Raw genomic sequence first — 1,153,433 nt, 5'->3', positions numbered from 1 at the left:
TTTATCCAGGGAGGCACAGTGGACCCTAGTCAACCAGTTGGGTATGTCCCATTTTATCCTGCTTGTTGTCCATTTATACAGGGTGGCACAGTGGACCCTAGGCAACCAGCCGGGTATCTCCCATTTTTTCCTGCTTGTTGTCCATTTATACAGGGAGGCACTTTGGACCCTAGGCAACCAGCTGGGTATCTCCCATTGTATCCAGCTTGTTGTCCATTTATCCAGGGAGGCACAGTGGACCCTAGTCTACCCTCTGGGTATCTCTCATCTTACCCTACTTGTTGCCCATTCATTCAAGAAGGCACTGTGGACTCTAGTCAACCAGCTGGGCATGTCCCGTCTTATCCAGCGTGTTTGTTCATTCATACAGGGAGGCACTGTGTACTCTAGTCAACCAGCTGGGCATCTCCCATATTATCCAGTGTGTTTGTCCATTCATACAGAGAGGCACTGTGTACTCTAGTCAACCAGCTGGGCATCTCCCATCTTATCCAGCATGTTTGTCAATTTATACAGGGAGGTACTGTGGACCATAGTCAGCCAGCTGTGTGTCCCCCATCTTATCCAGCTTGTTGTCCATTCATACAGGGAGGCACTGTGGACTCTAGTAAACCAGCTGGGCATCCCCCATCATATACAGCGTGTTTGTCCATTCATACAGGGAGGCACTGTGGACTCTAGTCAACCAGCTGGGTATTTTCCATCTTATCCAACTTGTTCATTTATACAGGGAGGTACTGTGGACCATAGTCAGCCAGCTGGGTATCTCCCATCTTATCCAGCTTGTTGTCCATTTATACAGGGAGGTACTGTGGACCATAGTCAGCCAGCTGGGTGTCCCCCATTTTATCCAGCTTGTTGTCCATTCATACAGGGAGGCACTGTGGACCCTAGGCAACCAGCTGGGTATCCCCAATCTTATCCCGCTGGTTGTCCATTCGTAAAGGGATGTCCATGTGAGCCCTTAGTCAACCAGCTGGGTATATCCGAACATCAGTAGGCTGGTTAGTCATTTGAATTTCCAAGAGTTGTGAATTCAGGATATGAAACATACGAGGCACTGCCTTGACGTTACCATTAGGTTGATGTCCGAGAATCAACCAAAGATATGCTAACCTCTGTTGCGGTGCATTATTAATAGCAATTACAATAGTTGTGCCTACAAGAGAAGTTTTGTAGAAACAGCAGGAGCAAGATACCCGTCAACCGTGTTGGGACTGGGGTGTGGTAAAGTAAAAGAATATAATATCCCAACTGGTATTATTTGAAGGCAGTTAGCAAGGATATGCTTACAACATTATCCGAAAGGAGGCAAGGAGACTCTGTACGATTCTAACATGCGCTCAAGGCATCATTTTATACAAGTATTCAAGCAAAGGTGAATTAAAAGGAATAATTTGCAGTTATTGCAGCACTGCAGTATACAATTAACAAAAATGGAGAACAACCCAAATTGTACGTGGTGCTCTAGGTGTAACAGTATAAACAAAGGTAGCAACGCATGTGACAATGTGAAACAGTGTAGGTGGCGCAAGGTGACTGGTGCATAAATATACAATGAATCATTTGCTACACGGCGGTTCCAAGTGGATTTAAAAGTTCATATTTAGTATGTTCAATGTAGTGAGCCGCTCGTGTGTTGCGCCTGTATTCGCGCTGGATGGTCGACGGCGTTTCGATCCAGTTAAATCAGGATCTTCATCAGGACTGGGTTGAGGGCAGTGCTGCATAGGGGGCAGAGAAAGAAGAGGGTTGGAGCAATGGTGGTCGGGCAGGGGGGAAAAAGGGGGGGGCGGGGTGGGGGAGGGGTAGAGAGAGCGATCTCCTGGGGTTGTGAGAATGATGCCATGGATGGAGTGTCTGGGGCGGGGGGGAGGGGAGGGGGGTTGGAGAACGGAGGTGACGCAGAAATCAATTGGATCAAAAAGGTGGTGGCCGACAGGAGTATGGTGGTCCGTTGTGAATAAGAGAGCCTTCAACTTTGTTCCAGATGTTGTCAGAATTAGAAAAAAAGTAAACAAGAAATCTTCTCATCGTTTCCATTCGTGAAACTGTTTTCACCCTCTAGCTGCTGCAAACGTCTTGGCTGTGACTCAACAATGGCCGCTCTCATCTAGTTCTCAAGGGTCCCTTTTATTAGATTTGTAGCTGGCAGCAACATAAATGCATTTTCTCAGTCTCTTAGCGCAGTCGCGCATCTGCTCCGGCTGCACTGCTCATCAACGCATAAGCTTTACTAGGACGGAAAACGCTAAACTACATTGACAGGTCCCGTGACAGGCCCCCATGATTGTGGCATGTGCGCCAATATTCCAATCCTTAATAATTTGTTTTCTACAGTGGAACTTTTACCCTAAATACATCTGGATCCCCTTGGATTGATCTTATGGTGATCCAACTTCTTTTATCCCCGATGATGACCTGATAATGATTCCAGGTTAAAGCATCAATGATGACTATGGCAGCTGGTCCCTCATCATTAGTCCTTCCATTCAAATTGGAATAATAATTGGATATTCATAGAATTTTTACTGACTTCGTATGGTTCACTGCCAATTTCATACAGGCTTTCAACTGATGCTTTTTAGATTTGTGATAACATGAGCTCTGATCACTGATTCTGATGACTGAAATTGCAATTTCCTGGTTACTGTCATCATCGATAATATATATGTTTAGTTGACATATTACGATATATTGCATGATTTTACATGTTTCCACTAGGAATCCGTACTATTATCTAATTTGGTCTCAAGCACAGCAGTTATAGCTAGCTTTCCAAAAACGTATTTCATCCCTTCTCAAGGCAGCACTTCACGCTGCTGGATGCCTGGTTTATTGGGTTGGTAGATTCACGAATGCTAGGAAGCCTTCATTTGTGTCCTTAAGAGAGAGACTAGGCTGAAGTTTAAAACAACAACCTTGGCCAGCCCATGGCACCGACACTGTACCCTCCTGGTGATTCTCTGGCCCAAAAGCAGTGGAACTCCTTTGAGACCTGACTTTAGTTTCAAAACTAGCAAGAGCTTCCATCAATTCTTGACTGGTTAGCGACCAGGGTTTGCGATGCTTTGGGAAGAATCATCCATGCTGAAATTTCATATACATTTGAAATCGGTTCTACTTACTGAGCATATTTACTTTTGACAGCTCTGCAGACTGCAGTTTATATTTCATGGCGTGCTGTAAATATGTCATTTTATTGAATTGGTTTAGCGATGGAGGAGCTACAACACCTCTGGGCCTTCCCCACGCTCTAAAAAGCTTTTAAGTAAATTACAATAATAAATACATGTCTGTATCTCATCTGGCTACAAAACAGAAGCTCCCTTTCAGGATCTTTTTGTAATGAGACACCTGGAACTAAAGGAAAGTATTGCAAAACAAGATAAAATCTTCTCTGTGCTGGATTTCATTTCCAAGCCACGCGTACCTCTTGTCGCCTGCTTCTGTGTGATTGTAGCTGACGGAAGACGAGACGATAAATGGTAACACTACTCTATACCCCTAGGTGGTACTCCAGCTGAGTCGCGTGCCGCGTAGAGTCAAGTTGCAGAGCCTTGAAGAGATGATTGTGTTTGCAGGTACAGGGCTGACTCTCGTGGAGTCAGCTACAGACCAGAGACAACCGAACATTCGCTACAGTTTAAGGTAAACGGTATTCCTTGTTGTCTTTGTTTCAAAGCAAACGCAACGCTAACCTTTCCTTAAACGGCAGCCATTCTTACTTGCCGCTGTCACTGTTATCTTTAGGGGACTTTGTATTTTATTGCCCATTTTCTATAAACTTAAGTTCCATGATGGCAAACAATATAGATAATACATAAAAGGTTGAGATGGAGAAATAGACTAATGGGAGACACCCCTTTGAAGGTGGGATCCCTGGGCAATTGCTCACTTTGCCAGTGCCTTAAAACATCTCTGGCCCTGGATTGCAAACAAAATGTTTGTTTGTATCAACAGGTGCAGTACTTAATATTTGATTTTTTTTTCTTTTGCCTTTCATGTCGCCCACCCAATCAAAAACAGGGCCAGGTCTACTTCTGGACTTGATTGGTTGAGAAAGACACCTATTTACTGGGGGTACAGCTCACTGTGCAATTATTTCAGAATGCAACATATTTTATACGTCAAAATTCCTTTTCAATTGTATAGCTGGCTTCTTGTTTGCTTCTAGTCAAAAAAATTGACTTGTATTCATTGTTTATGGCAAAAAAAAAATCAGGTGAAATTGGCTCTTCCTGCTTAAATTGCATTGAAAATTATCGCACATGCCCAAGTATCTACACTAAAAAGGAAGAGGCTTGAGGTGTAAGAGGGTATCTAATAATCCTACAAGGAGAAATTCGAATCATATGCTGAAGCCATACGTGAATATAAATGAAGAGGATTCACGTGATTGGGCTATGTTTTTTGCTGTTCAATATTCCTGGTATCATTCAATAAAATATATATTTAAAAACGCAAAAAGAAAAGAAAGGGGTAATAAAATGAATGTGAGGTGTATAATAGTATAAAACGATATGAACATTTTAAGAGGGCATATGATGATCATATGAGGGGATATAATAAACACGCTATCAGTTTTTCATAAAATGCAGTATAGATCACCTAGTGGTATCGCGATGCAAAACTACTTGATGTTGGGTACTTAATCTGACTACAGTGACATTTTATCAGCTTAGCAAAACATATGATGGTCAAACAGGTTGCATATATAACAAGCATTGACAAAACCACCAGGTCTCACCTTGGCACGCTGATGTAATCATTAAATATTTCTTTTTTATTGCCAGCATATGATATAGAAACGAAAAGGAAAAAATAAAGCATGCTGCCGCTGTCTAAACATAACCATTGTCTTGCAATAACACATTTTAAATAAAAAGACAGCATGTATTTAAATAAAATGGTACTGGTGCTTCCTCGGAGGCAGATGTACAAGGAACAGGTATAGAAATTATTTTATTTTTAATGTACATCATAGGAAAATATGAATCTCTACTTTGAAATTCAGCAAACTGAAGACATATTAAACATACAATCAATCACTTCTAAAAAAAAATAGAAGCATAAAGAATTGAAAGGAAATATCCCTAGCACAGGAAAGTACGGTCTCGTCGGTTCTGACACTGATGTGCACTTTTTTTTAGGCAGATGCGCAAAAGTAGTCGGGTGAAAAAATAAATCCAACCTCACAGAGCAAGAGAGCCAGTGGCTGAAGAGGGCTGCCACGGCCCTATGCTGTACGCTGTTGTGGGAGGGACCAAAACATGAATGACCGACCAATGGAGGAGAAGGCTAACCCTACATTTCTCTCTGTCAGTATATATGTATTTTTTATTTACGTTTTTCTAATTATATGGCCAAAAAGAGTGACAACCGTATGGTGAACCCACAGTGTGAAGGCTGAAGATGTGGACATTCATACTTTTCTTTATTGGAAGCTAGTGAAGCTGTTCCACTACAAGAAAAAAATGGTCAGATTTCCTCAGTTTCAACTGCATCCTGGAAGCAGTGTTGTGTAAATAATGGAGAACAGGGAAGACCGTATTGCCACTGTTCAGGCAGGAAGAAATAAAAAGGTTAACTAATGCAATCTGGTTGGAAGAAGACAGGAAAGGGGACATACAAAGAGTCGTCCGGGAGAAGCAGCTACAGTTTGCACACATAAAGTAAGTTTTGAGCGAATCAGAATACCAAGATTCTGCACAATGAGAGCAGGCTAGCGACAAGGACGCCTAGAAGAGGAAAGAGGCTTAGACGCCATAGAAGAAACTACTTTTTGATCAAAAATATCTCGTAGTTTGTTGGACAAACTCTTATATATCATCTTCCTGTCATCAATATGGCAGTAATAAACTAACAGTAGGATTTTCCCAGTCATTTCTGTTCTGAGCCACATCATGATTTGTGTATCATCTGCATGCATATCAAATTCCATTCCTTTTGGTAAAAAAGTTGCTAAAGCCCTCATATAAAAAAATTAAATAAGAGAAGATATGGCAGAGTACAAGGGCCGAACTCGAAACCCAAAGCAGCCCTGGCAATGTTCTCAAACCAGCCCCTGGAAACACTTGTTGTTTTTGTTATTGGAGGCGGATATAGCAGCACTGCTGCAAAACCGGCCCTCAGATAAAAAGAAAAACCTCCACTACTGCTGCTAAACCGGACCCACTCTTCCAGCTTCCAGAGGGTACACCTAATGCCCAGTACGGCCAGTACGGCCCTGCAGAGTACTGTGGGAAACCTTCTCCCTAGGTGATTGGTCTAATCTTAGATTATTTGAAATGGACTTGCAAGAAAGAAGGAGACCCAACCGAATGTATTTCCTATAATGAGCAGACAAGATAATCATATGAGGACATATTATAATCATAAGTGGATGAGGTAATCGTATCACGAGATATGAAAATTGTAAATTTTTTAATTGTTGTGTCTTGTAAAGCGCACTGCTACCCGGAGGCCTCGTAGCGCTATAGACCGCTGGGGAACCCATCCTGGCTTTCCCTGTGAGATAGTCCCTCCTGGGGGTCTCCAAGGTGAAACCAGGCATCCCCGGCGTTTGTGTGGGGCCGTTGTGGAGATGAGGCAAGCTAATGCCCAGAGTTGCCGAGTGTGCTCCCTGGTCGGAGTAGGCACCGATGCGAGAATTATCAGTCCGCTGATCCTGGTCCAAGACCCTGCCGCGTCGGGAATCGAACCCTGGTCCCGGGCCGTTCTCTGCACTCGGGTCTGCCGCCTCTAACCAGTGAGCCACACCTCTCCACATATTGAAATGTATAAGACGAGTTTTTCATGGTAAGTATACATAAAAGTGCTGGATGGAATGTTTGAATTAATCTCTTAATATCTCTGGTAATTACTCGGCCACATCTCACTCCATAGTTATTTTGCACATCATGCCACCTCAGTTTGGACCCACACATATGCAAATCAGTCTTGATCCTGCTCCAGTGAGAACAGGTCAGCCTGAACTGCCAGGCAAGGTCCTCCCTGAATCAGAACACAAGCAACAAAGGACTGGTTTCAGTGACACAGTGTGCACAGGATCCAATTCTGGGCATGCCCATCCCACTTAGTGCGACACACTAACGAGCAACACCAGATACTGCAGTTAGTGCTTTCTGCTTCTTGGTGCTATTTTTACTTAAACCTTTAAAAGTGTGCATCTCCAGTTAACTTGTACTCTCTTTTTCTAAATTGATGTGGCTATCTCTTGTGTTGTATTTTCACTTTATTACTGTTTGTGTGCTGCATAAATACTTTACACACTGCCTCTAATTTAAGCCTGCATGCATTTGTGCCAAGCTACTTGAGGATGAAGCAACAGTCAATTTAGTGACTTCTGTGGTTCACCCTGCCATAGTTTGGGGTGTTGCTTGAGAAAGGGTTTCACCCCTCAGTCAAAAATCCAATTTCTTACACACATCATGGTTGCACATTTACTAAGTGAACAGGTGGGGCAAAGACATCCCTGTCTAGTGGAGCAAATTTGCCATGGACACTGGTGCAAGCAAGGGAAAAGTAGTAAAATAAAGCAATTATCAAAGTTCACTGGGTCTCGCAGGGCTCTGGCCTAGTGTCACTGCATTGGCTGCACCAATGGTAGCTACACCCTTAATCCCTGTTGTATCCCTCTGTCTTTGACCTTGACCTATCACTTTACCTATTGACCTTCACCAGCACCTAAGCTCTAAATCACTCAGGCATCGTAACCATAAGAATACCAAAGCATGCACTACCACCTTCACCATACACCACCTAAGGCTCCTATGCCATACACACTCACACATTCGCTAATGGCTGAAAGCAAGGGCTATATTATTTTCACATTTTCTAAGGACCTTCAGTTCAATAGCGTTCTAAAAAGAAACCTGATGCTCAGATGCTATTCACAACATTACTTAATCGGATCTGCAACACATTGCTTGACCCTGGATCGCTAAAGTATGAACTTGTCAACACTAAAGTACAGGACTGAGTGGGACCTAAGCATGGGATAACTTTCCGGAGCTGACTGTTTACTAAGAAAAAATACATAATTGGAGTGGCCTGGAGTGGCTTGAGGTGTACCAGTGCAAAGAAATGGGGAACCCCCCCTGTACTATCTCTATTCACCGCCATTGATTAGATCCAGTGAAGAAACAAAGGCTCTCTTGCTATCCAATGGGCTTTTAACAAACCAAATACTAACACAGCCATAAGATTAAATCCGACCCACAACAATCATACCGGATGTGTGCTTTTTTCCACTTTCAAGAAAACTTTAAGTTGTACCTTTTTTTTCTTTCAACCTATAAGTCTTTTGAACTGGATTCATATTGCCTATCAATGTTCCTCCTTTCTTAGCTTCTCTCTCAGTATGGTAAAGGAAGCTTGCCCTGCTGTTGCCCATCCCGCACCTATGGTAAGGAAGCATATGCTGAGGCTGGCTGTACTATACATGTATTGTGTGTGAGGGTAGCAGCACTTCAGCCCGTGCAGTTTTTTTAATGCAGCCTGTTTACCTTATATTAAATGCCTCTGCATTTAAGACAAAAAAACTTTTAAAAAACAATTTGTTTAAGAATGTCAAGGGTCCCAAGGGGATCACTTCCCCTTTGTGAATGGTTTACCACCTCCTTTGAAGAGTCAGTAACCTCTAAATGGTTTGTAACAGAAACTGCAGTTTCAAACTATCGATACATAGCATTCTAAACACATTAAACCTAAAATATGAGCATGTAAAGCTTGGTGGAACATTCACAAAAAATACTGTTCATTCTATTTCTGCTGATCGGAATGGGGAAAAACATAAGGTGTTACCAAGTTATCAATCACTACAAGGTGCACAACTCTGGATGGGGGATGTAATACCCCACCCAGTAGAATCAGTATGGTTGTACCACATTATCCATGATCTCATAGAAGACATCATTAGTGATGTAATATGCGGGGTACCAGTGCATTGCAAGGGCACAAGTTATAGTTAACTTAGAGTACAAGTTATTGGCCCCGGGTACCCCATTCCCTGGGGCCTGCACTATTAAAGGTGGATACCCTGGTAGCCACCTAAGGCACCCACCATACATTTGTTCGGGCCGCTGAGGAGGACTCCCAAGGTCCCAGTGGCCCCAGCCGGCTCCCTGCATGCTGCAGGAGGCGGCACTGTTCTCACCCGCAGGGAGAAGCTACTAAAGCTGCTACCTGTGGGAGGGAGCGATATTCTGATCTGAGTGCAGGCACGGAAACAGATCAAAAGTGCACTCCCAGCGGGCAGATGCATTTTTTAAAGCTCCTGCCAGCTGGGAGCGGACTTGGTGTTTGCTTCAGCTTAGCTGGAGTTTGAAAATACTCCTGCCATGCGAGAGCAAACACAGGTCTCCCTGCCTGAACCGGTGCATGTAGGGAAGCCTCCATGTCCTGGGGATGGGCTACCAGGACATAGCATGTGAGCCGGCCCCAAGGGATGGGGTCCCTGGTGCCATTATTGGCTCAGGGATGGGGGCATTGTGCCCTCCTCTTTTAGCTAATCGGATACAGTGGTGGGCTCCCTTGGGCCTTTAATGGCTCAGGGAGGAGGACCGCGTGGCCCCCCCTTTGCACTTTAATCAATTTCGGCCCTGTGGTGGGCTCCCTGAGGCCTTTAGAGGCAACCATCCCTTTATTTGCAGATTTCAGCCCCGGAGGAGGAGGGCCACTCTCCTTATTGAATACAGCCTGATAGGTGGGCTCCCTGGGGCTTATAGTTAATAAATGTGGCCCAGCTGCCATAAAAAAAGTTTTTACCGATCCCTCAGGAGTCCCTTGAATGCAGAATTTTTGCTGATTTGTTTTTGGTTTTGGCTCGGGGGTTCCTCAGCGTCCCCCACATGGGGCATAGGGGGCAAGGTTATCCCTATCCTGCCCCCTTCATTCTTTGTTTAACTTTACGACAGGTGACTAAGTCCCCAAGTCCTGTAATGGCTGTCAGCACAATTTTTCTCATGTTGCTGGCAGCCAATCAGAACGCTCCCTCCCACAGGAGTCTGACTCCCACGGGAGCGAGATGGCCCAAGGGAAATAAAGCTCCATGGGCCAATCAGAGTGCTCCATTTTTAAATTGGCGCTCCTGCGAGAGTCTCTCAAGCCTCTTAGGGACTGACCGTCCACATATACAATTATTTTTTACCCTGAATTTCTCAAAAAATACTTAACAGATTTGCACTCACTTTCTGAAAGCACAATCTGCAGACCAAGATCTAGCTTCCTTCCAAATTTGATGAAACTCAGTTCAGCAGTTTTTGCTGTAGCCTCGTCTAAAAAAGTCTATGGAAAATTAATGGGGATTTTGCGTTTTGGGGTCCCATTTTTTTCGGCCCCCGCTTGAAAGATCACCCCGAACCTTTCCATGCCCAAACTAGTCAAAAAGAAGAACCTTTTTAGAAGGTTTTGTGGTGATTCGTCAAACTGTGTGAAGGTTATTAGCAACACAAAAAAATATTTTCCTTTAGAACAGCTGGCTTAACTATAACTACCTAGTGGCGACCGGTACTAGGTTTATAAATTACCCTTACCACCTTACCCACCCCTAAACACTCAAATAGACCTTAACCACCCAATGCCTCTACCCCTCGAAACTGCTAAAAATACCCTTACACCCCAATACCCTTACCAACCCCTAAACCCTAAAAACACCACTATAACCAAATTACCTTACCTATCCCTAAACCCTAAAAATACACTTACCACCCTATGCCCTACCCACCCCTAAACCATAAAATACCCTTATCACCCTATGACCCTATCACCCCTAGACCCTGAAATACCAGAGGCCTCGAAAAATCATTAAAATGTTACCAGTCCAGCAGGTCTAGTGACTTAAATAATCTACATGACCTAATTATAATGCTCTTGACCCATAAACTGGTTTCAAATTATGTGATCCTGGGCAAATATTTTAATTCAGTGAACTGCCATTTTTTTCTTTACCACATTTGAGAACACCTTCAAATATGCAAGTTCAGCATGTCTGCTGTACAAAAAACACTTTTGTTTTATTAATAGATTAAACTTTTACTCCATACATGACACAAATGTAGCCACATATAGGATACACATGACCACTGACTTGCCTCTTAGTTCATTAACTTCATTGTCATCAGGGAAGGAAGGTTTCTCTAATCATATTTAAAAACTATCACTTTTAATAAATACATACTTGAAGCACGAAGTGGTAGCAAACTTTTTGCAATCAGCAGATTTTCAGTTGAAATGGCCATTACATTTCCCACTGACATATAGCTTTGCTGATAAAACTGTATAGTGTATAATTGAACTCTGGGCGTAGTTCACGTAGTTGCGCTCAGGCCCGGACTGGCCGTTGCGGGTACCGGGCAATCCCCCGGTGGGCCGCATGGTTGGGGGCCGGTTTTGGCCCCCTGGGGGCCGTTTTTGTTACAGGGCCGTTATGCTGCAAAAACGGCCCTGTAACAAAAACGGCCGAAAACCGGCCCTGGCACAGAGCGCGGCCACACCTCCCTCTCCTCCCGGAGGGGGGAGGGGGCCGGCCGAGCACTTTGCCAGGGCCGGTTCTGGTTCCCAGTCCGGCCCTGGTTGCGCTACGCGTAACTACATGAAGTGCACTTTGCACCATGCGAGATACGCTTAGCGCTAGGCGAACTGCATAGTGCGCTGTTCGCGATGATTGCACAGTGCCGGATGCTTGTCCGCACTGTGCAGTCATTGAAAACGGCATCTCACACAGTGCGAGCTGTCGTTTTCTACCACTCGAGTAGATTTTTACTCGAGCGGCAGCTTTCTCAATGGAAACTGGTAGTTTCTCATCGCGAGCGGACGCAACCATACGTGACCACTCGCAATGAGAAACCAGACCTCCGTTGAGAATCTCGCCGGGAGGTTTATTTTCCTCGTTCGCGATACCAACTTGATGATGCTGATCGTGAACGAGGAAAAAGTCTCGCCAGGATGTCATTTTGCTCGCTCGCGGTTGGCAACTTGGCGTTGAGGGCCGCGAGCGAGCAAAAACTGCCAATTACGCTACGCGATTTTGCACTGTGCTACGTGCAATTCGCGCAGCGCGAAGTAGCACAAACTACGCAAACTTCGCGAGCGTAGCGTAGGCGGCCGCCCAGGGTTAGTATGATGTTTGGAAATAGAGTTTCTGCAAATATTTGTCATTTGCACATCACCAAGTAAAGTGTTCTGATTTGTTTTGCTCCTATTTTAATCTTTGTTTGTGTCCCATTTCTGAATTACAAAACAACAAAAATCGTAATTCTTGATATGTTTTGAAATACGTGTACTATTCATTTATAAGCTGTTTAAATGTTGTATGGTAGAAAAAAAACTGACATCTTACAGCCTTTTGTTTCACAATGATGTCAGACACCTCACTTGACAAAAAACTCTAACTGTACGAAGAGAAAGAAAAGTAAACACCATTTTCCAGGGTAAGATAAGAAACAATTAGTAACAAGACAAATTGACATTTGACATCTGTCTTTGAACAGACAGCAAATGTGTCAAGATAAAAACTAAATGTAATACACACATACACACACACAAACACACACACTGTGGTAAAGGCGTATGCATGGTAAAGAGTTGCATTGTAAAGGCTGCGTGGTAAAGGCACTGCATAGTTAAAACATTGTAGTAAATAATGTTTCCCGTCAGTATTTACCGGTTGGTATTGGTATTTACCGGTAGCGGTGTTACTCCTCAGTATAATGGGTATCTCAGAATGAGGCTAATATTAATTTAAAAGAAGTTCTAATAAAGACTACTGCTGTAGGAAACGTAAAAGTGATCAGAAAAGAGGAGACGCGACAATAAAGCATCTAGTGCTGTTTAATGTACAAGGACGTAAAGAAGTTAAGGTGCTAGGAGTCACCTGAACAATCAATAGTAGTACACTGACATTACTAACAATACATCAGTCGGTTACACCATAACTGGCCACTATCTCACCCAATATCTCCCTGCAGATCACAAACCAGCTACCAATGTAGGGGGGTGGACTAAGAATGTAGACCAGGGCACCTACACACGCTACTTGAATCACAAGGTACAGCACTTACTGGTCCTGGCGGAATGAAGAAGTGTTCTAGCAGTAGAGACTGCCACCACACCTCTCTTTCCTACCTATTGTTGGTAGTGCAGTAGGGTTCAGTATGTCTCAGTCTTACCAACTAGTTTAGGCTTCGATAAATGCAGCAGCATATCAGTCATGGATAGAAGCAATATCAGGGAAAGAGCAACACTGAGATCATTCATTAAGCGCAGTATAGCAAACAGATTGAAAAACTCATAAATCACAGACGTTTTTTTTGCTAAGGGTAATCTCAGAGCACTTTGCTGAGATGAAGGAGGGGGCTGTAGTGCAGGGCTCAACAGGGTACATGGGCACAATCTTCCAATGAGGAAGCCTTCACAACAGAGTGATGTGTCAGGCATCTCGTCTGGCGGGTGGTGGGAGCTGTGAAGATTCTTGCGCTTCTAAGGGCAGGGCTGGGCAGAGTGAGCTGAGGAATAACTTTTTTTATCTCGAGCTATGTTCCCTGCAGATTACAAATATAGCTTGTTAAGTATGCTTCTTGCTGTTATGCCTTTTCCATCCTGACTTAACTGAAGCAGCAGCTTTGAATATTCTTGGCACTGGTTTTCTCAAGATTGCTCTCTTGCTTTGCAGATCCAAGACTTAGGACCAGATTTAGAAGTCAGCTGAGAAAATACTCCGTCACAAACGATCCTGTCCACCGATCCCCATAGGATAGAATGTGATCACAATAAGCTGGCTGGGATATCCGTCACATTTGTGGTGGAGTGTTCCCCTCCACTGACTTCTAAATCAGGCCCTTAATGTTAGCTACGACAAAGATATAGGAAAAGCCGCCCTTCGCAGTATGTGATTTTAGTCAGTTTCGTACAAATTCCTTTGCACTCGCCTATGCTAAGTTCCACATTCAACTTTGCATTAGGTAAGACACAGGCTCTACTTAAACAATTCTCTTTTACAAAAACAAGGCATGGTGCGTTAAACAGATGCCTCTGTCCTCAGTTCTTTAGATTTAAATGATAAAGCAAAATGTACACAACACAATATCAAAAAGTCATCACTGGGGCATGCATCAACAAAGTTGTTGAGAGCCCTCAAGAACTCTCTACCATTTCTAAAGAGCCTATAACTCTGTGAGACAGTGTTAGGAACTGTCCAAGTTCAGGTTGGAGCTCGGAGGAAAGAAAACTGCACACATCCATGAGGATATTGCAAAAGTCACACACAAAAGTAACTTTGTGCCAGAAGCTATTCCATCTATCCCAGAGGAAAGCCATCTCCCAACCTTTGCTTTGCTGTCTGGATTAGTTTTGGTGCACATTCTTGACTCAGAAGTACCTGAGAAGACGTACAGGTCGTACAGCGGCAGACCAATTCATAATAGTCAACGCATCCTTAGCCGAATTCATTCAGGAAATGAGATGTTCTTCCTCTGCTGAAGAAGCCATCACCAGATCCAAATGCTCGGCCAATTTTCGAGCACTAGACTTAGTTAGCAGATTTTGGTATAAATTAAACATGGTCATAACATCAAGTATGCCTTACACATAAAGTCTTTATTACCTCATTATAACATTAGGTCTAGATTACCAGACACTGAATGTGACTGGCACTTTAAATATTTGATAGCAAGACAATAACTTTTATGTGTGCGCATTGATGTACGCCTCTTGCTCATTATCAAAAGCCTTGTCCGGAGACAAGAGTAAAGATACTTTACTAGCATGGTGTATGGTGTCCCATTCAGCTGGGTACCTTCAGAGATGGAAGACTCTTTCTCCTCACTCCAAGGAGATGTCCTTTGACTCTTTGCATACGAGAACAGTGAACCTCTGGCTCTCTTGAAAGCGTCTTCATTGCTCACATTATTAAAAGTGGAATAGTGGCAGTTCACAGCTTTGTTAAAAGTTCCCCTGGTTGAAATATCTGTTGTTTAGCAGCTATAAGACATCTTGTTCAAATCTATTTACTAGCTATTGTTGGGCCCTGCCTGACCTAGCTCCTGGGCGGCTAACTGGGCACCATACCTGGGCACAGCAGGGTGACATCAGAGACAGCTTGAAGGATCCCTTGGTAGTCTTGACAAAAGCAGGTGCTCTGCATGCATCCAGTCGCGACTGCTGTACATTGTAGTTGATGCGGCACTGTGGAGGCAGCACTGGCAGTGTAGGGAAAAATGTAATAAAAAATAAATATGCACTTACATTCTGCTCCCGCGTTGCGCCTCGTGCTCCACCACTCCCTGCACTAAAGTTCCCATGAGCAAAGACTCCCAGCACACCACACAATCCCAGCGATTCTCTCATGCTATTACTCCCAGCATGAGCGAAGCTCTGGGATTGGGCGGAGCGGGACGGTTTCACGCTCCAGGAGGGTCTAAGAACTTGTGACCTGAGCCCTGCAGATATCTCCAAGGAATAGCCTGGAGATACCCAAGTGCGCATGCCAGTTTGGCCAGCCATGGTTGGCCGGCCAAACCGAAATGAGCACTTTCAGTTCCTACTACTCCTCCTTGCCCTGCTGATGACATTGCGACCTAGAACTGCCCTGCCCCGCCCCAGGCTAGGCGGATTCAGCAAACTCTGGAAAGTCAATGAAAAATAAACTGATAATACAAGTGTTCTATTCTCAATTTATTTTTCATTTTCTGCCTTTAAGCAGTGGTGTGACGCTCGTCCACCATACCAGAGGAGTCACCCCTGCATGTGTCCCTTCACCCTTGGGAGCTCTTGAGCTTGGCCAACAAAATACACTCCTTTCTGAAAAAATAAACCATTAAGGATGTCATGGTATTGCCAGCTGGCACCCGAAAAAACCCTGTCATTCCCAAGAGCATACAATATGTCATTTTGGAAGAGACAGACAGAGGTAGGTAGTTGAGAAAAAGATGGAGGGCAGAATAACAAAATCAACCAATGTCTTTTGAAAAACTTGCCAACTCTTCCTTTTCCATGCATTGATATAAAAAGCTTTATAAAGAGAAGCAAAAGCTCCTTCACCCTTAGCCACTGGCTGCTACAAGAGGCATTCACATATTGATGAGCCAACATTGAGGAACTATTGGTGAATTATAATAGTCATTCAATATAATGCCTTTCATGATGTGGAGTTTCGCTGGTGCGCTATCATCTGGCCATCTCAGTGGCGCAATAGTAAAATAGTGCACATAGGCTATCGCACACTTTTTTCAGTGCATTTATAAAGATGCTACAGGGAGTGGCGGGACATCTCCCTAGAAAAGTACAGAATGATGCCTCACAACCATGGTCTTTAGATGCCACTCCCTTCCATCGCTAGCAGAGCTGAGGCCTGCATGGCAATAGACACCAAAGGCAGGCCTGCTCTCAGTTTGGATGTATAGAGGCAGCATTGTTACCACGCTGGGAAATAAACACAAGCAGGACATGTGTTAAAAAAAACACCACTGAATGTACATGTACATGTACATGTATTTATATAGCGCAAACTACCCACATCGCAGGCATCTAAGCGCTTGCTTAGGGAACCCGTCCTGGTATTCCCCTGTGAGATAACCCCGGCAGGGTATCCACAAGGTGAAAGCCAGGCATCGCGCCGCGAGGGGCCGTTGTGGAGATTAAGCAAGCTATTGCCCAGAGTCGCAGAGTGTGAACCCGTGAGTCGAGTAGGCACCGGAGCGAGAATTATCGAGTCCGTGGAATTATTGAGCCCAAGCCCCGTCGAGGCGGGGAATTGAACCCTGGTCCAGGGCCGATCTCAGCTTCCGGGTCTGCCGCCTCTAACCCCTGAGCCACACTTCTCCACTATAATGCACAATTGAAAGTTCATGCAGTTCACGAGCATTTCAAACATGAAGAAATATATTTCTGTTGACTGTCCTACTCCTCTACGAGGGCAGCGCGCCTGCCCTGGGTGCTCCTTTGGAGGTAAAAGACTGTTTAGAAAGCCTGCACATACTGCCTAGGTGCTGTACACCTTACCTTGCATGCACTGCCCCTGCACGCTGCACAGTCCACCTGTCCCCCACAAAGGCCCTACACCATATATTTCCCTTTGCTCACCCCATCACCAATGATACACTGTTCCATAATGCCTCTATCTCGAATTCTATCCTTGACTAGCACACTGCTACTGCCCCACCCACACTTTTGGGATTCCATACACTGCTTGCACTTCACATACTGTTTTTGCTCCGTTCATCCATGCACGCACTCACCATTTCACCCATCCACCCACCAACGTCTCCATTCGTGGATCTATGCACTCACTAATCAATACAGATACTCCATCACTTACTCTTTTATCCATACATGCCCTCACTCATCCATCCATTTACTCATTCTCGAGTTTACCCCCCTACATAACCACACACACAAATAAATGGGGCACTCACTGAAGAAACACTTATAAAAAAGCACACACCTATTGGCTTTGTCAATGCATGTTTAAGGAAGACACCCCCTTCTTTAGTAAAACTGTTGCTATTGATAGTTTTTTCTCAATCTTAAAGAATTTCTACTCCAGGCCAGTGTTCCTCCCTTCCTTCGTTAGCCCGGGCTCATGCATCGATCCATCCTGCCAAGCCTTTAGATCCATTGGTTCCCTCGTATCTGCCCTTCTACCTTAGGTAGCACTTTCACAGCCTTGTAAGCCAGACAAAAGCAAAAAGTGAGACGTAGTATGCGCAAAACAGGCTGTAAAAACAGACTCAAAAACACCTACTGACAAAATAACAAGGCATACAAATATGCTACAAAACAACTCATGGGCATCTACACTGAGTAGCAGACCCTTGGCTCCAAATATCCTAGTGCTGGAGTTAGAAGAGTAAATTAGCACAGAGCTATAATAGATGGAAAAACGAGTTTGGCTGGATTAAGGAATTTAAATTCAAATTGTTTGTAGGAAGATGTTTATGCACCGCTGATATTTTGGCAGTTGATATTTTTCAGACTGTGTTTTTCATGTTTTTTTTCCACATGGATCCCAGAATATCACTTCTTGTTTGCTGTTTAACTCTATGTCTTCCAGTCCTTGGTACCGTTTCTCATTTGCCTTTTCTGGGCCATCCCTCTCTTCCCTCTTCTGATCTCCCTCATCCTTTGCTTAATTTGAACCCGGGGTTGCAAGTGGAGCCTACCGGCACTCGTTTGTGAGGATTGGTATTTATTTTCCTTATCAGACTTTGACCCTGAACAAGAGAGAGAAAAAACACACGAGGAAAGAAGGAGGAAGAGAAAAACACATTAAAAAGCGTAATAATGGGAGAAAGCAGGAACCTCCAAGAACGGGGTTAAAGGGGTAGGGAGTGTCTGGTGGTGAATTATAGAGGCATGAGGTGTAATCAAGATTACAGAACTCTGGTATTCAGCGCCTCGACATTTGATGGTGCTAGTCGCAAGCTTCTGAGGAAAACCTTATTCTTTCACATATTAAGCAATGGGTGCCGGTAGGTTCAGCATATGTCGATGAGATGTAAATATGCAGATGTGTGGTAAATATGACAAATGAGGTCAGTTTCATGTGGGTGTCAAATCGGCCACAAAGAATCCTAACTGAGAAGAAACAGTTAAATATGTGCAATGCATGGTAGTTCAAGGATATCTCAGGGCAATAATCAGAAACTCTGAGGAAGGGAAATGAAATAAAACCTCAATCCTAAACCCTTAAGACTATACCCAACTCTCTGTGCTACCAGCCAAAACCTCTAAGAATTAAATTCCTGCAACTAAACTCATAAATCTAAACCCATAAAATAAATGCTAAATCTGTAAGCCCCGAGTCCAACTCATCATCATACACCCTAAGGGGAGCCTTTGCCTAAATGAGAGAGATTATGCTTTAAACTCCACCTGCAATTGAAAAGCACAATTTCCCATGCTGAACACAGAGAAGAAAGTCACGCAACTAAACCCTCAAGCCTGTGATTTGAAGAACGAGCCTAAACCAAGTATGAACTTTTCAGACTTAGCCAAAACCTTCTGGAGAGCGAGAAGAGATGAAACTCTCAGAAGATCAAAATATGCCTTAAAAATGTAGACCATCTTTTGAACTTCGGTGAATGGTGTGCAGTTCCAAGGACAAAGATTTAATATGGCCACAGAGGATGCACTGTCTACACTTCGACAAAACCACTGACCCTTCTTCCACCTAACCCTTGCGATTGCTTAACCCACACTCCATCACTTTGCGGACTTTTCGTAGTTCATAAACTACAAAAATGGTTTCATTATAAAATGATTACGCAAAAGCCCATTAGACTGCACGTGCAAATGAAAGCTGACACTGAAGTCTAAAGACATGACTTAACTACCAGATAAAGAAAAGATAAAAATATGTCTCAACAGCAAATTTTATATGGACCTGCGGTACAATTTTTGCAACCAGTAAATAACAAGTTACTTTTACACAAATAAAGAGATGCCGTGTTCGAAGACTAAAGGCTAATTTGGCCCTGTCCACCCTTCAAAACAGAAGCTGAAAGTCGCATACAGACCTTACAATCACATTTTTGAAATTCTGTAAGCCATCTTAACAGCCTGGAAGATAGAAGTTGACCGGCCAAAAACCCTTAACGTTAGCCGCAAACTCGAAAATACAAATGAACTCACTTCAAGCGTCAGTGACTGATACTCCGCTTTCCTTCCTCTGTGTAAGTATGTGATGCATAACAAGACAAATGCCAGCGTTGAGACGACACAGACATTTTATGCTTATGAAAGATGGTGGGCAAGATCTCCAAGTACATAAGTGAATGGGGCGTCAACATTTTTTCTGCATATATCTTCCTTTTGTGGTACTGGAATGCCTTGTGTAGATGTCTACTCTACAACAGAGAGGACTCCTTCGCCGGATATATATGTCAAAGGGGTAGGGGGGCATGGCTGACATATATATAAACATTTGGCAGAGCAGGACTCTTATTGTTTTATTCTCCTTCCAGATTACATCTAGATGCCCACTGTCACAAAATAATTAAACAGGGGGTGGTGATGGACAGAGTTTCTGAATTAAGCAGAATACTCTCACCCAGTCAAGAGATCAGGGCTTAATCCAACACCGTTTTTTAGCGCACTGCACCATCCCAGCTCAGAACTTGGCTATATGCAAATTAGTCTGTCCCTGGCCCAGTGCATCATGGGAACAGGGCAAACCAAACTACCAAGCCAATTCTTTCACTGGGAAGGAAACAAGCTTCCGGGGACCGGTTTCTGGCATTTCAGCCGTCTTCGGCCCGGCTTGCTTGAATCCTGATGGTGCAATGAGCAAGGGACTCACGTCTGAGTATACCCTTCCACGCTTATGGTGGACAAAATAATTAAACAACAGGGGTGGTGATGGACAGAGTTTCTGAATTAAGCAGAATACTCTCACCCAGTCAAGAGATCAGGGCTTAATCCAACACAGTTTTTTAGCGCACTGCACCATCCCAGCTCAGAACCTGGCTATATGCAAATTAGTCTGTCCCTGGCCCAGTGCATCATGGGAACAGGGCAAACCAAACTACCAAGCCAATTCTTTCACTGAGAAGGAAACAAGCTTCCGGGGACCGGTTTCTGGCATTTCAGCCGTCTTCGGCCCGGCTTGCTTGAATACTGATGGTGCAATGAGCAAGGGACTCACGTCTGAGTATACCCTTCCACGCTTATGGTGGACAAAATAATTAAACAACAGGGGGTGGTGATGGACAGAGTTTCTGAATTAAGCAGAATACTCTCACCCAGTCAAGAGATCAGGGCTTAATCCAACACCGTTTTTTAGCTCACTGCACCATCCCAGCTCAGAACCTGGCTATATGCAAATTAGTCTGTCCCTGGCCCAGTGCATCATGGGAACAGGGCAAACCAAACTACCAAGCCAATTCTTTCACTGGGAAGGAAACAAGCTTCCGGGGACCGGTTTCTGGCATTTCAGCCGTCTTCGGCCCGGCTTGCTTGAATCCTGATGGTGCAATGAGCAAGGGACTCACGTCTGAGTATACCCTTCCACGCTTATGGTGGACAAAATAATTAAACAACAGGGGTGGTGATGGACAGAGTTTCTGAATTAAGCAGAATACTCTCACCCAGTCAAGAGATCAGGGCTTAATCCAACACAGTTTTTTAGCTCACTGCACCATCCCAGCTCAGAACCTGGCTATATGCAAATTAGTCTGTCCCTGGCCCAGTGCATCATGGGAACAGGGCAAACCAAACTACCAAGCCAATTCTTTCACTGAGAAGGAAACAAGCTTCCGGGGACCGGTTTCTGGCATTTCAGCCGTCTTCGGCCCGGCTTGCTTGAATCCTGATGGTGCAATGAGCAAGGGACTCACGTCTGAGTATACCCTTCCACGCTTGTGGTGGACAAAATAATTAAACAACAGGGGGTGGTGATGGACAGAGTTTCTGAATTAAGCAGAATACTCTCACCCAGTCAAGAGATCAGGGCTTAATCCAACACCGTTTTTTAGCTCACTGCACCATCCCAGCTCAGAACCTGGCTATATGCAAATTAGTCTGTCCCTGGCCCAGTGCATCATGGGAACAGGGCAAACCAAACTACCAAGCCAATTCTTTCACTGGGAAGGAAACAAGCTTCCGGGGACCGGTTTCTGGCATTTCAGCCGTCTTCGGCCCGGCTTGCTTGAATCCTGATGGTGCAATGAGCAAGGGACTCACGTCTGAGTATACCCTTCCACGCTTATGGTGGACAAAATAATTAAACAACAGGGGGTGGTGATGGACAGAGTTTCTGAATTAAGCAGAATACTCTCACCCAGTCAAGAGATCAGGGCTTAATCCAACACCGTTTTTTAGCTCACTGCACCATCCCAGCTCAGAACCTGGCTATATGCAAATTAGTCTGTCCCTGGCCCAGTACATCATGGGAACAGGGCAAACCAAACTACCAAGCCAATTCTTTCACTGGGAAGGAAACAAGCTTCCGGGGACCGGTTTCTGGCATTTCAGCCGTCTTCGGCCCGGCTTGCTTGAATCCTGATGGTGCAATGAGCAAGGGACTCACGTCTATACCCTTCCACGCTTATGGTGGACAAAATAATTAAACAACAGGGGGTGGTGATGGACAGAGTTTCTGAATTAAGCAGAATACTCTCACCCAGTCAAGAGATCAGGGCTTAATCCAACACCGTTTTTTAGCTCACTGCACCATCCCAGCTCAGAACCTGGCTATATGCAAATTAGTCTGTCCCTGGCCCAGTGCATCATGGGAACAGGGCAAACCAAACTACCAAGCCAATTCTTTCACTGGGAAGGAAACAAGCTTCCGGGGACCGGTTTCTGGCATTTCAGCCGTCTTCGGCCCGGCTTGCTTGAATCCTGATGGTGCAATGAGCAAGGGACTCACGTCTGAGTATACCCTTCCACGCTTATGGTGGACAAAATAATTAAACAACAGGGGGTGGTGATGGACAGAGTTTCTGAATTAAGCAGAATACTCTCACCCAGTCAAGAGATCAGGGCTTAATCCAACACCGTTTTTTAGCTCACTGCACCATCCCAGCTCAGAACTTGGCTATATGCAAATTAGTCTGTCCCTGGCCCAGTGCATCATGGGAACAGGGCAAACCAAACTACCAAGCCAATTCTTTCACTGGGAAGGAAACAAGCTTCCGGGGACCGGTTTCTGGCATTTCAGCCGTCTTCGGCCCGGCTTGCTTGAATCCTGATGGTGCAATGAGCAAGGGACTCACGTCTGAGTATACCCTTCCACGCTTATGGTGGACAAAATAATTAAACAACAGGGGGTGGTGATGGACAGAGTTTCTGAATTAAGCAGAATACTCTCACCCAGTCAAGAGATCAGGGCTTAATCCAACACCGTTATTTAGCTCACTGCACCATCCCAGCTCAGAACCTGGCTATATGCAAATTAGTCTGTCCCTGGCCCAGTGCATCATGGGAACAGGGCAAACCAAACTACCAAGCCAATTCTTTCACTGGGAAGGAAACAAGCTTCCGGGGACCGGTTTCTGGCATTTCAGCCGTCTTCGGCCCGGCTTGCTTGAATCCTGATGGTGCAATGAGCAAGGGACTCACGTCTGAGTATACCCTTCCACGCTTATGGTGGACAAAATAATTAAACAACAGGGGTGGTGATGGACAGAGTTTCTGAATTAAGCAGAATACTCTCACCCAGTCAAGAGATCAGGGCTTAATCCAACACAGTTTTTTAGCTCACTGCACCATCCCAGCTCAGAAACTGGCTATATGCAAATTAGTCTGTCCCTGGCCCAGTGCATCATGGGAACAGGGCAAACCAAACTACCAAGCCAATTCATTCACTGAGAAGGAAACAAGCTTCCGGGGACCGGTTTCTGGCATTTCAGCCGTCTTCGGCCCGGCTTGCTTGAATCCTGATGGTGCAATGAGCAAGGGACTCACGTCTGAGTACACCCTTCCACGCTTGTGGTGGACAAAATAATTAAACAACAGGGGGTGGTGATGGACAGAGTTTCTGAATTAAGCAGAATACTCTCACCCAGTCAAGAGATCAGGGCTTAATCCAACACCGTTTTTTAGCTCACTGCACCATCCCAGCTCAGAACCTGGCTATATGCAAATTAGTCTGTCCCTGGCCCAGTGCATCATGGGAACAGGGCAAACCAAACTACCAAGCCAATTCTTTCACTGGGAAGGAAACAAGCTTCCGGGGACCGGTTTCTGGCATTTCAGCCGTCTTCGGCCCGGCTTTCTTGAATCCTGATGGTGCAATGAGCAAGGGACTCACGTCTGAGTATACCCTTCCACGCTTATGGTGGACAAAATAATTAAACAACAGGGGGTGGTGATGGACAGAGTTTCTGAATTAAGCAGAATACTCTCACCCAGTCAAGAGATCAGGGCTTAATCCAACACCGGTTTTTAGCTCACTGCACCATCCCAGCTCAGAACCTGGCTATATGCAAATGAGTCTGTCCCTGGCCCAGTGCATCATGGGAACAGGGCAAACCAAACTACCAAGCCAATTCTTTTACTGGGAAGGAAACAAGCTTCCGGGGACCGGTTTCTGGCATTTCAGCCGTCTTCGGCCCGGCTTGCTTGAATCCTGATGGTGCAGTGAGCAAGGGACTCACGTCTGAGTATACCCTTCCACGCTTATGGTGGACAAAATAATTAAACAACAGGGGGTGGTGATGGACAGAGTTTCTGAATTAAGCAGAATACTCTCACCCAGTCAAGAGATCAGGGCTTAATCCAACACCGTTTTTTAGCTCACTGCACCATCCCAGCTCAGAACCTGGCTATATGCAAATTAGTCTGTCCCTGGCCCAGTGCATCATGGGAACAGGGCAAACCAAACTACCAAGCCAATTCTTTCACTGGGAAGGAAACAAGCTTCCGGGGACCGGTTTCTGGCATTTCAGCCGTCTTCGGCCCGGCTTGCTTGAATCCTGATGGTGCAATGAGCAAGGGACTCACGTCTGAGTATACCCTTCCACGCTTATGGTGGACAAAATAATTAAACAACAGGGGGTGGTGATGGACAGAGTTTCTGAATTAAGCAGAATACTCTCACCCAGTCAAGAGATCAGGGCTTAATCCAACACCGTTTTTTAGCTCACTGCACCATCCCAGCTCAGAACCTGGCTATATGCAAATTAGTCTGTCCCTGGCCCAGTGCATCATGGGAACAGGGCAAACCAAACTACCAAGCCAATTCTTTCACTGGGAAGGAAACAAGCTTCCGGGGACCGGTTTCTGGCATTTCAGCCGTCTTCGGCCCGGCTTGCTTGAATCCTGATGGTGCAATGAGCAAGGGACTCACGTCTGAGTATACCCTTCCACGCTTATGGTGGACAAAATAATTAAACAACAGGGGGTGGTGATGGACAGAGTTTCTGAATTAAGCAGAATACTCTCACCCAGTCAAGAGATCAGGGCTTAATCCAACACCGTTTTTTAGCTCACTGCACCATCCCAGCTCAGAACCTGGCTATATGCAAATTAGTCTGTCCCTGGCCCAGTGCATCATGGGAACAGGGCAAACCAAACTACCAAGCCAATTCTTTCACTGGGAAGGAAACAAGCTTCCGGGGACCGGTTTCTGGCATTTCAGCCGTCTTCGGCCCGGCTTGCTTGAATCCTGATGGTGCAATGAGCAAGGGACTCACGTCTGAGTATACCCTTCCACGCTTATGGTGGACAAAATAATTAAACAACAGGGGGTGGTGATGGACAGAGTTTCTGAATTAAGCAGAATACTCTCACCCAGTCAAGAGATCAGGGCTTAATCCAACACCGTTTTTTAGCTCACTGCACCATCCCAGCTCAGAACCTGGCTATATGCAAATTAGTCTGTCCCTGGCCCAGTGCATCATGGGAACAGGGCAAACCAAACTACCAAGCCAATTCTTTCACTGGGAAGGAAACAAGCTTCCGGGGACCGGTTTCTGGCATTTCAGCCGTCTTCGGCCCGGCTTGCTTGAATCCTGATGGTGCAATGAGCAAGGGACTCACGTCTGAGTATACCCTTCCACGCTTATGGTGGACAAAATAATTAAACAACAGGGGGTGGTGATGGACAGAGTTTCTGAATTAAGCAGAATACTCTCACCCAGTCAAGAGATCAGGGCTTAATCCAACACCGTTTTTTAGCTCACTGCACCATCCCAGCTCAGAACCTGGCTATATGCAAATTAGTCTGTCCCTGGCCCAGTGCATCATGGGAACAGGGCAAACCAAACTACCAAGCCAATTCTTTCACTGGGAAGGAAACAAGCTTCCGGGGACCGGTTTCTGGCATTTCAGCCGTCTTCGGCCCGGCTTGCTTGAATCCTGATGGTGCAATTAGCAAGGGACTCACGTCTGAGTATACCCTTCCACGCTGCTTAATTCAGAAACTCTGTCCATCACCACCCCCTGTTGTTTAATTATTTTGTCCACCATAAGCGTGGAAGGGTATACTCAGACGTGAGTCCCTTGCTCATTGCACCATCAGGATTCAAGCAAGCCGGGCCGAAGACGGCTGAAATGCCAGAAACCAGTCCCCGGTAGCTTGTTTCCTTCCCAGTGAAAGAATTGGCTTGGTAGTTTGGTTTGCCCTGTTCCCATGATGCACTGGGCCAGGGACAGACTAATTTGCATATAGCCAGGTTCTGTAGCTGGGATGGTGCACTGAGCTAAAAAACGGTGTTGGATTAAGCCCTGATCTCTTGACTGGGTGAGAGTATTCTGCTTAATTCAGAAACTCTGTCCATCACCACCCCCTGTTGTTTAATCACTGTCACAAAAGGCACATATCTGCAATGGAGAAAAAACAACCACATGCAGTTGTGTCAGTAAAAGGTTTTGCACTAACCCAACTGGTGCTGCAGAGGAGACAGCCGTTAGAAAAAAAAACAGACAAGAGAAGCACAGATTTTTACTTTTTTCTCCAAACTTGCGCAGTTTATTTTTTAGGCAGCTGATCTGTTCATCAATGCTTGTAAAGGCTATGTTAGGTCACACCTATCAGGATTTCTTTTCTTACAGTTTAACAGAGCACAAACTCGACCTGTTCCGGGCATCTCACAGTTCAGGCTTCTCATACATGCTTTGCTGAGCAGGAATGTGCTCGTAAATATACTAAATCTGGCGTGACCTGACACCACAGACTGAAGAAAAAATACGTTTGTCAGCAGCGTCTTTTGGAAACGTCCTAAACGCACCCTTTCAAATCTCGTCACAGGGTGGGGTTTGGTCAGTCAAGCTTGCTGGTTCCACCTCACCCTGTAACGAGATATCAAAGGCTGTGGTAAGTGCTGTTCTGTTGAGTGACATGCAAGCTCGTAGAGCCCGGGCTTGGCAGTTAAACGCACGAGGCTGTTTTTGATGGACGCACTGAAACCAACGTCACGGCGCTCTGTGGTTAAGCCCTGCAGGGCTGAATCAGGCACATACTCACGAAGGGGCACACCTTGCAAAAATGCCTATGACAGTAAATTTCGTTTGAATTCTGTTTGCTTGAGCTTTTGTTCTAGGAAGCTATGAAAGTAAAGGGGGCCCTTATACAGGAGCCGCTGCTGTATAAGCCTTTGGGGGTCAGGGTTCAGGAGGGTATGAGCACGTATTGAGAGAAAGAACATTTAAATTAAACCTATTTACAAAGACACTCAGTTGAGGGTGATCCCTGAATGGTAGTCAGATAAACACTGGCTACATATAGACAGGACAGTGGTCGGGAAATATATTTGGGATCTGCTATGGAAACCTAAGGCTGACAGGCTAGCTAACGCCTATTTGAGCACTCCTACCTGGGCCACTCTAAAGTGTCGGATGAGGTCAAGCGGACTACTTTTCCCTCTCCGTTTACACCTGTAGACTTTAATACGGCCTTTACCCCAGCGTTACAATTAGGGCTCTTTGAGGAATGGAGTCTGGGAGGCTGTCTTGTGATATCAGATCTATTCCATAATTGGGATATTAGAACCTTTGAACATTGCCAACGGATTTCCACCTACCCGAGACAGAGCACTTTCGCTACACCCAACTAAAACATTGGGTACTCCAGACAGACATGATAGAGGCAGCCACTATAAAGCTCACTCAGATTGAGAAATTTGCCTGGAGGGGTTGTGGTACAAAAGGCTGTATTTCTTTTCTGTATGCACTCTTGCTGGACACCCTACTATCGCCTAGATCACACCATATAGATGGGATTGAGGAAAGATCAATACAAACTATTATTTGACTGGCATCAGTATCCCACCAAACTTAAGAAAATGTTTTCTTAAACGTCCGATTTATGCTGGAGGGGTTGTGGATTGTTGGAAGACTTTAAACATATATGGTGGGACTGCCCATCTAGGAGAGTGTTTTGGAAGGAAATTTTGGCCCATATTAAGGAGATTTTGGGGTACCCAATTCCCGACGATCCCGGATCAGTTCTATTGGGGTTAAGTAATGCTTCCCTTAAATACCAAACAAGAGGGGATAAATCAGTGATGTAGTTATGTCTGGGGGGCCGCAAAGATGACAGTGGTAGCGGCTGCGGCATGGAGATGAAAAGAGGCACCCTCACTTACTCAATGGCACGCTAGACTACGGCAGGCAGTCACGATGGAGAGACTATCAGACATCCTTGCAGATTCCTACAAGAATTTTGAATACATCTGGGAACCCCTGGTGGACTATGCTCCAGGGCCACCCCCAAGTAACTGCGCCAATCAGACGAGAGCCCTACATCTCTTTCAATTTTGATCAGACTGTGGACTTTGGTACCCCACTAGGGGGAGGGCCTAAAAACAGGAGGTAGACCCGAGTTCCACCACACGCCTCCCAGGAGAGATGGAAAGTTGCTGATATAGATATACACGGCTGGATGCTCACATATACCGTTAGTTAGTTAATTGAGGGATTTGGTTGGGGGAAGGTTGGGAAAAGGGGTTATTGAGGAGAAGTGCCATTTGATTACTTGAATAGTAGGCAATAAATGTGTTGTAGCAATATGACGAATTGCTTTTTGTGCACACAGTAACTCAAATAAGCTTTGTGTTTTTTTACAATGCAAGTTTGTACTGATTGCCTACCTGGGAAATGATGATAATAACAGTTTTGACAACAAGAACAATATCAAACGTATTAACTTTGCATTTTGCCTCTGTAATGTATCTGCAAACGTAACTTGCTTTCCTTCTATGATTTCACTCTGATTAAGGGTCTTGAACGAAGGTTACAAAATAGAAAGTAGAGGTGCCTAAGAAAATCAAAAACTTAAACAAGATATTTTACGCTCCACTAGTGGAAATGAAATCGGATATCTTTCAATTACCCACACACTGTATATGGGAATTTGGAGACACCTTCCTCTGCACCACTCCATATGTTCTAAAGCACTGACCTTTAACTCTGGAATCTTCTATTATTAGTGTCTGTTATATTTTCTCTTGTTTTATTTCGGTTAAGCACTATTGGCTCAGAAACATCTCTGTGACCTCATGCAGTACTTTGCTAAATCCCCTCAAACTTGATCTCCTGTGTAAACGAGGACTGGTCACAAAGAGGGACTTCTACACAGCCAATATTTATAGCGAATAAGATTTATCGGTTACCAGATGACTCAATGCCACCAAAGATGCAATGTCCCAGTCCTCCAATTTTCTTTTACCAATCTTTGTTTTTAGGTGCTCTAGTGTAATTAAATCAACCGACGAGAAAACAGGACTCCAACTCCCATAGTGCACGAGGCTGTTAAAATAAAGCCACTGATTGCAGTACTGAGGTTTCGTAGTGTGGAGCCATCTTGTAACCTTAGCAGAACTGTGTGAATAACAACCTTTCAGGGGCCTCAAAATCTGGTGCTCCTAATAGGAGACCTAGACTTTCATTTTAATTTCATTTCATTTCACATGGGTGCTTTTAGAGCTGCTGAAAAATCACTCAATCATGGCATCCCTCAAAGCTCGTCCCTAAGCCCCACCCTGTTTAATAAGACACTCCCCCCTTATCGCGCTAAACAAATCTTTTGGCATCTCCATTACGTCATATGCTGATATATAAGTGATTTTGTCACTCAATGACACCGATTTTGAATCTGAGTTAAATTTTAAGGACTACCGCTCTCAAGTAGTCAATTGGATGAATTGTAACAGTTTTTCTCCGTCTACCGGCAATAAAAATGGATGTTCATGCCTTAAACAATTAAGAGTAGACTATTGTAATAGTCTTTATATAGGCATGCTTACAAACCTAATGAAGAGCCTACAGGTTTTCCAAATGGTGCAGTTAGACTTGTGCTCAATATATCCCAACATAGTTCCACCAACAAAGGGCTAAGAGATCTTCAGTGGGTTCCTGTAGAAATATGTATTATGTTTAAATCTTTAATCATAGTCTGCAGGCCTATTGCCGAACCGATCCCAGATTTTTTTCTGATCGCTTTGTTTCATTTTTCTCTGTTTAGCGTCCTAATACCCTCTAACAATAAACATCTACAGATACCTACATTTAGGTTACAAATTAGAGATGGTAGATCCAGTTCTGGATCCAGTTCTGTATTGGGTGCCAAGGCCTAGAATCGGCTTCCCACTTTCATCAGATTAGCTAGAAATGATATGACTTTCAGAAAGTTCCTTAAAACATGGCTTTTCTCCCACCTTAATTGGCTTTTCCATTGCACATAGATCATTGTAAAATGCTGTGTACTAGAGGTTTTTTGTGCTAAAGAGTACCATTTCGGGGAGTTTGCTTGCGCTTTATAAAATGGTCTCATCATTTCAAATGGCTGAATTTTTCTAGAACGATAATTTTGGATGGAATTTCGCCACCTGTAATCACAAGCTCCTCTGGGACTGAATTTATTGGGTCCACACACTGCTGTTCCCAAAATTCCAGACATGGGGACATTGGACCTACCTTTGATACTGAAAGGGCTGAGGGCAGCTGAATACCATGGTCCCCCAACCCCAGCAAGAACATGAGAGGTGCTAGAAAATGCTCCCTGCAGACAAGATGAAGCTCTAACAGCCACCATTCCAACCACCAACAGCTTTTTTCTTGACACTTACCGTCCTCACAGAGCCGGTGGAAAATGACAGTGGTTTTCTCCCTGAGTTCAAAGAAAGCCTCAAAGTAAAAGACCCAGTATCTCCATGTAGGGGCAGTACTTCCCCATTCTTGGAACCAAACGTATAATTGGGGATTGGTGCAGCCAAATCGCTATTTGAGATGGACTTTGACCCAGATAAAGGCGAGGGCAGTGAAACTCCATCCCTTTAAAATACATTTGACTTAAATGATCTAAAATAAGGCACAGGAGCTGCTGTTGATTCTCTTCTATACAGGCAACATCTCTTGATACTTTACTTGAAAAGAACAGGCAAGAGGGTTTGGGAGGTTGTAGCGTGGGATATTCCACAATATCTCCGCCAACAGTGTTTTATGTACGATTTAGCTCAACTGCAGCTTAACACCATCGTTGCTTGAGGATTTCCCTTCCTGTGCTGAAGGTCAATGGAAACGGGTGTGGTCATGACGAGCTCAGCTCGTCATGAGTGCAGCTCAACTTTGCCTCATGACGAGCTCAGCTCGTCATGAGCCTGGAAGGGGTTAAGGCCACTGTTTGCACCCAACCTGCTGAGTGTGCGGTTAAGCAGGTATGTTGGCCCTGATAGAGAAGTACAGTTCGTCAGGGACGACTATAAGAAACTGCAGCCATTGAAAACAGTTTGACTCCAGATGTATTATAGATTGGGGAAACATCTTTTAAAATGCAGTTGTAACCACGCAGTGCCTTTACCACTCATGGTAAGTGTAGTTAAGGAAAGTATATATGTGTGTTTAGTTAGTGTGTGTGTGTATATATATATTACCTACTGGCGATTGCCAGTAGGTAGTTATAGTTAGGACCTAGTTTCCATAGGAAAAGCGTTTTTTGTTTTCCCAATAACTTTGGCATCGTTTGACTAATCTTCGCGACATTTTCAAAACTAGTGGCCCGCTCCGGTCAGCTCCTGTCTTGAAAGTTTTGGGGTGATTCATCAGGCAGGGGCCGAGAAAAAAGGGGGGTCCCAAAACACGTTTTCCCCATGTTATTTTCCACAGGAAACGTTAGACAAAGCTACAGCCCGAACTGCTGAACAGAATTACACCAAATTTGGCAAAAGGGTAGGTCTTGGTTGAGAAAGATCCCTTTTTAGGTCTCGGCTGCCGTGGGCTGCGCGCATGTGCAGTCTCGCTGGCAAGATTAAATGATTTAGAGGGCTTCCAGTAAAGGGCTTTAAGCCCCGCCACTCTTTCCCATTGGCCGCGTCTCCGTTTATGCTAAACGGTTGCCAGCCATTGGGAAAGAGCTTTTTGTGACGTGGATTTTTCTCTTTTACAGATGGCCCACTTTGACGGGCTCGTCTGTCTTCCTTCTGCTGTGAAAGGTTTCTTTTCTTTATGGGGCCATGTGTTTTAAACACGTGGCCCCATAAAGACAAGAGATCGAGGCTTGTTAAACTTGCCTTGGGGTAGATTCTCCAGCATACTCTTGGAAAGGGTTGGCGTCGCTGAATAGAAAAGTCAAATTTACGCCTATGTACAGAAATAAACAAAATCCAGTGCTGGTTTACATTGCCAGTCACGCCTGCGTTTGCTAGCTATGTTGCTAGTTCTCTTACATGAACCCTTACCCATTGAATACCAATGTTTCTCAAATTCTGATAAGTGAAAATTTATTTTATCCGTCCCTTACTAAACAGTCATCCCACGACCTGCTTCACCAGTATCAAGAAGCCTCGAAATTGCTACTCTTTTGGTTTTCTCGGCTTTTGCTCTGCAGCAAGAGAAATAAAGCCACCGGCCACTTTCTTCCCCGGAACTAAGTAATCGCGCTCACTGCAACGTACTGGACGTAGGGGGAAGTGAAGAGAGCTAACCCTGTCAGTTGTGGGAGCAGAGGGAGGGGGCTTATGGGCGAAACACTGGCGTTTCTTTAGGCGGGTTTTGTTAAAATGGCGCCGTTGCTACGAGCCATAATTAACTGCAGAACCGAAGCCTAGGAGGGACCGCTGGGCGTCCGGGCCCTGCTCCCTGGGCTCTAGAATGGGGAACTCGGACCAACGCTCCCCCAACGTTCTACTGCAGAACCTGGTCTGCCGGATCCTGGGCAAGAGCGAAGGTAAAAAGGCCACCGGCTCAAAGACAGCCTGGCAGCAACTGCCGTGATGTGAACTGCATGGGGTGAAGGTGCCTTACCTGCATCCGGTTATTGCCTCCCGCCTCCCCTAGACATTCCAGCCCGGTGAGGTCAGGCAGACAAACACGACTGGCAGGGATTCGACACAGCACTGGAGCTAAAAACAGGCTCTTGCTGCAATACTACATGCACCTTGTGTTTTTTAGTCTTTGCTGGTGTGTGTGTGCGGGAATGTTACACCTACAGCCCTCTTTTGTCTGCTCAACCTCGGGCAATACAAGTCCTACATTAATCCTCGCCCTATCCCCCTCCCACCTCCAGTGTATTGCAACTGCCCTTGCAATCTACAGATTTTTCACTTCCTGTCCACGCCTGTTGACGACACAAGGACAAATTCCCAAGGACATGGCTGCCACGGGAATGAGTCTTTGTTGGCTGCACAAGTCACAAACATTATGAAGAGGCGCTCGTGATACCAGAAATATTTGCTTCTAAAAGCAGAAATCCTCTTGTCACAGCACAAATGTCTACAACTTCCATCAGAAAAAAACGTTTAATTCTGATCGCACAAACAGCTCCCAACAGTACAAATTCTACTTTATAGTAGCAAAAAGTATTTTCTTTCAGTATAAATATATAATTCTAATATCAGACAAAGAGTACCTAAAATGATTAAACGCTAATAGAGATTCATAGGCGATCACATCTCGTTAGCATAAGGGCGCAAACAGAAAGATGTCGACGTTAGTCGCCTTATTTTGGTGCTAGTACGAAGGAGAACGTCAAATAATCATCACCTCATTGCCCCTCTAGGAGCCAGGAACCTTTTCCTTGATTTTCCACAGTTTTCTCCCTCTTCCGAGAGCAATGGCTGAATTGGACCCATATATTCTCAGTGATGCTCAAAGCGCTGATTAAATTCCGGTGTAATAGTTACCGCCCCTGAATGTAAATGGTCCCTTGCCACTTGGATTGGCTCCTTATGTCCTGTCAGGTGGCCACCACCTGTTTTGATCCTTGAGAAGCTGCATGCAAGAGCAAACATTGCATCACATCCGGCACCCAGTATCTCACGGAAGTCGCACAACAATCATTGCTTTAAATGGGTTCAGGAGAATGCGGGAAAAGATGTAATTGACTGCCCGGAGAAATGGGGCTCAGAATGTCTTTCAAAGGCTGGGCCAAGATGGTGCTAAATACTAGTGGTATCATGAGCTTACAGACCGGTAATAGTTTCCCGCCTTATCTCCAACTGCTTTGCCTCATCTTGCTGCAGCAGTCTAAACCTAATATACTGGAAGAACCGAGTAGAGTAAATGTGTGTACCTCTCTTGCAACATAACTGTCGAGCTTTGTACTTCCAATCTTTTAAGTTGAAGAATATTGGGCGGTATTGAGATGCCTGACCTCTCTGGAGCGCTTTTCTAGGGAATAGCATGACCTAGAGCTGTTCCAATGTAACCTTGAGAAGTCACAGGGAGGGAGTGGTGGAGGCCTAATAAATGTATTTATGTGTAGTTGGGTGCATGTACTTTCAGTCGGGTATGGTGAGGTGTTTGTCAGATTTCACCAGGAATTTTTACACACACTGACAAAAACGCACACATACTCTCTCGTTACCTCCGATTGGATAGGCATAAAAAATGGTGGTTATTTCACAAAATAATATGCTTTCTCCCACTTAGTGCCCCTACCAATCCGCATTCCTCTCCCTTTCTGCTGCCCCATAAACCCTCTTGTGCACCCTGCTTGTCATGTAATGTATTTTAACATTCTGTGCCAGCGTAATAGGAGGGAAACCTGAAGCTCCCTCCCCAATCTTACTGACCAGGCTACGCCCCTGGTAACTTGGCTTAAACTGTGTGGCAAACTGCGAATTCTGGGTTTGCCCACCTTGGAGCACTTGCTGTAATGGATGAGAGGAAGGACATGAGTCCAACACTTCAATATAACGGAGGGATCCTCTGTAGTCTCTTTCTTAAATGTGATACATTAGAGTGATCGTGCTATATCTAAGGCACAATGCCAGGTAGAAAAATGCTTCCCTGAGCAAGAAAGGCAGTGGGAAAACAGGAAACTGAAAATGTCCTTTAAAAACAAAATTGGCTTCACAAGGGGCACCAGGGTAGAACTAGGTCTGTAAAGGGTACTAAGGCCAAAACGACAGGACATAGGGCAATAAACGTAAAGTCCCCCTTTAATTGTATTTTATTGTTTTACATACACAGAAAAGGATATGTACTATCGATGAACCCCACGAACATTCCGGTCCTGAAGAAGGTGTTCACATATCAGTCAGACAACACCGAAACGCGTCGACGCATAAGACAATAGAACCCAGCCAGATCCCAAGTAGATAACAGATATACCTGGATTCTGGATACTGTGATCTCTTAATACCATTCCTATGTTGTGTCTCATATTTACAAGAGGATACTGGGTCATGACAAAACTATAGTAGGGAATACTTCTTACCTACAGCTTATAGGGGTTGTTCTTGAGAGTAACTTTGTTTTTCTAAAGAAACTGTGGAATTCATTTGACTGTAACTTGTGTAACTCATGTGATCCTTGTCTGCCTTTTTCCTTCTTTTTTATCATTGTATATCTTTTATTGGTTAATTGTATATTCATATGTATTTTTATATGAGAGTGGATAATAATGTATAAACTTTTTTTCATTGATGTATTGCAAATATTGATTTGATTTTTAACCTGAGATACAAGATTTTTAATAAAAAGACTGTAAACGTCATATTTCTGTGTTGGCCTGACATACAATAATAACTGAATGATCTGTGATTGATTGATGTGTATGAGATAATGATTGTGGAGTAAAAAGCACACAGTCCAGGGATTTTCCTTTGACTCAAGCACTTGCTGTTAGTACATTACCCCTTGTTCCCAGGTGCGTAAATCCAAATTAGATGCCAATGACTTATACAGTAAATAATAGAACCACAATATTGGTGTTTGAAGTGGGCACAATATACCCCAGGTTAGCGGCTGACTAGGAAAGATGGCTTTAGTATTTCAACAGATTCTATGTGGTCTTGTAGGAAAGACTATACAATTCCAGAGAGGTGACCCGCATATTGCTAAGATTCCTGTTCGCTGGACAGGTCATCAAGTTGAATTAAGATGTGTGCAGCCCAAACATTGGATCACTCACTACAGTTGGTTCCTGGAACTCACAACTCTGCATTCACAGTTAAGCTGAAGGTTCCCAGGGCCAGTCTGATGTAGCAAGAGTCACGTAGGAGGTCATTTAAAGTTGAGAGAGACCAGTGTCATCTCAGCGATGCGTCTCAACACAAGGAATTCTTGAAACTTCAGTAGGGGAAGAAGATTCTAAGAAGCTTGCAGTGAAGACAAATGAATGCTAGTGATCTTTCCATAGGGTCCTCCTGTGTACGGTCTGGTTTACGGTTCCAAATAGTCCATGACAACCTTAAGCGCATTTCTGAGACCCTGAGAGACGCTGTCATATTGTAGCCACAGCAACAGTTGTATAAATATAAACTAATGGTCAGATTGATCAGAAACAGATAAAGTAAATCCTCAATAAAAACAAAACCTTACCTCTTAAGCCTACCAACACCTATCCAATATCCTGGTTGACCTCAAACACATTAAGTGCACTCAAGTTAAGCCTTTCAGGTATTTTTTTTGGGGGGGGGGGAGAAAAAACCAACCAAGGAACATGCTCCGGACATCGGGAACAGAATGTGGGCTGGAGCAAGGCTGAAACACTGCTGTGCATGCCCCGAATGTTTCAGATTTTCATGTAAAGACTATGGTCCGTTGAGGCTACCTACCTATAAGACGAGGAAACAAGTCTTAAAGTTAGGGCTAAGGAGCAACTTTTGTAACTTCTGGTAATGGGAAATGTCAAACATTCTTGCATCCTTGTAAAAAAAATGTTCACGGAGTTGGGAAACTGCTTTACAAGGAAGTCTGCGAAGGCTTGAACAAAGGGTGTTGGCCCAGCTCATTTGATATTTGATTGTATTAGTGCAAATGTTGTGTGTGGAATCACTGCCTATTTAGAAGTTTTAGTTTGAAAGTGGGTGACTGGACCATGTATGCAATACTGGGTCAATGCAACATGTGATGAGAAGAAGTCAGTGAATTTGTGTGTGTTTAAAACAAAAGCCTTTGCTAAAGTAGAAATAGCTATGTTTGTCTATTTCCCCTTTTGAGTTTGAGTTCAGATGCTTTCACTGTGTGGTGTTTTGGTAAGGAGGGAGGCTGCACTCTTCGAACCAACAGCCCAAGTAGAGGTACAGACCTTTATTAATCATGTACGTAAAGATGCAGGTCTATTTGGAAAATCTTTGCCTTTCATGTCTGCATCTCAACCCTAGCAACCTTGAAGAGGCACTGACCTGCCCTGAAATGTGTTTTTCCCCTTTTGACCTAGTCATTTGTGTTCTTGAAATGCATGCCATAAACGCTCTTCCACCCTTTGGTGGTCATGAACTTCAGAATCTTGGAAAGATTGACTGATATTTTTCAACAGTTGACCACAGGTCTTTTCTGTTCTGACACCTTAATACCGTGTCAGGTCACCAGGCTATGGACCATATTCTTGTATTCTGTAATTTGTTTTAGTGTACTTGCCCAGCAATTTCCACCACAGAACTCTCGCTAGGGTAATTGATGAAGGGCCCACTGTCCATTAAGCAATGTTTTCAAGTGAAGTAGATTTATTTGTCCTGCTCTATTCCAAAACATCCCAGCCCTGCACATCTTGTGCAATGAGCAACCCTTTGTTACGGTATCTTCCTCCTCTTCTCTTCTAAAATATGTCGACAGTGACGAACAATTGAACTAGCAAGGCGATAAACAATGTGGTACTAGCTTGGTAATCTATAGGACACCAAGTGGGGGCAGGAAAGGATTAGAGTTGGGTGATGGTGATGGAATGAAGGGGTAGAAAGCATCCCATCTCAGGAATCTCTCCATCTCTCATTAGCACGTTCCCAGAATCCCCAGTACCACAAACGCAAGAAGCTGGAGCTAAAAGGGGCATGTGTTGACATGTACATTGTTGTGTGCTTGCGTGCAGCTGAGTGTGTTTTGTGTGCGTGCGCCTCTGACAGGGTTTCTTTAGCAGCTGACTGTCTGATAGGAGTCTTTGCTGAATGCCTTGTTTATTTGCCTGGACGGATTCTCTAGGCTGTCGGATTGCCCTGAAGTCGGTTGCTAATGCCGGGCTCGTTAGGTTAGAGCGTCAGATAAACCTGTAAATGTGATGTTCATCTGCTGGTGCCTATGCACCCTTCGTCTTCCGTTCCCTGATATCACCCAGGTGGAGGTGCCTTTTCAAGCTGCCAAATTCGAGGAAGGAGTTTGGGAGCTCATAAATTCCCTGATAAGGGAGTTTCAGTTGGTTCAAAGTAATCCTTTAAGTAATTCCTGTAAGGTATTCCTCAAGGAAAAGTTGCGGAGGCAGCCTGGTGTGGGGTTTGGCGTAAAGGCTTTCCTAGCAGATAAGAGTATCAAAAAGACTGACATGACTTACTGTACCAGTCCTGATAGTTAACCATTCAACAAGCAGGATAGGCTACAAAGGGCGGCGCTGTTAATGTGGTTAACCTTTTTATTCAGATGCTTTAATAACTAATAAATATGAATAGAATAAAATCCTGCAGAAGGAGGGTTGCAGATCTTTTTCTCCATCACCCTGTCACCTCTCTTGGCGCCAGAGATCCTAGTGCCATGCATATAGTGCCCTGTTTGCAGGTCTTCGTCTCCATTCTGATACCTCAATACTCACCTGGCAGACTAGAATAACCGAGAGTCGATAAAACAGGGTTCTCCGAAATCCCCACTCCCACCCCACTCTAGACGGAAGATTATTAACAAGCATTGAAAATGCAATAAGTCTTGTCTTTGATTAAGTTAATGCCATTTTTTTTGCTAATGGTATTGTATAGGAAAGCAAATGGCTTTAACTTAATAAAAGACAAGACATATTGCATTTTTAATGCTTGTTGTTAAATGGTGTAAATCAGTTCAGTAGTTCCTAAGAAATTAGAAAAAGAAAAAAGTTTTGCTATCTAGGGACGCGGTGGATTTGCGAACCCTCCCAAGCACGAGCTTCACTCTGATTTCCGGCCAACACTCCAAACCAGGAAGTGTTGGCAGCCATCTTGTTACTCAATAGAATCGAGTCACTAGAAAACAGTAAAAAAAAAAGATTACAAAACAAGATAAGGGGGCAGGGTAGAAACACCCTGACCCCCTAGGCCTGCTCAGGGGGTCCCACAAGGACCCCCAGGTCCAAAAAAAGCATTTTTTGTTTTATAATTTCGGCGGAAATCACGTTGGGGGTCATGAATCCTGCAGATTTTTTTTTTTTTATATGAACCGCAGACTCCCGCGCTTTGTTTTCATAAAGCACAGGGTCGGGCCGGGTCCCGGGGCCACTGCCAAATAATTAGCGGGCCCCCTGCTGCCCCGGGGTCTGCCACCCCGGGGCTCTTTTTAAAAAATATTTAAAACGTGTGGGGGGGCAAGATCCCCCACACGCCCCAGGGTCCACCAACTCCCCGGGGCTAGTTGGCCCCAAGGGACCCTCAGGATTAAAGCAGACTTAATCCCCTAACTTAAAACGTGCCACAAGGTTCATTTGCACACTTGGCACATCAAGTCCTGCCCCCTCCCTTCACCACTGTGCAAACGGGCCCTCTGGAACGTGTAAATTGGGGGATTAAGTCCCCTTGAATCCTGAGGGTCCCTGGGGTCCAATTAGCCCACCAGGTACCTCCAGTAAGAGCCAAAGAGCTGCGTTGCAGAGAGGTGTAAAAAAGGGGGTGGCCTTGGACAACCTCTCTGCAAAGCAGCTCTGTGGTGCTTACTGGAGGTACCTTGTGGGCTATGGCACCCTCAGGATTCAAGAAGAGATTTAATCCCCCAACTTACAACGTGCTAGCGGGCGTGTTGGCACAGTGGTCCTAGGAGGGGGCGGGACTGATATAAGTTAGCAATCCTGCTGTGTGGGACTTACTGGTGGTAATAAAAGGGGTAGTTGTCCCCCAGGTTAACGTTGGGGCTAACTTCTCCTCCTGTTACCTCCAGTAAATTCCACATAGTGGGATTGCTAAGAGGTGTTTGAAGGCCACGCTCACCTTTCTCTACCACTCTGCAAACACAATTGCTATGTTATAGTTGGAAATTAGCATTTTAAAAAAACATTGAAATATACTGAAAAAACTATAGGTTTCAGGCACGTTATAGTTAGAAATTAGCATTTAAAAAACGTTACAAATTCACTGAAAAAACCATACGTTTTGTGGGACCTTATAGTTAGTTGGACATTTCACTCGCACAAAACCAGAGAAATTCTGCTGTTACAGCTAGTTCAGCTAACTATAGCTTGTGCCCCCGCAATGCACTGCTCAACTGTGGGAGGGCAGTTTGTGTCCACGCCTACACCAACAAAATGTAAGAGGGCAATTTATGTCCAGGCCGACACCAACAAAATGTGGGAGGGCAGTTTGTGTCCACGACTCTCGATGAGCAGGACTTCTGGCCATACTCTAAATATCCTTGCATGGCGCACAGCATGAACATGCAGTGCTGAAACACTGCTGCACACAAAGCTCATAGATAGATGACAAATGGCTTGAGAAAAGTATTTTTAGAGTTTCAGAAGTTAGACCAGCGAATGCCAAAGAAAGTACAAGATAGTGCCAGCCTACTCATAAAAATAAAATGAACAACTTGATTTACATCTGACCCCAGACGGGAAATGGAACTTGCATTTTCATTTATCCTTGGCAAAGCTTCCCTGGCAGTGTAAGCGTTGCCAAGAAGTAATGGAGGAACTAGATTTATTACCAGCAGCAAGAGAATCAGAGGATTTTATGTAAAGACCCACAGGCACCTTTTAAAGGGAAGGCTCATTACTCCAACTTCAAAGAAACAAAAACGTTTCAGGACAAAGAACAGAAACAATTAGAAATGTAAGATGTTTAACAAGTACTACAACTCTCATGAGCAGCGAAGAAGTCACCCCTCCCGGTGCACTCTCGAGGAGTACGAGACAGTAGCCAAGCAGGGAGCACTCACCCTGGCTCCATGGGTCGAGTGTCCTCAAGCGAACCCGGAACTGAATAAGAAAGTAGCTTCCAAGTGAAGTCGACTAGCGCAGTAGAGAGATCTGGGGCACAGTAAATAAAGCCATGTGCTCAATATCAGGGAATTCTGATCAAGTTTTAAAGACGGCATTGTGAGGAGACCATTTATTGCGGTTTCTAATAATTAATGTTAAAGTGATATTTTTTTCGGTTTGGACTTCTACATTAAAATGTGATCCAATTCCTAATATATACTTGTCACAGAAATTAATCATGATTATCTCTGAGTCTGTTACTCCAACATTTTTGTTGTTGCAGTTTTATATAGTGGAAACTCAACCTGAAGGCATCAGAGCGTTTTACATGAGCACCAGTTGCGTTACAGATGGACACATTCATTTTTAGGCACGGGGAGATTAGGTGATTTGCCCAGACCCACAGGATATTTGAGTCTCCCACCAGACTCGACCTTCGTTCCCCAGCTTCAAAGTTGGCCGCTCTAGAGGTTAAGCCACATCCTATCCATGATCTCACCACTCCCCGTCCGTGGTGTCAATGAAAATGCAAATGCAAAATAATTCCGTCCATCTATCAGTCCGCCCATGCTGCCAGTGTTTCCATGTGCCTGGTTGTCTGTTCCACCATAAATGTGCATCTGTAAGTATATCATCTAAGACTGAATGTGCATGTGTGTGTATGTTCTGTAATGTAATGTAAATTGATACTTGTATAGCGCACTACTCACCCGCAAGGGTCTCAAGGCGCTTGTATGAATACCGCTGTGGAACCCATCCTGGCTTTCCCTGTGAGGCGTCCACTCCTGGGAACCCCCAAGGTGGAGGCCAGGCACCCTTAGTGTTGTGGGGGCCGTTGTGGAGATTAAGCAAGCTATTGCCCAGAGTTGCAGAGTGGGACTCCATGATTGGAATAGGCACCGAGGCGAGAATTATCAGGTCCATGGAATTTTGAGCCCAAGACCCGCCGAGGCAGGGAATTGAACCCTGGTCCAGGGCTAGACCTCTGCATCAGGGTCTGCCGCTCTAACCATTGAGCCACACTTCTCCACGTAACTGTATGTGCTGCTGTTCCCTGTCTATATAGTCACTTATGTGTATTGAGGTGGGTGCATAAGTGCAGTAGATGTGGCAGAAATCCCTAAAATAAATGTTTGAGTGCACAGTATGAAACACAGCATGTGGACTCTAGAGCAGTGAGAGAAGGGCAAGATAGGCAGGAGCGCCAGGTCCCTAGTACAGACCCTATAAGGATGAATGTGTGCACCAAGAGGCTCATTGATCTAGCCACCTGACTTCTCTACTAGCTTCGGAGTGTTAACAGGAGGTACGTCAAAACCAAAGCGGTCTTTGTGTGCGAGTAAAAGAGACTTTTTTACATCCCTCCATGAGAATAGTTAAAAGGGATAACTGTGATGTTCTGCCCTACTTTCCGTTTTCCGACCTCTCTCCATGGGAGGAGCTTCAGCACAAGGCATGAAGACACCGTTATGTGTCCCTAGTTATGAATGTGACAGAAATTGGAGCAAAGAAATCAAAATGAGAGAAGTCGTAGGTGGAAGTAACTCCCACTCTTGCTATGTTCCACCAGTATGGAAAAAAAGTCCTTTACAGAGAGAGGTATCTTTGATCCAGAGCAATTAAGCAAGCTGAGAAAACAATATAAGACCCTAGAAATAAAATAGATACACAACATTACCAGCATATTTGAATTGGTAAAGAGAAGCAATCAAACGGAACAATGTGTCACAGGTCCATGGGATGAAGTAGACCCATTAGAGACTTCAATACTCAACTGGCCATTTGAAGATCAGTTAGGTCTTGTACATCTACAGGCCCAACTCCTCCCTACCTATTCCCACAAATCAGAGAGCCCTCAGTAGGGCAGGAAGAAAATTAGGAGGATATTTAAGACAATCTAAATTTTCACACACTGCCAGCGGATGCTGGGATGGTGCCAGTGCCTGGAAATGTAAACGAGACGGCTTCGCAGCCAGCAAGAACGTCGTACGGAAATAATGCGGAAGTAGGTGCAGCAAGGCAAGGAGCTGACATTAAAGCATTAGAACTGTGTGTGGTGCTTAAAACAAGTCGGTCCCCACTAGGCAACAGACAAGCCCCATTGTCCAACCATTAACAACGATAATTTGAGTGGTGCATAGCCAAAGACCTAGGCAGAAATGATTATGAAAACTGGCATACCTCACCTTTTAGTGATCTCAATGACACAGAACCCCTATCGCATACACCTGGTGTCATTCTCCTTTTAATACATTACCCTGGACAAGAAGGCAGAGTAACAGTTCATGTCCCCTGGTCCACAGCTGAGTTGATTAACATAAGAAACAATTAGCCAAAGTTCATGAAAACCCCTACAAATTCTAAGTAGAACAACAGATGATGTTTGAAGTCTATAAACTGAATTGAGCAGAAGTGAACTATTTGTAGAGATTGGTGGTGCAAAGCAAACTAAGAGACCGGTTGGTGGAAAAGAGAGGTTGGCCCTAACAGGTACCTACTGATGATTGCTCTTTGGCCGTGGCAAATGTCGGGTTACTGAATGACGTAATGGAAGGGTGCCCAGTCAGGAAGGACTGGATAAAGATTTCAATCTGTAAACAGAACAAGGGAGTGTTACCGGTGGGTTATCTAGAAAGGCTGAAGAATATGTTCAAGAGTGACTCAGAGATTGACCATCCATTGAGCTAGCTCAGGAAATAGTTAGGGTCGCCTTTGTGCAGGGACTGCTAGCGAGTGTGCAGAACCAGCTGAGCATACTATCTGATGCAAAATTAACCTAGTGAAGTTAGTTACAGTGTAATATCATTGTGCTGATATACAGGAAAGGAATAAACAATCAAACTAAGCTAAAACAAAGGCTTAATAAATGCAATTTTTTCAGGAGATGTTAAAAGGAGAGGGGACCAAAAGGGAAGGTGAACTGTGTCGAATGGAAGGTGTACTTGTAAGTCAAAACAATGGAAGGGGGAGAGGCGTGCAAGCTCCTCCATTAGGGCCATGCTATAGCTGCGGACCACTGGGACACTGGAAGAGATTGCCCCAACCTAAATTCAGGGATCCTTTCCAAGCCTGATCTTCCTGAGTTTACCCAGGTTATACAAAAGCAGTATCTTGAATACTAGGACAACCCGAGTGGTGCTGGCTGTGCTGTGAATACTTTAATTCTAATCGATCAAAAGGGTCCTTATGCAAAATGTATCATTGATGGTAAACTCACACCTTACATCATTGACACTGGTGCAAGCAGATCTGCCTGAAAACCTCTAATTTTTCTTTATTACTTCTCTCAGGCTTGTCCATTTATGCCGTTGTTATCTCAAATAAAAGAGTTCCCCACCATATTAAAGCGTCTGTTATATTGGGTCATATAATTGATAAAACATGCCTTACTACTGAGAACTATGGCCCTACATCGTCTGACAACTTGTTGGGTAGAGATTTATTATGTAAAGTGAATTTCACAGTATTTTGCACCACTGACGAAGTGTTCTTTAATGTTCCACAAACTAATAAAAATGAAGGCTTGGCTACATTATGTGAATCTGACAATCAAAATATTGCATGTGAACCGAAAATGTCTGAATCTTTGAGTAAATAAATGGAGCAAGTTCCTTCTATGTTGTAATCTCAGCAAACAATTGATGTTACGTGTATTCTTTCAATTAAACCCATTTAGATCAATGTGAACCCCAAGGAACCCTATAGTACCTCTTGCTCTTCAAGCTGGGATTCGCTCTTCCATTGCAGTTTTGATTAAGCAGGGTGTTCTAGTACCCACCGTGAGTACGCAATATGCCAATTCTCCTGATTAAGAAAGCAGGCAACAATATGTACTACTTTGTCCAAGACCACGGGACAATTAATAATGTTGTTACCCCTAACTCCCATGTGGTACCCAAAACACCACCATTCTTTCTTGTATCCAGACCTCCGCCCGTTGGTTCACTGTAGTAGATTTGAGCTCAACCTTCTTTTCATCTGCATAGAAGAGGAAAGCAAGTATCTTGTTTCTTTCCAATATGGTAGACTGCAACTAACTTCCTGATGATCCGGCATTGGTACAGTACGTTGATGATCTGCTACTTGCATCACATTAGATTAATGCAAGATTGAATCCCTATACCTACTCACTAAATAAAATATGAAATGGCATAATGCTTTGGAAGAGAAATTGCAATTGTGTCTCTCTATAAGTGCTACTTAGGTTATGACATCTCAGCTGATGAGTATCATGGGTTTACCAATCAGACTGAAGCCATTTGTAAGTTATCGTGCCACATGGCTGTTTCTCATGTACGCACCTTTTTAAAAGGGATGGGATATTGTGGACAACAGATTATAGACAATGGATAATTTGCTACAATAGTACGACACCTAAGAAAGGAAATCTCTGAATATTTGCATAGGGTGAGGAGACAGAGCAAGCCTTTGGGCAAGTGAAGCAGCAGCTGACTTCTACATCTGCATTTGAGCTAACTGATTATAGTTAACCTGTTACGTTATGTCGTCATGAACAAAAGGGGTTTGTTCTATGTGGTATTGGTGCAACATCATGGAGCTCAGAAGGAGCCCTTTGCTTATTATTCCTCTGCTGGTGACTCCGTAAAAGCAGGGTGGGATGTCTGTTGCTGTAGAAGCCCAGAAAACACAGTCTTTGGTTCCATTCTCTTTGTATCCATTCTCCAATTCATAGTTGGTCTTCTACCTACTACATAAACACCGATTGTCCGCTTCCCACATCACTCTGACTAGTTGTCACACTTTGAATCCAGCTTCTTTGCTGCCCACCTCTCAGGAAGGTGAGCTGCATGATTGGCTGGTAGTCACTGCACACCTAACCAAAGCTCGCATTGATCTGTCTGACACACCAATACCCAATGGTGAACTTGTTTACTTTATGGATGGTGTTCGTCTCCGAAATTTTAAACCAAGCGTCTTGGGCCATCTCGCTTCTGATGTACTCTACCTCACTTTCATGCACGACAAGGCATACGAGAATTCTCAATCAATAAATCTCAGGGCCTGAAAGCTCCTTTATTGAATCTATTTCAGGTCTTTTTTGCACTTTTCCCATGAGAAAGTCAGGCACATGCTAACAACACTATCTAAAGTTTCAATTTCTTTCACATGCATCCTTCTACAACTGCCTATGTGAAGAAAATTAATAAATGTTGGAGTAACATATCGGAGGGGTTAGCATCAAATGTTCCACTGCTTGGAAAGGTGAAGCGCTGTCTCTCTGTGTTGTAATATTGCTATTTCAATTTGTTTAGCTTAATAAAAATGTTTTTGACTTCATGTTATCTATACTAATATTATAAAGAGAGAGCCCAAACCTTTGAGGCGGGTAATCTCAGGAACCACAGCACCAATCACAACACCCAATACAGCATTGGAAAGGACAGTTGCAGCAGATAAACATAGGCTATACAGCTGCCCACCATATACATTAGAAGGGTAAAAGAACCTTAGGGGAAAAGTAGTCCCTTGTGGGCGTGGGCGTTCTTCTCTGGGCGTTGTGCTGGGGGCGTGTGCATACAGCGATGGGCGCGGCATTCCGACATTAAAACGGCATTTCGAAAAACAAAGCCTTCACACTACTTCCTTGTGGGCATGTGCGTTCTGCCGGGGGCGTGGCCATACAGCGATGGGTAAGGCATTCGCGCGGCATTCGTGGAAAAACAAAGCCTTCACACTACTTCCTTGTGGGCGTCTGCGTTCTGCCGGGGGCATGGGCATACAGCAATGGGCAAGGCATTCGCGCGGCATTCGTGGAAAATGGGCTGGCAATCCTGGATGCGTTCTGGAGCCGCCACACACCATAACATATTGCTACGGTGCTCAGGCGGGGGCTGAGGTGAGTCAGCGTACCAGCGGTGCTCAGGTGGGGGCTGAGGAGAATCAGCGTACCAGCGGGGATTAAAAAAAAAAAACAGGCTGCTCTTTCACACACGCGCAGCGTCGCGTGCACGCTGTCACGCACTGAACTCTCAAGAGGCTGAGGCGAGTCAGCGTAACAGCGGGGATACCCGGACAACGTCGGGACGGACTGCTATTATGTTATAAAGAGCTTGTATCATGCACAAATACTCTAGGGTGTCCTGGCGCATAAGTGAACTGTGGTAGAGCTAGCATGAGCCTACTTTAAGTCGGTTTGTTGCCATTTTTCTTCTACACATGCATGGGCTGAAAAGTAGAAGTATCACTGCTGCGTTGAGGCTTGAAGTCAGACTGGTATCCATACTGATTTGATTCTGTAGCAGGACAGAGACTGCCTTCTCAAAGAACATTACATTGAATTGTAGGTGTGTGATGGGTCCATAGTAGCATAGGCCATTTATGTCCGTACTATTTTTTTATTTGGTTTTGTCCTGTTTTCCTCATATCAGGGAAATGTTCCCGATGAGAAAGGGGTAGATATTGTTGTGAAAGTAAGTAAGTGTTTCTCCTGAAAGAGAATTCATAATGGATGAGGGTAAGATGCTGTCTTGGCTGGAGATGGTTTGGAAAACTATGAGAAACTGAGTAGGTCTATGCTTGAGAGTGGAATGAAAGAGACCTGCAAAGGCATGTTTAGACTGGCAGAAGAGTAATGGCCTGTTTTTTACCATCACCTTGAAGTCTGATCTTACTTATCTTTTTCTGTGAAGAACTCATTAATAGTATTGCACTTGTCTGAGGAGTGAGCAATGAGGGGTGCCAATATTTGACTGTGTTAAAGCAGACTTTGCTTTTGTTGGGTATTTATATAATGCAGTAGGATGATTTGGCTGGAGTGATTAATAGTCTCCTGAGGGATCAGGGTATCTTGAGTGGTGTTACCTCACCTAGGGATTTGGTCTTTATCCTATTACTTTTTGGTTTGTGGATAGACTGCTTGTTGTCAGTGAGCTCTTAAGAGTTTCCACATCATTGCAGTTTTAAGTGTTTCCTCTGAGTCCATTGCCTCTTTCCATTGCTGTGTTGCAGCATAACCTTCACTGTTCCTATCCCACACTCGTGCACATCATTCATCTCAACTGTCAACTGTAAAAGCCAATCGTTTCAGCCAATTTACACAATTATGTTTATTGTGGGAATTGGTTTCATGACGTGTTGGCATTCTTGAAGTTAAAATGCAAGCCATGATAAACATGCCATTGACTTGCCTGTACCTTGCTCTGCAATACATTCACAAGAGGTTTATAATCAGTTTTCAAAGCAAAACTTTTGCCCCAGAGTAATGATTTACAGTATTGCACTGCCTGAATAGAAGCCAAAAACTCATTTTCTCTGACACAGAACTACTTATTTGCATGCTTATGTTTACTTTACGTAAACGGTATGGTCTGAACCACATGCAAACCCATTCGGAGATCAGAGACTCATAGTCACTGGCCTTTTCTCAAATTGGTCAAAAGGCACAAACTATATAATTGGTATTTGATTGCTTCACATTTTTTTAGTGGTTCCCTAAATGTTTATAGAAGAGATACCATATCCTTGCGCAGTCTAGGAATAAAACTCACATTGGCCTAGGAAACACAAAAACTAATCATGATTTCTTGGTCATAAGCCTTTGTCAATGGCCTTGCACAAACTAGAACACGGGTGCATCCCTTCTGAATATATATCATGACTTAAGTATGGTACTGCATGGCCATCAATTGAGCAACATTACATAGGCCATAAGGAAGGTGTAAACCACACTGACCAATTTCAGGATCCATCAATCAGATACATGAGAATCTCAGAGGTTTGTGAAGAATGCAAACACCTGGTGGGCAGAAGGATGCTTTTGGTGAATAAGAAAAGAAAGTGACTACTTGTGGACTAAGTGTTGTTCACTACTGCTTCCAGATGGAACGCTTGGATACTTTTCCCTTCACAAGGTAATTTTAAAGAGGTTCGTTTGAATCTCGTTGATACAGAAGTCACACAGCCCTGTTCCTCCTTGATGCGCCAACGCCTCAACCTCCAGCCTTGAAGGAATTGAAAGCCACAATTGAAACACTGCACCTGGCACTTCATTGAGGATAGGATCTATGTTTCACTTTGCATGACTTCCGAGGGGAAAGTGAAGCACTTCAGCACAGACTAGGATGTATAAACAGCAAAGACCACAGTGCTGATATAGAGACTCATCCCTGAGAATACCATTATAAAGCGCTTTTTCCTAATGTTTCTCAGGAATTGCTTCCTCTGGTGCCAAACCGATCTTCCTTTTGGGTTCAAAAGTTATGAGTTTATTTGGAGGATTTAAGGTAGAACAGACTCTGCATCCTCCAGGAAATACAATCTAGCCCAAATGTGAGGAACATGGATCTGGTCTAAAGCCTGCTACCTGCAGAATATTGCAAAAGGCAGAAACAGATCGAGCACAAAGTAGAGATAAGAGGGAACTCAAGAGGATTTCTCAAATGGTTGTACAACTTTCAATGTCCCCCTGTCAGAGATAAAAACAAAATGATAGTTGACATCATGTAACTGCCACCTATCCAAACATGATGGTGTAAAATCAAATAACAAATCTAAATTCTATGTCAGGACCGGAGGCTTCAGATTATGCTATATCTTCCTTCGCTTTATTAACATAAAGAAACCACAGCAGCTTAGGAAAAGATATAATAAGAACAAAAAAATGCTTTAAACATAAAGCATTGACGTAATGTTCAACACAAATCAACAACAACTCTCAAGAGTCTCTTTGCTTATAATAATAGTCCACAGTCCTTGGTCTCTGTCCATCATCCCTATATAACCGGACTTCCTATCATCTTCCTCCTCTCTTTCTTCGCTGCTCCCGCAGCCAGATAAGTGCTTTTCTATTTTGTCTTCTTTTATTGTGATTGATTGTCTTGCGGTCTTTGGGGACTCCTTGCATGGTTTATTCCCTTTCAGAGTCCCTGGTTGCGGGAACGTTCTATCGTTCCTACGCGACTTTATTCCCACTTGTGTGCGGTGTGTACATAGACCGCAAGGGGGCGGCCTGTCGCCTCGCCGACCCTCCGGCGCGCCTCCGCAGTACGAGGAGCCGCTCCGTGGGGTCTGCTTGCGCAGGGGCCGACCCTCGCGTACCCCTCTGACACCTGGTGATCCGGGTCTGTACTTTCACAATTTGACGCCCTCTGGGGTCTGTATAGCGGTTTTGACCGCGTGAATCGCCTTCGGGCGAGATCTGTGCACCTCTTTAACAGTGTGTGGCCTAGCGCGCTTGAGGGGTACGTAGACCCGGTCCCGGCGAGGAGGGTCTGCGCGCTTGGGGGTTGGTGCTGCCCACCTGCCACGTCAGCTGGCCCAAAACGTGATCGCAGCCGCTGGGCCTGCCCACATTCGAGAACTTTCTCGGTTGCCGCCCTCTTGGGTGCCCCGCATTTGCCCTTGGTTCCGAGATGGAAGGGGAGTACGATGAGGAGGCCTGCCCCTATCTGCAGGATGATGAGTTTTACCAAGCGGTGGACAACTCCATCTATCGTTGTGTGACGGAGGTGGTAGGGCCCATGGAGGACCGCCTTTCGGCCCGCATCGTGGAGGAGTGTGCGAAGCTGGCAGCGGCGCAGGTGCCGCCGTCCCCCGAACTCCCGGGGACGTCCGGCGGGTTGCCGCCCGCTCCGAAGAGACCCCGGGGTGAGGGGCCTTCATCGGAGGCCCAAGGCGTGGATAAGGGCGCTTTCGAGCGTCTTCGTGACGCCTTCCTGGCCAAGGCGACGGCGGTGCCTCCGACGCCCTTGGTGGACCCTGGCACTTCGGGCGGCCTGTCGACGGCGCCCGCCTCCCCGATCTACGACTCTCCGGACACGGATGACGACGGGGAGTCGACCCGTTCTTGGCTCCCGACGCCTTCAGGGAAGGAGATGCCCCGAGATGAGTCGGGCATGCTGGACCCGGACGAGATCGTCCACCCCCGATCCGCGGCCTGGGCCCCGGGGGAGACGGTGGCGAAGTTTGTCGCGGGCAGGCTGCGCAAGCCCCTGGAGAAGGAGGCGAGGGGTTGCCTGCGCGGGGAATGCCCTCGGCCTACTTTGGAAGGGAAAGTGGCCATGACACCAGAATTGGACCCCAAGATGGCCACCTTCCTGGCGAAATTCATGAAGGACCCCAGGAAGGGGATCGACCGGTCCTGGCGGGCCTGCCAGGACAAGCTGTTGGATGCGGTCGGGCCCGCCACGAAGATCCTCGATATGGCGGAGGAGGCTCGAGCGAATGGCACCGCCATTTCACCGGAGGTGCTCTCCAACTGGGCCCAGAGGGTGATCGTATTCTTGGGCAACGCCAACTGTGCCCTGTCCACGGAGCGGCGGCGGTCGCTCCTTATCAAGCTGGACCCGAAGCTGGGGGACCTGGCCTCGTCGGAGGCAGGTGCCGTGGCCCAGGGTGGCCTCTTCGGTGAGCCTTTCATCCGCGAGCTTGGAAAGTTCGTGAACACGTTCACGTCGCTGGACAAGGCCCAGTCCAGCATCAAGAGGGTGTTCCACCAGCGTTTTTCTGGAGGGGCCGGTCGCGGCAGGGGCCGCGCGATCGGCCGTGGTCAGCAGACCAACAACCGTGGACAAGGCTCCGGAAGAGGTCAGTACCAGACCTCGGCCAACTACACCAATTTCTACCCCACGAGGGGACAGCGCTATGGTGGCAGAGGATTCAAGAAGAACTCCGGACAAGGAAATGCCCCCGGTAAGTGTACTTTGCTTGGATCAAGTCCCGATTGGGGGGCGGCTGGCAAGCTTTTACGGGGAGTGGGAATTGCTCACTGCCGATGCTTGGGTTTTGCAAACTGTGAGAGGTTTCCATATAGAGTTTCACGACCAACCAACTTAGGTGAGGCCCCCGCGCCCGATGGTTTTCTCAGAATCCGACGCGCGATTGATAGACGGGGAGGTCTCAGACTTGCTGCGCAAGGGAGCCATCCGTCTATCAATGCGCCACCCACATGGGTTCCTCAGCAACGTCTTCTTGGTAGACAAGACGGATGGGGGCAAGAGGCCTGTGATCAATCTCAAGGAATTCAATGGGTGGTTGGTCTACCGTCACTTCAAGATGGAGGGGATCCACCTCCTTCGGGACGTGCTCCTCCCTCGGGATTGGATGGTGCGACTGGATCTCAAGGATGCCTACTTGGTCGTTCCCATCCACCCCCCTCATCGTCGTTTCCTACAATTCCTGTGGGACGGCAAGGTGTTCGAATTCACCGCCCTGCCGTTCGGTCTTTCTTCGGCCCCGTGGTGCTTCACGAAGATCCTTCACCCGGTAGTGGAGTTTCTCAGGAGCCCGGGGGTCCGTATGATAGTATACTTAGACGACATCCTCCTCATGGGGCAGTGCCCAGAGGTACTGACAGGACAGCTGCGTCAAGCTGTCGGCCTGCTTCAGAGACTGGGGTTCGTCGTCAACGGCTCCAAGTCGGTCTTGGTTCCCACTCAGCAGATCACCTTTTTAGGTTTCGTGGTGGACTCGGTACAGGCGGTCTTGAGCCTACCGGGTCGGAAGGTCGCGAAGATACGACACCTGCTTCGGCAGACGATCGCGAGGGATCGTACGTCACTGCGCCATGTCGCCAAGGTGGTGGGTCTTCTATCGTCCTCCATCCAGGCGATTTTCCCAGGCCCGCTGCACTACAGGGCTCTTCAGCGCCTGAAGGCGCAGCATTTGCGCCGTGGGATGTGTTACGATCAGTGGGTTCCCCTCACAGACGAAGTGAAGGAGGAGATGTCATGGTGGCTGTCTCACATGGAGGCATGGAATGGGCGAGCGATCTTCGGGTCGGCTCCGGACTTGATCATAGAGTCCGACGCCAGCAGGTCGGGCTGGGGCGCCCGGTGCGGGGATTTTTCCACCGGCGGCGCCTGGTTGTCAGAAGAACAACAATTGCATATCAATTGTTTGGAGCTCCTTGCGGGCTCCTTCGCGGTTCGCTGTTGGACCAAAGATTCGGTCAAGGCTTGTGTCCTGCTACGGATGGACAATATTTCGGCGGTCCGATATGTGAACCACCTGGGAGGTCCTCGGTCCCGCGCCTTGGCGGATTTAGCGAAGGACTTCTGGGATTATTGCCTGTCTCGTCACATTGCGGTGACGGCGGAGTATCTGCCAGGCCAGTCCAATCAAGTAGCGGATTGGCACTCTCGACATCTCAGGGATGCCAGCCAGTGAAAACTGGATCCGGGAGTCTTCCGGTGGCTACACTCCCTTTGGGGCCCCTTCTCGGTGGACCTCTTCGCGTCCCGTCTCGACCACCAGCTGCCGCGGTTCTACAGCTGGAGGCCGGACCCTCTGGCGGAGGCCACAGACGCGTTCTTACAGGATTGGAGTCGGGAACAGCCGTTTGCGTTTCCCCCGTTCTCCATGATCATGCGAACGGCGGCTCAAATACGCCGCCAGGGTGCGGACCTGGTGTTGGTTACACCGCTGTGGAGGTCTCAAGTATGGTTTCCGGTTCTTCTGGAACTTTCCTGGGATTTTCCAATCCTACTCCCCCTGTTTCCTCTGCTCCTGACGAGCCCGGATCAGGAACCTCACCCTCTCGTCATGCAGAACACTCTCCGCCTCGTGGCGTGGAGGCTCTCAGGAGACGCTGGACGCTCCCGGGCCTTTCGGGGTCAGCTGAGCACTTGCTCTCCAAAGCGTGGGCCGATAGTACGACGAAGCGTTACAGATCCGCTTGGCTTAAGTGGATGCGTTGGTGTTTACGAAGGGATTTGGATCCCATGGTCGCCGGCCTTGTTCCCGTGCTGAATTTCCTGGCTCATTTGGCCGACAAGGGTTTAGCGTATAGAACGATCAATGCTATCCGGTCGGCGATTTCTGCGGGCCATGATAACATCGATGGCCGTCCGGTAGGGGAACACCCTTTTGTGTGCCGGCTTCTGCGAGCGGTTCGCCTCGCACTGCCGCCAGAGCCCAGGTACTCCGTCCTTTGGGACGTCAATTTGGTTCTGAACCTGTTCCTATCGTGGCCAGCGAATTCTTATCTGTCTCTTAAGGAGCTTTCGGCGAAATTAGCCATGTTGTTATGTCTGGTCTCTTGTAGGCGCGTCTCGGACGTGCGCGCGCTGGATGTTTCTGCACGCATTTTTTCCCCGGATGGGGTTACTTTTACGGTGGGCCGACGCACTAAGACGTCGTCGCGTTCCATTTCTTATCCAGCCTTTACTGACACTCCTAAGTTGTGTGTCGTGCAATGCCTCAAAGCATATGAGGACCTGACCTTGGATCTGCGCCCTCCGGGCGAGCGTCAGTTGTTGATTGCCCTGCGGAAGCCACACAAAGCTGTCTCCTCCCCCACTATTGCTCGGTGGGTGCGTTGGGTCATGCAGGAAGCGGGCATCAATACTTCTCTCTTTGGAGCACACTCCGCCAGGGGAGCCATGGCCTCTAAGGCATTCTCGGTGGGTGCTCGTCTGGAGGACCTTATGCGAGCGGCGGACTGGTCCTCGGATTCCACCTTCAAGAGGTTTTATTTTAAGCCGGTGGTGGATTTAGCTCAGTTGGTGGTAAGTAAGCTTTAAACTAGCATAATCTGAAGCCTCCAGTCCTGACATAGAATCGAAATTTGCCTAGCTTACGTAACGGTAAGTTTCAATTCTATTAAGGACACGGAGGCGAGGATTATCCCACCCGGACTACAGTGGTGTCTCTACCCACCCGTATGGCAGTAAGTAAAGCGTTTTCCTTTACGTTGTCAGTACTGTGTTGTTCACTGAATGCTCCTCGCCTTGTTGTCGCATTTTACTGGGCCACCTCGCTGATACTGTTCCTTTTTCGACAGGTAACGACGGTGCTAAACAGGACCAATGAGGCTTAAGCGTGATCTACGCGAAGAAAGAGGAGGAAGATGATGGGAAGTCCGGTTATATAGGGATGATGGACAGAGACAAAGGACTGTGGACTATTATTATAAGCAAAGAGACTCTTGGGAGTTGTTGTTGATTTGTGTTGAACATTACGTCAATGCTTTATGTTTAAAGCATTTTTTTGTTCTTATTATATCTTTTCCTAAGCTGCTGTGGTTTCTTTATGTTAATAAAGCGAAAGAAGATATAGCATAATCCTCGCCTCCGTGTCCTTAATAGAATTGAAACTTACCGTTACGTAAGCTAGGCAAATTTCGATTCCTGCACAGTATTACACAAGCATTTTGCAAACATAGATCACATGGTAAATATTTCAGATCTCCCGCCAATGGCTGACACGTAGGGGATGAAGCAGCAACATTAATATTCCTGCTGTGCAACACTCTAACGTTCTTAAAGTGCACTGGAAGGCCCCCTTGTAACATTGTACATTGTCCTCCCAGAAACATGCGTAATTACCCCTACAAGGACGAGGAGAGGCCAGAACATTGTATCTCATATGGTCATCCTGAACTGCTCAATTATGACACACCAGTACTACCTTCCAAGATAGTGAGAGCGCTCCCTTAAAGTCATTAACTAAGATCAGGGTTTATAAACAATCACAAGATTGGTGACATCAAAAGATGACAAATGCTACAAAAATAGATGCAAGACAGAGATTTTATTTTTCAGTTCTGTTTTGACGTTGAGACGGTGTTAAATCATGTCTACTGGGGTTTTATGGAATTATTGTTACATAAATGTGTGTTCAGGCCTCCTAGATCGGATCACTGCTTGAAATTATCAAATTCTGTCAATAGGGATTCGAGTCAAAGGACACATATCATATAAAGTCATTTTCACAAGAGGAAAGTGTCCAGGCTGCCTGATCTAACAATGATCTGTTCTTACAGTGAAGTCAGTGGTGCAAGTGGTCAGAGAAAACTGTACTATGGAAGGAATACCTCTGGCTTAGAAGCAGACATAATAAGCTGTATTTGCAGATGAAGTCAAATGCTAAGGAGGAACACCATGACCACTCTACCTCTTACTGCAGAGGAATTTAAATCACACAAAATGTGATCATGTTTCCAAATCAACTTTGGGAATTTATGTGAGCTGAACTCAATTGGCTGGTTCACCACAAACCGAAAGACATAGCACCTACTTTCAACTTCACAGGGGACAACACAAAATCAGATATCTACCTGACCAGATCATACTTTGATCAGATTATTAGCTACCTGACCAGATCATACTCTGCTTTGTCCAAAAAACAACATATCAGCTCATGTAGATGACTTATACAAAGACGACTTGAAATCCACTGGGTGCACAGAATAACCATAAACAAAACAAATTCTCTCCAAAGATACCTATATAATTTGCAAACCTCACCAGTGTGAGTCCAAGCATCAAGTATCAAGGAGAATGCGACACAAGCATTCAGATAGTCAGTCAGTCACACAACTTTATTCGGCCAAATGCGGCTATGAAAGTACAGATGATAAAAACATTTCATAAATAAATAGAGCAGCATTACAAGGTTCGGGACACATCTGGGGGGAATACAGTTATTTTCAAGAAAGATACTATATAGGGTGCATACCAAGGAGAAGATACATAAAACATGTATAAAAAGTCCCATGTGTCTCAAAAAGCAATAAAAACATTCAAATTTACATGGGTGGATAGGTGACCCACAATTGCCCACAAAGTGAAGAGAAGATCTTCAAAACATGGAGGCCTGACAGTGTGAGTTCAGATACTTAACAGATGTAAACTTCATATACTGGGGATATTAATGACTGGTAATCAGTGGAGGACATCAGCAAGAAAGAAAACATCATTATGCCACAACACAGGCTCTTGTGTGATATTCTTCTAGACTTAAGTAAAAAATAACGCTGAAATGATGGGACACTGTTACAGGAATATAAACTTGTTTCTTGACCCACCTAACCCAGATTCTGAAAAATCTGGGCTTCACATCGGCACTGAATAACACAAGATTTTGCAAATGAACAGCATGAGGTCTAACAAACCTAGTACAATTATACAAGTGTGGCTTTCCGTTAGACTTTGTTGAAAGCAAACAGTGGACTGCCAGATGGACACTGGTTTCACTACTTCCAACTAGGGCAGTTGATTTCTTATAAATGAGGAATTGCTTGAAATCTGTTCTGCTCTTTCCCACATTAAAAAAGTAGTATTCCAAAAATGTAATTTCTTCAGGTGAAAGCTATACTTTCATGCATGTGAAAATGGTAAGTAGACATAGGAACCGATATTTCTGAAGAAATATGGTGTTCAGCTTGGACCAGAACCGCCACATCATCCAACTCGTTGGGACTAAAATGTGTCACATACTAGTAACAACAAAGATCATGGATTTATTTATAAAGTGTTACATTCTTTGAGTCCTGCACGATTAGACCAACACAATTATGTGTAACCAATCGAGAGGTCAATGCAGTCGTAAATGTATGTTTAAGTCCGAATGTACACTTTTAAGCCTGGCAGGAATTCACAGAGAGATTCCTGTCATGCATAACTGCTTTTACAAGATCTCCGCCATGAGTGTGGCGATGTCTGTACTCGTATTCCATTCAAGGAATGCCTTTGGAAGTTTGGAAAGTTAGAAAGGCTCACAAACATGAACGTTTGAGAACATTTCCAAATACCTCTTCATCCACTTTCTATCTTGGAAATGTTCGAAGAAATATTACAGCAAAAGGACTAGGCTAACACTCTTCCTGGATGAAAAGGAGAACAGATTTGCTGGGTGAAGAGGAAGGGCTTTCACCACAGGAAAAAAAAAAATTCTCAATGGAGTTGAGGCCCCATTTCTCATGTATGTAGTCATCTGCTATTGAGAACTTTGTGCAAGGAGAATAAAGCCTTCACAAAAGGTGATATTACATTCCCAAAAATAATCATGGAAACATCTGACTGGTGAACCTTTACAGCCGTACATCTGGGAATATTTGTGAACTTCAAAAAAACAGAAAGTTATGCCCAGAGATAGGAGAAAAATCCCCACCCGAACTGTTTCATTTTTGTAGGCAATAGGGTTCAGTTTTTAGGACATGACACTTCTGTCAAACAATATTTTTGATGATGACATTCTGCTATACGACCTTGTTAAAAAGTATCCTCTGGACTGCCTGTGCTGTGTCTTGTGAAGGGCTGATAGTGGGAGGAGTAGCTCGTGTTTTGTTTATGCTTCTGTGGGGGTTGGGGGAATGCAGGGCATTAGTGCTGCTCATCCACAAAATTAGGAATCAGATTCTTGTTTTTGCCTTCCATCAGGCCACAAGTCCTATAATAAGAAGCGTGGGGGAGGAAGGGGGGGGGGGGGGGACTGATAATATGCAAATTACCTCATAATGTCACATGCTCAACGTGTTCCGGTGTCTGAAAATTACGCCGGGACACGTTCAGCTTATTTCTGTGAGGCCCAGCTTCTTAGTAGGGGGGATGGCGTTCACCCTGTGAATAGAGTGGGGGGATGCCGTCCACCCGCGTTTACCCCTGACTCGAGCCCTGCCTTCCGTACTCTATTGAATTATGACTTTTGTATTGTGCTTACTATCATTGTTTGGTACACTGAAGTTCTTATCCACACAGATAGAACACTATAACGTGGAGGTGTATGGTTGAAAGTGTGCATTCTTGTCTTTGCTTTGAGCCTTTGTGGGAAGTGTTTCCATGTCTTCCGTGATGACCACCGAGGTGTTGTTACTGTGTTACCATACGTACGCTGTGCCTTGTTGTGTGATGGATGAGTGAAGAGATAGATGCGTATTTTTATAGTCTGTGGTATGCTGACAGCTTGATTGGTTCTGCAGGTCCCTTCATTGCATTAGTAGTTTTCTTTTTTGTTCTGATTTTCCAAACTGTTGCTAGAAGTTGTCCACTCTGAGATCTTATGGATCGGTGGGAGGTTACAGGCATAGAGAACGAGTGATCTGCTTGAATAGACTGTTACAGTCCTCCTTCATATGACTGCCATTATGAAAAGTGAAGTAGATTTAATAAGAGGCACTGCAATTTCATCATCGATTTGATCATCCTTTTTATCATTACAGGATATCGGTGCTCATGGTACGTGACAATTTGGGGCCTGCATGGTAGACTATGATAGAGTCCTCAGGTGGCTAGCACTATGTGGCAGATCTCTTCGGCCTTCTCAGGTCTCTCTAGTTAGCATCAAGTGCTTAGTTGAGAAGACTGGTATAGTCCGAATCTGTTTTGTACCGTTACAAGCAAGGTCTGGCAGGACCCATCATATATTATAGGCCTGGCCCATTGATAAATGGGCCAGATCTGTTCAGCCTTCTCAGGTCTCTCTAGTTAGCATCAAGTGCTTAGTTGAGAAGACTGGTATAGTCCGATTCTGTTTTGTACCGTTACAAGCAAGGTCTGGCAGGACCCGTCATATATTATAGGCCTGGCCCATTGATAAATGGGCCAGATCTGTTCGGCCTTCTCAGGTCTCTCTAGTTAGCATCAAGTGCTTAGTTGAGAAGACTGGTATAGTCCGAATCTGTTTTGTACCGTTACAAGCAAGGTCTGGCAGGACCCGTCATATATTATAGGTCTGGCCCATTGATGAATGAGAGATCAGGTAACGGGCTGGTATATAATATCATACGTTGAGGTGAATTATACCAGCTTGAGAGTGGAGAACTATCAGAAAGGCTGTCCTCCATCTTGTGATTAGAGGCAGGAGGCAGGGCAGGTTGACAATGTTTACTATGTCTGATTTGCGGAGGAGGACTGTGGTTAGAGTCCTCCATCTCATTGGGCAGGAAGCTGGACTTCTGGCGCTGAGTGTCAACGAGCATTTCCTGCCAATGAGTTGGAAAGTATATTTTATACTGAGATTCACTCTTAAGCCTGCAGCTGGCCAAAAGTCACTAATATACTCACTAAACAATAGAAAGCATACATCTAAGTTCGTAAAGGAGTCTTGCTATTGAGTGAAGGTTAACACCACACCGCTGCGCTCCTTGATGCCCAGTAAAGCATGCGGCAGTGCCAGGTACGACTGGGACGTGTCAGTCAAAGATCCTCTTCACATTGCATGTGCATGGCTCATGGTAAACGAGGGATACACCACGAGACTCGTGTTATCCCTTCAGTGGAAAACGTATCTAGGGTGCACTCAAATATGAAAATTCATTAAAGTTCAAACAAGTATTTTTCAAATTTTTCTCCAGTCTAATTTATTCAAATGTATTGATCTTCAAATGATAATTATTTCCATCATATCTTTCAAATGTTATACCCGATGCATTTCGGGCCGTGCCCTTCTTCAGGGAACTTATTTTCTGCAATCATAAAGCAACAATTTTTTTAAACAAGGGATACACCCAAAGTAGGCCATCTCCGTGCCTCTCCTTCCCAGAGACCATAGGGGTAGAAACGTTAACTAAACCTTAAGTAGTAGGTGAAAAAATAAACTTACCTGAATCTGTAAATACTCACCTGCTTCAGTCAAACCCTCACCTACAGCTTCACAGGGCCCCTCGTCTTTGGAGCAGAAGTCGAAGACCCTACAGCCGGGTTGTTTAGAATGGAATGTGTGGGATTCTTCCATTTTCAGTCAGGTGAGGTGGTAAGCATGAGCGTTGGTGGGCGGGGGGCTAATAATATCACAGATCCATGTTTTGTAATGGAAACTACGGCGTGCTGGCTATTATTAGTAAGCAAGCTGCCTTGTGGCTTGTATTAGTTCGAGTGCCACGTGATGTTATTACAATCTGAAATTACAAAGCAGCGTCGTCATTTCTGCACTGGGCCTTCCTGGCTCCCGTGCGCCTTCCCGCGGTTTCGTTGCCCGAGGCGGTGCCGACTGGTTCCCTGAAATGCTATTTCCAGTGCCAATGTACACTTCGAATTACTGTATGGACTCCTTCACGTTCACGACATCGCCTCATTGAACGCGCGGGTATTTTAAGTAAGTAGGCAGTCGGACTGGAACGGCCATGTTTGCTTTCTGCTAAATCTTGGCAGCTGGCGAGTGAGTCGATGGCTGATTAGTAATCAATTATCTATTCCCGGGGAGTTATTTTTAACAGCCAATAACACCTCAGGCGTGGAAGCGTGCTCCTTTATAAGTGATAACCTGTCAATCAAAGCAGACACTGCTGGCAGAGATGCAAGAAGGGAAGTGGTTATCAGACAGAGGAACGTCTGGATTAGAGCCATGTCATTTAAAGACATATATATATTTCATAAGTGAGATCAAACAGAACATTCCCAAACAGGGCTGGCGTTTTCTGTGTGAGTTTTTGTCATTCTGTTCAGTTTAAAAGGTGTTCGTATAAAAGTACCACAGAAATTAACTCACCCGTCACTTTATGTGCCTCTATAGTAATGTAAGCAATGTATACATGCGAAATATTTAAGAAGGGGTGTTGCCTCTTAATTTTATAGTTTAAATCTTTTTATCAATTTGAAAGCGCAAAGTTAACACTAGCCACCACCTACATCCAATGGCCGGTGGGCCTCTTCCTTTTAAATAAAATCAATGGTCCATTGCAAACTGAAAACGATCGTCTGCTTCAGAATGGTTCAAATTTGCGTTTCCAAAGGCTCGATGGTCCTGTTTCAAAGATAGAAGGCCCTGTTGACACTCCTTCGATAGGCCTGAGTCACGTGCAGGAGCACACGTAATGGGAGGTGTGCATATACCACAAATGTAAACTCCCGCTCATCTGTCAGAAAACACGAATTTATACTCATAATTGGATTTATTCACACGTAAATTTGTAAAAATGACACGAACCATTACCGTGTCATTTTCAGTGCGACCAAACCTGCTCCAAGGGCAGGTTGTGTGAGTTCCGGGGTGCGGATGGCTTCCAAAGTAAACACTGCCAAGTTTTCGAGCTGGCACACTGTCACTCTTGATACGCCTCAGGAGATTTACTTCCGTTAAGGGCTGGAGTAAGTTTCAAAACACGGGGAATGAGGAGGGAACGGTCCTAAAACTGAAGTTTCACCAGGGGGATAGATTTTCACACAGAAATGCTTACGGTTGTGAACTCTGCAAAGCTGTGGTAGATTCTCTTCAACGTTGAATCAGCGAGGAATTCCATTAAAGACAAAACGTTTATCCCTGGTAGGACAAAAAAATACAAGCGAAATCAGTTTGTGTAAATGCTTTGAATTGGTGCAATTGGATATAAAAGCCATGCTATGCTAAAGAAACATGCTGCAGTTAATTTTACTGACTGTACAGTAGGCCTATTTAGTCCAATAGCGCTACATAATGTAAAAATGAATCACCAGATTCAATTTCTAAATTTGAGACAACTGCCCCACTAAATGAGGGCTAAGAGATGTACAGGGCCCTACCACCTCATGTTGCTGGCGCGGCTTTGCAGACTTCGTCAGATCACAGCTAACGTGCAGCACTGGATTATAAAGATATGATCCGTTTCTATCTGATCTAGAGTATCTCAAAAAATTTCCACTAATTCCACTTTTTTACCATTATTCCTTTTGAACTTTTTATTCTTAACATCCAACAGTTTGAGGTTTAAGGAAAAATGAAAAAGAAAGAGAGAGATTGGCAGCTTTTTCAAGTCATCCATTCGTTAGGTCTGAGTTTGGACAACCCGGCTGTCGAACAGACCTGTGGCTAACAAAATAAAAAGAACAGGCTTTGGGTATGCCACATTTAACCACTGGCTTTCTTCAACCAACCTCGTTTAGCCATTGGCTTGAGACTTTGCCAATTACATACGGGGTCAGCCGAGTGGAGCATTCATCTTTCACCTAATGCTTGTGGTTATTTGAGTGCATCCTTCTATATCCACTTAAGTGTTTGCAATGAATTGCATAAAGGTCTACTTTACTACTCTAGCCCTCCCTGCCAGCCTCTACTTGTTCCTTCTGTGTGTCATGCTACTATGTGCTTACGCCGCGTGTCACCACATTCTACACAGACTCATTGGCTTTGCAAAGCTTGTTTTTCTAAAGCAATCTTCCCTTGTCTTGGGTGGAGATGAATTTGGAGTCAACTAGTTGACCATTTCTACCTCTTCCTTATCTGTCTTTTTATGTCCTGTGGTTTGGTAGATGCTTGAGTCATCTCTGCTGTTTCAGCCCATTGATCATTTCTGGTGGCCATCTTCTTGCCTGTTTAGATTGCTGGATGCTCTACAGTAAGAGGTGTACGCTCCGAGTTCCAGTAGGTTTGTTTTGTCATGTGTGGCTCTTATTTACTTGAGAACCTAAGCAACGACCTGCTCCAAGTCTTTCACTTTGGCCAGTGTTATTATTAGATAATGGGAAGCCTCCTCTGAGCCGGAGGGTTGCAAGGCTCTATTTCCTGTTTTGTTCTCCACTCTACCCCCAGCTGCTTCATCCATCTTGAGTCGCATGGTGAGAAGTTCATGGTTGTGCTGCTTGGTCGTCTGGTTGATGCACGTGAATTAAGTTGCTAACAAACTGCACAGGACTGAATGGCCCTGCTTCTTATGTCGCTGATATAACCTGAGGGTCACTTCTCCCCACCTAGAAATATTCTGCACAGTAGCTGCAAGAATTAGGGCACAAGGATGCTGTGCAGAATTTGTTATCTGTATGGGGTTTTTAATTCTCACTCTACAGGTTCATGCAGGTTTAGGCATGAATCCTAGAAGTTTTTGTTTTGAAAAATAACATTTTTAGAAGTGTATTTTTACTATTTCTAAATTAGAACTGTTGCTGCTCCTTTAACACTTAATCAGATAATAACCGATTTTGAGGCTCATGATCTTTTTAGACCCTAATTATTTTTATCAAGGAGAGAGCGAGTTAATTCGTGATAGAAGCAATGACCATAGTGCAGGGGTTTCAAGAAAATAGTCTTCCTTGAAATCAGCCAATAAGTTCTCCTACGTGCGTTGGCGTCAACCCCTTATTTTAAAATCCATGGCACAGATGACATGATATAGTCACTACTTCCAGTGCTACAAATATATGACAGCATAGTCTATGAGTAGCCTGAGTGAGGCATAGATTCTTTAGGATTATTTCTGCGGCCCCTTTACATGCCTTGAAGCTTTACCTGTCTCCTTTAGCATGCCTTGTGTGTTTTCTATCTATGCCTGCTGCTCTTTCTGCTATCAAGAGACACAGAGATCTGGTGATGTAAAAGGCTGCTGTGGCACCGTCAGCATCAGTCTTGTATTTGGTTTATCGATCACAATGGTGAAAAAGACCTTACACAGCTAATCAAATTGGTCATTTTGGTATAAGGTACCGAGGGCACCCAGGAAAAAAACATTCAGGTCTCACGTTCTCCAGTTGTAATCATTCTAGAAAATTATAACTATGGTAACACTTTTGGAACTAACTGATTGATGACACAAAGGTATGCTTTCACCCTCCTAAACTCAAACAAATAGCCAAACACTGATGTGGGTCCCGTGCTCACTGCACTACTTGATTCAAGCAAGCCTGGCTGATGAAGGGCGATGCCCTGAAACTGGTCCCAGGATGCTTGTTTCCAGTCTGGTGAGGACCTGGTTTGGCAGTTTGGGCTGGACTGTTAACATAAGGAACAGGGTCAACACTGATTTGCGTATGGCTGGGTCCAAACTGGGGTGGTGTGGTGAGCAAAAGAATGATGGATTAAACCCAGATCCTTGTGACTGGGGGTGAATGTTTGCATTGTCCAGCATTCCGTCTATCAATTATTTATTTTGCATTTGTCGCCCTAAGTGGGAAGGATATGCCCAGACATGGGTCCCGTGCTCACTCCACCACTGGATTCAAGCTAGCTGATGAGGACTGATGCCCCGAAAATGGTCCCATGATGCTTTTTTCCGGTCCAGAGAGGACCTTGCTTGGCAGTTCGGGCTGGACTGTTCCCATAAGGAACAGGGTCACGCCTGATTTGCATATGGCCAGGTCCAAACTGGGGTGGTGTGGTAAGCAAACGAATGATTGAATAAACCCAGATCCTTGTGACTGGGGGTGAATGCATTGTCCAGCATTCCTTCCATCAACTGTTCCTTTTGCAAACACTGATGGCAACATAGGGAGGCCATACCTAATATACAATACCTTAATTGACCAATTAATACTTGACCAAAATGGCCAGCTCTATGAAGTGATTCCCGTCACATGCCACTGCATTATGAAACAGTGAGAAAATACTTCAAAGACTCATCATGCTTAAACGTGGTGGGTAACAATGGCACATACTTTTGTTCCCCCGAATCTCCCACCTTTGTTGGGAGTAAATCTCCAATCATTTTTAAAGTGGGAAACTAAGAGCAAAATATTTGTTGATACCAGCTGTTAGACCTGTCAGCCTTAGGACAGTTTTCTTCCAAACTTTTTCCCATCCTCCTCCATTTTTTCTGACCTCACTTTTGCTCGCTGTAGGACTCTGTGCACTTTACCACTGCTAACCAGTGCTAAAGTGCTTGTGCTCATCTAAACATGGTAACATTGGATTATACCCAATTGGCATATTTCATTTACTTGCAAGTCCCTAGTAATACCCCCCTCCTTCCCCCTCATATAATCTTGTGGGGTGTATTTGCATTACTTATTGGATTGCGTCTTAGATTTGTTGGGGTAGAACCGAATACTCTTCATGCAACCGGACCGTTTTTGACCTTATTAATAAGGTCCTGACAGTTATACTCTGTTCTGTTAGGGATGTTATGTTGTGCTATGCTCTTTTAACCACTTCGCCGCAGCGGAGTGGGGAAAAAATGACGCATGTGCAGTTTGGACTGCCCCAGACTGTCCTCCGCACACGCCCACCGTGACATCGGACAGCAGGCCGTCCGACGCATGGAAAAGGTTAAGTTATGGTGTGATGTATTATGCTCTCTTGCACAATGTAATATTGTGCTATTCTAGGGACTTTATGTTGTGCAGTGCTATCCTATGTTATGCTAGGATTTGTTATGGTATGCTGTGTATGCATATTTGATATGATGACGTGCTATAATATGTTGTTTTGTGGTGTGTTGTGCTGCATAACTTTCTGTTGTGTTATATTGTGCTGGTTACTGTTATGTCATGTTATGCTCTGTTGTAATATATTGTGCTGTGCTGTGTTATGTCACGTTAGATTGTGTTTATTGCGTCAAGCTTCCCTTTGCTTTGGTGTGTTATGCTGTGTCATACAGCACCATGCTATGCTGTGGCATGCTGAGCTTTGCTGTTTGTGTTATATGTGTTGTGTCTGCTGTGCTATGTTTAGAAGTGTTATTTTGTGTTGTGCTATGCAGTGGAATTTCAGGGTGCACAATATCCTGCTTTGCTATGCTATAATGCTGTGTTATGTTGGTCCTAACATATGTTATGTTGTTCTCTGCTTCAGCATGCAGTGGGATTATGTTATGTCGTGTTATGCCATTCTCTGTAACTTTATGATATGTTTTGTTGTGCATTTGTGTCAGAAAAGTAAATACACCAAAAAGCAAACCGTGGCTTGCCATAACATGCCACGTGTTTAGTCTAACAAAATGGCTTCTTGATGTTCCATCACCAAAAATTAATGGGAATACAAGTGGCACAGTTTAACCATCTTTGAAATACCATGGATTGATGGACAGCCCACGCAAGCAATGGCCATGCAAGAAGATCACAAGAAAGCCAGTGACTGAAGGGGTTTGACCCTAAATCCTGTTCTCGCTAAGCTTCATATTGTAGTTTGAAAGAATTGATGGCATGAGGTCGCAAATAGCCATAATTAAAAACAAGCAGGGCTGCCCCGGACACACTTTTTATTTTTATTAACTCAAACCCTTCATGTAAAAATTCCAAATTGGGGTGGGGAGGGCGCTTGTTACTGCTTACTCTGGCTTACGCTATGTATGCAGTTTTCTTACCTGTCGAGTGGAAAGACGACAACATGCACAGTATCCAGGATACAAGCTAAACATAGGCTTGCAGAAAGATTCCTTCTTGGAAAGGTAAGGATTGGCCCGCTGATCAATATACATAGTCTTGGAAGATATTGTTACCATCTTCATGGGGTCTCACTGAAGAGGCATTTGGAAGTTAAAATTTAATGTAATCGGCTGTAAAGGACCCTGCAATCTGCTGAATGGGAAACCCTGAAACCTTCACCCACACATTTAATGTTGAATAAACAGGAAATATTGAAAATGTCATTTGTAGGTCAGTTACCTTGGGATAAATGAATCAGGGGAGAATAAACTCGAAACAACAATACTGGAAATTATAAAAGTGTACGGTCAGGACTGACTATTACGAGACACGGGATCAGGGTAACAGCAGGGTGCATAGCAGATTATCTATGAATAGGGTTATCAGAAGCCTCTGTTAATAGGGACTGTACAGTTTTTAGCTCTGCTGCACTGGCACCTCAACACTACACAGGAACAAATAATCACACCTTCATGTTCAATCTACAGTTTAAAGACCACAGATATGGAACAACTCAACTTTCTATATTCAGGTACGTTTAGAAAGACTGACCAATGGTTAGACTGGGTACTATACAGTGATGTCAATTAATAAAGAAACCTTCTGGCCCACACTAATACTAATACCATAACAAATACTAATAATATAGTAATCGGTGGTTGGCATCCAACTATACCACAAACTTCTTTCAGTTAGATAAGACATATATGCTAAGGGTCTTGTGCATCACGCAGTGCTGTAACTGGCAATAATTTAGCCATCATCAATTGAAGAGGAATGGAATTAACTAAGAGATCTGTTGCAACTACTGGCCAATTGAGGCCTCTAATTGGTCCACCACTGCAGGTCCCAAACAGCTACTCACTATGACTGCTTCTTTACATCTCAGAATGACTTTCAGACATGAGATAATAGTTACAAAGCCCATCCCAGCAGATGTCCACACCATTTCTGCCTAGGACCAAAGACTTTAAACAAAATATCAAGTTGGACAACCCAGTGCAAAAAGACGCAAAGTAGAATATGGCCATAAGAAATATAATAGAGACGTGCAGAGCTGCTCAAAGCTGTCAGCCTCCTGAAAACCATAAACTGAGTGTCTCTCTCGCACCTCAGCGGTCATCACACCTGCATTGAAACACTTCCCACACAAGATCAAAAAACAAGAACAACCTTCTAACCACACTGCACACAGCAAAGCTTGCTGCACATGGAGGCAAGGGCTTCAGTGGTCCACATAGTGGTCGTAAGTGCTATATAAATACTGAAATACAACACTTTGCAATCATCAAAAAATTGCTGACTGCCACAAACTCTCTGATTTACTTCTATCCTTTTGGTTTTTCTGGAACAGTCAAATGAAAACAATGCCCATAGCCCAACCATTAAGCATTTTTGAATATCCACCCGAAACGTGGTCAAGAACATGATATTATACCAAGTTACATTATGCCAAATCTAGGTTTTCTTAATGTTACTAAAGCAAATATAATACACTGCCATCTGGGTCCCGGTTACAAACTGGGTAGCGGTCCCTCATATATGGTGTACACAAAATCTGGAAGACCAAGCTACTATTTACCTTTTCAGATTGTTGATTTGTTTATTGTTTATTTTACTGTTTTACTACCATATTCATATATACAGAAGAGGTGCACGCGATATTCCAGCAACATCTAACACGTACTAAACAGAGAGCATCCTGCAAGTGCTCTCTCCTCCCCCAAGCACAAGTGTTCTCCAAGGGTGATTTGAAGAGTAGCTCCATAGTAATGTAAATGAAATAGTATTCCTTAAAAAAAAACCACAGGAGATATGCACTATTAACCCCTCCCATGCTCATGACGGAGCCGCTCCGTCATCAGCATCGGCTGAGCTGTGCTCATGACGGAGAGGTTCCGTCATGGCCCTGCCGCCGCGCCTGCGCGGCGCTGATTTCGCGCCTGCGCGGCGCGTTCTATTGAGCGGGCGGGGCCATGACGGAACCGCTCCGTCATGAGCACAGCGCAACCGCGGCTCGTGACGGAGCGGCACCGTCACGAGCATGCGAGCGCCGCTCGCCCCCACCCCCAGCGCTGCGGCGGAATTGCCGCCGCAGCGAAGGGGTTAAGGTCCTCTCTCTACCCACTACAATACCACTCATCGGCCCCCACCAAGTTGAAGTGAGTAGCCATTTCAATTAGAAAGAGAATACAGTTCAAGTCATAGGGCGTATAGTGGGATAAAGAAGGTCACAAGGAGAGGAAAGCCAATTACACTAGTAGGCAAACACCCAATAAAAACAAGGACATATTTTTTGATTACCTTTTCCCTCACCTATCAAGCTTTGGTCTAGGGGAAATTATTATGGGAGGTAATTTTAATACCATGCTTGATCCTATTACATAGCCCTGTCCATTTGAGTCAACAAACAACCAATCTCCCCGACAAAAGGTATTAAGATTTTGACCTAATCGATATCTGGAGGACACACTGTCTGCAATGACAAATGATTTACATTCTACTCAAATCTTAGCTTAAAATCAAAAGTTTTGGTATCTTCCATTCCATGACCCATACGGATATACCCAAGATTATGCACTGAGCGAACCAGACAGTAAGAAAAAGGAGGCAGCCACCAAAGACCTCACTGCACAAAAATAAGTATTCCAGTGATATCCAAATAGTGAAGTAATAATTTACAGCAAACTACTAAGCCCTCATACAGAAAAACATGGAAAGTGAAATTCAGCATAAATACTATTGAGAAATCTTGGTCAAACATATGTTCTAAAACTGCTAAATCTCCGCTATTCACAAAATACAAATGGAATTCCTATAACATCATACTACGGTGGTATTTAACCCCCGTTCCGCTCACACGCTGTTTAGTTATGAGGATAAAAGCTCGAGACACTGTGGGGAAAGTGAAACTACAGCACAAGAATGATGGTCATGCAGTGACATCCAAGTATTTTAGAAAGATATCTTTGAACAAATTATAACCATAATTCCAATTGACAGTTTACATAAAAACCAAAAACAAATACAAAAACAAAAGCAGTCAGGTGAAACAGAAAGGCTCGCTTGTTCTCAATTGTACATGGCAGGACAAGCATGATAAATAGCAACAAAAGTAACACATATTAATAAAATTGTTTTAATACATGGTGTTTTTTTTAGGTCGACGACGTTTCGAATCCATTCAAAGAATAACTGGGATCATCAACAGGACAGTGATACCGTCAGCCTGAAGAATCAATTACATACAACTTTATAAAAACATAGAGTTTAGGAGAAAAGAAGTGTAAAAGAAGACAATAAGAAAATAATAGTTTACTTCCTAAATGTGTAAAATGCAAGCAGACAATGCTGTCACTCCTTGTCTATTGCTGTAATTCTCGGATACAGGACTGTATCCCCCTGGATATCACGTCTGTCCCTCGACAGTATTTAATAATTCTGATTAAATTGCGCTCTACGGCTGGATAGAATATATAGAATTGATTCCATTCTGTATTTATTGTTTGTGCTGAATTTTTCCCTCTAACAAGGACCACTGTTTTCTTTGAAAGGTTTCTAAAGCTATCACGGAAAATTCACGCCGGGCGGTCCTGTTTGGTTGCTTGGATCTGCCTCTACATCTGTTAAAACAGCCACGACGTAAGGGTGCCAACTCTGTCTGTCACACTACTGATTCCACCCTTGGAGCTCCCGCCAACTCCAGTTTCTGCCTATCAGAAATCACCTGCTGTTCCACAAGCAAATTAGGACTAGGGTGTTGGCTCTCTCTTTGGTACATATCTGCTTTCAGCTTACTGTAGCTTGTTTTTTGTGTCTCAGTGGTATATACAGATGCACTCTACACAAGTTATTTGCGTCAATCGTATTAAGTTATATTTTCTTGGTCCATTTGCATTCTCAGTCTAATGTTTACAGCATAGGATGGACCGTTGCACCACCACATACTCCATGTATGTCTACTTTCTTCCCTTCTCTTCTTTAAAAAAAAAAAAAATAGACTTTTAAAAGTTATATATTTTAGCATGCCAATTTATTAATGCATCTCCTGTGTGAAATAACTCAAGGGTTTTACAATATTCACGTTTCTTGGCGTCAATGATCTTTGAATGACATTTTTTCTCTCTCTGTAATTCGTTTTGTTTTTGTGTAGTTGCTCGGATTTTATTCCGAATAAAATGATAAACGTGCTAATTTAGTAAAATTCTACCAATCGTTCACAGAACTATTACTGTTGTTGTGAATTGGTCCGTACAAGGTCAGAGGCCTTTTAAAACAAAACAAGGATAAAAGGGTGCCCCAGAGAAAAGCATCGGTATTGGATTACCGAGCACCTTTCTCAGATTCTAAATGATCTGAACACACAAAGCCCCAGGAGAGATGTAGAATCCCTTTCAACATCTGCCTAGCTCAAGACTCCAGTTGGGGGCACGGCTGGACCGTGCCACCTGCTCTCTGCTTAACTGGTTCCCTGAATAACTAATAATTTGTCGTGTACGGGGACCAATTATTCCCCTCCCTACTGGAAGAGTCTGCGTTTCATCATCACCATAGCTGTTTAGCGTAAACCACTCACACTTGCGGGGGTGGGGGGGGGGGGGGGGGGGGGGGGGGGCAGTACACACAGGTTCAGACAACAACAAATCAGAAATCCGGATGGCAAGCGATGAGGTACTCAAGTCACCCAGCCATATTCTCGCGAGGGTTATGGAGGCAGTGTGAACAGTGATAAAAAAACAAGCATTTGCAATGCAATAGGTCTCGCATTAGGAAAGTTTGAGCTATTGGTATTGTAAATGACAAATTTTGTATTTATGTGTTGGTTTTGAAAATAGCTAAATTAATAGCTTTGTTATTTACAATGCCAATAGTTTTAACTTTCGCAAATGTGACACCTATAGCATTTGTAATGCAATATGTGTTGTATTTACGTGACTTTGATGTATTGATATTACAAACAATGGCTTTTTTAAAATAATTAATACGTAAATAAAAGTTATTGTAATTTATAATGGCAATAGCTTAAACTTTGGTAAATAACTTTTGTGAAGATTATCTTTAGTCACAGATTGATAATGTGGTGGGTCTGAGTGATGTTGTGGTGCCCCTGAGTGATGCTGTGGTGGTGCTGAATGATGCTGTGGTGATGCGACAGATAGAAAGAGCAAGTGAGATATATAGATAAAGTGAGGGTGACAGATAGCTAGAGGGAGGGCGATAGATTGATAGAGGGATTGCGATAGATAGAGTGAGGGCGATAGATTGATAGAGGGATTGCGATAGATAGAGTGAGGGCGATAGATTGATAGAGGGATTGCGATAGATAGAGTGAGGGCGATAGATAGATAGATAGATAGATAGATAGATAGATAGATAGATAGATAGATAGATAGATAGATAGATAGATAGATAGATAGATATAGTGAGGGCAATCCATAGATATATAGATAGATAGATAGATAGATAGATAGATAGATAGATAGATAGATAGATAGATAGATAGATAGAGTGATGGCGATAGATAGACAGATAGATAGAGTAAGGGCGATAGAGTGAGGGCGATATATAGAAAGATAGATAGCTAGATAGATAGATCGAGTGAGTGCGATAGATAGATAGAGTGAGGGCAAAAGATAGATAGTTAGATAGAGTGAGGGCAATAGATAGATAGCTAGATAGATAGATAGATAGATAGATAGAGACAGAAGTCTGACATCCGAGAAAATCGGAAAATAGTCTGAGAAGAAGACGGCTGAGGGGGGCGAGAAAGGCAGGGAAGGAACTTAGGAGGCTGCACAAGAACTGGCCACCCTGGAGAACAAGAAAACAAGTTGCACAATACATATCAATAAAACATTATCACGAATAACAGTTTCCTGCGTACATTGAATCACAACCAGCTGCACGTTGCCGATATGCATGCACAGCAGCCAAAGTTTGTGTGCACACATTGATAATTGCTGTTCAATAAATGGACATCAAAGGGCTGGCTGCACTGAAAGCGTCATGAAGAGCAGAAGAAAGAGCGGTACATCCCAATGAAAGATAAATTACCCCATGACCTTTTTTTTTTTTTTTTAAACGCTCCTTGAGAAACCGACGGAAGTTTCAGCTATTTCAAAACAGGAAACCAATGAAACAGTCAAGTGCCGTGTGCACGCGCAGCATGTTGTATAATTTGTTATTGAATGTATTAATGTTTTTAGAGTTCGTTGTGGTCCGTAATGCTCTCTACCTGTTGGATTTTACACCACTTTCCTATATACAGCTACAATGTTAGAATACCATATTATAATACAATTATAATATTACGTGTTTCTAAAGAAATGTTAGTGCTTAAAATATCACATTGAAAGAGAGATCTAATTCCACAGCAGCATCAAAGTCTGTCAGTGGTTATAATATTTATTTTATGACTAATGCACAAGGCAACCAGCATTATGTATACAAGGTCTCCTTTATTTCTTCGAGTTTTAGAATGGCTTACAAGGGCTAATCGCGGTCTTTAGAACACAAAACATTCTTCGCCTTCACAAATGTGACAATACAATGCAGAGGTAGGCTGCTCAAAGGTGGTGCTGTGCATGCGTTGCATGCGTTAAGGTTGGGAGTCACTCCGGTAACACACAGTGCAGATGGTAAGAAACAGATGTAATGGGGGAACAAGCAGCTAAGTAAAAGTTTATTCATTAAAAAAATATATAATGCAGAACACTCACCTCAAAGCAAGCGGGATTGCATTAAAAACCACTAGATAAAGCCGGGTTCCTTCTACTGTAAAATTCAGGCAGAGTACACTTTGTGTGAAGAAGTCCTCAACAGACACCACCACAACAACAACGTTAAAGGCTATTTTTGCATTTTGGCAATGGTAAAGCATCAGCTATCACAGAGGAAACAAAATGAAAAGTAGCTGTTTGTCATTGCGGAGTCATGGTTCCTTCTTAGGGCAATTCATCGCTGCTACCGTCCCTGGCTGCCCCCAGCAACCCGTGGGATCGGATGGAAAAGTCTTAACTTGCTCTCCTGATAAACTCACTTGCGTGACCCCACTGACCCCTGATGACATCACCCAGCACATGCCTGACCGGGTATGGCCATGGTGGCATCCTGACCAGCATCACCCAGCCCTCCTCTCTGATGACGGACTCATCTGCGGCTCAGTGCTAGCTGGCTGCACCCTCCTCTCTGATGACGGACTCATCTGCGGCTCAGTGCTGGCTGACTGCAGTCTCGGGTGCGCGAGCCAGTCTTCTTCATACCAAAAGAAGCAGTGACGCACGGGAACACACAACAAGTGATAACAAGATGTGCGCACGCACTCATGAAAACGAAACTTAGCGTGGGGGCGGGACTTCCGTCTTGTGCGCGAATCAGCGCCCACGGAGTTCCTGGCCCGAGTAGCAGTGGTGACGCGGGGCTCCCATGCCCGAGGGAGAGCCCCGCGGATGCTACAGAACACCGGATTGGCGGTAAGTGGGACTGTATTCGGGAGCGGGGGGGGCGCGTGTGTGTATGTGTGTGCGCGCGTGTGTGTGTGTGTATGTGTGCGACGGCGGGGGTGTCTCTGTATGCGTGCGTGTGTGTATGTGCGCTCGTGTGTGTGTCTCTGGTGAGGTAAGGGGGGAGCGTGTGTGTATGCAGTGTGTGTATGCAGTGTGTGTTGTGTGCGCGTGTGTGTATGCGACGGCGGGGGTGGGTTCTCTGTATGTATGGGTGCGTGCATGGGTGCTCGTGTGTGTGTGTCTGCGGGTATGCGCATGCGTGTTGGAGCTTCCGAGGCAGAAGATCGGCACGGCGCCGTGCGCGCCCACGAGGTGCAATCTGCGCTCATGCATATCTCTTGTCCACATTCCCAAATATGGCTGACAATAGGTCTAGAAGCAGACAGCAATCAAAGCTTCGCTTTGAATGCAGGTCTGCTCGACCTAAAAACGAAGCACCACACTGGAAGGAGTTTTGTTTTGAAGATGCGGAACAATGCGGATGATAGGGAGGGTGCCGTTTGGAAAAGGGAGGTAGGAGGCTCAGGAGCAGAGAGAGACGGGTCTTTCTAGGAGTGGAGGGTGCAAATGGTCTTGTTTGCCTTCATAAGGTGAAGGTAACGTTTATATACATCTTTTTCAATTCCTATTGCTGGTGGGAGCACCTTCTTTATATCAGGTATGGATTGCCGAAGAAAAGTGGACAAGGATCTACATGATTTCAAACCTGTTCCATTAGTTGGAGAGGACAGGTGTGAACAAGTAGGATGATCTTCTGGCATTGGGCGATTATCCCTTTTTCACTGTGTGGCTTGAGTGGTCAATGTGCCGTGAATCACCACTGCTACTGGCCGAGGACAGTAGTTCTCGGGGGGGATATGTCACTGCCAAAAGTCCACTAAGCTGCTCATCAGAAAACAGTAATCAGCTGAAACTGGGAGCCGAGGCTACGTGTGAGATGAGGGGAAAGGGAAGGAACCAAAGCTCCGTTAAGTATGAATTGCCTAAAATGCAGTGATTACATGTATGTGCACAACCCTACAGTGACCCTGTGATGTCATGGATCCCCTTAGACACTATTGTGATGATATGACCGCCAGTGTGCTGTATAACAGCCAGGGCTCCCACTGACATTAGCTAGGCCTTCTTGCGGCACAGCATACAGTGATAGGTGAGTGTCACCCTAGAGTACTGTGATAGAGGGCTATCTCACTAGTGTTGACAGACAGAGTAAGTTAACTGAACAATAATGGAATAACTGAAGAGATCTATATACACTGCTGGTCACTGTAGCATTCTGGCACAGTCCACCACTCGACCACTAACTGTATGCTATGACCGCTTTTTGACATCTTATAATGGCAATAACACAAGAGACGACTGTAGTGTAGTCGATCCGGGCATATCTCTAACCTTCTCTCCCTTCCACTGATGCCTTTATAGACCATAAAATGTCGAATGGACGGCCTTGTTTGGTAATAAGCACAGTGGAATGAGAACATAAAGAATAACATAAAGGGCCCTGAGGAGCTGATTAAAGCGGTCACAATACTAACCAGAAACTGTGCATCAATCTCTTGCACCTCCTCATCAATCATATTGGTCACAAGACACTGCTTCCCATAACACAATAACTGCACCTCCGTCATTACACAATATGGAAGCACTTCCCACACAGTATCAAAACAAAGACCACACCCTACCAACCACACACCCTGCATAGTGTAATATGCCATCCTCCAGGCAGGCATTTCAGAAGTCCACAAAGGGGAACTAAGGGCTAGATTTATTCTTTCTCTCTCTTACATGCACGATACCGCAAATAATCTTTACAAGCCTCATTCCATAATTTAGCTCTAAATCCCTGTAAGAAATTAGAAATGTACTTTGACTTACTATTGTCTATAACTCCACTCTCCTTAAATATTTTCTTAGGAATGACCTGCTCTCATCTTAATTCCTCTTATTCAAAAAGCTTGACCCCTGGTTTAAATGTATCGCCTGTTAACGGGTCACATCTCATCCGTTAGCTAATTGTGGATTTATCTAGCCTGTCTATAACCCGCCAATGTTATTGCTTGAATTCATAAATCTATTCCTAACTCCACATGCTTAACAGCTGCTTATACCTTTACACTGACACTTGCATAACACATAGAACGTTTGAAAACACAAGACTAAAAACAATAATCGGTGAATTAACCACTAACAGAGGGTTCCGGAGTAGCTTGCTTCCTACCAAAAAGTGTTCCAGGTGTATAGGTGCCAAAGCAGTACAATACAATACCTTCACAATGTAGCAACTAGGGTGTGTGTAGCCTCAGATTCTTTAGTCAAGGTAAGAGAGAAGACCCCTCGTGTTCCAGGGAACAGGGTACTAAGTGACCAAGCAAGTCTAGAGAATATCCCTGGAGTAGTTATGGAGATCACAGTATTCACAGGAATAATTACTATTCTGTATCCAAGACACCTATAAATATGTTGTCAAGGGACAGGCCAAAAACCAAAGTCTAACGTGTACAGTCTTTTTATTAAAATAAATACATAATATTTCAGAATTAAAATTTTAGAAAAAATCAATTGTTCTGAAATCATACAGTGCAAACAATGTAGATTAACATTTCATACCTTTAAAAATAAAAATACATAACAGGCACCTCGCGGTGCCTGTCATGTTGTGCATTGAAATGCACAACGTGCATTTTATCATTGTGGCAATGCTAAAAATGCAGATAGCGCCCGCCACTCTGGCGGGCGCATCCTAATATGTACAACGGGACACCCACCCTTATGGCGGGTGGTCCCATTCACCGGTAGGATGACGGGCGGACTTTTTCCACCCGTTATCCTAATGGGGGCCTTACTCTATGATTCAGGAGCTCCCAGGAGAAAGAAAGCACTACTGCTATTGCCCACTGAAAAAGGGGGAATGGCTTGATTACATTTGATGGAAGACCTCTGAAAATGACTGAACATAGAACTGTTCAGCACAAGCCTCTTGAGCTGTCTTTTTATCCTGGGCTTGTGTTGAAATGAGTGTCTGTGTGAAGGGAGGCGATCATGTTGCAGGAATCTATGCCATTCGTCATCTATTTCCAGGAGATAGCTTATTACAACAAGTATGCAGATGAAGGAAACCAAGATACATTGACTCAGTATGACAAAGATCCTGCTGGCAGAAGATACTTGTCAGGATGAGTCTAAAAACTTTTGTGGGCCTGGAGCAAGCCCTCTTTACCAGAAGTAGTACTGATAAATGTTTGACACATTTTTATAATAAATCTGAGCTGAAAGCCCTAGAATGGAGTCAGAATGACAGTGGAAAACCATGACAAGAGGTTAAACTTTTTAGAAACTTAAACATCTCCAAATATAACAACCTCTCAATGTGTCTAGTGTCATAGTCAGACCATTTATTTATCTCCCTCAACTTGTCAACTCTGTTGTACCGACCCACCGATTATAATGACAGACATCGCAACCAATCAAAACTAGTCACTTGATAACATAACATAAGCCCTGATGGTTTCAAGTAACTTAAACCTCTGTAGAAAACATTCATAATGTTTTTTGATCCTGAAATCCTCCTGACAAACTATCACAATGTTATCACATCTGTCTTGGACATTCTTGCTCCTGTCTGCACTAGAACAGCAAAGACTTGCATCAAATCTATTAATAAATGGTATCTTAAATGCACAAGTTGTCATTTCATATGCCAATTCGGGAACTAAAAATCAGAGGATATAAGATCTACTAGAAGAAGAGTAGGAGAAACTACCATAAAGGTATTATGAAAATCTAAAAGGCGTACCTTACCAAATGCATCATTGAGGCCACAAATCTAACGAGGGGGATATTTAACAGGTGTTCCAGACAAAAAATATTTCAAGGCAGCCTTCACAAGAGAATTACAAGCTCGTCTAAAATGAAAGACAATCAGAGGGCAGCGCAGATCTCTTGATGATGCTAGGCACATAGAAGAGACTGTAATAAAATAGCAAGAGATTCCAGGAGAGAATCCAAGAACTGGCAAGAGCTCAGGGTTGTCAATTTGAAGAACACTGAAGAGAAGATTAAAGGGACAGCAGCTACTGGGATGAAAGAAAATCATGAGCAGGAGAGCTTCTGAACTGTGTAGCCTGAAAAACCGTTGTGAAGCATGTTCTTTTAGGGGAGACTCCTTTTTTAGAGTCCCCGATACCTAGGGAACGCGCATCAAAAACGTTTATACTTTTTTATTAGAGCATGTGCAACGTGTAAATGATGTCTGAGAGTCTGTTTGTTGAACAGACACTACTCTTTAGCATTTGAGCATTTGTTACTGGAATCGTTTCCATGATGGTGGTATCTTTGTTAGAACTGCTGTTGTTCTAGCGGGGAGATTTCATATCCTATAATATTATGGAGAGTCGGTAGCAGAAATAAGTTTGGTACCAAAAGCAGATTGATTCTGAGCCCATCACAGGACCTCAGGTGAGTGAATGAGCCCCATTTCTGACACCCAGTCTTGCAAGCCAACCTGAGAACGTGTATGGGGAAACTACCTCTCAGGAGTGAGATGGAAAGTGGAATATTTAGGGCTGTGGATCCACACATGTCTATTGTGGCTGACACAGGACAACAAGTCACCAAGTTTAGTTTTTCCACAAGACAGATAGGCTTGACCACATGCAGCACAACCCCCCTGGCTGCCAGTTTACAGCGCTACAGTATGGTTGCAGAAAATAAGTTTGTCAGCTTCTAAGGAAGGTTCTCCTTACGCTAATATAAGATGTTCAAAACGATAAGTCTGGTTCATTAATTCAAAACATTTACTGTTAGGGTGAGTGCTCTGAGAAATACAGCGAGTGGTACGCTTAGCCTGCATTAACACGTGTATTTGGAAAGTGCACGTACACCTGTAGTTATCTTGGCGCTGAATAACAGATGTTTCTTGTTACCCAACTCAATGGTACTCATTTTTTCGACCTTAGAGGGATGAAATGCTGAGTAGACCTGCTGGGATTTGAACTTGTGACCATGAGGTCAAACACAGGCTCCTGCAGTGGAGGCATTAGTCCACTGAGCCACCAGACCCGGCAGACAGCGGTTCCAATATAAAACTATGTACACGTTTGTGAAATGTAACAATTTTTGGTTAGGTACAATGCTTCCAGAATGCTCTTTTGTCGTATAACAGTACTCTCCAGGGTAGGGAGAGGTACAGGGTAATAAGAAGGATCACCACATCGACCTGGCATTCTTGACTTTCAATGCAGTGGGTGGTAAGGCCCATGGGCTTGCAAGCCACTCAGATGGAAGTGAAATGAATTCTTATCCTTCCATATTCAAGATCTCTGTTGTCTCCCTTTTCAGGCTCAGAAAACTCTTTGCCGAAAGAACAATTGATGGACAGAATGCAGAACAATGTCATACATTCACCTCAGTACTGAGATCTGGGCCTAAATCCATCGTTTTTTTGCTCCCATGCCATTCCAGTTTGAACCCAGCCATATTCAAATCAGTCTTTACCCTGCACACAATGGGAACAATCCAGCTCTAACTGCCCGGCCATGTCCTCCCTAGACTGGAAACAAGCATCCTAGGACTGGTTTCGGGGGTTCACCCTTCATCAGCCAGGATAGCTTGACTCCAGTGGCATGGAGAGCACAGGACTCGCAGAATGATGGATTTAACCCAGATCTCTTGACTGGGGGTGAATGTTTTGATTTGTTCTGCATTCCATCCATCAACTGTATGTCTTTTGCTTTCTCGCTCTAAGTGCGCCGGGTATGCCCAGACATGGGTCCCGCTCTCACTGTGCCACTTGATTCAAGCTATCCTGGCTGATGAGGGGTGAAACCCCGAAACCGGTCCTAGGATGCTTATTTCCGGTCCAGGGAAGACCTAGCTTGGCAGTTCGGGCTGGGCTGTTCCCATGAGGCACAGGGTCAAGACTGATTTGTATATGGGCAGGTCTAAACTGGGGTGGCATGGTGAGCAAAAGAATGATAGATTTAACCCATATCTCTTGACTGGAGTGAATGTTTTGATTTATTCTGCATTCTGTCCTTCAACTCTGTGTTTTTTGAAGAAAACTTTTTGAGCAAGAAAAATATATGAGCCAGTGAACCCAGTTAATTCCTTGAGGCTCCTCAACAGCGCGTCATGGTCCACATGTCGTGGGCTGCTAAGAGATCGAGGAGTATAAGAGTTGTTTTCCTGTTTTTATCCAGTGACAACAGAAGCTCTTCTCAGATATTAGCCAGGGAGGTTTTGGTATCCCTATCTGTCCGAATGCAGATGGATTGTCTTAAAGAATTAGATTAAGTTTAAGGTGTTCTTGAGGTTGTCTTCTAAAATCCCTTTCCATGCTTATGTTTGGGTAGGGTAGGTTGGAGATGGGTCTGTGGTTGGACTAGACTCATTTTCTGATCAAGCTAAAGTTTTGAACAAGTCAGCACTTTCATCATGCAGGTTTTATATATTAATTATAGCAGCCTTCAGGATATGTCATTGCTCTCTTTCTTACCTTAGTTCTGGGGAAGAACTTGTTCATTATTTGTTCGGGCAAATTTACTTTTAAGACTCATTCATTTTTGCAAACGTTACTGTAAATAAAATTAGATTCTACTTTGGGCCCAGTCCCTCAGTTGCCAAATTAGGAACAATGAGATGGTTCCTAGTTTCAGGTTTGTACGTCAAATAAGGAGAAAAGCTGTTTTCCTTATAAAGCCCTCACCCACCGACCTAGTCGGTGGCATGCTTCATCATCGGGCCCACCACAGTGGCACCGAATGTGCCCCGGGTGTGCTTCAACGCCAGGTGACTGCGGAGCTGCTATGTTGCTGAGTGTGCAGTGAATAGGGTGAGAAAGGTGAAGTTTAAAAGCTATACAGTAGGTCCCAGCACCCGAGGGTAAATTATTTTAATGAACTGGGCCTCTGTTAGCAGATAAAAGGCAGGTAGACGTAGATTGGAGTGCTAATTATGACCTCCAGCGTCTAGTGTGGTCTACATGTTTCAGCCAGTGCCTTGTAGATTTTAAGCTGGCTTTCCTCAGGACCGTTTTGATATGTGAAAAACGTGCAGATTAAATAATAAAATTTAATTTAAGTGATTGTGTTGTCTTTTGGCTAAGTGAAGCGCACACTAAGGCGCTATAACTGTTAGAGGGGGATTCCCTCAAGCTTGATCTGTTTTGTCTTGTAAAAAGCTTCATGGGTCGCCTGGCAGAGAAAGAGACCGAGTATTGCAGTCTAGTTCCTCCTTGGACCTATTCGTCCTTCAAGCTTGAGGGAATCCCCCTCTAACAGTTATAGCGCCTTAGTGTGCGCTTCACTTAGCCAAAAGACAACACAATCACTTAAATTAAATTTTATTATTTAATCTGCACGTTTTTCACATATCAAAACGGTCCTGAGGAAAGCCAGCTTAAAATCTACAAGGCACTGGCTGAAACATGTAGACCACACTAGACGCTGGAGGTCATAATTAGCACTCCAATCTACGTCTACCTGCCTTTTATCTGCTAACAGAGGCCCAGTTCATTAAAATAATTTACCCTCGGGTGCTGGGACCTACTGTATAGCTTTTAAACTTCACCTTTCTCACCCTATTCACTGCACACTCAGCAACATAGCAGCTCCGCAGTCACCTGGCGTTGAAGCACACCCGGGGCACATTCGGTGCCACTGTGGTGGGCCCGATGATGAAGCATGCCACCGACTAGGTCGGTGGGTGAGGGCTTTATAAGGAAAACAGCGTTTCTACTTATTTGACGTACAAACCTGAGTCTTCTACTTCCCTTAAAACTAGCTAGTCCTTATTGATATACATACATAATCCAGGGGATACGGTCTAGCTTATCTAGTCCTCTCTCTCTCGTTGATTTAAGCATGGTTCCCAGTTTGACATTCCCCACTTAACCACCTTGTGTAATACTTGGGCATATCACTTCATCTCACAGTGCGCAATTTCCTTGTGTGCCATAATTGTAAGCACAAACCGGGTTCTATATAAATGACTGGATATTTACATTTTAGAGCTAGATGAACTCTGCACAGTCTTGTTCGAGTCAAAAGTAAATGTTTACGGTTCTAATTCTATCTAAGCAAGTAAATTTGACTTACAGGCAAAAGGTGTTTTCCACGCAAACCAGGAGATACTCGCATGAAGGTTTGCGTATGAGCAAATTAGCTACAGGGCCTGGAAGAAAGTAGGAAGTAGTCATTCCAGTGCTTGAATGCCCTATAAGTTTGAGCACACCCACAAACTTACATGGGTATTCACCAACGTCTTTCCAACTCCTGCCTGCGATGGAAAAGATGTCAAAATCAAATATCCAGGGTAGGAAGGGAGGGGGGGGGGTTTCTCTGTGGGGAGAGAAAATTTGAGGAAATATAATGTCTATTAAATGAATTTGCACTTGCTTGAAAGATTTTTAGCATGAGCAAATACATTTGCTTAATTGAAAATGGACTTCTCAATCGTTTGCTAGGGCAGTGTCTGAAACCTGCAAATGTCGCAGGCCTTCAGGCCGGCTTCTGTAACAACTTATGAATTCCTGCATGTTGTAAATCTGCCCCAGTGCAAGGTCGCAGGCTTGCGAGTGCACTTATACGGCTTTCATTTACAATGGGGCCAATATCGCTTATACACTGCTCATAATGTCTTCTCCATTATTATTTTTCAGAATTGGAATGCATCAAACATGTTTAATTAAAGGATGCTTTAGAGAAACAGTACTTCAAGTTGTTCTTAAAGTGCATTATAGATAGTGTACTAAAACGTTCTGTGACCTTCGTCATTTTTCCACAATTTATTTTGTGCACAATTTACTTTGAAAGCAAGTAAATTACATAATAGTAAAACTGTCTGCAACTTTCGTCTGTTTTTTTTCATAGTCACAAATATTTTTGGTTATTTATTATTTATTTATTTTATTTAACGAGTTTTATATAGCACTGGCTAGACCAGAAGGTATCAGAGCGCTTTACATGAGGATCAACAATGTCACAGAAAAAAGATCAATTACACAATACAATCAAAGAATAGGCAATACCTTGGGAGAGGAGAGAAAGTAGAGAGAAAAGTAGTGGAGGGGGCAGGGGAGGTGAGAAAGGGAGGATAGGGGGAAGAGACAACGAGTAGAGACGAAAGGAAGTCTGTCCAGAGACCGACTGGGTAGGTGACGACCAAGGAGGGAATCCACGGCCCATCTCCTCTATAGCTAAACCAGGTAATCAGACAAAATAGTTCAGTCTCAGTTACGTTGTTTGATTACAAAGTAACATCATCAATCTTGCATCCATTCTTCTGCATCTATTTGTATAGGGCAGGTCCCGGGAGCAGCACGAGCCTCCTGACCTTTATATGCGACCCTCTTCATAAACAGCAGCACTGAGCTGTGGAGGATGAAGAGGCTCTCTGGCACATCTTATCGTTAGGAACACCATGTTCACTTTAGGACATCACAGCATTGAGAGCCATTTATTAGAAATGATCATTTTCAAACATGAACTTAAAAACATTCATGGCTCCCCTTCTGATCAAAAATGCCATAAGTGAACCGAGAGGCAAGCCATTTGTCAGGTACACCCTCTGTGTGGATGGGTTGTTATTACTATTGGAACAACATTGTAATTTAATAAATCAAACACAAGAGAAGGTTTTGTACAGCACACATCCTGAAGGAAGTCATGCATTTGTAGGTGTTCTCATATGTGGTAATGAAGAAAATGGAGGCAAAGTGAAATAAAACAATTGCCTAGAATTACACAGTTTGGTCAAGTGGGGAAGCTGGGATTGACCACAGGTTTTCTGATTTCACACTGTGCAATCCACCCACAAGACAAGTATTGCTTTCCCTCTCACGTTTTACATCAAAACCTAATTCTTTGTCTTTGTATTCTTTGTCACATGAGGTTAGACTATGGATGGCAGACAGAAGACATGTGAAGGCTTGGTGAATTGTCCACACCATGTACCTATTTTGCTTCCCCCTAAACCTATCTTAAGCCATGTGACCCTCACCCTGCAGGCATTAATGCAGCCCTTGGGCATGTCACTGACCAAACTTTGTGGTCCCTGAGGAAATGTTTGCAAGTAGCCATGCAATAGACTAAGCACTCTATAACAAGGGCCCCGTTGCGCTCCAACCTCTATTGTATCATCACTTACAAAGGGTTTCTAAAGAAACCAATGGGTGCTTTTAAAATGCCACATAATTAAGTAATAATCTGATATGAGGCAACCACATAAAACCAGCCGGGAAATACTCCGCTAGCTCCCATTAGGTGTAAGAATATGATTCTAAATTCTATGCACCATGTAAAGGCTTACTGAGTTAGAGGCCTGGGATAGCTGCAGACAGGCCACTATGTCACTAGTAGAAACCAGTGATCAGTAACAGCAAGCCTTGACTCTCATCAAGCATTCAGATGGAGCATTCAGATGGAGCACCCATGAAGGTCAAGCCTATATTGTGGCACTTATTGAGACCAAGCCTCGGGGAGGAACCAAACTACAAGCGTTTCCAGGAAGACATAAAAACAGAACGCATCCAGAGTGCATTCAACTGGACGTCTCACTCTAGGGACAGTGGCCGAAGACTATCAGACTGGGACTCTCATCAACTTGACTCTTACTAAACTAGTCTACATCTCAAAAAGTGCTCTCTGTTAACCGGAAGGAGACTCGTAGTTCTATAAGTGCTGGAGCTAGTGCAGCTCCAGTCTCAACTCTGAAGAAAAAGGCCATGCTTACAAGCAACTTAGCTAGCACTATTCTGTCAAACAGTGCAATCATTATACACACATCCCATAAACTCACGATGCAGAAATATTGAAGGCCTCCATTTAAACTGAACTGAATGTGTGCTTCTCGATGGAATTTTAGAACACAAGTTAACCATCCACAAAAATTGTCTTTTCTTGGCAGTGAACAATCAAATGGGGGAGTTGGAGACCCAAGCAATGCCCTCTCCAGTGGGAAACCAATGACCAGCACGGCCGCGTGCCAATGTGCTTCCCACAAATGGTATACTTCTGGTCTGTAATCCTCCTCCTTTCTGAAAAGTTGACCTTAAAAGCTACATGAAAAGCCAAGTAGAGATCAAGTAATAGGCCTTGGTATTTAAATACTATAAATTTTGCTTGCACTCCAGGAAAGTGTCAAGCACTCTTTTATGTTTCATATTTATACAATCATCAAACGTGATGTATTTTGTCACACAATACATTCCGCTGTTCAGCTTTAAATGACTGACCACTTTGTAAAAGACTCCAGAAAAAAAAACGGGCTCTTCAAACAAATCTACAGGTGCTAAATGACACCACAGGAAAAAGCGATTGACTCATAAAAACAGTTTTATATTGTATTTCATAGTGAGTTTCCGCTGTTTCCAGACAGAAAATGTTTTTATATTGTGCTTCAAAACTGCATTCTGATATTACCAAGCACTATAAATAATGGATGTTATTAACATCCATCCAAATGGTACTCAGTTGCCACATTTCGGAAAGATGTAACACTGATTTGGCCCAGACAGTATTCAAAGTTGTGGTCAGCAGATCACTTCATGTTTTAGTGGCAGACAATCAACTCACTGGGGTATCCTACCAGCTTCAGGAGTATTACCACGCATCCGAGCAAGACTTTAACTGTCCTTGAACCACAGCATACTGTCAGCTGTCACTTTCTGCACAAACAACTATACTCCATCAGCTACCAACCACTACTCACCAATAGGTTACATATTAACAACAAAGGCAGCTCCACTGGAACCTCACAGCTTCCAAAATTCCACTGGTTGCCCCTCTGAACTACAGAGCCGGGAGGCCCAGCCTGGATGAAACAGTTAGTGAGGGGGGACACTGTTAAGGCTGCAGAAAAGGTAAGGGCCAAGCAGACAAAGTGGGAGTCCGCTGGAGTGCCTGTTGGCTGTCTGGTTCAATGCGTGGATTGTAGCACAAGAAAGCCGCAAAGGAGTCAAGCGCGGGATCAGAGAGGGACTACAGCTCCGGTGCACAACAGGGTGAGTGTTTATGAAGGAGAGCGGACGGAACCCAGCAATGAGGATGAAACTTAACTTGAAAGGACACAAGGAGTACTCCTCTTTTTTGTCCACAATGCTTATCAGCCCTGTTTTGATCACTGACTGCAGTACTTGCCCACAATGGGGGATAAGCGGAAATCCAAAAGGGACTGGAAACATTTCCTACCAATCCTGTCAGCCATATCAGGCAATATTGTGGCGACGAGGCCAGCCATGCGAACGATGCAGCAGTCAACGTAGCTAGGGCTGAAACCCTGATTCTGTGGCTCTCACAGTGTTGCTTCACACTGCCGCAAGAACTGAGACAGAGGTCTCTTCTATACAAGCTGCAATGGCTGCAATGGATCAAAGGCTTACAGCGATTGAGGAAGATGCACTAGCTTCCAAAGAAATGAAGCGTCAAACAGTAGCTGTAGGAGAAACTCAATAAATCTAACAGAATACATCAACAGACATAAAAGCCATAGCAGATTTACGGCAAACTCCAAAGGAATTATTTAACAAAAGACTGTAAAACTGACTCCAGAGATAACAGACGACCCGACAGTGGTGTGGTAAAAAATAGCTAAATTGGAGTTGTCCATCAAAAATCTGAAAGAGACAGAGGGCTCCCATGCTATGCTACAACCTCTCTAGTCCGCTTGGATTCACAAACTGAATATATCAAGGACCTTCAGCAGGCTGCTAACATCCGCTTATTTGTGATGCCAACTGATTCTAATGAAGGGTTTCACTTTTTTAGATATGCGCCACGGTTTTTGGAAAAGGAAGTTCTGATATCTAATCCTCACCTCATGTTGTTGTGCGGAAGGCTTGATTGTCTACAAGAGATGTGAAGAGTGCTCAGGAAACCAAAAGTAGTGTAGTTCATGAATTGAGTAGCTCTCAAGACCTCAAATGACTCCTGCAGGAGGCCAGTAAATAGAACCTGTCTTCTGATAATCTTGAGGGGATTTTGATTTTATCAGACTGCCTCAAGATGACCATGAAATGGAGGCAGATACTGCAACAGGAAGGAATTGAAAAAGCTGGATGAGAAGGAAAGATGAGGGTCAAGGCAGATGGTAGGCACCATGTTTTATGCAGGTCAACGGCTGGACTGTTTCTTGAAGACAGGAAGAAGATCCCTGTGTAGTAGTGCAGTGGTAGGAAGGTGTTGGGCTTTGCTGTTCATTATATTCAACAGTAAGGTCTCCTAGATGTTTTAGCCCTGTAATTTTCCTGCGGTCAGAGCGTGTTGGTTCAGTTATTGGGCTATATTTTCCTTCTACGACATTGACACAATTGGTTCCCTCCTCCTCTTTTGTTTCCTACCACCGCCTGTCTAGCCAGGCAGCAATGCCTGCGGCCTACACAGAAATGGGTAATATTTTTCATAATCTGTGATGCCTGTGGGCTCCTTTGGTCCCCATACTGCTTTATTATTATTGTGAGTTTTACATTGCTGCTCAATACATTTTTTAAACGAAAAACGAACTCTTCTGAAGTGGCCACAAGCCTACACCTTAGCCATTAAATGGAAAAAGACAACAACAAAAAACTCATTTAACGTGTTCAAAAATATGGAAGTAGTAAAACGTTATATTGTCATTGACAAGTTTACGACTGTTGCAATTTATTTCAATTAAAGTAAATTAACCTCTAAACATACAGTCAAAGTTAAAAACAAAGCATTGAAAATCAATACAAATATGCCCTGCAGCACACAGTCGTGTCTGACTTGGGGGCGGCTTGTATTTTTTTTAATTGGAAAGACTTCCACACACATGGGAGGAAACGAAAATATGAAAACCAAACAGCGCCGTCAAAGCAGGGTTGCTTTGCAGAAAAAAAATCATTGCGGAAGTGTTTTCTCTGGAGTTAATGAACGAGACTGTAAATCAATAAAAGCGAGAGAGAGAGAGAGAGAAAGAGAGCAGCCTGCTGGGAACGGGGCGGCCGGCTGCAGATGGGGCACGAACGGAGTGCACATTTCGAACTGAGGATGGAGAGGCAGATTCGTTGATAAATTACCCTTGTCCACCAATGGCTTTCAAGGTGCAGGAGCCAATGGAAATTAAATGTCATTTCAATCTTCGATACTGGAGTCCACTCTACTGGAAGTGAAGGATAAAGAGTCTTTAGGTTTAGAATAGAAGACCTCTGAGTTGTGTGGGTTAGAGCAGGACTAAGTGAAATGAAAAAACAGGAGGGTCTCTAAAAGGGCCGTGGCCAGTGTAATTAAGGGCGTGGCTCAAAAACACTTCATCTAAAAATCTGTGCTGTTTCTGTCATTGCATCTAGATATATTATACAACAAGTAACATCATACCTACAACAAGTCAGGACCATTGGCTTTGTCAAAGGTTGGTAGTTGCATAAGATAAATAAGCAGCAACTATGGTTTGTATATAATAGTTTCAAAGAGGAGGTAAATCCTGAGAGAAAATTACTCTCTTTAAAGGATTTCCCTTCCCCTACAACGCTCACCTGGCAGGACATCAGGCCATAACTTCTCCACTAGCAAGAAGTGAGCAGTGTGAGCAGCGCACATGGAATGTGCCTGCGATCACTGCAGTCAGAAAAAAACGACCGCTTGTGCCAGAGCACAAAACAGAGCCCGATAGAGACCATTTCGAAGCCCCCTTTAAAAAACTGCTGGTGCTCGGTAACGGTGAGACCTGGCCCACTTAAAGCCCTTGGTTAAAGTACCCCTGAATGCACATTAAGAGGTTAGTTAGGTTATTAGGGTCGGAATGGCAAAGGAGGCAGTCGGCAGATGCCCGAGGCCCAACGACTGAGGTGAGCTGTGGCAGTTTTTTCCCTTACTTGCAATCGTGTCTGGACCTTGTAGCCAGGGTCGGATTGGTAACACGGGCACTCGGGCAATGCCCGAGGGGCCAGTGAACCAGTTCCAGCTTTGGGCTGCTTTTTTTTTAGCAATCTGGGGGGCAGGCAATTTGGGTGGCTTCTGCAGTGTTCAGATACCACCAGCAGCTCAGTGGGATCCTGAGGGGCCTTTCTGGAGGCAGATAGGCGTTCATTACCTCCCTTTTATCAAGGGGCAGCGGTGTCACTCTCTTTCTCTCGCTGGGCCGGGCCCATTAATGTATGCAGATTGCGAGGGGCAGGGGGCCTGAACAGTAGTGCCTCACTTGTTTTCAGGTGTGTTTCACCAGTGTAATCAATCAATCAATCAATCAGTGACACTTATAAAGCGCGCTACATACCCGTAGGGTCTCAAGGCGCTGGGGGGGGGGGTGCCGCACTGCTCGAACAGCCAGGTCTTCAGCTTCTTCCTGAAGGAGAGGTGGTCTTGGGTCAGGCGCAGGTCGGTCGGGAGGGAGTTCCAGGTCTTGGCGGCCAGGTAGGAGAAGGACCTTCCTCCTGTAGTCGCTCTTCGATGCGGGGGACGGCGGCGAGGGCGTGGTTGGCTGATCGGAGGTGGCGTTTGGGAGCGTAGAAGTTGACTCGGCTGTTGAGGTAGCTCGGGCCTTGGTCGTGTAGGGCTTTGTGTGCGTGGGTGAGGAGGCGGAAGGTGATTCTTTTGTTGACGGGGAGCCAGTGAAGGTCTCTCAGATGTCCGGAGATGTGGCTGGTTCGTGGGATGTCGAGGATGAGTCTGGCTGAGGCGTTCTGGATCCGCTGGAGTCTCTTCTGGAGCTTGGCGGTGGTACCGGCGTAGAGGGCGTTGCCGTAGTCCAGTCGGCTGGTGACGAGGGCCTGGGTGACGGTCTTCCTGGTCTCGGTGGGGATCCACCAGAAGATCTTCCGTAGCATGCGTAGGATGTTGAAGCACGCCGAGGAGACGTTGTTGACTTGCCTGGTCATGGAGAGGGAGGGGTCCAGGATGAAGCCCAGGTTGCGTGCATGGTCTGTCGGTTTGGGTGCGGTGCCCAGGGCGGGAGGCCACCAGGAGTCGCCCCAGGCGGAGGGTGAGGAGCCCAGGATGAGGACCTCCGTCTTGTCCGAGTTCAGTTTCAGGCGGCTGGTCGTCATCCACTCGGCTACCTCTTTCATCCCTTCGTGCAGGTTGGCTCTGGCGGCGGCGGGGTCGTTGGTCAGGGAGAGGATCAGCTGGGTGTCGTCGGCGTAGGAGATTATGCTGAGGTTGTGTTTGCGTACGATGGCCGCGAGGGGGCTCATGTAGACGTTGAAGAGGGTGGGGCTCAGAGATGATCCTTGGGGGACGCCGCAGATGACTTCGGAGGCCTCTGACTTGTACGGTGGTAGGCGGACTCTCTGTGTTCTTCCGTCGAGGAAGGAGATGATCCATTCCAGCGCCTTGTCCTGTATTCCGATGTTGCTGAGGCGCCGTACTAGGGTGCGGTGGCAGACCGTGTCGAATGCCGCGGAGAGGTCTAGGAGGATGAGGGCCGCTGTTTCTCCATTGTCCATCAGGGCTCGGATGTCATCGGTGGCGGCGATGAGGGCGGTCTCGGTGCTGTGGTTGGCTCGGAAGCCGGACTGTGAGGGGTCGAGGGATCCGTTCGTCTCGAGGAAGGCGGCCATCTGCTTGTTGACGGTCTTCTCGATGACTTTGGCTGGAAACGGGAGGAGCGAGATGGGGCGGTAATTCTTGAGGTCGGTGGGGTCCGCTGTTGGTTTCTTGAGTAGAGCGCTGAGTTCGGCGTGTTTCCAGCTCTCAGGGAAGATGGTGGTGTCGAAGGATGTGTTGATGATGTCTCGCAGGTGGGGTGCGATGACAGCGTCAGCCTTGTTGAAGATGTGGTGAGGGCAGGGGTCCTCTGTAGTGTAAACTAATCCATGCATTCCCCCCCCTTTTAAAAAAATTCAACCAAAGCAGTGTTTTGCTGAAAGACAATATGCAAATGTGGGCCATTTTTTTTTTGCGTGCCCGGGCCGATTTTAAATCCCAATCGAACCCTGCTTGTAGCCCGTTCACGCTGCTCCTGCAGAACCCGACATTCACGCTGTTCCTGCAGAGTCCGAGGCTACAGTGGCCCGAAGGGCACACTGTTGGCCGACCCATTGTCATGCAATGAGCCGGTCAGGGCACACACCGCAGGGGCGCCTCTCCTCCCATCCCGCCTTCGCGGCGTGAGATGAAGGCCTGCTTCCCTCATGGCATGAGCAGCAGATTGCGCTCGCTCTGCAAGAGGGAGGCAGCGGTTCAAGCTGATTACTAAACTCAGCCCTGCAAAATCACGTGGTTTAATAGACGTCAGCTCCCTTCATATGGTCATCCTGTAAGGAGCGTTACGGCCAAAGCTGCCGACTTTAGGGTTGGGGTAATCAAGTTCGAGCCGCCGCTCAGCATCCTATGATTCTGCGCAAATTACCAAAAATGAATGTATCTCTCTGTAACGCAACTAGTGCTCATGTAAAGCGCTCCAATACCTTCGGGTCGAGGTTGCACTATATAAATCTGCAAAAAGAAAAAAAAATGTATATATATATATATACACACATGTGATCAAGGGCGGGAGCGCCCGAAACGCGTAGTGGCAGAAGCGGCTGAATAAAGGACTTTGACTGCGCAATACTTTGGGTCCACGCTCGTTTTTTCTACAAAGGAATTGCAAGTTCGAGTAAGAAGCTATATATATATATATATATATATATATATATATATATATATATATATATATATATATACAAGCTAGTACAAAGTCATCTGTCGAGAGTAAGACCCAAAGGAGAACTACAGGCCATGCATGGGTCATACCCATGTGGGAAATGTAAGGCCTGCAGCATGAGCCAGAGTACTATCCTACCAAGTGCCCCATAAAGAAACGAAGATCAAAATCCCTAAATTCATAACCTGCTCCACACCATTTGTTGTTTACTGTTTGAGGTGTCCTTGCGGACACCGTTATGTAGGGAGCACTACTAAAGCAGTCAAACTAAGGATATTGGAAAATCAACGTGCCATCGCGAATAAAGATGACAACTATCCGATGGCCCGTCACTTCGCAACACATCATAATAGCGACAGAACTCTCCTTAGTTTCTATAATCTAGACTGCATCACACAAGATTTGAGAGGGGGTGACTACAAACGTAGATTGAGAAGTTTGGAGTCGAGATATATTATCGAACTCCAAACAAAATCACCAGGAGGTATGAATTCAGGAGAAGAACTATTATCACACCTGTAAAGACTGATGAATGATAGAAATGTTTAGCTGATGAGATACCTGAGTTTATCTGGGAAATGTCCTGAATATGTCAATACAAGCTGAATGCCAGGAGACTATATGAATTAATACTTGCAGTAAATTAGTATTAGGAAGTGTGAGCTACTATGAAATAATTCATAAAATTGTTTAAGCGATGATAACAATTTCTAAAACCGTGCCCATCTAGGGCTTTATGAATGTTACATACCTTGACAAATCTGTCTCCTTCTTCCGCTTGATAATTTTGGGTGACAATCGACAATATCTGCCTGTACTAACTGTTTAAATCGACAATGAATGAATTGGAATTTTATGAATGCCCATTGAGGGCGTTAATATCTGTTTGTTAATATCTAATGGATAGACTAGGCAGTACTCTGTACCCAAATGTGTTTAACTTTATTATTATTTGGTTTATTTTACCATTCAAAGATGGCGCTTATGATTTTGGACTCTGGTCCTTTCTTTATGTTTCTTATTTTGCCATTATTTACACTCGCCTCGCCGTCGCCAGTTGAAACTGACGAAGGCAAGTGCCGAAACGCGTTTTTCTTTTGTGCAATAAACCTACTTGGTTTTACTTACTGAGAGTGCTGGTGTGTCGACTTTTGTCTGGCAGAGGAGCAGTAATATATATATATATATATATATATATATATATATATATATATATGCTACGATTATCCAAGCATTCACTGCCTCCACCATACCGAGAGTTGCGTCGTCACCATAAGACTCCTTGGACTGAGTCCCGCTTTACACCACCATTTGAACGACCACGCTGTGTGAGATTCTTCAAGATTTCTTTATTTAGCCTCTGCCAAACGCGTTTCGACTACACAGTAGCCTTGATCACTGGTTACGGTTTAAAGAGCACGCGGCCATTTTTAAAGAAAAAACATTCATGCAACGTCATCGACACTACCTGTCAATCGACAGGAAAGACAGACTTTCAATTTGCTTTGTTCGTAGTATGTCATTCTTACACATTTGCCTCAACATAAATAAACGCATTGTATGACACAGTGGCAGGGAAGATGAGTTGGAAACCACTGCATCAAGTGTGTTTCCAGTTCGTCTTTGGAGGCTCTGAACAGCTCATGCCCATTAAGGGGCCATCAGCGCCTGCCTCAGCCTCTTGTCAGGTTTCCATGGGCCCCATATCGATGCCCTTATTTTTACTGACAAAAAGACATCTATTTCACAAAAAAGTAAATGAAACCCTTTAATGCAATCCATGACACCAACGCAGTCCCTATTTACTTTTCACGTTTTACTTCATCTTCCATTCCCTAAGGATATTTGTTATTTGCAGACCTTGTGTTTCTGCAGTTTTTTTGCTTGAACATATGACTCTTGTAAATAGTACATATTGTGAACTGAGTTGCCTCTAGGTGTCTGAGTGAACTCACGCTGTGGATGATCATGAAGGGGTACGATTGAGAGCTCTGGAGTTTTGAGTGAGGGCAGTAAGAAGCTCGAACTGACCCAGTCAATGGGTCATTAAGGAGTTCAGAATACATGCTCATCCAATTCTTGGCCTCGCTGGAGATGTTCATATTGTAGTTACAATAATGGGAAAGCGTGTGAAGGGGATACACAGCTATAGCAATACTGACTGCATCAAAATAAAAGTAAAGGCTCTGCTTACAGGTGAGGTGAGTTTGAGGGATGGAGTGGAAGCGATGAAAGGAAATGCATTCGGAATGAGAGAGTGAAAAGACGCCACTGAAGGGTAAAGAGATACCGTGTGAGATTGATTCGCTGATGGGCGATTTGAACAAAAATGTGGAAAAAATTGGTTTATGGGTCTGATAAATGCGAGAAACAGAGCAATGTAAAGGAAATGGGAGAATGGGAGTGTGAGACACTCATAAGAATGTTACCATTCCACAAACTTTGTAATGTTTAATGCATAATGTTATTTTTATAGAATTTAACCAGTCTAATATACACAACAAAATCATTGTTAATGCTCGTTTCTCAAATACCGGTAGCAAGCATTGACAAAGCCAATAGGTGTGGGTTGTTTTAGTCCGTTGTGTTTTATTTCTAGCTTCAACAACAGGAAACACAGACAGAGGCACCCAAATACTGGTCTGGTAGCACACTGTGTTAAGCAAAGGAATTTAGGTCACATGTTTTAAACCCATAGGTCATCCCTCTTGGGGACGAAAGACGGATAGCTTTGGTGTCAGAAATATACGTTTACGAGATGTTTGTTTCTTGAGAACAGCTTCATTGTCAGCTGCCAGATCCTCAAAGATATGTGAACCCCAAGGGAGACTTCTGTAGTCTGCCACATTTGCATGTGATTTCTTTGTCACCAGACTATTCCTCCTCAGGTATTTTCTGTATGATATCTGTAAAATGAGGAACGGCATCTTTCCAATTTCTGAGCCTGTATGATTTGTGCAATCTAATACACTAGCACTGATTTCAGAGGCCGAAGCCTAGGAGGTCTTTGCAATCTGCGGATAGTTCTGCTACCAGGATCAGCAACTGCTGAATCTTTGTAACCTGTAACCCCAATGGCAGCTCTGCTATCACAGAATAGACCTCAGCCTATGTGAGATAAGAAGTAAAGCTCTCCTGCCATACGCCTGAGTCTACAAGATCTGTGTAAGTTTGGGGCTAACTTTGCAGCCAAGTTCCTACGGCTATATTTTCTCAGTAACCTGAGCAAGAGATCTTATAAGCTGGATGCAACCTGAAGGATAGCTTTGTCAGATCGCAGAGCTTATGAGGTCTATGTAACGTGATAGGTTTTCTGGCATAATCCTCTAGGCATGTGAGGCATGTCTAAATAAAGGGGTTACTTAGCTGTCCAAGCTTGAGCCTGAGGACCAGTTTCTGTATGATACCGCAGCCTGTAAGGTCTCTTGAAGAACGGAATAGCTGTCCAAGGCATTAAGGATACACATGGCGTATGAGTTAGCTGAGGCATACGAATTCTGAAGGGTGCTCTATCTCTGTAACCTCTGGCGGGTTCCAAGCTTATCAGAACTCTATCACCCAAAGGATTGCTGCCTGAGTTTGTAAGATATGTATACCCAAAAAAGATACTTTTAATACCCAAAGACAGATGGCGCACAGTGATAATATGGTTTAAAAAATATTGACACAAATATAGTCACAAAACTATTGTGCTGGCAAGAATATTGTGACACACAATATTACAACTAAGAGTATGGTGTTTTAGGTGGTAAATATCACTTTTTGAAATATAGCTGTCATGTATGCAACAAGTATATGGCAGTATATGGCCCTATGTGAGGTGCAGAACCACTTGCCTACATGATTAGCATGCTACACCAAGTAGGGTGTGTGATTGGAAGGATGTTGTTTTCGTTTTGATCCTATGTAGTGTTTCGTTTTGATCTTATGAAGTGTTTCCATCTTGTGCGTAATGACCACTGAGGTGCAGTTATCATGTTATGGGACGCAATGGGGAGCAATTTGTTGGGTAATTGAGTGTAAGAGATAGACAAGCAATTTTATGGTTTTCAGTATGGTGTTAAACTTTGAGCAGCTTTGCAGGTCCCTTTATGGCATTTCATAAAACATAGTCTGCTTAGCTGGTTACTGCACTAGACAGTCCAATCCGAGATTCTGTGTATAGTTGTGGTCCTGAGCTGGCATAGTTGGAAGGAGAGAGAAGTGGCGAGATCTGTATATATTATCAGTTTTGTATTATTTTCTAATGTTTTATGATTTTTGTGTGTTTTAGGTTATTAATGTATGTTAATTTTAGCTGTCCGTAATTCTTTTAGTGGTTGTTATATAGTTTTGATAATATTTTTAATGATTTGTTTTTAAGATTATTTTAACTTTTTTAAATTATTGGCAGGTTGTTGGGTTTGTAGCACAGTAGTGTGGAAGTATTTTAATATATATTTGCATTTTGTATGATTTTTTTATTTTACAATTTGTTAAATTTAATTGGTTAACTAGATTATTACATAAATTATCTGCCACATTATTTACTAAATCTTTAAAACAATTGTATTTTTTTTCAATTGGTTGATTAAATGGTTTTTGGGAGGGAATATTTTTATTGATTTTCAATTCCATAAGAGGAATAAAAAGAAAACAAACAGTTTAAAACACAACTGTCATCGTACATAGTCATAAGAGCCCCCCCCCCCGACTCCCCGTGATCCTTGGAGTGCAAACAAGCATAATACATATTCTGTACAATATTTCTGTAATATTTCAGTATTATCTCACCCATGTCCAATACATACGTGTCCATTTTTTCATTATTTTGGGGTATCACATCATCTCTGGGTCGATTAGATTATTAGGTACGTAAATGTTTTAATTTAATAATTTTGTAAATTCTTAAATATTTTTTATTTTAATAGGCCAATTATGTTGGTATGTACATTATTTAACCAATTAAATTAATTGTTTAATTTTAAATGTTATTTGTTTTTAGATTTATTATTTTCTTGAAAGTTCACTATGAATTTTTTCTGTATAATTTACATTTTTTGCGGTTTACTGGTATTGTAGAGGTGTGAGGTGGGATGAGTTTTTACTGTGTTTTCTTTTTTGTAATTGGTAAATAGTGTTTAATTTGGTATTTTTTACATAATTTGGGTATTTATCGAAATAGTTTTGATTTAAAAGTATATTAAACTTATTAGGAATATTTTATTTTATTAATTTTAATGTGATTTTAAAATGTTTCATAATAATTATTTTGTATTTTTTCCAACAGTTTTAGTAATGTTGCTTAGTATGTAGTGGGAATACTAAAACCTAACCCTTCCCAAAGTCCAACACTTTCCCTTCTGTAGCTTAGGTTGGAGTTGCAACAGTAAATGTTATGCTTCTAAAGTGGCACACTTTTCCGTGTTGTCTTTTTAGGTTGTAATAGCGGTGGTACGTTTTATGCTTGCAAATGTAATTTTTTTGATTATATATGTTTTTTTGGGGTGAATTAGAAAAGTTAATTTTGTTTTATTTCAGTTTTGGGGTTAATTTTTATATTAATGGAGTTTCAATGTATGACATTTATTTTAAATTTGTTATGTTTATTACAATGTAAAACATGTTTCTCTTTTTTGCTGAAGACAGATCTATTTTTCTTAATTGTTGTAGTTTTTATATCAGTATTTGTGAATTTTTTTTACATATAATTTTTGTGATTTTATATTATATGACAGTACATTTGTACTGTAATGTGCTATGTTTAGTGTATTTTAATTTTAAAATGCTATATTTAAAATATATATATATTTTCTTCTTTTTTACATATATGTGTGTGTGTGTCTGTGTGTCTATGTGTGTCTGTGTGTGTTATTTTCAAGAGCTGTTGAGGTCTCTTCTTACTATGAAGGAAGGGCCGGCGGCTTCCAGTAACAACCTCACATTCCAGATTGCAGCAGGAAGCCAAGAGGTGCAACCACAAGTAACTTCAAGATAAAAGAGAAAAAAGTTTGGATTTCAAAAACCCTTTCACCATGCCAGTCAGTAAATAAAATGAGCAGAGTAGTCCTAATAGATTAGTTTTAACAAGGGTATGGAGTAAAAAAAAGTTTGAACAAAGAGAACCATGAAGTCCAACGACCAAGCCACAAGTTGAAAGGTGACACAATGTGAACTCAGTTTGGCCTCCTTAAATAGGACTATTCAGGAAGAGAACCAGAAAAAATAAACAGGAAATAATTACAAGCCATCCTGCTGAGCGATAAAAGTAATAAAATATAAGAAAACATAGTCCAATACCAAATGGAGAAAACCTGGACTGGTGCAGATCATGCCAAAACACGGTCAAAGGCGCCAAAATAAGAAAAGCCTTACAGATATGATCATATTAAATACTTAAAAATGTGAATACTTACCTTGATACCTATATAATCCCAATATTAAGGAACCAGGTTATTTTGCAGTCAATATTTTCTAGTTTACATTTTAGTCATGTAAATATTTTGCTACAATCTTTGTGCATTGTGGTATTTTTGATGTCAATAATATGTCAAAGAAACAGACCGAGCAGGTGAGATCTGTGAAATAAGACCTTAACTTGTATCATTTCTAGAACCAGTATGAGGCAATCTCATGTGCAAGCAAATCTGCACACAGGTTGCATTGTGAGTGTTCTGGCATGGAGATGCTTGTCTAAGTAGGCAAACACCCACAAACATGCAAGGTTTTCTTTTCAAAGCCTGAAAGATGTGTAACATACAGGACAGATCTTCTTTCTGAAGTATGAGCCCGTGCAAACTCTGCAGCTTGAGTTGCAGTTCTGATTCCTGAGCTTATATGATCCCTCCAGCCTTATGGATAGCTGTCTTAGTTTGTAAAGATTCAAAGCCTATGAGTTTGTTTTGGGCCCCAGGCTTGTTCCTGTGACATCTTTGTAACCTTGTGTGTCTGTAAGCTCTCTAAACTGCCCAAACCCAAAAAGATCTGGGTAACACAGTACAAAGGTGTTACTCCATATACTCATACCTCAAACAACAACAGGCACAAATTATTTTTGTTCAAGAAACTCCTAGTACTGCAGCAGAACTGCCACACCTTCAGAAATTGGGTTTTCTGCCTATGCTAGGGGCACCAAAGAGTGGTTCCCTTTCAGATCCCATACACCATTATCAACAAAGAGGGATGATCTGTACTGCTCATAGGGCGACTCAATGGCCTCCCTGTCCTTCCAGGGAGCATATATGCCCCAAACTCTGACCACAACACATTCTTGATGTCACTCTCTGATGTCTTAGCCCAAAAGACTCACATGTCATGGGTACTAGGAGGCGATTACAACTGAGTGCTAGATTTACAATTAAATTGTTCTAGCCCACCCCCCTTGCTCAGGCAGAGGGTTTTACAAACTGGGTGACACACTGGGCTTTGGACGACATGTGGAGAGCTCTCTACCATGATTCCCAGGTTTACTCCTTTCACTCTGTACCACACGATTTATTAGGCAGCTGTGCTCATCTAACACCTTGGCCCTAAGAGATCTACATTGGCTACCTATTAAGGAAAGGGTCTACTTTAAGTCTCTCTGCCTGGTATTCAGAGCGGTGCACGAGCTGGGTCCAGTCCCACTGCAGGAAAAATTTACAGGGTACCAGCCCATGAGGCAGCTTCACTCCTCTAGCGCCAGCCTATTGACGGTTCCCAGGTTCAAACGCTCTAGGTCGGGAGGGAGGGCATTTAATGTGGCTGGTGCCCGCCTATGGAACGAGCTACCCCATAACCTAAGACAAATTGATTCTTTGACAGAGTTTCGTAAGAGTCTAAAAACCTGGCTCTTTCCTAGGGTTTAACCTCTTGTCTCCCTGTCTTTCTGCTTTGACCTATTCCATTCTGGTCAATTCTTGCTAGTCAGAAGTGCCAGGATACCCGTAGGGTGACAGTTGCGCTATATATGCACTATAATCAATCAATCATTTGTACGCCTCAATCACATACTATGTTCTGAAACCCTGTTACCATTGGTACGTACTGCAGACTACTTAGGCTATGTGGTCTCCGACCACAGTGCCCACATCGTAGATATACAATGGGGTGTCCCCTAACCTCCGACCCCCACTTGGCGCTTACCCGAGATTGCCTGGAGGACCCTATTTTTCGGATACCCGGGAGTCACCTACTTAATTACTTCACCGAAAACGTAGGCATAGCCTCTAACACAATCCTCCAAAAGGACGCCTTTGAGGTGGTCACCCGTGGCATTTGTATCCAAGAAATTGTAGGTGTCCGTAGAACCTTTGATAGGGAAATCTTGGAGGCAGAACAGCGCCAGTTGCTGGAACACCATGTTGAGAGGAATGCTTCCAGTCGGACCGCACTGGAGGATGCTAGAAGCCAACATGGAGCTCTCTTGGAGCGCTTACAGTGTTTTTAACCTCACTGCATAAGTGGCTAAGAGCCGCACAGAAAGTGGTATGTCTGGTTGCCTTCTTGCCTAGTTGATTCGTCGAAAGCAAAAAGAGACTACGATTCCTTGAGATTGCTCCCTCCATGGGTACAACCTTACATACGCAGGATGACATCCTCCTGGAATTTTATAGACACTACTTTAACATTTATAATGCACCTTGCCGTGCACCAGCCGGGGATGAGGAGTCATTCCTAAAACACCTCTCCCTACTATTTAATACCATATCCTAACGAGGCAATCTGGACGCTGTGATAACACGGGCGGATGTTAAACAGGCGATTCCAGACCTGGCGAGAAACAAGGCCCCTGGCCTTGACGGCCTTTCTACAGAATTGCATGACACTTACACTAATAGTTTGACATCTCGATTAGCTGATATGTACAACGTCGTCCTGCAATTAGGTGAGTTACCGTCCTCTCTCTGAGAGTCTTAACTGGTCTCTAGTACCAAACCAAACCGAGACCCTAACCAAGAGCCTACCTACGTATCTTTATATCACCCTATTGCCATACTGGGGCCAGATTATAAACTACTGGACATCATTTTGTCCACTAGATATGCCCAAACCCTTACAGAACTTATCCACCCAGACCAAAATGGGTTTGTCCCCAGGCGCAGCACCTCTCACAATCTTCAGAGTCTTCTTCACACCCAGGATCATGTCCAGGAGTGGTTCCTTCCCTTTCGCGGTGTGCCTGGTTCTGGAACTGAAGAAGGTGTTCCATTTGATAAATTGGAATTTCATGTTCCAAGTGCTTACGCAAATGGGCATAGGTAAATGCCTCCTAGCCTCTACATGACTCCTTTTTACAAAACCTCTCTCTCGGTTCTGGCTGGGGCACTACATCTCTGCCACATTCTCGGTCCAGCTTGGCGCTCAGCAGGGGTGCCCTATCTCATCCCTTATTATCGCAATGGCTATGGAACCACAGGCCATCCGACTCTGATAGGCTGGTCGACACTGGGATATTCCCCTTGTTGACCAGAAAACGCAGTGCCGTTTTACGCTGACGATCTCTTATTGTATTTCCGGGACGCCCAGGCAGACCTCACCCTCGTCCAAGATGCACTCCAGCCGTTCGCCAAACACAGCGGCCTAGCGATCAACTAGGACAAATCCTCTGTTTACTCGCTTCACACTGCTCTAAACCCGCAGGAGATCTCTCTGGGTGTGTTGCCCATTGCTTGGCAAAATTATGCAGTCAGGTATTTAGGAATTTGCCTATTCCACTCCCTGGCTGACCTTCTTCACTACAATTTACAGCATTAACAACAACATTGCACTAACAACATTGAAGTCCTTTGTATCTTTCTGGAAGAAATTACCACTTTCTACAACAGGGAAGATCACCCTGTCAAAGATGGTGATCTTACCTTGTCTTCTGCATTATTTTACAAACCTCCCAGTGGTACCCTCACAATTTCTTTTGTGATCTTGACTCACTGTTAACAGAACTTATATGGGGTAATGGTCGCCACCGGTTAGCCCATAAAAAATTACAATTGCCTACCGGAGAGGGTGGTTTGGGCATCCCATCATTTGAAGCCTACATCCTGGTGGCACAATTGCAATGGGTTGCTAGGTGGTTTACGACCCGCAAACTAAAGGAAACATGCCAACGATTGCCGATCCTCACTGCTGCCGCCGTATGTGGCTTCCTACTCCCACACCTTGTACGAGACTACCCATGCTCACTACAAATCCAGGTTGGCCACCAATGCATCACCAGGATATGCTTTCTCACGCAACATATTACACCCTGCTCCCTCTATTATGTTCCAGGGTTCCCACTACAGGGCATCCCACGTTACTTAGGCACATATTTAGCTTCAGACCAGCGTAACTGGCAGGATCGGTACCTAACCACAACCGTCGACCTCTTCTCAGATGGCCATTATCTCTCATTTGAGCAACTCCAGATAGAGCATGCCCTTCCATCTGGACAATTCCCCACCTGCCACCAATTACACAATACCTGACACACTTTGTGGGCAATAAGCGACGAGGAGCCTCTTACACTTGCTGTTCTTCAAATACTTCTCACCATGGGGAAGGGTTGCCACTTGATCACAATGCTCTGCAGCATAATCCGATGCCACACCGGAATCTCTCTAGGGCTCTTCCACACTAAATGGGAAGATGACATGGGAAGGGCGGCGAATGATATGGAGTGAATCATCCAAGCCCTAGCTTTTCCTCACAACATCTAAAGAAAAGCCAGATTCAAAGACATCCAATTCCATATCCTTCACCATGCATATTTGATCCCCGGACAATTCAATCCCTATTTCCCCACTGCAGATTTACAATGCCCCGCTGTAACTCGGTAGAAGCGGACTTCTGGCACATAGGGGGCCATTATGATGTCGGGTGGATCGCCACCGCCCGAACGGCGGTGGTGATCCGCCCGACATCTTCGCCCGGCCACACTTCAAGTACCCCCGCCATATATCAATTGTGGGCGGTACAGCAGTGGACGGAATGACCGTCCGCCGCTTTAGAACAGGCAGGCAAATGTTACGATTGCCTACCGTGCAGTCCTGGGCCTGAATATAGTGGCAGTGCCTAGCAGGCACCCCCGCCATATTAGGATATGTGCAGATTTTGGCCCTTTCCACAGCAGCGATGCCACCATGGAAAGGCATGCAGGCTTTGGCTGTGGGCCCCCCTGGGTGTTGGGGGGTGGGGGATGCACATGGGGGGTACCCCCCTGCCTTTGCATGCACAAGGTGGCAGGCACCACGCGCTGCCTGTCACGTTGTGCATACAAATGCACAACATGCATATTCCACATTGTGCCAGGTGCTGCTTACAGCACCGCCCGCCACAATGTTGAATATCCGGGATGCGACCGCCAGGGCGGTGGTCGCATCCTAATTGCTACTGCGGGACCGCCGCACCTCTGGCGGTCGCTCCCGTTTCCTGGGCCCCCCATCGTAATAGGCTCCATAGTATGGTCCAACCCCGCCATAGTCACCTTCTGCAAGGAATACATAGAACTCTCACTAAGGTCACTGAACTCACAGACATATATACCTGGGAAGCCTGCGCTCTCTATATTTTCAAGCGCAAGTAGAAACACTCCGTACGCACACTCTTTGCTGGGCTGGCCCTTTTACTAGCCAAGAGGACGCTTATGCTACAATGGAGGGCCGCCTCTGCCCTACCAATAGCAGCATGGCAGGGTGAAGTACGTACATGGAGAACAGCAGAAGGGTTGTGCTACACTTTAGGATAGTTGAACCTTTATTCCTTTTTTGACATTTCTTTGTTATGAACAGCAGAAGGGGCCACCCTCCTCTATGAGAAAGCGTGCCACATTCGCAAACGCCCCATATCCCAAGATATATGGGACACACTTCTATCACATTTCCTGCACCTCATGTCACAGGATGATCTTCCTCTGTGAACCAGACACCCCAACACACCACCACTGGACGCCCTCAGTGAACACCCTCCACAATTTATTATCACTCATATCCACCCCTCAGCCCTTCTCCCCCCTTCCCTTTAACAGTTCACACCGCATGGACACATAGAAAGTCCACCTTAACGCCCAGTTTTCAATGTTTTTTTATCTCCTTCAAGCATCCATTCACTCTTCCCGTTACCCACTAATACATTATATGCCATGTCTACCTCCAAGCCCTCCTAAGTTCTAGCTATGCAATTTACACACTGCAGTTGCATTGTTTTTCTTTTTCATTTAATGATATTAAGGTAACTTACTATGATACTCTATGTATACACTTAGTTTTGGTGTTCCACACAATTCGCCTACTTCTGTAATTCCCTGCTTATTGGTTTTATGTTGCATTTCTGTGTTTATGTATATTGCAAAACACTAATAAAAACATGTATTTTTTTTTTAAAAAAACAGATCTAGGTAACACCGGATCGCTCAGAAATCTGAAACGTTATCCTATGCAATCACTGCAACCCAACTACAGCTCTGAAGCCAGGATTAATAAATTATCTTTAAACTGATCTCTTGATTAACATTTCTTAAGACACCTGAAATTTTCTATTTAACCTTAATCAGGTCAGTGTTTCTTCAGATGCAAATAGTCATTGTGCTACCCATGGTGTGGCTCTGGTAGCCCTCTTCATGGGCTGAACAACTACAAGATAGGTATATTATGACCTATTAATATAAGGAATTTCCTGCAAAACTTTCTAAAAACAAAATGACGCCTATCACATGAACAGGTTTGTGTAGGCATTATTGACCATACCACAAACTAATTTGTGTTAGTAGTATTTTGAAATTGTCAGTAGTAAATGGTGATGGCGGTGGTGATGGTGATGTTTCAATATGTCAGAAAAAGGTGCACAGTTCTTGATGTTAGTATCCTATTGGACCACAGTTTTCATTGTTGCGAGGGATAGTATCAACAACTGAAATCATCTTTTTTGCCTGGGTTTCTCCTTTTTTTATGTGTTTATATAAAGGAAAAGGTATGCTTGCTTTTGTTTTTTAATGCAACAAAATTCTCTTGAAAGCTTTCTTTGCAAATTTAACCCATTCTCTTTTTCAGTAAAAACCTCATTGCATGAGTCTAATATCCAGTATAAATATTACTTTTATTAAACCGGGAAAGGACCATAACTCATCTTTAAAAATTAGAGGGAATGCACATATTATGGCTTTTTCAGACTGTCTTTGGGAAATCGACTATCTGAAGACCAAATATAACCTAGGCAATTCACACACAACACCTTTTTGTTTTATATAGCGCAAACTCGACCCGAAGATATCAGAGCGCTTTACATGATCACCATTTGCGTTACAGACGGGCAGATTCATGTTTTTTTGTTCGGCATGAGAAGATTAAGTGATTTGCCCAGAATCACAGAATGTTGATGGGCCCTGCCAAGACTCGAAGCCAGTTCCCAAGTTTCTAAGCCGACCACTACAGCCGTTAGGCCACATCCATTCCTCACAGCGATTCTACCCTTACTGCTGAAAACCCGTTCAGGCTACAAAAAATTATTTCTTCAGTCAATTGCACTGCCGGCATCAAATACATAAGGCAAATGCACACTGGGTGAACAGTCCCTCCTTACCTCTGAAAGAAGTACTTCAAATCAGCAAGTAGTACACACCTATTCCTAAAAGGATACAAACGGAGGATTGGATCACACAAACCAATTGAAAAATGGTTTTATTGATATTCCAGGACTGTTATGAATACATAGATGGTACTATGAACAGTCAAGTATAAATGAAATCCAGGGAAGCGGACACGTGTTTCATCCTTTTGGACGTTATCAAGGCTGGTGGACTAAGTATCTTGTAGACCCGGCAACCAGAACACCCAATTTATTTACCAACTCTAAGGGTTTAATGGTTATTATTAAGTAATGAGAACATAAAATATTGGAAAGTAGTGGTATATGCAGAGGCAGTGACAAGTAAGGCCTACGTCAGAAGGGCTCCACAATATGATGCAAGGATTAAACACGTAAAAATGTTAGGTCACAATAAGCCGTTGTGAATAAGAGGCGTACCATTTTGAGTGTGTGACATACACACCCAAAATGTATTGTTCCTTACAATCATTTTGCAATTTATTTGCGTGCTCCAGTCCTTCTTTTGTATCTCAGATTAATGGGGCCCCAACCAGGGTGGAGCCCAAACACAACACCTTAGGAGCCGGTTGTTTTGGTTTTTTATGAGCACCACCTTAATGGTACAGGTAATTACTTTAATAGGAGTGAACCTCGGAGGATATTTTAAGGTCCGTGTCACTGCGAGCATTGAAAACAATACACAGCATCCTCAACTTATTTCAAAGCAAGCGTGATGTGGTCCAAATTCTTAAGATGGAGGTAGAAAGTCTGTTTGGATTTGTAATATCTGAATTTTGTGTATTTATTTGTTCGGTATACCACCTTCAATTACATTGCTATGTTCTAGATAGAAAAGAACAAGGTTCATAGCTAGAACTGCACATTAATTCAACTGGATTGCCAGATAAACCTTTTGATCATCGGCAGCAAGTCGTTAAAATCAGTGGTCTCAACTGACCTTTAATGTGAAGGGAAGGTATCTGCATTTCACTTTTAAGAATATTATAAAATGATAGGTTTCCTGCATTGAGCAGCCTGGCTATTTTGATATTTGAGTACATTTTAAGGGAAAGCTCAAGCTCCAAAAACACTTTCATGAAACATCTCCAAGTACAACACCACTGTTAACAAGCTCATAAAGTTGACAGCAGAAAGGCATGTGCATTGGAAAAGCTTATAATTGGGCTAAAACTGAATGGCCCTGGTAGGAAGGTCGTGATGGTGGGGTACCACTACTTTGGACATGTTGTTGGACAACAAAGTTATGGATGCCTCATGAACGACAGATACGTGGAAGGTGGGCTCTATCTCACCATATTAAAAATATGTGCATGTATGGGAGGCAGTTTCAATTTTGTGGTGCCATAAGAGCAGCTTGGTTGCCAATCATTATTCGCCCCACTTACGTTTTTGTGTGGCAACTGAAATTGTGAAGCTATATCGTGCGTGTGGCGAGGTGTGGTTGGATATAATGGGAAACTACTAAAGAGACTTCGGTAAACATATCCGTGAGCTTGCCTCTGCCACACAGAGAACTTTGAAACTGCTGTGGTTGCGCTTTCGAAATATTCACAGAGAATACAATCACACCCAAAAAGTCTAAAGGGAGGAGGCTACTCAAGAGTATTAGTAGGGTTGGGTACATCATGGTTATGAGACTGTCTCTTGTGCAGCTTGAAGTGGCATTGTCTACACATTGACAAATCAGTCATTATGTCTCGTCCTTTGATGTTTACATTTTTACACAATTTTCATTTTGACAGGAGAAAGCACTTGTAAAAGTTGGTTTTAAAAAGAGGGGACACCTTTAAAAGCTAAGAAAAACGTGAAGCAGGCAAGAAGAGAGTACACTCAGTTTCGCGCTAAACAGTAAAAAAAGGAACACATAGATTGCCTGCAACGGGCGATGGGTGGGCAGACACGCCCAATGGCACCAGAGGAGTCTTATCTCAGAGTAGGTAGGTAGTAGTCGCGAGCGGGTGTGTGAACCTGAGCACGCTGCTGCCCACTTCGGGACAGGTGGTCGAGCAGATTCAGCCACCTTGCCGGTGCCATATATAGACTTTGGCTTTTATGGAGAACCCCTCACCGAGACATGGCAATGGGGGATTCCCTGCTATCCTCTCAAGGTGGCCCCTCTCGGTAGCAGCTGAGCACGAACCTCCGCCTCCAAGAACCACTCTCGCCGGTCATGACCCACGGCAGCTGCCCCCATCCCACACCTCCCTCATTCTAGGGGGGACGTGGCGCCTTTAAATACACTTGACTCACCTGCTCCTCCCGCGCTCCGCTCCCTCGCGCTCCTGTCACAGCTGCTGTCCGGGCTCGCGCTTTGTTCCTCCTCCCTCGGTCGTCGCGAGGCCCGCCCATGGGGCACGTGACTCCCTTCTCGAGCCAGAGGCAGCCCCGCCCAGTCAAATGACAGAGAATTGACCCACAAGAGGGGCGGTGGCTCGAGGCACTTTCACTGAAGGAGGTGGGTAGAGGGAGGCGCGCGTCTCCACACGCCTATTTAAATGATAGTGAACGTTCGTGTTCGTTTTACTCGTTAGAGAACTACTTTACCCTAGACAGATACGATGTGGGGTTATTCATACATGCCAATACGGCCGATACATGAGGGAGACACGCGATGTTTTGTCTGTCTCTCGTCTGAAATCGCCTTGCCTTCTGTAGGCGTCACTGGAGGAAATACATTTTCCCTATTACGTTTTTTAGAATCTGCCTCTTTCCTCTTCTAAAATGTGTTGGCATGTATGGTTTATTTACTCTGTATGCATTGCCTATTCATACCTGAGAGTTTAGTTTACTCATTGCCCCCGGTCGGTGTACATTCTTGTGTGACAGGTAAAAGTAATGTAAAAATTGGCTTGCATTTTTAGTCATTCTTTAGCAACAAGTTAGAACATGGAATAGAAATGCGTAACGTTTCCTGAATATTTTTTAAGCATTCAACTGCTTTCAGATCAGCATCATAAAAAGTTTAATCGTGTGATGTCTGTAGAGAGATGTTCGCAGGATTGTTCATCCAATTTAATGTATATATTTATGGAAATCTCAACATGTAGGAGTCCAAAGGCAAAAGAGTGGATTGATTCAAACCTAAACAAGTGATGTTGCCCTCCGTGTCTTTCCTTGCACGACTGATGGACAGGGCATGGTGTTCGGATTTTGGTGCTCTTTTCTGAACCTGTTCCCCTGTAAAGAACTGTAACTGAAAATGTCAATTTAGACACTAGTGTAGTGACCTGCTGGTCACTGGTCTAGTGTTTGCTGTGCCAGCCACTCCCAGAGGGCTGGCTTACACCCCACTCCACATCCATCCAACACAGGCGTCACAGGACATGTGACCCTGGCAATAAAAGGGGCCATTTTCTTCCAACCATATTCCAGTGTCCATGTCATGGTTATTAATGGATGGGGGCCTAGGGCCCCACTACATTACAACTAGGACCCTTTTGGTCTTGCTAAAATGATAGAAAGTAAAGGTTTATTTTCAGATTATAAGGCATACAGAAATCAAGTAATATATGCAGTTCCTATAAAACATATATGATCTGCACGTTTAGAAAACATATACTGCAGGATTGGTGTTAGACTGATTTTAGACACCCCCACCGGGTACGTTGGCCTGTGTACTAGCTCGCACACAGTGCCACTAGAAACTCCTCTTACCAAGTAGAGAATATTTCTTGGCAACTATCGAACATGACAACCCTGATCCCTCAGGACCATGGAAACAGTGTACTACTTTTTGCTTAATCACTCGTGCTCACTCAGTCTCAGAGATTTACAAAAAATAAACTGTAGGGACGTTTTTCAATAAGTATTTATTGAACAATCGTTATTCTAGTGTAAAATAGGTGTGCTGAAACAATCATTAGACAGTAAAAGATATAAATGATTAGAAGCACTAAGGGCCATATGTATCATCATCACCATTTCCGATTTCTAAATAGCGAATTTTAAGGAATCGCTATTTAGAAATCTCTAAATGGTATGTATGTACAAAATCGCTATTTTTTAGCGATTTCCAATTATTCCTTATTTGCGAATTTGCAATTTGCGAATTTGCAAATAAGGAATAATTTCCCATTCATTTCTATGGGCCAGGAGGCCTATAGAAATGACTGTGAAATAATTCTCAATTTGCGAATTCGCAATTTGCTAATCGCAATTTGAGAATTATTTCAAGGGTGCAGGGGTGTTTCAAGGACACCCTGCTGCACCCCTGTAAATTACATGTGTGTGCATATGGCGCATATACATGCCCAATGGGCATGTATGTGCGTCATATGCCACCCTCACAAATGCACAATTGTGCATATTTACAAGAAATCGCAAATTACTTTATTAATTTGCGATTTCTAAACCTGAATTCGCAATTTTAAAAAGCTTCATAAATAGCATTTAAGGAATCGCAAAATTGCGATTCCTTAAATGCTTAAGCAAAATAAGGAATCACAATTTTTTGCGATTCCTTATTTTGCTAATTTTTCTTACATTTCAAAATCAGTAAAAAGGCCGTTTGCGATTCGCTAAGGCCGAAATTCGCTTAACGAATCGCAAAAGGCTTGATACATATGGCCCTAAGAAAGTAAAAGGATGGTAGATCTCTACCATTTTGCTATAACCATCAATACAGGCAAGTATATAAAATACATGGCAATAAAATGTGTACTCCTATGATGCTACTCTAACTAGATGTATTTAAGTGTACCTAGCATGTATGTAGATGTTAAGCCAAGAATCCCTCCAGGATAAAGGCAACCACATTACCTGAAGTGAGAGACTGTTGGACCCCATTTTGGTCTCGAGTTGGACTCCCCGCAAGGGATGTTACACCACTGCGAGTTGGAGTATCTGCGTGCAGGAACATCAGCGCCTGGCGTCATTGTATGTCAGCAGGGAAATCCTGATCTCCTCCCTTTGTCTCAGAAGATGTGATGTTCACATATCCAAAGGTCTCCCTGCTGTGCCACTTATCAGACTTAGGATGACGTCGGGAATTAACTTTATACATAGATATTATACAGGAGATAGTAGTCCTGCTGAGTTTCCAAGAATCCTCATGCAGGGAAAATCCTGCGTACTGTTCGCAGCGTCATATATAGGTAAAAGGTCAGTCCCTAAGAACCGTAATGTATCTAATGTAGGGAAGAATATAGGTGAAGGGTTCTGGATGTTACCTGAGCCTATATTGCGGTACTTATATGGAATAAATAACACAAAGTGCATAGCTACGTTAGAGTATAGAATCAAAGAATTCAGTAAAGTTAAGGTCAGCACAATTTGGCATAGATTCGCCTCCTAAGGTCAGTACAAAAGTATAGTGTGCCACCCAGCCTCTACTCAACATTGTTGCAAACACACAGCTGGAGCACCTGTGGAAATCGACAGAAATTAGCATGAGCTGAAGCCATTTTGGTTGTGGCACCCATTTTGTTAGCCATGTGATTCTCCCGTCTTCACTGTTGCTTGCCTTTCTATTTTGCTTGAGTCATCAACTGTAGTTAACTCTTTCAGTACTGAGCCAGAGCAATGTTTGAGCTCAGAAAGGCCTGTAGCTGCTAGAATGCACCTGTTTTATAATGTAACTGTCAGGTTATTTCAACTGATGTAAGCAGTTCTGTCTCCCCTCCCACTCTGCTGACTAAGTGATATCTATCTGCCCATGTTAGTCTACTGCTATTCCTGTGTATGCCTGTACCTTCTATTTGAGTCTCCATGCTTACTCAGCAACAAACTGGTTATATAAGCACCATGGTTTCCGTATTCCTTGTACTACCTCCTACAGTGCCCAAGGGTGTTGTATTGATGTAGTCCCACTCATGAGTGATTAATAAACTTGTTTTTTGATATTCCAGCTTCCGTGTCAATCTGTATTTTGTTGGTTCAAGGACAAGTGGACAGGTAACGGTGAACCCCTGCACCGGTGGGCCCCTAAAAAGGCTAATTTCCACAAATTGGCGCCCAACTCGTGGGGCTCATCAGAGATGCAGCCGTTCGAAGGAGTGGTCTTGATGGAGCACAGGACTCTACTGAGGAGGTACCCTGCACGAGGAAACTCTTTGTCTTTGCAGACCGACTTGTTTTTCCAGTTTTCCCGATCTGACCCTCCAGGTAGTGGCTGGTCCCGACTGAGATCTCCTTTGGCGTAAGTTTTTCCAGTGACCATTAGGCCGACCCAGAGCTTGGCAGGTGGAGGTTGGATACTTTGTTTTGGTAAGGTCGCTGAAGCGACACTCTTGTTTTGGATTTGCTTGGCCAAGATTCTGGTTTTGTTTGTTTATTTATTGCAATAAATAAAGGCAGGTAACAAGGAGATTTTTCTCTACCTTTTGATATACTTGGGATAAATACTATTTGACTATAATATTATAATTTACTATAATATTTTTGGCATGCCTGCTCCTAGCACACTTCGTAGAATGTGTTGCTGTCTTGGAGGTACCACTATTGATCTAGAAAGTAGTCAGCCAGCTCCCCTAGAGGGGACACCTAATAGGTTTATGTATATTAAATATGGTATTTCTTCCATAATGTATAGTACACTCTGGAACAAATATACAAAAAAGGATCCTGATCTACGATGGTCACTAAATGGGTCATTTGATTTTAAAAAGATTCAGTATGTAGAGCAGTGTCTGTTTAAACAAAAGAGTCGACAAGATATGTTTGATTGTGTACAAATGTGGAAGAAAGAAGTGCCCTATTAGGCGCCCCATTTATCCCATACTTAAAAAACCTCAAGATGATTCTATTTTGTTTGATAGACCTCCGCCCCGTATAAATTTCCTAGTGCCCCTGAGAATGAAGGTTCTGATGATGAACAGTATTCTTCAGATGAAAAAGATGACGATATGCAAATTGGGCGGACAACTCGCTCTACTTTAACTACTGAACACAAGGCCACTCTTTTATTTCCGCTGCTCATAAATCAGCTTGTGGGAGTGACTCCGCCCCAGACATCATAGCAATGATTCAGCAATGGTCAGATTTAGAGCAGTTATATTTTTTAGAGACGTTTACTCAGTTTTAGAAAACATTCTTGTGCTCTAGAGCCCTCTGATATAAATTCTGATTATAAACAGTTAAGTGATGGCGCCTTTCTTTCTTCACAGGTGTCCGATCTAATTAGGCGAGTGGTTAAATTGCGCGTTGACGCACTCCGTTTACGAGAAGAGAAAAAGGCAGCTGATAAAGCAACAGCTAAACAAACAGTTCAGTCTCCGACGCAACGAGAAGGAGTTGCAGGGACAGATAAAGACACTGGTGATATTGTAGTTACTGTGAAGCCGATGCGTGAAGCTGTGCCTTTGTATGTTCCTCCAAAGGGAGCGGGAACAAGTGACGATAAATCTTCAGATAATGCGAAGGGATATTTTATTTATAATTGGGTCTATACCCCTTGGAGTAGATCAGACGTTATAGCTCTTAAAGCTGCTTTGCCTGATCCACGCAAAAATCCAGCCGCCTTTTATGAAGAAGTAGAAGGAGCTATTAGTTCTTTCACTATAACATTGCCTGATATTGACATGTTCTTTGGACTTATTTTACCCCCTGATATGTGGAGATCAATTTGGAAGGTAGATGATAATGTACCTTATGGTGATACTTGGGTGCACTTAGAGGAAATAGATGCTGCTAGAGAGCCTGGGCAGAAACCACAACAAGTGATATTAGATCTTCCCAAAGCTATTGTAACTAAGTTGAAAAACTCTTATACCCCCTAAGAAAATAGATTGGACAACATTAGCGTCTTGTGAGCAGAAAGCGGATGAGTCAGTTTCTGATTTAAAAACGAAAGTTGTGTTGGCTCAAGTCTATGGTCCATCATTTAGAGGTAGTGCGAGAGGTGGATATCTGATGTATCACCCTTGGTGTACCCCCTTTCCCTCTAACAACTTTATCTTCTGATCACTGTGCGTATTGTAAGGAGATTGGACATTGGCGTTCTGAGTGCCCCCATTTGCGAGGTCAGCAGTATCAGCGGGGTAGAGGAAGTATGAGAGGCCGCCCTGGGAATGCGGGAAATAGAGGAGGCATAGATAATCGTACTAGATTTGAGGCAGTTGAAAACAATCCAACTTCTTTTAATACCTTTGACAGACGAAACCAATACCAAATGTCTGATTATTCGGCTGATGATCCTATGGATTCTGATTATGCATAGGAATGCCTAGGATGGGGTAAGGAACTGGTTGAAGTCCCAGTAGATCAGAGGAGTCCCTATGTCGATGCAAACATCTTGGGTTCTACCGATCACTTTCTGGTTGATACAGGATCTATTCGTAGTGCTCTGTCTAAATAATTGGTTCCTAGGGCTCCCATGTCTGGCTCAATGATAACATCGATAGGATTCGGTGGGACACCTTCCCGTAGCCCACTGTCACAGCCAGTTGCATTTAGTCTTGATAAATTCACTGCAGTATGTTCATTTCTGCTTTCTCCTAACACCCCGGATAACATTGTGGGTATCGATATGCTTAAACATTTTCGTGCTACAATACTTTGTTTCCCAGAAGGTGTGTGTTATTTTGAACAACAACTTTCCAATGGTTGAGAGGTCTTGTCTTATTAAAGAGGATATTGCTTTGGCATCGCTACCTAGTACCTTGTGGGCTATATCAGATATTGATATGGGACAAATGGTTATCCCACCAGTACATATTCAAGTGAAAGAAGGTGCTTCATTGCCTCGATTGCTCCAATATATAATTTCTTGAGAAGGCGAAGAAGCATTGATACACATTGTGCAGGATGTGATTGAAGTGGGGGTTGTGGAAGTAGTCCCCTACAATACTTGTAATAGCCCTATTCTTCCTATTTTGAAAAAAGGCACTGATACTAAGGTATATAGATTTATCACTGACCTGCGAGAAGTCCATAAGATAGTAGTGCCCCAATATCCGGTAGTCTCTTACATCACAACACTTCTTACTATGGTTCCTCCTACTTCACCTACATTCAGTTTGATTGATTTGGGAAAAACATTTTTCTCAATACCTATTCATCCTGGTAGCTGTTATTTGTTCGTTTTCACTTTGAATAATCCATCTTTCAGATTTTGTAGAGCTCCTCAAGGGTATACAGAGAGTCAACAGATGTAACCTAGCTAAGTAGCCTTTGACTAGAATGCTATTATCGGTGACATGAGAATAAGATTTGTATTGTGAATGTCTAGACAGAACTGAAAATACCAATAAAGTCTGTTAAAAAAAGGGGTATACAGAGAGTCCTAGCATTTATAGCCAGGCATTGAAAAGGCAGCTTGATTCTATCCCTGTGCCGAAAGGGGTGGCGCTTATTCAATATGTTGATGACATCTTGTTGGCTGCTGATACCCCTGAACAGTGTGAAGAAAGAACATTTTCATTGCTCTCATTCCTTGCATTTCATCATCACAAAGTCTCTTGGAAGAAATTGCAATATTGTAGACAGCAGGTTACCTACTTTGGTTGCCTACTGTCTAAGGAGGGACCCGCACTCACACCAGATCGCGTTCAAGTTATTTTGGATACGCTTGTGCCCTGTACTCAGAAGGATGTTTGTGCACTGTCTGGCCTTACTTCTTTCTGTAGGCAGTGGATCCCTAGCTTTTCTCACATTGTTAAACCCTTGTTGGCCCTTTTGACTAAAGACACCCCAATGCCCCTCCCATGGACTACTGAATGCCAGAATGCTTTCCAACAGTTACGTCATGCTCTTTGTTCTGCACCAGTATTAGGAACTCCAGACTACACTAAGGCCTTCATACTCTATGTACACGAGAGGGATGGTTGTGCTCTCTCGGTTTTAGCCCAGACACACGGTGATAAGCAGCATCCTTGTGCATATTTCTCAGCTGTGCTTGATCCAGTCGCTCATGCATTGCCTGGGTGTTTTTGAGCGGTAGCAGCAACAGCTGTGTCCATACGTCAGAGTGAGGGAATAGTCTTGTCACACAGATTGCTTGTGTTAGTGCCCCATTCAGTTTATGCCCCTTTAAACCAAACAAAAACCCAACATTTGACTAATGCTCGCTTGACAGGTTATGAATTGACACTTTTGGCCCCTCATATCACATTGAAAAGATGTTCGACCCTAAATCCTGCTACACTATTGCCATTTCCAGCTACTCAGCCCCAGTCACAAGAGTCCCATGACTGTATATCCCTTACTGAAGAACAAACAAAGGGTCGTGTTGACCTACACGATACGCCCCTTTCTAGTGTTGATGGGGAACTGTGGGTTGACGGGTCCTGCTTGAAATTGCCCAATGGCACGACATCTGCTGCCTACGCGATTACAACACTTAAGACTGTAGTTGAGACAGCTCACATCCCACAGAAGTCAGCTCAGGCAGCTGAATTGATAGTGCTAACAAGAGCATGTGAGCTTAGCACAGATCTGTTTGTTAACATCTACACCAATAGCCGATATGCTTTTGGAGTGACTCACGATTTTGGGCAACTCTGGAAGGAAAGAGGCTTTCTTACATCACATGGGACACAAATAGTGAAGAAAGTAGCGATTGTTAAGTGTAGCCCACACAAGACGTGATAAAAGACGACAGGGCAATGCCTTTGAGGATCACACATCTCGTGAGACTGCAGTGCAGCGAAGTACTGCATCTATGTACGTGGTCAAGTCACAAGCTGAACGTTGGCATGATGCCAAGCAAGAGGTGCTGGACATGCAACGATCTGCCTCTGCTGATGAATTAGACCAATGGTCTAAGGAGGGAACATTGGATGATGAGGGCTGTTGGAGGAATAAAGAAATGGCCAAGTGGAGATTGCCCACAGCCTATTTACATCCCATGATTTACATGGCACATGGGCCGGCACATGTTGGTGCATCCTCAATAGCAAAGCTACTTATGCAAGTTTGGGATCATCCAGATATTGCCCCCACAGCTAAAAAGATAGTCCAGTCTTGACTGATTTGTCTCCAGTATAATCCTGGAAAGGGAACGCGAACTCCAACAGGAGGGTTTGCCATACCTACTGCATCTTTTGAGGTTCTGCAAATGGACTACATCCACCTTGAACGCTGTCATAATCTGAAGTATGTCTTAGTGGTGGTCTGTGCCTTCTGTAAGTGGATAGAGGCATACTCTACAAAAGATAATACAGCTCTTACTAGAGCAAAGGTGCTCCTAAAGGAGTTTTTCCCCAGATTCAGCATTTCTCGAATTTTGCAGAGTGACAACGGACCCCATTTCATTGGGCAAGTTGTTGAGTATGTCTTGAAAGGATTGGGGATTAAGCAGAAATTTCATGCAGCTTTGCACCCACAATTAGCAGGGCTAGTGGAACGATATCATTCTACTCTCAAGCTTAAGTTAGCCAAAATCCAAGCTTCTACATAACTGAAATGGCCTGATACACTGCCCCTAGCTTTGCTTTCCATTAGATCAATACCTCATAAATGATCTGGCCTCACACCATATGCGGTGGTTTTCGGGAGGCCAATAAATATTTGGAGCATTCCTAAGCCATGCCCTATACATGATGTACCTTATGTGTTGATGAGTAACTATTTGTCACAGTTGACTGACAGCTTGCTTTTTATTCATCAACAGGTTTGAGAAGCTCTTCCTGACAGGTCGCAAGGTGACAGTCATGATCTGCGGCTCCGTGACCAGGTGATGGTGAAGGGGTTCCAGAGGTCGAGCAGCCTGGAGCCTCGGTGGCGGGGACCCGAGCAAGTTCTTCTGGCAAGCAGAACTGCAGTTTGAGTGACCATTCGGAAGAACTGGGTACGTTCTACCCATTGCAAGAGGGTGCCTGCCGCCTTGGTGGCACCTGCTGCACTGAAAGATCACCGCGATATCCTGAACACCGAGAGGCCAAGCTACGTCACCTGAAGAACCTGAGGAAGTCTTCCCGGACCACACGATTCCTGGTACATCTCGATATCACCTGCGACCCCAGAAGAAAAAAGACACTTTGTTGTTTAAAAAGACCGTTTGAGCCACTGTCCTGGGTTAGTGAAAGTCTGAGTAGCAAAGTGGAGGACTCTTTTAGTGATACTCGTCCCAACCTCAGTGAAGAAACCAACGGCTGCCCAGGACCTTAGGGCACCATCTGTTTTGTTTTTCAACATCAAGATGAACATGCCTGCGGAAAAGAAATCAATTGCTGCAAGAGTCTGCGATCAAAAGAGTATGTTCATTATTAGACTCACTGTGATTGTTGTCATCATTGCTACAATAACATGGATTGTAGAGGGAGTAGCTCCTGCTCAAAATCTACTGACTGCTACTACTCCTGTCCCCATTGAGCACCACTACTACACTCTCCCTTATCATGAGCAGAAGCACCGACAGACTTATCTGTTGCTAACATCACTGAAGCTGATGTAGGTGGACTGAATGCCTAATTAAACAGGGTCTGTTACCCTGATGAGGAAGGAGATTCACAAGCTAAAGGAACTGTATGGGAAATTGAGGAGTATCGCCAAGGAAATTCCTCCACACGATATGTTTTCTCAAACAGTCGAACTGTCAAGGGTAATGGATCTCCTGTTATAGCTGTTACTAGAGCTCGGGCAGACCTTTGTGTGAACAGTATTCCTGTGGGGGAAAGTGACTGTACTATAGTGTTAAATGTTACCGAAACAAACAATAGTAGTTTTGGTCGTCACATAACACTTATTTTATTTGTTGAAGTAAAGGTTATTACCACCTACCTATTGGGTGGACAGGTAGCTGCTACGTGTTCTTTTTGCTACCACCTGTGTTTTTGGCTCTTGCATCCTACCACAAAGACTACTGTATAATGACATTTCTAAGAACTGATATAAGAGGACAATAAATCATGATGAGGTGGATCAAACTGATACTGCACTGCAGCAGAACGTTGACTTTAATTTAGGGCTATTCTTCTTTGTTGGTGCAACCTTAAACAGCAAAAAAAGCAGGCGCTTGACATTTGTTGTAGAGGCTGTAACCAATCAGACAGCCATGGCACTTAGAAATATCACGGAAGAACTACAAATTGTGAGAATTGTGGCGCTCCAAAACAGGATGGTTCTTGACGTCATCCTGGCCGATCGTGGTGGAGCATGCTGCATCATTGGGAGCAGTTGCTGCGTGTATATCCCTGACCACGCCCCTTCAGTTTTTAAGGCAATTTCTAAACTGCATGAAATAGCCACTGAAATCCAAGAGGATTCAGGAACATGGACTTTGACTGGATGGCTGAGAACAATGTTTACTGTTCAGGGCAAGAAGTTATTATCAGCCCTATGTATATTTGTTGCGATCCTTTTTTCCTGCTGCCTCTGTATACAATATGGCCCAATACTCTGTTCCCTATGTGTTTCTACTTGTACCTCATGTATACCAGCTAAACGAAATGTTCAGAATGTAAATGCCTGACTAGTAACAGAGCAAAAAATTTGTCAACTATTGTCGATTGATATTCGTGATAACTTCGATGCTCCTACTGTATAGCGATGTCTTCAGCTAATGCTAAAAGGACCGTCTGTGGAAATCAACAGAAATTGGCATTACCATGAGCTGAAGCCATTTTGGTCGTGGCGCCCATTTTGTTAGCCATGTGATTCTTCCGTCTCCACTGTTGCTTGCCTTTCGATTCTGCTTGAGTCATCAACTGTAGTTAACTCTTTCAGTACTAAGCCAGAGCAATGTATGAGCTCAGAAAGGCCTGTAGCTGCTAGAATGCACCTGTTTTAGAATGTAACTGTCAGGCTATTTCAACTGATGTAAGCAGTTCTGTCTCCCCTCCCACTCTGCTGACTAAGTGATATCTATATGCCCATGTTAGTTGCCAGTGATTCCTGTGTATGCCTGTACCTTCTATTTGAGTCTCCAAGCTTACTCAGCAACAAACTGGGTATATAAGCACCATGGTTTCTGTATTCCTTGTACTACCTATGCCTGAGGGTGTTGTATTGATGTAGTCCCACTCATGAGTGATTAATAAGCTTGTTATATGATATTCCAGCTTCCGTGCCAATCTTTATTTTGTTGGTTCAAGGATCAGTGGACAGATAAGGGTGAATCCTTGCACCGGTGGGCCCCTAAAAAGACTCATTACCACACGCCTGGCTAGGCCTGAAGGCATAAATAAAGGCTGAAGCGATCCCTCGTGGGCACTCGCCATCACTTGGTATACCTGTGTCTGTGTACCTTTATTGAGCGTAGTATAAGCCATTTTTGCAGCAGGGAGCAGGACTTCATACTGGCGACGAGGTTGGTCATGCCCCGTGTGCTGAGGTCACCTGCATTCCCTGGCCGCTCGGTTGTGATTGGTGCGGTGTTGTGATCGGCACGGTACACCGAAGGAAGCGGTGTGGCCTGTGGAAAGAGTGTTTACGGGCAGTCCACCTGTCATCACCTGAACGAGGTGCCCCGCCGGCAGGTGTGTGGACCATGCCCTGCCAGCAGTAAGTGCCCCAACACCCCGGGCGTGCCGCATACACGTGGGCTGCATGGACCGAGGTGCTAAGGAGGCTCAAGCTCCTGTCAAAGTGCTATCACATTTCCACCTAGTGGCCCAACGGTGCATCGCACCTGTAACAAATGTTGGCTGACAAAGTGGCTCGCAGTGAGGCCCTTGTCGGAGGCCAGCAGCAGCAGGGACTGAGAACATGCCTGCGTGTAGCGATCCCTGGAGGGAAGCAGTTGTGGTCTGCACAGCCCCAAGGTGAAGAAAGCCTGCCTCCTGCGGAGAAATAAAATATAATAGAAAAAAAGAACAAGTATTGGCATAGCCTATAAGTCTCGCCTTTTGAACCTTATAAGTGTTTATTCATCTAGCACATTATCCTGGATGCTGTACCGTTAGGGATTGAAGAGTTGGTAATAGCAAGCCTGCATATTTAATTTATTCAATTAATTGTTTTTACAAACATATAATAGTCATTAAACTTTAAGACAATAAAAAATTATTGCCATCTAAGTATTCCGCTGCCATTTAAATGCCACAAAAGCACAAGGAACAAAAAAAGCAAAGCTTGCACAAACACAATACTTTTATTTTGTGCCTCTCAGCCAGTGAAAGATGATTACCATTCCAAGATAGACCCACATTTTCATCATGGCTGGCAGAACCAGATGACGCTATGATTACTTTAGGAGCACAGTTAAAAAAGGCTGCAACAACTCACAAACTGCAGCTTTTACATGTTGACGTCCTGGTAGACATACAACACACTGCTTCCCCCAAACAACACTACTGCCTCCCCCAATATGACAACCACATGTGCAGTCTTGTCATGGTGCAAGCCTGACTCTCCTTTTCTTTTGATCTACTGTAGCAGCAGACACAGGTCAAACACACACAAAACTAATTTGCACATCCAGTCATAGTAGGTAGAATGCAGTCAGAGGACATGCAGCCCTCAACCCCCATGGTATAAAGGCCAGCCATATGAGGTAGAAAACAGTTATTTGAAGGAAAAGACCCCCATTGACTAGAGAGAACTACGATTGGAGGTACAGACCCCCTCCTATAGAAGCAGCCACACAAGACAGAAAGCAGTCGAAGGATGTGCAGAAACCCATGCTATAAAAGCCAGCCATAGGAGGCAGAATGCAGTTCTATGAGGCAAAGACCCAGCCACTTAGAGAGCTGTCATTGCAAGAGCAGACCCCCATGCTATAGTGAGCAGTGAGATGAGGTAGAATGCAGTTAGGAAGTGCAGACTCCCATGCTACAGAGAGCAACCACATGAGGTAGAATGCAGCCTTATCATTTAAAGCACAGTTATAAGAGGTGGAGATCCCACACTACAGAGCAGTTATGTGAGGTATAGACCACACTCTACTGGGAGCAACCATAGGAGGTACAAAGCAATCCTAGCCTTTGGAGAGCACAGCCAGGAAGGAGAAAGCAATCAGAAGTGGAGACTCCAAAGCTAAAGAGACCAACCATAGGACATAGAATATAGCCCTACGAGGCAAAGACCTCCCCCTCAGAAGAGGAGGTTTTGGAGACGCAGACCCCACAGTACAGAGAGCAGTCATGGGAGGTAGAATGCAGCCAGAGAACATGCAGACCCCAAGATATAGAGGCCATAGAATGTATTCATATGAGGGAAAGGCCCTGCTGTCTACAGAGCAGCCTTTGAATGCATCGGCTACACGGTACAGTGAGCAGCCATACGAGATAGAATGCTGTCACAGTAAGGACCCCTTACTATAGAGAGCAGCCTTAGGAGGCAGAAAGAAGTTTGAGGATATGCTGACTCCCTCACTACGAATGCCAGTCACAGGAAGTAGAATGCAGTCAGAGGAAAAGAAAGCACCAAGCCACAGAGCAGCCACCTAAGTTCAAATGCATGGCTCGTAGGCAGACTAGAGTGCTGCCATAGGAGGTACTGGCCTCCAAGCTAAAGACAGTGGTGACAGGAGGTAGAATGCAGTCACAGGAAGTGCTGACACTACCACCCACAAGCCATTCAGCAAATAGTCAGGAAGCAGTTAGAAGGCAAACTATGCTACAGAGAGCAACTGCAAGAGTGAGGTAAGAGCAGGGACATACCTCAGTGTTACAAAGAGCAGTCCGTCTTTACAGACCTACTCAGATAAACAGCAGCCAGACAATTACATATGATCGGGAGATGAGACACGCCACTGTGCAAGAGACAGCAGCCAGCAGAGGAAGGGAGGGAGCAGCCAGAGAGGTAAGTCAGAGAACAGCCAGAGATGTAGGAGAGAAAAGTCAGAGAACAACATAAGTACAGATCGCTACACTACAACCAGAGCAGCTAGAGGGCAGTGAAGGGATGGTCAGCCTCACACACATAAAAAGACCAGCCACAATCCAGTCAGTGAAGGTGCGGAGGGGACCCAAAGCCAGGTCATTCAAGAAAGACCACCCACGCACCTCTACTCTATTAGCAGTAGCCAGTGAAGATAGAGAGCCAGTCTCAACAGGTCCTTACTTCCTAACTGAAGCGCTGCCAAAGAACACAAACAGAGCCAGTGAGGGAGCAGAAAGCAAAAGACAGAGTGCCTAGGGTTAAAGAGAAAGCAGCGAGAAGGCACTTAAAGACCATCGCTTTATCGAGAAAATACAGCATGTCTCAAAAACACAGCGCATCGCTGCCTAGGCGAGACCTACGAAGGAAGGTAAACTCTAATCTTGGGTGGCTGATACTATTTATCTAGCAGCAGAGATCTGGAGGGGTAGAGCTCACGGTTGGTGAAGTACATTGCACAGAAGTTTGAACTAAGGATATTACAGGGGGGAAGGGACCAGATAAACACCCCACCACAAGAAAATGTCTGCCAAAGAGCAGCTCTGCCTACTCCTCCATGGGGCATATAGGCACCCGTCACCGCTTTGCCGCCTTTTAGCCAACTAGTCGACCCTGCTATGGCCGCCCCACTCTGGCGTCAGTGGATGGGGCACCTTCCACACTATTTTCATTCCACGTAGGAGAGAGATGGGGCAGTGAAGAGATCCATGATAATCCATGTGGGCAGCGCAGAGTTATATGACTTGTTTGAGCACCTTCCTAACATGGGAGGGGATGATGACTTGTTGGTGCGATGGAGGTGGCACTAGCAAGAGGCACAGCCCTGTCTCCTGCTATCCAGACCGTGAAGGTCAAAGAGGAGCAAGTTGATGCCTTCCAAAGGCGCACTGCCAGACCACACAACACTCATATCCCCAAACAAGCTGGGAAAGGATGCTGGAACTGCGGACTGATGCACTGCACATCTAACATATGCCCAGGGCATGGGAGATTGTGCTCAAAATGTGGCTGCATGAACCACTTTGCAAAGGTGTGCTGCAGTGGCGCCCCAAACACAGGCACAGGATTCATGGGTTGAAGGCAACCAACCCTTTGGTAACTGCCCCTTAATGAAGACAAAGGACGGCATTCTGTGCAATGCCGTGCATTTTAAAATCGTCCCAAAGATGATGACAATGAGGAAGTCTTCACAGTGTCCTTTGCTGGTTGAGAAAACCATTGAAGGCAGCCCACACCAATGTGCACGTGTCGATCGGTGGGTCATACATCACTGCCCTTATCAACATGGGTGCATCTGTGAATGTCATGGACACGACCCAGTTCTGCAAACTCAGACCATAACCAACATTAACACCGACCAAGGTCAGGATCTAAATAGACAAAGGAACAGAGAACCGTTGCCCCTAAAAGGCGTTGTGGAGATGACAGTCGAAAACAAGAAAAAGACAATGCAGCCAGATTCCATGTGAACAAAGGGAAAACTGGCGCCCTTCTCGGATGCTATACAGCTGAGGACTTAGGGATGGTCTTCTTTGCCTGGCAAGTGCATGACTCACATTCCACAAAAATTCTAAAGCAGTTCCCACAACTGTTTCAAGGTCTGGGACAATTCAAAGGCACGAAGATAAAGCTCCACATTGATGAATTCATCACACCAGTAGCTTTCAGCAGGGCTTGACTGGGAACCACAACCGGCCCTGGCAAAGTGCTGGTTTTCGACCGAGTTTGGTACAGGGCCAAAAACGTCCGTGTAACAAAAACGGCCCCCAGGGCCCCAAAACCGCCCCAAACCATGCGGCGCACCGGGGGATTGCCCGGTGCCCGCTATGGCCCTGGCTCTCAGGCACTGGAGACTGCTGTTCCACCTGCGCCCGCTAGTCGAAAAGGAAGTGGAACAGCTTGAATGACTAGTGGAAATTAAAACGGTGACTAGCCCTACCCCATGGGTCTCCCCCCTAGTGATCGCTCCCAAACCTAAACAGCCGGGAACCATAAGACTGTGCATACACATGCGGCTCCCAAACAAGGCAATAAGCTGTGAAAAGCAATCACCCCTACAGTAGATGAAATATTGGCCGGCCTTAATAAAGCTAATTTGTTCTCCAAGTTGGATCTTAATGCTGGTTATGACCATCTCTAGCTCGACGAAACGAGCAGATACATAACCACTTTCTCAGCTCACATTGGCCTACGCCGGTACAGATGCCTTAACTTTGTCTTCTCTCCTGCTGCTGAGGTTTTCCAAGATGTCATTCAAGAAACCGTGTCCAGTTTAGTTGGTGTGCTGAACATCAGCTACAACATCTTAATATACTCTGACACCTTAGAAGACCACCACCCAAGCCGAGAGATACGCTCAAGAGACTGATGGACTGTGGGTTGACCCTCCACAAAGGCAAATACACGTACTACACTAATGCTGTTGAGTTCTTCGGATACCACTTCTCAGGTGACGGCCTGCAGGGCGACCCGAAGAAAGTTGATGCCATAACAATCGCAGCAGTCCCCCGAAATGCATTTGAAGTGAGGAGCTTTCTGGGAATGGCCTACTACTGTGGGTGGTTAATCCTCAACCTGGTTACCCTGTCAGAACCTCTCCAAGCCCTAACGAAGCACGACTTCCCCTTGGATTGGGACAGAAGAACCGACCAAGCATTCAGGATTCTGAAGAAGGCGCTATTGGACAAAGTGAAGATGATGTACTTCGACTCCAAACGCAGAACAGACCTGATGGTAGATGTAAGTCTTCAGGGCCTCGATGCTGTCCTGCTGCAAGAAAAGCAGGAAGGTTTATGGGTCTCCATCACCTACCCCCCAGTACGTCCAGATCGAGCGTGAGGCATTGGCGAGTCGATGGGCCTGCTGGCACTTTCATTGATCTCTCTACGGGCAGAGATTCCAGGTGATGACCGACCACAAACCACTAGTCCCCCTTGTTTGCCAGCACTGACAGAAACGGACCACCACAGATCGAACAACAGGCGGTACAGCTCCAACCATACACCTTTCAAATTGTGTACCGAGCTGGGGTGCATTACCTGGTGGACAGTCTGTCCAGGCACCCGGCAGCACCAACTGACATCAGAACATAAGAAGAAGATATGGCTCCGAAGTCTTTGTGAGAATGATAGTTCATGAGGCTTGCCCAAGAGCACTTTCCCTGGAGGAGATCCAAGATGGCATCAATGGAGACATAAGCACATACAAAACCAAAGAGGCTGTCATGGAAAAGACAATGACGAAACTTCCTAGATGGGGCAATAGCCCTTAACGCAGAGGAACAAGCATTGATGAGGCACATCTGGAGAGTCCATAATGAACTAAGCATGAGTGACAAAGATCTACTGCTCAAAGGATGATACAACTTTGCTGTAAACGAAGCGTTCAACAGATTTCACCTTCTGTTGCGAGTAGCATGTCTAATGCAAGGCGTTTTTGTATTATCATGGCTCTCTTAGCAATTAATTTGTTGTTAATGACTTGTAGTGCTTCTGTAGTGTTACTAGCAAGCCTATCTACTAAAATAGACAATATTCTAATCCTCACATTATTTAAGGCTACTCAGGTGGCATTGAAGCCCAAAATGTACCTCCCAGCAACTGTGCAAAGCTACGCTTACTTCTCCTTAATGAATTAGTATTCCCTCTACTCAAGTCATCTGTATGGGATATCCTTGATCAGACTAAAGCTACATAGCTAGTTCATACCCAGGGACGAGGTTCACTGAAACTATACAGATTTCCCCAGACATAGCATGTTCACCTTCAACTAGCCTTTTGTCCTGTTAATGCTTGATTGCTCACCAAATACCTCTGATCATGGTCATTCCAATCCACCATTTCTACAGTCTTGTTCCCTTCCCTTTTACAAATGACACATAGTTTTCCTCTCTATGCCCAATCCACATTTAACATTGGATGTGCTTCTGTCTTTTCAACCTACTCTTTCTCCTGCTTACCCTTTTTTCCTTCATTTGAACTTTCTCTTTTCTTATTCTTTCGTTAAGTTCATCTATAAATATGCTTTCGACTTCATTACGTCCAGGGGAGCCTAGCTGTGCTTCCTGTTCCTGGAGTCCTACGGAGTAGAGCTCGAGCAGAGACGCAGGACTGGCGGCAAGGTAAGTGGTTTTTTAATTTTTCTATTTTACTTTGTGCCCCCCGCTTCCCCTCTCATGCACCCGCCCCGGCACCCATGAGCCATGCTGGCTGCCACTGCTGATAGCTTCTATTAGGGTGAAAAGGGAGAAGACATACAGAATGCTAGGTAGATGCTTTCACGATCAGTAGGTGAAGGAAAATCCTTTACACTTGCCTGATCACCTAGATGCAACTGTTTGGCCACCCTAGGAACAGAATGTAACTTTGGCCTTCTGAAATCCTTTTGGCAGCCGAGGCGCCATCATTTAAGCACAAGCTATCTGCCTCTATTAATGATGGGCAGTAAGAGAAAAAGCCTAGCTGCTTCACAGTGGGATGCTCCTCGAGGATGATGCGGGAAATAATAGGACCCTTTTTGCAGAACTTCAGTCATTTTTTAAGTCATCACTTATTTGTCTTTATATCTAGTTCATATTGGGAAGAACTCCTTCTACTTTAGCACAAACTCTCACCATTTGGTGACATGCACATTCACACATAAAATCAAAAGAAAGGAGGCAGTGGCATGATAGTGCAACTACCTCTGGCAATCCAGGGAGTACGGAAATCCTGAAACAGGCTTTAGTGTTCCTGATTTTGAAAAGGCTTTCATTGTGCAGGCAGGAGACTCGTTCTGATGGTGGGGACAGAAATGGTAGTTATCTTAGAACTTGCCTTGAGTCTACTAGAATAACGTTACTGGGGGGGAGACTCTCTCTGTAATAATGGTGAGCTCTTGGTTTCTAAAACGAGATTACAATGTTTTCTTGGCCCTAACCAAGGCATAGTGGCAGAGCTTTGTAATTACTTCCCTATGGTATTCTGTGTTAATCTCATTCCTGAACGTAGGGACCTCAAAATCATTCACAGTAGTTGTATTTGACTTCTAGCCAGGGTGCGAACATCCTTCACCAATCAACCAATCAGGGATTTGTGAAGCCCGCTACTCACCCATGAAGGTCTCAAGGCACCGGGCGGTGCAGCTCCGTTTCACCCAAAGAGCCAGGTCTTGAGGCTCTTACTGAAGGTGTCCAGAGTGGGGGAACACCTGTTTATCAGGAGACCTCTCAATATAATTCACAATAGTTGTATTTGATTTTTAGTCAGAGTGCTGACATCCTCCAGCCACCTGTTCATCTGGAGACCTCCTGCCCTTGTGGCCCATGCATGAACTACTGCACTGTGTCCCTACCACTTCACTATCTAGGTTGCCTACCTTTATTGTTCACCCTACGTCCATAGATTCATTGCTCTTCCCACTACTTTTTTCCCTTTAGTGCTTTTGGCAGTTGCTTGATACTCATGAACAACAGTCCTCTCTTCCACACGTGTTCACAATGTCCATCTTACAGTCACACACGTCTGCTTGTTACCACTACTAGGAATACAACATGCCAGTGATAGCAGCACAGATCAACACCTCCGCCACTGTCACTTGGAGTAGTCTGGTTTCACCTTGTAAATGATTACTCCTGTTTAAAGTGTCAAAAAGATCCTGTGAATGTGCCTCCATTGTGACTTCTTCCATTTGCCAATGACTTTCCCCTCCTTTTCCAGCTCATCTTTGACTCGGAGCAGAACACAGACCTTGACAGTCCTGCTTGGGAGACATCAATTACAACGCAGTCTTTCACCATGATTCGTTTACAACGTGGCCATTACAACGCAAGTCGTTACGACTTACGCTGGATGGCGCTATACACTAAAGAATAGTATGCTTTACTATTCCAACACTTTCCCTACTGTTACGTAGGCTGGAGTTGGAATAGTAAATCATACTATTCCTAAGTCCAGCGCCCTCCAGCGCAAGTCATTGTAAAGACTTGCGTTGTAATGACTGTGTTGGAAACGTATTGCGATGTAAAGACCGCATTTTAATGTCATACATTCGTCCTGCCTGCTTCAATGTAGCTCTCTCATGGATCCCAAAGTATGGGATTCCGGCCGAAGAGAAAATAAGGACTTGGAAATCCTTCATATATTGTTGGTGCCTGATCAAGGATTTGTGCAACTATTGTCTGTCTAGACGGATGCTGAAACCCTTCCTGTCTCCAAAGTTGGGATACATGTCTTAATTGTGCATGAGAAGAGGCTTGTTCTCACCTTGAAAGGATGAAATTCTCACTGAGGGCGTCATGTGTAAAATGTCTTCCCATCAACACCTTGCTTTGGTGTGTACACACAGGGAGGCTCTCCAATACAGCTCTCTTTATTACACCCCTCTTTTTAGCTGGCCTGCGGCTTCACAGGAGCTTAGCAGCAATTACTGTTGCCACCATGAACATGACCGCTGTACATCATCTACCAGAGGGCAAAGGGGGAGGGGGAGATGTTGTGTTGCCGTAGAGTATTAAGACCATGTGACCAGGCCACTTCTGCTAGACACTGGACGCTACTTCCTGCCATGAAGCAACAAAAAATACTGACTTGCATCTCAACCGGCTCTCCATGGTCCATGAAGCCAGGAATGAGAACCCGACAGGGGGTAGCGGAAATAAGGTTGAGACCTAATAGAACACGACTATATCTGTCATCCATTGGTGCATCTGAGTTACAGATGTCTCTCACCACATCCATATGATTTTACTTATGTTATATAAGGACTAGACAATGCACCTTTGCTAGCATAATGCCAACTGTTCATTCATGACTAGATTCCACATTGGGAACTGGACTGTTTTCCTATAATTTAGTTTGCTTCAGTAGCTAAGCTAGTCTCTCGCACCCAGTAGATTTGAGATGTTTACAGAAAGAAGGGAAAGGCTGGTTGGTATGATGTATCATACTCCTTCCCCAATTGCTTCCTCTGAATCTCCGGATACAGTCTGAAGCAGCAATAAATTAGTGATAAAATGTCTATTGTTACCGTCAATGTGACAATATATTGACAATGAATAGGTCAGTGAGTCTTTATATACGTTTGTTTACTTCATTCATTTAGGAGTGTGTGGAATTAGGATTCAATTTCTAGTTCTACCAAGAAAGCAAAAGAGCAGATAAAAAGATGATATACATTTGCATTTCATTTATATTTTCTCAGATCATTTGCCCTTCTCATTTTCTTCTCAGACTATCAACCATTTTACCCATTGTTGCAGTACATGCTTGATTTCATGTTTATAGGTACATGTGCTCTCTTACCTCCCTCCAGCTCTCTATGGTCCATTATGAACTGGTGAATAGTAGACATGTGGTTTTCTAGTAATTGTGATAAAAAACAAACGGGACATACAAAAAATAGTTTATGAGTAGTAGTACCGAAATACTCTTTTATGTACACTTACGTGCCTTAGTGAATCGGCACCGAAATGTCCTAATCGCTATAGTAAAAGTGCAAAGAGGGCACAGTCATTTCGATTTTTATTATTTGAATACAAATATGCCCTGAATATTTCATTTTTATATGTTTTAGGGCCAATTCACAAAGCCATGTAAGGGCACATAAAACAATACTACATTAATAGCACCCTATTTACTCCAAAATGCATTTGGTAATTGGGCCCCTTCATCTTAAACTTTAGCACATGCATTTCAATTATCATGCGGCCAATATTATTTCCATCTTATTTTCTAATTCATTATCCCGTTTTAACCCTACTGGGGTAATTTAAAACTATTAGTGCCAATGTTGGGTGCAGAAAGCAGGTGCACCTCTTTTAGCTCCTCCCATTAAGGGAGTAGTAGAAATTGCACTTACTTTTGCACAGTTACTATCAGCTTGGCACCTGCCCCTGAAAAAAGGTGTGGAAAGAAATAAAATGGGCAGATGGTTTCAAATCAAGTCTACTCACATTCCTCCCCACTGCCTACCCCCAAGGTCAAAATTAGAGGCAAAAACAAAAGTGAAGTCTGGCGCTCACATTATTTGCACAAAAATAGTCTTTGCTCCTATTAATACATTTTGGGTTTAAATGTGGGAGTTGTGTAGCTCAGGGCGATCCCCAGGGCTAGTTTTATGCAACAACTAAACCACAATAAGGTTTATATACTGCAACATCACAAGTCAGCCGCGTGAGGGTATTGAAAGGTAGTATAGCAGCCCTGTGATGAGGCTTGAGGGACTTTTAGGAGCTGCACCACTGCTATTATTTAATATTTCTGTAGAACAATGTTTTGGCATCATCCATTGCCACAAGCACAGCTGCTATACTACTATAGTAGTGATCATGGGATAATACTGAAGTATGCAACAGTGTCTTGAACATAAGAAATATTGGAGCACGCTTGGAGTACATTATTATTAAAAAATATTAACAGGGGCATGGGCAAGATGGCGGAGCGGTAATATGTTCCTCGCCATCGCTCCAGCTGGCCGACAGTTTTTTATGTCAAAATCCGGGCCCATCTACCCCCGTGCGGTGCAGCATTGGCCATGGACCCACTGGCGCCGGATCGCAAGTGCTGACGGCAGCGGGGAGGGGAGGCAGCCGGAAGAGCTTGGTTGCGGTCCTCCGTGGACATAGATAGGTGATCCCCCTCGTGTAGCCATTGGTCTAAAATCATCTCCAAGAACGTTTTACAGATGCATGGCGTTAATAGCTGTTTTTTTTCGAAGGAGAAGAATCTACATTTACCCTTACTTGGATGACTGGTTGATCAAGGTGCGGTCTGCACAGCAGACTAAATTGGATTTCTTTTAACACGTGTTAAAGATTTGCAATGTGATACAAGACATAATTACAGCAACACACATTATACATGCCCGCGTATGTGGAGCTGGCAACGTCATGCACAGGTTTGCAAAAATCCGGCAGGGTCTACTGAAATCAAAAGTGCAATGTGCTTCATCTCAGCGATAAATTCTGTCATAAAACAAACTCAATTAAATAAAAGTTTCAACACTGGAACAAAAGTACAGAGGGAACAATCATTTACAATGCAATAGGTCTTGCAATTGCAAGATTTTGAGCTATTGGCATTGTAAATGACAATTAGGGTTCAATAGGTCGCACACCACTCCACCAACCAGCGGGTAACCCCAGGAGCATCACAGTAAATGCAGTTTCTTTAAGCGAGTGCGCTTTTCAAAAGTTCCGAAGTGTAAATGCAAAGTTGCAGGCCAACTCTGGACACCGGTGTTTCAGGATTATTGTCCTTCATCAGCAGAGTGTAGGTAGATTTTCAGGGGTTTGCTGTGCAGGCTGCCAAAGTGTCATCAGGTTCGGTACCTCTCCGGGCGCGTGGGTGCGTAACCTGAGCTCGTCAGCTCGAAGGCTCGAGGGAGCCATATTTAAGTAGGGTTCAATAGGTCGCACACCACTCCACCAACCAGCGGGTAACCCCAGGAGCATCACGGTAAATGCAGTTTCTTTAAGCGAGTGCGCTTTTCAAACGTTCCGAAGTGTAAATGCAAAGTTGCAGGCCAACTCTGGACACCGGTGTTTCAGGATTATTGTCCATCATCAGCAGAGTGTAGGTAGATTATCTGGGGTTTGCTGTGCGGGCTGCCAAAGTGTCATCAGGTTCGGTACCTCTCCGGGCGCGTGGGTGCGTAACCTGAGTTCGTCAGCTCGAAGGCTCGAGGGAGCCATATTTAAGTAGGGTTCAATAGGTCGCACACCACTCCACCAACCAGCGGGTAACCCCAGGAGCATCACGGTAAATGCAGTTTCTTTAAGCGAGTGCGCTTTTCAAAAGTTCCGAAGTGTAAATGCAAAGTTGCAGGCCAACTCTGGACACCGGTGTTTCAGGATTATTGTCCTTCATCAGCAGAGTGTAGGTAGATTTTCAGGGGTTTGCTGTGCAGGCTGCCAAAGTGTCATCAGGTTCGGAACCTCTCCGGGCGCGTGGGTGCGTAACCTGAGCTCGTCAGCTCGAAGGCTCGAGGGAGCCATATTTAAGTAGGGTTCAATAGGTCGCACACCACTCCACCAACCAGCGGGTAACCCCAGGAGCATCACGGTAAATGCAGTTTCTTTAAGCGAGTGCGCTTTTCAAAAGTTCCGAAGTGTAAATGCAAAGTTGCAGGCCAACTCTGGACACCGGTGTTTCAGGATTTTTGTGCTTCATCAGCAGAGTGTAGGTAGATTTTCAGGGGTTTGCTGTGCAGGCTGCCAAAGTGTCATCAGGTTCGGTACCTCTCTGGGCGCGTGGGTGCGTAACCTGAGCTCCTCAGCTCGAAGGCTCGAGGGAGCCATATTTAAGTAGCGTTCAATAGGTCGCACACCACTCCACCAACCAGCGGGTAACCCCAGGAGCATCACAGTAAATGCAGTTTCTTTAAACGAGTGCCCTTTTCAAAAGTTCCGAAGTGTAAATGCAAAGTTGCAGGACAACTCTGGACACCGGTGTTTCAGGATTATTGTCCTTCATCAGCAGAGTGTAGGTAGATTTTCAGGGGTTTGCTGTGCAGGCTGCCAAAGTGTCATCAGGTTCGGTACCTCTCCGGGCGAGTGGGTGCGTAACCTGAGCTCGTCAGCTTGAAGGCTCGAGGGAGCCATATTTAAGTAGGGTTCAATGGGTCACACACCACTCCGCCAACCAGCGGGTAACCCCAGGAGCATCACGGTAAATGCAGTTTCTTTAAGCGAGTGCGCTTTTCAAATGTTCCGAAGTGTAAATGCAAAGTTGCAGGCCAACTCTGGACACCGGTGTTTCAGGATTATTGTCCTTCATCAGCAGAGCGTAGGTAGATTTTCTGGGGTTTGCTGTGCAGGCTGCCAAAGTGTCATCAGGTTCGGTACCTGTCCGGGCGTGTGGGTGCGTAACCTGAGCTCGTCAGCTCGAAGGCTCGAGGGAGCCATATTTAAGTAGGGTTCAATAGGTCACACACCACTCCACCAACCAGCGGGTAACCCCAGGAGCATCACGGTAAATGCAGTTTCTTTAGGCGAGTGCGCTTTTCAAAAGTTCCGAAGTGTAAATGCAAAGTTGCAGGCCAACTCTGGACACCAGTGTTTCAGGATTATTGTCCTTCATCAGCAGAGTGTAGGTAGATTTTCAGGGGTTTGCTGTGCAGGCTGCCAAAGTGTCATCAGGTTCGGTACCTCTCCGGGCGCGTGGGGACGTAACCTGAGCTTGTCAGCTCGAAGGCTCGAGGGAGCCATATTTAAGTAGGGTTCAATAGGTCGCACACCACTCCACCAACCAGTGGGTAACCCCAGGACCATCACGGTAAATGCAGTTTCTTTAAGCGAGTGCGCTTTTCAAAAGTTCCGAAGTGTAAATGCAAAGTTGCAGGCCAACTCTGGACACAGGTGTTTCAGGATTACTGTCCTTCATCAGCAGAGTGTAGGTAGATTTTCAGGGGTTTGCTGTGCAGGCTGCCAAAGTGTCATCAGGTTCGGTACCTCTCCCGGCGCGTGGGTGCGTAACCTGAGCTCGTCAGCTCGAAGGCTCGAGGGAGCCATATTTAAGTAGGGTTCAATAGGTCGCACACCACTCCACCAACCAGCAGGTAACCCCAGGAGCATCACAGTCAATGCAGTTTCTTTAAGCGAGTGCGCTTTTCAAAAGTTCCGAAGTGTAAATGCAAAGTTGCAGGCCAACTCTGGCAAGCACACCAGTGAACACCTTGAAGACACAAGACTCGGGTAGAAGCGCACCCGCTGATACCGACTACATCGACCATCATGCTCCGGGGTCACACGCTGATAGGACGAGCAGTGTGCGACCTCATTTGGAACTACTATTTATACAGGCTCCCTTGAACCGGTGGAGGTGACGACCTCGAGACAACTCACCTGCGCGCCACAAGAGGTATCTGGACCTATGAACATTTTCAGCAGCCCACGCAGCAACCCCTTGCATCCGCCTAATCCCTGATGATGAGAGGTAATGACCTCGAAACACATGTCCAGGGATGGCAAGCACACCAGTGAACACCTTGAAGACACAAGACTCGGGTAGAAGCGCACCTGCTGATACCGACTACATCAACCATCATGCTCCGGGGTCACACGCTGATGGGACGAGCAGTGTGCGACCTCATTTGGAACTACTATTTATACAGGCTCCCATGAGCCGGTGGAGGTGACGACCTCGAGACTATGCACCTGCGCGCCACAAGAGGTATCTGGACCTATGAACATTTTCGGCAGCCCACGCAGCAACCCTTGCACCCGCCTAATCCCTGCTGATGAGAGGTAATGACCTCGAAACACGTGTCCAGGGATGGCAAGCACACCAGTGAACACCTTGAAGACACAAGACTCGGGTAGAAGCGCACCCACTGATACCGACTACATCGACCATCATGCTCCGGGGTCACACGCTGATGGGACGAGCAGTGTGCGACCTCATTTGGAACTACTATTTATACAGGCTCCCTTGAGCCGGTGGAGGTGACGACCTCGAGACAACGCGCCTGCGCGCCACAAGAGGTATCTGGACCTATGAACATTTTCGGCAGACCAGGCAGCAACCCCTTGCACCCGCCTAATCCCTGCTGATGAGAGGTAATGACCTCGAAACACGTGTCCAGGGATGGCAAGCACACCAGTGAACACCTTGAAGACACAAGACTCGGGTAGAAGCGCACCCGCTGATACCGACTACATCGACCATCATGCTCCGGGGTCACACGCTGATGGGACGAGCCGTGTGCGACCTCATTTGGAACTACTATTTTTACAGGCTCCCTTGAGCCGGTGGAGGTGACGACCTCGAGACAACGCACCTGCGCGCCACAAGAGGTATCTGGACCTATGAACATTTTCGGCAGCCCACACAGCAACCCATTGCACCCACCTAAACCCTGCTGATGAGAGGTAATGACCTCGAAACAGGTGTCCAGGGATGGCAAGCACACCAGTGAACACCTTGAAGACACAAGACTCGGGTAGAAGCGCACCCGCTGATACCGACTACATCCACCATCATGCTCCGGGGTCACACGCTGATGGGACGAGCAGTGTGCGACCTCATTTGGAACTACTATTTATACAGGCTCCCTTGAGCTGGTGGAGGTGACGACCTCGAGACAACGCACCTGCGCGCCACAAGAGGTATCAGGAACTATGAACATTTTCGGCAGCCCACGCAGCAACCCCTTGCACCCGCCTAAACCCTGCTGATGAGAGGTAATGACCTCGAAACAGGTGTCCAGGGATGGCAAGCACACCAGTGAACACCTTGAAGACACAAGACTCGGGTAGAAGCGCACCCGCTGATACCGACTACATCGACCATCATGCTCCGGGGTCACACGCTGATGGGACGAGCAGTGTGCGACCTCATTTGGAACTACTATTTATACAGGCTCCCTTGAGCCGGTGGAGGTGACGACCTCGAGACAACGCACCTGCGTGCCACAAGAGGTATCTGGACCTATGAACATTTTCGGCAGCCCACCCAGCAACCCCTTGCACCCGCCTAATCCCCGATGATGAGAGGTAATGACCTCGAAACACATGTCCAGGGATGGCAAGCACACCAGTGAACACCTTGAAGACACAAGACTCGGGTAGAAGCGCACCCGCTGATACCGACTACATCGACCATCATGCTCCGGGGTCACACGCTGATGGGACGAGCAGTGTGTGACCTCATTTGGAACTACTATTTATACAGGCTCCCTTGAGCCGGTGGAGGTGACGACCTCGAGACAACGCACCTGCGTGCCACAAGAGGTATCTGGACCTATGAACATTTTCGGCATCCCACGCAGAAACCCCTTGCACCCACCTAATCCCTGCTGATGAGAGGTAATGACCTCGAAACAAGTGTCCAGGGATGGCAAGCACACCAGTGAACACCTTGAAGACACAAGACTCGGGTAGAAGCGCACCCGCTGATACCGACTACATCGACCATCATGCTCCGGGGTCACACGCTGATGGGACGAGCAGTGTGCGACCTCATTTGGAACTACTATTTATACAGGCTCCCTTGAGGCGGTGGAGTTGACGACCTCGAGACAATGCACCTGCGCCCCACAAGAGGTATCTGGACCTATGAACTTTTTCGGCGGCCCACGCAGCAACCCCTTGCACCCGCCTAATTCCTGCTGATGAGAGGTAATGACCTCGAAATACGTCTCCAGGGATGGCAAGCACACCAGTGAACACCTTGAAGACACAAGACTCGGGTAGAAGCGCACCCGCTGATACCGACTACATCGACCATCATGCTCCGGGGTCACACGCTGATGGGACGAGCAGTGAGCGACCTCATTTGGAACTACTATTTATACAGGATCCCTTGAGCCGGTGGAGGTGACGACCTCGAGACAACGAAACCTGCGCGCCACAAGAGGTATCTGGACCTAAGAACATTTTCGGCAGCCCACGCAGCAACCCTCATGCACCCGCCTAATCCCTGCTGATGAGAGGTAATGACCTCGAAACACATGTCCAGGGATGGCAAGCACACCAGTGAACACCTTGAAGACACAAGACTCGGGAAGAAGCGCACCCGCTGATACCGACTACATCGACCATCATGCTCCGGGGTCACACGCTGATGGGACGAGCAGTGTGCGACCTCATTTGGAACTACTATTTATACAGGCTCCCTTGAGCCGGTGGAGGTGATGACCTCGAGACAACGCACCTGCGCGCCACAATAGGTATCTGGACCTATGAACATTTTCGGCAGCCCACGCAGCAACCCCTTGCACCCGCCTAATCCCTGCTGATGAGAGGTAATGACCTCGAAAAACGTGTCCAGGGATGGCAAGCACACCAGTGAACACCTTGAAGACACAAGACTCAGGTAGAAGTGCACCCGCTGATACCGACTACATCGACCATCATGCTCAGTGGTCACACGCTGATGGGACGAGCAGTGTGCAACCTCATTTGGAACTACTATTTATACAGGCTCCCTTGAACCGGTGGAGGTGACGACCTCGAGACAACGCACCTGCGCGCCACCAGAGGTATCTGGACCTATGAACATTTTTGGCAGCCCACGCAGCAACCCCTTGCACCCGCCTAATCCCTGCTGATGAGAGGTAATGACCTCGAAACACGTGTCCCGGGATGGCAAGCACACCAGTGAACACCTTGAAGACACAAGACTCGGGTAGAAGCGCACCCGCTGATACCGAATACATCGACCATCATGCTCCGGGGTCACACGCTGATGGGACAAGCAGTGTGCGACCTCAATTGGAACTACTATCTATACAGGCTCCCTTGAGCCGGTGGAGGTGACGGCCTCGAGACAAGGCACCTGCGCGCCACAAGAGGTATCTGGACCTATGAACATTTTCGGCAGCCCCCACGCAGCAACCCCTTGCACCCACCTAATCCCTGCTGATGAGAGGTAATGACCTCGAAACACGTGTCCAGGGATGGCAAGCACACCAGTGAACACATTGAAGACACAAGACTCGGGTAGAAGCGCACCCGCTGATACCGACTACATCGACCATCATGCTCTGGGGTCACACGCTGATGGGAAAACAGTGTGCGACCTCATTTGGAACTACTATTTATACAGGCTCCCTTGAGCCGGAGGAGGTGACGACCTCGAGACAACGCCCCTGCGCGCCACAAGAGGTATCTGGACCTATGAACATTTTCGGCAGCCCACGCAGCAACCCCTTGCACCCGCCTAATCCCTGCTGATGAGAGGTAATGACCTCGAAACACGTGTCCAGGGATGGCAAGCACACCAGTGAACACCTTGAAGAAACAAGACTCGGGTAGAAGCGCACCCGCTGATACCGACTACATCGACCATCATGCTCCGGGGTCACACGCTGATGGGGCGAGCAGTGTGCGACCTCATTTGGAACTACTATTTATACAGGCTCCCTTGAGCCGGTGGAGGTGACGACCTCGAGACAACGCACCTGCGCGCCACAAGAGGTATCTGGACCTATGAACATTTTCGGCAGCCCACGCAGCAACCCCTTGCACCCGCCTAATCTCGGCTAATGAGAGGTAATGACCTCGAAACATGTGTCCAGGGATGGCAAGCACACCAGTGAACAATTTGAAGACACAAGACTCGGGTAGAAGCGCACCCGCTGATACCGACTACATCGACCATCATGCTCCGGGGTCACACGCTGATGGGACGGGCAGTGTGCGACCTCATTTGGAACTACTATTTATACAGGCTCCCTTGAGGCGGTGGAGGTGACGACCTCGAGACAACGCACCTGCGCGCCACAAGAGGTATCTGGACCTATGAAAATGTTCGGCAGCCCACGCAGCAACCCCTTGCACCCGCCTAATCCCTGCTGATGAGAGGTAATGACCTCGAAACACGTGTCCAGGGATGGCAAGCACACCAGTGAACACCTTGAAGACACAAGACTCGGGTAGAAGCGCACCCGCTGATACCGACTACATCGACCATCATGCTCCGGGGTCACACGCTGATGGGACAAGCAGTGTGCGACCTCATTTGGAACTACTATTTATACAGGCTCCCTCGAGCCGGTGGAGGTGACGACCTCGAGACAACGCACCTGCGCGCCACAAGAGGTATCTGGACCTATGAACGTTTTCGGCAGCCCACGCAGCAACCCCTTGCACCCGCCTAATCCCGGCTGATGAGAGGTAATGACCTCGAAATACGTGTCCAGGGATGGCAAGCACACCAGTGAACACCTTGAAGACACAAGACTCGGGTAGAAGCGCACCCGCTGATACCGACTACATCGACCATCATGCTCCGGGGTCACACGCTGATAGGACGAGCAGTGTGCGACCTCATTTGGAACTACTATTTATACAGACTCCCTTGAGCCGGTGGAGGTGACGACTTCGAGACGACGAAACCTGCGCGCCACAAGAGGTATCTGGACCTAAGAACATTTTCGGCAGCCCACGCAGCAACCCCTTGCACCCGCCTAATCCCTGCTGATGAGAGGTAATGACCTCGAAACACGTGTCCAGGGATGGCAAGCACACCAGTGAACACCTTGAAGACACAAGACTCTGGTAGAAGCGCACCCGCTGATACCGACTACATCGACCATCATGCTCCGGGGTCACACGCTGATGGGACGAGCAGTGTGCGACCTCATTTGGAACTACTATGTATACAGGCTCCCTTTAGCCGGTGGAGGTGACGACCTCGAGACAACGCACCTGCACGCCACCAGAGGTATCTGGACCTATGAACGTTTTTGGCAGCCCACGCAGCAACCCCTTGCACCCGCCTAATCCCTGCTGATGAGAGGTAATGACCTCAAAACACGTGTCCAGGGATGGCAAGCACACCAGTGAACACCTTGAAGACACAAGACTCGGGTAGAAGCGCACCCGCTGATACCGACTACATCGACCATCATGCTCCGGGGTCACACGCTGATGGGACGAGCAGTGTGCGACCTCATTTGGAACTACTATTTATACAGGCTCCCTTGAGCCGGTGGAGGTGACGACCTCGAGACAACGCACCTGCGCGCCACAAGAGGTATCTGGACCTATGAACATTTTCGGCAGCCCCCACGCAGCAACCCCTTGCACCCACCTAATCCCTGCTGATGAGAGGTAATGACCTCGAAACACGTGTCCAGGGATGGCAAGCACACCAGTGAACACCTTGAAGACACAAGACTCGGGTAGAAGCGCACCCGGTGATACCGACTACATCGACCATCATGCTCTGGGGTCACACACTGATGGGACGAGCAGTGTGCGACCTCATTTGGAACTACTATTTATACAGGCTCCCTTGAGCCGGTGGAGGTGACGACCTCGAGACAACGCACCTGCGCGCCACAAGAGGTATCTGGACCTATGAACATTTTCGGCAGCCCACGCAGCAACCCCTTGCACCTGCCTAATCCCTGCTGATGAGAGGTAATGACCTCGAAACACGTGTCCAGGGATGGCAAGCACACCAGTGAATACCTTGAAGACACAAGACTCGCGTAGAAGCGCACCCGCTGATACCGACTACATTGACCATCATGCTCCGGGGTCACACGCTGATGGGACGAGCAGTGTGCGACCTCATTTGGAACTACTATTTATACAGGCTCCCTTGAGGCGGTGGAGGTGACGACCTCGAGACAACTCACCTGCGCGCCACAAGAGGTATCTGGACCTATGAACATTTTCGGCAGCCCACGCAGCAACCCCTTGCACCCGCCTAATCCCTGCTGATGAGAGGTAATGACCTCGAAACACGTGTCCAGGGATGGTAAGCACACCAGTGAACACCTTGAAGACACAAGACTCGGGTAGAAGCGCACCCGCTGATACCGACTACATCGACCATCTTACTCCGGGGTCACACGCTGATGGGACGAGTAGTGTGCGACCTCATTTGGAACTACTATTTATACAGGCTCCCTTGAACCGGTGGAGATGACGACCTCGAGACAACGCACCTGCGTGCCACCAGAGGTATCTGGACCTATGAACATTTTTGGCAGCCCACGGAGCAACCCCTTGCACCCACCTAATCCCTGCTGATGAGAGGTAATGACCTCGAAACACGTGTCCAGGGATGGCAAGCACACCAGTGAACACCTTGAAGACACAAGACTCGGGTAGAAGCGCACCCGCTGATACCGACTACATCGACCATCATGCTCCGGGGTCACACGCTGATGGGACGAGCAGTGTGCGACCTCATTTGGAACTACTATTTATACAGGCTCCCTTGAGCCGGTGGAGGTGACGACCTCGAGACAACGCACCTGCGCGCCACAAGAGGTATCTGGACCTATGAACATTTTCGGCAGCCCACGCAGCAACCCCTTGCACCCGCCTAATCCCTGCTGATGAGAGGTAATGACCTCGAAACACGTGTCCAGGGATGGCAAGCACACCAGTGAACACCTTGAAGACACAAGACTCGGGTAGAAGCGCACCCGCTGATACCGACTACATCGACCATCATGCTCCGGGGTCACACGCTGATGGGACGAGCAGTGTGCGACCTCATTTGGAACTACTATTTATACAGGCTCCCTTGAGCCTGTGGAGGTGACGACCTCGAGACAACGCACCTGCGCGCCACAAGAGGTATCTGGACCTATGAACATTTTCGGCAGCCCCCACGCAGCAACCCCTTGCACCCAACTAATCCCTGCTGATGAGAGGTAATGACCTCGAAACATGTGTCCAGGGATGGCAAGCACACCAGTGAACACCTTGAAGACACAAGACTCGGGTAGAAGCGCACCCGCTGATACCGACTACATCGACCATCATGCTCCGGGGTCACACGCTGATGGGACGAGCAGTGTGCAACCTCATTTGGAACTACTATTTATACAGGCTCCCTTGAGCCGGTGGAGGTGACGACCTCGAGACAACGCACCTGCGCGCCACAAGAGGTATCTGGACCTATGAACATTTTCGGCAGCCCACGCAGCAACCCCTTGCACCCGCCTAATCCCTGCTGATGAGAGGTAATGACCTCGAAACACGTGTCCAGGGATGGCAAGCACACCAGTGAACACCTTGAAGACACAAGACTCTGGTAGAAGCGCACCCGCTGATACCGACTACATCGACCATCATGCTCCGGGGTCACACGCTGATGGGACGAGCAGTGTGCGACCTCATTTGGAACTAGTATGTATACAGGCTCCCTTTAGCCGGTGGAGGTGACGACCTCGAGACAACGCACCTGCACGCCACCAGAGGTATCTGGACCTATGAACGTTTTTGGCAGCCCACGCAGCAGCCCCTTGCACCCGCCTAATCCCTGCTGATGAGAGGTAATGACCTCGAAACACGTGTCCAGGGATGGCAAGCACACCAGTGAACACCTTGAAGACACAAGACTCGGGTAGAAGCGCACCCGCTGATACCGACTACATCGACCATCATGCTCCGGGGTCACACGCTGATGGGACGAGCAGTGTGCGACCTCATTTGGAACTACTATTTATACAGGCTCCCTTGAGCCGGTGGAGGTGACGACCTCAAGACAACGCACCTGCGCGCCACAAGAGGTATCTGGACCTATGAACATTTTCGGCAGCCCCCACGCAGCAACCCCTTGCACCCACCTAATCCCTGCTGATGAGAGGTAATGACCTCGAAACACGTGTCCAGGGATGGCAAGCACACCAGTGAACACCTTGAAGACACGAGCAGTGTGCGACCTCATTTGGAACTACTATTTATACAGGCTCCCTTGAGCCGGTGGAGGTGACGACCTCGAGACAACGCACCTGCGCGCCACAAGAGGTATCTGGACCTATGAACATTTTCGGCAGCCCACGCAGCAACCCCTTGCACCCGCCTAATCCCTGCTGATGAGAGGTAATGACCTCGAAACACGTGTCCAGGGATGGCAAGCACACCAGTGAATACCTTGAAGACACAAGACTCGCGTAGAAGCGCACCCGCTGATACCGACTACATTGACCATCATGCTCCGGGGTCACACGCTGATGGGATGAGCAGTGTGCGACCTCATTTGGAACTACTATTTATACAGGCTCCCTTGAGGCGGTGGAGGTGACGACCTCGAGACAACTCACCTGCGCGCCACAAGAGGTATCTGGACCTATGAACATTTTCGGCAGCCCACGCAGCAACCCCTTGCACCCGCCTAATCCCTGCTGATGAGAGGTAATGACCTCGAAACACGTGTCCAGGGATGGCAAGCACACCAGTGAACACCTTGAAGACACAAGACTCGGGTAGAAGCGCACCCGCTGATACCGACTACATCGACCATCTTACTCCGGGGTCACACGCTGATGGGACGAGTAGTGTGCGACCTCATTTGGAACTACTATTTATACAGGCTCCCTTGAGCCGGTGGAGGTGACGACCTCGAGACAACGAAACCTGCGCGCCACAAGAGGTATCTGGACCTAAGAACATTTTCGGCAGTACACGCAGCAACCCCTTGCACCTGCCTAATCCCTGCTGATGAGAGGTAATGACCTCGAAACACGTGTCCAGGGAAGGCAACAACACCAGTGAACACCTTGAAGACACAAGACTCGGGTAGAAGCGCACCCGCTGATACCGACTACATCGACCATCATGCTCCGGGGTCACACGCTGATGGGACGAGCAGTGTGCAACCTCATTTGGAACTACTATTTATACAGGCTCCCTTGAGCCGGTGGAGGTGACGACCTCGAGACAACGCACCTGCGCGCCACAAGAGGTATCTGAACCTATGAACATTTTCGGCAGCCCACGCAGCAACCCCTTGCACCCGCCTAATCCCTGCTAATGAGAGTTAATGACCTCGAAACACGTGTCCAGGGATGGCAAGCACACCAGTGAACACCTTGAAGACACAAGACTCGGGTAGAAGCGCACCCGCTGATACCGACTACATCGACCATCATGCTCCGGGGTCACACGCTGATGGGACGAGCAGTGTGCGACCTCATTTGGAACTACTATTTATACAGGCTCCCTTGAACCGGTGGAGATGACGACCTCGAGACAACGCACCTGCGTGCCACCAGAGGTATCTGGACCTATGAACATTTTTGGCAGCCCACGGAACAACCCCTTGCACCCGCCTAATCCCTGCTGATGAGAGGTAATGACCTCGAAACACGTGTCCAGGGATGGCAAGCACACCAGTGAACACCTTGAAGACACAAGACTCGGGTAGAAGCGCACCCGCTGATACCGACTACATCGACCATCATGCTCCGGGGTCACACGCTGATGGGACGAGCAGTGTGCGACCTCATTTGGAACTACTATTTATACAGGCTCCCTTGAGCCTGTGGAGGTGACGACCTCGAGACAATGCACCTGCGCGCCACAAGAGGTATCTGGACCTATGAACATTTTCGGCAGCCCCCACGCAGCAACCCCTTGCACCCAACTAATCCCTGCTGATGAGAGGTAATGACCTCGAAACATGTGTCCAGGGATGGCAAGCACACCAGTGAACACCTTGAAGACACAAGACTCGGGTAGAAGCGCACCCGCTGATACCGACTACATCGACCATCATGCTCCGGGGTCACACGCTGATGGGACGAGCAGTGTGCAACCTCATTTGGAACTACTATTTATACAGGCTCCCTTGAGCCGGTGGAGGTGACGACCTCGAGACAACGCACCTGCGCGCCACAAGAGGTATCTGGACCTATGAACATTTTCGGCAGCCCACGCAGCAACCCCTTGCACCCGCCTAATCCCTGCTGATGAGAGGTAATGACCTCGAAACACGTGTCCAGGGATGGCAAGCACACCAGTGAACACCTTGAAGACACAAGACTCGGGTAGAAGCGCACCCGCTGATACCGACTAGATCGACCATCATGCTCCGGGGTCACACGCTGATGGGACGAGCAGTGTGCGACCTCATTTGGAACTACTATTTATACAGGCTCCCTTGAGCCGGTGGAGGTGACGACCTCGAGACAACGCACCTGCGCGCCACAAGAGGTATCTGGACCTATGAACATTTTCGGCAGCCCACGCAGCAACCCCTTGCACCCGCCTAATCCCTGCTGATGAGAGGTAATGACCTCGAAACACGTGTCCAGGGATGGCAAGCACACCAGTGAACACCTTGAAGACACAAGACTCGGGTAGAAGCGCACCCGCTGATACCGACTAGATCGACCATCATGCTCCGGGGTCACACGCTGATGGGACGAGCAGTGTGCGACCTCATTTGGAACTACTATTTATACAGGCTCCCTTGAGCCGGTGGAGGTGACGACCTCGAGACAACGCACCTGCGCGCCACAAGAGGTATCTGGACCTATCAACATTTTCGGCAGCCCACGCAGCAACCCCTTGCACCCGCCTAATCCCTGCTGATGAGAGGTAATGACCTCGAAACACGTGTCCAGGGATGGCAAGCACACCAGTGAACACCTTGAAGACACAAGACTCGGGTAGAAGCGCACCCGCTGATACCGACTACATCGACCATCATGCTCCGGGGTCACACGCTGATGGGACGAGCAGTGTGCGACCTCATTTGGAACTACTATTTATACAAGCTCCCTTGAGCCGGTGGAGGTGACGACCTCGAGACAACGCACCTGCGCGCCACAAGAGGTATCTGGACCTATGAACATTTTCGGCAGCCCACGCAGCAACCCCTTGCACCCGCCTAATCCCTGCTGATGAGAGGTAATGACCTCGAAACACGTGCCCAGGGATGGCAAGCACACCAGTGAACACCTTGAAGACACAAGACTCGGGTAGAATTCACCCGCTGATACCGACTACATCGACCATCATGCTCCGGGGTCACACGCTGATGGGACGAGCAGTGTGCGACCTCATTTGGAACTACTATTTATACAGGCTCCCTTGAGCCGGTGGAGGTGACGACCTTGAGACAAAGCACCTGCGCGCCACAAGAGGTATCTGGACCTATGAACATTTTCGGCAGCCCACGCAGCAACCCCTTGCACCCGCCTTATCCCTGCTGATGAGAGGTAATGACCTCGAAACACGTGTCCAGGGATGGCAAGCACACCAGTGAACACCTTGAAGACACAAGACTCGGGTAGAAGCGCACCCGCTGATACCGACTACATTGACCATCATGCTCCGAGCTCACACACTGATGGGACGAGCAGTGTGCGACCTCAGTTGGAACTACTATTTATACAGGCTCCCTTGAGCCAGTGGAGGTGACGACTTTGAGACAACGCACCTGCGCGCCACAAGAGGTAGCTGGACCTATGAACATTTTCGGCAGCCCACGCAGCAACCCCTTGCACCCGCCTAATCCCTGCTTATGAGAGGTAATGACCTCGAAACACGTGTCCAGGGATGGCAAGCACACCAGTGAACACCTTGAAGACACAAGCCTCGGGTAGAAGCGCACCCGCTGATACCGACTACATCGACCATCATGCTCCGGGGTCACACGCTGATGGGACGAGCAGTGTGCAACCTCATTTGGAACTATTGTACATGACAATGCCTTTCATTTATGTGTTTAAAAAACAACTCATAAAAGAGATTGTTATTTACAATACCAATAGGTCTAAGTTTCTAAAATGCAAGACTTATTGCATATCAAATGCTTGTTTCCTTATGTAACCTAGTATTCCATCTCCTTTGATGATGCGTAAGATATATTGTTTTGGGACACAGTCATTTTTAAGTCATGTTAGCACCACAAACTTTTATCTTATTTGACTTTCAGTGATTTGCAAAGCATCCTGTAAACGTTGAAACGACCAGAGACAGATGCCTTCTGGAAAACAATTTGACAGGACGACCTTAATGCTCAGCTGCCTAGCACAGGTAAGGGGGACCAGGTGTGGTTTTCATGCTGCCAAAATGGTTTCCGGAAATTTGGGAGCGCCACAAACATCAGAATCAGGGCCTCGGAACATCTAACACCCTCAGATATGTTAGACAACCAACCTGATGTGCCTTCCCACTTGAGTGACTCATGAAAACTGAGGGGACTCATGCAGTGCCTTCCCTCAAACTAGAGTGTGTCCTTCCTTCCATACGTGGTGCATGTTGCTGTTCTGGAAATGAGTGCCATTTTCTAGAGGCAACTCATTTAATGCCACGTGGTATAATGTGAGTCAGACCATGTGAGCATGACTTCTCTGTGTAAGACTAATCTTGCTAGTGATGCTTATTATGTTTATACTATGAGATTGAAGTGAGGAAAATGCCCTTTTTACCATACTGGTAAAGTCAGGTTTTCATGGTAGTCTGTCTTTGCTGGCAGTGAAGCACATATTGTGGCAGTTTGGAAGAGAAGGGTATTCCACCGACTGTCCGAGGTGAATTCTACCACAGCCCTACCTTTCTTTCAATTTGAGGAGGCCCAGAAAACTACATTCCCACTAAATTAGGGAATTCCTATCAAAATAATAAATCTGCATCAGGACTTTTTCATTCAGGCCATGCAGTCCTTTTAATCAGGGCCGGACTGCCATAGCGGGCACTGGGCAAACCCCCTGTGCGCTGCGGTGGCTGGTTTTGGGCCCCTGGGGGCCGTTTTTGTTACAGGGCCGTTTTTGCCAGCCCTGTACCAAAATCGGCCGAAAACTGTCTCCGGCAAAGAGCTCGGCGGCACCTCCAGGGACGCAAGCACAGCCAGGGTGCAGGAAAGCAAGCACAGCCAGGGGGCAGGGAAGCAAGCACAGCCAGGGTGCAGGGAAGCAAACACAGTCAGGGGGCAGGGAAGCAAGCACAGCCAGGGGGCAGGGAAGCAAGCACAGCCAGGTGGCTGGGGAACTAGGGGGCAGGGGAGCAAGCACAGCCAGGGGGCAGGGGAGCAAGCACAGCCAGGGGAGCAAGCACAGCGAGGGGAGCAAGCACAGCGAGGGTGCAGGGGAGCAAGCACAGCCAGGGGGCAGGGGAGCAAGCACAGCCAGGGGGCAGGGGAGCAAGCACAGCCAGGGGGCAGGGAAGCAAGCAAAGCCAGGGGGCAGGGAAGCAAGCACAGCCAGGGGGCAGGGGAGCAAGCTATCCTGGCAAATTTAGCGAATGTCCAGGTTTTCACACAGGAGCGACTGGAAACAGAGGGAGGCGTGTCTTCAAATGTATTCCAAGGAAGGACGAGCCAGCAGTTCTCATCAGAAAGCAATTTAATTAGTACATAACAGGCTAGGTGTACAAGCTGCATTTATGTAGTCATTTTGTGCATCGTACAAAATGACTACATAAATGTTGTTGATAAGCGCTGTCATGCAAGTCGCCACTACCACTCAGATATAACATTGTAGTCCTTCTTCTACGTCTACTAAACGACCCGGTTTTTGGCTTTCAAAAACCTGGTCACCTTATTGTCAATAGAACACACAATGCATGGGCAGAGGCGGCCGCCATGTAAGGTGTGGGCAACAAGCAACGTACCCGACTGGCGGAAGCGTAAAGCCATGAAACATATATTGGCTTATGTCCGCAGTTCCTTTTACTCTGTAAGAATGTATTCTTTCAGTGAAACAACCTTACCTGCAGACAACTCGCTACTCCGCCGCAATCTCCGCGTTGCAGCCCAACTCTTCTACCACTGCGAGTTCTTCCTCCTCCGCATCGACTTCCTCCTCTTCCTCCAAGGCGAGGTCCTGGAGTAGCAGCACCTCTCGCCACAGCGTACCCAAGGATCCCACGTGAAAGGTTTTGCTACTTACATCCTGGACTTCGTATTCGGGAACGGTGCACCGTTCTCCTCGTGTGCTCTCCTCTCCACGGAAGATCTCTTCCATGTTGCTCTGCATTTCGATTGTAAGCTTGTGCGATAGGGCATTGCTCCTCCATCAGAAAGCCAGGCGCTTTGTATTGTGGGTCTTGTAGTTTTCCTGAGCATTTTTTAAGGTTTGGGCATATATTTTAGCGGCTGCCAAGGAGGCTGCTAGCAGGGGACAGCTCTTTAATAACCTTTCTTTTGTTGGTCATTGACCGAAAGTTTAACAATTCATATTTCCACCTATACATTTCTTATGAAACTTCCAAATGAACTACAGCCCCCAAAAAGCACGGGGTGGACAAGCGAGCGTACTTCCCCCCGGTGCTGGACATTCCATAACTGGGTGTGGTCGTGACGGAACCATTCCGTCATCAGCACAGCTCAACGGTGACTGATGACGGAATGGTTCCGTCACAAGCATCGAAGGAGTTAACTGCTCGGGGAATAAAGAAGACGGGTGGCAAGATAAGCTCACAAAATACTCGCTTAACTCCGGTGCCTATTGAAAAGGGGTTGTACTATCAAAGGTAGGCAGCATTTCAAATGTAACTTTAAATAATTAAATCAAGTACATTCTCCATGACGGACTCTGGGGCATGTGCGCCAGTTGTGGTGGTGGCTCCGGGACCCTTGCGTTCTATATCGGGCCCGGAGATAAAATGAAACCCCCGGAGCCCCGTGGTGCTCCATGCGGAGCTCCGGGATGTTGAGGCGGTGCTGGGGGCTCCAGCGCACCCGTTGCGGCTGTGGCGGGGGCTCAAGGCCCAGTTTTAAATACAATGTTCCGGAGCCCTGCTGGGCGCCATGCGGGCTCGGAGGCATGTACAGCGGTTGTGGGGGCTCCGTGGTGGTGCTCTTGGGCTCTAGGCCCCGTTTGAAAAAATGTTTTAACCCCGGAGCCCGAGCTGCTCCATGCGGAGCTCCGGGGTTTTGAGGCGGCGTTGGGGGCTCCTGTGCCCCCGTTGCGTCGTGGTAGGGCTCGAGGTCCGGTTTTGAAGCATGAAGCCCCAGAGCCCCGCTGGGTGCCATGCGGACTCTGGGGCATGTGCAGCGGTTGTTGCGGTGGTGGGGGGCGCGAGGCCTATTTTGTTTTTAAAATTGACGGGAGGCAGGCGCTGGGCGAAGAAACAAGGCTGAGGAGACAGGAAGGAGAAAAGAATAATGGAGAGAAACAAGAGAAAACAAGGGATAGTTACCTCATGTCCGTCGCTGCTCTCCTGGTTTTACCGAGCAGCCAAATGGCGGCCGCAACTCTGAAAATTTCAGAATCGGGGGCGTGTTTTTGGCGTTCTGAGTGACGGATGACGTCACAGGTCGAAAGAACGCAAAAAAACACACCCCCGAATCCGGAAGAGACGGGGCTTGAAAGGAGTGATGCCCCTCTCCTCCAATGGCTGGCCTCCGTTTAGGAAGCCAGCCAATGGAGGAGAGAGGCAGGTTCAAGCCCCCACACTAGAAATCATTAAATCTCCTACAGGAGACTGCGCAAGCGCAGCCTTAAGGTCCTCCACCTAAAAACGAGCGCCATGACAGCTTGAGACACTAAAACGCTACTAATAATTAAAAACAACTTTACAATCAGTGACATACGATTGGAGAGTGACGGCGTGGTGCCGGCTGAAGGTTACACAAGTAATTCCCCTCCTGGCATCCTCCCTTGATTTTAAATGTCCTGTTTAGAAGTGCTTAAGGTGATATTCATCGTCCTTGAAGCTACTCCATTAATATCAGGTTACACCGTGCTCCAGCGCTCTGATGATAATCCCGTGATTCAACGCAGGGATTAGAAACGTGTCGGCCCATTCCAGTATATTTACCACATAGGGCAACAATTATTTCCTATGCTCCGGAATTAGGGTGGTGTACAATGTATTATACACCCCACAGGGGTTAAGAGAAATTTCCCATGTGGTCCAAGTTCCTCCGCTATAATTGCCTATTGAACGGCCAATGGGGATCTTGTAAAGAACGTGTTATGCTGGTGTAATTTTTTGAATTTTTTGCACGTTGTCCAATTTAGTTTCTGCTTTTGTATAATAAAATGTGTATTGTATTAGTTGTATATTCACATGATAGATGTATATAATTGGTGGGAGTGAATTGTATTGCTTCTCAGACATGAAATGAATGTTCACTTTTAAATAAGCATCACAAGAAAAAAAAGTGTAAATTATATACCATGGACATATGAACCTAATGGTCGATGTTTCTTCTCCGCATAAAATAAATAGCGGTGAAATACACAAACCAGGTACCTTCCTTTATTAGACACACTGTGCGGCACTGCCCTTGATTGCCATGTGTAAGTCCACATAAACAACTCCAGTTACCCAGAAATAGCCTGAAGCACAGGTCTGTAGATTTCTGGAAACCTATGGTGGTCCGAAGACTCTCGCAGGATTTTACTGCCCAAAAGCATGCAAACTCTCACTCAGCCTGGGGGAGGAATACTACAAGCAGCCGAACGAGCTACAGGCCGCCATTCACGTGTAAAACATAAACATTCAGACAAGCGTTACCTACGTACTTGAGGCAAGCTCGCTCCAGTTCACGCTCATACAAAAAAAAGCAAAAAAGGTGCCTACCCTCTAATTAAAGGACACTGGAAAATGCCGCAAGCAAACGATCCACTCCGGATGGGCCATCCAAGAAGGAGACAGGGCGGTAACCAATAAGCCTCATTTACAATCAAGAACCAGCGTTTAGCATAAACAATGACGCCAGCCAATGAAAATCATGGCGGCGTTAGGTCTGTGAGACCTAAAAAGGGGAGGGGGTGAGTGGCAGGTAAAGACAAGGAGGGGAAAAGGAAGATAATGAGACAACAGTGGGAGGAGGGGAGAGGCGGTGGGGGGATGGGAGAAGGCAGAAAGGGATGGGGGGGAACAGGCACCAGGTGGGGGTAGGTTCAAGAAGAGCAGTCTGCCCACTGTGCAGTCATGGATATGAGATCGGAAAAGGTCAGAGGGAATGTGCCATTCGGGCCTTGGCATAGAGATGTCAGTTCAGCCTCGAGGGTCCCCTGTCAGGTATAGTATGGACACTGTGGGCTGGAACTCCTGTGAATGCCACTAGTGTCAAGTAGAAGCAGGGTCAGGTAGCTTTGAGGACCCCCAACCCATGTCTCCGTAAAGGCGGTCATTCAGTCTCACTACGATTTGTTCATAGGCTTCTATTTTGTAAATGTTCTGGAGCCAAGAATCATATGACGGGCAGTCACCCATGTGCCACAGCCGGAGGATGCACATGTTTGCCATAGCCAGCGCCATGACCAACCACCTGGAGCTGTATTATGCATTGTCATTGTTTGCGCCGGGCGCACCTTTTAAAAGGTGCGCCAGGCGCAAGCAATGACAACGCGCCCCATCACAATGTATGCGCTGCCCCCAGGGCAGCTGCGAACTCGCGCTGCCCTGGGGGCTGCACTTCCATGTGAAAACACGGAGCTACAGCTGCTCAGTGATTTCACAGTGCAGGCCACACCCGCCTGCACTTTTAAAGGGGATTAGAGATCCTCTTCCAGGCGGGTGCAGTCAATGACTGCACCCTCCTGCAAAGGGATTTCTGGTAGGCTCATAGGACCCCCTTTCTCCCCTCAAGAGGCCTGCTCTCAGGGGGCGCACTCACAGTGTGCCACCTAGAAGGTGGTGCACTGTGAGTGCCCCCTGAGAGCTTCTTTGCCTCTGTGCCCACATCTGTAATATGGCACGGGCACAGAGACAAAGGAATTCAGCCATTTGCATAAGGCACGCCCCTATGCAAATGAGGGAACGCCCCTGAAGGTAGTGCTGGCACTTTAGTGCACCAGAGCTATCGGTATTACAATTCAATTCAATTCAAATAATTCTTTATTTCGACAAATATATCATAAGACTGTGCATTTAAAAAAAAGAGTACACATATTTAAAAAAGAAAACCATAACGGTATCAGAGACACGGCATTCCTTCCAGAGAAACGAGTCAGCAAGTTATTTCATACAATAAGTTAATATTATTTAAAAAGAAAACAAGATGTAAAATCCCATTCAATAAATTAAGTTTAGAAAAGATACGAGGTCAATAATCAATTAGAATCACAGGAATAATAGTACATAAAATGTCATAAAAACCCGTATTAGTTCTGGCGTAGCTTTCTCCTCCGAATTGCCCACATCCAATGTAGAAATTTTGCAACAGCAATTACAATACTTTCAGAGCACTCAGTTTGAAAGATCCTTAAGGCCTCTGCCCCAGTAGTAGTGCCCTTCAGCAAACATATATGCTTCAACCACTTATGACGTGGATGTTTGTACTCAGGGCAGATAAAAAAAAAATATGGGCTATACTTTCCAGCTGAGTGGGACAAAATGGACATGATGTATTATTTTCAGCTTGCCATTTGCCGGTAAAGGAAATGACAGGAAGGGTACCCACCCTATATTGGCGGTACCGTTTCCGGTCTTCGGGAATTGTGATAGTATCCCAATAGCCCTCATAGGCAGATTCATGCTTAAGCTCAAGGAAATTTCTTTTAAGTGATGGGCCAATGCAAGTTCGAATATTTCACATTGACACCATTGACCAGTAAAGCTCCTTAAGAACCTTTCGGGGTGGAAAGGGATTGGCAGTAGGGTTCTTTCACAATGGACCCAAGCCCATCGCGGTGTAAACAGCCTTAACCTCTCTCAACCATGGGTTTCTCTTGGCTGTATCCGCGTCTCGGACTTCGAGGAGGGCCTGGGCGTACTGGGAGAGTTCTGGTGTAACCCACAGCCTTCTCCAATATGCCACTGGTCTAAAACGCGCCACATCCTCAGGTCGTTGACATCCCAGATCATAGTAAAGGGGCAGAAGTGGCGTAGATGGTGGAAGACCAGCTAATCCCCTCACAAACTTGTTTTGGTAGTTCGCCAATTGTGCAATGTTACTGAACCCCCATAGTTCAGCCCCATACAGTATAGATGCACTCATTTTGGTGTTATAGATTTTAATTGCTGGGGCAATAGGTTTTGTAGCCGAGAGGCGCAATTCCCTTATTAGTGCTCCTGCTAACTGTGCATGTTTAGTAACCAGCTGGTTGATATGGGGTTTCCATTCTATCATTGAACCCAGTATAATACCAAGGTAGGTAAAGATTTAGGTCTGTTCAAGCAATTCACCGCTCATGGTAGCCCTCCCTTTCACAAGCTTTTGCTTGTGCATGACAATAAATTTAGTCATGGTCACATTGATGGTAAGGCCATAGTCTTTGCAGAACACTTCAAAGCTGGGGCGGACTGGATGCAGAGGAACTGTCTCAAACTGAATGGGGAGAAGACAGAGGTGGTCATTCTGGGGAAAAATAAGAACCTCTGGGGCCCTCAGCATTGGCCAAATGAGATGGGTGCACTTCCTGTACCCACACATGCTGTACGTAACTTGGGCGTTCAAATTGACGACAAGTTAACAATGAAGCAGCAGGCCACTAAGGTCGCAGCAACCTGTTTTTCTACTCTCAGGTGGCTACAAAAGATCTTATGGATGCTTCCCATTCCTTCCCGTAGAACGGTTGTCCAGGCATTGATAACATCTCGCCTGGACTCCCTCTCACGAGAGGGACCCGACAGGGTTGCCCCCTCTCACCCCTCTTGTTCGCTATCGCCATTGAGCCGCTAGCCTGTAGGATTCGTCAGTTTCATCAGCAGAGCGCCTTTAATTGTCTTCAGCGACAGGTAGGCATTTCTTTATACGCCGATGATGTCACACTCTATGTCAAGGACCCTGAGAACAACCTTAATTCGCTCCTGCGGGAGCTGGTCGCTTTTGGAGGTGTCTCCGGGGTTCATATCAACTGGCGGAAATCTCAATTTTTCCCCCTCACTGCTGCGGTGGCCAGGTTTCCCCTTGACTACCCTCTGGAATGGTGTGACTCGGAGTTGCGATATCTCGGTATTGTCATATCCTTGGACAGGGAAGACGCGATTCGGCTTAACTATGGTGTGGCCATTACTAAACTGGCGGATGATGTCACCAGGTGGATGTCTTTGCCTCTCTCCATGGCCGGTAGGGCGTCTCTTATCAAGATGGTCGTTCTGCCCCGCTTTCTTTATCTCTTTCAAAACCTCCCATATCATCCTGGTGCTTATTTCTTTCGTAGACTCCGCTCCGAGCTCCTGCGGTTGTTCTGGGGGGGCAAGCAGCCACGGGTGGCCTGGGCCACCCTTACGTTGCCCTATGCTGATGGCGGATTCGACGTCCCTGATTTTGAACTTTATTATCTCAGCGCTCAGGCGCATTATGCTTATCACTGGATGCGCCCCACGCCGTTCATGCCCCAGATTGCTGCTGAGCATTGGGTCGCCCACCCGCTCCCACTTGAGGGGATGGTTTTGGGCAAGGTGTCCGATGTGGAAACGCCTCGCACGACGGTGACGTGCACAGTGGATGCTTGGAAGCGGGTGGCTCACTTGCTAGGTGTTTCCTTTCTCTACTCGCCGGCTTTGCCTCTGGCTTATCATCCGGATTTGTCGCTGTTGTTGGAAACGGGGTTTCAGCGAATGTGCAAGCGGCTGGGTGTCCTCACGTGGGGCGACTTGTTTCATGAAGGTGCCTTCCGTACGCAGGCTCACTTCTTCGGTGCGGCTGCTTGCTCCCCTCTAGACCTGTTCTACTTTGTCCGCCTGCGGCAGGGCATGCGTGCTCTGCTACCGGACTACCCTTCGGAGCCTGGGGTTACCCTTCCCCTCCACGTGCTGTTGGTTTCAGATGGGCGACACCTGGTGTCGAAATTATACGGGGCTATTCGCCGACAGCGATCGGTCCCGGCCAATCGGGTGCGCGAGCAGTGGGTTGCCGAATTGGGTGCTCCTATTACAGACGAGCAGTGGACACACTGTTGCGGGCTCACGGCCAATGTTTCTTCTAGTTGTCGCCTTAAAATCATCCATTACAAGTTTGTTCAGAGGTACTATTATACCCCGGCGAGGAAACTACGGTTCCATTTGGCGGAGGATGACAGGTGTGCTAGGTGTCGGGCGGAAGGCGCTGACTTTTTGCATTTGGCTTGGAGCTGTGCGGGGGTATTGGAGTACTGGACTCAGGTTCATGACGCTCTGCAGGTTATGGCGGAGGATGGGGTGGCGTTTGACCCCTTAGTGATGTTACTTGGCTTCTCTAAGGACGTACCTGCCTCTCACCGTAGATTTGTTGACGTGGCCCTGCTGCTGGCTAGGCGTAGGGTGGCTTGTTGCTGGGGTCGTGGTAGGGTGCCGCGCTTTCAGGACTGGGTGACTGACCTCATATACTGTCAGGATCAATACAATATCTATTCTGACTTGATGCCTGTTCGATGCAGACCAAAGGATTTTTGGAGTCCGCTCCAGGTGTACCTCCTAGCCAGGGCTGCGCGGGACTCTGATTCTGAACCTGGGGACCGCGAAGGGATAGGTTGATAACAACATGATAGGCTGGGATTTTACACAACGCCTGCTTTTCTTCCGATATCGGGGGAGGGGCTGACTGTCTCCTGTTCCTGCGAGATATTGGGGGGTTGTAGTCTCCCTTACGACTGGTGTATTACTGGTAATTCAGACTGTATCCCTGTGCGGCACCTTTATTTCCTATGTTCCTCATATTTGAGTCACCTCTGTCTCATGTACTCTCCGCTAATGTAATGTGTTCATACTGCATTGTCTTATTGGCTCACCTGCCCATGCTGGATCATAGTATTCTAACCTCTACTGTACATTTCGCTATTGCTCCTTGTATTGCCTGGTGCCCTGCCCTGTACTTCCTTGTATCTCCTGGTTTTTTTTTTGTTTTATTTCCTTGGCTCTGACGTACTACTGTAATGGCCATATGTGACTGTCTGTTTTGTATGTACACTCCCCTTGAACCTGTTTGTCTCCAAATAAAGGTTTAAAAAAAAACATCTCGCCTGGACTATGGCAACATACTATATTTGTGTGCTGATGTAGCCACTGTTAAAGTATTGCAGGTTGTACAAAATGCAGCCGCGCGACTCTTGAAGAATGTCCCTAGAAGAACTTCTGCATTATCTGCCTTGCATGATCTTCATTGGTTGAAGATCTCCAGCCGCATAAAGTTTAAGGCATTATGCTACATGTTTAGGATCAAGCAAGGCATTGCACCTACTTACTTACAAAAACTGGTGCAACTTTACAGGCCCAAACGTACCTTACGATCCTCGGAAATTGGCAATTTCTCTATACCAAGATTTAAGCTGGCAAGGATGGGGGGACGTTCCTTCTCCTATCTTGGTCCCAAATATTGGAATGCCCTGCCCACTGCCCTTAAATTAGAGACCAGTCTTCTTCGTTTTCGCAGAGCACTGAAAACGCTGTTGTTCACATAAGTAGTTGGTTCCTGTATGCTGGCTATCTGACATCTTCTTCTCCAGTCTGTCCCTAGCGCCGGGAAACCCACTGTGGGTAGCTGTGCGTGGTAAAAGTTTAAATAAATAAAAATAAATAAATAAAGCGCCCAATGGCCTTCTGTAGACCTTGTTGCGTTTTGGATATTAAGAGACTGTCATCTGCAAACATTAGCAGGGGTATCAGTATTTCATTCAGCTTAGGGGCATTTGTTGGATCATTCTTGAAATATTCAATAGCCCTGTTGATGTACAGCGAAAACAGTGTGGGGGCCAGAACGCACCCTTGTCTTACCCCTCTGAGAATCGCGAACCTATCTGTAACTTTGCCTTGCTCTCCCCACCGGACTGGAGCGAAATTGGCATTGTGGAGTTTAATTAAAAAAGAAAGTACATCAAGTGGCATACCTTGTTCTTGGAAGACACTCCACATCTTAAAGCGCGGTACCAAATCAAAGGCTGACTTAAGGTCGACAAACGCCGCATATAGAGTGCCACCTCTAAGGATAACCACCCGCCAGTAAATTAAGACAATTCTAAAAGCACGATCTATGGTGCTCGTGTGTGAGCGGAACCCGGTCTGGAGAGGGGACAGAATATCTTCCTCCTCAATCCAGGTCTGGATCCTGGACAAGACGAGCCTGGCTATCACCTTCTGGATGCTATCTATCAGGCTAATGGGCCTATAATTAGCTGGGTCAGAACGATCCCCGTTCTTAAAAATGGGGATTATCACGGCCCCCTTCCAGGTGTCAGGTATGGGGGAGCCTTTTGCGATGGCATTAGCAAGGGACTGGATGTATAGTGCCCACACTCCTTTCCTATGTATAAACAGATCAGCAGGGACACTGTCCAGCCCGGGTGCTCTACCCTTTGGGACAGAGTTAAGTATCCTATCCACCTCATTTATGCTGAAATGTAAGGGTGTGATGTCTAGAGGAGTAGTGGCGATGTCAAAGCTCAACACCTTATCAAGGGACGGACAGGCAAACTGCGTCTTAAAGTGCGAGACCCACAAATCAGGAGGAACATAGTTTTGTGGGTGGTCCCTAGGGCGCCCCTTCCCTCATTTCACCAAATCCCAAAATACACCCATGTTCCTAGTCTGCTCGCATTGTATAACTCTGACCAGTACAGTTCGTCCCAAGATCGCTTTGCTTCGTGTTGCGCTTTCATATACATCTCCCTTGCAACTTGAATCCGCCCGGATTTTAGGCCTGTGATTAGATTTACAGACCTCCATAATAAAAAAATCCCTAAGCCTAATAAAAAGATTTGTATGTATTGGACCAACTTTTAACATCATATCCTGGTCCGTAATACAACTCTGAAGCTCTTATGTGGCCTTTGCTGCAAGTCCACTCATTACGGCTATATGGTCCTCCTTAAGAAGACATTCTGTCCATTTTACCCTCCTGGTGTCATTTGAAGGATAACTATCAATTGTGATGGATCTAGATTCAGACAGCTTTCTTCCATACAACTCAACAGATAATATAAGTTGATTATGGTCGCTTTCCACCCGTTTTAATACGGTAATATCCTTAATAGAGGACCAAAATACAGATCTCTACATTTGGGGCTTTGAATCCTGATGATTAGAATATCACTGCTCTTAGAATCCAGCTGGGTGACTTTATAACTGTCATCCTGTCTGACCCAAATGGTTAGACCCCCCATTGGTCTTCCCCTCAGACAAGGGGTAGCTGGGTTAGAGAAGTTCAGGATACCCAGTCTATACTGTGGTTCTATTTGCCAAGTTTCCTGGAATATTAGGACATGATGATTGTCTATAAACGATAGCCAATCTTGAGATACTAATTTATTCTTAAGGCCTGCAATGTTCCAGGATACCAGAGATTGTACTATTAGCGTGTTACTAGTGCGATCACTTGTCTGGGGCTGGCTGTCTCCGGAGACATCATTGGGGGTCATGGGACCTAATACTGGGGCAACAACAGCTGGACTCCGCATGAGGTGGAAACTGCTTGTCTCTGTGTTATCCATCCAATAGCTATGGCATCACTATTACACTCCAAAAGACTGGGGATTGGTATGGCAATAGCTTCATCACTTATAGTGTCAACATCACCCTGCCCTTGTATAATGGCTATACCCGGAATTTTGGGGTCTGTTAGGATGGGCAGTCAATCATTGGCGTCCAGAGTGCTTAGCGCATCATAACGATTAGACACCACAATTGCCCTATTATTAACACTTGGCATATTACTCATTTGCCTATAACTTATTGACCTTTTGTGTGCATCGGGAGAGTAGAAAAAGGCCGGTATGCCTGAAGGGGACGTCTGCGCCCCCCTCTGTAATAGAAAATTGCCCCTGGGCACGCAAAGCAAGAGCAAACACCTGTTGCGCCCCCAGGGCACTTATTGCAATACGGGCGCTGGATTGTTGGTTTGTAATGTCAGGGCATTGTACAGTGTCATGAAGAAGAACCAACTGAGGGGTGTTGGGTCCTCTAAGGGGAACAGTGTTCCTGATCATTGCTGTCACAGAAGCCCAAAATTGGGCCAGTGCGGGGTATTCCCACAACAAGTGTGCAATGTCTCGCTCCAGCAATCCGCAGCACCAGCAGACCACTGCGGGAAGCAGTGAGGAGCATCTGAGTCAGAGCGGCATCCAGGACCATCTGTGATGTATTTTAAAATAGCTGAACTTTGCTGGGCTTCCCTGAGGAAGCCAGAGTGAAAGGCCAATAAGTTTGCCCACTCCTTATCCGTATATTTTAGACCCAGTCGCACCCGGTCCACCAGGTCTTCAGTGAACTGGCCACTGGCGATGGTCAACCAGAATTTGGTATAAGTCTGACACCACACCCTTGTATGTGCCCCACTTCCGCAAGTAATGCGCAATAGGGGACAACGCCAATACTATGGGGGGAGGGCCTAGCTTTCGTCAGAGGCAGCGTTGAAGATGTCGGTAGTTCTAAAAAGAGTAAGAAGGCAGGTTGTATTGGGCTGTGCCTCCTCAAAGATTTTGTAGGATTGGTCCATAAGTAAATCCAGTAGGGAGCATACGCCTTTAGAGCTGAAGATGTTCCACCAGGGTTCTTTCCCAACTGTTAGGAATGAAGTATTGCACCATAGAGGCGCTTGAGAGTGGACGGTGGGGTGGACTTTCAGAAGCACATAATCTCTTTTCCCTGCGTAAATCAGGGTGGCCAGGCCTGAGTGAGAGGAGAGGAGATGGTCTAGATGGTCAGTGTACAACATCCTAGGGCCAGCGAGGCGGCTAGCTAGTGCCTTTTCCATGGAACCCAATTTGAAGTGTCGAGGGAAGTATGCAGGACATACGTCAATGACATAAGTTGTGAGGCCAACCAAACGTCTGTGATGCTGGAGAGACCCACCCCACCACTGGAGACTGCAGCATGTAATTTACCAAGTTTCAACCAGGGCCCGACCCTCGCTGGCCTTTAGAGCTGAAGCCAGCACCTCACTTTACAAGAACAGAACCATCCTTATCCAAGCCTCTGACTGCAATCTAATGTTGTATGACAACTTTTTCCCCATCATCTTGAAGACAGTTGATAACTTCAGTGTTGCTACCCATGGAGGGGCGAGCCCCGCAAGGGTTCCCGAGTCCGTGCAAATTCTATCTCCCTCCTCTTCATCACCAGTGGCCAACCTGACATCTGTTCCAAAGGGCTCCCCTCTAGCTACCTTTTACAAGTCTACATGCTCCCCCTCACATGGTTAGCTGGCCCAAACTCCCCTAGTTCCACTGCTCACAATGCTGCCCGGATTCTCCCAATGATCCCTTCCCCCAGCTCTACCTGCATTCCCGACCTGGCCACACATGCTGACAAGGGACACCTGCTGTCCGTCCCCTCCTCCCCTATCCCACACATCCCTCCAAGCACGCAGTTCCATTTTCCAGAATCCCTTGCCCCGGGTCCCATTCAATCACCACCGGCCCTTCTTGTCCCTTCCCTCACTAGCTGTCCTCAGGCTAAGGGTCCCCGGGACCTAGCCTCACATCCCCATTCACACACCTTATTGGAAGACCGACTTAACGAGATTGCACTCTGCCTTCAACAACTTAAGGCTGATATTCGTAGCCTATCTCACATCACTGAAGATCTATCAGTTAATTCCAGATTAAGCCGCTCCCTTATGACCAATCTCCATCTACGCTCGCTCCCTGACTGAGGTTGTAACTGGCACCTTTCCCCCCTATCCTTGGCAACCACGTCCCACTCCACTCACACACCCCATAGTTGGGCCTCCGCCTCATACCCTAATGACCACTCTTGCCCCCCCGGATGTAGATCCTCCCTGTCTGAGAGTGATATTCAATCTCTCCTACTGTCTTATGATCTGCCACTTCCTTCCACCCAATCTAACTTGCAACTAATTGAATTAATCCCTCCAGGGAACCTAAGCCAAATACAAGAACTTTAAATATGAACAACCTCATGATATTCACTGCCATGCTACCCCCATCAACGGACAATCCTGTTAGTCTCAAATGTGCGCTCCTAAACGGCAGATCGGCTGTTAAACACACTGCTGATATTGCCAATCTCATCCTTGTCCAAGATACTAATATATATATATATATATATATATATATATATATATATATATATATATATATATATATATATATATATATATATATATATATATATATATATATATATGATATATCATACTCCAACCTTTTAATGCTGACGGAAACTTGGCTAAATGACTTAGCTGCTCCTAACCTGGACCTTTTAATGCCTCCCAACTTTGATATCATTAGGTTAGATAGAACTTGTGATAAAGGGGGAGGAATTGCATGCCTACATCGTAGTAATATAACAGTGAAAGCCATTCATGTCGACCTCCTGCCGTCTTGTGAATATATATGCATTGAAGCAACAATCACACATGCAACAATCACACATGCAAACTCCATACGTTATACCACCCACCTCGTGACAACCTTCCCTTCACAGAACAGATCATGGATATTATTTCATCCAACACAGATTTCCAGGGCACTCAGATCTTCCTGGGAGACTTAAACCTCCACTGGAATGATATAAACGATGTGATTGTCAAAAGCCTCAAATCCTTCCTCCTTGACCTTAACCTTACCCAATTATGTGACAGCCCTATGCATAACAAAAGAGCCACGCTAAATCTGGTCATTGGTAAGCCCAATTCTCTCCTCCTTGATCCTTCCATGTGACTGGATGGACCACTACTGCATCACCTTCCTCATCCTTGAATCGCTAAAAGCAAGCAAATCCCAACCTAAGAACCCAAAACAGTTGAAAAGATGTTTACAGAAGATCAACTCACAAGACCTGACGGCGCTCTGTGATAGCATCTTGCCACCCCCTTTGAACATGTCGGATGTCTATGACCTGACGGCACACTATAACCACGCAATGCTTAATGTACTTGACACAGTAGCACTACTTCAGCTTAAACGAGTGTCCTCTAAATGCTCCAAACCGTGGTTCAATTATAGTCTTAATGCAGAAAAAATAAATTTAAGACTTGCAGAAAGGAAATGGCGATCGCATACGTTCCTTAAACTTCTTTGTCACTTGAGATCCTTGCGAAGCACATACAATAAACGCATCAGATGCTCAAAGGCCACCTTCTTCAGAACTCAACTAGATCAAGCAAAAAAAGTTTTAAAAAACTGTTCGAGCTCACCAAGCCCCAAGCTAGCAATCATCCTAACCTCTCCTCTCTGGGTCAAGGGACACTCCGGAACTGCAAAGAATTCGCTGTTTTCATCACTGATAAGTCTACTAAGATTGAGATGGAATTAAGCTGGCCCCTGATCTCCTCCCGAGTGGTCCTCTGAACACCCTACGCCCTTCAGAGTCGACTAGCACTGTCCCTTCACAGCCCTTCCTCCCCAAAAACAATGCATCTTAGAGTCTGTTCCAAACCTTGGATGAACACACTATATGCAAAATGCTGTTGACTTTGAAACTTTCCAATCACTACAATGGCTCTTTGCCATCGAACCTGTTTCCAGAAGTGATATCCTCCTTACTAACACTCTGGACGATGATCGTCAATGCTTCTCTTATGCAAGGTGCTATTCCGGATTGCCTTAAATCAGGTCAAGTTACCCCGATCATATGGAAACCAAATGCTGATCCCACGGACCTTCTTAACTTTCGTCCAATTACCAACAGCCCCACCTTAGCAAAACTCCTGGAGAAATGTGTGCTCGCCCAACTCTGTCATCTCATCGATCACTTCCAGCTCCTGGACTAATGCCAGTCTGGTTTTTGCCCAGGTTATAGTATGGAGTCGGCGCTAACACACATCGTGGATGATGCGCTTAGAATGCTGGATCACAATGAAGCGTGCCTATTGATCCTTCTTGACCTCTCGTCAGCATTTGATACTGTCAAACACGATCACCTAATTAACCTCCTGGAACATAGGATGGGGCTGTCTGGGCCGGTTTTAAACTGGTTCTCTTCGTTCCTTCACAACAGATCCCAAAGCTTCAAGGTGAACCACTCCTTGTCACATCCTGCACCAGTCACCTTGGGGTTCCCCAAGGTTTAGCACTGTACCCCATGCTCTTTAACCTGTTTATGGAGCCTCCGACAGAAATTCTAAAATCATCCAGCATTCATTATCATATGCACGCGGATGATACTCAACTATACCTGAAGATCACCTCTCCTGAAGACATTCCGTCCCTCAACTCAGTTCTGCGGGAAACACAAACCTGGTTGACAAGTAATCACCTGAAGTTAAATGCTCTTATAAGGGAATTCTTACTGATCTTACCCCACAATCAATACCCTGTCATGGAGCAATGGCTGAATCAGCTGACTGCTCTTAACTATAGACTGCACCTCGTGGACTCGGCATCTTCTCTGGGTATCATTCTGGACAAAAGCCTGAACATGCAGAAGCACATCAGTTTCCTCACCAAAGGAGCGAACTTCCAACTCAGCCTACTCAGGAAACTCAAACCCTTTCTCCCTGCTCATGACCTAAAGGTTGCAGTACAAGCATTAGTGATCTCAAAGCTGGAGTACGATAGCGCAACACTTTGCAGCCTGCCTAGTGTGAGGACGGCTCCTCTAAAGGCTTCCCTCAATTCCGCTGCTAGGCTCTTAAGTGGCACAAAAGAATACCACTGCATCTCTCCGCACTTGCGGGACCTGAATTGGCTTCCATTTGAAGGTCGGATACAGTTAAAAATTGCATGCATGGCTCACAAGGTCATCCACTTCAAGACCCGGCTGTACCTTACTCGGAAACTGGAGCTCTCCTGCAGTTCTAGAGCCTCCAGAAGTGCCAGCACCCTTTTGCTAAAACCACAAAAATTCAAGAAAAAAAGACCTATAACCGAACCTTCTCATTAGGGATGGCTTTGAGGATCTTGAACTCTCTTCCATCCGAAGTTAGGGTAAACCCCTCCACTGTCTTCTTCAAAAAAGAAGTCAAAGGACTCTTGATGAAGAAATTTCTTCCATAGCATGGCTCCTTCATTTGGCTCCTTCATTTGGTTCTGGGTCCATACCCGTTGACTCTGGCCCAGACCCCTGGTTCACGGGTTTCTGGAACAATTCTAGATTGTGACCTTGTTGCGCTGTCGATTCTGTTGTGTCTGTTTTTCTCTCAGGATAATGTTTGTCAATTAGACTTTGATTTTGTTGCCAAGTTTATTCTGTTTTGTTTGCTTATAATCATCATGATCTGTAAAGCTCTCTGATACCCTCAGTGGTCATGTTTGCGCTACATAAAACTTTCAAAATAAATAAGGGTTCGTACCCCGACGCCCCCCTGAACCCACCACCACCTATCCCCCTACCCGGGGAAGATTTTGATAGAACTTTTAATGACCTGCATATTTTAGAGGTAATCTGGGGAGGAATGTTCAGAAAGTGGTAGTTGAGTCTGGGTAATACCTTCATTTTAATTAACTGTGCCTTACCCCATAAGGAGAGATTGAGGCAAGACCACCTTTGAAAATCTGCTTTGATACAGGAGTACAGGGGGTCAAGATTGTTTTCAACCATGTTAGCCAGCCCATGGGATATCCTGATACCCAGGTACTTCAGTAAGTCGGAGGTTGACGAAAAGGTAGGAACCAAGAACAGCAAAGGATGTGTATGCCTTCAGAGGCATGACTTTGCATTTGTCCCAGTTTACCTTGTAGCCAGACAGGCCTGAATATCAGGAAATCAGTGCAGTCAGGGCGTCAATCAAGGACGTTGGTTTAGAGAGGTTGACGAGAATGTTGTCGCCATATTTTGTGTACCCCACTCGGAATAGGGATACAGTGAATGTTGCAGGAGTTACAGATAGCAATTGCCAAGGGTTCCAGAGCTATGATGAACATTTACTGGGAAAGGGGGCATCCTTGTTGTGTGCCCCTTTGAATATCAAAGGATGGAGATATGTGACCATTACACATTACCCTCTCTACTTGCTGAGTATATAGCTTCCCCACCCATGCTAGGAAGGTGGGCCCTATGCCTACATGCTGTAGCACCCAGAACATTTAATCCCACTACACCCTGTCACATGCTATCTCAGCGTCGAGGGAGAGCAACAATTTTTCATCCATGTCATTACGCACATTCCAGAGGACGTGGGAGAGGGCCTTGAGGTGGTACATGAAAGTGCGGTGAGGGGCAAATCCAAATCTGTCCCGCTGTACCTGGGATGGGATGACTTTCTGTAGGCGGTTGACCTTGTCCTCAGTGATGGGGAGGCCGAGTTGTGCCTTTTTTGTCGGTGAAAGGCTAGGGAGGGTATGTTGTGTCAAGAAGCAGTCAATGTCTGCATAGGGACTAGCATTGTCTGGGGTTTATAGGGCTGCATATTATGAGTGGAATGCCTCCAGGATGTCTAATGGATGAGTATGGGGTGCACCACCTGCATGGAAGATGGCCGGCACAGTACGGGATGCTTCATGCTGGCGAGCCTGCAAAGATAATAGGCGGTCAGCTTTCTCCCCTCTCTCATAAAGGTATGTCTTAAGGTGGAAAGGTGTTTTCTCTGACTTAGAGATGTACAAAGAATTGATAGAAAGTTTGGCCCATAGCAGGGTTTCCAAGGCCAGTAATGTGGGAGAAGCAGAGTATTGGGCCGTTAGTGCACAGATCTCTTGCTCCAGTGCACATTGTACTTGGAGGGTCTCCAGCTTTTTACGGGCCCCAGCCTGCATTATATCATTTCTATATGGCCCATTCCCTGCCACACTGAGCATCCCAGGTTAGGCCACGGTCTCAAAGTTGTGAAGCCAGAATGTTTGAAGGTGGTCACAAAGGCACTGTTTATCATCGGGCAGCCTATAGTGAGCAAGATTTAACCTCCACTGTGGGTGGGGTGGTTAGACCAGGCCCGGGGATACATACAACTGTATTGCATAATGGTCGAATTTCCAGAAGAAATAATAGCTGCATCAGTCAAGTGCTCCAACATGGGCGGTGATAGGAGTAAAAAATCCAGGCGTGTGGCGGTACCATGAACACAAAGTGAATGTGTTGTTTCAAGTCGCAGGATGCGTCAGCCTCCAAGGATCAACTGACTAACAATCTGATATCAAATCCAAGAGGAGTCCTCTGTCTTGGGAAGCAGTTTGCATTGAGCGTGCAGATTTGCCAATGTATGGGTCAAGCACCAGGCTCCAGTCCCCTCAGAGAATAGACTTGGTGCAGGAGTGTTGGTGTAGGCGAGCGCGCTGACTACTAGCGTGTTCATACCCCTGAGGCGGAAGACGGGGGCTGTACCATTTTAACTGTGTGCATTTTTTATTTATGTTCACACTTGTGTTACCTTAAATCTTTTTTAAAAGACTCCACTCAGTCTCTGCCGCATTGAACCCGCTCCCAGCGCAGCAGATTTAGTGTTGACGCTGTGGGAGGCAGGGCTCTAGGACGCCATATTGGGGGGATTAAGGGTTGCGCTTGAGCTGTTGGACGCCTCCCACCCACCTCTAGATTGCATAAAAAGATGACGTCTTCCCGTCCGCGCAGCGGGCGGGTACAGCGGGCGCGACGGCGGCACGCCAAAGACAAGCCCGTCTGCGCCCGTCCGCGACCGGACGGGACCAGGGGCCACAATCCCTGCCCCTTCTCCAGATTATTTTAGGAGATACAGCTCCAACGAGCTACTCATCCTGCGACCTCCTGCAAAGGTATTATGCAATCACTCTTATCACCCCCTAAATCTGCCACCTCAATGTCAGTATTGCAACACCTATTTTAAAGTTATTTCCACTAATAAGACCCAGCATATCTACAAGATGTTTCTTCTTAATTGCAGGTCCCTGCCCAAACATAAAATAGAATTATCCTTGTTACTTGACGAGGTAAACCCGGATATATTCTTTCTCACTGAGACATGGCTGACTCCGCATTCAGAACCCGACATAATACAAGCACTGCCACAGGGATATCAAATAGCGAGGATAGACCGCTCAACTGGGAAAGGCGGTGGATTAGCAATAATATTTAAAGATCATTATACCTGCCGCTGCTCCCCCAGCCCCTTTTTGGATTGCGAAAGCATGTCCTTTAGTCTGGCGCTTTCGCCAAATATTAGCTTTTCTGGAACACTGATTTATCGACCTCCGGGACCGGTCAAACTGTTCCTGTGCTCTTTGCCTCAGTTGTCGCAGATCTTGCTGCCACCGCTGCTAATTTCACACTGATGGGCGATTTGAATATACACTTCGATGACATTGGGAACCACACGGCTCAAGAGTTAACCGTTGACTTTTCTGCGCTACAGCTACCTCAGCTTGTCTCACTACCCACTCATACCAAAGGGCATTTGCTATATCCTGTGTTCAGTAACTGCCCTGATTTGAAGGTAGAGTCTCCCATCGCGCTCCCGTGGACTGACCATTGGTTAGTCCCGCTCATCTGGAGCATCCACAAACCCCCCGCATTGACACCAGGGCTACGGGAAGCACGAAACTGGTGCAAACTTTCACTTGACAAGTGGGTCGATGAGTTACAAGCCACAATACCACCCATCAACGCAGATCCCTTGATAGCTAACGATGAATTTAACAACTGGATAACTAAATCACTGGGGAAAGAAGAGGATTCCCTTGAGACAAAGCTAAGTGGAGGTTCAGAATACTAAACCTTACAGTGTAAAAGGTACATACAACAGAAACATATGAAAGTTAAAAATTCATTTATTTGAATAAATTAAAACACACAAGAGGGCAAACTAATCTAAATCCCTAAGAATAAAACACAATAAAACAATTCACTCAATAATGACCCACACTATCGAGAACAGACAAAGATGGGTACAGCATTAAAATTGTTGGTTACAGCGTGTACATTCCTGCTCCGTGGTTGAACAACCAGTGTTGTACTGCTACGACATCGGCATATCAAATCTGGTTATGGAGACTTGAATTGTACGGTAAGTAGCGTTGACGCGTTTCGGTGGGTTCTCTTATTAGTTACCACCTTTATCAAGACAAGATTTATTCTGTCCTCACCAGGGAATGTTTACAATCGCCCTGTTGTCTCTATTTAAGTTCAAATAAGTTCCCCTTGATTCGCCGTTCCAAGTTTTTTTTGCGAAATGAGAAAGATAGGTTTTTGTTCGGTTTATTTGAAGACTAGGCCAGAGTTGCCATTTGGGGTGTTCATGAAGGACAGTTTAGGTAGCTTGTTTTTGGAGTTAGTCCCTTCTGGTCTCTTTTCTCCCTCTTGGCTATTTCAGCAATGGTTCGCCGTCTGTGGGGGTCCGCCTTGAAGGACCCCCACAGACGGTGGAACATTTCCACAAGGAATAGGTATTTTAACAAAGGCCAAGATAAACTACCAGATGGACATTGGAATCCCGTGCCATTCGAACAATTGAGACAATGCCCAGTCTTAAGTGAATACCGGAGCAGTGTGTCGACTACCCTGGCGACCTGCACCTCTCGAACCATTTCATTTCAATGGGAGGTTTACATACTGCAACTAATTAGTAGGAACAAGAAGCACAAAGCCACCACTCGATTTCTAGACCTGGGTATTATAGCAGCCAAACGCTTAATTACTAAGCGGTGGAAATCCCCCCTATTGCCTCACACACTCGCAGGTCTCTGCTTAACTGGGCTGAAGCAGAGGGGGTGGCCCTCCGACAGGAAGACCTCCCTGGTCTCCGCAAATTTCCCCTAGCACCTCGGTGGGACACTATGGCAATGAAGCTCTGGGAAATGGTCACTAACACAGGGGACCCCCACACGCCGTTTCTGGCCAATAACCTCCCCACCCCGGCTACACTAGTCACGGCGGGAGATCTCAAGCGACTATCCTACCCCTTTCTTGATTTATGTTGTCCTCCTTTTGTTGCATCTTATGTCCACAGTTGCTGCAATTTGTACCATGTCTGACTTATTTACATGCTGATCAGTGGTACTATCTTTTTGGCCCTGAAGCGCCTCTATGTAGGCGCAGTCATTGGACTTCCTGTAGTCATTGTTATACAATTCGTCTGCTACACCCTCTCCTGTTGAGATCTTGTTTCTGTACTACTGACAAGCATTTATTCATGATGTACAGGCTTTGCTCGGATTGTCTACTTTAAAATTTTACAAAATGCTAATAAAAAAAAGATTTAAACAAAAAAACATTTAAAGAGACAATTTACAGGGTCATGTGTTCCCTACAGGGCCTATTGAAGTTTTCCCTATGTAAGCCTACTATGCACGACACAGCTCGCATTAGCTTTGCACACGTTACTACATAATCATGTTTGCTTTTGTGCCACATTATATTTTCACACAGAAGTTGCTGTTTCTCATTCTGTTCTTCCCTGGGATTTAGTCTGAACAGCAGACAAGGTCAAACAACAATGTTCCTTGTTGGTAAAAAAAAAACTGCCCTCCTCAGCCAAAACCCACCCCTTCATTAAAATCTTATTTTAAAATTATGGAGAATATGGTGGAGCTCAAGGGGGGTAAGTCTCACTCCCTCCCCAATAATCCCATTCTTGCTACACAGACCACAGCTTCGGGTACAGTACCCCCATTTGTAACCTGGAGAATAGATACACTGCCTTAATAGGCGATGCTGAAGCAGAGGAGCAGGTCCCAATAGAAAAGGAAACCTCTAATTATAATGGTCCACCTCTGATTCCAAATGGCTCGTCCACATCGGCCGATGCCACTGGCACCACTGGCGACACCGTATTAGCAAATAACAGTGATGGTATTTCCCAAAAGAAAGCAGTAGCTAGTGGGCTCACACAGTTGGAGTCACTTATACACAGTTTAAGAGGGGATTTATTATCCAAATTTGAAACGTCGGAGGCAAATCAGAAAAGTATCCAAGATAAACTGGACAATGTGAGTAAACGAACTGAAGCATTGGAAGAAGATGTGGCCTTGCTCTCGGGGGCCTCGCAACGACTAGTCTATGTAGGAGAGTAGGGTCTGCAATCCTATGATCACCCAGATTTTTTTGCTTTTGTTTCACTGGTTTATGACTTTCTCGGGCTGTGGGCCTGCCAATCAGACCCACAGCCTGGCTGTTCTCTTTCTAAATTACGATATGTACCCTAGGTGCATTTACCAATTGGTACTGGGCCACCTTATCAGACCCCGTAACGCAGGGCATAGGTGTACCCAGGGCCGCCAGGGGCTGCAGCATGTATTATGCCACCCCTGGCTGGCCTCTTAAATTTGACACAACTGGCTGCATGACAGCTGGGGCAAAGTCGTGTAATCACCCTTTGCTTTAGGTATAGTAGCTCTATATCTAACCATACAATGGACACCCGAGCTCCTATCAGTCACTCCTATGGCAGGCCTTGACAATCCTGAAGGCAGAGTGTGTGGGCTCGTGTGAACTAGGTTCTGGCCCGAGCCGAGCCCGGTTGCAGCTTGCGGAAACAAGACCCAATGGCTGTTCCATGATAACGCGTACCACATCGGTAACTTCGGTGTCGCGTTATCCAGGCATGTCGAGTAAGGTGTCATACGAATCGGGATGCTGCCCTCTCACCAATTCTGGCGACGAGGTTAGCATTCCGCCCTTCTAGAGGGACACGACATGTACGTAACTGTGAACCCCGGTTAAAGTTAACTAAAGCCTCAGCTCCACAAAATGGATGCTGCCACCACAGACACGAGTCTGACCTCCTGCTGCTGGGAGTCCTTCCAGCGAGGAGCACTTGGACAAAGGGTTTCCTGTCGAGGGCGGTGTTCGCACCGTCCCAGACAGGGTTTGTGTATTCTGGGTAGGTAGGGCTTTTGCGAGAAGGTGACTGCGGAGTGGCACCCCGGTGCTCACTACGCATCTGCCGGTCAGAACCAGTTCCAGGGGCGCCAGCCCTGGCCTGGGGAAAGTCCGGCAGGGGAGAGGGGTGTAACTACCCCCCTTCCTGGTCTCACCCTTAGGGCAGGACCTAGTCATGTACCCACCCCTTTCTTTAGAATAAAGGCCGGAGCGGGGACCCTTCCAAATTAGATCATCTTTGAATCAAGAACTACTTTCTACGAAAGGACATTCGAGACTCTTCTCAAGATTTCTCCCTTGTGACTGAGGTGTAGTCACCCTGCATCAGCGGGCACCATCTAAGAACTCTGCGGTTTGCTGTAAGTCCTTCCTCAAGGAATCCGACGGCCCAGCTCGACGAGAACCGGCTTCCCTGGCACCTCTGACCTCTACCCACGTCATCAGCTCAGCTGTGATCTGTGGGTGCGACGAGACCTCGAGGGACCGGCCATCATCAGAACCTGCACGCTCTTAACCAGCACGACCATCGAAGCAATTCTCTGGTGAGTGCTCTGGAGTCCGAGAAGCCCCGACCCTGAGCCGCTCCAGCACCGAAGTGCAGCCTCCCAGCATCTCCACGATCTGCGTGGGGCCCTTCTGCTCGCTGCTCAGCACGTTGTCTGGTCACTAGCCGCTGGCTTGTGCCCTTCCTTGACGACGACCGACAAACAACTCTGCTGGTCTGGTTGCTCCAGATCGGCCCTTGCCCCCTTTTCGGAGAGGAGCACCCCGGACCCTCCTGGTCCATTCAAGACGCCATCTTAGGCCTACCACGTGGCCCTGAGATCTGCCAAGGCTTGTTGCCCCAATCCTGGGCCCAGCGACGCCGACAGCATCATCCTTCGTGGGACAGCTCGCACCTCCATCCTGGTCGCCGACAACGCCTCCTGGTCCGTGAGACTGCAGAGCCTAGCGTCGCCCACTCACCTGGTCGAGGTGACGGCCAACCGGTGCCCTCCTGGTACCCTCTGACTACTGGCTAGTAGTACGAACTTGGTCCCCTCTGCTTTCAGGTATCAACGATCTCTGATCCAGGCTTGGATCTCTACGAACTATTCATCACTGGTCGCCGGCCAGCAACTCCTTTCCTTCCGGCTCCTGGCTCGTCAGCGAAGACCCCCGACGCCTGTAAGACTTGTGCAGCCGCAGCCCTCGTGGCTAGGTAACTTCGGCATTTCGGTGCCTGCATAGCCTCCTTACTCTAGGGTCCTGAGTCCCTCGCTTCCGACTTGCCTTATCGGGTCCGCCCGAGACCACTAAACTTTCCGTGTCTCCGGACACTTGTTTTAATTGTGCACTTGAAGTATTATCCTAAGAGATTTGGTTTGTGCTTAGTACCCTGTCCTCATAAAGAGTGCAGGGTTGTTGTGATTCTTAATAAATATACTGTTTATTTTCATAACACTTGTGTGGTGTCCTTTCACTTGGTGTTCAAGGGGTATGTGATGGTATAACAGCTGGCTTAACACGCCCTCTCGAGTCTTTAGCCTTAGACTGCTCGTATCCACGCTACTAGGATAGCTGGTCTATAGGTTGACTTACAACCAAACACCATAAGGGTCGTTTGGAACGATACATAGCGGTCGCTAGAATAGCGAACGCTGCATATCGGGCCAACTTCTCACATTGGTGAGCAGCAATTGGGATTTGAGCTTGCTGTTGTTTTACCACACGTATCCTAAGAATATCTTGTTGAAAGATCACTTAAGTACTGTTAGTACATATAACTAAACTTAGAATACTCTGAGTTCTACTGAACCAGCTGTTGCAGCTCCTCAAGGCCTAGCACACCTTGGCTGCAACTCTTAGCAAGGGATCAGTAGGTAAACACATAGTGTAGGTAGGTGCATCACTTACACCACACTAGAAACAGTATGTCGGACAAAGGAGGAAACTCTGAGTCTCCCCTTGTGTCAGTTGACCCTCCACAGGTCATCCCTTCAAGATATACTGTGCTGAGCTTCAAGGAGTTAAGACAAGTGTGTCACTCCAGGAAGATCAAGCAGGGGTCTAACCCCACAACGTCCTTTCTGATTGGTCTCTTGGAGACTTATGATGCCAGGAAAGCTGAGATCCTTCCCAGCTCTTCTAATCCAGAAGGAGACATGCCTCCCCTCGAGGGAACCAGAGACGATCCTGACCTCATCCACCTCGCAACTGAGAACGAAGATGTGGAGGATGATGAGGATGAGGATCCCTCTGGGGATGAGGCAGATAAGGGACAGGTAGAAGTCGTTAGACTAAGCAGGTCCAACTTAAGCAAACATGACAGTGGTACTGGGGGACCCCTGGGGCCGCTATCAGGTCAGCTTAACATTGGGAATGGACAAGCCCGATCTCTGTCAAGAGACTCTGGCAGATCCCTTCAAACCAATGGCTCTCACAACTCTTCTCAAAGAGGGATGACGTCCCCTCAGAGGAGAGTGTACGAAGCTAAAGAAAGGGCAGCTAATCTGAGGATTGAAAGGGAAGAACTTGCCCTGGCCAAAGAGAGGCTTGCCTTTGCCAGAGAGCAACAGTTAAGTGGGGCAGTCCCCACTGGTGGCAGCATTATACCTAGCAATAGGGAAAGGAGTTTTGATACGAAACACCTTGGTAAGATAGTGCCCCCCTTTAAACAAGGGGACAACATCCACAAATGGATTACTGCTTTGGAGAGGGCCTGCACTGTGCAAGGTGTTCCCCAGAGTCAGTGGGCAGCTATCTTGTGGCTCTCCTTTGAAGGTAAAGGAAGAGACAAGCTCCTCACCACAAGGGTGGAGGATGCTAACAATTACCACGTCTTGAAGAATACACTCGTCGAAGGGTTTGGCCTAACCACGGAGCAGTACAGGGTGCTGTTCCGGGATACCCAGAAAACGCAGTCTCAAGATTGGTCTGACTTTGTCGATTGTGCCACTAAGGCTTTTGAAGGCTGGTTGCTGGGCAGTAAGGTTACTGATTACGAAGGATTGTATAATTTGATGATGAGAGAACAAATTTTAAACAATTGTCAGAACCAGTTGTTGCATCAGCATCTTGTCGACTCGGATCTGACCTCTCCCCAAGAATTGGGAAAGAAGGCAGACAGATGGGTTCGTACAAGAGTTAAACAGAACCAGGGCCAGAATCAAGGTGGTCAGAAGAAAGCAGACCAGAAGGGTAAAGATTCTAAGGGGGAACAAAATGACCAGAAGTCTTCGACAGGTCCCCAACAACCCAAAGAGGGTGGGGGTCAGGCTCCCCAAAAGAAGAAAGAAGGCCAATCCAAAAGATGGTGCCAGTACTGCAAAAGTAAATCTCACTGGTTTAGTGAGTGCACCAAGAAAGGAGGAGGGCAGACTCCTGCCACTGCAGCCCCTAAGGCACCTGTGCCCCCTAGTACAGCCAGCAGTGGTAGTGCACCTCCCAAGGGTTTAGTAGGGTTAACCCTGGGTTCTGAGGGGCGTGACAACTTAGTTGGCACACTCACTCAGGCTGTCCTTGTCAGTACAGGGGATGTGGATATGTCCCCTGACGTAAGTCCCAATACTTTGGGCAAATACAGACAGACGCCTTTCATAAACGGAAAAATGGCTCAGGCCTATAGGGACACTTGTGCCAGTGTCACCATGGTGACACCTAACTTTGTGGACCCTGGACAGATCATGCCAGGTACAGAATTCCTGGTGACCAATGCAAGCAATGTCACTACCAATCACAGTATGGCAATTGTAGCTTTCTCCTGGGGAGGGGTAACTGGCCAAAAGAAGGTTGTAGTTAGTTCAGACCTCCCAGTGGATTGTTTGTTGGGCAATGATTTGGAGTCATCACAATGGTCAGAAGTGGAGCACCGGACTCACATGGAAATGTTAGGCTTGCCAGCACATGTGTTCGCTGTGACCAGGTCACAGGTCAGGAAATGCCCCACTGAACAGGTGCTGGATCCTGGAACAACGGACCAGACACCTCCCAAGAAAAAGAGCGGTAGGGTTAAGGCTGCGCCTTCCCCCTTGCCCCAGGTCGTGGATCAAGTCTCAGAGGAGGCTGACCTACAGGAATTGAGGGAAACTGAGCCTAGGGAGTTCGAACTTGATCAAGTTGAATTCTTGGGTTCAGGGGGACCCTCAAGGGAAGACCTGGGGAAGGACCAGTTAGACTGCCCTTCTCTTGAACCCCTCAGACAGCAGGCTGCTGCTGAGGCTGCTGGGAACGCCACAGGTACCCACAAGGTATACTGGGAAGATGGACTCCTGTACACTGAGTCAAGAGACCCCAAGCCTGGCATGACCAGGAGGCTGGTTGTACCCTTGTCTCAGCGTGGTTTCCTACTTACCTTGGCCCACGAGATTCCCTTAGCAGGTCACTTAGGCCAGACGAAAACGTGGGACAGGCTTGTCTCACACTTTCACTGGCCTCATATGAACGAAGATACCAAGGAGTTTTGCCGCTCCTGTGTCACTTGCCAAGCCAGTGGTAAGTCAGGTGGCACGACAAAGGCCCCCCTTATACCAATGCCTGTGGTGGGGGTGCCCTTTGAACGGGTGGGGATCGACATCGTCGGTCCCATGGAACCACCAACAGCATCAGGGCACAAGTTTATACTGGTGGTAGTGGATCATGCCACCAGGTATCCTGAAGCTATTCCCCTTAGGACCACTACAGCACCTGTTGTGGCAAGAGCCCTAGTTGGAGTATTCTCCAGAGTGGGCTTCCCTAAGGAGGTCGTCTCCGACAGAGGTGCAAACTTTATGTCGAGCTACTTAACTGCTATGTGGAAGGAATGTGGTGTCAACTACAAGTTCACCACACCCTATCATCCACAATGCAATGGGCTTGTTGAGAGATTCAACAGGACCCTCAAAGGGATGATTTATGGACTACCTGAAAAGCTTCGGCGTAGATGGGACGTCCTGATCCCCTGCCTTTTATTCGCTTACAGAGAAGTCCCACAGAAGGGGGTTGGCTACAGCCCTTTTGAACTTTTGTACGGGCATCCTGTGAGAGGACCCCTATGTTTGGTGAAGGAAGGATGGGAGAGACCTCTCAAAAAGCCTGCTGTCAACATAGTGGACTACGTGCTTGGCCTCCGCTCGCGGATGGCTGAATACATGGAGAAGGCATCTGAAAACCTTAAGGCCAGCCAAGAACTCCAAAAAGCTTGGCATGACCAAAAGGCTGTCTTGACTGTTTACCAGCCCGGACAGAAGGTGTGGGTGTTGGAGCCAGTGGCCCCAGCAGCACTCAAGGACAAATGGTCCGGGCCCTACACCATCCTGGAGAAAAAGGGAGAGGTCACCTACCTGGTCGACCTGGGAACTCCCCGGAGCCCCCACAGGGTGCTTCATGTCAACGGCTCAAGGCATATGTCGACAGGAAGGACATGAGTCTGCTCATGGCCCTAGATGAGGGACAGGAAGAGGAGAGTGACCCTCTCCCCGACCTGCTCACTCAGAATCCTGACGATGGATCGGTCGATGGTGTTGTCTTTTGTGGCAGCCTCTCCGAACATCAACAGAAAGACTGTAAACAGGTTCTTCAGTCTTTCAGACATATGTTCTCTCTAACACCCAGTCAGACCGATTGGTGCACCCATGAGGTTGACACTGGTGACAGCTTGCCCGTCAAGAGTAAAATCTACCGGCAGCCTGATCACGTTAGAGACTGCATCAAGAGTGAAGTGCAGAAAATGTTGGAGCTGGGAGTCATTGAACCCTCGGATAGCCCTTGGGCTAGTCCCGTAGTTCTAGTGCCGAAACCTCACACCCAGGGCGGTAAGAAAGAGATGAGGTTCTGCGTAGACTACAGGGGTCTCAATGCAGTCACTAAGACTGACGCCCACCCAATACCGAGGGCAGATGCGCTTATCGATAGATTGGCTTCGGCCAACTACCTAAGTACGTTTGACCTGACAGCTGGGTATTGGCAAATCAGGTTAGCTGAGGACGCCAAGCCTAAGACCGCATTTTCTACCCCTGGTGGGCATTATCAGTTCGTGGTGATGCCCTTTGGTCTGAAAAATGCACCTGCCACCTTCCAAAGGTTGGTGAATCAAGTCCTTACTGGGCTGGATGACTTCTGTGCGGCGTATCTAGACGATATTGCTGTCTTTAGCTCCACCTGGGAGGATCACCTGGTCCACCTGCGGAAAGCGTTAGAGGCTCTACAAGCAGCAGGCCTCACTATCAAGGCCACCAAGTGCCAGATAGGGCAGACACAGGTTGTATACCTGGGCCACCTTGTAGGTGGAGGCCAGGTTCAGCCACTGGAGAGCAAAATACAGTCAATCAGGGACTGGGCTCCTCCAACCACCCAGACTCAGGTTCGAGCTTTCTTGGGCCTGACTGGATACTACCGGAAGTTTGTCAGGAACTATGGTTCCATCGTGACACCATTAAACGAACTGACAAGCAAGAAAATGCCAAAAAAGGTTCAGTGGACAGCGAGCTGTCAAAAAGCATTCGATGACCTAAAGCAGGCCATGTGCACGGCGCCTATCCTTAAGAGTCCAGACTACTCCAAACCATTCATTGTCCAAACAGACGCTTCTGAGTTGGGTGTGGGAGCTGTTCTTTCTCAACTGAATTTTGATGGTCAAGACCAGCCCATTGCTTTTATAAGCAGAAGGCTGACCCCTAGAGAGAAGAATTGGTCAGCTATTGAGAGGGAGGCCTTTGCTGTGGTTTGGGCCCTGAAGAAGCTGAGGCCATACTTGTTTGGCACTCACTTCAAGATTCAGACCGACCATAAGCCCCTCTTGTGGCTAAATCAGATGAAGGGTGAAAACCCCAAACTACTTAGGTGGTCCATTTCCCTACAGGGGATGGACTTTACAGTGGAACATAGACCTGGTACTGATCATGGCAATGCCGATGGGCTCTCCAGATATTTCCACTTAGAACAAGAAGACTCACCTGGTCAAGGTTAGCTTATTGTTCCGGCGTTTGGGGGGGGGTCATGTAGGAGAGTAGGGTCTGCAATCCTATGATCACCCAGATTTTTTGCTTTTGTTTCACTGGTTTACGACTTTCTCGGGCTGTGGGCCTGCCAATCAGACCCACAGCCTGGCTGTTCTCTTTCTAAATTACGATATGTACCCTAGGTGCATTTACCAATTGGTACTGGGCCACCTTATCAGACCCCGTAACGCAGGGCATAGGTGTACCCAGGGCCGCCAGGGGCTGCAGCATGTATTATGCCACCCCTGGCTGGCCTCCTAAATTTGACACAACTGGCTGCATGACAGCTGGGGCAAAGTCGTGTAATCACCCTTTGCTTTAGGTATAGTAGCTCTATATCTAACCATACAATGGACACCCGAGCTCCTATCAGTCACTCCTATGGCAGGCCTTGACAATCCTGAAGGCAGAGTGCGTGGGCTCGTGTGAACTAGGTTCTGGCCCGAGCCGAGCCCGGTTGCAGCTTGCGGAAACAAGACCCAATGGCTGTTCCATGATAACGCGTACCACATCGGTAACTTCGGTGTCGCGTTATCCAGGCATGTCGAGTAAGGTGTCATACGAATCGGGATGCTGCCCTCTCACCAATTCTGGCGACGAGGTTAGCATTCCGCCCTTCTAGAGGGACACGACATGTACGTAACTGTGAACCCCGGTTAAAGTTAACTAAAGCCTCAGCTCCACAAAATGGATGCTGCCACCACAGACACGAGTCTGACCTCCTGCTGCTGGGAGTCCTTCCAGCGAGGAGCACTTGGACAAAGGGTTTCCTGTCGAGGGCGGTGTTCGCACCGTCCCAGACAGGGTTTGTGTATTCTGGGTAGGTAGGGCTTTTGCGAGAAGGTGACTGCGGAGTGGCACCCCGGTGCTCACTACGCATCTGCCGGTCAGAACCAGTTCCAGGGGCGCCAGCCCTGGCCTGGGGAAAGTCCGGCAGGGGAGAGGGGTGTAACTACCCCCCTTCCTGGTCCCACCCTTAGGGCAGGACCTAGTCATGTACCCACCCCTTTCTTTAGAATAAAGGCCGGAGCGGGGACCCTTCCAAATTAGATCATCTTTGAATCAAGAACTACTTTCTACGAAAGGACATTCGAGACTCTTCTCAAGATTTCTCCCTTGTGACTAAGGAGTAGTCACCCTGCATCAGCGGGCACCATCTAAGAACTCTGCGGTTTGCTGTAAGTCCTTCCTCAAGGAATCCGACGGCCCAGCTCGACGAGAACCGGCTTCCCTGGCACCTCTGACCTCTACCCACGTCATCAGCTCAGCTGTGATCTGTGGGTGCGACGAGACCTCGAGGGACCGGCCATCATCAGAACCTGCACGCTCTTAACCAGCACGACCATCGAAGCAATTCTCTGGTGAGTGCTCTGGAGTCCGAGAAGCCCCGACCCTGAGCCGCTCCAGCACCGAAGTGCAGCCTCCCAGCATCTCCACGATCTGCGTGGGGCCCTTCTGCTCGCTGCTCAGCACGTTGTCTGGTCACTAGCCGCTGGCTTGTGCCCTTCCTTGACGACGACCGACAAACAACTCTGCTGGTCTGGTTGCTCCAGATCGGCCCTTGCCCCCTTTTCGGAGAGGAGCACCCCGGACCCTCCTGGTCCATTCAAGACGCCATCTTAGGCCTACCACGTGGCCCTGAGATCTGCCAAGGCTTGTTGCCCCAATCCTGGGCCCAGCGACGCCGACAGCATCATCCTTCGTGGGACAGCTCGCACCTCCATCCTGGCCGCCGACAACGCCTCCTGGTCCGTGAGACTGCAGAGCCTAGCGTCGCCCACTCACCTGGTCGAGGTGACGGCCAACCGGTGCCCTCCTGGTACCCTCTGACTACTGGCTAGTAGTACGAACTTGGTCCCCTCTGCTTTCAGGTATCAACGATCTCTGATCCAGGCTTGGATCTCTACGAACTATTCATCACTGGTCGCCGGCCAGCAACTCCTTTCCTTCCGGCTCCTGGCTCGTCAGCGAAGACCCCCGACGCCTGTAAGACTTGTGCAGCCGCAGCCCTCGTGGCTAGGTAACTTCGGCATTTCGGTGCCTGCATAGCCTCCTTACTCTAGGGTCCTGAGTCCCTCGCTTCCGACTTGCCTTATCGGGTCCGCCCGAGACCACTAAACTTTCCGTGTCTCCGGACACTTGTTTTAATTGTGCACTTGAAGTATTATCCTAAGAGATTTGGTTTGTGCTTAGTACCCTGTCCTCATAAAGAGTGCAGGGTTGTTGTGATTCTTAATAAATATACTGTTTATTTTCATAACACTTGTGTGGTGTCCTTTCACTTGGTGTTCAAGGGGTATGTGATGGTATAACAGCTGGCTTAACACGCCCTCTCGAGTCTTTAGCCTTAGACTGCTCGTATCCACGCTACTAGGATAGCTGGTCTATAGGTTGACTTACAACCAAACACCATAAGGGTCGTTTGGAACGATACATAGCGGTCGCTAGAATAGCGAACGCTGCATATCGGGCCAACTTCTCACAGTCTATTTCTTACATTCCCGCGATATTGTCAGATCACTCGACTGTCGAGCTTATAGTTCATTTTAAGCAGAAGGAACAGCAGAGGAGATGGACTTTGGATAGGGCCTTGTTATTACAAGAGGATGTTGAGTTAGACTTAGCGATATAGACTGAGGATTATTGTAGGCATAATAATGGCTCAACCAGTCAGCAGGTGACATGGGAGGCATATAAAGCTTTTATTAGAGGCTCTTTGAGTTCCATGATGATCTGAAGAACTAAACTTAATAAGAGGAAACAGGAAGAGGGTCTCCTGAAGTTAAAATTAAAAGAACAGGAGCTCCAGAGAGCATCAGCAGACCTGCCAAACAGCTTGATAGCTTGCGGGCAGAGTATCAAGCAAGCCTTGATAAAGTCCTAAAAGAAAGATGGGATGCTAGCAAGCTCCAAAATTTCTCATATGGGGAGAAAGATTGGCCGTTTTTTAGCATGGAAATCCCGGGCAGACAAGACGAGAAACCAGATCAACTGCTTATCTCTCTCCAGTACAGGAGATATCACCTATGATGATGAGTTAATAAGGGAGGAGGCCAAATATTTTATGCAGAATTTATATAAAGCTAACACCTGTCACTCCTTACAAAGGGTGGAAGATTGGTTAGATAAGATACAGCTCCCCAATCTGTCAGAGGATGATAAGATTTATCTTACTTCTGATATCAGAGAATCTGATCTCAAACTGGCAATCCAATCCTTAGTTATCTCGAGGATTGAATATGGCTGCACCACCTTAGCTGGCTTACCAAAACCGTCCACAGCAACACTAAATGCCTGCCTTAACGCTGCGGCAAGACTGATCACTGGATCTAGGAAATTTGATCATATATCCCCTCACTTGAAAGCATTAAACTGGCTACCTTATGAAGCCAGAATCCAAATGAAGATAGCATGTATCACCCATAAAGCGCTCCAGTACAACACTCCAAGATACCTAGCCAAGAAAATTCAGCTATCCGGAGGTAACAGACCAGCTAGGAGCGCTGAGGAGTTGCTGTTATGGCCAGCCATTTTCCGAAAGAAAAAAACTTATGACAGAGCGTTCTCAGGAGCTGCCCCCAGAATCTGGAACTCACTCTCTCCAAGCATTAGGAAGATTCACAATATTGCAACATTTAAGCGGGAAGTGAAGAGCCTTATGATGAGTAAATACGTTACATAGAGAAGCTTATTGATCACTGTTTTGCTCTATTACTGCCCTAATACAGAACATTTATGTCATCAGAAAGGGAAGCATAGACAGGAATAACATGAACGCTAATCAATGACGTGAGACTGACCTCATGTATAACACTAAACGATATCCTTACCGCAACCTCATGTCAATGTGGACTTATAACTGCATCCCACAAAAACTTATAATGATCTACCTCATTTATGTTTATGTATATAGCTTATGATATAAGTTAAGCCGCAACTTACTATTAATGCAAACTGCACATGTGTTATGAATATATACCATCTACCTCATATCTGTTGTTCTTATAACTTAATATATTTGTTAATCCTTAACCTCTTCTATGTTAAGCGCTCTGATACCCACGGGTCTTGTTCACGCTATACAAAACTTTATAATAAATAAATAAATAAATAAATAAGAATTCAGATCAGGAAAATGGCTAAAGGAAAGGCAGCGGGTCCGGATGGACTTCCGGTGGAGGTATATAGCCTGGTTCTAGAGAAAATAATATCTGTCTTAACAGCACTGTTTAACAAAATCCTTCTGAGGGGGGAGAGGGCCCCAAATTCATGGTCAGAAGCCACTGTTACCCTAATACTAAAGCCAAATAAAGATCTATCAAAAATCGAGTCATATAGACCGATTTCTCTATTAAATTCAGATTACAAGATATTTGCAGGGGTGTTAGCAGCGAGACTGGCCAAAATAATCAAAACCATTGTCCATCATGATCAGAGGGGCTTCATTCCCGAAAGGCAACTTAATGAGTTAACGTTCCAAGCCATTGCAGCGATCGATGTTGCAGTTGACAAAAAGCTCCCTCTGACCATCGTAGCAGTCGATGCCGCTAAGGCTTTCGACCAAGTAGATTGGTCATATTTATGGCAAACCCTGATAAGTTTTGGATTCCCAAACAATTTTATATCAGCCATGAGGTCTCTCTACTGCTCCCCACGTATAAAAATCTTAGTTATTGGATCCCTCACTGATTGGGTAACCATTGCCTGTGGAACCAGGCAGGGTTGCCCGCTATCGCCTTTGTTGTTTAATTTGTACATAGAGCCTTTCATTTGTTTGTTCATATCTGACCCGGTAATCAAGCCTTTTAAGATCTCTAATTTGGAATTGAAATTTGCGCTATATGCCGACGATTTGCTTATGTTCACTTCAAATTCAGCGGAAGCACTTCCAAGATTAATAGTTTCAGCTGAAGCGTTTGGAGAAATCTCAGGATATACCAATAATAAAGACAAAACTGAGATTATGGAGTGGAACCAAAAACTAGCGACTGAGGGATCAAAAACTAGAATGAGATATTTGAGGGTACATCTGGCCCAAATAATTGAGGATATAGCTAAAATAAACTTTGATAGAGTCTCAAAAGATGTCTGTGCCCTCCTTCAGCGGTGGTCATCCTTCCCATTAAATATCTTCGGTAGAGTTAATCTGATCAAAATGATAATTCTCCCAAAAATAAAGTTTTTGTTAAATTCCACCCCTTTTTCCTTTAATACACCAGCTATTAATAAACTACAAGGGAAACTAGGATCCTTCATCTGGAATTCAAAATTCCCGAGAATTTCTTGGAAAAGGCTCAGGCGAAGTTTAAAAACAGGAGGGCTGGCTTTCCCAGATCTATTTGTTTATTGCCATGCATTCTACTTTAAAAAATTTTGATTAATGGCCGAAAAAAACAATCTATCTTCCCTAGGCATACTTTTTAATGCACTACTGCAAGACATACCACAGGGACAAGACTTTTTTCTTTTTAAGTTTGGGGACCCGAAGTTTTTAAAAAAGGTTAGACTAAAGACTCTGGGGGCAGCTCTAAGAAACTGGGTATACATTAGAAAAAGGCTAGATATTCCATATTATGCTGCACAAGCCCCGATTTGGGATTCCCCCGGTACACCGGCATGTCTTGAAGATTGTTTATCTCTGCCCCTGAGGATGGCTGGGTTAGAGCGCTGGGAAGATCTTCAGCTAGACTCTAAGCTTTTAAGCTGGGAGGTGTTATCTAATCTGACAGGGGGAACACTCACTAGATTTAAATATTACCAGCTGTCCGGATGGTGGTCAACTAGATCATGGATTTTCAATTAAGCGAATCCGAAGTTTGATCTAATATCTAGGAGTGGAAGGTGGAAAAACCAAATTTCATATTGCTACACGGCTATGTTAGACGCTGAGAACGTCACAGAATTAGAGCTACAAAAACATTGGGGTGATGTTTTAAACCTGGACGCTGGAAAAATTGAGGTTCTGTGGTCGGATTCTTTTACCATCCTGCAGGCAGTGGTCAAACCAGCCACATTAAAAAGAAACCATCTCTATACTATGCACTAACTAACTACGTTTTCTAATATAGATTACTATTGTCCAAGATGTAGGTCCCTAGCCGCGGATGATGTTCATATGTTCGTGGACTGCCCAGAGATAAAAAACTAATGGGTCAAGATCCAGGACTTTTTGGAAGATGTTCTTCAATTGTCGTTGGAAATCTCCACAAGAACTATTTTCACCGGACTGGTCTCTGAGTACAACATAAGGGATCCCTCCACAAGATTAATTTTTTATGTTATTCTCCTTGTGAGACGTGAAATATGTAGAGCATGGAAGGCCCCACCCCCCCTCCCCCCATCTTTTCAAATTGTCTAAAACATATTATTTTTACGTGTACATCTGACATGACATGCGACCCCACAAGTTTGGTTAAAATCTAGCAAAACAGGTGATCGGTTTTCCTATGATTTATCCTAGGCCCTGTCGGCTCCCTTATCTCCAAAGTAACACAGGGCGCAAACTATGGTGTGAAATGGAGTGGATTGGGATAGAAGTGGCAACTTGGAGGACTGAGCTTCACCACTAGGTTATTGGTCGGAAACATTAGGGCCAGATCAGGATGGCCAACTTCTAGGAGGTGGCCAGTTCCCTTCAAGATTCCAATAATGGTATATGAGGAAAAAACCCAAAAAAAACCAATGTTCCTTGTTATTATGTTTTAGTCAGGCACTCGCACCTAGACAAAACACAGAAATGCTGCTGTTGTTTATGAACATGTGAACCTTGTCATATATGTACGCAAATCATTGTAACACCGAAAGAGAGATTGATTTTTCCTGAGAGAAGATCACGGCTGTTCCTGAGATGTAATACATTCATCTGTATATGCTAAGGTTCGGAGTCCGTTGCTAAACCCAGAGACCTTTGTTGTATAATCAGTTTTGCTTCTGTAGAAGGGAAGGAGGGTTAGGCTATAATGTCATAATATGACAAAGCTTTTCATAATATAATGCTTATGAACAATGCTGATCGTATTTTTGCTAGGCAGTTGTTTTCTTATCGTGGCATGTAAACTGCATTTCAGAGCACAATAGTTTAAATAAATATTCAAAAATTTTCTTTGTGTCTCTTTCATATCTTATTGTGGATGAGTACAAGTGTATGAGCGAAAGGGAGTGTCCTGTCACCGCGAGACCGGAGAAGGTCGGGAATGTCATGCTCTGAGGTGTCATTTCACTTGTTCTTCGGGTTATGAGTAGGAGGGCAAGTGAGAAACTATAACTAGTCGGACTCGGGCTCATGGCACCGAGGTGGTTTGGTGATTCAGTCTCTAACTACTGATGTTTTATGCTCCCAAGCATAGTTCTGTTCTTGAGCAGAATCCCTGCAACAACAGGAGGGTAGAGTTCCTCTTGGCGCTCAGCTTGGGGCCGGACTGCAATGTTATGGGGGGGTAAAGCCCTGTGAAAGACTCAAGACAGGTCAGTGGCATACTCTGTGATCAGACGGGAGAGTGAGGTCAGGGGTGTGGCGCGCCCGTAGGGGTTACCTATGTAAGTTGTTAACGACAATGGTCAGGGCCAGACACAAAAATAGGTGGCACCGGGAGGGGGTATCTGAGAGGTGGGGTGGAGATGAGGTTCAGTGCCAAGAAGCAGGTAAGGTTGCGGCCTATAGGGAGGATCAGGGAGGCGCAGTGGCATTCAGAGGCGACCTGAACTTATCACGTATAGGGAGGTCCTTATGGAATCATCTCTACGTTAGAATGCTGGACCAGTCTTTGGTGACCTCCTCCAGCCGGTGGATCTCATCCTCCAGGGTGTTAGGCAGGGAGGCGCAGCATTTGTATATGATATATTGGACATCAATTTGGTCACCACCAACCTCCATCCCTGAAGGAGGTCAAAGAGTCCAAGAAACCTTCTAGGTGGCCTGGGTCGGTAAATTCTGTAGATTTGTTGCCATGTGTTATGATCATTGTGGCTGGGTCGAGAAGGCCGTGATTGATATTTATATTTTTAAGGGAGTTGGGGCAGTGGCAGAAATTTTAACCCCAGCATGTCCTCCCCTTCCATTTTCTCTGAGGACCCTGAAAAACTGAGGTTGTTGGGACGATTCCAGTTCTCCAGCTCTCCAGCTTGACAATCTTTTTTGGAGGTACCAGTAATCTATACCCAGTCTATTGCAGAGGATAGTTGATGGTCAATCCAGTTCAATAGCGATTCCGCTCCAGTGAGGCGGGTATTGAAGGAGGTCAGGTCGTGGTGAATGGAATGCAAATCCATCAAGGTCTTGGAGGTGTTGTTAGCCACCTCTTTTTTAGTGTTCTGAAGTGCAGAGAGATCTTCCAGAATGACCTCCAGGGCTTTGTCGTGTCTGCAGCCCATGTCTTTGACATCCTTTTGTTTGCCTGCTACTGCTTAGGTAAAGAGAAGTTGCCTGGAGGTTTTGACACTGTGAACCAACAGGAGAGGTGGCAAGGCAAGAGAACTGGAGGGCTGGTAAAGTACGGTCCGAATATTCACAGCAAGTCCAGGGCAGGCGACGATGTGCAGGTGCACAAGTGCCCAAACAGGGAATGCCCCTCCCAGGCAACTGGCACAGTACAGAGGCAGTCACCATCCTTCGCTATGGTAGTGGGACAATTGGTCATCACCAGTGGCCATGTGCTTGAAGAGTCAGCAAGCAACAAGTTCAAGTGAGGCTACATGAGGCAAGATTGAGAAGAGAGAGCCTCAGGGGGTGGGGGGTCCCAGCAGTAAACCAGCAAAGTATACATCCAGACAGGAGGCCATCGATTATACAGCATAATGAAGTCCCAGGTGCCTGGCTCTCCACTCTAGCAGCGGGTCCAGTGATGTGACAGTCCTAGAGAAGTTATAACACAAATTGCCGAACCACAAAATCTCCACAGACTTATTAAGAGGGAAAAGATCAATTTATTGTGATCACCGTCGACATCCTACTTAGTGTCAATGTTTTTTATCTTTTTCAAATTATCACAAGCTATATGACAGAAAACAACAACACATAATGGGGTCAATTAGGATCGCGGAAGGACTTGCGTCCGTCCGCGACCCCAGAGCAGGAGGGAACCTCCGCATGGCATGCGGAGTTCCCTCCTGTGCAATTAGGATGTGACCGCCACCCTGGCGGTCACATCCTCTATTTTTAACATTGCCTCGGGTGCAGCTTCAAGCTGCACCCGCGGCAATGTTAAAAATGCACGCAGAAAGAGGCAGGCACCGCGCGGTGCCTGCCGCTTTCTGCATGCAAATGCAGGGGGGTACCATAGGTACCCCCCATGTGCACCCCCCACCGCCCCTTCACCTAGGGGGCCCGCAACGGGCCCCCACAGTGAAGTTCCGTATGCTTTTCCGCGGCGGAAAACCCGCCGCGGAAAAGCATACTTTACTGGCCATCCTAATATGGTGGATGGTGTCTGGAAGACACCGTCACCATATTAGAGCTTTTCCGCCGCGGTTGTAATCCGACCGCGGCGGAAAACCTGCGGACGGAAACGAGGACCCACCAGCCATCCTAATCTGGCGGTGGGTCTTTGGTCAGTCCGCTGTGGATTTTCCGCATCCTCGGGGCCGGCGGTGGCTTCCGCCAGCCCCGAGGATGCGGAAAATCCGCTATCATAATGACCCCCTAAATATTTACACACCGATATATACTTTGTACATACATGAAAAACTAATTCTTTACACAGTACCAAAAGAAAAAATTCTTGCATCAAACATTATAAAAAACTAAGAATACATCACAAACAATATTGTAACAAACATTACAATAAATAAATGAGAAAAATAGGAGAAACCAATCCTAGGGGGAATTATAAGCAAATAAATGGCTCTTAAATAAATAAATACTGGACCAGCCGGTCCTAGTATCGTAGATATGACATTATATTCCACCCTATGAAAGTGCCGACGCGTTTCGAGATCAGGCTCAGTGTCGCTGATCCCTCATCAGGGCTCTTTCATTCTTTGTATCTGCAAGATGCAAAGAAAATATTTTACTCATCACTCTCAAAACCGAACTTCTTTTAAGGCAATGGGCTGAGAAAGGAAATTGCTACATACCGAACTTGATTATAAGTAGAGCATTAAAGCGTAAAGGATTTCAAACCAATTATTTCTGAACGTGGCCAGGCAGGACAACCTACAGTAAATTTTAAGAAAATATTTTTTCATTGGTAAATTTAACCAGCTCGTGGTTTCATTACTAAGGCGTGACCCAGTGCTACATAAAGCGTACCTTGCTATTGTCGACTGCCGCCAACTGGCGTTCTTATATGTAATCCACCACCATGAAGGTAGGCTCCTAAAACAATAGTGACAAATGTTTTAGCGGTGGGGCTGTTGATTACAATGTTCGCATAATGCATGCATTATTAAAATACCGGGAGAGGCAGGAGTCACGATATTGAGCGTGCCTTTGCTAATTAAACCAGCATTTATCAAATTTAAATGAAATGGCCCGTTTTAACATTAGTGTTCAGATACGAGTTGCCAATAAAGTTTTTTTTTTTTACTGCAAATCCTACAGGTCAGATCCGTCCTCCCTTCAAGTGTGGGGATGCCAGCACCAACGGGATACACACAGTACCAACACCTGGGGTACTGGACCCCTTTGCAACAGCCAAGGGTTGTTATGTCCAGTCCAGACACCAAAGCAAAAGAAGACCGACCTGCGCGTAGAGGGACTTCAGGGACAGTGAGACCTACATCAAGTGTGGCGCAGCTGTCCTGTTTGCCCCTCTGCAGCAGAACCAAAGTCAAAGAGTGAGTCTGCAACAGCTGCCACTCGATGCTTCAAAGCACCTATGCGCGCGCGCTTCAGAACCCGTGTCCAAGGGAAGTGATGGTGCCAACGGGGTCCCCAAACCCACAAGAGCTAAGCCCATCATTGAGTTTGCCCAGACTGGACTTTCAGTCACCGTCTGCAGCCTCTTTCTGAAGGCCCCATTCAACCACAAGTGACTCCAGCACAAGAACCTGATGCCAAAAGACAGCGCTGCATATGAGCACCACAGCTTGAGAAATACACCAACGGTGTCCTAAAGGGCTCGAAGATCTCATAGGTCGTCCCCCTGACTGGTTCGCCAGTCACTGCTTGCAACCTCTTTCTAACCAGACTGTTTTCCCATTGAAGTGAATGAGACACCTGATTGCCGTGACACACCTCTGCACCCGGACGCCCCAGAGCCTCCCGAGGTGACCTGTTGGTGTGGCCTTGGACCTTGCCCCATACTCACCGTAAGCCATGAAGAATAGTCCCATAAGTCGCTGCTAAGTGCACAAATGCAAAACATGTTTTCCCCTTTGGATAACATTAACAGTCCAGAAATGTCACTGTCAAATTTTGAAAACTGTAAAAATGTATAACTCAAAAAGTACTTACCGTATTATGATGATCATGTTATATAAATTCATATAAAAGTATGTGTTATTTTTACAAATTGGTGTCTGATTTCTTTATTGAGTGTGGTCTCACTGCCTTTGTGTGTGCAAGGGATGCTTACCACTACCCTCTGATATGCCTAACTGATCGTCTACACTACCACAAAAGAGAACATTTGGGGTGTCATTTGTGAATCTGCCATTCCTTTGGGGTTAGCCTCAAGTCTTTATACAGTGTACATCTTTTTGATCCACTATAGAAAGAGGCAGCTTCCTGCAGTAAACATTTGGGTTCACAATTTTAGAGACTAGGCCCAATGTCCTACCACTGAATCATGTCTTATTTTTAGTGTCTGCTGTAATGTTGTATATCATGACAAGCATCCAAGGATATCATAGTATAGGTCAGTATTTATGCAGGCCACAGTATGGTATGCATTTCTAAGTACTACGCAGTTTGGTACCTGCAGAAATTTCACACAAAGCTGCTGATAGCTTTCTTGATTCATTCAAAAATAGGGATCTTATTTTAATCACTTTAGCAGACTGTTCCAGTGTCACATTATGCAATAAAAAAACCTGCCAAAAATGCAGATTATATTGTGCAAACTTTAGAAAAATTTATTTTATACAGGCAGTGTTTGTAACTTCTTGACTCTAATTCTCAAGGTATGTCAATAGAATTTGTTTTCACTAAGGGAGAAGCCTAAATTTAAAGCAATCTTATAAAGTAGATATACCATGAGAGTTTTGTACGGGAACAAGCTGAATGGGTATGACTTGTATAAAAGGCTCAATTGCTCCTGGGTAAGATCACTGTCTTGACATTAGTTTAACCCCTTCGATGCTGATGACGAGCTCAGCTCGTCATCAGCTATGGCGCTCGTATGCTGATGACGAGCTGAGCTCGCCATGTAACACGGTAATTTGAAAATAGCCGCACACAGCGGGAAAAGCCGCCGCAGCGATGCGGTTATAGGCTACAAAGCCCATGCAGACACCTCACCCACTCCGGATGACAATCTTCCTCACAGGGAATGCTCCTCGCCAGGAGATTATAAATTAGGCGGGCTTATTTTGAGCTCTTTTCTGTTTCTTTGTGAGAGGGATTTTTGGATGTATGATTGAAGGCTCCACACTCTTTTTCAGGAAAGCTTGAGCATACCTGTGCGCTTTAGAGCCCGTAAGCAAATTCAAGACAGTGTACATGCGCAGGAGTAGAGCAACCTTTTGGCCAAAGCTTGGAATATTTTGGCATATTTCTCTCTGTCCTGTGGCTTGTGTTGTTGGGCATAAAAAATGCCAGTATGCACCGCCTTAAGCCTCAACATTTCCTGCAGGAGGAAAACCAGCTTCCTGTCAGGCCACTCAATCATAGGTCCAGCTAAGATGGCACCCAGGAGAAATCCAGTAGTACTGATCACTCTGTATAGTGGAAGTGTGCAGCCTCATTCCGTGCACATTTGGAGACGGAGTAAGATAGAAGGAGCAAGAATTACGATATTTTCCATTTAGAACTCAAGCGTGCTGCACACAAACTTCACAGCCTACAGTGACCTTCCACATATGTGAATATACAACTACGATACACACATGTGCATCCAAGTTGGCTCTGAAGAGAAGTACAGCGTTCAGATCATGTCTGACTGCTGCTTGGATGTTGTGTGTTTACTTTTACTCTGCATTGTATTTATCCTTGCATGTTGTGTTCCTTTAATTCACGTAGGTTGAGCGAGACATGGAATCTCTGTATGTTCTCCATGGATTCCAATCCAGGCGTCAGTTGCACTGGTGTCCTGGAGAGGAAGCTGTGTTAACCGGCACCTCATCTGTTCCTAGGATTTATCTAATAAATCTTCTAACTTCAACTGCCTCAATTGCATCATTACAACTGGCGACGATTACGGAGGACGTCACGATCATTTCAACTTTCAACAAAAAGGAATATTTTTTTAATTAAATCGGAGAATCTCATGGGTGTCGGGAATATATTTATGACTGAAACTCAATACGGATTATGAAACTGCGCATTGGAAAATAATTATATGCTACTGGAATAACTGAGGAATGCATTTACTTAAGAGAATTTACCTTACTTGGATGTAGAAGATCGCTAAGAAACTGCCATCGGCCGCGTTTTTTTGAGTGGTGGCAGTGTTCGATGGTCCTGCGTGGACTCAGCAAACTCTGAACTGGAATGCTACAGTGTGCTGGGGAATGCGCGATACATCCTTTGCATCATCGCATAGGGTCACACAGCGTGACCTTGCGTGGCGGCCATCATAGAGCTTGATCAGGAGTACCATCAGATACGCATGCATGAGTCATCAAAACACCTCACAGCCTTCATCACCAATGAGGGGATATTTCAATTCACGAGGATGCCCTTCGGGTTATGTTCGGCTGCGAGCGTGTTCCAGAGAATGGTCACAGAGGTATTCAAAGGTGTAAAAATGTAATTTACTTCCAGGATGACATTTTGGTATTTGGCGAGAGTGTGCGTGACCATAACTCCGCATTGAAAGATGCCCTGGCAAGGATCCTAGAATCAGGTCTGACATTACGCAGGGAAAAATGTACATTTTTGGCAACCGAGGTGTAATATCTGGGGCATTCCATCTCGTCAGATGGCGTAAAACCAAAGAGAGACTTACTAGCATCCATAAAATTGGCTCCAGTCCCCACCAACAGAGACCAGCTACGCTCATTTATTGGGCTAATCGAATACTATTCTAAATTTGTGAAGAACTTTGCAAGTAAGACAGAACCCCTAAAGGTGCTCATGAGAAAAGGGATCAAATTTTGTTGCGGGGATGACCAGGAGAAGTGCTTTGTTGACATTAAGGAGGAAATATGCAACGCAAGCATTTTGGTTCCTTTTGATGTAGATGGGAAAACTGTTATTACTATTGATGCAAGCGATACCGGTGTAGGAGCTGTGTTATCACAGCATGACGGCACCAATGAAAAAAACAGTGGCGTTCGCATCCCGTACCCTAACTACCACTGAGCGCTGTTACTCGGTGATAGAAAAAAAAACTCTAGCAGCCGCATGGGGTGTGGAGTATTTCAGGATGTATGTGTGGGGGCGTAGATTCAAACTCCGCACTGACCATAAACCGTTGTTGAAGATACTTTCACCAGGTGGGACAGGAAAGGGGTCAGCCAGACTAGCAAGGTTAGCCTCTAGACTACAGGAGTACAATTTTGATGTAGAGTTTATTTCGGGTTGGCGCAATGTACAGGCCGACTGCATGTCACAACTGTCCTTGAATTGGGAAGATGTAGACAGGACAGGAGTATCAAAAAGAGAAAGTGAAGGGGCCATCCCTAGTGTCGAGGATGTAATCCAGTGGAGTTGTGCCGCAGTCAGTAAAAAAGAGTGTGAGGAAGCTATGTCTAAGGATGAAATTCTTAGGAATGTGATGAATCTTGTTTCAAAGGGTAGACGTAGGGAAAGCACCCTGCCCATCAGCATTAGACCTTTTAATGCAGTAATTGACGAATTGTCAACTGTTGCTGGTCAGGTTATCATGCGTGGAGATAAAATAATTCCCCCATTTGAGATTCGGAAAAGACTCTTTGACTTGGCACATGACGGACATCTGGGCCAGACCATTACGAGGAAACAGTTGAGGAGCGAATTTTGGTGGCCTGGTATGGATGGTGAGGTGGTAGATTGGGTTGAAAGGTGCAATGAGTGCTGCGAAAGTGAGAAGAGACTCAAGGTGGGACCCCAAACCGTCCCTAATTCAATCCATGATCCGGGTGTAGTGTGGCACAGTGTATCCCTTGATTTCATTGGGCCTATGCCAGGTGTCCACCCCAGTAAAAGATTTGGGATGGTAGTAATGGATGTGCATACTCGGTGGCTCATTGTCTATTTACTTCCTGAAATAACCACTCGAACCACCATTAAGGTTTTGCGCATGATTTTCAAAGAGGAGGGTCACCCCACTGTTCTTATCACGGACAACGGGACCCAGCTGACTTCTGGTGAGATGAGAGACTTTCTGAGCGAGTGTGGTATAAAACATACATTCACCACTTTGTATAACCCACAATCCAACAGGATTGGCGAGAGGGCCAATCGCATGATTAAGGGTGCAATTGGGTTGGCAATAACCAATACCTTGACATTGAGGAGACTCTTAGCGAGTTGGTATGGGCCTATCGCACAACTGAGAATGCTACTACTGGAATTGTCCCCTTCGTCGCCATGCAAGGTAGAAAACCAGCTTCTAAACTGGTGCCTCCGTGGATCAAAGAACTGATTGAAGGGAAGAAAGATGATGGTTGTGATGCGAGAGTTCCTGAGCATGCTTTCTGTAGAGTGCATGTAAAGGAAAAGAATGTGCCCAGCATAAATGAGGATGACTGGGTCAAAGTTCGTTCTGGACGATGGGTGAGAGGTTTATGCAAGTTTCGAGGACCCTACAAGGTTAAGGATGCACACCCATTCAATGTTGTGCAAAAGAATGGGGAAAAGTGGAATCTACGTAGGGTAGCAAAGTACTGCTCACGAGACCGCATTCCTAAAACCTTGGTTAGTAAAGGGGTTACCAAGAGTTCATGTTCTGGGTACATGTTGGCCCATGACCGTCAATTGCTCAACAGTGCTCGCATAGGAGTTGAGGTGAGGGCACCGGGCCCTGGTGGGGATAACCGGAGCACTAGTCAAAGGCCAATCAACACAAATTATGATTCATACGATCTCCATGGAGCTCAACCCTATCAGAGACCCTTACGGGCTAGGAGACTCCCTCAGCACTTGCACGATTTCATTGTAGGATGATTTGTTGTTAATGTTCTTTGTTTCTGACATTTACATACCCTTCCCTATTATTGTTTTATTTTATTCCCTACCTGCGTGTAGAGGAAAGGGGGGTATGTTGTGACGTCATTCCACTCCGCGCGATGCCGTGGAATGTTGACATGTGGAACGTTCTAAGTCAAGTGCCGCTTGCCTGAGGTCAGTTCTCTCCGGCTGACTGAAGGTGATGGGCGCGCTGATGTCTTGATGCATTACTGAAAAAAGCCTATTGTTAAACTAAAACCCTGTCTCATGTTGTGGCTACAACACAAAGCATTACTCCTGTAACTTGAAAAAGTGATTGAAGTGTTTTGACAGTATGCAATTGGCAGCGGTATTGAAGGAACAGGTGAAAAAGTCGGGAAAATACCAGTTTTATCCACATTTTAGAATATTTTGTGAATTACATCGATGCAGTTGATGAGGCAGGCAAAATGAAACCTGACCAGAAAAAAAGATTGCTACTTCCTGGCTGAAGACTGCTGATAGCCAAAAACCGGTCCTAGGATGCTTGATTCCGGTCCAGGAAAGACATGGATTGGCAGTTCGGGCTGGACTGTTCCCATGAGGCACAGGGTCAAGGCTGATTTGCATATGGCCCTGTCTGAACTGGGGTGGTGTGGAGTGCAAAAAAACAATGGATTTAGGCCCAGATCTCTGTACTGGGGTGAATGTATGACATTGTTCTGCATTCTGTCCATCAATTGTTGTTTTTGCATTTGTCACCCCGAGTGGGATGGGTATGCTCAGATGTGAGTCCCATGCCCACACCACTGGAGTCAAGCTATCCTGGCTGAAGACCGCTGATAGCCAGAAACCGGTCCTAGGATGCTTGATTCTGGTCCAGGAAAGACATGGCTTGGCAGTTCGGCTGGACTGTTCCCATGAGGCACAGGGCCAAGGCTGATTTGCATATGGTCATATTTGAACGGGGGTGGTGTGGAGTGCAAAAAAACAATGGATTTAGGACCAGATCTCTGTACTGGGGTGAATGTATGACATTGTTCTGCATTCTGTCCATTAATTGTTGTTTTTGCATTTGTCACCCCGAGTGGGATTGGTATGCTCAGATGTGAGTCCCATGCCCACACCACTGGAGTCAAGCTATCCTGGCTGAAGACCGCTGATAGCCAGAAACCAGTCCTAGGATGCTTGATTCCGGTCCAGGAAAGACATGGCTTGGCAGTTCGGGCTGGACTGTTCCCATGAGGCACAGGGCCAAGGCTGATTTGCATATGGTCATATTTGAACTGGGGTGGTGTGGAGTGCAAAAAAACACTGGATTTAGGCCCAGATCTCTGTACTTGGGTGAATGTATGACATTGTTCTGCATTCTGTCCATCAATTGTTGTTTTTGCATTTGTCACCCCGATTGGGATGGGTATGCTCAGATGTGAGTCCCATGCTCTCCACACCACTGGAGTCAAGTTATCCTGGCTGAAGACGGCTAATAGTGGCTGAAGACGGCTGATAGCCAGAAACCGGTCTTAGGATGCTTGATTCCGGTCCAGGAAAGACATGGCTTGGCAGTTCGGGCTAGACTGTTCCCATGAGGCACAGGGTCAAGGCTGATTTGCATATGACCATGTCTGAACTGGGGTGGTGTGGAGTGCAAAAAAACGTTGGATTTAGGCCCAGATCTCTGTACTGGGGTGAATGTATGACATTGTTCTGCATTCTGTCCATCAATTGTTGTTTTTGCATTTGTCACCCCGAGTGGGATTGGTATGCTCAGATGTGAGTCCCATGCCCACACCACTGGAGTCAAGCTATCCTGGCTGAAGACCGCTGATAGCCAGAAACCAGTCCTAGGATGCTTGATTCCGGTCCAGGAAAGACATGGCTTGGCAGTTCGGGCTGGACTGTTCCCATGAGGCACAGGGCCAAGGCTGATTTGCATATGGTCATATTTGAACTGGGGTGGTGTGGAGTGCAAAAAAACAATGGATTTAGGCCCAGATCTCTGTACTTGGGTGAATGTATGACATTGTTCTGCATTCTGTCCATCAATTGTTGTTTTTGCATTTGTCACCCCGATTGGGATGGGTATGCTCAGACGTGAGTCCCATGCTCTCCACACCACTGGAGTCAAGTTATCCTGGCTGAAGACGGCTAATAGTGGCTGAAGACGGCTGATAGCCAGAAACCGGTCTTAGGATGCTTGATTCCGGTCCAGGAAAGACATGGCTTGGCAGTTCAGGCTAGACTGTTCCCATGAGGCACAGGGTCAAGGCTGATTTGCATATGACCATGTCTGAACTGGGGTGGTGTGGAGTGCAAAAAAACGATGGATTTAGGCCCAGATCTCTGTACTGGGGTGAATGTATGACATTGTTCTGCATTCTGTCCATCAATTGTTGTGTTTGCATTTGTCACCCCGAGTGGGATGGGTATGCTCAGACGTGAGTCCCATGCTCTCCACACCACTGGAGTCAAGCTATCCTGGCTGAAGAGGCTGATGACCCGAAACCGGTCCTAAGATGCTTGATTCCGGTCCAGGAACGACATGGCTTGGCAGTTCTGGCTGGACTGTTCCCATGAGGCACAGGGTCAAGGCTGATTTGCATATGGCCATGTCTGAACTGGGGTGGTGTGGAGTGCAAAAAAAACGATGGATTTAGACCCAGATCTCTTTACTGGGGTGAATATATGACATTGTTCTGCATTCTGTCCATCAACTGTTGTTTTTGCACACAAACTTCACAGACTATAGTGACCTTCCACATATGTGAATATACAACAACGATACACACATGTGCATCCAAGTTGGCTCTGAAGAGAAGTACAGCGTTCAGATCATGTCTGACTGCTGCTTGGATGTTGTGTGTTTACTTTGCATTGTATTTATCCTTGCATGTTGTGTTCCTTTAATTCACGTAGGTTGAGCGAGACATGGAATCTCTGTATGTTCTCCATGGATTCCAATCCAGGCGTCAGTTGCACTGGTGTTCTGGAGAGGAAGCTGTGTTACCTGGCACCTTATCTGTTCCTAGAATTTATCTAATAAATCTTCTAACTTCAACTGCCTCAATTGCATCATTACAACTGGCGATGATTACGGAGGAACTCACGATCATTTCAACTTTCAACAAAAAGGAATATTTTCTTAATCAAATCGGAGAATCTCATGGTTGTCGGGAATATTCATGACTGAAACTCAATACGGATTATGAAACTGCGCATTGGAAAAGAATTATATGCTACTGGAATAATTGAGGAATGGATTTTAGGTAAGAGAATTTACCTTACTTGGATGTAGAAGATCGTTAAGGAACTGCCATCGGCCGCGTTTTTTTAAGTGGTGGCATTGTTCGATGGTCGGGCGCGGACTCAGCAAACTCTGAACTGGAATGCTACAATGTGCTGGGGCATGCACGAATCATCCATTGCATCATCGCATAGGGTCACACAGCATGACCTTGCGTGGCGGCCATCTTAGATCTTGATCAGAAGAACAGGAAGCGGGCTGGAGCGTAACGGAGCTCCAAAGCATTACTCCTGCAACGTGAAAACGTGATTGAAGTGTTTTGACAGTATGCAATTGGCAGCGGTATTGAAGGAACAGGTGAGAAGGTCGGGAAAATACTAGTTTTATCCACATTTTAGAATATTTTGTGAATTACATCGATGCAGTTGATGAGGCAGGCAAAATGAAACCTGACCAGAAAAAAAGATTGCTACTTCATTCTTTGGGTCCCATTGGGTTAAAAACGTATTACCGTTTGTCCAAGATCACTGATGGTGAAGTGAATGTGTTTGAGGCGGCATTAAAAGACCTTGACAAATATTTTGCTACGAAAGTATGTATTGGAGTAGCACGACATACATTTTTTCAGAGGAAACAAAACTAAGAAGAACTTGTGAATGAGTGGTTAGATGATCTCAAAAGACTGTCATTAGATTGTAAGTTTGGAAGTCTCCATGACGATCTGCACAACAGAAAATGTGTAATGGTTATGAAAAAAATATATATTTTGTTTGCCTCAAGAGCTTCATTCCCTGCAGAGGCAAAATATCCAATTATATATACAGGCACTGGCCTGTGCCTGGGCAATGGAGCATTTTAGGGCTTTTGTTTGGGGTAAGCCTGTTATGATCTGAACTGATCATCGACCCCTGGTAAGGATTTTGACTAGTGAGCGTAGTGTTGGAACTTCGGCAAGAATATCCATGAGAATGAAGGAATACATTTACAAAATGATTTATGTACAGGGTAAGGACAATGTAGTGGCTGATTGTTTGTCTAGGCTACCTACACTCCTCGAGAAATGCGAGGATGATCCTTGGGGCAATTTCAGTATTGCTTTAATTCAAGATTCTGGCACACCTGTGTTTACCAAAACTGATTGTTGGGTAGAAGAGCAGTCTAAGGATGAAATTTTACAAGCTGTTTCAAATTGTATGTGTAAAGGGTGGCCAAAGAAACACAATATGAATGAGGATCTAAAAGCTTTCTGGGATGAACGTATGGATTTATCATATGATAAATATTTGTTACTGAGGGGTGACAGAATAGTGCCACTGAAAATTTAACGAAGGAAAGTGTTACAGTTATGCCATGAAGGACATTTTGGAGTGGTTAGAACAAAGTTAGTGGTTAAAGGTATTATTTGGTGGCCGGAAGTTGACAAGGAAGTTGAGAAGTTTGTTAGAGATTGCCCTATTTGTTCTTCTGCAGATAAATCTGGAAAGATTTTGAGACCTCCAATGAGTGAGGGTTTGATTCCAAGTCTCCCTTGGGTAGTAATAGCGATAGACATTTTTGGACCAAGTGGCCTATGGTTAGAATAGTGGGAAAAGTAGACACATACAGTGTTTTAAAGTTTTTGGATAAGATATTTATTTTAGAAGGATTGCCCGTGTGTGTTTTGAGACATAATGGGGTACAATTTACCTCAAAAATTGCAAAAGATTATTTTCTGAAATGTGGCATCAAGCACAAGACGACTTCGCTATATAATCCCAGTGGTAATGGAACTGTAGAACGCTTTAAATGTGGGCTAAAAGGTGTAATCCAAGCTGCAATGAGCAAACAGTTGGACTGGAAGTTAGAGATACAAAAAGCAGTGTGGGCTTACAGGATTTCAATGCATGCGGCCACTGGGTGGCCTTTTATTATGATGAGAGGTAGGAGGCCTAGGTGCAAGTTTAGCCCCAGTTGGCTGGTGGAAGGAGTTGAACAATGGTCACCAGAAGAAGTAAAAAAAAAACTTAGAAATGGTACACTAGAAACTAAAGAATATTATGACGTGTGTCATGGCACAAAAGATGTTGCTGTAAAGGTTGGTGATTGTGTTCGAATGAAAAGACCTATTAAAGTTCCTAAAGGTGAAAGCAAGTTTGAGGCACCACAACAAGTTGCAGAGGTTCTTCGGAATGTTACAAGACTTAAGGATGGAAGGGTTTGATACCTAAAAAATGTTGCTTTAGATGTGGATCAGTAGCATGTATAAGGAACTTCAACTTTTGAACATCCATCTAATTTTGAGTGGGTGGAGGATTATTTTGATCACAGTAAAATGCAAGCTGATTTGGGATGTGTGGATGGTGTACCCATGGAAATCATAGAGAATGGTGAATCAGCAAAAGAAAACCAGGTCACCAGGTAATTTAAAGAAGATTTCATTAATCGGGATTCCACTCCCTTCGTGAGAAGGGGGGAGGGGTTTTTGAGTACCTCTATTTCTGACACTGGACTTGTAAAGGAAGGAGTTGACAGAAATTTAGACACAGATGACATTGGCAAGAGAAAAAGAGTTCTACCTTCATGGATGAAAGAATACGTTAGATAGTTCTTATATTGTAAGTCTCCATCTCATCTACCGCAATGTTTTTTTTTTAGTCTCTTCACAAATCAAATTTTTTTTATTTCTCCAAAGGAGGGGAATGTGTTGTGTGTTTACTTTGCATTGTATTTCTCCTTGCATGTTGTGTTCCTTTAATTCACGTAGGTTGAGCAAGACATGGTATCTCTGTATGTTCTCCGTGGATTCCAATCCGGGCGTCAGTTGCACTGGTGTCCTGGAGAGGAAGCTGTGTTACCTGGCGCTCACCTGTTCCTAGAATTTATCTAATAAGTCTCTAACTTCAACTGCCTCAATTGCATCATTACATTGGAACAACGTCTTTAGCAGCGAGATGCGATGAAAGTGTCAGTTTAGAATAAATAGTATATTGGTGCTACTTATGAGAAGGTGTGGACTAGGGGCCAAAGAAGAGCACTTTGAAACAAAGGAAAGAGATAAAATTTCCAGCCTTGGCTCAAAATCTTGCAATTCTGGGCAAGTCACTAATTCCCCGTGAAGGAAAAAAAAGTGTAGCGTCTGATTTTCTTGTAAAGCCCTCTAATAACCTGTGCTAAGTTCGTGCTATGACATTCTTCAAAAATATATGATGTATCACACTGCCTACAAAACGTACACGTTTTGGGCGTAATACATCAGTACCTTGGACTACTCACTTTAAGGAGTACTCAACAAAGAGACTTATGGAATGCAGCGAACTGTACTTTAGGAGGGATATGCTACATATTTATGAAAACACTTCTAACTAAAAGTTCAAGAGATCTAATCAGTGGTACACAACTGGCATGAGGCAGAGTGCACTAGAGCATAGACCTCATGAACTGCAAAAGGACAAGTCCCGTACATACCAGTAAGGGTCTTCCTGTAGTCTTGGTATTTTCCCTTTTGTCAAGTACGAACAGTGTTTAAAAGACAGTACTGAAGATTCTGAGGAAGACGTTACCAAGGTATTATTAAAAAATGTGTTACGGAGGGGAGGAGCCAAGATGGCCGCGGAGACGGACGTGTGATCTCCCGGCTCCCTGAGCCCCTGCTTCCCGCACAACAATCCTGCTCCCTATCCTGTACTTGTGCACCAGCGGATTGAAGAGGGAAGTTTCCTGGTTCCGGGGGTGTCCCTCCGGTGTCTCTACCCGCCCGGCAGCCTGAGAACCGTCGTGAGTTGTGTGGGGGACGACTCTGGCCCCGGACCCGTGCTCTGTCTCACAAAGCGCCGCCAGCGACTGCCGTGGCCACGGGGCCGATTACTTTGGGGCGGCGCTGACATCCTGGGCTGGCCGACGGAAGGATTGGCTTTTGTGGTGGGCGCTCTGATGTCTGTCTCTGCTTGCCATCGGTAATCCTGACTTGCTCCTTCTCCCGGGGAAAAGCGGTGAGACACTCACTTATTGTCTAACGCATGCTGAGGGCGCCTCAGTAGCCATAACCCCCTCACTGCCTCGCTTCTCCAGTGTCGGTCGGCAAGGAGCCCCCCCCCCCATTGTTTGCACCCTGCGAATGCAGACCTATCCTGCCTCGGGGGAGCGGCTCATGTTCTCCTGCCCTGGTTCTGCCTGAAATCGCTGTATGCTCGATGGTGGGATCCTGAGAGGCGGCTCCTCTGTGGTAATGGCGGGTGGCGCCCTGGCATCTGCCCGACAGTTCCGTCTTGCATCTACTTTGGGAGCTGACTTGACAGAAGAGGCAAGTACCACGGAGGTAATGGAAGAATGCTCACAAGTTACCCTCGCCTCTGTTTTCCTGGCTCTAACTGAACTGCAGGGCGAATGGCGTGCGAACTTGCTACAGCTGGAGGAGAAGGTCGATGGCTGCCTGTCTGGATCGGAATACATCCTGCCCATCCTTTCTCCCTGCTCTGCTGAACAGCCTCCACTGATCCCGGTCAGTGCAACATTGTTGCCGGGGACGTGTGGAATTACTCGACGGCTTCGTGGTGTTCAGGAGAATGAGCTACAATGTTCCCGCCTGTATATCGCTACGATGTCTCCCTCCCCAACACGGAGAGCTACCCCTCCCACGGAGTTCCAGGGGCTGCTGATACGACGTCTGCCTTTCCTGCCTGACTGTGCTTCTCTTGTGGGGACTTCATTGTCTACAGTGCTGTGTGGTATTGTGGTTTTCATCATGCTGCTTGCTTTTAGTACTGACTTTGTTTGGGACTGGCGAATTTTATTTAGTCCCCGGACTTTTCTCCATTGCCGAGTGTGGCCATTTTGTCCCTTTGTTTTCGTGGGGGTGGGCTCTCCCCTTCTTCTTGCAAGATCAGGCTTCTCGGGGTGGGCGGGTGCAGGGGGGCGTCCCAAATCGGGCCAGGGCTAGGCTTTACTTAAATGTGATAGATGCATGGGCGGGCGGGGACTGGGTTGGGACTGCCCCGGCTTCCTTTGCCTGTTTTCTCAGAATTGCTCCTCCTCTTCCGCATGACGCTGATCATTTATTCCGCAAGGCGATAGGGTTGCAGGTGGCTGGGAGTCCGGGAGATCGGCTACTGGGTGGGCTCCTCCCCGCCTCCTTCTTTTGGGAGTGGTAGATCAGCTTGTCCTTTTCTTCCTCCCTATACTCAAGAGTGACACTTTTTCTTTCTTTTTGTCTCCTTTTTTCCTTCTTTCAGCATTCTCTTGCTGTCTCTTCTATTTTCTTCCGACTTCTCTTCTTACTAAATTTCGGGTTTATGGGGCGACAGGCACGCTGCTAGGGGGGGGTAGGCCATAGCCTCTGCATGTGTGTAGGGTGGGGGGTTATATTTCATTTTTGTTAGTTTCTATGGGACCTGTTTTTGTTTCCTTTATGATTTACCTTTCTTGTCCATGTTCAGGAGTGCTGGGTGATGGGTGGCAGTGGAAATATGACTGGGTTGTGGGTGCTACTCTGTAGCGTAGATATCGTGAGACCATCCTGCCTGGCGGGGACTTGATTATCGATATACGAAATGCTTTGTTACAATGGCCAATGTCGTGTCCCACCTGCATGGACCTTGTTCTTACCTTCTATTTATCAGTACGGAACACTACGGTCTGAACTCGATAGTTGCATAAAAAAAAAAAACTTAAAATTTAACCTTCATTCATCCTTTGCCACGGTACTGCGACATCTTCCAGTTTTCCTTCTTTTGAATGTTCGCGGTTCTGCTGCAGTACTGTGTCGCCATACTGTAAGCTGTAGTGCTAACTGAGAGTTCGTGGCCGGCCGGATGGTTGTAGGCCCGTATTTGTCATTTTCCTCATGCACAATAAAGGTTTTCAAAAATTAAAAAAAAAAAAAAATGTGTTACGGTAAGCTTAAACGGGTCATTGGAGAAAAAACTTTTAGGAGCAGATTGGGCAATCCATTGGTAGTTAAGTCGGCGCAAGAGGCAACAACTCAACTTACTATCGCTTGATGGAAGTTTCTTTAATGCAAGCTAGTGGATCATCAGAAACGCTGCAGGAGCAATAAGACCTCATTGGGGATTTGCTATGGCATGTGCCACGCCAAATGTCACAAGCACGCCTGCACAATTGTTACATACATGCAACTCGCCATTTTTAACCCCTTCGATGCTGATGACGAGCTCAGTTCGTCATCAGCCACGGTGGTCGTGTGCGGATGACGAGCTGAGCTCGTCATCTAACGCGGCTTTTAGAAAAAAGCAGCGTAGCGGAAAAATAACCGCCGCAGCGATGCGGTTAAGATAGGCAGAGCGCAATTGGTACAACGTTCAGGTTGGCGCCATCATATATATCTACGGACAGTCCAATACGATTTCAGCAGATATCTTAGAGGATTACTTCATAAGCAAGACGACATAGGTAGAGGAATATCAGTACGTTTTTATAACAAAGGGAAAAAAAGTAAGTAAACACAAGACGATCATTTAGGAAACTTTATTGACTTATCTTTGTTAGTTAGCCATAAATTGAGCAACATTGACTTCATCTATCAGTCTCATCACAAATTACTATTGTCTAATTAATAACATTAGTCATGCTGCACAATATATCACTGATGAAGATGAACTCATACGAGATCAGGTAGTGATGCATGCTACCAATTAAAATATACATAAAGGGCTCTGGATTAATGATTATTTTGTCCTTATTTTGATTTTAAATGTCTTTATTGATTTTTCACATACAACAGACAATTTGACAACAATCAGCTGTGGAACATATCATAGGGGTACATCTTGAACATACAATGACGGATAAAGAACATCATCATATTGGGACATGAGGAAAAAAATCAAAAATCAGTGTGGTCAATGCGCATATTTGTGAAGTGGATAGGTGGAAAATAGAGTATAGGGGAGCCTGTAAGTAGAGGAAAAGGAACTTTCAATTCAATCTGTAAAATCATGTTAAAGGGAGCGCAGGTAGTCGAGCGGGGGTTGCCAGAAGTCTCTGGGGCAAGAAGTGGGAGGTTAAAGAAGGGCATAGTCTTATTTTTAAACCAGGCTGAAGAAGTGGGGATTTCGTTACTGCCCCAGTGGAGCGCGATCTCACGTTTGGCTAATAGGAAGGCCACTGAGGTCGTTATATCTTAAGAGGGCCAGAAGGTGGTCAGGTGTGAGCACTGCATCTAGCATGGGTGAAAACAGAAGCCCAATACACGGATATCCTCAGGCGTGTTAGGTGTGCAAAATCTGCTCCTGGAGCGAGGCACTTGAGACAATGGTCGTATTGTGTGGGGTCAAATTTGGCAATGTCTGAGGGGGAAGATAGATATGGTGAAGAAATTTAAAATGCAACTTGTTAACAGTGGTTAACTAACATGGTTAACATTTTAGTTAACAATGGTAAACTAAAATGCGTTGGATCTGTGAACAACAGTAAGACCATATTTTATCGGTGAGGGGGAGTCCCAATTCCTTCACCAAAGTTTCCCGTACTCGCATGGTGGTGTCAGGTTTCATATCGATGCAGAGATGGTATAATCTGGAGGTCATTCAATCGCTATCTGCATCCGACACCACAGCGTCAGAGGTGATAAATCCTCTAGGGCCAATGGGTAAGAAAGGAGGAGAGATCATAGAGTATTTTGCAGTCGCTGTAAGATAAGCTAGTCCTTATACGAAGCATCTTGCAGGTGGACGTAGACAGATGGTTGCAGGACATGTCCGTCAGGGAAGTGGTCTCCTTGAGTGAATAGGTTAATAATGGCAAAGTGTGCGTGCAAAAGAATATCATGTAATGGGAGAGCGGAGTAGAGAGGACCGTGACCCATAGCCGCCAAAGCCTCCGCCATGCCCAGCTGGTCGTGGACACAGTTTGAATGTTATTGGCATTCAATGGCAAGCCCTTTGGTAGGATCGCAGAATGGGAGAGGCCGCCTACTTGGTCTCGCTCAGGCTTCAGATACGGAATACGGACGGTTGGGTGTGAGTATATTGGTATTGGGCTGCAAGATAATATAAAGATCAGGATTAGGGAGGTGAGGGTGTCCCAGCAGATGGGGGGGCGGCCCCCATCCCAGACAAGGCGTAGAAGAAGGCTGCGTTAAAAATGAAAACACTCTATGTGAGAGGAATGACCGTTTTAATGATGGCCACACGTCCCGCCAAGGAAAGGGACAACTTAATCCAGCAGTCCACTTGCGTGGCAAGAATAGCCAGTGCTGGGCCATAATTGAGCTGTATTATTTGGTTCTTCTCTCTGTGGAGTCGGATGCCCAGGTATTTAGTGCCATCAACAGCCCATGTTAGAGCATAGTCTGTGGGAGCGGGTTGGGAGGCTTCTATGAGGGGAGGCCCTCAGATTTGACCAAGTTAATCTGGAGCCCAGACAAATTGCTCCATCGGACAATCTCCTTAATACGTGGAGAAAGGCTATCTGATAGTAGGCGAATAAGTAACAATATGTCATCTGCGCATAAGTGAAGCAGGAGGGGGCAGTGAGTAAGTTGAAGGCCTCAATGGGAGTGGCATTCTTGCATATAACAGACTAGAGGGTCCATTGTGATGAAGAAGAGGAGAGGAAACAGTGGGCACCCCTGCATGGTACTGCTCATAATAGGAAATACATAGGTTAACAAGCCATTTACTTGCAGATGAGCCACCGGGCTAGAGTATAATAACATGATCATAGACAAGGAGATTTTATTAAGTACTGCAAAAATGGAGCGCAAATTAAGAGAAGTAGACCTGTGGGGTACGAAGCCAGACTGAACAGGGGAAATAATCTGCTCCATTAAAAGAGATAATCTAGTAGCGAGGACCCCGGGTAAGATTTTATTCTTGAGCTTTAAGATGGAGAGGGGTCAATACGAAGCACAAAGATTGGGATCCTTACCCAGTTTCAGCAGGAGAGTAGGGACTACTTCTCATATGGAAGGGGGTAATGTACCAGTAGTTAAAGACTTGTTATACAACGCTAAGAGATAAGGAGTGAGTTGTTGCTTAAAGGCTTTGTAGAAGACCCCTGTTAAAGCATTTTGGTCAAGGTGCCTTAGACCCCTCAAGAATATCAATCGACTGGACAATTTCCTTTACGGTAATTGGTTCACTCAGAAACAATCACTGACCGTCTGTAAGCCAGACCATCGCAACCTCCTCAAGGTAAGATGAAATATCTAAAACAAACAAGTACACATGCACACTCCAAGAATCAATAATGCAATGCAATCAGTGTTGATATAAAAAACGTTGGGGAGACAAAAGCATGGAGAATCATAAAGCAATAGTAGTAATCATGTGACAAATTTATTGTTGATGTGCAGTGTCTTTTAATATTCAGACACGGAAAGGACCAACCGACACGTGTTTCGTCGCGTGTGGCACAGTCTGCCTGCGACTCTTCAGGGCTGTACAATATAGAGTGATGGTTGGGAGGTCGCTCTGTCGGTGATAATTCCGACCCGACAGGGCCCTGGACCGGATAAAATCGTCTGTTAAAGGATAATCTCCCAACATGAGATAATCTAATGATTGTGAGGATAATTTGAAATGATGGTACACTTCGGTTCTTCGGGTTACTTGTGTGAAAACAAAATGAAATGTTCGCACAATAAACTTTCCGTCCGAGTCAGGAAATTGAAAAGTTACAAGGCGAGGGTTTGGTATTTTAGCAATCAGCAAATCAGTGTCCGAGTAAGGGGAAAGGCAAGCGTTTCTATGCGAGGGTGTGCGGTTCCGGACGGGTACGTCAGCGAAGAACCTCCTCTCGTGTGTAATCGGGGTGTGGTTAAAACCTTTTGCAAACCGATTCTGACACACTTACACACTCGGACTGAGGAAAATAACATACTGTCACATCTGCAAGCAAGTTTTAGGAACCTACAAGCACTTTGGACCAGGTGTTCCGTTTTTTATTGCTTATTTGGAAGGAAGTCATTATTAGGAAGGCTCCTGATGAAGCGAGTTTCAGAAATGAATTTTTGTTTTTGACTCGCGAAGTTAAACTTCCATAATAATTAACTATATTAATGAGTTTATGCACGGATGTGTACTAATCAACCTAGAATAAAATGCATTCACGACATATGGGTTTAACATTATGTGCTCTTTTTGCACCTGCAAGTACGTTGAAAAATGATGAACTAACCTTGTTTATTTGTCTTGTCAATAATAATTGCGGCTGTTTAATTAATGGCATGTGCTTATTTTAAATGTGCTTTCATCTATGTCGTGTCTTTTATGTGGCAAAGGCTCGTGGAGAATCCTGGAGGCCTTAAAAGAAGATGGTTAATAAAAACACTGCTAATTGTGCTTAAAGCTAGATAACATAAATTAATGAGTTAATAATTAGCAAGGGGTGGGTAACAGAATGGGTCTCAATTCTCTTAATAATTACTGTCTTATGTTTGTTTAAATATTAGTTCTGGAGTGGGCTTTTCCTTAGAAGATGGCTGGCTGACAGTGCTGTAAAGTTCAAGACTTGACCAGAGTGAAGCCTTCACTCAAGTGCAGAATAAAGAGTGTTTCCTGCTAAAATAAAGGAATAATGTGCAGAACTGTTGATGGTCAAGTCGTACGTGTTCCTGGAGAGAGCACCAAGGACAGAGAGCCTGAATTGCCTGCCAAGATCAGGAAGTGGAAGTTCTTTTGCTCGATTAAATGTTTCATTTCTGAGGAAGCTAGAAGAATGGAATCTAAGAACAATAAGGGCTTATGATGTGCCCCGGACTTGGTCAGGAACTTGTGACACATTGGTGGACTGACATGGCTCAGCCAATTATGAAGCTGGATTTTTGGTGACTTTTTAGAATTTCGTTACTTAGTTAGACAGAAAAGGTATAAAAACTTGTCCCCTTGGCCAGCCCTGGTCGCTTGCTACCCAATTCCTAGATGACGTGCTGTTGGACTCTTGGTGCACGTAAGGATGAGTAAACTTTATTAATATTTTCCTTTTCAGGTTGGGAAAGTTAGTCAGGGGAATAGATTTAGGGTATGGAAAACTAATATTGATAATAATTCATTGTTACTGACTTGCTTTAATAATGACAGTCCAATAAGAATATGCCTTAATAAAATGATGCTTTCTTTTGCTAATAAAAGATTCCTATTTGAAATGCTCTTTCTTTGAATACAATTTAAGCTAATAGAATAGATTTTGAAATGACAAGCTGGTCTTGTTTATTCATGGTCTAGTTACCATCAGTTGATCCATCAACTTAAGTGACTTAATTAAATGTTTCCATTATATTTCTTTGGTTATGAAGATGATAAACTGCAGTTGTATATAATGTGTAAATAATTAGTAAATAGTTCAGATTAATTAGGTCACATGATTCAGTTGCCCAATTCTTGTCTCGGTTACTTATGGGCCTTGTGAGAATTTTATGATTAATGGTGAGTATCGTGGTGTTGGGTAGTGTTGTTGAGACAGAATTTCCATAGGGGCGCTGGATCAATTTTCTGGTAGCAGAGTTATGGTTACTATGGTAACGGACATGCTACATGGTAGTTACATAGGATCCATGTCTAAAACATGTTAAGTTCGTTTTCTTGTTACATGTACTCGAAAGGTTTTTTCCAGCAGTGTGAAAATTCCTAGTTGCAGGCAAAAGAGTAGTGTAACAGGTGAAGTTACACAGTGCATTTGTTCTGTTTCAAAATAGTGGTATTAACATATCGCTAGTGTTGTGGATGTACAGCACAAGTTTAGGGATTTAGTTGTGATAGGTAAAATGTATAGTGAGGATTGCCTATGAAATTGTAGCTTTGAGTATAGGGACTAGGAGCCTGTTTTAAAACTCGCTGTGAAAAGAGTAGTAGAATTTATCCAAGCTTGAGTGAAGGGTAAGGAAGCGTCGTCTATTCTTACTGGCGAATGAGGATTTTCTATTGGCAGGTTAAAGTCCTACCAAAGATTTCACGTATACATGGTTAGGGTTTTTCTTGTTTGAATGCATGTAAATGATTTTGTGAGAATAGCGTCGTCTATTTCACAAGAAAGGATACTCGAATGATTGAGAAAACTGGCACTTTATTTAGCGAAACAGACAAATGGTTTGTTTTTCTGTAGTTACTAACTGTATTTCATTGAAAAGAATTGTTAAAATGGCGCTGTGAAAATATTTTGTAAAGGAGGGGTGAGTTTACGGAGCGGAGACAGCGAAGCTGCAGCGGCAGTATACGTCACAGGGTTCGCGCTGTGATTGGATAACATACGTCACAGCAAGCGCACTGGTTGGTTCACGTGATCGAAACGAGCTGATAGCTGATTGGTCCTTTCAGACAACAGTATTTACATTGGTTGAGCAAGGTAGTGACGTGGCTTAACCTGATTGGTTTGTTGGTGAGTTTCGTGCACGGATTGGCTAGAGTAGCGGAACGACAAGAAATATTTACGATCTTTTCCAAATTAAGTGGAATAGTTTTAAAACATGAGTTATTGGTACGGAAAGATGGAAAAGAAGCCTGTATGGTTTCAGAAATTGAAAAATATATTCAGCCCTGATAAGAAAATTGAAACGCGTGGTGGAAAATTACTTCATAAGTACAAAACACCTGCAGCATATACGGAAGGTGAATATGGTTACCATACTGCCCTTTGGTTTGAAAATTGGATGCAATATACCAAAGATGATGGTGTATTAGCGTGGCCGGAAGATGGGTCATTTAACATTAAAGTTTTGAAAAACTTGAGAGAAAAAATGATGGCTCTTGTGCCAAAGCCTAGACCTACTCAATTTGAAGCTTTAGTTGGATGGGAGGTTGAAATGATGGAACTCGAACAAGAAACCAGAGGTATAACAAGAGGACCAAGATTAGACATTAATAGGGATACTCATGAGGATAAAGTACGACGTTGGAGAAAAGCAGATATGTGTGATTGTTTATACCCAGTAAGAGTAATGATTACTGAAACACCAGGTCAAAAGAATACCCGAAAGAAAAATAATCTTGATGAAGAATTAGATGATGCGGTATTAGAAGAAATTTATTCCACAAAACGTAACCCGCCACCCTATCAAGCAGATTTGCAGTCTACCCCGAGAGTTTCTTCAGGAACCTCTCCAAGTGCACCACCCAGATAATTTGATGAAAATTCACCTAGATTTTTAAAACTACCTGAAAGAGTAGGGACAAGAAGTAATTCTAATACTCCAAGAGAAAACAGAAATTATCCTGAGATTCCAGAACAGAGAAATGAATTCCCGAGGAATGTAATTAGAACAGAGAGACTTAGGGATATACCAGAAGTTTCGGAATATTTAAGAGCAAAAGAGGAAATAATACAGCAATTAACTAAAGGGATGGAAGCAGTTACAGTACCAGTAACAATTGGTCCTGTTGTACTGGTTTTTGACCAAAGAGAAAATAGACACTCAGCTCTGACTGTTCCATTAAATGCGGAAATTCAGAAAGTGGCTGAAAATTTTCATTCAGAGTTGTCAGAAATACATCGAGAAAAAGCAATGCCAGATTTAACTTTTAATCAAAGTTTGTCAAGTGTTCAGACATCATCTGTTGCAAGATCTGATTCTGGTTCTCCTGAAAAGAGCATGAATAAAACAGATTTAACACAGACTCCACGGATCTCACAAGTTCCTGAATTTAAACAACTTGATGTTGCAAAATTGAAAGCAGATTTGGAAGAAATAATTATTGGCACAATTGGAACTGACAATTTAAAGCAATATCAAGATGATGAATTACTGTTTATATGCAAAAGCATTCAATGGAAAACGAAAAATAAATATGACCAATTAGAGGAAATGGCTGCTGAATTAGAAATAGATTTGTCTAGCAGAAACAATTGCAAAAGCATTACAGAGTGGATTTTTCTGAAAAAGATATTGAAAATTTGAACACCACAGGTAGGATAACTCATGTAAAAGAATTAATTGTGTTTCTGAAAAGATTAGGTGAATTAAGTAAATGGAGAGTGAAATGGACAAAGAAAAGAGAAGAAGAAAAGAGAGAAAGAGGGGAAGTTGCAAATGAGTTTCCAATGAGAGAAATAGCTGGCGGAGGGTACGTCCATGTCACTTGGACAAGACAGGACATTTTACTGTTTACAAATGATTTCCCTCGACTGAGAGAAAAGCCAGTAGAATGGTATCGCCAGGTAGACAGATTCATTAAAGTTTCAAAGGTTTTGTGGATTGATCTTGATGGATTCTTTGACATTGTTGTCCCATTAGATCTTTGGACAGAATGTAAAATTTCTGTAAGTTGGCCCAAAGAAGAACCAGCTCGAGATAAAATTACGGGTGCTCCTTCAGCAGATGTCATGGATTTATATGACAAAGTAATTGTCTGGCTGAAAAACAAAATTGCCCCGAAAGAAGTAGATTGGGTTAAAATTGACAGAACAAATCAAGAACCAAAAGAGTCAGTACATTCATTTTATGAAAGGTTACTGCTAGTATTTAAACAATACAGTGGCTACGAAAAATTAAGTGAGAAAGACATGAGCCACTTTATATACAGGTTTGTTTATGGCTTGAGACCTGAAATTGGTGAGATGATTAGAAACGGAATTGTCGGTTGGCAATCACTCACAGTTGATGACATTCTGAGAAAAGCAAAATACTGTAGTGATGAGATAGATGCCAAGCAAAAGAAGCTTAAGGAAAAAGCAATGTGGGCACAGGTGAAGGTAGCTGAACAGCAAATAGCGACCTTAGAAAATAAAAATATTCACCAGAATCAAGGCAAATTTAAAGGAAATTTGAACAAACCAAAATTTAATGTAAATATTGAAGAGCTTAAGCAGAAGCTCCCATGTTTTAATTGCGGCAAAACTGGACACTGGAAGCGTGAGTGTAAAAATCCGCCCAGAAATTTAAAAAATCAATCATTAAATCCACAGATGCAGAGTGAGATAAATCAGCAGCAACAACTACAGCGACAGTTAAATGAAATAAGTCAGCAGCAACAGCTACAGCGACAGTTAGTGAATCAGCAGAGCCAAATTCCACAACCGCCACTTCCAAACTGTGTGAATGTGCAAAGATTCAGTCCCGAAACAGGATTCTGCGGAGGTGAACAGGTAAATAGATCGCAAAGAGTGAATGTGTCAAATGTTTTTCAACAATTCTGGTTAAAAGAAAATGAAGGGAGTGATTCTGAGGATTACTCATGACGGTGCCTGAGAGAGGAGGAAGAGTGTGTACTTGGAGCCACTCTTGAGGTAGATCAGTCTGGTCCATTTGTTAATGGTAAAGTGAATGATGTAGAAATCACTTTTCTTGTGGACACTGGTGCTACCCGTTCTACTGTTAGATCAGTGGAAATAGAAAACCTTCCTCTCTCTGGTGAGTCCATTCAAGTAGTTGGTGTAGCAAATCAACATATTAAAACAGATTTAACAGAACCAGTTAAAGTTGAAATTGGTCATTTCAAAGACAAACACCGATTTGTAGTCTGTAACAGCAGTCCTGCAAACCTGTTAGGGAGGGACATTTTGTGCAAGATGAATTGCAAAATATATTGCTCACCGGATGGTATTGAGCTTCAAACTTTGGAAGAAGATGGTTTGTACAAACTTACAATGCTAATGGTTGAAGAAGAAAATAAACTATTTCCTGCTTTTGATCAAAATAATTTACCTGAAGAACTGAAAGAGACAGTTAATGCAAAAAGTTGGGATTTAACTGGAGATGAAATGGGTTTAATGAAACATGTAGACCCAGTGCAAATTACTGTAAAACAAGGAGTAGATTTCCCAAACATTCCTCAGTATAAAATGAAAGCTGAAACTATTGAGGGTGTCATTTCTGTGATTGAAAAATTCATAAAACAAGGTGTTTTAAAAGAAATTAAGAGCAGCCCATGTAATTCACCGATTATGGGGATCAAAGAGCCAAACGGAACTTACAGAATAGTTCAGGACCTGAGAAAGGTTAATCAAATAGTTGTTCCATGTTGCCCAGTTGTACCAAACCCAGCGGTAATTCTATATCAGATTCCACATGATGCAGAATGGTACACGGTCATAGACCTGTGTAACGCTTTCTTTACAGTTCCACTGCATCCAGAGAGCCAACAAATGTTTGCATTCAGATTCCAGGATCGCATCTTAGCATGGTGTCGTTTCCCACAGGGTATACTGAGAGTCCATCTATTTTTAATCAATTGTTAAAGAAATCTTTGGAAGATCTAGATTTACCTGGAAAATCGACATTGGTCCAGTACATTGATGACCTTCTGGTGGCTGCAAAAACACGAGAAAATTGTGTAACAGACACCATTACTCTTTTGAATCGTTTGGCAGATGAGGGACATAAAGTGTCACCAGCAAAATTACAATTTTGCAAACAAGAAGTAAAATATCTTGGTCACAGAATTGCAAAGGGAATCAGACAAGTGACAGTAGAGAGAATAAAAATGATTAGGGCAATACAACCTCCAACAACACAGAGACAAATCAGAATGTTTCTAGGAATGATAGGTTATTGTCGTCAATGGATTAGTGGATTTTCAGTAATTGCAAAATCGTTGCAGAGATTGACAAAAGCAGACATAAAAGACCCGATTACCTTAACAAAAACTGAGTTAGAGGCTTTTGAACAGTTAAAAAAGAGTTTGTGTGAAGCTCCAGCATTAGGGATGCCAGACTACGAGAAATAATTTGAGCTGTACTGCAGTGAAAGGGAAGGTTGTGCATTATCAGTTCTGATTCAGAGACATGGAAAACTGAGAAAGCCAATAGCTTATTTCTCAGCTGTTCTTGATCCTGTTGCAAAAGCATTGCCAGGTTGCTTAAAAGCAGTGGCTGCAACAAGTGTAAGCCTTGAGCAGAGTGAAGGAATCATAATGAGGTTTCCTGTAAAAGTGTATGTACCTCATTCAGTTGAAATTCTTCTTACCCGAAGCAAGACACAACATCTAACAAGTAATAGGTTAACCAAATATGAAAAAATTATTCTGGGATCAGATAATGTCTCAATTGCAAGACGTGTGAATCTAAATCCTTCCACCTTGTTGTCTGATGGTGCTATTACTGAAATCAAAAATGAGACTGATGTTGACCATGAGTGTTTGGATGTTTTAGATTACTGCACTAAACCTAGGAAAGACATAAAAGATGTACCCTTGCCAGAATCAGACTTTGTTTACTTTGTTGATGGCTCCTGCCTAAGAACAGATGAGGGCATTTTGAGAGCAGCATATTCTGTCTGTACAGTTGCAGGAGTAGTTGAGGGTTCCTCTCTTGAGGGAATTCGTTCGGCTCAAGAGGCAGAATTAATTGCTATAATTCGTGCATGTGAAAGAGCAAAAGGGAAAAAGATTACCATAGTGACTGATAGTCAGTATGGCTATGGCGTAGTCCATGACTATGACCAGCTTTGGTCTCAAAGAGGTTATTTGACTTCTGCGGGAACTCCAATCAGGAATGCAAAATTGATCAAGAGATTGATTGATGGCGTTCAGCTACCAGAGAAAATTGCTGTTGTGAAATGCGCAGCTCATAAAAAGGGCGAGGACTATATTACTAAAGGTAATTCCTTTGCTGATGAAATTGCACGATACTGTGCGAAAAACAATTTTTCAATTAATCGTGAAAAAGACAATGATCATGTTTTGAACTCACTCATGTTAATATCTGTAGTTGAGACATGGCAAGGAGTAAAACATCTATAAGATGAGGCAGATGATGAGGAAAAAGACACATGGCTAAAAGCAGGTTGTAGACAGCGGGAAGAAGATGAGGTTTGGGTTTACAAAGATGACAGACCAGTAATACCAAATTGCATGATTGCTGATATGGCACGGATGTACCATGGTCCAGGACATTTAGGGAGAGACTCTATGATCAGGTTGTTTAGACAAACCTGGTTTAATCCCAAATTTAGGATTATTGCAGAGTCACTTTGCCAGAGATGTTTGATCTGCCAACAAATTAACCCAAACAGAAAAACAGTTGTGAGTATGGGAACCATAGGACGGGAGGGTGGTCCTTTTACCAGGTTGCAAATGGATTTCATTAACATGCCACCCCACAATAGATTGAGATACGTCCTAGTGATTGTCTGTCTGTTTTCAAGATAGGTGGAAGGGTTCCCAACACGTCACAATGACTCAGTTACTGTGGCAAAATTGCTTTTGAGAGAGATCATACCTAGGCATGGATTTCCAGTTACAGTTGAAAGTGATCGTGGAACACATTTTGAAAACAGATTGTTACAATTGATTTGTGAAGCCCTGAACATTAAGCAAAAGCTACATTGTGCATACAGAGCAGAAGCATCAGGGGTTGTTGAGCAAATTAATGGCACAATAAAAAACAGAATAGCCTAGATGTGCATGGCTACAGGAATAAAGTGGACAGATGCACTTCCACTTGTTCTAATGTCTTTGAGAAGTACACCAGATAAAAAGACAGGTTTAAATCCACATGACATTCTTATGGGGAGAGTAATGAGACAAGCATTTGCACCAATTGGAAAAGTTCTTAGCATTAATGAAAGTGCAATTATGGAATACTACAAGAACTTGTCTGATGTAGTGACTTCTGTATTCCATCAGGTGGGAACTGAGAAAAGAAAAGGAGCAAGCTCATGATCTGTTACCAGGAGACTGGGTGAGAACAAAGGTACACCGGAGAAGAAATTGTTTAGTACCCAGGTGGCAAAAAGCAAGACAGGTGATATTAGTCACAACAAATGCCGTTAAATGCAAAGGTTTGAAAAGGTGGGTTCATGCGAGTCACACCATTCGTGTACCACCTCCTGATAATTCTGATGAGGATAGTGATACAATAACAACAACTAGAGAGAGAGGGAAGGAGCACTCTCGGTCCCCCGGGTAGTAGTTACAAACAACAGAAGAGTGCCCACACAGGGGCAGTAGTGTCCAGCACAGAGACAAAAAGTCAAATCAACCTGAATAGGAGTTTCCCAGGGATTTCTTGGAAGCCCTCACTCACCACCCTGGGTGGTGACATGCTTCATCATCGGGCCCACCAGGAGAAGCCGAATGCCCCCCTGGTGTGCTGCAACGCCAGGTTACTGCGGAGCGGGATTTTTTGTGTGACAAAGTGTATGAAAAAGTGGGTTTAAAAAATACCAAACAGCTTTACCAAACAAAAAACGTTATTCCGTGGTTAGCTGGGTATTGGTTAAAAAGTATGTGCAGGGAAATATACCAACTAATGTGTTGGGTGTTTTCCCCTTTTAAATTACAACGGGGTAAACATGTTTCTGCCCTTTAGGTGTATGGATATTACTGGGCATTCGTCAGGACCATGTAATTGTGTACCTCGGTGGTGTAGGCGCGCTAAGGCCCACCCTAGCCAGAGGACGTGAAAGTTAAAAAACAGAGTTATGTGTCAAAAAAAGGTGCAAAAGAACAAACCAGAAAAAGGGGGTTCGAACAATATTAGTGAACCTGTGGTTTGTGTATTAAAAGATCCACACTTCATGGGTCTCGGGAGGGGGGTGGTGGCGACAATGGCACACCGCCCGCAACGCCAAACACCCGCTTGGCACCTAACGCTCTCCTCGAACCGGACCCCGTGGATCCGGTTCGAGGAGAGCGTTAGGTGCCAAGCGGGTTCGAACCCCCTTTTTTCTGGTTTGTTCTTTTGCACCTTTTTTTGACACATAACTCTGTTTTTTAACTTTCACGTCCTCTGGCTAGGGTGGGCCTTAGCGCGCCTACACCACCGAGGTACACAATTACATGGTCCTGACGAATGCCCAGTAATATCCATACACCTAAAGGGCAGAAACATGTTTACCCCGTTGTAATTTAAAAGGGGAAAAAACCCAACACATTAGTTGGTATATTTCCCTGCACATACTTTTTAACCAATACCCAGCTAACCACGGAATAAAGTTTTTTGTTTGGTAAAGCTGTTTGGTATTTTTTAAACCCACTTTTTCATACACTTTGTCACAAAAAAATCCCGCTCCGCAGTAACCTGGCGTTGCAGCACACCAGGGAGGCATTCGGCTTCTCCTGGTGGGCCCGATGATGAAGCATGTCACCACCCAGGGTGGTGAGTGAGGGCTTCCAAGAAATCCCTGGGAAACTCCTATTCAGGTTGATTTGACTTTTTGTCTCTGTGCTGGACACTACTACCCCTGTGTGGGCACTCTTCTGTTGTTTGAGGATAGTGATACGACAACTGATTCAGACTCTGAAGAAGAACCTGAAGAAAATCCAGATTCTGAAGATCAACAAGAGGTTCGACATCTGGAAGATTCAGATGCAGATCAAGTATTGAATGGAAAAGATCTAGAAATTGTGATTCTAGATTCAGAAAATGATGAAGATCTGCTAGAAAAAGAAGCAGAAAAAGAATCTGAGACAGAAAAGAATCAAGATCAAGAGAGTATTGAAAAGCAGATTGAAAACTCTGAAAGCAGGAACAAGAATTCTGAAGCGGGGAAGTTGGAAGTAATTCCAGAAGAAGAAGACGAATTAACGAGTACCAGCTACAAGGATGATGTTCCTAACGGAGTGAACCTGCAGAGTAAAGAAGATCCTGGTTATAAATTCGAAGTTTCTGAGACTGATTCAGATGAGAGTGATGAAGATTCTCAAATAAGAGAATTCAGAAAAAGAACTTGGAAAACTGAATGTAACGAAACTGAACCAAAGAAGTAACTCATAAGAAAAGGAGATAATTGGCCAAGAGAAAATTTAAAATTCAAATTGGTGAACAAGTCAAAAGAGCAAGTCAATGAGATATCAAGTCAAAGGGGTGACGCTGATAAGAAATATGAAACAGGAAAGAAAATAGAAGTGATTAGCAGTAGGGGAAAGAGACCATTAAAGCCAAACCAAAAGTAAAAGTCCCCTGAGTGAACCTACATCATAATACCACCAGTAGTGGAAATTAGTAGTAGTAGTCAGGAGGATTTAGAAGAAACTAGTGACAATGATTAAAGATATTTTCTTTTTAGGTTGAAGTTTATTTTTGGCAAAAAGCTGAAGAAATTGTGTTAGTTGACACAAGGTCGAAGAAATTATGTTAGCTAGAAAAACACATTGATGTAAGACGCAAGGTCGAAGAAAAGCTGCTAGAGGGTTCAAAAATTTTTTTAAAGGGGAGGTGTATATAGAAAGTATTTTAAAGATTTTAAAATTTTTGTTTTTGATTAAAGTAGAAAACTTTTGTAAAAAAATAGATGCCTATTAATGACAATTCAAGGTGTGCTATTTTTAGAAGATGCTGTAAAATGTCTTCTATTTGTGTGATCCTAATAATTTTGGTTTGGTTGATTTTGGCAGTCATCTTTCCTTTTGGGATAGACAAAGAAAATTACAAAGCTAACATGACAAGTAAAGCTGAAACTAAACAAGCTGTTCATGATGTAGCAGGCAAAACTAACAGAGTTATTGAGCACAAACCAGAGATCCACCAAGAAAGATCTGTTGGTGATTTTTCTAATAATTCTTTTTCAAGACTCTTGTCAGAATATGTAAAAGTTATGGATGTGAAGGACTGTTATGTCTGTGTGAAGCTTCCTGCTTCTGTTTCAGAGGGGGTAAAATATAACATGCTACCCCTTACTCATGGCATTACATACAGTGTTATAGCTAGTTTGTTCGATCAAACAGGTCTTCTGGAGTACTATTACTCAGATTATGATGACATTTTTGCTAACCTGAAAGTTGTAAATAGCTTGAACAAAGTTAAACCTGCTAAACAGATGAGGGAATTCTTTTTAGTAACTAATGAACTTACCTATGAGTACGCATTTAAAAACAATTTAACTTGCAAAATGAGGGCTGAAGAAAAAGCTTTTCTTAATTTGGTTGAGGAGAGAAGAGCGATTTACAAGAGAAATGAGAAGCTGAAACAGACTAAATCCAGATTTTGGCAGATAGAGGATGAGAAGCTTAATGGTAGAAATGGTTACGCTGCTATTCACATAGATGAACCTGTTAGAGGAAAATTCTGTATTAGGAGAGACAATACCTTATATGATAACTTTTTTGTGGGTGCAAGTCAATGTGAGGATACCTATCGTATCATAGGGGGATGGGGATTTAAAGGTGGCAAAGACCCAATTTTTCCTGGAAATTATTTTGTCTGTGGGAATAAAGCGTACTTTAGCCTAGCAGACCATTGGTATGGGACGTGCTATCTTGGTTTGGTCTTTCCAAAAATCTTTCATGTGGATAGAAATACAGAAGGTTCGTTCGAAATTGGCAAAAACCTGAACAGATACAGGAGGGAACATTTTACAGAAATCATGGGTGACATATTTGGTGCAATAATTCCTATGGTGGGAATAACCCTGAATGCAGTTAAAATCAGAAAAGCTTCCACAATTGTAGATAGATTGTCCACAGACACTGCAAGTGGTTTCCAATTAGTTAACACCAAACTTGTTGCCACAAGAAGCATGGTTATGCAGAACCGTCTTGCTTAAGACATTCTGCTAGCTAAAGAAGGAGGAGTTTGTGGGATTTTACATGTCCAGCATTGCTGTACATATATCCCAGATAAAAGCCAGAATATAGAAATGCTTATTAAAAACATCACTGAATTTCATTCTGAAATAGAACCCCTAGAAGATGACAATTTTTCAGAACATTTGAGTAAAAGATTTGCAGCAATTGGAAAATGGTTTCAGGAAATTGGCAGTTCAATCATTGGCAAAGTACTTTATCCTGTAATAATTATAGTCATAGTGACACTTTTGTTAAAAATTAGTGCATGATTCACAAGAGAAAGAAGCATGTGAGGGAAAAGAGAAGGATTTATAAACTCAGAAAGGAGCAGGAGAAGGAGATAGAGTTGGAAGAGTTTCGAAGAGCACAATATGAGAGTTGTAGACAAACTGCTGAGACAGGAGTTTAGAAATACTAACACAGAGAGTGTTCAAAACATGTTGTCTTCAAAAGTTAAAATTTGGTAACATTTTTGGATAATGTTTGGTGATTTTGAAATCACCAGATGAGGGAGTTGATGAAGCGGGTTTCAGAAATGAATTTTTGTTTTTGACTCGCGAAGTTAAACTTCCATAATAATTAACTATATTAATGAGTTTTTGCACAGATGTGTACTAATCAACCTAGAATAAAATGCATTCACAACATATGGGTTTAACATTATGTGCTCTTTGTTGCACCTGCAAGTACGTTGAAAAATAATGAACTAACCTTGTTTATTTGTCTTGTCAATATTAATTGTGGCTGTTTAATTAATGGCATGTGCTTATTTTAAATGTGCTTTCGTCTATGTCGTGTCTTTTATGTGGCAAAGGCTCGTGGAGAATCCTGGAGGCCTTAAAAGAAGATGGTAAATAAAAACGCTGCTTAATTGTGCTTAAAGCTAGATAACATAAATTAACGAGTTAATAAATAGCAAGGGGTGGGTACCAGAATGGGTCTCAATTCTCTAATTAGTTACTGTCTTATGTTTGTTTAAATATTAGTTTTGGAGTGGGCCTTTCCTTAGAAGATGGCTGGCTGGCAGTGCTGTAAAGTTCAAGACTTGACCAGAGTGAAGCCTTCACTCACGTGCAGAATAAAGAGTGTTTCCTACTAAAACAAAGGAATAATGTGCAGAACTGTTGATGGTCGAGTCGTACGTGTTCTTGGAGAGAGCACCAAGGACAGAGAGCCTGAATTGCCTGCCAAGATCTGGAAGTGGAAGTTCTTTTGCTCGATGAAAGGTTTCATTTCTGAGTAAGCTAGAAGGATGGAATCTAAGAACAATAAGGGCTCATGATGTGCCCCGGACTTGGTCAGGAACGAGTGACACGTTGGTGGACTGACATGGCTCAGCCAATTCTGAAGCTGGATTTTTGGTGACTTTTTAGAATTTAGTTACTTAGTTAGACAGAAAAGGTATAAAAACTTGTCCCCTTGGCCAGCCCTGGTCGCTTGCTACCCGATTCCTAGATGACCTGCTGCTGGACTCTTGGCGCACGTAAGGATGAGTAAATTTTATTAATATTTTCCTTTTCAGGTTGAGAAAGTTAGTCAGGGGAATAGATTTAGGGTATGGAAAACTAATATTGATAATAATTCATTTTTACTGACTTGCTTTAATAATGACAGTCCAATAAGAATATGCCTTAATAAAATGATGCTTTCTTTTGTTTATAAAAGATTCCTATTTGAAATGCTCTTTCTTTGAATAAAATTTAAGCTAATAAAATAGATTTTGAAATGACAAGCTGGTCTTGTTTATTCATGGTCTAGTTACCATCAGTTGATCCATCAACCTATGTGACTTATTTAAATGTTTCCATTATATTTCTTTGGTATGAAGATGATAAACTGCAGTTATATATAATGTGTAAATAATTAGTAAATAGTTCAGATTAATTAGGTCACATGATTCAGTTGCCCAATTCTTGTCTCGGTTACTTATGGGCCTTGTGAGAGTTTTATGATTAATGGTGAGTATCGTGGTGTTGGGTAGTGTTGTTGGGACAGAATTTCCATAGGGGCGCTGGATCACTCCCCTCTACGTTGTATTTGTAGATCTCAAGCAAGTCTTTGACTCCATCAATCGCAATAAACTACGGGCTACACTGACAAATCTAGGGCTCCCCAATGTTTTGCTACAACTCATAATGCGCATGCTCCAAGATAATTATGCCCAGGTTTGAAGGAACCAAAATGGGGAACTCGCTGAGAAGATAAAGGTGCTCTAGCACCAACCCTATTTTCTTTATATATTAATGGGCTAATTAATGCACTATTTGACTGTGGAAGTGACTCTCCCAAACTTGTGGGCAGACAAATTCCCTCACTCCTCTTTGCTGATGATACATTGTTGATCACAAAAATACCAATGGGCATGCAGACTGTATTAAATAGGTCTGCAACAGCTTGTATCGATTTTGGTCTTGAAATTAAATGCCAAAGACTAAATTAATGGCCTTTAACCCCCATCATTCCTCTAAGGGGAATTTAAGGTTGGGTTCAAATGTACTTGAACAAGTCAAGGTTTAAAAAAAAATGCTTATTGTTTCAGTAGCTGCGAAGCCAAGAACTGCCAAACAGCATATTTGTGCGTCGTATCAAGTCAAGGTTTTTGAATACTTCGGGGTTAGCTTGAATAGTAACTTGAGATGGACCGACCAAATCCAAAAGTGTAGTCTAGCACTACAACATATCGACACCGCAGATGTAAAAAAACGAAATCAATCTGTCTATCACCCTATCTCCCCAGCTAATTAAATATATCAAGCTATATGTTCGGGCGTTGCCCTCTATGGTGCTGAATCGCGGGGTCTGGAACAAAGGGCCATATGTAGGTAATCTCTATTTACAGATTCTTGAATGCCGAATTTTACCGATTCGGTATTTAAGAATCGGTAAATTGTATGTAGGTAAAAATTCGGTAAATTTTACTGAATCGGTAATATTCGGTATATAAGAATCGGTTTTTACCGATTCGGTAATCCCATTCATTCCTATGGGACTGGAGGCCCATAGGAATGAATGGGAAGCCATTACCGATTCGGTAAATACCAAATCGGTAATAGGGGGAACATATTCAAGGGTGGCAGGGTGTCACATTGACACCCTGTAGCACCCCTGAATAGTGCACGTGTGCACATGTGGCACACATATATGCCCTAAGGGAATGTATGTTTGCCGCATGGCACTTTTAAAAAAACACAAAATTGCTTTTTTAAAGGTTTTCGATATTTACCACCAACTTGTAGTTGGTGGTAAATAACGAATCCTTAAATCAAAAATGCACTCACTTGAGTGCTCCATACATAGGGTTTTAGGATTCAGTAATTTACTGATTCGGTATTTTAAGGACTCAGTAATTTACCGAATCCTTAAATTACCGAATTGGAAATTACCGAATCCTAAAATCAAGCAACCTACATTAGAAAAAGCTAAATACCGGTAGGTAACGGCAAATTTATCGATTTTCGTCCGTTACCGACCGGTATTAAGCTACCTACATATGGCCCAAAGTTTCTAGAGCGGGTAGAAAATAAATTTATAAGATCTCTACTAAATCTTCAATTAATACCGCACTATTACCAGCATGGCTATATCTTGGGCTAAAGAGCATCAAGCACATTATGGAACTAAAGGCTTTAGTTTTCTGGGCTAGACTATGGACTAGCAAAACTCAGATCTTATTTAAAGTACAAACTCTCGACAAAGCAGCCAGACGAGCGAAGTGGTTCAAGGAGGCTCGGCAATGCTTGTTAAGATTGCGCCACAACAATTATGGAGAAGCCTTAGAGTGTCGCGTTCTAATCTAGGACCCCGATCAATACTGTGACCTTATGCCCCTATACGGCTATAATCCATTTATTCCCCTATAATGGCATAAACGATCAAATGCAATATTCAGAAACTCGTCTCTGGCCTCACACGATCAGAGCCACATTTCAGAATCTCTTCCTCTGCAGCTTCCTCTGCAGCTCATTAGTGTAAATGACACAGCAGAAGCCACTATCTAAGATTCCTAGATTACACTCCGAGTTCTTCAACAAGATAAAACTCAGCAACCTGGGAAAGCCCCGCTTGCTATGTTTTGATTAGTAACAGAACTCTAATGAGCACTGAGAGACGATCACTTCCTAGTGACATCTTTATTGACGTCTTATGTCCAAAAACTTACGTCAAACAAGGCACCTTTCAGGTATAAATATTACCAACGTTGCCTTAAGCAAACGCTGAAGCTGAAGCAGCCACGCTGATATTGATGCTATCGCTGCGTCAACGGCATCAGCGAACGATGGTGTGGTGAACACAGGAGCAGAACAGCTGTCCCTTGCAGAGCCCAGCAGATACAAGCTGCCCACCGACGCTGCCCCTCCTCCTCCTCGACACGCTGAGAAAGACGCTGTCTTTTCTCCTGCCGAGAAAATCCAGCTCCGGCGTTTCCAGCCTACTCTTGCGAGTGACTGGGATATCGAGTCCGGGAAGGAGATACAAGACCCCCAACATTCTATTACAGAGGTATGGTGTTGACTAAACCCTTAGAGAGAATTCTTGAAGCAAACCTTGGCAAAACCAACTTAACTAAAACTGCTACTTACTTACTCCCTCCCAAGTATTAAGCTTAGGTCAGGTACACTGGGGTAGGCGTAGTTAGAAGCACCAGTTGAGTACGTTAGACTAATGTATATATGAATGTATATATGTTTTATTCATTTTAAACCATTGTATGGCTACGAAACCATATCAATGCTTTTACAGTATTATTTCGCAATACTCATTTTACTGTACGCATAGTCAGTGGAGACCTGGAAGATCCGCACTTCTACGTCCATACTACTGTTTATGTTATTCCAATGCGCAGGGCCTATTGGGAAAATAGGAACTACACTACAAGAGAGATGTTGCCAAACAGGGCCTCAGTCATCAGGTAGAGTGAGTGTAGGGAAGAAGTTGAGGTGACCAATAGATGAAGTTAGGTTTCTTTGCAGGAGGTCACAGGGCGCCCAGTTCACACAACAGGGAAGTAGGAGACCCGTACGGCACTGAGCTGCAGATGAAACAGTAAGGTGGAGTTTGGAGTGAGTAGATGTAAGAACTTGATGCTGAGCATAGAATGTTATGAGGTCATTGATGACAGAGCATAGAAGCTTGGGATTTTGAAGGACAACAGCTGGTGAGCGCTGCTCAGCTGGGGATGCTGTAATTGTATGCTGTTGATCAATAAACTTCAATTGAACTACAAATCAAGAGTTTGTGAATCTTTACACTGGTGACGAGGTGAAGAGAGAATTGAGAAGAAGAAACGTCAAAGCTGTGCAAGGGACAGACCATCAGCATCTCCACCCTTGGAAATATACAGTGATTGAAATTCAGGCAAGTGACCTTTCCTGAAAGGAATTTTAATGAACTATTGAGCGACAATTGGAATAGATAGTTTATGAATGCCGTTAATTAGCGCGAGCTGAATGAGACGTTGACGCGAGATCCAGCGCGTGTGCATGGTGTCACAGCACAAGTTCAAACAGCTGAATGACTTATTGACGCCTGCTCCAGCACGTGTGCGCGTCTATCACAGCGCGAGTCCAAACAGTATACGACTATTTGACACGCGAGCTCTACCGCGTGTGTCTGCGTGTCTGGAAATTGTTTTAAGCTTATTACCAGCGCGTATATCGGCGCACATAAGCCTAAGCATCTGTGTCAACGCGTCTGAAATTATTTTGGGCTAATGATCGTGCGTATGTCGGCGCGCATAAGCCTCAGCTGTTGAGTTTACCAGTGCAGCACGTATATTGGGTACGTTACCATTAGATTAAATAAAGAAGTATTCACCATTGCTGATTTAGTGACATCGCCTCGCTAGGTCTCTATTTCGTTCCTCATCCTGTGACATCTGTAAACTAACAAAAGGCATCAGAGGAAAAGACCTTGTTGTACGTTTACAAAGCAACAGGAAGCATTAGAGGAAAGAACCTTGTTGCAACAGGTTAAACAAGGAAAATGAAAGAAAGAAAATTTCAAGGAAGTGAAGCTGTGCAAAAGCATAAAGTTTTACACAAGAAATATATACATATAAGAGCTTAGATTTCTTGTGTAGAAGTGAAGCTGTGCAAAAGCATAAAGTGTTACACAGGAAATATATATATATATATATATATAAAAGCTTGGATTTCTTGTTTTAAATTTTTATGTTAGTTTATTATATTGACTGCCTTTTTAAATAATTATTTTAGTTTATTGTGTTAATTAGTTTTCAACATGGGCGATCAGTCCATGTCTTCACCTCCACCTTTCTTATCATCACCTGGGGACCCCATGTACCATGGAAACAGTGGAAAAAACTTTTTATAACTTATATGTTGGCTATTGGTGGTGATCGTTATGGATCCCTGTGGGCCAGTCAAGAAGCAGAGGCGGGAAGGTTAAACTTCAGACGGTGTTTCTTCAATAGACTCCGTACTATATAGCCTCCAAAAACTTCTCAATTATCGGGGACCTTAATTTACATCTTGACGACCCCTCTATCCCCTTCTGCTCTAATTTGTTAGAGGATCTGACGGCCCTCAACCTGACCTTAGCCAACTCTGGACCTACCCATAAAGTGGGCCATTTACTTGAACCCATTATTTCTAATATCAACGAGCTAAAATGGCATGATACCATCCCCATTTGCTGGTCTGACCACCATCTAGTAAAATTTAGCATCAATCTCTCACCTACTACCATTATGCAATGTTTTTTCAGCTACGTCCAGGAAAAACTGGAAATTACTGGACATGGCGAAACTTAACGCAGCACTCCACGAAAACCCTCCTACGAAAGGTCACAACATGGATAGCTTAGCAGTAGCTACCCAAAAATGGCTCAGTGACGCCGCTGATCACTGCTTACCAACCCCTCATATCAAAGGAAACCTACACCGTCACCCTGCCCCATGGTTTAATGACCTTTTGAAAATTGAAAAATCAAAATGCAAGGCACTTGAGCGTCAATGGCGAAAAGACTACGCCCCTGACGCAAAAAAGACCTACCATGCAGCCAGAAATCTATACCACACTGCTTGTGCGAAAGCGCGAGCTCTGTTTGTCTCAAACACCATCATGGAAGCTACCAATAAGCCGAAAACTCTGTTTAATAAGGTTAAAGAACTCGCAGGTGCACAAACCACAGCTACGGCTCCCCCTCTTAATACTCTCCAATGCCAAGATCTAGCCTGTTTCTTCACCGAAAAAATTGAGAAAATCATCGGGGACATTAAAACTAACAACAATGAACCACCCCCTCTTGCTGATACGGAAAATGCTCCCTCTTGTGAGAATACCCTTGAATCTTGGCCTCCCATCACGGTTAACATACTGAAAACCATTTTTAAGACCATCAAATCCGGTTCCCCCAGGGACCCGATTCCTATCAAAGTAATTAAACAACTGGACGATCGCGCCCTGGAAATCATTGTGGATACGCTCAATTCCTCGTTAGAACTTTCCACAGCTCCGGCCCTCTGGAAACACGCCATGATAACGCCACTGTTAAAGAAGCCCACAGCAAATCCAGAACTTCCGGCAAATTATAGACCCATATCTTTGCTCCCTGCTTTCTCCAAATGCTTAGAGAGACACGTCCACTCGGTCTTATCCACCTTTGCGGAAAACAACTCGCTCTTGCACCCTTTGCAATTGGGTTTTCGGGCTGGTTTCTCGACAGAAACCACCCTCCTAGGAGTTACAGAACATATCTGTAACCTCCTTGATAATGATCAAATGGTCGTGCTCGTGCTCTTAGACCTGAGCGCGGCCTTTGACACCATATCCCACGAAACACTCATCAAGGCGTTATACAGAAACGGTGTCCGTGGGAAAGCGCTCGAATGGATCCGGTCCTTCTTGGCTCAACGGACATTCCAAATTACATCCTCCTTGGCCTGCTCCGACACTTTCAAAGCCCCTCACGGAGTGCCACAGGGATCTATCTTGAGCCCTCTGTTTTTTAATCCTTTCCGTCTCTCCTCAAATTAGGGCTTCAAAACATCCTGAATTGGATGACAAGAAATCAACTAAAGCTTAACGGAGACAAAACAGAGATTCTTCTCTTAGGGAAACAACAAGATCTCTGGAATTCCTCACACTGGCCCAACCAAATGGGCAATCCTCCCACCCCAGTTACTCAAGTACGTAATTTGGGAGTCATCATGGATAGCTCCCTCTCCATGAACTAACAGGCCAGCAAAGTTGTTGGCCTATGCCTTACCATCATCAAATGGCTGAGGAAAATCCTCTGGATGCTGCCTTCCTCCACTCAAAAAACCGTAGTCAATGCCCTCATAACATCACGGCTTGACTACGGCAATATTCTGTACCTTGGTTCCAACAAAGCTGTAGTCAGTAGACTACAGCTTGTCCAAAACGCAGCTGTTCGACTATTGTGCAGAATCCCCAAAAATTCGGGAGTCTCGAGCTACCGCCGTGAACTCCACTGGCTCAGGGTAGAACGTAGAATCCGTTTCAAAGCCCTGAACTACATGTTCAGAATCAAAGCTGGTACTGCACCCAAATACCTTCTAGCGTTGGCTCATCCTTACACTCCCAAGCGAAACCTTCGCTCACAATCAGCTGCCAACTTCTGCGTACCAAGATTCAAACTGGCAAAAATGGGAGGCAGATCTTTTGCCCACCTTGGACCATCCTTCTGGAACGCACTCCCTCCCTTCATTCGAAAGGAGGAAAACCATGCTAGGTTTAGAAGGCACGTAAAGACTTGGCTATTCGAACAATAACTAGAATAGCCAGTAATTCCTTGCCCTCATTGTGCTGTGTCTCGGCGCCGGGAAACCCTTTTTGGGTAGCTGTTGCGCCTTACAAATTTAAAAAATAAATAAAAGTCATAAAGGGAGGTCTGAAATAAACAACAAAAATAATGTAGCCACTGCTGTTTGTAGTCCTTCGTAGGAGGAAGTTCCTGCTTGGGTTCTTCGCAGTTCTCCGAATCGTTGTTGTAGAGGACTGGGTAATAAGGAGAACACAACAAAAGAGAAAAAAAGACCTCTGTTATTACTTCCGTATGGAGTATTAGGAGAATGGAGGATAGGTAGTATGGGGAGTCAAGGAGCGCACCACAATCCGTCACCTGTGAGCAATAGAGAAGAAAAGGTTTTAGTGCTAGTATGCCTCCTTCCTCCCCGAGAGACGATAGTCTGCCCACAATATGTTTAGAGAACAGGGTCCGGATACGGGCACGTACCTGTGGTAGCCAAGCTCCTCCAGGAGCGTGACTGGTTCTTTCGCAGTGCCGATAAGGGCCCGGCGTCCCCTTGGTGAGAGCGAGGTCCATTGCTCACCCGCCTTTCGCATCTGCTTCTCGTCCTAGAGCTCCGACTTCAGGCGACGTAGAAGGAGGCCTTGTCAGTCGTTCCGGCTTCTTCTTCATCCGGTCGGCTTCCTCCTCGTCTGTTTCTTCCGGCCTCGTTATGACGCTGGAGGTGAGTTGAAGTGCACCAATGGGCTCCCAGTTTCCTGGTTGGTGGGCGAGGCTTGATTCCCGGACGTCCGACTCCTTAAAGGCCCACAACACCTCCGCAGAGGAAGATGACTGTAAAGAGAGGATGGGGGAAAGGTAACTGGGGAACATATCAAGATCCTCGTCTTCATACTGTTCAGCAGTTTGTACTTCAGCACACAACCTCTTAGGCGACAAGCTATTTTACTTCATCATCTTGGGATTGAAGGAAGGAGAATATATGAGGACTTCCTGAAGTCTACTTGGGTATGGGTGATGGACAACCAAACAATGTGTATGATATGTCTATGCAAATGCTTGATATTCAATTTACTCCTAAAACAAATTTAGTGTTAGAGCGACATAGGTTTTTTCTCTAGAGTACAAAAGCAAGACGAAGACATAGTATCTTATGTTGCTACCTTAAGGGGTTTGGCATTGTCATGTCGTTTTGAACAATTAACTGATTCCTTGATCAGGGATCAAATAGTCAGTTGTACAAATAACAAAAGGATTAAAGAGAGATTGTTAATGAAAGATCATAATTTAGATGAGACTATCAAAATTGCGAAAGGGATGGAGCACAGCGCAATATGGTTAAGAGATGTAGACAATTCAAGCTGTGACAAAAAATAAACTCTTATTGCTGAAGTGGTGAGGGTACATGGTAAAGGGAAATGTGATGTGAAAGGGACAACTGGAGGAAACCCCAAAACTGAAATTCAGGTTAAACACACTAGTGGTGATTGGAGAGAGATAAGATGTTTTCATTGTGGTGCTCCGGGGCATATTGTGTCCAGTACACGGTGTACTGCAAGAAGTTCAATCTGAAGGAAGTGTGGGAGAAGAGGTCATCTTGAAAAGTTGCGTAAGACAAAGATAGAGTTTGCAAATTCTAAACGAGTTCAACAGGTTGAACAACAGTTGGATGATTCATGAGATGATGCTCAAGAATTGATTTCGACCATAGAAATTGTTTCCGTGGTGGATGGTGAAATGCAAGGTGGAAAGGATGTGAGAAGTCCTGGCCAATGTGGCGTGAAGGTTGGGAGTACTGACAAATTGGAGAAACCTGATTGTCAAGTACTTCTTGAAGGAGTCTTAGTGGACTCTGGAAGAATATTTACCTTGCTATCAAAAGAAGCATTTGAAAGCAGTTGGGATATCAATTCCTTGCTTTAATCAGATATAAAAGCTGTAGGGTATGCTGGAAGGAAGATTGAGATTCTGGGAATTAAATGGTTAACTATCAACTTCAAGGGTATGGAGGTGTATGGTAGGGTGTACATTACAGACTATGGTTCAAATTTACTGGGATGGCGTCATCAACGTGACTTAGGTATAATTATCGATTCTAATGCCCCTGAACCCGTAATGTTAGCTGAACATGATGAAGTAAAAGAGGTGAATGTTACCAATTGTGAGAATCTCATTGAAAAATACCCTGATGTATTTTCCGATAAGTTGGGATTATTAAAAGGTTTCTCGCACAAAATCATGTTGAAAGAAGGCGCGAAACCTGTGGTACATAAAGTGAGGAATGTTCCTAATGTCATGAGGGATCTCTTAAAAGTAGAATTAGATAAGCTATTAGAACAACAAATTATCGAAGCTTCTGAGTGGTTGGCGCCAATTGTGGTGGCACCTAAACCTTAAGGAAAAATTTGTTTGTGTATTGACCTCCGCGATCTGAACAAATCAATCTGGGTGGATAGACAGCCACTTCCTAATATATCCAAAATGTTGACAATGAATGGTGGTGGAGTAGTATTTGGTGTCCTCAATATGTCGTCCGCTTATCACCAGGTGGACTTGCATGCACAATCAAAGCATTTGACATCTTTTATGATGCCCTTAGGTGTATTTCGTTACAAAAGGATGCCATTTGGCCTAGCCTCAGCATCCGCAGTATTCCAGAGGATAATGAAGAATATATTTGCTGATCTGAATCATTTGTTATGTTTTCAAGATAATATTTTAATTATAGGAAAAAATCTTTCTTTCTGGACATGATACATTGTTTGATGAGGTGATGTTGAGGTTACGCAAACATGGTATGACTGTAAAAAAGGAAAAATGTCAAACTAGAAAAGATGAGGTGACTTATCTGGAACATACAAATAGTGATAAAGGTATAACTCCAAGGAAAAGCATTGTGACTGCAATTGAGAATGCGAATAGGCCACATACTAAGGATGAGTTAAAATCGTTCTTGGGGCTAGCAGAGTACTGTGCTAAATTTGTAAAAAGGGATTTACGGAAATTGTGGAGCCATTGAGGAAATTGTTAAAAAAAGGAGTTGAATTTGTGTGGAGTGCAGAATGTGAAGATGAGTTTTTGCCTATAAAAATGGGTATTTGCTATGCTCCAACACTAGGACATTTTGATGTGACGGCAAAGACATATATTACAACGGATGCCAGCAAGGTGGGTATTGGTGCGGTCCTCACACAAGTTAAAGATGGCGCTGAAAATATAATCGGTTTTGCATCTAGAGATTGCAAGGAGCAGAAACTACATATTCTGTAATTGAGAAGCTTTGGCTTTTTTGGGGGAATCAACAGGTTCAGGTTTTATGTGTGGGGAATTCCTTTCATATTAAGAACGAATCACAAACCTTTAACATTAATTTTTAAAGGTGGAAGAGGACTGGAGGGAAATGTTACAACGCGCATCTCTAGGTGGCTTCTATCAGTAATGGATTAAAATTTTGAAGTGGAGTTTGTGAGAGGTAGTAAGAATGTGGTGGCGGATTTTTTATCAAGATTACCTGAAGACGTGGTCATTGACAATGAAATTGCAGAAGTTTCCAGAGTTGGAATGTTTGCTAATGGAGAGATGGCTGTAATTGCTCAGGAGTGGATGGCTGCAAGGGAAGAGGATGTCGGAATGGATGGAGTTGAGGAGAAGGTTGTACATGGTTGGAGTGAAATTTGTGAAATGAATGCTGATTTACGTGAATATTTTAAAGTCAAGGAAGAGTTAAGTATAGTTGATGGAAAATTAATGAGAAGAAATCAGCTTGTGCCTCCTAGAGTTATTCGCTCTAGGATTCTCAATATTGTCCAAGAGGGTCATTTGGGACATGGTATCGTGAAAAAGAAGTTAGGCAATCATACTGGTGGCCTGGCATTGATCGGGATTTTGAGGAAAAGGTGAAGAATTGCTCAATATGCACCAATAGTGATAAAACCAAAGTAGTTAGGGAGCCTCCATTGGATATCATGACTTTTCCAGAGAGGCCCTGGGAAAAGTTAGCCATCGATTTTTTAGGACCTGTGTCTAAATTAGGATCAAACAGCAGATTTATTTTAATCTTAGTAGATTACCATACAAAGTGGTTTGTGTTTAAAGATGTTGGTGAAGTGAAGACTTCAAATATTATTGATTTCTTGGAAGAAGCTTTTGTGGAGGAAGGAATACCCAAAATAATTGTATCAGATAATGGAGTTATATTTGTATCTAGAGAAATAGAAGATTATATCTCTGGAATGGGGATAGTGCATGATAAGGTGGCTCTTTTTAGACCTCAAGCAAACGGGTTGGTAGAAAGAGTAAAACGATTGGTGATGGATAACATACAATTATCCCTTGCTAATCATCTTCCGTGGAAGAGAGAATTGAGAAGGATGATGTGGACGCATAGGACAACTCCTCATTCTGTGACGGGAATTTCTCCCTTTGTTTCCTTGAAAGGAAGAAACCCAGGAGTAAAAGAGTGTTCAGTGTGGCTGAAAGGAGTTGTAACTAAGGTTAAGATTGATCGAGAAGAAATTCAAAAGAATGTTCTAAGGTTACAAATGAAAAATATGCTGTATTACAATGAAAAGAAGGCTGTAAAGCGCTGTTGTCTAAAACCTGGAGATTGGGTGGTTGTGAAATTAAGAGGATTTGTTTGTAAGGGTCAAAGTAAGTTGAAAGAGGTCAAGCGCAGTGTGGTGGTTTTGGAGAATGGTATCACAAGAAGTATGGGTGATGTTTGAAAAATCCAAGGTTAATGTACTTGTGTAATTTTTCTAATTTTGTTCAGTATCATTAGTGTAAGTGTATATTATCATAATCTTTATTTTGTTCTCTATGGCATTTCTGATTTTATTTAAATATTATAATGGGAAAGTTATGTAAGAACTTGATGCGGAGCATAGAATGTTATAAGGTCATTGATGACAGAGTATAGAAGCTTGGGATTTTGAAGAACAACAGCTGGTGAGCGCTGCTCAGGTGGGGATACTGTAATTGTATGCTGTTGATCAATAAACTTCACTTGAACTACAAATCAAGAGTTCATGAATCTTTACAGTAGATAGCAGTATCTGTTTAGGCCTTCAGCCGTAATGACCAAGTATACCGAAAGCTAGTGCCAGAAAGAGAGGACAAGCTAGAGCAATAGTGTATTCAGATGCTGTAAAAAGGTCCGCGGGGCAATAGCTATTATGTCAAATTCACAATCCTAGAAAGTATTCAAAAGACCAGGGAGCAAAGCCAGATGACAGTGAAGTCCAAGCCACCAACCATGGAGGGGTCCGAAGATTAGGTGGGCCCAGGAGAGACACTGGCTCCCTTGATTGGGTTGTCAAAAAAATGCAGGCATGCAGGGGTGAAGCAGTGAGACTGGCAGCTCTCCTGAGGGGGAGCGCTTACTGCATACACCGGCGTAAAGCAGGGCCGGACTGGAAACCCAGAGCATCCCTGGCAATTTTGGCAGACTAGCCCTCCTGCTGCTTTTGTTACTGGGAGCTGATATACAGGACTCCAGTACCAAAAACGGCCTCCTCCGCTGCAAAATCAGTCCCCACCCTTCCAACCTCCAAGGAAAATGCCTGATGCCCGCTACGTCCAGTCCGGCCCTAGCATGAAGAATGGGCCCACCACTGAGGCCAGGCAGAAGTCCCCAGGCCAGCGACCAGCAGCACCGGGAGGCCCAGCTACCTAACACCACTGCCACAGGGAGCTGGAGGCACCCACTACCATGCCACTAATCACAGCAAACAGCCACCACAGGGGCCTGCGATGTCAGCAGACCAGCGCAGGGGCAGACCAGTGACACCCATAGCCACAGATTCCACCGGCCACATAGCACTGCCAGCAAGGAACGGCCAGCCACCTGCCTTTAGTCCCAAGGCCAACCAGAGCAGCCCACAGCAACCGAGCAGCACGATGAGGGCGGAGGTGCCCATCGTCCACAGTATATCGGCCGGGGTTGCACCAGATGACATGTGTGGCACAAAGCACCAGCAAGATACGGTGATGCATTCTCTCCATTCCTTCTCCCAACTAGTTTCTTTCTTTTCCTCGCTTTATGGAGGACACCATGCTTGATGCAGACAGCATTGCGTTATATTTTAGGGCGCCTGGGTTACTGAGTTATGTTGGTCTAGGAATGGGATTGGAGAACCGGGCCTTACGGGCCGGGCGGCGCAGGGCACGACTTAATCCCCAAGTTCACCTGCCTTGTAAAAAACAGAGACACAAGACACTCCGTTGAGCGTGGAAGCCAGGTTTATTAGCTGCAGCTAAGCACAGTTGTCCCAGAAGTTACACACGAGGTGGATTCTAAGGAGACTGCCACTTCAATCCGTGGCGCACAATCTTTTATAGGAAACACATTTACAGAATTTACTCCTTACACATATAAAACGGACCAATAGGAAAAGTTGGAAAACAAGCTATCACGTGCCTCAAATACGCCCCTCTCTCAAACCCTGTGTGCTACCCCTCCCGACAAATTAATCAGTGATGGCGTCCACAATCCCTTCTTGCAGGTGGCAGGACATAATTGTGTGCCTCAAAGGATGATTGTGTAATAGGAGCATACAAGGAGAGAATAGCGAAGGCCAGTCGGATGAGATATAAGGAAAGAATAGGAGAGGGCAAATAGTCGGCCGAGACAAGGATCAATCGAGCCAGACATGGAATAACAAACTCAGCCAGACCCTGACATCGGGTTTCGTGAACAAGGGCAATGGAGTTACTTTTTACCTGAAAGGACACGTAGCAGCTGGAAACGCAAAACACATCGTTCGCCGTGCTGCCTGAGTGAGGGCAACACAAAATGGCGGCAGGACACAAAATGGCGGCTAGATACGGGACGAAATCTAAAATCGTAGAACCTCAGACCCTCCTTTTGCCATTACTCAGGCAAAACACCAGGGACTCAAGTTAATCTGAGTCGATGTCAATGGCCATGAGGTCATCGAGCTGTTGCTATAGCATAATTCTAATATTCTCTGTTTTCTGTGAAACAGGCTTCGGGGCACACATAGTGGCACAAAGACCACATATTGCAGGTCCACACTGTACACAGAGACAACAAGGAAAAATGATGGCCAAAACCATTCCAAGGAAAGTTAGTATCTTCCATCCCCATGTGGACAGTATACTCCAAAACCATCCCATCACAGACCAATCTCCCGTGTCCTGATGTATAGACTCGGAGATGATATGTAACTTGGAGATAGCTTGGTATACTGTAGGGGCATTATCAGGAATGTAAACACAGCAACTAGACCCGATCAATTTACAGACTCCTCCACGATCTGCAAGGATAATGTCTAAAACTATCCGATTTTGCAACGTCATAAGACGATCCGCCTGAAGTTCGGCAGTCAGTTTACTCAAGGCTACAGAAGTTTCATTTATGGTAGCCTCAACAACACAAACTAATTGTCTGATGTCTCTGCTATTGGCCATTGGGCCCCAGAAAGGAAGCAACCCTTTAATAAAGTCACCTCCCGCCTGTCCTGCTGTATCTTTCTGATCAATAACTCCCCTGCCATGTCTTTTCCTGAAATGACCTGAAGGAGCAGTATACGTTGGGGGAAGAAGAAAAGCCACATAACAAGTTCCTGAGAAATATATAGGAAGCCATGTATAGGCTCTGTCGTGACAGATAAAATATGTGCCTTGTGATGGCACTAGTGGTGAAGGAATCTGAGGTGTATAGACATAGGTATGGAGCAGACACTCTTCTCCTGCTGATTTTTAACATTCTGGCCATTAATTTGTAAGCAGAAATTACCTCGATGAGGCACAGTCCAAATTGGCGGAGAGCTCCTTCGTTTAGCCTTTTCTGTGAGGCTAGTAACATATTGTGTTATACTCCATCCATCATATGCTCTTTTCTCATCTATAGGAATCTTACTAATCTGAGCAATTTTAGCCATAGCCACTATTCCCTTAATCAAGGAACTGTGACTGAAGTCTGCTCCACCACCATATGGACTACCAGGAGGATACCGTAACTGATTCTGATAAATGTTAGAGAACATAGCCAAATAAGCCGGAACCTTCATAGGAGAATGGAAAGACTAAATACGGCATACCTCTCTCTGTATTATGAGGCATGAGTCCACAAACCCAACAATTGTTATGTTATGTTATGTTATATTAATTTATTATGCGCACAGATACTCCAGCCAAGGAGCGTCCCGGCGCAGAGACAAGGTAGAACATAACACTACAGGAGAAATGAAAACATAAAAGCAGCTAAAACAGGAATGTTTTTATGGCCCTCCGGAAAGTCAAGAGGTCCTCCATCAGACGGATTTCAACAGGAAGGGAGTTCCATGCTGACGCGGCCTTTACACTAAACGAGCGGCCTCCCATGCGACTAAGCCTGAATCTGGGGACCACAGCAAGGGCCAAGCCCTGGGAACGGAGGGTACGGGTGGGAACATAAAAGGAGAGACAGCTAGATAAGATTTCCGGGCCTATTAGTAGTATTCATCACCAGTTGATGTTGATGCAATAACTGAATAAACGAATTGTTGAAATATTCTGTTCTCCTAATCTGTTCATGTTCTGAAAGTGTATAAAACCGATGTGGAGAGGCAGTAGTAATATGAGGTAAAGAGATAGATGTTGGAACAGGTGTTTGCTGCCCAATATAAACAACCCACCTTACACAGGCTAATGAAATACATAAACATATTAAAGTACATAAGGTTATTCCACATGGACTAACCATTAATTTCTTAAATCTACTTTTCATGTTTACAGTCTGATCATTAATTTCCACTTTAACACCCATACTCTAAAGCGTTGCTCACGGCAATCTTCCTAGATCACTTAGCTGTGATTGTTAACCGTCCTATGACACTGCAAGTCCTGCAGACCTATGTCACTACTAAGGTCACAGCTTAAGACTCCTACTGTGACCCTGCAAATTGATGGATAGTGGAAGAAAAAACATTGTTTAAAAAAAAAAAAGGTATATTCAGAAAAATCGAAAAAAGAAAAGTTCTATTGTCTTTAATCACTTTGGGTCGTAAATTATATCGAGTCTTATTAGGGATCGTCTGGTCCTTAAACAAGGCTTCTGGATTCACCGTGTTCAAACGCAGATGTGTTGGGACGGCCTCCTGTAACACGTCGTCGTCTTCTTTCTCAGAGTTCGTTTGTTCCAGCCGTGCACTACTAAACGGTACAAATCTAGGTACTTTTTCACTTTCGTTATCACCTATGCCCTTACGAATCCATTGGTCAAAGGGTAAAGGCAAGGGTACCCTCTTACAGTGCACGCCATGGGTCCAGTTCTTCTTTCCAACGACTTTCACTGCCGTACGTGTCGTCAACAACACTTGTCGCGGTGGGCCCCAACATTTCCGCGGAAATTTTTTCACGTAGACCCAGTCGCCAGGTTGGATGGAATGACCTGGGTCTGCGGAGGCCTCTGGCAAAGCGTTTTGAACCTGTTGATGAAGAACACGTAATTTAGTGGTGAGGTCATGCAAATAGTCAATCAGCATTGGGTATGGAATGTCAGAATACTTCTTAGGTCGAGGGACTCCCCAGACATTTGCTGGGCGCCCAAAAACGACCTCATACGGACTCAGGCCTAAACGAGAATGCACAGTAGTTCTCGTGGACAGAAGTGCTAATGGTAAGGCATCAGGCCAGGCGAGACCTGTGCTCGCCTGAATCTTTGCCAATTTGAGCTTGAGAGTGCCGTTATAGCACTCTATCAATCCTGCTGACTGAGGGTGGTTTGCCGCATGGAATTTCTGTTTAATACCGAGACCTGCACACACTTTCTGCATAATTTGACCTACGAATTCACTACCATTGTCAGACCAGACAATGTGCGGCAAACCAAATCTTGGGAAAAACTCCTTCAAAAGGACTTTGGCAGTAGACAAAGCAGTATTGTCCTTTAGGGGGTAGGCCTCTATCCATCTGGAAAAGGCACAGACCACCACCAGAACATACTTGAGGTTATTACAATGATCCATGTGAATATAATCGATTTGTAATACCTCGAAAGGATACGTAGGGGGAGCAAAATGACCTGCTGGAGTTGGGGTTCCCTTTCCTGGATTATGCATTAAACAAACAATGCAATGCTTTACCACGTTTTCTGCACATTTAGGAATTCCTTCATTCTGCCATACTGGAGCCAAAATCTTACATATGCCTTTTACCTTAATGTGGGCTGGACCATGCGCCATAGTAACTACAGGTAGTACATAGGCGTCTGGTAACAGCCATCGTTGATGTTCTGACAATTCCGTCCAACACCGAGTCGCGTCCAACATTCCCGTTCTTTCTCTCCACTTACTCAGTTCTTTCTCAGTAGCCTCTTCTTGAATCATTCTCACACTTTCTATTGTGTCCTCACACATTCCTCCTTCTCTGACCCATCTTGCAGGGCCCGCAACACACATGCGACTTGTAACATCTCTCGCTGTCTCCTTTGCTACCTCATCCGCAAAAGCATTTCCACGACCCACATCATCAATAATCTTTTTATGAGCACTACACTTGATTATTGCTATTTGTGTAGGCAAAGCAAGTGATTCGAGAAGGTCAGTCACCAACTGGCCATGCTGTATTTTAGTCCCATGGGAAGTAAAGAATCCTCTTTCCTTCCACAAGCGACCAAAACTATGAGCCACAACGAAAGCATATTGGCTATCAGTGTAGACGTTCACTCTCTTTCCTTTTGCCAACACACATGCTCTCGTCAAAGCAATTAATTCAGCTGCTGGGCTGAATTCTGTGCAATGCGCGCTGTCTCTACTACTGTATGCAAAGTAGTAACAGCATAAGCTACAGTCGTCTCGCCATTTGGAAGCTTGAAGCAAGATCCATCTACCCATAGGATCCCATCCGGATCCACAAGTGTTGTGTCTTTTAGATCTATTCTGCCTTTCGTTTCCTCCTCTGTTCGAAGAAAACAATCATGCTGTTCTTGAATGCCTTTCTCATCCGGAATGGGCAACAATGTTGCTGGGTTCAAAGTATTACACCGCTTGATGTGTATATGGCTAGCCAAGAGCATCAGCTCATATCCAGACAAACGAGCACTTGTGAGGTGTTGTGTTTTTGTCCTATTCAAAAGAGTATCTACTGCATGTGGTACCATAACAACAAGAGTGTTGTCCAATACCAATCCAGCAGATTGTCGAATAGAAATCGCTGCCGCTGCTGTAGCTCTGAGACAACTAGGCAATGCCTTGGCTACTGGATCCAACGTAGCTGAAAAATAGGCACATGCCCGTTGTTTGTCTCCAAATTGTTGCGTTAAAGCTGACAACGCACAACCTTCTTTTTCATGAACGTAGAGTGTGAAAGGCTTACTGTAATCAGGAGTACCTAACACAGTAGCAGAACACAAAGCAGTACGTAAATCAGAAAAACTCTTTTGGCATTCGTCAGTCCAAGGGAGAGGTTGTGGCGTATCTTTCAACGTAAGTGCCAGCAAAGATTTAGCTAACAAAGAAAAATTCGGAATCCATTGTCTACAATAAGAAGTAATGCCCAAAAAGGCACGTACCTCTCTTTGTGTAGTTGGCTCAGACATTTGTGCAATCGCTTGAATTCGTTCTGGGGTCAAGCGTCTTCCCTCCTTCGACAAGAGATGACCTAAATAGGTAATCTCTTGGCAGCAATATTGCAACTTAGAAGGAGACACTTTATGATACAGGTCAGACAAATGATGCAACAAAGAAACCGTCACATCCTTAAAAAAATCCTCCGAATCAGCAGCAATCAGCAAATCGTCAACGTATTGAATCAAAGTGGCACCTAAAGGTAGAATGAAAGCATCAAGCTGAGATTTCAAAGCCTGACTGTAAATGGAGGGACTTTCGCAATAACCTTGAGGAGCACGCTTGAACCGGAAACTTCGGCCTCCAAGAGAGAAGCCAAAAATATCCCTACTTTCCTCAGCAATGGGAATACTAAAGAAAGCATTTTTTAGATCGATAACAGATCGGGTATCATAGTAAGCAAAGCAGTGATATCTGGGACCACAGGAAACTGGGGGACAACAATCTTGTTGACCTCCCGAAGATCAATCACAAAGCGATACACAGGAGGCTGAGAAGGATCGCTGCGTTTAAGAACGGGGAGAACAGGACTGTTACAAACATTACCTCTCGTCTCTTCGACCACACCCTTCTGGACCAGATCATAGATAATAGCCATCAAAGCTCGTTCACCATCATTAGAAATCTTGTACTGTGGAATACGTGGCAACTTAACATCAGGCTTAATAGTAACCACATAAGGAGGAATCTGCAACAAACCAACATCATTCGGACCTGCAGCCCAAAGTGTAGCAGGAAGAGATTGCAACTCAGGCGGAAAGCAATCTTTCGATAGGTATATAGGAGAAACCAATTTCTCACCCAAAGTAAGACGCACACCAGAGGGGGAACAATACAACGTTGCATAGGGACGTTTCAACAGATCCAAACCCAACAAATTTTCTCCGCAACCAGTCGTTAAAATAAGTGGAGCTTCCAAATCGTAAGGACCAATCGAAAGAGGCAAAGGACAAGAAACTGGGTTAGCAACTGGGGCGCTAGAAAATCCTACAGAAACGTTTGTTAAGCCAGACAAAGGTGCCCCAGGGAGTTTTGAATGAATCATAGAACTTCTCATTGCACCAGTATCCTAAAGAAATGGCTCTGCAACACCCAAAGCAACTACCTCAACATAAGGCCCATTCTGATCCACTGGAACTGATACGACTCCCTTACTTTGTCCATGGCTGTCCTAACTAGAATGAAAATCCTGAACCTCACCTACAACACATTAATCATCATTGTAATATTGCGCAGACTGAGTATTCTGCTGATCAAAATAATTTGAAAAATTCTGAGGGGGAAAGGAATGCTGCCCTTGAGGCAACGCACCTCGCCCTCTACCCTTAGGTGCGGATTGAAAACCACCACGGCCTCGCGGCCCTTGAAATCCACCATTACGCGCAATAAAACCCGACAGCTATTCTTAAAATGGCCTTCCTCCTTACAAAAGGCACACTGATTAGGACCAAGTAAAGGTCGTGGAACAAAAGGCTCAGGTTTCTGTAGCAACCTCTGAGGCTGAGTAGGTTGCTGAAACTGACGCTGGCCAGAACGAGGGGGATAAGCCTGCTGAAGAAGAACCTTTGTCTTTAAATCCTTAGTCTTCTGCTCAGCCTTATCTTTTTCTTCTTTGTCCCTATTCTCATAATACTGAGCAGTGGCTAATATTTGGGCAGACGAAGAAACAGCCCAAGAGGTTTCCGAATCTTTCAACTTATGGGACAATTAAGGAAGCATATTAAAAACAAATGTATCCACAAATATTCGCTGTCCACCTTCAGTACTTAAATCCTGACCACTATGATCAATAAATGTCTCCTCAAACCAAGTAAAGAAATCAGAGACACTCATCTTTCTTCTGCTTACACCAGTTAACGCGTAAGGCTGGCATCATCGTCGTCTTCATTAAGGTAATGATCCTACCAGGCAACTGTGTAATCAAATCATCTGGCTTAGCACCACCCACTTGTGCTGCATCTGCGGCAGATATATCAGCCCAAGTACCTCCCAAAGCTTGATCGTGATCCTCTCTACGAATCCGAGCCCACAATGCTTGTGGAACTACATTCCCCATCAGCATATCAATATCAGCCAAATTCATAATACCTGCATCAACAGTCTGGGACAGCTCTTTATAGTAACCAGCAGGATTTTTACGAGGGTCCGGCAAAGACTGCTTAAGTGCTAAAACTTCAGCTCGTTTCCAAGGGACATGTACCCATATACGCTGAAAATGAGCAGGGACACCTGGAACATCGTTGGCCTGTGGAACCGCTTCCCTCCATACTGGAGGAACTTCTCTCATAGGATAATTCTTCCTCTGTCTAACTGCAGGATCAGGTTCAGGAATAGTCTGGGAAGAATATAAGGACCTAAAAGTAACAAGTGTCTTTATAGCACCCTCAACGTCAGGACCCACAATAAGTCCTTTATCAAACCTGTCCTGTATATCCAATAGACCCTGAGGAGTTAAATCCAACTCCATATCCTCCAATCCTTTAACAAGTGTGTCACACATGACATAAAAACGTATCTCTGCGTAGGCGCATTCCACTGGAGAAAGGTACTCAATATATCGGGTACACTATACAGTGGACCATTCATCATCCATTTATGAGCGAGAGAGTTAAATACAACTCGTTCCTCAGAATCTGGAATTTGGCTACGGGATTGCCTACGGGAAAAAGCAGGAGTCCTATTAAACGGCCCAAAGAGGGGGGAGAAAAGACCAGAGACAGTATCAACTAACCGATTACAAATCGGAGAAGAAGTAGGGGGTAAAACTGGAGACGCAGTATTAACCAAAGGAAGAGAAGAATTAGCCGTAACAAGAGAAACAGAAGGCGAAGGAGACTGAGGTACAGAAGATGGTGGCAAAGGAGGTGCAGGCGGTAATACGGGAAGAGGCAATTGCGTAGGAGCCGGACATTAAGGGATCTTCATCAAGATCTTTGCGCTGTGGAGGTAACACGGGATAGCACCTATCAATTGCCATCCGATGCTGTCTATCTGAGATCTCAAACGCTCGATCAGTCTCATCGTCTTTAAATTGCTGGGCAGCCTGTATAACTGTCATATCTTTCATTTTCCTATCTCTTTTTGCTTGTTTAATTTCTCTCTGTTTGGCTTCCTTCCGCCAAAGGCGGAAAGAGTCAAACATTGCTGGCCGGGCTTTTCTTTTGAACAGAATTGATTCCAAATTATCTAATATATCTGGCTCAAAACTACCATTTTGTGGCCACCGCAAAACACCTTCTTTCTTCGTGTATCGGATCCATGCCTCATTAAAGGCAATGGGACCAACACCATGCTTGGAATAGAGCTCATAAGTGGGAGTTCCAACCAGAGGAATCGGACATGAATCCTCGAGCCGGGAATCCCTAGTACAGCAAAAACAACAAAATGTCCTAAATCCGCTCAGACCAGGCATTTTAAGCACACTGATCTGTTTACTAACTTCAAGGAGTGAAAGCAAAGAACACAGTACAAATGTACTCACCCCTCGGCTTCGGCTATTGCAACAGTCGAATAACAAAAGTCAAAAACAAAACAAAGAAGTGGGCGCTACCCACGAATACTTAACTAAATGATCTTCTCACGCCAACAGAGGTCCGTCTAACGTCTCGCAATACCAGTCATCACCAGAGGGTCCAAGGCAGGGCGGTAGTCAGGGCAGCAGTCATCAGCAGCCGTCGGAAAAGAGTAGCCGCGCTGCAAAAGACCTTCGGTCCACTTCGACATACAGGGGTCGCTTGACGTGGCTCGCGAATCCTCTGGAATTTTCTTGCGGGGCTTCTCACGACCCTCGGGCTGAACCGCTACCACTGAAACTGCCCCACATTGGGCGCCAGTTGGAGAACCGGGCCTTATGGGCCGGGCGGCGCAGGGCACGCCTTAATCCCCGAGTTCACCTGCCTTGTAAAAAACAGAGACACTCCGTTGAGCATGGAAGTCAGGTTTATTAGCTGCAGCTAAGCACAGTTGTCCCAGAAGTTACACATGAGGTGGATTCTAAGGAGACTGCCACTTCAATCCGTGGCGCATAATCTTTTATAGGAACCACATTTACAGAATTTACTCCTTACACATACAAAACGGACCAATAGGAAAAGTTGGAAAACAAGCTATCAGGTGCCTCAAATACGCCCCTCTCTCAAACCCCGTGTGCTACCCCTCCCGACAAATCAGTGATGGCGTCCACAATCCCTTCTTGCAGGTGGCAGGACGTAATTGTGTGCCTCAAAGGATGGTTGTGTAATAGGAGCATACAAGGAGAGAATAGCGAAGGCCAGTCGGATGAGATAGTATAAGGAAAGAATAGGAGAGGGCAAATAGTCGGCTGAGACAGGGATCAATCGAGCCAGACATGGTTTAACAAACTCAGCCAGACCCTGACATCAGGTTTCGTGAACAAGGGCAATGGAGTTACTTTTTAACTGAAAGGACACATAGCAGCTGGAAACGCAAAACACATTGTTCGCCGTGCTGCCTGAGTGAGGGCAACACAAAATGGCGGCAGGACACAAAATGGCGGCTAGATACGGGACGAAATCCAAAATAGTAGAACCTTAGGATTCTCCCCTTTACTAAAGTGACGATGCTGAAGAAGTGGTGGGTCCACTCAGCAGAAGTCATGATGCAAGGGGGCAAAATTCCAATTTTATCAGAAGTCAAAAAATGCGGGGAGGATGGGCTAGATTCAGCTTGGCAAATTCAGAGGGTCGCCGGAAAGGAGGTCCTAGAAGGAGTCCTAAATTGCTTTATACTAAAACAAATGATAGCCATGTGTGCAGTACTACTCCGAGAAGCCACATTAGTAATTCAAAGCACCTATGTCTTTACAGTACAATGTAATAAAACACACATTTTTCAAAGACAATGAACACCAGTGTTGATTACACGAGTGGGCCGACCAGTTAATTGACACACGTTTTACCGTTTTGTATATGTTTCACAACAAAAGTTAGAGGGGTGCTAACACCAACGAAAGGATCCGAGGCTTACCACCTAGCCAGCTCTCTCCAAATTCATTCAAGCCTACTTTTGAGCAGTGCTTGAATTGAAATCACATAGGCATTATAATTTCATGTTCACTTTCCATCTCTCATCAGATCAGGCAGTTTTTAAACTGATGAGACTACATGTGTAGCCCCTCAAAAGACCCACAACTTTGGGTGCAGCACATGGTGAAAAAGTTTGCCACTGGTGAGGTACAACCCATACAATATGCTGGAGCAGCTAGGATTTCATCAGAATCTGAAAAGCAAACCTTAAATTTACCCTGAGAAGGGCTTCACAGTTATCATAATGTAACAATTTACGCTTTACAATATAGGCACATGCTCCACGTATTTACTCAGTATTGTGCTGGGCACTTCTAATTAAATGTAGTGGGGTAGTTCTTAAACTGCTGAGCTAGGAAGGCCCTTTTTTCTGCACAGCAGTCTCGCTCAATAAATACTGTCAAAATCCAGTTATTTTTCTGTTAACTGCTGTCTTTCCTGGTCACAGACTCTGAGCAGCATTTTCTTCTTTGCACAGCTGTAGCCCATGGTTACAGCTATATCAGATATTGTTCCCTCTATGTCACTGCATCTTCCCTGGCACGGTTTCTTTCATTGTGGTCTCATTCTCTTTATGCAATAGTCTTTCTCAGTTAAGGCTCTCTTATCTTCAGTTACCCCATCACTGTAGACTACTGTAACAGTTATTCACCCTGGGCAGGCTCTTTTTTTCTCTGCACAGCTTTCTCAGCCCGAATTCCTTCTTTTACCGGTGTCCTATATGCACAGTCTCTTTTTTTGTAATATTATCTTAACATAGTTTTCCAGGTTTGCTTCTAATTACCTGCTTGCCTCACTGATGTTGTCCTCAGTACTGCCTATAATATAAAAGATGCTCTATACTTAATTCACTTACAAGGATTGTATTTTGTCTCTTAATTCCAAATCTCCTGCACCCACCCAAGTCTAACAAGGATGGGGAAAGGGGTATGATTGAATTCTCCTTGGCAGCGCTCCTCCTACTCCTACAGGTTGGGCTTTGCAGGAGCTGTTCTGTGTCTAGTCCTATCCAATGTCTCTGACTTGTATGCATGGTGAGTTGTATGCCTCTGTCAGTACAGGGATATGGGTATGTCTGAATTAGTTTAGGGTGAGAGTTGTTCCTTTGCGCAACTGAGCAGTGTGCATGTTGAGGGGAAAATGAGCAGTATACCAGTTTGAGTGTAGGGTGAGGGATGTAACTTTGTGAATTTACAGTGAGAGCAGGGTTAGTGATGGGCTTTGTACATGCTGAAAGGAGTGAGAGTCATCAGAAGTGCATAGTGAAGTGATTGGATAAGTACAAGGTGAATTGTGTTAATGTAGGGTCAGCAGTGTGCCTGTGTGAGAATGAGGAAGTGTTCATTCTGCATAGGGCGAGCAAAGCGTATTGTTAGGACAGGTTGAATGGTGTGTATTGTGAGTGCAGTGTTTGGGTGTGGCTTTATGACTATACAATGAGTTGTTTGCCTAAATGAGTGCATTGTGAGTAATGTGAGGGCAGAGTGAGTGATGTGCATAGGGAGATCAAGGTGAAAGGATTGCTTGCAGAGTGTAGACTGAGTGGTTTGTCTGTGTGAATGTATTGTGACTCTTGTCTGTGTAAGCGTGAAATAAGCAGCATGTCAGAGTGTGTGTACAGTGAATAATGTGCTTGAATGCAGAATGTATGTGTGTTTATGAGTGCATCTGATTATGGGGTAAGCAAAGTGCCTGAATGTAGGGTGAGCAATGTGTCTGTGTGAGTGCAGGGTAAGCGATGAGTCTTCATAAGTCTAGGATGAGGAGTGTGCTGTGTGAGTGCAGGGTGACTATGTGCCTGAGTGTAAGTTTTTAGCTGTATTGTGAGTGCAGGATGAGGGGTATACTTGTATAAGTGCAGGGTGCAGACATTGCCAATCCTTGCTAGACAATTTTGCTAACATCACTCAGTTGCGCATACAAACAAGAAATGTGTGCACACAAACAGGTCACTGCCGCACAGAGATAAAAAATAATTAAGAGGGAACACTGCCCGTGGCCATTGACATGGCAGGGCCTCTGCCCTCCGAGGCAATGGCGGGCCACTCAAACCGCTTGAGTCAGGAATGGTGCCTGAGGAGTGCTGATCGCGCCCAGGGACAAATTACATATTCGTAGTTGAGGCACTCAGGAGCAGCAGAAATGCATTGTCTTTAGGCAGGAGGTAATGATGGCTTTAACTCAGCAAGGATTGAGGCCGCTACTGCCGGAGCCTCACAAGATTGCGGCCATCTTGGCGCCTGTTGTGGCCACGCCACGACGATTTTGTCATTAAACATATACTATCTATCGTCAGAAATACAGAATGGTATGGACATTAGGAAAAAGCAGTTGGAAAAAGTTTCTAAATCGTAAGGAGATATAATAGGAAAAATAAGCTAGGGGGAAAAAAGAGGAATATCCCATAGTCAGTCTTTACAAATTTTCCTTGTAACCAAATTATAAAACCTTTCAATGACAAAATACAGAAGACCTTCTATGTTGTGCACAGGGCATTTAGCCTTTAAAAAGATGTGTCCATCATTGAACAGAGATGTCATTTTTGTGGCTTAACTGGCTATTTTTCTAAAGCAGGTAGAAAATAACTATTGAAAATTAATATGATGATCACATGATTGAGGAAAAAGATAGTATGATTGAGAAAAAAGATGTTTTGAATATAAAAGCGTGAGTAGTTCTTAATGTAGCTAACGGCATTCTAACAACTAATGCAAGCAGCAAAGGTTTTGGGGTAATGTTATTTCAAAGTAATTTTGATGGAAAAGAGTGTATCATAGCTTATGGTTCACCTTGTCACCTACGGAAAAGAAATACTTCATCAGTGAATAGGAAGCGCTAGCATGTGTATGGGTAATGGAGTATTTAATTTGGAGGAAAATATTTCTTCTTAAGATGTTATCACAAACCCTTGACAAAATTAGTGTAACAACTGAAGGAATAAATAATGCTTCATCAAGAATAGCGAGATTTGTTTAGTAGGTTTGCAGGATTTTGTGAATAAAATCGCGTATTTCCTGGATGTACTTGCTATTTTTCACAGATACCACTTGAGCTAACAGAGTGCAATAAAAGTAAGTCGGAAAACGTACAGATTGTCTTAGTTTGTAAAAGTGTTATACAAATACTTGTTCAGGATGAATGTAACCGAGAAGATAAGAATGCTAATATATTGAAGGAGGTAAAAAAATTAGAGGTGCATGGTTAGCCAAGAAAAAATGTAATTCCGCAACACATTTTGTTGTTTTGGGAAGTCAGAAACTAGTTGAGTGTTGAAGGTAACTTGTTAGGAAGTGGGAGAATTGTACCTCGACTAGAGATCAGAATGTATTAATGAGACAATGTCATGAAAGCCACTTAGGCATTGTTAAACCTAAATTGAGTATTAAGATTTTTACTGGTGGCCTACAATGGATTCAGCCATAGAATCTCTATATGTGTTATTGCTCACAAAACCAAGAATACCTTTAGACCTGAAATGAAGGCAAAAAAGCACCAGAAGCAGCTTGGCAGAAAATTGCTGTATCAATAATAGGTCCTACCCGAGAAAATAGTAAGCATAACATTACCATGATTGATTTGTTTTCTAGGGGGCCTATTATTGATATAGTAGCAAAATACAGACATTATATTGAATTTTATGTATGACGTTTTTATTGAAAAAGGTGTTTCAGAAGTGTTAATGAGTGATAATGAAGTACAATTTTTATCACACAAGGCTAGTGTATTACTTCAAAAGAGCGGGCATAAACCACAGGATCACTTCATTGTACAACTCAAGTGACAAAGGCACAGAGAAAAAATATAATAGGAGCTATTTGGGTGGCAGTAAAAAGTAAACTGAATTGGGAGATTCAAACAAATAAAACGTGGCCATTTCACAAATGTACAGTGATATGTCCAGGGCCATACCATTTAAGCTTATTTAGAGGATGTTTTTCTAAAACAAACAGTGTCCTGGACGGCTCTTTAAAGGGAAGGAGTGTTTGTAGTCTATTGCTGAAAATAAGGGATCAAAATTAATAAAGGAAACAACAAGAAATACTTTGACAAGAAGAGAGGTGCACAGGAAGTTAAATTAGATGTAGGCCAGTGGGTTTGAGTAAAGAAACTAGGCATGGTTGCCAAGAGAGAAAGAGTTTTTTATGATTCCCAGAAAGCTGTTCGCATTTTGAGAAATGAAGTGCAGTGGTTGGATTTCAAAATTTGGCATAGGAGTAGAGTAGAGAGGTGCGTGGAACTGGAAAAATAAAAGAATCAAATGTGGTTACAAAATTATGGTTGGTTGGAGGAAAGCACTAAAATGTGTTGTGAACTGTTATCTCAATCCACTCTTGACTCAGGTAGGAGCAGTGGAAGAGAAGCAGATGTTGGCGAGAGTAATGAGGCAAATTGAAGGATATTTGCATACTGCAATTTAAAAAAAAAATATTAATGAGATTGAAAATAGAGATAAAAGGATAACACATTCTCCCAGATTTATCAATGTGGTAGGTGAATCATTATGTAGAATTGTTATGTCTTTTTATCTAATAGCTATTTTTTTTTTACTCATATTGACTGTTACAGTTTTTTAGTGGAAACCTTCAACATAATGTTATTCAAGTATCATTAGTTCTTATATTTTGATTACTTATTAATTTATACATGTTTTTGTTTGTCAAAGGGAATAGGATATGTAGTTTGTATATTCCCTTTTGATAAGTATGAACATTTGTGCTCACATGCTTGCGACCGTTCTATTTGTTATTCGAACTCTAGAATGGAGTGGGACTAGAGAGATATCTTCAATTGTAAACTGGATTTAAACTCGTTACTCCTTACTTTCCATTCTGTAGCTTAAAGCTACAACCACAGAGCAATTCTTAGCACCCAGCAAAATGAGTACGCCACCACACTCGTCAGAGTAAAGAGAGAATGCCAACAAAATAACTGACACACCTTTAGGACGGGCCAGACATTTTACAAAATTGTTTTTCTTTTAATGAAGAAATAATTCCATTCCAAAATATAGACACACAAATAGTTTAATCACTTCAAAATATAACGTGTCCCCAAGGAGGTTCGAACACACACAAAACAATACTTAACAGCAATACAAAAAAATCCATACAATAGTAGTTTTCTTACAATACCAATTAATATTGTGAACTTCGTTAGTGTCTCGTTGTCTGCTGTCCCAAGAAGTGTCAAGGATAGTAGTCATAGTTACAAAAATCTCTTATGGTTAGTAGTCTTGACATGTGGCTCTTCATACATTTTTGGTTCAAAAGAAAAAATGCCCCTGCTTTATGCGAGCGTGGTTAAGTGGTTGTTCTTCATGACAGTTAAAATTGAACCAGGGCATTCAGCGCAACCCTAGGTTGCAGTATTTACAAGATATATCTACAGTAGTTGCCAGTAGTTCTGAGGGAGGCTAAACCTATGCAGCCAATTGTGCTAAAAGAAGATGCTACTGTTGTTTGGTTCATGCATGTAAGAAAACACATATAAGAACACAGCAAAGGCCACACAAATTGTAATGCAATTCAGTTAACAATACTACAGCACTTACTTATTATCCTTCTTTACACTATCTCTTAACGTTCAAGGACCTGCACAGCCTATTACCTCCCTTTCCTTCTTCAATTTTAAATAAAATGTTTAAAGTCCCGCCGAAGACTATCAAAGATTCAAGTCTCTTAGGATTCTTATAGATGCTGTGGTAACTCATGTTAAGGCAATTTGTAAATTTATTTGAGACAGTTGGGAAATTTCGTTTTGCAATGATTTCAAGCTCAGGGGAAAATCCACAAAGAGGAATTGTAAACATCTGGTTCAGATCTGTATTAGGGAAAAGATTAGTTTGTACACAAGGGAATTCGGTACCCTTAAATGAGGTACTTTACAGCTGGTAACTAACATAACGAGGTGATCTTCCAAGCAGAGCCATGGCACTGTTGCAGCTGCTGGTGGAAGAGCAAAAGACATTCGTCATTTTACACAAACAAATGCACATTGGTCAGTTCTCGAATTACTTTAAGTGTGTTCATAACATCCCTGCATTAGCATTGAGAGGCTGAAGCTAGCCTCAACGTTTGCTTGCAATGGCTGTTTAGAGGTATTTGAAAGTTGTCAGATGAAGTAGTCAGGTAATCTACATTCTTTGTTAGCTCAGAGTGGTTTCCACATTATGCTGTGGCTTTCTTCACTAACTTGTGCAAACACCTCTTTGACTTACATGTCACAACTAGTTAAGCATGGTGTGGGAAATTCTGGAGCCACAACAGACATTTTCTTGCCACCTCACAAGGCAGTGGGACCCTATCTGATTCTTTTATTGATATTCTGGCATATCCTTGGTTGTGCTGCCATTGATGGCTGATTAGTATAAGCTTTGCTGTAGCACCAGCCCAGTGGCACTATCATAGTATTCTCGCATATACGTGCAGGACTGTCTCATCCACTATGAGTAAGCAAAGTGTAAAATGACAAAGGTGTTCTCTGAAAAATGTCATTATTTTACTGAAATATTGCTGCAGTATTATTTTTCATCTGTGACTAAACTTTGCACGTAGCTCCACCTGTCATTCTCTTTCACTAGTAGAGGGAGCAATATCATCATAATGCCTCATGCTGCATCTCCACCGAATTATGATTAGAATAGAGCAGAATTGATCCATCTGCTGATATGACCTTTTTGAGCGAAAGCTAATGGTGTGGGAGGAGGTTAGTGACAACATTCTCTGGGCCTTATGACGAGTTTTGCGGTTTTGGAGCAGGCCACCACACCAGCCCCCGCTCCAAGACCGCCAAGCCTGTAATTTGGCCGCCTGCTGTACTCCGTTTGGAATAAAAGTCGGACGTCCCTGAGGCAGCTGACCCACAGTGGTGCCTTTCAAAGTCTTGTATGTGCAACTTAGAAAGGCAGTGCTGTGGGACCATCACAGCGCATTCCAGCACGGCATAGACAGTGAAGTCCAGGTCGTGCTGGAACAGGGGGTGCATACGGACAGGGCAGGACACACCATGTGCCCCCCTGCATGCATCCCCTGTCCCAGAGGTTTCCTCACCATCACACTTTTCATGGCGGGCTCACCTCCATGAAAATTGTAGCGGTGAGGAACTCGTAATATGCTTGCCAGTGCCGCAGTGGCACCACCAGCAAACTGTGAGCCCCAGACCGCTGAAGACCACCAGGGATCGCAGATCCCTGGCATAGCAGAGGTCCTATGGCAGTCCAACCACCAAAGTGGTAATACGGTAATCGGGCTGCCGGTGCAGTGGTAGCCGCACCACAACTGCGGGCTGCCAAACTTGGAATCAGGCACTAGGTAAGTCCGTAACTACAGTTCTAAAGTTCCAATAAATATTTCTCCATCAAGAGAAAAATATATTAGCTTTACATAAAAGCATATTTGAACGGTAAACACAGATATTAAAATTAATTTACAATTTGAGTGCACTGTGGGGATTTATAAAGTGGTCTTAGTTCTTGGTTGCCTCTCACATTGCCCAAGTTTGAGATACCACATTCTCCAATATCTATGTCCTCATTTCAAGTCTTGTTCAGATATGCTTCAGAGTTATAATTCGCTTGCTAATGTGCAGGGATGCTACAAGTAGAGAAGTGGGCATAAAGCATTCTTAGTGCAGATATAACACAGCTAGCCAGACTTAGGAGTTATAATCATCATATGGGCAGAAGCTTGTAGTGGAGTGTTGCTTCTTTGCTATATTACAATAAGACCACTCAGCGCTAAACTTTGGCCTCAAACACACATCCAATGAGTGAAAAGATGGCATCTGATCACCACTAACTGCTGGCAATATGAGTCCCTTAAAGAGCAGCCATGATCTCAAAGGGATGGAGGGTTCTCCAGCACAATTAGAAGTCTTGAACACAATTAAAACCCCTCTGTCCTCGTCAAAAACAAATAATAACTGAAGCGATATGGACAAGCAGCAGACCATTAGAAGGATAAAACACAGTCAAGGTACCGATTAGCCAACATATTATATGTAATCCATAGAAACCAATATCTTGCTTATCAAACATTCCCTAACTTTTCAAGAATATACATGCTTTCCACCTCTCTGATGATGGCTGAGCCTGAGAGCTGCAATGGGTAAACACTTTTTGAAGCACTGGGCCATTTACCAATACATCAAATGATCTGAAATGTTTCTGCAATTAATTTACGCACAAATAGTACCTGATTGCACATGGTTGTGCTAATGCAAAACAATAGTTTTTAATTATTTGAGATTAGAACCTACAATCAAATGGCAGGAGTATTCATGGAAATCGTGTTTCCATACCAAATGGTAGTGAAATCCTTCCTTGTAAAAACAAGGCGAGATTTTTGCTTATATTAATTAACTGACATGCCTGCGTTCTTAAAAGCTGCCAAGTCAGTGAAATGGTGTGAAAATATATGGGCCGAAATTGACCTTTTAATCGGCCAAGTTGTTTGCTCAATTATAACAATATTTCTTGAATTACTGCAAGTTATAACAACGTTTCTTCACATTAGGAGTAGCCTGGCACAAACATTGTCTAAAAATAAGTTACATTTGATGCTTTTTTCTCGTGATTGGTTGTAAAATGCACGATAACAAAGAATTGTACTCTTACAACCATGCAAGGCAAATCCTCCAAAACAGTTACTGTTTAGCAAGATAATTTCATGAAAGTGTTTCATATGCTGTAGTTTGTAAACTTAAAAAGAGGACTTTCTGGGTGCAGTGTGCAGAAATGACACTGTTTCTAAAGTTTGTGTAGATCAACTTTGCCTGCAACAATAAGCTAGTCTTGTGGACCAATTTTTAATTATTGTTTAACATCCGAAATGACGAAATACCTACAACAAAATCAGAAGGTTCTTTTTCGTTGTGTATCTAATTATGCGCACAGCCCAATGTATATTCAAAATATAACAATCCCCTTGGATGGACCTAAGCACCCGTAGATCCTGATAGATCAATGTATTTGGGTTAACACAAGGACAATCCTCTGGTGTAAGGGCTTTCTCACCTCCTCTTCTTTCAGTAATGTCTTTGCAACACCACAAACCTTTGTGGGACATTTTCTTTAGATTTCGGACAAGACTATTATCTTTCAGGTTTCAGGTTAACAAAAGTGGAATCTCCTGTGTTCTTTCTTGACCCTACTGCAGTATGTTTTCATGTCATACGAAGTAACATTTTGCTGGCCTATTCCATTGGCAATGGGGACATATTTGATTCTTACATTTTCGATCTAGTGGCCACTTGTCTGGCAGCATAGAGGGTCTAGAATGACATTGGGTTAGGAATGGCAATTCCCACTTAGGAGAGAAGAACTTTTCTGCAGAAGATTCAAAGTCAATGCACAACAGCCAATACTTGAATGTTTGTTGGCATCTTTAATGACACTTTTTTCTCTTGGAAAAAACGAAACGAAAGACATGTGCATCATAGGTCCTGTGGGGGTTGCAAACGCCTGGTTTTATACTTATTGACTTGAGGCTGCCCCATTACGTGGCAGCATTTTAATGTACATAATTAGTAAAAGAAGTTAGAGCAGGTAAACTTTGAGTTGCTGCGAAGGGCCAAATAATTCTGTAGCATCAGACATTTTCAGAAGTTCCACACCTGCCCTCGCTGGATCATAGTGCCTTTGTTACATTTATTCTGTGTGGTACCATGCGGTAAGGTGCGCAGTGTCGATTGAGCTCTCTTTCACTATACCCCAGGCAGTTTGTAGGTGGAAACCACTGTTCACACTGGTGCAGCTGACAGAAATTTAACACTGTTTTCTTGGCAACATTTCATCTTGTGTGGCCAAATTCTTTACTTCCTGGGCTGTAAGAAGGGGCAAGCTAAGGGTGTCCAACCCTGTAGGGGGAGTTTAGATTCTACTTCTTAGATGTAACCCCAGTGCCCACACCTTCTTAATAATTTCTCCAAATGAGTTGTTATAATCAAGCCTTAATCTGTTCAAAGTGATACCTGTTTTCTCACACCAAAATCCAACATACATCTTTGTGCTTTTCGCCAACAGTTTTGGTAGATAGGTTGCTGCAGCCCTGGAAGAGACTGCCTTGTGGGACACTTCTAATAGTAGTCATGCAGAACACCTGGTGGCTTCTAAGGCAATACACATTCAGAAAATGTAAACAAACAACCAAGAAAGTTTGCAAGCATACTTTAAACCGGTCTCTGAATGTCTCAACATAAACTGATAACAAAAAACAAATGTGATGATTTCTTAAAGGCATGCTTGATTAAGTTAACACGGCAACAGAAACAACCAAACAAGAGTTAATTTTAAACAAGCTTCAGTCAGTTCAGGGATCTTATGGCACCTGTGGTTTATAAACAGCTTTAGTACTTCAAAACATAGTTCACAGTTTTAAGAAGATCTGTACCCATTTAAAAACTATATACTATATAATTTGAATGTTACTTTTTTGTATATGATAATGTCTTTCTGGAAAAAAAATATTTACACAAAGTATTTGTATGGCTGATTTCTTACAATATTCTGAGAGAAAACATTCCCAAGTTTTACATTAGCCCTAAGTTATAGCTTTCATTTTAGTGCATTTCGCACACGTTGTTTTACATACAGTAGGACTTGTAAACAAGCTGCGAACATGGTAGTGTACATTTCTCTTGGGCAAAAAAGGCCTATACACCCACTCAGGAGTATTCTCGATCAGTGTACAATGCATAATCACAGTTACTTTTCAGTGCTGTGAAATAAAGCGTTACAGTGTATATACAGTAAACGAAATCTCAAAAGTATTCAAAAATGAAACTGTTGTCTACAAACAGTATGGGTATTGCGAACTAAACAGATTGGATATCATGTGCAAATGTTACGTATCTTGGTAATACTGCCGATAGCTGTTATAGCAGCACAAGCCATAGCCTGTGCCCTTGGCCAGTGATGAGCCATGTTACAGAACAGGTCTCCAATTATACATTAGCGTTGAAAAATGTCTTTTTGTTTGCAAAACACACACCTACAAACTACAACTCTTAGAACTAAAGTACTGTGCTACAGTCCTCAGCGACGTTTAGACTCTTCTTAATTGAGAGACGCACTCTTTGCTCCACTCCGCTTCCTTCGGCGGCCATGTTTAGGCAGTTCGCATTGTCATCAGTTCTCCTACAACTATGACCGTTTCGAAGGTTGCCTATAGAGAAAAGAAAATATGGCTTAATTGCAACAGTGCTTAGATTTATTTATTTATAAAGTTTTATATATGTACAGTATACAAAAGGCAGCAGAGAGAGACAAGAATAAATAGTGTTAAGAGCAGTGCTGGAATGGTTTTTTATTTCATCGGCCATTTCCCCGGTGGCTGGAGCCATTAGTGGCCCGATATGAAAGACCAGGGCAGTTGCTGCTGCGTCTGTCACTTTTCGCAGCTCTACGAAATTAATTGCAGCAGACACTGAGGGTTTAATAGAGAGTGAAGTGGGGGTAGAGGGATAGCGAGAGGGCAATCTGGGAGTGAGAGAAGTGCAGGAGTGTGTGAAAATGGATGGAAAACGACAGAGCTAGGAGGAGGGCACAAGTCGGGGGTACACACGGGTACACGGCATCCACCCACTAGAAGTTGGGCCCCACAGAAATATGCTGAATTTGTGCCGGTGTAATTTGCAGACACCTAAACACGTTCACCAGGGCCTACACGTTGTCTGCTTTCAATTCCCAGCTGAAAAGTGCAGGAAAGGAGGGGGGCTTTTTTTATTTTTGCCTCCAGCTGGGCCAAAGATAAAGGGTGAAGTTAAGAGGCCATCAGACCTCCTTTTGATTGGATGGCAGCCTGGAACCTCACAAGTAAATGCAAAGGAAAAGGAGGGGAAACAAAAGCACAATAAGAATGTCACATGTGTTGGTCTGTCCCAGTATTTACACAAAAAAACTATTTAAATAGCACTATGTCTTTTCTTTTATATTACTACTCAACCTAATGCAGGGTGTCAGAGCACTTTATGTAACGTAAGCCTTATACATTGGCAATAAATCATGTAAGTTTGTAAATCAATGTACAAGATGTGTTACATGAGAAAGTGAGGGTTACAAGGTGTAGGAGTCATATGTCCTTAATGAACAAGTTACTTACCTTCGGTAACGATATATCTGTAAGAAACATTAGTTAGTGTTAGATTCCTTACCTTAGAATATCCCCAGGCGTCAGTCTGGATCCGGAAACTTTTGCGTAGCAGTACCCCTGCGCCTCGGTAGGCGTCGTCTGCAGGCGTCCCCTGCGGCTCCGCGTCCGTCGTCGGCGTCGTGCGCCGTGATGACGTCGCTGGAGTATATAGACGCCGCCTCCGCGCGCTGACGTCAGTTCTTTGTACACAGCTTTTCCGCGCCAGAAAACGCAGAGCCATGAGAGAACCAACACTGGTGCCATTTGAAACTAGGGCCCTGAAAGGGATGTCCTTAACCCTAGGTATCAGTTCGCAGAACGGGGAGGATGGGTGGGTTCGGTAAGGAATCTAACACTAACTAATGCTTCTTACAGATATATCGTTACCGAAGGTAAGTAACTTGTTCATCTGAAAGAAACACGTTAGTGTTAGATTCCTTACCTTAGAATAGATACCCCAGCAATACCAACCCCGGTGGTGGGTCTGCGAACCAATACATTCCTACACCAGAAAGTCCTGGAGGACAGAACGGCCAAAGAAGCCATCCCTCCGGACTTGACTGTCCAGGCAGTAGTGCCTCGCAAAGGTGTGCAGCGAGGCCCATGTAGCCGCCTGGCAAATGTCCTGCAAAGGGACTCCCCGGCCCAGGGCAGTAGTAGCCGCCGTGGCCCGAGTGGAATGGGCCCTCAGCCCAACAGGAGGCTCCTTCCGAGCCAAAGAGTAGCACGCTTTGATGCACAGAACGACCCACCGAGAAATTGTTCGTTTACATACCGCCCGTCCCTTCTTCGCACCCACGTAGCCAACAAACAGTTGGTCATCCACCCGGAACTGGCGTGTGCGATCCATATAAAATGAAAATTACAAAAAACAATTTGATGGACAGAATGTAGATCAATGTCTTACATTCACCCCAGTACAAGGATCTGGGCCTAAATCCATCGTTTTCTGCACTCCACACCACCCTGGGTCAGATAATGGCTTTATGCAAATCAGCTCTGACCCTGTGCCCCATGGGAACAGTCCAGTCCGAAGTACAACAGCCATATCTTTCCCAGACCGGAATCAAGCATCCGAGGACCGGACCGGTTTCGAGGTAACACCTCTCATCAGCCCGGCTAGCTTGACTCCAGTGGTGTGGAGGCTCTGGGACCCACGTCTGAGCTACCCCAGTACACTCAGGGAGAAAATTACAAAAAACAATTTGATGGACAGAATGTAGATCAATGTCTTACATTCACCCCAGTACAAGGATCTGGGCCTAAATCCATCGTTTTCTGCACTCCACACCACCCTGGGTCAGATAATGGCTTTATGCAAATCAGCTCTGACCCTGTGCCCCATGGGAACAGTCCAGTCCGAAGTACAACAGCCATATCTTTCCCAGACCGGAATCAAGCATCCGAGGACCGGACCGGTTTCGAGGTAACACCTCTCATCAGCCCGGCTAGCTTGACTCCAGTGGTGTGGAGGCTCTGGGACCCACGTCTGAGCTACCCCAGTCCACTCAGGGAGAAAATTACAAAAAACAATTTGATGGACAGAATGTAGATCAATGTCTTACATTCACCCCAGTACAAGGATCTGGGCCTAAATCCATCGTTTTCTGCACTCCACACCACCCTGGGTCAGATAATGGCTTTATGCAAATCAGCTCTGACCCTGTGCCCCATGGGAACAGTCCAGTCCGAAGTACAACAGCCATATCTTTCCCAGACCGGAATCAAGCATCCGAGGACCGGACCGGTTTCGAGGTAACACCTCTCATCAGCCCGGCTAGCTTGACTCCAGTGGTGTGGAGGCTCTGGGACCCACGTCTGAGCTACCCCAGTACACTCAGGGAGAAAATTACAAAAAACAATTTGATGGACAGAATGTAGATCAATGTCTTACATTCACCCCAGTACAAGGATCTGGGCCTAAATCCATCGTTTTCTGCACTCCACACCACCCTGGGTCAGATAATGGCTTTATGCAAATCAGCTCTGACCCTGTGCCCCATGGGAACAGTCCAGTCCGAAGTACAACAGCCATATCTTTCCCAGACCGGAATCAAGCATCCGAGGACCGGACCGGTTTCGAGGTAACACCTCTCATCAGCCCGGCTAGCTTGACTCCAGTGGTGTGGAGGCTCTGGGACCCACGTCTGAGCTACCCCAGTACACTCAGGGAGAAAATTACAAAAAACAATTTGATGGACAGAATGTAGATCAATGTCTTACATTCACCCCAGTACAAGGATCTGGGCCTAAATCCATCGTTTTCTGCACTCCACACCACCCTGGGTCAGATAATGGCTTTATGCAAATCAGCTCTGACCCTGTGCCCCATGGGAACAGTCCAGTCCGAAGTACAACAGCCATATCTTTCCCAGACCGGAATCAAGCATCCGAGGACCGGACCGGTTTCGAGGTAACACCTCTCATCAGCCCGGCTAGCTTGACTCCAGTGGTGTGGAGGCTCTGGGACCCACGTCTGAGCTACCCCAGTACACTCAGGGAGAAAATTACAAAAAACAATTTGATGGACAGAATGTAGATCAATGTCTTACATTCACCCCAGTACAAGGATCTGGGCCTAAATCCATCGTTTTCTGCACTCCACACCACCCTGGGTCAGATAATGGCTTTATGCAAATCAGCTCTGACCCTGTGCCCCATGGGAACAGTCCAGTCCGAAGTACAACAGCCATATCTTTCCCAGACCGGAATCAAGCATCCGAGGACCGGACCGGTTTCGAGGTAACACCTCTCATCAGCCCGGCTAGCTTGACTCCAGTGGTGTGGAGGCTCTGGGACCCACGTCTGAGCTACCCCAGTACACTCAGGGAGAAAATTACAAAAAACAATTTGATGGACAGAATGTAGATCAATGTCTTACATTCACCCCAGTACAAGGATCTGGGCCTAAATCCATCGTTTTCTGCACTCCACACCACCCTGGGTCAGATGCTTGATTCCGTTCTGGGAAGGACATGGCTTTTGTAGTTCGGACTGGACTGTTCCCATGGGGCACAGGGTCAGAGCTGATTTGCATATCGCCATTGTCTAACCCAGGGTGGTGTGGAGTGCAGAAAAACGATGGATTTGGGCCCAGATCTTTGGACTGGGGTGAGTGTGTGACATTGATCCACATTCGGTCCATCACCTGTTGTTTTTGCATATTCCGCCCTAAGTGCGCTGGGGATGCCCAGACGTGGGTCCCAGGCACTCCACACCACTGGAGTCAAGCTAGCCGGGCTGATGAGAGGTGTTACCTCGAAACCGGTCCGGTCCTCGGATGCTTGATTCCGTTCTGGGAAGGACATGGCTTTTGTAGTTCGGACTGGACTGTTCCCATGGGGCACAGGGTCAGAGCTGATTTGCATATCGCCATTGTCTAACCCAGGGTGGTGTGGAGTGCAGAAAAACGATGGATTTGGGCCCAGATCTTTGGACTGGGGTGAGTGTGTGACATTGATCCACATTCGGTCCATCACCTGTTGTTTTTGCATATTCCGCCCTAAGTGCGCTGGGGATGCCCAGACGTGGGTCCCAGGCACTCCACACCACTGGAGTCAAGCTAGCCGGGCTGATGAGAGGTGTTACCTCGAAACCGGTCCGGTCCTCGGATGCTTGATTCCGTTCTGGGAAGGACATGGCTTTTGTAGTTCGGACTGGACTGTTCCCATGGGGCACAGGGTCAGAGCTGATTTGCATATCGCCATTGTCTAACCCAGGGTGGTGTGGAGTGCAGAAAAACGATGGATTTGGGCCCAGATCTTTGGACTGGGGTGAGTGTGTGACATTGATCCACATTCGGTCCATCACCTGTTGTTTTTCCATATAAAATGAAAGCGCACGTTTTGGGTCCAGACGATGGAGCCGCTCTTCATCCTTTGAAGGATGCGGAGGCGGGAAGAAGGAAGGGAGGGTGATGGACTGCCCGATGTGAAAAGCAGAAACTACTTTGGGCAGGAAAGAAGGTCTAGTCCTCAGAACCACCTTGTCAGGATGAATGGACAGGAAAGGAGGTTGGACAGAAAGAGCCTGGAGCTCACTCACTCTCCTGGCAGAGGTGATGGCAACCAGGAAAGCCGTCTTCAAAGTCAGGAAACGAAGAGGGCAAGAATGAAGGGGCTCAAAGGGAGCACACATCAGAAAGGTAAGAACCAGGTTCAAGTCCCACTGAGGCATCACGAACGGAACAGGAGGATACATGTGTGTGATGCCCTTCAAGAATCTCATTACAATCGGGGACTTGAACAAAGAAGGCTGATCAGGAAGCCTCAGAAAGGCTGAAAGGGCAGAAAGGTAGCCCTTGATAGTGCCCAGAGCAGAGCCCTGCTGGGCAAGAGAAAGAAGAAACAGAAGAACCTCCGAAAGAGGGGCAGAAAGAGTATCCACAGCCTTTGCTGTGCACCATGCCACAAATCTGTTCCACCAACAGGCGTATACCGACTTAGTGGAGGGACGCCTGGCTGCCAGAATCACATCACAGACTTCAGGAGGCAAGTCAAATGGCCTCAACTGCCGCCGCTCAATCTCCAAGCATGGAGGTGGAGACTGGACAGGTTCGGGTGGAGGACCGTCCCCTGCTGCTGCGACAGAAGGTCCTCCTGAAGGGGCAGGCGGATCGGGGGACCGACCGACATGCTGAGTAGCTCGGGATACCAGTACCTTCGAGCCCAGTCCGGAGCCACAAGGATAACTTGGGCCCGGTCGCACCTGATCTTCTTCAGCACTCTGGGCAGAAGTGGTATAGGCGGAAAGGCGTATAACAGACCGCAACTCCACTCGCGCCGAAAGGCGTCGCCGTGCGAGTGCCGTCTTGGAAACTCAAACGCGCAGAACTGATGACATTGCGCGTTCTCTTCTGTGGCGAATAGATCTAACCAAGGCTCTCCCCATCGCAGAAAGATGCCTTGCGCCACGTCCGAGTTCAGACGCCATTCGTGATCCATCGAGCACCGACGGCTGAGTTCGTCCGCCCTGGCGTTCAGGGAACCTGCCAGGTGTTGAACTTTCAGAGTCACGCCCTGACGTTCCAGCCATTGCCATAGGCGCAGAGCCTCCTGGCAAAGGGTCCACGACCCCACTTCGCCCTGTTTGTTGCAGTACCACATGGCGGTGGTGTTGTCGGTGAACACCTGCACCACACTCCCGTTGACAAAGGGGAGGAATGCCTTCAGTGCCAGACAAATCGCCCGCAGCTCCAACAGGTTGATATGGAGCCGGGACTCCGCCGGAGACCAGATGCCTCTGATCTCCGCCTCTCCTAAGTGGCCACCCCAGCCCTGGAAGGGACGCGTCCGTCACGACAACGTGCTCCGGTTGGGGAAGGGAGAGGGATCTGCCTCTGACCCAATCGCGGTCCGTAAGCCACCACTGCAGTTGTCTCGCAGCGCCCTCCGAGATCAAGACGTGGTCGGACAAGTTGCCCTGATGCTGGGCCCACTGAAACTTCAGGTCTCACTGCAGAGCCTGCATCCGCCACCGGGCGTGATGCACCAGAAGGATGCAGGAAGCCATCAGTCCCAGCAGCCGCAGCGTCAACCTGACCGAAACCCGGGATAGCGGCTGAAAGATGGGAATCAAAGCCTGAATATCCCGGACCCGCCGTTCCGGAGGATAAACCCGAAACTGCGCTGAGTCCAGAACCGCTCCGATGAAAAGGAGCTTTTGAGAGGGACACAGGTGTGATTTCGGCACATTGATGGAGAACCCCAGGTCGTGCAAGAGGTCTGCCGTCATCTGAAGGTGGTGGACGACTGTCTGGGGCGAGCTGCCTTCAACAACCAGTCGTCTAGGTAGGGGAAGACTGAAACCCCCAACCTGCGCAGATGGGCTGCGACCACCGCCATCACCTTTGTGAACACCCGTGGGGCGCTGGTAAGGCCGAAGGGAAGCACGATAAACTGAAAGTGCTCCTGGCCTACCGTGAACCGCAGGTAACGCCGGTGGGCCGGCAGGACGGGGATGTGAAAATAGGCATCCTGCAAGTCCAACGCTACCATCCAGTCTTGTGGGTCTAGAGCAGCCAAGACCTGAGCTAACGTCAACATCTTGAACTTCTCCTTCCGGAGGAAGCCGTTGACGTTCCTTAGATCCAAGATAGGACGTAGGCCCCCCTTGTCCTTCTTGGGTACCAGAAAGTAGTGGGAATAGCAACCAAGCCCTACTTCTGGCCCAGGAACGCGCTTGATGGCCCCCTTGGCCAAGAGGGCCGTAACTTCCTCCTGCAGAAGTGTCAAGTGGTCCCCCGACACACGGTGGTTCTGCGGTGGCATGGCTGGAGGAGGGGTCTCGAAGGGGAGGGAGTAGCCCCTTCGGACGATTTGCAGCACCCACCTGTCCGATGTGATCGTGCGCCAGTGAGCGTGGTGATGGCGAACCCTGCCACCCACTGGCGTCACATGGGGCCGAAAGCACGGACTAGGAGGATTTTGAGGCAGATGCTGCGGGGGAAGGTGTGGCCTGACCCCGCCGTTGTCCCCGACCGCCTCCACGGCGGTTTCCACAGCCGCCACCGCGTTGAAAGGATTGTTGCGGCGCGTGGCTGGCAGCACGTGTGGGGGCGCCCCTTCCTTGGCCACGAAAGGGGCGAAACGAACCCGGTTGCTGACGCTGGGTCGAGAGACCCAAGGACTTGGTCGTGACCCTGGAGTCCTTGAAGCGTTCCAGCGCGTGGTCCGCCTTGTCACCGAACAGGTGACAGCCATCGAACGGCATGTCCATCAATGTATTCTGGACATCTGCCGAAAAGTTGGTGGATCTCAGCCAGGCGTGGCGACGAATCGCCACCGTCGTGGACATCGCCCTGCCCAGCGAGTCGGTCGTATCAAGACCACACCTAATCGAATACTTAGCTGCATCTCGGCCCTCAGCCACAGCCTGACCGAGTTTTGCCCGCACCTCCATGGGGCATTCTGGCAGCAGTTCCGCGACCGTATCCCACACAGAGTGGGTGTAGCGGCCCAAGAGGCAAGCGGTGTTGCAAGACCGCAGGCCCAAACTAATGGACGAGAAGACCTTTTTGCCAAACTGGTCATACCTCTTGGATTCCCGGTCGGGCGGGGCCGACGGGAATGCGGACTGGGAGGTCGAGGCCTGGATCACCAGACTCTCAGGAGTGGGGTGGGTAGACAGGAACTTGGGGTCGTCCGGACAAGGACGGTGGCGCCTGGCCACGTTCCGATCAACAGGCGCACCTGAAGCGGGCCTGGACCACGTGCCCAACAGAACGTCTGACAAGGCTTCATTAAACGGCAGCAGTGGCTACTGTGGGCATGACTGCGGTTTGAAGACCTCAGTGAGGATGTTAGGCCTCACGGCCGCGACGGGGAGCTCAAGGTGTAAGGCCTTGGCAGCCCTCATCAGCACCACTGAATATGCAGCTCCCTCCACCGATGCCACGGAAGGAGGAGAGATCAAACCAGGGTTAGGAGAGTCGTCCAGACCACTGGCATCCCCCAAGTCACCTGTCCAGTCCGGGTCATACTGGCACTCGCGTGACAGAGGGTCCTCGGACCCCTCCCATCCTTCACCGAACTCTTCATCCTCTCCGTATTCGGAGTCAATGATGTAGACCGGCTCCTCGGGGTTCATGGGCCCCACCGGCGCCGAGCCCGGCGTCGAGCGACGCCGGTCCGACTCCGCGTCCGGCGTCGGGGAAGGTAAGGGGACGGCGCCGCCCGGAGCCGGCCCCGGAGCCCCGGCGCCGGCCGGAGCCGGCACCGGAGAACCGGCGCCGCGCTGGGACGGCGTCGGGGGTAACCCCGATGGTAACGGCGCCGGAGAGGCCGGAAGACCAGCCGGCGCCGATCCCAAAGGCCCTTGCGGCGCCGGGGTCGGAGCCGTCGGCGGCGCCGGGGCCGGAGCACCCGACGGCGCCGAGGCAGGGACACCCGAACCGCTAGGGCCCCCAGACGGTGGCACTGGGCCCGAAGGCGCCGTAGGCCCCGTCAGAGAACCGAGCGCCCTCATGGCCATGAGGAACGCCTCGATCTCCTCAGGCGTCGCGCCGTGCCCAGGGACCGGAGGGTATGAGGCAGGCCGCGCCGGCGACTCTCGCGGAGCCGCGGGGTTGGGGTCACCCGAGCCCCCGGCCGCATCGCGCGAGCGTCGGGGGGAGTCGGGGGTACGATGACGACGCCCCGACTTCTTGTGCTTCTTACCTGATGAGCCCGACGAGTGGTGTCGACTTCCGGAACGCTCGGCGCGGCTCCGCGACCGCTCCCTCGAACGCTCTCTCGACCTCCGGCCGGACCGGGACCGCTCCCGGTCCCGACGTGGGGCCGACACCCGGAGCTCTAGTAGCTTGCGGGACCGCTCCCGCCTAGCCTTGTTGGTGAGGGCCCGGCAGTCGACGCAGGAGTCCACGTCGTGGTCGGGGCCCAGACACCGGAGACAGAGGCGGTGATGGTCCGTGACCGACATCGTGCGTTCACAGTCATCACAGTGCTTGAAACCAGGCATCCTACCAGGCACAAAGAGTGAGAAAACAATTCAATAACTTGGTCAAAGACCGGAGTACTGCTCTTCGGATCTGCGCTTACTGGCGCGGAAAAAAGAAGAACTGACGTCAGCGCGCGGAGGCGGCGTCTATATACTCCAGCGACGTCATCACGGCGCACGACGCCGACGACGGACGCGGAGCCGCAGGGGACGCCTGCAGACGACGCCTACCGACGCGCAGGGGTACTGCTACGCAAAAGTTTCCGGATCCAGACTGACGCCTGGGGATATTCTAAGGTAAGGAATCTAACACTAACGTGTTTCTTTCAGATGCTCACTGTACTATATAAGAAGGATTTCAATTTATGAACTGCAAATAACAAAAGATTCTCTGTGTTCAAAGCAGTAACCCACCTACCTAGCTACATAAAATAAAAATCTGTCATCTGCTTGTTACATGATGTGCTTTGCAGGAGACACATTTACCTTCTATACTACTTTGATTCAAATCTGGGACCACACAAAACACAGATCTCTCCAACAAATTGTTAACCTCCAAAGTTATATCGCCATTATGATTATTCCCTGAGGGCACCTCTGCAGCACATGCCTTAACTTATTAAATATTTTAAAATGCAGACTTTGCTATCAGTTAAGCAGAACAGGTCTACTATCATGCTTCTCCTTGTTGCCAATTTAATTTGTGGCAAGGTTTTTAAAAAAAGAAATGAATTAGTTGAGGCCCAGATTCTGCATTGGGGTTGCCCCACTTTTTTGCCACAACCCCAACGCTAAATCTCATTTGTTAAATCTCACGATGCACTTACATGTACTCATGATATACCTGTTAAACATGTGTGAGGTCTTAATATCTGATGTCACTTCTTGTGGTGTCGTTTCTTGTGATGTCACTTCCAGCGAGGTCAATTCCTGTGAAGATATGTCCAATGTCACGCGTCATAATGTCACTTGCATACCGCTTAACTTCGTTAGCCCCGCCAAATTCTTTTTTAGGACTTGTGCCCTGGCCAGAAGAGGAAGGGTGTGGGGCTTTCAGCATTTTTTGATTCCCTAGTCTGGCTATGGTCGAGAGGGGGCTTCAGTGATGTCATCGGTTTCGAATATCAAGAGAAGGATTTTATAAAACAATGCACTCTGCGGGCAAATGGAAATGTGCTGAGTTCTATTCTTCTGCATAGCCGTCTCTTTTCCACACAACACTCAAGGAGGGCATTGAGTTGAATTAATTCTGTAAGGCAAATGACTCCCCTAGGTTTTCGGTAAGTAAGGCAGGACCCTAAAACCCTTTCAGGTTCAGGGAGATCTAGCAGCAGTACTTAATTTGTGCTAATCTTTGCCGGTGGGGTCGCCAAAATTCATTTGTGGGCATGGGAATTCACTTTTCATCATCAGAATTTGACCTAGAGAGAAAATGCCAGTAACAGTGGCAATAAGGGCGAGGAGAAAGATACGAAAATGGGCGAAAACTGGGATGAAAAAGAACTTGCAAGAATGCGATTAGGAGACAGGAAGTGTAGGGTGGTAGGAGAAAAACAGACTCAAAACTACACAGTCTTAGCATTCGTTTGTGCTGCCAGTGGGCCCACCAATCATTTTGTGGCACTTTTTTTTCAAATTAAGCACTGTCCAACGGCGGACTAAATCCCCCAATACAAATATAATACATGACAAAATATTGTGTCCAATGTATCAACCAACCACTACACTGCAAGGTAAGTGTAGGTAAGTGGATGAGGTGGTAAGAATAATAATTATAAACTTACCTTGACGATGTAGTGGTTGGTGTCTCAGGGGTGCTGTATTTTGTGCTGGTTGTATTATCGACCACAAGTTCAGAACAGCAGTATAAGCGCTGTTCAGGCTATCTTTTTAATTAAAGTATTTAAAAAAATAATTCAATTTACAAAAATACCTTCTCTCACACTGCTTACTAATAATCCGTCTTTACACAGGTCAGCGAATGACAGTAAGATGGCTCAGTGCATTAATCTGATGTCATTCCCACTCTTCGCCCCCTGACCAGGTCAACATATCTGGCCATGGCATATGGCATTTTATACACGGTATGAACAGTAAACATTGTACAACTAGAACTCTAACTTCCCAGTTTAGGTCATGTGCGTAGCTAGTGTTATGTTTACCCAGTCAGATTCCCTGTCACTCTGGAGGGCGAGACAGTACCCCGCTAATGCTGTGGGGGAGGTAACAGGGTTTGCTGGGATCAGGAGGGGTAGAGGGGGTCTCATCTGATAACGTAGTTTCAGATATCACTGCCAATACAAATGTCATGGTGGTGTCAGTCTACTTGTCCACTAGTTCTACCAAGCTGGACAACACTTCTGTCCATTGCTCTGCCATAGTAGCTTTACGGATCCCTCTTGGTTCTTCATCCCAAAGGGCCTCCCCCTCTGCCCGCGCCCAGCTCTGAACGTGTTCTGCACCTGATATGTGGCAGGCCAGTCCAGGTGGACGAGACGGTAACCTGCTAATGCAGCGGGGGAGGTAACAAGGTCTGTTGGGCACTTGGAGGGAGGGGGGTGGGTCTCATCTGATATGGTGGGCCAGTCCGGGACTTCCAATGGCGAGTAATGTCTCTGCTGACAACTCCCAGTTCAAGGCCCATGGGCCTATTTCTCGCTTATATCTTCAGGTGTCTGTGAAACAGCCCTAGTGTCGGTTCCAAGTGTCTGGTGCCTGTCGAGGCTGTGGGCTATGTCATTCGTCACTTGGGTCCAAAAGTGTATGATTTACGGACACTCCCAATCCATACATATAAAGTCTACATCAACAAGGGCACAGCAGGGGCAACAGGCATCTTTAGAGTGTAATTGCAAGAAGATGATCATTTTCTTGCAATTGCTTATGTGAATTAATTCACTATTGGGGAAAGTAGGAGTTTTTTTTTCTCGTGATCGCTGGACCACACATAATAGGTTTCCGTTGAAATAACAAGTGCAGTTTTGTGTCTAAGGCCTCCTTGTAAATTCTATCCTTAGTGTGTAACATCACGTTCAGTCTCTGGGACCAGAGAATGTGCAGTGCAGGTAGTTGAACTGTGTGTATTTAAATTTCATGTTGCGGGTGTATGTGTATGTATGTGCTAGAATTTTGTTCTAGTCTTCTCCGTGAATTGCCTTCCAATATGTTTCCTGTTGGTCGTGTAGGGCGGTATGGCATCCACACTCATTGCCTGCGTCCTCCTGCATAGCCACAAGATTAGGTGGCTGACCTGTTCAAATGTTACTAATGTCTGCTGGAGGTCATGTGTGTGTGGCTCTGGGTCCAGGGTCCAGTACAGGCCCTGCAACACCTGCACCACTTCTCCGTATGTCAGAATCTGGCCATCTCCAAGGCCGTCTCCTGCCATCAGTTCCTCTATTGTGCAGAAGGCTCCCTCGTTAGAACAGTCACCCACTGTAACAAGGTTAGCTTCCTTCAAGGCTGTCATGTGTCACAATGTCAAATAACTGGCTGCTGCCATCGGCAGCCCAACAATCGGCAGTGCATGGGCATTCTGGGGCGGCTCGGACTTCCGGGCTGGTGTCACCTTCACTCCCAACATCATCGCCTCCCCTCATCTCAGCCAGGCCTATTCCAGCTAGCCACCGGGTCAACCACTGTAGCTGTTCAGTATAATAGTAGGTTTCGAAGTCGAGGATACCTAGTTCACCTTTGTAAGTTGGTCTAAGACAGGGGTACTCATAGTACGGCCCGCGGGCCAGTGGCGGCCCGGCAAGCCTTCCCTGGCGGCCGCGGACCCCCGAGACATCATAACTGTGTTTCCCGAGTGTTTTTTTTAAAGTGTCTGCAGCAGCGAGAGAGACTCTTGCTGCTTTGTGGGGGCTGCCGGCGGGCGATCCTAGGAATGGCCAGAGTAAAGCTGCAGGGGCCTAAGGAGAGGTGAAATACAAAGGCATCATTAACATGCAAATGGTCTTTTAATGACCTGTGAAGTGCTCGGGTGCGGCTGTGTGTGTGTGCCCCGGCTGGCGCACAGGCAGGGTGAGGTGACAGAGGGAGTGGGAGGGAAAAGGAGGGGGAGGGGGACGGAGAGGGAGAGTGAGAGGGAGTGAGTGAGCGAGTGAGAGGGAGGGAGGGAAGGAGTGAGTGAGAGGGAGTGAGTGAGAGGGACTGAGAGGGAGTGTGGGAGAGGGAGTGAGTGGGAGAGAGTGAGTGGGAGGTAGTGAGTGAGAGGGATGGAATGGGAGGGAGGGAGTGGGAGGGAGGAAGTGAGTGGGAGGGAGTGAGTGAGAGGGAGGGAGTGGGAGAGAGTGAGAGGGAGGGAGTGAGAGGGAGGGAGTGAGAGGGAGGGAGTGAGTGAGTGAGAGGGAGGGAGGGAGTGAATGAGAGGGAGTGAGTGAGTGAGTGAGTGGGAGTGAGTGAGTGAGTGGGAGTGAGTGAGTGGGAGTGAGTGAGTGGGAGTGAGAGGGAGAGTGTGAGAGGGAGAGAGAGAGGGTTGAGAGGGAGTGAGTGAGGGAGAGGGAGTTAGTGAGGGAGAGGGAGTGAGTGAGGGAGAGGGAGTGAGTGAGGGAGAGGGAGTTAGTGGGAGTGAGTGAGTAAATGAGTTGAGTGAGTGAGAGGGAGTGAGTGAGCGAGAGTGAGTGAGAGGGATGAAGTGAGTGAGAGGGATGGAGGGAGTGGGAGGGAGGGAGTGGGAGGGAGGGAGTGAGTGGGAGGGAGTGAGTGAGAGGGAGTGAGTGGGAGGGAGTGAGTGAGTGAGAGGGAGTGAGTGGGAGAGAGAGAGTGGGAGGGAGTGAGTGGGAGGGAGTGAGTGGGAGGGAGTGAGTGAGAGGGAGTGAGTGAGAGGGAGGGAGTGAATGAGAGAGAGTGAGTGAGTGAGAGGGAGGGAGAGGGAGTGAGATGGAGACAGAGAGGGAGGGAAAGGGAGGGAGTGAGAGGGAGGGAAAGGGAAGGAGACGGAGAGGGAGGGAAAGGGGGTGAGACAGAGTGAGTGAGAGGAGGGGGAGGGAAAGGGAGGGGACGGAGAGGGAGTGAGAGGGAGGGAGTGACCGAGTGAGAGAGAGGGAGAGAGTGAGAGTGAATGAGTGGGAGAGGGAGGGAGAGGGAGTGAGTGAGAGGAGAGGGAGTGAGACGGACAGGGAGGGAGAGGGAGTGAGATGGAGACAGAGAGGGAGGGAAAGGGAGGGAGTGAGAGGGAGGGAAAGGGAAGGAGACGGAGAGGGAGGGAAAGCGAGGGAAAGGGGGTGAGACAGAGAGTGAGTGAAAGGGAGGGGGACGGAGAGGGAGGGAGTGAGAGAGAGGGAGTGAGACAGTCGGAGTGAGACAGAGGAAGACAGGAGAGAGGGAGGGTGAGGGTGAGAGGGAGAGAGAGCTAGAGAGAGGGAGGGAGACCGAGAGAGATGTGTGTATGCTGGGACGGCTCAGTGGACGAAGGCATCCGCTGCAGGGACCTATGATCAACCTCATGGTCAGTTTTATGTTGTTGCTCTAGCCCCTCCCCCTCCCCCACTGACCCTGCCCCCCCACCGATGCGGCCCTCGGACACAAACCAAACTGTAAATTTGGCCCCCGAGAGAAAGTTTGTGAGTACCCATGGTCTAAGAGGACATGACACCCAATGACGCTGTCCATCCCAGATTAGTTCTCTTAGCAGTGCATTCAAGGTCCATGGCCAAATCTTCTGGATCCAGGCTGGTAAGTTCCCAAATAATACAATGCCCTGGGCAGCATAACCATTTTAGTCAGGGCAATCCTGGCCATGATCAGGAGCGGCAGACAGTCAGATCAAATCTTTGCGGATCCACAGCGGCATGATATAAACATACATTTTTAACCTTAATTTCTGAAAAACTACAGAACAGATTTACACCAAATAACACTTTCTGGACACAAGATCAAGCTGTCTGCCAAATTTGGTGTAATTCCATTCAGCAGTTTTGGCTGCAGCTGCTTCTAATTTTACCTATGGAGACTTGCATGGGGAAAAGGCATTTTGGGATCTCCCCTTTTTGTAAGTTATTGCTTGATGGATCACCCCGAAACTTTCAATGAAGGAGCATAGGTGGTTCAGACTTTTTTTGTGGAAAGTTTATTGAAGATTTATCAAACGTCGCCAATGTCATTAGCAGACCAAAAAATAAATTTCCTATGGAAACATGGTCCTAACTATAACTATCCAGTGGTGGCCCCCACTGGGTAGTTATAGTAAGGTCTGCATTTCCAGAGGAAAAGCTGTGTGTGGTGGGGGGGGGGGGGGCTGGACGTTATGCATGGTAAAAAAATTATGTATTAAAAAACTAGAAATTCACTGAAAAAAATCAAAAGTTAAAGTGAGGTCATAGTTAGGAATTGTAATTATATCAGAATTTACATTAAAGGAAACCTTACTAATTCACTGAAATTCAACAGTTATAGTTATCTCAAGTAACTATAACTCATGCCCTAAATTAACTATAACTCGCTCCCTCGCCATACACTGCTAATTTCCTCACATATTATATCACTCATGACATCTTCTATGACATCCTAGATAAAATCACAGCAACACTTGCAATGACATCATTGATGATAAAACTGTGCATGGCGGGGGAACGAGTTATAGTTATATAAAGACTGAACAGTCTATGTAAGGCCATACATACGGAGTACTTCCATCCAGAAACACTTCTATGCCAAGACCTTGGCGTAGTCAGCTCAATTTTTTTCAAAAATTGGATAATTATAGCACACATGGAACACTGGCTCATATTTAGGTCAGAATTAGAAAAGCTTTTTTATTTCACTATGAATAAAACAATATAGGTGATTTCAATGTCAATTTTTACTTTATTTCCTATATTATTAATCAAGAAACGTTTAAAATCATTTTCATAATTAGAGTGCAATCAATTTCCTTCTTTATTCGATCATAATCAATCATAAAAGACACATTAAGACAAATACAATATGATATAAAAAGGCATAAAATTTCATACAAGAATATTTTGTTAATAAAAGCATGTCATATAAAATCCCAAGACTGTTAAAACAATGATTAGGTTTGAAAGGGAAAATTCAGGGTCAAAAGCTATTAATGCATAGTTACACAGGGCTTGGTTACAGTCTTCAATATTGGACTGAATGGCGTCGGGGAAACTTGAGTACACCAATGCATAAGGAGATAGATTACATAATGCCTTGCAGGTTTTTCCTTCTAAGGACCCAAGTCCAGCTCAGAAACTTAGCCATAGCAACAACTATGACTTCAGAAGTTATTTTAAAATACGCAGGGCCGTTTGACAAGATGTAGTTCCAAACTTTGTACAAAGTGGCTTCACCCATTTCAGCCGAGGACTCTTGTATGCAGGGCACACAAACAGGACATGCGATAGAGTCTCGTCCTCAGTTAAACAAGTGTCAGCTTTTATATCCTGGTCATCCCGCCACTTTTTAGTAAACAATTTTAGGGGGAGTGTTCCCACTCTAAATTGGTGGAAGAGTTTTCTATCACCAGGACGTGTGATAATGTCCCAATAGGCCTCCAGCTTATGCTCACACTTATATTCAAGAAAGAGGCCTGTGAGGGAACCACTAGTAACAGAGGACAGCGACTTTACATGAATCTTGTCCCTATATAAGGCTTTAAGATCTCTTTTAGATGGAAAGGAATTCCCCTCTGGGTCATTCCACAAGTGAGCCAGGCCAATTTCAGATAACAATGTCTTAATCTTTTCTAGCCAAGCAATTTTGTTTGATTTATCTGCTTCCCTAATGGGCTTAATAGCTTTGGCATAAGCTGCTAACTCCGGGGTTGTCCAAAGTCTGCGCCAATAGGTAAGAGGTCTAAAACCCGCAGCCTCCTCAAAGGAAATACAGAGTGTAATCATATATGGCATGATTGTCCAGAACGTTTATTCCCCTGCTGCAGATGAACAAGTTACTTACCTTCGGTAACGATATATCTGTAAGAAACATTAGTTAGTTATAAAATCTTTACCTTAGAATTACCCCTAGGCGTCAGACGTCAGACGTCAGACGTCAGGATCCGGAAAGTTTTTTCATCAGCAGTAACTCTGCATGTCGGAAGGTGGCGTCGGTCGGCTCCGCGTTTGTCGTTGGCGTCGTGTCGCCAGGATGACGTCACGTTAGCTACTTAGGCGCCGCCCTCGTGCACGGACGTCAGTTCTGTACAGGACTTTCCGCGCCAGAAGTGCAGATCCATGCAAGACACTGACCACTGGTGCACAAAACTAAGGTCCTGAAAGGATATTTTTAGTCCTAGAAATCACTTCGCAGAAGGGGGAGAATGGGTGGGGCGGTGAGGAATCTATAACTAACTAATGTTTTTTACAGATATATCATTACCGAAGGTAAGTAACTTGTTCATCTGAAAGAGACATGTTAGTTATAGATTCCTTACCTTAGAAAGGTTCCCCAGCAATACCAACCCCAGAGGTGGGTCTGCGAACAAATCCTACACTAGGCAGTCCTGGAGAACAGAACGACCAAAGAAGCCGTCTCTCCGGAACGGACTGTTAAGACAGTAATGTTTTGTAAATGTGTGTAGGGATGCCCAAGTAGCTGCTTGACAGATGTCATTGAGAGGAACGCCTCTTCCCAAAGCAGTAGTTGTTGCTGTCGGCCTTGTAGAATGGGCGCGCAGCCCCACTGTAGTATGCTTCTTTGCCAGAGAATAACAGACCTTAATACACAAAGCGACACCAGGAAATGGTTCTTTTGTGTATGGCCCGATATTTCTTTGCACCCACGTACCCAACAAAGAGCTGGTCATTCACCCGGAACTGTTTGGTGCGATTCAGATAAAAGAAAAGCGCTCGTATTGGGTCCCGACGGTGGATCCTCTCCTCCTCTTTCGAGGGATGCGGAGGTGGAAAGAAGGTGGGCAAAGTGATGGTCTGCCCGATGTGAAAGGCAGTGACAACCTTGGGAAGGAAGGATGGACGAGTCCTAAGGACCACTTTGTCCGGATGGACCGATAAGAAAGGAGGCTTAGAGGAAAAAGCCTGGAGCTCACTCATTCTTCCTGCAGTAGTGATGGCAACCAAGAAAGAAGTCTGGAGCGTAAGGAGCCTCAAGGGCAGTTGTGAAGCGGCTCAAAGGGAGCGCACATTAAATATGTTAAAACAAGATTCAAGTCCCACTGGGGCGTAACGAAAGGAATAGGAGGAAAGAGGTGAGTTATGCCCTTAAGATATGTACTTACAAATGGGGACTTGAAAAGAGAGGGCTGATCCGGAAGCCGAAGGAAGGCAGAGATGGTCGAGAGATAGCCCATGATAGTGCCCAGAGTAGAGCCCATGCTGGGCCAAAGAAAGGAGAAACAAAAGAATCTCAGAAAGAGGGACAGAAAGGGGATCCATAGCCTTTGCTGTGCAGCATGCCACAAATTTGTTTCACTGGCAGGAATTTACCGTATGAGTGGAGGGACGCCTGGCTGCCAAGATTACATCAAGAACTTCGGGAGGCAGGTCGAAAGCCGTCAACTGCCGCCGCTCAATCTCCACGCAAGGAGGTGGAGCCTGGACAGGTTCCGGTGTAGGACCGTCCCCTGCTGCTGCAACAGAAGATCCTTCCTTAGGGGCAGACGAGTCAGAGGATCGATGGCCATGTTGAGCAGCTCGGGATACCAACCTCTTCGTGCCCAATCCGGAGCCACAAGAATGACTTGGGCCCGGTCACGCCTGATCTTCTTCAGCACTCTGGGCTGAAGTGGTATAGGCAGAAAAGGTGTACAACAGACCGCAACTCTTATCTTCGGTGGCGAATAGATCTAAACAAGGCTCTCCCCACTGTAGAAAGAGACCTTGCACCACCTCCGAGTTCAGACGCCATTCGTGATCCATCATCCACCTGCGGCTGAGACTGTCCGCCTGGTGTTCAGTGAACCTGCCAGATGTTGAACCACCAGGGATATGCCCTGATGTTCCAGCCATGTCCAGAGGCGCACGGCCTCTTGACATAGGGTCCACGACCCCACCCCGCCCTGTTTGTTGCAGTACCACATGGCAGTGGTGTTGTCCGTGAACACCTGCGCTACTCTTCCCCAAACATGGGGAATGAATGCCTTGAGTGCAAGACGAATCGCCCTGAGCTCCAGAAGGTTGTTATGGAGCCCAGACTCCGCCGGAGACCAGCCTCTGATCTCAGCCTCTCCCATGTGGCCACCCCATCCCAGAAGGGATGCGTCCGTCACCACTCTGTAATCTGGTTGGGGAATGGAGAGGGATCTGCCGTTGACCCAATCCTGGTTCGTGAGCCACCACTGCAATTGTCGTGCAGTACCCTCTGAGATCTGAACGCAATCGGACAGATTCCCCAGATGCTGCACCCACTGGAACTTCAGGTCCCATTACAGAGCCCGCATATGCAACCTGGCATGATTGACCAGCAGGATCCAGGAGGCCATGAGGCCCAGCAGCCTCAGGGTAATTCTGACCGAAACCCAGGACAGAGGCTGAAAGATCGGAATCATAGCCCAAATGTCCCCGATTCGCTGTCCGGGAGGATAGACCCGAAACTGCATCATGTCCAAAACTGCTCCGATAAAGAGGAGCATCTGAGAGGCAACCAGGTGTGACTTCGGCACATTGATGGAGAACTCCAGCAAATGCAGGAGGTCGGCCATTGTCTGGAAGTGGGAGACGACTGACTGGGGCGAGCCCGCCTTCAACAGCCAGTCTTCGAGATAGGGGATGACTGAAACCCCTGATCTGCATAGATGAGCTGCGACCATCGCCATCACTTTTGTGAGCACCCGAGGGGCGCTGGTAAGGCCAAAGGGGAGCACGGTAAACTGAAAATGCTCATGGCCTACCGTGAACCTCAGGTAATGCTGGTGGGCTGGCAGGACGGGGATGTGAAAATAGGCGTCCTGCAAGTACAACGCTACCATCCAATCTTCCGGGTTGAGGGCAGACAGGACCTGAGCAAGCGTCAACATCTGGAACTTCTCCTTCCGGAGGAAGCGGTTGACGTTCTTGAGATCCAAGATAGGACGCAGGCCCTTGTCCTTCCTGGGCACCAGAAAGTAGAGGGAGTAACAACCACAACTTGCTTCTGGGGCAGGAATGCGCTCAATGGCTCCCTTGGCCAAGAGAGCCGCAACTTCCCATTGGAGAAGTGCTAGGTGATCCTCCGACATGCTGTAGTATTGCGGTGGCATGGATGGAGAGGTAGCCTTGAAGGGGAGGGAGTAGCCCCTTCGGACTATTTGCAAAACCCACCTGTCCGACATGATGGTGCACCAGTGGGGGAGGTTATGGCGATTCCTGCCGCCCACTGGTGTGTGAGGGGCCTGAAATGTAGCACTAGGAAGGTGTGGAGGCTGCTGTAGAGGGGGGTTGGTGGACTGGCCCGCCTGCTGGCCACGGAACCACGACGGTTGTTCCCACGTCCCGACCGCATGAAAGTTGGGTAACTCGCTGCAGCCTGTGGCTCTGGGCGGGACGTAGCGGGGCACCCCTTCCGTAGCCATGAAAGGGCCGAAAAGCAGACTGCGCAGGGTAGGTGGAGAGGCCCAAGGACTTGGCCGTAGCCTGTAAGTTCTTTAAACACTCTAGAGCGTTCTCTGCTTTGTAGCCAAAAAGGCGACGGCCATCAAAGGGCATGTCCATCAAGGTGTTCTTAACATCCCCCGAAAAGCCAGTCGATCTCATCCAGGCGTAGCGACGCAGTGCTACCGACATTGAAATGGTCCTGCCTAGAGAGTCGGCAGTGTCCAGCCTACAAGGTATGGCAAACTTTGCTGCATCTCTCCCGGCGGCAACAGCCTGGGAGAGCATGGTCCGGTCCTCCTCCGGGCTCTGAGGCAGCACCTGCGCAACCGCATCCCACACAGAGTGGGAATAAGGGCCCAAGAGACATGCAGTGTTTACTGACCGCAGTCCTAAGCTGGCAGAAGAGAAAATGTTCTTCCCAAGGAGGTCCAGCTTCTGGATTCCCTTTCCGGTGTGGTGGTTGGGAGAGCACTCTTGGAAGTGGACGCTTGGACCACCAAGCTCTCCGGGGTGGGGTGTTGGGAGAGGAAAGTGGAGTCGCCAGGGGCAGGGCGGTGGCGTCAGGCGATCATCCTGTCCACGGGAGCCCCCGTGTTGGGCCTGGACCACGTGCCCAAAAGAATGTAGGTGAGGGCCTCATTGAATGGCAGTAGGAGCTCCGAAGAGCTTGCAGCTGGCTGAAGCACCTCTGTCAGGAGGTTAGTCCTGACCACCACCATAGGAAGCTCAAGGTTGAGAGCCTTGGCCGCCCTACGCAACACCACTGGATACGACGCTCCCTCCTCCGTAGCCACGGTAGTAGGAGACAACATGCCAAGGACAGGAGAAGTGTCAAGACCACTGGCATCCCCCAGTTCTTCTCTCCAGTCCTGCTCAGATTCCATCTGATCAGTTAAAGGGTCACCTGACCGCTCCCAGACCTACTCCTATTCCTCAGGTTGCCAATCAGGATGAAAAGGGACCCCAGGAGTAAACAGGGGCACAAAAACCCCTCTCTGCGCTGAATCAGGCATCGGGCGACGCCGGTCCCACTCCGGGTCCACATCAGGATGGAGGTCAGGGTCAATGCCGGCCAGGGGCACGATCGGCGTCGGCTGCGGTGCCGGTGGAGGTGTAATGAGGTCAACCGGTGCCGATCCGGATCCAGGCCTGGCTTCACGGAGGCCTGGCAGCACCGTGGCTGGAGACTTAGTGTCTGAGAATGCCTAGGTCCCCCAACCGAGTTCAAGGGGACGAAAGGCGCGCCAGGTGTTTCAGATCGCCCAAAGATGGTATGCATCGCTTCATAAAAGGTACAAAGTTGGGCAGGAGTCACTTCGGGCCCCGGAAAGGGAGTAAAACCCAGAGTCGAGTCCTCAGGCTCCGCATGTGGAGCTGCAGGAGGGGCACCGCCTGCATCCCTCGTCGCATTAGCCGACCGACAGGGAGAAGTCGAAGAACAGCGATGCTTCTTCGACTTCTTTTTGTGCTTTGACTAACCCGACCCAGAGTACGAAGACTTGGATGAGTGGCGGTGGCTCCGCGACCGCTCCCTCGACTTCCCTTGTGACCAGGACCTCAAACAGCGCAGAGCCGACGGCCGGCGCTCAAGCAACTTTCGGTGAATGCTCCCGCAAAGACTTTGGTGCCATCAACCGGCAGTCAGAGCACAAATTGGGGTCATTGTTGCGCTGCAGGCAGATGAGACAAACGCGGTGCGGATCCGTAACTGACATCAGTCGGTTACAGGACCCACAATCCTTGAAGCCAGGCAGCCCTAGTGCACCAGGAGTCGATAGACTCAAAAGTCGACAAAAGTCGAGAAAAAGTTAGTTAAAAAATTACTGCAGTACCGCTGTCTCTGGATCTGCACTGGCTGACGTGGAAAAAGAAAGAACTGACGTCAGCGCGTGAGGGCGGCATCTAAGTAGCTACCGCGACCTCATCCCAGCGACACGACGTCAACGACAAACGCGGAGCCGAACAACGCCACCTTCCGACGCGCAGAGGTACTGCTGACGAAAATACTTTCTTGACCCAGTCTAACGCCTGGGGGTAATTCTAAGGTAAGGAATCTAAAACTAACGTGTTTCTTTCAGATATATGTGTGCAGTGCAATGCGAAGGCCTTGGGTGGGGGCAGGTGCGGGGGATTGTGGGGTGGGGTCCCAGAGGTGACCTCTGTTTGGAGACTCAGTCGTAGAACTTCGCAAGGAAATAAGAAAAATTTGATAAGCCACAGAGTCGTCTCTTCTTACTCTTTTTATATTTCCACAATAATTTTTTGTTTTCATCAGGTCATGGCCTACTTAGGAGATGAGAAATGGAAACTTACACAAATTGGAAAGACTGTTCCTTTCTATCTGCTTGCAACTTATGTTAGACTCAACATATACCGCTGATAAGCTGAATGAATTGAAGTACATTGCTCATTTACTCCACAAACCACTCATCTACTCCACAACCCACTCCATCACAATACAATTCAAATCTTGCCCTGTGCAGCATGCTTGAGGTGGCCCATCGATTTCTTATTTTATACGGCACTAGCAGCCCGCCCCGACCTTGTCCGGGAGCAATCAGGCTTCCCCGACCCCCGCCTGCCCCGACATTGCCCAGCAGCCTGGGCCCCCGGACGCTCCATCCCCCGCCTGCCCCGACCCCCGACCTGCCCGACATTGTCTCCCGGAGCCTTACCTCAGCGGCCGCTCCTCAGTTCACCGCTCCTCCTTCTGTTTTGGTGTAAGTATCCGTTCCCCCGCCTGCCCGACCCCCGCCTGCCCGCTTACCTCAGCCGCCGCTCCTCAGTTCACCGCTCCTCGCCGCTGGTCACCACTCCTCCCGCCGGTCCGCTGCTCCTCACCTCCTCCACTGTGCCATGTCCGCCGCTCGTCACCGCTCCTCCCCCGCGCCATGTCCGCCGCTCCTCCTCGCGCTCCTGGACGCCGCACCTCCCCGCGCTCCTGACGTCAGCACGCAGGTCGTGGCCAGCGCTACTTCGAGGGGACTACTTTTTTTATAATGGAAATTTTTTAAATATAACATATTTTTTAACTTTATATAGCCTATGTCCATCTGCACACCCTGAGGATTACAACGATGTATCGGGTGTGTGGATTGGCGCTGTGGTTCCGAGTTTACCCGCCTCAAAGCCTCAAAGTTCTTCCTTTATAATAGTAGTATAGATTAGCATACCAAAGTCCCACACCAATAAAACTCTAAGCACTCTGTGAAACATAGACTTTGCACGCTTCATGGATAACTATTGGGTACTACACAATAAGATATTTTATATCATGGTTCCATCTTTTTTCAGCTGGAAACTGAAAAGGAGTTAACTATACTGTGCTCCAAATATTTTGCTGACATTTTCATGTCCTTGCTAATCATGGTGTTTGTGTTACTTCTCTCAGAAACACTTCCCATCTACCATTGGCTTGGATTTACTTAAGATTTCAACTAGTGTGGGGGGCCCTGCACCAGTGGGACTTAACAACCTAGGCAGCTCTGCTTACAAGATTCTATCTGCAAGGTCCAGTATTTGCACCGATGGCGCCTGATCCTTTGTATAGCCACATTATTATACATTATATAATAAAAAAAATGTTTAGCATGAGGAATAAAAGTAGAACCCAATATATCAAAAGCAGTTATTCGTTTTTGCCAATAGATATTAGGTCAGTTTCATGTGATGTTAAGGAACGAGGGGACATTTGGATGTGGAGCTATTTAGCTAGCCCACCGAAAAGAACACGTTATTTACTTCACTATTTAAGCCATCATCTAAAAGCAGAAAAAGACAACATCCCCTTTAGGCAATTTCTTCGACTACGAAGAAACTGCTCATCCACTGAGAATTTCTATAAACATTCTGAAAACCTTAAAAAGAAGTTTAGAGATAGAGGTTACCCCAAGACGCTAATTAATCACTCATTTAAAAGGGCCCGACTTTATAACAAACCCACGAGAAACAGAATTGTGGAGATGATTGTCTTTATAAGCCACTTTTCAGACAAAATCAATCCCAGCAAGTATGTCATCAATACAATTTGGAATATGCTTAATGACAATGAGAAAGTGAGATTAGCAAAACTACTGTTCACATTTTGGCGAAATACAAAATCTGAGAACTCTCTTAGACAAACGCATAGAGAAGAAAAACCCCAAACACAGGTGAACCTGGGAATGACGTAAAGTTACAGGTAAATACAGGTGTGGCAACTGTAGTATCTGTGACCAATGTGCCATCACAAACTATTGAAAATCAAGGCACTAAATTCACTGCCAACTCGTAAATTACTGCCGTAGTAGTAATGTGGTATATCTCCTGATGTAGCCATGTAGTTTGGGATACGTGGGTGAGACAAGTAGAGAACTCAGACTTAGAAATTGCGAACACAAGTCAGCCATAAACATACAGAAGACTAATGCCCCACTAGTAAAACACTTTTTAGAAAAGGTCACGTGAGCATTGACATAAGGTGGTTCATTTTGGAAAAAATATTTGGTAAAAAGAGAAGAGGAAATACAAAGGAGAGAAGGAAGTTAAAGGAACAATGGTTCATGTCCAAATTTAACACAATGAGACTGGGCCTTAATAATAAAGAAGAGTGGGATTGGTTTACCACATAACTGATTCCGGATGAGACTACTTCTTTTATGCATTTCTATAAAACAACATCTGGGTGAATGGTACACTAAACTTAGGTTGATAGTATTTATTTATTTATTTGTATGCTTGTATAGCGCAGGACTCGACCCCCGAAGGGGTATCTCCGCGCTTGTGTTCCTCTAGGGTGCCCAAGATATAGCTAGGCGGTGCACAGAATTAGGATGTCAGGAACAAGTGTGCTTTAAGAGATTTCCTAAAGGCCTGAAGGTTGGTGTTTTGCCTCAGTGTGAGGGGGAGCGTGTTCCAAAGGGTGGGACCCTTATATGACAGTGCTCGGCCTCCCTGTCTAGCCCTCCTAACATGAGGGATCTAAAGCAACAGTTGATTACTGGAACGCAGGAGACGTCCAGGCTTGTACAGGTTGAATTTTTCAGCCAAATATTTAGGGCCCGAGCCAAAGAGGCTTTTGTCTATTATACAACAGATTTTAAATTTGACCCGTTGCCGAATGGGCAACCAGTGAAGTTTCTCCAGGAGGGGGCGTGAGGGTGACCTAGCTGGAGCATTGAGGACCAGTCTTGCCGCAGTATTTTGAGCCACTTGTAGTCTGCCAAGCTGTTCATCATTGGCAGATATAAAGAGGTCGTTACAATAGTCCAGCCTGCTGACCACAAGAGTCTGGACAAGGGTCTTTCTGTATCTGTCAGGCAAAAACGGAAACACGCGCCTCAAGAGTCCGATGACCCGGAAGCAGGACCCGGTTACCTGGTTTGCGTGCTCTTTCAACAACAGTGCCTGGTCTAACCGCACCCCTAGATTCTTCACCACCTGCTTAGGACATGGGACCGGTCCTAAGTCCAGTGGCCACCATTCTGGTGACCACAGAAGGGGGGCCTCCCCAAAGAGCATGACCTCAGTTTTGCCCATATTACATTGAAGGCAATTAGAGGCCATCCAATCAGACACTGCTCTCATACCTTCAGCAAAGGATTGTTTAATTGCAGGTGTGAGGGTCTGGAATGGAAACAAAAGCTGAGTGTCGTCAGCATATGACACTGGGGTGAACCCATACGCTCTCACAATGTCAGCCAGGGGGGCCACATACACATTAAAGAGTGTAGGGCTTAGACATAAGCCTTGTGGGACCCCCTTAGTGAGCTCCCTAGAGATAGAATAGTGGGATCCCAATCTGACACCTTGTGAGCGGCCCGAGAGAAAACTCTCAAGCCAGGACAGAGCCAAACCTCCTATCCCCACCTTCCGCAGACGACCGAGAAGAATATCATGTGATACCGTGTCAAAGGCAGCGGACAAGTCTAACAGCACCAGAATCATAGAGCCCCCTCTATCCTGTGCCATCCTGATGTTATCGGTCACGGAGAGAAGGGCTGATTCGGTGCTGTAGTTAGGTCTAAACCCTGATTGAGTATAGTCAAGACCTCCCGCTGCCTCGATGAAATTAGACAAATCGGTATTCACATGTTTCTCGGTCATCTTGCTTAGATAAGGCAAAAGGGAGATGGGGCGGAGGTTGGAAAGGTCAGTCCATGGCAAAGCTGCGTTCTTCCGGATGGGATTCACCACAGCTTTCTTCCATTCTTGGGGTACTTGTCCCTCCTTGAGGGAGAGATTTATTACTGACTGAATCTCGGGCCATAGCAGATTATCTAAAGAGGCAACCATTTTAGCAGGTAGAAAATCCGCAGGGGACCCTGTTTTGATTTGACTAATCAGGGAGGTGACATCAGAATGACTAACCTCCGGAAACGCAATTAGCGAGCCACTATTATGTATTAATGACAATGGGGGAGCAGTAATGACGTTACTCCTGAGTCTAGTGGCCTTCGTGATTTTTCAAAAATCAGCTCTATTTTATTCTCGAAAAACAGAGAGATATCATCACAGAGAGATTGGGAGAAGTCATCAGGGCTCTCACAAGCTACCGGTTTCACAAAGGTCTGTAGAATCTTATAGAGTTCTTTGGAGGAGTTGCCCGCTTCTGCCAACTGTGAGGTAAGACGGTTCCTCCTGGCCAACCTGATACTTTTATGATAGGTAGACAAAGCATTGGAGTATGCTTTCTTGCTTTCCTCAGGGTGGGTTTTCCTCCATATTTTCTCAAGTTTTCTGCACCCCTGTTTCTCCAATCTAAGTTGTTCAGTATACCACACCTCTTGTTTGGATGTGGGGTACTGTTTGTGTAGTTTCAGAGGAGCCAACAGTTCGACCGCCTCTGAAAGAGCTTTGTTAAACTTAGATAAAGCAGACTCCACATTGTCTGCCCCTGAGATAATGGGTTTCTTCCAAACCCTCTGTAGTTCCCCCGCTGTCACCTTGTGACATTGTCTGCGCCAGACTGCAGGGAGAGGGCTTTTGGTTCGACTTGTCCAGGCCTAGAAGATAAAATTCGACCATAAAGTGGTCTGACCAGCTCACTTGGGTCGTCGGTCGGCACCGAATTTTGGGGCAGTTGGAGAAGACTAAATCCAGGGTGTGTCCCCCTATGTGCGTAGGGCCAATATTCTGTATTTCAAGCCCTAGTAAACAAAGATCGGAAAGCAGAGCCAATGTGTCAGGGTGAGTGGGGATATCTACATGGATGTTGAAATCTCCCAAAAGAATAAAATCTTCTTTAGCCTTAAAATGCGGAGCCAATAGTTCCGTTAGAGAGAGTGTAAAGCCTGTACTGGGCCCAGGAGGGCGATAAACCAGTGCTCCCTTCCAGTGGGCTTTCGACGCCGAACTGATCTTAAAGATCATAATTTCCATCAAAGAACAACTTCTTTGTTCAAGTATGGAAATCTTCAAACCCTCTTTATACACTATGGCAATGCCGCCCCCAGTTATGATTGGACGATCAAATTTCAAGATCTTATACCCCACAGGGACCCCCAACGTGATGGCAGGAACCGTATGCGGTTTCAGCCAGGTTTCCGTTAAAAAACAGATATCTGGTTTTACTGTATTGACAAGATTCCAGAATTCGAGGTGATGTTTGGGCAGGGAGCGGATATTCAGGAGAAAGCTTTTTAGACCATTAGGTACTAAAGTTTCCCCTGTGTTGCTGCCAATAGAAGTGGTAATATGGGAAGCCTGGAAGCGACAGTGGATACACGAAAAAGGGCCTTCAGGGCATGGCAAGAACCCAGAGCACAGCCTGCCAAGGACACTGGCTGCAGATCTTTTAGTGCTTGAGCTGTATACGTAATACCATGTACCTCACTGAAGTCCTTGCCCGTTAGAGTAGGGTCCATGGTCCCTGGTCCCGTCCTGTCGCGGACGGGCGCAGACGGGCTACTCTTTGGCTACTCTTCGGCGTGTCTTCAGCTTACCTGCGCGCGAACGCTGCGCAGGTAAGCCGAACTTAACCCTTTGTGAGTGTTTGTATAGCTCTCTGCACTGGGGAAGAGCAACAATTCTCCCTGATGGGGTATTTGGGTCAACACTTGCAGACAGCTCTATATATTATTTAGCAAATAGCCGGTTTGTCTAGACAGTAATAAATGATATAGACTTATAAATTCGTCTGTACTATCAATATAGAATATATAGATTCTAACATATTTATTTTTCAACCAATAGGGAAGATTTCTTAGACATCCTCATGCTAAGAATCACTTAATCTATGAAGATGGGAATATATTAGATGTAGTGATCCTGATTACGAGATATACATTTTGACATGAACGATTCGGGGCCAAGATGGTGCCCAGGTATTTCTAACAGGGTTTTCGAACCGGTCTAGATGTTGAAGCACATGGTCATTACCACATGATGATAATTAGCCAATGGAGATGTATTTAAATAGTACATGCGATAGTGAGAGTATTTCTCAAAAGGAACGCATATTGGCGTCCTTGCGGCACGAAAGTTAAAGGTAAGCATGTTTAGGTTTTCTCTATAGGTATTGCCTCATTCAATAATATAGTACAAGCTAGGATGCCCAATCAGCGAGTGTTGGGCAGCACTGGCTTTGGTAGGTGGAAGGGGTTTCTCTTCCGAACTACTCGCATTGACCACAATTTAGGAAGCAGTGACGTTCCATAGGTAACCAGTAGAGTCCCTTATTGTGTTTCAGGGATATGCGCACGTTTTGAAATGAGACACGCTATAGTGAGTACAGGGGGCAGTCCAGGGAACAGTTGAGCAAACATCAGCAAAATGCCACAGACACAATCAATACACACGGGTGGCGGTGTTGTTGTTTACCCACATGCACGCAATGAGGAAGGTAGATAAAGGAGCCTGCTTGGTAAAATCGCTCTTGAGCAGTTCAAGGCAGTGACCGCTTGAATCTTTAAAAGGACTGGGTGCCCCATTACAAACCACATGGATATTTAGGTCAAGCCATTTGACTATAAATGGGCTCATTTAGACATCAGGATTATGGCAAAATAAGATAGGGACATATGGGTCTAAGTGTCCCGAGCTTCAAACTATATAACATATGAACACCGATTATGTAATAGAATGGTCACTAATATGATAGGCGTACTTAAGCGTGTTCTATCAAGAGTTAGATGGCCTCCCCAGAGATGTTTAATAGGGTAATTTGGCAACCCTACTATTAAACATAATGTGGGGTCTTGCTTTTGCTGACATCTAAGAACAGGGGCACTAGTTATCATTTATAAATATGTAAATGGAAAAAAATATATTTATCACTTTTATCTTTTAGAAGATGAACAGCTTTCAACACTTTTCATACAAATTGAGTGGTTGTTTCTAAAACCTTAAGGATAATTCATTTTCCGTATGAAACTTTCCAGTCTGCATCATTTTCGTCAACTGGTCATATATTGAAGTGACACTAAGCAACGGTGAGCAAATGAGTTTGCTTTATGCAATATAGAAGCTAACTATAGCGCTGAGTGATACATATGCTTATTTTGTTGCTCTCACTTCTTCTAGAATGCGTTCTTGGACGATGGTCGTCCACAACTGCCTTGAGCTTTTAGGATAAGAAGCCCTTCTGGGACACTAATATTTACTTATTGGTCCCATTAAGTAACTTCGACTCATATCTATGGAGGAGTGTGTTACACTTTGCTGATGAGTAGAGTGAATGATGTATGAAGGCCTCAGTGTAAATAGTATGACAGACTAGAGATGCTAGCAAGTAAACTAATTTAAATAAAGTGACGAACAAGGGTGTCAACACTACTGGATTCTATGTTTGACTGATATGGAAGCAATGACTGCATGATGTCACATAGCGTTTGAGACTGGTTGGTTGGAGACAGTACCACTGCAGTATGGGATGCACTGGGGTTTTGATGTCTTGTTAATATAAGTATTTCCTTTAGCCTTGTAATTAAAACAATTGCTACACGAATACCATAATATGTGTATTATATTTTCTTCACAGGTTTTAATCATTTTACCCTACACATGTGGAGGAATATATATGTGTGTCCTGAAGAAGGTGGCAATACATTGTGAAATGCACCGAAGCACGTCGACTTAACTAATTAACTGAATCTGTATAATTTTTTGATACAATAGATGATGATTTCAATGCAACATCATGTATCATGTATAATGGTTGAGCGTATAGGTACTAATGAAATAGACAATTGTTTGTTGTCTTTTTTGTCTCTACCTTTTTATTTAAATGTGATCATTTATTTTTGTGCCGAATTGTAGCTTTTTAAATGCAATATTTACATTTTTTAAAATAAGTGTTTTTAATTCCATGGAGGTGATATGATCACTGCATTATTGTTGATATACATATTGCAATCATTTGCAATCAAAAATGGTGTCTGCGAACACACCATTAAAGCTTTGTATTTCTCTCTATTGATGTGTTACTGGATTTGCTTGTAAACTCTTGATGTGGCATTAACTTGAAGGGTGTCTGAAAAGGTGTGTGCTGCGGATGCATGTGCTATGGTGATTTCCCAAGGGGAGATTTGATTTCTATATTTCCTCTAATAACATAAAGCAAAGAGCAAATAAACAAGTTGCCATAAATATTTCCTGCTTTTACAATGAACCTTATTGTGCAATTAGAAAGTACACAAATTAGAACTTCACTTATGGTTTATGACTGGCAAAGAGCTGGTTGCTGCTTAACCTGGGTAGAGGGAGTTGGGGATGTTAACTTTAGTCTTTGGCTGATTAACCTCTCCCATGCAAGTCACACACTGTCTGTGGTTATGTACATGGGAGCTATTACTGTCAACCTGTAGCCTGCTACATATGTTCAGTACAAGTAAGTGGCATGGGTAGTAAACAAAGAAATGCATTACCGACTTGCAACATGCTGGCATGAAATGTAAGAGGCATGGCCACGCCTGCAAAAGCCACACTTACCTGAAGCACAAGTGGATACACATCACATGCATCCGCGAAACAAACATGCCAGCCATAGAACTGCAAGGACTGACAATGAGCTGGAGTGGCCAAATGGAAGGCACAATGTATTCACCATATTCTGGACAGGTGTTGTTATGGATCTCACATGGCACTCCATTTGTAATCCAGACTAGGCGGGTGGATTCCAAGGGCAGATATGGAGTGGTGGAGGGATTACTAGATGGGGACCCGTTAGTCTTGTTCGTAATATATTCCCAGAACAGTAACCGCCCAGCATTCCTGGATTCCCTCACTCCTTATCTAGTTGATAACCTTTAAATACTGCACACATGGCGAGGGGATTTCAACTATGTTCCTGACACTGGGGTTAACAGATTCTCCCCAGAACTCAGAGGGCCGAGTGATAGCCCAGTCTTAGCCAGGCTGGGCCTCATGTGCCCTTCTAGGAACATTCATCCCCTCCAGAGAGAATATTCATACTACTCTGAAGTCCACAGCCTACACACCAGGCAGGACACAGAGTACATAGGCTGCGCACTATTGGACCACAACCTCCCCCCAAGATTGTGTTAGGCTGGGGCAGAACACAAACACAAACACCCATTTTGATATTGAATGTCCGCACTATAGCGGGTACCCCATTTAGGGAGACACTGGGCAAACCCATAACAGAATACTTTGCAGACAATGAGGGAACACCCAGGGTTGGGATGACAGAATGATGCGGGGAATTTGCTTAAAAACAACATACAGTGTCAGGAAGGGCTTCAATACAGACAGTCTGGTAGCGGAAGAGGTAATCCACAACAAATAGGTTCAGTTGGCACATGACTCAGGTGATGCCCAAGTTATCAGAGACTTGAGAAAGACTCACAGAGACTTGGTAGATAGGCTGGGCAGAGTGGACTACCAGGAGTCTGTGGCAGGTCCAAACTTCGAGAAAATGATCCAGTTACTGTACACCCAATCAATGGCACGTGTGCACACAGGCCAGGCGATATCAGAGCAACTCCCAGAAAGCTGGGGCATCAGACAGGGCTGCCCACTATCACTCCCTATTTTTACTATTGCTATGGAGTCGCTGGATTGCCTTCTATGCAGCAATGGAGTGAATTGGGGCATCAGAATGAGTGATAGGTGGCAGACTGTTTCACTCTCATTGACGGGGAGTGCCAGGATACCTCATGGGTGATAGCGCGCTCTACAAATCAGCATAACATAACTCTACACTGATAACACACTTATTTAAATGAGAGATGGTTGTGAGGCTGAACCGGAGGTAATTAGCATTTTAGACGGATTTGGAGATAACTCAGGCCTGAAAATTAACTGGAATAAATCATGCTTGTTCCCGTTACTCCAATTGTCAGAGGTGGAGTGCAATGAGACACTTCCTACAAGATCAGAATGGAGATTTGACTCCATTAAATATATGGGCGTGAACCACAAAGATGAAGGTCTTATTGAGGGCAACCTGGGTAGAGTGGTTATGGCAACGCACCAGTCCAACAAGTTCTGGATCTTGCTGCCATTAGCAATAGTAAGGAGGCTTGTCCTGCCCAGGCTGCATATTTTCCTATGTGCTCCTGTTAAGACTACCCTATCGCTTCTTTAAACAGCTGAACACGATCCTCTCTAACCTAATATGGGGCGTGAGTAGAAATATATGAATGATTCAGGGGTCTTGGGTTCAGAGAACACATACGTTGGCTGAAAGCCTGAGGAGCGGACTGTATGGGACAAGTGGGTGCAATGTCTACAGCAAGATATTACAGGTAAGACATGGTCCCTTGCTCAAGAGTATGCGCAGCAGGTCTCTCGGAACCCCAGATTGAAATCCACAAATGTAAGTACCTATATCGCATGTACCCCAACCCAAAAACATTGCACATACGTTTGAGAGAGCAATATCTTGCTGTCCCTGCTGTCACCAGGTCGACACAGATTTCTTCTATATGGTGCGGCGATACCTCGTAATAGCACAATTCTGTGAGAAAGTTCTAGGGGCACTGGGAGAAATATCTGGGAAGACGGGGAATCTAGACCCTTCACTGTGCCTATTAAGCCTTATGTCTAGATCTTTAAAGACTAAGTTCACAGAACTAGCTCTGGTTCTGATTAAATGCTGTATAGCAATGATGTGGAAATTGCCAAAAGCCTTTTGGGTAGGAGTCTGGCTTAGGGACTTATGGAAGTAGGCTACTGCTGAGACCAACACACTTGTCGATGTGCAGAGGAGGAAGGGGATGCGACAGTAGGTATGGTTTGGGACACATCTATACAGGCAGTAGAGGCCAAACCACACATGAGAACGTCTTGAACTATGGAGATCACAAACTGAATATCGAGCAGCTGAGGATTGTGGTTTACACACTGTCACATTCCAGCAAGGAAACATTATCTTCACCCCCATTGTTAAACTTAGAACGATAGCATAGTATGGGTTACATGGGACCTAACAACTGATTGAGTATCAGACTAATGAGCAAAGCAGACAGTAGTAAAATGTGTTAATGAAAGTTGTATGGTTATACAGTGATAACACTGTGTTATGTTTTAATTGCTTAGGTGGGCAAGTTAGTTACTTTTGTTAATGCCTTATCTTGTAGAGACATGATCTAGCCACAGATTCCTTACCTTTGAATTTCCCAGACATCAGACTAGATCCGGTAGATTTTTCTTAGAACAATACCCCTGCGCACTGGTATGTGGTGTCGGCCGACTCCGCGTTACATCGTCTGTGCCGTAATGACGTCTGCGTCACCTTTAAAGGCACCACCTCGGCGCGCTGATGTCAGTTAATTTTCACTACTTTCCAAGCCAGAAGTACAGAGCCATGAAGTGCACTGACATTGGTGTGTTTTAACAACTAAGGCCCTGAAAAGGATCAGCTTTGACCTTAGAAACCTGTCCGCAGTGTGGGAAGGATGGGTGGGTTGGTAAGGAATCTGCGGCCAGATCATGTCTCTATCAGATAAGGCGTTACCGAAGGTAAGTAACTTGTCCATCTGATATAGACATCTAGCTATAGATTCCTTAACTTTTAATCGATACACAAGCAATTCCATCCCCGGAGGAGGGACTGCGGACAAGTTTAGACCAGAATGTCCTGCAAGACTGAATGGCAAAAGAGGCCTTCCCTGTGGACTTAACCATTGAGGCAGTAATGCTTGGTAAACGTGTGCAGGGATGCCCACGTTGCTGCCTGACAAATGTAAAGAACTGGAACTTCACATTCCAACACGGTGGTAGCAGCCTTAGCTCTGGTGGAAGAGTTCTTCAACCTTCAGGAGGCTGTTTCTTTGCCGGAGCGTAGCAAATCTTGATGTAGAGGACGACTAATTGTGAGATAGTTCTCTTCTGCACTCCACAACCTTTCTATGCCCCAGCATAAACCACAAAGAGTTGGTAGTCGAGCCGGAATTCTTTAGTGTGGTCCAGGTAGAACGCCAATGCTCTTTTTGGATCCAGACGATGGAGTTGTTCCTCTTCCTTACAGGGATGCAGCAGATCATTGAAAGTGAGCAATGTGACCGATTACCCCACAAGGAATGGTGTTACCACTTTCGGAAGGAAAGAGTCCCTAGTGCAAAGAACCAACTTGTCAGGGAATATTGTCCTGTAAGGAGGCTTTGATGACAAAGCCTGCATTTTGCTCACCCTCCTGGTGGATGTGATTGCCGCTAAAAAGGCTGTTTTGATGGTAAGCAGCCAGAGGGGGCACCTCTGCCCGTGACCTCTGAACATACTCCAGCTGTCACCACTGATACACCTGTGAGACTCCCTTTGGAACAATTCATGACACTTGCAAACTTGAAACCCCCTAACATGACCAATAACATGGCTCTTCTCTCCTTAGCACACCTTATCAACCACTTCATTAGTCCCAGCCCCCCACTCCTCAATCATGACTCCATCTCTGTTCCTGCCTCGCCTCCCCTGGTTCTCCCAAATCAGTTGCTCCCTATCACCAGACGCTGGAGCACCCTCTCCCCTGGCCCCCAAACACACATCACGGCCACCTGTTCCAACACCACACTTGACTCCAAACTTATTGAGATCTCTCTAGAGCTTCATCAACTTAACGCTGACAAACAATGCCTAATATCCTTCATCTCTGAGCTAGCTAATTATTGTTGCCTCAGCAGGTCACTGGGTAAGAACAGACACTCCCTTTCACATTCCAACAACAATCGTGTGAGACAGATGTCAACCCCGCACATCCAATGGGATCTCAGAAACCACAATGTCTCCGCATTGGACCTGGAGAACAATTCACTACCCTATCGCCTCAACCAGGCCTGTCAGGATGAAAGATAAGCTATCGGACAAAAGTATTTACTCCCTCCTCCTCTCATGCAAATCTAAACACTGCGACACCCCAGACAACTTGGGTCAAATCCACAGAGAGAACCTAGGGCTTGAGCAGTTAACAATTCCAACCTCAAGCAACCAACCTCAAGCACATTCCCATCACTCAGGCTTCCTACGCTGTCTTAATACTCCACCTGAAATGTATGCTACTCAATTGCAGATCAGCATCTAATCAAGCGGCAGATATTACTGACCATATACGTACACATGATTTCGACCTCTTAGTCCTGACTGAAATATGGCTAAATGACTCCTCCTCACCATCTCTCAACATTCTAGTACCGCCTAGGTACAACATCATCAGATTAGATAGACCGAACAGACGTGGGGAGGTATTGCCTGTATTCACTGCAACAGTATCTCTGAGAAGCAACACAAAATGCCACTCTCACCTCGTGGGAATATCAAGGCATCGATACCTTGTGTAATGATAGACCTCGATGCAAACTGCATGTGTATAACCACCCTGCAGGAGATAATCTCCCATTCATTGAACAAATTATGGAAATCATCATGACCAACTCTGGTCTACACTGTGCCCAGATCTTCATTGGTGACATTTGGAACCCACTGGAATGACACAAATGGCCAACCAGTAATTAGCCTAGAAACTTTCCTACCTGATCCAAATCTGCGATAGTTCCACCCACAACCTGGGAGCGACCTTGGATCTAATCATCTCTAAGGCCAAGTCCATTCAACTTGAATCTAGCGTTCCTTGTGATTGGACTGACCAACACTGCATTATTTTCCTCATTCCTGAATTGCTGTCCTCAAAATCGGCTCAAATAAATTAAAAAAACAGACAGTAGAAAAGGAGCACTCGATACATAAACCTGAATGAACTGACATCTATCAGCAATTACATCCTACCCACTCCTGAGGACTTGCCAGATGTCCAGGTCCTTACTGATCATTACAATAATTCAATGACAAACATTCTAGACTCTATTGCACCTGTCCAACTAAAAAGAGTGTCCACCAAAGACTCCAAGCCTTGGTACAATGGTAGCCTAAAAGCTGAAAGATGCAATCTAAAATTGGCTGAACTGTCATGGGGATTCTTCCCCTCTCTTGAACACCTCAAGCAGCTAAGATTTCTGAGATGCATTTACAACAAACACATTTGTAGTTCAAAAGCAAACTTCTTTAGGAAACAGCTAAACACACCAGGAACTGACCTAAAAAACTTTTTGAACTTTATATTGCAATCTTACAGGCAACCCAACCTTCTATCTGGGTCTAATCTGCAGCCTAACTGCGAAGAACTTGCCACCTTCTTCCTGGGAAAGATAGAAAAGATTGAAAGCGACTTACGGACTGCATTGGATCTCCTCCCGGTCCTTTCACACATCAACTCCACACACCCATGTGGCCTGCACCCCACCAAAAAATAATGCCTCATGGTGTTCATTCAAAGCATTTGATGAAACTACCATACTAAAAATCCAGTCAACACTTAAACCTTCAAACCACTTCAGTGATCCGCTTCCTTTGAATATCTTCAGTGACTCTGGACCAAAATAGTTAAATAGTTAACACTTCATTACTTCTAGGCACTATACCAGACTGCCTCAAGTCGGACAGATAACCCCCATTCTTAAAAAACACACAGCGGACAACTCTCTCATAGCTCCTTGAGAAATGTGTTCGTGCCTAGCTATGCAATTGCATAGAGCAATTCCAACTCTAAACCAATACCAATCTGACTTCCGTCAGGGACACAGCACTGAATTGGCCTTAACTCGCATAGCTGATGATATGTGACAGATGCTTGATCAAATTGAATCCTGCCTTCTAATACTCCTCGCCCTCTCATCAGCATTTGATACTGTCAAACATGACAGCCTCCTTGACTTATTGGCACGCAAGATGGGGCTTTCCGGTCCCATCCTAGACTGGTTCGCCTCCTTCCGCCACAATAGATCCCCCCAAAAAAAGATTAATCATTCCCTGTCCAACTCCCCAACTGTCTTGTTAGGGGTACCGCAGGGTTCCTCGCTTTCACCCACTCTCTTTAACCTGTTCATGGAGCTGTTAACCGATATTTTGGAATCATCAAACATCAATTATCACATGTAGGCCATTGACACCCAACTTTACCTGAAAATCTCCCCCCTTGAAGATAATAGGTCTCTCAACGCAACTCTATAAAGAACTCAAAACTGGTTGACCTACACCCACCTCAAACTAAATACTCTCAAAACCGAATTCCTTTTAATTGCACCCTCCAAACAATCACTCGACATTGCTGAATTGATGAAACATTTAACAGCCCTCAATTGCATTCCGCACATCAAGGATTCCACGAAATCACTGGAAATAATGCTTGACAAGAAATTGAACATATAGGAGCACATCAGCTCAACCACCAGAGGAGCTAACTTCCAAATGAGCATCTTAAGGAAAATCAAACCCTTCCTCCCCCTTGATGACTTCAAGTCAGTTGTTCAAGCACTAGTGATTTCCAGGCTGGACTATGGAAATATAACCCTCTAGTGCCTTCCTAGATCAAAGTTGGCTTAACTCAGCTGCAAGGCTCATTACTGGATCTAAATGCAAGAACCACATCACACCTGATTTGAAATCACTAAAATGGCTTCCTTACGAGGCAAGAATTTATTGAAAAATTGCTTGCATGACACACAAAGCCATACATTCCACTACCTAGAGGTACACTGCATACAAACTGGAGCGGTTTGGTGGTTCTTGGACCTCAAGAAGCACCACGTCTTTACTGTTGAAACAAACTTACAATCAAGCCTTCTCGGGCATTGCCCCGAGAATCTGGAATTTTCTACCATCTGAAATCAGAATTAACCCGTCACCTGCATCTTTCAAAAAACAAGTGAAAGTGCTATGGGTGAACATATTCTTGCTCTAGCTCCCATGATCCCTACTCTCTGGCACCGATAATGAACACTGCCAGCACTTGTGCTCTTTCTCCTGACACTTTGGCCAGTTCTGTTGGACTAGAGGGAGTTCTTCACCCCACCTGGGTACTACTACTTCCTGTACTGTTATTTTGATTGGTATTATTGGTTATAATTACCTGCCTTATCTGTTTCTCTCACCCATATAATTAATAAAGGGCGATGTTGTACTAGTGGGAGTTCTTCATCATCACCTAGGTACTGCTACTTCCTGTACTGGTATTGCGAATGTTTTTATTATCAGCCTTACCTGTTTCTCTCACCCTGATCATTTGTAAAGTGCTCTGATATTCTCTTGGGTCATGTTTGCGCTATATAAAACTCTAAATAAATAAATAAATAAATTGTATTGAGGTTCAAACGGAGCGCCCATTAGGAAGGTGAGAACCACATTAACATCCCACTGAGGCATAATGAAAGGGGAAGAGTGGAACATATGTACAAGTCCCTTGAGGAACCGATTTACAATGGAACATTCAAATAATGAGGGTAGGTGTGGCAGCCTCACAAAGGCAGACAGGGCTGAAACGTCCCCTGTTAGAGTGTCCACAGCAGAGCCCCGCTGGGCATGGGATAAAATAAAAAGCAAAATATCAGAACGGGAAGGAGAGAGAGGGTTGATAGACTTTTCTGTACAATATATTATATGTTTGTTTTATCGGCAGGTGTAGACTGTTTTGGTGGGGGGATGCCTAGTTGCCAATACTTCGGGAGGTAGGCCGAATGCTATCAACTGCCGCCGATCAGTCTCCACATAAGAAGGCGAAGAATTGACATGTTGGGGTGGAGAACCCTTTCCTGCTGCTGCGACAGAAGATCCTCCTGAAGGAGAAACCTGATCGGGGGATCAATGCTCCGTTGGAGAAGCTGTGGATACCAGACTCTCCACACCTAGTCCAGAGCCCCAAGAATGACTTAGGCCCGGTCGTTCTTGATCTTCTTGAGAACTCTGGACAGGAGTGGTATGGGCAGAAAGGCGTACAGGAGGCCAGAACTCCATTCAAGACAAAAAAGTGTCTCAGAGCGAGATCCACCTTGGAAACTATCGCATGCAAAACTGCTGACATTGCACGTTCTAGGCGGAGGTGAACAGATCTAACCAAGGAATTCTTGACTGCTGAAAGAGACCTTGCGCCACCTCCGGATTGAGACACCATTCATGATCCTCTAGACATCAACAGCTGAGTTTGTCCGCCCTGGCTTTCAGTGAACCTGCCAGGTGTTGAACCACCAGGGATATGCCCCGCTGTTCCAGCCAAGTCGAGAGGCGCAGGGTGTCTTGACAAAGGTTCCATGACCCCACCCCGCCCTGTTTGTTGCAGTACCACATGGGTGTGGTGTTGTCCGCGAACACTTGCACTAGCTTCCCCTTGATGGAAGGAAGGAAGGCTTTCAATGCCATACAAATCACTCGTATCTTCAGCAAGTTGATGTGGAGTCCGGATTCTGCAGTAAACCAGAGTTCTCTGATCTACACCTCTCCCAGATGGCCGCCCCATCCCAGAAGTGACAAATCTGTCACCACTGTGAGATCTAGTTGGGGAAGGGAGAGAGGTCTGCTGGTGACTCAACTGCGGTTTGTCAATCCATTCTGCAATTCCTGTACCGTTCCCTCTGAGATCTGGACCATGTGGGAAAGAATCCCCTGATGCTGCGCCCACTGGAACTTCAGGTCCCACTGGGGGGCCCGCATATGCCATCTGGCATGAGTCACTAACAGGATGCAGAAGCCCAAAACTGTACTGTGTCCAGAACAGCTCTGATGAAAAGAAGCTTCTGAGAGGGAGTCAGGTGTGACTTCGGCACATTGATAGAGAGCCCCATCGAAAGCAGGAGGTACGCCATAATCTGGAGGTGGGAAATGACAGCTTGGGGCGAGCCCGCCTTCAACAGTCAGTCATCAAGATAGGGGAAAACTGACACCCCTAATCTGCGCAGATGAGCTGTGACCACCGCCATCACCTTTGATTATCATCTGAGGGGAGCTGGTGAGGCCAAAGGGGAGCACAGTGAACTGAAAATGCTCGTGGGCTACGGTAAACCGGAGGTAGCATCGATGAGTAGGCAAGATGGGAATGGGGAACTTGTCATCCTGCAAGTACAAAGCTACCATTCAGTTTCCCGGGTATCAGGCAGACACGAACTGAGCTAATGTTAGCATCTTGAACTTTTTCTTTTTGAGGAAGTAGTTGATAGCTCATAGATCTAGGACAGGACGAAGGCCCTTGTCCTTTTTTGGGAACAGAAAGTAGTGGGAATAACAACACCAGCCTACTTCTTGTGCCGAACCTTCTCTATGGCTCCCTTGACTTACTCCTGAAGCAAAACAAGATGATCTTCCATCAGCCGGTCATAAGATGGAGGCATGGAGGGTGGTTAATTTGAAGGGGAAGTAGTATCCCCTTCAGACTATATGCAGGACTCACCTGTCTAACGTGATGGTCTGCTAGTGGTGTAGGTGATGGCTGAGCCTGCCACCAACTGGCTGCCCATGATCGAGAAGGGTAAGACTAGGAAGGCTTGGTGGCTCAGGCTGTGGTGGGGATGGGGGGTGGACTGACATGACCGTCGGCCGCCCAACCCACGAGGTTGGAACAAGCAACGCTCTCGGCCGCCAGGCGGTAGTTGAACTTGTGCTGCATTGTGGCTGAGATAGGGCTGGCATGGCTGAAAGCCTCTTCTGTAGCCACAATAGTAGCAAAATGCAGACTGTGGACGTGTGGCCACTGAGAGGCCAGCGAGTCCTTAAAGTGCTCCAGCACCATGTCTGCATTGTCTGCGACGAGACGGGTGCCATCAAAGGGCATGTCCATGAGAGAGGCCTAGCATGTCCCGAAAAGCCAGGCGTTCTCGACAGGCATGGTGTCAAACAGCCACCGTTGATGAAATCGCTGTGACCAGTGAGTCGGTCGTGTCGAGACCACAATGGATGGCGAACTTTTCAGCATCTGTCCCGTCTGAACCTGCTTGGGAGAGGATGTCCCGGGCCTCCTCTGGGACCTGTGGCAGCACTTGCACAAGGGTTTCCCACAGAGAGTGGGGATAACAGCCCAATAAGCGTTCGGTGTTCACCGACTGCAATCCAAGGCTGGTGGAAGCAAACATTTTCCTACTCCAACTATCCAGCCTCTTGGAATCCCTGTCCGGGGGAGCAGAAGGGAACATGCCATGAGAAGTAGAGACTTGGACCACCAAGCTCTCTGGGGTAGGGTGGGTTGTGCGGAAACTTGGATCGCCTGGTACTGGGCAGGGGCGGTGGGCAATTGTCCTATTCACAGGACCCCCTGCGCTGGCCTTAGACCAATTTCCCAGTAGGACATCTGTAAGGGCCCCATTAAAGGGTAGCAAGGGTTCCCGAAGAGAAGACACCAAGCTGCAGGACCTCTGTCAAGATATTAGTCTTGACCACCATGGAAGGGAGCTGAAGGTCCAAGACCGCAGCCGCCCTTCACAAAAACATAGGAAAGGATGCTCCCTCAACCACAGCCATTGTAGGGGAAGAAAGCATGCCAGAATCTGGAGAGGTGTCCAATCCACTGGTCCTACCCAGTTACTCATATCAGTCCATTTTTTGATAAGGCTGGTCTTCTATAGGGTCCAGAGACCCCTCCCAATGTTCTCTCACTCCTAGCCCCGCAGAATACGGCTCAGGCTCACTTCTAGCCCCTCAGAATAGGGCTAAGGAAACAAACTAACCTAGAAGTTCTAATGGTACTGGTATCAGCGTCGGTCGATGCGGTTTCGGGTCATCAGGAATCAGAATTGGGCTGGCATCACTGGGGGGCAACTGCAGTGCTGGGAGCATGGGCGTCCGGGAAGGTCGCAATGGCTCGACCGGCACTGGATTTAATTCATCCCCGGATCCGTAGGGGGACATTGGGTACAAAGCCACTGATGTTGAACGAGATGCAGCCCCCTTTGACAACCTGTTGTCTGAAAACGCATTGGTAGGGTCAGGCCTCTCAAAAATAATGCGTACAGCCTCATAGAACTCTTGGAGTTGGGTGGGGGTTGCTCCGGCTCCTGGAAAATCCAGGAGGTGCAAAGCCGACCCAGGTACAGGTTCCGAAGAACGAGACATAGAACACTGAGACATCTCTATTATGTCGGCCGACGGACTGGAGAAGTCAAAGCATGCATGCTTCGACTTCTTTTGCTTCTTGCGCCTCTTACCTGAGTGTCCCTATGATTTGGAGTGGGACGAAGAGGGCGTGAGACTCTTGGACTAGCTCCCAGACCTTCCTCTCAACCGGGACTATGATCCAGACCCCTAGGAGTCATGCAATGCGGGGTCGACTGCCGGGCCACGTAGCTTTAGGGACTGCTCCCTCAAAGCCTTCTGAGCCATGGCCAGACAGTCGGAACCCGACTTCGAATCGTGGTCGCACTCCAGGTACTACATTCAAACCAGATGCGGGTCCGTCACCAACATGGTGTGGTGACAGGAGCCGCACGGTGTGAACTCAGAAGTCTTCCTAGACATGATGGAAAAAACCTACACACTAAAAGCGGTCAAAAAAAGTCTGTCAAAAAGTGACAGAAGGTATCTCTCTTCATGGAACAGCGCTTGACTGGCGCGCAAAGAGAAGAACTGTCGTCAGTGCGGCGAGATGGTGTCTGTATAGGTGACGCAGAACTCACTACGGTGCAGATGACGCAGACAACGTCATGCAGAGCTGACCAATGCCACCTACTGGCGCTCAGCAGTACTGCTTGAAGAAAAATCTTGTGGATGCAGTTTGACGCCTGGGAAATTCAACGGTAAGGAATCTGCAGCTATATGTCTATCAGATATTGTTTTATTTTCTTTTTCCTTGAGGCTCCTGTGGCACAGATAATGTGGAGTTTGATAATGGACTAGCAATATGGGATATGCACTCCAAGGGTTGGCAACCAGTGCAATTGCAAGATTGTGGTAAACCTGTTCCTAGTCTAATTGTGGTAGAACAGGTTACGTGATTATTGGTAATTTGAATCATCAAAAACTACAAAATGTAAGTAAAGAGAAATTTTTCAAAAAATAGTTGTCATAAATATCTCCTTTCCACTTCATTTTAGAAAAATATATCAGAAAAAAGAAATGCCAATTCCCGTGTTCCTTGTTTTACACCTGACCGTAAATTATACTCTGTGAACTGCCTTTCACAGCTGCTACTGGCTCTGGCAGCAGGCACTGTGATGTCAGAACTAAACTGTAATAACTTATTACAATTGAGCAGCTACGTCATTTCTTTATTACTGGAGACTAGAGTCATCACAAGTCACCTGTAATACGGAGAATAGAGAATGTCTTTTATACGGGAAAAACAAGATCCCATGTATTATAACACTAGCCAGTGTACACCACAACGTGAGCTGTTTCAAGCTGCGTAATAATAGGATTTATTAGAACAATGGGATGTTAGGAGCTCCATTAAAAATAATGGGGTGCTCTGGGCTTCTAATGGCCAGTAGAAGCCCAGAGATCCAGCATTCCAATGTTTGTTCACAGCTTTAAACAAATATGGCTAGGGAACTGTTAAACTTCAACAATATATATTCAGTCCCACCAGGGGTTATATTATGTAAAGTGCCCCCAAGGCATAATGTCCACTTTCTGTACCCAAGGAGCACTTTGGTACATCAGTAATAGGGTGCACCATCCCTGTTTGCACCTGGCACACTTACATTAAAGGTGTACCACAATGCAAACAGGGACAGTGCGCCCTTACAGTAATACGGCCCCAAACAGTCTTAAGATATGGTTTTGGTTCACCTACTTAAAGGCGTGCCACGACGCAAACAGGGACAGTGCGCCCTACAGTAAAAGGGCCCAATCAGTGTACCTGACAGATATGGTTTTGGTTCAACCATGTTTTCTGCTGGGTTTGAATACTATAATCTTGGTGGTGAAGTCATTGATTATGGTAATAGTAGTGCCACGGAGGATGATCACGATGACCTGGGGATTTCAACAGTGGTAAGATAGAACATGTACTGTGAACAAAATATGGGAGAATTAAGCTTGCATTACTTAAGTAACAGAAATCTTTGAACTGCGTAACTGAAAACCTGGCGAGATTGCAATTCACGTCTTGAGATTTGTAAATAAAATCTTTATTTCCACAGAATGGTAATGTGTGTGCAAATGTTAACAAGGTTTACTGTTGCTATCATTTGGATTTGCCCTAAAATACTTCACAACTTATATTGTTTAAAAAGCACCATGATTACCTATTCCTACAGAAATGTCACGAAATATTGCCCCTCAAACCTGAGATTCACACTCAATGTGTCTTAATTACCCTTAAACCTGTATCCACAGCCTGTTGAAACAAGGATTTGGGTGTTCCTCACCAATAAAAACATTTCACCAGCTTCAGGATGAACAGTTTAACTCGCCTGAGCGCCTGGTTGTCTCTAACATAGTCGGAGGCTCTAACAGAAGGTGACAGAATTGCATCTTTTCTGGCTGGATTTGGAAACCGTGATCAATGGGGAATATCAATCAATCAATCACAATCACAGAACTTATATAGCGCTAAAGGCCAAGAAAGTGGCAACAGAGTGCTGGGGGTTGTGTATGCTAAATCAATCTCTTTTACATAAGGAGTTTGTGGATGCCATTACATCACATCAGAATCTTAAATTGAATTAGATGAGCAGGCACGTATTCGGACCATCATGTTAACTTTTAGCACGTGTATGAATACAGCACAACAGTGAGAACAACAAATGCCAATAGAGATTATTGGCAGCAGCTTTTGTGCACCATGTTTTAATACTTACTTGAGGAGAGTGACATCCCGACAGTGCGCTCAGCCCTGCAAACTGACCTGTGACCAAAGAAACAATCAGATAAAGAAATACAATTATAGTCAGTTTCACGGTCAATGTCAGAATTATTGTAAATCATAACCACGGGTCAGATCTTTTTTTTTACAAAACACAGTGAGAAATTGTAGAAACTCCAAGTGTAAGACAAAGACATCAATACCCTTTAGCCGTGCCCAGCTGAAAGAGAGGCAGACACAACATTAACAGAGAGGAGCTTTTACTTTTTTTTCTGTAGGTCGGCTAGTTTTACCTCATATATTGGCAGGGAGAGCGTACATAGGAAGGGTCATTGGACAACAGAGTGGCGGCCTTCTCACCTACTGCATCTTTTGGGTAGTGAGGTAGTGTGTGCCTGGAAGTGTTAAGCATGTGCCCAGGGATGCAACATCGTCATGCGTTGCTGAGGTATTCTGGGGAATTCATGCACAAGCATTTGTGGGTGGGGCAAAGGGGCTTAAAGGTCTATCCAGAATTCTCTGGAAGTCAACAGAGTACCCTCAGTGTAGGGTTAACTGGGACATGTCTTTATACTCAGTGAGCAGACTGTCACATGTATAACCTCATTACTGACCAGTCTTTCCATTCCTGAAACTACTAGCATGAGATTCCTAAAGTATTATATCTGCCCACTTCGTGCCATAACAATATGCCATTGCCCTGCATGGAAAGGAGTAGAACATATGGATAGATAAACTTAGAGTTTAGAGGTGCCGTAGAGAAAACTGCAACCGTCCCAGTGCGACAATTGAATTCTGGGTACTGTCAGGAGTCTGGCCCCTGTGGAACGAAGTTATCTGGCTGGTCATACCAGACAAATAGATTTTGAAGAAAGGGGCGTCCTGTATGGGTTAGTGCTTTGTATGCCAGACACAGGGCCTTGAATTGGATGTGTTGTAATACAGGGAGCCAGTGCAGGCAGCGAATCTCTTTGAAGACGGATTTGTGCCTAGGAATGTTAACGAGCAGCCGAGCCGCTGTGTTTTGAACAGTCTGAAGTTTTTTTAAGCATTGCTTCAGTATGTTCAAATAAAGCCCATTACAGTAGTTTAATTTTGATTGGATAAGCAATGTTACCACTATCTTTCTTGTGTCTGCAAGGATAGATCTTCCTTATATTCTTAATAAGAAAATGGGAGGCGGAGACAATGGCGTTTGTCTGATGTGAGGGTTTTAGTTTATTGTCAAAAGAAAATCACAGAGAGGCAACACAAAGGTACAACAGCATAAAATGCTATAAAAGGAAAGGATTTTTCCGGACTCTTCAATGGCCTCAATCACAATATTTTAATAGTTGCTTTGTTCAAAACAACGACGCACTAATACAGCCAACCCATTTCACCCTGAATAAGGCTTCCTCAGGGCAATAGACAACTGTACTGTGATTGAATAAATAGTTTCTTAGCTGTGAAGTTGATGAAGAAATTCGTCAAACCTAAAATCGCTGAAGTAAGAGAGGCACTTGAAGTGTATCACTCGTCCAGTCCCGAGCGACATTAAGTTGTTCACTGTGGTAAGTTGAGACAAAACAGTTAGAAATTCCAAATAGTAGACGCGAAGGTTCAGAAAAGTTTGGTGGGACGCGATCTTTCACGCTCCCGCCAACACGGAAATACTCATACTCCCAAATGTTTTGCCTTGTGCACTGGTTTAGGTGATTCGCGGATCTCTGCCCGCCACCATAGTTTGCCCCAGTTGGGGTGCATATTGCCAAAATTAGGACCTCAGTTTTATCAGATTTGAGTTCGAGACAATGTGTACTCATCCATCTATTTATTGCACTCATGCTATTCTGAAATTGTTGAGCGGGAGCGGCTTGATTCTTATAGGTAGCCACCACTATCTGGGTGTCGTCGGCGTGGGACGTCAGACTAAACCCAAAGTCACGGATCAGGGGAGCGAGTTCAGAGATGTAGACATTGAAGAGAGAAGGGCTTAAGGAAGAGCCCTGTGGCACTCAGCAGGGGAGGGTATACGGCTCTGAGTGATACCCATCTACTGATACTGTTAGTCTACAGTCCTTGAGAAAGGAGGATAGCAGGGCTAATGCCATTCCCCTGACCCCCAAGCTCTCCAGCCGCTGCTGCAGGAGAGAGTGATCCGTGGTATCGAAAGCGGCTGATAGATCGAGGAGCATAAGGGCGACTGTACCTCCTCTATCCATCACCTCTCTGATCTCTTCTGAGGCTTTGATGAGTGCAATTTCTGTACTATGCTCGTAATGGAAGCCAAACTGGGAGTGATCGAGCAAATTGTTTTCACGAATAAATTGAGATAGCTGCATATTCATGATTTTTTCGATTATTTTTGCTGGCAGTGGCAGCCAAGTTATAGGTTGATAGTTATACGGGTTGGATCCATCCAGATTGTTTTTTTTTTTAGCAATGGAAGGATGGATGACTCTTTCCATCTGGAAGGAAAATTACCAGAATGGAATGAGGCCAGGTCTCATCACTTCCGCTATTTCTTTCAGAAACGCAGGTGGGCATGGGTCAGAAGGAGACCCCGACTTTGCTTCTCTTATATATTTTTCCACTACCGCTAAGGATGTAGGGGAGAACCAGAGGAGGATGTTATTTATAGACTCAGGGCGTACTGTTCAAGTAATGGGAAAGTGGCCTGAAGTATCTTCAAAGACCTTAAAAATGTCCAGGACTTTGGCTTTAAAGGCTGCTGCGATATCATCACAAAACTTTTGGTTGCGCCTTAATCCCTATGTTCTTGGGTACTGCTAGCTGATTTACTATCGCAAATAATTCTTTAGACACATTTTTTGCTTTCTCAATCTGTTTAATGAAAAAGTCCTTTTTCTCTGATATCAATAAGTTTTTATATTGTGAAAGGGTGGTTCTATATACCTCTCGATCTGATATGTGGTAGTTCGTTCTCCAAAGCCTTTCTAGTCGACGGCACTTTTGCTTTTCCTTCCGTAGTGCATCAGAGAACCAGTGGGCAGAAGGGATACTCCTATTCCCTGAGGTTTTTTTGTAGGCACCAAGACCTTAACTGCATCGTCAAGCCAGTCGGTGTATTCGATGACAGCTACCTCTGGGTGAATATTAAAGTAATAGTCAATCAATCAATCACTGTACATACCTGTGAGGGTCTCAAGGCGCTGGGGGGAGGGAGGCCGCTGCTGATCGAAGAGCCAGGTCTTGAGGAGTTTTCCGAAGGCCAGCAGGTCCTGAGTCTGTCGTAGGCTGGTGGGGGGAGCGTTCCAGGTCTTGGCGGCGAGGTAGGAGAAGTATCTGCCGCCGGCGGTGGTTTTCCGGATACGAGGAACTGTGGCGAGGGCGAGGTTGGCTGAGCGGAGGCTTCGGGTGGGGATGTGGAAGCTGAGTCGGTTGTTGAGGTATGTGGGTCCGGTGTTGTGTAGGGCTTTGTGTGAGTGGATGAGGAGTTTGAAGGTGATCCTCTTGTTGACGGGGAGCCAGTGCAGGCCTCTCAGGTGGGGTGTGATGTGGCTGCGTCGGGGGAAGTTGAGGATCAGTCATGCAGAGGCGTTCTGGATTCGTTGTAGTCATTTCAGGAGCTTGGTTGTTGTTCCTGAGTAGAGGGCGTTTCCGTAGTCGAGTCTGCTAGTGATGATGGCCTGGGTGACGGTTTTTCTTGTGTCGGGAGGGATCCATTTGAAGATCCTGCTGAGCATGCGGAGGGTGTTGAAGCAGGACGCGGAGACGGCGTTGACTTGCCTGGTCATGGAGAGGGTGGAGTCGAGGATGACCAACAGGTTGCATGCGTGGTCTGTGGGTTCCAGGGCTGTGCCTAGCGATGTGGGCCACCAAGAATCGTCCCAGGCCGATGGGGTGGGTCCGAGAATGAGGACCTCCGTCTTGTCTGAGTTCAGCTTCAGTCTGCTGTCCTTCATCCAGTCGGCTACGGCCTTCATTCCTCTGTGGAGGTTGGCTTTGGCGGTCTTCTGTGGGGGATATGATCAGTTGGGTGTCGTCGGCGTAGGAGATGATGTTGAGGTTATGTTGTCGTGCAACGTTGGCGAGCGGTGCCATGTATATATTGAACAGCGTTGGGTAGAGGGAGGATCCCTGTGGGACGCCGCAGATGATCTTGGTGGATTTCGAGCGGAAGGGTGGGAGGCGGACGCTCTGGGTTCTGCCGGAGAGGAAGGATGTGGTCCAGGCCAGGGCCTTCTCTTGAATTCCGGTGTCATGGATGCGTGCTGATAGGGTGCGGTGGCAGACTGTGTTGAAGGCTGCTGATAGGTCCAGGAGGATGAGGGCGGCCGTTTCTCCTTTATCCATCAGGATCCCGATGTCGTCAGTGGCAGAGATGAGGGTGGTCTCGGTGCTGTGGTTGCTGCGAAAGCCGGATTGGGAAGGGTCCATGATGTTGTTGTCTTCGAGGTAGCGGGTTAGGTGTTTGTTGACAATCTTCTCTGTTACTTTTGCCGGGAACGGGAGCAGGGAGATGGGCCGAAAGTCCTTGAGGTCCTTAGGGTCTGCCCTGGGCTTCTTCAGAAGGGCGTTGATCTCGGCGTGCTTCCAGCTTTCCGGGAAGGTTGCTGTCTCGAAAGAACTGTTGATTGGCTTTGTTGAAGACGTGGTGAGGGCAAGGGTCAGATGGGGATCCGGAGTGGATGGAGTTCATGGTTTTGATGGTGTCTTCGTCGCTGACATTGGACCAGGCGGTCAGGCGGCTGGTGCGGGTGGTGGTCGCAGGGGTTGTGGACGGTGCGGGGGTGTCGGAGTTGAAGCTGTCGTGGATGTTGGTGATCTTGCTGTGAAAGAAGGTGGCCAGGGAGTCGCACGAGTCTTGTGATGGTGGGAAGTCGTTGGTGTTGGAGCTGGGGTTGGAGAGTTCTTTCACGATGTTGAAGAGCTGTTTGGTGTTGTGTGCGTTGTTGTCTAAGCAGTCCTTGAAGGCGGTCCTCTTGGCGGCCCTGATGAGTTGGTGGTATCTGCGGGTGGTGCTCTTGTGGGCTGTGTGGCTGTCAGCTGTTCGTCGTGGAGCCATTTCTTCTACAGCTTCCGACAGGTGTGCTTGGAGATCCGGAGGTCTTTGGTGAACCAGGCAGCTTTCTTGTTGTTGTGGTTGGTTGTGGAGGTCTTAAGAGGGGCGAGGGTGTTGGCGCAGTCGTTGATCCACTGTTTGAGGTTGGTCACGGTGGTGTCTGGGTCGTTGGGGTCGGCGGGTGGTCTCAGGGCGAGGGTGGTAGTCAGTTCGTCCTTGGTGACCTTGCTCCGCAGCGGCGTGGCAGCTGTCGGGTGCGGTGGGTTTCTAGAAGGTGAAGTGGACGCATCTGCGGTCGGTCCAGTGGGGTTCAGTGATGTAGTTGAAGGAGACGTGGGGGCTTGTGGAGAAGATGGAGTCCAGCGTGTGTCAAGCGGCATGGGTGGGTGTTGTCACAAGCTGTTTGAGTCCGAGGTTGCAAGGTTTTCGATCAGGGCGGTGGAGTTGGCGTTGTTGTTGTTCTCGAGGTGGATGTTCAGGTCACCGAGGAGGATGTAGTCCGTGGAGGCGAGGGCGTGGGTGCTGACTAGGTCGGCGATGGTATCGCTGAACTGTGGTCGTGGTTCGGGAGGTCTGTAGACGAGTGTTCCTCTGAGGGTGGTGTTGGGGTCGGTGTGGATCTGGAAGTGCATGTGCTCGGCAGTGGTGAGAGTGTCGTCTGTGTTGGTCAAGATTCTGATGGATGATGGCGATACCCCCTCCAACTCCGTTGGTACCGTCTTTGCGGGAGTTCTTGTAGCCCTGTGGGATGGCTATGGCGATGTCTGGTACTGAGGTGGCGTTCAGCCAGGTCTCTGTCAAGAAGGCGACGTCGAGGGCGGTGGAGTCTAGGAGGTCCCAGAGTACGATGGCGGGCTTGCGAGCGAGCAGGTGTTGAGGAGGATGCAGCGGAGGTGGTTGGGTTCTCTGGTTGGTGGTTTGGTGGGCTGGATGCTGGTGAATCTGCAGTTCCGGCAGGCAAAAAGCCCTTGGGTGTGCTTCGGGGTGGCCCAGTAGCATGGGTGGTCTCGTTCGGTGTTGAGTGCGTGGAGGGTGCTGGAGTCGTAGTGCAGTCTGGCGTTGCGGGGATGCGGGGTCCAGGGGTTCTGCCGCTGGGAGCGGTCCAGGCGTGGACAGGCGCAGACGGGCTCGCCTTCGGTCTTCCAAATATGCTCCAAGGTTTTTTTAACCTACTTTATTCCACTCTATATTGGTAGAGGGAAGGGGCTTTGTAGTCTCCCTATGCCCTGCAGTTGGGACTGGGAGGATAAACTTGATTAGCGAATGATTTGTCCAAGTCAGTGGGAGGGTTTCTTTTAGTGTTAGTCCTTGCACCGAGGTAAAGATGCCGTCTAACCTATGCCCGGCCTCATGCATGGGAGTCTGTACTAGCTGGGCTAAGCCTACGTCCCCCAGTGTGTCTAGTAGATCGCCAGTCTCCCTACCATCTTGACCTTCAAGATAAAAGTTGAAGTCTCCGAGAATTGTGAACTCATTGTTTAAAAGAATTGGTTCAAGAAGATTGTCTAAATTCTGAATAAAAGTGCTTCTAGCGCCTGGAGGATGATACAGTAAAATGCCTCTGAACACATTTTATAGATTTCATGAGGGACAATCACTACCTGCATAGCCCTCTCAAGTGTCCAAAAACAGAAGTTAATACCATACACGATATATGACAATAATTTGCTTCTCCTAAGTGAAAGAAAGGAAACGTTCCCACTGCACCTCACTTATGGCAAAACACAACACTATGCATTACAATAATCAACACTATCTGTTATTACACCCCAAAACCAGTCCAATGCCCTCCCCCCATCACTGGTGTGTTCAAAGCACTTGCAGCATCCTCTTCGGGTATCACGGTATAGTTGAGTACCAGACCTTACTATAGTGGATATTTACTCTTGACTCGGTGCGGACCACCCTTTTATGTATCCTTAGCCTATTGCTGGTCAGGTATGGATTGCAGCAGCCCCTCCCACGCCTCCGCTGAATCCAGAGCTTGCTCATTAGTCAAGCGTCTCGCTTGTTGAAACCGAATGACACTTTCACTGCCAGCCCATTTAATCAGTTCTGCTTTCCATCTCCTGCTGCTAGGACCCTCCTTTGATTTCCAGTGTGTGGTAATTTCAAGCTTTGCTAACAACAGCCCCATATCTATGAATTTACTTGTTACTTTTGTCTTGGAGGTATGGGGGAACCAATGCAATATACACGTGGCTAAGTCAAAAACTATCTGGCGATCTGTAACTGAGATTAGTAAGTCTCCTATGTCAGACCAATAATTCCCCAGTTTCGGACAATCCCATAGCATATGTTCGAGCTCCACTGCCTCCACTGTGCATCTGGGGCATGCAGCACTGTCAAACTTGAAGTACTTTTTAATCTTACCCGTCGTAAAATACGCTCTGTGCAATATAAAAAAGTGCACCAACTGGAATCGTGCATTTCTAGTGCTTTTCCAGGCCCTGCGCAGAATATGTCCCCAGGCAGTCTCTGGGATTGGGCTTTCCGACGCCTAGCTCCCATTTCAATCGCAATGTGTCTCAGCATTCGCCGATACAGGCATGTAACTGCCTTAAACGTGCCTGCTGCCATCACGACATATTGACATGCCATAGTTGTTTTAGGCTCTGCTAATCCCTCCTTCCAATGTTTCTGTAGTGCAACAAACATCACACGGAGAATGGCGTTATACGTCATTTCCGGTTCCGGCGCAGGACAGAGAGAGTCCCGAGAAAGAAAGGAAGTAGCGGCAAAGAGCATTGAAAACTGGAATTTGAAAACAAAAATAGAAGGTACGAAAGCACTGCACAGTTATGATCAGAGCACGCACATCGCTCAGTGCAGAAGGAGAGCGCGCACCAACATGGGGATGAAACCCTGGTAATCCCTGGTGGTTAGAATGTAAAACTGCTCAGCAGCGTTTTTAAGGGGACGACAAAAAAGCAGATACCAGTGGTAACAAACCTGCGACATAGGCGAAGGGCACGCCTACACAAAGTTAAGAAAATCAATACCAGTACTGTGTTCTCTCCGCGAGCTTTCTTTACAGATAACAACAGTGAGAGGGCCTTAATCCAAACACTAAAATATGATAATTTTTCACTAGGTATCGAAAACATCAAAAATAAGAGCACAGACTTAAGAAATATAGAGTCCTCTTGTCTTCCTACGCACATCGGCATCCGCCGTTGACACGAATAGAAACAATGGAAACACAATAAAATCAAGAAAGTCCGGTAGGTTTTGAGAATATAGGAGAATTGTACAAACAACACTAGAGTATGGTCATTGACCCAGTGTTTTCATTTTTGATTTTAAAAGATAAAAAAATGTGTAACAGGCGCTTGGATGCATCATTGTAGATACGTGAGTACATATTTTTCACAATTATGAATGCACAGTAAAGTTAATTATAAAGACACATACTAAAATGACTCCATTACCATTATAAGTACTTAAGATGCCCTACTAAAACGAAGCAGAGCCCTGAAGAAGACCTTTTAATACTTGAAGTTTCTGGTCCCATGTATATAACGTCGAAACGTGTCGGCAGAAAACAGATAGAGGCTTGGAGGAATCTAAGAAAAAGAAATACTGACCCCATTAGGGCAGCTGAGCGGAAAACGTTTATGTTCCTCTGCAACACTGTAAAATCAAATCTCCGACCCTATACAGGACCTTAAAATCAGGATACTTCGAGTAGGTAGCTTTGGTCCTAGTAAATGTTATTGAAAATTATAGGACCCTCAAAATTAAACCCAACATGTTCCAAAAGAGTGGTATCCAATTGTAAATATTGAGTGAGTCTTGGTATGTTTTGTAAAGATACTTTTTTGGTTTAATCACTTGTGGTGTATGTGTAAATGGAATAACGATGTATATGTTGTACATATAAGTGTATTTATATATAATTGCCTTCGTGTATTGAAAAGAAAAGAAAAAAAGAAACAACAAGATTTCTGATGTATGAAAGGTCAAACAAAAAAAAGGTTTGAAGTAAAAATATAAATAATTTGTTGCCCAAAGTCAATAAAAAGGACTGTTGTAGGCTGAAAAGAATAGTTGTGATCTATGGTATTCAGAGGTATCTGTCTTTATAATTGTATAACCATCTTCCATCTTCAGTAAGACGGCCCTTCCCGTTACTGACAAAGGAAGCATACTCCAAAATGCCATGCACCCCCTTAGTGCTCGTATCCACCTACCAATATTCCGCTCTAGAATAGCACTGGCTTCATGGTAAATCTGTGTACCAAGGTATACCAAATCAGGAAGATTCCCAGCGGATTCACCGCCGTATGGAAGGTACTGCTCTTCCAGGTTTCGCAGGAAACAAGTACGTCTTAGTCCAATTCACCCTCAGCCCCGATATGTCACCGAACTCTGTGAGCAGTTCTGCCGCACCCTACAGTGCGCCCTCAGTATACGTCAGGAACATCAGCAAATCATCTGCATATAGCGAGATGTATTGCTGTTCGCCTCTGAAAGGCAATAAAACCAACTTTGCTACACAGTTGATGGAAATTATAGCCCCTCATATCCTGGCACGGAGTAATTTCCTCTTATTAGGGGACTTCAACTATCACGCAGAACTCCTACAGGACCCTCACACGATTTAGCTGATTACTAGTATCAACTCGCTAGGTCTGACAATATTAGAGACCGGTCCCACACACAATGAAGGACACAACCTAGACCTCATATCCACAAACTCTCAGGGAATTCAGATCAATGTTACATCACCTCATAATCAAGTAAACCTCATCCAACCCCGCCATAGAAAGGAAGTAATAATGAGCCTCCCTTGGAACAAGATCAACCTTGACGCATTTTCTACTCACTTCATCTCCCCTCAAATGACGCAGTCCACCGACCTAGATTTGGCCATCACTATAGCCCTAGACATTATAGCTCCGAAACAGGCAACCAAATGCCCCAACAAACGATCCCCCTGGTTCACCTCCAACCTAAAAATAGCTAAACAGGCGGCTAGATCAGACGAACGACAATGGCGAAAAACAAAAAACACAGCCGATAAACAACAGTATAAATCCTTACATAAAGACTACATGAACAAGATAGCATCAGCAAAGAAAGTCTACCTTGGAACCAGGATTAGCAAAGCAGGGAATTTACATAGAGAACTGTACTCAATAGTAAAAGAATTTACAAATCCCCTATCCTGCCAACCTCCAATCATGGAGTATCAAGAGTGGGTTAATGTCTTCTCCACCTACTTTACGGACAAAATAAACGACATACATAAACTATTTCCTAAACCGACTGTGCCAGCTATAGGCAAAAGGCTAACCGACCAATCACTCAAAGAACAACCTCCCCTTTATGATACTCTAAAAGAATTTCACACATTTTCAGAGGAGGAAATTGGCACTACAATAAGGAAAGTCAAATCAGGGTCTCCAGCAGACCCAGCATCCGCCCAAATCCTGGCCAAAATTGCTCCGGCCATGATCACTGAACTGACCGCAACCCTGAATCTTTCCTTAGTCCACTGTACGGTCCCCACTCAATGGAAAATGGCCATAATCAGACCGATACTAAAAAAGAATAACGCCAACCCAAAACAACCCCTAAACTACCGCCCGATCTCCCTTCTACCACTCTTTGGGAAAATCATGGAATCATTAGTAAATAAACAGCTAGTCAAACACCTGGAAGAAAACAAGCTACTGGACCCATCCCAGTCAGGCTTCAGAGCTTTCCACAGCACGGAGATTGTTTTGTGTCGATTGACAGGCGAATGTTATCCACAATCAGCCATCCTGATCCTACTTGACCTGTCTATGGCCTTCGACACCATCTCACATAGCATTCTTTTAGAGCGCCTGATTGAGATCAGTGTCGAGGGCTCAGCCCTACTTTGGATCCAGAGCTACTAGACCAGAAGGCAATCGAGGGTCCAACTTGGACCATTTTTTTTCAGCTAATGCGGAAAACGACAAGGGCGTACCTCAGGGATCAATACTGAGCCCCACTCTTTTTAATATATATCTATCCCCTCTGGCAAAGGTAATCAGAGCTTACGGCTCGACACTCAGCTGTTAATCACCTTAGGCCCAAAATCCAAATTCCAACAATGCATGACCTCTATAAAAGAATGGATGACTAATAACTACCTGATGCTTAATGCTGGAAAGACTGAGATTATGTTGTTTGGAAATGCAGAGAAATACTGGTAAAGTGAATGGTGGCCACCAACACTTGGCCCCTGCCCTGCCCAGAAAAACTCAGTCAGGAATCTGGGAGTTACTATTGATAATAAACTATCCATGTCATCTCACGTCAACAAAGTAGTACACACCAGCTTAGGACTAATGCGCAGCCTTAGAAAGATCTTTAAGTGGATCCCCATATCGTCCCGTATGCCCCTAGTCCAGGGCCTAATCATAAGTCGCCTGGACTACGGGAATGCACTGCTTGCTGCCATCAATGAAAGTCTCCTGACCAAACTCCAGACACTTCAAAATACAGTGGTCAGGCTGGTCCTTGATCTTCCGCCTCGCACTTCATCAGCCCCTTGTCTTCGGAAATTACACTGGCTCCCCATAAAGAAACGTATCAAATTTAAAATATGCTGCCTGGTCCACAAAACTATCAATGGCCAAGGACCAAAATATCTGGAAAGAAAACTCTATGATTACAGCCCGATTAGAATCCTCCGATCCTCAGACAAACACCTTCTAACAGTCCCAAAAGTCCGTACGGTCAGAAATGGAGACAGATGTTTCTCTAAAATAGGCCCAGAAACATGGAACTCTCTACCCCTATCAATTAGAATTGATCCGAATCATAGCACATTCCGCAAGCACCTGAAAACCTGGCTTTTTTAGATCTTTTTTAGATCTTGGACAACCCCCTACCCAATTCTCTCACCGAATTTCTGCAAGCGCTATGAGACCTAGGGGTGATTTACGCGCTATAAAAATTCAATTTCAAATTCAAATTCAAGGCAAACTCTCATACCTTTGCCCCAGCCTAGCATATGCTGCCAGAGGTTCAATAGCTAATGCGAATAATATTGGGAGAGTGGGCTGCTCTGCCTCGTCCCACGGGACACTTGATACCGGGGAGAGATTACCGCACCAACCTTCACTCTTGCCACTGCCGAGTTATACAACACTTTCGTCCATCCTAGGAACGTCTCTCCCAACACAAAACAGCCCATTGCTTTGTACAGGTGGGCCATTCTAAGCTATCAAAAGCCTTCTCTATGTCCACGGACAGGACCGCGGCCATAGAGAAGTCAATGTGGTCCTCGCCAAAAACTCGTAACAATCTCTGTATATTAGTGGCTGTATTTCGAATTGGGATAAACCCAGCTTGGTCCCCGTGAACCAATTTTGCCGTATACTGAAGCAGGCACAACGCCAAGAGCCGACTCAAAATCTTATAGTCAGTTGACATAATTGACAATGGGCGAAAAGCCGCCGTGTCCGTGCTCTCTCTCCCTGGCTTTAATAATGGAATAATGAGCGCCTCTCGCATGGTCATAGGGAGGTGGCCAAGGTCATGCGCTTCTCTATAGACCTCCAGTAGCCTCGGGGCCAACACATCTATGTAATGCGAGTAAAATTCTATGGGCAATCCATCTACTCCCGTAAAATGCCTCTGAAGGTCGACCTAGGGTTAAGTTCGAGGGCAAAGTAAAGGGCCTCCTGAAAGGGAGTTGAAACGGGAGGGAAAGTTGCTGTGCACGGCTCCTTATAAATAATAGGTACTCCTCCCTCTCGTTTTATTGGCCAGTCGACCCTGATACATCGAAATCCAGTTTGGGTTGCAGTAACAAAGTCCGGGTCAGAGGCAGCATCTGCCCAGGTTTCCGTAATAAAAAGTATATCTAACTCCAGATTGGAAATAATGTATGCAATTTCATATTTGTGCTTTGCGAGAGACCTGACATTAGCAAGGCCACAGTGAATGTCTACACTCGCTGAGTGTTTGGATGGGTGATAACTCGTATGACTTGAAGGGGGGTGAAACGCTCTGATCTTCCTTGGTTGCGGGAGTGAAAATCCAGAAGGACATTCTGCCTGCCTCTTTACCAGGGATTAAAATACAACAGTTGTCCATGGTTTTATTGAGGAGAAGCAGATCCCTTGTGGTGTACCTGAGTCCACGGGAGTCAAAAGGACCAGGGGTTATGGCCCTGGGCCTGGTCCAGGCGCAGATGGGCTTGCCATAGGCGCGCATTCGCATCATCTGCCCGCTAAATACAATATCACCGGTGGAAGCCTAGAACGCGACCACCAGAAGTGCATGGCGACTGAAGTGAGAGTGAGTGGTTGAGATGGTTCCGCACAATCAACGCAACAGGCGTGGTGGAACGGGGCGGCCACTCAACCCTGGAGAAAGAATGAAGAACTGAAAATGTGTCAGGTAGGTTAGGAGGTCAATCTATACTAATGCATCAATTTGAAATAAAGTTTTTAAAAGAAAAGGGCAAGTAGTTTGGCAATAGTAAAATAGCTAAAGAGCACCACAATAAAACAGTTTAAAAGTGCAAGCAAATTAAACAGTTTAAAAGCGCAAGCAATTTAAAAGCACAATACATGAAGAGCCAGCTAAAAATTACTCGGGGGAGGCGCGAGCAGGGCTAACTGGAGTCCGCTGCGCGTCCGCATCATCTGGCCGTTAAATACAATATCGTCGGTGGAAGCCTAGAATGCGACCACTGGAAGTGCCTGGCGGCGGAAGTGAGAGTGAGTAGTTGAGATGGCCCGGTCCAGGCGCAGATGGGCTTGCCTTAGGCGCGCGTCCGCATCATCTGCCCGTTAAATACAATATCACCGGTGGAAGCCTAGAACGCGACCACCAGAAGTGCCTGGCGACGGAAGTGAGAGTGAGTGGTTGAGATGGCTCTGCACAATCAGCACAACAGCCGTGGTGGAACGGGCCGGCCACTCGACCCTGGCAGAAGAATGAAGAGCGGAAAATGTGTCAGGTAGGTTAGGAGGTCAAGCTATACTGAGGCATCAATTTGAAATAAAGTTTTTAAAAGAAAAGAGCAAGTAGTTTGGCAATAGTAAAATACCTAAAGAGCACCACTATAAAACAGTTTAAAAGCGCAAGCAAATTAAACAGTTTGAAAGCGCACGAAATTTGAAAGCACTATACATGAAGAGCTGGCTAAAATAACTCGGGCGAGGCGTGAGCTGGGCTAACTGGAGTCCAACAGCCTAAAACAGCCTAGACATAGTCTTACCAACTCTCTTCCGATCATACATGGGATACCATTTTAAGTGTGGCTAGGTTCAGTAACTGTACCGCTAGCGCCCTAGGTAGCGTCACCCTCCTAATAAAAGCTCAACTATCTAGGTTTTCACAAACCAATCAAATCCTGGACCCATCACAGTCAGGCTTCCGTGCTCCGTTCGGCATGAAGGCTACTCTCATAGCTGCAAAAGACAATATCCGCTGCATCCTGGGAGCATCAGCTGCCTTAATCCTGTTGTTCTTGATCCTGTTGGATCTCTCTGCGGCATTCGATACAGTGTTTCATGTCGTACTGCTAAAACGCTTACATGGATTTGGGAAGCCACAAATGGCTTTAATCTTTCCTGACTGAGTGCACTCAATCTGTACGCCTCATCTCCTTTCAGTTCCACTAGACAAAGGTAATGCGCAGAGTTCCCCAGGGCTCATCACTGCGCCCCAGGCATTTTAACATTTACTTAGCTTCCCTAGCTGCAATCGTATGGGTTCAAGGCTGTTTTATTTACAGTCGATACGTAGCTTATCGGCTCCATATCTGAAAACGTCCATGTCACCCAATCCAGCCTCAATGCCTGCATGCTCAAAGATACTAGATGGATGCAAAAAAACAATCTAAAGCTTATCAACAACATCACAGAGGTAGTCTTGTTTGGAATTGCACTGTGCACTGGTCTAGAGGTCGGTGGCCCAAGAAGTGTCATATCCCCGCTTCAGTCAAAGCAGCTAAAAATTTGGGAATTATAATGGACAATCAACTCTCCATAGCCAATCAAATCCCTGTTGTTTCATACACCTGCTTTGGTATCCTCAAACATTTGTCTAAAACCTTTTTCTGGCTGCCCATAACCGTCCATAAGATGGTCATTCAAGTCTGATCACCCGCAGACTGGACAATGGTAATGATCTCTAAGTTCACATACTAGACTACGTGGTCAAGAGGCTCTAAATTGTCCAAAATGCCACAGCTAGACTGGTACTAAATCTCCCAACGCATCGTTCACACACCTACTCCAGGATCTTCAGTGGCTTTGGTGCATATGTCAGCTCTATCAGTTGCTCTGTCACAACTTCAAGACCTTTAATCAAATGTCTTTGACCATCACTTGTTTACCTGGCCTTTACTTCTTGTATCTGTCGGGCCAGTTCAGGAGGCTGATCATTCTCCTATCTAGCAGCTAAGCACTGGAACCAACTTCCCCTTAAACTTCGATCATCCAGTTCCCTCCATGTATTCAAGATGAAACTTAAAACCTGGCTTTTCTAATGTCATCCTGTGCCCTTCCATGCGTATCCAGCCAATTCTTCCAGTATGTTTTCTAGTGCCAGGATACCCAGTGGTGGGTGATATGCGTGCTAGAAAAGTCTGAATACAAAACCATACCATAACATAACATAACATAGATTGAGGCCCTGAGAATCCCTGATCAAAGTTGAGAAATCCACAAACGCTTGTTCCACGTCAAGCTGATGGATCACCTTCTGCTGAGCAATAAACTCTTTAGAAGAAATAGAGAGAACGTATTTCTTTAGTACATTTACTGTCCCTTTGTCTGGTCCATACATATGAATAGCTAGTCCTCAAACAATATTGGCTCTGGGCAGGCTGTCATTACAATAAACATTCAGGTAAAGCAGTAACATAAAGGAGGGACTAGAGTTGCAAGAACCTCTGTAGTGGACCAATTACTGGAATACAAATGGAATATTTTCTCCGTAAACTAGGGCAAGCAGACAACAAAGACAGTTTGATTGGTCCTGTGTTTGATGGCAGTGGTTCACTACAAATAAGTTACTCCTTCACAGCGAATAAAGACCTTAATAATAAATCAAAGACTTTCTACCTGAATGATGCCCTGTATCGTGTTGCACTACAATTAGACGGGGCACCCAGCCAGCAACTTTACCTCATGAGCTGCATAGTGAATACTGTACAATAATGTCAGGTCTCAGCCTACAACCCTCATAATGCCAAACTTGCAGACATTGTGTTTGGGCATCCCATGAAACTACTACGTGGAATACCTGTAACAAAATTGATACCAGGAAACACAGGAAGAAGCGGGGCAATTTGGAAAAGGTATCCTTTCTTTGAAGAAAACATAGGTTCATAAAGTTGAAGGAATATATTCAAGAAATTACAAACATTAAGTCCAGATGCCGAGCAGAAGCTATCTTTGGATTTGACAGCTGCACAACTCACAATGCAGCCTCTTGGTCTGCTAATGTTCCATATTTATTCATTAATGTACCTTAACCGTGATTGCTTAAAAGCTTTGAAACGTTTTTGCATCTAAGGAATATTTCCATGAAAAGATCCTACATGATGACTGATGCAAGAGATGCCAAGCAGGTACCTGTTAGTTATGCATGTTATGTAATATTTATTTGTAGGGTGCCTACTCACCCCAAACGGGTATCTATGAGCTTGGAACATCTGCAGAGGAGCATGGAACCTGGACGAGGACTTGGAATAAGGACTGAGCTAGGTTGCCAAAACAACCATATCTTGAGTTTCTTTTTAAAAGTGAGAAAGTTATGGGCCAGTCGTAGATTAAGGGAAATAAGATTCCAAGTATGTGCTGCCAGAATGGAAAAGGACCCACCACTAGTTATTGCGAGGCGGATTTGTGGGAGTGTATCTAGATCAAGGGTGTTGGAATGGAGCAGTCTGGTAGGCTTGTTCAAAGAATCTTGCTTCTCAGGTAGTGTGACCCAGCACCATGGAACACTTTGTGTGTGTGGCAAAGTCATTTATAGCTGGAGTGTTTGTGTATAGGAAGACAGTGCAAGGCCTTAAGATGTGAAGTCATCAATGTACATGCGGAGAAGTTGTGCGGCAGGTGGGTTGCTGTGTTCTGAGCAGGACACAGTCATCTTATGAGATACTCAGGAATGTGAACATACAGAGTGTTGCTGTAGTCGAGACAGCTGGTGACCAGGGCTTGGGCGACAATGTTATGAGTGTTAAGAGAGCCACTTGAACATATCTCAGAGCATTCTTAGAATGCAAAGGCAAGCAGAGGAAACAGGACTGACTTGATTCACCATGGAAAGATTTCTAAGAGTCAGGCTCTTGGCTGAGTTGGAAGGAAGGAGCAAATTGCCCAATTCTCCACTAAGCATCAGGCCAGATGGAAGTGGGTTTTCAGCTAGAGGAGCGATATATATGTTGAAGAGAGTCAGAATTGGGAGTACCCCGGAAATACTGTACAGATGTTTCAGGAGTTTTCAGAAGAAAAAGGGGGCAAGGTAATTGGGTTCTGTGAGATACAAAAAAGAGTTGTGCCAGTTAAAGGCATGTAGACAGAAGCAGCAGTGAGATCCAATAAGTTCAATAATGCTGATGAGCCTTGATCAAGAAGGCGAATATCCTCCGCAGCTGCCAGAAAAACTGTCTCGTCTCCATACTGTGGGCAGCCAAATGTTAATATTATGCCCATTGTTAAGATCATGTCTTATCCATTGAAATTGCTCAAACTAACAATACTGCATTTTGCTGCACGAACATTACTAAATCAATACACCTAGATGGCTGGCAAGACCCTACCAGAGTGTGCCATCTAGACAATGATGTGGAGGGCTATATGTACGTGAACGAATGACAGGGAGGAGAAATGGTCCTTTCCTTAACAACACTCCTTGGCAGGCACACATGATAAAAGATAGGTACACAGAGCGTCAGTGAAGAAAGGGCATGCTGACTGATAAGAGTGCAGCCATTGTGTGGGCCTTGGTACACATACCTGGTAGGCCTCATCTTGCAACTTCTGTTTTAGATACTCTTCCATCTTGAGTTCATGTTCGAGCTGATGAACAGAATCATTTTCATAGACTTCATCATCCGGCCTGCCGTAGGAGTCTCCATCTTCTGTAACTCTAAAAGCAAAATATTATTAGTAGCAACACACTTTAAACATACTAATGCTCTCTAAACTCCAGAAAGGTGGTTGGTTCAAACTGATAGTAAGCCTGATAGCTAACTATTCAATTCAGTTATTTTGAACCTATTTATTTTAAATTATAAGCGCCTATGCAGGAACTACATTTCGCAGTGCATTTAGTAGTAGTACTCCTACAAACTACAAAGTCCTACTCACTAGTCTACAACATGTGAAGATCTATGCCTCTTCGGCTCTTATTTTTTATGTGTAGAGATCTCCACCCGACTGTAGAGATCTCCGCACACTTACGTATACATTGTAGAACTAAATGTGGGAGGGACGGAGTGTGACTGAAAAATGGGGAATACTTATGACTAAAGGGGAGAGGTTAATGGAGGAGTAAAGAGAGGTTTATGGAAGTGTTGAGAGGGGTGTAGTGAGGGACATCAACCTACCCACAAAAGAGTAAGCCCACTTCTATGCACAAACTGAACTTCTACAGTTACTACAGCGAAAAAGGACCCAAAACAATTGTAAGTGTACTCCAGCTCAGAGCCGGAGTAAGTCCAGCACCACACATAACTACTCATAAATGCTGCAATACCCTCCAATAGAAAATAATAGAGGTAGGGATTTAAGATTAAACCCCATTGGAAGTAATGTGAAAATAAATCAACCAATTCTTTTTTAGAATATTAATTTATAAAATGTTTTAGTGTTAAAAAATATACAAATTATAAATAATTTAATGATCTTTTTTAATTTAAAAATACATGTAACTTAATTTTTTTAATAATTAACTTGAATGAATGTTATATATAATTTCAATAACTTTTAATACTTAATATAAATATTTTACATTAGTTAGATTTAATTTTTCAAAAAATCTTTAAAAATAATATGAATATAATTTAATATACTTACATATAATAACAAAATATAAAAAGTATTTAATAGTGCAATAACATTTTAAAACTTCATTCTACCTTTAAAATACATATATAACAAATGTTAATATTAAAATTGAACATACTTTTATTCTTTAAACTTAATAAACTTTTATTAATCTCTCTAAACTTTAACAGGGAGTTGTTCGCCTTTATTGCGGAGGTCCCCTTCAAGTGTGTGGGCTGTCAACTACAGTTGCAAAATGACTACTAGTAGTAACGTTATGGTCGTATTTCACATTTTAACCGACTACACCCCCTATTTCAGTGGGCAGGGACGATGTAAGTCTACACTTTTGAGCAACTTCGCACTCATAAATGGTGACTTATTATCACAAATAGTCATTCAAACTCATACAATACTTCACCCACACTTGTGCCAAAGTAAGGGGACTCCCCAGGTTACATATACAAACCCATTGCAAATGTGACTCCAAAGTTGTCAAGACAATATTCAAATGTATTATGTAATCAATAAAAGTTATTAAAAACACAATAATGAAAAATTCATTTCACAAAACAAAACAATGTAAAAAGTTAAAATAATTTACAAGAAAGGGACAAAATCAGGTGATTAATTTCAAAACCATCATATGTAATTAATTCGTTAGACAGGCTAATATTAGCGAATGACAGCAAACTAGTTCCTCGGATTTAATTCCGCTGCAGCGCTAGGGGGGAGGGGGGCCGCGTGGCGCTCCCATGTTCGTGACGGAACCGCTCCGTCACGAGCCTCGGTGCGCTGTGCTTGTGACTGAGCGGTTCCGTCACTGCCCCACCCGCTCAATGGAACGAGCCGTGCAGGTGCGAAATCAGCGCCGCGCAGGTGCGCCGAGCGGGCCGTGACGGAACCGCTCCGTCACCAGCACAGCGCGATCGAGGCTGGTGACGGAGCGGTTCCGTCACCAGCATGGGAACGGTTAATAATGACAATAGCAAGCCGGCGACAAAGATGGCCGCTTAGAGACTCGGCTCCGCCGACCTCCGCTCCCTGTAGATATATCCTGATAATTATCCTGCACCCAAACATCACTCCCCGCTTCTGGAGTAAAAGCGACGCCCATACGTGGTCCTTCGGATCGCCTCTGTGCTCCAGGTACGGAGCAGTGCCGCCGGAAGTTTGGAGCCTGGCCTAATGAGAACGCCGGGACCTTGCGTGATTGTGAGGCCGCCCTCCAGTTAAACAACATTGGGTCAGTGGACCAGAATAAGTCGGTCCGGCCCGAGATTGACCTTTGGTGCCCCGGGGCTGCGGCTGTGCCCCGCCGCCTCCGCAAGAACGATCGCGGAGGAGCACGGGCACTTTTGACCTTCTGCTCAGCTCCAGGATTAAACAGCAGGGCTGTGGGACGCTGCGGCCGCCTCGAATCGCACATGGCGGAGGGTGGCGCGGTTGGGCTCCCCGGCCCTCGGATATTAACTTTCTCATGCTTAGCCCCCGGAAGTCTGGTGATTCTGCCCTGAGGGTCGCAATGCTATATTAGGGTCAAAAAACTGTCTGCCTGGAACGATAGACTGTATTGCCCCGGGATCCTCCGAGCTGCTGGTGGTGGTTGGTGCTCGGTGGAGGAGCATTCGGGTGGGAGCAGGTGGGAAATACGGAGCACATTGCTGGCCTGATGGTTGCTGGCACCACTTGGGCTGACTGAAAGGAGCTTCTCTGTGTATGGTGTGATATCGACGCCTGGGCCCGGGGGTGTCTGCCGGATGCCCACTGGAGACTCACTAGTTTACCATTTTGAAATGGTGGAAGATGTGCCACGGATGAACCGCGGACCCATATGTGTGGCGCACTACCCGTCCAGACGAAGAAACAAAAGGAGATTTGCCGAATGTGCACAGCCCTGATGTACTGCTGCTCTGGAAAAAGAGTATACCCCCTCATTCTGTTTGCTACCCGAGAGCTGCGGGAACTGTTGGGAACACACTGGTCCGGGTGATCGGATGTGGGCTAGTCGGGCGTGGTGACCACATGTTGCCTGCTGGAGGCCATCAGAGAAGGCAAAGCGATTGGCGACACCAACATCGGGTGTGAGTTCACTCTGGTCTGGTCCGGTGAAGGCGAGTGGCACAATGGCGGCAAGACCGGAATCGGACAAGCCCCTATCGCGGTCCTCTAAGGGTTCCAAGACTATCCAATCAAACAGACCTAGGGGTTCCCCGGTTGAATCAAAGAAGACGCCGTTGGTGGGTGAGGAGGTGGGGTCAGCACCCACTGAACCAACATTAACGGATCTTATGGCGGCTATTAACAGGGTACAAGCGGCGCTGGGCCAGAAGATGGAAGCCCTAGACACCAAACTAGACACTGTTACAATCGAGATGGGGCTAATCCGGACAGACTTCGAGAAGACCAACAAAAAGGTCAAATCACTTAAGCTTAAGACTAAAAGCCTTCAGTGGTAGAGCTTATATTAAAGTTTAGGATTAAGCCTACTGTGGTCAGATGGACCCTTGACAGAACACTTCTGTTGGAGAATCAGACTAAGTCCAAGGTCAAAGGAAGTATTTCTGAGTGCTTTCTTTTTAATATTGAATCAGGCACAGAACAATTGGTCTGGGATTCCTTTAAGGCCTACTTAAGAGGTATATTGAGTTATCTGATGTCCTTTATAAGAAAATCCTCACAGATAAGAGACATCCAGGACCTCAAAGGGATTAAAAAGAAGGAATTAGAATTGCAGTTGGCGGTCCTGACAGATAGGGAAAGTATCCCAAGGCTAGAAAAAGATCTTCTGGGTCTCCAATCTCTATTCCAAGCAAGAAGTGATAAAGTCATTAAGGACAGGTGGGAGGTCAGTAAAATGAAGAACTTTGAGTATGGGGAGAAATGTGGAGCCCTTCTTGCCTGGAAAGCGAGGGCAGAGAAGAGCAGGAATAACATAGACTCGCTAATTCAGCGAGCCTCTGGGATTGTGATAACAGGCGAAGATGAGATCAGGGAGGAAGCTAGGGGATTCAAGTTTATTTATTATGTTTTGGAACTCCAAAGAGGTCCACATAAAAAGGTACATAATACAAAGTACACGTTCAAATGCAAAAGACATTTACACATTTTACCAAAATACAAGACAATCAGCTCAATACAGTTAATAAAGACCCTCTAATAAATATCTAAAAAACTTTTTAAAAAGTTAAAAATGCTAAAACAGAACATTTCATTGGGGGGATTATATAAAGCATGTAAGAAGGAGTTGGCAGTAAGAATGTTTAATTTCAAGCATATTTGTCTCAGCCACTTACGCCGAGATGATCGAAGTACAGGACATATAAAGAGATCGTGTATACAGTCCTGGGTAAACAAATTACAGAAATTACAGATTGCCGAACAACCATACCACCTAGCCATAAGATTATTTAAAGGTAGCAGATCCTGCCTCAGGAGAAGCCAAAACCGCCGTATGCCGTGGGATAGGTTCCAGGCGACATAGGGTTGCATATGTTTTAAAACGCAAGTATCAGTAAGGGGAGTGACTCCCTTCTTTGCAAGAATGGACTCCCTGTCCAACCTAAAACTGAGATCCCATGAGGCCTGTTTCAAGAGTGATTTTAACTGGTCGGCAGACAAAGTAAAAAGCGTACTCTCCTCCAATTGTAGAAGGGCAACAGCCCTTCTGAAATTCTTTACAATTTAGGAGAACTCACTTAGGGTGCCCAGCAATTCAGTCTTCATTAAGTATCTCAGCATCCCCACTTCCCCTCTAGCCAAACTGGCTACCCAACGCACTAACCCTGCCAAGCCCTGCACCCAACTACTACGGATGCCGAACTCAAGTCTCAGGGATGCCACTGTGCAGGCGGTGTTAATAGAGGCTAAAGGGAGGAAGCTAGGGGATTCTTTAAGGGACTATACCAAGAGGATGGAGGTATTGAAGTAGAGGCGGTAGATTCCTGGTTGGGCCAGATAGATCTGCCCCAACTACCCGAGGAGGAAAAGAGCTTATTGGCCAGTGAGATCACGGAAGGGGAAGTGAGGGCGCAAGTGAAGAAGATGAGTCGGGGGAAAGCGGCAGTCCCAGATGGTTTACCAACAGAAGTTTATGAGGATAACCTAGAAGTAATTCTGCCTGTGCTTGTATCACTTTTTAACAGAATTCTTCTTCAAGGGGAAAGTATTCCTACCTCTTGGCTGGAGGCTACAATTGTATTAATAGCAAAACCAAATAAGGACCCTCAGAGGATAGAATCCTATAGGCCGATCTCCCTCTTGAATTGTGATCTGAATTTTTTTTCTGGATTACTAGCTTCCAGGTTAGCAAAAGTTATTAAGTCACTAATCCATCAAGATCAGAGAGGTTTTATACCGGGTCGGCAGCTCAACGAACTTACGTTCCAGGTGTTGGGGGCAATAGATGTTGCAGAAGAAAGAGGCCTTCCACTTACAATAGTAGCGATAGATGCCGCTAAGGCGTTCGACCAGGTAAACTGGGTTTTGCTCTGGGAGACAATGGCCAGGCTTGGGTTCCCCCCATGTTTGTTGAGGCAATTAAATCCCTATATAAGAACCCACGGGCCAGAGTCCTGATTAATGGGGGCATGACAGACTGGTTTAATATCTCCAGAGGCACAAGGCAGGGCTGTCCCCTGTCTCCTCCCCTACTGTTCGATGTATACATTAAGCCCTTTGTATGTTCCTTGAGATCGGATCCCACTATTCAGCCCTTTAAAATGGGGGAGGTAGAACTTAAAACGGCATTATATGCAGGTGATCATCTTCTTTATACTACTAACCCTACAGAATCGATCCCCATACTGTTTAAACTATCTGAAGATTTTGGAAGGGTGTCGGGTTACAAAATAAATAAGGAAAAGACCGAAATCATGAGTTGGAATAGTACTTTCCCAGTACAGGGCGCTAAACAAAAAATGAGGTATCTAGGAATACATTTTACACAGAAACTAGTAGATACCACTAAAACTAGCTGGCAGGTGGTGGTAAAGGAAGTCAGCAAGTTAATATCAAGGTGGGTGACCCTTCCTTTGAACATTTATGGAAGAGTGAATCTAATAAAAATGACCATCCTCCCCAAAATAACTTTTTTGTTTAACAACATACCACTATTATTTGACCACAAGGACATCGCCAACCTATAAGGGAAAATCAGCTCATTCATCTGGGCTACAAAATCTCCCAGAATAGCCTGGAGGAAGTTGAGAAGGGGGTTGAAGTTGGGAGGCCTTGAGTTACCGGATCTTTTGATGTATTGCTACGCCAGCTTAAAAATGTTAGAATTTTGGCGAACAGGCTTGACTCCTCCTCGCATGGTCGTCTATTTCCGGCAATGTTATCAGACCAGCCATCAAGCTCGGAATTCTTTCTTTATAAATTTGGCCATCAAAAATTTTATAAAAAGGTCCGCCTGAAAATTCTACAGGCTGCATTAAGAACTTGGCTGTACCTCCGAAAAGTTTTGCAAATCCCCTACTACAATATGCATGCCCCCATTTGGGACTCACCTGGTACCCCCGACTGTTTGTTAGATCGACTGGCAATCCCATTGAGAGAGGCGGGTTTTGCAAAGTGGGCGGACCTTAGTATTAACTCTCAGCTGTTAGATTGGGAATCTTTAGTAAATCTTACCGGGGGGTCCCTAACAAGATTTAAGTTCTACCAGTTGTCCTCACGGTGGGGGAGACAATGTTGGGGGATGCAGGAGGAGCCCCAAATTCTAGATCTTATCGATGGAGGCAGTGTCTGGAAGCGCGAGGTGGCCTTCTGGTATAGCACTCTGCTAGGGGCAAAAGACACTTCAACTTCCAAAATATCTGTCCTTTGGAGTGGAGATCTAGCAGAAAATCCGGAGGAGATTAGGAAAATTTGGACTGATGCATTTGCAATATCACAAAAGACAATCAAACCAGCCAATCTCAGAAGGAATCACCTGTTTACAACTTACAGGGTGTATTGGACTCCGGCCAAACTCTCCAGGATATCAGCAGAGAGATATTGTTGCCCGAAGTGTAAGCTGGGAGCAGCTGATGACCTGCACATGTCGTTCCCGAAACTGGGAACGACATGCTTTTGACTTTGCTGCCAGAAAAAAAGATTTGCCGTAACTGGGACCTCGCCTGACGGAGGTGACTGGGGATTGCGGTAATAATCGTATCTTTACTGACTCGACATTAGAGAAGTTTATCAGATTGCCGACAGCGTCCCTTTTTTTACAGTAAAGCAGATTGAATAGAGTGAAAAATTGTGAAAATATATGGCACTTTGGACCACGGATTGGAGCGAGGTTCCACAGGGTCACATGCGCAGTATTCTTACAGCCATCCTAGAGTGCATGATTAATATCATCTCAGACTATGACTCTGAAAAATAAAGCCCCCGTGTGGTGAAACAGAAGTCCACAATCGGAAGATAGCATGACCATATCACATCACTAAGGAAGCGTTTTTATACAACTCGAGCACATAATTATGATCAGATTGTATTTGACTTTTAACATTGAGAACGGAAAAAAGAGAGACAACAAAGTTTTTTGTCTTGAAAAAGGTGGTGCACAACGAGCAGCACACCGAAACGCGTCAACGCTATTGTCATTATTACATCCAAGGAACTAGTGTGCTGTTGTTCGCTAATATTAGCCTGACATGGTTTTCAACATTCTATCGGATTAATTACATATGAGGATTTCGAAATGAATCATCTAATTTTGTCTCTTTCTTGTAAATGATTTTAACTTTTTACATTGTTTTGTTTTGTGAAATGAATTTTTCATTATTGGGTTTTTAATAACTTTTATTGATTACGTAATACATTTGAATATTGTCTTGACAATTTTGGAGTCACATTTGCAATGGGTTTGTATATGTAACCTAGGGAGACCCCTTACTTTGGCACAAGTGTGGATGAAGTATTGTATGAGCTTGAATGACTATTTGTGATAATAAGTCCAAGGGAAATTTACTTTACACTGTTTGTGTTGGCACCCAGTCCCTTGGATGGTTGGGCCACTCCCTCTAGAGTTGAAGAATAGCCAAAAGTCACATAGTTACTTGAAAGTGTAAGACTAAACTTGTAAGTATAGAGGTACTCATATGTAAGTTTATGTTTGTGAATAGCCCCCACAGGGGTTAGATACTTCTGCATGTATTGATTTTCTGCTATAACATACTTATTCACTTCTTTATTGGTTTATACAGCATGGACTAGGCTCAAGTGTAACCATCATGCTCTTACATAAAATAGTGAACCTTTGTAAATAAGACATTAAAAAATTGTCTCCAACAGTTAAATCTACTTATTCTTACATGATAACGCTTTTGATAACAATAGTCTTACTCTACAGACAGAAAGTGTAACGACAATCATTTTTAAAATCTTTGTGTATAATCTTGTGTTTTAAACTTCATCTTACCTACCAGCATCTCCTGGCCTCCCAGAAACAGCGCTACTCGCTGCAACGATTCCCCCCTTTCAGCCGCCATTCCCGAGGGCGAGGCGAGACACGCCCCCTCGGCTGGCCACGCCCCCGCCATACCTACAAATAGAGCGCGCTGGTGGCAGGCGTCGCATCTATTGATTGGCTCCTGAGGCGGAAAGCCGGGAGCAGGGGCAAACAACGATCATTTTTAAAATCTTTGTGTATAATCTTGTGTTTTAAACTTCATCTTACCTACCAGCATCTCCTGGCCTCCCAGAAACAGCGCTACTCGCTGCAACGATTCCCCCCTTTCAGTCGCCATTCCCGAGGGCGAGGCGAGACACGCCCCCTCGGCTGGCCACGCCCCCCCGCCATACCTACAAATAGAGCGCGCTGGTGGCAGGCGTCGCATCTATTGATTGGCTCCTGAGGCGGAAAGCCGGGAGCAGGGGCAAACGACGATCATTTTTAAAATCTTTGTGTATAATCTTGTGTTTTAAACTTCATCTTACCTACCAGCATCTCCTGGCCTCCCAGAAACAGCGCTACTCGCTGCAACGATTCCCCCCTTTCAGCCGCCATTCCCGAGGGCGAGGCGAGACACGCCCCCTCGGCTGGCCACGCCCCCCCGCCATACCTACAAATAGAGCGCGCTGGTGGCAGGCGTCGCATCTATTGATTGGCTCCTGAGGCGGAAAGCCGGGAGCAGGGGCAAACGACGATCATTTTTAAAATCTTTGTGTATAATCTTGTGTTTTAAACTTCATCTTACCTACCAGCATCTCCTGGCCTCCCAGAAACAGCCCTACTCGCTGCAACGATTCCCCCCTTTCAGCCGCCATTCCCGAGGGCGAGGCGAGACACGCCCCCTCGGCTGGCCACGCCCCCCGCCATTCCTACAAATAGAGCGCGCTGGTGGCAGGCGTCGCATCTATTGATTGGCTCCTGAGGCGGAAAGCCGGGAGCAGGGGCAAACAACGATCATTTTTAAAATCTTTGTGTATAATCTTGTGTTTTAAACTTCATCTTACCTACCAGCATCTCCTGGCCTCCCAGAAACAGCGCTACTCGCTGCAACGATTCCCCCCTTTCAGCCGCCATTCCCGAGGGCGAGGCGAGACACGCCCCCTCGGCTGGCCACGCCCCCCCGCCATACCTACAAATAGAGCGCGCTGGTGGCAGGCGTCGCATCTATTGATTGGCTCCTGAGGCGGAAAGCCGGGAGCAGGGGCAAACGACGATCATTTTTAAAATCTTTGTGTATAATCTTGTGTTTTAAACTTCATCTTACCTACCAGCATCTCCTGGCCTCCCAGAAACAGCGCTACTCGCTGCAACGATTCCCCCCTTTCAGCCGCCATTCCCGAGGGCGAGGCGAGACACGCCCCCTCGGCTGGCCACGCCCCCCCCGCCATACCTACAAATAGAGCGCGCTGGTGGCAGGCGTCGCATCTATTGATTGGCTCCTGAGGCGGAAAGCCGGGAGCAGGGGCAAACGACGATCATTTTTAAAATCTTTGTGTATAATCTTGTGTTTTAAACTTCATCTTACCTACCAGCATCTCCTGGCCTCCCAGAAACAGCGCTACTCGCTGCAACGATTCCCCCCTTTCAGCCGCCATTCCCGAGGGCGAGGCGAGACACGCCCCCTCGGCTGGCCACACCCCCTCCAACCTCCTGACCCACTGCTATAAAGCATGTGCCTTGGCAGGAAGCGCAGCGGACGAGCGCAGCGGGCGCGACATCTGCGCGCCGAAGGCGCGCCTAAGGCAAGCCCGTCTGCGCCCGTCCGCGGCCGGACGGGGCTAGGGGCACGACTCCATGCCAAAACTACATCCTACTCTTCCAAGGATCTAATGGCTCTTCAAGGTCAATGGCCACTTCCGGATCCCACCCGCAGACTGATCTCCTCTCTAGGCCTTGCCTCCTCTTCCCCCACAGCCCCTCATCCCCCGCCACACGCTCCCCCGTCACCCTGCCCCCTTCCCCTCGACCTCCTCCCCCGCTCGCCGGCATTGTCTGTCTTGCTACTCAACACCAGGTCAGCGGTCAAGCACCACCATGAGCTCTTCGTCTTACTCGACTCTGAGAAACCTGACCTACTGCTCCTGACCGAAACTTGGTACTGCGATACTTCCCTCCCCGTTCTCCTGGCCACCCTACCCCCCTCCTATGTGGCCCTGCGAGCTGACCGGCCGGCAGGCAAGGTAGGCGGTGGGGTCGCCCTGATCGCTCGGTCGGAGTTGAACTTCCAATCACTTCCCTCCCCCCCCATTCCCCCTGCAGACTTCCTGATAGTCCGCTCTCTTTCATTTCCCCCCCCCATCACCTGCCTATTAATGTACCGGCCTCCCCAGCCCTCGCCCGCATTCCTGCCGGCCTTTCAAGACCTGCTGGCTAATTTGGTGGTTAACTATGCCTCGGTCTTGGTGCTAGGGGACTTTAACTACTGGCCCTCCGACCCACACGAGTGCTCAGCCTCAAAAGAATTTACAGATTGCTTTTTGTCCTTTAATTCTGTGTCGCACATATCCGTCCCCACTCATTCCCATGGGCACACACTGGACCAGGTCTGGTCCCTTAACCTCCCCGTGGCCTCGGCCACCGTCTCGCCGTGCCCATGGTCCGACCATGCCCTCATTTCCTTCTCTATTCCCCGTAACGTGATGCCTAAAACTCCGCATGCCAAAAACACCTGGGCACGGAACTGGAATAGACTGGATTACCCCTCCTTGACCTCAATGCTCCGCGACTCTATCCCTACTCTTGTTGGCTTACCATCTACCTCTCAAGCCAAGGCCATTAACACCTGGCTGGCTGAAAGCTGCGACTCTATGGCGCCCCTACGCCGTATCTCCATCCGCCGACCAAAGGACTCTAATAGATGGTTCAATGACCACCTAAAAGAGCTCAAACTGAGCGCCCGACGGGCAGAGAGGCAATGGAGGAAAAATTACAATCCCTTATCAAAAACCCACTTCATATCAGCACTGGACAAATACAAAACAGCAATCCTGGCCGCTAAGACCACCTACTTCTCGTCTAAAATTACTTCTGCTGAAAATAAACCCAGGGAAATCTTCGACATAGTGAATGACCTGGCATTCTCAGACCGAACTTCGCCCAATATCCCTCCCTCCCAGCCTCTCTGCGACCAGCTCAACACTTATTTCTTAGATAAAATAGCGACCATCAAGCTCAATATCCCTCTACCCTCTTCTGCCTTCATCGATCCCTCCCCCCTTCCCCTCCCCCATCCTCTTACCTCCATCCCCCCCCTCACTCAGGACTCTTTTCTGGAGATACTTCCTAAAGTGAAGTCGGGGTCTCCCGCGGACGTCTGCCCAGCACGAGTCCTGCAGCAAATCTACTCCAGCTGCCCTGACCCCCCCATTGCCTTCCTCAACAGCTCCTTGGCACAGGGCGTAGTGCCCTCTGCGCTCAAGGCAGCTACCATAGTGCCCATCCTGAAAAAACCTGGCGCTGACCCTTCTATCTCGGCCAACTATCGCCCCATCTCCCTGCTACCCTTTCTGGGCAAGGTGATGGAACGCCACGTTACCGCGGTGCTCAGCGCCCATGTTGAGGCAAATGGGGGACTGGCATCCCGCCAAGCCGGGTTCCGTCCCAGGCATTCGACCGAATCAGTCGTGGTCTCAGTCTTGGACAAACTCAGAAAGGGTATGGATGAAAACAAACACCAGGCACTGGTCCTCCTTGATCTCTCCGCCGCCTTTGACACGGTGGACCACACCATCGTACTTACCCGTGTCAAGGCGGCTGGCATCGGGGGATCAGCTTTGATCTGGCTCTCCTCCTTTCTGAGGGAACGCACTCAGGCGGTCCGACTAGGCGACTTCACGGCCTCTCCCCTCCCTGTCACCTGTGGTGTTCCCCAGGGATCCTCTCTCTCCCCCTTACTTTTCAACCTTTATATCTTTCCTCTCATCTTTGCACTACAGCAGCTGGAGGTCACCGTCTATAATTACGCGGATGACCTCCAGCTCATCTTTGATCTGTCCCCTTCTCCTCTCTCGGTCTCTAATTTCCAGTCAACTATGACATTCATCAGGGACTGGATGAACCACAACCACCTTAAGCTGAACCCGGATAAAACCGAGCTGGTTCTCACTGGTGGTTCATCCAGTCCCTGGAACTCTCTCTTCTGGCCCCCCTCTCTTGGCTCTGCACCGACCCCCTCCACCACGGTCAAAACACTTGGTGTCAAAATAAACAGCCAACTCACCCTCCACTCACAAATCAGTTCCGTGGTGTCCTCCTGCTTCCTCTCTCTCCGCACTATCCGCACTGTCTCCCGCTTCTTTTCCCCCCAGGCACTCAAGATCATCATGGCCGCACTTGTGATATCGAAACTGGACTACGCAAACGCTCTTTACCACGGTATCCCCGCGTACAGTTTGCGTAGACTCCAGACCGTCCAGAACCAAGCAGCCCGGCTGGTGTACGGCCTCCCTCGCTATCACCACTCCACCCCTCTTCTCAGGGAGCTTCACTGGCTCCCTATAAAGGAACGGGCCCTTTTCAAGATCGGCTGCATGGTCTTCCAGGCCCGCCAGGGCACTGCCCCCGCCTTCATCTCCTCACTAATCAAGCCTTATGTACCTGCAAGAGAACTTTGGTCTTCCTCCAAGTCCCTTCTCCAAATCCCTCGCTTCACTCGCAAAAAGTGGGGCGGGGCCAATTTCTCCACCCTGGCTCCCACCTTCTGGAACTCACTTCCTGACCACCTCCGCTCTGCCACTCAGTATCTCCCCTTTCGCAGAGATCTGAAAACGTTCCTTTTCAGCCAGGCCTTCCCCACTTAAATTCCTTCAAATTCCCCTTCACCTCTCCCTGGTCTTTTTCCCCCTCAGTTGCTGATCCCCCCAGCGCCAAGAAACCGCAAGGTGTACGCTGCGCTCTAGAAGTATTTTAAATTAGAAATTAGAAAGTGTTTGCTGAGCATCCTCTCCAATAACACACACCACTTTGACTGTAAATCTGGTATAATAAGGGTGAGCTCCCAAAGAGTTTGACCTAAACTCCTGGCTCCATTACACAAATTGCATAAAGTTTAATATTGTCTTGGTGGTGAAGATGTTTGGTCCCTAATGCTGGGTTTTGTTTTCATAGGCAAACAAAGATCGTGTGTGAGTGCCATGACATAGGCCTGTCTCATGGATTCCGGTCTTGTTGGACTAGGAGGGGCACCCAAAGTGCTACCCTTATAGTGGTGAGAGGCTACTGCCTTCACAAGGAGTTAAGCAGCACGAGCGCAGTGGTGGTGGCATACTGTGTAGTGATCAGTAGGAATGAACAGGTCCTTATTAACCTGTGTAACTGGGGTGAGGCCCACAGGCTCACCCAGAGGTGTACTTAACTCGCCCTTAACCCACATTGGTTGGGTATGTAGTGCTGCACAGTGCATGAGTGGTGTATCTGTGCTGGGTGTATGTGTGCCTGGGGAGGGTACAATACAGGGATAATACAGTACTGTGCAGTGCATGCATGCTGAATGCATGTGCTGGATGAATATGTACTTATGAGTGGTTCAAATATTGAAGGATGTAGTACTCTGCAGTACATGCATGTTAAATGTATGTGCTGGATGTATGTGTGCCTATGAGTAATATGGTGCATGAAGAATACAAGGCTCTGTTTGCATGTTGAATATATGTTCTGGATGTATGGGTGCTTATGAGTGCTACAGTACATGAAGGATACAGTGCTGGGCAGTGTGCGTATGCTGTATGCATGCACTTTGTTTAGGAGTGCCTGTGAATAGTACAATAGATGGAGGACCCTGGGCTCCGTTTTGGGAGACCTTGGCCTGCATGGGTCCCACAACCTACCAGGAAACTCTGCCACCAATTCCTCTGCCTAGCAGCTACCCGATGCAGTCGCCGGACGAACAGAGGAGGCCATTCCTTCTGCCACCCGGCAGCTAAGACCTGGAACAACCTTCCCCTGCACCTCAGAGCATCACCATCGCTCCAGCAGTTCAGGAAGAACATCAAGGGCTGGATGTTCAACCAACAGGAGAAAAGGCAGCACGCTCTCCCAGGGTCTCGGGACCCACGTGGGTGATGCAGCAGCGCTCTACAAATCCTGATTGATTGATTGCATGGTGAAACATGAGGGGAGGAGGTAGAAGAATACCCCTAGACAGATTTGTGTATTGCTGCATTCCTGTTAGCTGGGTGGAACACATAGTGGAGAAGGGAGAGACAGGATTCCTCGTAAACCTCAAAGGGTGCTCTTTGAAACAATGAAAGGTCACAAGAAAGGGGCCTGGGCACATTTCAGGAAGGAGACAGGGCTGATAAGGGAATCATAAAGAGTAGGGCTGGGACCCTGGGCTAACCTTTTTATACACATATCACTGTGGCTGACATCCAGGTGTGAACTCTATAGTCACTCCCATGGCTTGTGTTTTGGGGCTATCAGCTTTGGAGTCTCTCTTGCTGTGGCAGACAGCTTTAAAGAGGAAGCGAGGACAGAGGAGTGGCACTTTAAAGAAAAGAGTACCCCCAACTTAAACTTCAAATACTCAAGACTCTAAATCACATTTGCTGTTTGGAAATCGACTATAAAATGGGAGGTTTGACTGGCATTTGCCAATCAGCCAGATGGGCTGTATGGGGTGGGGAAGTTCTGCATGACTTCTGCCTGTGACCAGGACTGGGGACCAAGACCTGCTAGTCTCCTCGCTGGGTGAGGGGACGTCACCCAAGGAATCCAAGACCACCTGCCCTGGAGCCTAGAGCACCAGTGCCTGCCTGCTTGCCAAGACCAGTGTATTCTATGAGGAAGAGGAGAGCGTTAGAGGGAGCGAGGTTCAGTGGGGAACCCATCAGAAGGACTCCCTTTGCGGGTGTGAAGAGACAGCAGCTGCACCGATCAGGTCATTGTCCGTGTGCAGGACAAAGTTGTCGACCCTCGTATGCCAGAGGAGGGTTGCCGTGATTTGAGCTGTGTGCATTGTAGTGTTGATCCGGCTGGAGCATTGTGTAGTGAGGAGTTGCCTCTGTGAGAAAACTGATATGCTGTGAAGGGTGTAGCCCTTGTGCTGTGTTGAGCTGCAACACTGTATGCCAGGAGGGGCCGCCACTGAGGACTTCACTGTGCCAAGCAGGCTAGGGCCCACATACAGGGAAAATACAGTGATCCCATATGCCAGAGGGGGTCACCGAGAGCGACAAGGAGTGTGACCTGATCGACAAGGGGAGAGACCCTCTTCAGGATTGTTGCAATAACCCCCTCTGCACCCCACTGCGGGGTAGATCTGAAACTTACCCTGTAATGAGGAGCCACAAAGAACCTCTTGTTTCTTCTGTGGGGGGAACACTTATGAGTGACTCTGATCCCGCTGAGTACAGCCCGTATAGGCTGTGTGCAGTAAACACACCTGATTCAGCTGTTGCCGCTCGAAGATCCTACGATTAGGGCATGCTCAGGAACTCCAGATGTTCCAATCCTGCAGATATCTTTGAGCAATGTCACAGCCCCACAACTGGGGAGGTGTTATTCGATTCATGTCACATCCTGGTGAGAGGACAGCATGAACCATTTAGGACGGGCAAGGTATGAGAACACAAGCATATAGACATGTTTGGCCTCATTGGAACTCATCAATGTGGTAACACTTGTGTCCCTAGTCAATGGAAGAAGAAGAAAACAAATCTGGGCGGGACTGCTACTCTTTCACCAAGACTGATCTGCACATGGTTGATCCTTTTCCGTAACACTCAGTATTCAAGAAGAGTTGACTCAAGCATTTCTAACCATCACCTTCAGAGATTATCCCTAAGTGAACAGACAATGCCCTGACCAGGGCCCCAAATCTTGATTTGCCTGGGGAATAAAACTGCACCTTATCAATGAGGCCAAACTAGGATGGGGTTGCATGTAGTCCCAGGAGTGGGAAAAACGAACTAGAATTCCAGTTCTGACTGTTCTGTTTGAAGGCAGAGCCAAGCCTGATTTCCATATGGTACAGATAAACAATGGAATGGAATGCTAGCCAGAGGAACTTCCATGAGGATTGACATTTTGGCTCAAGGATTTCCATTTGTCATGTTTTGTCTACTTTCAATTATGAGTCTAAGGAATCTTCAGACCTGTCTTTCTCTACAGTCTTCACAGAGTCCTGCACACAAGTGGAAATCGTCTTGCCTTTTGGAATACCAATTACCAGCCCCAGCATCTGCACAATTCCATAACCTGGCTGCAAATCTACACTCTCGGAATGCATTCATGATCCACACTGAATATCCTTGCTTCTGGGCACTAGGGTGATGTTCCATGGAGGCATTCGCTGCAAGCCTGGGACATCCTACCCACAAATACATTCAATTACGCCACTTCTTCCATCTATAAATTAAGGGCATTTATGGAATAGGACAGCGTCACCATCTTCAGATGCATCGCAATGAGGACATTAGGTCTAGTAACTGTCCCACTCCTCTGGAGTTTGTAGAGAACTGAACATCCCACATTTTCGGGAGGAAACTCTAAATACAGAGTAGAATGCACCAGCTGAATGTCCTCTACAATATTATTCCTCTGGTGGAGAAAAGTCATCCCTTGAAGTCTACTCTTTATTTAGAGTTTCCTGAAATCCCCCTTTAGAGCTTGTTGAAATAATCGGGATTTGAGGCAAAAACCTGTCTCTCATACATCTAGTTGTAAATATGTAAACAGAAAATGAAAGCTGACCTATCCCAATTGCATGCTCTTCTCACATTCTAGTTTATCTAATCTAGTCGTAACGGAACTCCATCGATCATACTATTCTATGCACAGAACCCCTAGGCTTGAGAAAAATGCTCTCTGGAAAACACTCGATTAATCCTTGGATTAAGTATGAATGTTATCAAACACCTTAAAAACAGGAATTCTCCAACAAAGCCATTATATATGGGGGTGTACCCTCATTTATTTCCTACAGGAAAAGCATTTGACTTTTGCCTTTTACATTAGCAAATGTATGTGAGCTACAAGGGTGGGAAACTACGTGTAAGAGATACCTGAATATCCACATAATTAGAAGTTTGTGGATGTCTACCTGCATATGTAGTATGCCCCACCCATAGATGTTCCAGATTATGTTGAGAAGGATGTGGAATTTATATATACAAAAGTATTTTTTCTGTGTTGTGTACGTACTTAAGTGACACTATGGTCGGCTCAATGCTACAAGGAACAGCCAAGACGTTTCCAATTGCTAATGTGAAACTGATATTGAAGCCTTTATACCAGCTTTTTTAAACTACTGAAACGCACATTGAACTTGAAGTTAACGAGAATTTACCACAAGATCTACAAATCATTTGTGCTGGCAAATCAAGATTATAATATTTCAGCAAGGAAGACCCAAGGATCCCTGGGAAAGAACTATAACAAAAAGACACACTGGTCCATAGCAGCAAAACAATCTCAACACACATAGTGGTGCAGTGAATGCTGGTGCAAAACAAACATGCTTGGTGTTCTCTTTAAAGGTGATACACTCAAGTGATAAATTGTGATCAACAAGTGTATCAACAAACAGATGGGGATGCACTGGTAGTGCTGCCTAGCAGCATGTAGTACTTTCTCCTAGTCCCAAAACGGGCTTCATGCTGCCAGTCAACGCTACTGGTGCATCTCCATTTTTGGGCTGATTGGAACCCAGTAAGGGAATCTGGCACTCAACCATGAGCCCAGGCCCTGAACACGGTTCCCACTGTGGCCTGATTGGAGCCCTCAATGGGTATCGGGCATATTTCCAGCTCTGGACATTCCCGGCCAAACTGTTCTTGAGCCTTCTCACCAGGGACACCCTTCTTTAGCAACTGCATTACCTTTCATAATCTCACTCTCTGGCTCGTTGTATACCTCTGAGCCCTGATGAGGATCCCGCCATTTTTATTGGGATGACAACACTGTTGACTTTAAAAACACAGACCCTATATAAGTGTTGAAAACTTGCTGTAATGGGTTGTGTTTGTTGATGTACTTGTTGATCGTAGGGTTGCCACCTGGCCGATTTTGTACCGGCACCTCCAGTATTTAAATGGCCCAGCTGGTACGAAAATAAGCAAAATCACCAAAAGCTGGTATTTTTAGCCCTTATCTATACATACGTCAAACAGCAAACATAAATAGAAAACACTTTTACATATGTTCTGGAGCTGCGTTAACAATCAATTACTAATAATTAAACTAAACACAGGCAGAAAAGTCATGTTACGAATGAATACAGACCATTTTGTGTGAAGTCCTATCTAGAATCACGTCTAGACCATTTACTTCTTTGCATGTAAAGTATTTTTACTAGGGAACAGTGTGTTTTTTGTTATATGACGCAAATCAAAGACGTTGCAATTAATCTAGAGCTGTAATGGTTGCTAGTTCAAGTTAATGTACAGAGCCTGATACTATTATACATTAAATGATAATTACAATCCTAGGCATTATGCATCAAGTAGATAAATTACTATTGACTACTAGGATTCACCTGTGTGTTAATCTTTAAGGAGAACTGGCATTGTCCACAGCCTAGATGGGGATGCCATCTCTGTCAGGGTTAGGAGGACCACTTCACTCCAGGTCATTAAGGACACTGTGTCATGTCCTCAGAGTTTCACCAACAAATTAGTAATTTTAAGTGCATTAGATAAATTAGTTAAATGGAAGCAAAACAAGACTACAACTCCCAGAATGCACAAAAGTCAAGGACTAGCAAAAGTTTGCAATGAGTTGAATGCAGTGGTGACATTATTCAGGGTGCAATGTTGACTAAAGAGATGCTTCAGCACTCAGCCATCCCAATTAATTATTTGAGAGTTGCGTGAGCCGCTGCACGAGCCAACGTCTATATGTGATACTTAATACACTAAAAGTGAATTAGGAATATTGTTGGCTTCCTTGTATTAATCCGAGATATTACTGTCGCCATCTTAGCCTTTTGCTGATCACTGAACTGTCAGACAGCTAAGAAGTCTTAGCGCTGGAGGCCCTACAGGAGGCAGTCTCGAGGTGGATTTACATGAGAGCGCGATCATGGATGCATGCACTGCACCGCCTTCCTAGCGTGAAAGCTACTAAGTGTGCTGTCAGCGGCGCCATATTACGTGCAGGGCCTGGATTTACACAGCTTGTTTACTAGCTACCATCCTGCCAATAGGACACGATAAGCCATCTTGCTGTCCTTGTGCAGCAGCGACTGCTGTGAGTTATCAATCTGCTCCTCTGCAGTGTAATTATAATGTAAATTACTTTTCATTATGAATGAAGTCATGAGGTACTGAACACATCACAACAAGTCATAAATTGTAACTAGACTGTCCTTTCAGGGGAGCAATAAATGGCATTCCGAGGTAAATCTATTTGTGGGATTCGAGGCTCCAGCGGTGTGCTTCAGTTTATGAACAACTGACGCCTTAACTGGGTCTCGGCAGCCTCTTAAATGTTTTACTGCGCACTTTGTGAGGGAGTAATTGATTCTGTCGAGTCAGATTGTAACTAACTGAACATCTGGCTTTTATGGGAGGATGAACCCAAGGCCTGTTCGTGCTCCCCGCGGACGCCGCCTTGAGACACCTCTGCGAGCCTTTGGCCTCATGGCCGGGTCACAAGCGGGGAGCTCCTTAATCCATCTTTTCAATATATTTTATCCTCATTTCTAACATAGCTTTTTTTTACCCACTTTTACTGTTACGCAGACACCTTATGTATTCCATGCGCTCTCGTGGCAACGTTTTAAAATCATTGTCAAAAAAGGTTTCCCATATATTAGGCGTATAATAAATACCCTACTCTCCTTTATACTATATTAAATAATAAATCAGGGGTCTCCATAACACAAAGGAAATGGAACACCAAGAGAGGTCCTATGAGTCTTTTCTGCGCCTGCGCAGAAAGCAATAATATGTCCATGTTCTTTTTGATTTCACAATTTTTTATTAAGCAGATGTTTATATATACATACAGTACAGTTTCTGTGTCTCATTTCGGTACATCGAGGGTAATACAGCTTGATGTCCAGCAGTGGTATCGCCCCTGCGCGCTGGGCTGTGTTGTACAAAGGTTACTTATTTCCGTACCCTCATTCTCAGATTTTTGTGTAGAAATGTAGAAAAGAGAGAGAGAGATAAAAGAGAAAAAAAGGCCCCCCGGGGTGTTGGCGATTGCATGATGGGTGAGGTAGTTTGCTGGCTTCCGCTATTGGTGGTTTGGGCGTTTACGGGGGTTTGAGGGTGATCAAGTGTTCATCCAGTGCTTTCCACATCCCCCCTCCGGAGTGGTGGCATGGTGAGTGATGTGAGGCTATGTTGTCCGCTCCTCTTACGAAGGTGATCCAGTTTATCCAGCCTTTGAAGGTGGCTTTTCTGGTGTCCTTCCAGTTTGTGAGGATAATTTAACGGCTGCTGTTAGGAGTAGGTCTATCAGGTCTTTGTCATTTTTTGCTGTGGGGGTTGGAGCTATTGCTGACACTGTGATTTCGTTGATGCTGCCTTGTAGTGGTTGGCCTCTCACGCCAGATATGAATTGCCTGATTCTGCTCTAGAACACTCTGACTTTGGAGCAGTGTAGGATCAGGTGTTCTAGGTCACCTTTCTCCTTGTGGCAGTTCCAGCATCTGTCGTCTTCCCTAATACCGGCAGCGGCGAGGCGAGCTGGAGTCCAGAACGCCCTGTGAAGCAGCCAGTATTTCGTATGGGCTTGCTGTGGTGTTATCTTGTTTCTAGTTGCGGATAGCCATATGGTTGACTTCTCCCTTTCCGTGAGGTTTCTACCTGTGTCCCTTTCCAGGGGTACCAGGGCTTTATTGTTCAGACTCGATGTGTTGGGGCTAAGTAGCTTGTAGAGGTGGGCTGTTTGGTGTCCTAGCTTGTTTAGATTTGACATGTATTGTAGGATAGATGGGGGCGTTCTAATGTCCATGTTCTTGATAGATGTCGCTCTGCCTTCATCACATGCTCTAACGAAGTAACCGCGAGCTCGCTCATACATGCCAGGCACTGCAGCAAGGTAACACGGGCCAGGAAACATGCTGTCTGCAGTTTCCGCAGGCACAGAAAATGGTCGTGACATGGCCCCACGAAGAAAAGCAAACTTTAAGCGTGCAACTTGGAAGTAAAGAAAAAACACATAATTACATGTCACTGCGAAGGGAGCCCGTGGCTGCTCCGCTGTAGCTGTACCCAGGCTTCCGGGCGTGGATCTGGGCGAGGAAGGCTTTCTCGGAGGTTGGTGATGGGACCAGATCATCGAAATGCGTCCGCCCAAATTCGGAGTCCACGTTACTGTCGGTCTCACTTCCCACTTCTGTAAAACAAGGCCAGAATATCAGTGAAACGTATGTCAACCATGTAGAACAACATGCTCCGAGCTAGAGACTGTGGTGATGACATACTAATGCCCAGGAAAGGGCTCTTTGTATGAACATTACTCCCTCATTGGCATTCGTAGGTGGTTCCCCTTGAAGGCAAAACCTTTAGGAGATTACACGTTTCTGCATCAGTATAGAAGTGGTTTGAGAGTAGGGAGACATAGAATATGATTTATACACTTAATTATTTCCCCCGGGAATGAAGTTACGAGTTTTGCTGTAAAACGCCCCCCCACCCCCCCAAAAACAAAAAAAGATTCCCTGGCAGATGTGGAAAGTCAAACCTGATCAAGTTGTTGGTGGAAAATATTTTTTTTAAATAGTGCCCTTTAGATTAATTAAGCATAGAGTTCTCCCCAAGAGCTAATGCAAGCTATACAGTAAGGACACAGTAAAAGGTCCAGTCCTGATGGGAGGTTACAACAGAAGACAGGGAGGTACTAAGGAGGGACTAATAAGTCTATTAACAAATCAAAAGCCAACATTTACAAAGGACAGTTGCAGCAGCCAATTGAAAAGATGGACGGAGAGTGGGCGGAGCTTCAAGTTCATCCCTGAATACAGCATGCCTCGCAGAGCAGCCCATGCGCTGCCCAGGCTGAGGCTCGAACTAAAAAGGGTTTTATGCAGATATCGCATCTAGTCTCTAGATAAACCCAAGCAACCCATCCAAATTTATGATTAAAGAACAGGATAAGGATGGTTACACATGGGACAATTTGACATCACTTCAATGACCAGCGTAAACAAAAAGCTGTGGGAGAAATGTTGTCTGTTTGTCTAGACAACGATATTCCTCTGATAGCACTTACATAGGCAGTATCTACAAAGCCACAACATACCATGAGCAGTGACAGGACTACAGACTAACATCATCTAATGTATGTGCCATCTTCACAGCACAGGTCTACAGAAAGCCAATGATTGCCTATCTTGTGAGCTCTGAAGCAACCGTTCCTGGTTGTGGTTGTCCGACGTGTCTTATTCAAATATCAATTTATGGAGTCCACTCATTTTTCATTTCATTTCATAAAGCTTTTTTAAACGTGTTGTACACCGGACCCATTATTTGCAAAATAATTAACTTTCCCGTATTTAACATTCCTTTCTCAAACCCAATAGGAACCCCTGGCACATATTTCTACTCTCCGCCATGACCCTCTGAATTTATCCAGGTGAACAGCTCATCATTCTGCTAAGAGGAATCCAGATATGTGCCCAAGGATTTTGTAGTGTATTCTCGTGGGATGAATACGTCTACTGTACTCTTCGATGCCGTAAAGTGTTGCTCTCAGTACAAATCACGTGTATAGATCCTTCGGTGGGGCTAAGCCAATATGACAAAGGATGTCTAAACAGGTTTTAATACGGAGTCAAATAAGTCAGGTTTATCTAGCAATTGATATGGCGTCATATTCTAAAACTGGTACTACTACAGTCATCAAATGACGCTGCAACATTTCTACTTGTTTGACCTTTAAGTGCTGTGTACTTTTTCCTCGATCATTTCCCCAGTTGACCTTTTACAACTAATATTATTATTATAAAACCATACACATGCATATTTTTTTAAACCTTATGGTTTCATTTTCAGGTTGAAGTGCAAGTTATATACGACATAAATACTGTAGTGGGTACCAAGGCTCAGACTCTCCATTTACTAATTCCATACTTAGCTTGTCCCGTTTGTTGGTTTGGAACTCAGAGTCTTGTAGCCCCATATTAATAAGTCTATATATGCCGAGTCTATAAATGCAGGATTAAAAAAGAAGTCACTGGCTGGATGAGATACTTAAGCACGAAGAAGTGAAACTCCAGAGCTCTGTCCAATTTACTCTTTTAGCAGAAAAACGGCATGCTCATTTTTCCCTGTTAAATGACCATAAAAAGTACAGTCTCGATCTAAATTGGATGCAGGAACAATAGGTTCACTGACTGCCAGGATATGTTTTCCTGTGGATTAACCACACAGCATTCTGTTGAATTTTGCAGACATTCGTATTAATGAATCCATACTCTCCAGGGCCATTAAACAGGGTCAATTTGCAGCAAATGCTACTACTAAATGCCGGATTTTCTCCGACATGTCCGCCGCAGCGGCCCGTCGCAGAAAAGAATTTGTAACAAGCATTTACAATGCAACGGTTTCGCCTTTGGAAAAGTTTGAGCTATTGGCATTGTGTATGACAAACTTTTTATTTATGTGTTGGTTTTGAAAACATCATTTCAGAACTGAAGCATTTTCAATATTCTATACAACTAAGCCATAGTTGTTGCTTATTTATCTTATAAAAATACCACTGACAAAGCCAATAGTCCTGACTTGTTGTAGGTGTAATGTTACTTATTGTATTATATATCTGGATGGAAAGACAGAAGTAGAAAAATGCCGGTCAATTGGCACACTATGCTAAGCACAGATTTTTAGTTTACGTGGTTTTAAGCCACGTACTTATTCACATTGGCCAGGCCGCTTTGAGAGACCCTCCAGTTTTTTCAACCCACTTAAAGCCCTAATCTTACATGTTTAGATCAGTCTATATGAAAAGTTACACAAACCAATGTGGATTACTGTTCCGTGATCTGCAGGTACACATTCTTTGCAGCAGGCATATTAACCCTCTGCGCTACTTTAAAATGCGTCAAAACCGCCCCTCGACAAAACTGATGTCTCTTCAACAGGAACATTAATCACCACGTATCTTGATATTTGTATCGTTCCCCGAAATCTGCTGGACACAACAAGGAAACAGCATGTGCTTTTAAAACCGAAAGTTATTTCTGCACACAGAGCCTCTCCCGAGATCAGTGCCAGGTGTGGCTGCACCGGTCGCACCGCCCTAGATCGCGCTACCGAAAACTGCAAATAAATAACCCTGTAAACAAAACACGTAATGCTGGCAATAGAGTAGGCTGGTTTGACGGGAAAGTACTAGTGACAAAGTACATTCGACCCCAATGTGAAGATTATACCATTGATAGCAATACCATCCCATCAACTTTCTGGGTTTTGAGCCTGGCCAATCAGCGATCAACCCTCTGGAACTCCAATCAAGAAATACGTAAAGGTCAGGCGAGGGTTGTGCAGGCCTGATCAGTCAGAGCATTGCTGAGTGTGACTGGCGGTAGGTGGCAGGGGTGTAATTGGCACTGGTATAGGCCTTAATTGGAGGCATGTATTCTCCCCCCAGGTACCACTTGTATTGATCTTGACGCCTTTGGGGTCAAGGGTCATAAAGCAGAAGCAGAAACTAAATGTAAACACGGCTGCAAGAGCCTGGGCTCGCAACAAATAGGAGTGTATTGATGGGCTATGGGTGGATGAGGGAGTGGGTCAACCATGTGATGTTATCTAGGTCAAAGGGTATCTCTTCAGTTGCCCTTGTCATCTTATTGACTCGCTGCTCATGAGCTTGAACTGCACATCAAATACCTTGTGATGGAGAGGACACGTGGACCCGTTCAATAAAGTGTTGTGTTTCAGGGCGTGCGCCCTGGCTTAAATGTTGCACATGGTCAATCTCTGACGCATAAAAAGGTTTTGGGACACTTTCGTGTTGTTTAGACAAGAATTAAACCACAGTATGTGCAGCAATGCCATGCTTTAAACAAAGTAAACATTGACCTGTGAAAAGACGTGTACGTAGGTGTGGATAAAGTTTGTAAACAGAACAGTAAGCAGCAAAGTTGTACAGAGACAGAATTCACGACTGCGGGCGAGTACTTGGGGGCACCACCTGTTTCATAAATTCTTTGTATTGCCTAATAAAAACACCGCTCCTTCCCATATATACGTTTTGCACACGTGGGCACGACATGCCCAAGATCACAGAGCGTGCAAAGCGAAGCCGGGACATACAATCTGCTCTGTACACACGACATGCCCAAGATCACAGGGCATGCAAAGCGAAGCCGGGACATACAATCTGCTCTGTACACACGACATGCCCAAGATCACAGGGCGTGCAAAGCGAAGCCGGGACATACAATCTGCTCTGTACACACGACATACCCAAGATCACAGGGCGTGCAAAGCGAAGCCGGGACATACAATCTGCTCTGTACACACAACATGCCAAGATCACAGGGCGTGCAAAGCGAAGCCGGGACATACAATCTGCTCTGTACATATTAAGCACCCGGTCCTTTCCTCATCTTGTGATTCACTGTGGACGAGTCTTACCTTGTCACTCAGACCCCTGGGCTCCTCTTCCTGAGGGGTGGGAGAGAGGACGCGACCCCCTGCACCGACTCCCGTCCTCTCTCATCTAGGGGCTGTCTAGAACAATACACCATCTAGGTGGGGGTCAGTCTAGCTGCAGAACATGGCTGTGCAAATGTCATTAGGCTGAAGGTCAGGGCGCGTAAAACGCAGACTTTAGCACGAATCAGATGGTCTCAGTGACATTTTATGGGATAATTAGAATAGGCAATTGTTGGGCATTTTATTTTCAGCGCAAATCCCCTTCTGGACAGTCTATGGCGTGTTTCAGCTCAGACGCCATCAGTAGAGGTAACCCTTAAAAAACACGAGAGGGAGGGCATGGGGTGGGGAGGGAGGGTCACTCATCCGCACAAAACGACAGCAAAAAAGAACCTTCTACACGTAGCGCCGTAGGCTTTATATAAACGTTTTATTTTTAACGAATCAAATGTTACTCATTGTTTTGACTTGCTTCGGGGTTTCCAGCTCATGGCTAGTTGCAGGTAGCAAACAGATTTCTGCAGCACGTACATAACTCATCAACCTATCTATCCTACGCTACACACTAAATTTAAAAAGTAAAACAGGCAAAAAGCGCGACTTGTAGCCGTAGTGATAGTGCTTAAAGGAACCCTGACACCCGAGGAATACGGGGACGGGTAATAAGGGGGCTTAAAAGGAGTTAAAGTCACCGATAAAAAAAAATACCAGAGCGACGACTTTTGTATGTCCTCGACATATATTAATACCGGAAAGTGATATGGATTTCGAAAAAAAAAACATCAAAGGCAAGAGGGGAACAGCAAGTGGGAGATTAACGGAAACGCAGAAAAAAAGGTTTTGGGACACTTACGTGTTGTTTAGACAGGAATTAAACCACAGTATGCGCAGCAATGCCATGCTTTAAATAAAGAGTAAATGTTGACCTGTGAAAGACGTGTACACATGTGTGGATAAACTTTGTAAGCAGAACAGTTGTTCAGACACAGAATTCACGACTGCAGGCGAGGAAGCGGGAGGGGGGGCGGGAAAGGCACGGAAGCAGGAGGGGGTGGCGGGGGGGGGGGGGGTTGGGAACGGCGCACGGACAGCGGGGGGGGGGGGACTGCGGGCGAGTACTTGGGGGCACCACCTGTTTCATAAATTCTTTGTATTGCCTAATAAAAAACACCGCTCCTTCCCATATATACGTTTTGCTCACGTGGGCACGATATGCCCAAGATCACAGAGCGTGCAAAGCGAAGCCGGGACATACAATCTACTCTGTACACACGACATGCCCAAGATCACAGGGCGTGCAAAGCGAAGCCGGGACATACAATCTGCACTGTACATATTAAGCACCCGGTCCTTTCCTCATCTTGTGATTCACTGTGGACAAGTCTTACCTTGTCACTCAGACCCCTGGGCTCCTCTTCCTGGGGGTGGGAGAGAGGACGCGACCCCCTGCACCGACTCCCGTCCTCTCTCATCTAGGGGCTGTCTAGAACAATACACCATCTAGGTGGGGGTCAGTCTAGCTGCAGAACATGGCTGTGCAAATGTCATTAGGCTGAAGGTCAGGGCGCGTAAAACGCAGACTTTAGCACGAATCAGATGGTCTCAGTGACATTTTATGGGATAATTAGAATAGGCAATTGTTGGGCATTTTATTTTCAGCGCAAATCCCCTTCTGGACAGTCTATGGCGTGTTTCAGCTCAGACGCCATCAGTAGAGGTAACCCTTAAAAAACACGAGAGGGAGGGCATGGGGTGGGGAGGGAGGGTCACTCATCCGCACAAAACGACAGCAAAAAAGAACCTTCTACACGTAGCGCCGTAGGCTTTATATAAACGTTTTATGTTTAACGAATCAAATGTTACTCATTGTTTTGACTTGCTTCGGGGTTTCCAGCTCATGGCTAGTTGCAGGTAGCAAACAGATTTCTGCAGCACGTACATAACTCATCAACCTATCTATCCTACGCTACACACTAAATTTAAAAAGTAAAACAGGCAAAAAGCGCGACTTGTAGCCGTAGTGATAGTGCTTAAAGGAACCCTGACACCCGAGGAATACGGGGACGGGTAATAAGGGGGCTTAAAAGGAGTTAAAGTCACCGATAAAAAAAAATACCAGAGCGACGACTTTTGTATGTCCTCGACATATATTAATACCGGAAAGTGATATGGATTTCGAAAAAAAACATCAAAGGCAAGAGGGGAACAGCAAGTGGGAGATTCACGGAAACGCAGAAAAAAAGGTTTTGGGACACTTACGTGTTGTTTAGACAGGAATTAAACCACAGTATGCGCAGCAATGCCATGCTTTAAATAAAGAGTAAATGTTGACCTGTGAAAGACGTGTACGCATGTGTGGATAAACTTTGTAAGCAGAACAGTTCAGACACAGAATTCACGACTGCAGGCGAGGAAGCGGGAGGGGGGGGCGGGAAAGGCGAGGAAGCGGGAGGGGGGGGCGGGAAAGACACGGAAGCGGGAGGGGGGGCGGGAAAGACACAGAAGCGGGAGGGGGTGGCGGGGGGGGGGTTGGGAACGGCGCACGGACAGGGGGGGGGCGGAAACAAGCGGCGGCGGGAAAAAAAGGTTTTGGGACACTTACGTGTTGTTTAGACAGGAATTAAACCACACGGGAGGGGGGGGCGGGAAAGACACGGAAGCGGGAGGGATTAAACAGCCTTGCGTGAGGGGGCTCCTTTACGGCGGCTTCCCCAGCAGTTCCGGTCTCCCTCTCCACACGGGAGACCGGCAACGAACCACCAGCAGGCTTCCCCCGGGCAGGGGGAAGCGGAAATGGCCGCCTCGAGGCCCCGCCCACGTCGCACCACTGCGTGCCTGGCTTCCTGCGCTGAGGGCCGCCAATGGCAGCGCGGCCCTTGGCAGGGAGGCGGGCGCAGCTCCTCTTGCTCGATCTCCGGGCCAGCGGCGGTGAAATCAACACGGAGCAATGCCGGGTGGGCACCGGCCTCCAATAATTAAATAAAAACGGGGTGGCACCCGTAAATAAAAATATAACAAGCGGGAGGGGGCGGGAAAGGGGGAGGAGAGACGCTGACGACGGAAGGCGGGTGCCGGCAATGCCGGACCAGACACGGGGGCGTTCCCGGCGTCGCGTGACGTCGGCAAAAGCCAAAGAATCTCGGGAACGCCCCCGTGTCTGGTCCGGCATTGACGGACGCCTCTCTGTTCCAATGGCTAGCCTCCATTTATGGAGCTAGCCAATGAAGCAGAGAGGCGGGTTAAAGTCACCCATACTAGAAACTACAGATTTCGCTGGAGGAGGACCGGACCAGACACGGGGGCGTTCCCGGCGTCGCGTGACGTCGGCAAAAGCCAAAGAATCTCGGGAACGCCCCCGTGTCTGGTCCGGCATTGACGGACGCCTCTCTGTTCCAATGGCTAGCCTCCATTTATGGAGCTAGCCAATGAAGCAGAGAGGCGGGTTAAAGTCACCCATACTAGAAACTACAGATTTCGCTGGAGGAGGAGCCTAACGGCTCCGCCCCCCAGCGAAACCTAAAAATCTTTCACCTGTTTAAAGCTAAGGGGGCTTAAGCCTCAATCACACAGCAGTCAAAACTAAATGTTTTGATTAAAGGCAAATTCCACTTGCTGACAGATGTAGAGGAGGCCCAAGACCTGCTTAGTAAAATGTCCTTGGGGTAATTAGTTCAAGTTAATTCTTCTTGGTCCTTTACTTATCATCTAACTTTTTTTTTTTTTGGACCATTGTAAGAAGGCGTAAGAATTTAGAATGTATTTTGAGGAGGGGCGAAGAGGGTTGGGGAGGGTGCTCGGGAGGTAGCGGGGTGTTACACCCAAGACACCTCTATGGTAGGGGAGAAGACCCAGTGGCAGGCGTGGTGGAGGGTAAAGGAAGATGGCCACGGGTGAAGTTCGGGGTGGGTGTTTTGGTGGGTGGCAGAAAAAAGGATGAAAATGGAGAAGTTTTTTGCAGTAGATTTCTGTTCAGTAAAATAGTATTTTCGCATGGATTCTTGCTATTCTATGGAAATGCATGCTTTGAGTTATTTACGATGTTGAAAAGTCTAACTTTTACAAATAGCACTATGTATTATTTCTTCTAAATGGGGGAGCTGAAATTGATTTTGTTTAATCTTAATGGTCTCAATAACAGGAAAAAAATGTGAGCCATAGAGTCATGGATTAGAACTGAGAACCCCGCTGTAATAATGTTACAAGAAACTCATCTTACTCCATCTAAAAAGGAGGAGTTTTTAATGTTTAAAACCTGGGCTCTATTCCGGGGCTTTTCGTGTGCTAATTGCTCACAACGTGGAGTTGCTATTTTTCTGAATAAAAACTTGGAAGCTGAAATTATTCAGACGGAACAGGATGGTTTGGGCCGTTGGTGCTGGGTTTCATGTAGTCTCAAAAATCGACCAAAGCCTATTACTTTTGTTAGCTTCTATGCTCCTGTAGAGGATAATTCCCAGAGTTATGATGGTATGTTCCAATCCTTGTTATTAGTGGGAGGGGACATTGTTATAGGCGCTGATTTTAACATACTTATGAACCCCAACTTAGACTCTACCTCATCCCTCAAAAGACAGCCCAAACCTAAATCTCTAAGGACTATGTTACAATATATGTCAATTTTTGATTTATGTAATTCATGTCGCTTGAAGAATCCCCGGCAAACAGACTTTAAAACAGGTTTAAATCAGCCTCTCAAATTGACTTTTTTCTTGCTTCTAGTCAGTTAAACTTCTCCTCTCAGAAAATCTGGCATAATGGCTTTTCAGACCATGCAATGGTGGTTATTAAGTTCGCCATGGGAGACAATATTAGTACTCCTAAACGATGGATTTTTAATAAAGCATATTTACAAGAGACAAAATGGGTAACAGCTCTTAAATTAGAGATTACGGACGTTATTCTACGTAATACTGGCACAGCTCCAATATATATTATTTGGGACTCCCTGAAGGCTTTTATTCGGGGCATCGTTATAAGCAAGGATGCAGCTGAATGGCTCGCAGTTAAAAAGATTAGGAATTCATTATTACAAAAAATTCAGGACTTAACAAAACAACGTTATCTGAACCCTACTTGTATTGTTCAGAAACAACTCAGTGAAGCAAAACGGAAACTATGTACCCATTATTTCACACAAAGTGAAGAGGTTTTTCGCAGACAAACTCATAAGGTTTATGAAGAAAGTATTTTACGGGGAAATTTTTGGCCTGGCAAGTTAAAGAAAAAGCTGCTTTTAATAGGATTCATTTGTTAAGAAATCCAGTAACTAATATTATGTCATCAGACCAGGCTGAATTAAGCTCTATAATGTTCTCCCACTATCATAAAATCTATAATACACAGTATTCCATTGACCATCATAAATTGGCCGATTTTCTGGGTAGACATGCACTTCCGAGTCTATCATTGGATGATCAATTTACCATGCGAAGCCCATTCACTAGTAAGGAGGGTAATGTGGTTATAAACGATCTCCCACTGGGCAAAGCATGTGGCCCAGACGGCTTTCCAGCTGAATTTTTTAAGGCTTTTTTCAGTTCTTTTGCTGATCTTTTTTTTACTATTATTAAATTCTATGCTCGATGACGGGCATGTTCCCGCATCCTTTCATGAAGGCACAGTTGTTAGTTTTTTAAAAAAGGGGAACGATCCGAAGGATCCAAACTCATACAGACCGATTACGTTATTAAATTCGGATTATAAAATCACTACCAAATTATTATCATCTCGTTTTAATAATATCACAGCTGATTTAATTCATCACGCATTTTTTAACTGAGGCATTAGATTATTTTGAGTCACGCGGTGTTCCAGCTTTGGTTTTATTATTAGATGCAGAAAAAGCTTTTGATTTAGTAGTTTGGGATACACTTTTTATTATTTTGAAACATTTCGGGATCCCACAACAAGTCATCAATTTCGTACAGAATCTGTATACGGGTGCCACAGCTAATATAATTATTAATAAGTTATCAGCGGGTTCAATTTTAGTTCAGCGGGGAACTAGGCAGAGATGCCCCCTGTCTCCCATACTTTTTGCCCACTTCATTGAACCTTTGGTTGTGGCAATTCGGAACTGTGTACAGATCATTCAACCGGTCATTTCTATGGCCAAGATTAAACTTTATGCAGATGATATGATGTTACTTATTAAGCCGGACCTTCAATCACAGACACAGGCTCTTCGGATCTTTGAAGAATTTGAGGTTTTAGGGGGTTATCGCATCAACAAAAAAAATACAGAAATCCTGGTCTGTGGGGGTGTTGACTCAGTATTACATCCAGATTTGAAGAGCTGTATCAATCCTAAACCTAAAAGATACCTGGGGATCTTATTCTCTCCTACAATCCAGGATCTATATACACTTAATTATGTCCCTCTGCTCCAAAAGGTCCGCTCTATGTTTGTTCGTTGGGATCCATTACCCCTAACCATTCTTGGTCGCATCGCTCTGATTAAAATGTAAATTCTTCCCCTTTTTAACTTTTTATTTTCGACTATTCCAGTATTTCTTCCTGGATCTTTTTTTGCGCGTATAGAATCCTTGTTCTCTAAATTTGTCTGGGCAAAAAAACACCTAGAATCGACATACGGACCTTATATGAAGAAACCGAATATGGCGGCCTTTCTTTACCAAATTATATTGCATACTTTGCGTTTTATTTAGATAGATTCAAAGATACAACTCCATGCACTGGTTTATTCATAATTTTTTTCTTTGACTTAATTTCTTTAGAAATTCAGATCCCTTCCCCTGTCCTTGTCCCTAAATCACCCAAATTTGTTTGATAAAAGATCCTGAATTGGTTTTTCAAACGACGGGATGCCATGACTAAGAAGTATTCTCTTCCCCTTTTCAACCTAACTACTCCCCTAATAGGTGCCTTGGCTTTTTTAAGGATTAAAATTGATCCCTCAATTATTACAAAATGGGGACGTGTTGGGTTTAAATCATTATCCGATTTTATGAGGCATGAGCCTTGGCTATCTGTTAATGCAATGTAACGCCTAATTCCCGGTAATTTCTTATTAATCGGGTCTTATAGGGTGATTTATGAATCTTAGGTACAACTCGATCTTAGTCATATTAGTACCCCATCACAGCTGGCAGAAGATCTTTTTGTTAATGTCTCCATAAAGAAACCTGGGGAATTGAAGCACTGCTTGGCACAAAATCGAGAGGAAGAGCTGAGTGCCAAAGTTATACGAAAATGGCATACACAGGAAAATTTAGTGTTACCTTTAGTTATATGGAAAACTATTAATAAGTTAAATTTCGGTACACTACGGGGAGCTAATTGGCGCAGAATGCTTTTTTTTAGTAAATGGCTGCTATATCGCACCCCTGCAATGATTGCCAAAATGTACGTCAATACGTCCACAAATTGCTTTAGATGTCTTCATTGAGATCAAGCTAATTGGTCTCATATTATTGTCCATTGTCCAAAAATTCAGTCTTTCTGGGAAGAAATGTTCAATTTTCTTAAAACTTATTATGCAATTCCGATACTTTGTACTATAAATTTAATACTGTTTGGCTTCGATCCAGTTTGTAAACTCTCAGAATTTTGGGCTAAATTGGTATAAATCGCAATGGCTATTGCTAGATCTTTGCTATTACAGAATTGGTGAACACCGCAGGTTCCGGTGTTTCAGGCGTGGTTTGATAAAATGAGCAGGGTCAGGAAATATGAACAGATGTACGCAAAACAGGTGGGGGGGGAAAAAAAAGTTTGCAAAGATCTGGGGATTGTATTTTGAGTAACCTTTTCTTTTTACATTATGTTATGTTGGCAAGAATGACCATGCGTATTTGTGAAGATTTTTTCTTTCTGTATTTGATTTAAGAAAACTGCAATTTACTCCAATAAAAAAAATGTTCAACAAAAAAAAAACCACACAGCAATCTATGAACCTAATCTGCTTTCGTGCGAACCCGTTCCATATAGTTTGCCTGGATTTTGGAACGTCATCCATGATACAAGAACAAGACCATGGATGTCTATCATTATTGCCAAGTGAACCCTCACCTGAGTTCAGCTCCTTGACCAGCGAAGACATGGTATTGGTGATGGAGTCTGCGGCCACAAGCAAGTCATTTCTTAAATTTCGCCGTGTGCCTTGGTGGAGAAGAAAAAGCAGATTTAGATTTTACGAAATGTACAACTTGAATGTTTTGGAACAACATCATGTCTGGTGTATGCATTTTAGCATGTTAAACATGTATGCCTCTTCTAAAAGATTCAACCTGTAACTGAATGCCATGACAGGGTACATGCATCTTTCCCTTTAGTCACTGCCCCAATTCCATAAGAGGTATTGATGCAAAAGTTCAGGAGAAAGAAGTGGACAATGTGATATTTGGTGGGTGTGCTTAAACCTAGTCCTTTAGTCAGAAGTTTTCATTATTAGATAACTCATCAAATTACTTTTGGTAAGCTATCATCTTCAGTTTGGTAAAAGGCTAAAATACAACCATTTGATAATGACACCATCTGGGTAGTGAAATGCAACTATTTTATCCAGCTCTGATCTAACACCACATAAGCATCCTCAAGAGCAGGATAAACTATCAAGATGGGTCAGTGATGTTATGCTCTGCCTGTAACCTGCATGCAATGTTAAATCCCAGCACGTTATCCCAGCAGGTTGAGTTGGTTACCATTACACTGGAAAATAGTAACACTTTGTATTTAAGATGCTGCAATATTTCTGAAAAGAAGTAAATACAAATATTTGCCACACGTTTGCTGACAATATTATCGGTTTTAGCTAAAAGTTAGAACACTTGTAGGGCTCCTCACTTTCATTCTGGATGAGGCACAATGAACCATTAATAGATGCCCTTTGCTGCTGTATGAGTTCCTGTGGAAAGTGTGCCTGTAGTTTCCTGTGATGCCCTTCCGAAACCAGACATGAGCACCAGATCACAGAAGCACAAAAGAAAACAAAGATGGTGGAACAGCCCACTTAGGTAATGCCAAAATACATTACTTAGTGGAATCCCATACTCACAGCTATCACAGATTTCTGATCTTCAACCAGATTGGGTTTACAACTTTGCCAAGAAACAGTTGCTAAACCCTGAACCAGACTATAACAAAGGTGTCAGAGGAGTGACCCTTTGTTTCATAAATGTATCCATAAACCAGTAGCAGCCGGCACCGATTGGGGGTGGCGAGGCAGGGCGGGGGCACGGATGTAAAAAATAAAAATAAAATAACTTACCATATCGCCACCTTGTCAGTGGGGCGACACTCCTCTGCCTTAGCAGAGAAGCCGCCACTGCCATAAACCAAAGCCCACCCTCTCATCACATGCCAGAATATTTATGAGGACAGCTAATAAATGCTGTCCTTTAAAGGAGCCAGGAGTATAGTGCTGTCACAGAAGGCCTGACTAGTGAGTGGGTAGTACCAAATGCAGAGCCAATGTGTCTACAATAGGAGTGGGGTTGGAGCACTGCTCCACAGCAGGGGTATCCTCGAGGCAGCACACTTGAGAATTAACTAGAAGCTCTACAAACAGTCATATATGGGCAATTTATATGTCTCATCCATCACATCGAATAAATCAAACTAATATTCCATTACCTGCGTCAGTCACTACAATAGCCCACAAATAGACACTCCAAAGAACAATTTTACGTAACTTAAAAGGGTGTATCAAAGCCCGCCTTTTTTTGTGTTTCAAATATGTAACCTGGAGTTGTTGGGTTGTTGTACACCCCACTATGCTATCTTACTTCAGCTGAGTACACAGCTCTGGAAAGGAAGCTGCAATTGGTTCATGATGTTTCTCTGTGCACATCTTTGAAACTGTGGCTTGGAGGGCCTCAGCACACACTTTGGACTCCTGAAGAAAGTCAAGGCACCAGCTCCGACATATTATGAGAGTCACTAGACACCACCGCCACAAGGGAACAGGGATAAGTACTCCTCATTTCAGCGAGTTCCTGTGGCTGGCATTTTGTGGTGATAGTTATGAGAAGGACAGGAAAGTGGTTCCAAACCCTCACTGGTACCTAGTTGGCGGCTGGACAGCTCACAAGAACTCTAGAAATGAAAGCATTCCACCACCTCTGAGGATTGTGGCTGCAGCCCATGTGCAACTGAGTCAGAGCTTAGGGCCCATATTGTCAGCCTCTGGTGGCTGCGGTGGTAGTGGTGCGTGAGGCGTGGGAAACCAGCACCTTAATCCTGCATACAGACCTAACCTTTCCTTTCGTCATGTATCACTGGGATATCACTACACAGTGACACTACACGAGTGATAAAAGAACCACCATGGAGGATATGGGCTGAATACCAACAGTAGGAAGAGAGGAGCCTCTCTCTGTGGGGTGATCACAGCCTTCACCTTACTCCCACAGTCAACGGGAGTACATCTTTCACTAAGGGGAAGTCTTTCCTGAACCTTCACCACAGAGAAGCAAGGACAGAGCTCCATGGAGAGGAACACCCAAAGCACATCTGTATAAAACGAGGGGTTCCCACCGATAGTTAAAAAGACTACAATTCTCCTCGGAGGCGCTGATATTTTGCCGTCTGCTCCTTCAAGCAGGTGGTGTAGCCAGAGGCTACACTGGATGGGGTGAAAACATTGTGTTGGAGTTGAAAAGGGAGAACACTGTTCTTCTGCTCCTTCAAGACCTTTATGAAACACATGCTGAAAAGGTATAAGAGCATTGAACAACGAGAAATATGCTTCTTCCCCAAGAGACTGGTGTAACAGAAGAGAAAAGCAGAATAGACGTGAAAACCCAAACAGGCTTCTAAAAGGGACATGAAGTAACGACCTTTATGTAAAAGCATTTAAGGAATACTCATTTTTTTACTCCCATAGTGAACCCCGTGATTCCTTGCCACTGAGTGTTTAGAAGTACATTTAAAGTCTGAAGACGATATAAATTGTAAGTTTTGTAGTTTTGAACTCAGAGCACTTATGCCATAATGCTAAGCTGTAATAATTTAAGGACAAGGAGACAAGACGCACCGATTATACACTTGAATACATCCTTCAAGTTTGTCTCACGCGTGAACCCGTAGATATTGTGATTGAAGCACACCATAAATGAACAAATAATTTTTCATACACTCAATTCTTTACAACATGCAGAAGGAATGAACTATATACAGTGTGAGCCATCTCTTCTGTGCATACCAAAACTCACTGATTTGAGCTACAGGGCCCTGGCACCTTGGTGGCACTTCTGTCTGCATTTATCATGCTGTGCCTTAGGTGTCCATAAACAGGGCTGGCTACCTATGTAGGAGCCCAGCATTGTATAATCGAGTGTACTGCTTAGACCAGGGGTCCCTAGTGGGTAGCTCAGGAGCTACTGGCAGCGTGCAGTACCCTGGAAGAAGCTGCCGGAAATGCATCCAGAGTTCTTGATTCAGAGGGTCTACTCTAAACATATTATAGGAGGTCGCTTTTCAAGAAAAAGATAAGATTTTCTTCGAATGTGTTAACCCAAAATGGAAAGTGCATATTTGAGAGAAAACCATACATATTGAGAAACCAATATGTTGATATTTGCAAACAAAAAGTCGCCCCCCCAAAAAACTTTCACTGCTATTTAGATGATAGTTCATACCAAGTTGTGTATATTTATAGCTTTTATTATTTTCTTTGTGCCAATGGGCACTTACCTCTGTGACGATTAGGTTATTAGTCACATGGAGGCACTTTATTATGATAAATATTTTCCTGGCACTGTTGTAAGCAAACCAATCTTATGTGTCGAGTGGTTGGTGCTCAACTACAGACCAGAATTCTAAATATCATCCACCCAAAATATTGTATGCATCATGTAGGCTACCACAATATCATAAAGGCAAGTGTATTTTTATTTATGTTCTTAACTCCACATGAAGACATACAGCTTCGAGGTAGGTAGATGTGGAGTTTAGAATTGTACATTTATACTTAACAATATATGTACATTTATGATTTTGTATCAGTGAATATTATGGTTGCCAACACTCAGTATTGATATATACAGCCCGGTGGCCGCTACTGACAAGCGTGACCATCCAGGAGCGCGCACTTAGGGCCCGCCTCCCCGTCCCCCGCCCCTACCTCGTCTAGAGTTCATGGCGGCCGGTCAGCCCAATGGGGTGACCCGCCGCTTAGTACTTCCGGAGTATCCGTCGACGCGTTTCCGGTGGGGCAGGGGGCAGAGACTGGGGACCTCTTTAGGTCCCTGGGGCAGGGACCTCAGTCTCTCCGTCCTCTGCTACACAGGGCCGGTTGCGGTCTCGCAGAAGCGCCCCCCCCCTTCCCGCCTCTTTTAGTTTAACTTTCCCTCCATTTGAATTTTTTAAGGGTTTAAATTAAGGCGGAGGTCGGAGGATCCTCGTAGGGTGGCGATTCAGCACTGCAGAGCCCGTTGAGAGAGGCGATGAGGAAAAGCGCGTCGAGGTCGAAGGCCGACCATCTCGCCAAGTAGGGAGACGGGTGTGCTCGGGGGGCCTGGGGACAGCCGCGGATTATCGGTATAGGAGTGAGGGTTTGGGTCTGCTTCGGTGGTCTGCGGCTGCCGGCGGGGCCCCTGAGCTCACCGGCTCCTTCCTGGGCGACGTGGGCGGGCAGAGGGGGACCGGGTGCGGGATCTCTTTCCCTTCGTTGGCTCGTAACATCATCTCCAGCGGGGAAACTTGCTCTAAATGTGGCATTTTAAAGCAGTTGGGTAAAGTAGCGCTGCCATGTTTTTAGCAGCGCTCGATTAAGTGAAGTTAGCAAATTGGAGCCCGGCATGGGGCTAGTACAGTCAGAACTTTCGGCTGAAATGATGCATTAACTAAAGGTTCCTGAGCTAATGGGCCATTGTTTAGTTATAATTATATTTAACATAACGCAAGGCTTTTGGAATGATTGTGCAGGGGGCCCTTTCCATTGTCACTATTTAGAAGGGTGAATTTTCATAATGTAGTACAATACGCACTCAGTTTTCCCCGCCAAATCTCCTTCTGGGAAATTGGAAGAGGATGGCATATAAAACGTACTTTGACAGCGGTAAAGATAGCAGTTTGAGTATGGCGCATAATGAAACATACATGCCAACATTTCAGGAGAGCAAAGTGGGAGATTAAAAAAAAAAAATGGGAGAATGGGGCCTTGAATCGGGTTACTGGCATGTATGGGCTTTGGAAGTGTGCTGCTGCAGGATCGGACATTTGAAACGCAAATGCACGTTTTTTTCTTACCTTTCAGAAGCATGGAGCATAATGTCAGGCAGAGAGGGTGATGCAAGTGTTGGGCACTGGCCTGGCAGGTTGTTGGCAGTGCATGCACCCCCCCACCCCCCTGTGGCAGCCGGGCAGAAACAGCCCCCCCCAGTACTTTGCAGGTCTTTAAAAGACGATTCCCTTGTTAATGATGCTTTGTTGGTTTTTCACCCCTTCGAGAGCCACTGCATCTCCACTCATTGCTGGAAGAATTCACACTTTACACAATACCAAGCCCTGTCAGCTGAAACCCCAGAGGAATCGGGTTTTTGCTTGTAGGAATCGGGAGGCGGGAGACTAGCCTTCAAATCGGTAGTCTCACGCCTGAATCGGGAGGATTAGCATGTCTGAGAAATAGCATTCCAAGGCCATGCTTGATTTGTTGAGAAGAGTGCGTCTTTCTCTGTAAACTGCTTTGTCTGTAAGGGAAGGGACTAGTTCGTGATATTCCAATGATGCAAATCGGCCAGGCGGGCAATGGAATGGGTGCGGGCGCCTAAACTCTGCGCCAAAACGCACAAACAGCCGTCTTTGGCTTCACAGTGCTGTGCTGAAATTTGCGCCTGGGAGAGTTGCAGCATGAATAGAGTGGGGGCAGCCCCTCCGCTTATCACACAGATACGGGTAGCACCGCACTTACTCACGGCCTCCATCGGTGTTGCAGTTATGTAGGACACCAACGTAGTAAGCGTAGCAAGGATTCGGCTCTTTAATTGCACAGCCTGTATCTGGCTATGCTGCACAGTGATCTCCAGCCCAGATTCAGTTATTTTATTGGCAGGCCATTATTTACTAGGGCGTTGTGCATGGATGGTTTAGTTTGGCGCGACTCATAGGTTTTAGTTAGGCTTGTCAACCCTCTGGTGGCATTCAGTCTTGCTATAGCTTGCCTCCTTGATATCTGCGCAAAGTGATTGTTTAAATGGGCCGTACATCTCACCTCAGTCGACAGTAGCAGGCATCCGCATCGTCCCACACTCTCGTGAACGTCGATGACGTGCGGGTGGTTGGATTTGGCCGCTTAAAAAATGTTAATAAGAAATTTTGTCCCCAGCCGTTTGGAGGTGATGAAGTGCCGTGGGACACGTGTGCTATGGGGATGGGGTGCCTTATGCGCACCTGTAATAAGGGGGATTCGTAGCACCAATTCTATGTGTTTTTGCATGGCAAACGTGGTGGTGTACAGGTAATGTAGTGCCTGTTACACTCATGCACGATGGCGAAGACAGCTTGCTTTGTCACGCTACAGGGCGCACTCTTCCATGTTTGTAAGGCCTGGAGTGCTGTGTCACGCATGAGTAATGGCTGTACATGCCAGGTTAATCGTGCTCAGTCATGTGACGGGCACTCACCTTAATGTGCTGCCAAACGGCCAACGCTTCATACCAGGTTTGAGCCAAGGCTAGTGATCGCAAAACTTATCGGTAACGCTGTTTGCTGACGAATACCCACTTACCAAGGGGTGTAATTCTAATATGGGACACGGGGCGGTCATGGTGGCCGAAACCGTAGAAGGACACCATTACACGGCTTTCGGCCGGGTGGAAAGTGCCCGGCGCGTGCCTCTTTATCGATAAGAAGAGCCCCCACACACACATGTTGTATGTGCATTAGGCACCCGAGCGAAGGACCTTATTGATTATGAAGAGCCCGAAACACATGTTTAATGGTAATAAAGGGCATACCGGAGACCAATTTAATCATAGAATAGTGTCCCTTAACCCTCACCCGTGCCATGCCAAAAAGGCCAGTTAATCATCTGACAGTGCTCTATAACCCGTATTTAGGGACATTACAGTGACTGCTATACCTGCTTGTAGAGGTGGCACTGCGCCCGATTAACACCCGTCTATGATGGTGAAGTGGCTTACTAACGCAGCTTCGAAGATAAGATTATCCCGGCTTGGGAATGAAGGGTGGACGATCATTAATCTGAATAATCAAATGGCAACTAGAAGTATGACATTCAGTGGTGCAAGCGCAACAAGGACATGGCGGCTCTATTCCCAGTCCTAAAACAATGTAAGTGCCCGAGTGAACAGTCAATAATAGGACTCCCGTAGCGTGAAAGGCCCCTGCATAACCCTCGCATGTGCCTACTCAGTGGGTCAACCGTCTATACTTACTTGCCGGTTGGCATCTGCATACATCCTCCATCTCCTCCAACACTCCTAGCAAATAAGGTCAGCCAACAATCTCAGTTCTTGGTGATGGTCATTGTTGGCCGCAGATTTATTAATATCAATAATGATTATTAATAACAATATTAATAACATATTAATAACATACTGGTTGTACAATCTTCATTTGCGAACTTTAACCATAAATCATGCACATCACATTACAGTTTATGACACCTTCCCCTGGTACAGGTGTCTGTCTCTCGTGCACCCATCAGTTCGTAAATGGCACTTGTGTACAACCAGTTCTTAATCAGTTTCTTGGTGTTCCGGTAGTTGGTTGGCCACACCCCTTTTTGGGTGTCATGGAGGGGAGCTTCTTTGCCTGGAGTTAGGTCCCCAGCTCGCTACCATTTGCGCCCTGCCGTCCGGCCGGGTCTGGGCCGCGAGTGCCGTCTCCGTCTTTTCCTCCCCTCCTTTGTGCGGCCACGTCACCCTGCCGTGCGGCATTGAAAAGTGAGTGGCCCTCCTCCTACACACCGCCCACCGGTGTGTTTGGTTAGCCAACGATTGTAGGATTTCCGCCAACGCCTTCCCCACTGTCCAGCACTGCGACTCTGCTGTTCCTCAGGTGTGGGTGGGTGGGCTTCAAACGATGTCGTTGTCGCGCCGCTCTCCCAGCTCCTCCGAAGACGTTGTGCTTCTGGTTGGGGAGCGGCGGTGTTTAAATCCCCTTGAGCCCCCTACGGGCTTCAGGTGAACCCCCTTTGATTGGGGGGTTCAAAGGTAGCAAGGTTGGCCATTGGTCGCCCCCCATGGGCGCCAAGGTCACAAGGTCACTTCCTGTCGGGGTGGCTGGTGCGCACCCCGTTTCCGCTGGTCCTGGCCGCTTCGGGGCGCCCAGGACCAGTTCCATCTCCCCCTGTTGGCACCGCGTGGGTTATGGCGCCGGCCCTTGAGCCTCCCCCACCCTGCGGGTGGGTGCGGCGGCCTCTGCAATAACCCTCGCATGTGCCTACTCAGTGGGTCAACCGTCTATACTTACTTGCCGGTTGGCATCTGCATACATCCTCCATCTCCTCCAACACTCCTAGCAAATAAGGTCAGCCAACAATCTCAGTTCTTGGTGATGGTCATTGTTGGCCGCAGATTTATTAATATCAATAATGATTATTAATAACAATATTAATAACATATTAATAACATACTGGTTGTACAATCTTCATTTGCGAACTTTAACCATAAATCATGCACATCACATTACAGTTTATGACACCTTCCCCTGGTACAGGTGTCTGCCTCTCGTGCACCCATCAGTTCGTAAATGGCACTTGTGTACAACCAGTTCTTAATCAGTTTCTTGGTGTTCCGGTAGTTGGTTGGCCACACCCCTTTTTGGGTGTCATGGAGGGGAGCTTCTTTGCCTGGAGTTAGGTCCCCAGCTCGCTACCATTTGCGCCCTGCCGTCCGGCCGGGTCTGGGCCGCGAGTGCCGTCTCCGTCTTTTCCTCCCCTCCTTTGTGCGGCCACGTCACCCTGCCGTGCGGCATTGAAAAGTGAGTGGCCCTCCTCCTACACACCGCCCACCGGTGTGTTTGGTTAGCCAACGATTGTAGGATTTCCGCAGGGAGGCTCACGTCTTTCTGCGGCTCCCCCCTCTGCCCCTTGGTTCGTGGCCACCTACCTTCCCCTTTCTTTTGCTCCTTTTTTAACGACAACCCGCGAGCGTCATTGCGCCCCACAAGTTGCCCCAGAACACCTCCATTCCCTTGTCGGACAGATGCACCCCATCTTGTCCATATAGCTCTGGGCGGCCTGGGTGGATGAGCCCGTGCCGGATTGATTCCAGGCCGTTGGTTGAGCAAAACTTGTGCATGGCGATATTTAACTTGCGCCTCGCGTTATCCACCGCTTTGTTGGAGTCGGCACCCCTCCAGTGCCTCCTGCTGATCATCTCCGACCACACCACTGTCGTGGTCCCCAGCCATGCCGCCGCTTTGGCGATGTCCTTCTGGATGGCTTGGCCCACCGCCTTGCGGCCCAACCGTGTTAGGTCGTTCCCTCCTAGATGTATGATCAGTACGTCCGGCAGCCACGCTGAGTCTGCCATGAGGCCGTCCAGGGTCGGTAGCAACTGCTCCCATCTCATGCCGGGCCGTCCGATCCAGCGGATGTATGTCGCCTTGGGTCTGCTTTCCTGGTGCCCGACTCGCCTCCACCAGGACTCCATTCTGGATACGAATGAGTGTCCTACGACCCATACCAGTTGTGGGCGTCCTCCTGCCGAGAGAAAATGCTCAATTTAAGGTGGCTTTCTGCGCACCGGGTGTGGACGAGGCAGGGGCAGGAAACCCTGCCGTACGGCATCCCAAGGCGGCTGCTCCCCCCCCCCCCACTACCCCTCTCCTCTTTCTGTTTTTTTTTTTTTTTTTTTTATATGAGATGCGGGCGTATGTAAGACTTGTAGGCCCTGGACCGCCATCTGCCCACGGCCTGGATCCTGTCCTCTGGCATGCCATACTGCGATGCCGAGGTCGCCGCCCCGATCCTGAAGGAGTGCGGGGCAAATGATGTTGCGTCAAGCCCCGCCTTACTGAGGCCCTGGCGCATTACTGCCGTGAACTGGAACCTGCTCAAGTTCCTTCCGTCCTGGTGTACAAAGAGGGGGCCATCCCCCGCCGGGCGAGCCACCATGTATTGAAACAGCCAGCACACTGCGCAGCGCCCCACCTCTGGAATACAATGTAGGCGTATCGTCGCCCCTTTTCGGGCCCTATCCGTTTTGGATTGCCTGAGCGTGAGCTCCACAGCTTTTACCATCGGCTTGATGTCCCTTGCCTGCAGGCAGCGCTGCGCCGGGCCTGACCTGTTGGGGGCCACTATTTCGCTTACCCGAAATGCCCCAAAGAAAGCTGTGGTGAACGCGGCCCCGAAGAGTAGCCGCTCGTACCTGTCTGCAATGATGCTGGATAGGGTGCTAAGTAACCGACCCAGCTTGTCATAATCAATGGGGCGTCTGGCGTCCTTCTTGGTCCCCTCAATTTTCCGCCAACCTTTCAGGGCTGCTTTCAGGTACACAGTTGCCGTGGGGTCCTCGCCTGTGTGGAGCCTGGCAAAGTATGCAATGGCGGCCAGGTGCGCCTGTGCCCAAGACCTTGTTTTCTTAGCGTCGAATGCCCACTGCACGAATTTCTCCACCGTTGTGCGCACCCTCGATTTGTCTTCCAGTGACTCTATGCCCCCTACTCTCATTACTGTGGCCGCGTATTTCCTGTATCTCCTGCGAGCCTCAGAGGTGAGTGAGTGCCCTATTAATCTGGACAAGTCAACCCCCCCAGGTCCCACAGGTATGATGGAAAGGGGGTCATCACCTCGTCCGCACCGGGTAGAAGTTGTTTGAACCGTGTCATCTGTGACCGGGACAGCGCATCGGCGACCGTGTTCTCTGTCCCCGGCACGTGTCGGGCCTTCAGCTCCAGGTTCCCCTCGAGCTGCAATTTAACCAACTCTCGCATTAGCCTCAACATGCCCGGGCATCTTGCTGCGCCTCTGTTAATGGCCTGTACTACCCCCAAGTTATCCGACCACAAGGTGAGCTTTAGGTTCCTTATCTCTTTTTTCCATACCGTCAGAGCCACTACTATTGGGAATAGTTCGAGGAACGTGATGTTTTTTGTGAGCCCCTGCGCATGCCACCTGTCTGGCCACTGGCTGGCACACCATCTGGTCCCCAGGACTGCCCCAAATCCCAGGCTCCCGGCTGCGTCTGTGTATAGGGATAGCTGATCCGCTGTTACCCAACCCTCTTTCCAGATCAGCACGCCATTGAAATCCTGCAGGAATTCGTCCCATACCTGTAGATCCTGCCTTACACCCGTGCTCAGCCGGATGTGGTGGTGCTTGTGGGTGACGCCAGCCGTTAGCGCAGTGAGGCGCCTTGAAAAGACCCTGGCGGGCGGGATGACCCTCGCCGCAAAGTTCAGCCTGCCTACCACCCCCTGGATATCCCTGAGGGTGGCTTTGCGCCGGCCCCGTAGTTTGGCTATTTCTTCCCTGAACTCCTGCACTTTCTCCGGGGGGAGCCTGGCGGTCCCCGCCGTGGAGTCCAGCTCAATGCCCAAGAACGTCAGTCTAGTCGTTGGGCCTGTCGTCTTCTCCTTCGCTAAGGGGACTCCGAGTGTTTCGGTCAGGTCCTCGAACGCCGCCAATGTACTGGCGCACGTCGGGGCTCCCGCCGGTCCTGTGAACAGGAAATCATCCAGGTAGTGCAGCTTCCCGCCCCCCTGATGCCTGTCGTGGAGGGCCCATTCCAGAAAGGTAGCGAACTGTTCAAAATAGGCGCAAGATATGGCACATCCCATGGGCATGGCTTTGTCGACGTACACGCCCCCTTCCCATTGGAAACCGAGTAGGTGGAAGCTGGTCGGATGTACCGGTAGTAAGTGAAAGGCAGATTCGATGTCCGCCTTGGCCATGAGGGCCCCCTTTCCTGCCGCTTTGACTAGTGCGATCGCGTCGTCCACTGACGCGTAACCCACAGAGCATGCTTCCTGGTCGATGCCATCATTTACAGACCCCCCCCTCAGGGTATGACAAGTGGTGTATCAGCCTGAATTGGCCCTTTTCCTTTTTTGGAACTACTCCTAGTGGGGAGATGACTATTCCTTCGCACAATTCCTGAGGGAGGGGGCCCTCGATTCTACCCAGGCTCTTCTCCTTTTCTATCTTCGCGCTCACCACCCGGGGATGCTGCCTCGCTGATTGTAAGTTATTCGCTCCCGTTAATGGCAGTGGGCCTTGAAACGGGATAATGAAGCCTTTTTCAAAACCCTCTACTAGCGTCCTGGCGTCTGTTTTGTTTGGGTACCTGTTTGCCAAAATGCGCAGCTGTTGTGTATTAATGGGGGACCTAGCCAGCTGGCACTGTTGAACGTTTACTAGTGTCCTGCCCCCACTAGCCTTCCGGCTAGTGCTTCTTGTGTTTCTCTTTCTTTTCGCTCTTTGCTTCCCGCTTGGAGCCTTTGCATGTCGCTGCAGCGTGTTTTCCCCCCGCAGCTTGAGCATGCATGTTGGAATTTGCACGAGGAGCCCCATGAACAGTCCCCCGCATCGTATCTCCAGCATATGGCCTTGGTCGCGGGGGGGGAGCTGGACCGCCCAGAGGAATGCTTCTGGTAATTTCTGTTCTTCCCCTTGTGGGACGAACTCCGAAAGGACTGGTCGTATTTTCCCGTCCAGGCTCTTACTTCTTTGGCAGCGAGCATTTTATGAATAAAACCTGAAACGTCCTCCTCGTTCCACTCCATCTCTGGGTGCCTCTGCATCTTTAACCTGAAACCCTTATCATATTCCAACCATGCATCCCCGGGGAATTGCCTCTGCGCAGAATGTATGTTAGCCTCATACAGCCATAGGTCAGCTGCGCAATGGGGGAACCTCTCTACTATGATACACGCCATGATCCTAAAAGCGTCTAGCCAATTCTTGAAGTTCCGCTCCTTTCTAGCCCCTCGCCTCTCCCTTTTTTCATCCTCTCTCCTGTCGCATGTGGTCAGGTCGAGGCCCTCTAGCTGTATTTCTAGGAGCGAGAATATATCGATGAACTCCTTGCGCCATATCCTTTCTTTTACTGCGAGAGGAATAAGGCACGCAAGCCCCGTGGCTTTCGTCGTCAAGGAGGCAGGGCCGGGGGATGGTCTGGCGTACAGGTCACTGCCTAGCCCCCCCGACCTCGGGCTTCCGGACCCAGTATTGTACCCCCACCCGGGTAATGGGGAAACCTGATCCCCCTGTGGGGATAGGCCCACCTGCTCCTGCACCCTTGACTGCCGGGCCCACCCCGGATCCATCATGTGCCACGTTAAGCCCCCTGTCTCGTCAGTGCGTTGTTCCCTGGGCCCCGCCGCCCCCTGCCCTGAGCTGTTCAGTAACGTCGGAGCGAGCGATTTCAAACATTCTTTTACAATGGTACTAATATGCTCACCATTAACCGCTCCGCCGTTTGTCTCACCCTGCTTGCTGTCGTCCGACCTCAGCGGCGGGAGCTTCTGGCGCACTTTCCTTGGGGGATTCCTCTTGTACGTCTTCTTCCTCGGCGTGGTCTTAGGCTTCTTGGGTGCTGACGGGCCTGCTTCCTCCTCTGCCTGGCCGTCCGGCCTATTCTCCTTCCCTTTGGCCAAATGGGGCTGGAGCCATTCGTCGCCGTGTACCGCCGATATCTCGCGGATCTTCTTCAGCACTTCCGCCATGTCTCCTGGCTGATCTTCCGCCATGTTGTCCCCAAGGCCTAGTTCTGGTTTCTGCGGGCTGGTCTGCGCCGCTGGGTCGGAAGGAATTCCGGACCCGCCTCTGAACTTCCTTACCCGTGTGTGCTGTCCGTTAGATGAAGCGGCTCACTGCGCGCTCCAAACCGGACAATTGCTTACCGAGCTGGAGCTTGGCAAGGCCGCCGAGCTCGTCGTCTTGAGGAAATATAAATTTTATGGTCAAGTTGTGTTCCCTAGCGCGTACCCCACCGACTCCATGTACCAGCTTAAAGTGCATGTAACTTCCCTCCTGTGTCAGCTATGAAGACGCAAATACATTTGCGTCCAACGTTAACTTGTCCTCTTTCAGATCCACCCTGAATGGATTAAATGGTCCGTTCCTAAGTATGCTATGCCACCGTCTTTTTGTAGTGTACTTTACATGTCTTCCTGCTCTGGCGGAGTAGGCCCTGAATTTCTGCCATCGAGCCTCTTTTCTGGCTTTTGACTCTGACAGCCTCTGCCCAGGCTGCCTCTGTACCCGTGAACTCTGACTTACTTCCAGCGCGGCCCCTCGCGCTCAGCTCAGCCTGCTTTCTGCCAAGACTGACTATAACCTTCGAGTTATCTGTTCCGCTCCTCGAAAAATGCATTCCTGCCTACTAGTTTCAGTAAACATCCTCCCCAGCTGCAGAGCCAAAGGGCCGACCTGTCTCAGTGCAAGTAATTCATAGCTTCTGTTACCATGCTTCCATGGAAGGCCCCGTGCCCCCACGCTTCTCTTGCAGACACTTAGGCGCTTATACACGCATCCACAGTTAGTATAGAATAGCTTCTGCCCTAGAGACCTTTCCGTCCAGATAATATGGTTCCTAAACATCAGATATCAGATATGATAGAAGTACAAGTTGATCTGACATGCCAGACTTCTGTCTCTTTCCGTCAGTGTAAATGTCAAGTCCCCTGCACCCCTCCAATCACACGTCATGCAGCTGCGCGCGCATCCAAGCTTCCGATTTCTGCTGACATTGCAACATTTCTGTTAGTGCCACCCCTTCGTGACACCTACCTGTGACGTTTCTAGTTCACGCCTAGTTCACGCCTGTTGATTACGTACTAGTAACACGTGTATGCTGTTATCTTGTCTTCTCTCAGCTGTTACGCCTCCTGCACTGTTTCTTATGACATAAATTAAGTATATAAGCTATGTACTGTCAATAAAATGTAGCGCGCTCTTACTATCCCTTCTTCCACCCCAGTGGTGGGAAGAACATGATATCTTGGTCATGACCATTCCTTTTTGAGGAATAAAACCCCTTAGAAACTCTAACACCACGGACTCTGGTTTCTTTCTTTCCGATTGAGTTATTATTGACTAAGTACTTACCTGCATAGAAATTAAGAGAGTAAATTAATTATTTACGTCATTTTGGCGCCCGAATAGGGACCCCTCCCCCACCTCACGCGCCGGTTGGTGCGTTGCAAGCTCTGTTCCCTGCCATCAGTTAGATGGAACCTACGCGTACCGGCAGGATTTCCTGCATCTCCCTCTGACCCACGGAGGTGACGAAGACTGCGATCAGTGCCCAGACGAGGCGGTGAGGAGTGCGGAGGATCCCGACCAGAGCCTAGCCGAAAGAAGCAAGGTCCGAGGTGTCAAGAGGCCCACCAGGTTTCCGAGGTTTTCCGAAGTTTTCCGAAGTGTCGAGTCCAGTCGAGTTTTCCGAGGCCTTCTGTTTCCGTGCTTCCCGGTGAGTACCATTGCTGGGACGTATCTAGACGGGTTTGGGTACACAAGTCCGGTCTGCACTGTTTTTAGGCAGTGTATCTGTACTGTTTAGCAGTATATCTAGTATTCTGAATTTCTGCACTGTTACACCAGTGTATCTGTACTGTTGAGCAGTACATCCAGTATAGGGGGTAGTCATCTATGTCTCAAATGTCTCTTTATGTGATTAATGTCGTGGTATGAATGTGACCGTTTAATGTGCATTATTGTGTTTCTTGTATAAACTAGCTGTATCCAGTATTAAGTAGTAAGGATTGAGTATTCAGTAATAAGTAAACAAGATGCCGATGTGGGTCCATTATCACGAGTTACGGATTTGTTACTCACGAACTCATGCCCAGAAAATCTGTTAGGAATTAAAACGTTGAAGGCTCTAGGAGCTATACTATGCTGTTCCCCGGAGGGAGTTAGACTCTTTCTACGGGATTTCAAGGGTCACTATGTGTTGCGAGAATTCGATGTCAGATTGAAAAATGTACCAGATCACCTATGGGCAAAAGGCCCAACTGATGTAGGTTGTATGCATATCACACCATACCGTGTTACACTCAAGACAGGAGTTATTCTACCACGAATCAGACAATACAAGTTACCACCCGATGCTGTAGTGGCTTTACTGGAAATCATTGAAGAGCTTATTGCCCAAGGAGTGGTCGTAGAGACCGACTCCAATATCTGTAATTCACCCATCATTCTAATTCTTAAACGTACTGACCCCAATGCACCGCCAGTATATCGGCTGGTGATTGATCTTCGAGAACTGAACAAATGTATTGTACCACAGTACCCTGTGGTCCCCGATATCTCTTCCCTATTGACTGCTATTGATTCAGAAGCAACGTTCTTTACTGTAATTGATCTCAAGAACGCTTTCTTCAGTGTACCCATTGATCCGGAGAGCCAGTATCTCTTCGGATTCAGTTTAAATGGACGAAGTTTCAAATTTTCCCGCGCACCTCAAGGATTCACAGAAAGCCCCAGCATCTATAGTCAAGCACTGAAAAGACAACTAGATTGTATTCAAATGCCAGTTAACACCGCTTTACTGCAATACGTCGATGATCTACTGATCACCGCACGAAGTGAGCCCGAATGTGAACAAGCATCACTGACAGTTCTACATTTTCTGGCGGACAAGGGACACAAGGTGTCTCCTTCGAAGCTGCAATTCTGTGTTCAGCAAGTTGTGTACTTGGGTCACTTGCTGTCCAAAGTGGGGAGACAGCTCACTCCCGATCGCATTCAGTTAATTGTAAACATGCCACGACCCCAGACACAAAAGGAAGTGCGGGCCTTCATAGGCCTCACCTCGTACTGCAGACAATGGATTCCTCAATATGCATTTCTAGCTAAACCACTCATCCAGTTAACAACGCAGGAGGCAGCAACTTCGACTGCCCTCCCTTGGACTCAGGAACACACACAAGCCTTTGAGGAATTAAAGAAAGCATTATGTCAAGCACCAGTTTTAGCGACACCATGTTACAGCAAACCGTTTACACTTTTTGTTACAGAACGTGACGGTACAGCATTGTCTGTCCTCACTCAAGATCAGGCAGGTTCACATAAGCCTTGCGCTTATTTTTCAAGTACATTGGATTCCGTAGCCCAGGCACTCCCTGCATGCTTAAAGTCAGTAGCAGCAACAGCGTTAGCAATAAGACAAAGCGATTCAATTGTTTTAGGACATCAGTTAACAGTACAAGTACCACACTCTGTAGAGGTTCTTTTAAACAGAACCCAAACTCAGCACCTGACTATAGCACGACTGACAGGTTACGAATTAACGCTATTCCAGCCACACATAGAAATCAGACGCTGCAGCATCCTGAACCCAGTAACACTGTTACCTACAATTATGACAGATCCAGCCCCGCATGATTGCATAGAGATCATTAATGCAGTAACAAAGCCCCGACGAGACTTAACAGATGTTCCATTGACAAATCCAGACCTGACACTTTATGTGGATGGTTCATGTATGAGAACAAGTACAGGAGAATTAGTGGCCGTGTATGCCGTGATCACTGAAACTGAAGTTAAAGAAACACATCGTATTGACACACTGTCTGCTCAAGCGGCAGAGCTCATCGCTCTGACCCGAGCCTGTATTCTAGCCAAGAACAGAAATGTCAACATATACACTGATTCCCGTTATGCGTTCGGAGTTGTACACGACTTCGGCATGTTATGGCAAGAACGAGGTTTCCTGACCTCTCATGGTGCCAAGATCCAACACGGTCCCCTCATTCAAGCACTGTTAGAAGCAATACATCTGCCTTCAGGCATATCCGTCATGAAGTGTAAAGCACATACTAAAGTCACAGATTCTGTTTCCCAGGGTAACGACCTGGCAGACCAGACAGCAAAACATACAGCACTGACTCACACTCAGACAACTGATATGACAAAGACAACAGGACCGACACACTGTATGACAGTCAGGGATCCCACACTAGATGTAATCGATATTCAGACACATGCTACCCCAGAAGAAATAAAGAAATGGATTGAACAAGGAGGGATCCAAACAGATCAAGGTTGGGTGACGAAGGGAAAATCTACATGGTTTCTCCCTGACTCTATGGTTCAGGTCATGATAAATACAGCACATAGCCCAGCACACCTAGGAGAGAAAGAGATGTTAGACAGTTTACAAAATCTTTGGAACAATAAACACTTACGAGCAGCAGCGAAACAGAAGGTACGTACTTGCATGATCTGTTGTCAGTTCAATCCAGGTAAAAGCGTCCCTGTAGAGCAAGGTGGATTTCATCCTCCCGATCACCCTTTTGAAGTACTCCAGATGGATTATATCCAGATGGACCGTTGTCGAGGATTTAAATATGTCCTCGTAGTTGTTTGTGCTCTGTCCCGTTGGACCGAAGCATATCCAGTCCCAGACTATACTGCTCCGACCACTGCCAAGCAGTTGGTTCGTGAATTTTTCCCACGGTACGGTTTGCCTCGTGTCGTGTACTCAGATAACGGTCAGCCATTCTCATCTGCATTAATGAAAGAAGTTTCTTTATTGCTAGGATACGAGTGGAAATTCCATTGTGTCCGACATCCTGAAGCCGCAGGCCTTGTAGAAAGGCATAACCAGACACTAAAGATCCGCCTTGCAAAAATATGTCAGGAGAAAGGGGTCGACTGGATAGTCGCCCTGCCAGTGGCACTATTCTATATGAGAATGGTTGCCCATTCGAGATCAGGGCTATCCCCGTACGAAGTGGTTTTTGGCAGACCACCGAATATGTGGGGGACGCCCATTCCGAAAAAGATTACTGATGTTGATTGTAACATGTTGACAGATTACCTTGCCTCCTTGATGTCTGCACTCCAATCATGTCGTTCACAGGTTGCCGCAGCCTTCCCCGACAACACTGATGTAAAGCCACATGATGTCCGTCCTGGGGACCTAGTCTTGGTGCGCAATTTTGATAGAAAGAGTCCGCTGGAGCCCCGCTGGAAATCGCCGAAGACCGTCCTTCTCACCACGAGGACCGCGGTGAAGATTGAAGGGAGAAAGGGGTGGGTGCATACGAGTCATGTGAAAAAATTCCATGAACTGAAACCAGACCGAGACTCGTCCACCCCCACCAAAGACTGTGTTGAGCCAAAGGACTTTACAGTATCTGAACGAGAAAAAACTCCCCAAGAGGAGTATAGACTTAAGCTCCGATCTAGCAAGTCAGACAGTTTAATTGTTTAAGTCCTCCCCTAGGTGAATCGGTTAAATAGTTTCTGACATGTATCCCCTAGATCGAGATAGAGAGAGAGAATACAAGAAACGTACATATTGTAAATCACTTCGTAGTCACTGTATAGTGACACTATTAATCATGTTTATTCTGAGTATTTTAATTATTGTTGCTAGCATCTTACTACCTATCTACTACCCTATTTTCAAGCGTGAACAATCTGCTTACAATGTTTCTGCTGAACATACTTTTAGCGAGTTACCTCCACACGAACTCTCCTACAGACTTGCGCTGCGCAACAACACTTTCATTAGTATGCTACACCATTCCCATCAAACTAACAATGCTACAGATTGCTGGATATGTGGCCGACTCCCTCCCTACCAGAATTACAAGGGAGCTCTGCCCCTCTTTCCGTACCCGTTCACTCACAATGGCTCCTGTGGTGCATGGTTTAAAATAATTAATTCCTTAGATCCTGATATTGCTGTTTTCGATGGGGGCTGGGTTTGGGGAAACCTGAACTTGGTCCTGCTCGACGTCTGTTACCCTGATAAGGAGGGACTCCCCACTAGAATAGGAACTGATCTAGAAAACGAAGTGTATGGATTAGGTAATTATACAATTAGCCTTATGATTCTTACTGTTGAATCCGAAGCCGCACCTGTTATACCCACTATGTCAGTATTGCCAGTCACTGGCGAATTATGTATCAGGAAGAAAGGTTCAGTACATTTAGGTCATAGTAAATGCACTACTGTGATCGAATTCAGTGATCATGGAAAATCGTCCTTTAAAGCTATTCGTCATTCTTATTTTGTTTGTGGTCATACCGCATACATACGCCTACCTCCAGATTGGGATGGTACCTGTTACATTGCATTCCTTCTGCCACCTGTTTTCCTAGCCCCTCCTGATTACCACAGAAATACAAATCTAGTAAAGAATAGACCCAGAGGAGATATCCCACTTGTCGACTACACAGAAACGGCATGGGAACAATACACCGATTTTAATAAAGGATTCTTTTTCTTTTTAGGACCTGTTCAAAATAGTAAATTAATACGCAGATTAACTAGAACACTTGAAGCAGTAGTGAATGAAACTGCCTCCGCCTTAGGTAACTTAACAGAAGAACAGTCCGCCATGCGGGTTGTTGTCCTTCAGAATCGTCTTGTTATTGACGTCATCTTGGCAGATAGAGGTGGAGCCTGTAAGGTCATCGGGTCAAGTTGCTGTGTTTTCATACCACAAAACGCACCATCTGTATATCAAGCTATTACACGTCTCCATAAAATTGCAAATCAGATACATCAGAATCCAGGCACCTGGACTTGGTCCGGTTGGTTCTGGACAACGTTAACCGCTTGGGGATGGAAGATCCTATCCTTCCTAGGCATTGGCCTAGTCCTAGTATTCAGTTGCTGCCTGTGCCTGCAGTGTGGGCCAGCGATTTGTGGACTGTGTGCCACCTCTTGTATTGAACATTCCAGTTTTCTCTCAAAACGTAAACGAAAGAAAGAAGAACAAATGATGTTACAAGAACAAACTGATCGATTCATGAGGATCGACATATCATGAAGGGTCCGTAGGGAACAAGGAGGGAATGAGGAAATATAAATTTTATGGTCAAGTTGTGTTCCCTAGCGCGTACCCCACCGACTCCATGTACCAGCTTAAAGTGCATGTAACTTCCCTCCTGTGTCAGCTATGAAGACGCAAATACATTTGCGTCCAACGTTAACTTGTCCTCTTTCAGATCCACCCTGAATGGATTAAATGGTCCGTTCCTAAGTATGCTATGCCACCGTCTTTTTGTAGTGTACTTTACATGTCTTCCTGCTCTGGCGGAGTAGGCCCTGAATTTCTGCCATCGAGCCTCTTTTCTGGCTTTTGACTCTGACAGCCTCTGCCCAGGCTGCCTCTGTACCCGTGAACTCTGACTTACTTCCAGCGCGGCCCCTCGCGCTCAGCTCAGCCTGCTTTCTGCCAAGACTGACTATAACCTTCGAGTTATCTGTTCCGCTCCTCGAAAAATGCATTCCTGCCTACTAGTTTCAGTAAACATCCTCCCCAGCTGCAGAGCCAAAGGGCAGACCTGTCTCAGTGCAAGTAATTCATAGCTTCTGTTACCATGCTTCCATGGAAGGCCCCGTGCCCCCACGCTTCTCTTGCAGACACTTAGGCGCTTATACACGCATCCACAGTTAGTATAGAATAGCTTCTGCCCTAGAGACCTTTCCGTCCAGATAATATGGTTCCTAAACATCAGATATCAGATATGATAGAAGTACAAGTTGATCTGACATGCCAGACTTCTGTCTCTTTCCGTCAGTGTAAATGTCAAGTCCCCTGCACCCCTCCAATCACACGTCATGCAGCTGCGCGCGCATCCAAGCTTCCGATTTCTGCTGACATTGCAACATTTCTGTTAGTGCCACCCCTTCGTGACACCTACCTGTGACGTTTCTAGTTCACGCCTAGTTCACGCCTGTTGATTACGTACTAGTAACACGTGTATGCTGTTATCTTGTCTTCTCTCAGCTGTTACGCCTCCTGCACTGTTTCTTATGACATAAATTAAGTATATAAGCTATGTACTGTCAATAAAATGTAGCGCGCTCTTACTATCCCTTCTTCCACCCCAGTGGTGGGAAGAACATGATATCTTGGTCATGACCATTCCTTTTTGAGGAATAAAACCCCTTAGAAACTCTAACACCACGGACTCTGGTTTCTTTCTTTCCGATTGAGTTATTATTGACTAAGTACTTACCTGCATAGAAATTAAGAGAGTAAATTAATTATTTACGTCAGTCTTTCTCCGTCGCTTCGGGTTCCCGGGGAGCTGGGTGGAGAACTTGACCGGCGCGCCGCTCTGTGTGGTCGTTCTTCTGCTTCGGCCGTCCTTCGCCGCCTCCTGCCGTAGTCGGTCCTCTTCAAACGATGTCGTTGTCGCGCCGCTCTCCCAGCTCCTCCGAAGACGTTGTGCTTCTGGTTGGGGAGCGGCGGTGTTTAAATCCCCTTGAGCCCCCTACGGGCTTCAGGTGAACCCCCCTTGATTGGGGGGTTCAAAGGTAGCAAGGTTGGCCATTGGTCGCCCCCCATGGGCGCCAAGGTCACAAGGTCACTTCCTGTCGGGGTGGCTGGTGCGCACCCCGTTTCCGCTGGTCCTGGCCGCTTCGGGGCGCCCAGGACCAGTTCCATCTCCCCCTGTTGGCACCGCGTGGGTTATGGCGCCGGCCCTTGAGCCTCCCCCACCCTGCGGGTGGGTGCGGCGGCCTCTGCAATTATCCTTGTTGGAAACACAACTTCGAAACACGTGTTCAGTCTTTAAATAGCGCCTGGTTAGCACTATAAATCTAACTAGTGTTAGATACAGTGAGTTGCAGCTCTCTTACTACACGTGTGTGCGCGAAGAATATTTTGCAGTAGAATAAGGCACTAGCTATTAGTATTTTAGTAACGTAAGGGCGCATCTAAAAACCACATTGCTGGAATCAAATGTTATACAGCAGTGAGCACCATTGACAGTAGAGTCGTGTTTAATAATAAACCCCCCTTTACATGATAAAAGCATTTCTGGGATATTCCAGTATCACATGTGTTTGCACTGTTGGGCTTTGCTCGACGGTGCCCCATGCAATAATGATGTACGCGGTACTACATTTTATTTAATAAAGTTTCGGAGGGCGCTTTGCGATATGGTTGGGTCTGACTGAACTCTTTGCTCATGGTTATATGCTAGAGGCACGTAGTGATCATAGGGCATTGCAATCACCAAAGTTGGCCCACTTGATTCAATGTACTCGAATGGACAGCATCTCCCGGAAAACGCAATGTCTTCAAAGTAAAGTTTACAAATAGAAACATGATGGGGTAAGGATACATAGCATAAGGGCAACGTTAGTATTCAATTTTGAAGAATCTCGTTTCTAATATTGTGATGTATTGAAGGGGAGTTTTGAAATGTTTGTGTTTAGCCCTCGCGGTGTAGGTTAGCTGTGCCTCGTGGTTGGACCGAACCACGTGAGGTCATAGTTTACACAGGTAGAGACATGCATCACACTACTACTGTGCCCCGCGGAACCCAGCTGGGATCATATTTTGTACACTGGGGGGGCCTGACTTGCGGGGTAATTATGGTAGCACAATACTGTGTCTGACTGAACCCGTGTGTTGTAAGTTACTCGACAGAGCCATGCAGCTTACACTGTGCCTGGTGGAATCCTGAGGCTGTAGGATAATACTGGGCTTGGTCGTCAGTTTACTGGACTGGACCACGTCTACCAGTATCTTTACAGGGCATACCCTGAGTCGGATGGCGTTGCCTGATTGAACCTTGTATTTCCGTTTTGCACGGACAGAACCTGGTGTAATAACAGTGTGCCGGGGAAGAGTCCTGTATGGTAGCACTGCGCCTCACTGCCCGGTGGAGTCCTGTGCGATACTATGGTGCCTGGCGAAGTCCTGTATGATGAAAACACTGCTTCTTACCTGGTGGGGACCGGTGTAATAATACTATGCCTCAGTGCCCAAGGGGGTCCGGCATGACAACTCTGCTTCACTGCCCGGCCACGTCCTGCGTGAATATACGGTGTCTAGTGGAGTCCGGTATGATTACACTGCGCGTCTAAACATTGAACCGGACAACCAGTGGTACGATTATAGTGGCGCATCTCTTAGGCTTGCGTTACACAAGCCAGTCCTTGCCGTTTGAGGGTCAGGAGAACCCTAGCACTCTACTCTAGCAGGTGCTTCATTTTGCGGGGGCCGCACAATTTCGCACTAATGAGCCGACTGCCTCAGGGCATTCTTTTAGAATTGGGGTGGCTGCTCTGGTGGCAAGGGCGGGACCTGCATCCGACACCTGGAGGAAATTGGGGTGCTGGTGGTCGGCTTGTTTTGCCGTTATATCAAGCCTGGGTGACTGATAAACATTGGTTGCGATTTCGTCATGACTGTGCCTGAATTTTCTATTTCTCTCCTGCTCATTAGTGTGCCTTGTTGATGTGGAAGAGACACTGGAGAGCCTGACGGTCGAAGAGGCGCTGCTAACTGAGTATGCCTGTCTGGCGAGGGTCTTTTCCCTTTGGCGGAATGTCATGGTCAGGCAAGAGACCACGCGGGGCGGAGGGCCCCGCAGGGCAGCCAGGAGCCGGGAAGGTTGCGTTGAAGCAACCCAAGGAGAATGGGCCAAGTCGCGCTCAGAGACGGGCCGCTTGCGTCACATTCCGCACCAAATGATTTTGGTGAGTTGAGGTAACACAAGGAAGGGCCCGGAGCGCGGCCAAGAGCCTGGAATGTCTCAAGTGAGGCGGCTCATGGGGGAATGGGCCGGGTTGTGCTCAGCGAAGGGACGCCTGAGGCACATTCCACACAGAATGGTCTCCAGTGAGGTGATGTATCACAAAGATGGAGTACAGTTAGCATGCTTTTCTACGGATACTCAGGTTAGAGAAGGGGGGTCTTTCATTCAGAGCGTTGGTGGGGAAGATGACGGACCTGTGGGCCCTGGTCACCTATGTGGCGGTAGAAAGACCTTGGAACAGTAAAATTGACCGACGGAATGGACGGGAGTCCGCCTTGCGTACTCCCTAGGCCAGCACTGAGGGGGGAGACGGTAAGCTCTCCGCTAAAAAATATGGCCCCGGCTGGGGAGGCTAGGGCGACAGGTTATGAGCCTCCTGGGTCCCTGGGCAGCCTGGTGGTCTGAGGGCGGGCCCCTGGTGAGGGCGGACAAGGATCAGAGGTTTGGGGCCCACTTCTCATGGGCGCAAGTGCGTTGCACCTTGCGTGGATGCTCGGCAGGGAGGATGCGAGCTGGAAGGCCCCTTAGTGCTGGAGGATTAGAATCTTGCTGAAGAAGATATGAAAAGTCAATAATAAAGTCAATAATAAAATTGTGTTGATATAACTGTGAATAATGAATTTGAAATGACTTGTCATGTTTATGAAATGTCAAATATTAAACATGGCCGTTTTTACACCCACACAAATCTCTGTCGATGATTTAATGTGGGTATCAGGTTATCAGGAGGGAGCGGGGAGCATGCTGGGGGATCCGGGTCCTATAGTAATTCTGCATGGTGTGTCCCTATTGTGATCCTCTTTGATGTGGTCACGGCTGTAACACCTATCAAAGCCAGTAGTTGCTCTGGACTATTTTCTTCAATCAGAATTTGCTCGTTATAGAAACGATTGGAGACCCCTGGTTTAGACAGTTCTAGCTGTAAAGTCTGGCTTCAAGCCATGCACACTGGGTCACAGGTGAGTTGGAGCGTATGTCTTAGACAAACATTTTATGTTCTGCTTGCGCGTCAGCCATTTGATGCATGTCTGCTCTCTCGATGCAATCATTGTGACGGTCTTTGAAAAATTGCCTATTACTTCTACAGAGCAAGGTGACAAACTGGATTTTATCCTGAAGGGAAAGAGGAAAATGAACAGTCAAGAGAAGTACAGGAGAGTGGACACCAGAAACAATTGCAAGCTCCTCATCGCCAAAACTGTAGTCATTGAGGAGAGTAGGGTAATTAGACTCAACATGCTGCACAACTCTTCCAAATAGATATGAGGTCTAAAATAAAACAATAGAACTAGGACAGTACTTGCCAAGATAAAAGACTAAACATAGTGCAATAGTCTATTTTATGTTAAGAGCAGCCTCTTATTTTAGTTGTCTTTTAAAGAACCCTACTGGCTTTAGTTATTTGGCACTTAATTCTTATTTCATTTTTGTTGTGTTCAAAATGTTTTATTAAAGTTTGCAAACAAAGATAAACAGTGGGAGAAGAAATAAATATACCGTTAGAGAGGCGGGTGACATTGAGGAGGAGAGGCAAAGGCTGTGCATAAGTTGATTCATTGTACAGCAATTGATATAGATCACTTATTTGAGTGTGAATAAATACAGATACAATTAGGCATACGAATCACAGTGAGTCTGTAATATCTGAACAGCAAGGGTACATACAAACATTTTCATAAAAAGACTTTACATTTTCGAATGAGTCATACATCGGCGATACATATGCATATCAAACATTTTTGGTACTGCTGTTCAAAAAACGTAACCGAATTAATACTCCTTGATGTCTATGAAACACCGAGGATCTTATCCTTGTTTAGACATTCATGTGGTTTAAAACAGATTGCCTACAGTGGGGTTATAGGGTGTTATAATTTTAGAAGGATCCCCGTGTATACATAAGATAAACACAGGTGTGAAAAAAGTGATTGTATCACGTGAATGAGGGAAGATGGCGCCAAGGATGACCTTGGGGATTAGTATAATACTAGTGGAAGTGTGTTATGTCGGACGTGAAAGGAGAATTGCCTTTTCACAGGATTTAATACCTGTAAAAATTCTGTAAAATTAGATTTTCAATCTTATATTTCCCTAAAATGGTAACTGGATATTTTGAAATTTAGTTAACGTGGACATTGGTCAGTTTGTATTGATCAGACATGGCTTGTTCAACTTAAAAATGTGTAAGGCTGCTATTTTCTTGTATACTTTAGTGATACTTTGGTCTGTGGCAACCCAACAAGTGAGTTTCCACACCAATGAAAACATAATTCCCTACCATAAACCTTCAAGCTAAGATTAGTAATCCTACTGCAGTGCCCCACAATATCTTTGAATCTGCATGGATTTCTGGGATATTTTAAAAAGAAATGTAATGAAATTAAATGCATAACACCCTACCTCCCAGGACACAGGGCAATCTCTGGACCAGCATCTGTGCATATGACATCACTTTTTACTATCACCAATTATAGTGAGCTGTGCATGTCTATTAAAAAGTAAGCATTGTTTTGCACTTTGCTGCATGTTTATAACTGATTCAGTGTTTCATAGATTGTTCGTTGCTTGGATGGCAATCACAATCTATCCAGGTGCTGCTCTCGTAACTTGATGAGAGACAATTGTCTCCAGTTATAGTCTGAGACGACGAGGTACTTGTCCCCAGTGGATTTCATTCTGTTTAGTCTTCCTTGGTATGGCGGTCCTTCCGTCATGGCCAATGTCCAACACCGATGGCCGTTGTTCGGAAAGCTTGGGGCCACTTTCAACCAGGATCTTTCTTTTCATCCGTCAACTGATGGCTCTTTCAACCATTTACTTTAATCTTCTAAAAGGTTTTAAATAGGTTATTCCTGCCTCCCTGCTGAAGCCCAGATTTCTTTCAACCAGGCAGTGAGCAGCTAGTGTCTGCATTACTGTAACTTGTCTTATTTCCGACTACCTTTCTACCTTTTTTCTTTAAATAATATTTTCATTATTTTTTATTATCAACACCATCTCAGACACAACATCATGAGTGCATTTAAACAATGAAACCTAGTGTTTAAACTGAGCAGGGCCGAGGGACACTCTGGTTATCTTCGGGGATGTCTCCAGCTTGGTTTTTACCCTATGCCTCTATACTTTTTTCAGGCTCCCCTCACCGTTGCAAACTTATGTGGGCAGACCCGCGCTCTGTACTCTGTGTCCTCTTCCCGCATGCACTTTGCTCGATTGGTGGTTGCTCACTTCTTCCCAACTAGCGGGGAATGTCTCTTCTGGCAACCACAAGGGCCATGTTACAGAACAGTCCAATGTATTTGGACCCCATGCTTTCCCCCCAGATAGCCAGTGTTGGCAATTTAGACTCTATGTCTAAAGTCTCCCTGATGACTTACAAGATGTGCCGGTCCACCCATTGTAAATAGTCCTCCAGAACTGGGTAGTCCCAGAGTGTATGTTTCAGTGTCTCTTGCCAACCACAGCCTCGTAAGCATTTATCATTATCGCCTTCCCCATATGGTTCAGCCTGATTCTGGTGTAGTGCACTTAGTGCAGTATTTTCAGTTGTACCTGTCTAAATCCTGCTTTTATGGATACCTCTCTCAGGTGACAGCAGGCTTCCCCCAGTCATCTTCCCCAAGTTGCATTTCCATTTATGTTGCGAAGCATACAGTGGTATCTGCCTATTGCATTGTACTGTTCTGTAAATCTGTGACACCGCATGTTTGTGCAATGGGGCTGTGAGAAGCCGGCATTCTAGCGGGTTTGCCGGCGTCTTCCTGTAAACCATTGTTGTAGTTTGCTAGGGCATGTTTCATTCGTATATATCGGAAATAGGGGCTATCCACCAGTTCAAACGCAGTCTATAAATCGTCAAAATAACAAAAACACACCATACATCTCCCAGTTTTGTGGTACTGATTAAGTCCAATTGTTTTATACCTTCTAGTGCTCTCAGTTCTGCCAGTGCATCAGATTCCCACGGGGGAGTTCAAGTGTGAACCAGCTCCCCTTCTTTGTGTTTTTTTCCAGAGAAGGATCACCATCTCTGTTGGTGATGGGCATCGTGGTGTAGGTCCTCGTCAATCCAGCCTATGTGTGTACCCCCTCCTGGGTCCATTGCGAATAGCTGTTTTGCCAAGTATTAGAGACCATGGACCCCATCCCACAGCATGGTCCATGTGACCGCGTCCACAGCCCTGAAAACATTTGCAGGGACCCTAAAAAGTGTCTTCCTAAGCATTTATAGGAATTTTGGTATCACTATCATTTTATGGATAGATGCTATACCCATCAGAGAAAATGTGAGCTGCCTATATCGTGTTTATAATCTTCTAATATTCGTCCAAGGTTCTGGTGGTGGATCAGTCTGGGGTAAAATAGACCCCAAGGTAGTCCTTAATTTGTAAAAAATATAAGTGCTAGGACCCTCGTCAGGCAGCCAATGCAGCTTGCACCATCCATTGCCCCTGCCAGTGCTGCCAATAACAATATGAACTCAACACATATCAAACTCTAACAAGTGTGACAATTCATACTATTCCAGGCCCCCAAAGCTATATGAATGGCTTTGGTGGTAGTTATAAGTCATTGTTAATGTAGATTGAATTAATAAACTGTTGGTGTTGTGCACATCCCTAATTAGGCAGACAGCGCCACCATGTGGCAGACTGTCATAAGAGCCGGTGCTGATATTTGTGCTGGTGCAAAGCACCAGAAAACACCGACTCAAATAAAGTGCTGCCCCCAGGCATTTAAAGCCTTCTGTGGTCCTGTTAAGGGGGTATGGCCACATGGCCACATGGCCTGGGGAGTCCAGCGGCTCTACATGAACACCACTGATATGTGCCAGCTGATACAGACCCTGGAATATTTCCCTAATATATCCAGCACCTCTAAAACCCTTGGTATGGAGCTGTGAGGGTCCGCCAGGTATACCAGTATTTCATCTGCATATAGGGAGATGCCATCCTCCCACTCAGGGTCCCACTGTGTGCCCCTTATTGGCCATCCATCTGTATCCAGCAGGCTAGCGGCTCCAGTGCCAGCATATATAGAAGGGGGGGAGTGGGAGTGACCACACCTGTTGCATGCCCCATCCCAGTCCAATCCCTTTTTACTTTTCAGTTTGATTACAATGTGGCCACCCATCAACAGTCAGGACTGCCTCCTACATCCTCAATCTCTTTTCATCTGAAGAGACAGCAATGGTTTCCAGTAAAAAACAAATCCATCTTTATGAGTATCTGCATTTTTCACAAACAGCTTCATGATCAAGGTCCCTAAAAAAGCCGCGATTCTCTTTCTATCAGCCAGCCCAGAGCCTGTTCTCTGCTTTGGCTGATTTTCTGAACCTCCTAAACACCGGGAAAACACGTCAAGGAGGGCATTTTGTAAACCTCCAAAATCCCAAAGCCTGAAACCCTTTGTCATCTAATTATTATGTTTTCAAGAATCATCTTGCCTTCAGAAGGATTTAGAAAAACGGATTGTGCAGCCTGTAAGTCCTTAGCACCCTAGCAAATCCAAGCGCCCGGACAACTTTTTATTTTAAAAAAATAGGTCTATTTTTTTGTAGAAACTTTCACTAGATTTTGCTGTGAATTCCAAAAGAAAACAATCGGTTACCACTTAAAATCATAGGTTGGAAGCTTAGATCATGAAGGATGGGTGAAACTGATTTAGTTTTAGTGTTTAGTCCCTACAGAAAACCACATGTAAAGTGGCCAAAGAGTGGAGGATAAAACAATTATGATGTGGGCTTTGACTTGAACAGACAAATTGCAAGTGCTAATTTTGGAAGACTGAGGTTCTGGTACCTTTTTGCCATCGTGGTGTGTAACTGTAATGCTTACTTCACTATGTTAAGGCACCACCAATAAACCGGAAGATACGGAGTATAGTGTTCATTCAGATTTCTACTTCAGAATTTTAGATTATGAATACCAGGAATAGGCACCTCCACGGGATCTGTGGACAATGAAGGTTGCCTTCAACGTAACTCTCAAGTCCACTGACCCCAAGACCTGGGGCCCTATTATATATAGATAGGGCACACTTTCTCTTGTTTGCACCATGGCGCGCCTTAAAGCAGGTGCGTCGGGCGCAAGCAGAGAAAGTGCGTCCTATTCTATTGAATGTGCTGCCCCCAGTGCAGCTGCGCACATGCTCTGCCCTGGGGGCGCGCATTCAAGTGATAAACAGAGCGGCTTTGAAGCAGCCGCTCCATATTTCACTATGCAGACGGCAACCCGCCTGCACTTTTCAGGGGGTTCAGAGCTCCCCTGCAGGTGGTGCAGTGAGTGACTGCACCCGCCTGCAAAGGGGCATCTGGGGGTCCATAGGACCCCCTTTACCCCTCCTCCAGAGGGCTGCTAATAGGGGGCGCAGCTGTCAGTGCGCCTCCTGACAGCATCTTTGCCTCTGCACCTTCATCTATAATAATAATAATAATAATAATAATTGCACTTATAGAGCGCATGGTTACACTGGGCCAGGGTGTCCCCGCGCTAAGGTACCAAACTCAAAACAGCAACAACATATAACCTTCTAAGACAGGGCTACCCCTATGCAGCAGGAAATAAATGGGTCTTCAGGCCTTTACGAAAAATCGATTCAGAGCACTCCAGCCGGAGGCTTTGAGGAAGAGTGTTCCACAACTGTGCAGCCCTAAAGCGGAAAGAGCGGCCACCCATCCTGACTCTCTTAATGTGAGGGACACACACCTTTCCTGTCCCAACAGATCTCAAGTGTCTGGTCGGTGCATAAGGAGTTAAAAAGTCATGAAGGTAGGAGGGCCCCATCCTTTGTAAAATCCGATGACTAACGCACAGGGCCTTAACCTGCACTCTCTCCCTAATAGGGAGCCAATGGAGGGAAGCCAAAGCCCTTTTAGCTGAAGCTCTCTTTAGGACAGGCAAAGGCAAAGAGTCAAAGGGTTTCCCTCATTTGCATGGGGCCACGCCCCCATGCAAATGAGGGAACACTTTCTGGTGAGAACACTGGTGGTATAAGTGCGCCAGCACTATCTGTATTACAGAAAGGGACGCACAAGCGTCTGTGGCCCTTTTTGTACTACCAAAGTGCCCTGGGGACGTGCAAAGCGGGCGCACATACCCATTGGGCCGCCGGGACACTCTCCATTATACGACCCCAGGTGTCAAATGTTCTGAACTTCCATTTCATAGGTCTGTCCAAAATTCAGAGCCAGCAGTTTCCTTGTTGAGCTAGCAATCTCAGATACAACGGTCCTGGTTAATGAAGGTAGGAGGAAAAGATAGATGTCCCTGCTGTGGCTCTTTGTAGAAAAGGGGAAAAAAGCAAATAGTGATCCATCGTGTTGAGGTGATGAAAGCACTTCCTAAGAAACATATAGCTTTGCGGAACTTGTGTTGCTATAGTCCGGGAGGGAGGCCAGCTCTTTTGCCTCTTCAATTTGTTCAGGTTAAATGGACACTAAGCACCACAGTCCACACTCTACAGGACAGGTTTGTCATCAAATATCAAATCCTCAGCACAGGGGAGTCATTTAGTTGCAATCTGTTAGCATTCATGTGTTACTTGTCTTGCAGGCAATGCCACCCTGTGGCTGTTGAAAATCAGATGTCTGAAAACTTCATATGAACGTTGATAATCTATTGTGACGGGAAGATGCTTCTTGCAGTAAAGCAAGATACAAGCCCATCAGAAATTGCGATTTGTGAATAATTCATCCCATATAGAAGAAAAATCATCAAGGACCCTTGTGATACAAACCCAGGGTACAGGTCCATGGGAAGACTGGAGGTGTGGCAGAAGTCTTGCTGCTCTCCTACAACACACCAGATGGATTATGGAAACCGAAATGTAAAATGTAAGGCAGATTCAGGAAAGTTTGAGGAGAAGCACTGCCAGGTCTCAAAGATAAATCTTGGAACAAGTATTCACATGGAACTCATTTATAGAAAATGTGTTTTAGTGACACAGAGTTTTCTGTGTGAGCTTCATCTATACCAACATTTAAATTCAAATTTTTGTGACAGAATTTTCTTGTCTTGACTTAATCAATACATAAGTTAATTCAAAACGAACAGCCACTATCTTGTAGTATAATCCGATACAGCCAAACCGATATTTATTTTATTAAGAAAAAGACAATTATGCATTCATAATGATGTGAGTGATAGAAAAACAGAAAAGCAAGCCCAAAGTGAGAAAAAAATAAAAACAAGGAGAACACGGTGGTAAAGTTTATGAACATCTGAGGTATATTGGTTATTCCATTCAAAAGACAGCCAATTATATTTAATGAAATGAAAGGCACAGAGGAATTTCTCAGTGTACCACCTATGCAAAAGTATAGTCTGTCTTTTTTGTGATGCTGTTTCAACCCTATATCCAATACTAGAGTCTCATCAGGACTGTGGTAACCTGGGGATGGCTGAAAGTCGTGAAGGTCCTTTCACTCCTTCAAGGACCACTGTGGGTGTGGTGTACGAGCTGTTCTTCGGTTACATGAGCTGTTTGTCAATAAAAAAGAAAAATAACCTCTGTACATTTGAAGTGCGTTAGAGAGTGAAACCTTTCTCTTTTCTCTCTCTCCTTTTCTTTTTTTGGTATCACCATACACATGGTTTAAATTGGGCTTTTTATTGTACGTTTTTGTATTGCAACAGTCAGGTGGCTCAATGCAAATACAAAAACAGAACCGAGTTTAAGAGTCTGAGAACACATTGGTTCCCTACCCAGAACCCCCGCCTTGCACAGCGGATAGATGACCAAAGGGAATCCAAGGTGCCGGAGTGGCACTCAAGGACAAGACGGAGAATGCGTATGCCTGAAAAGTGCAGGGTTTAGTTTAGCGCAGTAAGGGTGATGAGCTTAGCAATTGTTAACCTAGAATGCCCGTGAGCAATGAAGGATGCTACTCATCAAGGGCAGGGGTGGAAAGGTTGGCTATAAAGCTTTCATGTAGATCTGATTCCCATCATGAAAGTGAATGCCACTGATCTCCAGTAGTGTCACTGACTTATCATTCATCTCTGAGAGGGGAATCATGACTGTTGGGAATATGTGAGAGTTTGAGAAATGGGCGACAAAATTACCTTAGAATGTTAGAGCAGGCACTCAAGAATGTGTCCTGTGGGATATGGTGTGGGCAGGTACAGGGGATTCCACATGCCTTAAAGACATTCTAATGAAAATTGCATCCTGAACCCAAGGGAATCAGTTCCTGGAATGGATACAGCAGATCCAGTCACTGGTGTTTTCCTGTAAGGAGAACCTGGTTATCATATCTGCGTAAAGACAGAATAGATAAAAATCTCTTTTATAAAGCATCAGTCAATGAAGCGTTCTTTGGGACTAGAACGCAGGCTTATAGCCAACTAACTTTTATACAAGCTATCTTGCCGTCTTTGTATCGAAACATATGTCTTTCTTGCATTTAGGGTTGCCTCAGGTCAGGAATAACAGACAGAGAATTTAAAAGAATACTCAGAGAGGTTAAAGCAATCTCATAGCGAACGAAATTGCTTTAAATCAAACAGTGTTTTTTTACAACAAAGGCACCATAACCTGGTTAAGACACAATTCAAACACTGGTAATAAAACTCAGCATGTAGTGAAGTGGCTCAACACTATCCAAAAATGACTTTTAATAATTTAATACTGTGTTGTGGAATACTTTGTAACTTGCAGAAACATAATGAGATACTATGCTAATACAAAAAGCCTGGCACCTATGAATAGGACAATTCTATATTAGAGCTTTAGTAATAGTTGAAATAAATGAAAAAAATAATGATAATGTAGCATTTCTGCCCACTTTTAAGGGATATAACGGTTGTTAAAGGTCATCTTTCTTATTTACTGCACTGAGCCTCAGACAAGGTCCTGACAACTGGCACAGCCTCAGGAAAGACTATAATGCTACATCATTCCACAAACTGAAGACTGAGGATAGAATGATCTAAAATAAAGAGTGGGAATGAGAAACAAAAAGGCATGATGGAGAAGGTCTATGAAAGGGCTTATCAACCAGAGTCTCTTTGTTGTCTTCAACAAAGCTCTCAACATTGCAATGTTCTAATACACCAGTATAGCCCAACGGCTATATAGCAGCTAACGGCACTCTTCTTGAGTTATAGGCCTGAGCTGCATGCAAAAGCCTATTATGAGGAAGAGGCCATTTAACAACCGGAATAACCCAATGCAGAAGGGCTATAGAGCTAATAGAACATTACACCCACTCAGGACAGAATGTTCTAAAATAAAAAGGAAGAAATAGAAAGATAAGTGTTGAAATATTGGAGGAGAAGGTCTATATTAGCCATTTCTGGCCCTGAGCCACTTCATTGTCTTTAGTGGAGCTCTAAACATTCCAGTGTTCTAATACAGCTTTACAGCCCGCTGCCGAGGACTATCCTCGTTGCTAATGGCCCTGTTTTACAGGTCTGAGCAGCGGGCGAAGGCCTATAAAGAGGAAGAGGGCCTTTAATAACTGGTATAACTTAATAGGCAGAAGGGCTTTAACTCCATGGCTGCTAAGGCAATTCCCCTCCTGTGCTGGGAATTGCTTATTTTCATTGTTTTTTGACGAGCTGGGCTCGTCATCAGTGTATGAGGAGGCTACACCATGACGAGCCCAGCTCGTCATGAGTGTCGAAGGGGTTAAAGCTATTAGAACATTCCATCCACTGAGTGTAGAATGATCTAAACTAAAAAGGGAGAAAAACAAAGATAAGCACGTGAATGTTGGAGCTGAAGGTCAATCCTGGCCATTGTTGGCCCTGAGCCACTCCGTTGTCTTCAGTGGAGCTCTCAACATTCCACTGTTCTAATATAAGTAATATGAGCAATGATTATATTACCCTCTGATTCATGAGTTATTAAGACTCTGTTTGTGCAAAAAAAGGTTCTTTAATTATACTTATATATAGATAAAAATAATTGACAAGAAGCATTATTTTCGAATGACTAACCTACGATTTAATATCAGACAATAAACTATAATTAAAGTGCAGAATTTACTGGCAACATACAAGTTTAAATTATTTCCCAGTTAATTCATTTTTTCTTCTATATTACATTGACAAATTATGTTTTCTGCTTATTAACTGGCCATTGCAGTCAATATTTCCTTCATATTCTTAGTGCTCAATTCATTAAATTCCCCTGAGGTAAGCAATTTACTGTAAGCTTAAGCCTTTGTTTAAAGTAAATGTATGACTTGTTTGGAATTCTCCTGGCACACATCCACATGCGAAAACAGAACTTAAAAGAGTGAAACTTTGTTATTTATTTCTTTGAGGGGGAATCTGTGTTCCAGTAGAGAAACATGTTTCCTTATAAACCCATAAATGTATCAGTTAATCAGAAGTAGCATTTTACTCTCATAGATGCAGTGATTTCTGTGCCCAAGATGGACCTGGTACTATATATCATTGTTAGTCACATACTCATATTTTTCTCTGACTCATATCTTCTAAAACCGGCTAGGCAAAATACTATAAGTTTAAAACTAGTTGACTGTGAATTTATCTGCTGAAGATCAGCTCACACCTGAAGTATTCTTTTGTTCTGAATTATCTGCATCTCTGCTTTGTGTTGTACACAGTATGAAATAATGAAGCAATAAATAATTCTCACAATTATGAGCTATGTGGCCCAATGAGGGTGACAAGCAAACAAGTTTGTTGAAAGAAGTCTACCACTATAAACTATGGAGATTCTAGGATATTATATATATATATATATATATATATATATATATATATATATATATATATATATATATATATATATATATATATATTATTTGTAGCATTTTATGCATCCATGACTGTCCACTAATAACTAATGTGATTTTATCTTTTTCCTTGTTCAACTACACTGTTCCCTGCTTTTTTCGAATTAATGAATGTTTATTGGCGTATTTGCACATTAATTGCTTATTTGCACAATTCATTAATTAGCTGCTCCAGGCAAGGCAATGCTTACATAATACATAGAGTTGAGCAATACCTTTACTATGTCTATTGGCATCATATCACATGGAGTTGGACTATTACTTTAAAATTTGGGTCACTCCTCATGGAGTTATGTGATCAATGACTCCTAAGGGCCGAAACGCAGCATGGCGGTAGTGCTGGGTGTACCAATTTAATAAATAGCTTGCACGAAGATTTGTGGGTCCATGTTTGTCTTTCCATTTCATTTTGAGTAACCGGGCGAAGTTCCTGTATGTATATATGTATGTATGTATATATATATTCACTGAAAAAACCATAGGTTTCAGGGGTGTTATAGTTAGCTGGACATTTCACTCACACAAAATCATTGAAATTCCTCCGTTATAGTTAGTTGTACTAACTGAAACTCTCGCGCCCGCAATCCACTGGTGATGATGTCACATATTACATCATTCCTGACATGGTCAGTGACATCACTGATGACATCACTGATGACATCATCCAGTGAATGTGGTTTGGTTCGTTATTTAAATATGTATTATATATATACACCAATCTGCATTGAAGAATCAGTGGATATATAAATATCTGAATAGAGGATTTAGTAGCAGTGTGATTGACTGTTTACTTGACTAATTTACAGTGTCTCACTAAATATATTGGATAGTGACTAAACTGTGTGAATATCTGTATTATTTTGCCAGTTGTGTAAACTGCTGCATCAGTTGGTTACTAGCTACATGAAAGTCTATATTAGTTATTGATTACTTAACTGATTATTTGTATGGTACAGTGAATGTGTGTGTGGTTCGGTGGGGGGTGTGTGACTGCCCAAAGATGTGTCAATAGTTGATTCAGTAGGTATATGACGTTAAGCCTACATGTTATTTTTTGATTATATTTTTTATTGAGGTTCTGCAAAACAAGCCCCCAGAGGGGGTGATACAATACATGAATACCAATTTTCCGCACAGTCTAGGATTACATAGCAATCAAAGGAAGTACAAACAGTGTTCCTCCGTATCATTCATTCTGGACCTCAGTCAGCTGCGTGGTATCCACTGGCCCGCTGACGTGGAAACCAGGGGGGGGGATGCACGATTGCAGAGTTCTCGGTTCCACGGTCGTGGGATTGTGTGCTGGTGGAGGTGTCTGTAAATGTCGTCCCCGTGTGAGTTAGTGTATACTTGTAACCTCGTGATAGCTACCAACAAGGGAATGTGTGCCGGTTCGGAACTTCCGGCTAGTAACTAAAAACTTGAAACCGAAAGGGAAATTTTTCCTGGTGTGGCGAGTGGTTCGAAGTGTGTGTAACGGGTTGGACAGGATCACAGTGCTTTATTTGTGGAGGGCTTTGTGGCCAGTGGGCTAAAGATAAGAGCAAAAAAAGAAAAAAGAAAAAGGGGGGGAGGGGGCCCTCCAGGGGGGCCCGGGCAGAGGGGCGACCCATCAAGGGCAGTGGGCGCCGAGCCCCAGAGAGGCACCCATCAATCTGGTTCGCTCTGCACGCGGGGGGCCTGTGTATCAGGTGGCCAGGTGGGACGGTGCGGAGAGGCCCGGGCGCGGGAGGGACGGGTCCGGAGTGTCCGCCGGGGTTGTTTCTTGCTTAAAGCGTATGAGTAACTGCGCCCTTTCTAGGGATATGGGGTTCTTACGCATTCCCTTCACTTCCTCGTCCTGTAAAAGTTCCTCCTCTGCTGCTCCCCATTTGTTTACCGCTCCCGTCCAGGCCGCCACCGGGGGACCCATGGGGGCCCTCCAATGAATGGCGATGGCTCTTTTCGCCAAAAGTAGGGCGAAGGAAGAGAACTTCCATTGTAGTTTCTCCGATTTCTTTCTATTGTCTGTCCCCAGCGCGCAAGCTTCCCAGGAGTCTATCAACGGCAGGTTAACCAACTCCAGGAGGATTCGGTGGATTGTGGCCCAGTATTGGCGTAGGGAGGGGCAGTCCCAGAACATATGCTTGAAGGTTGCAGCCGGTAGGTAGTGCGTGTCCGGATAATAACGTTGGAGTTTGTCTGGCGTAAGGTTGGCCCAGTGGAGAATATTAAATTGTATGTTCTTAAATCGCGCGTTCCTGGACACTTTTTTGGTGTATTCCAGGGCGCGTTTCCATTCCGCGTCATGGAACACTCTGCCTATATCGTCCTCCCAAGAGTGACGTAGGGTGTCCAAGGAGACGTTAGTCAGTTCCCTGATGGCCTTGTAGTGCCACGTTATTAGGTGTCTACCGGCTCCCATGCGAAGTATTGTGTGGAGCACCGGGTGTGTGGGCGGTTCCCCTTCTCTGAGGTCCCAGAACGGTCGTACATGCTCCAGGAGCTGTCTGTGCGTAAGGAACTGGCCACGTGGGAGGTCATACCACTCAACCAACTGCTCGTAGGTGCGCAGTTGTCCATCCTGGAACAACGCCTCCACCTCTGTCACATCGTGATCGGTCCAGATTTGTAATCTCCTGGTGGTGGAGAGGCGATCTCCCAGTGGGAAACCTACTAACGGCAACAGCGGGAAGTAGAGTGGCTTGCCCCTGGACAGTCGGTGAATTCTCATCATACACTTGCTTGCGGTGGAGACCTGGATCGGGATGGCTTGATGCCCGGGAGAAGCAGACGTCTGATGACCGGGAGAGGTGTCTTGCCCGTTTCTGTTGTAGTTTCCACTATATGGCGCTCCGCTGTCCAATGGGACAGCCATTGGAGTTGTGCTACCAGGAAGTATGACTCAAATGATGGAGCTCTGAGGCCTCCCTCCGTAGTGGGTAACTAAGCGCTACTCTGTGCCGACCGTTTCCCCATATAAGAGTGGTGAGCAAAGTATTTAGTTCCCGGAAAAAGGACCTGGGTGGGATCACCGGGAGATTGGTAAAGTGATAGAGGAGTCTGGGTACCATTATAATTTTGGCCACTCGGCCAATGGGTGCCAAGGGCAGAGTTTTCCAGAAGGCCAGCGCCGACCGTAGACCAGCTAAGGCCTTGCGGTGATTACCTTCGTACAAGTCAGCCGGAGATTGGTACAGGCGCACCCCCAGGTATCGGGGGGCTGCTTCGCTCCAATGTAGCAACTGGGTGCCTAGTGTCACTGTGTGTGGCGCCAGATGGGGACCAAGTGGGTATACAGTGGACTTCTCCCAATTTATCTTGAGCCCAGAAAGAGCGCCGAAGGCTTGCAAAGTATCCCGAATTGGAGTCAGATCTCCCGTCACGTCTCGGACGTAGATCAGCAAGTCGTCAACGTATAAGGATAAGCAGTGCATTGTCCCAGCTATCGGAATCCCCCAGGCATCGCCCTCCTGCCGTAGACGTACGGCCAAAGGTTTAACCGCTAACGCGAACAGGAGGTGGGAGAGAGGACACCCCTGCCTGGTGCCTCTCTCAATTGGGAAGGGATCCGATATGAGCTTGCCAAGTCGGACTCTGGAGGTGAGCCCCTTATAGAGGAGTCGCGTATACTCCATCAGGACCCGGCCATAATTTAGTGCCTGGAGGACCGCAAACAGATGCGACCACAGCAGTGTGTCAAACACCTTTTCTAGGTCGAATATCAGGCATTCTGCTCGGGGGAACCTGCCTTGCACCCTGTCCTGGATATGAAATAGCCGCCTCAGATTGTGGGAGGTGTTGCGCCCAGGCACGAAGCCACACTGATCGGGGTTCGTTAAGACTACATGTTATAATAGTTGTTTGGGTGAGTGAATATGTTTATGGGTGTGCTGATGAGCAAATATATCTCTCAATGGTACATGTCCAACAAACTAGAATAATAAAAGGCAGTGTATGTGACATTTGTTGTATATAAATAAGTATACATAAAACTCATTGACTGCATGAGTAACTGTATAGATAACTATACTTGTAATAGTAATTTCATAACACACTAAGAATGAGTTACTATCTATATGAATAAATAAAGTGCTATTTGTATAAGTGTGTAGCTGAGTAAATGTAAATATGATACATTCTTTGCAAAAGTGAGTAGGATGACTGCATAAATGAATAGGATGTATGCTGGTGTGTAATGTCAATATAGGTGTATAAGTATATTTGATAGTGTTCTATTGATCATTGACAGCATGTATGAGTGAATCTATAGGTAATTGATCAGATGTGTGTGTAGATCTAGAAATCACTGAGTAGGTTTTTAGATACTTGTATTGGTGTGTCAATGGATTCAAATATGATACTCTGTTTATTTCAGAGAGTAATGAAAGGTTATACTAGTAGTGTATGATGAGGTGTATCTGATTATCACGTGGATGTCATCAGTGATGTCATTTGAGATGTCATCAGTGATGTCACTGACCATGATGTAATATGTGACATCATCACCAGTGGATTACGGCCGCGAGAGTTACAGCTAGTACAACTAACTATAACAGAGCAATTTCAATGGTTTTGTATGACTGAAATGTCCAGCTAACTATAACACCCCTGAAACCTATGGTTTTTCAGTGAATTTCTAAGGTTTTTTAAATGATAATTCGTAACTATAACCTGCCTAAAACCTATGTTTTTTTCAGTGAATTTCAAAGGTTTTTTAAATGTCAATATTTAACTACAATATCCCTATAACCTATAGTGTTTTTTAAGTAAATTTTAAAAACATGTGTATACTTTTTATAGTAAAAACAAACTTAACAGTAGTGTTTTATAACTTATAATTATACCTCCTGGTTTTATGGCATTTATTTTTGGGACATTTCCATCTGTATTTAACCATATTTTTTTAAAATAATTGTATCTGTATTTACCCATATATATTTTGGGTTTTGTAAAATAATGAATCTGAAGTTAGTATATTTCCACATTTATTTTACTGATAAATATGCACTCATGGCTGAAAGACTGACTGTTTTCACTCATGTAAACGCTTTTAGATGATAAACTATACACAACCTTCATATTAAAATGTGCAAGTTTTCTTATACGAGCATATATATTGCTCTTTAAGGCTCTTTACTAAATGTCTTTTATTGTTTTTACCCTTTTACTTTTAGAACGACAGAACTATTGGCCCAGTACTCATCATTGACAGCATTTACAATCGCTCAAAAAATAACGCAATTTCCGTATTTATCCACACTTTAAAATAAATACAGAGAGGAAAATAAATACTTTTTTGTCTGTATTTATCTGTAAAAATCAGTAAAAACATAAAACAAGGAGCCCTACTTATAATTTATGAATGTTTTCAACTTAATTAGCAGTAATTAACATATAAGTGTGGTAATAGTATGACGCAGCACCTATAATACCTGACTTCGAACAACAGCGTTCACAGTTCGATTCCAAAGTCCATCAGCATCTTAGCCCACCACTATCTCACTGTAGGTAACACCTTGCTTAATCTTCCCAACGCCGGCACACCTTTCCGGGGGTTGCTTTACTCTTTACAAATGCTGGCATTTTTTTTATTTAACAGCATAGTGATGACAAATATTAACACGTTTTTTATTAACACATTTTTTTTTCTTCTATTGTAAACAATATTTTTTTAATGTCTTCTATTTAGATGTTTTTAATCATGAGAATGCAAAGGACCTTATACGTGTTAGTATGGAAATCGAAACCTTTACAGCTTCACAGTTTGTAACTTTTCCCAACATGTGCACAAGTAAAACAGTTAAAACGTGAGCACATTTAAACTGTAAAACGTGACATCTAAATAGGCGGAGCCACATCTTCCTTCCGTAGACTACTAAACAACCAAAAACTATATAAACCACACCTATTGTGCGATTAGTTTAGTTTTCGCGAGTTATTTCTGCGTTGCCAATCTGTGATGCAGGTTCCCTTTTCTAGCATTGGATTCTTGTTTTGCGTCAACAAAACATATTCCGGAGTTGTAAGTTGTTTCATTATGGCATAGTAGATAGTTATAATGTGTAACTATTTGTCAATATTTAAACATTTATATCTAGGAAAAAGTGTTATTGCATGTTTTTCCCTTTTTCTCTGTAACGTCAGCAGCTTGTTTTCAGAAACAGATAGATTACAACAAACATTGCTCCTTTTCTGGCTCCTTTCTGCTTATACATTGTGACTTTCTATATTATAATATTGACACTGTACTTCGCTTCAGAGGTGTTGGGGACCCGTCGGGCAAACCCTAAACATTTACAATCAACGTCACCACCTTCCAGCTGTTAGTGTGTTTTCCGCTAGGGATCATATACTGTTAATATGTATATTATAATATTAACAGTTATGCTGATCTCAGTGGAGTTCATGACCCGTCGGCACAAAGAGTAAAGATATATAAGCAACGTCACCAGCTTCTGGTTTTTAGTCTGTTCCCCCCTTTTGATCATATACTGTGAATATGTATATTATCATTTTCACAGTCATAATGATCTCAGAGGAGTTTATGACCCATCGCCACCAAGATCAAACTTTTCGACGTCCCAGAGAAAAGAAACACAGAAAATAATTACAGCTCGAAAGTATTTCGTTAAGTATCTTCTGCTCTATAGAGAACTTTATTTTCCTTTTCTTTTTACTGTAATAATGGTATCATTCGTTATATTGTAATAGATTGTCCTATGCTACAGAAGAGGAATAGGAGATTTTTCAGCACCATCTGTAATACAGCTTACGAAACATTAGAATGTACTTGATCAGATATTTCTTTCAGTGAGCATATTTTACGAAATTGCAGAATAAAAAAATATAGCTTTCGTACATACTTTGTTACTTTAAATATTTGATAAACCCTACATTTCTGAATGTTATTTTCTAATTTCTATTCTTCTCAGTTGCGGTTCCTATTCACCTTCTCCCTATAAAATTTATAGGACCAGTACTGTATATTATAATAGTACTATCCCATATATTCTTAAGTGAGTATGTGATTTGTTAGCGGAACAGTGCACGACCTCTAAGCACTACGACAGAACGTTCCTGAATTCTACAAAATACACATTTTAAGCATGAAGGAACGAAGGAAGATCAAGAGCCTGATGAACTGTATTACAAGCCACACGGTGTACTGTTTGGTATGTCTGTGTGGCTTGCGCTACATTGGACACAAATATAAGAATTTTGGAACACCTCAGGGCCATACAGAATAAGGACCCATCATACCCGGTGGCGAGGCATTTTGAGATGTTCCATCAAAGCAATAGGGATTTTATGAGATTCTTCTGTATGGACCAAGTGCCCTTAAATGTGAGCGGAGGGAACAGGCAATTACAGTTACGCATCTTAGAATCACGGTACATCATTGATAACCAAACCAAGAGGCCGGGAGTTCTCAATAGTGGTGAGGAGATGGCCGTGCACCTACAGGGCTCTCTGAACAATATGTGACCCTGGATTTATTGTATGTACTGGCATGCGCAATAGTCTTGCTTGTAGAATGTCTAACAGAGGGATTAGGTTTGGACCTGCTATTTTGTTCTTAATACTCTTTAGTGCAATGGCCAATGATATCCCTCTGTTCTTTATTACCGTTTTTTGTTGTTTGAAAGAGCCCTTCGTGTCGAAAATTATGCCCAAATATTTGTCTTCTTTGACTATTTCCATCTTCTGGTCTCGCAGAAACCACTGTGGGTGTGTCTTTTTGCATTTTTAATTTAATATCATCACCTTAGATTTTTCTAAATTTATACTTAATCCGTTCTTCTCTGAGAAATTGCTCGTTGTGGGTGTTGAAGACCAACTGGAGTTTGGCTTATTAATATTAAATTGTCCGCGTACAGTAGGTTGGACAAGGTGAAGCCCCCTAGCTTTGGGGCGTGATGATTGCATTTATGAAGGTCATCAGAGAGATCGGACATAAAGAGGTTGAACAGGGTCGGTGCGAGGACGCACCCCTGCTTCAAGCCTTTTGTAGTTGGTAATTTTCCCTGATAAACAGTTACCTGCCCCCAGTTTTATTTGAATCCAAGTTTCTGTGTGTAGTAAAATCAGTAGGTTCTACAATGTGGGGTCAGCATCCCAGCTTGAGAGCTTGTCCCAGAGTTTTCCTCTGTCTATGCTGTCAAATGCAGCTGAATAGTCAATGAAGCACACATATAGCGTTTTTTTGTGTTTGATTGTGGAATCTATTAACAGGGAGAGGGCTAGAATGTTTGTCGTTGTCCCTGTATTTTTTTGGAAACCGGTCTGATTGATGGGGATTACGTTTTTCTTTGACGCCCAAGCTGTTAGCTCTTCTAGGAGGAGCCCTGAAAAGTATTTGGCATCTATGTCAATAAGGGCAATGAGCCTGTAGTTCTTTGGTTCGCTCCTATTGCCTTTTTTATGAATCAGGGCGATATTTGATCCCTTCCAGGAGCTCAGGGTTTGTTCTGCCCCCCAGATTTGTGAGAAGAGTGGGAGCAGTTGCTCAGCTAAACGTTGGATTCGAAGTGCGTGTTTATATATACACAACGTTGGATTCCAATCCATGCGTGTCTAATCTGCGCTTGTTGTTGATCGAAAGGCAGACCAGACCCTATTGATTTGGTTGCTGTGCAACAACTACAAGGGAAGCAAACAGACAGTACTCTACTTATATTGGGATGGACAGTTGGTGTCAGGATGGCAGACCGGGAAGTGGGTGGAGGGAGGGGGGAGGAGTTGGTTCACTTTGTAACAATAAGAAAGGACGCAAAGAGACAATAGTCTACATATATTAGGATGGACAGTTGGTGTCAGGATGGCAGACCGGGAAGTGGGTTGAGGAAGCGGGGAGGAGTTGGTTCACTTGGCAACATTAGCGCATGCTTATATATGCACAACGTTGGATTCGAATACGTGTGTGTACAATATGCGCATGTTTTTTATCGAAAGGCTGAATAGACCCTATTGATTTGCTCGCTGCGCAACAACTACAAGGGACGCATAGAGACAATAGTCACAAAAACATATTGTGTACCCACAAGCATTGTGAAATTAAACATATTAGAAACGTGCGCTTACTCTTTTCTTTCTCTTCCATTTAACCAAACTGAGCCACAGCAACGCGTGGCCGGGTACAGCTAGTATATATATATTTATATTTATCCTCCCACTCCTGCTTTCTCCAATGCAAATAGGTACAGACTCAGCTGGAATTTGGTAGCAGATATTTTAATGCAACAGACCTTGACAAGATGCAGATGTAACTGCCTTGCTCACAAAATGTAGATGCCATTTAAGATTCGTTTACATACTGCCACGTGTTATGTTTACAGCGGCATCTCCATGGATATATATATATATATATATTTATTCACTAAAAAAATAAGGTTAAAGGGACGTTATAATTAGGTGAAAATGTCATTTAAAACATAGTTTTAAAATAACAAAACCACTGAAATTCAGCAGTTATAGTTATCTCACAAAACTATTACTCATGCTTTTAGTTACATGCCACTTCACCCCCGCCATGCACAGTCTTGTCATCAATGCCATTTCAGATGCTGAAGTCATGCATACAAGGCCCTCCACAACATCGGACCGGCGTACCTAAGCAAACGCCTTTCCTTCCACGCACCCAAGAGACACCTCTGATCAGCTGACCTCTCCCTAGCCTCCATCCCACGCATCTACAAGACCAGAATGGGAGGAAAGTCCTTCAGCTACCCCGTATCCAAGGCCTGGTATGACCTCCCCCTTCACCTCTGGCAAGTTCCCACACTGCACCAGTTAAGGAAGGACCTCAAGACCTGGCTCTTCGGATGCCCCCAGCACTCAACGGAGCCGCCCCCACACCCCTGCACCTTGAGATCCTCGCGGGTGAGCAGCTGCGCTTTACCAAGCCCTGATTGATTGATGTTATCAATGATGTCAGATCATGTCATGAGTGATGCCATATGTGGGGAAATTAGCAGTACAGGGTGAAGATTGGAGTTCTAGTTATATTAGGGTACAAGATATAATTTTATTTTATTACCATACGTAACGCCAACCCCACTTCGTGCACGGCGGTGGCCAGCATGGGGCTGCCACACGACTTGACCCACAGCCCATCCTGCGATCAACCTCTCGAGGACAGCCAACCACATGCTGTGCATGGCCAGGCCACGCACAATTTCCAAATCCTCGCAGGTATCCATCCCATGCACATTCTTCAGCCATGGCTAGGCCCTCTGCCCAATCCCTGCTACTGTTCAATCACCCCCATTGTGCACAAGCCATGCATAGCAGGGGGTTGGGCAAAGGGACTGGTGCCCAAATTCCAACAGGTGCACATGGCTGAATAGAAGGACTGTTATTTTAAGTAACATAGAGTTACTGACGTTGTCGAAGGGTCAGAACACCAAAATATAAAAAGTGGGCCTACTGGCTTTATGAAGGGGTCAGAATATCATAACTCACACAAGAGGGGAGAGTGTCAAAAATAATCTCCACTCCCCCGAACACCCTAGAGTAATATGTAAACACATAGAGGGGTAGGAAGAACAAAAAGACCCAAACGCAGACACACAAGTGACAAAACTAATATGTTTTGAAAACTGCCCTCACTCACACACAAATGTGTGTGACATGCTTCATCATCGGGTCTACTTACAAAACGCCCTGGCGTAGCCTCGCTCAATACGGAGCATGGGGGTGTGGGGGGGAAGAAACAAACACATACACAAAACAACACAAATGTGACAGAATAGTGATAACACAGTGAGTATCACCCTGTGACTGGGTATTGTGATAGAACAAAGAGCAGCAGAAGAAAGTGCTTTAAAACTGGCTCATGGATACCATCAGGACCTTTATTTATAGGTTCCACGACCAGGATTAAAATAGTGAAGGATGGGCCTTGTTTAGAGAGAATGTTACGTTCTCAAAACACCCCTGCTTAAACTGCTAGTGCCAACATGTTTCGACCGACTTACTGTGCCATTAATAAGCTGGTCACCCCGGTCTTCTTCAGGACGTCTATCTGTCCCAGTCCTAATGTCCACCTTACCTCAATCAGGCAAATGGATGGAGTAAAAAGGATCGTAATCAATCATGAACCTGTGGAGGATAGTCCCGCCATCACGGGATACAAATACTGGAAAAGAGGACAACAAATCGTATACTTTCATATATTGTGTGTGTTGTTACAAACCACCATTCAAGACTACATGTATTTCTTAATGATGTCCCCATCGATTTCAAAACGTCTAGGACTGTTACAATAGACAGACCCTTCATGTGGCTCGTAAATACACTCACCACCTTCATGCCATAATACGGTATTATCAAAAAACATTAAAATATACTGCTGCATAAGATGCACCACACTCTCCTACAGCGCGACCTGCTGTAATTATGATTTAAAAAACGACGTTCATACAAGATAGTATAAACCATCTGCACCCCAATCTTGCGGCGAACTTACCGAGTTTATCAGTGAATTAAACTCGAAAGGGCGCCCGGCAGGGAGGATTCCAAAGAACACAACCTGTGTTCGAGGGAGGAAAACAAGACGAGGGAACCCATTAGTTTTGTAACCCAAGGACACCAAGGAATCGTTTCCTGCATCCAGCTAAATGTTCCCTACAGACAGCGTGTGTAATACAGTCAAGATTTATTTAAAAAGTTATCCGCCAATTCAAGTTATGCCCCCCCAGTCGAGATACTCCTTAATGTTCCGAAGGATATCCACACTAGTCGAGTCTGCTCCTGGACCACCGCGTAGGATACCACACGCGAGCTGGCTCCGTTAACTTAAGAAAGTCTCTTCTGCATATGCCCCCTCGCACTCTCTCGAGAGAGCGTGTGCGTGTCGGTGCGTCTTAGCGTATGGGGCTGCTTGGAGGTGTAGTACCTCCCGGGTGTAATCATGGCAACCAGCCCGTCGTGACCCAAAAAAAATCAATATTTGGAGGTCAGAATATCAACATATATGAAACACATGTATTGTCTTTGTCAGAAAATAACCAATAATTATAATGAAATGTAAATTTCATTAATTCACATAGTTCAAGTAAAAGTGATTGCAATTAAAAAATAAAAGTAAAGCATTATAAAAAAAATCATTATTTCTGATTCTTTTTTTAAACATTTTTCACACTACAAAGTGCAACCATAGAACCGACCACAAGGGGGCTATGCACTCCAACTGAAGATCAAACAGCTCCAGCTAGGAGTGCTATGAAAAAATATGGTAAGCTCTCCTGCAGTCAATGACCCGTGAGACTTCCTATTTTTAGGTCTTGGCCTGACGTAAGCAGCGCATGCGTTGCTCTTATCATACCAGGCTTCTTGGAATCGATACAATTCCAGAAGCCGTGTCCCAGCTCCGCCTTCAGTTTTCATTTGTGCACGTCATTTGGCATCACAAATGATGCCAAAGGCAGTGCAATGATTGCACCAAAGGCATGTCAATCGCTGCTTGTTGCCACCCTGTCTCCTTTTAGCCATGCCCAGCGGGATTGGATCTCTTACCGGCGGCGTGACACAGTAGGTTTATTAGTAACTTGCCGCGTTTTTTTTTGCATGCTTGATTATTCTCTGACATGTCAGTGGAGTACAATGAAGCAGCTCAGTGTCACCTAATTTGACACACACCATGTTAGTTTTAGTTAGATTACCACATCTGCCCCATATGTCATTCTGTCGTTCGCCGAGTCCCGGGGACGTAATTTTTAATGAAGCATAACACATTTTTCTGCTTTTTTAGATTTTTTTCTGTTTCGTTTCTCAGGAGTGTCTCGCTGCCACGAGTAAAGCCCCGAACGAGCCCGAGGCAGTTTGCTCAGTAATGCTCTTAATGCACGTTTTTCTAAAAGGATGGAGGCGCATGTGACTTTTAAAAGGTTGCTCCTGAATTAACTGAAGCCCGCGCGCCCGCTGTTATACTGTGCTTGCCTGGTTGGTGTAAAGAAATTTCAGCAGAGTGAACGGCTCAACTGTTTTCAGGGGTTCGAAGGTTGACAATTGATCATCAGCCAAGAAGTTGGGTTTTATTTAGTAAAGGATGCTTATAGCGGCTTTGACTCTTATCGCATATAAAAAACACACCCGCAAAACGGAGCCCTGCACCCGAGCGCAAAATCGTACCTCAAAAAGTGTCTTAAATTGTGGCTAATTTTAAAAGCAGCGGCAAGCGCAGAAGTACGGCACAAGCTCGGTTCCACGGACGAAAAGTGCTTGGAGGATGTGGAGGGATTCTCTAACATATGCTAATGCACTATAATCATGCAAACATAGACTCGCACATAGAAATGGGTAATGTCCGACACGCTCACGCAATTCCATGTACAGGCACGTGCTTTTGCATGAAGACACAAACTCTAACATACAAACATAATTTGTCATTCATTTGAGAGAGGTCAACAATTTTTTGCCAACCCACTTCTTCTACTCTTTGACTGCTATGCATCTCTGTGGTGATAGAGTGGACCACAGTATAGAGCTTTCATGACGTAACAGCCAAGAAACTCTGCTGGGCCCAGGCAAGAAGCTGTAGGGCTTCGGTGGACAAGCCGCCTATTTCATCGGGCATTTCCCTGGTGGACTGGAGTCCTTGGAGGCTGGTTATGAAAGCCCAGGCAGCTCTTGGTGCCTCTCTCACTTTTCCCAGCTACCTGAAATTAATTGCGGCAGGCACTGAAAGGCTTCAGGAGAGAGAGAAAGAGAGGAAGGGTAAAAAGTTAGAGTGAATGCTATCAAAGTAGCACTGGAGGGACAGAATGCACGGATGAAAAGAGAAAGATAGCAGGAGGAAACAAAGAGAGCAGGGCCGATTTGAGGATTTTTGCCACAACTGCTTTTGTGTCCTCGGTCCAGTCCTGGCTAGAGCCCAACAGAACCCATACAGGAATAAGGTATCGTCATTAAGCTCGAAGCACAGTCACAAGCAAACAGTCACTGAAACAAGCAATGGCATAGCCAATGGGTCTAGTTTTTGGGACCTTATAAGTGTTTAGTCATGCAGAACATTATCCTGTGCCAGCAATCTGAGTAAGCCCCAAGCTCATAACTTTAAAGCTTTGATGCACTTTTAAGCCCTCAAAAGATCTCACAACTCCTGTTTATTCTGTGTCACTTAAATGCGAATGAATGCCATAGACCCACAAAAAACCTGATGGCAAGAGGCCTCAACAATGAACAGAGGAATTCCAATTTCTATTAACCAGCGGAAAAATTTGGCAGACCTTAACTAGCAACTTTTCTACATGTTTTCGATAAATAACAGAAAACGTCTCCAATGGAGGAGTTATTTTTTTGCAAACCACATTTGTATGAGAAATAGTGCCATCTATCTAGGTGTGATGATAAAGAAATTAACAATTTTATAAAATATCAGATTAGGAATGGTATAATACATTACACAAAAATAAGAACAAAACGACCATTTATGTCAGAATTTGTTTTCATGAAGACATGCAAGAACGAATTGAAAACATAACTAAAGAAGTACAATTTGTAAATGCAATGGGAACAAGCAACATCACAAAGAGGGACAGGAGAGGACAAACAAAATTACGAGAGGGATGGGAAAGTTGCAGGTTACAAGAAATATCAAGGACAGGGACTGAAGGGTGCAATAAACATCATGAGAGGGACAGGAAAGTGGCAGGTTACAAGAACAAGCATTTGCAATGCAATAGGTCCCACATTTGCAAGAGTTTGCGCTAATGCCATTGTAAATGGCAATGCCTTTTATTTATATGTTTTGAAATATGCAAGCTGTGCGTAAACACACACTTTGTACTTATAGTCATCGCCTACGAGAAGCTAAGTTGGCGGTAACTGCGCATCTTTTGCTTCTGGTGGAGATTTGGGGTAACGACCATCAGGCACCTGTTTCCCTCATTTTTTTAGACCTGTTTAAAATACGGTAGGAAGGACTCTCTGTAACAAAAAATATAAGATCAGTCAGTTCTGCCATACTGTAGGCCAGTGGCATCACTATTTACCTGGGATGGCGGGTGGGAGGAGCAGGAGGTGGGGTTGTAATTAAAATATCTATTAATTAAAAAAAAAAAAAACACTTACCTTCAGGCCGGCTGCCACCTTTCAGTCCGCTCGCCACCACCACTCGCTCCTCGGAAGCAGGAACAATGAAGAACCCAGGATCCTGACTCCCCTAGCCTGAAAAGCAGCGTTGTGATTGGTCGGAGGGCCATGGTTCGGCGCTCAGATGGGGAATGAAGGCCTGGGCATGTTCTGCACCCTAGCCGTAATGTAGCATGGGTGCAGATCATGCAAAGTGCGCATGACTGTTATGGTTGGCCTGAAAGAGCCGGCCAAATAGTTATGCACAGTTTAGAGTGGAGCAACCAAGCCTCCTCCTGGCCCCTGCTCTGGCAATAAAAGTCCCGCCCACACCAGGAAACAGAAAACGAACATGATAACGCTGGTTATCCTTTTCGTTTTCATTTTTTTACACTGCATAAAGCAGTGGGGTGATGCCATTGCTGTAGGCAGTGTTCCACACCTTGGCCTTAGGACAGCAGATGACCAATTACAATACAGCTTGCATTCTCAGGGATTAATTGTGTGCAGAAGGAAGGTGACGTTTATGTACGATAGGACATATCTTGATGGGCATTGAAGGAATAGTTGCATTGGCCTACTCGTGGCACTTGGAGGACACAACGGTTGCACCAACCCATGCTGCCTTTCGTTTCCTTTGTCTCAGACAGAGTACATCCTTGGAATTACATTTTACATTCATTTAAAGCCCATTTATATTTAGAAACATGAGGGCCAGCTGGTACAGGTGAATGGACCTGTCCTGCTAGGAGTGCACCAAGAATGATAAAAGAGTGGGTGCTGCATATTTTATACACGTTTTCTGTTCCTTTTTTCTTGAACTCTCAAAATACACATTAATACTCAAGCCATGATTGTCACATTCATACCATAAGACACTTGACCTCCTCCTGCTATCCCACACACTTACTTTGTGCGAATGCTTCCTGCACATCTCCCCCAACCCCCGTCAGCGAGTCCTGCGGCGTGTGGGTTGGGGTGGAGCAGGAGGACGCAGACCGGATGGGCATGGGGATGGGCCGGCTAATGGTGTGACTGGGCGAGGAGCGAGGGGAGCCCGCCCCCTGAGTCTGGAAAACAAGCAGAGAGGGTTAGGTAGGTAGGTTGGCCGACAACAAAATGATACTCGCTTGCATGCATCTCTGCTCAAGCTAACCAAAGCTGCATCCCCTCACACCTGCACAGTAACCATTGACATTTCAAGGATATGATGCCACAGTAACCAGGGGATAACTGAAACTTTACTGCCTTGAGTGTGGCTAAACTGTGAGGGATATAGGGGATTTTCTGAATGAAGCAGTCTATATTTGTGAGGTAAATTTAAACCTGGGCATTAACATTCTGGGAATAAATCTGCTAAAGTGTACAACAATGCACGAACAAAGAAACAAGCACTAGTGAAGCGCGATAAGGTGAGAATAACATGAACACTATTCCTCCAAGCTTGTTCATGTAAGTGTGGGTAAACGATGACCATGCGTGTGCGTCTAACAGGAAAACACATCACCAAGGAGAACATTTAGTCCAATCTAATCATAAGAAATTATTACCAATGTGCTACCAATATTTTGAACCGTTATAGGTAAAAGGTGGTTCAAAGTGAGGCTCCAGTGGCTTCAAACAATTGTTTTTTTTTAACCATTGTAATTTCTGGTTATACTGTAAGTAGGGTTTTAAGTGGGCCGGGTCTCACCGGGACTGAGCACCGGTTTTTTAAAGGGGGCCTCGAAACGGGTCCCTATCGGGCTCAGTTTTGTGCTCTGGCTCAGGCGGTCTGTTTTTTTTCTGGACTGCAGTGACAGCAGGCACATCGATGTGTGCGTGCTCACACTGCTCACTTCTCACTAGAGGAGCGTTGTCTGGGAAAGGAAATCCTTTAAACAGAGTTATTTTCTCTCTGAATTTCCCTTCTCTTTTTGAAACTCAGGAGCAGCAACTTCGTTGTGTTGTCACCAGGGCTTTATGTGGAAGCTTTTTCAATATTATATACAAGCCATAGTGGCTGCTTATTTACCTTATGCAACTAACAACCACTGACAAAGCCAATAGCCCTGACTTGTTGTAGGTATGAAGTTACTTGTTGTATAATATCTGGATGCAATGACAGAAACAGCAAAATACAAATCGGGTTGCACAATATACTAAGCACAGATTTTTAGCTTGTACATGTTTTTAAGCCAAGCCCTTAATTACATCGGCCACGCCCCTTTGAGAGACCCCCTATTTCTTTCATTCCTCTTAAAGCCCTGACTATAAGATTTGTGGAGCACAATATAAATAACAAGCCGATCACAGACAGAAGTAACAGAGCCCTGCATGAGGGACAATGTCAGAATGTTTTCCAAACTACACACTCAAGCAAGATTGTCATGAATATCATTAATTGGGTACACAAGATTATTTTTTAGGGAAAAATGGGAATTTAGGCCCAGGGCTGAGGTGCTCTTGATATGCTTCTCTTTTTTTCCTCAGGGATGCTGGTGCATCACAAATCAAGTTACCTTTGGATGAGACAACATGAAAAAATGTAGGCACAACTCCAAATGTCACTTATTCTCTACATGTTTGAATTTCTTAGTGTCCAGATTGATGATATCTATATAAGAAGCTGTTAACTGGAGTAAAACTCGGCTGTATCATGGGCAGCGTCTTGATTGGATTAGGGAAATCAAAGAGTAAGTAATAGTTTTTAGTTATATGTCCATACATGAACACTTGAATTGCATTAAGAAGCCCTGGGGAAGAATAATACAATGTGAAATGTGTAGGCTAAAGCCTAGGGATCATTTTTTTTATGTTGTAATTTTGGGAAATCACATACATTTGAAAAACAAGTCAAGCAATAAATGTAAAGAATATGTGAAATTTTGAGTGGTGAATATTGTCACATTGTCCAGCCATTTAATCTCCATTGGTTTATTGAATAGAGAAGCTGTTTACACTTCCGGCCTTTCCTAAGACATTAACCTCGACACTTCCTCACAGTGACCTCTCTAGATCCCGCTTCCCACCTTCAGTCGTTTATTTCACCTGAAAGTAACAATTTCCAAACCGCTCTAGAGATAACTCCCACAGATCACTAAATACATCTAGAAAGAAAAATAGAAGGGACAAAGAAAAGGTTGCACATATGCAAGTCATAATAAGGATAACTTAGGTAGTTGCATTAGCCGAAATTGATGACCTCAGGATTAACTTTTAACCACAGACCTAGCCCACTTTTAAATGAAGAATGGCTGATCGACAATGAACAGCGGCAAAATGCCCAATGGCCAGCTAAGCACCAGATTAAAGGCCTGCCAGTCTCATCATTCTGCAGTGTCAAACAATTAATGCCACATTTGTAACGCAGGACGAACACTGGGGCCAAGGTGTTTGGTATAGAGAATGCTGTGGACCACTGGATACTTCAACAATCGTGAAGCCAGGAGCAATCCTCATGTAAATGTTATCGGCCACAACACTTTTTGCACCCCTATGCTGGCTGACGTAATCTTGTGTTTCAAAGTAATCTTTGGAGACTAGCACTCAGGGATTTTATCATGTTTGTGGGTGAAGTTGATGAACAGAAGAGCATCATCTTCAAACGTAGCATGATGCTCGATCATGCCAAGGCTCTCTAAATAGAGTTTTAGACACTAATACTAATAAAATGCGTGGTTGAAACTCAAGAGTTGATCTGCCACCTTCAGAAATTACATCCATTACTGGTTCCCAACAGAAAACAATCCTCTTGCTATTCTGAGTAGCGCGCTTCTCTTCTCATCCTTCCTGAGTGCTCTTTAGTTCAACAAGTATCTAAAACCTTTGAAAAGGTAAGAGACGTTCCACTGGAGGAAATACCTGTGAGATCAGGATCAAAACATGCCTGTAGACCCACAGAGAGTAGGATAAAGGCAGCGTTTGGAGGTGTGTTTTAAAATAAAATAATTGAGACATAGGCTTGTCCGCCAAAGAGCTTAAGCTGGATGGTGGTAGTTTTGGTCTGAATGCGGAACTTTGACACGACTCTTAAGAGCATTACACATTCGAGAGCCAATGCCTTTATAGACCGTTAACTGATGGAAACGTGGGTAACCTCGAGTGAGACTTGATGACTGCATGTCACATACGTCATGGTAGTGCAGGATCACTCTGTGTGGCTCATGATATATAGTTCCACATTACCTGAGGGCTCACTGCCAAGGCTCACCTGAAATCCACAATATTGTGGCTAAGGTAAGCGCCCTCCCTTGCAGAATTTCACTCTGATTGAAGTGTGAGCTGGTGCAGGATGTGGTCTCTCTTTTACTCACAGACCATTCACTCAGACCCCACACACTCATAGACTAACCCAGACACAGTGGTAAACAGTATTCATAGATCTCAGGTCTCATCAATTTCAGAACTCTTTTTTAAATGTAAAAACTTTGTTGGCATCTAAGGACTGATAAAATGGCCTATTTCGGTCCCTTTACATTATATTTTTTCAATGGAGCTGGTCAAAACAATTCTTACATGTAAATGCCAGATTTACCATGATCTGTCAATGTTTTAATGTATGTTTTGCTCTTAGGCTGGAAGTACATTATCTTATCCCCTGCCTTCAGTAAGACCGGGCGCTCACTCCGAACCCCCCTTTAGGAGAGTCATTTTCAATGAATTACAAATATAATGAATTCGTCCAACTTCAGAGCCTCTCTGCAGACGACATGAGACTGGTTGTCCTCATCTTTCATTAGTCGCAATGCAGGTGTTAGTTGTACTGTTTTAACAATCCTAAGCTAACTGATGAAGGCAGTACTCACCGGTGGCCCTTGGTCCGGGTAGAAGAGGTCCGGATACAAGAAGTGGAGCGTCCATCAATACTTCTGGTTATTTTTCCTCTCCTTGAGGATCCATGTGTCTTCAAAGCCGGAGGTGTTTGTAAGAGCGCAGCCAGGGGTGTGTGGTTCTTAATTTCTTGCATTTTCCAAAAAGGGGTCTCTTTCCCCGCTTTTTGTGTTGTTGAGTATTTTCCTCTTCTTGAACAGGTAGGATCTTGGCAGAACAACCCGTGCCTCAGTTTCCACAACGTCTTGCCTTCTGTCCCAGATACCCAAAGCAGGGGCCAGGCCAGTGGTTATTAGTCTTACATCTTTTATCGAAGCGCCAGCATGCCTCCCAAATAGTGCCCCCCCCACCAAAAGTATTCCATGGTTCAAGGTCCAGCATTGGAATGACAGACTCTGTTCCAGCCGTTGACAGTCGCATACAGCAGCATCACCTGGAGGGTGGCTCTACGGATGGCCGCAGACTCTGGACAGATACCTGGAGCTTGCCATGCTGGTTAACCTGTCACAGGCTAGCAATCAGTGTGCGGAAGGATGGAGATATGGGTAAAACCCTTGTGGCTGGGCATCGCAAGGGCTCCAGACAGGACAATGTTTAGTGACGTCTTAGAAATGGCAAGCGATGCACAGGATGAAACAGAGTTGATGCTTGCTGCAGCGGGTGTCCCAATCTCATGACTTGTCTTGTGCTGCTGCTGAGTGCCAGTGAGTACAGCTGAAGGGCTGCAATGGTCCTCCCAACTCCCAGCCAGGCCTAGACTACTAAATCTGTCCTCAGTGCAGACGTCTCTGCCTGCCTGTCCCTGCCCTAGCAGCTAAGATACTGTTGGCTTTGACGGGACAGAACTACTGAGAAGAGGGAGGTTTAAAGTTTAAAAAAAAGGGTGGAATTAATTTCCCCATTCACTTGTTGGAGGATTTTCTTAAGACAGGAAAGCTGAAATAGAGTCTTTTTTTGGCTTACAAAAACATCAGGATTCTCTCGTGTGAACCAGGGGCATTGGCACGTAGAATCTGCACAGCTTTGCCAGCATCGTCTGGCGGTGGTTTGTGGGTACCAGCATCAGAGGTACGCATCTTGACTGCTGCAGGCACACAAGCAAATCTGCTAGGGTGTGCAGAAACAGACAGGGGTAACCAGGTAACCAGGGTTGCTTGTGTAAGGTGAGCCTACAGGCAGAGTGCTTTGGAGGTTGGCGTTAGGTAGCAACATATAGGGGTGCAGGACAGGAATGAAGATATCCTGAAAGCTACCTGACAAAAATCTATTGTGGCAATGTAAACAGACCCCCACACCTCGTGTACAACAAAGGTTACACTGAACCTTGGGCAAGGGGTAGTTGTTTGCATCACTGGGGTCTTATTAGCAAAAAAATGATGCCACTCAGTTCTTGTGGGAAAACAAACTGCCCTGTCAACGTTGGAACATGTTATTTTGTAAATTGGTTGGTGATTTCAGTACAGTCATGCAGTCTCAAGGGCGGGAATTCCAAACACACACACACACACACGGTGTCTATTAGCATCTGATGTTTATGAAGCACACACGGCTTTGTGATTGGGTTGTCAAGGGATGCACAACGGAAGGCCACAGCAAGTAATTCCACTCAATTAGCTATGCTGGCAAGAGCGCAGATGCATGCACTGCTGGGAGGCCTGTGGCCGAGATGCTTTCAATTTAAATTCTTCTTCTGCGTCCAGCTGCTTTCGGTTAACTTGTTTAATGTGACTAAACACACTGTAAAACGCCATGCTGTTAGCGGCTCACACAACGGCGTTCCGCCCAGAAGCACAGCGTCATGCTTTTCTCAGGGTTCATGGTGTGCTTTTAGGCGCTGCATTTCCCCCCTTCTTCCACCCTGCCGAACACGGGCTCCGTCAGAAACACGTATGGGGGAGATTTAAGGGCTAACAAAGCTCACACAAAAGTATCATTTATTTTAAGTAAGATGGATGGTCTTGTCAGCCTCCGGAAAGGCCATAACTCCGGCTCCAGTCTCCGGGCCCACTGCTGGGGTGATTTAGTGCTGTGGCTGTCACATGCCGTTTGCAGCTGATTTATGTAACCCTGTGACAATCCGCTGCCACACACTACTCTGGCTGCAACAGAAAGGTCTGCACGGAAAATGTATAATTCTGGGTACTCGCGAATAACAGCTGGCCCCCGGCATCTAATTTTTTTTAACAGTATTTGTTCCGCTTACCCTGATTGACAGATTTTAAAATTCCTTTTCTTTCACACTGAAAGGGTTTAACAGATTTCAATTCCGACTATCTGTGATTTAGCTATGTGCTGCGCGGTGTTGCCAAATGTGAGGATGCGGCGCCCTCTACCGGATTATCATGCTTATTTTAAATCTGCAGCTAAATAAAAACTTGCCCGCGGAAAGAGCACTGGGCATATTTATAGCACTTTCATAAATGGGCTTTTTAAAAAAAAATCATTTAGTAAATAAAAAAAAAAAAGAATTTAATGCAGTTGTTTAACAGAAGAGTTTTAAGGCAATTATATGAACCTATTGCCTTTAAATGGCTTGGCAGTGAACTCTGCGAGGTGCTGGACACGGAGACTAAAGACATCCTGCAGAAAACAACAGCGACCGCCACACGCACGGAGCTTGATTGCCAGGTCAGCGGAAATTAAGATTTTATCATTTTGGGCCCGATTTGGAATTACCACTTGTGTGATAAACCGCATTTTTTCTGTGCACCAATTACATCACGTAAAATCGGGGGGAATTTGAGAGACGAAAATACGGCACATTCTGAGAGCTGCAGCTCGAAGTAAAACCATAAAATATCGTCCTGGTACTCAATTCTCAGAAGTAGAACGTGGAATGACGAGTTCATACCACAACCGGATGAATCTATATTTATCGGTTACTTGTTTTTATTTTTTTTTAGAGTTTTATATAGCGCGAACAAGAGCCGAGACATCGGGTATCAGAGCGCTTTACATAGCAGCAATTTCGTTACAGAAGGACACATTCATTTTTGTTAGGCACGGGGAGATCACGTGATTTGCCCAGAATCACAGGATGTTGAGAATCGTTGCCGACACTCACCCCGTTCCCCAGCTTCGAGGTCGACCCTCTAAAACCGTAAGGCTACATCCTGTACCCAAGAGAGGATGTAGCCATACGGGATTGAGAAGTGTGGCTCACTGGTTAGAGCAGGCAGACCCTGAAGCAGAGGTCAGACCCGGGACCAGGGTTCAATTCCCGACGCGGCAGGGTCTTGAGCTCAAATGTCCATGGACTCGATAATTCTCGTTTCGGTGCCTGACCTAATCATGGGTTCACACTCTGCAACTCTGGGCATTAAGCTTGCTTAATCTCCACAACGCCCCCCGTGGCTTCTGTCTTTTGAAATGAAACTCATTTTATCCCACAGCATAACGTGTGATATATTTAAACTTCAAAAAATTGAGTAACTTCTACATTTGTAAACAGGAAAAAAACGCCTTCCTGTCAAAAGACCAAACTGAAGCAGAGAGTATGGCTTCCAGCCCGCCTAGGTGGCCAGCCAACAGGATCCCATCTGCCGAAATACAAATCCCATTGTTACTTTTTTCCTCGGTGCTTTCATATAGAATATCAACATTTCATTCTTTTATTTGTTGGTGGAAGCGACAGATGAGTGGAAATAGGTTTTCTTTCCCCCAGTTACTTATCAGGCCTTAGCTGTCCACCACTCAGCAATTCGCGTCTTCTCTGTTTTCTGGTCATGTCCTGCTAAGCCATCTTTTTGCGCTTCCTCAGTGGTTTTTGTGACCCTAGCATAATTATTCTTCCTCCCCTCTGTCACTAAAATCACTATTTTACATTTTTGATGCTTAGAACCACAATGTTTGAACACCAAACACATCATGTAGAGAAAACAGCTGACGTTTTTAAAAGCAGTGTTTTTCGGGTCAACTTTTCGGGCCAGCTGTTTTCCAAGTCATCCCTCAAAATAGGATTTGATTGAATGTAACTTACGGGAGCGTGAATGTTGTCTTAAAAACAGGTCAACGGATGATACATTATGGGCTTGGCAGGCACTGGTCACCATCAATCTGCGCCCCGTTAACTCAAGAAATGCCAAAGTGGAACCAGAAGCCAAGCAGTGTGGCAAGCCATAGTTTGGAATGAACAAACAGTAAGCCAGATCAGAAAAGCAGCCCCTGAATGTGCACAGACACACAAGGTTCCACACATAACGTTGACGAGGCAGAGCCTAGTTTTGGTGCTATCAGAATGGTGCTTTTGTAGCTGACTTTTGAGTGATACATGGTGTTCCATCTGCCCATGCCTAGTTCCATGGACTGGCCATGCGGGACCTTGGGTAACTGTAAGAGCAGCGCTGTGCAGCGGGAAGCTTTTGTTTGGATAATCTACCAGGTTCTTAAGAGATTACTCTCAACTCCGCTAAACAGTCTGAGGAACTCCTCTCTGTGAGGATTAAAAACTGCTCGTACTTTCACTGCCCCCTTCCCGCAGATATTAGGCTGTCCCAGTTTTGAGGGTAGGGGTGCAGCCAGCAGTTTTGAAGGTGGGCAACCCTCTCCGGCTTGTTTGGCACTCCCCAACCACGCCATTTCGTCGCCATCGGCGATTGGGCTAGCCTGCGTCTGTTCTCTGGTTTACAACAGGTTACTCTGAGGCCTCCATGGACTCTCACTAGCCCGGTAACAATCTAGTGCCACTCCATCCAAGGCTGCACGAGGCACTGTCCTTGGCTGCCTCATTCGCATTTTCAGTGTGAAGAGGACGTAACCAGGCGGTTTGAAAGACACAGTACAAATCGCATGCAGATCCGCCCACCTTCAGATCCCCGCTCCAGCCCTTATTCAAGCTACATGTTCAGTACTGAAAACCTGTTGATGAACCCAAAGAGGGGTCAGAAATGGCAAAAAGTGCAATCTTTAGGGACCGGAACTACTGTAATTGGACAGCAATCGCCATCAAATGGCACTGCATCCTGTCAGAAGAAATGTCTATAAAATATAAATTAGAGTAACAGACTTTACTTGGATCCAAAACCGTACAAATCAGAATACTTCATGCTGGACTATTCTGAATTTAGGTCCGTCAAGACCCCAAAATTCAGGTTTTAAGGGAGCTGTCCGGGTTATCACTTTCACACAGTGGTACATGTGGCTAATGTATGGTCAGCCTGAGTTGTGTGTGATAAACAATTCCGTTAAACCACTAAGGTCTCAATAAAGACATAGATCGACTATACCGCGCTCTTTACTACACGTGACACCCTTTAGGTGAGCCTGTAGCAAGACTACGAGTCACGCTCAATTGCACATAGCCTATTTTTGTAATATTTGAAGGAAGCCTTAATAAAGGACTGAGATGAAGTCTAGTTATTTGGCTTTAACTTGAGAAGGGCATCGATGGTGTCTAAGAGAAGAGACTGAGATGATGGAAGAAGATTGGGAGCAGTCTGGCGGGATTTTACCTTGTTGCATATTCAGCCCTGGTTGCCAGTTCCTGAGCACAGACCAGACCATAGAGGGGGTTTGGTTTTGCAGACGCAGCTTAAATCTGGTCAAACCAGAGTGCCTCCTTTTGATTAGGTGTGAGCTACCATTACGTTTCAAGCTTAGTTTCCAGATTTAGTTTCCAGATCCCTATCCATCGAAATGATGAACAGAACAGATATTAAGAAGAATTACTCAAAACTGGTTACCGAGGGCCCCTATCACATCTCTGGCCTACCGAAAGCAGTTTGATTCTCTTGAATACTAGAATCTTGCATATTCTGTGGTCCCTTTGGAACCTGACAAATTGTGAGCATACGTCTTGCTATGCTGCAGGGCCTCGCAGACGATCCTAGCAGTTGAATTTGCAGACTCCTTCAGACTCATGAGCTCCTAAATGGATTTGTATATTTGAAAGGATGCATGGAACTATCACTCAACATCTTTTTAAAGGAAGATACATAAAATTAACTTTACAATTTTCATAATCATGAGCTCGTGGAACGGATTTTTTTGTGGAACGGCTGTAGATAAAGCCCAGAAGACAGTCTGGCATTAAGGAGTACAAGTCTGTTCAGCTGTTCCAACACCTGCAGAACTACGCGAGCACCACAGGAAGACGACTGTGTTAAAGGAAAAGGAGAAACTGAATTTCCGACGTAAGAAATGTTGAGAAGATGCTAAAATAAATTACGATAATGTAGACTGCAAATAGTAGCAAGAACTCTCAGGCAAAACCCCCAGTTTGAGGAGGAGGAATACATTTTGACACATAAAATCGGTGGCACAACTAGTGTTTGGGGACAATCTGGATTGTGTTAGGTACTAGCATAAGGCAAACCAACAATGCTTCAGTTCAAGGAGCTGAAATGCATTAAGAGATTACTTAGGCTAACCGGTGTAAACACTAACGTTGCCAACACATCCATTTTCAACCACATATCGATTGGGTAAATGTCCACAAGAACATTATCCAAGGACTTAGACCGGATATTCAAGAGACAGTCATCCCTGCTGCTCAAAAACCCAAGGAAAAGGAGCGTGAAAGGCATATGCTCATATGTTCTAACAAAGAGGAAATACAGTTATGGAAAGCAGAAGGGATGCTACAAAGGGTGTTCAACCACTGGAACTTTAGCTAAGTGGAAGTGGATTACCTCAGCGGCACGCGAGGGAATAAAGAGCGTAATCACCCATTCCTTCAAACAGAAAAACTGCAAAGAGTGCAGAGGCCACCTCTGGACAATGGACATCCTAGGGCATATTGTGCCTTATTTCCAGCTGCCTCCAAGGCTCTTGTACAAGTAGGTCAGCTAATGGCGTAAACACAAATAGCAATATGACTTCACTGGGAAGGATACCTCCTAGGAAAGAAATCAGACTAAGGACTTTGAGATTGAGATGCACTCCGAGTGGAGAAATGGCCACTAGGAACAAAAGCAAATAGGAGAACACCTGCAAAAACGGCTATTCAGAAGGAGAAGATTAGGGAAATCTTGAAGGGATGAAACAAGGAAAACAGGTGGCAAGAGGAGCAAAACCAAAATACCTTGAGTACACAGAGTACAGCAAAGACAAAGTTATTGTTAACAATAGTCTAAACTTACACTCATTATACAAAAAAAGTGCAGCAAGCCCTAGAAATTGGACCTCGAGTAAATAAAGGAAGACATGCCCTCACGTCTGAAAGTCATCGTTTATGCAAAGCAAGATCTAAAAAGGAGGAAGAAAATTTGACTAGTGGATAGTATAGAAAACTGCAAACGTGTTTCACATTGTGGTTAAACAGGTTATTTTGAAAAAGATGGCCAGGCGTAAGCAGTTCCAGAGCATGCAAATAATGGAAGAATTAGTAAACAACTGTATCCGGCCCTTAACAGAGCTGGTAAATGATGTAGTTTGTAAAGTATGCTACTTATTATCTCTAATATAAATGTTTTTCCACTATTAAACTTCTTGGATTTTTCTGGCACAGAACCACATTGTACTGGATCCCAGAGCTTTAATGGCTGTTAGGTTAACAGTTTCAAACAGCCACCACCAGGGCTGGCTACTGGGTGTTTGGCATGCTGCCGAGCTGGGGGCTTGATGGGGACCTGCGTGTGCTGAACGAAATTCATTTTGCTTTGTTTATTTCGAAGCACACACAGGTCTCCATCAACAAAATTAACCCCACCGCAGTGACACCAGCTCCCAGCTCGGCAGCATGCCAAAACGCCCGAGAGCCAGTCCGGCCCTGGCCACCACCATCTTTACTATTTCACTTTTGATAACTGAAGGCTTACGTCAAGTGATGGCAAATGAAATGGGATTTGACGTGGTGTTCTAAGTGCACCAGGTACAGAAGACATGAAGCCAAGTGCATGCATTATGCTTTTTTACGTTTGTGACACCCTCTCTAATACGGCTGTCCTTTAAATTCAGGGGAGATCGTCTCCTACCATGCTGCCCTGCTGCATAACACCAGTTCCTCTCTCTGACGTTCTATTAAGTCATCCACAGGAAGTGATGTCCTTGCTGTGGACCTGGAAAGATTACTAACTGCAAGGTCCTAGTGTCCTCAAAGGGACATATCTCCCCTCCTTAAAGAAAGATGACATTACAGACTGTGCACTACTCATGATGGATTAAATGAAGGTATAGGAGCTTATGACCGGTGTCTGACTAATCAATTTTAGGTACAACAGATGCTCGTAGGAGCAACCTACTAATGAACACTAATGGTGATGGTGACAAAGCCGAGATGTAAAAAAGATTTTGGTCAAAAAAGGTACCACAATAATGCTAAAAAATCAGAACGAATCAGTGCAATGGGCATTTGGGAGACGATTATCCAAAGAGTGGCAACAGGTTTGTGGTCAACATTTGTGTATTAGGAAACAGTTTGTTTAGAAACAATGAACGCAATACTTGTTTGTGGCGCACAACCCATTAGCTTGCGAAGTAGGCACGAAGAGGAGATTGGCAGCCATTTTGAAAACTGCCTCTAAATTGGAGCCTGTCCGTAAATTTGTATTTCTGGAACACTGACAGAAACCTGTGATATACAGATAATCTCCAAAAATAAGGGCTAGTTAGTGCCCAGTAGCAACAGAAATTACTGACTGAACTTTTAATACTACGGTGGGATTGAATCTGTAGAACAACACTTCACACCCTTAAAGAGCCATAGACAAAGACAACGAGATTCCACTCAGGATTTCTCTATTGCTTACTCTAAGTACATTTTGATGACTGGCTGCTCTTTCTAGTTACACGGGGGATTCTTATTGTTGAAGCTTCTATAAATGATTAATCAAATAATCAAACCTTGATTACCAGAGTAGGCTTGAAGCTTGGCAGATTACTTAGTTTTCACACTCACGCCAGGGCAAAATCAAACACAGCATGCAATAATATTCACAACCAATGCAAGGTGCAGATGGGCTCAAGAGTTAGTCTGGCCTACACCAGAGGGTCTGGACTTACTCCCTGCTTCAGCTCTTCTTCCTGTGGAAAGGTTGGACCAGCAAAAAAAGTTAGAATGTTGCCTAGCACACAAAATGTGAGGTTCTAATTGTCCCACTATTTGTTTTTCGATATAGCAACACGTCTTTAGCAAAACTGTATTCTTTCTAATTATGTGTGCAAAATCAGCTTTAAAAACAGTGTGTGTACATTATGTTTATTCATCAAATCCATTCTATCGAACACACATATAAATACATTTGTGCTGCCACTATTTGGACCCCTTAGCACTTTGTACCTAAATCATGATGTGTAAATTTGCCAAAAAGTATTCGAAACCGACAAAAGAAAGACAATAATATTATAGTGTATTTTCGTTTTTGCTCACTTTAGTGTTTGAAAAAGAGTACATTCCTATCCTGCAACAGCTCATCTGGGGGAACTTTGACACTGTCACTCCATTTTGGCTCACTTCTGTCCTCCCACTCCCATTTTGGGATATGTGTCTCTGACATTCTTTGTTTGAGGGTGTTTCTGTACTTCTACTCCCCAACTTTAGCCCGTTCTGTAACTGCACATCCTATTTTTTGTCCTGTCTCTACTGACACGTCCCCCCCTTTTGGCCATTTATGTATTGCTACACACCATCTTGGTCTCACTTTCCTGAGCCGCCACTCCCCGGCCAGGGCTTGTCCTTTCTTGGTGCTCCCCCTCTACTGCCCCTTCTCAGGGCCAAAGTCACACCGAGCCTGGACACTTGGTTACCTTCAGCAGCTTCATCAGTCCTTCCAGTTGCACCATCAGTTCCCTCCTGCTCTCCTGCAGAGCAGACATTCTCTGCTCAAGCTCATCCTTTCGTTGTCTGAAAAACAAGCAGAGGACATCAGTATTTGTGAACACCTTTACAACGCTATATTCCTGTGCCCGCGACCAGCAGCCTCCGCTTCAGGGACCGCTTGTACGAGGCAGCAGCGAGGCAGCGCATAGGCTCAATCCTTAGATTCTATGCAGGCTTTATTAAACCGGACAATTTGTAGCTTCCCCATCATCCCTGTGCAGTGCGTTCATGTCTGCCAAAAAACAGTATCTGGTGGCGTAGCCGAATACAGGGGAGGAAACCGAGGTATAGTCGACCAAGCACAATTTGGGAAGGCCTAACCTGCCCAGCCTGTCACCTTGATGCCATGTGACACAGGCAACTCTTCTAGACTCAAGTAAAAAGGGACAGCTAGACACAACTATATATGTGACACGTAGTCCTGCGATACATATGAATCCATACGATTGATATCTGTGTCTCAGCAAGCTCAAGAAAACAAGCATTTCTCCGCCAGATGTAGTATTCCTTTCTGATTTAATTTGTAGACTTTAGATTTATGGATTCAACACCCTCTTTGTAAAGTATACTTTTATGTTACTCCACTGCCAATTTTACCTATAGACTTCAGTTCTAAGACCACGCCACTAGGAAAGCATGCATGCCTCCTAAAGTGTATTTAAAATCCGGAGAAATTTCATGTTAACGATCTTTAAAACAAATTAAGATTTAAGTAGAGAATTCACAGTCTCAATATCACATCCACTGACACCGAACCATTTCATTAAAGCTTTTTTGCACAGTAATACATTTTAGATCGTTGGTTCGATGTTGCCCCATTGTACGTTCACCACCCATCCATCTCAATTTCTCAAATTTGGTACCTGTTAAATACATTTTTATCTTGATTTGATCTCAATGGTATGAATGTATTTTTGGGACAGCATTACATCTATCACATACAGTAATGGATTCTCGAAGGACCCCCATTTGAGCACAGCTGTTTCCTCATTACATCTAAGTCCACAGAGGACTGTGTTTTCAAGTCTCAAACCAATTCGCAATCAGAGGCCCCGTTAAAGATTTCCATGTCCTAGCTTTGGGTATTGCCAATGAGAATATCCATTGCCCGAGAGGCATTCTTCAACTTAGCAACGCCTGGATGGGAGCAGCATATCTCTGTCTGCCCAGAAAAACAGTGTTTCTTATTTTCTACATGAATTAAAAAGGCAGATTTCGCTAATTAATTCTTAATATCAGCTCTCGCTTCAGAGAGGACCAGCCAAGGTCTTATTAGCTCCTCCCATTTGCTTTGGTTTTATTAGACAGTAAGCTCACCACACCAAAGAAACTCAGACAATAATGTCTCCTTCCCATGAGCATCAAATCATGTATTTCCTTTCCCTTATTTTTGTCCATAATTCAACCTTTTTTTAATGTCATGTTGGTGCCATCATTAACGGGACTCGCATATGTGCACCGATTCATCGCAAACCCTGCTCGTTTAAATGTGAAGGTTTGGAAGTATAAATGCCTTGTGTCTAGTGAGCTTGCTTCAGGACACTGGTTGGAGGTGGGCTGCCAGTGAATTGGTCTGGGAGAATATGTGACATACACTAAGAGCACGGTATACCTATACAATCAACAAGGTTAAATTCTATTTCTATCCCCCCTCTCTGCAACTAACGGAAGAGCTTTTGCTTCAACAGTACTGTAGGGGGCAAAGTGCCTGGAATTCAGTTGAACTTTGATGTTTCCTGATATTCTTTGTATAACTTGAGGCTGGCTTCAGCCATATCTTTGAGCATTGTTTGAGTACGAATTATTATGTATTATTTCCTTTAATTTTACTTTGGAGTTATTTTTTGTTCTATATCTGTTTTTTTGTATTTGGTTGCCAGATGGGCTGCTGGGGGGTTTATATTTTGAAATGATTCAGTGTTTTTGTCTGCAGTTACTACAGGGAGTTGCCTTTTAATCGCTTTTGGCATCACCGGGCCACATTTCCGGCTTCAAGTTCCATTTGGTGGTCCTTGTTAGGGACCATGGCCCTAGTGGAGGAAGTTAGTCCAGTGGGATCCTAGTAGTTTCTTGTAGACCAAGAGACCGATTCACAAAGGAATTTATGGTTACAGGAAGTAGTACTGCAGGGTTACTCTTTTATGCTTTGGCTAACTAGCGTTGAAACACACAACTTCATGTTTGTAAAAGCGCACAGGGGATACAGTACTTTCTGTGTGTACTAACTGTATATGAAAATTCACTAAATACTACAATTTTAGTGGTTTTGGGGCGAAATCACAAAGGTTTGTAAGAGTATGTAAAAGAGCACTAAAGGAGTACTAAGTTATGTACTCCCAAAGGTCTTTGTGAAAAGGCCACTATATTATGTTTAATCCTATTGGTTGTTATCACCCTGATAAAGCTCGATTCTTTTCAGGCTGCAAAGCACTCCTTTGCAACTGAAATATTTCAAATAAAAAGAAAATAAATCACAGCTGACCCTTTGAATAGGATAAAAGTACAAATGGCAATGTTAGAATTTGTTTACCCTTTACTCCTGGGAATTAGACTTGGAGACATTATTCAGAAGTACACACATTTGTTTAGTTAGTTATCTCTTTCACTGTCTCTATAACCTTCTTCCAAAACCTCTTTAAACAGCAAATTATAAAAAATGAGGCGTTGGTATTTTCACGCATGTCTGAGATTGTTGCAACAACTTTTAATGTCTGACATGCTTCATTCCATTCAACATGCATCAGTTCCTTCCCTGGTCTGTGTCCTGTTTCTCACTCCATTTTCAAACGCGATTGTCGGCCTGATTTCAGAAAGTGCTCAGAAATTGAGTGATTTGCCAGATTCTTTTAAAGGTTCAGTAACCAGCCACTGCTTTGCAGATTATTGGATATATCAGAAATGTATGACAATGTAGATTACATTTTCCCATCATCATCACATTCACTAAACTTGCAAATTAAAATATGTATTTAATTTCATTAGTTTCTTTCCAAAAGGTAAAATACACAGCCTTTGCTATATCTAACAGGAACTGCACCCCTAAATGATTTTTCACTTTTCAATTACTGCATTCTAATGATGACACTTCACACTTTGTCACTGGCACAGTTGCCCTTAGATTTTGTGCAGTGGTTTAAAAAGGAAAATAAAGAATATGGGGGAAGGTGAACATGTGAACTACTTATATCTAGTTCCTCAATGGTTATGTGTGCAGTCTAAACTCCCTCAAGTGTGCACATGGATAAGAACATGGTTGCATGTGTGACAGATGAGTATGACCAGACCAGGGTGATCTCCTATAACTTAAGTTCCCTCCTTCTTCTCCCTGTAGCTCATGTATTAGGCAGAATTGCCTGGAGGGAGAGGACTGAGGGAGCTCGACGACCTGGCTGAGTGCATGCCTCTTTCCCCTCTTCCACGTTCATTTTTCGGGTGGAGATTCTGCGAGGAAGAAGTTTCTCAACCAACAATGGACCCTCAGAACTTGTCTCCGGTAGAAACTACTTTGCATCAAAATATATTTTATCTGGAAAAAATATGATTTACACCCGGAAGTCAGAACTTCTGCAAGCATGGTTTCAGCCTGAGTCAAAGTGTGTAATAGGCAGAATGCACGCATTTGATATAGGAGTGTGAATTCTACTCCTCCAATCAAGCATCGAATAAGATCTTGTAGTTATTAACTTGCATTGCAGCAGAGGTGATAAAGAAAAACCCAGCCACTTCGGACCATCGCTGTGTAAAACTGATGTTATTCTGAAGACCTGGTCTTAGATATGAGAGAAGCTGAAGAGGCCACATTGTGACCCAGTTATACTTCTCAAAATCCACACATCGTTCTAATCTTTTGCACTATTAAGTCACAAGCAAGTATACAAGGCAGCTGCTTAGCTGTAAGCTTCGAACACTCGAGTCATGTTTGCTGCACTTCGAAAATATAATCATAATTTCTTGTGTTTTGCCTGGAGTTAACTTGAATCTTAAATCCTTCAGAAGTCGGCATAAAAAATCAGACAGATAGCTAACAAAAGACATTCTACAATAGGTGAACCAGCCGTTGCATTTATATACATAGCACATAAACTTATCCTTAGATTAACCAGTTTCTCCGAGGTTGCTGTTGGACCTCTAATCAGTCTGCTAGTGCTTTATGGATATAGAAGCTGACTTGACACCACTGGGCATGAGTTACTATTGCACAACATGTCCCTGTGGAGATTAAGAGATACAGACACGTCTTTGCGAGAATGTCTCTTTCTGGCATTTATTCTTGCGTGACTCACTTGGTTTTGATTCTTTTCATATTAGGAAGAGTTAGCTTATTTGTGAGAGCGAGATGTGGCTGTTTCTGTGCAGGATCAGTGCAATAATTTTTAGCAGGCTAGGTAAAGTTTCTGCCAGCTGGAGCACTCCACTTCCACTGAAAAAAGCCATCTTGCGCCTTTTTTCAGTAATTTAGCGACTTCACCAGGTCACGCTATAAAGTTGCTGTCTTAGCGCGAGTTACTGAAGCGCCGGCCTCATCCGTGTGTGAATGTCCATGTCCCTTCATTTCCTGGACTGCAGTGAAAGGGATTCTCAGGTTGGGGTGCATGAACTCCTGTAGCCTGTGTGTCCTTGTGCTCAGCTCAAAGCGTGGAAGTGAAGGGTGCTTGTGGCAGAATGTCATGATTTGGAACCTTCAAGGTCCTTGGATTTATACTTCAATGGTAGAAGTCAACGCTCAATGAGGAGAGTGAGAAAAGAACATATCACTCCAATGTCAAAAAGGTGTGTCCTCTGGATCCTGGCCATACGACCCTTTGCCCTGACCTCTGTTGGAATGCCAAGAACTGAATTACAGAGCATTATTCTCCCCAGTTTCCACTTTGAGTAGTGTGGCCAACTGCAGAGTAGGAAATCTAGCCCTCCAACAACCAACAACCAACCAAGAGGTTGGCCAGGCTTAATGTGTTAAATTAGGTTTTAATAAACCAATGAATAAAATGAACGGGGCTCACCTGACTAATTCTTACCCTAACTATCAGTTTCCTCACTTCACCCACTAACAGTTTTGGGTAGCTGGAAATCCTTTACACTTTACATGTTACACCTTCTGGTGAGAGAAGTGAGCTCACGCTGGAGCATTTTACCTAATAGATAATCCTGCTACCCATTCCTACCTTACGCTGTGTAAGTCTGGGGGTCAAAGCCCGCCTTTAAACCAGAGCTCAATGGTGACGTACACCGGGGCAGTGTAGGAACTTGAGTGCTTTAGGGCAATTGAGAAACTGGAATGGCAATGTTTGTTTAAATGCCACAATGTAAAAACTGGCATGCCAATGCGTGATCATCTGTGGAAGTGCAGAACATGCAATGGAAATGTGTGTTTTCTTCGTGCAGTGCAGACTGTCATGTAGACTTAAGTGCGGTGATGGAAGAAAGTTGCTACTACAATATTTAAAATAAGTGTAATTTCTCATTTTTTAAAAAATATGTTTTTATTGCAGAGTTATAGACAAAACATCAAAGTCATGTGACCGTTATACCTCCAACATTTCAAGGCACAGTGCGGTTTGAAAGTAGTACACAGCCATTCAGCCCACATCCCGGAGGCCGGGCGGCGCACCAACAGGTCCCAACAGGAGTTCCCCATGTGCTACTCAAAGGGACAACAGGTCAACAACATAAGTACGTATCTGCTTTTTGTTACCTATCAAACTCCCCCCCGCCAAATACTTGCAGTCACTTCGTGTGTGCGACAACCGGGCCCTCAGTGCCCGCACTATCAGGTCTATGTCAGTGCACTTCATTAGTGCCTAGCATCTTCCACTCAGCGTCAACACATGCATGCCGCCCTACACTCCACTCCCTGAAGGACCAGTCAGACCTCCCTATCGTAGGTGCCCTTCTTGTTACTGCTGCGGTGTCCCAATAACGCCCCTCCAACCCTCCCCCCCCCTACTGCCGCTGATGTGTGTTGTACCTATGAGTTCTGTCAGGAAAGCTCGCTGCCTATCGGGGTCAGGCATTCGATCTTCCAAGCCTCATGGAACCTCCCTCTCCAGATGTCCTTCCTCTTTGTCCTCGGTTAAGTAGTCGCTCAGAGCCTGCACAATCATCTCTCATGCCCTTGCCATCTCCAAGCTCTTCTTGTTACCAGTTCTCGTGGCCTGTCGCATTCTGAGCGCACTCTCACATCTGGACCATTTCAACAGCTCATTCGACCATCTCCGAACAGATGGGCCCTCCCTGGATTTCCAGCGCCAAGTGATCTCTCTTTGTGCTAGTATGAGTCCCAGGTCAATAAACTTGCTCGTAATTTTAGTCCTTGCCGTGTATGGGAACCAAAGCAACATGCATGCAGCCATGTCGAACTCCACCTCTCTATCAGTGACTGCATTCAAAAGCTCGCCCACCTCAGCCCAATATGTCCCTAACTTCGGGCAGCCCCACAACATGTGATCTAGCTCAACTTCAAGTACCAAGCATCTCGGGCACGCTGCATCCTGCACCTGAAAGCGCCTTCGAAGTTTCCCTGGTGTCATATATGCTCTATGCAGTATGAAGAAGTGCACCTGCTGGAAACGGGCATTCCTGCAACCCTTCCATGTTCGCTCCAAAATATGGCCCCAAATCGAGTCCGGTATGGGCTTACCTATGCTTTCCTCCCATTTCCCCTTTAGCGCAACGAGCGGTTCCAGGCCCTCGTTCAGCATTCTCGAGTGGATGCAAGTTACCGCCTTGATTGTGCCCGCAGCCATCACCACGTACTGGCAGGCCATGGTCGTGTCCGGTTCCGCCAATCCCCCCCTCCAGTGTTTTTGTATTGCTACTGTCACTGCAGCATGCAACAGGTAGCTCCCATCCGGAAGACCAAACTGGTCCTGCAGTACGCAAAAGGGGGCCAACACCCCATCGGCATACAGATCCCCCACCACCTGTAGACCCAGTTCCTCCCATTCCGACAACGGAGACCAATCGTCTCCATGCGGTAGCCCCGTCAACATCCCTATAGGGATCTCTGGGGCGTATGGGCGTGCTGCTTTTGCCCTCTTCAGGCTCCTGTGCCAGCACATCCGAAGGGTTTTCTCTTCAATGGTTAGATCGCTCAATCCCAACTTCTGCTGCATTATAATGTAGGACAGGATGTGCCGCTGAATACCTCTCCCCCTTCCCTGGTCCGGGCCCCTAAATTCTCTCGCGATGTTCTGCGTTAAGATCTGTAATTGGGCCGCTAAGTAGTACAGTTCAAAATCGGGAACCGCCATCCCACCCTCAAGTTTGGGTCTGAGCAATGTATGCAACGCCACTCTGTGCCTGCCATGGCCCCAAAGGAAGGCTATAACCATCGATCTCAAGTCTTTGAAAATCCGCTGAGGGATCCATACCGGTAGGGTACGGAAATAATAGAGCAACCTCGGTAGAGCCACCATTTTTGACAATGCTACTCGGCCCAGCACTGATAGAGGAAGAGAGGCCCAAAAAGACATGCATCCCCGCAGTGCCCGTATGCAACGGCCTATATTACCCTCCAGCAGATCCGCGGCCTCGTGGTAAACACAGACTCCCAGGTAGGTGAAACACGAGGCCTCCCAGACCACGCCCACTGTAAGAGGGGGATAAGGCTCGTCCACCCTCAACGGGAAAACGCAGGTTTTATTCCAGTTCACCCTGAGGCCTGATAGCCTACCAAAGCGAGAGAGGATCTCTGTCGCCCCTCTTAGAGCCCCTTCCGTGTTCTCCAAATAGAGCAACAGGTCATCCGCATTCCAGTATACCATTCTCCAGTTCTTGCCTGCGCCGCCAGTGGTTCCATCGCTAGGGTGAACAGGAGAGGGGACAGCGAACAGCCCTGCCTCGTCCCTCTGCGCACCGGGTAATCGGGTGATATAACAGGTCCTAATCGCACCCTGGCAGTTGCATCAGCATAGAGGACCTTCGTCCAGCGGCCAAAGCCCCCTCCCAGGCCAAACTTCTCCAGCACCCTTTCAAGATATTGCCATTCAAGACTATCGAAGGCCTTCTCAATGTCCACCGATAACACTGCAGATTTATGTTCCAAGTCTGAGGCACTGTTCAGTATACGGATCAGGCGGCGGATGTTAATGGATGTATTCCTAGTGGGAATGAACCTTGCCTGGTCTTCATGGATCAACGTGGTCATGTGTGGTAGTAATCTAGTTGCCAAAATACGACTTAAGATCTTATAATCCACCGTCAGCATAGACAGGGGCCTATATGACGTCACATCTAAGGCCTCCCTACCTGGTTTCAGCAGCGGCACTACTAAATCTTCCCTCATTGATTGGGGGAGGCGTCCTAGGGTCAGGGCTTCGGAATATACTACCAAGAGCCTTGGCGCCAAAACATCTATGAATTTCACATAAAATTCAATCGGTAGGCCATCCACCCCCGGCGTCTTGTTCCTAGCCATCTGCTTAATGGCCACCCGAATCTCCGATAGCATTATTGGGCCGCCCAGGTCCTTCGCCGTCTCGTCATCCAGCATCGGGAGCTGAACAGTGTCAAGGTAGTCGCCTATCACAGCGTTGTCCACCTCCAACTGACTCTCATATAGAGCCGTCAGGTATGACTGAAAGCGAGTCAAAACCGCAGTCTGTGAATAGACCACCTCCCCCGATTCTGTTTTAATGCTCATGATCGGGCAACCCCTAGGCTCCGGGCTAGCGAGTTTAGCAAGTAGTGTGCCCACCTTATCTCTTTCCCCATGCACCTTGGTGAGGTATAGCTTGTAATCATAGCACCTTAGCCTCTCCGTTTCAGTCGCCACTACTTCTTTCGCCTCCAATAACCGGCCCTGCAGGTCCGGTCGCTCAGGCCTGCGCTGCTCTAGATCCCTCAGCACACATTCCGCCTTCCCAAGATCAGCCAACACAGTCGTCCTTGCGTTCGAGAAACTGCCCATACACACACCTCTCACCACCACCTTCATCGCATCCCATTCAACCGACCTCGTGGTGGCTGTGTCCTCGTTTACGCTAAAATAATGCTCAATGCCTTGTTGGACCGTGTCGCTGAACACCAGATCCTCTAACGTGTCATGCCGCAGCCTCCATGTCGGGACCGCAGAGCTCGCCCGCTGCCATTGTATCGTCATCAGTAAGGGATTGAGGTCCGAAATGGTTCTGGCGAGGTACTCCGTGTGCGTTATCATGGTAGCCAGGGGACCACTACACAGTATGGAGTCTATTCTAACATGTAATGCATGCAATGCCGAGAAGAAAGAATAGTCCCTAAGTTCAGGATGTTGCTCCCTGCACACATCTACAAGGCCCCATCTTTCCTGCCAATCTTTCCTGTGTGTGGCCAGCCTACGCACCGGGGAGTCGGCCAGCGGCGGGTGTGATCTGTCTCGTGTCACATCAATGATCGAATTGAATTCCCCCCCCCCCCCCATTATGATGGGGCCCGCCAGGAAGTGTGCCAGGGAGCCGGAGAGGCTATCAAAAAAACGGGCTTGGTCAACATTAGGGGCATCTATACTACTCAGGACCACCTCCCTGCCATACAGCCTACCCTCCACTACCACAAACCGACCTTCAGGGTCCACTAGCTGGTTCGTGGCCTGGAACGGGACCCCCGCTCTCACCCATATCAACACCCCTCTGGCAAATGCTGAATATGCCGTGCCAAAAACCTGACCATGCCACCTCTTCTGTAATGCAGTGCATTCCTGTCTGGTCAGATGGGTCTCCTCCAATAGTGCAATTTGGATGCCTCGCCTCACCAAATAAGCGTGCACCTTACTCCGCCGAGACATAGTATGAAGTCCGCGGACATTCCATGTGAGGCTTTTTAAATCAGGTAACGTTCCCATTGCTGCTATTTCCCCTCCCTTTCGGCCGTATCAGTTGGACACCCACATCATGGCAGCAATCCCCCCAAAATGAAACACCCCAAAAAACTTCCCCAACCCCTCTCCCCAGAACAGGACCCAATAACGCAGCATCAGTCCCCATCCAAACTTGAAACATCACACACAGTCCACTACTCTGTGGTCATCACCACAGAAAGCCTTAAGGGCAATGAGGGGCAGGCCTGGGCCGACCCGGGGCAAGCTAGGCCCTTGCCCCAAGCCCATGATCCCATATGATATTTACAACAGAGTACCTGCTAATCCGCCAAGCACCAGGGGTAGTCCGCTCCAACAGGAGCCGCATACTTGACCTTCACTTCGAGTGTACCTCGTTGAACAGTCCATCCGCCGTTTGTGGGGTGACCTTCGGCCCCACAGAGCTATCTGCCTCAGACAGTTCTTCCCCAGATTTTCTGCTCTCCTCTTCTGAGTCTGAGTCGTTCAATAACTTCTCCTGTTGTGAGCCTGTGATGACCGCCATTGCTGCCAATGCCCCCTTCCTGTCCTCCGTCATCTGATCAGTTCGCAGTGCTCTTTTAAGTTTGTTCTTCTTGCGGATGCGTTGTGACTTTCGAATCTGGACCGGCTTTTGTCTCTCCTGTTCTCCTTTATGTCGACGGTCCGTGCCAGCGCGGTACAGCTCAAGCCATGACCACGCCTCATCAGGGGTCTGGAAGAATTGGGTCGTTCCATCCAGGATCACTCGTAGTTTGGCCGGAAAGAGTAGGGAGTATTGAATACCTTCGCTTCTCAGTTCCTTTTTCACGGCCAGAAATGATGCCCTGTTCCTTTGGACTTCCTGCGTATAGTCTGGGAAAACCGTGACCGAGCTATTGTCTACCTTGAAGGGACCCAACGAGCGCGCCCTTTGTATCAGGAAGTCTCGGTCCTTAAAGTGCAAGAGTCTGACCACCATTGGCCGAGGAGGGCGGCCCTGCATGGGCGGGCGGGCCGGGATCCTGTGCGCTCGCTCCAGGGAAAAGAATGGAGATAAGCCCTCCGGGGCCACGACCCTTCTAAACCAGTTTTCCATGTAGGCCACGGCATCGTCCCCCTCAATTTTTTCCGGCGGGCCTACTACCCTCACGTTGTTCCTCCGGTTGCGGCTTTCGGAATCCTCCGCGCGTTTCTCTAGTGTTGCTAACCGTTCAAGGATATCAGATAGTTTGCGTTCTGCGGTGACCACCGCCGGTTTTAGTTCCTGGAACAGTTGTTCGTAGTCCTTCACTTTATCGGAAAGTTTCGCATGATCCGCTCTTAGCAGACCCAGTCCCGTGGCCACCTGCGCAATGTCTTGGTGCAGGGACTCCTTGGTCGCAATGATCGCGTCCAGTATGCCATCCAGCCGTGCGTTCAGTCTTAGTTCTTGCGCCGATGCATCCGGGGCCGTGCGGAGTCCGCCATCCGCGTCTGGCATGTTTGGCTGGCTGTTTCCCTGTTTCGCGCTCACTTCACTACCAATGGCGGCCATCTGGGTCACCGTGTGGATCGTAGCAGGGTTACCTCTGGGTGATGCACCGGCTCAAATTTCCTACAGCCGGGTGGGCTACCCCTTGTTCCTTCTTTTCACTGAGTGTTCCCAGTGTTCCACCTTAGCTACGGCCACCACCTCCAGGGAACAGGTCGTTCACCGTTCCAGGACCCACTCTCGCACTCAAGATGGCCGTCCAATGATCTCTCTATGCAGCCGTGCCCCAACAGGCTCCACGCGGCTCAGGGGCCCCGCCGCACAATGTCAGCCGCCAGCAAGTACAGGTGCAGGAAGGTGTCCAGCGCGGAAGCGTGAGGGAGATGATTCCCCGCCCCCAGGTACGCAACCGGGATCGGCCAGAGTCGGGCGCTCTATCCGGGCGTGGGCGCAGCCCTCCAACAGCCAGTGCAGCGGCCTCCTTCGATACCTGGGTCCCGCTCGCCGGTATTCTGGTTGGCCCAACACCAGCAGCGTGTCTTCAGTGACCACCACACTCTGATTGTCTCGTCAGGCTCACAGGGCCCGGTCGCGTGTACCCCCCGCAATCTCCGCTTCACCTCTCATGGGCCGGGACTCCTTCTGGGCTCCAACTCTGGCCTCCAACTCCGGCCGCTGAGCAATCTCCCGTCCGTGCGTCAGGTCCACCAAGCTGCTCATCCTCCTGTGACGCACTGTTCAGCCCCGCGCCTCTCGCTGGAGCTCCGGTGTCACCAGGTTCACAGCCGCTGCGGGGTCCTCTAGGCGTCACTGTGGGCCAGGGCCTCCTGGAAATGGCCGCCGGATCCAACGGTGGGGGGATGGGCTCCCCGATCAAGATCTCCGGAATGGCAGATAGCTGCTCTGCATCTCCCCCGCGGTCTCCCGTCTCGGCAAAGACTTCACTCTCCAGGGTCCTCGGGCATCAGCCTTCTCCGCACCTCAGCCGCGATCCGCCGCTTCCCTCGGATCAGCCTCCGCAGCTCGGGGCGGCCGCCATCTTGCGTTCTCGCGGGTAGCTCTGCAAAGTTCCAACAGCTGGTCGCGGCTCCGCTCCTGGCTACCTGTCGGCCCACAGTCGCGTTCCGCTGCCTGTCCGGCGCCTTAGGCGCGATTTCCGAGCTTTCAGCTAGCTCGGAAACGAGGAATATCAGGATTAATGCGGGATGAATCCACTTTCAGAAAACTCTTAAAGACTTACCTATTTGCCCTTTAGCTCCTCTCCCTCCTCCTGTACTCTGACCCTTCTCCACAGCGCGGGGATACGCCGGGAGGCGTCACCAGGCGCTTTATAAGCCCCTTTATTATTATTATTATTATTATCAGGCACGGAGCTGCAGGCTCACGGCGCCATCCCGATCGGCGTCCAAACCACGCCCCCCTAAGTGTAATTTCTCATGTCATACAAATTAGGAATGACATTTCTGTGATGAGACAGAGAAACATGGTATTTATTTTGCACTAATTCAGTGAAGTGACAAAAACATATTTTGCAGTCTGATAAAAACATATATTATTTGCTACTGCAGGGTAATTAATGCAGCTGGGTACTGTAGAAGAGTCCAAACACTGCAATATTTCATAAAGTCCATGCTTTCAATCAGATATACCTGGAAAACCTTAGATGTGACTACACTTGCTTTCTCAAAGCAAAATGGGTATAGTATTTGCACCCCATCAGTTTCCAAGACACCAAACCTCAGTGTTTGGGGCACACCTGCCTTTGTTTTTTCAGGATCTATTTTTTGCATTCATAGCAATAGTGATCTTTTCAGCATACTGTGAGCTTTGGCACATCAGCTGGTCTTTGACATGTCCTTGCCAGCCTTGGAGCACATACCTTGGAGCAGAGCGCGCAGCTACTTGTAACTAACCTGAGGAGCCGCAGCTCTGCCAGGAGAGTAGGGTTCTGTTGTGCCTTCTCCGGAGTAGGCTGCGAGGCCTGCTCATGTTCCAACCGTAGTCTCTGGATCTCTTGTAAGATTTCTCTTGGGGGAGAAGAAGGGAGTAGGAGGAGAAAAGGAGCAAGCATTAGGTTACATATTCCTATCGAATCTCCTTCACTACTTCAACGTTAAAGGTGTATTGATCTAGTGGAATAAGAGGACATTTCTCAGAACATCGGAGTTTCTGTGGGGTAAGGAGGGCAGGGGTACAGTCCATGATACATTCTGATGACTTTCTCTAAACTCCCAATTTACACGCTTCCCATGGCACGTTTTGTGCTATGTAGTGTAAACAACCCACTAATAATACCATCACCGTTTCATGCATGGAAGCATTTTTGTATTATCCAAATAACACTATTATCCTTGCAAGAGTCTATTTTATTTATATCAAAAAGGTGTGTTTTTAATCTAAAGAGATGTCCCATGATTCTTCATAAAAAACTAAGATTGTATTTTGCAAATATTCAAATGATGCATGAAGACCAAGATGCATTGCTTGTTTAGAAATCATTTAACAAGCATTAATGGTGCCTGGTGACTTTAGCTGTCAGGAAATCGTTATTTATGGTCCAGGACTGTCATCCATCATTGCAAACGGTGTTGCTAAGAGACAGTATTTCAGTTTTTTTTGGGCTTGTGATGGTAAATGTGACTCCGTGCATGCAGATCGGTCTTTGTGATAGTGCTATGAAAAGGATGTACTATAAACTTACGACATACTGTTCAGTATGCTTGCAGGCCTTGAGCACGATGCATATTATTGCCATTAAAGACCCCTCATTATTACTGTGTAGTGATGTGGGAAGTGAAGGATTTAAAATCAGAGCGAAATCACTATGTAAAGGAACAACCTGCACCCGAGCTGCTGGGGGTTAATGAACAGCAGGCACAGAAGCCAACGTGCTACAGAAGTGTTAATCTGTTCCTTTACAAACCCGAGCAACTCTGCCACTACAAAAGAAACTGCTCACTGATATCTACAAAGAGCCATGCACACGGGAGTTAAAGGGTTACAACACAGAAGATAATTTATTTATAAATAAACTTCCCCAGGGATTAGCATTTCCACGACTACCGCACACACCTCACAGATTCTTTTACTTGCAATAGATTTGGGTCATTTCTGAAAGTATGTGTCCACCTCAAACAGTTCAAAATGTGCACAAGTTAATTTGAATTACACTACTGGTGAAAAAAAGGCAAACCTGACTTTTCAGCTTTCTATAAACTAGAGCTCTTTAACCTTTTCACTTAAGTGGACCCCACTGAATCATTACTCGAATCCACGAATCCCCCCACTGACTCATTATTGGAAGGCGGCGACCGCCAGCCTACGCAATTTCTGTGATCTGAACCACACAACAAAACACAAAATACAAAAACAAGTATACACCAAACAAATGCTCAAATATTGAAATATTTTGCTTAATTCAGAATTAAACATGGAAAAAGTAAAAAATAAAAATAAATTTGCCTTCTTAATTTGTATACACTTTATTAATTGTAATTTATTCTTTTAATATTATTTAGTTTTGCAAAACAGTTATGGACCCTGTAAGTTAGCCTTGCGGTCCCACAAGGGTTATCGGTCCGCAGATTAAGAACCCCTGCTATAGAGTACCCAAACCAAGTAGATCGTCATAGGCAGAAGGATTTTTTTAACCCTCATCCAGAAGAAACGAAGGAAGAACAAGGGAGGCAAATAGGTATCAACAACCCTTCTTCAAACCCTGCACTCCCTCCTATGCTGAAGGCCGAACATCTATAGAATGAAGGTGCTATGTTTGTAATGGTAACACAGAGAAACTGTGGCCTGCCCCGCCTTGGATTGTGAAAGTGTTTGATTGCCAAAACTAGCAGAATGTGGCACTGTTTATGTTAACATTGTGACAAACTCATCAGATCAAGGAGGTACTTTAGTTCATATAAAGTAATTCAGTCAGTCAGCAAGGAATTATTGAAGAAAATGTTAAGAATGGTGTCCCTATGCTCTAAAGCAAAAAAAAAAAATCTAATGAATACAACTTGTTTTTAAATTCTGTGTTTTTGCTTTGTTGTTTTTTAAAGCTTATGTTTATGACTTAAAAAATATTTAGAATCAAAAAGACATTAAAGCTGCATAAATAACGTTCAAAACATATCATTCTGCTCACACAGTCACAGTGGCGATTCACATTTTCTCCAAAAAACATTGTTCCTTAAAGTCATTATCTGTTTAAATCTCTAAAAATGATTAGCAGCACACAAGCATGCAGCAGCAGCAAAATAAAAACCAATGAGAACCCAATGCCGCCCTATGTCATCCTCAAAATGTGCTAAAATGCTTTTCTTAAAAGTACTCATGTCCTGCAGCGGACATTAGCACCTAATGTAGCCATGGAAATCCCTCCTTCTTGCTATAACTGATGGTTGGGCTTACTTACACGGTGTAGGCTATGGGATTAAATCCTTCTAGGATTTTTAAAGCATGATAAAACGGAGTTGCTAATAGATTCTAGTCATTCTTAATCCTATTCAGATGCAGCCGTTCCTTAAAATATGCCTAATAATGCTTATCAGAGCTTACGATTCATAGGCTATGATCCAAGCACCCTTTCATCTTTCCTCTTACAGGGTGTGTATGGATGGAATCCCTAAACAGTATACTTAGTATCTCTCACAACCAATGTCACTCTCATTTTATGTCGTTTCAGTAAAATCATCCTGCAATGTGAGCACGATTAACAGGTGCACTTAATAAAAAAAAGAGAATTAATATTAATTAGTAATGTAAAAATCCCAAGGACCAAATGTTTTTCTTGCCATGGAATCTGGCTGAAATGTGCATTAAATTGAGAAGTCCTTGTCACTAATTTACTGTATGCATGTGCATCAAATTTCTGGCTGTAAACTAAGGAGAGGAATATGTGTCTTCTGAATGTGCACTGCAACTGTAACCTGAAGAGTGAGATTGATTTTAGAACTAGAAACTACAAAGCATGTAGTTGACCTATCAATGCAAAACAACCAAAAGGAACAATGGCTGTAGGTACTGGTTATCATGAGGCCCCAAAGGAGTAAACTTATATTCATGAAGCACAGCCAGTATTCGGTAAGGACATATGTATATCATCGCTATGGTTTTTGGAATGCTATTTTAATTATTTATGGGGTAATGGTGTAAAAACTAAGGTGGGTCAACTCAATCTCTAGATTACATCATGCATCAAATTCAAATTTCCAATAGCATATACTAATTTAAAAAATTTGGTTTTCATTGTAGTTTTATTTTATATTTGTGTCTCATCTATCTGTTTTTTCATGCAGATTATAGGACACAATCTGGGAACAGATCTTTTTATGTTGTTTCTTGTTGCAGAGCTCCCAGGCAAGATGCCACGCGTACACAATTTACAAACGCCCTGCATGTGACATCACAGCCTTCCGCTGACGATGGACTCCTTTCCACTTTCAATATTTGATTACCCATCTTGCGAAAGCCCTTACCTATTCTTATTCTCAAGCTCTGCGATCAGTTGTCTCTGCTGCTTATTTGCATCGATGGTGAAGGAGATATCCGCAGCACCTTTTTGCTGAGCTTGCTGCTGTGGAGAAAGAGATGGCACTGTAAGAAAATCTGCAGGTGGAACTACTTCATCTGATCGAAACAGCAAGAGCCCTTAGGTGGGATCCCATTTTAGGAGGGCGCGAGCCTGCCAAATAAAGGTCTGTTAAATTCAGAGGTGACCAGATCACAGAACCGACCCAAGAAATTTGCTGAAAGACAGTCATTCACTATCAGAACTACTTTACAGTATATTCTTCAAGCAAAACAACAAGACACAAAAATAGGCAGACCTGGCAAATTTCTCAGCAGTGGAAAAAAGCAGTGACATGATATAGCCTTCATCCCTGGAGCGCTAGTGGAGACGACTTACCTTGCGGGGTGGGTAGTCCAATGCACGCACAGTGCGATTTGCCTTCTTCAAGGAAGTCATTTAGAACGGATACAGTTAAACCCTAGTCCGGAGATGCTTCTGCTGCTTGGCATGGTGATACACTACAGTTCAGCTCGGCTCTGATCAGACTTATTACGGTGCCGGCTAACCGTATATCACATGGCGCACCCATTGATTTTCTGCCAGGACAGAAAATGGATGATGAATGCTTTTTTTCATCCAAGCGATAATGTTGCTGCGCTTCAACTGAATAAAGATCATTCCGCGCAGCTGAAGGGCAAATCCCATTGCATGTTTGTTTGTGTATGCGGAGAACAGGCAATGACTCTCCCAAAGAACTGTACGTACAGTGTAATGCCATGGTAAGGGTAATTCCTTACATTTGTCTACATCAACCCACGAGTACCCTGAGTAATCACTGTAATAAACTATTAACATTTCCCCCTCACTGCTCTGTTGTGCTTTATTAGTCACTTGCATCTTTCCTTGATGATTTCTTAATGTGTGGCTGCCAGCTGGCTTCATGCTGGCAGACGTAAATGAAATAAATGTGGCTCTTCCCCATCTACTGTAGTTGTTATGTTTGTTGATGTTACTTAAAAAGCCCATGATAGACCATCACTAATGCATCCTAGCGTATTCACAAAATTAAGAGCCAAGGGACGTCCTGCAGACACCTAGTTTCTGGTGGCATGATAATTCGTCAGGGAGCTAGTCCCAAAGCCATCTTGGAGTGTGTAAAGTACAACTCCTGTTGTACCCTTTTATGTACGCCCACGTGACTTTGTGAATTGACCCCGGACCACTAAAGTGGGAATAAACCAGGAATATTTATGGAGCATTTCTAAACATATAGGACAAATAGAAAGACTGTGTCCTGTCCGCACTTTTACTAATAAGCTGGAAACCCAAGGCTGATTCACAAAGACACCTAAAGGCACATAAAAATGTACTCATGTAGTGATACTCTCCTTACTCAGAAATGCCTTTCTGAATTGGCCCCTAAAGTGCCCCACATTTGTCGCTTTACGACGCTAATGGTGCAGAGATCAACTCCTGGCCAAGCCTCTGATGACAACAGTGGTCAAAGCACTAGAGCGGACACCTCACGTGACAAGCTGCATGATCACAGGGGACGTACTTTCTGAATATTGATACATTACAGTGTTAGTTCACCTAAGCACCCTGGTGGTGACTTTAGGCGTTGCAGGTAAATAAGGCCGCCACCGGGGGCTGAGATTTAAATTTACTTATTAAAGAGCTCAGGTTTGATTGTGTATTAAAATAATAAGGTTAACAGAGTAATATCTTTGGAAAGGTTCACCTTAACTACTTGTCATGAAAAAGCGTATTCCAAGTAGAACACTTGCATATGGTGCTCTGTCACATCTTTTTCGGTGTTATAACCTAGGGATGAAAAGACCTCAAATAGTATCAATAGAGAGGGAGGGAGAGGAGGTGGCACTGCTGTGATAGCTAAAGAAGCTTACACCATTCGTTTGACCAAGGAAGGAATAGCGGGTTGTGAAAGTGCTTTGTTTAAAATTAAGCTCAGCTGCAACCTGACTATGTCCGGTCTTTTAATATACAGACCCCCTGGGCCTTCCGGAAAATTTCGGGAGGACCTGGTGAACAAAATTAGTCAAATAGCCAGTAAGGTGGCAAATTTTACCATTGTGGGGGATCTCAATCTGCATCTCGAGCTGGAAGGAAAGGCCGTGATCACCCGTTTTTTAGCGGATCTGGAAGCCTTCCAGATGCCGCAACTTATTCTTGTACACACGCGGCTGGACATTTGCTTGACCCCATCTTTTCCAACTTGAGTTGTTTAAAAGCACTCTCCCCGGTCGCTCAGACATGGACGGATCATTCACTAATACCATTCTTTCTACAGTGGCAGGGTAGAGCGGATGTGGCCCATCCAGTCCCTGTGGAAAAATGGCCCTGGCACAAGCTAGACCAGGAGATGCTCGCAACGTGGTTAGCGGGACACAGACCCCAGCTTCCTCTTGATGTCAAGGGGGGCGCAGTTGCACTTTCAGAACTGGCTGGTCGCTGGTCTTGACAGCTGCATCCCAGCCAAGCGGGGTGGGAAGGGACGTGGGCCTTCAAACCCATGGTTCACTGACCTTCTAACTCAGGCAAAGAAGGGGTGCAAGCAACTTGAGAGCGCTTGGCGCCGCTTCTACGAGGCTTCTGCCAAAGTAGTATATAGAGCGGCGGTCAAGGAATACCATAAGCTCATCCCCAAAACACGGGCTGAGTTTGTAGCCAATAAAATCTTGACCAGCTCCAATCCTGCCAAGACTATTTTCTCTTTGCTTAAAAATATGAAGAGCGCTGGCGAGATTAGTGCCTCCCCGTAGCCTCGAACCATCAATGTGAGGCCTTAGCACTCCACTTTGTGACTAAAGTGGAGTTAATCTATGAGGACCTCTCCAAAGGGACTACCCCTGCTGAGAACGCTGTGCCTGTAGGGACGGACATCATGGAGGACAACTGTTTGTCAGTCTTCCCCCTGCTGTCGCCCCAGGAATTTGAGGCCCTTTGCCTGAAAATTAAGTCGGGCTCTCCATCTGACCCGCTGTCAGCAACCCATTTTTGTCAGCTCCAGCCACTGATTGCCCCGGTGGGTCTAGAATTGGCCAATTTATCTTTGAAACTAGCCTCCGTCCCTAGAGCGTGGAAGCACGCAAAAGTCATCCCACTGCTAAACAAGCCTTCGTTAGATCCGGAGGACCCTGGTAATTATTGCCCCATATCCCAGCTGACTTTTATGGCTAAGTTGGTGGAGGCGCATGTGAACTCCATCCTGTCTAAACACATCGACGAGCGCAACATCTTTGACTCTTCCCAACAAGGGTTTCGCCCTCGTCATAGCACTGAGTCAGCCCTCCTGGTTGTAACGGAGTCCATCCGGAGCAGGCTGGATATGGGAGATTCTGTGGCCTTGGTCCTACTGGACCTAAGCGCCGCTTTTGATACGGTGTCCCATGCGATCCTCCTTGACCGCCTTGGGCGGTTGGAATCAGGGGCGGTGCTTTGGACTGGGTACGTTCCTTCTTGGTAGGACGATCCTTCCAAGTCTCAGTACCACCTTTCCATTCTCAGGACCATGCCCTGCGCCATGGGGTGCCTCGGGGCTCTATTCTGAGCCCGTTGTTATTCAACCTTTATGTGAGTCCCTTGGCGGAGGTGGCTAGAGGCAGGGGGTTGTCCTTGGTGTTGTACGCAGACGACACCCAGCTGGTGATCGCCTTCTCCAAAAACTGTTGTATCAATCTGGAGAAGTTTAAGGAGGATCTGTTGGTCATCTCGAACTGGATGAAGGCTAACTGTCTTCAATTAAACAACAGCAAGTCTGAGATCCTATTGTTCGGCAAGGACCAGGAGCTCTGGTCCAAACAATGGTGGCCTGACCATCTTAGATCCGCCCCGTCACCCAAGGAGGCTGTAAAGAACTTGGGTGTTTGGTTGGATACTGGGCTGACTTTCGAGAAACAGACACGAGTTGTCGCCGCTGCCTGATTTGGGCTCTTGGGAGGATTGAGGCCCATGCTTGTTTTTTTTTCCTCCCAGGGTGCGCCAAACCATCGTGCTGGCCTCCATTCTTGCTAGGCTCGATTATGGCAAGTCTTTATATCTGGGCGCCAACAAAGCCTGTATTAAACGCCTGCAGAGGGTCCAGAATGCGGCTGCACGTATGTTAGTGGTTCTACCAAGATCTCAGTCGGTGGCACATGTGCTCCCCAGGCTACACTGGCTGCCCATTGAAGAACGCATTCAGTTGAAGGTGCTATGCATCTCTCATAAAATGTTGATGCACCAAGCACCACAGGGCTTTCTGGTCTATTGACGCACTATATGCCCAGGCGTGCTTTGAGATCTGCCAATCGTAGGCTTGTTTGTGTCCCCCGAGTCTGGAGAGCAAGGGTGGGGGGTCGTTCGTTCGGCCTCTTGGCGGCCAAATTGTGGAACTCCCTCCCAGCACATATTAGTGACAACCCTCATCTTTTGCCATTTTGCAAGTCTGTAAAAACCTGGCTGTTCCCTATTGTTTGAGGTTTAGCTGCTTCTGGGTTTCTCTATCTTTTTCCTTGGGATTCTGGTTGCGCTGGGACGCCTCGTCGCTGAGGCAGCCATGCACATTATAAATCCTCTATAAATAAATAAAATAAATAAGTCTTGTGTATATTAAAGGGAAAACAAAAGCATTGGGGAAAAACAGGATGGGGCTGGTTAGTGTAAAGGATTAAGGGTAAGGGCTAAGTTAGGGGTATGGGTAAAACTTAGGAGGAATGTTTCATGTGAAAGGATAAGCTTAAGGGAAGGAGTGAAATGAGTTTCACCCTTATTGAAATATAATAAAATGCAAAAAATGTATGTAAACGTACTATTAATTAAGATTAACATTCGTAACATCTTTAAAAAAAATATATTACAAAACGTTAATAATGCCCGGGGATCTCTCTCTGTAAATAAAAAACATGGAAATCCGAGGTGTAAACCGAATTTCCAGAAATAGATAACCTAAAATGAAAAAATGGCAAACTGAATTTCTGCACCTTCGTATTGCTTTCCTTAAACCCCTGTTTAAAAAACATCGCACTTTAACTGTGAATGCTGCTATGAGTCTGTTGTTTACATTACAAGATCCAGACATCTGTTTTTTTGCTGTGACTTATATCCTAAGATCAATTGCTGCCAGGAAGAGTTATTTTAAACTGATTTTATAGTCATGTCTACTGTCAATTAATTGAAATGAAATGTATATGTTTGCTTTTAATAGTCGTCTTGTATGTGCTTTTATGATTGTTTTACAATAATCGAATAAAGCTTATTGACTTGACTTGAATTTCAACACTAAGAGATTAATCATATGTGATGAATCTCAAAGCAATTAATCAACCCGACAAATACATATGCAACTATTAACCCTTTCGCTGCGGCGGCTATTCCGCCGCAGCGCTAACAGGGCGGGGCGGCCGCATGCTGGTGACAGAACTGCTCCATCACCAGCTGCGGTTGAGCTGTGCTCGTGACGGAGCGGTTCCGTCATGGCCCGCCCCGCTCAATAGAACGCGCCTCGCAGGCGCGGTGGCCGGGCCATGACGGAACCGCTCCGTCATCAGCACAGCGCCACCGCAGCTGATGACGGAGCAGTTCCGTCATCAGCAGGGGAGGGGTTAATATCCTTTGCAATAAATAGTCATTGGGCACAAAGAGAACACGAGGAAGGGAGTCATACTACAGAATGACAAAACCTATGTGCTACGCCAGGGCTGGTGCCTGGGTAGAGGGGTACATTGGTAAATATATCTCCCAATGCTAGTAAAATGTGGGAGCTTAGTTTCCCACAAGAATCTATGAGACCTCAAGTTCTGAGTCAGTGGATAGTCGATCTTTACCAGTTTTGTACAGGAGCTAATCATAACATAATAGATCTTGTGTAGGAACACCCAGTTAAAATCCACATGGGCGAAGAACTATGGTGAGAGTGTAGGTTTTAGTAAGGGGAGTTAAAGAAGACATATACCATCAATATAAATGCTGTAGAAGACAGGAAGCTGGCTTTATATTTGATGTAATATGAGTTTATGTGACAGGATCCACGTCATCATGTGCTATGCTATAGTACTGATAGCCGTAGAGCGGATATCTGACACTGGTGTGCCCTCTTCTTTTGGAAAACATATCTGTCTAAAATAGTGACATATTATAAAATGCACTGCTAGAAAAATATGCAACTTTGAAAGTTTTATTTTTTAACAATGAATGCTGAATTCAAAAATTGTTGTTCTGTTCTGTTATTTGTTATGCATGGTTCTAGGCTAAGGCGTAAAATAAAAGCTTACACAGAAAGCAGTTTTGTCAATGCATTTGCTTCACACTCGCAGAGCAACCAAAATTGTTTCTGAACTCAAATGCGCAGATAAATTGTTTATACAAAAAAAATCTCTAGGGGTGCCACATCAGAACTGATCGCTTTATTTTATACATTTTGTGACATTTTGATCCAAACGTTTTTGGAGATTGATTGTACATTGCTGATCTCCCCTGTCCTAAATGTAGGTCCTTGTTTGAGTCTTATGTTTAATATAGTGTCCTTAGAGACAGCCTATGAAAGAAACTGAGCAGGCCAGATTATCAGTGTTATTCTACTAAGCAGACTCAGTGGTCCACAATGGTATAATAAGGACTTGAAAAGACCAGAACTCAGCCAGAACTACACCTCAAATGTTGAAAATTTATGGATGGTCGTTCGTAGTGGAGTGTCGCATGTCTAAAATGTAGGACTTTTTGGTGGAAGTTACAACCTTCACTGCCAAACTGACCTGTTCACGAGATCCTCACAAAAATAAAATCCTTACATTCCATGAAAAAGAATCTTCATTTGTAAATGTGAACATATGATGCTCCTTCCCACAGTTCGCAGTAACTCACTTTCCTAATATTTAGCTGCTTTTTTGAGAGAGTTATTTTAAAATATAAGTGACCTACTACTAGGAAAACTCTCTAGATCTAAACAAAGCAGCAAACCTTTTCCTCTACTTAACCTACCACTGTTGTGGTATGCTCAATTTTGTTTGTTGAATATTGCTTCAAAGAACGCAAAACTGTTAGTCGAAACACATCTCTCCTCTTTCCCGAATGTCCTTCCATTACCTCCCATTAGTATCTTCCTCTCTCACAACTGTACTGTGATTTCTTCCTACTATTAAGCTTGCTCAGTTGTTTTAAAAAAAACTAAATTCAATTGCATCCTAGTGACAGTGGTTCTGGATGACCTTTGAAGTTTGGTAAAATAGAGGCCTTGATCTAACATTTACTAAGACATTTTAAGCAAGACTTTTAATAAATGCCATTTTTTGTTTATAAACCCCCTAATAGTAGCGAAATCCTTAATCTTATATGAGCATATTTCACCAGCAGCTCCTCTTCTTGGGGAAATTTTGGTTTGGTAGTGGTTGAACAACATTTGTTGAGAACTTCTTAAATTATCAGGAAATCAAGAGAAAAATGTAATACAGACTCGCTCATCATAATACGAATACAAAAATGAGGTATCGTGGTGTCAATGGTGAATATGATAGCCAGTTAGCTTTCACTTTAAATGACCTCAATAGGTTTGTATTGATAATCTGGGTCAGTAGAGCTCCACGTATTATTAGAAATGACAAGCACCATATGGGCACATATTGATTGTGTTATAACACACATCTGACACCACCTAATCACGTCTACATTTTTCTGTCTTGATAATCCACAGTGTGACAGCTTTCTCTAAAGATCCCCTAATCGTAATTGTGCTGAAAGCCAACCACAGGAACAGAGAAATGTTGTTTGTTTCAGTTTTAGAGGAATCTGAATTAGCAATTCGGAATTTGGACTTTAGTGTACAATATTCTCAAAATTCTTGTTTCATTCTAGTCATCAAAACTGGAAACCTACCACAATGCACTATGTTAATTTTCTTAATGCATGAACAAGGCAGGCTTATGTATTAGAATTGACAAATCGGTGAGAAACATCTGAGATACTCAACATGTAGTCTAGCTTTCAGGATTGGCCATAAAATAACAAAGAGAACCTTGAAGAACAGCGCTGAACAGGAGGTCTTCAGCTTCCCAAGTAACTCTACCAAGATGTAAGTTTGTCTCAATCCAATTGAACACATATTCTATTCTAAGTTAATACATCAACTACAGAAAGAAATTGAGGAATGAGTCTCCAACTGTGAGTTCTTCATTCCTCCCACGTATCAGCGAGATAATGTTTGTGACGTAGCCAGATTAAAATCTCAGTACATACTTTTAGAGAGCCCTATGTACTGAGATTTTAATCTGGCTACGTCACAAACATTATCTCGCTGATACGTGGGAGGAATGAAGAACTCACAGTTGGAGACTCATTCCTCAATTTCTTTCTGTAGTTGATGTTCACCTTTTAACAGAGGGATGATAAAAGTAGGCGCAGCCAAGAAACTGTCCGCACTCTTTTCCGTATAGTATTTTCAAAGTCTTCCTTGCCACACCCAGAAAAAATACGTTGGGCTCCAACACAGAGTTTACTCGGGGGGGCACTAGTCAACAAATATCACTATTGAAATCATAATTTTCTTATGTTTTCCTAACAACTTGGAATGTTTGAGCAATCATTTGACACAGGTAATGTCAATTACACTTGCGTCCCATCACAAGGACACGGTCACATGTTCATTGCATTATTATGCAGTGATTGGCAGGGAAGAAGTTCAACTATGACACATCACTTATAACATTGACCAACCTGCCCCTCAACCGTAACTGCAATCTTTCAAATTTCTTTCCTTAGATAGTCCAGTGCACGGTCTTTCCAAGTCTATCAAATGTCCTAGTGCAGGGAAGTTATGTGCATGGGACTATAGCACATCCGTTGCTGAACCGCACTCGCAATAATGAGGTACAAACATCTTTCGTATTACCACTTACCGATGGCGAGGTCTCCGCAGCCAGTCGTGCTGCATATCTGGCGATCAGTCTATGCTCCTCATCGAGTCTGTTTGGGCTCTCAAGCATGCTGTCAACAGGGAAAGGGGGTGAAGGATAAGTCACTTGGATTATTTGAATGTTAATGTACAGAAATGCTATAGCATTCAATGCTACTTCCTCCTGGTTGCACTTTGCTATCTTAGAATTCATACATTTTTTAAATGACACGTTACAGGCTCAAAAAGACTTCATACATTTTAGTGTGAAGATTTTCAAATAGTCATTTTCGATATTAACTGTAACTCAGAACATATGGAATGTAACTTCTTTCAAGGCCAACCTTTTTTTTATTTTATATCTTTGTCCTGTATTGTAAAAGTCCTCATGGCTAATTAGGACTTCACATATCTCAAATATAACAGTGAGTAAAAATGTGAAAAAGCTCAAAACATCATCCAAAATACCACAGAAACGAAATATTACCTGTGATCATAGCTGATGACAGAGAAATCCATAGAGGAAGAAATCCAAGTTCTTAGCGAGAATAGCACTTGAAAATGAAGTGACTTTAAGCTCTTATGAACTTTTCTCCGGTCAAGGGTGATGAAAATGGCTACAGTCAAAGCCTTAGGCAAAACAGAAGGTTGCTGTTCTCCATTCATATGTGAGTGACAGAGCTCCAAATGAGAGAATTAAGCAAAGTCTGACGAGTGGGTGAATACACCTAAAGAGTAGTAATCTAAGAGTCCACTTATACAGATTCAGTTCCGGTGGCCGACTCAAAAGGTCTTTGTACATCACAAGGCGCACGTTCTATCACAATTTCATTGAAGAGACTCCAAAGGCATCTACCTGACTTGTTCCTGTTGTTGTCCCGCAAAGTATGACTCATAGTCTTGCTCACTTCAAATTAATATTGTGAGCAAGACTATGGATGAAAGGCGTCATATTTTGGTTGCATATTAACTATAGGGCCTTCACCCGGCCCGAATCATCAATTGGTCTGTTGTGTCATTCCCATTTTTCTTCCGCTCACTACTGAATACACAATGGGTCAGTCCATTTTATCTAGTGGCAAACTTCACTGTGAGTGAACGCATTCTGATCTTTCACAAACAGCACCTCAACACAGAGTACTTCCCTTCAGTGCCAAGGACTACTGTGGCAATGTGTGCTTTTTCAGACCAAAGAATGGATTGCTTTAAGCCAATTTTCTATGTTGGTGAGGGCCTGAAAAGCTCATCTAACAATACAATTTTACAAAACCCCTGACAAAAACAAAATAAGCATTGAAAACGCTTTAAGGCGGTCAGCCAACACCAGACCTATCGTCTTTACTAATGCTAGTTTATTTTTAAACCCGAGTCCCATCTGCCACAAGGACAGACAGTCAATACATCATAAGGCCTTTCCTATTTAGAGCAGACCTTCTAGTGTATATTCTTCCTGCTTGGGTCCACTATTTGAGGCATAGTTAACCTTTGTAGGAAAAACTGATCAATGCCCCTAACAAGCAGGGAGAAAATGCCTCCTTCCATGCACATCAGGACCACAGATTTACGCAGTTCAAAATAAAATGGTACCTAAAGGACATAACATGGCAGGCAGCTAACTAGCCTTAAAATTTTGACGGAATTGCTCTCACTGTGAAGGTGGAAGCATTTTTGCCAAAATGATCCCTGCCAAACCAGCACGGAACTAGGTCCAGAGGAAAATCTTGAGGCTGACACTCGTGGGTTTCCGCTGCACCGCATAATTCTCAGACTGCCCGACATTCTATGAATGACCCTAAAGACTGGTGATAACCACTGCTTATCCATGATATGCACGATAGGCATTTGAAACCCAGGCAAAGAAAGGACTGTACTATGGACATCCCTGGCTCAACCAACATATAACCGTACCACAATGTTGTGAGACAGCCAGCGTGAAATCAAGGCTGAAGGTTTCTTGACAATGATCTCAGGGCCACCTCAAAATGTCAGGGCTGGATTGCAATTTGAACACGTCCCCAGTTAGGGCAAAATGTAATGGGTGAAAAATCTTTTTTTTAAAGCTTTAATTATAGTTTTCAGGTATAACAAATGTGACAAAGCGTCGACAAGAATGACTTTGCCGACAGAGTGTGCAGTTACACACTGTACATTTGAAAAATAATAATCATCTGTACAAATAATTGTATATCAAGGAGTCATTACCATACATGCTGAGATTAGACTCCGATGTCTAATCACAGTATAAAGACACATGAATTCCAGGGTCTCCATATTACTATGGGCCACCATGTGTTGAGGTGTCTCATGCCGCAGTTCTGCATCCCCCGTCATGGATTTATACACAACAGGTCAGAGGGTACCGCCTCTTGAATGAGCAGAGTGGCTGCCCCTGACGGGCACCTCTGTTTTAGTATCATCGCTTATAAGAAAAGACTGCAACTATCCAGTGCTCTGCTGAGGGCAGGTTGCATGTGAGACTACATAGGACACCTTCATCCAGCCTGTCTGCAATCTTGGGCAATGGGCCTCTCAGCCTAGACACAGCGACTCTGTGCTGAGCTAGAAGTAATAACAAGGCACAGAGTCTCCTGCTTGAAGCTGGGATCCAGGCAACATTTTCCAGCACAACTGTCAATGGGGAGGGCTTCAAGGAACATTGGGTGTCTTTTGTAATCTCACCAAATAGCAAAGTCCAAAAGTCAAGGCCACCAGGGCAATTCCATGCTAAATGGAGATAGTTTGTTCTGGGATAGGAGCATTGCCGGCAGGCATTGCTTATATTGAGTCAAATTTGTGTAGTCACAGATGAGCATGATGGAAGCAGATTAAGAATTTAAAAAGTATTAGTCCGTGGCTATAATTCATAAATAGAGCTAACAGTGCCACATTTTGTCCTCATTGTCGAAGCACAGGTGTGACTCCCACTGACCCCAGCGGGATGGCTCAAGGTCACAAGCCCATTCATGTACATCGAGTATAGTCTAGAGACCCATCCTCTAGTATTAAATGAGTTAATCATCTGCCAAAGGCGAGACACTCAGCGGCTCCTCTGGGAAGTTTGTAAAGGTGGGGAGAGTCGTGTACCGGACACTGAAGTATGCAACTGCATCTAATGAAGTAGTGGTAGAGGAGTCTCCAAACTCATCCAAGATTAGAAAAGTTACATCCCTGAATAAATGACCCTTGCACGTCTTCTTCAGTGTCTTGAAAGGTTAGTAAGGGTTTATTTCACATCATGTCAGGTGAGTAGAACTGAGCAGTAGCTGAAGACTTCTGTGGCTGAGAGTTCTAGTTGTAAAATACCCCTGACCTCTCAGCAGGTTCTCCCTGAAGCGCTGGCGAAACAGTGACATTCAAGGCATTCAATTACTAGCAGCCTAACGGAGAAAGAAGCTGCTACCAAGGAAGAGGCAGTGGAGGTTGCTTACCAAAGGAGCCATATTTAACTGACAATGACATACATACTGCAGCGTTGAGTGGTAGAAACATATCGACATGTTCACAAGTGATTAGTGACAATAGCAAATGTTGAAATGTTCTAAAAAGGGGTGAAATGGAAAGCACACGCCATCACCCTTGGTAAGCACTGTGTACTGGTTATAGTGTAAGCAAAACAAAAATGTATGTAAAACTGCCCATCGATTTCAAATTTGAAAGGCCAGTCACAAACGGCACCGATATGGAAAATCTAGTTATCAAGGTCAGTAGGTTCACCCCCTCCCCCCCCCGTATAGGTGTGGAGAACCACAAGTTCTTGGAGCTCCCAAATATCTTTCAGAAGTATTCTAAGGCCCTCATTAGCCTCCTAACTTCACTAGTATTTCCTTACTTTCTGCATTTATGATACTGGGTGACGTTAACTCCAGAGGTGGGGAAATCTGACCTAATAATTAGTTGTACCCTAAAGATACACTAAGAAATGAGCAATTACTGGGGGGAATGGAAATTCTGGGTCCAATTGCCCTGATAATGCCTCATTTCCCCTCAGACCTTTACACAGAGATTTGTGCTCGTTCTCTGACAACTCATAATTTCGATGTGGCTGAATATTTCTGTTAGCACCCCATTGGAATTAAGAGTAAACCACCATGTGGGCGTGGCTTTTTGAACCAGGCTCCAAATGTTCAATCCTAATACTTTAGTAGATTTCTGACTATTTGGGAATTCTCAAAAATCCACTGTAAATGTGCATGAGCCCCCCCCCCCCTCCGCCCCTCCCCTCCATCCATCTCAATCCTTACACCTTTTCCTTACCAATCTACAGGAGTGTGTCTGGTAGAAACATGTATCTAAAAGTCAAAATGTATTTCCTCTTTTTCCAACAGGAAGATGTTTCCTCCGTAGCCCCATGAGATATGTGGATGTTTTCAACACTAATTGGCAAACTTACACCAGCATTTATTGACACTAACTGGCATAATAGGCACCTGAAATAGTTACGTTTATTTTGGGTATTCACGCTTTCCAAGAGCCCCCATTCCTGCCTCTTACCATTGGTAACACAATATTCAAGCCCCTACTTCTAGACGCAGTATTTTTTGCAAGTGTGCCCTCTGTACAAGAAAATGTCAGTACATACTGATTCCATGAACCAAGATTACACCCTCCCACCAATCCCCATAAATGGCATTTTTGCAGAGCTATGTTAAACGTGGATGCACAAAAGTTATGTGAAACGAATTTTAAACGTTGAATTTAAAGGCAGTGCAGATAAGCAGAATTTGGGACAGTGGCACCCCTCCTACACATTTAATTCTTTGTACATTGCTCAGTCCGCAGAAAGAAGAAATGGGGTCCTAGAGATTAGTAAAAACGCGTTGTCATTAAATGTATGCTTCTGAGAGCCTGGCTGTAATAAGGACACTCATATTATTCTCAGACATGAGCCATTATTATTCTCATGTGTAATGAAGTAATGGAATAGCCTGCCAGGGACACAGACGTATGTAATATCAGTAGAGTACTTTTACAACCTGACTCAATTAGCCGCAGTTCAGATTTAGAACTTGTAGGGATCAGCAAAAATATGAGATGAAACCAGAGAAACAATTAAACAAGCAAAACCTCAAAATAATGCAGCCAAGGGTCTGAGAAGGAATGCACTGGTAAAACAACAGAAGATACGCATGCAGTCTGTAATGATTCATATAAGCCTATGAGATGATAGAGCATCATCAAGAGAACTTGGAAGACTATATATCACCGGCTCAGCCTTGACTGCTGGGGTCAAACGTGTTATTAGAATATTGGAATGTTGAGCGTTCCTTTGAAGACAATAGAGTCCTCCGTGCCAGTAGTGATAGAGACCTTCTGCTCCAGAATGTCAACGTTTGTTTTTGGGTTTCTCCCATTTTAATTTAGAACATTCAACCCTTATTGGTAAGAGTGTTCTCATAGCTTTATAGCCCTTCTGCCTCAGGCAATACTGGTTGTTAAAGGCCTGCTCCCTCATTATTGGCTCTCCCCTATGGCTCGGACCTATAACTCAGGTTCAAGGTCTTTAACCCCTTGAGTGTTTATGACGGCACCACACCGTCATGAGTCACGGGCGGCGTGTGCTCATAACGGCATGGTTCCATCATGCTGCTGCCGCTCCGCCAACGCGGCACTAATTCCCCGCGGGCGAATTAATGAACGGGCGGGGTCATGACGGAACCACGCTGTCATGAGCACACACCGTCCGTGACCCATGACGGCAGGGAGCCTTCATGAGCACCAAGTGCCGCGCACACCCCCTAGCCCCCCGCGGCGGAATTCGCGGCGAAGGGGTTAACAACCAATATAGCCCTCAGCACTCAGCTATAATACTATATTAATAGCAATATATGGCATAGTGCCTTTCATGATGCACTAAGTGGCATAACACCTCATGGAATGATCAGCAGAGAGGGAGGACTAGCTAATTAACTTGCGAAGGAGTCTGGAGAATCCCCCCTTCAGAGGCTTGGTCTGAGGCAAGTGGATGGGCTTAGCCTTAAAATAAAATCTCCCTGTCCTATTTGAGCAAGGGTGAAGCGAGAAGTCCTGGACGTCAAGTCTAGTGGCCTAATGAAAGGATTTGAATTTTGAATGCCATGGAGGATGAGGGGCTGTATGGTATTTGCCAATGACCTCTTCTATTTTGGATGAACCCTGCCAAGGACATGCCCTCAGGAGCCTGCTAATTCATTCTTCAGTGTGAAGAGATGCTGTCCGGTTAGAGATTTTCAAAATATGTTGTTGATACTCTTTCTGAGTTTCACAAGCTAGAAGATGAGAATATCCCATTTTGCTACTGTTTCTACCCCGGATGCACACGTTTTCAGCTGTGAGTCCAAGGATAGGGATCCACCTATTGCTTTGGCCTTGCCAGCCCCACAAAGTACTGTGTTTCCTGACATGAACATGTCTTCATCTTAGCGAGATCTCTGTTTGCTAAATATTATTTTACAGGAAAGTATTAGATCTATTTATTTTCACACAACTGAGCAATTCACCCAAACTCAGGGCTCCACACTCATCACGGATTGAGATTTAGGAAGTGGGAAGAGTTCAGTAGGCTCTACATAATTCCTCATCGTGGTATAAGAGGACCAAGAGCATTAATGCATCATTGGCTTTAGAAAAAACGATATCATGTTCTCTAACAGAACGGACAAAGTGGGGCGGATTACTGGCCGTTGGGGAAGTCGAGATGGCAGGGGCGCTTTTCCAAAACAGAGCTGTCAGGGGCATGTATAAAACAGAGTGAATGGCATACCAAGTACATATGTCAACAAGTCTGCGATAAGTAATACTAGACATACTGTGAGATTAAGACATGCTATCCAGCCCAGATCATCGCTGAATGCCTTTCATGTCTCAGCCAGACCTGGTTGATGGTAAAGTGAGGATACCATTTTGGAAGCTACTTTCTCCAAAAAGGGAGGTAAGCAGACGTCAAAGAACCCTCCGTTAGTGTTATTAGGAAAAAAGAAAGCACATGGACTATAGAAATATCTGTGCATGTTGGATATTCATCATATCACTGGTTGAGACATTTTTTCCTGGGAGGCAAAATGGTTGAAATTGTGGTGTTCCTATTTGCGTCACAGCACACCTTTAAACATTATGATGAATGCGCTGCCCTCAAGGCAGCCATGACCTTGCGCTGCGAAATAAGGAGTGGCTACTTCAAAGACACTTCCTGTTTCTCTGTGCGGGTGGCAACCAGCCTCCACTTTAAAGCGGGGTGAGAGATCCCCCTGCAGGTGGGTGTAGTGAGTGACTGTATCTACCAGCAGGGGAATGTCTGTGGGGGCTTCATGGAGTGTACCACCATTCTAAGGTGATATATCAGTGCGCCTCCGAAGGGCCTGTTTCTTCTGAGGTCACATCGATAATGAGAAATGGCTGCAGAGAGTAATTGATTGCCTCAGCTGCAAGAGGCACATCCCCCATGGAAATTAGGGAATACCCTATTATGATAGCGCTGGTGCTACATGTGTCCCATCACCATCAGTATTATGGAAGTGGTCGCACAAGTGTCTGAATCCACTTCTGTAATACAATAGTGCACTGTGGGCACACACAGCAGGCGCACATGCCCATTATGCCCCTGGGGCTCTCTGTATAATATGGCACGAGGAACTCTAAGATCAATCTATATTTGGGCTGAAGCTATCAAAATCTGGATGTGCAGTTGAAACACTGTACTCTGAGCAGAAGTGAGGGCCTTAAACAGAGAATTCAGGAAAAACTTTCCTCTCTGTGAAGCTCCTGTGCGATAAAGTCACAGTTGACAATGCCAATGCAATCTGGACCTCCCAGCATTAGATGGAACAGTATATTTAGGTATAACTGTACGTGTTGTATGAGAGTATAATCTTGGCAGCAGTAGAGTACCCTGCAGGTAAGAGGGATGTAGTCCTTGCTGCGTCCTTACTTGCATTTCCTCTTTTTCCATTTTTTTTTCAAATACTTTATTGAATTTTCAATAAACAAATGACCAACATAATATGGTTGGAAAATGTTATAGGTGAAACAAACATCCCAATGTTACATGAGAACATATAAAACATTTTTACACCAAATTCAATACGTAATATTCCCAACCATATATAGTCAATGATAAAAGAGAAAAAAAGAAGAAAGAAAAAGAAAGAAGAGAAAAGGAAAATAGAGAAGTCCTATACACCTAATAATCAAGAGACACCCTAGATAAAGAAATGAGTACCATGTACAAATACTGTTGATGTTTCCCTGTAGACATAAGAAACAATAATAAACAAAACATTCTAAATATAAATACAAAATACAAAAACAGAATCCAGGAAAAAAAACAAAGGCAAAAATACACTATATTTGAAACAGAGTGCAAACTTCACTTGTGATTTCACGGAGGTTTATGGGAGTTGAAGTAATTGTCCAAGGTATTCTAAAGCGATCTAGATGAGGGTTTCCATGGAGAATTCTGTAAAGCAATATTGTCGGTGCCCCTAAGATGCGTAACCCAATTTAACCAACCCTTATATTTAGTATTACGCGTGTATTTCCAATTGGCGAGTACCATTTTGACAGTGGACGTTTCAAGATCGAGAAGGGCTTTGTCGGTATCAGTACAAGTATCAATCATTAAGAAACCAATAGATAATGTTGAGAAATCTCTCTTTAACACACATTTAAATAACGTAGATAGAAAGTCAAAAATCTTGTCCCAAATGGGCACCACAGACTTACAGTGTAGAATAAGATAAGCTATGTCACCAGTTTCACAGAGTCAGCTCCAGCACACTGGGTCATTACAAATACCTAAGGAATGTAAGTGAGCAGGAATCCAGAAAGCTTTGTGCAAAAGCCAGCACTTAGTTTGAGAGAGAACTGGAGATATTTTATTACTTGATATTGAGCTCCACACTTGCGGCCAAAAGGATTCGGGTACCGGATCAGAAGAATGCAAATCACAAAAAAGTAATGACTAGTATTGAGGTTTGAGGTTTTGGGGCGAAGAAGTTTATAAATATGAGAAACTTCGTGGCCCAATTTGATAATTTTTGCCACAAACATTGGTAAGGATGATTGTATAGCGAGTAATTTGGCTTTTGTTAAGACCGCTCTCACCTTTAAAAAGTTATAGAAGTCAATGTTGTCTAATTTATATCTGGTTCGGAGATCCGAAAATGTAATTGTGTACGAGGCATGTTCCATTTGAAAAGGGAAAAAAATACCTTTGCCAATCCAAGTATCAAAATTTAGACTTTTCCCTTTATAAACGGTTCTTCGATTGTACCATAAAGATTCCATGGTAGATCCCTTGATACTAAATTCGGACGTTTCTTATCTATCCATAGGAGTGCCAAATTGGTATTTTTAAAGATAGATTTAGATCTAGTCAGATAAAGCTGATTAGATGTGAGAAGTGACATAGGATTGAGATTATCTAAAATAGCCTTTTCTACTTCCAACCACACCGGAATATAATGGGCAGGGGGAGAAATCCAGTAAGAGCCTTGCGTCACCAAGAAAGCTAATTGATACAGCCTAAAATCTACTAGATTCAATCACCCAAGGTTTTATCAAGTCTCAATTTTTTAATGCTAATTCGAGCTTTCTTGTCACGCCATAAACATTTTGTAAGAAGGATATCTAATTTATGGTGGAAGTCATCCGTCAGGAGGAGTGGGAGCATACTCATCAAATAATTATCTAGAGGAGTGATCATCATTTTAATGGTTTCTATCCTCCCTCACCAAGTAATAAATTTCGGAGACCAAGAGTCCAAAAGTCTTGTAATCTTTTCCAGTAATAGTTTCTCGTTATGGTGGAGAGTGTCTATAATATTACTTCCAAATTCAATCCCCAAATATTTTATATATTCCAATTGTCACGCTAAACCTGAATCGCCTAAAACATATTTGGTACAATGCACATTCAGTGGTTTTACTTCCGATTTGTCTTTATTAAGCTTATAGTCTGAGTGGATAGAGCATTCTGCAATCGTGGACATCAGAGCCTCAATTGAAGATCTCGGGGGTGTTCAGTCATTATCAGAATATCATCTGCATTAGCAGCTAATTTAACCTGAATACCATTAACGTTAACTCCCTTTATGTTTGTGTTTAGTTTAACCTCTTCCGTGCGGCCGCGATTCCCCCCTGGTGCTGAGCCCTAATTAAAACGGGCGAGGTCATGACGGAAAGGTTCCGTCATAAGCACAGCTCGACCGATGCTCATGATGGAACCGTTCCGTCAAGAGCATGGCAGGGGTTAATATCCTGAATAAGGGGTTCTAATGCCAACAGAAACAAAGATGGAGACAGGGGGCAACTGTGTCTGGTACCTGGTTGAAGGGTAAAAATGTCAGAGAGAAAGCCATTGACCTCAATACGGGCCGAAGGTGTCAAATAGAGAGACATAACCATGTTTATATAGGGCTCTCCCAAATTAAACGTGTGCATACACTGTTATAAAAAGGCCCAAGAAACTCTATCAAAGGCTTTTTCTGCATCTAATGTAATAGCTATGGATGGATCCAACTTAAATGCAGAATTTTCCAGAACATGACATAGCAACCGGGTATTATCGTGAGACATAAGAGTTTTGAGAAATCCAACTTGGGAATTGCTTATTAATTCTGGGAGAACAATATTAAGTCGCATAGCTAAAATGTTTGCGCACATTTTGCAATTTACATTAATGAGGGTATAGGTCTATAATTCTGTGATAATATTGGATCTTTCCCTTTTGGTATAACTATTATGGCAGCCTCTTTCATAGAGTCTGTCGTTTTAATTGATCTGAAAAAGTTTTATAGAAGGAGACTGTAAAACCGTCTGGGCCAGGGGCTTTATTATCTTTCAAGGATTTAATCGACTTATCAACTTCCGAATCGCTAATTGGTTGTCCTAACATAAGTTTGTCTGTCTCAGACAATTGGGGAAGTTTGAGTACACCAGAGTACGCTTGCGGTCTCCCTTTCAGAGTCATCTTCGCCGGTAACATGCGAATACCTTTGTCTCAGTGTCTCCTCTCACAATCATCTGGTTTGCAAACTACACTCATTCTACCACCCCCCAGGCTACAATCTCCCTTTCATTGAACAATTATTGGAAATCATCTCTGGCAATGTAGACTCAGCCCAGTCTCACATCTACCTGGGAGATTTTAACCTTCACTGGTCTAACACTAATGATCATGCAGCGTCATGCCTAAAATCCTTCTTACTAGACCACGATTTGATTCAACATTGCGACCAGCCGACTCACACTAAAGGGGAATCCTTAGATCTCATCATCTCCAAAGGTCAGTCCATCTCAGTGGACTCCATCTTACCATGTGATTGTTCTGACCATCACATCATTTCCTTCCATATCGACTCGGAGGTTCACCGGAGTAAGTCTCAAAAAACCAAACCAAAGATCTGTAAAAGGGATCTCAGAGATTTCAATACAGCTTAATTAGCAACCCGCTGTAATCAGGCCCTCTCTCCACATTCGGACTTATCTGAAGTCCATGCTCTCACCGATTTCTACAACTCTTCCATTTCCAATATCATGGATTCTATGGCCCCACTCCAACAAAAAAATTTACCTGCAAAAATTTCCAAACCATGGTTCAATGGCAACCTAAACTAGGAACGGCTTAACCTAAGGACCATTGAACGGTACTGGAGAACCACCCCATCCGTTGAGAATCTAAAAAACCTTAGAGAAGCAATAAGTATGTATAACAAACAAATCAAGACAGCCAAGGTGGAGTACTTCAGAATTCAGCTTAACCAAGCGGCGAATCGACCCAAGAAACTATTCGAACTGGCTAAACAACAATCGGTAGCAGCCCCTAACAACTCAGCTTCAGACATCATACCTCCCTCTTGTGTGGATTTGGCTGCCTTTTTCACGGAGAAAAGTAGGCTTATCAACACTGATCTGGAAGCCAGGAAGGCACTATTGCCACCCAATGAACCCGCACTCCTACTGGCTGTTCCTGACAAGACAACACCAATTAGCTGGGGTATCAAGAACAACGCTTCCTGGGACACCTTTACCCCTTAATGAAAATGATATCAAAAAGGTACTGCGGATTACCAACCCGTCTAATCACTACAATGAACCGTTACCACCTAACACCTTCAAACTAGTTAAGGACGAAATCACCCCCTTCTGGACAAAGATAGTCAATGCTTCTTGTCACAAGGTATGACCCCAGAATGCCTCAAAGAGGCACAGATAACGCCTATATTTAAAAAACCACAGCCGATAGTACAGATATTAACAACTTCCGACCTATCTCCAGTATACCTACCCTGGCCAAACTCCTGGAGAAATGCGTCCAATCACAACTATGTGCACACATTGAAAATTACCACCTCCTGGACCAACATCAATCTGGCTTTCGTAGTGGACATGGCACTAATTCGGCCCTCACTCATGGGATTGATGATATCCTAACAATGCTTGATCGAAATGAATCCTGCCTCCTTATCCTACTTGACCTCTCATCCGCATTTGGCACTGTTAATCATGACAACCTCCTTTTCATTCTGGAGCATAGGATGGGCCTTTCAGGTCAGGTGCTGCATTGGTTTGTGTACTTCCTTCATCACAGAACCCAAAGAGTTAAAGCGAACCACTCACTCTCCCAGCCATCCCCTGTCATCATGGGGGTTCCCCCAGGATCCTCCTTATCGCCAATTCTCTTCAATCTGTTCCTGGAACCATTAGCTAACGTTCTAAATTCCTTGGACATTAGGTTCCATATGTATGCAGACGATACCCAACTCTATCTGAAAATCTCCTCCCCGGAGGACATTACTTCACTCAACTCTATACTCATGACTACCCAAAATGGGTTGACCAAGAACCACCTCCTGTTAAACACCTCCAAAACAGAATTCCTCCTCATTTCTCCTCCGAAATATACTCCTAATATCGACCTATGGATGAACCAACTAACCGCCTTCAACTGCTCCCCCCGCATCATCGATTCAGCTAAATCCCTAGGAATTACTCTGGACAAGCATCTGAATATGAAGTCTCACATCAGCAAAGTGTGCAAGGGAACTAACCACCTTCTAAGAACACTCAGGAATCTGAAACCTTTCCTACCGCAAGCAGATCTCAAGCAAGTGGTCCAAGCGCTTGTACTACCAAGACTTGACTACGGCAGTGCCACGCTATGTGGACTCCCTAAATACTCTTTGCCCCCCCTAAAGGCCCCTCTGAACGCAGCGGCCAGACTGATCACGGGTACCAAGCGGAATACACACATCTCTCCGGTTTTAAAATCACTATATTGGCTACTCTACGAAGCTAGAATTCAAATGAAGATTGCCTGTCTTTCACACAAAACCCTCCACTGCAAAACCCCTATATACCTCGCACAAAAACTAGAACTATCTGGCGGAGGTAGATCGTCAAGAAGTGCCAATTCACTCCTCCTGAAACCACGGATCTTCCGCAAAAAAGAACTTGCCACCGAGCTTTCTTGGGATCTGCTCCAAAAATGTGGAACTCTCTTCCACCCGAAATTCGGAGGATCTCTTCCAAGGCCGCTATCAAATTGGAAGCAAAAAATTCCTCATGAAGAAGTTCTCACCTTTATAGGAGGGGCAATATATAAACCCTTCTTGTACTTTATCTTCCACCCGAAAGGCATCGGACATTGTATAATATGATTCATCCCTGTATATGATTATTTGGTAGAGTTTATTTTCCTCTACATTATTGTGTTTGCTCCCCTCTAATCATTATGTTACATCTTCTTCCCCATCGCGCACTCACCCAGGTCTGTAAATGTTCTATTAGTTGTTTACCACTTGATTCAATGCTTAGCAGAAGGCCCATATAATTCATGTTTTAGATTTTACTATAGTATGATTATTATTCCTGTTTATGATTATTCACCTACTACCCTTAAATCATTATGCTACATCATTTAGCCCCCTCCTTGTCCTCTCTGGACTTATAATTGAATTGTTATGCGTGAACTATTTGATCTTATGTTTATTTTACTACCCATGTTTGATTCATTACCTTTCCCTATAACTGTAAAGCGCTTTGATATCCTTCGGGATCTAGTCCGCGCTATATAAAACTTTATGAATAAATAAAATAAATGTTTGTATAGCTCCTCATAAAACGACTTGAAGGTATTAAGGATATCCTTCTGTTTTGTATGAGTGTGGTTGTGAACATCTTTAATGGATGAAATCACATTCTGGTTCTGCTTATGTTTAAGATATAAAACAAGACATTTGCCCACTTTATTGGCTTCACACAAATTAAGGACTTTGTATTTGTTGACCCATACACCCGCCCGTTCACTTAGGATTTTGTTGTACTCATATTTCTTTTGCTTTAATAATGTAAGGATAGTGTTCTCTTGTAAAGACATGGTATGTGATGACTCTAAGGTTTTAATGTCCTGTTCTAGTTGAACTAATCCAGCACTCAGACGTTTGTTTATCTTTGTTTTAATTTCAATAATTATACCCCTAATGCTGGCCGTCAAAGCATCCCAAAGAGAGTTTACATTAGTTTCTGCCAAATCATTCTAGTCAAGGTAATCTATGATAGGTTCCTCAATTTTCTTTTTGACCTCATAGTCCGATAAAACATCATTATTAAAACACCATCTTTTAGGTGCAGGTTCATTATACTATCCGCCAAATTGACACTAACACACGGGTGAGCTGACATTAACCTGAGGGATATATCCGAGTGTTTGATTAAATGTGTAAACGAACCGGAAATGGGAATGTAATCTATTCTAGTACAAGAGTTATGGGGAATGGAATAAACGGTATAATCTCTGGTGTCCGGATGTTGCAGACGTCATGTATCTTTGAGATTAAATTTAGAGCATATATTCTTAATCATGGTATGTGAATTTGTAGGATGATAATGACAACTAGATTGTCTATCAGTTATCGGGTCTAATTGAATATTAAAGTCACCAGCAACTATAAGATCATCTTGAGGAAGATGCTCTATGGTACTTGAAATACCATTCCAAAAAGTTGGATCATCTTTGTTAGGTCCATATATGTTCACCACATGAATAAAATTGTCACCTTTCTTTAAGTGGGTAACCAATAGCCTACCCTCATTATCATGAATCTGTGACTCCAACAAAATGTTAAGACTTTTTAGATATCAGAGTAATTACACCCTTTTTTATGATATGCTGGAAAACTAGCAATTTGTGAAATCCATTTATATTTAATGAGGTTGGCATCTTCTTTAGATAGTTTTGTTTCTTGGTACAAAATGATATCCCCTTTAGTTTTAGCCAAATAATCAAAAACATTTACTGCGGGTGATTAAAGCCTTTGACGTTGAAAGATACTATATTAAGACCCTAGGCTAAAGCATGTGCCCTGTTCTGAGCCATTACAAATACAGTTGAAAATACGGTGTATTGAACACCTAGATAGTACAGAAAATCCTGGCTTCTAGAGTGAACACTATCAAGATAGTAAACACTCCAAAATTCACATAAGGGTTTAATACCAAAATGACACTGAGGTACCCTTGATTAACGAAAATAAAACACTGTTGAGCCAATATAAAGAAGAATAGAACAGAAGACAGAAGAGAAAAGAGACAGAAAAAACAAATAAGAAATAAAGAACAACTAACAATACTCAAAGGGCAAAGCACTGCACTTCCAATGACTATCTCAACCTCTGGGCATTCTCCCCCAACCACCCTTCACCCCACACCCTTCCCACCCCCCCCTTGCATACTTCAGATGTAGGAGGTGCGACCACAGGAACGTCCCACCTTCAATCAGAGTTTCTCTTAAACTAACTATATAACATTTTCCAAAGTTCACCTTAAACAACAATATAAATCATATGATAAATGTATACTAAATCACGGATCAAACTATTACCAAGAAAGGAAGAACAAACCTTACAGTATTAATCCTATGAAAATGTAACAAATGTACGAAATTGGATAGACCCTTTAATGAAGAGACACAATAGAGTATTTAAACTTGACTTTAGATCTTGTAATTCCCACTTAGTGTGAAGAGAAGTGACTAATGATCGAGGAACAAAGAGTACAAACACTTATGTGTTCTCCCTACATGGCACCAACCTGTAAACAAAAAGGATTAGAAATATGTACATATCACGACTTCCTCTTGTTGAAAGAAGATGGAGAAGAATCCATGTTTTGAGCTGGTGGGTCCTCTAGAAAGTTCGATACGTCCACAGGATCCATGAATTAATGGTGTTGACCATTAAGTATGATTCTGAATTGGACGGGCCAACAAAGGAAAACATGATATTCTTTTGTCTAAGTTTAGCACATAATTTGAGGAAGCCTTTCCTTGTATCCACAGTAGGTTTAGAATAGTCCTGTGTGAAGATTATTTAATGGCCATTCCAAATGAGCTGTTTGGTTGTACGATCATAGTTGAGGATAGCTTCAGTGTGTTGATATCTCAATGGCTTACAAATAATGGGTCGAGCTGTGTGTTGTGAGGCAGAGTTAAAAGTAAGAATTCTGTGTGCTCAATCAAGTTCCAGAGGATTTGAAAACTTTAAACCAGTAAACTGGGGAGACCAATCTTCCATGAAAGCTAAACAAGATCCTGCTACATCCTCTGAACCTTCTGCAACCCCTACAATTCTAATGTTACCCCTCCTATTTCTATCTTCCAATTTGGCTGTTTGTTTTTGAAGGTTGAATGACATCTGTCTAAGTGACTTCAGTTCTTTACAGGATTTGAAAGAAACATCTTCGAGATCGTTGATCCTTTATTCCGCAGATAATATTTTAGAAGTAAGAGTACTCATGTCCGCTGGGATGGGCGTTAGTTCAAGCTGCATAGAGTCTGTATTCTGTTTGGTGGACTTAGCTAGTTCATGAACTTCCACACATTTTTTAAGAATCATGTCCATGGTGCGGTTAATGTCTGGTTTGACCTTAATTGGAGAGACAGACAAAGTAGGTTCTACCTTATTTTTTTATACTGAAGCCTAGATTCCTTTTCAGCCATGGTAAACACCTGGATTTGAGCAAAGATGCAAGCGGTGGGGACAATCCAATGGTACCACAGACTCAGTGGATGAATAACAAGGCGTTCCCTATTTCAGAAGTAGATGCCCTTGCAAAAACTGATATTGACTGGTATGCATAAGCCAAGGATGCTGCACTAAATAAGTATCATGGTATTCCCCTTGTTAAAACAGATGCCAACTCAGTAGACGTAGATCAGGCGCTAGTAAATGCAGTATCAGAATATTCAAAGCACTCCTCATCAACATGGAGGTGCCAGTTACAAAACAAGCAGCAGTTATGGTAGACCATAAGGTAATAGCTCTGATTCTCCAAAAGGTGCATAGCTTAGGATTATTGCACTGCATTACACAGAGCCCACCTGTTAGCAAAACCTTTGCAGCCCTTTACCTCCCTGCAATTAGAACAGATCAGGTGAGAATAGACAACCCTGGTATTGATCCGCAAAGCCTCACCATGGGCATAGTACACTTGAGTAGTAAAGCACACCTCGAAGGATACAGGCGTTGCACAGACGTATATTCGTCCAATATCTCAGTCTCAAACATTGAAAGAACAAGGCAAACCACGTCATCCTACACGCCCACCATTTTGAGGTCAGGCACCGTGTGACTGGTGGTCATCAAAAAGCTGTATTTGGACCAGGTGGTTATTGCTACACAGAATCAAATGGCACTGCATCTTTAAAAATTTCTTATTCTGAAGCTTATAAAGCGCATGGTTACACTTACCAGTGTGTCCCCGCGCTGAACAAACCGCTGAGGAACCCGTCCTGGCCTGTTCCTGTGAAGCACCCAACTCCTAGGCACCCCCTGGTGAAGCCAGGCATCCTTAGCGATTAGGGCCGGAGTGGAGACTAAGCAAGCTATTGCCCAGAGTTGCAGCGTGGGACCCCATGATTAGAGTAGGCACGGTGCCGAGAATTATCGGGTCCGCGGACATTTGAGCTCAAGACCCTGCCGCGACGGGAATTGAACCCTGGTCCCGGGCCAGACCTCTGCATCAGGGTCTGCCGCTCTAATCAGTGAGCCACACTCCTCCACTTGGTTAGCGCCACGCTGACTGAACATCAAAGTGCAAGGCTGGAAGAAGGAGCTCTGTGTTGCTCAGAGAGTCGCCATTTTGGGGACAGGCAACACGCTATTATCAAATAACCACAGAGCCCCTAGCAAAGTCAAAAATGCAGCAAATACCTCAGGTGGTGTGTGTCCGATCAGTCTCTCTCGGGCCAGGTGCTTGGAAGAACAAATCGGATCGTAGCTGGGCCATTATATCGCTCCGTAGTCAAATCGGTCAGGATCCGCCATTTTGAGATATCGGTTCTCGCGCACAAAAAAGTTACAGTTGGCAAAATTGACCGAATACACACAGAAGCGTCGACGCTGATGACACCTTTAGAAGCAGCGGATCATCCAAAACCGATGTCTGGTATTCTGATGTTTTAACGAGTAGATATACTCCGGAATAGCGAGCCTTACATCTCCATAGTTGACGGCGAGATGGAATCAGGCAGCCATCGGCCCTGCCGACCAAGCCACGCCCCCTTACTTGCATTTCCAATCTTGCTTTTGTGTTTGGCTGTCTGAGGAAGTTTTTTTTAACAGGTTTTTTATTATGAAAGATAAGTATCACGGAAATACACAGCCGTTCGCCTACAAACTGCACACAGCGTTATCGCTCACATCCCGAGGGTAGGGCCACGTCACATTTAAAAATGATGGCTCTTGTTACTGCTTAAAGTGTATCCACTGTAGTACAGTGATTATGAATATAACACTAATAATCATTACAACCAAAGAGATGTCAGCACAACTTGCCGCTGTCAGGACCCATACCCTATGCTGCGACATACAGCCATGGAACCCCTATCTGACTGCTGTTCTATACTCATTCCCCTCCTCTGAGTCTGACCGGTGCAAGCAGATTTCCCATCCATACCAAATATCCCCTGTGTAGGTTGATCTCAACTGTGAACCCCACAGGTCATGTATGTGCTGGACCGTGATATTTTATTATCGATTATGCAGTGTTGATGTTAGTTCCTGCTACGGGTTCTGTCGATGCCCCTTCAGTCGAGTTCTCACTTTTACTGTTCAAGTATGTTGTGTATAACCCCCAGAAGTTCTTTGGTCTGCTCCGCGGAGCAAGCAGTTCACTAAAGTTCTCTGATTGCATACGGCTGTCTGAGGAAGTTGCTGGAGACTGGGAGGTTACTGCATCAAGTGAAGTACAGGCTTGTGCTCATTCACTCTTCTCTTTCCTATGTTCTAATGTTCAGCTGAACCCAGGAGGGATGAAGAACGTTTGAGGGGTTTGGGTTTGTTTTGATCCATCTTAGAAGCAGCTGATCACATTACATAATGAACAAAACACACTTGAAGGAGTGGAAGAAAGCTCCAAATCAGTAGGAAGGGCCTAGAAAGCAATGACAGGCTGCTCAGTTTTTGCTCAAGACTGAAGTCTGACTTGTCTTTGGATGCACATCTTCTCATAAGTGGTTCCATGCAATTGGTACCTCCTTCAAAAAGGCCACCCAGGACTAGATTAATAAAGGTCTCTCTCTACGGTGTTTTGTTTTACCTGCAAAAATGTCTCACGTTCACAGTAGCGGCTGCTATGGGGCAGTAGTGGTGGCTCAAGAGGGAGGGAGGCAGGGGTTAAGAAAAAAAGATAATTGCACTTACCTGCTGGCCACCACTTCTCTTCCCTCCTCTTTGGTCGATGCAATCAAGACGCTGCTGTCATCAGCATGACAGCAGCATAGTAGTGCTTGGTCTGAACAAAGGGGTTCGGAGCTCAGACAGGCAGTGGGAGCCTATGCATGTTCTCCACCCGGCTGTGCAACACATGTGGAGAACATGCTAAATGCGCATGACTGTTTGGCCGGCCCAAGAGGCCGACCAAAAAGTCATGCGCACTTATAAAGTGCTCACCACTCCTTTACCTGCTGTGTTGGCAGCTCCACCCCGCACCTTTAGAGCCAGTACTGAAAAATAAAATGATAATAACAGTGTTGTTATAGTTTTATTTTTTTCTGCAGGGCGACGCTCTTCCGCCTAGCGGAAGAGCTGCCACTGCACGCTCATGCACCTATGGAGACTCAACCCTCCAAGCAGAGGAAGGGAAAGAATATTGCTGAATTCAAATTTCTCTCATGTATCTGCTTTATGGAGAATCAAGATTACTTTGCAATGGCCTCCTCCTGCATGTTCTGAAGACAGATCTGCAATAGTATAAGAAAGTAGCAGGATTCCTGTGGGGCAGCTATGCAACAAACTGCTGCAAACCATCAAAGCTCAGAGCAGGGTTGTAGCACCACGTGCCCCTTCATGCTGTGGTTGGAGGAAAAACTGGTTATTAGAAATGATGTTCTTAACTAGCATTCTTGGCTGTGGCAAGTGTGGTTGCAAGTAACAGAAATACAATGCTCAGATATGGGTCTTCCAACAGCTGATCACAGAAATACAGTTCAGACGCTGGGGGAAACCGACATCACCTCACATCACATCAATAATCGAGCAAGGACAGTAACTCAGCAAGGCACCACCAAAACATAAGAGGGAACACTTGTTCCCCCTTTTCAACAGGCACAAACCAACTACATACACAGAATGACATGCAACAGCCCACATAAACAATCTGCACAAAACGTTTTACAAGGCATAGCAAAAACTGAAAACACTCATGCTAAATTCTACAACTTAAGCTCTCTTCCAAATAAACTGACAGACCGAACAACATCACGCCTCACAAAACTCCATCATGCAATTTGAAACCATATAAAACTACACAAATCTTTCCTTTCTCTTACACAAAAGCATGATAAAAAATTGAACAATCGTAGCAAACAGCCAATTAACGTCAGTAATCCTCGAGAGCATGAGGTCCCAATGAGATGAAGAGCCATCCCCTCTAACTAACGTAGAATGGTCCCATGACCAAGAGACCCATGCATGCATCGAATAACTCTAATGAAGAACACTGCCTCCCAAAGAAGGAAGGGCACATCCTTTAAGACTAACGTTCAAGGATGCCAAGCATGCACCAAAGAACTCATACCAAGAAACAACCAACATGGTGGAACTGTATCTCTCATAGCAAACATAGAGGAGGCCCCCATAATAGGTTGACTGTTCATGTATACGTAAACTAATGTGATGTTTGCACTCAGTGACAAACAAAACATAAATGTACATGGCGTTCCCTCCGGTGGAATAAACAGAAAGAATTACCAAAGAACACATGCAAACACACTGAGCTCCACCGCTTGGTAGGGGTACGTTATGTAGTCCAAATGAGGTACATATGTTATATGTTATACAGGGTTTTGTAGCGGGCTCCAATACTCTAGAGTGTCCTGACGCGTGCACAAACAGTGAGAGAGTGGGCAGAAAAAAATTACTTGACCATTTTGAAGAGACACGTTTTTAGTGTTTTTTTTAAAAAGACCGAAGTCCTGAGTATGCTGAAGCTCCACAGGAAGGGCGTTCCAGGCAGCAGCTGCTTTCACAGAGATGGACTGGCCACCTAAACGCGCCCTACGAAACAGTGGGATGACCAGCCGATGCTGAGTGGCAGAACGAAGAGGGCAGTTCGGCGTATGCAGGACAAAGCGTCTCCTCAGATACGCTGGCCTTTGACCATAAATGGGCCTGTGAGATAAAATGAGGGCCTTAAATTGCACCTGCTGGGCCACTGGTAGCCAGTGCAGATCACGCAAATGTTGTTCATAGTGCACAAAAAATAATCACCAGATGAACTAGACGACTACTAAAATAGCCCTTTGAAACACAGAAACCATACCTCTGTGCCTTCTAAGGCCAACCCTTGTGACATCACATGACTTTTGACCTTGATAATATTACTGGAAGTGACGTGCATTTGACGATGTTGCATCACAGGATGTGGCATCCCTTGCTCGTCTAACACAGTCCTATAATAGACAAAGTTTTACATATAAATTCAATAGTACATCTCTTAAAGGCCATGGAATGGTGACTTCTTCCTAGGTTATCAAGCATGGTGACCATAATGGTGAAGTAATCTGGCAGTCAGAGTTCATTTATATGAGAAGAAGTTTATTCCAGAAACAGCTTATACATCCACAGTGCATCAAAGTATGGCTCCCTCTGCCCAACTCCCACATAAAGAATGTTAAGGAACAAAGATACAATAACAATTCTAAATGAGTACTCTAACTGACAATACTACACACCTTCCCCTTTTAAAAATAAATAAATAAATGAAACAAACAAAAAATAAAATAAAATAATAATAACATTTAAAAAAAATTAATGAACAAAATCCCCACAATTTGACAGGGATATGTTTCATGCGAGAACTTTTCCTCAAATTAACATTACTAGATTCTGAAACAACATTACCCAAATGTTTATCATTGTCACCAGATACGCAAGGAGTAGAACCATGAAGATTACTTGCATTAGCAGAAACAGGCACAGCAGTGTCTGAAATTGGTAGATCATATCCAAAAGTGTCTAACATGGCAGAGTAATTTTCATAATTTTCACAGGGCTTGGATGGAGAAGATTGAGAAATATCCTTAGAATTTACAGCTTTCCATAACGAGATACGTCTAAAGTTCCACATTTTACCACCTTCTACTCTTACTGCCTTACTAAAAACTTCTAACACTTTGCATGCGTTAGACCATTTAGCCCACTTATTGCCACAAACACCACCAAACTTGACACAAACAAAGTCTCCCACTTTAATCTTAGAACTATGAATAGACACTTGCCGGGGATTGCTTCTCATCTTTTCTTGATACTTCAGAACCTTGTTTCTAACCTGAGAAGGATCAAATGAAGACTTACAAGGAACTTTAATTTTCATCCACCACGGTAAAAGTTTAGATCCAGGTTTTCTCCCTCGCAATATTTCAAAAGGAGATAAACCAGTCACAGAATTGGGAGAAGTACGGTACGACAACATGGACGTACGTAACGCTTTTTTCCACTCCAAACCACTTCTAACTGCAAGTTGAATAGACTCTTTTATTACTCTATTAAAGCGTTCTATTTGACCATTGGCTTGAGGATTGTAATTAGACACTCTTTTATGTATTATGCCACACCGTTCAATAAATAAACTTCTTCTCATATAAATGACCTCTGACTGAGAATACTACAAATGGTCCACAAATATCACGTCCAGTGTGTGCCCTTCCTGCTTTCACTGACAATCAACCTTATACCTGTTAATCAAACTCTCTATAGAAGGGCCTTAGATTTCTTACCTGAGCTGCCCCTCTCGGTAAGAATTCTGCATTCTGTCCAGAAGGTAGTGGGATTGGTTGAAGTGCAACTTGGATTACGGGCAGTGACAGGGAGAGAAAGGGGGACTAACCCAACCAGACAGTGGCCGTGAGATGGAAAGGGGCAACAACGCATCAGTCCAGACCGTGTTCTATGGTTGGGATTAAAGCACATGGCTGTCTGCACAAAAATGCACAGACTGTGGGCTAAGGGAGAGGGAGAGAAGACACCATATGGGGTGAATGTGGGAGTACATGAAGTGACGCTCACAGGTAAGATATGCCACAGTGCTGCTGTTATCAGTGCCCCAGTGGAAAGTAACGATTCAGAAAAGGGGGTGGTGATGAACAGAGTATCTGAATTAAGCAGACCACTCTTACCCAGTCCAAAGATCAGGGCTTGATCCATCACCGTTATTTATCTCACTGCACCATCCCAGCTCAGAACCTGGCTATATGCAAATCAGTCTGTCCCTGGCCCAGTGCATCATGGGAACAGGGCAGACTAAACTACCAAGCCAATTCTTCACCAGAAAGGAGACAAGCTACCGGGGACCGGTTTCTGGCATTTCAGCCGTCTTCGGCCCGGCTTGCTTGAATCCTGATGGTGCAGTGAGAAAGGGACTCATGTCTGAGTATACCCTGCCACACCTATAGTGGCCAAAAACGATTTAGAAAAGGGGGTGGTGATGAACAGAGTATCTGAATTAAGCAGACCACTCTTACCCAGTCCAAAGATCAGGGCTTGATCCATCACCGTTATTTATCTCACTGCACCATCCCAGCTCAGAACCTGGCTATATGCAAATCAGTCTGTCCCTGGCCCAGTGCATCATGGGAACAGGGCAGACTAAACTACCAAGCCAATTCTTCACCAGAAAGGAGACAAGCTACCGGGGACCGGTTTCTGGCATTTCAGCCGTCTTCGGCCCGGCTTGCTTGAATCCTGATGGTGCAGTGAGAAAGGGACTCATGTCTGAGTATACCCTGCCACACCTATAGTGGCCAAAAACGATTCAGAAAAGGGGGTGGTGATGAACAGAGTATCTGAATTAAGCAGACCACTCTTACCCAGTCCAAAGATCAGGGCTTGATCCATCACCGTTATTTATCTCACTGCACCATCCCAGCTCAGAACCTGGCTATATGCAAATCAGTCTGTCCCTGGCCCAGTGCATCATGGGAACAGGGCAGACTAAACTACCAAGCCAATTCTTCACCAGAAAGGAGACAAGCTACCGGGGACCGGTTTCTGGCATTTCAGCCGTCTTCGGCCCGGCTTGCTTGAATCCTGATGGTGCAGTGAGAAAGGGACTCATGTCTGAGTATACCCTGCCACACCTATAGTGGCCAAAAACGATTCAGAAAAGGGGGTGGTGATGAACAGTGTATCTGAATTAAGCAGACCACTCTTACCCAGTCCAAAGATCAGGGCTTGATCCATCACCGTTATTTATCTCACTGCACCACCCCAGCTCAGAACCTGGCTATATGCAAATCAGTCTGTCCCTGGCCCAGTGCATCATGGGAACAGGGCAGACTAAACTACCAAGCCAATTCTTCACCAGAAAGGAGACAAGCTACCGGGGACCGGTTTCTGGCATTTCAGCCGTCTTCGGCCCGGCTTGCTTGAATCCTGATGGTGCAGTGAGAAAGGGACTCATGTCTGAGTATACCCTGCCACACCTATAGTGGCCAAAAACGATTCAGAAAAGGGGGTGGTGATGAACAGAGTATCTGAATTAAGCAGACCACTCTTACCCAGTCCAAAGATCAGGGCTTGATCCATCACCGTTATTTATCTCACTGCACCATCCCAGCTCAGAACCTGGCTATATGCAAATCAGTCTGTCCCTGGCCCAGTGCATCATGGGAACAGGGCAGACTAAACTACCAAGCCAATTCTTCACCAGAAAGGAGACAAGCTACCGGGGACCGGTTTCTGGCATTTCAGCCGTCTTCGGCCCGGCTTGCTTGAATCCTGATGGTGCAGTGAGAAAGGGACTCATGTCTGAGTATACCCTGCCACACCTATAGTGGCCAAAAACGATTCAGAAAAGGGGGTGGTGATGAACAGAGTATCTGAATTAAGCAGACCACTCTTACCCAGTCCAAAGATCAGGGCTTGATCCATCACCGTTATTTATCTCACTGCACCATCCCAGCTCAGAACCTGGCTATATGCAAATCAGTCTGTCCCTGGCCCAGTGCATCATGGGAACAGGGCAGACTAAACTACCAAGCCAATTCTTCACCAGAAAGGAGACAAGCTACCGGGGACCGGTTTCTGGCATTTCAGCCGTCTTCGGCCCGGCTTGCTTGAATCCTGATGGTGCAGTGAGAAAGGGACTCATGTCTGAGTATACCCTGCCACACCTATAGTGGCCAAAAACGATTCAGAAAAGGGGGTGGTGATGAACAGAGTATCTGAATTAAGCAGACCACTCTTACCCAGTCCAAAGATCAGGGCTTGATCCATCACCGTTAGACATAAACTAATGGTCCTAGTGTGGTTAAGTGTTTGGCTGCACTGCACAATGAGCACAGCTCATTGTCTCAGTATAGCCAACTTGACGGAACCATGATGCGAGCACGTGCTATGCCAGCAAAGTATCTGAACCACTTAGAGGCAGGTCAAATTACTGAGTAAGGTACACAGAGGTGGAAGGCTGTGTTTTTATTTCTGTCAACAAGACTTTGCGATGGAAAGATTTAGTAAGAAACATTGTGTTATGCATATGGCGATTAGGGACTTCCAAACCTCACAAGATAATTCACCTGTTGAATGTGCGCTCACTCGTCAAGCACTGTGATGAGATCGCGCTACTTTTCGATTCCTACCATCTTGACGTTCTCTTCATGACAGAGACGTCGACAACATCGTCCGGTTCGGTGGAACTTGGGACTGCCTGCCCCCCGGGCTTCAAAATAATGCATAATCCTAGGGTGGGAGGCAGAGGAGGTGGAACTGGTATAATCTTTAGACAGACTCTACACCTCACTCAGTTCAACGTCAAGGCTATTGCTGGGTGCGAAACACTGGGCTTTTCCATCAAGGACCTTGGAGGTGTACTACTTACGGGTCTACTATGTTATAGACCCCCGGCTAGTCCGTTATCAGCCGTTCCTGAGCTCATAGATTTAGTATATGATCTCTCACATTCCCACACAAAGTTGATGGTGTTGGGGGATTTTAACCTGTGGTCGGAAGGATCGACCAAGACGGCCTACGAAGAACTGGTACAAGCTTGTCACAGCATTGAGCTTGAACAACTAGTACTCTCCAAAACCCATTCAAAAGGCCATATTCTTGATTTACTCTTTTCGGATGCGGGTCGCACTTCAATACTTGGCATCCTGCCCCAGTGCTGGACGGACCACGCCCTTGTCCAGTTCTCCCTTTCGTTTACTAGCGCCTTCTTAAAGAAAGAGAGTGCAGCGGGCACTAGAATGGGGAGACAATGGTCCAAACTCCTCAAACAAACAATTCTGCCTTCTCTGATGCCTGGGGCTTTGCACTGGGAGCGAATGTTGATGAGAGTTATGAGACTTTCTGTCAGCAAATCTCTACTTCTCTGGACTCCTTGGCTCCGCTACGGAAAATCAAAGATAGGACTAATCTCGCCATGCCATGGTACTCGGAAGAACTTCGGCAGCTTAAGCTCCAATGCAAACAGGCTGAGCGGACTTGGAGGAAACAGTACCTGGAATCACACAGAGTCCTCTTTAGACAAGCACTGGCATCTTATAAGACCCAGATCAAGCGGGCCAAAGCCAGATTTTTAGAAGAATCTTTGTTGACAGCCGTAAACAAATCTCAGGCCTTATTCAAGATCGTAAAGGACTTGGCCCATCCTGGCTGCACCAAAAATGCCATCCCGGCTTCACAAGCTCTCTGCGACTCACTAGCTCAAGCCTTTGAGGACAAGATTGCCAACATCTTAAACAATCTCTCCCCCTCAACTGGCGGTACTGCACACGACTCCATCTCGCCAGAGAAGGGGTAGGAGAGTACTGAACCAGAGGAGCTGAGCAACTTCCCTCTACCATCCTTTGAGGATTTTTGCTCTTTAGCTGACGGGGTGTCTTCTGGATCACCTTCTGATCCTTTACCCCCCAAATTCTGGAAACTCTGTCGTGAAGAGCTGTTTTCCCCACTATTTTCCATCTGCTGCCAGTCTCTCACCTCAATAATTAAACAACAGGGGGTGGTGATGGACAGAGTTTCTGAATTAAGCAGAATACTCTCACCCAGTCAAGAGATCAGGGCTTAATCCAACACCGTTTTTTAGCTCACTGCACCATCCCAGCTCAGAACCTGGCTATATGCAAATTAGTCTGTCCCTGGCCCAGTGTATCATGGGAACAGGGCAAACCAAACTACCAAGCCAATTCTTTCACTGGGAAGGAAACAAGCTACCGGGGACCGGTTTCTGGCATTTCAGCCGTCTTCGGCCTGGCTTGCTTGAATCCTGATGGTGCAATGAGCTAGGGACTCATGTCTGAGACTAATTTGCATATAGCCAGGTTCTGAACTGGGATGGTGCAGTGAGCTAAAAAACGGTGTTGGATTAAGCCCTGATCTCTTGACTGGGTGAGAGTATTCTGCTTAATTCAGAAACTCTGTCCATCACCACCCCCTGTTGTTTAAATATTTTGTCCACCATAAGCGTGGAAGGGTATACTCAGACATGAGTCCCTAGCTCATTGCACCATCAGGATTCAAGCAAGCCGGGCCGAAGACGGCTGAAATGCCAGAAACCGGTCCCCGGTAGCTTGTTTCCTTCCCAGTGACAAACGCAGTAACGCACTGAACCATCCAAATGTTATGTTATGTTATGTTAAATGACACTTATTGAGCGCACTAACACCTGAGGGTTTCTTGGCGCTTACTGGGAGGACAACTGAGGTGAGGGCAAGGAGAGTTTATCCTGACAGAGTGAAAAGAAAAGTTTTGAGGGATTTCCTGAACTGAAGAAGAGAATTGCTGGATTTAATGGCCAGAGGAAAGGAGTTCCAAAGTTTGGGGGCCGACGAGGCAAATCGACGACCTCCAAACTTATTAAGTTTGAATTTAGGAGTGACGACCAAATGAAGGGAAGCTGAACGGAGGGAGCGTGCAGGTTGATACAAGGTGACCAGAGATTTTATAAACGCGGGGCAGGGACAGTGAAGGGATTTGAATACCATGCAGCCCATCTTGAAGGCAGCTCTCTCCTTCACTGGCAACCAATGAAGCTCGCGGAGCAAACGCTTCGCGGATTGCCACCTAGGGATCTTAAATATCAGGCGGGCTGCCTGGTTCTGTACAACCTGAAGACGATGTAGGAGAGCTCGTGGAAGTGCATGGTAGAGGGAGTTAGAAAAGTCAAGGCGCGATAAGACAAGGGACATGACGACCTGACACAGAGCCGCATGTGGGAGTAGGTGTCTGATCTTCTGGATCTTTCGAAGTTGGAACATGCACGAAGAGATCGTGGCCCCTACTTGAGCTTTAAGCGACAATTCGGCGTCGATCGTCACCCCCAGACTCTTGACGGCCTTGAGTGGTGTAGGAGGGGGACCCAAAACGGGGGGCCAGAACTGCGGACCCCAGTGTACAGCACTGGAACCGGGGAGAAGTAGCTCGGTCTTTCCAGGATTTAATTTTAGCTGATTCAAATTCACCCATTGTTGGATATGAGTCATAACGGCATGGAAGTTGTTGATTGCCTGGGGAGAATCAAGGGGGAAGATGAGCTGCAAATCGTCAGCATAATTGAAGACGGTAACGTCCCAATTATGAAGAGAATGAATCAGGGGACGGAGATAAAGATTAAACAATAGCGGGGAGAGAGAGGAACCTTGAGGGACACCACAGGTGATTGGGGATTTTGATGCGGTGAAGGGGCCAAGGCGTACAGCTTGTGATCTTCCTGTCAGAAATGACTCCACCCACCTAAGGGCTGCGCCCTGAATGCCAGCCTGTCCGACACGGTGGAGAAGGATGTCATGATCCACCGTGTCGAACGCGGCAGATAGATCCAAAAGGACCAGCGCCTGTGGTCTCTTGGCATCTGCATTCCCTCTTAAAGTGTCCATAACTGCCAGGATAACAGCTTCCGTGGAGTGGGCTGGCCTAAAGCCAGCCTGATTAGGCTCAAGGAAGCGAGAGCTCTCGATGAAATTGGAGAGACACCCGGTGACATGGGCTTCGAGCAGTTTGGAAAAATAAGGCAGCAGGGATATTGGGCGATAATTAGAAGGTTCAGCCGCATCAGCCCCTGGCTTCTTCAGGAGCGGCACAAGAATGGCTTCCTTGAAGGAGCCAGGGACTGTGCCAGAGGTGAGCGAAGTATTCAGGAGAGGCAGTATGCATTCCGGCAGCTCAAGACAGACATCCCGGAGCACCATTGGAGGACAATGGTCGTCCGGGGAGCCAGATTTCACGCGATTGGCTAATTTCGCTAAGGTAGGGGGGTCTAAGATAGGTAGCAAGGTGAGAGATGAGCAATTGTTCGGAGAAGTATCAAGAGGAGGTGACGGTAGTGGAACCGAGGTGATAGAATCTTTGATCTTGATAATCTTCTCGGTGAAGAAAAGATTGAGGGTCTCGCAGGTCTCTTTGGTCGGGAGTTGGGCTGGGAGGGTCCTATCATCCGTGGTCAGTTCGTTCATGATCCTGAACACCTCACAGGATTTGTTGGTGGCTGAGAAAATTCTGTCGGAGATATGCTCGGATTTGGCTGAGAGGATAGCTAATTTATATTCTCTCCGAGCTGTTACATATTTCTGTCTGGATGACAGGGAATAGTCTCGCCTCCAGATGCGTTCTGATTGACGCACCTCCAGTTTTATTTTCTTGAGGTTTTCCGAGAACCACCGGTTAGCGTTCAGATGTCTAGTGCGGGGAAACTTAATTACTGGGGCAAATTGATCACTGGCCCTTTTTAACCAGCCTCGGATGTTAGTGTCAATCCTGTTGACATCGTCAACAGGGGAGGTGGTTGGACGAGTAGAGGCCAGGGTGGCTAAGAATCCCTTGGAGTCATAATTGTTCCATTTGCGTGCGGAGCCGCCGGCCATCAAGGGGGCCCTTGCACGCCCACTGAGAGTGATAGTCGTCTCGACTATATAGTGGTCTGACCATACACATGGAGACGTGGAAGGTGGTGAAAGGGATAAATTCAATGTCCAGATCTGATCTAATATATGGCCTTTTACATGTGTGGGTGAGATAACATGCTGACTCATGTTCAGGCTGGTCAGAGTCTCGGATAGCGCTGTGGCTTGTGGCCCAGCTTTATCGTCATTGAACCAATGATTAAAGTCCCCAAATAGGGCGAACGTAGAGACTGAAGGCAAAAGAGCAGTCAGATGTTCGCATAGTTTCTCGGCAAAATCCGGCATGGAGCGGGGGGGGCGATATAAAAGGGCAAAAGAAAAAGCCCCAGCTTCCGTACCCAGGTTAATGACCAAATTCTCTACATGTGGGAGCTCAAATGATGACGAGGAAATGAGATGGAATCGTTTAGAGACAATGGCCGCTACCCCCCCGCCGGGATGATCGGCGGTCCGGTCAGCATGAAGGATGAAATACTCTGGAGGGAGGGCTGCTAGGATGTCAGGGAGGGAATCCTCTGTGAGCCAAGACTCGGTCAACAGAAGTAGGTCAGGCTTTTCTTGGATTAGCAGGGTGAAGATATCTACTTGGTGTCTGACCATAGAGCGGGTATTTAGAAATAGTACCCGAATTGTGTAATGGCTCGGTGCAGGAGTAATCTGGGGAGTAAGGGGATCGTGTTGGGGGGGGGTTGCATAGAATGTCAAGTGCAGTGAGTTTTCCCCTGGTGGCTGAGGGGAGAGCCAGTCCGGGTGAGTTGAGGTCCATCAAGTGTCTGGCCGTGTATGAGATAAAATGGCCAGCATCCCCTGCCCCTTGCCCCGGCCAGTCGCGGACGGGCGCAGACGGGCTTAACTCTGGCGCGACTCCGGCGCGCCTACAACGCGCCCGCTGCGCTCATCCGCTGCGCTTCCGAAAAATGCACATGTTTATAGGGCGGGGGCAGGTTGCGGTGGATGTGGCCTCAGGTGGGCGTGTCCCGTGGCTGGGCGTGTGTGATGGCGGCAGAGGATAGTCTGCACTTCTCCCCTACAGCGCTAAAATCCGCTGTTGTGAGGGTGCCAGCACAGGTAAGAGCGGGTGCCTACAACTCAAGAAAGTGCAATTTAAAAGAGATGCTGTCAAGTATAAAAAAGAGCGGGTCTCTCGAGCGAAGCAAACTACTCCCGGCTGAGCCTCAGGAGGTTCCAGTAATTAATTGAAATCAAATGAAATACAGTTCTGTTATCTGCCTGGTAAACATTCTTTGCAGCAGACATATTGACCGTCTGTGCTACTTTTTGATGAATCAAAACTGCCACTAGACAAAACTCCCATGTCGCGCCAGCATGAAAATTAATCATCAGCATTATTTGACATTTTTGTTGTTGCTTGAAAACTGCTGAACACATAAGGAGCTCTGCAAGTAGGTGTTTTTAAACCCATGTTACGTCTAACCACAGAGCCACCCCAAGGTCAGTGTAGGTGCCGCTGCTGCACTGATTTAACCACCCCAAACCCGTCCTGGGTGTTGTGGATATAATTCTCTGATGTCAATCAATCAATCAATCAATGCATTTATAAAGCGCACTACATACCCTTGAGGGTCTCAAGGTGCTAAGAGGGGGGGAGGGAGGGGGGGGGGGCTGCTACTGGTGGAAGAGCCAGGTCTTGAGGAGTCTTCTGAAGGCCAGCAGGTCCTGGGTCTGTCGTGGGTTGGTAGGGAGGGTGTTCCATGTCTTGGCGGCGAGGTAGGAGAAGGATCTGCCGCCGGCGGTGGTTTTCCGGATGCGGGGGACTGAGTGGGGAGGTTGGCAGAGCGGAGGCAGCAGGTGGGGCTGTAGAACCTGAGTCGGTCGTTGAGGTATGCTGGTCCGGCGTTGTGAAGGGTTTTGTGTGCGTGGATGAGGAGTTTGAAGGTGATCCTCTTGTTGACTGGGAACCAGTGCAGGCCTCTCAGGTGGGGTGTGATGTGGCTGCGTCGGGGGATGTCGAGGATCAGTCGTGCCGAGGTGTTCTGGATTTGTTGTAGTCGCCTCAGGAGCTTGGTTGATGTCGGTGATCTTGCAGTGAACGAAGGTGGCCAGTGAGTCGCACAGGTCTTGATGTGATGGTGGAATGTCGTTGGTGTTGGAGCTGGGGTTGGAGAGTTCTTTTACGATGCTGAAGAGCTCTTTGGTGTTGTGTGCATTGTCGTCGAGGCGGTCCTCTTGGCGGTCCTGATGAGTTGGTGGTGCCTGCGGGTGGCGTTCTTGTGGGCTGTGTGGTCTTCTGGTGTTTGGTCGTGGAGCCATTTCTTCTCAAGTTTTCGACAGGTGTGCTTAGAGGTTTGGAGATCTTCGGTGAACCAGGTGGCTTTCTTGATGGTGTGGTTGGTGGTGGAGGTCTTGAGAGGGGCGAGGGTGTTGGCGCAGTCGTTGATCCACTATTTGAGGTTGGTAGCGGCGGTGTCAGGGTCGATGTGAATTCCTCCTCCCTGGGCAAAGCATGGCTTCTTCATAAACTTGCTTGCTTGTTTTGCCCTTTATTATGTCTTTCACTCCTTGCTGTTTCCCTCTCACCACCTCTCCACCATTTACAAGGCTGGAATAGAAAACCAAAAGCAGCTCTGGCATCAGTGCCAAAATCATCCTCTCTTCCTTCAACTCTTTGCACAACTTTGCTTTTTACATCCATCCGTTCTCCCTCTCTTCTCCCTTTCTGATCACTTTCTCTCTACCTTCACCCTCCCTCCCTGTTCCCTGTGGCGGCTGCAGTTTAAACTTGGATACCTTGGGAAAGTGACAGAGGCACAAGGAGTCGACTGGACTTTCACAAAAATCCACCAAGGGCTCTAGCCCACTAGGGAAATGAACAGTGAAATAAAAGGCCAGTCCCGGCCAGCTCATTTAATCACCCGCAATTCTTCCGAACTTCTTTCAATCCCACTATTAACCTGGTTTTACTGCTTTCCTGCTCAGGTGCAGTATCTTTTATATCCATTCCTACTCATTCCTGACACTTTCATGGTAGCTTTATATTATACACAACCACATTTTTATGGTATACAGCTCTTCTCTTCTGTTCCACTTTGCTTTACACCCATCTAGTCTCACCATCTGCTCTCCACCTAATACTCCATCTTCACCCTCTCCCTCTCACTCTATCACCCCTTGCTCTCCATGACACATCTCATCTTCCTCTCAGACTCATATGCGTATCTTCATACACCTCTTCTCACCCTAATTTCACTTCAACAGCAATCACCTGTACCATCATGCACTCACATTACACCGTATATACCCCACACATTCACATCTAACATCACACTCGGAGTGAAGCTGACACTTCTGCACTTCATCACGTGCATATATTATGTGTGGAAGGGTGAATGCACTGCTGCAGTCAGGGATGAAGAGTAACTTCTGCTTTTTTGTATTGTACCTGTTTTGTGCAAGTTTGAGAACCTTGTACTGCTACTGCTGCCAACTGCCATGTTTCTGGTATTTGTGATGGGGAGCTTGGACTGCAGCTGCCCATGCAACATCTGGGTTTTGTGTTAATCAATATTGCTGAACATATTTTAAATATATAAGTGCTGGAATAATTGGCACTTCCAGTGCCTGCTCCATATACTGTTGTATTCCGTTGGACAGAAAAGGGACAATCATTTCTAGGAAAATGTAAGCTTAGGTGCAGCTCTCTATTTCCAGACTCTGTATCTCCAGTAGGAGCTTTCACACATTCTCTCCCCTCTCCAACACAAGCCCCACATTACAAGCCTTCATGCTGTTTCTTTATATATATATATATATATCTCCACTCTCCTAAACAAATGCACGGTCACTGTGGCCTGACAGTGTCTGTGCATTTCTTGAAGAGAAGAGATTGGCGATATAGACGAAGTGAGCAGAGTCCATTTGGCTGACGCACCATTTGGTTGGGTGTTCGGTACAAAACGAGGAACAGTATATATAGATAAATACTCACAAAAAAACACAAAGGTTAAAGTGATGTTATAATTAAGAAGAATTGTATTATCTTTCTTTCTGTTGGAAAAAAAAATTAGAAACTCACTGAGAAAAACAAAGTTTAAGAGATATTATAGTCTGGTGAAACTGTCAGTTAAAACATATCATTTAAACAAAGAAAACCATCAACATTCACCAGTCATATTTATTTCAAGCAACTATAACTTGTGCCCCTTGCCATAAACAGTGTTATCAATGATGATATTTCAGGTGTTGCAGTGATGTTATCAATGATGTCATACAATATGTCATAAGTGATGTAATATGTGAGATAATTAGCAGTGCATGTGAATCCTAAAATGACTCCCACCACATCTTTGCTGATGTGGTGAAAGCCAACCATCTTTTCTTTAGATCTGTTGGCTCTGTGGATCCTCCGCGGCCTGAGTCTTAACTAAAACTAATGAATGGATTTACACCAAATCATAAAAGCATACTTTCTGGACCAAAATCTAGCTTTCAGTCAAATTTGGTTCATCCGTTTATGCTGTAGCTGTGTCTAATTTTCCGATGGAAAATTGCATGGGGATAATGCGTTACAGGATCCCCTTTTTTAATAGACCCCCGATTGATGGATCACCCCCGAACTCTCCAGGAAGAAGCTAAGGTGGATGAACTTTTTGGTGGAAATTTCTGTGAAGATTCATCAAACAGCGCCTAAGTTGTAAGTAAACCAGAAAATCTTTTTCACATGGAAATGTGGTCTAACTATTACCACACAGTAGTGACCGCCACTAGACAAAATAAGTGTGTGTGTGTATGTGTGTAATAAAGCATGACCAACACATTGTGTTACATTACCTTTCACTTTAGCACCAGTGCCTATGGCGCATTAAATATTGACCACTATTCTCATTTTGGATGGCTGTATTTATGCTCAATAAATACTCCTTTAAACTTATGTTGATAGCATTAGAATAACCGAAACAGAATGTATTCTCAAGTGTCTTTGCTGTGCAGATGGATAAAAGAACATGTGGAAACCAATTCCCTCCGAGAATGGCTGAGTATCCACGCCTTCTATTTCCTAATGAAATACAAAAATATCCTTCTTTGTTGGCACCATTTGTTTTCATATGCATCTGTCCTTGTTTCTGAGGGGTTAGAGAGGTAACCCCTTTTTACCGACAGGATATTCCCCACTAGCACACCTACTACTTAACTGCTAGTTAATTACTTGGTACATTTTCATATATTTATTTTCTACAGCCACTGAAACTTCACTTCTGAACCACATATTTTAGTTAGGCGTGTCTGTGAAGAATGCCATTTGCATAGGGTTACCACCTCAGTTTCCTGCTTGACTGTACCCTCTTGTTGACCTCCACTAGTGACTGAGGCCTGTACTTTTATGCTCTACCCTCATATGATTATGTTGTAATGCACCACAATTTCTTCCTAGTTGTTGCCACACTGGCAAACTGAGCCTGGCCTACACAAGGTCTGGTGTCATGTTGCTGACGAAGTAATGAATGAATAGTGTATGTGGAGATGCCCTACCAGGCACCCTGCAATTCTTAAGTAAGTAAGCAGAGAGAAACATGTGCACATTGATGAGGACTCCATTGGTGCTGTAACACCCGGCACTGCTATTCACAACTGGATCAGAGATTACACTATAATTTAACATCGTAAGTGAAATATCCAAGTACTTTAATGTATCTTTATTTACAGCTTCAATCTGCACAGTTCTTGATAAGACAATCCTCAATTTGAATTGACATGCTTTCACAAAAGAGATGAAAATGATTATTTTTGGCGCAGCCACTAAAATGTCCATCTAGATGATAGCAACTCCAGATGACATAAAACATTTCCGTCTAAGGACCCAACATGTTTGCTCTGCCCCGCCCTTCAAGAATTCTGAGCAGAGGTGAGCCAGTTTATGTCATCTGTCCTGGGTCATCTGAGTGTAATAGCCACTAAGCAAAACATTATGGGGGTTAATTATGACTGCGAGGGAGGTACTCATGACCTGGTAATGATTATGCTGGTGTGCTCCCAGCTGTGTATCGCCAGGGCATGGATCTCTCTGAATGCTCCCAAGGCAGTAGAATGGTAGGTTCTCGTTCATCAGATTTACGAGGTAGAGTTGGCTGTGGCTAAAGCCAGAGTTCTCACCTCTCTGAAAAAGTTTGAAAGGACCTGGAATAAACTCTGCTGGATCCCCTCCAGAGATAATGCTGACTAAATATGGTGTAGGACATTTTCCGATATGCAACGATTGTTCAAAGTCTCTTTTTTATAAATGCATCTCTCTTCTTTTCTAACCTGCCTTTTTAGTTTTTCTGCCTCCTTCATCTTTTCTTATATATAATGTACGTATTGCAACTAGTCTATGAATGACTAAAATTTGACCTGAAAAAAAAAGAGGATCCAACATGTTGCTGACAATACACCACGCGTATCCCTGCCCTTACCTTTCTTCATGCAACTCACCTACCTTTGATTTAGCAGAACAGAAGAGATTGGCCAGTTACTGCAAGTGAGGCCAGGAAGCATGCTGAATTTTAAAGGAAGCGTTACTGGTGAGAGCAAGCAGCAATTAATCACCCTCCTCAAGAGCTGGCCATGCTACACTGTTGAAAAGTGGCCAACCTAGGCCAAGGTTAGGACAGAAAAAGCAAGCACCAAATTATGATATGAACTTTCTTATAAAATGCCAAGCTGAGTTTAAAAGCCATGTAACCGTTTTGGAGAGAAAGGGATTTCTGACTACCTAACCAGAAATGCATATGTGCTGTCCCCACTTGCACAAGTGCCTCCAGCTCAGCTCATGCTACCACGCAGTGAGGCAAGCCCACTTTAAGGAGACCTCCAGCTTGCCTCTGCAAAGTCTTCTCATTAAGGAAGCGGTGGGAGCTCAGTGAAAGCACTGTGTTGCCGCCGCCACTGTCTGAACAGTGCCCTGCCACTGTGAATTCTTACAGAAAGCGTCATTATCTCCCTCTTTTCACCTTTCCATAGCTGGGGTGTTTCTTTGAGGTTGGAGGAGGTAAGCTTTGCTTTACCTTCTTGTTTTTACTAAATGTTTTTTTTAACATTGTCATTTTTTCAGTCTTGAATAAAAGTTGTTTAGATCAAAGTCCTGTAGATCACACTTGAGGACACAATTACATGTCCTATTTCCCATGTTTATAAAAAGTCTGTTTTATTGGATTGTGTTAGTGATTACTTGTTTGAAAAATGCTACATTATCTACAAAACGACCCACTTTAAATACCAACAAGAAACATGTACCACACGTAGCTGTGATCCTTACCACATATCTCTTCCCTGGACATCAAATAATGATCAGATCAGCACTGTAGGGGAAGAGTGGATCATGGCCACTACTGGACAGCATAAGGTGGCAGAGCACACCATGGCCATATGGAGAATCATCAGCTGTGAATGCCACCCTGGGAGTCTTCATGTGGCAAAAAAGTGGCAAACACTGAGCAGAGCGGCTTGCTAAACAAAAAATAATGGGGCCCCCTGCAAAATGTGAAGGGGGCCCTTGCGTCACCCAAATCTCACAGCTTTTTATTGGTTTTGGACTGAAAGGTGGCCTGAGGTGCCCCTGAAGTGGTGGGTCCCCCGACAGCTTGGGAAAGATGGGGCAGCTGTCAGACCAAACGCTGGAAAAGTATACATTAACACTCTTCGCACTGTCTCTGTTAGCTAGACAGCCTGTGAACCAACTCATTTTCAGTCCCTAATCTGTGGCAAAATCATTTACTAACCATGTGGGGCTGGTCTGGAGCATGTTGGCATACAGCCCGATGAGAACATGTTCATCAGCTAGCCTGTCTGCAACATCGAGGCTGTAATGTACCCTGGAAAGAGGTAAAAGGTGAGGAGAAGGGAAGCATGCACATGAAAAAACATGAAAGTAATGAGATACAGCAGAAGACGACATGCAACGAAAAGCAAAGAAAGACTATGGAAACAATTCTCATAATGCTGTAGACATGAAGTGTAGCAAATGAGACAAGGTTAGCCCCGGGTTTAGGTACAAATTATGAAATAACTTGAGAAATCAACTGTACTTATTTCTAGACAAGAATGTTAAGGAAGATATCCAGTGTTATACAAAGCTTCAAAGAGTGTGCACTCTGGGTAGAAATGAGCATTCTAATAACTCTTTTCAAAATAGATATTCTCATGTAGAGGAAAGCTAACAATTGTGCCATGCAAATCAAAAGGCCACGAGGTTAGGAAAATGCTAATTAGTGCTGCTAAGCTACCAACATTGAGGAAAACCACAGTCGCTTTTGGATTTCAAGAAAACGGAAGAACCACTCCGTTCCACCTCCTCGTCTAATCAACTCTCCAAAACTGCCCAAGAGAGGAGATCTATTTTCAACAGATACACCTTGAAAGCGCTGCTGGAAGCACAATAAAGATATAAATGCCATAACGCCACACCCTTTTCATTAGCCTACCAAATGAGGTTGTAGGGAATAATATTATCCATACATGGGCGGTGACCAAATGTTAAAGGTAACAAAGAATGAGAGATTTGGAAATCTTTTGCTTCTCTGGTACATTAGCTGTGTAATCTGCAGGGCACTAAGAAAGATACTGGGATGGTGATCTCACACTGAGGCTGCCAAACGCCCTCTTACTTTCCACATACCATTAAGTGATTGCAACATAACTCACAATGTTGGCTTGGGGAGCTCTGCCGACAGGCGAGTTCGCTGCCACAGCTGTTACAGTAGGAGGAAGGTGCTTTGTGATTCATGCTGGTGTAGCTTGGACTGCTCTTCGCTTACAGTTATGCTCTATGTCCTTCAAGGTTCCCACTGCCCACCCTGTGGGTCTACAGGAGAAGAACTGCTGCAGCGCCAACCTCAATCGGTCTTTATACCCATCTGCAAGCTTAGGATTGTACATTTTACAAATTTGGATAGGAAATCTGTTCCTTTTCACTGCTTTATCTTCACACATTACCAATATCATGAGCATCATCTGGTATTAGATAAGATCCCTTTCTACAGGCGTTTAACCAAGACAATCAGAATCTCCAGTCAGCCAAGGCACACCCGCTCTGATTTCAGGAATAAATAATGCACAATCTCCTTTATTTATTAACCTCCCAATGCCAGAATAGGATGACTAGTAGCAACAGGCAGAGGTGAAAATAGGAAAAGGGTTGTCAACAACTAGTCATGTGCCCTCATAAGAACCCCAGTGTTCCTTCCTCTCCCCAATAATTTTTAATGTGAGCATGCGGCATGGATGAGCTACTTGATCCCTACTTATGCAGCTGATATCCCGATCATATTTCCTCTATCAGGCGATCTGTGTAATGACCAAGACAGAATAAATATAATCTCTGACCACATTCAGCAGCAGATGCTTGAAGACTGGTTAAGACTTAAAGAAAAAAGAGAGTTCATAATCTTGGCCTCAGGAGATTCTCAAGGCAAAAAAGAATCACCCGCCTCATCTTCACGTTGGGCAGTCCAGCCAAGTCCAGTGAAAAATAAAGGTCGGACCCTTGGTGTATTTGAACCCTGTTTGTCCATGATCTACCAAACACATGCATTTGTTGGTGCCAACCGGTAAATCTTAAGTTACCTGGTAAAGTCCGTCCTTTTTTAGGTGAACCAGAGACAGCAAAAGTGAAACAAACTATACTTGGATGTAAGGTTAATTTTTACAACTTAGTAATGGGGTTTTGTCAAATGCAGCGAGAACCATCACCAGCATTGCTCCCTGATGTTGTGTTTCTTCTTCAAAAAGGCTGTAGGTCCAGGAAAGGCTGGACTTGATGGCCCCCAGGCTGGCTCATCCACCGATCAACAGCAATCCCCTAGCATACCTAATAGTATTTCTCTTCACATCATTCCTACAGGACCACACAACTGCTAGTGCCAGCTCCATCAATAGAAGCAGGGCGGGAGGCCTTTCCATGGTATAGAACCGACCAGTGCATCGAGCAGCCATTGTCCTTTGAAACGCATCTATAGACAGTTTTGTTCTGTTGATATGAGAGGGACTTGCTCTCTGGCTTTATGCCAATCGTTTGGCTGCCCATAAGTGTGAGTGCTATATAGAAACTTTTTGATTGACAGATTCTAGTATGTAAGGCGAGTTGAAGGGGGTGGTGGAATTCCAAGTAACAATAAAGCTGCATGCAATGAAAGGATGTCCTCATAGGAAAATAACTGTACACAACAACAACTATGGAGAAAAGTGTCTACAGAGAAACACACCTTTTCAGAAAACCCCCTGCAAAAAAAACAACTATTTTTCTGAAAATGAATGTCAACTCATTCCTAAACTTACTTTCACCTTATGCTAGCCCTAACTTTAAACCAATTTTCTAAGCATCGCTCTAGTCTGAACCCGAATTCTAACACTCACCATAACATACATTCTAACCCTAAATCTTTTCGTTCCTCTGCTTCTGTGTAGCATATTTAACCCGTTCATTTAAAAGTTTTATCTTATCTCGAAATAAACAATTTTTGTATTAGCCTTCCATTTTGTTGTAGCAATCTTACATTATTTTCCTTTGCCGTAACATTTCTCCGCACCAGTATTTCTCTATTTAGATGTCTCTGCAATGACATAACGCCTAGAAGGTAAACATCCAGGAGAAGCACACACTATCACTCTAACATCAATAACTCAGCCAATCAGGGTATTTGTATGATTTATACTTGCTGAAAGAAATTTCAAATGTAAACCAATTACAGTGGTTATAGATGAGGCGACCTCATAACGCGTCATGCCGCTGTTGCAATGCCATGGCAGGGCTAAAAACCCTTGTGGAGTGGAGTGATTCTAAATAATAATAGTTCCCCCGTCCAGCGACTGCTTACGGGTAGAAAGCTGAGACTTCACATTGGAAGGCTCTCCAACTACTTCTTTGCCAGAAAGCAAACCTGAGGAAGTTCACCTCTTTAATGGGTGATGGCCCTTCTGGGGTCTGTGCATCCCACACCCTCCCAGCGCTGTTGTGAAATAGCTTTCAATTTGTGTCAAGTGCTATATAAAAGCAAAAAATGAGATGGAAAAATAAAAATATTAAATTGTGTAGGTGTATCAGAGAGGTTAAGGAGAGGTGTGTCAGGTGGCTTTCGGTGTCTATTGCTGCTGTGTTCACTGTTGGCACACCTATGCCCTCGACAGCCTCCTTTTAAACTGATGTCCTTCTAGCCGTTAAAACTCACTCTGTGACGGGTTAAGTCTTTGCAATCCCTATATTTTTTAGTAACACAACTGCAGCGATACGGCAATAACAAAAGCGAAGGTTTTCTTCACTTTTTACAAAAATGCAAAGACCGTTTGTTTTTTAGGGAAGGGCTTACTTAAGTGGGCGGCAAGGAAGGCTTAGAGGGGTTTCAGGCTCAGATAGGAAGCCTATGGTTGATTCACAAATATATATAAAAAACGAAAGAGGGTTTACTAATGTACCTGGCAAAATATACTTTTGAGAATGGGAAATTAACATCATCCCGTGATAAAAATATTATTTTAACATATTAAAAGGTGACAGTGCACATTCATTTTTGTAGTTGGACATCACTCCCCCAACCATTGCAGATGTTTTAAGCTTGCTGTTTTTAAATTAAGTAAATATCACTGAAGTTGAATTCTATACTGCACTTCTTGTTGGAGGTCTCTCTCTCTCGGTGCCCTCAGTTCTGTTACAGACTTCTGGATCGGACACTTACTTTTCATATTTAAAATGGTTATTTGGAAACACTCAAGCGCACCACTAAATATCCGTTTTGTGGCTAAATTCCTTCTGAGATACACCCCTCTTCAAAGGGTTTGGCTTAGATTCTTTATACTCAAGTGGGAGTTGAGCATGGAAAGTTTAAAGGCCACTTCATTTGGGTAAAAATGGCCATTCAGTGGCCTACAGCAAAATGACGCCCCTCCCCCTCTGCAGAATGTGAGGAGGGGCCATTAGGCTCCCATATTGCACAGATATTCATTGCTCTTGTGCTAAATGGGTCCACCCATGAAGGGGCCGGGGTTAAACAAGGGACGATCTTGACATTGGAAACCTTACCTTAAAATAATTAACTAATTAATATGAATAGTGTTACCATATTTCTTGTGGGTGGCTGTTTCACCAATCCCCACCTCTGTCCTCTAGCTGTGATTTTGAAAATGTAATGGCAAGGAAAGAAACAAAGAATGACAATCCACTGGCCACCGCTTTCAGGTTGATTAAAATGTGGACCCGATGGCTGAATGCTGGATACGGTGACTTTCCGCATATCTTTGGACATTAGAAAATAACTAATTTTCTTTGCACTAGCAAGACAAATCGCTGTTTACTGAGATAATTGTCCTGTGCTGCCATTATACATCTTCAATCATTTTGTGATTTCAATACATCATTACCTATATTTGTGTCAAAGTGCTCCAATGCCAGTCAACTTTCCCTGCTGCTAACAAAGCTGTTGAGAATCATCACCAGGTTTGATGCGATGCCACAATGGTCAATTTGGCAGGGTGAGTTACAAACCATTAGCCTGGTGAAGTCTAAATGTGAGATCTTCTCCCTGATATGGGCTGCGACTAGCTGTCCGATCTCATTATATCAATGACAATGTTTACATCCGCTGTGGAAAGGGATTTGAGACACCCAGCTGATACTCCGTAACAAAGCCACAACCAATCTGTCCCAGTCGGGATGAAGCCTATAGATCATGGTCAGAAATGCCCCCTTTAATCTCCTTCTTGCTATTGGCAGTGAAACATGCGATCCTGTTACTTTGTGGGGAGAGAGACACACCAGAATATAACACATGGGTACACATGATAAGGCACATTCTGAGGATGGATACGCGAGCATATGAATTTGTGGACAATGAAAAGCAATATCAGGGCCAGTTCTTCCATTTCTGGTACAGGATATCCTTAGCATCCCATTTTCCAAAAGGCTAAGGGCACTGAGGGCAGTGGATGCTGAAAGACGGGAGGAAGGGGTCAAAGTCTAAGAGGATTCTCAACGACCCTGAAATGAGGACTAAAGGGAGTAAATATTCCAAATAAGAGAAGAAGAGACTCCAATGGGAGGGACAAGGGGATCATACCTGTTGCGACTACCTGAACAGAGGCTGATATTCTAACCGCTGATGCAAGTGACTGAAACTAAAATATGTGCACAGAGTAAGATGATGGGTATACTATAGCCGGGTTCAAAAGGGGGGCGGGGAGTTTTGTGGGGGTATATTAGGTGGACGTGCCTGCCTTATGTTGTTTTTTGATAAAAATGCAATAAAAATGATTGGAAGTGCAAACACCTCCTTCGCAAGTTTTGCATTTGATCACTCTAAATTATCTACGCAGTAGGTATTAGTGAAGCAACATTTTGTTAAAAGGAGAATCACCAAACCACTCATGATTAGTATTGTTAGATCAGGGACGCAGCACACAATGCCCTCCACTTACCCTTTGCCTTTCAGCAAAGTTGGAGCAGCCCTAACTAGCTGCTTGTTCTGCTCGACTTCAGCAGCCTTGTGTTGAGCGCTGGGTAAGAAGAGGAGAAAGTCAGAAGAGAGTGAGCAATGGCTGCAGCGCATATAGAATAAGCCGCTCTGGGGCGAGTACAGATGTCCTCCGGTGGAAGGTGGGAGAGTTGGCTTACAGAGGGGGTAGGGTCAGTGGCCGGGAGGGCGAGAGGGGAATGGTAAGAGGCTGAGAAAAGCAACCCATGGTGCGCATGCCACACTGACCAAAAATAGCAGTAAATTGAAGTACAATTTTATGTCATGTTGTCAAAATTTGGTAGAAGTGATGGAATGGTGGAATATTTTTATTCATAGAACTCCACCATCTCATTAGAAAAGCTTCATCTCAACTTCAAGTGCTGCTGACCCTTAGAAACGAACATTTGCCTTTCCTGTGCACCTTGCGTGGACTGCCACGTGTACCCATTGCAGATCTCCAATGGCACAGACTGATGTAGAACCGAACTATGGCGTGATAGACTCAGTATTACGAATACCAATATACAGTGCCTGAATCAACTAGCAATCTGTGCCCAGAAGCTCTACGTAGATTAGCAAAGTACATGATTTACCCCCACATATTGATTTACTCAATTAATCCATCCATCAAATGCTGTTTATTTGGAAAATTATTCCATCCAGCAATTTAACATCACAATTACATCATCATAGAAAGACAGCTCCATCAACATACATCGCTACATAAGTAAAGAACTGGAGAACCGTATCAAGTTCAAAGCCCTGAGCTATATGTTCAGGATAAAAGCGGGCAGGGCCGGACTGGGAACCACAACCGGCCATGGCAAAATGCTTGGCCGGCCCCACCTCCCCACTCGGGGGAGGGCCAAGCACTTTGTCGGGCGGTTTTTGGCCGATTTTGTTACAGGGCCAATTTTGCAGCTATGCTGCAAAAACGGCCCTGTAACAAAAACGGCCCCCAGAGGCCTAAAACCGGCCCCCACCCGTGCGGCGCACCGGGGGTTGCCCGGTGCCCGCTATGGCCAGTCCGGGCCTGAAAGCGGGCACAGCCCCTAAATATCTTCAAGCTTTAGTCCAACCTTACACACCTAAGCGTAGCCTACGGTCACAATCCGCAGCCAATTTTTGGGTACCTAGGTTCAAACTATCAAGAATGGGAGGCAGATCATTCTCACACTTAGGTCCATCTCTCTGGAATGAGCTACCCCCCCATATACGCAAGGAGGTAAACTACTCGAGGTTCCGTAAAAACATCAAAACCTGGTTGTTTGATCAATAACAGCTCCTGCCAGGTCCAATGCCTTACCACTGTGCTAGGTCATGGCGCCGGGAAACCCTTGTTGGGTAGCTGCGGGCATTATAAGCTTAACAAATAATAAAAAATTAATAATAATAACTCTCACTTCCAAAATACCAGTGCCACAGACATGCTTCCATCTCAGGACACTCTGCCCAGCACTCAAACTCTGCAGGAGTAGCATGTGACAACGACAAATGCAATGCAAGCACTGTGGGCAGTTATTGTCTCAAGAGGCTTTTGGACAATACTTGCCCAGCATGGGCAATATTTTCATGGGCACACCATTTGAAAAAATGTAGAAAATAAGGAAAAGCACATTTTCTACAGAAACTTAAAACATCAACGCAGTGCTCATTTTGTGGGTAGTGCCAGGGACCAAGGTTGGCACTACCCACAGTTCCTGCAGCTGCTGTCGAATGCCAGTACCAGCATTACTTATTAATCATCAGGCTTGAACAAGTGTGTAACTTTTAACAGTGCCAGGTCAGCCTAGGCGTTAGGGAAGGCCTGAAAGCGCTAGTTCTAAATATGTTTCTTAGTTTGTTACTTTGGCAAACACTTGACTGGCACACATTACTTAATAACTGACAGAGTGCGCCACCTCGCGGTGTACTCTCAATATTAAGAGTCGGTCTTTTGAAAAACACAGGCAGAAATTAAGCACTGAGGAAACTAAAAGAAGCACACGGTATTTTGGAGCAGTGCAACTGTGCCCTAAGCAAACATGAAACTGAGCAGAGGCATAATGCCGGAAATTCTTCATAGAGCATCAGTTCCTGACCTTTTCCTAATCTTAAAATATGAAAAAAATCACAGGTGTTTGTCTTGGAGAAATAAAGGCCTCCCTATGAGGGTCAAACAGTGAGATACAAATTGCTGCCATCCAACAGGGGTTACTGAGGCATACTGCGACGGCCTCGCCTTCTGAGAGGGGGTGTAAGCAGGAGCCGTGTCCATGAGACAGTAGGCAGCTCTCCCAAACGCAGAGGATGCCCTACAGACATGCAAAAAACGAAGAGAGCATGGGTTCTGGCTGACACAGAGTAAGAACTTGCACAGTGGAGATGGGAATGCACAGCCTGCTGCAGGGCGGCCCACGTGGGTTTTAATGCTGGGCGGACATTGCAATCCTGGTGGCATTTTCCTCATGCCAGTAGTAGGAAGATGCGAGAGTGGCAACGAAAATAGACTGGCATAATTGACTGCTCGCCCCAGAGAAGCCCCTGCCCCGACTGCCGCCCAGATTAATATTTAGTCGCTGACTAGACAAGGTGCTGGGCCTGAAGACGCCGGAACGAGATTAACGAGGGAAAGTGTTCTCGCCGTGGAGAGTCTGCGAAGCAGGTCTGTAAAAGACCCGCTGCTGAGGAACAGACGAGAACTTTAAGTAGTTGCAGAGGGGCCCAAAGGGCACAAGAACTTCTTTTACTAAGGCAATACATTATTTTAATGAAATACCACTTAAACTCGGGCATGTTTATGCAGACAAGGGAATTCCCTGAAATGAAACCTGGGCGCAATGTACTCACTCCCCTGCACCCCCTGCTGGGACAGAGATTGGCTCGATCCATCTTTTCAAGTTCTGCATCGCAGAAATGTTTGCAGTTACCGCAGCATCAGCACATCCCAGCTTTGTCACGAGCAAGTTCGCTCCAGGGCCTTTAATGGGCCGCCCTGTGAGAGAGAAATGCTCTCTTTCGCCAGCCCTGGCTGCATCTCTGACAACCATCAGCAATGCGCACTCCCAGAGTATTCCTGAGTTTGAGGATATCTGCTTAGGTTCTGAGACATCGGTCACCAGAAGGACCCTTTAAAACAGCGATGTAACCTGCAATAAACTGCAGACGATGCAACAAGACACCACGAGCACCACTCCCCGACACAGCTGCCATGAACTTGAGGCCCACTGTGGTAACAAAAGTCACCCGCGGTAGGGTTGTAGAGGTGGCTTCTATGTCATTTACTGCAAGCACAGACATACTGTTGTGGCTAAAATAAACTATTTTGTCAACACAGGGCTGTCCATGGGCCATGCATAACTTACCTGTTGCTAAGCACAAGAATACTATCAGACTGAGAGGCCCTACCCCATCTAGCAAAGCTGACCACTGAACTCGGCTGGCACATTGTAAAGAAGTAGTTTTGTGGATGGGTTGGAAAAACAACCTACATCACAGTATCACAGAGAGTGTTAAATGTAACTTTTAAAGTATGTTAGTGGTCTGCAATGATTACAACATGAACAAGGTAATTCTTAATGCACTGATTGGACTGAGCAGTCAGTTTTTCGTGGATCGACACTAATGTTCTTAAAATATGGCATAACCCTCAACGGTTGGGATCCGTTATGGGGGCTTCTTCAGGACCGACTGGGAAGAAGATTCTTGGCATACAGCTTGCACTGATTACAGTCGGCCATTGTGGTAATCGGCTGTAATGACTCCTCCCCAGTATGTGCGCCACTGTAGTCTCATTCAGATGTAGGAAATAGATGACACAAATACTGAGAAGATAGGGAAGAGATAGGGCCAGACTAATGATGAAAAGGAAGCTACAGCAGGAAACTGTGAGGCAGGCTCACTGGTAACAGTGAAAGGCCGAAGTAAGAGAAAGAAACTGGGAGGATGACAGATAGGGTGAGAAAGTGTCAGAGCGAGAAAAATGGAAAGAGAGTGGACAAAAGAAAGGTATAACAAGAAGACAAGAGAGTAAAGAAGAGGACAAATATGGAGAGCGCAAGAGAAAGCAGGAAAGGTGGTGAGAAGGAAGTCAAGAGAAAAAGTGTCGCAGTGAAAGAGCGAAATGGCAAGAAAGAGAGGAAGATTATAGAAAGAGGGGCATCAAAAGAAAGAGGCTGAACGTTTTCAAGATTGAAGGAGAACAACAGGGAAGAGGAGAAAGAAAAACCCTATAAACAAGACTTCAGCACATCTGCCAGTAGGGGACCAGGAACCAGTTACTGTGCCTGTTTTCTCTCGGATTCGCAACACCATGGCACCTCCAAATTCTCGTTCTGATCGTATTCCTTGTCTCAATTGAGACATATGAGATGATTCCACAATACCAGATTATCAAACGTGAGTCCTGTTAAAGAGTTACAAGATTTTTAAACCTCATGACTCATTGTCAAAAAACATTAACTATGGGGGAGGAGCCAAGATGGCCGCGGAGACGGACGTGTGATCTCCCGGCTCCCTGAGCCCTTGTCTCCCGCACAATAATCCTGCTTCCTATCCTGTACCTGCGTACCGGCGGAGTGACTGGGGAAGTTTTCTGATTCCGGAGGTGTCCCTCCGGTGTCTCTAACTGCCCGGCAGCCTGAGAAACGTCGAGAGCCACGCAGGGGACGACCCTAGCCCTGGACCCGGGACCTGCTACACACAGCGCCGCCTGGGACTGCCGTGGCTACAGGGGCCGATTACCTCGGAGCGGCGCCGTCATCCTGGGCTGACCGACTGGAAAACTGGCCACTACGTTGGACACTCGGGTGACTGGAACTGCCGGCTGATTGTAAGCCTGACTTGCTCCTTTCCACGGCGAACCGCGGCAGGGTGACCACCCATTGTTTATCGTATGCCGGGGGCGCCTCAGCAGCCGTGACTCCCTCACTGCCTCGCCTCTCCTGTGCCGATCGGCGGAGAGCCCCCCCCACTGCATGCCGCCTGCGACTGTGGAACTATCCTGCTTCGAGAGAGCGGACTATTTCCTCCTGGCGCCGGCTCTGCCTGAAATCACTGTTTGCTCCGGTGGTGAGTCCATGACGGCCGGCTCGTCTGTGATAATGGCGGATGGCGCCCTGGCTCCTGCTCGAACTCTCCGGCTTGCACCTAGTTGGGGAGCTGACTTGACTGAAACGTCTCATACCACGGAGGTACTGGAGGAACGCGCTCAAATTACCCTTGCCTCTGTCTTCCTGGCTCTGACTAGACTGCGGGGTGAATGGCGCTCGTGTTTGCTGCAGCTGGAGGAGAAGATTGATGGCTGCCTGTCTGGTTCGGAATACAATCTGCCCATCCTCTCTCCCTGCTCTACTAAACAGCCTCCGCTAATCCCGGTCAGTGAAACATTGTTGCCGGGGATGTGTGGAACTAATCAGCAGCTTCGCGATGTCAGGAAGAGCGAGCTGCATTATTCCCGCCTGTGTACTGCTACAATGTCTCTCTCCCCAACACGGAGCGCATCCTCGCCCACGGAGTTCCAGGGGCTGATGATGCAGTATTTGCCTATCCTGCCTGACTGTGCCTATCTTTTGGGGACATTATTATCTCCCGTGATATGTGGTACTGTGGCTTTCGTCATGCTGATTTGCTTAAGTGTTGACTCTGGTTGGGACTGGCGACTTTTACTCAGTCCTCGGTCTTTTCTCTACTGCCGAGTGTGCCCATTTTGTCCCTTTGTTCTTGTGGGGGTGGGCTCTCCCTTTCTTCTCGTAATTGCTGGCTTCCCAGGAGGGGCGGGCGCAGGGGGACGTCCCAGATCGGGCCAGGGCTAGGTCTTACTTAGTGTGATGGATGCTTGGGCGGGCGGGGACTAGGTTGGGACTGCTCCTGGCTTTCTCTGCCTGTTCCATTAGAATTGTTCCTCCCCTTCCGCATGGCGCTGACCAATTGTTTCGCACGGCGTAGGGGTTGCAAGTGGCTGGGAGTCCGGGAGATCGGTTACTATGTGGGCTCCTCCCCGCCTCCTTCTTTGGGGAGTGGTAGATCAGCTTGTTCTTTTCTTCCTCCCTATACTCAAGAGTGAAAATTTCATTTCTTATCGCTTTCTTTTTTCCTTTTTCTACATTTTCTTGCTGTTTCTTCCCTTTTTCTTCCGTCTTTTCTTCTCTTGCTGTATTTCGGGTTTATAGGGCGACAGGCACGCTGCTAGGGGGGGGGGGGTAGGCCATAGCCTCTGCATGTGTGTAGGGTGGGGGGTTATATTTCATTTTTGTTAATTTCTATGGGACCTATTTTTTGTCTCTTTTATACTTTTACCTCTCTTGGCCCATGTTCAGGCATACTGGGTGGTGGGTGGCTGCGGAGATACGAAGGGGATGTAGAGTATTACCCGGTAGCGTGGATAATGTGAAGCCATCCTGCCTGGTCGGGACTTGCTTATTGATAAGTGAATTGATTAGACACTGTAGACTATGTTGTGTCCCACCTGCATGGGCCTTGCTCTTACTTCCTATTTTACGAGTACGGAACACCACGACCTGAACTCAATAGTTGCACAAAAAAAAAAATTAAAATTTACCCTTCATTCCTCCTGTGTCACGGCGTTCTCCAGTTTGATTTCTGCTTAATAACCCTGTTCTGCTGCATTACTGTGTCGCCATATTGCCTGCTATAGTGCTATATGAGAGTTCGTGGCCGGCCGGAAGGTTGTAGGCCCGTATTTGTTATTTACTTCATGCACAATAAAGGTTTTCAAAAATTTAAAAAAAAACAAAAAAAAAAACATTAACTATGAGGTTCACCCCCACTGAAGTAAATTTTAAGGTAAATTATTGTTCGGTACCTAAGAATCTAATTGTTAATTAGCTATTTAATGGGTCTTAATAATGCCTAGTCATGGGTTAAACACTCCAGCTAAGTTAAAGAGCTGCTCCATAGCTACAACTAAGTTAGCAGAATAGCCTTACTCATTAAAGTGATTTTTAACATATTTAAATACGTTGAATTACGAACCACCTATATTAATGTTTCTGCAACCAACACTATACATGTAATGTTACCTTATTGGGCTCCATCTTCTCCTTCTATGTTTATCCCAGATATTATGGAATTGATTACTGATCTTTGTTCAAACCATGCTCTATGTATCATATTTTAGGAGACATAAATTTACATTTTGAAAATCCTACTGATTCTTCAATAATTCATTCTCTCTCTTATTGTATGAGTATCGGTTTTGTTCAACATGTTAACTTCTACATATGTGAAGCTGGCCACAATTCTATTCATGCTTGAGTATTAGACCATCAAACTTAGACTGACCATTTTCTAGTGCGCTACAAACTAATAATAGACAACAAACAAAATCCGCCATCTGGAAATTTTTCACGCACTAGGAAATGGCATATACTAAAGGAAGGTAAACTTGCACACAGCTTTTGCTTAAAACTTACCTGCCCCAATAAAAATGAAACTGACTACACTAACTGGTGGCTTCTCGTTGTTAATGAAATAGACCATTTAGTTAAGTGTAAAAAGACAGACAAAAGAAAACTCTCTCCTTAGCTCTCCTCTGACCTTACTAAACTTAAATTAGAAGTTAGACAAGCAGAAATGAGGTAATGTCAACATACACTTCAGAATCACAAAGATGTTACAAAAATAAATTGTTAACATACAAAAGGGCTATCCATTCTTCTCACAGAGATTATTATTCCAACCATTTTCCACCCTAAAGTAGACCTTAAAGGTCATCAATGAAATTATCAATGGTCAACCCTGATATTCCAGCCCCATTGCTTACTCCAGATTTTGCAATAAACTACGTACTCCGCCGCCTCCCTCATCGCACTCAACACCGGCCGACTCCCAGAATGCCACCAAGCCACACCAGGACGCACCCACGGACCTTTCAGCTGCCACGCCTGCAAATTCACCTGCATCCGGACCTGCCTCGCACCAGCACCCGCCAAGTCGAACACCAGCAGCACCCACCTCAAGTGCATCCTGCTCAACACCCGCTCCGTCCACAGACACGCCATCGAACTCTGGAACCTCCTAGACGCCACAGCCCCTGACGTTGCCTTCCTCACAGAGACCTGGATGAACGCCTCTTCAGCGCCCGACATCGCCATCGCCATCCCAGAGGGCTACAAGATCGTCCGGAGGGACCGCAACGCCAACCAGATGGGAGGAGGCATCGCCATCATCCACAGGAACACCATCCGTCTCACGACCAGCACCGACAACACCCTGACCACCGACGAACACCTGCATTTCCAGATCCACACCGACCCGAACACCACCCTCAGAGGCACCCTGATCTACCGACCCCCGGGACCACGCACACAATTCAGCGAGGACATCGCTGACTTCGTCAGCCCGCATGCCCTCCCCTCCGCCGACTACATCCTCCTGGGGGACCTCAACTTCCACCTGGAGAACAACAACGACTGCAACACCAGCACCCTGCTCGACAACCTTGCCAATCTTGGACTCAAGCAGCTGGTGTCCACCCCCACCCACCTCGCCGGACACACACTCGACGCAGTCTTCTCTTCCAGCACAGACATCGACTTCAGCCACGCCACAGAGCTTCAATGGACGGACCACAGCTGCGTCCACTTCACCTTCAAGAGAACGACGACCCACCACCACCAGCAACAGGTTGCCCGAAGAAGCTGGAACAAGATCACAGCCGACCAGCTCACCACCTCCCTGAGCCAGCACCCTCCTGCCAGCTCAGCGAACCCCAGCCAGGCCGCCGACAACCTCACGAAGTGGATCAGCAACTGCGCGGACGAACTCGCCCCGCTGAGGACCCCGCCCAACAGACCCGGCAGCAAGAAAGCCCCGTGGTTCACCGACGAACTCAAGAGCTCCAAGAAGAACTGCCGAGCCCTCGAGAAAGTCTGGAAAAGGGATCCTACACCGGACAACAGGACCACCCTCAAGCTGGCCACCCGGAAACACCACCAGCTGATCCGCGCCACCAAGAAAACTGCATTTAAGGACCGGCTGGACAACAACGCACACAACTGCAAGGAACTCTTCAACATCGTGAAAGAGCTATCCAACCCCAGCGCAGGAAACAACGACATCACCCCATCGCAAGACCTCTGCAACTCCCTCGCTTCATACTTCCACAACAAGATCGCGGACATACACAACAGCTTCAACAACCAACCAACGCACACCAAGACCGAACAACCACCCCCCACCACCACCCTCCACGCCTGGACCCCGATCAGCACCGAAGGCACCATCCGCACGATGAACTCCATCCACTCCGGATCACCGACCGACCCCTGCCCTCACCACGTCTTCAACAAGGCCGACGCTGTCATCGCACCCCACCTGCGAGACATCATCAACACATCCTTCGACACCGCCACCTTCCCTGAGAGCTGGAAGCACGCCGAACTCAGCGCTCTACTCAAGAAACCCACAGCGGACCCCACCGAACTCAAGAATTACCGCCCCATCTCGCTCCTCCCGTTTCCTGCCAAAGTCATCGAGAAGACCGTCAACAAGCAGATGGCCGCCTTCCTCGAGACGAATGGATCCCTCGACCCCTCACAGTCTGGCTTCCGGGCCAATCACAGCACGAGACCGCCCTCATCGCCGCCACCGATGACATCCGAGCCCTGATGGACAACGGAGAAACAGCGGCCCTCATCCTCCTAGACCTCTCCACGGCATTCGACACTGTCTGCCACCGCACCCTAGTACAGCGCCTCAGCAACGTCGGAATCCAGGACAAGGCGCTGGAATGGATCATCTCCTTCCTTGACGGAAGAACACCGAGGGTCCGTCTACCACCGTACAAGTCAGAGGCCACCGAAGTCATGTGCGGCGTCCCTCAAGGATCCTCTCTGAGCCCCACCCTCTTCAACGTCTACATGAGCCCCCTCGCGGCCATCGCACGCCAACACAACCTCAACATAATCTCCTACGCCGACGACACCCAGCTGATCCTCTCCCTGACCAACGACCCCGCCGCCGCCAGAGCCAACCTGCACGAAGGGATGAAAGAGGTAGCCGAGTGGATGACGACCAGCCGCCTGAAACTGAACTCGGACAAGACGGAGGTCCTCATCCTGGGCTCCTCACCCTCCGCCTGGGACGACACCTGGTGGCCTCCCGCCCTGGGCACCGCACCCAAACCGACAGACCATGCACGCAACCTGGGCTTCATCCTGGACTCCTCCCTCTCCATGACCAGGCAAGTCAACAACGTCTCCTCGGCGTGCTTCAACATCCTACGCATGCTACGGAAGATCTTCTGGTGGATCCCCACCGAGACCAGGAAGACCGTCACCCAGGCCCTCGTCACTAGCCGACTGGACTACGGCAACGCCCTCTACGCCGGTACCACGCCAAGCTCCAGAAGAGACTCCAGCGGATCCAGAACGCCTCAGCCAGACTCATCCTCAACATCCCACGAACCAGCCACATCTCCGGACATCTGAGAGACCTTCACTGGCTCCCCGTCAATAAAAGAATCACCTTCCGCCTCCTCACCCACGCACACAAAGCCCTACACGACCAAGGCCCGAGCTACCTCAACAGCCGAATCAACTTCTACGCTCCCAAACGCCACCTCCGATCAGCCAACCACGCCCTCGCCGCCGTCCCCCGCATCCGAAGAGCGACTACAGGAGGAAGGTCCTTCTCCTACCTGGCCGCCAAGACCTGGAATTCCCTCCCGACCGACCTGCGCCTGACCCAAGACCACCTCTCCTACAGGAAGAAGCTGAAGACCTGGCTGTTCGAGCAGTAGCGGCACCCCCCCACCCCCAGCGCCTTGAGACCCTACGGGTATGTAGTGCGCTCTATAAATGTCATTGATTGATTGATTGATTGACCACAATTGTTCACAGACAAAATTGTTAAAGTCCAGAAGAGAACTCAAAATAATATTTGCTTTTATACTGACTTAAGACCTTCAGAGCCTTCTGTCCCAATGTAGTACGTTTGGCTATGCTAATCTGTCCCTTAACACTGATTTACAAGGCTCCTCAGAAACATTTCACATTCCCTCGATACATCAAGTGCAGGATTGTATCAGGAAATGTAGATCTGACTCGCCTTCCAAGCCATTTCAATAAAAAAATCTGAAGAATGTATCAAAGCTAAATAAACTCATCTTTCAAATAATCCCTGAAATCTGGTATTGTACCCTTCAAATTCAAGCAGGGCACAATTGAGCTGCTGTTAGGAAAGAAAAGCCAATTTGGATCGGATCCAGAAGATGTACTGAATTACCATCCCATCGTTCTTCTCCTTGCTACAGACAAAATGTAGGAGCCTCTTGTTGCATTCCAGCTTTCTTCCTTTATCGAAAGTCATGTCTTCTTGGATGATGGTCAGGTTGGTTTTAGGCCTAATCACAGCACTGAGTCAGCCCTGTTGGTAGTGACTTAAGATCTCAAAACTGTAACCGAAAGAAATTCCACCTGTCCTTTAATTTTGTTAGGTATCTTAGCTGCCTTTGACACCAAAGATCATAATAACTTAGCAGCTAGGTTGAAACAATAGATTGTCAAAAGCACTGCCCTTGACTGGTCTGTTACCTTTATCACTTGAAGATCCTAAAAAATGAAGTTCAGCAACTTTTCTTCTTCAGCTGCTATTCCTAACACTGAAGTCCCCCAAGGCTCCGTTCTTGCCTCCTCCTTTATAATGTCTATGTACTTCCTCCAGCACTTCTCACTAGTATGTTCTGGTGCTCATTATAAACATACACTGATGAAATGCAGCTCTTTTTTTCAGATCACTGAGCAAGGTTATCAACCCGATACCTTGATGAGCTGCCTTTGTAATGTCACAAATTGATGAGAAGATGGACGTCTTGTTAGTGGGCAGAAACAAGGCGTTAGTTACTTGATCCCTTTCCTATTCATAAGAATGCGATCAAATAACCAGGTGTGAAATTAGAAGTTCATCTTAAAGTAGATTCTCACATTTCTGCAGCAGACTTTAACTGCATCTTATACTTTCATAAATTAAGGCCTCTGTGCCCACATCTTTCCGAAAAAGGTAGACACTTAGTCATTTCAGCTATCATAGGTGCAAGGCTAGATTACTGCACATCTCCCTAGTTTGGGTATCTATGTGTCAAATCCACAGACTTCAAGTTATTCACAATCAAATAGCAAGATTGATTGCAAAGGATGACTATTTTTCGTCTGCCAGCTCTTTTCTCCAGAGGTTACACTGGGTTTCTATTCAGCAAAGAATTTTCTTTCAGACTCTGAGTATCCTGTTTAAGGGTCTGGAAAAGTCTTTTCTAGGCCTCCTTAGCTCAAGGGCAAAACATGAAGTGCCCCAGATATTCAGTTCACCAAAGCCAACCAATTAGTTGTTCCACATTTTAATAAGTCTTCTTGTGAAGGTATGTCTTTGCTGCACTGGGTTTACAGCTTTGGAACAACCTCCACTCTGTTGTAAACGACTCAGACACTTTCCTGATCTTCAGGAAAAGACTTACACCTCAACTCTTTATTTTGTAACCATCATTATCATTCTCACTTCTTACTGTTTAAGCACCAAAGGACCTGTGGGTGGTTGTTGCGCTTTATACATTTAAATGAACAAAGCATAGCATAAGAGACTAAGAGAGAGGGCGAGAGCAAGTGGAAGCAAGGGAAAGTGAGTGAAAGAGACCAAGTAAGCAACTGAGAACTGATACCAAATTGATTGACCAGGTTATAAGATTCAGGATATTGGTGAAATGTAGACAGGATATCATTGAAACGGAGCAGCTGAAACCATGTATTATTGGGAAAGTTTCACCAACAGAAATAAGACTTTGTGGACTGAACACTTATGGTTTAGTACATCCTATGCCGGCTACAGTGGTTAGTGTTTTAGTACTTCTTTACTGACCGTGAATTGTCGTGCAGCTGATTTGCAAACAGCTTTATAAAAGAATGCTCATCAGCCAGGGGACTGCTGCTATTTACCCCCTCCTGTAACCTGAATAATTCAAACAATAAAGCCAGGGATTAAATCTGTGCCAGCATGCAGACAGCTTTCAATGCAAAACATGCTCGGCAATTGACACAAAAATTATGCGCCAAAGCTTGACAGAGTATTAAGAACATTAAAACACAATAGAATGCAAACAAACGCATATAATAATCAATCAGAACATTAGTAACGTGACCAGGTGACTCCATATCCCCAATTCCTCTGTATCCGTTTAACAACCTAATTCAAGCTGGGTGTTGGAGTCCTACATCACTTCCAATGAAGGAATACACCTGAAAACAATGATGTATAAAAGCAAAGTTCAAGACTGGAGCATTGCAAACTCAATGATAGGGAGTCATCTTGTAACCTTAAACTTTCAGCAACAAAGCCACAGTATTGTTAGGGAGCAAAAAACACATTTCACATTACAAGGTTTAGCAAAATCTAAACACAGCAAGGAAGCAGTCGACGCACCTGCTGCATTATATTCTGTGTTTATAGTGATAGCAGACTGAGTTAAAATAAGCAATGCCTTACCAGCTACGGGCATGACCTAAAAGCCATTACCAGAAGAAGCCTAAATATTCAAAATATGATCACATTGGTTCTACAGGCTTCAGGACTGTTAGGAAATAGCCTTCATTCAGTGGCCAACAACTTAGAATATTTTAAATGGTCAAGGTTTTAGAGCATTCAAGATTTCTAACTTGATGCAAGTTTGAGATTCTAGTGCATTGATATCATTTTGAGGTTTTAGAGCATTCCAGATTTTGAACTTGCTGCTGATGAGAGCTAAGGTTTTTAGTATGTAAATTGAGACTTCAACCCTAGTGCTTAAGTGCAGTTTTAGAGCATTCAAAATGTTAGTACAGTTTTAAATGTAAAATATTATTTGTACTTAAGATTTCAGAGCATTTGAGGATTTAGTGTTTGACGTTTCAAACCTGATAATGAAAACACGATTTTAGGCATTCGCGATATTGAACCTGATGCTAGTTTGAGATTTTGAAATCATTACAGGTGTCAGATTTAGGAGGATTCAAGATCTGTAAACAGTTGTTAGCTCAACATTTGTGAGTATTCAAGATTTTACAACTGAAGCTCCTGAATAGAAGAGTTTTGAAGCAAGAGCCTGATTTGAGGCCCTAGTAGATAGGAGCATCTCTGAATTTTTAGTGAGAAAATAAATGCTGCTGAGGATCACATCAACGTTTTTTGCATCACAATTTGTACCTAAGCGATTCAATTAGTGCAGCAAACACTGAGATCTGAATGCTTAGATTATATTAACCTCTGGACTAAAGCCAGACCAACATGCTTTGTCTCCTTCAAGGCAACGAGACCTTGACATCTGCATTTCTATAAACAGTCTAAACTGTTTTGTATTTGTAAATTGTGGTCTACATCTTCAAAAGCTTAAAGGAGCAATTTGAATGTATGTGCGTAGCATATTTTGACTGTTACTAGATAATTGTATTGAATTTCAAAGAAATATTCTCGTAAAATGTTTTAGAGTAATACAAAACAGCACATAATATTAAAAAGAAAGCATCTTATAACAGAATGTAATCTTATCTACAACAAGGTATAAAGTTCTTTACAATGACAATAGTCAACAATGAGTTCATTACACTGCCAACAGTTAAAGCAATCTAATAATACTAATAGAACAGTCACCAACGAATTCAACAATAAATGTTGTAAACTAAATTTAAAACTCATGAGATCAATTAACTTAATAAGTGCACTATCGCAAGAAACTACAATCTAAAATTAAAGCATGAAAAAAATTAGAAAAACTGTAGATCACTAAAATGTTCTACTTTGGGCAAGTAACATCCAAGGGCGGCTCCAATACCCAAAAATTTAAAAGAAAATAGAATGTGGAAAGCTTCCTGTCTGGTGCGACATCCATATTTTAAAAATATAGGATTTAGATTTGTTTCCCTTTCATTAACAATGATTTCAGTCCAACGAGTGCACTATATTTAACATTCAGGCAGTAGAAACAGGGATTCAGATTCAGACATATGATGGTATGATCATATGTCTGAATCTGCATCATAACACCTTTGATTTGCTAAGATGGATTAGTCTGAATCCTATTTCACATAATTTGACTTCTTAAAGTTTTGGTGGGAATTTCTGACAAGTAAGACAAAATGCCACCAACACCAAACTGCAATTCTAGCTTACCAGGTGACCACCAAAGCCTTAACTTTGAATGTAGAGCAGTTTAAAGAATTTTAAAAATCCAGGCATTGGGTTTTAGAGAGCAATTTCTAAGAGGGAAATGAGAACTTCTAAGCTATGTTTTCATTTCATAGGAACTGAAGACTGTTTTTCAAACAAATGTTTTCAACACAGTCCCACACAACCGTGGGATCTAGTGATAATAATTCAGTGCCATAAAGGGCTTGGGGTAATAAATTTGCTGAGCTTGTTTTTTAAAGGGACAAATGAGTTAACACCATATTTAAATTCAAATCTCTTAAGAACATCTATTATAGCTAAAACTGAATATTTTGAAACTATTAAATATATGTCTCAACTAAGTGTTTCAGCAAACTACAAGCCAAAGTATTTATAACTTCAATAATTTCTTACCTATTTTTGAGGTTGTTTTCACGGAACATTTGGAATTACTTAATTCTCTTAGAAAAAAATCAAAGTTTTAGTCTTTGATATGGTAATAGTTTGTTGATGAAGCATTAATCGTTTAGGGCACTGATTTTACTTTGAAGGCAACCAGTGAGTAGTCTAATAAAATCAGGTTATCAGCATACAGTAACCACGGGATAATCTCATTACTGATTTTGGGTGGAAAAGGATGGGTCACTGCAATATTCTTTTGGAAAGTCGTCCAAAAATAAACTAAAAGAAAAGGAGGCCAAGATACAACCCTGCTTAAACCGTTTTCAACCAGAATCTTAGAAGAGAGGGTACGTACCACTGTTATTAAGATTAACTTGGACTCAATTCTGTGAGTGAAACAGATGTATAATGTATAAAAGACCTTCATGAATCTTATAGTTTTTAAGTATGTACCACAGCAAACTTTGATCCATAGGTCAAAAGGTGCACAAAGATTGACAAAGCAGCATCAAGGCTTTTCAACTGCATCTTTTACTCTTCTTGATAAATCCAAATGAATAAAACAATGTTCAATTGTCAAATGGTAATGTCTAAAACCTTCCTGGTCCCTAGGGGTTAGGTCCTCACTGGAAACCCCATTTTCAGGACACTGTAGTACTGTTCTCAGAAAAATCTTAAATGTGGTGTCCAGCAAATTTAACCTATAATTTGATGGGTCAGTTTGGTCATCCTCCTTTAAAATAGATGTAAGAATTACTCTATTCCAGGAACACGGAATGGAGCCGTGAATTGTTACCCACTGAAAGAAGATACTGAGTAAGGAAGCACATCAAAAATAATGAGTTTTGAATAAAATTGCAGGAAGGTATTTGGTCCTCAAGTGTGAGTAAGTTTTAAATTCTCAATCTTTTTAGACAAAGGCCAGTTTCCTACAGTAGTTATAGAACAAGGCAAGGGTTATAAATCCCATCTTCTTTCATGGGATACGATCCTTAGTCCTTGTTGTATAGACCGGTAATGGGAATACACCTGTATTCATGGGGAATTGAGATTTCAAGGCTTGTTGGTGAAAAAGTGATTGCCTTGTTTACTAAAGACCAACATTTTTTTATTATGTCCTATATTAAGGGCTGAAAACATTTGGAGGCAGAATGAATTATAGTTTTCAAATCTCTTATGTAAAATAAGACAACAGTAGCACCTTTTCAAGGTTTTCCATTTTCTACTACTTGAGAATTCTCATCATTAGAGATTTTACAACAAGCCAAATTACGTTTTTTACTAAATGTCTGACATTCTGATTTAAACCAACCCATTAGTTGTGTATTTTCCTCTTGGGACGACAACATTAATGGTGACTGTTTTGGTTTTCAAGATGTGAGAGACATTAATGATCATACATTCATACAAAGTTAGATCATAAGCCACCTATGTAAAGGATACTGGTGGACTGGAAACTAATCTTAAATTCACAGAGATTATTGCCTGCAATTTGGACTCCTCATGTGGAAGCATGAGGATGTACATTTTAAAATTGGAACCACAAAATAGCACTAACAATATTTGGAGAGTTTTCAAGAGCCAGGTCACCACATATCGCAAAACCAAACACCCTGAAAGATTTAATAATGTTAAGATGTTCTGCAGATAGGAAAATAAAATCAATCTGCTCTTTTGGTGCCATGTATAAAAGTTGGATGTGCAGGGCTATCTTTAAGAAAATGGCAATTTAGCTTTACTAAATTAGGTTGTACTAACAACAAAAGTATTTGCTTGGCTTTTAATGAGTCAGCCAAGATGATACTATTAGCTCAGGTATTTTGAATGTGCAAATCTTCTCTGCAAGTACACTGTCTAGGTGGTTTAGTAGAAGTTTAGGATTGAAGTCCCCTGATATGAAAAACATTGCTGTATGGTGAAGAGTCCCAATGCTGAATTAATCTCTGTACAGTTCTGTTAGCTTGTCTTTAAAATTAGTAGGATTAGGAGGAACATAAATGATTACACAAACCAATAAATTGCATAGTGACCAAGATTGCATAAGCTCAATGTACACTGATAAGACCTAAGCCATTCAGTAACTAGGGAAAACATTTTGTATGGAGCTAACTTGCCCCAAGGTAACTAGGCCTCCCCACAGCAGCTATATTCAGGCAACATCTTTTTTGTGCCACGCAAATAACTGTCTCGGTCCCTTTTCCCTGTGTATGCCAATGTTTTTTTTATGCTACTTAAGTGCCTGTCTGATGCAATGCACCCAAAGATGACTATAATGTTTATTATATGTTAGCAAATCTGTCATTTGTATAATACTGAAATTCACATTTTCTGGCCTTGTTCGAAAAATAAAAATCTAAAAAGTAACTGTACTGGTCCATCTGGGAATTTTTCATGAACAGTGGTAGGGGAGGTTGCAGACACTTTGAATGGTTGGACGACATGAGTGGAGATAGACTTGCCCTCTTGAGTAGCTCCTTGGCCGATATAGTTAGATTTAAGAGCCAACTCTAAGAGGAGTTTGAGAATTCTTCCACGTGAATTTCTTATTAAAATGTGTGCAGTTTAGAACACTTCTGGTTATCAGCAAAATAGACTGAGCTACATGTAGTCTCACAATCACTAGTTAGAACGATACCCTTCTAAAGCTATGTTTGTTGTATTAAATAATAAATGAAAACTGAGAGTTATAGATATTAAGCAAGACAAAAAGCAAGGCATATATATATCCCTCACCTCCAGTTCAGAGGTTATGATCCAGGGGATCAAACACTGGAACACAACAGCACTGGATGAAGCACCCTCGATACAGGGAGTCTTATCTTGACTCAGATGACCACTGTCCAGGGCAGTGTAACACAAAGAGGAAATTGGTTCTGAAAGAATCCTGGGCTAAACATCAGTAGAATTCAATAATCCATTAGGGCAACTTTTATTTCACTTGATCATCAAAGGAAGTCCGTGGCAAGTGGGGTTGGATCTCAGCAGCTTGCATCCTAAGGTTTCTTACACAGCACATTTCATTCCCTTTCATTGCACAGCATTCAACATGATGGGGGTCAGAGAAAACTAGTAGATATGAATGTTTGTAAAATCTTAAAAAAGACTTACAGAACTGTGTCGTGTGCTTGATTAAACAGATCATTCATGTTTATTTGAAGACATTAAAGTTCTGTTTAAAACTGATAATGGTCATCTTACAGAGCAAGGATGTGCAATGCTCCTGGTCCATTTGGAGGGTGCCTTAAGCTGAGGGGTACTAGTAAGGATGATACAGAAATGTTCCAAAGGGGTTTGAGAACATAACGACCCTTCCAACAGATATACTGTTTACACACCAGGGAGCATAACTTTCTAGAGGTCAAATAATAGCTAAAAAGCCTAAATGACGGCAAACAGATCTTTGATGGTTCCTTCCATGCAAGTGTAGCTCCAACTGTGTTTCTCTGCCTTTTACCATGAACAATAACACCAGACACGTGATTTCCCATGCAGGAAAAGGGACAGTTGGGATGACTTCAATGAATGAAATATCTTTTCCCATGTTTAAATAAAGTTAACTGAATAAAAATGGCATTGGTCAAGCCACTGAGTGGTGTACATCCTGATTCACAAAAAACGTAACATGTTCACCAAAAGTTGACAAAAACAGCATTGACAATAGTTCAAATCTAACCAGCTCAGAAACTGATAGTACTAGTTAATAACTACATTCAATACACCAAAGTACTTTATAAGGTGACTAATACCACTAAACACCAATAATTCATACTATTTTGAAGTAGTCTGAATGTTGAGTAGTTTACTAGCAGCATATCCTAGGGTGCTGTTTGCCATTTCTGCGCTGAACCAGCAGCACAACCAGATGTCTGACTTGACATTTATTATTTCCACCAGGTTCGACTAACTTACGCTGTGGCTTATACACACCTGAAGCAAAACACCAGTTATGCTTTCTGAATTGGTGCCTAGCAAAACTGTCTTGTTCCCCACAAGGCACCTCATCCTAAGGAAGTCATTTTTGAAGGAAGACGGGATGTGATTACGAAGGAAGACAAGAAAGAGTGGAGTGAGAATAATTCAGTTGAGAAGCTTTTTTTAAACCACTTGTCTTCTTGGCACATATTTTTGATCAGTCGCTGAAGCCTATTGATACTCCTAGGTGATCAACTAAGGTCTGTATGGTCATTCTGAGGTTCAATGTGGAGAAGTGTGGCTCACTGGTTAGAGGAGGCAGACCTGGAAGCAGAGGTCAGCCCGGGACCTGGGTTCAATTCCCGGCTGGGCGGGGTCTTGAGTCCTAAAAATGAACATGGACTCGACAATTCTCGCTCCGGTGCCTATTCAATTCACGGGTTCACACTCGGCGACTCTGGGCAATAGCTTGCTTAATCTCCACAACGGCCCCTCGCGGCGGGATGCCTGGCTTTCACCTTGCGGATACCCTGCTGGGGTTATCTCACAGGGGAATACCAGGACGGGTTCCCTAAGCAAGCGCTTAGAAACCGCTCGGTGATTTGCGCTATATAAATTCCTGTACATTTACAATGTCTTCTGCAGGTTCTGAACAAACCATCTCTGGTAACTGGATGTGTGGCAGATGCTGGGGTTCTGGTGAGTTGGAGCCTTACAACCGAAAATGTGACACATTAATTCGTACTGAGTGATCATTCTAGGAGGCTCCTGTAAAAAAGGATAGGGGGAGAGAGAGAGGTTGGTCGGTCCATCATAGTCCTCTCAAAAGTTAAATCACACAACCAAGGTATGATGTTATGAATTGGTGTTCACCTTTGAGTCTGTTTGAACAGACTCAGATAGAAAAAGGGGAGTATAGGGGATAATCACTAATTATGGGGCATCACTTTGTAGGATATAAGGACCCTCACCAATTGAAGTGGCATGCTTCATCATTGGGTCCTGCTGGGGGGATGGGGTGCAATACCCAACGGGCATTCTTTAAGGAGTGTACACGTCAGAGATGCTACAGTGGTCAACTTTACTGGCCTGCACTGGCTACCAAAGGTGTTGTCTTATTGTACATTCCACTTTACCAAAGCCTACCAATGAGAGAATGCTGGTTTGATTTGCGAGCTGTTTTATTTGAATTAGGCGCCTTGACGCCCATTGGGCAAAGTTTGCGCATGACAAAACTCATTTCATTCATTCATTCATTCAGTGGCAGCCAAATATACTGGCCTTACTGTACATTCCACTTTGCAATAGGTTTATAGGTGCACTGTGGCTTGCTGTCCCACTTATAATAATATTAGAGGCAATTGGCTGAAGGATTTAGAAATTATGATGCCTCTGATATACCCGATACGTGGGATGGTCTTGCATTTGACATAGTGGCAGGAGTACTGAGCATTTTAATGGTTTAACACACAATGTACTAATCAGTTTTTCAAACTCCAAAACTGGGAATCCAATGGATAGCAATTTTCATATCTAGACGCAACATGTTGTAGGCATCCCTTCTAAATACAGAATCAATATCTTATGTATCAATGACTTGCAACTGAAATCTGGTTGTAAAACATTGAAAATGTACTTACTCCTCAAAGGAGGTGGTAATGCATTTGCAAAAAGAAATGGGTCCCCTTTGTGAAAGTTAAAAAAAAAAAGTTTGTTGACGACTAGGCAGTGGTAGAAATGACCACTGCCTCTCTTCATCAAAATATAAAAAGAGATCTTTTTTTTTAACTCAGCCCTGTTTCCTTTAAGACAATTTGGCTGCATTTAAACAAAAAGTTTGCTTATTTAAAAGCAATCACAGATATGGCGGTCTGCTATACTCCAGCAGGTCACCATCTCTGTGATGGCCTCCAATCGCAGTGAATCGTAGTTTGCAACCTACCTCGTTAATGTTCATGAGGTAGGCCAGATTGCAACCCACCATAATTCGGAATTTGAAGAACTGACCTATTATTACAAAATCTTTACGATTTGCAAAAAATACTGGTCGCAGTTTGCAATCAGTATTTTATGACCATGTAATTTGTATGCCTGGCCATATTTTCTATTGCCTCCTCTACCTTCAATTTAAACTTTTCTGTTGTACTAACGCACTGAGACCTAGACTCTTTCTTCCATTTTGTTCAGACAGAGCTATGCTGATCACTACTGACGTGAAGTAGTGAAAAGTAACTCTATTTTATGATGGCTGACTGCTTGACAAAGGATGCAGGAGGACACGTTTCCACATGGTGCCCAACAATCTATGGCCGTTTACGCCATAAAAACATGCTTATTTTTGTACATAATTTAAGAATAATATCATTGGCTATACAAATCACATGAGCATCAAGGGTTTACTTTAAACACCATCAGTCATCTCAGCAGGCATGTAGACAACAGATTGCCTTTATAACTCTTTAGGCATACATCGTATACACAATAGGGTGGACAAGGTTTTTTCTGTGATATATTTACATGATTATTGTGCATGGTGTCAGATGTATATCAAAGTATAGAGAATGAATGGATGGAAACTTAAAAAGCACTGATGACAGCCACATAAAAGGGCGGCTGTCACTGAAATATGGGGTTATTTTAGGTACACACCCGTAATTTGGCTAGGTTGCCATTTAGGAATAACTGATTGCCATTACCTCTATTGAGGCACACATCTTATACATACCAGTGTGGATAAGGGTTTGTCTGTAACATGTTTGAAGATTACTAAAGACCATTTTACAAAAAAAATAACTATAACATCCAGTTCAGCGAATTATTCAGATTATTCGCTAAAAACAATTATATCGGTGTTAGTGGAATATCTATACACAAATTATGTAAACCAATTTGTGTGACAGTTTTCACTTAAGACAAATGTGAATGGAGAAATCAATAAAAAAAATGTGTGTGAGGTAATATTGCCAGGCATGCAAGGGTGCATCCATGAAGTAGTTTGCGTGTTTCCAGGGTAATGGAACAAATGATGTGGGATTAATTGAGTTGGCCATAGGTCAGACCCTCCATTTACACTACAACTTGGTATTTGTTTAGACGATTCTTCAGCATCCTTCTTATCAGGTGATTGAGATAATAAGTATGTTGGAATAACTTCTGAGCATGATCATCATCAGTCTCTGCACGTGATACGCTTGAGATACAATTAATGTTGTGTAACTTGGACTCAGTACTAGTGCTTGAGTGTACAATTACTGATACCACGTACATGGACTAAAAGTCCGTAAAGATTGTGTAATAACTTAACACTTGAGCACAGCTAGGAATACATATTGTGGTGAAGGGGCATCTGCATGATCATGCATCACTGGTCATCGTTTGTAATTACCGAAAATATGCCTCATAGACGGTAGTTCTCAATTCGAAACAGACCCACTATGACACACATTTATAAGCACTAAACACACATGCACAGAAAATTGGTTACAATAAGGTGTGACTTTATCCCTTCATCATTGTTTGGTGATGGGACACTTGGTTTAACAATTCCTTAGTCGCTACTGCCAAGATACGCAATGTTGCTAGTTCAGAGACCCCGATTTAATGGTGGTGAGAAGGGTGAGAAATGGAAAATGTCTAACCGGAACGCTACAATGTATATGGCACCATGAATGATCAACCAGTTAATTCTTACTTGGTAACTAGACAGATGACACCATGCACCCACACTATGATTATATGATCTCATTCACTTAGTTGTTTTCGCATTGGTTCTTATCTTTCGATGCATAGTTTACTGCACAACTAGTTGTGTTGTTTACATGAGGATTTCACGTGCTAAGTGCATTGTTCTGATTAAAATTTTGATTGTTACTGAGAATTCACTGGATGAAGTGCTACGAAGCATAAAATGCATTGGTATGATTGTGTAAATGTGGTTAAGAAATACAAAGAATGAAAAGATGAAATTGCTGAAATAAAGCATATTATTGATCATTCAGACAGTATTATAATAACTATGAAAATAATAATAAATCTAAACAGCCTTAACAAAAGCAACTTCTCAAGTTTTCTTTTTTAAACGGGATGTATATTGAAATATATACAAAGCACAATGCAAGACCCAATATAAACAGTAAAATCAGCAAGTGAGCGCAAAAGTTGCTCTGGGATTGATATCCACAGATCTATTGTGGCCAACAAGCCAACCATAAAATGTCAACTATATTTATCACATATGCACTGGAGTTGCAGAGTTCCAAGATGAGTTCCGGAGAGTAGAAGCCACTTTTCTCACATTGTGTACATCAGGCTGTGGCTTCAGCAGTGCTGCTCTGTAGGCAGAAGCAGCCCACTATTCATGGATGGCTGACCGGCATACCTCTACCAAAATCCCCTTTTCCCATTTTAGTAGGTATGCATGATCAGGGACAGGAGCATAGACAGTGGAATCCACAGATGCAGTTATTTGTTTGTTCACTTTAGTGCCTGTTGTCAGTTCTGAGGTTAAATGCTCAGCCACAATAACAAATCCAAGACAATAAGATGGTTTACTGGATATTTATAATGTTATAGTAATCTTTCTCTAATTACACTGTGGCCTGTATGTAACAAGAGCTAATCTCACAAAATGTGGACAGCTTTGGTGCATGGTGTGATCTGCCTGGCTTCCTTTGATGCCCTTCTTCCTCCTCTGTGACATGAGGTTGAAAAGTGGAGAATTACGAGGTAGACATCGAAACAGTTGAGTGAACAGTCATCAGATCCCACAAAAAAATTGCTTAACTGATTTGCACAATGGAGATGCGGTTCTGGGAAACTAGATGGCCAGGAGAAGGCTTCTCTAAAAGATCAGCTTTTACACAAACTACAGTTTTGTAAATCAATTGGTCTGTACAATTAATTATAATTAAAGTAGGGAGGTATTATTTTTATGGTAGAGAGCCTGCGTACGACTGATACCTCCATAACATATTCTAGAACAACAGAGATCTATACAAAGGCATTGAGCCTGTTTTTGACACAATGAATCTTTAGGATTTGGTTACAAAGCCCATCCCTCCCTCCCTAGATCAGTATTTTAAAAATATTTATATGTAACTGCACTGTGATGGCGAGGATCTTCTACAGGGGTTCTCAAGTCTACCACACCAAGGTTGTCATATGGCCATTCTTCCTGTTTCTAGTTGACAAACACAAATGTGTACATTCAACAGAATTCTTTATACTTTCAAACCAAACTTTCGCATAGTATGTATTATATTAACTCAGCACTCACCTTTTGTTTGTGAAAGGACTTCCTGAGGAGGGAACAGAGTGCGAGAAGATTGTATCGTTCATGCTGGTTACAGGTCTAGGCGGCCTAAAAAAATGACAATTACAAATTCTTTTAATTACGTCATTCTTTGCATAATTCGTAACTTTAGTATTTAACACTATAAAGCAATTTTACTAGGAGTTCACTGGTTTCATGAACTATGTTTTAGATATTTCATACGATAGATCTGGTCTGGTGACAGCATCACACATGTGTCTGAAGCCCCTGCGGTGAACAAAACAATCTATTCAGCACCGGCATCACCACTTAAGCCTCACAGTATTGCAACAAATATCAGTATCCTTTTTTAGGCAAATGTATACTGTTATGGACATGTTCATATTTTGGGATAACAGTGCAAACAGTTTTTTTTAAAAATAATTATTTTTATTAAACATGATCGACAATATTCAGCATTGACAATCATGAGCACGAGACAGTACAAGAACAGTGGAAAAATAACCAAACAGACTAGATCAGATTATAGTTGCATACTGAGACCCCTTTGTTTTGTGTGTTTTTCCAAATTTCATGACATTCTGTTTGTTACTTTTACAGTAATTTTAATATTAAGAAACGTACAACCACTTAGGAACTATGTAAAAAATTGTGTAAATTCACAGACTTATAGTGGTTTGGAAAACTAACTGGATTTTATTCAGCCATCTTTTTAGTTTGCAGACCCTTGGAAAAGAATCACCAGACCTCTCAGAAGAAAAAGTCTAAATAGCCTATAACAAGAGATATGCTTGGTAGCAATAATATTCCATAAAGAACACAATGAATGATTCTAGATGGGTGAGGAAAGAGTATGCCATAAAATGCAAGCTCTCAAATACTGTAAAATTCAGGAACCTCATTTGAAAGTTTGAGGACTTCATAGATGAACCTAATAGCACAGTTAGAGGCACAATATTTTAGAAACCAGGTAAAATTGTATATGCCAATTTGTATACAACTCTAAAACTCACTGACAATACTTGAATGAAAAAATATTAATATTAAGACACAACAAAAATGTATTTGGGGATTTTGTACACATGCATGGAAAGTGGATACTTCCTAGCCACTTTTGACACTCTTGACAATTTTGCGCAGGATAAGCTGTTATTGAATGTGATTCAATTTCAACAAAAGGGTCAATCTTCATAATCAACCATACAAACATTTTTGTCCTTTCAGTTTTGAACTTTTAGTTTATATGCACTGTCATTCAAGGTACTAAACAGTAGTGGAGCCTAAAAAAATGTGTTGATTGTTCATCAGGATTTTTTGTTTGAGTTGAGCGTAAAAAACACTGAACAGTTCAGCACCCATGTAGCTTGCTGGAAGAGTTAATGTTAGCTCTGCCTCCCATTGTGTGTTTTTGTTTAGAAATAGGTCAAACAACAAGTACTAAATGGTTCTATAGTGTTAACATGCCAGCATGTGAAGAATTTGCAGATCCTATTATGAACAGTTTTGACTTTATAGACTTCTACCAAGAGTGTAGTGAGTTGTGGTGGGGGATGGCTTACTGAATACACAATATTTAATTGGAAAAACTGAATCTTAGTATGGTAGAGGGTCACAATTCCTGATGTCTGTAGTAATAACTTAGAAACAAAAGTTATCTAAAAATAGCTTGGATAATGTTCCCTGATAAATACAAAACTAGAATATCGCAACACAGGTTACAAAAGGCCACTGAATATTAATGAGACAATTGTTTTTTTTGTTGCTGTATGAGCCTAGAAAATTTGTAAGGGAGAATCAGTGGAAAATAAGATACCCTCGCAGAGTTAGTAAACATTTATTAAATGCTGATGATCTCTGCTCACTCTACAGATGTGCAAAGCAGCCAGGTGCAAAACCAGACCAGAGATACAAACACATAGTACTCATAGGGAAGCACTGTACTTACCAAGTATCACTGTGGCAGCAGTGACAAAACAGAAAATAAAATAGTTAAACATGTTAACCGCAGTTTTGCTGACATCACTTAACTCTGTGTTAGTTTAATATTTGTTTCACATTGAACTACAGCTGAAAACTCTAAACGTAGGTGAGCAGGAGTTTGTAAGGTGTTTCGCCCTTGCAAAGAGGTTAGTTCAAAGGGGGCATTATTGTGATGCAAATGAGATTCATAGGCTAGCGACAAATCATTCACAGAAATATGAAATATCAGATTTAAAATAAATATCCTTTGGGACTGCGTGTACTTTTTATCGCCATATAGTAGTCTATGTCCAATCTGTGTTAGAATGCATCAGGATTTTTTTTTCCAGAAAACGACCGTATTTCCACACATGAAGAATATAGGTGTTTGGCAACCATATAACACACAATGATTTGTTCATAACAGTGTAGGAAATATTTTAGACTTCATACTGGCAACTAACTTTCAGGCACAGATTTTGCTAGCGGTGGTATCAAATCTATATTTCAGAACACTTTCTTACATTGCACTAATTCGAGTGGAAAATTAGACATTGCTTTATTCCTTGACCAGTTACACAATTGTAGCTAATGCCATGTATAGCTTGCAGTCAGTACAATGTCTAATGTTTGTTCAGTAGGTGCAAGAAAAAACGTTGACAGCCTAACGTTGACAGCCTATCTGCTGAAGTCGCCATATTCAATATTCAATAGAAAAACTGAAAGAATATCTGTACTGCACATAATTTGGGAGGTATTCTAACAGATTTCGATAAAACAGTTTATAGAACAAGCATTTGCAATGCAATAGGTCTCACATTTGCGAGAGTTTGAACTATTGGTTTTGCAGATTATATTGTTTTTAAGTTATGTGGTTTGAATTGGAATTGTGAGCTGTGAAATTGTGTTGGGTGGAACTCTGTGGCGTGTAGTGAAATTATGTGGTATGGTGAATAGATGGGGTGAGAGTTGTATAAAATAGATAGAAAAGTAAGATTGAGAGGGATAGTTAGTTTGTGTATGAAGTGGTGAATGAAATCTAGATAGAGTAGTAGAAATAGTGTGTGTGAGAGAGAATGAAGGGGAGAGAAGGTTATAGACACATAAAGAGGCTGTATTTGAGTACGCACAAGACAGAGAAAGAATTGGAGGCGAGTGTGTGTTTGAGGTTTTATTTTTTGAAAAGTTATGGTAAAGAAACTGTGCTGAAAGACCTAAAGTGAACTAATATGAGAAATGTTGGTTCAGTGCGTTCTTGTGCATTGGAATTTGGAGGATAGTAATTATGAGGTATTAAGTGTAGTGGACTTATGTGTAGTGGTGTTGTGTGTCGAGGAGTGGCATGTGTTGCATGGATGTATGTGGTGTCGAATTTATATGGCAGGATGTGGAATTTTGTGGTGTGAATTGGATGTATGTGGTGTGTAGTGGAATTATGTACTGTGAAGTGAAGGTTTGTGCAGTGGAATGGAATTGTGTGGAGTTGAATTGTGTTGCATGGACTTGTGTTGCACTGTGCAGAATTATGTTGAGTGGAATTATGTGGCATGGTGTGGAGTGTATTTATGTGGAGTGTTGCAATGCGGCATTGATTAGATTTAGGTGAAGTCTGATAATGTGCTATTGAGTGGAGTGTAATGAGAATTTGCCTAGCCTTGGTGCTGGTAAGTTCCAATTCTATTAAGGACTCAGAGGCGAGGATTATGCCATTCTTTCATCGCTTTATTCTCCACAGCAGCAAGAAAAAATATATCACAAACTACTTTTCCCATGACCATTCGGGAAAAAAACAAAGTCAAACATGAGTCCTATCACAGTGTCCATGCACCGGTAGTTCCCATCATGCTTCGCTGTTCTTGCCTCCTCCTCTTTCTTCGCGCGAAGCTGTAACCCAAGTCCAATCACGCATCTTGTTTTGAATTCTCCGTACCTGCAAGAGAACACACCATCAGATCTATTCCGTTCCAACAGAACGTCAGCAGTAAAAAGGAAGAGCAGTACATTGCAGAGCAAGAGCCGTATATCCATTAGAGGAACATAAACGCTTTACTTACTATGCATACGGGGAGGGTCCACTTCAAAGAAGTCACTGGGAGGGATAATCCTCGCCTCCGAGTCCTTAATAGAATTGGAACTTACAAGCACTAAGGCTAGGCGAATTCTCATTCTATGGCAGGACCGGAGGCTTCGGATTATGCCAGTTCAAAGCTTATCGACCACCAGCCGAGCCACTTCGATAACTGGCTTGAAATAGAACCTCTTGAACGTGGAGTCCGAGGACCAATTAGCCGCTCTCATCAAATCCTCCAGTCGAGCCCCAAGGACAAAAGCTTTAGCGGCCATAGCTCCTCTCGCTGAGTGAGCCCCAAATTGCTTGGTATCAATCCCCGCCTCCTGCATCACCCAACGCACCCAACGGGCGATCGTTGGCGAAGTAACTGCCTTATACGGTTTTCGCAGGGCAATAAGTAGTTGTCACTCACCCGGAGGGCGAGTATTTTCAGTCATATCTTCATAAGCACGGAGGCACTGCACCACACACAGTTTGGGGGAGTCCTGAATGGCCGGGTAGGAAATAACCCTAGTAAGGGTCTTGGTCCGCCTGCTGATTGTAAAAGAAACTCCCTCCGGAGAAAAAACCCTGGCCGTGATATCCAGCGCTCGCACGTCCGAGACTCGCCTGCAAGACACCAGGCACAATAACATGGCCAACTTAGCCGTCAACTCTTTACGAGATATGAACCCGTTCGGCTGCCAAGAAAGGAACAAATTCAACACCCTGTTCACGTCCCACAGGACGGAATACCGAGGCTCTGGCGGCAACGAAAGCTGTATACCTCTCAAAATCCTGCAAACAAAAGGGTGCTCACCAACCGGGGAACCCTGCACCAGGTCGTGTCCCGCCGAGATCGCCGACCTGAAAATATTGATCGATCGATAAGCCAGTCCTTGCTGAGCCATGTCAGCCATAAAATTCAGGACATGGACTACAGCTGCCCCCACGGGATCAAAACCCCGTCGCACACACCAACGGCTCCACCTATGCCACGCTGATCGGTAGCGTTTGGTCGTGCTGTCAGCCCAGGCCTTGGAAAGCAAGTCCTCTGCTTTTCCCGAAAGGCCAGGCAGCGTCCAGCGACGCCTGAGAGCCTCCTCGCCATCAGGCGCAGAGAGCCCTCCTGGACTAACCTGTGGGGAGCTCCTTCTGGATTCAGCAGAATGTGAGGAGACTGGGGGAGTAGGATTGGAGAATCCCAGGAAAGTTCCAGTAGAACCGGAAACCAAACTTGTGATCTCCACCACGGAGTGATCATCACCACCTGTGCTAACTGACGGCGCAGCAGCGCCGACACACGCGTTATCATCGAGAACGGTGGAAAAGCATACCCCTGCACGCCCGACCAGTCCTGGAGGAACGCATCGGTCGCCTCTGCTAGAGGGTCGGGGCGCCAGCTGAAATATCTCGGGAGCTGATGATCCAGGCGGGATGCAAAAAGGTCCACCGAGAACGGACCCCACCGGTCCGAGAGTCTGGAGAACAGAAGAGGATCCAGCTTCCAAACGCTGGCATCCATGATATTCCTCGAGTGCCAATCGGCCACCTCGTTCTGGCGACCCGGCAAATATTCTGCCGTGACCAACACCTGATGGTCCAGGCAAAAGTGCCAAAAGTCCCTGGCGAGGTCTGCCAGCATTTTGGACCTGGTGCCGCCCAGATGGTTGATGTAACGGACCGCCGACACGTTGTCCATCCTGAGAAGGACGCAAGATTGCACTCTGTCCTTGGTCCAACATTGCACCGCGAAGGAGCCCGCTAGTAACTCCAAGCAGTTGATATGTAAGGATTGCTCGAAAGCGGACCAGGCGCCGCCCGTGGAGAAATCTCCGCATCTGGCACCCCAGCCTGAACGACTGGCGTCCGACTCTATTACAATGTCGGGAGCCGAGCCGAAAATCGCACGGCCATTCCAGACCTCCATGTGCGTGAGCCACCACCTCATCTCGTCCCTCACATCGTCCGATAAAGGAATCAATTGAGAGAACGTTAGCCCCCTCCGGAGATGGTATGCCTTCAAGCGTTGCATGGCGCGATAATGGAGGGGGCCTGGGAAGATAGCCTGAATCGAAGACGACAACAGGCCCACTAACCGCGCCAGGTGACGCAAGGATATCAACTGTTTCGCCAGGGTTTGGCGCAATTCGTGTCTGATCCTCGACATCTTCCTGGCGGGCAGACTCAAGGTGGAAGATACTGAGTCTATGTTGAAGCAGAGAAAGGTCGCGCACTGCGCGGGAACCAGAAGAGACTTTTTCTCGTTGATCACGAACCCTAAGCCTTGAGAAGGTTGACTTCTGACTGCAACTGAAACCGCAGCCATCTGTGACATTGGTCCATGAGCAGCATGTCGTCTAGATATACGATCATCCTGACACCTTGGGCCCTCAAGGCCTCCACCGCCAGACGCAACACTTTTGTGAAGCACCATGGCGCCGAGGATAGCCCGAAAGGTAGAGTGGTGAACTCGTAGACCCGATCGTCCCACTTGAACTGGAGGAAACGCCGGTGTGGAGGGAAGATCGGGACTGCCAAGTAGAAGTCTTTTAAGTCGAGCCTGACCATCCAATCGGACGGACGTAAAACATCCCGCAAGCGATGAATCCCCTCCATTTTGAAATGGCGATAAACCAGCCATTCGTTGAACTCCTTTAAATTGATCACCGGGCGCCTGCCCCCGTCGACCAAGAAGAGATTGCTGATGAAACCTGAGGGGTGTTCGCAAGCGCAACAAATCGCCCCTTTTTGGAGGAGGGCCGCGACCTCTTCGCTCACCAAAGCCGCATCGCGCTGGGAAAAGGTAATGGGGCGAGGACGTTGAAGCTGACACGGACGGCCATGGAACTCCAATTGGAAGCCCTGCACCGTCTGCAGCACCCAGGCATCGCTGGTAAGGGAGGCCCACGCTGGAAAGAACTGCGCCAGTCGCCCCCCCACTCGCAAGCTCGCGGAAGGTAGCACACTCACCTCGACCACCGCCCTGATGTTGGCCTCTCTGAGCACCACGTCCTCCAAACTTCTGCCCTCTGGTGGGGTAGAAATTGTTGAATCGGGCCTTGTCTTGAAACTGCCCGCGTCCGGAGCCTTCTCCTCTGTCTGAGCTGGTGCCCTGACCGAACGAGCGGCCCCTGCCTCGTCCGGTCTAGTCAAAAACACGAGGGGCAAAAACCTTCTTGATGTTTGACTGAGCACGGTCTAGGGAAGTAAAGGTAGCTACGAACTTCCCGAGCTCCTTAATAAACGGGTCACCGAACAAGCCCCCTTGGGCCACAGCGCCCGCCTCCGACGAGGCGAGGTCACCCAGCTTGGGGTCCACCTTGATCAGGAGAGAGCGCCTCCTCTCCGTAGAGAGGGCGCAGTTGGCATTGCCCAAAAAAATTATGGCCCTCTGGGCCCAGTTGGAGAGCACTTCCGGGGAGATCACGTCGCCCGACACCTTGGCCTCCTCCGCCATATCCAAAATTTTTGTCATGGGCCAATGGCGTCCAAAAGCTTGTCCTGGCATGTACGCCAGGACTTGTCGATCCCTTTCCGGGGATCCTTGACGAACTTCTGGAGGATGGTCGCCATCTTCGGGTCGATATCAGGAGTCATGGCCACTTTACCGTCCAACGAGGGCCGGGGACACTCCGCTCGCAGGCAGCTCCGGGCATCCTTATCCACCGGCTTCCTCAGGCGATTCGCGACATATTGGGCCACCTTGTCGCATGGTACCCACTCGGAGGATCTGGGGTGGACGATGTTGTCCGGGTCCAGCATGTCGGACGGACCTGCGGAGGAGGAGGGCTGCGACGGCAGCCACGACCGGGAAGAACAAGCTTCCTCCTCCGAGTCCGGAGAGTCGTCGTCCTGCTGCGGGTCAGGAGACATGGTACGGGGTGAAGGAGGAGGAACTTCCGAAGGAAGGGTTTGAGGAGACTGTGAGTCCTCTAAGGCCTTGAAGGCGCTCTTCACCCGTGCGAAAGCCGCCGAGTCAACCCCCTCAGTGCAAGGCTTCTTCGGAGGAGCGGGGGGAGGGGTTGTGTCCGGGCCGGAGGCCGGAGCAGGAATAAGGGCAGCGAGCTTAGCGTAAGCCTCATCCAGGCGCGCCGAGAGTCGCTGCTCGAGGGAGACCATAGCCTGGTCCATCGCACGGTATATCGAGCCATCGACTGCCTGGTAAAAATCATCGTCCAAGGGGACGTAATTCAGAGGGTCCTCCTCCGGGTACTGGTCCGAATACTTCTGCATGGTGAGGTCAATTAGGCTCAGAGCAGAGAGGACGTAAGGAAACCCAATCGACCTTCCACAGGGCACTCTATGGTCTGGGGGTGTCCCAGCGATATGGGTGGCCAAAGGCACACAATTAATGTGCCTAGCCCTGGAAACGCTACAGCCCTCAGAGTTCTGGGGCGCCCCCTTAGCCAAGCGTTCCCACGCCGAACCACGGCACAATTACGACCCCGAAGGGTGTTCAAGAGTACAATACAACCCAGAGGGCGTCAAAAAACAAGGGGAGACCTAATTGCGACCCCGAAGGGTGTCAGAGCCGGGAGGCTGGGCACGGGCTACCCGCTGGTGACGGAACCGCGCCAGAACACTCTGGAAAGCACCTGACAATGGCCCTTCAGCAGACGCGACACCGGCCCCTAGCGGCGAATCAACCGCACCGCACACTACTGGGCACCAGAATTGCGTAAGGAGCGCACTAGGCGTCCCGCGACTGAAGAGGGGAATCTGTGAAGAAATAACAGAACCAACGCTCGGCCAAGGCCTAAGCATACCACACAGAACCCAAAGACCCAGGAGAGAAGGAAAAAACCAACGTAACTTGCTGCGAGCAGCGAAGAAAGAGGAGGAGGCAAGAACAGCGGAGCATGATGGGAACTACCGGTGCATGGACACTGTGATAGGACTCATGTTTGACTTTGTTTTTTTCCCGAATGTTCATGGGAAAAGTAGTTTGTGATATATTTTTTCTTGCTGCTGTGGAGAATAAAGCGATGAAAGAATGGCATAATCCGAAGCCTCCGGTCCTGCCATAGAATTATGTTGTGGGGTATTGAATTGTGTGGCACTGAAGTGTGTGGTGTGGCATGGTGTGGAATTATGTGGAGTGTAAATATGGGGCATGCGGTCGAGTTCAATTTTGTTGAGTGTAATTAGGCTGGAGTGTAATTATGTGTAGTGGAATTATCTGGAATTGAATTGTGTTGTGTGGAGTGTAATGAAATTATGTGGCATGGAGCAGTATTAAGTGAAGTGGAATTATGTGGCATAGAGCAGAGTGGAAATTTGTGAAGTTGAATTTGTTGGGTTGGGATTATGTGGCATGCAGTGGAGTGATGTGTAGTTGAATTGAATTGTGTGGTGTGGAATTATGAGGTGTTGAAATGTGTTGTGTAGTGGAATTAAGCTTAGTGTCTTTGTGTGAAATTGCGTGGTACTTAATTGTGTGGCACTGCAGAGAGAGGGTTCTGCGACTGAACCAATCAGTAGTAGGTCAAATTACAGGTACTGTAGCACAATATACTATACAACACCTTACAATACTTCATCACACCATACCAGACTATGCAACACACCATGTCACACATTACAAAACCTCATCATATAACCCCACCCACACAGTTATACACCAGGCCATACTACAACATCCAAAACGGCAAACTGTCTCATTCTCACCACACCAGTCTCAGTATTTAACACCAGAACATACAGAACACTTCATGCAATAGATCATGCCACATTATCTCCTATAGCACTGCATCATGTCATTGTACATTGCAACACATAAGACCACACAGCAACAGAACCCACCACAGAATATCATATTTACCAAGCAAACTTAAACCTTAGACATGCAATACCATCAAATGCATAAGACACCATTAAAAAGCACATAACACTGCAACACTTAAACTCACCTCATTCTATACCTGACCATAAGGCATCAAAGCATCTAAGACACACCACACAAAACTACACTCTGTCTCATCATAGAAAAACATGTCACTATCCAAAATCACACCATCCTACTTAACAAAACACACCACATCACACTATTCTACAGCATATACCGCCTAATACCATACAAAGTAACACAATAACGCACCATACAAAACTACCCTAAATCACCACTTCATCATACCGAACTACCCCATCATACCATACTGCACCACATAACATTACACCACATCATATAACTAGATAGTACAACAACAGCATGCACACCACATCGTTCCACACAAAGCAACAGCATATCATCGCAAAGAATACAACATGCCAGTCACATCACACAATCTTACTAAAATCACAACATCCAGCAATACATCATACTATTCAGTGGCACTTCAACCATAAAACGCTATGTAACTCGACCGGCTTCCGGTTCTCACAAAACCCTCCCCACCACACAAAGCTGTAAACATATACCTGGAAGATGAGTGCAAGAAAAACAGAATTGATAACTTATGCAAGTTCGCCAATGGAAAGCGGAGTGGTTATCCATTAGTAAATTAAATTCAGAGTATCACAGGATAAACTTTTTGTCTCCTTCTTGTGCAGCCTCCGGAATTTATAAATCAAGGTCAGTTTTGTGGCCCCCTTCATACTACAGAATCAGAGTGACTGAGAGTCTGGTTGAGAAAGGGTGGAAGCATGCTTGGAACGCCGCATTTCACCTACATCTCTGTGGCTTCACAGCGTCAGTGCGCAAATCCGAGTTTTCCTCTTTACCTTGTACTTTAATGGAAATAAATACATGGATTTGTCATATTGTTACGTTCTGTTAGCCTATCGAATGTCCTGGGGCCTGGAAACAGCAGCGGCAGTAAACTATGTGCAGGGCAAATTTAACACCTTAGATGCGGCGCAAATATCCCTCCCCAGTGCTGCGCTGTCCATTGGAACTAGTGCTGAATGGACGTCCAATGGTCGTGCGCAGCACTGGGGAGGTAGTGCTGCCGTCGGCCAACGCCCCGACGCAGCACGTAAGAGGTTAAAGCGGCAGTACGCCACATATGACTGCATACTGTTGTATGTATCCACAGAGGGGGAAAGGATTAACGGACCTGCACATGCCTCAGCACAAGTAAACAGAGGCAGGCAAAGAGTGGGAGCTGCTGGTGGCGGTGGGAGGGAGGGGGGGGATCACAGTGCGAGGTCCTGGTGTCGGCTCTCTGCCGTATACTAAGAAACCCATAGCTGCTTTTGTGTCAGGAGGGGGGTGGTCCTAACGCAGGAGGGAGGGGGAAAAATAACAATAACAAAGAGGCAGCAACGAAGGGAAAGATAAAGCGGGCATAATATAAATGCAACAAATGGTGTCTAAACATGACGGACGTCGTGCTCATACATAAGTAGAGAGAAATGAGAATAAAAAGAGTCCGTGGGAAGAAACTGATATTTTTAAAAATGTCATACCATATATAACAGGGGCAATCGCCTGGGGGTCCCCAAAATGCCAAAAGGCGGGACTAATTTAGCATACCCACCAAATAACAGCTGGCATTCAAGACGGGCACGAATAACAGCCCATAGAAAAGATGGGAGGTCCTTGCACTACATATGCTAGCTACACAATGCCACGCAGAGTAGTGCATGTGCGCTGCGCTAGGCTCGACCTAAAAAAGTTCAAAGGGCACAAATAATGCACTTTCTATCATGAGATAATTTAATGATTCATATTCAATCACGTACAAATGTCAAAAACAAAACATTTCTATCATCAATCAGACAACATGTTTTGTCCTCATAAATCCAGGACTTCTTCAGGGCAATCACACATTTCTTGATTATTCAGTTTTCAATTAAAGATTTTTAATCTATGTTGCACCTTTCAAAATTCCAGTTCATATGCTCATTTATGAAGCGTCTGCTTTTGTGTATCTCTTTGACAGAATAATGAAATCAAATCATGACAGAAGAACCATTATCTGTGTTCTTTGAACTTTTTCTGTATGCTGAATTATATATATCTAATAGTTTGATTTTATCCTTGCACATTCTTTCTGAACAGATGTATGCGCTTTAAAAATGTTGCCTCTCGCGCACCGTGATTTCAAAGTCTACTCATAATACTGAAATCTACATACCCTGCTGGTGCGAATGGACATTTTGGAATGGGATTTACATGATCACTCATTTAAAGTGAACTATGCTTTTTATGAGTGAATGTGTCTGTCTATTAAACTGTATTCTTATAATTAGCCTTTTAAATTGTTTATGAATTTAAAAAAAATCACTTTACCCTTCAGTGCTGAACATGATTATCTAATTTATTGTTTCAAAACTCTTAATTATTTATGAATTTAATTTGTATTTACTGAAAAAAAAGCAGCTAGCAGAAAAAACGGGGGCCAATACCATTACGCACATTTCAGTTAGAGGGAAGATTTACAAGGGTTTTTTGGAGGACAAAAAGGGGGTTGGATGCCCTGGGCAGCAAAATGTCACTGTGTGGAAAAAAGGACAACAACTAAGTAGGTCACTCAGAATCTCTGCTGAATTCTCAGGTGACCTACACAAAGAGGTGGTAGGACCTCTTACTCAAGTTTGCAAAGTCAGTATTGTGTAATGCAAGCTTATGAATTCAAACTGTTCCTGTTCTGTCTGTACTTACCATGGTTTAATAATCGTGCTGTGTGCAAACATGCATGCAGAAGACATGATTAGTGACAACTGGTGCCTACTGTGACACATGGCCTGTCAGTCCTTTATGCGTCCAGCAGCAGAGGGTAGTCGTTTTTTAGTCCCTCTCCTCCCTTAGAACCCTTTTTTCTATCACTGTAAGGCATGCCAAGGATTCTGCTTTGTGTCTTGAAAAAGAGGTGCAGGTTCTATTTCCCCTCCTAAGAGTCTTATAACCTTGTGGTAGGAGGTGTACATTATAGGCTGCTGAGGGCCAATTCATGACCTGAGGTTCAGATTTATTGTGAACAAAAAGAAATGCAATGATCTTGCAGTGCAGGTGTGATTCCCCTCGTTGTCCTCTGGTTTTGGTAGTACCTGTTTTGATATATTGCAAGTGTTGAAACCTATCGGCTTGTCTTAGGAGTTGGTGCATTGCTGCACAGGTAGATCTGCTCTTTCAGAGATTGGAAGGGAGGGGCAACAGTTGTCTAGTTTACCTACTCTGGTCTGAAGTTGAAGGATATTACCTTGCTGAAGCCTGACTCTTGCTTGTTTCCCTCCTTCAACCCTTAAGAGAAGTACAGATGCATGGATATGGGTTGGAATCGTCATAGCACTGCCCAAAGGCTAGAAATGAAAACTGTACAATATATGGTCAATACTCCCTCCACCCTGTGCTGCGTCTGGAAAGGAAGGGGGCTACACATATGTATATCACGCCTTGTAGGTTGTTCTTAGAAGTTAGGTCTTTGTTGGCAGACAGATATTTTTCCACTCCCCCCTGACCTGCCAGTTTCATTTCACTTTGGATTTAGAGGATGGTGCAGCCAGCCTCACGAACATCTAATATTGGAAAAAGCTCTGGAACAGCTTTAGTTAAGACATTACTAACTTTTCCATGAACCTGTAGATTGAGAGGAGTTTAGCAGCAAGGCAGTAGTTGTCTAGTTTCAATTATCAGTTAATGCAGGAGCATGGTGCTGAGGATGTCAGTCAATGCTGCTAAACCTTCAACCCAGAGTCTGAGTTCAGAAAGCACTCTCATTGTCCAAGAAGGCCACATACTGTCGTGCTAGGTGATCAACAACATGCAGACCCTAAGCCAAAAGGAGAAAACTGATGCAGTGAGACATAGTCGCATTCAACAAAGTGCCAGGCCATGCTATGGCCAGAATTGCATCTCCAAGAACTTGTAAAGGCCATAGTATGATGTGCACATTTTTGTTTTCTCCACGTTTGTATACCATTGCTGTCATTTCACCTTGCATGTCTCTGCTATTCCCTCTGTATATGCCTTCACTTTATGCCTGGTAAGAGAATTGGGACTGAGCCGCTACTCTAAGACCCCAATAGATACGGGTAGCCATGATGATAGGTATGTGCTGCACAATCACATTTGGTAAGGGCTTGCTGTGTCTGAGTTTATGGCAGCTATTTGTGTGATATGATAGCTATTGAGCAGGTATGATAGCTATTAACCAGGCACAGTAAAAATGGTGTTCTTCAACTTCTAGATCCTGCTCAAAACAAGAAACTTCCATTTAAATTTGATCGACAGGATGCATCTTTCTGATGTGAATTTAGAAAATAATGATGTTATCACAATGAGGGCACAGTGAAGATGTGGTCCTCAAATGTCACCTGAGGACTATGGTGCCCTGCGTATATGCCAGACAGCAGCCGCCTAGTGAGCATGCTGGAAGTGAACCCAGGGTTGTCATTGCAATCTGTAGCCCTTTCCTTAAGCACAATATGAACATTAGAGTGCCTTGGTGCTGCTGGTCACCTGCCCTTTCCTTCGCCTGCACAGCCTGATGTTGATATCAGCTACCGGGGGCACAGCTGCAGAACAAACTTGCGTTTTATTTTCATTTCATTGCTGGCCTGTTGGAGTCTTTATTCCACCCAAAAAAGCCAACTGTTCTTTGTGGTAATCAAGGAATGGTTTCATGAGTAGCTCATTCACCTGCAGAATAAAGGCTGCTCCCTGTATCTCATCGTGCTACAGAATATGTACTGTGAGAGCTGTTTTGTAAGGAGTCCCGAGAAGCTAACAAGCATGTAATTGTATTACCTCACTTTACTCTAAAGGACCATTTCACGAGATCTATGTGTATTAACAGTTAGAACGGTGCTAATTGTGGTTAGTGCAGAGTGGATTAGAGTTCAGACTGATTCAGACGTCGCATGGAGCGGAGCACAGTAGGAGGTTTAGAAGACTCTCTTAATGAGAGAGCTATCTTTACCCTTCCTTTTGAGGAACCTCATATGGCTAACATACCTTAAACATAGATCAATTCTAGGCGATAGGGAAAACTACTGCCAGTGTTTTTTACACCCTTGTTAATCTCAGAACTGGTCTTGGAACACATTTCAACCAGAAGTGGTATTGTAATGACAATTACTTTTTTTCAAACTCTGCTCCTTAATTGTCTTTTAGTCAAGTCAAAAACATTTGTAAAGCGCGCTACATACCCGTGAGGGTCTCAAGGCGCTGAGGGAGGGGGGGCTGCTACTGATCGAAGAGCCAGGTATTGAGAAGTCTTCTGAAGGCCAGCAGGTCCTGGGTCTGTCGTAGGTCGGTAGGGAGAGCGTTCCAGGTCTTGGTAATGAGGTAGGAGAAGGATCTGCCGCCGGCGATGGTTTTCCGGATGCGTGGAACTGTGGCGAGGGCGAGGTTGGCAGAGCGGAGGCTGCGGTGGGGGTGTAGAAGCGGAGTCGGTCGTTGAGGTATGCTGGTCCAGCATTGTGTAGGGCTTTTTGTGCGTGAATGAGGAGTTTGAAGGGGATCCTCTTGTTGACGGGGAGCCAATGCAGGCCTCTCAGGTGGGGTGTGATGTGGCTGCGTCGGGGGACTTCGAGGATCAGTCGTGCCGAGGTGTTCTGGATGCGTTGCAGCCGTCTCAGGAGCATGGTTGTTGTTCCCGCGTAGAGGGCGTTCCCGTAGTCCAGTCGGCTGGTAACGAGGGCCTGAGTGATGGTTTTTCTCGTGTCGGGGGGGTGGGGGGGATCCATTTGAAGATACTGCGGAGCATTCGGAGGGTGTTGAAGCAGGATGCGGAGACGGCGTTGACTTGCTTGGTCATGGAGAGGGCGGAGTTGAGGATGACCCCCAGGTTGCGTGCGTGGTTGGTGGGTTCTGGGGCTGTTCCTAGCGATGTTGGCCACCAGGAGTCGTCCCAGGCTGAAGGGGTGGGGCCGAGGATAAAGACCTCCGTCTTGTCTGAGTTCAGCTTCATCCTGCTGTCCTTCATCCATTCGGGACGGCCTTCATTCCTCTGTGGAGGTTGGCTTTGGCGGTGTGGGGGTCTTTGGTGAGGGATATGATCAGCTGGGTGTCGTCGGCATAGGAGATGATGTTGAGGCTATGCTGTCGTGAGACATGGGCAAGTGGTGCCATGTAGATATGGAACAGCGTCGGGTTGAGGGAAGATCCCTGTGGGACACCGCAGATGATCTCGGTGGTCTTGGGGTGGAAGGCGGACGCTCTGGGTTCTGCCAGAGAGGAAGGATGTGGTCCAGGCCAGGGCCTTCTCTTGGATTCCGGCGTCATGGAGGCGTGTTGTGAGGGTGCGGTGGCAGACCGTGTCGAAGGCTGCTGATAGGTCCAGAAGGATGAGGGCAAATGTTTCTCCTTAGTCCATCAGGATCCTGATGTCGTCGGTGGCGGCGATGAGGGCGGTCTCGGTGCTGTGGTTGCTGCCGAAGTCGGACTGGGATGGGTCCAGGATGTTGTTGTCTTCAAGGTAGCGGGTCAGCTGTCTTTTGACAATCTTCTCCGTGACCTTCGCCGGAAAAGGGAGCAAGGAGATGGGCCGCAGGTTCTTGAGGACCTTGGGGTCCGCCTTGGGTTTCTTCAGCAGGGCGTTGATCTAGGCGTGCTTCCAGCTCTCCGGAAAGGTTACTGTCTTGAAGGAGATGTTGATTGTTTTCCGGAGATGGGGTGCGATGGCTGTGCTGGCTTTGTTGAAAACGTGGTGAGGGCATGGGTCAGATAGGGATCCGGAGAGGATGGAGTTCATGGTTGGGTTGTGAGGAAGGCAAGAACCGGTGGCAGAAGGTTTTCGATAAATGTGGCCACTCTGTGGAATTCTCTTCCCCTGCATCTTCACTCGGAAGCCAGTCTCTTGCGGTTCCGCAAACTTTTAAAAACTTTTTTGTTTTCCGCTTAACTTCTTATTAGTGTGGTAGTGCTACCCCCTGGTGAGCGCTGGGATGCCTAATGGTAACCAGGCGCTATACAAAACTCACTAATAATGGTCTTGATGGTGTCTTTGTCGCTGACGTTGGACCTGGCGGTCAGGCGACTGGTGCGGGTGGAGGTCGCAGGGGTGGTGGTCTCGGCGGTGGATGTGGGGGAGTCGATGTTGAAGCGGTCGTGGATGTCGGTGATCTTGCGGTGAAAGAAGGTGGCCAGTGAGTTGCACATGCCTTGTGATGGTGGAATGTCGTTGGCGTTGGAGCTGGGGTTGGAGAGTTCTTTCACGATGTTGTAGAGCTCTTTGGTGTTGTGCACGTTGTTGTCTAGGCGGTCCTCTTGGCGGTCCTGATGAGTTGGTGGTGTCTGCGGGTGGCGTTATTGTGGGCTGTGTAGCTATCTGGTGTTCGGTCGCGGAGCCAGTTCTTCTCCTCCGACAGGTGCGCTTGGAGGTCCGGAGGTCTTCGGTGAACCAAGCGGCTTTCTTGTTGTTGTGATTGGTTGCGGAGGTCTTGAGTGGGGCGAGGGTGTCGGCGCAGTCGTTGATCCACTGTTTGAGGTTGATGGTGGCGGTGTCTGAGTTGGTGGGGTCGGCGGATGGTCCCAGGGCGGGGGTGGTGGTCAGTTGGTCCTTGGTGACCTTGCCCCAGCAGCGGCAGGGCAACTGTTGGGTGCTGTGGTGTATGGAGGGTTTCTTGAAGGTGAAGTGGACGCATCTGTGGTCGGTCCAGTGGGGTTCGGTGGTGTGGTTGAAGGAGACGTGGGGTCTTGCTGAGAAGATGGGTCCAGTGTGTGTCCAGCGGCGTGGGTGGGTGTCGTCACGAGCTGTTTGAGTCCGAGGTTGGCGAGGTTGTCGATCAGGGCGGTGGAGTTGGTGTTGTTGTTGTTCTCGAGGTGGAAGTTCAGGTCCCCGAGGAGGATGTAGTCCGTGGAGGCGAGGGCGTGGGTGCTGATGAGGTCGGCGATGGTGTCGCTGAACTGTGGTCGTGGTCCGGGTGGTCTGTAGATGAGTGTTCCTCTGAGGGTGGTATTGGGGTCGGTGTGGATCTGGAAGTGCATGTGCTCGGCGGTGGTGAGGGTGTCTTCGGTGTTGGTCGAGTCTCTGAGGGTGTCCTTGTGGATGATGGTGATTCCCCCTCCCACTCCGTTGGTGCGGTCTCTGCAGGAGATCTTGTAGCCCTCTGGGATGGCTATGGCGATGTCTGGTGCCGAGGTAGCGTTCAGCCAGGTCCCGGTCAGGAAGGCGACGTCGGGGGAGGTTGAGTCTAGGAGGTCCCAGAGTTCGATGGCGTGCTTGCGAACGGTCGGGTGTTGAGGAGGATGCATCGGAGGTGGTTGGGTTCTCTGGTTGATGGTTTGGCGGGACGGATGCTGGGGAAGCTGTAGTTCCGGCAGGTGAAGGGCCCTTGGGTGCGCTTTGGATAGCCCGGTAGAAGGAGTGGTCTCGTCCGGGGTTGAGTGCGTGGAGGGTGCTGGAGTCGTAGTGCAGTCTGGTGTTGTGGCGGCTTCGGATCCAGGAGTTTTAAGGAGCAGAGTTTGAATCAAAGGTTCCTTCTTTCATCTCAGACTTCTGTTTCCTAGATATTGTTCACCACGTCTTACGTATATGGTGATGCCCCTTACAGACAAGCAAGTATGCACCAGGAATCTTGAAAAAAAAAACATGGTGATGTGCAGAAGCTGTACAATATAGAAGGCAAATCAGGGAAATACAAGGCATATGAGTAGATGATGGCATGAAATGAACCACTATAAAAACTCTTTCACTAAATGGACTTTGAATACTCCCCATGCAAGGCGTTGTTAGAAGGTGAAATACAGGTAAAGCAATTGTTACTTTATAACGAGGGAGAACATAAATTTGATACTTACACAATATGAGCCAGGTTTAGAGGTTTTTCGGGCTGGTCAGGGAACATTGGGTGCAAAGGTTCACGACTGGAAGCACAGCTTAAAGACTTGCTAAGGGCATTGGTTAGCTTCTTAGCAGGTGATTTCTGGGAGGAACAAGGAAGGTAGAGGTAATCCAGGCAAGAATACAAGGTCAATACAGTTATCACAATAAAACTACAGGTAGCGAAAGAACAAAAGGCTGCTGTCCACACAAATGCCCAAGTACAATCTGAAACAAATAAACAACTATCCCATGCCCACTGTAGAGTCTTTCATTCAGTGGATATCCCGCCTACCAAAACCCAGTCTTTCTAGCCCACATCTTGTCATCAAAAGAGAGTGATCACCTTCTTTAACTTGAGATGCCACGAAAATATCTCCGTATAATCATGAGTGGAATCAAAGTCATGAGGCAAGAAGCTCCCACTGTAGAGATAAACTTTCTGTGATTGAGGTGGACAAAAAGCTGGAAGTATCTGGATGTTGGCCTTTCAACGACTTAATACACTATTTTTAAAATGGGAAACCAATGACCTAGGATTACAGTCTCCTCCTTATGCCTTACATTTTCTTAGGAATAATAAATAATCCAGACATTAACAGCGAGTGCTATTACCGAAAGAATATTATAATTAAGTAGAGAGCTAATTAAACAGTATATAATACAACTGGGAGAACATAACTGGTAATCATGATGAAAAGCGAGAGTGGAGAGAAAATGTTCTCCAAGACCTTAACGTGTGTATCACCTTCTAAAAGAAATGTGCATTTTGTGCAGAGGCTCCAACTTTCCTATAGATTGTTTTAGCTGTAGAGATACGAAAAACCTGGCTATTAGTTCCCAGTTACCTTTAATACTTACATTTAAATTACTCAGATATGATCAACTAAGGCCACTCTGCCCAACGTCAGAAAATATTGGATGTAGATGTATGTCCATTTTGAGAACTGCTGGAAGTACGGTTCATGATTGCTTCAGTGCTATCAAGCCACCTGACAGCAATCTTCAATGACACCAAGAGACATTCGCGGACTGAGGGGCATGATGTGGATCATTTGAGGGTTGGGAGTAGGAGGACAGCTTCCTGACTGGTGGTTTTGAGAATTAGTTATGTTGGTAACAACTGCGAGGTTTAGAAGTTGGAGAAAATTGTATTTGGTTGCATCGGGGTTTGATGATAGGGGGTAGTAGCTTTTTTTTCTGGTCAATCTTACATTTTAGGGTGTCAACTGACCCTGTTATTTATTTCTAGATGAGTATTTGTCAGCCATGTGCACGAAGGGTGGTTAGGTAGGGTGTTGATATAGGAGAGGACCATCTTCTATATAAACTATAGCCTTGATTTGTGTTGTTGGCTAAAGGGAAGGTATTCAGTTAGAAGTTCGATTTTGCCTGGATTATAGCTTGTTCACCCAAGATCTTTTAGCTGGAGGAAGCCTGGATGTGTGTGCAGTTTTGTCTAGCGCACCTTTAGTGGCTGGTTATCTCTTTCATAGAGGTTCAGTTCCTGAATTTCCAAGTCTATTCCCTTTGGGATCATGTTGTAAGCTTCAGCAGAGGTTTTCCCTGATTCATTATCACTTCCACTCTTTGGGATAGCTGGAATGTATGAGGTATTTCTGTTAGTGATAATTCTTTCACGTTTCCTGGCTCTTAGGACATTCTGAGGGATGGGCTAGACTCATTCCTTGTCCACCACCGTTGATCTTCAAACCAAACGAATGGGAATGTTATTTTCAAAGGGTTATCCTCGGAGGCAATCAGGAACTCAGAACCAAGACTGTGGGTTGCACGAGGATGCCTCCCTATGCGCTAAGCATGCCAGTACTTCCTTGACAGCCACAACGGTGCATCATGCCCATCACTCTTAATCTTCTGGACGGCCTTAACCTTTCACCTCCCACCTGGAAGCTGGGATCCATCTTTGACTCGTCTGGACCCACAGTCACACCTCCTTTCTCAGGCACAGATGAAGAACCCAGCTCTTTAACATCTAAAATGTTCCCTATTTTCTTCACTTGTAAGCATCTAAACGTCTTATTCTCACCCTTGTTCTCGTGGGTCATTTGTCGAGCCTCCGTTGTTCCTGATTCCCTTGGCTACATTCTTCATCATTACCTGGGTGTGCTTCCAGAATTCACATGATCTCCCCGCCTTCTCTGCCCACAGCCTCATTTTTGTTTCAATTATCTCTTTCATCCCAAACATCTGAATTTCCTGCTTCACTTTGCATACACCTATGGTCCTATTCTCCACTCCTTTTGTTTGCTTTCAAAAATATTTCTCTTATTCATCGCCTTCCGTTTTTAGCTTTTCTAATCTTGCTGTGGTTGTTCAATTACATTTATTTCGCGTATTTTTGTGCCCTTGTTCAGCATTTTGGGAAATACAGTAAATTACATTTTTTATTTTAAAGAAATATGCTCCTAAAACACTCTGAACAAATTTTGCCAACCTTACCTTTGAGATAACAAATAATTTTTTGAAAGAACATCCAAGAATAAAAAGTTATGAATCAACCCAAGAATATAAGAAAGATGTTTTTTGTGCCTGTCCAATTAGAGTTCTCTGTTCAGTTCTGGGAGCGCTAAATGTATCTGCCTTGCAAATAATAGTGAAGAAATGCCAGCAGGCAAGAATGTGATAGGCCACCATTACAAGCAAGGAGATCACTGTTGGAGCACGCCACAATGACTTTTGCAATACTACACCAAACAAAAATTTGGGATTGAATCGGGAGAAATACAGTACACTTTTCCAGTTACCTACAAGGAGCAATGACACCTCACAAGCCAAGGTAACACAATATTGGTGTTTTCAGCAAAAAGAGTGATAGATCAAGGTTTAAGGACAAGGCATATTTTTTGAAGGATATAATTACTGAAAGGGGAAATAGATCATGCTCGCACAATGTAACTTTTCCTGCACGAACCCCACCCTACACAGCTATCTGTGCTATAAAACACAAGTTGATATAGCTTAAAATCTACCGTAAATGCTATTCAAATCATTACATGAAAAGAGTTTAAAACTTGTACAAATCTAGCTACTCTTTTGGCTGCAATCGACTGAGTACTCAACCCATGTGCCTTATAGTCCTGCACTTGCTTAATTCTGCTATACAAACTTCTGCTTTCTCATGTATATACAAGGCCGCCTTAAGGGCTACAACTAGGGAGAAACATAAATGAGAAAGGGGAGAAACAATAAGCGGTTAGTACAGAATTACCAGTGTAAACCCGTTTCAAGGCCCGGCATGGGCTTCCTGGTCCGCTGTACAATGTTAAATTGCTAACTGGCTCCAAGAAGAAAACTACCCGTTTCAGGTTCCAATGAGTCCCACCGACAAAGACAACCAGATGGATGGATATACGGAAGGCCCTTCGGTAAGGGATTCTTTTTAATCATAATTCTTTAATTGAGGCAAAGCCTGTTTACTCAGCTAGGCCAGCTGCATCCCTCAGATCTACCTTTCTATGCTGTCTGTCCAGGGTGGGAGGAGCTCCCCTAACAGGCGGCTCTACTTACCCATGAGGTGTACTCCTTCATTTGGTGCTGGTTGCTGTGGGATCCGCTGGCATGGCCCCTCCAGAAGCAGTCCTGGCAGAGCTGGTAGTTGGAGCACTGCTGGCAGCGGTAGCGGAACCCCATCATGCTCTCGCTGTGGCAGTAGGAGCACTCCACGGGGTGGAAGACTGTGGGGTAAACAATAAAGGCATGGTTTGATAGGTAGGGTCACAACAACAAAAAAGCTTATACATTACCCTTGCAGGTAATGAGCTCTCCCCGGTCTGGAGTGCACTCTCCGCAGGGGAGACTGCTGCCTACTAGGCCGGCTAGCGCTTAGAAAATACTGCATAGTAAAGGACAGGATTGCAACCAATTTATGCCCTTCTTTCAAAATAGGATAGCTAATCCTGGATCATGAACATGCACCCCTCGGCAAAAATTGATTTGCACCCTACGTGCACATCTGTGTGCACATTTGCAGGTGCGTTTAGCGCAGATGTCCAATTACATTTTTTTTATCATGTTCGTATAACAGAGTGACTTTTGAATTCTGAAGGTTACAGTGCTGAGAAACTTTCGTACAGTACAGTAGATATTCGATATATATATGTAAATATATAAACACTCATCACACATATATATGTGTGTGTGTGTATATATATATATATATATATATATATACACACACACACACACACACATATACACACAGATACATACATATAACAAAATGAATAGAAAATAGAATACAGCCAATAGAACCTCCTTACTTTTATCTGACTGAAAAGCATTGCTTAAAATGTATGAAAACTACATTTTTGTCTCATAGTCTCACTTAGGAACGAACAGCTTAATAAAATGCACACCAAGTGATGTAATCACAATAGAGTTGCTTTGCACAATCTGATTGTCTGTATAAATCATAGAAATGTAGCTGCTTGCGTGCAGATCTAGGTGCAAACATAAACCAGTCTTTGTACTGCCACACACTGTTGAATCAACACAGCCCCTACACTGTGCTGGAAATGTGAGTTGATTTCCTGTCTCCATGCGTCTTAAGAGGCTAACCAGGACTCTTCTCTATTTCCTGATAGAGCCACAGTATTGCCTGGACACACGCAGCCCTGCATCCCCTTCATCAACAGATGGGAATGCTGAGGCTGCAAACAGAGTGACAACTCAGGGGTAAGTGGAGCAGAAAGCAACGGTGCATTTGTGTATTAAACCACTCTACATTGATAATAGTCCCTGTAAGACTGTACCATTCCGGGTTTGGATATTTTTAGAATAACATTTGTCCAGTGACTGTCAAGAACCTTAACAAAACAAGCATTTGCAATGCAATAGGTCTCGCATTTATGCGAGTTTGAGCTAATGGAATTGTAAATGACAATGTATTTTATTCATGTTTTGGTTTTTGAAACATAATAAAAGGCATTGTCATTTACAAAGCCAATAACTTAAACCCGCTTAAATGCGAGACCTATTGCTTTTTTTCCTGTTTTTTTTTATTTTTTTATTTTTATTGAGAATTCATGATACTCAGTGAAAACCAATTTACAAGATTAGAGGAAAGAAGACAGAATGCAAAATATACAGTCAACCATCATTATAAAGGCAAAAGTAATGCAGAATCGATTTGGCTGCATACATAAATTAATATCTGATTAAATTGATTCATTTAAATGTTAATAAACCAGTTAGATACGATATCATATATTTTTGAGACGTTTTGAGGGCCGGATTAGCTTGCTACACTCTGTTTGCCCGCCAAGCAGCCACTGGTGCCCAAATCTTCAGTCCCAGTTCTTTTGTTTTTTTACCCTTAAGTTCGTACAAGGCCGCCTCAACATTATGCATTCCTAAGAATCTAGACATCCACATTTGGAAGGTTGGGGCCTCAGTATCTTTCCAGGCAGCTGAGATTAAGATACGAAGTACGGCTGTGGAGATAAAAACTAAAGCTTCAGTCTCGATATTTAAATTCAGTTTACTTTCACATCCTTTGATCATGAGTGTTGGGGACAAGGTTATTTTGACATCTAACAACCCCTCCCAGAATGCCTCAATTTCCTTTTTAATTAATCCAAGTTTCTCACATTGATGAAACATGTGGATAATGTCAGCCGGACCTTTAGAACATCTGGGACAGTTATGATCCAGCCTCTTGCCCCAATCATAGAGCTTGGAAGGGATATAGTACAGGTTAAATAATGTTTTGAAGGGCTGAGCTCTTAAATTGGAGGATCGTAAGAATCTTCCATCCATTATAAGGGCTCTATCCAGGTCGATATCTGGATCCTCCAATTTAGAGGCCCAGGCTGCCTCAGTTTTAACCATGTCATCCTGGGATGCCTCCACAAACAGCCTATACACTCCATTGATTCTTAAGTCTCCCCCCTTCAGATAATCCAGTATGTTACACCTCTCGTTTATAATGATGCGAGGCCTTCTTGATCTAATTGTGCTGACCATCTGAGCATATTTATAATCTTGATTACCCTGGAGGGAATACCTTTGTTTCAGGTCTTCAAGAGATCTACACTCGTCCCCTACCAAAACTTGCCCCAGTGTCAAGATGCCCTGTCGCTCCCAGTGTCACCAACACCCATCATTACTTAGGTTAGGAAAGAGACCAGAGTTCCAAAGTGGAGTGTGATGGTTATATTTAGATATTGACAAGGTTTTCTGAGCTGCAGCCCAAACCCCCCATATCCCTTCGAGTATTTTAGATCTTGTGTTTTTGTGATACCTTCTTTCTGTTTTCCTTAGTAATACCCCGGTAGCCTCGCTGCCAAGCAACAATTCAAAAATAGAGGGTATAGCATCATTTTTTTTTTTCGAAATATGTTTTTATTTCAGAATTATTGACAAAACATCGAGATAAGTCAACCGTCATACCCATAACATTTCGAGGCACTATACGTTGTTAAAGTAGTACACAGCCATTTAGCCCACATCCCGGAGGCCGGGCGGCGCACCTACAAGTTCCAGCAAAAGGTCGCCATGTGCACCTCAGAGGGATTTCTGGCCAACAACATAATTAAGTATCTGCTTTTTATACCCACCAAACTCCCCCCCCCCCCAGTCACCAACTGATAGAATCAGTCACCCCGTGCAGGCGACGCCAGAACCCTCTGTGTCTGCGTTATCAGGTCTATGCTAGTGCACTCCTATGTCGACCGTCTGTTAGTGCCTAACAACATCCACACAACGGGAACCCATGTGTGCTGCCCTGCGCCCCTCTCCTGTGATTACCAGCTATAGACCCCTTTGCTGCATCCCTCCTGTTACTGTCGGGGTAACCTAATAACGCCCCTTCATCCCTCCCTCCCCCCAACTGCTGCTGATGTGGGTTGTAATTGTGGGTTTTGACAGAAGGGCTCGCTATCAATCGAGGTCATGCATTCGTTCTTCCAAGCCTCATGGAACCTCATTCTCCAGATGTCCCTCCTCCTCGTCCTCTGTCAAGTAGTTGCTCAAAGCCTGCACAATCATCTCCCAAGCCCTTGCCATCTCCAAGCTCTTCTCATTACCAGTTCTGGTAGCCTGTCGCATTCTAATCACACTCTCACATCTGGACCATTTCAATAACTCATTCGTCCATCTCCTAACTGATGGGCCCTCCTTGGATTTCCAGCGCCAAGTAATCTCTCTCTGGGCTAACATGAGTCCCAGATCAATAAACTTGCTCGTAATTTTCGTCTTTGCCGTGTGGGGGAACCAAAGTAGCAGGCACGCCGCCATGTCGAACTCCACCTCTCTATCCGTAACTGCATTCAGAAGCTCGCCCACCTCGGGCCAATATGTCCCCAACCTTGGGCAACCCCACAACAAATGATCCAGCTCAACCTCGAGTGCTGAGCATCTCGGGTACGCCGCATCCTGCACCCGAAAGTGCCGTCGAAGTTTCCCCGGGGTCAGATAGGCTCTATGCAGTATGAAAAAGTGCACCTGCTGGAAACGGGCATTCCTACTACCCTTCCACGTCCGTTTCAAAATGTGGCCCCAAACCGTGTCTGGTATGGGTTTACCTATGCTTTCCTCCCACTTTACCTTCAGCGCAGTGAGCGGCTCTAGTCCCTCGTTCAACATTCTCGAGTGGATACAAGTCACCGCCTTGACCGTGCCCGCAGCCATCACCACATATTGGTACGCCATAGTCGTGTCCGGTTCCACCAGTCCTACCCTCCAGTGTTTTTGTATTGCCGCAGTGACTGCCGCATGCATGAGGTAGCTCCCATCCGGGAGACCAAACTGGTCTTGCAGTACCCCAAAGGGAGCCAGCATCCCTTCCACATATAGATCCCCCACCGTCTGCAAACCCAACTCCTCCCATTCCAACAACGGAGACCAATCGCCTCCATGCGGTAGCGCCGTCAACATCCCGAGAGGAATCTCCGGCGCATACGGTCGTGTGGCCCTTGCCCTCCTCAGGCTCCTGTGCCAGCACAACCGGAGGGTTTTCTCTTCAATGGGGAGCTCTCTCAATTCCAATTTCTGTTGCATAACTATGTAGGATAGGACGTGTCTCTGGATACCTTTCCCTCGTTCCTGGTCTGGGCCTCTAAATTCTCTCGCAATGTTTTGTGTCAAAACCTGTAATTGGGCCGCTAGGTAACACAATTCAAAATCAGGGACCGCCACCCCTCCCTCGAGTTTGGGTCTGATCAAAGTGTGCAACGCCACCCTGCGTCTGCCATGTCCCCAAAGGAAACCAATAATCATCGACCTCAAGTCTTTGAAGATCCGATGAGGGATCCATATCGGTAGTGGACGGAAATAATATAGCAGCCGTGGCAAAGCCACCATTTTTAGCAATACCACTCGGCCCGTGCACCGATAGAGGAAGGGAGGCCCAGAAGGACATGCATCCCCACAGCGCCCTTACGCAGCGACCTATATTACCTTCTAGCAGATTCGCAGCGTCGTGGTAAACACGGACTCCTAGATAGATGAAGCACTTGTCTTCCCAGACCACTTCCACTGTAAGAGGAGGATATGGCACATCCGCCCGCAGTGGAAAAACACAAGTTTTATTCCAGTTTACCTTGAGGCCTGACAATCTACCAAAGAGTGATAGCATCTCTACGGCCCCCCTAAGAGCCACTTCTGTATCCTCCAGATATAGCAACAGGTCATCCGCATACAGTGAGATATGATGAGTATCTTCACTACATCCAACTCCATTATACCATTCTCCTGTTCTCGCCCGCGCCGCCAGTGGTTCCATCGCGAGAGCGAACAGGAGGGGGGATAGCGAGCAACCCTGCCTCGTCCCTCTGTGCATCCCTCTGGGTAATCGGATGATATAACAGACCCCAATCGCACTCTGGCAGTAGCTGAAGAGTAGAGAACCCTTGTCCATCGCCCAAAGCCACCTCCCAAGCCGAACTTCTCTAGCACCCCATCGAGATATTGCCACTCAAGGCTGTCAAAAGCCTTCTCAATGTCCACCGATAGTACTGCTGATTTATGGTCCGAGCCTAAGGCGCTGTTTGGTAAACGGGTCAGGCGGCGATTGTTAATGGATTTGTTCCTAGTAGGAATGAACCCTGCCTGGTCCTCGTGTATCAGCGTGGTCATGTGTGGTAGTAATCTAGTGGCCAGAATACGACTCAAGATCTTATAATCCACCGTCAGCATAGACAGGGGTATATACGACGTCACATCCAAGGCCTCCCTACCAGGTTTCAGCAGCGGCACCACTAGCGCTTCCCTCATTGAACGGGGCAGGTGCCCTAGGGTCATGGCTTCGGAGTACACCACTAATAGCTTTGGTGCCAAAACATCTATGTACTTCACATAAAATTCAATCAGCAGGCCGTCCACCCCCGGCGTCTTGTTTCTAGCCATCTGCTTAATGGCCACCCGAATCTCCGATAGCGTTATGGGGCCGCCCAGGTCCTTCGCCGTTTTGTCATCTAGTACCGGGAGATAAACAGTGTCTAGGTAGTCGCCTATTGCAAAGGTTTCCACCTCCAACTGACTCTTATAGAGGCTCGTATAATATGACTGAAAGCGCGTCAATACCGCAGTCTGTGAGTAGACCACCTCCCCTGATTCGTTCTAATGCTCATGATCGGGCAACCCCTAGGCTCCGGGTTAGCAAGTTTAGCAAGTAGTGTGCCCACCTTATCCCTTTCCGCATGCACCTTATTGAGATATAGCTTGTAATCATAACACCGCAGTCTCTCCGTTTCTGTCGCCACCAATTCTTTCGCTTCCAGTAGCCGGCCCTGCAGGTCCTGTCGCTCAGGCCTACGCTGCTCAAGATCCCTCAACACACATTCCGCCTTCCCCAAATCGGCCTAGACAGTCGTCCTTGCATTAATAAAGCTGCCCCTACAGATACCTCTCACCACCACCTTCATCGCATCCCATTCTATCGACCTCGTGGCGGCTGACCCCTCGTTCTCACCAAAGTAATGCTCAATCCCCTGTTGGACCGTGTCACTAAACACCAGGTCCTCTAATGTATCAGGCCGCAGCCTCCATGTTGGGACCGCAGACCTCGTCCGCTGCCATTGCACTGTCATCAGTAAAGGATTGTGGTCTGAGATGGTTCTGGCAAGGTACTCCGTGTGCGTTATCATGGCAGCCAGGGGGCCACTACACAGGATGGCATCTATCCTAACATGTAATGCATGTAGTGCCGAGAAGAAGGAGTAGTCCCTAACATCAGGATGTTGCTCCCTCCACACATCTACAAGGCCCCATCTCTCTTGGCAATCCTTCCTGTGTGTGGCTAGCCTGCGCACTGGGGAGTCGGCCAATGGCGGGTGCGATCTAACCCGCGTCACATCAATGATTGAATTAAAGTCCCCACCCAATATGATGGGGCCCACCAGGAAGTGTGCCAGCGAGCCTGTGAGACTATCAAAAAATCGGGCTTGGTCAACATTGTGGGCATATACACTACACAGGACCACCTCACGGCCATACAGCCTCCCCTCTACCACCACAAACCGACCCTCAGGGTCCACCAGCTGGTTCGTGGCCTGGAATGGGACCCCCGCTCTCATCCATATCAACACCCCCCTGGCAAACGCCGAGTACGAGGTGCCAAACACCTGGCCATGCCACCTCTTCTACAATGCATTGCATTCTTGCTTGGTCAAATGAGTTTCTTGCAACAGTGCAATTTGGACGCCTCGTCTCACCAAATAGGCATAGTTCGAAGTCCACGGACATTTCATGTGAGGCATTTCAAGTCAGGTAACGTCCCCATTGCAGCCATCTCCCCACCATTCCGACAGTGTCAGTTGACCCCCCACATCATTGCAGTTGTTCCCCCCCCTTCAAAACACCCCAAAAAACTTCCCCAACCCCTCTCCCCAGAACAGGACCTAATAACGCAACATCAGCCCCCATCCAAATCAGTAACATCACACACAGTCCACTACTCTGTAGTCGTCACCACAGAAAGCCTTGAAGGGGTACTTCAGAGCCGATCCGGGGCAAGCCAAGCCCTCACCCCAAGCCCATGATCCCATATAATAGTTACAACAGAGTACCTGCTAGGTCGCCAAGCATCAGGGGTAAGCTGCTCCAAGGGGAACTGCCATTATGTCTCTTACTCCGAAAATTATTCGTTAAATAGTCCATCTGCCGTCTGTGGTGTGACCGTCGGCCCCGCAGAGCTATCCGCTTCCGAAAGTTCTCCTCCAGATTTTCTTCCCTCTACTTCCGAGTCCATCGATAACTTCTCCTGCTGTGACGCTGTGATGATCGCCGTTGCATCCAGTGCTCCCTTTCTGTCCGCCGCCATCTGGTCGGCCCTCATCGCTCTTTTAAGTTTATTACGCTTGCGGATGCATTGGGACTTTCGGACCTGGACCGGCCTTTGTTTCTCCTTTTCCCCTTTACTCTGGCGATCCGTACCAGCACGGTACAACTCGAGCCATGACCACGCCTCGTCAGGGGTCTGGAAGAATTGGGTCGTTCCATCCAAGATCACTCGCAATTTAGCTGGAAAGAGTAGGGAGTATTGTATACCCTCATCCCTCAGTTCCTTTTTCACGGTCAAGAAAGATGCCCTGCTCTTCTGGACTTCTTGCGTGTAGTCTGGGAAAACCGTGACCGAACTATTGTCCACCTGAAAGGGGCCCACTGAGCGCGCCCTTTGTATCAGTAAGTCTCGGTCCTTGAAATGCAAGAGTCTGACCACCATTGGTCTGGGCGGGCCGGGACCCTGTGCGCTCTCTCTAGTGAGAAGAATGGAGATAGACCCTCTGGAGCAACGACCGTTTTAAACCAGTTTTCCATTTAGGCCACTGCATGGTCCCCCTCAACTTTTTCCGGCAGGCCCACCACCCTTACGTTGTTCCTTCGATTGCGGCTTTCGGAATCCTCCGCGCGTTTCTCCAGCGTCGCGAGTCGGCTGAGAATATCGGACAGTTTATGCTCTGCGGTGACCACCGCCGGTTTTAACTTCTGGAGCAGCTGTTCATTTTCCTTCACTCTATCTGAGAGTTTGGCGTGATCTGCCCGTAGGAGACCCAGTCCCGTGGCCACCTGCGCTATATCCTGGTGTAGGGACTCCTTGGTCGCAGTGATCGCCTCCAGTATGCCATCCAGCCGTGCATTCAATCTACGTTCTTGTGCCGATGTATCCGGGGCAGTGTGGGGTTCGCCATCCGTGTCCGGCATAGTCATCTGGCTTTGCCCCTGTTTCATACTCAGGTCACTGCTAGTAGCGGCCATCTTGGTCGCCGCGTGTGCGGTGGTAGGATTGCCTCTGGGGGATGGTCAGGCCCCAACTTCCAACAGCCGAGCAGGAATACCCCTCGTTCCCTCTCACCACTCAATGGTCTTAGCAACCTTCCGGAACAATGACCCCCACTTCCAGGGATCAAGTCGTCCACCGCTCAAGGGTCCCACTCCTGTGCCCAAAATGGCTGTCCACCGTTCACTCCTTTTGGCAGTGCCCCACCAAGCTCCACACGGCCCAGGGGGCCCCACCGCACATTGATATTGGCCGTCCCCCGCGCGGACTCACCGCATCCCCACGACAGTTTCAGGTAATGCCCAGTTCATGTGAAGGCTCAATCCAAAGAGAAAAGTGTGGGGGGAGCTAAGTGTGTGCCCTCAATCAAGCAGGTAGGGACTGGCCAGAGCTGGGTGCCCGATCCGCGCGGGGGCGCCGCTCCCATTCAGCCTGGTGCGGTGACCTCCTGTGCCACCCGGTTCTCGTGTCATCCCCTTCTGTCTGGTTCAATACCAATCATGCGCTGTTGGCAGCCACCGATCTCTTTCCGCCCCAACGAGCGTACAGGGCCCGCCTGGGTGTGCTCCCCTCAGCCGCTACCTCACCCCTCAGGGCACGGCGCTTTTCCAGGGCTCCTGTGCCGGGCGGCAGGTTAGTCCTTATTCCGGGTGCTGGGTCCTCCAATCTGCCCACTCTCTCCTTCGGCAATATCCGCCGCCTCCCAGCTTGCCGGTATCACGGCGCTGCCAGTTTCCTATCCGCCACGGGATCCCCAGGCACGGCCGCGGACTAGCACCCCTCTTAGATGGCGCAGGGTCCGGTGGTGGGGGGATGGGCACCCCGACCGTGAGTCTCCGATGCGGCAGACAGCGCTCCGCACTGCTCCCACAGCTGCCAGTCCCCGCACGGCAAGGACCTCACTTCGCTGATTCTTCTAGGCAGCAGCCTCCGCTACGCCTCAGTCGCGGACCGCCGCGGACCACCACGTCTCGCAGGTCAGCCTCCGCAGTTCGGGGCGGCCGCCATCTTGATTTTCCACCCGAGGCTCTTCGAGGCTCCGGCACTGGGTCTCAGCACAGCCGACGGCCACCCGCTGGCCCACAATTGTATTCCTCTGCCAGTCTGGTGCTTTAGGGAGAATTTCCGCGCTTCAGCCGGCTCGGAAGCGAGGGTTCTCAGGATAAATGCGGGATCTGGCACGGAGCTGCAGGCTCACGCCGCCATCCCGATCGGCGTCCAAACCACACCCCCATAGAGGGGATGGCATCATGTTGGTTCGAGGTATTTGAACTATTTCCCACGGGATCAAATAATATAGTCATCTGCGTAAGGAGACAAGACCAATGATAGTATCTGATATTTGGCAGTCCCAGGCCCCCCCTTTACTGTGGCAGAGACATGCATTTCATCGATCTTCTGATCTTTCCATATTGCCACAGGAAATTCATGAATATAGCTTCTATTTCTTGGATAATTTTCCCCCCAATTTTAAAGGGGATCGCCCGGAATTTGTATAATACCTTGGGGAACATAGTCATTTTGATGACATTGGCACGCCCTATTATTGAGAGTTGCAATGTATCCATTCTTTTTAAATTCTCCCTCATTGATTTCATAAGAGGGATAAAATTATCTCTGATTATACGCTCCGCGTTAATCGTTACCCCCAGATACACCACGGAATCGACGTATCTGGAGTCTGATTTGATTATATTCTTAGAACACAATACCTGGGTCTTACCCACATTTAAGCGATACCCTGACTGTCTCCCGAATAGACTAGTGATTGCCACCTCTTTACGTATAGCCACGTCAGGTTCAGTAGTGATGACCGCCAGATCATCGGCATATGCCAAGATTTTTGTTTGGAAACCTTTTGTGACTAAAGGTTTAATTACGGTGTTGTTCATTATCTGGCGTATTAGAGGATCGATGTATAGTGCAAATAGGATGGGTGAGCACGGGCATCCCTGCCTAGTCCCCCTCGTAATATAGATCTTCCCCGAGCTCTCACCCATCATTTGAATCTTAGCGACTGGGGTGGTATACATTGCCTCAATAGCCTTCCGAAACCTTGGACCGAACCCCCTTTCTTCGAGTACCCTCCAAAGAAACTCCCATCTGACGCGGTCGAAGGCTTTCTCTGCGTCGAGAAGGATCATTGCGACCCCCCTTACCCGGCAGCATGGATATCGAACAGCATGATAGCTCGTCTGATGTGGTCCGTGGTTTCCCTACCGGGGATAAATCCATGCTGCCATGGAGAGACCAGGGTCGCAATGATCCGTCCCAAACAGGCAGCCAAGATATAATTTATTATCTGCATTTATCAGGATATCGGCCTGTAGGAGCCGGGGTTTTCCTTGGGCCTATTCTTTTTATGAAACACCACAATGTTGGTGCTCAGCCAAGACCCCGGAATTATGCCTGTGTTTATTATACCATTAAATAGGTCTAACAAAAGTAGGGATGTTTCCTCAAATACACATTTATATAATTCCAGTGGTAGACCATCGGGGCCAGCAGCCTTCCCTGCAGCTAGATCTTGTATGGCCTCCGAAAGTTCGTCCGAGGTGATGGCTTGATCTAGAATTTCTCTATCGCCCTCAGCTACTTTGGTACCCTGTCCTGTCCACTCGGTCATTGAATCCTCAGTTACCGGCTCTTCCTGATACAATGCTTGATAATATCTTTTAAAGACATTTATAATTTCCTTTGGCTCCTCATAGCTCATACCCTGCTCTTCTATGTGTGTGATGATATTTTTCGCGCAACTTGTCTAATACGAAGTGCCAATGCTCTACCAGCTTGTTCCCATAGTCTCCTTCTTTGTGCTTGATATTCTGCAGCTGCTTTTTTGGCCAATTGTTTTTGTATCTCAGCTTTGATGATACTCACTCTTTCTAGACTTTCTATTCCCTGCCTTCCCTGAGTTATATCTTTCCTATGCTGTTCCTCGGCAACCGATAATTTGTTCATTTGTTGTTCTCTCTCTAGATTAAGCCTTTTCCAATTTCGAGAAGTATAGCTGGTAGTTTCTCCCCTTAAAGCAGCTTTGTAGCTATCCCAGACAGAATTTCGCGAAGCGTTGTATCTATTTGCATCGAAGAAAGCCTGTGACCAATTTTTGATATGTGCTACGTATGCGAGACCTATTGCATTGCAAATTTGAATGCTCTCGGTTTCTCTACATTTAAAGGAAAATGGGCAATCTTCTAGAGAAGCTTTGACAACTTATATATTCTGCTGGATGCTACTGTGTCTATTCTTCTAGCAATTCACAGCGGCGTGAAGTCTTCAGGCTTCTTCCACACTTTACAAATGTACTCATTTACGAACTCACTCTATAATTGACGTAAATCTGCCTTTTTAACTCCTACTTCTTAGAGACAATGTTGCTTTGTCACAAAGGGTGTTGAGTTCAAATAAAAATTAAAAAAAAGACCCATGCCCAACATAAAGATACACGACGAGTTAAAACTGGAAACAGCAATAGATGCCAGGTACTGAGACGCTGTTCACACTCAGAGAGACTGCAGTGCACTAGTGTTTGGTGGACCCTGTGAGACTAAAAATCTTCAGAATGGCCATCATACATTACGACAAGGTCAGTGTGAAGGGGAAAAGAATGAAGGGAGGGGAACGGGAATGAGGGGGAAGTGAAACAGGAATGAGGGGGAAGCAGAACAGGGATGAGGGGGAAGCAGAACAGGAATGAGGGGGGAGGGAAACAGGAATGAGGGGGGAGTGAAACAGGAATGAGGGGGGAGGGAAACAGGAATGAGGGGGGAGGAAAACAGGAATGAGGGGGGAGGGGAACAGGAATGAGGGGGAGGGGAACAGGAATGAGGGGGAAGGGGAACAGGAATGAGGGGGAAGGGGAACAGGAATGAGGGGGAGTGAAACAGGAATGATGGGGGAAAAGGAATGAGGGGGGAAACAGGAATGAGGGGGGAAACAGGAATGAGGGGAACAGGAATGAGGCGGAGGTGATCAGGAATAAGGGGGAGGGGAATAGGAATGAGGGGGAGGTGAATATGCATTATTTCTTCCAATTAAAATATTACCACCCCAATAAAGGTTGGTACAAATGTTAAAGCCTATTTGGTGATAGAATTGAAAGTGCTAGCGAGAGAGCTTGAGGCAGGGGCTTACTCGTGCACGTCATCTCATTTCAAGCCATTGATTGCAGAGCAGTCAATGAAGCACTGAAGGGTCCGCAGTCTGTGCCCACAAGGCCCCTGTAGGGAACAGCTCAGAGCTAGAAACAGCAAACAGCACACAGCATGCGCAGCCAGGCCTCGGGGAGCCGCGCAGAGGGTGACAGATCAGTGGGTACCTGATGCGGTTAGTGCACGTGCAGCAGCACCCCATAAACACCCCATCAGGACGTCCGCTCGAAGGCCTGTGTCCACAGACACTCTTTGAGGAGTGTGTGATGAAACTGCGTAAGTGTAGACTCCCCCTGCGGCTCCACACCTCCGCCGCGTAAACCCTGTGGCGATTTCTAAAGTGTGAACATGCCGTATACACGGGAAGCAAGAGCAGGGCCAGTGCCAAGGCAAACACAGCCAGCAGCAACGGGGCACAGAAAGCGCAGCTGGATCCCGCCACACCTGGGTGTCCATGCTAACACTCACATGTGGCCCATTAGGTGCCTGCTACTTGTACAGTGTTACAGCAAACAAATGATGGACGGAATGCTGACAGTGAGATGGGTATGCCCAGACGTGGGTCCCTTGCTCACTGTGCCACTGGATTCAAGCTAGCCTGGACGAATAAGGGTGACATACTCTGAAACCAGTCCCAGGATGCTTGTTTCCGGTCCAGGGAGGACATGGCCTGGCAGTTCGGTCTGGACTATTCCCATGGGGCACAGGGTCAAGACTGATTTGCATATGGCTGGGTCTACACTGGGGTGGCGTAGTGGGCAAAAGAACAATGGATTTAACCCAGATCTTTTGACTGGCGGAGAATGTTTGCATTGTCGGCATTCCGTCTATCATGTGTTTCCTGTAACACTGCTTCGTTTACAGGCTACCGACTCGCGTCAGGTGCGCCCAGCTGACAAGGGCCGTGTCTTGGGTGCCCCATAAATAACCCCTCCATTTCTAAAGGCTGGCCTAGTGAGTGCTTTAGCTGTCTCGTGTCCACCTCATATAAGAAAACAAGCATTTGCAATACAAAAGGTACTATTACATTGCAAATGGTTAAGTTTAAAACTAAGTTTCCCTGAAGTGGACGCTGCACTCCACATAAATGTACCAGTGATAACAGCAAAAGTTTAATATGAAAAGAATAATAACGAGTGAGCTATTGGCATTGTAAACGCTAGGCGCGAGACCTAAAAAATGTGCTTACTGACACGTTTCTTTGTACCTAGGTCTAAGAGAGACTGCTGCAGGGCGCTCCAGCGCCCCTTTGGGGGTGGGCGCCCTGAGCGTAGGTCTGGCCAAGTGTACAGGCGGTGTGAGCTAGCAGTGCAATGCTGTGTACCACCGCCGTGTCAAGTCAGTGCGGTGTGCGCTAGCAATGCAGTTTGATCTAGCTGTGTGGTTTGGGAGACCAGAGTATCTGTACACACAGTATTATCACTGCTGAGTCCTCTGGTGGAAGTGAAACCTTTGGCGTCAGTTACATATGCCCTGGCAATACAGCGGGCGCACCAGTGCAATGTGCTTTGGGAGTGCGGTGTCACACCAGTGTAGTGCACTATGGCAGTGCAGCGTCATGAGTAGGTGCAGTGTATCAGGGCAGTATCGAAGATCAGTGAAGCGTGCTCTGTCAGTGCAGTGTCATCACAGATGAGTGCAGTTTAAGATGGCAGTGTTGTATCACAGACTACCCTGTGAAGGGCATGGAAATCCTAAAATGAAAGTAAAAAACTACTTATCTGGAGGAGTTACTAGCTCACAGGGAAACCCAATACCTCTGCTAATGTTGCTCAACCTTACAAAGTTGTGTTTGTATATTGAAAGAACAGAGGTGGTGGAACATTCTGTGGAGGATGGCGAGAATGCGAGGGTTCCCATCCACCTGAATTCAGATTAGGTATGCGTGTCTGATGAGCTGTTTTGAAGTTGTAAAGACATCCTGCGTAAGTATTTTGAGGGTATAATGGAAGATAGGTTAGCTTTGAGCTTGCTGCAGGCAATGTGTGTTTTAATATCAGTTGAATCCAAATTAAAACGCTGCTTAGCAGACAACAGAACAGGCAGAGAATCAGCTCAAAGATGGGCCCACAAACTTTCCTGTCAGGCCACCCCTTCGGCCACTGCCTGCTTGTCCTAGAGGCCAGTCTGGCTCAGATTCTACCTCCGCTCTCTACGACTAGCTGTAGATATAGACACGGGAGACAAGCCAGTGACCTCTGCAGTGATTGATGACGGGAATCCCCTCTCGTCACTGTGCATTATCTATCTCCCTGTGCGGCCGCTGCTGCTGGAGCTTCAGTAGTGGCTTCAACATGGCAGAAGGAGGGCGAGAGGGTGTCAACCTCTCTGCTACCCACGGCCTAACACTCCTCCACCCGAGCCCACCAACCAGCGGGTGGAGGACCCGAGGGTCAGCCGGAGGTATGTCAGGGACGAACATTTGGGCAACCTAGTGATGACGGATAGACGGACGAGCTCCCCTCCTTGTACAGGCGTCACAGGGGAGCGGGACCATCTCGGTAACAACGTTCTCCAGCAGAGGGCGCTGGCCCTCCATGCTGCTCCCGCTGTCACTGTTGAGATGGGTCACGGAAGTAGTAACCACATTTTTGAAGATGTGACCCAACCAGATGCCCGTGGAACAAGGGAGGCTGGCAGTGGCCACTGTATTGTCAACGTTTCAGATAGAGGGGGCATAGCAGATAACAGGATTGGTCGCAATATTAACGCCGGGGCAATTTGCGACACCGATGAGAGAGGTTACCCGTGTGGGAGCACCCGCATACACGAGGGACGCCATAGTGACAGCACCACAATTGATGAGGGACCCATGTCCGGTTACGGTTCTCAGGACAGGGCCACCATGTTGAACAAAATGGCAGGAGAACCGGCGCAAGGGGACTTAGTGTCGCAGACCAGTGGTGGATTCCCACCACCCCCCTCCTTTTCTGAACAACCATTCCTGGCCCAGGATACCCCGGTCCCCAACCATCAGTTGCATGTTTCAGTGTCCCTTGGAGAGAGTTGCGTCACCAGCAGGGGGTCTGCCTTCGACATGCTGCCAGAGCAAATGGTGAGCCTTCAGGGAGCGGAGGGGGTAACGGCTGGTATAACGTGAGGGGATATGTCCAGTGGTGTGGTTTTTCCGCGAGTCAAATTTATCAGCTGATGGCCTAAACCATCCTGCAGGAATTACTGAAAATTGTGACTTAAAGAAACTGTTCACAACCTCTCTTTCCTTCTTTCATTTAGTTGCTTCCCTGTGAAATGGATCCAAAAGAAGAAGCCCGCGAGTGATGCGCGCGCGCGCCAAAGCGAGCCATCTGGTTTCAATTATCGTGCCCATGTCTGGGCACGATAATTGAAACCGCATGGCAGCGGTGCGCATAATAGACACCAATAGGCTATGGGCAGAGCAATGCGCCTGTCTTTGGCCAATTGCTTGCTGTCTTTGTAAAAAAGACACAAACAAAGGCCAATAGCGTGGCCCAAAAGGAAAAGCACGCACACAAGTGTGTGCGATTCCTAGAGTTGTTTTCAAACCCCATACAAAAAGTCTCTCGCCTGCACGAGCAATGCTGCGCACTGCAACACAGGCACAAGACCTAAAAAGGTGTTTGACTCTCGGGTTTTCCATGGGGCTGGTCGAGGAAGGGGCCGCTCGACCAGCCACCCTAACCAATATAATCCCAGAGGACAAGGCTCTAACCAGGGCCAGTACCAGGAACAGGTTAGATTTGGGAATTTCTATCCCACCAGAGGTCGACGCAGCAAAAACTGAGGAGCCAGAGGTGCTGGCGCCTCCAACAATTCCGGTGAGTGTCTTACCTTCTTCCCTTCTAAAAGTAGGGGGCCAGGCCTGGACTTCCATCACGGGGCATCCCTGGGTTCTCCAGACGATTCAGGGGTTCCGGATAGAGTTCTATGGGAATTCCATCCAACCAGTATCCCCGTGCCCCATATGCTTTTCTGCTGCAGATACCACCCTGGTGGACCAGGAAGTGCAGTCTCTCCTAGCCAAGGGAGCGATCTCCCAAACCCTCTTATACCCCAGGAGATTTCTCAGCAACCTGTTCCTAGTAGACAAAGCGCATGGTGGTCAGCGCCAGGTCATCAACCTCCGCAACTTCAACAAGTGGCTCGTCTATCGCCATTCCAAAATGGAAAGTATTCACCTTCTCCGGGATATCCTGAGACCAAAAGATTGGATGGTGCGCCTGGATCTGAAAGACGCCTACCTCTCGGTTCCTGTTTTTTCCCTCCACAGGAGGTTCCTTCAGTTCTCTTGGGAAGGCAGGACATACGAGTTCACCACTCTCCCCTTCGGCCCCCCTGGTGTTTCACCAAGTCCTCAGGCCAGTAGTGGAACGTCTGCGTGCGCAATGGATGAGGCTCAGCAAGGGATGAGGCTCATCGTCTATCTCTACGACATCCTAATGATGGTGCAGTGCCCCCAGACACTCACACAACAACTCCAGACAGCAGTCGACCGTCTGCAGGGTTTGGGTTTTGTGATCACTAAAACAAAGTGTTCCCTAGTCTCCTCCCAGAGGGTGATTTTTCTAGGTTTCTCGATCAACTCCGTTGAGACTACACTCAGCCTTCCTTCCAGAAAGGTGACCAAAATCCGCCACGAGCTCCAGCGAGCACTAATGAAGCCACTCATTTCCCACAGACAGGTGGCCTGCATTGTGGGGCTTCTGTCTTCCCAGGGCCATTGCACTACTGCGCCCTCCAACACATGAAGGCCGCTCATCTGCGCAAAGTCTCTCGTACTGGCAGAAGGTGACGTTGACAGCGGAGGCCAGGGAAGAGCTTGCTTAGTGGCTCACCAACAGAGGCTTGGAACGGACGGGCAATCTTTGGTTCTGGACCAGATATTGTCATAGAGTCTGACAGCAGATTAGGATGGGGAGCAAGGTGTGGTCACCTCCAGAACGACGTTTGCATAGAAATTGCTTGGAGTTCTGGCGAACTCTTTCGTGATCAAATGCCGGACCAAGCACTCGATCTGGTCCTGTGTCCTCCTCAAGATGGACAATATTTCAGCAGTGTGGTACATTACCCACTTAGAAGGCACACGCTTGAAAGCCCTCTCCAAACTTGCAGCTAATTTTTGGCAATACTGCCTGGGCTGCCAGATCTCGGTCATGGCGGAATATCTCCCCGGTCAGGACAATCAAGCAGCAGACTTCCAGTCACTACATTTTCGTGATGTAAGCCTTTGGATCTGCACACCGAGTTTTTGCAGATCTCCAACACAATGGGGTCCTTTTTCAGTGGATCGTTTTGCCTCCCACCTGGATCACCAACTGCCTCGGTCCTCCAGTTGGAGATCAGATTTCTGGCGGAGAATACGGACACATTCCTGCAGAACTGGAAGGAGGAATGGGGCTATGCGTTTCCCCCGTTTGCAATGATCATCAGAGCCTTGGCTCATGTGCGTCAGCAGGGGGCGGACGTGGTAATGATCACCCTGATTTGGAGCTTGCAAGTCAGGTTTCCGGTTCTTCTGGAACTTCCTTGGGATTCTCCAATCCCTCTCCCAGCTTCCCAGCACTCCTTCTCAGTCCAGATCAAAAGCCTCATCCGCTCATCATGCAAGGGTCTCTTGCTCTTATGGCATGGAGGACTACAGGGGACGATGGTCGGTCCCAGGCCTTTCGGGAGCGGCTGAGAAGATCTTGTTCAAAGCCTGGGCTGACAGAACTGTCAAACGGTACAAATCCAATCGGAGACGGTGGTCCATTGGTGTTTCCAAAAAGACTCGATCCCGTGGCAGCAAATGTGTTTCACATTCTTAATTTTTTGGCTTCGCTGGCCGAGGAAGATCTGGCTTACAGATCATTCAATACGTTTAGATTGGCCATATCGGCAGGTCATGCAGCGGTGGATGGATCCTCTGCTGGGGAACATCCTTTTGTCTGTTGGCTCTTACAAGGGATAAGACTCTCCCTTCCCTCAGAGCAGAGAAACCAGGTCCTCAATCTTTTCCTCTCTTGGCAGGCGAATGGTTTCCTCTCCAGGAAGGAACTCTCGACAAATCTAGCCATGCTCCTTTCCCTGATCTCGTGCAGGCGGGTGTCTGACGTCAGGGCACTAGATGTCTCCGACAAGATCTTCTCTCCCTCTAGAGTTACATTCACTATCCGGAGGTGAACCAAATGTGGCAGGAAATCCATCTCGTACCCAGCTTTTCCATATTCCCCTAAGTTATGTGTGGTGTCCTGCCTAAAGACCTATGAAGAGATGTCCTCCTGGAGAGCGTCAACTCCTTATCGATCTGCAAAAACCAATAGAGCGGATTCCTCCCCCACGATTGTTCGGTGGGTACGATGAGTGATGCAAAAAGCGGGCATTGACCTGTGGATGTTTGGGGCCCACTCTACCAGAGGGGCAATGGCTTCTAAAGCCTTTACCCTAAGAGCTCGCTTGGAGGATATCCTTAAAGCTGCAGACTTGTCTTCGGACTTTACATTCAAACGGTTTTATTTCAAACTGGTTCTGCAGATGCCCCACTTGGTGATAAGTAGGCTTTAAACTAGCATAATCCTCGCCTCCGGTCTTGACATAGAATGAAAAATGTCCTAGCTATCGTAACGGAAAGTTTCAATTCTATTAAGGACTCGGAGGCAAGGACTATCCCACCCAAGGATCATCTAGATCTGGAACCTCCTCATCCTCATTATGGAGTAAGTAAATGTTCGGATTATAACTCTTAACTGTATACGGTTGCACTGTGGTTACTGGAGTACACAACTGCATGATCTTCCCTTTCCAGTCTAATCCTTTGCCATGGGGGTGTTCTAAAATATGTAATTTGGTTACAGGAATGGATTCAAGCAAACAAAACTCGTACATTGCTGATAGAGGCTGATCTCGTGCGACGAAAGAGGAGGAAGGGCCAGTGACAAGGGACTATGATCCGGCTGGAGCCCCCGATTGGTGGAGGATGGACAGACAGTCTACCTGTTGGACTCTATTGTTGTTTTGTAATATTCCCAAGGTTTCATGGGGATGATAGTTTATTCTGTTTTACTTTGAATGGCTGCTAGTCATTAAAGTGGAGAAAGATGAGCATAATCCTTGCCTCCGAATCTTTAATAGAATTGAAACTTTCTGTTACGATAGCTAGGAATTTTTTCATTCTACCACACATAACAAGTGAAACACATGGGATAATTCAGTAGTATATTCCCACACAGAGAGTAGGCGGTACAAGCTCAAGTAGCATTTTAAGAAACAATGTCACATGCTCAAGCTCCTATTGGTTATCTGGAACTTTCGCACTGTAGTCAAAGTGCACACACCTGGACATCAAGGCTCAATTCTTCAATCAATAGTCACAGATGGAGGGAAGCAGGCAAGTAGTAAGATACAAGCTCCAAAAATACAAAAAGAAGTGCGTTGATACTGTGATAGCAATGGCAGGAAGGCAAAATACGAACACATACCAAAGGCCATCTTCAAGACAGCACATTGCACGTTTGCTGTGTTTATGTCCTAATAGACTTTTTTACCCACGTTGGTCACCACCAGTATCAAATTAACAGAAGCAGAGCACCTCCGTCTGGTACCAATTACTAAACTCAACCTCAGGCTCATACTGGAGGCTAGTGCTCTCGATCTTTCGAAGGAAGCTGTTGCAATTTTTGGTTTTGCCCTTTCATTTCACAGCAAGGGCCACTTTCAGCAAATAAAAGTAATTGAATTTCTGGAGGAAGTTGTATGTACAGACGTTCAGTATACAATAAACTACCTGGATAACTTGGGGTAAGACTACAGCATTTGAATGTCTTAGCTTCACGCTACATAGAAATACACGTTTTGATGTTTAACACTCTGAAGAGGCCATCACTTTTTGATAGGCCTACCTCATAAATACAAAGTGAGCTTGCATATGTTATCACAATGTTTCTCAGTGTACTTCTGAACAAGTCTTTCAATGTACTGATGTTCGCCTCTCAATGGACTGATGTCATGTCTACCAGTGACCTGCTGTCTGTCTCTCAATTCACTTCTGCACAATCCTTTCAATGTATTGCGGTCAGTCTCTTAATCAATTGCTCTCATGTCTCTCAGTGACCTGCTGTTGGTCTCTCAATGACCTGCTTCACAATTTTTTTGATGTACTGCTGTCATGTCTCTCAATGTATGGTTGCACAATTCTTTCAACGGATTGTTGTCCATCTCACAATGTACTGCTGCACAAGTCTTTTAATGGACTGCTGTCTGTCTCTCTATGTACTGCTTGACAAGTCTTTCAATGCTTTGCTGTTCTGCCTCTCAATGTACTGCTGCACGAGACTTTATGGGACCGTCTTTACAGGACAGCGGATTATTTGCAGAAAAGTAGAACAGCAATTTAAAAAATCTACTAGTGTCCTATCAAACATGTATCGCATATCTGGGATCTTCTTAGTCTTGCAAGTAAAATGCATTTTTCCTTGAAATCTTATTTGGTCAGAATCTACAATCAATTGCACATGTTTCAACATAAGACCATATATGACGTAAGAGTATCACGCAGTAAGGCTGCATTTCTTTCACAGATTTTGCTACAGCGAGGAAGTAACAGGACTCACCATTTTCTACATTTGCCAGTCGATGCAGTAATGGCAACCAGACCAGACACTGCGGCGGGGGGTCAGACATCAGGGTATCCAGGAAAGAATTTAGCGTGACTTTCTTCTGTGTAAATACAAAGCATGATTCATGAACACAGGCAATGCCATGAGCATCTTCTCAGTGAGCATTTTGTTCAATTTTCGATGAGAACATGAATTGGTTTATTGAACAAAGCCACCCCTAGTGTCTGCAGAGTCTATTCAGTGAAAGCCACCATAATTACATAGATCTATAAATGCTGGTAGGTGGTAACAGCCGACATCAGACCTAATTATTATCACATTGAATTCACATCTCTTTTGATATCATGCGGTTTTAAGCAGCACAACTGATCTGATGCAGAAAGGGCGAGCAAACATACATGCAGGTAGGCTGCCAGTGTGCGGGACCACAATCATTTGGTTCTGCACATGCGCAGAGCAGAGGCCAGTGTGGTTAAAATCCCTGAAAATTTATTCATTGCAGCCGAGAATCCCAACTGCAGAACAGAGACCATGCTCCAATTCTGTATCTGCATAGATTGATGTAATGGCAGAAATGATTGCTCATTTTAAATTCCATGCCCAAGATGACTGAACCCATTTCAGTTTCACTTCTTTAAACTGTCTGGTTATTTTGACACATCGAAGTCAACGCCGCCATTGCCGCGTTCTAACGATGCCTGATTATTGTCAACACTTACTGCTGCTCCTACTAAGAAAGTCTGAGTGATTAACATACTTGTTTCAGACACAATTTGCAATAGGAGAATTCCTTTTTGTGAATGTATTGATAAAATATGGTGTTCAAAATAAGATGTTTGCAAATGTTAGGTTGCTAGGTGATGAGAGAACCACAAAGGGCAGGCACCACCTTTGACAAGGTGTAGAAACAAGGGGCCCAATTTACAGACTGCATTTCGTAGTACATAAAAAACTACTCACCTCCTACAAAATCCCGTTCACAAACCGATGGCAGCAGGCCGCCTCTGTCTTTTCTGTGAAATGATTTAATCATTGTGAGAGATGGGGGAAGTGGGTGGATATCTGGGGAGGGGGGGTGGATCTCTGAACTCATAGATACACACTTTAGAAGTAAATGTGGGAAATAACAGGGGGAGTGATGTGACAATTGGGAATAATTACTACAAAATGGGAGAGGTTTAGGGAAACCTAAGGAGAGGTTAAGGTGGGACACAATACTATATAACACTCACACACATGAAAGTAGTACTTTTGCAATGTACTAAATAATGTGCTAAAGTTACTACAGCCCTAAAGGATGGTGATATGCCCAATGTCCAAGCCTTCCAGAATGACATATTAGTTTTCACCGACACTGAAGAGAAACACATGCAGGTTTTGGAAAGAGCGTTGCATGTTTTACAATTCAGAGCAATGACAGTGAAACCTTGTAAGTGTAAGCTTTTGGTGTAAGAGGTGGAGTACTTAGGACACACAATTTCGAAGCAAGGTATAAATCCTGAGTTTTGTAATTGGGAAGCCATGACAAATGCTTTCTGTCTACTGATAAAGATGCTCTGGGTTATTTTCTGGGGCTCTGCGAATACTAAGCAAGATTTGTGTCTGGATATGCTTTGACTGTGCAACTTTTCAGAGCACTGCTCAAGAAAGGAAACAGGTTTGAATGGAACAGTCAAGTTAGTACAGCATTTGAGGAAATCAAAGGGTCATACTCAATACTCTGGCATTACAATTATTTGTTCCTTCAGGAAAATCGTTGTTCACTGTTGATGCCAGTCTCAGAGGTCAAAAAGAACAATTATGGACAGAATGCAGAACATTGTCATACATTCACCCCAGTACAGAGATCGTTTTTTTACTCCCCATGCCATTCCAGTTTGAACCCAGCCATATGCAAATCAGTCTTTACCCTGCGCCCAATGGGAACAGTCCAGCCCGAACTGCCACGGCAGGTCTTCCCTGGACTAGAAACAATCATCCTAGGACCTGTTTCGAGGTTTCACTCCTCATCAGCCAATATAGCTTGACTCCAGTGGCATGGAGAGCACGGGACCCAAGTCTGGGCATACCCGTCCCACTCGGTCTTGGCGCTGTTTTTAGACAGTGGGTTAAAGGGCAGGAGAACATGGTTGCATTTGCATATGTTGTCGGATGGCGAATGCAATTACAGCACTATTGAAAGGGAGGCTCTGGCATATGTATGAGAGGTACAGAAATTCAAATCCTACATTTGGGGGACCATTTATGGTATTTAACCGGACAATGAACCTTTGGTGTACCTTTTGAGTGGTAATGGTTTGAGAAAAGCGTCTGCTCGCTTAGTACGCTTGCTATCAAAATTACAGAAATATAATTTGGTGGATAAGTATATAAAAGGGGCTAAAAACATTAGGGCAGATTGCTTGTCATGGATACCATTACCACATTGTGATGTTGTGGATTTTGATCAGGATACTGAATATGTGGTAGTTCTGGTGGATGCGTTGTTAGTTTGTAATGGAAGCATCACAGAGAACAATTGGAGTGTGGCTATGGCTTAATGATGAAGCTTTGTTGCTGGTTCCTTGATTTATGAAGACTGGTTGGCCCTTCTGGAAAAAATCTCACAGGAGAACTCAGGAGTTTTGGACAAATAGTCATGAAATTGTTATGTGAAAACAATATTTGTTTAAGAGGGAGTGTGTTTGTTCCACCTACTGAACTAACAGACATAATTATAAGAATTGCTCATGAAGGACACATGGGTGCTTCTGCCACTTGCAAGAAGTTACGGCAAATGTATTGGTGGCCAGGTTTAGACAAACAACTATCCAATCGAATTGATAAGTGCTCACAATGTGCAGTTTCTGATAAACACTGGAAAACCGCTACCAATCCTTTGTATACAGTTCCTTTTCCAGAAAAGGCTTGGGAAAAACCAGCCTTGGATTTTTCTGACCCATTTAGTTTTTGCCTTGAGACGAGAAGTATCTGATACTGGCTATTTATTTTTATTCATAACGTTTTATATAGCGCTAGCTAGACCTGTGGGTATCAGCGCCCTTTAAATACACAAAGGAAAATAAAATAAAATGCATTACATCGCAGGACATGAGGATGCATAAAGATATAAGCCAAGACATAAAACTTATGTATACAGTGAAGGGGAGAAAAATGCAGGTGGTTGAAACAGTCAGATAACCACCATCCTTGAAGGTTAAAGTGAGAGGGGAGTCCATTAGGTTATTGATGCCTAGGTTGGTTGACTTGGTCGGTAAAGTATTGGTTGAGGAGCAGGAGTTTCAGGTCCTTTTTGAAGCAAGAGAACTGAGGTCAATAGATTATGTTTTCAAATGGATATATTACCCATTTGTAGAAGCTGCCAATTCTGATAATGTAAATTATTTTTTGGTAAGACTTTTCTTGGGTGAAGGTTTCTCGTGTAATATTATCACTGACAATGGAATGCACTTTGTGTCTAAACAAATGACTGATTTTTTTTAATCTATTGAATTTTTTTAACAGTTCGCAGCAGTGTACCATGGTTCAATATCCTTTAAGATTAAAGCAGACAGAGTAAATAAATGACCAGCAAGAAAGTGTTACATCATTGTCTTCAGCTTACATACAAAACAAAAAAAAAACTCTTGTCAAGCAGCACAACCTAACAGACAGATCTATATTACAAATTTGGAATAGGCTGATTTGGCATTGTGCACCTAGACGGCCCATCTTGTGCCCCATATATGAGAGTATAATGCGGCACAATGACCCTAATAATTGTTAGTCTCGCCCACAACTCTTGCCATAAGATCTTGTTTATAGAGGCCCCAGAAACCTTTTCGACGACTCTGTGGGGGTATTAGCTCACTGTATATTTCAGACTGTGTGTTACAGATTATCATGTCTTTTTCCCATTCAGACTTTGAGGGGGGAAGGGGGTGTGTGGCCAGCGCAACACAATTTGACGCTTTGCAAGGAGCAAACCCAAACCAAAGACTTTCCTTACATCTTTATTCAGGGGCTTCGTATATTCTAATAGGGCTATCAAAGGGTCAGGGGAGAGTGGAGTTCCTATTATTCCCCCCAGTTCCTGAAATATTTGATTCCAGAAGGCAGCAATCTGGGGGCAAGACCACACTGCATGGAAAAAATAACAAATGACTGAATTTATGTCAAAATTCAATATTAAACATTCTCAGGTTGCTTTGTATAGCCCTTCGTCCAGCAGTTTGGTTGAGAGGGCTAATCGCATTTTGAAGGACAGTATTTGAACTGCGATAGCGGCCAATATTGATGTTTCACATTTTCTTCAAGAAAAAATATGGGCGTGCCTCACTATTCCACATCTACAACTGGACAATTCCCATTTAAAACTTATCACGGGTTGGGAAGCCAGGACCAAACTAACACCAGCAAGGTTCTCTGAGATTTTAGTGGGCAGAGGTAATGTAGCTGAAAGAAATGATAGGACTTGTTTGCAAAACAGAGTGGTGGAAAAACAACTAACACAAAGAACTATTATGACAACTGAAAATGTGTCAAGAATGTTCAGGAGAATGATTGAGTTTTGATTTTAGAAAAACAAACTTTTTAAGATTATTAATGGAGAATTCATCACCCTGTGTACAGTACACCAGGCAGTTCAATGCTCAAGCCAGCAAGAAAAGTTATTCACACAGAACTCTTGTGAGTAGAAACATTAGTGGGAGTGATCTAAAGTCTACTACCAATGTGGTAGATGACAAAGCTGGTACTTTGTTTCCCAGGTACCCTTAGGAGTTGTGTGTTGACCACAATCTTAATGAATGGGTTACTGAGTTGGGTAGATATAATGGTATTGTGGGAAAATCCATATAGGAGCCTTCTGTACACATGTAGTACTAGTACAGTTAAATTACCATCCAAATTTAATTATTACATAATGCCTTAATTCTTGTTTCGAAATCTCTTCCAGGTACTGTGTACCCTATGTATGGTTATGTTACTACAATGGTGCAATTGCAATTTGTGGTTGGTTCTGTTTTTTTTTTTTTGTTAAGGAACGGGGGTGATGTGATATGTGGCATTTTATTAAGTATTATTCACCTTCACTATGTTCTGTTATTTAGTGCTTCCTGCATTGTCATACTCTCATGTGCATTCTTCTGCGAAACGACAATGACATCAAGTGCTGGATTGGTTCCAGAACATGAGGCTTTGGTCAGCTGTCTGCTGTTGTTTGGACTGATCTGTGGTTGATGCGGTTGTGGGATCCTTTTATTAAAGGACAATTCATTTGACTATAAAATGGCTCCAAGAGCATCAATTCATCTACCAGAATGGAGTGCATAATCTCTGTGTTGTGATCACTACATAGGCGTTCCATGGGTGGAGCGTGGGTGTTCCCATGAATCCACCCTTGCATTTTAGCGCATTCACAGATTTACCAATAGTGGTACACCTGGAAATGCATCAAAATGCTACGCCCCACCAGGGGAGGGGCAACAAGGAGCGATATCTTCATTTCTCCTATTTGTTTACTCTTTCCATTGGTGCTACATTTTGCAGTAAACATTGAAAGAGGATGGCATATTTGTGGGTTGAATAATAAAAAAAGAGGGGGATTGCGGCACAAATTATACAGTCCATGAAAACTGATATACTCTGTATCCAGGAATCACATATTACGTGAAAGGATAGACATTTATATAAAGACCTAGGCATGAATTTAGCTGTCTGTACATCACAGGGGTCAACAACAAAAGGAGTTGCAATTCTATTTAGGAAAGGCTTGGGTACTCTGATCCGGCATAAAGCAGACCAATACGGTAGATGGGCAATTACAGAGTTTAGAATTACCAACATAGTCTGGACTATCTGTGCTGTCTATGCCCCAAATTTAGATGATCCATCCATATTGGACCTACTGAACTTGGAATTAGCCAACTGGTCCTCATCGCTAATACTTTGCGGGGATTTTAATCTTCATCTAGATTCTAATATGGATATATGCGACTCCTTTTGTTACCAAGGGTCTAAAAAGAAATCATTTAAGGCTTTACGTTCATTGGTTTTGGATCATGGTTTAGTTGATGTAGTCTATGAAAAAAAATTACCATCTCCTGGGTTCACATTTTTCTCTTGTCCTCATAAAAAGTTTGTGCGTCTGGATTATTTCTTCATTAAAAAAGCATTTATCTATGATACCAAATTCGACTTATTTCCTCGTATAATTTCGGATCACAACCCAATACTGATTGAAATTAAAACTGATATATCAATATTTCAACCAAAGCCCTGGACTTTTGATCATAAATTATTATATGACTCGGAATACTTAGACTCGATGACCTTATGGATAAAAGAATTTTTTGATATTAACAGAGGAACAGCCTCAGCTCAAATAGTCTGGGATACCTTCAAATCAGGTATAAGGGGTGAATCACTGTCTTATGTTATAAAAAAACAAAAAATTATACGTGGAAAAGTCGAACAAGCATATGAAAAAGTATTATTCTGGGAAAAGAAACTAATAACAGCAATTGCACAAAAACAACCAATAGCTGACATAGAAACGAATCTTGCGATTCATAAAGCCTCTTGTTATGAATCCTTTGCAGATAAGGCAGCACAACAGATGGCAACTTTTAGATCTCATTTATATGAGATGGGTGAAAATGCTGGGAAAATACTGGCAAAGAGAATCAGGCAAAAAGAAGCTTATAACACTATCAATGTAATACAAGATGAAACAGGCCAGTTACATAATAAACCTGAATCAATTCTGGAAGTCTTTAGTCAATTTTACCTTAAGCTTTACAAACATGAGAACGACTATTATTCGTTAGAAGTATGTATGAATTTTGCCAAGGAAAATGTCTTGCCATCTCTCTCTTACGATCAAACTGCTTTTTTAGAATCAGCAATCACTTGGGAAGAAATAGAAAATGCACTAACTTCATTAGCAATAGGCAAAGCAACTGGACCCGATCTTATTCCATTAGAATTGTATAAGATCTTTAGAAATAACATAAAACACGATATGCTCATTACTTTTTTGGAAGCTCAGAAAGGCATACCACCAGAATCTTGGGCCCAATCAGTAATCATGACTTTTTTAAAAAAGGATAAGGACCCAACCAATCCAGCATCTTACAGGCCAATATCTTTAATAAATGCCGACAGCAAAGTATACTCTAAAATACTAGCCACACGACTATCAAAAATAATATCCTTTATAGTGTCCCGATGGCAACATGGATTCATTCCAAACAGAGATACAGCAGATCATATACGAAGAATTATTGCCATGATGGATTGGGCGGAATCCTCTAATACATCAATAGAGATCACCCTCTTGGATGCTGAAAAAGCATTTGATAGGGTGGCATGGCCCTATCTCTGGGATTTGCTGTCTATGAAGGGCTTTGGTCCAGGAATAATAACTGCATTTAAAGCTCTATATAAAAACCCGGTATCAGCTGTAAAAATAGGACCCACTAAATCTGCACTATTCCCTATTCAGCGAGGAACACGTCAGGGATGCCCATCTTCACCTCTTCTTTTTGCCATATATATTGATATCTTTCTTAACCAATTAAATCAAGACGAGAACATATCACCGGTACAGTTAGGAGGCATCTCCTATAGAGCTCTCGCCTACGCAGATGATCTGGTAGTGGTTACTAAAGATATTGAAAGAGCTTTCTTAAGGATTGAAGAACTAGCAGATATGTTTGGATCCTTCTCAGGATATAAATTAAATCTGTCTAAGACACAAATTCTTTTTATAGGTTCTAATCCTCCGCTTATTAGAAACGTAGTCTCTGAAGCAGTCTACTTAGGAATTAAATTAACCACACCAATCTCGAAAATACCTAGTCTAAACTATACCCCGATCCTGAAAAAAGCCAACTCAACTTTGGAAAGATTAAATCATCTACACTTATCCCTTCATGGTAGAAATAATGTGTTAAAGATGCTGATTCTTCCAAAATTTATTTACCTATTTAGAACAATTCCGTTGGAATTTCCGTTAGTTTTTTTCAAAGAACTTGAAAAAATCTCAGGAAGATTTTTGTGGGGATATAGAGGTATCAGGAGAGCTTACAAGAAGATGATTATTACCAGAGATAGAGGGGGTTGGGCTGTTCCACACTTTTTATTCTACTACCTAGCAGCTGTACTCCAATATATATCCCCTTTGATTGCTGGTAACAAAACGCCTACATCATTAGCACAATATCCAACGATATATGAATTACTATTAGGCACTGAAGCTAATCATCATCTTCTAAAAATAATAGAACCAAGTTACTATAAAAAAACAAAATTCAAGATTATAGTGGCAGCATACAAAGCATGGCGAATCATAAAAAAACTGGTCGGCATTAGAAAGGTTATAAGATACACCCCACTAAACTCAATACATTGCTTTCCCCCCATATTTAGAGATCAGGTGATGAAGAAGTGGAATACTAAAGGTATTCGCTATCTTTCTGATTTATACACAACTAACTCTACCTCCTTACTTTCTTTTTCTGATCTCCAGCATAAGTATAAACTTCCTTCTCAAGATTATTTCAAATAATTACAGATTTATAGCTTCTTAAATTCATTTTCTACTGATGAGAGACAAGGATTAAAATCGATTTTGCTTATAGACAGTCTGGCTATTAAAAGAAAAATAGGTTATTACTATAATATGTTTATGACCTACCTCCCTGATGACCTCAATAGTATTTGCTATAAATGGGAAGAGAAATTAGGAATGAAAGATTTATTGCTAAAAGAATCAATTAAAGCGGCCAATTCCATCTTGTTTTCAGGGCGAACTCGAACTCAACAATATATGGCTATGTGTGATCTCTATTACACACCTGCCAAGGTTATGAAATGGGGGGTTACTGTTGGAATAAACTACAATCGGTGTAATACGAGAGGTGCTGACACAATACATATGTTTTATTCTTGTATAAAGTTAGCAGATATAATTTCTGATATTCAAAAATGTATTGAAAAAATTATAGGAAAAACAATAATCCTATCACCTGATTTAATATTATTTGGTTTATCTAAAGACTCTACAGAATTGGAACAACAAAATGTATTATTTATTATGATGTCTGAACTGCGTGTATGTATCACTCAAGAATGGATAAGTCCGGAGGTCGCTTACTAGCTAGATACAAATTTGAACTTGCAATCTATGCAACAAAAGGAAGGAAAAGGAAGCAACTAGGCATGAAAATTTGGACTCCAATACAACAATGGATTGACGGGGAAATGACCCAATAAGAACTATATATGTTTCTTTGTCGCCTTTATCTCTTTGTATTTTGTTTTGTAGAATGTATATGTACATATTTTGAATACTTGAATAATATTGACATAATCTGCTTTACTTGCAACCAAAAAAAATCAATAAAAAAAAAACATTGAAAGAGGAAAATTCCTATTAGGATTGTTTTTGTGCAGGAAGGTGCCCATTCCTGCAAAAAAATAATCCAGCTTAGAACGCCGGCATTCGTGCACCATGGTACAAGGGTGCCTACGTTGGCGCTAGGCAGCCAAAAGTGCGCCAATGCAAGGAAGGACAGGAATGCGCCATATGATGGTAAATACCGCGTATTCTAGTTCTTTCCCTTTCGCTTTCAGGCAGCGCAGAAAGGTGTCCTACTGAGTTGCGTGGTCAGAAAGTATGATATATATGACCCTTAATTGAAAAATTTCAATTAAACTTTTAAATATTTAAAAAATGTAATACGTTTTAAATAAATTAAATATATAACTTTTAACCAACCTTACGGACTATTAAATAAAAATGTTGATGGAGAATGTTTTTTTAAATTATTGCTTAAAAAACAATATAAAATAAATTAATATATTCTATTATTTAATACAGATTTATTTTGATGAGTTGATGTAATGTAACATTTTTATTTGTAAGACATGGTTAATAACACATTTTAGAATAACTTACTCTTTTATTACACTTTAAAATATTTGTGTTCTTTTTTAAAGAATAATAAACTTTCATAATTCTCCCTATCATTTCCCATAAGGATATCACCACCTCATCCTCCCTGATCTTCACCAGCAGAGGAAAAGTTAGTAATGTACCTATATTTTTTTTTAAACAAACTTTATTGGTTTTGCATTGTATCCACATTACAGTATAACATTGACATTTAAAAAAAAAATTTAAACAAATAAAATGGTGCTGCTTGACATGGCTCTTCCGAGGGGATTTCCCTAAAACTTTCTGCTATTTATCCTCCTGGTTTTTGCTGATTCTCGTGTTGTTTAGGCACTCCCACTGTAATGCAGTGTGAAAGCACGCACAGCCTTCCTACACACACTAGGAAGTGGTGCTTACTTGATTGGTTTAGGTGGTGTACCTGTGAGTGCCCTGTAAAAAGATACGCTACATACCCAGGGCAGATACTGCACTGGCTAATAGGGGAAGCAGCACTGATTGTGCCACCCACCAGAATAGCCTGTCAAACATGCTTCAGTTGCGCTTATGCTCAGGTTGGCATTTATCACTCATCAGCCAACCCTGGGTGTGCCTTCCACTACCACTAGAGCACACCTAGGGTAAATCCTGAGGGAAGCAGCAAGTGGCAGGAGAAAGGCAGGGCAGGTACACATGGTATTCCATGCCCAGGCCATGAAGAAAACCCCATTTAGGTTTCCCCTTCCTAAGAGGGTGGCTCTTTCCATGGGACACCAACAGGGTTTTCCTGATTCTTTGCTTGTGCCCTTAGGGTTCCTGGCACTTTCCCACTTTCCCACTGTAAATGCAGTAAAAAAGTGTGCACACCCTTCCTCCACAGGTAAGGAAGTGGTGCTTCCCTGATGTTATTGGAGGCCTGTGTGTGCGCACTTGCACCTATGATGTTTGTAAGCCTGTCTAAAGACTGCCATTGCAAGCCTGTGTGTGCGCACTCGTACTTGCACGTATAATGTTTTATAACATGTCTCAAGCCTGCCATTGCAGGCCTGTGTGTGCACACTTATTTAAAGAGCTTGCAGAGCACGCAGCTACCCCAAAGGGTCTACCGGCGCTATTAGGGGGGCAGTAGCAGGAAGTAGGGCCTGAGGAGGCAGGGATTAGTCAGGGCGGCTAAAATGTAGAGTTTTTAGGTTTTTACGGAACTGAAGCAGCGCGTTACAGGATCTGAGAGAGAGCGGCAGAGCGTTACAAAGTTTTGGGCCCAACAAAGAAAAGGAGCAGCCCCTAAGACAAGCTCCGAGGAACCTCGGCACCGAAAACAAAGCAAGGTTGGCTGATCTCAGCTCACAGGTGGGGACATATGGAGACACCAGAGCTTGGATGTAGGAGGCGGCGAGCCGTGTCTAGTGCGAAACATGTAGCATAGGGCCTTGAACTTGATCCATTTGCCAACTCTTAGCCAGTGCAGTCTCTGCAACAGGGGAGAGATGGATGAGAATCACAGCATTTTGGATGATCTGCAAGTGGCGAATCACGGCTATGTCAGCACCCAGGTAGAGGGCATTCCCATAATGCAGCCCGGATGTGACCGAGGCTTGCAGCACAGTTCTCTGAGCAACTGGGGGGATCAGCTAGGGTATTTTCTTCAGCCATTTCAGCATGGAGAAGCAGGAGGCAGAGAGCTTTGAGACCTGTGGTATCAAGGAGAGATTTTTGACAATAATGAAACCGAGATTCTTCACTTTATCCACCAGCACGGGCAGTGGCCCCAGAATGGCAGGCCACTGGCTGACTCCCAAAGACCAGGGTTATTTCCCAGGTTCAGAACTTCAGTTTTATTTCCATTGAGTTTAAGGGCATTTTTGTTGATCCAGAGTGCGACATTAGCCATATCTTGCCCGAGGAGGGAGGGATCTTTATTACGAGTCTCGACTAGAGGGAAGATAACCTGAGAATCATCCTCATATCAGAAAACAATGAGACCAGACTCTTCGATCACATCCATCAAGGGGCGTCGATAAATGTTAAACAAAAGGGAGCTCAAAATGGACCCCTGCGGAACCTCAGAGGGTAGTGTTAGAGTAGTAGAACTGTTGTTTGCTGAAAAGACCTGAAAGGTTCGCTCCTTTAAAAAGGAGGACAACATTTCAAAGCAGTGTCAGCAATGCCTATAACCTCTAAACTATTCAAGAGAACAGAGTGTGAGATTGTGTCAAAGGCTCCACTTAGGTCTAAGAGGATAAGGGCAGCTGTCCCACCCGAGTCAAGTTCTTTCCTCAAAAAGTCAGTGACTCCGAGTAGGGTGGATTCCGTGCTGAAGCCTGCCCTGAAACCAGACTGGGAAGGGCGCAGCACTTGCACCTATGATGTTTTTAAACATGTGTCAAGCCTGCAATTGCAGGCCTGTGTGTGTGCAATGCACTTATGCTCAGGTTGGCCTTTCTAAACCACTGGCCAATCCAGAGATTTCCTTTCACTGATTGAGCACCCCTTGGGTAAGTCTTAATGAGTGAAACAAGGGGCAGGTGAAAGGCAGGGCAGGTACACATGTGTGTTCCCTTCCTAGGTAGTGAAGAATACCCTTGTGTTTTCACTACCTATGAGGTTTGCTCTTCCCATAGGTCAACATGGAAAAATGGTTGAAATTACTTTAAACTGCAATTGTGTCTTACAGTGTAGCAGCCTCATAATGTTTCCTATCATTGGATTCAAAATGACAAACCCTTTCCTATGGTAATAGTGAATTTGTCATTAATAGCTTAGAAATCCCACCTCTAGAAAGGGGGCATTTCCCTGGTCTAAAACTCTGTGTGTGCCTTTTACTTTGACTCCAGTCCATACTGAAGTCTGGGGAGCACCGCATGTCACCTTATTCAGCGACAAAACAGTAGATCAAATCCATATCTGTTGATTGGTCTCAGTGCTTCCACTCCAAGGAAGTGCTGGCAACACCAGTCCTTTGTTCCATGTCTTGGGGTAGAATGGTGTAGTAAACCATGTTGTATGCCTCATTGAGGTCTCAATGCATCTGGATTGCTTGTTCACCTTCAGCAAACATAGTGAGGTGTTCTCTCCTAATGCTGGCAAGGGTGGTTTTCATCCTCGCACTGGTTTGAAGTCCAGATTGTTGATCGAGAAGGATGATACTTTATTCAAAAAGTTGCTTATTTGTTTGTTACCTCTTTCTCTAGTAACTGCACACGTTTCCATCAGTAAATTGGAGTGTTTGAATTTTTGAGCCCCACTTATGTTGTCTTCCACATTTATGGCTATGAATGATGTAAATTTGTTTGCCTCCTAGAGAGGAGCAGTGGAGGAGGAAGATGTCACACCTGGATTGAACAGAATAACTTCTCGGTGTCTATCTATTAAAAAGTGCCAGGACTAAATCTAAACAGTTTTTACAATGCTCCTAATAGAACCAACAGAACACCATTTCTGTACATTATATACAATAACTGTCATTATATCAAATACAGTGCAAAAACTTGGTTTTGCACTGTATTTGATATAATGACAGTTATTGTATATAATGTACAGAAATGACTTTTTGATTCAGAAAATGATATAAAGAGACTATAAAGTAATATTTAGGTCTTCCTTCTTTATTTACTATAAGGATTTGCTACAGTACTTTGGAGGTGTTCTGTTGGTTCTATTAGGAGCATTGTAAAAAAACTGTTTGGATAAATCATTTGTTGTTCGAACCCGACAGAACCGTTATTTTCTAAATTACATATTACCCAGGTTCTGAGGGACACAGGGTCAACCCCGTTGTTTTTATAAAGGACTAAATCTAGGCAGCGTATTTTGGGTGCATCAGCTGTTATCCTTAAGGCTATCTCCTAGATGGGAGACAGCATAAGAGCCCCGGGTGCCAATCAAACCAAATTCTTCTCGGTGTTCTACTATTGCATTTTAATTTGCTAAGCAGAGTTTGATTCTTGCTACAATAACACTTGGCCTGTAATCCCCTTTCAAACTATAGTATTTGGCCATATGTACGAAACTTCCTGTTTGCATTCCCTAAATAGCGAATACTAAGAAATCACTATTTAGGAAATGTAAAATGGAATGTAGTGAATTAATGATTTCCTAATAACAATCCGTAGAAGGTCGCAATCGCTTTTAGGAAATTGCTATTTAGGAAATGCAAAACCATTAGTTCTTATGGGCCCTAGGTCCAAAGGTACAAATGGTTTTGCATTTCCAAATTTGCTATTTAATTTGGAAATGCAATAGCAATCATACATATGAGTCTAGGGCCCCCCTTACATCTAACAAAAAAAGTGGTGTGCATTTAAAGCATTCCAAGGGCCTTGGGGCGAGTGCGTGCACATGGCACTGAAAAAAGTGCATTTTGGATGCCCTTTTGCATAGTGTTTTTTTGTTTAAATCTTGTTATTAGGGTTTTACTTCACAGATTCCCATGTGGGACGTTAGACAGATCACAGGCCAATCATCACATATGTAATGGTTACACACCATCTACAGTTATAACACACCATTATCATTCAGGTTCCGTTCCTCCAGGTATGGTTACACATCATCTCTCATGTATCTGTTACTAGGTCGTCTCGTTACATGATGCTGCGCCGTGATGCATCCGGTCCCTTGGGCTGTATAATGGCGAGGACTGCTGTAACTTCCTCCCCTCTATCTGTGTATTATCATCCTTTACTGCGTGTCCAATCATTAGTACTCTGTGAACAGGTCGGCTTCCGAATCGCCGCCTGGAACTTAACTGGAAACCGTGGGAAGAAACGTCTCCCAAACGAGAGGGGAGGGGAGTACAAGGGGCGGGTGAGGACAAGTGGCTGTGGTGGGCGGTATGTGAGCCGGTTACTGACCTGAGGGGCGGGGTCGCGTGCAACCCAGGAGGGGGAATGAGCAATCTGTCATGGGGGTAGACAATAGTCTCAGTGGTATTGACTGCCTGTCCTATTCTATCCTTTTCACCGGGGGCATCACTCGGCTGGCATCGAGGCCTGTGACCTGGGGTGTTGGGAAGGGTTGCGAGGCGGGGGTTGTGTCGGCTCCGGTGCATCCTCTGCTGTTGTCTCTTTTTTAAATTGTATTAATAGTTGCGCCCACTCCATAGAGATTGGGTGTTTGCGTGTGTCTTTCACCTCTTCCTCTCTCAAGGTCTCTTCCGCTGCCCCCCATTTGTTCACCGCTCCCACCCAAGCTGCTTCTGGGGGTCCTGTAGGGGCTCTCCAGTGCATGTCTATGTTTCTTTTCGCTAGGAGAATAGCTAGGGATGTGAATCGCCACTACAGCTTTTCAGACTTTTTTTCCGGTAAATTCCTAAGGCGCACGCCTCCCATTTGGCCCTTTTGCATAGTTACCATCAAATTGGATTTGATAGTAATAGCATTTCCTAAATGCCCATTTCCCATTTAGGAAATGTTTTGATCATGTGCTTAGGAAATCGCAAATGGGAAATCCTTATTTGAGATCTCCTATTTTGATAATCACAAAATGTGAGTTCTACTGGGTAGAAATGCAATTTGCGATCGTGATTCTGCTTTTGTACATATGGAAAGCCATTTAGCCTTTCTTAACGGCCCGAAATAGCAACTAGGTCCATTAATAAATGTTAAACGGCTTTGTACATCAGGGGCCATATGTATCATTCAAAATTGCGATTGCAAATGCCGAAATTCGCAGAATTTCGCTGTTTGTGATCGCAATTAGGCTTAATGGTATGTATAAAAGAAAAAGTGCCTCGCAAAATAAGGAATCGCAATTCCTTATTTTGCGAATGCATTTAAGGAATTGCAATTCGCGATTCCTTAAATGGAATGTGTGAGGCACCCAAGTTGTGCGAATATGGCATAAGGAATTACGATTTCTTTTAAAAAATGCACATTTTAGCATTTTTCAAAGTGGCATGTATGTGCGCGACATGCATGTGCACCCATGCTCATTTCAGGGGTGCAACAGGGTGTCCTTTTGACACCCTGGCACACTTGAAATTGCATTCTCGATTTGCGATTCTTTAATTGAGAATCGCAAATTGAGAATGTCTTCCTATTCATTCCTATGGGCCTCTAGGCCCATAGAAATGAATGAGGAGGTATTCCTTAATTGCGAATTGCAATTTGCAATTAAGGAATATGTAGGATTCGCAAAATTTATTGCAAATCCTACATACATAGCGATTTGTGATTCTCTAATAGCGATTTGTCAAAAATTCGCTATTTGAGAATTGCAAAACCTAACATTGATACATATGGCTCCACGGCCTTTATTCTTTAAAAAAGAGCGTGGTTTCCTCCATCAACATTTGATACAGTCCTGTTACGCAATACTTTTATGAGAGCTACAAATGTTGAAATAAAGCAACAATTCGCCTTGCCCTCCACTCACACTGCAAATGTATAGCTCCAACACATGTATGCTTTACACATGAGACAGTCTAGAACTGTGTAATCACTTGCAATGCTCCAACTCAGAGCAGTCCTCAACGCAAACTCCAGACAGCCTAACATGACAAGAGGTACACCAGACGTGCTATACACACAACACACAACATAACATCCCATGACCTGGTCATTTCTGAAGACCATCTAAGACACATAACAAAACAATGTTTATGCACATGCAATGGAAATGCAGGCCGTCCATTAAACAGAGCAGATTCTTTTGTACGTTTGTGCATTGAGTTATAGCGTCAACCTCGCCGCGAGGCAATACGGCACAACACAGGGCAGAGTTATTACTTTTGTCAAAGATATCCTGGTTTTAGAAGGACATTTGTGTCTAATACCTAATAAGGCATTATCAGCTTCCCATGAATTGGGCAAAGGATGTGGCCTAACAGCTACAGGATCGACCTCGAGGCTGGGGCACCGGGTTCACTCTCGGCAGTGACGCTCAACATCCTGTGATTCTGGGCAAATCACTTTAATCTCCCCGTGCCTAACAAAAATGAATGTGTCCACCTGTGTAACGCAACTGGCGCTCTGATACCTTCGGGTCGAGTTCGCACTATATAGAACTCCAACACCCCCCCTCCTCCCCCCCCCCCCCAAAAAAAATAAAAAAACTTGCAGTGATAATTTCTTCTAGCACAGCACTTCTCCATTACCTGCTGGGCGAAGCACGACCGTGCGGACTGCTCCGTGTAACCAAAAGAAGGGCCTTCGAACACTGCAGTGGGAAGCTTCAGGACCTCGCGCAGAAACAGGTCGTATCTTTGATAAACCATCACTCCACTGGAGTCGGAAATCATGGAGAAAATATCTGGTGGCGAAAAACACAAACAGAAGATCGATGTAGGAAACAACAAAAGCAAAACGCGAAAATGTTTCTTAAATACACACATCAAATAAATATTCACGTAATCGTAGAGGGAACGATTCAGAAGATACTGCAATAACATGCCACATTTAATAAGTTTATAAATATAAATTTACAAGTGATCTATCATCTTGTGACATGGATAAAGGACGAACATGCTTCACAATTTCTCACAGGCTGACAGAAAACCCTGGCAGACTCCTCAGTCAATCGCCACTTGATGTATTCCGGAGTACATTGCAAAAGACATTGACTAGCCTGGTAAATTCAATCTCTTTTTATTAAAGTGAAAGTCTCTGCTCTCTGGCCTGAGGCATGCCAACGTTTATCATCAAACCCTTCCAGGGGAGGCATTAGACTCTTTATTCCCGTTTCAGGGGATGCACAGAGCGGTGATCTCATTTGAAAATGGCTACTGGGTTACAGGTTTGAGGTATTCTATGCCAACAGGAGGAACACAAAAATGCACAATGCAGATATCGTTTCACTGCTTTTGTCTCGTTTACTCCTATCATTTGTTTGATTTTTACATCTTGTATAAGATGTAACCCAGGGTATTCAATATCATTCAAGTCAATACAGAGATTGCCAAACTGCATAGCCTTTGCTTTGGCGTTAGTGCTACAACAGGACTAGTTTACTCTGAACATAGCTGTTGCGTGTACTTTTAAGGGGATCAGAGTACCCCAAGAAACATTCAGATAACAATGTCCTTATATAAGCAGTTGGGGACCAGAAACCACAAACTAACTTTCTGTGCAATTTTCTTTTTTGCTGAAGCTTGTCGGATGTGACAGTCAGGCGATTGCGAGTCAACAGTAGAAAATAACAAGCATTGGCAAAGCCAATAGGACTTGCTTATGCAGGAGCTATTTGTATTTGCTTTGCCAATGCATTTTAGCAATAGTGTACACCAGTGTGGCTGCTGTTCAGCATGGCTAAAAGTTAGAGGCGGAGAGAGTGGTGTTTATATGGACTGCCAGAGAAGAGAAGCGTGTCGTAGAGTGGGGTGGCTTGGAGTAGAGTGGGATGGCATGGAGTGGAGTGCGATGGAGTGGTGTAGAATTGAGAGGAGTGTCAAGCAGTGCCGCAGAGTGGAGTATTGTGGAGTAGAGTGGAGTGTTGAGGAGCAGAGCTGAGTGGCGTAGAGTGGAGTGCCGTAGAGTGTCCCGGAGTAGAGTGGTGTAGATTCGAGTAGAGTAGGGAAGGGTGGCACAGAATGGAGAAGATCAGTGTAGAGTAGCATATAGCAGAGTATCGTGCCATAGACTGGAATGCCAAACAGTGGAGGGGCAGGAAGTGGAGGGGCGAAGAGTGTCGCCGACTGAGTGTCATAGAGTGGAGTGGAGTAGAGTTGAGTGGAGTGGATTGTCGTAGAGTGGAGTACCATGGAGTGGAATGTCGTTGAATGGAGTGTCATAGAGTGAAGTGTCTAAGTGGAATGCCATGGAGTGGAGGGGCATGGAGTGTCATAGAACGCAGGGGTGTAGACAGTTGAGGGGCATAGAGTGCAGTTAAGTGTCATATAGTAGAGAGGTACAGAGTGGAGTAAAGTGTTTTAGAGTGAAGTAGAATGGCATAGAGTAGAGTGTAAAGGAGTGTTGTAGAGTTGAGTGTCATAGATTGGAGTGCCATAGAGTGGAGTGGCGTAGCGTGGGGTACAGTGGCTTAGAGTTAAGTGGTATAGAGTGGTGTAGGGTGTTATAGAGTGGCGTAGAGTGCCATGGAGTGGAGAAGTGTCAGAGTGGAGTGACATGAAGTGGAGGGGCACAGAGTGGAGTGCCGTGGTGTGGAGTGTTGTATAGTGTTATGGGTATGTTAGAGTGGTGTGGTAAAGAGTGTTGTAGGGAGGCATAGTGTGGTGTAGAGTGGGGTGTATTATAGTGCAGTAGAGTGGCCTAGAGAGAAGTGAAATAGAGTGGAGTAGAGTGTTGTAGAGTCAAGGGAGATAGAGTATCGTAGATTGACAGAGAATAGTAGAGTAGTGTGGTGGCGTAGAGTGGCATAGGGTGGAGTGGAGTAGAGTGGCTTTGAGAGGATTACAGAGTCATAGAATGGAATGGCATAGAGTGGAATAGTGTCGTAGAGTGGAGCGGCATAGAGTGGAGCATGTACGGTGTGGTAGTGCACTGCCATTAAAGCCAACACATTTTTAATTGAAATGACCACTACATTTGCACTGACATATAGTTTTACTGATATAACAATACAGCGCACAAATGATAATGTGTGGAAATGGCATCACCTAATGTATTGATTTGCTTTGATCGTATTCAAATATTTGTTCCCAGCACACTTTGACATTACAAAAAGAGTGCTTCATCGTGCTTTCCTAATTCTGAAATAGTCTGAAATATTTGCACAGTTAATTTACAAACATTTACATTTTGTTGTGTGCTACAAAAAGACTTTAGTAAGTAAAATACATTTGAAGAGAGCACAGTACCCAAATGTGCCATGATGCTAGCAAATCCCAGTAGCTGCAACAGAGGCAGACCGAACAAATTAAAAAAGATGAGAAAACCCTACACAGAATCAAAGAAAAAAGCCACCCCTTTTCACACACCCAGATTGACAGATTCTCTCACTTTGAAGTGAGAGAAGGGAAAATAAACACCAAGCTTCCTCGGAAGACAAAGCCCGACATTTGAACTTTGTCTTCGAATGCACAACAAATGTGACAAGAAACAAAATTTAAAGGCCTGTAAACAGAAAGAGAACACTGTGGAAGAATATAGTAAACAAAGTATTCTCCATGAGATGAACTAAGTCAAGATGGACAGCCTAAAACAAATAAAGCCAGCAAACAGATAGCAAGCAAATCTGAGTTATAAACCTCAAAGCCAATGGTAAGCAAAGGGAGAAATGTTTTCCGAGGTCAGCATTCTGAATGTTCCCAATATGTGTTTATTAAACCAGGCAGCTGAGTTGTCTGGTAGGTTTCAATCTAAAAAAAAGCAGTGTCAAAAAGAACAGAGGGATAGATATGAAATGTATCAAATAATTAACTACATTACATAAAAAGCGCAGAACAGCGGTTATGTCTGGCAATGTAATTGAAATCTGCAGTTGTGGGGGGTTGTGGCTTGGAGCCCGGAGAGCATACGGCTTCCCCGTAGGGCTCCGGACAAGAGGAGGAGATGACGGTCAGGAAGGCTGTTGAACGTGAAGGACAGGAGAGGCACCGGTATGTGAGGGGCCCCATACCTAAATACGCACATTTTTGCATATTTATATGCGATGAAAAGGCAGCATTTGATGCTTTAAGCCCGGAGGCGGGTTCGCGATACCGCGACAGCCATTTTGTTTTTGTAATGCACAACGGCAGTGTTTACTCGTCCTAACGCTATGAAAACGTTCTAACTACAACATTCTTCATCCCTTTTCAAATTGGGAATGTCTCACTGTGAATTCATGCATTTTCACCCGTTTTAGCGGCAAACTCAGCTTTTCTTTACTTCTTGCATTCTCTACCTGAAGCGACTACAATCGCCATTTTACTTGTTACAAAGTTTTTCAACAGCGGACGGCTGAGGAGATAAATGCAAATGTAAGTCAATGAACATTCAGTTTGTCACTTATAGCCTCACAAGGTATCTTTTTGACTTGCCAGCACAGATATTATAACTGGGTTGTTTATACATTCAGCTTGAGATGTATTGGGCACTAATTGCGGCATAAATGCTCACAAGGGAGGCTGTGGTGATTGCTGATATGTGAAGTGTTAAGTCTTTCCTGAAATGTGAATTAGCCAGGAATATTCTCTCAGCACTTGACACGCTTTCCGAGTTCTCTTGATGCCTCACTCTGATGGTTCCTGACTTATAGGCTCAATACTTGATGGGCAGAAAGAAAGGGTCTTCTTTTAACACAATCAAACCAACACATGTTTTTATTAAAAATTCGAAACTGTTCTCGGAGCTCTCACAATTGGAGAATTCTGGTTCTTTGGAGTCTTAAGATGATAGCGGCATAATGGATCAAGCACGTCCTGCACCTGGAACACCAAACTTAAAGCACCTTAAACAGGATCCACCTTCTCCTCCCAAAACAGATTCTTCAGTTTCCATGGATCTATTATTGCAAGAAATAAGAGATCTTAGACCCTTTATGGAGGAAACCAACTCTAAGTTGCAATTTCTCTCTGACAGCTGGTCACAACTTGACACCAGAATCTCGGCTATGGAACATAGAGTTTCAGCATTGAACGAAATCTCCAAAATTGTTTCTTTCATGCAGTCGCAAGTATTAACACTCCAAAAACAAGTCGAGGACTTAGAAAACCGCAACCGGAGGAACAACCTACGTATTTATGGTTTGAATGAAGGAATCGAAGGATCAGACCCTATCTCTCTTTCCAAATCTTTTCTTTCCAAGGTTCTACACATGCCAGAGGATACCACTTTGAACATTCAACACGCTCACAGACTGGGCAGAGTTTCTAGCAGCTCCTCTCCCTCGCAAAGACCCAGAGGTGTTATTATCTATTTCTTATAATACACAGATCTGTTGTGAGTTTTGGCTGCTGCTAAGAATGCGAAGCGGAGTTTATGGTCTGGTTCCACACTATTTTTTGCGCAGGATTACTCAAGAGCTACAGCAGCTAGGCACAAGGCTTTCCTCGACATGAGATCAGATCTTAGGGCTATGGGAGCACAATATGGTCTCTTTCCAGAGCTCCACATAGTCATTCGTTTCAGGGTTGCGGCTATTTACCTTTATTATTCTTCAGATTTGTTGTCTTTGTTCATATATTAAGGTTACATATTTCACCAAGTTCATTTATTCTCTTGTGTTTTCTTTTGCTTCACCCTTTACCTAAACATTGTTGTTCACAGTGTGACTTATCCCTTCCTTGGCGTTCCGGTCCCTGCCCGAGACTACGTTTGTTCCATGTGGTTCCACCTACCCTCGCTTTCATGTTCCCTTATTGTAAGTATGTTTCTTGTTTTGTCTTATGTCTTTGGTTCTGTTGTACAGTTCTCCTTTTGTTGTTACTATGGTGACTGTTGTTTACTAACCTACCCTCATTTTCCTCTTTTACTGTTTTTTTCTTCGAGTTGTTTTCCGCTTTGTATATTGCATTACATTCCTATACTCCTTTTCACATTCAATTCTTTTTTTGCGATTGATCTCTCATATTACTCATGTTTTTGTTTAAGCTTTCTCTGTCCTTTTATTGTCATTGATATGTTTGTCATCTTACTCTTGGTCTTAAGTCTTGTTTTGTGGATTCATGTCTCGTCCCAGGATGATACCACCAATCTTCTTATTTCCTCTTATTTGTTCAAAGTTATAAATATTTCTGTCGTTAAATTCACAAACAGTTATCAGGCATTTCTTGTTATATGCATTATACCATACTTTACTACTTTGTTCCTTTCTCATTTACTCTCTCCATGTACTTTTATCCATCAGATCAATATCTTTTTTCATCATCATACTTACTTCTCTGCGGTCTCTTTTCCTCTATGTTATGTACTCATTTCACTTTTTGCTTTCTTCAAAATCTCTTCTAATACTAACCGCAACTTATGCAATGAATTGGATTTTGGCGTTTTAAGCCTGTTTTTTTTGTATTTGCCGATTGAATTCTTTCTTATGTCTACTCATTTACTTTTCTTATGTTTTATTGGCCTAAAGTTTTCCTCTCTTTCTTCACTCTTTCTATTTTTCTTTTTTATATAACTATACAATTTTTTCATCAATGGCTTGGGCTTTTGTATTGTAAGTTTGGTGCATTTTCCTGTTGCACTTCCTATCTTACTGAATTGGATTGTTGCATTCTGAAGTTTTTCATCCCATTTTTGTATCCCATGTCACTTAAGTTAGTCTCATGGAACATTAGCGGTCTAAATTCTCCTATTAAGAGACAAAGAGTGTTATCACAATTGGCTAAATTGAATACTGACATTTTATTTTACAGGAAACTCACCTCACAGATATTGAATCTCTAAAATTAAAAAGGGGAGGGTGGGTGAGGCTTATTTTTCCTCAGGTGATGGTAAACGAAATGGAGTGGTGATATTGTGCGGTAAGTCTTTACCAATAAAATTGTTATCGCAAGAGTCAGATGATGAGGGGAGATGGGTCATTGTTAAATTATGACTAAAAGGCGTTCTAATCTCTCTCCTTAATGTTTATACACCTACAGGAGGAGATGCCTCCATTTGGCCTGCTCTAGCAAAACGTATTTCTCAGTGTATTGATGATAACTTTATCCTAGCTGGAGACTGTAACCAAGTGTTTGATCCCTTTTTAGATAGGAATTCCAAAGTATCCTTCGTACCCAACAAATCACATAAATCCTTCACTTACACTATACAACAACATAAATTGCTTGATGCTTGGCGTCTATGCAACCCAACGACTAGGGAATATATTCTTTTTATTCTTCTATCCACCATACCCAATCAAGAATTGAATACGTTTTTGTATCCCATAACATCTCACAATCCCTTACTCATGCAGAAATTGGCCCTATTCTTTTATCAGATCATGCACCTGTTTCCAATGGTTTTGATATTCTTCCCAAGAATAATGCTCCCAAGAGATGGCGTTTTAATAATGCAATCCTTTTAGATTCCAAATTCACCAAGACTTTTGCTTCATTCTCTGTGGAATATTTTGAGAGAAATAACTTAGACTCCCTTTCTCCTGTAATCATTTGGGACGCCTTTAAGGCATCAGCTAGAGGTTTTATTTTAGATTATGTAGCGAAGAAACGAAAAGCTGCACGCAAGATAACCAACGATCTTCTTCAAGATATTAAGGCATTGGAACATTCATACTGTACGTCACATTCAGAAGTATGTTTAAAAGCCCTCATTCAAGCTAAGTTGGAATTCAACAAAAAATCGACAGACGATGCTTTACTTTATTTATTAAAAGCTAGTGCAAAATTTTACTGCAGTAAAAGCAAAGCAGATAAAATCTTAGCCAACTACTTAAAGATCCGCAAAAACAGACTAAACATCGAATCTGTCTTTGATGAGCACTCAGTTTTAAAATTCAAAGATGCCGATATTTTACAAGAATTCTCTCTTTTTTACAAATCCTTATACTCTTCAGAAACCCAACCATCAGACCATTTACTTTCACAATTCTTTTCTACCATCCAAAAACCTTCGGACATTTCCCAGCACGAACTAGTAAAGGCCCTTTAGATGCTCAAAAAACGACAAGGCTCCTGGCCCAGATGGATTTACTGTTGAATTTTACACCCACTTTTCTTCACTTCTAATACCCAAATTACATTCACCTATAACTTCTTTTGCTGCTCAAAAATCTCTTCTGGATCATTTTCTGAAGCCCACATTTGTCTTATTCCTAAAGAAGGTAAAGACTCCAAATACTGCAAAAATTATAGACCAATTTCGATGGTCAATATTGATAAAAAACAATTATTCCAAAACTTTAGCCATACGTCTTGACTCATACCTCCCAAAGTTATTAGGTACAGAACAATATGGATTCGTCAAGGGGCGGGTCATTACCGACAACACAAGACTTTTTTGACGTTCTATCAAAACCTTCTTGTCTTAATCACCCTATGGCAGCAATTACACTTGATGCTGAAAAGGCCTTTGCCAGGGTTGAGTGGAAATATCTTTTTTATACCCTTAAGTGGTTTGGATTTGGCCCCAACTTTATAACTTTATTATCCCTCTCTATTGTAATCCCCATGCAGCAATTTGTGCTAATGACTTGATCTCATCATTTTTTTTATTTAAATGGAGGGGTACGCCAAGGTTATCCTCTTTCTCCTTTTCTTTTTAACCTGGCTTTAGAACCGTTCTTATCCTAAATACGTCAGAATCAGAATATTTATGGTTTCCAAACATCAAATGTTCACGTAAAACTTGCAGCCTATGCTGATGATATTCTCTAATTTATGTCCAAACCAAAAGAAACAATACCAGCCTTTTTAATGGAAGTGAAATCATACTTGCTTATTTCTGGATACAAATTCAACAATGATAAATGCGAAATATTGCCACTAACAAAACATACATTTAGTTCGCAATTCCAAGCCTCTCAATTTAAATGGAGCCCTACTCACATCAAATATTTAGGTTCACACTTTACCCCCTCAATCTGACCTTATGTATGAATAAATGCCTTCAAAAAATATCAGATCTGACCTCTAAGTGGCATCCCTTTTATTTGTCTTGGTGGGGTCGCCTGGATACCATAAAGATGATGTTGTCACCCACAGTATTGTATACTATTTCGAATATCCCAATTCCCTTTACTTCCAAATCTATTAAAAAAAATCAATTCCATCTTATCTTCTTTCTTATGGAATAATAAGAAACCCGCATGTCTTTCTTATAACCAGTACGCCCCAAAAACATAGGGTGGAGTTAATTTCCCAGATTTCCAGGCTTATCATACAGCTTTCTTATTGCGTCAAGCCTCTCTGTGGTTGCTTGACTCTGTAGATAACTGTCCTCTCTGGACCTCAATTGAGCGCCTATTTATGTCTCCATATTCATTTTGTGAATATCTCTCTTTCTCACGTAAGCCACAATCCATTTCCACTCCTGTTTTGAAACAGACTTCTAAACTACTTGACTTATCTACCCGTTCTCCTCCTGTTTCCAACGATTCTTTTTTTAATTCCACAATTTGGCATAATAAGGATTTATTGACTCATAATAAACCCTTTTATTTGAGGACTTGGAGAGACAGAGGTTTGCTATGTATTCATCAATTATTCTCAAACTCAGAATTTTTACCTTTTGCCATGCTTATGAGGGCATTTAACTTACCAACTTCCTTTATTCATAAATACAATATACTTAAACATGCTGTATTCGAAGCTTACTCTCATTTTCCTGATACACTAGCTATCTCCCATAACTCAGACTCTTCTTTACGACTCCATACCTTATTAATGACCAAACCCACAGCTCCTACTATTTACAAACACCTACAAGCCACTGACATTGATAGACAGAAAACAAAAATTGAAGCGGCATGGGAAAAAGATTTAGCTGTATGTTGGCCAATTTTACTATGGAAAAGCATATGGTCCAAAATACGCAAAACTTCTAGAGCAGCTAACACCACACAAACATTATTCTTTGTATATAATGGACTTTTGTTTACCCCAACCATTTTATGTAAACGATTTTCGTCCATCCCGGATACTTGTTGGACCTGCTCTTCTCCTAATGCTGAAATATTTCATATGGTGCTCCTTTGCCCATTAGTACACATATTTTGGATGCAAGTATAGTCACAAATTAATTTGGTATATGACACTACTTTCCCCTTTTCTGTTACTCATATTTTTCTGGGTAGCCTTTCCTCTACCTGGGAAGGGTTTGCACTCAATGTTAAGATTATCGATATGTTTATAGCGATTGCCTTTCAACAAATTACTGTTAATTGGAAAGATTTTTTGAAGATTTCATATAAAACTTGTTGGTAAACTGTTTGCCATAATCACAGGATAGATACTGCCTTTGAATACCCACCTCAAATGGCTAAAAAAACGTGTTGACTTGTGGGGCCCATTTCCAAAATTCATTTATAATAGTGCTAAGAAATGCTCTTTACCAAGACCATCTCAACAGGAGGTTCCCAAACCACCCTGACTCCCCTAATGGTTCATTTGTTTATTTTCTTTCATATTTCCTATACTGCATATTTGTTTTACTCAATGTTCCCTTTTATGATCTGCTTATGTATTGTTAGCCCATTTCCGTTTCTGTTCAAAGATAAGATTGGACTGTGATGTTATACCATTTATAACATATACTCTGTATGGTCACCTTGTTTCTTTTCAATAAAATTATTTTGAACTTTAAAAAAGAACTGCAGTTGTATGATTTGAGACGTGATAAACATCAGTACAGATGGGGTGAGCCATAGTAAAAAGTGATGATTACAGGCTTACAAGATCTGTAGAGAAATATAAAAATATCTTGATGGATCATATGAGCTACACCAAGGTCACCAAAGAGCAGAGACTGAAAATTGAATGATCTAGTTGGGCTAGGTCGTGAGCTGGAGTGGCACTAGCTGCCATAGGCAATTGTAGATGATCCGCCATGGTACAAAGGATCAACTAATCATTCTGTGGTGTTGGGGATGTTTAGTCTATAAATGCCAGAAATCTCAGATTGAAAGATCTAATGATTTCAAATTTTAACCATCCAACAAAGAAGAATGTAGAGGGCTTGTGGGCATTATGAAAATGTCTTCCAAAATAGAGCAGGTTTGGAACAAAAATGCTAGGCTTTTGTTTACGGGAGAGAAATGTAGGACATTTAAAATGATTATGCACACAAAAGTGAAGGTCCAAGCTATGTCAGGGACTGAGCTATATCTTAGTTAGAGAATACGTTTTTACTTACAGCAGATAAATGTAGGGTGTTTAAAACGAGCATAGAAAAACAGAAGGTCCTAGCTGCTTCTAGGGCAAACATGTGACCCCAGTTTAAGTGTTTCTTGACATTAAGTGTATATAACCATTCAACATTAGAGCCGACAGCTCATGACATCCAACAGGAGGGAGATCAGAAGAATCAAAACCCTTCAGGGATCTCAGAGACTCAGCAGGACCCAATCAGGAAATGAGGGATATAGGTCTCAAAAGAGTGCATGATGGAGAGTCATAGGGAGGTGGTGGGGAGGGGGTCTGTGCAGTAAATCACAGCCAGTTCACTCCTGATTGTTGGTAGGCACTTATAATTCTCTAACGGTGTCACACCTAGTCACAGTCATGGTTCAGGGTTTCTTTATAGCAGGAGAACAGGGTGGCAACTTCGTTGGTAGCCAAGGGTTGTAGCAAAACCTCAATGAACTGCAAATAAACAGCTTTTGCTGATCAGATTGTCCCAATGTCGGGGGCACCCTGGAAACTGTTGGCACCCAATGGAAATAGTTGCACCCTGGCTTATAGTCAGGTGACCCTGGAATATTGGTAACTTGAGAAGACAAGAGTTGCCGCCAACCTGATTCATTAGAAGAACTCAGCTGTTTCCAAAAGGCCTCTCACTGTGAGTGTTCAGAAGGAGGGTAAGCTGCCACTGTTGTAGCTTTTTTTTACATGTGAAAATGTGTATTATCGTGTGAAGAATATATTTGAAAATTGATGGTTTAATGATTTCTTGGGATTTTTCTTAGACTTGCATAATTATGCAACGTTTTCTGTATTAGTGTATTAGGGGCTTCTTTGCAATTCATGCATTTTTCTCTGTATCACATTTACTAATGATTCTTTAATAAATCTATGTTTGCCTTTTTTGGATTTAGAACTCGATTATTAACGGGTCCTCATTCAATTTGTTTTATTCTGCTGAAATGTATATTTTTCGCGAGGAACGTAGTGTCTAACCACTAGAACTACTGAAGATTCTGGGGCTGAATTAATTGGGTGAAAATTGGGGTGTTCGAAATATTGGGGATCAAGTTATTGAGGTTTGGCTTCCATACCACTTTGAAACACCAAGTGGAATCTGGATTTTTCATACTGTCAAGAAATAAAGAAATACGCTGCTTCATTCTTTCCAATGAAAGTCCAAATACTGTAATATTCAAAAGGAAAGTTGACTAATTAAAGACAAACAAGTGGGCAGAGGTCCCAGCAGAAATTCTTGCACGTGAAAAAAATTACCAAAGCAAGGCACAAGAAGAAATGCATTACTGCCTCATTACAGTTCAATGAAAGGCAAACTCGTGTTGTTTGCTTTAATTCAAAACAGGGTTATATGAAGTTAGTCCAACTCATCTTCAAGGAGTACATTTCTTTACCATATACATTCTTTTAAAGCCAATCTAACATTCTATGGATTAAAATCAAATGTTTGAAAAAAAAAGAAAAGGAAATGACTGCATCGAATCGTGAAACACTTCCTTTAGGTACTTCTCTAAAATACACTTTTCAAATTGCCTCTTAATTCAGAAGGATTCAAAAGAGATCTCCACTCTTGAAAGCATAGTGAATAAGAACTATTCTCATTTCAAAGCAAATTACAGAAACCGACTTCATAATGCTGTTCTATTTCTAGATGTGATTCCTAGAATTGTATCTCACAAGGTGTGACCAAATGCCAGCAATGCTGTGACTGAAGACCACCTCCACATCATAAAGAGACCAATTCAAAAGTAATCAAGTTAGTGCTCAAGGTCTGACCTGGGTCCAATGATTCTGAGGCATCATCTTCATTTAAAATGTAGATTATGTGATACCTAGCCAAACTATAACAATAATTGAACAGCAAACAACACACGATTTTCCACTGTCAAAGGTGAATATATATACTTTTGGTATTGTTCATGGACGCCAACTGAACCAGACTTTTATTGGGGAGTATTTACATTCATTTTCCTTAGTGTTTTTTTAAAGCCTTTTTTAACGTATGTTATTTAGTTCCACACCTGACATTAAGATGAGTTTTACAAAGGAATTAAAATTAAAACTTCGCTGTCTAGTCTAGGGATTCAATGTCATTCTTTAACACTGCTGCCCGACCTAGCCCCATTAATTCCATAAGTTTTATTTAGTTCACATACCATCATCATCTATAGGGTTTGAACATCATACATGTGTATTGGAGGAGGGTCTTTTTGGAAAGTGCATTAAAACAGCATATTTAACCTTTTTCTGTACTCTGGTAATGCCACTGGTTCCAATTGTTAAACTTTGATTGAGTATATCATTCTTTAATTATGTATCCACGTCTTTAAAGCCACCCGGACAATGTGTTGTCTTCCTATATATGCAGGACCAGGTGTAGGGTCTTTGGAACAATGTCTAACTTTACATCTGCTTATCAGTAAATGCACTGAAGCCAAATCCTGTCCTTTATACTTTTCTGTTATTGACCTGTCGTGCGGCTTCAATAGTGTGAATAGATCTAAGTTATGGACATCACTGCTGGGCAAAGGCCAAGGCAAAGATCTGGTTGACTTTCTCCAATTCGACCTTTTAGCCTCAGTCAGATTTAGGGAAAATGGGGAATGTTCTAGATCTTTCGACTTAGCTCGCCGGGTGTGAGATAAGGGTGAGTCCTTGCACCAGTGTTGTTCCTAATATATATTAATGAACTAGCGGTGAGGGTCACAGAGAAGGGACAGGATTAGCAGTTAGGAGCAAGCCCGTACCTGTGCTCTTGCATTCAGACGATATAGTGTTAATTGGCTAAAAACATTAATTATTACTTTTGTTTGTTTCATGCAAGAGCTGAACCTTTCAACCAATCTCTCTAAAAAACATGGTGGAGAAAATATGAAGAGTTGGGCATATTCAATCAAGCGCCGCCCTAATAGAAGGGTGTGTCATTCCCAATTTCTTGGGTGTGACCTTCGACCGGGCTGGTTCCTGGGATCCCTGCTTGGCAAACAGGAAGCTGTGCTTTGCTCAGCCTGCAGGGTTCTTGTTCAAACTAGCTGCAAGCAGTGGCAATTAACAGATGGCCTCGCTAATGTAAATTTACAATCATACATGCATCACTGTTCTGACCTATGGGTCCAGAATCGAGGGGAGGGGGTTACAAGGACTTGACTAGCCTTCAGGGTGAGGCAAATTGTCCCCTCCAAGATCTTAGGGGTCGGTTAGGATGGCGGGCAGATGGCCGCTGCCGGTCCGGTATTGGCAACCGCCGTACCAGTGGCGCCATCCGCCCGCAATCGAAACCCGGAAAACTGGCGGGCTGATTAGCATCGCAGTTGTGACCGCAGCGGTGTGATTTTCCGCCCGCTCCTTTTCCGTCGGTTGCAGTCCGCCTGCTTACCTGGCGGACTGAGCTGGACCGCTACAATTGTTGCGGATCAGGGCCAAACACCACCGGCACGATTATGATGCCGGCGGTAGCCAGCCTTTCCGCTGCAGTGGAACCGCCATGGAAAGGGTGGCGGAGACATGTTCCGGAGGCCCATTGCGGGCCCCCGATGTGTTTGGGGTGTGTTGGTGCACTGTGGGGGTACCCCCCTACATTTCCCTGTGCCTGGTGGCAGGCACTGTGCAGTGCCTGCCACGCAGTGCAGGGAGATGCAGGACATGCTCCTTTTAACATTGCAGTGGTTCTGCTGGCAGCAGCTACCGCCGCAATGTTAATCGCCAGAATCCGACCGCCGCGGTTGGATTTCAACTTCGGAGCATCCTAATTGGACTGGCGGTTATGCTGCGGTCCTTGCTGGCGGACTTTTCCCGCTACCATGGCGGTCGGGGAGGTTTTCCGACCGCCATCATAATCGCCCCCTCAGTGTATAAGATACCATAAAAACATGCCAGAAGTTAAAAGGAGGATGATGAAATTAACATTCAGAAGCAAGCTGTAGCTGTAAACCAGAAAATACTACTATCATACGAGCCTTCTGAAATAGACATAAATCCATGCCAGCCTCATGTAATGCAGATATCCATGCCAGCCTCATGTAACAAAGACATCAATGCCAGCCTCATGTGCTGTCTCATAAAGGAATCATTACTCACATCTCAATTTGTCCATGATCTTTCCTCCACACATTGTAGCCAAAGTCATTTTGACAGCGAAAACAGATATTTTACCATGGCCTTCCCTGGATAAAACAAATACAACATTTGTTATTTTGAATACTTTTAAGGCATACATGGTACATTTGATACATGATTTTAAGTATCCCTCCATTGCAGGACACATACATTTATTTATCATATTTCATAATGTTAACTTTGGCATAGCATAACAAAGTGATGCGATAAACCTTGTAAATAACTTCAGAATGATGCTCTGACCCCTAACAAATATACAAATCATAGAGAAGGCTCATCTTTCTAGATATTTATTGAAGGTGAGGAGTATCTTTGCATATTTGACTTTGAGCATTTTTATGACACAACAGCAGCAACAATATCAAATCCCATTATACATGGGATTTATATCAGGTATGTGGATTGCAGAATGCATTGGTGAAAAAGCCCAACAACAATCTTCGACACTATTTCATAGTCTTTGATTCCATTCTGAATTACTTTCACTGGAATTATTATTGTTATCTTCAGAGCACTTTATTTACATTTTGAAGTTTTGAAGCCCTTAAGGGGCGAGCACTTCCATTATGACAGGAGGGCTAGTATAGTTAGAAGCAGCAGATACAATGGAAGAGTCAAGCATAGCACTAGAGTGAAAAGAATGTTCAGAGCAGTTAATATGTCTATTCTACAAAAACCCTAGGAGGTGATCCCCTGTCTTCTTGACATTTACATTGTGCTTTTTGTTTTTTCGTTTTGAAACATATTTCATAACAATGCCGTAGGACTATCCTTAGACTGCCTGAATTGGAAGCAAATATGAAATCAGCATGCATCCACCACTAAACATATTAGCTTTTTGATGAACAGCATTTTAGATAAAATGTTTTCTTGGAGTCCCAAGAGCTTTTTATAAATTAGTACAACTGCGGATATACATTTAGCAGAAAATTGACCATTCTATAAAATTTCAGAGGTCCCCGGCTGTTCTCTTATTAGGATCAATAAATATTGGGAAGACTGTCCTTCTGGTTTGATTCTGGAATATGGTGTACGCTGTGGGAATGGGGATTCCTGTAGATCTATTTAATTGTAATTGTTTAATCTATGTGAGATCATATTTTATCACATTTTGTAAAAATATATATTATATGGGGAACAAGGGTTTTATGATACAATCTAAAAAGACAGTGCAAAATGGAGGGCGCACTAGGCAATTTGCTGTCTATTAAAAGTATTTATTTATCCTTGCAACATATGATACAACATCTAAAACTTACCAGTCGTCCCCTGCAACATTGTAATACAAACTGCAGGCGTTTTAGTCACTTGGAAAGAAGGACAATTGACACACACAGGAGGTACCATCCTCCCTCAAAAATAAAATACTAAGTTCTTAACAATAAATACGATAGTAACTTGTTTTAATGTGCACGTCTTTTGAAATCCAGATTTCATAAAATTAGAATTATGTGTAAAGAACGTAACTTCCCAAACAACCTGCCTATCATACTGTGGTTAGAAACCAAAAGATACAACTTAATAGCCACCCGTTTGTATTTTTCAGTTAATCAGTGGCCAGGCTTACCAGAGATTCATCATACTCCCCCATATAAATGAAGATGGAACAAAAGCATACTCAATTAAACTATCTTTATTGAGCGAAGGTCAAATATATATCTTATTTGTCAATCTAGGCAGGAATATCAGGAAAGAGAGTGCTATCACAATAGCTTTACACAGGCATGCAGGGTTTAGACCTTCATTTAAAGTCAGAAGAGGTCAGGTAAGCCGAGTTTGAAGGACAGGAGCATGGAAGTGAGGCTAGTACTCACTTCCGGGCTGTGGATGGGTCTTCTAAGGACCTTATGGATCAGTAACCATAAAGACCAGGGCAGGCACTGGAACAGTTGGTTAGATCTACTTTGCTTTGTTAGTTTGTTACACTGCATTGGTAAACCCTCATGGTTATTTTTACCCATATGCAAGCAGGGAGGGAGCAGCCCTGATATGAGGTTGAAGCAAATTGCAAGTTTTGATGGGCCTGGTAACAAAATAACTTCCTCCCCAGTTAATTCCCTTGAATCTAGAGACCACTGCTTTCTTTACCCGATTGTAGATTTCTGCTGGGTTTATACCACTTGAAACCTTGTTTCAAGAATTGAGTGCCAATATCATGCAAAGCCTTGTAGGCTGTGCAAAGCGCCTTGAGTTTTATGTGGGTCTCCACTGTCAGCCAGTGAAGCCTTCTGATGGCCTCATTGACTGATTGAAATTTGAAAATAATCCAAGAGCAATCTGGCTGACACATTTTGCATGGTTTGCAATTTATTCAGATACTGCTCTTGCAAATTTAGGTACAACTGATTCCAATAGTCAATTTTTGACAAAACTAGGGTTGTAATTACGGTTTTCTTAGTATCTGAGGGGATGAAGGGAATAATTTTTTTAATAATCCTCAAGGTCTTAAATGAAGATGAGACCACTGAATTGGTTTGATTTCCAAAATTCAGCCTGTCATCAATTACGACTCTTAAGTTCTTTTCCTGTTTTACTGGAATTGGGAGTGGTCCCATCTCCAATGGCCAACAGGATGGGGCCCAAAACTGGGAATTATTCCCCCAAAAAATCACCTCGGTCTTTCTAGAGTTTAGATTTGGCAAATATTGTTTATCCAGACACTGACTGCATGCATACAATAATGGCACTTAACAACACTGATGTATACATTATTGAATGCTAACAACACAATTTGTGTCTCATCTGCATAGGAGACAACAGAGAATCCAAAGGATTAAATCAGCAATGCTAGCTCTGTTATGCAAAGATTGAGCAATGTAGGGCTAAGCGAGGAACCTTGCAGGACCCCGCAAGGGAGAGAAAAAGGTTTAGAGGTGTATGAATCCAGGGCAATAGTTTGATCTATTCCTTCCAAGAGTGTGTTCAGAAGGGCAAGTGCCTTCTTTGTAATCCCGAAAGCCTCAAGGCGGTCGATCAAAGCAGTATGGCTGACCGTACCAAAAACCACTGACAGGTCGAGGAGAATATGGGCCGCAGGTTCTCCCTTATCCAATGCCGCCTTTGTTTCCTCGGTTGCCTTGATCAGAGCAGTCTCGGTGCTGTGTCCAGGTCCAAACCCAAACTGTGTTGGGTCCAGAAGATGGATACCCAGGATGAATTGCCCCATTTGTTAATTCATCACTTTCTCTGCAATTTTTGTAAGAAGTGGTAGGCGGAAAATGGGACGACAGTTAGTAGGATCTTCGGGGTTTAGGCTCGGTTTTTTCAGAAGAGGAAGAATTAAGGCCTTTTTCCAAAGTGATGGGAAATATCAAGCCACAAACATAGAGTTAAAGATGCTGGTTAAGTTAGTAACTATGGGCCCTGGGATCAGTTTTACCACTGAAGGTGAATCAGCCTGATCACTTGGTCAGGTGTAACTGAGGAGAATTCAAGAATAATTGTTTGTTCAAGGGCATCTAGAGTATTATTTTGTCAGCAGTGGCGGGATTTTTGTAGGTATCTTCCCTAGAGGCTAGATTTTGATTGGTGGCGAACTTTGGTCAACCTTATCACAAAAACACTGGGCAAGCGAGTGACAAAAAAGTGGGCTATTGCTTGCTTCTTTGTTGCCAGGAAGTTTGGTGACTTTAGGGATCATCTGGAATAATTCCTTAGAGGATTTTTTAGCTGCGATAATAGCAGCCCATTTTTTTCCTTTGTAAGTAGACATTCACATTTGGTCATAGAACGTTTATATATATTTTTATCATGTGCACAGTAATGTGACCTCCATTTTCTTTCACGCCTTCTACAGTTTTGTTTTTCCTGTCTGACTGCATCTGTAAACCATGTAACGGAGGGTTGTTTCCTACCAGCATTGGTTTATTTCTGGGGGTCTAGCAGAGTTTAACTATTCGGAGTACTACAGAGTGACTTGTTCAGAATCCTGGGAGAGTATAGGCTGTGAGCATAAAAGTTGCTGAATTAGTTGCCTGCTAACAATTTTGTCCCAGGTACGATAGCTGATTGGACCACCATGTGCCTGATTAGGTTGGGCTATGTGGGAAATATTGATTTCAAAAGTAATTGCAAGGTGGTTGGACCAAGATAGTGGCTTTAAGTCTTTTACTGCAATATGATGGTTATTTGAGAAGATCCCGTTTAGGGTATGGTCAGCCAAAGGAGTAGGCTTATGTAGTAATTGCAGGAGGCCAAGAGCATTCGTAGTTTCCAGGCGAGCCATAGTGTCTTCGTCTTCAGGGACTTGAAGAAGAAAGTTAAAGCCCTCTACAATTGTGAAATCATTACTGCAAACCATAGCTTCTAATTGTGAGCCAAAGTATTTTTAAAAACTACTCCTAGGGCCAGGAGGGCGGTAAATAAACAGACCCTTGGAAGATTGCTTTTTTTTGTAAGCTTGAAGCAGAAAGGCAGCGCTACACAATCTGTGGATGTTGCTGTGTCAAATTTGGTTTCAAGGAAATCTTTACAGATAATGCCTATCCCCCCACCCTTTTTCAGGGGTCTATCCAATTTATAAATTAGGATAACCCAAAGAAGTCCCAGCTACTAAGTCCAGACTGGTGGATCGCCCAGGATATTCAAGTCAATATTTAACTACGCGGCAAGAGTTTAGAAGCACACACTGCATTTTGGTCACTGTGTTATTAGAGGTAGAAAGATATCCGGATGCCAGATTGCATTGTTGAATCACGTGGGCATGTAATTGGAAACCCAGTAATTGACTGCTGCTCCTCCCTTCTGTCTTCAGAATAGACTCTTGTATACAATCGAGTATTTAAAAGTTTCCTTTAGAGTACTTGCATTCTGTGGCGAAAACGTAATTAAAAAAATTCTTTCTGATTACATATATTGTCGGCCAACCAGACCCAAGGTCTGGAGACATCAATGTAAAGTCACATGACGCTTCTACGCCATTCAAAAATAAAACAAAAAACAGCCTGGCCTACTTTCAACAAAATTCTCAACATGTGGTCACCTGCAGCTTCTCTATGTTTATTATAATCAGGAACAGGGGCACCAGATGGACCTGTTGTTTGCACAACAGGACAGCAAGTAAAATCGATCTTGCTATGTTAAGGGCTGCCTCAATTAAGCAAACAGTGGCCACATACAGTAATGAGATCTGGCTCGCAAATTACATTACTACGAGCGCATGTCTATCCAACTCATTTCATAAGATTTGATATGGCTTTGACCAAGCCGAGTGAAGCAAACACGAACACAGTGCTTCCTCCATTGTTACAATTTGATTTAGTGACATGAGCTGCAGCAATAAAAATCTACAAATTGGTACCATTACAAAGAAAATGTGTTTTCTAGCTGATAGGATACATGTCACAAACACTGGCACATTATATCTCTGTTTCCCAAGGTGCCCCATATTAAGAAAAATCAGCACTGGAGATGGCCTTCTTCCAGTTTTTGGTTAATAACTTCAATTAATCAACCAGGGTTTGTAGAGCGCGTCTAATCACCCGTTAGGGCAGAGTCTTCAAACTTTTGGAAGCCAAGACCCCCCTGCCAACAGTTACAGGCGTAAGGCCCCCCTCCTGACAAAAATTTCTAAACCTCTAGGCAGGGCTACTGGAATTATGAGGCAGGTGAGTACAAATTATGCAACAGGCTTGACTAAATTGTGTGAGTAGAAAATTTAAATAATGTTCTGTGATACTGCGTATTTTGGGATAGCATTGCTTTATTATTTTGACATTTTTTAAACACAGTAACACGGAGGAAAGATTTCAACCCATCAGTACCAGTTTATAACCAAAATACAGCAATGAACATCAGAAAGATGTCTAGTCAACCTTTGTGAAGGGCCTCCCACTCCGCAGGAATATGCGCTGCCACATTAGAAGCTCACCTGGCCATTGCTGGGAGCAGCAAGGGTTCCTTCAAACCCTGGCGATCTTGTGCAGAGTTAAGCAGTTTACCCATGCCCCTTTCCTCTCACCCCTTCCTTCCATCCCTCTCTTCTCTCCTCTCCCAACCCCGGATCCCTCTCTCACATTGTAGGCAGATGGTTATTAGCCCCAGGACACATTTTGGTAACAGTAGCGCACTACAAATGTAAATAATAATAGGCAGAAGCAGGGGATCCACTAGACCCAAACTTCGGGGGGTTTAACACTCCCAGCCAGGGCTGGCCCTAGCACTGGTCGCACACGGTGCAAAGGTCTTTCCACCTTCTCCATGAATTCCCTCACTATCACTCACCAACAATACACCTCATCTCTCTATAGCATCTGTCTGACAAAATAATCATAGTTTACTCACACTCACTTCTGTGATATGAATGGTACATCTTCTTTGCACCAGGTACTTTAACCTTCTGCACTGTGTGGGTGACAAGATTGTCCATGTGACTGCACGTAGAGCAATGCAACAGTGTGAGAGTAGGGTAAAAGGAGTGACTACAGGTTGAGTGAGGTGACCATATGAATTTGGGTTCGGCTGTAAGTACAGAGTGGGACAAATTAGTGCATGGTTAGTGATGGCCTTGTTTGAGTGAGCTACAGATTGAGCAGTGAGGGGGGACAGGTGAGTGAAGTGTCACATGAGTGCAAGATGAGAAGTGTGCTCGTGTGACTGCAAGGTGAGGTACAGAGTGAACAATGCAAGCAAATTTTTAGTGCAGAGTGATCACTGTGAGAGCAGGGTGAGCGTGTGAATGTTGTGAGTGCATGGTGATCAGTGTGAGTGCATTGTGATCACTGTGAGTGCATTGTGATCACTGTAAGTGCAGGGTGAGCGGGTGAAAGTTGTGAGTGCATGGTGATCAGTGTGAGTGCATTGTGATCAGTGTGAGTGCATTGTGATCGCTGTGAGTGCATGGCAATCGCTGTGAGTGCATGCCGATCATTGTGAATGCATGGCGATCAGTGTGAGTGCATGGCGATCAGTGTGAGTGCATGGCGATCAGTGTGAGTGCATGGCGATCAGTGTGAGTGCATGGCGATCAGTGTGAGTGCATTGTGATCGCTATGAGTGCATGGTGATCAGTGAGAGTGCATTGTGATCGCTGCGAGTGCAGGGTGAGCGTGAAAGTGAAGACGAGAATGAGAAGTGAGTTGTCTGAAAGCAGGGTGCATTCCCTGAATCTTGAAGTGTAGGGTTTCAGATATAAGTTAAACTATTGCTATAATGGCATTAATCAAGGATTGAGGATGGAGGAAATAAATAATGTGCTGATCCTGCAACAAACTTCAAGTCTTATGATTAGGGTTACCAGCTCATTATTTTGATGGCCCAGAAATAAACAGTCACCTAAAGCTGTATTTTTAGCACTTATCTGTGAATACTTAGAACAGCAATTATAAATAGAAAGCACTTTTAATTGTGTCACTTTTAATTGTGTTCTAGGGCTGCCTCAATGATCCATGACTGAAAATTAAAGAGAACAAAGACAGAAAAGTCACATAACTAATTAATACATACTTTTTATTTATAACTCTATTTAGTGTCAAGAGCAGGCATTTTTCTTTTGGCAACCCAACTTTATATTCCTTTTCATTAAATGCATTCTCACACTACAGCAAGAAGTGTAAAAATACAAATGTAAGGGATAGGCAGAGTGGGGGCCCAGGGGGTACTGGAACCATAAAAAAACATTAGGCCTCTGTAACCAGTTTACAAAGGCATGTAAAGATGCTAATGGTCTTTAAAGACCTGTGAAAAACTCGGGCATGCCGGAGATAAGACTCCACACACTGCCCAGCCGAGCCCCCAGCAGCTCGAGTTTCACTGCAGCAGCCCGGGCTGAGACAGAGGACGGGGGAAGAGGGGGGCTGAAGCCCTGGAGGCCAGGACAGACTGTGACTGTGAATGCGCGACCCCCTTCACACCACTCCATGGCCCCCCAGGGGGTCGCGCCCCACAGTTTGAAGACCCCTGCGTTTGGGTATCCAGGCGCAAGGCTCTTGAAGCTAGGGGGTGGGACCAGTCGAAAAGCTAGGTCTTGACTCCCTTTCTAAATTCCGGGAGAGAGGATGATGGTTGGAGATGGTTCCATGACCTGGCAGCGAGACAGGAGAAGAATTGTCCTCCACTATTGCTTCAGTGGATGCAGGGAGTGTGAGCGAGGGTGTGAGAGGCGGATCCCAGGTGTCTGGAGGGTTGGTGGAACTTCATGCGGTGTTTGATGTATGCTTGTCCTTGATGGTGAAGGGCTTTGTAGGCATGTATCAGCATCTTGAATTAACATCTTTTCTGGATGGGAAACCAGTGGAGCGTCTTGAGGTGAGAGGTGATGTGGGTCTGTTTGTGGAGGTCGGGGAGGAGTCTGGCAGCGGAGTTCTGTATCGTCTGGAGTTTCTTCAGGAGTTGGGTGGTGATTTCTACGAACATTACATTGCCATAGTCCAGCTGGCTGGTGACTAGGGCTTGAGTAACGATCTTCCTAGTGTTGACAAGGAGCCATCTGAAGATTTTTCGGAGCATGCAAAGAGTGAGATAACAGGCAGAAGAGCCCTCATATCCCTTAAAACCTTTCTTTTCGGTTCATAAGATTCTGCCTTAGACCTTTTTGCTCTCTGTTCAATTAGCGCCAGGACACCCCGTTGGGGTAGCTGCGCGCTTTATAAAATACACAAATAAAATAAATAAAAAATGATGTGGCTTTTTATGGTGAGTTTGCTGTGCAGGACGATGCCAAGGCTGCTGGTGTTGTCTGTCGTGTGGGTCCAAGTGCGGAGGACCACTAGGAGTCGTTTCATAGGGAGGTGTGTCGGGGTTGTCAGCAGCTCCAGGGAAGAGGTACGCCACTAACCTGTCTGTAGCAGCCAGCAGGAACAATGCCATGAAGGAAGGCCCCCCTCTTGCCCTAGACACTTCCTCTCTCACAATATAGTTATGACATTGCGAGAACAGGGGGTCCCCAAGGGAAAAGGGGAGTGGATAAAATAATAAAGTGCCCTGTTGTCCCACAGGTCTGGGTAAGAGCCCTTGCTTCTATCAGGGAGTCTGTATGTGCAAGAAAAAAGGTAGAAAAACCAGTAAGGGTCATACAGTACAAACATGCATTACACACTACAGCGTTATATCAAGAAGTCACTTACATGCAAGCTCTGGCTCCTATTCAAGGTAGATAGCAGTATATCAATTAGTTCTGCCTCCTTTTATATAAAAAAAAAGGTAGGCATTAGGGTGTCAACAAAAGAAGGCAAGGTACTTGGTGGGCTATTCAGTCATAGACCACTTCGTCGGTTTGTAGCCTTCAACTGAGGAACAATGAAGACACAGAGGACTGTTTCTAGTTAGAGATTAGCATAGGTATTATCTGTGTTGCACATGCAAGTCTTGAGCAATTGTCATAGTCACGAAAGTAAATTAAAAGGGAACAAAAGGAAAAAATAATCCCTTGTAGGGCTCTCTCCTTTGGAAGCCCCGGTATTTAATGCTTCGTGAACAAAGTCTCGGAAAAATGCATAAGCGGCCGGATGCCGGAAGACCCTAACTGCGGGCTGCTCCTCTGCGAAATTATAGACGAGTAACTAGACCCACGTTGCGCTGTTCTCGAGAGGAGAGCTCTTCCATGAGCAGTCTTCCACTCTCGGAACGGCGGATTTTACCTTTCTCGGCGTGGACGTCTCGGGACTCCTAGTGAAGGCTCCGGAAAGCTGGTAGAATCGGGAAATGCAGGGTGTGTGCTGAAACCTCCAGCGGGGAAGCACCATCCGCTTAACAGCATCGGACGATGTTGTCAAGCACCATTTTGCTTCTGGGGCGGTGCTTTATTGAATCTGCAAGGAGAGGTTGAACATCTACTTCCGGTGGACGCGGCCCTAAGCCTTCTGGGAGCTGTAGTTTTATGGGCGTTTCTGCAGAGTTTGGCGTGCACATTCGCAACAAAGAAGGGTGAGGTGTGTGTATGCCCTATCTGTACCTGATTTCTACTCTGAATGCTGGGAATCGGGACAAGGTGTTACTCCCATAAATCAGCCCTTTCGTCTTGTCTGCATTGAGTTTTAGGCAGTTGGTCTTCATCCAGCTGGCAATACTTGCCATTCACTTGTGGAAGTTGGTCCTAGTGATGGATGGGTCTTCTGAAAACGAGAGGATGAGCTGGGTGTCCTCTACATAGGAAATGATGTTGAAACCAGAGGTTCTGAGAATGTTGGCCATGGGAGTCAAGTAAGTATTAAACAGGGTGGTGCTGAAGGATGAGCCTTGAGGGACGTTACAGATTATGCTCTTGGGTTCGAGGTGAATGGTGGTGGGTGGATTCTCTGGGTTCTTCCTGTGAGGAAGGAGGCAACCCATTTAGGGCATCTCCCTAGATCCCGATGTGATGACGTCTCTTGATAAAGAGTGTGGTGGGATAGGGTATTTAATGTTGCTGAGGGGTCGAGGAGGTTCAGGGATGCTTTTTCTCCCCTGTCAAGAAGGGTTCTGATGTTATCAGTGGCAGCGATCAGGGCGGTCTCCGTGCTGTGGTTGGTGGGAAAACAAGATTGGGAGGTGTCAAGCAGATTGTTGATCTCCAGGTGTTCGGTGAGTTGGTGGCCTTTTCGAGGACTTTGGCAGGGTAAGGGAGCAGAGAGATGGTGCTGTGGTTCTTGAGTCCACTGAGGTCTGTGGAGGCTTTCTTGATGAGGGGTTTGACCTCTGTCCATTTCCATTCCTTGGGGAAGGTGGCCGTGGGGATGGATGCGTTGAGATTGCAGGTGAGTTGGCTGCTGATTTTCTTGCTCCTGAGGTTGAAAAAGTGGTAGGGACAGGGGCCCCTGGGGCGCTCCTGAGTGGACAGAATTTATGATGGCTGTGGTGCTCTGTGTGGTGAGCTGTTCCCATGCGGTGAGTAGGTGGTTGTAGTTGGCATCAGTGGGAGCGAGGAGGCTGGAGAGGTCGGTGGTTTGAAATTCGATGTTTCTGTAGATGGTGGATCTCTTGTTGTGGAATTAGTCTGCCAGGGTGTCACAGAGTTCCAGGGAAGGGGTAATTGTGATTTCGGTGACTGGCGGGCTGAAGAACTCTCTGACGATGTTGAAGAGTTATTTGCTGTGGTTGGAGATGGCTTCGATGCAGTTGGCCGGGGTGCACCTTTTCATGTCTTTCAGGAGTTGGTGGTATTTGTTGAGGACTGAATTGAAGGTGACTTAGTCTTGGCAGCCTGTTCAAGATTGGTTGCGGAGTAGGGATGGGTGGTGTTGAGGGTGTTCGTCCACTGGCTCTCTGCCACTTTGTTCCAGCTGCGGTGGAGGAGTTTGGAGGTTTGGTGGTGGTGCCTGGGGATTCTGTTATGGTGAAGTGGAAGGTGGTTAGTTAACCGAGGTGAGTTTGGAGACATGACTGTACTTGACTGTTGCTGCCCATGAAGATCGGGTCCTCGGTTTGTCCTGCACTATGTGTAGTGTTGGCGATCAGTTGGGTGAAGTCGATATTGCTTATGCTTGCCAGGAAATTGGCAGTGTTTGTGTCGTTGGGGTCGTCATGGTGGAAATTGAGGTCACCAAGGAAGATGCAGTGCTTGGAGTCAATGGCGAGAGGGGTGATGAAATCGGGGAGGGTGTTGCAGAAGCCAGGGTGTGGTCCAGGGGGTCAGTAGGCGAGGGTGCCTCTGATGGTTGTTCTGCTGTTGGTTTGGAGTTGTAAGTTGAGGTGTTCAAATATTGGTGTGTTGTCGTCTTTGGTGGTGTTGCAGTGGATGATTTCTTTGTGGATGATGGTGATACTGCCTCTGTGTTTGTAAGTGGGATCCCGGTTTATCATCTTGTAGCCATTGGGAGTCACAGTTGCGACTTCAGGAGTGGAAGCGGGGTTTGAGTCAGGTCTCGATGATGAAGATAATGTCGGTTTGAGGGAGGTGATGGTCTTCTTGATTTCAGTGGTGTGTTTCCAGAGTAATTGAGCAAGAGGCAGTGGAGTAGTCTGGGATGGTCAGTGAAGTGGGTGTGATGATGATTTACATGTGGCAGGAGGTTCTGAGTTGCAGGAGAAGAGACAGTGGTGGCAGTTAAAAGGTCCTACCGTTGATCAAGGAGAGGTGAGGCAGCAGCTGTTGTTCTGGTGTTTGGGGTCCAGGGCTTGGAGCTCAGTGGTGGAGTATCTGTCAGTGGCGGGAGGGCCAATGTTCCCTCCGCTGGTTGCAGTCCAGGTGCGGACGGGTGCAAGCGGGCTTGCCTTTGGAGCGCCAGAAGCATGGCTGCTCTGTGGTCCGCTGGGAGGCAGCACTGTGGCCTCCATTAACAAGGTCCTGGAAGGGCGGAGAAGCGCTGGGTGGCAGGAGCGGTGAACGGGAGGGAAAAGGAGTGAGCAGCGAGGCGAGTCGTCTCCAACAGACAAACGGCGCAGTACAGCAATCAAAACTAAAATTGACAACAGAGAGTGACATAGTACAAGTAAATGTAAATTACAGGTTTAACAGCAGAAAAATAAAATTGACAACAGCGAAGGACTAAAATTGAACAATAATGTAATCAATGGATGAAACGGTTAACAGAACGCAGTGGAACACAGAACAAATAAAAGTAAAGAGTGAAAGGACTAAGCAATACAATACAGGAACTAAGCAGTGTTACCAGGTGGGGCAGCAGAATGCGGCAAGGGGACAATAAAGTAGGAGAGTCAGGGAGATCTGCAGATACGAAGGCAGCGTGATGTGAGCGAATTAGGCAACTGCTTAATGGAGTCACTCTGTGGTCTCCATTAAGTAGGTCTTGGGAAGGGGAAGAATCGCTGAGTGGCAGGAAGTTGAAGCATTGAATGAGCTGGAAAAGGAGCAAGCGGCAAGGCTTGCCGGCTCCAGCAGGAAAACGGTGCGGTACAGCAATCGAAATCGATATTGACAACAGTGTATGAGATAGTACAAGTAAGACTAGATTACAGGTTTAACAGCAGTAAAATAAGACTGACAACAGTGAAGGAATAAAATTAAACAATTATGTAATCAGTGGCTACAACAGTTAACAGAATGCAGTAGAACACCAAGCAAATAAAATTTTAAAGCAAAAGGATTAAACAATACAGTACAGGAACCAAAAAATGCTACTAGGAGGGTCAGCAGGGGCGGTAAGGGGACGAGTGGCAGAGTCAGGGAGACCTGCGATGCAAAGGCAGCAAGAGGGGAGCGGATGAGGGAATTTGATTATTTTGTAAGGTAGTGCACTTCTCGCCTGTGATGGCACCACAGTGGAATCCGCTTGCAAACTCTGTTCTACCATGTCAGGGCAGAAAGGCCGCACACCGTGATTGGAGGGCTAATATGTCATAAGCACAGAATATTTCCAGCATATATTACTGCATTTTGAGTTGTCTGCATCACGTGACAGCAAAGGTGTGAGCAATGGAAGTATTAAATAAAAAAACAATAATAAGAGTAACAAATAAGTAACTCCATTACTAAATATATTCATTTTCTTCTTACTACAATCAAACAATGTAGTCCAATCTCTCAGTTACTTTTAGCAGCAAAACTTTCACTGTTTAAAGAAGCAATGGTTAAAAGCTAACTGCACCCAAATAAACATCAAAAGTATGTAATGAGTAAGTTGTGTGATATGATCATCTTGGGGTTCTGGTGCCTTCAGCCTCGTGGGTTCTGATGACACCAGAACCCCTCAATTACATTAAAACACCATATAACACAATTACCTATTATGTATGCCATATACAGTATATGATACAGTGTTTTTACTGCTCAGAATGCAGTGATGTAAATCTATATTTCAAGTAATCTGTGATATCTTTGCCATACTGTGTGAAAATAGAAACATCAGAGCTTTTGCAGAGCTTCACCAGTGCTCATTTTTGATTGATTAGTAAGGAAAAGCTTCAAACAACTGAGTTTAGCGGTATCTTGTCGCTAGGGTCTGAGGAAGTCAAGAAACATCATAACATTCCGAATGCAATAGGAGTGCATCAACAGCGCTGATGTGCGGTCATTAACCCTAAATATCTCTCTCCATAATCACCGGAACCTTTTTAATCAAGAGTCTGTTCATGAAGGATGATTATAATGCAATCATCACCAACATTTCGCACTGCCTTGCTAGCAGAGCTCTGTGCTTTATAGCCAAAGTGCATTTTTAAGAAAGACAATCTTATTTTATCACAATCCTGCTTTTTAAACATATATTAAATTATTTTCTTTTCACTACAATCAGCCAGTATATTAAAGTATTGTCCTTCTTGTTTTCAATAAATCTGGCCACATTTAAAAAGATCATGAAAATGTGGCTGGTCAACACACTGTTAACACAGACTTAGTTGCGCACAACTTAAGTAAAATTTATCGATCAAACTTTGTTTTCTACTTTCTGTACAAACTGTTTATTCATGTTAATATGAACATTCAATGAATCTCTTCATAAACATTGTGTGATAATTTACATAAACATGATTTCATCCATTGACGAAGCAACATAAATCAAATTATACAATAAAGAAAACATTAAATTCTCTTGTGTATGTTGTTATTCGCCCAATGCATTTCGGGACTATAGTAGGGTCCCTTCGTCAGGGGCAACACTGAAAAATAAAATGTCATATACAGGCGCATAAGTAAGTTATACTGGTTCCATGATAACATGCTTCAATGAACTTTATCTAAATCCTCCACCAGACAATACCACCAAAGGTGAGAAATAGTGAAAAAGCAAAAGGAAATCCAAAGTAAACTTCACTCACACTAAAACACGAAGGCCACTTCCTCTGGCTCGCATGAGCTGCTTTAAATTCAAAACCAATTCCTAAAAAAACAGTATGAATGGGAAGGTAACTAACGTGGCTCAAAACCTGTCAATGTGCACCACTGAACGTTAAACGCGAATGCATACCTGCAAATCCGCAGAGTCTGTGCAACACGTTGATTAAATGCCGCTCGAAGGCGCTTCGTCTCCAAAATCCTATCACATAAAAGACAGCCTAATCATTGAGGAGTCTACACGCGGAAACAAACTGAATGTGAGAATTCGACCTACTGCGTCAACTCTTACCGTGATCTAGAGTGCGTAGCTCATAGCCAAAACCACTCGGTGTACCTCTTCCATATAGAGACACCCGCGAATGTTGAAACAAAAACGTTTCATGGTATAACTAACCTAACAGTTCATTCTATTGGACAATCACTAGAAATCTCTACCAATCAGCATCGCTTTCACTGGCGCGGCCAGCTACGTCAGATGTCAATACGGGAAATACCTCTCTGCGCTGCATCAAAAGCCGTGTTAGCAACCATCATATAACCGGCGTGCCACGTGTTTAGTCAAAACAGGAAACTTTAACAACTAAGCTCCAAAGGCAATGTTAAATGTTCAGCCCTACGGTATACCAATAAAGCTTAGCTAGTATGTCGACCGTATATCGCTTACGAACTCTACTTTCACGACAATGAAAGACTCGACAGTTGCCTATTTAAGAACTAAATCTGTACATAACCACTCTAGACTACTAGTAGAAAAAATAAAATAATAAATAGTGAAAAATAGTGAAACACATACACACAAAAGGAAACAAACTCATACATGAAAAGAAGCAAAAAACTCATAAAATTCTATGGTGTTACCATTTTACATGAATAGAACTTTCATGAAGCAACATTGTTAATAAAACATTGTGTTGTTACCATTTTATCGAGAAACAGGATTGTCATAATTGCAAAACAATTGAAAGACATTTACAGATAACTACTCAATTCAATACGGTCATTAAGACCCCCAGGGGTCAGAGTACCAAGCATTTTAATCCAATATGATTCTCTCTGCAATAATTTTTTGTTTATATCAATCCCTTCTGTTAATGACACAATTTCTAGAATTGTAAATCTCAATTGGGCTATGGAATGCTTTTTTTCTAGCCAGTGTGTAGCTAAAGGTGATGTCATGGACTTGTTCCGTATTCTACTCTTGTTTTCTGAAATACGAATTTTAAGCTTTTGCTCAGTCTTTCCTACATATAAAAGCCCACATGGACATTTGATCATGTATACAACTTGGTTGTTATTGCAGTCACCTTCAAACTTCAATTTAATGGTCCTACCCGAATGTGGGTGGGTAATTTCATTGCCAACGATTGCATTGTTACAATGCACACAATTTGCACATGGCCTCATCCCTTTGAAATCTTTCTTTTTTGGAATCTCTGATTGTTTCAACAATTCTTTCAAATTCTTGGAACGAGTGTAAGCGAATAGGGGTTTTTCCGTGAAACTATTCTGAAAATCATTTTCCTGCTGTAGAAGTTCCCATCTTTGGTGGATAATGTTTTTAATCTTTTGTGAATTGGTTGAAAATTTGGAAACAAACACATTGCGTCTCTGAAATTCCCTTTGTGGTTTGGATAGCAGAGCTGTACGATTTCTTTCAAGCGCTTTAATTTGTGCTGTCTCAAGTACTTCTGTAGGGTAACCTCTCTTTTTGTAGTTTTCCTTGTATTCATTGATGTAGTCAATGCATGCATTTTGTTTAGTTACTATTCTCCTGATCCTTAAAAACTGTGAATATGGAAGGTTTTTTAACAGATTCTGAGGATGAAAACTTTGGAAATGTAACATGCTGTTTTTGTCGGTAGGTTTCCGGTAAAGTGAAGTGTTGATACATTCACCCTCTATCTCTACATTCACATCCAAATATGCAATCATGGATCTGCTTGTGGTGTATGTAACTTGAATACGTGGATTCCTCAAATTCAATGTCAGTATATTCTGATTCAATTGTGCTTCTGTACCAGACCATATTAAAAAAATATCATCTATGAAGCAACAAAAAAATTCAAGATTGTCTGTACAGTCCTTGCGTGCGAAAATATGCTCATGCTCAAATTTCGCCATATAGGTGTTGGCATATACCGGAGCCCCAGTAAAGCCCATCGATGTACCGCTAAGCTGCATGTAAAATCTGTCTGACCACTTGAAGTAACTGTTTTGTAAACAAAACTGTGTAAGCTCGAGTAAAAATACTGGATTCATTTCCATTTCTGGGTGTTGTAACAACATCCATTCTTCAGCCTCAAGTCCATCAGTATGCCCAATCGAGGTGTATAGCGACACAACATCTATGGTACATAGAATGTATTCTCTTCCAGCTTTTAATTGTATCGATGCCAACTTGAGTAAAAAATCTGTTGTATCTTGTATGTAGGTGTGCCATTTTTGGATGAAAGGTTGCAAAAAGTAATCAATTATTTGCCCTGCTGGTTCAAAAATCGAGTTACAACCCGACACAATGGGTCGGAAGGGTGGATCTTCCAATGATTTATGCACTTTGGGCAACATATAGATTTTTGGTCTGCTAGGATTTTTTACCATAATGAATTTTGCCATGTTCGTTGTAATCCAATCTTCATCTATGGCTTTGTCTATCAATGATTGTAATATCCTTTGTATTTCAATTGTCGGATCTTGTTGTAGCAGTAGGTAAATGTTGGTGTCATTCACATGTTCTTCAACCTTCCTTTGGTAGAATTCAGTATCCATTAATACTAATGCTCCCCCTTTATCCGCTTTCTGAAAGGTTAGCTCTGTTTTTTTAGCTAGTTGAATCAAAATGCTTTTTTCCAATCTGTTCAAATTGTTGGGAATTTTTCTGTTGTATCTGTAGTTCAATTTTTTTAAATCCTTTATTACCAGGGTCTCAAAAAGATCCAATGTCTTGTGTGAAGTGGGTGCTTCAAATGTGCTTTTTGGTCGAAAGATTTCAATCTTTTTTGTTGTTTCATTTTCATCTGTTGGTACAACATTGTCAAAAAAATTTCTCAGTCTCAAGTTTCTCATAAATTTATAAAAAGCTATTTCATCTTCAAATTTGGAACCTGTATACGTAGGAACAAATGTTATGCCTTTGTTCAGAATTCTCTCTTCATGGATAGTCAAAGGGTACTTGGAGATGTTTATTACGAGGGTTTCCCCTGGCTCCGTAATCCTTTTTTGAGTTTCTCTTTCTCTTTTTCTTTTTCCTCTCCTTGTTTTTTTGTTGAATCTTGCTCTGGTGGGCGATCTGTCTCTGTGACCTGGGTTAAAAAAGACACCTGTGGTCCTGAGGTACTGGCTTTTTCTGCCTGAGTTACACCTGGTGGATGAGTTATTTTGATGGGCGCTCGGGATGAATCGATATCTTTATCTGTGGCTAGACTTTCCTCAGAGGAGGTTGTTGTTGGACGTCGGGTGAAGCGTCTTTGGGCATACACCTCTGCCCAGGTGTATGCCTCATTCAGCTTATAATCTATTGTATCACGTTTAAACTTTCTTAATTTGGTCTCCTGTAATTATTTCCCGTATTCATCCAATTTAATGTTAAGATCACTCAAAAATCTGCCTAGTTCATCTTCAGGCATTCTTTCAGCAAGATCCGATCGAATAGTAGAGATTTCTGTCTTAAGTTCATCAATGGTTTTCGCTAGTTCCTCGATGATAAGAAGAATTAAATCCAACGAGCATTTGTTTAGTGTGTCACAAAAACCAAACAAAGTAAAGAGGATAGCACTCCTATAAAGTAACAATTATAAGGTTTGGAGCAAAATTAAGTAGCCCCCAGTAAGTGAGACTCTAATATTTTGTAGAGTAAACACAAAAAAACAAGTTATGAAGTAACATTCAATGGCAATGATAGAGTTCTAGGATATAGTCCACTTGTTTTTGTTTTCAATCTTTATTCTTGTGATTCCAAAGCACAGATTATTCCAGCAGGATTAAACATCACCAACACGTGTTTCGTCCTACACAAGGACTTTTTCAAGGCTGGAAAATTAACAAAAATATATATACAATGTAATGATTCATATTGCTAAAAATACATACATCTCATATATTAATTACAATTAAAAACTTTATATACAATAGTGTATTCTGTTAGCTAACTTTGCCCATTCTGTCAAACTGGTTATTAACACAGCGGGCAGGACCGGATCTCAAGAAACATACCCTATGATGTCAGCCAGAAAACACAATACCATCTATACATACAGACAACAACACAATGTATTGATCAGTCCTATACATGGGATATCTATGGCAAAGATAGAAATCCTTGTAGGGCTATGTAAAATGAGACGTGACATTTGAGATATATAAAAATTTGCAGTTATATGCATATAGATCTCCTATGGGGCTAAGCAAATAATGCTGTAGATTTGTGCATAATGTACTTTTGGGAATATGTAAATAAAAGGAGACTCACCAGAAAGTCAGGTGAGCTAAATCGTCCAATGGATGTCCAGAATGAAGTGATAGGCCACAGTTGGTAGAAAAGAATAGAAATTCTGAGAAAAGAAGAGGCATCATAAATATTGGAATTTGGGAGTCTAAAGAAAGATACTAGCGGCGAGCTATGGTTTTCTGCGCATGAGGTTTTGATATAGTAGCCCAATTACCGATTTCTAATGCATTGTATGATACTTATTTCTTGTAGCGTCCCAACTTATCATGGTTGTCGTTTTACTTTATTGAATCCTTTACGGTCCATGCTCGTGTGTTCAGCTATGAGAACCTGATCAGCATACAACTTCTGCTCTATTGTGCAGTTTGGTGAGTTGTAGGTATAATGCTTTACATGTATCCTTTTCCCTATATTGTAGTTACTGTATTGGCCTTTATTGTTACTTTTCCGAATATGCCAAACTTTTAACGGCATCCACAACCTGAACTTCCCGGACATAGCCACACTGGTATATAGTGATTCTTAAATTTTATATACTATCGAGCAGTATACCTCATCCACGTGTTTTTTACGTGATACCATCAGCCTTATATTTGCTGTTTTTTACCAACATTTATCCTTTAGAAGTAGAGCCAAACTTTGTTGGCATTCGTATTTTGTATCTCTGTGTAGGCTTTTATAATTATGCGTTTGCATACGCAGCTGTCGCCTACCCTTGTGAGAATCACATGTGCTCTTCACTCTTGTGAGTATTACATATGACTTACCCGCTTTCCTTTTCCCACAGCATACTAGCCGGGTCTTATGTGACCTTTGATACTGTTTCTTTGGACCGAAAGTTGCTGAATGTTACCATACATTGTTAATCTCTACCGTTTATATTTAGGTGAGTTTTCTGTAAACGAGTTTATGGATGCTTTTTGTGGATATCATGTAGTCTGGTACCTATTCCATTTATTGAGTAGCTGTATACATTTTTTCATCAAGGTGTCTTTATGGCAGCTTTGCATTCTTTAGTTACCTAGCTTTAGACCAGACATGGGCATATACATTCTTCCAACTTCGCACCCTACAGGTAACCCGGCCCCCTTTCTGTTTGAATTGTTTCAGCGTTGCCACACCGTAACAGCGATACCTTATATTGTTTGGGTCATTACCAGCAGAGTGCTTTGGACACTAGCATCAGTCTCTTTCTTTAGACTCCCACATTCCAATATTTATGATGCCTCTTCTTTTCTCAGAATTTCTATTCTTTTCTACCAACTGTGGCCTATCACTTCATTCTGGACATCCATTGGACGATTTAGCTCACCTGACTTTCTGGTGAGTCTCCTTTTATTTACATATTCCCAAAAGTACATTATGCACAAATCTACAGCATTATTTGCTTAGCCCCATAGGAGATCTATATGCATATAACTGCAAATTTTTATATATCTCAAATGTCACGTCTCATTTTACATAGCCCTACAAGGATTTCTATCTTTGCCATAGATATCCCATGTATAGGACTGATCAATACATTGTGTTGTTGTCTGTATGTATAGATGGTATTGTGTTTTCTGGCTGACATCATAGGGTATGTTTCTTGAGATCCGGTCCTGCCCGCTGTGTTAATAACCAGTTTGACAGAATGGGCAAAGTTAGCTAACAGAATACACTATTGTATATAAAGTTTTTAATTGTAATTAATATATGAGATGTATGTATTTTTAGCAATATGAATCATTACATTGTATATATATTTTTGTTAATTTTCCAGCCTTGAAAAAGTCCTTGTGTAGGACGAAACACGTGTTGGTGATGTTTAATCCTGCTGGAATAATCTGTGCTTTGGAATCACAAGAATAAAGATTGAAAACAAAAACAAGTGGACTATATCCTAGAACTCTATCATTGCCATTGAATGTTACTTCATAACTTGTTTTTTTGTGTTTACTCTACAAAATATTAGAGTCTCACTTACTGGGGGCTACTTAATTTTGCTCCAAACCTTATAATTGTTACTTTATAGGAGTGCTATCCTCTTTACTTTGTTTGGTTTTTGTGACACACTGTAGAGTGTGCACTGACGGCATCTTTAGGTGGTAGGTGCCTTGAGGGTTTATAGCACCCTACAAAATTATTTTTCTTCTTTTAATACAATGTGTACTTAACATAAAGATAAATAATAACGTTTATGTAAGGTGTTGTGCAGACATTTCCCTTTTGGGAACACTACCGCCTTTGCTTTGTTTCGAGCATTTGTTTAGTATCTGGTACCATTTTTCCATAAATTGAGGTTTGTTTTTTAACCGGTAAAGCATGGGTTTAATTGATAATCTGAGTCCTCTGGGGATTCGTTTGACCTTATGGTATTGAACCAACGTAGAAGCATGTAGTCTCTGGTTCAATTCACGTTTAGATATAAATTCCAATTGTTTCAATTGATGTCCTATAGATCCACTATGCGCCTGTAGATTGCTGACTTCGCTGATTAAACCATAAACTTCTGCTGCTTGTTCTGATGTGTAGGCTCTTGTTATTGCTCTGTTTTCCGTTAATGATGCTATTGATTCAAAGGACATTTTGAATTTTTTCTTTCTTGGGTGCTCTGGAGCAAAAGTGGGTAATGTTAGAAATCTGAACTGTTGTGTTCTGAGCACTCCTGAGTTTACAAGCGTTTATTAATTTTAATCAATTCTATTGATCTGTGTGCTGCAACTAATAGAGTATACCCAAATACCCTAAAACTGATCATGAAAATGTGGCTGGTCAACACACTGTTAACACAGACTTAGTTGCGCACAACTTAAGTAAAATGTATCGATCAAACTTTGTTTTCTACTTTCTGTACAAACTGTTTATTCATGTTTATGTGAACATTCAATGAATCTCTTCATAAACATTGTGTGATAATTTACATAAACATGATTTCATCCATTGACGAAGCAGCATAAATCAAATTATACAATAAAGAAAACATTAAATTCTCTTGTGTATGTTGTTATTCGCCCAATGCATTTCGGGACTATAGTAGGGTCCCTTCGTCAGGGGCAACACTGAAAAATAAAATGTCATATACAGGCGCATAAGTAAGTTATACTGGTTCCATGATAACATGCTTCAATGAACTTTATCTAAATCCTCCACCAGACAATACCACCAAAGGTGAGAAATAGTGAAAAAGCAAAAGGAAATCCAAAGTAAACTTCACTCACACTAAAACACGAAGGCCACTTCCTCTGGCTCGCATGAGCTGCTTTAAATTCAAAACCAATTCCTAAAAAAACAGTATGAATGGGAAGGTAACTAACGTGGCTCAAAACCTGTCAATGTCTACCACTGAACGTTAAACGCGAATGCATACCTGCAAATCCGCAGAGTCTGTGCAACACGTTGATTAAATGCCGCTCGAAGGCGCTTCGTCTCCAAAATCCTATCACATAAAAGACAGCCTAATCATTGAGGAGTCTACACGCGGATACAAACTGAATGTGAGAATTCGACCTACTGCGTCAACTCTTACCGTGATCTAGAGTGCGTAGCTCATAGCCAAAACCACTCGGTGTACCTCTTCCATATAGAGACACCCGCGAATGTTGAAACGAAAACGTTTGATGGTATAACTAACCTAACGGTTCATTCTATTGGACAATCACTAGAAATCTCTACCAATCAGCATCGCTTTCACTGGCGCGGCCAGCTACGTCAGATGTCAATACGGGAAATACCTCTCTGCGCTGCATCAAAAGCCGTGTTAGCAACCATCATAAAACCGGTGTGCCACGTGTTTAGTCAAAACAGGAAACTTTAACAACTAAGCTCCAAAGGCAATGTTAAATGTTCAGCCCTACGGTATACCAATAAAGCTTAGCTAGTATGTCGACCGTATATCGCTTACGAACTCTACTTTCACGACAATGAAAGACTCGACAGTTGCCTATTTAAGAACTAAATCTGTACATAACCACTCTAGACTACTAGTAGAAAAAATTAAATAAAAAATTGTGAAAAATAGTGAAACACATACACACAAAAGGAAACAAACTCATACTTGAAAAGAAGCAAAAAACTCATAAAATTCTATGGTGTTACCATTTTACATGAATAGAACTTTCATGAAGCAACATTGTTAAGTTTGTATGAGTTTGTTTCCTTTTGTGTGTATGTATTTCACTATTTTTCACTATTTTTTATTTTATTTTTTCTACTAGTAGTCTAGAATGGTTATGTACAGATTTAGTTCTTAAATAGGCAACTGTCGAGTCTTTCATTGTCGTGAAAGTAGAGTTCGTAAGCGATATACGGTCGACATACTAGCTAAGCTTTATTAGTATACCGTAGGGCTGAACATTTAACATTGCCTTTGGAGCTTAGTTGTTAAAGTTTCCTGTTTTGACTAAACACGTGGCACGCCGGTTATATGATGGTTGCTAACACGGCTTTTGATGCAGCGCAGAGAGGTATTTCCCGTATTGACATCTGACGTAGCTGGCCGCGCAGTGAAAGCGATGCTGATTGGTAGAGATTTCTAGTGATTGTCCAATAGAATGAACCGTTAGGTTAGTTATACCATGAAACGTTTTCGTTTCAACATTCGCGGGTGTCTCTATATGGAAGAGGTACACCGAGTGGTTTTGGCTATGAGCTACGCACTCTAGATCACGGTAAGAGTTGACGCAGTAGGTCGAATTTTCACATTCAGTTTGTATCCGCGTGTAGACTCCTCAATGATTAGGCTGTCTTTTATGTGATAGGATTTTGGAGACGAAGCGCCTTCGAGCGGCATTTAATCAACGTGTTGCACAGACTCTGCGGATTTGCAGGTATGCATTCGCGTTTAACGTTCAGTGGTGCACATTGACAGGTTTTGAGCCACGTTAGTTACCTTCCCATTCATACTGTTTTTTTAGGAATTGGTTTTGAATTTAAAGCAGCTCATGCGAGCCAGAGGAAGTGGCCTTCGTGTTTTAGTGTGAGTGAAGTTTACTTTGGATTTCCTTTTGCTTTTTCACTATTTCTCACCTTTGGTGGTATTGTCTGGTGGAGGATTTAGATAAAGTTCATTGAAGCATGTTATCATGGAACCAGTACAACTTACTTATGCGCCTGTATATGACATTTTATTTTTCAGTGTTGCCCCTGACGAAGGAACCCTACTATAGTCCCGAAATGCATTGGGCGAATAACAACATACACAAGAGAATTTAATGTTTTCTTTATTGTATAATTTGATTTATGTTGCTTCGTCAATGGATGAAATCATGTTTATGTAAATGATCACACAATGTTTATGAAGAGATTCATTGAATGTTCATATAAACAAACATGAATAAACAGTTTGTACAGAAAGTAGAAAACAAAGTTTGATGATAAATTTTACTTAAGTTGTGCGCAACTAAGTCTGTGTTAACAGTGTGTTGACCAGCCACATTTTCATGATCAGTTTTAGGGTATTTGGGTATACTCTATTAGTTGCAGCACACAGATCAATAGAATAGATTAAAATTAATAAACGCTTGTAAACTCAGGAGTGCTCAGAACACAACAGTTCAGATTTCTAACATTACCCACTTTTGCTCCAGAGCACCCAAGAAAGAAAAAATTCAAAATGTCCTTTGAATCAATAGCATCATTAACGGAAAACAGAGCAATAACAAGAGCCTACACATCAGAACAAGCAGCAGAAGTGTATGGTTTAATCAGCGAAGTCAGCAATCTACAGGCGCATAGTGGATCTATAGGACATCAATTGAAACAATTGGAATTTACATCTAAACGTGAATTGAACCAGAGACTACATGCTTCTACGTTGGTTCAATACCATAAGGTCAAACGAATCCCCAGAGGACTCAGATTATCAATTAAACCCATGCTTTACCGGTTAAAAAACAATCCTCAATTTATGGAAAAATGGTACCAGATACTAAACAAATGCTCGTTGGATTTAATTCTTCTTATCATCGAGGAACTAGCGAAAACCATTGATGAACTTAAGACAGAAATCTCTACTATTCGATCGGATCTTGCTGAAAGAATGCCCGAAGATGAACTAGGCAGATTTTTGAGTGATCTTAACATTAAATTGGATGAATACGGGAAATAATTACAGGAGACCAAATTAAGAAAGTTTAAACGTGATACAATAGATTATAAGCTGAATGAGGCATACACCTGGGCAGAGGTGTATGCCCAAAGACGCTTCACCCGACGTCCAACAACAACCTCCTCTGAGGAAAGTCTAGCCACAGATAAAGATATCGATTCATCCCGAGCGCCCATCAAAATAACTCATCCACCAGGTGTAACTCAGGCAGAAAAAGCCAGTACCTCAGGACCACAGGTGTCTTTTTTAACCCAGGTCACGGAGACAGATCGCCCACCAGAGCAAGATTCAACAAAAAAACAAGGAGAGGAAAAAGAAAAAGAGAAAGAGAAACTCAAAAAAGGATTACGGAGCCAGGGGAAACCCTCGTAATAAACATCTCCAAGTACCCTTTGACTATCCATGAAGAGAGAATTCTGAACAAAGGCATAACATTTGTTCCTACGTATACAGGTTCCAAATTTGAAGATGAAATAGCTTTTTATAAATTTATGAGAAACTTGAGACTGAGAATTTTTTTTGACAATGTTGTACCAACAGATGAAAATGAAACAACAGAAAAGATTGAAATCTTTCGACCAAAAAGCACATTTGAAGCACCCACTTCACACAAGACATTGGATCTTTTTGAGACCCTGGTAATGAAGGATTTAAAAAAATTGAACTACAGATACAACAGAAAAATTCCCAACAATTTGAACAGATTGGAAAAAAGCATTTTGATTCAACTAGCTAAAAAAACAGAGCTAACCTTTCAGAAAGCGGATAAAGGGGGAGCATTAGTATTAATGGATACTGAATTCTACCAAAGGAAGGTTGAAGAACATGTGAATGACACCAACATTTACCTACTGCTACAACAAGATCCGACAATTGAAATACAAAGGATATTACAATCATTGATAGACAAAGCCATAGATGAAGATTGGATTACACCGAACATGGCAAAATTCATTATGGTAAAAAATCCTAGCAGACCAAAAATCTATATGTTGCCCAAAGTGCATAAATCATTGGAAGATCCACCCTTCCGACCCATTGTGTCGGGTTGTAACTCGATTTTTGAACCAGCAGGGCAAATAATTGATTACTTTTTGCAACCTTTCATCCAAAAATGGCACACCTACATACAAGATACAACAGATTTTTTACTCAAGTTGGCATCGATACAATTAAAAGCTGGAAGAGAATACATTCTATGTACCATAGATGTTGTGTCGCTATACACCTCGATTGGGCATACTGATTGACTTGAGGCTGAAGAATGGATGTTGTTACAACACCCAGAAATGGAAATGAATCCAGTATTTTTACTCGAGCTTACACAGTTTTGTTTACAAAACAGTTAATTCAAGTGGTCAGACAGATTTTACATGCAGCTTAACGGTACATCGATGGGCTTTACTGGGGCTCCGGTATATGCCAACACCTATATGGCGAAATTTGAGCATGAGCATATTTTCGCACACAAGGACTGGACAGACAATCTTGAATTTTTTTGTCGCTTCATAGATGATATTTTTTTAATATGGTCTGGTACAGAAGCACAATTGAATCAGAATATAGTGACATTGAATTTGAGGAATCCACGTATTCAAGTTACATACACCACAAGCAGATCCATGATTGCATATTTGGATGTGAATGTAGAGATAGAGGGTGAATGTATCAACACTTCACTTTACCGGAAACCTACCGACAAAAACAGCATGTTACATTTCCAAAGTTTTCATCCTCAGAATCTGTTAAAAAACCTTCCATATTCACAGTTTTTAAGGATCAGGAGAATAGTAACTAAACAAAATGCATGCATTGACTACATCAATGAATACAAGGAAAACTACAAAAAGAGAGGTTACCCTACAGAAGTACTTGAGACAGCACAAATTAAAGCGCTTGAAAAAAATCGTACAGCTCTGCTATCTAAACCACATAAGGAATTTCAGAGACGCAATGTGCTTGTTTCCAAATTTTCAACCAATTCACAAAAGATTAAAAACATTATCCACCAAAGATGGGAACTTCTACAGCAGGAAAATGATTTTCAGAATAGTTTTACGGAAAAACCCCTATTCGCTTACACTCGTTCCAAGAATTTGAAAGAATTGTTGAAACAATCAGAGATTCCAAAAAAGAAAGATTTCAAAGGGATGAGGAGATGTGCAAATTGTGTGCATTGTAACAATGCAATCGTTGGCAATGAAATTACCCACCCACATTCGGGTAGGACCATTAAATTGACGTTTGAAGGTGACTGCAATAACAACCAAGTTGTATACATGATCAAATGTCCATGTGGGCTCTTATATGTAGGAAAGACTGAGCGAAAGCTTAAAATTCGTATTTCAGAACACAAGAGTAGAATACGGAACAAGTCCATGACATCACCTTTAGCTACACACTGGCTAGAAAAAAAGAATTCCATAGCCCAATTGAGATTTACAATTCTAGAAATTGTGTCATTAACAGAAGGGATTGATATAAACAAAAAATTATTGCAGAGAGAATGATATTGGATTAAAATGCTTGGTACTCTGACCCCTGGGGGTCTTAATGACCGTATTGAATTGAGTAGCTATCTGTAAATGTCTTTCAATTGTTTTGCAATTATGACAATCCTGTTTCTCGATAAAATGGTAACAACACAATGTTTTATCAACAATGTTGCTTCATGAAAGTTCTATTCATGTAAAATGGTAACACCATAGAATTTTATGAGTTTTTTGCTTCTTTTCATGTACGAGTTTGTTTCCTTTTGTGTGTATGTGTTTCACTATTTTTCACTATTTTTTATTTTATTTTTTCTACTAGTAGTCTAGAGTGGTTATGTACAGATTTAGTTCTTAAATAGGCAACTGTCGAGTCTTTCATTGTCGTGAAAGTAGAGTTCGTAAGCGATATACGGTCGACATACTAACTAAGCTTTATTGGTATACCGTAAGGCTGAACATTTAACATTGCCTTTGGAGCTTAGTTGTTAAAGTTTCCTGTTTTGACTAAACACGTGGCACGCCGGTTATATGATGGTTGCTAACAGGGCTTTTGATGCAGCGCAGAGAGGTATTTCCCGTATTGACATCTGACGTAGCTGGCCGCGCCAGTGAAAGCGATGCTGATTGGTAGAGATTTCTAGTGATTGTCCAATAGAATGAACCGTTAGGTTAGTTATACCATGAAACTTTTTCGTTTCAACATTCGCGGGTGTCTCTATATGGAAGAGGTACACCGAGTGGTTTTGGCTATGAGCTACGCACTGTAGATCACGGTAAGAGTTGACGCAGTAGGTCGAATTCTCACATTCAGTTTGTATCCGCGTGTAGACTCCTCAATGATTAGGCTGTCTTTTATGTGATAGGATTTTGGAGACGAAGCGCCTTCGAGCGACATTTAATCAACGTGTTGCACAGACTCTGCGGATTTGCAGGTATGCATTCGCGTTTAACGTTCAGTGGTGCACATTGACAGGTTTTGAGCCACGTTAGTTACCGTCCCATTCATACTGTTTTTTTAGGAATTGGTTTTGAATTTAAAGCAGCTCATGCGAGCCAGAGGAAGTGGCCTTCGTGTTTTTGTGTGAGTGAAGTTTACTTTGGATTTCCTTTTGCTTTTTCACTATTTCTCACCTTTGGTGGTATTGTCTGGTGGAGGATTTAGATAAAGTTCATTGAAGCATGTTATCATGGAACCAGTATAACTTACTTATGCGCCTGTATATGACATTTTATTTTTCAGTGTTGCCCCTGACGAAGGGACCCTACTATAGTCCCGAAATGCATTGGGCGAATAACAACATACACAAGAGAATTTAATGTTTTCTTTATTGCATAATTTGATTTATGTTGCTTCGTCAATGGATGAAATCATGTTTATGTAAATTATCACACAATGTTTATGAAGAGATTCATTGAATGTTCATATAAACATGAATAAACAGTTTGTACAGAAAGTAGAAAACAAAGTTTGATCGATAAATTTTACTTAAGTTGTGCGCAACTAAGTCTGTGTTAACAGTGTGTTGACCAGCCACATTTTCATGATCAGTTTTAGGGTATTTGGGTATACTCTATTAGTTGCAGCACACAGATCAATAGAATAGATTAAAATTAATAAATGCTTGTAAACTCAGGAGTGCTCAGAACACAACAGTTCACATTTAAAAAGAAGCACGGATGTCATGCTACTGTCACCAAAATAAATCTGTAAAATGAAAAAATAAGTAACGGTCAACTTGTGTGATATGTGCCTATATTGGACTTCTGGTAACATTTAAAACACACTCAAGCCGCAACCTCATGGTATTCAATGTCACCAAATCCAGCTGCTGGTAAACCAGGACAATAATACACAGTTACACTATACGTATCTTCCATTTATTAGATGTGTGGGTGCTTGTACTGAACAAGAAACAGTAATACACAAAATACATATTTCCCAGAAACCAGTGAAATATGAAAAATATTTCACGGTTCACTGAAATATAGGTTTCATCATCAGAATGACAGGACCGAACCCACTCCATAGAGCTTAAACAATGTCAGGGCCACTAGGATTATGTGGGCTATATAAATAATACAGCAAGAAAAGGCAAATTACACAGCATTTTGCAGCAAAACCTTAGTGGTATTGTTTTGATCCACTTTCTCAATAAGTATAGCTTTTCAAAATTGGTAAAACTATGCGGCAAGTGTGGCAAACCCATAGTTATGTGGTAAATGTCACAGCCACATAGTTGCATAATTCGACTCGCTCTGAACATTGTCCATTGCTTTTATCAACAATCTATTCAAGTAAGATAAACAACATCGAAATCTTCAAATTACTAGCAGTACTCATTGTTAGCTTCACCTTGAAGATAAATCATTCAACAATTTCTGCCTTTTACAGAAGGAATTTTTTTTATCATGCAAAATGTGTTATTTTCCTAAAAGTCTATATTATTAATAATATAATTGTTATTCTCTAACAGTGTTCCTATTAGAAAAACAAATGTGTCACACTTACTATCTCTAAATAAGCATGTAATATAAAAAAAATACACAAAATGTATCATGTGTCATATGGTCTATATTGCCATCTCTAGGTTTTGGAGACATTTACAAACTTCTCAACCTTCAGTTTTGTGCATTATGAAGTTACAGAACCCCTTTTTAATGAAAAATGAATACATAATTAATCAGGAAGATAATTGTTCCCACAAAGAAAAGAGAATGAAATATGCGAACATCAACTGGACTCAGAAATTAATGAGTGCATCTATTTAAAGATTGGGCCCATATCTGTTTAAACTGTCTTCTGCAAGGTCTTCAGAACACACATGTCTAAAATCTATGACCACCAAAGAGTGATATTTGGGGGTTCCGCATCTAGCGATAATCTAGCAATACATAACCCAGCCATTATAATCATAATAACACAATAAAAATTAAATCTGAACGTTTGCATATAAGCCCAAAATGATTAATTCAGGATTAAGAATAATTGCAGCACCTATGAATTTAAATTTTTTCAAACATACCTGTGCCTAACAGCTTCACTTTGTTACAAGTGGCCCAAATATGTGCAGTGTCTGCCGCCGGCTGTTTACACTGGAAACAGGCAGAGCTTTCCCGGCATATCCATTAAAAAAGTTTCTTCACTGCATAATATAGATCCTGGAAGACTTTATAGAGGTGTGTTTTCAATTGTGAAATATTGAAGAGAGTTAGATTTACTTTCTTATTACCTCCAAGGGGATTGCAGTTCTCAATCTTACTTGATCATTTGTCGGACAAGGAAAATAGGTTATAAGGTTAATAGTAAATCAACAATTGATATGCTATCGAACACTGCAGATCCGATCCTAAATTCTAGTAGTCTTGAGTAGTTCAAGGGCAGGAATTCTATACAAACTAAAATTCTGTTTGGATTGTTGCTTGAAAAAATGTACCATCTGTTTATATTTAAAAATCCCTGTCAGGAGGAGAGGATATTTCAATTCTATACACTCAAATGTTACCTTTTGTCCTCCTCCGAACAACTGCCCAACAAAAACAAGCCAAAGCTAGACCACTTTCTAACAAAGAAGCGATTAGAAAATTACAAAATCAGGGGGTATGCCATTATGATGTATATCAGGAGATACTAGGAACTGAAATGGGACTTGCAATGCCACTGCAAATGGTCTTGAAACGTGTAAGCTTAAAGCAGGCAGGATAATAATACTAATTCATATTTATAAAGCGCAAACATAATACCACCTTAAGGGTTTCAAGGCGCTGAGGGCCATCGGGGAGATTAAGTAAGCTATTGCCCAGAGTCACATGATGTTGAACTGAGCTGCCGCTGGCGATCGAACTATGAGCCCTGAGCTCCGGATTCAGCCGCGAGCTGCGTCACTCCTCTCCATGTGGATCAAATAAACCCAACTCAGATTATATATCAGAATGTATTGACCGAAGATTTCATGGGCCCCCAATAGATAAAACCAGATATATACTGACTGCAAAATCAGCAGAATAATAGACTGTGAGGTTCAGTAAAGCCTAGTGTCCCATATCCAGTGGCAATCTAAACAAGCATTTAAAATACAATAGGTCCCGCAATTGTGTGATTTTGAGCTATTGGCATTGTAAATGGCAATGCATTTTATAATATTAAAAGGCATTGTCATTTACAATAACAATAGTTCAAACTTTGACAAAAGCGATACCTATTGCATTTCACAGCGCGGTGTCCCTGAAGTGGGTGCTGTGCTCACCATTAAAGATAAAAAAAAACAAAAAACAGAGCGCGATGTCCATGAATTGAGCGCTGTGCTCAACATGACAGTCAAAAAAAATAATATTAAGAGACATAAGTGAGAGGCCGTCGCTGTTTGCCTTCCCAGAGCGGCTGTTTTTTGTTCGTTTACTTGTGGATGGAAGTCATTGGAGTAAACCCTCCTCCGTGTCCATCTTGTGGGCGGGCCACAGGCAGGTTATATCCGGTCATGTGGCTGCCACCAGCAGGAATAATGCGGTTCACTGCGCCCGCCCGATGACCCGACAGAGGCTGTGTGTATTTTGTTTTGTAATTATTACTACATAAACATAGGTCTGCAAAGAACACGTTCACTTCCAGTGCAACAGCTTGGGGCTGATAAGAGGTCTATTGTTACCCAACGCGATGGTGCGCATGTTATCAACCTTAGAAGAATGAATGGCTGAGTGGACCTCTTTTAGTTCGCATTCTGTGACCACTCTGCAAACAGATGCGCCTAGAAGGGAAGCATTATTCGTCTGTGGATCTACACAGCGTCAAATGCAATATAAGTGTACGCTGAGAACGTGTGTGGCTGTAAAGGCTGCGAGGCTTAGTAATTGGCAAGGTTTATTAACGTGAATAAATTACAACCAATACACTTAAAGACGGAGGTCAACCAAGGGGGCAAACAAAGGCAAGAGCGAGGGAGAGGAAATAAGAAACCCCACCCCTCTGAAATAGAACAATATAAAACTGCATGAAATAAATAAATAAATACCCGATTGTTTCTAAGAAGTGCCTGTACTGTCCAAGATGCAGTTGTAGGGGAGAAAGAGTACACCTAGCACAGGTGTCTCTAAACTGTAGATTGTGAGCTACCAGTAGCTCACAGACACCTTCAGCATAGCTCATAGCCTTGAGTTCATTTTTAAAGAAGCGCAGGGTCACTTTTCCCTTTAAAGTTAGAGGAAGGCTGTGTTTATTTTCATCAGGCTGCAGACAGCAGGGCCTTATAAAGAGCAGTGCTCAGTCTGATTTATGAATGAGCTGGGATACAGAGCTGAAGAACTGAAGCACTGAGGTATTTAACTGCTGAACAAAAGTCCTTGTCAACTCAATACTGGAGTGTGAGAACAAAGGAGGTTTCTGAATGCTTTTAAATGGTAGAAATGAATCGTTACCATAATGATTAAGTTAACTCTTCATTTTAATTTTCTCCCATTTCAAGGTGTTGTATTTACAAACAGCAGGACTCCTGCTTCCAGTGGCCAGCAGACCCTGTGCGACATGTATAACTGAAAAATAAATACAGTAATGTTTTTTAAGTGGGAGATATTTATGGTGCAGAAAAAAGTTCCATACTTTGAAAATGTTTCTGCATTTTAAATTCCCCCCCATTTAAAATAAATAAATAAAAAGGTTTGCAAGTTTGAGTTATACATTTAACAGTGCAGCAAATGGTGAAAGGTTTGTGCTGCGCTACAAATACATATGACACAGGCTCTTAGTCACCAATATGCATATATCCTAATCATACACATACATGTTCATACATCCCCAAAGACCACACTCTCACTGAAACACATGGCAGCCCAGTCATAGTGCCCCTAGTCAAAGTATTATTTTTTCGAACCACAGTATCTGGCGCTATGGACATTAAACTTAAAGTCAATGAAGGTGGGCGTGGGGGTGTCAGGTAACAATGATCAAGTTGTTTAGCTTTCAGTAGCTCATGGGGATTGTCACTGATCATACGTAGCTCTTGCTACAGACAGGTTAGAAACCCCTGGTCTAGCCCCAGTCAAGGGGCCAGGACTTGGGAGGTACTCTTTAGGGCCTAGGACATGATCTTATTGGCTAACCAGCAGTGCCCGGGGCAAGTCTAGTGGCAACTGGTCAATTAGGCACTTTGCTGGTGCAGGTCTACTGAGCTTTTCTGCCCCCGACGAGTAACAGGAGGCTATACAACTGGCCCTTGGAGTCCACTCATTGGTCCTTGGCAGGAGTGGGAATAGGTCCGGCACTTGGGATCTGTTAGCACGAAGTCCACAGGCAGGGCAGTCCTTCTCTCTCTATAGTCCTGTCTTGGTGCAGCAGCTCCATTCTTCCTTGGTAGAGCCATTCTTTCTGAAGTCCAAAGGCTCAGCAGGTGCAATACTCCTCTTATCCATTCCAAGTTCAGCAGTTTTAAGAGGCCTGGAAGGTAGGGGTGCCACTTTTATGTCAATTGTGAGTTTGTGAGTGGGGAAGACTGCATAGCCAATGGGGCTAAATTCCTATGGGGCAATTCTACCCCTTCTGACATCCTTTCCTGTGAGGCTGGCAATGAACAATCCCACTGTGAATCTCTTGGCCCAAATCCTAAATGTTGGAATCCTTCTTCCCGGTGTAAGAGCTATAAGCACACCTATGAGGTGTGTCCAGTATAATTAGCCGCCCCTCCTGGAGAACTCTGGAACTGGTTTTCCCCTTTTGGAGGAAATGGCAGCCTATCTACCTACACAAAGGTGCGGTCAAGCTAAAGTGTCTCACATTTGCCTCTCAGAGTCGGTAGTCCTTTTGAACCTGGGCCATCTGGGGCCACCGCCCTTCAGTCATCCTGTCAGGAGGTCCCACCTCCTTCCTCCAGCAGACTGCGTGTTCCCCTTTGTGGGAATGCTTCATACCTTCTAGCACAGGGCAGCAGTGCTTCATACCTTCTAGCACAGGGCAGCAGGCTGTGTTCGGTGTCAACTGCTGCAGTTAATCTGCAACAGCTACCACAATTTTAGGGCAAGAAAGTGGTGACTTTTTAAAGTCACCTTATTAATAAAAATAAAAGATACTTTAAATCCGACTTCAGCTCTGAGTTGGCTTTAATGTAACACATAATTTAATACCTTTAAGTACAATGTTTGGCAGTCCCAAATGGAAGTTAGTGTGGACTGATGTAACTCCATGTTAGTCAACGGGACTACCAGCCTTGCTACAATAAAAACGACAAAGTCAAGTTTTCACTATCAGGATATGTCAAACACGAAAGGAACATGTCCTTCTTTTTAATATTTAGAACCCTGCCTTGTGGGCTGGGAAGGCCTTCTCTAGGGGAGACTTACGCATACTAAAAAGGAAGGTTTTTACTTGGCAAAAGGGTTTATGTTTTCACTAGGTCACTGTAGTGGTGGCACGATTAGTTCTGCAGTCCACTAGTGACATTTAACCTACGGGCCCTGGGTACATTTTGTACCATCTACTAGGGATTTATAGGTAAATTAACTATGCCAAACAGGGATTAGCCAATTGCACATACACATTGGATGGGTCAAAACACATGTACAGTGGTCTGGTCAGCAGGACCCATAGTCGAAAAACCAGCAGCATCAGTCAAAGAATTTCGGCGGGATCAAACAAAAAGAGGCACTTTCTTACAAGGTGTCAATGAACAGTGTGAAGCCATTAAGAGCAACAGAAAGGGGTGAAAAGACAAATGAAGGTGAAACAAGCGAAAATAAGAAGAGACAAAAAAAATTAGAAGAGACTGAAAAGAGTTAAACTGTAAGCCAAAGAGGTGTATACGAGAGAGTAGGAGGGAAAGAGAAAGAGGGAAAAGGTCGGAAAGAATAGAATGGATTGCTTTCGCCATTTTATTTTTAAATGGACCATACTGGGCACATGCCTGTCCATCCACCCCCTTTCACACCATGAGTAGGGTCAGGTCTCTGTGTTTGTATAGCCAGCGCTCGGCCTTTGAGGTCTAAAGTTGATTGACAAATGTGCATGTAAATTGCAGCAGATGGATCTGAAGAAATTGATAGCAGCAAGACTGCATGATTTAACACCATGCGTAAGAACAGTGACAGCAGGTCTCTGAATGACAGCAGCAGAACTTTTAGGATGCTGATGCGGTATAACACCTAAGTGAGAAAGGTGTCAGGACTTACATATTCATTCATTCATTTATCCACCTACACATTCCTCTCAGTCATTTAAGTCCTAGCTGCATAGATCTGTCTGCAACATACAAGTGAGTGATGAAAGCTGGTACTGGTCTGCTCTGCTGAATCTGCTCTACAGAGAAGGAACATTGCGTTTGCTGCCTTCTCTGAGAGAAGTAGACTTACTTCGCTACTGCTATACCTATCCTATGAACAATGGGATCTTACACTGTTTCTGGCCAAGATGTGCCTGTTGTATGATGAAGGGTTCTTTCCACTCCTGTTGCCCCATCGTATGGAAAAAACAAAGGATGTATTGAGTGCACTTGCAAAACATGCCCTATGAATCAGGGATTGTTTCACAATATTTGATATGATATCCCAAGACCTGTAGTCCTGAGAAAGGCACCTGATCTCAGAGAGGCAATGTCTGAGTGCCGAAATATGGTGAAGGAAAAGAGAAGCAGGTTTCAATGTGTGGCCCTCATGTTTTTAATCTTGTAAGAGGGAGATAGTAAAAAACATTTTTAGTTCACTGATACATACAATATAAATCTAAGTTTAACAAAGGAAAACATAAATGTGGACTTGAGAGGCGTACCCTCACCCGAACTAAGGTATCCATAACTAGGAAATAAAAAAAACTGTGAACACTAGTGCTCTTAGATGCTTCCCAGTGCTTGATGTGAAAGGTGAGAGCTCATCATTTATATTGAGTACATGAATATATGGTAATTGTATAAGTGGTTTGGCTGTTTCTTCCGCGACTGTTGTAGTTCCTATATTTTGATGTCTGTTTGCAGAGCGTACAACAGCCCTGTAACTCCTCTTTCTCCCTCTTCTGTGTGTTAGTTGTCTGTATTTTACCTGTTCTGTATATGTGAGAGAACTGTTTGATGTTCCTTCTGCTTCGGTGTCCTCTCTTTTACTTATTCTGTGTGTAAGGGAAGGCAGCACTGCTGCTGCCCCTGTTGCTTTTTATGACAAACGCTTTGCATTGCAGTGCTTGTTTCGAATCATGATGTGAATGAAAGTACAAACCATCACAAAATATGTGAGCAGAATTTACTTTAAGTTTTATTCGTGAAACACGCACTTTTTTTGAACTAGATCAGATGACTTTGTAAAAATGTAACGTAGCTATAAAGTGGCTTAATGTCATGCGTAATACCTCAGAACTATTCTAGTATTATAGCCAACAGTACTTTGCAGGGTGGGGTTCGGAACCCATAATGGCAGCATTGAAAGGATAATGACAAGCCCATAATGCCACATGCTACTGGATGAAAGAACAGCAAAGGTGGATGATATTATATGCAGGGCCATTGGAATTATGGTTGCCAATATTATGTAACTAAAAGAGGAAATGATGTGGCATAACGTGGCACAATGGGGAGAAGTATTATTTTGCCATTTTAGCAAATATTTAAAGTTTCAGACAAAGTTGCACCACATTTGTACCAGTTTAACACCTGAATGCTGCACTCAGCAATGGAAAGGTGACTGGTTACAGCGCCTTTTGTTTAATAACGTTTGAGCTAGAATTTCTCTTTTGTGAAATAATCAAATTATGAAGCAGATGCTGCATTATGCGGCAAATGAGTAAAATCCATGATTATGTGGAAAATGCTGCAGTAAACAGACATAATCAAAGCCACTGGGATAATATATGTCACAGTGCCAACTGACAGACGAGTGAAAAGTAAAATAACATTGTGTCCCTGACTTTTTGCTTTTTTCTTGTAAACAATTAAGGGTTAAACAGCCCAATTGGTGAGAGATCGGAGCTAGCCATTCACACGCAGATGTGAGCATTTCATCAATAATTGGCTAACACAGATGGGCGTCATAGGTAAAAAAAAAAGTGTCATGCTTATAAGACAAGTATCAGAGCAATGCAAGCAGCATCCACTGACTAAAGTGACTGAAAAGACACTGAAAATACAAACTACGAGCTGGCACCCCTCTTCCTGAGCCTCGAGATTGGTGTAAATGGAGCGCCTGGAAGAGGCCCTGCTTGGACCAGTGCAGCACGTGCTGCCCCGTGAGGTCCTGCAATGTGTCAGATCCCCACACGAGTTTTGATACTTAGGCATGCATTTGGCAAGTCATTAAACATTGCAAGGCGGGCAATGAAAAGCTCTTCCACTCGAAAGGATAATTTAATTAAGCGGAAAACCGTTAATTTGAAAGTCATGAGACGGGGAATCAAACACATACATGCCAGATTGCTTCAAATGGGATGTCTTCAGAGGCTCTAAAGATTACATTATAAACGCGGAATTGCAGAAAAGCTATTTAACAAGAATGGAAGATTTCTGCGGCATTGCGGTGATCTTAAATAGCACAGCGAGGAGCCGGAAATTATTTTTTTGTATTTATTGCAGCAAGCATATCTTTTGGAGATACAGATTTTTGTTTACAAAGCAATATTTATGAAAGCATCAACATGGACAATTATTTACAAATATTCATGGTCCAGTTTTAAGACTGCATTCCTCATGAGACACTAACAGTTCAAGGAAGGCCTCTCTATTCCCCTATGAGTGGTAAACTCAGGAAGAAATACCTGGGTGACAGACCGCCCCTCATTGGCCTATTTTGTAAGTACTGGTGGGTGAGCCAAGAAATGAACAGGGAGAGCCGAGCCGAGGGTCTAATTGGGCCCCAAGAGCCCACGTACTTGCCGAGTCCTGAAAACGTATGGCACGTAAAATGTGCAACACACACCATATAAACACACGATGAAAACTCCAATTCAAATAAGTGTATTTCTTTACCATAAAGAAGTGTTTCAACTTCGTACATCAAATTATATCACTGCATTGAGGCATTTACTAAAGGCGAATTTTAAAACATGAATTAAAAAATATCCATGTCTCCCATCCCTCACTGTGACAACAAAGCCCTTAGTGAATTAAGAGGCAAGTCAGAAGTCACGTGTTTTTAATTCTTTTTTTTTAACTTAAGAATCAGTCATGAACAGAAGACATCGTTGCAATCTCATTGCAATAAACAGAAATAATGCAAAATCATAGAAACATCAGGATAGGCCGCTATATAAATTAATACGAAAAAAAGGGCTAGAGAAAGAGAGGAGAAAGAGAGAAGAAAGAAAGAAAGAAATAGACCAATTACAGAACAATACAATCCATCACTAAGTCAAACAGGCCCAGACACATCGAAAAAGTTTAAAAGCTTTAGGGCCTCTGGCCTTAGAGATGGCCAATTCAAATTCATATTTCGATAATTCTCGCCTCAGCGCCTACTCTAATCATGGGTCCCACGCTGCAACTCTGGGCAATAGCTTGCTTAATCTCCACAACGGCCCCTACAACACTGGGATGCCTGGCTTCACCTTGGGGAGAGCCAGGAAGGGTTCCACAGCGTTATACAGCGCCGGAACGCCCCGTTGGGGCAGCTGTGCGCTTCACAAAATACAGTACATTTACAAAATACAGTACATTTACATATATGACATGGGAGGAGAGGAGCTTATCCAATACCTAGCTATATACAGCCAAGTGGTACTTATTATGATTGACATCAGTGATGTTTGCCCGGGGTTAGAATCTTTTCTGGGAGCCAACATAATCTCATTGATGTATAGCTGAAAATGGCGTCCAAGGTGGAACATGGACCCCTACCAAAAGTCCCGCAGCGCAGGGCACCTAACAAACATATGAACACTATCTGCCGCGGGCAATCCGCACCTAGAACAATGAGTCTGGTCAGAAACATGGCTTGAAGTCCATTTGGAGATTCTTTCAGGGGTGTAGTGGGGCAGACAGATGGTCTTAAACTGCTGAAGCTTTCAGCTGACAGAGTGTACAGAGTGATCAATACTTTCTAAGGTGCAGAGTTCAGCACCCTACTCCATTAAGAGGCCAGTAGCGAGCAGTCATTAGTACTGTAAGCACTGAAGATCTGAGATAATGCTCTGATCAAAGCCTTGCCAGGTGCCCTGTATAGATAGGACGGAATATCAGGGCTGGCTTTAGCACTGTGCAACAATGTTTGTTGGTGCCCCCCCATAGACTCCCTCACTACCACCCTTCAACAGTGCCCCCTCAAGTCTCCATAACTACACTCTCTCAGATGTATTTAAATAGTTATATAGCGCCTCCTATACCAGTGTAGGGTGTCAGAGCACTTTACATCACACACACATTACACAGAGACAATCAATCATCGGTGTGTAAATCAGTGGATAGGAAATGTTACATACGCCAGAAGACTACCAGGTGAGTCGCATGTCCTCCCTACTGGTACACAGTATAGTTTAAGAGTGCTTGGTCTGGAGAAGCACATACTTCGAATTTAAAACATAACCCCATGGTTTGGAGTTACATTTAATAATAAGGTTTTTTTTACCGAAATGAACACTCTTTGAAACATTAGAATAATGAAAGACAGAGATAAAACGTATAATGCTATAATCTATACTTTGCAGTTTGCATGCAGCTCTTTGACAGTTATTAGCTCACTGTTCCATGTTAGGATTGTAACAACTACACTACTAGTAACAAAAGGATCTGTCTGACAAAAGCACTGACCCATTTAAACTATATGCACATTGAGATCTGCATGGTACACATTATTTGCAGCAGGCATATTAACCCTCTGTGATACCATAAAATGAGTTAAAACTTGCACTCGACGAAACTCCTTCTCTCTCCAGGAAGAACGTTAATCACCGTAGTTATCTTGAAAGTTTTATTGTTATATGAACATTGGAGGAGGCCAGCAATGCAACAGCAGGTGCTTTTAAAACTATAAAATACTTCCAAACAGGGCGCCCCCTCGAAGAGTCAGCACCCGGTGCGGTGGCACCGGTCGCACTGCCCTAGAGATGGCCCTGCAGAATATCCACATCTTCCAAAATTATCCTGTCTTTACACCCACATAGAAAGAAATCACGCATTGCAAGTGCTTGAATAAAATGATAGGGAAGGTTAAACGAGATGTGAAAAGAAGAAAATGAACAATGCCCATAACTGTCAAACAGCTGCCTAGCAGTCTTCACCCCTAGAGTTGCCCAGGCTTTACCTATTGTACCATGGAAGATAGAGGGAAATTTCAGGCTCCCCCAAAGTTGATTATATGTTGTTATTTTTTTTGTTTTATATAGCGCAAACTCGACCTGAAGATATCCGGTATTAGAGCGCTTACATGAGCACCAGTTTTGTTACAGATGGACACATTCATTTTTGCTAGGCACGAGGAGATGAAGTGATTTGCCCAGAATCACAGGATGTTGAGAGTCGTTGTCGAGACTCAAACCTGGTTCCCCAGCTTCGAGGTCGACCGCTCTAGCCGCAAGAGTGTGCAGGGTAGGTAAGGAGTAATTGGAACAGTTTCCTTCCAGATACGGATGATGTCTTTAGTAATTTTAAATCTGATCCTCTTGTAGTAGTTGAGATCGGAAAGACTATGAAAAAAAAAATCATCTGATCCCAATGTAGACGGGTCCGGGTCTTGACCTGTAGGCACATTTCTGATATGGCCTCCAAAGGCTGCCCAAAAATAGAGCTTATAATCAGGAAGCTGACACTCCAAACCCCCCCTCACCCCACCCTCTGCCCCGGTTGTATGGGAGTTTCAAAAAACCAATAGCTCATCTGGTCCTCTTATTGCCCCATAGGAAGCTGCCAGTAGCACACTCGGGTGTTTAAAGAATTAGTATGGGACCCGAAGTGGTATTGCTCGAAAAAGGTATAAGAATTTTGGTAAAACATTCATTTTTATGTTGCTGCCGTGACAAGAGGGGTTCATAGTTTAATTGAAAGATGCAGTCCATTTTGCTGTGAAGCCTAACTCTTAGGTAGGTAGCAGTTGAATCTGTCCCCAGGATTGGATCCTCTGACTGAAAGTTAGGTAGGATGCGGCGGCTAATCAGCTGCTTTTGGCTGCAAATTTTACATTGCTAGGCGACTTAAACCTGCACCTAGATGACCCCCTAGACACTCCAGCTACTAATCTTCGACTCAATCTCCAAGCCATCAATTTGTTGCAAAAAGGTGTCCACCCAACACACAATAAAGGCCATCTTCTAGACCATATTTTCAGTAACCTGGACAGTCTCACTGTGGAAATTCCTAGGCCTTTGCCTTGGACCGATCATTACTTAGTACCTTTTACATGGCCGATTAATACTCCCCCTAGGTCTCAAAATAAGAATAAGCACCAGGGCAGGAAATGGGCTTCATTGCCTCTGTCTGATTGGGAATTGGCACTTAAGAAGCGTGCACCCTCCAAATCCATGAATCCCAGTATAGCTACGGCTAACTATGAGAACTGGATCACGGATACTTTGGACCAGGTCCTCCCTAAAAAATCTCTACAGTCCATTAAGCGATGCAAAGTGGCCCCATGGTACACCCCCACCCTGAGATCCATGAAACAATTGTGTCGCAAGCTGGAGAGAGCCTGGAGGCGAGAATACTCACAATCTAAGAAATCTGAGTACAGAGCTGCGATTAAATTATATAAGAGAGAAATGAAAAGCGCACAAATTCAATTTTATGACTCTAAAATCAAGTCAGCTGCTAACTCGCCTAGAGAAATATTTAAAATAGCTAAGTCACTAATCTCCCCGCCCCCTGAGTGCGTCTCCCCTACTGGGGCACTAGCCCGTTGCAACAATTTGGCAACTTTTTTCTCTCAAAAAATTTTGACCATCTACTCCTCCTTTCCCACCGATACAGAGAAACGGGACATCACTGATGACCTTAAAGTGAACACTCCAGTCCACAGTTCGCTTGAGGAGTTCCCTCTTCTTGATCCAACAGCATTGAAGAAAATTTTCTCGAAAGTCACCTCAGGATCTCCTAACGATCCTGCACCTCCTCAGACCCTCCTTAAGGCCAGCGAGGCAATATGTCCTGTCATCATAGATGTCCTAAATTCATCTATTGTTTCCAGCATGGTTCCAGCCCAGTGGAAATGTGCAATGGTAAGGGCCCTTCTAAAAAAACCTTCGTTAGACCAGAACAACCTGGCTAACTTCCGCCCCATCTCCCTTCTCCCTTGGATGAGTAAGTTGCTGGAGAGGCACATCAATAACATCTTGGTAGAGTATCTGGAGTCCAACAACCTACTCTGTGCCTCCCAGACAGGATTCCGCCCTCAACATGGCACCGAAACTGCTCTACTTGCAGTAACGGAAGAAACAAGATCTGTGCTGGACCACGGAGGGAAGGCAGCCATTATATTATTAGACCTTAGTGCCGCGTTCGACACGGTTAACCATGCCACACTATTACATCGTCTCAAAGGCATGGGCGTGTCGGGCGCGGCCCTGAAATGGCTGACCTCCTTCCTGGATGAGCGCTTCTTCCAGGTGTTTGAGGGCGAGGTAACATCCTCGAAACACCCTCTGAGCTGTGGGGTTCCTCAGGGCTCGGCCCTGAGCCCCACGCTCTTTAATGTCTACATGAGTCCTCTGGCAGGGATAGTACAGCCCTTCGGTGTGCGTATTGTCACCTACGCGGATGATACCCAACTTGTGGTCTCTCTGGATCACACGGAGGGTTCATCCAACACCTTAGGGCCCTGTCTAGAGGCAGTAGCCAAGTGGATGCACTCCTCCTGTCTCAGACTCAACGGGGAGAAGACGGAGATTATGCTACTGGGCAATTCCGCACCTACCATTCTGGCCCCCATCTGGCCCGCCTGTCTGGGGGTTCCCCCCCTGCCAAAACCCCACATCAAAAGCCTCGGAGTCTGGCTGGATAAATCATTGGATTTTTCTGTGCAGGCTACCAAAACTGCTTCCATCTGCATTGGTCTGTTGAGAATGCTCCGGAAGATTCTCCCATTGCTTCCTTTCCAGGCGAGGAGGATCATGGTTCAGGCCCTGATACTCTCCCGCCTGGACTATGGAAATGCATTATATCTGGGTGCTCCGGTAGCAGTGATCAATAGACTCCAAGTTACGCAGAACTGTGCTGCTCGACTCCTGTTCGGCATTCCCCGGGGCCAATCAGCTAGGAAGGCTTTAAAAGAACTCCACTGGCTCCCAATAGCTGCCAGAATGCATTTTAAAGCTATGTGCATTGTGCACAAAGCCTTTCACCGAACAGGCCCAGCCATCTTGCTCCCTCTGGTTGTACCCTACGTTCCATCGAGAACCCTTCGTTCCAGCACCCTCCATTTTGCCACGACAACTAAAGTCAACAGGGCTCGCTGGGGTGGTCGGGCGTTTTCACACTTAGCAGCGAAGATGTGGAACTCACTCCCCCCAAGCATGCGTGAAGTCAGCAATCTGATGGTCTTTAGGAAGACTTTAAAAACTTACCTGTTTGCCAAATTGTGTTAATCTTGCTATTTGCTTACCACACTTTCAGTTCAAGCGCCGCGAGGCTTTAGGGTATGTGTGCGCTATATAAATATAATTTTTCATTTCATTTCATTTTCATTTTGGTTAGATTTAGTTTATATACGGAGAGAGTTCCGAACTAATAGCACCCTTTGAAACTAGGTCAATGGTTACTTGTGGATCAGGAATAAAGATTGTCATGTCATCAGCATAAGCTGTAATTTTAAGCTCAAAACCGATAGACATCACTGGCTGTATCTGTTGGTTGATTACAAGAGACCTTAAATAGGGTTTGGTATAAAGTGCAAATAAAAGTGGAGAAAGCGGGCACTCATATCGGGTGCCCCTGAGGATCCTAAATGGTAGAAAACTATTTCCACGATGGACCAAGTTACCTGTCGGCTTTCTAAAGAAAGACTGCACTCCCGTCATAAATCTTTTGCCAATACCGAGGGCTCTCATTGTTGCCTAGAAAAAGCCCCATGTGATCCAGTAAAAGGCCTTTGCTGCATCTAACAGGATCATGCCAACCCCTTTACCCAATTATTCCGCCAAGATGAATGCAGCAATTGCCGTGTTTATATGGCTGGCAGTATCCCTATCTGGCGAAAAGCCTTGCTGTTGCGGTGAAACCAGGTACTGGACTAAAAGGGCCAGTCGGAAGGCTAATAAGTTCGCAAAGATCTTAGAGTCACAATTTATCATGAAAATGGGACAATAAAAGCACCTGTCCTCCGTTGGTTTATCTTTCTTTAGAAAAAAAATTATATTAGTAAGGTTCCATGAGGCAGAAATCTCTCTGCCACTATTGATATAGTCCACCAGATGCATAAATTCCAGGGAGAAGAATTTTGATAAATATTTGATAGAATTGATGGTATCTTCCCGACTGTCTTCCCGGACATCGGGACTCTGATAACATCCTCGATCTCGAACGTAGAAAAGTCTACCTGCAGAGCCGAGGCCTGGTATTCGGCCAGACAAGGTAGACCGCTCCCCTGTAAATAGACCTAGAATATTACACAGAGCAACTTCATAGTCTATTTAACTCGGACACTAGAGAGGTTCTTTGTATAGCGCACTACCTAAACTCACCAATTTTAAAGTGCTCTGAAATGCAATAAGGAAACCAAAAGCACAATGAAATAAAATATTTGCCTAAGATTGAAGTTTGGTCAAGCAGGATAGCCAGGAAAAATCAAAAGATTTCTGATTTCATATTGTACCATTCAGCCTCTAGATGGGTATATATTTCCCTATTTTGTTTTACATCATAAGGTTAATGTTTCTTCTTTTATTCTTGGTGCATTAGGTTAGAACGTGGGTGGCAGGCAAAAGCCACATTAAAGTTCAGCTTGTTTTGGGCATTAATTATGGCATCGAGCTGAGCCAGAGCCTGACATCTGTCTCTAGAGCTTGGTTTGAGCCTTCATTGGCTCGCCCACCTTTAATTATAAGCACCATCCATCTGACTCCATCTCCTCACCCCACAGTCTAAGCTGAACTCCTGGAATGCGGTACATGTAAAGCTTAAGATAAGCACAGGTGTATAGTATATGCTGGTGCCCTGAAATGAAACAATATGAGAGTGACAATAGGAGGGTAGTCTCATAAATGGCAGAACTGGGCTGTTTTGAATTGGAGTTTTGTACTTATTGGAGTATTTATATCAAAGAGGTATGACACTCTTTGTATGATTTCCACTGCCCAATTTTTCTGAATGTAAATAATACACTAGGTGATGCCTGGCTAGAGTGAATGGCAGAAGCGCAGGGCCCTTTTCTCTAGCAAAAATCCCAATCCTTAGTTTACCTCACCAAGTAGGTTTACATTCCATTTTTGAAACGCATCTTATCTTAAGCCATAATGTCCCATGCACTTCTGTTGGCACAGAATTTCAAGAACTTATATTAGGTTGTATTTGACTAAAGAGCTATTTAGAAAGCTTGTACAGGAGAAACTCCAAACACAGCACACACATTGTATTTTATTTCTATGTTTTTAGGTCTCGCCTAGCAAACGCAGCACATGCGCTGCTTTGCCTTGGCAAGTCTATTGTTGTGACTTTTGTTAGCGAAGGGAGACAAACCAGTGTGCGCACGGACAGTCGATGTGCAAGCGTATGGCGTCTCCTCTCTGGCTTCATTCAATGCCGCTCGCACATGTGCACATCTCCTGTCCCTCCCTGTCTCCTGTTGGCTGTGCCTGCACGGACAGGAGATGTGCACACGGAGACAGCTTGTTTTTGAATATTGCACTTGGCTTGAGTTGGCAGCCACATAGGAGCAATCGGATGTTTGAGATCTTCTGCTGGGACAAAGGAGGTAAGGTCGGCATTTGGGAGCCCGCGCGCCTATAGTTTGAGAGCCCTGCTGCCCAGTAGAAACAATGATGTGGGAGCCCTGCTTCCGTTGGGAGCCACTGCTGCATCGGGTTCACTCGCAGGCATTGCTGCCGAGCTCAGGTCACCTGAGCGGGGTGAAGTCTGGCAGCGCTAGACGATGCAAGCTGTCCCCGGACCCGCGCATGCACAGCCCTCCTGGAGTTTCGGAGACCACACTATTCCCAGTGCAGCAGACATCATTCTTTGAGCTAAGAATGTAATCTTTGGGCTCGGACGTGCTCACGCTTCACAATGATAAATGAGTCAGACGCAGAATATGGAACAAGGGCTGAAGAAATACAAACCTCTGCAGAAACAATGCAACAATGTCACCCACCCCACCCCTCCTCCTCACTCTCCATACTCCGATCTCACCCTCTCTCTCCATGTATTCATTTCACCTGCCTTATGCTCTCCATTCCCACTTTTGTTTGTCATTTTTCAGTCGCCTGATCTCATTCACAGTCTACAAGTCCTGATCTCACACGCTATCCCCCCGCTGAGCCTCCCTTGCCCTTTACTCTCATTAAGCGATCTTCCTAAGCCTCTCATTTGGCCGACTCTCTCCACCCCACGCCATCTCACCTACTCTCCATCCACAACCTCACCCACTGCCCCATCTCCACCGCACAATCTGGCATTCCCCCACCTTCCCATATCCTGAACTAGCCCGTCCTCCATCCCCATAGCCTCTCACCCATCACCACGCATGCCGCCCTCTCTCACTGTCCGGCCACACATTCTTTAATGACCTCACTCATCATTCCCTCATCCATTCCTTGAGTTCACCCAACAGACCCTCGATCTTTGAGATCACCTACCCCGTCCACCATGCAGGTACACCATTCCAAAGTGCGCTCCACCTTGTCCCACTCTCCATCCCTAATCTAACCCCTCTCTCCATGGGACATATTTCTGAACTTATGCATTCCCCACTATCCATCATGGAGCTCACGCTTCATCCTCACATTCTGCTCTCACGCCCCACATCCCAGAGAACACTCGTCAGCTCACACACTCCGTTTCTCAGCCCCCACCCTCCCCTTGTTCTATGTCTTCCTAGGAGCCCATTATGAGTTTCCCACAGCATTTCGGGTAACCATGAGTCGTCTAATATTTCTGTACCAAAAATTACGGGGTCTTGAAACTCCCGATCTGGTTTTACTGGGTGTGAATCCAAACTCATTGAGACGAGAAGGAGCTACCGGTAGAGGCACACCCAAGCCCAGACTTCCACTCTCATCTCCATCCCCCACTCTCTGGGCGCCCCATCTTCTCTTCTCTCTCTCACACCTCTCTTTCATTCTCTCACGCAGCCTTCCTGCCACTCTCATATTAGCCCACTTCAGGTCTTCGAGCACAAGTTCTTTCCTTTGCCTTTTAAACGTTTCCATCCCTCAAACCCATGCTCTCCTCTGCTTCTTTGGGTCTCTTCTGTGTACACTCTTTATGCATCTATGGCATATTCTCCCATTTTTCTCTTTCTCACACACTCTTTCTTCTCCTCCATCTACAGCTCATTCACCACTTCGTGCAAAAACTACCTATCCCTCTCTATCTTCTTTGTATCTATTTTTGCAGGTCTCAACCCCATCCATTCACCATGCCACAGAATTCCACTACACAAATCTACTCCCCACCACACAATCCCACTCTACACCATTCTTCAACTAACCATTCCAATTCAACCTACATAATTCCACTCCAAACAAAATTCATCTGGTACACTCTAAACCAAACACATAGGTAAACCACATAGTCATTTACAATACCAATAGCTCTAACTTTCACAAGTGAGAGACCTATTGCATTGCAAAGGCTTGTTTTAGAGTGCATATGAAGTGAAGGTATCATAGCGTACAGTTAATACTGGCAATGGGCGATATCAATTAGAGTGAACTAGAGATAAACATGCGTAAGTACATACTGCTTCAGTCCTCTGGGAAGAGCTGTCAATCTGGACTCAGAGGGACACATGTAAATCATTAAAGAACTCTATTAATCTCTATTAATGTAGTGGTTTCAAGATGTTTCTTAAGATGTAGGACGTTTTGAAGGAGTAAGAGCTGAAGTAGTAGGCTATTCCCCTGAACCTCTGTTTTTCTTGTTGTCTGGGAGTTTGAACAGTGCCACACTTTAAGAGAATGAGTCTCACTGGTAAATGCTGGTGAAATATGTTGTATGTGGGTTGTACTACTATTTCTAAGTGTGCCTAAGCATGAATAATTGAAGGTTACACACCGTCCTTATTTATTTGACTAGAAGTCCCAGGATGGTGCTTATGGATGATCTGGCATGCTGAGCTTTATTTGGGCGCCATGTTACTTGCCCAATTGATTTTCAATGGTTAGTCACAGAAATGGAAATTACTTGTACACTGAATGGCGTGACAATACAAAAATCACATCTTTTGCGACAAAATCATTCTGATTCTTATGGAGGAATCAATACCAGCTTCCATGAGAGTATAGTACAAACCAACACATATATAAATTTGAAGTATGATTAACATACAATTGAAGTGTTGTTAATATACTTAGCTTGAGAAGTACTAGATGTATGTATGTAACTAAAAAGTAGTAGACATTTAACTTCGCTAATTGATCTTTTGGGCATGTACCAAACAACACATTTTTGATGTCCAGAAGGTCATCTCTCACCAATAAAGCGACAGAAACATGCAACTTTCTTAATTGGGTGCGGAGTAGCGCTCAGTGCACAAGTCAAAGGGTACACGTGGGTAGGCGGTCTCCCCTTCCAAGAAGTTGGGCCCGGCAGAAATATGATGGTCTCGTCCTGGTGTAATTTTCAGACACATTCAGCAGTGTCTGCTCGTATCTGCGTTCATTCCAAGCAGCAAAGTGCAGGTGGGGGGGCTGATATTTTAAATTCCATCTAAGCCCAAAACAAAGGCCAAAGTTAAAGGGCCATCAGGCCTCCTTTTGATTAAGTATCCTGGCTCGGAGCCAACTGGAACCAAACACTAACTGCAAATGCTATGGAGGGGAAACAAAGGCTCACAGCTTGTTATTATTTCACAGGTACTGAAGAAAGGCAGGCTTTTGACTTTGATCAGTTCCTGTATAGAAGACATATGTATGCACTTTAAGAATGTCAGATGTGTTTGCCTTTCTCAGTATTTACACAGCTAACAATTTAAATACCATTATTTTTATTTATTTCTTTTATAGTGCTATTTAGCCTAATCCAGGGTGTCAGGGCGCTGTACATCATATGTACCCATTATACATTGACAATAAATTATGTGTGTAAATCAATGAAAAGGGAATGTTATAAGCCACTGAGGGTTAGAAGGTGTTGGAGATGCATGTCCTTCACAGCCCACGGTGCTATATTAGAAGGATTTACATTTATGAACTACAGGTAACAAAATGATCTGTGAGAGCCCACTTACCCATCAACATAAAATAAAAATCTGTCATCTGTGTGTCACATGATGTGCTTTGCAGGCGACATATTAACCCTCTATGCTACTTTGATTCAAAACTGAGACTGGACAATACAGAGGTCTCTCCAGCAAGAACATTGCTTTCAGAGTTATATTACCATTATTCTTATTCCCTGAGATTTACTGGGAACACAAAGATCTATGCAGCTGGTGTGTTAACCCCAAAAGATATTATATAATGCAGATTTTGTATCAATTAAGCAGTTCAGATTTACTGCCACGTTTCTCCTTGTACCCAATTTTTTTGTGGTAGAGTTAAAAAAAATTAATGTAGAAGTTGGAGCCCAGATTTTGCGTTGGGGTTGCGTCACATTTCTGGCACAACTCCGACATAAAAATGTATTTGTAAAATATTGTAATGCGCTCAAATGTACTCATGATAGACTAGCTAAACATATGTGGGAGGTCTTAAAATTTGATGTCACTAATTGTGATGTCACTTCCTGTGAGATCATAGGTTGTGATTCTACTTTCTGTGATGCCTAATGTGATGTCACGCACCATGTCACTTGCATACTCCCTAACTTGGTTAGGTACCCCACTTCTTTTTTTTAGGACTTGTGCCCTACATTCCACATTATGTTTTGATCTCAGAATTGTATTTTGCACCTGTGTATGATGATACTATTCTTTTTAGCACCTCCATTAAAGGAACTTATATTTGTGATTCGAAAATAGACCTTGTGTAGTGATACCCCCGGGGTGATAAGCTGTGCTATATAAATATTGATTGATATTATAACAGAGTGATCATGTGCTTATGTCATTTTCGTGCATATATACACACACACACTCATCATTTAGTATTTCTTTCATACAAAAGATGTTTTGTGCCTTTTAGTCACTTACGAATTGATGAAAAAATAAAATGTTCTCAAAACGGGTGTCCCAAAACACAAACAATGAATGTTTTTTTTTCCAAAAGTTTTGAATTTTACAAAGAAAATGACCAGTCACTGACATCACGGTTGGGACAATAAATTTTGAAAAGACTGCATTGACCTTTTCTGACAATAAAGCACTGGGCATAAGGCACAGGGTCAAGACTGATTTGCATATGGTCATGTCTGAACTGGGGTGGCGTGGTGAGCAAAATAACGATGGATTAAACCCAGATCTGTGACTGGGGGAGAATGTTTTGCCATTGTGCAACATTCCGTCCATCACCTTGTGTGTTTTAATAAAGCACTGGGGTCTTTTAATACTGTCCGTTCCCTTACAACTGGGGCTTTCTAGAATAGCACTCAACTTTTCAAACAAAGTGACTACAATTGTATTTCCAATCCAGAGTTTAGTTATTGTAGGTACTTTATCCAAACTATTCGTGTGGGATGCAGAGGTATCGTGCATTACAACTGCATTCATAGAAGGTTCCTAAACCTCCGATACTCTAAACTCCCCTGGAACCTGTACAGCACATAATGTAATGCTCTGTGCGGGTCACATTTCATATTTATTAGGTAGATGCATGGTTATATATGATGTTCCGTCCAAAGAATATTCATAATTTCTTGCTATCAGAACAATTCTAAATAAATGAATAAGATAAACCTACGGGTCATAGGCTGCCAGCAGGAAGTTAAGCAATAGGCTGATGGACTGATCCACGTTGATCTGGTGTGTGGTTGGCATCCGCTTGTTGAGCTGGTAGAAGATGGTGGATAGCACAGCTTCCAGGCGAGCCACATTCAGCTCTACATTTGGGTCAAGGTTGTTCAACGCGTTTTCTCTGAGTGCTTCAATGACATTCCATATATCCACCAAGTGCACTGTGTACAAAACACAAATTATTAGCTTCAAACTAAACATGTGACATTTAAAAGGGTGGTATAGATCACAGGGTATATGTCAATATGTAGCTGACTTTGCATATTACAGTAAGCTGAAAACCAAAAAAGCTATCTTGACACACCACCAACAGATGTTTGAGACAATGAAGTGATACTTAGGCTAGATATATGTGCACCATCAGACCACAGGACATGCCTTAAGAGCTTGTTGTGGATTGTAGTCCAGTGTGGACCACTCCCTCACCCAGACACTTGGAGAGAAATCTGTAAAAGAACTGTAGGAAGTGAGCTATAAAGGTGGGTCAGAAATCCATCATGCGTAGGGGATCTCCTAAGTGTCGGAATATCATTTTGTAACGTGTTACGGAAGTCTACTGCAAGCGTAGTTGTTTTGAACAGGCAGGCTTTGCACATGTTGCAGGATGAACTGGGTTATTGGGATTAGGTGGGCAGTTAACGAGTCTGAAGGACCTCTCAATCAGGAACGGAGGACTAGTGGGTAGGGGATGGAAAAGTAGCACTGATAGGCCTGTGATTATGAAGAGAACTGATAGGTCCTGTAGCGAAGGTGAGGCCCAGTTCATCCAGGAGGTATCAGAATTAGGTTAGAAAAGGGCTTTAGGACAGGAAGGATGGCTAGTATATGATGATGAGGTGTGCCACTAGGGATATGAGGAGTTAGTAAACAAACAGGTGAGTACCACAGGTAATGTGAGGAGGAAAAGAGATCAGAGTTTTAATGCATGAGTAAGCTGATGAGTGTAGTTTTGAATGGAAATGCACCTATAATGTAGCAGTTGTAAGCACAGAACTGTCACAATAAAACCACCTACTGAACACAGCACTTGTCTTTCGTGATGACTGCCCTCTCGCTTAATGACTTATTCAAGCAATGTAGGTTTTTGTCAAGAGAGTCAACACATGAAAATGCCACTGACAGCCTAATAGTTCACGAATCACAAACAAGGATTATGAATAGAACTAAACACAACGGTATGGGTGAAAAGAAAAGCACAGAGAAAAGTATCAATGCCTGGATTTAGGCGCAATGGATTTGGACATTCCCAGTGTCGCCGGTCTGGATTACGCACAGGAGAAATTGCTGCCCAAATTGAGGCACGGAAGGAAACGTTTTTCGCTCGAAATAAGGGGATTGTGCAGAATTGCACATGAAAATTCCCTGGGTGACTATACTTCATTCTTATATTGTTAGATCCTACATTGGAACGAGAGAATTTGTGCTTTAATCCAGGCCTGATTAAATTGATACACGATAAATTATAGAATACTTTGAATTTTGGAGTATAATACTGGCCTCCCTTGTGCTGGGCCATTTATTATCCGTTTGAGATATATACTTTTGAAATTGGGAGACCATAGCTCGTTGGTTAGCGATACAGAGATAAAAAATTAGCAATTTGCGTGGTCCACACACAGTTAATTTATGAGCCCGGATGATGTCCATTCCGGACGAAACGCGTCGGCTGTAATGATCTTTGTATATTTCTTGGCTTTGGATTGATTTTGAATTGATTACTTGGATGCAACGGAACCATTGTCACTAACACTTGATGAACTATGCTACAATAAAAAACTGTGGAAATCACCATTTGAACCTGAGAAATTATTGCAGAAAAAAAGGTGCTCCTTCTGTTCTAACTTTGATTGGCAGGATTATGAATAGTAAATGACTTCTATATTTCAGCATGTAGATAGCATCACATCACTGGCGCCTCTCCTTTGGCTTCTTATATCAGGTTTCACTGTGACAGTACCAATGTATGGTACACTGGAGAGCTCCTTGTTAAACAAGAATCGTGTTTCATACTTTTTGAATTTTGGACAATAAATGTATTTAGTATTTTCAATATTGTACAGTTCTGATTACAGAAAATAAAGCATGCTTACATATGTTAAAGGTTTATCATTAAATTCCCAGGTGGATATAAAAGGCAACCATAAATCAATACTGGATCTACTTATGGTATAAAACAAATTACGACTAACATCAGTAACATCACAACATGCCTATTTACAGTACAGTTTTGTATTGCAATACGAAACTAAGAAGGTATATTCCACTTTACATAGAACAATACAGGTGGCTGGTAAGTGACTGCGGGGTTTAAAGGTAGATCAACCTAATAGTGATTTCAGGTACAATTATGGGGCAAATAGGAAGAGATAAGTTTTATGAACGTAAGAAAAGAGGTTGGGGTGGAGATCTATTTTGGCAAGAAATGAGTTCTCTGGTGAATCAGTTGTAGTGCCCGTAAATGACTAGTTCTATGTTGTGTGGCTCAGAATCTCAGTTTTTAATTGGACAGTGTTCTTGCTTCAAGTACACATTGGCTGCCTGAGATAACCAGCAGACTGGGGAGGTGTGCTGGACATCTTTTGTGAATCGCTTTATGGACTAGGCAGTAGATCTTGAACTTGATTATTCCTCTTTGGGAAGTTCATGCAACAGTCTAAGTAATATGAAGGTATGATCATGTATCCTAGTGGAAGGCAGGAGTCTTGTAGTTGATTGGAAAATTGCTTTGACAGAAGCAAATTGTGCCCGACTTACTTACACCAGAAAAGTGCACCCAAAGTTCAGACAAGATACGGTTGAGGCATGAACTGCTGTTTTTATTTGGGATTGAGCAAATTTGATCAAATTTGGGATGATGGAAAGCAAAGTGCCACACATGAAGCACATGCACTATTGACATGAACAAAGGTGAAATCTTGAGTTTCTTTAGTATGTGGCGGAACATGCTCTCTAGGGGTTATCAGGAGGAGTGCAGTGTTTTGAAGGGCTCAAGTCAAAAAGGTGTTCTGCATCCATTGCTGAATAAATAATCAACATGGTTGGAGGATGTGGAAGATGTAATGTAATAATGATACTTTTTAGATATAAGTGTGTATCATTAGTATAGTGATGATTGGACGTGGTATGTAACCAGGATTTCAAGTTTTTACTTCAATTATCATTGTCAACAATGACATCAATGATGGAATAATAAGATCATAGGGTGGAGCTAATATCCAAAGATGAATTGATCTAGGAACACGATTACTGGGTCCAGATAGAGTAAAATAATTAAGAGAAGAATTAGTCATACTTTCTTGGAAGGGCTCTTGAGAACAAGAGGATGAATTTGAATAGAGACGGAGAAGTGATCAGCCCAGGCACTGTATACTGGCAGTAAATAAAGGACCGCTAAAGAGTCAGTGATGAAAAGAACAATCATTTAGCCTTGATTGTGTGTGAGCAAGATGAAAAGCTAATGCAACTTGAGGGATTCAGTATACTGGTAAATTGACTAATGGTTGCACTTGTCAACGTCCATCAATATTAAAGCTTCCCAGGTGGATATCGTAAGAACAGAGCCTTTGATTTATTGGGAAGTATTTTGAAATGTGGTCCATGAAACTAGAACCTGAGAACGGCGCACCTCTAGGGAACCAGGAACCACAATGCAATGTATGCTTTTGCTGTTTGAAGGCTACATTTCCTCTAGCAAAAATGGCATTTATGCCATTTGTCACCTTTGTGTGCCTATTTCTGGTGACAAAGGAAAGCTGCTGCCTACTATGGCCTTAATGAAGTACGTAACCTTTGAATGTACATGAACTGAAAAAGAACAGTGAGTAAACACACTTTCCATTGTTCGTTTACATGTTTCTCTCTACGTACATGCCACTTTCAGTCAGGTAAGTGAGTGTTGAGTGAACGCATATGCTTTATGAACAAACACATTGCCTTCGTTGTAAAACAGCCTGAAGCCCTCGCTCTGCTCATTCCCACACTTTGCCTCTTTTGATGATGCCCAGGCGGAATCTGCTCCAGTCCAGCCTTTTCTCTGGATGTAAATGGGAGATACTGCTTTTGGTGCTGGATTACCCTGTTCAATTTTAGAATCAGATCTCTAAAACTTTTTACTTGTGCTGTTCACACTCGTGCCTTGCATTCAGTATCCTGAAGGCAAGCTCATACAGGCTGTTGTCTTTCCATAGACAACAAGCATTGCCAAATCCAATATGTCTGGTGTTGGCAGTCAGACTTAAGGTGGAATTGTTTTGTTCTGTCAGCGTTTTTGCAAAATGATATTGTTTGGAAGCTGCTGGCCCCTCATCAAATCTAAAAATAAATAAAAAAATGTTGGTCTTAAAAAAAGTACACATTACCATAGTACTCCCTGGCACTGAATGGAACTAATTTGTACATGGATGTGCTCCTTGTGAAAGGCCAGGACGCGTAATTCACAGTGAAGTCACTTAATGGCTATAGTGGGCTCATATGTTGCCCTTGAGGCATGCTGGATTAGGTGGAAAAATATGTGAATGACAGAATCATAGACTAATGGATGAAGTCTGGCTGAAATCCCCTATAAATAACTATGTTATATGTACTTTTAGTAAAAATTAAAAGGTGGTGTCTAACACATACATCGAAAAGGAAATTGGCTTGGCATTAGCTGCCAGCCTCTTGCCTTAGAGAAAGATGGCAAGGAAGAAAGAAGTAAAGCAAGAAGGAAAGAATGAGGGAAGGAAGGAAGAAAAGAAATACAGAAAGAAAGGAAAGAAAAGAAAGAAAGAAAGGAAAGAAAAGAAAAAAAGAAAAGAAAGAAAGAAAGGAAAGAAAGAAAAGAAAGAAAAGGAAGGAAGAAAGAAAGGACTGTAATGAAGGCAGGTAGGAAAAAAGGCAGCAAGTCAGGCCAAAAAGAAGAAAGGAGGGCAAAAAAAGGAGGAAGGAAGGAAAGAAAGAAAGAAAAAGAAAATGCAGCAAAAAAGAACGAAAGAAGGAAATGAGGCATAAAATAAGGAAAAAAGAAAGAAGAAAGGAAAGAAAGCAAAAAAGATGGAAAGAAAAAAGGAAGGCAATAAAGAAAGAAAGAAGGGAAAAAAGGACGAATATAAAAAAGAAATGTAAAAAAGAAGAAAAGAAGGAAAAAGAAAGAAAAAGGGAAAGAAGCAAAGAAAGAAGTACAGAAATATGGAACAAATTAAAAAAAGAAGGTAAGAAGGAAAGAAAGAGAAAGGCAAACAAGAAAGATAAAATAAAGAAAGAAGGCATAAAAGAAAGAAAGAAGGAATACAAAAGGCAAAACAAGAAAAAAGGAAAGAAGTAAAAAAACAAAGAAATAAGAAATTAAGGAAAGAAGGAAAGAAATGAAAAGAGGAAAGAAGGCAAAAAAAGAAAGAAGAAACAAAGGAAAGAAAGAAGGAAAAAAAGAAAGGACACAAATTACGAAAGAAAGAAGGCACAAAGATAAAATAGAGCACAAAGAAAGAAAGAAAGAATTCAGGGAAAAAGAATGAAAAAATGCAGGAAATAAAGAAAGAAAGAATGCAGGTAAGAAGTTAAGAAAAGTACGGCAAAAGAAGGCAAAAAGAAAGAAGGAAGGGAGCAAAAAAGGAAGAAGGATAAAAGAAAGAATGCAGGAAAAAAAGGAAAGGGAAAACTAAAAGACAAAAAAGGAGGAAAAAAAGAAAGAAAACGGGGAAGACAGAAAAAGAAAGGATAGTAGGAAAAAAGAAAGAAGGAAGAAAAAGGGAAATCAGGCAAAAAAGAAGGAGAGAAAGACGGCAATCAGTAGAAAAGAAAGAAGGAAAGATGGCAAAAAAGAAAGAAGGAAAGGAAAAAAGAAACAATGGAAGAAAAATGCAAAGAGAAAGAAGGGAAGAAGATGAAAAGTGGGTCCACAGTAAAAAATGTTGGCATCTAAAGCCCAAATTAGACCCCACTTATGTGTAAATAAAAGTGTTACATGTGTGCTGAAAATTAACACATTAAAGTTTGGTTTCCTTCCTGGGCAAAGTTAATTAAAACACCATTGGTGAAACCGAGGCCAGGAACAACAATAAGGTAAGTTATTAATGAAATAGCTGCAGGAAGATTAGCAAAGGCCACCCCAAATGGAATTTACAACAGCACTGGCAGGAGGCAGGAACTGATAAAGCTGGAATGAGCCTTGTGCTCACTTGAAAGGCGTCCTGTTATCGCATTAGGCTCTAAACACAAAGAAAACACTAACATAATTATAAAGTAAAAATAAAAACACTGGCACTGAAAAGACGAATGTTCACCTTGTGAAAGAGCAAAATGCAGTCACTCAAAGTGAAGTTAACCAGTGGCCTAAGTAGGCTGACCTATTGCCCCATGCTGTATGGTGTAGTGGGTGGAAACAAAATGTGAATGACACAAGAACAAACCAATGGTTGAAGAGAGATGGCTGAAAATATATTTTACATACATAAAATCAAAAGGTCTTGATGAATAACAGATCTAATAAATGGAGGCTCAATCAATTTCAGACATTGGAAAAGTAGAAGGAGAGAAGAAGTAGGTGTCCTTCAAGCTAGGTTATTAAGTATGAAGTATATTTCTGTTTATCAAAAAACCTCCCACTAGTGCTAAGGTTTTTAGGTTAGTTAAATGTGTATATTAAAACGTGTGTATAATACCCAAAATGTAAACACAGACTAAATTGCTCAATAGTTCAAGAGTTGCATTAAGGTATCAAAATATAGAACACCTACACAAAATATCCTTATGGACCTCCCTAAATTGCAGGTTTTAAAGGTCAGATCTCCTGTGCAATGCCACACAGTAGAAGGCCATCAAAGCAGGCACTGGAACATATGGCCTGGGATGGGTCTGCAGCTATACACATCTGCCTCGAGGGAGGGAAACGGCAGAGGAGAGGATTCTGCAATATCTCTTGCTAATTGGGGAAATTTCCAGCCTTGCTGATGTACATTTCATTAGAAAAATCAAAATGCTTAAATTTAAAAGTCCCATCATCTATCCATCTTGTTTTGGGAAAGAACAGTACTTGGAAGAGACACCTGAAAGCTTGCTACCACTGGTTACTTTGTTTTTATATCTTTATCTGGAAGGTATATTGGAAGGATGGTTTGATTCTTGTAGTAGTGTTTCTGCAAGTTCCTTTAATATCATAGTATTGGACTGAAAGTCTTTTAGAATTTGCTGGAATATATCTATTGAGATCCATAATTGCTTAGTGCTGCACACATGTATGCTCTTCTAACCACTAAACGGAATGTGTCAACAAATATATTCACTCATTTCTGGCTCCACGAACAGTCATTTGCAAATAGGGCAATGAAGGGAAAGGGGTCAAATAGCCTAGGTAAAATAATAACATATGTAAATAACTAAACATTATGATAAATAGAAAGTAATCTCAAACATTCCATTGATCTTAAATTCCTCCCAAAACAATCCCAAAAGAAAATATGGTGCGAGTTAAAGTGAGGAGGGGGTGAAATGTTGTGCCTGCACTATTTTACCCTCTCCCGCAGTGTTAGTCGGGAAGAAAAGTGAGCAGCCATCTTGGGGGTTAAATATCAAAACCTCAAAGGTTCGCTCTAGTTTTATGGACTTACAGATCTATGAAGAGTTCATACACTATAAAAACACCATCATATTGCACATGTGCAGTGGCTGTGCGCAGTGGGTGTGCTGCTGACCGGTCTAAGGGAAGCCCAACTGTGCCTGAACAAGCCCAGGGATTATAGCCTTTTCCCAGCAAGTTCAGAACATCATCGGGTCTACTCGGCAGCCGAGTTTCGAGAATGGATGTCGCCTATCTCCAGTAAGTGCTGGCCTAATCTGTATTTATTCAAGCAGGAGCCATGTGGTGCTCACTGCAATTTTACCTTCACTCTAAGAAATAGGGAGTATGATACGGTCTTGGTTGTATACCCTCACGTTAGGGCCTAGTTCAATTTCATGAGTTTGAATTGTAGTTCTTCGTTCAAACATAACCTGGACCTTTTCAATATTATTCTTGATTATGATCTGGACATTGCTTTTCTAACTGAGACTTTGTTAAACAACTTTTCTTAGCCTGACAATGTTCAAGCGCTGACTGTTGGTTATGGCCACATGCATTCGACAGGGCAAAGCCAGAGGGGGCTTTTATTATATTTAAGCTAAAATGAACTTGCGTAGCTGAAAAATGTGATATTCTGAGTGTGAAGTTTTTCTTTTCCCATTGAAAATATCAAATAATGTCACTCTTTCAGGACTCTTAGTCTATCGGCCACCGGATCCGACCGCAAAGGGGATTACTTAATTTTCAGATGTTAATTCCTCGTATATGTTCTCAGATTTCCCAAATTTATCTACTCTGTGATTTTAATATTAATCTGGATGATTTACATAGTACCTTGGCATCCCAGTTTGTGGATGGTTTAAAAGTGCTCGGGTTAGATTAATTAGTAAAGGGCCCTACGCACGTAGTAGGCCATAATTTAGATCCTCTCTTTTCTAATCTAGCCCTACTTGATGTTGAACTTCCTGTCCCGCTACCAAGGACGGATAATTTTGCTATTCTGGCCAAATTAGTGGTTAAGAGCGCAGTAACTTCATAGAAGAATGTGGGGCACCCCAATGCATTGTTGACCCTTCCATGTTTAATCACTACCTCCTTAACAGTACCCAGGAGCTGGAGAGTTCCATTGATAGCAGGATGCTGCAAGTTAATAATTGGGTAGAGTCCACGCTTGACACTCTCCTCCCGAAAACTATGGTTACCAAAAGTAGGTCTCAGGCACTTGCACCTTGGTTATCCTCTGAGACAGTTCCTTGTTCTTAAAAAATCCTGTGAGTGCGTGGAGCCCATTTGGTGCTGAAATTATAATACAGAAGACAAATTGAAGTACTTGAATGTGTTTACATCCTACCATAAGGAGTACCGAGAAGCGCATGTTATCTATTTCAATTATAAAATCAGTTGTACCAAGAACTCGGCCCAAGGAGCTATTTCAGATAGTCAAAGCCCTGTCACATCCAGCTTGTATGGCTCCAATGATGCTCCAATTGTTAGATAGATGTAATGAATTGACAGACTTCTTTTTTGACAAAGTTGCCAGCATCTCTGTTTTTTTAGATGTCCCTGTGGATGAGGGGCTCCCTTCCACGGACTTGGAAGAAATGGATGTGCTAGTAGGAACAGGTGCTGGTACTATCTTTGAGTCGTTTACATTAATTGATGCTCAATGCTTTGAGCCATTGTTGAATGAACCCTTCAATTGTTCTTCCCTTTCCTACAAGATTGAACCTTTCAACTGATTTCTAGCTCCTTCTCTTCAGTTCGCAAGTTGCCTTTTGGAGTTCTTCAGAGATCTTTCTCGAGTCCCATGCTCTTCAATGTCTAATTTTTGACACTTAGTGGACTTTGTAGAAGCTTTTGGCATTGCCTTGTTTTCATATGCTGATGACACCCAAATAATCTTTTCTTTGTCCACTACCCTGGTAAAAAGTGGTCCTGATTGATCCATTGCCTAACTGCAAAAGTTTTTTGCTTGTACAACAAATTCAGGATGGACTCAAAAATCAAAAAGGTGTCTGTCACGTGTTTGGGCTCCTTAAATGCTTCCGTAAAATTCTGGATTTCTCCTGGTCTCTGCTCAGAGAATTGTGGTGCAGGCTTTAATATCTTCTTGTCTGGATTATTGTAACGTGTTGCATTTGGGAATAAATTTCAAAGTCTCTTTTGAATAGACTGCAAATAGTGCAGAACTATGCTGCTAAACTTTTCTCTCATAACCTCAGTATGCCTCAGTTTCTATCAAATTGTGTATGCTCTAATAGCTGCCCATTGAGAAACAAGTCAAGTTCAAAGCACTGAGTTTTATGCATAAGGCAATTGATCAGAAGGCCCCCAATTATCTTAATCTGGTTCCGCCGTATGTCCCTAGATGTGTGTTACGCTCATGCAGCCCAGGCGGTAAGGCCATTCCTCGGGTGAAACTGGCCAGGCAGGGAGGTCGATCTTTCAAATATCTTGACCCTTATCTTTGGAAATCACTCCCCATTGTAGTTAGCACTGCCATTTCCATTGAGATACTTAGTAAGAAACAGAAGAACTGGCTTTTATAGTCTTCTATGGGTTCCCTCTCTTTCGGATTCAGCGCTGGGAAGCTCTTTGGGCAGCCAGGCGCTCTACAAATGCACTAAATAATAATAATAATAACTGACAAAACATAACGCCTCATACCTGAATCTACACCATGGTGTTTATTTAGTAATGGTGTGTACAGATTCCCAGGTAACAGCATTACAGATTTCTAAATTAAGTGAAGTGTGGCAAAAGTGAAGAAAGGAACTGGTGTGCATGTACACAGGTGGGCACATGTTGTTTTTAATACAACATGTCCCTCCAGGCCACAATTATGTGTCAGGGAGTGAGTGGGTCTCATTAATTGAAACCGGTTCCTTACCTTCCTTTTTTCCTTTAGGGTTTGCTGATCTAACAGAGGGACCGGAAGGGTTCTATTGTTTAACCACCTTCATGTTCTGAATGTACACCATTGTATTAAATGTTATTACCCTGAAGAAGACACTAGACCATCTTAGGCTTGTATAGAGGTCGAAACATGTTGGTAATGTTATATTTCATATTGGTACCCCAATATAGATCCAGGGAACATTGTACACTTTCCCTACATCAGCTTCTGTTACTTCAAATGAACGAGTCTTATAGGACATAACTCCAAATAAGGACAGAATGCCTTATATGGACATCACGCCTTATAAGGACTGCAACCTTTTAAAGACTAAACCTTTCACCTAGTTCCATGCCGAGGGTGGGTTTTCCCCAACCAATATTGCTTATACGTCATCCTTAGCCATATGAATAATTGATGAGTACACTCTCCAGGGGGTATACTACTCCTCTCCCATCGACACACAAGGTTTAATTCCCAATGTCATACTCATACTGAACAATGGGTAACACACGCACATAGACTGTATAAATACAGCACCTCTTTCAATCAGAAGGCAGGAGGGAACTGCGACTTCAAGGCCGACACACTGACCAGAGACGCTGCAGCTCCGGCATGCCATCGCTCCAGCTGACAGTGGTTCAACGATCCCTTGCAGGGTATTCAGTTCAAGTCCAGGACGAAGACCCACACTCTCACTATTCAGGTATGGGGGTTTTACTAAAGCCTAGTGGGATTCTTGGCTCTTAGGCTTATGAGCTCTTAGACTTAGGCTCTATAGCACCTACTCACATGCTAGGTACACTTAGGTACACCTAGGCAGGCATCTTAGGAGTACTCACTTTATTTTATAAATGCATTTTATAATTATGTATATGTTCATGACTGTTGTTAAATGGTAGAACAATACTATTCCTTCTTATTCTCTGTACTGCTGGTTCTATATCTCTAATACTGTGTTACAGTCATAACAGCACACTTATTCTACATGAGAAGAACTACTGTACAATAAATTCTTATTGTAAATTCATTCAACTGTTTCTTCTCTGTATCTCTCTGAGAGCAAAACAAGCAAGCACGAGTGACTGGGTGAAAAGTAATATATTGTTTCCACGAGTCTGAGGTTATTGTGTTCTGAGGTTGCCAAAAACGAATCTCTCTAATAATAGAGTCTAGTGGCATAATTTATCGGCCGCCCGGAAATGCCGGGTCATGGATTACCTCATTCATTGATTGCCTATCAGCAACACTACTAAAATCGAATAATTTCACCATTCTCGGTGATTTAAACATCCACTTAGACGATGTCAATAATCCCCTCAATAAATCTTTTCTCTCCGATCTTGAGGTTTTCAACCTCAAACTTTGTAATTCCGGAGCTACTCATCTTGCTGGTCATCTCTTGGATCCAATCATTTATACTCTTTCATTTGACTGCACTTACGCGGCGCGTCCGCTCGTCTGGTCTGATCATTACGCGATACATTTCGTGCTACCACCTGGTCTATACTCGGCCAGTGTTTATGTGGAGGAAATTAAATCATCTTATCGCTGGGACAGGCTTGATGTAGCCGCTTTTAATCTGCGCCTGACTGAGACAATTCCATCCTTTATCAACACTGAGCAGAATCTGAATGCTCCCATTTCAGGTTGGTTGATAGATGCAGTGTCGGCTCTCGTTCCTCGGTCTAGCAGCAAATGTAGATCCTTGCACCCACCAGCACTTTGGTACTCGAATGAGCTGAAAATCCAATGTGCCAAATGTAAAGCCTTGGAGAGGAAGTGGAGGATGTCTTGCTCCGCTCCTTCTAAAGTGATTTACAAAGAAGAACTAAAATTCTATCACGCAAACTGTAAACGTGCTAAGGCCTCTTACATCGCCTCCACAATCACTTCAGTGCAAAATTGTCCCCGGACTCTCTTTGCCACAGTTAAAAAACTCACAGGAGCTGATACAACTCCCGCGCTGCCGGCTTTAGATGGTATACAATGTAATGCCATTGCAGACTTTTTTATATCCAAGGTTGAGGGCATTTATCAATCTTTGGCCTCCCTTCCACCACCAATTGATTTCTCTCAACCCGGCTCTTTCTGCAATGCTTTCGTATCCCCTACTGAGTTCATTCACAACTGGACACCTTTTGATGACTCCTCCTTCCTGTCATGCTTAAAAAGCATCAGGTCAGGTTCCCCGCAGGACCCTGTCCCTATGAAGATACTGAAACAACTTGACCTTGAACCACGGAGATTCCTAATGAGGCTATTTAACATCTCTCTCACTGAATCTCGGGTGGAACAGGACTGGAAACATGCCATGGTCGTTCCCCTGCTTAAAAAATCTGGTGCTGACATCACAAATCTTGCCAACTTCAGGCCGATATCCCTGCTGCCTGTCTGTTCCAAAATATTGGAGCGACATGTTAACACCCAGCTCAGTGAGTTTGTTGAAAATGTGGGATATCTTCATCCATCCCAATCAGGCTTTCGTGCTAATTATTCCACCGAATCTGCACTCCTTGGGGTGACTGAGCGACTCCGACACGGTATCGATAGCGGTGAGACCTTTGCGCTTATTCTTCTTGATTTAAGCGCTGCTTTCGATACCGTGTCCCACTCCATCCTATTGGAGTCTCTCTGCTCCCTTGGTGTTGTTGGACCAGCGCTTGCCTGGGTGGCCTCATTTCTCAATGAGCGCACCTTTCAGGTTTTCTCAAACAAAGCTGAATCTGCAATTCACTCCTCTGCTTACGGCGTCCCTCAAGGGTCTATATTGAGCCCTTTGTTGTTCAATATCTACATTAGACCACTTGCTTCTATCGTAGAGGACGCCGGTCTGTCTATATACTCATATGCAGACGATACGCAGATTGTGTTTTCTTTGTCTAGCAGCAGGGCTCAGGACACTTCTGCCCTTAAAAGTGGCCTTTCTCGTGTTGCAGCTTGGATGCAAGCGCATCTGCTAAAGCTCAAGGAGACACGACCGAGGTGATCATACTAGGCAAACAAAGATCTGTGGGGCTCTAGACACTGGCCCAGTGATATGGGTCCGCTGCCTACCCCGTGCCTGTTGCCCGTAACCTCGGTGTCCTGATCGACGATACACTCTCGATGAGGCAGCAGGCAACTAAGGTCGCTGCAATCTGTTTCAATACTCTACGCTGGTTGCAGAAGATCATATGGATGTTACCTGAGTCCACTCGAAGAACTGTCGTACAGGCCCTTGTGATGTCCCGCATCGACTATGGCAACGTGCTTTATCTAGGAGCAGATAAAGCCACAATCAATAAACTCCAGGTTGTACAGAACTCAGCTGCTTGCCTGCTGCGCAATGTTCCACGGAGAACGTCCGCAATGCAAGCTCTGCGTGACCTTCACTGGTTAAAAATTTCTGATCGTGTGGTCTTCAAAACTTTGTGCAGATAGATGGGAGCAGAACCCTGACAAATCTTAAATAGGAAGCACAATCTTGCCCAGCCATATCAGCCTGGTCGCTCTCTTAGGTCATCCAACAATGGCAATCTTGTGATTCCTAGAATCCGACTGGCAAAAATGGGAGGCCGTTCATTCGCATATTTAGGACCCAAGATGTGGAATGCTCTCCCGTTGGCGCTAAAAACAGAAACGAGTCTTCTTGCTTTCCGTAAAAAATTGAAGACTCTTCTGTTCTAAGTTCCTGCTCTGTTTTTCTTTTCTCTCAGCTATTGCTTGTTTTCTTCTCCAGTCTGTCCCTGGCGCCGGGAAACCCACTGCGGGTAGCTGTGCGCAATACAAGTTCAATAACTAATAATAATAATATGGCATTGCGAGCTAGCTAATGCAAACCATAGGCTAACATATGCCGCGGGGTGTACGGAGTCAGTCTGCCACCAGACCCACGGTATATGTTATCTGTAAACATCGTAGGTCCTGCATGACAGGGTACTTTTGGGACTACACTACAGTAATAATAGAACATAGGTCCTATGATTCCTTATATTCTACTAGGTGACCAAACTTGTTAGTGTTTTTAAACATACTAGAGGTACTTGCTGAGTAAAGAATAGTTTGAGTATACCCCTAGGTATATTTTATACTTTTCTTGCACCAAAAAACAGGACCCAGTTGAATTGTCCTGAGCATAGAATTATAAGAACTCCCAGGGATAGATTAGCTTCCCTTGGTTGAGTCTTCTGGGGTGGCATTGTTCCTACCCCAGTGTGAGAGGTTGTCAAATGATGAAGCATGTCTCGATAAGTTGAGGGTGAGACGACCTCTCAAAAATCTTTTGATGGCCCACAGCTGGGAAAAGTAAAAAAACATAATGGGTTCATTTTGGCTTTAGTACCCTTAAGTGCCTTTTTTCATGTTTTGTAATCTTATATAATAACAGTAAATAATTCTACCAAATTAAGTCCATTTTATAATATGTGTGGCAGTACTTCCTCCACAAACGTAATGCCAGGTTGGACAAAGATATAGAGGGATGTGAATTATCAAAGGAAGTATTAAAAAAATGATCAGAACTCACTGATCATTTACAAAAGAAATACTACCACAAAAGAGTTGGTGCAAGAGAGACTTTAATTAAAATATGGCAGTATGTACAGGTGAAAAAAAGAGTTTAGTTTCAGAAGGGTGAGTCGAAGTTTTTAGTACCAATGTAAGTGGTTAAAGGTCTATCCAACTCTGTTAAGATTACAGAATGGGCAGATGGGCACTGTGGCGCTGTGTAGTTCAAGCAGTTATGTTTATAGTGGTTGCATGGAAGGCGTGAGAAAATGCGCTTCTTAAGGGTTGAGCTGTTTGAAATTGAAGAATGAGATACTGGTGACTGGTCATTTAGAGGTTGGTGAAGAAGGTAGAAATATTGGCAATGATTAGGGGCGATTCGCACAGTGACTTTGGGTCTGATTTAAAGTTGGATATAAAGCACTTTTGACACAGTGGACAGGATTGTCGGCAAATTTGTGACCGATTGATTCGCCCAATGAACTCTAATCAGGATCTTAGTTAAGAATGAAGAGAACAATGTTAACTATTCAGACTCCAACAATGTTGGAGTCTGATTAACTGCATGATGAGGGTGAAGACGTGGTGGAGAACAACATGGTGTGTTGTCCTAGGTGGAACGTAGAATGCCCAGTGAGATTTGGTGATTACACCTTTGATTGACTCCAGCACCATTATGTGTTACTATGATTTCCAAGGTAGACATGGTCCAGATCTAGATTTAAATATAATTGCTAAAACCTTATGTCTGCAATGTATGGTAGATTTCATTTTGCTACTGTTAGTGCTGTTTTCTGTATGTATTTTGCTTTTGTGCGTTTTGTTGTTGGGTTGCATTTATTTAGAGAAGAAGATATAAGTGTAGCATTTCCACCTTGACTTATTTTACGTGATTCCACCTTAAGTTTATTTTTCATTTTTTCTGTACTCTTAATAGGTTTTTGTGGGGTTTTAAGCAAGCATTGGTGGGAACTGATTGTATTGGGGTTCAAGGAATAAATATCTGCTTCGAATACTCCTTAGTGCGGAGTGGGTTACTGAAGACACCACAGATCTGTTATTTTGCAGGGATAGTGTGTTAAGAAATTGATTGGTTAAAGTGCAAAGCCACTGATCAAACTTATGCGGTATCCCTACATTAAACCAGCGAGAATGAGGGTCTATGACGGTAGCAGAGGCAATGTACAGCAAAAAGTTCAGTAGTTTGGTCATTTTTGTCCGCTCTACATCACAACTGAATGAAAATAGAGTTGCTTTGTTATTAACTAGCCACAAAGTGTTGTGAAGAATGCTTTAACTATCTAAAGCTAAATCATACTTGTTCTTTGACAAGTATTACTACTGCTAGATGAAACATATATAAACGTTGATACTTTCATGTACACTGGCTTTCCTCAACAAAGGTCATCAAGTCAAAATATTTATACTGCATTTAAATATTGAAAGAACAATTCAGCTGAAATCCTGTAGACAAAAGACCATGCTCATCAGTTCACAGGAGAAAGTTGGAACAGGGACAGGATCAAGGATCAACAATTTCGTCCTAATTTCTTCAGAATGTTGGGAAAAACATTTCCCCAATTTGCTTTGTCATTTCCTGCATTAGCGAACACTTTTGTAGTCAAGCATGTTGTCAAGTAACAGCACAGGTAATGCTGTGTGAACAACGCAGTGTAAATGAAATAGTACATGCACAGCAAAAGAGGAAAGTTTGACAAGAAACACATGTTCCTTCAACAGCTGCTGTTGCCAACTGTTTTTAATACCTATGAATTCTAAGGAAGGTGAAGTGATGAAGGTGCTCTGAAGGAGATCCCCAGGGCCGGGGTTGCCATTTATTCCACTGGGCCTTTTGGTGGGAGAGCTGGGGCCAATGAAGGACAGTTTTTGAAGGTTGATAGTCATTGTCCCTGTCTCCAACTTCCCAGGGTCATAGCAAAAATAGAGATAGAGTGAACTGTCAGAAACAGAGAAAGATATTGGAAGAAAGATAGAGAAAAGAAAGAGATAGGAAGGGAGTGGTGCTGAGTTGACCATTATTGACTCCTGGCTTAACCCGGGTCTCGGAGTGGCTTGTGAGCAGCTTCTAAGAGTGTAGTGGACTTGAGCTAGTCCTAGAAGTCCACGTGGGGCACCAGACATCTGTGAATCATGAAGAAGCAAACAAGGATGTCAAATTGAATCAGTGTGATCGAGATGAGCTGGTTAACTTACAGTTGCATTTCTTCTGTACAAATCTAAGTTTGCACGCCGTTCTGTAGGTAGATAAACGAATGCGATCCAAATCTTGTGCCCCTAATGGGAAAAAAAGAATACAAAAATTACTTCGGTAGAAGGAAAGAAAACTTTAAAGGCCAATATACAATCTCTTAAAATGGTTTGGAACAATATTATAAAAACATTGAATAAAGATCAAATAGTGTTTTAGAATGAAAACAACTATCTTGCATCTGAATTCATCCAACTTTCTTTTATAAAGTTACATTTGATTGTTTTCATTTTCTATACATTTTTCATATAAAATAAAGTAGTCATTTTTCACATAAAGTAAAGTAAACTATTCCAAGGGAATACACAGTAGCCCTGGGAAAGATGAATGGTGCAAGTAGATGGTTTACATGAGATTCTTTGTGGGTCTACAATCAAAATACAAACAATTACCAACATGCATTTCAGACGACTTTGGGACACTCACTACGCTGATACTGCGGACACTAGTGAGCTCTTGTACAGTCTGTGGGACTTTCTGTGACCTCTCAACAGGTCAGCACTCCCAGCCCTACAGCACCACTTCCCTCCAGGCTCCTTTGTTCAAGGTAACTGCAGCACCTGTCTACTCCCAGGTCCCTACTGCACTCCCTACCTCAGGTGCTTCTGTTACAGCGCTCCCTCCAGAGGCTTCATGAATGAACCCTACTACTAGCCTCCTGCAGCAAGCTCTCTCATCTGCATGGTTTCCACTAGGCTCCTTTCATGCACACAAGCACCATGCCTTATGCAGCACGGCAGAATACAGGCTCCCGCAACAATTACCCTGCCTGGGCTCATCAAGTGCTCCTTGAGTCCTCTCTCCTGGTCTGTGTAACATGGTCTCTGACATACCTCGGCTGTGCACCATTTCTCCTGTCTCTGGTAGCGTACACTATCCCCAATATATTCTCCAATCACGATCCTACAGCCATTCTTCACCCCAACCCCAGGAGCAAACACTCATCAACGTTCCGCGTGCCATGGAACTCCTAAAACTCTAATAGCACAGTTAAAAAAGCAAATGACCAGCTCATTCAGTAGAGCTTGTGGCTGGACATGAGAGGAAGACTTGGCTTGTTGCACCTTATCGCCCGGGATTGCTTAAACCATACTCATTATGGGAAAACCAAATCCACAAGACCCAACATGCAAAGTGGTCGGAGCTAACGATAAAGTCAGGACTCACTGAAGTTGATACACATGACATGGATCCACCTGGCAATCTAGAAGAGAGTGCTTCCTGTCCTGCACGCGTGCTTTTTCTCTACGACCCATGCAGTTCAGCAGCACCTAACACCCAGTGGAAATTCATTTATTTATGAACATGTCTTTATTAAAGACATTGCACCATATCCCATTCCAATTCCGCCATATACATGTTACAGCACGTCAGCGGTACACTATTAAGAACCAATGATTACTTTCCACATCATTAGACTATCCGTGTATCACATGCAGTGGTACATTTTTTAAGCTTATCATAATTTATTTTTTATTTTTAAAAGACCTTTATTGTACCATTAATCATCACACAGCTTCTAGCCTACATCCCCTCGGGCCGGCCGCAACATTTCCTCATGTATGCAATAGTTTCTAGAATACACAGCCCCTGTGCCGTCAACCCGGGGGTACGGCAGCGTTATAAACCAGTGTGTGTATATGGTTCGCGTTCAGAAAGCGGATTAGTGTCGGTCCGATTTTATATTTTATAACTTTTAAAAATTAACATATTTTATTGGCTTTTACATATCACACATAACACTTGGCATTCCGATTCTATTACAGGATACATGCATATATTCTTTGCAATGTTCGTTTCCGTTTCATACATCAGGCAGACTTCATTACTTTTCTATTCAAGGCTGGAAGTTTACCAACCTATCTGGCCATGGGTTCTCCCGAGATTAGATCTTCTGAGAAGAGTGATATCTTCGTATCATTGACATTTGTTCTCCCCCCATCACACCGGGCAAGAGCTATAAAGGGTCTCTATCCCTCCCTTCAGGAATAACACCTCCAGGTCATCGTATCATTAGCATTTCGGGGTTATCTTCTTCATGGACTGCTTTCTGGATCGGATAGTTCTTGTGGTAGGTCACACAGCTGCCCTCTGTATTCAGTCCATTTCCCCCATATCCTAGTCCATTTTTTGGGGCATCCTCGATGAACATATACTGCCTTTTCTGCCAGCATAGCTGTGTCCATATCTCTTCCCCATTGTGTGCATGTGGGTCCCACACCTGAACCCCAGTTCCTGGCAATGTTCCGTTTAGCAAGGGCTAGGCCCAATGTTGCCCATTTCTGCATTCCCCGATTCATGTCAGTGGGCGACCAAACATTCAATAAACAACATCTAGGTTCTCTTAGTAATTCAACACCACTTGCTTCTGATATTTCAGAGAGCATTCGGCCCCAATATGATTGGATCTTGGGACAGTCCCATATTATGTGAAAGAATGTGCCCGGGAGACCGGACCCTCGCAGGCAGATAGGTTCTGGGACGCGGCCCAGCCGGTGTAGGAGTGTGGGGGAGTAGTATATTCTGTGTAATATTTTTAGTTGCACTAGCTTGAGTCGTGATGGGATGGAGGTCTCCCTGGCAGATGCTAGAGCGTATAGCCAATCCTCATCCTCTATGTCCCCTAGTTCTATTTCCCATTTGCTCCGGAGGAAAGCTGTGGGGTCGGGCATGTTATTCATAAGTTTGCGATATGTGAGGGAGATCGCTTTTTTGTCTAGGCATTCAGGGCCAGATGTAGGTCGGTCGGTAACGGCCGAAAATCGGTATTTTCGGCCATTACAGACCGGTATACATGATTTGAAATGTAGGGGCACAATTTTACAGAATCGGTAACTTTGCCGATTCGGTAAAGTTACCGATTCTGTAAAATACCGAATCGGTATTTTTACAGATTCGGTAAATCTCAGATAAAGGTGGGACTCTTCTGAGTCCCAAAGGCCCTACAAAATCGGTATTTTACCACACAATCCTATTGTGTGGTAAAATACCGATTTCAGGTGTGCATGCACATGTGTGCGTGCACACCTAGCCATGTGAAGGACAGACATGCCCTTAGGGCATGTCTGTGTGCCACATGGCACACATGCCTATTTGTGGGGTGCCAGAGGGTGTCAAAGTGACACCCCCTGCACCCTTGCAAAATTCGGTATTTACTGATTCTGTAAATACAGAATCGGTATTTCCCATTGATCCCTATGGGCTTTGAAGCCCATTGGAATCAATGGGAAATACCGATTCTGTATTTACAGAATCGGTAAATACCGAATGTTACAGAATCGGTATTTCCACATCTGGAAATACCTACATGTCAACCACATTGATTTACCGATTTTCAATTACCGAATCGGTAAAATTCGGTTATTAAAAATCGGTAAATCAATATTACCTACATCGAGCCCTTAGTAAGGAGTCTATCCTCCAGGGGGGAGGATTCTGCCAGTTGTGTGCCTGTTGGAACTGCCCCCTGTAGTGCATGCTTGATTTGTGCATAGCGATATTGTTCGGTGTCTGCCATCCCGTATTTTTCTTTGAGGGCTCAGAAGGTGACAACTTCCCCTCTTTTCCATAAGTCCCCGATTTTGGAGATACCAATTAAGTCCCACTGCCGGAAGCCCTTTGTGTTTGCTAGGGTACCTAGACGCCGCGTGTCCCAAAGTGGCGTGGCGAGCGTGAGCACTCCCTCCCATCCCAAGGCTCTCTGTGCTGCGTGCCAGATCTTGATCTTGTGGGCTGTTGGGCCTGTAAAGGTGTGGCGTCGTTTGTTCGTGTATAGTGCCCGCATGAGTTGGTCAGGTGGTAGCACCGTTCGGTCAAGGCGGAAGGCTGGGTCCAGTTGTGGGGCGTGTAACCACTGATTAATCGCTATTAGTTGTGCTGCCCAGTAATACAATTTAACACTGGGTAGGGAGATCCCCCCGTCATACCAGGATCGGATCAATTTGGAGTGTGCTATACGGGCTGGTTTCCCATCCCACAGGAGTGCCGAGATATCTGCGTCTATGGACTTAAAATAGGTGAGAGGGACCGGAAAGGGTGTGTTTTGCAATGCGTAAAGAAATCTAGGGAGTGCTAGCATCTTAAATAATGCGGCCCTCCCCAGCAATGTAAGCGGTAAAGAGCGCCAGTGTGTGACGTCGGATTTTAGCCTCTGTAACGATTTCATTAAGTTTTCTTCCATGAATAAGGGTTCCTGTGGTGTGACATAGATTCCCAGGTATTTGAATCCCCTGGTGACCGTCTGTAGGGTGCAGTCTGGGGGCAGCGTCGGTGTATGGCCTCGTAGGACATAAAGAAGCGATTTGGTCCAATTAATGGTGTAACCCGACACCTCGCCGGAGGCCCTGAGTAGGTCCATCAAAGCTGTCAGTGACTGGGTGGGGGACATTAAATAAACCAACACATCGTCCGCGTAAAGGGAGATGCGATCCTCCCATCCAGTCCCCCAAGTGATCCCTCTAATTATGGGGTCTACTCGTACCTGCATCGCCAGGGGTTCAAGTATAAGGGCGAAGAGTAGCGGGGATAGAGGACATCCCTGCCTCATTCCGCGTCCCAGTGTGAATGTACGAGAAGTGTGGCCATTTTCTACCACCTGCGCCATCGGCTCAGTGTAGAGAAGTTTAACCCAACTGCAAAATTTAGGGCCGAAGCCCATCTTCCTGAGGACCGCAAATAGGAATGGCCATTCTACCAGGTCGAAGGCCATCGTTGCGTCAAGAGAGAGGATGGCCGCGTCTTCTCGTAACATGGGAATACGATGGAGGACTCCATTAATGCGCCGTAGATTAAGTGATGTATTTCTACCAGGCATAAAGCCCGATTGGCCCGGGTGTATTAGGTCTGTAAGGTGGGGCTGTAGTCGTAGCGCCAGAATTTTTGCCAGGACTTTAGCATCAACCTTCATTAGGGAAATCGGCCTATAGGAAGATGTTTGGTCCGGTGGTTTACCGGGTTTATGTACTACGACAACAGTGGCCAGCCTTTGGTCAGCCGTGAGCTCACCTCTCAACAGGCAGTCATTAAACATCAGGAGCATGTAGGGGATTATCTGTCGTGATAGTGTTTTGTAGAGTTCAACGGGTAGGCCGTTCGGCCCCATCGCTTTCCCAGTATGTAGTGCTGCTATTGCCTTCCCCAATTCTTCCCTTGTGAAGTCGCCGTCAAGTGTCTGTGCATCTTCCTGTGATAGCGTGGGCAGGGGTGTGCCCTGCAGGTACTGCGAGCAGTCTTCCTCTGTCCTCCCACCCCGTGCAGTGTACACTGTCTCATAATATGTGGCCAGTTCTTCTACAATTTGCGGGGGAGCTGTCGTGTGTGTACCATCTGAGCGTTCTAATGTGGCAATCCATCTATTGGCCCTTTCCCTACGTTCAATCCATGCGAGCATCTTCCCAGTCTTGTCACCCAACTCATAGACCCTATGCAGTGTGTCAGTCAGTTTTGTCTTGGTTATGTCCTCTACATAAGCCTTGTATTCCTGTGACGCCAATGTTAGTGTGTGTGCTGTGTCTTCCGTGTTATCTGAGGCATGGGCCAGTTCTGCTGTTTGAACTGCTGTTTCTAGTGCTTCTACGGCCGTCCGCTGTTCTTTTTTGTGTCTGGAAATGGTGGAAATAGCCTGTCCTCTGAGTACTACCTTGAATGCCTCCCATAAAACCGAGGGCGAATCTACCGAGCCTGGGTTTTCCTCAAAGTAATGCGTGGTAGAGGTTTTCAATGCTTTCAAAAAAGCTCTGTTTTTGAGATAGCCGGGGTAAATCGGGAATATTCTTTGTCGTCTGGTGAGTTGGGTCGTGTAGGTGAGGTGCACTGGGGAGTGGTCTGATATCCCTCTTGGGAGGAGCTCTAGGGCCGTGATCTTTTCCCGGGGGATCGCCAAGGTTAGCAGGTAGTCTATTCTAGAGAGACTATTATGGGCCCCTGAATGGAACGTGTAATGACGGTCATGGGAATGTTTAAGTCTCCGAATATCCACCAAACCCATTGCTTCCATGAAGTCGTTAAACATTTGGTTAGGTCTAGTGGTTTCACGAGGAGGCTGTCGGTCAATCACTGCATTTGATACTGCATTGAAGTCTCCTCCCATGATTAGTTCGCCTTCTGGGAGTTCAAGCAGTAGTTTACCCAGGTCTTGGAATGCCCCTTGGTGTAGCGTAGGGGTATGTACACAGAGTATATTATATGACCTTCCCTCCCATTGACAATGTATCGCCGCAAATCGCCCTTGTTCATCAGCCCACGTGCGTTTGATGAGGAGTGGAGTGTTTTTTTGGGCCAGGATTCCAACCCCACGGGAACCCGCCGAGAATTCTGCGTGTGTGACCATCTTGAAGCCCCAGCGGTTAAGAGCCTTGGAGGTAGTCCCCACCAAATGTGTTTCTTGTAGCAGGGCTAATGTGGGTGCCTTTCTCTTGAGAGAAAAATCTGCGTTTTTTAAACTTTGCTGCAACACTACCCCATCAGCTTGATTCAAGAAGCTCTTACTGCTGACTCCTTCCCCCTCTTCCTGGTTGCCCTGGGCCACTCCCAGCCGAGTATCGACGCTGTAGAGTTGGTCCAAGGTTCAGACAAGCGGCGGCCATATTGGGTGTGTCTTCAATCCCCCGCGCTCTAGTCGCGCATAAAAGGGGACGTTCATGCATCCGCGCAGCGGACGCGGGCAGCGGACGCGCCGGACCTGCGCCGGAGTCGTGCCAGAGTCCTGCCCGTCTGCGCCTCTCTGCGCTAAGGAGGCGCAGGAGGCCCCCTCCCCCTTTGTTTATTCCTCTCAGGCTCTTAGGGATCTGGACTGTGTATCTGTTGCACTACCCCCGAGGACCCTAGATTCTATCTCGGCACTTGGTATTGCGCGGAATGTACCTCTTCCTTCCCCTTGCACTAAACAGTCATCTGATCCCAGCACGACTGAAACGCGTATCCGGGTCCTATACTTAAATACACGCTCACTGGTCAAGCATCAGGTTGATCTCTTTCTCTTTCTCACCGACGAAAGGCCTGATATCCTTTTACTTACCGAGACCTGGCTGACTGATGATTCTCTCCCTGACATCTTAGCAGCTCTGCCCCCCGATTATTACCTGCTCAACACGAACCGACCTTCTGCAGGATGGCAGCTGTCATTCGTAAGGAGCTTAAATTTATCTCCACGTCTTCTTTCACCCTTACTGACGTGGACAATCTCATCATTAAGCTAGATACTGGAGAGGGAGCTCTCACCACTGTCATCCTCTATCGTCCTCCCTACCCTATGCCTTCGTTCCCTGCTGCCTTCAGTGAACAGCTAGCTAATCTACTTACTTCATCTGCTCGAGTCGCCATTTTCGGCGACTTTAACTATTGGTATAATGATAATGAAGCTGGTCCTCATGCGGCTGAGTTATTTGAAGTCCTCACCAGCTTCAACATGAACCAACACGTTACTTCTCCCACCCATACTGGGGGCCACATCTTAGATCATATCTGGACTCATAATCTCACTCCCTCCTACCCTGTGATCACCCCTTGTATCTGGTCCGACCATCACTTGATCGCTACAGTGATCACAGTCAGGGGTTGCATTAAGGTCTCTCCCATGGCCGGTGGGACTGCCCGTAAATGGAGTACTCTTGACTCTCAGGAATTCCTCTCGTTCTTGGCTGAGACTCGTCCTTCGCTGTCTAATACTGCGACTGTCCGTACTCTGGAGGAAGATCTTACTGGCTGGATCATCAAAGCCAGTGATCGTTTTGCCCCTCCCTCCAGTTTTCCTCGCTCCCGGCACAGTAAGTCCCACAAGTGGTTTAACTCCACTTTGAAAGCTCAGCAACTCAAACTGCGCCAAACGAAACGTAGGTGGAGACGCAATTACCTGCCCATCGACAGAGAGCTATATGTTGCTGCGAGAAAAAAATATAAAGATGCAATCATGGCAGCAAAAGCTCTTCACATTTCGGAAAGGATCCTCACTGCTCATAATAAACCTAAGGAGATCTTTTCAATCATGAGGGAGCTCACGTCTGATGCAAGGACTCTCCCCTCTAAGACTCTGACGCAAGAATCTTGCAATGCCTTAAATAGATTCTTCATCGAGAAAATCGCCAAGATCAAGAATACTATCCCTTCAGTCCCTCCTGATGATATGCCAGCCTCCCCCCCGGAAAACCCGCTCTCTTTGCTCTCTTTCCCTGCCCTCGACCCGAGTACTTTGGCTAAACTTGCTGTCGGGTCAAATCCGGCTCGCCCAACGATTGCTGCCCTCCCTCTGTCTTTCGTGACATCTGCCTGTCCTTACCGGACTGCATCTTGCCTTTATTAAATGCTTCACTGGAGGCAGGAGCAGTGCCTAATTCCTTCAAGGAGGCTGTCCTTGTGCCCTTACTGATGAAGCCTGGAGCGGACCCGGACGATCTCGCCAACTATCGGCCTATCTCTCTCTTGCCCTATCTATCCAAAATCCTGGAGGCACGCGTTACTAGCTGCCTATCTGAATTCATCGAGTGTTCCAACTTTCTCGAACCTAATCAGGCGGGTTCAGACCAGCCCATTCCACCGAGGCTGTGATCCTGGCAGTTATGGATACGCTTAGGGCTAATGCCAATAAAGGGACATCACAGGCGCTCGTCTTACTGGATCTGTCGGCTGCGTTCGACACGGTGGACCACAACATCCTTATCCACTGTGCCGAGCAAGCCGGCATCCGAGGCCTGGCTTCTGCCTGGCTCAAATCCTTCCTGTCGGGCAGAATGCAGGCGGTCCGGCTTGGTCCCTTCACAGCCGCTCAGGTCCCATCCATCTGCGGAGTGCCTCAGGGATCCTCCCTGTCCCCTCTGCTTTTTAATCTCTACCTTCAGCCGCTCATTTTTTCCTTGAAGAGGTGGAATGTCACCGTATTCAACTATGCAGACGATCTGCAAATCATCTTTCCGCTCAACACCCCCAATGCAGCCCTCGATTGCCAAGAAGTGATGCTACACATCCAACACTGGATGAACTCCCACCAGCTTAAATTGAACCCGGGGAAGACCGAGTTAATTCTTCCAGGAAAAAGTCTTACTCACTGGGGCCCACAGTTTTGGCCGACTGAGCTTGGCTCCCCGCCCGTCCCGGCTAAGTCAGCAAAGAGCCTCGGGTCATAATTGACTCGGAGCTCTCTCTTAAGCCTCAGGTGGGTGCGGTTGTGTCATCATGCATGTTCCAGCTCAGAAAAATAAGGAAAGTTTTTCACCTCCTGACACCGGAGGCCCTGATACAAGTCCTGATTGCCTTGGTGCTCTCCCGCCTGGATTTTTCAAACTCCCTGTACTACGGCCTACCCAAATTCCTCCTTAATAGGCTCCAGATTGTACAGAACCAAGCGGCAAGACTGGCCTATAAAACCCCGAAGTGGCAATCTGCGAGACCACTGCTTCACAGACTCCACTGGTTGCCGGTGGAGCAGAGGACTGCATTTAAGATCGGCTGCCTGACTTTCAAGGCTGTGTCCGGGACCTCCCCTGCCTTTCTCAAATCACTGGTCGTCCCTTACCGTCCGGTACGTAATCTCCGTTCCTCCCATCGCCTATTGCTAGCTGTCCCTTCTACCAAACTTAAAGAAACTGGCGGTCGTAGATTCGCTTACCTTGCCCCCGCCTTCTGGAATCAGCTGCCCCTCCTTCTCAAATCTGCCAACTCCCTCCTGGCATTTAGAAAACTTCTGAAAACTTACCTCTTCACGCAGACTGGCTAGACCCCCGTCTTCCCATCTCACAGCACTCAGCCAGCGCCAGGAAACCTTTGGTGTCAGTGCGCTATATAAGAGCCCCTTAAGATAAGATAAGATAAGATAAGAGATATTGGAGGACTAGGCCCGCTTAATTTTATGGCCTAGGCCATTGACATTCCACAATATGATCGTTAGAGTGGGGGCAACTAGAGGATGTGAATGGGGGCCTGGTGAAAAGACATCATGATTAGCCATGATCATCGGTAAGCAGGTGCATCAGTGTCATCGGATTTAGGATGCGGACCAAGGTCCCAGGTGCGCGGGAGTGTAGAACGTGCTCCCGTGTGTCTAGTAGTGTGCCTGTGATGTGAGTGTCACAGCGGGGAGATCGTGACCGGATGCTCCCAGATGGTCGCTCCAGCCAGACCGTTGTGCCTAAATGTGTGAGGAAGAAACGGTGCTTGTGTTGCGTGTGTCTGCAAGGAGCCAGCCATATTGGAAAGATACAATTAAAACAGAAACTAAAGAAGGTGAAAACGTAAAGAACCCCTACCCCCCTCCCTGCCTCCCTGCCCGGCGGACAATGAACCTTCCACCTCCCCAACTGAGCAGAGTGCTTACAGTCCCAAAGCATGAACATTGTTCGTGGGGGTGAGACTTCTGTGTCCGTTGCCGTTCCCCCCCCTCTGTAGATACTGGTGCAGTGCTAGTCTTAACCGTTTAGTCCTACCTGCATGGGTCTTGCTGTGTCAAGCCATAGTCTCACCATAATTGGCCCTTTGTAAGTGGCTCACTGCCTCTCCTTCTCACAGCATGACCGGCAACCTCCATCATGTTGATGAGTGGATTGATGCCTGTTTGAAATTCAAAGGTTGCAAGATTTCGGCAACCATGACGGAGATTGTAGTGTGACGATTCCTGTTCATTCTGCGTCGTTGTTAGGTTGAGGGCTTCCTACTCCTTGGTTGCGTTGCGGATTCCGGTTCTTCGGATCTCTCGCTGGTCTCCATCCACTCCTGAGTCGCTTGTGGCGTGTCGAAAAACCACGTTTTCCCTTCTGACTCCACACGCAGCTTCGCCGGGAAAATCATTGAGTATTTTAGCTCTCGAACACGCAATTCCTTCTTTACCTCCGTGAAGTTCCGGCGTTGTTGAGCCACTGCCGCTGTGTAGTCCTGGTAGAAGTGGATCTCTGAATTGTCAATTTGGATGGGAGGTCGAGTGCGTGCTGCCTGTAAAATGGCGTCCCGGTCCCTGAAGTTAAAGATTCGTTCCAGGATAGGCCGAGGTGGTGCTCCGGGCTTCGGCTGTCCTCCAGGAACTCGATGGGCACGTTCTACCGAGAAATACTTTGACAGTCCTTTGGGTTGGAGCTGCTTAGTTACAAGGTCTTCAACGTAGAGGTCCAGGGCCGGGCCGCGTTCTGATTCTGGAACGCCAATCAGGCGTACATTATTCCGCCTCGAGCGGCCTTCCTGGTCATCCAGTTTTGTTTTTAGCATGAGGTTATCTTCTTCCAATCGTTGGACTTTACGCTTTAGTGCCGGCGTGTCTCCCACAAGTTCAGTAGTTGTCTTCTCGACCGTTACAAGGCGGTCAGACATTTTTGCGAGGTCTGCTCGAATCAGGGAGACGTCTGTCAAGATTGTGCCCATTGAGGATTGCATTGTCTTTAGGGTCGCCATGACGTCGTGGAGAGTTATCTTGTCTGTGTTGTTCACATCTCCTCCGGGGTGGGGTGGCATCCGAGCGGAGTCTCCCCTCGCAGCGTCCGGTGGGTCTCTATTATAGGCGTACTTTTCCAGTATTGAGGCCTGCTGGCCCCTCGTCCCCCTGCCGCTCATTTCCGCCGACGGTGTTTATGGTGCGTAAGAAGGTGCTTAGAGTGTGTAGCGGAGTGTGCCCTTAAATGGTTCTGGCGGGAGGCGCGCTGTTGTGTTCCCTGCCGTGTTACGCGGTCTCGTCGCAGCCCCTGCATTTTCACAGCTTCAGTCCCCAGACTAGGCCCGCGTGGCAGTGACTGTGAGTACCCGGGGTGAGCTAGGGCCAATTCAGATGTCTGGAAATCAGTCCCCTGCCTCGCCACAACCAGTGGGGATCCATAGAATTATCTGCCGGCGTGGGCCGGCTCCGTTGTGCGATGGCACTCTCCTGCTTTGGTCCTCGTAGTTCTAATCACCTTCAGGGCGTCTCGGCAAGCGGCCCGCGAGATGCGTGGGTAATGGCAGGCTGGTAGTTCACAGGCGCGGGCGCAAGTCGCTTCACCCCCAGCGGGCCGCCGGAGCAGGAGCCGTCAGCGTGAACTTACTGCTGCGAGGCAGTGGGCCGTCACGTTGTGTCGCCAGGGCGCGCTATTCCCCTCCGCTCCCCAGTCCTTCCCGCCTCCGGCCACGCCAGCAACAACACTCGCCTGCAGCCTAATCGATTTGAGACGTTGGCAGGCCCCGTAGGTTGGGCGGGAGCTCCTCCGGTCGGCTGGTCCCGGTTCGGAATTGAAGCAGGGTGCAGAAGGTGTTCCGTGCGCGGGGCACTCCGGGTCTGGTCTCCACGCAAGCCCCCGGCTCTTGGTGCCAGAACAGGCCGCAGGCTTCAAAACGGTGCAGTGGCTCCGGGGGACCTCGGATTTTGATGCTGGTTGGAGCTGGTTGCACCGGAGGACAAGGGGCTTGCGATTCTGCCGTGTAGCAGCTCCTAGAGGCACGGATGAGTGGACGGATTTCAAGGGGAGGGCTCGTCAGTCACAGAGCTCCCTCAGAGTGCGGCCATCTTGGCTGGTGGTTAGCCACGCCCCGTAGCTTGTCATAACTCTTGATGGTGTTCAACAACCTCAACTTGCCCAGTGGATCACTGTACAAGCAATGCTCATCAATTCTTTCGATTAAAGAAACATAAATTAAAAGAGACAATAAGTAAACTAAGAAACAAGAGAAACCTTTTGCAGTGACTGGCGGCAGTGCCCAACACATGTGTGAGAAGTATAAAAAAAAATTCTAGGGTCTGACCTTCAGGAGACCCCAGTGGGAATTTTCTACCTCTGATCCACCACTACTCCCCCCCCACCCCCCACCCCCACCCCCTGCATATCACAACTGTTAACAAGCCACTAGGTGTATTTTACCTGTGGTGAGGCTGTCTACTATACTCCCCTACTCGTGTAAAGTTTGTTTTTGAGGGCTGCCCCTTGGGCAGAGATCAAAACTCACTTCACGGCTCACAGTCAAACTAGGCCTAAGTGTGACCCATCTTCAACAGCACCATGGGGATGAGCCCAATACTACAGGACCGAGAGGCTGCCCGGCTTCTACCCCTGTAACGACAAGCCAGTAAATCTCATCTGTGACCATCATATCGAACTTTTTATAATACGCATGGAGCCCACTCCACTGTAAGCCTCATGATCTCATAGCTACAAGCAGCCAAAGAAACCCAAACTTCAGTGAAGGGACCACAGCCACGCAGACCCACATACACAGATACATGTTGGTCAGAGGCTGCACACTCCTAACATGTAGAACTAGCAAAAAAGGGAACAGAGTGTTGTGTTTGCATAGTGATGTATGCGCAGAGCCAGTTGCAGGTAGGGCAGCCTCACAAGACACTGATAGACCAATATTTTAAAGACGAAACTATCAGCTGAAGTCAGTTGATTTTACATTACATATTTGGTTATACAATTTCCAAAACCAATAAGTCAGCATGTAATGTGTGAAACTTGACCAGGCAGTAACTAAAATCTAACTGTACCTGCTACCTAGATGTTGTAAGTTTGGAAGATTGCATTTTCCAATTGAAAATTACAAACTAAAAGACATCCGTACGTCCGGTTCTTTACTCTTGTCGGCGAATGAGACAGACCCATGCGGTATGGATATGGAGATCCTTTGATCACCTTGGCTAGGTAAGCACATTTCGACGGTCGATGATATATCTTTCCTGGAACGTAGCCTTAACTGCCTTTTTAAATCGTGCATCCTCTGCTTATTCTGTAGGATCATGCTATCGTTTTAACTTTCCCCAACCCCGGCGGCCCTTTCGATCTTGGTGGATTGGAATTGCGAGTCTCCAAAGTTAATATAACACGCGCCTGTTGCTTCAATTAAGGTACATTTTGCACGAGGCTAACGCTGCCTACTACGGGACATAGGTCCTCACGGCGAGTTATTCTAGCATATACTGTGTCATCTCCTAACACACCGTATTTAGTGACACGTTAATGGTGGCATCCCGCTGTAATTTTTGTTCTTTTTCTCATAAGCTTTGTCTCATATCTTTAGGTAAACGTATATTTTCTTTCTTTTTTTCTTCATTCAGTATGTATTGTGTTCATTCTACTTCCTGGATCTCCGATCATTCATTTTGACACTTCCCGGTTTAAAATAATTTTGGGATTTCTGACCCTCCTCAAACATCCGTCCCTTTGAATTTTCAGGTGAGCCCTTTTGATTTTCAGGCTCCTGTAGTCCATGTAGACGCCAATACCCTCTGCACCTTGCTTTGGGATGCATGAATTTGACATTTAGAAGTATTAGGAGTGCTTTGAGCCATCTTGTTAAGCCTACACTTAGATGGTTCTTACTCTCTTTTTTTATACACGGCTATACAGATTGTACCGAAACTCCCTCGTTTATCCGATATTGACCATTTCATATCGTAAGGCTGTTCGTCTATTATTCCTTCGTTCCAGCCTTCTGGGGAGTTTTCTGTCTGGTATGTAAATTTGTAAATATCTAATATTGTCTTTCTTGTTTATGAGCTAAGTTTCCCCCTCTTTTTAATCCTTTTGATTACTCTGTGATTTCGAATTGCTAGATTTGAACACTTGATTTCTGTGTTATTTGTGGCTTTTCTCTGATGCTTACACCGCTGTACATACAATTTTGTGCTTCTTTATTATTAAACTTTTTTTCTTTGCAAGTATGTTGAGGATTGTATGGTTTACAGCTTGATTATATTTTGTTTTACTCCATGCTTGACCAGTTTTTCCTTCCCTGTTTTAGGGTTATTATCGGTTGTATACTATACTCATTATATTCTCTTGCCCACAGATATGCTTTTGCTTGCCCAGAACTTTTGAACGGGAACTTACCTGACTGACCTGGATTCTTGGAACACTGTGCCTTTCCTAATTATTGTGATGAATTGCGCCCTGATGAAGGAATTCCCTATTGTGGCACTATTCCGAAACGCGCGTCGGCGCTTTTTCTGTCTGGTTGATGAGAGTTTCTAGTTGGTTGAGTCTATATGAATGTATCGGTTTGTGAGCGAGTCTGTGATTGGTAGAATGAGTGAATGATGTATGTGCCTTTTTTTTTATTGTTCTTCCTGTTCTTGGGCTGATGCTACATGAATTATATGCAGTCCTCATTCAATGAATTATGGATTTTTGTACTTTGCACATTTGACAGAGATTTTTCTATAAATATAAATGACAATAAAATAATTTAAATATAATTAGCTGTTCTGCGGGCATTCTATATTCTTGGAACTGTTTGGTCCTCTACATTATTGGGAACTGCCTTTTCATGTTGTTTTATATATGTCTACTATACTCCCCAACTCGAGTAAAGTTTGTTTTTGAGGGCTGCCCCTTGGGCAGAGATCAAAACTCACTTCACGGCTCACAGTCAAACTAGGCCTAAGTGTGACCCATCTTCAACAGCACCATGGGGATGAGCCCAATACTACAGGACCGAGAGGCTACCCGGCTTCTACCCCTGTAACGACAAGCCAGTAAATCTCATCTGTGACCATCATATCGAACTTTTTATAATACGCATGGAGCCCACTCCACTGTAAGCCTCATGATCTCATAGCTACAAGCAGCCAAAGAAAGCCCAAACTTCAGTGAAGGGACCACAGCCACGCAGACCCACATACACAGATACATGTTGGTCAGAGGCTGCACACTCCTAACATGTAGAACCCGCAAAAAAGGGAGCAGAGTGTTGTGTTTGCATAGTGATGTATGCGCAGAGCCAGTTGCAGGTAGGGCAGCCTCACAAGACACTGATAGACCAATATTTTAAAGACGAAACTATCAGCTGAAGTCAAGAAACTATCAGCTGAAGTCAGTTGATTTTACATGACATATTTGTCAGCATGTCAGCATGTAATGTGTGAAACTTGACCAGGCAGTAACTAAAATCTAACTGTACCTGCTACCTAGATGTTGTAAATTTGGAAGATTGCATTTTCCAATCGAAAATTACAAACTAAAAGACATGCTATATTTGACATACTACGAGACACATCCTGGCTGTCAAAAAAAACACATCTAATCTAGAATCATTTGTTGGTTTTAAGAAACATATGGAACACCACAATATGTAATTCACTCCTGTTTCCCACATATGTACTCTTCTGAAAGTGACATATCATACAAATTTAGAGGTCTTATTCTATTCTATTCAAGATGTCTTGAAAAGTGCACAGCTACCCCTAATGGCCTTCCGGTGCTGAGACTCACCTGCAGGCCTTGGCTAGTCCTGCCAAAATTAGAATGGATGCCTTTAAAAAGAGAACTTTGGCTGGGCCGGTTCAGGGGGCTCTAGGTGGAACACGGTAAAAAAAAGAATTTCCTCACACATTTGTTTTGACTTTTTAGGTAATTTACGTGAAGCCTTTATGACTATAGAACTGACTTATGACTAGATATATATAAATAGTACTTTAGATTTTGTTAAAGGTAGTCAATAATCACTATTAATACGTGTTTTCTCGGTTCAATACTTGTCTAAAAAGCAACAACAGATTTACATAAAAACAAGAATCAAAATGTTGACATCTTTTTTTATCAGAGCAAATTGCTTTTTAAAAATGAATTGCCCACTTCGTGTTACATCTCCTGAAAAGAAGCCATCAATATTTATCTTCTGATGCAAACATCTTAAAGTGGTGTATTAATTGTATTTGTCTGTTATGTTCCTTTAAGATAGATTGGCAAACATGTTTTCCACTAGGTTCAATATGTTTAGGTTGCATGTATAATTTTACGCTTTTGTTCCACTGCACATATAAAAGTTGTGTATTTTGTATTTCCATGCTTGCTTTCTTGCTCATTGTGTTTAATCTAAATGGTTGCTTACAACAAATAGTCCTGGTCTATGTTTCGACCTTCTAAGACCCTCACAACAAAATACATGATCAGAAATATTCTAAAATCAATAGATATTTACATGCAGAATTTCAATGAATGCCCTCGATGGCCACAGCAAAATGCATCACCACGAAACTCTGTTAAAGTGATGCTTGCTAAAATTGAATATAACAACGTCTTCAATTCGATCTGCTGACGCTTTAAAACGAAACGTATTTGTAGATTGCATAAAAAATGGATCACCCGTTCTTCTACTCAGAAAAGTATTTCTTTCTTATTAGATTTAGCGTTCTTTTTCCATTAAAATAGAATTAAAAAATGCAGCCTTAAATAACAGTGAAGACAGGTAATGCCAAGACAAACCTGTCATTTGAGCGGGCTCTGTATCCCATATTGGCATCATGTATGCCTATGAGCTCGTAATGGTGACAAAGAATTCTGAAGCCTGAAAGGTGCATAGAGGTACGAGGCAGGGGTGCGTGCCAGGATCGACTCCGCCATTTGCTTTAGCCATCGCCCCGTTTGTGGCAAAATTAGAATCCAAGAAATACCGAAAAGATTTGCGTTGTTAAGAAATACCCACAGAATTTCGCTATATGTAGATGATGTCTTGCTCTATGTAATACAAAAGGGTTGTCTCTGACCATATTCTCAGGCAATTGTATCTCTTTGGCTTGGTCTGGAGGCTCAGACCCAACAGAGCTAAGTCCTGTCTGTTCCGACTCTTCCCAGGGGAAAGGCCGGATCTTCTGCCCACGCTCTCACTGCAGTGGTCTAAGACGAATTTAAAAAATCTGGATTTCTAAGTCTACCATGAAGATGCTGACATCATTGAGGGGAACTTTAGTACTGCTAAAAAACTATTCAGTTTGGAAAAAACTGTCATTGTCTACCATGGGTGTAGTTGCCCTCTTCTATCGCCTTGCCTGCTTTACTTTTTTGCAAATGTACCAGTACTAGTTCCCAAACGCACATTTGCAATGTTGAACATCTTGCTACTTGATTTGGTGTGGGATGGTTGACGGATGAAAAGTAGCATTATCGAAATTGGTGTTGCCTGTCTACCGGGGAAATCTTAATGCCCCTGATTACGAGAATTACAACACATCTTTCAAATTTCTATTGGTGGCCAGGTGGCACACAGACCCTCAGGCAGAGAAATCTACAGTCATAAGGCAAGCGGGTGGAGGCAGTTGGCTTCTGCTAGGAGCGTTAAGTGGGACTGCTAATCTAAGCTACTTGCAGTAGGAAAGTGCTTACCAGAGAAAATGTTTGTACAAAATGAAGATGGCTGTGGCCTATGCACTGGAGACTCCCTTGAGGGAGTTTGAGAAAATTCTCATGCAAAAGAAACTGATCTCTGGACAGGGGCTGGAGTGGTTAAACTTGAAGAAATGTACGCTGAGCACACTTTAATGACGTTTGAGGAAATGCAACAGACGTGACTTACGAACAGGCCAGTTTTTTCCTGTAGGTGCTATTTCCCGGGCTCTTAAAAATGTCTGGGAAAGTGGGAAGGATTGCTGAGCCGGAGGTCCACAAGACCCTGCAAGTGGTATACCACCCCCTGAGCACATAGATATCAATGTTCTAATTTTTTCTTTCTTATCTTTCAAACAAGTCTCTGGCAAGCATCACTGTATATATATATCGGAACAAGCAAAGTCCACTCCTTCTGCAGTTACGGTTTCTCCAAATCTCCAAATTTTATTACAATCTGGCTTTTCTGTATAGATGGTACATCAGCCAACACGTGTTTCGTCGTGCATTAATACATCACATTGACTTACTCAGGGCTCAAAGTTCCTCAATTTATCCAAGACAATAGCTTCCACGTATTCCTACCAGTACTTCAATCCTTTATATCAAGTTTTATAAGCTCGATGGTCCTCTTTACTCAAAATCTGGTGCCTCTTAGGTCCTTCCTCATCTCTAAGCTCCTTATTGGCTCGTTCTTCTTCTATCGCGATTAGTCCAAGAATATATAATTCCCCAGCGTGTATCATCAACTTAGTCTGGAGGACTATATTCTCCCTGTTTCTCCAATCAGTATTAGTGTATCGTCTCGTCCTCCACAAAACACCTTCTCCTAGTATCCGGCAGCAACTATCCTCACTGCTCCACGGCATCCTGCCTGGATACACACCCTCCCTCTAGAGGCACCACTTTTTGATATTGTCTGGCAAATATACCCTGATAACCATTGTGGAGCGCTCTATAGTCTGTTAGTATCCAATTTTGTAACCCTGCAAGTGGTATTGACATCAGGGAAAGGCCAGACGGTCACAACGATCTTATAATGTGCTATCACTGAACAGACTAAAGTTAGCCTTGATGTGCTGCGGGGGTGGTGAGAAACAGACCTAGCCAGAAGGTTCACTGATACGAAAAGGATGCAAATACCCCTTGAAAGTCACAAGAAATCCAGTATTTACATTAATACAATATAAGATATTGCATTGAGCCTACTTAATTTCCCACAGATTACACCGACTATACCCAGAATCCATTGATGAAATTCCAAGAAGCCTCTGTGGTCAGGCGGTCCATATGTTTGGTCTTCTGTGGATATTAGAAGGGGTTCACCTGAGTGGCAAGCTTACGGTCCAGGGAACTGTATCCTGAGATTGAGGTCTGGTCCTCAGTAAGGGAAGTTGGTAACTTGGTTTATCCATCTGGCACTAATTGACACCAAATGTCAAATTGTCAGGGCATGGAAGTTTATGAATGCACCCACACACGAGTAGTGGTTGAAGGAGATGCACAAATGGATGGAAGTAGTATGTGATACATTTTTGTCACATCATAAATATGATCACAGCTACTGCGATGGTTTTGCACGCTCTAAGATCTAAACATGATAAAAGGCCTCTGTGATTGTTTGCATGCTGATGGGACTTCATTTCGCTGTAATCCTGCATACGTTCTTCATAAAGCGTACATGTGAACACGCTCTTCATGGATCGTAGACGTGAGGTGCCCTCCTGTGTGCTTCCCACCCATGAGTACGCAGTGAGTGAGGGGGGCTGGTGCATGATTGGAAATGTGCACCCATCGCACTCTTCTAACCCCCGACGTTGGTTGCCTCTTCATGTTCAGTCTTATTCTAATTAGGCCACAGACACCAGATTAAGGGAGTATGTTGTGTACCCTCCATGACTTGCTGACCGAGTTGATGTTTTGTGTTTGTTTTGGCTGTTTACAGGATTGGTACACCTTATGAAACTATACAATTGAAACTGATGAACATACTATTGGTGTACTCTGCATATGTAGTGCACTCATAAGACTCAATAAATACATTTAAAAAAGGATCAGTAATGTATGTCTAAATCTTTTTGTTTTAAACAGCACAGACCATAAAACTACCTATTTTAGGGAAATTGCACAATATTTGGAAGCAGGCCTACGTTTGTGCCTCTTCCTGAAAGAGTTCTTCCTGACATTGTGCTGTGTGTGAGCAGGCTGAAGAATGCTGGTAGAACTTGTAGATGCTCACATCCATCTACAGCCATACATGGGAAATATACTCTAATGGTGTAAATCTGTACAGAGGACGAGTGTTGGGGCAAAAAGCGAGAAACCCAAATATAACAGGAGCATCTACAGTACCTCTCTGTTCTGTGGGTCAACATTAGAGATGCATAATACTAACGAAAGCTGTGTCATTTTTACACAACTTACAATTTGTTCCAGTTTCAGATAGGAAGACATGTGCACTCGAAAGGTACAGTACTTAAATGCACATTGTGATATGCATTTACTGTGTTTCTTCACTTTTTCTGTGTATTGTTTTTAAGTCCCTGGGGAGGGCGTCACTGTGCAGGGAACGGTGAAGCATCCCTTCCTTGAATGCAGCCCTGAAGCTATCCACAGCACTTCAAGCTTCTCAAAGTGTACAAATAATCACATTCACTGGACCCGGTATCAGAAAAATATGCTTTAAAGATTTGTTAAACACTTGATGGGAATAACATTTGATGCTGTTAAATTACCCAAAACCATTTACTAAAAGATGTACTTTCTGGCACTTGATCCAATTTATAATTTTTGGGGGACAATTGTGGGGGTGTCTGCAGCATGTGGTCTGGTCTTATTGGCATAAGAGTGCATGAAGCAGACTCACAATCAGTAAGTGAAGATTATAGACTTCATGGCCTTGCTATGATTGAGGTATCTGTTGTGTGTCACCGCAGCTGGCCATTATGTGAAAATAATGAGGGTCTCACTTACCATATAACCATTCAATACATATACAAAGCACACACGCAGGGTCAGTAAGGAAAGAAATTGATAAGGAAGGAAGATTTGTGACAATGCACAGCAAAAATAAGTTCCCAGCACTGAAGTCCAGGCACAAAAGGAAATTGTACGGAACAGTATTTGAATAGCCCAAACCCAGCAAGAAAGCAACCAGACGCTGAAAAATAGGCAAGAGACCAGGGGAATAATTCAGATTCTATAGAATCACGCAGGTAACAAAGAAGTTCCTATGGTGTAAGCCTGTATTTTTTCTGAATTGCAGGAGGATCAGAGACATTCTGATGTCATTGTGGCTAGTGTTCCAGATCCAAGATGCACACTTGGAGGACTGTCACCTATTATTTTCTTTTTGCCACCTATTTATCTCCAATGCAGTGGTGTCCTAGATACTAGTGTGGTGCTGTCTGCCTGAGGTGGTTCGTTTTTGGCCAGATACATGGGTGAAACTTTCAATGGCCTTTTAAGTGATGCAACTGGTCTTGAAGAATAGGTGAACATGTAGGGGGAACCCAGTTTAGTTCCTTCAGCGATGGGTGATGTGATTTAACTTCTTCTATCTCTTAATGATATTTGCCACCCCTGGTAGGACACCTTTCAGGGATGCCAAAATGGTGTCTGTGCGGCTGCTGAGTAGAGCACAGCCATCACCCAGGTGGGAGAGGACAAGGCTTGCACTTGTGACTGTGGGACTGTACAGCCTGGGAGTGGACTAATGCAGTGTTTAAAGACCTTGAAGGCTGATTTACCTTCGGCCTCTTTGCTTATGATAATCAGTGGATCAGGCTTTACTCGTGATTTGCACACCAAATAGTTTGATTTGAGTTGAGTGAGTGCATGGGCATTGGTCTGTCTCCATTTCTTTTCTTGGTTGCGCACAGAGCACTTGATTTCTGAGAGTTCATAGGTGCACCACTGTGCTCAAGGGTTAGATTTTGAGAATGGAGCATTACGATCAAGGCATTTTTTCAGGCTTATGTGGTATATGTTGGGTTGTCTGTTAATACCTGACGTGTGTTTAGGGCCATTTTGACTGGTTGTAGAGATCTTTTTGGATGGCTGTCATGGAGTGGTCTTTGACGGAGACGAATGTAAGCTTTTCTCGTGTCGAGTTTGATTTAAAGGTGTGGTGTGAAGGATGAACGTGGGGACGGTGAATTCGGCCACTCAACTCAGAGGTAACAGGACGTTTCACTAGATTGTGGATGTGTTCATTGATGCCCTTTTCCCCCAAAAAGTTGTAGTATTTTTTATGGAAACAATTTGAACAAAACAGCACGGAATATTAAAGGTGCTGAGAACAGGCTGTCGTTCTGCTTAATTCAAATAAATCTGTCATCAGGACATTGCAAACATGGTACATTTTGGCGTCTGTCTGGGAAACTGTCGGCTGTCCCAGAGGTGGTTGTTGGATGACTCCCTCCCTATAGTTTGGACAAGATACGGTAAAGGGTGCCGGGGCGGCCTTCGGCATGTGCAAGCTGTGCACCTGCACAGGGCCGCCAAACCCCAGGGGCCGCCACACCAATACTGTAGTCTTGTGCCTACTCTGCCTAAGTGTGAGAAATGATGATGTCGCACGTTTATGAGTCCTCGTGCACACACTAATTATATTTTGGCTCCTCAACCGGCACCAGCGTTTTCTAAATCCTGAGCTACAGCCGGCATTGTAAGGTAAGCGAGCTTGCTGCTCGATACCCCTCTGCTTCATTTGGCCTACGCTGCGCCAGACAAGGCACACACCCATAGCTGAACCAGCTTTTTACCGATTATTTTTGCTGCACGATACCCTGCGTGTCCAGTCTGAGGATTAGACGATGGCCTACCGGCCCCACCTCTCATTTATCAGGAGGCGTTCACCCCCGCCTTTAAATAATACCGCAACAGCATGTGCCCATTTTTGTAAACATTTGCCGGGCAGGGAACTTTCTCTAACTCAGGAGGCCCCTTCCCCGCATACAATGACCATGTTTGACTGTGTAACCATTGCCAGCATTTATGAAACGCGAGCATGCCCCGCGTTTGGTTTAAATCATGTCGCCGGGGCCCCTGTCATGGCCTTGGCACTGCAGCCGTCTGTGCCAGTACCTCACATCGTGTGTCACAATACCCTCCTCCTCCTAAATGTTATTGTTCTGAGACGAATTCGGAAGGGTAGGAGCAGCCGCAGATACTGGTCATCTAACGCCTTTTCTGGACGTTTTATTAAAACACCATCCTGAGCTCCGGGGGGCTCCACCCCACCCGGATCCCCTCTTCCGGGGCCCCCTACCTACGCTCCCTGCCCAGGGCCGCCATGAGCCTAGCGCCGCCCCTGGAGGGTGCTTACGTTCAAAAACCCTTGTAAGACCTTGGGCAAGGAAAGGGGGGACGATGTGGAGGACTAACAGAAACCCTCTAGCACTTAGGTAAAGCGGGGGTAAGCAAAATTAAATAATAAAAAATACATGCATGGCAAAAGTAAAACATACTAAACAGTCTATAGGAACGAGCTAACCACCATAGATTTTGAAAATAAAAAATTGCTCCTTCAACAATTCTCAACAAAACATAAATGGCAAATCAAAATAAGTCTTAGCTTTTAAAAAAATATTTATGGGCTGTTGTGAACGCCAGGAGAGATATAAATATAAAAAATTGTTAACTTTGACAAAATAAGGTACTCGCACTACTGAAGAGCAATGTGCAAATAATCGCACCCACACATTACCCAAATCTGAAAGCTAATGTGGAGACTTGCTCTCAGTCAGCTGATGCTTTCCAAATGATGTCAACAGGCACCAGTGTAAACAGCATTTACTTGTTAAAACATGTAAGCCTTAGACACTTCTTCAGATTCGTTTCTAAACTGGCACGCTGCAGGAATGGAAATGTAATTAGATTATAGGTGCCAAAAGAGCAGCACTTCAGTTTTTGCTGCATTTAGGGCAAATCCATTTTCATCAAGTAATGCCTGGAAATCTGTTAAGCAATATTGCATAGCAAGGCTTCACGCAGTTCTCACTTTAAGGTGGTGTTTCTAATTTCTCTACCTATTTCTAAACATCAGCATGTATGTGATAATCCCCCACATGGTGGTGCTTTGGGTTTATTTTCTTTTAGCATATCACATCAGTGGTACATTTAACTATTTAATATACTTTTAAAAACATTAAACAAGTAGCATTTTCAGGCCATCTCTAAACTTAAAGGTGACTTGAAACAGTTCAAAATGTCACACTAGTTTGAGTGGGATCATTAGCAAGTAATGCTGCTCTAATTTTCATAAATAAAACAAGACCAAAACAAGGTGGCCAGAGTACCTTAAATCCTCTACAATGGCAGGCCCGAGACAGACTTAGAGGACTACTTAATTGGGTGGCCCAATCAATGCTGCAGGCCCACTAGTAACATTTACCCGGGTACATGTATTACCACTTTACAAGCGACTTATAAATAAATAAAATATGCCAACTGGGAATGAACCAATATTACCATGTTTAGGGGAGAGAGCACTTTACCACTGCTAACCAGTGCTAATGGCCTAACACCAACCAAACACGGACAGAAAGTGGAGGAGGAAAGCAAAAAGGTGGGAGGAAGACCACTCTAACTAAGGCTGTCTAACATGCTGTCACTGGCATTCAGCAGCAGTGGCAGGAGTTGTGCAGTAGACCACTGTTTAAGACCTTGGGCTCTGGCACTTATTTTTTTTCAAATTAGTCACTGACTCCATGGAGGGGTATGTGAACAACACTGTCCAGCCCAACAAGCCACTGAGTGCCATTGGCGTACAGCAGTTATACTACTTTGTGGTGCAGTATAGCATTAAATATGGGATTTATAAACATGCTGTATATCAAAAAGGATGGCCATAGGCCACTCGGAATATCACACATCAATGAGGCTACGGAGATAAAGAGCCCGCCATTCAGGTGCATTTCAAGTGCTGTTTTGACAGGTGATTGTAACCAGGCCAGAGGAAATAGCATGACCGTACTGAACTTCAACCTCAGCTGGTGAAATTGTGGTATTCAGGTTTGGTCTTGTCTGCGCATGCAATCTGCTAAATAGTTTACTGGTCCTTTAGCTGCCAAAAGTCTTGTTTTTGTGTGTGTTGTTCATTACAGAGATAAGAGTGCAGTAGGCAAGTAAGCATTGGCTAACAGACAATTTATTATAATGCAATAAGTAACACACAAATTCACAACTGCTTGTGTGGTTTGTAAGCGCAGGAGGAGGACTGATAAAAAGATATTTTAGTGAATCTCTATAAATATGAATTTAAGTTCTCTAAAACGGGACCGGATTTCCCGAAAATAGTTAATAAAAAGGGTGGGGGGGAGGAGCCTGGCCAGCGACCATGATGGCCGCCTGACTCCTCGGCTCCGCTTACCTCTAAACTGCTCTCCCGATTACCGCGACATCCTGCACGCACTTCTTGGATTAATCGGCGCTGGCGGAACCGGGAGGGCAGCCTGATCCTGCCGCTGTGCCTCGAAGTCGGCTCCCGGCAGTGGAAGCGCTGCAACGCCCTCACCTCCTCCGGACTCGGCGAGGCAGGCTCGGGGTCTTTGTTCTCGATGTGCGCCCGGCCCGTGTGCAACGACGATCGCCGGGGGCTGCTGGACGGGGCTGGCTGCCGTGTCTCGCAGCAGCTTCTTGATTCTGGAGCCCTGCTTGCCGCTCTCTCCGACCTGCGCGCAGAAGCCCCAGAAGCAACATTGTAGCACTCCCTGGGACCTGCATTGACTCCGCCGCTACTTTGTTTCGCTGCAGGGCTGGGACGAGCGCCATCTTATCGCCTGCCTTCATTCCCCGAAGGTAAACACCCGGGACTGGGTCTGTTACAGCATTGCTGCGGGGGTGATAGTAACTATTGCCCTGCGCCCCCCCGTCTGGGCTTACTTCATCATGAACCAGCTGGAGCTAATTGGGAATGCTGGCAAGGAGAGCTGTCGACCGGCGGAGCGACACTGCACACATTTGCACCGACTGGAGGACAATGCTGCGCCCCCTCTCCCCTCGGCGCCATTGCGGCTATGTGATATCCTGAGCGCCCGGTCCGCCTTGAGGGCTGACCTGCGCACCATCGCTGGGGAACTGGGGGGTCGGATGGACGCGATATTGTCCGCGGCCCCCCTGTCTGTTCGTGACGATCCGCAGCATCTGGCCGCTACGCCACACCCGGTGATGCATCCTTGTGGCCCCTCTGCCCCGGTCTCCGCTGACATGGAGACGGCGCGGAACTCCGATCCTGCAAGCGTACTGGAGGGAACACCCCTGGGTAGACCCGGAATGTCTGAGGCTGTTTTCCGGCTGGCAAGACGGTATCGGGCGCCATTTTCTGAAGATCCCTCAATGGCGGCTAGCGGAATGCAATTCCCTTCCTTGGGATGGGGGCGAATGTTGGGACTGGCTGTACGGGGTGACCCCGCACCTTGCAACGCTTCTTGTGTCATTAACGTTTTCTTGGCAACGGACTGGATGAACGTTTGGGACCATTCTCCTATCCTGACGAGGCCTCTTCATCCCCTTATTTCACCTGTGTCGTTTTCGATCCAGTTGGACTGCGTCGCTGCATCCTACCGTACGGGGCAAGGTTGAGGGTGCCCCCTTTCCCTTCGGAACTGTCTTCCTTGTACTGCTGGGACACTGATGGACTGCCGGTGGATTTCATATGTTGGTACTGTATTGGTGGTGGAGTCGGGGTAAGGGTGGCCGGAATAATGTACTTTGGCAGTTTTGGACATGTACTTATGGCCCTCCCCTGGTCTTCTGTGATTTATGTTCCTTTCTTTCTCTTTCCTAATGGAACTCTTCTCTAGGTGAACTGTACTCTTTCTTCTTTCTTCCCTTTTCCCTGTCTTTTTCTCCTTCTCAATTGTCTCTTCTCTCGCTATATTTCGGGTTATGGGGAGACAAACACTCTGCTAGGGGGGGGGTAGGCCGTAGCCTCTGCATGTGTGTAGGGTGGGGGGGTAACTTTTAGTTCGTGTTTCTTTCTATGGTGCCTTTTTTGCTATTATATGCTTTCTTCTTTCCTCTTGGCCCGTGTTAGGCATATTGGGGGATGGGTGGTAGCGTGGTATTAGTTGGGATGTTGCGTCCTCTTTAGGGGAGTGCATATTTTGTGGCCATCCTCTGGTTGGGACCTGCATGCTGCGAACTGTGCTGATTGGTAAAGGTGTCTATAGCGAGTCCCACCTACACGGACCTCGTTTCTTTTCTCTTAATTGTATTAGTACGGAGAAATATGACCTGCTCTTAATGGTACCGATGAAAACTTTTAAAATTAACCTTCACTGATTCTGGGACATGGTAATACGGTAACTACAGTGTAACCTTTTTACTGCTTGCTTCAATGAGAGATATTACTGTGTCGCCGTAATGTTGCATTGGTGCTTTACTGTTTCCGTGGCCGGCCGGTAGGTTGTAGGCCCGTATTTGTTCTGATTTGATGCAAAATAAAGGTTTTCAAAAAAAAAAAAAAAAAAAGGGTCCATGCATTAGAAAATAATAGCAAATTAATTATGGTCTGTTTTACTTTGATGGTGCTATAAGGAAGTTCATGGCATGAGACACTATTAAAAAATTAAGTTAATCTAAAAGTAATGGAAATCATGATAGAGAATAAAAACATTGGGATCTGTTGCATTCTGCCGTAAGGTTTAATAATGCAAGTGCTGACAATATTTTACCCAAATCACAAGATTTGCATGGGCATCTGTCTGTCTGAGTGGAATGTCTTACCCACTTATTGTTTCCATCTTAGCAAGATAAATTGAGCTAGATCTTGTTATATATCTGTAGGTTTGTCCATAGAAGCAGATTATTTCTCGGGGCCAAACTGTTTATATGAAACTCTTTTATTACAGGAAACAATGACCAATTTAGAAGGAGCCAGACTCTGAGACCCCTTTGGTCACATTCGCAGGTTGGGGCCACCACTTGAGGTGTGAGGACCAGCCTCAGGGCTTTCGAACCTACCTGCAAGTAGGCCAGTTTTCTACAGTACAGAAAAATATCGAACACTCTTTTACTCAATAACATCCATAACTTCTGAGTTTTCTTACTCTACTACCCAAATGTTACATTACTCCTTATTTGTGGTGCATTAGAAATTGAGAGGTTAGTACTCATCCCTCCTCACCACAAACGCTATGACCTGAAGGCAGAATGGGTCCACCTCCTACACTCCAGGTCAATGATTAATTACCTTTTCAATGTTTGACTCTCTTAATATGTATATTAATATGTATATTTAGGGTGCCTTTATGGCTTTAATGGCTTTAATGATGGGCACTCACCCACCACTACCTTCAGAACATTACTGCTGTATGTGCGTCCTTTTAATTTTTTTCACTTTCTAGGGGCTGCACTCCCAACTGTGATTTCTAGAAGTATAATTGTTCATGATTCTTTGACTCCCTCAGCCATCAATTTCACAGCTCATAATTCACCACCAAAATCTCTCTGATCCCTCACTTCAATGAGTTGAAAAGTGGTACCCTTCAAACATCTCGCCACCAGGAATAACCAGGGCATTGGCAACGCACTTCATTCTAGTACCTTGGGGAGCAACTCTCTCTCCATGTACTGCCCAACTTGTGGTAAGCCACAGGGTGGGGGAAAAATCTAAATAGCTGAAAATTATCCAATGCCTAAGGCAAGACAAGAGCACATAGCTATTTTTCATCCTCAAAAAATGCTTAATTGATAAGTATCCCTCTCTGCCAGCCCATATGTCACAACTAGGCACAAAAGAACCATAATTTCCCCTAATTTACAATGGGGATGGGGACGTTGTAGGCACCATGCAGTCAGAAAGACTGCTGTGGTTTTAAGGATGGGAGTTAGGTCTAATGCTGTGCATATCGCTCTCACTCCTTCATAAAAAAAAAAGTGCTATTGGTGTCAAGTGGATTTTCTCCCCCTGCCTCTCTGGGGAGCATACTGAAGCTAAACCACGTCAATCTGCAACCAGGGTTGGCAGAAAGACTATTGGGCCTATTCTGGGGTACAGATAGAGCCCTGGTATCTAGTTGGCCTCCACCCCCCCCCCGGAAAGCGCTGCTTGGGGGAAAACACACCCTATCCGTCCTCTGTGCAGAAAGACTGTTGTGCTCATTCTGGGGCGAGGGAACAGCCTGATCCTTGGATGGGCTCCCCACAGTCCTATTTTTGGCAGGTTTTTCTCCTGGTGTCCAGTGGACTTTTTGCTGTGATTGGGGTAAACCACATAATCTGCCCCTAATGGGGTAGAAAGATGTTTGTGCCAGTTCTAGGGCAGGGTCATGGCCTGATGCCTGAGAAGGCTGCCTTCAAACCTTTATTTTTTGTCATTTCCCCACCATCTAGTGGGTATTCTGCTCTACCAGGAGGGGAAGTGGGAGGCAGATTGGGGTTAAAACCCCAATCTTCCCTCCATCATGGGGGAAAGAAGGCACCCACCCCCTTGAGTGGCGGCTTGGAGGTAAAAATCTCCTATCTGCTCCTGGTGGGGGGCAGAGAGGATGGCACAGAAAGACTGTTGCGTCTTAGGGGAGTGTTGGCCCATTCCCAGAGGAGGCGGCCCTCCCCTCAGTAAACACGTCCCTGGTGTCTATTGGGGAGACCCCTGCTTCGGGAATCACTAGGAGAGACACTGCTGGAAAGGGGACACTGACATTGTCCTCTTTACAGTATTGCCTCTCCCACAGAGATCAGTGCTAAAGGAACAAAGCTACAACCCTCCCCCCACCTGTCCCCCAGCACCAATCAAAAGTGATAGCAAATCACAGTTCACTATCTTTGATTGGTTCGAGATTCCCGTGCTGTGCGTCTTACAAAACTAAAACAAAAAGACAAACTTCTAAAAAAATGAAATGCTGCTGTTGCTTGCACCATAAGCATTTTCAGCTTTATTGCCTTGGATGACTTGTTGGCAACCTTTGCACGGTGAAGGTATTGCAGTAGTCATCAAGGAATCATCCACAATATTAAAATAGGTAAGCCATGTTACACCCGGGACAGACAGTGTAGCTTCCAGAAGGGTTTGCCCCTTCCTCACAACCTCTAAAAAAAGAAAAAAAGGACTGCCACCTGGAGAAGCGTGGCTCAGTGGTTAGAGGCGGCAGACCCAGAAGCTGAGATCGGCCGTGGACCAGGGTTCGATTCCCCGCCTCGGCGGGTCTCGGGCTCAAAAATTCCACAGAGTCGACAATTCTCGCTCTGGTGCCTACTCGACTTACGGGGTCACACTCTGCGACTCTGGGCAATAGCTTGCTTAATCTCCACTACGGCCCCTCGCGGCGGGATGCCTGGCTTTCACCTTGTGGATACCCGGCCGGGGTATCTCACAGGGGAATACCAGGACGGGTTCCCTAAGCAAGCGCCTTGAGGCCCCTGGGTTAAAGTGCGCTATATAAATCGAAACACATTTACATTTACATTTACATCAAGGCCTTGAAGGGTGATGCCAGACAGGAAATATAAACAAAGAAAACAGACTTCACTTATCCAGCACTTATCCATGGGGTTGATTGGTAGAGCTCTGGTAGATCATTCTCTAAATAGGTGGATCTGATATGACACGTTTCTTGGTGCAAGCACGGCTATCACAGATACACAAACGGAGAAAGCAGAGCTCTTTGGTACATGGGCGAAATGAGAAGGCTCCATGTTCACGTAAAAGTGCAAGAATCATACAGACCCTAAACCACAGGACTGACTGGGCTCTGACATATTCACCTCCCTCCTCTGAAGAGCAGATGCATTCCTCTCCTTTTATAGTCCTGACCCCTTGATATACCACTGTAACAAAAAGGGTTATCCAGAGATTTTCATTTTTGATTTGTGTTTTTGTATTATTAGAGAAGTAATTTAGCTTGGGTAGACATTGCTAATCCAGGCTGAATTTTTCTGGGCGAAATTATAAAAAACGGCACATATGTTGCAGTGATGATGTAATATTTTAGGAACCATGATAACTATATACTTCATTTTGGTGTCAAGAAATAGGTTTTGGGGGTCAAGTAGTCTTATAGAGACAGAAAATAACTCATCAGAGCAACCCTTCTGCCATTTTCCAAAATGGCATCTCTGTAATGAGATGTTTTAGCCATCAAATTGGTAATTTATTTTAATATTGTTTATGTTTCAGGTTTTCCATTGATTCAAATTCATAAACATGAGTGAAGCAGGTGGTAGCAGAGGATCTCAACCTCATGACAGTGTGTTGATTACTACAAAATCGGAGGACTCCTTCAACAAAGAAAAATGAGTCATATGCCAAAATAATCTGAAAGAAAAGCTAACATCAACTGTGGCTGGACAGAAGAGAAATTAAGATGCTGCAGAAATCAGGCAAGGCGAAGTTCACAAAAGATTTAAACTGATGTGTGAAGAGGATCATATATATTATCATTGTAACAACTAGTGCTACAAGTCATACACAATGGAAAAAAGCATGAAAAACAATTGTCAAAAAATTGCAGAAACCAGTGAATCACAACAAGAATCCGAGTCTTCTAAGGAAGCAACGACAACAAACCCAATGCCCATCCACTTATCAATAGCTACCCCTCGTCCATTCCACCTCAACAACTGACCAGCAAGCAGAGGATCTTCAATGTGTCATCTGTAGGTTAGCCAGAACAAGGGCCAAAGGCATAGACAAAAGAACTAAGTGCAGAGTATATGAGTCTAAAAGGGTTAACGTTTTTATTTGCAGCTAGCTTCTTCCAAGATGAAGTTCTCAGCCTGAGTCGCTGATCTAAACAGTGAGGTGAATGTATTTGCTAAAGATTTGTATGCCCACCCGAACTGCATGCATGCAAACATTTGAAAATATGAATGTACAATGAGCTTCCAGCAGCAACGTAACCACCAGCCTTCAGTTAAGTTGGTACTCTTTGAAAAAGCAAATTAAGTTTTAAAGCCACTCTTGAGTGCGGACTATGGGTTCAAACTCAGTGAGATCAGAGAAATAATGATCTTTATTGATCCATAATAATGATTTTTCTGGTGAGGGTGTAGAATGATCGCATTTGTTTGGTCAGTTTAACAAAAAGAATGAGCCACTTATGGTGTTCTTAGCTGATTTGACTCCTGAAGTTCTTGCTGCCAAAATAAGGTCACAGGATGCAGTAAAATATGCAGGAACCATTTTAAGAAAAGCCCTAAAAGATTTAGATTTTGGACTTAATAACAAATTTCAGGATGCCCAAAAAGCTCTGCAAATCATGGGAGTCAACAAGAATGCCTGATGTTGTCTTAAAATCCTTTACATCATTGTTTTATGTCAGCAAAGCAAAACTGTTACAAACTAAAGTTTTTGAGTTCGGAACAGAAGCCAACAACATTGATGATGACTTTGAAGATATAAAAGAAGAAGTGGGAGACAATCTCATGAACCGAAAGGCTTATGCTGTAAAAATGTATTGCCTTTTTTAAATCATGTTTTATTAATTACATCACAGCAAAAAGGAAAAACTCCACTACACATGATGACTGCCCAAGCAATCTCTGACAAGTGCAAACGTAGAGAGCTAATCACTTTAATGTGTTTAACAACAAGTTATAATGTCATAGTAAGGAGCAGGAACTTGTTAGTAGCTCATGCTGTAAAATCTAGTGAATCCGACAGCACACCGCTTCCAAGTCACTTGAACAGGAAAGGATTTACAATTACTGATCTTGATAATTTTGATTTTGAAGACTCTCTACTTCGTCTGGAATATCCAGCAAACATGATACTACAATGGTGCTTTTTCAAGACTGTACCAATGAAGTAGTTGCTGGAAAACAAGCTGTGTCAGCTATAGGCATAAACAAATGAAACTGCAAACTTATAACCCAACCTCCTTTTCAACGTGTGCAAAATCACTACAAGCCATCAATACGTCCCAGTCTACCAGAAAGTTTAAAAGTGGCTGAAGATATGGATCTTCTTCTACCTGAATTTATCATATTGCTTATTTGGTGCGGACTGAAGGATGAGGAAAAGCCAGTTCCTCCGTGGGCTGGCATTCATGCTCTGATCACCCAGAATACCGTCCCACTGAAGAAGGTTGATTTTATACCAGTAATACCATCTTCTTTTTTTAAAAACTTTATTTTTTGTCATTTTGTGAGAAATAAGCAAACAATAACATCCCCCCATTTGGCATCAAGAACAGCACAGACACATCAACTGACTCATTGAGGCACGGTTTGTTGGCTGAGGGCCACACTGAGATACATAGTTACTCTAGATATATTTCAAATAATCAGACAAAATGTAGCAATCTGTGAGCACAATGCTGGGTCCCACACGTCACCCCATCTCCATTATGTCTTCGGGGACAACCCCATTGTTCCCCTCATCGTCCGAGCCCATGGGTGAGAATAACTCTCCACTCGTCCCTTCTGACTCACTCTGGGAGGCATGTTCCAAGACCCCAATCATGGCGCACATCACGCGCCAGGCCAACAAGTCCTCCTGTAGCCTCTCATCCCGCCTGGCGCACTGCATATGCGATTACTCCGCCAGGGACCACTCCCGCACGTCACTCAGCCATTTAGAGACCTCTGGGGCCCTCTGGCCCATCCAAGTAATTGCCACCCTACGCCTGGCCAGCACTAGCATCAATTGCAACAGTTTATAGGACAATTTACGTTTCCTTGGTTTAGGCACCAGCGCCAGCAAGCAGTGTAAAGGTGTCAGAGTAATGCGGATCCCTGTCGTGGCACCAATCTGTTCCACCACTCTCCCCCAGAAAGCCTGAACCATTGGGCAGTCCCAGGCCAGGTGTAAGAACCCCGCTCCCCCCGCTCCGCATCTGGGACATTCATCGCCCCTACCCTACTAACTCTGCAACTGGAGCGGAGTGAGATAGGTGCGGTGTAGGAAGTTGAAATGTAGTAACTTAAAATGCGCATTACAAGAAACCTTCTTCGTAAGGGCCCCTATATGTGCGCGATGACCCTGCTCTAGCGGGGCGTCCAAATCTCCTTCCCATGCCGCCCACGCTGGTGGACCCGGCGGGGCAGAATCTCTACGCATGGCTGCATACAGCAATGAAAGAAAGCGGCGTGCTCTACCACAAGACAATATGACGTCCAGGGTATGAGTTAGCGGGGGAACCTTTGGGTACTGCGTCCAGAGGGAGCGCACCATCTCTCGCATCCCTTGGTAATGCAAGTATTGTCCTCTACCTAGAGCAAACGCCTCCTCCGCCTATCACATGTCAGAAAGGTGTCAGCCGGATATAGGTCTGCCAGTGTGTCACAGCCTCCCTCCCGCCAAGCACGGAAGGACATCTGTTGTTCCATCATCACCACCGGCGCCAGGATCCAAAGTGGCAAGTCCCTGTGGCCGGGCGTTGCCCGGAGTACCCTTTCGGCGAAGCAATGCCAAACGTTTGCAGTGTGCCGCAAAACGTAGGGCAGAGTCTCGCTTGCTCCTCTACCTCTCATCAATGCCACTTGAAGCTCCTGCACCGTCGCTCTACCCGCCAACAACTGCGTCTCCCAGACCTCCGAGCCCGCGAACCACCTGGCTGCCGGTAGCAGCTGTGCAGCATAATAGTACAGGTCAAAGTGTGGAACTTCTAGGCCACCCTCAGTATAGGACCGCACCATTGTGCGGAGGGCTACCCGAGTACGCCGGTTCGCCCAAAGTAGGGACGTGAGGAGCATGTTCAGTGTACGAAAGACCCTAGGAGGGAGGGGACACAGCATATTTTGTAATACATAAAGTGTGCGGGGCAGCATCACCATCTTAGCAACCGCAAGGCAGCCCATTAGAGACAGCGGGAGGGTGTTCCAAAAGCTCACGGAGCGCTGCAGGGACTGTAGGACCTTATCGATATTACAGGCCAAGGAACTCGCTTCCATAGGCGTCACTTGAATTCCCAAGTAAGGGAAACTTTCCAGCTCCTAATGTTGTCCAAGCTCCGGTAAATCGTCCCCCGGTCTCGACCCGAACCCCGACAATGGATAGATCAGAGACTTACGTCTGTTGAGAAGCAGCCCGACGCCATCCCAAACCGGTCCAAATGAATGAGCAACACAGGAAGCGCCTCACTCGGGGCCTTCAGATAAAACAAGGCATCATCTGCATATAAGGAGACAATGTTACACGAGTCACCCACCTGTAAGCCCCATTGCGGCATTTCCAGCCGGAGTCGAACAGCCAAGGGCTCTATCGCTAGAGCAAAGAGGAGTGGTGAAAGGGGGCACCCCTGTCGTGTCCCCTTTCCCAGCTGCCACTCCTCCGAAAGCGCTGTTCCCAGCTTCACCCGAGCCCTGGGGGAGCTGTATGAAATACGGACCCAACGGCAGAATTGCGGGCCCAGGCCCACTACTCGGAGTACCTCATGCAAGTAAGCCCAGTCCACGGTGTCGAACGCCTTGGCCAAGTCAACCGACACGAGCACCATCTGTTCATCCAGTCCCTGAACCTCATGAATGATATCGTTCAATCGCTGCAGATTTATGGCGGTGTTACGCCCCGGTATAAAGCCGCATTGATCAGTGTGGACCAAGTGCACCATATGCGGGGCCAACCGTGTCGCCAAGACCGTAGTCAAAATTTTTACATAAGTATTGATCATGGTAATAGGGCGATAAGCGGAGGGGTCGAGCTTGTCTCCCACAGGTTTAAGGATCATACAAATCTCTCCACTGGACATGCTCCGCGGGAGAGAGCCGACCTCAAAACTCTCGGCATACACCTGCACCAAAAGACACACCACCGTGTCTCTGAATTCCTGGTAAAACTCCGGCGGGAACCCGTCACTGCCTGGCGCCTTTGCACGCAGCAGGCAGACCAGGGCTGCCCGCACCTCGTCCACTGTCAGAGCTGCATCTAAGTCTTTCTGTGCGTCAGTAGAGAGAGATGGGAGGGTCAGCCCCTGCAAGTAGGGGGAATAAGAGGCCTCGGACACTTCCGGGTCCGCCGTATACACCTGTTGCAGGTGTGATCTAAGAGCCTCAAGAATCGCCTCCTCCGAGTGGACCACTGTCCCATGAGCATCCCGCATAGCCACAATGCATTCCGGGGTTTGCTCTCTACGGAGGATCCAGGCCAGCAGTCTCCCCGATTTGTCACCTTCCCTATGGAGCCTCTGTCGGTATTGGCCAAGGGTGTACTTATCGAGACGGTCTAAAATTACAAGTACCTTCCCTTGGGCCACCCGTTCGTCCGTCCTCTGTAGGTTGTCGGGAGACCCTGCAGTCTGGACACTCAAGAGTTCCTCCTCAGCCGTCCGTAAGTCTCCGAGGAGCTGCTTCCGGACTCCATATGTCAATCCCATACATGCCCCCCTCACCACTGCCTTCAGTGCCTCCCATTTAGTAGCCAACGATTGGTCTCCCACCTCCCAATTAAGGTCTATGTAGTCTGTTACGGTCTTTTCGACATGCGCCTTACCCACGAAGTCCCTGAGTATGTCTACCGGGAACCTCCAACAACGGAGACACGAAACCGAAGCTCCCCATCGCACTAGACAAACCACCGGGGAGTGGTCAGAAAGAAACGCGCCTGGTGTGTCACCTCCATAGTCATGCCGCTCTCCGCGTTAGCCACCAGCACTCGGTTAAGGCAACTGTGTGTGTTGTGAGTGGGAGAGAAGCAGGTGTATACCTGCAGTGTCGGATTGGCCAGCCGCCAGAACCAGTAATGCCATCTTCAGTAACAAATTATGTAAAAATATACATATCTCTCAAATATTTCCAAAATGTGAGTGCTCAGCTTGAATACCAGCCTATCCTGCCAATTTTCTGTGATGAAGGTGATTTCCGTACAGTAGCTGACATTTTTATGAGCAATTCAGTAGGATTTGATGTATCCATTGATGTGCATTTTCCACATGACAAAAGTTCCGTTGTGGGGTGCAGGAAGTTATCTCAGTGAATGTGTGACAATGCACTTATTGAGGCTGAAATCTTTGGAAGCAAAACTGTCCATGCAGTATTGAGTGGAACCCATGTTCGTTCGTTACCAGGTATACTGATCATATCTGAGGCTACAGAACGTTAAGTTGACATGATTTCTGGAACAAGAATGACAAATTAGGTTTTGAATATCCTATCTCAGAAGTGAACAAGGTTCATGGTGTACTTCATTCAAAAGACATAATACAAAGCTAGGCAATGTTCAAAACACTCAGTTCAAAATAAGAAAACCTGAAAAACACGCTCATAGTGTTTGACAAAGAATGTGAAGAAAAAAATCAGAACTTTGCAAGTACTGAGGAAATGATAGCTCTAGTGAAAAACTTGTTACATGCTGATGGGAAAGGTGATTGGGAGCTGCACATGAAGACTGAAGTTACTGATTGCTGTGTTTCACGAATTCGATCGCATAAACTACCTGAGATTTGGGTCTCGGTAATTGGAAAGAGTGAAGAAGCTAGATGTGGAAAAACCATACCTCTTCAGAAAATTCATTCATTGAAATTTTGTGGAGAAAGACAAAGAGGGAAGGTTCAGTGCTGTGGCTCCAGATATGAAACTAGAACAGATGATCTAGAGATCACAGAAAAGCTCCAAGGGAATTGTTGGTCAGACACTTAAAAGTGAATAGGTTGCTCAATGGCAGCTATTTTACTATGAAGTCTTTTCTATTTGCAATGTTTTCAGAGAGATGACAAATTCAAAATTAATGGACCATTGTGAAACTATTCCTCACCACAAACGTGTGGCAAGGAATGGGAACATTTTAATAAACACGTTGACAGCTTTCTTCATTTCATGCAGCAGCAAGTTAACCCTTTTGAAATGACTGAGCATGTGCAACTACACAACTTTGTGACCAAACAATATGTGGATAACGATATAAAGACATGTTTACTAGATGTCCTGGAACATGGATTACAACTATAATTAGACCTGAAGCAGGAAAGATTTTTATTGAAAGAGAAAAAGCTGTTTGGCAAAACACCAAAGCTAAACATGCACGCTTTGATTGTCATAGTAACAGTTGCGTAAAAACAGCCTCTACAAAACAGGTTACAAAAAACAACTTTTTCAGCAGATAGAAAGACTGATGTAGCAAAAGAAAGGGTTGAATTTATCAAGGACATTCTGTCACATGATCTTCTTCCAACAAACGCATTATTTGATGGAGATGCCACAATCAAACCAGTAAAGCACAAACTCATACAAGAGCTCGAAAAAAACTTTCACCTTAAGAATTTTAATTCAAAATGGTTTCCTCGTTGAAAACTGCTGTTGTTGTGGACTATATTTCACAATTGCGGATGGTCAAGATTTCATCCATTCAAAACTTCGGAGAGGTTGGTCAGACTGTTCTACAGATATCAAAGTCAGTGTGCACCTTGCAAAAACTGCACACTGTCTTTGACAGTTATTTTGAACTATCTGTCAAAGAATGTGAGAGAATCATATGAACGTCTACAAGTGGAGCAATTGACCTTGCCTGCATCAAACATTCAACATCTACACATGTGCAACTTGATAACTGCTGTTCATCAACATCGAACAAGATGTACTTGGTGAAGTTAACTTGCTAAAACATTACTGATGCTTCAGTGAACACTGAATTTCCAATTAATGCAAGTGGAATGATTGTCAATGAGGAACTGGTGCCTGCAGAGAGATATTCAAAAGGCATGGACCATGTTGTTCAAGGCATTAACAGCGAATTGGAGGTAGCTGACCTTTGTGTTGTGCCACATGTTGAGTGGGCTGTTCGAAATGGTTCCAATTGAATCATTGTACTGTCAAATGACACATATGTTATTATTAGGCTACTTAGATTAGTTGTAATATTAATAAGTCAAGGATTGTCAAAGTTATGGATACGTTATGGAACAGGTGAGAATAGACACTTAATCCTGCTTCATATTTTGTACAAGAAACTTGACCCAGAGATTCCAGTAATCTTATCAAAGCACGTATTCTTACAGGTGATGACACTATGAGCAAAATTGGAAAAAAGCTTAGAGCTTTAACTGCTGAACCTGTGAAGTTTCTAAAGGGATTTGCTAATATAGAAGAAGAATGTGACTTTAAAGATGTAGAAAAATACCTTGTGCGTGTCAATAAACGAGTTCCAACTGTCACACATTTGACGATCTTCGGTACAGTGAGTTCAAGAGATCAGTCCCGCTAAGTGACCTTCCACTGACATCATATTCTGAGTGTTGACACATTAAAAGAGTGTTCTCCTTGATCAGAAGATGTGTAAATGTTTTGTATCATGCATTTGTAGAAAAAGATCTGTGTGAATTTGGCTGGGAAGATATTGATGGGGTGCTAAAACCTATGAAATTTCTAAAGTCTCTACCCACAGAACTTGCATGTTTCATGCACTTGCAAAACCTGTGCTACAAATAGATGTCCCTGTCGATATGCTCTTCTCAAATGCTCAACATTCAGCAAATGTACAACGAGCGATTGCCAAAACAAATAAAGTGAACTATGAAACTGTGTCTAAAACAGGAGTGAGAAACATTTATTTCTCATATTCCGATCACAAACATTGTTTGGGGTATACATAAAAGGATTAAAAATCATTATTATTTGTTTCATTTCTATATATGTCTCTTTTTCATCTATTATAGCTGCAATTTTGAAAAATGGTGGATGGGTTGCTCTGAGGAGTTATTTTCAGTCTCTATAAGACTACTTGACCCACAAAACCTATGTTTTGACATCAAAATGAAATATATAGGTCTCATGCTTCCTGAAATATAACATCATCACTGCGACACATGTGCCATTTTTAAAAACAACGTCTAGAAAAATACTTCTCTAATGATCCAAAATCACAAATCAAAAATGAAAATCTCTGAACATCACTTTTTATTATGTAAGGTATATCAGGAGTCCAGGATTATTACCATGATGGAATATACTGCTCTGCGTCAATCACTGCTCGGTCTGCGATGCCATTCTGGAGACTACTGAAGGGCTGTCAGAAAGCTTACACTAAGTGGGCACCTTTGAACAACTGGCTCCATCAGCTAGCCTGTTCACCATGTTCCCTGATGTGATGGAATGCACAGGGAAGAAAACACTGGCACAACACTAATCCTAAAATGGAAGTAACACAAAGGGCCGTACAACCAATGAACGATATTAATGTAGCTAAAAAACAGACATTATCAAATTTAATAAAATGTCTTAAATTGAGCGATGGCAAAGTGCAGTAGTAAACATTCAAACTGCAAATTTGCATGTGGCATGCGTTTCCTGTATATCAAAATGAGCAATGATTATGAGTTTTGTTTCCTCAATAAATGCATACTTTGGAATGCTGTGATACATTTCAGCAGCATTTACAGACAAATACATTACACGGCAGGCTCTCTGATTTGAGAATCCAAATGCATGGAGCACCCGATGCTTTTAACTGCGGCTTCACAGCTGCCATTACAGATTCTACTAACATGAGTGTGAGATTAGTTCCAAGAACTGGAATTAAAGGGATGAGAATAGTTTGCAGGGGGGGGATTCACTGCACTCCCAGCCCACGCGGAGCATAGACAAACCTGTTAGTGTGGGATGGTGAGATTCCTTTAGCTTGAAGTAGATAAAATATAACACAATGTGTATTTTCAATTAATAGAAATATGCTGTTCTAAAGAGCCAAAGTTATTGTAATTCCTTGTGGTATAATTTTCTTATGTTACATCTGTATTGGTTACAGACCATCTGCGATAATGCACATGTATCATCATGTTAAGGCAGGATACTAAGTACTTGTACAGTGTCACCACAGCAATCTCTTAGTGCTGGTCTCAGGGCACGACCTAGTCACAAAGGGTGCTCTCAAGCTTCTTTATAAACCTTATATAGGGGGTGTCTAACTTCAAAGAAGACTATATTCCAATATCAGGGACATGCACAGAAAAAGAATAGCTTCCATTATTAATAGCGTTAATGAGCGGAATATCCATGTGTGCTTGAATACAACTATGCAGATCTTTGGAGAAGTGTATAGTTTGAAATTCAGGGAATGAGATAGAAGGTGGTGCATTTATGAGTCTGACAGACCCACTTTGTTTGCATGCTCTCCATTAGGGGTAGCCAGTGCCGGGATGTCCCAGTGAATGCAACACAGTCGCACAGAAATTGCTCAAAGAGTCATATCTTGAGCCCTCTGTAGTCTTGGGTAGTCTCCTTTTTAAGAAAGCCACAATAAACCACAGATTATGAAGGAGTGCCATGACCTTCTAAGCTATTTCTTTACCACACTTTCTAGGCATGGGTGAATGCCATGCCTAGTTACGTTTGGGTCTAGGTTGATGAGCATAGGGTCTGACCAAAGGCTAGGTCTTGCACTCATAGTCCAATGGGGCATCCAAAAGGTGTGATCAGCAGGCTTAACGGGAGGAGTGTTCATGCAGGGCCTGGAGGCTGGTACATGGCCAGTGGGTTCAAACGCAGGAGTGTTGAGCACAGGGCCAGACAAAAGCCAAGCCATGTAGTCTTACCCCACTGTGAATAATTGCACAAAATGGGATCTGGGTGGCGGGGGTTGAGGGAGGGAGACTGTACGGAACACTAAAGCCTAATTTTAATCCAGGCTCCGCACAGTGACACAAGGACAGAGCTGAAGCCTTTGCCCAGTAGGCTCTGGAGCAAGAATGCAGTTCATGTGCTCAGAGTTTGCAGAGCAAGACTGAAGGGGTGGGGCAAGGAAACTGGGTAAATAGGCGATCTAGGTTCAAGGTGCAGTGGTGTTTAAGTTTTGGATTGCCTTAATACTTTACCTTAAACACAGAATTTGTAAGGGAATTTGTATTTATTTTTGATATAATTAAGTTCTGTTCTTGATGCTTGCTTTAAATGTCCCCTGTTACCCTGAACACACAGCACACTAAGCATAGGTGCTGACCAAGTTTAGCGGGTTCTTAGCACAGCATTTGTTCATGCTCTATGCAATTTTCAGTGAACAGAAACATGAGGAATGCAACTTAATACAGTTGACTGTTCTGCACAATGATTATAGCAACAGAGATTCAGCACATAACCTTGTAATGTTTAAAACCTATCCCTTTGCCTAAGGAAGCTAGAGAAAAATGTTACTCTACAAGTGCAGAGACAGTGGCTGCAGCTGTATTACAACGATTTTCTGAAAAGAAGATTAAAATCAGTGTTTGTGCGCTACATTTAAACATGCACTTTCTTTTTTTTAAATTCAAAATGCTTTATTGATTTTCAAAAGAGAAAAACAGAACACAACATAACAAAGAAAAAGATTATCATTTCAAGGTTAGAACAACATACAGATAATACAAAAATCTCTCATTTAAAAGAGAAGAAAAAAAAAGCATAGATTGAAACTACAACCCCGTAATGGCACAGAGCAACTAACCTCTACTAAACGGGCATGAAAACAGAAAAGGAAAAGAGAAGAGAAGAAAAGAGCAAGAATCAAATATTGATAAATATCCATACAGTTGTAGTTACAGGAGTAACCCAATATAGGCATATGCACTATATAGGGCACCTATGATACAGATATTGTAATGAGCTACTACGATCCGAAATGAAATTGTACATAAATATAGAGGCAAACATAAAATTTTGTCAGGACGTAAGAAATAGAATAAAGCAATGCAATAGAGATATTTTTGAGTTCACGGAGGCCTATGAGAGTCAAAGTAATTGTCTAAAGTATTCCACAACGATCTGGATGAGGGTTTCCAAGGAGAGTTTTGTAGAGCAATGTTATCAGCACCCCTAAAATGGGTAATCCCATTAATCCAACCTTTATGGGATGTCTTACGCGTTTCTTTCCATAATATGGCCCAGTGTGGCCAAATTCTATCATGTAAAACAAACTTAGGTTAAGCATTGATTTTTTAAATGAAACTCATTTTCTGCAAAAGCAAAAAACAAGTTCTGTCAACTAAGGCAATAGCTTTGTAGCTAGCCCAATAAAATAGGACTCTGGCTCATTGAAAAAATAAAAGTACTCTCTGCTCCCTAGGGAGGAGTCTCACTTGGCTCATCTGCATTAACTTCACTCAAGTATACTTGCAAATAAACAAGTACCATGTGGGGCTGAAATTCTAAAATGTACAGATGAGATCATAGGGCGACACAAGGAAAGAATGTAACATCATCAAAACTCAAATTAAGGGGGGACGTGGCCAAGATGGCGGGGTGAGCGGACGCTTCTTCCCGCAGCTCCTCCGGCCCGACTAGGCCCGAGCCCTTTTTCGACAGCTTTTCTCCCCCCGCTGGAGCTCAGCGGCCGTGGGAGGGGTGGCGGAGACCCTGGGGCGCACATCGGTGCACAACTTTGGCCCCGAACGCTTCGGCGGAGGTACGCTCAGGGGCCGATGAGCTAGCTGCGGAGCGCCACGGAAGCGGAGTGGAGCGGAGCGCCGGCCGGGAGGCCTGAGTGGACCCTGGCGCCAGTGTCTGGTGGCCTGGCACGGAGTTCGCTTGCATACTTGCATCGGACTGTGCCCTGTCTGGTGCGCCGGATGAGTAGCTACCACGAGGTGCCGAGAAGGGGGATGCCTATTGTCTGACCGTGGAGGCACTTGGATCTGCGGCGGTAGCTTGATACACTGCGTGAGCCCCGGCCCCGTCGCCAGTTTGAGACAGTGCTCAGGAGTGGGGGCCAGGTCATTTGACTCTTTTTCGTCTAAGCGGGCCCGGAGGGGGCTCACTTCTGGGGCACTGACTCTTTGCATAGCCTTGGTGGCGCCATCAGGCTCGGAAGGTCTGCCCGGCTACGCCCAGCCGCCATCTTATCTTCACGGCAACGGTGACGAGGACCTCCTACAGTGCCGTCTGGGGACAGCTCCTACACCCCTGGCCCTGCACAGACCTTTCGTCCTAGGGGATGCTGCGGTCTGGGTCGCCCTTGTAGTGGTCAGCGACTTGAACTTTCGTTGGAGTGCGAGCCGACCTCCGCGGCAGAGCTGACCCGCCATTTTGTCCTCGGTGGCGCAGGACCCGTGGTGGCCCTGCTGCAACGGACGCTCCCCTCGGTGGTGCTCTGCCAGTCGTTGGGGACTCATCGACGCCGGGACCTGCTGCCAGCAGCTCGGGATCGCATATCTGATTGAGTAGAGTGCGGCAGTCTATAGTGCACGAATGTGGGGGAACCGGGGATCGAGGAAGGGGGACCGCACCCTGCCGGACATGCTCAGCAGAGCCCAGCAACAACGCGACAGGGCGCAACCGTCCCCAAGCTCTTCCAGAACCGCAGCGGACCCGGCCGGGGGTGAGCCCCCCATCACGAGATCCTTCATGGAAGATCTGTTCAGTTCGCTTAAGGCTGACTTTCAGACACTGAAGCAGGAGGTGGCCAGCGAAGTCCGCAGGGAGGTGGAAGGCTTATGTGAGCGGATGGAGACGGTAGAGGCAGCGGCTCAATGGAGGGATGAGGAGATTGTCCATTTACAGCAAGACGTTCTCCGTCTCAGGGAGCAGCATGTCGAACTTCAGGCACACAATGAAGACCTGGAGAACAGGTCGAGAAGAAACAACATTCGAGTCCGAGGTGTACCGTCCGCAGAAGAAGGAACTGATTTGACGGGCTACCTGAAGGACATGTTCAGGGAGATCCTGGGCGAGCCCGCGGACTTCCCGATTCGAATCGACAGGGCCCACAGGGTCGGCAGACAGCGACAGTCGACGGCACCTCCACCGGACATTTTGGCCTACCTCCCGGATTTCCCAGTGAAGGAACGCATAATGGCTGAGGCTCGCAAGAAACAGCCGCTGACCTTCCGCAAACGGCCTGTGGCGTTGTTTCAGGACCTGTCTGCCATCACGCTACAGAAGCGCAGGTCCTTCAAACTCGCGACGGATTTCCTGAGAGAGAATGAGACACCGTACTCTTGGGGACATCCCTTTCGCCTAATATTCGGCTGGAATGGCGTGCTGCAACAACTGCGTTCCTTGCAGGATGTCTGTGGTGTCCTGGGCCTCACGGCCACGGAAGAGAGTGAAGCGACACCGGGCTGGAGGCGTCCTGATCGAGGAGGGCGACGGCGATCGGCGAGGCGGAGATCGACGGCTAGTGCGGGAAGGACGGACTCACCCACCATCAGGGCAGAAATGGCCAACGCCCTGAGAGAAGAGGCCAGGGACTCGGCCACCACGAACGGAGTTGCCATGACGGCGTAGATTCACTCCGGGGGGAGATGGACATAGCTTCTGCAAGGACAGGTTTGGGGGTTGGAAGGGGGGTCGGGGGAGAGGCGGGAAGAACGAGTGGCCGGACGTCCACTTTTTGTACTTTCCACGGACTTGTCCGTTTTGGGACATGACTGGGACAATGGGTTGTTTGGGCATGGGTGGGGAGTTGGCTAGTTGCCACGGGTTTGTTTTGGAGAGGGTTGGGGGTTGTTTAGGGGTAGAAGGGGTACCGTGCAATATCTCAAATGTCATTGCTTTGTCTCATTTTGCCTGTCCTGCGCTGCTGTCCCGTGCCCCTCCCCCGCTGATTGACTGCCAGCGGCCTGGCACTTACGGTCACTTGGGGATATGTCGACACTGAAAGTAGTGACCCTTAATGTTAAGGGTCTGAACAACCCAGTGAAGCGAAGGGCAATCTTAAATCTGCTGGAGGAGACACAGGCAGATATATGCCTCCTGCAGGAGACCCATTTACTACCACGGGATTGTCATAGGATGCGCTCTAACAAGTTTCCAACTCAGTTTTTCTCCTCTGCTGTATCTAAGACCGCGGGAGTGGCCATTTTGATAGCGAGTTCCTTCAGGGGGGAGGTGCTGTACAAATTTGCAGAACAGAAGGGGAGGCTATTGGCGTACCGCCTCAGGCTGGGGAACACAACGTTCACTATTGGCTCTTTATATAGCCCGAATGACCACCAAGAGCGCTTTCTCGACTCGGCGCTGGTGGACGTGACTGCCTCCCTTGATAGACATATCATTTTAGGGGGTGATTTGAATATAGTTTTTGACTCCACACTCGATAGGTCAGCGCACCGATACACGCAGACTGGGGAACTCTCACAGGCTGGGAAGGCTCGAATCACTGATATGGACCTGCATGATCTTTGGCGCACCCTCCACCCCACGAGTAGGGACTATTCTTATTATTCACATGCACACCGGACTTATGCACGGCTGGACCACTTATTGGTCTGCGGACCGATGTGTGCCGCCGCTACAGCGGCGGACATTGGGGTCCTGTCGTTGTCTGATCATGCACCGGTCGTGGGCGCATTTGCGCTTCCGACGGCCTCCCCCTCTCGTGGGGTGTGGCATCTTAGAGACACCCTCCTGCATAAAAAAACGATTGTGAAGCACATTGAGGAAGCGATCCGGGAATACCAGGCACACAACGACAACTCGGACACCTCGCCAGCGACGCAGTGGGCGGCATTGAAGGCGGTTCTAAGGGGGGAGTTCATTTCCATCTCCTCAGCAGAAAACAGGGAGAGACAGCGTAAGAGGGAGGAGCTGACTTCCCAGGTCCGAGAATTGGAACAGGTCCATAACCGTACCGGAGCTCCTAGGGTGTGGAAACAGTTGAAAGCTGCCAGGAAGCTCCTGTCGGCGTTGGACATGGACAGGGCGGAATACGCGGCACTGCGTCTAAAACACGCGTTTTACACGGGTGGGGATAGGTGTGGCAAACTCTTGGCGTATAGGCTCCGAATCGCGCACCAGCGTAACGTGGTGAAGGAACTGCTCGTTCTGATGGGGTGGCGGTCTCTGATGATGCGGCGGTGGCAGAAACGTTCTGTAGTTTCTATGAGGCGCTTTACACGGGGGAGCCCCCCTCGTCGCAGGATGCAACGGATTATCTGGAGTCAGTGGCCCTTCCGGCGCTGGACTCAGCGCAGGCGGAATACCTCGAGCGAAGCATTCATGTGGAGGAGGTGATATCCGCAATAGCCAGGCTCAAACATGGGAAAGCCCCGGGCCCGGACGGTTACACGTCCCTGTTTTATAAAACCTTTTGCCCGGTTGTAGCTCCTATTCTCACCCGCCTGTTTAACTCTTTTTCCGAGCCCGGTGCCATACCGCCGGACCTGTTAAGAGCAACGGTCTCAATGATCCCGAAACCTGGGAAGGACCGGGCCCTCTGCGGCTCGTACAGGCCTATCTCACTCCTGAATGTCGACCTTAAATTATACACAGGGATTCTGGCATCTAGATTGGCCCTGCATCTACCGGGCCTGGTTGAGGCTGATCAAGCTGGTTTTGTCCCCGGCAGACAAACCGTCGATAACACCAAGAGAGTGGCACACATCTTGGAGAAAGCCTCTCGGATCCCAGGTGAGAGGATGCTGCTAGCGGTAGATGCCGAGAAGGCATTCGATCGCGTTCACTGGCCTTATCTCGAGCAGGTGCTCCGGAAACTGGGTATTGGAGACAAATTCTGTTCGATGGTCTTCAATTGCTACAAATCCCCTTCGGCGACGGTGAGAGTTAACGGGTGCAGCTCCCAAAGCTTTGAGATCGAAAGGGGTACCAGGCAGGGATGCCCGCTTTCCCCACTCCTCTTTGCTCTCTATATGGAGCCGTTTGCCCAGAGAATTCGCCAAAACCCAGACGCGATTGAGATCAAGATGGGGCAGTATGTCCATACGATCAGTCTTTAACGGGACGATGTCCTCTTGACCCTAGACGATCCAAGACGGGCCCTCCCGGCGTGTATTCAGGAACTAGACGCTTTTTCGAAGGTGGCGGTTTTAAGATGAACATGGGCAAGTCGGTGGCTCTGGACGTGTCCCTGGCCGCGGATACCAGACAAGATCAGCAGCGGCTCTTCCCCATGCAGTGGTCATTATCCCTGGTGCCGTATCTGGGGATTCTGCTAGCGCCAACGTTACCAGCGATGGTAACGGCCAATTATGCCTCCCTTAGTAGGAAAATCAAGGAAGAGCTGGGCCGCTGGAGTAAAGGCCTGCTGTCCTGGCTCGGCAGGATTGCGGCGGTCAAGATGACGGTCCTGCCCCAGATCTTGTACCTCTTTCGAGCTTTGCCGCTCCAGCCACCTACGGGCTGGATTAGACAGACACAAGCCGACATTGCACGCTTCGTCTGGCAGGGCCGCAAGCCGAGAATGAAGAGGGCTCTCTCCACGCTGGCCCCTGAGGCGGGGGGCCTTGGTATCCCGGACCTCCGGAAATACTTCCAGGCGGCGCAGCTGCGCTACCTAGTGGAGTTGAGTAGGTGGGAATCCGACAAGCACTGGCTCTTTCAGGACCAGGCGGTGGCGGGGCGCCCCCTTCAGGAGGTTCCGTTCTTGCGTCGGATTCATCGCCCCCCTAACCTCTATGCTTCCTTCGTCACACGAGTCCCCTTGAGGGTGTGGGATACGGTCAATGAAGTTCGTGAACTCACCACATTCCCTTCGCCTTTCACGCCGATAGTGGATAACCCTGATTTCTCCCCCGGTATGGAACCAGGCGCCTTCTCACACTGGAGGGCAGCAAGTTGCCGAGCGCTCTTCCAGATATATGGCTCTGAGGGAGTGGTCCCTTTTCAGCAATTGAAGCAGGAGTTCCAACTACCTGAGACGGATAGATTACGATACATGCAGGTTAGGCACTGGGCGCTTCAATCTCAGGTGTGGGGCACTGCTGATCGTCAGATAACGCCATACGAGCGGTGGTTGGTGACCCGCGCCTCTGATGCTAAGCTAATCACCGACCTTTACAAATTCCTGCAACCCCCTCCGTTTCATTTCTATAACCCGGGTAGGGAACGCTGGAATAGGGAACTGGGAAGGACGCTTAGTCATAAGGAATGGGATCAAATTGCGCATCGGGCGAGGCACTCTGCATATCATACAGGTCTCACAGAAACACTCACCAAGGTGTCCACGTATTGGTATTATACCCCGGAGAGGCTACACGAAATGAATAGGCATATTGAGAAGGAGTGCTGGAGGGGATGTGGTCGGGTGGGGACTCTTACACATGTACTTTGGGACTGCCCCTAGAGGAATACTGGAAGGAGATTCTTGATGAGATAGATGTTCATTTTGAGACTGAATTGCCACGCTTCCCGGCGTATGTATTGCTGGGCCTCCCGAATGGCCTGATGTACCCGCTGAAGTCCCGCAGGGGCAGGCAAATTGCGATAGCGCTGGGTTCAGCGATTCAGAACATCTTGATTCATTGGCGTACCACCACGGTCCCCTCCATCACAGGCTGGCTACACAGGCTCTGGCATGTACTAGGCATGGAGAAACTATCGCTTATGGTGGCGGGGGACGTGGAACAATTTGACGAGTTATGGCAACCCTTTCATGCGCTTTTAACCACAGAATTTAGAGAACTCACCTGTCCGAGGTACCTCAGACTCCTGAGACTAACGCCACCGGTGGTCCCAACTGACTAGGAGGACATAGGATCTGGGCTCACGGGGTGGGGGGTGTGGCGGGAGGGCAGGATGCGTTATGGCCGAGTACTGGACGGGGGGGAGGTGGGAGGGTGTTGGGATGAGTTGGGGAGTTTGGAGGGAGGGGTTCCGGGGGATGCTGGGGTTGGTTTCCTGCATCATTGCCTTTCATTTTCTGATCTGCTTGATGGTGGCGACTGTATTTAGCCCTTATCATTTTACTATTTGATTTCTCTCTTTGCAGCAGCCTTGTCCACCATCGCGCTCCTAGATTTATACTTAGATATTTTCACCTGAATGTATGTAACCCTACCCCTCATGTTCCCTTACCTCCTATGTTTTTTGCCTTAATAAAATGTTTTAAACCTAAAACTCAAATTAAGAGCATGTCCTTCCTTGATCCCTTTGGTACCTTCATGACTTACAACATGGCTGTAGCCACCTAAGCTTCCAGTCTTGGAGTGCCTAATTTGTAATAATGCAAGTGCCAGGGCCTGAGATATTTCTCAAGAGGCCACTGTGGTTGCTACTACCAACTGACCCTGCCATCACTGCCTAATACTAACCAGCACACAGTACAAGCGTGACAATTAGGACTATTAGCACTGATGCAGCAATTACCACCTGGCAGCCTCTAGACACTACCTCCTTCGTGTCCTGTCTAAACAGTGTGCGATCTGGTTCCCCACTGGATGTGCTCCCGGCCAAAATATTAAAACAATTGGATCCCCTTACTCATCCCATTTGTATTAAATTATTAAATACTTCCTTGAGCGAGGCCCAGGTTCCTCTATCTTGGAAACATGCCATGGTGGTACCTCTACTAAAAAAATTGGGTGCTGACTCTTCCAACCCTGCCAACTTCCGCCCGATATCTTTGCTGCCAATCTTCTCGAAGATACTGGAGAGACACATAAATTTCCAGCTTTCTAAACTGGTCGAAAACACCGCTTTTCTCCATCCTTCTCAGTCGGGCTTTCGGCCTAGGCATTCAACCGAGACAGCGCTCCTGGGGGTAACTGAGAGTTTGAGGCACGGTGTCGACCAAGGTAACACCATGGCGCTCATCCTGTTGGATTTGAGCGCAGCGTTCGACACCGTGTCACATTCCATCCTCATCAACTCTCCGAAGTCTCTAGGTGTAGGTGGTCAGGCCTTGGCCTGGCTGGTGTCTTTCCTCAATGACCGAAGTTTCCAAGTGTTCTCTCCTAAAGCAGCTTCCACCATTTGCCCATCTACCCGAGGCGTTCCCCAAGGCTCAATCCTCAGTCCCCTTTTATTTAATATTTACGTTAAACCCTTGGCATCCATTGTTGAACAGGCTGGGCTTACCCTGTTTTCCTACGCAGATGACACCCAGATTGTCTTCTCCCTATCAGGCAGAGACGAGAACAACATCTCCGCACTCAAGTCAGGCCTCACTCTTGTGGCTGACTGGATGCGGAGAAACTGTCTCAAACTGAACGGGGAGAAGACCGAGGTGGTCATCTTGGGTCGGAATAAACATCTTTGGGGTCCCCACCATTGGCCCATCGAACTGGGTACTGCGCCTACTCCCTCCATCGCAGTTCGTAACCTGGGTGTCATTATTGACGATAGGCTAACTATGAAACAACAGGCCACTAAGGTCGCGGCCATCTGTTTTTCAACGCTGCGGTGGCTCCATAAGATCTTGTGGATGCTTCCACTATCCTCCCGCAGAACCGTGGTCCAGGCACTTGTAACATCTCGCCTGGACTATGGCAACATCCTCTACCTAGGCGCAGACAAAGCCACCTTACATGTATTGCAGGTAGTGCAAAATGCGGCGGCGCGCCTGCTAAAAAACATCCCCAGACGCACTTCAGCTAGGGCCGCCTTACGTGACCTTCATTGGTTGAGTATCCCTGAACGTATCAAATTCAAGGCATTATGCTATATGTTCAAGGTCAAACAGGGCAGTGCCCCAGCCTACCTTCAAAGGCTGTTAACACCTCACAGACCCCTACGTTCACTTAGGTCATCGGACATGGGTAATTTCACTATGCCAAGGTGGAAACTAACAAAAATGGGAGGTCGCTCCTTTTCTACTCTGGGCCCCAAATATTGGAACTCCCTCCCATTGGATCTAAAACTTGAGACAAACTTGTTCCGCTTCCGCAAGGCATTGAAGACATTGCTTTTTACTCAACGCGCTCAATAGTCTGCTATGGCTCTAGCCAGGTGAAGCTGCCTCCTTCTTCTACAGTCTATCCCTAGCGCCGGGAAACCCACTGTGGGTAGCTGCGCGCGGTATAAGCTTAAATAAATAAAAATAAAATAAATTAAAGGTCACCTCAAGCTGTAAGGATGGCCTGGATCGGCTTGATTTTTAAGGGTATTAAACACATTGTTGATGATTGATTTCTGCCTAATAATAGGCAGACTTTGCCATCACGTAGGGGATTGTCATATATAAGTGCTGGTGTTTAGAAATAAATGGTGGTGCCAACCTATGGCAAGTATCAGCACGTAAGAACTACAGTATTTACGTCTAATGGAAGAGCCAAGACTTGCGGGAAAGTAAGCCATAATAGGTTCCATAGGAATTCTTTGTGCAAGTTATATTACAAAAACAATACATCAACCTAAAAAGGACATCCGCAAATTATGATGTCTTAGTGGTTATTAGTTTTCATTGAGTTGTATAACGTTGGTGCTTATTGTACATTATATTGAACATTGTAATGTTCCAGAAGGGGGGTGCTGGAACTTATCTCAGCCAAGTACAAATGGAAGACTGCAAGAATAAAGATAAAGAGAAGAAAGGTAATTCTCTTGCTCTCTCATTTTCCAATTTTTCCTCCTATATCCCCCTGCACTTTTTAGGTCTCGCGCCTAGCGTTGCAGTGCACAGCACTGTTCGCGCAGCGTGAGACTTCTTGTAAGGGGGTTTTGAAAGCTGACTACATGCTTGTGCGTGTGATCAGGCGTTCGGCGGCTGTAATTGGCTTTTACGTGCTTTGTTTATAAAAAGGCAGCACGCAGTTGGCAAAGGCGGTGCAGCAGCGCGGCACAGACAGCAGGCTCCCTCGCCCCCGCTCCTCTGTGGTGCACCCGCACCACTGGTTTTGAACAAACATCCACGTAAACTGCATGAACTCAGTGGCTTCGGGCCCAGCATTCCATGTGCTAGCGGGGGAGGCTGGAAATGATTTAGGATTCGGCCCAGAATAGCAGAGAGTGTTATTTTCTCATTTCAGCAGCTCACCGCTGCATTCCTGGAACAATAGCCAGATTTGACTTGCATGCCGCGGAGAATCTGCTAACTCCTGTCCAGCGAAACCTCCACTTGGCGGCGCGTTCCTTCCCCCTTTCCAGAGGCTGGGCCTAGTCTGAGACTTAGAACCCGAATCCCAGTGTAACCTAACTACGTTGCTGGAGAGTGAACCAGTGATGTAGCAGTGTCTTCAACTCTGAGGCCTGCTATTGGCTGCCTTTGGAAGTCTCCTATGTACTCCACCTTTCCGATCTGTCCTCCCAGTGAAGCACCTAGCGCCGACCACACACAAAGCAGGCACAATCTAGGAATAGCGCATGCGTGTGGCTTATAATTTTGTCATTTTTAGTACCCACAACTTTGATCTGTTTCTCTAGCACTGCCCACTGACCTAGCCCTTTCAAAGGTGCTGACTTGAGGGAAGCGCAGGGAAGTTGGAAACGTGATCAACTAGGGCACGAGCCGCGGTATACATCTAAGCTGATTATTTGTCGATGCGGACGTTTTTTTGCATCCAAAAACTCAGTTTTGCTACTCCATCATGTACTAAAACTTGCAGGAGCCAGCGTGAAAATACAAAACTGGAGGAGCTTTTCAAACGTAACGTAAGAAACTTTGAGATTTCTGGAAGCATCATGTTCTGCTATTGCACAAGTGCTTGTTTGCTCCGCTATACACCGCCTTCAATGATCCAGACATGAAATGAATTTCGTATCTTTCTTTCCCGTTTTCTTCTTTGCTCTTTTGATTTTGTCCAGGACTCCCTTTTAATTTGTGAATGAAAGGTGCGTGTGTGTGTGTGTTTCTTTTCTGCCTGCGCCTTGCTTACGGATTCCTCCCCTCAGGCAGCTGGACAGGTTTCTCTGATGGCTCCCTCCTTTGATGCCGGGACAGGTTTTTCAAGTCCTCTCTGGTACCCAGTTGTAACCGTGGACGAAGTGGAGCTGAAACAGCTCTGAGTCATTAAGTGTCTTTTGACCTCCCACCTCCCGCGGGTAACAGAACTGGAGCTAAACCAGGTGTGTCAGTGCTTTCTTCAATCCTGTGCTTCGGTGCATTGTCGGTCTCAGGAAGTAGGGTTGCGATTGGAACCAGTTTTTTGAGTTTGTAGTGCAAAAGCCAGCAACTGTCCACAGGAGTGCACCAGCTTCTACTTATTGTGAGTGGGATAGCTTATGAAAAAGGGACTAGACTCTATGGAAAATTTTAGAAAAAACCCTGAAAGGATGGCAGGGTCGTTGTGCCCCTTCCCCTGTTCTGCTGTGGCATCCTGTCGGGATATCTGCCCAGGGCAGCTGTATCTCTGTGCCATGAGGATTTGTTCCGTCCCCCCTCCCCCCCTCCCACCCCTCCAATCCCCCCCCTACATGCAAGTTTTGCACCCCTGTAGGCCTCGGGTGGGACCTCTAGATTGGCCTTCCTGTCCTATCTCCCCCCACTTCCTCGTTACACCCACTCCGTTTTGTATCCAACAGCCCCTTCTACAGACACAGTTCCGCATACGCCCGCTCCTGACTGTCCCGACTGAACCACACACTCATAGATTTGACTTCACCCAGTCTTTAATCCCTACAATCCCAGGTTGTTGTTCATAGTTTCTAGTTTTGAACAAAAGATTTGAATATATAATGCCTAGATGACACACCTGCTCTCGCGCAGTACCACAGATATAACATAGCAGATACCCCAACCTACCCATTCCTTTGGTGAGGGGCTGGGAAAGGATTGGTTTATTCAGCGAACTGCGGTTGTTGATTTATGATTTCTCCTATTTTCAGCACGCATCAATAGCTAATGGCCAAGTCATGATGTATACACTGCTTTGCTTTTATTATAGTGTCTCTTACTTGTATCCATCAATGTACCCGTACAATTGGTAAGACATGTAATGATGATACTGTGTCATGATTATGGAATTAATTCACATCTGTGTACAAGTCAAAAGAACAAAGAAAATGCAATAAAAGATATTCAAACAAAAAATGAGGATTTGTTCCTTCCTCTGTCTGGTGTGAAGTTAGTAGGGTTTATAGTGGATTCAGGTGGGGTTTTAAGATGTGGAGCGAGTGTTGTGTTGCTCGGTTCTGAAGCTCGGCTGATGTTGGGGTATCTCATTCGTTACCTGATGAGGTTCCAGACAGTAGAAGGTGGGCGTCAAAGCTGAGGACTAGTTTAAAATGGGAGTACCTTCCCTTTCTGGATTAAAGTTTTGACCTTTTCCATTTTGTGAGGGCCTAGAGGGAAGTTGATGAATATCCTTTAAACATACAAGTTTGCGGAAGTGCACAAACTCACCTGGCATCCCAGCCCTGGAACTGACACACACTGCAAAAACACTATACAACATGGGCTTATTACAGTGCATTCTGTGAAACTGACCTGTGATTAAAAGAAACACGCATTGGCATAGCCAAGAGGTCTTGCTTTTGGGTCCTTATAAGTATTTAGGTATGCATCACAATATCCTTGGTGCACCAACATTATGGCTATACACTTATAAGGTCCCAAAGGAGAGACCTATTGGCTATACCAATGCTTATTAATGTTACTTCTCCACCCACTCACCTTGAGTGCTGCTTGCCAGCACCCGAGCACAACTAGTCTGTCAGGCAGGAGAACCTCTGACTGTTGTCCATCATAGAAGTCCCAAAGAAAATGTATCTCTACCAGTTTATCACATTAGCTCTGTAAATTGCTCTCTTCACTTCTTGTTAATAAAAAAAACATTTATCATCACCGACTGTGTTGCGGACATACAAATGTGTCTTGAAATCTGAGGCCTGTACTGCTAATGCTTTTTAATGTATTCATTTGGCAAACAAATGTTAACCACTATAAAACTATCTTCTTAAACTTGGTGACCTAGTCTACTGCTGATGCTTGGTTTTTACACCAGCGTCTTTTATCTTTTTGAGGAGTGTCCAAAAGTGACTTCTAATTGAAGCATCCACATTCCCTCTCCTCGATATGTAATTTTTGAGATACTTGGAGGCATATGTTTGAAAATCCGTTTTTGCGATTCTCAAATAGCGATTTTTTGAGAATCGCTATTTGAGAATTGCAAAACGGGATGTACTTAAAAATTCGCATTTTTTTGGTGATTTCTTAGTATTCCTTAATTGCGATTAGCAAATTGCGAAATCGTAATTAAGGAATACCTTCCCATTCATTCCTATGAGCCGGCCAGGAGGCCCATAGGAATGAATGGAAAGTCATTCTCAATTTGCAATTCGCAATTTGAGAATCGCAAATTGAGAATAATTTCAAGGGTGCAAGGGTGTCATAAGGACACCCTGATGCACCCCTAAAATGAGTATGTGTGCCACATGGCACCTTGAAAAATGCCAAAAAGTGAATTTTTGAAAGAAATCGCAAATTACCACCAACTTGAAGTTGGTGGTAATTTGTGATTATGATAATAAATTTCACAAGTAAACGTCGGCATCCTATAATGATTTTCGATTATCCACCCCTTTGTGAATTCAAATTCGATTTTGCACGCAGAGCATGTCCACTTTTTCATCATGCAAGTAAATAAATGGGGCAATGTTGAATTATAACTGTGAGGTTGAGCGTGTACAGAAACAAGATTAGGAAGAAGACTCCATGTAGCCTAGGCAAACTAAAAATCACGCGCAGTGAGTGACATCATTGGATATCCAACAAAGCCACAGTACATTTCAAAATAATATCTCGAAACACTGTATAGCCGGAAAGTAATGCCCTAAAACATCCAGAACGACACTGATACTGTACAGGCAGCCGTAATGTAAAATTCTATTACAATGAAGTAGAAAGGGGACTGCAGACCTTTAGTACCACACGGTTTATTTACTCTCCAGATTTCGTTTGATTCTGTCAGAAGGTACCTTGATTCTAGAATCTTCAACTTCCACTGGAGCAGATGCTTATTCCTCAATCACTCACCACAATACCCAAATCATATAGATCTTGTCATTCCAGCGGGGGAAAGGGAATTGGGAGAAAGAGAAACACACCAGGTCTTCCTTCTGCTGGACTGGACCGCCTCTATCTTGTCTTTCTGTCTTCTGAGTCTTTGGACCTGTAAAAGAGCAATTCTAGCAGTCTCTTCTAATTACAAACTTAGCTCAAATGTCTGTATTTCTAACACTTTTCCTGTCCTAGCTGCGTGGCTAATGGTTTCTCTTGAAGTCTTTCTTATTACAAGGGACTGCTGTCTAATACTTCTTAGTGGAGCAGTTCTATAAAATACAAATACAGTTATTCCTTTTGCTAAGTCTAAAACTTCCTCTCACTTGCTTAGGAATGCTATATTACCTAATTATCCTTGTAATATCTTATGTATCTTCTCTTCTTTGTAGATAACCAGAATTTTAAGAGAATTCACGAGGTTCCAAGAAAAATCACTCTCGAGGGTTACTCTTCAGGAAAGGTGGTAAGTATTATATATATATATATATATATATATATATATATATATATATATATATATATATATATATATATATATATATATATATATATATATATATAATAACACATACTAGATGAATCTTAAATACCTCTGCAATGTCTTTGACTCGAAGAATTACCACAAATGCTGGAATGACGATAATTCTCTTATAACAAGAATTCCATTTGTTTTCTCTCTAAAGTCTCTGTAGTCTTAGAATACTTCTACTACTCTCTGTTACTCCTTCTTCTGAAATTTCCTATGAATCTAACTAATGTAGTGACAATGAACTATAAACAAAAAGCTGGGAAGACTAGAGTTCCATGGTTTGAATGCGAAGGAAAAGTCACTAATTTGAAACACTGCAGCCGCGGTAATCTCAGCTCTCAAAAGGGTTCCTAGAATACTCACGAAGCCCCCAACAAGGATGAGTTCTTCTTCTCGGAAGTCTAAATTGAAACGTCGTCAGAGACGCGACCGTTCCAAATCAGGATTTCTGTTGAAGTGCGCAGTTCCCTAATCTCGGAGCCGCTAAAACAGCCGCGGCTGCAAGGCAGTCAAAACACTAGACCGGCAACAACCGCCAACCGCGGCGCCCATCTTGGAATTTCAGCTTGAGAGGGTGAGAGAGTCCCCTGTTCTCCAGCACAAATACAAATCGACAGGCATGGAAATTTCCAACAGCCAGCACTCCCACATATAACAGCATGATGGTGACCCTCCACCAACCGACCAGACACCTTCCATCAGCTTCCCTCTCCTTCACAGACACACCACTTGTCCACCGGATGTACAGTGTTAGACACTACTTCTCGCACCTGGCTTCTTCTTTGCTTCTCTCACCTTTCTCATATGCGCACAGTTCATACACTATGCACACACCTCGCATGGATACCTAAGTCATAATCAGAAGGAAGAGATCTTGATCTTAACCACAGTGGATTTTCTTTAATTCCTTATTTGTACTTTAGGTGTTTAACAAACAAACAGCAGCATGATAACAGCCGTATGTATTCCCATGTACACAGTCACAACAATCATTAATTAGGAACATTATACAATACAATACAGTAATAACCAGGATGATATATTCTATACTGTCTTTGTCTAGTCGCTCCACGCCTCCGGCCCATCTCCGTCCAAAAGTCCATTCCCTGTCAGGCAGTGCTTTTTCTCCCATAGCCTTCATTTGAGTTGAGCAGAGCAACAACGTTTATCAGTCAGCAATCCTCCGGGTCTCACTCAAGGGGCTCTCCCACCATGGTATCTTCCTTTTTAAGACCCTGCAAAAAGGTTTAGGGTATTGCCACCCAGCACTCCAGGTCCGGCTCATCTCTTCGCACCCGTTTCAGTCTCTCTTCTTTTGCCAGCGCCCGCTCTTCTATGTCCCAGTGGCACATGTGGAGCATCAGGTCGGTTGTAGAATTGTTTTCCGGTGTTTGGATAGTAGGGAGCCCAAGGCTGCAAATGTATGCTGCATTCTGCAGTGTGTGTGCTTGGGGGTGGCTAAGCCCAATAGACCTTGCAGTATAGTTGTTGCAAGATGAACATGTGCTGCCCTTTTGAACTGTTGTACCAGCTCCAGCCAGCCACTGAGGAAATTTAACAAAGGAAAGCAAAGCCTTTTAATTGCCATTGCTTCAACAGTCTGGTAAGTATATCTAGGCAAAAACTGCACAACAGTTGCAGTAATAAGGTGGTGAGCCACTGTCAATTCAGTAAAAAAGGAAGTACATAATTATTTTTTTTATTAAACAGGGAGAGGTACATAGGCAAAAATGTATCTTCCACACACTTCCACTTAATTTAAAATCTCCTTGAAATGCTACTCTCCTCTGTGACATTTTTGATCCTTCTTTATAGTGAATTTCCAGTGCAAAGGGACCCTCTAGGGTAAAAGATTCAATTAAGAGAAAAATAATTGCCATTATGAAGACTGGCAGAAATAACATCTTGCAATTCCGAAGTGAGACCCTCAGAATTTCGCATTTTAAGAAAAGGTTAAAAAGGTGAACCACAATGCCACTCTAGCGTTTATCTGATAATCCTACACATCTGTCACTATTTCAGTGAAACATAAGTGTAATCGTTCCTATATCCCTATTAAGGTGAAGTTTACGTTTCCCAGCGAGGACCAATAAAATACCCACAATGGTTCCCAATTAATCTTAACTTATTAATCATAAAATTACCAATGCCAATGTGCACATCTGCATTATTATTATTATTATTAGTGTATTTTCTATAGCGCGCAGCTACCCCAACGGGGTGTCCCGGCGCTTCAGCCGCTGTGCATGATCATACTCAGATGAGGGGAAATTAACAGAAGAGGAGAGTTTTTAGAGCTCTGCGAAAGGGTAGTTCTTCATTGATTATACGAAGAGAAATAGACAGTTTGTTCCATAGGGCAGAGGCACTGACCTGAAAAGTTTTGCCCCCTGAGCGAGCTCTTTTGTATCTAGTAGTAAACAACAAATGTTGAGAACTGGAGCGGAGACACCTTGCATTGCTATAGGGTTGGAGGCAAGAGGCCAGATAGGCGCAGCCTTTACCCCTAAGTGAACGATGTGCAAGGGTGAGAGCCTTAAATTAGGCTCTTCTACGGATCGGTACCCAGTGCAATGCCCGTCGGTGGGGGGAAATATGCTCTCGCGGAGAGATGCCACACACCAACCGAACCGCGGCGTTTTGGACGATCTGGAGTCTGTCTAAAAGGCCAGAGGCCAACCCTATGTAAAGACCATTCGCATAATCTAGATGCGAGGTGATAAGGGCCTGGACAATCGTTTTCCTGGTGTTAGGGGGAAGGAAATTAATGAATTTCTTGATCATCCTGATCTTTGAAAAACAAGGAGGAGGACACTGTTTGGACCTGGTTCTTAAATGAAAGAGTGGTATCCCATCTAACCCCCAGGTTCCTAACTGAGTCCTTCGGGAGAGGGGCAGAACTCAAATCGAGTGGCCATCAAAGGTTAGAGTCCAAAGGTGATGACTGATGAAAAAATAAGACCTCAGTTGTTCCGTTATTGAGTCGGAGGAAGTTGTCATCCATCCACTGAGCAACTTTACGGAGACAATTTTTTAATGGGTCAAAGGAAGTGGCAGTTGGGGTGTCATCATAAGCAAACAACAACTGAATGTCGTCTGCATATGAAATGGCCTTAATTCCCAGTTCCGAGATAAGCTCTGCAAGTGGGGAGAAATACACATTAAATAATTTTAGTGGGCGATGATTGGACTTGAAAGGGGGAGTAGACACAGCCTGTGTCCGATTGCCGAGGAAAGAGGACAGCCACTCCAGAGCCTTACCTCGGATACCTTTAGACCTAAGGCGGTCAATCAGGACGGGGTGAGAGACGGTGTCAAATGCTGCCGATAAATCAAGCAGCACCAACACCGCTCTAGAGCCCCCATCCAGTTTCCACCTTACAGAATCGGCCATTTCAATCAGTGCCGACTCAGTACTATGGCCAGTCCTGAATCCATGCTGAGAGGTATGGAGAAGGCCATGGGTCTCGAGGAAACTGGCCAGTTGCTGGTGTACTAGCTTTTCTAGCACATTAGCAGGGGCAGGCAGTAGCGATATAGGCCTATAGTTGGCCGGTTCCTCGGGGTCAGCATTAGCCTTTTTGAGGATAGGGAAGAGGAGGGCATGTTTCCAGGAATCCGGGAAAAGCCCGGACCTCAAAGACTCGTTCCAGATGTCATTAAGTGAGGGGTTTAAGAGAGGAGCCAGTAACTTGTATTGTTTGGCAGGCCACGGGTCAAGGGGAGAACCTGATCTGCATTTAGACAGCTCAATTAGGGAGCGTTCTAAGGTAATCTCCTCGAAGGCTGAGAAGACCGATATAGGGTCAGAGGGGGTATCAATTTTTTCAATCATGACAGAGTTAGGGTTGCTCGGGAACGAATCATAGATATTAGCAATTTTTTCCTCGAAATAATCTGAGAGACGGTTACATAGGGCTTGAGATGTCCTCTGAACACGTTTAAGGGATACTGGTTCTGAGAAAGACTTAACTGTATTACAAATCTCTCTGGATGAGCCATGGGCCCCGTTAATTTTCTCTTCTAAGAAGATTCTTTTGTGTTTTATAATATTCTTACGGTAGTCCTTAAGGGCTGTTTTATATATCCGCTTACACTGAGGAGAGTAAGACAATCTCCAGCGCCGCTCTAAAAGTTTGCAGGCGGATTTAGATTTGCGTAACTCATCAGAGTACCAGGGTGAAGAAGGGGCAGCTCGGTGCGTTTTTATAGGCCTGGTAGGGGCAAGGGAATCAATAGCGGAAGATACCCAATTGTTAAAGGTGGTCAATCGGGAATCTAGATCCAGCCCTTCCCATGGGGTAGCAGCAGTCAGGCAGGCGGCCTTACTGTCAATGGTGACCTTGCTCCATTTACGACCTATGGTCTTGGCAGGAACAGGGGGTTTATCTCGGCGGTCAAAGGAAAAGGTAAAAGGGATGAAAAAATGATCCGACCAGACCACAGGATAGAGATCCCCTATAGTGATTTCATTAAGGTTAGAGCAAATAAGATCCGATGTGTGGCCTGCTCTATGGGTGGGGTGAGAGATCAGCTGACTCAACCCTCCATCATTCAGGGTAGCGAGAAAATTAAGACAGGTGGTATCTAATATGTCCTCCGCATGGAGGTTAAGATCCCCAATAAAGTAAAATTAGCATAGCGGAGGCTAGCCTGAACAATAAAATCCAGGAAGGTAGACAAAAAGGAGACCTTAGACTTAGGGGGCGATAAACTAAGAATCCTGAGAACGAAATATTCGCTGAAAGCTGGATGGAAAAGGGAAGTCCTTCAAGGAATTCAATTTGTGGATAAGGGAAGGAGGAAATGGTCCAGTGTGACCTAAAAATAATCGCAATGCCACCACCAGGATGAGGACTCTGTCTGTTAACACATACAATTTTATAATTCGGGGGAATAGCTAATGATATAGCAGGATTGGATTCCTCTCCCAGCCACGTTTCCGTTAAAAAAAGGAGATCCCAATTATTTTCCACCAATGATTGGAAGATATTTAAGGAATGCTTTACCAGGGAGCGGCAATTAATTAAGCCAGCTTTGAGGGTTAATTTTTTTGGATTAATTAAACTATGTCGAGACCAAGGGCGGGTGTGTAGGAGGGGGCAGGGGTACGGCTGGTCAGCAGTGTCGTGAACCTGACAGCACGGGCTACAAAGATTGGGAAAGGCAGAAAGATCGGCTTGCATACGGGGGAGGAGGGCACAGGAGGTAGGCTTCAAAGAAAGTAAAGTCACCTTACTAAAAGTAATAACATCAGGAGCGAAAAATCCATCAGAGGGTGTGGCCGTGGCATGGTCGCGGACGGGCCCAGACGGTCAGGACTCTGGCACGACTCCGGCGCAGGTCCGGTGCGTCCGCTGATTGCGTCCGCTGCGCGGAGGAGAGCCCATCCCCTTATGTACTGGCCACTCGAATGTGTGGAGATGCTTCCCCACCAAAGATGGCCGCCGCACTTCTGCCTGCCCGGGAGAGGGTCTCCGCAGCCCCAAAATCGGCTGCGATGTAATTAGAAGGCAAGGCAGTGCAGGGGTGAGTGAGCAAGAGTCAATCGTTGACTCGTTTTTAATAAAAAAGCGATTTCCGAAATTTTAAAATAGTAAGTAAAAAAATTAGCAGCAGGAAATCAGAGTGCTTTGTGACTCAAGCAACACAGATAAATAATGCACAAGAGGAAACCTGACAGAATTAGCACCACTACCTCCCGGCTTCCGATCAGAAGGGACTCATCTTAATAAAATCCTCTAAATTACCCTAGATCTGCCCTCTAGCAACAGTAATGGGTACACCCAGTAACATTTCCTACAATTCTACTATCTGGGTGGGGACCAGAATCAAATGCACCCCCCATTAATCCTACACTATCATTCCTTCGGATTCCTTATGCATCTTGATTAAAGAGTCTCTGCTGAGCCTCACATTTAAGGTTTAAATCATCAGTGCTTCTGTTGTGTGAGCCAAGGTACCCATCAAACTGAAATATTAACTCACTCCAGTAACTCTCTGTCAGTAATCTGACAACCACAACCTGGAGCTCAATATCCAATATGTATTAGATGGATAGAATTGTTCACATAGTTCTCAATACCCAGCCTTTGTACTCATTTAAAATGCACTCGCTCCTTGCAAATGTTTAATCTGCGTTTCATCACAGCAGCTGAACTAAAGTAGCTTTCATTCAGGCTGCTTGCTTCACCGAATTCTCACATTTTTCGGGACACTACAGGAAGAACCCCTTTCATCGCAAGCCTCTATGCTCCTTGTGATACAGAAGAAAAGTGGAAGTCCTGAGGTGTTTATTCTACTTTTCAAGCTTAGTTCTTTGAATGGGAGAGCAGGAGGAAGATGATTTCCTGACAGATGCTTCGGGGTGCTTAGGAAAATCACTAATCGTCAATTTTCAAGCCCATCTAAACACTGTACACTTGATTTCCCCTGTGGAATCTATTTCTGCATAGGGGCTGACATGTCCCTCTTAAAGCTGCAGGTGACTTTGACACACATATATAAACAAGGAGAAGGATGTGTCCAGGTCCAACTAGACAGATTACCTGGGAACACTCTGCAACTAATCTGAATCCTCAGGAATTCTCTCTTATCTGTGGCCAGAGACAAGGGTGCATAGATTTCTTGACAGGACTATCTTTCTGCCACTTTGATTGTTATACTAAGATTCAAGAGTTTAACAGGAAATCCAGAAGCCCTGTGATAGGTATTGGTAGATGATAAGGAGGCATCCTGAGAAACCATTTATTCTCCGTCACTTCTTGAACCACAGCAAATCATGTATGTAGTGGGACGTCTCCACCCAAATATACTCTATGTCCTTACTATGGGCTGACCCACATTGGTTGGGAATGCTATCTGTCCCAGTTCGCGTGCAATTTTGTGAAAAAAGAGATTGTCTAAATCCCAATGCAAATTAGCAATTAGACAAAATCCGTAAGAACATTCAAGAAAACCCAGCAATCAAAGAGAGTAACTGTTAACAAACATCTGACCAGGTCACACCCAAACAGGTCCACTCCTGGTGCCCATCTTGCTCAATTCATCCACCCCAAGAAAAACTGCTGAAATGGCTACTGTATATCCTGAGTACCTTTATGTATTTGGGATGAGGACACTGTATTTAAGCTAGCTAAACACAGAGGTTCTTCGACTTTTCTGGTATTTTCAGATCGGACTCAGAAATATTTAACAGCTGGATAAATCATATCCTGATGAGGGTGGGAAATGACTGCCATAAACTAAATATAGCAATAAGGGAGTTATGGTTATTAGAGGGAGCCAACAGATAACTAAATTTAGTCTAGGCAATATATAATTCAAGGCCAAAGGAGGAAAGATTACTAGTGTGATACAAGTTAAGACAGTGGGCTTCACATATGATACCAAGTAGATAATGGAACTTTATCACTAAAAACTGTGATCCTTGTGCCTGGCTGTTTGCCAAGGTGAGTTCTTATTTGGACTTAAAAAGACAGGCATCTTTCTCAAGCGCAATTATTGGTTTGCACATCAAACACTGTTGTTGATTATTTCTAGGAACATTAGCTAGAACATTAAGAAGTCTGCAAAAATGGCAGAATTTCACAACTCATGCAGTTTCAGGCATGTCTAAATTTGTCTAAGTGTCACCGACTTTGATTTCTTCATTAGTTGAAAATTTAAGTTAGATTCAATTTTAATAGTTTGACGCTCGTGCATCAATTTCTGCCTGGCAAGGGATTAATACAATATATTACATCAATAACCTCATTTGTATCAAATAGAGATGTGAGCTCTCAGGCTAACATATGGTCACTAATACAATGGTTTGCTGGCCGTGACTGCGAGGTAGATCCATTTTAGTGGTTGGCCCAAAATATTGGAATAAAATTCCTCTTGAACTGAAGCAGATTCAAAGTTGTACCAGTTCAAAAAACATCTAAAAAAACTACCTTTACCAGCTGTAACTAATGATAGAATTATGTGGCAAGCATTTGGCTAACTCAAAGTATTAGCACTCTAGAACGTTTTCCAATTTCCCTTAGAAAACTGCAAAGAGCAGTGTATTAAATCGACATGCCAAGAATATATACTGTCCACCACGAAGGGTTCATGTCAATCGAAAAAAGGTTTCAAGCTGAAATATCAAAGTGAAGGGCTTATAAAAAACCTTTACATTTCATTAGATTATAGGTGTAATTAATAAAAGGTTACTTGATTCATGAAATTCACAATATTCCCAGAATCTTACAAGAAATTCTATGAACACTATGCTCTGGTCACTTTATTTTTGATATTGTATTCCTTTAATTTCTTTATTGTAATACAATCTTTTGATTTTATACTACTGATTGGAGATGATCTTATTTCTCAAGCTCCTGAATTGTGTTTTTCATTGAGCCTTGCCATCCAATGATTTCTGACGAGGAGCTTTGTGCATTGCTGGCAACCAGAAAGTGCGCTCTGATTACTTTAAGACACAATTGTTCTCTTTTTATGCATGACTATCATCAAATGATTTTGACAGAGGTTCTCTATCAGGGCTCATTTGTGCTCCTGGGCAGCATACCTGTGAAATTTCTTCACAATGTAGATAATTTGGTCATCCATACTAAGTACATAGAACATTTTTGGGGTGCTAAGGGCACGGTTTTGGTGGCTAGCTCAATAGCCTTATCGAGTGGGGTTTTTGGTGGATCAGAGGATCGATGATCAAATGTTAGACATAAACAATTTAAGTTGTGGGGGCTATGATAAGACAATCCTAAAGTGTGCATCTAGTTCATTAGGTGAATGGGAAACACGTACTAGAGACACAGGTTTGGAGCAAAATGACTCAAAAGTAAATGGAACAAATAAATTCGACTCGGCAAGTTGTTTTTACAACATTCTTAAATACTCTGAAGAATTGGGCAGTTCATGAAGTGATTGTGTGTTTAACTACTACGCCATTGAAGTACAAATTGTTTATCATGTCACTTTTCATGTGCAATATATTATAAACACATGCAAGTGTTTTGTGCCTTTGTATTTGCAAAGCATAAAAGTTTTTATTCATCATCATTCCAAGATGAATTCACATCAAGCTGTTGTCCCCACTAAGTAAGCGATTTTTAACTATAATTGATAAAACTGGCATTCTAGTAGGTGAAAGCTGCAACAGTTATCGTTCTCATCTTTTACAATTCACTGTACAACCGCCAGGCCTAATATTGAAAAATATTTGTTTCTTAAAGCAACTCTAAAAGTTGTATTAGACACCATTGCTACACTCTAGCGACACATAGACAGTTCCATTATTCTAAGATGCTTTGTACTTACGCATTTCTGCAAAGAGCTGCCTTCTTTCTGCCATGTTATTTCCCCTTTTCCCACAATCTTCAATCATTCTGAGGGACAGAAGAAAATACATTGTGTAAGAATTTTCTTTAACTGAAATGGCGTACATATCAGCAAAAAACATATTTACACTTCAAGGTTTATTACAATTTCAGTTTCACATCTGGTAAGTACCTTTACTTCTCTTAAAAGTTTAACATTTTATTTGAACAATCACAACATTTGAACACAGAACATTGGGGAATTGCCTACAATTTTCCCATTGTTTAAAATGTATTAACTTGTATTTGGAGTCCTGCTAGTGGTGGTGTCTGAGACACTCATTGCCGATTTCTGTCCTAGTAGTACAGACTCTAGTAGTTGTCACTGAGGTGGCAGAACCATCTCCATCCTACCCAAGGACATTCTCACAGCTATGCCACACAATGAGAGTAAAATCACGTTGGCTTGAAATTAAGACTCTAAACAAAAAATACGAAATAAGGAATTGGTTAGGGCTTTCACACAAGTCAAACAACTATTGCAAAGTGCAAGGACGGAGTTTATACAACATTTCTTCGTCTATATGACATATTACGCATTTGCCTGGGTCCCTAAAGTCCTTCATGCTACAGATGTGAGGCCTCTCAACGCGATTCTTTTATCTAGGGAGTGGTATCCGATTAGGAGTTTTCTAAGAAACTACTGCAGGAGTCCAATTCCAATGCTGTGAATAGGTCCCTCGTGCTAAGAGCAGTTTTCTGATCCTGATCACCCAGACAAAGAGAATGAGAAATGTGGTAATTCCATAGGCCTGGTGCTCCTACTAGCAAGGAGATGCATCACTGTGGTCCAGAAAAATCCCAATTGTATGTCACGTATTGGGTGGGCTACAGGTCTGACACAGTGGGTGTAAAAAACAAAGAAAGCTCACTCTATGCAGGATGCAAGGTGACTTTTGCTGTTTAATAATATGCTTCTATACTCAAGAACTGGTGTAGAGGTAGGTGAAATATAAGTCTTCTGTAAACACCTCACTCGGACTAAAACAACATACTGCTTTGCCTTTAAAATCAATTCACAACCAAGAAGAGAGAAGGTCGCAGAATATACATCCCATAACAGACAATGTACACACTCTTTACCTTACATCCAGGACAACGAAACTGCATGGCAGCTAAATTTTTTTCCCACATCCAACGACCATCTACTCCACACACACCTAACTCATCCTCTACTATCCGAACCAAGGTAAAGAAATGGATAACACATTCAACCTACACTAAGATTTTCCATGCAAACAGAATGGCCCATACCACGCACACCTTTTTCCTATGTTGCCTAGTGCTTATAGCACTTGGTTTTTTATTACCCACACTCATCAATCTCCTACGCACGCTGTCTAGTTATCCCAAAATGGACTTTCGGTAACTCACACACATAGTTCTACTGTAGTTAGAATTAGAGGTGAATAGCAGTGAACACAGGAGGAGATGCAAGCCGTGAGACATTGTTGGACACACTATTGTATCCACTTGAAAATCTACACCCATGAATATTATTATTAAAATGTATGTACATGTCTTCACCTCATCAGCAGTAGGTCAGTAGGCGGTGTTATCACTGGTGGTGGGATGGTAATTTGTTCCTTGTGATAGAACATCTGTTATCATTTAGTTTGCGAGGGATAGGAATTCGGGAGAACTGGTGCTTGCTGCCAGTTCTGCCTGAGCTAATTTATGTTTATGCTGCAATGGATATTCATGTAACAATTGTAAACTATGAAGAGGTAATGCTAGGCTCACGTTATTGTTTTAGGGGACACATCATTTTGCTGTGTTCTCATATATTTTTCAATTTTTTGGCCTAGAAAGCGGGTGTTTTTCAATCCCTTGTTGCACACTGGCCTGCCCAATAAGCTTTGGCCAGCCGAGGTCCGTGCAGGTAACAGCGGTGAGGCGGGATTTCGAGGAACGATGCAGAGGGAAAATTGAATAGATAATTCATTTTCCCTCTGCAACGTCCCTCGAAATTCGCCCCACGCGGCCCCACCTCTGTTACCTGCATGGACTGCGGCTGGCTTTGACTGCATGGAGGCTTCCCAAAAAATCATGAAAAAGATTTCTGGCTTTTGAACTGCATATTTGCCACTTTATAAGTTAGTTGGAAAGTGGCACACCAATGGCGAAGGCTGTCTAAGGGTCAATTCCAAATGTGAGCCTGCAGAGAGGTTCCTTCACTCACATTTGGAGCAAAACCTGTAACATGAGTGAAGAGTGAAGGAAGCAGCCATGTAACACTCTAGACCGACCAGCGGTGGGTGCTTACATTAAAATTAACCAATTTTTTGCAATTCAGATGCTAGATTTAACACTGTCTGAATCTACTGTAAGTTTGCATAATTAGGTTTAGTTGCTTAGTGCTTCATTTCAAAATGTATTTCAAACAGACAAGGGAACCCGAAAAGTAACTAAGGACCTCGGGAATCTATTTATTTTATGAACAATGATCCTTAACAAATTAAGTATAGAGAAAAGATGCAATATAGACCTTAGTGGGTACTATAGTGTTTCAATGTCCAGCCGGACAAAGAGTTTAATTTCAAAATTAGAATCAATTTTTGTTACAGTTGGAACTAGAACAATACAACGGGACGCAGTCCTGCACCCGATATTTGAAAAACAGACGATCGAATAAACATTTAAGCATACAAAACAGTCTTACAAACAAACAAGCTCCCCCACATAGAGAACATATTAATCAGAAGAAAATAGTAATTAATGGCACTAATCATTATGTCGACAGCGTTTCGATCCCATGCTCAAGCTGTGCTCACATTTTCAACCAAAAGTGAATAATATAAGCTTGAGTGCTACACCAGCGTGAAGAATCGAGGTTGTACTAGCTGTATGACATACCCGTTTTACATCCATTTGACTCTTTATTCGTTATGTACTTTTTAACCGTGTGATTTTGTTTATGGTTTTAATTGACTAATAAATTAAACTAAACTATACCACCAGAAAGGCTGCAGGAGGCTACATGCTTTTAAACTCATGCTGTCTTCAAAAACTATTCTTCCATATTTTATTCATAACTCCAACTAGGAAACAGGTATAAAGTAATTTGCACACCGTATAAATATCGTATAAGTATATATATATATATATATATATATATATATATATATATATATATATATATATATATATATATATGTTGCAAAGGTTACTTCCATACGTTGTCACACTTTCTATTTTTGACAAATCCACTATGTGCTGGTGGCCCTACTCCTTGTCCTTTAGTTCAAACTCTCACGTTAATTGGTTTACTTCACACCACCTCGACAATTCTGGGAGAGGTGCCAACCACAACAGGCAAATGCTTCACTACCTGTCACCCACCACCCTTCTATTTAGTCCACTGTCTGTCCAAAGAAGCTCTCGCCACTTAGCTGCTTTGAAACACTGGAATCTCACAGCTTTGAAGGAGGCACCATCTCGAGGTGTAAGGAGCACATGTGTTTAGTGAAGGTGGGATGCTGATTTGATTCCAGAGAGGCTGGTGTTGGAAGAAGTAATGAGAGAGAGAGAATCCTACATACACCTCAGCAGACATTTTGTAAAACTCGAGAATTAAGCATTGCCGGCTAACTTTTGCCAAAAATTCCTAGTTGGGACAATGCAGCTATTGGAACATCTTTTGTTCGAAGAAGCACAACTATCTTCATTAGACTGGAAGAAACACTACCAAGACAGATGGCTGTGGTGCTGTTTGCAAATGGGGAGAAGTCTTTTTCCAACTTGAACTTGTAGTCCGTTATCCAAGAAGCCATCCCTGAAAGATGGAGCACCAGGAAGATGTCACAGAAGTAGTGAATACCTGGTTGTTTTGTTTGATCAGCTACTTTTTAAACCAGGATATTTGCTGAACAGGAGTAAAAATGAAATAATAAAGGACAGAATTTCCCCCAACCTATTCTCTTTTAAAACCATTCCCTAAGGAGGCACGGATTTGTCTCAGTAGCAAAAGTAAATCCACTGCTGCACCTATTAGAATTTCTGAGCAGCACTGCTAGCTCATTGGCGTTTTCATGTTTATTTCCAATATCAAGTTTATCTTAAAAGTATCCTTATTTCTTTTTTACAAAATCCCCATTCCCACAACAGATTTACTTAATTATGTCTCAATTTAACTATTAAAGTTATTTCTTTCTCACTGAACTGTTTTTGGACATTTTATATTTTTCATTTATTAACTGTTATGTTGGCTTATTGTTGCTTTTCTTGTACCATTTATAATTTTCGCTGCAGAAGGCAGTGGTGCTGCCCTTATGCTACCAACGGTACTCTTGGAATTCCACACAAAAACTGGTTTACTGCTAGTAGCGAGATTGTTTTGACTGTGTGGGAGCTCAGCCACAGGTCATATGAAGACTTAGGTCTTTCCCCATCATAGTTTGGGCTTGAAGATGAGGTGCTTTCCACACCTTACATCATACTTCCTGTGTGCAGCCCAAAAGCGTTAAGATTTGCAATTCTGCCATTATACCTATGTATACGGAAATTCAGATCAACACAAGAAATAACAGGCTTGCGATTCATGTTTGATAAATATACTGTATAACGATGACTCTATATTAGTTTAAAATGTGGTCAAGATCAGCTTCAGCACGGCGGGATTTCAGAAACATGCAGATTAAAGGATAAGGAGATCTGGTTCATTTCCATGATCCCCCCTAACATTTCTATGTCAGTGGAAGTACTTGCAATCATAGCCTGCGGTTACAAAGTAGTCCACACAACAGCGATTCCTTAGTGTTATTTGAGATAATAAAATCCCTTGCAGCATCAGGAAGGAAAGCTTTGTGTATTTTTGAGATTATAAAGGGATTTGCAAAAACTAAATTCAATCCCCTTTACAGGAGCTGTAAATAATTAACTGATATGCATTTCACTCCATGCTTTGAGATTGTCTATACAACAGCGCACTGAAAATTCTAAATTTAAATCCATTCAATGCAAAAATGACTATCTGAGCTTAAGATAACAGTAGGGAACTTCAAGGATTTAAGCAGAAATGTATTTATACTGCAACTACAGCGAAGAGCACGTTGCTGCAAAAGTGATTTAGGAATGGCCTCACGTAAAATAGTTTTGCAAATACAGTTTGCATTTTACCATATATACTAAGAAATTAATTAACACATCTAAAATTAACTCTCGTGTGATAAACGTTCATTTCAGTCATGGGAGGGAAAAACTATTTTTCAGATCTGAATGTCATTTTTCTATTATGTATGTTTGTTTCTAATTGCATGCTGGAGCAAGGATGTATGCTTATTTGAACGGTTTCCTAGGGATCAGTATCACATTGCATAATATTTTTACCTTTTATGAACAACACAAACTTTAACAACCATTACCTATATAGGTCATTGATCTGCGCTATAATATATGACATTGTCTTGTTCTTGATTTGTGGAGTACAGGTGAATTGTGTGTCTATTATGGTGGCTCAGTATAGATGCTGTTGCTCAGTATCTGGAATCAGAGGAAACAAGCTTAGAAAGTAAGATGGGTAGAGAAAAGAAAAAGAAAGCATTTGCTATTGTGTGGGATATGATCATCCTATAAACTGGGGTCTACTTTATCTATGGATTTTATTTGGGCTAATTCAAGGAAGATAGCCTGGCATGTTGTTTATCGGGGTTTCGCGTTGCCTTCTTCTGTAGTGACATGAGCCCTGCTTCTTCCAGTTCCACCCATTTCTGTGTCTTGGCAAGCTAGCTAAAACATCTATGGGCCTGGTTAGATTTCTAAGTGATGAAAACTGTTTGCTTTGCATTTAGTAAAGACAGATCTTTGAATCTGCACATCGATTTATGCTTCTTAGGTCTGGGCATAAGGAGACAGGTCTCGGCTAGTAATTGCTCGCTTTCTGATCAATGTTGAGATAGCTCAGTGACAGCTTTCTAGTACTTCCGCAGCGATAGGCAAGTTCAGGTCAGGTGGTAAAACAAAATTCCCTCTGTTGTGCATTGTGGGAAGATGTCAGTTACTGCAAGGTGTACAGGGATTTGGTGTTAGGTACAACAGGTTTATGTTATGATATAAAAGTTTAAAGTATGAAATTCTGGATGCTTTAGCCATGTAATTTACTGCCAAGACCAATTTTTGTCCACTAACTTTTTACCTACATAAGCTGCCTGATGGGACCTGATGTTTGTCATTTCTTGTGTGGTCATGTTTAAAAGTGCCCGATGTGGCTGAGACAAGTCATCCATGTATTCCCATTACCAAACAAAGTGTTGCTTCTGTCTGTTAAAACTAAGAATGCAACACAGCAAGATTTACTCCCTAAATTTCAACGGTTATTTGCGAATCACACCTTAAACATTATTGTTTTATAGTTTAATGCCATGCATACGAGGAAAATATCCATGGGAGTGTGGTATACTATTTAACTTACAAGAAAGCATTGTTGAAGTTTTTGTGCATTATTAACAACATGCAGAATAAGGATTTCATCTAGAATGTAAAGGTGCTCACTGATATGATGCTATTGCACTTGGAACAAATGTGCTATGACTTATAGAAGTGTGTGTTTGCTGACATGTTAACTAGGCCTCAATTTAGGCCTAGATCCCATCTTGTGCAAAATGTCTCCTGCTTGTAAACTATTCATCATTTCTGCAGCACAAAGACAAGCAGGGTAATATTGGTTTATTTCCATTGACAACATTTGTGCTGCTCTCAAAGAAAAATGTCAACATGGATATAATAATATTGCTTTTTCAAGGCCCTTCTGCTAGCTCACTGTACTTTATTCATTCACAATAGCAAACTTTTATGTAAGTAGTTTGTCCTGTCATCTCATAGACTGGGCAGAATCAATATTCATGTAGTGGATAGTGCTTAGATGGTACGGCAAAATTACGTTTTTATAAAACTGTGCTTTGATATGCTGAGAGTATAATTAGTTTGCTCACACCATGATGATTTAGCAGAATTGGTTGATTTCTTATGCAAGAAAACTGCACATAAACCCTCATTTTTGGGGGTGAGCAAGAAGACGTTCTGATACTACTATGGATGCTGTCCATTTTCTAACTGATTTTGCTGCTCAATTAGGACTTAGAATTATTCTGTTTTTGCACTTAGTGTGTATTCACCCTATTTATTGAGAGCTTTCATGGCAATGACTTCACACATTTGCATTTGTGATCCTGAAACGCACCCTTTGGATTTTTGTAATAAATCCTTAACACTATATTTCAACTCTAGAACTCAATTATTGAGTCTGTCCTTACTTAATTGTCTGCAACGTGCCTTATTCTCTGGGACACATTGCCTCCAAAAATTGAGGTTATATTTTGGGGTGTAAAATATTAGGGGTTCCCTGCGCCCAAAGCCTCAATGTTGTGATCTTTGCTTTGAGGTGTAAACACAGTAGAAATATTACCATTGCATAATATTACTAAATCACATTAACAGCAGAATGAAGTCTTTCTTTAATGCCATTTGTGACCACTATCAAATAAATTTGAAAATTGTCCACAACCTTGGAGGAGTGCCTTCACTCCAGCGCTAGAAAACAAAAAAGATCAATATTGCAAGTGTCTTCCTACTTAGTAGGGCTTGAATCTGTTTTAAAAATGTTGACCATCGTGCAATGGCTTGACAAATCTTGCTTGATATTCTCTCTCGCAAACAACACACCAACTTCTCAACAATGCAATACAGTTTAAATTACTCAGAACTGCCTCATTTGGATTTGCATCAAAATGTTTTACTCATTTCTATACCTCAATACGACAACATTATATACACATTGATTGTTAGACCTGTCAACCTCAGGGTGGTCTTCCCCAAACATTTTACCTACTCACCTCCAGTTTTTGCTGGATTTTGTTTTTGTTGACCTTAGGGCTCTGTGTACTTTAACACTTCTAACCAGTGCTAAAGTGCTCGTGCTCACTCCCCTAAACATGGTTTGATTGGCATATACATAATTAGCTTATTTAATTCACTTGTAAGTCCCTTGTAAGATAGTAGGCGGGTAATATCCATGTTCACCCCCCTTCTGTCAAGTTATCCCTGGTGCCACAATAAGAAAGACCCAAGTGGGAAGATGAAGCAGGAGTAAAACGTAAAAAATGACTAATTGAGGGAAAAAAAGGAGAAACACATAATGGTCTTAGATGTCGATGGTAGTGTACACCAAATTACTGTAAAGTTCTTCACAAACACAAGTCCTAGCGTCACCGCTGATCACCAAGGTTAGAAATTGGGTCTGTAGTTGTCAGAGGTAAGTACCCTGTCCAAGTAGGGACCAGAGCAGTCAGGCTTAACTTAAGAGGCAATGTGTAAAGTATTTGCGCAGACTTTAATTACAGTAACAGAGTGAAAACACCACAAAAAGTCTCCACACCAGTTTAGCAAACTAGAGAATATTTATCGGAGTAAAACAAGACCAAAATGACAAACATCCAAAACGTAGAACTTGAGATATAATTTTTAAAGATTAAATCCAAAAACAGTGCTTAAAAGTCAATAGCGCCTAAAGGTTACTTGGGTTCGTGCTAGACTGGGGTAAAAAAAAAATATATGATAATTGGTGACAAAACTAACAACTCAAACTAATTCAACCATCAATACTGCACTTGTTGCACCTTCCATTCTCCCTTACTTTCCACATGTCCTGTACGCCCTATTGGATTACTTTTTGGTTGGTAATAAAAAGGTGGCCACAAGGAGGGCACATTTTTGGTATACTGCTTTTTTTTGGCAAACATATCATTGATAGCTGAGGATTTAAAAACTGTCCCATCTACTGAACAACTGGGCCGAACCTTCACAACGGCCCATTTGAAAAGTTGTCCTTTTTACCATTCATTTTATTTATTTCACCTATTTATCCCATTGAACGATATTAAATAATCATCCTACATTAATTATGAAGTATAATCAGACTAAGAAAGACTTAAAAATAAAATAAACATGATATAATGAAGTAAGGTGCGAGTTAAAGTCAAACACTAAAACTGTCGTATCCAAATGAAAATACAGCAAGAGATGGTTTCTATCTTTTTCCCCATAGGGTTTGGCGTACAGCTAGCTACTCACTGTGTACATAGGGGCAGATTTAAAAGTCCCTCACTTCTGTGACGCAGCTGCGGTGCAAATCATGTGCCATGGTGCGGGGTACTTACAACGTGACGCATCTGGGAGATGCGTCACGTTGTAAAGCCCTGCACCACATGTAGGCGTTCCTGAACAGGGGGAGCGTTCTGGCGCAGGAACACCTCCTAAAAGTGGCTGAGTGAAATCTACAAGATTTCACTCAGTCACTTTTAGGCCCATGCTGCGTCAAAACCCTGTGCCTGCCTGAAGCAGGCGTAAGGATTGACGCAGCATTAACTAGATAGGGCCCCCAGAGCATTGCTGGAGCTGCGTCGCGCTTGCGACGCAACTCCAGCAATGTGCCACTTTTAAATGCGGCGCATCCATGATGGCGGAGCTGTGGCGCACAATAACTGATGCATCCCTGCTGATTTGCAGGGATGCGCCAGTTATTGTAAATATGCCTCTTCGTATTTCCATGCATGCTTGCATTCAATACTGAAATAAAGAAATGTACACATTTCATTTTTAGTCAGAAATATGACGAATACCAAACAACACTTATTTCGTCCCTCACTTTCAGCCTCGATTTATTGAGACACCGAGGAGAGATTACACTTTATGTTCCAGGATACTGGGGTAGTCTACAACCTGCAACTGTTTGACTTTTTTATTTTTATCCAATGGCTTTAGATATTACCGTTCGTAATATTTAGCTTACAGTTTATTACTGGTTTCATGATACCATATACACACATCTCACATTAAATATAAACTTACAGTTAGAAATTATATTAATAGTCTTCATGATACTTATTTTATCACATTGTAAATAGGCATCGTAATAAAAAGGAAACGGGTCTACCACAGAACTCCTTTACTTAATACTCGTAATACCATTCTCTCATTTTCTCACTTTTTAATCAAACTCAATCAAAAAGTTACAAACTGCTGTGATGCTATTCACACTTTATTCTTTAATCGATCGTCAAGATAGCGCTCATAAAAGAACAACCGGCACACATTCGCTAAAAGATCCATAAAATGGCAGAACATCATAATTAAAAAGCATTAAATAACAATAAGATAAAAATAGTAATAAATAGTACATTAACAATCATCCCTGGGAATATAAACATAGGAATAATCATTAAAACATCAGAGAATTACGATATTTAATATCAGATTTTCAGAAATGCACGACTCTGTGGCATATCTCCTGCAAAGCAACCAATGCAGGTAAATTAAGACTTTTTGATCTGTAACTTCTTAAAAATTGGGATCAAAAGACCTCGTGACAAATATTTATAATATTTACAAAAGAATACAAAATTAAGCAAAGTTTGGCATGAAATGTAATCACAAGGACAACGTCTAATGCTAGCAACGTTGTATTGACCTAGAGGGAAACAAAGCTTCCATCCCATGAGAAACCCGGAGAGTAACATTCTTTCACAAGTTTGTCTTACCCATTCCAGGTATGGTTCCACCCTAGGGTTTGTTTGAATCAAACCATACTCCTTAAATGAGGGATTTACAGACTCATTAAATTGCCTCTCCAACACTGCTAACCAAAAATCGAGGGTGCACCAAATTTAAAGAGGGTGGTCTGTGTGTAATGGAACCAGGGCATTGAAGGACTCAAGGCACACACCAGGTAGTCCTCAATAATGTCCTTATTAAGTGAGGCATTATCATTGGTCCAGATTGAGCACCATAACAGTGGTGCCAGTTTAATTTTGATTTTCCACGTAGACCAAGCCAAGCTCTTCATGAACCAAAAAATGGGGGCTGCTTGATGGAACCCCTAGGATCCTTCTAAGCGTCCTATTTTCCTCTACCTAAATTTTTGTTTACATTGCAATAACCCCAAACCCCTGCACCATATGTAAGAAAGGGGATACACTTTCATCTGAAGAATTCCACAAGGGGTCAAATGGGTCTGCCCCCTGTTCTAGGAGAGAAGTTAAAAACAAAACCAACTGGTCAAGAGAAACATGCTCTCCTATTTGCCAGACAGGCATCCCGTGATTTGCTACAGTCAAACGTTATGCAATGATATTGAAAGTATTTAACACTCTCCAGGCACTTACTCTTAATAGCATGAGTACAGGTTTTCCTATTTTTCAGTCGATAGAGCATGATCAAAGTTTTGGAACCATTAGTCTCAAGGTCCAAATTCTCCATATAGCCCACAAACGCATCTAATAGTTTCTTGAACCCATTCGAGGTTCTAGCTAGCAAAACCGCATTATCTGCATAAAGAAGCACATGCAGAGGCTTATTCACTACTACCAGCGAATACTCCCCAGCTGCCAAAGGGCAGACTCAAGATTAATAATATATAATAGAAATGGTATAGGGGCCAGGAAGCAGCGCTGGCCAACTCCTCAGGTTAGTGTAAAGGATCCAATGCACTCTCACCTATCCCGAACCTCACTGTAGCAGAGAGATCAAAATGCCGAACAAACAAGAAATGAACCAACTCATCCACCACTTCAAGGTAGTCAGCAGGGACCAGAGCTTCGATCTATTCACAATATCGAACATGCGCGAGAGGTGCAAAAAAAGCCAGAAGAAATTAAAACCTTGTTCTATTGACCCAAGTCCAGGGCAAAATACCATACTGACAAAACATTATTGTTCAAGGACCAGGTTATAAGTCAGTCTAAAAAAATGTGGCCTAGTAATTTGACAGGGGAGTCCAACAAAGAACAGAGACAGTAGCAGGAAAGTTCCTGACGATTCTACTTTTTTAAACACCGGTACAATGATTGATGTCCTCCAAGACTTGGTAAGACCAAACTGACAGGCACCATCAAACAGATTAATTAAAAGAGGAGCCCAAAAAATCGACATTATCCTTATAAGACCGATGGGGATGCATTTGAGGCCAGGCACCTTATTAGAGGGACTTGTAACAATAGCGGTTATTATCTCTTCCAAAGAGAAGGCGATATTGACAGGAAATTGTGGGGGTTTAAAATCAAAGTGTTTAACTCTACTATCTACAGAGCGATAGATCCCACTAAAGAGCTTCACCAATACCTCAGGAGCTATATAACAATTCAGAGCAGGATTAGTGGATTCACGCAAGGGCTTATTGTTGACAATATTCCAGAAAGCTTGTGTATCCTTTATCGAATAAGCATGGACCACCAGATGGTCCCAAAGATTAATCTTCACCGCAGCTTTCCTAATTGCGAAAAATTATTTATACTCCTTGCAACAGGCAACAGTTTCATCTCTATTCCTCTGGTACTTCCTTAGGGCAGAGTACAACTTTCTATGTTCATCTGCAAGCTTTGTTTACCCAAGGAACAACCATTATTTGTTCATAAGTAACTGTTTTATAGCATAACCTAATATCTCAAAGGCAACAACTATATTCTTGCCCACCGCTACACAAGTTCGGCAGGCAGAAATTTTGTTGAAATGACTGGATACAAGTTTATAAAAAACTAATAGCATATTAACATTTCTCCAGACCAGCCTTCTCAAATTGCCCTGGATAGACAGGTGGGAATGTCCTGCCTCTTGCCTCTCTTGAGGTGGTAAGTGGGTTATGGTCAATAAAGATGCCAGTTTCAACAGACCCATCAATGACCGAGTTTATTAAGTCCCTGGTAAGAGAAGGGGAGTAATGGAACAGTGACCCCTGCCAATAAACATGGTTATCTTAAGAACATTGAGGGCATTACATAAACCATAGCCAGCAATAAGAGGAAAAAGCACAGATTCCCCTGGCATCTCAAGTCTGGCTCGGGCATAAGGTGTTGGTCACTCAGACGTATTTTGAGCCAATAAAATTGAGGTGTTGCCCAACTTGGCATTGAAGTTGCCTGCTAACAAGAAGTTATAATTCCCTCTCTTAAGAAGTGGGCTATTCGGCAAACTGTCAATAAAAGAAAAAAGGGTTCTAATATTGATGTTATTTTGAACTGAAAAATCATCATTATAATAGTTAATTATAAATAACTCTGGATTTGATCCCCACTATAGATAGAAAGCTTGGAATAGCCAGCTGCCGTTATAAACTGGAGTTATCACACAATCTAGTGTGACCCTAAACCAGGCTAAAAAGCCAGCTCTGATCTCCCAGAGGTGGATGGGAAGGGGTACTGTGTATAGCTCACAAAGCCATCACAAAATACCACACCTTCAGCCCAGGTTTCCTGCTACAAAACAATGACAAATTGCTTAATATAATCCAACCAATCAGAAAATCCCAGCTTTGCCTTTACGCCTGCAATATTCCAACTAAGGATTTTAAGACCAATAAAACTTAAAATAGGATTGCGAGAAGGACTTACATCAGTGTTTCCCCCCAATAAGTTTGAAGGAGGAACAGGAGGTACGGTTTAAGCATCAAGTGGGAGATCATGTTAATCCTGATGACCGATTAGCTTGAGGGATATATCACTCGGGGAAACCGTACAAAGTACAGAATCAGTAAGTCAGCCTAGCTGCACCAAATTCAAAAAAGCTTCAAAGTGATTGGCTATCTAAACCCCTGGAACCTGCACAAAAAGATCTAGCTCGATTTCGGGGAGTTTACAGTTACTCTGGCTTGGTGCAGGTGGTGTAGAAGAAAAATTAAGGTAAGAGCTTTATTTTCTTAACTTAATCCAACCCTTGTTTGCCTGGTGAATCAAACCCTCCACCACCTTGGGTAGATTAAAACTGACAATTACACAATCTCCTTCTAAACATTTAGGGTAGGAGCCAACTCAGTGACTCTAAGTACTATTAAAATATCATCAAATAAAATGGAGTTAAAGCTAACATTGCGACTAAGCCAAAGTGTGACCTTATTTTTCAGCTGCTCAGTAGTCTCCACTGACAGTTAAGGGAAAACACACTCTCCTCCTGGATTTGAAGCATCCCCTCAGCTGAATCCCTGACTCAGGGATGCAGCTGAGGGGATGCTCCCTGACCCCACCAACAACTGTGACCCCGACCTACCTCACTGCAACAGCACATTTCCCCTGAAAATGGAACCCCTCTCGACGAATCTCTGGATGGTGAACTTAAGAAATAGGTGGTAAAAGGGACAACCCCAGAATTAATATCAATTAAACTATTTGTGGCATGATTGTCAATATCTCGAGCTGCTGCATAAACAGGTCCACGTTTCCTTTCAGCATAGTACCCTGATAGTTTTCCAACATAAGCTCAATTGCCATCAACCGATCATTAATGGGATTCAATTTAAGATTTAAAAGGGCACTAAACTTGGCAGTACAACTTCACTGCAGAGGTTTATTTTCATTAAGTACTTTGTCTGTGTTCCGCTACTGACATTATTCGTAGATCACCTTGCCCTAGTAGGTGTTTTTCTACGTTTGCCCGCCAAGCACACCCCGGGGAAGTCAAAGTATCCTGGGAGGTCCCATGAGCAGTAATCAACACTTCAGAATGCTGCATGTCCGACTGATTGTCCAACGGAGAAAATATGGATTAGTATTAGTAACCATACGGGGGAGCGGAAGGTGGTGCTGGCTGATGTAGCGAAGCTAGAGGAGAGTTTAAGGGAGTTGGAAATGCAAAGGCCTGAACAACCGGGGGTGCAGGAACAATTGATGGAGGCCAAGGAGCGAGTGGCGGCGGAAACGGAGAGGTTGCGCTGCTTCGACTATAAGCAATACATGGTGAAAGTCCATGCGGAAGGGGACAAAGTAGAAAAGATTCTAGCAAAATTAGCGACACCGTTGTCAAGGGGGGTGCTCGATCTTACATATTAGGACTGATACAGGAGAGGTGGTGTACTCCCAATCGGAGATCCTTTCCTGTTTTTCGACCTACTACACATCATTATACAATAGTCATCTGGAAGTTGAGGAAGCAGAGATAGTGGAGTATCTGCGGGGGACCCCGCTACCGCAGCTGGAGAAAGAAGATGCAGAGGAGTTAGGAGGGAAAATACGATTAGAGGAAGTGCGTGGGGCAATTAAACACATGGCGAGGAACAAGACGCCAGGGGTAGATGGGCTCCCAGTAGAATTTTATGCAAAATATGTGGACGTACTGGCTCCACGGCTAGTGGAGGTCTATAATGAGGCTGCGGAGAAGGGCCACCTGCCGCAATCTATGAGGGAGGCATTAGTGATCCCCCTATTAAAGTCCGGAAGAGATGGTAGTGACGTAACCTCATACAGGCCGTTATCAATGTTGACGGTTGATTATAAAATACTGAGTAAGATATTGGCCACAAGACTGTTACCCCATATGACCACCTTGGTGCACGTGGACCAGGCAGGGTTTATTCCGACTCGGAATACCTCGACTAACATACGTAGACTGTTGCGGGTGTTGGAATGTGGATTAGAGGAAGACATGTCCCCGGCTGTATTATCGTTAGACGTAGAGAAGGCATTTGACAGCCTGGAGTGGCCCTACCTGGACAAAGTGCTAGAGAAGTTTGGACTGGCGGAACGATTAAGGAAATGGACGGCCATTTTATATTCGTTAGCTACGGCTAGGGTGCGACTGGGGCCTGTTATCTCGGCGCAGTATCCGGTGCAAAGGGGCACAAGGCAGGGCTGTTCACTCTCACCGCTGCTGTTCGCGCTAGCAATCGAACCTTTAGCGGCACGTGCTAGAACAGGGGAATCCTATGGCGGCATATTCTGTAGTGGTGCAACTCATCATATTTCGCTATACGCGGATGATCTGCTTCTGTTCCTGGAAGACGCGAATGGGGCTCTTCAGGGAGCGGTGACCCTGCTAACGGATTTTGGGACGTTATCGGGCCTCAGGGTCAACTGGGGTAAAACATGTATATTCCCTCTGAGGGCCGACATGCAGCAACCACTGCTGCCCCCAGGACTGAGAGGTCTTGTTTCACCTACCTGGGGGTCCGGATCTATCATGACTCGGAGTCTATGCTGGAGGGCAATGTAGGCCGCTGTATCAGAGCTTTGAGGGGCTGTGTGTCGTTCTGGGCTACGTTGCCCCTTTCGGTGCTGGGGAGAGTGGCGCTGCTCAAAATGGTGGCTCTACCTCGCCTCTTGTATTATTTCCGTACCCTCCCTCTCTGGATACCCCCCAGGTTTTTCCGAGACCTGAGGACACTCACGATAGATTTTATTTGGGCGCTTGGGTGGAGACGAGTAGCACTGGATACGCTTCTGAGACCAAAATTGGACGGGGGGCTGGCTGTCCCGATTTTGAATTATATTACCTAGCTGCTCAGCTGCAGATCCTCACGCAGAAAGTTTCGAGGGAGTTCAGGGGTCCAGAGGAAGCCCGTGGGACGGGTGCGCAGAGGCATATACTTTCTTACATCATTATGCAGCAAAAGCTAGACTTAAAAGAGTTGACATCGGAAGACAGAACCCTGAGGCTGCGTTGGAACAGGAGTCAGCGGAAGGCAGGGGTGCTCCATCCATATGCGCCTGAAATTCCTTTGGGCATGTTGACGGCACTACCACATGGGGGGGACTGGTCGAGACTGATAGAATGGGAGGAGTTGGGGCTCCAGATCGTGGGTGACCTGTATGCTGAGGGGAGCTGTTGTCCTTCACGGCACTGCAGGACCAGTTTGGACTGCCAGATGGTGGGTTCCTGCTACATATGGCTGTGGTGTCTGCCGTGAAAAAACATTGGAAGTCGGGACAATTGGAACCCAAGACTACACTGGCCTGCCAATATTTGGTGATGGCGGCGGGCACCTTCAAGTGGGAAGAGAGTGTGGGGAAACCCATACCGGATGTGACTTGGGCCCAAATATTAAAGAGGACATGGAAAGGGAGCAGGAATGCGCGTTTCCAACAGGTGCACTTTTTTGTGTTGCACAGGGCGTACCTCACCCCGGGGAAAATGAAGAAATATTTCCATGCCCAAGATGCGGCATGCCCCCGGTGTTTGGCCCCCGAGGTGGAGTTGGAGCATATGTTATGGGACTGTCCCAAATGAGGGCGCTACTGGGCGGAGATAGGAGAACTGTTAAATGAAGCTACAGACAGGCAGGTGGAATACGACATGGCGACTTGCCTGCTGCTATGGTTCCCCCATACGGGGAAAACCAAGGTAACCAGTAAGTTTATTGACCTGGGACTTATGCTAGCGCAAAGGGAGATAACCTGGCACTGGAAGGTAAAGGAGGGCCCTTCTGTTAGGAGGTGGGCGAGCGAGATGTGCAAATGGGCCAGTAGTGAAGGAGTGCTAAGACGTCGGCAGGCAGCTCGTTCGGCTAATGAAAAGTGCTTAGAGATGGCGAGAGCGTAGGAAGACCTAGTGCAGACGTTTAAAAACAGCTTAGAACCTGAGGACGAATGAGTTGCTAGGGTGCTGCGTGGTGTTTCCAGGAGATACGTTGTGCATGGAATAAGGACGAGATGATCTCAGTACTGGATTAGATCTTTAGTTTAAGTGAGGCCCACACCAGTTGCAGTTCAATGGGGGGGTGGGTTTTAAGGGTTAAGGACGAGACGCAGCTGATAGAGGTGTGGATATGTGAGGATGTGGTGACTGAACACCAGGCTTGGGAGGGAGGGAGTCGATCTGCTGAACCGGGTTTACCTGGGAATCCAGGGTGCTCCTACACATCGGTAAGATACTAGGAAGGGTGGACATGGAGGGAGATGTTTGGAGTTTACGTGAGTTAAGACCAGTAAGATGTCCTCCAGCGTGGATTGTCAGCTGTTTGGGAGTTGGGGAGGGGACCATTGCTCACGAACTCCAAACGTATACGGCTCCCAGGCCCCCAAACAGCTGGGTTAACTTCCAGGTCCTGGCCGGTGTTTCCAGTGTTACACTCTGCCACGATGCAGGGGCATCCGCTGTCGGCTACGGCGCAGCGCGTGGCTATCGGGCACCACATCCATTTCTAGGCCCCTCTCTGCCAGCTCTAGCCTACTTCGCTGCGTGGGCCCCACACAGTCCACTTCATATCTCTGGAGGGGCCCCCTCTTGCTCCTCACCTTCACGCTCCACAAAGGCTCACCCCACCGCCGCTGCTCGTCAGGCGTCTTCGGGACCGCGTGCGCAGGCACCCCAACGTCCTGGCCCCTCCTGGCACACGCAGGCCGTGCGGCACAAGGCCAGGCCGGGTATATAGGCCCTAACGCTGCACAGCACAACCCTCTGGCTGCCCCACTTCAGGGCAGGCCGGAACCACTGCGAGTGCTAGCCTCCGGCAGTGCAAAGCCGGGCCCACGTCTGTCACCTCGGCGTGCTCAGTCACCTTCAGGGCCCCTCGGTCTTCCTCCTGGCACCGTAGTCTATAGGGGGGCCCCCGTCAACACTGGGCTGCAGATCTGCCAAAGTCCCCCGGTCGCCACCGAGGAATCGCGCCGTCCGCCAGGCCGCTCCCGTTGTCACTCCCAGCAATGGTCCCACTGCTAGGCCATGATCGGGCTCACCTCGCCTGTGCGGTCGGCCCCACTCACACGCCGTTGGGGTGCCCCCCCCCGCCCCTTCGCTCCACAGTCCGTGCTTAGTGCGGTGGTTCGGGGGGCCGCAGTATCCCTCGTAATGCCCCTCACGCCTCCACTCGGCGCCGCAACAGCTCCAGGGCCGGGACCCAGCCGCAATCCCCAGGCCTCTTCCCCACTCATTGTTGTCTTCGGGTGTGGCGTAGGGTGCGGTCCGTCTCCGGTCGGCAGCGGGGCCCGCTCTGCCAATCTGTTCCCGCTGGGCCTCGTGTACACTCTTCCGGGCCCGCACAGGCCCCCCGAGATGTCCGCCGCTCTCCGGCCTATGCAGCAGACAGCCCCAGGCGACCCCAGCCGCACTGCTTCGCCGGGCCCAGCTCACGCGGCCTCCGTCTCTGCTGGAATCCGGCAGGGCCCGCCTCCGTACCGCCTCAAAAGCTCGGAGGCACTTCCGCGCACTCCCCGGTGTATGGGAAGGCGCCGGTCCCGACTCCGCTGCTCCCCTGCGCCGATCGCTCCTCACCGGGACCGCGCAGCCACCCCGCTCTGCCAGCCACGAGGCTCTCTCAGCGAGCCACCACCATAGGCCGCACGTCGCCGCTCCTCCGCAATCCGGGCCAAACTCAGCACAAAGGGCACCAGCTAATGCCCAACGGCACCTAGCTTCTCAGCACCGCAGGTAGAAGTGCAGATGGGCACCAAACAGGGCGAAAATCAAAGCTTTACAATGCAAGGCGTCGGAGGGACTGAAAATGCGTCCTACTCTGTCGCCATCTTGGCCACGCCCCCATGCCTGGTATTTTAGAATAGGGGAATGTATCTATCCTTCGAAGACAATCAATTTCACATTTAGACCTGGAGTTAAGCACTGCTGTTTCATCTATCTCTGCTGGTGAGTTCCTCCCATCTCCAGAAATCGATATGGAAGTCACTCACCAAAACTACAAATTCTCCTTCATGTGTCTGCTTCCTCGATGTATGTAAATCCGTAGTGTTAAAACGGGGCTAAACAAATGTTTCCTTGAGGAATTCTTTCACAATAATATTCTATTGTTACTCGTCTAATTTCTAAGTGTCCCTCTGTAAAAGGAATGCATGAGAAAAAATGTACGTTGTTGATTGGAAGACAGAGTGAGGAAGGCTGAAAAACATAGAGCAATGCCTGGGGCGAAACATACTAGTTTTGTTTGTATTTTTTATAAATAGCATGTTGTTTTGTTTTCAAACATGTTGGTGGGATATGTCGTCCTCATATGGTGTGGGTGTATAAAAAGTAAAATGAACAGCGAAGTAACGTGTCTCCTTCACATAAATGCGACTATATATTTATTTTATATGTGGACATCAAACTAGATCGACTCTTTATCTGTGTCTTGGTTGTTATCTTTTTATGTAAAGGGTGTCTTTCTTCTTTGTGACATAAAACCTTGTTACCTTATAAAAAATGGTATTGTGAACAGGTATGATACATGTGTGGGGTATTTATGAAATGTAGCACGGTAGTCGATGTAGCCAGAGAGAAATATGGCAGAGAAATAATTTTTCGGCTAATAGAAGTGATGAAAATCCAACTTGATGTAACAGAGTTCGTCGGTGGTTATAGATTTTCTTCACTACACTGTAATCTGGAAGAAACATGGTCTATGCCTGCCTCATCCACTTAGCTATATTTAGATGTACGTGTAATACAGCAGACGTACATCCTGCAATCTGTTCAACTCTTTTCCCTCATTAATTTATACCAGGACACAGTTTGGGATGACACTTGATGGGTGTGCCATCCACGATGAAACAATCAAAGGTGTATAAAAAAATAACCTCCACACACTTTATGGGTGCTAGTCAGAAACATAATAGTGTAAGGCAAAAGACCTTCTTATAACTTGAATCTGTTTACAAATAATATTATTTTTAACTTTTAATAGTTAAAAGAGTTTCAGTGTGGAAATCCCAGCCTCAGGCAATGTGATGCATTTGTGTGTAGGGCCCTAATCTGCTCTAGAGGTGGGTATACCAACGGCCTATACATTGAGCTAATCAGGCCCGGACTGGCCGTTGCGGGCACCGGGCAATCCCCCGGTGCGCCGCAAGGGTGGGAGACGGTTTTGGGCCCTGTGGGCCGTTTTTGTTACAGGGCCGTTTTTGCAGCATAGCTGCAAATTCGGCCCTGTAACAAAATCGGCCGAACACCGGCCCCGGCATAGAGCTCGGTCGCACCTCCAACCTCCCCCCAGGGGGTCGGCCGAGCACTTTGCCAGGGCCGGTTTTGGTTCTCAGTCCGGCCCTGGAGCTAATAACAGCCTTAATGTTATTATCAGCCAATCATAATGCAAATAATCAGTGGTATAACAGGCAGCTTCTATTTGGCCTTCAGCATCCGAGTATTTTTGGCTCCATTATTTTTTTGTTATATAAATCTTTTTATTGAACATACTCGACATAGAGGTACAGTTCCACATGGATCAACAGGAGGGAGCACTGTGAAATCAAGATACATACAGGTATAGTAGGGTAATGTTTGGAAGTCACGGGGAGGGGGATAATCACAATCAAGGTTACAATCAATCAATCAATCAAAGACATTTATAGAGCGCACTACTTACCCGTAGGGTCTCAAGGCGCTGGGGGGAGGGGGGTGCCGCTACTGCTCGAACAGCCAGGTCTTCAGCTTCTTCTGAAGGAGAGGTGGTCTTGGGTCAGGCGCAGGTCGGTCGGGAGGGAGTTCCAGGTCTTGGCGGCCAGGTAGGAGAAGGACCTTCCTCCTGTAGTCGCTCTTCGGATGCGGGGGACGGCGGCGAGGGCGTGGTTGGCTGATCGGAGGTGGCGTTTGGGAGCGTAGAAGTTGATTCGGTTGTTGAGGTAGCTCGGGCCTTGGTCGTGTAGGGCTTTGTGTGCTTGCGTGAGGAGGCGGAAGGTGATTCTTTTGTTGACGGGGAGCCAATGCAGGTCTCTCAGATGTCCGGAGATGTGGCTGGTTCGTGGGATGTCGAGGATGAGTCTGGCTGAGGCGTTCTGGATCCGCTGGAGTCTCTTCTGGAGCTTGGCGGTGGTACCGGCGTAGAGGGCGTTGCCGTAGTCCAGTCGACTGGTGACGAGGGCCTGGGTGACGGTCTTCCTGGTCTCGGTGGGGATCCACCAGAAGATCTTCCGTAGCATGCGTAGGATGTTGAAGCACGCCGAGGAGACGTTGTTGACTTGCCTGGTCATGGAGAGGGAGGCGTCCAGGATGAAGCCCAGGTTGCGTGCGTGGTCTGTCGGTTTGGGTGCGGTGCCCAGGGCGGGAGGCCACCAGGAGTCGTCCCAGGCGGAGGGTGAAGAGCCCAGGATGAGGACCTCCGTCTTGTCTGAGTTCAGTTTCAGGCGGCTGGTCGTCATCCACTCGGCTACCTCTTTCATCCCTTCGTGCAGGTTGGCTCTGGCGGCGGCGGGGTCGTTGGTCAGGGAGAGGATCAGCTGGGTGTCGTCGGCGTAGGAGATTATGCTGAGGTTGTGTTGGCGTGCGATGGCCGCGAGGGGGCTCATGTAGACGTTGAAGAGGGTGGGGCTCAGCGAGGATCCTTGAGGGACGCCGCAGATGACTTTGGTGGCCTCTGACTTGTACGGTGGTAGGCGGACTCTCTGTGTTCTTCCGTCGAGGAAGGAGATGATCCATTCCAGAGCCTTCTCCTGGATTCCGACGTTGCTGAGGCGCTGTACTAGGGTGCGGTGGCAGACAGTGTTGAATGCCGCGGAGAGGTCTAGGAGGATGAGGGCCGCTGTTTCTCCGTTGTCCATCAAGGCTCGGATGTCATCGGTGGCGGCGATGAGGGCGGTCTCGGTGCTGTGGTTGGCTCGGAAGCCAGACTGTGAGGGGTCGAGGGATCCATTCGTCTCCAGGAAGGCGGCCAGCTGCTTGTTGACGGTCTTCTCGATGACTTTGGCTGGAAACGGGAGGAGCGAGATGGGGCGGTAATTCTTGAGTTCGGTGGGGTCCGCTGTGGGTTTCTTGAGTAGAGCGCTGAGTTCGGCGTGCTTCCAGCTCTCAGGGAAGGTGACGGTGTCGAAGGATGTGTTGATGATGTCTCGCAGGTGGGGTGCGATGACAGCGTCGGCCTTGTTGAAGACGTGGTGAGGGCAGGGGTCGGTCGGAGATCCGGAGTGGATGGAGTTCATCGTGCGGATGGTGTCTTCGGTGCTGATCGGAGTCCAGGCGTGGAGGGTGGTGGTGGGGGGTGGTTGTTCGGTCGTGGTGTGCATTGGTTGGTTGTTGAAGCTGTTGTGTATGTCCGCGATCTTGTTGTGGAAGTATGAGGCGAGGGAGTTGCAGAGGTCTTGCGATGGGGTGATGTCGTTGTTTCCTGCGCTGGGGTTGGATAGCTCTTTCACGATGTTGAAGAGTTCCTTGCAGTTGTGTGCGTTGTTGTCCAGCCGGTCCTTGAATGCAGTTTTCTTGGCGGCGCGGATCAGCTGGTGGTGCTTCCGGGGGGAAGTACATATATTGCCACGGTATTCATTCCAGGAAGCCCAAATCTTAGACCATTTTCGAGGACAGTCCGGAGAGGTGTATACAGTCTTCTCCCTCAACATACACCAATCGAGATCTTTTTTCCAATCTGCAACTTTAGGAGCATATGGCGCCCCCCAGAATTGGGCGATGTTTCTCTTAGCGATCATGCAGCCCAGTATGACCCATTGTGTGGCATGTGCGTTAAGGTTGGTGGGTTCCCAGATGTTGAGGAGGCGTCTAGGGGCCTCTGGTTTGATTTCGACTTCAAGTGTTTCGCTCATTATTAATGAGTTTTCTATAAATCAGGGAAATAGCTTTTTCAGGTAGATGGCCGTCTAGTAGTCTGTCCTCTAGTGGAAAATAGTCAGGTGGGAAGGAGTCACGGGGCAACGCTGTTTGCAGTGCATGTCGAATTTGCAGGTACCGAAAACGTTCCAAGTCTGCCATAGCGTATTGACATTGGAAGGTGTCAAAGGATTTCACATAATTTTTGTCCTAAAGGTCTCTGATGTGGGAAATGCCGATTAGATCCCACTTGTCAAAGCCCTTTGAATTGCACAGGTCTACCAGCCTCTGGGAGTCCCACAAAGGTGTGGCGAGAGTCTGTCTATTGCTCCAGCCTAGCGATGTAGTCGCTGAGTGCCAGATCTGGGCTGTGCAGTCGGTAGGACAAGTAAGTTGGTACCTGTTTGGCTTGGAATATAGGGCTCGGGTATATGTTCCATTTGGGTGGAGCCACCTGTCCATATTGAACCCCGGGTCATCTCCCATGTCTGGCAAGCCGATGCCCCCATCGTACCAGCGGAGCGTACGTTTTTGTACAGCGATACGTGGCCTCCCATCCCAGAGAAGGTTCCGCTGGAGCTCTTCTATTTCTTTAAAGTACGAATTTGGTACAGGATCAGCCGAATTCTGGAGGGCATAGAGGAAGCGGGGCAGGGACATCATTTTAAAAAGGGCCGCCTTGCCCAGCAAAGAGAGTGGCAGTGATTTCCAGTTTGTAATGCCACGTTTGAGCCTTTGCAGTGGAGGAGCCAGGTTACAGGCAAATCGGAGTGAGCTATCAAGAGAGATGAATATACCCAGGTATTTGAAGCCCTCTGAAACTATTAGTATGGGGCAGTTTCGGGGTATCAGGGGGGGTCTCCACACAGGACATATAGGAGAGATTTCTGCCAATTAATACGGAATCCGGAGTATCTGCCAAAAATGGCCAAGATGTCAGCTACAGCAATAAGGGACCTTTTGGGGGATGTAAGATATAGAAGGATGTCGTCAGCATATAAGGAGATACGATCTTCCCAATCTGGCGACCATCTTAGACCACGGATCATTACGTCCTTACGAATCCAAATTGCAAGTGGCTCGAGGGCCAATGCGAATAATAAGGGAGAGAGGGGGCATCCCCGCCGGGTCGCTCGGCTAAGAAGAAAGGTATCTGATTTTTTATTGTTTACGACTACCTGTGCCATCTGGAAGCTGTACAGCAAGCGCACCTACTGGCTGATACCCGGTCCAAATCCCAACTTTAAGAGTACAGCGAAGAGGTAAGGCCATTCGATTGTGTTGAAAACTATAGTGGCATCTAGGGAGACTATGACAGCATCTTCACAAATGGTCGGCGCCCTGCCCAAAACCCCATGGACTCTGCGCAGATTCAAAGCAGTGTTTCTCCTGGGCATAAACCCCGATTGGTCCGGGTGTACCAGACTGCTTATTACCTTGATCAGCCTGTTTGCAAGCACTTTGGCTAAAATTTTAGGTTCTGCATTAAGCAATGAGGCGCAGTCAGTTTTGGATTTCCCTTCCTTGTATTTGGCTCCATTATTGAACGAAAGCAGAGCCGACTTCACGGTGGTGCGACCGGTGCCACTACATCAGGCATCGAGCTCGAGGGCACTGTCTTTTGAAATATTTTATAGGTTTAAAAGCACCTGCTGCAGAGTTCCTTGTGTGCCAAGTAATTTTCAGGCAACAATAAAAATTTCAAGATAACGCTGGTGTTAATGTGCCTGCTAAAGAGAGTTCAGAGTTTCGTCTAGTGGTTGTTCATAAAGTAGTGCAGAGGGTTAATATGCATGCTGCTAGGCACGTGTACCATGAAGACCATCGGATTGTATTTTATGTAGATAGCTCAGTGGGTTACTGCTTTTGACACAGAGATCCTTTTGCTACTTACAGTTCATAAGTTACAATCCTAATATCGCACAGTGAGCTGTGAACTGTCATCAAAGAGCTGCATTCAAACTGTCAGGTAGAGAATAGCACTTCTGTTTTTCCCCCAGTCTTTCATTATTCTAATATTGCTAAAAGGGTTAGTTTAGGTAGTAATAAATTCTGAATAGTAAGGCCAAAACCACTGTGTTACGTTTTAAAACTCGAGTTTGTGCTATTCCAGACCAAGCCCTCTTGTAATACCAGTATGGATGGCATGCGACTTCCACACCTCGTAGTCCTCATTGTAGTATGTAACTTGTCCCATGCACTGATTTACACACGTATGATTCATGTATCGCTATAATGTGTGTGTTATGTAAAGGGCTCTAACACACTACACTTTTATGAGTAGCGCTATAACACAAATAAAAAACGTGCGAAACGGGCTACAGGTGGTACTGATGAAATCCTAGAAGTAGGTCCTTGGGGGGTGCAACAAAGACTGTAGCACCAAGCGCCACCAGCGCTAAAGCCAGCCCTGGGTGAAAGCATGTTGAAAAGAGAGATACAATTCTAAAGTAAAGTAATAGACAGTAAACATATGAAATAAAGATATAGGAACTAGCTTGCATCCGATTGACACCTTCGTCCACAAGTGATCATTCATTTTTTTTTAAGTTTGGGAAACAAACCTTATGAAATGTGAAGGGTACATTGATAAAGGTAAGAAACTCCTCCTAGTTTTAAGACAATTTCGTCCATATAAGCATTACAGTAAAAACACAGAACAATGAATATACAAATGTATTACCAAATTACTTTTCTTAAACATAAAAGCAGCACGTACACTAACGCTGAACTTTCAAAGCATATTTTAAACAGCTAATACGTGTATAAATACAAGTCGTCCAATTGTCCCAACATTTACAGGTTTCTAAAATAAATTCAGACATAAAGTCTGTAGCCAACAACTTCAGCTTGCAATGACCACCAGGACTGCACAACATATCACTCCTTGATTGCACCTTAGGTTTAAATAGAGGATTGCCTTTGAAATTCGAAAAAAAAATTACACATATTTCAAATTCATAGGCAAAGTGTTTTAACGTTACTGATAAAGCATATTATCGCTTTTTTTTTAACAGAACAGCATATTTAGAAAAGTGTCTTTCGTGTCTCTTAAAGCTGCTGCAGAAACTGGTGATAAATAACCCAACAGTACTCACTCCTGCACTCACACATGAACCCTGGTCTCAAATGGCCATTTTTGGAACATGAGTTTAAAACACAGACATTGCTTAAGTTCTTAACCTAATGTAACACTACTTTGCTTAGTGAACAAAGTTTACCTGATCTTGACTAGAACCACAAGAAGGGTTCTCATCCCTGTGGACCCGTGTACGAAACATCCACAAGCACTCTACAACAGGGCCGGACACTCTTCTTCAACAGAAAGGCGGAGTAAGCATTAAGTTAATTAAAAGAACCCTACACTGCACATGTTCATTCGCCTCTTGTGCTCAGTGCTCCGAAATGTAATCCACCCCAGCAGCTGGCATGTTGGCATAGCAGCATCTGCACCTGCTCGTGAGAATAGAAGAAGGACAATAGGATCTCCTCCCTGCTCATCTTTCAAAGGATGCAATGGCTTTAAATCGTGCTAAGTGGTGTGCATATGTGTGAGGAGCTAAGTACCATTTATATAGCACTTACTACCCTTATATTGGGCACTGATGCACTTGCCTAGGTGGGCAGCAAGGTATGCTATGTATATTTGGAAGGGAGTTTTCTGTTCTTTGATCTTGTGTAGAAAGGGTTTCCATGTTGTGCATAATGATCACTGAGGTGGTTATCGTGTTATGGGACACAGCACCTAGCAGTGCGGTGGATGGAGAAGTAAGCGTATTGTCCTATCGACAGGCACGAAACATTGTATTTTTAATTGTGATACACAAGGTACTAAGAGTAAAAGTTAGCAACACACACTTTATAAACATGTGTACACCATGAAAAAATGCTTGAATTTTTTTATCATAACGTTTGGGGTAAATAAGGCTATACTTTGTGCAATTTTGCTTAATGTGCCAGGTGTGCACAATGAACAATTGTGATATTTTGACATGATGGTTGGCTTTGTGATGCAAACTTAGGACCACAAACTCTTGCGCAGTAACTTTTATTAAGCATCAGCTTGGGACCAGAAATCATGTTCCCTGTGGCATGCGACTTCAAGTTGGACACAAAGCAGTGGAGAAAAAAATGCATAAAAATTTAATTCTATAGTAGCCCTGAGGCAAATCAAGTATGTACCCTTATTGCTGGATATTCAATTAAAAGTAAATCTAGCTAATTCGCCATTCTTTGCGTTTAAAGGGTACATAAGAGGATCTCATGCTCTTGAAGAAACTACGAATGGGGTCCTTAGTTTCTCTGGAATGACAGTTCAAATCTCCATGGGGACACTTGTTTTTATTGTGGTCTGTACCTGCAGCAGAGGTATTGCTCTTCACCAAGAGCATGTTAATTTCCTAAATATCTAGTCATCAACTCTTATTTTTGTTCAAACTATTTTATTTCATAATAATGAAGAAAAAAGAAAATACAACATAATTATTCGCTGAATGCGACCCAACTGCCTGAAGCTCACCTCTGACATGACAGAAGTACTGGCCTTCGGCAACAAGACCTCCCCATGGGATGGCACCTGGTGGCTGTCAGAGCTAGGACCAACAACAACAGACGACACAAGAAATCTAGGGATCTTCCAAGATGACAAGCTCAACATGATGGTTCATGTCAACACAGTGTGCACCTCCTGCTTCCACATCTACGCATGCTGCAAAAGATCTTCAAATGGTTGCCTCGGAACACGAGTTGAACTGTCACACAAGCACTCATCACAAGCATGGACTACGGCAACATTCTCTATGCCATAATCTCCAAACAACTTCTACACAGACTCTGGCCCAATCAGAATGCAGCTGCAAGACTCATATTCGACCTCCCATGCCACACCAACATCATACCACACCTAAGGAAGCTTCACTGGCTTCTCATTCACAAGTGCAGCCAATTCAAACTTTTCACACACACATAGAAAGCTCTACACAACACAGGGCCAGAATACCTGAAAAGCGGCATTTACTTCCCCCAACCCATCAGACACCTACTCTCTGCCTCACTTGCACAGGCCGCAAATCCGCAAAAGCAAAACTGGAGGTCACTCATTCTCCTACATCGCACCCAAGAGATGGAACAACCAACCTAAACACATCAGTCTCCTACTCACTGATTGAGATCTGCGAGAAGCTGAAGACCTGGCTCTTCACATAAGCATCTTGGGACCACACATCTACACACCTTGCCCAAGCGCCTGGATACCCTTTAGGTCATTAGTGCACTATACAAATCAACATAAAATAATATAATATAAAATAATTATTTAACAAGAAATAAGGCAAGAAGGAAAGCAAGAGCAAAAACAACCAACCTTTACAGGTCTGTCAAACTATATGACAAGAATTTGAATAAAAATGTGAAATTAATCTAAAAAATACTATGATACGAAATATCCAGTGGCAAGAAAAGACTAATAGCCATTATAGATACACAATTGTTCTGTAAAGGAGCACATATTTTTAGCTCTCAGTCAGTGGTAGTGAACACTCAACATAATTTATTAAGAAAATCATAAATATGGATCTGACATGCCTGTGTAAGAGATGGATAATATACAATATACACATTATAGAATTATAGTTGGGAAAGCCATCTGGCTGTAAATGGTCAGAATTATACTGAGGTGTATCGTGGGTTTGTATCATGATCCATATACCATGATAGGAGGAATAAACGAGAAAAGCAACAGGTTTAAGGTTCAAAGAAGCTTCTTTTTAACAAGTGTAGGTCTAATGTATTTGATAGGGGCTGTTTTATCATGAATAACTTTCAAGTAACAAAGAGAAGAGTTGTCTGCACTGAACAGAAACTCATCCAGGGCCACCAGGTAAGTACTGAATGATTTTCAATCAGGGAGAATGATATTACTACTCAGTGGTTTCACTAGAAAGACATTGTGAAGCTAGAAGGGGAATTTACTTCCTATCAGCAAGAGATCTACAAGAAGACAAGTGTCACTAACCTTTCCCAGTCTTTGGTGTTTTAAGGTTTCTTGTGTGTCCCTTGTATACATTCCATCTACTTCTGCCTCAGGCATTTTGCGAGCTGTCAAGTCAATGTCATGCTTATGTATTCTAGTGTTAGAAGTGGAATATTATTTAGTTTCTCCCCTGTAACCTAGGATGTATGGATGATGGTGTAAGGAAGAGAAGGTGTTAAGTCATTTGTCTAAAATGAACACGACTTGAGCCACTTAATGGAACTGAAAGGGCAGATGCAAGGAAACTGCAGGTTAGCAAATTCTACAGATATGTTCTGAGGTATGCAAGTGACTTTAGGGATGGTCTGGTAAGATGCTTAGCGTAGTGCACCCTTCATGAGCAAGGAAACCCATGATACTCCAGTGTGTTACATCTACTCTAGATCCAAGAATGCTCTATGCACAGAAAAGAATAGGGACAGGACGGGGAAGCTGAGAATGTCAGGACTTGGATGGTGTGTTGAGACTTGTTGAGGCCTCTGCCAATGTTCACAGGTTTGTGACAGGGATCCTATCAAATCTGAAAACCTCTCTAGCTTACTCACTTCCCGTTTCCACTAATTTATTGTGGCGGTGCCCTCTAATATCCAGTGCAGTATGTTGCTTTTATTGGCTAACATCGTTAGTACTTGGAGCAGTTATTTGTTCCTTAGGTCTAGCATTCCAGACTCACATATACCATACAGAAAGGGGAGTGGGCCATTCGGGAGAGTCTCACCTCGGATGGTGCTTACTCTTAGGAGAAGCTGTGTTCATAAGTATTGCAGTTTTGGAAAGGCCTAGAAAATGCGTCTGTGCGACCATGATGTTTACTACCTCCCCAGCATTTGCCATCTATTTCTCCCCGTGTCTCATTTGGTTTGGGATTTGGAAGAATATTTAAGCTGCATTCCACTGCTTATTTCCTAAGCGGTTGAGAATATTGCTGCAATCATCTCCTCAGAAGGTCCTCCCTACATCCTTTTCCCCTACTCATTTCTAATTTTCTGCAAGGTGACTTCCTTTATGTTATGTTGTAGTGCTTCATACAGTGGGATACTAGATGTCTCTCGTGTATGGTTCTCATGCGTGTGGGTGGAGCGACAGTGCCCTGCAGTCAACAAGCGCTTCATTGTTCCACCGGCATGGGTCATGGAGTACACTTCCCTGCATATGCTGTAAAAAGGCAGTGCAACATCTTGAAAAGGATTACATTCCAACGTCTGAATTAGGGAATAGTGACGATACAGAGGCAGCCATGACTTTCATCAGTATTGATTTCTGTAGTTCCGTAGTTTAAGGGTCTGTGGTTCGGTGTTCCGAACCCGTTCAATAAAGGTCGTCGGAAATAGACGATTTTGGTGTCAGCGGACCGCAAATCACGAGTGCGGTATGTACGAGTGTTTTCGCATTCGTTGATCAATGAGAACACTATGTATTTGGGGGTTTTGTCTGAAGCTTCGGGTTCCATTTTGTGTGTGGCAGCCATTTTGTGTGGTTGCCCTCACATAGGCCGATGACTATGGCCGAGCGAGTCCTTGAGACACGTACACCTTAGCTGACTTCTGAATGACCTGGCCAAACTGACTCCGTTGCCCAAGGCTGACCTCGCTAAGCTAGTTTCTTGTTAGCAGCTGGTCAGATAAAGATCAAAGAGCAGGACATGCCGAAGTTTACGGTACACTGCATCCACCTTTCTATCTTGCTTCCAATATGTTTCTGCTCCTTCCTTTACGACATAATCACTGATTTGGGTTGAGGTTTTATGATTGGTTTGTCCGGCCTGATCGAACAAGAAATTGGAATGTGCTTGGTCATTTCTGGTGGGCTGGACAACGGAAAGTGGGTTTGTCGTTACGTGATACTTTTGAAATGTCATGTCTATATTGGCTAGTTTGTATGTAATTGATGCTACCTTTGGAATGTGATTTTTGGCATAAAAGACCATGCTTCGCTCATTGAATTTGTGCAGTCTCTAGTGAACCACCCGTGTGTGCTTCGTAGACCTCTGTTCCTGGTTGCAGCCAATAAACTTTGGTCTTTGACGTCATCAAGAAGTGTCCCGTGTCTCTGTACTCCAAGACAGGTGAATCCGAAGACATTGGGCGTTTTCCCCTGGCGCCACTGGGTTCTAAAACCCGGTTCTTCAGTTCATGCCCAGCAAGAATAAGGACCCTCCCAAATGACCTCACTCACAAAGAGTTGAAAAGACATGGCTGTTTCCAACCCCTGCCACCACTCAGGCATATCTGACAAGAGGAAGATGCTATGTACATAAAACTACACTACTACCTCCTTCAAACCCTTCTGCTTGACCTCATGATTACAACCAACTAAATGTTCAAGGCACCCTCCAGCCTCTCGCATGACAACACACATGGGCCATACTATAAACTCACTTTTGACTAGTCATGTACAACAAAAAGGGGTAGGCTATTACCGGACCAGCCAGGAGTGTGCTTCAAAGACACAGCAGCAGTGCTTAATTTGTGCTGGTGGTTTGCAGTGCTGAACACCAGCACTTATTTCACAGGGCCAGGCCTATATGACTTTTGTCTTCTGAGGGTTAAACAAATATGTACCTGTTCTCCTTTGGTGACTGCCAGGAAGTTCTTCACAGGCTGGCCAACCCTGGAGCCAGGCATGTTGAATGCACATCATCATCACTTTTGTGATGTCAGCAGTGCATTCATGCCCGTCATGAAGGAACATGTCATTTCCATTAGATTACCATGGCTGAGGGCGGCTCATGGCTGGGTTGTGTTGTGGTAGGCTGGGAAAGTTAAGGACAAACTTTTCAAGATGTCTTAGAGGCTCAGATTAAAAGTGCGTAGCATGCTTTTTTCTCCACACGCACGGAACTGAAATCAGCTGAAGAGGTCTATACTTCTGCATTTGAGGAGTTGGTGGTCCGTCCCCCCCACGCCCCACCAACAGCAGTCATTGTGGGACAAAGGTGTGCAGGTGCTGTTCTGTACTCTTTAAAAACTGCCAACAGTCTAATTGCTGTGCTGAATGAGCCTGACAATGGCAGCATTACTGGGAGCAGCTGGGCAGCAGGCACTGCAGGGCATGCCTAACTGTAGACACCGCCTGGCCAGCACAACTTAATTGGTTCACCAACCCGATCTGCACAACAGTGATCCGCTACCATCACCCCTCATAGATTGGGTAAGTGGAACAAATCATTGCTGGCGCTGGGAGGGCCTTTGCTGGGGGTGTGGCGGGTGTCTTGAAAAAGAGGATTCTGCATTTTTGTAAAGTTTGGTTTTCTTCATGCTGGTTATCAGTTTTCACTGTCTGCTGACCTCAGGAGGGGCAAACAGGATTGCAAAGGTACAAGAACACATTTATTAGAAGAAAAAGAAATAGCCAAAAGGAATAGAAGATATCTATATGAGAAGGCTGTACAAATTGCTTGTAGCTTTACCGAAGTGAAAAGACAGGCCGATGGGGTGAGAAGAACAAAAAGCAAAGAAAAGCTTTTAACACGGTACCTATCCCTAAAATGAAATGGATGTGTTTTTTTATTTAAAATGTTAACACCAAAGAGCTGAAGAAGGTTAGCTAATGGCAGTAAAGTGTTTCTGATTATGAATTCCACATGCTTGCTGCATTGTCTCCACAGATTCAATTTTTGTTCAAAGTATAAAAATGTATGCGCGATAAAAAAGGGGAGGAGGATTAGGTTTGAATCCCTGGGCTCAGCACCTTGTGTATCTGATAAATCTCCCTTTCCATGAAAAAAGTATAATGTAGTCTCAATTGTTGAGAAGTGCTTGCATGCCCTCGGTCCCGGATTGCATCATCAAAAACTGCCAAAAAATAAAATGCGCATTAAGCAGCGACGGCTCGTGGAGGGAGTTACGGTGGGGCAGGAGGTGGGGAGGGGGAGGGGGAGGGGCAGGGTGGAGGTTGCTAAAAACCGGCATATGGATAATTGCAGGTAAGTAAACAATTTAATTAATAAAACGAATTTCGTAGCTCGCACTGCATTGCATTTTGCAATGCAAGGCGCACTACGAAATTCGTTTTATTAATTAAATTGTTTACTTACCGGCAATTATCCATATGCCGGTTTTTAGCAACCTCCACCCTGCCCCTCCCCCTCCCCACCCTCCTGCTCCACCGTAACTCCCTCCACGAGCCGTCGCTGGCATTAAGATGTGATGTCAGAAAGAGATACTCATCTAATCAATTTGGTTTAATGGCACAGTGTGAAACTTGTGAACCTGAGGTGAAACCCAGCTTCCCTGCTTGCCCAAATCATGACAAAACAAGTGCTTTATTTCACCAAGCTACCTTTTTGCAAAAATTTGCTTTAAATGCATTATGCGTTAATTTTTCCCCAAACTTTTCTCTGTAGGCGAACCTCATATCAAAACGTTACTTTAGCAAGGCTCGCTCACAGAAATTCAGATCAGGGCACGAGTCGAGGGTACACGCAGGTGGACTGCGTCCACCCACTGTTTTTACAGGGTGAACGCCGTCCAACCATCCAAAAAATTGGCCTCACTGCATAATGTGCTGAACTCTTCCCAGTGTAATTTCCAAACACCGGGACACTTTCAGCAGCGCCTGCACGTTGTCTGCTTTCCATCTGCAACAAGCAGCAACGTGCAGGCAGGACGGGGCTTTCTTATTTAAGAATCCTGCTGGGCCCATAACAAAGGTCGCATTTGAGGGGTCATCCGGCCTCCTTTTGTTTGAATCTCCTGGCTGGGAGCAGTCAGGAGCCTCACACAAATGCAGAGGGGTGGAAAGAAAGGTTAGCACTTCACACATACTTAAGAGAGGCAGATTTTCCCTTTGTTCAGTCCGTGTTTGGGAGATATGCATGCACTGTAAAAATGTCAGATATGTTGGTCTTTCCCAGTATTTATACAAAGCAAATTGCACTTATATAGAGCTTACTGCCCCTGAGGAAGCGTTGAGAAAATTTAGTACCACTATTTTTTTTCTTGTATAGCCCTACTCATCACAATGCAGGGTGTCTGAGTGCTTTTCATCAACACGTGCATATTACATGTACAATAAATTATGTAAGTTTGTAAATGAACGTACAGGATGTGTTACTTAAAACTGGGCGATTGCAAGGTGTAGAAGTCACATATCATCTTCCATAGCTCACTGTGCTATTTTATGTGAGGGTTTTAGATTTGATGTCAATTCTTGTGATGCCTCTTCCTGTAAAGTCGTTGCTTGTGATGCCACTTTCTATGATGTCAATTCCTGTGATGTCATGCTCTGTGATGTTTGTAATAGTCTGCGGTCTAGTGTTTGCACCCTCATGCACCCACACATCCGCAGGCCAAGTAATAAAAGGTAGGCGCCTGCATGGAGGCGTCACTTCCGGCCAAGACTACGACTGTCCGTGAGTCATTTACTGCCGCTGCGCGCACTTGCCCCTGGGGCCTATGCCAGTGGCCATAGGCCTTCACCCCACAAAAGAAATAACAATGTTGTGCGCCGTGATGTTGCGTACCATGATGTTGCACGCCTTTGATGTCACTTGCATACTGACTAACTAGGTTAGTCCCCCGACTTCTTTTTTTTAGGACTTGTGCCCTGGGTATTACACTAGGGGAAGTGGGTGGAGCCGGGGGAAGTGGGTGTGGCCTCCTAAGAAAAATGTGGGCAACTGCACTTATTATTTTACAAATTAGGCACAGCAGTGCTACAATGCATTATACAAATGAGACAGTACAGGGTGGCTGCAATGCAAGCAGATAACATCTTTATCTACTATTCCCACTGCATATTCAACTGCATACGAGGTGAGAAAAATTGTGTGCACCTCCAAGTGAACGAAGGATGTAGCCACATATGTGCCAGCCACGTCCAAAATGCAGATGTGCACAGCAGTTGTATGTGCTCCTACATTGCATTTTGTATGAGCAACATTTTGAATAATAAATCTGCACATGCACAAAATGCGCTTTATTCCCCGATCTGGGGTTTGAATTGTATTCTCATTGATAAGAATTCCATTCAATGTAAAACAAGACCAAAAGTAGACACGGTTTCGGTTACACGCCAAAGCCCAAACTTTCTCTGTAGACGCCCTCTGAACAAAAGCTTTCTGCCGCTGGCTATTAAAAAAGTAAATAAATAGGGCACTCAGCTTCGTTTATGTTTGTCTAAAGCACAATTTTAAGAGACAAAGGTAATAGCTAATTTCTGTCCAAGCCAGAAAAGACTACACAGACATGGAAATGAATGCTTTCTTGCAGCCGGGTCCCTTATTCATCAGAAGTGGTTGCGCCACTCATAACCTGCTGACAATCCCTTAGAAGTCAGACCATGCGTTTAGGGACGGGTTGGGTTCGTCTATCTCCCAAAGAGGAACACCAAGTCGGTTTTCAAAATAACCGTAATGAATATTTAGGACATAGTTTTACATATAATAAGCTTCCATAATTATTATTTTCAAATGAACACTTCTCAAACCTAAGAGTTCTTCGTCAGTTTATGGGATGACGAGCCCAGCGCTACTTGTTATGTTACAATCCATTTAACAGCACTAGGGGTTTTCCCAGGGTGTGGAATTTCCTTCTACAAGTCAATACAGTGATCCCCTCCCTACACAGTGATTTAAACATATATGCCCTTTGGTTTTCCTTTTTTTTTATTTCCAATACATCACTTTTAAAATTAGATGTTTACACCTCGTTTCCTCAGGGGTTAAAAAACATATATTTGTTGCAATTTACTTTAAAATACATTTTATGAGCAGATTAATACACTAGGAGTTGTGTTATTGATGAATTCTGTACACATGTGAAAATTGTATTTGTTCTCAGCGATCACTAACCACCGGAATATTGCACCATACGACTTAGACATGCCTTAGAAAAATGCTACAGGTCACAAACAGTAGGTGTATGCCCTATGCAAGAGCAAGATGGAAGGTGCACCACAAACTGTGATGCTGTAAAGAGATCCTACAGCCAACAGCAACCTGCTACCACCCTACTTTCTCATCATTTGGCGTGGAATAATTGGAGAGCCAGGGAGGGAGGGACATCTTAATGCAATTTAACAATGGAAGGCGCATGCATTATACAAAATAAGAGACGCAAGCTGGGCGGCAGCACAAAGAAGTCTACACATCAAAGAGTTCCACTGACACCCCACACCGCTTGGCCAGCACCAAACCCTTTGATGGAAAGAAATCATTTGACTTGCAGCAGCTGAGCCCTTACAATTTGCACAGTTCACGGAAGCAGCTATTGCTTTCTGTATGGACACATACAGGATTTCAGGCCTTACAGTAGTTAAGGGATGCAGGACAATATACAGAAATAGTTCCTACTTTACATTTTCAGAAGAAGTTGCTAAAGGTGTACTAAAGGCAAGGAGTTTACTCACCAAAGTCTTATTTAGGGAATGAAAAAAAATCCACCTCGCTCTCAGACAGGGGTGTAACGCAGGCAGCTGCAGCCCCTGAAGTGTAGTGGGGGCCCCAATCCTTCAGCCCCCCCCCCAGACTTTGGGGGGCAGGGGTTCCATTCAGCTCAAGGCCTATGAATGTCTGTGAAATGTACACCTTGCCCCATCATTTTGCGTTAAAGCACTCCTCTGAGATCCCCATTTCCTGATACATCAAGTAATGATCTGCGGCTATTGACCACCACAGATGGAAAGAGTACTCACCATCTGAACTCAGGAAACACGAAAAATAACTCCTGTAAAAAGCAATAACTGGAGTGTTTCCATTGTGGAAAAGTGTAGGAAGTATGCATAATTCTAATGGTATTACAAAGGAATAGGTTTCTCCAGAAGAAATGCAAATGCTACTTACCAGTATGCATCTGTTCTTGGCATGTAGGGCTGCTGACATTCATATCTGTGCATAGTCCGCCACCTAGTGTTGGGTCCGGATGATTGCACATTGTTGTCCTGGAAGAGTCTTCGAAGTATCACGAGATAGGTGGCTCCTCCCCTGGACTACAGTGCGCATGGGCATCGCCTCCATCCCCAGATTGTTTTTAGCCATAGGCAGAGATGGAGTGAAGAAGTGAGTGATGACCATGCTATGAGCATATGTTTGTATATGAATACATACTGCAGCTGCTACAGGCGCCGGGGAGGAGGGTGGGCGATATGAATGTCAGCAGCCCTACATGCCAAGAACAGATGCATACTGGTAAGTAGCATTTGCAGTTCGAGGCATGTGGGCTGCTGAATTCATATCTGTGCATAGAATACATAGCAGTCCCTCCATTAGCGGCGGCCGCCCGTGCCAGCTGCAGCAGTCTGAAAAAGCGTTTTTAGAACAGCCTGACCAACAGCTGCCTGTTGTTTTGAGTGCACGTCTACACAGTAGTGCTTAGTGAAAGTATGAGTGGTAGACCATGTGGCTGCTCTACAGATGTCTTCTAAGGGAATGTTACCTAAGAATGCCATAGAGGCCCCCAACTTCCTAGTGGAGTGGGCCCTCGGTGGTATAGTGAGAGTGCGCTTTGCTTTAGCGTAGCAGATCTGAATGCACTTTACTATCCATCTAGCTATTCCTGCTTTGGAGATTGCATTTCCCTTGTGTTGAGTGGCAAAAGCAACAAAAAGTTGTTTGGTTTTGCGGAAATCTTTTGTCCTGTCCACATAATACATCAAGGCCCTCTTCACATCAAGAGTGTGGAGCATCCGCTCCGCCAGCGTCTCTGGGTTTTGGAAGAACACCGGCAATTCAATAGTTTGGTTTATGTGAAACTGTGAGACCACTTTGGGCAAGAATTTAGGGTTAGTGCGGAGCACCACCCTGTTGGCATGTACCTGGAAGAAAGGTTCTTGGATGGTGAGCGCCTGCAGTTCGCTAACCCTCCGTAGCGATGTGATTGCTACTAAGAAAGCCACCTTCCAGGTCAGAAACTGCAGTTCGCAAGAGTGTAGTGGCTCAAAGGGGGGACCCATCAGCCTTGTAAGAACCACATTGAGGTTCCATTCCGGAGCTGGTGGAGTCCTTGGTGGAATGACTCTTTTGAGTCCTTCCAGAAAAGCCTTGATAGCAGGGACCTTAAAGAGTGACAGGTGTTGCCTATTTTGGAGGTATGCTGCCATAGCCGACAGGTGAATGCGGATGGAAGAGTAAGCAAGATTACACCGATACAGGTGAAAGAGGTAGCATATGATGTTTTGAATGGAAGCGTCTAGCGGGTCAATGCTGTGCTCCACGCAGTAGACGACAAACCTCTTCCATTTAGCCGCATAACAAGCTCTAGTAGTGGGCTTTCTCGCCTCCCGAATGATGTCCATGCAGTCGGGAGGAAGATTGAGGTAGCCAAACTCTAGGACTTCAGGAGCCAGATCGCCAGGTTGAGCTGTTGCGGATCTGGGTGCTGAATGTCGCCATGGCTCTGCGTCAAAAGGCTGGGAGCGAGATGAAGCCTTTGATGCGGTACCACGGAGAGTTCCAGAAACGTGGTGTACCATGGTTGGCGAGCCCACGTTGGAGCAACCAGGATGAGCGTCATCGAGTGTTGCCTGAGCTTGCGTGCCACCAGCGGTATCAGAGGTGCTGGGGGAAAAGCGTACGCAAATCTGCCTGACCAGTTCATCCACATCGCATTGCCCTGTGATTGGGGGTGTGGGAACCTGGCGGCGAAGCTTTGGCATTTTGCGTTCTCCTTTGTGGCGAACAGGTCTATCTCTGGATGACCCCACCTTTGGAAGTACGGTTGGAGTACTGATGGATGTAACTCCCACTCGTGCATCTGATGGCTGTGTCTGCTGAGCAGATCCGCCATCTGGTTGTCCTTGCCTGGGAGATGTTCTGCCATGAGGAAGATGTTCCTCTGAATGGCCCACTTCCACATGCTCTGAGCCAGATGAGACAGCTGTGGAGAGTGTGTTCCCCCTTGCTTCTGGATGTAGTACATGGCCGTCATGTTGTCCGTCCGGAACAACACGACCTTGTTGCACAGATGTACTTTGAACGCCTTTAAGGCCATGAAGATTGCCATCAGTTCCAACACATTGATGTGCATCTTCCTTTGCTGAAGTGTCCATAGTCCCTGCACCGTGTAATGGAGTACATGCGCTCCCCATCCCTGGAGAGAGGCGTCCGTTGTCAGGATGATCTGTGGGACAGGCTCTTGGAATGGTCGGCCCTTGCAAAGGTTTTGTGGATTCCACCAATGCAGAGAGTTGTACGCCCGACCGCTCACCAACACTAGGTCTGTCAGTTGCCCATGAGCCTGAGTCCACTGACGTGCGAGGCACTCCTGAAGCGGACGCATATGTAGTCTCGCGTGCGGGACAATGGAGATGCAGGAGGCCATCATGCCTATCAACTGCATGAACACCCTCGCTGGAAGCGAGGTCTGGGGTCTGAACCGTTGGATCAGCGCCTGGATACCGGCGATTCTCACTGAACTCGGCTGCGCAGTGGCCGCCAGAGTGTTGATCGTCGCGCCCAGATACTGTCGCACGTGGGCGGGCTGGAGATGGGACTTTGGGTAGTTCAGAGAGAATCCCAGATCGTGCAGGAGGTGAATGGTGCGTGACACGTGGTCTACGCACTGCTGTTCCGTCTTTGCCTGAATAAGCCAGTCGTCTAGGTATGGAAAGACATGGACGTGCTGGCGACGGAGATGCGCTGCTACAGTCGCTAGGCATTTGGTGAAAACTCTTGGTGCCGTGGTGACCCCGAACGGCAGGACTCTGAACTGGTAATGCTGGTCTAAGATCTTGAATCTGAGATACTTTCTGTGTGAAGGATGCAGGGGAATATGGAAATAGGCATCCTTCAGATCCAGCGTTGCTAGGAAGTCCCCCCGTTGAAGCAGGGGAAGCACCTGCTGCAATGTGAGCATATGGAAGTGCTCTGAGTTGATGTACCAGTTCAGGGGCCTGAGGTCCAGGATCGGCCTGAGTGATCCGTCCTTTTTGGGGATTAGAAAATACAGGGAGTAAACCCCTGTTCCCCGTTCTTGCAATGGAACGAGCTCTATCGCCCCTTTTTGCAGCATGATCAGTACTTCTTGCTGCAACAAGGTCAAGTGCTCGTCGGACATAGCACGGCCTCTTGGCGGTATGTCCGGTGGAATGGACGTAAGTTCTAGACAGTACCCGTACTGGATAAGAGACCTCACCCACCTGTCCGTGGTGATGGACCTCCACGCCGGCAGGAACTGCTGTAGTCTCCCCCCGACAGGTGTTGTGTGATCGGGGGGAAGTGACAAGACGTCACTGCTTGTTGGAGGCGGTGGACCTGGAGGCATTGTTTCCACGTCCCCTGCCTTTGATATTATTGCCTCTGTAGCCACCCCTGCCCTTGTTGTTGTTATACGAGGACTGGGTGTTACCCTTGTAGTATTGCGTGGGCTGGGACGCCTGGCCTCTTGAGGTGCCTCTTGAATTGGAGCGGCGAAAGGAACCACCCCGAAACTGCTGACTTTGTAAAGCCCCCATAGACTTGGCAGTTTCGGTATCTTTCTTCATTTTTTCTAGGGAGGCATCCACCTCAGGGCCGAACAGATGGTCAGGATTCACCGTTTGACCCAGTAATGTGGTTTGTATGTCGGGTTTGAACCCAGAAATTCGAAGCCAGGCATGGCGTCTAAGTAACACGCTTGTATTGATAGCCCTGGAGGCAGTGTCTGCTACATCTAGGGCACATTTGATGGATGCATTAGTAATGAGTTTACCCTCCTGAATGAGCATCTCTCCCGCCTCCTTGTATTGGTCAGGCAAGTGTTGTAGGATGGCCTCTAATGTGTCATAATGGGCCCTATCATAACGTGCAAGCAGGGCTTGGGTGTTAGAGATCCTCCAGATGTTTGCCGCCTGTGCAGCAATGCGTTTGCCTGATGCCTCAAAGATTTTTGACTCTTTGTCTGGGGGAGGAGCATCACCAGTAGTCTGCGAATTCGCCCTCTTTCGAGCGTTGGACACCACCAGGGAGTCCAATGGCAAATGTCCCTTAATATACGTGGGATCCGTGGGCGCCGCCTTATACTTCCTGTCGATGCGAGGATTGACCACCCGCGCCCGGGTGGGCTCCTTGAATACCTCCTGTGCATGCTTCAGCACCCCTTTGAGCATAGGTAGCGTCTTGACTTGCTTTTCGGCTACCGAGAAGGTGTCGACTAAGAAGTCCGCATCCACAGGGTCTGAGTGCAGTTCGACGTTATGGTTCGCTGCAGCTCTCTCTATTAATGCATTAAACGCCGCCGAGTCCTCCGTCGGGGACGTCTTCGCGGCGAAAAGTTGAGTGTCCTGGCCTGACTGCAGGTCGACCGTGTCGCCTCCTGCCGTCCAGGGCACCTGCTCCTCTTCCGGATCCGAGTACGCAGGATAGTTGTACTCGTCGTCCTCCTCGTCCACATCAGGCACTGGGGAATGGGCCGGCGAGCGTTCCATGGCTTGTGGAGACAGAGGTTCCATCAGAGCCGAAGAGTCCGCAGAGTACTTCTTGCTCTTAAGTGGAATCCTAAAAGGTTCCAATGGCGGCTCCGACGTAATCTTTCGTTTAAGGAGCGACAATTTTCCGGTGTTGGCGTCGATGGTCACCTCCCGACGTTCCTCCACCGCGAGCGGTTGGAGCCGAAGCTTCGACACCACCAAGGCAGCTTTCGGCGTCAATACTTCCTGAGAATGTCCGCCCTGCTTAGGCGCGAAGGCCTTCGGCGCCGACTTGGGAGGAAGGGTAAAACGGATGGGCGTTTGTTCCTTGGCAGGCTTCGGCGTGGGCCTAGGCACGACAGTGTCCTGGCTGGGAACCACAGTGGACTGTTGGATCCGCTTCAAGGATTCTCCCACCTTCTTTGTAAGGGATGCCGAGGGCTGAACCGTCTCGAGCGACTCTTCGTCTCCGAGAGCCCGGTCGCCGGCAGGCCTCTTCTTCGGTGCCGACGCCCCATGGCTTGTCGCACCGTCGGCGTGACGCTTCTTCGAAGCCGTCTTCGGGTCCGCGACCCCTTTCGGTGCCGACGCAGCCGCGTCGGAAGCCTTCACCTTCGGTGCCGACCCAGAGGACTTCGGTTCGGCCATTTTGGCGCGGCTCTTGTGGTCGGCCATCTTGGCGTGGCTCTTTGAGTCGGCCATTTTGGGTTTCGTGGAAGTTGACGCCTCCAGAACCTTCTTCACCAACGCCAGTTTCGGTTTCGGTTTTGCATCCGAGGGTGCGGGACCAGTTGGCTTCACTTTCGGTTTCTTGCTAGAAATGTCCGTGACCGGGCCCGGAGGCGGGGACGTAGGACTTATAGTAAGATCTCGGGTAAGGCCCGAAGGCGATCCCTCGACCTGGGCCGTATGACGGGGGGAAACCCCGGAGTCCGGTTGGGGATGCTCTTCCTCTGAGCTATCTCCCATCGTGGCACAAATCAGTTCGTCGTCCCCTACCTCACCGGAGACTTCGTCGCAGGCCTCCTCGTCCGCGTCGTAGGTCTCTTCCTCGGACGCGGGGCCAGAGTCCGACTCTTGCACGTCGTCCCCCTCCTCGATCGATTCCTGAAAGATGTCATCAGGTGGGGGTGCCGAAGCCGACAACTGTGCCTGGAGTCGATTAGCCCGGCGAATCTTCAAAGTTTTCTTACTCCTAAACTTTGAACACGCCATGCAGGTGTCTTCACGGTGATCCGGTGACAAGCATGTGTTGCACACGGGGTGCACGTCGAGGTGCGAATATTTCGAGTGACACAGCGGACACTTCTTGAATGGAGTCCGCTCCATTGCAAATGCGGTAGTGTAGGCCCGTCCGCGTCGAAGCACGTGGAAGGGCAGTAGGAGATTGGAGCTGAGAGTCAGTAAGAGAACCCGAACGCAACTATACCGACGCCCAGCCTAAAGACCTTTTGGTCTCAAGTAAAATCGAACAACTATCGGTTCCGAAGGAGGGAACCGAAAACACATCCGAACCCTATGGCGGAAAAAAACAATCTGGGGATGGAGGCGATGCCCATGCGCACTGTAGTCCAGGGGAGGAGCCACCTATCTCGTGATACTTCGAAGACTCTTCCAGGACAACAATGTGCAATCATCCGGACCCAACACTAGGTGGCGGACTATGCACAGATATGAATTCAGCAGCCCACATGCCTCGAACACTAATTTCTCTGTTAACCCCTTCGCTGCGGCGGCTATTCCACCGCAGCGCTAAGGGGGTAGGGCGGCCACGCGGCGGTCACGTGCTTGTGACGGAACCGCTCCGTCACGGCTCGCGGGTGAGCTGTGCTTGTGACGGAACGGTTCCGTCACGAACGCGCCCGGTAAATGGAAAGCGCCACGCAGGCGCGAAATCAGCGCCGCGCAGGCGCGCCGAGCGGGCCGTGACGGAACCGTTCCGTCACAAGCACAGCTCACCTGCGGCTTGTGACGGAACGGTTCCGTCACAAGCATGCAAGGGGTTAAGAGAAAAACACAGAATATTTTCTGTACGAATTGGCAGCACTCTCTCATGCTAATAACCTGCCCTGAAGAAAATCCACAAAATGAAGGGCAGAGGAACAGGTATGGAAATCTACAATTTGTATAGGATTCCAGGCATGTGCATAGGGTTTTGACGAATCCCTACTAAGGCCGTCGTTACAATGCCAGTTGGATGAGCGTCCGACTCACATTGTATAGGGAGTGTCAGAAACATGCTTTTTAAAATTTAGGCTTGTGCTGCGGCCCGGTAAAGGGCCGCAGCACATGCCCTAATGCAAAAGGCATGTTTACAAACATCTCTGCACTCTTTGGTGGCCCGCTGCACTGGGAACTTCCCCCTCCCCCTCCCCCAAAAAACGCAAGCTTGGCATCATACTGGACTCCACGCTCACTTTGATCCGCCAAATCAACGCTGTCCCCTCGTCATGTTTCAACACGCTCTGCCTGCTCTGAAAGACCTTCAGATGGATCTCCACCAAATTCAGGAAAACGGTTACCCACACCTTCATCATCAGGGAATCGACTACGGCAACACACTCTCGGCGGCGTCACCCAGAAACTCCTTCGAAGCTTCAAACATTCAAAACGCTGCAGCCAGACTGGTCCTAAACATCCTCCGCCGCTGCCACATCACACAACACCTGTGTGAACTCCACTGGCTCCCAGTCGACAAAAGAAGAACCTTCAAGCTCCTCACCCACGCGTTTAAGGCCCTCCACAACTCCGGACCAGCATAGCTGAACCACCGCCTCTCATTCCACACACCCAACAGACCCCTCTGCTCTACACAATTGTCACAGGCCACCATCCCACGGATCCGCAGGACCAGAGCCGGAAAAAGATTGTTCTCCTACCTCGCTGCCAAAACCTGGAACAACATGCCCCTCTGCCGTAGGCAATCCACATCATTGTACCAATTCAGGGAAGGATCTCAAGACTTGGCTCTTTGAATGAACACAGCGCCCAGATGGATGTGCAGCTCCCCCAATGCCTTGAGACCCTCACAGGTGAGCAGCTACGCTTCACAAACCCTGATTGGTTGATTGATTTTAAAATGTCTCAAGCTGGCTTCTGTATGACTCTGATGGCTTGAATCACAAACTGCATTTTCTAGTATGTAAAGTCGTACTAAAGTGGTACTATTTACATACTGCAAAATGCAATTCACAAACCTATGGTGCAAATCTATAGCTCTACTTCTCCCTTCTTTTCTACTGGGAGCTCTACACACATGGAAGTTTACTACTCAGTATTGAATGTGGGAAGGACTGAGGAAGTGATGAGAAAATGGGGAATATCTACAAAAAAATGGGAGGAGTTTAGGGAAATGTAAGGAACGGTTTTAGGAGGGACAGGCTACTACAAACATTCATCACCAAAAGAGTAGGCACATTGCTAAACACAAACTACAATTCTAAATTTACTACTATCCCAAAGGTGACAAAATAAGAGTAAATGTACTCCAGCACAGCCTTGGAGTAAGTCTAGCAGCACAATTGGGCACTCACAGGTACTGCAACACACTCACATAGAAAATAATAAATAATGGCACTTCATTATTAAATAACTATTTTTATTAGTTTGATAACATTTAAATAAACTTTTAAAACGTTGCTACAAAAATGTAAAAAATGAATACATTCAACACCTTATATCTTTTAATACAATTTAATACATATTAACATAAAAATGTTACTGTGGGTGGGCATTTTTGAAAATACACTTTAATAATTTTCCCTATATATTGGTATAGGGAGATCTCTGCCATGGTGGTGAAGATATCCACCAATGTGTCAAAAGTTAGTAGTAGTAACTTCTTGCTTGTAATTATATGTCTCACTCACTTGAGCTGAGTGGGTGGAGACACGTAAATCTACATTTAAGTGTAACTCTACATTTAGAAATGGTTTATAGCATAAAGTGTAGATTATCATAAACGTTCAGGAATATGCTTATACTGGACTAAATTTACACTTGTTCATTTACTTTAGTTACCAGGCCCCTGCATGTTTTTTCCACAATAGAATTAATATACCTCTGATCTATCAGAAATGCTGTACAGAGACACAGAATGAATCTGCGAGTCTATTTCAAATAAAATAGAGCAGTCTACATGTGCATGCCTCTGTAACAGTATGGGTTTCTCTATGAGCTGTGTCAGCACAGCTTGGACATACAGATCTTTCATTTCCACTCTGGTTTACGAGCTGTGTTGTCAGCAGCTCATGTCGAACTCCAAGAGTCTCTGAGGTGGCCGAGTGATTGTATTATGCCACTGCAGACGGGTCCATGAGGAGGCAATCGGGAGAAAAAGTGTGTGTAAAATTGCACCAAAACAATAGCGCAACTTGGGCCTGTGATATCGTTTGTGAAACAACTGCTAAGATAAATGCAAACCACCTACTTAGAACTACATTTGGAATCACATTATTAATGATACATAAGGATTTTACCAGACATAGCATTTCTTGTACCTTTGGACACTGTACTTTCTGTAAAGAGAAATTTGACTGCAACTACCAGTTGTACACAGGAATATTTGATACCTGTTGTAAAAAGGTTTAATAGTGTCTTGCTGATAAGTTATTGATAATATCAATCAATACGGTATGCTATCCCATAAAGAGGTTTGTCCTCTAAAGTCCACATCTGACTGACTGACTGATCAATTGTCACAGATTTATTTTTAGTTTGAACGTTTCTTTCCTTTGTGGAGGACCCAAAACCTTTGAAAAACATCCATATAGCATCAACATCAGTTGTACCATGTGGTGTACTACATTAACAGAATAACAGTTCAGGTCTTCTAGGGAGATCGGGGCACTGCGCTGATTACTAGCGTTGGCACCTCCTTTGGTTTTCACACCAAATGCTGCAAATTGGATTTTAATAAATGCTTTTATAACACTGTGCTGCTAAAATTGTAAAATTGAAAATACTACTGCAACAACTTACTATTGACTGTTTTGTGTTACTGGTTCCTCCGCTAATCACGGTGCCCGTCTGTCAGAGCAGACCCGTGTAGTGGTCTAGTCTTTCCTTCTCCACACTCACCTTCCGGTTATAATTTACCAGATGCTATGACAGCGCAGCGGGCGCGCCAAAGGCGAGCCCCTCTGCGCCCATCGGCGCCGGGAGCGCGACCAGCGCCAGAAGCCCTGGCCAAATTCTTAGAGTGCCCTACACACGTGAGGAACTCTTGAGCCAGCCTTAACTGTAGTGAGTGTCCTGCTTTAAATACTGAATTAAATCCTATTAACATTTTTCAGGTGTCTTGCAATCAATGCAAGATTAAGGGATGTATGACGTTACAATGCATGCTTTTACCTCGCATGCCTTTACAACAAGGTTTTTACAACGCATGCCTTTACAACACATAGTGCTTTGGGGCGCTGGATAGTGAATAGTTTAATTTACTATTCCAACTCCAGTCCCCGTGGATAGTAGGGAAGGTGTTGGATAGTACATTAAACCTAGTCCCTATCCTAGAGCGCCCCCCAGCGCAATGCGTTGTAATGGTCTGCGTTGTAAAAGTTGCATCGTAATGGTAGTGCATTGTAAAAGTTTTGTTGTAAAGGTTGTTTACCAAGATTAAGTCAAGGTCCTCTAAGGCAACCTGGCCTAGTGATGTCACACAGTTAAATAACACCAGGCGGCTTAATGTTATGGAGGACGACTCTACACTACTCCTCAAAGCCCATTCTAAAAAGTTATCATCTAAAAGCCCCAAGTCTATCAAATGTGTCCTGATCAATGCCAGGTCAATTACAAAATATAAGAACGATCTAGAGTGTTTTATTCAAGCTGAAAATCCTGATTTGATTTTCCTAACAGAAACGTGGGCTAATGATACGAGTAACCCCGACTGGAACTATATTGTGCCACCTGACTATTTTGTTTCTAATATGGACAGGACGGAAAAAAAGAGGGGGGGGGAGGGATCACCATTATCTATTGAGCCTGCTATATGGTGAGAATGTCACCAGAGCCGCTACTGGATGCAGAGGCTATGTTCTTAAGTATTAAGTATAAAACTTAACAATATGGAAGTTTTTCAAGGAATTCTATTATACAGACCCCCTGGTCCCAGGACATCTTTTGTTACTACTGTACAAACCCACATGGAGTCGTGTTTTAATAAGGACTCCTTTACACTGTTGGGGGAATTTTAACTTTTATGTTGAGGTAATGAATAACTCTGACACTTTATATTCAACAGATATCATGGCTAGTTTTGGAATGAAGCAAATTGTCCAAGAACCCACACATCAGGCAGGACATATTTTGGATGGCATTTTCACTAATAGTGTTCATATTGAGGTGATTAGTGCGCTGCCCATGCCTTGGTCAGATCACCATGCGGTCAACTTTAACATTAACATTCCTAATAATAAAGTGTGCCGTAGAAGTCAACCCTTTTTGAGTAAGGTGCGTGCCTGGAAAAAAGTCTCTCAACAAGAGCTAACCACGGCCTTGAAAGAGAATCTAACCAGCAGTGAATGAATGAATGAATGAAATGGCATTTATAATGCGCAGCTATGCCCAATGGGCGTCAAGGCGCCTAAATCAAATATCAGACTGTCAGAGTCAGAAACAGAGCTTACTGGTATGCTTTGATAAAAAGCCAAGTTTTCAGTGACTTCCTGAAAAGGTCAAGAGAAGGCAGTGACTTAATCTCCAGGGGGAGTGAATTCCACATCTGGGGTGCCAGTATGGAAAAAGCTTTGCTCCCCCATCTAGCCTTCTTGGCTCGAGGGGTTGCCAGTTGGTTGAGCTCACTGGAGCGTAGGCATCTGTTCGGAACATATCTGGTCAGTAGGGACCCCAATCAGGCTGCCACGGATTTTAATAACTGGATAACCCAGGCTATCCATCCACTGGCACCCGAAGTTACTAAAACGACCAAGAAAAGATTGGTATCCTCCCCTTGGTATTGAGCAGAGTTAAAAGCAATAAAAATAAAATGCAGACTTAAAGAAAACTTTTTGCATATAGCTTAGCACATAAGATCGACTATGGCTCTGCACTAAAAGAATACAAGGAAGCCATAATCTTAGCTAAAACAGCCTATTTCACTTAAAAAATTTCAGAAGCCACAAATTCCCCCAAAGAATTGTTTAAAACAGTTACCAGACTGTCCCACTGTCCTAGAGATACTCTCTTTGCTCCTGACCAAGCATTAGTCGATAACCTTGCGGTCTTCTTCCAGACAAAGGGCACAATGGTTTATGAGGAGCTTTTGAATCTAGAGGACGTTAACAGCACAAACTTGTCACACACCTGGGAAAACCACCCTGACCAAGATAGTTTAGCACAATTCACCAGGCTTGAAGAAAAGCAAGTGGCAGACATACTTTAATTTACTAAGTCAGGATCCCCACTTGACCCCTGCCATCCATACATCCTACATCTAGCCTCAGATGAAGTTTGTGCATCGCTGACCCCTCTGCTTAATCTAGTTATTAGAACTGCGATCTTTCCAGCAGGATGGTAAAAGGCCTGTATAAGGCCGATTTAAAAAAAAACCTCTTCTGATCCTTTGGAGGCCAAAAATTACCGCCCCACTTCCTGTTTACCTCTCCCCTCTAAGATCCTAGAGAAGGCCATTAATGTGGAATTGACTGCCTATCTTGAAGAGAATATCATTCTTGACTCCACCCAGCATGGGTTCAGAGCACAGCATTCTACTGAATCCGCTCTGATCCTGGCGACAGAGGAGATTAGAAAGGTGCTGGAAGAGGGTGGCAGGGTGGCTCTAATACTGTTATACCTCATGGCAGCTTTTGACACTGTAAATCATACAGTGTTAATTAATAGGCTGCAGTCTGTGGGAGTCACCGGTAAGACCTTGTCCCTTCTCTCTTCCTTTCTAAAGTCCAGAGAACAAATAATATACTGGGAAGGTCTTAGATCGGAACAGTTCATCCTCCCGGGTGAAGTCCCCCAGGGCTCGGCACTTTCACCCACCCTGTTCAACATCTATGTAACACCATTGGCAAGGCTAATCAAAAGTCATGGACTAGCGATTGGGTCTTACGCTGACGACACACAATTGGTAGTGTCAGTCACTCAAAATGACAATAGTTCTGCTGAACGTTTTAGCAGCTGTCTTTCCTCTGTTATGTCCTGGATGAATGCCAACTTCTTAAAATTAAACACTGGAAAAAACTAGATTCTGGAATTTGTCAAACAACTTTCATTCTGGAACCACCATTGGTGGCCCCCTGAAGCCGGCATCTGCCCGTTACCGGTGGCCAAGGCCAGAAACCTCAGTTTTCTTATTGATAAAGATCTGACCTGTGCTCCCCAAATTAACCAAGTGGTCTCTACTTGTTTTTTCACACTCAAGATACTACACAAAATTCTTCCTTCATCCCATTCTCCCTTATGAAAACGGTGGTTGGCGCCCTTATCCTATCAAGGATAGATTACTGTAATGCTCTTTATTTGGGTGCTGGAGTGATACAGCTGAATAAGCTTCAGTCACTCCAAAATGCGGCAGCTAGAGTTTTGTATGGTCTACCTAAGCATCATTCCACTTCGGCGAGTATTAAACAACTACATTGGCTAACAGTGAGATGACGGGTGGAAATCAAAGCCCTATGCCTAGTGCACAAAGCAAAATATGGAGGCGGGCGGAAGACGTGCAACGACTATTCCCCGGTTACATTCCTTCACGTTGTCTAAGGTCCTTGGACAGTGGGTTGGTTCTTCCTCCCAAGATGAAAAGGGTCAGATTGGGGGCGGGGCGGGGGCGTTTTTTATTCCTGGCAGCCAAACTATGGAATTCTCTCCCAGTGTCTCTCAGATTACAGCTGTCTTGGTCCATCTTTAGGAAAGCTATCAAAACCATGCTTTTTACACAATGCTAACTGCCGGTGGGTTCTCAGATCACCCTATCCAGCACCAAGACGCCTCGGCATAAGTGCGTTTTACAAGTACCCTCAGTCAGTCAGTCAGTCAGGTCTTCGCCGGGGGCACACCCGCAGAGGATATGTCCCATTTCGAGCCAGGGCAATGGACCTGACTACACAAAAAAGTCCTATCCCAAGTGCAGTTTGTGCATGTGTGTGATGTAATTCCCTCATCAATACATGCCCAAAAAACTTGAATTTGGATTCACTGTTGGCAGAGATCCCTCCAGATGTAGATGCACAGTCTTCTAGAAAATCTGCATAACAATGGTGTGCCCAAATTATATGAATCAGGAATGGTGTTAACCTCAAAATCTATGAGGTCATGCGTGACAGAGATAAGATTGGAACAGCATTTCAAAAATACAATTAATAAGGAAGAACTGATTCAAAAATGAAGTTCGGGATCAGAAAGTTAGAAAAATTATGAAGATTTATTATACATTCAAAAGGCCCCTCACAGAAATTAGAAAAACGCAGATGCAGTGGAGAATGTCATTGAAATACCTAGAAATCGTTTGACATAAAGACTTTCAAATATAGAATAATGCAATAATGCACAACATTCAAGGAAAAGCTTAAGGCCTGATTTAGATGTTGGCAGACAGGTTACTCCGTCACAAAAGTGATGGATATCCCATCCGCCCAAATATAAATCCAGTCACAGCCTATGCTATTGGATTTATATTTTGGTGGATGGGATATTCATCATAGTTGAGATGGAGCAACCGGTCCACCAACATCTAAATCAGCGCTAAGTCTCATGTGTTCAGAAAATCAATATAAAATTGGGCAGTATCCAGAGGGGCTCGGGAAAGCGTCTCTGGCTCACCCCTAAATCCAGGGTTTTTATTATAGCCATTTTCAGAATAGAAGATCAACGTCAGAATGGTGTGAGCATCCTAGTGACAAATCATAATGTAAATTTCTTTAAAACGTCAAATAACCCTACCATCTTCGCACTAACCCACTACATGAATACTGATTCGCCTATCCTGACCTAATGTCATCCAGCGGTACTTGAACAAACAAGTCTCATAAACAACAGAAAGCAATTTTAAATTAATGCTATACAGTGTTCAAGAAGTAAGAACCTTGAAATTTAGCAAAGGATTCCTCTAGTGAGTTCTTTGAGCACAATGTTCTACAAAATAACCGGTACACATCTTGCTGCAAGTGTTGTCAAAAGAGTAAATAAACAAAGAATGAACAATATGATATGGAATTCATTTTGAATAAAGATTGCGCTGAAGTCTCACTGGGACCAGTTTTAGTCTAAGCCAGAAAACACACTTTAACACATTGTAATTATTTTGTTTCAATTGCAAAAGTTCTAGGACAATACACGTGTGAATTCAAATGCAGAGAAACTGTTTATTGATGCACATTTTAGTTAAACATACAAAACCTTCTTCCCAGAGGTGTGCATTCTAGTACTGCTTCCATACACCGAGAGACTCCATGTCCCATGCCATGGGTCGCCTTTGTGTGCCCCTCTACTTAGACTGTACACTTAGCAGTGTCATATGTTGGTAATACAAAGAGTGTGTACAGACAGACGTGTTCCCTCATAGGTATGGTGCTACACATTATTGTTGAAAATGTGACCCCTTCACATTTTACAGGCATGAAAACAGCACCTGCACAATGTGCATTTTATAGAAGGGACCACACAACCATATGCAGGTGTCTCTGTAAAACCTATGTACCCCAAGGAGTACAAAAATGTCAACCCAAACCCGCACTATGCCCCCGGGGCACATACAATCAACCAAAAGTAACAAAAAAAGCAAACGCCTAGGTTCAAGTATGTTGCAGCCAGGATCCGTAAGTAACAACATTTCATGCATTACGAGGATAACATCATGACAAACCCAGTAAAAAGTGTAAGCCCAGAAGCATTAAAAAGAAACAACAGGTGGACAGAAATTTGTTGCAGCAGGTTCCAGAACTGGGAATGTCCTAACATTCTCCACCCAAAATGTACTGACCACGCTTCTTTTAGCACGAGATTGCTCATCACACTGGCAGACTGAATCCTTCACTGCATGGATCGCCTGGATCACCTAAGGGGTTAAGCGCTTTATAAATAATACATACCCTATAGATGTCTTGATACAAAAAAAATAGTGCAGGCACATTTATTCTGAGGGCACAAATTAAGTTTACCAACTCTTTTCTTGCTTTGTAGGCAGACACAGAAACACACACATCGAAAATTATAGTAAATAGGGATTCATAAAAATAACTTTGTGTTTCCTATAGAGCATAATACATACTGGGTGTATGGCAGTGTGACAACACGTTAGCATTGCTCAACTAGACGGTATTCATTTCAGCAACCTCAATAGGATTAAATGCTGAGCCAGAAATGGCAGAATCCAAAGATCTAATGGTTACAGAGAGATTTCTGAAGCCAGCGCCTTAGGGCCCAGTGAACATGCTGTAACTGTATATGAACGAAACTGGAAGATTTTGCAGCATCAGCATTTTATAAGGGTTATAGAAGACAATAGACCTCACTGAAGGGTATCTCTAGAGGTTAAACACTTCCTCTGGCAACCTTAGGCAAAGCGCTTTATCAGATTCTGCCCTGAAGTACTACAGAACATCACTTAGTTCCTCTGGAGGAAGTTTACCCGATACGGAGACTCGGGAGTTCCTTTGAACCCTGGGACTAAAGTAACTACTCTATTCTACAGCATGTCTGGAAGATTTGCAATGGTGGCCGGCGTTCTGGGATATCCAGAGGCGTATCTATCAACCCTGCAGCAAGTGCAGTAGCACTGTGAACATAAGGGAGGGGGCTGTGGTCCCAAAAAGTGGTTGAATTTTGCTACACACTTATAGCTAGGGAACTTTTTTCTTGCTTATGTAACCATTATGTACCATTACTACACCACTGTGCATAACCCCAGAGCTGTCCAGCTAACTCAAACACCTTCGCTGTTGGCCTGACTCACAAAAGGCAGCTAGAAAAAGTAACAAATATTCTCTTGTGGGTCTACCACAACATTCAGAACATATTTAAGATTTTTGGCAAATCCAAACAGTACTCCTAAAAATGTAGGACTGCATTAATTTTCCAAGAGAACTGGCAAATCTGACTTGTGAATATATTCTCCAAGGTGGAAAATCCACATGAGTAAATCATACCGAAGTGAGCATTTGAGAACATGAAAATTGCCAGTGGAGAAACCCCTTGCCTTGCACCCTCGTGAAGACACTCCTGCATTTTCAGAGTGGAAGACTGCCCCCAAATGTGTGTGAGTACCCACAAACTATTACCTGCCTGCAGGTGTCCACTGTGTTCTGCAGGTCCACTTCACCTCCACCCCTTGCTACGCTGTTTCCCATTAACCAGCACTAGTTGCTTCATAAGTCAAAATGCTCACCATTGTGATATGCAATGATCTACAGATCAGGACTTCAAATTATGTCAAGACCTACTCAGCTTCCCATCCTTCTAATGCCAATAAATTGAATAGCAAACATTGGCTATGGTCACACCAGCTATTTCAAACTCTTAGGAATGGAATAAGTTCAGCACGAACCACTACATGTGGTGATGTTAGTTAACTTAATTGTGTATTGTGGCTCATGATTTTTTTTACACTTCTTGTATGTATGTGATATTTGTATGGAGTGTACCCAACCAAAGGGCAGATTAGCACTGTACATGGTCTAAAACGTGTGCACAATTAACGAGTGATAGGAGAGCGACCTGGGTTTGGGAAGCAGAGGAGTAATATTACTGCATTCTGATGTAATGTGCTTTAAGGAGGTTTGTCTTCAGCAGCTCTTACCTATATTGGAGCAGGGTCTTCAATTGATTTGGATAGTACACAATGTGTGCCTTCGCCCCCAAACTGTTATAGGGAATCTACAAAATTCCTGTTCTTTTTGATTGCTCCTGCGGAGAAATGCTGAGACCTTGGACATATTTTTTTAATCTTAGTGGATTAAGGGTCAGTAAGGTTCGTTGTTGCAGCTACCCAGAGGTTCATTTTCAGGGGCGTAGAACCTCAAAATATGAAAATGTATCTCAGCTTAAGGGGGCACAGGGCCTGCAGACTATTAATTTTAGATCAGAAAAGTAACTTAATAGTCAGTCCAATTTCCTGAAGATTAATTACCATGCATATGAGTAGCCCTCAGGGATGTGCTTCCAAAAGTGCAGTATTACACTGGCCCTGGTTGGCCTTGGCCCTTTCTCTTGACATAATAAAGTGTCCCTAGGCTCTCACTTTACAAGCATTTGCAATGCAATAGGGCTCGCTTTGAGCGAGTTTAAGCAATTGGCATTGTAAATGTCAATGCCTTTTATTTATCCGTTTTGTTAAATAAACACATAAATAAAAGACATTGTCATTTACAATGCCAATAGCTCAAACTCTTGTAAATGCAAGACCGTCTCAAAGAAGCTGCCGCCCCGGGCTGCTCGGAAAGTGAAAGCACACATGACACGCTGAATGTTGCAGGAAAGCATCTCGTGCCTGCAGTAGGAGAAACTCATTAAAGAAAACAGTGCTTACAGACTAAAAAAGACGCACCGTGTAACAACCGAAGTAAAAGGGCCAGTCCTCATGGGAGGTTACAAATGAAGACAAGGCGGTACAAAGGAGAACTAAGAAGCCTATTAACGAATCAGAAGTCAGCATTTATGAAGGGCAAGGACACAAATCAATGACAAATATGGGCGGAGAGTGGGCAGGGCCTTATTCCATACACCAATTCAGCATGCGCTGCCCAGGCTCGACCAAAGAATCTCAGCCCACCCCCAGCACCAGGCTCCAAAGTAAAGGTCCTTCCCTGGAGTGTTGCAGATTTGGAGAAAATACTGAGAGCCCCAGCTATATTTAGTTCCACAATTGGCTATGGCATTCTCTGTGTACAAAAGACTTTGCAGGATACACCAGCAACAATCCCAGGTTTTAGCTCTTTTTCGACATCCACATCTCAAACAAACAGCAAAAGTCATGCAAAAGGGATTTAGCTATTTATTTATCTAAGAGTCGGTTTTGCAGTGACCAAGGCTGGAAACTAACAGCAAGTATTTCCAAGCTCTATTGGTCAGAAGTAGGTAGGTCAACTATGTAAATGACCATTTACACTTGGTCAATGCATATTTGTACCAAATCACGCAATTGAAGCCAAGGATCTTTTACAGTGTTGTTACTGTTAGGCATTTCAGGCTCCCTTGTTTTTAACTGGAGATTTTAATTCAAAATTAAAGTCAAACTCTCAGTAAGAGGATTACTTGGTCAATTAAGTAGACCAGCAGTGGCAAATTCAGCATACCTCACTTTTCTTGCAGATATTTTACAAGATAGACCAAATATGTCTAACTTCTCTTCATGCATTCAGTTTGAGGGATTCAAAAGGCTGCTTCAAATATGGCAAAAGTATTTCTTCCACGCATCATTCCTCTGATCGGTCTGTAGTTTTAGATCAATAATTCCTAACCTTGTGACTTCTTTGGACCCCCACTGAATCGTTACTGGAATCAAGGGATGCCCCTATTGAGTCATTACTGGAAGCATGGAACCCCCGACCTAAGCAGTCTCTATGGTGTGAGCCTCAAAAAAACACAGAAAAATACAAAAACAAATATACATCATATACACAAATATTACAATATTTAATTCACAATCAAATATGGAAAAATCTAAATGTTAATGGGAATGTTTGAGCTTTTCTAAATTCGTTTTTTAAATCGTAAAGGCAAAGAGATAAGCTAAATACTAGCATATTACGTTGTCTTTATGTTCTTAATGAATGCTTTTTGTCGGTGCTTCAATTGAGGTCACCCATATATTATATTCTGTTTGTTGTACTTGCGCAGCCCCAGCTAATCAAGCTGAGGATAACAAGGTAATTTTTAGCATTCAATTTCCTTATCATTTACAGAATGTTTTAAAATGTTCAAGTTTGCTTCTTTAGTTATATAAATACTTTATTAATCTTAATATTATCTAATTTTCTAACCAGTCGCGTACTCCCTGAGTAGGTGGCACAGACACCTAGGTGTCCACTGTTCCACAATGTACTTTTATCTCTGCCATTAGATGTTCCTATGTAAATCATTTAGAATTATTAATCGCATGGAGAATAACCATGCTGCTCAGAGCATGACTGATCATCTTTGCTTTGAACTGGCCACTAAGTACCACACAAAGGGTGACTCCTCAGGTCTTCGAGGCATCTGAATATTTAAATGGCACCTTCCACATATTAAGCTGTTTGATGACTAGAAGGGTAAACAATTGATTAAGGAGTTTGTGGCACAGATTTATTTTCTTGGGCCGGCCAAACAGTTATGCGCACTTTGCATGTTCTCCACCCAGGCTGCTTTACGGCATGGGTGGAGAACATGTCCAGGTTCCCATTACTTGTCTGAGTGAACCACGGCGTTCAGACCAATCACAACGCAGCATTGCAACATTGTGATAAACTCAGGGGAGCCTGGGTGCTTCCTGCTCACACACAAGCCAGGAAGAGGACGGAGAGGAAGGAGGAGAGGAGGTGGCCAGCCAGGCGGCTGGCCGGCAGGTTAGTGTTCTTTTTATTTTTGTCTTTTAAACCCCCCCATGCCCTTCGTCCCCTCTCTCTGCCCCACTGCTGCTTCACAGGAGTAGCCTCGAATGATTCTCCTGGTATGGCAAATAGAGTTTTTATGGCCAATACTTACTTTTGGGCTGCCATTTTGTTTCCACTTTACAAGGCCTCAGTGGAAAGTAAGATTATCCCTCCTTCTTGATAGGATTCTATCCAATAGCCAGTTCTAAAGAAATATGACCCATTGCTCCGTTTAACTATTGTATGATTACCTTGCTCAATTTTGAAGCAAACTTTTTGCTAAACTTCTAGTAAATGAAACTGAGTCTTAGGCAGAGGGTCGAAATCTGATTCCATTTTATCAGACAAGGTTTAGGTAATTTTGTGATACAATGTATAAAGTTCTGACCTAGCAATCATTAATTAATTGATTTAGTCACTACTACGTGTTTGAGAAGCACCCTGGTTAGCACCTTCCAAGCGATGCTGTGGGACAAATTGGCCCTCCAAAACGCTGCCTTCTCTCTTCAGACTAGGTACTTCGAAGATGCATTGTATGGTGTTGGACAGGCCCCATGAAGGGCCGCTCTCCCCCGGCCCAACCAGGCCCGAGCCCGGGCCCGCAAGTACCACACACCACCATTGCACGTCCTCTGTCCCCTCAGGGACCCCTGCCCTCGAGCATGTCAACCTCGTGGGTCCGATCCACTGCCGGCCCTCGCGCCTATCCTGGGGCGCCATCTTGAACACTCCACCACGAGGCCGCCTGGCCCCCGATCGACCCCAACCCGGGGCCTGGCCAGGCCTCAGACATCCCGGCACCACCATCCACCCAGGAGGTGAGCGGGCTACTTGGCAAGTCAATGGGAGAAAGAGGTGTCGATGGCTCTCCCCCGCCAAGTGCCGCTCGCCCATCGCCTCCCCGGGCGCTGGCTCCACCCCCCTGCTGGGTGTCTGGACTCCCTCATCCCGGACCTCCCGACCTCCAAGTGCGAGGGTCCGGACATCAAAGCACACCAGCCCTATAACTGGGGCAGCTCCAGAGCAGGAAGGCAGTTGTATCTTGGAGTCGAGAGACGTAAAGAAGAACTCATCCTTGACGGACTACTGGCGCTGCCGTAGCTCTGTCTTGTGCACCATCGTCCTGCCTGTTGGCGCTGCCACAGCCTTCGCAACCTTCATATCCTTCATCGTCGTCGGGACCTGCTGGCGTGGCCGCGGACCGTTGTAACCGTCATCTTCACCGGGACCTGCAGGCTCCGCCGCGGACCGTCGTTTTTCCTTCGTCCATCTCGGGACCTGCTGGCTCCGCCGCGGCCCGATCATCTAGAACGCCGAGCTCGAGGATTGAGAGCTATTTTCCACTCATTGGTAACAAAGACTGTCCCGCTACCCCTTTCCTAAGCCAGAGACTAGAACCGAGGGGACCCCTGAGTCCAGACCTCCTTGTATCACCTCATCGTAACCTAAGAATTGCATATAAAGTCTCGTTAACCTTCAACCTTGTGTGGTGTCCGTCTGTGGGGGGGGAAGTTACTTGTCTGTACAGTCGTTGGAGACGGCTCTCCCGGGAGACCTCTCCCCGTAGTCTCGGCCGACCCTCCCGGTCCGTCTAACATTGGTGGCCAGCGGCGCGATCCGAATCACCGCATAACGTACAGAGAGTAGCTCACCCCACGACGAAATCACAATGACAACTAAAGAAAGCGGATCAACCGAGAAGTTCCAAATGGAGAAACTGGAGGAGTACAGCCATCGTGAACTAAAACAATTCTGCATCGAACTGGGTATCGCTACCACCGGACTAAGCACCAAAGACGATTTTAAGCATGCCCTAGAATCTTGGGCAGAGACCGGGGCTGCCGGAACCCCCGATCAAAGCACCGCAGAAAAAACCCCCACGGCCCCTGAAGGGCAAAGAACGGGTCTCTCGCAAGACGAGATCCAGGAAAGAGAAAGAACCCGACTACACGAGCTAGAAATGGCCCGACTCAAGATGGACGTCGAACTCAAGTTGGCCGAACAAAAAATCAACTTAGAGCACCTGCGTCTCCGAGAAGAAAGAGAGGAGAAACAGAGACAAAGGGAGCTCGAGGAAAAGAAACTGGCGTACGAACACGAACGGAACCTAGCCGAGATCAACCTGCGCAAGCAGAATAAAGAAGTAGGGGTGCCCGAGCGACCCCACACCCCAGGGACCACAGACAGAAAGGTACACATCCCCAAGGATGTTGTACGAGAATATTTCCGAGAGGACGACATCCAGCAATGGTTTAAGGCCTATGAAATCGCTATGACTGCACACCGGATCGATAGAAGCGATTGGGGAGCCGGTCTATGGGGGAGATTCCTCAATGAGGGCCGCGATACCCTGCTACAGCTCCCGGACCACCAGATGACCTCCTATGACCATATGAAAGCGGCACTCCTCACCCGCTATGGCCTCACACCCGAGATGTACCGTCAGAGGTTCCGAGACTGCACCCGCATCCCGGGTACAACTTGGGTGGACTATGTAACGTACTTTAGCCGAGCTTTCGAGGGCTGGATCAGAGGAAACAACGTCACGACCTACGAACAACTGTTTAATCTGATGGTATGGGAGCATCTGTCGAACAATTGCTTCATTGAGCTCCGCCAGCACCTCCTCGACAGTAAGTTAACGGATCCCCGGCAGCTCGCGGCCGAAGCTGACCGGTGGGAGATCACCAGAGTGGGCCGGAATGGGTCCTACGAACAGAACCGGAACAACAATGGTCAGCACCGACCAAGAGGAGGAGGAGGGGGGCAAGGACGAGGAAGAGACAACGCTCCGGTCGCCCCCGCTACCAGCACCACCCCCCCGGCCAACCGGGGCGGCACCCCGGCGCGACCGGGGTACAGAGCCAATGTCACGTGTCACCGATGCCAACGAGTAGGCCACTATGCAAACGACCCAAACTGCCCGCAGTACCAGAGCCCAAGACCCCGCCAAGTGGCCGCTGCGGCCCTAGGGGAAGAACAGATCTCCGAGGAGCAGGAAGAATACGAACAAGAGCATCAAGAGTGGGAGCCAGCCGCCATGGCTCTAGCCTGCTTAGGGGGGAAAGACATGGTCCCGCGGGTCCCCCTACCCGCTAACACCCAGAAGTACAGCCAATGGGTGAGCATCAATGGACGCCGGGCCGAAGCCCTTCGTGACACCGGGGCCAGTGTAACAGCCGTCCGCTGTCACCTGGTGACCCCAGAACAGTATCTACCGAACATTCTCTGCCCTGTACGATCAGCCGATAACTCGGAAAGTCTGTGTCGGATGGCCTGCGTCCCTTTCGAATGGGGAGGGGTCTCCGGCATGTTGAAAGTAACGGTCCGAGACGATGCCCCCGTAGACTGCCTCCTTGGAAATGACCTTGAAAGCTCTCCGTGGGCAGCCGTGGAGCGAAGAGAACACCTAGGGATGTTAGGCGTTCCGGACTGGGCGTGCGTCACCACCCGGTCCATGGCCACCCGTGCCAACCACCGCCCGGAAGAACCCGCATGGCCGGCGCCACCGCCTCCGGTCGCCCCAGCCGAAACCACCGACCAGGACATTCCCCCCGAACCAGCTCAACCTTCCGACCTCGCTAACCTCGACCAGTGGCCTCAAGAGGGGGGGCCCACGCAAGAACAATTTCGCCAAGAACAGAAGACCTGTCCCTCCCTCGAGGGACTCCGCCAGCAAGCGCTCGCCCAAAGCGCAGGGGATACCTCCGGAACTCATTGGGTCTACTGGGACAATGATCTGCTATACAGCGAGCAAAGAATCGCCGAGCTGGGGGCCAACCGAGTATTAGTGGTACCCCTCCGTTTTAGAGACTTTCTGCTAAACCTGGCCCACGATGTCCCCCTAGCAGGACACCTGGGACAAGATAAAACCTACAGTCGCCTAGTGACCCACTTCTTCTGGCCCAAAATGAGGAACGATGTGCACCAGCATTGCCGGTCTTGCCCCACGTGCCAAGCCAGTGGGAAGAGCGGCCGCAAACTAAAGGCCCCCCTGCAACCTTTTCCGGTGGTCACTACCCCATTTGAGAGGGTTGGAATAGACATTGTGGGGCCCCTGGACCCGCGCACAAAACAAGGCCATCGATTCATCTTGGTGCTAGTGGACCACGCCACCCGCTACCCTGAGGCTGTTCCTCTGCGGACTGTGACAGCCCCGGTAGTCGGCCGGGCTCTGATGGGGATCTTCTCCCGTGTGGGCTTCCCCCGAGAAGTCGTCAGCGACAGAGGCACGAACTTTATTTCTAAATACATGAAATCTCTCTGGCAACAGTGCGGGGTCACCTACCGATTCACGACCCCCTATCACCCTCAAGGGAACGGACTTGTTGAGCGGTTCAACCGCACGCTAAAGGGGATGATCGGGGGGTTAGAAGAGCCCCTCCGTCGCCAGTGGGATGTGCTGCTGCCGTGCCTCCTCTTCGCCTACCGAGAGGTCCCTCAGAAATCCCTGGGCTTCAGCCCATTTGAACTGCTATATGGACACCCAGTGCGGGGGCCGCTCAGCCTAGTCAAAGAAGGCTGGGAGATGCCTCCGTTAAAGAACCCTCCAGATGTCTTCCGGTACCTCCTAACCCTCCGCAACCAGACCCGGCGGTTCAGGGAACTGGCCAAAGCCAACCTAGAGGCCAGTCAAGAGGACATGAAAAAATGGTATGACCAGAATGCCTCATCCATTGAATTCGAACCTGGCCAACAGGTATGGGTGATGTCCCCCACTGAGCCATGCGCCCTGCAAGACAAATGGACGGGGCCCTTCAAAGTAGTCGAGCGCAAGGGCCCTGCCACCTATCTCATCGACATGGAATCCTCCCGGAACCCTCTCCGGGTCCTCCACGCTAACAGACTAAAGCCCCACTTTGTGCGAACAGAGCTCAGCCTCCTGATGGCCACAGACAATGGGATTGAAGAAGACTCCGAGCCTCTCCCTGACCTCCTACGGACTCAGGAACAAGACGGCTCCGTGGATGGGGTCCGACTCTCGGAGGCCCTCACCAGAGAACAACGCCAGGAGTGTCAAGCCCTCCTTTCACAGTTCGCCAGCCTGTTCTCCCTCACCCCCGGTGTCACTCCCTGGTGTGTGCACGATGTGGACACGGGGGACAGCCCCCCTATCCGCCACCGGGCCTACCGCGTGCCAGATCGGGTACGGGCCTGCATCCAGGAAGAGGTGGCCAAGATGCTCACACTCGGGGTCATCGAGCCCTCAGACAGTCCCTGGGCCAGCCCTGTAGTACTGGTCCCCAAAGCAGCTGCACCCGGCACCACACCGGAACTCCGGTTCTGCGTCGACTACCGGGGCTTGAATGCGGTCACCAGAACAGATGCGCACCCCATACCCCGGGCAGATGAACTAATCGACCGCATGGGAGCTGCCCGCTATCTCAGTATCTTCGATCTGACGGCGGGCTACTGGCAAATCGGCCTCACACCCCGGGCGCAGGAACGTTCGGCCTTTTCCACCCCCGATGGCCATTACCATTTCACCGTCATGCCCTTCGGCATGAAGAATGCCCCGGCAACATTCCAACGGCTCGTCAATCAGGTCCTGGCGGGGCTCGAAGGATTCAGCGCCGCCTACCTAGACGACATCGCTGTATATAGCCACCATTGGCCCGAGCACCTCCACCACCTCCGAGCAGTGCTGCAAGCCCTTCAACGAGCTGGCCTCACGATCAAGGCCAGCAAGTGTCAAATTGGGCAAGGGTCTGTAACCTACCTCGGGCACCAGGTGGGAAGCGGCCTGGTGGCCCCTCTGCAGCTAAAAATTGCCGCCATCCAGTCTTGGCAGCCCCCCATCACTCAGACCGAGGTACGAGCCTTCCTGGGCCTCACAGGATATTATCGAAGGTTCGTGAAGGACTACGGTACCATAGTAGGGCCCCTCACAGAACTCACGTCAAAGAACCAGTCCAAGAACGTCAACTGGACCCCAGAGTGCCAAGCTGCATTTGAACAACTAAAAGCCGCCATGTGTTCTGCCCCCGTGCTCCAGGCCCCCGACTACAGCCGGGAGTTCGTTGTCCAGACGGATGCCTCCGACCAGGGCATTGGGGCAGTCCTGTCCCAGGTAAACACCGAAGGCCTTGATCAACCGGTGGCCTTTATCAGCCGGCGACTCCTACCACGGGAACAACGCTGGAGCACCATAGAGAGGGAGGCCTTCGCTGTGGTATGGGCCCTCAAGAAACTCCGGCCCTACCTTTTTGGCACCCACTTTCGGGTGCAGACTGACCACCGACCCCTGCAGTGGCTGATGCAGATGCGGGGGGAAAACCCGAAGTTACTACGCTGGTCCATCTCCCTGCAGGGTATGGACTTCACAGTTGAACACCGGCCTGGGCCAGATCACGCCAACGCGGATGGCCTGTCCCGCTTCTTCCGCCTCGACGAGGAGAGTCCCCAAGAGGATGGGTGACTCTCCCCGCCTTCAGCTGGGGGGGACGCATGTTGGACAGGCCCCATGAAGGGCCGCTCTCCCCCGGCCCAACCAGGCCCGAGCCCGGGCCCGCAAGTACCACACACCACCATTGCACGTCCTCTGTCCCCTCAGGGACCCCTGCCCTCGAGCATGTCAACCTCGTGGGTCCGATCCACTGCCGGCCCTCGCGCCTATCCTGGGGCGCCATCTTGAACACTCCACCACGAGGCCGCCTGGCCCCCGATCGACCCCAACCCGGGGCCTGGCCAGGCCTCAGACATCCCGGCACCACCATCCACCCAGGAGGTGAGCGGGCTACTTGGCAAGTCAATGGGAGAAAGAGGTGTCGATGGCTCTCCCCCGCCAAGTGCCGCTCGCCCATCGCCTCCCCGGGCGCTGGCTCCACCCCCCTGCTGGGTGTCTGGACTCCCTCATCCCGGACCTCCCGACCTCCAAGTGCGAGGGTCCGGACATCAAAGCACACCAGCCCTATAACTGGGGCAGCTCCAGAGCAGGAAGGCAGTTGTATCTTGGAGTCGAGAGACGTAAAGAAGAACTCATCCTTGACGGACTACTGGCGCTGCCGTAGCTCTGTCTTGTGCACCATCGTCCTGCCTGTTGGCGCTGCCACAGCCTTCGCAACCTTCATATCCTTCATCGTCGTCGGGACCTGCTGGCGTGGCCGCGGACCGTTGTAACCGTCATCTTCACCGGGACCTGCAGGCTCCGCCGCGGACCGTCGTTTTTCCTTCGTCCATCTCGGGACCTGCTGGCTCCGCCGCGGCCCGATCATCTAGAACGCCGAGCTCGAGGATTGAGAGCTATTTTCCACTCATTGGTAACAAAGACTGTCCCGCTACCCCTTTCCTAAGCCAGAGACTAGAACCGAGGGGACCCCTGAGTCCAGACCTCCTTGTATCACCTCATCGTAACCTAAGAATTGCATATAAAGTCTCGTTAACCTTCAACCTTGTGTGGTGTCCGTCTGTGGGGGGGGAAGTTACTTGTCTGTACAGTCGTTGGAGACGGCTCTCCCGGGAGACCTCTCCCCGTAGTCTCGGCCGACCCTCCCGGTCCGTCTAACATATGGATTGAAACTGGAAGAGGCTTAGCACCAAGTTGGACTGGAGAACCAAAAGTAGCCCTGGCAAAAAATACTCAAACCAACCCTGCTCCCTTCATTTCTCCGGTCTCTCTTACTTTCCAATTATCAATCTCTCTTTCCCTCTATCGTCGCTCGCTCACTGCTGATTTCCCTCTCCCACTCATTCTACCTTTCGCTTGAAGCCCTCTGTGCCTGCTACAATGAATCTCGGAAAGCTGGGGTAAGTGAGTGCAGCAGCAGCCTGGCCTTTCAAAACCAGCCTTCGAGGGCTCCAATCCTCTGGGGGAAATGCCCAATGGAAAAAAAGGCCAGTCCTGATCTGCTTGGCACTCTGAAAAGTCACTGTTGATTTTTAAGGTAGCTGCGAGGAGTTCCCCTAAAGTTCTCTCATGTGCTTCTAAGACAGAAGTATTTCGTTAGAAGAAGGGATCTTGATACTTGGAGCAGTCTCGTTCCTCAATGTCTTCACCCCCTACGTGTATTGTCAAGTTTGCAACCACACAAGACCAACTTTTTTGTACCTCCACTTCTTGCTAATTCCTTAACAGGAGTTTAGAACCAACTGACTGAGGCCTTGAATTCTCCATGGTGCAAACTTTATTAGTTGTATATTAAGGACTTAGTTGCTATTTTCTGAATTTACATTTCCTTACACAGGCTATCAATAGATAATGTACACAAAGAGGCTGAGGCAGTGAACCATCGCACCTACCCCTTTAGTGAGTTAAAAGTCACAATAAATCAAAATAGTGCCAGGACCGGGAAAAACAGCCCCCTTCTTCTCCTTTACAGGAAAAAAGAAACGTTTCCCTTACACAATTAGCTATTTTTCAGTAGTCGAGCACAACATTGCAACATAAATTGAACACAATTCAACTCAATTGTTTAACATAATGCACAGACTCCATTAGATTTAATCTGAAGGAATGTCTCTCTGCTTTAATTGAGATGTAGGCAGGCTACATTTGATTGGCTACATCTGAATTAAAGAAAAGACATTTAACAAAATACAAAAAGAAAATGAGCATGAATAAAGAAATGTATTCAGAATAAATCAAATGGAGTCTGTGCATTATGTTAAACAATTGAGTTGAATTGTTTTGAAATATATCCATTGTATGATGAGATGTTGTGCTGGACCACTGAAAATGTGATACAGGCTTCAAAAATGTTGCTAAAATCTTCATTCACCAGATATAAAGTAAGAGCTGTAATGAATGAAGATCCTCTATCCGAGACCTCTTCGAGTTGTACAGCGGGCTGTAGCCCACAGATTGTTCTGATATACCAAACTGTACCAGTTTTCATTCGTATGATACCGTAACTCTGACAAATTGTGTAAAAGTAAAAACCTCAATAATAATACAAAAAATAATGGTGATCGTCCCATTTATTACGTAGTCAATAGTCAAGACCTAATCTAGACACGGAAAGTTCTCACGTCAATTGATATACTTTTGAAATTCAAATAATCCTCTTGCCTAAGCTGAGCTCTTTGGCCTCTCTGGCTTTCAAATGACTTCATGTAGTATTTGTAGTCTTTGCCTGGGTGAACCCCGTGACTAACATTACGCATTAGTTTCTGTCCTGCAGACTTTAGCCGAGCCATTTTTAAGGTATTATTAATCGAATTAACAGAACCCACTGAAGTTAGTGAACTTGTTTGACAGTGTCCAATCCCTGTCCTCCACTACGATGCCCAAACGAAAATGAGGCACTTGCAGCGGCTGCGCTTGACACATTTATCAAACTATGGAGGGGAGGGGGCAGGGAGTACTGATTTCATTAAGGCAGGTCTAGGAGGCAAGCTGATGTGAGTTATGAAACCACATTCTACTGTATATTTTTTTCAAGATTACATTTTAGCATACTGTAAACGTATTTACGAATTTTGACTAGTTATATGATTGATGAATGAAATTGTGGTTGTTGTGTAAGTCTATGTGAATAATCTATTTAAATGCAATATGACAGCGGTTGCCGCCTATATATTTTGCAATGATTTCGCTATGTTTCTTTATTTTAGGTCTGACAACATTCACTGGAGCAAAACCTGTTTGCACCATTCCAGGACAAGCAAGCAGCAGACCCAGATAATTGAGTATCTCTCGATTTTTTAACACAAGCTAAAAACCGTGCATGGTTGTGCTTCAAATTCCAATAATGACACTGAAAAACAAATCTGCCACGGATGGGCTGATATATTTAGTTCAGGAAGGTATTAATTTTCCCTAGCTTGCCACTAAGTGTCACTGTAAGAGCAGGATTGCGCACAAAACCCAGCACAGTGCTACAGATATAGGAATTTCAAAGCCCAGTTGCTAAACCCGTGTGGCCTTTCAAGGCTTAACCCGGAAACTCTAGGACTTTGGGCAGGTCCAAGTGGCTATTTTCTCGGGTAATCTACGTATTATAATATACGCGAACAGTATTGTATATTTGATTTAGGTTGTCCGCTTTTTAGTGTGTTTCAAACATTTAGGAATGCCATACTTTACACAGAATAGTACAGATGAACATATTAAGTGCGTGAATGTACTGCTGTTCTGTAACACCATCTAAACCGTTCACCAGCAATTCGCAGAGTGTGACAATTAGACTTCAAGGGCTGGATCACAAAACATTTTCAAATGCGCTATTAAGGTAGCGCTTGCTCTTAACACCTTTTACAATCTCATTATGAAAACAGAATTCTAGACATTGCAATGCAAGACAAAAATGTTTGTGCACATTCGCTGTGTGGCTTTTTGTTGTGCTGGTAAATATGTTCTGTTGTTGATGCTTTTTTGAGGTGCAGTCTTTCTGCCTATTATAAACAGTGTGTTTCCCTAGACCCACGATCCTGTCTATACAAATTTTACGCACTAAACAATAGTAATTTCACGATTGAAATGTATCAAGGTACAACATTTATTAAAAATACATCATTTAACAATTTAAAAAACATTCATTATTGCACAAATTTTTTTTGTTATAAAATCATGTAATTAAACAATACAAATTGATAATACCCAAAGCAATGCAATTATTTACAAATCATAATTACGGCCAGCATAATTAAGACAGACAGAAACAAGTTGTATGATCTGAAACTTATCTATTACTATTTGTACATCCGAAAATCTGTCTAGGACACAGTCTCTTATACATTCAATTAATTTGTATTGGGAGAAAGGTGTTGTTAATTCTGGATTGTACTGTTGGATGCGTCGACGCGTTTCGATGGTAGGTTGCTTGTCACACCATCTTTTTCAAGACAATCTTTTAATTCTGTCACAGAAAGGATTATATTTTCTTTACCCTGGTGGTCAATGGTTGCTTGAACTAATATATAAAGAGTTTGCCTCTCGATGGAAAAGCACCGTCAGGAAGGCACACGCTCTTGTCGGGAAGCAGCTTCCATGGACATAACATTCCGGGGAAGTGTGTTCTGTATTGTTATCTGAACAACGGCTTAGGTGAATGGTGATGAGGGACAGGCAGCTAATAGCAGACCACAAGAAAACCATTGCTATATTATGTTTTGTTAATAGTTTGCACACAAATAATTGTTGACAAGTGGCCTCTAAACCCAGGCCTGGGAGCATGTAAATCTACTTGGGGAATAGTACAGTCTTCCTCGATTTGCAGCAGCTGAGAGGACCTTGTATTCATCCTCTTTCAGGGATAGGCAGTTCCAGGGTAGGGGCCTTCATTACGGACCTATCAATCCCTCTGAACCCACACAAGATGGAAAAAGGACCGGATGAGCAGTTTTCCTGTCGGGCCAATTCCATCTAGAATGGATATCCGGGTGGGAAAGTCACTGGAGGTGGTGGGGAGTGACGTGACAGCCCCATCTGGGGTGCGCTTCTGTGGGCTCCTCTCTGCAGGAAGGTGGGGTCCCTTGGGGGCCACCCCAGTTGCCTGCTGATCTCAGAGACTGCCATCAGGGCTACACCATATACATCACTCAATTGTTGTAAATCTTTATTCGGTTTATTTAAAACCATAAAACAACAAAGCAAAAACATTCCAATCAATAAATGAGGCGCCTGGTCACATAAAACCTTTAAAACCAACAGTTATAATATATATAAAATTAAAAGAGCATTCAGATAAAAAGAGAAAATCACAATAATACATCAGCTAAAATATAAAATCATTTACCCACCATGTTCCTCAATCGAATAGCAGCCAGTAAAACCGTGTGCACCATCAAACAGATATACTCAGACTGTAATAGCTGAAGATGAAATAGAGCTGATCCACATTTCCTTATATTAAGAGACTTAAGCAACGGTAAAAGAAAAGTCTTCCTAAGCAGATCATATAAAGGACAAAATAACAGGAAATGTGACATCGATAGATTAGACTGTGAATCACAAGGACATAAGTCCAAATCTGAGTCACTATAGGTGCATCTAGTATAGGAGACTAAGAGATGAGCAATGCCAAATCGAGATCTAATCAAATAAAAACACGGTCAGTGGTGTTGAAGGGCATATGATAAGCCTCCATACCAACAGTTGCTGTTAAATAATAATGAGCTGCTACACTCTTTCTCCTGAGTTCTTGGTCTTCCCTTGTCTTTGCCAACAAAGAAAGGAATTCCACTTTTAGGGATGTCTTGGAGACAGCAGCAATGTCCTGTGCATTGTCAAAACAATCCTGCCTCCCCAGCAGAGTAAATTGCTCTTAAAGATATTGGAGCCAGGGAACATGGTGAACATCACTCTATTCTGAGAGGCGTATCCCTGTCACCTCGGGCTACTGATGTCACTGTGACATCAGTATCGGCCACTCATACAGCTTAGTAGCTTACGCTGACGGGGCGAGACAAGATCACCAGCATGAGCCGGAATCAAGATGGTCTGCTGGGGTTTAGAGGGTGGTCATCAAATATTGTAGAAGACACCTGCAGACTCCTTTACAATCATCTAATCTTGATATATCACAAACAATTCTTGGTCTCTTCACAAAGTTAAAGCGTCAGGCATTTGAGGCTGTTCAGCTGTGAAAAGCATGCTCTGGACACTGCACCTGTCTAAAGGAACTGGGCATGTGCTCCTATCAACAAGGAGCCCTAAATCTCTCACCACATCACATTTCCAAACACACTAGCCAGAAATGAATACATGAAGAGCGAGCTTTTATTAGACTATACTGTATTCACAACAAACGTATTCCTATGGTTGACTCAAAATGTGCTACGATGCCCCGTTTTTTGTGGTAAGCACAATACAAATGCCAAAGCGATAACATAAGATAGATTTTCTAAGAGAAAGGGAGTATTTCCATGGGACTATGTGCCAAGAATACAGAACAACATCACCACAAGTCGACGTAAAATTAAATGCAACAAATCAAGAATAGGCAATCCCTGTCAAAAGGGCACTGCCAGCAACAAACTTTCAACCTACTTCCAATGGGAACGCGTGGGTTAAGAAGCACATATCCACGACAGGCTTGGCAAGAAAGTTGAATTTAAGGGCAACTTGAATATAAAAAATAAACACGCACAATAGCTGAATCGAAAGGTCAAACGCTGAACGCAAAATAAGAACAGTACAGGTGGAAGACAATAAATAAATAGCAGGGTGGAACTGAGCCCAGGAGAGAACACACAGCTGCAAGGAGAGGACGTTAGGTTACACGGTGCTTCTAAAGCGATGCCCAGAGGGAACATTTCCCAGCCTGAATCAATAAGAACCTGTTCGCTTTGTACATATTCAGTAGCAGACAATGGACCATGCTCAGCTTGCAGAAAGAACCTCTCTCTGGCAAGGACTCCTGTACGACCGCCATTATCCACACGCGCGGCCTATGACGAGCCAGCCTATCAGAGATCAGCATTCAGCACCTACACTAGACTGACTGCAGCTTATCAACGCAAAGGGAAAACACATAACATATAAATAAAATGGCGCACTGCCCTCAGGCCCGGACTGGCCGTTGGCGGCACCGGGCAATTCCCCGGTGGGCCGCATGGTTGGGGGCCGGTTTTGGGCCCCTGGGGCCGTTTTTGTTACAGGGCCTTTATGCTGCAAAAACGGCCCTGTAACAAAAACGGCCGAAAACCGGCCCTGTCAAAGAGCGCGGTCGCACCTCCCCCCCTCCCCCCCCCCCCCTCCTCCCGGAGGGGGGGAGGGGGGCCGGCCGAGCACTTTGCCAGGGCCGGTTCTGGTTTCCAGTCCGGCCCTGACTGCCCTCCAAATGATGACGTGGGCATCATGGGTACCAATGTTTTTCAGCCATGTCTAGCTTGTTGTAAATAGTGAAGGACTGGGTAAGAAGTGGAGAAGTGTGGCTCACTGGTTAGAGTAGGCAGACCCTGAAGCAGAGGTCAGACCCGGGACCAGGGTTCAATTCCCGACGCGGCAGGGTCCTGAGCTCAAATGTCCACGGACTCGATAATTCTCGCTTCGGTGCCTGACCTAATCATGGGGTCACACTCTGCAACTCTGGGCATTAAGCTTGCTTAATCTCCACACCCCCCCCCCCCCCACCCCCCCCCCGCGGCGGGATGGCTGGCTTTCACCTTGGGGATGCCCTGTAGGGGCTATCTCACAGGGAAAAGCCAGGACGGGTTCCCAAGGCAAGCGCCGAGATACCTCCCCAGGTGATCGAGCGCTATATAAGAACCTACAAAAAAAAAAGCAACATTCCAGTTCGAAATGTATTAAAATGACAATGCCAGCCACAAATGTAGTATCTACTCACCATTTTAACCTTGCAAATTATTCCAGGCAAGGAAATGTATCCATCTTGCAAAATACTGAAAAGTTATTGACTGTGAAGGGCAGCCAGTAACCATTCTAACAGGGGAAGCTGTCCCTCAAGGACAGCTGCCCCTGGTGCTGACAGCAATGGGCATTGCAAGGAGAGCAGAGAGCAGGCCCTGGTGCACTGCGACTTCTAGTAATGTCCCTTCCTCATCGTCCTACTTTTAACTGGCACTGCAATGCCGGCACTTTACGAATGAAGAGAGGCAGGACTGCTGTCCCATACAGACCTCTAGCTCTGCTTTTACATACATTTGCTTGAATTGTGGTAATATCGAATTTCTGTGAGTTCTTGCCACCAGCCTCTTTGTGCTTATTCGGATTGATGCATCCAGGACAGCCAGAAGGACTGGCTACTATGTCTCATTGCACCTGCTGTGCAAACATGGCACTGCGACCTGGCCAATGCTACATCTGCTAACAAGCTTGAGGCGAGGCAAGTTGGAGTACCCATGAAGAGTTAAAATATGCCATTAGTGGCTAGTAAATATTTGCATGTCGGGTAAAAGGGCTCTTCCCTTTGGCTACCATCACTGGACTCTGCTGCAGAGGCTTAGCGTGTGTGTATATCATTAAGCACCAGTGACACAAACCCAGCACTGATCAAGGTGCATTCAGAGAGTTCGTTGGGAAACACTGAGCGCGCACACACAATGGGATAGTCACTTATTTCCTACTACAACTATAGCTTTTCTGTTAACAGGGCTGAACTAGGAAGGGCAAAAGTGACTGATTTTGCCTGGTCAGTCTATCTGTAGAGCAATCGATGAGGTCTTTGACTAGAATAGGCATTCTTTGTGTGGTCCCTGAAGTGCCACAAATGCATGCTGGGGGTTACAAGGGGCATACTGGGACTGTCCTACTCTGGCCAGAGAGCACTTCTCTTTACAGAGCTTCATTTAGGCACAAATTCTATGAGTTTTAGATTTGCAACCTATAAGAAACTCTGCCCATTCTACCCAGGGTAAAAAAAATCTGGTTATCTCTAAAAAGAATGAAAAACAGTATATTTATTTAGCTACTATACTCCATGGCACACAACTTCGCATGACACACAAAACAACTCTATGTATTCTGGTCCAAGGTTCAATTTGAGCCACACTAAGCAATACCATATCCTATAAGGCAAACCGTAAGTGCTGTATACACTGTTCATTGCTAACTCAAAAAGCACAATTTAGAGTTTGGAGGTACCCATACCAAAGCACCACAATGCTTCCAGTCAGCCATTTGCACTATTTAATGCAGGACTAGGATGTCCTTTTTAGTTTCCAGCCGTATTTTAGCAGTCTCACTGTTCGTTTGTGAGCTGGCGGTGTTTAGTCTTTCTTCCACCCAGCTCCCACTGGTGCATACAAGTACATACATTTTCACACGTGGTCTCTAATTTTTGCCTGTTGCCACAGGAATGCTAGTGCCAACCAAGGGGGCGATTAGGATGGCGGTGAATCCGCATCCTCCGGGCCAGCAAAAGCCACTGCCGGCTTGGGGAGGCGGCAGAGGGATCCCCTCCCCCAGCAGGGGATAGGCTGCTTACGGGGTTGGACACAGCCAGGCCCTGCGTCCAACCTCCCGCAGGCAGCCAACTCCCCTCCGGGGGCTATCTCTAGTAATTGTAACTCCTGCCATCACGCCTGCGCCATTCATGGCTAATAACCTCCCATATTATATCACTCATGACATGTTGTATTTTATCATTGATAACATAATTTTAACATCTGAAATGCCATCTTTGATGACAAAAGTGTGCCTGGCAGAGGCATGAGTTATAGTTACCTTAGGGCACGAGTTATAGTTACTAAAGATAACCATAACTGGTGAATTTCAGTATTTTCAGTTTAAAACATTACGTTGCCACTGAAATTCTCACCCAACGTCACTTTAACCTTTGTTTTTTCCCCCAGTGAATATATATTATTAAATATATACTTTATTTTTAATTTGTATTCTTTTTTATAAAGCAAAAGCCAGACCCCATATAGCGCCAGAAAATCGGAAGTCTGAATCAGTGTAATTGGCGAAGCACAGTTGAAAGCATCTAGCCCACGGCACTCAGAGACAAATCATTTAAAGAGCATGCAAGACTTAACTAACCAAAAATACATATAACTAATATGTAAAATAACCTATCACGAATGATCAATAACTTTTGTGAAGATTATGTTCAGTGTATTTTATTGTGACGAAAATCCAATAACAGAAGTGAAATATTAACATCTTTTTGTGACATTTGTAATAAAGCTTGAGACATTGAGAGAACATATTTGAACCAGTTGTTGTTGAATAGTTGCACAGATTGATGCTGTGGTGATGCTGAGTGATGTTGTGGTTGCGACGAGTGATGATGTGGCATTCACTGATGCTGTGGTAGCACATAGTGATGCTGTGGTGCCCCTGAGTGATGCTGTGATGGTGCTGAGTGATGCTGTGGTGATGCGATAGAGTGTAATTATGTGGCGGTTAACTATGTGGCACTGAGTGGTATTTGGAGTGTATGTTGCATTGAGTGCAGTGTAATTATGTGGTGTGTAATTATGTAGTGAAACAAAACAAAACAAACAGGAGTGGAACCCATAAACCACGTCGTGATTGGGTATAGAATATACGTAAAAAACAATATCCCAACAGGTATCAGTTCAAAGACAGTTATGCATGTATGCAGAAAGCATTACACAAACAGGAAACAAGGAGACTCAATTGGCTTGTCTTAAGGTTATTAATCATCAAAATATATCAAACACAGTTACATAGGGATATACAGTTAAAGCAGCACTGTATAGAGAAAATCATATGACAACCCAAAAGCACTTGGTGTATAGTGATATATACAAGTGGATACAGGTGACGACGCAAGTGATCAGAGTGAACAACGTGAGCGGCGCAAGGTGAACAATGGTAGAAAAATATATACAGTGGTGGCTCAAAGAATAACAATTTACATCAATCGCATTCATTATTTTCCATTTTTGTCGTGAGCCAAACAGAAGAAATACGCCAAAAAATTGCGCTGTGGTGATCCTCTTAACTAGGGATCGTCTTCAGGACGGTGTTGTCAAATTTGCTGAGTGCTGCAGGGGAAAGGGTAGAGATCAGGGTGATGAAAGGTGGGGGCTGGGCAAAGCAGGAAGGCGTTAAAGGCTGATGCGTGCAGCCAGTGGAGTATGGCTATGGAAGAATGGAGTTACTAGTTACTGGGTGAGACTAGTGAAGATCTCAACATAGGATCTGTGAAGATACATAGCAAACGATCAAGAGTTGCGCAAAGACGAGGTAGGTAATACCTAGATGATCAGGTATAATGATCCCCTGTGCAGTTAAAGTCTTGTACGGCTGTAAGTGAAGTGAGCTATGATGCAGAAGTATAGGGCTGCGCACTCAATAAAGCCGACAACATTCTAGGCGTGGAACCAGTCTATGTACATGTTGAAGGACCGTGAAGATACCAGCTGCTAACGATATGCGGTAAGGCATGAGCAAGTGATGATGGGGAGCATACCTAAAGAGGCACCACCCTGGGTCTCGGGTGCCTTGGGAGCCGGCCGGGGCGGCTGAGTCTACTAGACTTGCTGAAAGGAAAGACAGGGAGGGTGAGGAGGGAGGTAGTGGGACAGGGAGTAGGCCGGGTGCGCGGTGTCAAAAGGTGGTATACTAACATTGTAATGGGCGGAAACAGGACGTGCTTCTGAGCGGGTCCGGGGGCGCGGTCCAGTTAATTGATCTGCACCTAGCGGGAAAAGAACAAGGAGAGCGTACTGGGCTAGAAACAATGGTAAATGGTAAATTGGTATGTGTACACTGAGTGGTATTGTGTGGAGTGTGTTTTGCATTCAGTAGAGTGCAATTATGTGGTGTGTAATTATGTGGCACTGAGTGGTATTGGGAGTGTATGTTGCGTTGAGCACAATGTCATTATGTAGCATGTAATTATGTGGCACTGAGTGGTATTGTGTGGAGTGTATGTTGTATTCAGTAGAGTGTAATTGTGTGTGAGGGTGCCGAGTGTGTGAGGGTGCAGAGTGTGTGAGGGTGCAGAGTGTGTGAGGGTGCAGAGTGTGTGAGGGTGCAGAGTGTGTGAGGGTGCAGAGTGTGTGAGGGTGCAGAGTGTGTGAGGGTGCAGTGTGTGAGGGTGCAGAGTGTGTGAGGGTGCCGAGTGTGTGAGGGTGCAGAGAGTGTGAGTGTGCAGAGTGTGTGAGGGTGCAGAGTGTGTGAGGGTGCAGAGTGTGTGAGGGTGCAGTGTGTGAGGGTGCAGAGTGTGCAAGGGTGCAGAGTGTGCGAGGGTGCAGAGTGTGCGAGGGTGCATAGATAGAGTGAGGCTGATAGATAGATAGAGTGAGGCCGATAGATTAATAGATAGATAGATAGATAGATAGACAGATAGATAGAAAGATGGTTGTGTGTGTTGTTGTGGTTGTGTGTGTGGTTGTGTTTGTGGTAGTGGTTGTATGTGGTTGTGTGTGATTATGTGTGTGGTTGTGTGGTTGTGTGTGGTGTGTGTGTGTGCGTGTGTGGTTGTGTGTGGTGTGTGTTGTGTGTGTGGTTGTGTGTATGGTTGGTTGAGTGTGTTTGTGTGTGCTTGTGTGTGTGTGTGTGTGTGGTTGTGTGTGTGTGTGGGGTTGTGTGTGTGGGGGGTAGTGTGCGTGGGGGGTAGTGTGCGTGGGGGTTGTGTGGGGGGTAGTGTGCATGGGGGTTGTGTGTGTGGTTGTGTGTGTGTGGTTGTGTGTGTGGGGTTGTGTGTGTGGGGGGTTTGTGTGTGGTGGGTTGTGTGTGGGGTTGTGTGTGCGTGTGGGGTTGTGTGTGTGTGGTGTTGTGTGTGTGGTTGTGTGTCTGGGGTTGTGTGTGTGGGGGGTTTGTGTGTGGGTGTGTGTGTGTGTGTGGTGTGGTTGTGTGTGTGTGGTGTGGTTGTGTGTGTGGGGGGGGTGTGTGTGGGGGAGTTGTGTGTGTGTGGTGTTGTGTGTGTGGTGTTGTGTGTGTGGTGTTGTGTGTGTGGGGGGTGTTGTGCGTGTGGGCTTGTGTGTGTTGGGTTATGTGTGTGTCTGGGGTAATGTGTGTGTGTGATTGTGTTTGGGGGTTGTGTGTGTGTGGGTGTGTGTGTGGGTGTGTGGGGGGGCCGTGTGTGGGAGGTCATGTGTGTGGTTGTCTGTGTGGTGGTGTGTGTGTGGGGGGTTGTGTGTGCAGTGTTGTGTGTGTGTGGTGTGTATGTGGTGTGTGTGTGGGGGGGGTTCTGTGAGTGTGGGATTGTGTGTGGGGGTGTTTGTGTGTGGATGTGTGTGTGTGGGGTGTGTGTGTGGTGTGTGTATGTGCGGGGGTTTGTGTGTGTGGGGGTTGTGTGTGTGTGGGGTTGTGTGTGTGTGGATGATGGCTGAATTCAGTGTTCAGTACCAGTCTCTTGACACACTGCAAAACCCTTAAATTTGGTTTTATACACATTATGAGAATGAAGGCAGAACAAAATTGGAACCATTGGAATTTACATGATTCCAGTAGAGGCCGAGTAGCAACATGTTTTGTGGCGTACAGTTAAGTAAGCAGGAAATGTATCAGGCATTGATAGAGAATATTAAAATAGTTAAGCCAAAAAGGAAATCATTGATTGAACCCCCAGCTATCCTTGAAATAGGAATATTATTGACATTAGTAAATCAAATATCATCTAAAAATCGATACTTGCACCTTGTCTCTGCAAGCCATATATAATGAATTGTTACATCACAGGATGAAGGCTAAGCCGAGCAAAACAACATTAAAAACTAGTGACTTCAGGCTCTGGTGGTCTCAAGGCACATTAGGGTGTGAGAGGAGGTCGGCTGTGGTGATGAGATGTATTTATATTTGCACCGGTATCCTCTTAATAGACCTGTAAACAGAACCCTTGTTATGTATATAACATTGATTAACAAAGCATGGGATGTGTTATGAAGAGAGACGAGTAGGCACAGATCAATACTGCAATGATTTTCTTAGCCAAGAATGGAAGTATGTTTGCGAGATGAAGAGAGGGTGGTAAATTGGATGAGGAAGATGAATGAATAGGAGACAGGAACAGTAAGCGCAGGAGAGGCGAGGGAGAGAGGAAAAAGGAGGAGGGGGCCGAGATCCAAGATCAGCGAGGGAGGAGGTTGGAGATAGGCCAAAATTCATAAGAGCAAAAGAAACAGAAGTGAGCCGGTATGGAAGAGAAGAGCCAGGGCAAACAATATGAAACAACAAGGTTGAAAGCGAGAGAGAGGGGAAGAAACAGAGGTAAGGAGAGAGAGAGCTGGATGAAGAACAGACCATGAAAACAAGTAAATAAAGGCTCACGAGAGCGAGGCCAGCAAGTTTGAGAGCGCATTCCTTTGAAGTCTGATGTGGGGGGGGGAGGGGGAGCAGTTTTCTTTGAAGTCTGATGCTGAGGCACAGACAAATGGTGGTGCGCGATGTGCACGCAGGGGCGGGGGAGCGGCAGCCTTTGAAGTCTGATGCCGAGGCACAGACAAATGGTGGTGTGTTATGTGGCTGGCGATGGTGTGCACGTGCATAGATCACATGAACTGTATCCGATCCGCAGCCGATTTGGTAGACTTTTCTTTTCCGCTTACTATAATCTCGCCGGAGCAATGCGCAAGCGCATTGGCTCAGGCGAGACCTAAAAACAGGAAAAGAAAAAGAAAAAAGTAACAAACTAACAGAGCGGTGATATCACTGTGCCAAGCTGAGACGCAGGCAAAATGAAACTTCCTGGTGAGTTTCATCTTTGAAATATGTATTGTCTTTTCTTCAGACAGTCATGACTGGTTGACAAAGGGTCTGCGATTTAAGAGCCCCACCTTAATGCCAGCCTTCCTGTCACATTCATTGAACTGAAGTGAACATACAGAACTGTTACGGTCTTGGCATCGGAAGGATTCTTCACACTTTAAAAGAAAGACTTATGGTAAATCGGGGCACAACTAGCGAGTGCTCTTCTTTTTTATTTAAATGAAGTAGAAAATTATTTTAAACAGTGGGATTGGGATGACAATATTCATTAAATGGAAAATAAGAGCAAACCTCATCCAAGAAAAAGAATTTGCATTTAGATCTTGTTTCATTCAACAATATTATTTAAAACAACAGTATTAATAATTTGGTCAATAAAAACATATATATCCTAACTCAATAGGTAAAGAGGGCATGGTTTAGAAAACGTCATTGGTAGGAAATCTGTCTGTTGATGCTTTGTATCTCTGACGACACACTGTGCATGCTTCCACCTATTCTGCAGTCGTTATTCCTCATTTCATATACAGCGATAGCCTGTGGCACCTGCACAATCTTCAGGGGCTCTGGTGGAGATGCCCGCAGCAGAGCATTGACAAATGTGTGACTACAGGAGGCTGCATCCTGTCTGCCGCTATGGGTTAGAACACAGTGTCGTTTAGGGTTGTTGTCAAGGGGAAGCAACCCAGGAAGAGGAGTTGGCCTAAGGGGCTAGGGCGGTCAGCCTCGAATCTGGGGAACTGTGTTCGAATCTCGGCAAACCACTTCATCTCCCCATTCTTAACAAAATAAATGAATGTGTCCTCATGTGATGCATCAGGTGCTATGTAAAGGGCTCTGATACCCGATTTGGGTCAAGTTTGCGCTATATAAAACTTTGTAAAAAAAGACAAATAAATCTTAAAATTGCATGAATTCCATCAATGAATGGTTTTGTATGAATAGTCTATTTGATACTGAAGAATGTCGTCCGGAGACAGCCAGTGACCTTTCATTGCGCTGGCTGAAATATGTTTAACATCTCTGACGTGGGAATAATTATAATTCCTGGATATTACAATTGTTTTTAATGTTATCTTTGGAACCCACAATAAAGAAAATCTGGCTAGGGATTCCAAGAGGGAATTTTACATTTGTAGCATCCTGTTCCCGTCCTACAACAATCTCATGAGCTCTCTGACAAGGTCGAGCGCACCTTGACAATTAACCTCAAGGGTGGACCCGTTAGTAATAAAGAATCAGGCCACAAAATTGGTACGGCTTCCCGTCCAAATGAGTGTTGCTCCTATGTACGTAGGAAGACACGCCCCCCTTCTTGAGCAGTGGGACCACCAGAGGCTAAGACTGAAGATGAAATAGTGAAAGCAGAGGCACACAAGGGAGCCTGGAGGGATTAGCCAGGTTTAAGAAAACAATTGCTAAATATCTGACAAATGCCCGTTTCAGAGTGTACTTACTACTGGACAGTCAGTCAGTCAGTCAGGGAATGGTGGGAAAGCTTGCACTAATAGATCCCTTGGGTTGTACTGAATTGAAAAATATAAAATATCATTCCATATAGCCCTGAGTTTAATATCTATCATCAAACGATCAGTGCACCATAAACAGTGATTCTGCCACAATGTTGTGATCCACATTAATTATACATTCTTCATTCCCTTGGAAACCCCACAATTTTTGGTTGGTTTTGCAAAACTCCAGACACTCAGGGCAACATTTCCTTGGTTAGTGTAATGGGATGTATGCTTATCCATATGAAAGAATATGTAAAAAAAAGATATCTCTACATTTTCAATATATCTGCAATCTGCAATTAGATATTAATATGGTATTTGTGCCAATACGTAGCACAACATTTTCTTACAAAGCCATATAGTTTGTATGGGTATACAAGAGATCAAAAAGCTATATGTGCATAAACAACCTAATGCTACTTTTTTAGAAAACACACCCAGGTAGTGAAAGGGTGAAATCTGCTGCGTCATATGCAAAAACAGTTAATTGTCACTCTGTCTCACATACAAGTTCAAAATATCAAGTAGCAAATGCAATGTTTGAGAAAAAGAACCCAAGTAGAAAAGGAGCAGAAAACAAGCTGCCCACAGCTACACTCCACGGATCCTAAACACTATTCCAAAGCAAATCCGACCAATATTTTCTTTACAATTCAGTTAGCAATTGAAGACGCCCCTTCATGGTACACCTTATCGGCAAGTAACACTTAACTTAAAAGTAAATGAGTGTAGATAGACTTCCAAGTGAGCAGAAGATGCTGTTCGTCAACAGCAAGAGCGGTGTAAAGATGCATGTTTGTTGAATGCTGGCTGCATGTGGGCGAGAGTTTCTGTTTCTCACCCACTTTGACTGGATGTGGAAAAGGCCGGTTTCACCTTCTCAAACCACTAAGTTTATTTATTTTATGGTGTGTGATTTTTTCTTAGGGCTCAGCTTACCTTATTTGAAAAAAGTCTGCCCTTGCTACATAGTCAATCATCTTCTGCATAATTTGCAGATTTTAACAAAAAAATGTTTCAAGACCAATGGATAAAAAGTTAATAAAACGCTACCATGTGTGCTTACAAGCTGTGGCAGGCTTTTTTTCATGAGGAGGAAGGCAGTGCTTAATTTGAGCCAGTGGATCCCGGTGCTCAGCACTAGCACTTAATTGTCAGCACTGGTGACAGTCCACCACATGGTAGCGCTGTCTGTTTCATTTTCAAAGGAGCACAACTGTGTTTATTAAGACAATTTGCATTGAAAATGAATAATACCAGCCTCTCACACCCTTATTTTAGCTTTGTATGGCATGAAGTAGTCCAAATTGTCACTCTTGTAGGAGTGCAATGGTTAATTGTTATGAAAAATAACTGAAAATATGCATACAATCAATTTATATCTTCGTATTGGTTTGCTTTATTTTCTTTCTGCTGTGACACTATTCTTAACTTGTGACACTAAACGTCAAAAAACACACTGCCAATGCCACTCGTTTTGACTTTTCAGAATTGAAAAGACTTTTCCAAGTTTCACTAACACAACGCAGATAAAGCACGGGCAGGAGCAGTGCAATTTCCTGTTATACAAAGAACAGTATTGACAGCTATTCTATGGCACTAAGGGGATCATGCACTGCCACTGTTCTGCCTACTCCTAATCTCAGAAGTGCTGAGTCTAACATAATTAGAAGGAGCTTAGGGGAAAACACACCGCACCCTTTGTGGTGCAGGAAACTGCACATTTATTTTCTCCAAACAAATTCTCCCTCAGGTTGATAGAAATGGATTACAGGACTGCTTTAGCCTTATGGTCCTAAACCAATAATACACAAAAGTGGTTTCATTTGCTGCTAAGACGTTCTTACAGTCTGTGGATTCATAAGTTCAAATATTTCTACTTAGCCTTTAATTTTCGACTGAAGTTTGAGATAGAAGATGCTGTAGAAAATGTGTATGTCCTGCCATCAATATAAACATTCTCTGGGTGTTTCTGATCAGGATAAATAACATACTTATTTGAGCTTCAATTAATTTTGGCCTGGCACATTTTGAAAGGCAGAGCACATAACCCGCTTAGTTATTAACTAGAAAGGTGTCCTTTCATCAGGAGTCCTAAAAACCCAAGGTCCACAGCTTTAACAACTGTGGGTCTAAAGGGTAGTGAACTTAATTGAAAATTCTAGAAACTTGGCAAGAGGAAATGGTGATGGGAATGATGCAGAGATGAGAAATCAAGGATAATTAGAGGCGAGTGTGAAGATGGAAAAAATGGGGTTAAGGAAAAAAGGAAGGACAAGAAAGAAGAATGGTAAGGAAATTTGGACGAAATAAGAGTAACGTAGTGAGTAGAAGGGAAGAGAAGAAATATGACAGAAAGGATGATTAAAGAGGAGGAGAGAGAGGTGTGTCATAAAGTATATAATGTGATGAAGATGGTTTTAGAGGTGGATGAAGGAGGATCTAGCAAGGATACAGTGCAAGAACGATGAACAAAGAGGTGAAGGGAAATGGTTGGTTGATAAACCTGAACTGAGGAAAGGACAACAGGTGAGTAAAGAGAGGAGTAGGGAACGGCGAAGGAGTGGAATGAGTCTGAGAAAGGATTAGGATGTAAAGTAATCAGAAAGGAGCATGATTAACAAATGCTAAATTGTGCTGGGGCACAAAAGGAGTGTTAAGAGGACAGTAGTAGAACAGAAGGGAGAGGCGAGTGATGGGTGGCGACAGTGATGGAGACATAGAGGGTGATGGAATAAGGGAGACTAGAGGGAGAGAGGAAGATGAAGGAACATGCCAGTCACAATTTAGAGAAGACTGATCAGTCTTGAGGCACTCACAGGAGCTATACATTTTCACTTGGTTCACCTTAAAATATATTCTATGAATATATTCTATTGAAAGGACTGACAGAGGAATATTGATTGAAAAACTAGCCATCAAATTACAATTCCAGTTGTCATCCTCAAAATCTGTGCTCTTGGCATAGTGAGAAGCTGAGGGAAGAAACAAGCTCACATTTGATGTTTGGTCGGTTGCCAAGTTGGATTGCTCTTTCAATTGTTATTACAGTTATTTGTAGTAAATGGACAGTTGTAGACACTACTAGCAACGTCAAAAAGCCACACAGCCCTCTACAATCACTTAAAAACATGCAAGCCATCCAAGTCTTTGTAAATCTTTTGCACACACATACTGTATAACCCAGGACTTGGTGTGGCCTTTGTTTAGAATGTATAGCTGCTTTTGGGGAGCAGGTGCAGGGCAGCAGTACTGCGAGGTCCCTTTACGCACACCCACACAAGCACAAAGGCTTGTAAGGAAGCAGTTTAAGCTTCCTTTACAAACACACATTACCTAATAGAACCAGCAGTAAAGGTAAGATTGACAAGAGAGGATGAGATGGTGAAAGGTGTTTCAAAGAGGGGATGCTGAAGCAGACAGAGGGGCGGAAGATAGGTAGGAGTATGAGAGGGAACTAAAGGAGGATGAGGCAAAAAGAGGAAGGATAATGGGGAATAGAGTGAGTTAAATGGTATTATCAATAGTTCGAATAGATTGTTCATGGTAATATGGGGTGGGGATTTTAACTGTTCTCTGTGTAAAAGATCTGGAACAGGAAATTGCGGCCTATCCATGGATAGGGATACCATAACATCCCATTTTGAGCACTCAACATTGGGGAATGCACTAAATGAGATTCTGTTTACTTACGATCTAGGGTTCGCAAATGAATTATGTCATAACAAGACCCCATTCACCCCAACCTTTAATGGAAGAGGTTTGATGTCAACTATTGATTTTATCCTTATTTCATCATGTTACCGGGACTGTATTGCCAAACAAAATGTTTTAAGTTTTTCCCTTAGCGACCATTTCCCGATAAGGATAGAACTACTGGATGCACTACTAACTGTGGAGAAGTGTGGCTCACTGGTTAGTGGAGAAGTGTGGCTCACTGGTTAGAGGAGGCAGACCCTGATGCAGAGGTCAGACCCGGGACCAGGGTTCAATTCCCGACGCGGCAGGGTCTTGAGCTCAAAATGCCCACGGACTCGATAATTCTCGCCTCGGTGCCTACTCGAATCATGGGTTCACACTCTGCAACTCTGGGCAATAGCTTGCTTAATCTCCACTACGGCCCCACCGCGATGGGATGCCTGGTCTTCACCTTGGGGATGCCCAGTAGGGGTTATCTCGCAGGGAAAGCCAGGACGGGTTCCCAAAGCAAGCGCTAAGAGACCTGTCGGTGATTTGGCGCTATATAAATCGAAATTAACATAACATAACATAACAAAAGAGCTGAGGATTTTTCTGTTGATGTACACATAAATAGGCAAAATGGATATGCCCTTAAATGGTCTAGGGTGGTCCCTGAGGTTTTCCTCAGCAAACTAGTCAATGCTTGTAGTACAAACTTTGAGGCTTGCTTGGATCCGGAAACTGAGGACGCACAAATTATAATTAATTTTAAAGAGATAAATGCCGGTATAAAAAAGGGTTTATGGGTTAATTCCAAGGTCAATAAGAATCAAAGGAAAACCAAAGGCTGGTTTACACCGGCCTGTAGTAAGGCTCACAAGCAACTAAAATTGGCCTTGCAACAGCGAGTGAGAAACCAACCCCTGATAAGGACCCTACGTAAGGAGTATAAATCTGCACTTAAAGCCCAAAAACAGTTGATGAAAAACAAAGCTTGGACAGCCATTATGGAGGCCTCAGAATTAAAGGACATGACTGCTTTTTGGAAAGCAGTTAACGCCCCTTTTTTTATAGATAGCTCAAAGGCCCGTATGGAGATAGCTGTAAATGAAGAAGATTGGGTTAAGCATTTTGAAACTCTCTACAACCCAGTAACAGCTATCGCTGATTTAACAAGAGAATCCGTGGTTAAGAAAAAGTATGCAGAAGGGCAGCAACTTAACTTTGTTCTGGATAAGGTAATCAAGGGTATTAAGTCCAGTCTCGGGGGTAAGGCACCAGGCCCCGACGGTGTTCCAGTAGACATTTTTAAGAAGAACATCTGTTTCTGGGCTCCGTTGCTCACTAGAATCTTTAATGCTGCAAGCTCCAAAGGATTACTTGATACGTGGTACAAGTCGATTATAACCCGATTTTTAAAAAAGGAGATAGATCTAGTTGTGCTTGTTACCGGCCCATATCATTGCTTCACTCTACCATTAAAATTATTGGGAGAGTCATTTTAGATAGACTTCAGAAATGGGCAGAGGAACACCATATCATTAGTGATCTTCAATATGGGTTCCGAGAAGGAGTTGGCACTACTGAGCAAGTACTTAATCTATCAATTTTGATAGAGAAATACACAACGGTCAAGGGTGGAAGACTTTTTCTAACCTTTTTAGATCTTACCTCGGCCTTTGATTTTGTAAACCACGGTAAACTATGGACCATTCTAACCAGTCTGGGAGTAGAAGCAAACATTATTAGCTTTTTAAGAGAACTGTATAATGGGGCCAGTGCAATGGTCAGATTTGGCATAAATGGGGAGTGCACAAGGGAATTTAGTGTTGGAAGGGGCGTGAGGCAGGGGTGTGTCCTCGCTCCATTTTTATTTTCTATTTATATTAATAACTTAGAGGATACACTTCTACAGGAATGTAATGATATGCCAAACGCCTCAGCCCGTCGGTTACCTGCACTTATTTATGCAGCTGACACTGTGCTTATGGCAAGAACCCCCTTAGCCATGCAGGCCATGATTTCGTCTTGTAGTGCCTTTATGAATAAACTTGAGTTACAAATAAATTGCACTAAGACATTTGTAATGAACTGCGGTGGAAATGCCCGCCAAAGGAAAAAACCATGTTCATTGGATCAACCCCATTACAGCACACCCCAACTTTTCCATACTTGGGGATTCTCTTTGAGCATACTGGGAACTGGAATAGTGCAATACAGGCCAGGAATTTACTATTCACCAAAGCCATAATGGCCCTTAAGACCTTTAGCAGAAAGATGGGCAAAAAGCCAGTTAAGGAGCTTATATATATATATAAGTCTAGCTGTGTTTCGGTGGCACTATATGGGGCTGGTATTTGGGGAAACTTAAATGTTAGTAGTTTACAAGTAACTGAAAACGTTTTTTTACGATACCTTTTGGCACTCCCAATGAGCACGTCCAACTATAATTGTCACTCAGAACTGGGTATCCCCTACTTAGAAGATCTAATTAAGATCCAACCGATGCTTTTATGGTATCGGGTTTGGACCAATGAGAAATGCCATCTAAACAGACTCATACTGGGGGATGCATTAATGTTGGACGGGGTAAAAAGGATAAAATGGTTATGTTATATAAAAACTGTCTGCAACAATATCAAGCACCCGGAGTTCTTTGACGAGCCAGATACTATGTTCAATATTACCAGGAAGAAATTGAAACATTTGTGCCTAAATTTCCCTGTGAACCAAAGAAAATCAGGTGAACTGGCAAAAAAGACTGTGATTGCTCATCAGATGATCACTAAAGGAAGGACCATCCAGCCCTATTTAAATCTGCAAATGAAAGAGCAAGAAAGGTTCTTACTGACCAGATTCAGATTTGGAATTTTGTTCAGATTATTGAGCTTTCCAGCCACAAATGACTGGTCTAAGGTTTTGTGCAAATGCCCTTGCGACAATGTCTCTGATCAATCGGACATACACATCTTATTCTTCTGTAGATTTTATGTGATATCTAGGAAGAGATGTATAATGCCAATTTTAAAATATATGAATTTGAGACAGTGTCGCCCAGCATTCCTAGCTATACAGATCTTGGAGGACATTTTTTCTGTTTCTTCCGTTGTGGTATTTCTTAAAAGCATATCTTATTTGCGTAAGACAATGATTACATGATTTGGGCCCGTGTATATATATACTGTGTAGATTGTTCCCCTCTTTCTATTCTTTTAATCAATGTTTGATGTATAATTTTAATGTGATTTTATGTACTTTTCTGGTTATGAAATATAACCGAATAAAGTCTTTTGATTTGACTTGAGTGAGGGTGGCAAGGTGAAGAGAAGGAGGCAGGTGATTGATAGAGTGAGAGAAATGTATGCAGAGAAGGAAAAGGGAAGCGAGAGAGAAGAATGAAGTGGAGACAAGAATAAGGTGGAAGTGGAAGGACAGTGAGAGGATAGCGAGGTAAAGAGAGAGGAGAATGAGGCAGAAAGGGATGAAGGTGAGGGGAGAAAAAGATTAGGTTGAGGTAGGAGAGAAAGAGGAGGCCACTGCAGAGAGACAGGAGGATGAGATGGCGAAGGAAGGGGGAGGCAGAAAAAGAGGAAAGTGAGGTTAAGAGAGACTGCACCTCTTAAACTCAGAGGATGAGAAGAGCAAGTTGAGGTGGAGACAGAGGATGATGAGGTGGAAAGAAAGGAGAATGAGGCATAGAGAAAGGAGGGTACAGCGAAGAGCAAGAAGGGTGAAATAGACTTAAAACTAGTAAGCATGACACCAACAGTAGGAAGAGCATGCAGCTCATTCCCATACAAGACCATCCAGCATGTCCAGACCTAGGTCTCAGACACCCCGGAGATGCAACGCAAAGCCATTTTGTAGTAATCACTCTGGACACAGGTGTGAGTGATAAGAAACCCCTTTATCCACCGCAACCCTCAGCTCCCTGGAGTCAAAATGACCCCAGGGCCAACAACAGAATTGAATCATAACATTCCATTAGAATTATACATATGTCACAATACAGTCCCTTAATGATGAACAGAACATCTCCTTTCTTTTCAAATAAATCAAACCTACCATATGCATAACAAATGAAATACAGAAATACTGTAACCGAATTTTATAGAAAAAATCGTATTTGACAACTTAACTAGTTACTAACCCAATTTATGAAGCAAATTTCAAATAACCTAATATTTACATTGCATTAAAAAAATACATCATAAAAAAATTAATTAAAAAAGTACGTCACAAAGTTGACTATGACAACATATACTTACAATATGTTAATTTCTATCCAAACCTTTGTCCAGCGACGTTCCTGATAGATCAATCATCACCCAAACCTTTGTAGAGCATTCACCTTTCTACCCCTTCTGCATGGCGCATTCAGTGGACTACTGACATCACCTGTGACCCCTTCATGACCCACCATTCTGAGTGTGACTTGATCTGGCAATTTGTATACTCTTGACAAATTCCACCAAATTCCAAAATTCCCTTTGATCCTGACCGCATAGCGAGACATAGCACCCTCACAAGCAGACAAAATTTAGATAAACTTGTAGACACTTTGTATGCGTGCTGAATTCTAATCCAATCACCCACTTGCAATTTGGGTCCCTTACTCTTTGTACAATGATCCCTACTTTCTTTCCCTCCCTTACTATCCAACATCTCTTTAGCTTTGGTTCTGAAATCCTATTCTCTTCAGGAGCAACTCGTAATGCGGCTATTCTCCATCTCAAATGGACTTTTTCCTAAACTGCAGATGGGTGTGGTGTGATGTGATGTGATGTGCCCATAGCATACTAGCATATTTTGTATTGCCTTCATGACATCCATCCTACCACTCAACACCCATTGTACACAATCAAACAACATGCAGTTCATCCGTCCCACAAAACCATTTGTGTGAGGATGATAAAGAGAAACTCTGAGATGGACGATATTAGATTGTCTGAGAAAACCACTCATTTCCTTTTAAACAAATGTTACTCCATTATCCGACACTATTTCTCTCGGAAAACCTTCCTTGGCAAATAGGTTTTCGAAATACTTAACATACCCATCTGTGTTGGGATCTGTCATAAACTGTACATCCCACCATTTGCTGAAATAGTTTGCTACCATCTCAGCTAATTTGTATTTGCTTGGCAGAACATGGAATGGCCCAATGAAATCTACTGCTACTTTCATCAATGGTCCTTCAAGTAATTCCACTGCTTGACAATGAGGAGTATATGTATTGAACACCTTATCACTGGTACAGCAAACCACACACCTTTTAACCACTTAAGATATTTGAACATCCATCAATGGCCACCAGAATACACTGCAGATTCTCCTTTTCGTAATGGTTTGGCCAAGATGACCTTCCTGACCTAACTCGACTCTACGTGTTATTAAACTCTCCAGAGGGATAAACTTGTCACCCCATACTATCATGTTCTTCTCCTCCAAAGACAATTCCTCAGATACTTTAATACGTTTGAATTTCATGAGGAAGGCTTTTCTTCTTAGACCACCCCTTAACTATGTATACAACCAATGCACGCACCACTTTGTCTTTTCAAAAACTTTTCAAACCATTCTTCTTCAATAAATCATCCTGATAAACACTTGTCCACAGCCGCAATCAAACACTACGTTTTCCTTTGGCCTGTCAACCTCCTCCATCCCTATGGGCATTGGTGATCTTGAGAAAAAATCTGCTCTAACATTTTTTTCACAGGATATATATTCAGCCTTAAAATTGTATTAGAGTTGAATAGAGCACACCCTGGTAATCCTTGGCGTATGATCTTTAATGATGTTGCCACTAAGGATATAAATGAGGAGGTTATGGTCCATCATTAGCCTAAATGACCTGCCCCACAGAAAGCTCTTGAACCTTTAGACTGCCGAACAGCAGTCCAATAGCTCTCTTTCGAGTAATTCATTTCACTTCGTCGTAAAGCATGGGAAGCAAAACCTTGGCACATTTGGGTAATCATTCCCCCAAACCACATAAACTTGCATCCACAGACACAATGCATTCTATGTTAGCATCAAATGGAGTTAGAATTTTCCGTGAAGCAAGTTCCTTCTTAACTTGATCAAATTCTTTTTGACATTCTTCATCCCACAAAAAAGGAGTTCCCCTTCTCAATAATGATCTTAAACATTCTGTCTTAGCCACAAAATTCTGCGCAACTTAGAATAAAATTCACATACCCCTAAAAACTAAGAGACTTGGTCCTTTCGAGTGCGGTTGGGGGTCCGGACAATTGCTTCAATGAACTCAGGGTGTGGCTCCGCCTCATCCTGAGGAATGAACTGTCCAGAATACTCAATGGAGCCAACTGCAAAAACACACTTCTGTTTGTTAGCCACTATGCCAGAAACCAGCAATTTTGTCAGAACCACATTAAGATTTTCATCATGTTTCAATTTCGTTTTGCTTGACACAAGAATGTCATCCTGAAAAACTAGAGTGCCTGCCAACCCTTCCAAAATCTTTTCCATTATGTGTTGGAAAACCGAGGCTGCTGAGGTTAATCAGAACAGCATTCTTTTCAATTGAAAAGAGCCAACAGGGGAAACAAAAGCAGTAAGATGTCTGTATTAGATATACAATTCCACTTGGTGATATGCTGAAGCTTAGTCTATACTGGAAAATACCTTAGCACCTGACAGTGTAGTTATAATGTCATCAGTTCTCAGCAAGGGATGGGAATCAATCTATACTTCTTTGTTGAGGCTACGTAAATCAACACACCCTCACAGTCCCATTTTTATTCCTTGCCACAACCAACTAAGACAATCATAACAATGATTCAATGGGTTTGATAACCCCTGCCTCACACATTCTTTTAAACTCATCAGCCAAATTGTCTCTCTGTCTTTACTGGGGTGGCATTCTCCTTAACCTTGATTCTTGCCTCGAGCCCTTAATGTGGCCCAGATTGTCAGTAAATAGTTTTATTAATACATGTTAGTCTAAACCTTTGCCTCACTGTGGTCCTTATCCCCCACAATGTCCCTGGTCTTAATGTCATGCTGAATAATGCATGGTGATACCACCCCAATATATTCAAGCCTTTCTTAGCAACATACACTTTGCCCTGCATGATGCGATTTTAAAATGTCAGATGTGTCTCAAAATATTGTTTTAAATCTATCTTCCTTCTTTCATATGACACCAGATTTCTATCCAGTGGTTTCAGTTGTTTGTTATCCAATTTCTCAGCAAACAGTTCTCTTGTGATCACAGTCATTCACGCACCTGAATCCATAAAGTCAGTTCTTTACCATCTGCATAAATACCTTTATTGGGATCAATATACTGGTCAGATTAATTTTTTACAACAAGCACTAAATAATTCATCTACTATGCTTTTATTCATCTCATAATCCTTCTCCTCCTGGTTCGCACTATTAATTTTATCTTTGGACTGACATACTTGGCAAAATTACATTGTTTACAACACTTGCCACATTCGTTGCTGGACAAGGACATCCATTCGGGAAATGTGAGGATAACCCATAACGAAAATAAACATTCTTCTGATTGAAGACATTACCCTTCTTTCTCGTTCTGAATGGCATGGAATCTTTGTTGAACTTTACTGTAGTGTTTTGATTTACATTCAACTCATTAACTGCACCCATGGCCTATTTATCGTTCTTCACTAACTACTGTGACGAACCCTGAGATAACTCCATAATTTTCACTATGCCAATAGTTACTTGCATAGAAGGATTTTTAAGTGTGAGTGATTTCTCTTGTACATTCTTGTCTATGCATCGCACAACAATTTGATCTCCTATCAACTGAGACGTGAATCCTTCAAACTCACATTCAGCAGCTAATATGCACAAAGCTGCAATATACACATCAATATCCTTGTCAGTTCGCTGCTCTCTAGTAAAGACTTTGTGTCTCAAAACAACTAGACTTGGTTGTATACCAAACTGATTTTCTAGTCTAGATACAATACAGCATCCTCAAATTCATCAAGACCAGTGTTTCCCAAACTGGGGTCCATGGACCCCAGGGGTCCGTGACACATTCCCAGGGGGCCTGCAGGCAGCAGTTTTAAAAGAACTGCAAAGTTCCTTGTAGAATTAGTAGTTTTCGAGCAACAATAAAAATGTCAAGATAATACCAGTGATTAATGTACCTGCTGGAGAGAGATGAGTTTTGTCCAGTTTCAGGTTTGACTTATCTAATGTAGCACAGTGGGTTAATATGCCTGCTGCAAAGAACGTGTGCCATGCATTTTAAAAAACAGTATTTTATGTGCATAGGTCAGTGGGTTACTGCTTTTGTCACAGAGATTCTTTTGTTACTCTGCAGCTCATAAGAGACAATCATAATCTAGCACAGTGACCTATAAACTGTTATCAAGGAGCTGCTTACACACTGCATGGTACAAGTTAGTAACTTATGTTTTTCCCAGTCTTTCATTATCCTGATGCTGCTTAAGGGGTTTATTTGTGTGGAAATACATTTTTATTGTTAGTCAATGCTAACCACTGTTTTATGTTCCGAATCCCGAGTTTGTGCTTTTCCAGACCAAGCACTCTTTAAAAATGCCTACCAGTATGAAAGACATGTGAATCCTACACCCCCTTTGCCTTATGTAACATTTTCTCTACACTGATTTACAAGTATGATTCATTGTCTCTATATGTGTGCGATGTAAAGTGCTCTGACATCCTACAATGGTATGAGAGATGCTATAAAACAAATGAAATATATGTGACAGATGTGCTATGGAGAAATGAGAGGCACTGTTGAAGGGTGATAATAAGGGAATCATTGAAGAACCCCAACAAAGATTGCTGTATCCTGGTGCATAGTAAGGCATAATTTACTATTCTTTATAAGCTAATATAATTAAATATATAATGATAAATGTGTTGTAGCATGCACCATTGCAGCCTAAATATTCTTGGGGGGGGGGGGGGCTTCCCAAAGCCCCCTTTGTAATGGTCAGGCTCACTCACTGCACTTGGTGTGCACTGTATGGGGACTGGTCTGAAAACATTAGTCAGGGCTGCTTTGGGTTTCCTGGCAGGAGCATGAGCATTGCACTGTGAAATAAAACAAACCATTTAAAAGTCAATCACGAAGATGCAGCACCAACCTTCCCAATAAAATGTTCAGTTTTTTGCAAACTCTTTCAATATAAAATACTAAAATCCTTAGTAATTCGAGTATTTCTTTTGTGTGTACATGTGTGTTTATTTTTTTACTACTCTTTTAGTGTTTGAAATTTAAATCATACAAATTGCTGGGTGTTCCTGGCTTCCAGTGGTGAGTCAATGGGGGTGGGGTCCTCAGGAGTCAAAAGTTTGGGAACCACTGATCTAGACCATCGTCTCCTTCTCCAAGTCCTAAATACAGCAAATGCTCAAGTACAGCCTGCCCCTCAAACACCAGATTATGTTCTAATATAAACCTCTTGGTTTGAGCACTGAATCTATTTACACCAACGGCACCTAAATACTTAGTGAACGCTATATACACCATGTTTTCCACTTAACTTGTGGATCTCCTGGGATCTGCAAAAATTGTGGAGGTGGTGGAGGAACACTCTGCATGTTATTCATTAACTTTAAATGTAATACCATGTATTATTAACCTATGAAGTACACACAATAACGAAAAATCATCAAAATAAAATCGCACAATATTTCAATCGTATGAGAAAACAATCATGCCAATAGTTTGTTTTCGAAAAAACTAAAATCCATAGTATTGCCACCTTACATCGCAGTCTGCAATAATCAGAAATCCATACGGAAAGTTACACAGAGAACTAAACCGCTCTCCATATGGCTTCACTGCTTAAAGACGAGATGTGTGCTCCCAGCCATTGGTGTAGCACTACCACTCAAACAGTACCTCTGTAACATGAGACATGTTGCGCCACACCACCCTGACAATGTTCCCCTCCTCCCCACAACACCATGATTCCAGCAAGTATAATATTAGTTGTTGTTGTTGTAGTATAAAAGATACTAGAATTACTATAGCAATAGTTGTATTAGTAGTATTTTAAATAGACTTTAGCTCTGCAGGGGCGATGCGTGTGCTCCAACTGTTTTTTGTATGATTATTTAGTTGTTCTGCCGATACGCAGCTCATCCAAAATGGCACAAAGAGTAGGATGGCACCCCGATAATAGAAGTTGTGCTGCCAACGCTCATGTGTGCCCAATCAAAAATGGTGCGTGGAATAGTATGGCACCCCCAAAGAAATAGTTCTCTGAATGCTACCTGAGCATCTAATCCAAAATGGTGTGAGGAAATGTAAATGTAAATGTAAATGTCAAGGTATTTGTAGAGCGCACTGTCACCAAGCGGTTTCCTGGCGCTATTACTCATACCGCTGTGGAACCCTTCCTGGCTTTCCCTGTGAAGTGTCCACTCCTGGGCACCCCCAGGGTGAAACCAGGCATCCTAGCGCTGTTGGGGCCAGTGTGGAGGTTAAGCAAGCTATTGCCCAGAGTTACAGCGTGGGGCCCATGATTAGAATAGGCACCGAGGCGAGAATTGTCAGGTCCGAGGAAATTGAGCCCAAGACCTGCCGAGGTGGGAATTGAACCCTGGTCCCGGGCCAGAACTCTGAATCAGGGTCTGCCGCTCTAACCATTGAGCCACACTCCTCCACAGGAAGCGTTGCTTGATTAAGTCACACACCGAACCAAAATGGCGTTCACCATGAATTTTTATGCACCCAATCCAAAACGGCACAGGGAAGAATCTTTCAATGTCATCATGCGCCCCAAACTAAAATAGCATCTGAAAACACCTGAACTTCGCCTTACGCTGCACTGGGGTCGCTCCTCCACAGCACAGGGTTATGTGTCAAACAAACTGATGTTTCCCACCTGGAAGAATACTCGATGATCAATAAGTACTGTCGGCCAGAAACCGTCAGGGCACAGGCTCTCATTCACCAGACCTTTGTGAACCCGGTACAGCTAGTTGATCGGCTGGAATCTGAATGCTGTACGACTCTTCTGCACACGTGGGTATGGTTACAGTGAAACTTGTCACTCAATTTGTCGTAATCACTCTGGACACAGCTGATTGATAAAAAAACTCCTTTATTCACTTCAACCCACAGCTCCCTGGAGTCAAACTGACCCCAGGACCAGCATCAGACGTGAATCCGAACATTCCATCAGAATTATACCTATGTCGCAGTACACTCCCCGGAATGATGGATACTACACATTCATCATCTTGGCCAACTCATACTTCTTCATGGCCCACCCAGATCCTGAATCCTAGAGCCAGGCCTGGGTGTATATTACACCGTAAACGCCTGCTGCCATTACAGGAGTAGAACAGAGGTGATCTAAAAAGGAACAAATAGCATAACATAGAAAGTTTAGTCTTTTTATATTTTACAGAAAAAATACGAGTGCAAAGTGCCAACAGCATAAGGGACAGTGATGTGGAGTACGAATGGTCCCAACCCATAATTAAAGGTTGACCAAGGCATAGGTATCTAATAATTATCACAAAAGGCGGTGTCCTCTTTATTTGAAGAGAGTTTAATAAGCTGCTCGGATAATAGAAGGCATTTTTGATATTCAAAAGACGGGTGTACTACTTCACCTCACGAGTACCGACCAATAAATCACGTAAACAGAAAACAAACGACCTTAGTCTCCAGTCAATAACTGCTCCCCTCCACTGCCATAAACTGTCTCGGAAGCTGCCTCGTCGTTTACGGTTCATAACCTTTAGCCTGTGAAGACAAAAGGGAAGCAGTGCCTGGAATGTAGCTACAAGCAGCAAACTCAGCGAGAGCTCAACACATCAGCAGCGAAACCACGTGTAGCCTCCGCAGTGACGCGCCAAAAATGTGCGGGGCCTGCCCAGGAGCGGGACGCCAGCATCAGTGCATGCCAGTGAACATAGCGGGTTATAATGCAAGCTTAAGAAGGCTCTTTCTCTTAAAACACTTCATACCGCTTGCAAAGGACAGCTCCTCTTCGCCTTCCTTTAACAAAGATGATTTGGGGGGTTTCTTCACGGGGGATGAGCGTTAACGAGGGGTGGTGAAGAGGGCAGAGCTGTTTCTACTAATCAGGTTGTCACCTGCTGAAGCGGTGCAGACGGGCTGCTATTTAGAAGTCGTCAGTCAAGGGACAAAGGCAACCCAAACAAACGTCAGATCAGCAACAGGTAATGTTAAGGTGCCATAGGGGTCAAGTGCTGTGACCGGCAATAACATACTTCGGAACTTTCGGAAATAAGCAAACTATTGAGAGACCGGAACAATAACAATCCGTCGCGGAGAGGCTCTGAACTGCTCATGAATTTCAAAAGTTAATAAAGATAGCAAAAAAACGGGGGGTGGGGCTGCAAATCGAATTCAGGACCGGGAGAATACAAAATTAAGTGTCAACAACAACCATCATCACATCTGCAACATAGGTGCTGTATTATGCACATCAACAAACACTTAATAAACAGAAGCAGCTAAACACAAAACTACAACATATCAAGAGGGAGAAGTGTGGAGCAGAGACCACAGCGGCTGACTCCGAAGCGAGGCGCAGGGATCAAGGTTCCATCACCCAGTGTCGTAACGATCTTGAGGAGCCCCCCTGCAAAGCACAGGGAGCCCCCCCCCCCTCCTCCCCGACCAGGGAAGCGGAAAAAAACAAAAGCGCAGCGCAGGGGCGCTAAACTGAACTTCACCTGAGTGACGCTTTAACATGCCCAACAATCAATCCTACGAAATGTCAATTACAATCTTTTAATTGATGCATCGTCTTCTGCCCTGTAAGTGTAGTAGTTTTTGTGCATCCAGCTCCTATCAATTGAAAGTACTAAGATTTCTCAGCCCACGATAAAAGGCCTTCATACTTTGCTCTTCCATAGTTTCCATGTCTGTGTGTGTGTATCGCCCAATTACCTGTCTTCCTCAGGGTGATTGTTTAGTGAATGAATGAATGAATACATTTTTATTGTGTGATTGATTAAAATCATTGCAATTCCTTCTCAATAAATACTTGTTAGGTGTCTTTTCATTGTGGGAATACCCCATGCCCATACTTTTCTTGGTGCAAGTGAATGTGCAACAAGCCCTAGTATCTTGTCAATTCGTGACAAAGTCGAAAGAGTGTGTCAAAGAGAAGGCAGCAGTGTTGGCCTATCAGGATTCTTTACACCCACGTTGCAAACTGAAGCCTTGCGAATCACAAGACTTCTGGGCAGCATATCTTGGGGTCAGGCATCCCAATGTGCAAAGACAGAATGGAATTAAGCGCCCATATTAAGGTTCGTCTCACACTTGAGTCCGACAAAAACATCTTACCATAGGCTGCTGCGAGGAAGAAAAAGATCGATTTCTATATGCAATTTATGTCTGACAAATAATGACCAGAACTACTGAAATTATGCGATGCCGCGGCCGCTGTGTTCCCTCTAATTTTGGATTTTGTCATATCTGACACGTTATCCATCATCTGCAGATTTAACAGAAAAATGTGTTTCTAGCTCAGACGGATCATAAAGTATTAAAAATACAGCAAGACCTGTTGCTGCAGATTTGAAGACCCTCACAAAGGTTGAGTGATCACCTTTCAATTGCTTATTGATGGCATGGCTATTAAATTTCCACTAATGCGGTGAACATTTGCAAATCCAATCTATTGGTTTTGAAGGTTGCGAGGCCCATAAAAAACTTCCACAGCCTCTCTAAAAATGTGACAGGATGTCGCCCTCTCATGGTGGCATCGGCCACAAGGATGAGGGACTCAGTACCACTGCCTATCCCTGACATAGCTTGGATGGGACGCCTACAATGTGCATGTTTGGTCCTTATGTATTGAAACTGGTTCCTATGTAAAGCACTCCGACACCTTCGGGTAAAGTTCGCGCTAGATAAAATCGCATTAAATAAAAGGTCTGATTATTGATGTTCTTTTGTTCGGTAGGTACCGGAGCCTTCTGGTAGCACTAAAAGTCAAATCATCAGTGGAGGCTGGTGACATTTGAAAGTGGTAGGGCGTAAAATAATAGCTGTACTCAAATCCTTTATTCGGGATGTCCATGCGCAGTTCAGATACTTTTGTCCATGCGCAGTTCAGATACTATATATACACATTGCTAATTCCATTTCAATGTGGATAGCGCTGGAATCTGTAGAATTCTCCACGCTTCTACACATTTCAACATATTCTGAATTATTATTCACTATCATCAAATCATTGTAGCCCTTCTGAACTGTCGTCAAACTAAGCTTCAGGAAGGAGCTGCATTTGTTTGCAGCTTGCAGAATTTGGAGAATGAAGCATTTCTAGAGCCAAAAGAGGTCAGTTATTAGTACAAAGCACTGTCATTTGGTATCATTCATTTTCAAAGAATCCACTTTCTGCTAGCCCACACCTCACATCTCATCCAAGCAATTTACCAGGGCTCAACTACTTAGCAGTCCAAAACGTTAGCCAAGAGAAACAACTGAAATGCTGCAGGAAATTCATCTTATTTCAACGGTGTCCTAGGCGCTGGCACAAAACTGTCTTTCTATCTCACTGCCCTGCATGGCCATAGACAACAGCATCTCATTTGGTCTGCCAAGCTGGACTGGTGCAGGAGCGTGCACGGAAGGAGCAATGCAAATAGCTTACACGTGGAACATGGAGGAAAACAAGCCCGCCCACGAACATCTAATGAGTCTCGCCTCATACAATTTCTGTGTTCCTGATTCACCAGATTCGCTCACGATCATGTAAAGCGCTCTGACACCTTCGAGTCTAGCTAGCCCTATGTAAAACTTTCAGATAAATAAATAAACATGGGTCTACCTCTGCAGAAATTTCATGGTTTACTTGTCGAGGTTTGCACTGTCCCCTTTCACCTTAAGCTCGAAATTAAACATTTGTGCATGCAGCCTGCACTGAAAATGAGAATGTTTTGTATTCACTCAGTTAGTTCTTTTCTAGCCTGTAGTGCTGCCTTACCCCTAAGTAAAGATGTGATTAGAATGCAGATCGCATCACTGCATTTGATGGATGATCTGCTGCGTTGGTGCAAATAATAAAGTACAAACATAGTTGTCTGGAGCAAAACTCGGACACCATTCTATCTAGAATGAAATGCAAAATGGCGAGAAAGCGTGCCCAGTTTGAACAAAAGCAGTCACGGCTCGCTCACAGTGGGGGCCAGGGGGGTGGGGATAAATAAAATAAAAAACTTACCTTGTCTTCACTTGACCGGGTCCGCACCATCTCTGCTCTGGGGTCCCGTTGGCGCCTAGACTGATGGCTGCCAACTTGCAGAGACACAGTAGTAGCCAATCCTGATGCTGCTCTCTTTAGAGGAGAGCTGCTCTCTAAAGAGAGTAGCATCAGGATTGGGCTGAGCCTTAAAAAAACGTTGTTCTTTTTTTCAGCACTGAGGTACGTTGCATTAGGCAGGCAAACCCCTAAACTGTTGTTTTTTTTAAAACCACATAGTTTGCTAGCTGGAGAAACCCTGCCGGGCAAACACCACATGCGCAGTGAGTGCGCACTGTGCCGGCACAGAGTCAGTCCAGCGCCACCCAGTGTCAGACAGTGCATTCTGTCCATGTCCATGACACACACCACGGCCGCAGGGCAATAATTATCTGGCAATTTATTCGAGCGGCGCGTTAATTTATAAAACTTTTATTAACGCGCCGCTCGAATAAATTGCCTGATAATTATAGGTGGGGCAACGCCCAAACGCCCTAATGGTAAAACCGCCACTGCAAATCATGATGAGAGGTGATCAAGCAGGCAGGGAGGCTAGAAGCCAAGGAGCTGGAGCAGGCAGAGAGATAAGACACACACTAACACTAATATGTTTAGTTCAATTTGAAGATGTTTATTGCCGGTCGGGCCCCACCATGATGCCTGCCCTCCCATCCTCCCTGATATAATCAGTCCAAATTACCAACCCGCCACCGCCACCGCCACCCACTGAGACTCTGACGGTCCTCGCCTGGCTCGCCACCAACCGTGAACCACTCCTCCTCCTGCCTACTAGCCTAGGCTCGGACCGTCGGACTCGGATGCAGACTCACCTGACACCTGACCTGAGGTCTGGGGCCTGGGCCTGGTCTGCAGCTCAGAGTTCTGTTAGGCGCAAGGCCGTAAGCGGGACGGGCAGAGGCTGCAGCCAGCGCAAGGCTAGCCAGGTAGGGGGCCGGGGTGCAAATAATTTAAATTAAAGGCCCGGCCAGTGACGCAGTGGACTTTGGACAGTCCTGACCTGCGTAGGAGCGTTGCTGCTGGGTGTTCTCTTGGATGCCACACCTTACTCGTCTCTAACGCGCATTTTTAATTGCGTGTGGGCTGAGCTCATTGTGAATGTCATAACAAATATAATCAGGGGACAGGCATTGGTCACCAGCCCTGCCCCCGCCCCCCCACCCTGTACAACGCGCGCATACGCGTTCCGGGCCTGGAACGCGGAAAGTGAAACCAGTGCGCGCCTCGCCCATGCGCACCCACCCCATCATTTATTTAAAATAAAGAGAGCCTTGCGCACCATGTTGCAAGAGCCTCAAGGGCCCCGGCCGGGGCCCACGCACCATTGTAACTAGCCTCAGGGGCCCCGCCTGCACCATTTGCAACCGCCAAAAATTAAAAACATATCTATTCCCGAAAATATGATCCTTACCTTCGGCCCCTTTCAGTTCTCTTCTCCCTAGCTTTCCCCTGTCTCAGTCCAGTCCTTGTTCCTTAAAGCGCGGGGACACACTGTTTTCTATTGTAACCAGGCACTATATAAAAGGCATTTATTATTATTATTATTATTATTATAGGGCCCCGGCCGGGGCCCTGCACCATTTCTTAAGAGCCTAACAGTCCATTGTAACTAGCCTCAAGGGCCCCGGCCGGGGCCCCAGCACCATTTGCAAGAGCCTCAGGGGCCCCAGCTGGGGCCCTGCACCATTTCTTAAGAGCCTCACGGGCCCCGGCCAGGGCCCACTCACCATTTATAAGTGCCTCAGGGGCCCCGACCGGGGCCCGAGCAACAATCAGTTAAGAGCCTCAGCGGGGGCCCAGGTATGCATGCCTTGCTCAGCCTCACCACCACCATTTAATTTATTAAAGAAGCTGGGGCCGTGCTCAGTGCGCAGAGTGCATCATTAAAATCCATGATGTATTGTGAGGGGGCCGGGGCCCCTGTAGCGCGGTGGGCCCCCCGCAACGCGGGGGCCTGTGTTACGCCCTTGCCATCACCTGCTGCGCCGTTCAGCACCATGTGGGCAATAGCTCACTTAATATCTCCGACGGCTCCCAGCTCCTTAAACCCCTTAGGGGGTGATATGTTCGCACTTTGGAAATAGGAATTATTACTATGACCAAACATAAGTCACAATAAGATGCCCTAGAGCGTCACCTGCCATTTCTGGCAAGTGCTTTATAGAGGTATAGGTACCGCTTAAGGCTTTGTCATCTCAACCACTAAACACATAACAAATATCCATTTGGATCAGACAGCTGTCCCTCACAACAAATATTACAGACCCTGACTTAAAACAGAACAGCCATTTTTGTCTTATTTTGTCACGTTAGAACCACCGCTGTTCTTTGAAATGACTGTGGCATACAGCATTTCATAAGTTCGTACATAAATATCTATTGTAAGGATATATTGGTTACCCTGTGACACCTGGTCCAAAAACCCAGATTACATACGATCTGTCAAACTTGTTCGTTGCACATTTTTAGACATGAGTATCTCAACCACAGGACATGTCAGCCTTTACATCCTGGCAGGGGTTTCATAACCATGAATGACAATTTTAGAATGACAGTCAAATTAGGATGGTAACAAATAGAGAACTCAAGACTCCCCTACCATCCTGGACATCACTTTAGTACCCACTAATCTGACTGATGAAGAGATACAACCAGACAAGAGCACATCCATCAAAGGTACACATAATGACTATGCTGTTCCAAAGTCCACCCACAGTTGTAGACCCACCAAAATCCAACAAGTTAAAACCCTCTCGGCATATTAAACATATTTAACAATATTCCAAAACGGAGCCTACCGCAACAGATATCTTCATCAACCTCATTCAGTGTCCGGTGATACCTAATGACATCCAGCCCACTAGGCCCCCAAACACCTCTCTCCCAAAGATACCATGAAAAAAGACATTACCAACCACAATAAGGAATTCTAAGTTCACTTACGGGGCATTGAAGTTTCAGGGAGAACATTTCCCTGGCCTGAGGAGACACTTAGGGCATGGCGGATGAATGAAAGAGGCACTGTAAAATTTTACCCCAGGGACCTTATAACTATTCTGATCACTGCTTAATAACAAAAGAGGCAATTGACATGTATGAACACACAAAAGAACACAGCACTCAAACATTGGTTTTAACAGTGAACTGGTAATACAACAGCCATACCAGCAGTTAATCACTAAATACAAGATGGTCAACAATACCTTCACCCTGGCTGTCAACGATTACCCAGCTCAGTCACATCATTTCTCATTAAATTCCTTTCCATGTAATTAAATATCCAGATAATGTCAAACTAAATTCTGATTTCAGGGGGACCAGTACCTCTGACCCAAACATTCAATATGCCTTTACTTTAGGCTTCTCAACTAGCACATGAGTCAAAACATACAGTCAATCACCTACTTAACCCTATATTCAAATATGTGTTAAGGCAGAAGACCTGAAAGTCATATTTTTGTGAACACTGTCGGCTTAGTGGCTACTGGCGGAGCCTTGGGTGCAAAACCTAGACCATCTACAACCTCTGACCCACTTAAAAATTACATGTTACATGACCTAAAAATCACCTTGGAATATATCCTAACCCGGACGTCCTCTTTCTCTCTGAGGTTAAAACCTCCAAAAACTGAATTCTTCCTCCTGCACCCCAGAGACTTTTGCCTTCCTCTTCAAGAAGATCTTGGAGCACTCGGAGAGCTCAATATCTTACCCACATTAGCTCCATTCTCCAAATCACGTTATAAATCTGATATCAAAAACTTAAAATGAGCCAAGTCCAAAATCAACTAAACTGCCTCTTTCCATTTTCTTCTTTCAAGGAAGGTGAAACCACTCATTCCTCTCGTGCGTGTATTTCCAGTGGTTTAAGCGATGGTTATTTCCCACCTGACATGCCTAAATAAACACGAGTACCACTCAAGACTACATTTAATATAGCTGCAACCTCTGTTTGAGGTGCTAAGAAATTAGACCATATCAAACCATTTCTAATAAACTTCCGCTGCTAACTTTGAAAGCACAAATTTATTGTAATAACTCTGGAATCACTGGCTCCTCTTGGCCACACATGAGTTTCCTGGGTCCAAGATTTCCCTTATTCGAATTCTGCCCTGTAACGCCCAGGGTCAAGCTAAAATGCCCTCCCACATTCCTTCCAGATACTACGGGTATTAAGAAACTTCTTTAGCTCTGGGAAACCATTGAATGAAAAAAGTGTGAGACTGAGGTGTCAACTCCACCCAATCAGGATAGCTATGTCACAAAAAAACAGCGTCCTGGGCGTTATCAAGGGCTATATTCACAATATACACTATATTTACCTTAGCTCCGGTAGCTTTTGAACAAAGGTGATGTTAGACCTGGCATCATTGGCGTGGGTTTCCTCAGTACTTTTCGCCTTTGGACTCCTATTTTTTTGCAGTATGCTGGACTTCGTTTTGCTGGTCTAGAGGCTTTGGGCACTTTACCACTGCTGTTCAGAGCCAAAGTGCAAGTGCTCCCTTTGTAAATTGTTGTTATGGGTTGGCGTTTCCATTATTGGCTTTTTTTGATTTACTAACCAGTCACTAGTACAGTGCACTATGTGCGCCCAGCGCCTAAAAATCAAATGCTGCTAGTGGGCCTGCAGCACTGGTTGAGCCATGCACATAAGCAGCCTGTAAATGTAACTCTGGCCTGCCAATGCAGTGCCTGTGTGCAGTCTAGTACTGCAATGTTGACTTGGCAAGTGCACCCACTTGCCAGGCCTCACCCTTCCCTATTCTTACATGTTAGTCACCCCTAAGGTAGGCCCAAGGTACCAGTGTGGGCAGGGTGCAGTGTATGTGAAAGGTAGGACATGCCCTGGTGTGTGTGGCATGTCCTGATAGTGAACTACTGCCAACTTCGTTTTTCACTATTGCAAGGCTACCTTTCCCCCATAGGATAGAATGGGGAGGTTGCTTATAACATCTTATAAGCATAACTACCTCTGGGAACAAGGTAGAAAAATAAAGATTAGTATGCCTCATCTCAGAATGTTAAAAGGCATCTTTTAGTAAGGGTAATTTTTACATTCTGTGTTTGAAAATACCACTTTCAGAAAGTAGCTATTTTCTTGCTTAGCCATTCAGTGTGCCTCCGCTAGGATCTGTATAGACTGTCTGGCTTTAGGAGTGACAGGGGCTGGGGATGTGCAGTGGGTCCAGAGAGTCTGGATGAGTCAGGGCTGGGCTACATTCAGAGTAGGGGGGAGGAGATTTTTTTCACCTGAATAGGCCTGTTCTGCCATCCACAATGCTGTCTCCACCTCATGCCAGGAAGCTTCACCAGAGAAGACAGAACTGGTTTTGACTGAGCACAGAGCTTCTCTGCCACGGAGAACAAAGGATTTTGTAGTATAAAGAGGGGCCCAGACCCCAGACTTTTAGATCACTTCCAGGAACGGCCGGTTTATTAGGGCAGAGGAGCCACACCCCTCCATCTTTCTCCCCTCATGAACAGTGTCTATCAGACTGAACAGACACTGTTGACTTTCAGATCATTCAGCGCAGGCTCCTGGCTGCCTGAGCTGAACTTTTCTAGGCTAAGGAAGTAACAGCTCATGTGGGCGTGACATCCTGAGCTCAACAAAGGTCCCTTTGGCCCTCCCTTCAGTGTCAAGGGGTAGCGTCACTGATTGCCTCGCACCTGGGGGCTTCAGTTTTAAGCCCTGAAGCGCGCAGGGTTGATTGGCAATCGGTGACACTTCATCACAGAGTGGGGTGGGGCCAGCAGTCTCACTGACCCAATCCCGCTCTGTGATGACATTGGGACTGCTGCCTTCCATCACTGGCTGGCAGCCAATTAGGGAAGGCAGCAGTCCCAAGCCTCTGGAACTTCCGAAGCAGAGCTGGCTGCAGGTGTTTGTTTTCTTTTAAACCGTTTGGTGCGTGTGTGTGTATGTATGAATGTTTGGTGAAGAGTGTTGCGAATGGATGTGTTTGTGTGCGTGCATAAGTGTGAATACATTGCTTTGAGTGTCATGTGAATGTGTGAGTGTGTGTGTGTCCCGTCCGCCCCTACTCTCTAAAACATACCGTCCATCTGATCACTTCTGGGAATCGAGAGGAACCTTTGCCAAGGAGAAGACCCGGAGAAGTTGAGAAGGAATACTGCCCCTGTGCTGTTTGCTGTCTGGGGGTGGCCGTCAGTGGCTACTTAAATCCTCGAGATGGAAGAGCACACAAAATGCGTTTAGTTGAAACTTTACTCATGATAAAATTCAGTGATTTACAAAAAACCATAGCTCTCAGTGAGATACATAGAAATCACAAAGAAGACTCAATCAGTGCAATATCTGGGACAACAATAATCATATCAGAAATGAACAAAGGAGAGTTGTTTGCGAGTTCTTTTTCTTTTTATTCATGCGTTGAAAATGTGTATTCAAAAAATGTCTTGACAACAAATCACATACAGCCTACATGTTTCATCCCTATTTTACAGGACTTCTTCAGAGGAAAGTGTACTGGTGAGTGTGTTCTGCTCGTGGATGTTTCTACACTGAACCATAGTACTTCTGGTGGGTTGCTCAATTACACTGTCAAACTAAGTCATTTGTTATGCGATGCAATCTCTGAATTAGCCCTCGGAAATAAAGTCTCAAAAATGAATGTTCCACATAATGATCAATTTCTCTTTTCTTATCGTCTTTCCATCTAAACATTCCTCTGTACTCCACACTTCAAATTCATAAGGCCATCAAGCAACCGGTCACATGATAATACTGATCCCATCCAAGTGCAATGTTTCCCCGTCTGTGTACGTGACGGGACATCCACTGTGCAGAGGAACGTTTCGATGAATTTTATCATGAAAAAAGTTTCGACGAAACGCATTTTGTGTGCTCCTCCATCTCGAGGATTTGTGTTGTAAAATTTGGAATTTTTCATAACGGTTGAACCTGTGAGTGAGACTCTGTAGTAAGAATAGGGCTGCCAGAGTGCAGGTAATTTTGGACCACAACCGTTTTTTGCTATTTTTTGTACTGCAGTGGCTACTTGCTGCTGACAAAAGAAGAAAGGACTTTGTTGTTTGCTGTGTCCCTTGTGGAGGAAGAGCTCCAAGGGCTTGAATCGAGCTTGCCTGCTATTCTGGTCTCAGGGACACAAAGACTTCACCTTCAGCCCCACCCCGAAACTCCTTTGCTGGGAGTTCTGACCTGCTGAGAGGTGCCTGCCAGTGTTCTGGGACTGGAAACTGCAATAACTGTAAAAATCAATACATCGCCTGTTTCCGATGTTTCGCAGCGGTGTGAGAGAAGATTTCTGACACATTGCCGCCACCGAAGAATAGACACAGCACCTGCTCTCGGTTGAAGTGTCTGCCTTGCGATTAATCCTGTGCACCGATCTCCGACGTTCGAGATCACCGCACTGATTCTGATGCAGGCCTGGTTGGAGAAGAACCGGCGCATCGCACTGGATCGTCACACATCACATCGAAGCATTAAGTCTGTCGCATTGTTGGGGGACGCAGTAAGAAACCGACACATCACCTACTCTCTGGTAGGAAAACAACGCATCACCTCCCCTGTGCAGCAGTAAGGAACCAACGTATCACCACCCCCGGAGCTAGGAACCGACGCATCACTTTTCCTAAGCATAAGGAACCGACGCATCAACTTTCCAGTGACTCTTTTTGCTTGCATTTTTCGATGCAGGTCCGGTTGGAGGAGAACCGATGCATCGCACCGGATCGTCACGCATCGCATTGAAGCGTCAAGTCTGTTGCATCGTTGGGGGGACGCAGTAAGAAACCGACACATCACCTCCTCTCTGGTAAGGAACCGATGCGTCGGTTCCTTGCTGCTGCGCAGCAGAGGAGATGCATCACCTCCTCCGGAGCAAGGGACCGACGCATCACTTTCCCTGAGTGTAAGGAACTGACGCATCACCTTTCCTGTGACTCTTTTTGCTTGCATTTTTCGACACATCCAAGGTACTTTGTGTAAAAGTGTTGCAGCTCACATTTTCTTGGAACTGAACAATTTCTACCTTTTAAGAATCATATTTTTAGTACTGTATTGTGGATTTCTGTCGTTTTGGCCTGGTTTGTTTTAGATAAAGAATACTTATTTTTCTAAACTGGTGTGGTGTCCATTTGTAGTGTTTTCACTGTATTACTGCATGTGTTCGTAAATGCTTTGCACACTGCCTCTGAGATAAGCCTGTCTGCTCGTGTCAAATAACCAAAGGGGTGAGCAGGGGTTATTTTAGAAGTGTATCCCCCTTACTCAGGCTAGAAGCTAGGGTCCCTATTTGGACAAAGATACCTACTTCTGCCAAATAGAGACCCTCATTTCTAACAGGTGACTTCTGCAGAAACACCTCAGAGGTTGCCAAAATGTTGCTTGAGTTAGAATTTCTTAGAAAAAACAGAAGACAAGAGGTGTTTGGCAAAACAGGAACAGTTTGTTTAATTGAACAGTTCAGCCGGGAGAACAGTCACAGGCACTAGGTCTGAGGACTATCTCAAATTACATTTGGTTGATGTCCTTCTTATATACATAATCACAAGTCATAAACGCTTCCGGTGTACCATATATGGTGAGGAATGTTGGTTGCTGCCTTTGAGTCATGAATTAATTGTCAATGGTTACTACAAGTGGGTCTCAACCTCGAGTGGACAGTGAGGCCAGAGGTGAACGCGTCTAGATGTCTGGCATGAGGAGTGGGTGATCACTACGCATGCCAAGTCCTGATTGCCTATGTGTTCCTAACTCATGTGGCATCTGACTTTATGGTGTTTTTAGGAGCGTGCGTACCACCTCCAGCCATGTGTGCTTTATTGGGGGAATCTTCCCTGACCACTGTTATGTTGCAGCGCCGATCCGTGGGATTGATCAAGAGTTTCCTGCTTGAGTGTTTGCCTGCCAGCTACGCACACTCTCACCTGTGACCCATCAATCAGCGATTCCTCGGTCTAGGTCTCAGGGCCTGCCTAGCTACATATTTGCAAGTCGAGGTTGATGTAGAGTTCACAATGGGCGAGCCTGTTAATAAAGACGAAATTTCATTTTCATTGATGTCTACATCAATTTCCATATTAACAACAGCAAAATTAGGTCATTACCTCAACCCACCAATTTCCTGAACAATTTCCAAATTAGGAAAAAAACATAGCAATAGAGACACTACTCGAGAAAAGGAAAACCAAGTCTGATGCCAAAGCAGCCAATAAGTGGCTCAATAAAAGGTTACCTTATTTGGAAATCCGAAGTGGCACCCAACAGGTGGAAATCCGGAATTAACAAAGACTTTGCCCCTCATTACGAAAGACCTGTAATTCAGATGGGCCCAATAACATGAGCTACCAAGTCCACTGGAATTCTAAGTTTTCGTTTTTCCACACAGAGATTTTGTCTGCTTTCAGCAGCCAAAATCTCAACCTGATAGGCCGAAGAAAAACATGCAGAAAGTGGCTCAGAAACACCGATATCAACATGTTACTTCCCAAAACGTATAATATTTATTATTTATGCACCACTAGAATTATTGGGGTCCATGGTAAAAGCTATTCCAGAGCAGGGAAATTAGAGAAATTTTTCAAAGGCCCAAATGTTACATAATATCCATACTAATGGGTATTGGAGAGCAATTTGGCGTAAGGTTATGAAACATCATCAGCATAAAGTGTCTCCAGCTCCATGTTTTAAAGATAATGCAGTCCTCAGTTCCCTGTCTCCTGGCCCCATAAGGTCCAATTCATGGCAAAAGAGGTTAGGGAATCCCACTAGGACAAATGAGATCCTTGCAACCTTTCAAAGCCACGGTTGTACCACATACCTTATACCGCAAGTATGTATTGATGTATTACCATTGTGTATGATCTTTCAAGAGTGAAAGAGAAACCAGGAGAAAGCCCTATGAAAGGGAAGGAGGAATGGAGGTGTGTCAGGGAGGTAGGCAGGGCCGGATGGGAGCCAAAACCGGCCCTGGCAAAGAGCTCGCCTGGCTCCTTTTGGGGGGGGGGGGGGCTGGGGGGGGGGGCGTGCTAGCAGAAAGAGCTTTCAGCCGCTTTTTTGCTGGGGGCGGATATTGCAGCCGGCCCCAGGTAACAAAAACGCCCCCCACCCTGTCGGCTCACCGGGGAAACGCCTGGTGACCACTACTGCCAGTCTGGCCTTGGAGTAGGATATTCAGTCTTGTAAGAAAAGATAGGAGTAGTGTGGGGTCTATGGAGCCTGGAGTGTAATGTTGAGGTAATCCATTAAAATATCACCGTCAAACTTCTGATGACTAATAGTTCTACTCGGGGAGCTTTGGATAATTACTTGTATGTCTCATTTTGAAGGTTACGTGCAATAAAATGAATTAGCTAAAAATAAATGGTAATCTTATGTCTTACATTTACAACAGATACTAATTACCTAACAAGCTAAAAGAAAAACTGGAAATCAACCCGTTTATCCTTTGAAGCTATTTCTGTAAAAGTGGGCATCGAATTTTTTTTGTGACGAGGGAAGGAAAGAGCTCATAAAAAGTAGCAAACTGACAGACATATCATGAAAAACATAAAAGTGGGTGGGGGTTAGAGGCAGAGCGTTTTTGGTATTGCGACACAGGGCGAGAAAAACTAACCCAATGGTGTGCAAACTTGTTTTCATCGGTTCCGCTTTAACTTTATACTGAACTTTTTTATATTTTTCTGTTCAAAATAATTCCATCTTCTACTGTGAGCGCTGGATTTCCCTGCTCTATGCTCGTCTTGCTTTGCCTTTTGGCAGGCAAAACCCTCCTGCGCCTTCCAAACAAAAAAAAAAATCTGGTGAGCCATGCCACACATTGCTTTTACAAGCACAATCCTTAATTATAACTCTATTATGAAAACACTTTTCAGAGCCCACAGTGTGTCAGCGAAAACCACTACAGAAAGAATGTGGGAGTTGTTTCAAGGCCAGATTTTCCCGAGACTGCAGGCGACCTGACAGTGTATTGCCCTGGGAAAGATGGCCGCCCTCGGGCAGTGATTCAGCGCATTGTTTGACAGAACCGGGCTCAGCCTAATAAAAATACCGTATATCCTGGCGCGCTGGCAGCCGGCCCAAAACAACGGAGTCACATTATACTCGAACACTGGTAGAATTATTGATGCGTGCCCAGTTTGCTAATATTAACTTAGATTTTTTTTTCTTTTTTATCCTGCTTCATCTAGTAGTTATTTTTGGGGTGATTCTGTTCACTTTCTGTTGGTCGTTAGATCATACGTTGTGGGGTGCCCCCATCTCAGCACCATTCCTTTCATTGACTGCATAATTTGGGGGAGCTGAGCAGAAGCAGAGACTTCAGGTGGTGGCTTCGCTTTAAAAAATACCTCCAGTAAAGTCACTGGTCTCCGACTTTTGAATGGAAGTTGGAATCTATTCGACACAACTAATGAATGTTTCAGAATGAACAATTGGCACATTGTCCCAAGCTAAGCTGAATATAAAGTTATAACAAAAACCACTTAACACTGAGCCTATATATAACCCTATAAAGGCACAGACAGACACAATCATTCTTTTTCAACGTTAATAAGTACTCATTTTTACCTTGGTGCAAAGACTAAACTAAAAATATACCTACATGGCTGACATCATGGCAGAACAATAGTTACTTACCTGTAATCTGTGGTTCTCCAGTATTGGTGTCTTTCATAGATTCACATGCCTGAATCATTCCCCGTCGTCGGAGTGGGAGTCCCACGGTACATAAAAAAGCAATAATATGCCATAAATATGTAGTAAATACCAATAAAAACCAACCAGGAAGTAAAGTAGCAAAAGCTACAGTAGAAAAAACTTCCACATCTAATGCTATCCCAGTCATTTTGTATAGTCCAAACTACAGCCAATCAGGCGCTAGCACCCACCAGAATGCTCTCCCCAGAGGCTCAGGCTCTCAGATTTTCTCGCAAGGAGTGAAGGTAAACCAAAATAGCCTAAAAGCCTCTGAGGGGAGGTGGGCGGGTTGCATGTGAATCTATGAAAGACACCAATACTGGAGAACCACAGATTACAGGTAAGTAACTATTGTTCTTCTCCAGTATTAAGGGTGTCTTTCATAGATTCACATGCCTGAATCAGAGTAAATAGCAGTACACCATTCCTTTGCTCTTAGACGCCAACTTGTATAATTATGCATATGTCAATGGTACAATAATATATAGACATAACATAGGCGTGTAGTAAAGCATAGAGGAGGAGGGAAAAACAGAGGCTTGCCTTATTTAAAAAGATTGCGCAACACTGCTCGTCCCACCGAAGTATCTGCATCGCTGCTACTCTCCAGGCAGTAATGCTTGCTGAAAGTATGCGTGTTGGACCAAGTTGCCGCTCTGCATATGTGGCGCAGGGGTACTCCAGCAAAGAGGGCCGCTGATGATGAGACCGCTCTTGTAGAATGCGCTCTAGGCAAGGATTGTAGTGGCTTTCCTGCTTGCTGGTGACATAAACCAATTGCTGAGGACACCCAACGAGCTATAATTTGCTTGGTTACTGCGTGTCCTTGTCACATTCTGCCATATGCTACAAAAAGCTGATCTGTCTTACGCAATGTAGCCGTTCTCTGAAGATAAAATTTTAGGCATCTCCTGATATCCAGAGAATGCAAAGTTCTTTCTGCTGTCGTTTGTGGATTAGGAAAGAATGTCTTTAAACACACCGGTTCGTTAAGGTGAAAGTCAGATGGGACTTTTGGCATGTATCTTGGATTTGTGCGATGCACCACTGAATTTGAAGTAAACTGCATATAAGGAGCATTGATGGTGAAAGCTTGAATGTCACTGACTCTTCTCGCTGACGTTAGAGCCAACAGAAGCGCAACATTCCAAGAAAGAAATTTCAGATCCACCTTATGAATGGGCTCAAAAGGATGACGCATGAGCTGAGAAAGTACCACATTCAAGTACCATGATGGAGGTGGACATCGAACAGGCGGGAACATGCGGAACAGACCTTTAAAGAATTGTTTTATTATCCTAGATGAGTACAGAGAATTAGATCCATCTTGCCGGAATCTGGAAATGGCCACTAAGAACACTTTCAGTGTGGAGTGAGACAAGCCAGACTTAGCCAATTGGAGAAAGAACGGTAAACTCTGTTCTGGTGTCGCCTGAAGTGGATGTAAATGGGCCGCAATACACCAATTACAAAACCTTTTCCATTTTAGCTGGTAAGTCTTTATAGTAGCAGGTGCTCGGGCATTGGCTAACACCTCTTTACAATCCTCTGGAATATTTAAATGAGCAAATTCGACGTGTTGAGGAGCCAAGCTGCTAATTTCAAGGAGGCTGGGTCCGGATGACAGATCTGACCCTCCTGCATTGTTAGACGATTCGGCAGAGTCCGCAACTGTATGGGTTTGCACTCCGATAGAAGTAGGAGCTCTGTGAACCAATACTGGCGAGACCACCTGGGTGCGATGAGGATTAAACGGCAAGGTTGTCGTTTCATCTTCTGAATGACCCTGGGAATTAGAGGGATCGGTGGAAAAGCGTAGGCAAATATTTGATACCAACTCATCGAAAGTGCTTCTCCGCACGACTCCTTGTGGGGAACCCAGCTTGCGAAGTATGGGCATTTGCAATTCTGCATCGTCGCAAATAGGTCCAGCTCGGGATGACCCCACTTCTGAAAAATCTTGTCGAGAGTGGTCTGATGAAGTTCCCACTCGTGATTTGTTGTTGTCGCCCTGCTGAGTGAGTCGGCGAGCACATTGGACAATCCTGGAACGTGAATTGCTGACAGATTGATCCCTTGATGTAAAGCCCACCTCCAGATTTCCTGGGCTTCCTGTGAGAGAAGGGCTGATCTTGTGCCCCCCTGCTTGTTCAGGTAATACATACTCGTTGTATTGTCTGTTCTGATGAGTACTGTTGATCTGTGAATCACTGTTTGAAAAGATTTTAAAGCCAGGAAAATTGCTCTCAACTCCAAAAGGTTGATATGCAATCTCTTTTGATCTTTGCTCCATTTGCCCTTGACTGTCATTCCCTCTAGGTGCGCTCCCCATCCTTCCAGGGACGCATCCGTGGTGATGGTGTAAGTTGGTATTTCCGTTAGAAAGGAACGTCCTTTTTCAAAATTGCCTGTCTGCATCCACCATGCAAGAGCGTCTCGCATTCTGCAAGTTATGCGGATCTTGTCGTCGAATGACCCTGTCACCTGAATCCATTGAAGATTGAGCTCTTCTTGAAAAGGACGCATGCGCAGACGACAATTGGGTATGAGAGGGATGCAGGATGATAGCATCCCTAGGAATGACTTGTAAGTCCTTACTGAAACGTACCCTTTTTTCTGTAAGTTGAGGGCCATCTTGCAAATCTTGCACTGTCTTTCTTTTGAGACAAAGGCTTGGGTGAGCTGAGTGTCTAATGTCGCTCCCAGAAATGATATTCTCTGTGATGGAACAAGGTGGGATTTTTTTTAATTGACTGTAAGTCCCAGGGATTGAAATAGTGAGAGGCATTTCTGGACATGCATTGGAGTTGTCTTTAAAGAACTGGCCTTGATAAGGCAGTTGTCCAAATATGGAAAAATCTGAATGCCTTTTTAGGCGAAGATGCGCTGCTACTGGTGCCAACATCTTTGTGAATACTTGAGGCGCTGACCGAAGTCCAAACGGAAGAACTTTGAACTGAAAATCCCTGCCAGCTACTCTGAATCTTAGAAATTTTCTGTGCCTGGGGAGAATAGGCACATGAAAATAGGCATCCTGAAGGTCCAGGGAAGACATATGGTCGTTTAGGGACAAAAGCTGAAGGATTTCTTGGAGTGTTATCATTCGAAAAGATATCTTTTTGAGATATTTGTTGAGGGCGCGTAGATCGAGGATGGGACGCCATTCCCCTGTCTTTTTCAGAATGAGGAAAAATCTTGAGTAGAAACCTCTTCCTCTCTGCAACTGAGGAACAGTCTCGATTGCGCCTTGTCGAATCATAATATTGATTTGGGAAAGAAGCTCCTTGATGCGAGCTGGTGGGGGACCTTTTGGAGGCGAAGTTGGGGGAACTTTGATAAATTCCAAAGCGTGACCTCTGGTTACAACATCCAGAACCCACTTGTCTGTTGTAATCTTTGACCAATTTAATGAGAAATGGGATATTTTTCCTCCAACTCTTGATGGTATAGTTGTCAGAGGTGGTGACAGGTGACTGTTCTCATTGCCTCTTAGCAGAATTTTTCCCTCGATAGGAAGATCTTCTTTTGCCTTGTGAATAGTTGCCTCGTTGTCCGTATGATTGCTGCCTATACAGCTGGTATCGCTGGTTACTTTGTGAGGACTGGTAAGAACGTTGTTGGGAAAAACCGCCTCTATTTGAATAGGACCCCCGTCCTCTGGCGCTACGAAAGGACGATCTACGAAACTGTAGTGTTCCCAGAGATTTTGCCGTGTCTGTATCTTTTTTAATGGCTTGCAGGGCTTCATCGACATGTTGACCAAAAAGATACTCCCCATCATAAGGCATGTCCATGATCTTTGCTTGGACTTCCTGTCTGAAAGCAGTTGACTTCAGCCAACCTTGCGCCTCCTTAGTACAGCTGCTCCTGCCATCTGTCTAAAAGCTGTGGACACAACATCCACTGCTGCGTCGATCATTTCTGCCGAGACGCATTCACCCTCATGAAGCACTTTCATTGCTTCCGATCTTTCTGGCTCTGGCAACTTTTCCAAAAATGGAGACATGTCTGACCACATCTGTCTTTCGTATCTCGCCAAGATTGCTAGTGAAGTTGCTGTTCTGACGGTAGTCGCAGCCATCGTGGACACCTTTTTTCCAATAGAGTCAAGGCGCCTTCCATCCTTGTCCGGTGGAGCATTGACCTGTGAGGCCGGAATTTTAGATCTATTTTGTGCCGCCTGAACAACTACAGATTCGATCTTTGCCTGTCCAACAAGGCATGCAGGAGATGCCTTGGGTGCCTTGTATTTCTTCTCCAGCCGTGGTATGACTGCAGGTAAATAATTTGGCGTATACATGATTTTCAAGCCTTCTTTCCAAATAAAGTCAATTATTGGGATCGTTCTTACTTGTTTGTGTGGTTGATCCTTGAAATCATATAAAAAACACTCTTGCTGTGCAACCTCCATAGCGATCTTAAATCTTTTTGTCGCTCTATCCATGACCAGGTGAAAACCTCCAATGTCAATAGGCGGTGAGTCCGCTGTTTGAGGAGCAGTTGGTGATGGGGTCTGTGTCTGATAATTATCCCACTCCGGCATTTCAGATTCTTCATCAACCTCTCCTTCCTCTCTCTCATCATCCTCATCATCATCATCATCAACGGTCTGATACGTATGCTGGGATTGTGCTGGAGATGGAGGGTCATTAGTTTGAGCCTCAGGTATTGGCATTAATGACGACTGTCTCGGTACTGTAGAAGCTGAGACATGTTCTTGCGTCATTGGAGTCGCCGGACGTGATTCTCCAGACTCTGAAGGAGGGAACCTGCGGTAATAATCACTCAGCATATATTGTAGATTATTAAGAAGATCTAATGGCATTTGTGCCGTAGGTATTGGTGCAGATGTTTGACCCCTTTGTGCTGCAACGAACTGTTCTTCCTCCTGATCTTCCTCTTGTGTCTTGATGAACAATTCTGAAGGACTTCTGGCTACTCTGAAATTGCCATCATCATCAGAAAAGTCCTGATCTACCTCCTCTTCTGAATATAGTAATTGGTCAGGTAACTTTAATGGGGAAAGAGGCTGTAATGTAGAGCTTCTTCTTTGAAGTAATGATGCCCCTGTCGACTGAGAAGTGTCATAAGCAGTATGCGACGTAGCAGACCACACCTGTATATCTGTACATGATGATAATAGTGGCGTCGACGGGCCCATCGTCGACGGTATCGTCAACGGAGGCTTGACCTGCGTCGTCGACAGAGCCATCAGTGATAAAGTAGTTTTCGTCGACGATGCTCTCGACGACGATGAAGTTTCGATTGTATATCTGTCGTCGACGGAGGATCCTTAGTCGACGGTGCCGTCTTCGATGACGATGAACTTTTCGTCGACGGCAAAGCTGTCTTCGTCGACGAGGGATCCGTCGACGGAGAAATCTTCGTCGACGTGCTTAGCTTCGTCGACGATGTACTCGTCGATGGAATTATTTTCTTCGTCGAAGACGAAGAAACGTCGACGCTCGATGGTTGGATGGTCGTCGACGAGAAGGGTTTTATTGACACAAACACCCTCGTCGGCGAAGAAGACGTCGACGTCATTATCATGTGTGGCTTCGGAGACGAGAAAGTAACCGTCGACGTAGATGCATACTGTAGACAGGACCTGTCGACGGAGCCGCCGTCGACGATTAGTCCGTCGTCGAGGTTTGATTCTGAGGTCATTTTTTGTCTGAGTGTCCTTTAGATGACACAGGCTTTGCAGACTTTCTCGGGGGCGATTTTAATCCAGAAGTAGAAGGTGCAGAAGCCTTTTTCTTTGAAGAAGGGGAAGGCAAGTCAGAAACCTTGACTTTTTTCTGCATCTTAGCCCCAGGAGAAGAAATCTTTTCCTCAGTCTTTCTCTTTCTCGATGACACAGAGGAAACAGAAGCCACACTTCCTATCTCAGAAAGAGCATCCTCCTTTCCTTTTAATTTCTGCAACCACAGCAGCAAACGACCTTCCCTGTCTCTGAGGGTCTTCTGTGGAAAAGTCCTGCAGATTTTACAGTCTTTCACCTCATGTTCAGGGTATAGACAATATATACACTTCTTGTGGGGATCTTCTTTAAAAAGCCTAAGCTTTCCACAAGAGTCACAAGCTCTAAAAAGAGACTTTGAAGACATTCCAATTCTGAAGAAACACTGGTAAAGTTGAGAAGTACTGAGCAGAGCTCAGGGAGACTCCCTTTCACACGACGTGCGGTAGAAAATCTGAGAGCCTGAGCCTCTGGGGAGAGCATTCTGGTGGGTGCTAGCGCCTGATTGGCTGTAGTTTGGACTATACAACATGACTGGGATAGTCATAGATGTGGAAGTTTTTTCTACTGTAGCTTTTGCTACTTTACTTCCTGGTTGGTTTTTATTGGTATTTACTACATATTTATGGCATATTATTGCTTTTTTATGTACCGTGGGACTCCCACTCCGACGACGGGGAATGATTCAGGCATGTGAATCTATGAAAGACACCCTTAATACTGGAGAATCTTGAGTTCTTACCCCGGTTGGATGCACTAAATGTGCAAAGAAAGACAAGGTTCTCTGCACCCCACTAACCCTCTTGACCGCCCAACCAACTGGTAGTCCCCTGCTTTAAGAGAGTTAATGAAGAGGCATGATGCTTTTGTCTTGAAACAGATTGCAAAACATTATCATTTTAGGTGACAACTAAAAGCCATTTATTTCTCACAGACCGTCCCGACATAGACTTTGCGTGCCTTATTTGGCTGCTGGTGACTTCTACCGTGTAAATGTTCTTAAGACCCATAGTGGCCACAGAAATCTGTCAGATGCTGGGTGTTGAGGGCTATCTTTTTTTTCTAAAGACAGACCAAGTTAAAAGTCTTACACAATGTCCATATTAATGTCCTTAAAAGTCAGTTTATCAAAGGAACCTCTGCTTGCCGTCTCCTTCCTCTTCTTCTCTTGTAATGGGTCTAGGCAAGTCCTTCCATTCTCCTGTGGCATCCGAGGCATAAAAGGGCCCCCTATTATTCCTACATACTCTAGGGAATGTTCAACACTTAAAAGGCTTTTCGTCTCTCTATATGGAAATTCTTCAATTATACCTCCTCCAGTGGACACCGACTGGGCCGTAATTAGACAACTTTTTACAAATTGCAGCCTCTTTGAAGTTATGGCTCACCTCTTACTCATTTTCTGGCCATCTGTCATCTTTAATAAAAAAATGGTGGTGCATCTCCCTCTAAAATATATTGCCTCCTTTCTTAACCTCTCCTTGATTTCCTCTGCATTCTATCCTTGGACTCCATCGCCATGTGACAACAGCTGGCATGTACGACCCCCTGTTGGCATCAACCATCTCTGCCTTTCACTCAGAGGTACCACTCTTCCTACAAGAACTTACACCGTGAGGCGCATTAAGACTGCCTTTGGCATATTGTCAGTAGTGAGTAGAGGTGACAGGCTCAGACCTAAGGAAAGAACATTGACACTCTTCACTTAAAGAGTGAAAAAATCCTAACTGAAGGAACCAAATATTTTTTTTTAGCAAGATCTCTTCCACCTCCATTGCCTGATCAACCCACTTTTATAACTGGTGCTGCCCACTGCCATTGTGGGAGCCTCTAGTAGAAGATTTACCTCCTTAAAAAATGAGAAATATGACCAAATAGTGGAATTTACAACATAATTTTCATAAAATGACTTAAATTTCAGAGGTTCGCAAGGAGCACTAATGAAATATTCCAGTTATTTTGTGGTGTGCCACGCAAGCCCTTGCCTCACCTGGAGATACTTAGGCTTAGCGTTCACAACAAGTGTGAACAAACTGTGGTAAAAAATGGATTGTCCGCACAATTTCCCTAAAAAATCTCTCGCAAGAGCTGCATGTATTCTACACAATTTAAAAAGTCTGATTATGCAATATTCACATGGGCCAATATTGATCAGAATTGTCATTTTTCCATCCTGCCCCCTTCACACAGTTTATAGGAGTCTGATTAGAAAAGGCTGGTTAGAAATGTTAAAGGTTATACATTTCTAAGAATCACATGCCATAGTAGCTTTGCTAATCAAATCATACAGCATTTGTCGCTATATAAAACAGGCTTCTATTATTATTGCTTTTGCCCTGGCAGCTGCCTCTGGTGCCATTTACAACAGGTGGAGGGCAGTGCTGCAATACTAACCTGGGAAATTTCATGGTGTGAGCGGCAGGTGGCGCCTTCAGAGGTTCATGCAGAGAAAAGCGAACAGTAACAGACACACTGGACGCAAGGGCATGATGGCACAGGACTATTGAGCCATAGCTGTGTTCTCTGACTCTAGTGGCGAAAATAGAAATCACCTGACACAACCTTACTCTCCTACGCATTCAGAATTTTCTCTGCCGTCCAGACAAAACATGTTCGAAGTTATGTTTTTATGAATTGGTGTCTTCCATTTTGAGTGTGCCTTTGAATTCTGTATTAATCAAGTTTAAATTGAAATGGGTTTACCAAGTACATACTCCCACATGCATATGTTCTGTTTTTCCTCGTGTGGGAGTTGCTCTTTTATTAATCAACACACTAGGATAGAATATGTGTTCATGAATTAGCTTTGTCCACAGGGGCACAGATCTCATATATCTTGGCTCAGTTGGTGGCAAGTGTAACAAGTCAGGTTGGAGGCCGTTTATGGAGGTGTACCTCTATGACACGGTGGATAACTGGTAAAGCCCAGCCAAGGGTCGCATGTGGTGCAGAGTCTTTCGTGCAATAATGCTAAGGAGCGATGTTTGTTCCCAGTTATTTAGCCACTGCAGAGACACAACCTTGGGATTCACCTTTGATCAACAATACCAGCATTAAGCATAAAAAGAAGACTCTATTCCGTGAAACATTCAATACCATAGATCTGAGCCAGCCTCTAACATAACTCGCTTTAGAGGTGGGTTTAGAAGGCATATCTTAAGCACCACCACCCATGTCAACATGGCTATTACTGCCTTCGAATTGGTTGCAACTAATCTCACCCCACTCGGTATGATACTTTTAGACGCAGAGAAGGCGTTCGACCGAGTGGGGTGGGATTATTTGTGGGGAGTCTTGAAGCAATTTGGCCTTAGTGGGAGTTTTTTGAGAAGTATACAGGCATTATATAGGGACCCTAATGCAAAAATCAGCTATGCTGGGGTACTTTCACGAACCTTTTCAATTTTACGGGGGACGCGGCAGGGATGCCCGCTATCACCCCTGCTTTTCGCTCTTTCTATGGAGCCATTTATTAATGCCTTGCAAGCTCAAGTCAAGATTGTGCCTATTCAGCATGAAGGCAAAATTCTTAAAATCACAGCATATGCGGATGATTTAGCTATCTATACCACTAATGTGGTGGACGCACTAGTAGGGATAAAGGAAGAAGCCAATAACTTTAGGGCCATTTCTGGCTATACATTAAATATAAATCAAACTCAAGTTATTATGAGTTATCAGGCTAACTCTCCAGTGCAAGGGCTCTGCCAGTCTGCAGTATATTTAGGGGTAAAGATATCATCTAAGATTGCCGAAATAAATGCATTAAATTATGATCCCTTATTAAAAGAAGTGACCACTCTTTTGAAAAAATGGCATAAGATCCCGCTAAATCTCCTAGGCCGTATGAACTTGATCAAGATGAATATCTTGCCGAAATTTTTATATTTTTTCCGTTCCATTCCTTGTCGCGTTAATAATTTTTTTTTTAATTAGACGACATTCTAGCTTTATTTGGGGCTACAAGAAGTCTCGAAGGTCTATGTCAATATTAAAACTCCCACTTGAAAAGGGGAGCTTGAATTTTCCTCACTTCAGAGCTTCTTTTTTTGCTTCTTTTTTAGGCCGGCTCCGTAGTCTGTTCACTGTTAACAACCAATATTTTTTTCATCAATTTATGCTTGATAGTGATTCAAAACGATTCCTGGCAAAAGTGCAAGATCCAAACTACTTTAACCACATGCACGCTTGATAGAATTCACTTTTCGATACTCTAATTACCCTATGATGATGTACGAGTTAGCATCATATGACTAACTAATGTAATTCATATATGCACCTATGCTGAATTATTATTCCTCGGGACATCTTGCTGTGCTTATATCCCTGACTCCGCCCCGACTGTTAACTTGGCAGTACAAAAATTGCATAGATTAGCGACTGAACTACACCAAGATAATGGGACATGGTCTCTACAAGGGTGGCTCTGGGGTGCCTTTTCTTCCTGGGGTTGGAAAATATTGATGGGTTTGGTTGGAGTGGTGAGTGTAATTCTGTCTTGCTGCCTTTGCATATATTGCCTCCCTCCATGTTGTTCAATGTGTGCTGCAAATATACGTCCTAAAAAGAAGTTACCTGGTCAATATACCACTTCCATGATTACTGAAATTCCGGCTGATGCAAGTTGGTTAATGTTTATTGCGGAAGATGTTCTAGACTAAGATATGAAGTCTTACCCCTAGACTGGATGTCGGCACTACCTTTTGCAAATAAATGAGGCTATAGTTAGCCAATGATGCTAAAAGGAGGGTCTGATAGAATTCACTTTTCGATACTCTAATTACCCTATGATGATGTACGAGTTAGCATCATATGACTAACTAATGTAATTCATATATGCACCTATGCTGAATTATTATTCCTACTTCTTTTTATATTCAAATGTACGTGTGATCATATTAGTTTCTTAGCTTAGCCTGTGTGCCACCATTTTGTGTAACTCTCTGTGTCTGCGGACCCTGCTCGCTCATATGCCCCTCCCGCAGGAATACAGAAATGTACTAAGACAGCAGTTTTCATTTCTTAGCTTACTGTGGCCGAAACTAACAAGCCCCCTTATCAGTAATATTCTCATGCCCGGAGACGCCGAAGCCCAGCTCCATGGCCTTGAGTAGAGATAATAATGTATCCCTCGCAGGTGCAGATGCCTGCTCTATGAGAGCATTGTTTCATGGTCCGGGGCTCAGTAATTTTCCACAAGGGGCGTACCCCTCGTTACTGTATTGCATTATAATGTATTGCTGTGATGCAGAGAGTCAGTCCTCTCGTTCGCACTCCTAGGAGTGAGGTCAGACAGGGCCCTCTCATATGAGTGTTGTTTGGCCTAATAAAGACTTTTGTTTATTCTTCTCCACTGTCCGGCTGACTTCCTATATGGTAATTATAGGTGAGTGCGGTAAGTCACTCGGGTGGATTTGAGCCACGCTTATCAGATGGCGCCCGAATAGGGACCCCGCGATAAGGATCTTTCTCACCCGTAAGTGGGTAGCAGAAGACCGGGGACCCGCTGGTCGGCACGGTGGGCCCGGGTACCCATCTGATGCCGAGCTTGGTTCTCGCAGCGCTGCCCCACCCTGCTGATCGGGAGAGGTCCCGGTTCGGATCCTACGCCGGGGTCCAGAAGGCGGAACTTGAAGCTGACCGTGTTGGTCCTGGCAGCCGGAGGTGGAGAACGGTAGAGGTCGGTGCCGCCTACGGAAGGTGAGTGGTCCACCTGTGATTGTTGCAAGAACGGGAGTGTTCCGGGAGACTAGAGTGTCTCCGATGGTTTGAGGAGCCGGTGTGCTCCTGGGGCTAGTGTGCTCCGGGGAACTCAGAGTACGAGTTGGTGCTCTGACAGACTTGACGGGGTTGGGGACGTATTTCGAGGTAATTGTTTGTAGCGATCCGACCGAATGGTACTGTGGTGAAGGCGTGGCTCATTGTGGGTAGACTCCGGTACTTACCCTGAACCCCTAGTGTGGTGATTCAGTGGAGGTGAGGCCTGGGTTTCCCGCGGTAAAGTGCGCAGCGATCCATAGTGCCGCACGGGTGGCGGATCTGTTCCCCGTCCTCAGAACAGTTAGCGTACTGTTTGGTCTGCGGTAGAGTCCAGGTTCCCCAGGACTTGGTCGACGGGCCTTGTCCCATTTGGTAACACGTGTTTGGAGATATTGTATATGTGTACGTGGTTCTCTAATGTCCGTTTATATGTGTGTGTGTGTGAATGAACTCGAGTTGTGATTCAAGGTAAAAGTAGTCAGTGGAGAAGTGCTACTTTTACATCAAAGTAAAGATGCCGTGTTTTAGTAAGTTACGATGTTTTGGATGCTGTTGTCGACCCTCAGATACTAGACTGGCCGAGAGCCAACTTGCACCCCCTGAAGGGACACCGAGTTTTGATATGTATGTTAAACATGGACTGGTCCCGATTTTGTTTGGTACTTTGTGGCATCGGTACACTGCTGATAATGTGGATTTACAATGGCCTTTGACGGGTTCTTTTGATGAAGCTAAGTTGGATTATTTGCAAGACAAACTGTTTGTTAGGCGTAGCCGTCAGAGTATGTTCGACTCTTTGCGAGTGTGGCAGAAAGAGGCCAGGAAACGCAAGATGCGAGAGGAGAAAGAGGAGTATAAAAAGTCCACCCAGACTATGGCGCAGAAAGCGAAGGAACAGGTGGGGAATGAGAATGCACTACGTATGGAGCGCGCAGATAGACTTTGTAGGTTGAAAGAAAATAAAAGTTATGTAGTGCGAGAGGACGACCCAGATGAGATGGAGGACATTTTGAATGCCCGACCCCCTCCCCCTTATGCCCCACAGCCCTTGTACCCCTCCTTGCCACTTTCGGCCCCTAGTAGTGCCGTTCCAGGTCCTTCAGCGAGTGCCCCCCAACTATCCCTGCCCTCGACACCCCTCGTTTCTCTACTCCAGACCACTTCACCTGCACCCTCACCATTTTCTTTAGCACTCCCTACTGTTTCAGCTAGTACCACCCCCAGTCAAGAGATGCTAACACCGAGTCGCGGTGCAGGTAGCGGATTGTTTTCACAGGTACGGAAGCTGCTTACACGCTCTACAGTTGGTTTAGATGAAAAAAGTATGGTGGCCAATCAGGCATGTCAGTGGGCAAGGAATAATATTTATTCGTTTGAGGATATTTGGTCTACTATGAAGGATTTTGAGCCTTTGATGCAGCAGCACGCTTTGTGGCATATGTCTAATGTATTGATACCGCTATGGGAACAGGGGTATGGAGGTGTAGCCCCGGCGGTTTTACGAGATATACAGGCTGGAGCGTACAGAACGAACACGGGGGTGAAGGAAGTGATGAGTAGTCTGCGTGCGCTGTTGCAATATCGGAATGAATTACCCTCTGCTGGCACACCCCATTTCCCAGGTCTCCATCCAATGCGCGAGGTACACCCTATTTTCCACCCCGAGGTCCCCGAGTTGCTGGATCCGGTAACGAAGGCTGTTACTCGGAATAGAATAGATGCACATTTTCAGGAACAATGGGTGTATACGCCATGGAAGAGAAGTGAGGTGTTGTCATTGAAGGCCCAGCTGCCGGATTCCAGAAAGAATCCGACCGCCTATTACAAAGAGCTTACGGAAGCGGCGTCTTCTACGGTGATGACGTTAGCCGATGTTGAATTGTTTTTCGGGCTTTTGGTCCCGGTTGATGTGTGGCGGCAGGTGAAAGGTACGGATCATAGGGAGGAACTGGGAGGTACATGGCAGGAGTTACAGGACTGGGATAAGGAGCGTAAGCCAGGGGAGAAGCCGAAGGCTGAAATATTAGCTTTACCAGGGCGCATAATAAAGTATATGCACTCCCTTATCCCCCCGAAAAAGGTAGATTGGGACAAGTTGACGGCTTGTAAGCAGAAAAAGGATGAAGCGGTCTCAGATTTCTTTACGAGGTTTGAGGAAACGTTAATGGATTTTAGTGGGCAGGATGTGTCACAGGATGGAGGGTTACGGCTCTTTGTTAACAGGTTTGTCACAAATTTATTACCTGAAATATCAGCTAGACTGCAAGCGTCGGAGAGCACGTGGACGACGTCCTCTCCTTCGGGAATACTAAGTATGGCGCAATATTACGAACACAGGGAAAATGAGAACAAGGACAAGCAGGAAAAGAAGGCTTAGGATTTAAAGACGAGGGTTTTGTTGCAGCAGGTGGCAAGAGGCAGGGGGAGAGGTGCGGCGCTGAGTCGCGGAGGTGGTTTTGGGAGAGGTGAGAGTAGGGAAAGGCTGGGACCGAACCAGTGCGCCAAGTGTAAGCAGGAAGGGCATTGGTGGCGAGATTGCCCACTGCTCCAGTCAGGTACCGGTCCAGGAAGAGGACGAGGACGAGGTAGTGGTGATTTTGGGAGACAGGCTGCGCGATCAGAAGGAGGCGGGAGACCGGGAGGCAATTACTTTGACAACGGGGCAGATAGACAACAGTCGCAGAGGAGCGGGGGCCAGTATTACAACGATGATTACTCGGTGGACGACTTGACAGGGTTCTCCCACAACTAGGACAGCGTAGGACAGAGCATGGGATCAGTACTTATGGAAGTTGATCAGAGGGGACCTTATGTCGAAGCTGACTTAATGGGGTCTCAACAGAAATTTCTAGTGGATACGGGTGCAATGAAAAGTTCAGTGGCTCGTTCTCGGGTCCCAGGGGCGGCTCTGTCTGGCAAGAATAACATATCCGTGGGTTTCGCAGGAACTCCGGTGATTAGCCCCATTTCTAAACCTCTCACGTTAACGATTGGCCCTTTTACTGTTGATTCACCGTTTTTATTGACATCGAATTGTGGAGAAAATTTGCTGGGTTTAGATTTATTGAAGAGATTGCATGCCACCATCTTTTGTTCTCCGGATGGCGTGTACCTTACTCTAGGCCCGAATGTTGCCCGCCCACTACAGTGCTTTTCAAAAGACGACCCGCTGCCACCTGAGTTCCGAGGCATACCCGACAGCTTGTGGGCTGTCAGTGATAATGATGTAGGGAAAATGGATATTGCCCCGGTGACAATAAGAGTGAAGGTGGGAGCCAAATTGCCCAGAGTTCCACAATACAGAATACCTAGGGAGGGAGAGAAGGCCTTGTTACAAATAATACAAGATTTAATACAGTCTGGAGTAGTGGAAGAGACTGATTCGAATATATGTAACAGTCCTATTTTGCCTATACTTAAAAGACGGTCACCTGATGCTACTGATAATACTCCTGATGTTGACTCGAGGCAAGATGGCTGCCGTGTGGAAGGCTGTGTGAGCAGCTTGCTCCCTGGCTCCAGGCGTCCGGGAGAAAAGGAGAGAGGATAAACCCAGTTTTTACGAGGAAAAAATTACTATGATACCGCCTTTGTGACATGTGCGGATTGATCGGTTTTGCACGGCCACCTACCGCTATTTACTTGCTTATATCGATGCAGCAAGACGGAGTCAAATGAGGCGTTGACCGTTTCCGGCTGGTTACCTGCGTGTGCGCTGCACAATCTTCACGGAGAAGTACCTCGGAGTCTGTATATTGGCGTGGCGAACACGATACAAACTATCCCCTTGAAAGGAGTATACGAATGTTGCTGAAGTTCTCAGAGCTCAGTCGGCGGTCTCCGCTGTGGCGTGCTACACTTTGCCTGCTCTGGGGGCAGAGCAGTGTCTTTCCCGGTAGAGGCGGAGGCGGAGGCGGCACACGAAAGGGGAGGAAAAAGACACCGCTACCCCCGTCCATAACTACCCGTAGTAATAGGAGAGACGACGAGGATCAAGTGCAGAGAAGAGCGGATTCAGGCGGTGAGGGGCTCGTGATGGCTGAGGCTCCAGAAGTTGCACTTCCAACCCCTGCTAAAATTACAACAAAACAGGGTAAGAACACTAACAAGCCACCTGTAAAACATAATGAAGCTGCAAGTGCTAAGAATACCACGTCTCAAACTTTGCCTGTTCTCTTTGAGAAACAAGTTGCCAGAAAAAAAATAATGGAAGTTAACTTGCAAGGCATAGACGCGGTGGAATCACAGTCTAAACAAAGTGCCACTACAGCTGAAAATGATAATAACCCGCTAAATAATCCTCTAAACTTGGTGCTGACTAATCCCTTAAAGAAGGTCATTATGGGAAATGTAGTCCCCAGTGGGGCCGGTATTAGCCGTTCTTGTTCTCTGCCCTCATTATCGGTATCAGTTTCAGCAGAAACTGACCAGCAGCAGCAGCAGATAACGGAAAACTCCACACAGCATACGAACCTGGAGGTCTCGGAAAAGTTTTTTTCTCTGTCCGAACTTTCCTCGGATGAGGCAACAGGCATACACAGGGATTGGGCTGAGCTCAGTGGTGAGAGTTTATCTTCAGATGGCGAATTTAGTCCGAGCCCTGATATTAACACAGCTACTACTATAAAAAAAAAACTCTGGAAAAAGAGGTCATTACACGTGGGGAGTAAAGATGTTGCCTCTAATTCACCTGGAGGGGGTAATATTCTACTTTCTAACTCAGTATCTGTTCCCACCACTGACACCACTGACACCACTGACACTGTGGGAGCTAATCTTAATTCCGTCTCCGATCCAGTCATGGTACAGGACAATAGTGAAGGCAGTGAGGAGATTACTTTGAAAACGATCTTCGACACCATGATGAGCCACAGGGCTGAAAGTAAAGCCGAAAATCTACGCACGCAGATGACCTGTGCTAAGGTTAAAAACTCAGTTCGTCGTGCAATCAAGATGTGTTCAGAGACCACCGATAGAGTTGTCGAAGCAGAAGCCAGAATCGCAGTTTTGGAGGAAGAAAGCATGGCACAGAGACAGGAAGTCGGCGATTTTAAAGCTCTGAAAGAGGATCTGTCTGATAAGATTGCTAATTTGGAGAACCAAGCCCGTAGAAGTAATCTACGTTTTCTGGGAATTCCCGAAAATAAAGAGGGGTCTGATCCACGTAGGTTTATTATCAATCTTTTGAATGATGCTTTTCCTGAAATGGTAGACTGGGATTGGTCACGAGAAGTGCAACGCGCGCATAGGTACCCTTTCACTGTGCGGAACCCACGACAAGGCCAAGAAAATTATCCTAGGGCTATCCTGGTCTCATTCAATAACTTTCTTGCTCGTGAAGCTATTTTTATGTCTGCGAGACCAGACAAGAAAGCGGACGGTTTGGGCTGTCAGTTCTTTGTACGACCGGATTATTGCCAAGCCACAGTGGCCCAACGGTGGCGGTTGAGACAACTGATTCCGGACTTCCAAAAGAAAGAGGTTGCCGTTTTTCTTCAAGGCCCAGCAAAACTAAAGACGGTATTCAAAGGCACAGTAAAATACTTCATTTCAGAGGTCAAAGCTAAAGAATATTTGGACTCTATTTGAACAATAATTAGAAGCTAAGATTTTCTAGAATATAAGGCTATTATATAATAGGGCGATAAGGGCTATTAGTCTAAAGTACTCTTGTTGAAGCTTTAATGTTTCTTTTTTCCCTTTCTTCTTATTCTTTTCTTCCCTTTTCTTTTAAGTAGGATTGTTAAGCTTCTCCCCTTTTTTTTTTTTTTTTTCCTCTTATTTCTTTTCTGTTTCCAATTGTTTCTTTCTTCTCCCTTTTTTTTCCTGTCAGGACGCTCTGGCCCAGGGACACGGCACCCATACGTTTTAGGAACTGGCAGTTCCTATGCCTCCTATAACGGGGAGGGTGGGGGGAGGGGTTCTGGGGCAATGGGTGGGGGGTGGAAGGGGTAAGGGTTGGTGGTGGGGGTGTAAGGCAGAGGTATTCATTGCAAGGATGTTTAATTGGTATTCAAACTGTAGTAGTGAGGATTATATATTGCTGATGTCTGTTAATATCTTTCAATCACTATTTCAATATGGAGAAAAAGGTTAAAATATGCACAATTAATATTAACGGTCTTAATGACTTTAAAAAGATTGGAATGTTTCGCTCAATGCTTCAGACTCTATCCATTGACTTATTATGCATACAGGAAACTCACATTGCATGGGATAAGCGTTCACTATTGGATAAACTAGGATTGGATGTGCTACTTGTTTCTAAGCAGATGGGTATAAAAAGAGGCATTGCTATCTGTATGCGGAAGGGAGTTGGGAAATGTCTGAAAACTCTAGCCGACAAATGGGGTAGATGGGGACTTGCTGAGCTAATCATTGGTGGGTGTAAATTTACTATATGTTGTTTGTATGGGCCAAATTTAGATGATGCTGAAGTTTTTAATACGATTAATGCAGAACTAGCTATGTGGACGCAACCAATTATAATATGTGGGGATTTGAATATCCATTTGCCAGCTGACTGGAACATCAAATCAGGAAGGAGATATACGGGTTATAAACCTAGAACTTATAGAGCCCTTAGGGAGTTGGTTTTGAATAACGGACTAGTGGATGTGTGGCATAAAATGTACTTTAAAGATCCTGGATTCACTTTTTATTCCAGCCCACATCGGAAATTTGCCCGATTAGATTATTTTCTTACTTCTGCGCAGTTTTTGGAGACAATTAGTATGGAAATTCTACCCCAAGTCATATCAGACCATAATCCCATAATTGCTGAGATTCAGGTTTCTATAGAACGCCAGAACTTAAATAGATCCTGGTCATTCCAGAGAAATTTGTTACTAGATGAAGAATATTTGCAATTTATGGCGACTATTATTAATGACTACTTTCTAACAAATAACGATACGGCCTCCCCACCAGTGGTTTGGGATGCTTTTAAATCAATCGTACGCGGAGAAAAAATTAGTTTTGCAAACTTTAAGAGGAAAAAAATTCAAACAGAATTTAAGGAGAGGCTAAACAAGATCAGGCTAGCTGAGATGGATCTTGTGACCGCATGTAAGAATAACATAGGTATAGAAGATGCGCAATTACGTCTAGTAATTGAACGCTCTGGTCTTCGGACCCATATTGCTGATAAAGTAGCAACAGATTTTAAGCAATACAAAACTGAACGCTATGAGTATAGTGAGCGCACCGGTACAATCTTAGCACAACGTCTCCGTCAGAAATCTTCTATTAATGAAATTCAGGGTGTTAACGACATGAATGGTCATTATCACGAACGCAGGGACGGAATTTTAGAATCGTTTTTGGAGTTCTATAAAACATTGTATAATGACTTCAACAATGAAGTAGATAAGACTATAAATCCTGTAAATTATCTTCATAGTACCAACCAACTACTATTGGGGTCTGGAGACATTGACTTATTCAGTCGTCCAATAAGCGGTGATGAGATTGAACATGCTATTCTGAGTCTCGCGGCAGGCAAAGCCATGGGATTTGATCAGATACCTCTCGAATTTTACCGGACATTCAGACATATGCTGAAACCTGAATTTGTAAAGATTTTTAATTCAGCATTTCAAGGGAAACCACCTGACTCCTGGTCCACCGCTATCATAGTGGTGTTTCTAAAGAAGAATAAGGACTCAAAAGATTTAGGCTCATATCGACCCATATCTCTTATTACGGCAGACAGTAAGATTTATTCTAAAATTCTTGCAAATAGACTAAATCAGGTAATGTCCAGTCTGGTCTCTCATATTCAACATGGTTTTATCAGAGGTAGAGACACTACTGATCACGTTAAGCGTGTCATCACACTTCTAGATTGGGCACAGGCAAAGGAGTCCCCAGTCGGGGTTATCTTACTCGATGCTGAAAAAGCGTTTGATAGAGTGGACTGGGGATTCCTTTGGACTGTGTTAGAAGCGAAAGGGTTTCCCCCACAATTCATTTTAGCGGTGCGCTCACTTTACTTTGGACCCAAGGGTATAATTAGATTAGGTATTGACCATTCGAGACCTTTCCCTATCACTAGAGGGACCAGACAAGGTTGCCCTTGTTCCCCGCTCTTATTTGCGTTATATTTAGAACCTTACTTGAGTAGACTTATTCTGGAACCTAATATTCCATCTGTCCGTCTCCTCGAAGTTGACCACAAAGTTTTAGCGTATGCAGATGATGTGGCTATTGTCACTTCTGATGTCTCCTCTGCATTACCCACAATAATTGATCTTGCCAGTGAGTTTGGGAAAGTTTCTGGCTATAAGCTAAACATTACAAAAACTCAGATTTTACATTCGGAAAAGGGTAAACCCACTGATATCCCATTAAATGCTACTGGCTCATATCTTGGTGTTACTCTATCTCCTAAGGTTGAGGATATTGTTGCATTAAACTTAGACCCCTTACTCATATCTGTTAACAGAACGCTAGAAAGATTTAATAATTTACATTTGTCATTATTCGGACGAACTAACGTTATTAAGATGATGATTTTTCCCAAATTTTTGTATTTTTTTCGCACCATTCCTTTATTTTTTCCCATGACTCTTTTTAATAGAATAGATAGAATGGTGTCTAGGTTCCTGTGGGGGTACCACCGCGCTAGAAGATCCTTAAAATGGTGTACTCTTCCATTAGATTGTGGTGGTCTTGGGCTCCCGAACTTCAGAATGTATTATTGGGCTATTGCTTTGAAAACCTTTCGGGTATTGCTTTTTCATGATTATGTATCAGAACCAGCCATTGCACCCTCTATTTTTGAAATGCTTTTAGGTACCCATGCGCGGCAATGCCTGCTGAAAGTCATTGAACCCAGTTACTATAAAAAAACAAAGTTTAAGGTGGTCCTTGCTGCATTTTTAACTTGGAGGCAAATGAACAAAACCCTACGTATAATCCCAAAATTGAATTATTATACACCTTTGTCTGATAATAAGTTATTATCCGTAATCTTCCAAGATGTGGTAATCTATCGATGGCATGCGAAACAGATTTATCTACTGGGTCAATTGTATCAAAATGGGTCCCTTTTGTCCTTTTCTAAATTACAAGAGACATTTGGTTTATCTAAGAATGATTTTTTTAAATACCTACAGATTCGTAGCTTCCTGGAAAAAAAAAATGTGTTACTTACCGATACTATGGGAACTATTGATATCTTAGAAAGTTCTAGGAAGAATAGCCGTATTGGTATTATTTACCAGCTAATGAACAATAGGGTGCAGAACGATCTTGATCATCATACCCTGAAATGGCAGAGAAAGCTTTGTATCGAAGGAATTGATTTGGTAAAAGTGTTCGAGATGAGTAATAAGACACTAATTAATAGTTCTCTTAAGAGTCAACATTTTATGTCCACCTTAGATCTGTACTACACACCTGCAAAACTGGCAGAATGGAAAGCTCTAAAAGGTACTAATTGTAGCCGTTGTGGAACCTTAGCAGCCGACTCAATTCACATGTTCTATAGCTGCTCTAAACTGGCCGTTTATATAGAAAAGATTGAAAAGTTTTTGACTAATGTGTTACATGTGCGGATTATGCTTCATCCTACTATTATTATTTTTGGTGTTTATTTTCCCTCTCGGAATCTAACTATAGATCAAGAACATTTTATGTTTATGGGAATGTCTATTTATCGAGCCTGCATCACTTCTAGATGGTTGGATGTAGATCCACCAACTTTTGAGTTATGGTTGGGAAAGCTGTTAAATGTTTATAGATTGGATAAAGCAGTTTACAAACTGAAAGGACTCAAAAAGAAGACCTTTGGTCGGAAGCTATGGGCACCAATTGATAATTGGATTTAAATTGTACAATGGTTGTTTTTTTTGTAAAGAATTATGTTGAATTCCTCATTTCGTTATACCCTTGTATGTACTACCTCTGCCAGAAAATCAATTAAAAAATAAAATAAAAAAAAAAGATAATACTCCTGATGTTTATAGATTTGTGATTGATTTGCGGCAAGTAAATAGAGTAGTGGAGCCACAATATCCGGTGGTCTCGGACATCACTACAATATTGACTATGATTCCACCTTCGGCCAAATATTTCTCTGTCCTAGATTTGAAAAACGCTTTCTTCAGTATTCCAGTACATGAAGACAGCCGTTACCTCTTCGGATTCTCATTGGCTGGCCGAAGCTTCCGCTTCAAGAGAATTCCCCAGGGGTACACGGAGAGTCCGAGCATATATAGTCAGGCTCTAAAGGCACAATTGGATGACCTGGAACTTCCACCTGGCAACGTCATGTTGCAATATGTGGATGATATCCTAATAGCATCGGACGATGAGCAGGGTTGTCGGGATGCTACTGTAAAATTGTTACACCATTTGGCTAAAAGGGGGCATAAAGTGTCCCTTCCAAAATTTCAATACTGTCGAACGGAGGTCACCTATCTCGGTCACCTCCTTTCGAAAGTGGGGAGGAGATTGACTCCAGAGCGCATAAAAGCGATCACTAACATGCAGATCCCTAACACGCAGCGAGAGGTGCGCGCGTTCTTAGGCATAACATCGTATTGTCGTCAGTGGATACCTAACTATGCGTTACTAACAAAACCCCTATTGTATCTGACTACCAAAGAAGTGCGCGAACCCCTACCCTGGACCCCCGCATGTCAGGAAGCGTTTGAGTCACTAAAAACGTCTTTGTGTTCTGCGCCGGTTCTTGGAACACCTGATTACCAGAAGCCTTTTGTTCTTTACGTGCACGAGGCGGAAGGTTGCGCGTTGTCTGTCTTAACTCAGTGTTTTGGGGGGAAGCAGAGACCATGCGCGTATTTTTCCGCCATGCTTGATAATGTGGCAAGAGCGCTGCCGAGCTGTTTGAGAGCCACAGCGGCTGCTGCGGTCTCCATAAGACAATCGGCAGGGCTCGTGCTGGGATCAGACCTCACAGTAATGGTACCGCATGCTGTGGATATTTTGTTGAACAGGACACAGACGCAGCATTTAACAAGCGCTCGTCTGACGGGTTACGAGATGACTCTTTTTGCACCCCATGTAACAATTAAAAGGTATGCCACATTGAACCCCGCCACCTTGTTACCTATCCCCACAGATACTGACACAAATGATGATGACATACATGACTGTCTGTATAGGACTGAAGAAGAGACAAAGGGGAGGGTGGATCTGACAGACAGGCCCATGGAAGAACCAGACGGGGAATTGTATGTCGATGGATCCTGTTTTAAATTGCCAGACGGTACATCGACAGCAGCATATGCAATAACAACATTACAGACAGTGGTGGAGACTTCTAGAATACCTTACAATTCTGCCCAGGCGGCCAAAATTATTGCCTTACTGAGAGCATGTGAGTTGAGTGAGGGGTTGGACGTGAACATTTATACTGATAGCCAATACGCTTTTGGCGTGGCTCATAACTATGGGCGACTTTGGGCAGAACGGGGATTTTTGACCTCCCATGGGCAACGGATACAGCACGGTCCACTGATATTACGACTGCTAACGGCACTGACACTACCTAAGAGATTGGCTGTGATAAAATGTAGTGCACACAAGACGATAGTGGATGATGTGGGAAGAGGCAATGCTTTTGCCGACGAGACAGCGAAGGAAACAGCTAGAGAAAAATTACCACGAATGTTTGTGGCAGGACCAGCAAGATGGGTCCCAGATGTTCATATGTTCGCAGACACGGTACAGAGTGTCAAGAACATACAAGGCAAAGCGACGGATGAGGAATTGAGAGCATGGAAGGATGGGCAGGGACGACTGGATGCGGATGAATGTTGGACAGATGTGACAGACAAGAGACAATGGATGTTACCGAATGCGTATGTCCTTCCAGTAGTGACGATGGCACATGGGCCTGCCCATGTGAGTGCCAAGGGTATCTGCAAATTGTTAGACCCGGTTTGGAGCAATAAAAATATCTCTAAGATGGCCACCAATTTGGTTCGTCAGTGTATGGTGTGTTTGAGACACAATCCTGGAAAGGGTACTCCTGTCCCAACTGGAAACTTTGCACCCCCTTCTTTCCCTTTCGAGGTGATCCAGATGGACTACATCGAAATGGAAAGGGTCAATAATTTGAAATATGTCCTTGTAGTCGTATGTGCTTTTAGTAGGTGGGTGGAGGCATATGCTACGAAGGATTGTACAGCAATTTCTACTGCTAAAATGTTGATCAAAGAGTATTTTTCCCGCTTCGGATTACCTAGGGTGATCTGGAGTGATAATGGCACATCCTTTAATGCTGAATTAGTGAAAAATATATGCAAAGGTCTACCCATCACCCAGAAGTTCCACTCAGCCTTGCATCCTCAGGCGGCAGGACTGGTGGAACGGTTTAACGGCACACTCAAGTTGAAAATGGCCAAAATATGTGAGAGTACAGGTCTCCGTTGGCCAGACGCACTTCCCTTAGCTTTGCTTTCCACGAGAGTCACTGTAAATGCAAAAATGGGCATCTCCCCGCACGAGGTGGTATTTGGCCGCCCGGCCAATATCTGGGGAGTGCCCCGACCTAAATGTTTTACAGAAATTCCTTACCCTCTGTTGACAGATTATCTGTATGCTTTGACTAAAGATCTTCGTTCTATTCATCAGCAGGTAGCAGACACTCTGAAGCCGTTGCCGGAGGGGCCTGGACACACCATCCACCCAGGGGACTGGGTGGTCGTCAGAAGATACCAGCGGAAGTCTTGTCTGGAGCCAAGGTGGTCAGAGCCGCGCCAGGTGCTCCTCACCACGCGCACGGCGCTTCGGATCGACGGCAGGAAAGCGTGGACTCACGCCTCTCACGTGAAGAGAGTCCCGCTCCCGTTGCCCTATGATCAATGGGTACAAGATGGCATCGCTGACCAGGAGTCTGAACGAATGCCGAGATATGCTCCTTTCTCGGATGCTTCACTGATTGGAGAAGAGCGTAGCGGAATTGACAATTCGGTGAGCTCTGCAACTCCCCTTGCTACTAGTGAAGAGATATCGGAAAGTTCAGCGTCTGCCACAGATACACCTGTTTTGTTCACTGATCCCGAAGTGCCAGGGAGCACTCGCTATAATTTGAGGCCCCGAAAAAGAAATAACAAGACAAGTAACAGTGTTGAAAATGATGGACTGGGCACTGGAAGAAGGGCTTAGTGGTTTTCATGAATAAGAAGATTTAGTGGTAGGGATGGACTTATAAGAGCCCTGGTGCCTGGCCGAAGGTTGTGCTCTTTGAGACTATAGAGTGGCGCGGGGCCCGAATTAAGTGCTTCCCTTGTTTCTACATTGTTGAATGACGTCGATGGAAATAGGTATGGACGGTAAAAGCCTGCCTGTGAGGCTTTGAAGGACACAGGGAGAAGATCCCTTTTTAAAGGGTTGAAGAACCCCTCTGGCCGGTTGAGGATTGTCTGGGACTATTTTTCTAGTAATAGTGTGATTTTTATTTTTTTGATTTTTGATATTTTTGAACGATTATTCGAAATGTATCCCTTTGGGCGTCCCATTCCTGATGAAGAGCAGCCTTTTGCGGCTCCTCCGAGACCTGTGCCTGATTCCCCTTGGTTGGCCCTTCCCCGAAGAGGAAAGATAGTGGTCATCGTCATTGTTTTGATTGCTTTTATAGTGACTCTCGGCATATTGTTTTTCTTGGATAAGGCTTATCCTATTCATACATTTGCACCCACACCTACTGCTGTTCCTGAACACAATATGATTACTGTTGATTATGGTGAGAGAATGATACGTAAAAATTATAAGGACAATGTTTTTATTAAGACTTTGCATCACGCACATGCCACTACCAACATGACAGATTGCTGGGTTTGTGGGCTTTTGCCTTCTGCTGCTTATAAGAAAGATAGATTCCTTGCTCTTCCTTTGACTCCGGTAAATAGTTGTGTGGGATGGTACACCCTTATAGGTCTTGTTAAATATTTCCAACAGCCAGATTCCCTAACTCCCCGACTGCAGAATAGGGGGTGGACAATGACAATGAGAGTACGCCCTTTGCCTTCAGCTTCCCTTGGACGAATATATACTGACGGACGTTTTGACCAGACTTTTATAGAGACATGTGAGAAAAAGTTGGGTCGATTCTTGACACCTAATGATACTGATCGACTTAGGGATAGTTTCATGAAATTGAACGCCACTTTGTCTTATAGGCATCCCCCAAAGAGTAACGACAGTTCCAAGTCTTTGATACCCCTGGCTGTGGTGGGTCCTTCTCCATTTTTCTGTATAGAGGGAAGGGGTCCCATAAAAGTTGGTAATAGCTCTTGTAATGTGACTGCTTCAATACGTCTGGTCGTTAGCCCCTCTTTGATTGCCCCACCCAGTGTCTATTTTGTTTGTGGTGATAATGGATACTTGTGGTTGCCCGAGGGTTGGGGTGGGGTGTGCTACCTGGCCTATATGATTCCTCCTGTGTATGTGGCTCCCTCTGATTACCACAAAACTCATCGACGATTCCCCAGTCCTCAGGAACAGCCGCTAGAGCAGCGTAAAAGGAGGGAACTTCAGGTAGATGACGTCGACCAGACGGACACCTCGTATCAGCAATGGACTGATTTCTCTAAGGGTTTGCTACCTTTCTGGGGCCCGATATTTAACAGTAGAGCTATTAGACGACTGTCTAGGGTGATGGAAAAGGTGGTTCTGACTGAGGCTGACATTACGACTAACATATCTGTTGAGATTCAGGCTATGAGATTATTCACGATCCAGAACAGGATGGTCCTTGACGTCATACTAGCTGATAGGGGCGGGGCCGGTCGCGTCATCGGGACATCTTGCTGTGTTTATATCCCTGACTCCGCCCCGACTGTTAACTTGGCAGTACAAAAATTGCATAGATTAGCGACTGAACTACACCAAGATAATGGGACATGGTCTCTACAAGGGTGGCTCTGGGGTGCCTTTTCTTCCTGGGGTTGGAAAATATTGATGGGTTTGGTTGGAGTGGTGAGTGTAATTCTGTCTTGCTGCCTTTGCATATATTGCCTCCCTCCATGTTGTTCAATGTGTGCTGCAAATATACGTCCTAAAAAGAAGTTACCTGGTCAATATACCACTTCCATGATTACTGAAATTCCGGCTGATGCAAGTTGGTTAATGTTTATTGCGGAAGATGTTCTAGACTAAGATATGAAGTCTTACCCCTAGACTGGATGTCGGCACTACCTTTTGCAAATAAATGAGGCTATAGTTAGCCAATGATGCTAAAAGGAGGGTCTGATAGAATTCACTTTTCGATACTCTAATTACCCTATGATGATGTACGAGTTAGCATCATATGACTAACTAATGTAATTCATATATGCACCTATGCTGAATTATTATTCCTACTTCTTTTTATATTCAAATGTACGTGTGATCATATTAGTTTCTTAGCTTAGCCTGTGTGCCACCATTTTGTGTAACTCTCTGTGTCTGCGGACCCTGCTCGCTCATATGCCCCTCCCGCAGGAATACAGAAATGTACTAAGACAGCAGTTTTCATTTCTTAGCTTACTGTGGCCGAAACTAACAAGCCCCCTTATCAGTAATATTCTCATGCCCGGAGACGCCGAAGCCCAGCTCCATGGCCTTGAGTAGAGATAATAATGTATCCCTCGCAGGTGCAGATGCCTGCTCTATGAGAGCATTGTTTCATGGTCCGGGGCTCAGTAATTTTCCACAAGGGGCGTACCCCTCGTTACTGTATTGCATTATAATGTATTGCTGTGATGCAGAGAGTCAGTCCTCTCGTTCGCACTCCTAGGAGTGAGGTCGGACAGGGCCCTCTCATATGAGTGTTGTTTGGCCTAATAAAGACTTTTGTTTATTCTTCTCCACTGTCCGGCTGACTTCCTATATGGTAATTATAGGTGAGTGCGGTAAGTCACTCGGGTGGATTTGAGCCACGCTTATCACTCTAGCGGGTTTTCCCGCTGCGCGCTGAAATTTGAAAATCACGCGTTACGTGACAAAGTCAGTTCGTCATGCGCGCAGCGCAGGTAACGCCCATGATGAGCTGGCTTTGTCACCAGCATCGAAGGGGTTAAACGTGTAAAATTTAAGACCGTGGGGGGTGCAGTACGTATATGGAACTTGATGTTGACTAACTGTAATACTTCTCTTTTCCATACCGAGCTGCCACTTTGGGATAATCCAGGGCTTCCCGATATTTTTAGCGATAAAATCGGTCGCGACTGGGCTAATTATGGTATTGAGACATTAGGAGACCTATATGGTACTGATGGCTTTCTACAATTCGCAACATTGAAACTTCTGTACAAATTGCCTGAAAAAATGCGATATAAACGCATTCAAATTAGGAATTACCTAATACGTTAAATGAATTTGAAAGAAGTTAGCAGCTCAGATATATGGACTTGTTTTTACTCTGCGAATAGAAAATCATTAATTAGTTCGGGATACAAGTGTCTCAGTCAAAATAGGTTGGACGAAGGCCCTAGATTGGCGCTAAAATGGACTACTAGCTTAGGATTTAATGTGACAGCCCAGAATATCTCAGCCGCCTTAGTTAATATTAGTAAAGTAGTCCATTCTTCTAGTTTGAAACTTCAATCGTACAGGACGATCAGTCACCTTTACTATACTCCATTAAAAATTTCTAAATGGTCACAAAATAACTTAGGTAGCGATCGTACTAAATGTCCTAAATGCGGTCTAGTGGCAGCAGACCTCATACATATGATCTATTTGTGTTCATCATTAACCAAGTATTGGTCAGAAATAGAAAATATCTTACTTCAAAATCAACTGATTAATTTTCCACTATCTGCAGCTTCTGTATTATTGTCTAGCTTTACCAATAAAAATTTGTTAAATATTGTCTTGGCTTGTGCCAGATTGGTGATAGCGAGGGCTTGGATCTCTCAGAATCCTCCTCTTACGACCAAGTGGTGGACTCTTGTTTATGAAATGTATACTATGGAAGGTGCAATTGCCAGGAATAGAGGAACAAAATCAAATGCAAAGTTTGTTAAGATTTGGGGCAATTTTCTGTAAAGTTCGCATTGATACGGATTACGGATGCTCTGTGCAGATGATGTCATTATTGATTTATATGGATCAGGAACTTTCTCCCTTTTTCTTGTTTGTGTTTCTTTTTTTGTTTATTGTTTGTTGTATATTGATCTGTACCTGTATTTAATTCGAGTTTGCACTAATTTGAAATCGATTTATTCTTTTTTTTTGTATATGGAAAGTGTTAATCTCCATGACTTGCTTGTCAATAAAAATTCTCAAAAAAAAAAAAGAAGGCATATCTTAAGCATCCCAGGATTCTACAGCATTCCTATACATGCCGTGCCTTCTTAAGGCACTTTAAGGGGGGCTTTGGGTTTGAATTTTTTTCTTTGTGTCTAGTGGCTGTTTGTACCAGATGCCTTGTCTTCATCATGTTTTGTAAAGGGTATCCACCAACTTCTCGATTTTTCCTCCTGATTTCAAGATCTTTTGTCCTTCGGAACAGCAGGATGCATTTGCCTTGAGAGAAATCTTCAGAGTTTTTGGCAAGAAGGCAGCTTTGATTTCTGTTCAATGGGGTGTAAGGTGGTTCTAGGGTGTTACAAATACCTGAAGCTCTACCATGCAAAGATACCTTCTAACTAGTTTTCTGGTGGTTTTGTTTGGTCAGTTTCTCTGTTTATTGCAGAGTCTCAGGGTTTTTGCACCTACTAAGAATGGGAGTGCACGGCTACCTGATTCCAGTGAAATACGGACATTGCCACATTGCTTTCCTCCCTGGACCGTGACTAATCTACATGCAAATCTAACCCTTGTCCCGCAACAGAATTATGGCTAAATCAGGGAGAGACTCCGATTACAGGGTGTATGGTGCCTTTTTTTTAACCAGTTAAGAATTTACCTCTTTTGCCTCTGGCCGCTACTTCATTCCTATTATCATTAATTTAGGTGGTTGATATATTTGTGAAACCAGGAACTCAAGCTGTATCTGGGCTTTTTTGATTCATCACATTTGGATACGTTGGGTTCTAGATACAAGAGACGGCTCCCCTTTCAGGGAAAGGTAAAGTCCTACACTAGTCACCAATTTGTTAACTGGAATCTCTTTCCATTGCTATTTTTTGCTGGTTGTAGCTAAGCACACTAGCAGTCTTGGGTTGGGAGGATGCACTGGCTGCTGTTGTAATTTGTAGATGTTGGTCTCCATAAATATTTACACAGCTTTGTAAGGATCAGGTAGTGTTGATGGGCACAGCCTATGTGGTGGCCAAACCATACATATCTCTACAGTTCGAGCTAGTCTCTCTCCTTCTGGTTTGATTAAGGATTCATTATCCTTTCTTGGAAGACAAACATGGAAAGGCAAGAGAGGTTGGTCTCTTGCGAGTTGTGATTATTTTGCAATTGGTTAGATATTTGTGGTAACAGGCCTATCTGCAGACAGCTCCAGTGCTCTGTTTCCGGAGTTCTATTCCTGCTTTCTTCTGCAGGAAGTCTTGCTGACTGATAGCTTTCACCTTTGGTCGGCTGCTTGTTTTTGTATCTTATTTCTTCACCAGGATTCTGAGGTAAGATTTAATAAGCATAGTGACCCTTCTGTTTACACAGAAAGTTTTGGCTCTGATTGTTTGATGCATGGTAATATGCAGTGTATGGGTCTTACAGTAGCCCTATTCTCTATTCGCCCTACCTCTTCTGAATGAAAGCTTTTCTTCTTAGTAACTGAGACTCTTAGTTTGAATGTTTAAAGAAGTATGTTTTTCATTTCCTCTCGGTCTATAGCCACCTATATTCCGTTCTTTCAGGTTTCATGTAGACAAGACATTGGTATATATGTTGTGGGTACCCTTCTTTTTTTTTTTATCACGGTGAATTTTAAGATGTTTTTTGATTTCTGTAATTTTTTATTGTATATAAAAAATATATATTTACATGGAGCATACATGAGTGAAAGAAGAAAGGAAGGAAAAAAGAAAAAGAAGGCGCCGGGGGGGGGGGGGGGGGGGTATAGCAATATTGTCCTGCAATAGTTCGATCTTTGTAATGGTACGTGGGGTCGGATAGTTCGAATAGTCCAAAAAAAGGAAGAAGTCCGTTTTCCGAGTCTTGCTTGGCGTTGTCTTCTGTCCCCCCTTTTGCACTGCCTGGTGGGTATAACGCCCCGGACGATAGAGAGGATAGAGAGGGATAGAGGTAGGAAAGGAGATAGGAGAGTGTTCTTCCTCGCAGGTTTCTTTTGTTAGAGTGTGGGTCCCTATAGTGTGTCCCTTGCTGGATTTCTAGTGTCTAGTGTTTGCGCCTAGGGGGGTTTATGTGATGAAAGGTAGAGGTCTAGGGGCCCCCATATGTTTGATTGCCTGTGTGTTTTCGGTGAGTGTTTCGCTGTGATGTTATCTGCCCCTCTTAGGAATGTGACCCAGTTGAGCCACGCCTGTGGTGTCGCTTTTGTGGTGTCTTTCCAGTTGCTTAGGATTATTTTGACTGCAGCCGTCAACAGTAGGTCAATGAGGTCGCGGTCTTCTGTTGTTGTGATGGACGGGGATGCGAAGCCCAGGACTAGACTTGGGAAATCTATGTGTATGGCTACTCCAGTGATTTCATTGATAAGCTTCCCAGTTCTTTCCCAGAAGTCCTTGATCTGAGGACAGCTGAGGAGGAGATGCTCTAAGTCCCCCCTTCCACTGTCGCAATTCCAGCATGTATCGCTCTCTCGGATCCCCAGGGTGGATAGGCGGGCCGGTGTCCAGTATGCCTTGTGCACTAACCAGTATTTGGTCTGATTTAGTGAAGCAGTTATCTTTTTTCTAGTGGTCGATCTCCATAATTCTGCCTTTTCGGTCTCGCTTAGTTCCTTCCCTGCTAAAGTCCCCCAGAAGTTTGTGACTTTATCATTGAGTTTGGTGTTTTTGGGGCGTAGGGCTTTGTATAGGTGTGCTATTTGGTGTCCTAGTGTGTTGAGATTGGCTGCAAGCTGTAAGAGCGAAGGTGTCTGGCTATTAAGGTTTGCCTTCCTAATTGCTACTTTTATTTTCAGGAAGTTGTATAATTCTATGTTTTGCAGGTTGTGCGATTCCTTGAGTGTATCGAAAGTTGTGTTCTCGCCCTGTCTTTGAAGGTCTTGGGCCGTGGATATACCATGTCCGTACCACTCAGGCATGTCTAGAACCTTATCTCTGTATTTTAAAATGGGGTTGTGCCAGAGGGATTCAAATTGTCCTCCCCTGATGCTTGTTGTCAGTAGTTTGTCGACGCTCAGAAGAGCTGTCTTTGTGTTCTTGAGGACGGGGTTATCCTTCACTGCTGGGTGTCGTGTGGCTGTCAGGAGTGTTATAGGGTTCATGCCTTTTAGCAGTCCGCGCTCAAATGATAGCCATGCTGGGGTGTATTCCTGTCTTGGGTCTAGCCAGTGTAGCCCCTGTCTAGCTATGCATGCCATCTGGAATCGTTTGAAATTCGTTATGTTCAGGCCGCCCTGATCTTTTGATAGCCTTAGCTTGTGTAGGCTTATTCTGGGTTTTTTCCCCCTCCATAGGAAGCTGTTCAGTATCTTGTCAAGTGTCTTGTGGAAGCTCTCTGTGTTAGTCAGTGGGAGCATGGTTAACATATAGTTGACCATCGGTGTCAGCATCATTTTTATTGCTTCTATCCTTCCCCACCATGTTGTGAACTTGGGGGACCACCCTTCTACTTTGTCCTTAATTTTCTGTATTGTAGCGTGTTCGTTATGTTCCAGTGTCATCCTTAGGTCTCTCTCAAAGAGGATACCCAGATATTTTATGGGTTTCGGTTGCCATGTTAGTCCTGACGTTCCTAATACTGTTCTTGTTGTGTGGATGTTTAAAGGTTTGCACTCAGATTTGTCTCTGTTGAGTTTGTAACCCGAGACCTGGGCGTAGTTGTCAATGGTGTCAGTAAGTGCTTTTATGGATCTCTCTGGGTCTTCTGTGACTATTAGTACGTCATCTGCGTACGCCGCTAGTTTGAAAGTTTCTCCCCCTATTGGTATCCCTACAATATCCACATTAGTTCTGATCATCGTGAGGAGCGGTTCTATGGCTAGTAGGAATAGGGCTGGTGACAGAGGGCATCCTTGTCTAGTTCCCCTTCCCAAGTTGAGTATGTTTGATGTTCCCCCGTTGACCACCACCCTTGCTTTGGGGTCCTCGAATAGGGCCATCACCATCTTCCTATAGTTTGGACCTAGCCCGAATTTCCCCATACACTGATCTAAGAAGGGCCATGAGACTCTATCGAAGGCTTTCTCAGCGTCTAGGGCTATCATGACTGCTGCGTTGTCGCTTCGGGAGGAGTGGTTAATTATGTGGCATAGAAGTCTTGTGTTGTCGTGTGACATACGGTTTTTAAGGTAGCCTACTTGCGAGTTGTGTATGAGTTTCGGAAGGTATGTGTTGAGTCTGTTGGCCAGTATTTTTGCGTAGATCTTGCAGTCCACATTTATGAGGGAGATCGGTCTAAAGTTCTTCGCCTCTGTTGTGTCTTTCCCTTCCTTGGGTATCACTATTATGTTTGCCTCCGCCATTGAGGGTGTCATGTGTCCGCTCTGGGCACATGCTGTGAATACCTCCTTCATTGTGGGTTTGAGTATGTTTAGGTACTGCTTATAGAAGCCAGCTGTGAAACCATCTGGCCCCGGTGCCTTATTATCTTTGAGGCTTTGCGTGGCTTTCTCTATCTCATCCCCCGTTATGGTCATTTCCAGGATGTCTCGTTCTTGGTCCGACAGTGTGGGTGTGGTTATGTTCGCTAGTAACTCTTTTCCCCCGTCATCATGCAGTGTTTCATCTTTGGTGTACAGTCCCTCATAGAAGTCCCTGAAGACTTCTAGGATGTCTTTGTTCGAGGTCTGGGATATGCCGTGTTTGTCTTTGATGGCTCCTATCGTGTGGTGTTTCTGCTTCCCTCTCAGGTAGGATGCTAGGTTTTTGCCCGCTTTGTTTGCGGTACATAGATTAATAGATTTATATTTATTGATCCAAGTGCCTGCCCTCTCGCTCAGTATTCTGTTCAGTTCGTACTTTAATTTAGTCAGGTTTGTGAGTGTGTTCTTGTCCTCTATTCTGGCTATGTGGCTGTTCTCAAGTTTTTTAATTTCTTTCTCTTGGTCTGCAATTTTCTTATTCCTGTCTTTGTTCATCCTGCCCTTGACTGTCATGACTGTACCCCGGATGGTGGCCTTCAGGGCGTCCCATAGGACTTCCCTGTTTGTGTTTGGTTTGTCGTTCATTAGTAGGTATTCTTTAATCGCCTCCTCTATCTTGGCTTTCGCTGGGGCGTGTTGGAGCAGACTGTCATCGAATCGCCATCTGCGGGTTGGCTTGTCGTTGTGCTTGCCCGATAGTGTTAGGCTTATGTGTGAGTGGTCCGATACTGTTCTGGGTCCTATTTCTGTGTGGTCTATGAGGTGGGTATGTGTTTCTGACATTAGGATGTAATCTATTCGGCTATATGAGTTGTGTGGGTTGGAGTAGAATGTGTACTCCCTGGCATCTGGGTTACTCATGCGCCATGGGTCTCTTAGTCTTAGTTTGGAGCAGAGATTCTTAAGGATGTGGGGATTGCTTGTTGATTGGCTTGGTCTATATGGATGCTTATCAATTGCTGGGTCAAGGACTTGGTTCATATCTCCTGCGACGATCAGCAGATCTCCTAGCGGTAGTGAATACAGTTGTGCACCCACCCCCTCCCAGAAAGGTCTGTCATCACTGTTGGGTCCATATATGTTAGCTACATGGAATGTCTCCCCCGCTCTTCTGAGTGTCGTTATAAGCATTCTCCCTTGCGTGTCTGCTTGAGAGTCTACAACTTCTATTTTGGAGTTTTTGCTTACAATTGTTACTACCCCATTCTTCTTATTCTGTGCGGGTGAGCCCTGCACCTCACCTATCCAATTGGCCCCTATGCGGCTGATGTCTTCTGCTTGTAATCTCGTTTGTTGGAGCACATATATGTCGCTCTTAAGTTTCCTAAGGTGTTCGAGCACTTTCCTCCTTTTCACCGGGCTATTCAGACCCTTGACGTTTAGGGACACTATTTTAATGTCAGACGCTATGCTACTCTGGTTGCTGTTTGTCATTTAAACTGCTCTGTTTTCCGCATTTGCAGTGGCCTTCCTCTGCGTCTTTTTGGTCTCTGAGTTGTGTGTGGGACCAACCCCCTTCTCCTGCGTGTACTGCTCCCCCATGTGAGTGTATAGAGAAAGATAAAGTATAGAGAAGATAGATGATAGTAAGTAGGCCCATGTATGTGCTCCCCGCTCCCCCTCGGTTCCTTCACTTCCTCTCCCCCACCCGTCCCTCCCGCCTCCCTCCCTCCCTTACTTGCTGAGTGGGTGTGCGACGACAAAGTTCCTTCGCTCCGCGTCTTTCCCTGAGGTAGAGTTAGTTTTCTTCCTTGGTGTAGCTTGATTTGGGGAGAAAATGAGACCAAGGACAGAGCAAGGCACCGTACTCTGCCACCGCTTGATTGTCTCGTTCCGATTGTGCCTTGGTTGACCTTGGGTTCACTGTTCTCGCTGCCGACTGCGAGCTGCTAGTCCTGGATCTGCAGTCGGGTTCTTCATTCTAGTTATAGTTCCTTTTATTTCCCGTCTTGGGTTTAATGAGGTAGATATGTTTCCTTGTGCATTTGGTGGTTTTGTTCCTTTTCTTTTTTTTTTTTTTTCCTTTGGCGTATATTGTGTTCCCTTATTCGGAGTGTGCGTTCTCATCCGGTGAGGCACTTCTTTTCGCCGCTCCTGGGCTTCTGTTATCCTCCATCTCTTCCACTGGTGGGCCTTGCAGGTATCTCCTTAGTTCCTACGGGCATTCAAAAATCATTGTTTTCCACTTATCTGTTACTTTGAATCTGGCAGGGCCGACGAAGCTGAAGGTGGCGCCTCTTCTGCGCAGTGTCTCTCTGAGGGCCAGGAATCCTTTTCTTGACTCTACCGTTGGTTTGGAGTAGTCTTGGGTTAACACAATCTTGCTTCCTTCCCACCTCAGGTTCTGGTTTTTTCTAGCAAAGGCGAAGATGGCGTCTGTTTGGCTTAGTCTAAGCGGGTTGCATATTATTGCCCTCGGCCCCTTGCCTGTAGTTGGCTTCCCTGCTGGTATTCTGTATGCCTTTTGCACCTCGAACCTTCTGTCAAATGTGATGCCGGTGAGTTTGGGGATCATCTCCTCTAGCATTGCTGCGCATGATCCCGCCTTGTCTTCTGTCCCCTCCGGCACTCCCAGGATCCTTACGTTGCCTCTTCTTGCCCTGTCATCCTTCTCCGCTAGCTGTTTTTGCATGGCTTTCGTGACTTTCTGCAGATCAGCTATGGCTTTGGTGTTATCCCTTGTTTCGTCTTCCGCTGTGCTTATTCTGCCTTCTGTCACTTCAATTCTTGTATTTGTTTTGTGAAGGTCCGCTCTTATAGCCGCCATCTCAAGCTGCATGTTCTCCACCTTGAGTTTTGTGTCTTTCCCCACTTCGATCCCTTCGTTTACTCTCCGTAGGATCGTTTCTAGGGTGACTGTTTCGCCCTTATTGTTTTTCAGAGGGGATCCCTGGTTGTCTATCTTTGGCTTTTTTTGGTCCCCCACTGCTTTCCCTTCGTTGCCTGCCATTGTTCCAATGCCTCTCCTGGCTAGGATGTTGCCTAGCCGCCCTTCTGCTGGGATCGTCTTGGGTAGGGCTATTGCTTTTGACGCTGGCGCTGAAATACCTTGCGGTCTGTATCTGCTGGGTTCTCGGATGTGCCTCGTTCTGGTCTTTGCCTTGAGTCCTGCCAGCGTGTGCCTTGTGTAGCTTGCGTTTTTTTTTTTCCCAATTGAGCCGCTTTGCCCCTTGGTGCGTTGGACCCCCTGCCCCTGATGTTGGCCAGGAGCTCCGCGTTCCTCCTAGGTGCTTGCTCTCCTCTGAGTGGGGAGTAGTGCGCGCTGTTCTTTTAGTGACCCCAGGAGGGTGCAGGGAGCTTCAGTTGCCCTTATTTCCTTTGCTTGCCTCGCTGGACTGGGCTTGCTAGCCAGTCTGGTGCTGACTCAGCCCTTATGGCTGTTATGGTTTCTGTGGGGTTCTTTTGTGCTGGTCCGATTATGGCTGTGCTGTTTGCTACTCGGCTCTTAATTCCGTTCCTGCACCCGTCTGCTGCTGCCTTGCAGCGCTGTGCCCTGTCGCCGCTCCTTCCGGGCTTGATCACACTCACTCCGTCTGGCGTTGCTGGCCTCGCGCTGTGCTCGCGCTGGGTTCGCGCCTTCACCGCTTGCTCCCGCTTAGGGGTGGGCTCTTTGCTCTCTCCTCCGGTGCCGGTTCCCGTGCGCTTCACTGTCCGTGAGGGAACTTCCGGTTGGGCTGTTCTCGCTCTCGCGTGGACGGCAATGTGGACGGTCGTCTAGGTCCGTTCAGCTCCGCATCCCTGAGGGAAAACTACCAGCCAAACTAGCCAGATCCTGTCACAAAGCACTAAAACGGGCAGGGGAAGATCGGCGCTGAAAAGAAGTGGACGGAACGAGAAGGTAGAGAAGCCTCAACACGAAGAAACGGCCCCCACACCTCAGAAGGCAACAACAATAAGTAGTGCAAGATGGCGCCCTGAGGCTGTAACAACAAGCGGAGGTACAGAGGTGAACGCAGAGAAGAGACACCAAAAGCACCGGGCGCTACATCGCGCTCCCTCAACAATCACAAGCGGTGCCCCATACGAGGAAACGCGGCCAGACACACACCACCCGGTACCTGCCATCCGTGAAGCTGCAGGGTTCCCGCGCCGGCGATCGAGGTGGATGCAGTGAGGAACCACATTGCAAAAAAGAAAAGGCTGCCCAGAGACCCGGTGTAGGAAGGTGGCTACCTGACTATGGTTACCCCAGATTTTTTGCCCTGTGTTTAGCTGGTTTTCGACTTAGTTGGCCTGGTTCCCTGCTAATCAGGGCCCCAGGCTATCTGCTCTCTCTGTAAAACGGATTCCATGTACCCTAGGTGCATAACTAGATTGGCTTGGGTCACCTTATCAGCCCCTGTACAGAGCACTATAGGTGCCCAGGGCATAGGTGCATCCAAGGCCTACCAGAGGCTGCAGCATATCTTTTGCCACCCCTGGCTGGCTATCTAAATTGACACAACTGGCTGATCACTCAGCTGGGGCAAGTGGGTGTAATCACCCCTTGCTTAGATATAGTATACCTATATCTAAACCTATATCTGGACACATATATAGCCTGTAAGCCACTCCTATGGAAGGCCTCATCAATCCTGGAGGCAGAGTGCGTGGTTTTATGTGAGATGGTGCTCTGGCATGAGCTGAGCCTGTCTGCAGCTGTCGGGAACAACTCCCTAAGCTGATCCGGGATAATGCCATACCATATACTCTTAAGCGCCTTATAATCCTCGCGGTTATATAGCAACTTTGGTTTGGCTTTATCAAAACATGTCGTGTAAGGTGTCATACGAATTGGAATACTACCCCCTCGCCAGTTCTGGCGACGGGGGTAGCATTCCACCCTTCTAGAGGGAGAAGACATGTTACTTTACTGAAACGCGGTTGATTTAAAATGAGCCTCAGATCCACAAAATGGATGCCCCTGCCACAGACACGGGTCTGGCCTCCTGCTGCTGACCGAAACCCGGCAGAGGAGGCCTGGACAAAGAGTTTCCTGTCACAGGGCGGTGTCAAACCACCCCAGACAGGAGATAGTGGATTGGAGTAGGGAGGTTTCAAAGAAACCAGACACTGCCTGGGGAGCACAAGGCTGCCCCTTGCATAATCCGGCCAAACCGGTTCTGGGGCCTCCCAGCCCCTGTCCCAGCGCGGCCAGGATCAAAGGAGAGGGGTGTAACCACCCCCTTCCTGGGTCCCACCCACAGGAGGGGACCTAGCAGGATGTCCAACCCCCCAGATTCGAATAAGAGGGGGAGCAGTCCCAATGCAACTCAGATCATCCTGAAGAAACATAAGAAACGAATTCTGGACCCTTCGACTTTCTACACGACGTGAGAAGACTGAAGAATCTCCCTTGTGGTCAAGGAGTGACCACCCTGTGCAAACAGGCACCATCCAGCCCTCGACCCTTGCTTTGTTTCAGTTCCCGCCAGAACTCGAGCGACAGAGATCGACGAGATCAAGCTTGCCTGCCTTCTACCTGCCCGATCCACAGTCCCTGCAGAGCTGAGACCCGTGCAGGCGACCGGAAGCGTGGGGCACGCCATCTTGAAAAGGCCACGAGACGCTGACCGTGCAGCCCACGAGTGATCCTCGAAGCTGTGCACCGGGGTTTGAGAAGCCCCAGCCCCGAGCTCCACTTGCACCAAAGCTCACCCCTCCACACTCGACGAGTGCTGCGTGGGGCCCTTCTGCTTGTGTGGGCTCGACGCGTTGGCCCGGTCACTTGCCAGCTGGCTTGTGGCCCCTGTGCCGACGAAACTTGAAATACGACTCGCTTTTCTGGTTGCTCCAGATCTGCACCAGCTCCTGTGAAAAGGAGCCCCCACTCTGACCCTCCTGGTCCGAGTGATAAGCAATCTCCCGGTTCCGCGTGGATTGCTTTTGCCAAGTGCTGTTTGCTGCAATCTTGAAGCCGACGGTGCTGACGGCGAGAGCCTACGTGGGACAGATCGTGACCTGCTCCTGGACGTCGCAGATGCCCCAGAGCCCACGTGACAGCGGAGAGAAGCCTATCAACAACCGCCTGATTGCGCCCGACATTGCCTGGTTCCGTCCTGGTTCCACCCTGGTCACTGCTGAGTGACCCAGACTCTGTCCCCTCTGCTTTCAGGTACTGTTCTACTTCGATCCACCCTTGGATCGCACCGGACACTTCTGCTTCACAGCGCCTGCAGCTGCAACAGCTTCAAGCACCAAGAACCTGCGTGACAGAACCCGACGCCACTTCGACCCTGTGCACCCAAGGCCTGTGGGTGAGGTAACATTGCAACGCCGGTGTTCCCACACTGGTACACACCTCTAGGGTCTGTGTCTAAAGTTTTGTGTTCCTAGGTTCAGCAGAAGTATCTTTTAATTCACTTTAACTGACTTTTACGCACCATTGACAGTGCATTGGTGCGCGCCGCACTTTCCGTGCTGCACCCGTCTCCTGTGGGCTACTCCCGACTTCATCATTGCTAGTCCTGACTGCTCCCAGCGAATCTCTAGGCCCTAGGCCTAACCATTGTTCGATAAGTGTTACTTATACCATTTTTTTAGTATATGGTCTGAGTGGCCACCCGCCCTCATCCATAATTGTGCAACTTTATATGTGTAACAGTGCTTTTGATTTAACGCTTGTGCCCCTTTCCTCATAAAGAGTACTGGGGAGTAATTTAGAAATAAATACATATATTTTTATAATATATACTTGTGTGGTGTCCTTTCATTTGATTACAGGATTGTATGTGGTAAAACAGCTCGCTTAACACGACCTCTTAAGTTAAGCCTTTAAGGCTGCTTAGTCCATGCTACCACTAGGATAGCTTGTCTAACAAGGTTGACTTACAACCTGACATCTTTGGGGTTTGTTTGGACTGATACCCAGTGGTTCCAGAATTGGAAACACTACATATCAGGCCAACTTCTCACATTGGTGTGCAGCGGTGCGGATTTGAGCTTGCTGTTTGTTTTACCATTGCAATCTTTATCAAATTGAAAGATCACATCAAGTACCTCTAGGTACATATAAATCAAAAGCTTAGCATATTAAGTTCTACTGAACTTAGTAGTTGTAGATTAAAGGGATTAGCACACCCTGACTACAACTCACTAGCAAGGTACAGTAGGAAACCACTTAGTGTAGGTAAGTGCATCACTTACACCTCACTAGCAGTCATGTCTGATACAGGTAGAGCCTCAGGCTCTGCTCCTGTAATAGTTGATCCTATAGGGACAACATCCAGATATGACAACCTTAGCCACAAAGACCTGAGTGCCTTGTGCACAGCCAGGGGGCTAAAAAAGGGCAGAGGCCCTACCATTCCTTCCCTAGTAGCTCTCCTAGAAAAGGATGACCTAGATAAGGTGAGTCAGGCTCCCTTAGAAACAGGTGAAGGGATAAACTCCCCTGAGAATGAGGATCTTCCAGATGAAGTAGTGGAGGAGGAGGAAGAGGAAGACTCTGATTTAGAAGAGCCTGAAGATCAGGATCAGGGGGGAAACCAGGTACAGGTTGCCAGGCTTAACCAGGCCAACTTGGACCTACATGAGAATGGAGAGGGCCAGCACCACTCCAGATCTCATAACCAAATTCTCCCAGGCAACAGGAGGGTGAGATCTCCATCAGGGGACTCTCATCTTTCTAGTGCCTCAAGAGAATCTCAAAGAGGGATGACTTCCTCCCAGAGAAAAGAGCATAGGGCCAGGATGAGGGCTGTCCAACTCCAAATAGAAAGGGAAGAGGTAGCCTTGGCTCAAGCTAAACTTGCTTTAGCAAGAGAAAGAAAATTGTGTGGCTTAGATGCCACTGGTGGCAGCAAAGTTCCTAAAGAAAAAGACAGGGCCTATGACAATAGAAACCTGACACAAATTGTGCCCCCCTACAAGGAAGGGGATGATATCCACAAATGGATGACTGCTCTTGAGAGGGCCTGCATGGTACAGCAGGTCCCTGAGGATCAGTGGGCAGCAATTTTATGGTACTCCTTTTCTGAGAAAGGGAGGGACAGGCTCCTCACTGTTAGACCTGAGGATGCCAAAAACTACTCTGTTCTGAAGAGTGCTCTTATTGAAGGGTTTGGCCTAACCACTGAGCAATACAGGTTGTTGTTCAGAGACACCCAAAAAGCACAGACTCAGGACTGGACTGATTTTGTTGATTGTGCAACTAAGGCTCTGGAGGGTTGGCTGAATGGCAGCAAAGTACATGACTTCACAGGATTGTATAATTTGATTATGAGGGAGCAGATCCTTAGTAATTGTCAGAACCAGCTCTTACACCAGCACCTGGTGGACTCAGATTTGACCTCTCCCCAAGAATTGGGAAAGAGGGCAGATAAGTGGGTCAGAACCAGGATTAGGCCTAAGAATCAGGACAATAACCAGAAGAAGGAGTCTACCAAGCCTCAAGATAAGGGTGGGGATAAAAGTAAAGAAAACACTTCCCCAGGGCCCCAAAACTCCAAGAAGGGGGGTGGGTCCCAAGACACTTCTTCAACAGAGAAAAAGCCTTATTGCCATGCCTGTAAACAGGTTGGGCATTACAAAACAGACAGCTGTTGTCCCAAGAATGGCAATAAAGAAAACATACCTCCAAAGCCAGCTCCAACACCTCCTGTTACTGTTAGTAGTAATACCCCAGGAAGTGGGAGCACACCCAGGAATCTGGGTGGGTTTACTTTTGGAGCCCAGGTGGACCCTGGCCTATCCAGATCCCCATCCCCAAATGATCTTGTCTATGAGACTGGCATGGGGTTTGCCAACTTCTCTGTTTGCCCAAATACCTTGAGCAAATATAGACAAGAACCCATCATCAATGGTTTGAAAGTTGAAGCTTTTAGAGACACAGGGGCTAGCATCACCATGGTGGCTGACTGTATAGTCCCCTCTAAGCAACTTTTACCAGGTGCCACATACCAGGTAACAAACATTGATGGCATCCAAACAAATCATCCCATGGCAGTAGTAAGTCTCAGCTGGGGAGGTGTCATTGGCCCAAAGAGAGTGGCAGTGTCACCAAACTTGCCTGTAGACTGTCTACTGGGTAATGATTTGGAAATCTCAGCCTGGGCTGAGGTTGAACAGGAAATCCATTCTAGAATGGTAAATTCCAATGGAAAGGTTAGTGGGGCTGTACTGGCTGTAGCCCCAATTCAAGATGTCCTTCCTGAAAAAGTTGGTAGGGCTGAGCAACTCTCTGCCCCATCTTTACCAGAAGCTCTTCCAAACCAGAATAGCAAAGCTGTTATGATAACAGCAGAAACCCAAACTGAGTCTCCTCCTGAAAAGGTTGGTGGGGCTGTGATGGCCACAGCCCAAACTCAAACAGATACGGTTGTTGTGAAGCCTGAAATGATGGATCACTCCACCCAAACTGAGAGCATGGAGGAGGAAGATAAATCTTCCCCTCACCAGACATTAGGACAGGATCAGCCTCCTCAGGGACCTGATCTTACCCCTGATGAAGGAACTGCCCCAGAGGTTGTTAGGCCTGGCCTGACAGAGCCTCTGATGGCAGTGGACCCTTCTCAGGTGGGATCCAGTCTGGAGCAGGTAACCTGCCCCTCTCTACCTTGCCTTAGTCAGCCCAGGGCTGCAGAGGACAAGAAGGACAGTGAGACCCAGAGGGCCCCCTGTCAAATAAAGCACCCCCATCAACAGATTAGGGGCACCAAAACTAGTAGGCCTAGTAAGGTGAAAACTTTAAAAACTCCTGAGGGAGCCCCCTTAAAAACAGTTAGGGACCTCCCGCAGATGGATTCTGTTGGGCACAGCCAAACCTGGGACCCAAAGGGCCCAAACCTGAACTGTCCCTCCAGCAAGCCAAACAGAGGGACCCAGCCTCCAGCTTTAGGTAGCCAGAGGTTGACCCTGAGAGCTCAGTGCAACTCAGTTGAAGAAAGAAAGGCACATATGGTGGAAGATAATTGGAGGAAGGTGAGCCCAAAAATAGTGGAGCCTCACTTCAATACTCCATATCCAAACCAGCCTTTAACTTTGCATAAACACACCCAAGGTAGTGATTCCCTATGGTGGAGACCCTCTAATACCCCTAGGGTGAGGGACTGCTTAGTGGACCATGAGACAGGGGGTACCCATGCTAGTGCAGGTACTTCCTTATATGGCCACTCAGGCAATATAGGCTTACCTGGCCGAGGATAGCCTTATCTCCTTTCGTTTGGGGGGGGTTATGTAGGAAGGTGGCTACCTGACTATGGTTACCCCAGATTTTTTGCCCTGTGTTTAGCTGGTTTTCGACTTAGTTGGCCTGGTTCCCTGCTAATCAGGGCCCCAGGCTATCTGCTCTCTCTGTAAAACGGATTCCATGTACCCTAGGTGCATAACTAGATTGGCTTGGGTCACCTTATCAGCCCCTGTACAGAGCACTATAGGTGCCCAGGGCATAGGTGCATCCAAGGCCTACCAGAGGCTGCAGCATATCTTTTGCCACCCCTGGCTGGCTATCTAAATTGACACAACTGGCTGATCACTCAGCTGGGGCAAGTGGGTGTAATCACCCCTTGCTTAGATATAGTATACCTATATCTAAACCTATATCTGGACACATATATAGCCTGTAAGCCACTCCTATGGAAGGCCTCATCAATCCTGGAGGCAGAGTGCGTGGTTTTATGTGAGATGGTGCTCTGGCATGAGCTGAGCCTGTCTGCAGCTGTCGGGAACAACTCCCTAAGCTGATCCGGGATAATGCCATACCATATACTCTTAAGCGCCTTATAATCCTCGCGGTTATATAGCAACTTTGGTTTGGCTTTATCAAAACATGTCGTGTAAGGTGTCATACGAATTGGAATACTACCCCCTCGCCAGGTCTGGCGACGGGGGTAGCATTCCACCCTTCTAGAGGGAGAAGACATGTTACTTTACTGAAACGCGGTTGATTTAAAATGAGCCTCAGATCCACAAAATGGATGCCCCTGCCACAGACACGGGTCTGGCCTCCTGCTGCTGACCGAAACCCGGCAGAGGAGGCCTGGACAAAGAGTTTCCTGTCACAGGGCGGTGTCAAACCACCCCAGACAGGAGATAGTGGATTGGAGTAGGGAGGTTTCAAAGAAACCAGACACTGCCTGGGGAGCACAAGGCTGCCCCTTGCATAATCCGGCCAAACCGGTTCTGGGGCCTCCCAGCCCCTGTCCCAGCGCGGCCAGGATCAAAGGAGAGGGGTGTAACCACCCCCTTCCTGGGTCCCACCCACAGGAGGGGACCTAGCAGGATGTCCAACCCCCCAGATTCGAATAAGAGGGGGAGCAGTCCCAATGCAACTCAGATCATCCTGAAGAAACATAAGAAACGAATTCTGGACCCTTCGACTTTCTACACGACGTGAGAAGACTGAAGAATCTCCCTTGTGGTCAAGGAGTGACCACCCTGTGCAAACAGGCACCATCCAGCCCTCGACCCTTGCTTTGTTGCAGTTCCCGCCGGAACTCGAGCGACAGAGATCGACGAGATCAAGCTTGCCTGCCTTCTACCTGCCCGATCCACAGTCCCTGCAGAGCTGAGACCCGTGCAGGCGACCGGAAGCGTGGGGCACGCCATCTTGAAAAGGCCACGAGACGCTGACCGTGCAGCCCACGAGTGATCCTCGAAGCTGTGCACCGGGGTTTGAGAAGCCCCAGCCCCGAGCTCCACTTGCACCAAAGCTCACCCCTCCACACTCGACGAGTGCTGCGTGGGGCCCTTCTGCTTGTGTGGGCTCGACGCGTTGGCCCGGTCACTTGCCAGCTGGCTTGTGGCCCCTGTGCCGACGAAACTTGAAATACGACTCGCTTTTCTGGTTGCTCCAGATCTGCACCAGCTCCTGTGAAAAGGAGCCCCCACTCTGACCCTCCTGGTCCGAGTGATAAGCAATCTCCCGGTTCCGCGTGGATTGCTTTTGCCAAGTGCTGTTTGCTGCAATCTTGAAGCCGACGGTGCTGACGGCGAGAGCCTACGTGGGACAGATCGTGACCTGCTCCTGGACGTCGCAGATGCCCCAGAGCCCACGTGACAGCGGAGAGAAGCCTATCAACAACCGCCTGATTGCGCCCGACATTGCCTGGTTCCGTCCTGGTTCCACCCTGGTCACTGCTGAGTGACCCAGACTCTGTCCCCTCTGCTTTCAGGTACTTTTCTACTTCTATCCACCCTTGGATCGCACCGGACACTTCTGCTTCACAGCGCCTGCAGCTGCAACAGCTTCAAGCACCAAGAACCTGCGTGACAGAACCCGACGCCACTTCGACCCTGTGCACCCACGGCCTGTGGGTGAGGTAACATTGCAACGCCGGTGTTCCCACACTGGTACACACCTCTAGGGTCTGTGTCTAAAGTTTTGTGTTCCTAGGTTCAGCAGAAGTATCTTTTAATTCACTTTAACTGACTTTTACGCGCCATTGACAGTGCATTGGTGCGCGCCGCACTTTCCGTGCTGCACCCGTCTCCTGTGGGCTACTCCCGACTTCATCATTGCTAGTCCTGACTGCTCCCAGCGAATCTCTAGGCCCTAGGCCTAACCATTGTTCGATAAGTGTTACTTATACCATTTTTTAGAATATGGTCTGAGTGGCCACCCGCCCTCATCCATAATTGTGCAACTTTATATGTGTAACAGTGCTTTTGATTTAATGCTTGTGCCCCTTTCCTCATAAAGAGTACTGGGGAGTAATTTAGAAATAAATACATATATTTTTATAATATATACTTGTGTGCTGTCCTTTCATTTGATTACAGGATTGTATGTGGTAAAACAGCTCGCTTAACACGACCTCTTAAGTTAAGCCTTTAAGGCTGCTTAGTCCATGCTACCACTAGGATAGCTTGTCTAACAAGGTTGACTTACAACCTGACATCTTTGGGGTTTGTTTGGACTGATACCCAGTGGTTCCAGAATTGGAAACACTACATATAAGGCCAACTTCTCACACCCGGCGACTCGGCACCCCTGCCAAGCAAGCAAAAGAGGTGAGCTTTCATCGCAAGGAGCGCCGAACCGGAAGTTGCTGCAAGCGAGGACGCCATCACAGGAAGTCTTTGCCAACCTGAAGGCGGAAGCGGAAACAGGGGTGGGTACCCTTCTTAGATTGATATTGTCTTCCTTTTTTAGCTCCCCTTCAGTGTCTACCTGAATTAGTCCTTTCATTTTTAAGGGGCAATATTGTTGTTCTACCCATGTCAACACATCAATTTCAATGGCGTTGTACTTCTAATGGGTTTATCACTGCATGCCTCTTTTGACTATCTTTTTCTTACTGCGTCCCATTGGTTGGAATATATCTGCCCCTTGTGACCTGCTTTTTATTGTTTCTGGTCTTGTAGAGATTTCTTTCAAAACCTTTGGAGGACGTTCCTACTGCTGCTTCTTCCTCAAATTATTAGTGATATAAGCTCTATCCCTTTCCTAGGCTCGTAGATGCAATCACATTGCGCCTTCACGATATGGTGCGTGTTGTACATTCTCATCGAGGTGGTGAACTAGGTTTCATCAGTAGGACAAATTGCCTATTAACTTGATGTTCCCTGAAGGTTTTTTTTAAATCATTTGTTCCATTTTTGAATCACTGCATGAAGTCTGTTTACTCTTGGCAGACACTCAAACCACATTTACTCTTCATGGTGGCATTCAGTGCCACTTTCCAGGAAGGATGTCAGCTTCCTCAAAGGTTTTTTTGTGCTGCCACCATTTTAGATATTTACAAGTCAGCTACTTAGATTCCCCTTCTCCATTCAATTTTTGCACAACAGGTTGGATGTGCCTGGTTGACTCAATAATTCACATGGGTAAAGCAGTAAAGGTGGTTTGGGCTACGAAATATCTTGATCTTGATCTTAGTATATTTTTTTTGTTCAAGTTGGATAACGCACAACAAAAGTATATTGCTTGGTTATAGCTTCATCGCATAAGGAACGGGACAAGGAAGACGATGACGAGGTAATGTTAGGATTATTTACCAGTCATCGTCATTATTCCGATACTTCCTTTCTCGAACAAGTACTTACGAATGGTGGAGTTTCGTTAGCGATCTTGGCCATTTGCTTGGCATTAGCAGGAAGTGAAGATTACTTGGCAGCAATCCAAACATTCTTTGCCGGAGTAGACAGAAGAGGTCTGAGTTCCGTCTCCTGTTCGTTGATTTGCACTATTTGAAACGAGCAGCACACTGTTCCACAGACAATGTGCATTGCACTGAATATTAAAAGTCTACCGCTCGAGGGCAGCTAAGCTTGGCCAGATGAGTGAGAAAAAATAGACAGTCTGTGTGACCCACCTTTAGCTCGTTCCTCAAAGGCATCATTGCATGCGCAAAAATAGCCCTTGAACCCTCAACAATGTAAATTCTGGAATATCTGTTCTGAGACTACTCTGATTGCATCCACTTCCATTTCTGAATTACATTGGGTGCATTCCTTTATATTGTACGACCAAATTACTCTGCACTTCTTTTAAACGTTGAGCAAAACAGTTCACATACCGTTCTATAACCAAACATACATTGCGCATCCATTGCATTTTCGGAAACAAGGAACGAATAACCCTTTGCATTACTCAATAGAACAGTCCACAGTCATTTTAGGAATGAATAAAAAAAAGTGCACAATACCTTCCACTACAGACTGAAGAGTGGACACCCATTACATTTTTTTTTAGCAAAACAGCCATTTAGGTTTGTTTCAGCTCTGAATAACAAGTATGGGCAAAGCTAATATGTCTGGGTTGAGAGAAGTGAGTAGGAATGCAAACAGCAATGCAGAAACTATGTTTCCAAATGATTGCGCATTAAAGCCAGACAAATTATTGACTGTGAGAATTGTGTTAGTGGTGGCATGTAAATATGCATATATATTTATGGCATTTGTATACAGCAAATCTAGAGAAAAACAGAGTCAACGGCAAAGATAAAGTCAACAAATGATTGAAGAGGTAGATGGGCTCTGGAAGCAGAAGTGGACTGTTACTGCAGCATGATGTCATGTTTTATACAGACATGTGTTTTCATTTTTTCCTAAATTGGAGCAGGGTTGGAGAGGCTCTGATAGATGAATGGATGTTGTTCAAGGTTCTGAGTGCATTTGTTTTGTACATTTCTTTGCCTTAAGTCTCTATTTCTTTCGGATGGTGGTGGTGGCATTGGTAGTGCCTGCTGCAGTAAAAAAATATACATTTCTCTATGTAAAGCGTGTATGAGAAAGAATTGAATATGGCAAAAAATGTGATTGTTGAGTGCTCTTTTTACACTGCAAGCATATGAGGAAGAATCATATACTAAACAGCCGATAAATAAAATAAAGCAAAAGCGAGATGCTTCTCTGAGATGATCCAAAATGCTAAAGGCAAAGGGGCTGATTCCGATCCTGGAAAAAAAAAAAGCCAGTACGATTTTCATCTGGAGCCATCGCCGTACGATTCGTACCTGTCCGTCCGAGTCGCGTAGTATGATCCGTATTCCGTCAATCTGTCCGAATCGTCGACATCCTTACGTATTGCAAGGCTGAAACAGTGAACCGTACGACTCGTACACATGCCGTACGACCCGACGAGTACGATCCGGACCGGTGTATGAGGACGCGATTCGTACGGTCCACGTCCGGTAAGGGCGATTCGTACGGTAAAGCACACAATCACTTACACACCATACGGTGCGTACACCCCATGATAGCAGGGGTATGGTGCGTACCCCTGCAATCTTGGGGTGTACACACTATATCCCGCGATCGCAGTGTGTACGCACCATACACCCAGCGAACATGGGGTACGCACTGTATCCCTGCGATCATGGGGTGTACGCACCGTACCCCTGCGATCATGGGGTGTAAGCACCGTACCCGGGGGGGGGGGGCGTTCCGTACCTGTTTCGGGGAGAACTCTGCTTTTATGGCTGTTTTCAGCTCCCGTAGAAAAAGGGTTGTGCGGTGCGTACCTGACACCAATTGTACTTGCTGGGTCAAAAAAAGCAGCCGTGAACCGTACAGATGTCGCGTACAGCGGGTTCCGAGGGAGATTCGTATGGGGATTTGATTCGTACGGTCTCTGTACCATTCGTACGGAGTCCAGCTCCTGATACGAATCCTACTTCGTCGTACGTACGGGGGACATTGCAGGGTACGATTCGTACGGGAAAAACGCTCCGAACGGCTATTCGGAGCGGTTTTTCCCAAATCGGAATCGACCCCAAAGTGTCAAACCGATGGCTGAAAAAGGCTGATGCAAATAGTTAAATGCGTCTAAATTAAAGTCCACCACTCCACGTATACTGCAAACAATAAGCCATGCAGACGTCTGCATTGTCAACCCAGACATAAAAAGTGCAGGATTCATTCTTCAAGTCCTTTACAAAGCTGAAAAGGAGGCATGCAACTGGACCTCTCTCTCTTTTCCATAAGAACGCCACGCCCTGCAGGGCCCACTTAAAATTACTCTATCTCGGGCTACCTTTATGGTTATGTAAGGAAGAGGGGTTATGTTTCTTTTGTTATTATCTAGTGTGGAAAATCTGGAACACTATTTGGACGTAAGTGTGTTTTCATTTATATTAAACCATATATATTTGGCTTATCATGCTCCAAAAACTGTAGAACAGCTTATATATTACTTTTATATTAAATGGTCAAGGGCCTAATATAAGTATTTGGGAAGCATGAAAGAGTAATACTATTTATTTCTTAACCATTTACATAGCACAAAAGTGACATATTCTAAAATCCATTTCAGTATATGGATATAACCGGTTTGCTCCACTTGCAATAAAAGTGCAAGGTAAAATTGAAAGCTTGGCAGCTGTTATTGGAAGTAACAACCTTTTTCCTAAGCTAACAATGAAAAGCGCTGTTGTCACACAGCAGCGACTATAAGGATCTGGTCCTGCCCTGGACTAACTTCCCTGGAGCCTCTGGACAAAAACAAGCCTTTGCAATGCAACAGGTCTCGCATTTACGAGAGTTTAAGCTATTGGCATTATAAATGACAATGCGTTTTATTTAGGGTTTAAAGACTAAAACATAAATAAAAGTCATTGTCATTTACAATGCCAATAGCTCAAACTAGCGTAAATGCGAGACCTATTGCATTGCAAATGGTAGGCATCACGGACAGCAGGAGGGCGGGGGAGGGAAAGGGTACGGACAGGGAGGGAGAAGGCATGGACAACAGGAGGAAGGGCGGGGGTAATCAAGGCACGTCAACGAGAGGGGGATAAAGAAGGCACCAAAGCACCTCATACCTGCAGGTAAGAGAAACTAAATAAAGAAAATAATTGTGTTAAATAAGGAGAGAGATAGATGCTGTTCTTTAAAGATAATAACAGGGGACAGTATGTCCTTTGCCTCCTGCATCCCGCTTGCTCCAGTAACACCTTGGTGTATATGCCCTGACTAATGCCGACTTCTTTGCACAGATTGCGACAGCATACCTTCAGCCGAACCTTATGGGACATTGCGCTCACATTGACTAGGTAAGCGGCGACTACTTCAACAACCTTCAGTCAGCACAGTGTGATCAGAGGTCTTGCTATCAATGGTCAACCATTCAGGTTATTTTTCCCTTGATCCATTCAAGAGCAATAGACCGCTTTTTTGCCACTACTACGCGCTCATTTTCCCTACTATGCATCGCTCTAAGAGTTATGGGCTACATTATGCCACATTAAATGTTCTATGATACCAGTACCGGCTTACAATATTAATTGAGCCTTACTTATGTGTTTGTTCGTCTTTCACAACTTGTTTATACCAGCCCACACCTGTCACCCGGTAACTGCATGACTGGGTGAGTGAGAGGATTAGGTGGCTGCATTGTGAGCTTATGGTCGCCCAATAGGGGACTTTCGCTCCACACAGAGATAATGCCCCATGAATGGGTTTCTTTGCGTTGACTGTATGTCTTCTGTTCTTGTTCCCTTGTCGTTCTAGATAGAATTATTCTACAACTCCAATGAGTGGCACTACAACATTTTACTAGGCCACCATACTGCACTAGCACTTACTTCACTCTCTTTTTGGTCTTGAAGAAGCGCATAGGATCTCCTCCTGAGACCACCACACTGCGCGAAACATTTCGACCCTTTCGATATCCTTAACAGGCATTACACTTGTCTAGGTACTGAGGACCATCATCACCCTCGAGCAACACACAACCTTTTGGTTGTTTAATGATGACAGAGTGGTTTCTTCCTATTAAACCTACTTTTACTCCCCTCTAGCCATCTTTTAATACTGCACTTAACACCACTTCTACTCAGACCCGCACACACCCATACGGATAGATCATTCAAAAGATCTCCAAAAAAGTGACCCTTCAGGGGATCCGTAGGGCTTTGCAGCGCTGGCCCGACGAGGAGCACCGCCCAATGATGAAGCATGACATCTTTCGGGGTGTGTGAGTGCACCAAGAAAAGGACATACTGTCCCCTGTTATTATCTTTAAAAAAAGGCATCTATCTCTCTCTTCTTTATTCCTCTTTAGGAACTGTGACTCCCCTCAGCAACGATATTAATTTTCAGGAGCACGAGTCACCGGAACTAGATCTAGCTCCTTGTCCCTCCACTCCCAATTCTTATGATAAAGAAAATCGTTTTCACAGTCTAAACAACACGTACAGTGTAACAACCGAAGTAAAGGGGCCAGTCCTCATGGGAGGCGACAAATGAAGAGGAGGCGGTATTAAGAAGGGACTAACAAGCCTATTTACGAATCAGAAGCCAGCATTTTGGACAGACAATGACACAAGCCAATGGCAAATGTGGGCGGAGAGTGGGCAGGGCTTCTAATCAGCACTCCACCACAAAAAGTCTTGCTGAGCAGTGCATGCGCGCTGGCTTTAGGATCATCCAAAAAATGAAACAGCCAAGTGGTGACCAGCAGGATAGGTGGTGTTTGGGGTAGCAGCTAACTGGTGTCCGCTAGTGTCCAAGAGGGAAAAGGAAGAGTGCAAGTACACTGCTGGACCTACCCACCAACTCATGGTGGTCTGCCAGTGTTTAGTGGTCTAGCTGGCCCCAACATCAGTCGAGCAGACACTGTCCACTGCCTAGCAGCACTATAAAATAATTTGTACTTTTTTGTTGTAAAATAATTTTGGGATTTTCACTGGTATAATAGCAATAACAAATAAGGTTGCAAAATGTACAAGGCCATTATGATGTAAAGGTACGTACAAGTTTTCTCTCTTGCCTTATGCTATCAATCACATGAAAGTATAAACCAATCCATTTAAACGATAACATGAGAAATAACAGAGGGAAGTAAATGGGAGGGGGGGGTCCCGGTTCATTTGAAATTTTTAACAACATGTTGAAGTTGCTTGTGCAGCACTGCATATTGCTGGTTCATTCAGTAGGCTGCAGTATGGCCCCAATGTTTACAATGTACAGCAACAGAATTGATATCATTTTTTGTGTTTTGAGACAGTCAGCCCCCTAGTCCCCCCATGGTCCTAGGCAGTACACTCCACCAGGAAGGGTGCGGGGGCTCACCGCCAGCCGCACAGTAGGTAGGGAGCACTATGAACCTCAGTGACCTACTGGAACAACTACTATTCCTCAATGCTGGAGAGTATGACGGCATTGGGGCATCAAAATAACTGCACTACAGACTTCAGCCCACTGGGGAAGGTCCAGCTATTGATAGTGTAGTCCTGAATGAGAGCTTCAGGAGTGCTACTTGCAGAGAGTGGAGGTCCACAGTAATAAGTGCCTGTAGGTTGGCACAAGCAACCACCAGCACTAATCACAAATTAAACACTATAAGCAACAAACCCATAGCTGTTAGTGTTCTGAAATTTTTGCGGTCTGGCTAAGACAGCTGCCTGTTGGAGACTGTATAGTATACAATACTGCACAGAGTAAAATCCTTGCTTAAAATTGAATGGCTTTCGTTTCCATCTCAGTTGCCTTGCTCTTATGTGTGTCTTTCATCCCTTTCATCCACAGAAAGCTTTTTGAGTTAGCTGTCAGTAGATTCGTCAATTTAACCTGTTCGGAACACAGCATTGCATCCAAGAAGCCAGAGCCATGTTAAAATAACACCAGTGTACTGCATTTCAGTGTTACCAAGCGATCAATAGAATAAGTGCAGCCGAACTGCAGAAGCTAAAACATCGATTTTAACAGTCGTAGAAGCCTACTATAAAAAAGCTTTGGCAATGCCAATGGATCAGTCTTGCTTGTATGTAAATGTAAGAGAGACTGACTGACATTGCCAATGCTTGTTTAGAAATTAAGACATTTTAAAAGCCATCCCAACTTTGTAAATGTGGTTAAGAAAAGTGGGATTGACATAAAACTTCTAAAATATAAGGAAGAAAACTAGAGTTGTTGAAAGCTAGTGGTAGCTGAAAGTCCACCAAACATAGCTGCGGTTGCCAGGTGGTGAGACGCCGGTGTTTTTTCCACTGAAGGCATTCTACCCAGGGCCTCCAACTTAAAACAGGCCCAAAGGAACGCAGGGTAAAAATGAGAGGCGAATTTATTTTTGTTAGCATATCAATTTTAGGTGAGATTCCCCTTTGATTTATTAAATATTAATGCAAATGCTGAAACAACGTTTCTAACGACTAGGTCGATTACTTTGTGCTCACGGAGCAGTGTGGTGTCATTTTTAGGTCACCTATACAAATGGGCTACAGGACACACCTTATGAAGATTAGTCTGAACTCACCTCAAAACAAATCCGGACTGAACTATTGCATTCTATGCTGTAGATTATTAACAGGCACCCCCAGAAGCCTTCATGTCTTGTTTGTTCTCGTAAGTGAGGTTTTAGCTCAAGTCTGAAGGGGTTCTTTTTTTCCTTTCCGTGGGAGTTCTACTTTAAACTGAAATTCAAGTCCTGACTCAGCCTATGTGCAGAACGTGACGGGTGCAAAAAAGATTTCTAATGGGGTTAACGTGTTTTAGTAGTAACAATAAATAATTGGATTAAAAAAATACAAAACCAGACAATTAGCAGTAATGATTGATTTATGATAAAACAGAACATACAGCTTCGTGCCACTGTTTTGCGCATGTTCGCTCTCCACCTCTTGCCTGCCAAGTACTGAGACCATTACACTATATCTATGAGCCCAGAGGCTGCAGATGGCGGGATAAGACATAGTACACCTCCTTTCAATCACATTTCTAGGCCCTCCTGCACATGCAGGCTTAAAACTACCAATGATGCCATCACTAAATCACCTCCCTGAGAAGCAATCACAATAATAAGAGCAGGTATACAAACTCTTTCTAAGAAGCCCACAGCCAACGCTGATGAATGTCAGGACTGCGGAATACCAGGTTGCCTACTCTTGATTCCACCTCATGCCTCTTCCTTCCACCATCATAAACTCCCTTCTCATATATTTCACTCTTGCAGGTTCTTTTTAATTCTTGCTTTCTCCCTCTGTCACTGTTTTTTCCATCTTTTCATTCCTCATCCTTTCCTCCTTTTGTGGTTTTTCTCGGTCTTATCAGAAAAAGTAAATTCTAGTCCATAAAAATTGGGTGCCAGTGCGCCCCACCTCCAACCACCAATTGAAATTAAGCACTGCCCTGAAGCAATTTTTGCCATTTTTTAATATAATCTGCTACTGGGAAGAACCCATGAATGTAAATCATGTTGGTGACAATGTTCTTCCAGCACCTCAATGGAATGTTCTTCCTTCAATCACCTCAAATGTCAGCGAGTATGCACCCAAAAGAGCAAAACGCAAATGCTTGTCAATTCAATGCTGCGACCATTCCAAGAGTAAACCAGAGGACAGCCTCCCTGATATTCTGTTCATGATCATACCAGCTGGGATCCTATGGTAAGCAATGATGCCTCAGTCAGAGGACTACTGTAACTTTAACCCTGGTGCAAAAGGTGTTTGTAGTCAATTTTAACTCATGACTTTCACACAAATTAGGGTTGGTACTAGAATTGTGCTCATGCAGTTTTCTTCATGTAACGCCTGGAGGAATTTGCATAGCCAACACAAACTGTAAACCATAGCAAGGACCGCAACTGCAAGTTGTTCCCTACTCCACAGGGTATATCTTACATTTTGGTGTAAAACATAGCCTCGTTCTCTGTGGTAACAGAATCCCTCCTAGGCATTTTGGCACTAACGTTATCCAGCACAGATAATAAGGGGATGTGCAGAAACTACCACTTGCATTCATTTGATGTTTGCACGAAGGATTTCTGACGTCCACCTTTTGCTCAAAACACAACTGCATTTTAGTAGTGACTGTTAACTTGAAAGAAGTGTATAGAAGAAACAATTTTCATACACCTCTGGAAGAAGAGCGTTTTCAAAGTTTCTCAACCATCTATTAAAGTGACAATAACAAGGCAGTCTATTTAGCGCGCTATGCACGTCGATTTACTCTAAGTCAGAATGAATCATGCAAAGTTCTAAACACAGTATGTTCTGGCACACTAGGCTGAAACATCAAGGCCAAAGATACATTTTATATCCATATTAGGTTGTAGAATACAATCTACTGTACAATTCTATCAACAGTTTTGTCCCACTCAATCATGGAGTCAGAAGCTGTGTGCAGCATTAACAAAATGACACGAAACGTCTAGAAGTTTCCGTGCAGTAAAACATTTAGGGAGATTAACTACCGCGTTATTTACCGAAGAAAGAGGCCTCGGGAAACCAAAGATGACCCACATTACACATTACAAGAGCAGAAAAATTGTGTTTCAAAACTTATATTCCATGGAGGCAAAACGCATGCTTTCTAAAAATATGTTTATTTATCTGTGACCACTTCCAGCATTTTCTGCAAAAGACATACAGCTAGATTCATGAAAGTAAATTGCGCTCGCAAAGGGCCAGATTCTGAGAATCTGGCCCTTTGCGAGCGCAATTTTTGCATTTGGGATTCATCATCCCAAATGCAAAAATCGCTTTTTGCGAAATCGCATATTTGCGAGGAATTGCATTTAAGGAATCTCTATTAGAGATTCCTTAAATGCAATTCATTAACCAATTTTAAATTGCGAATTCGCAATATTTGGTCGCTATTTACCGCGAAGTCTGACTTCGTGGTAAATAGCGAAAAAATAGAAAAATGCACTTTAGTGCATTTTTCTCTGTTGCATGTTACACACACACATGTCCTTTGGACATGTGTGTGCGCAACACCTGTGTAATTTTCATTTCAGGGGTGCTACAGGGTGTCCTTTGGACACCCCTGGCACCCTTGAAATCGCTATCTTATTTGCGATTAGCAATTTGCTAATCTTGCGATTAGCAAATTGCTAATCGCAAATAAGGAATGTGTAGGAATAGCAATTTATTTAGCGATTCCTACATGAATCCCGTTTTGCAAGTCCTTAATAGCGATTCCTTAATAATCGCTATTAAGGACTCGCAAAACGGCTCTTTGATGAATCTAGCTGATAGATTTGAAGGAAACAATGAATCATAACAGGTTTGTGCTAGGAGTCTTAACATTGACCGGGTGAGCTACTCAAGGGGCCATCTAATGAAGGAAAAAATAGTTCTCTAAAACCAGTCTTGCATCACTAATGACCCAGCAATAAATAATTCTAGAAAGTTTGAAAAAATCAGTCGGAGGAATGTGATAATATCTAATGTTAAAGCTGCATTTAATCTGTAACCAATGTAATTTTGTAATGTTACACTCTGCTCCTTACACTTCGTGTATCCATGTTGCATACTGTCATAAAATCAATAAAAACAGTTTAAAAAAAAGAAAAGAAAAATGTCCGTCGGAATTTCGGTGTCCAATATCTTACACCGATGGCACCTTTTCACTGATCATGAAACAAAACAGAGGACCTTGAATTTACACGTATGTGCCTTGTTCATTTAGGTTGTGTTGATCATTTGTACAGTGCTTGTTGTCACGCTAATCTCACCTCCAAGAGCCGAGACAGAACTAGAGAGACGAAGAAGTGGGACAGGAGTGTGTAAGCATAAGAAGGCAGGCGGGAAGAGGAGAAGAAATGAAGCAGATGTGAGAGCCCACACCCTACCTGGTATAGCTCGGGGACGGTCTACATTTTAATAGGTGCAGGGGGGTTTGGGATCACAGCTATATCAGGTTTTGAGAAAGAGCATTCCACACGAAAAACTCCCATTTTGCAAAATAATATTTCAACGGTCAACAGAGTGAAGGATTTTTTTTAACAAAAAGAGTGGTTCTTTATACAGTCCGGTGAGTTCTTTGCCTGGTAGAGGGATAGAGTGAGTGATGGAGTGCCATATCTTTAATAACAATGTGGTCCTTCTGCTTCAAGCTGCTTTACTTTTCTATGCAAAAGGCATTCCTATGCAAAGTTCATTCGAAACACAGCCATTGCCCTCTTTTCCTAATGGTTTTTAGGTCGAGCATTCGAGACCTCTTGTATATACCTTAATATATACTTATATGTGTATGTACTTTGCGGGCTCTGGAGATCAGCCCTAGGACTTGTCTGCTTCCGCTTAGCAACTTTTTTTTCTGTTCAACTGTCTCTATTTAACTGTCTTGATAGAAAACGACGAGAGGAGGTGAGTAAAATACCAGAATTGCTTTATGCTGAGGAACTTTCTTTTTTTTTCTTTTTCTGGCAACTGCCTATATTTAACTTTCTTGATAGAAAATGACCAGCAGAGGTCAGTAAAATACCAGAATCACTTTAGTATTCTCTAGATTCCAACTAGGTGATTGTCTTCCGCGAGCACCCTTAGAAATTTTTTTTTTTTTCAAATCTTGAATTTTCAGTGATATGACAACAGAAGGCCCTGATTTTATATTAAAAACAGCTTTGGACTATACCATTTCCAGCTGAAAGGCAATATTTCTCTCCCTGTGCTCCCGTACCTGGCGTGTCACACCCTTTGGTGCTTATTTTCCCTCCATGTTAAAGAAAAGTAGATGTTTCAACACCCAGGCTAATGTGCCGCATAGCTAAATACATTTAACCCCTCCCACGCTCATGACGAGCTCAGCTCGTTATGAGCCATGGTTCTCATGTGCTCATGACGAGCTCAGCTCGTCATGACCGTTAAAACGCTCACAGGCTGGCTAATTCCCCTGCTGTGCTGGGCGTTCTAAGAAACGGGCGTGGTCATGACGAGCTCAGCTCATCTTGACCACACGAGAACCGTGGCTCATGACGAGCTGAGCTTGTCATGAGCATGGGGGCACCCCCCTCCCTCCCAGGACAGTGGGGGAATCGGCCCCGCAGTGAAGGGGTTAAGGTCCCAAAGGCGAGAGTGACTAATCCTCCAAACTCAGCAGTTCCAGATCTGTTTCTCTGCTAGTGATCCTTAGCAAGTTAGGAAAGAACAAGTCTGGAGTTCTGATACACGCAGAAAAGACAACCAGAACCCCCCCACCCCCACACGCACACACATCACACCCCCTTTCAACCTCATACGTTAGAGCAGGGGTCTCCAACCTTTTGTGTAGTGAGAGCTACTTCTGACCAGTGAACATAGTCGTGAGCTACCGAACCCGAATCAACTTGTGCATTTTTCCGCGAGACCCCCCCACGCCTCGTTTCATTGCCTTTAATACTGTGGTTTGAACAAAATACCCAAGACAGGCCTAGAACACCAAAAGGAATGACTTTGGATTTGTGACGCTTCAAGTCATTTCAATTACCAGGTCCAAAATTAAGGTCCAAAATTAAGACCTTCCAGTAATAGTGGTCATTGAAATAATCATTGTAATGCGGCTCAATTAACAAACATACATGGAAAGCGATCTTAACTTCAATGTGGAACTGATTCGTTTTTATGCTGCAAATAATCATTTGGAAACGTGCTCAAGATTCTTCTCTCCAGCTAAGTTTTATTGTTTGTAATACAGGCCTGCAGTACACATTGCATTGTTCTTGTTCAAATACTAAAAAAGCTTTGCAGGAGGCTGAAGATTCTTCTCTGCAGCGACTTTAATCTTGGTTTTAATAAATAAACAGATTTGTCATTTCCCCAGGGAGTGCGACTGAACAAGTATTGATTACGACTACATACAAATAATTTCAGTGAGAGACTTGACACTGCATGGTGTCCAGTAATGCCTTGTAATCTGGGGTGTAGTTTGAGAGGGCAACTCTTATGGAGTCATTTAAATGTTCGTCAGTCAGACGTGTGCGAAACTTAGATTTTATGAAGTTCATATCGGAAAATGCAGATTCACAAAGATAGGTAGAGCCAAACAGGGAAAAAAGTTTCAATGCAGCTGTGTGGATGTTCTTAAACTTTTCTGCATCCACAAGACTCCAGAAATGTATGTCAGATTGCCTTGATTTCAATTCAATGTCATTTTGAAGTGAGACCATCTCCATTTCCATGGTGTCAGAGTCAAGGTTCAGAAGAACACTAATTTTCTCTGAAATGTCACTAAGATCCACTTCCATGAAGGGGTTTGAAGTGAACATCACACAGGGCTCCAGTTGCTCAAAATCACTAAACCGGTCACTGAACTCTTGATTAAGCCTCACGAGGAGGTTACTGTATTTTTGTATGTCAAGGATCCCAGCCTCAATGTTGTTTTCTGACAGGATTTGGAGCACTGAGGGAAAGTGCTGAAACTTTCTTTTCTGTACATGCTGTATGAAAAGATTAAGTTTTGTTTTGAATGTTTTCACAGAACTAATCATGTTGGCTATTGTCTTGTTTTTGCCTTGCAACTCGTAGTTCAATAAATTTAATTTCTCTGTGACATCTGTCAAAAAAGCTAAATCGAGCAACCATTCAGTGTTTGACAGCTGTGTGGTATCTTCATTTCTAGACTCCATGAAAGCTTTGACTTCTGGCAATAGGGAAAGGAATCTTCGCAGTATTCTTCCTCTGCTAAGCCATCGGATCTGAGTGTGCAGTAAAAGGTCACCATACTCAGCTGAAAGTTCTTCAAGGAACAATTTGAAGGTTCGGTGCTGCTTGGCCTTTGCACGAATTGAATTAATAATTTTAACAACAGGAGTCATCACATGATCAAACCCCATTACCTTTGCACATATTGCCTGTTGATGTATAATGCAATGGTAGTTTAATAACGGAGGGAAATCTGGATCTGCTTTACAATTGGCAATGAAGCCAGAATGACGCCCTATCATTGCGGGTGCACCATCAGTTGTTATCGCCACTAACTTTTTCAATGGAACATTTTGTTTCGCAAAATACTTTTTCACCTCATTGTGGATGTCAGACCCTCTGGTTGTGGTTTTCAGAGGCAACAGAGTTAAAAATTCTTCTTTATACGTGAAATCTTCAAAAACCATTCTAACAAAGATAGCCAACTGTGCAATATCGCTTGCATCAACAGATTCATCACATTGCAGAGAAAAATATTTACATGTCTTTAAATCCCGCTCCAACTGCTCTGTCACGTTGCCCGATAATGCAGATACCCTTCGTACCATAGTGTTTGCCCCCAACTGCACATCTGAAATGCCAGACATAACTTCAGGGCTAAATTTAAAGTCTTTGAATAAAGAGTGGGCCATTAGAAGCATTGCTTCCTTCATAATTGCTCCATCTGAAAATGTTGCTTTGTGCTTGATCAAGTGATGAGTAACTACCAAGGATGCTTCAGTTGCTGCAGTGGCTTTCTTCGTTGGCTTTGTGAAAAAAGATTGCTGTGTCTGCAATGCAGATTTCAGTTCATTTACTTTTTGTGACCTCAGGCTGCTTCCCTTAGGGAACTTCCTCTCAAAACTCATGTGCTTTGTTGTAAAATGCCTCTCAACATTGCCCTTTTTCCCCACTGCAACTTTTGCTCCACAGATTAAACACACACAGTTGTCTTTGATTTGTGTAAATAAAAATTCGTTCTCCCACTCTTGATGGAAGTGGTAAGTCTTCGGCCTTTTGGAGGGACCTGGCTCTTGACCCATCATTGGCTGTTGATTCTGTAGCAAGAGTAAAAATGTTGATGAAGTCCACATTCAATCCACAAAAGGCAAGAATACCACATGGACAGTTTTAATAATGCTGTAATCAGGGGCGGCTGGTGACATTTGAAAGTGATGAGGCGTAAGTGATTGTGGTATTGCACTGAGGCAAAAAAAAAGAGTTTCAAGCAAATTTGAGGAAGCAGGAAGATTGATAAAGCACTTGCAAAAGTGTTATAACAGGATCTGTAACAACATCTTTATATCCATCAACTTCACCCCAACATAAGTACAAACACACTTAAACACTATCAAGTACACACAAAGCAAGATTCAAGAACATTTGTTTAGGCTTAAAGACCTGTACTCAAAAAAGTACACAGAGGCTTCTGCAGTTGCAAGCAGACGTTTAAATACTCGATTTGCTCACATAGTGACAAACACAAAACCCGAAGCCAGACATACTGCGCCCTGTGCCACCTCACAAGCACCCCCCTGGTCACACCTTCCCCTTTCTGGGAGCTTCCACGAGACTCACTGGGCTGGATGAGGAAATACTGAGTGCTTGTCCCAGCAAGTCGAGTGTCTACTTCTGTTAAAAAATGACCACCTTCCTTTCTCTGCATCCCACTCATTTCTGTGTTTCAGTGTCTTTGTGTCTTACACCCTTCACCATCTCCGCCACCCTCTCTCATCTGCATCTCTGTCACACCCTCTCATTGCCACTCGTTCCCCTCCCATCTGTCGCTTTCTCCTCTGTGGACTTCTCTCTCATCTCCATCCCTGTCACTCTCCTCTCATTGTGACTCTTTGCACTCCCCTTTGCTCCCGCCCTTTCCATTTCTTACTTCTTCCCACTCTCCGTTTCCCTCTCTCTCTCTCTCTCTTTCTGCATGTGGATTTTCACATTTAAATTTATTTAGCCTTTTAAGTTGTCTGAAGAAAAATAAACCCCCAAAATATTTCCAGTTTCGACTTCGTGAAGAAAGTTGTTTAAAAGTTAACTCGCAGGAAAACAGCTCGTCTATTTCTAGTTCCAAAGACCACTCACAAAGAAATATTGCCACTTTGCAGGAGGAGTAACAACTCCATGGTGTACATGAGGAAACACAGGAAACCCCTCAGACTAAACGTAAACCAAAAATGTTGATCAGCGCAAGACTTTGCTTGTGGCTTATAAATGCTGTACATCTCTCTACCTATAACCTTGAAATATGGACTCTCCTCTCGAGGAAAATACCCCCAGGCAATTATCCGCGGTTAACTATTCATGTTGTCTGAATACGTTTGGCTGCACACTGCTGACTCTCCCACTGAAAATCCTTCCTTTAGCTAGGGCCACTGGAATTAGGTGATTTTTAACAAAATGATGGTCGCAGGTAATATGGATCAAAAGTTACTAAAAACGCACTGAGGTGTTTCTGTGCATTGCAGGGCCATTGCAAAGCTTAACTGGTTACCTTTATGGTGCTTACTGCTGTATTTGGGTGCTCAAACTGGTTCTAATGAGGTGAAGCCTTTGCCCCGACAATGTTAACACGTGTAAAAATTACAAAATAATAAGTAATACTTTCACAAAATGTGCCGCATTATGCCACATAATTTGCCTTTTCTTGACACATAATTCAGTCCACCATGCTGCATAATTTGGTCACCCCTGCCACATAATTCCAGTGGCCCTGGTTTTAGCACGTACTTTTGAAAAGTGCTTCCCCACTCTGTGACGACATCCGTCTTTTACCTAGCTTCGCCCATTACCTGCACTTCCTAAGTGTGTTCACTTGCTCGCACTCCGAAGCACCTGGCACAGTGCCTCTGTTGGAAAAAAATCCATTTCGAATACATTCAAGTGCCAATAAATAGTTTCTAAAATGAAAGGACACCTTTATAGCACTACTAATGAGTCTGAGAGTCAACGCTTATCCTTACGGCCCACTGTTAGTATCTACAAACAGGAGTGATGCATTCTAGGCAAAATCAACTCTAAAGTCCAGCCAGCAAAAGCCTGTTGAAGCCACTAAGACAGCAGGCAATCTTTGCGTGCCTCTGGGCTAGAAGAAATGAACCACAGCGACCATGTGCACCAAGAGCCCACTCCCTTGGCCGGGCTTCAGGGGACTCCTCTACTCGTCTCTGTGACTGGACACAAAGTGTCCAGGATCCTGCACCCCCAATGTGGAACAGGAGCCTCATGTCAGGCAAAGGCTGGATTAAGGCTCTTCAGAATTTGGGCCATTTATAGCTGCTGAGATTGCGCCAGGCTAGATCTAATAAATCTAAAGTTACAAACTGTTGCAACCACAAGTCAAATGTTCTTGTGCACAAGAAGGTATACAAATCTGCGCAGGAGGTGGCTAGGACTCACGTTACTGCTGGGCTAGGGAAAATGGCTTGTTAGCTCTGTTCACCATACATACTGCTTGCCTCAATATCTTGTGGTGTCCCACCTACGACATGCTCTTCAGCCCAGAGGTGCGGAGGGGGTCAGAGGGAGGGGGTCTGGCGAGGCAGGAGACCTGAGCGGGGGTCAGGGGGAGGGGGTCTGGCGAGGCAGGAGACCTGAGCGGGGGTCAGGGGGAGGGGGTCTGGCGAGGCAGGAGACCTGAGCGGGGGTCAGGGGGAGGGGGTCTGGCGAGGCAGGAGACCTGAGCGGGGGTCAGCGGGAGGGGGTCTGGCGAGGCAGGAGACCTGAGCGGGGGTCAGGGGGAGGGAGTCTGGCGAGGCAGGAGAGCAGCCCGAGCGGGGGTCAGCGGGAGGGGGTCTGGCGAGGCAGGGTAGCAGCCCGAGCGGGGGTCAGAGGGAGGGGGTCTATCTGCTGGGAAGAGAGGGAGCGAGGCAGGAGAGCAGCCGGAGCGTGTTCAGCGGGCGGGGGTCAGAGGGGCGCCAGATGTGAGGAGGGGGGGAAGAGGCACGAAAAGAGCGAGCTTACCTGCAGCAGTGGCGGCTTCTGGCGGTGGAAGTCACTCTCGTCTACAGCTCCGCGCTGGCACCCGTAGCACAGTGGCAGAGAGTGCGATGGCAGCGCGCGTTTTCTATTGGCGATGACGTCAGACTCTCACGAGAGGAGTCTGCAGCTCCCGGAGAGGAGCGTCATCGGAGGAGCGTCATCGGGTCATCCGCTTCGCCCGGCCCGCCCCATCCACAGATCTCCAATCAGAGCAAGGGCCAGGCGAGCTACTCCCGGGGTCTCCGCGAGCTACCGGTAGCTCGCGATCGACCGGTTGGAGACCCCGGCGTTAGAGTATACACCTGGAAAATGAACCGCATCCTCCCTCCTGGCCACGCGCTGTTGTTCCAAATTCTGTACAAATGTTTTTATTAAACAAAATTATCATACAAAGGTAGGGAAAGCGGAAAGAATGTGCGCCATTTTCTGCACAAAGTGTATGTATTTACCGCATTGCCACATATTCACCCTCTGCTGCATTATTTGCAGTTCACAAAAAAGTTTTCAAAAGTTACAAATGAAAATGCAACACATGAGGCGCCACGACAGTGTCAGACACTTCGCCATGGCCAACTGTGCTGTGCTTAGGTATCATTTAATTGGTGCTGAGGAAATGAAGGCATCATTAATGTTATCAACTGGTGAAATTGGAAATAGATGTCAGCGGCACAAAGAAACATTTGAACATATTTAAATATAATATTTTAAAAAGGGTGGAAATAAAGCTTGTTTGCCATAAACATGTTTTACTTCTTTTTTTCATGCAAACTCATTTTACACCAAAGTTATTTCTGATGGAACGCAGAATACAGACACATCCCAAACATTTGACTTCTCTTCTTATGACCTGAATGTCATCAAAGTTAAAGTGCCCCTTGGCGAGACGCCGTCAATATACATATGTGGCATAAAATACTCTTCTTCCTGCAAGGTTGTTCTGCAGACCCACAGTGTTGTTAGAGTACAATCAAAACTGAAGGCCAGCTCTAAAATACGAGTGGAATGTACAGAAAAAAAGAGACAGACTTTTATCACACGAAGTGTCAGTATTTATTCTAACTTTTTGCTGAGAGCAATACTGTATATTTTCATGAAAAATCTTTTACTCTGGAACTTAGAAGGGCCAGTGCATTTAAAATGGCGTTCCTCTAATTCCACGCAAGACAAAAACATTATTTACTTGTTAATATGAAAAAATAGTTATTACGTACAGCCTAATTAGCCTATTTGCTGCATGATTTACTCCATCCTGCTGCATAATTTGTTCCTCCTCTACCGCATAATTCCGGTGACCTTACACAGAGTGTAAGTGATCTACTGTTAAAGCTTTGTTGGCGCAAGCTTCTCAACAAAAATGGTAAAGGATAAAAGTTAAAGTAAAGACGAACAAACAACATTGTTTCCTAATTTTCAACATGCTGGCCATCCATCTGTTCCGAAAATCATGCTGAAGTTATTTTTGTCTCAGAAAATCACGCAACAGTTATTTTTGTTGCATTTGTAGCATGTGTACTGACAGCCCACATCAGAACAAATAACGAACTTCAAACATTTTTACCAGGTTTGCACATTCCTGGGACATTCTTTAGTTATTGCCTTATGCAACCACATAGCTGTCCACTCGGCAGTCTACTTTTTTACTGCCCCTCTTCTTCTCCACTCTCTCGACTACTTGTACCCAGGACTTCAATGCATTGCCAGTGATGGCTGCAATTGTTCCACAGGGACTGTAGGCATGTCAGAGTTTTAGGATAGAAGGCAAAAGACACACAGGTGACTTTCAGGATAGCCCCATGAGATAATCCCACATCCATATCATCTACCTTTAATCCATTTAAAAGTTGGCGGAGTGGGGCCTTGGGAGACAGAGAGAGGTGCACCCTACGCCCACTCTGTTTTTTCTCTTTTGATTTGATTTGATAAAAATGTATATTGCGCAAAACAATAACCCGCAGGTATCAAGGCGCCTAACAATAAAATCAAAAGTCTGAACCATTCATCCTTACACATAGGCCTGTAAGAAGAGGCAAGTTTTTAGGGCACTGCGAAATGTCTGTAAGGAAGGCAGGGACCTAAGATCCAAAGGGAGATCATTCTACCATTTGGGAGCTAGGGTGGAAAAAGCCTTGCCACCCCATTTGGCTCTTCGTATACGGGGGACTGACAGAAGCAATTTCCCGGAGGAACGCAGATTCCTTCCGGGAATGTAGTGGGAGATGATGGAACCCACTCCAGAGTCACTGTTTTTTGCAATGGCTCTGTATGTCATGCACAGGACCTTGAAACGTACTCGGTATTCTACCGGAAGCCAGTGCAACGTTTTTCTGGCCAACGTTGCCGAGGAGCGTCTGGGAACATCCAGAACAAATCTGGCTGAGGCATTCTGGACTACCTGTAAGCGCTGCAGGAGGCTCTTGTTTAGCCCAGCATACAGCGCATTACAGTAGTCCAGACGTGAACCAATAAGTGCGACGGCTATTTGTTTTCTGGACTGCACAGAGAGATATTTCCTGATCCTTCGCAGAGTATGAATTAGGCCCCAACAGGTGGAGATGGTTCTACACACCTGTCTGCCCATATCCAGGGCAGGATCTATCATCACCCCAAGATTTTTTGCGGATGTTGTGGGGGAAGGGCACACTCCAAGTGAATCAGGCCACCAGCTAGATGACCAGATGTTTTCGTTCCCACCAAACACCATCACCTCAGTCTTCTCCCCATTCAGTTTAAGAGAGTTCTGAATCATCCAGTGACCAACCGCCTCCATACAAGATCTAAACTTGGAGGCGGTCTGCACATCTGAATGGGAGAGAGAGACGAGAATTTGGGTGTCATCCGCATAGGAGACTACCTCCATCCCGAAAGTTCTTATTAATCTTGCCAGTGGGGTCACATAGATGCTGAATAGGGTCGGACTAAGAGCCGACCCTTGTGGGACCCCACATAGCACAGGTCGGGATGGAGATAGAAACTCACCCATCTTGACTCTTTGTTCCCTCCCAATTAGGAAGGAGGCCAGAAGATCTAGAGCTGCGCCCTTCACCCCCACATCCCTCAGGCGAGATGTAAGAACTGAGGGAGAGAGGGTATCAAAGGCCGCAGTTAGGTCTAACAGGACCAGGAGGGTGGTCTGGCCCATATCCACTGTCGTGCGGATGTTGTCAAGCACGACAGTGAGGGTCGACTCGGTGCTGTGTTCCCTCCTGAATCCGTGCTGGGAAGAGTCAAGGCAGCCCGAGCTTTCCACAAAAGCAGCGAGATGCTTGTTCAGATGTGCCTCAAGCATCTTCGCCGGGGCAGGAAGCAGCGAGATTGGACGGAAGTTTTTTAGGACTTCCGGGTCGAGGGAGGCCTTCTTTAGCAGAGGTTTTACTACTCCTTTCTTCCATTCCAAGGGGAAGACACCGTCTCTTATAGCTAGATTCATTATTTCTAGCAGCGGTGGCAGGAAGGTCTCCCTACACTGCTTGATAATTTTCAAGGGGCAAGTATCCAGGGGGGAACCAGATTTGATCTTATTAAGTAGAACTTCAAGTTCCGGCGGATCCATGGGGTGGAAAGGAGTCCAGGGTGCCCGATGGGGAGACATCCATGGTGAATGTATTCGTCTCGACCCGATCGGTAGGCACACTAATACAAGCTCTTTGTGTCTCAAGAGCTAGATGGATATCCAGAATTTTTGTGTGGAAAAATGAGGCAATTCTATCACATAGATCCTGCGAAGGTATGACGGGATCAGGGGTTTGTAGGTCGACTAGAGAGTCGACAATTTTAAAAAGCTCCTTCGGCGAGGAAAGCGAGGTTGTCAGGGTTACAAAGTAATCTTGTTTCGCCTGCACAATCTCAGCCTTATATTTCCTAACAAGGAGTTTGTGGGCTTCTTTATTCTTAAGGTCCCAACTAGAGTGCCAGAGCCTCTCCTTTCTCCTCACTTCCTGCCTGAGGAGCCTAAGGGAGTCGGAAAACCATGGGGCCGATGGCCTCTTCCTTGCTCGGCGGCGGGCCTGTAGAGGAGCTAGCTCATTCATAGCCTCAGTGACGACCTGTTCAAAATGGCCGACTGCGGTCTGTACACTATCTATACCCGTGATAGAAAGGCTGGCAGCCCAGGGTGCAAAAGAATGGCTGCTGATGTCCTTAAAGTTTCTAGCCGTTACCATTGCGTGATTCCCTTTTTTGCTTCCATCTCCCCTGTGATATTCCAAATGGAATGGAACTGCGAGGTGATCAGACCAAGATAGGTGCACCGGTTCCATGGTGGTTAAACGATGATCGTTAGAGAAGATACCATCTAACGTATGAACTGCCCGATGGGTGGCTCCACTGACTCGCTGCGTGAGCCCACAGGACGCCAAAGCCTCAATGAGTCCTGAGGTATCAGATGCATCATGCCGTTCTAAATGGTAATTAAAATCACCCAGGATGGAAAAGTTATCTCGACCAAAATATGGTTCCAGGGCCTGAAGGAATTTGGAGGTAAAATCAGTCCGTGGGCCTGGAGGTCGGTATAAAAGAATACCATTGAGAAAAGGACATTGTGCTTCCTTTATAGTAAAGTAAAGGGCCTGGAAACAATCCGGGAAATCAGGGATAGGTACAGTGTGACATTGCAGGTGGTCTTTGTGAAGGATCGCTTTACCACCTCCCACTCGTCTCTGTCTGTCAAGTCTAGCCAGGCAGTACCCTTCAGGGACCGCTTCAATTAGATCGGGGCCAGATGAATCTTTGGCCCACGTTTCAGTGATAAACACTAGAGAGGGATTTCTATCTAGGACCATTTCCCTAAACATTATCTTGTTTTTGACAAGGGAGCGGGCATTGACCAAAATGCCTTCTACTCCCATTGTTCTAGACCTAGTGGCATCGGAATTACCAGAGGAAGGATGGTGGGGGGAATCGAATGGCCTAGGATTGAAATGACAACCACATCGCAAAGGTAAGAGCAGTTCATCTGGTTCAGATGAGTGCGTGCACCCTGATCTTCGGGGTTTCAGGCGCAGCATTTCCTGACGGGAATAGCTAAGGGTAGGGGAAGTAGCATCAACAGAGTCCAGAGCCCAACCGTCCAGCGCGTCCTCAGCGCGGATGGGCGCAGACGGGCTGGACTCTGGCGTGACTCCGGCGGGCATCCGGCGCCCACGATGCGCGTACACGCTGCGCGTCATGTCCATCTTGTTATAAAGGGCTCTAGCGAGTCCACGTGATTGGCTTCAGCGAATGGCTGAGGAGTGATACTTCTACCTACCCAAAATGGCGCCCCAGGTAAACAAAGCGCGGGGACCGGCCCGCCCGAATGGCAGTGAATGCGGCGTAATACCGCTGTGCAAGAATGCGGTCCGTGAGTAAGAGCACAGGTAGGGGGCTATGAAATATTTAAACAGTTTTCTAATCTATATTAAAATCAGGGGAAAAAAGGTAAATTAAATATCAAAAGCGGCAAAACGAAACAATTTTAAAATTAGCCAGTAGCAGCACGCTTCTAACGAGAAGCCCTATGTGCAGAGCGAGATTCAAACAAAGAATGATACTCTCTCCTACCCGCTTTAAGTATGACTCCAAGGTGCAGCCTCTAGCCAGTCCACGTGATTGGCTTCAGCGAATGGCTGAGGAGTGATACTTCTACCTACCCAAAATGGCGCCCCAGGTAAACAAAGCGCGGGGACCGGCCCGCCCGAATGGCAGTGAATGCGGCGTAATACCGCTGTGCAAGAATGCGGTCCGTGAGTAAGAGCACAGGTAGGGGGCTATGAAATATTTAAACAGTTTTCTAATCTATATTAAAATCAGGGGAAAAAAGGTAAATTAAATATCAAAAGCGGCAAAACGAAACAATTTTAAAATTAGCCAGTAGCAGCACGCTTCTAACGAGAAGCCCTATGTGCACAGCGAGATTCAAAGCTTGAGCTAGAGCATGTTCTCATTATTTTGAACATTGACCTTCACATACTTCTACAATGCATGCTGGTGTAGAAATGGTGTGTGGGTTTATATTTGCGTGCATCAATAACCTATACTAGCATTTTCTTACATGATTTTACATATATAGGCTGAATTAATTTAATTGCTATTGAAGCAAACTTACTACGATGTATAGAAGTGAATTTGCTTTAGTTAGGCCACATAACAGTCAAAACGGTTTGTTTCCCTTGCTGTTGTGGTGCTGTGGTGAAGTGAAACTTCCATGGTGAGAACGTCAAAGTGTTACACATAGCTATGTTTTCTGTTTTTTCACTGGACCTATTCATTCAAAGAAAGTCTTATTGTCAAATGTCTCATATTTGTTTGAACATTAGCATGGAGAGCGTTTAATAACCATTCAAGCAAATGGGATGGTGGTTATGTGTTAAGGTAACTTTTCTTGAGTTCTGATTCTGAAGAAATTATACATTTGCTCACACCACGATGAATCTGCAGAACTGTTAATGTTTGATGCAAAAATTGGGTATAAAAGTATAAAACCCCTTGATTTTGGGGGTGTAAGAGAAGAGTTTCATATTCGGTCAACTATGCTCCCCACTGGGGCTTAGAATATTTTCTGACTTTCACATACTCTGTATAACTCTGCTTCTGAGAGCCTTCATGGCATTTACTGTGTATCACTTACTTTTGAATTTTTGTAATAAAACCCTTTAACCTTACATTGATCTAGAACTCAGTTATTGAGTGGAACCCAATACGTTGTGAATTGTTTTACTATGCTGATTTGATATTTCTGTAGGAACCTTAACATGGGGACTCACTCATTGCCTCATGAAATTGAGGATTAATACTGTCTCCGATCCACTTAACTGTGGGAGAACTGGTTGAGGTAACTTTGAGGAAGGGGGGAGGTCTACATTTAAGAGTACTGATTTTGCTTCCTAACTGGGTGATGACCACCTTCAGAGGTTTCAAGAATTCATAGGTTCTAGGCTACAATCATACTGGGAAAAGGTGTTAAAATAATACCATAACTTAATTTGAGATGAGACAAAAGCAAAGATGATTGACTTGATGCAGGAGAATACTAAACGTTTTAAAAACTGCGGAAATAAAGGTTCCAGCTGTAAGATCTCATGAAAAGTGCCTCAATAAAACAGCTTCTCCAGTGGTGTACTTCTGAATTAGCGGTCAATGAAGTGCCCTAATGGAGACATGATTTTTCTGAACTGATCCTTAAACAATTCCAACAGAGTCTCATGCTGAAAGGTACTTGCATTGGCTGAAATTGTTTCTCCCACTAAACTTACTTTGATAGACTTATCTGGAAGGAGCAGCAAGAACTGACTGCAAAGTCCTGACAGCCATCATGCTTTAAACGTGGGATGAAGGTTTCTACTGGTGGACTATAGTTTAAGAAAACTTTGATCTTTGACTTGATTTTTGGCAGTTTTCTTTTTAGTCTTCCTTTGTTCTTCTCTACCACAGCAGTTTCTAGTCTAAGTAACAGGCCAAACCTATGAAGCCGGACCACAGAGAGGATTTTTGAAGATCAACACATGTTGCACAAAGAGGCAGAAATAGTCTTTTTCGACCCAAATCTGCATGAAAACGATGGAAATCAACTGATTTTGTCTTATATCTACTTTTGTAGTAGATTACAGACTTTTTGGTAATTTGCAGGGAAATTTATGAGTAGTCCTAAAAATCTGCAACAGTTTCAGACTTCAAGAATTACTCCTACTTCTTAAAACTTACAGATTTTTCATGAGGCATAACATTTGTTTGAGTTAATCAAATAGAAATGAGGAATATCAACTGTAACTATTTCTCCACTCCACACAAAAAATATTCTTACTGTGAAAAACCTCTGCTCCTTCAGTCTTATGAAATATGAAAGCATCACCCTCCATTTCCCAGAATGATTAGGCACTTATTTCTGCCTTTTTTCGCTTCATGGGTTACACGGACTGCTTCTGTCAACCAGGATTTGGAATTTCAAAGAGCAAATCGCCTTTGTAATTACCTAAGTTTCACTTCTGTGTGCAAAATCCTTTGTGAATTGGGCCATTGTGCTGATTTTGTTCTGGCGCCCTCAAAGTCCTAGATGATGTGAATTTTTTTTAATTATCCTTAGGATGGTTCCTGCCTGTAGGCACACCTCTCCAGAAACTTGCAGAAGAAGGACTTACGGCGTCCTGCACCTCAGAACTATCCACCTACGCATTAATCATCCACACCACAGTGAAGGAACTTCTGATGCCAGCAGACAGAGAATTCTGTGGTTAAAGAGAGATGAGCTACCCCAAAAGCAGCATGTCAATATGCAGGCAAATGTAGCTCAGAATCACAGGTTTACCATCAAGATCATTTTGGGTGAGGGACAAAAAGATGGATGCTTTGTATAATCCAGAATCTTTTTAAGAATATGGGAACTGTGGAGTAGTTTTCCAGGTAAGCCTGCCTAGGGTTCAAAGTGGGATGCTCCAAACCCTGGAATAAGAGTTCTTTTATGGGGACTAGAGAATAGAGTTGTGCATAAGATGGTTCTTGGGGACCCAATAAAGACCCCGTAGCATTGCAGGGAAATAGGGAGGGGAAACCTAGATGAGACAGATACACACACACACATATCATCGCAGTACGACCTTTCTAATGAACATTTCTTAGGCAGGTCACAAAATGTCCCCACCCCAGTGACTGGTTACAAAAACAGAGGGATGGTGGCCTATACGGGACAGCAAACCTTCGTCCCTTGTGTCTGCATTCTCAAATATAAACTTTTTAAGCAGCATGTATTTCTTGAAGGAACAGGCACTACTTTAAAAATATAAAAGTGTCCGCTTCTGAAAAATATGGGGTGTCATATGCACACTGTCAACTACTCCCAAGCCTGCCAACACAGTTCTCAAAGGGGAAAGGGTTACTGATTTGTAAACCAGTTACCACCCCCATTGAGGTGTTGGTATCTGATCAATGGTTTGTGACTGTAAACCACTCCTGCACAGCATACCAAATGGTGGCTAGGAAGGATTGAACCCTGACTAATATTTAAATTAAACAAAGGCAGAAAAATCATATTACATATGAATGCATACTATTTTGTTTAAAGTCCTATTTAGTATCATGCCTGAGCCTCTGCAGACTCTTAAAACAAATGGCTGGTATTTTTCTCTTGGAAAGGTGGCAACCTTAGCCACTAAACACATTTTAAAACAATTTGTGTACAATGTAAAGTAACAGTTTCCATTAAAAAAAACTCTGTGATTTTGCAAAGTGCAGGGTTTACAAACACAAATTGGGTGACATATCTGGCCCTTGAGCTGTGTTTTCAACTTGGTTATTCTCAAAGGCCCACAGTACACCAGGTTATTTGGTTTCCTTGTATTTAAGAAAGCAGTACTGAGAACTGTCAGAGAAAGGTCTGAATATAACCTGCTCTGAAGTAGGTCAGGAATATTCAATGAAAAACGCACATCCCATGTTGTGCTGAATGCTCATACTCTGAATGTACACCTACAGGTATCGCCAGTAAGCTCAGAACGCCCTCTCTGTTCACGGAATTCACAGATCCTAATTTACAAAATCTGAATCTTTGTATTTTGTATTTGCACACAGCACATGAGCCAGTAGTAAATCTGCCAGCCGCGGTCCGTGCAGGTAACAGTGGTGGGGCCGGCTAAGGAGGGATTTTGAGGGGCAATGCAGAGGGAAAATTAATTCTTTATTTAATTTCCCCTCTGCATTGGCCCTCGAAATCCCCCCTTACCCGGCCCCACCGCCGTACCTGCACGGACCGCAGCTGAAATGTGCGGATTTGTCCTCGGTCATGAATTCCAGATAGGACTGGAGAAATGGGATGACCCTTTAGAGCAGTGGTCTTCAAACTAATTGATGCCGGGACCCCCCATCAAAATATTTTAGGCATAAGGACCCCCTCGACAAAAATTTGTAGAACCTAGTATTCCTTATCATTGACAACTATAAATGTTCTACAGAGAAGCAGTCAATCTGTGGTTGCACCGCATTAGTACCAGTTTAACACCCAAATATAGCAATACGCAACAAAAAGGTAACCAGTACAGTTTTACAAAGGGCCTTCTACAGAGCGGCAACACCTGTTGCTGCTTTTTAGTACAACATCCCTTTTTAGCCCATGAACTGTGTTCCTTGTACTGAGTCACATGTGTAGTGCTATGCCGTCGCCTTGTTATGCTTAAAGGTGTGTTTGGCGGTGGGGACCGTGGATGGATGGCTGCCCCCACCCCTCCTTAGATACACACTCATTGGAAAACGCACATCTCGTGAGAATCACACTGGATCGCCCTGATAGACCCCCACCCCCTCAAAAAAGCATTTGTGATGCCGCGCCTTTGGTTCGGGAGGAAATAGGTAGTTTTAAATGGGGTATGTGTGTATTTGTATCTATATATGCACACATTTTGGGCACGTGGTGCTGTAAGTAAGAACACCCCTTGTTGGCTTAATTTGTAGCAATGCTTTACATAGTCAGTTTTGACACCCTCCCCATTTTACTCTTTCATTACATTTGTGCTTCTTCTCACTCACTTCCCACCATAAAACCACTGACAATCTTTTACGAGCATAACCAGGGGTTCTGCTTCCTGGGGTGCTCCTATCCCGATCTCCAAGCTAGGTCATATGCCGGAGTTTTACAATGTGTGTTTTCTTTCTTTTCTGTTAATTTGCTCATTACTTCACCCCGTCATTGTTGCTCTTCCGAGGACATGGGTGAAGAGCCGTCCTGTGTCCCTCTAGTTTTCTGACTTTAGATGCAGTTCTCATGACCACAACCCCCAAAGAGATATACACAGAATCCTAGCTAGAAGGACATATTTTTTAACTCAGGCAGTGTTCAGCGCTTGTTTTATATGGTGCAAACCATCCACCCAGAGATAGTGGATAGCAGTAACGTCATTTCTTATCTAAACTGACTCCCCAACCCCTTCTTTTGTGTGCTGGCATGTGTTTGTTTGGGGGTGGGGGCATTTAAAAATGCAATTGTTTCAGAAGCCCCCCCACCACAGGATAAGCCCCTCACAAGTTGCATTACTTTCCCCTTTTAACAAACCATAAAATTATTTCAAATGGTAAAGGCAGAGAGTGCACAAGCTGTTCCTAACGCAGGCAATGGGCCGTTTTACCCCCTTTATAAAGAATTCTGTCCGAGTTGTTTCTATTTTATATGCCCCAAGATGCCCTCGCCCCACTGCTGCCCTCCCCCAGGATACTCACACCAGGGTTGTGACAAAATCTTTTTTTCTTTCTCTTAAAAAAACGATGCTTAAATAAGCCCACCCCCTTCTCTATTTAAATTCTAAGCACTTCTAAGCACTCTGCACCCCAATATTGTCCCGTTCTAATGTCTCTTCCGATCGCATTTCAAGTGCTATTTTTTTTAAAATCCCTTTTCTCACATTCAATACATAGCTCAAAAACGTGAAGTGAGTTGATCAGTTGAATGAAACTGCACTCTTCGAGAAATCAAAGCCAGGCAGACAGCTGAATACACCTTTCTAATAGTGTGTTGCTGGCCTGAAAGAAATGCAAATGTTCACAACGAGTTAATCTGCAAATCATTTACATTTGCAGATTAACTCGTTGCACACATTTGCATTTCTTTCAGAGGCCATCAACACACTATTAGAAAGGTGTCTTTAGCTGACTAAGATTCCCCAGCACAGGAGAGTCCCGGAAATAACCGTCTGGGAAGTTTTCTTTTATAAAATGAAGAGCGCGACCCCCTTCCCATGCCTCCACGGCCCCCCTGGGGGTCGCGCCCCACAGATTGAAGACCACTGCTTTAGAGTGTTAAGGGAGCAAGGACTGAAAATGAGGCAAACACTCACTCATTGCAACCCGGGCCGGGGAGGCAAAGCCAGCTCCAATAGGGGCCCAGGACAAACGGCGTCCAGAGGTGGGAAGCCCCTCCCTGCACAACCAAATAGCCCGCTCAAAAGGGGGCGACCAGGATTGGTCGCCCCAGGGCAAGCGGGAACACCCCAATCCGGGGGCCAAATGAGGAGGCGAGGGGGGATAAATCGGGGCCTATAGGCCCAAACAGGCACAAAGCATTCCCCCCCTCCTCGCAGGTAGAGAAAGAATCCAGAGGGAGTATGCATCCAGACCGTTCATCGATCGGATTTCCTCACTGACTGGGTCCCCTGGCGCAGTGAGGAAGGATCAGGAGCAGCAGTAGCGGCTTTTGGGGCTAAACGGACGAGCAGCAGCTCCGGAGAAAGGTTACCTTATTCCGAAAGGCGGGAATCTGCTGTGGTGGTCCCGGCCAGCCTCGCCTCAATTCCTGCTGTTCCAGCTCGCCGGCATGATTTTCCCGTGGACGGGACTCTGCCTGGGTGATTCCGGCTCGCTCAGTTCCCGCTGCAACCGGCTTGTTTCGCTCGCTCCCCACTGCTCCCACCTCGCCGTGGGCGGCTTCAGACCCCGGCATGGTCACGCGCTGCCCATCTCCAGGATACTGCATCAGGCGTACCTGATTTCTCGCAGCCCTGATAAGCCTGAGCACTGTCCCAACCACCGAAGTGGGCCTCTCAGGTCTCTGGGCCTTTCTGTGATACCAATTCCCCTCAGGAGTAGCACCAGGAACGTATCACACAGCCAGAAGCAGCGGGCCGAGGCTGCATCTTAAAGGGGCAGGAACCCTCAGAAACAAACCCAGCGGAGCAGCAGTGTATCGCTACACACAGCAGCGGGCTCAGAGCCTGCAGTATGAAAAAGCTCCACGGCGGCAGAAACAAACACGAGACCGCAGGCAAGCAGGGGGTCTCCGGTATCCACGCAGGAACGGTGAAAGGCGCGAAGAGCGCTTGGGGAATTTCTTTCGATTGGTGCTACAAATGGCAAAGTGCCCCAGCGGCTGAGACGGCACAGGAGACCCGAGGCCAGCTGGGGGGCTCCGGTGGCAGCCCAGGAGGGAAAAAGGCGTGAACAGCACGAGTGGCATATTCGTTTATTTGTGGTAACTGGGGGCTGTTAGACAAGGGCCAGAGCCCGGAAAAGAGATCGGAGTTAGGCCACACTGCCGGGATAAACCTCTGTCGCATTAGGCACCTTGGGAGGAGTAGACAGAGATAAAAACACACAGGAGCAGATCAGCAAGAAATACACACTGTGGAAACAAGGAAACCATTGGCAAGATATAGAGCAGTGACAAGTACCTGGGCAGCTGGGCACTACTGGACCAGTAGACCAGGCGTAACACAGGAGCTTGCGGGTATGGACGTCAAGCGGGGGGGGGGGGCAGGAGAAAAACTCAGCCCCCGGCTCGATTCAGGGAGGGACGGGCGACTCTGGAGGCTGCAAACAAGAGCCAGAAGAGACGGGGACGACACACAGGGCCCGTGCCGGTCAACGACCTGCAAGAGATGGTGGAAAAAGCCAGGGCACTTGTTGCCTTGAAGGGACAGAGCTGGGTGGACAAGCAAATCAAGGATGGGGCCTGGGGAAAAGAACAGGCCACCCCCTAAAAAGGGGGTGGGAGGTATGGGGCATGCAGCCAGAACAACGGCCCTTTAGAAAGCCGGAAAAGGAGCGGACCAAGGGGGAAGGAACCCCCTACAGGCCAGGAGCAAGAGGGCGGCATCTCCACTACAGATATCTAGCTCTGAGGCGGATGGGAGCAGCGATGAAGAGAGGTCTGTAGCCAGCATGGCGGCCCCTCACAGGAGACGCAGGAGACAAGATGGCATGGTCAACAAGGAGACGGGTAAGCATGGCGCACAGGGCAGCAGGCGAAGGTGCGACAGAGGACGGTAGGGTGGCCCAGCAAAAGAGACCCCTGGGCTAAACATAAATCTGGGCAATCAGGTGGGAGGGTGCAATGTGGCACTCCAAGGATCAGGGCCAATGCACCCACTGTGGCAGGCAGGGCGAGGAAAAGGGCAACAGGATTTCCAGGGGGAGGCCTGGATGGCAGGGGCAGCTTATCCAGTAACATGGATACCCTGGTGGCAATGGCCAGGGGCAGGAGCTCCATTCCCGGGGTACACCCCATGGGGCGCAAGGGGGAAAGGAAATAACCTGATGCCAGACCAGAGGGTGGACAAGGGAAGCCATGCAAAAGGGGTGACAAACAAGGAAAAAGGGGTGGCAAGCCAGACACAGCAGGGAGAAACAACAGGAACCGAGGCGACCACACGAGGGGGGACAGGGGCCCTTGGGGTGGATAGTGAGAGTGCAAGCAAGGCAGGGGAGGGGCAAAGCACAAACTGAAAGCTGGCCAGCGAGTACGTGCACCCCTCCCCGAGTGACCCGCCCACAACCACGAAACTGTTAGGGCTGGCCAATCTCATCCCACTAAAAGTGAAAGAGAGAATATGGAGGAAGGAGTTCATAGACATTTTCTCTCTGCTGGAAGTGCGCCAGGCAGGTTTAGATTTAGCGGGGCAAGACAAAAAGGACGAGGACAGGAGGGAGCGCTGCAAGCCCAGAGTAGAAAAAGCAATAGAAAATTGGCTGAAAGCCTTCAGAACATTGGCATGCGTTTTCATTGAAATATTTCCAGAAACCGCAGCTCACTAATTTTACACCATCAAAAAGTGCACAAGGCGCAGCCGCAGTATCAGAGGGAAGCATGCCTGAGATTCGATGAGGGTTTCAGAGAGAAGATGCAGGTATGGCCCATAATGGGTTGGGACTGCCAGGACATGGAGGAGTTCACGGCGCACATGGTGGCAGCCAGGGAAGGCGTCAGGAGGACAGAAAGCGAGTCTTGTCCCTACCGTAAGAAGGGCGACGAGGAGGGGCAGGAACAAGGGTTCAAGGGGAAGCAGCAAGGCAATAACAGATCAGGAAAAATATGCTGGAAGTTTGAAGAAGACAATTGTAGATGGGAAGTGCCATGCAGGTTTCGGCACGCATGCGCAGAGTGTGGGGGGAGCACAACGCCATCCGTTGTAAGCAGACAACAGGGGCTCACAAAGACAAAACAGGCACAAGGGAGTGAGGTACATGCCCTCGCCCCACCCCTCCCCATCCCGGACAGGGGCAGTGGTGACAGGGGTGGGTGGACCTGGGAGGTAGAGGGGTGCTCCCTCCCATCGTGGAACCATAGGTAGCTTGGCGGAGGGAACACAAGAGAGGTAGAAAATAAAGGAGAGAATTACTAAAATGGTAGAGGAAAGGCCCACACAGTGTCCCTGAGATGCCTCACAGAAGGGGCACTGAGGGAGCCCAGGGCGGCCTACCTCCAAGGAAAAGAGTAGATGTGATGCTCAGCCAGGATCCCTGGGATGCCTCACAGCAGGGGTACCGAGGGAGCAAAAATGGAAGGACTCAGCCTCAATATAGATGGAGAAGATGCTCAAGCAAGGTCCTTGGGATGCCACATGGCAGGGACCCTTGGGAGCAGGGAGGGCCAACAAATGGGCAGGGCAAACAGGACGGCACTTGCAGCCCAGGCAGATCCTAGATCGGTAGCAAGTTGAAGCCTTAACCCAGGAAACAAAGGCCCAGGCTTGTGGATCCTCCCGTCCCCAGAACTTGATGAGGCTGGGTCTACGCAGCGACAAAAGGGATGCAAGTGAAACTAAGTATAGGCCCAAGAAAGATTAAGAATGGTTGAACATGAATTTGGTAAAATATAAACATGTTATGTTGAAATGTTGAATAAACTGTTACTTTTTTGGCACCAAAGCACTGTGTCAATGGTTTCATTCGAGGGACACGAGCGTCGCAGTTGTTGTAAAGAAAGGGAAGGGGAGGGGCAATTCGACTCCTGGTGGGGGTTTGCAATCTTGTGGGTTTTAGCAAACATTTGCAGTTACTTTCCACAAGTAACTGCACCTGTCATTTTACAACTAAATAAGTATGCATAAGTTGTGTGGGAAATGTTCAGAAGAACCCCAAACATCTCCAATAACATAGGGAGTCGGTTTTTTGTACGCTGAGAATGTGTTTTATATATTCAAGAAAAGGTGGTAAAAAGTGAATAAAAGGCACAATTTCCCTAAGTCTATCTTTCTGAAGACACATTTAACAGGGATCACCAGTTTTCCCCCTATTAAATTCTGTCAGGACAGGTTGAACTTTTTCTGTTACATTGTTGATTCTCTTGTAAAGCGCTCTGATACCTTCGGTTCTAGCCAGCGCTATATAAAACTCTTTAAATAATTAATAAATCTGTCAAAACCTATTTGGAGACAAAGCCAAAACATGCAGAATGCAGTGTGCTAAAAAACAATTCTGTATGTTATGCATCATTTTCCTAATTACAAACTCATAGAATTTGGTAGAAGAATTATACCACTGGAAATCCATTAAGTATTATGTTTCACCCACAGTATGCCTGTGGGTTTCGCTTATTCCAAAATACGCAGAAAGCTAAGCAATTCATGTTCATGTACCCAGACCATGATAGATTTCGAATTTTTTGTGAAATGTGCCTATATTTTGTAAATACATACATTGGCGGAACATAACTCATAATGGCAATCATCCTTTTCTCTGGTGATTTCAGAGACTAAGACAAATACCCCTGACCATCGATGCCAGGGCTACGGAAGGAGGCTGGTACCTTCCCTGTCAGAGGAATTAACAGGCGAGCTTATGCAAACTGCAGGAATCTCTACCCATCACAATTAGCTGATGGGCTGTACTTTTCCCTGACAAGTGTCCTCGGACTTCTCGTGGGAGCTCCACACCTCCCACTGTTTTTGTTTTGCATGTTGTATGGCGCGAATTTGTCCCAAGAGCATTGGAGCGCTTTACACGAGCACACGATTACATTACACAAAGTCAGCTTTTTTTAAGGCACGGGGAAATTGCGTGATTTGCCCAGAATGGCAGGATGTTGTGCTGTTGAAAGGATTTCAGGGTCACAGAGATAGCCAACTTCTAAAGAGTTAGTGGATACCACCCACCTCGCCCCAATATAGATCCGGGGGCAGCTGCATTATAAATTTAGCAGCGTGAAACTAGAAGTCACAAGACGGAACAGTACATAAACAACAGCACTGGCGCATGCAGGGCACACAGAGAGAAACGAGGTTTCCAGTTTAGGATAAGAAATGTGGTTAACATTCAAACGCCACAGCCTCTTTTCTCCCAGAAAAATCAATTGGCATTTCATGTTATTAATAGTCGAAATAACCGAGCCTCGTTAATGTGGTCTGTCTCTGGCGGCGGCTGGAGCGCATATTTCTCTTGGCCACGGTCTATGTAAAACTATATAGGCCAAGACTACAAATAGTACACATGTTAATAGACTGTGTCCTCAGCTCGGCTCGAATTCCGCAGCTGAAAAAGAAAGCACCGTGTGAACACAAGCAAGACCCTTCCCACCTAGGAAGCCCTGACAACAAGGAGTGCAGGTGACAACTGAAAAGAAACTAATCTCAACACAGCCACTCATCCAAGATTAGGTATGGGAAGCAGTGTCATCTCAACGATTTTGGAGTTCATGGACAAGAAACAAAATTCGTGTGGGGGCTGCTAATCCTAATTCGAGCCCTACGTTGGCTCACAATATTTAATTACAGGTAAAGATGAAGATCCATAAATACACAGAAGTGAGCTAGAGAGAAAGTTCTCTTCCCCAGGGCAGCCCTTGGAAGGTGTGGGCCCAGTGCAATTGTCCACTGGACCCATGCCTTAAAATGTCGCTGCTGGAGGCAGCACCCCCCATCATCACGGAGGGATAGTGGGGAGGCGGGTAGCGACATCATAGACAAGTGGTACATGGCTATAAATCATCATGGGGTGAACACTGTACCCCGCAAAACCGTGAGGTTATGAGCAATCTAGACTGCACTCTTCCGATGCGCTCACGTCTTACCCTGGCAGAGACTCCAGATTCCAAGACTGGAGAGAGTGTGCCATTACAATGGCGAATGAGAGAAAATCATAAACAGCGATGGATTAAGGAGAAGAGATGTCAGTCTTAGCAGCCTAATCTCCTCTCGGTCATTTACTTTATTTCAGCCAAATGGCCATAAAAGTACAATATCAAGCGTAAAAACAGCGGGTTCAAAATGCATGGGCTGGAGAACAGTTACGCAAGCAAGACAACAAGATGTTTGACATAAAACATATTGCAAACATTGAAGAATACAATAAGCTGGAATATAGTTATGAAAGCAAGAGAGCATATTGTTTGACATAAAACATATCATATCCATCTGACAGAATACAAAATCACATATACAAGCATGTAACTGCTATCATTTATAAACGTTCGCTCGTGAGCCTTGGACTGGATTATAGCTAGGCAAATAAAATGCATAATACTTGACATAAAACATTTCATAACTACAGCACAGGGTACATAATCAAGATTTTCCCAAAAAATAGCTGCTAGGCCGTGGTAAACTCTGCCTCATGAACTCTTATTAGGGCCAGAGTACACTCCCGGATGAGTCGTGCGCTCTACAAGTAAACATTATATAACAAAAGATGACTCGGAGGATGACCATACAGAGTTGGATTTAGAGTTAAGGTATAGGAATGCTGTAGATTGACTGTTTTATTGCATTTAAATTAGATAGCTCAGTCTGCTTATTGAATGTTTCTCAGTGGTTTCAAAGGTCGTATTTCACAGTGAAGCGGTGGTCTTAACTATGAATTATCTACTGTAATTCACAGTGCTAATTTAATCTGCAGTCTATTTATCTTCCCTAAACAAATAAAACAGCTAAATGAATGGTTAGCACAGCAATCAGTTTTTTTCACTGCTGGTAAAAGAGAAACCCCAGTGCTGCCTTTAAGAGCATTAATCTGCGAAGCTGACGAACTCATCATTTCAGGCCCAACCTTGTTGCAAGTATCTACCAATGAATCCTGCCCAGTGTCTGAAAATAAACACAGTAAAAGCAGAACCCTGTCAACAAAAAGTTGCTGTCCCACATTGCACTTTATTTTATTCTTTTATATGTCTTATTCAGCCTACTTTATACTGCCAATGTACTACATAAGAAAAGCACATTTTAGAATCCATGTTAATTTCCTTACAAAGAGCTTTGTATTTAAAATTTGATCTGTAATAATACACGCTGCTGCATAAAACATACATGAAATAGCAACACATAATCTCCAACAAAACAAGCATTTGCAATGCAATAGGTCTCGCATTAGGAAAGTTTGAGCTATTGGTATTGTAAATGACAAATTTTGTATTTATGTTTTGTTTTTGAAAATAGCGAAATTAATAGCTTTGTCATTTACAATGCCAATAGTTATACCTTTCGCAAATGTGACACCTTTAGCATTTGCAATGCAATATGTGTTGTATTTACGTGACTTATATGTATTGATATTACAAATAACAATGGCTTAATTTTTTTAAAATAAATAATACTTAAATAAAAGTTATTGTAATTTATAATGGCAATAGCTTAAACTTTTGTAAATAACTTTTGTGAAGATTATGTTCAGTATATTTTATTGTGACAAAAATCCAAGAACAGAAGTGAAATATTAACATCTTTTTGTTACATTTGTAATAAAGCTTGAAACATTGAGAGAACATATTTGAACCAGTTGTTGTTTAATCGTTACACAACTTGATGCTGTGGTGGCGCTGAGTGATGTTGTGATGGCGAACGAGTGATGCTGTGGCGTTCAGTGATGCTGTGGTAGCTCATAGTGATGTTGTGGTGCCCCCGAGTGATGTTGTGGTGCCCCCGAGTGATGCTGTGGTGGTGCTGAGTGATGCTGTATGCTATGCTATGTTTTGTTTTGCTGTGCCATGTTTTGTTTTGTTATGCTATGCTATGTTTTGCTATCCTATGCTTTGATTTGTTATGCTATGCTATGCGGTGTTTTGTTATGCTATGCTATGTTTTGTTATGATATGTTTTGCTATGCTATGCTTTGTTATGCTATGCTATGTTTTGTTATGATATGCCATGTTTTGTTGTGTTTTATAGTGCTATGCTTTGTTTTGCTATGCTATGTTTTGTTATGCTATGCTATGCTATGTTTTGTTGTGTTTGGTATGTTATGCTATGTTTTGCTATGCTATTATATGTTTTGTTTTGCTATGCTATGCTATGTTTTGCTGTGTTTTTTTAAGCTATGCTATGTTTTGTTGTGTTTTGCTATGATTTGTTATGCGATGTGTTGTTGTGTTTTGTTATGCTATGTTTTGTTATGTTATGCTATGTTTTGCTATGCTATGCTATGTTTTGTTTTGCTATCCTATGCTTTGTTTTGTTTTGTTTTGTTATGCTATGCTATGTTTTGTTATACTATGCTATGTTTTGTTGTGTTTTGTTATACTATGCTAAGTTTTGTTGTGTTTTATTATGCTATGCTTTGTTTTGCTATGCTATGTTTTATTATGCTATGTTTTGTTATGCTATGCTATGCTAAGCTTTGTTATGCTATGCTATGTTTTGTTATGCTATGCTATGTTTTGCTATGCTATGTTTTGCTATGCTTTGTTATGTATGTTACGTTTTGTTGTGTTTTGTTATGCTATGCAATGTTTTGTTGTGTTTAGCTATGTTTTGTTATGCTATGTTTTGTTATGCTATGCTAAGCTTTGTTATACTATGCTATGTTTTGTTATGCTATGCTATGTTTTGTTGTATTTAGTTATGCTATGTTTTGCTATGCTTTGCTATGCTATGTTTTGTTATGTATGCTACGTTTTGTTGTGTTTTGCTATGCTATGCAATGTTTTGTTGTGTTTAGCTATGCTATGTTTTGTTATGCTTTGTTTTGTTATATTATGCTACATTTTGTTACCTTATGCTATGTTTTGTTCTGCTATGGTTTGTTGTGTTTTGTTATGCTATGCTATGTTTTGTTATACTATGCATGTTTTGTTAAGCTCTATGCTATGCTTTGTTTTGTTATGCTATGTTTTGTTTTGTTATGCTATGTTTTGTTTTGCTATCCTATGCTTTGTTTTGTTATGCTATGCTATGTTATGTTATGCTATTCTGGTGAGGGTGTGTGAGGGGGAGTGAAGGGGAGTGAAGGTGTGTGAGGCTGAGGGGGTGTGAGGGTGAGTGAGGGTGAGAGGGTTGTGAGGGTGAGAGGGTTGTGAGGGTGAGGGGGAGTGAGGGTGAGTGAGGGTGGGTGAGGGGGTGTGAGGGTGAGTGAGGGTGTGAGAGGGGGTGTGAGGGTGAGGGGGTGTGAGGGTAAGGGTGTGTGAGGGTGAGGGGTGTGAGAGTGAGGGGGTGTGAGGGTGAGGGTGAGTGAGGGAGAGGGGGTGTGAGGGTGAGGGGGTGTGTGAGGGTGAGGGGGTGAGGGGATGTGAGGGTGAGGGGGTGTGAGGGTGAGGCGGTGTGAGGGTGAGAGGGTGTGTGAGGATGAGAGGGTGTGTGAGGGTGAAAGGGTGTGTGAGGGTGAGTGAGGGTAAGGGTGTGTGAGGGTAAGTGTGAGGGTAAGTGTGAGGGGGTGTGAGGGTGAGGGGTGAGAGGGTGAGGGGGTGTGAGAGTGAGGGGGGTGTAAGGGTGAGTAGTCCCCACGATAAGCGTTCCAAACTCCCCAGACCTTACCCCACTTGCAGGGTCGCCCCCTTAACACATACATAGACCTCTCCCGGAACATACACCAGTCGAGGTCCTCCATCCACTTCCCAACCCGAGGCGCCGGAACAGCACCCCAGAGTTGTGCAATATTACGTTTGGCTATCGCACAGGCAAGAGTGACCCAGAGTTTGCCGTGACTCAAGAGGCCGGAGGGCTCCCAAACATTCAGCAGACAACGACGCACCTCCAACTCAATCCGCACACCCCAAACTTCACTCATCTTCAAATGTATCCTCGTCCAAAAATCACGGACCTTCTTACACTCCCACAGAATATGAAGGAACGTTCCTGGCATTCCACACCCTCTTCGACAATCTGCAGACACGGCCAACCCCATCCTCAACAATCCAGGGCCCGTGGTGTAGGAACGGTGCAGAATCCTGAGTTGGACCAAACGAAGTCTCATTGGGACCGCCACTACTCTAGGGGATGACACCGCCTTCCTCCAATCTTCCTCATCCAGAACTAATCCATCCGCCACCCACCGTTCCCTAAGCCGCACCAGGGGAACCTCAGTATGATTAATGAGTTTTCTGTAGGTCAACGATATTGCTTTGGTAGGCAAATAACCATCCAACAGTCGGTTCTCCAGCGGAGAGGCAACCGGAGGTGTCTCGCCCCTAGGGATTACAGCACGTAAAGCATGACTAACCTGAAGGTATCTAAACCGTTCAGTATCATGCAGCTGGTACTTGGCCTGCAACTCCTCAAATGTCAACACCCTATCCTTACCCCAAACATCTCAAACCTGTGAAATTCCAATCAACTCCCAACGGTCAAACCCTTTCGTTTTCCACAGAGTTCCCAACATCTTCGAGCTCCACAATGGCGCAGCCAGCGTTATTCGCCCCGCCCATTTAAGGGCCCTGTTAGCCTCGTGCCATAACCTCGTCACCGTCGATGGAGGACCCACCAAAGGGAAGCGACCATTCTTCGCATACAACACTCTAGTATACTCTCCCCCGGGCACTTGGCCACAGTCCATCGCACAGCCCGGGTCTACCGGCGAGCCATAAATTGCATGATTAATAGGAGCCAACTGGGACGCCCAATAGTATTTCCTGATATTAGGCAGACCAATGCCCCCGTCATACCAGGGCAACATCAGTTTTGACAATGCAATACGCGGCCTCCCCTTCCACAGAAGGCCGCGCTGCAAAGATTCGATCTCGTTAAAATACGATGGAGGTACGGGGTCGAAGGAATTCTGCAGAGCGTACAAAAAGCGTGGGAGAGCCAACATCTTAAAGAGGATTGCCCACCAAGGAAAGTGGTAATGCTTTCCACCTTGCGACATCACCACGCAGTCTGGCCAATGGGGGCAATAAATTAAATCTAAATAGCACCCTGGGGTCCTTCGTTGTCTGAATCCCCAAATAACGAAAACTAACCAACTCCAGCTTCACCGGGCAATTCACTGGCACTCTGGGCGGTTCGCCACTTAACACAAAGAGGACCGACTTCGCCCAGTTGATAGCAAAGTCAGAGTGCCTCCTGAATATAGCAAGGACATCCATAAAACCCACCAAGGAACTGTGAGGGGAGGTCAAATACAACAGGATGTCATCAGCATATAACGAAATCTAACCTCCCATTCCGACGTCCAATGCAGTCCTCTATTCGAATGGTCCCATTGTACCCAGGCCGGAACCGGTTCCAGGGCAAGGGCGAACAAGAGTGGTGAGAGAGGGCAACCCTGACGAGTTCCCCTTCCAAGTGAAAAGTTGCGGGACCTATGGTTGTTTACGACCACACGAGACAAGGGGGCTGAGTAGAGAAGGCGAACCTAACCAATAAATTCGGGGCCAAACCCCAACTTCTCCAGGACCGCAAAGAGGTACGGCCACTCCACTTGATCAAAAGCCATAGTGGTAGCTAGGGACAACAACACCGCCGGTTCATGGATGCGGGAGGCACACGCCACCACTCCGTGGAGCCGGCGGAGATTAAGGGCAGTGTTCCGACGTGGCATAAAACCGGATTGGTCCGGATGCACCAGCGTCGTGATAACCTTCACTGGACGGGAGGCAAGCAGTTTGGCCAGCACTTTAGGCTCTACATTCAAAAGGGAAATCGGACGATACGACGAACACTCCAGACGCGGCTTACCGTCCTTATAAATGACCACAATATTCGCTAGAAGTTGATCATAAGGCAACTCGCCACAGTTGAGAAACTTAATTCAAAGGATTTGATTAGACTACAGGGTATGTGTAGAAGGATATTCGGGTAGCGGAGTTGTAGGTTTTTTTCTTTTCTGTTCGTTGGGCTTTATTATTTAGAAATGATGTTATCATTGTTTTGATAAAATGCCAATAAACAGATCTTTAAAAAGAAATCTCCTGAGAAACAAATCTTAATTAAATATCATACAATATCCAACAGTTGCATGATGGCATGAACTATTCTGAGACATCACAGGGCGGTGTGAAGTGTTCATTCAAAACATGCGGCTATCTGTTCAACATGAAACCACAGCTTGGCCAGACAAAAACCCATTAAGAGTTCTCTAGTGCTCTGTTTGCCAATCAGAGCCAATCTATCCATTCTACGCTCCCAAAACAAAATGCACTGGGTTCACTCTGAAACAATTTACCTCAACAAGTCACATTGGCTTCTCAGATTTTCTAGTTCATTCCGAAATGGCGAAGCTTGGGTATTTTGAAAGGACATTTAATTACTTTTTACCACAATAAAGCCAGCACATTTCTTCAGAGCCTCATTATGAAGCTAAATATCTTGCATACCCACCTGTTTTTAAAGACTGCTCTACCTCTGGGTGCACTGAGTGTGCCCATGAATCTATCTGAAGGGGGAGATACTATGTTCCTTTCAATGCAATCTAAAGAATGACAGAAAATAAACTCCCCCAGGGTGAGCTGTGAACTTCCTGCAAGATGAAGCTGGGAAGAACTTGGAATTGTTGAAGAAACTCCCGTTATAACTAGCAATCCAGGCTCGAGCGACCACTGAGGCAGCCAAGTTACTGTCTACGAGTCTGCAAGGAAAAGGCAGCAAAATGTTTTATATCAGTTTCAACCTCTGGCATGTTTAGCAGAGGAATGCAACTGCAGTCCAGGAAACCGGCAGGGACAGAGAAATGTTCTGCAGATTCTCCCTACTCTTTGTGGAAGCAGGACCGGGTTGGTGTTTGAGAACTTCTCGCTCTCTTCTTCTCTTCCACATATTCACTTTCCTCTATTTTTCCAACTCAACAACATATATGTACAATTACAGAAGTGTACCAATAACACACAGGTTGACTGGAAGCGGTCTATAGACAACGACCTCAAATTATGGCCTCAACATCTGAGATCATCAAGTTATGAATTAGCGCCCATCGTTAGTATTTTAACCGTTCTGATCATATCACAAGCAAAACAGATGCCCAGAAAATACAGAACTATCTCAAAAGTAAAACCAACAAGACACGCTATGAATGCAACTGTAATTACTCTATACCCCATCCAAACAGCCAGCTAGTGTAGGGGTGTGCATAGGGGTGTGCATAGTTACAATTATGCTGACAACGTTTTGCAACAGTGACTACGTTTGTAAATGTATCAAAATGCCATCACTTGTGGGAACAATTTTGGGTAAAGCAAGGATTCTGTGGAGGTGCTTTTTAGAGGGCTCCCCTTAAAAATTTGATTTTATAGGCTAGTTCTACAAAACCTACTTTTTGCTGGGTTGTCAAACTTCTGGTTTAAGGAAAACATTTGGAAATCGTCAAGTTGTCAAAGTTTAATAATAATCAGGAATTTTATCTCCTCCACACACTCAGACATGCAGCATGTCTTCTGCTTTAAACAAACTGCACAGAACTCATTCATACATGGTAAGAGATGTGTTGCACGCGACTGGATCCATCTAGTGCTGGCTTTCTTGCATCTGGCATGGCTATGTCAACAAGGTCTGAACAGCTGTCATGAAGCCAGTGGCGCAACGCAAAATGATTAGGCCTCTCTGAATAATGCGAAAAGGGGCAATTGACTCACCCATATCATACAGATATTTATTTGCTTTCGGCTGAATGTGGCCCCCTGAAGGGCTTCCCACCCCTCCCCCCAACACACACACACCAGAGATTGCAGGGGCCTGTTTTACGCCCCTGCTGCCATCGAACCTGGTAGCACAACAATACAGCTCCGTGTAGATATAACAGTAGTTGCAATACTTAAAACTGCCCTCAAAACTGGTGTTTGTTTTGTTTTGCTAGCTATGCTGCAGGATAGAGGAGTATCAATATAATGGATGAAGGGCCTCGCGCCTGGAATTGTATAAACTTTATATCTATGGACCCGAGTAAAATAAAAAGAAGTATTAAAATACATTGGAAGATTTCCTTTTCTACTTATATGTCCTTTTATGTTTTCTTTTTATTTAGAAAGCTTTCCAAGGATATGCCTGGAAACCTATTCCAATCAAAGGTTTAAAGGCCTGTACTGGGAAAGCAATGTAAAATTATTGTTTTGCAGCATTTTCCCCAGGCGGAATTGTACGTGTAGTAGAATTCCTCCTGGTAAAAAGGAAGCACTAACCTCTTCTTCTACACCCCACCGAGGTTTGTTTGGGAAAAATCCGGCCATTGCCAGAGATGGAAAAGGGGGGGTTGACATGTTTGTGAGCATTTACAACTTTTACAGAAACCATACCTTGAAGTGACCACTCCCTTTTCAATAAATTGGATTCAGTACTATGTAGTATTACAATAAAGTAAGGTAATGTTACACAGTAAATGGATTTACAACTTTAAGGGCAACTTTTCAAATATCTAGCAGCAAAACTCTAGCCTTTTTTATTGCAATATACTTCACCACCAAAAGCGGTAACAAAAGGCAATATTCCCACTTTGTATGTACAACTTTAAGAGAGAATGTATGCATGGCTGTAGATTTGCTTCTTAAAAAGTATTAAAGGATTAAAAAGAAAACTTAGATCCTCGATGACAGGACTGCTTGCTAAAGCCAATTCTAATACCACAACAAAGGGAGACATTTCACTGCAGAAAGGTCTTAGGTTGCACTTACAAAAGAGCAAAGAAAGAAACGTCTGTACTGCCATTATATAAACTTTGAAAACTAGTTATTTCGCACTAGCCGATGCAGTGCCAATAAACTCACAGAGGAAAAGGCAACATATTCATTATTTTTTTTGTTATTTCACAAAACTGCCCTGGAATGAACACACTAACCCACAGACCCGTGCACAGTCCTCTATCCCTTCTCCATGTCACATTGAGGAGGCATCCTGTACAGATTTTCATTAACCTGGCAGGACATCCAAAAGAAACAACTGCCCACATTCGAGGGAGGTCCAGACAGGCAGGTGTAGGTCCGAGGTGTGCAAGTTTGCATAATGTTTTTTTGTTAAATTTAGTGAAATCTTATGAACATTTTGTGAAATTGTGCAAAATTCCAGTGGCAACTGGTAGGGAACAGGGGCAGCGGATGGACTGAAAATTATATCTTTTTTTAAAAACGTACCTCCGGTTACCCGCTGCATCTCTCTTTCGCAGTCTAGGAACGAGGAAGCACCCAGGCTCCCCAAAGCCAATCACAATGCTGCAATATAGCGTTGTGATTTGCTCCTCTAAGCCATTGGTCTGAGCGCCGTGGATAGGGTGCTCAGATGGGGACAGGTAGCCTGTGCATATTCTCTACCAGGCTGTCCATTATAGCCTGGTGGGTATATGCAAATTGCACATGACCGGTCAAGTTGTCATGCGCACTTTATGTGCACAGTCCACTCCTCCTACCTGAGCACCAGCCACGCCCGTATCCAGCCCTGCAGCAACAAAAAATACATTAATAACCTCTTTGTTATTATTATTTAATTTTTCCCTTTTTCACTGCTCTAAGGGCAGTGGGGCGACGCTCCTCCGCCACTGCAAAATTATGCTTTTATTGGAAAATGTGGATTGCCGCTTTCTAGTGTGACTGTTCGCATGAGTAACCAGGTAGGAGAGTGGTACAAACGCAAATGTCTCGTTGCAAGACATTTTCTGAGCAAACCACTGTCATGTGTTCAAAATTAGAAAAAATCATGTAATGCAAAAGTCGGCAAATTTCACCCTTGCTAATTTATATTTCGCTCAGGCCCAGGAAGGTCTGTCCTTGTTCCATTCTGCAAGATGAGAGTGAATGTGCAAAGTTCCTACTCCCTGCTCCAACCCACATCTAGGAGTACCCCAAAATCCCATAATGTGCGTGAGAACGAGAAGCAAAACCATATGATGGAGGGACTTTGCGGACATTTACAATAAAATGTTGGAGCGCCGTGTTATTTCAAAATTGGTACCGCCACGCTCTGCCATTTTTATAAAAAGCAGGGATGCACCATATTTACAAAAATATGGCGCACCCCTGCATTTCCCATAGCGCTGGAGCTAAAAAAAGCTGCCTAGCGCAAGAGCAGGCACCATTTTGCAAGGGTGCCTGCACAGCAGGGGCGAATGTTTATGTGCAGGAAGGGACACCTTCCTGCACATAAACAATCTTTAAAGGTGATGTGCTGTTTCTATATGTGCCGCAGGATGCAGCACATGTAGAAAGTGCAAAATAGAATGAGAAAGTTATCATTTCTCTTCGCATCGCCATCCTAAGACCAGGTTATACCTGGCCTTAGTTTTTGCGTCGCCCCATCCTTGTAAATAAGGCTCAGCGTCAAAAAGCAATGGGTGTTATAGTGGAACGCCTACTGCAACTCCCATTTCCTGCAACTTTGCAGCAGCAGACTGCTGCGGAATGGGGTATATTTACAAGGTGGCGATAAGCCATTTTAAGTGGCTTAACGCCACCATGTAAATATGGGGTATGAAGCAACTCAACCGGAGCGTCAGAATTGACGCTTTGGTGGCGTTAGGGCCTTGTAAATATTCTCCTTTGTTTCTATAAACTAAAATGTATTTTCTGTCAATGTCTGCTTTACCCTTATAACTTCTACCTCCATTTACGAGATGCTGTAATAAAGAATTACAACCTTTTTAGGAAATTCATAGTTATTAACGTGTCCTTACAGTCACTTTTCCAGCAACTGTGCAGATTAAGAGATAGTTGCCAGTGAACATGTTTCACATTCAGGGCCTCAAAGCCCGTATTTGCTTCCAATAGCTAACACATTTGACGGAATTTACAACTATCCCACAGTGGGAATTCTCAAATTCGTTCCTTTACCCTAGCCCAAAGAGAAATACTCAGTCAATAAGCCGTTACACCCTACCCTGCACTCCTCTCGCCTTTGCAGCCTAGGAATGGGAATTGCTAGGTCCTGTCAGACACTGAGCAGAATACTTTCGCTATTAGGAAGCACCACTTTGTCATTGCTTGCAGCTGCAAAAATAAATATTTTGGCCATAACTCTGCTTTTCTACTGCTCACTTAGCGCCAGGTAACAGGTAGGCTTGCATATGCTTGACATTAGTAGGGAGACATTAGTAGGGGTCTGCGCTCGTCCGCGACCGGCCGGGGCTAGGGGCATGCCACTCTGCCCGCCATACCAGCTATTCCTCTCCCCAACTTCGTTGCCTCCAGGGCCCTTGGCCACTACCTGCCTCAACTCATTCTCGCATTTTGTCTCTTGGCCTATCCCCTTCTGCCTCTTCGATTATCCCTTTCCCCCAACCTACCCCTTCTCCTCCTTCTAGAGGTAGCATCACTCCTGTTGCCCCCAGAACCCTTACGGCTATCTATTTAAATACTAGGTCTGCAGTAGCTCATGCCCATGAGCTCTCTGTTCTACTGGATCTTCAGGCCCCCGACTTGCTATTCCTAACGGAAACATGGTTCTGCGATGACTCCCTCCCTGGCCTCTTGGCTACACTTCCAACGCCATATTACGCGATCCGCGCTGATCGCTTAAATGGCAGAGCCGGGGGCGGGGTGGCGGTCATTGCTCGAACCGACCTCCCATTCCAAACCTTATCCCTACCAGATATTGCTACTACGGAGTATCTAGCCATCCGTACCACTTCCATCTCACCCTCACTTACCTGCATACTCATCTATCGTCCCCCTCAATCCCCGCTATCATTTCTCACGGACTTTCTAGAAGTCTTAGCTACAGCTACAGTTAACAATTCTTCCATTTTGCTCTTGGGTGATTTTAATTTTTGGCCCTCTGACCCAGCGGAATGTTCATCTTCCAAAGAATTTTCAGAAACTCTTCACTCTCTTAATTTCATTTCTCATATTCACTCTCCAACCCACATCAAGGGTCATACACTTGGCCAGATTTGGTCTCTTAATTGCCCAGTAGAGTCCCCTTCTGTCTTGCCCTGCACTTGGTCTGACCATCATTTGATTTCTTTTTCTCTCCCCATCCACCCCCAGGTCAAACCCTCACTCCCAAAAAACATCTGGGTGCGAGCATGGGGCCGAGTGGACCCGGATAGTCTAGTTTCCTCACTTGCCACTTCCCTTCCCTCTCTGGAAAACCTGCCTACTCACTCCCAGATCACAGCCATCGGTCAATGGCTCTCTACAGGTAGTGACTCTGTTGCCCCCCTGAAGCGGGTCTCTACCAAACGAGAGAAGGATGCCAATAAGTGGTTCAACCAAGATCTTAAAACCACTAAACTAGCGGTCCGCCGCGCGGAGCGAGCCTGGAGGAAAAATTATTGCCCACTTTTGCGACTAGAGTTCATCAACATCTTGGCTCTCTACAAAAAAAACATCTTGGAGGCGAAAACCATCTACTTTTCCTCCAAAATACTCGCAGCTGAAAACAAATCGAAGGAAATCTTTTCGATTATCCATAATTTGGCATTCTCGGACAGAACCTCCCTCAAACCTACCCCTTCTCTGGATCTCTGTCACTCCCTCAATCACTTCTTTATCCAAAAAATTGCTATTATCAAAGCCAATATCCCCGCTCCTTCCCCTTCCTTTGTGGACCCACAGTGCCCTCCCCCCAAGGCACATCTCACTGCCTTTCCACCTCTTACTCAAGAATCTCTGACTGCCATAATCCCACTTGTCAAATCTGGTTCCCCTCTGGATCCCTGCCCGGCCCATATTCTTCGTCACATCTTCCTTAGCTGTCCTGACCCCCCTCTCCACGCTCTTAATAGTTCTCTCTCTCAGGGCGTGGTACCTGAATCACTTAAATCTGCCGTCATCGTCCCCATATTGAAAAAACCGGGCGCTGATCCCTCAGTTCCAGCCAATTTCCGTCCCATCTCTCTCCTGCCGTTTCTGGCGAAAGTTCTCGAGCGCCATGTTACTTCTGCCTTGAGCTCTTTCGTGGAGAAGAACGGGGTCCTTGCCCCCCGCCAGGCTGGGTTTCGCCCCGCACACTCTACGGAGTCCGTAGTACTTTCGGTCCTTGACAACCTCAGGGAGGGTATGGACACCAATCAACCTCAGGCCTTAGTCCTCCTCGATCTCTCAGCCGCTTTTGACACGGTGGATCATTCCATCCTGCTCTCCCGTGTCAGGGCGGCGGGGATCGGGGGTACGGCTCTGGTCTGGCTGTCCTCCTTCCTGAGGGACCGCACCCAGGCTGTCCGCCTGGGTGACTTCACTGCGGACTTCCGTAATGTTCAGTGCGGGGTTCCCCAAGGCTCCTCCCTTTCCCCCCTCCTATTCAACCTATACATTTCCCCTCTTATTTTTTCACTGCAACAAATGGAGGTCGCCGTATTTAATTATGCGGACGACCTCCAGCTTGTCTTTAACCTCTCCTCTTCCCCTGACTCTGCTCTCAACTTTCAAACCATCATGATCCACATCCGGGACTGGATGAACCACAATCATCTCAAACTCAACCCAGACAAAACAGAGCTGGTGTTGACGGGTGGTTCATCCAGCCCCTGGTCCCCCTTCTTTTGGCCCCCTTCCCTTGGTCCCCCGCCTGCCCCCTCGACCTCAGTAAAAACTCTTGGCATCAAGCTTAACTCCCAACTCACCCTTCACTCCCAGGTCAGCTCTGTGGTTTCCTCTTCCTTTCTGGCACTGCGTACCATACGCAAGGTGTCCCGTTTTTTTTCATTTGATGCACTTAAACTGATTACCCTTGCCATGGTCGTGTCCCGCCTGGATTACGGCAACGCCCTATATGCAGGTATTCCTGCATATAGTCTTCGGCGGTTGCAGCAGATCCAAAACCAGGCGGCGCGCCTGGTGTTTAAACTCCCTAAGTCCCATCATGTCACTCCCCTTCTGAAATCCCTACACTGGCTCCCGGTCTGTGCCCGTGTCCAGTTCAAGCTTGCCTCTATCACTTTTCAGGCTCGACTGGGCACGGCCCCGGCTTTCATTTCATCTGAAATTATTCCCTATGTTCCCACTAGGGAACTGCGGTCCTCTACCCTATCACTTCTCACGGTCCCACGGTTCCGGAGGAAGAAATGGGGAGGCTCTAAGTTCGCGACCCTCGCCCCGATCTTCTGGAACTCACTGCCTTTGGAGTTCAGAGCCTCTACCTCGTACCTACTGTTCCGGAAACAGCTCAAGGCACATCTTTTTGCAAAATTTCTTAACTAACTCCCCCAGCTTCTCCCCCCATGTTTAGCTCTCTGTCAGTCTAGCGCCATGAAACCGCTGGTGTACGTGCGCTGTATAAATATTTTTAAATAGAAATAGAAAATAGTCAAATTATGTTCTCTCTGATATCTGTTGTCACTCCACCAAGTGCCAAATAGAATAACTTTCAGCTTCCGTGAAGGGGACCACATCCCTAGGCACATGCTTATAGCATGTGCTGAAAGTAAATATACATTACATTATTGTCAATCAAGAATAAGACAGGCAAGATTCAAACAGTTCAATAAAAATCTATGACCTGAAGTCCCAATCCAAGTTTGCAGGAATCAACACGGGTTTGAGATTCGAAAGGTAGACCTTTCTTTTAGTGTTTTCCCAACAGGTACTACCCAATCTGTATCATGCCCCTCGCCACTCATCCAAAAACAATCATTTGAGCTCTACAAACACCAGAAGTCTCTAGAAACCTGCCAAGGGTAGCAGAATCTTTTCACCCACCATGTCAAGACTTTTGAATAGTCCTCCTTTAATCCAAAATTGAAGGCACTGTTATTCACACATGCCTGGCCCCCAAACATCCACTCATCCAATCTCCGCCAACGCAGGATCTAAAAGCTCGATTTTTTTTTTTTTTACTTTTTATTCATTTTCATTGTTCCAACAAAATGAAGCAGTCTTTTACATAAGAAAGCAGCATAGCACCACACTTCATTACCACACAGTTCAACAATTATCACAAGGGCACAGTTTTGCCAGCTTTCAGCATTTAAAATCAAACCCCGTCCTGCCACCCACAGCTTCTCATCCTTCATCCGAATCTGAGTCATCATCCTCTCTATCTGTCGGTGGATCCCAAATATCCCCCCTGTACGCATTCCATGTTCCCCAGATTTCAGTCCATTTTTTAGGGCATCTTCTACTACTAAATACCGCCCTTTCGGCTATCATGGCCTCATCCATGTCCCTGCCCCACGCTGCAAATCGATGGTACCTCCGCCCCACCCCACTTTTGTGCTATGTTCCTCTTGGCAATCATAATTCTAAAAGCTCGATTTTTGATCTATTCCTGGTGTTCATTTTCTCTCTGTGACTAGTTCTTTATTAGGATAAAAAGCATAAGCATTAAAGCTCACAAGCTCATCGGATCACACTATTGTACGTTAAATAAAACCAACGTGGACTACTGAGCTATTCATCTCGACAGAGTTTCATCGTTTCCATTCTAGAATATGGCATCTCTCTGGTTTGCAAAAAGATTGAAGAATCGAGGTACGGCATGGTTAGCTTGCTATGGATAACCTGACCTGGGCATACTACGGGTAAAGCTTACAAGATCGGTCACTGAGGTGTTAGGAAGACACCATTTGCATTACCACTTTGCACCTGGACTCGTGTGCAGTGAACTGTAAATCTAGATATATCAGTCAAGTCAATTAATCAGTTACATTGAAGAAAATCTATAAAACTCTCACCCATTCTAGAATTACATTTAAAATATCAGTGCTCATTTTTATTTATAACTGTGAAGAAATTAACTACTGATTAGCTGAAGGAACATGGAAATAATTATTTATTAATCAATTATCAGTAGGAAAAAGGGTTGCACCTAAAACAGTTTTTTGGACCAACACTTAAGGTGTGATATCAGTGGCTCAGAAGAATATTATTCAAATTGTTGATGTGTGGAGGAATGATGGAGTCAATTTAAGAGTACCTCATCAGGCTGTACAAGGCAACGCATGGTTCACTGATAAAACCAAGTAAAATAAATATGGAAGAATAGCCAAGAAAAGAACAATTGATTTCAAAAGTGTCCTTAAGAAGAAGGAAATCCTGCAGCAAATGCTGGAGAAAAATCTACCCTTTACATCAATATGTTCCTTCACGTCCTATAGAGTTGATATGTATGGGTCTTGGAAATGAGATTTCTCTTGTAGAGGGTAAAAGGAAGAAACAGCTCTGGTTATGATCTGCCTTGATTCCTTGTGGACTGATCAGTGTCTGTACTTTCTGCACAAAGCTCTGTCCTTGCAACTCAAGTGCTCAACATTTTGCCCACAAGAGTTAAGACTAGTCCTCAACAAAGGTACAAAGAATTGCCCTCCCCAAAATCAAAATGTTTGGATAACATTGTGCTTGGGGGCTACTACTTGTTTCTTACTGTATGACCGTATTTACTGAAAGAAAGAATTGTTCCTGTGGTATGAGAATTTTCCAGTGCATATGTTGATGCAAACCTGGATATTCGGGAAAGGTAAGTAAGTACAATATGGAAAGAGGATAGCTGGGTATGGAATGCGCTGAATTGCGAAAAGAAACTGTAACTAAATCAGAATGCTCAAGGATATAGGTAAGGGCCATCCACCATCACCACGTGTGCAGACAAAAGCCCATGCATAATCAAACAAAAAGAATTAATATCATGAGTAATGAAGTCCAAAATAATCAGAACAGTCCACGCCAGTAGTTGCCACCAAATTCTTCTTCTTTATTTTTTTATGACACAGTTCGACATAGATTTTAGCCAACAGGTATTTCATCTTATGCAGAGTAAACCACAGACTTCTTCACGGCAAACCGCTAAACAGCTTGGTCAGAACATGGTATTTGACAAAGTTGGCCAAATAATGAACTCTAATGGCGTTAGAGACCGCAACGGTTCAAGACGGTTGAAGAAACAGCCAATAAGAGTAGATATGCTTAGGAATTACAACTGCCTGGATTTACAAGTAGACTCTATATTTCAGAAAAGTTGTAGGTGGTAAGTTAGCGTTCATCACAGCTTAAACATAAAAGATCACTTGAGCACACAGACTTTGAAATGCACAGCTCAGATTTACTAAATGCTGATGCATGCTGGGTTCTCAAAGATGAAGGCCACCAACTCATTCTTCAGTATTTACCGCAAGCCTGTGGGTGCTGTAATACTCCAACATATAGCTTCTGTAACCAGAAGACAGATACCTGTCATGACTCCTCCATCACGTTGAGGAACACCTAAAAGCCCAGGTGACCTGGAAATATTGATAGTCTACTTTCCCTGGGTATATGCTGTATAGCCAATAGTGGAGAGGATGTAACCATACGGCTCCAGCGGTCGACCTCGAAGAATGACGCTCCACATCCTATGAGTCTGGGCAAATCACAATCTCCCCGTGCCTAACTACAAAATTTGAATTGTCCATCTGTAACAAAACCGGTGCTCATGTAAATCGCTCTGGCACCCGATGTCTCAGGTCTAGTTCACGCTATATAAACCTCTAAAAAAATACATTTAAAAAAAGCATATGTACTACAGGATACCATGCATTTTGCACATCTGTCAAACCTTGTAAGGAAATGGCTAAAAGAGTTGGCTCTAGGGATCCTTAAGTTAGATCAACTGCTATATTTTGACACAGCGTCAACTGGTGCTAAAAGCACAAATTAATGCACAGATCTTCCTTTTCTAAGAAGAGTGTTAAGCTGATTAGTAAAGCTCTGGTGGTCTGATTCTCCAAGTGCGAAGAGACAGAAGGCTTTAACACAGTTTCTCAGACCAGTATCCTGCAGCGTACAATGTGAGGCAGTGGGGTGCCACAGTGTGAGGCCTGCTTGCAGATACAGCATCGAGCATCAGTATGTGCAGCTAATAAGGCAAGTACACTAGAACCATACTATTGGTTGGTAAGTTCCAGCTACCTCTGTGTTAGTAGAGGATTCCATTGACATCGCTCAAGGAAATCAAACTGCAACAGCAATCAGCCTAGTACTCTTGAACAAGCTACTTCTTAAACTGCATTAGATCGCCAGCCTAGCATAATGAGATGTTTTAATTTGTCAGCCTGGGATACTAGAATTTTACTGCTTTATACCAGGAACTTGAGATCTGCTTAGCTAAAACTGCTGCAAATCCCCAGGTACAGACAGGCACGTTGGGGAGGTAGGAGTTTCTTGCTAGGAACTGCGAAAATATGGAACCTCCTGCCACTGACTATCAAAAACAGCATGCCACTCAGACTTTTCAGGAAATCACTCAAAACATGGTTATTTCTAACCGATCTATAAGACATGCTTCAGCACATTCCTCTTACATAAGTCCAGCCAAGTCCTTAGTGCCAAGATGCCCCCGGGCATTCGTTGCGTTTTATAATTTTAATAATCAAATCAAATTATAAATTGTTACCAGTCTTAAGGTTCGGAAATGAGGCACACATATGGAGCCCGCTGCAGACTTGTTTAGGGTTGGAAGTTGGCAGCACAGAAAAAAGTGCAGCACAGAAAGCCAACGGCTCCCTTCACACGGTTACAGGGTGAGGAGCCGAAATCACACGGCATTAAGTAACAACGACAGGGTTTGGCTCAAAACGCAGTAAGGCTGCGCCACATATCATGTAAACAGAACAATTGCCAATACTGCACAGATAAATAAACAAACTTACAATGCCCAATGATATGAAACAATTGAAGCATAACCACCATACACAGTGTGATCAAAGTTAGATCTTTTTTATTTTTATTCTTTTAAGGATGTAGAAAATTTCACAAAGTTTTTGATATTTTAGAAGTTTTTTTGAATATCGGGAAGGGGAGTAGTATCTAATTTAAAATTCTAGGAAATGTGAAACGCACAAGTGAGGACAAATAACACATAAGTGGGTGCAGTTTGTACACTCTCACTCTTCATTTATTCTGTACCAAACTTTCATACCACAATCAAAACTCACAAAAATCAGTGTACTAACAACAACAAAAATCAGAACATATAATGTGCAGTGAACAAAAAAGAAAAGGAAAGATTCCTAATATCACTAGAACTAGTACTTTTAGGCTGTTTTTTTGGAAAAATGGTATCCCAACCAAAAGACGAACGGCTAATTTATTCGAAGAATGGTGGGGCACTAATATTATATTGGCATCACTATTAATTCTATGATGCAATGGGCCATCTAAACAATATATAGGTTTCTCTATATACAACAACATTCATTTACAAAGATTGGCCGGTGAATCATGAAACAAATCCAAAAAACACAACAGAACAGGTAGACGCGTTTCGAAGCCCCTTCAATTTGGGGGTTCTCCTCAGGACCTAACAGGCATTAGTCCTGTAATGACAAAACACAAAAAAGACTTTGTCTTACTAAATTGGAAAATAAGCTGACCTTCTACTTGTCTTCGGATCAGTAAAAACAAAGGACAATACCTTGTCTTCTAGGGAAAACTCTTTTTCATTATCCATAACAATGCTGGGAAGATTCTAAGCTGTGGGCGAAGAATCAACTGTCAGTGGTGTCTCATCAAGCAGTCGTCTCCAGACACTCAACAAAAATTATAAACATTTATTCTTTTCAGGTCAGGAAAAGAATATATATTAATACAAGGCTCCTACCTTCGCGGTGGAACCGGTAGGAGTCGTGCACTGATGCCTATGTCTGTTCCTTTTAATTCACAATTAAAGTGCCCTGCAGAGTGGAAAGGCAAAACGAAAGGTAACCATACTAAACTGCTTACTATATTTCTGGCAAACCAAAATGATGTGCCACGCGAAGAGTTTTACTAAGACTCCTACCTTCAAGGTGGAATCGGTCGGTGTCGTGCACTTATGCTTCTATTCTCCTGTATCAAACACAATTGAATTGCCCTGCGAAAAAACGAAACGGTAACTGTACTGGTCAGCTTACTGCGAGTAGGACAGATCTGCTTATTAACAACGGTACGTGCCTCGGATGTAAAAGGGTGGCTGACGACTTACCAGAACTCGGACTTAGTCGCTCCCCTCTCGCATTTGGCGTGTCTGAATCAGCCGTCGCGTAGGGAGACGCGACGGGTGCGTCATAAAAAGTGCAACAAAAGAGGTGCTTCTGGGGTTTGTAGTTTCACTCGGGAAAATAGGCAATGTGTTGTTGGTTTGTTTCGTTATGATTATGTTTTAATGACACATCCGGACCAGAAGAGAGGAGTTAGATATGTAAATGTCGATATTAAATCAGAGAGATGACACAATCTAGGTTAATCTTCAGTAGTGAGTCTCATAGATCGCGATGAAAATGAAAACGGTTTTTTTTGCAGGGCGTTGTTATTGTAGAAAATTGTGATGGATGGTACAAGGGTTTCAGACCTGAATGTATAATTCATCATAGTTGGGTGTAGTGTGGTGGACAGTAATTCATTTACAAATGATATAATTCGGACATCTCATTCAATCCAGTGACTGCAGAGTTGTACTTTAAAATGAGTGTCGCTTCACGTATGGATAATTTGGCCTCAAGGTCACCACCTCTCTGGTCTGGTTCACCCTTTGAGATCACTGTCCATTTTAAGTCATTTTCTGTATGTTCATGATCTATCCAATGTTGCACAAGTGGTGCTGTAAGAACAGCTTTTTTTATTCTCGATTTGTGCTGGCTGATCCTTTGTCGCACTTCTTGGCTTGTCTTGCCGATGTACAATCTATTGCAAGGGCACAATATTCCATAAATGACAAATTTTGTCTTGCAATTTGTGAACTTGCAGTGCTTCCATGATATTCCGTTATGTTGGAATAAGTCGCCTTCTATGGTGAGTTAGACGCCTCTTTTCCTCTGGCTGTTCCTCTCTATGTTAGTAGCTTCTTCTATGTAACTTGCTGTTTTTTGTGAAGGGCTCCACTCCCGAGGGTGGGAGGTCCGCTCTAAATAAATACCACAATAATAATAATAATAATATCATCTTCAAAAAAAGACACCTCACCCAAAAGCAACAACTTTGACTCATCACTCCAAGTGGACAACATGAAGGGACGTCTCCCGCCTCTACAGAGGTCTAGCTTGCTCTAGACCTTGAACTCCAGTTCTAATGTAAAGTGCTCTATTGCTTCACAGTGAGGTTTGCACAATATAAATATCCATATATAAAATATAATGCTCACTTAAATATTTCTTCATAATTCAGGCTTAGGAATCTATTTTGACGAGTGGCGCAGAGCTCAGGTGGAGTAAATTCAGCAGAATGCCAATTGCCCATGTGCTTTGCAGTCAAGATACAAACAGGATTCCCAGCTGAAATGAGCAGTGCTCCGTTATAATTTTTCCATGGTTCCAGAGCTCCAAGGCTGTGGTTAGTGGCAATGATTAATTTGCAAAACCCCAAAATAAATAGATTGTCTGCTCTCGTTTATTTTTCCGTGTTCAATGTTAAAATGAGCATTAGCTTCCCCGTTGTGTGATCTTATAATGTTAGGCAGAAGCAATTTGAATCAAAGAAACTCCGGTGCCCTGCTACATAATCTAGTTCACCAAAACGGGACACTGAATAGGCTAGTTGATGGCTAGCGTAGATTTTGTTCTGTGTTTGCGAATGATATCCATCTTCTTTGTGCTCTAGCTCTGGTAAAACCATGGTTTGCCATTCTGAAAATATCCAGCTTTTACCAATGCAATCAACACCTGTTCGGGTGTTGCACGCTGACACTTCGCTTATTGGCTCTTCCTCCACATTTGTGTAAGAGTCTCCTTATATTGAGACAGGCACCGAGACTTTGGATTGAAAATGATGTACTTGTTCAAACAAATTTAACCCGGAGGTCCGCCTTATGAATGGTGCAGGATGACTGGTGTAACCCTGGTGAATGGTAATGTGGGAGCAGTCTGGACTGCTTACCTGTCTCCTGGAACCCCCACACTGTGAATGGGTTGACTCATGGCAATTGTCAGATTTAGTGAAAGAGGTATTTTCCGTCTGTTGAGGGTATCCCTGGAACTACATTGAATCTATGTAATGATGTGTGACTATGCTCCAATATTGTTACTCTAGATAGGGTTTTATTTCTTGAATGTTTCCTTTACTCCTCAAGGGCCTTCTGTACTACAGCTCCTTGCCAAATATCCTGTATCTGTATGGTACTACTTGTATATTTGTATTGTTAAAGGAAAATGGATAAAGAAATGCAATACAATGGCACAGGACTCCTCCGTCAAGTAGCTTCCCATGTATGCGGGAGGCGTGCGTGGTAGTGGTACCACACTCTATGAGCGGAACTATCTTGGTGATAATAATAACTTGCTATTTGAAGTCTTGGTTCTACAGTGCAACACAGCACTCCAAGCAAGTCCAGCGAAGAGTGGCATGCGCTTTATACTTTAATGGGCTTTCTGCATAGATATCATATCATAATACAGAGGTCAGTTTGCAGACAACAGGCCTGCATCAAAGAGGTGAATCCTAGAACTCCACCTTGCTGCCTGGAAGTGCTGAGGAGCAAAGTCATGTCAAATGGTCAAAAGCAGAAGAGGAAAAGTGAGGAAAGTTGGGTACAAGATCCTATAATCTTCCAAGTGCAGAAATATATTTTTGCGGGAGCTAAAAGGCAAAGCTTGCGGGGCACGTTGCTGATAAGGCTGGATAGGTCATGTTGCAAAGGTATCAAAACCAGAGACGTGCTCCCGGACTGCGGTGTTCCCTCTGCAGAGAACCGGTGTGTGAAGGCACAGTGTTTAGTTAATGGCCCAGTAATTAGATCAGACTTGCTCAGGTCATGGTGATGAGTAACCTCAGCATGATCCCTGTCAGCTAGTAACCCAGGCGTCCCAGGCCAATTAGACATTTAAAAGGAGGCCCCGCATCTACTCTCTCTACCTCGACTACTTTCCATGCCAACCTTGGTTGTAAAGCCATCACTCATGCATTTTATGCAGTGGCTAGAAAAGACTTTACAATTTTGTTGTGCAGGTGGTACAGAAAGTGGCAGTACATCTCATAGCAGCATATTAGAAAACAACATGAGAGCTGCAATGTTGACATATGCAAGGCCTGTTTAGAACTATGCATGGCACAGTTGTAGCCAGCCATACTCTCTGGGGCTTCTCGTCCCAGAGTGGATTGGTGGCTCTCCGAGATGGAGGCCAGGAACAGAAAATCCATTTTTGGACAGGCCCAGATATCCTGTTAGAATCAGATGCCAGCAAGATAGGCTGGAGAGCAAGATGCGTACAGGTTCTCACAGGACAAAAGTGATAGCTAGAAGAAATCTAAGTTCATATAAGTTGCTTAGAACTGCTGGTTGGTTCAGGCCTCGATTTTTTTTTTTATGTAACTATAGTGACTTAAATAATCTACTGGACCTAAATATAATGCCCCAGACCCATAAACTGGTGTAAAAATTATGTGATCCTGGGCAAATATTTTAATTAATGTTCTTCTTTATCACATATGAAAGCACCATCAAATATGTAAGTTCAGCATGTTTGCTGTATAATAAACATTTTAGTTTGATTTAATAGACTAAACGTTTGCTCCATATAGAATACAAATCTAGCCACATATAGGATACAAATGCTTGCCGATTTGCCTCTTAACTCATTAAATGCATTTTGATCGGGGCCGGAGCAGGAATGTTTCTCAAATCATGCTTAACACCTATCACTTTTAATACATACACACGTGAAGCATGAAGTGGTAGCATATTTATTTGTAAACAGCAGATTCTCCATTGAAATGACCACAACATTTCCCACTGATGTGGTTTTACTGATAATAACTAAATAGTGTATAATGTTTGGAAATTGAGTTTCTGCAAATATCTGTCATTTGCACATTATCAAATAAAGTGTCTCTGCACAGATGGTTATACTTAAGGATGGCAAATGATTAGTGGCTTGGCTGGGAAGTCACCGGTACAATAGACAGCTGATCTAAGTTTCAACATATAGTAATGAGTCTGTCTTCCATCCATGTTATGTATAGTGTATTTCTTTGCTGCTAGAAACTCCAGTAGGAAAGACCAGCCATAATATTTGCCTCAGAATCTTTAATAGAATCCAAACTTACTGTCGTGTTAGTGGAGATTCCCATTTCTACCAAATCTATTACTACTGCTGAATCCTTTAATTGAGCTGAGCAAAAAATATAATGCAGACTACAGAATGCGCAACCTTTTGTAGTCCTGCAGATTTCATCTTCAGTTAATGTTCTAAAAACTTCAAGAATTAAAGTACTACTGGGTTATTTCTCTTAAAAAATCAACATCAAAAATGTATTTAATTGTAGAATGTTTCACTTGTAGTTGATGGGGCAGCAAGTTCATTATACTGCAAGCAGTTATAAACCAGAGCCTCCTGCCTCAAAGCATATCAGCAGAAACCTATCGATAAACCCAAGCAAGTTTTGAGTAAGAATGGGCATTTTCCTCAGTAGATAGATGTTCAGACCAGCGGACAGGTCTGCACATTTGGCACACATAAGGCATTTAAAAAAAAAAACTTTTTATTATAATCAGCATTAAGAAGATATATTTCTTCCAGATGGTAATCATACTTCATTAACGATTCCAGCATTATACATTCCCAGTACTGTATTATAACAGTGTACATTATACCACGAATACTTCCAATACCCCGTCTATCCCACGCCTCATCCCTTCTAGAAATCTTCATTTGAACTCTCATCTACCAGAATTCTCGGCGCTTCACATATATTACCCCTGAACTCATTCCAGATTCCCCCCAGATCTTGGTCTGTTCTGCAATCATTGCCAGATCCATGCCCATGCACCATGCGGTCAGTTTTGGTACCCCCGCCGCCCCCCGTTGCTGTGCAATGTTACGCTTTGCTACCGTTAACCCAAGAGTGGCCCAGTCCTGCATAGGTTGATTAAGATCATTTGGCTCCCAGAAATTCAGCAAGCATCTTCTGGGCTCTGGTAAAAGTGACACCTCCCCCACCTGTGATATTGTTCTCATTATTTGTATCCAATATTCCATGCACATAAAGCATTCTTACTGAAAATAATACTGTCTACTTTAGCCTTATGCAAAAAAATTCAGTTTACCATTGGCTGTGACAATCGCAAACCATAAGGCACCTGTGCAGGGAACAGAGGTCGTCATTCACTTTGCTATAAGATTATATGTCTTAGAAAGGTTTTCATTTTCAATTACTCAGAGGTAGCATTTTCAATAGTAGCACTGGAACAGGGCGCAGAGGTGTTTGGCGGAGAGCGAGTTGTAAAACTCTGCCATAGATGGAAGTTTGAGCTGTGCATTAAGAAGGACAGGTCACAGGCCTGCAGACGAACAGTATAAAGCTGACCCCAGAACAACTGAAAGCCAACTCTGGAGCTACAGCCTGCGAGTACCTTGACTCAATGAGGTCAGAGGGGTAGCCCTGTGGTGATGTGAAGAGGTAAGAGCGCCCTTCAAGCAAGAAGACATATTGCCCGACGAGAAACAAGCCAAGCAGCCATGTGCCAGAATCTAAGACCCTGCTGGAGTTCCATACACCCGATGCCTACATCCAAACATTCATTCCCGGTCTTCGGCGTTGCTACCTATGTATGATATTAACTACGGATCTCTCACATACACATCCCTTGGAAATGCATGTCCCAGAGCCCGAATAAAGGCGCGCACAGCTTCCCAGCTCTTTGAAATGGCGCAACTCGCACCCCCGTGAGAGTTTTGCGTCGTTAACACGCGGCCCGTCCACGCCTCAGCCGTCAGCACGCACCGAGCAACTGAATTTCACCTTTTGACCCCGCACATAATGTCACTCGACCTACTCATGCAGAACACGATGCACCACACGCCACCTCGGCCTTCTGTTCCAGCCGGCGTGCGGGCGAAACCGCAGGGCAGTTTGAGTGTCGGTCCCTGGATGGAGAGAGGGGAGGGGGGTGTTGGGGTGCACTGCTGAGCCCTGCGTTCAAAATACACACGAGGGGTGGGCTGGGTCTGCCTGCAAGAGCTCAATATTTACCTTCTTAGCGCGCCCTGTTTGCAGCCGAGCCATTGTTAGTAAAATGACACATTCGTCAGAGGCGCCCTGTGAGGGTGCGTGTCACCGCGAGGACAGCGGACCTCGAGGAGGCGGCGCGCGCGCTCGGAGCCCTGCACCCCTCGCGGATATGTCACCGCTCCTCCGAGGCACTACACCCCCTGGACGGTATGCCCCGCTGCAGGTGGGAGGCGAGCCTCTGCCCTCCCCTGACTTCACAGGAAGGCGCGTCTTTCGGCGGAATGCGGGCACCACATACCAACCGCAAACAGACCACCACCACCACCACCTCACAGGCAGCCTTATCCACTGCGCGATCTCTCGCTCGCGCGCAGGCAGGTGTGGGGGATTACACTGCTTTCTTTCCGTGATTCTCATTCAAACAATTCCTAAAACACCATCAAAGGCAGCCCTGCCTGGGAGTTAAGCGTTGCTTAAAAGCAGGAAGAGGGGCGACGCGAATGTCAGAGGACGGAATGAAAGGTAAACGGGAAAAAAAGGGTTACAAGTTAAAAACAATGAGCAGTGTCTACGACGAATAAATTAACAAAATGGAAAAGAAAGTAGCGATACATATTTGCACATTTCCCATAACTGGAGCAATATTGGACCATTCCAGTTCTCGGTTTGTGAGTTCTGGCACCTGTAGTTTGAGCTCCCCGTTATTAATACAGGACTGCGAGTACCGGAAAGCAAACAGTTGAGCGACTCTACCTGGATAACAGCCTGATATCTTCACAATACAGAGCACACTTCTCACACACTGCTCCTTTATCAGTAGTCCGCCATGCTAATCGTAGTGAAAGCTGTACAACTTCCAATAACATCAAATGTATAAATGACAACCTTCCTGACAGAAAATAATGTATGCCCAACCCCTTCTTTTTAGCACCGGCTTTCCAGCAGGTGGCAAAACAGGCAAATCATTTTGTACAACGTGCCCTTTAAACAGGTGAAATGAAAGATTCCTTGCAAACTGTTTTTTCAAAAAATTCGCCAAGGATATAGAAGTTTGCACCACCTCTTCATATGAAAACCCTACTGTCCTGCTTGCAGTAAAAGGACCAAGCGCGTGCACCTTGCACAGGCGGCAGCCTCCACTTACCCCGCAGCGTGTACCATGGTCTCCTGTGCCACTCGCGCGCCGCGGTAAATCCAGGCTGAAGAGAAACGTCACGCGCACCCTGAGGAGTCTCGCGCCCCTGGGTGCGGCCGCAGGGTCCTGGGTGCTGTGGGCTGAGCTCGGAGCCCGGCGCGCGGTGCCGCCGCCTGTGCCCAGTGTCTATCTTTAACTCGTGGATGATTCGGTTTCACATTCCTCCCGAGCCCTGCTGGCAGATGCCGCGCCAATCAGGAGCCCTCGGTTGCACTCCCGTCCTCCCCGTTGCCCGTCCCTCCGCCCCAGCGCCTGCTCTGCTCCAGAGCGCCGGCTGCTCTTACCTGTCTCTGCAGGATGAAAGGGGAGCCGTCTTTGTTCGCTGGTGCAGGGGTCGGAGCGTCTCTCGCTGCGGCTGGCTGCCTTCCTCGCGCCCCGTCGATGACGGTGCATGAGGGAATGCACCGAGACCTTTCCCTCCTGTGCAGGGGTGCACCGGGGCGGACCTCCCCGGGCTCCTCTGGGGGCACAGTGCTTGAGCAGGCTGGACTGCTCAACTCACCTCACCAGACGCTTCATAGAAGCAGGGTGAACCCTCGAGGGGGGTCTCCGTCAAAAGGCTGCGTTTATAGGTTCGACGAGTAATTTTATTATTTATTTACTATCGTGGCTTAACTTTCTCTTGGTAGAGCAGAATATGCCTTTCGTAGCCTATGAAACCAGTGTGTGTGCAGTAGTGGCATGTGCTGCACTTGCAAGGGTTCACTTCGAGACTTAAGAAACTAGATGGGCATATGTTGGATCTGGTATCTTGCTGCACCTGGCATAGTGAGGGTTTTTTGTACTCGACTCGCGCGTGATTTTCACATGGACTCCTTCCTCGCAAAATATATGATAGTCTCACAAATGTTGTTCAAATATACAAAACGCTGTCCACCTTTAATTTACAAAAGGGCAATAGAGGCAGGACAGATCCCTTGATTATACAGAGACAGGCGTATTATGGAAATGTCCTGGGAGTACTGTAGGCCTTTGCAGTCCCCTTTTGTGCTCTGGGGACAATTTCTAAATACAGAAATAATATCAGGTGTCTGTAATACAAATTTGACAGGTGCACTGGTGTGGTCCCATGCAAATAAGGGAATGCATTTTCCCATGCTATGTCGTATGTAATTTCTGTGGCAGGCATAGAACCAAAAAGGCCCTTCGGGAATATAGCAAATCGGACAGTGCTGGGAGTGACACAAAGGTAGCACTCTCCCCGAAGGCATCCTTACACCTCACAGGGGTGCAGCTTGTGCCTGTACCACCTGTCTGTAGGGGACACTGCCCCCCCCCCCCCCCGCCAAAGACGAGCTGGAATTTTTTTTTTTATAACTCGGCATGAGCTGCACTCTTAGGGTCTAGACCACAGCTTTCCAAACTTTTCATGTTGGTGACACACTTTTTGGAGATGCATCATTTTGGGACACAGTAAGGCAGTGTAGCGAGCGATCGTAGCGAACGAGCCCGATCCACCTAAGGGGGCTCAGGGGGTTCTCACTCACTCTGTCTGTCTCCCTCTCTCGGTCTCCCTCACTCTCTCTCCCTCTGTCTCCTTCCCTCTCTCCCTCTGTCTTCCTCCCTCTGTCTCGGTCTGTCTCGCTCCCACTGTCTCACTCCCTGTCGCCCTCCTCCCTCTGTCTCCCGCTCGCTCTCTCTCTCTGTCTCCCTCTGTTTCCGTCCCTCTGTCTCCCTCCCTCTGTCTCCGTTCCTCTGTGTTCCTCCCTCTGTCACCCTCCCTCTCCCACCCTCCCTCTCCCTATCTCTCTCCCTCTCCCTCTGTAAACCTCTCCCTCGGTCTGTCTCCCTCTGTCTTCCTCCCCCTATCTCCCTCTGTCTGTCTCCCTCTGTCACCCTCTTTCCCCTCATCCCGCGTGTGTGGCAGCCTGGGCAGAGACGGCTTCCTGGACACACACACAGCCGCACCCCAGTACTTCGCAGGTCTTTAAAAGACCATTTACTGCTTCGTTGTGAATCTCTCTGCCCCCATAGAGCAGAGTGTCAGGGAGTCCGCACGGCTGTGGCAGTGTTTGCTGACACTCTTTCAAAGGAATGCCTCTTAACCCCTTCGCTGCTCATGACGAGCTCAGCTCGTCATGAGGCACGGTTGAGCTGTGCTGATGACGAGCTGAGCTCGTCATGTACAATGGGATTTACTCATAGCTCAGCACCAGGGGGGGGGGGGGGGGGGAGAACCTTTAGCAGCCAAGGTGTTAATTAGGAGCAGTTATGTGCTAAGTGCCCATTAATACCGGTGTCATCCAGCGACACACCCACCCTTTGCAGGAGACACAGTACTGTGTCGGGACACACAGTTTGGAAAGGTCTGGTCTAGACACATGAACTGCACCCTGGCCTATTTCCTTCACTGTAGTCATCCTGTCGGATACTGCTCAAGGGTTCCTTCTGATCAGTATGCCCAAGAACAGAGCTGGCCTTTGCTCAGATAACACCCTGGCAAAACAACATTTTGAGCCCACCGACCCCCATTATCTTTAATTGCCAGTGTGTTGGGAAAACGGAAGGGTAGGGGGAAAGTGAGGGGCGCAAGAAAAAGGAGAAATACGTACTTCAAAAAATGTATTTACTACATTTTTCTTTGGAGCCAGTTTGGAAGGAGTCTGTTGCCTCCCTCTACAGGTCAGCGTCCTGGGCGTAGGCCCAGCTTCCCCATGCTAAAGGCAGGCCCTGCCCACATCACACTCAAAGATTGTGTGTGCCCAGGTGCACACCCTGGTTGGGTGCTGCTGGATCAGCAATCCCACCCAGGCGAGAGTACAGGGGTTCCATGGAACAGGCCTTTGAAGCCTTATCAGTAATACCAATTACGGCTGGAATAGCGAAAATGTCAGATACTGCCAATCTGCCAAAAATCCAGCCCTTTTGCTTCCAGGATATTCCTCCTCACACACAGGATGGAATAAGTGTGCTCCCTCCCAAAGGAAAGTACCTCTTGGGACTGGTGGGGGAAATTGTCACAAATTTAACCACCAGATATTTAGTTTAAAACGTGCAACGCACAGGATTAATTGACATGTGCACTATTTTCCATTCATATCGTCCCATTTTATTCCATAAAAAGTTAAATTGGCAAAAAGTACATAACTTAAAGAAAACAAATCTAAGGATGATGATTACGATATGGAAGATTATTATTTTCATTTTGTCCGCTTGCAGAAAGTAGGCAAAATAAGACAGCATAGTGTGTTGTTCAAAAATATAACAATACAATTTAGAACACCAACTAAAGGTTTTTATTTATAAAATCAAAAATGATTGATCTGAAGACAATAAACATTTTTTATCACTTTTAAAAGTTTTTCTTTGTATGCAGTTTTATTCTTGCAATTATTCTGAATAAGGGGCAGGAGAACTGCAAGTGAATTCTAGAAGCAATACATTTATAAAACTACACAAAATTCGGAATTAAATAAGGGTTTATTTTCGAAAACTGCAACATGTCATTATTCATACCACTGAAAATTATAGATAATTTGTCAAACTCATGCAGTATGTCTGCATAGAATATCTCGTCAGTGTACATTCATCAAAGCAATATAGCATTATATTCCATAGGCTCTTCTATTCACAAAATCATCCAAATTTCATAGTAAAGTTTGAAAATGGTGCAATAATGGAAGGCAACAACCAAACAGACCTCAAACTAGGTTTTCATTGCCCTCTAAGAATATTTTAACTAAACAGGAAAATTATTTGGGTCTAAAGGCAAGCTCAAAAGACTCTTGCGAGAAGCTAAAAACACACAGCTGATTCTCTCCCTCACAGAGAACTGCACAGCCACCAAGAGCAACTTCTACAACAGGATGAAGGCAGTCACCACCTGGATGAAGGACAGCTACCTCAAGCTCAACTCAAACAAGACAGAAGACCTCATCCTGGGCTCTACCCGCTTTGGGATGTACGTTGTTACAACGCATGCTTTTACCACGCATGCCTTTACAACGCAGGTTTTTCAACGCAAGTTGTTACAACGACTTGCGTTGGGAGGTACTGGATAGTGAATAGTTTAATTTACTATTCAAACTCCAGTCCCCGTGGACAGTAGGGAAGGTGTTGGATAGTAAATTAAACTATTACCTATCCTACAGCGCCCCCCCAGCGCAATTTGTTGTAATGACTTGAGTTGAAAAACCTGCGTTGTAAAGGCACTGCGTGGTAAAAGTTGCGTCGTAAAGGATGTTTCGCCCGCTTTGCCTGGGAAGACTCCTGGTGGCCAGCAGCGGTTAGAACCCCCCCCCCCCCCCACACACTCACCAACCACGCACAAAACCCCACTGGACTCCTCACTCTCAATGAACTGCTAAATAAACGCAGTCTCATCCTCCTGCTTCCACACTCTCCGCCTGCTTCGGAAGATTTTCAAGTGGATCCCCACAAGTCCAGAACAATGGCCACTCATGCACACGTCAGCAGCAGACTCAACTACGTCAACGCACTCTATGCCGGCGCCACACAAAAACTCCTTAGGAAACTGCAGAACCTCCAGAATGCTTCCTCCAGACTTATCCTGAACATCCCTCGCTGTAGCCACATCACCGGTCACCTGAGAGATCTCCACTGGCTCCTGATCAACAAAAAAATCACTTTCTAGCTCCTCATGGAAGCCTACAAAGCCCTCGCCAACGCCAGACCTGCATACCTCAACCACAACCTCTCCTTCTACACATCCACCAGACATCTACGCTCTGCCTAGCTTGCCCCAGCCACCATCCCACGGATCCATAAGACCACAGCTGCAGCAAGATCCTTCTCCTACTTTGCTGCTAAGACCTGGAACTCCCTGCCTCTAACAATGGCAGCACACCCCACAACAAATGCTACTTAAAGAGAAGATTTTTTTATTTATTTATCCAAATTTCCTTTTTATTTTTTTATGGGATACAATACACCATGTCTCATTGTATGGATATGACATGCTGATTTTTTTAAATGACAGACAGATGCAGTTTTTTGGTAATGAAGCTTCAAATTGGCACTACAGAGGCATTACAAGACAACTGTCCTCCTAGAAAAAGGGCAATCTTTGTCTTTTGAACTGTTGCTAGAGAAGCTAGTTAAAATGTCTATAGTACAGAAGTGGATATATAAACAGAAAGAATAAATATTCCAATTAGAGGTAGAAATACAGAGGTAACATGTCTTCAGAAAAGAGCATGCAGCCTGCATTCTAACTATACAGAAGTACAAGAGCAAGCTTGGGGCTGCTTGACTGAAGCTATGTCTGTTAATAATACTTGCAGATTTTGGAGAATAAATGCAAATATCTCCTGTACAAATGTAGGAAAATTCTAACACCTATTTCTGAAGAGGCCTGAATAAATTATGTTACAACACTATACTCCACAAATTGAGCACTGCCTCATCACAGGTGAATTAGAAAAATTACGTTTAGTACCTTTTCACTTCTCCGACATCTACAATGGCGGCAAAATGTTTTAAACAAGCCAGAAAGACAAATGTTCAAGACCTGGATGGACTACCCAATTCGTTTTGAAACAGAAAAACGTATTACTTCTATAGCAAGAAACATTACGTTAAAAAATGTCTGATTTAGATAATATCATTGAATTATAATTGACTCTGAAAAATATGTAGTAAGTAAAGAGCTGCTGGTTTACCTTTCACTAATTCCTCCACAGCCTTTGATAGGGTACATAAGGCCGTACTTTGGAATAAACAGACCACCCTAGAAATTTCGATCAAAGTTCGTTAGAGTTTTGATTCATTTACATTCTGTGATTTGGGCCCACGTCCTCAACTGACGGTACAACTAAACAAATACAAACAGCCAAAGGATTAAAGTAGGACTGTCTTTTGGCCCCCTTATTATTTTCCCCATATATCTACAACCTAAGCAGAATATTAATTTGGTTCTTAAATTCTCCTGCCTTGGAAGAGAAAAAGCTAAGTATTCCCCTTCATGCAGCTGATGCCATTATAAATGTAGAGGTACTTGTATAGCGCACAACTACCTGGAGGCATCTCGGCGCTTGTACGAATACAGCTGAGGAACCCTTCCTGGCCTTTCCCTGTGAAGTGCCCACTCCTGGGCACCCCCAAGGTGAAGCCTGGCATCCTAGTATTGTTGGGGCCATTGTGGAGATAAAGCAAGCTATTTCCCAGAGTTGCAGAGTGGGGACTATGATTAGAATAGGCACTGAGGTGAGAATTACCAGGTCCGAGGAAATTTAGCCCAAGACCCGCCGAGGCGGGAATTGAACCCTGGACCCGGGCCAGACTTCTGCATCAGGGTTTGCCGCTCTAACCATTGAGCCACACTTCTCCACTACTCAACATCATAGGCGTCCCTCGGGACCTTACTGTTCTTCAAACATATGCTGAATTACTTTACCTAAAGGTAAATGTAGCAAAAAGGAAAGTTATGAACGTTTGTCTGGAATAAAGCGGTGACGAAGACTCTGCAATTTGCCTCTATATCTGGTCACCATAGAATCTGACTGGAATGCCGGGACAGTTGTGGAAGACTGGTCTATGGCAGTTGGGGCATCAAGATCATCAGTGAACGAGGGACTTCTATATCATGAGTGGTAGTAGAGCTTTGTAATCAGTCCACTTCCCTTAAGAAGGTGCCTGGCAACTTTCTGTGCTGTGTTGGTTCATTCGCTAATGCCACAGTTCATTCACCATTATTGTTTCCCTCACCTTTGTGTTTTGTTTCCCTTCTCAGCTCCCTGACCTTGCCAGAACTCCGACTTGCCCTCTGGACCACTGCTTGGTATTGTTTTCTGACTAGTTGCCTGTACTTTGACTTGCCCTCAGGAATGCAATTTGAATGAGGTTGCTGAACGGTTGCCTGAACTCTAACTTGCCTCTGGATTAAATTTTGGTACTGGTTGCTGAGCTTGTTCTCCTGCCTCCTCCCTGAATTCCAGGTTCTCTTCGACCAAGGATTCCACCGTTGAGATTATTGGCTTTCATTGATTATAGTTTAGGTTCCCTGTAGCCCGTCATTACGAAACCGGTAATCAATATCATCAATATTTTCTTTTCTAAGATAATTTTAATGTTTATATAAAACACTGAAACTTAGTTTTTCATAATTTTATTATATGTGGGGCATTCACAATTGAAAATATTACTGAAAATCCCTTAAAATATGAGAGATGTGTGGTTGACTATATCACAACATTCGTGCAGTCTCCTCTCCCTCACTACCATTCCCCCTCTCCTCCCCTCCAAGCTTTGGTTCTCTATTCATGCTCACTTACGCATGGGCGGAGCTACATCATGGGTAGTGGGGCATATTATCTTGAGAATCTGTTGAGCAAGACCCGCAAATCCGGATACCTTTAATATATCAAAAGTAAAACATCTTTATTTGGTCTTTTGGTGGAGAAGGTCTATAGAAAGATCCCATTACCAGTATTTGGGAGTTATTCTAGTACAAAACTTGAAACCAGCATGTTGAACAACTAACCAAACACCTTTCACATGCAGCAGGCCTAGCTTCTGCTTTTTATACAATCATATAAACGCCTGAAGTATTTGCTTAAAGAGATACAATACTAAGATTGCATCTACCATTCTTCTTGGTTTAGAATGTGCTCCCCACATAAAAATCCCCTATATTAGATCTTAAAATCACTTATGAGTCTTTGAGTAGTGTACCACTTCAAGCCATTTGGTTGGAATTAGGCCTGATAGGTATTGAATATACGGCCTTTGGGTGTATGTTTAGATGAGATTACAAGAATTATAATGCATAACCTGATATTACACATAAAAGACAAGTAGAAGTAATGAAAGGTGATATTATGATGTACATATTATTGAAGAACTTTAATTTTGCTTTCAAAAAAATATGTCTGCCACTAGGTCGAAAAAAAGCTGCCTTATATTCACCTCACTTGAAATCCATTATTAGAAAACGTTATCTCATTGAAGTTTTAATAATGATGTTAATTATTAAAGAATTGTAGTTAACAACAAGATTGTAGACATGAGAATTTTAAGAAGATGCAGCCATAATTGGTATTTCTGAGGGATTAGAAGATACGTAGTTTTGCTTAATTCTGAGAATCCAAGGACTTCCTATGAGGAGTAATATTGTAAAATGATATAGTACATGTTTGGAAGATTGTGTATGCTTGCTTTTTAAATTAGGGACGCAACGTATTGAACATGTTAATTACGTGCTTAGGTTTAAAATCTCCTTGAAGAAAAAAAATCATGTTTTAAATTTTTTTAAAAATATATAAGAATTTTAAATCAAGCCCTTAGTGTTATATATAATCCAGTTACTCTTACTGATTTGTATAGAATATATTTAAAAAAAAAGAAAACCGATTTGTAATTTATTGAAAACATATCTGTGCTACATTTGCAATGTCGTGCTCTCGTTATGAAATCCCAATTAAACTTCAAATACATTTGTGAATTTTGTGAATGGCCTGCAAGCAACTAAAACATAACCAAGTATTGTGGATATATCTTCCCTCTCAGTACCAGCTCCTATGCCCATGGGGGATCGGGTAATTTCTTCTCTATCTCCATCTTTAACTTCAAATTCTGCAGTGCAGGAATAGATCACAACACACAGCTGTTCCTTCCCTCCCTGACAGACTCCCGCCTTGTACACTCCTATTCAGTTCCCAATAGTTAGTCTTAAGTTTTTCAGGTAGTGTGGTGTTCTTGAGGAGTAAGCAGGATTAATGGGGTGATTTTATGTAGTTGCGGCCGGCATGGCTAGCGGGGGTGGGGAGCACATTTGCAGGAGGGAGCACAATGATGAAAGAAAAAATCACTTAGCTTGCCGCCGCCGGGTCCCTCGTCTCTGCTCCGACTTCAGGAACAGTAAGCAGGCAGCCAGGCACCCTCCCCAAAGCCAATCACAACCCTGCAATGCAGCATTGTGATTAGTCAGAGCGCTGTGACACAGTGCTCATCCATGGGCTGGAGGGGTGGGCATGTTCTCCATGCACTGTAATGCAGCCAGCATGGAGAGGGGAAAAGTGTGCATGACTGGTTTGGGCAGCCCAAGAGGGCCAACCAAAGTTATTGTGCACCTAGGAGTGGGCATACAACTCCTCCTCTACCCTGCTTCCTTAACACAGCAGCCCATCCGCAAAGGAAACATAAAATAAAATGATAACTTAAAAGTTATAATTTGATGTTTTTGCTTCTAGTTGTAGTCTAACTACACTCATCCCTTAAGCCTAAAAACCCTCTGTATCCCAGAAATCCACCATCCTTGAACCATAAAATCACCCACTACCCCTAACTCCACCCACCCATTCCTGAACCCTAAAACCCCATTTCTGCACCTAAAGCCCACCCATCCCATATCGCTTAAAACACTTCAGCACAACCAAACTTCACCTTTCCCTGAATCCTATATAAACCCTCCCCGCCCTTTAACCAGTCACTCATGATCCATAAACTCCTAATCACCCTTAACTATGCATCCCTAAACCCTAAACACACTTTCTTCACTTAAACTCCACCCATCCCTGAATGCTTAAAACCCCTCACCACCCTAAATGTCGCCTCCATCTAGAACCCTAAAATTGTTTCAACAGGCTAGCCATACCCATGATTGAACCTTAAAAACCCTCATCAGTCCTAAACTCCACCCATCCATGAACCCTAAAATCCCTCAACACCCTTACATTCCCCCATCCCTGAAACCTAAAAACACCCCAAGCACCTAAACATCACTTATCCATGAACCCTAAAAATCCCTCACCAGCCCTGCACTCCACCCATCTCTGAACTAGAAAAAAAACCTTTCTATGCCTGAACTCCTGACCCCTAAACACCCTCATCATCATAAACATTCTCCATACCTGAACCTAAAACCCCACAGTAGTCCTAAACTCCACCCAAGTGTATTGTAATTTTAGATTTTACTTAAAATGATCATTCCTTCAAAATGTTTTTTTTACTTTTCGTTTTTTTTCCTTAAAATTGTTTTTCTATGATTTGGTTTCCTCCTATGTGTTTTCTCCGTTTTCGTTTTCCATTAATTCACATGCATCAAGGAAAGTGTCATTCGATGGAAAGGAAGGTGAGAGAAACAGTCACTAGTTTTAAGTCAAGGTCCAGTTTTCCATACAAGGTTAGAATATAGAGGAGTCTTTTTGAAAAAGCATACACGGGTGTAAAACTAGAAACACATTACATTATGTGCCTGAGACACTGTAGCATTTGTGCAGCGCCTACAACTCTCTTGTCATCCACACAGATAGAAAGCAACACTGAGATATGTAACAATTACTTGGACAAACACTGGCACACGATTTACAGACTTTCGGGGGATGGAAGCCCAAACTGGCAAGAATGGGTTGGAATTCATGACTTGCCGATCATCGCTTTGCTCCAGCGGTGAACGTGTCAGCTCATTTTGAATTTCTAGAACACAACCACGTGAAAGCTCATGCAGTAACATGCATTTTAACACCTAATAATACGTATAGGAGTCACTGTACAAAATATAAAATAGATTGGCGGAATATACGAGATACTTTACCGCTATTGAGGAGGAAATTAAATAATCCGCGCTGAATGGAATTGGATGATAAATCCATGATAATAACTGCAATAATGTAATTATTTTACTGCAGTAGGGTTGAACGGTATTACCTCGGATTAAGCATTTTCCACAAGAAATGGGGAATACCACCATCTATAAACATTCAATGAAAGGAAATTACAAAACGTTTTCTTTTTTAAATCCTGATTTAAACAATAACAAATATGACATTGTGTGACTCGAAAGGGAACAGCTAAAAGCTTTTTGGCATGGTGCGGATACAGTACAGACAGACACCAGCGTTTGGGCTCCTTCACTCAATAAATGCGTCAGCTTCTGTTACACAGAGCCTGCCAGGCGGGTTACAGGAAGCCTCGCGCCCAGAGATGGGAAATGAGATCACGCGAGGAGTCTCGCGCGCGTGTCTGCAGCTTACGGCCTCGGCGGGGACGCTGCCCACTGCTCTGCCCGTGGCTCTCAAGTTCAGATCCCTTCCGGTTCTGGCAGGGCCCTATCAGGTAACTCCGATTTCAGCGTCCTTCTGTGTTTGGGGAACAAGCGGCACAATGGGCGCCGGAACAAAGATGCCTTTCTCAACAGGCAGGCGGCCTTGTGGGGAGATTGGCATGTGACTGGCGCGGTTGTTCTCCTGCCACTGAAGGTTTAACAAGGGCACAAGGGGTGGGACAGTGAAAACAGCATTGGGGTGAACTTCTAAAACATGCAATTTCTTCCATCTGCAATAACCAGGGGAGGGGGGCATAGATCCTCAAGCCGTGGTGACCTAACTGTCACTGTAACAGCCACTTGGCTGACTCTTCTTACTTATAATCTATCGAGATATTAAAAATATCAAAGAAACAAAGAAAAAATTGCACTTCATCGACGCTAATCAATTGTACTGTTGAAGAAACCCGTCTCCCTAATACTTCCCACCAATTTAATTTCCTTTCGTATTCTTCCTCTTTCTTTTACAAATCCATATGTAATATAACATGGCCGAACCTTTATGCAAATAAGAATAAAAGTTATGTAGGGCCGGACCGGCCATTGTGCCTCTCTGGCATTTCCTTGGTAGGCTGCAGGCTTGAAGCCTGCCTTCAGAGCAGGGTGAGCTGCCATAATCTAATGCTGGCTTCCTATGATGTGTTGCACATTTTTGCCAGAACTTATTTTGGTTGCCAGCAGGCCCTATGTAGACGCTTATAATATCACAAAGAAGCGTAGCAGCAGCGGCTCCTCCACTATGGCGGAGAAGCGTTGCCCCCGCCTCAAAACATCAGGAAAGGAAAAAGAAAATGATAACACGTTTTCTTATTGTTTTATTTTTCCTTTCCTTGCGAGTCTTTGGGGTGGGGCCAGGGGAATGACATGCACATGGGGAGTGGTAGTGCACAGTAATCAGTGCGCATAACGGTTTGGCCACCCGTCTCAGATCTGCCAAACCGTCATTCGCTCTGAAGATCTATCCAACCCAGTGCTTTGCTGGGTTGGAGTGAGCAGGCACAGGCTCCCAGTCTTCCAGAGAGTGCAAATTCAGAACGCTGAGGTCAATACGGACGCTGTTCTTATGACATGAGAGCAGCATCAGGATTGGCCGTAGGGGAGTCTGGGAGCCTGTGCCAGCGAGGAGAGAGCAGAACAGCGCGTCGCAACCAGCTGCAGGTACATTTTTAAAAATGTTTTTATTTTGTCCCTTGACTCCCTCTCCCTCATTGCCACTCCTACACAACACCGGATGCTACTAGCGTAGAGCAAGAATTTACACACAAGGGGTAGAAGCAACTACAACCATAGAATATGCTCTGCTCTCTGTAACTCCTGTGCCAGAAATAAGAGGCATTGAAACCCGTCTGAAGTCTGGCTTGCCACCTCCCAGCCTTCCTGAATTTCCTTCCATGGTGCCACAACTTTGTACCTCGTGACACAGAAAGAGACAAGAATTATTACGTTTCCGGAGGACAGGGGGTTTAGGCCACCCCTAGCTGGCAGGTTGCTCCTACTTGTCAAGTTTTCCTATACTGAATGCGCCTCCACCAAAAGAAAGGACATACATTACTAGAACATTTCCATATTCAATATCTATTTATGCTGGTGAGTGAACTGTGTGCTGGGGAGGCTTGTTTTCCCCCCACTTTGTTCTTCTGTTCTACAGGACATACATTTATACAACATGCCCTAGTGAGCAAAATATCTAAGTCACACCAAATGAACTAATTAGAAACACCTTTTGGCACAATCATGCACAAAAACACAGATCCAAGCAATCCAAATGGCAAAGAGTTTGCCACGTCAAAGGTACACAGATTAAAATATGAACATGTTTGGTCCTACGACATTATACATGCAGCACAAATTGTGGTATCATTATGTGACACTATTGGGAGATATGCGGTTCTTTTTTGTGTGGACAGGCACAGCCCTATTCAGGTGCAAGTGTCAGCTTTTCCCACCACTCTAGCTCAGGAAGACCCATCAGCCTGATGATGGGCCATCAGGATATGCAGTGCACACCTCAGCTCCCTTTATGTGTGACTGCCTAGAGTGAATTCACAAAGCCCATGTGTCACCCTGACTCAGACATGTTTTCTAAGGACAGGCAGAGGCATAGAATGGTTAAAGTAAGAACATGTCAACTTTCTAAACTTGGTATTTTCAGACCTGCAATTTAAAAACCAACTTCCCAAAAAGATGTGTTTTTAAATTGTGAGTCCAGAGACACCTAACTCCAATTTTATATCAGCTCCCAATTGGCAGCTGCACTTCTAAAGTGTTACAAGGCAGGTCCAATGCTAATCTATGGAAGAGATAGGACTTGCTGTATTGGAAAGCGAAATTAGCAGTTTTTCCACTACCAGGACATGTAAAACTCAAAGGTACATATCCTACGTTTTAACTACATTGCACCCTGCCCTTGGGGCTACTTAGGGCCTACCTTAGGGGTACCTCATATGTAGTAAAAGGGACGGTTTGGGCCTGGCAAGTAGGTGAACTTGCCAGGTCGACATTGCAATGTAAAACTGCACACACAGGCTCTGCAGTGGTAGGCCTGAGACATGTTTGAAGAGGTATGCATGTGGGTGGCACATTTCGTGCTGTAGGCCCACTAGTAATATTTGACTTACAATCCCTGAGCACATGTAGTGCACGATGCAAGGGACTTATTAGTAAATCAGATATACCAATCATGGAGAAACTAAATGCCAATACATTTTAGACACAGAACACATGCACTTTAGCAGCACTGGTCAGCAGTGAAAAAGTGCCCAGTGTCCTAAAACCAGAAAAAACAAAGTCAAAAACAGGAGGAAGTAGGCAAAAAGTTTGAGGTAACCCCCCAAAAGGGCCATTTCCTACAATGGCATGCTCATTTCTAGGTTGTTATGCGGCTTTTGACCTGCTCAATACTGCTGGTTCCGCTTCTGACTTGGCAAACACTGCTCAACATTCTCAGACATCTTATTAATAAGGGCGTAAGACCCATGAACTTTCATTGATAGGCCCTGGTTCTGGAAGCATCTGTAGCCGCCTTAACCCACAAGGCACAATCTAGGCATGTAAAAATATCAATAAAAACAATAGATTTGGCCTTTAAATGGACTTTTCAACTCTGTTTGTCTACTGGTTGAATGATTTCTCCTGTGCTGTTTGCAGAGTAGTTGAGGGTTTCCTATCAATAAACGTCACATATCCATTTATCTTCTCCCTTCCCAGAGCCGGGGGTATGTTGTGAAAGAACTCTTGCTGATGTAGTCATTGCATCAGTGCTACGAAGACCTCACGAAGCAACGCTGTATTTTATGCCCCTTTAACTAGTTATAACTTTGTTTCTAGAATTTGAGAGCAAAACAAAATATCAGTCTGTTCGTAGGTACATGTTATTAGTAAAATTATGTGTTATACATTGAACAGGGATACTGTTATTATTCTCACAAGAGGTTCACTTAGAATCATGCAGTAATGACAAAAACGTGTGATAGTTGGGTTATCGCACATTTTCCAATTAATGCAGAATATGACTGATGCAGACAGAGGCGCTGGGACTGGGGTGCTGCAGCACCCGCCAGATCCGGCAGTTCCCAAAGTGGAAAACAATGAGGCTTTCCAAACAGTTTCCTTCCACATAGCAATAGCTGTTTGTTCAAATTCAGGTCAACGTCAATGATAATTAAGACGAGCCCAGACAACAACTTTTAACAAACCACTGCAAGTTCACTTGACATGTACATTTATGTTTACATTATATTTCTTCAAAGAGATCCCATTTGCTAACAACCTTTAGACAAACTTGTGATCAAGTCCTATGGGGGATAAAAAGGGGCCAAGTGAAAGGCTAAATGTCAAAATAGCTCCTTTCAAAGTTTACAAATATTATACAAGCATTAGGGAAGCAAATAGGTCTGGCTTTAATGCACCAAAAAAGTAAACACAGCCATTCACAAATGCTGTTTGTATGCACACATCTTGTTTATCACATTAAAGCCTGCCCTACTGGTTTTTCCAGTGCTGAGAAAAGGTAGCAAAAAATAGTCCTTTCTGTGTAGAATGCATAGAGAAGAAAAAGAACTGAATGTGACAAACAGCATAGTTTAGTTTATTGTTTAGATTTAGAATAATTCCTCCTGCATTATATTAGAAGCACTTCCTGGAAGGTAGAATCATACATTGGCAGCTGATAGAATGTTGAGAGAGAGTAACAGTTCTGTGTGTGGAGCCAATTAAAAGGCCACTCAATACATATTTTAAAAATAATCTAAAAATATGTCTTCCAGAGAGCTAGGCGGTCAAACGAGATCTAAAAAGGTACGTTTACCATACCTAAATAGGCTATAAAGAAAAAAGTAGAAGAGTCTGGCAGTAATATTTTGTCATTCATGGATGTACTACTTTAAGGGTCATTCAGAATATGTGGGAAGCTGTAAAAATCCATCTGGTGAAATGTGTGGAAAGTGGTTTTTAGTGCTTTTAACACTGTTTTTGTATTAAGAGAAAAGTACTACATTTTTTGCTAGTTAGTACAAGAGCACATGCAACAAGCTGGTGCTAATTGTATACCAATAATTTTGGAAAAAGAGACAGAAACAATGCTTGTACATTTTTCTCTACACTCGGGTAATGTTATGATAACTGGTTGTAATAACGCTATTACCAAAATTTGGTATTACAGCAAAACATGACATTCTGTAAATGACTTCCTTAGTGGGTGGTGCTCAAGTCTTCCAAACGGCAATACAGCACAGCTCTGCTGTAAATAAACAGCAAAGGTTGTCCTAAAAGTGCTTCCACTGATGTCCTAAATACATTTGTCTAACTCTTTAAAGAGGTAAGCTTTTCAGTGTTGCTTGACACCAGCAAGGGCCTTTTAACGATGCCCCTGGTATCACCTGGTAACTCTTCCCCAGAGTTTCTGATCGCATGGGTATTGATAACTTGGGGAGAGAGGTGTCAATAGAAATGAAAGGATAACAAGCAGAACGTCGAGGATCACCTTAGAAATGTGGAATTACTGGGGGAATCAGTGTTTGATTTCCAATTCTTTCCAGTATTTCACCCTTATGCTCTAGGGTTCAGTGTAGTATGGGGTCTCAGTGTTAAGGGGTGGCAAGGGGCTTTCAAGTTTCAGGGAAGGTGAGTATTGAGATATAGTAAGAGACTCGCAGGGTTCAGAAAGGGGTAGCATTATGGGGTAATAAGGGGGTTTCAGGGTTCAGGTATGGGTAGCATTAAGGGTAGTAAGGATTTTTTTTAAGGGTCATCGATGGGTAGCATTAAGGCATAGTAAAGGTCTTTAGGGTTCAGGGAGGGGTTGCCTTAAGGAGTATTTAGAGTTTATAGGGTTCAGGGAAGGGTAGCGTTAAGAGGTAGTAAGGGTTTTTTAGGGTTCAGCGATGGGTAGCTGAAAGGATGGTAAGGGTCTGTTAGCGTTCAGGGATGGGCAGTGTCAAGAGATAGTAAGAGTTTACATGGTTCACAGAAGGATCGCATTAAGGGGTAGTAAATAATCTTTAGGGTTCAGGGATGGGGATGGCTAAGGGATGGGTAGGGCCACAGGGGTGATAAGATTGTCAGGATTCAGGGAAGAGAAGTGCTAAGTGGTTTCAAGCGGTTTTTAGGGTTCAGGGAAAGGTGGTGTTAATGAGTATCAAAGTAACAATACCAATAGGAAAGGAGCGTATCCCTTCTTTTAATGTTATCAATTAATTGTTGAATTTCTCAAAGAAATATCAAGGTTACCTCCTCACCAGGTCTCTACCTGGCCACGAATCCTGGTGAGGAGGTAACCTTGATATTTGTGTGACTATGGGTACCCCTTCCCTCCCGTTTTGAAGGCTCATGGGGCATTATCTGTGCGATATAAGAACCCCATTCAGCAATATACCTACTGAGGTATAGTATACTGTGCATGTTAAATTTATGTGCACCACTTAGTAAGGATTATATGTAAATACACAGTTGTTTTGATTTGAGTGTAGAAGGGATCTCTTCTAGGTCCTGATGAGAAGCCAGGGCAGGGCTTCGAAACATGTCGACACAGGAGACACTGCTCATTAAAGCATAGTATCTCCATCTCATTCCCCACTTTTAACGATACCAGCTCAAAGGAACATTAAAATGTATTTTTTCCACTGAGACAGGTATTTTTTAATTTTTCACCATTCACTCACTTCTGATCCTTCCACTCACACTCCTACACAACACATAGTATTGTTTTTCATAACCAGTGCTCCCACGAAGTCATAGGTCGTAGTTGCTCCGTCCCGCAGCGGGGCGGGAAGACCCCGATGATGAAGCATGCCACCAAGTGTCCTTTTGGTGGGTATGGGGTGTTAAGGGATTTTAGGATTCTGGGATGGGTATTGTTAAGGAGTAGTAAAGGGTTTTTAGGGTTCAAGAAAGGTAGGTTAGGGGGTAGTTAGGGTTCTCAGGGTTCAAAAATGGGGTACCATTAAGAGATAGTAAGGGGTTTGTATGGTTCAGGGAAGGGTTGCATTAGGGGTAGTCAGGGTTATTTGGGGTTAAGTGATAGGTAGTGATGGGCAGGGAAAAGTAGAGTTAAGTGGGTGGAAAGGGTTTTTAGTGTTCAGAGAAGGGTAGTGTTAAGAGGTCGTTTGAGTTTTCTAGGTTCAAGGATGTTTAGCAATAAGGGGTGTGCAAGGTTCAGGGAAAGGTAAGGTTAAGGGGTAGTTAAGAGTTTTCATAGTTTAGTCAAGGGTTGTGTTAAGGAGTACTAAGGATTGTCAGTGTTGAAGAACGTGTAGCGCGGAGTGATAAGGGGTTTGTAGTGTTTAGGGAAGAGTGACGTTAGGGGGTATTAAGGAGTTTCTAAGGTGCAGGAAAGGATTGTGTTAATGAGTAGTAAGGGGTTTTTAGGATTCACGGGAGGGTAGCATTAAGGGGTAGTAAGGATTTTTAGAGATCAGGGATGGGTAGCAATAATGAATAGTAAGGTGTTTGCAGGGCTCTGTGAAGGGTAGTGTTACGAGGTTTATATAATTCAGGAATGGTAGCTTGAAGGCATAGTAAGGGTTTTAGGATCCATAAAAGGAAGCATTGTTGGGGTATTAAGTTTTTTCTTTTTTAGGATTTAGGGAATGGTAATTTAGAATGACAGTATATTAAGTAAATTATTATAATTTAATATATCAAAATAGTACATTTGCAGTAAATTACATTTTTTTAAAAAAATTAAATAATACATTAACATTAATAATTAAATTACCTTTTGGGAGCCAATGAGCTTGAAAAAAGTCAATCTAGCCCATAAATCTTAAAACTAGGAACTAGAAAGAAAAAACATAATTCTCTCCAGGAGAGCTATGTTAAGGTATATCTGAGGTTGATGAGGAAAAAGGATGGTGACTGTGGCTGCAATGCAGCAACATATTCCTCCTGTCACCCTCCCATCTGTGTCGCTGCTAGAGAACAAACACCAAAGTTAACCAACTATTTATGAGATATGTAGCATTGCAGTGGCATGTATTTTACCTAAAGGTCAAGTTCTGTTGTAAAAAAAAATAGCTTGACATGATAAAGATCTCTGACTTATGCAACTTAATAAACACATTATTACAGCTCTCGAAGAGTAAGCATTTTTTCTGTGGCAGCAACCAACTTCTGCCAAATCAAAACATGCACTCATGTTCAGCAGCATCTGTGCGGAGCCAAGGCAACTCTCTGTAATACTCCTGAAAGCCTTTTTTTTCTATGTTTATCACATAAAGTCTGGCCAGTGCTGCGCTGTCAAGCTAGACCTAAAAATGATGCTCATTCACTTCTTTTAAGTATGTGATCTAGGGGCAGGCAAGTTTTGATGGATTGTGAGAAAACAAACCAATACACATTCATTTGACTTTTGTGTGCACACAGCGCTAAACACGGTCTGAATTGTTTAACTTCACACGATTTATGCATATAGTTAAGAAGATTGCACCATGGAACCACATTTTTGCAAAACAACAACTTGAACTACAATCTCGTTCACCTATCACCCCACAGACACGTTTTTTCATTTGCTGCACAAGCTTGTCCATGTCAGCATCTTATAATAGGAGCGAGAGAATGCCCCAAGAAAACACCCCCAGCCAGAAAATTGTTCCTGCACCACTGGGCGGAGTAATCCCCTGTACCTCGTTTATTTGCCCTTCAACCCAAATACATGTGTAATACGACAGAGTAAGAAGATTAGTGGTAGAATGTGGCCTAGCGGCCAGAGCGGTGGACCTAGAAGCTGGGGAACCGGGTTCGAGTCTTTGCAGGGACGCTCAACATCCCGTGATTCTGGATAAATCACTTAATCTCCCCCTGCCTAACAAAATGAATGTGTCCCTCTGTCACGCAGCTGGTGCTCATGTAAAGTGCTTTGATACCTTCTGCCCGAGTTTGCGCTATATAAAAGTAAAACAATAAATACTACAACAGTAGCTGGGTGCTAGCCTGGGATAGGCCAGTTTGTCTTGTCCTTTGTTGCACCACCTTGTTTACTTGTGATGATCCTCTCTTCTCCCTTAAATATTCATAAAAGCATGGCACATCCGTTCTCCTCATTTGGCCATCGCCGGCTTAAATCCGTGTTGCATTTCAGCTCAGAAAACTAGAGGGATTTACAGGGATTAGCAATGTAAAAGCCCTGCAGACATTTAAAAAATGTTTAAATCCGACAGGTGCCCATTTTCTGCATAATGGTTTGTCGCTTACTGAAATTCAAAGCAAAACCACAAAGCAATTACACGTTACCATTGGAAGAGTGCAGGCAGGCAGAAACAGGGAAGTCAACAGGGGAACATGCTCCTCCTTTTTGTTGTCACTTGTGACAGTTTGTCCTATACAGAGTTATTAACCGGGGGACAATGAGGAACAGAGAAGTTAGCTGCTATCCTCAGATGTCCATGGCCCCATTCAGAAAATAAATATGTGCATTCAGGTCTTGTAGGGTTATGCCTAGTAGGGTTATGCCTATGACTTGTGTAGTAGATTTAAGCATTTTCTGGGATTCACAGACAAGTTACAAGCTGTAAACTTGCAGACATGCGCCAATGATGCTAGGCCGAGCCCCCTTGAGTTTCCTAAGTGCCACAACAGACATGGGTAGGCTTGGCAGTTGGTGCGTTAAAGGGATACTGTGGACCATAACAAGACTTGTACTTGCAAATATGCCAGACACAAGCTCCAAGCCTGGCACTGTGCCCACCAGTTTTTCCAGAAGACACATACCTGTGTTGGTAAAGACCTCCGGCCATACACACCAGATGGTACTAGCCACTGCAGCACCCATCACGACTAAACATATGCACAAAATGAAGATATTATTCACATCCTGACTACTCATAAACCAACTTAAACAGCCAGTAAGCAGACTCCAGCCTCTGCCAGAGACTTCAAGACCTGGTAGTGAAGGCACCCAAACTTCGACCGAGCCAGGCCCTGGCAGAAAGCAGTCTATACAAATCTCCCCAGCATCACATGTAAAGAAAAGCATCTCGGACAGTTCATGAAATTATAGGCATGTTTGAATTTTTCTTACTCTATTTGCATACTTATCCCACACTTTTTAGAGGTTTTAATATTAACTAGGAATTTCGATGTCGAATTTCAGGGGGTTGCCAATATTATCCATGGTGACTCCCGCTGAGGCTGCCATTACCCACACTTTAACTAGGATACTACTGCATAAAATTCTTGGGGCGTTTTTGTTGGTAATCACTGGAATTTGGAGTCAAAACGTCCTGCAAATTCCGATTCCGTCAACCAGTCTCTTGAAATTACAGGAATCCTATTTTTAGATTAAGCAACTGCATAGGGGTTTATGGAGTTTGCTCTATGTTGTCTTTGTGCACATAATGTCGACTAGTGTGCACACTCTCAAGTGGAGGAATTCATCTATGTTGTTCTAGTTGTTCTAGTGCTTGACCTGCTAGGTAGGTATTCCTTATGTGAAAACGCAATTATCTAATTTTAAAGAGGCTTACTGGCTCCTGTTGGGAACTGGAGCTTTTCATTATGTTTCTTTGAACTGTGATCTTCTGGTGTTTAAAAAGCTTTTTGCAGGAAGCAACATAAATACCAGTTTGTCTGTCCTTAGATAAAGAGATCTGTTAAAAGTCTTAAAAATGTCAAAACGGATTGTCAGATTAACAAGAAATGCTCCACTGATACAGAAGATTTTATTATGTCTGTGTACTCAATTACGTAGCACATACTGTTAGCAGTGGCGCAACGAAACTTGAGGGGGCGGCCCCTCTGCAAAGTACATGGTGCCCCCCCCCCCCACGCTCCGGCCCCAGTCAGGAGCTCTCAGGCTAGCGGCCGTGCACTGTGTCAGTAGGGTCCCCCTGGAGCTCGGGGGAGGGGGCACCCATGCACCGTAGGAGCTGCAGGGGTTAATGTTAAACCATTGACTGTTAGCTGTGGTCCAAGTAGGCTTAATCGGAAGGAAACAACATTCCCATACTTTTTTAATTTAAGGCCAACAGTGCCCCTACTTTCTGTGAAAAGATAACCGTCCCGGGATGGTTAATTCCGAGAGAATAAATGCTTCAGCTACAGGGTAAGACAGGGAGTCTCTTGTGCTATGAAAGTGAAGGCGGGCAGATGGCTATACAAGCCTTCTTGCCAGGGTGCCTGCGTGCCTGAAAGAAATGTAAATATGCACAACTGGTAAATCTGCAAATGTAAAGGGAGCTCGGAATCTGGTATTAGCTTTGATTAATGGAATCAATTGACACTTCCTGATGACACAGATTTTTTCTTTTTGACTGATATTGGAAAGGAGTTACCAGATAAGCGGTGAAGTGTGTGCTTTAAAAAGGGGCATAACACAGGCCCCTGCACCGCAGGGTCTGCAGGGGGTTACTCCTCTACTATTCTCCACTACTTCAACCAGGATTCAATTCCCTCCCCGTCTGGTTACAGACACAGACCTCTGCAGTGCATTAACTAATAGAGGTCTCATAAAGAATGATAGTCCATTTCCCACTGATTAACTTAACTTGTATTTATTTTACATTTAATCTGTGTGTTATTTTATAAGTACATACCTGAAGATGAAAGACCGAAGAAAGGTACAGCGTATTTTGTTATTTTAGACACATCTTTGACCCGCCCCCAAGCTTACTCGCCCCGCCCACCATTGTGCATAGCATCACAGTTTCCTTACTTTTTTTTAATGCACTTTGACTGGGGACTGTTATAGAATGGTCCGTAGGAAAGCATGCACTGTGGTGAGACAAAAGATCAGCATACATGACACAGTTATTTACCAGTACTCATTGCTCTCTGAATCCTAGTCTTCCTTGTTGCCGTTCTTACGTGAGCCCACTCCCTGTGATGGACGGAGTTTAACCGACCCAAGTTAAGCAGTAAGAAACAAAAAGAAGCCACCACTCCCATATGATGTCTGAAATAACTCCTGCCCCTTCACAGGAATTAAATGGTCTAAACACGTCCTTGACTTGCTAGTTCCCAATCATAAACAATCCTCTGATGCCAGGGAGACGAGTGATGGGAAACTAGAACTGTTACAAGGAAGACTAGAATTCAGGGTAATGGAGATTACTGGTAAGTAACTGGGCCATTACCTCTTTGTCCATCTTCCACACCCAGTCCTTGCCACATAAGGCCACATGAGGCTGTATCTAAGCAAACAAATTATCAGAGGGTCTGAAACCTGGTAAGAAATAAATCACACACTTCTTCCACTCTTTCCTTCTGCCTTCCTTTTTATTGCAGGAAGAAAAATATATGCAAAATATATAGAATGCAGGAGTTGACCACACTCTAAAAAAAACAAGTGGAATACCCTTCCCCACATGCAAATGATAATGTGGCACAAATGTGTAGGGAGTGGACCAAGGGGTAGCATTCAGTATATTTCTCAGATTGGCCCCTCCAAAAGATGTCCTGAAAACTGCTACATCTCTGGTTGATCTGCAATATCTTAAGGAGTAGAAATGGTAAAAGAGATGCGTTAACTCAAGTTGGTCGAAGATGGGCAGTTTCTCTGTGCAGATAAACCAAAAAGCACATAAGGAAAAGAATTTCAATGAAAATAATATGTCCTCTCCAAGTAGAAAGAGAGTGCCCTATGCACATCCAACAAATGTAAACATTACTCAGCCTCTGAAGAACTGGATAAGAAAAAGACAGGAAAATAACTAATCCTGGGTGCAGTGGAAAACCGAGGGGCTTGGTAGAAAAATGGTGAAGGGCATAGAAAAACTTTTACAGGGAAGAACGTCAAATATGGCTCTTGGAAGAATCCCCTTTTCTCCCACTGTAGGAAAGTAGGATCTGCGTTTATGGTTACTACCACGTTTTGCCTGGTGCTAAGCTGTTTTTGACTAGTCTGACTGGGATACTGCTAATCAGGACCCCCGTCTCTCTGCTTTCTCCCTTAAATTGTTATGTTCTGTACTTAGGTACATCCCAGATTGGATACTGAGGTTCCCTTATAAGTCCCTAGTATATGGTACTAAGGTATCCAGGGCATAGGTACCCCAGAGGTCCCCCTTGGGCTGAAGCATGTATTTTGCCACACATGGGAGACCAATCAAAGTGCAACTACAGGCCTGCCATTGCAGCCTCTGTAAGCTGGTGCTAGCAACACTTATAAATGATATAGGTTTCCTATATGTAGGGTCACTGCACTTAAAACCTATAAGTCAACCCTATAGCAGGCCTTGGCAATCCTGAAGGCAGGGTGCTTGGTTCTAGTGTGATGGTGCCCCTGCATGAGCAGGACACCCCTACATCCTACGGAGTCCATTCTCCCAGGTTGTACATGAAGCAGCCACATACCATATAGAGGGGCACCGCGTAATTACGCAATGCCCATCTTGAAACTGGCTACAAATAATCCTATCATGTTTGGTATTAAATATGTTGGAATCATACCCCCACACTGTAAACGGTGTGGAAGGTATGTTTCCAAGCACGGGAACGGGCCTTCGTTGGGCTCTCCATGCTCCTGGTACCAGTCTTCTAGACCTGGACAGCACAACAGGGCTACTGCCGACCCGAAACACTATTCTGCCCTCCTGCTGCTGAGCCAAACTCGAGCAGGGAAGGCAGAACAATAGGTATCCTATCACAGGGAGGTGTGACCACCTCCCAGACAGGATTTAGTGTATTGGGGCCGGTCCAACTGAATGCCCGGGATGGTTTTGGCTCCCAGTCCAGCCTTGGTTTCATCTTCTGCCTCGGTCTGCCATTATCCTCCAAGAGGCATGATCCCCTATTTACTTGTTGGTGCTGCCTGACCTACAGCTCTGAACAATGCCCTTCTTTGCGTTCCATCGCTCCAGTGCCAGATGTATCCTGCTAGTTCTGGCCTCACTAATGGGCCCAGAATGACCGCAATCCTCCTTATCATGTTACTGCAGGTGCTCGTGTGGTTCAATGCGCAAGGGAGATCCACCCTTGCTGGGCTGCAGTGTCACTGGCATATGTAGTCCTTGATGCTTGCAGGAGGGGTGGATTAAAAGCCACTAATATTCCAGGCCTACATGGGTTCCAAAAGCATGGGGAGCAGTCTGCAGGTGAGCTGCCCCTTCTTCCACAAGGGACGCCCATACCAACTTCCTCCCACATGTTTTTGGGCAAAAATGGTAGAGTGGAATGCAGCCTGGAGCATTGGTTGGTGGATGAAAGTAATGAAAGCATTCTGTCTGTCACTTTGTTCTTTGTTGCATTCGACACCCAACTATTTACAGCACCGCAAGTTCTCTTAAATCTCAAACTGCAATTTATCAAATGTAGTGTGTGCAATCAGGTGCTCCTCCAAATAACAGTATTTTGCAAAGATCATGCAAGTGGTGGTAAAAAGAAGTACGCAATACTGTTCTAAAATTTGTTGTGGGATGGAATCTGCACCCTTGATAAGTCACTACGAAGAAGCAAGACACAGAGAGGATGCGAAGGAACAGTGGTCATCCATCTTTCAGGGAGAACCTTTCTTCACTAAATTTAACGTTCAGCGAGGGGACAGATACTTGTGGACTGTTGTTTTCAGACTACGGAACAACCTGTTTGAGTTTCGATATATAATTTTCCTGCTAAGGAATGGCTTGTATTTGCTTGTATAAGAGGGGAAACAGCATTAACCACGCTGGCTAAGCCACTTGTGCCGTTTCCACACAAGCTGAACACTGCTTCCCTAACCACACATATGACTTATCCACCCATATGCGTGGTTAAGGCAGTCAGCGATCTAGTTGCACAGACCAGAAGGAAGACTGGAGAGAGGAAGGATCGGACTTGGGAAGAGAGTTATGGCTTGGCAAGTAGGGCTTGGGGAAGGAGGGGGTAGTTTTCAGCAGGGGGTAGTTTTAAGGCTCAGGGTAGTGGGGAAAGGGGCAGTTTTCAAGTTTGGGGCTATTTTAGGGCTCGGCCAGGGGTTGGGTAGTTTTTGAGGCAGGGGGCTGTTTTGGGGCTCAGGATGGGGGCAGAGGTTGGGGTCGTTTTTAAACCTAAGGGGTGTTTTGGGGCAAGGGGTTGGGGTCGTTTTTTAGGCTGGGGGCTGTGTTAGTCTCTTTTAAACAACAGTGGTCCCTTACAAGCAAAATAATAAAATTAAATAAATATAGACACAGTCGTTTCTATATTGGTGTGACATGTCCAGCCGGACAGAGGTCAAATATTTACTTTAAAGTAGTAGCAACAAATTCATCAACAATTTAAAAAGTGGGGCACAAGTCTGTACCCTACTAAAACAAACACAAAAAGTGACACACAAAGGGCTTTTAGGCAAAAGCTTACGGTTCTGTAAATATCACAATTTCAATAGTAGAACAGAAAATTTCAGACACCTTTACGTGTTAAATGACACATGGTACATAAATGTATAAGGTGCGCAATTAAGGTTGACGGCGTTTCGAATCCCACTACATAGTTATGGGGATCATCATCAGGACATTTAGTAAATGCCTAAACGATAACAGCCTCATTTGCCGTGACTGAGCCAATGTGGAGAGGGCTCATGAACCAGTGACTTGCAATGAACAAGGTGTTGGACGGAACCCAAAGTCGGAGTCCAAATCGAAGCGTCAAGTCAATTAACAAACAATACGAGTGATCGCTTCAAATTAAGCAAAATAGCCGAGATTTCCAAAGAGTGTCGGTCCCTCACGATGGATGGGGCTGTTTTAGGGCTCAGGATAGGGTGGTTTTTTGAATTTTGGAAAAGGTGATGGACAGAGTTTCTGAATGATGCAGAATACTCCTACCCAGTCAAGAGATCAGGGCTTGATCCATCACAGTTTTTTAGCTCACTGCACCATCCCAGCTTCAGAACCTGGCTATATGCAAATTAGTCTGTTCCTGTCCCAGTGCATGATGGGAACAGGGCAAACCAAACTACCAAGCCAATTCTTATACTGGGAAGGAGACAAGCTACCGGGGACCGGTTTCTGGCATTTCAGCCTCGTCGGCCCGGCTTGCTTGAATCCTGATGGTGCAATGAGCTAGGGACTCACGTCTGAGTATACCCTCCCACACATAGTGTGGATAAAATCAATTTTGGAAAAGGTGATGGACAGAGTTTCTGAATGATGCAGAATACTCCTACCCAGTCAAGAGATCAGGGCTTGATCCATCACAGTTTTTTAGCTCACTGCACCATCCCAGCTTCAGAACCTGGCTATATGCAAATTAGTCTGTTCCTGTCCCAGTGCATGATGGGAACAGGGCAAACCAAACTACCAAGCCAATTCTTATACTGGGAAGGAGACAAGCTACCGGGGACCGGTTTCTGGCATTTCAGCCTCGTCGGCCCGGCTTGCTTGAATCCTGATGGTGCAATGAGCTAGGGACTCACGTCTGAGTATACCCTCCCACACATAGTGTGGATAAAATCAATTTTGGAAAAGGTGATGGACAGAGTTTCTGAATGATGCAGAATACTCCTACCCAGTCAAGAGATCAGGGCTTGATCCATCACAGTTTTTTAGCTCACTGCACCATCCCAGCTTCAGAACCTGGCTATATGCAAATTAGTCTGTTCCTGTCCCAGTGCATGATGGGAACAGGGCAAACCAAACTACCAAGCCAATTCTTATACTGGGAAGGAGACAAGCTACCGGGGACCGGTTTCTGGCATTTCAGCCTCGTCGGCCCGGCTTGCTTGAATCCTGATGGTGCAATGAGCTAGGGACTCACGTCTGAGTATACCCTCCCACACATAGTGTGGATAAAATCAATTTTGGAAAAGGTGATGGACAGAGTTTCTGAATGATGCAGAATACTCCTACCCAGTCAAGAGATCAGGGCTTGATCCATCACAGTTTTTTAGCTCACTGCACCATCCCAGCTTCAGAACCTGGCTATATGCAAATTAGTCTGTTCCTGTCCCAGTGCATGATGGGAACAGGGCAAACCAAACTACCAAGCCAATTCTTATACTGGGAAGGAGACAAGCTACCGGGGACCGGTTTCTGGCATTTCAGCCTCGTCGGCCCAGCTTGCTTGAATCCTGATGGTGCAATGAGCTAGGGACTCACGTCTGAGTATACCCTCCCACACATAGTGTGGATAAAATCAATTTTGGAAAAGGTGATGGACAGAGTTTCTGAATGATGCAGAATACTCCTACCCAGTCAAGAGATCAGGGCTTGATCCATCACAGTTTTTTAGCTCACTGCACCATCCCAGCTTCAGAACCTGGCTATATGCAAATTAGTCTGTTCCTGTCCCAGTGCATGATGGGAACAGGGCAAACCAAACTACCAAGCCAATTCTTATACTGGGAAGGAGACAAGCTACCGGGGACCGGTTTCTGGCATATCAGCCTCGTCGGCCCGGCTTGCTTGAATCCTGATGGTGCAATGAGCTAGGGACTCACGTCTGAGTATACCCTCCCACACATAGTGTGGATAAAATCAATTTTGGAAAAGGTGATGGACAGAGTTTCTGAATGATGCAGAATACTCCTACCCAGTCAAGAGATCAGGGCTTGATCCATCACAGTTTTTTAGCTCACTGCACCATCCCAGCTTCAGAACCTGGCTATATGCAAATTAGTCTGTTCCTGTCCCAGTGCATGATGGGAACAGGGCAAACCAAACTACCAAGCCAATTCTTATACTGGGAAGGAGACAAGCTACCGGGGACCGGTTTCTGGCATTTCAGCCTCGTCGGCCCGGCTTGCTTGAATCCTGATGGTGCAATGAGCTAGGGACTCACGTCTGAGTATACCCTCCCACACATAGTGTGGATAAAATCAATTTTGGAAAAGGTGATGGACAGAGTTTCTGAATGATGCAGAATACTCCTACCCAGTCAAGAGATCAGGGCTTGATCCATCACAGTTTTTTAGCTCACTGCACCATCCCAGCTTCAGAACCTGGCTATATGCAAATTAGTCTGTTCCTGTCCCAGTGCATGATGGGAACAGGGCAAACCAAACTACCAAGCCAATTCTTATACTGGGAAGGAGACAAGCTACCGGGGACCGGTTTCTGGCATTTCAGCCTCGTCGGCCCGGCTTGCTTGAATCCTGATGGTGCAATGAGCTAGGGACTCACGTCTGAGTATACCCTCCCACACATAGTGTGGATAAAATCAATTTTGGAAAAGGTGATGGACAGAGTTTCTGAATGATGCAGAATACTCCTACCCAGTCAAGAGATCAGGGCTTGATCCATCACAGTTTTTTAGCTCACTGCACCATCCCAGCTTCAGAACCTGGCTATATGCAAATTAGTCTGTTCCTGTCCCAGTGCATGATGGGAACAGGGCAAACCAAACTACCAAGCCAATTCTTATACTGGGAAGGAGACAAGCTACCGGGGACCGGTTTCTGGCATTTCAGCCTCGTCGGCCCGGCTTGCTTGAATCCTGATGGTGCAATGAGCTAGGGACTCACGTCTGAGTATACCCTCCCACACATAGTGGTTTTTTGGGCAGGAGCAGGTTTTGCGGTGGGGGTCGGGTACTTTTTAGGGCTGCATAGCAGGCCTGGGGCACAGTTTTTAGGGCTCAGGGTGGGGGTAAGGGTAGGGTTTAGAGCTGGGGCGGGGCGGACTGCAGAGTTGGGGCCAGTTTTAAGGGATCGGGGAAGGATGGCTGGGGTGTAAAATTTACTACGCATTTCACCTTACCAAGCATGCCATTACAACGAAATGTGTTGTAAAGGCATGCATGGCAAAGGCAAGCATAGTAAATGAATGTGTGGTTAAGACATATTCGTTGTTGTGACAGCGTCTTTGAAGTACCTGTGGTTTAGCCATGCGTGCTTCTGTCATAAAACAGATATAAGAGCCACTGTGCACTCTGATGGGATAAGATCTCCTTTGTAATACTTAAATTCACCGGCTTTAACCATCAGTAGCCACTGCACCAGCGGAACAAAACTATCTTACAATACCTAGAAATTATCATAATGATGTCAATGAATATGTGTCCATAATTAAAGCGTAAAGTGAGTTTGGTACTCAGCACACTTTGTAGCCTAGGATTGGGAAAAGCTAAAGTGAAGGACCCTTCTGCAAAAATACCTCACCCAGTCACCGTCTCTGGAAAGCCCACCGACTGGTTCCTATTTAGAGCCGTGAGTAGTAAAGCACCGTGGCTTTGCAAGGACCCACAAAATAAGACTGTGTTTGCTTTACTCACACGTAATCAAAAGGGTTCACCTTGACTGTATGCTACTGGGTAACAAAGACGGCAGACCTTTGAAACCATGCCAGTGTAGGTGTGTGCACACAAGTCTTTTAGGCAAGCAAGAGACGGAAAAGCACACAAAGTTTACAGAAATACAGATAAATACAGATGAATTACATAAAGACGTCCTTGAAAGGCGGATTACATTCTATTTTGAGCCTCACGGAAGAAATATGTAAGGACAGGAGCCAGCATGGTCTTTCTGCATGGAGAGTGAGAGGGAGGAAGGAGGGGGCACATGCCTTGCAAATTCCACATAGTGGCGTCTACAATGTATCATTGACACCAGCGTTCTTCTCGGAGTGACCTCAAATCTTTGTAGTATATTTCTAAAAAAAAAACAACAGCAAGAAAAAAACAAGCAGAGTTTTTACATCCCCACCAGAATGTTTTTTTTATCTGTTCATTAATATTTCCACAGGTGCACCAGGAAAGCTGCTCCAGGCCAACATTTGCAGTGGGTTCCTATTTCCACTAGTTGGAGTTCTCTGCACAGGGGAAATGGCGCCTCCTGTACCAATGCCCTTTTTTTCTTCACAGGAAAAACATAACCCCCCAACCCCCACCCCCAATAGAGAATGCCCTTCCCTATACCCCCAAGCAAGTCTGGAGGTGTACAATTCCTCTTTCCATCCTGGAAGGAGATTACATTTCCAACAATTTCTATTGTGGAAAGGGGTCACAGAGAAGTTTTGAAAATGTCCACAAATGTTCCTAAACTTCCAAGGCAAACCACGCTTTGGAACACACAATTTTCATATTTATTGTTTGAGATTTCTCCGCACTCGTTGCAGAGAAATCCACACTAATAAATGCAATTACGCCTGCCAGAAACCCTATATGAATTCCCGCAGGAGCATAAAAGTTACGTTTGTTGTAAATTTACGATTAAGACTGAAGTTACTGGATATACTCACTTGTCTTGAGCATAGGCCTTATTGCTCACCTCCCTAGGGAACAGATGGCGGTAGGATGACCAACCATCCGTAAATTTCACGGACCATCCGTAATTTGGATCTCACGTCCGTTGTCGGTGATGATCCATTTTACGGACGCCTTTTGTCCGTAATTTTGGGCATTGCGGGGAACAGCAGCACTGTTCCCTGCAAGGCGCTACGGCCTCCTGATGGGGCCACCTCACACACCTCTGAGCACAAGAGCAGCCCCACCCCACCCATTGTCATTCTGTCTGCGGCTGATTGCCACATACAGAATGACAATGGCCAGTCTGGGATGTTACAGCATGGGGTGGCCTCCTCCTGCCTTGGTCTAGGGCAGGGCATTCTGTCAGATGGAAGAAATGTGCAAACATGCTGCCACAGAATCCAGTTCATGACAAGAAGGTTGTGAAAGAAGTTAAAAAGAAGGGGCTAGAGTTCTTTCACAGTCTCATCATTTTAGAACTGATGCATTTTTAATATTATATTCAAGGAAGCCATGATTGCTACTTTTTTATTTTATGCAACTAACAACCATTGACAAAGTCAATAGTTCTGGCTTGTTGTAGGTGTAACGTTACTTGTTGTGTTATATATCTGGATACAAGGACAGAAGAGGTAAAATACCAGTCAGGCAGTACACTATACTAAGCACACATTTTTTACTTAGGTGTTTAAAGCCAAGTCCTTAATTGCATAGAACACCCCCTTTTGGAGATACCCCCCAGTTTTTCATCCCACTTACAGCCCTGGAAACAACATGTCACAGTCACCTCATGGCCTAGCACTGTGCATTATGCATGACTAATGACTTCCACTTCTTCAGATTGCTTATGTGCAGGGGTGTAGTGAACCCTCCCCCACCCCTTGCTTTAGGAACTGCTGCAGGGGTGAAATTCATGATGAGCTTCTTCTGTCTGCAACTCTGCAGACAAACAGTATATAAAGGGGTGGTCCCAGTAAGTATAACATCAAACATGTTAAATGGTCAAGGCAAATTGTAAAACAGGTATTTTAGAAAAACAGATCAACACAAGGTTAACGTTGCAGTGTTATTTAATCACACTGACACTGATCACAGGTTATTCCAGCGGAAGAAGACCATTGAACATAAAATACATAACTAGCAGTATTGTAGTGCCCAGGGGTAGGGGTGGGAGGGGTTGTGATTCTAGTGAGGTATTGGGATGGGAAAGAGCGCAAATCACACAAAATGCAGGCACATATTAATGGTGTGCCAAAAGACATGAATCAGAAACAACATCCAAATGAAAGTACATAAAATCTGTACTGATGTGCCATGTAACATGTAATAACTCAGTAGGGTTAGTGAACCCACGGAAGTCACATTTATCCAAACGGCAGTGGCAGCTCGGGGCCCTAAAATGAGAGGGGCCTGGGAGAAATAGTCCTGGCTGCTCCTCCTCTTGTGACTTCCCTGCATTCAGGTATCAGAATTTACCTTCTACATTGATGTTGCATTTTCAGAGTAGGTCTTAGGTTCTTTCAACATGAATGTTTTGAAAGAAAATAAGGGAAGCCCTGTGCAGAATTCCAGGTAGCTTATTTATTAATGCCTCAACTCTACTCCCAACAAAAGACTCATAAACTGCACTGCCAGCATATTGTGAACTCGGACCGCTGCAAGACCGCCAGGGATCGCCAAAGTCATAATAATTTAATTTAATTGTGGGTTTATATAGCGCTAGAATCGACTCCCGGAGGAGTATCTCCGCGCTTCGACCGCTGGGGAACCTGTCCTGGCTCACCCTGAGAAATGGTCCCTAATGGGTATCTCTAAGGTGCGACCAAGCATCCCCGGCGGTCTGGGGGGGCCGTTGTGAAGATGAGGCAAGCTAATGCCCAGAGTTGCCGAGTGTGGTCCCTGACTGGAGTAGGCACCGAGGCGAGAATTATCGAGCCCGCTGACCCTGGTCCACGACCCTGCCGCGTCGGGAATCGAACCCTGGTCCCGGGCCGTCCTCTGCTTACGGGTCTGCTGCCTCGAACCAGTGAGCCACACCACTCCACTCGGACTGTCAGTGCGGTGGTTGACGCTCCGCCACTGTGGGTTTTTGTGGTCCATCGGGCCACCAAACTCATATTCAGGCCCTAAAACAATTTCTTGTTGATTTCTATAAAGCCTCAAGCTCTGGTCATTCAATTTAACCCTGGTTTATATGCACTTTAATAAAAATAGTGTGAGTGGAAATTACTGATGAGAACCTCAATTAACCTACCTAGGGTGAGCCTGCAGCTGTGGCTCTTGCATCTTTAAAATTCCCGTAGCTGCACTATCACTAGAAGTCCTTCCTAGCATTAAGCGTGCTCATTCATTATTGGTGAGAATATCTGTCACTCAACTTTTGTCCTGTTCTTTGGACACTTCCTGATATCATATGAGAAGCAACGTTTTAATGTTTGCTTTGCCTCTTTCTTTCCTGAATAAAGGACCTCTAACCCCTTAACAGCGTATAGAATACATATATATGTAAAAGCAATGTGACCCTATGCTGACTGAAAAATGAACTCAAGGCTAAGAGCTACTCTGAAGGTGTGTGTGAGCTACTGGTAGATCGAGCTTGACAGGTTTGAGACATCTGCTGTAGAGACTAAGGTGCCGCGTTGACCTTTGCTTGTTGTTGTGAGCATTGGTATATTCCAGTAGCTCACTCTGCTTGGGCTTTTCCCTTGTGGGATTGTGAGTCTATGTTCTGTTGTGGTTTGAAAACCTGTGGATCGCCCTATTCTGTGATTTTACATAAAATAGTGATTTAAAGAGGCCACATCTTTGAAGGTTGTTCTGGATCTAGAGATGATTTCTGGCATTCTATCATTTATAAAGTGCTTCCTGTTGTGAAATGGTTGGGAAGCCTCCTGAAATACTGAGAGTTGTGAGGCAGTTGTTTTGAATCCTAGGTGTGGGCTGATATGGAGAGAGAAGGTTTTCAGGTTGAGTGTTTTCTTATAAGGTTGTCTCTGCTGACTGGTTTAAAATACTTAATCCAGTGGGTTTCTGTAGTTGTTGTGTAGCCTGTGGTGAAGGGAGCTGTGGACGTTGCACTTATTTGCAAGATTAGGATTTCATTGCGTGCCTCCATGGCAGCAGGCCCTGGGGCGTTGGTTAAGTCTTGAATTATAACAGAGACAGGGATCACTATAGCAGGAAGTTCTACTAATTGAGACAGAAGAAGTGATTGCAAAGAATCATTATAGTTCAAGGCAAGGACTAATCACTAATAAGTAATTCATTTATCTCCCAAATTTGTGGAGATTTTGAGAGTGTAGTGAATATTAAGAGTAAGGGCACGTTACGAGTTTGGCAGGGTGGGAGCGGGCCACCACGCCACCGCCCGCTCCCACACCGCCAAACAAGACCGCTGCCCATCTGCCAGATTACGAGTAAGGTGGTCTAGCAGGGGTGAATTACAAATGCTCATATGTGAGCCTTAGAACTGCACTGCATCGGCACCACCTACATGTGCCCCCTGCATGCACCTCATGTACAGTGGCAAGAGGGGACCCACTAGGGCCCCCTTTGTTTCCTCACCGCCAGCAGTTTCATGGCGTGAGAACAACCGTGGAACTGCTGGCAGTGAGGAAACTCGTAATTTGCTTGTTGGTGCCGCAGCAGCACCACCAAGCATACTGCGCCCTCAAGGCCGCCGTTCCACTGCCAGGGATCATGGATACCTGGGGGTTGCGGCGGTTCTCTGGCGGTCCGACCGCCGCAGTCGTAATACACCGGTCGGACTGCTGGTGCGGTGGTCCCCGACTGCCACCGCACCTCCAACGCAAGTTTGGTGGTCTCATGGACCTCCAAACATAATTTGGCCCTAAATTTGTTTTTTTGTATAAAGTGGTTACATACTATTTGTATGCCGTAGGATTGACGCAACAAGGTTTTGTTTTTTAAATAGAAACATTTGTATTTTCATTTCCATAACAAACAATACAAGCAGTCACTAGGTCTGACCACACAATCTGCACATGAGATTTCTCAATACCCCCACCCACATAACCACCTGCTCACTTCCATCTTTTATTATTGTTTTAAGCACGGTCTTAAATTCAATCAGTTTCATTTTTCATGAGTGAATTTGAGGTTAAATGACCAAAATAAACAATTTCTGACTAAATAGCACTCGGGAGACCGTTTAGTTGGGAGTATTTTAAAACAGTAAAGACCATTGCCACCAGTATTGTGTTTGTTCCCGTTCAGAATGTGACTCTTAGCATCACACCCGCTCTCCCCCGTCCTTTTATTTATTTATTTATTTATTTATTTTTTTAATATATTTTTATTGCAGGAATCAGTAAATCGTTACATAATCGACCAGCATTATAGTACAAGCAAAATCAATGAGATACAACCCTCCGTCCCCCCGCCGTAAGTTCCTTACACAGCCTTTCGGCCCACAACCCTGGGGTCGGGCGGCGAAATTCAATGGGGGCTCAGAAGGATGTCGAAGCTGGTCCGGATGATCCACTGTCCGTCATCTGCTTTTCCAAACAAGCCTATAAACCCAGAAAGAAAAGCGCCCGGTAACAACTGCAACAGGATCTGCTAAGGGACCCCTGGGGAAAGCGACAGGTCTGAAAGTGCAATCGTTTATCGGGACATGGGGCGAGCCGCTTCCTCACCTTCAGAGTCGCTGGGGGCGCAATAATCCCTAAGGGCCTGTACTAATGTCTCCCACTCCAGCGCTGCCTCCTGCGCCTTCTCATTACGCTGCCTCCAAGCTAGCTGGTATCTTAGCGTGCTCTCCCCCGCCGCCCACTTCAAGAGTTCGCTGTGCCATCGGCTTCCCGTCGGACCAACTCGTGCCTTCCAGTTCCTGGTCACCTCTCGTTTAGCAAGGAGTAGCCCTAAGTCGATGAATTTGCTGGATATTTTATTCTTGGGGGTATGAGGGAACCAGTGCAGGAGTCCCACCGCCGCATCAAACGATAAAGACCTCCCCGTTACCTCCTCCAGGGTCTTCCCCACTTCTACCCAGTAGGATGACAATCCCGGGCAGGCCCACAACATGTGGAGAAGGTCCGCCTCCTGGGCCGGGCACCTGGGGCAGTCCGCCGAATTCGTAGCAAAATACCGCCTGATTTTCACCGGGGTCAGATATGCTCTATGGAGCACGTAATAGTGGACCAATTGAAAGCGGGCGTGGCGTGTGCCCTTCCAGGCTCGCCGCACCAGCTGGGACCAGGTCGTCTCCGGGATCTCCTTGCCAATGTCCTCCTCCCAGCGGTTTCTCAAAGTAGTGAGGGGAACCAGCCCCTCGTTGATCAGTCTGCCGTAAAGGCAAGTGACCGCCTTCACCGTGCCCGCAGACATCATCACGTATTGGCACACCGGAGACAAAGTGGGTTCCTCCTGCCCGCTTTTCCAGTGCGCCTGGATCGCTCGGACAAGGGCCGAGTGCAGCAGAAAGTCGCCGCGGGGGATCTCGAAGCGATCAATGAGCTCCTGAAAGGGCAAGAGCGCCCCGTCCTCATACAGGTCCCCTATTAGCTGTAAGCCGGTGTCCTCCCAGTTCGCCAATCGTGACCAATCGCCGCCATGGGGCAGGGCCGTCAGCATCCCCAAAGGAATTTCGGGCGCATACGGTGTTCTCAGATGGCCCCGGGCATGAGCTCGGTTCCAACACAGGCGAACGGTCCGCTCCTCCAGCGACAAATCCCGTAGGGCCAAACGTTGTCGCAGCGCTATGAAGGAGAGAACATGCCTGGCCATACCCGTCCCCCTTCCGTCTTCTGGGCCCCGGAATTCCCGGGCGATCTCCTGGGTGAAGGTCTGGAGCTGCGCCGCTAAATAATACTTTTCAAAGTCCGGCACCGCAAGCCCACCCTCATCCTTCGGCCTCATCAGGGTCTTGAGGGCCACCCGTCGGCGGCCCGCGCCCCAGAGGAATCCGATTATCATTGATCGTAGTAGTCGAAACGTGGCCGGTGGGACCCAAATCGGTAGTGTCCGGAAATAATATAACAGCCGGGGGAGCGCCACCATTTTAAGCAGAGCGATCCGCCCCGCTACCGAGAGCGGTAGCGTGGCCCAGAAGTCCATACAGCCTCGAAGTGCTCGAGTGCTGCGGGCAATGTTCCCATCTAGAAGGTCGGAAGGTTCGTGATAGACATACACCCCCAGGTACTTAAAGCAGTCGGGTTCCCATCTAATCTCCCTACTTAGAGTAGGGGCGGGGGTGCCCTTGCGAACCGGGAAAAGACAGGTCTTAGTCCAATTCACCCGGAGGCCCGAGACCTCCCCAAACTCCGTGAGCGCCGTCGCAGCTCCATGTAGGGCGGCGAGCGGGTCCTCTAGGAAGAGCAGCAGGTCGTCTGCATACAGCGAAATGTAGTGCGGGTCCGAAGGAGTCCATAGGCCCGTATAATGGGTTCCCGACCGGATATGCAGCGCGAGTGGCTCCACCGCCAGCGCAAAGAGGAGTGGGGATAACGAACATCCCTGCCTCGTGCCCCGTTCCACCGGATATTGCGAGGAAATCAGTGGTCCCGCTCGAACCCTGGCTGATGCAGAGGCATAGAGAACCGTGGTCCATCTGATAAAGCCCTCACCGAGGCCGAACCTCCGTAGCACAGTGCAAAGGTAGTCCCATTCCAGGCTATCAAAAGCCTTCTCTAGGTCTACCGATAAGACAACCGGGCACGGGGCATCTACAAGCGGCTCCCCTAGCAAGCGGAACAACCTGCGAATGTTCATGGTCGTGTTACGCCTAGGGATAAAGCCAGCTTGGTCCTCATGCACCAGGGAGCTCATGTGTCCCAGCAGCCTCGAGGCCAAGATACTGCTCAGTATTTTATAGTCAACCGTCAGCATTGATAAGGGACGGTAAGACCCCGGGTCGGACGAGTCCCTTCCGGGCTTGAGGAGTGGAACCACCAACGCCTCGCACATCGAGCTCGGGAGTCGCCCGAGCCTCTTCGCCTCTTTGTAAACCACCAATAACCTAGGGGCTAGGAGGTCGGCATAAGCTGCATAAAACTCCACAGGAAGGCCGTCCAGGCCCGGGGTCTTATTCCTCGCCATCCTTTTAATGGCGCTACGAATCTCTCCCAGTTCTATGTCGGACCCCAGGGCTTTCGCCACGTCCTGCTCCACTGTTCGGAGCTCCAGTGGTCGTAAATAATTATCGAGCAGGCCAGGGTCACGGGCTGAGCGACTGCGGTACAAACGTTCGTAATATTGCCGGTAGCAGCTCAGAATCTCAGGCTGAGTGTACACCTCGGTTCCGTCTGCCTTGCGCATAGATGTTGTCAATGAGGACTGACGCGTAGGGTTGGCCAGCCATGCCAGCAGCGCGCTCAATCTATCCCCCTCTGCGATGGATCGAACCGTATAGGCCTTGTAGTCAAAACAGCGAAGCCGTTCGACCTCCGCCGCCACCGCCTCCTTCGCCTCCGCCGTGCGCACCTGTAATTCAGGGCGCCCGGGGCAGCGAAGTTCCAGCTCGCGGAGTTTCCGGTCCGCTGCCTCTAGGTCGGCGAGGATAACTCGCCTCATGCCTACCTTTTTAGAAATACAGTAACCCCTCACCACCACCTTAAAGGCGTCCCACTCCAACGCTCTCGTGCCCGCGGTGCCGCCGTTGGACGCAAAGTACTCTGAGACCTTATCACCGAGGTCCGCCCTGAAAACACTGTCCTCAAGGATCTCGGGCCGTAATTTCCAGGTGGGCACCGCAGGCGCCCCGGGGAACCAACGAAGGTCCAGCAGGAGGGGGTTATGGTCTGATATGGTTCTGGTCAAATATTCAGATCGGACCGCTGCCGAAACCAGTTCGGGCGAGCCAAGAAATCCGTCTAGTCTAACGTGCAACTCATGGAGGCTCGAAAAGTAGGAATAGTCCCTAGATGTGGGGTGTTGCGCCCGCCAGATATCCGTCAGACCCCAGTGGGTCTGCCAGTCCCTACGACCCTTAGCCATGCGACGAACCGGAGAATCGGGAAGGGGCGGATGCGAGCGATCAGTGTCTACATCCACTACTGAGTTGAAATCTCCACCGAGCAGAAGAGGCCCGGAGAGGAAGTGGGCCAACGAGCCCGATAACCTGGAAAGGAAGGCAGTCTGGTCTATATTAGGAGCGTACACACAGCAAACGTTTAAGTCCCTCCCTCCCAAAGTGCCCGAAATAGCCACATAACGCCCCTCTGGATTTATCACCGTTTTCGTGACCTGGAAGGGAACCCCAGCTCTAACCCAAATCAGCGCCCCTCTGGCATACGCGGAGTACGAAGTGCAAAAGACCTGCCCCCTCCATCTACGCTGTAGCGCCGCCCCTTCCGCCTTGTTCAGATGAGTCTCCTGCAGCAGCGCCATTTGTACCCCCCTACGCACTAAATAAGCGTGGACTTTGTGGCGCCTGGACATAGTATGAAGCCCCCGCACGTTCCAAGTAACACATTTCAGATTAGCAACATCAGCCATTGTCCCATATCGTTCTCGCAAAGTCTCCCCATCCGGGTCCCAACAAAGAAAGGATATCAATCATCCCAGCACTGATGGCGGCCATTTTCCCCAACCAAAACTGAACAACCCAAGAATGAACCAAACCCCCATCCACCCTCCCCAGAACAGGACCCAAATAGCACCATCTAGTTCCCATCCAAACCATACCCTCCAACAACCCACTAACCCCTGCTAATCCTGCGGTCGCCACCGTAGGAAGGCCTTAAGGGCCAGGTGCGGGCCGGGCGGAGGCAGTGGGCCCTCGACGCTCAGGCCACCAGGACTAAAGCAAGCCCAAAACAGTGTCAGAAACCCTCGGGGCAAAAACAGGGCACCCCACCCTCCCTGCTCCGGGAGTCAGCATCAATCGTCGGCACCCGCCACCCCCCTGCCGGGCCCCCTCCCAAAATGAAGTAGCTCACCCCATCACCCCTGTCCATCCAGAAGGTCTTCCACCGATTTCGGTGTGATCACCGGTGCATGGACGCTATCAGTCACCGACTCCTCGGAGTCCGTTGGTGCCCCCTCGTCACCAGGGTCTGCTTCCTCCTCAATGGCATCGTCCCGTGAGCCAGACAGCGCAGATAACACCTCCAGCACTCCCCTCCGCTCCGTCGACGTCTCCGCAGTTGAGGGCCCCCACGAGCGGCCACGGCGACTCCGAATCCTCCTGGATCGCCGTCTCTGCTCCGATTCCGCCGCCTGCTGGGATGAGGAGCCAAAGCCATTTTTCCCTGCTCTATAGAGTTCGAGCCAGGCGCAGACATCCTCCGGGGTATCAAAAAATTGAGTTTTGTCATCGACAATTATGCGGAGTCTTGCAGGATAAAGGAGCGAATACTGGATGCCCTCGCTCCTGAGCTCGCGCTTGACCGCCAGGAAGGAAAACCGTCTGCGTTGAGTTTCGTAAGTGTAATCCGGGAAGATGTTCACCTGGCTGTTCGCCACTTTGAATGGACCATTATGTCTGGCGGCATTGAGGATGAAGTCTCTGTCCCTAAAGTGCAATAACCGCGCCACCACTGGTCTCGGGGCACGTCCTTGCTGCGGTGGCCTCGCCGGGACTCTATGGGCACGCTCCAGGGTGTAGAAGGAGGATAGACCCTCCGGGGCCACCGTGTCACGGAGCCAGGCCTCCAAGTATGCCACCATGTCGCCATCCTCAATCTTTTCCGGCAGGCCCACCACACGAATGTTGTTCCTCCTGTTGCGGCCTTCCGCATCCTCCGCTCTCTGCTCCAGGGCCGTAATCCGGGATAAAGCGTCTTTCATAGTCGCAGCCAAGGTTCGCTGCGCCGGCTCCAAGGTTTTCACCGAGCCCTCCACTTCCTTGACCCGGTCCGAAAGTTTGCCGTGGTCCGCTCGGAGGAGACCCAGGCTCGTCGCTACCTGGGCAATGTCCTGCTGGAGGGCCGAGCGCGTGGTCGCTATCGCCTCCAAGACGCGGTCAAATTGCTGTTGCATCGATGCACCACCAGAACTCTCCGGGTCCCCCCGTTCCTCTTTGTCCTGGGTCTCCGAGTCTGAGGCGGCTGGGGTAGTCCCCTTGGCTCCTCTAGGTTTCCCCATGTCGCCGGGAGCACTCCGTGCGGGTCCAGGAGCAGACGTCTCCGAGGGCAGGCTCCGGGTATGACTCTCCCGGTTGCTGGGCCCCAAGTCGAGTGCCGGAGAACTCCGTCTCCAAGGCCTGTTGGACCGTCTCCGCTTCGGTTCGCGCCACCACCACGCCGTCTGAGGGCACCGAGGAGGAGGTGGGGACAATCGCCGCCAGGTCGGGCAGGCCCGCACGGCCGATAAAGTCCCGGGGTGAGGGTCACCAACTCCACCGGACGATTTGCGGCGCCAGAGAGTTGCGCCTCCCATGGAAGTGGGTCGGCCAGGAGAAAGTAGCTAAGGGCGGTGACGTGAGTGGGGCCACCACCGGGAGCTTCAGACGTCCGCGTGCGGGATCCACTATTGCATGGGCATCCGCCCAGTCACCCATCCGAGTGCGATCCTCGTTACAAAAGTCCGATCTGACCGATATCCAGGTCACAGATCACTGGGAGATGGCAGAGCCGGGGGTATGCCGCCGCCGGCGATGCCCCTCCAGCCTAATGGATCCGGCCAGGGGGACAATGAAGTCCGGGCGCCATGTTGGGTCGCACTCCGCAACTCCGCAAACTTCGATGTTTCGCCGGGTCACCGCTCGTTCAGACCTCGCCAAGGGCCCCGGCAGGTCTCCGTCGGGCCGATCAGCAGAATGCGGGGGCTGGGGTGCCCCGCAGCCTCCGATTTACAGGATAAACACGGGCTCAGTCCCGGAGCCGAGCTCTCAGGCGACCATCGCCATCGGCGCCCAAGCCACGCCCCCCTCCCCCGTCCTTTTAATGTAAGCTTTTTCACATTCATGTGCATCTCCTTGAAGAACTTGGGGTTTAGACTCCAAGCTAGCAACAAGGAGATCACAAGATCATGCTTGGATAAGGCAGTGGGATGGAGGGAGGCCTACTACTAACTACAAAAGCTTCATGTCTAGGGTGAAGAAGCCCTAAGGGACACCGCTTAATCCATTAAAGGGGGCTGTGCTGTAGGGAAGAATACTCCACTCACCATGACTGAACATGATCTTATGATATGACTGGTGTTTGTATAAGGTCTGGAGGCCCATGCAGATGGGAAGGGACATGGGGCATTGCAATGGCTCACCAGTAGCTTGTGGCAGGCACAGCAGCCCATGATGGATGCCGCCTTCAAGGGTATTGCATATGCCCCAATGTGCACCTGATAGTTCATTGTAGCTGCTCCATTGTGCATCAGATAGTACATCACTCACTTACAGAACAAGCACTGGAAAAGCCAATAGGTCTTGCCTTCAAGAATTCCCTGTATTTATTTTTTGCAAATGTCCAGAGTAGTTATTAAAAGTTTCAAAGTAAAATAATGAGATTGTCTAAAGGTGTTGTGCATATCTTTGCAAAAAAAGTGAACAAGTAAAAAATTACCCATCTCAAAATGAATATTTGCCCATCTAACTTGTCACTAAAATGGGCCACATTTTCAGGGGGTGTGATAGTTTCACAAGCCAAATGCGGTCACTCACAGTGAAGAAACCAATGGCTGAAGCGTGATGACCCACTGCCTCATGCTGTATGCTGTGGTGAATGTAATCAACATGTGGCTGATCCTTTGATAGACAAATGTATAAGGACGGCTAATTAAAAGCTCTTCAATACATGAATATGTATGAATTTGTTTAATTTTTTGGAAAACAGACTATTGATGAGTAAAAGGACCAAAAGAACTTCCAGAGATGCCCTTTGTTTTAAAGTGCCATGGCCACCCATGTATATGCATTCCCTTAGAATATGGCAGCCCAGGGCAGTTTTCAAGATTCAGAAAGCAGCGGCTACAGATTCATTCTGGCATTCCTTTTCATATACGGTTCTTAAAGGGTGACTTCCCAGCATGCAGCGCTCTGTAAATTCTTCTGCCCATTCATGTATTAGAATATTGCACAAAAGCCTGTGTAGCCGGTTCATTCAGGAAGTAACCCATCCGGGAGAAGAGAGTAAGGACTGTGATGCGTATGAAGTTGAGGACAATTTTAATTAAAGGATTATGCCAAGGATTTAGAAGTAAACAGTAAAATTTAAGCTGGTATTGTGAAATGTGTGCAACCTGCAGCCATAAAGTTGAACCAAAGTAGGAACATGAAAGCTTTTATCCTTCGAAGGTGATAAAATTAAAACTATAAATGGGCTAATAACATCATGATGTTGTGTAAGTGCTTTAAAATGAGGCAGTCAGTGCTATAAAATGGTAAATTACTATTATTCTCTCGGATCTCACCTGATCACTAAATGCGAAAGAGGCTAGTAGATGTTGAATGTGACCCTATAAAGAGTAATAAGGGTAATTTAGCTTCGGATAGGCGTGCAATGCCCATAGGGCTAAAAGGGCTTTAGCCCCCCTACCCCTACCCCTGTCGGGGTTCTCAGCCAGGCATCGGCTGGGCACTATCTGAGTCTCTTCTCCGCCAAGCCCGGGGTTTTCACAGCTCTGTAAAAGACCATTTACATGCCTTTTGTGAACTGGTTAACGAGGCTCTGTTTGTTATTTTCACTCATTCCAGTATCCCCTGGGCCTGCAGTCTGCCTCTTCCTTACGTTTGTATTTTATTTTTACTGCCACAGTGGGAGAATGCATTTAGTGAAAAGGCATCTCAGGAGTAGGGATGCCACCTTTCTAAAAGAAAAATACTATCCATTTGTTGTTTAAAGAGTCTGCAAAGGCCTGGCCTTGACACTTAATAGGGTTGTAAATAAAATTGTATGCATTCATTTGTACCATGACATTTCTGCCTTTGTTTTCTTTAATTATTAGTCCTAGATCATTAATGCAGCCCTGGAACACATTTAAAAGTGCTTTCTATTTATATTTTATGTTTGAAGTATGCACAGATAAGCGCTAAAAATACAGGGTTTAGGTGATTTTACTTATTTGTGTACTGACTGGAACATCAAAATACTGGTGGTGTTGGTTAAAAACAGATCAGCTGGCAACCCTAATCAGAAGACTGAAAGTTTGCTGAAGGATCAGCAAATTATTTATTTCTACCACCCTCCATCCCTGATAGATGCCATAATGGCAATAGTTAAGATTATATCTGATACCCTACGCCAGCCGTCAATGCAGTGCTGAGTTACTCAATGTGTCTGGGAATACGTCCTGCATTCAGACAACTCACTGCTCATCCTTCACTTTCATGCTCACCCTGCACTCACAGCAATCACACTGCCCTCCCACTACTCACCATGCACTCACACCATTACCCCTCCTTCTACCCTTTGCTCACACAAGCACACCCGCTCAACCTGCAGGCATATGACGCTCCGCTCACGTGTCACTTTCGCCACTCACCCTACACTCACAGCAATCACACTGCATTCACGCTGTTATCCTGCACTCACAGCGTTGATCCTCCTCTTACCCTGCGCTTAGACGAGCAAACTTTTCACCCTGCACTCAAAGCGACCACATTGCACACATGCCCTTCACCATGAACTCACGCTGTTCTCCCTTCACTTACCCTGTGGTCACATAAGCACACCGCTCACCCTGCACTTCAAGTGATCGCACTGCACTCTCACAATTCACCATGCACTCAAGCTTACCCTGCACTTACACAAGCACACTACTCACCCTGCACTTATGTTACACTTCACTCACCTGTCAGTCTCACTGCTCACTCTTCAATCTCAGTTAATCAAGCATATCACTCACCATGCATTCATTCCACCCATTCTGCACTTTCACCCGCACCCATACTCATATGTCACATCACTTGCCCTGCAGTCACTCCTTTCGCTCTACTCTCACAGTGTCACATTGCTCATTGTTCACTCACATGGGCACAAACACGCAAACAAGAAAGCACTCACCCTGGAGTCACACCACCCATCCTGCTCTTCCTCCTCTCACCCTGCACTTCTAGAGACAAACCTCTCAGACTGCCTTCATATAGGCACTCTGCTCATCCGGCCTGCACACAGAGACAATAGCCTGCCAGAACATATAGGGACACATCACTCACTCTGCACTAAATTCTCTCACCATGAACTCACCCGTCATTCTCACAGATCACCCCTCTATCTTGCCACTCACCCTGCACCACAAAGGCACACCACTCACCCGCTCACACCACCTTGCCCTCACTCCTCTCACTCTGCACGCACTCCTCTCACCCAACAGTCACACGGCCCCTTCTCAATCATTGCATTCATACAGCTCACCCAACAGTCATATCTGCATATTTTTCACCCTACACTCACACCACTCATGCTGCACTCATTCACACTATTCACCATCACCCAGCACTTACATGAGCACGCCTCTTACTCTGCACATATAAAAATTACACAACTCTCATGACCTGCTCTTTCCATAGTACTAAATGCCTACTTAATGAGATCTGCAACAACGAGGCTGGTGCAAAAGGGGAGAGTGGACTGAGAATGAGGGATGGCATAAGGAGGGAGACTAGGGAGGAGGCTTTGGGGTATGGTGCTGGATTAAGGGTTGTGTGACACCTTCAGCCATTCCTGGCTTTTTATTCACCGCAATGCTTCATTCCAAGACATGCAGTTTTTTTCACATTGTAAGTTGGGTCTCAGAAACCCAAAAATGCAAAGAGTTACTGGATAAAATTCATGGTTGCCGAAGAAGTAAAAATGTCATAAGATCAGTTGGATGCTGTGATATTACATGTTAGAACGTAGATTCGTACATTTCCAATATTGCAACAGCTTGATCCACACGTGAAACCAAATTTAAGCCTTGTACAGCTATTTTAGGGAAGTGCACTTTTCATTCACATCATACTTGTAACAAACATTGACAAGGCACTATATTAATATTTTTGAATAGCGTATAGAGAATATGTTTTTATTAAGCTTCACTAAAAGGCAAGGCAAGTATAGCAGAAGCAGCAGGGCAAGCTTTTCTAACACAATAAATCATGATTGACTTAGGGAAGTGTGAGTGGCAGGGTGTCTGTGTGTGAGTCTGACAAAGTACAAATGTATGAAAGAGTGCAAGAGATATAGCAAGAATGTGTGTGAGTGTATGTGTGTTATGCGTGCAAGTGTGCCGCTGGTCTGGAATACTGGAAGTTATTCTTGCCTTATGGAAAAGGGCACTAATAATATATGGATGGGGAGGGGTGATACCTAAGGCAAACTTCAGGTCCTGACATGCTTCTATTAAGACGCCATCTTCTGGAGTGTGGACTCAAACTGTCCAGTTGAGAAAGTTGCTAGCCCAGTTATACCCAGTGGCAGGGACACTGAACTTGTGTCACCGCACCTGGCCGATGGCCCTGACTTGATGCTCTTAATTCTTAGCATATGGGGTGGATCCATAGCAAAATGTTGAAACTGATATTAGAGGTAACACTTGTCATAAGATTCCCTGTACTAATTTTATAGGGGGTGTCAATTGCAAAATGCTAACCCTTGTATACCAGAGGGATTTTTTTAGAAATACCCATGACTGTGGCTGAAGCATCCATGGTAAATTTCTGGCACTATCATATTGAATGTACTCCTTGGCATAAGGGGTTCACCCATGAAAAAAATTATGACCTTGGTATAGTGGAAGAAATGTCTGACTTAAGACATTTGAAAAAAAACAAGATCTATTCCTAGGAAAGCCCAAGCTTCCCTGGTGCACCATGAAAGTACTGGAATATTTCATGAATGCCCTATAAGGGTCTGCGACGTTTTAGCAAATTTGATCCCAAAAGTTTTTTTAAATTGTCAGGGGAGAAGTCTACTCTCCCTTAAATCATTTACAAGAAATCTGTTAACTTGTTTTGCCTGCTTGAATTTGGGGGAATCACACCCCACCACTTACATAAATATTTTTCCTCATATAATGGCTATGAGGTTAGCTCTGACCCATTTCTGGAAATGCTTGTCCTGCCCCACTGCTGGGAGCAGGACTGGCTTTATGGTGGTGCGACTAGTACAGCTACACCTGGCGTTATTATTATTATTATTATTATATTTCTTATATAGCGCCAGAATCGACCCCCGAAGGGGTATCTCCGCGCTTGCCTTGGGAACCCGTCCTGGTTTTTCCCTGTGAGATAGCCCCTACAGGGCATCCCCAAGGTGAAAGCCAGGCATCCCGCCGCGGGGGGCCGTTGTGGAGATTAAGCAAGCTTAATGCCCAGAGTTGCAGAGTGTGAACCCATGATTAGGTCAGGCACCGAAGCGAGAATTATCGAGTCCGTGGACATTTGAGCTCAACACCCTGCCGCGTCGGGAATCGAACCCTGGTCCCGGGTCTGACCTCTGCTTCAGGGTCTGCCTGCTCTAACCAGTGAGCCACACTTCTCCACAAACTTCAGTTGACTTTTGTAGGGAAAGGGGTGCTTTGTTTAAAAGTTGTTTTTGGTTTAAAAGAACATGAACTTCCTTGTGCATCAGGCAGTTTCAGGCAACAATAAAAATGTCAAGACAACTCTGGTGATTAAAGTTCCTTCTGGTGAGAGTACGGAATTTTGTCTAGTGTCAGTTTTGGCTCATCGTAAAGTGGAGCGGAGGGTTAATGTGCTTGCTGCAAAGAGCATGCACCATGCAGGTCACAGAACTAAATGTGAGTGAACTATAAGTATCACTATAAAAAATGAAATGTACGTCAGGGAGAGGATATGGAGAGATGAGGTGCACTCTTGGAGAGTGGTAGTGAGGGAATTCATGGTGAAGAAGGAGGTTATGGGGGAGGAGAGTGTGAAAAAAAAGACTATCGTAGCAGCCGCCACCAGCGCTCGAGCCAGCCCTGGCTGGGAGTCTCAGCCCCCCTCCCCCGAAGATTGGGTCTGGTTGCACCCCTGGCTTCAGATGGCATTTACTGGTGCAAAAGCACACCAGTACAAACAGCATTTGAACCACATACTTCCATGTAATTTACAATTGGGGGCTATAAACGGGGGAAAGTGTACAACTAGACCATGTTGCAAAAGTTATTACGGCTTCTGCCATGTTTGCACGAACAGTCCCACCATGTAGGACCCGAGGCCCTATCACAGAAAATGTGCACTTTTTTAATGCAGCAAACCCATTTTGCACTGTTTTATTGCATGTGGAAAATGGAATACTGAAACACATTTTGCTCCAGTCCATAACTTTGAAATGCTTTAGCACTAAGATGAAAATGGAGAAAATAAAATGTGGATCCATTTCTAAACATAAATGATTTTACGTGTGCATTTTACGTGTGCAATGCAGAGTTTAAAGAACTAGCAATGCACAAATAACCTTAATATAAAAGAAACAGAAATCTGCCTTGTTCTATTTTTTGCTACTTATGAAATAAAAATAGAAATGAACAATTGTACTTAAAGGTTAGTTCCAGCGCCCGCATTTAAAAAATAAGGCGAGTGTATTCTTTTCAATTTCGTATTGTATAAACACAGGAAAATCGCCTGCCAACTGTGTGGTTCATGTTTTGCCCCAGTAAAAAGGTCCTTTGGTTCTTTCCCTATTATGCCAAAAATTAAAATTAGTGCAATCAGTCTTGCCGTTTCTGTAGAAATCGACAATAACCGGTTTTATCTTTGGTTTTACACTAGTTCTACGTGTCTAAATGACTCCCTAGGGTTTGAACATTATAAGCAGACAAAAACGCTTAATTTGAGCCGTGGTTGGCGGTGTAGCCCACCGGCACTTATTTTTTGGGACCTGCTGTTTTTCCTCTTCAGACATTTGCCAAAAGCAACAGAGGAAAAACACACAAAGTGGAAAGACCGAGGAAGAAAAGAAGAGAAAAAACGTCACAAAGGGAGAAAGTAGGGACCTGCAAAAGTGCGATAAAGGGCAGGGGGAGTCTGGTGGTGGATTAAAGAGCCTTGAGGTGGAGTCAAGACTACGCAGCCTTGATAACTGCAGCTCCGAGCGGACTGCTGGGCAGAGCTTTGAGCACCGGCACTCATTCTTTTACAAATTAAGCACTGAAAAATATCAAGATTGATAGCGGACGAATTTCAGTTAAAGCTTTACATTTATTAGAGTATAAAATTATACACTCAAATTCATTTTTAAAATGTGCCTGCCTTACAAACGTGGAATGTAAATATAACAGGTATTTGCCTATTAATACAAACAGCAGAGAGAGAGAGAGAGAGAGAGAAACATTTATTTAAAATGAGAGTCACAGTCCATGGACAGCAACATCAAAACCCTACTCTCCATCACATTTGTGTTTTGGTCTATTTAGTTAAGGATTCAAGGGATTAAACTTCACACAGCATGTGATCTATCAACACAGCCGTTCTTGGCTAAACTCACAGTCAATCAATCAATGAGGTCAGACTTGTAGAGCGTGGCTTATCACCCAGGAGCATATCCAGGTGCTGTGGAAGTGCTTAATTTTAGCCAATGGTTTCCGGTGCTCAGCACTGGCACTTAATTGTGAATACCGGCGCTTGTGACAGTCTGCCACAAGGTGCACCTGTCTGGATAATTTAGATATGGCCACAACAACAGTTAATTATTAATTCAAAGTACATTAAAAATTACTATTATCTGCCGTCCAAGCCATTCTTATAGCTTTGGGGCTTGGAATAGTCCAAATTTTCACACTTGAGTCGGATGGTTAGTAGTTGTTTTGGCACTGTCATTGGCAGCATAGCAGGGGCAATGTGTCGTGCAAACTGCAGTGGCCTCCTAAAAAGAGCAGTGGCACTTATTTTTTTTACAAATTAAGAAGTGCACTGTGCTGCAATTTTCAGTCGAAAAAACAGGTCTTGAGTCCTCCCCTGAAGTGGGTCAGCAAGGGTGCAGAGCGGAGATGGAGAGGGAGGGTGTTCCAGGCTTTGATGGCGAGGGTGGAGAAGGAGAGTGGTATCTGTGCGAGGGCTAGGTGAGCTGAGCGGAGATTCCTGGGAGGTTGGTGAACTGCAATCTGTGGTTCAAGTATGCGGGTCCTTAGTCGTGGAGGGTTTTGTAGGCGTGGGTCAGAAACTTGCATTGGCATCTCTTCTGCACCGGGAGCCAGTGGAGGGCTTTCAAGTGCTTGGTGATGTGGGTCCTCTTGGGCAGGTTGAGATCTGCGTTCTGGATAGTCTGGAGTCTTTGCATGAGTTTGGTGGTTGAGCCTGCGTAGATTGCATTGCCATAATCAAGTCAGCCGATGATGAGGGCTTGCATCACAGTTTTCCTGGTGCTGGTTGGAAGCCACTTGAAAACCTTACTGAGGATTTGCCATGTAGTTAACTATCTCCAAAACGAAGACATGTGGTTCTTCCAGTGGCGTAGCATTAGCCCCCGTGGTGTGGGGAGGGACGAGCTCCAGGGCCCCCTCCAGCACTGTGCATGGGCCCCTGGCCTGAAAGCTCCTGGCTGGGGGCCCCCTCCATCTATTTTGTAGGGGTGGTGGTCCTCAAGCTTTATTACGCCACTGGGTTCTTCACTAGTTGGGCCTTCTCAGGAGCCGCGCTAGGTACCCGTTGCCGGTTTAGGGCACTCCTGTGAACATTTGCAACTTCACAGTAGCTGCTTCACACTGCTCCTTACTACCAGCACCTCTAATGAAGATACTGTTTAAGTCTCGCCTGAGCCAGTGCGCATGCGCTGCTCTGCGAGGCATTTAGTAAGGGCTTTTAAACTCCAAACACAAGCTCGTGCGTGCGCTTTTTTTTAATCACTTGCTATTGGGCTTTGCATGCGTCTTTCTAAGAAAGAAGGCACGCAATTGGCCCAAGGCGGGGGCATGTCCCGCCTTCTCTGTTCTCTGGCCTAGGGTGCTCCGGAGCGAGCATCAGCGACATCTGTTTCCAATTATCGAAACAGATGGCGGTCTTCCCCTGCAGCTGCGGGCACAAGCGCGCACCACTTTCGGGCTTGCTCAATGCTTAAACACAGCACTGATCTCGCACACTAGAGGTGCCCTCTCATCTCCAGTGGCTGGCACAGAATCTGGACGCTGAGTACCCGGAATACGGTAATTGCTAAAGAGAACGAACCGTGCTGCATTCGTGACCCATATCCAGAGGGCAGTGGGGAGTTCTCTAAAAAACAAAGAGCAGGCTACGTAGGGCGAAAAACGAATTTCCTTGATGGCAGGGCTAGTTTCAGGGGTTTTTGTGCTAGTAAGAAAGAGCACATTATGTACTTCTATTTCGAGAATCTGTGCCCCCGTGAGGAGCCGGGAGATGCCAGTGCAGCCCGCCCTCCAGCAGCACACCTACAGGGTTTGGTGGTGGCGTTCTAAACCCCATGTGAGCTAGGCTAGACTTTCTTTGAAATAAGAGTGAACCCGACAAGTAAGAGAGTGCACCTTGACAGATTTGCCTCAGTGAAAAAAAGTCCCATCTTTCGACGTTTTTGACTTTCTTCCCAGCACTCGGTGCTTGTTGAAAGTTATGTCACTAAATCATCCCCTACCTACACTGCCAGCAGCCTACCAGGCAGCCCAGAGCACATGGCTGTAGAGAGCCATAAGGGCTCTCCAATGCAGTGTATCGAGCGCATGCACTCCTCGGGGCAGGCTCATACCGAAAAGATAAATAAACGGAGACCGCTCGGGGTCTTCCTGCCAACCACGAAGTAACGTGTTGGCCTCCTGTCATTCCCTGCACGGGGCATCGCTAGCCCTAGGTTGCCCCGTCACCTCAGGTCTGCACAATGGGTATAAGGTTTGTTGGGGGGGGAAGTTTGTGAGAGAGCCTGCAGAAATGTTTGGCATGCACTGCTGCTTTTGCAGACAGGGTAGATACGACTGGGAATAAAGTTTCACTATACAAGTGGCACGCATCTAGGGTTGAACTAATGCATTTGCTATAGATTGGCATCAGATTAGCTTAGCTGCTCCGTTGGCGTTATCTGCTCTGAACCTTTTGGAGCCTTCTCCTCTCCCTGATAAGATGAAGGGCTTTTCAACATAAGCGACAGGAATTTCCCATTGGCACCTCATCTGCCACACAATGTCATAGAATTAAAAGGTGTTCACTGACACTGGGACAGCCTAAGCCCTGGCACAGCTTTGATAAGAGCAGCCAAGAGGAGACGATATTGACAGCTCTGAGCGGCAACATACTATTCAAGACTCCCGCCCTCTGGCTGAAAACTAGAGATCAGTGGTAATGATATGTAAAACATATTTACAAGACGGGCTCTTCAAAACCCCAGACACGGACTACAGTGTCTGTAAAAGTTTGGCACAGGTGCTCTAAAAGTAGGACCCATTAGATATTTAGGATTCCCTGTAACTTGCTCAGAGTATGGCTGTCCCTCTCACTCCCAACCTGTGAGTAGTTTCAGTCTGAGACGTGCATTTCTGCTGTCAGAGGGGTGGGTTTTAAGCAGCAGTTCTGATGACAACACGATTGAACTGAGGGAAAGAAATAGATGTTCAGAGAACGAGATCAAACATTGAGATCAAACATTGAAACTATGTGGTGACAGTGAAGCAGTTTAACGACAAGCTTAAGGAGTGAACGCCTGCTCTCTGCTGGAGTGCTGCCAACATAACTCCTAAATGCTCACATCAACCTTCAGGACAGACTAGCACCTAAAAATCTAGCACTTTTTAACATTTTAATAAATTGTAATTCTGCACCTCAGTTCTTACACCTCTACCTCCGCTTGGGAATTCTGGAACAACCAAAGGTTTAGTCAGATGGCTACTGTACTGGACTTTGTGGTGGGAGAGGAGTTCACATCCCAGCTTCCCACAGACACTGGGTGGTTTTCAACCAGTAAAACAAGCATTGGCATAGCCAATAGGTCTCGCCTTTGGGACCTTCTAAGTGTTTAGCCATGCAACAGTTGATGTTGTAGCACCAAGGATATTGTGCTGGATAACTAAACACTTATAAGGTCCCAAAGGCGAGACCTATTGGCTATGTCAATGCTTGTTTCAAGATGCATTTGCAGGCCACAGTCTGTGATGCCACTCCTCCTCCCACCCCCGGGTACCATGTGTGCAGAACAAGCCATGATTGGAACTTCAAGGCATTTCACCAGGCTGCTCGGGGTTTCCTGATCCAACCCATTACATATCTAGAGGTAGGGCCAGCCACTGCTCGGCTAGCACCTTGGGCAGAAGCAAATGTGGTGCCTTTCTGTTAATGATGAGTAAAGAAGCAACAAAGGGTCCCATGTGTGTTCACAGGTATGTTCCTCACTTTAATATATCAGAGAAGTGACTGGCCTTTGAACAAAAATGTCTCTGCTCCTCCTCCTCTTCCCTGGATCGCCCACAACTCAGCTGCTTCATGCTGATTCCAAGTTGTTTGCAGGGGTTGGGGTTAGGAGGATATTACGGGAGAGTGACAAGAAAGAAGGGGGGATCACCACAGGTGCCAGAATGCAGCTCTGTGAACTGCTTTGAAGGTTGGCATGCTGGGAGTGGACCCAACTCGTCGACACCACTGGCCAGCCTTGCCTTCAGGATCCCTAGAGGCCTCAAATGCCACTGGGCCCAGAGCCACTGCACCTGCTCCACTAACACAGCCACACTCCTGGCGGGGCAGTTAGTGTCATTAATCCTGGGAGAGAGGGGTGAAAAGGGCCTTGGCAGAAGACATCTAAGAGCAGTGGGAGCCTGAGGAGGCGGCTAGGGTGCTTGAAGATTACATTTAGCTAAGGAACCAGTTTCCTCCCATCTGCGCACCGGGGCACTAAATCTTTTTCATTTTTTACAAGAAAATCAAAAACACTCCCCACTAGGAAACTTACTTTACTGTGCACAATTTGATTTCGTATTACTGTATAAAAAACTGAAGACTTTTTGTAGCAAATCATTTTTTCACAGAAAGTGCTTCTTATGAGGTGTCCCTTGTTTTCTACTTCATAAGGTGCTAGAAGTGACCCAACAGCAAGGTATACTACTCGGCTGTCTGGGCTGTCCTGTATTATCTGCAGGATCATAAACACGGCTATATTGCTGGGGGTAAAGGGGAACACAAACGTTCAGGTCAGTTAAGAGTAAAAAGACCTTTTAGTATTCACAAACAAGGTCTGTTGCCTATTACAGAAATCTTTACTACCTAAAATTTATTTTTTCCAGCTGGAGACATTCCTCTGCTAGATCTCCGATTTGCGCTAAAGTTAAATGTGCAACTTGCTGTGAAAACATTGGTAAAGTACCTGTATAGGTGTAGATCTGTGGGAGTGTACTCACTCCCTAATGAGTACCCACATCAACCTCCCTCCCTTCATACCCGTGACACCTAAGCTAAAACTGGATCTATGGAAAAGCCTCCATACTTGCAGATATAGATATTCGACAGCGGTATAATCCATCTTTATGCATTAATGTATTAATGCTATTTTTGCACAAATGGTTGAAACTAAGTACGAAGAATCATTTATTTGTAAATTGGTATGATAGAGCTTTCTCCTACCTCATGTGAACATGATTATTCACGGCATCTCATTTATTCACATCTTTATTTGTTGATTTTTTAAATCTCCTAAACTGTGAGCCCTGTCTGGCACGAGCAGAGCATCTGGTGGGTGCAAAGAGTAATGTCGGCAAAACCCGTAGGCATAAGCCTATGACTTGTTAATTTACTTTCCCTCTGCAATCGTCCCTGCAGTGCTTGCCAACATGGCGTTATCTAGTTGTGGTTACTTGCTATTTATATAGCGAGCCTCTTCGTTTGGGGTAACGCAGTTGCAATGTCCACTTTGTTGCAAGATACCCAGCAAGTTAGGCCTGACTAGCTGCATGCAGGGTATGCCTCGTGTCTTAAACTGGGTACAGTTGGAGGTGGCACGCTTGACCGGAAGTGTGTGAGTGACATATAACCCCCTTGGTATCGGGGTGCGTGTGGGTCTCAGGGGAGCTCTGACCACGATATAGGTGTATGATAAGCCGGGGTCACGAAGATTGGCTGCACGTAGGTGCCATGTGACACCCTGACAGCACGCCTAAGTCCTGAACTAGAGGAGTAACCTAGCAGTACAATTCATTTACTACCGGAAGTGGCAGGGTCTTCCTTGTGAACGCGGCCTGATGCGCCCTGCCGAGATGCACGGTGCCAGGTATGTACGTGTGTTTGGTGTGGCAACCGAAGCCAGGGCGGGGGGAGCAGCACCTGCTCGTGTTGTCTGATGAATGTCAAATGGCGAGTTATTAATAGCGGCACACGCAGCACGCGCACAAGATCTGAAAGATGCCTCCTACCAGGCACCATCACCCGGAATCTACTGACGCCATCGATGGCAGTAAAGGGCTCCCTGACAGTTGTTATTTTTTAGAGAGTAAACATAAACACTGTCAAAGAACAGTAAAAAAAAAAAAAAAAGCAAGCAGAATAGAAACCTCTCCTTACAGAAGGTATCGATTCGCTTCAGACTGCACGTAAATACCTGCGGCCCTCTTGACTCTTCTCCACTTCATTTTCTATTTTAGCACTTCATCCGGCGGGGCTGGCACCGAGGCCCGCTCCGGCTGCAGCTGGCCAGGCCCGGGGATAAGAGGGAGAGGGGAAGCGGGGGGTTATGACCTCAATGTCAACAGGGCCAGCCGCCGAAGGACCCAGCACAAACACACGCTGTATACATCCTTCTATTCATTTGATCCAGTGACGTAATGCAAATTGATGGGACCCCCATGCAGAATAAGGGGTCCCGAGTCTCCAATGTCGCACAGATATTTATTGGCCTTGGGGTGAATGGTGCCCAAGGTGAAGGTTTGTCCCCCCCCCCCCCACCCCCCCCCCCCCCGCAAGTTAGCGGTCTGCGTTACACCCCTGCTTTGCACTGCAGTTTTCTATATATTTTAATTATATTTATCATCACATCTCAAACGGGGGTTGCCACCTGGCAAGTATTTCTGCAAAGTAATATTTTTATACCAAGGTATGTTAAAAAAAGGCAAAGGCAGCAATATCTGGTATTCCCACCCCCTTTGATATGTAAACGTAGCCCTTTCATTGCCCTCATGGCGTATAAATACAGTGGATTGCGTAGACGCCCTGGCAGTAAAAGGGTTCATATGGAAAATATACAAATAATTTCAAAGGTGCTTTAAAGCTAAACTATTTCTACGTTTATTAAAGGAAGCGGAGGCAGATTGTCACGCTGAAAGAGAATACAGAGGATTCAGAACAAAATCTTATTCAAGAACAAGAACCAAGCCCTCTTCAAACCAGAAACCATGAAGAAATGACAAGAATTTATCTCTGAGAAAATTGGCAACCATATTTTAAACACACTTATGCTGTGTTTGCATTTACAGGTCTCCTGTTCTTGGTTGTGCGGGTGGAAGCACAAGAACAGGCCAGGCAGACTTTGGGGAGAAAAGACTGTGTACCCAGCTCCAGCCGCAATGTCATTAAGTAACACAGCTCTGCCTGTACATAGATTGAGTTATGCTAAATAAAGCATGTTGCTGTTAACTTAGGAGTACGTCAGTGGTCACAATTATATTACACGATACAACACTGAAATCAAATATATAGTAGCAGTCACTGACAGGAATCAAATCTCTTTTTTTCAGTTTATCACAGGGGTTCCCAAATCTACCAAAATGGGCAGTGGATTACTAAAAAAGAGCAATAAATTACTGCTCCCCGACAAAGTCTACTCTCTGCCAAATTTAAATGAGGACTAGCCCTTTTTAGGTCTCGCCTAGACAGCGCACGCACTGTCTCTTTGAGGCATTTTGTTTTCGATCAGTGGGCTTGGAGGCTACATATTTCTTATCATTGGTTAGCTGAATTGGCACTCTAGTTTGCTTGTTTGTTACTATGGGGCTGCCATAGCAGCAGCAGCCTGTGCAGGTAAGAGCAGTGGGGCCAGGCAGTCTAAACTAGAATGGCATGGTGAGCTAAAAAATAATGGATTTAGGCCTAGATATCTGTACTGGGGTGCATGTATGACATTGTTCTGCATTCTGTCCATCAATTATTGTTTTTGAATTTGTTTGTTCCCTGGAGCATGGGAGCATTACTTGTCTCCAGCCACTGCTCATTTGTATAGCTGCTATTTTTTGTTTGTTTTTAGGCATTCAATAAGAGTGCATCTTCCTTTTGTTCTCCCCATCCCTTGCTATGTTGTTGTTTGCCCCACCCACCTTCTAATGTCTATTGTTGCTTGCAGCCACCCATCCTCCCTCCTTCCCTTGTTGTCTGTGTTGATTCTTGCCCACACCCCCTCCATCCCGCTGACCATTGTCATTGTGCTTCCTCATAGCCCCTTCTTCCTACTCTCTATTGTCAGTGTTGTCCACCCTTCGTCCCATGTTGCCTCCCGTCCTGCAATAAACCTAACAAAAAAAGTGGTATGATGCAACCAGCACTGACTGCGTTATAGCACTTTTTTCACCACGCCCTACCGCCTTCTTTAGATATGTTGCAAAATCAACTTTTTAATTGGTTTAATTCAGTTCCCTACATTTACAAAACAGGTTTGTGTGGTTAACCCTCTCTTGGCTCATGCACCAATCTTAAATGAATGGGCTTGCTTATTCCTTTACTGTGAGGCGAATATTAGGCGGGCTTTAGAGACGCGGAAGCTGGATTTTTGGTAAGGTTCTGGTAAATGCATACTTTTTGTTTGTGACCCAGGATGTGCTTCTGTCAGACTCGCTATGCCAATGCAAAAGAGCAAAAAAACAGATATCACCTGTTGAATACCACCTTGTGAGAAATGTACCGCCATTACCATTGTACCGTGCTTTCTTCTCACCTGGCACTAATGTTGTGTCTTAAACTGGCTACCTCTACTTCTGTTGCTGTTCCCACCATGTCAGTGATTATGTATACAATCTCCTATTGTCCTTCTATATTCATTTGTGTTGCTACCGTACTATGTACTTCAAACCCAGGGTTCCCAATTAAAAATAAAATCAGTAAACAAGTACACAAACTATGCCCGGTGGGTCTATCTAGGAGCTGTTGCTAAAGGTCTCAGACAGCACTTTAGGTTTTTCACTTCAGAAGTGTAACCAGTGCTAAATGTGAACTGGTGGTTGCAGGTGGTGCTTACCGGCACACATTTAGGGGGTCCGGCATTTACTTTTCCTTCACAGACGGATCCAGAGCAACAGAGAGAGAAAACACAAAATGGGGAATGAAAGAGGAAGTAAATACAAAAAAACTTTCACAAAGGGAGAAAGCAGTGATGAAAAACAACCTGCAAGAGGGAATTAAAGAAGCAGGGAGCATATAGTGGGTGATTTAAAAGGCATGAATTGGAATCAAAATTATAAAGCCTTGGTATTCTGCACCCTGACCTTCAATAGCGTTGGTCATGGGCTACTGAACAAAACATTGGGCTCCAGCACGTATTCCTTTCAAAATTAAGCAATGTGTAAGCTGAAGGTGTGTATTGCAGAAATAAGTGCCAGAGCTCTTTTCAGGAGGCCACTGCAGCTTGCACCACACACTGCCCCTACCATGCTGCCAATGACAGTACCAACACAACTACTAACTATCACAGTCCTACAAGTGTGACAATTTGAAGTATTTCTAGCCCCAAAGCTATAAGAATGTTTTGGGCAGTAGATAATAGTCATTTTAATGATTTGAATTAACAATTAACTGTTTTTGTGGTCATCTAAAAATGAGCCAGACGTGTCACCTTGTGGCAGACTGTCACAAGCTCATGCTCTAAAAATTAAGTGCTGGTGCTGAGCCCCAGAAACCACTGGCTCAAATGAAGCACTCACAGATAACAGACTGTATTGTATTGTAATTGCATTTATATAGCGCTTACTACACTTGCAAGCCCTCAAAGAACTTTTTCAGTGAGTAGCACGCTACTCCGGGACCCATAGAGGATTAGTATAGTGAAACATGCAAGTACATTTTTAAGTGGTGAATGGGTTAGTCAGTTATTTGGATTCGGAAGGATAGCAGAGGATGGAAGAGGAAAAAAAGAAGACATCTGAGCTACATGTCTGCCATGCAGTGCCTTTGAGGTGGCAATGTCATGTGTGGGCAGTGATACTTTTAATACAAAGTTTTCAACCTTAGGCATTTTTCAATAATAATAATAAGTTATCACAGATGCACTGCCGCCAGTTTTACTGTAATTGGTGTGATTTTACGAGCTCTGAGATGAAGAATATATGGTGGCTAATACTAGGCCTGAGCATGACATTTCTCTCAGTTCGCAGAGTTTTCCTTAATCTGCACTCCGCATAGTGTGCGGAGTTCACGGAGCAGAGTTTTATCCTCGCTTACCAAAGTTAAGTTGGTGAGCGAGGAAAATCTTACTCCAGACCTCCTCCTGGCGAGATTTCTAAACACGGGCGTTAACGGATGGCAGCTACCACTCGTGTTCTCTGTTTACATTGAGGAAGTGCCGCTCGAGTAGAACAGCTACTCGAGTAGCAGAAAGAAGCAGCACTCTCTTGCGCTGCGCATGGTGCCGCTCACACAGATTTTCCAGCATGGGACAAACACCCTGCACTAAAACTCAGCGCAAACAATGTGATTTAACGCACTCTGCTGCTTGTGGAACTCCACGTAGTGCAGAAGAGTTTTTGGCCACTTTCCACGAACTCCGCCCAGGGCTAGCAAATACCACGAGCCTTCATAAAATGGTACGATTCAGAAAAGGGGGTGGTGATGAACAGAGTGTCTGAATTAAGCAGACCACACTTACCCAGTCCAAAGATCAGGGCTTGATCCATCACCGTTATTTATCTCACTGCACCACCCCAGCTCAGAACCTGGCTATATGCAAATCAGTCTGTCCCTGGCCCAGTGCATCATGGGAACAGGGCAGACTAAACTACCAAGCCAATTCTTCACCAGAAAGGAGACAAGCTACCGGGAACCGGTTTCTGGCATTTCAGCTGTCGTCGGCCCGGCTTGCTTGAATCCTGATGGTGCAGTGAGAAAGGGACTCATGTCTGAGTATACCCTGCCACACCTATAGTGGCCACAAAACGATTCAGAAAAGGGGGTGGTGATGAACAGAGCAAACTACCAAGCCAATTCTTATACTGGGAAGGAAACAAGCTTCTGGGGACCGGTTTCTGGCATTTCAGCCGTCTTCGGCCTGGCTTGCTTGAATCCTGATGGTGCAATGAGCAAGGGACTCACATCTGAGTATACCCTTCCACGCTTATGGTGGACAAAAACGATTCAGAAAAGGGGGTGGTGATGAACAGAGTGACTGATTTGCATATAGCCAGGTTCTGAGCTGGGATGGTGCAGTGAGATAAATAACGGTGATGAATCAAGCCCTGATCTTTGGACTGGGTAATAAGTATAAGAATTGACTTGGTAGTTTGGTCTGCCCTGTTCCCATGATGCACTGGGCCAGGGTCAGACTAATTTGCATGTAGCCAGGTTCTGAGCTGGGATGGTGCAGTGAGCTAAAAAACGGTGATGGATCAAGCCCTGATCTTTGGACTGGGTAAGAGTGGTCTGCTTAATTCAGACACTCTGTTCATCACCACCCCCTTTTCTGAATTGTTTTTGTCCACCATAAGCGTGGAAGGGTATACTCAGATGTGAGTCCCTTGCTCATTGCACCATCAGGATTCAAGCAAGCCGGGCCGAAGACGGCTGAAATGCCAGAAACCGGTCCCCGGAAGATTGTTTCCTTCCCAGTCTAAGAATTGGCTTGGTAGTTTGGTCTGCCCTGTTCCCATGATGCACTGGGCCAGGGTCAGGCTAATTTGCATGTAGCCAGGTTCTGAGCTGGGATGGTGCAGTGAGCTAAAAAACGGTGATGGATCAAGCCCTGATCTTTGGACTGGGTGAGAGTGGTCTGCTTAATTCAGACACTCTGTTCATCACCACCCCCTTTTCTGAATCGTTTTTGTCCACCATAAGCGTGGAAGGGTATACTCAGATGTGAGTCCCTTGCTCATTGCACCATCAGGATTCAAGCAAGCCGGGCCGAAGACGGCTGAAATGCCAGAAACCGGTCCCCGGAAGCTTGTTTCCTTCCCAGTATAAGAATTGGCTTGGTAGTTTGGTCTGCCCTGTTCCCATGATGCACTAGGCCAGGGTCAGACTAATTTGCATGTAGCCAGGTTCTGAGCTGGGATGGTTCAGTGAGCTAAAAAACGGTGATGGATCAAGCCCTGATCTTTGGACTGGGTAAGAGTGGTCTGCTTAATTCAGACACTCTGTTCATCACCACCCCCTTTTCTGAATCGTTTTTGTCCACCATAAGCGTGGAAGGGTATACTCAGATGTGAGCCCCTTGCTTATTGCACCATCAGGATTCAAGCAAGCCGGGCCGAAGATGGCTGAAATGCCAGAAACCGGTCCCCGGAAGCTTGTTTCCTTCCCAGTATAAGAATTGGCTTGGTAGTTTGGTCTGCCCTGTTCCCATGATGCACTGGGCCAGGGTCAGACTAATTTGCATGTAGCCAGGTTCTGAGCTGGGATGGTGCAGTGAGCTAAAAAACGGTGATGGATCAAGCCCTGATCTTTGGACTGGGTAAGAGTGGTCTGCTTAATTCAGACACTCTGTTCATCACCACCCCCTTTTCTGAATCGTTCATAAAATGGTAGGCAGAACATAACCCCTCAGAGATAATAGGCAGTCTAAATTTCCACGCTGGACAACCAAACTCGTGCAATATAATATCTGCTTTTCAAACAACAAGCCAGCCTAAAGCAGAGGTTGCAGTGTAAGAAGGCCCATTAGAATATGGCCAAACTGTGTTGTACGTTACATTTCCAGTAAAAGAGTGCACAATGAACTAGTTCAATATACTCAGTAGAAGTATGTAACCCCCATCCTCATTTAAGAACAAGATAGCATGTTTATTTTGGGAAAACTCGCACTTAAAGTTTCAACTTTAGGGATGTGGCGTTACTGCCAAAGCTACTGAATTTGGAAGTGGAGAACTATGGGTCCATTTTTACAAGCGTGCGCATATCAAGAGAGAGAGGGAGGACTAGAAAGCTAGTCCGAGTCCCCGTAGTTTATATGTGTTATCAAAAGAGACTAGCTTAAATATGACAATATTGTTAGGACTCTGATTAGGTTTGTCATGGGCACCTCGTTGGTGAGTTCATGAAGCCCTCACTCACCAACCTGGTTGGTGGCATGCTTCATCATCGGGCCCACCCAGTGACACCTAATGTGTCCCGGGTGTGCTGCGACGCCTGATTACAGCGGAGCTGGTATTTTACTGAGAGTGCAGTGTGAGGTGTAAAGTGAAGTGTGAGTTAAAACGGCTTGGCGACGGTCCCAGTACCCGAGGGTAAATTACATTTTAATAACTGGGCCCCCGTCAGCTGTTAAAATAAGGCTTGGGGATGTATAAGGGAGGCCAGATTTAGTTTAAGGCACTGGCTGAAACATGTCGCCCAACTGATGGATGTAGGAGGTAGTAACTCGCCTCCCTTAAACATCCCCAAGCCTTATTTTAACCGCTGACGGGGGCCCAGTTATTAAAATGTAATTTACCCTCGGGTACTGGGACCCTCGCCAAGCCGTTTTAACTCACACTTCACTTTACACCTCACACTGCACTCTCAGTAAAATACCAGCTCCGCTGTAATCAGGCGTCGCAGCACACCCGGGACACATTAGGTGTCACTGGGTGGGCCCGATGATGAAGCATGCCACCAACCAGGTTGGTGGGTGAGGGCTTCATGAACTCACCAACGAGGTGCCCATGACAAACCTAATCAGAGTCCTAACAATATTGGTCATATATAAGCTAGTCTCTTTTGATAACACATATAAACTATGGGGACTCGGACTAGCTTTCTAGTCCTCTCTCTCTCTTGATACGCGCATACTTAGGCAGCGCACAGCTGCAAGAGTTCTAACCAGGACCATGGCGGAGAACCATGGCCTCACCTTCAGCGAGGATGATGTGAGTGACATACTCGCAGACCCCTCCTTCCAAGCAGATTTCAATATTGCTAACTCCATAGCCCAGACCACTGATTGGGAGACCTTAACCGAGAAAAAGCGTAATAGAATACGAACCATCCTCCATGGAGTGATCCTAGCCCAATACTTAAGAACCAACACAGCGCCAAGGGGCCTCATCGTTACTAATGCACCCAGGATTTTCCTAGATGACCCCACCTTCCGAAAAGACTGGGCCCAGATCGCCTGGCACTGTACCAGGGACTGGATGGTACTGATCATCAAGACGGCCAAACGTCTCTCTGACGCCATCGTCATTGAGATCCAAGCAACAGAAAGCCATTTTAAAGCTACATTAACCTCCTACAAAAAGAAACTCGATGATCAGAACAGAGAAATGAACGAATACAAGGAGCATCTGACACAAGCAAAAATCAAGAAGTTTGACAAAGATCTTAAAAAATGTAGCTACGCTAAAACATACCCCTACTCTGAAGATGACTTCACCCCACTACCCAAGACCCCGAACGCTTCAGACTCATCGGGCTGATGACAGTTCCGCTTCCAGTGACTCAAGCACTGGCTCATACAAACGAGGCAGCAGAGGCCGACGTGGCCAACGGTGGCCTAACATGTGGCAAGGAGCCCAACAAGGACAATACTACGGAGCCCCCCATAATTTTGGCCCCATACAGAACCCGTATTTCGGGTTCCCACCCATGTACCCCCCGGGACCAATGCCACTCTTCCCGGGCAATCCCGGCTCCCACATTCCTTTTTGAGGACAGGGCGGAAGATCAAGAGGCAGGAGAAGACAAAACCAACAACAACCGCAGGTACACTGGGCCGAAGAGGAACATCCAGTGAGCTCCAACACCCGCCAGAAGACAAAAGACCAACCGGGCACCAGCAAACAATAACAGACTCAAATCAAACATCATTGGTATTCAACTTAACCAGCACGTCCCTGACACCCAAAGAACAAGCAGTACTGGAAAAAGGCCTATCATTCTCCCCCACATCCAGACTTGACAAATTCAAGTTACACGTGGAACTGGCTGAGTTCTTCCGTAAGCTCAAACTCAAGGCCTTTTTTGAGAAATTGATAATGGACAACCAACCTACCAATGAGAACCCAAATGTCACAGGCCTAAGGACTAAATCCACCTTCAACCCGCCACCATCCACAGTGCCCCCTGAGATCAGCACTTTTGAGTTGGCAGTATACAACGACGTTGAAAATCTTAGTCCAACTAATCATTTCAACAACCTAGCCAAAGATGAAAGAGACATTATCCAACGTCTCAAGACCAATCCTTCAATCATAATTAAACTAGCTGACAAAGGGGGAGGGTATTGTCCTTCTAGACAAAAAAGATTACGACACGGAGTGCCGCAGACTGTTAAGCGACACCAGAAATTACAAAAGATTGGAACAAGATACCACTGACACTCTTCAGAACACTATCCAGACACTAATAAAGAATGCCTGCGATGCTGAACATATTTCCAAGCAAGAAGCAGAGTACCTCTGCCCCCAGAAAGTCAAAATACCATACTTCTACACTGTACCCAAGGTACACAAGGGCAAAATCCCCCCACCAGGCAGACCCATAGTGTCTGGTATCAATTCGCTCTTAGAGCCCCTGTCACGCTACTGCGACTTTTTTCTCAATCCGCTAGTGCAACAAACGCCCAGCTATATCAAGGACACCAAACACTTACTACAAGTGATCAACAACATGGAGTTTAACACTGAGACCCAACTTCTTGTAGGGCTGGATATTGAGAGCCTCTATACCAGCCTACCCCAAGAAGTCACAATAAAAGTACTCGGGGACATCCTCAGGAAGTCGCCATGGCCCTACCACACCCCCAGAGAATTCATCCTCCAATGCGCCACACTGGCACTAAAGGAAAATTACTTTGAATATGAGGGAACCCTCTACCTCCAGACCAATGGAACATCTATGGGCAGCGTTTTCGCCCCAAGCGTAGCAGGTCTTTACGTCCACCAATTCGAACGCACGCACATTGCTGACAGCACAAACCCCTATGCCAACCACATCCTCGCATGGCGCCGTTATATTGACGACATCCTTGTGATATGGGAGGGTCCACAAACAACCCTGGATCAATTCCTCATCTGGCTCAACAGCAGGGACCCATACTTGAAGTTCACCAGCACTATCAGTGCAAACTTGCTTTCCTGGACCTAAATATAACAGTCAAAGATGGCAGACTCACCACGACAACCTACTATAAACCCACGGCCAGAAACTCTTTACTCCACTTCACAAGCTTCCACCCACGCCCGCTAAGGGAGAACCTTCCCTTCGGACAATTCTTACGTATACACAGGAATGGCAGTGATATAGGAGACAATAAAAAACAGTCCGCTGAACTATCCAAGAAACTGGAGGCCCTGGGCTACCCACGAGCCATCGTCTCCAAAACCAGGAAGAGGGCCAGGAACCAGCATAGAGAGGCCCTCCTTGAAACCACAGCTAAAGAGGAGCAGGAACAACCTGTCACCTGGGTCACTACGTACAACACAGCCTCCAATGAGGTAGCCAAACTCATTAAGAAGAACTGGAAGATCTTGAATTCTGGCCAGAGGCAGTGGGACATACCGCGTTTTGCTTACAAGAGAAGTAATAACTTGAAGGACCAACTAGTTAACACCCGTCCTAAAACGCATAACACACAAGAACCGAACACCATTCTGAATGCATGGGGCCTACCAAAAGTAACTGGACACTACCCCTGCAATGATTGCAGTGTGTGTCACTTAACCACCCACACCAAAACTCTAACCCTAGAGCCTAACAAGGTGTGGAAACAACGCATCCACACCAACTGTAATTCACGTAATGTGATTTACCTTCTCACCTGCTCCTGTGGTCTCCGCTATATCGGCATGACCACCCGCAAAATACGCACTAGGGTCACTGAGCACAGAAGCACCATTAGGTGTAAGAAAAACATCAGTAAATTAACCAACCACTTCATCACCCATGGCCATACCCCCAATGACCTCACATGGACAGTCATCGAACAAATCCCTGAGCAGGCATTAGACAATGAAAGAAGACTAATGAGCAAGGAACAGCGTTGGATCTATCGCCTTTCCTCACACATCAATGGCCTGAACGATGCGATCCCTTGGAACTCAGTCACATGCTGATGTAAATCTCTAGACCAGTTGACCCATGAACCCCAACTCAACTGAGGCTACCACCCCTAATCGTGCCCAACCCATATCGGGTTGTGACCAGTTGCCATACCCAGCCATAGTCTCCCGCTCCTACAGCAACCTGTGATGATTCATTACACTATGCCCGAGCTAAATGCACCTCCTTGAAATTCCATGCCCGCACTATTGATAGTGGCAGATTGCATACTTCAACATGACACATACTCTACCTTGTTAGGCCCGCAGACACACCTGCACTAATACTAGTGTCTCACCCCCGCTCATGCGCAATAGACACAAGTAGCACCGCGCATGTGCTAGAGACTAGTGTCTCACCCCCGCTCATGTGCAATAGACACAAGCAGCACCGCTCATGTGCTAGAGACTAGGTCTTTCTACCGCCCATGAGCAGACAGCTAGGAACACGCCCGGGGTAGTCTTTCTACTCTTACTCCCAGCTACAGGTGCCGATAGTTAATTAGCAAGCATATAAAAACGAACAAGAAACTCCAGCTCTTTCTACCGGAGTACGAGGACGGTGCAACAGGTACAAGGCAGGCTCTGACCAGAAAAGCTGCGAGTATGACAACCTCCAAGCAACAATCTCTGGGTAAGCGCTTTTCCCTCCTTACAGGTCTCTAACTCCCAGTGACCAACATTATTTCCCTACAGGGTCAACCCCTTACCGCTTCACTCCTGGAAGCATTGACTGCAAAATCTAAGCGTAAGAGTGTTTACTTACGCCCCATCACACTTTGTATCTCATGCATATGTGTGATACCCGTGTTTTAGCGACACCACCCCCAATTATTTGCGATAATCACAATAAAGGTACCACCAGTGCCAATACACTTTTGCCGACTGTAGTCTACCCACTGAGCACTGTAGATTCTGCATTCTATGTATATGACTATGTGGCAAAGACGCCTATTTGACTCTCCTCTTCTTACATGTTTTGTCTATGTCTTGAATGTTGTCGGTACAGGCATATATGAGAAGGGAATCCCCTCTCACACTTTGAGAACCACCTTAGTGAGTGTAACACATAGCCTGGATTACACTCCTTTTTAACCTGCACTACACTCTATTCTAAAAAGGTCCTGAGGAAAGCCAGATTTAGTTTAAGGCACTGGCTGAAACATGTCGGACAACTGATGGATGTAGGAGGTAGTAACTCGCCTCCCTTAAACATCCACAAGCCTTATTTTAACCGCTGACGGGGGCCCAGTTATTAAAATTTAATTTACCCTTGGGTACTGGGACCCTCGCCAAGTCGTTTTAACTCACACTTCACTTTACACCTCACACTGCACTCTCAGTAAAATACCAGCTCCGCTGTAATCAGGCGTCGCAGCACACCCGGGACACATTAGGTGTCACTGGGTGGGCCCGATGATGAAGCATGCCACTAACCAGGTTGGTGGGTGAGGGCTTCATGAACTCACCAACGAGGTGCCCATGACAAACCTAATCAGAGTCCTAACAATATTGGTCATATTTAAGCTAGTCTCTTTTGATAACACATCTTATTTACAAGCCCCTTGTGCTGCCGGTGCATTACTTTTAATATAGGGATAAATGTTGCACCGGCAGCGCGAGGGGCTTATAAATTAGCCCCTATGTTCAAGTCCCGTCATGGGATCAGCATCCTGTGATCCTGGGCAAATCACTTAATCTATCCACGCCAAAAAGAAAAAAAATGAATGTGACCTCCTGTGATGTAGCTGGTGCCCATGGGTCGAGTTTGCGCTATATAAAGCTGCAATAAAAAACATTATATTTCAAGTGGGATGTTTTTATGGAGTACAGATTTTGTGTCTACATTTCCTCCTGCTTGGTAAAGGCCTTCCTCTCAAGTGAAGAGAAGGGTCGGTTCTGCTCATGCCAAATTACTACTGTTGCAATCCTGTGATCAGGAAGGACTAGCGCTGAGCTGCTTTCCAGATTACAGCTTACGGCGATCATGTGCTAAATTGCTCCATTGTTCTCTTTGGGCCTATTGATGGCTTTGGCCCGGAGTCTGGTGCTGCACACTGCATCCAAATCCTTAGCAATAAACACAGATTCCACAGGGAAAACATCTCATTACAGGGATGTTAGGCACTTCATATAATCACAATTCATGCACAGAATATATTGCAAGCAGAACAGCAATGCATGCTTTTTGCATGCAGAGTGCACTGTTTGCAATAAAAATCTCATGCACGCACTTTTTTTAGATCCCGCATAAGACAGGAAATGTGGTCTTTGTTGTCTCTGTAGCAAGACATTTGGTTAGCCTATAATGGGCTTAGACCCGGCCCATTGGTTGACCTCATTGTCTTTCTCATTTGCTTGCTTCTTATTTGATGATTTGTGTGTGCTTTCCTACCCCGTTTTGAGTTTGTCCCTAGCCTGGGGAATGGGCACATTACTGTGTCCCTACACAGCTCTTTTTTTGGTATTAATGTTTCTGTTTAGAAAAGCACTCTATGAAAGTGCATATGTTTTCCAGTTGACTCCTTTTTGTGCTTCGATGCCGCCATCTATGTGTTACTATGTCTTGCCATGTGCTTCTCCGACCTGTAACCCACCAGTTTCCATGTTGCTCTCTCGCTATGAGATTCTATGCTTTGTCTCCGAGTTCCTTTATCTCACCATGTGCGTCTGTGACCGCCCCATAATTTTTTGTCTTCATGTGTGTGCTTCACTGCCCAACCTGTGTTGTTTCAGTCCTCCTTGGTCCTATTCTCCTCCCATGTCCCCATTTTGCTTCCCCGCTCACGTCCTTCATTTTTCTTCAATGCCCCTCTTCAACATTTTTTTATTTATAGATCCAACTCAGATCAGTAACTAGAAAAATAAAGTGCCCACATCATTTTATATACAAAATAACAGGCAAGTCAAGTGAAAAGTATATTTTTTTATTCTTTAGCCATGCTGTATAGCATGGTTAAAACCCAATGTTAAGGCAATAGGTTGCAAAGGGGAGACCTATTGGCTTTGCCATTGCTTGTTTAGGTTTGGTGGTTGACAGCGTAGTTCTCAAACAGTTCTAATGCTTACAACATAAATACAGTGGGCTTTGAATCCACCCCTTTCAATCGCTGGCTTTTTCGACCAGCCTGTATCAGCCATTGGGTCGAGACTGTCAATCACTTTTTGGGGCCATGTGATAAGCTATTGGCTGCTCAAATGTATCCTTCCTCCCCACTAAAATACTTACATTATATTGCATTATATTCCAACATTTACATAGTGCTTACCCACCCTGTGTGGGGCACTGAAGTGCTTGCCTACAAGGATTGGACTGCAACAAGGATTCATTTTCAACTATAGCACTATCACAGTGGTTGCCGATCTGGCTCATGGGTGGCATGGTGGGCGCAGGGGGGGGGAGTGGGGGAGGGGTTGCCAATAAAATAATAAAAATATACACTTACCTTGCTGCCGAGTTCTGCATCTCTGGTACTGCTCTCCAGCGTTCCACTCCAGGAACAGGAAGCAAAGGCCAGTCTCCCCTGACCAATTACGATGCTGCAATGCAGCGTTGTGATTGGTCTGAGTGCCGTGTCACGGCGCTGAGCCAGAGGCTGGAGGGGTGGCCATGGTCTCCAAACAGGTGTAATGCAGCCTGCTTGGAGAATAAGGAAGGTGTGCATGACTGTTTTGGGCGGCACGAGAGGGACGACCAAACAGTCATTGCGCACTTTGGAGTGTGCAAACCACTCCTCTCCTACTCTGCAGCCCCGCCCCTCAAGCAAAGCTGCCGCAGCAGGAGGACGGAATAAAATGATAATAACATTACGTTATTATCATTTTATTTTTTACTTTCTTTTACTACTGCAGAACAGTGGGGCGACACTCTTCCGCCTAGCAGAAGAGCCGCCACTGCACTATCAGCCTGTCGTGTTTCCTTTAATGTGCTTAAGTGTGCCTTAACAGTCTAAAACCCTGACTAATAGGCTTTTCTAATGCTCGTTACTCTTAATTGCTGTTATGAAATTAGTAAAATCACTGGTGGCTGCCTCCCCACAGCGCAGCTTATAGGTGAAGGCGGTGCGCTTTCCACAGCCCACCTCCTCATTTTCCTCTTGTAAAGATTACTACACCAGAGCCACACACATTAACAGTTACAGAACTGATGGGGAGAGAAGAGAAAGGAGCTCACATGACACACTGAGCTGCCCAACTACTCTCTCATTGCAACACCTACTCGATGTGGCTGGTCTGACTGCCGGGCCCTGCCCATCATCGTCAGCGTGACAGGCCTACTGACCTATCACCCGCTGTGATGCAGGTACTGGGGCAGTGCTTAATTTGAGACAGTGGTTTCTGGTGCTCAACACTAGCACTTAATTGTCAACACCAGCCCTTGTGACAGTCTTCCACAAGGTGGCACTGTCTGACTAATGTAGAGATGACCACAACAGTTCATTTATAAATCAATATACATAAAACATTTTGTTTCCCTGCTTCCCAAGCCAGTCTTGTAGCTTTGGGGGCCTGAAGTAGTCAGAAATGTCACAGTTGCAGAAGTGTGGTGGCTAGTAGTTGTATTATTACTATCAATGGCAGCATGGCAGGGGCAATGCATGGTGCAAGCTGAGGTGGCCGCCTGACAAGAGCCCTGCCAGTTATGTTTTTTTAACAAATTACGCACTGTACCAGGGCCAACTGCCACTAATGGCCCGAGTGAATACTCACTAAGCAGGTGGAGGCACGGAGCCAGAGGTTTGCGTTTACTGGCCTGACAAGAGTGCAGAGAGTGTGGCCACGTGACCTGCTTCTGCCAAAACTCCTGAGTCACATCTGAGTCTACCCTGCACATTGACTCTAGTATGTAAAGGAAGTCGCCTTTTTATTGTCTTAATGTTATTTAAGGTTGTTTGCTTTTATTATTGTAATTGATTTATTAATATACTACAAACCTGTACATACTAGTATGTAAACGAAAACACGTTTCCATTAAAAATAGATTTCTATTGCTATCTACCATGATGAATTTGAATATGTGATGTTACAACGCGATCAAAATTATTGCGGTATGTAACATCGCAGTTTTTACAACGCAAGTCCTTACAGCGACTTGCGCTGGAGGGCGCTGGACTTAGGAGTAGTAAGATTTACTATTCCAACACCAGTCTACGTACAGTAGGGAAGGTGTTGGAATAGTACATTTTACTATTCATTCGTTTATTGCGCCCTCCAGTGCAAGTCGATGTAAGACTTGCATTATAATTTCAGAGACTCTGTCCCTCACCACCCCTTGTTGTAAATATTTTTGTCCACCCTAAGCGTGGAAGGGTATTCTCAGATGTGAGACCCTTGCTCATTGCACCATCAGGATTCAAGCAAACCGGGCCGAAGACGGCTGTAATGCCAGAAACCGGTCCCCGGGAGCTTGTTTCCTTCCCAGTGTAAGAATTGGCTTTTGTAGTTTGGTTTGCCCTGTTCCCATCATGCACTGGGACAGGAACAGACTAATTTGCATACAGCCAGGTTCTGAAACTGGGATGGTGCAGTGAGCTAAAAAACGGTGTTGGATCTAGCCCTGATCTCTTGACTGGGTGAGAGCTTTCTGCTTAATTCAGAGACTCTGTCCCTCACCACCCCTTGTTGTAAATATTTTTGTCCACCCTAAGCGTGGAAGGGTATTCTCAGATGTGAGACCCTTGCTCATTGCACCATCAGGATTCAAGCAAACCGGGCCGAAGACGGCTGTAATGCCAGAAACCGGTCCCCGGGAGCTTGTTTCCTTCCCAGTGTAAGAACTGGCTTTTGTAGTTTGGTTTGCCCTGTTCCCATCATGCACTGGGACAGGAACAGACTAATTTGCATACAGCCAGGTTCTGAAACTGGGATGGTGCAGTGAGCTAAAAAACGGTGTTGGATCTAGCCCTGATCTCTTGACTGGGTGAGAGCTTTCTGCTTAATTCAGAGACTCTGTCCCTCACCACCCCTTGTTGTAAATATTTTTGTCCACCCTAAGCGTGGAAGGGTATTCTCAGATGTGAGACCCTTGCTCATTGCACCATCAGGATTCAAGCAAACTGGGCCGAAGACGGCTGTAATGCCAGAAACCGGTCCCCGGGAGCTTGTTTCCTTCCCAGTGTAAGAATTGGCTTTTGTAGTTTGGTTTGCCCTGTTCCCATCATGCACTGGGACAGGAACAGACTAATTTGCATACAGCCAGGTTCTGAAACTGGGATGGTGCAGTGAGCTAAAAAACGGTGTTGGATCTAGCCCTGATCTCTTGACTGGGTGAGAGCTTTCTGCTTAATTCAGAGACACTGTCCCTCACCACCCCTTGTTGTAAATATTGCGTTATAATGGCAGCGTTCTAAATGGATCGCGGTGTAATCCCTGCAATGTAAAGGATGTTTCCCGATGAATTCAGTTAAAAATGTGCTTGATGATTCAATACCTAATACTACATCCTGCAAGCCATGGGTTTTTAACCCCTTCGGTGCTCATGACGGAACGGTTCTGTCATGACCACGCCCGTTTTCATTAGGGCTCAGCACCGGGGGGGAATCGGGGCTGCACGGAAGAGGTTAAGAAACGTGATCTAGCCTACACGTTTCTGAAAAACCAAGCTTCTGCCTAAATCTTCTGCCTATTGTAGGTTAAATGTTGGATTATGTACATTTGATTGGGACTGAGGACATCCACGGCGAACAGAATGTCGTCAATCTAAATCACATGTTCAGAAATCAATTTAAGAAACCTACATCCTTCCATTCATCCTCCCTAACGACTTTATCCACACTTTAACATTGCCACTGCGATCATTAGTATGAGACAAGGTCATTTCTGGTCCCATTGCCCAAATGCTGTAAATCAACAAATGATGGAAGCTTGGCAGTGGTTGACCCCATGTCTTACTACAGGGCCGCACATGTGATGGATTCACCACCCCCAAAATGGATCAATAACAGATCCAAAGTATGCAACTGATCTGTGGGTCATGGGTGAGGGTTCCCCAATTCAATTCTTATATGAAAGGAAGCTTTTCTTCTGGAACTCCCAAGCAACAAACGTAGTGGTGTGAACACTGAAGGCCTTAATCAAACAAACTGGATGGGCCAGAAAGACAGAAGGCCAAACCCCTCTCTGGGTGGGTACGGCTTTCTATGAGGTGACCGCCCGCAAGGGCACTAGGAGATTTCACTGCCTGGGGATTTCTGCACTGAGAGAGGTAGTAACAGGGGCAACATTCAAATTCTTCTCAGAAATTAAAGAGGAATTTGAACTACTTTAAACTCCGTTTTACTGATAACTCCAATGCCCAATCTAACGTTTCTTTAGGTTGTCCCAAATTTCCACCCCCTAGTCAGGGGCATAGCTTGGTCAGTAAGATTGGGGAAGCTTCAGATATCCCGACAATCACACTGGCATGCACCTGTACCCAACTAGTTCTCAGGAAATACATTTATTAGAGGGTGTAACATCCCATCCCCCCTACCCCCCCCCCCCCCGAAGCTACGCCCCTACCCCTAGCGGCTAAACTAACAATGTCTCCACTGCTTTCACTAAGGATGATTTACTGTCTGCAAAGAACAGGGATCATTAACTCAACAGACACTTTCAACAAGCTTAGGGAATAATTGGGAGACAGACATCAGCCACCTTAAAGATAACGAATAGATGACGGCATAGAGATGATTCTTGGGGTATCACCACATTGTTGTGTTGGAATTTATTGCTAAAAATGTATCCTTTGGACAGATGTAGACATTACCGCTGTACTACATTGTCATTAAGACTTGATCCATCGCAAAAGTTGATTGTTTTGTATCTAAAGTTTAATAAATAAAAATATATTTAAAAAAAGATGACTATTAACGAATAGACCTCTGCACTTGTGGCCCAGCGGGAAGCTCAATCATGAATATGCTCCGCTTAATGAATTTCAAGTGCCTACACAGAGTCCATCTGACCGCCTTACAACAGTGGCGTTCTGGAGAGGTTCGGTGCCAGACTGTCTGAGATACCGGGTGGAAATGGGAGATTTTATCCAAATGGTTAGGGCGTGTCCCGTCTTTAGGCCCTTTTGGGAGGAGATTTTCCATACATGAACACACAGCCCTACTGAAACTGCCAAACAAGTGAACCCAAAGATCACCCCTTAAAGCATACTGGAGGATGATGGCTTTTGCAAATACAGAGAAGCCTATACCGACAATAAGGTTAACGTTGGGGAAACTGATCTGGAGAAAACCAGCACCCCCAGCTTAGCAGGGTGGAAGCGGAACATGGACAAGATGTCCCATCATGGAGATCCCAATATATGAAGCCAGGGGCTAACCCCAAAAGAACAGTAAAATCTGGGGTAGCTGGAAAGAGTGCCATGTATACTTGGCGGACGACTGATGTAAATTCATTATGTTTCTTAAAACACAAAGTGATGGCTGGGCCATAAGTACACGTATGCGGCCAGATTTCGCTTTGGCTCTCGTACTGATCCATCACGTTCAGCATCTAAATTGCAGATTCAGCAGATGAAGATGAAGGAGAGGACTAAATGTTTAGCTGTCAATAATGGCTCATGAGTTTAGTGGAACTCTATGAAGGAACCGAGGCAAGCCATGGATTGGATTAGGTCTCACCATCGACAGCAAATGGCGATATGTTTTAGTAGAGCCAGCGGAAGGGCAGAAACTAGGCTCTGCCTCCATTTGCTTCCCCAAACTGGGTAATAGATGGACTAGATGGACTTTGTTGTCTTTTATCTTAAATCACTTTCTATGAATCAATGTAGGTCAGAAGTGCATGTGAATAGTCTTTTATGCACACTGCTCTCGGCCCTGCTTACGGCCCTGCATTGACAGCAGGGCCGTACTGGCCGTACGAGTCATCAGGCATTTCTCTTGGAGGCTGGAAGGGTGGATGCCGGTTTTGAAGGGATGGTCACCGGTTTCGTTACTGGGGGTCTGTTTTGCAGTGGTGCTGCAATATTGACTCCCAGTAACAGAAGCAGCAAGCAAGCATTTCCAGCCTCACAGGCAGGCTTTCCCAAGGGCTGTTCCAAGAAAATTGCTAGGGCTGGTTTGAGTTCCCAGTCTGCTCTGAGTGACAGGGTCATTAGTACTCTAAACCGCCAGATTGTTGAGTCTTGAAGTTCTGACACTGGACATCACTTCCTGTCACAGGGATAGACAGGAGACAGGAAGTGTGAAGGCAATGATGGGATTCTAGAGGATGGCAATGGTGGGATTCTAGAGGAGGGCAGGGAAGGAATAGCATAATGGGACACAAGTTCTCCCAAAGGATAACTGAAATAAAGTATAAGATGCAAGCCTCTCTCGGGGTCATCTGCTCCCCACAAGCCGAACTGGTGATGAGGCATCTGAACCCATCTGCCTGCTTGTCCTGTGCAGCTGTGGGAGAGGTTCATATGGCAAATTCAGCTGCGGCTGTCTGCAGTTACTGAAAACCACTATGGATTGTAGGGAGTCCCTACACTTAAAAATGTCTCAAAGCACGTCAAGCTACATTTAGCAGGTATGTTGATACCACACAAAGAGCTCAAATAAATATAGTTAAACAAATAAATATCCTATAATTTATAAATGCATATTTGGGTAATTAAATAAGTGGACCAGCTCTAAAAAAAAACATACAGGCCCAATCACTCACACTGGTTACACACTAGTATTACAATGTATGCATTTGTTATAAAATCTAGGAGCTACATTAATGTTTTCAAAATCATCAAGTCCATAAATCATATGTATCTAAACAGTTATTTAAGAAAACAACATTTTAAGAAACAGAGCCCACATAAATAAACTTCATTCCAACTGTTCATCGCCCATAATATGATCCATTCAATTACTTCTCATTCTTTTCCATATTTTTGACAAAATGTCCATTCCCATCGGCCAACAGGTTTTTTGTGCATTCCGCGGCAACAAGGCTATTTTTGGGTTAAGCCTGGGCAGTGCTTGCACTGCTCTGCGATGCATGCTGTATTCAGGTAGGGACTTGAAGCTCCACCCGTATTTTTCATTGGCTTGTGTCATTGTCCACTGTAAACTGTGGCTGTTCATTGGTCATCAGACTCAGTAGTCCAGCCTTAGTACCGCCTTGACTCATTTTTTAACCTTCCATGACAACCCCCCCTTTATGTGTGTTGTTACTCAGTAGGCTTTAGTTACAGCCTCCTGCACTATTTTCTCAAATAGCTTTGCCCTGCCTGCTGTTGCAGGCAGGACACGATCTCTTCTAATGTTTTAAAAACATTTTTATATCATGGGCACCGAACACATTTGAAATGTAATAGGTCTGGCATTTGCAAGAGTTTGAGCTATTGGCATTGTAAATGACAATGCCTTTTATTTAACAACACATACAAAAAAGCAATTGTCCTATACAATGCCAATAGCTCAAACTCTCGTAAATGCAGTCCTATTGCATTGAAAATGCTGGTTCTTGTTTGGAAACAGTTTTCCGCCTTAATCAGTATCCTAGTACTTTTTGGTAGATTCTTTTAATCAGAAACACCTTTGATGCTGCGTCTTCCTCACTCCGGCAAAGCTTCTATCTAATTGTCTATATGCATACAGTATCTCAAAGAACTCAGAAGCAAATCTAATCTGAAATGCTGACACTACAGAGAGCGCCCAAATACATATACTTAAAAAAATAAAATATCATATGACACCAAGTCATGGTACTTGCTCAAAAATGTAATAAAAGTCATCCAGTTAGACATTATTTCTGAGTCACACTCGCTGCAGCTATGGCAGACTTGAGCACTTAAAATAGGTGATAATTGGAAATGCAATTTTTAATGCGCTCATTGTGAGAAAACATATTAACGAATTAGACTAGACTTTTCCACACTTACAAGAAACGCTGAAAAACTACAAGCACTATATGATTTGTTTTGGTGCGTGGGAGCCAGTTACGCAATGTACAAGAAAGTCGATACATTCAATAATGTTAATGTATGTGTCTTCCTGTTTGTATCCTTCAAGAGTTCTATAGCAGGATCAATGCCAGTCTGAGAGCAGGCACTCTGGACCTGAAATAAGGCGAAAACTGAGAATTCCCATAAATCTTCACACACAGCGCAGCAGCGCCTTCCTAAATTGAATTATGCCCATCATTGATTTTTCGTTTTGCTGTGGACTTTTGCAGTTGAATTGAGTTAGCTGTTTCACAAGATAAATAGTGTGAGAAGAATGGCGAGTCAGCCAATCTTTTTGGATCTGACGGACTCCTCGAGTGCATCCCGAGGTTTAATAGCCACCTCTGACCAATGGGCTTGTCCTCTGACGTTCTAAAAGGCAGAGTTGATCTGAAGAACTACATTACCCATCATTCTTGCATTATCAACCTCACACAAATCAAGGCAGCTGTTTTGGGAGCAAGTTTATGAGGTTGTTTTCTTTTAAATTTCCATGACCAGGCCTAATGTTGTGTCATACTCGGGTTGAAAAGCTGTTCAGTTCTATGTTGGGTGATTGTCCCGATCAGGATGCAAACTTCCATTTGCGCCTGAATCGGATGATAACCTTGGAACAAACTGTATACAACAAGGACTTTTGCCTGTTCGATTTTTGGTAGTTGATACCCGCAAATCCTGTTGGCAAATAGTGTACACCCCGAGTTTGCACACATTAAAATGGGAAATACCTTGCACCATTAGCAAGTTAGCTTCCATCCCATTGTCCTTAAATTGCAATATGGCACCGATTCGGTAGTGGAGCAAGGATGCAATGGGCCATAGTGAAAGCAAGGAAATGGTCCCATTTGACTGCAGTTGGGGTGGTAAAATACAGCAATAATCAAGGTTTAATGACCCCTCAGGGCACTGAGCCCGGTGGACTGTACCTACTGCACGAATGGTAGTCACGTCCTGCACAAATTTGTGGACCAGATAACTAACATCGGAGTTAACTAGTGCATCATTTATACCCGAGATTGTGCCCAACATAGAAAGTGGGCCGTAACATAGTATTTTTACTTATTGGATCCATGCATTCCAGCATTTATAAAAAAACAAAGTGGCTCTAAAAAGATCCATTTTATAGGACTCACTTTAACCAGTCCAGTTTTCTCATCACCACTGAGCATACTGGGAAAAATAGCTTTACTTTTCCCACTACCCCTATACGTTCTAGCATGATCAGCGATTTGGCTGAAAACCTGCACTGATAAAAGAACCCTAAATGGCACCAGTTGACAGCAATGTAAAATGGAAATACAACTGCAAGCAATAAAACCAATGCATGTAAACAAGGGTGGGTTAACTACTGAACCCTGATGAAGTGTACATTGAATCTCTGCCAGTCCGGATTCCAGTAAGAACTGTCTTAATGGCAGGATCATGGAAAGACGCAAAGCTGCAAAATGATCCACTCTTATTTTTTAGTTTGCACTCTAGAAATTATGGTGTAGGAAATGGCCCTTTCTACAGCCCCCCCCCCCCAAACTTTTTGTCTTCCTCCTCATCTCTTTGCTGTATTCGTTTTTGTTGGCTTTAGGATTCTGTGAACTTGACCACTGCAAACCAATGCTTAAATGCGTATGCTCTGTACTCAAAAAGTAACATTGACTTATCCACAATTGGCATATTTAATTTAGTAGTACAAGTCCCTCGTAGAGTGCACTATATATGCCCAGGGCCTCTAAATTAAATGCTACTAGTGGGCCTGCAGCACTGATTGTGCCACCCACTCAACAGCCCTTTAAACCTGGCTCAGGCCTGACACTGCAGAGCCTGTGTGTGCCGTTTTCAACTGCCATCTGGACCTGGCAAGTTAACATACTACCACTACATCTGCTTCACTAATAATAGCTAAAGCATTGCGGAGCGGGCTGTCTCCTCTACCCTCTGTTAAAAACATGGGCTTCCACCATCCTCTAACATGTCTCTGAGGCTCAAACCAAGGTGTCTCCTCTGCTTCAATGTTCCCCTCCTTTGGGCCAATTCTTCAAGGCCCAAAGCAATAGTGACATAGCAAAGAAGCATAGGTCTATTGAAAGCATGGAAGGATAGTAAAATAGGCATAGGTTAAATGCAGTTGGGTCCTTGTCGTCCTGGACCATGGTGTCACTGCACTAGTATAACCAAGGGTAGCTACAGCCTTGCGGAGGAGGCTGCCTCATCTGCCCATTTCACTGGGACATCACTCAAAGGCCTGAGGTCCAGTGAAGACTGTCTGCCCCTTTGTGCAAAAAAAAGGTAAAAGAGCTCAAGTAATGCCATAAATGGGCAGAACCTCATGCCCCCCTTCCAAGGTAAGGTGCGGGGGGGGGGGGGGGGGGCATTACCAAGACTGGTGGAAGGTGAGCAAGAAGGGTTTGGCATGTAGTTTTTGATTACTTCATAACAAGGTTCAGTTGTGGCCACAGTTCATCGAAAAATTGTAGCTATGTTAGGTCCAGGTTCCACGGCACACTAATGCTGATATCTATTTGATAAGTGAGAATGAACTATTCAAGACAATGGTGGCATCAATGCACAGTTGTCCACCGCCAGCAAACACTGAAGGGCCCAAACCTGGCCACTCTCCTTGCCTCCATCTTGAGAAAAAACTGACAAAGACAGAAATGTGTGTTCTGAAGCATGCCCACGCGTCACAGTAATCTGTCTCAAACGCAGATGGTGCACCCACATAATGTTTGCGTCTTGCCTACTATTTGGCAGCTACACACCATCATGTAATTTTAGATGCTCTGGGAATAACTCACAAATTCAGATCAAAAAGATGATAACTTACATTTGCCTCAGACTGCCACAGGAGTGACGGTCCAAGGATTTTTAAGACTGCAAATGGGAGTTATCTGAAACCTACAGTCAATTTAAATGCTGATATTCAGTACGCAGATCTAGAACAAAAAAATCGCATGCATGCCCTTTTCTTAAAAATAATTACAGGCTAAGCACCAAGGGCAGGAAGTGTGAGAGCTCTATTAAGGCCACGCAGGCGGATAGATACCCAACGACGCCTACAGAAATGGCCACAAGATACTGCTAGATTGAAATGGTTGCCCACAAAAACAATAGCCTTGTTGCAAGGGGAAAGAGAGTTCTCCAACGGTAAAATGTAATTTTGGCTGGGGCTCAAACTTTTGAACCTGAGTAACATGGGGGCCAAAACAGACACAGAGAAAGGGATATAGGGCCATATCAAGATTAGTAATTGCGATTTCCAATTTGCAATTTTTACCGAATCGTAATTTCGAAAACGCAATTACTAATGTATGAAAGTTTTACATTTATATTAGTGGTTCCCAGAGGGTCGCAAATCAAACTACTTCGTCACAGGGGTGGTTGGCTTGCTTGGGTTAGCAAAACACCATGTCTTTGATTGCTTTTTAATAAATCACATTTTTTTTAAGGCCGTTTCCCTTGAAGGAAACAGAACTGTGTTTTGTTTTGTTTTGTTGAGGAAGACAAAGTGGTCGAATGGCCTGTTATCTTATTCACAAAGGGGGAGGGACCCTTCTCATTTCTGGACAGGTTACCACTACATGTTTGTAGTCTATAAATTATTCATGTTTTGCGACCCTAATCCTCATATTGTGTCCACTGGTCCTCTCCATCTCCTTGCATCAGCCCACTCCCAGCATACTACTATTTTACCTTACCTTAGTCGCATTGAAATATCGTTGGGTGTGAACATCACTTGTACTCCATGATTTGGGGAGGCCTATGATCAATGGGGGGATGCTATTTGACCTGTAATCCTGTAAGGCCTTCTGTTTAGAGCCTGAAAAATGCAATACAAATTGTGTTATACTACTAAAATGTTTTGCGACCAAAGGTTGCAAAACATCAATACATACCAATCTGACTCAGTATTTGAAGGGAACACCCCTTTGGAATACCAAATCGGTATTTGCTCACAAACTGAAATTGCGATTCAGTAACGTTTAACCAAATTGCAGTTTAGGTTTCATACATGCCGAAAGGCTCTTTTGCGTATCTGCCCATTTGCAAAAAAAGTTTTAATACACCTGGCCCTAAATGCCCGAAAATTGGATTTCTCTGTTCTGTCTATTTGGGAGCCAATCACATTTCTAAAATGTTTGCTATGGATTATCCTCACAGCTCTAAGAGATTAAATAATGAGTGAATTATGGACTGTTCAGTGTGATGATTAAAAAAATGAAACAACACAACACATGATCTTCAAAACACCAAACAGCTCCTGTACAACCCCAGAAGCAAGTAACATGCAGAAGATTTAAGTATGCATTTATATCATGATTAGGTACCAAATGACAATTGTTTTTTCGTATTCAAATGGCTATGACTAGGATAAAAAAAATTATATTTCAAAGAACTGGGTGACTAAAAAGTCAGAAAGGAGACCTGCACAGAGGGAGTGGCTTTTCAAATGCCTTATCATTTAGTCTAGTCACTTCAATGGAGAAAAGGCAACAGCATTTTTTATCAGGTGTGATGGTTTTCCTACGAGAATACCGATGGGTTTTCCACCTTCCAAGCACTCTGTTAACGGTGCCCACTTGGATCTAACGGATTAGCATAGTCTCTTTCCTTTCAGTAGGGGCCTTTGAGCTCTGCCATCCATATTCCACTTCTAGTTTTTCAGTTACATCCAATACCCATTTGAACGACCAGCGAGTGATTTAAAATCTGCAGTGTTTTGACTATTTTTCTGACTTTCTCTTCTCTTTTGTTTAACCCCTTCCGTGCTCGCGTCTGCCAACGGGAACACTACCTCGCGGGTGCTGCGAACGACCGTTGGCTGACACAGCCCCGCCCACTCGGTAGAACGCCCGCACCAGAACGCCCGCACCGCGGCGGATTGTCCGCCGCGGTAAACGGGTTAATAATGGCACCTGTTGTTTTTCACTAAATTAAGTGTGCAGTCCTGCGGCTTCAGGATCGTTGAGAATCCTTTTAATTTAAAAGAGTCTTTGACAGTGGCCACAAACAGTCATGGCTCTAGGGCGCCCTGTCCAGGCTGTGCGCGGAGGGCCACAGGGGAGGTGTGTTCTGCACACTGAAGAAGGAAGGTTCTTTATCCTTGATCTAGTCCCTTTGAAGCGGGGCAACAGCACCATCAAAGATGTCACCATTTGAAAAAGCCAAGAGTAGGAAAAAAAGCTTATGCCGTCAGTGGGGCTCTACGCCTCTATGTGATTTGAGTCCTCAGGTGCTACTTCATGCAGTGCTTTAAGTGGAATTAAAAGGTGGGAGTGTCTATAAAATGGGTGTGAACAAAGAACAGTACCCGGGACTCCTTTACGTGAGGCATGGTCTATGCTCCCATGATCATGGCCTAACACATATGAACTAGAATCCTGTGCTTAACAAATTCTTAGAGTTATACTCCACAAAAAATTATTGGAATCAGCAATCACTGCGATATAACAAAAAAAACAGATATAGAAGAAGACCAGTCTTCTACAGACAGTGACCCTGCAAATATAGGCAGGCAGCCAGTCTCTTATAGACAATGTTGCACATATTTAGACAGGAGACCAGACTAATATAGCTAATATTCCCAAAGATGTGTAAGGCAGGCAGGGTAATATATAGTTCCTTAGTGTCCTTAAAGATGTAGCAGGTGAGCAGACTCCTAAAAGAAATGTCCCTACAGATGTTGACGAGAAGTCAGTCCCTTAGAAACATGTATCAGCCATGGTCGTGCCTTCTCGTACATGACTGCCAGAAACTGGAATGACCTGCCTCTTCCCTTACACCATCTGACCAACTACACCAGAACTAAATACCTGGTTATTAAAGCAGCCATAAGGTGTCTACTGGGACTTTTGTACCTTTAGCACCCGGGTGCACTTTTTGGTGGTAACAGCCATGCTTTGTAAATTTAAGAACATAACAACGCTCTGTTTTGGTTATTTAAGCACTAGTTAGCAATTTGACATCCAGCCCTGAATGTCAATCATTTGTAGGTGCTGACTGAGATATGCCGGTGATACTGATGATCTTTTAAACCCATGGTGAGGACGGATTCACTTTCATGGAGACGGAGGGGTTTGGAATAGAACTAATCGAAGAATCTGCAGCTGAGGTCCACATGCACACATGCCAACATTTTAGAAGAGGAAAGCGGGAATTAAAAAAATAATAATTGGGAAAATGTATTTCATCTGTTGACCTCTATTGAAGCAGAATCCATTTCAGGCAGGAGACAGCTAAAATAAAGCCTTTTTTGGCTTAAAAAATCTGGTCCATTGGCATGTATGTCCACATGCGTCATTAAAGTGTTAAGGATTCTACAGTCAATTATGTTGAGCAATGCCTAGCAGGATAAGACATGCACCACATTAAAAGACAACATGGTCTCCAACTTCCAGCCCAGGTATCGGGAGCCGTGCTAGCGTACCGCAGAAGTATGTTGCAGACACAAAAGTTCAGATGTTGGCAGCGGACACATTTTTTCAATAATGTTGGCAACAAGTAAGACGCTAGCGATCTATCATTCACTTAGAACAGCCAACCTTAGGGAAACATTGTTATCCTTTACCAGATTCAGGGAGCAGGCTTTGGTGGGGCAGGGTGTTTATGTTCCTCGTTGGCCTAAACCTATTGAAAAATTGCATTATTTGGAGTGGAGCTAGGACCTGGAGGTGTCCCTGGTGCAGGACAGTTTTCCACAGAACGCTGCTCAGTGACACAGCACAGAAAAAGCACTAGCGCTGGTATTGTAAGTACCTGGGTGCTGCTGCAGCAATGATTGGAGGTGCACACCTCACCCCCAAACACACCACTAGGCCTATGTTAAGCCAATGAGTGCCGACTACTGCTACACTTCCAAACGGATGTATGACGTTACAACGCATACATTCACAACGCATACCATTACAGCGAAAGTTTTACAACGCAGGATCCATTACAACGCATGCCATTACAACGTAAGTATGGCTAAGTATTTTTTTGTGTAAGTGTTGGATAGTGTAGGGGTTAAAATTACTATTCTAGCTTCAGGGGGGCGTAACAGTAGGGAAAGTGTTGGATGGTGTAGGGGTTAAAATTAAATTAAATACTTACCCATACTTACGTTGCAATGGCATGCGTTGTAATGGCATGCGTTGTAATGGATCCTGCGTTGTAATAGTTTCGTTGTAATGGTAGTGCGTTGTGAAAGTTGCGTTGTTAAGGATGTTTCCCCTTCCAAACACCACAAATGGTGTTCTACCAGATATATTTACCTTGACTATATAGTGTTAATCTATATTGTGGAGTCTATTTTTCCAGAATTATATTTCGGTCCTTGATACTGTGGTACAACCCAAACAAGGAGATATCAAGGTGCCCTGTGAGGTTTGTGTTAAGACACAGCCCCCTCACAAGAGGTTGTAAGTATACTCTGTGGAACGGCTCACGTTGTGTTCACATGTATGACTGTAGATTTAAGGTGTGACCATGAGAAGAATGCTGATTCATGAATATTTGGCCCCTATGCAAGTCAAGGCACCTTTCTGGAGAGACGAGGTGATGCTATTTAGCCTAGATTGGCAAGTAAATGTCTTTCTAGGCACTTGAACAAAACTTGTGAATAAAGTAGAAAAAAATAACTAGATTTAACTGGAGTCTGATTTCAGCCTGGAACCATAAATAGATACTGTAATATGACACTGCTGGGTCAGCCTTCATCAGCTACACAGTGTTTCACTTTTTATCTAAGAATTCCCATTTAATGATGGTGGGAGCAGTTATTAATTACAAGCTTGCAGTGGCGGCCGGCATGGCTCGTAGGTGGCGTGGCAGGTGCAGGGGGATTGCGTGGGGGCGTCACGGAGTCGCACATGGTACAAATAGAAAAAAAAGGATTAAAAGATAACCTTACCTTGCCGCCGGCCAGTTCCTGCGTCTCTTCTCCTGCTCTCTTTGTGCACATCGAGGAACAGGAAGCAGGCCCCACTGACAAATGACAACGCTTCCATGCAGCGTTGTGATTGGTTTTGAGCTTCCTGGTTTGACGCTCAACCAGGGAATGGGAGCCTGGGCATGTTCTCCCCGCAGGCTCTAATGCAGCCTTCATGGAGAATGGGGAAAGCGCGCATGACTGGCTTGGGCGGTCCGAGAGGGCCGACCAAACAGTCATTGCCCACTTTTAGGATGGGGCAAACCACTCCTTTCCTGCCCTGCTCCAGGAGCAGAGCATCCCCGCCCACTCACCTGCCCGCAAAGAAGCAGTACAATTTTGCTTCTGCTTCGTACTGCTTAAAAGGAGGGGGGCGACGGTTCTCCGCCATATCGGTGGAGCTGCCACTACAAGCTTGACTGTGGGAAAACCCATTAAAAACAAGCATTTGCAATGCAATGGTCTCGGCATCATTAAAGGTAGAGCTATTGGCATTGCTCATGACATTTTTTTTCTTTAAATCAAAAATAAAACTCTGCCCTCACCACTCTGCACTCACCACTCTGCACTCACCACCACTCTGCACTCACCACCACTCTGCACTCACCACCACTCTGCACTCACCACCACTCTGCACTCACCACTCTGCACTCACCACTCACCACTCTGCACTCACCACTCACCACTCTGCACTCACCACCACTCTGCACTCACCACCACTCTGCACTCACCACCACTCTGCACTCACCACTCTGCACTCACCACTCTGCACTCACCACTCTGCACTCACCACTCTGCACTCACCACTCTGCACTGCACTCACCCTCACCACTCTGCACTCTGCCCTCACCACTCTGCCCTCACCACTCTGCACTCACCACTCTGCACTCACCACCACTCTGCACTCACCACTCTGCACTCACCACTCTGCCCCCACCACTCTGCACTCACCACTCTGCACTCACCACTCTGCCCCCACCACTCTGCCCTCACCACTCTGCCCTCACCACTCTGCACTCACCACTCTGCACTCACCACTCTGCACTCACCACTCTGCACTCACCACTCTGCACTCACCACTCTGCACCACTCTCACCACTCTGCACCACTCACTCACCCTCACCACTCTGCACTCACCCTCACCACTCTGCACTCACCCTCACCACTCTGCACTCACCACTCTGCACTCACCACTCTGCACTCACCACTCTGCACCACTCTCACCACTCACCACTCTGCACTCACCCTCACCACTCTGCACTCACCCTCACCACTCTGCACTCACCCTCACCACTCTGCACTCACCCTCACCACTCTGCACTCACCACTCTGCACTCACCACTGTGGATGAGTAAAACATCCCTTATGTTAGTGTGAAGAAACCCCACAGGAGGCACCGGCATGTGTGCAGCTCGGAGGGTATAGTTATTAGCTCCTGTGCACTATTTTGATATGGCCGCTAGCATTGTACTCTTATTAGTGTGATCACAACATATAGGCTGTACAATATACTTACAGTGTGAGCTTTAACCTTCAATGCGCACTCCCTCTGTGAGCTCAATTTGGGTGTGTACAACACAGTATCACTGTGTGAACGCAGTGAATAGTTCACGAATGAGGACAATTTTCAGTGTATGTGTACCACACGTGTGTAAATTATCACGAAGTACCTACACCCAGATTTCCTAACTTTTGTTTCTCCGTTGACTAGGGTGGCTAAACCTTTATAAATCAAAAGATGATATGGAGGGGGGGGGGGGTGTATAGTTCACGAAGCATGCACACAAAGACCTGCACTAACACACACCCCAATGACAGAGTGATGATGTGAGCCAATGGCTTGGAGTGGACGGCGTCATCCTTTCCCGTCTGGTGACGAGTGTAGCACTTATAGAACATTTCCAAATCTCTGCTGTAATATTGTTTCCCAAGTTCATCAGTACAAAGCGACAAGAGCCGCAGCGCCTCATAGGAAGAGAGGGGCCAGGACTGCTGAGTCACATCCAGTGCTGGAATGGTATGAAAAACCATACACTGGGTTTCAGTGTGCAGCAGAGAAAAGCGCGTGGATTCTCGCGAGGCAGACTGGTGAAATCAGGGTCTGACAGTCAACAAATACATTTATTTAAAAGAAAATAAATTGGCTGTTCCAGCTTATTCGTTCCCAGAGAGGCTGCGTTTAAAATCTCTCACAGGGTTAAGACACTCGCGGCCGCCCCGGAAGTCAGGCACGGTCGCCTGTGACGGGGGCGGGGCCACGTTCACACCGGAAGAGGAGGCAGGCGGAGTCGTAGCGTCTCGCGGCCCGGGGCTCCTGTGAGCGGTGTAGAGCCCCGGGGCCGCGCCAGCAGGAGGTTGGGCGCCGCGTGCTGAGGTAAGGTAAGTTCCAAAAGGCTGGAGCGCGATTGGTGCACTTGTGTGTGTGTATGCTCGTGTGTGTGTGTGTATGTATGTGTGCGACGGTGACGGCGGGGGAGGGGGGGCCTCGGTGCACTTGTGTGTGTGTGCGCGTGTGTGTATGAGTCAGGGGTGGTGTCTCTGTATGTATGTATGTGCGTGCGTGCATGGGCGCGTGTGTGTGTGTATGCGCATGCGTGTGTGGTGCTTGCGCTTCCCAGGAGACAGCGCCTGGCCACAGCGCGCGTTCCAGTTACAAATCGCCTGGAAGGATGCGCGTGGCCAGGACTGTCTCCTGGGAATGATAGTCGCTGACAAAAGATCTCGGCGGAGACGCGCTTCCGCGCGTTGACGCCGAGACCTAAAAAATGACGAGGAAGTGTGGTGTGCTGAGGAATTACCACTGCAGCAGTTAAGATGCATAGAGAAAGAAGAGGTTAGGATTTTGTTTCAGCTCAGAAAGGGAGAATGCCTCCAGCCTCGGTAGTTCTAAGCATTGACATGGTGAGAGGGCGAGAGTAAGAGCTAATATACTGACTTCGACATTCAAGTCCTGCATTTTGCAGGTTTCTCCTCCAGTCATGGCTCCTGTACTGCTATTTTCACAGAGGCACTGCAGAGCACCCACTGTCTCTCATTTTGATTCCCTGCTGCTTTTAACCATCTCAAAGGGCAAGTAACTCCCACTCTTTCAGCCCTTTATGAGCTGGGAAAGACATACCTTATGTCATTTATATTTCTTTCTTTCATTAGACCTGTTTTAAAGGGCTCACATATTGTCAGATGAGTCGATCGAGGCACAGGGAATTTATGGTTTTCCCAGGATCAATGTTAAAGTAGCAGACCAGAGACTGCAGCACACAGCTACTTGTTTACAAAGGCTATACATTTACCACCATATTGCATATTGGCAAAAATACTATGAGGCCAGGCACCTCTCTCCTCCCTCAGGTAATATCTAGTTAATTTTTTCACCACCCACTTTACTACTCTTACACTGATCCAAAATACTCCCAATCTTGCCAAAAAAGAGCAGATAAATACGTTCACAAAGTGACTGCCCAAGATCACACTATTTGACCAAATGGGAAGCCAGGATTACAAAGCATGCCTCATGGATCCATGTTTCCAAATAGTCTTAGACCACAATGGCGTAGCAGTGATTCTGATAGCAAGGCAGAGGGTCTGCCTTTTCCAAGGAAATGCCACTGTGCTGTGGGCAAAATCCAGCTTTAGAAAAAAGTGTTTATTTCCGGCACATGACTGTGACGTAGTAAAGCCGAGATTGGATGCTAGTTCCATGGCTAGAACATAACTCCAGGCCAGGTCCTGTGGCCAACACTTGGTTACTGAGAAGTTTGCATGTTGGATACAGATATTTATCACAGGTGTTTCAAAGTTTAAGACTATTTTATTCCGTTTGGATACCAGTGTTGTTCGCTTTGTAAAATTGAGTCTCAAAAGTAGCAATAGAGTGCAGTTAAGGTTTACGCTAGGAGGCGGAAGAGGGATTAGAACTCAAATTAGATAGCGACCCCACTCGACAAACTCAATCTCCAGGAGAGTAAAGCACTTCAACGCCTCGGCGGTGGTAGTAAGAGCTATATGAATCTAATTACAATTATATATTTAAATATGGCATGATGTACTGGTGAGACAGTTACATCAAACCCCCCAAAATGCAATCCACTTCCGATCTTTTTTTTTCCGAAGGTTTTTTTATAGCGCAAACTCGACCCATCGGTATCAAAGAGCTTTACATCAGCACCAGTTGCATCACAGAGGGGCACATTCTTTTTGTTAGGCACAGGGAGATTAAGTGATTTGCACAGAATCACAGATTGTTGTGCGTCCCTGCTGAGACTCGAACCCAGGGGCATATTAGCAAGAACCGCGTTAAAATTATAGCCGGTTTAGCGGCAGGAAACTGCATATTAGCAAGCCCATTATCGCCGTTTTAGCGGCAGTTTCCTGCCGCTAAAACGACAATAATTTTAACGAGGTTCTTGCTAATATGCCCCTCAGTTCCCCAGCATCAAGGTCGACCACTCTAGCCGTTAGGCCACATCCTCTCCATCTTCCTTTGGTTTTGCACATGCAGTGTGCTTCCACGTGCCCGAAGTGTCCTGCGAAGTGGTAATAGAGAAAGTCGGCCACCTTTCATTCAAGTGTCTGCATGTCTGTAGGGTGCACAACTTATATCGGAGATAGACTCCGTCTCATTTCTCGAGCCCTCTTATGTCATTGGAGGTGGCCCTTCTGGTGATCCCCACAAAAAGTGTAATTGTATGGTATAAGATGGTTTTCTGTTCTGAATACCAACTTTTGGAACAGTCTGCAAATTCTTGCCAGGCATGAACATTCCCTCATGTTTTTTTTATTTTTTTAAAGTTGTTAAAAATGGCTCTTCTGCTCATTGGCTCATTGAAGTTGATCTGTATGTTATCCTAGCGCCTTGATATGGGCTGCGCTTTTCGAACTTTATAAATATTAATAAATAAGATTCAACGCTGCACGCGTTTTTGTCAGTGAAAGAAGAGAAGAAGTCTACAAACGAGCCGTTTGGCCAGCACTGGGCTGAACTTGCGACCTTTCACACAGCCAAAGATGTCAACTACTGTGCTGTGCTGCCACCTACACGTAAGCAGAGGAACTGCATTCCTTTTTGTGAATACAGTTTCAATTTCAAAGCCATGAATGTAATTTTAAAATAAACATTCATATAGGTCGATTGAGTTTGTAATGGCTGTGATGTCGTAGATGATACCAAAACAGTACCTTGGATTTTCATGGAGGAAATTTGCTTTCTTCCTCTCTTCCACCAGAGCTATGCCATCTAGGGTCAAAGAAGCAAGATGCAGAGGGCGACCCTTCCCCACAGAAGCCTGCTACAAGAAGCATAATGGTCTATAATTCTATGTAGAGGCTCTATTGAGAATAAGCTACTATTTTTATAAATCATAAAACCAAGGCATGCCCTTGCGGGGTGTAACATACATATACATTTCCAGCGATCTATTCTTTATGTAACATTTAAAAACATTGGCATCCAAATAGTGGAAACCATGCAGTTCTCAGTAATGACAACTAACTGTGCATTATTGCGCTGCACTCGCAGGCATGACACAATTCACTAAGTTACCAGTAGCAATAGCCACCCATTAGAAGTATGTCACCTCAATACTCTTAATTTGAGCCAATGGTTTCTGGTGCTCGGCACCAGCAATTAATTGCCAACACCAGCACTTATGACAGTCTGCCATATGGTGGCGCTGTTTATCTAAATTAGAGATGAGTACAACATCAGTTGTTTATGAATTCAATATGCATAAAAAAATTATTAAACCACCCGCCCAAGCAATTCTTATAGCTTTGGGGCCCTGGAATAGTCTAAATTGTCACACTTGGGAGGAGTGTGATGCTTATTAGTTGTGTTGGTTCTGTCATTTGCAGCACTGGCATGGGCAGTGGGTGGTGCAAGATGCAGTGGCCTCCCAACGCAGGCCCTGGCACTTATTTGATTTCAAATTAGCATTGATTATACATCGGTTGTCACTTCTGATCCCGGGTGTAATCTGTTTGAAGGCTCTTCCAGCACGCAGACAACTACAGAGCCCAAAGTAATGGGCTGCTTTTGTGTGCTGGCTCTCTCTTCCTAATGCTGCCAGCGGGAGGGAGAGATTAAATCAGCTCACACACTACTCATCGGAGTAGCGTGCACAAGATGCTGTGTTTCAGCCCCGCAACTGCCTGGATTCTCGACTGTCCTAGAGGAAACAGGCTGTGGCTAGAGCACACTTACCCTCCTTTGGAGCAAGGTGCACACCACAAACTTATCGTTACCAAACCACTCAAATGCCTCCCATAGACATCAATGCAATCACCTAGCCTCAAGCTTTTGCTCGCCCTACTGTGTGTTTCTCTTCCCATCTTTCCCAATGGGAACACTCTCTAAAGCCAGGGGCATAGTTACCATTGGTGCAGCCGGTGCATTGGCACTGGTGACAACTGAACCCTGCTAATTGCTGTATTTTACTACCCCAACATTAGACGAAAGGGCCATATTCCATGTTTGGACCAGGGCCAGTGGTATCCTTCCTACGCTGCCATCCAAAACCCCTCAATCTCCCCACCTTCTTGGAGACCCAAAAGGTTGAACATTATGGCTCCAGGTAGCCGCTACTCTGACATGCATATTGGTTGGGGGAGGTGTAGAAGAACTAATTTCTAAACACTTTGAATAATGTAGCTTAAGAAAACGTAGAAATGGACCCCCTTTACTCAGGGCTTTAAATGGGCTGGGGCGTCTCCCATAAAGGAGTGTGGCCAATGTAATTAAGGGCGTGGCTTAAAAAACGTATGCTAAAAATCTGTGCCGCCCGACTGGTATTTTGCTGCTTCTGTCCATTCATCCAGATATATAATACAACAAGTAACACTACACTCCGACGGTAGAAATGGAGGGCCCGATGAGGGACCTGTTTCGGCTCCTGCTTTTCAAAAGACCCGGCCCAGTGAAAGCCCTGCCTTCACTTTTGAAGGGAAGTGCTGTGTTATATTAGCTAATGATACACTAATCCTCTGGACCTAGCAGAGAATTTTGCTCACTTTTAGGACAATCGAAGCAGGGTTTCAGCAAGAGTTCTTGTTCAGAGCCCTTCCACACCTCAAGCCAGTCTCCAGAATGAGTTATACATTATTCAGGGATGAAACACAAGTCCAGCACTCCAAGCCAGCTCACCGAGACCAGTGTTTATGTTTTTGGGCCAGAGAAAGAGCTGATAAGAGAAGGGAGTACAGCTAAGAAGGGTGGGCTCTGTATCTTTCACTTTTATCCTGTGCCAGGTTCACGTTTACATCTGCACAGCAAGTACTAGACACAGTGTGGTACTATCGCGTGTCGGACGTGCTTCCAAAAACAGCAACAGCACAAAAAAATGCAGAGCATGTTGTTTTCTGATGCTTCTGCTAAAATAACAGGCGTGCCAAGTGGGTATATGTGCGCATCTCAGCGTTATTAATCCATGCCTCTATTTGTTGTGTCACATTGACACTGAAGTGAATAATAAAAGAAATTCCTCCAATTTCTGAAAAAAAACGAAAATAAGAGGAGAATATACTAGTGAATTTTCTCGATGCATTAGGCTTAATTCACACAGAATTTGCTATGACGTCGTCTTTACGTAGTGCGTCAGCAACACTACAGGAGTAAATCACTCCTCATAGTCATTCTTTTACCCTACCAAGGCTGATGTTCATCATCATTGATCTGACACTAGTAAGGCTTCCAAACATCATTTAACTACCAGCCACTGAAAGAGCAGCACTTTAAAGAAACAAATGATGCCTGGGAGCAAACAGTAAAGAATCCAGAGGGAGGGACAGGAAATGATGTACAGGAACCTCTTATCCATTGGTGGCACGGATCACGGGCTGACAGAATCCTGGCTGAGATTCATGCATTCTTCTAGCTCCACATCTTTAAAGTGATAGTACAGAATAACAATGTAAAAATTGCAGTGGTAGTAAATTATCACCAAATTTGAATACCAGACTAAATGCATTTCTCAATTTTGCTATTAATAGATTCGAGATGATTTGATTTTTAAATTTCACTGAGCTATCAAGCAAACCGCTTTATCTGACAAATGGCTGCAGGCAGCTAGAAGGGCGCAGACCTAGTCCATTATGTAACTACTGATACTGCTTGCAAACCCAAGTCTAGTAAGAAAGCGGGCTGTGTGTGTGTGGGACGGTGATATATTGGGCTCATGAGGATCTCTGTAAGGTCACTGTACAACAATTGAAGCAGGGCTTTAAGATGCAAGTCCAGACAGGCTGCTTTGCATCTTTGAATCAAGGGTGATATTTGTGACCACCACATTCTGTGAACCATTTAAAAATGTGAGGGTCACAGTCTTACGGCTCTGAAAAACTCTGATCCGTACTGGCATTTTACCTCACATGTTAACTGACTGTCCGGAGGCCAATCTTTTTGGAAAAAGGTGCAGGAAAGGGCACAAGTTGTAACTGACACAGGTAAAAAGTCCCCCATGCAACTTGGCTCCAGAGATTTTGAACTGATCAAAAAACAGGTAGTAAGCTTGATGGTCTGCAGCTTTCACATGGAGTCATGCTGCACTGCAAGTCATCTGATCGCCAGCCACATCAAACATGGAGCCAACTTATCAGACACTGAGAGGCGTTAAGGATGAGATGTGCCAGGAAGAGACTCAGAGTCCATCTGTGATTCAGACTGATTATCTAAAAAAGTAGAAAGCTCTGAAGGTTCATAAAAAATCTGTGGACGACCTCTGAAAGTTATTCTGAATCGTGAGGGACCCTGTAAAGGAAAATTGAATATTCATATCTATGAGCCTTCTGCGGAGATTCAAGAAACTTTTACGACGAATGACAGTGTCTCTGGCAAAATCTTGTGATATTGATATTCTGTGGCCTTCCCATTGTAAAGTTATAATCTTTATTTGTGCCAGGGTTTGCTCAGTGTGTTGGTGACGCAGGGGTTTAACCACATCGCTGCGGTGGCTATTCCGCCGCAGCGCTAAGGGGGCGGGGGGACCGCGCGGCGGGTGCATGCTGGTGACAGAACCGCTCCGTCACCAGCCGCGGTTGAGCTGTGCTCGTGACGGAGCGGTTCCGTCATGGCCCCGCCCGCTCAATAGAACACGTCGCGCAGGCGCGGCGGCTGGGCCATGACGGAACCGCTCCGTCATCAGCACAGCGCCACCGCGGCTGATGACGGAGCGGTTCCGTCATCAGCATGGATAGGGTTAAAAATCAATGGTCTCGGAGAAGACAAAGATGTAGGCTTAAAGGTGGGAACTCTACGAGCAGGTTATATTTCAATGTCCTTTTGAAATGAAATGTTCAGCACAGTAAGAATCCAAGTAAGCAAAAAATCTAACACTGAAGGAGCAGATTTCTCACAGTCCGCTGGTAATCCAAAAATATGAAGGTTACTTTTACGATTTCTGTCTTCCTGCTCAGTCAGGTCTCTCCTTAGTGAAGCCAAAGATCACTCCATACTTTGAATGTGTTTAGCTTGCTTGGTCGTGAAGTCCTCAACAGTACTTATTCAGATTTCTGCACTGGAGACACGTAACAACAGATTTTTGAGGTCATTACGAATTGCCGCCGCCACCTCAATTTGAAGTAAATCTGTGTTTGTTTTGGTGCTCTGTGCTATGTCATGAACTGAATTGAGTTTAAGTAGTATCGTGTCTAAGGTCGAAGCGGAGTACAAATTACCCGTAGCTGGTAATTTCGGGGTGGGTGAATTTTGTCTAGACCTCTTCAGATGCCCTTTAGAATCTCTATCTTTGGAGGTGACATCCATGCCTTCCACCATTGGAAACAGATACAACAGATACACCAACGGACTGAAACAGTGTAGCTATTGCGAAATGAGCACAGAGTTCAGTAAAAATTACTTAGTGAAGAACAAAGTAGTAATGTATGACAAATCGAAAACCACTTTGTCTATGAAATGTGTGAAAAAACAAGAGGCATTAGGTCTTACGACAACAGAGAGTTCATATGAAGTTGCCACTAACAAAAAGGCTGGGTAGTGTGAGCTATTAATAGCAGAATTAAGTTATTAGTATCCAAACCCATTCATAAATCGAGATGGTCCTCGTTATGGTAGAACCCGAAACTTGTTGCTGATATTGATTCTGAGACGGTTTCTTCCTGGGCTATTAGAGGTATTACATGGGCTAAAGAGATTTATGACTCTAATCACGACCCTCTTCCCTTTTCTTCTTTGGCTAGAGAATATAACCTTAATAATATGGATTTTTATTCCTTTTTGAAATTGAAGCTTGCTCTTTCCAAAATGTCTCTTTCTGCAGAGTCGGTTACTGTCTCAATTCTTTCTATGTGGTATCGCTCAGGACATACTGCTTCGAAAATACATATGTTTTTGGAATGTACGTTACTGCAATCCTTTCGGGATCTAGTACGGAAACATGTATCATTAATCTTTAATATTTCGTTGGAGCTCTCTCTACCTATGATCTTATTGGGACCATGGGCTACAACAACTCCTTTACCCCTTGATACTATGGATATGCAATTACTGGATCTACTTATATCTATTGCTGTTAAAGTTATATTAGCAGAGTGGAAATCTTTTAATCTTTTGTCTTACCATACTTGGTGGGCATGGGTATCATATCTTCTTGGGGCTCATACTTTTGTTGAAGAGAAGCATTACACTCCTATTTCTAGTAGTGTTTGGAGGTCACTGGATAAATATATGAATTTGTCTTCTCAGGGGTTAGTAGCTCAGTTTCCCTTTGAGTCTACTATTTAATTTGTTTCCCTCATTGAAGCAGTTGTCCCATCTCTTCTTTCTACTTTCCTACCTTTCCTCTTTCTTTACTGTCTCTCTATCTTTTCTTCTTAACCTTTACCCTCTTTTTTATGTACTTTCATTTTATTTCAGCAATACAACTAGGTTTTGGTATAAAAGTGGTACGAGATGTTGTTCTTTCATATTCCTTCTACCCGGGCTTTGTTATATTTTTCAAGTCAATTTAGAACATATAGTATATGTAATTTATATATTCTGCCTTCTTGTGAGTTCATTATTCTCTGCTATGAACTTTATTTTCAATTCTATATTTATTCGATTTTAACTTATTGTACATCTCATAATACTATGTTGTATTGCATTACATTATAAATGTTTTAACTCTTTTTAAATAACAATAAATATATTGGAGATCTGATCACATTTGCACAGCCATTTAGTGGCAGAGGGTATGTGGTTCTTCACATCTTTACTTAATAATGTATACGTGTTTACCTTCACTCTGAAATAACACAAGTAAAATAGTTCACAATTAAGGTTCTTTCACTTGCACAATACCTATAGTCTCTTCTACCAGTCCTTCACTGCGCCACAATTCTAAAGCTGAATGCTGCAAGAAACTCACAGGAGTCATCATAATCTGATACAACCCAGGGGCGTGTCTCCATCCTGTAGAACTCAGTGTGGAACAGAAGACACAGGTTGGTCTGTCAAGAGACCAACCATAAAACAGTTCTGAAGGGATAAGACAGATATCCCTTGACATGTCCCACCAAGGTTCTCGCCAAGGAACACATGGAGGGTCCCAACAGCACTTTGTTGGACACAAATCAAGAGTGCCTCCCTTACTGGATCCATGGCGCAAATTCACAAGAACCACAAGGAACAGGAATGTGAAAAGCTAAAAGAGGGGTTTGCCCTTTCAGATGCAGAGTGGAGCTCCGACAAATGATCCATTGCTGGCACACATGAAGGGAACAATAAGTAGGACAGTGGTACATGTGATACTAAAATACTCAAAAGTAGGAACTCAAATATTTGCCAATTAACAGGCGGAAACAAATAATGTACAATTTGGAGTCGGACTCTGGTTGCCTGGCACAGACCAATTCTACCTTGAAAGTTAATGTGGAATGAAGCCAAGTTGAAAAACAAGTCAGTTTCTACAAATCACAACCGGCAGGGACGTGAAGACAGGGAAACATAAGATGGAAAGATGGAAACTAAGCCTGGGCGGTGAACTGAACTCCGCTCACTGAGTTTGCATAGTGTTTGCCACAATCCGTGCTCCACCGAGCTCCCAAAAACTCTGTACCGCTATGCGGAGCAGAGTTTTTTCCTCGCTCGCCAATGGTAAGTTTGCAAGTGGGAGCGAGGAAAATCCAACGCATTGAGGAACCTGACGCTCGAGTAGACCTTCTACTTGAGCAGCAGAAAGAAGCAGCATCCTTTTGCACTGTGCAAGATGCTCTTTGTACTGATGTTACAGCGCAGGACAAACACCCACCACTACAAATTTGTGCAAATGGTGTGAGGTAACCCATTCCGCCGTTGGCCGAACTACGCGTAGCTTGGTAGAGTTTTTTTTGTCACTTTGCGGAGTTCAGAAGCCCTCCCAGGCTTAACAGAAACCCAACCCAGTGCTCTACTGCCATATCACAGGTAATGGTGAGGTAAAGGCCGTTAATCTTTACCTCTAAACACCATTCTCACAGAAACCTCAGGGAAATGAGTGCATAGATATAAAAGTGTTTTCCTCCAAGGAAGGGGAAGGATTAGTTTCTATCTTCAAAAACGGAACAGATAGAGCGTAAAGCATCTTGTATTACACCATTAACATGCTAGACTCTTGGAAGCAATCAGCATCAAGTTTTTCAGCATCCTGTTGCCTTACCTCAACAGAGGTGGATACCTAAAGCAATGCAACTCGTCCGCAAGCATTCAGATGTCTGATGAGGGTGTGCAAATCAAAGTCCCTAAGATTTTCCACTACGTTGGTCCTAATGCACACGTGGATCAAATTAGGAACAGTATTGTCTTCCAGCATCTAAGGAATGTTGAAACGTTATTAAAGCGGAGTGAATAAATAAAAACAATAAACAAATATATGTTTTTAAATAACTCAATGGATCAGAAATCCTCAAAATGTCCTACTAAATGTTATTGCACTGCCAGAAGAGCAATTTCACTTTGCAGAATAGTCTCGGCCTCTAGCTTTCACGCAGGTCTGGTGTTTTTTCATTTCCTCTTTTCTACTTAATCTAGTGGTACAAATTTGCCTGTACTGATTCTGGTATATGCCATGTTGGTTGGAAAGAGACAGCCATAAGTGGCGGTCCTTAAAAAAAGCGACACCATAAATGGAGTGAAGTGAGTAGAGCCACATAAAATAGCAAGGAAATGGGTTGGGGCCTGGCAGGCACTCTGTCTCCACTATTCCCTTGCTTCACAGACTTTTCTTTCATTGACAGAGTAAGTGCACGCATTACCTCTATGTCCTTGTCCTCGTCCCAGTCATTTCTTTTGAGGGGAAGCTCTGCCTTGAGACAGGTCAATTCAGTAAATGCAATGAAAACAAGCCTCTTTCATTCCAGTTGGGCATCATAAATATGCTTGACATGCACAGCATCCTCCTGGCTTTTCTGTCTCTGCTGAGAGGAGGAGTTTAGCAGATGCTGGGGCCAGGGCTTTTAGTGGGCTGAGTCTCACCGGTAATGAACACTTGCAGTTTTTTAAAGGAGGCCTTGAAACGGGTCTCTATCGGGCTTTGTTTTGTGCCCTGGCACAGGCGGTCCGTTATTTTCCAGACTGCTGTGACAGCAGGCACATTGATGTGCGCGTGCTTATACTGCTCACTTCTCACTAGTGGAGAAGTTACGTATTGACGTCATGCCTGGTGAGCGTTGTAGGGAAAGGTAAATCCTTTATAGAGAGTCATTTTCTCTCTGGATTTCCCTTCTCTTTTTGAAACTCAGGAGCAGCAACATTGTTGTGGTGTCACCATGGCTTTAAGTGAAAGCTTTTTCAATATTATATACAAGCCATAGTTGCTGCTTATTTATCTTATGCAACTAACAACCATTGACAAAGCCAATAGTATTGACTTGTTGTAGGTATGATGTCACTTGTACGTTGTAGGTATGATGTCACTTGTTGTATCATATATCTCGATGCAATGACAAACAGCAAAATACAAGTCGGGCGGCACACTATGCGAAGTGCAGATTTTTTGCTTATGTGTTTTTAAGCCACGCCCTTAATTACATTAGCCACGCTGCTTTGAGAGACCCCCCAGTTTTTTCATCCCACTTAAAGCCCTGGCTGGGGCCACTGCTGGACTTGGTCCTCCAATGCTTTTTCCCCATCACCCGTTCCCTGCAAGACTTGGGGAAAGAGAATGCTGTTTATGTTTTGAGACAGAGAGTGTAGGAAGTGGTCCCTGTGGAGCTTAACAAACTGGAGACTTATGGTGTAATATTACGATGATGATAAAGCCGACTTTTCCCAAGCAGAAGTGCCAGTAGTAAGAAGAGGGGCTTTGTTGCAGAAGTCCTGTGTTAAAGTTTGGAGAAACAGTAAGTGGATAACGCTTCTATTCAATACGTTTGCATTCATAAGAGCAGTGGCAGTTTTGCTCGTATGCAGAATTAGGTTGTTTGTCCTGGTAAGCCAAACCGTATGCATGTCTAGCAGAAGCCAACTGGAACCTGTTGTGATGAGATTCAATGACAGAAACATCACAGAAGGCTACAGCTTAAAGGATGCCATTTGAAAGTACTCGTTTGTAGGGGCCAAACTCGAAAAACTATGCATTCCTTATTCAAGAAGAGAAAACATTCTTCTTCATTCTGACAAAAGCAGAACTCGACTACTTCTGGAAGTGGAAGATCTTCCTTTCCACAAATATCCAGAAGACAGGAGCAGCCATCTAAATCATGAAAATAGCATGTAATAAGTTTTTTTTGTAACTCTTAACAGGAGAAGTTGAGACTACAAGGGAAACAGTCCATATTGTGACTATTCCAGACATGGGGGGAGTTTTCTGGTAGGACATTGCATCAGTACTTCCAGGAATCATGGGAGAAGTCTTCCTCAGACTTGTGGGTATTGTGAGTGCTCAGGGAAGGCTACCAAAGAGAATGTTCAACCCTTTTTTTTAAACTAAGGGACACAAAAAGACACCTTGGCCAAGTTCCCCAGAGACGAAAGCAGCCTTCTCCTCGGCTCTACAGGATCTTCTGGAACTAATCAAGGAGATGACTAGTGAAACATATTCCTGGCACCATAACCATCAGGAGGTTACAAGATAATAATAGATCCTAAGAGCCTGCATTAATGAGTGAAAGTCATGTTATTCAAACATAAGTCTCGTCAAAAAATAATTCCATCAATGGAGTCAAGGAGATTCATGACGACAGTATACTTTTCACATTCTAATAGGTCCACCACAATGGAAGTTCCTCAGATTTTGTGTGCACGACCTTCATTTCCAATCCACTTTCTGTTTATTGGGCCTCTGATCTGCTTCTCGGAGCATCTAAAGATACTTTTTATTGTTTTACTTATAATGCTGCAATAATCATACAGAGACCCAATAGAACCACATTCATTTGATCATCATATCATTATACACTGCTGTTGTTGCTTTAAAGTCTTCTCCGCAGGACTTTCCCATCAAGTTTGTTGAATCTCATTGTCCATCTTACAACATATTGAATCATATTGACAACCATTCAATGTATGAGAAATCATAGTAAAAAACGACATTAATTCGTAACTATAATCCTTAGTATCCTTAGTACCTAATTATTTTTCCCTGCATTAATTGATGCATTTGTGTTCCGGGACAAACGCACCTTTTTCGGGAGAGGATCCTTAGTGCTATTGCCTCAAATATTGCCAATGCTGAACAGTCCATTTTTATTTTCCTCATGGAGCTTTTAAATTCCACGCATCCATTTTGAATCAGCCCCCTCCGTTCCCCTTATGGCTCTAGAAGGTTTATTCATCAGAGCTACCATCCCCCATGGACTCAGAAATTACTGCAGTTGCTTACACTAATTCTGCTCATCTCAATCCTCTTTTTGCTTCATGTGTAGGAGTGTACTTTCACAGTCCGCCCACCTGAATACTTCCCATTGCCACTTAGCAGTGCATGGCGCCGCTCAGCTTTCCCACTCCATTGCTATCTGCTAACACTAAAGCTAGATCTGTAAATCTGTTAGTATCTTCCTTTCCTGTGGGTGACAAAAAGCATCTAGGAGACATGTTTATGCATTACACTCAATGATCCTTTCTGTAGCATTGCTAAGTGAGCTACTGATTCCCTCCCAATGGACTCCTCAATTAGGGCACGCCCGCTGTGAGAAGTTGGCCTGGCATATGATGTCCACTATTCTAGTGGGCACCCAGGAACCACCCAAGGTAGGGTCACAGGAGACCCACAGGGGATGCGTGCAGTGTCTAAACACAGCCGCAAATCACCATTGACTTTCATGGCGAAAGTTAAAGTTACAAAGTTACAGTTTAAGGACACTTAGCAGTGAACTACGGTAAAACCCTTTCAGTACTGGACATTTCGAGAGTCAAAACCCACTGGAGCACTGAAGTAGTCGTGTTACCTCACCCAGGTAAGCCGGGGGCATAGATGTCTTTTCGTGTCGGGTTTCGTCGTTGATTCCAATAGAGAGCTGCAAAAAAGTCCTGCAGGCGTTCAGGAGAAGAGTGTCCGGATGGATCCAAGATTGGATCGGAGATCTGAAGAACCTGAAAGCAGAGGGAACAGAGTTTGGGTCACTAGCCAGTGACCAGGATGGCGACAGGAAGAGGCCAGCCGATGTCGGGTGCTTTTAGGTAAAGTAGGTGCACCTTGACTTTTCAGCCACGAGGTCCAGGAGGCGTCGACGACAACCAAGAGCTGGATTCGAGCTGTCCCACGTTGGATGTCGAGTGCTGCAGCCTCGGTATCAAGATTGGACCCAACAAGCCTTGGCAACAGCAACCCATGCAAGATTGCAATACTGGCTTCGGTGCAGACCAGCAAGGTCTGAGGGACTCACGCTTTGGAGGGGAGTCAGGGCACGTCTGGAGCAACCAGGAAATCCCAATAAACAAAGTAGATTCCTTTGTGGGGACCCACTAGCCAACGGACTAGGGATCACGAAGGCGCCTCGGGCTGAAATTCTGAAAGCGGGCCCACAGAACACTCATGGAGTGTAGGCCCACAATCTTCGATGCAAAAGGTGCTCAGGGCTTGGACTACAAGTAGCCCAATGCACAACTTCGGGAAATCTTGGGAAATCGATGCACTAGCAAATGTGCAGGATGTCCAGGAGTTCCGGTCTCACGTCTCTCGTGATAGCTACAGGTCTCAGCTTCGCTGGGGACTCGTGTCAGCCTCAGAGATGTCTGGAAGTCTGTGTCCTGTATCGCAGATTCTTCGGGATCCGTCAGGAGCCTCGAAAATGCAGACCTGCAAGATGCTTCTTTGGTGCCTGTTTGAACAGGGGAGTCACAGCTTGACCCCCAGGGGGATTTCTTCCGTCTTCCTATCGATATGGAATGTCGGAGGTCCAAGATTTATGTTTCAGAGTTTTGTCCAGGGTAATCTAAAGGCCTAGTGACTAGGTTCCTATACTTGTACCAAGTTTAGGGGTTGGACCAACTCTATGGTCCCACCTATGGGAGGACCTGGGGAGGGGGTGGTTACACCCCTTCCCCTTTGTCCAGTTTCGCGCCAGAGCTGGGGCTGAGTGCCCCAGCAACCGGTTTGTACTGGGAAATGCATGGGGCACCTTGTGTGCCCCAGGCAGTGTCTGAAAAGCATTCACTGAATGCAACCCACCCTGCCCCAATACACTAAAGCCTGTCTGGGGAGGTGCTGGCACCTCCCTGGACAGGAAACCTATTGTCCAGGCCTCCCCTGCAGGAGGTCAGACTCGTGTCTGTGGCAGCAGCATCCATTTTGTGATGCTGAGGCTCTTTTAAACATTTACTGGGTAAGTGAGTACATTTCTTCTCGCTCTAGAAGGGTGGAATTCTACCCCCGCCACCAGAACTGGTGGGGTGGAAGGGGGAGGATTCCAAAGTGGTTGACACCAAACACTACATGTTTTGATAAAGCCATTCCGAAGTTAGCATTAAAAGCAAGGATTATAATGCACTTGAGTATATTGTATGGCTATATCATAGAAAAGCTATAAGGAAGGGATTCCGAAAGCTGTAGAGGGGTTCATCCCATGCTAGGGCGCCCTCTCATACAAAATCAAGCACTCTGCCTTCAGGATTGTCAAGGCCTGCCATAGGAGTGGCTTATAGGTTTATATATGGCTATATATAGGTAGATATTGGTATACTATATCTAAGTAAGGGGGGCTTACACCACCTTACCTAGGCTGCAAGTGCAGACCTGTGGTGCAATTTTGGAAGGCTTCCCAGGGGTGGCATTATACATGCTTCAGCCCCTGGTAGGCCTCTGGGGTACCTATGCCCTTGGTACCTAAGGTACCATGTACTAGGGACTCACAAGGGTAACCCAGTAACCAATCTGGAGTGAACCTAATGTACAGGTAACCAATTTAGAGAGAGAACAGCTAGGTTGTGGTCCTGATTAGCAGGGCCACAGCCAGACTCAAGTAGAAAAACCAGTGAAACACAGCAAAAAGTGGGGGTAACCATAGGAAGCAGATCCTTCTCTCCTACACCCACATCATCTGAAATAAGCTAACATCGAACTCCCACATCTTGGGAAGCCCACCTGATTGTGTATGTATAATGTCTATGAATTTGTTGAGGGGTGATATAGGTTCTGTGTAAATAATTAATATGTATCCATTTGAATCTTGTATAATTGGATACTTGGTATGTGTTAATTAAAATGTGCTCCCATCCTGTCTCCTCAAGAGGTCTGTCGATGTTGTCTTCCCACTTGTCTTTCAGTTCTCCGAATGACCCTTGAACCTGGTGTAATGTGACTATGATACAGTGCTACTGCTATAACTTTGCCTGACAAGCAGATGACTTGCAGTCCTCTGTGAGGCAGTTCCGATCAGCCCAAATTCTCTGCATCGTAGTATTTACTGCTCCATGTAGCAGGAAATGTCCTTTTGGAACCCTATAGATTTGTACGAATTCATGGAAGTTCCTCAGCGTACCTCCCGAAAACAAATCTATCTGGGCAGGTCCCTCCTCCTTCAATATGCCGACTTCCTCCCAATTGCCTTGGCGCCATAAGGCTTCCAAACCCAAAAAGTGAACACCTGGTGCATAGGGGGTTCATGTTTTTCCCCCAGCTACATTTGACAGCTTCCAGTGCTAGTAATTATTTCACATTGCACAGAGCTCAATGTGTTATGAATTTAGTGGTTTGAGAATGATGGGGTCATTGGAAGCTGGAGAGATATTGAAACAAAACATCTTAAAAGTTTCTTCCTGTCTTGTCCTGCTACTCATCTGTTAGCCTTCCACATGATCTTCCTTTTGTCTTGAAGACTCTTCAATCCTACAGTCCTATCAATTGAAACTGAAGAGTTAGTGGACAATAATTTCTTGATTTGAAGTCAGCCTTTCTGATACCAGTCACTTCAACTAGCTGTATTGGGGAGTTGTGAACATTGTTGTGCACAGTTTCCTTTTTGTCAGCATTGGAAGTCAGAGAGTTTCTTAGGTCTGATCCTTATTTGTTTCCCAACATCCCTACAGCATTATATCATGCTCAGGGGGTAGTTCTTCCTGTTTTTTTTCATTCTCTAGTTTCTCCAGAAGAGTAATTAATCTCTTGGATGTGAAAAGGGCTCTGTTGACTTACCTTGAGAGATCTCAACCTTTTTGCTAATCTGATCGCCTATAATTTGTTGTACTGCAGGTCAGAAGAAAAATGCCTTTTTCTATAACAATTAGCAGATGGGTCAGTCACAAAATAGTATTGACTGATTCGATTTGTGAGTTTCCCCTCCCGGATGGGATTTAGAGGAGATGAACAATAGGACTAGCAGTTTCATGGGCACAAGTTAAGGGTGTCCCTATTGTAGAGATCTGTAAAGCTGCCACACTGGCTTCTCCAAATTCTTTTGTTCACCATTATATATTACAAGGTGTTGATGAAGATGAAAGGAACTTGTAGTATCGGTGTATTAAGTTCTATTCTGTTGTAAGTCATGTGTGATTTGTGATTTCATGGAATTCATTAAAATCACTAAGTTTTACATATTAACTTGTGTGTTTCTGTGTTTTGTTAGCTATAGTATGGTTTTGCTTGGGTACATCACAAAGTAATAATTATGATGAGAATGAAAAGGGGAGGGTAATATTTGATTTACTTACCAATATTCTTAATTATTGTTAATACTAGGTGTCTTCATACTAGTCATTTCGACCAGCAAATCCCGCTCTAGACTATATGGTCTTCGTCTGGACTTGGATATGTCAGGAAGCTGCTTTGATTGTCAAACCTATGTATGGTGCCCAGCTGTGATAGACATAGCTCGCTTTCACAGCATTTCCTAGATTTTTCCGTCTCGAGGGGGAGCTGCATCTTCAAAACAATGGCTGGTATGAGGATTGTCAAGAGTAAAGATTACCAGTGAGTTATCAGGAGATTACCTTTTGCTATACACCCTCCACCCCCAGTGGAAGAACGTTTTATGTGACTTAGAAAGCTACTATACTTGGCAGTCACTGGAGCCTCTAGCATGAAGCACCATGCAGGCATATAGATAAGCGGTAGCTGGAACATTAAGGGATTAGTTTAGTCAGAGAGATTGGGTGCGAGGGGGTGAATTGCAAATTTCCAGATTATAAATCAGTATGCCGAAGGAAGAAGGGATGTGATGACCAAGGCTTGGGATACACCGTCCCCACGAGGAACAGGTTCAATACTGATTTGTATTTGGGGTGCCTCTTTCTAAGTTCCTGATAAAAACACAATTAACAAGCTAAAACATTTTAGTCAAATAAGGATGACGAGAAAAACTAACAAAGGCATATGAGTCCCAACTCAGGGCCCCCACATCTAATTCTCAGGCCAACAATGCAGTTATTTGGGGAGAGGGGCGGGTGTCAAACTCCAAACAGCCCCCCTGAAGTTATGCCCCTGCATGAAGGAGATGATTGCACGTATGAGACCTTATTTTCTTGTAGGAAGAGATTATGGCTACCCCAGTAATGCAGAGAAACAAAGAGACTGTTTTGTAGCCATGTAAGGGAAGAACCCTTTGCAGATACGTCTTTTTAAGTTCATTTACTCCTTCAACCTTTGTAGTTATCAAAAAGGCTTACAGAGTCTCTGTATTTCAAAGGGGGGGGGCACTTCCCCTCACAATAAACGGCATCCTTTAATAGTTTCTCATGAAGACTTACTACCCTTCAGGGGATACTGCCAGACAGAGAGAGAGAGGCCTGATGAATATCCTTTTTGACACTACCTATTGCAGCTTTTCAGAAAGTGGTACTAGAGAGCGATGGCCTGCTCTTATGCTGCTGAAGTGCAAGCTGCTTGTGAAAGTGCTGAAATGACTGCTAAGAAGCAGGAGTCTGTGAGATGTCTTTTGAGAGAAGTGCCTCCTCCCACATAAGGGAAGGAGGCATTTGAGATAAGTGCCTCCTCCCACATAAGGGAAGGAGGCATTTGAGAGAAGTGCCTCCTCCCTCATAAGGGAAGGACTAGGATTTCATCTTGAATGCATAAATCCAAGGCAGGGGATCTTTATCCCACTTGCCTATGGCGCGTAATTACAGCAGACATACCTCCAGAAGCGTTGTCTCCTCAGTCACATGTCAACTGCAGCTGGGCTCAGACCCACTGTGTATCTTCATCGATCGGGGATTGAGTTTTTTTGTCCCAGGTAAATCCTTAGGGAAGGAGCCACAGAGAGCCAATAGCTTCATTCCGTAGAGGCCTTGATGCAGCAACACTTTTCTGATGAAGCACAGTCTGCTCCAGCGCTTTGGACAGCATCGAAAAGGGTTCTCTTTCCATTCGGAGCATTAATCCTGCGGTATGAGGCTTGAGTATAGACAGATACATTTTGCTTTATTGCTAGGGAGTCTAAGCCTGGGTTCAAGCGAAACACTGAATGAGGAAAGAAAATGGTTCCTCTAAAAATCAATTCAAGTGCACGGCAGAAAGAAATCACACACGAAAGGTGAAAAACCCCTAATTCTGCCCTTTGTATTACAATGACGTTTACAGCGCTGACACAAGCCATCTAAAATGCAGCTGTTCACCTCTAGCTTACAACATATGCGGGCAGTTATTGTGCTGCGACTTGACATTAACAGCCATCAGATGTTCTGGCATCCCATATGATAACCCTCCTGTTATTTTATTTCGTAGCTCATTTAATAGGTCTCTGAATGACTCGCGAAATATGGCTTATTTCAAATTCAAATCTCATGAATTACTTGCTGATAATTATAAATATAAATAAAAAGGCGAATGAAGGGGCATTTTCACTATGTTTTGTGAGGTACAGAGGGCTTGAATTAGGTATTCTGCAGGCATTTCATTTTTTTTTATCTTGGTAGCACAGAAGGCATATCAGGAGAGGAAATAATTAACCTTGTGCACAGAGGGTCAATGCATTCAAGGCATGGAAGACGCACCGTCGAAACAGAGCGACGTAGCGGCGCGTACGTGCAGGCGCGCGCAGGTTACCGGCACTCAGAATAAGCAAGTGGCCTAATTAAAATGGCCGAATCAATGCGCGCGCGCCCCTAGCTCTGAATTGTGACAGGAAGGAAACGATTTAAATATGTGGCAGCACCTGTCCATCTAACCCTTTGTATGGAGGCAGATGGACAGATAACAGAAGGGAGACGCTCGTTTAAGTCAGCCTCCATACAATAGCCCGATGAATATCATTATTTCTGCAGCAGAAAAGAGAAAGCTGGAAAGCCTGTCATCCGGAAGAAAAATGCTGATTTCTTTGTTTTATTCATGATATCCATGAACCCAGACTATTTCCGCCTTTACATTCAATTTGACAAGAGGTAGACCTACTTCATCACTCTTATGCTCTGCGCAACAACTGACTGATGATAAATATTTTACAAACTGAAAGAGGAAATGAAGCTTTAATTAAACTCTCCTTTCCAGGGGCAGGCTCTCCATTAATCAACATACAAAAAAGTGGCAGTCAAGGCACATCATTTTAACCGCATCCCTAAATTAGACATGTTCCAGTTACTAATTGCCAAGGCGACATAATGCATTGGCTGCAGGAAGCTGGTGAGCCATGTTGAATGCACTTTTAATCAATAAATAGAAATCCATAATTATTTTTGGATTACCAATTAAGTAAAGAGTGGGCCTGCTCAAGGCTTAATGGAAGTGCTGTGCACCAAGCAAAATATATTAACAGCAAGATTTTAGTCTTAAGGTGAAAGTAATTTAGAGTATGCCAATATACGTATAGGATGACGTGTGTTGGTGGGCGGGTAAAATATTCGCAAGTGGAAAGATGCTCTGGTCTATGCCTGCGCAAGCATAAAACGTAGCTCAGAGGTTAGCTTCTGTGTACAACTGATGTAAACAGAACCCAGCACTGAGAAAAGTACACACTGTGGGATATATTTCTGCATTCACAACTGCCGCCAGATTTCAAGGTAGACTGAAGGTAAGTACTTATTTAATATCCATGTTAAAGTTCATTTGAGGCATAGTTTTTTTTTATCATTTTGTATTACATTGAAATAGAGACATTGGTATGGAAGGTGACAAGGGACTGGGAAAAGGTATTATTTGTCCTTCTAACTTTTAGGTCTCCCCTAAAACAGCACATGCGCTCTCTCTTTTAAGACCTATTTGTTTACGTTACAGTGGACTTGGAGGCTACCAAATGCTTACCAATGGTGGCTTCATTTTCACTCATTTGCTTGTTTCTAATTTGTCAGTTTACAAAGACTTTCCTTTCCTTTCTTATATTAGTCACTCCTGTGGAGCACAGGCACATTACTGTGTCTTTCCCCTGCTCGCTTTTTCAGGTGCTACTTTTTTCTTTTTGTTCAAGCACTTCACGAGAGTGTTTGTGTTTTCTAGCGGCCCCCATTGTGTACTTTTTCCACCTCAATGCCCCTCCCTCATTCCCTCCCACTCACCCTCTGTAGTCCATGTGCTATCCACAGCTGCTCCGGCTCATCCTCTACTGTCTGTGGGCTTGTTTGTGTGCTTCCTCAACCCCTCGCCCACTCTCTATATTCTGTGTGCTTTCCCAGCCCCTCCAGCTGCCCTCTGTTGTCAGTGGGCTTTCAACAGCCCCTCATGCCCACCCTCCATTGTCCGTGTGCCTACCCCAGTCTCTCCCCATCTCCTCTTGTCAGTGTGCTTGCCCCTGCACCTCCCATCCTCCCTCCATTGTTCTTGTGATTTCCCCAGCTCCACCCACCCTCCGTTTTCTGTGTGCTTGCTCCAGCCCCTATACCCGACCCCCCATTGTCCGTGTGCTTGCCTCAGCCCTTCCCGCTCACCTTCCATTGTCAGTGTGCTTGCCTCGGCCCTTCCTGCCCACCTCCATTGTCCGTGTGCTTGCCTCAGTCCTTCCCGCTCACCCTCCATTGTCTGTGTGCTTGCCTCAGCCCTTCTTGCCGACCTCCATTGTCTGTGTGCTTGCCTCAGCCCTTCCTGCCCACCTTCATTGTCCGTTTTCTTGCCTCAGCCCTTCCTGCTCACTTCCATTGTCCGTGGGCTTGCCTCAGCCCATCCTGCCTCAGCCCATCCTGCCCACCTCCATTGTCTGTGTCCTTGACCCAGCCCTTTCTGCTCACCCTCTGTTGTCCTTGAGCTCACCTCTCTCCTTCCGCCTGTTCTCTCCCTTCACCCAGGTCCTTCGCTCCTGCCCTTCCTCCCTCCGTTTTGTTTCATCCCAAAGCCCACTCTTCCGTTTGGTTTTTTTTCCAACAAAAGGGGGGAGCTGGTTGGAGTTGAGGGATGGGTAAATGCGCCTTCAAGGGATTTATTCAATTAAATAATTAGTTTATTTTAAGATAACATTTGGGAGCAAGATCGAAACTAAGCTTGCTAATTGATTTCTTTCAGCTCGTCAATTCTTTTACGCAATTTCTTGTAAACGGGTACAACCCCGTTCAAGAGAGAACAATCATATGGAATAAATCTCAAAGAGGTGTATAGAACAGACAAAAACAGGAGTATATATGAAAGCATTACATTTTATATTACAAATTTTCAGGGTACTTATACACAATGCATGCAATGAAACGAGAAGGTAATTATTATGCACTTGAAACCCTTCACTGTAACAATTACAAAACTTTTTCTTACAATAAACCACAAAATCAATATCAAAGAAAAAAGTCTATTAGTCGATGTTTCGGTCTCTGGTTTTACATTAGTGAGACCATCTTTAGGACTCTAACCTATATCACCCCACAACAAATTCATAGACATTATACAGTCCTGAAGATGGTCTCTCTAATATAGATAAGTCCTTCGCTAGCTCTACATTTGTATGAATCTTGAGATTTCCCTCCAGTTCGAGGAAGTTTCAACCAACACGCCATAAAATCTGAATACATTTCGTTAAGCTTCGCTAAGAGTAGCACTTCTCCAGCGCCACAATTTTGAAGAAATTGAGTCAAATTAGTCTGATTGTTTCTAGGGGTCTACAACCTCATTACTATACAGTCCTGAAGATGGTCTCACTAATGTAAAACCAGAGACCGAAACGTCAACTTATACACTTTTTTCTTTGATATTAATTTGTGGTTTATTGTAAGAAAAAGTGTTGCAATTGTTACAGTGAAGGGTTTCAAGTGCATAATATTTACCTTCTTGTTTCATTGCATGTATTGTATATAAGTACACCGAAAAATTCTTAAATAAAATGTAATACTTTCATATGTACACCCGTTTTTGTCTGTTCTATACACCTCTTTGAGATTTATTCCATATGATTGTTCTCTCTTGAACGGAGTTGTACCAGTTTACAAGAAATTGCATAAAAGAATTGACGAGCTGAAAGAAATCAATGAGCAAGCTTAGTTTCCATCTTGCTCCCAAATGTTATCTTAAAATAAACAAATTATTTAATTGAATAAATCCCTTTTTTTTTTTTTTTTTTCTTTTTTTTTGAAAACCTTTATTTTCATAAACACAGTACACAGCGTCTGCCTACAACCACTGCGGGCCGGCCGCTATGACAACATACAACCATTCCGGGGCACCTTGCGCTGCAACAAATAAAAGATAAGAACACTACGATGGATTTGCAAGGAGCCACAGGAAAAGGATAAAGAGGGTTTCATTTTATGTTTTTGACGAATCGTCCTAAAGTCAGACAGGGTAGCTGAGTGGGCGAGCCACATGAAGGATATCCACAAGTTATACATCGCTAACAAAAGATTGGCGTGAATCATTTACAATAAGGATACACAAGCACAGAAATAGATGTCGCCCCAATTAGCGCCCGCCCAATCAATATATAACATCAGGAGTTACAATCTAGCTTGTCTACAGGTATGGTAGGATATGGAAGGGTTCATTATATAGCAACAATAAAGGATCCAACGACATGTAAGAAGGACACTTAGTATATGGGAAAAGTCATGACAGGATATGCGCCCTCAAACGATAGTGGAAAAAGGAAGGAAAAGCAAGTTCTGTAAGCATTCAATGACTATGTAGTAAAATCGATATCTGGATAATGGGATCAATAAACCATGTGATAAAGACATAGACGCAAACCACAAAAAGTCCCGTGAAGAACCAAACCCAACCTCCCGTCTGACCCGAAATATATAGGAAGAGAGAGAAATAAGAATAAAGATAAGAAGAAGGCCATAGAAACAAAAAGAGAAAGGAATAAAGACCCAACCCCCCCACCCTGCACGTCGAAGAGGCTACGGCCCACCCCCCCCTACTAACGTGCCTGTCGCCCCAAGAGTACCCACATAAGGGAAAGACGGGGGAGAAACAACCCCCGGAGAAGAAGGAAGAGCGGAGGAGGGCCAGATAAAACAAACAAGCAATCAATGGATTCACCCCCGGCCGCCCCTCCCCCGACCCCAACCCGACACCGCACCAACGTTCACCTCCCCAGCTGTCCAATGTAATCACCAGCATTGTCCGCAGCAGAACGAAGTAAAGAAAGAGAAAACATCTTCAACCTTGTCCCTGTCGTTCCAGCCAGTCAATGAAGTCCAGTCGAGCAGCAGCCATCTTAGACGTAACCGAGCCAAACACCATCCACAGTGGTCTGTCCAACGTGAAGCCAAACCGGGCAGAACTACCCAGTAACGGTGGAAACACAGCAGCAATACCTGAGAGTTGACCGGCCAGGACCATAGCAACAACCCCATAATGAGACAAAGGGACCCACCGAGGGGCGACAGAGTAGATCCAAAGCATGGTGTCCAAAAAAAAACCTCCAGCCGAAGGATAGGATCTAGAGTCTCGCAACTCGTCACATCCTGACTGGGTAGCGCGGCGGCCACTATCCCCGGGGGCGTCCAGTGCTGTTACATACGTCTGGGTAGACTGGGAGCCATCGTCGAGCACAGGATGGGGCAAGGCGCACAGAGCATGACGAGCAGCGTCGCCAAGTGGGAGCCCAGCAGGCAGTATAGTATCCAGTCGGCCCTCTAGGACCTGGGCATTGAAACACATAAAAGCTCGCAGGTTATTCAGAGCGCCCAGAACAGCAGCAATCCCAAGAGGTTCCTCTGTAGAAGTTTCATGCACCCGGAGGGCGCCGCCATATTGCCGTCTTCGCATATGTCCACCGGTGCCCATCGCAATAACAGTGTTAGATCCACGAGGTACTGGAGCCGCGGAGTTGGTAACCGCAATCTGTCCCTGGCTACCAAGAACCAGCCACAATGTAGCATACACCTTAATGAGCTCTCTGATCAGTCCTCCAGGGTCGGCAGTCCCAAAATATTAAGCGCTCGGTGAAAGAAGGCACTCACCGTAGCGCTAAAGAACAATTAGGCTCCCAATGCCAGCCACAAGTTAACAAAGCGCCGGCAACAACTGCAGGCAGTAAGTGTAGAGGTGCGCAGGGCCGGGCGGTACACTGTAGCAAGGAAGGAATTGCAACAGTAACTCGCCAGTCACCGATCTCTCCGCTGCAAGCATCCACAGCTGCCGAATTATGGGGCAGCCGTCTCCGGGAACAAAGACCCGGTCGCCCACGCACCACGCTGGAACGAAAGTAGGGAGGTATCGCCAGTTCTGCCGCAGGATATTCAGCGGGGAGCACACCATCGGAATCAGGATCGCCACCCGGTTCCGAAACACCGACGCGTTACCAGGATGGATGCCAGGATCAGCGGTGTGTCGGAAAGAAAGCGGGCGGGTCGGCGGAGCCGAGGAGTCAGGCGGCCATCATGGTTGCAGGCTAGGCTCCTCCCCCTGAATAAATCCCTTTAAGGCACATTTCCCCATCCCTCTTACTTTGCCCAAGCCCTCAAGGGTAGTTTGGGTTGCCCATTTCTCTCGCCATGGTTAGGGTTGAGGCAAAATGAACGGAGGGAGGATGTGAGAAAAGGACGGGAGGGGGTGATGAAATGCAAGAAGGGACGGAGACCGCACAGCTAAAAAATTTTTTTTTTTTACCAGGGCTTTAGCGCTGGCCGTATCATAATGTTTTTTCTTTTAAATTAGTTTTGGCGGGGGCGTGGCCAAGATGGCGGGGTGAGCGGACGCTTCCTCCCGTAGCTCCTCCGGCCCGGCTCAGCCTGAGCCCTGATTTCTGCGCTTCTCTCCCCCCGCGGCTGCACCGCGGGTGAGAGGACTGTGCCGGAGCTCGAGGGGCACATTTTGGTGCCACTTTGACTTCTGTGGCCCCGGGGGAAGTTCCCGAAAAGTTTATTCAGAGATCGCTCCGAGGAGTAGAGCCCGGGTCGCCCCGAGGAGAAGAGCCTGGAGGCGGAGCGTAGTGCGGCGCTGTCCGCGCGCCTCGACTGGCCCGAGTGCTGGAAAGCGGAAAGCCGGAGATCCCGAGGGAGCGGACTAGACGGACTCCGCGGAGTGAGGTGGCTTCCTGGCCGTTGCCCTGGTGGCGGGCACCATTGCTGGGCGACGGACCTTTGCCCTGCACCGGCGGTCTCCCCCCTCCCGGGGTCTCGAAGGGTGACGACTTGCGAACTCCGCGCCTGGAGGCGCTGGATGGCGGAGTTCGAGCAAGGCCCGAGCCGGGCAAATCCACTGGTGGTGGAGGGAGGCATCGGTTTTATACTTTCCGGACTCGTTACCATTTGAGAGTCGCCCACGGACTTGCTGGCCCGGGCTGCCTTCTTGGGTCCCACCCTCCCGCCATCTTGTCTTTGTGTGGCTGAGCCCAGTGCCCCCGACCCGCGCCCTTCTCACACGGGAGCCTCGGCTCGTCCTGACACCAACTCATCTGCTGCCCTCCCTGGGAGCACGAGGCGGGAGGCCTACACTTCGGACGTTGCTGCCTGCCCTACTGGCCCGGGGGCCGTCTTGCCCAGGCTCAGACCGCCATCTTGTCGCCTGTGACGCACTACCCTTGTCCTCGGCGAGGGCCTCACATCTGGTGCCCGCGAGAGGCGGCGCTCGCCTACAGCAACTGACCCTGGGTTTTGCCGGGCCCCAAGATGACTGGAAGACGTGGCGCGGCACGAGGAGATCGCACTTTGCCGGAAATGCTCGGCAGGACCCAGCAACTACGCGACAGGACGCAGCCGTCCCCGGGGGCCTCCCGGGCATCAACGGACGCAACTGTGGGCGAGCCGCCAGTCACGCGGTCCTTCATGGAGGACTTATTCAGCTCCCTCAAGGAGGAATTTCAAACTCTTAAGACCGAAGTGGCTGGAGAGGTCCGGGAGGTGCGCAGGGAGGTCGAGGGCCTGGGCGAGCGGGTCGATGCTGTGGAGACGGCGGCTCAACGTCGCGATGAGGAGATAACCCATCTCCAGCAGGACGTCCTCCGCCTCCGGGAGCAATGTGTCGAGCTCCAGGCCCACTCGGAGGACCTCGAGAACAGGTCCAGGCGGAACAACATCCGGGTGCGGGGTGTTCCATCCGCGGATGAAGGTGCGGACCTAGTGGCTTATCTGCAGGACCTGTTCCGCGACATCTTGGAGGAAGGAGCGGATTTCCCAATTCGCATTGACAGGGCACACAGGGTGGGCCGCCAACGCCAGTCATCGGCACCCCCGCCTGATATCCTGGCATTCTTGCCGGATTTCCCCCTAAAGGAGCGCATCATGACGGAAGCCCGCAGGAAGCAACCACTGACCTTCCGAGAAAGACCTGTGGCGCTCTATCAGGACCTGTCCGCTATCACACTGCAGAAGCGCAGGTCTTTCCGCATCGCTACGGACTTTCTGCGGGAGCACGAGACAGCCTATTCCTGGGGTCACCCCTTCCGTCTTATCTTTCGATGGAATGGGGTGCTGCATCAGCTGCGCTCCTTACAGGATGTCTGCGGAGTGCTGGGCCTTACTGCTACGGAGGAGGAAGGGGCTACACCCGCATGGCGGCGTCCCGAGCGGTGGGGCCGACGGAGGTCGAGAAGGCGCCCATCGTCAGCGCCTGCGAGTCGCCCGGACTCGCCCACCATCAGAGCTGAAATGGCGGAGGCCCTGAGGACTGCAGCCAGGAACTTGCCTGAATCTACTGGTGTGGCCTTAACGGCCTAACTTTTCTCCGGGGGGAGAGGCTCTTAGCTTTACGATGCTGGGCTGGGAGCTGGGGGGGCGAGGGGGGTGGTGTGTGGCTGGACGTCCATTTGACTGTTTTCTGCAGACTCGCCCATTTGGGCTAGACTGAGACTATGGGGTGCTGTTTTTTGCTTTTTGTTTTGGCTGGTTGCCATGAGTGGGTTTTGGGGGGGTTTCACTGTTGGTTTGTTGTGGGGGGGGGGTCCCGTCCGAAACTGTCCGAACGTGTACGATGCCGCTTCTGGCCTTTCCTGTGCCCCTGCCCCGCGCGCCCCCTCCGCTGATCCCCCGCCTGCTGCATAGCGCGTTGTTTCCCTGGAGGCGATGCCACCCCTGAAAGTGGTGACCCTTAATGTTAAGGGTCTGAATAACCCCGTGAAGCGTAGGGCGATCCTCTCCCTGTTGGAGGGGTCGCAGGCGGATATCTGCCTCCTGCAGGAGACCCATTTGCTTCCCAGAGATTGCCATAGGTTGCGCTCTGCCAAGTTCCCCACGCAACTCTTTTCCTCTGCTGCGACTAAGACCGCTGGGGTGGCCATTCTTCTAGCCAGCTCCTTTAGGGGGGAGGTGTTGTATAAACATGCTGAGCAGAAGGGGAGGCTTTTGGTGTATCGCATGCGCTTCGGAGGTGTTACCTTTACGGTTGGTTCGGTTTACAGCCCCAACGACCACCAGGATCGTTTCCTGGAATCAGTGTTGGTGGACGTTACTGCCTCGCCCGATCGCCATATTATCTTGGGGGGAGACCTGAATATGGTCTTCGACTCCACTCTGGATAGGTCTGCCCAGCGCTTTCCGCAGACAGGGGAGCTTTCGAAGGCGGTACAGGACCAGATTGCGGAGATGGACCTGCATGACCTCTGGCGCACCATGCATCCCACCGTTAGGGACTACTCATATTTTTCCCACGCACACCGCACTTATTCGCGGTTGGATTATCTTTTGGTGAGCGGCCCGCTCCGCTCGGCCGCCACGGCGGCGGACATCGGGGTCTTGTCCCTGTCCGATCATGCGCCGGTTTCAGAGGGATGTGGTGGCTTCGGGACACGCTTCTCCATAAGAAATCGGTAGTGAAGCGAGTGGAGGAAGTCATCCAGGACTACCTGACCCACAATAACAACCCTGACACGTCCCTGGCTACGCAGTGGGCGGCTTTGAAAACAGTCGTCAGGGGAGAGTTTATCTCCATTTCCTCGGCGGAAAACAAGGAACGCCAGCGCAAGAGAGAGGAACTGACGGCGCAGGTTAGGGAGCTTGAGCAGGTCCACCGCCGAACGGGGGCTCCTCGTGTTTGGAAGCAACTGAAGGCGGCGCGGAAACTCCTCTCTGCGTTGGATCTAGATCGGGCGGAGTACGCAGCGCTGCGCCTGAAACACGCCTTCTACACCGGCGGAGACAGGTGCGGTAAGCTCCTGGCCCATAGGCTCAGGGCTGCGCAGCAACGCAATGTGGTGAAGGAGTTGGTGGGAGTGGACGGGATCCCGGTTTCCGGTGACGCGGAGGTGGCAGATACCTTTCGCTCCTTTTACGAGGCACTGTACGCTTCAGAACCTTCCCCACCGGGAGAGGCTGAGGCCTATTTGGAATCCGTGACCCTCCCGGCCTTGGACCCCTCCCAGGCGGACCACCTTGAGAGGGACATTCACGTGGAGGAGGTCATCTCCGCGATCGCACGGCTGAAGCATGGTAAAGCCCCGGGCCCGGATGGCTACACAGCCTTGTTCTACAAGACCTTCTGCCCCACTGTCGCTCCTCTCCTGGCTCGCTTGTTCAATTCCTTCTCCGAACCGGGTGCCATCCCACCGGACCTCCTCTCGGCGACTGTGTCGGTTATCCCCAAGCCGGGGAAGGACCGGACCTTGTGCGGCTCGTACCGGCCCATTTCGCTCCTAAATGTGGACCTCAAGCTTTACACCGGAATCTTGGCGGCCAGACTGGGTCTACATCTACCAGGTTTGGTGGAGGCGGATCAGGCCGGTTTTGTACCCGGTAGGCAGACGGTCGACAACACGAAGAGGGTGACGCACGTGCTGGAAAAGGCCTCACGCGTCCCGGGGGAGCAGATGCTGCTATCGGTCGACGCGGAGAAGGCCTTTGATAGGGTTCATTGGCCCTACCTCGAGCTGGTTCTTGGGAAACTGGGGATCGGCGAGAAGTTCCGCACTATGATCTTTAACTGCTATAGGGGACCGTCGGCGTCAGTACGTGTCAATGGACACAGCTCCAGCAGCTTCGCCATTGAGCGCGGCACGAGACAGGGTTGCCCCCTCTCGCCGCTCCTCTTTGCCCTTTATATGGAGCCGTTTGCGCAGAGGATCCGCGACAACCCGGACGCTATTGGGGTGAAGATGGGGCAATACACGCATACTGTCAGCTTATACGCGGACGATGTCTTGCTGACCCTAGATGACCCCAGGCGGTCACTCCCTGCCTGCGTCCAGGAACTGAACGCTTTTGCCCGCGTCGCGGGCTTTAAAATGAAAATGGCTAAGTCGGCTGCGCTGGATGTGTCGCTCTCTGCCGACGCCAGGCGGGACCTTCAAAGTCTCTTCCCTTTGCAGTGGTCCTCCTCCACGGTGCCTTACCTGGGCATTTTGCTTGCTCCCTCCCTGCCTGCCATGGTCGCAGCTAACTATTCCTCTCTGGGCAAAAAGATCAAAGAGGAACTCGGCCGATGGAACAAGGGCCTACTCTCGTGGCTGGGCCGTATCGCAGCGGTGAAGATGACGATACTGCCCCAGATCCTGTATCTTTTTCGCGCTCTACCTCTTCAGCCCCCTGTGGGTTGGATACGGCAGACGCAGGCAGACATCTCCCGCTTTGTGTGGCAGGGCCGTAAGCCTCGGATGAAGCGGGTCCTCTCCATGCTTGCCCCGGAGGCGGGAGGTCTCGGAGTCCCGGACCTCCGGAAGTACTTCCAGGCGGCGCAGCTCCGGTACCTGGTGGAGTGGAGCCGGTGGGAATCGGACAAACACTGGCTCTTTCAAGACCAGGCAGTTGCAGGCCGTACCCTCCAGGAGGTCCCGTTCCTGCGGCGCATTCATCGCCCGCCTAATCTCTATGCCTCCTTTATCACCCGGGTCCCGCTAAGAGTGTGGGAAGCGGTGTGTGAGCTTCGGGAGCTCACCACTTTTCCATCGCCGTTCACTCCCATTGCTGGCAACCCGGACTTCACTCCGGGTCTGGAGCCGGGGGCCTTTTCCCACTGGGTGAGTGCGGGATGTAGAGCGCTTTTCCAGATCTACGGGCCGGAGGGCGTGCTCCCCTTCCAGCAGCTCCGACAGGAGTTTGGCCTGACGGAAGGGGACAGACTGCGTTATATGCAAGTCCGCCACTGGGCTCTTCAACCCCCAGTGCGTGATGTCGCCGCCCGTTCGATTACGCCCTATAAGCGATGGTTGGTAACCCGGGCCTCGGACGCCAAACTCATCACTGATTTGTATAAGTTTCTCCAACCCCCGCCGTTCCATTACCATAACCCAGGGAGGGAGCGCTGGCACAGGGAACTGGGCAGGACCCTGAGCCACAAGGAGTGGGACAAGATTGCATATCGGGCGAGGCACTCTGCGTACCACACTGGGCTGACGGAAACCTTCACTAAAGTATCCACCTATTGGTACTACACCCCGGAGCGGCTCTACGAGATGCGCAAAATAGGCGATAAGGGTTGCTGGCGCGGCTGCGGACAGGAGGGCACCCTCACGCACATTCTCTGGGAGTGCCCGGTGCTGTCGGCCTACTGGAAGGAAGTCTTAGATGAGGTGGATAGGCATTTTGAGATCGAGCTTCCGCGCTTCCCCGCGTATGTCTTGCTTGGCCTCCCCAATGACCTGATGTACCCGTTGAAATCCCGCAGAGGCAGGCAGATTGCGATTGCGCTAGGCTCCGCCGTTCAGAACATACTTGTACTTTGGCGCACCCCCACTGCCCCCTCTATCACTGGTTGGTTGCATAGGCTCTGGCAGGTACTGGGCATGGAGAAGATGTCGCTGACGGTGGCTGGGAATGTTGACCAGTTTGAGGAGCTCTGGCGTCCCTTTTTGGCACTGCTGTCCACGGAATTTCGCGAGCTTACGTGTCCACAGTACTTGCGCCTCCTTAGGCTGACGCCGCCGGCGGCGGAGTGAATGTGCGGATTGGGGGGCCGAGGGTCGGGGGTGGGAAGTGGAGTTATATGCTTCTAATGCTGACTTTCGGACGGGGATGTTGGGGTGTTGTTTTCTTTCCTCTCCTTCTTTGCTTTTCTTTCTCCTTCTTTTCTGGGGTCAAGGGGCTGGTGGAACGGTATGCTTCTCTTTTACTGTGTCGCGGAGTCCTATTCTTGCTTGGCCTTGCCTAGGGAGTGGGGGCCTACAGGGGGGTCGTTCACAATGCCTTATCGCCTTATGTCTTTGCCTTGTTACCCTCTGGGGCATCCTGCCTCCCTCTTTTTCTTCTGACTCGCTGCAATGTTTTGCTTATTGAACTGTATGTTTACCTGACTTCCTGATCCCCTCCCCGTGTTTTTTTTGTGCCTTAATAAAATACTTTAAACCTAAATTAGTTTTGGCCGTGCTATACAGCATGGCTACACATATTTGCCAAATCCAATAGTACTAGTACGCAAGACCTATTGGCTTTGTCAATACTAGTTTGAAAACCAGACCAAATAGGAGTGTCGTAATGTTCACTTAAAAATTAGCTCACTGGGTGAAGAGTTTACTCCTGTGCGATACAAACTACAACACGCACCTACCCACAGCATCAGATAGAAAATTTGCCTTTTTTTGTTGCCAAATAAGTTTGCATACTTAATTGAGATCTTATGAGAAAGGGCCGCTCAAATATGTCGTGAACATTTTGCATAGAAAACGCAGTTTTACAACTATGAACTTTTTTTCAATTACTGGCAGAGCTGAAAATCTTTGGGAATGAGAGACATATTTTCGCTGATTTCCACAAAAATGTCTGTCACTGCACTTCCTACAGAGAAAAAAAATGTGCCATGGCATGAGAAAGGAAGAAGAAATCACTGGCGCCAAGGAAGCAAGACTGCAGAGACAGTCATCGCTATGCTGTCACTAACAAGTGCCAACACTGCTTGAGGCAGTGATGTTTTGTAATTCCAGCTCAGCTGAGTTATAAGCTGGGAGCAGCAGTGGGCGCTGGTGTTTTGAGTGATTTAAAGCATTGCCCCCAGCTCGAGCCACTGTTTTATCCAATGGAGCCACTCTCGTATCCCCTGGAGCGACAGAATGGTTCCTTATTTTAGATTTCATTGCCCCGCGGGTAATGTGTAACTTGTGCAAGTTGAAGGAATCAACCAGCACAAATGCTCAGCAGCTGTGTATCAATGTACGTGCAGAAAGAAGGACAAATGCATACAACAGGTTCTCGCAGGAAAGCTGGGGCTAAACGAGAAAAGTGTTTTATAAATGGGAGAAATCAAGGTAAAAACACAATACGTTACATACTGCTTAGGGTCTGCGGTGTTGCTGCAGCAAGGAAGAAGGCACAATAGATAGGCGCAGCAATCCAAATTGCGCCTTAATTTTATTTTTAGAGGCAGAGTTCTCCAAAAATCAGTAAATACCTGATCTTAAGAGTTTTCTACTTCACGCACTGCTCTCATGCAAACACAACTCCCTCTGCCCTTTAAATCATGGTTTACGCCCCCATATCTTCAACCTGATGGTCTGTGCACTCCCAGAAGCAAAGGTCTTCCTCTCTCCATCTCCTGCTTTTGCTAAGCTCTCTAGCTCATGAAAGAGTTGAGAGTTGGACACTGTGGAGTGGGTGGGCAGTCTCCTGCATCCAGAGGGATCTCATTTGCCTGCCTTAATCTATCTTGAACAGTGATTTTTAACTATTTCTATAGCTGCGTCCTCTCACCATCTTCTCTCCTTTCCTCTTCGGCTCCTCTTTATTTCCAGTTTTTCTTCCCAAACTACAGGTTGGATAGACGCTCATTGATGACTGCCATGTACCGAGGGAGGTAGGGCGAAAAAGAATAATAAAAATTTAAAAAAATAACTTGCCTTGAGGTGCGACGCAACGGTCTCCTCCACTGGTTGTCTCCCCTCCAGGCAGCCTTCAGTGCAGGACTAGGAAACTGCACTAACCAATCCTGGCGCTCCTCTCACAGATCACAGCAGCGTCAGGATTGGATGGAGCAGGCTCTCTCAGCATCCTAAAAGCACTGGAGGCTTGCACTTTCTCTAACTTAGCTGTCTGAGACATCTGGGTTAGAGAACTTTAAAATGCGCATGTCTGGCTGGCCGTGGCAAGACGGCTGGCCAAACAGATATGCGCATTTTAAAGCGACTAACTCTCTGCAGCTCCCTCTTGCAGCACTGGCCCCGCCCCGTCCTGTCAGCTCAGGACGGTTCAGTTGTTGATAAATAAAATGGTAATAACCTTTATTGCCACATTATTTTTCAGCTCTGGCCTGTGGGGCGACGCTCCTCCGCTCAAATGGAGGAGCCGCCCCTGCAGACGCCTAAGGATGGCTACCATGAAGGATTGTTGCTCTCTCTGTTGCGATACCAGTGACTTGGGGAAGACCACCCCCTCAAGGCTCCTTCATCATTCCCTCTATAGCGTCTTATCCTTTCCTCTTTCCTGGTCTCACTTTTCGATTTGTCCTTTCTTCTCTCATATCCTTCAACTCTTTGAGATGACCGAATGGCGGCAAAATGAGCTGCACAAATAAACACCATAACATCTTAGGAGAGCCCGGGTCAACAACCAAAGATCTTTTGTGCTGAAATTCTAACTTAACTTTTTCTTTACTTTAAAGCACTCCTAGGTTTCTCTCACTCACTGACTAACTCTTACTTAGTTGTATAATATCTCTAAAGGTCTCTTTGTCTGGGTCTCCCTTTCAAGATTTCTTTCAGTCTCTTTCTCTCTATATCCCTCTCTCTGGCTTCTTGTCTTTTATCTGCACAGAGCAGCAGGATAGAAAACTAAGGGGGTCATTAATAGGAAAAACGGAGACGGATTATGTAACCTTTATTGCCCTCAACCCCAGCATCCTCCACCACATAGTCTTGTGTCTGCTCCTATGATTTGTTACACATCCACACATCTCCAACACAAAGAGCATCATCCCCTCGTCCTGCACTACTCAGCCTTTCATCATCTCTCCCCTCATTCTACATCCAAATATTCTACACCACTCAATTCTTTAGTTATTGCCCTGTGTCTTCGTTAGCCATCAGGACTTCCCCTCACATACTCTACCACACAACACTTCCTCTCATGTATCTGCCCTCATGGCCTTCCCTCACCTACCTTCTACCTTCAAACCTTACCCACATCCTCAATCCAAGCCCTTTCACTCCTTTCTACCATTATTTCTCCCCCCAGTCCTTCCTCTCATCATCTTACTCAGTTTTCCTCTCATCCTACACCGCACTGCCTATCCGTCTGAAATGAATGTCCTGCCATTCTTCTTCCACAAAGCATCAGGGCACAGGATCTGCGAAATTCTGGTCTATTTGATATTTAAATGATTATATTATTCCCAAAAGAGCAGGTTCCAGGGGACATGCAGGGAGACAACCTGCAGCGGAGCAGCGTTGCCCCACTGCGAACAGTTCAAAAAGGAAAAATAAAATGATAATAATGCAATGTTATTTTCATTTTATTTTTCTGTAATGGGGTAGGTGTGGGACGGGGTTGGACTGGCCAGAAGCAGGGGAGGAGTGGTGGGCACGCTCTAAGTGTGCATGATGGTTTGGCTGGCCACCTTGGCTGGCCAAACAGTCATGCACACTTACCATATTCTCCTCCTGGCTGTATTGCACAGGCTGGGTGGAGAACACGCACAGGCTCCCAGTCCCTGTCTGAGCTCCGAACCACGGTGCTCAGACCAATCACAACTCTGCTGTCATGTAGAGTCGTGATTAGCTAAGGGAGTCTGTGTGCTTCCTGCTTCCAGGAGTCGACCGGAGAGGACTGAAAGGGGGCGGCCGGCCTGCAAGTAAGTCATTTTGTTTTTCATTCGCCTCCCTGCCACCCCCTTTAAGTAGCAGCCGGCTCTGCTACTGAAGAAGGCACAATTCGGGCACATACATACAGAGATGTGCTAATTTATTAGAATGTTCCTAGATCCAGATGTACTGGTATTAGATCTATCTATCTATCTATCTATCTATATATATATATATATATATATATATATATATATATATATATATATATATATATATATATATATATATATATATATATATATATATATATATATATATATATATATATATATATATATATATATATATATATATATATATATATATATATATATATCATTGCATACACTTCATGAGGCAGCTAAGTGCATTAACAGACAAGTCACAGACTACTCTGCTTGAATGGATGTGTCGGTAGAGTGGTGGCCCATATAAGTAATGTTTAGCTGTTTGTTGAAAGGACCACAGTAGTAGGATTCTTAGCCTTTGTTGTTGCTGCATCAAGGCGCGTATTGAAGAGAAAAGAAGTGAGAGATATACATGTTTAAGAGCTAAAGCTGATTATATGTTGGATGGACAAAACGTAAGCGAATGCAATGTGACATATGTTGGAAGCACTTTGGTGTGGATACTGACTGCTCATACCCTGTTGCATAAAATATGTAGCTACGCATAAGCGCGAGTTCAGTGAAAAGTATGAGGGTACACACAGTTGGACAGGGGGATACATACTACTTATGACGCTGTCTATATAATACAGTTTAGCCTATGGAACAAAGGACAACTGTCCTGAATCGAATGGCACCACCCTTCGGAGGTGAACTTTTCCATTAACTATAGTAAATGCTCGACCGAGTCCAACCAGGATTATTTGACACCAAAAGTCATAGAATGTCTTTTGAGAAATCCACCCAGAAGTGAGAGAGGAGCTGCCAATAGGTAGCCAGATGCATATATGCTCCCAGGTGTCCACTCTGAAATTGCAGGTAGCAACCCATAGGAATGGGTACCAAACAACCAGTCCTGGCATGCTCTGTGAAGTCCATTAGGAGCAGAAGAGAAGCAACCATTAAAACAACTTGGTGTAATCTGCATTCTGAGGTCTTCAACGGTACTGAGGGAGCAATATATAGCAATGAGCTTCCACTAGCAGCCATATTAGGGGTGCAGCATCTATTCTGTGTAGCTGAAGAGCATCCCTAATGAGGACGTGGTTTGGAACTCAGAATATGATTTCTGGGATATTCTCCCTGGGTATGAAAAGCAACATACAGTAACTCTGCAGTGCATCCTGTAATGTAGGTGTCAACTAGAAGGAAATACTGTTGGGCAAATTAGTTAGAATGGATTTAGGAACAGAGGGGTTTAGTGGATATGAGGGCAAATTAGTCCCTGCATGAGAATGTTGGTGCAATCCACAAGGCTGAAGATAAAGAAAATTGCTGGTTCATTCTGGGGTGGAAACTGGGAAGGGCCGGAGAATAAGAGGGAGTGACAAGTGGATGTATTTAGGCCAGGGTGAAGTAGGAAATGGGCTGAGTTTTTTCCCAAGGCCATTCTTGGCCCAAATAGGGACTAAGCCATGAACCTTTCTGCCCTTCCCCTTCAAGCCCTGGCTGGATGCCCTTGGAGGAGAGGTTAAGTAGAGTTAGGTTTGGGGGAAGACCCAAGGCCTCTCAATTGATCCTTGGATCTGGGCAAGGTTCAGTAGGTGCAGACACCAAGGAATCAAAACTATGAGAGCAAAGAAAATATCAGCACACTAACTCAGATTCATGTTTATCTCAATTGCAAACCCTGCTGCACTTCCAAAATGTTTTACATTGGCGCAATCAACAGTGGAGGCTGGTGACATTTGAAAGCGTAGGGTGTAAAATATTGTCGTACTGCACTGCAGCCAGCGAGCATAAACAGTGAGCCGGAACAACCTACAAGGGTTCAGGGGGTTCACCCCCGAGAAAATTTGGAAAAAACAGTGGACAAATGGTGCATTTTCAAGCAAATTCTAGAAAGCAGGCAGGTTAATAAAGCAATTGTGAAAGTGCAATTACATTAATAGAGAGATGTCATATAACAACATAGATTTTTTTTAAATTAACATACTCAGCCCGGTCAGGGAGGCATGAGACCATTCATTCCACTAGGCCCTACTTAACTCACAAACACCCAACACAATATCACGAAGAAGGGTGTCACTTGGCCAATTTTCAACAGGCGTGAAATGGAACGCCAGTCAAGCCTGCCGAAAAGAACTATATTTAATGTGGAAAACATGGGCCAAAATTGCTATGCTTGAAGTCCAATCAAAAGTCAAAAGTGAAAATACTGGCAAACAACGTCATTATTACGTTTGCCTTAACCCTTGTGGCCTGAATGCCATGATGAAACAACAGACAAGTGCCTACACCATTGAGGTACAGCTCACAGCTACTGCTGGCAGTGCTGGCCCTCACTTGACATGCACAATATCACCATGATCACCATAATAGCGCAGAGAGCCCTCACAGTGTGATAATGGCGCCTACATCTCTGTCCCCAGAGGTGCCTAGCCGCTCTCGAGAACACCCACCGCTTGCCTCCTCGAACGAGCAAGTCAGCCAACAGAGTGCTTAAAAACACCCCAAATTCCCGCTATAAGAAAAGACACAGCCCTACATGTTATTAGCTCAGTACGTTTCTGCTCTGACACCAAGGTTTCCAGTAAAGTAGTTAAATCAGTGTAGACATCTGGTCATGTGGAAATACAATGTACACCAGGAGTGATGGAGGCTGAGCCTCAGTAGGTCTCATTTTAATCATTTTGAGTTTAGCAGCCCTTTGCTGGATGACTATGTTTTGCCCCTTTCTCAGAAAAATTTACATGAAACATAGCAATGGAGCTGGTATACTGTAAGTTTGCTCTCTTCTTTTTTTAATTTACCTTTTGTAGGTAATTCTACCTTTATTCACCTCCATCGCACTGAGAAGGCAATCTCACTAAGGCATCTCCTGTGTTGCCGTAAATTGTAAACCTTTTCTGTTACTACTCCAAGTGGCCACTCCGCCGACACAGCCACGCACACTCCAGCAGGAGGAAGACACAGCAGGCATGCCAGACCCCCAGTATGATGAATTCCTAGGCAAAAAGTCCATGCCCCCACCCTGAGCACAGCGGACCCCCAGCCCACTGAACTCCTTAGAAATAGGCCATGCCCGCACCCCCTGTCCCGACTCAGGAAGGCACAGCAAACCCCCAGCCGGGTGAACTGATTCCTTGGAAATAGGCCATGGCCCCCACCCCCTGTCCAGAGGTAGGCACACAGCGGACTCCCAGCCTGGTGAACTCCGAAATAGACCATGCCCCCACGCGACAACAAGGCTCGAAACGGGCCTATACTAGAAGTTAAAAATGCCCGCCTGGGCCTTACCTTGGCTGGTGAACTGACTGAGTTAGTTCACAATGTCAGACATCAACAGACAGTCCTGTTTACTCTCTGGACAGCAACCAGTCTGCAGTAGAGCTGTAAGCGGCAAGCAACTACTGGACTAGCTGCTGTAGGCACTGTGCAGTAATGATGATTCAGACTGAGTCTGCTCTAAAATGCAGTCCGTCTAGTGACACAGTAAAAAATATATTCCGACTGCTATACTGCAGAGTGCAGACTCATGCGCTGGAAGCCGTCTGAGGTCGAGTCTGCGCAGACTCGATTCCTGCTCCCCACCTGGCACTCCGTTTCCCAACTCGTCACAGGGTGGATCCCACCATGCCCTGTAACGAGTTGGGAAAGGGAGTGGTGGCAAGCTCTCCACTCTCTCTGATTGACTTGGAGGGTTAGCGATTCCGGCCTTGTATTTAAAACGCCCGTGGCTAACTTTACCTCCATGCCATCAGGGGATGGAGACTACGGCTTACAGCTAGGTCTTTGCAGAGCTGATGACATTACAGCCTTCAGAGCAGTGAGGTTCTTAGCCCGGCAAACACGTAGGCTTCTTTGGGCCCGCTCAGGGAGCAAACAACATGGGAGAGACTAGAGAGAGTCAGTCACTGGTCACGTGACTTCCAACAGCGGCGATATCGGGTGAGAGGGGCAGACAGTGCCCCGTGTTTAAGTTCTAGCACTGCCCTGAGTGTAAGTGTACTGTAGGACACTAAAATGGCAACTGATAAATGGGTATTTTTTTCTAAATCAACTATGAGCTGAGCACTAAAATGTAACGGGGCAGAGCCCCGACACCCTGGCAGAGAAACCGCCACTGACAATCAATGCTATTGACAGCTTATGAACACCCAGACACGCAGAACAAAAAATGGCAATATGTATTTACAAATGTTGTGCAAACTCACTGTTTCGGTTGGTTGGTAGATCTGTCCAATGCAGATAGTTCACCTCCTTTGCCACAACACTAAATCATGGCTGGCTTCAAAGGATAAGACTGAGGGTAGAGGCAAGGCCCAGGGTAACGCAGGTAAAAGGCCACTTACCTGACCATCAGAATGCAACATTTATTATGTTCAGTCTATTTAAATAGTGCCTCTATTTAGGTATGATCTGCAAGCTCTAACACCATAATTACAAGTGCCGCAGAGCGGGTTGCCAAATGTATTGCACCTGGTTAAATCCTAAATCACAGGTTTCGGGTTTACAGAGTGAGATAATTTTCACCTATTCTGAGTTTTCCCCTAAAAATGGGGCGCGACCAGCCAATTTTGGTGCTTTCTGTACCAAAATCTGCATACTCCTATAATTATTGGGAATCAGAATTAGTTTTATTGTGCAATTAATTAAAATCATTACAATGACTTGGCGGCCACCACTAAAATACAAGTAAAAACACCTCACACCTAAAAAGTTAGCAATGTACCATCATTATTTGAGAACTGTAATTCAATTCAAATGATCTTTATTCGGATTTAATACATCCATAAAAGTACATACAGAGTGAAAGTACATTAGAAAAACATTAAAAACATGATTCTTACAAAATTAAAAACCAATGATCCAATTAGGTTAAGCAGCAAGATGACTTAAAGTGCATAATATAATGTACAAAGTGCATGGTACGTAATACTAAGGAATATTAATCCATCAATGTCCACAGTTACCCACTATAGAAGTATCTCCTACACATGTTCAATATGATCACTATTTGGTAGCTGGTACACAAGTTCATAAGCCAGCATAGTGCTATTATCCATTATCCGAGTTCCATACTTGCCCTCGATTTCACACAGGCCTTTATGAAACAACTAACAGAATAAATGACATCATCAGTATGCAGCATTTGCAGAAATTGCAGAGTAGGAATAGAGTCTCGTAAATTATATTTACGTAAGATTGGTCTTAAATATTGACAGGTATACAATTTGTAGTGGCCACAAAAGAAGAAGTAGTGTAGTAAGTTTTGTCGTCCACCTTGAGAACAGGGGCAATCCAGTTCTTCTAAGTTTTTATTGTAGCCAATAGGGAAGCTAAGCAAATAGACTAAGCTTCCCTCCCGGAACCTGAATAAGAGACTCCGATTCCATCTACCTATCGGCATTGTCAAATATCTAATAAAATTATTAGGGTTATCAACATCTAAATCACAAATGCGTAAATATTTACTGACCACTGGTTTACTAGATTCTGATCTCATCCTTTCCTCAGTATATAGCTCCATAAATGCCCGTTTAATGCTGTTCTTGTGAGCGGGTACAATTGAATCAGGGGAACTAAATAAGGATCCTTGTCCCACCTGCTGCAGATTATTTTTGACTGCATTTAGCCAAGGTATGTGGTGAGATCTATCACTAGACAAACAGTCAGATATAATACTACGAGTTAATGTTGCTGCTGGATTTAACCAGATTTTAATCCAAAAAAGGGCAGGCCTTGACTTAATAAAATCAACAATGTATGGCAGCCTCAATTCATTATGACAAATCAAAGTGGGAGCACAAGGAACTCCCCCTAACACCCTCCTGCAGAATCTATTTTCCTCCACCTGGAGGGCCGAACTGTTGCAATATCCCCATACTTCTGCACCATAAGTCCCGGTTGGTCGACATTGGGTACGGTAAATGGTAAGAAGAGGGGTAACAACATCAGCCAATTTCGGTTGGCGAAGGGATAGGATCGAATTAATTGACTTGCCAATTTTGTTGCTTGCAAGGGCAGCATGTTGCTGCCATGAGCCTGAGTTAGAAAATAACAACCCTAAATAAGGAAAAGTGCTGGTGCATTTTAAAATGTTATTACCGGATTTAATGGATGCAATGTTATACTTCTTTGGTCCGCAATTCATTATAAAAGATTTTTTAAAATTAGTATTTAAGCCAAGGTCGGACATGAAGGTAACAAAACCAGAAATTAAAATGCGTAGTGCATTCGGTGTACGCCCCATCAATACAGCGTCATCCGCATAAAGTAGAGTAGTGATGGGGGAACCGTTTATTATGGGGACATCCTTAATAATCTCACTCAGAGTATTGCTTAACCTGTTGATATATAAAATAAAAAGCAGTGGGGCGAGTACGCAGCCCTGTCTAACTCCTCTGCTGATAGGGATATCGTCAGACAAATCACCTTCATTATTAATTCGTACTCGTGCTTTTAAATCCCTATGTAAATAGGAAAGGAAGTACACCAGTGAGTCGTCTAAACCATAATCGAGCAAAAGTGACCACAACCTAGAACGGGTAACAAAATCGAACGCAGAACTCAAGTCCATAAAACCTAAATAAAGAGGGGATTTTTTAACAATGATATATTTAGCCATAATCAGGTTTAGATTTAAGCATTGTTCAATAGTGCCCACCTTACTTCTAAAACCCAATTGACTACAGTGAAGAACGTTGTTATCTTCAGCCCAGTCCCTTATCCGTCTGAAGATTACTCTTCCCAGAACTTTTAACGTGTTGTCGATCAGTGAGATCGGACGGTAGCAGGCGGGGTCCGACCTATCGCCTTTCTTAAATATGGGCACAATGACACTGTTCGACCAGGATTCGGGAATTGAGCTGTCATTTAGGTTATTAAATAGGTTGCATAAAAGAGGGGCCCAGAAGTTAATTTCTGATTTTATCTGGTCAATAGAAAGACCATCAGGTCCTGGGGCTTTATTGCTAGCACTATCAATGATAGCATCCTCGACCTCAAGTAGTGAAAAGGTCAAGGGTTCATCGCTAAGGGATAGAGAGACAGTATCTGAAGGGGTAGCTGATATGGCATAGATTTGGGAGAAATGCTCTACCCACGCCTCGCCAGTTATATTACTATTAATTTGATTGATGTTGGAACCAAAAGATCTTAGCGACTTGACTTCTTTCCAGAAGCCCATTGAGTCCTTCAGTTTGGCGGTGCGCGTAAGTGATTCCCAGTGATTAATTACTAGGGCTTCAGATCTAATTCGTAAAACCCTTTTATATTGTGATCTTAATGCTCTTACGAGTTGAGGGTCCCTCGGGCTGGTATTAAGTGCGGCCCTTAAATCCCTGTTGGCCCTAGAGCAAGAAGTATCAAACCAACGGGGTCCCTGGGAGATGTTCTGCCTGGCAGGTTTAGAGGATTCAATTTTAATTGCCCTGCATAGATCACCAAAAGCGCCAACCACCTCATTGCTAGGACTTATATAAGACAGGCAAGTCTCAACTGTCTCGGGGTATTTTTTGATTACTCTGGAGAGTATTCCTTTATTGTCAGCTCCCTTCCATACTAGTCTCAATCTATCGGTTGATAATGCTAGATTGTGAGGACCTACATCTGGTTTCACTGCGACCCTTGAGGTCTGGGGATTGTGTATGTTAATTCTAAGCAGATAGTGATCACTATACGCGGAACAGACGACTTCTGCTTTTAAAATTATTTCACTTAACTCAGGGCATGTGAAAATATAATCAATCGTAGAAGCACAGCCCTGACCTATGAAAGTGGGGGTTGTTATATTATTTGCACTTGTGCCTGCAAAATCCATAGCATTAACTAGGTCATGGGAAGCTATAAAATCTTTCAATTCTACCCCATTCTTACATATTGGGCTATGGCGATACATGTGTGCATTAAAATCCTCTCCGATGCAGATACCATCGAAAGGTCCATACTTTTGTCCCCCCATAATTTCATCTATAAAATTAAACAATAATGTAAAATTGCCATTTGGGCGGCTAACAAAATCATTATTATAAAAATTGATAATACATAATTTCAGTCTGTTAATGTACTTAATAGCCATAAAACAGCAGATACCCAGTGTTGGGATCAACTTAGTATGCACCCCACGTTTTATTTTGGACCAAATAGATAGTCCCCCACTAGGTCGACCCATGGGAGACGGCAAAGCCTTGAGATTGTAACAGCAGAAGCCCTCAATTGTTGGCGACGTTGTACTCCACGTTTCTTGTAGCAACAATATATCACAATTATTATCAACCCACTTAAGCCACTCTGAGATTTTCAATTTAGAATTTAAGCCTGCTATATTCCAGCTAACAAGAGATAGTACTGAGTCCAAAGGCAAATGAGCAAGGGTCTGAGGTGGTTCACTCAGGGTGCTTTGAGGCGGGATTTCAGAGACAATCAGGGGTTCGGATGCCGGAGATGGGTCGACAAAGGTAGTCGAAGGTGGTCAGTCTTGCATGTCCAGATCCGAAAGAGGTGCAAATCTATTGTACATTTGTAATGGGAAATAAGGTTGATGAAATTGCATAGGTGGTGGGCGAAAATGCATAGGTGGTGGTTGAAAATGCATAAATGATGATGGTTGCGGATGCATTAATGGCACTGGGAATTGCATAAGAGGTGGGCGAGGTTGTGTGGCCGTTTGTCTGTAGAAATGACTCAAGGGTAACATAGTTGCAACAGTTGAAATGGTTGAATAGTTGCAATTTCTGTTAAGGAGGTTTCTTACTGTCCCAGGATTATTAAAGTTGAGAACTATGCAGTCACCTTCCTTGTCCTTGAGCAAAGGGCCAACCCACGATACCCTGCGTGCAGATATGATGTCTCTTGAAATGTCAAAACCAACACCTTTGTGTTTGGTTAGCCAGTCTATGCTCTTATTTCGCAATTGTACCCACGATTCCCCCTGATCCTCCCTCAATGGCGGAACACCTGCTAGAACCAAAACAAAAGGACAAGCATCCGGTGGCAGATGTAAGGCTGGTCCTTGATGTTTAAAAGATTTAGTAGACCCTTGGGGGCCATTACCCACGTTGTTATTTGCGGCAGTCGGTTTTGGAGCTGCACTTAGTTTGGTTGGACCATTATTGCTGCTTGGAACAGAGGTGTTGGAAGTAGATGGAATAACAACTTTCCTAGGAGCAGGTATAGGGGTTGGTTTTATAGATGTATTAGCCTTACTCATAGCTGGCCCCTTTTTAGTGGTTGTGGGTTTAGTTATTGATTGTTCCGTGGATGGAGAAGCAGATGCAAAATTGCTCAGTGCCCCACCCAAGGTACTGGTGTTGACCTGTTTCTTTGATGACAGTATATTGTTTGCAGTTTCCAATTCCTTCAAAAGGCGATCTGCTCTGACTTGGTCCAAGATGATTGACCCTTTCTTTTTGTTTCTCCAGTTTTAACCAGGTTATCCAATCTATCAAGTCTTTTAAAAACATTATTAAACTGGCTGATCATTTGTTTTTCAATCCGGTTAAAAATAGTATCAACTATGGTTTCTATCATGTTTCCGTTCTGTCTGGATAGATTGTAATTATCACCCATTAATGCAGTTTGGGTCCATGTAGTTTTAGAGTTCCCACATGGGTTAGTAATGGATACATCAGAAATACTATCCATGTCTGCGGAGTCTTTCTCCTCTTTATCCTCTGTGAGGACAATTTGTACCCCCGAAAGTTTATTTTTATTCCACAGACTTTGAGGTGTTGGTTGGTTTTTGTGGAATACAGGCTGTTTTCTTTTGTTTGCGCTTTGCTTGGACGTGCCTCTTTTACGTTTCTCCCTGCCCGGCTTGTTACTACTAGAATCAACGATGTCCAGATTGATGACATCATCCTGCAAAGCAGTTACAATTGTAGGAACACCTCTATCTGAAGGGATACCGGGGATGTCACTGTCAGTGTTGGCTTTGGCGTTACTGCCACTGATGTTATAGAGGCGGGGACTTGTGCTGTGTAAGTGACAGTGTTTTCATCATCCAGAATAGTGGGCACGTCAACAAAGGGATGTGATGGTTTTACCACAATTATTTCTGGGTTTATGTGTACGTCTCCGTTGGTACAGCTAGAGCTACTTGTAAGAGTCATTTTGTTATTGGTTGAAAAGGAACCCATAAAAAACCTTCTCTCAGTCTCCACTATTTCGTTAAAAGCAGAGTCTATCATTGACTCAAAGGAAGTAATAAGGGAGACAGAAGTGTCAGCAACCTTGTTTTCTACATCAATGTTCTCGCTGTCGCCCATTTTTACTTCCGAAATAAGTGCTCACCTTTGAAGAAGATGTTAGAGGGGTGGCCCGCCCGTCCACTGCAGTCCACTGACGGCCACAGACGGTCCCGCCCTTGTCCAGGGCTTCTCCCGGGACGCTCCCGCACGCTCCCGCTTAGCGGGTGCTGACTTTCCCTTAAATAGGTGGTCCGTAAGATTGTAGGCGGGGCGTGTTGGCCAGGGAGAGCGGCCAGGTGACGAGAGGCGCGGTGTGCAGGGGCTTCTGGGATTCGAAGTCCTGCCCCGCACGCTCGCAGCCCTGGACCAACCACGCTGCAGCAATCGGCCTCCCCTGTGGCTCAGGTGCGCAGCGGGACCCGCGAAGCGGGTTCCGCAAGTTGTGAAGTAGGAAGAAGGGGTCCAACGAAGTCCTCGACCCTCGGCAACGGTCGGCAACAGCTACAAGGCAGAATAGTATCCCACGACGGTCAGTCCTCGCGAGCCTTTTCAAGATTGCAGGCGGGGCGTGTTGGCCAGGGAGAGCGGCCAGGTGACGAGAGGCGCGGTGTGCAGGGGCTTCTGGGATTCGAAGTCCTGCCCCGCACGCTCGCAGCCCTGGACCAACCACGCTGCAGCAATCGGCCTCCCCTGTGGCTCAGGTGCGCAGCGGGACCCGCGAAGCGGGTTCCGCAAGTTGTGAAGTAGGAAGAAGGGGTCCAACGAAGTCCTCGACCCTCGGCAACGGTCGGCAACAGCTACAAGGCAGAATAGTATCCCACGACGGTCAGTCCTCGCGAGCCTTTTCAAGATTGCAGGCGGGGCGTGTTGGCCAGGGAGAGCGGCCAGGTGACGAGAGGCGCGGTGTGCAGGGGCTTCTGGGATTCGAAGTCCTGCCCCACACGCTCACGGCCCTGGACCAACCACGCTGCAGCAATCGGCCTCCCCTGTGGCTCAGGTGCGCAGCGGGACCCGCGAAGCGGGTTCCGCAAGTTGTGAAGTAGGAAGAAGGGGTCCAACGAAGTCCTCGACCCTCGGCAACGGTCGGCAACAGCTACAAGGCAGAATAGTATCCCACGACGGTCAGTCCTCGCAAGCCTTTTCAAGATTGCAGGCGGGGCGTGTTGGCCAGGGAGAGCGGCCAGGTGACGAGAGGCGCGGTGTGCAGGGGCTTCTGGGATTCGAAGTCCTGCCCCGCACGCTCGCAGCCCTGGACCAACCACGCTGCAGCAATCGGCCTCCCCTGTGGCTCAGGTGCGCAGCGGGACCCGCGAAGCGGGTTCCGCAAGTTGTGAAGTAGTAAGAAGGGGTCCAACGAAGTCCTCGACCCTCGGCAACGGTCGGCAACAGCTACAAGGCAGAATAGTATCCCACGACGGTCAGTCCTCGCGAGCCTTTTCAAGATTGCAGGCGGGGCGTGTTGGCCAGGGAGAGCGGCCAGGTGACGAGAGGCGCGGTGTGCAGGGGCTTCTGGGATTCGAAGTCCTGCCCCGCACGCTCGCAGCCCTGGACCAACCACGCTGCAGCAATCGGCCTCCCCTGTGGCTCAGGTGCGCAGCGGGACCCGCGAAGCGGGTTCCGCAAGTTGTGAAGTAGGAAGAAGGGGTCCAACGAAGTCCTCGACCCTCGGCAACGGTCGGCAACAGCTACAAGGCAGAATAGTATCCCACGACGGTCAGTCCTCGCGAGCCTTTTCAAGATTGCAGGCGGGGCGTGTTGGCCAGGGAGAGCGGCCAGGTGACGAGAGGCGCGGTGTGCAGGGGCTTCTGGGATTCGAAGTCCTGCCCCGCACGCTCGCAGCCCTGGACCAACCACGCTGCAGCAATCGGCCTCCCCTGTGGCTCAGGTGCGCAGCGGGACCCGCGAAGCGGGTTCCGCAAGTTGTGAAGTAGGAAGAAGGGGTCCAACGAAGTCCTCGACCCTCGGCAACGGTCGGCAACAGCTACAAGGCAGAATAGTATCCCACGACGGTCAGTCCTCGTGAGCCTTTTCAAGATTGCAGGCGGGGCGTGTTGGCCAGGGAGAGCGGCCAGGTGACGAGAGGCGCGGTGGGCAGGGGCTTCTGGGATTCGAAGTCCTGCCCCGCACGCTCGCAGCCCTGGACCAACCACGCTGCAGCAATCGGCCTCCTCTGTGGCTCAGGTGCGCAGCGGGACCTGCGAAGCGGGTTCCGCAAGTTGTGAAGTAGGAAGAAGGGGTCCAACGAAGTCCTCGACCCTCGGCAACGGTCGGCAACAGCTACAAGGCAGAATAGTATCCCACGACGGTCAGTCCTCGCGAGCCTTTTCAAGATTGCAGGCGGGGCGTGTTGGCCAGGGAGAGCGGCCAGGTGACGAGAGGCGCGGTGTGCAGGGGCTTCTGGGATTCGAAGTCCTGCCCCGCACGCTCGCAGCCCTGGACCAACCACGCTGCAGCAATCGGCCTCCCCTGTGGCTCGGGTGCGCAGCGGGACCCGCGAAGCGGGTTCCGCAAGTTGTGAAGTAGGAAGAAGGGGTCCAACGAAGTCCTCGACCCTCGGCAACGGTCGGCAACAGCTACAAGGCAGAATAGTATCCCACGACGGTCAGTCCTCGCGAGCCTTTTCAAGATAGCAGGCGGGGCGTGTTGGCCAGGGAGAGCGGCCAGGTGACGAGAGGCGTGGTGTGCAGGGGCTTCTGGGATTCGAAGTCCTGCCCCGCACGCTCGCAGCCCTGGACCAACCACGCTGCAGCAATCGGCCTCCCCTGTGGCTCAGGTGCGCAGCGGGACCCGCGAAGCGGGTTCCGCAAGTTGTGAAGTAGGAAGAAGGGGTCCAACGAAGTCCTCGACCCTCGGCAACGGTCGGCAACAGCTACAAGGCAGAATAGTATCGCCCGTGGCTAACTTTACCTCCATGCCATCAGGGGATGGAGACTACGGCTTACAGCTAGGTCTTTGCAGAGCTGATGACATTACAGCCTTCAGAGCAGTGAGGTTCTTAGCCCGGCAAACACGTAGGCTTCTTTGGGCCCGCTCAGGGAGCAAACAACATGGGAGAGACTAGAGAGAGTCAGTCACTGGTCACGTGACTTCCAACAGCGGCGATATCGGGTGAGAGGGGCAGACAGTGCCCCGTGTTTAAGTTCTAGCACTGCCCTGAGTGTAAGTGTACTGTAGGACACTAAAATGGCAACTGATAAATGGGTATTTTTTTCTAAATCAACTATGAGCTGAGCACTAAAATGTAACGGGGCAGAGCCCCGACACCCTGGCAGAGAAACCGCCACTGACAATCAATGCTATTGACAGCTTATGAACACCCAGACACGCAGAACAAAAAATGGCAATATGTATTTACAAATGTTGTGCAAACTCACAGTTTCGGTTGGTTGGTACATCTGTCAAATGCAGATAGTTCACCTCCTTTGCCACAACACTAAATCATGGCTGGCTTCAAAGGATAAGACTGAGGGTAGAGGCAAGGCCCAGGGTAACGCAGGTAAAAGGCCACTTACCTGACCATCAGAATGCAACATTTATTATGTTCAGTCTATTTAAATAGTGCCTCTATTTAGGTATGATCTGCAAGCTCTAACACCATAATTACAAGTGCCGCAGAGCGGGTTGCCAAATGTATTGCACCTGGTTAAATCCTAAATCACAGGTTTCGGGTTTACAGAGTGAGATAATTTTCACCTATTCTGAGTTTTCCCCTAAAAATGGGGCGCGACCAACCAATTTTGGTGCTTTCTGTACCAAAATCTGCATACTCCTATAATTATTGGGAATCAGAATTAGTTTTATTGTGCAATTAATTAAAATCATTACAATGACTTGGCGGCCACCACTAAAATACAAGTAAAAACACCCCACACCTAAAAAGTTAGCAATGTACCATCATTATTTGAGAACTGTACTTGTGAACGAACGCTGCCACTTTAAAAAAAATCACTAACGTTTGTGCGAAAAATTTCACTATATTTCCGTATAATTGCAGTATATTATAGCATGTGCTACGTGTTGTACCCAAGGAAAATGCTGGAGTAGCCCTTCAGAACATCCCCATGGAGGAAAAACACCTTGCTCATATTCCCAATATGTGCAATAACAGGAGTTACCACAAATAATCATCCCCTAAGTAAAACAAACCATAACCATTAACAGATATACTCTAATTTCATGTACTTTTAAAACATTGTTTTAATGGGGAATGCAAAATCTATTCAATATTGTTTAAACTTTATGTCATACCACAGAGCCCCAGACTCTTAATGACATTTTAATGGGAGCAGACATTTTCTTTTCCTGTAGCTAGTGATGCAGGGTGGTACCTTTTCTGTTTATGTATGGCTGAAGTGGGCTGTAATACAGGTGGGTGAGCCATGAGGGCTCGAACCAAAGGCCAGGCTGGGGCTCAGACCGAGATCCTCTTGGACCCTCGAGCCCAAAACAAGCTTGGTTTTCATCTGGCTTCTTCCAGACTTCCACACATTAACCTCATGTGCCAAGGGTTACAGACAAAGCATTAACCTTTGATGCAAAAGAGGTGAGAGAGAGAGAGAGAGAGAGAGAGATATCCATCAGGTAGCTGAACTACACATTGTAAAACCAGAAAGTCTGGTATCAATCTGGGTTTCTTTACATGTATGTTTTCATCTGTCAGACCATCATCAGGACTAAGCTTTTAATAAAGTAAAAACCCCTCGGGTACATCAAATGTGAGAAGCTAATTTTCAAGGATGGTCGCTGATTGCAGCCTCATATAATTAGCCAAAGAATCTTAAAGACTCTTCTTTGTATTTAAGGAGCTTGTTAGATGGAGATGTTTGGTATCCAGAATAATCAGGAATACTCACAACGTTTGATTAGGGCTCAAATACGCTCTGTAGTCAAAGGGAGCTGCTCTCGAGGCAATCTCTCGGGCTTCAATTGAACGAGTTGCAAATGGCTAATTATATGAGGCTGAAATCAGCGACCATCCTTGAAACATTAGTTTCTCACATTTGATGTACCCAAGAGGTTTTTACTTTATGAAAAGCTTAGTCCTGATGATGGTCTGACAGATGAAAACATACAAGACCGAAACGTCGACCTAATACTTCAACTCCTCAACATTATTCACATTGAAGGACACCAGGATGCATTTATGATTTTGGTTTTCCTTTGTTATTACTGGAGTTGATGCACTGTTATGAATTGATTAGTTGATACAGACATACTGCTTTTCATAACTTTTATGTGAAGAGTTTTGTCCCATATCTATCCCCACGAAATTTTCTAACTGATCAATTTCAATATAAATAATTTTGAATATATTCCCTTCTTGCTGTGTGTTTATTTTCTTTTCTTCTCTTGATAGTATTTGTTTACTGTTTGAAATTGGTGATGAACATTAGAGGAATCCTGAGGATACATTATGTTCAATTTGTTATGGAACCAATAAATAATATATCATTTTAGTGAATCAATTTTAGAAACAAAATCCCTTGTAGCCATCCTTTACCTGAACTATTCACTGCCCAAGCCTACAAGGGTATATTGGGTTTTCCCACCTTTTTGATATTGGGATGAGGATACGACTGTGTGGATATTCACCACATTTGAATGGCTATTCCCTTGGAAACGTCCTTTCCCCTTCCAAGTGGTAATACAACTACAGAAAAATCTGCACATGTAGCAGATCACATGCAGTCGCAACTGACAGTCTGTGTACAAAAATCCACAGCTTTTGACTTTTTGAATCAGGATCAGCATTTGGCATAGAAAGTTCTATTTTCCCTACGTGTTTTGCACCACAGCAATTTTTGAGCAAAGAGCTGCTAAGGAATTCCAGTACCAGTGGTGTAACGAAAGTCGTAGGGGCCCCCCTGCAAGGTGCACAGAGGGGCTCCGCTCCGGATTTAATTCGGAGCTCTCTGGCGTGAGAACAGTGCTGAGGGGGCCCCCTGCAGCCCCTGGGCCCCCCCGCACTGCGGGGGATGCGGGGGCCTTTGTTACGCCGCTGTCCAGTACCCTTTATAGGGCAGTCATGGAGGCCAGGATGAACAGCTGTGACCCAATAGCTTTTGAGATTAATATAAGCAAGGCAGAGGAGAGCCAATATGCTGTTTAGCAACAGAAACCAATCACTACAGGAAAAAGATCTTAGAAATGGGAAGGTTGATGTTCTGATGAGCCCATTTAATAAGGTATAGCATGTATTTTATAGGAATGTTATCTGCTGGTTGTGTATGCTGCCCTGTTGTTGCACTAATCTGGTTCTTTGCTATAAGGTCTGTGTGGCCCCAAAGATTTTCTTAGGAGGTGGATTTGCTATAGCTCCATTTGTGTTGGAGCTAGGGAAGCTACACCAACTAAAATAGTGATCCAGATATCATAGAATACATATTACATTCTTATATAACATGCATATTTGTAAAGTGTGTGTTCACCCAGGGGTATCTTGGCGCTGAATAACAGATCTTTATTCTTACCTAAATCAATGGTGCTCATTGTATTGACTTCAGAAGGATAAAAAGCTGAGTGGACCCGCTGGGATTTGAACCTGTGACTATGAGGTCAACTAGAAGGGATCTGAACCTGTGACTATGAGGTCAAACACAGGCCCCTACAGTGGATACAGTAGTCCAGTAAGCCACCAGACTCTGCTCAGTTTGATTTTTAGGTCTCGGCCAGCGTAGGCTGCGCTTGCGCAGTCTCACTGGCGAGAAATGATGTCTTCTAGTAGGGAGGTAAACGAGCCAGCTCTTCTCCATTGGCTGGCTTCCTAAACCGCGGCCAGCCATTGGAGAAGAGCTCTGTCTGTCCCTTTAAGCCCCGTCCATTTCGGATTGAGAGGCGTGTTTTTTCAAATTCTTTCTATCCGTGACGTTGTCGGACCAAAACACGCCCCCCAGTCTGAAAAGGACGGGGCTTATCTGCAGCTGCTGCCACCATTTTGCTTGTTATTTTCGCCCAATGCTTGTTGTAACATTTCTCTCATGTAACGCAACTGGTTCTGTTGTACAGCGCTCTAACAACTTCGGGGAAAGTCTGCGCTATATAAACAAAAAGAATAAATGCTACCGGGACTGAGATTTTCAATGACGTATCTCAGATTCTAAGCTCCTCCTAGGAACCTCTGTTAGCGCTCTGACACCTTCGGGGAAAGTCCCCTCTATATAAACATGCATTAAAAAAGAATAAATGCTACTGGGTCTCAGATTTGCAATGACGTATCTCAGATTCTAAGCTCCTCCTAGGAACCTCTGTTAGCGCTCTGACACTAGATGTTCTCAGCTCGCGTGGAGGAAGGAGCAGCAGACCGAGCACTCCCGCACTTCCTGTCTCCCATGCCGAGGTCTGTGCAGAGGTGAACGGGCAGAAGATCGAAGGGGGCGGCCTGGGCACCATGCAGGATAAATGCAGCCAAGGCGGCGGTAAGGATGAGGGCCCAGTCGAGGGGAATGTGGGAGAGATGTGGCTTGTGAAGGCGGCTAGGCAGGCAGGTAGGCGCGTGCTGTGCGAGCTCTCAGTGGGATTTGGAGAGCGGTAACTGCTGCTTAGGAGGCAGACCTCGGGTGAACACAGCGAGGGAATCCCACAGAAGCAGCCTTAGAGAATTCACTGGAGCAGCATAAGGAAAGATCCAGAAGCAGCACTGGGAACCTCACGGGACCTGCTTTGAGGAACTTTCAGGAGCACAGGGGAACTCACAAGGATATCAAATGGAAACTCGGGGGTCCCTTCGTCACATCTGGCATCGTTCTGTCATTGCATTTTCTAACAATCTACGTTTCAGGTTTGTCTCTAACCTCACGCGGCTGAGTTGGCATGCTGGCTTTAGGGATGGGGAGCGCGAGTGTGGGGGTTGTATACATGCAAAGTGGTGGCTACTCACACATACTCTAACTATCACGAGTGGGGATCAAACAAACAACCCTCTTGTTCCTCTTTGGAGCCAGAGATTGTGCTCGTCAAGCACTGCCCCATGTTTGTTCAAACACTTTGTCACTGCTTTCTTTCTCCATCTGTGTCCCATTTGTGCCTTGCCCTCTATATTGCTCTGGTTGTTTGTGCTTAGCAGTGCTGCCCGGGGCGCCCCTGTATGCGCTCAGTACCATTGCCCCGTGTGTGTTCCGCTGCACCGCTCTGCCCCGTATGCCGTGTGTGCTCAGCCAGTGGCGTAACGATAGCCCCTACAGCTCCTGTAGTCCGAGGGGGGGGGGGGCAAGCTCCAGGGCCCCCCTCTGGCACTGAGAACTGTGCACAGGCGGCATGCTTCCCTGCTTGTGATCGGTTTTCTGTGCCTCTGTTCCCTGCTTGTGATCGGTTTTCTGTGCATCTGTTCCCTGCTTGTGATCGGTTTTCTATGCCTCTGTTCCCTGCTTGTGATCTGTTTTTAGTGCCTCAGTTCTCTGTGTGTGTGTGTGTGGCTCTGTGTGTGTGTGTGTGGCTCTGTGTGTGTGTGTGTGGCTCTATGTGTGTGTGTGTGTGTGGCTCTGTGTGTGTGTGTGTGTGTGGCTCTGTGTGTGTGTGCGGCTCTCTGTGTGTGTGTGTGTGTGGCTCTCTGTGTGTGTGGCTCTGTGTGTGTGTGTGTGTGTGTGTGGCTCTGTGTGTGTGTGTGGCTCTCTGTGTGTGGCTCTGTGTGTGGCTCTCTGTGTGTGTGTGTGGCTCTGTGTGTGTGTGTGTGGCTCTGTCTCTGTGTGTGTGGCTCTGTCTGTGTGTGTGGTGGCTCTGTCTGTGTGTGGCTCTATCTGTGTGTGTGTGGCTCTATCTGTGTGTGTGTGGCTCTGTCTGTGTGTGTGTGTGTGTGTGTGGCTTTGTCTGTGTGTGTGTGTGTGGCTCTTTCTGTGTGTGTGTGTGGCTCTGTCTGTGTGTGTGTGGCTCTGTCTGTGTGTGTGTGGCTCTGTCTGTGTGTGTGTGTGAATCTGTCTGTATGTGTGTGGCTCTCTCTGTGTGTTTGTAGCTCAGTCGGTGTGGCTCTGTCTGTGTGTGTGTGTGTGGCTCTGTCTCTGTGTGTGTGGCTCTGTCTGTGTGTGTGGCTCCGTCTGTCTGTGTGTGTGTGTGGCTCTGTCTGTGTGTGTGTGTCTCAGTGTGTGTGTGTGGCACTGTGTGTGTTTGGCTCTGTGTGTTTGGCTCTGTGTGTGTGGGGGGGGGGCTGTGTGTGTGGCTCTGTGGGTGTGTGTGTGTGTGTGTGTGTGTGTGTGTGGCTCTGTGTGTGTGGCTGTGTGTGTGTGTGGCTCTGTGTCCGCTAATACTCTGTGTGTGTGTGTGGCTCTGTGTGTGTGTGTGTGTGTGTGTGTGGCTCTGTGTGTGTGTGTGTGGCTCTATGTGTGTGTGTGTGGCTCTCTGTGTGTATGTGGCTCTGTGTGTGTGTGTGTGTGTGTGTCTCTGTGTGTGTGGCTGGTTGTGTGTGTGGCTCTGTATCCGCTAATACTCTGTGTGTGTGTGGCTCTGTGTGTGTGGCTCTGTGTCCGTTAATACTCTGTGTGTGTGTGGCTCTGTGTGTGTGTGTGTGTGTGTGTGTGTGGCTCTGTGTGTGTGTGGCTCTATGTGTGTGTGTGGCTCTGTGTGTGTGGCTCTGTGTGTGTGGCTCTGTGTGTGTGTGTGGCTCTGTGTGTGTGTGTGGCTCTGTGTGTGTGTGGCTGTGTGTGTGTGTGTGGCCCTGTGTGTGTGTGTGTGTGTGTGTGGCTCTGTGTGTGTGTGTGGCTCTGTGTCTGCTAATACTCTCTACTACTCTCTAATGCTCACCCATTGCCATTGTAATGACAATACCATTTATTTATGTTTTTAAAAAAACGAAAAATGAAAAAAATGCCAATTGCTCTAACTTTAACAAAGCCGAGACAATTGCATTTTAAATGCTTGTTCTACAGAGCACTCAGGTAAATGAAAATGCACTGAGGAGCCAAGCCCATCTGGTACACTGGTGATGGTTAGATAGGCCTGGGTGGGGGACTAGATATATATATATCACCTGCTGCAATGAGCCTGGTTGTTGTCCTCTGTTCAGATCTAAACACGCACAGGCAAATAGGTGTTTTTATTCCCAATTCCTCTAAGAACACAAGAAATAAATGCAAAATGCTACCACGTAGCAATGATCTGAGCCACAAGCCTCAGGTGTCATTCCTGAGCCCACATTTAAACAACAACCCTTGATTCATTTGCACCAAAGAAGATCGACCAGGAGAGAAAAAATGTAATCTGACAAAAAGAAAGCGGGATTACAGCCCAGTACCCGACAGTCAACTGTTCAACTGGTTTAGGCAAATAATAGAAAAAGTAAGAAAAATGAGCAGTGAAATTGTTTTCCCTTTATCAGTCTGATAGAGCTAAGCTTATTTAGCTAAGACCAGAGGCACAATCCTACTCCATTTATTTCCGAGCTGTGCAGTTTCGCAAGACAGGTGGATGGATGCGCGCCTCGCCATCACATCAAAGGGGACTACACACTGTGCCACAGGCATCAGCAGAGCAACGTCATCTCTCTGGCAGGCCCCCATCCAGGAAGAGGGCAGCGAGAAGCTGAGATTAAAGGGAGCCACACACGGCCCAGACACAAGGCGCGCGCACCGGCCTAGCTCGTGCAGCGAGTTAATGAGACCTGCACATAAATCTACAATAGCTTTTATGGGGATTTACACATATTTTCGTGATTACCATGGGTAAGTGACGAACTGCATAAATTACTCATATATGTATGCCAATAATTTAGAAAGGTATTTAATTTCAAGTCACTTTCATAACATCTTCACAACGTTAATGACCGCAATATGTTCCAGGTCATAGGGTTAAGTCACTTCAGTTAAGTACAGTAAAAAAAAATATATGTTTATTTCTGCTTCAGTTTGAAAATGCTCAACCATTTCATCCCTCTCTCCACACATTTCCTAAGTAGTGGATTGAACCGATCACTTGATGCGCGTTATCCCTCATTTCGCAGCACTTATGCCAAGTCAATACCGTTTAATTTAAGAGCCCTGAGTCTCAAAAGTTTTCTATTTTTTAGATGAGATGTGACCCACATTTTTACTGGATGCCTGGGGTCACTCTTCTGACACTTTTTCCTAGGTTATATCCTGTGAGACACCTATATCCATCTTTGTGTTTTTACACATCCTACGTGCACTAGGCAACTGTAACTCATAGCAACCATTATGCAGATGAGGCATACGCCTATGCACACATTAAGTACGCCCACATGAGCATACCTTTGGAATATTTCTCAACTTTTTCTAGGTGCATGTGTATTTGTGCTCCACAAAATGTTTGTGAATTAGGCACACAGAGTGCACATGCAGAGATGAACTGTTGTCTTTGTGATGTGTGTGTCCGAGATGTTAGGAAGAATACAAACAACAAATATATTCTAATCCATACGCGTAGAGCTTATGCCCACAATGGCCAGAACTATGCCGGGCACTCAAGATACTTTTACATATGATAAACCTAACTGGAACTTATTGACCGCCAGTGGTTATCCCGAAAATTTGGAGGGGCCCACCTCTCCTGGTCCTACTTTAGACACCGCCCTGATATAGGCCTTCGTCAGTATTGCCCATCAATGACAAAAACAGGGCAAAAGCGTCCCATAGACAGTATCACTAAATCCTTCAATCTATGCCCCTGTAGAACAATAATAAAAAGACTACACAACAGTAGGGTAGATGCATACAGTTCACTCAACCGCTAAGAGTGATAGAAATCAGTACAGTAGCACAGAATAAGTGCAGGAAAAAATGAAAACATAAATATGCGAAATGCATCATGACAGATGTTCCCCCTCCGAGTTATATATGTAAAAGAATTAGCATACGACTGGATAACATTCTTAAATATTGTTTACTAAATACATGGTTGCTGTGAATAATCAAGAGACTGAGCAGCAAATAGTGTAGTCCACCTTTTATGAGTGGCGAGGGCGTGGCATCCATGATACTGCTGAATAGCACAGCATAGCACATCACCAGGAAGAACTAACCAGAAAAAAATATGTATCAACTGAAGGTTGATGAAGGGTTAGCTTGGCTGAACCCTGACGCAATAACCTTGATGTAACAAGCAGCCACCAATTCCTTCTCCAGCAGCCACCAATTCCTTCTCAAGCAGCCACCAATTCCTTCTCCAGTAGCCACCAATTCCTTCATTTCACTAAACAGTGAAATGAAAAATAAAATCGCAAGACTCACAAGAACACTTTCCCAACAGAACATCAAATTACCAAACGATTTTGTGAGCTAGAGAGAAACTAGGTTGATTTAAAACGAACTCTCTCACTCCACCCTGAATTATCGATCTGCTCCGCTCTATCCCTTCTCACAAAACACCCAGCATGCACGACCACAAGGAATTTCACAAATCCACCACAATCACATTGGTCCAAGACAACAATCATACCAAATTCAGTTATGTATCAGAAAGATAGAACTAGCACACTAAGGGCCTGATTTTAAGTTCCTCCTAATTTTACAACCCACATGTAAACTCCTCTTTACACATGGGTCGCAATTACGAGTGTGAAGGTATTTAACGTTTACAATAATTAGCGGATGCGTTAAATAACTCAATCTTCGTTAAATTTCGGTAGGTCGACCATGCTGAAATTTAAAAGGGGAAAACATATGGTATCTACTGTATCATGTTATTTTCCAAAAATGTATAATAGGTGTTATTGATCACACCCGATCAATAACACACCCCATGGTATCGGTATTTATCACAGGCGATAAATAATGCTTTTGCTCATAATCAGGGCCTAACTGTGCTCTGCAGGCTCTAGAATTCCAGATGAGCAATAGAAAATATTATCTAATTATCTAAAAGCACAAACTTCGCTCATCCTATGAGAAACACGGCTCAGCCCCGTCTCCCAATCTGTTAGTTATTTCTTCTTAGCATCAGGCTTTCCCATCACTAATGTAGCTGTGGAGAATCAATTTCACTGATTCCTCAAATTAGATCTTCATCAGTATCTTCTAAACATCTGCCTAATAGCAGTAGAAACACCACCAATTCAAAATCATTAATAGTCAATATCATCTGCCAATCGAACAGAAAACAAGCGATTTATGGACGAAAGCAATGGACACATCACCAAGTCCCACACTCTCCATGGTAACGACAAAATCCAGGTCTATTGGTTGGGTCACCTTGACCAAAAGAAAAAAACAAAGAGAAAGTCACCACAACGATAGGTCAACCTAATGTAAGGCACTTTGACAGTCATGTTAGATTTTAACCCCACCGATTCACTCAACAGAGTAAGACGACGTATACCACCTCTCATTATAATAACATAATATATGACTGATCTCATTCGAAAATACCAGCAATCTAGCAAAAAAGACATTGTCTGTTAAGCCACAAATCCCTCAAACAACTGCCCAAGGACCATTCCAAACAGTTAAATATGTACTCACCCTTCTGCCCCTCCACACTCGGATGCAAAACTTGTTAACATTATTTTTTGAGTTGTTCGAAAACCAAATTTCCAAAAGTTTTGGGGGCGGCAGCCTCCCTCCCTCGCTCTTACCTGGGCCATCACTACCACCCCCACGCTTTTACATGCAGCAGTAGCAGGTATCTCCAGCACTTTACATACAGGGGCGTGGCAGCCTAGGGACAACTAGGCTAGCTATACCACAATAAGGAGCTCGCTGAAAAATCAGAACATAAGCAATGTAACCACTCTACTAACATGCACTGGAAAGGCCAGTATGTCTGGCTTTAAAGTAATGTTGTATGATAATGTGCTACACTGCAGCATTGCAAGTAAATAGCATGGAGATGGATATGTATTTGTGTGCAAGCAAATAACTGTCGAATAATATGGTGGTGGTTAAAAGATAAGGTGAAATAAACATCCATATAGGTTAATGATTGTCCTCCTCCCAACTGTGCTGCTGCCAACGAAACCACCATAAATAATCTAGTCATTTAAAACACTTTATTAGCTTTATTATGTCTTGTGTGGGCTACTGAAAGTTCAGTCTCAGGCAGCTGGAGAAAGAAAAACAAGGATCACAGCTGTGTGGAGGGCAAGCACTTTTTTTGTGGACGCACACAGCTTCTGCCCAATCAAAACATGTGGGGGGAGCCCAAGCCACTCTCTAATGATACTATCTGGCGCAGCTGTGCTGTCAAGCCAGACCATAAAAACAACATTGCAGTGACCCATCTGATCTCAACAACCACATAGCATGCCCCTCATTTCTAACAAATGCCACTGAAAGCTGAACTGCCACAGCAGGTAAAATCAGAGAAGAGAACCTTGCATGTTGTCAAGTATGTACTTCCATCATTGAGATAGGACAGGCATGTCTCATGATCTTCTTTGGGCTATCTACAGGAGGGGTGTGTTCTGGGAAAAGGAAAAAATTCTTCCTTTTGTAAAAAAAACCCTCACTCACCAACCTAGTGGTGACATGCTTCATCATCGGGGTCCACCCTGATGACAGAGTGCCATCAGGGTGTGCTACGACACCTGACCTACAGTGGAGCAGGATTGTGAGTGATAAGTGCAAAAAAAGAGTGTGTTAAAGATTGTCCTGGTTTAACTTAATACATTTTTTTTATTTGTAAGTAACTGGACAATGTTAAAAAGAAGTGTGGAGATACGTTGAGGGTAATTATGACCAAGAGTATCTCTGGAGGTGGTCTGGTCTATATGTTTCAACCTATGTGTGGAAGTTACTAGGTTTTCGTCCGGACCAAAGGGAAAGAAAGTGGACGGTATACACCCCCTAAAAGGTGTACCCAGTCCTAAATTCTTGTGACCAGATAAGCAAAAAAGTCTGCTTTCGGTGTAAGCTCCTGTAAGGCTGACACACCGTGATCACCGTGGCAACCCACATGTGACCGCGACTTGGCCACGCCCACCCCGGAAACCAGCTCCGGTCTTAATAGACCTATGAAGCAGCGGCCATTGTAGCGGGGCAAGCGGACATGGCAGATAGGTAAACAGCCATCGCTCGTACAGCGGAACTGTAAGTAATCCCTTCCTTTACAGCCCCGATGCTCTCCACCTCCATCCTCAGAGCACGGACTCTGCGCTACGAACCGCACTACCATGCGGTCCCTGACTAATAGCGCTTAAACCCAACTCTTTTCTCTCACTACCCACAGAATATGTTCTAGTTGAGGAATACCCATCGCCTGCCCTCTGAAGCCAAAAGACACCTAGTAGGAGTAAGAGAGGCCAATTAACCCGTAATGTTTGTTCGTTTGTTGGTTTTGTTCGTCTGTTGGTCTAAGTTTGTCCGTTTGAAGTACTGGTAAAAATTGCATGTTCTTAATTCCGTCCTCACACATAATATTGAGAGGAAGCATTAGCACGCCACTACAGATTGGACGCGCGTGTTACTAAATTTAAGCTACCTTTCACACACGTAATGATCAGTGTGAATGTTGATGGCTCCTTACCCCTCTGGGGTTACCTAGCAGCAACACAATAGCACCGCATAGTCGATATATCTACAAGCAAGCCCCCTGAACCTACGGCAGGCTGCACACTGGAACTTAATGGAATGGCATGATTCATGTTGACACGTGCAAATCATCACAACGTTACAGGCACGTAATTACATTTATTTATGATTCCTTTCCTTTCCTCCAACAGGTCTTTTTTAGTACAAGCTCGCCGATTTTGGCAGGAGCTTACACCGAAAGCAGACTTTTTTGCTTATCTGGTCACAGGAATTTAGGACTGGGTACACCTTTTAGGGGGTGTATACCGTCCACTTTCTTTCCCTTTGGTCCTGACGAAAACCTGGTAACTTCCACACATAGGTTGAAACATGTAGACCAGACCACCTCCAGAGATACTCGTGGTCATAATTACCCTCAAATTATCTCCACACTTCTTTTTTACATTGTCCAGTTACTTACAAATATATATTTTTTTAAAGTTAAACCAGGACAGTTTTTAACACACCCTTTTTTGCACTTATCACTCACAATCCTGCTCCACTGTAGTTCAGGTGTCGTAGCACACCCTGATGGCACTCGGTCATCAGGGTGGACCCCGATGATGAAGCATGTCACCACTAGCTTGGTGAGTGAGGTTTTTTTTACAAAAGGAAGAATTTTTTCCTTTTCCCAGAACACATCCCATTAAGAATCCACAATTCTCTCTGGTGATACTCCTCCTATTGTTATGTTATGATTATACCTTACCCAGGGGAACAGGAGTAATCCCCATTCACTTTTTGTGAAAACAATCCCTTACTCTCCCTTTTGTTGTTACCTATCTACAGGAGGGTCAGGGAAGTTGCCATTTGGAAGGTAGACTACACTCATAAAACTATAACTTTGCGACAGTGCTGTAAATGGGAAAGAACTGAGTACCCCCACTACTTGACTTTAAAAGGGAGAGTGCTAGCAGTTCTCTGCAGGGTGCCATGCTTTTAATAAGGGGGGCTGGCATTTTACTTCAGTAAACAGGAAGTCTAAGACAGTAAGTACCTGCACTTACATATTTCTATTTCAGACGCTGCTTGGTGTGTTTACAAACGTTTACAATGGTTTAAATGGTTTCTAACATGCAATTCGCATACTTACGCTTAGTGACACTACCGGCTGGTGTAAGAATGTAAGTTTGCACGAACAACCACGACACACCTTAACCCTGAACAAAAACTGTAAGATTTTTCACAAGCAGATATTCAGGTGGTTTATGGATAGACAAGCACTTGAAAAGCTGAATCGTTTTCATATTCATGCTTTGGCTCTATGTATTTTTGTGAATTCCCAGAAGATCACAAATCCGCTCAATTTATGGGAGGATAATGAGAATATATATATATATATTTATTTATTTATGTATATTATTTATTCATAAACAAATAATCCCAGTTGCCATAAAAAATGGGATCAGGGTTATATGAGGGTACACAAACATGAAAAACATGTGTTACGGAACAGCTAGTCCACTAAGAGCAACCAGAACCAGCCCTTGAGGAGGATGTTGAAAGGGCGCACATGTCCTGTGACATGTGGTTCAAATCTAAAGATTAAACCTTGATGGATTCAGCAGCACCATTTGTGGTTGTGATGGTCTCGCATTGATTGGATATACTGCCACAGCTGCATGGTATGGGGATTCCACCATTGTGCATAGACTATGTGGCTAGAAGCCAAAACCTCCATTTCCATCGCCACATCCTCTATTCTGAGGAATAAAACACTGCTTGTTGTGGCGATTACATTTAAGGTCAATGGCACTGCAGCTCTGGGAAACATACGGCCGCCAGCTGAAAGCCCATGTGTTCCAAAGTAACCACAGGCTGGCACAAGTTCAGAAGAACAGTTTCACACTTTCTCTTTGCTCATATGTTGAGGTCAGTTGAGGCGACTGATGTGGCCGTTTTGCAGATTATGTGGCCGCACTATAAATTATTGAAGATAGAGAGGGCAAAGTGCCGGCAGATGTGGTCTCATGCACGCTAGCACTCACTTTAGTTTAGAGAGAGACTCCTGCTTTTTATTAACACAAAAATTATTTTTCTAACTTTTCTGCGCCTATTTGAAGCCCCATGTTTTAATTACACTGGAGTTTGATAAAGACTTTTGAAAGAACTGTTTTTTACAGGTTCTGCTGAGATACTTATTTTTGTTAGTTTGAAACATTTATTAGAATATTGGAAAATTAGGAGATCAATTTAAAACAATGGAGTGCTCTGGGTTTCTAATGGCTAGCAGAAGCCCGAAGCTCCAACATTCCAATGTTGTTCACAGCAGATTTCAACCCCCTTGGGCTCCATGAGGCCTTTGCTTTACAAATTAGAAAGTTCTGCCCTCCAGGGGCAGAATGTTCGAATAGCCTTATAGTACTTCATTGTGGGCTCAACCAGCCATTTAAGGCCCGCCCCCCCTGAAGATAGCGCTTGCTCTTTATGTGCACCATCACTATCAGTAGTGCAGAAGGGGCCAAACAAACGTCTGCAACCCCTTCTGTAATATCAACGTGCCCCAGGGAGTGCAAAGTGGGTGCAAATGCCCGTTGCCCCCCCCCTCCCCGGGCACTTTGTGTAATACGACTCCATATGTTCATACAATATTGTATGCATTGTCTGAAGCAGTGCAATGCCGCACAAAATACAGCAAGAAAACAGATCAGCGAAGGCAATAGCTTTCTCTGTATTAACAAAGTGGGATCTGATGTACAATATGTATTCTCCGCTAGAGGCAATGGAGGAGGCTACAAATAAAGTCACCCAGATTGGTGTGAGATGCACCGAAATATTGTCGTTAACTGTATGAGCTGTACAATTATCTGTGCAAAATGTGGCCTTGGTAACACATATACAATGCGGTCTGTGAGAGAACTACTGTGCCCTTTTCTTCAGAAATGATGCACAACGGCTATGAAGACCAACATTATAATTCGCATCTGAATGGTGGCAGCACTCTGCTCCATGGCTGCAGAGAATCTGCACTGGCCCTCACAGTGCATTCAACACTCTATAACTCAACTTGCAAATGAATTGAAGAAGTATGACCACAGTATCCTCCACCCTGATGGAACTCCACAGACTCCTCTTGCTGGCTTGCATCATCTACAAAGCCAACACACCCTCTGGCACCTATCAGAGGGACAAGCTTACCACCTCAAGTGGCTGTTAGCACATGTGCCTCATGGGCACCATCCAAATATAAACAAAGAAGCGTAAAGGCCAGAGGCCTTCCCAAGCTATGCACCCAGGGTCTGGAAAAAATGGTGTATCCATCAGCAAATGTGTTTAATTTAGGAAAGAGCTGAAGATGATCTCTCTGAAAAAATCTACATCACAATGAAATTAACAGGGCATTTTCACTCTCAGAACCCAGCTACACCCTCTAATCATTCATTGTGTTGCCTACATCTCTGCTTCTGGCCCTGTACAGAGCCCTGCTGCCTTTTTTGCTCGGTTCACACTATCGTGATACCACAAACATAATAAATATGTCCTTGTTTGCTCCATGCGTTAATGGCAAAGTGACCACCTTTGACTTTGTACACAGCGTGCAAAGGAAAGGGGGGCTTTAGGACAAAATTACATTGTGAAAGAATGTCCCAAAGGAGGTGCTGTGAAAACAACTTTAAATCAAAGGCAATGAATGCATTCAGGACCCACTGGAATGCATGCAGGACCCCCTGAAGAGCACATCAAGCCAGCAGAAGACCACTGCTCATTGCATCAGGGGGTGAGAGTACATCACAAAGCAGAGAGGCTTCCAGCAGCAAAGATGGTGACTTCTTATTTGCAGATGGACCCCAAAGCATTGCTGGGTGCCACATAATGCATAATCAGGTCCTCACAATACCGTCCTATTTAAAACTATGTTTATTTATCACTCATTGGAATTTGATTATGGACATTATTGGATTTTTTCGGTGGACCCAAATGAGGTCTTGAGCGTACATTGGATTGCAAATTATCTGAACTACTTAATGCATTAATTTAGTTATTGTCTGTGCTGACTTAGTTACCCTCACCGTTCTTTGTATACGAGTATTTGTCTGTTTAGGGCACCACATATCGAAGACTCAACGCATTGCACATACAGTCGCTTCATAGATATTTATTGTTTCTTTCGCGCATTTGGGCAGTACTCCCACACAGGAGTCACATTAAAACTATTTATAATTGTAACCTTTTTGGCGATTGTAACTGATGCAGGGCACTGCCTGTGTGCAGACTATGCCATGGTTCAATCCAGATGATATTCTCTTTGTGCTGTAGGCGCACTCTACAGAACCCAGGGTAGGAATAAGAAGGAAGCACATCCCCAATTGGTGACATATGAGAAGGGACTTCCCCAGAGGAACGATATGTTACCCATACTTCAACCAAAGAATTCAAGATTTTAACTCGAACTTCCTCTGCTCAAGCCATCACCAGTGGATCACATTTGTAACATTCGGAGATCAGCAAAAGAACTAGGGATTCTTTTTGGTATTTGACATCACTCTGGAAGCTGTTGTGATTGGTACTAGCGATACAAGGAACATTACAGATATACAATAGATAAACAAAAAGCTAAAACATTAACACTGACAAGTCCATCATTGTCTTTTCCTGAGCACAGTGATCTCCTGCAGTAGTTTGGCTAGTTCTCAGTTATGCCTCTTAAACAAATCATATGCATGCACCAAGACAAAACTAATATTCACCATAAGAAATAATGACAAAATGATGTTCTTCAAATGTGGGAGAAATTCACCTCCCACAGTTTTTTTTCAAACATGAAAGACTGGGCTAAGTTTGAGATCAAGACTGATTTTTCTTCTCTTTATAAGTAAGAAGTTACCCTACTGCAAAATAAATTTGTGTTACAGAGTGATAAACATAGTAAATATATGTTCATATGCAAAAACACAAAAGTGTTACATTTCCTAAGGAAAAATCTAAATGTACTCGTGCTCTGTACAACATTTTCAGCAGATGTGTAATTAACATTACACACATCATTCTTTGAATTGTGTGCATAAAACTTTTAACCAAGTGTCAAACGTTAACCTTTTGCAAAATTTACAAAAGTCTACACGCAAATCATTTTGACAAGTATCAAGAAATAAATGAATGTACATACTCAATGAAGGTATTTAACGTAAAGCTCATGCTAACTGATACTTATTTTGGTACTTGGAATGTACATAAGTGTTTGAGACAGTAAGATGCAGAGAAGTATCTGAAATACTTTAGTGATGGTAAAGAATACATTACCCCCGAAAAGTCGATGAAGATTGCTGCACAAGGGCACCTCAGGAATTTGTGACATCATAGAGTATCCACGGTATGTACGCAAGACTCAAACCCAGATCTGTAAATACAAAAATGAATAAAGCATATATTAATACTTGGCAACATACGTATAACAAGTGCATTATATCTCAAGTACGTGTTGTGCGTATAAACCTTGTATACGACAACAATATATATTTTTTGGTAGATATACACCAAGGACCTGTACGTCTCGTGTTCTTCTAAACTAAGGTTTGACTACATCGAGCTACATTTATCAAGCATTGGTAATAAAGCAAAAGAGGCGCTGGAAGAAATGACCACCTGTGGCCCTGATTCTGAGTGGGATAGCGCAGTATCTGGGGGGAGACAGCTCTACCTGATGACCAGTGGCCCAGTGTTCCAGCACCTTCATCTTCAGAAAGATGAAGGAGAAGCCAGACAGTTGCTGACCTCTTCCCATGGCAGTGGGGAAGTATATATGGGTCATCCCCACCACAGACAACTTCCTCGTCCCCTGACCCACAGGAATATACCAGGTTACCCCGCTTGCTTTTTCACCGCATGCCAATACAACGCGGTCATTACAACTACTGCGTTGTAACGCGCATGCCATTACTTCACAAGTCGGAACAACGACTTACTCTAAGGGGGGGGGGGCGCTGAATGTTGAAATAGTATAATTTACTATTCCAACTCCAGTCTGTGCATCAGTAGGGAAGGTGTTGGATTTTAAATCCAACACCTTCTGACCCCTACAGCAAGTCGATGATCCAAGTTGCTGAGTAACGACATGCATTGTAACAACACAGTCGTTGTAACGACCGCGTTGTAATGCCATGCAGTGTCCTGATTTTGTGGTAAATAATGTTTACCGACCCACAGCAATGTCCATGCACCTAAATCTGGCTTCCTCGTAATCAGGGCCCAACAAGAATATCAACTCTTACACAAGTAATCTTTATATTGGCAATGAGTGGCTGCGCCTGTGACATTTCATTACAATGACCGTCTCTGTCGTAAGACACCTTGTTGCAACATCAGGATTCCGGCATCGATTTGCTTCAGGTAAAACTTCCTCATAGATTGTTAATGTAGCAGAAAGTCTGATTCTCAGTTGCTTCAGGTAAAACTTCCTCATAGATTGTTAATGTAGCAGAAAGTCTGATTCTCAGAGGAACAATTCTGTTTTTCATGTTTGGAAGTTTTATTTTAACCATAAAGCAGATTATAGCAATCATGTAATGATTTGGATGGTGCCTTGCATGGAGAAAGACTAGTCGGAGCGCAAGCCTGACGTTTTTAACTATGGCACACTTGGTAAGTTGTGTCGTGGCATATAGAGACGCTGGAAGGTATGTTGCCTCAACAACATAAAAGCATGATGGTGTGAATGGAGTCATTGCATCGCAATACTATGACTATGCAGCAGTACAGGACAACTTTGTGGTTTAATCTGTTTTCTCTTAGTGAACTGACACATCAACAGTAGAATCGTCTTTAAAAATAATGAACCTTAGAGCGAGACAGTCAAATTTACCAGAAACATCTGTAAAGCAGTGCAGTAAAGCATACACTTGATACAGAGGTGGGCAAGCCAATGAAAGCACGAGCCAGGCTCGAGCCTGAAGCCTGGCTCTGGATCGGCTTGAGGTACTGTTGGAAACTCGAGTCCACAAGGTGCAGAGCTTTCATGTAGCTTCTGCCTGTGTCCCTCCCTCTCAACCCAGGTTGTGGCGTTAAGATCAGAGCTGCATGCGCGGTTTGGGTGCTTACAAGATGCCCGCTGGCTGATCGCGCTCCTGATCCCCAGCCTGGCTTTTCGTCCTTCTTTCTGAATGGAGATGTCTACAGCCTCAGTTCTTGGTTACAGGAAGCGGTGCAGGGCCTGGGGACCACAGAGGTGAGGTTTTTTTGTGCTTTCTGCTCCCAGCATCAAGCTTCCCACCTAATTCCCTTCAGTTGCAGCAAACCAGGACTGCTGTTTTCCCGCCCTTTTGCCTGGAAAGGATTGTCAGCTCCACGCTCACTCCTTTTGAGGAGGCTTTCTTCACTTCCAGCACGTGTGCTTCACTTCTGAATTTTTGATAATGGTAATGTCTTCAGAATAGCATTGTTTTTTTTCCTTTTGAGGATTTGTGCCCCAGCATTATATTATTTGTTGCTTTGCCATTGAGTTTTCTGGGGCCCCATCTACCAATCAGTCATGTCCAGCATCTTGTTCTTCGGCAGTATTGGCGCAGGCAGTCGTCAGTAGTGCATTTCTCTTAGTGTCGCCTTGCTTATTTTTTGCTTTCCTTCCCCATACTACCCCCAATATGGCTGAGGGCAGTGCCCTCTGTTGAAGAATGACTCAAAACCCAATACCGCTTTTGTGTCACACACGGAAAACACTGGAGGTAGCCATAAAAAAACTTTAAAAAGGCCCCCCGTCTCCCAGGAAATCCCCCCTTCCAATTACCATGGAAGACCTAATGGATGAACCAAAAATGCTGAAACCCTTCAAGATGGAAACCACCATCACCCTCAAACATTTAGAGGACAAATGATCTTCTCTTAAATCTAAGGTTAGAAACTCTGGATTTACGTTCTTAAATTTGCTGCTATGGCCAAGTAGATCGAAGCTCTCAAAAGGCACACTGAAGATTTAGAAAACAGAAACAAGATTGGTGTTTATGTTATATCGGAGGGAGCTAAAGGGGGTGATATGATTGCCTTTCTTTACACCAATTTACCCAAAATAGTGGGCCTCACTGACAGTTCTCCCCTTAGAATTCAAAGAGCCCACTGACTCGGACCCAAACCTTCCAGATCTAAATTTACCACTAAACCTAGAGGTAATATCATAATTTGTCGACAGTATAAAGACTTAATGCAATCTCTCTCCACCTTCAAGCAAAGGGAACAGATAATTTGGTGTGGTCACTAGATCTTCTCGTAGGATGTTACCTGAGCCACAAGTGCACAACGCAAAGAGTGCTTGGAGCTGCACCCTCTGCTTCATGCAAAGAATGCTAGATATGACCTTCTCCATCCTTGCATCTTCCCGTTCACCTTCAAGGATAAAACCACCTCTTTTGACTCTCCATCCCACTCTAAAGATTTCATTCACTCACACTGAAGAGAAGCTATGGACACTGGTGGCACTTCAATTTTAATTTTTACACCATTTTAGTGGACTATTGTTTAGAATTTTTATTGGAGTAATAATCTTGTCTTGATGCTTTTTTCTCCTCAGAAATGTTTTTTCTTCTCTCATCCCAGGTACCCTGTCTGTTGTTCTTGACCTTCATGATTGTGCCTCTTGTTCAACTACTTTTTCGTCCTCCTTCCCTGAATGTTCATTCCTTGCCTCCCTCCTTGAATGGGTACGATTTTATTTTAAAATCTAAGCACGCTTATTTTTGCTCAATTTACTGCTTGTATTCATCTTCTCCTTTCAGTACCTTTTTCTTTCTTATCGCCGGTCTTCCTCGTTCCTAGTTTTATATATATATTGGGCTGGGTGTTCCAGTTGGTTCATTCTCAATGATGATTGCTCTTCTGCGCACCTTCTTCAAATTCTTCTCTCTCTTGAATTTTTTCCCTGTGGTTCAGGTTTTTCCGACTTTCACCATACTCTTCTTTACAACTTTTTTGGGTTCTATTCGGACCCACTCTCTGTCCCTTTTGTCCTTTCCTGTTGTTCCATTTTCCTTTTAACTTAACATTTTTCCCTTGTCTCATTTGGTTAAATTTGCAGTTATTCCTCAAAGCATTTTCCCTGTTAGAAGAGGTTGCTGTTTTATATCCTGTTCGCCAATATTCCAATGAATACATTTAGGGTTGTTTCATGGAATGTCAAAGGCTTTCAGAGCCCTATTAAATGATTAAGAGTACTTAAACATCTTTCCAAACATATTGCATTGTTACAAGCGTCCCATCTTTAAAAAATACACATTCATTATGTTGAAGAAAAGTTGGGTCAGTTCAGTTAATTATTGTCCTTCTGTTCACCATAAAAATGGCGTTATTATTTTATTTCACAAAAGTTTATTGGTTCATATTTTAAAAGAAAACATTGGGATTCCACAAGAAACCTACGTAGGTGAAGATGTCTTTCTGGCAAAATTTGTAAAGAGACAATTCTTCAACTTATCTATGTTTACTCGGTATCCAGAAACCGCAGAATAGAGAGATAACAAATGAAGAAAGAAACTCAGGAATAGCGGTATCAGAATTGGAGGCATAAAGTAAAATACTGTCCGCATAAGCAGTAAATGTAATATTTAACGGTCTGTGAATGTAGTCGGTTAGGATCAGGGATTGTCTTACAGATTCCAGAAATGGTTCTAAAGAAAGAAGGAAAAGTAAAGGCAATAAGGGCCATCCCTGCCGAGTACCTCCCATAAGGGGGAATAGTCAGAATGAAGGGCGCTGGTGAAAACGGAAGCGGAAGTGGAGGCGTAAAGTAATTGAACATACTGTAGGTATCTGGGACCATTTGTGGGCTTTAAACCTAAATTCCCAGATTAAGCAGTCAAAAGCTTTTTCAGCCATCAAGTTGACCGCCACTAAAGGAGCTGTGCTTCTAGAAGGACCTTGAATAATGTCTAAGAAGTGACCTAAATTGTCTGAGATATTTTAACCTGTAGCAAAACGCAATTGTTCAGTGTCCACTAGGAAGGGGATTAACTAATTTGTAGGGAGTGCTAATATCTTGAAGAACATTTTTCAGTCAGTATTAATAAGAGAAATTGGCCTGTAATTCTTTCACTCAGTCAAATCCTTGTCTTTCTTTGGAATTAAACATATCATGACCTTCGAAACGGACCCATGTGTAGTATTGGAAATAAGAAGATGTTGAATAAGTAGTAGACGTTTGGGTACCGGAGAGTTAGAAAATATGGAATAGAACTCATCCGTAAAACCATCAGGACCAGATGCTTTGTTTTTTAAATTTTAGAAAGGGCCGTACAGATGTCAGCAGAGGAGATATCTGCCTCCAACTGAGAAAAATCAATCTGAGGAGCTTGTAATTTGGGATGTTACTGAAAAAAGTCACTGGGGAATCTAGAGTTGAAGGTGTATCTTCAGTGTATAACTTGAAGTAGAATTCGGCAAAACAAGTCAAACTCTCCTGATCTTTTGGATAATTGATTACCAAGACGTCATGAATGACTTCCATTTTCGACTTTTGTTTTTACCTTTTAAATATTGGCCGGCAGCTTACCAGCCTTACGGTATCCGCCATAGTACTTAGCGTTGATTTTTAAAAGAGCACTACTGGCACTGGTGATGTTAAATTTAAGTTTGGCCTCAATAAACTGCTCTAAAACATCTTTATGAGAGGAGGTATAGTATTTGTGTTTGAGTTTCTTGATATGCTGCAATAGAATAGAAGATTCCTTGTCAGCTGACTTTTGTTTTTGGGATGCATAAATAATGATGTAGCCACTCACTGTTGCCTTGAAGGAATTCCAGACATGGTGGAACTGATGTCAGGATATTATCAAAAAATTCAACAATGAATTGGTCAAATCTGGTGAAAAATTCTGGAACTGTAATAAAAAATTGTTGAAACGTCATCTATCTGAGCAAGTGGGGAATGGGTAAACACCAGATCAATAATAACTGAGGCATTGGCAGGGATGAGATCAGGTTCTAATTCAGCATGGATTAAATTTTGTGTGCAATTTTTGTCCAAAAAATATAATCTATTCTAGAAGAAGAGTGATGGTTGGGGGAAAAAAATAATATTTCCCTTCATCCCAGCGCAGTGACCTCCATGCGGCACTGCTACCACTCCCTCCAACCCCTTTTGGGAGTACAGCCATTGGGAGCTGCTCCTAAACTCCCAAAGGTGCCCCCCCTGCCTAACACTACTTTGTGCCTCCCATCGCTGTTCACCTGATCCTGACCCGTCATCCTCACTCCATTCCAGCATTGCAGCCAATGTTGTATACTGTACCTCTTAATCCCCAATCGCCTCCTGCCCCACAGGTTCTACCCCTACAAGTCTGCCCACCTGCCCAGTTTTCTTGTAAACCCAGTGGCACCCTCTCCATCCAGTCCCACATCCCCTGTGAGATCTGTGGCCTGCTCCCAGACCCTCTGGCCTCTCTGAATGTCATAGGCAGGGGCCCCACAGCCAAAGCCTGCCCCTTACTGTCCTGATTTGCAGAGCCTGACATTTCACCTTCGGAAAAAAAGCCCCCTCTGCCCCCTCCCATCTTGATTTGCCAGGCCAAAACTGGAGCCCAACTCCTGGCTCCTTTGCTTCCCCCCCCCCCCCCCGCAGCCTCTCCTGTCTGACTGTAAAGTGATTGGGCATGTTGCCCATCTCGATCATGCCACGTGGCTTTTCCCAGGCCTTTTGCACCTCCCAGAAAATCATATTCTGGGAACACTGGAAGAATGGGAACGAATCTAACACAAGCATCTGTTGTTCACATCATGTGTATTTCTCTATTTTGTGTTTATTGCTAATCTATTGCTTCACACAAAAATAATCACAAAAATGTTCAAAATCCAGGATTATGGGGGGAGGAGCCAAGACGGCGGCCAAAATGGCCGCATAGAAGCTCCGCAGCTCGCCCTCACCCCCGATGCTATCCTGGCAGTGATCCTGCACCCCAGCCACGGCCCAGTGCGGCGGAACCGCGGCGGAGCCCGACCGCGTTATTCCGACCTTTGCACGGCCTATGACAGCCGAGCACTGCCGTCTGCAAGTTTTCGGCCTTTCCTCCAGCGCGAGCCGGGACCTCGCGTAGCGATGCAGCCGCCCCGCACAGCGTAAACACCGGCCTCCATCGGGCATGGATACCCGGCGGCCCGAGTGGTGAAATTGAAACCGCTCTCCTGAAATCCTCGCCACGACGCAACACTGACTACAGCGGCGTAAACACCCTGCTAGTGCCGGCGACTTCGAGCAGTTGATCGTACGGCAGAATAGCTTGCCTCGACCGGACTCTGCTCGCACTGTGGTGAGAGGCGTGTAGCGCTGCGCATTCATGGGAGCTTGCGTGTGCCTCATTTCTGCTTCTTATTACACCGCGAACTGCCTGCTGCTGCCGGGCCGCCAGAGGGACGGAATTGTTTTGGCGTGTGTGGCTTGAGGTCCTTGGGCGTTGGAAGTGCAAACATGGCGCCTACGTTAATGGATGTTTGGCTGGCCATCCGAGACTGGCACATTGAATTGCAGGACCTGCGGGCGGCTGCACACATCTCGCGGCTCACCATCTCTCCTGCTGTGGAACAATTGAATAGAGTAATGTGCACTGTGGAATGCGAGCCCGATTACTCCCCGGTTGCTGCAGCTGAGGTCTCCCAGGTGCGCAGGATGTATGTTGATGGGACCGGGGAGCGCAACGACAAGATCAGCGATTTTGCTCCTCCATTTCCCTTCCTGCTGACTGCCTACTTGCCTGACTGCCAACGCCCTGCCTTTGTGCGGATTGTGGTTCTGTCTCGGGGGGACACTCCTGAGTCCTTACTCTGGTCTTTGGCTCGAACCAAGATTGCCCCTCCTGGTATTGCGGATCTGTTGCCATCACCTGTGTGCATGTGGGGTACATTGTTGACCTTTTTTCGTACTGGCCAGGGCTGACTATTGCTTATTCATGACACTTCTTTGTTACCTTGATGCCGAAGCGGATTATTGATTGCACTGGAGACCATGGGTGGTTGGGGTGATTGTATGTTGGCGCCCACGTTTCTTTTAAGTGGGCCATTGCTTCTGGGGTTGGGGGTGTATAAGGGGCTGGTGCTATGGCCCTCCTCCGTTCTTCCCGCTTTTGGGGTTTCTTGGGGCGACAGGCATGCCTATTGGGGGGGTGGGCCGTGGCCTTCCGCTTGTATGCAGGGTGGGGGGTTGGGGGATGGGACGTGTTTTGTGTAACTCTGTGTTTGCTTCTTACGGATGGGACACTGCGTTTTGATAATTGCTCGCTGTTCGCTACGCTTCCCGAATTGTGCTCTTTATGATAATTCTCAATTGCGGCGAGATGTGGTTCTGGAGATGTTTTACATTGCATACTTTTTCTCCTGATTTCATGTGACCGGAACCGATGTATTGCTTTTTGATATCCTGACGCCATTTCTCCTCCAGATTTAATTTGAAAATTAGACCGCACTGCTTCTGTAATGGATCCTGACGGACTTGCCTTATTGATATGTAATACATTTCAGAGCCTCCGGGCTGTGCGCTTGATTGTAAGTGTAACCTCTTATCAATAAAGGTCTTCCAAAAATGTAAAAAAAAAAATCCAGGATTATGATCCAACAAAGCATATGACACCCTCACTCATTCCATGCACTAATGTTAAGACTTATGATGTTCAGGGCAGGACTGGAAACCCAATGCAGCCCTGGCAAATGTTGTCAGACCAGCCCCCATACAGTTCATAGCGAGCGAGCCTAACCACTACAAGAGGGCTTGGGCCCCCCCCAGAAAATTAGGGAAAAAAATGGCGCATACTACAACAAATTTTTCATTATATATTCAATTGTATTAGTATTTAAAGTATGGTAAATGATGATCTTAGAGTGCACCAGGATACGGGCACTGTTGGAAGATGACAGTGAGTAAATAAATGAAGACCCCAATAAAGATTGCCGTATCGAGGTGCACTGTAAGATCATCGTTTACTATGCTTCAAAAACAAATACAATCTATACTACTATTATAAAGAGAGAACACAAACGTTTGAGCCAGGTAAACTCAAAAAGTACTGCACCAATCACTACACCCAATACACCATTTGAAAGGGGAGATGTAGCAGAAGGACATAGGCTATAGATGTGGACACCATATACATTAAAAAAGCAAAAAACGACAAAAGTGGGAAAGTAGTCCCTTGTGGGCGTTAGGGTGGGTGTGTCAAACAAAAGATGTGGGCGTGTACAGGGGCATGGCCCAAAGTACAAACAAACATATGCTAAACGATTTCACTGATTTCACTGTGCAAGGCACACACTTCACCACACACTTCAATGTGCATAGCGCAAATGCGATTTCAATGATTTCACTGTGCCAGGCACACACTTAACTGTGCATCCCACGCATTTGCAAAGGGACACCTATCACTCGCCTCGACATTCGTGCATTCATCGGCATCACCCTTCAAACATTAACGCCTTTGTGGGATGACATCCAAAAAGGGGCACACCTTCCATAATAATACAGTGTCTCAGGGGGCAGGCTTACAAAAAGGGCCGCCTATCATTCGCGTTGCTTCGCACAGCCCACCAATCACGACACACAATGATTAACACACACACGAGTTGCGATACAAAAATATAACAAATGTTTAACCATTTGACAAACGACAATGTTGTCACAGGGGGAGGAACGTAAACGAAAGAGGCGCCCATTTCTTAGACAAGAAAGCCAATCGACGGAACATGAACGAGACTTTACTCACAAGGCTCCGAATAATTACGTATGCTGCGGACAAAATGTAAAACTTACACAAACACTTCCGAATTTCAAACACTTTGCGTTATCAGTGGAACACTGCCAGTACTTGCGCCGATAAAAAAAAAAAAAAAAAAAAGAGACATCAGTAAAGGGATCGAAAACGTAAACAAGGAAACCCCCTTTCACAAACACAAACAAGCAATTTCAGGCAAAAACATCTGAGCGACCACTGTAACACTTGGGAATTACAACATTTGGGAAACAACATTCGCACACAGGGGAAACACGCTCAACAAGGACAGCAAAACAAAATTAGGTGTGGCTCAATAAAAACCTGCGGATGAATTAAACACACATTACTACGCAAACAAAAAGTAAAGGCAACACTGAACATCAGCCATCCCCGGACAACGTCGGGACGGGCTGCTAGTTGAATATATAATGAAAACTGTGTTGTATAATGCACCATTTTTGCCATTTTATCCTGCATTGTGGGACCCAGTTTTAGCTGACACAAGAAGGTATGGTGAGAGCTCGTCAGGAAAGACAGAGGACAAGCTCAGAGCATCTTTGGGAGGAAGGACATACGGGTCACGAGGGCCTGAGGGGAAGGAGCACCTGGGAGGGTTTGTTACAGCCCTCTAGGAGACGGTAGATGGTTACTTCGCGGTGGGGCACAATGTGCCATATCAGGTGGCGGCTACACCACGCAAGCAGCCATGCGCTTTATAAATTCAATTTCATTTCATTTCATTTCAATGAGTGGGCGGCAGCGGATGAATTGGCGGATTACAAGCAGCCATGCGCTTTATAAATTCAATTTCATTTCATTTCATTTCAATGAGTGGGCGGCAGCGGATGAATTGGCGGATTGCATTGAGTTGGACTATGAGGAAGCGAGTCTTGAGGAGGGTGGGATTGTGGACTGTGATGTGCGGAGTTGGTGGCAGCAAACTGCAGGGTGGTCTCGGGTTAATCAGTGTCCAAATAGTGTTTTACAGGTAACACACATGGTACCAGCAAGATCCACTGACATCTGGTTGGCAGGCAAGTGGCTTCCACTGGGAAGGCGGCAGGCTATGGACTGGGCACCGACCTTAATAGCAGGTAAGAACGTAGTAGCCGTAGGGATGGTCCCGGTGATAGTGTCAAGTAGGATGGAAGCTTGGGGCAGATGGGAGGAGGAAACTACACAGCTAGAAAAGGGCTGGTATGTGAAGGACACTGGGGTAGGCACGGAGGAGTGGAGGCTGGACACAAAGGAAGGGGCTGGTACATAAAAGAAGGAGGTTGCACACACAGAAAGTAGGACTCCCACACAAGCAGCGATGTTGGCAAGGGAGCAGCGGGGCCAGAAGGTCAAGGTCATGGGAACTGAAACTGGGGAAAAAGAAGGGGGGCAAGGAAAGGCAGAGGGGACTGAGGGCAAAGAGACCAAGGATCTGAAACAAAAGTAACTCTCTTACATGGGGTGATCAAACCAGAAAGATTTGGAATGGAGATTTTGTGAATATGTTTAACCTGTTGCTTAGGGAACTGATGGTCAAGGAGGAAGAATATGAACTGGTTAAATGCCCCAAGATACCCATGACCATAGAAAATAGGACTGCAGAATTTTTAATTAACACCAGCTTCTACTGTGAAAAATATCCGGACAAAAAGCTGAAGATGCAGCTGTTGTTGAACATGATGCTGGAGAGAGCCAAGGTTGAGGTCAGGGAAGTGAAGGTGCTGCTTGGCCATCTCAAGTTTGCGTGCAGGGTGCTAAGGGCGAGTAGGACTTTGTGGGAGGCTGAAAAAGGTGTAGTCTGGCCTGTTCCTGCTGCATCATTATGTGTGGCTCTCAGCAGGTGTAAGGATGGTTCTGCGCACATGGCGCTTCTTTTTGTACTCATTCAAAAGTATTCCGTTGTGTACGTCATGAGAGTTTGTGTGGGATGCCCACATTTATTTTGAAGAGGCAGAGGGCTTGGGGTTTGGCCTGTACTAGGAAGGACATTGGTGCGCAGATTCAAAGCATGTGGGCCACAGTATAACCTTTCTTGCGTTTTTTTCAATTCGTCAGAGGGGTTAACATGTGGGGAGAAATTAAGGTTTTGTTTCATATTAACAACATGGCGATGGTACAGGTGGTCGGCCAGGGACGGACAGGTGCTGAATTTGTACTTTTTCAATGCTTGTGTTCTTGACACATTACATTTTGTTCAGGACAAAACATGTGCCCCAAGGTTTGGAAAATGACATCGGGATGCTTTGTCTCGTTCCAAGTGGAAGACATTCCATAGGCTGGCCAATGAGGCAGACAGGGACAAGACTTGCATGCAGATGGAGCTAAGGAAAATAGGAGAAAAAGGTTAGTCCAGATAGTGGTAGTGTCTTTGGCTGTGTCCACACGGAAAGCGAATGTACAGGTGTGGATGAATTTTTGAACACTTGGGCACAGAGGAGACTTGAGCGATGAGAGAGAGTGCAGGATGCAGTACAGTTTATCTTGACGTAGATTGAAAAAGAACATTCATGGGTCACGACTGCAGAAAAGTTAGCCGGCATAGACTTGATGGGGAAGTTGTTCTGGGACTATTCTCCATCAGTGGGGGAACTGGAGAAGAGGATGTTGGAAGGATGGGCCAGGGAGCAGGGCCATTCGGGGCGCAAGCAGAACCCCCTTAATTTGCAGATCTTTACACAGGTGATTCATTCCTGGACGGCTATTTGCAGTTCAGAAGGAGAAACAATCTTGTTTGCTACCTTGGTGACCTGGATATTTTTGGTGTATTCAGGTTGTGAGAATTGGTGGGGAGCATGGGTAGTAAGTGCCCTCTATGGGAACACTTATGGTTTCAGGAGCCGGGGTAGGGATTCGGCTAAAAAGTTCTAAAATGGACCAGAGGTTGAAGGGAACTATTGTTTGGTCAGGTTACTAAGTAGAAGTTTTTTGCTTAGTAGCATGGAGTAGGAAGGTTTGTGGGCATGGAACGTCACACAGGGGAGGTTTTCAGGCATGGGAAAAGTGAGCTTGTGACCACTTTACAACTGTTGTTAATATTGAGGAAAGCACTTGCTAGGCTGAGGTTGGTAGCTACTGATTATGGCATGCATTCCTTTGGCATAGGGGTGGCGACAGAGACTGGTAAGAGGGGTTGGTCCAGGGAGAGAATTATGGGGCAGGGTAGATGGTCTTTCAATTGTTTTAAGAGATATGTCAGATCAGGCGTGGGGGAGTTTAAGAAGCAGTTCGCGGTGTCTTTTCCTTACTGCTCGTTTGGATTTGAAGTTTGGTTCTGGGCCCGGAGGCTACCGGCTTGTCCGTCTGGATCGTGGGGAATTCGTTCATTAAATAGGCTTATCAGGAAGTTGGAAAAAGTCACCAGGGTCGAAATCTGGTGTTTGATCTAAGTGCACTTTCAGTGGCATGGAATGGGTATGGATATGGGGGTATGAGCTAGAGAGAGCCGCTGCCCAGTCCGAACAGGGTGATACTAGGAAGAATTGTTTTGATGTTCAGTTAGTGCCTTTAGGGGGAAATTATTTGGTTGTGGAAAAAGGCTCGTCATTGCTGCAGGCAATGAAGAAGGATTTGAGGGAGATAAAAGCGCAGTGGCCAGGGTGCTTCATGGCATGGGTGGTATTTATATCCAGGAGAAATTAGAGAAGTGCCAGCAAGCCGGCAGAAATTGATACGGCTAGGAGGAAGATAAATAGGAAAATGTGAAGATTCTGCAGGGATGAAGGACTAGGCCGAGTCGAGCATTCTGATCCGAAATATGATACAGTGGAATTTTTTCAAGGGGATGGGGTCCAGCTTCCCTGTTACGGGATGGAGTTCTATTTGTTGGAAGTGGAGAATTTCTTGGCACAGACCTTGATGTTGCAGCGGTGAGCTAGACAAGCTGTTGGGGAAGCAGAAAAATTCAGGCCAGTGCCATTTTCTGAGTGGCAGTTGTCTGACAAGTTTGCATGGATTTAGCTAAGGTTATTGCTGTTGCAATTGGCGACCAGGCTGAAAGGGAGGGTGTGAACAAGCTCACACCGGAACTAGGGAGGAAGTTCAAGGTTACGTTATTGGAACTTACATTTAGTAGATGTTAATAGATTCAATGTTAAACTGTAGGGGAAGGTAAAAACGTTACCATTTCAGGAGTGCAGAATGTTAGGACATATATACTTGCTCGGTTATGTTATCTCGGGTCAGAACCTTAGAGGTGGGGGGTAGGAATATTAGGTGACAAACTTTGTATATTGAGGTTTTCATTTTGTAAGGTATATGCCTAGGAATGTTTGTGATCGGCACCTGTTTCAATAAAGCAGCCTTTTTCACATATATTAAAGTCTTAGTGGTCTGTGCTCTGCCTCTCTAACCTAATAGGGATTTGAATGACAGCCGACCAGAGAAAGGTTGTACCCCGGGGGTATTGGGGGTAATAGTACAGTTTCGACAACCATGCACCTTTAGGCTACATCCGTTTAATGATGCAGCCCATGGCTATATAGGCAGACTTTTTGGGCTGCCACCCACTATTTTGTGGTAGGTGACACAGTGGCAGCCCAGTGAGCAGCATAGTTGCAGGTTTCTGCACCCACCCATCACTCAGATTAAGGGATTTCTGGGAAATAAGGAGCAAAGCTTCGCATGAAGAGTTGGCTAGTTTGTTCGGGATAGGTGCGCAGGGGTTGAAGAGTTCGTATGGTTGTCGCTTTGAGACAGGTGCAGGTGTTTTAGTGGTTGGCTGTAAAGTAAGAATGGTTTTAGCTAAGTTTATTGTTGTTGCCATCAGAGAACCAGGCTAAAAGGGAGGGTGTGAACAAGCTCACACCTGAGCGAGGCAGGAAGTTAAAGTTACGTTATAGGAAGTTACGTTTAGTAGATGTTAATAGATTCACTGTTAAATGGTTTGCAGGAGTACAGTATGATAGGACTTCGCTACTTGCTGGGTAAAGTTATGTGGGGGGGGGCTGGAACTTAGAGGTAGGGAGTAGGAATATTAGGTGACAAACTTTGTATAGTTAGGTTGTGGTTTTCTAACGCGTAATGCATAGCAATTTTTGTGATGTGCACTTGTTTCAATAAAGCGGCCTTTTTCACACATATTAGTGTATCAGTAGTCTGCGCTGCGCCTCTCCCACCCATCCCTTGGTTTTTATTCAACTTTTAATGACACTTTTTTCTCCTTAAGCTAGGGAACGATACAAACCCATGTCTCCAGGGTACGGAATGCGGTGCTTAGCATTCTGCGTGAGCGACAACATAAACACGATGTGCTCGTTGCACGCTTTTTGCTCGGAGCCTTCCTCCCACACACTGAGTTACTGTCCCATTAAACTGCTTGGCGGCTGCAGCATCCTCCTCGCTAGCTGGTTCGTACAAATCAGTTTAGGTGTTTTTGAGACAACGTAACAAAATACCAATTTAAAATTGGAAATTAGTATGTACATATAGCATGCACAAGCGAACGTTACCAGTATTGACCAGTTGAATCGAAAATGTAAATGATTTGTATTTTCTAAGTTAGGCCATAGAAGTCGCCAGTCACATTGTCTGTTGCCCCTGGTGTGGGCTGAGAAGAGAAGCTTAACATCATTGCTTGCCATTTTAATTACTGCGCAAGGAAACAGTGGTAAGCTCAGCATTACATTCTGTACTCTCTGCAACTAATCCGTAGACCAGTACTAATAACGTTGAGTAATATACGACTAACTGCAACACTTACAACTAGCACTCCAAACTGACTCTGGGCTCCACAGAGTGTGACCTGTCCACAAAGTGCTTCAACTCCTCATCAGAGGTAGTAAGAGCTATACCAATCTAAAATACTAGAAGTAAAGGTCTTTCTTGTTTTTACGGAAAATATAGGAAACTCATCCAAATCTAAAAAACAAAACTAAACAGTAACACCAAGGACCACTTTTGTGTTCCCTCGTCTGAATTAGAAAGATAACTGACAGTCGCCCCTCTCCCCACCACCCAAAGTAGTTTGGAACCTCACAGATTGTCAGTAATATTTTCACTGCAGGTTTGTAAGCAGGCGGTCGCTCTGGGGATTGAGGCCAGGTCGCTGATTGTAGATATGGTTGCCTTCAACTCAGAATCTTTGTTTAGATCTATTCTCCCTTGACCCTGGCCCTGTGCTGGCATTTAGCAAATGGATTCCGGCCAGTGGTTAATTTGTAAAAATAAATAAGAGCTGGGCTCTCATCAGGAGGCAGCTTGCACCAGCCCATTTCTTCTATTAGCGCCGCCTAAAACAGAACCAACTACTAACCAGGAAAGTGGGGAGAGGATGTGGCGTAATGGCCAGGGTTCGGCTTGGGACCTGGAACCAGGTTCGAGTTTTGGCATCGGCTCAACATCATGTGAGGCTGGGCAAATAACAATCTACCCGTGCCTACCACAGATGAGTGATCCCTTAACTAGTGCACATGAAGAGAGCCGGTGTTGATGATGAAGTGCTGATGCTGAGCACCGGGAACCACCGGCTCAAATTAAGCACTGATTCCGACCATGATCCTAGAATAAAAATCATTTATCTTCTGTGCTTTTCACAGACCACCCACCAGCACTCTTGGCCACCACAAACCGGAAGGGAATTGCTTCAGTTTGGTGCGCCTTCCCTACTGCTCCGAGACTACTTTTAGCAATTGCCTGTATTTTTCTATTAGTTTTCCAAGCACCACTGTTCCTTTCCCACATCTATTCTCAACACATACCGTGATTTGTTTTCTGTTTGCATTGAGTATCAGTATAAGGCTAGCAACAACTTCTCTCAGCAGCCGTGACTATTTAGGATACATCCTATTGGACTCTTAAACTTGAAAAATGTCCCAATCAAGAACAAACTAGTGATTATTCATAAAGAAGGCACCTTCATTCATGGTGAAAGCAGTGCCATACTGAGCCAGCGAGATGGTGCAGCGCGTTTAACACTTGTAGCTTGGACATGCTGAGATTGGCAGGCCATACATTTGAATCCCAGCAGGGGCAATTTAGCCTTTCATCATTCCTAAATTAGTAATCTGAGTGCAGTTAAACTGATTAATAGAAACAGATGCTATTTACAGCGCTTAGAAATGGTAGAAATGCAGTATGAAGCACTACATTAAAAACAAGGTATTATCTAACAACCTGCCTGTAAATAATCTGCAATGCCCAGCTCTCAGGTACAAGCAATGGTAGGCCCATCTCCTCCACCAAAATATATGGGTAAGGGACCACCGAACAGAACATCTCCAGTTACAAAGTGAGCCCATCTTTTAAAGTGCTGTTAGACAAGAATGCATAATCTTTTGGCTTGGGGTTACCCACTCAAAAATGTTATTTTCACTGGTTGGTTGCCACCGAAATGTTTCCTTCATCAGTACATAGAGGCAATATTTATCTCCATCACCATTAAGCGCCCTTTTACAGGACCACAAGTTTCAGGACACCACTGCGAGGACATCATAAACTATAACTCTGTCCTCCAAGCTGCATTCTATTTTTTCATAGTACAGTCACAGCTACAAGCAATGGGACATGGGATATCAGGGCAGTGATCTTCAGACATGTATGCACCCTTCTGAGGTGACCCGTCACCTTCAAGCATTTGGCCTTCTCACAGGACTTACCATGCACATTGATCTATATATACTCCATGCCGAGGATTGAAAGTGGTGGCAGCAATAAGATTATATTTGTAGGAAAGGCCTTACTGGCTTGTCTTCTGCCAGGGAAGTCGCCTACTTTCTTCCCCTGTATTTTTAAATTGATCTGTCAGTCCCCTGCGGCTTGCACTTCAATCTTGTGGGACATGGACAATGTGTGTGTCAGTGCAACATCTCGGTATAGAGGTTATTTGTGTCTATTACATGTGACACTGGTTACCAAGGAATCCGTTTTCCTTTCCTGAATCCACATGGCACCTAAGATGAAGGTGGAGAGAGTCCCAAACAGCAACATGAGTTGCAGGGCTCTTCCAGGAGATTCCAGAAATACTCTGCAGTGGGGTATACCCTAGGGGTGGAGGAGAGGAGACAGAGGGTCCCTTTGAAGGGTTACCGCCACAGGTTAACAGGTAAAATGGTTCAAACTCTCTCTCTATTGTGCCATTATTTTGGCTCTCCCTTGACAGAAGGTTTCCAAATCCATTCCTTTTCTCTTCTAATTTACAAAGACAAACACTATGTCTAGATTAACTGCTTGAAACTAGTCCGAGGGCTCAATAACTTCATTATTAAAATGGGAGAGAAACTTCCTGCCAGTATGCCGAGATTTCTCTAACAGCATTTGAGGTCTTCTACCTGTGGTGACCAAGATCCTCTTTTGTGCCCCAAGTTTAGGGTACCCACTGCCAAATCTCCTTCCCGGGGTTCAGGATGAGTAACCTGGGCAGTTCTACAGACAGCGAAGAGAACTGCTTTTGGCCCGCCTTCGTAGGAAGTAGATGACTGACTGTTTAGTAGGGGCTTTGGAGGTGCCCTTGCAAGAGGAAAACACAGCCTGGAAGTAGGAGTCGGCAAAGGAGCTAAGGTGGTAATGAATGTAAACGGTTCAGCAACCTGGGGAAGACCTGCACCACTTATGCCGAAGGGTGAGTTCAGGGTGACCTCAACGCTTGCTAAAGCATGGAAGTGTTCTTGACTAGGAGGTGTTTTTAAAAATGACTATTGTGCTTTGCAGCCTATGCTGATGAGAGAAGCTATCAAATAGCAGTCTAGTAGTGGAAAGAATGTGTATATCTGTGTTTGTTTAATACTTTGTCATTTTGTAACACCTTACACTAGGCACTGTGTGCACAAGCCCACAATGAAATCAGTAAGTTCCAGAATCTTTTACAAACTTCCAAATCTTCTCCCACTGACTCAAACTTATTCAAACATTTCCAAAAACTCAAAGCGCCATAAAGGTCAGCCACTTCACCAAAGCTCATCTCTCATGGGTATACAACCTTTACAACTAAACTTTTACCACGCACTACCATTACAACGCAGTCATTACAACGCAAACCATTACAACGCATTGCGCTGGGGGGCGCTCTAGGATAGGGAATACGTTTAATTTACTATCCAACACCTTCCCTAGTGTCCACAGGGGACTGGAGTTGGAATAGTAAATTAAACTTTTCACTATCCAGCACCCCAAAGCGCTATGCGTTGTAAAGGCATGCGTTGTAAAAACTGCGTTGTAAAGGTATTCGTGGTAAAAGTATGTGTTGTAACGTCATACATCCCTCTCATGCATTGAATGTCCCTGTCTTCTCAGTGTGAACCATATATTCCCTCAAATCTTCCTGGAAGATTCAATGAGAGAGCTAGCAATGGCTATGGGGAATTTGTTATTGTACACCGGGTCCAAATTATGTGCAGTTTCCCAACACACAGCTCTTGAAGCAGGCTCCTGCCGGCAAGTGGTTTTCCCAGCAGAGACAGGTCAAAATAGCTCTATAACCACATGGCTTGCTCCATTCTGGAACAAAGCCCAAGTCACAGAGATTAAGGCAGTGGGGGCAATTTTACTATTTTCCCTACGGTTAAGACTAAGCCTACTCTTCCTGCTGAGGTTCTGCTGGCCAGCCTCACTGCTGGACCTCCCCAGTGTAGAAGACCCCAGCATGCTTAATGGGACCTAGGACACAGATGGGAGAATGAGCCCCCTCTACGCATCTCACAATGAGACTGAATCCGGCTGCTCAAGAATCAACCTCTACACACATTGCTGTTTCAGAACATCAGTTGAACACTTGATCCCCGCACTGGGAATGTGGGTGGTATCTCTACAAGATCAATTATTACATGTGTGGATAAAAGAGTGGCGAGCACACCACTGCCTGCACAAAACGTCATCGTTTTCTTTTTTATCAATTTTACTTGCAGTCAAAGGCTTCTTGGTGAGATACAAGGATACAATAACTTCAGTGTCCAGCCCAGCGCTTGACTTTTTTTAAGAAAAGAAAGTCATTTTTAATCTCACTGCAGTACTAAATAAGAAACAGTTACAATTCTCCCTTGTGGTATTAAACCTGCTGATTTCCCCTCTGTCTGTCTCCCACCTGGTTGACCCTTGATACGCTTGTCACTCCATCAATTATAAAAGAAGCAACAAGTCTCTGGTGCAGATACGGGTTCTCCACACAACAAATACACAGTGAGTTCATGTATATTGGTTTTCTTACTCTTGGCGATGAAGTTGGTAAGAAGTTAGTATCTTAGTCTCTTGCGCTCGACTGGTGCCAATCCAATGGCTTAGTCTTCGCCTGCAAGAGAAGGCCCATAGTAGGTAAAAGCAGTCCTCAGAAGTCACCAATGAGCCAGGCGCAGTCTGTACCTCTTCTCACGTGGCTACTGGTCCAGTCGACTGTCGATCGGCAGCCCTGGAATTTCCCCACAGGTGTCAGACCTGCTGCTCTGGCCCACTTTGGCTGGTGAGATGGATGCAGCTCTGCTTGGGCAGTTGGCTGACACCAAAACAGGTACGGACCCAAAGCGGGCCAATATGATCTTCAGGAATGTAGCAGCCAGATTGGGATGACACAATCCCCACAGAAGTTGCAGTCCCAACAGGGCCAGCACCAGAGTTTTAAGGCATGGGCAATGTGGGCAAATGCTCAGGGCCCCACCTCTGAAGGGGCCACCTGAAAAGGTGATATTACTCTCTCTCTTTCTCTATGTCACCTCTCTCTATCTCAGCGAGAATGTTTGGAGTCCTGGGAAAGACATGTTTCAGAAGTGTTTGTTTGATCCTGTTTCTGAAACATGCATGTTTTATATTTTTGTACATTGCGTGGGCTTACATTTTCGAAAAATGGGTAGTAAAATTCACAATTATTCACACAAGGGGCTTCAAAAGATGTTGTGCCTATCACGTTCCACCCCCAAAGGAAGACTCGTACACGGGAGCTCAGTAAGACACTTCTTTATTCTCCCGGGTTTAAGCGCCATACTACTTTCCCTTCTTCCTCCCTTTCCGCCTCCGCCTGCCCTGTACAAACACCAGGGTCAAGTGAGGAGACATGACACCTCCCCCTTTTGTACAATAGTGCTTACTGTCTCTCAGAGCTCTTCAATGAGTCGAACAGGTCACTTGGTTGTTTTTCGTGGACGGCTGGTTTGCTCCTGTTCCAGAGCACGATAGTCCCTTGCATTGTCAGGCATCACTGAGCTGGGACACGCTCCATCACTGTTTACTCCTTGACTGGACGAGTCTGTGCCAGAGTCCCAGTCCTAGACTCGAGTGTAGACAGAGCGGTTACATCTTTTGAAGTGGGATATATTCCGTGTTATCCGTTTACCTTCAGACTCTGCTGTGAACATAGTCCCTTTCCGACTGGAGACTCGCAACGGGTGTGCCAGGTAGCGACTGTCTGCTTTTGTTCTTCGGTCGCGTTTTACCAGTACCCAGTCCCCTTCATGAATGTCTGTCCGTCGTGCATGTCTGCGTTGGTCAGCATAGTCTTTCATCTTTAATTTCTTCTCCTGATCAAGTTTCACCAGAGTGTCATGATCGGTGGTCACGGTTCGAGATTGTATGACAGTGTCCGAGGCGGGCAGCCGCGTGCGGGAACTCGCCCAAGCATCTGGGTGGCAGGGCATTGGTTCGTGGGACTGTGCGGCGTGGTCCGGTATGCTCGCAGCACTTCATTTAACGCTTGCTGAATATCGCAATGTGCGTGTTCTGCTTGCTGAACAGTCTTCTTGAGGGTCCCCATAAAACGTTCAACCATTCCGTTGGCTTGAGACAATAAGGGGGTGATCTTCCGATGTTTAAAGTTGAGATGTTTTGCAAACTCTGCAAATTCATGGCCGTTGAACGGTCGCCCCTTATCTGTTTTCACAACTATGGGGATTACCCAGGAAAAAATGTTTCATCGATGTCAGGAATGACAGCCGTCGCATTGATGGAGGATACTTGATGCGCGATGGGAAAGCGAGAGTATTCATCCATGATGACTATGATATATTTGCCTGATTTTAGTGGACCAAAGAAGTCAATAGCAACTTGTTGCCACACCCCATCTGGTAGTTCAAACATCTGCAATGGGGCCGGCGGTTCATCTCGACCCACTAACTGGCATGAGGCCCAGTTCTCGAGTGTGGCCTCCACCATTTGATCAAGTAATGGGAACCAGACGCGTTCCCGAAGTGCTTTTTTGGTGGCTACAACTCCTCTGTGCCCTTCATGGGCTAAGTTGATGACTCCCTGGCGCAATCGCTGAGGAATGACTATCGTCCCCCCTCTCAGTAGTAAACCATCCGTTCTTCTTGGACATGTTTGAATGCCACGAGTTCTTGAGTGTCGACGGTTGTGTCCTGGTGACTGTTGTCCAGGTGTCTCCATGAGTTGGTGCGTATCCGGGCCATGATGGCCTGAGTGGAGAAATCTTGAGCAGATGCTTCATGGATAGCCTCCAGTGGCACTGCCGGAGGGCATGCATTGTCAATGACGATGTGGATGTATTCCTCCGCTACAGAGCCTCGTTCTAGTGTGTGAGCTTGTGGGTGCCGTAACATGTAGTCCGCTGGGTTTTCCGCTTTCCCAGGTTTGTGGACAATAGTGTAAACATAGTCTTGCAGGCGTATACCCTATCTTTCTATCCGTGGGGGCATCTTCACCCGCGGGTTGCCGAAGATGGTGATGAGCGCTTGGTGGTCCGTGATGAGTGTGAAATGCTTCCCATATACGAACAGGTGAAAGTGTTCACAGGCCCACACAACCGCGAGGCTCTCTTTCTCAGGCTGCGAGTAAGCCTTCTCCGTATCAGTGAGATTGTGACTGGCATATGCGACAACATGACGTTGGTCTGCTTCATTGTTATATTGTGCCAGAATGGCACCCAGGCCTACAGGACTGGCATACACAGTAATTTCGGTCTTTCTTCTGGTGTCAAAGTATGCTAAGTTGATAGCAGTGCTCACTGCCTTCTTGATTTTATTGAAAGCATGTTCACACGTGGGTGACCACAGGAATTGCTGACCTTGGCGAGTGAGTTCTCTGAGCGAGTAGCTGATGGTAGCATAGTCCTTAATGTAACTGGCACAATAACTTGCCATCCCCAGGAAAGAGCAGAGGTCACTGATGTCCTTTGGCTGTGGAGTGTCCGCAAGGGCAGACACTTTCTCAGGGTCTGGTTTCATGCCGTCTTTGGAAAAGATATGTCCATAGAATTTTAGTGTAGACTTGTGGAATTCACATTTATCTGGGTTGAGTGTTGAGGTTAGCATTGAGTAGGGCGTGGCACACTCGGTCCAAGGCTTTGTCATGTTCCACTTGATTTTCCCCAAAGACCAGGATATCGTCACTATAATTGAAAGTGTTTGGGATGCCCTGGATTACCCGCCAGATGGCTTCTTGAAAGATCTCAGCGGCTGAAGATATTCCGAAGTTTAAGCGCTTGTAGCGGAACAGGCCTTGATAGGTGGTAAAAGTGGTAATGTAGCAGGAGTTCTCATGTAATTCCAGCTGGTGGTATCCCTTATTGAGATCTAGCTTTGAAAAGACAGTTGCCCCATTGAGACGTGCTATCATGTCACTGATGTGGGTTCCCTCTAAATAGCTGTATTCGGGGCACGCATGTCCACACACAGGTGCACTTTGATGTCTTGTCCTTTCTTGGGCACTACCACCACCGGTGACACCCAGGGAGTGGGCCCTGTGGATCGTTCAATGATATCTGTTCTCAGCAGGTCCTGTAGCTTGTCATCCACTGCCTGTTGCAGGTGGAACGGTACCTTCCTGTGGTGCTGCGCTATCTGTGGTATTTGCTCGTTGATGTGTAGTTTGACTTTGAACTGGCTAAGCTTCCAAGACCTTTGAAGAGATTTGGAAACTTGTTGACGATGTCCGGGGAGTCGTCCACCGTGTATAGAAGCTCGACAAGATTGAGGCGTTCTGCTGTAGGTAAACTGAAAAGGCAATCCGCCGCATCAGGAGCCCATCCTCGTCGCCACTATCACTTTCCACTCCCAAAGGAAGGCTCGCACACGGGAGCTCGGTAAGACACTTCTTTATTATCCCGGTGTAAGCGCCATACTACTTTCCCTTTTTCCGCCCCTGGCTCCTCCATTTCCGCCTCCGCCTGCCCTGTACAAACACCAGGGTCAGGCGAGGCGACATGACATGACAGAGCCCAGGGCCCAAAATCTTTAATGAGACACTGGCCAGCACAATCGCCACAGCTGTTCCAGACCCAACTGGGACAGCGCAATTACTGCAGCCCGATCGGGTCAACACAATCCCCAAGGGAGTCGAAGACCTAATTGGACTCTTGTGTTCATGTAAGCTTTTCATAGTTCCCACAAGGATACTTCTGAGAGACCGGGAGACTCTCTGCAACATGAGTTGTTCCTGGCTTTGCTCTCAGACAGTCAGGTTTTTCTGGGTGCCCCTCTGTCCAGGGACACACTGGACTTCTCCTTCCCGACAGTCTGTCCTCCTGCAGGACCAGACAGACTCTTTCCTCCTCCAGCAGAAAGGGCAGTCTTAGGGTGATGTCTCATTACCTCTGGTAGACTGGCTGTCAGGCAGACACCAGCACTGTTCACACAGCATTCCTTCAAGTACTATGCAGAGCACTCCCTCCTTGGCTATGAAAGACTGGGACAAAGTGGGTTGGTTTATGTCACACCTTTAGACGGGCAATGTGAATCCACAGTCCCAACTTTCAGAACTAGTTTGGGATCATGCTCTTTGGAAGTGCTCTGCTCAGGATGCTCTCCAGGCACAACCTTCTTGTAGAGTGATGCTGCTCACACCAGGCAGCACTGGGGCTGTGTCCAAACAGGAGCACCCACAACATACACACAATGAAGTGTGATCAGCTTCTACTTACCCGTCATCAACCTCTCTTAAAAAGTAACCAGGGATAGACAAAAGGGGCCTGACCTAGAAACTTCCTGACTTTGCTCAACAGGAGCCGCAGTCTCTCCGCTGAGCCCCAACATCAAACAAATGGCAGTGGTCAAGAAAAACTAATTATGAGTCCCTTGCTTATGGTAGCCTTGCCCCCATCCTCCTCACTCCATTGTCTCAATCTTCACCCATCAGATCCAGAAATGTAAACAATACGCTGTCACCATCTGGGGAGTGCTGTCCTTTTCCTCCATCCTATGCCATGTCAAACAAGGGGAAAATAAAATGGATGCCAGTGGCTTCAACAGTCAAACTCGCTCACCGAGCACTACTACTGCACATGTGCTACACAGACACTATACATACATACCCACTCAGCATACATACATACATACATACATGATGTCAGTGCAAAGGTCTGGAGATTCACATAACAGCAAAAGTCTACACATAAGGGGCCTTTCGGCCACACTCTGTGGCACAGATTAAAAGGTTTGGTCACTCTATCAATCTCAAAACATAGTGTGCTGCCACCACCACTTTATGTGCTGTAACTAGGACAGGGATAGTAGCCCTCTGCCCACTATGAGGAAATGTTTGGTTTTTCCCCTGGTCACAGGGCAGGTCTAGGATATTGCATCATCGGGGAAAAGCCTAGGCCTCTGTGCTCATGCTTACATTAGCATCAGGCTAGGACCAAAATATCAGAATAACAGGATATCGGATACACATGCAATCAGGCACTCAGGGCTGAGCAACATGCACATATACCATGCAGTGGACAGTCCAATTCCAACAGGGATCCTGGGTAAAGTAAGTTTTGGGGGGGCTGTATTTGATCATATTTCACACTTGTGGGTGCTGACTGCTGAGGTTTAAAAAATATGTTTTTTATTGATTCTGTCCAGTAGGTGATACTATGAATAAGCATTGAAGTACACATTTCATCATGCTTAGTCTCAACATTTAATACAGCATGATTTTGTTTTTGACCTTCTCTTAGATTATTACAGTCCATGGTGAGCGCTACGACCCCTCTTCTCTAGGCATATCCAGGTTTGTGCCTTATAAGTGTACTAAAGAGACATATAGGTGTCACTTCATGTCAAAGATTCATCACCTCGGTAGTACATGGATCTAGGGTGAGAAACAGCAAAACAAATTGGTAATCTCTCTTTAGATCCAGCTGAAGAATTGGCAAACGACATCCAACAGGGTAACACGAAATATAGTATTGAATCTACATTGATCATCATCTCAACAATTTCCCAAGCCACCCTAGGCAAACAAATAAATGAGGGAACAATACCTCATTTTCGAACTGTCGTAAATTTTTTGCCGGCTTAGTCTGTATTGCAGAAGGGCTCAAACACTTGTCCGTAACCCTATTCTGCAATATCAAAGTGCCCTGGACAGAAACAAAAGACTCCCGGTGTTCATCTTATCATAAGTATACTTTACAACTAAAGTTCTGAGAGCATCTCAAAGTTTAAAAACATTATAGGAAGAATAACACGAAACATCACTTTTTCATTACTATCTGGAAATGCTAAATGACACAATAGAAGTCAGCATGGGTTCTTTCCGGGAAGATCTCACATCACTGTTTTCATGTCCTTATAAAGGTTCAGGCTTCTCTTGGGGAATCACCGCACGGCCTCGTAAAAAGCTATAAAGGGCTTTGTTTTCCCTACAGGAAACACTTCAGCTTATATGAGCTGACAGCACTGTCGCCGCCAGCATAATACTTGTGTGAGCAATGGCCCTAATTTAACATCATGTAATAAAGTGGTATTAATTTCAAATCTTTACCTTTTACAAGATACATTAAAACAGATCTTAAATGGTTAGGGACCAGCAATCTAAGTCTTCAATTTTACACACAGGTTTTATGCACAGAAGCAGGGGGGTCCCCAAAGAGGGTCTCTCCTATGCTCAATTATGCAGCTCGTCTGTTTTAAATAGAGCACACTTATTACCTGATAACTGACTCATTCTTTTTTTTTAAAACTTATTTTGTCCACAGTGAAACCTTTGATAAATCTTACCCACTGATTTGTAATGCGCCACCGGACACAACACTTCTAACTGTATGTTTTCATTAAAAGCCATCATCAATTTATGATTTTATATCTAAATCGCGAATTGATAATGTTAATAAATTTGGGAATAAACTTAGGCGAACTCGAATTTCAACTGATAGTGCAAGTGTTGTGTATGTATTTTCATCAGATACAAAGCCTTCTGGCACCCAATGTAACCGGATGTATTTTTACTTATTACATATACTGAGCCCACGTGCCATCTGGCCGGCGCACAATCCTGGGAGATGAACATTGGCAAAGCCACTTACCCTAGCAGGCAGCGATAAAACAGTGCTGATGCAGGTTACTCCATCTTGTTCCAACCATTAACAGGGGTCACATAGGGTTTGGAAGGACAGAGGGTTGCAGTCAGTGCTGTCTTAATGCATTGGCACGCTGGCAAGTTGCCGGGGGCACCAGGAGCATAGGAGCCCCATGCAGACCAGAATTTAACACTAATTTTCCATTAAACATTTTTATTACTGTGAGTGGTTGTGTAGGTAGGGTTCAGTGCACTGCTTTGCCCGGGGGCCTATAATGCTGTTAAGACGGCCCTGGTTGCAGTCCCTGAGGTAACCTCTCAGGCAGACATGCCTCGTCTGAAAGGGACACATCGACCCCTCTAGTTTTCAGCTGTTAGTACACTTTTGAGACCAACATGAAAGGGGCTTAGAAGAGCAGCCATTGCAGAAACATGGGTTGTATATGTCATTTCACTAAATCCCAACCTGTATCGGTACAAGGGAAGGGGCCTAGCTTGTGTGGGGCTGCAACTAAGGCACATGTCCTATACTTCAGACAGAATATGCCTTAATGGTGGATGGACCAGATTCCCAAGACCTTTTAGTCACCAAAGTAGAAACTACTTGTGCAAAAACAGGAACATATGACAGATCCTGACTGGCTCAAGCAGGATCTCTGCTGCTATGAGGGTGCAACTTCCACTTAAGACACTAGAAAAAAAATATCTAAAGTGTGTGATTTTCTCCTGTGCAGATTTGGACCGAGAACATGGGAGAGAGTAAGAGAGTTATTTCTGCAATTGTTGGGAACACCCACAAAATGACAACATTTTGCTTATTACCCACTTGCAATCAATTTCTCAACCTATCCTCACGACATTTTTTTTAAAACAGATTTTATTGAAAATACAGGTGAATTGTGTATGCCATCCATCAATGCCGGACAATATTCTCACATACAGATCCAATGAGCTGTAGATGAATGCACAGTAAATGATAATCAACATACATACACATGAAAGGCCTTACAAGGAATTAATCAGTAGTACAGCTTTTCTGAGGATAGTGGAGCCCCCCCTTTACAATTGTACAGCAACTATGGGAGAAAAAAAAGAACCCCCCTGTTCTTCCTATCCCACCCCACCACAATCATGCACTGATATGTTCCAGACGTTGTAGGTGAGAGAAGCCTCAACAGTTATGAATAGATGGCTCCATGTGGGTATACTGTGCCACCAATGTCTCAAGGGTGTGCTATTATCGCATGTCTCCCATATGGCATCCCATTGCTAACTCTAGCCTCTAGTACTGCTACAATTGTTAGGGGGTACCTGGCAGCTTTTCAGGGGAAGGGGGGTCTGGGTGTTGGAGCTCATCTACCAATGCCTCCCTTCACTGGCTACATCCAGTGGCCTGAGGCTTTACTTGGCCTCCCGGAGCAATCCCACACTCTCATAACCCACCCAACACAGCAACTCTTTTTTCCAGACCGCCACCTGAGTCCCTCTTGGGGCTTTCCAGTTCCTAGTAATATCTCTCATTGCGATGATAAAATCTAGGTCTTGAAACCTACTTGTGGTTTTATTCTTGGGTGTGTGTGAGAACCAGCTCAATAGGCAGTGTCCAGGAGTGCATGGCACTTCCTTCTCAGTGAGCTCGGGCACCACTCCAAGGATTTCTTCTCAGTAATCTCGGAGCTGCGAGCATTCCCAAAACATATGCAGGAACTCAGCTGCCATGCCGCAGCATCGCCTGCATTTCGCCTCTTACATTGCAAAGTATCTACTAATCCGCCCAGGGATGTGGTACGTCCTACGGAACACAAATAAATTAATAAGTTAGAACCATGTGTTTCGGGAGCACTCAGATATACGTTCCAAAATGGTCTCCCATTCTCTCTCTCTGGTATGGGAACCCCCAGATCATCCTTTCAGCGGGCTCCAAGAATATCTATGGGTAATAATTCATCCCCCCTCAATATTTTATGGACACATGTGACTGATTTACAGGTCCCCAACGAGGTGATCAAGTACTGGCAACTTTTTGCATGCAATGGTTTTGCCATTCCCATCCCCAGTGCCTGCGAACTACTGTTGTTACCGTACCCTGAAGAAGGAAGTGACCCTGTGGCAAGTCATATTGTAAGCAGAACTCTTCAAACAGGAGGAGCATCTCTGCGGCAAAGAGGGTCCCCACTTTTTTTGCACCTGCGGCTATCCAGTCTGTCAGGCCTCGCCATTCTCCATGTAGCAGTAAATCAAGAAACTCCATTTGGATACCTGGGGAATATGGGAACTTCACATATGGTTCCCGCAGACTGCGCACCCAGCATCGTCGCATCACTTGAAATTACATGGTGCCGTCTAGATGAGGATGGCGAATTTCAAGCAACACCCTAATCAGACTATGAAGATCAGGACCAAAAGGGCCCAATGCACTCCTGGGAACGAGTATGCCCTCCATCCACTTTGTCAGCCACTGAAGCTGTGCCACTAAATATTGGGATTCAAAATCGGCAACGGCTAATCCACCATCCTCTCTTGGCCTCTGGAGTGTGGTCAGAGCTACTCTTGTGTTACCCAAGTCCAATATAAACCTCGTAATTAGTGTGTCAATGTCCCGCAAAGGCACCTGGGGAAATCCACTGGTAGTACTACAAAAAAATATATTCAGCAGGGGAGGGCTATCATCTTTAATAATGCCATGCGCCGGAGGAGCTTAACGCGCATCCTAGATGGTCGCGTGAGCTGTGAGCTCCCGAGACCCTCGCCGCCTCCACCGTCTATCCTGGCGTAAATCCTGTATCTGACGACGGGTTCAAATAGCTACGAGTCTCCTGATCTGAAAGGCCTTTTTCAGATTTTGAATCGGATGTTGGACGCCCAAATTACTCTTTCCTGAAGCCTGGAGGCCTACACCGTGGCTCATCCCGGGACTTGGGCATTTGGAGCACCCCGAAAGCAATTGAACAACAACGGCCTGTGGTAGGGGATGGCTACCCGGGGTCTACTTTCGGTTTCGTTTTCTCTGGCTACGAAGACTGGAGGTGGCTGCCTAGTGACCAAGCTGGCCTGTGAGCGCCGTCGCTTGACAGATCTTCGCCGACGACCTGCATTTCAGTCTCTCATGGTTCTTCCTTGTGGGGAGCCATTTACACCAGGTCCCAAAAGCCCCTGAGGGGCGCGCAACCCACCATGGCAGCCAAGTCTGATAGTGAAAAGCGGTCCCTCAAGAATGCGACTCGCGGTGGTGGGACTCAGACCACCATTATGGACCGATTTGCGCGCAATAAAGGCTCGCCCAGCGGGACTGGTAAAACCCCGGAGGACCTGGGTGGTGGCCCCCCTGAGTCGGAGGACCCAACTCTTCGGGACGTGATGGGCGCCATCGCTAGCATACAATCGTCGATGGGCCAACAGTACGAAACCTTGGCAGCCAAGATCGACACAGTGGCGGTGGATGTGGGCCTGATCAGGGCGGACTTGGCCAAGACCAACGAAAGAGTCAAATCGTTGGATGTCAAGACAGCCAGTCTCACCACAGATGTCTCCGAACTCCAGACTGAGATCCGGACTCTTCGGACCTCGAGCGACCAGTTTGCCCGCCGGCTTGAGGACTTTGAAAGTCGCTTTAGGCGCAATAATGTCCGCATAGTTGGTGTTCCGGAGTCCTCAGCCGACCAATCAACAGACTTACTCGTTGAAGATCTGATCATCAACCACCTCGCCCCTAAGGGCCTGAGTAACCTATTTGCGGTGGAGCATGCCCACAGAATCCGGGCGGCAGACGCAAGCAGGGGACTGCCCCGCGACCCATCATTGCGCGGATCTTTAACTTCAGGGATAGGGACGCCATTTTGCAGGCTTCGAGGACTAGCGGCCCCACTAAGTTCGAGAATGCGTCCATTAACTTTTACCCGGATTTTACCCCTTCGGTGCAGAAGCAAAGACTGGGATTTTCTGGGGTGAAGCGGAGATTGAGAGACCTGGGCATGAAATATGCTCTGCTTTTCCCTGCCCGATTGCGCATTGAACATAATGAGCGGGTGCTCTTCTTTGATATGCCAGGGGTGGTCAGTGACTGGTTGGACACGTTATCTATGCCAAGGGACAATGCGGAACAATCCAGAGGTGCTGAAGGCAGCCAACGGGACCAGGAGGAGTAAGGGCACCGTGTGTGCCACCATCGTATTGTGTCACGGTGGATTGTTATCCTTTTTTGAGTCGATGATTTTCTTAAAGACAAGCCCGGGGGCAGCAGGGAGTTCGGGACTTTTCCTCCTCCGGGGGTGTTTCCTTTTCTACTTGTAGTTTAGTTTTCTGGGGTAGGGCGACAGGCACACTGCTAAATGGGGTGGTTTTTTGGTTTCATCACAGGGGTGCAGGGTGGGGGGTTGTTGTTTTGGTATCCTGGGGGAGGGGCTTTCTTTTTCTTGTTTGTATTGTTCTTGAGGCTACGTATTGTTGTATGGCTTATTCTGTGTTTCCTTCATGGGGTTCGGGGGACCCGACTGTTCATTTTCGGTGTGGGGGGTAGGGGGTTGAGAGTCTTGAGTTGGAGTGTCAACGGCTTGGAGGACAAAATAAAACGGGGAATTGTACTCCAATATGTGAAGCGCCACTCTCCCGACATTGTCCTACTGCAAGAAACGCATCTGGTGGGGAACACGTTCCATGCAATGAACCGGAGGGGCTACCGGCTGGTGGCACACTCGGGATTCACTTTGGGCTCTAGAGGGGCTGGTGTTATGATCCGTAGTTCCCTTCCCATGGAGATTGATGAAACGATACTGGATGACAGGGGAAGGTATGCGGCTATTGTTGGTAGGTGGGAGGGGAGAACGGTTGCCATCCTCTCGATATATGTCCCCCCGGGTTTTCAGGCACTACATTTGTCGACCTGGGGAAATTGGTACTGAGGCTTCCGGAGGGGCTCCTGGTGGTTGGAGGGGACTTCAACTCGGTGGTTGATGGTCTGGAAGATCGACATCCTCCCAGGGCTCTTACACCGTCGCAGTCCTGCCTAAGTGGTTTCTTGGAAACGTTTGGTATGGTGGATTGTTGGCAGATGCTTCACCCAGGTCAGGCCCAATATACTTTCCACTCCGGGGCCCATGGGAGCTTAGCCAGACTTGACTATATTCTTGTGCCCGCAGCCCAAGCCACGACGGTGCGAGAGGCCCAACATTTGCCCAGAGGCATCTCGGATCACTCCCCGCTATGGATTCATATAGAGCTCCATTTAGACGCAGGAGGCCGGGTCGCCCCTATTAATCCTTGGCATTTCCGTGTTCCTGAGACTAGGGCTGGGGTGCTTAAAGCTATAGACCACTACTTCGCTGACAATGTGGGATCGGTGTCCTCGTCTGTGTCCCTATGGGAGGCCTTTAAAACTGTGATACGGGGTCAGACACTGTCGCTGGTCGCCAGCTCTAAGAAGCGCCACAATGGGGAGGTTGAACAACTGGAGTCTGATATAGTGGCTTTGGAGAAGGATCTTGAGTGTGGGGTAACGCGTCAAAAAGTGCATGTTTTGCAACTGAAGCAGTCTGATTATAGAGCATTGGTTACGAATGCCGCGAAAGCTATGAGGTGTGAACAACAGGGCCGTTTGTATGATGTGGGCAGGGGCGCAACTAGGTCTTAATTTCGGGGGGGGCTAACATGGCAGATGAAGGGGCGTGGCTAATGTTAATCAATGGGGCGGAGCTAAAATGGCAGATAATCAGGATCGGTTAATGCTCAGGTCAAGCCGAGAAAAAAATGTGGTGAATTCTGCATTTGAAACTGGACAACAATTAAAGCACACATTTTTGTTAATTTGATGCATTTATATGCACACACACACACCCACATTTCCTTAAAACCCTACAACCCTTCAACTCATACCAACCCTAAAATTGCCCCCCTGGCACCCCAAAGCCTATACCTACCCTGAACCCTAAAATTAACCCAAAACCCATACCCACACTGAACCCCAAAATTACTCCTGGCACCCTAAAACCCATTACCACCCTGAACTCTGAAATTACCCCCTGACACCCCAAAACCCATACCCACCCTGAACCCTAAAATTACCCCTGGCACCCCAAAACCCATACCCACCTGAACCCTAAAATTACCCCTGGCACCCCAAAACCCATACCCGCAGTGATCCCTAAAATTACACCCTTGCCCCCCAAACCCATACTCACCCTGAATCTTAAAATTACCACTAGCACACCAAAACACATACCCACGCTGAACCCTAAAATTAACCCCCTCACACCCTAAAACCCATACCCGCCCTGAACCCTAAAATTACACCTGGTACCCCAAAACCCATACCCATCCTGATCCCTAAAATTACCCCCCCCAGGCACCCCAAAACCCTTACCCACCCCACACCCTAAAATTACCCCCTGGGACCCCTAAACCCATTACCACCCTAAACCCTAAAATCACCCCCCTGGAGCCCCAAAACCCATACCCGCCCTGAACCCTAAAATTACCCCTGGCACCCCAAAACCCATACCCACCCTGAACCCTAAAATTACCCCTGGCACCCCAAAACCCATACCCGCAGTGATCCCTAAAATTACACCCTTGCCCCCCAAAATCCATACTCACCCTGAATCCTAAAATTACCCCTGGCACACCAAAACACATACCCACGCTGAACCCTAAAATTAACCCCCTCATACCCTAAAACCCATACCAGCCCTGAACCCTAAAATTACCCCTGGCACCCCAGAAACCATACCCATGCTGAACCATAAATTACCCTCTTGCCCCCCAAAACCCATACCCACTCTGAACCTTAAAATTACCCCAGGCACCCCAAAACCCATACCCATGCTGAACCATACATTCCCCTCTGGCACCCCATAACCCATATCCACCCTGAACCCTAAAATAGCCCCCTGACATTCCAAAACCCACACCTGCCCTAAACCCTAAAATTACCCCTGGCACTATAAAACACATACCCACGCTGAACCCTAAAATTAATCCCATGGCACCCCAAAACCCACACCCACCCTGAACCTTAAAATTACCCCTGGCACCCCAAAACCCATACCCATGCTGAACCATAAATTCCCCCCGGCATCCCATAACTCATACCAACCCTGAACCATAATTCCCCCCTGAAACCCCATAACCCATTCCCACCCTAAACCCTAAAATTGCCCCCTGACACCCCAAAACCCACACCTGCCCTGAACCCTAAAATTACCCCTGGCACACCAAAACACATACCCACGCTGAACCCTAAAATGTTCCCTGGCACCCCATAACCCATACCCACCCTGAACCCTAAAATAGCCCCCTGACATCCCAAAACCCACACCTGCCCTGAACCCTAAAATTACCCCTGGCACACCAAAACACATACCCACGCTGAACCCTAAAATGTCCCCTGGCACCCCAAAACCCATACTCACCTTGAACCCTAAAATTGCCCCCTGGAACCCCAAAACCCATACCCGCTCAGAATCCTAAAATTACCCCCTGGCACCCCAATCCGTAACCCACCCTGAACCATAAAATTACTCACTGGCACCCTAAAACCCACACCCACCCTGAACTCTAAAATTACCCACTACCACCACAAAAAAAAAATGAACACTACAAACTTACACTACATTTGCATATTTGGAGGGGACTGTCCTCTTTGACGTTTCTATGTATGTAAGTCAAGAACAACATTCAAAGTAACCTAGACATGCAGGCAGTAGGTAATGCTGTACTGAAAAATGCATTAAAGTTACTGGGACTTACATAAATAAAAAACTGCTGCCTGCTCCTCTGATACTATACTGTGGAGGCTGGCTCATCAGCAGCACTGTGTCCTGGCATCCAGCCCCTCGAAGGTCTCAGAGTAGATAGGTGGGGGTCAAATGGCTCCTGGATTCTCCTTGCCTGGGCCTCCTCTGCTTCTTCCCTGGTGCCCTTGGATGCGAAAATAGAAAGATCCATGGCCCTGTTCACCATTTATCTGGTGAGCAGCGCCTTGGATGTGAATTCCATCCAAGTACACAGACAGCAGGGGCAAAGGGATGGCCAGTGCAGGTGATGCTTTTCCTTTGTAAATTAATTCCTGCTGGCATCATAGCCCAGGGGTTGCTGTCTGCGCACTTGTATGAAATACACATCTATACAAGTGCACAGACAGCACCCCATGGGCTATGACGCCAGCAGAAATTCCTTTACAAAGGAAAAGCATCACCTTAACTGGCCAGCCCTTTCCCCCTGCTGTGAAAAGCATCACCTTAACTGGCCAGCCCTTTCCCCCTGCTGTGCACTTCACACCCCATGCTCACAAGTGCTTAGGTGAAATCCCTGCCTTCAGGCAAGGATTTCACCTCGCGGCGCCACTGTAAAGGAAAACAAGAGGTGGGGGCAGGAGGTCACTCACAGAAGCAGAGGCTGGCTGGCTCGGGCTGCTGGGCCTCTCAGAAAGCATAAAAAAAATCATTCTCCGATCGGATGCTATCTTGCACCATTTCAGTGCGTGTAATCTTAGCCCGGGCAGAGGAGGCGACGGGGGGGGTTGAAGCCCGGTGAGCCCAATGGGTGTTGCGCGCCTGGATGTGGGCGATAAGGCGGGGAAGTTGATAGCTTGGTTGGACAAGAGGGAGAGATTGAATCATGTGGTGCCTGTGGTTGAGCGAGTGGATGGTGTGCATGTGACTGATCCGTTGGAGATTGTGGAGGAGTTTGCTTGCCACTTTCGTAAGGTGTACGCTCCGGTCTCAGATCGGCCGGAGGAAGACTCCCATCTTTTGCTTAGGGATATCGCTTTGCCTTGCCTGTCCGACTCTGATAGAGACCTAATGGAGGCGGACTTCTCCACTGATGAAGTAGCGCTCGCTATTCGCTCCATTCGCTCTGGAAAAGCCACGGGCCCAAACGGCATTCCCATCGAGCTGTACAAGTTGTGTCCGAACAAAATGGCGTCATATCTCCGCTCGATGTTCTTGGAGTCCAGGGAGAGGGGTTCACTTCCCCGTGACCAGCGCTTAGCGTCTATCGTGGTGATCCCTAAAGAGGGAAAACCCTGTGAATTCTGTACCTCCTATAGGCCTATTTCACTTCTGAATGTGGAACCTAAAGTTTTGGCGAAAATATTAGCTAACCGTCTGATTAAAGTGATTGGAGATTTAGTGCATCCAGATCAGTATGGCTTTATTCCAGCCCGTAATACCGCGCTGAATTTACGGCGTCTTCATGGCGTGCTGGCGAGGGCGGAAACGCTACATGAACCGGCCATTTTGGTTTCTTTAGATGCCACTATGGCATTTGACACAGTGGAATGGCCATATCTATGGGCGGCTTTGGCGAAGTTTGGCTTCGGACCGGTGTTCATCGGGTGGGTCCTCTTACTTTATGGGGAGCCCCTGGCCCAGGTTGTCGTTAACGGTCGAGTGTCAGCTCCCTTTGTTCTGGGGAGGGGTACGCGACAAGGATGCCCTCTCTCTCCGTTGCTTTTTGCCTTGGCTCTAGAGCCCTTGGCCGCTTGGTTGAGATGGGAGCCGGTTCTCAAGGGTATCAGGTGGGCCCCCGGTTTTGAAGATCGCATCTCACTTTATGCGGACGATATTCTTCTTTACCTCACCTTCCCTCGGAAGTCACTGGGGGGTATTGTTCGACGTCCTTAATTCCTTTGGGAAGAACTCTGGACTGGTCATCAATGGGGCAAGTCTTGTGTGTATTCGCTCACAGACGATACTCTACTCGTACCGCGCAACTGTCCAATACAAATTTCTTCCACCGGGTTTAAATATTTAGGTATCTATGTTTCGCGTGATTCGGCCGTCTGGTATCAGCGCAACCTACTCCCCCCGCTTATTCACTTAAAAGCAGACGTGAAAGCCTGGAGCAGGCTACCGCTGTCCCTGGTGGGCAGAGCAGCCTTATTCAAAATGATGTCCCTTCCCAGATTTTTGTATGTGCTTCAGAATACATTGGATCTAGTGCCTTCCAGCTACTTCCATGAGATCGAGTGCCTAAAGAGGAAACTGCTGTGGGCCGGACGTCCCCAGATTGCCTTGGCTAAGCTTACGCTGCCTTGGTATGATGGCGGTATTGCGTTGCCAGATATACGACGATATTACTGGGCCTCACAACTGAGCTCGGTTAATCATGCGATGTATGGTCCAGCTCCTAACCCGGCTTTTGCTATGGATAAATGGTTGCTGCTGGGCGGAGACTATAACAGGGCGCTTTATTCCAAACGGTCCGATGTGGTTTTGACCGGGCCTACCAGAGTTGCGGTGCGGGTCTGGTACAACGCTAATGCCACTATGGGCTGGTCGGATACTCTCACTCGAGCGACTCCACTTTACGCTGCTGAGAGGTTGGGCAATTTGTGGACTACCAAGGGTTTTGATAAATGGGACCTTATTGGAATTAGTAGGGTGGGGGACCTTTGGTGGAAAGACAAGATAAAGTCTTTTGAAGAGTTGCAACTAGAATTCAAACTTAGTCATCGAGAATACTTTCGGTACCTACAGGTCCGACACGCTCTTTCCTCTGTTTTTCCGGCTGGCACGCCTGTTCCAGAATCCTCACCCCTGGAGGACAGAGTACTCGATGGACACGTCCCGGACAGTACTATCTCTCTTATATACAAAAAGCTGATAAACGACCGAGCGGACCTTCTTCTACAGCTCCGTATGGCTTGGACCGGCTATGGACTGGAACTTGATGATGAGGACTGGCAGGCGGCGATATCCTCCCCGAAGGAGGTGGCAATCTCGGCCCGTCTGAGATTGGTGCAGTTAAAAACCCTACACCGAGTGTATATGATGGGTCCTCGCTTGTTGCGTATGGGGTATGTGTCAGATTATTTGTGTAAGCGTGAGTGTGGCATGGTGGGTACATTCCTTCATATTTTGTGGGAATGTCCGGCGGTAGCGTCCTTTTGGAATCGTGTGCATGGTGTTATGACTGAGGTGACGGGTGTTTCGCTTTTGCCTGAGGCCCGAAGGTGTCTATTGAATGTGTGGGAGCCTAATGATTATAATGTGGCACAGACGCAGTGGGCCTCCTTGGGTAACATGATCGCTAAGCGTGACATTGCGCAACTGTGGGGATCGTCTAGGGCACCCAGCCTGTCGGCCTGGTCTAGGAACATGGACTGGTGCATGTTTCGTGAAAAAACAGTTTGCATCGCTCGGGGCAGGCCAAAGAAATGGGGGAGGGTGTGGAATCAGTGGAACCAATATCGTGGCGAAATTTGTACCCCCCCATTTGAGCCTCCACCGGAAGTGCTGCACTCCCCCTAGCGTGATGTTCCTTCTGGTTTGGATTTGTCTATATATCGCTGGCTATCCTTCTCCCCCCCCCCCTCCCATCTGTTCTTCCTATAAGACTATGAAACAGTTGTGGATGTGGTACTCCCTCCCCAGAAGGATCACTTATGTCTCTGCCTCATTTTAGCCTCTGCAGTTATTTTTTACTTTTTGGTTGGTTGGTTTTTTCTAAAAAACACAAAACAAAAACCTGATTCCTCCTGTGATGTAATTGTCTAACTGCCGCCGGGCCCTAGGGTTGTCGGCTGAAGGGCTGTGTACTTGTTTATCCTGATATGATTATTGGAAATGTTGCCAGCCGACCTGATGTGGCTGTAGGATTGCTATTGTATCTTCATGTTTCTCAATAAAGGTTTTAAAAAAAATAAAAAATAAAAATAATGCCATGCGCCCTACTACTGACAAGGGAAGTGTTTTCCGAAAATCAATGCTGGAGCAAAGTGCCTTTCCTACATTACCTTCCAGTAGGTCTGCAGGGTCCTGGTATACCAGAACCCCAAGGTAGGGAAGGGATCCGGATTCCTATTGTAGCCCTACTTGTTCAGCTGGTGGCACCCTGGCTGTCAATGTAGGGAAATGCTGGTCTTCTGCCAATTCATCCTGGGCTCCATCCCCTCCTCCTAGGACGCCCACAGTGCTCTGAACACCTCCCACAGACCATGCACAAAACCTTGGCATCATACTGGACTCCCCACTCTCACTGAACCGCCAAATCAATGCCTTTTTGTCCCCCTGCTTCCACACACTCTGCCTGCTTTGTAAGATCTTCAAGTGGATCCCCACTGAGCCTAGGAAAACGTTCACCCACGCGCTCGTCAGCAGCAGACTCCACTATGGCAACACACTCTACATCGCCACCACCCAGAAACTCCAAAAGAAACATCCCAGCGCCTCCGCCAGATGCATCCTTAACATCCTACGCTGTAGCCACATCACAGGCTACCTTAATGACCTTCACTGGCTACCGATCAACAAAACAATTATCTACAAAGCCCTCCACAACTCTGGACCGGCATACCTCAACCACCGCCTCTCCTTCTACACTCTCACCAGACAGATCCGTTCCGCCCGACTGGCCCTGGCCACCATCCCACGGATCCGCAAAACCATAGGTAGAGGAAGATCCCTCTCCTATCTCGCTGCAAAGACCTGGAATTCCCTGCCTCTGCACCTCAGGCTATCACCATCGCTGCGCCAATTCAGGAAGGACCTCAAAACCTGGCTCTTCGGCTGAACTGCAGATCCCCCTCCACTTAGCACCTTGAAACCCTCATGATGAGTAGGCGCGCTACATAAGAACCCTGATTGATTGATTGATTGAATTAACACGTAGGCCAAACAGGGAGCCAAAGCACTCCAGTAGCTACCGAGCTCCCATCAATGCCCCTGTGTCATGCGGAAAGATCAAAAGATCATCTGCCTATAATGCAATATGATGTGTCTAGGCGCCTACTGTTATGCCCCCGAAAAGCATTCCCAACCCTGGCATAACCAGCCAGAAGCTCCATTGCCAGGGCAAAAAGTAGAAGCAACAGAGGGCAGTCCACGCTCCACTCTATAGCCATCATATAATTAAAATACAAACTATACAAAAATTACAATTTACAAAGTGAATTATCCAATCAACTTTTAAATTGTTTTTTGAAATAACAATTTGTTTAATTATCCAATAAATAATTCAAAAATAAATATTATTAAAACACTTCCCACTCTCTCTACAAACCCAACAACCCACAAATAAATAAATACATTTAATTAAAATAGAAATTCCTTTCAATATATTACCAAATAAAAAGTTATTATCTAGACTAAGAAATGACTACATATGTTTCAAATTAAAGTAATAAAACTATATCGTAGAAAAACTAATCAAACACAATAAAATTAAAAACAAAAACTATACACAACTATATTAAAAAAAGATATAAATAACTCAAAAACACAATATTCCTGTCACACAATACTATTGGCATCATAATATTTTTTACATAATATTTGTGTCAATTAACGGCTTTGATATTTCATTAGTGTCACACACCCTGAGAAGAGGTAAACTTGTGAACATTCACAATGGGAAAAAAGGACAGTGGATCTTCAAGACCTCAACCGACGACGTCTTCTGATCCAGACACAACAAGACTATGACTGTAGACCAAGATGCAATTCTACTTTAAGACTTCTCGGATTCCATTCCGAAGCAGCCCCAAATAACAAAACATAATCCAATTTTCACATCCTTGTTGCTTGCTCTACAGATAAATGTCTAGGCAAATTTTGTTCAGAATATTTCCATCTGGGTAGGATCATGCCCTGCGCCTACATGACTGTATAATCTCAAAGGGCTTTTTTTAAGGTTCTTTTTTGATTCAGCAAATCCACATTTTTCTCACTATAATAGTGCATAATGTTATGGTAACTTAACTAAGAATTCATGGGATGCCCTAATCATACATCTTCTCTCTCCTCCTTCAACCAAAATGTTGTCTTTTGAGTTGTGGTGGTTCCTTATTGTTCTTTTAAATCAAAACTTTGATTGTTTTACAAATGTTTATAATGTGTTGTTCACAGGTATGTCTCAAGAAAACATTGCTATTACACCATTATTATGCTAGCTGTTTTCCAACTGATTAATTAGGTCCTCGTGATTTTGGACTTAAGAAGATTATATTTCAGTGTATAGGAATAAGAAAGATTCAATCTAAGCAATTCAGGATTACCCTGATTCAAGTGAACAGGTCAATCGATTCGGTAGACATTCTCCTCCAAGAAAACTTAACCGGAACAAAAGGTTTTGTGATTTGAGTGCTAGATTGAACGTTATATGCAAAATAGCGAGGATTAACTTTTGGGAGACAATGTCTTAAGTCTTCAAAGGATAAAACCATTGCTCAGGAGTCTCTACTAACATTTACAGTTAGGTGGAATCTCACGGTAGTTCCAATAGTTTGGATAAAGTGGCCTGAGGAGCTACATAATACGTATTGGCTGACTGAATTATTTATTTTCAGTTGCAACACTGTATTATAATTGTGATATTTATGCATTTTTACATTATATGGTACATAAATGAGGATGACCAATTTGTATTTAAATAGTATATATACGCACCCAATGTCAGTAAGGCAACATGTATTATACCAACTGAGCTTTATTGGTCCACGGCCCCGATTCTTCAGCTATGACGTCAATGCGCAAGGCACACAAAGCACCCAGCTCTGTGTCTCTCCACAATCAAAAACACTGTCTTATTTCATAGCGTGATGAAAACAACAGCTTCAATCGATTTTGCTACACTCTGAACCACAATACCTTCGAGCAGACCATGCGAGATGCTGCTCACCCAAAACAGACACGCTTCTCCAACGTTCTTCAAGGCACACTCACTCCAAATACTCGCTACAGCTCACTGACATCAATGTCATCTGAGCCTCAAGATCGACTGGCTTTAAGCAACTCGAACAACTCATACATGCAGCCTACAAACAAAGGCGCCCATTAGGATGGCGGACGGACCTGCGTCCGTCCGCCACCCCCGAGGTGGAGGGACCGTCCGCAGGGGCAGCGGCGGTCCCTCCATAGGAATAAGGATGTGTCCGCCACCCTGGCGGTCACATCCCGTATCTTTAACCTTGTGGCGGGTGCTCCTAAAAGCAGCACCCGCCGCAAGGTTAAAAATGCATGTATTGCATTTACATGCACAAAGCGGCAGGCACCGCGTGGTTCAGGATTGGATGAACTGCAACCACCTCAAACTCAATCCGGACAAGACGGAGTTAGTCTTGACCGGAGGTGGCTGCAGTCCCTGGTCCCCTTCCCACTGGCCTTCTTCACTTGGTGTCCCCCCGCTCCCTGTCCCCAAGGTCAAAACCCTTGGTATTTTCCTGAATTCTTCACTCTCCGTTCACTCACAGGTTAATTCGGTTGTTTCCTCCTGTTTTTTTTCCCTTAGAACCATCAGGAAGATCTCTCGCTTCTTCTCTCTACCTGCCCTAAAGATCATCGTGATGGCTATGGTGCTCTCGCGCCTTGACTATGGTAACATCATCTACAATGGCGCCCCAGCCTATGCCATTCACCGCTTGCAGCTAGTGCAGAACCAGGCCGCCCGCCTGATTCACGGCCTGCCTAAATTCCATCGAGCCACTCCTCTACTGCAGGCCCTGCACTGGCTGCCGGTGAAAGAGCGAGCTCTATTCAAGCTTGGCTGTACCACCTTTCAGGCCAAAATGGGCACCGCCCCGGAGTTCATCTGCTCCGCCTTCACGCCCTACAAGCCGGGAAGAGAGCTTCGATCCACCCATCAGGCCTTGTTAACTACCCCCCGCTTCAGAAAGAAAAAGGCAGGTGGAACAAAATTTGCAGTGCTCGCTCCGGCGTTCTGGAACTCCCTCCCGACGGAACTCCGTATGACACCCTCTTACATCGAGTTCCGGAAAGGTCTTAAAACCCTGCTCTTCTCCCGAGCCTATAATGCCTAGACTCCCTCCGCTCCTGTCTGTCTCCTCACAATCCAAAAGCGCAAAGAAACCGCATGGTAGAAGTGCGCTATATAAATATTTTTAAATTAAAAAAAAATTCAAATTCAAATTTCAGACTCTGCAAACACTGCAAACCAGCACTGATTCGCTTGTGCTCTCTCCTTGAAACATGGTAACATTGGCTTACACCCAAATGGCCAAATTAATTTACTTGTACGTGTCCATCAAAGTGGTACTGCATGTACCCAGGGCATGTAATTTAAATGCTCCTAGAAGGCCTGTCTTGTTCATGCCACCCACTTAAGTAGCCCTTTAAATATGTCTCAGGTCTGCCATTGAAGCCTTGTGTGCCATTTTAAACTGCCATTTCACCATGACAAAATAAACCTTGTGCCAGGTCCAAACCTTCCTTTTTAATACATACAAGCCACCCCTAGGATAGGCCCTGGACAGCTCAATGGACAGGGTGTAATGTATTTTAAAAGTAAGACATGTACTCTTACGTTTTGCATGTCCTAATGATGAAAAAAACTCTTAAATTCGTTTTTCACTACTGCAAGGAGTACCTCTCCCGTAGGACAACATTGGAGTTACATTATTACATCTAATAAGCTGTAATTTCCACATGGGAACACTTGACCAATTGACGTATGGTGTCTTTGGAACTGTAATGAAAAATCCATACTCATGGTGAAGTCAGATTTTAAATTCCAATTTTGAAGATAACACTTTAAGAAAGTTGGCATTTTCCTGCCTTAGCCATTTGGTACCTGCAGCCTGTCGCTGGGTCACATGATTGGTACAGTTGGACTTTGTGTATACCTCCTAGACAATCAAACACAATAGGGAGCTTAGAAGTGCCAAGATGGGCCATCACTGACAGGATGGGAGGGAGGAGAATGGCAAAGCCCCATTTACACTTGAATAGGCTGTGTCTTGCCTCCAAACAAACAAATGCATACCCACTGATGTTAATCTGGAGCTAGGGCAAGGAAGGCACAGCACTTATGCTCTTGAAAGGCAAGCCTGTAGAAGCTTCTCCCACTTCACTCCCGACCCTGTTCAGCATTAGGGTACAGGCCTTGGGCTGGGAGACAAGTCTCAGGATACCACCCCTGAACTGGTGGGAGGGAGAGTGGAAGCTGGTTGCCTAATACCCTGGCTGCTGCCCCCCACTCTGAGAAACGAAGAGGTCAGTGAACCCTGGATGGCCTGGGGCATGGATCTTGACACTAACACCTGTCAGTGGCCTATGTTGGTTGTTGTCCTTATAGCCAGAGTTTTCCTTGAGTTGGGAACAGTAGTCGGATCCAAGAGGAGGAGTGGGCCGCATAACCTTGTTGGTTGGGGTGGTACTGTCTGTCTACTGGGATGCTTCTGTGAGCAAGTTAAGGTTAGGTGTTGCACAGATGGGGTCCACAGGTGAGAAGAAGGGTTCCCCAAGGACCAGGGCAATGGGTCAGGAGAGTGTAGACCGAGGAATCCAACTAAGTTCAGAGAGGCATAGAACTGACAAGTGCCCCTGCATAAAAAGGCCTTCGTCCATGTTCTATCACCTAAGCAGGTAAGGCCATCAAGGTATTGATTAGTCTATCCTAACGTTTGGTGTGAGAGGGGTCGTGTTAGACTTGGCCCTTTCTGCAGGTTCACCCCCAAACGTTTTGCATTCACTCTTCTGTTTTCTGAACCCTTTTATGTCAGCTTTTAGGACTCTGCACACCTTACCACTGCTAGCCAGCACTAAAGTGCTTGTGCTTCCTCCTAAAAAATGGTAAAATTGGCTAACACCAAATTTGCCCATTTAATTTACCTATACATCCCCAGTAAAGTGTTAACGCATGTTCCCAGGGCATGCAAATTAAATGCAACTAATGGGTCTGCAGCACCAATTATGCCACCTGCTTACGTAGCCCTACAAAATATCTCTCAGGTCGCCACTGCAGCATGTGTGCAGTTTTAAACTGACATTTCGGACTGGCAAAATAAACCAATTGGCAGGGTGCAATGTATTTAAAAAGTAGGTCATGTACTCATAAGTTTTCCATGTCCTGGTAACTATAAACTCTCAAATTGTTTTTTCACTACTGCAAAGCCTTCCTCTCCTGTTGTATAGCGTTTTAGGAGCCTAGTGTAATTTTCCCGATTCATGCCCTTATATAGATGCAATTCACCTCGCCCTTATATAGGCATAGAAATCATGCCTATATTTAGACATAACCCATCCAGTCCAAATACAGGCATGGCTACTTCCACTAGTTCCAAAAAGCCACAACGATTTCTTGGAAAACTCGGCTTCAGCAGTTAGGGACTTCCCCTTGCTTGAATATTGTTTGTCCTAGAAATCATGGAGTTTTTAAAGAACTACCATTCCCTTGGGGTTCTTTGCTGATGTTATTATTTCCAACCTTATGTCAAACCAGGCTCCTAGCAAACACACAGTGGTTCAGGAGCAGCTCGACTATCTACTTGCCCGACACAGCTCGCTACAGCAAGTGCCGAAGGAAGCCGACCCTCCAGCTGACGCACTGACAGAGAACCCGCCTTTCTCTTGCTGAGAATCCAGCTCCAGTGTTTCCAAGCTCCCCTTGCGAGGTGTTGGGAAATCGAGTCCGAGAGAAACAGAGATACCAGACCTCCTTCATTCTAAAACCAAGGTAGGGAGTTGATTAGACCCAAAGAGAAATCTTAGTTAGATTCTTGGCTTAAACAAACTAAACCTATGCTACACCATACTTACTTCTTCCCTCGTACTAGACTTAGGGTAGGTACATCGGGGTAGGTGTATTTTAGAAGCACCAGTTGAGTACTTTTAGTCTTTGTTCTTTATGTATGTATTTTATGGCTTAGAAACCATACCATGCTTTTACAGTATTATTTTATAATACATTTCTTACTGTACGCAATATACTTGGCAACCAGTATTACGATTATAGCAGTTCACTTTACTTGCAAGAGAAAGAAGACTGTTCAATAAATCCTTTTATTGAAGCGCCCGTCTCTCTATTTTCTCTGCACCTCAGTGGAAACGAAGCATGCATGATTGACTCGGTGAAATATCTATCTATTGTTTCTGTGACTCTAGAGATACTTCTTATTCTTGGGAAACAAAGTTGTCATGTTTATGCGGTTGTCAGACACTAATCCCATCTTTTTTATTCAAGAACATTTCTAGTGACCTCTGAGCTAGCTGGCACTCACAATTAAGTTTAGTATATTCAATAGAGAAGTAGTAGACATAAGTCCTACGTCAAATCTATAGGATATATTCTTCCAATGCGCAGAGCCCATTGGGAATATAGGAACTACACTACATGGCGCCCAACGTTTGGTAAGGCACTAATTTAACGCTAGATAATAGAATAACTCAGTTGTGCTTTTCACAGAGAACCCCTTTTTCCCGTAAAATACTCCAATAGACGTCTGGAGTGGGTAAAAGGATAAAATAGCCGCCATAACTGAGTAGGACAAAAATCTTATGTATTCGTTTTTGGTTTGTTCAACGATGAAGGATACAGCGTTCCAAAATATTGTGCACCTTATCTTTGTTTCCTTGAAACTTGCTCTGCAAACTTTCATTAAGCAATGTTGAATAATGGTGACAACAACGTGACCGGTGGAGCTGCAGCAACTGCAGCCCAACCAAGTTTCGACGACACAGATTTCCTTGAAAATTCTGACGGCGTTTCAAATTGCAATAATCATCCAGGTAAATTTAAGGAAAACCATCACTATAAAGCTTATAACAAATGGCCTATCATCAAGAGGTGGTAGGGTAATTTTTGTCATACAGGCACATGAATATCGTCAGACAGAGGTATTCTATTCATGGATTGTCTTCCCTGAAGCAAATCCAGTATCACATGTGTTCCACTTCTACAAAGTAGAGGAACCTCCAGCTGAATACACTCCTTTTGAGGATGTTGAAATTCCATTAACATACCAAGAGCACCACCTCTGGTTTAAAGGCGCCCTACAACATCAAAATCACATTACCAGGCTAAGTCCACTAGGTAGACCAGGAGCAACATGGCCGGAACTAGCCAGCCATACACCACATCTTCACACTGAGGAAATGTCAGGTGCTGAACTATTAGTTCAACTAAAACAACTAATCAAAATCCATAGACAATTGGTTCAATATGTCATGCAGACTTTAACCGTCCAACCTCCTATAAGGATTCCACAGCAAACCCCTCACCAGGGGAACACAAATAAAATTACACCACAGACTATATAATCAGTCATTGGTAAATTGCCCGCAAAACTGGAACAAATTCCATTCTGGATAGCTCAAAAAATTACTCGAATAGAGGCAGTATTTCCTGATAGTACACGTCATGAGAAACACAGGATTCTAACAATCTGTTTACCAATGAGGATTGCACCACACCTGGAGGACTGTGATACTTGGGGTACATTCTTTGCTGCACTCTACACAAAAACACATGGTGTTCTGTCTGTAATACCAGACATCCTGAAACAGATTCAAAATGAATACGGGGCAGAGCCTGCTTTAAATATGGGTATGAAATTACTGAAAGATTTCAAACAGGTCTCAGCTATAATATTAGCTAATATTAAAGGTGAGGCAGCATCCGTGGCGATCCGCCAAAAACTAAAAGAACTTGATGTAACTGAGCAACCGTATGAACTAGCCAGAATAATCGAAAAATCCTATGAAGAACTAGGTAGAGATAGTTTGAGTGGGAAACCAGTTAAACCCTAACTAACAGAGAGTCCTGAAATTGTCTTCATTAAAAACACTCTCACTACTCCTAAAAAGAAGTGGGAAAATACTAAAGAAACGTCTAAAGAGAAGCGTTCTCAATCCTGAGGTAGGTCTCCTCAAACGGAGCCCTCTGAAAAGAGGTATAACCTCAGGAATAGGGATAATTTGAGAAAACCTGATAGATTTTAAGATACTTATACGCCTTCCTCTCGTACCTTTCAGACTTCCTCACAGAAATCAGAAAGAAGAGGACGATCAGAACAGGAAGAAGAACGCGTGAAGTCCAAAGACGATCTACACAATCCAAAAAATAAGAAAACCCAATTCACCAAAAAGAAGGTAGCAGGTCAAAAAATAAGACATGCAGAGGATCTTGAGGACACAACTCAAGAATGGGGAGTGGGCCCAGACGATGCTGGACAGCGCAGCAGAAGTTACCATAGCTCGCAAGATCCTGAAGGATCATCTGGAAACAGTGGACTTGAATGAGTACATTCAAGTTGAAACTGCCAACACCAGGGTTAGCATACCCCATAAGTTATATGAAATAACATTAAGGATTGAGGGGGACATAACTAGAAAAATAGGAGCACTCTTTTGGGAGAAGCTCTCAAAGGATTATGACATTCTTCTAGCTAAAAAAGACTGGCCACCAGAATTTGTCAGGGAGTGCCCACATGGCGAAAACATAATTATGCCAACTTCTCCAATCATATTCCAATTCACTTAAAATACACCTATGCCAGAAAATGGACTGTAGCCCAGGCTCCGGCATTATATAAACATCATGTGGGATGGGATGAGGATTCTCCTCACCATAAAATCCAGTTAAAAAATCTACCAACTGCTCAGAGGCAGTATCCAGTTAAGCAAGAAGCTAAAAAACAGGTCAGGGAGATCTTAGATCAACTTGAATACCAAGGGGTGATTGAAACATGCACCTCGTCCATGAACAATCCTTTGTTTCCTGTCTCCAAACCAAATAATACACATCGTCTAGTTTTGACTATAGACATTTATACTCTTGTTGCAAAACATTTGCAGTACAAAACGCACACAGTGCAGCACTAATGAATAACATTGTGCGTAATAAATATAGAACAACATTAGATATTTCTAACGGTTTCTTCTGTCAAAACATTGCACCTGAAAGCAGGTACTTGACCGCTTTCTCAATTATGGGGACACAGATTCACTTCTGTCGTCTCCCCCAGGGATTGAAGAATAGTCCAGGGTTATTTTCAGCCAGAGTAACAGCGTTACTATAAATGTATGATGATGAGGCATTATCATATGTCGATGACTTCTATCTTACAGACGATTACTTGGACAGGCACTTGAACAGAGTAAATATCATAATACTTGGTTTCGCCTCTGAAGGGTACTAATTCAACTTTAAAAAAATCAAGAATTACCCACCTTAATGTCCTATTCTTAGGATACGAGTTGTCAAGTGAAGGCAAAAGCCTGGCAGCCAACTTTTTAGAAAAGTGTGCACTGCTCCAACCTCCAAAAACCCGGAACAACCTACAGTTAATTCTAGGTTTCCTGAATTTCGGAAGAACTTACATTCTAAATTTCTCAGAAAGGGTTAAACCTCTCTACGAATTAATCAAACCTGATTTCAAACAAACTAATTGGACTCAAAAACACACCAAAATTTTGCGTTCAGTGCAAACAGACATGTTGGCAACAAAACATTTACAAACACGCGTAAACGTACCCAAACTTGTAATCCGAATCATCCCAGGAAGATGCAGATTCAAGTACTTAACATTTAATGAAGGAGAAAAAGTACCCATAGATTATAAATCACACTTGTACACACAAGCTGAAATGAAATTCACTTCAACGAAAAAATTCTGACGGCGTTTCAAATTGCAGTAGCAAATGAGAGAGCCCTCGCACAGGTTAGACGCATAATGGTCGTTACTCCTGCACCTGCTTTAGAGGCAGTGACAAAAGCAAGCATTCCAAATGCAAAGGCTTTACATTCAAGATGGATACAATGGGTTAACTATCTTGCTGCAACAGACGTTGAATAGGTTTTTGACCCCTACTTGAAAACACAAGAATTTCTCCAATACGAACAAGAATGACCTCTGTCCGCTGAGATTCTGCCTCTGGAACAGTACAAATGTATAATCTATACAGACGGATCAGCACAGCCGGCTATTGGGGGCAAAGAAGCTTATAGTGCTGCGTGCGCGATTGTTAAAGGTCGCTGGCACAATGGTAAATTCCGACCTATGGTCACAAAAACTCAATCTCTAGGAGATTGTACAGCTCAGCTTGCTGAACTACAAGCTTTCAAGATGGCGCTTGAGAATACCGATTGGGAATTCCCCACACTCAGTGTGCGATTCGTATTACTGCGTTCAATCTTACAATGAATACTTGCAGAACTGGGTTCAAAATGGTTTCAAAGACGCAAAAGGTGGCACAATCAAGCATAAGTTGCTTTGGGAACAAGCAGTTCTATTACAGAAAGAACTACAAAAGACTAACGTGATCCATACACTGAGTCATCAGTGTGATGGCGTTCACGTTGCAGGGAATTCATTGGCTGATGAGGCAGCGAAGGCAGCTGTGCAAGCGGCTTCCGTAGCAGCAATCACTTGTTCTAAAACAAAAATAGACGGTGAAATAATGCTAGCTGTAAATGATACAAGCAAATGTAAAGGTGCAGCGTTACCTCTAAAATATCCACTCGAATATTCATACATAATTGATGCCAACTCCGTTCCTTTTGCTAGAATCCCTGGAGTGGGAGATAGAGTAATTCCAAACAGGAGATGTAGAGCAGCTTTGATACATGAAGCACATATGGCAGAGGGTCTGACACACCAAGGGATCTCTAAATCTATACTAGAATTGAAAGAGACGTCCTGGTGGCCAGGGATGAATGCCCAGATTCACGAATTTGCAATTAATTGCCATGACTGCAACAGAGATCACAGAGAACGCCACCAGATACCGGACTACAGTGTAGCCAGCCCAATACAGACACCATTGTTAGACAGCATTAGACTGTCTACACGCAGACGTCACTATTGACGAATGCGGTCCCATTACTACTAGGACCGATTCATTTGGATGTGGCCTCAGCGCTCGGCTGACGCTCGAACTGTTATAAAAGATTTGTGAGTCTTTATCGGCACATACGCAATCGGCACACTACATTCTGATCAGGGTCCTGCATTTAGGTCTCGAGCTAACAAGGAAGTCATGGCCAATTTGGGCGTCGCATTGCAGTTTTCGAGTCCATTCCATCCTGAGGGAAATTTGGTTGTGGAGAGAAAAAAACGGGACGTAAAGCAATCTATAACAGCCAGGGTATTAGGCTCAGGTGACGGGTGGGTCAAACATCTAATAAGTGTCCAACATAGTTTCAACAATCTGCCAAGAAATTCTGTGGGTGGAATCATTCCATATGAAATCCTTTTTGGTACTAGAATGCTTATAGAGGACCTCGATCGTCACAATTCAGTGGTAGAACAAAAACCCTTTGATATCAAAGACTGTTTGCTGTTTTGCAGGACTTTAATGAAATAAGAAGAAGTCTAAGCAACACATTACAGAAGCCAACGACCACTGAAGGGGAACCACCCATCCAGCAAGGCCTGCCTGGATACCAAAGATTGGGGATCTAGTCAGAGAAAAGATCGCGGACAAGAAGGAATTTGAGCGTTCTTACAGAGAACCAGTACCTGTGCTAGCAATCCACGGATCAAGAACAGTGTTACTGTGCCCCTTGCTGGAAGAAAAGAGAACAGGTTCGTATCCATCCAACTGGTCAAACCAGATCATGTGGCAGATAATAAGTAGTAGGCCTAGTGGACTCCAAAGATGTAGCAGAAAACCAAATCTGGCTACAATCCAAGAGGTTCAAACTGAGAGACTCATCACCTTTGAAGAATCTGAAGTAAGAAAACAAGGACTATGCAACAAAGCCATGGAACGTGTGCCTCTTGATACCCAAATAACAGTTCTTCAAGAAACTCCTGTCTACAATGATATAGCCTCTGACTATACTAACATGACAAGGGATCCAGTAGCTCCAGCGATTTCTAGTTATCCGGATGCAATACCAACAATTGACAGAACTGCTTCTGGCTATTTCATAAACTTTGATACGTTTTCTGAGGATCCCAGTGAGCCCGAACCAACACCAGCTAATAAAAGTTTTAAAGAACAAGTAACAGAACTTTTCCATCAACTAGAAAAGACTTATCTGGTTTCACCATGGGTTGAAATTTGGATTGTGCTAGGCGTACTTTTTCTCCTACTTTGGCTAATTCTTGTATTAAGTTTGGGAATGCTGATAAATGGAAAATATTGTAAAATGGACACAGCAAGTAAGAACATCAAGTTACTCCTCAAGCCACACAAATTATCTAATCGTAAAACGAAGATACTTAACATCAGCGAACATCACAGCCGTTCCTATACCTGGTGGTATAGCATGGGACAGAACTGATTACGACATTTTTGACCTGGCAGAGCTGCTGAAGATTCCACATCAATTTAAGGTTTCTTTGAGTGACTTTGTTTCACCAAGCATATTTTCTGATGATTGGGACTTTGAAACTATTAATAATATGATGTCAGATTTAGAAATGTATGCAAAATTGACTAAACATGAGTACTTAGGAGGTTCATCAGACTATGAACAAATGTACTGTTATAATCATTATGGTCATCATTATTTGCACAAATCTGCAAATCCTAGAAATGTTTATACTTATAATCAATGGGAACATTGTCCTACGCCACCAAAGGGTAGCTCAAGAACATATTATGAAAAATTTCCATACTTCTCAGGTTTCAATACCACAAATCCAGAAACATTTTACTTTAGAAATGTTAATAAGACGGGAATGAAAAGTATGTTGACCAATACAAAGCAAATTTATTCAGTAGCCTTTTATGCCCAGCTGTCCTCGTTAGGTTGCAACTTCTGGAGTGACAACATAGAAACAAAAACTGTCTGGTGCACAAAAGACTGGCAATCTTCCTCATTCATTCCTGAACAAATAATGGTTTTGAATGACACTGTTCAACAGACATCCTGTCTTGGCTTAGCCAAGATAAAAGATCTGAACAGTCCGTCCATACCCACACCTACACCTGATAAAAGAAACATTTCAGAGGGAGGGGTCGACGTTAAATCACTTTTACTTATAAACAGAACTGATCCTGAATGGAAAAAAAGGTTAATCTGGCCCACAGTCACGAATAACTTTCAAGATAGATTCCTGAATAAGACACAAGGGTTTACAGTAACTAGGCCAGATCCAAGATATATCCAGAGACAACATCCTGGGATAGTAACAATATACAGTGTAGGAAAACTGTGCCTCGATTGGCTACATAAATCCACATTCACTGAGGTAAAACAACACTTAACTTTACTTAAAGATGGCGTTGGTTAGAGAGACTTTCTACTAGGGCCTCATAAACCACGTCATAGGCGTTTCATATACGCCGGTATTTATGCTGCTTATAATGAAGCATGGAAAATCACGCAAATGGAAACTGCAGAAAGAATACGAGAAATTGATCGTATTCATTTAGAGAAAGCTCTCTCTGTAGTTGACAATGGGTTAACGACGCTGTCATCCAGAATTTATTCTTTGGACAGCATAGTATCCTCTGCCATTGACATAATGGAACAGGACTTGCTCATGTTACAACGTGGCCAGTCTCAATTGCGTTCTACAATGCTGCTAGGCTGAACGTTACAACATCTTCATTCAGGCTATGTGCCTTGGCGTCTAATCAGCACAACATCATTGTTTACTGGGTTTAACCTTACAGATAAACAAATCTCTATGGCACAGAGGGGAGCAAACTATACAGTGCTGAGGATAGAAAAAATAGAAAGATTAGCATTAACTGTTTCGGAAAAACCTTCAATAGAATGAATAATACATGGCACCATTACATTGCCTGTGACGATTTTCCAGTTTCAATATTGCTTACAACACATACCAGTAGGCCTGTATGAAAGGTTGGGTAAGGAATACATAAAGTCAACCTGGGAATTATCATACACACACAGATGTTGGAGTGGGGGAAATGAAGTATTTCTTAGTGGTAAAAACTGTAAAAACGCACTAAGCGGTACACTCCTATGTCAGGGTATTAATTTACATGGCGCCTGCGATGGTTCCTCGACCAACTTATCCTGCCACCTGCAAGGTTCTCCGGCAGCAGTGATAGATCCAGTTTTTAGGCAACTTTCCAATGGGAGCTACATAATGTTGAATGATTACAGCTGTTATGGAATGATGCCAGGTATAGAATATCTTGTAACTGTGTCAGCCAGGGTCACTTGTTGTATGCAATTATTGTTTCCAAAAGCTAAGACAGACGGGGAGTCACCGTTATGGCCTTCACTGAACATATCTTCTATTCAAATTGATACTTTAAGCAGATGAAAGCCATTCTTTTACAAAAAACTGTGCCACTGACCTCGTCCAAAGAGACGTATGAACTGCAAGTTGCAAGGTCCTCTGTGGAGATACATGCCCTATTATCATTTCATTTTCAAACTTTATTTCGATCTGTTTAGATCATAAAAGAGTACAGCAATTTAAAATAATTTAAAACAGTATCAAGTATAACAGAATTTAAAAGAAATTCAGTTAGCCTGTTTAAAAACAGTTACAATACAATACATTTAGGAGTTATCAAAAACAATTCATTTATCTGTATCTGACTTAATGCAGCGGTTACGGGTATGCCACATTGCTGTTAAAAATTTTGCCACAGCAAACACAATTGGGGGGATAATTCTGTCTTTAGTATTCTGTAAGCTGGGAGGTAGTGCCTGAAGCCAAGGTTTTTGAGGAGTGGGACAAGCCAGTACTTCCTAGATCTATGGTAAGCTTTACAGAAAAATATAATGTGCAGGTCATTTTCCTGGGGATGTGGGCATGCTGAGCACTGTGTTGAGGGCTGGGACTTGGCCCAACGATCCGTAAATGCCCTGAGAGGAAGAGTTCAACATAGATGAGAGCAGAGGTACTGCTTGCGACTTCGAGGAGTGCACGCTTTTCTGTGGACCACAGAAGGTCCTAATGTTTTAAATCATCTTTGTTTCACTCAAAAAAGATCCATACACATTTTCTCTTCTTATGCCATCTTCTTCTTTACTTTTTAATTATTGTTTCTCATTAAACTTTTTCAAATATTGGCAACTTTCATTATTGACGCATTTCACATATAACCCAATGCATTTCGGGTACAAATGGACCCTTCGTCGGGGGTCTCTATGAAAAAGAATAAAGAACAATTTTGAGCCCAGAGCTATGTTCACAATCACATACCACATTATCGCTATATCACAGAACGCCTGAAACAAACTTGTTCATGTGCAATTCAAACTGTGTCAATTTCATGTAATAAACGTACTTTGCCTTAACAATGCTAACTCGATTACATTCACGATGTTACTAATGTCACCATAACCTTTGCGCAACAAGTAAATATACTGCACTGTTAGTTATCAAACGGAGCGACCAGCGTTCCGTAACAGTTACTCACTGAAATGCTGTCTATCAACGCCGTTAATCCTCTCCTCCAATGACTGTCAGGTTACGATCGCACACTACGCTGTGGTCTAATATCTATTCTCATTGGTCTGTAACGCGGTCACATGATCGCTACTGATTCAAATGACGGCATAACATCACAAAAATGAACGTGTATAATGACAGAAAAATAAGCAGAAAAATAAGCATACTGGCGTTAATAAACTCTCCTAAATTACGTATGTTATTCATCTCTACCGAATTTTCCCAACCCAGTAATTAAATTATACACTCGATTTAATCCGTGTATATTCTGCTTTATCAAAAATATTCACAGTAAATAAGATAGTAGTCATAATGTGTGGAATCTTAATGAGCAACCACCTCTGTTTACCAGATTACTCAATTCTCGTCAGTAATACGTCGGCCATGTTTAAACTAGAATGCGATCAAGGTGTTCAATACATACTCGTATGATCATTACCTGATGGGTTCTCGCTGTCAACAATGTGATATAACATGCGTACAACAACCATTACATTGCATGTAGGTAGTTATGTATGTGACATTTAGTGTAATCAAGGATAAATACTATTAACTGAAGTTATAACAGGGTAAAACAAATTCCTTTCTCATTAGTTATAAAAAACATGCCAGTTCCAATCTGTCATTAAGCCCATCCGGCTGGAGGCTCCCCATCTTTCTTATCCAGAAGTATTCCGATCTGAGTCTCATTTTGTGTGTGTCCAAACCTGGACGTGCTTCAACCACTTCTAATATAGTAAAACGTAATTGGGAGATGTTATGTCCCGTTTCTGTCCAATGTGCTGCCACTGTGGATTTCATGTTCTTTTGCCTTATATTGCTTTTGTGTTCTGTTATCCTTACCTTAACTTTACGTTCCGTTTGCCCTACATATAACTTACCACAAGGGCATTTGATGCCGTAAATCACTCCTTTAGTGTCACAGGTGCTTGAGTGTTTTATTTGAATAGTTTGTCCGGTTCTGGGATGTGTAAAGGATGATCCTGTTATTACATTATTACAATGTGTACAATTCTCACATTTGCGCATTCCTTTATACATTATCTTGTTAGACTCCTTTTCTTCCCGTTTTAACAATTCTTTTAGATTCTTTGGTCTATTGTAGGCAAATGTTATCCGTTCTGCAAACAAAGGTTTAAGATCAGGTTCCTGAGTTATAATGGCCCAATGTTCCCTCATGATGTTAGTTATTTGCGAAGCCTGCATGGAGTATTTAAGAACACACATTGTGAGTTTCTGATCAGTTTTATCTTTTTTAGTTAGTAAAGACTCTCGTGTCATGGTCATGACTTTGGTTTTAGATTCTTGTAATAGTTTGTTTGGGTATCCTCTTTTTTCATACTTTTTGATCTGTTTGTCGATAGTGTCAGAAACATCCAAGGGATTCGATGTAATCCTTTTATAACGAATGAATTGGGATGTTGGTAAATGTTGTTTTAAAGCTTGATGATGGAAGCTTGAGTAATGTAACCCACTATTGCGATCCGTTTCTTTCACATGTACATTGGTACAGATTTGACCTTGTTTTATCGATACTTTCACATCCAAGAAGGATAATTGATGTTGATCAATTTCATGTGTGAACTTGATTCTCTCATGTATCAAGTTCAACCTTCCGATATTTACTTCCAATTCTTCTTTATTGCCTTTCCACATGATAAATATGTCGTCTATAAAACGTTTATAGACTAACAATACTTTTTTCCAATCCGGATTATCTAAGATGTAATCATTCTCAAATTTGGACATAAAAATGTTCGCATACGACGGTGCCCCAGCAAAGCCCATGCTGGTCCCACTGCATTGCGCATAGTACTCTTTTTCCCATTCAAGGTAACTGTGAAACAATGCAAAATGTAAAATTTCCATCAACATTTTTTTTTCTGATCCCTCAATCTCATTTCGTAATAGGCACCACTCCATTGCTTCGAGTCCCTCGTCATGAGGGATCGAGGTATATAGTGCGGTGACATCAATTGAACTTAACCAGATTTCTTCATTCTCTGAAATTTTAACATCCTGTAGTATATTCAAAAACGCCGTGGTATCTTTTATGTGGGTACACCAATTTTGGACC

General features: G+C 45.1%; 2 protein-coding genes across 18 annotated transcripts in view; both read right to left on the bottom strand.

The window, feature by feature from the left end:
• Positions 1 to 107,441, bottom strand: part of MAPRE2 (microtubule associated protein RP/EB family member 2) — an 859,854-nt gene extending 752,413 nt beyond the window's left edge. Inside the window, exon 1 of the mRNA XM_086965723.1 lies at positions 107,361 to 107,441. The gene's annotated coding sequence lies outside the window, so the exon portion shown is untranslated. The remainder of the gene's footprint in view (positions 1 to 107,360) is intronic.
• Positions 107,442 to 249,526: 142,085 nt separating this feature from the next.
• Positions 249,527 to 943,317, bottom strand: DTNA (dystrobrevin alpha). Of its 17 annotated transcripts, none has more exons than XM_086965704.1 (24): positions 943,004 to 943,317; positions 724,098 to 724,165; positions 657,712 to 657,792; positions 640,527 to 640,740; positions 588,945 to 589,030; positions 574,284 to 574,438; positions 557,266 to 557,371; positions 535,835 to 536,001; positions 532,285 to 532,409; positions 513,590 to 513,673; positions 501,721 to 501,810; positions 488,834 to 488,911; positions 483,151 to 483,243; positions 445,071 to 445,158; positions 436,148 to 436,245; positions 432,587 to 432,700; positions 419,334 to 419,430; positions 418,590 to 418,610; positions 405,748 to 405,907; positions 353,644 to 353,733; positions 341,176 to 341,344; positions 319,579 to 319,711; positions 301,601 to 301,647; positions 249,527 to 255,737 (listed from the first exon to the last, which is right to left on the bottom strand). In XM_086965704.1, the coding sequence occupies exons 1-23, from the start codon at positions 943,018 to 943,020 to the stop codon at positions 301,630 to 301,632; spliced, it is 2,352 nt and encodes a 783-aa protein (XP_086821830.1). In that variant the 5' UTR covers positions 943,021 to 943,317; the 3' UTR covers positions 249,527 to 255,737; positions 301,601 to 301,629. The 17 variants fall into 17 exon arrangements, with proteins under 17 accessions (XP_086821830.1, XP_086821831.1, XP_086821832.1 ...); XM_086965705.1 differs by having other exon boundaries at positions 436,148 to 436,242; XM_086965706.1 differs by lacking the exon at positions 418,590 to 418,610.
• Positions 943,318 to 1,153,433: the final 210,116 nt, after the last annotated feature.

This window comes from Lissotriton vulgaris, chromosome 4_1 (assembly GCF_964263255.1).
Source record: "Lissotriton vulgaris chromosome 4_1, aLisVul1.2, whole genome shotgun sequence".
NCBI lineage: Eukaryota > Metazoa > Chordata > Amphibia > Caudata > Salamandridae > Lissotriton > Lissotriton vulgaris.
Note: the sequence above shows the minus strand (reverse complement) of the source record. Positions and strands in the feature narration are given on the sequence as shown.

Coding starts and splice junctions, on each gene's coding strand:
- DTNA (XM_086965704.1), bottom strand. Junction 657,793..724,097: donor GCAGCTCTTTGCAGAAATGC/GTAAGTACAAAG, acceptor TTTTCCCATTAG/GGGCACAAGATTTGGATCGC. Junction 419,431..432,586: donor GCAGAGCTGCGGCTCCTCAG/GTTAGTTACAAG, acceptor CTTGTTTTTCAG/ACAACGAAAGGATGAGCTTG.